This window comes from Pleurodeles waltl, chromosome 2_2 (assembly GCF_031143425.1).
Source record: "Pleurodeles waltl isolate 20211129_DDA chromosome 2_2, aPleWal1.hap1.20221129, whole genome shotgun sequence".
Classification (NCBI taxonomy): domain Eukaryota; kingdom Metazoa; phylum Chordata; class Amphibia; order Caudata; family Salamandridae; genus Pleurodeles; species Pleurodeles waltl.
This window is the reverse complement of record NC_090439.1, coordinates 902273815-903427247: the sequence shown is the minus strand read 5'-3', so window position 1 is coordinate 903427247 and position 1153433 is coordinate 902273815. Positions and strand designations below refer to the sequence as shown.

The 1153433-nt window shown below is 43.3% G+C and overlaps 1 protein-coding gene across 1 annotated transcript; it reads right to left on the bottom strand.

The window, feature by feature from the left end:
• Positions 1 to 468451: 468451 nt before the first annotated feature.
• ZFPM2 (zinc finger protein, FOG family member 2) lies at positions 468452 to 1047254 on the bottom strand. Its single transcript, XM_069220606.1, has 8 exons — positions 1046798 to 1047254; positions 899043 to 899201; positions 872269 to 872370; positions 754687 to 754811; positions 655033 to 655144; positions 495217 to 495423; positions 484600 to 484824; positions 468452 to 471924 (listed from the first exon to the last, which is right to left on the bottom strand). Exons 1-8 carry the CDS (start codon positions 1046835 to 1046837, stop codon positions 469457 to 469459), a joined length of 3438 nt encoding a protein of 1145 aa, XP_069076707.1. The 5' UTR covers positions 1046838 to 1047254; the 3' UTR covers positions 468452 to 469456.
• Between the last annotated feature and the right edge of the window lie 106179 nt (positions 1047255 to 1153433).

Here is a 1153433-nt window from a genome sequence, read left to right as displayed (position 1 = left end):
TTATGGGTAAGGTGCCGGCTAAACGTGAGGAAACTCCATTTTGGCTGGCGCAAAAAATTAATACGCTGGAAGCAGTATTTCCCCATACGGGACCTCAGGATAAACATAGAATTTTGACGATGTGTTTGCCGTATGGGATGGTTCCTACTGTGGATCATTGTAATACCTGGGGCAAGGTGTTTGCCGCGCTCTATACTACGGCACACGGTACACCGACATTAGCTAATTTACCAGAGGTACTTAAACAAATTCAAGATGAATATGGGGCTGCCCCTGCCTTAGATTTGGGCATGCAGTTGATGGGCAATTTTGCCGCTGTTTCTTCTATTATTTTGAGTAATCTCAAGGGAGAGGCAGTAGCACTAGCAGTGCGAATGCGTCTTCGGGACGTTCCGCAGATTAATCAAGAGCGGGAACTCCCGAGAATAATAGCAGAAACATATTCTAGTATTGGTCGCGATAGCCTAGGGGCTAGACCACAAAAACCCCAATTACAGGGTAAAAATAATAAAGAAAATGCTAAACAACAGCAACCTGAGGGGACTAAAAAGCGCTGGGAAAAGAAACAACAGCAAACACCTAAGAAAGATGGGGGACAGTCTCCACAACCGGAGAGCCCGCAGAATAGGTATAATCTCAGGAATAGGGATAATTTAAAAACGCCTGATAGATATCAATATACTGATACACGCCAATCTTGTTCCTTTCAGGACTCCTCGGACAAGAGAAGTGAGAGAGGTGGGCGGTCAGAGCGGAGAACAGAGTACGTGAAACCAAGACAGGATTCACAACGCTCAACGAAGTTTTCTATTAAACAAGAAGAGAAACCACTCTAACAAAAACAACAATTTAAAAAGAAAAAAGTGGCAGCTGTCTCAGTTAGACATGCCGCTCAAGAAGAGAGTTCTCTTGACGAACAAGACATGGGCGTTGGCACTGTTAGACAGCGCGGCAGAGGTCACAATAGTTCGCCGGAGTCTTCTAGAGCATCTGGAGGTGAAAGCAACTGATGACTTCATACAAGTCGAAACGGCGGATATGCGAGTCTCTGATCCTGATAGAGTATATCAAGTGACTCTGCAATTAGAAGGGGACATTGACCGCATTATACACGCCATCTATTGGGACCATGTGGTAAAATCATATGATGTTCTGCTGGCCGAGCAAGATTGGCCACCTGACTTTGTTTGCGACTGTCCGGTTGGGGAGGAGGTTATTACACCTTCATTCTCACCACTTGTTCCGAGAGAACTAGCGGTGTCCTATAGTAAATCATGGGCTATAGCACAAGCCCCCGCCCTATATAGAAATAACGTGGGGTGGGATAGACAATCACCTTATCATGTAATTCCAATAAAGGGCGAACCTCAGCCGCAGCCACAGTAACCTATCAAATTTGAAGCAAGGGAATATTTGAAGCAAGGTTAGGAATATTCTTACACAATTGGAGTACCAGGGTGTAATTGAGCCCTGTGTCTCGCCGATGAATAATCCCTTATTTCCGGTTGCTAAACCGGACCATTCATATAGGATAGTGGTGGATTACAGACATTTAAATGGTCATACACGCTGTGAGAAAACAGGGCTGATTGCAGAGGCCCCATAACTTTTTGCCCCCATTTTCCTCTTTTTGCTGGTGTTTTCCTGACTTTAATGGTGCCCTGGGTACTCCTAACCAGTCCCAGGGCCTGTGCTCTGTGTAAAATGGATATGCAAATTAGGCTAATTATAATTGGCTAAGTTAACCTACCTATAAGTCCCTAGTATATGGTAGGGCATGTAGGTTTAGGGACCACAGCATAGGTGGTGCACACCTAGGTGCATTGCTGAGGTGCCCAGTGTCATTTTAAAAGCAAGCCTGCCTTGCTGGCTGCTTTTAAATTAAAGTTATATGCAAATTCGACTTTGGAATTAAAGGTACTTCCAAAGTCTTAAACTACCTTATTTTTACATATAAGTCACCCCTAAGGTGTGCCCTATGTGCCCCTAGGGCTGGGTGCCATGTAACTATAAGCAGGGACTTTATAAAAATAGATTTATAAGCCCTGGTGAGGTAAAAACAGCCAAATTTGTTTTTCCCTCATTGAAGTAAATGGCCTTCATAGGCTAGAATGGGCAGACTTTATTTTAAATTTTAAAGTCTCCTTAAATGTTACATACCAAGAATTTGGTATCAAATTGATTGTTGTAATAAATCCCACAACTTCCAGTTGTTGGATTTAATATAACTTGTCCAGGTAAAAAGTTTAGACTTTACCTAAAAAGTTGCCAATTTCAGCTCTGCATTGTTTTTGCTGCTGTGCTCTGATTGGCCAGCCTGCAGCAGCTTCTGCCAGGCTGCCTTGATGAGGTGTGAAGTGGCCAGACTTCACACAAAGGAATGTGCTTGGGGGAGAGAATCTCCCCTCAGCAGATGGTGAGGCACGAAGGGGGAGGGCTGCCAAACTGGTCTTCAAAGGCAGAGAAGGACATTTGCAGCACCCAGCAACACCCCCACATCCTGCAACCCCAGACAGCTAGGTGCCCCCTTGATTAGATTAGGAGAGGGCAGGAGAGGGGTGTGTTTATGATTTTTAGCCACACCAGTGGGTGGGCTCAGCCAGATGTAACCTCCAAAAATCAGATTCAGCCATGTTGGATTTTTGGAGACTGTTGCCTTTTGGGATGGATTTTTGCCACACTTCCCAGGAAGTGGTCATCACAGGGGGACGACCCTGTACCTGATTGGAGAACCAGGGCCCCCCTGCTTTTCACCCAGGAGCAAGAATAAAACTGGCAGATCTGCCCCCACACCTCAGATCCCCTCCAGAATTCAACAAGAAAGGAACTAAAGAAGAAGAAGGACTGCCCTGCTGGACCCCTGGCCTGCACCTGGACCCTGCACTCAGAAGGACTGCACCAGCTGCACACTTGGGCTTCACCACAAGAAGGACTTTGCCTGGCTTCAACCGGTTCAAGGAGGGACTCCCTGTTTGCTACAGGTGAAAAATTGCTAAACCAGAGTCCCCTGCACCAACTCCTGAAGAAAGCGACCAGCTGACCAGTGTCCAGTGGCCAAAAAGGAGTTTGCGCCAGGTGCATTCTGGGAGTTGAAGTCCGCACCCCCCAAGGACCATCACAGAACTTCTGGACCCTTGGGGTGAGCTGTGGACCCCAAAAGAACCTTAAAAGAACATCTGGGTGAAGCCCCAGAAGTTTGGAGAAGATTTGACAAATTTTGTAAAAAAGCTCCAGAGAGGGACCGACCCGCCGCGGAAATTCTAGCTGGCTTGCCTCAACCGCGACCCGGCCTGACTTCGTGGTTCGTCCCAGTAAAGAAAAACATCCGAAAAAGAGACTAAGTCCGAACGTAAAAAGTTGACCGGGACCTCCCAGCCATCGTATCCGAGAAGGGCTCCACGGACGTCAGATCAAGATCCGGGTTTACCCCGGTCGAAGGATTTTCATCTCGAAAAAACGACTAAGTCCGAAGGTAGAAATCACCACCGAGGAAACCCACATCGCGTATCCGGACAAGGGCTCCAGGAGGTCGGATTCAACTGGCAGGTTCGTCCCGGTGAAGAAAAACTTCAAAATAAAGACTAAGTCAGAAGGTAACTTTTTAACCGAGGCCTCCCGCGACCTGTAGCCGAACAGGGCTCCATCGCAGTCGGCCTGAAAGTTTGACTTTGCCCCGGTCGAGGTGCAACCAGATGACCCGATTGGCCCTTTTTGTTTCTAAGCGCTAGAAAAGTAATAATTCTTTAAAAATTCATATCTCCGTTTCCCCTGAACCGATTTTAATCGTTTTTGTGTCATTTTAAAGATAAAAATATAAACTATTTTTATAAATTGGTTTTGGATTTTTAAACTGTTTCCTGTGTTTTATTTAATTACTGTTTTGTGATATTTAAATGCTTTACACTTTGTCTCCTAAGTTAAGCCTTGACGCTTGTTGCCAAGCTACCAAGGGTTGAGCTGGGATTAATTTACTGAGACCTAACTGTACCTAGGTGGAGGTTAGTGGCTTGTTGCTAGGTGTAGGTACCTACCTGCCCTACCAATAACCCATTTTCCAACACACGCACATTTGCAATACAGAATTCACATAGCGCAGCGCTTATGAATAATATAGTGCGTAAAAAATACAAAACAACGTTAGATATCTCGAATGGATTTTTCTGCCAAAATATAGCACCCGAAAGTCGGGACTATACCAGTTTCAGTGCGTTTGGCTCTCAGAAAAGATTTTGTCATTTGCCTCAGGGGTATAAGAATAGCCCAGGACTGTTTTCGGCTTGTGTGACTGAAATTCTGCACGAGTTGGACCCTGAAGCGTTATCATGTGTTGATTACATATATCTGACAGACGATGAGATTCTGCAACATCTAAGGCGTGTATCGCGCATTGTTGTGGGGTTTGCTGAAATTGGCTATATGTTTAATTTTAAGAAATCGAAGATTGCCTTCCTCAGCGTCATTTTCCTGGGATATGAGTTGTCGAGTGAGGGCAAGAGCTTGGCGCCACATTTTTTGGAGAAATGTGCTCAATTGCAGCCTCCTAATACGGTTCGGAAGCTCCAGTCATTGTTGGGGTTTCTGAATTTTGGCAGAACTTACATTGCTGATTATGCTACACGTATAAAACCCTTATACGAGTTGATTCGCCCGAATTTTTCGAGTAGATTTTGGACGATTGAGCATACACATATCCTACGAGATTTGCAGACTGATCTCTTAGCAGTTAAACACTTACACACACGGGACAATAATACACATTTGGTCATCAGGGTGATACCTGGGGCTGTTGGATTTACATATGTCACCTTTAATGAGGGTGAGACAGTCCTGATTGCATACAAGTCCCACTTGTATTCTGCTGCAGAACAACGATTTGCACAAACTGAGAAAATACTCACTGCCGTACAGATGGCTGTGATTAAAGAAAGACCTCTTGCCCAGGGCCAACGCATTATTGTCGTTTCCCCGATTCCAGCCTTAGAGGCTGTTACAAAAGCGAGTGTCCCTAATTCGAAAGCTTTACACCCGCGATGGATACAATGGGCTACGTCTTTGACAGCCACTGATGTAGATTACATTTTTGACCCTAAACTGCAGACTCAAGAATTTCTTCAATATGAAATGGAGTACCCAGTTCCTGCTGGCACATTGCCTATTGACCAATATCAGGTGGTCATGTATACCGATGGCTCTGCGCAACCAGCGGTTGGGTCTAAACAACAGCATTCTGCTGCATGTGCGGTGGTGAGAGGCACTATGGAGGGGGAAGTGTTCTGCCCCGACATACTTATACTCAAACCTTGGGAGATTGTACAGCACAGCTGGCTGAGCTCAAAGCTCTATTGTTAGCATTGGAGCACGCGGATCCGGCGACTTTAACGTTGCTGGTCTGTGACTCCTACTACTGTGTTCAGTCTTTCAATGAATATTTACACTATTGGAAGTTGAATGGGTTCAGAGATTCTAAAGGCAACACCATTAAACACAAATTGTTGTGGGGTAAGGTTGCGGATCTGAAAGAAACGCTTCCTAAAGTCCATGTTGTGCATACACTTGGACACCAGCGCGTTGGAATACACGTTGCTGGGAATACTTTGGCTGATGAAGCCGCGAAGTCGGCAGTGGCTGTCGCCACTGTGGCCGCAGTGACTCGTTCGAGTTCCAAACCAGACACAGAGATTTCGGCTGCCATAAGGGCTACGGGTCATGGCACGCCCTTTCCTAAGGGATTTCCTTCTAAATATAGTTACTGCTTGAGTAGTGCGCTAAATGCTGTTGTTAATATTCCAAGCATTGGTGTACGTGAAATGCCCAATAAAATTGAGAGACCTCGATTAATTTCTGCAGCGCATGAGGGGGCGGCATCTGCACATGCTGGTGTGGCTGCCACGATTTCACTTTTACAGGCTCGTTACTGGTGGCCTGGTCTCTATAAAGAGACAAAGCAGTATGTCCTTTGTTGTGACGTTTGTCAACAAATTAAAGCTTCGTCGGCTAGACGCCTGCAGCAGACGCCCCTTCTGATTTCAAATAAACCTTTCCAGTGTGTGTACTTGGATCATTGTGGTCCGCTGACACCAGATAATGCATACAAATATATTTTGGTTGCTGTAGATTCATGCTCCAGATTTGTGTGGGTCTGGCCACAACGCTCGGCTGACGCTCGTACTGTTATTAAAGATTTGCACATCTTTGTCGATATATTTGCAGTTGCGGCTTTTCATTCGGACCAGGGCCATGCTTTTGCCTCTAAGGCATTCAGGGACACCATGGCTTCGTTGGGGGTCCAACTCCAATTCTCGTCTCCATTTCATCCCGAGGGAAATTCTGTCGTGGAGCGTTTAAATCGTGATTTAAAGCAATCCTTAACGTCCAGAGTTATAGGTACGGGTCGTAGTTGGCTTGCCCACCTGTATGGAGTACAGAGAGCACTTAATAACTTGCCTAGAAGGTCACTGGGGGGTCGTACTTCATATGAGTGCCTGTTCGGAACACGAATGTATGTTCCTGGTCTAGATGGTCCTGGTGTGGAGGCGGCTGATACGCCTTTTGACATAAATGATCGTGTCACTGTTTTGCAGGATTTACAAAAATTCTGTGAAGATAACTCTTCTGCAAGTGCTGCCTCCTCAGGAATTAAGGATGAGCCAGTAACACCTACTGGTTGGATACCCAGGATTGGGGATCTAGTGCGTGAAAAGGTTGGAGTGAAGAAAGAATTTGGTCCTTCTTATCGAGCACCAGTCCCTGTATTAGGGGTTAGCGGCACGAGAACTGTAATTTTACCGTCGCTGCACGGGGCCAAAGGGAATTGCTTTGTTTTCATTGATAATGTCAAGTTACAACATGTGGCCGATTCTGCACAGCAGACCAAGAGGGACACCCAGTAGTTCCGGAATCCCCCTCACTACTGGGGAAGAAGTCCCGCTGCAGGTGATTTACACCGACGCTGTTTCCTCTCCGAGCTTGGGGCGGGTGGAAGATGATCTTGCGATTGTTCCACAGACGACTATTAATTTGGAATCTTTTGATCAAGTTGCTATACGTTCTACTGATGTTTCTTAACATGTGGTTTACAGTGTGCCACGGCGAGACCCTCCCTCTGCTTCTTTGTTCACAGTTGCACCTTTTGCAAGAACTGCCTCTGGCTGCTTCAACGACACTGATGATGCCGTCTCAGGCTCCTCGTCCTCACTATCTTCAATCCGAGGTCCACGTAAGCTGCTGTGTTGGCTTAAACGCACATACTTTGTTTTTCCTTGGAACTATTTGTGGCTTTTTATGGCTGTAATGACTATTTTTTTATGGTTGGGATTTGTGGTTACTTTTTTTCTAGTAATACATGGTCATTTTCTTCCGGAACGATCTGACATTGAGCACGTGGAGACAGTGTTAAAACCACATTTTTCGTCTCATATGGTTCGAAGAGACTTGTACAATGTAAACATTTCTGCAATACCGATTCCGGATGGGATTGTGTGGGATAAAGTAATGTTTGATATATATGGTCCCACTGAATTGATTCAAATACCGTATGTCCTCAAGTTATCAATGAATGATATTGTTATACCAGGCATTGTTTCTGATGATTGGGATGTGAAGACAGTAGATTCTGTGCTGACAGAATTGCAGTATTATACTGTCTATGACGATGAAGATGCTTACCTATTTAGAGATAATCATGGTGACATGTTTTGCTACAACTATTATGGACACCACTTTATTCATAAAGCAAGTAGCCCTAAGTCCATATTTGATTATGTGCAATGGGAACATTGCCCAACTCCTCCACAAGGGAGTTCAAAAACATATTATGATAAATTTGCATATTTTTCTGGGCATAATCACAAAATGCTAGGTCTTACTATTTTAAAGTTACTCCGTATGCTAATAAGCACGTTATTGACCGATACTAAATTACTGTATTTGAATTTGTTTGTATCTAAACTTTCGGTTGAGGGGTATGAATATTGGTTTAAGACTGTTGACTTAAAAAGTGTCTGGGGAACAAAAAATTGGCAGATGCAGGGCAGGGACACATTATTTAGAGCATGTATTATCCCTGTGCAAATGATTTTCCTCAATGACACAGTACAACAGACTAGCTGTTTGGGCTTGGCAACGATTAGAGAGTTAAATTTGCCTAGGATACCTGTCCCTTCCAAATTGAACAATTGGCAGCGATATGTTAATGCTACGTTTAATGAGTTTACACACTGGGTCCAGAATGTACACTTAACACTTCATTGGTACATCCGGGCGGGTGGTTATTATGGCCTGTAGACACTAATAAGTGTCATCAAAGTTTTGTCACCTCTTCAGGGGGGTTCAGGACTAGTAGGGCAGACCCTCGCTACATTTCACCAGAACATGCTGATATCATAACTACATACAGCGTGGGAAAGCTTTGTCAGCAATGGTTGAAATCATCCACGCTGGATGCAGTTAAATCACATCTCACGTTACTGTCTAATGATACTGACTTACAAGATTTTTTGTCAGGACCTAAGGTACCTCGGAAGAAACAATTTTTATACGAAGTATATAATGAGATTTGGAAGCTTTCACAACAGGAGGCAGCAGCCCGGCTGAGGCAAATTGATCAGGAAAACCTGATACAGGCTTTGTCTGTTGTGGATAATGGCATGCATACCCTTTCTGACCGTGTTTACACAATTGACAGCATCGTTTCCTCTGCTATAGACATTATTAAGTCGGATATGTCTTCTTTATATCATGGGCAGAGTCAGACGCGGTCCATCATGCAGCTGGGTTGGACTCTACAGACCTTGAAAGCAGGTCGCGTTCCGTGGCAGCACATTCGTGCCAAAGAGATCTTTGTCTCCTTTAATTTAACTCGTCAACAACAGCTGATGGCGAAAAAGGAAGCGAAGTATGTCATGTTAAATATTGAAAAATTGGAGAAACTGCCTTTCACGGTTGCTGAGATTCCGTCAGCTGAGTGGTTGATTCATGGGGTTATTGATTTGCCTATCACCACTCTGCAATTTACTTCGTGTTTGAAGCACATTCCGGTGGGTAGATATGAACTATTGGGAGACAGTTACATACACGAGGTGTGGGACCTTCCCTTTCAGTACAGATGTGTTAATGGTTTGAAGGAGGTTTTTCTTAGCGGCAGCGAATGCGAAGCTTCTGTCAGCCATTCAATGGTTTGTAAACAGCTGTCCTTGCACGGGGCGTGTAACGCTTCGATTGCTAACTTAGCTTGTTATCTGAAGGGAGTTCCAGTCCCGGTTATTAAAAACACTTTCCAGGTGCTTTCTAACGGCAGTTACATTGTTCTTAACAGCGACCGTTGCTGTGGCATGCGTGCTGGAATAGTTTACGTAGTCGTTGTCACCAAGGCCGTTACGTGCTGCGGGAATGTGTTGTTTCCCCCCACTCAAATTAGGGAGGTGGCAGACATCTGGCCTCATATTGCTACTTCCAAGGTGAATTTCGACAAGTTGAGTCGACTAAAGGCTTTATTGTTTCAAAAGCATGTGGCCCTTACATCTGCTAGCGAGACCTACGCACTTCAGGTGGCAAGGTCATCAGCGGAAATACAGTCCTTTTTGAATACTAACTTTCCGAGTCACTTTGGTGAGCTTGTGGGACGTATATTTAATGCGTCCAGCACTGCTGGAATTGAACATTTTTTCAAAGCCGTTGGTGTTGGTTTTGCTCACACCTTCTCTTCCATATTCGGTTTAATACCTTCGGCTATACACTCTATTTTCGGAAGCATTTTTGGGGGTTTCCCGGTTACTTTGGCTTTATTGGCTGGAGTCTTGTTATTGCTGCTATTCTTCCGCAATGGCTGTCCCGCCACGACGAGATCCTATATTGCTGCTCCTGTCAGCGCAACTGTGTCGTGAACGCATGATGCAGTCTTTTGGAGCAACTCTCCTGGGACATTTGGAGTGTGACTGGTTGCTGTCATTCCGACCTGTTTTGGATTGTGTGCAACCCGTGTTTCGGTGCCTTTGGTGCTCGTTTGAACATGCACTGGCTTTCTGTCTCTCACTGCAGCGCCCTCCAGTGGTCGATACTGATCTGTTGATGTTCCAGATTAGGGCTCATTCCCAGACTTGTGCACTACGGTTGCGTTTGCTTCGTGAGGCAGTTTATGAGATTCCCTTCCTGGAGGAAGATGGTATTGTCTCATTCATAGGCCCTGCACGGGGTGCCGCCCTGAATGGTTTTGGGGCTTTGGAACACACCTGCTCCATGGTACTTTTTGGCGTGGATCTTCCGATATTGACATATATCGAGGTGGAGGAGCTCCTGCTTTCTATTGCTTCTGTCTGACAATTGGATTTTTTTTTTTCTCTCCTAAAACATTGACATTATATTGAATTCGGCTTTATCGTCACATGCTTCCCAAATTTATGACTTTGTTGTCTTCTGACCTTGTCGAAATATATATTTTTATGTATTGTTTTTATCTGTTGCATATTTTTCTATTATTGGAACCACTTGCTACCGACAAGGGGAGGGTGTAGTGTGGTTAGTTTTACGTATCATTTGCGCATTAGCTTCAGGCTTTAGGCCTTTGTGCACTTTGCCCTGGTTATATTTTATTAGTTTGCTTGCAGCTTAGAGCCTCTGTGCACTTTGCTCTAAATGCTTTTTATTAGGCTTCGTACTGTTATTTTTCAAATAGCCAGTTCTACGGTCTTGTTTTATATTCATATCACACTGTTTAGCCTACTTCAGCACTGGAGTTTTCCATAACACATTCTTGTTCACTCTGTGCTTCAGTCAAGGATACAGTCTGGTACATTGCCGATAGACGTGATAGGAGTTTAGTCTTTGGCATTCCTGCGTAGGGACATTTTGTGATCACGCTGACATGTTAGTTATAAAAACACTTCCTTGTCCCAATACACGAGAGAGGGAGATTCCGACCAGGGAACCGCAACTAGACGCTGACTGCCTCGTTGCAGATGCTGAACCAAGATCACAGGCCTTTGCTCAGGTATGAGTGCTGATGTCTCCCCAGTGATTCAGAAAGGCAAGTTAGAAGCTTAACATGCTGTGCTCAAAATAGAACAAGCAGAGGGAGAGTAGAAACTATTAGACACCATGATAGCTTTGTTCTTATGTTTTACTCTCCTGGTGACTATTTCAATCCTACTGTGTTGTATGGTTCTGGTTATTGCGGCTCACGCCTTATTATCTAAAATGCAGTTGTTTTATTTAAACATTATATAAAACTTATACTGCCTTTGTCATTTGTAAATGAGATCATACTGTAAATGAGAGAGTTGGTTTGGATCTGAGTGACCACGACTTCCCTGAGAAGTTCCAAAGATGTCATGCGCTCGGCTGCCCAATCATCTCTTCCCTGTGGGAGAAATGAGGCACTGCTAGTTAGCCGGAGCAAAAACCGGATATAGGGTGACAGAGTTCCTTACACGTGGGTCAGACTCAGTCCCCCACACCGTTATCGATCCTGCTGCCTAGAAATCCAGTAGTCTCATTTAGGACAATGAGAGCCAACGCGACAGAACTCCCATTTTACTACATGTAAGTCACCCCAAAGGTAGGCCCGAGCTAGCCCTATGGGCAGGGTGCTTTGTATGCAGAAGGCAGGACATGCCCCTGGTTGTGTGGTTTATCCTGGTAGTGACAAACAGCCTTTTTGGTTTCTCACTGCTGTGAGTGCTGCCTTACTCATAGGATTGCATTGGAAATCTCCTGCCTTATGTCTAGGAGGTATTGACTGATCTGTGAGGGGTAGCGTAGGCATGTTTGGTATGGTTGTAATGGTAGTTAGAAATGCTGCTTTTTTTAATCACCATTATAGAAATACAACTTCTAGAAACTGAGCATCTCTCTGAGCTTATGGCTTTGTGCATACTTTTCAGATGGCCTGTACATAGGGAGGGTGAAGGTGTCACAGAGGTGCATCTGCATATTGAATGGTCTTCTTGGGCTGAGAAAAGGAGAGGCGAGGCACACCTGCATTTGTAAAGGCTGTGCCTTGGCCTCACACAAAGGGCTTGCTTATCCCCAACTTATGTCTGGAGCCTTTGCTGGGGGAGAGAAGGAACACTCCTAGAACCAGTTGTAACTAGTTGGAACCTCTTCTCTCTGTCTTTGGAAGTGTTGTGCAAAAGGAGTATAAGTACAGGGGGCTTTCCCCTACATTAGACAGACACTCTTGAACAACTGAATGCTGATGGAGGGACTCACCAGACACCGCCTTGGACTGCTGGCTGTGCTGACCTTTGACCTGCTGGGTCACTAGAAAAAACTTCCACTTACTGCAAACCCCTTCTGCTGGCCTGCTAGGTGGGCCTTACCGCCCTGTGCTTCCACGTGTGTCCCCAGGAGCTGGGTGCTGTGGCCCCTGCTCCCCTGCAATCACTTGTTTTCCAGCGCAAGGACAGCACTGTACCTGAGCTGGGGCATGAGTGCATAAAGAGTGCAGTTCTCCCTTCATTGGAGCACCTGAGGAGTGTTCTGCTTGATGTTTTCCTTGCGCTTTGAGAGTTTTCTGCCTCTTCCGTGGGGGAGGAAATTACCGCCACGACCCGGGTGGGCTGCGACATCGGAGCGCATCGGATATGCGCTCAGTGAGGCACCCCTGGGGCACGTGAGGGCGAAACCCGGAGCAAGCATGCTCCCGATCGTACCCCTGGGGCGAGGCATACAGGGTGGAGCATCCCCGGGGCACTGGTGTGCCCCTCTTCTTGCCCAGTCAGTGCTGCTCCCTGGGAGGGTCCATAGAGGAGTACTCCTGCACCAGATCAGGTGCCAGCGAGTGTACGAACTGCAGCATGGCCCCAGCAGGGAGGAAGACCACATCAGAGGTCCCTCCTGCCCCAGGCCCACCCCAGGGTTCGCAACGCCGGTTTAGCACTCTCGGGGGAGACAGGTGGTCCCCAGAGGAGCCTTTCTCCTCCTACCGGGTGGCAGTAAAACCTCATTGAAGGTTCTGCCTAGCAAGGAGGGTGTGCACGGTTCCTCCAGACTAGGAGGTGGGCACTGGAGAAGCAGGATGTGGGGAGTGAGGGTAAGTCTCTTTCTCCCATTCGCTGCACGAGGAGCGTGAATGCTCCACTGTTACTTTCGGCCATTGGGCTCTTCGGCCCCTGCGAGGGTCAAACAAGGCCCTTGTTGTTATTGAAAGAGGGGAGAGACCTCCCCAGGGGATTGAAGGGTGTGTGTGTCGCTCCCCTCCCTCAGTCTCACTTGAACGGATTGCTGGGCGGGAACAAAACCTCAATGGAGGTCCCGTCCCCCCAAAGCCGGTTTTGGACTCTTTTAGCGCAGAAGGAGCACTGAAGCTCCCTTTATATGGCCTCAGGGATTTGGGCCTGTAAACAGGCAGGAAGGGCTTCATGTTTTATGGGTATTTATGAGTATGTGCTTACTATGACCCATGCATGTATGTTAGTAGGTTTTCAAGGACATGCCCTTGTGATCTCTGATGTTCCTTGTATGGGTATTTAGGATGATATGATTACCAGGGCATGTGCATTGTTGGTAATATGATTATTGTGACCTCATGCATTCATGATGATATATGTTTATTATGACATGTACATTCTTATAGCAATGCTTTCCTGACTACTGCTCATGTTGCAGGATAACCAGTAGCCTATATGTTTTATGTGACTGCTGCTGGTTTTCGCAGAGTAATAGTGTTGTGTAAGGTTCTGACAACAGCTTGGGTAGCAGGGTATTGCTGACATATGTTTGGTCTAATGATGTTGTGTACAATACACTTTATTTTTATATAACTGGGTGTTGTGTTTCCTTTGTGGCGGGGATAGTGCATCGTGTGTGTTGTGTAATCACTTTACACATTGCATCTGGGATAGGCCTGATTGCTTGTGCCAAGCTACCAAGGAGATGAGCAGGGGTTATTATGGGTGTGTAACTCCCTCAACCTGACTAGAGTGGATGGGTTCTCCCTGGCTGAGGTGCATATGATAGCCAACCAGAAACCTGATTTCTAACATTTGTTGTCAGCAGTGAGGATAGGACTTGTGCTAGAGCAATACCATTGTGACTTATCGTTGCACCCAAAAAAAAATATTTAGACTGACACATGTTTGGTTTCTCCTGACTTCCTCTCATTGGTAATTTTTCCTGTTTTCAGTTCTTATGCTTTTGTATTTGTTTTAATTTCTTATGCTTTTGTATTTGGGTTTTCACACTTGTACCTTATCAAAATGGGGCAAACCTTTAAACTAGAGGACCTGCGGTTTTACACACAGGAGGAATTAAAGGGGTTCTGTAGACAGAGAGGACTGTCAGAGAGCGGGGACCTTAGGAGATCTCTGAATTTCTTTGAAAGGTTTGTGACATGCCCAGGGGAAGTGTGTTCTTAGAGGGTACTCAGAGGATCCAGATTGTAGTGAGGGGTTCCCAATGGGAGGGCTCCCAGACCTCATCCCTAGGGAGCGGTGAAGAGACTGACCAGGAGGGTGAAAATGACCATACGGGGATGCCAGTTGACAGGGTAGGCCCCAGTGATAGAGAGTCCCTTGCTGGGTCCAGAGTAAGGAGCAGTGTCACCTTTCATTTCCAGGGCCGGCTTTATGGCGGTGCAAGCAGTGCGACTGCACCGGGTTCCGACCTAGATTGGTGGGGCTGACATCAGGAGGGCGCTGTGTTTAGCGGTGACTTATGAAACTTGTGATTTAAAAGCACATGCTGAAAAGTTTCTTGTGCGCCCTGCCTTCAGGAAACAATTAAAATGTCAAGCTACCTCTTGTGATTAATGTTCCTGCTAGGGAGAGAGATGGGAGTTTTGTCTAGCGGCAGCTTTGACTCGCCATAAAGTAGCGTAGAGATTGAATATGCCTGCTGCAAAGAACAGAACTACATTTTATGTGGCTAGGTGAGTTAATTAGTAAAGCAGGCCTTTACAAGCACTTTAAGACAAATTAATGTATGTGAAAGGGGGGTTATGGAGAGATGAGGGGCACATTTGCAGGGTGGTAGTGAGTGAAACCAAGGAGGTGGTAATGGGGAGGGGCACCAAAAAAGACTGTGGCACAGGGCACCACCAGTGCTAAAGCCGGCCCTGCTCATTCCTTGTCACCTGATTAGCTTAGAGATAGGCGGGAAGAGAGGGACCTGAGGTTGCAGCTTGTGCGACTGGCTGTGGAGGAGAGAAGGGCTGAGGTAGAAAATACTTTAGTGCAGGAGAGGATGGCAGAGGCAGAGAGGGCCTTTGACAGAGAGAGACTCACTGTTGAGTGCAGTCTGAAGGATCTGGACTCACCAGCGCTGCAGGTAGGATGCAGTGGTGGCAACAATGTTAAGTGCAGTGGCAGAGATGCTCCTCACATACCGACAGATCTGGTACCTAGGTTCCAAGACAGGGGAGACATACATCAGTGGTTGAAGGAATATGAGGTGGCTCTGGTAGAGTGCAGGATCCCTGAGAAGGATTGGGAGACTGGCCTAGGGAGCTATATTCCTGAAGAGGGGAGGGATGCCCCACTGGCTGTGGAAGGGAGTCACAGAAAGGAGTATCCCCCTATGAAGGACGCACTGATTGTGAAGTATGGTTTTACCCCTGAGGAATACAGAAAGCGGTTAAGGGGTAGTAAGAAAGTGTCCTACCAGTCTTGGGGGGAGTTTGTGGAGGATTGCTGCATGGCACTGGATGGATGGGTGAAGGGTAGCACAGTACACAATTTTGAAGGACTTTTCAGTATGATTGCCAAAGAGCATCTGCTTTGTTGCTGTTTTTCAGGGCTACACCAATACTTGTCAGTGTGTGAGCTCTCTGACCCCAGGGAGCTTGCAAAGGAGGCAAACCTCTGGGTGAGTGCTACAGGGTCTGGTGAGGCAATTGTGGGTGTTCCTAAAGGGATTGGTCTAGGTGTTTCCCAACCAGGTGTTAAAACCTTTGGGTTCACCGAGGAGGATTTTTCAAGAATAGTGGGCACCAGTACCAATTCGAGTTCAGAGTCCTTATTTTCCAACAGCCTGAACAATGACTGGCTTAATTTACTCAATTTAAAAAAGAAAGCCCGCAGGACTGAAGCACACGCTGAATTTCTTTTAGAATATCTTAAGGCTGGTACTATCCCAAACGGCCTAAGAATAAGAAACATTCCAGGCCTCTTTGTTGAGATCAAACAATTCCTCGAAAAGTGGTCGCTTATTTCTAATAGATGCTCTCGTGATCACATGCTGTTGATTAAAGAAACAGCCAGAGAAGTAGCTTCTTCTCTGTTTTCTGAGATTCAGGAACTTGAAAGCAAGCTCAGGCAGGCAGTATCTGTGGAGGAAGCCAAAAGAAAGCTAGATGAGATAAATACGGATTTGGAATCATTTAATATATATTTGATAAAGAGGAAATCAGACAAATTGAAAAAAGATATCAGGTATTTCACCCGGGAGAGGACATATCCTTATCTTGCTGACCAGTACTACAAACAATCCTCCATACCACAGGAAAGACAGGAGTGGGTTCCTAAGAAAGTGGTGACGTTTTCCGATACTTCTGAATCTGAAGGGGAGGGTAGTTCATATCAATTCGATGAATATGGCAATAGACTGAATCATTCGGAACAGTACCAACAGAATCCCCGTTTTTTAGGTCACCGCAGATTCAATCACAGATCAAGATTCAGACAAAATCGGGGAAATCGTCCCCCAAACTCAGAACAATCTCACCACACATTACAAACAAGACGCAATCAGTATTGGAGGGACTGAAGGAGATTCCGATCTTTAATCTGAGTCAAATGACCTTGGATGACCCTTGCATCAGCTTGTTATCGAAAGGCTTGTCCTTTGTACCGAATTCAGACATAAATAAATTTGAATTGATGAGAAACCTTCAGGCATTCTTCAGACGAGTGAGACTAAAAAGATTTTTTCATTGTCTCCCCCTACTACCACTGTTAGCAGATCAGGACTCAAATTGCCATCTACGTTTACTCCCCCGTTAGAAGCTTTGGGTCCCGAAATAGCTATATTTGAGAGGACAGTGACTAGTAAAATTAAGAAAATGCTTCTACATGCCCCAAGATCCAGGTATAATCTTAGCAAAGATGAAAGCATAGCCCTAAAAAGTCTTAAAAATACCAGGACTATCACTGTTAAACCATGTGATAAAGGGGGTGGTATAGCTATTCTAGACACCAATTTGTATATGGACAATATGGAAAACATGTTGCAGTGTCCGGTCTTTTATAAATCTATACCAGGCCACCCTGAAATCAAATTGAAGAGATCAATCAAAACTACGAATCTAGAAGCATTAGTAGCGGGTGTTATTTGTAAGAAAGAATTTGATTTTTTGACTCCAGTCCATACTAGAATCCCGATTATCTATGGTCTACCTAAGATTCACAAGGACGCCAGTAATCCACCTATGCGTCCGATTGTATCCACCATAGGCTCGGCCATTGAGCCATTGTCAAAGTACGTTGATACCTTTCTGAAACCGATGGTAGCCCTTTTACCATCTTACATCAGAGACACAGGCCACTTCATTTCTAAGATCGAGGGCCTGCAATATAGACCTGATGGGGAATATCTGGTGACCATGGACCTTGAGTCTTTATATACGAATATACCCCAGCAAGAAGCCATTGATGTTGTAGCACTATATCTAAACAGACGGGGAGATGATCCAGCATTGAGTTTCATTCTGAAATGTTTGGAAACTGTACTATTTAATAACTACTTTGATTTTAATGGCAAAATGTATCATCAAATCAAAGGAGTCAGTATGGGTACTGCCTGTGCACCTAGTGTGGCGAACCTATATGTGGGAGCATTCGAGGACAAGTTCATTTACAACGAAATGGCCCCTTTCTATGAGAATGTGCAGGCCTGGAGTAGATTTATTGATGATGTTTTCTTCATTTGGAAAGGCAGTGAAGACCAACTACTAGAATTTTATAGTTGGCTCAATCTGTGTGACAGCAACCTCAGATTTACGATTAAATACGACCATCATTTGGTTGAATTCCTGGATGTGTATATCAAACACTATCAAGGGCACTTGCTTATGACCCTATACACTAAACCCACGGCTAGGAACACGCTGCTTCACTTTGATAGTTTCCATCCCCGTAACCAGAAGCAGTCTATTCCTTTTTCACAATTCCTGAGACTCAGGAGAAATTGCACCAGCATGGCAGACTTTTTGAAACATGCCGCAGATCTTACGTGCAAATTTGAGCAGAGAGGTTATCCGATTAGAACCATCAAAGATTCCTTAAAAAGAGCCAAGTTTTACAACCGTGAGGCCCTGTTTTCAAAACAACGATGCAAGACCATTGACCGGCTAGCCTGTGTGATTCACCATTCTACCCTGAATAATCAAATCAGGGGTATTATTAACAAAGAATGGCACATTTTGAATTCCAAGGCTTGTAAATTGGCATGTCTTGAACATGGGCATGAAGTGTTTGAAATTGGCAAATATCAAGCCCTGACCAGGATTGGCTACCATCAGGCCTGTAACACGAGAATTTGAATCAGGAAATTATAACCTAGAATTGGCTGTTATTATGTTGAATTTTATACAATCTAAACTACAAAAACCATAATTGTAGCATCAAAGCAGTAACTTTATTGTGCTGTTTAAATATCCTCTCATGTATGAGGCGGTTGTAAATTTGTATGTATACTATTTTGTGATTTTGTTGGTTCTGTGTTATTTGTTTATTTTTGCGTATTTACCGGTATGTTATTTATGTTTTCATATATGTATGTTTCATTTAGGGTAGGGGGTTGTATTATATTTTTTTGGTTGATTCTATGTTGATTATATTATGTGCGAACTGAATGTTTAATTAGCTATAATAAATATCTAAATTGAAATATATTGTATGTTGTATATTTGAATTTAAGATTTCCATTCCTATGTTTGCTATGTTAATGGAGAGTAAACTAAGTTATACTCATAGTATTGCTTCCCTGTGTGTTACTCTCTGTATCTAGCTCAGGGACCCTGTTTAGATACGAGGATTTGCTTACTTACAGCTCTGCTGTCAGGGTTTGTTCGTTTGATTACTTTATTTATCTTGGGTCTTTCTGTGCACCAGACCTTCTTTCTTTTTTTCATTTGGGATTATATGGTTTTTGGGCCAATTTTTTGTTTTATTTTATATTCTTTTCTCTCTTTTAATTAGTTCTTTAGAGTTAGTTTAATCTGTTTTCTTTGATGGAGAGTATTAAAACCTTTGGGTTCACCGAGGAGGATTTTTCAAGAATAGTGGGCACCAGTACCAATTCGAGTTCAGAGTCCTTATTTTCCAACAGCCTGAACAATGACTGGCTTAATTTACTCAATTTAAAAAAGAAAGCCCGCAGGACTGAAGCACACGCTGAATTTCTTTTAGAATATCTTAAGGCTGGTACTATCCCAAACGGCCTAAGAATAGGAAACATTCCAGGCCTCTTTGTTGAGATCAAACAATTCCTCGAAAAGTGGTCGCTTATTTCTAATAGATGCTCTCGTGATCACATGCTGTTGATTATAGAAACAGCCAGAGAAGTAGCTTCTTCTCTGTTTTCTGAGATTCAGGAACTTGAAAGCAAGCTCAGGCAGGCAGTATCTGTGGAGGAAGCCAAAAGAAAGCTAGAGGAGATAAATACGGATTTGGAATCATTTAATATATATTTGATAAATGGGAAATCAGACAAATTGAAAAAAGATAGCAGGTATTTCACCCGGGAGAGGACATATCCTTATCTTGCTGACCAGTACTACAAACAATCCTCCATACCACAGGAAAGACAGGAGTGGGTTCCTAAGAAAGTGGTGACGTTTTCCGATACTTCTGAATCTGAAGGGAAGGGTAGTTCATATCAATTCGATGAATATGGCAATAGACTGAATCATTCGGAACAGTACCAACAGAATCCCCGTTTTTTAGGTAACCGCAGATTCAATCACAGATCAAGATTCAGACAAAATCGGGGAAATCGTCCCCCGAACTCAGAACAATCTCACCACACATTACAAACAAGACGCAATCAGTATTGGAGGGACTGAAGGAGATTCCGATCTTTAATCTGAGTCAAATGACCTTGGATGACCATTGCATCAGCTTGTTATCGAAAGGCTTGTCCTTTGTACCGAATTCAGACATAAATAAATTTGAATTGATGAGAAACCTTCAGGCATTCTTCAGACGAGTGAGACCAAAAAGGGTTTTTTCATCGTCTCCCCCTACTACAACTGTTAGCAGATCAGGACTCAAATTGCCATCTACGTTTACTCCCCCGTTAGAAGCTTTGGGTCCCGAAATAGCTATATTTGAGAGGACAGTGACTAGTAAAATTAAGAAAATGCTTCTACATGCCCCAAGATCCAGGTATAATCTTAGCAAAGATGAAAGCATGGCCCTAAAAAGTCTTAAAAATACCAGGACTATCACTGTTAAACCATGTGATAAAGGGGGTGGTATAGCTATTCTAGACACCAATTTGTATATGGACAATATGGAAAACATGTTGCAGTGTCCGGTCTTTTATAAATCTATACCAGGCCACCCTGAAATCAAATTGAAGAGATCAATCAAAACTACGAATCTAGAAGCATTAGAAGCGGGCGTTATTTGTAAGAAAGAATTTGATTTTTTGACTCCAGTCCATACTAGAATCCCGATTATCTATGGTCTACCTAAGATTCACAAGGACGCCAGTAATCCACCTATGCGTCCGATTGTATCCACCATAGGCTCGCCCATTGAGCCATTGCCAAAGTACGTTGATACCTTTCTGAAACCGATGGTAGCCCTTTTACTATCTTACATCAGAGACACAGGCCACTTCATTTCTAAGATCGAGGGCCTGCAATATAGACCTGATGGGGAATATCTGGTGACCATGGACCTTGAGTCTTTATATACGAATATACCCCAGCAAGAAGCCATTGATGTTGTAGCACTATATCTAAACAGAAGGGGAGATGATCCAGCATTGAGTTTCATTCTGAAATGTTTGGAAACTGTACTATTTAATAACTACTTTGATTTTAATGGCAAAATGTATCATCAAATCAAAGGAGTCAGTATGGGTGCTTCACCTATGCACCTAGTGTGGCGAACCTATATGTGGGAGCATTCGAGGACAAGTTCATTTACAACGAAATGGCCCCTTTCTATGAGAATGTGCAGGCCTGGAGTAGATTTATTGATGATGTTTTCTTCATTTGGAAAGGCAGTGAAGACCAACTACTAGAATTTTATAGTTGGCTCAATCTGTGTGACAGCAACCTCAGATTTACGATTAAATACGACCATCATTTGGTTGAATTCCTGGATGTGTATATCAAACACTATCAAGGGCACTTGCTTATGATCCTATACACTAAACCCACGGCTAGGAACACGCTGCTTCACTTTGATAGTTTCCATCCCCGTAACCAGAAGCAGTCTATTCCTTTTTCACAATTCCTGAGACTCAGAAGAAATTGCACCAGCATGGCAGACTTTTTGAAACATGCCGCAGATCTTACGTGCAAATTTGAGCAGAGAGGTTATCCGATTAGAACCATCAAAGATTCCTTAAAAAGAGCCAAGTTTTACAACCGTGAGGCCCAGTTTTCAAAACAACGATGCAAGACCAGTGACCGGCTAGCCTGTGTGATTCACCATTCTACCCTGAATAATCAAATCAGGGGTATTATTAACAAAGAATGGCACATTTTGAATTCCAAGGCTTGTAAATTGGCATGTCTTGAACATTGGCATGAAGTGTTTGAAATTGGCAAATTTGAAGCCCTGACCAGGATTGGCTACCATCAGGCCTGTAACACGAGAATTTGAATCAGGAAATTATAACCTAGAATTGGCTGTTATTATGTTGAATTTTATACAATCCAAACTACAACGCATAATTGTAGCATCAAAGCAGTAACTTTATTGTGCTGTTTAAATATCCTCTCATGTATGAGTCGGTTGTAAATTTGTATGTATACTATTTTGTGATTTTGTTGGTTCTGTGTTATTTGTTTATTTTTGCGTATTTACTGGTATGTTATTTATGTTTTCATATATGTATGTTTCATTTAGGGTAGGGGGTTGTATTATATTTTTTTGGTTGATTCTATGTTGATTATATTATGTGCAAACTGAATGTTTAATTAGCTATAATAAATATCTAAATTGAAATATATTGTATGTTGTATATTTAAATTTAAGATTTCCATTCCTATGTTTGCTATGTTAATGGAGAGTAAACTACGTTATACTCATAGTGGTGGGAAAGGTTTGCAGTATCCCAGGTAGGGCCCAATGTAGTGGGATGGGTTCAGGATCCCATGTCTGGTCTCAGAGGAGAAGGAATGGGGCTGAGTCCCAGGATGTCCGAGAGCCAGTCTCAGAGCCTGGTTGGTTTCATGAGTGAAAACCCAGAGGAGAGCCTCGCCTGCACCGTAGGGCCATTAGCTGAGAGGAACACCATTTTGCCAGGAGGACTTGGGAGGGTGGCTGATGCCAGTGTTCCGCCGGTCCTGGTGCCTGATAGCCTCACTCCAGAGTGGAGGAGGCAGAAATCCAGGCATAGGGTTGAGACAGGGTTGAGGGTCCCAGTGGAGAACCAGGAGGGTCAGGGTTTAGCTCTGAAGTCAGAGCCCCCCATGAATGACCCTGCTGATACAATTTCTGGGCTGGGGGGAATCCAGGCTCTGCCAGGTGGGCAGAGGTCAGGAGACCAGCCAGACTCTAGGGCAACCCTTATCAAAGGTGTTTCCCTTATGAACGGTGGGTGTGCACCCCAGGAAGTCCCATTTCTAACAGCCACATGGTGCAATTTGACGTTGTAAATTGAAACAAAGTGGTTTCTTTCTTTCTTTGAAACCAGGCAGCAGTGGTATGATGACAGTTCTGATACCGTACATTCCCAGGACTGGAACTGGTGCTATATAGGATGGGCCAAATTCCTTTTTCATAGCAATCTTTTCTCGTAATCGATCCCCAAGTTTAGCAATCCAGCCGGTAGATGGTGTTGGCACATCCCTCATTCCCAAGGTGGCAGCATAGGCAGATGAAATTTCATGACAGAGGTGTATTTCCTATAAAACTGTGACACGTTCATTTTTGTCAAAGGGTGTATCTGCCACCACTGCTCCAGGGCCATCAAGATCTGGGACATACATAGGTATCCAAATAGGACCTCGTAAGGAGTATGCCCTTCCACCTAATACTCTTGTTGTTAAGGTCTGCTTTAAGTCTCGTTTTTTCCGCTCTATGACACAATTTCCCTCAGGATAATATGGAGTTGAGAAATGGAGCTGAACACCCACTGTTGCCATGGTGTCCCTGAATGCCCTGGAGGCAAAAGCAGGGATCTGGTCTGAGTGGAATGCTGCAGCTGTCCAGATAAAGACTTGCAAATCTTTAGTAACAGTTCAAGCATCAGACGATCGTTGTGGCCATTCCCACAGAAATCTAGAACATGAATCAATAGTGACTAAGTATTTGTATTCACCGTCAGGTTGTAAGGGACTGTAATGGTCCAGGTACACACATTGCAGTGGTTTGTTTGAAACCAACAGGGGCAGCTGCAGTGGGTGCTTGATTTGTTGGCAGATGTCACAGCAAAAGATCATGCTGTTTGGTCTGTTTGTGGAAGGAAGATGGGAGCAGCCACACCAGCACTGGCAGAACCAACACTCTCATGCACTGCTTTAATTAGATCTAATCTCTGGTTGTGGTTGGGGATCACATGATCATCCACCCCTGGGATGGTTGCTAATGTAATATTTTGGGTACTGGGGTAGTAGGAATATTTAGCAGGGTATGGTTTTGGTAAAGGCTTGCCTTTAGCCAAAACTTTCACAGCAGCCAGTGTCTATTTATTCAGTCTCTTAGGAAAACAAGTAATTGCAGCAACAGAAGCCATAGCTACTGCAGTACGGCAGCTTCATAAGCCAACATGTTTTCTAAAAATGTGTACTTCTAAATGTGAATGGCCCAATGTATGAATTACATCAGCTTTTGGTAGACTGTCCTTAAGATCTGTTACCCTCCCCCACAAGTTTTCGTGTTTGATGGTGTTCATTTGTGAGTCTCTGAAACCATTCAGGTACAAATAATGTAAATAATCATTGTAGGGCTGGACACAGTAGTATACATCATACACAATCAGTATAGATTGTTCAGGATCTGCATGTTTGAGTGTCAAAATTAGAGCCTTAAGCTCTGCAAGCTGTGTTGTGCAGTCCACTAGGGTCTGCATGTAGGTATGTTGAAGGTGAGAAGTGTACTCCCTCATCATCCCGCTGACAGTCACAAGCGGCAGAGTATTGATGTTTAATACCCTCAGCAGGTTGTGCTGAACCATAGGTGTAAATTATCGTTTTGTAATGATCGAGAGACAAGATGTTAGACGGTGAGGGGTACTAAAGTTCATATTGAAGGAAAACTTGGCTCTGCAGTTTGGGTTCAAAAACTTAATCAACATCAGTGGGAGTCAGAGAGGTTGCCTGTTGATTCCAACACAGATGCAATGATTTTGGAAGAATTGCTTTGGTGACCGCCTCTAGGGCTCGCACTGGGGTAACAATAATAATGCATTTCCCTTGGACAAGTAGCCTCTTCTTGATAACAGACATCTGTACAGCAGTCAATATCTTTTCTGTTGGTGCAAAACATGATTCTGCATTAGAATACCAATATGATTTGTGTGCTATGGGTACCATGTCACCCTCGTTGAAAGTGACATAGGTGAACTCAGTGGCACCAGGAGTTATCCTGATTACCAAATTTCTTTTGTTATCACATGTGTGTAAATGTTGTGCTTCAAGCATGTCCGGTTGTAATGCTCAGAGAACGTGCATGTGTACAAGTGTCCAATGTTTACTGAAGAAGTCTGGATTGATTACTTCAGGTATAGGTTTTATGTGTGGTGTATAATCAGGAATGTATGCTCTGCCAAATTTAAGGAAGCCAGCAATGACTGTAGTTTCTTGGTGGTGTTTGCAGGATAAAGTTGAGCAAATTTTTCTAGAAAATGCGAGGGTAGGCTTTTGCCTTCATCAGATAGTTCTTATCCTAGAAATAGGACACTAAGAAAGGCAATTTTTGTTTTTTCTAAATTTGAATTTCTAGGCTTGGGCAATGTGATCCGCCCTGGCCAGATGTGCATTGAGGTCCTTATTTGTGAGACAGATGTCATCCACATAGGATAACGGCTCGGGTCACTATCATGTAATATTGATTTTCTACCAACAGAGAAGAGCCCGGGGCTATTCTTATGCCCTTGTGGAAAACAACAAAAACTCCTCTCAAAGGCAAGAGCACTGAAGGTGCTTAAACCTGAATCCCGTGTTTCAGGTGCTAGAGTTTGGCAGAAAAAAAACATTGGAAATGCCCAAGGTTGTTTTGTATTTTTTACGCACTACATTGTTGATAAGTGCTATGCGGTTAGTGTTTTGTATTGCAAATGTGCATGTGTGATTGTTTAATTATCTGTAATCTAAGACTATTCTGTATGAATGGTCAGGCTTTGCTACAGGGATCAGCAGATGGTTCATTGTAGAGAGACAGGGTTCTATTTCTCCCTGGTTCTCCAGTTGTGTGACAAGCTGGTGATTTAACTTCATGTTTAATCGGATATTTATTGAGGCTGGATCTGTGGAGTTGATCTAATTGGTATTACATGGTAGGGGGAATCATTATCCCACTCTACATGATTGTGATACAGTGCAGGAGCCTGTGCCCAAGTCCATTCGGCAGCGTAAGTTTCCTTTACAACATCTGGAGCCAAGACAGAGAAAGAAAGCAAAATGACATCTTCCCCTTGTGGAAACATGTGGACAAGTTCAAGTGGGCAGTTTTTTTCTGCCAATTAAATGTGATCATTTGGTGTTAATCGTCTACAAAACATAACTTTGGTAGTGCGCTCCATGTCTTCCCTCAATCTGAATGTTTCACCTATAAACCTTGTCGGGTGGGGAGTTGTGCCTGTCTACTGCTCCAACTTCAAGGAAGCCATTAGTCGGGGTCACATCCAGAAGATCTACAAGACTCTGGCAACATATTGAGGCCTCTGCCACACTGTCTAGCAGAGTCACTGCCCACGTCCTATTCTTCAACAACGTTCTTAATAGGAGTTCAAAATTGCTGACACCTTTTTCTTTTTCAACTGGTGCTTTTGCTGTGGAGTTTTCTCCTCCCTTTCTATGCAGGTTTCTGAAGAACGTTGTGAGTCCTTTTTCCACTTCACGTAGTCACTTCAGTGTTCTGACTTCCCTCCAATGTCACTCCGTTTATCTGATGTGTCCTGGAAGGAATAAGAAGTGCAACTGTCAGTAGGTTGATATCTATCACATGTTTTTAAAATTTCCCTATTTCTAAGTTCGTAACATTTTTCAGAGGTCTCTGGTGACAGAGATTCACCTCTTTAGCTTCTTCCATCTTTATTTTGTTTTTCTTTATCCCAGCCTTTTTTTAGAGCTCTCTTGTGCTCGCTTAGTACCTTGCTTGCCAGAAATACTCTGTAATTGTGGTTGGTCCGGCCCCAAGAGTATCCCGACCTATATTACTATAAGTTTCAGAAATAGTTTTTGGCTACTCGCACTTCTGATCCAATTGAGGAACCTCCCGGAGCCATTGGCAAATCGCCAGTGCTGATGCTTCCCCTTTAATATTACTTACATTTATTGAGGATACTGTATCAATATCAAAATTGTGAATCAGTTTCATCCCCAAGTCCAGGGCTGGGGCTGTCTATGTTCGTTTTGAACTTGTTTTAAGTTTAAGCCTTCTGGTAAATTTGCAAGTGTCGGAGTACCATGTGTGGTGGTATATATTGCGGCAAAGACCATGTCCCAAAATCCTCTATTGAGGGAACCGTTCCAAATGGCAAGCACATTGTGAGAATTTTATGTTTATCTTGGGATCCCATAAGCGGAAGCACTGCTTCCAGCTGATTTGTTTTTGTGCCACCCAGAACTGAATTTCCTCACCTCAGTGGGGGCATTTCCCATTATTGAATGGACAGTTTTGGATTTATTCCTGTAGCTGCCAATTGGTTGACAGTCGAGCAGCCCTTGCTGGGGCGGTGTTCAAAGTCTGCATTGAAATTGAAATAGTTGTCTATAAATTGCTACAAGCTCATTGCACATTGGTTGCACAGTGGTGTATATGAGGCCGGTGTTGGTCAGATTGGTCCGTCATTACATAAAGGACCTAATCTAACAGGTTGCATTACATGTGGGAGGGTGCCTTTAAACCAATCTTCTTGCCCTTGATTATTTAGAGGCATTTCTAGGTATTGGTATGCTCTGTAGTGTTGTCGCACCTTCACTATTTTCTTTGCGTGAAATGTGTTTGAGTCTTCATTTATTGTTTGAAAGGTGACCCATGAGTAGAATGTTTCTGTTATGTATGCATTGTGAGCTTTCACAATGAATGTAATGTCCCTGCCTTCATTTGTTAGTCCATTAGCTGAAAGAAACTGTGTGACAGGTTGGCTACAGTTCTCTCAAATATTCACTTGTTGTGCCATGGTAAAGAGTTGGTATCTGAGTTGGGAACAGCAATGGGGGAATCCTTTTAAGGTTCAAGTTTGAGCAACCTACAGCCCAGATAGGTGCCCCCCTATTTGTCTGAGGAGGATTTTCCCTAAGAACACAGACATGTCAGTATAACGGCACTTACGGCACCTTCAGAGTGTGAGAGGCAGAGATACTCAGGGGACCTGTATAATTAGTGCCTTATCAACATTGGTGGCACCATGTTGTTTGAGTCCCATTATTAGAATGAGACTTCTGGACTCGGGCAGCAGTACCAGCTCTTGTGGGCAACAGAGTCACTCCCACACCGGTTGGCAACTGTCAGCCTAACCCCTTCAGCTAGCAAGCAGTACCTCACCCAAACGTAGAAAGCATAAGTGATTTGTGGCAGACTGACACGACACTCAGTGACCTCTCAAGGAAGTTGTGGTCGACAACTGTCACCCCTTTCTCTCATTAGCAAAAGGTCTCAGGCACACACGTAGGTAAAGAAAGAGATGCAGAAGGGGTTTGAATATATTTACTGAAAATACTGCAATCTATGATAAAATTTATGAGCTGCAATAATTAGGGCAATGAGACATAGCAAGATTAGGATTGTCATGATGAGTGAGAAGAAAAATAAAGAACCCCAGCATATAGGAATGCAAAGGTGTATATGATTCCTAACTAACACCTAGCTTCTAAAAAGAGCATAGCTGTAATAGACCAAATCCACCTGTACTCAGTCCATGAATGGAGCACACACCCATTACCTTCAGTACAGGGGTCTGCCCCCGCCTCCTTGGCTGATTGTAGAGACAAGGCTGAGGGCTGCAATGAAATGGCTCACAGCATGGAAGGGCATCCTGGCCAGAATTACCTCCCTGCCCTTGTCCGTCCTGCCTGTGAAACAGCCTTGACATGAGCATGTGCATGTTGGCTTTCTGCACACTCTTGTGTCAGCAATACTAGATATACATCATTTACTTGTTCTTGTCAGCCTTGGGCAGAGGCACACTGTGAAATGTTGTACACAGATAATAATAATAACAATAATGTTAATAATAACAATAACACATTTGCAGAATTACTGCTGATTAGAAAAATAAAACATCAGTGCTGGAAAGCAGACTAAACTAAAATTAATATAACGAATAAATGAAACCAGAGGACATACCTAGGTGAAAATGCACAGGCCGCAAGCCTAGGATGAGCTAACATATGTGTGCCAAAGCAAGGTACTAAAATGAACCCTCAACAGAACTTTAAACTTGGTTTGCCTGATTCGGACACCTTCCTCATGACACTTTTGACACTTTATTTAAAATAGGAAAGTTCCCTTGTGGAACTTGCTTGGCTAATATTTTATTTGCTATATGTGTTTCTATTTTGTATCTATTTTCTGGTTATATACAATTTCAGACAGCATGCTCATTTAAATATGTATGCCCTTATAATATGTTTCCTTTGGTTTTGCTGGGGGTTTGATCTGTAATTTGATTTAAATTGTTGATAAAACCCTTAAGGTTTGGCCAACATCCTCTCTGTCATATTTGTGGAGCCACAATGGTTTCACTGCACTTGAAATGTATTGCCGGTGTTGTCGCCTTTCTTATACTTCAAGTGGACATTCAGAGGTCCATACAACCAGTGGGGTATTTTCTTTGATGATTTTACTAAGTGATTGAGATTCAAAAAAAGCCCTGCTATTTAACAAGCCTTTGCTCCTTCCAATTTTGTATGTTAGGGTGCTACATCAAAGTCACAAAGTGTATGACCAGAGTTAAGTCCTTTGTTCAATGTGGCACTGGAACTGAGCTGCACTGGACTGAATAAGCCAAACTAGGTTTAAACTGGTCTTGGGTTGATAATATTCCAGTTCAGAGAGGACCAGGCTTGGCTGTTCAGACTGGACTTGTCTGAATGGAAGAGGATCACGGCTGGTTTGCCGTTGGCTTGGTCTAATCAGATGTGGCACGGTAGGCAAAACACTGGGCTGAAAGGCTACCCCAAGCCATTGCCAGTGATTACATTATTTTCAAGGATTACGCCATCACTTTTTGCGTATTTTATGGTAAAATTAAACCTGATCCAAAACCTGTATTTGCCTCACAACATTTTGCAGCCCTAATTTGGAACAAAAACTCACCATAGACCCCTTATCTCAGTTAAAAACTAAATTCAGTTTTCACAGTTGGTTGTTCAGCAAAACACACAGACTATTAAGACTTTTAATCAAAGTATTCCATTTGAAAACCTTGTGGGAAGAAATGTGGCATAATGGCCAGGTTTGAGTCCAAATATCAGCTCAAACGTCCTGTGATTTTGAGCTGACACTCAGACTCAAACTTTAATCTCCGTGTGCCTATCAAAAAAAGTATGAACTTGTGTGGTGTCATCTGTGCTCATGTAAAGCACTCCAGTGCCCTTGGGCTGATTTTGCACCATGTAAAACTGCAAAAAAAGGAACAGATCTATGTGCCCAGTAAAAGTTGTCAAATTTTTCCCTTGAATGGTGATGTGGGAGTTCCTTGGCAGGTCATTTGTGGATTATCAAAACAATAGGAATGGTCAAACATCAGTTTTGGTGGCCCACATATTGCACGGATGTACAAGGGTTCTTATTAGAATGTAGGATTTGTGCACAGAGAAAGGCTGAGCATAGAAATTCCCAGCGTCTTTTAAGGAATTTTCCCACCCAACTTTCCACTGACTTCAAGATGTTCTACCTTTTAGATGTCATGGATTACTTAACTAAACTGGCCCTTTTAATTCCACTACCTACTTCAGCACAACTGGGCAACTTTGTTTTTGAATAATATTATGCAGCTGCATGGGCTCCTGTTTAGTATAGTTTGAGAAATGTAGAGTTTCCAAAAGGCCTAAGACATAAAGGTAAGTGCTATTTTGCTAGAGAGAGAAAGAACTATTTTCACTGGTAGATTTCCAGGACATCTGAAGCCACAGAGTAGCTCATTTCTATAAGCGACCTGTGAGTTAACCAAGAAAGAGGCTATAGGAGAGATACTTTGGCACCGAATCTTTGAAGAGGTTGATTGGGTGAGAAAAAGTCAAGAAAGAGCTTCCACTTTTACAAAGCTAGTCTATGTTAGACCTGAAGTTTAGCTTTAGGTCTAAAGACCAAGCTAGAACTGAAGTCTGTCTAAGTTAGACCTGACGTCTAAATTTACACCTGAAGTCTAAGATAGACCTGAAGTCTAACTTTAGACCTGAAGTCTAGGTTAGACCTGAAGTCTGAGTTTACACTTAGACTTCAGATCTAAAGTTAGACTTCAGGTCTAAGGTTAGATTTCAGTTCTAACTTGAACGTCAGGTCCAAACTTACACTTCAGGTCTAAGTTTATCTTTGTGAATTAGACACCTATTGAACTGTAAGAATTATCTGCAACTAATGTGTTGAATACATGATAATAATCTGTAAGAAACTGAGATGAGGACCCATTTCAAATAATAATCACAACCTGTGTCAAGCTGAATCACAGAAATCATAAAATAAGCCGGTGCTTTACCCCGGTAGATACTGCACAGAATAGCCAGGCCTATCTTAGAGGCAATGTCTAAGGTATTTATACAGTATTCAAACAGTAATAAAGTGAAAACATATTACAAGAAAAAATCTAAACAAATGTCAAAAATAGAGATTATTTGAAAAAATACGACACCAAAACAACAAAAATCAAAGTAGTAGAACCAGAGTTATGATTTTTCAAAGCTTGCATTTAAATATAGTGCCAAAAAGCACAAAGTGCCAACTGTGGCCAACTTGTTGTGCTGGGCCAGGACAAGGGCAAGATTTAAGGGCAACCGATATGGAGCATGGGTCGAATACAATGATCAGGTTCATCCTGGTCACAAACTTATGGTCTCTCTTTAAAACGTTTTGGAGGTATAAAGTCTTCAACTGGACCAGGAAGCCGACTGGACCTGATAAAATGACTTAAGAATGAGGGGAGCAGCTGCCCGAGGTCTTAGAGCTGATTGGAGGCTGCTTGGTGAATCAGTCAATGAAAGTAGTCAGCATTGCTCAGATGCTGCTCAGCGTTAAGATTGTTGAAGCCCTCAGTTAGGTAAGAGGGTGTACTCTCTGACCACACCCAAGGGCCAGGACCTTGGGAACAGTAATTAGGGGTCAAGATATACTTCAACAGAGATCAGGAGAGGGGCCCAGGACAGATCCATTTGGGACTAGTTGAAAGCAGGAATAGGCCTTTGAAAGTATGTTGTAGCTCCAACTGGCAGTCATCCAAATGATCCTTGGAGTCACTTATTGGGTCCCGTGTTCAAGGCAAATCGGTCCAGCAGGGCAATCCTTCTTCTGGGGCTTATCAGGTTTGGGGGTGTTCTGAGAAGGGTACAGGAGATGCCATATTTATGACAAATAGTAGCCTGCGAATGGTCAGCCACTGATCACATCCTGGCAATGAGGTAAGAATTCACAGAGGTGACCCTTTTGCACTTTCACAGCACTTCATATGTTTTACTGTAAACTATCCCACAGTCCCCCTCTCTACCTAAGTACAAGATAGCAAGACTTTCTTCACTTAATCAAAGCTCCTTGGGCCCATACTGAGATGTGCCTGTGAAAAGTGGGCATGCTCTCCCCTGTGGTCACTCCAAATCAGTTCTAGGCCATGTCCTCCTCCCACTGAAGTTGGAGCTAAGCTGATTAGAGTGAAAAGGGAAAAAGCAACAATGGTGTTACCTTCATCTGCTTGTGACAGGGTAAGCCTCATTAAAGTGTAAGTTGTCCTTGGGCACAGCCCCAGGCTATCTTGTCAAGGGAAGGACAAGACTCCCCCCCACACCCAAGACCTTTGTCCTCTGTCTGGTATCCATCCACATCTCACCACAGGGGAGCCATCAGCAGTCAGGTGACAGTTGAGTACTGGAAGAAAGCCCACTAAAGTTGTAGGCATGGAGAGGTAACTTCTCTAAAAGTTCCTTTTCCAACATATTTAGCCAAAATTCACAATTAGATTGGATTCTGAACAACTATTAAAATGAGTGCTTGATTTATTTGTTTAGCTGCTTCCACCCTGAAATTATGGTTATAGCGTTATAGCGTAATTGTTGGAAAATGGGATATTGGTAGGGCAGGTAGGTACCTACACCTAGCAACAAGCCACTAACCTCCACATAGGTACAGTTAGGTCTCAGTAAATTAATCCCAGCTCAACCCTTGGTAGCTTGGCAACGAGCGTCAAGGCTTAACTTAGGAGACAAAGGTGGTCATTCTGACCCTGGCGGTCTTTGACCGCCAGGGCGGAGGACCGCGGGAGCACCGCCGACAGGCCGGCGGTGCTCCAATGGGGATTCCGACCGCGGCGGTAAAGCCGCGGTCGGACCGGCACCACTGGCGGGCTCCCGCCAGTGTACCGCCGCCCCATTGAATCCTCCACGGCGGCGCAGCTTGCTGCACCGCCGCGGGGATTCCGACCCCCCCTACCGCCATCCAGATCCCGGCGGTCGGACCGCCGGGATCCGGATGGCGGTAGGGGGGGTCGCGGGGCCCCTGGGGGCCCCTGCAGTGCCCATGCCACTGGCATGGGCATTGCAGGGGCCCCCGTAAGAGGGCCCCTACATGTATTTCACTGTCTGCTGCGCAGACAGTGAAATACGCGACGGGTGCAACTGCACCCGTCGCACAGCTTCCACTCCGCCGGCTCGATTCCGAGCCGGCTTCATCGTGGAAGCCTCTTTCCCGCTGGGCTGGCGGGCGGTCTGAAGGCGACCGTCCGCCAGCCCAGCGGGAAAGTCAGAATTACCGCCGCGGTCTTTCGACCGCGGAACGGTAATCTGACGGCGGGACTTTGGCGGGCGGCCTCCGCCGCCCGCCAAGGTCAGAATGAGGGCCAAAGTGTAAAGCATTCAAATATCACAAAACAGTAATTAAATAAAACACAGGAAACAGTTTAAAAATCCAAAACCAATTTATAAAAATAGTTTATATTTTTATCTTTAAAATGACACAAAAACGATTAAAATCGGTTCAGGGGAACCGGAGATATGAATTTTTAAAGAATTATTACTTTTCTAGCGCTTAGAAACAAAAAGCGCCAATCGGGTCATCTGGTTGCACCTCGACCGGGGCAAAGTCAAACTTTCAGGCCGACCGCGATGGAGCCCTGCTCGGCTACAGGTCGCGGGAGGCCTCGGTTAAAAAGTTACCTTCTGACTTAGTCTTTATTTTGAAGTTTTTCTTCACCGGGACGAACCTGCCAGTTGAATCCGACCTCCTGGAGCCCTTGTCCGGATACGCGATGTGGGTTTCCTCGGTGGAGACTTTTACCTTCGGACTTAGTCGTTTTTTCGAGATGAAAATCCTTCGACCGGGGTAAACCTGGATCTTGAGCCGACGTCCATGGAGCCCTTCTCGGATACGATGGCTGGGATGTCCCGGTCAACTTTTTACGTTCGGACTTAGTCTCTTTTTTGGATGTTTTTCTTTACCGGGACGAACCACGAAGTCAGGCCGGGTCGCGGTTGAGGCAAGCCGGCTAGAATTTCCGTGGCGGGTCGGTCCCTCTCTGGAGCTTTTTTCCAAAAATTCTCAAATCTTTTCCAAACTTCTGGGGCTTCACCCAGATGTTCTTTTAAGGTTCTTTTGGGGTCCACAGCTCACCCCAAGGGTCCAGAAGTTCTGTGATGGTCCTTGGGGGTTGCGGACTTCAACTCCCAGAATGCCCCTGGCGCAAACTCCTTTTTGGCCACTGGACACTGGTCAGCTGGTCGCTTTCTTCAGGAGTTGGTGCAGGGGACTCTGGTTTAGCAATTTTTCACCTGTAGCAAACAGGGAGTCCCTCCTTGAACCAGTTGAAGCCAGGCAAAGTCCTTCTTGTGGTGAAGCCCAAGTGTGCAGCTGGTGCAGTCCTTCTGAGTGCAGGGTCCAGCAGGGCAGTCCTTCTTCTTCTTTAGTTCCTTTCTTGTTGAATTCTGGAGGGGATCTGAGGCGTGGGTGCAGGTCTGCCAGTTTTATCCTTGCTCCTGGGTGAAAAGCAGGGGGGCCCTGGTTCTCCAATCAGGGACAGGGTCGTCCCCCTGTGATGACCACTTCCTGGGAAGTGTGGCAAAAATCCATCCCAGAAGGCAACAGTCTCTAAAAATCCAACATGGATTAATCTGATTTTTGGAGGTTACATCTGGCTGAGCCCACCCACTGGTGTGGCTAAAAATCATAAACACACCCCTCTCCTGCCCTCTCCTAATCTAATCAAGGGGGCACCTAATTGTCTGGGGTTGCAGGATGTGGGGGTGTTGCTGGGTGCTGCAAATGTCCTTCTCTGCCTTTGAAGACCAGTTTGGCAGCCCTCCCCCTTCCTGCCTCACCATCTGCTGAGGGGAGATTCTCTCCCCCAAGCACATTCCTTTGTGTGAAGCCTGGCCACTTCACACCTCATCAAGGCAGCCTGGCAGAAGCTGCTGCAGGCTGGCCAATCAGAGCACAGCAGCAAAAACAATGCAGAGCTGAAATTGGCAACTTTTTAGGTAAAGTCTAAACGTTTTACCTGAACTAGTTATATTAAATCCAACAACTGGAAGTTGTAGGATTTATTACAACAATTAATTTGATACCAAATTCTTGGTATGCAACATTTAAGGAGACTTTAAAATTTAAAATAAAGTCTGCCCATTCTAGCCTATGAAGGCCATTTACTTCAATGAGGGAAAAACAAATTTGGCTGTTTTTACCTCACCAGGGCTTATAAATCTATTTTTATAAAGTCCCTGCTTATAGTTACATGGCACCCAGCCCTAGGGGCACATAGGGCACACCTTAGGGGTGACTTATATGTAAAAATAAGGTAGTTTAAGACTTTGGAAGTACCTTTAATTCCAAAGTCGAATTTGCATATAACTTTAATTTAAAAGCAGCCAGCAAGGCAGGCTTGCTTTTAAAATGACACTGGGCACCTCAGCAGTGCACCTAGGTGTGCACCACCTATGCTGTGGTCCCCAAACCTACATGCCCTACCATATACTAGGGACTTATAGGTAGGTTAACTTAGCCAATTATAATTAGCCTAATTTGCATATCCATTTTACACAGAGCACAGGCCCTGGGACTGGTTAGCAGTACCCAGGGCACCATCAAAGTCAGGAAAACACCAGCAAAAAAGAGGAAAATGGGGGCAAAAAGTTATGGGGCCTCTGCAATCAGCCCTGTTTTCTCACAGTAATCCTGTGTTTTCCAGTAAGGCAGCTAAGCTTGCCATAGTGAAAAGGGCTTTTGGGTGCCTTTTCACTGTCAGGGCATGCGTAGCATTAATATTTGCATGTCCTACTTATAAATGACATACACCCTGCCTTATTGGGTAATAAGGCCTTCTTTAGAGGTGACAGAAATATTTAAAAGGAGGTTTTAGGCCTTTCAAAAGGCTGAAATTCACAGGTTGAATTGCCAGTTTAAAAACTGCACAGCTAGACTGCAATTGCAGGCTTGAAGATTTGCTTTACAGTGCTGATGTAGTAGATGATACAATGACTGCTACAGCCCACTAATAGCATTTATTTTACAGGCCTTGGGTACTTGTTGCACCATATTCTAGGGTCTTATAAATAAATTGAATGTGTCAGACGTATGCACATTTTAAGGGAGATCATAGCATTTTACGACTAGCTAGCAGGAGCAATGTCCTTATCCCAACAAAAACAGTTAAGTCAAAATTCTTGGAGAATACCACGGAAAAAGATGGCCATTTTAAACATAATCTTATTGTCTGTTTTAACCTCAGTGATCATCAACCCTTACCCATCCCAAAATGCTGGGTCTATTCCTAAATGCACTACTCAGCTGCAGGTCAATGCAACACATCTTACAGGACAGAAAGTTCTCATAGGTATTTTGAATAACAGTTAACAATTCAATTGGCAAAACACCTACACTGACAAGCTCAAATGTCCTCACAGGATTTATTCTCTGGCACTCCAACCCTAACCCCCTCTTCAAGCCTTGGTACTGTTTGCTGTGTTTGATCTCTTTAGGGATTTAAGGGTGAGTGTGGCATGTGTATCATTCTGTCCCAGTTTAAGTGTGAGATCTTTACATCTAGTTTCAATTGTGGTGAAATCTGTGTGCAAATTATATTGTAGTTAACCCTAATACATGATGTAATGTCTGATTATCTGGAATTTCTTGCGTTATTGATTGTAGTGGAAGCTTCAACAAATACACTTTACTGTGGATTTGTGAATTATTTTTATTCATTCAAAATAAGATGTTGAATAGCCTTGTCATATTTAAATGGTTTGTAGAATTAAAAACGAATGACAACTGAAACTGTAGAATACAGCTGGAATTGTGGCATCAAAATTACTGCACAAATTAAACATGTAGCTTCTGTGGTTTAAACATGGTAGGTAAGAAGTGCTCCATCAATCATTGAGCCCTACTGTTAGAAATGAGGTTTTTGGTTGGCAGTCAGGTTGCCCTCTGTCCAAGCAAGAACCCTCACTCTAGTCAGGGTAAGTCACACACAATCCAAAATCAGCCTGTGCTCACCCTCCGGTAGCTTGGCACGAGCAGTCAGGCTTAACTTAGAAGGCAATGTGTAAAGCATTTGTGCAATAAATCATACAACACCATAGCATAACACCACAAAAATACACCACACAGTGTTTAGAAAAATATATAATATTTATCTGGGTATCTTCAGGTCAAAACGATCAAAGTTGCAATACGAATTTGTAAAGATATCACTGAAAAGTGATAGAGAGTGTCTTAAGTCTTTAGAAAGTAAACAAAGTCTCTTTCAAACACAAAGTACCTGGTTTCTGGTGGAAAATCTCCTCAGAGGGCCACAGGAGAAGAGGTGCGTGGAAAACTGGTGTGTGCGTCGATTTCTCCTCAGCACACACGGACTTGCGTCGTTATTTTCCACGCGGGGAAGTCGGCGTCGTTTTCCGGCACGTGGACAGTCTCTTTCTGTGGATCGCGGGGATTACCAGATGTCCCGGGTCTGTGCGTGGATTTTCCTGCTTGTTCTCCGGCTGCGCGTCGGTCTGCGGGGCTGCGCGTCGAAATTACGATCTCACGGCAGGTGTTGCGTCGATTTCTCCTCTAGACTTCGATCTGCGGGGCTGCGCGTTGAAATTACGATCTCACGGCAGGCGTCGCGTCGATTTCTCCTCTAGAGGTCGGGCGGCGTTGTCCTTGCGAGGCCGTGCGTCGGATCTTCGATCGTCCCCAGAGCGTCGCGTTGATCAGCGTCGGAGTGCGGCGTTTTTCTCGCCGCGAAACAAGCTGTGCGTCGAAATTTTCGGCGCACGGAGCGTCCAAGTAAAAGAGAGAAGTCTTTTTGGCCCTGAGACTTCAAGGAACAGGAGGCAAGCTCTATCCAAGCCCTTGGAGAGCACTTTCACAGCCAGACAAGAGTTCAGCAAGGCAGCAGGGCAACAGCAAGGCAGCAGTCCTTTGTAGAAAGCAGACAGGTGAGTCCTTTGAGCAGCCAAGCAGTTCTTCTTGGCAGGATGTAGTTTCTGGTTCAGGTTTCTTCTCCAGCAAGTGTCTCATGAGGTAGGGCAGAGGCCCTGTTTTATACTAAGTTGTGCCTTTGAAGTGGGGGTGACTTCAAAGAGTCTCTAAGAAATGCACCAAGCTCCCATTCAGCTCAATCCTGTCTGCCAGGGTCCCAGTAGGGGGTGTGGCAGTCCTTTGTGTGAGGGCAGGCCCTCCCAGCCCAGGAAGACCCATTCAAAATGCAGATGTATGCAAGTGAGGCTGAGTACCCTGTGTTTGGGGTGTGTCTGAGTGAATGCACAAGGAGCTGTCAACTAAACCTAGCCAGACGTGGATTGAAGGGCACAAGATTTTAGTGCAAAGAAATGCTCACTTTCTAAAAGTGGCATTTCTAGGATAGTAATATTAAATCCGACTTCACCAGTCAGCAGGATTTTATATTACCATTCTGGCCATACTAAATATGACCTTCCTGCTCCTTTCAGATCAGCAGCTGCCACTTCAACAATGTATGAGAGCAGCCCCAATGTTAGCCTATGAAGGGAGCAGGCCTCACAGTAGTGTGAAAACAAATTTAGGAGTTTTTCACTACCAGGACATATAACCACACAAGTACATGTCCTGCCTTTTACCCACACAGCACCCTGCTCTTGGGGTTACCTAGGGCACATATTAGGGGTGACTTATGTATAGAAAAAGGGGAGTTCTAGGCTTGGCAAATACCTTTAAATGCCAAGTCGAAGTGGCAGTGAAACTGCAAACACAGGCCTTGCAATGGCAGGCCTGTGACAAGGTTAAGGGGCTACTGAGGTGGGTGGCACAACCAGTGCTGCAGGCCCACTAGTAGCATTTAATCTACCTGCCCTAGGCACATGTAGTGCACTCTACCAGGGACTTACAAGTAAATTAAATAGTCAATCATGGATAAACCAATCAGTAGTACAATTTACACAGAGAGCATATGCACTTTAGCACTGGTTAGCAGTGGTAAAGTGCCCAGAGGTCAAAAGCCAACAACAACAGGTCAGAAAAAATAGGAGGAAGGAGGCAAAATGTTTGGGGATGTCCCTGTCAAAAAGCCAGGTCCAACATCTACAAATTATACGCAATAGCTACCATCTTTCAAAGTCATTAATGTATTGTATTTCATTTCCAATTTATTGAAGGCTTGTGCAGCAGAGTTTTGTGGCACTGAGAAAAAAGGAGAAAAACATAAAATCTGAGAAGAAAAGTACAGAACCTGTGCAAATGGGCAGGGGTGATTACAGTAGCTGGCACAGGTAGGTTTGTAATGCCTTGTGGAAAGGAAACAATGCAACTATTTCCTGGATGCATCTTCTGTGGGAAAGGGTATTCATTCTCTTGGGGCTATAATTGCAAGAGCATCTAGGAGCCTCTTGAGTTCAAGGTTCTCAGTAGTCTTTATAAATTGAATTTGGCCTTTATAAGTTAAGGGGTTGTACCAAGCAATATGCAAAAAAACATTACCATGGCCTTGAGGAGAACTTGCTTTCTTACTGGTAACCAGTGTGTCTTGTGTAAAATTGGTGAGGTTTGTTGACATCGCGAGTGGTAGTTAGCATACAAGCCACCACAATTTGGATTGTCTGGTTGTGTTTTAAAGACTTATTAGCTATCACAAAATAAACAAGCACTCCCATAGTCAGGATTAGATAGAACCAACGCTTGGATTATGGCTACCTGGAAGGGATGGTCAATGAAGAAGAGAATGTGTTTTGAGTAACTTTTCAATGCCAGAAGCAGGTTTCGGTCACCCGAGACAACTTTTGTTCCAGACATAACTTGGAGTCTGTATAAATCCTCATATTAAGCACATGTTTGACTGGGGGAGGGGTTGACCCATAACCTCTGGCTAAGTCAGAGTCCAGTGTTATAATGTGTTATTTTTAGTAACTAGAAGTTCAGTTCTGACAGGGTTCAACTTTAAAATGCTGGTTGACATCCACTACAGTACCTCTATCAGGATGTTGGCTAAATTGAGATGTGAGACTAAGCCTCACAAGGCCAATGACCTTTGCTGGTGCAGTTTAGATATGAGCTGCATATTATCAGCATACTTAAATAACTGCACTTCTACTTTGTCATTCCACTCTGCCAGCTGTGTCAAGTGGATATCAAAAAGAAACAATGATAAAATAGGTCCCCTGTGAACCCCACAGTGAATAGCCATTGGTTCTACAGTGAAAAGTGGCATGAATGTAGCTTGGGTTTGTCCAGAAACAAAGGATTGGAACTATTGGACTGTTTGTCAGTTATGTCTCCAATTCTTAAGTATTTCTAGCAGATGTAATGATCAATGCTGTCAAATGCCAATAATCTTCCAGCAAGACCAGGGCAGCTGGTTCTACATTGCCAATCAGAAGCCAAAAATCAACCAGGTCAGAGAGGCCTACTAGTTCGGTGCTGTGTCCAGGTTCGAATCCAGCTTCAAAATGAGCAAAGGTTTGTAGCTGGATAAATAATAGATTATCAAAAACCTTTGTTAGGAATGACAAAAAAGAGATAGGGTGTTACTGAACTATTAAATGGGAAATGTGGATTTTTAAGCAATGTCTTAATTTTAGCCACTTTTCAGGCTTCAGCGGTTGTCCCATTGTGTATTGAAAGATTGAAAATTTCATACTCTACCATGCAAATCAAAATCTGTTTCATAATATTTGCACAACACTGCTCTGAGTGAGAGCCTATTGGTTTAGCTGAGGAGGTGGCCTTGAATACTGCCTCACATGTAAATTCAGAGAAGTAGAAACAGTTGCCATTGATGGCCACTGCCCTTACCAGACCTGCGGAGGATGTTGCCAGGCCCGGGACGATGGGAAGTCAATTGAGTTCCTTGAGATATGGGGTGGTGTGTGCATGGCTTGGTAGGTTAAGTGTGAATCTAGCTGCTGCATTCTGTATGGTTTAGAGTTGTCTGGTAGTGTTCATTTCAGTGTATATGGTGTTCCCGTAGTTCTGTTGGCTGGTGATGAGGTAATGGAGAAGGCATATACTTCAGTGGTCATGGAAAGTTAATTTTCAATGATTATCCAGAGATTCTTGCCATAGGTGGTGGATGTGGGTATGGGTTCAACTGGCCACCAGGTGGCGTTCCATGGTGAGGGCTGTCTGCTGAAGATCACAACTTTTGTCTTGTTGGTGTTTTATAGGCCTATGGGACACCATGGCTAAAGAACACTTCCACCAGGCATTCAGGTTATGAGTGCGAAGCCAGATGCTTTCAGTTTGTGTTCCTTAAGCTTTTTAGAGAACCAAGAATTGGATCACTGGGCAAAATTAGCTGTTTTTCTTTTTTCTTTTTTACGTAATGGTAGAATCTTAGCCAATGTTTTCATTAGTGTAGAGTTGAAGGCCCTCAAGATAGCACTGACCTTAACCCCTCCTCAGGGGCAGACAACTCCAGCTCCCATAAAACTGTATGCTGCATACATGAGCATGGAGTACTCGAAGCTGCCACGTTTTCAGATTGCTGGGGTGTGGCATTTCCATGCTTTCAGAGTATATATGATTGGCATTCAACTACAAATGTGTGATACTTTGGGCAATTTTTTCTAACAAATAAAACCCAAACCATGGAATGAAGCCCATCTAAAGAGAATAATAATATCTGAAGTTACCCTTTTGAGCAATAAAAAGATAAAAACAGGTCCTGAAACAGCTGCAAACCCCCTGAAAGGGAAGGTCCGTAACCTAAGTGGTAGACAAAAATCTGTGTGCAGACTAGTCACTGGTTATCTTCATTATAAAATAGCATATAGGGTTAGAGGGCCTGCCTGCTGCAAGGTACAATGTCTAAAATACAAATCACAAATTTGTCTTTCGTGTAGACAACTCATTGGATTACTTCTTTTCTACAGAGAATATTGTATTATTTGCAGATGACAAGTTATAATTGGTGTACAGTAGCTCATGTAGTTATGAACTGTTATCATGGAGCCACACGAAAACTGCAAGCCATATGGGTAGAAGGTTACTATTCTTTTATTGATGATTCATTATTTAAGGCTGCTAAAATGGGTTCTTTTGTGTAGCAATAAAGACTTATTACTAAGTGCTATATAAATGGTGTTAGAAATTGGGTTGGTGGTTGACTACAGTGTAAGCCCTGGTCAAGCAGAAACCACAGACCTCGTCAAACTAAAGCATAAGCAAACTCTAAATTAACCTATGCTCACTCTCTGGTGGCTTTGCACACAGCAGTCGGCTTAACTTAGAGGCAGTGTGTAAAGTATTTGTGCAACACTTCAAACAGTAAAATAGTGAAACCACCCCACATAAAGATTTCACACCAGGATACTAAAATACATCTGAATTTAATAAGTAAAACATACCAAACCAACAGGAATCCAATAAGTAGAAATTGAGTTATGAATTTTCAAAAGACTAAGGGCCTGATTCCGAGGCCGGCGGGCGGCGGTTGCCGCCCGCCTGGCGGGAACCGCCAAATGGCCGCTCCGCGGTCGAAAGACCGCGGAGGCCATTCAGGCTTTCCGGCCGGGCTGGCGGGCGACCGCCAGGAGGCCGCCCGCCAGCCCAGCGGGAAACCCCTCCCCACGAGGAAGCCGGCTCCGAATGGAGCCGGCGGAGTGGGTATGTGCGACGGGTGCAGTTTGCACCCGTCGCGTATTTCAGTGTCTGCATTGCAGACACTGAAATACACAGTGGGGCCCTCGTACGGGGGCCCCTGCAGTGCCCATGCCATAGGCATGGGCACTGCAGGGGCCCCCAGGGGCCCCGCGGCACCCCCTACCGCCATCCTGTTCCTGGCGGGAGACCCGCCAGGAACAGGATGGCGGTAGGGGGTGTCAGAATCCCCATGGCGGCGGAGCGTGCTCCGCCGCCATGGAGGATTCTCCCGAGCAGCGGAAAGTCGGCGGGAGACCGCCGACTTTCCGTTTCTGACCGCGGCTGAACCGCCGCGGTCAGAATGCTCGACAGAGCACCGCCAGCCTGTTGGCGGTACTCCCGTGGTCGGTGACCCTGGCGGTCACCGACCGCCAGGGTCAGAATGACCCCCTAAATGGTAAAATAGCACTTAGAAGAAAGAAGCACGAACCAGGGATATCTGGTAGCGCCAGACTGGTGCAAAGTCAAATGTTCAGGCTAGCTGTGATGGAGGGTGGGCAGGCCACAGGGGTTAGTACCTAGTGGCAGTCGCGTTTTCTATGCAAATAGCATTTTTTACTTGCCTATATCCTTGACACCACTTGATGAATCTTCACAAAACTTTCCAAATAATTTGCCAATTCCATCAACTGCTGCCTGAAAAGTTTCAGAGTGATCCATCTGGGAAGAGGGGGGGTGGGTGAGGTGGGGGGTGGCAAGAAAAAAGGGAGGTCCCAAAACACGTTTTTCCCATTCATTTTTCCATAGGTATTTTGAACAGTGATAGCACAAAAACTATTGTACGGAATTACACCAAATTTAGCAGGAAGGTAGGTCCTGGTCCAGAAAGAGTTTTATTTTTATTGTGGTGTAATTCCATTCAGTAGTTTTTGAAAAATTAAGGGGAAAACAAATTTGTATATCTAGGGACACAAAGGATATTGTGCTGAGATCTGACTGGCTGATAACACTTCAACAACAGAACCTGTTGAAGTGTTTTCAGTTATCTTGGGACTTGGCTTCAGCTGAGTTAAAAAATAAAAGTATAAAAAAACAAAAGGGGCCTGGGTACGAACACCTTGACCCAAAGGGACCTCGCCCCCTCCCCTAGCCTAAAAAGTTTTTTTTTTTTTTAAGAGCAGAGAACCGGTGAATCTGCAAATCCACTCGTAAAATTAAAAAAATACAGAAAATGAAGTGCAGGCTCCCGGTGGGCCAAGTCCCGGGGGCTTTTTAAAAGAGGGAGGCCTACTGGTCCCCTCCCGCTTCCCCGGGCATGACCACCTCTGCGGGGCTAATTTGTCTTGGATGCAAGAGGGCCTGTGTCCCCCCACTGCCCGAGACCACCACTTCCACAGTGCGATCTTGTAATTAATGCAGGTGACCACTACCCACTGGGTCAAGACTGTAGTTGGAGCGGGGAGGACCACATGGCACCCACGAGCCCGAGGGACCGCCACCAGCTGGTGCAAGCATTTTAAAAAATAAAGGGGGTCGCTATAAAGCACCCAGGGCTAAAATCTCACTGGAGGGGGGGTTGCACAGCTCCCCTCGAGGAGCCTCTGATGGCCCTTGGGACCACCACTCCCAGGGCCAGCTCATACTATGCCCCAGGGTGCCCACCCCCGGGACAAAGCTGTTTGCTGGGGCTTGGTTGCAGCGCTGCAGCCAAGCCACAGCAAACACTTCGGGTTTTGACAGCAGGACCTTTAAAGCAGGTCCTGCTGTCAAAATACGAAGTTTCATCTCTGTCTTCTGCACGTGTGCAGAGGACAGACATGAAAAGCTTCAGCAAGCACAGGGCTGCTGTCAAAGCAGCTCCATGCTTGCTGAAGCATTAGCAGTGCAAGGGAAGCCTTAAGGCTTCCCCCGCAGTGCCAGGTAGCACGTAAGGGCATTATTTTAAAAATACATATTTTTTTTTTTAAAAGAAGGGACCACGGGGGCTCCCTCACCGTCACACATAGCCTGTAAAAGGCTTTATTATATTTATTTATATATATATATTTTTTTTTTACATAAATAACATTTAAAAAGTAGGGACCGCAAGAGGACCCTTGAGGGCTTCCCACACGCTCCCTATTTCTTTTATTTATTTTTTAAAGTACAAAGCCCAGAAAGGGTGAAAAAAAGAAAACCCTCATAGCTCAGTGTGAAGGTCACTGACCTTTACACTGAGCTATGGGGGTGTGAGTTCAGCAGGACTCATTTCCGTTTTTTTTTCCAAATAAAAAACATTGTACTTTTTTAAATATAATAACTACATTTTGTTAAATGTAACAAAAATATCTTGTTCTAAGTATATGTGATATCAAAGCCTCAAAAACTCTTTCTCTCTCACTTTTTCTTTATTTCTTTATCTTTCAATCGATTGCTCCCACTCACACACTAACTTAGACACTCACGCACCCACTCACAGACTCACGCACAGACTGACGCACCTACTAAAACACTGATGTACGCACTCACCCCCAGATACACCCTCTCGCACCTATTCTCACATCGAGAGAAGCTGCAGCTAACTCCTTCCACGCATGGCAAAAGGTATGTGCACAGCTTGCGTTTGGGTGGTTGGGGAGTGTTAGCCGCAGGGTCTGGCTGCAGCCCAGGTCTTGTGGGCAACTTCCCCTGCGGCTGGGTGAAGGACGTGCACAGTTGGGTGCTTATAGCGGTTTGGCCTAGGGGCGTGGACATAGGCCAGGACCTGTGGCCAACCGCCGCTGGGCACACCCAAAGACCATGCACTGCGGTGGTTGGATTAAAGTATGGTAATAAAAAAAAACATAGAAATTCACAGAAAAAAACCAAAGGTTACAGGGACATTATAGTTAGGAAATAGAATTTTTTTTAAACTTGGAAATTCACTGAAAAAAACAAAGGTTACAGGGACATTATGGTTAGGTTCTAAATGTACTCGCCAGGCACCGGGAGGGGGGGGGGGGGGGGGTGAGGTCCCTAAGGCGAGCCTGGCCTGGGGAGGGGAGTGGCATGTCCCCCTGCCCCCCCCCCAAATTTTTTTTTTTTTTTTAGAAGGACAGGTCCCGGGGATGTGGTCCTGGGGCCAATATCGGCATGGGGAGGGGGGACATGTGGCCCTACTCTCCCCCCCAAAATATATTTGGAACATGCCCCAGGGGATGGGGTCTCTGAGGTGATATAGGCCATGAGAGGGTTGCCACGTGGACCCCCCTCCCCGAAAAAAATAAATTTCAGAAGACCTGGCTCCAGAAGATGTGATCCCTGGGGCCAAAATCAGCCAGTGGAGGTGGGCATGTGGGTGGTTAGTGTTTTGGACACAGGGACTGGCCGCAGGCTAGTCCCTTTAGCTTCCCACCACCGCACACAGACGAAGGGCGTGCAAAGTGCTGGGTTGGGTTGGGTAGAAATAGGGGTTGGCCGCAAGGCCTGGCCTGGATGTAGGGTTTGGCCACAGGGCCTGGTCACAGGCCAGGCCCTGCGGCCAACTGCCGCCGCACACAGTGTTGTTTGGATTAATGCATAGTAATGAAATAACTGGACATTAAAAAAACATAGAAATTCACTTAAAAAAACAAAGGTTACAGGGACTTTATAGTTAGGCTCACATTTTAAAAGTACCAAACCATAGAAATTCATCTGTTATAGTTAGAGTTATCTCAAATACCTATACATCGTGCCCTAAGGTAACTATAACTTTTGCCTTGATATAGCAAAAACTTTAGAACGCAATTACAACAAATGAGGCACAAATCTAGATTTTGACCCAGAAAGTGTGCTTTTTGTGATTTGGTGTAAATCTATTCAGTACTTTTTGAGAAATTAAGGTACAAAAATATTTGCATATCTGGATGGTTGGGTTTGTTCGAGTCTTGCAAGAGTCCCAGGGGTGCACAAATTAAAAAATAGAGCCATCTGATTGGTCAAGAGGCCTCCTTTTCCTGTTGGCCATTATGCTCCTGCAGCAGCGAGAGGCTCCTGTGAGTCCCGCAAGAGCGAGCACTCTAATTGGCTGGCTGTTCGTGGAACAGAAAAGAAATGCTCCCATTGTTGTAGATGGTTAAAAAAGAGTGACATTGGGAAAATTAACATAAAAAGATATAGGAGTGGACTGAATAAAGGTATTGTGTCCCCCTATTATTTGAGAAGGGGTCTGTAAGGCATAAGTACTGCGGTAAAGGAAGCAATAAATCATTCTTAAAAAAAAATTGCAAGCCCACAGGACTGTCGCAGGAGCGTAAAAACTAGAAAGGGGTAGACAATCTTTCACTAGACTCTACCATTCACACCTGTCACCCTAGTGAGGAGTCTCAATGTAGAGGAAACTCCATCATTACACCCTATTACGCTCATTTGTCACCCTATGGATTAGTCTCAGAGGCCAGTCCTTCTCCCCATCCTATTAAGTAGACTCATTATCTAAGAGAGAGCTCTCAGTGGAGAGGCCTGACCCTCACCACACTCTGCTACACTACACGTCATCTGAGACAGAGGGCTCAGCAAAGAGTCCAGTCACTCTCCACACTTTATTATGCAAACCTGCTATCCAACACAAAGGTCTGAGTAGAAAGGTCAGTCCTTCTGTACACTCTCCTATATGTATCTTGCCCCCCATGCATTGATTACAACCTCACATGTGACATCACTCCTTACATGTTCTATGACCTCATTTATGACATCACTGATGACTTCATTCAAACTTCACTGTCACACATATTTATCTATAAATTAGGATGACATTAGAGGCCTGTGTATAGTAGAGTATTGGAATCGACTTGCCTCTCCACTGACACCTTTCATGAAGGTAACCAGTGTGTGGAGTAGTGTGTAAAGAGTCACTGCCTCCCCACTCAAACCTTTCCCCAGGCTCAGCTGTTTGCATAGTAGGGTGGGGAAGATACTCACCTCTCATAGAAGACCTTACTATTCCATATAACAACTGTTCTGTAACAAACTAACTTTTTAAACTCTAAAAGCCACTGAAATTACTAGGTATAGTTATCTCAAGCAACTATAATTCGTGCCCTAAGGTAACTATACTTCACACCCCCACCAAGCACAGTGATATTTTCAATGATGTCAAAGAAGATGCCATGAGTGATATAATATGTAGGGTAATTAGCAGTGCATGGTGAGGGTGTGAACTATAGTTTCTTTAGGCCACGAGTTATAGCTACTTGAGATAACTCAACTATAACTGATGAATTTCAGTGGCTGTGCAGGGTGTTTGGTCAGCATGGTGGGGGTTAGCCACAGGGAACATTCTGCAGCCAGGCCCATCAACCAATTACCCACATGCAGCCAACCTCAGGCTGTGTGCAGCCTTTGGCCATGCGCAGTGAGGGGTGCTCAAAAGTCCTCACCTGTGGCCAGGCCCTATGGCCAACCTCCCACATGCAGACAACCACACGCTGTGCATGGTCGTTGGCTGTGTGCTGTGAGGTGTTGGTCAATGTTTTGATTTTTTTTTTAAACACAGAAGTTCATCAGTTATATTTAGCAGAGCCAGCTGTGATTCACCCCGTAATGTATTGCTTATGCCCTCACATATTACACCACACATGACATTTTCTATGACAGCATTTATGACATTACTATTGACATCTCAAATAACATCATTGTGCCATCACTGGTGACATCAATGATGGCATATGTGTCATAATGCTAAACTGTTATCAAAAGCCAATATGAAAATGTGTAGAAAGATGTCACTCTTCAAATGGGTAAAAGTCCAAAATTAAGCATGTAGATATCTTATTAACAAGTCTATGAGGGTGCATGACATTTAAAAAAACAGAAGGAGCTCTGGCCAAGAAAATCTTTTAAGTCTGCCGATAAGGCTATTATGTTCTTTCACGAATAAGGGGGCCCCATTTGTCAGTAAAAATGTGCTCCTGATCATTTGACGGATAGAGCAGATGTTCTTGTGCAGCTCTGATGGCCACAACCTCCAGTCAGTCTTCCTGAGTGAGGACATAGACCACCGATGGAGTATGCATAGTTTGGGCACCAACAAAATTACGCAATACAGTGGAATTTGTGTGAGGTAAGGTTTAACAATCCCCTGGTGTCATGCAGGTTCGCCACAGAGCCCAGAGGGAAGCTGTAGAGCCAAGAGTTTCTTGTGTAAGGTGATTTCCCCCATCCCAGAAATTCCTGAGTGCAGGGCAGGACAAGAGAATGTGTAGTATGTCGCATCCTGGGCCTTGTCATCGCCAGCAATCTGACGTGGAACTCAATCATTCCTTGTGTAATTTAGCCATTGACCAGTGCTATTCTTGTAAACCCTAACGTAGAACTTCATTTGAGCTTCTCTCATACCCCTGCTATGAGAGGCAAGGAACTGCAACCATTTTGCCGTTAGTAATCAGTTTGTAATCGAGTCTGCCAAAGAGTCTGGATAAGGCGTTCTAGGGACTCAGAAAACGTTTTGGACATCAGGAGACAATAAAGGCCAGAAATCATCTTTTTATAAGTGCCTCATTGCACCAAATATTTATGCAGCATAGATGGAGGAGAAGAGCAATAACTTGTGTGTCTCTGTGAGTAGAAACTATATCAGAGCTGGAGATAGCTCCAAAAGTGGAAGCGTGGAAGGTGAAATTCTGCAGCAAGACTTTCAAAGGGTCAAGATCGAACAACACCTTTATAATGACATGCCGTACCTCATGGTTCTTTTTGCATCACAAGATCCTCAACATACCATGCTACTAGAGTGCATGTGGTCTGGAAAATGACTCATCCCTCATGCAGGAAGACGGCTTTCTACATTCCAGCGTGCCCCTGTGACACAATGAAACCATTACTGTTGACTGCGCACTACTGTCTTGGGTAGACTGGAAACACAGGGGGATTCTGGAGATATGCCATCGGGTGTCTGAGGGTGCTCTTAAGTCCACACTTTTCTATGTTAATGTTTTTATAGGACATCAGTATTGTTAAAATAAAAAGTCATCATGTTGCCTTTCTCCATGCAAAATAACATATTTACTATGATGTCTGCATGAAACATTCAGTTTGTGTATATGCACCTATTTACCTCTTGCCATACATCCCAGCAGTGGATTAAAAGAGTTCATCATAGGAGGAAGAGCATGTGCATTTTAATATTGTTTAAGCCCCTTCAGTAAGTGACTTCCTGTGGACCTGGAAGATATGGAGCTGGATTTTGTGTCAGGGTTGAGTTGTTGTGTTGTTTATACTGCTGGTATCATGTGAACAGAGTTGTGTCTGTAGGTTTGTTATGTGCCTTGCTACAAACCTTTGCCACTATTTGAATTTATAAGTGGTAAATTATGAAGTTGACTATATCATATTCCATTTATTGAATTTCTCATTGTTGTAAGAGTTATTTAAATATATGATGTTTTGCGAAACACATCCAAAAACGTCATTAGAAGATGTTTAAGTTTTTTCTTTGCAAGTAAGTTTTGTTAAGACACTTGTTATTAAATAACAGAAGAGTTTTAGAATAACTGTGAGCTAAAACTAGCCAATGTTTTTGCTGTAATGTTCTGGGCACTAGGCCCATGTTAGGTAAACGACTGACACGAACACCAGAGTAACAGTACTAGAAATGGCAAGGAGCATGTGCAGTCGGCTCTTTTATTAGCAGGGTCACCTGATCCGTGATGCCTGTGTTGGATGGGCGTGGGGTGGGTGTGAAGACCAGCCCGCGAGGAGTGGCTGGGAGTAGCTGCATAAAAAACAAGCATTTGCAATGCGAAGGGTCTCGCATTAGTTTGAGTTAGAGCTATTAGCATTGTAAACTCCTAACCGGACTTTTCTTGCCACATAAATTGAAAGAAAAAAATTAGCACAATCGTGCTATGTAAAACCCTGGACAATTGCGGTGAAATTGAAAAACAAAAAAACGAGCGCGATCTCTCTATGTAAAACACTGCGCAGTAGCACGCGTGGAAAATAAAAAGATAAAGTAGCACAGAAACCAGGCTGAACACAAGGAGCCTCGTATGTTTTCAGTAGTTGGGTGATGCCCTCGAGGAGTGCTAAACACCAGAAAAGGCATGACATATGCATGCCTTTCTCTAATGAAATCGAGCGGATTTTAAAAGGCAAGCCCACGAATCAATAAAAGTGACAGGAGTGACAGGGGCGTGGCTAAAAGCCAAAAGAGAGATTACAACAGGGACGGAGCACTTGTGTACTCGACCCTCAAACACTAGTATGTGTCCAGCATGACACTACACTTGTGACCTAGCAGAGTGACAGTTTCAGAGCACTTGCAAGGAACGTCTAAACAAATTGTGCATTAACATACAAAGTGCTTTTTGTTTAGCGTTGCCAACTAACACTTGCCAGATAGGACTATGCAAGGGAGTTGGTGTAGGAAAACCAAGACAATGTAAAATACGGTTAAACTACGCATGCACAATCGTACACCAGCCCTACACTGACAGCTTTTTCCATGACAAATTCAAAACAGACGGCTGTTTACATAACCTGACCCAGGGTGATTACTTTTTGCTTTAACAAGGAACGAAAAATATTATTTACCCTAGATGTGTACAGATTCTTGTAACTGGGAAAGGAACACCAACAGTTTAATATAATCAAAATGGCTGTGCAGTGCCTTGATAGTGGCTGCGTGATGCATGTGTGGGCAATAAATATTCCTGATTTCCTCTGAAACAGGTAAGAGCTAGATTGAACTGAGAAATGTGCTCGCCATCAGACTGATGGTGTCCCTTGGCACTGGGCCCAGCGAGGCAGCCGATCCTAATTTGATAAAACAATCAATTTCCTTAATCCAATACATGACAAGATGTCATTTTGATTACTGTCCTCCCGGCTTCAGAGTAACATCTTAATTCTATTGGAGCAGGCCTGTGATTTATGTGTTATTCGGCGCCTTGATAAAGCTCCTGCTTGGCAGGCAGAAGTAGCAATAATTCTTACCCAACTAATTCCTGCCCTTCTTGTCCTTAAGGAGGAAGTAAGAAAAATTGGAAACAAAATGTAATATCTTTTGCTGGTGACTGTGGCATAAATCTGTGTCTCAGCTGGTGTCGTTTTATAAAGAGTATCACCACATGTCAATAATTAAGCATTTTAAAAATGTAAATAATATATGTGCAGCTTAGTGCTGTGGGAAGCATATGTCAAGCAAAACTACGTCGATGAAAATACTACCTGTTAATATAGAAATGCCACGGCTTAATGGAAGATACCTTAATAAAAAAAAGTTTTTTTCAAACTAGAACTATAAGTGTGATGAAAATAAACACACTCTAACGAACTGTAATATTTAATTGAGCAGTATGAGTTCTATCTTTAAACATCATTAGAACATTGGAATGCTGGAGGCTCCATTGAAAACAATGGAGTGCTCCCGGCTTTTACTGGCCGGTAAAAGCCCGCAGCGCCAACATTCCAATGTTCGCTTTGTTCACAGCAACAGCTGTGAACAAAGCCTCACGGAGCCCGAGGGCTCCGTGAACATTTTTTTTTTTTTTAATAGAACATTCTGCCCTGTGTGGCAGAATGTTCTAATAGCCTTAGAACCCGCCGTAGCGGGCTCTACCGGCTATTAAAGTCCCTCTCCCTTGTTAAATGCCCTCGCCTTCGGCTCGGGCATTTAACGCGGGGAGCGGGCCTTTAATAGCCGGTAGAGCCCGCTATGGCGGGTTCTAAGGCTATATTACCTCTGTCAAGGCATGCTGGGTGGACTGCCCCCCTTGAATGAAAACACCATCACAGTTTGATTAACCAATTGGTCGTTTTCTCTGCTACCACTTGCTCTTTGTCAGGACCCTCAGAATGGATCTTTATCTGAGAATGGCTGAGAAAAAAATTTGTAAACTACAAACAATAATTTCAAATTACAAACTTATTTAGTAAGTCAGTTTTTCTAGAGTCAATAAACAGAGTTGAAGTAGTTTTGAAGTATGTATTTAAATGGATTAATATAGTTTAATAATCAAGGCAAAGGTTACAGAAACAGGCATGAAGTGTGTCCTGAATCTGTCCCTATTCTATCTGTCTCTGGCTTACAGAATGTGATAAGTCAAATAATACTTTCTCATAGTCTGGGAAAGTTAGAAGAGATCATTCAGTCTGCTACATTAACTGTAATTCCCACATTTAGCTGTCTCATGTGCTTACATCTATCACACTGTTCTAAAACAATTTATCAACTTTCAGGCATAATACAATATCAGCAGCAGAATGAATGACTCCGTTGTATCTAATAGCTCTGAAGCCAGGTGGTTTTCATAACGTTTTCTACACTCAATCGTGCTCTCCTTAGCAAGTGCAGTCAACTCAGCGCCGTCACTCTAAAATACCGTCTCTGTAATTCTATACCTAAGTTGCTGAATAATGTTCTCTGGTCACCTGTGGTTCTCAGATCTGACAGCAGCAGTGGTAGAAGAAGTAGTTGCCCAAAGCAAAGGTCATACTGGTTGTCTCTTGCTCTCTATCTTCTCACACTAAAATCAATCAACCCTTCTCTACTGCTCTGTCCCTAGGACACCTCTTATAATTATTTTGATTGTTGCACTTATTAACAAAGATATACATTTCCTGAGATGTTGCAGAATTAATCAATGCTTCTCTTGATCAACAGCAGGGATTTGATACTCGTACTTCCTTTCACATGCATTCTTTGCTTCTGCAAGAACAAATTTTACAAAGATAAGAGTTACACCAACTCGATTCCCGTTATTCACGTAATGTTAATGTTTCTATCATACAAGCAGATTATTTTTTTTTAAATACACTTCAGCGCATGCCAAAACAGTTTAGTAGGTGGGTAAGGATACAGTCAATACTGGTTCTATTGTTTTAAGACCTGTTTGTAGCATTTCCAAGTCAAGAAGAGGTTATATAAGAAACATTTAATAGAAATATGAGTTGGAGTAGCGAGTTCTGCAATTCAGGCAGCATGGGTTACATAAAGTTCAGAGCATGCTTTTAAACAATTCAAGCAACAACGGTTTCTGGGCCTAGCAATCAGTTCTCATGTTAGTAATTAGTAATTGGATTTGTAATTTTCAACTTAGTAGAGGTCCCTTAAGAGGCATCCAGTATTTGTGGTGTGGTGTATAGGTGATGCAGGGTACCAGTATTAAAAGGTGGACTACTGGTGTAACCACTCTGGGCCAGGGAATGGGACAAAATATTGGTAAATCAGTGTGAAGGCGTCATTTTCTACATGTGAATTAATAATTCCAGGCCTGTCCCTGGTGCAAATACATCCAGGTTTTCTCTTCATGATTTGCCCCAGGAAGCCAATGCAGTGTGATTGCATTCAGTAATACTGCAGGACTCATCACAGAGATTAGGGTGTTAACACCTTTTTGCCAAAATTGATACCGAGGCCGAACTCTTAATCAGAGCTTAAATCTGTAGATGCGTTAATCATTATGGGCCTGATTACAACTTTGGGGGAGGGGGTTAATCCGTCCCAAATGTGACGGATATCCCGCCCACCGTATTACGAGTCCATTATATCCGATGGAACTCGTAATACTATAATAATATTTCTGTCAGAGGTGTATAGTTCTTAATTGATGTCCTATATTTCTATGAAAGTGTGAATCTGATGTCCTCTTCTCTAAAACCTGAGCTTGGTAGCGGCTGACATTTTATTTATTTGTATGTTTTCTCATCTTATGATATTATGATGTAGTTGGGGACATCCACATCAAAATAGGTTGGTGGGTTTAGTTGAAGGGCAAAAGGATGGGTGATGCAGGGCATACTCAAAGCAATTGACAAAATAAGAAAGAAAGCAAGTTAATTGGATAGAAAATTCTAATCTGTAAGGCTTTGCAGAGTCTGGAAAATATAGTAGAAACTTTCATCCACATGGTTTGCTTTCTTCCCTGATGGTGTGGCTTATTATGGGGATTCTGACTGACAATACTTCTCAGACAGTTTGTCTTCTACTAAACATTACCCTGTTGGGAGTATACAGGACATTAAAAGAGAAATGAGTGACATGGGCTTCTACCATTCTGCGTTTCAGCCACCAACAGCTGATCAGACTTCATAACACCTATGTCACATGGTGCTACAGCACCACGTATCTTTGTGGGGGTACAAGCAGCCTTATGTTACTCTGCCTTGGGAAGTCATTCCATGTGTGGAGCGTGGGTGTTTTCATGCATCCACTCATGGATCTTGAGGCATTCCCAGATTTCCTCTAAGGATTGTTTTTGTGCAGGAAGGAACTCCTTCCTGCACAAAATAATCCTGCTTGCAACTCAGAAACCCTTGCACCATGGTACAAGCGTGCCTGCATTGGCGGTAGGCAGCACATAGTGCTCCAGTGCAAGGAGAGAGCAAGAATGCACTATATTATGGAAAATATGGCACATTCCTGCTCTCTCCATTTGACCCAGAGCAGCGCAGCACAGTGCAGCAAGTTGTCTTGCTGCATTGCTCTGCATCAAAGTATGATCAATCAGGCCCTGAGTTCATTGTTCCTGTGCACCTGCAATAGGAATTTTGTCCCAAATTACTCAAGCTGGTGTAATTGTGTAATTGTAGTAACTTTGCAACACAAGAATAATGTGTAATTACTGAAATTACCCCAGTGTAATTAAAATTTCCTTTGGGCCTAGACTGAAAATGAAAATCCACTACTGTTTGAAAATGATTTTCAGAATACAGGATGTCCCTAAAACACACTTGTGCATCCTGACCCATGGTTAATCCTGTCTCCCCCAAACAAATTGTCCTGCTGCTCATAAGCTTTAATGGTGCAGCACAGAACCAAGAGCCTGCTTTATGCACCTACCGGGCAGCATTATTATTATTTAACGCCATACTTCTTGGAGTTGGTGTTTCATTTCAGACAGCACAGCTCAGAAATTGAAGGAGGCAAACATGTCTCACTGTTCCAGGGCTGTACTATATACTTGAACACTTAGGGCCTCATTACGTGTTTGGCCGTCTGACGGTAGGACCGCCAAAAGACCACCATGTTGGCTGTAATCTGACTGCTGTATTACGACTCACACTGTGAAGACCGCCAAAAAAACAGCCAAAAATCTGAAACCGCCAGGACACTGGAGGACGGAAAAGAGGCAGTCCCACCAAAAGCACCACCAGCTCGACAAAATACCACCCACCAGATTACGAGCCCCAAATAACCACTGCAGTTCTTACATGATGGAAAAACATTGGTGGTCCAACCCACCACGGTCAGAACCCACATCAGTCAGAACACCACACCACATTGGATAGTTTGAATACCCCACACCTGACACACACACCATACACATACTCAGAGAAGCCAATAAGATACATATACCACTTTTACACCATAGTCATACATACACATCTAACTCAGCACACACCCCACATCAGAACAACTAACAGAATACACACAACACTAGCACACACAATCCGCGACAACCCTCACCCCCTAAAAATGCAGCATCCACACCACACCAATTACCCAACACTGCACCCCTACACTCACAACATCCCCCCACACACCGTCTACATGACCACAACCATGTCCCCACAAAAACACACACGGTTCACTGATGACGAGTTGAGAGTCATGGTGGATGACATTGTCAGGGTAGAGCTACAACTGTTTGGAGCACAGGTCCAACAAACATCGATTGCCAAGAAAATGGAACTGGGGCAAAGGATAGTCGACAGGGTCAATTCTGTAGGCAGTCATCCACCCACAAGGGAGGACATCAGGAAGAGGTGGAACGACTGACGGGATGGTGCGTTCCTTGGCATCCAGGCACCGGATAGCCCTGCAGAAGACTGGCAGTATGCCCCTAACTCCTCCCCCACAGTTCACATCATGGGAGGAGAAGGTCTTGGATATACTGCATCCAGAGGGCCTGACTGGAATACCTGGGGGACTGGAGTCTGGTAAGTACCCACAACAGTCATGTCACACAATTGATTAGACCTGCATGCTGCCTACCCACCCAAGTCATCTCTATTTAACTATATGTGCCACTACACTTCTCACCAAATCACCGAATGCCCCCATTTTGCATGTCACCACCCCACTCAGCCCAACTGCCCTCACAACCCTTGGAAAAGGCACATTAACCACAGACTAAGCAGATCACTATGACTCCCAGAATGCACTAACCCATGACGGTGAAAACTTGGACTGTGCACATCACATCTCATGCATGTATGACTAATGTCCTAGCTACACCAACTAGATTGTTCCATTAAGGACCATTCCATGGCAAGGACAACAATGCAATGGCAAACACAAACCCAAGCAAACCAATGTTAAGCCCAGTGATCATTCCCAATGACCATGGATCAAAGATCCCAAACCAGAAAAAGACATACCAGGGTTGGAAAGTAAGATGGCAGACTCCATGAACATGCACAACATCTACTTACAGAACAATTTCCCCTCCATACTCACATACTGTGTACCCACTAGACACCATGGTGCTTTGTGCAGCTCTAATGTGAGACATCTAGCAAGCCTGACCATTCACTAAGTAACAGAGATGAACAGTCATGTCAATCATCGGATAATATCAGATCCCAACAGCACAAAAAATGGTATCCAATTAGTATGACAGCACACAACATGGAGTAAGGAAAACAAGTCACTGAGTCGTATGTACAACTAAGTAATGCTGTGCAGCATCTGTCACTGTCATTGCAGGGAAAAATGTAAAGCCACTGTCTGCATCTCACAAAGAGTTTACCAAATACACATTCTAACCTGAACTCTGTGTCTCACTCCCTCCACAGATAACCCTGCCATTGCCACCATAGAGAGGATACCTGAGACTTCCAACCCCCCTCAAGATGAAGAACCCAGTGAGGTCAACAAGCCTGGATGTGTGGAAACTGAGGAACAACCTGGCACACCTGGGACACCTGGTCAGTCACCGCCACCCAGCCTCACCCTGCCCACATTAACCCCTCCCACCCCTGGTGCATCCACATCACAGGCAACCATTTACCCCCAAACCTGTGTCCCAAGGGCTATTCAATCAATAGTGTGCCCCACAGTACAGGGATCTGAGTCAAACCTTGACACCCCTGACAATGATGGACCTTCACCCACTGGCAGTGGACACACCGTGCCAGGAGCACACGCAAGTGGGGGTAGGGTGCATGGAGGGATGCTGTGGGCCAGAGGATGGGGACTCAAAGGGACTCCTCTGAATAGAAAATAATCTCCCAATCTTGGGAGCATACCAAAGTTCACAGGACAGGATGGGCCAAATATTCTCCATGTTGGGGGAAAATCAAAGGCTGTAGAGGGAACACCACCAGGAAGTCATGCAGCAGTGGCAGGCAGAAAATACCCACATGGCTACCATTGCAGGGGTGTGAGGGACATCAATACCACCCTGATGACATTCTCCTCACCACATCAAGCCCCTTCCACTAGCAACTTTACATCTTCCCCATCTACATCTGCAGCAGCTACTGGAATGGATGCCCTGCCAGAGGAACCACATGCCTCAGATACCCCTTCCTCTGTAGCTGAAGAACCCCCCCCCCCCCCTACCCTCCGCAAACATGGTCAGTCTACCCAGACATCCAGCTGGAGTAGATGAAAAGACCAAACCCACTGCCAGGAAGTGACCCTCTTCTGATTTGTCACCTTTATGTGCCACTGAGACACCCTGTTGACTGTACTGAAACATAACTCCATTTTCCCATGGTTCAAGGACACAGGACCTGTGTAACCAACTGGTATAGAAGCTACTCTGATGAATCCATGTACCATGACTTCACTCATCACCTTAATATTCATTTATGCTACTGTATATGTGTCTTTCATAATTTATCAACAATAGTCATGCTTGCCAACTGTGGTTTGGTCATGTCCCCCTGAATCGAACATCCATTGTAATGGTCATCAGACAGAGACTCCCTCCGCAGGAGACACATTACAACAGAAATGTCAGGACAGATGTCATTGAGGTAGCAATCCAGGTCTACACAACAGTATAGTCAGTATTCCAATCTGCAAATAGAGCATGACAGAGTACCATGAGGATGGCAGTCATGGCGTCATAAAATGCACCTATATAGGTAATAGAAGTCAGGCTCATGGTATACTACCAACAAAGCAGGGGCACCCAGTTTGGACCTATATATCACCAGGTACAGGCTCTTCACATACCCATGCCGTAGCTACATATTCACATATCCCATGGAACACACAAAGAGCATCACAGAGGAACCCAGTGCTTCAAACATACACTAGAAATGCCCCATACCTATAGGATTGTCACTCACCTATGTCACTATACAGTTACCTCCACCTTGAACAGCAAAGTCAGAACACAAATACAGCTAGGTCCCATGGCCATCACAAAGTACTCCACCCATTTTGAAGCCAGAGGCAATGATCCAATCATCACACATGGGTCACAAACGTCATTGGGCACATAATACACCATTTTACAACTAACTAGGTAGCATCCCATTGAAACTAAATCCATATGACCAGGTATATGCCAGGTACAACTCTCATGTCTGACAGCAATTGCCATTGGCCACTGACAATGAATACCTCAAGCCTAGGGTGCAGAGCCAAACAGCAAAGAGCAAATTCAGTGAGTGGAAGGAAAAGAGGATATGAGATTGTAGAAAACATACTTCAATTCTGGGAAGTATCTGAAGTAACAATACATAAAATAGCAGAAGGTACTGTACTGTACACATTACAACTATCAGTCTGCAAATTCAACTCACACATAGGCGTTGGAGCTCATGACACCCCACTGATGAAGCAAGTAAGGAGGTGTAATGGCAGCCATCTACTTCAAGTTGTGCACATTCATCAAATCAAAAGGTCAACTTAACATATGTGTATGTCAGTTGAAGTACTGATGATACGATCTGCCCTAGAGTCACCTGCTCCTTCATCCTCTGGCTCTTCATCACTTGCCCTTTCAGCATTTCCAGCAACCTTTCCAGCTTCCTCCCCCTCATCTGCTATCAATGGTATATGACGTCTCAGGGCTAGATTGTGAGCATGTAGTAGGCAACAATTATTTGGCATACCTTTTGGGGCGAGTGGAGGAGGGCTCCTCCAGATAGGTCCAGGCACCTGAATCTTGCCTTCAGCAGCCCAAATGTTCGCTCTATAACACGCCTTGTCCTCCCATGTGCCTCGCTGTAACGGAGTTCCCCTGCAGTGGATACCTCACTGGTGTCAACAGCCAAGGACAATTAGGATAGCCTGAGTCCCCTGTCAACACATTGGTTGAACATCTCAAATTTTGTATCTGGGACTGGCTAGATTGTGATGACAGGAGACATAACACACAAACACATACTACAATGGAAACTTACCAACCAGCCAGACCTGCTCCCTTTGTAGTTGTGCCATTAGATGTAGGACATTGCTGTTCCGCATGATGTAGGAATCATGCACAGATCCTGGATTCTTGGTTGTGACTTGTGAGATGCACTCGTCTGCCAGATACACCACCTGTACGTTGATTCAGTGGTAGTTCTTCCTGTCCCTACACATCTGTTCATTGGCACTGGGAGGAACCAGGGCTACTTGGCTGCTATCAATGGCTCCTAACACATGAGGAATGTGTCCCATCTCATAAAAGTCAGCCTTCCCATAGACCAAATCCTCTTGTTGGGGAAACCTGATGTAGCTGTCCAGGTGTTTCAACAATGCACTCAGTACATCCTTCAAGACCAAACTGAAAATGGGCTGAGACATCCCTGTTGTTAAGGTGACTGTATTCGGAAAGGAGTCTGTGACCAGGAAGTGTAACACTGACAAGACTTGAATGTTGGGAGGTATGCCATAGGGATAGCGAATTGCAGGCATCAGATCTGGCTCCACCTGAGTACAAAGATAAATGATGATCTGACAATTCAGATGGTATGTGTGGATGACATGCCTATCTTCCACGGTGTCTGGGTCTACTAGTGGACAGTACACTGGAGGTAGTCTCACTCTCCTTATGGCAGGCTAACTATGTTGAGAGAAGTGAAAAATCCAATGAGGTTTGCAGTATGCACACTTCATGTACACTTTGTATATTACCTCACACCTAACATCTGTAGAGGATGCCTAGCTCTTCAGACATATACAGTGCAGCCCATAGGTATGCTCTGAATTCACCCTCATTGCTGCTTGTTGGAAACCATGTAAATGGGATTGTACATATGAAACTAATGTTAGTGTATATGTGTGCCCTGCACCATTCACAGCTGTTTTGGAATTGAACAATATCTACCCATGGGTTATGAACTTATGAGTAGCATTACATAGTTCTCACCATATATATTCCCTCAACACGTCTCTTGGTAATGTTTTGGACAATATGTTGAATAAACATGATGGCACTACATAGGGATATACAGCATTTTGGAGGGGTAAGTGAATGACGCAGATTAATAAACACATCTATCAATGAAATGTGCCAAAAATAGCAGACACCTGACCTACTGTAATGGACAGTTGGAAGTGACCTAAGTCCGCCGGCGAAATCATCATGGCGTTAGGCAGGCGCAACTACTGTGCAACTTTCCATTGGTTAACATTGATGCCTTTGATGGATGTGGACCAATGGCGATTACTGCCAGCTGTGACGGTCATGTACGTGGCGGCCGTGACTGCCGCTTTCTGCAGTATTGCTCACTTGACTCCTGACACTGTTGCCAGTAAGACCTCCATGACATGAGCTGCTGTGTACTGCCTCTGGGAGCCATCATGCCACTTCCTGCGGGGAATGGGGCCCTTGCCTTCATCCTGGAAGAACTTGAAAGGTTGGTGGAGGAGAACCTACTCTAGTATGGACAGCTATATCAGGTGAGTCCAATTGCCCAGCCATGTGTGAAAGGTGTGGTGTGTGACGTTGTCTCGGGCATGTGAACTTGTGAGGGTGTTGATGCATGCACATTGCTTGTTGTGAAGGCATGTGTGCAGAGAGGATGGGTATGTGTGCTGACTTGCTGTGACTGATGTGCACTGATCACTTCTATTGGTATGATGCATGTGTACATGACTTTCTCCTTTTGTCTGTGTCATCCATGCAGGTCAACCCCCATCAGAAGAAGAGGATTTGGTTGGCTATCGCCAAGCAACTATGGACCCTGGGGGTACACATCTGGCAGAGCACCCATTGCAGAAAGCAGTGGGAGGACCTGAGACGCTGGACCTGGAAGATCACGGAGTACCAGCTGGGGATGTCCTCCCAACAAGGGAGGGTTGCCCGTTGGACCCTGGCCCTCCTAATGGCTCTCAAGTTGGCAGTGGCCTACCGTGAGGTGGATGGGTGTTTGAGGGCAGCACAGCAGTCACAGGGGGTTAAGTATTGACTGTATCCTTGTACTTAGCTCTGGTAGTTTGGTATTTGCTGTCACACTTTAGCAGCCAAGACAATGTAGTAGGTGCTACATGTATGTTGACTACTGGAAATACATAGTACTCATTTAGCCTGACTAAGAGATGGAGATCTGGCCTTAGGCCTGCGCATGTGTAGGTTTAGATCACCTGTGGCAAAGTACATCTATGTCTGCATGTGGAAATGCAAAATTGACAGTGCCACATGTGTCTCCACCCAGCCATATATATGTAAGCTGCTGTAGCATCCTATCCATCTAGTATTTCCAGGTCAATTAATCAGAATATTTCAATGTGTAGCTCTAAGGAGTCAGACCACTCCCATCTGTGTAGATCAGCTGTATTTACTACAGAGTGCCTGACATATCTGGTACAGGGCATAGTTAGCTTTTGTCCTGATAGAGACATTGAATCCATGTGAGTCTGGTATCTCAATCAGTCAACAGATATGGGCAGTATTGGACTGTACATATGGGTTTGTGGAGATGTCCCTATTGTCCCTTCATATGCATACTATGGGGAATGTGAAGGTTGTAACAGAAGGACATCCAACTATGGGTATCTAACATTGTCTATTTGTCCTTATCAAGCATTTCCATGCAATTTGCATGTAGACGATTCACTATTACCCCAATGCCTTTATTTTAGAGGAGGTAAGTGACCACTCTGTCCTACCCTTTGACAATGCGCAATGTCCATGCAATATGTGCCAATCGCCTACAAATACTAGTGCAACATATGGTATTAGCCACCTACATCATGTCACAATGGTTACTTGGGGCAGATCTTGTTGAGTGTGCCAATCATTGCTTCCCTTAGCCTAGCTGATGTGGAAAGGTTGGGCAGCTATTGGTTTTGGGTCACTTCATACTTCAAGATGTCATGGTTTGGCTCTACTACTATTTGTCATACAGGTGTTAATGTTGTAGAATATGTTTTAAGTGCAATGGGAGTCTTGTAGGTCCATGTGTACATCATGTGTACATGTTTTTTTCAGTAGTGTTGGAAATGGCATTTCTGCAGGCTCACCCCCAAACTTTTTGCCTTCCTCCTTCTCTTTTTCTGACCTAATTTTTGCTGGCTTTAGGATTCTGCACACTTTACCACTGCTAATCAGTGCTAAATTGCATATGCCCTGTCCCTAAAACATGGCGACATTGGCTCAATATCTAATTGGCATATTTAATTTACTTGTAAGTCCCTAGCAAAGTGCCCAGGGTCTGTAAATTAAATACTACTAGTGGGCCTGCAGCACTGGTTGTGGCACCCACACAAGGAGTCCTTAACCATGTCTCAGGCCTGCCACTGCAGGGCCTGTGTGTGCAGTTTCACTGCAATGTCGATTTGACATTTAAAATTAATTGCCAAGCCTTAAACTCCTCTTTTTCTACATATAAGTCACCCCTAAGATAGGCCCTAGGTAGCCCATAGGGTAGGGTGCTATGTAGGTAAAAGGCAGGACATGAAAATGTGTGTCCTATAAGTCCTGGTAGTGTAAAACCCCTACATTCAGTTTACACTGCTGTGAGGCCTGCTCCTTTCATAGGATAACTTTAGAGCTACCCTCATATACAGTTTGAGTGGTGGATTCTGATCTGAAAGGAGTATTCCGGTCATATTTAGAATGGACAGAATGGTAATAGAAAATCCTGCTTAATGGTGAATTTGGATTTAATATTACTATTCTAGAAATGCCACTTTTAGAAAGTGAGCATTTCTCTACACTTAAATCCTTCTGTGCCATACAATCCATGTCTGGCTAGGTTAGTTGACAGCTCGCATGTGCACATCTGCATACTGAATGGGTATTCCTGGGCTGGGAGGTTGGAGGGCCTGACACTTACATTTGAAAGGACAGTGGCATGCCCTCACACACTAAACTGCCAAACCCCCTACTGGGACCCTGGCAGACAGGATGGAACTGAAAGGGGACCTTGTGCACTTCTAAGCCATTCTTTGAACTCTCCCCCACTTCAAAATCACATTTGGGTATTTAAACTGGGTCTGTGACCCTACCAACAGACACGCTTCTTGACAAGATACCTACTGGGAAAGAAACTCTGAACCAGAACCTGCAACCTGCCAAGAGAAGCTGCCTGGCTGCACAAAGGACTCACCTGACTGCTTTGCTGTAAAGGACTACTGCCTTGCTGCCCTCTGGCTCTGCTGAGAAGTGCTCTCCAAGGGCTTGGATTGAGCTTGCCTCCTGTTTTCTGATGTTTGAGAGCCAGAAAGACTTAATCTCTGCAAAGAACTCTTTGTGCGGTGAAAATCGATGCATAGCCTGCCGGAATCGACGCACAGCCTGCATCGCGGTGAGAAAATCACTGCACACCAAACCGTAATGACGCAGCATGGCTCCACGAGTGGAGATCGACGCAGCGCCAGCACTGGAACTTCGACGCATGGCCCACTGGATCGACGCATAGCCGAGCCAGAACGACTCAGTCTGATTTCCTGCGAGAGAAATCGATACAGCGCCTGCTGTGTGACAGAAGTTTCCCTGCATCGCCCACCGGATCGACGCAGCTCCTGTGACTTCATCCTGAACACCCAGGATTTCTCTGCATCATTCCCGGGGTGTCTAAATACCCAGCAACCCTAAGAGGATCCATGCCTGCACAAAGAAATCGACGCAAAGCCCTTGCTGCAAGGAAAAACATCGACGCCTCATCTGTGTGCGCACAGAGAAACTGACACACACCTCCCCGATTTCCATGCATCTCCTTCAAACCAACCAGGTACTTTGTGCTTGCAAGAGACACTTATTGATTTTTAAGAACTAAAGATTCTATTTATCATTACAAAAGAGATATTTCAACTTATATTTATCAAATCTTGATCGTTTTGACCTTAATCTACTCAGATAAATATGCTATATTTTTCTAAACCTGTGTGGTGTATTATTGTGGGGTTATACTGTGTTATTGCATGATTTATTGCACAAATACTTTACACATTACCTTCTACGTTAAGCCTGACTGCTCAGTGCCAAGCTACCAGAGGATGGGCACAGGATAATTTGGATTGTGTTAGACTTACCCTGACTAGAGTGAGGGTCCTTGCTTGGACAGGCGGTAACCTGACTGGCAACAAAAGACCCCATTTCTAACAAGTGGGATATGTGTGTTGTCTGGACTTAGGCACAGGTAATCACATGTCAGGATTTGTGTGAGTGATTTTGCTTTACTAATGTCATGTTGTGGCTATGTATTTGCATGTCAGGTGTAATGTCATGTGCCCTATTAAAAGTTAGTTGCCTGTCCTTTGTTTAATTGTTGTTACACTGCTCTCTGTGATTGTCAGTGGATGTCTCATGTGCGTTCGGAAGGCCACTGTTGCTGTACATGTATGGTGTGATGTTGAGTATCTGTGTTTTGTGAATGCAGCTATTCCTCTAGGATTTGGTACATGTGGTGACATAGCTGTTCTCCAGACATGGATTCTAAGAATCAGATGGCACCTGTATGGGACTGCCATATGTGTCTTCATCAGGGATTGTGTCCATTGTGTAATATATGTACAGAGGGTTAAGCTAGGTATGTGATTGAAACGGCAGGTGTTGTGTCATTTGTGAATAGAATTGTCTTTACTTGCATGCAACATTACTAATAGGCATGGACTGGTCAGATGTTGAATTGGAACATGCATGATATGGTGTTATCGTCAACTGCTGTTCCTAAAACTGATAGGAGTATGGAGAGATATTACCAGGATTAGGACAGAATATCAGCTTTCGCCAGGGCATGATGAGCATAGTGACATAGGTTTACAGGTGAATTGATGGAAAGCTCCATTAGTGCTACCTTACATGGATTAGGATGTCAGTGAGAGGTATGACATGAAGGGGTGGATAGAAGTAACATGTTGTGACATGATGTAGGATACGTGGTATTCTCTATGGGATTCCCCAGCCAGGAAATGTATACCTACAGTTGTGCATGTTGTAATGTGCGTATGTGAAGATTGTGATGACCCTCTCTCTCCCTCTCTCTCTCCCTCCTCTCTCTGTGTGTGTGCATCCGCATCAGCAGGTGAAGGACACGGGGCACAGGTGAGTGGGGATGCTGCCGGCCATGGGACTATGGAGTGCTGAGACCACTGACAGTGAGGGACCCAGTGGTCCAGAGGGTGAGGGGAGTAACACGGAGGAGACCAGGTCTTCCGCTTTACCATCTTTGGAACACTCCCTGGTGGTGGCGAACCGACCACCCCTGCACCATCCCCCTTATTACCACCGCCTTCCTGTAGCTCCCCGCCCAGTTGTCCGTGCCCGCTCACCGAAGAGGGTGGACATCTCCTTCACCGCAGGCACCTCTGCCCATGCCCTAGTCAGACCTGTTGCCCTCAGTGAAGAGGCTATTGACCTCCTGAGATCCATCTCTGTTGGTCAGTCAACCATTGTGAATGCCATCCAGGGACTGGCAACTCAAGTACAGCGGAGTCATGAGTTCCTGGAGGGCATTCACTGTGCACTGGCTGGCCTACAGGGATCCTTCAAGGCTCTGGCCTCCACACTGACGGCAGCCGGTCACCTTTTGTCTTCCATCCCACCTACACCTACACCTTCCTCTTCCCAATCCCAGCCCCTCTTCAGCAGCCCAGCAAAAGCACACAAACAGACAAGCATGCATCCACCTCAACATCCAAGAATAGTGCTGACAAACACAAGCATCACTGGACACACCATCGGTACGCACACAAACAACACCCACCTGCAGACACACCAACAGTTGCTATCTGCACTGAAACAACCACCACCATCCCCAGTATCACATACACAACACCTGACACACCTGCAGTCACCACATCAATATTCACTGATATAACCACAACACCTATCCTACCGACAATCAGCACAATATGAGACACTCAGACATCCACCCGTCAAAACTTCTGCAGCCACTACTACCACAGACATGCCTACATACAGCACATCCACCATGCCTGCAGTCACCACCCTAACAGACAGTCACCCATTCACCACGGCATCTCCCAACACCTCCACCCTCCTCCTCCCAAGACACATAAATGCCCTCACTCACCGACCCAACAGACACCCAGTACCCACAAGCATACCTTGCACACAAGTGCACCCAAGACATCCACCAAACCACCTCAGACAACCACGCCCTGTCCCTCCACACCCAAACCTTTTTGCCATGACATTCGTGTGTGTTTAAGAACTTTTTTCTCTCAGAGTTGAACCTTTCCATACTCTTCTCCCACACTGTGTGACCTGAAAAATGATCTGTGTCCCTTCTCAAGTCCAGCCCTTCTACTTCCATGACCTCCCCTGCCCCCCTGCAATTACCCATGCCCCTCTCCACATCAAGACGTCGACCCCTCCGAAGAGTTCCCAACGCTCCCCTAAGCCTCGAACTAAGCCCCTCCTTCCAAACCCAAGCCCAAAGGTCCCCCTTCCCAAACTTGAGCCCAAACCCCCTTCTACTCCCCCCAATCCCTGAGGTGCCTGCCCCCTTGATGCCCCTACCTGTGGAGGTTACATGACAGTCAGGAGTCAAGTTACAGGTGTCATATGTGCATGTTGCACATATCTGTTTGGACTGGCCTATGGCCTTTATTTTTGTACATATTTATGTATGTATTTTTATTCAATTATTTATATAAATCTGGACCAACCAGTTGTTGGTTTGGTCTTGGCTGCTATTGTTTGTGTGTGAGTAAATTCTGTGTGAGCGATGGTTGTGCTACCAGTTCTTCTGGGCAGCATGTGTGCTTGTGTGCTTTGCTTTTATCCCGCAGTGATAAGTGTGTATTGTGTGATGGGCATGCGTATGTTGGGGACATGTAATTTTGTTGGTATTGTGTGGTGTTAGTGTTGACATGTGTTGTGTGTCTTTGTGTGCTTGAGTGTGTGTGGGGATTGGTATGTCAGATCTGTTGTGATGTGTGTTTGCGGGGTATGAGGTATGGCTCATTGTTAGGGTGTGTGATTGTGTGTGTTTGTCTTCTGTTGTTGTTACGTTGTGTTGTATGTTTGATTTGCCAAGTGGAGGTGTGTGTATTGGGTGCTTAATGGTGCTTTTGTGGTTGTGATGTAGCTGTGTCATTTGGTGTTGTTGTGTCTTGTGTGTGACCGTGCCGGTGCTGTGTTACTGGGGGTTGGTGTGTGTGTGTGATGGCGTAGTGTGTGTTCTATGTATGTGCGTGTGTGTATGTGGCTGCGTGGGTCCGTGTGTCCGTTTGAGGTTACATGTGTGTTTCACCCTTGCCAAGACATTTTTAAAAAGTTGAAAAAGAAAGGAAATTGAGAAAAGAGCTCAAGAAGCTAGAACCGACATAGTCAAAGCATTCAGAATGCGATACCTTGGAAAAGTATTTTAAGAGGGAATTTGCATGAAAACTGGCCAATGTATCTTTGGGTTCTAATCATAACTTTGTGCTACAATATGATCATTGAAATAATTGAATACATCTATATTAGAATTTGCAGATGCTTTGAGTAGGCATGCGTCTTTTTTTATCAATGATCTCTTTATCTATTATCACCCGAGAAAAGTTGCAAAGCTGGATGCACATGAATAAGACTACACTGTATTTCTTTCTTTTTCAATTCAGCTAACCCTTAATACTCACCTCTTCATAACAGATAAAGGAACACATTCACAAATGGCCAGTTGCTCATCTGCAATCAGCCCATCAGACACATATGAATGTATTTTCCTTACTTGAAGGTTCCGTACTAACAATAAGGAACTGTGTGTTGGAGTGGAAGCAGAATGACCCTGCAGGCGCGATACAATCTAGACATTCATTTGAAAGTAGGTATTGGGCAACTGCTCCCACAAGTCACTTGGGCGGAGGGACAGGATCTTGCAATGTCAGCAGGGCACAGGAACTCTACCAATGTGGGTGGACATTGATTTTGCGCAACATAATGCTGTGCTCCGCCCAGGGAAATGCAACTGATTTTATTAGCTCCTCCTACTGATTTTGTTAAAGAAAGTAGAAATGAAGTCATCAACACCAATAATCAAGATCTGCATTGCAGTATGTTATTGTGCAATACATATTTGCCTTCTGGCTTGTATCTTTCTATGTAGTAGGGCCTGTCAGTCTCAGTATTTAGGTAGGCCAGGAGGATAAAAGAAGCACCCCAACTCTCTGGTACATGCCTCCTTCGAATAGCCACCACACCCCTGGCCTTTAAACCTTCTGCAGATTGTATGCATACCCATGTTTGTGAGTGAGCTCAGTGTAAGTTGTGAGCATGCAGTAGATGTGTGCAAGAATAAATGCCCTTTGTTTATCAGGCTTTGTGCTATATGGACTTTCTGTCTCAAGGGCTCTGTTTATTAAGGAGTTTTTTAATGTTCAGAAGGGGAGTGAGCTTTAGTAGAAGTTAATGAGTTTCAATGAGGATGACATTGCAGTGAGATTTCTTCTTGTATATTGGGACTATTTATTGATTTTGCTGATTTTGACTGCCATTCCGTCAATAGCTGTCCCTGTCAGGGAAATCTAGTCTCAGCCACCACCATTAAATAGAACAAACATCTTAGAGGCTCAGCAAAGCCTGTTGCATCAGACTATTTTGGGCTTCCCAGCATCTCTACTCCAGAAAAGTCCAGAGGTGCATGGAACCTCACAAACCCAAGGCCAAATATTCCGGCCATACCCAAAGTAAACTGAGATGAAATTGCCTGCCTTTATGTATAGTGTTGATGTTTTCAGAGCACTATGAATAGGAAGGCATACTAGGATTCATGCAAGTCATGCCACCCTGGACACACCAGACTGATTATTTTGCATAGTAATCATACTGGATTCCACAAACCCCCCATCACTCTGGATTCTTCTTCATCTCAAGGTTTCAGAAGTGCCCAGTATTTGTGTGGTTATGTGGGTGCCAGCTGACCCCCTGCTCTAAAGGAATAGCATTTATCTATGGAAGAGAGAGGAAATTGTGCACTGTTGGGAATAGGTTTGAGTTTGCACAGCATTTTAGGTAAGAAAAACATGCTGAGATCACACCTCCCGCATTTCCATTCAACTTTTGTTTTTCAGTAATGCCAAGGATTAGCGGGGCACCCAATCCTGCTAGTTCAGCCAGTGCCCATAAATTTCATCCATCTCCCTTGGAAAAAGAGTGGAAAAGAGGGGGCTGTGGGTACACTTTTGATGTGTGCATGGCATTCTCTGTATGAAAATGTACAACGATCCATGCAGGCCACATCAGTCCTGGATTACTGGGGATTCTGGTTTTCAGGTTGGTAGGTTTTTCTGTATTTCAGCTGCCACACAGACCCAAATACTGCAGTAATATCACAGGAAAAGTGAGCAAAACACTTTTTTAGGCATAGGTTTAACGAGAACATGCTGGTAAGAAAATATTCTGGGATCCACAGAGGCCACACAACCCTGCATTCTCCTGGGTTCCTAGTTTTCACAAATTCTCAGGACTAGTAGCATTCCCTGAGTTCCAGCTTAACCTAGACCATGTGTCAGGGGGCAAGACAGATTAACCATTATGGTGTTGTTATGGACCAACAGTAATGACATGGATTCACCAATCTTATTCTCACTTATAACCATCACCACAAATAGCACTGAGTGAGTGGCATGCATAAGCATGGGAAAGGGAATAGGAAGAACAAAGAGAGACCACGTCCTATGCTGCTTGGTGGACCACTGTTCTTGTTGATATGTGTCCATAGTCTAGTTATTAGGCTATAGAAATACCATATACATACATGCATACTATGATGGAAAATGCAACAGGTTGCACAGCAGGTTATAGAGCAATCATTACTTTACAAAAATCATTCTACACATACATCATAAACATCGAAATTGCCACTGTGGTGATATACTTGCCTGCTCGGCCCTCTCTGTATAGCATGGTGTACAATACTCAGTGTCCATGGATATTAGATTGTGCTGCAAATGTAGTACAAGCAAGAATGGCACAGATCTATTGAAGCAACTACTGAAATAATATTAACAAAAAGGTTTACAGAAACATTCACCTAAAATATTACACATTTGGATGAAAGGTTCTGGAGTTCCCTTTGCCTTCCTTGCATTGTATCATGCATTGAGGTGAAAATTGAATAGATGAGAAACTGAAACTCATAATGTTGGTAGCACAAGAACTCAACTAAAATGTTGCTATTCTAAACGCCAGTCCTCGAAACTGTGGGAAAGTGAATATATACGGGAGGAAGAGAGACAGATTCAGTATTTTATCTTTAGTTCCAGGAACATTAGGGAAATGCATATAGTTTGGATGTTATAATTAGCATGTTTTTTTTTCTGTTTTAGATATCCTTTTTTAGGTGACATATGTTAATCATTTGAGTATAAATGATACATCTAGGGCGCATGTTTTTAATGTTACTTTCATTGCAGCGCAATAACCAGTTCTGCACAAATATATTCACATCACTTCATCTAAGTTATGATCTCTGTTCTAAAACAATTGTTATCGAGTCGTGAACAGAACGTCATGGAAGGTGACAATTCTATTTTTCATTTATTGTTCTAATTTAAAGAGCACAGTCTCACAGAATGAAAATAAATAAAATGGCATTATACCTGTTTCTGCTAATTGTTTGTTTCTGAAGATTCAACAATGATCATGATGTTGTACAAGGAACAGAGTGTGAAGAGCAAGAGAGTCACTTTGTGCCAAAAGACAGATGTGAGAAGGCCATGCAGAATCCCTTCCCCTACTTTGTAGAATGCTAATGGGAGGTGTATTGAGGCTTCACTTGCTGAGGGATTATACGCCTTCCTTCCAGTGGAGATGAGAATAGCAGACTATTCTATGATACTGAAGGTAATTTCTTTGTTGGAAGGAGGTGTGTACACTACCTTTGAAACTCAATTTTGAAATTCTAATTAGGCTTTCCTTTGGTGCTGAGTTTAACTTTGCCAAAGATAAGAGGTTGACATTGATATAAAGTTAAGCAGTCATTTTGTTGCAATATTTTCTGCTATTACCTGAAATGTATCTCACTCCTGTACTTGTCAGTTGGTTATAGTCCAACTGGCTTCTATTTCTTATTAGCACATTGACAAGGTCCTTTGTGCCAGTGAGTCTAAAAATGCCTATTCCTGGGCTGTGTTCTAGAGGATTTAGAAAGTGATGGGGCAGTTTTAATATTTTAATTCCAATACTACTAACATTGGGTAAAGTGGGTGTAATTGGGGGTCAGGTCAGATCTGGTATCCAAACTCAAGTCCTAAAAATATTGGGGAAATCATATTTATTTGGGGGGAATCAGATTTGCCATTCTAACCACAGTCCAACAGACATCGGAGGCAATGCAAATATAGAAGATGGAAGAGATTATACAGGGAGTGCAGAATTATTAGGCAAATGAGTATTTTGACCACATCATCCTCTTTATGCATGTTGTCTTACTCCAAGCTGTATAGGCTTGAAAGCCTACTACCAATTAAGCATATTAGGTGATGTGCATCTCTGTAATGAGAAGGGGTGTGGTCTAATGACATCAACACCCTATATCAGGTGTGCATAATTATTAGGCAACTTCCTTTCCTTTGGCAAAATGGGTCAAAAGAAGGACTTGACAGGCTCAGAAAAGTCAAAAATAGTGAGATATCTTGCATAGGGATGCAGCACTCTTAAAATTGCAAAGCTTCTGAAGCGTGATCATTGAACAATCAAGCGTTTCATTCAAAATAGTCAACAGGGTCGCAAGAAGCGTGTGGAAAAACCAAGGCGCAAAATAACTGCCCATGAACTGAGAAAAGTCAAGCGTGCAGCTGCCACGATGCCACTTGCCACCAGTTTGGCCATATTTCAGAGCTGCAACATCACTGGAGTGCCCAAAAGCACAAGGTGTGCAATACTCAGAGACATGGCCAAGGTAAGAAAGGCTGAAAGACGACCACCACTGAACAAGACACACAAGCTGAAACGTCAAGACTGGGCCAAGAAATATCTCAAGACTGATTTTTCTAAGGTTTTATGGACTGATGAAATGAGAGTGAGTCTTGATGGGCCAGATGGATGGGCCCGTGGCTGGATTGGTAAAGGGCAGAGAGCTCCAGTCCGACTCAGACGCCAGCAAGGTGGAGGTGGAGTACTGGTTTGGGCTGGTATCATCAAAGATGAGCTTGTGGGGCCTTTTCGGGTTGAGGATGGAGTCAAGCTCAACTCCCAGTCCTACTGCCAGTTCCTGGAAGACACCTTCTTCAAGCAGTGGTACAGGAAGAAGTCTGCATCCTTCAAGAAAAACATGATTTTCATGCAGGACAATGCTCCATCACACGCGTCCAAGTACTCCACAGCGTGGCTGGCAAGAAAGGGTATAAAAGAAGGAAATCTAATGACATGGCCTCCTTGTTCACCTGATCTGAACCCCATTGAGAACCTGTGGTCCATCATCAAATGTGAGATTTACAAGGAGGGAAAACAGTACACCTCTCTGAACAGTGTCTGGGAGGCTGTGGTTGCTGCTGCACGCAATGTTGATGGTGAACAGATCAAAACACTGACAGAATCCATGGATGGCAGGCTTTTGAGTGTCCTTGCGAAGAAAGGTGGCTATATTGGTCACTGATTTTTTTTTGTTTTGTTTTTGAATGTCAGAAATGTATATTTGTGAATGTTGAGATGTTATATTGGTTTCACTGGTAATAATAAATAATTGAAATGGGTATATATTTTTTTTTGTTGAGTTGCCTAATAATTATGCACAGTAATAGTCACCTGCACACACAGATATCCCCCTAACATAGCTAAAACTAAAAACAAACTAAAAACTACTTCCAAAAATATTCAGCTTTGATATTAATGAGTTTTTTGGGTTCATTGAGAACATGGTTGTTGTTCAATAATAAAATTAATCCTCAAAAATACAACTTGCCTAATAATTCTGCACTCCCTGTAATTCTAACTCTAGTGCCAACAACATCGGTGAAAGGACATATAATAGGAACAAGGTAGGTTTACAAATCTAACTTCAGTCATTCAAACATTGGCAAATTGCAAAAGTACATATATTTGGGAGAGGTGGGAAATCAGATTCACTATTTTAACTTAAGCCCCACAAACATTGATGATAATGAATATAAGAGTAGGGGGAGAGTCACAAATACTAATGTAACTCCAGTGCAACTAACATTGGGGAAAGTGCAAATAATTGGGGTGCCACATTTAATACTCCAACCTTACTCCTAAAGACATTGAACAACAAACATATATTTAGGGGCAGAGGGGTGGTCAGATTTACAATTCTCACTTCAGTGAGAATAACATTGAGGAAAATGCATATAATTTGGAGGTAAAATTTAACTCCAGTCCCACAAACATTAAGTACAATACACATAATTGGAGGCTGCGTGGTTCAGATTTGCAACTCTAAATACAGGTATACTAACATTTGGAAACTCTGTAAATATGGGAGAGGGAGTAAGAAACTCTATTCCAACTCAAGTGTAACTAACAATGGGGATACGGTGTGTAATGTTGTGTGGGGTGTGGTTTAATATTCTATCGTCCCCTCTAATAAGGTTAGATTAGCTCAAAGAAGAAATGAAACACTACAGAATATGTTGTGCAGTAAAAACATAAACATGCAGTGCTGAATGCAGAACAATAATGTCTTTGTAGTGTGCCGTAAAAAGTAAATAAGAGATAATAGAAAGCCGGGTGTGAAAGTGGGAGTAAATGGAAACATATTAGACATGTTAGTCAACAGCACAACACATTTGGCAGTGCACATATTTGAGCTATGCAATTATAAATATTTATAATTTATTATATTGAGTGATAAAGCCCAAAACGTAGCTTTAGCTCTGGAGAGGGGAGGGATAGCAGGGTTCACAACCCATATTAATGATTCCCCCTAGCTTCAACTGGCAGCAGGCCAGAGAATGCATTCAAAACAATTGCTTAACTAATATTAACACTTCCATCACCTTCAAATACAATCAGTATGCAGTCCAAATTGTAAAACAAACTTCGATCCATTTCATTCATTTTCATATGATCAGTGAAACTGTTCCTGCTTTGTCGTCTACAAAAGATTAGCATGATGTAAGGGATATTCATAATGCTGCACGAGTCACTGTAATGTATGCATTAGTGAAATGCATGTTTTAGTTGTCAACTCTCCTTTTTTTGAAGTAGGTCTCTTGCTCCCTAACAAAAACCGAATTTCACAACTTCTTTTTTATCTCATCCTTCCCAAAACACTGCAATAGTTTATAAGTAAATAATGACACCACGTGGGACATAAAGGCTAGTTCATACACACAGAGGGACCCACGTTAACAGAAGGAACTAACACAGAGACACCAACAATGAGACAGGGACAAAGTCAAAGTGTAAAACACTGCCACTGTCACATTGCCAAAGAAGTACCATTCCTAATGAGGGGACATTGACGTGGGTGCAGTGAGACACTATAACACTAACAAGAGATCACTGACAAGGGGCACTGGCAAATGGGTACTGTTAGAGGATCCTGACTCAGCACAATCTACACTAACAATAAGAGACTGGCACTGAGGAGACTGAAATAAGAGCACCACATAGACATGGGAACTATGAGTACAACAGTGACAAGATGCACAAGCATTGGTGCTGGGACACTAGCAGTAGGCAGATTCATGACTACACTGACACAGGGACACTGGGATGCAAAGATACTTACTATAAGATAGTGACACTGGGATAAAACACCAGAACAGCGACATGGCACAGGGACACTGAAACATGGTAATGACTAGGGGTGCATTGCTCTAGAGTGTTGACGTGGTGTGTATATGACAGGGCACTGACACAAGGGTGATGACACAAGGAGACACTGACACTGGGACACCGCCACAGGGACACTAGAACATTGACACAGAGGCACCAACACTGTAATATAGATTTTACATGGGGATAGTGACATTGGAATGTTATCATGGGTCACAAAGATTCGAGCACCAACCCTGAAACCAGGGCACTGAAATAGCAGGACCAGCAATCACCCGTTCAAATTAACACTTTCGTAGTTGGATTCTTGCTCCTTAGCAAGATTCCTGGTTTAGGGGTGACAACACTTCTGTTTATAGGTGACAGAGTTACTCCTACAACAAATCACAACTGTCGGCCCAACCCTCCAGGCTCACAAGCAGTACACCAAAACTCAGACAATAAAGGTGATTCCTAGCAGCCTTGCCAATGGACTCTAAATGGAACCTCTCAGGGAAGTCGTGGTGGAACGGAAGTTTCCCTTTTCTCTTGTTAGCAATAAGTCTCATACACGCACAGGCAATAAAGGAGATGCAGGAAAGTTTTCAATATATTTATTGAAAAGACTACAATTCATGGTAAAATGGCATGAATTGTAATGATTAGGATAATGAGCAATAATAAAAGCAAAATCATGACGATGAGAGTTGTGAGTATGAAACCCCCCACCATACTGCAGTAAACATAGGTTATGAAATTCCTAACAAAGAATGCCTAATTTCAACCCTAATGAGAGCTAGGTGTGAAAACCCCAGTACCACGAAAAGCGCTTCCCATCCCTTGTTACCTTGGAATCAGGTCTCTAGATAAGACTCTGTGAGGACACAAAGGCCAAGTTCTGCAGCAAGATGGCGTGTAGCATAGATGGCATCTGGAAGGAACCCCTCTAATTACTTTATCCATGTGTGGTGCATTTATATAGCTCAAGTAGGATCCCTGGCGCAAGTATGTCCCTAAACAGCTGATAATGTGGCAAACTTGTGTCGGCAATTACAAAAACAATCCCTAATAAGTGTCCCATATGTTCCTGTTACACGTAAGTGAGAAAGGGACATGTTGACAATACCTACTGTTAGAAATGTGATCTCTAGTTGGCAGAGGTATACACCCTTGTCCAGGTAGGGACCACAATCATAGTTAGGGTAAATCACACACAATTCAAATTATTTTGTGCCCATCCTCTGGTAGCTTGGCACTGAGCAGTCAGGCTTAACTTAGAAGGCAATATGTAAAGTATTTGCGCAATAACACAGTGAAAACACCACAAAAATACACCACACAGGTTTAGAATATATAAGATATTTATCTGAGTAAATTAAGGTAAAAACGATCAAGATTTGATAAACACAATTTGAAATATCAATTTTGCAATGATAAGAAGAGTCTTAAGTCTATAAGAATCAACAAATGTCTCTTGTGTGCACAAAGTACCTGGTATGCGTCCAAAATTATGTGCACAAAGACTGCAGTGGATGAGATGCGTAGAAAAAGGAAGGTGTGCGTTGAATTTCCTGATGCGCACAGAAGATGAGTCAATTCTTTCCACGCGGCAAGGGCTTTATGTTGATTTCTGGCGCGCAATATTGGATCCTCACAGCGATACAGAGTCTTTTCACACCCAGCGTGGAAATCCTGGGCGTGCAGGACGAAGTCACAGGTGCTGCGTTGATCCAGTGTGGCGATGCGCCTGAGTTTCTGTGGCATGGCAGGCACTGCATTGATTCCTCACGCAGATAGTCAGGTTGCGTCGTTCCAGCTCAGCGATGCATCCATCCGGTCTGGCTGTGCGTTGAAGTTCAGGTTTCAATGCAGGCGCTGCGTTGATCTCCACTCGGGAAGCTGAGCTGCGTTGTTCCGGTTCAGTGATGCAGTGATTCTTTCACCGCTGGGCAGGCTGTGAATCGATTCCGGCAGGCTGTGCATCGATTTTTGCCGCACAAGGAGTTTCCTTGAGGAATAGAAGTATTTTTGGCCCTGAGACTTCAGGAACAGGAGGCAAGCTCAATCCAAGCCCTTGAAGAGCACTTCTCAGTAGAGCCAGAGAAGGTGGCAGGGCAACAGCAAGGCAGCAGTCCTTCACAGCAAAGCATTCCAGGTGAATCCTTTGGGCAGCCAGGCAGCTTCTTTTGGCAGGTTGCAGGATCTGGTTCAGAGTGCCTGTCCCAGGAAGTGTCTGAGTCAGGGACCCAGGTTATAGTGCCTTTGAAGGGGGGAGACTTCAAAGAGTGGTTTTGAAGTGCACAAGGTCCCCTTTCAGTACAGGTCTGTCTGCCAGGGTCCAATTAGTAGGTTTGACAATCCATTGTGTGAGGGCAGGTCACTAGTCTTTGAGTAAGTGTCAGGCCCCTCCACCTTTCCAGCCCAGGAAGACCCTTTCAGTATGCAGATGAGTGCATGTGTGACTGAGTATGCCGTATTTGTGGTTGTCTGGGTGAAATGCACAAGGGACCTGTCAACCAGTCCAGTCCAGACGTGGATTGCAGATAGGCTGTAAGGCACAAATGGATTTTAAGTGCAGAGAAATGCTCACTTTCTAAAAGTGACATTTCTAAAATAGTAATATAAAATCCAACCTCACCAATAAGCAGGATTTTGTATTACCATTCTGGCCATACTAAATATGACCTGTTTGCCCCTTTCTGATCAGAATATACCACTCAAATAGTATATGATATGAGGGTAGCCCTAATGTTAGCCTATGAAAAGAGCAGGCCTCACACCAGTGGAAAATGAATTTAGGAGTTTTCCACTACCAGGACATACAAAACACACAGGTATGGGTCCTGCCTATTAACTACACAGCACCCTGCCTTATGAGTTACCTAGGGCCTACTTTAGAGTTGGACTATGGACTATGTAGAAAAAGGGGAGCTTAAGGCTTGGCAAGTACTTTTAAGTGCCAAGTCAAAGTGGCAGTATAACTGCACACACAGGCCTTGTAATGGCAGGCCTGAGACATGGTTAAGGGGCTACTTATGTGGGTGGCACAACCAGTGCTGCAGGCCCCCTAGTAGCATTTAATCTAAAGGCCCTGGGCACATTTAGGGGGTCATTCCGACCCCGGCGGGCGGCGGGCGGCGGCGCCCACCGGGCGTAAACCGCCAAAAGACCGCACCGCGGTCAAATGACCGCGGTGGTCATTCTAACTTTCCCGCTGGGCCGGCGGGAAAGCCCCTGCAAAGAGGAAGCCGGCTTCGAATGGAGCCGGCGGATTTGCAGGGGTGCGACGGGTGCAGTGGCACCCGTCGCGATTTTCAGTGTCTGCAAAGCAGACACTGAAAATCTTTGTGGGGCCCCCAGGGGCCCCACGACACCCGTTCCCGCCATCCTGTTTCTGGCGGTGTAAACCGCCAGAAACAGGTTGGCGGGAAGGGGGTCGGAATCCCCATGGTGGCGCTGCAAGCAGCGCCGCCATGGAGGATTCCCTGGGCCAGGGGTAAACCGGTAGGAAACCGCTGGTTCCCCTTTTCTGACCGCGGCTTTACCGCCGCGGTCAGAATGGCCCGGGAAGCACCACCAGCCTGTTGGCGGTGCTTCCTCTGCCCTCCACCCTGGCGGTTTCAAACCGCCAGGGTCGGAATGAGGGCCTTAGTGTACTTTACTAGGGACTTACATGTAGATCAAATATGCCAATTGGGTATGAGCCAATGTTACCATGTTTTAGGGGAGAGAGCATAGGCACTTTAGCACTGATTAGAAGTGGTAACATGCGCATAGTCCTAAAACCAGCAAAAATGAGGTCAGAAAAAGAGAAGGAGGAAGTCAAAAAGTTTGGGGGTGACCCTGCAGAGAGGTCATTTCCAACACCTACGTACGCCATCTCAGAATAGCACTGATAAACGAAAGCAAAACATTTCTTCTAAAACGTAGGCAGCTGTGAAGTGTTAAAAGAAATAATAACATAAATGAAATAAAACAAAGCCTGCTAATTGGGTAAAAGGTCACTTGATGACAGGAGCAACAGGCCTGCAAGCTGAAGGCTAAGCTAACTCCTGTGCTGAGGGGGAACTAAACTGGATTCACCACAACACAATGGCACTGACAATTGGTCACTGGCACTTAAACACAGATATGTGGACACTGAAAATGGAGCACCAACTGACATGGAAAAGTTGATTTGTAGGCAGTGACAATTGAATGCTGACAGATGGCACATACATAGATGTTGGGATCATGGCATGGTGAAGTGACACTAAACTGAATGTAACTCTAGAACATTGACACAACACAGGAATTTTAACACAGTTACTGACGTGGGTCACTATCACTACAATACTAACACAAGGACATTAACATGGAAATACTGACTTAGGGACACAGTTTCTGACATGGTTCACTGTCACTATGAAACTAACACAAGGACATTAACATGGAAACACAGCCTTAGGAACACGGGTATTGATATTGACAGTAGGACACTGACCGGAAATTTGGTTTCTGCAATAGAAACACTACCTGGTTACCCTGACACTAGGACAAGAGGATGCTGACAATTATGTACTGAAATTAATGTGGAGACAAGGGGTGTGCAGTAAACTCTGCTCTGCCGGAGGAGTTTACTGAGTTTTGCCCTCTCCGCGCTCCACTTGGAGGCAGATTTCAGCAAAAATGCTGATGCGTTGCAGAGTTTTTCTTACGTGCATCTCACCAACCTTAAGACAACCAGCACAAGTGAGAAAAATGAGTGCTAGACCCCCACCAGCTGAGATTTCTCAACGCAGGCAGTTGTGGCAGGTCACTACCTCTCGCTTTGAGAAAGTTGCCGCTTGCCTTGTAAAAGCTGCCACTCGAGTAGAAAATCCACTTGAGTGGCAGAAAGAAGCAGCACCTTCAGGTGCTCGGTGTAGTGCCATTCATACTGGAGAAGCTCCTGGTGCTGAAAATCAGCATGAGCAGTACAATAGACCAGAGTTCCACTGCTCACAGAACTCCATGGAATCTGTTTGAATTTTTAGGTGATTCCGTGGAATTTTGAGAAGTAAAACTAGTTGAGTTTTGTCCATTCCTAATGAAGACATAGTCAATGTCTGTGTCTCCATATTAATGCTAACATTGGCACTTGAATAGTGACTCACTAAAGTACTGATATGGGGCATTAACACTGGAACACTGCCACTCGGTCACAGAGACTTAGGCATAGGTAGATGGGAAAAAAAAGGAGGTGGAATAGGGACACTGACGTTGATACTGGAACACTGACAAGGAGAAGCAAACAGAAGGGCATTGACAATATGCACTGAAGCTTACAAGGGGACACTGACTCAGGAACACTGACAAGTCCATGAACACGAATAATGAGACACTGATACAAGATACCAGCATTGGGACACTCTCACAGTGGCACTACAACACATGCATACTAACATTACTCCTAGGAAGTGACTTTGTGCAAGGGCAACAGTACAGCAGGACTGACAAAGAATTACTGCTTCTAGAGCACCAAGACTGACACTGGGAAACTGCCAGAGGAGACACAGTGGCACCAATATGTAAAAAAAGAATACTGAGAAGTGGGACACTAACACAAAGATACTGACATTATGACAGTAATGGAAGGGAACTGACATAGATTAGGTCATCTTAAATCATGTAATTGTCCTATCAGAAACTATATGAACTACCCCACAAAATTGGTAAAATGATGTGTTATTAGGTGAAATGTTGTTTTGGGCACTTTGTGACCAAAATGGATGTAAGCATGTAATTAATGGCTAAAAATAACACATGAATTGCAAAATATTGTGTGACTGGATAGACATGAGCAGCTATTTTAAGTGTGGTCACCAAGGGTGGCATTAGACAGTATTGGAGCCAGGTAGGCTTTGGCTTAGTTTGATGGGCAGCAAGCAAGGAGGTAAGAGGTAAGATCTCAAGAATGGCTGGACTTATCCATGACTTGCCTGTAGCTGAAGTGTTCATCCTTGTGAGTTGCATTTCAAGTATTGACGATAGCCAAAGTGCATGAGGGAGAAATATCATCAATAATTAACTATTACGGAATAAAACTCCTTCATTGCTTCAACAATCAATTGCAGCACTTGATGGTGCAATGCTCACACTGCAACAGTTGAAAAGTAGGTCCTCCTTGGAACCTTACACTTTGGATAGAGGATTTCTGCACATTCCAGTAATGCCCCTTCTTCCATCAAAAAACAAGCTTTGGCATAGCCAATATGTCTGGCTATTTTGTAAGTGGATGCTCTCCTTTACTGTGTGGTTGTGTGAATGAGTAGATGAAGTAGTAGATGAGTAGATGAATGGGTACAAGTATGGACGGATGCGAGTGCATGAATGGATTCATAGGGTTGCTGAATGCATGCACACTAAATGGTCGAGTCAGAGCTCAGATGGACTGCTAGATGAATATATGAGCAAGATGATACTCCATCATCAGAACAAGGATTTCTCTTCTGTGCAAGAAAACATACTGCATCAGCTAGAACAAGATTTTTCTGAGTCATGATATATTACACAATTCCAGCACTGAACAACATCACCATCAGGTGTTCAAGCTGTTCGTGCTATCTTCAAATATAAGCAGAGAACGGATGAAAGACAGGCGGAGCAAGAACTAAGTGGTTATTGAAATACTTACATACTTCTTTGTATATAACTGAAAGCCCATAGACAAAGGGCATAATTATTGCATGATTACTCCATAATTGTTGATAATGTACTGCACCTGGCACCCAATCCACCCATTACTGTATAATATGCCTATTTCAACTAAAACATTTTGTTTCAAGCTCAACGGATCAAAATGTATTACAAACCACACATATGGTGCCACGCAGTGGCAGACACTTTGCAAAGGGCAACTGTTCTACTTTCAGTTAGTGATTGTTCGATTCAGGTGTTCAATTGGCTCCAATGATGTGAAACATTCGCCCAGGCTTAATTAATATTATATTCTCAGAGAATTGTCACATCAAGCCACATAATTTGTCTTTTGCTGGTGCATAATTTAGTCATTCCTCCCAAGTAATTTGGTTCTCATTGATGAGAGACCTAGCAGAGGGAGATTTCTGTCCCAAAAGAGGAATGCTCATTTTGCTCATCAGACACCAAAAGAGAGAGTGTAGTTGTTAGAAATGGGGTTTCTGGTTGGCTGGGGGATGCACCTAGGCCAAGCGAACTCACCCACTCCAGTCAGGGCAAGGGAGTTACACGTCCAAGATAACCCATGCTTACCCTCTTGGTAGCTTGGCAAGAGCAGTCAGGCTTATCCCAGAGGCAATGTGTAAAGCGTTTGCACAACACACACAACACATGTGACGCCCTATCCCCACCACAAAGGAAACACATCACCAAGTTATATGTAAATATAATGTATTGTACCCAAGGCAATTATTAGTAAAACGTCACATATCACTAATATCCTGCTACCTTAGCAGTGGTCAGAACGTTACACATTAGTTACTCTGCAAAACTAGCAGTAGTCACATATAACACCTAGGTTACTTAGTATTTTGCAACATAAGCAGTAGTCAGGAAACACGTTATTACATCAAAGCACTTGTCATAAGAATATCATAAACGCCCATATTAGGAACATTATAAAACGTATGGCAAGTCAGAAAAAACATACTAGCATGTTATGCCCATAAAAGAAATGTGCAAAAACAACAGATGATGGACGGAATGCAGAACAAATCAAACATTCACCCCCAGTCACAGATCTGGGTTTAATCAATCAGTTTTTTTGCTTGCCATGCCATTCCAGTTTGGACCCAGCCATATGCAAATCAGTCTTGACCCTGTTCCCCATGGGAACAGTCCAGCCCGAACTGCCAGGCCAGGTCTTCTCTGGAACAGAAACAAGCATCCTGGGGCCGGATTCAGGGTATCACCCTTCAACAGCTAGGCTAGCTTGAATCTGGTGGCATAGCAAGCACGGGACCTACGTCTGGGCATACCCTTCCCACTTGGGGCAACAAATGCAAAAACAACAGATGATGGATGGAATGCAGAACAAATCAAACATTCACCCCCAGTCACAGATCTGGGTTTAATTCATCTGTTTTTTTGCTTGCCATGCCATTCCAGTTTGGACCCAGCCATATGCAAATCAGTCTTGAGCCTGTTCCCCATAAAAGGAACATGTGCATACACATATGAAACATCATAAAACAGGGAGGCAACATATAAATCAATAGAGTCTCTAAAAATAACTTATGTTATATATATTGTCTCTTAGTAGTACCTGTTTAAGATGTAGGCACCTCTGTGCCTGTAGAATGAAAAATGGGGACCCTGGTGCTCCTCTGCACCAAAAGGAGGCCTCCCACTAGTTCTGGTGATGAGGGGGGGGCGGCTGCCCCGGGCCTCAACTGACCCTTACGAGGGGGGGCAAAGTCAGCCAACTGATTTGGGAAGAAGGGGGTGCCGCACACCCCTTCTGCTTTAATAATGAGCCCCTCTTGGTGCCTGCGATCTCGGGGGCCCCCGGGCCTTCCCTGGCCCGCCAGGAGGGCAACACAAGGGCACAAGCCCACAAGGGGCCACAAAATGAGACAGAGAGGGCGTGGGCCTCCGGCGAGGCTTCCGCCCCACCCACAGTCCTTAGGCATACAAGACAGCTTTGTTGGGGCCAGGGGGAACCTCCGATGAGGCTTCCTTCACCCCGCCCGACTTCAGTCTGTACACTGCGACCTGCCTGGGCTGCAGCTGAAGGCAGGCACCAAAGTAGGTGCCTGCTTGTGCCCTGGGGGTGCTCCTCAGAGCACGCTTCACCCCGGAGGCACGATAGGAGTGCGCTCGCTCCTTTACTTTAGACGATGGTGCCCTGGGGGCACTCCAGACAGTACTACTCCCACACACTTCCAAACATGAAGCTGGGCCGTGGCAGTGACAATGAAAACACACACTTTACCAAGCACAATGCCCGGGTTGCAGCGGTGAATTCTGGTGGCAGAAAAGTGCTTTTAAGCGATGGGGGAGCAATTTCTTTACCACTAGACTGTGCTTGGAGAGAGCTTGGCACATTAATCAGTGCAGGCCACGGCACCCAGCCCCTGGGGGACAATGGCCAGGATAAAGGCCCACAGGTGAAGGGGCCCAGCAACAGGCCAGCACAAAGAGGATGCAAGCAAGTGGCAGTTCCTTACAGTGACCAAGCAGTTCACAGGTCAGCACAGTAGCAGCGGTCCATGGTGGTTCCTGGTGAGTCCTTCCAGCTTTCTGTGTCCAGTTCCAAAATGTTTCCAAATTGTGGGGAAAACTCCCCTGTACTTATACTCAGTTGTTACAGTGTTTTACAATGGAAGGGGAGAGGAGGTTCCAATCAGTTACAAATGGTTCTGGGAGAGCCCTCTCTCTCCACCAGCACAGGTATCCAAACACCTGTTGGGAGTAACGGACCCTATTGTGTGAGGCCAAGGCACAGCCCTTACAAATGTAGGTGTGCCCTGCCTCTCCCTTCTCTCAGTCCAGGAAGACTATTCGGCATGCAGATGCACCTCTGTGACACCTCCACCCTCCCTGTGTACTGGCTGTTTGAAAAGTATGCACAAAGCCCAAATGTCACTCTGCCCAGACTTGGATTGGAGACAAGCTGCAAAACACCAGAGTCATAAGCACAGAGAAATGCTCACTTTCTAGAAGTGGCATTTCTGCAAAAGTAATAAAAAATACACCTACGCCAGTAAGCAGTATTTCTTATCACCAAAACAACCATACCAAGCATGCCTACGCTACCCCTCATAAATCAGACAATACCCCTTACACATAAGGCAGGGCATTTCTAATGCAATCCCATGAGAAGCCAGCACTCACAGCAGCGAGACACCAAGTTAAGCTGTTTGTCATTACCAGGACAGGCCACACAACCTGGCACATGTCCTGCCCTCTACATATATAGCACCCTGCCCATAGGGCTAGCTAGGGCCTACCTTAGAGGTGTCTTACATGTAGTAAAAGGGGAGTTCTGGGTCTGGCAAGTACATTTAGATGCCAGGTCCCTGTGGCAGAAAACTACACACACACACGTCCTGCGCTAGCAGGCCTGAGACAGGTTTGAAAGGCTACTTCAGTGGGTGGCACAAGCAGCACTGCAGGCCCTGGGTATAGAGATACCACTGTACAAGGGACTTATAGGTAAATCAAATATACCAATTAGGTATGAGCCAGTCATACCAACTTTAGATGGGAGAGCACCTGCACTTTAGCACTGGTCAGCAGTGATAAAGTGCTCAGAGTCCTAGAGCCAACCAACAGCGAGAGGTCAGAAAAAATAGGAGGAATTAGGCAAAAAGTCATGGGATGAACCTACCACAAGGGCCAGGTCCAAAAGTAGTGTTGAGAAACAGGTAACTATGAAGGAGAATTGAGTCTAAATAACTGCTAGACTCCGGTCATTTTAACATCCTCAGAAGACAGAAACTACATCTGTTCTTAGCGCTTTTCTGCAAACAGTGTGGCCGAGACCATCTAACTGATGCAATGTGTGTTAAAGGCTGACCGACAAAGGTGACGCCCTGGCTAGTCACTCTTTTTATGGATGTTGTAATGTCACATTGTGCCATATAATATAAAGGTGAAGTAGTGGATGGACCCTATAGCAGCAACTTCATATAGAGAGTGTGCTGCTGAACACCGAGGTGAGGGTTTAGAGCTTCTGCTGGGGCACACTGGCCTGTTACTGAGGACCACTGGTTACTTAACAGCAGAAAGCTTCCGAGACATGCTATGCATTTTAATCCTCTCTTACGCTCTCAGCCTGGATTCTCAGGGTAGCATCCTTGTGGATGCCTTAAAGTCAGTGCAGAGACATTTGACATAAATACATTGCAAACTGCAACCACTTCCTATCTAGACATATTTCAAATCTCTGAGTGGAAGGGCTGGAGAATTATTGCAAGGCAAAGTCTCCATACCACCTCCATTCCAGAATATAAGCAATCCACGCATTAGAAATTTGTCAAAAGAAATGCTGCAGTGCAAACTCAAGCAATTTTATATATTCATAATTCCAAACCTCATTTTGTAATGAAGCAGTAGAGAGGGGGAAAGGCTGTGTAAAATGGCAGCAGAGCTTTCAACTTGCTTTGGCGTATCTTAATGACATTTTAAATTAAAACTGCAATACTCAGGCTCCATGGATTTAAAAACGGAAAATGAAAAATGATTACACTGCTAAAATATTGTAAGCGTTCACTGACTTAGCCTCGGCTCAAAACTGCAACATACTATTTCAGTTCAGTAGGTAAATGCAGGCCGCCCAGAGTGTACCGCCCTTCAGCCTCTCAGCCGTTGGTGGAGTGAGGGGCATCTAAACCCAAAGTGAGCAGCCGATTCAAACATCCCCTCTACCATCTGGGAAAGTTTAGAAAACAAAACTAACCCCAAATACAAGTATCTGCAGATCTCACAATCTTGCGAGACAACTTGCAACACTACAGTCACCATGTTCAACTTCGAGCTTTGACACAAAACACATGAGGGCCCAGAAGCATTCTCTGGTGAGCTGCCGGGGCCCGAGATATAAAAAACAATCCAAATAAATTAATCAGATCACAAGGGGAAATCCTTTTTTATATGCTGTCACGGAGAGGGGAGCCAATGGCTGAAATCTATTGACCCACTACCCTATTCTGTATGTATGAGGTATATTTTGGCGGCGGAAACAGAGTTGGTGCCTCTGGAAGAAAGGGTCAGAAATATGGCTTCAGATGCTTGCTTGGTCGTGAAATTTTGTCTCTTTTATTGAATGATATGGTGATAAACAAATATGTATATATATACTGAGCCTGCAAGTGCATGTGCTTGCGCAAGACGCTGTTGTGATCAGTAAAGGGCTTGGAACCCGCCTGTCGGTCACCATTTGTTGGTTTGCGTTGGCGCTCTTCTGTACAGCCTCTTAATTAATCAAGGCATGTGTAGCATCATTTCCGTTCCTTGGTGTGGAGCAGGGATCAAGCACTAATTGATATCAACTTAATTAGTGCCCGTCCCCTGCTCCCAATGTGATCGAGGTACTATTTTGTTCTAACTTCCAGTGCTCCGCAAATAGAAGGCTTGTGACTGGCAAAAACGTGCCCAGCAGGACAAACAAACTTGCAAAGTTCTATTTTTTAAAGCTAACTTTATTTTATTTCATTAAGACGTCTTTTCTCAGTTTCCACTCACGTTTTCTTTTTTTTTTTGCTTGTGGGAACTGTTGTAAAAAGATGACAACTTGTTCAAAATATGCGACACCCACTGCATTGGAAATGCTTGTTTCTTTTGTAGGGGACGAAATAAGGAGTGTGGCTGCCAGAGTCCTCAAAGGGGGAAAGAATCAACAGAAAAAAAAAAAACAATGCAAACTGTCTCGCATTTGCTTGAGCTCGAGCAATTAGCATTGTAAACTACTAACCGGACTTTTCTTGCCACATAAATTGAAAAAAAAAATGAAACAGTTTCACGTAAATAACTGGACTTTTCTTGCCATATATGCTGAAAAGTAAAAGTTTCACGTAAGTGAGCTGACGGCCGCCATTAGTGCAAAGCAGACACACAAACGGAAATAACAGTTCACTCGTAGTGAAACCTATTGGCGAAAGTGCAATTATCTACATAACCGGCAAAAGTGCAATTAACTATGTAACAGGGTCGATGTCATGCAAAGCGCTCTACTTCTGTCAAGCGAGATCGTGCTACTAAAAAAGAGAAAAAGAAGTACACAAACCGTATGGAAAACAGCGAGCCTTGTATGTTTTCAGTACTTGGTCACTGCGCTCAAGGAGGGCTAACCACCGGAAAAGGAACGACGTATGTATGCCTTCCACTAATGAAAGCAAGCAGATTTTAAAAGGCAAGCCCACGAACCAATGAAAGACACTGATGTGACATGGGTGTGGTTTGAGGCCCAAAGAGAGATAACAACACGGAACTGATAGCTTTGCGCTCGCCCGTAAAAACGGCAGTGATGTATGAACCCCTTCTATTAGTTTTTTTTTTCTCTTCAACAGAACACCAATGGTGTATAATATGATTTTTTTTTTTGTTTTCCCTCATTTATAGGCTCTCAGGGAGTACCCTGAAGTTTCAGGTGAGACTGGAGAGTAGGGAGGAAAAGAAGGAAAACAAGTGCAAAGTAAGAAAATCTGAAAATGCCACTGTACACCCAAAGAAGTGTTGTCTCTTATTGGTAGCTTGAGGTGAGGGCTGACCTTGAGGTATATCAACAGGCTTCCCGCTTTTACGTGGTAACATGCATTCTGGCATGCTGCTCTTTTCACCCCCCCACATGCAAATCCGTGTTGTAGTGCTTCTCCTCCCCGCTCCCAACTACCACCGTCATGGCCACTCACCACTGTGGCCTCCGCTCTCCTGAGCTGTGGCAGGTCTTGTCAGCATCTCTGGCATAGCCCCAACACTCTGCCTCAACCATTCCTCCTCTCAACAGGATCTCTTTCTTCATCTTCTTGCCCTCTGGAGTCTTTGTCCTTCCCCTTTCCGACATCTTTGTCCTCCTCCTGATCTCTAGTGTCCTGGCCCTGCCTCCTTTCCAGTGTCTCTCCTCCCGCCTCGGCAAACACTCCTGTTAACCTTCCTTTCCTTCTATGTCCCTCCTCTGGTCTTCCTTGGTTTTCTTCTTCTGCTTCTGGCTTACATCTTTTGTCCTTTTCTGTCGTACGTGTGATTAGTTCTCCAGTGTTGGAAAGTGGGTAATTGGTAGTGGTAAATATGAATCTATTGCTGGCAATAAGGCCACTAACCAAATATAGGTTCAGTAAAGGCCTCAGTAAATTAGCCCCCTGCTCAACCCTTGGTAGCTGTAACCGAGCAGGCAGGCCTAACTTAGGAGACAGGAGTGTAAAGCATTAAAAAAAAACAATACAGTAAATAGGTGAGACAAAACACACAATAAAAATCCCACACCAATTTATGAAAATAAGTTATATTTTGTGTGATTGACACCAAAACGACAAAAATCCTATGTAGGGAACTGGAGATATGAATTTTTTAAGAATAAACATTTTCTAGTGCTTAGAAACACAAAGCGCCAGCTATACCAAAATTCTCCAAACTTCTCCAAACTTCAGGAGGTGTTTCCTGAAGCCTTCCTTGCAGACTCGAAGGGTTGAAAACACAAATACAAGGGTCTGGAATCTCATAGATGGTCCTTGCAAAGCTGGACCACAATCCTCACAATGCACCTGGGCAAATCCTTAAAAGTCCACTGGATGCACTCCAGGCTGGGGATTCTTGCTGGAGATGATGCAGGTAAAGCTCTGTTAACCTGTAGCTGCAGTGAGTCCACTCCTAAGTCCTTCTTGAAGGAAGGCCCTGTCCCCAGGGCTGTAGAACCAGATTGTGCAGGCCAAGGGTGCAGATCCAGATTCCAGCAGGACAGTCCTTCTTTCTCTTATAGTTTCAGGCCACAGATCTGAGAGGCTATGCACCTCTCACTAATTATTCCCAGCTCCTGAGAATCAGGAAGCGGGGCCCTCCTGACCAATAGAATGCAGGGTGACACCCAGATGCATGATCACTTTTTCCAAAGTGTGGCATATTTCTGTCCCAAAAGGCACCATTCTTCCAAAATTCATGATGACTGAAATTGCAGCAGAGCAGTCAGAGCTGAGTAAACCAACCCCCAGTGTGGCTCATTTCCATAGCTCTTTTCCTCCTAACATCTGTAAATTCCTTCCTTCAGCCTTGTATCTGGCTGCTCTCCTTTGAGGCTGTATGTTTTATTAACCCTCCCCCTGCTCTGGCATTCCTGTGTTGCCCCAGGGCTGCCCTTCACCAGATAGCCTCTCCTCTGGACAGCCACTTATCACTTAATCAAGCAGCTCTGCTAATCCTGTTAGCATTGACCAATCAAAGGGGACATTCAGAATGCTGGATTTTGGCTTTAAGAAAGAAAAGCCTTATAACTTATTTTCTGGTCAAGTTATGATAAAGTCACCAATTTCAAATTGCTGGATTTATCAAAACAAATCTTTTAAGCCCTTGAATGACTTATCTACACTTTCCTTCCTATTATATATATTATTGCAGTGTTAGCCTATGAAGCCCAGTATCTACAAGAGGAGAAAAATGACATGAGCATTTTTCCCTATACAGGGTTTATTAAACATCTTTTATAGGGACCCTGCTTATAGTTACATGACCACCCACCCCTGGAACAACTAAGGGAGACCCTGGGGATACCTTATAATAACAATTTCCATTTAACTACAGTCTTTAGAGTCAGGATGCATTTAAAGATGACAGAAAACCCCCAGCAGTGTCCACATGCAAAGGGCAGCAATTTTGCTGAGCCCCTACTTCCATGCCCTATTATGTACTAGGGTCTTATAGTTAGTTGCCACCACCTTGCCCTCTTATCTACTAGGGACTTATACGGGCTGTCATGAAAATTGTAAGAATTTAAATTTTAAAGACAGGCTGCAAGGCAGGCCTGCATTTGAAAAGACCGGAAGCACACAACAGTACACACATGCAAGTGCAGAAATTCTCCATGGCCTATTATCTACTGGGTTCATATGGTCAGAGTGTACCCCATTGCCCTATTATATCATAGGGACTTACAGAGTCTGTCAGGCCAATTGGAATGGTATCATAATGCATAATGTACTCTGTTACATGTGTGTGTTTTAACATAGCACTGGCCTGTGTCTGGCTAACAGATACCATCAGCACCAGTCCGCAACAACAATTGGGGTGAACAGGGTAAAAAGATGACTTTCCAACATGGCCTCCTCCTAACAGAAAGGTGATCAGTCACTAGCCTGCACCCAGGTAGTCTTCATCAGCTAAGTGGGAAAACCTGGAAAGTCCATCTGCATTGGCATTTGCAACTGTAAAGTCCATTCCATGTAGGGCAATCAGCCACCTCAAAAGCTTGGGCTTCTCCCCCTTCACCTGCATGAACCACCTGAGAGGTCTGTGTTCAGTCTGAACATGAAAGTGAGTACCAAACAGATAAGGTATCAGCATTTCCAGGGACCAGATCACATTAAAGGGCTCCCTCTAAATGGCACTCCATTTTTGTTCTCGGGGGAGAATTCACCTGTCAATGAAGGCAACTGGCTGATCAAGGCCCTCCTCATTTACCTGTGCCAACCCGGCCCCGGTTCCTTGCTTTGAAGCATCAGTCTGCACCACAAATGCCTTTGTGTAGTCAGGGACCATCAAAACTGGAGCTGAACAATTAGCATTGTTCAGAGTGTCAAAAGCCTCCTGACACTCTGGAGTCCAAATCATTTTCTTTGGCCTCTTCTTAGAAGTAAGTTCTGTCAGGGGGCCACAATGATTCCATCTAAACAAATCGTCTATAGTACCCAGTCAGACCAAGGAAGGCCCTCACCTGTGTCTGGGTAGGAGGAGCCGTCCAATCCAAAAAGGTTTAGATCTTGGCCTGGAGAGGTTGTACATGGCCTCCACCTACAAGGTAGCCCAGTTACACCACAGAACTCAGCCCTATCTGACACTTGTTGCCGTAAATAGTCAGACTTGCTTGCTGCATGGCCTGAAGCACTTCCCTCAGATGGTTTAAGTGATCCTCCCAGGCGTAACTAAACACAGCTATATCATCCAGATATGCAGAACTGAACTGCTCCAACCCAGACAGGTCTCTGTTCAACAAACTTTGGAAGTGGCAGGGGAATTCTTTAAGCCAAAGGGCATTACTTGAAACTGGTAATGGCCCTCTTGTGTGGAGAATGCTGACCTCTCCTATGCTCTTTCACTGCGAGCAATCTGCCAATAACTGAGTTCAAATCAAATGTACTCAGATACTTAGCAGCCCCTAACCTATCAATGAGCTCATCAGCTCTAGGTATAGGGTGAGCATCATTCTTTGTGACTGTATTCAGTCCTCTGTAGTCCACACAAAACCTTAATTCTTTCTCTCTCCACTGGGGATTAGGTTTGGGCACTAGCACCACTTGTCTGGCTCATGGACTGCCAGAAGGCTCACTTACCCCAAACTCCATCATCTCAGCTACCTCAACTTTAATGCGGTCTCTGACATGGTCAGAAAACCTGTACAGTTTATTTTTGACAGGGGGCTGTCACCAGTGTCAATGTGGTGTACACACCAATATGTGACACCTGGGGTCAAAGAGAACAATTTAGGGGAGAGTACAACTCCCTCCACTGACCCATCTTGCACATCATGGGAGAGGCGGTGAGGTACTGGCTCAGTTTTTTCCTCCCTCTTCTCCCTCATATGTGACCAATAATATGGCCATGTCTGCCCTATCATGGTAGGGTTTCAATCTATTGGGGACCCCATGAGGGTTCCTGGGGGTGTTAAGGTCGACCAAATAGGTAACCGCACCCTTCTTTTCAATGATTGGATAGGGCCCAGTCTACTTGTCATGGAGTGCCCTAGGAGCTACAGGCTGCTACCCTCATACCAATTGTCCCGCAGCATACTTACACAGGGCAGCCTTCTGATCATATGAGTATTTCGTGAGCTCCTGGCTGGCCTCCAGTTTCCTGCTTGCCTTGTACATGTACTCTGCCATGTGTGAGCGCATGCCTAGCACATAGTCCAGCACACTGTTCTTTGCTTTCTTGAGAGGCTTCTCCAAAGACTCTCTTAGCAGGCACAATGGCCCCCTCACAGGGTGCAAAAACAACAACTTAAAGGGACTGAAACCAACCCCCTTTTGTGGGACCTCCCTGTAGGCAAACAGTAGGCTTGGGAGGAGTACATTCCATCTCCTTCTGAGTTTATCAGACAACCCATTAATCATGCTTTCAGGGTCTTATTAAATGATATGGGGTAGTGAACTTGTAGGTAACACCACATTCATCCCACATTTCCTTCAGATAGCTGGACAGGAAGTTTGTGCCCCTATCTGAAACAACCTCTTTTGGGAAACCTACTCCGGTAAATACACCAAGCAGGGCCCTAGCCACCACAGGGGCAGCTACTGTTCTGAGAAGTATTGCCTCAGGATATTTTGTGGTGTGATCCACCACCACCAAGATATACTTATTCCCTGAGGCTGTAGGTGGTTCTAGGGAACCAACAATTTCCACCCCCATCCTCTCAAAAGGAGTCCCAACCATTGGCAGTGGTATAAAGGGAGCCTTGGGCATGCTCACTGTTTTGCCCCTGGCCTGACAGGTGACACAGGAGCTACCTTCTGAGGCATATGAGGCCAATAGAAATGGTTCACCAACCGGTTCCAAGTCTTGCTCTGCCCCAAATGCCCTGCAAGGGGGACATCATGACTCAAAGTCAGGATGAACTCTCTTTACTTCTGGGACACCACCAACATCCTGGTGGCCCCTTCCCTGAGGTTTCTGACCTCAGTATAAAGCAACCCATCTTCCAAGTAGATCCTGTGAAATCCACTGTCATCCCCTTTCTCTTGCTTTAAAGCAATCTACCTCAAGCCCTCAAGGGTGGGTCTGTCTCTCTGGCCCTGGAAAACTCCTCTTTGGAGGGTCCACTGGCTCCTGTCAGTTCTGCCAAGTCTGACAGATCTGGTAGGGATGGAGGCCATCCTCAAAGGTCAAATCCTCCCCATCAGGGTCAAACTCCTGCTGTACCTCTTGAGTTCTCTATGCTGGGTCACCAGACCCAGCACCCTTGTCCATGGAGACTTGGCCCCTTGTTCCAGGGTCCAAGTTTCTAGCCTTTCCCCTCTGAGTAGTCTGTGGCCACAGCACATACCCACTCAGGAAGCTCCAAGCTCCAATATGTTTGTATGGAGACCTGTCTCCACTTCTGACCACTCAGATGCTTCAAGATTATTTCCTAGTAAACACTGTACTGGGAGGGCAGGTGACACAGCTACTTTCTTAGAGCCTGTCACACCTCCCCACTCCAAATCTACTTAGCCAATTGATGTAGTTTGGTCCTGCTGCCTGCATAGGCCACCTGTTGAAACTCACCAGGTAGCATCTGCTCTTTAGACACCAGTGTATCCATCATCATAATCACACTGGCTTCTGAGTCTCTCAGAGCCTCATCCTCCGTACCATTGACTTTAGGCCTCTGCCTGTAATTCACTGTGTTTGGAGGTAAGGCATCAAGGGTTGCAAGGATCACCCCATCCAATGATACCTGCCACTTCCCTACCCCACCTTTTGGGGTACTCTCCACTTACACCAGCAATCCCTGTGGACTGTCCAACAGTGGAGGGTTTCTTTGTGTAGACAGCATCTCCTCTCTTGTGCCTTGGCTGACTACAGTCAAAGCACTTTCCCACCCCGAGGGATCAAATAACCTACCATTCTTTCCCTGATACCCCCTCTTCTTGAAGTTGGATTGGCTCTGCACCCACCTCCTTTTGCAGGTATTTTTGGGTCTGTGGAGGACTCCTGTTGTTGATCTGCATTCTCCTGTGAAGGGACCTGTCCTTCTTTCTTCTGGTCACCCCTGTTGCTGATTGGAAACCCTGGTTCTGGTCCACTCATCAGCTGCCTTGACTAGATCCCTAGGACTAGACAGCTTAGACTCTACTAGATACTGGTATAACCCCTCCTGTATAAAATTAGTAAAAATGTGTTATTACAAAAACAAATTATACAATCCCTCATATGTGCTCACTTGGTTACCAACAATCCAGCCTTCTTGTGCCCTCTCTGAGTTGTCCAAAAGTCCATCCAAGACTGTGTACTCACCTTCTGGGTGTCTCTGAACTTCACCCTGTACTGCTCAGGGGTCAAACCAAATTTCTGAAATAAGCATCTCTTCATGTGGGTGTAGGACTTCGCCTCCTCCCCCTGCAGGGTCAAGAGCCTACCCCTCCCAGCTACAAGAATCAGTTCCCACAAGAGTGACCCCCACTGCTCAGGGTGCCCCCCTACATCTCAAGGGAACCTTTCAAATGCAGTCAATTTACTTATCTAACTCCAGTTTCTTCTGCTTCAAAGCTATTTGGCCTTCAAGCTGTCTTTCTGCAAGGGACAGTGGTGGTTCTGAATAGGGTACTCTGCCCTCCTCCCACCATCTGAAATGACAGAGTTAGTACTGGAAGCAATTGAAGCTCTATCCTCCTCATCCTCCTCTCTGCTGAAATTGGAGGGTGGCTCCACCCCCTCACTTTCCCTCTCTTGGGGTGACCTGGCCCAGGACTTCAGGGAACTAACCAACAATCCCTTCCTAATTCAGAATACCACCCCAAAGGAAAGTACTAAACAAGCACAAGAGGATTCTCTCTGCATCCGGAGAGCTCCAAAAGGAGATATAACCTTAGAAATAGAGAGACTTTAAAGGCTCCTGACAGATATACTGATTCACGTCCCTCTTGTTTCTTTCAGGACACACCGGATAGGCGGAGTGAGAGAGTGGGCTTGTTAGAGCAACGTACTGACTATGTGAAACAGAATAAAGACCTACAGCGGTCTTCAGACAAGAAAAAAGACAAATCCCCACAACAAAAGGCACAATTAAAAAAGGAAAAGGGGACAGAAATTTCAATTAAACATGCCAGCAAACTTAAGAACATTGCTGAGGAACAACACGTGGGCAGTGCGGCAGATGTCACTATATGTCACCAGAGTCTGAAAGATCATCTGGATGCAACAGCAACTAACGACTTTCGTGCAGTCTAGACTGCGGATGGGCGTATTCTCCCACCGACAGGGTTTATGATTTAAATATCCAAATTGAGGGAGACATAGAGCTCATTTTTAGTGTAATTTTTTGGGAAGAACTTAATTGTGATATCCTATTGGCAGAAAGAGACTAGCCACCCGAACATGTCTGTAAGCTTCCACATAGGGAAGATGTCATTTTGCCTTCTTTCTCAGATCTTGTTCCGGATGCGGTAAAAGAAGCCTACACTGTTAAATGGGTTCTGGCAGAGGCACCGGTGCTATACTGCAACCTCGTAGGGTGACATATGAAACCTATTAGGTCTATACCCCAGCCTCAGCCCCAATATCCTGTTAAACACAAGGCTAAAGCTCCAGTGAGAGAGATCCTCACTCAGCTTGAGTATCAGGGAATAATAGAGCCCTGTTTCTCTGCAATGAATAACCTGTTATTCCCAGTTGCAAAACCAGACCATTCATATAGAATAGTCTTAGATTACACACACTTACAACTACACAATCACATGCATGGCACAAAATGCACACAGCACCGCACTAATTAACAACATAGTGAGTAAAAAATACAAAACAACCTTGGATATTTCCAACGTTTCTTTCTGTCAAAACCTAACACATGAAAGCTGGGACCTCAGTGCATTTTCATTTGGCTCACAAAAATGCTTTTGTTGATTGCCCCAGGACTATAAGAACAGCCCAGGGTTGTTCTCCGTACATGTAACATCAATATTGCATGATATTGATCCTGAGGAGTTGTCGTATGTGAGTCACATCTGTCTCACAGATGACGACCTCAACCTTCATCTTGCCAGGGTCGATCAAATTGTTTTAGGATTCACAGCCCTTGGCTACAAATTCAATTTTAAGAAAAAAATAAAATAGCCTTTCTCAGTGTATTGTTCCTGGGATACAAGCTATCAAATGAAGGCAAGAGCCTGGCCTGCACTTTTTTGAAAAATGTGCTCAACTTCAACCACGATCAAGAAACTACAGTAATTACTTGGTTTCTTTAACTTTGGCAGAACATACATTCCAGATTATGCACAACGCATCAAACCACTCTATGATTTAATTCGCCCACTTGGACCAGGGGCCTGCTTTTGCCTCTAGGACATTTAGGGACACCATGAAGAGGATGGGTGTTGAACTTCATTACTCTTCCCCATATCATCCTGAGGGTAATTATGCTGTAGAGAGGAGGAATCATGACTTAAAGCAGTCCTTAACAGCTAGAGTATTAGGTTCAGGCGACAAGTTGGCTTCATCACCTATATGGGGTCAAGAGAATACTGAATAATCTACCAAGGCGTTCCTTGGGAGGACGCACTCCTTACGACGTCTTCTTTGGGATACCTATGTATGTCCCAGATTGAGATGGCCCTGGTATGGTGACAGCAGAAACACCTTTTTACATAAATGAACGTCTCACTGTCTTACAGAACCTTCAATAATTTCATAATGATAATTCATTTGCCAGTGCTGCCGCCTTAGGAATAAGGGTTTTGCCATCAACACCCACAGGCTGGATTCCTAAAGTTGGGGATCTGGTTCATGGCAAAATTGCTGTGAAGAAGGAATTCGGCCCATCTTACAGAGTACCAGTTCCAGTGCTGAGAATTCAATGTAGCAGAACTACTGCTGCCAGGTTCCAAAGCAAACAGATTTGTATCTATTGACATCATCAAATTGAACTATGTGGCTGATCCTGCACAGTACACCCAGAGGTCCGTTGGGTAGTCCCCGGACCCCTCTCACTACCCAATAGGATATATCTCTTCAAAGAAAAAAACAACAACACTTCTGAATATACTAGCATGTACAACAATGCTATAAATGCCTCCCTGAGCATGGGGAGGGGAGAGAATAATCTTCTTCTGATTCCTGCTACCACTTCACCGACAAGAACTGCCTAAGATATGGCTGTCCTTTACTCCAATGTTACACAAAACTGACAACATCGTCTACTATGAATCTCTATGTGAAGTGGATCCATCCACCAGTAATACACCAACTCCTGTGTCCACAGAGACTGGTTCTGGTTATTTCATCAACCTTGATGACTTTTCTTCAACTTCATCTGCACCTGCAACTGGAACTGTTTCAAAGACATGTGAGCTGTACATATGGCTTAAAAATAACTATTTGGTTTATCCATGGAATTAGCGATGGATACTACTGACATTGCTTGCCTTTCTGTTATGAATTGGTTTTGTGACTGTGGATGAAGTTCTAACACCATATCTTTCCTCATATAAGGTCCGAAGAGACTTGTACCTTGTGAACATTTCAGCAGTACCAATTCTGGTGGGATTGTTTGGGATAAAGTACCATTTGATATATATGGACCTACTGAGGTTATCCAAATTTCTCATGTATTCAAAATGTCAGTGACTGATGTAATTACAGCTAGTGTTGTTTCTAATGAGTGGGATGTTAAAAGAGTTAATTCTGTACTTGCTGAGATGCAGGATTATACTGTATTTGAAAGTGATGATGTGTATCTGAACATAGCGAATTATGGGGAAACATTCTAGTATCACCATTGAGGACATTACCCAGCAACTAGACATAGATTAGTATTTAATTACACACAGTGGGATAATTGTTCAATTCCACCAGTGGGGAGCCCTAAAACATACGTAGAGAAATTTGCATACTTTTCTGGGCATGACACTACAAATGCAGAGTATTTTTATTTAAAATTAACACAAGACTGGCAAATTCAGGGAAGAGAAGCTTTGTTTAGAGCATGCCTTATTCATGTCCAAATGCTATTTTTAAATAACACAGTTCAACAAACATCCTGCCTAAAGTTAGAAAAAATAAAGTAAATGAATGCACCCAGTATCACCACACTAGCCAGATTTACTGGTTGGAAAACATTCCTGAGTGTCACCTAGGAAGAACTGAATGCTTGGATTCAGGATGGGCACCTATAGTTCCACACTATCAAGTCCCGACGAGTGGTTTTTGTGGCCAGTAGACACAAATGGGTGTCAGGTACGTTTTGTTAATTCCTCAGGGGGTTTCAAGATTAGTCAGCCAGACCCTTGCTATGACTCTGGTCGACACTCTGGTACGTTACTACATACAGTGTAGGTAAACTGTGCCAACAATGATTAAAGATGCACCCCTTAGCAGCAGTTAAAGAACATCTTAGTCTCCTATCAGAGGAAGTAGACTTGCAGGATTTCTTGCTAGGTCCATGAAAACCATGCTCTAAACGATTCCTGTATGCCATATACAATGAAATATGGAAGCTTTCTCAATTGGAAACAGCTGTATGTTTGAGGCAGATAGTTAAGGAAACTATGGAAAAGGCTTTATCTGTTGTCAATAATTGCATGAATACTCTGTTCAACAGAATATATACACTTAATAACATAGGGGGTCATTCTGACCCTGGCGGTCATGGACCGCCAGGGCCAACGACCGCGGGAGCACCTCCAACAGGCTGGCGGTGCTCCCATGGCATTCTGACCGCGGCGGTACAGCCGCGGTCAGATACGGGAAACCGGCGGTGTACCGCCGGTTTCCCGCTGCCCAAGGGAATCCTCCATGGCGGCGCTGCAAGCAGCGCCGCCATGGGGATTCCGACCCCCTTACCGCCAGCCTTGTTTTGGCGGTTTTGACCGCCAGAACCTGGCTGGCGGTAATGGGTGTCGTGGGGCCCCTGGGGGCCCCTGCAGTGCCCATGCCAATAGCATGGGCACTGCAGGGGCCCCCTAACAGGGCCCCACCAAGATTTTCAGTGTCTGCCACGCAGACACTGAAAATCGCGACGGGTGCAACTGCACCCGTCGCACCCCTTCCACTCCGCCGGCTCCATTCGGAGCCGGCATCCTCATGGAAGGGGGTTTCCCGCTGGGCTGGCGGGCGGCCTTCTGGCGGTCGGCCGCCAGCCCAGCGGGAAACTCAGAATTACCGCAGCAGTCTTTTGACCGCGCAGCGGTATTCTGCCGGCGGGACTTTGGCGGGCGGCCTCCGCCACCCGCCAAAGTCAGAATGACCCCTATAGTGTCTTCTGCAATTGACATTATTTTGAATGACAAGTCCCTTTCACAACATGGGCAAAGTCATCTGCGCTCCATCATGCAGTTGGTTAGGATATTACAGATTCTAAAAAATTGCCACTTCCCAGAGGAATACATCAAAAGTAGTGACTTGTTTGCTGCTTTTAATTTGTCCAGGGAGCAACAGATAATGGCTAAAAAGAAAGCGAGTTACACCATGCTCAACATACTAATACCTAGTGTACTTTACTACATGTGTGTGTTTTAACATAGCACTGGCCTGTGACTGGCTAACAGAGCCCAGGGCACAGTCAGAGTCAGTTACCATAAGCACCAATCAGCAATAAAAAAATGGGGTGAATAGGGCAAAAAGATGACTTTCCAGCATCCAGGTAAGTCATCCTGTAGTGTCCCTCCCTGTTGGAAAAAGTCCTTGGTTAATACTGTGGTTTCCTAATGTCTCAGGATTGCGGAAAAGCTAATGAGTGGGGTTGGGCGGGGGCTTTTTCACAGCGCCATTGACATACTGAAGGTATGTCCAACTCTAAATGAAGCGGACAGACCATCAGTTTGGCAGAGAGGGTACTACTCGCTGTCCACCAGACTCTAAATTGGGCCCATGAACTTGATTGTGGGTTGTTGTGTTTGTTGTTTTCTTGTGATTATCCCACCTCAAGTGACACACTGGAGCAGGTAGGTGGGCAGACTGTCAGTTTGGCAGACAGGATACTCCATCGCTGTTGTTATGGAGTACCCTCTCCACCAAACCCTAAATCGGACCCATAAACTTGATTGTGGGTTGCTGTGTTTGTTGTTTTCTTAGTGATTATCTCACCTCAAGTGACCCCCCCACGGAGCAGGTAGGCTGCTTGGATGTTTTGAGGTGACTGCATCCTTCTTTTTTCTTGTGACGTTCCAAGGTTGCTCCAGGTGATGACTTCATACTAAGGGAGATAGGGCTTCTCCCCATGATGACAACATGATCTTTAGCACCACCACCTCCTTCAGTCCCACATGATTGCATGTTGGTTTTTCAGATGGACCCCTAGTCTATAATGTCCATCTGGCTTTCCATGGTGCACAGATTTGTGGAAAATTGTGCTCTTTGCAATGTGGTACTCATGAGTCCCAAACAAGGAAAGAGAATTTCAATAACGTTCCAATGTCAGAACACTTGTTGTGATAGAGCAAGTTGGTTGTGTTTGCCTTTCGTTTGAGCGGGCTGTGACTACAATAAGGATAGTGACTGGTGGAGGTTTGAGGTTCTTCAAAAGATGGAAAAAGGTGGTGTTGCTGTTCTTGCATGAATCAGTGCAGGTTGAATGGAAATGATTTGAACTTCCTATGTGCTACATTCACTAATTCATCTTCCTCATTTCCATTTAAGCCCTCACAAAACTTTCTTTTACCTTGTCTCCCATGGCTATGTTTAGGGATCTACTCCATGTCACCATCATATGAATAGAGACTTGGGGAAAATTTGAGAGTGCTCTTTCTTTTCCTCAGAGGAGATAGTGTAGATAATGTGTCATCTACACTCACAAGATCCTGATCTCAGCAAACCCAACATCCTCCACTGCTCCTTTCTCTGGAGAATCAGGTTTAGGAGACTTGTTGCTCTTGAGCTTCCTGGGAAGATTTGATTTGCTGCTGGGGAGATTTGATTTCTGATTCACTGCTCTCTCCTATGACTGTAGTCACTGCAGCACTCAGACACATCTGCTTTGGTTTTGGTGGTGGTATTGTTGATCCAGGGAATAATCAAAAAAGGAAGACAAATAAAGCTGCCTGGACTCTCACAAACAATACACATTTTGCAGTTTACTGTGCTGAACTTACCTGACTGTCCCAAAAAAAGTTAACATTCCAAGGCTGTCTGACGCAGCAGAGACTGCAGACCATGGATGAGTGATGCTTTCCCTCCAGAATCCAAATCCAAAATGACAAAGGACTGAACAAAGAATAGTGACAGTTCTTTAAGACAGGAAGAAGAAGTTGATGCTGTACGTATGGTCACCTTAGTCTCTATGGCAAGACCCTCAGTTGATTATTGGTGCCCCACAGTAACAAAAACAACTGCATGCATTTAGTAATACCTCCTAGCATTAGTCCCAGGATCCCACAATAGGGTTTTTGCCCAACTAGAAATCTCAATTATACAATGTGGCAAAATTGAGTAATTTTGGGCATTATTCCTCACTTCTGTAACACAAACTGCTTAGTTTATACAGGCATAATGCAACATACACGCTGGCTTAGTATCAACACATTAGCATAGTAACAAAGGGATAATAGTATGAACTTCGGAACACTAGCACAGACATTAGAAAGTCCATCCCTGGAACTGGGACACAGCCACAGATATACTAGTACTGGGGCAGGTAAACCTACATTGGGACATTGACATTTTGATGGAGATCAAAGAGACTGATGATTGACACAGACACTAAAAGGGAGGTATTTGTACTGGGACACAGAGAGAGATACAAAGACTGGCAAACAGACACATGTAAACACTGATGAGGGGACTCTGACAGTTGGACGTTGTGGCAGACTGGGTTATGAACACTGCATGACACTGGGGAATGACGTTTTAGAGAAATAGGGTAACTGACACATGCACTGAAGCACACACAAGGACAATTACAATGGAAAAAGGGCACAGGAAAAGTAATGTACATGCACAAAAACTACGCCAAGGGGAAAGAATGACAGGCCACAGATGCCCAAGCCAAGGGCATTAAAACAAGTAAGTCCATGGGACCTATTAAATGACAATCTTCTTTAACAGCGCTCAGCACCAGGGGTATAATGTTGATGAGCTATACTTTCTATCCTTTATTCTTAAGATAACAAGACTGCTTATATTTTTCATTATATATTTCACTGGTACATGCACTATTTTGCATGTATCAGTCTTCCAAGTGATTTCCACAAGGCCAGCACAAGAAACATGTTTTTTGGAGAACAGTATCGCAAGGTTTCCTTTGACAAGTAACAGATGTTCGTTAGAGCCTCCAAACTTTCACAACAGCTCGATAACAGCATATGAACATGTTAGACAAAGTCACCATGGTTGTTGAACTTGGTCCTTTCTGCACGGTCATTCCTAAACTTATTGTCTTCACCCTCTTTTGTTCTGAACCCATTTTTGTTGGCTTTAGGGACTCAGGGCCTGATTCCGACTATGGCGGGCGGCGGAGGCCGCCCGCCATAGTCCCGCCGACAAATGACCGCACCGCCATTCTTACATTTCCGCTGGGCCGGCGGGCGCTCTCCAAAAGAGCGCCCGCCGGCCCAGCGGAAATGCCCCTGCAACGAGGATGCCGGCTCCGAATGGAGCCGGCGGAGTTGCAGGGGTGCGACGGGTGCAGTTGCACCCGCCGCGTATTTCAGTGTCTGCTTTGCAGACACTGAAATACTTTGCGGGGCCCCCAGGGGCCCCGCGGCAACCCCTACCGCCATCCTGTTCCTGGCGGGAGACCCGCCAGGAACAGGATGGCGGTAGGGGGTGTCAGAATCCCCATGGCGGCGGAGCGCGCTCCGCCGCCATGGAGGATTCTCCCGAGCAGCGGAAAGTCGGCGGGAGACCGCCGACTTTCCGTTTCTGACCGCGGCTGAACCGCCGCGGTCACAATGCTCGAGGGAGCACCGCCAGCCTGTTGGCGGTGCTCCCGTGGTCGGTGACCCTGGCGGTCACCGGCCGCCAGGGTCAGAATGACCCCCTCTGTGTACTTTACGACTATTAATCAATGCTAAAGTGCTCGTACTCTCTGTCCCTTAAACATGATGAAATTGGCTTATACCCAATTGGCACATTTAATTTACTTGTAAGTCCCTAGTAAAGTGACACTACATTTACCCAGGGTCTATGGACCTTCAGCACAGATTGTGCCACCCACTTAAGTAGCCCTTTAAACATGTCTCAGGCCTGTCATCACAGCCTGTATGTGCAGTATTTACCTGCCATTTTTCCTGGCAAAATGCGCCTTTTGCTAGGCCTAAACCTTTCTCTTGAATACATATAAGTGACCCCTAAGTTAGGTCCCAAACAGTCCATAGGGCAGGTTGCAGTGTATTTAAAAAGTTGAACATGTACTTTTACCTTTTACATGTTCTGGTAGTGAAAAACTTTTAAATTCATTTTTCACTGCTGCAAGGCCTGCCTCTCTTGTAGGATAACTTTGGGTTATGTTACTACATTTAATAAGTGATAGCTTTCAACTGGGAGTAAGTGGTAAGGTCAAGTTTGGTGTGTAAATAATTGTAATTCAAAACCAACTTCAATGGTAACATTGGAATATGTCACAATTCTGAAAGTGCCACTTTCGGCAAGTTAGCAGTTACTTGTCCCAGGTCTTTCGTGCCTGCTGCCTGTATCTTGAGTTACATGACAAGGTGACAGTCAGTCTTTGTGTGTTTCTCCCAGACAGTGAGACAAAGGGGGGAATAGGTGTTGGCAAGATGGGCTATCTCTGACTTGATGGGGGGGCAAAACTGTAATCTACCACACTTACACATCACAAAGACTGCCTCAGGACAATCACAACAATTCTCAAAAGGGAAGGGGTCCCTTGGGGCCCCTTTCCCATTTATGAATGGGTTATCATCTACTTGAAGTAGGTGGTAAAAGGCCAAAGTTTTGGTCGCAAAACATTCATTTATACCACTGCGCTTCGGTATAAGGAAGAGACGTTGTGAACATGTCCATTCCCAATACCAAATCGCAAACCCACATTGCGATTCGGTTAGAGGTTACCGAATAGCAATTTGGGCTCAGTACATTAAAAAAATCATTTTTTTCCTTTACAATGGCCTGATTCTGTGAATCAGGCTTTTGTGAACATAAAAAATGCTTTGTTCATGTGGCCCTAAATGGCTAAGGCCGGAAAGTTCCAACTCTCTAAAAGAGGCATTTTCTAAATTGTAATTGAAAATCGGGCTTCACCATGAGAGAGAATTATTCATCACAATTGCAAAGACACATGAACTGGTTATCTGTTCCTGTTTGGAAATGATCACGTATTAAATGTAATAAGTTAACTCCAATGTTAGCCTATGGCAGAGGTAGGCCTTGCAGTACTGAAGAACAAATGTAAGAGTTTTTCACTACCATGACATGTATAACTAAAAAATGCATGTCCCACTTTTTAAATACACTGCTTCCTGTCTATCCAGGGCTTACTCCTGGGGTGACTTACATGTATTACAAAGGAAGGGTTGGCCCTGACAAAATGTTTATTTTGCCAGGTCGACATCGCAGTTTGAAAACTGCACATACAGGCTGCAGTGGCAGACCTTAGACATGTTTATAGTGCTACTTAAATGGGTGGCACAATCTGTGCTGCAGGATCTCCAGTAGCATTTAATTTATAGGCCTTGGGCAAAAGTAGTGCCATTTTACTAGGGACTTACAAGTACATTAAATATGCCAATTAGGCATAAGCCAATTGTACAATGTTTTAAGGAGCGATCCCAAGCAATTTAGCTCTGGTGAGCAGTGGTAAAGTGTTCACAGTCCTAAAGCAAGCAAAGAATAAAATCAGCAAAACAGGATGATTGATGGTTACATTCCATCTCATGCAATGTGTTGAGTTACTGTAACTAAGAATAGCTCTTGCCTTGATAAAGTCAGTTGAACGAAACATGTGTTGGCTACTGCACTGCTGAAAAATGTAGGGTTTCCTGACTTCCTATGGAATAAAACCTACGTTGGACACTTTAACGGAGTGAATTACTACTTGCACAGTGTGCATTGGTGGTTTGTTTTGCTACCTATAAGATCCTAGTAGATAATAGGACATGGAAGCTAGAAGCCCAGCAGATTTGCTGCACTTTGAATGTGGGCACTGCTGGATGTTTTCTCTCATTTTTAAATACAGCCTGAATGGAAATTGTGTCCCAATTCGACTTTGGTTCTATGGGCACTTTAAAAGTGATAATCTACATTATTGTTACATATTAGGTACTCCCAGGGTTTCCCCTCTGTGTCAAAGGGGTGGAGGTCATGCAACTATAAGCAGGGTCCTTATGAAAGAGGCTTTATAAACCCTGGTGAGGGAAAACTGTTCAGTTCATTTTCCACCAATGTAGAAAATGGGCTCCATAAGCTAACACTGCAGTATTGTATTTGATTTCCAGGACTTAAAAGATTTGTTTTCATAAATCCAGCAAGTTGCCACTGGTGAATTTATCATAATTTGTACAGAAAGGAAGTTATGAGTCTTCTTTCTGTAAGCCAAAATTCAGGTTTCTGCCCCTCTTCCCCTCCTCCCCCCCACCAAATGGTCAGTGCTAACAGTATTAGCAAGGCTGCTTTGATTAGGTGATAAGTGGCTGTCCAGGGGAGAGGCTATCTGCTGAAGGAAATGCCTGAGCAGGGGGAGGGATAATAAAACATCCAGCCTCAAAAGAGAGCAGGAGAGGCAGGGAATGCCAGGCCACCTACCCCCACATCTTGTACCCCTCAGCCAGGTAGCAGGCTTAAGGAAGGAATTTACAGATGTTAGGAGGAGGAGAGCCATGGAAATGAGCCACACTGGGAGTTAATTTAATTAGCTCTGACTGCTCTGCTGAAATTTCAGGAATCTTGGATTTTGGAAGAATGGTGCTTTCTGGGACAGGAGTATGCCACACTTTGGAGGAAGTGTCATGCATCTTGGTGTCCCCCTGCATTCTATTGTTCAGGGATTCCCCCCTTCCTGATGCACAGGAGCTGTGAATAAATATGTGAGAAGTGCAAAGCCTCTAGGTTCTGCTGCCTGAAGCTACAAGAGAAAGAAGGACTGTCCTGCTGGAATCTGGATCTGCACACTTGGCCGGCCCACACTTCTGAGTGAACTGTGCCTTTTGCACAATCTGGTACTACAGCCGTGGGTACTGTGCCTTACCTCAAAAAGGACTCAGGAGTGGACTCCCTCCAGTCACAGGTTAACAGAACTTCAACCCCACCATCTTCAACAAGAGTCCCCAGCCTGGAGGGCATCCAGTGGACTTTTAAGGATTTGGCGAGGTGCATTGTGAGAACTGTGGTCCCAACTTTCCAAGGACCATCCAGGAGATTCCAGACCCTTGGATTTGTGTTTTGAACCTGCAAGGAGGACCTCCAGAAACACCTCCTGAAGTTTGGAGACGTTTGGAGAATTTTGGTAAAAAAGCACTAGGAGGTGACCGATTCGACCTGGGAAGTAAATCCGCCACACCCTCACCAAGACCCAGTCTGAATTTCAAGTTCATCCCACTGAAAAGCTCCAGAGGTCTGACTTACAGAATTTGACCGGGAGCACCCTGATAATCAAGCCAGCAAACTCTCAATGAATGCGGCCTGGTGAAGAGCATCAAGGGCCCTCGGAAGAAAAAGCTCCAGAAAAGTTTCTAAGTGTGAAAGTAAAATTTTGACCGAAGTCTTCCGCTTAGTGTATTAGACCACGGCCCCATCGCATTTGGCCTCAAACTTTTTCTTTCGCCCGGTCTACTGCGAGCAGATGTTCTGATTTGGCGCTTTGTGTTTCTAAGCACTAGAAAGTGTTTATTCTTTGAAAATTCATATCTCCAGTTCCGTACATTAGATTTTTGTCATTGTGCTGTCTATTTACACGTAAAAATATATACTATTTTTATAAATTGATGCAGGCTTTTTATTGTGTTCTGTGTCTTACTTATTTACTGTATTGGTGTTTTTGAATGCTTTACACTCTTGACTCCTAAGTTAGGTCTCCCTGCTCCATTACAGATACCAAGGGATGAGCAAGGGGCTTATTTACTGACACCCTGTGTTGTGTTAATAGCCTTAATTGCCAGTGGTAGGTGTGAGAGAGCGCAGCTTATACAATCTATATTAACAAAAAATGTTTATGGAATAGTGTGTGATAATGCCAAATAGAAACTGTATTAGTAATTTTGCTTGAATATGCTCCTGAAATGTGACCACAGGGAATAGCCGCCAATGTATACGTAGACTAATAATAATGATTAAAATGTTATATAGCAATACATTGAATACGTTTATGCTAATTAGCAATAATTGTGTTATTGAATTTGTGCTGAAATCCTTATAGGCCTTAAGTTAGCATGAGTCGAAGCTTAGCTGTTTGGCTCTCATATTAAATGTATTTTTCCTATCTTGCAGTGTGCTGACTCACAAAAGGACATGACCCCATGTGTGTTTTTTCCTTCGAACTCTGCTAAATTGATCTATGTTCACGCTGTGTTATGTTCTGATGTTTGTGATTCTCGCCTTAATGAAATCTTACCAAAGTTGCCATATCGTGACTATGCTATTATGTTTCTTGGTTTTGAGATTGACGCATCTGCTCTTAGATCTGTAATCAATAGGGAATAAAACTTCATAAAATTCTACTAAACTGGTGTGGTTATTCATGACTGCAAGGTCATGATAATGTTTTGAATTTATTAATGACTTTGACTAAAATGAAATGTATTGTTGTGATAAATATTGATGACATCATAGACGTATTGATTGACATATTGATTAGCTATCTCGTCCTAAGGTGTCTCTCAACTGGGTCAAAAGATTCATTGGCCTAAAACGAGTCCTAATGTGTAATAAATTATCATAAAGGGATGCATTAACAGTTCTGGTAGCAGAGCGACGGTTTGGCCCTTTGGGGCCCTAGGACGGAGAATCATTGTTTGGACTGTTTTTCTGAGATGATGCAAAATGGAGGTATGATGTGTTTGTAAATTCACCATGACTTTCCCAGGATCTCGGAGCCTGCCTAAGTGAGTTGGGGATGTTCTCGGCGTCATAGCATGCGTGGTGTAGAATTTGCGCTTGCTCAGCTTTTGCATTTTGCAGGTGATTTTTAAAGTTTGCGTGTATTTAGGCCAGGTAAATGTTGTTTTAGTAGGAGTGGGAGTACTCCACAGTATGAGAGTAGGGAAGTCGGCGTACTTCACATGAGTGTGGCGCTTTGTGCTCAAAATTATCCACGTGGTTGGTTGTTCATGTACGGACCCGTTGTGGTCTAAGACTCCGGAGTATATTGACAAGTGTAGGAGACACTTGGGTTTATGTTGTAATTTGTGCGGTTTAATTAGGTCAATCGGGCGTGGTTGACAAGTCGAGTTTGAGTCAAATTGTATGTGTGAAACCTTCTATGGAGATTTGGCAAGTTCTAAAGTGCACTAGAGCAAACCATTGACAAGTCGAGAGTAGGATTTGCGGGTCGAATTCTGCTTGCGGGTGCGGAAACTGAGAAAGAGAGAGTAGCGAGCGAGGCTTCAAGTGAAATCTCTGTAAAGTTCTGAAGCGAATGTGTTACCCTTCCTGTAGTAAACCGGCAAATTTGTGTTGTTGTTGTTAAGGTGCTCGCAGTAATTTTTGCATTAGTTTGGTGTGAATTAAGTGAGGGGCGGATAAGCCGCAAGACTTTGTCAGCTGCAGTGTGTGAGTGTGACGTCAGTGGTGCCACGCTGAGATAGGTCAGTTGTCGAGAGGGGTCGCGCACGGATTGGCTGCCGTCCGTGACAGGCAATAGGTTGAGAAAGGTGGGTGAAGAGTGTCCTGGGAATTAAAGTCACTTTCTGATTAAATACAACAAGGGAAAAGACGCAAAGATTAATTTTGTCAAAGCTTTTAAGAGTGCTCTGAAAGGAGACGTATACATTATGGCGAGTGAAGGGGAGCCTACACCACTTGAGGGTACTCCAGATTATATAGTCATGGAGGAAAAAGGTGTTGCGCCTTGTTTATGGATGAAGCAGTGGTGCAAATTGACAGAAAAAGAAGGATGTTTGGCGTTCCCGGAGCATGGGACGTTCAATACGAGAGTTTTAGAGACTTTAAGGTGGATGTTAAGTGTACAGAAGCCACCTCCGAGGCCAGCTCAGTATGAGGCTTTAGCAATTTGGGATTTAATGGTTATTAAACAGCGACAAGAAAAATTCCAAAGAAGAATAAAAAGGGCAGAAAAGACTTTAGCTGAGGCTTGATGGGACAACAAGAGTAAAATGTGGAGACGGGGAATAGTTGACGGACTAAAATTGTTCCCAGCAATAACACAGGGAGATGAGACGCAGTGGAAGAAAGCTACCTGTAAGACAGACAAGGACTCTAGTAAGCCCAAAAAGACTAAGAGATCTTGGGAAGAAGAAGATGATTCAGATAACGAAGAATTTCTAAATCAGTTATTGCATGATCGCCCGCCAACTTATGCGGTAAGCGACAATGTCCCGAGCACTAGTGCGGGTCCTGGGAACCAGACGCAGGAGAAGGGAGTTATAGATACAGCACAGACTAGTGATACAAGTTCGATACAGAATGATGTCAGTGTACCCACTGCGCCAGACATGCAGATACAGTTGCAACCTCCACCGCAGATAGAGAATCTATCCAGACGTCCCAGTACTAGAGACTACTACAAATCTGATAGTGCCGCCAGACCTGATATATTCAAAATCGTGGTTAGTGCAGATTGAGCCAACTCCACAATTGCTGCCCCAGCCGCAGCCACAACTGATACCGGGATATAACCCAGCAGCAGGACCTCCATTAATACCTGCCCCGGCTTCAGTAGATCAGACTTTTGGGGTCGCTGCTCCACGGGGTTTGGGACCAGGTCAGACACCAGCTGCCATATCATTACCAATTACTGTTGGACCACCTGTACCACTATATGCGCAGGGTAAACCTGAGACAAGTGATCAAGGAATAGGGGCCCAGGGGATGATGAGAGAGGGATTCACAGGAACCCCACGATCAATATCGCCAAGATCACAAACAGCCGAACACTTCAGGTCTCTGCTAAGCCTTAGTCCGATTGCGGCTCCTATTGAGGAGATAAGACAAGTAGGGTCAAGTGTGTTAGCCCCACAGACAATGAGTGTGGAAACATCACAGACCCCAATAATGCAGGCAGGAAATATCACGTTGCAAGGTTTTTCTGTGCAGCAACTAAATGAGTGGCTGGCAAATAACAAACCTTCACAACCTGCTACAATAACCGCAGAGAGAGATGAATACCTGAACTTTGTGTGATTGGGTGTGGAAGCTACTGAATTAGTGGATGGAACAATGGGGGTAAACAGATTAGAGTCATACACAGAAGCAGAATTGAGATATCTGTGCCCTAAGATCACTAAAGAAGTAGGTAAGGTACATCAGAGGTTAGCGAACCTGGCAGACAAATACGATATTGACATTGAAAATACTAAACATTTGAAAAGAAGTTACCGGTTAGACTTCGACTCAAAAGACTTCGAGCATATGAGGTCTGCTGGAATGAAAGTGCATCTAAAGGAAATATTGCAAAGTGCTCAGATCTGGGGAGCTTTAGAAAAGTGGGAAGGCAGATGGGCCAAGAAAAGAGATAAGGAGAAAAGTGACAGTCCGGGATCAAATAAAGCTAAAGCTTCACCAGATACGGAATCAGTAAAGATGTTACCCATGAGAGAAACCGCTGGTGGGGTTCTAATCCATGTACCGTGGTCCAGGGGAGACATCCTATATTTCACAAATAATTATCCCAGGTTGAGGGAGAAACCGATAGAGTGGTATCAACAGACGGATAGGTTTGTGAAACTTGCGAAGTGTCTCTGGGAAGACTTGAATACCTTGTTTGAGATTATTGTTCCGCCCGACTTATGGCTTGAGTGCAAGAGAGGGGTAGACTGGCCGACGCAGGAGCCGGCAAGGGATAAGGTAACCGGAGCACCATCTGAGGAGGTGATGAAATATTATCACAAGGTAATTGAGTTTTTGAAGCAGAAAGTGTCGCCGAAAGTGACTGATTGGCAGAAAATCGACTGGACCTCACAGGACGTTAAAGAATCTATACATGCTTACTATGAGAGATTGTTGAAGGCATTCAAACATTACAGTGGTACTGAGACCATTGAGCCGAAAGACATGAACCATCTCGTGTTCAGATTTGTTGAAGGGCTGAGACCAGGGGTTAGCCAAATGATAAAAAATCATTTGATTTGTTGGCAAGCGAAGCCGATTGATGAGGTGTTGCAGTATGCGAAATACTGTAGTGACGAGATCGAGCTGAAGCAGAAAAAGTTGAAGGAGAAAGTGATGGTGATGCAGATAAGGTCTGCGCAGGCAGGAATGCAGGGAAATGGAATCCAGCAGATGATACAGCAGCAACCGCAAGGGAATGGTGTGTTTCAGGCACAACCGAGAGGCCAAGGTCAAGGTTTTGTAAATCACGGTCCAGATTTGAATACTGTTGTAGTTCAAAATGATGTACAGGGGATGAAAAAGATGTCACCATGTCACACGTGCGGGGCGTGGGGCATTGGAAGTGGGAATGCCCAAATGTGGTGCAGGATGGTGTCGTTCAACAAAGCACTAATGTCGGTACATTGCAAAATATGAGAGGTCCAAAATTGGGAAATCAAAACCCGAACTTCCAAAATAACATGGTTCAGATGCAAGGGCTACAGCCTATGCAGCAAATGCAAATGCCGAGTGTTTAACCAGCGCAAATGCTGAAAGTACAACAGCAGGTTCCCATGGTACCTAGACAGCAAATGCAATTACCATTAGCTCCAATGGGACAGCAACAGGTGATGCTTCCTCAGCAGGTCAAGTGATGAGCCAAAATAATACAGTACAGCAATTCCCATTGCGTGGTGAAGATGGAATGAATGAGGAATGGTCGGATGACAGTTCAGACAGTGAAGAGTGCAGATTTGCAGCATCCCTAGAGGTAGACCAGAGGGGACCCTATGTAGAGGGAAAGGTGATGGGTCATAAGGTTTCATTCTTGGTTGATACCGGAGCTACACGCTACACAGTCAGAAGTGCAGAGGTTCCAAAATGACCACTTTCAGGGCGTACTATAAGAATGGTCGGAGTAGCAAACCAGTACTTGACAAATCCGATTACAGATCCAGTGCAAGTTGAGATTGGCAACTTCCAGGGACTGCATAAGTTTGTAGTCTGCGATTCAAGTCCTGTGTCCCTACTGGGAAGAGACTTACTGTGCAAAACAAAATGTTCAATTACCTGTACCAATGATGGAATTGAGGTGCAGACAAACGGTGACAGAGAAAGTGTGGGATTTGACAGTAAACAAAGTGGGACTGATAAAAGGAGTAGAACAAGTTAAAGTTCAAGTGAAGCCAAATGCAGTGTTTCCTCAAGCGCCACAATATCACATGGCACAAGATGTCCTCATTCAGGTGTCGCAAATAATTGCAGATTTTGTAAAAAAAAAAGGAGTCCTGAAGGAAGTATTGAGCAGCCCATGTAATTCACCGATAATGGGTTTGAAATAGCCTTGCGGAAAGGTTCGAATTGTGCAGGATTTGTGAAAAATAAATGAGATTGTGGTGAAGTGTTGCCCCATAGTGCCAAACCCAGCAGTGATCATGTTTCAGGTTCCGTGTGATGCTGAATGGTTCACCATTGTAGACTTGTCACAAGCCTTCTTTTCGGAGCCTCTTCATGAGGACAGCCAGTTTTTATTCAGCTTCAAACTCCTGGACAAGGTGTACAATTGGTGCAGAATTCCTCAAGGGTTTTCTGAGTCACCGTCCATCTTCAATCAGATATTGAAAAAGGACTTAGAATCCTTAGTACTGCCTTTCAGTTCGACTTTAGTGCAGTACATTAATGACTTGCTGATTGCGTCTAGGACAAAAGATGACTGTAGGTATGACACAATTGCCTTACTGAATCACTTAGGAAAGAACGGACATAAAGTGTCACCAAAGAAGCTGCAATACTGTCAGAAAGAAGTAAAGTACTTAGGACACTTGATTGAGAGAGGATCGAGGAGAATATCAAAGGAAAGGGTGACAGCCATTTTGGAGATGAGCCCCCCAACAACAAAGAGAGATGTCAGGATGTTTTTGGGAATGATGGGCTACTGTCGCCAGTGGATACCCAACTTTTCGACTATCTCTAAACCATTGATAAAGCTGACAGGCAAAGAGATTAAGGATGAACCATATACCATAGCCTTATCCAAAGAAGAGCTTGAGTCATTCATGGAATTGAGAGAGTGCATGTGTAGGGCACCAGCTTTGGGTATGCCTGATTACACGAAGCCTTTTCTACTGCTTTGTCATGAACGTGATGCTTGTTGTTTGTCTGTCTTAACACAGGTCCATGTAGGTGCAAACCGCCCTGTAACATATATTTCAGCTACCTTGGACCCCGTCACAGCAGCCTTACCGGGTTGTTTGCGCGCAGTTGCAGCAGTTGGTCAAAGCCTCACGCAGTGTGAAGGCATATTGATGGGACATCTCCTAACAGTAATGGTTCCGCATTCAGTTGAAATTCTGTTGACTTGAACAAAAACCCAGCACATGACAAATGCCCGATTTACCAGATTATGAGACAATCATTTTGGGGTCGCCTAATGTCTCACTAAAGCGATGTACTGTATTGAACCCGGCAACTCTACTTCCTGTTGAAAGTACCGAGATTACTAATGAAGAGGAAGTGGAGCATGATTGTCTTGAGGTTACAGAACTATGTACCAAGCCCCGACCTGATATTCAAGATATGCAGTTAAAAGAAAATGACTGCATTATGTTTGTTGACGGATCCTGTTTGAGAGACTCAGTCGGAATGCTGAGGGCCGGACATTCATGTTAAATGGACAGGATCCAGCGATCCCTGGGATCTATTATATCTGTGGACTTAATGCTTATTACCGTCTCCCTAAGGGATGGTATGGGACATGTTATTTGGGAATAGTTTTACCTAAAACGTCTGAATTACAACATGCTAGACAAAAACGAGAGACAGCGGCTGCTGTCATTGGTGACATATTTGGAGCCATAATTCCTTCAGTAGGGGTTATCTTAAACTCCATAAAGATTCAAAAGTTGTTTACTATTGTGGATAACATGCTGACGAATTTTACAGGGGCTATACTCCTGATGGATACTGAACTTGCTGCGGAAAGAGCTATGACTCTTCAAAATCGGCTTGCTTTAGACATTCTTTTAGCAAAGAGCAGCAGAGTCTGCAAGATGCTCAACGAGCGTCATTGTTGCTTATATATACACCTGACAATAGTAAAAAGATTAGAGGTATGCTTACTAACCTAACTAAAGATACTGCAGATTTGAAGGATTTGAAGGAACCTGGAGTGTGGGAGAAATTAGGAAAAGGAATTGCCAGAGTAGGGAGCTGGTTTAGCAATATTTGGAATGGGGTTCTTGCAAAAATATTAGGGGGACTATTAATTGTTCTGGCCTGTCTTTTAGGATTATGGGGAGTATGCAAAATTAATGATAAAATTAAGAGAGATTGGACAAAGAGGAATAAGAAAAACGAAGAAAGTGAAAGGGAGAAAATGTTTAATGAAATTTGGGAAAGTTCACACAAGGGACAAGATGTTGAAATGCACATCATGCGCAAGGTGAAAAATTAAAAAGGAGAGATCAAAAGGAAAGGTTTGTGTGATGACGAACGTCATCAGAGGAGGGACTGAGAGAGCGTAGCTTATATAATCTATATTAACATAAAATGTTTATGGACTATTGTGTGATAATGCCGCATAGAAACTGTATTAGTAATTTTGCTTGAATATGCACCTGAAATGTGACCACGGGGAGTGGCCGCCAATATATACGTAGACTAATAATAATGATTAAAATGTTATATAGCAATACATTGAATACGTTTATGCTAATTAGCAATAATTGTGTTATTGAATTTGTGCTGAAATCCTTATAGGCCTTAAGTTAGCATGAGTCGAAGCTTAGCTGTTTGGCTCTCATATTAAATGTATTTTTCCTATTTTGCAGTGTGCTGACTCTCAAAAGGACATGACCCCGTGTGTGTTTTTTCCTTCGAACTAAAAGATGAATGTAACCATGCTAGATCCGTTCTCATGCATTCTTCATTGCTTGTAGGAAGATATTAAAACAAAATGAAACAGTGTAGATTAATGTAATGTACAAGGTCATTCAAACCGGTGAAGACAATGGAGTTACTGACCAAAAGATGTTACAGAAGGATGAAATCATACCAGACGTGCCACCTCTGAAGACGTCAATTATGGAGACCAATAAAATGTCTGTAAAATAATATAGGGTGAAAAGTTAGGTGACCTAATGTGTTTTCTGATAGGTTAAAGATAGTGGGGTATAACAAATGTCCAATAGAATTTTTGGGGAATGTACCACGAAAAAGGGATAAAAACCCATGACACAGGGAGCCATTTAGAATTAGGTAGGGAATGCTATTGATTTTATCCAGAAACTTTGTCACTCTGTCCGGTGACTTACTTGGTTTTACTCCTTATGAGGGAAGTGCCCTTTTGCCCTGGAGCTGAGTTCTGACAGATGGCGATTGACTGATGTCCTGAAGACGAAGACTGAACCCTTGTGCTGACCTAGTCCTTGGAGGGTAATTATGACAATGCATTTGTAATTTGTCTGTTTGCTTTTCCTTTCTAGGTACCAACTGCTTACTTTTGACAGAGACCATAGTTAGATGTTTTCCAAATTGATGTGCAAAATTGTTTTGCATGAAGCCCAACATGCGAATGCTAATCACTGGTTAGGACAGGTGTTCACTAAGCTGACGCAAATAGACAAACGACCAAATCTATGCTTTGTTGAACTGACGCGTTATTGACACTCTGCTAAATTGATCTATGTTCACGCCGTGTTATGTTCTGATGTTTGTGATTCTCGCCTTAATGAAATCTTACCAAAGCTGCCATATCGTGACTATGCTATTATGTTTCTTGGTTTTGAGATTGACACATCTGCTCTTAGATCTGTAATCAATAGGGAATAAAACTTCATAAAATTCTACTAAACTGGTGTGGTTATTCATGACTGCAAGGTCATGATAGTGTTTTGAATTTATTAATGACTTGTGATAAATATTGATGACATCATAGATGTATTGATTGACATATTGATTAGCTATCTCATCCTAAGGTGTCTCTCAATTGGGTCAAAAGATTCATTTGCCTAAAACGAGTCCTAATGTGTAATAAATTATCATAAAGGGACGCGTTAACAGTTCCATACTTACCACTACCAGTGACCCACTTTCCAGCATGCACAATTTATCACTCTGTTTCCTTGTTGTTTCTGAAGTTGTTTGATGTGTTAATCCTGACTCCTTTAGTTGACCTGTTGCAGCCCTGCCAAGCTTCGCAGCTTGTGCCTAATCTGTGCAGTTGTTTGCAGGTGGTGATCACTGATACTCATTTTTTTTTAGATCCAGACTTATTTTTAATCAGACTTTGACCCTGAACAAAAGAAAAGTAAAAAAAGAGGACAGGGGAAAAGGAAACAATGACAAGGGAGGAAAGAAAGGATCAACCTGCAAGAGTAAGAAAAGGGGACGTGGAGTATAGGGTGACGGACTAAAGAGGCATGAGGTGGATTCAAAACTAGGCATTCTTGGTATTCGACAGACTTCAAATGCAGCACGCCTAGCTTGACTGAAGCATGCTACCTTTTCTGGCGTGATCATTACCTGGAACCATCTGTTAACTAAAAGCAATATAGTCACGTGTACTATCGATTCTTCATCATGATCATCTTCACATTTGAATACGGATGACATCCTAGTGCAGCAGGGAAGTGTGACATAGATGTATCTAATTTGGAAAGGTCAAACTCTGTTTTTTTTCCGCACATACTGTCTCCTGCATGTCAATGTGATATATGCCTACCTGGGTGAAAAATATTTTCCAACATCTATTTGAATGACTCTCATAAAGATATGTCTCTGCAATTAAGCTCCAGCTGTACTTGTCAAGTAATGCTGCTATTATGAATTGTGAGACTGTGCTGGCCTTCTCATCCTTCCTAATTATGCTAAGCCATTTATTCACCCTGTATGTTGTTTTCAGTTGTTTTCCGTCAGTAAAAATGTAACTCTTTTTCCCCACCTAGTGGACGCCAGTGAAAACTGCAATGAACTAATCGAATATTTAGCCTATTTAGTAGATAGACTGTTTCTGTTATGGGACTGCCACCTTAAATTAAAAAGTAATCCCCATTTTTATCGTAGATACCTACTTCCACTTCTCTATCTGCATAAAAATACAACCACGCCAGAGGCAGGTATGCCATATGAAAAATTGAAAAGTTTCTGTTATGCTAGACGTTTTTTTAGAATGTTAATACATTTAACATATTCCAAATACTTTGTATTCTAAGTATTCCTATTACTTACTACTCTTCGTATGAAAACGTGCAATATAAGTCTATACATTTTAAAAGAAGGATAGGAGAGGAAGATGGAGGAAAGAAGAAAATTATATGGCAACTCGTGTTCTAGCAAAGGGCCGCCTTTAGTCACTCCACAGCCCGGACCAGTGGGGGACCTCATGTTGGTGCCCAAGTTCTCACGGGATGCGAGACTCAGCGCTTCTTCTACAGCCCTATTCGGGTACGAGACATCATGACGTCATCGGGGGGTGATGCAACAAGAGGCTTAAAAACGCCACAGGATCTGGAAGCCACCTGTTTGTTCTCCGGCCACGTGACTCGATTGATGGAGGATCCAGACACCGCAGAGGCCGCTGTTAGCCGCTTTGCGAAACACGCACCCACCCTTACCTGGAGCAAGTGGTGGATATTTTCGCAGAAGAGAATGGGGATACCCAACAAATTTGGCTGTTATGCTTGCTTGACCCTGATGTGGTAATGAGTATCTGGGCACGGGTATAGGCTGAAGGGGGGACCGACCTACTGGTGGTCTTGGAGCTTTCAGCTATACCCTGGATTGCCTGGGATTGATTATTGATGGGAACTTTACTTGGAGGCTGGTCAAGCCACAGGTGCCCTGCAGGGACGGTGCATTATGCGGTTACCTGGTGTTTTGTGTTACTATTAATTTTTATGTCATTTTTAATCTCTCACCTAGTCAAGGGGGAACTTCTATAAGTGAATGATGTTGGAGTTAGTTGACGCTTATTCTTGGTAACGAATGGAAATTGTTGGCACGAGGTGCCTGCCCCTGTGGGGGATGTAAATAGAAGATGCTTTGCCGTCTACATTGCGACCATTTGTAGGAGCACGAAACTGGCGGAGTGGAACCTCAATAATGAAATGTGCACCACTGCTGAGTCATGATGTAATATATTTTGATCTTACATACTTTTCAAGTGTCACTTCGTGTACATTGTTTGTGATGCATTTACTTGCTTTCCATATAACTGTTGTATGCAACTGCCTCCCATTCCTTGGTTGGATTATAATGGATTAAATAGGTACATCTTGGTAGAAGACGGATATGGGAGTCTATCTTCTCTTTTTTGTTATGGAATGGGATGGAGGGGTGAACTTCATGGTGTTCCTCGCAGCAGGATGGAGTGAGAGATTGGCACACTGTGAGCGCACTAAAGGAGGGAGAAAGAAAAAGGACATAGCCTAGTTCTTAATGACATGTCAAAATTTACCGTCCTCCACAAGCTAACATTTATCTATAGTGGTTGTGAAGGTAATGTAGAAATATGTAAATGCACCTCTGTTTGCACAGTTGCAGAGCTGTTTTGGTGATGTATGAGGCTAACCAGCAGTTTGCACAAACACCCTTGTCACCAGTTGTCATGAGTGTTGACTTTTTATCAGTTAGTAGGGTCGAACTGGGACAGAAAATAGACCCGAACGGTAGAAAAGAGGGTGGCCTCGTTGGCAAAATAGATAGCTACAAAAGTGGCCCACATTTCCAATTAAGACCAGTTTTGAACTTGTAATGACAAGATGTCTATGTTTTTTGCACGGTATAGGGAACTGCATGCATTCTTGATTCCTACAGGCAAGTTTGTTACAATAACAGAGAAAAAAACGTCCCACCAGCCATAAACCTGACCACCAGCAGCCAAGTATTCAGCACACAACCTGACCTATCAGCAGGATCAGCTTTAGCCCTGGTGATGCCAGATGCAACAATCTTTTTAGGCACCCATCCCTGTCCCATGAACTCCTCCTTGCATTCCTTCACTACCAACCTGCAAAAGTGCCCCTCATCTCTCCTCAGCCCCTCTCACATACATTTCATTTGTTTTAAAGTGTTGGTAAAGGCTGGCATTACTAAACCACTCAATTATCCACATAACATACCGATGTGTTCTTTGCAGCAGCATGCCACTAGACATAACTTTGATCTCTCTTTCTAGCAGGAGCATTATTCACAAGAGTTACCTTGACATTTTTATTGCTGCTTGAAAGCTGAACGCACAATGAACTTCGCACGAGGTGCTTTCAAATAGTGAATTATTTCTGAACACATCGCCCCCTGCTGTCAGTTCACCACCTCTAGGTCAGCGCCCAGTGCGACCGCACCGATCACACCCTCTAGACCCGCCCTTCGGGCACTGACCGATTGCCCTATAGGCCTGTCCGATCCTGGTAACGCGTCCCGCCCTAGGTAATTTATTTAGTCTGGGACTCGTTTTAGGCCAATGAACCTTTTGACCCTGATTGGAGACACCTTAAGGCGGGATCCCTGTCCCGCATGTAAATCAATAGATCTATGTCCTCATCAGTATTCTCAATAATAGATCAATCAACTTAGTTAATCACTTCAATATGAAATTGAGACGCAACATGGCCCTTCGGCCATGAATACCCACACGAATTTAGTAAAAGTTATGATATTTATTCCCTATTGGCTACACTCCACTTGCAAGTTTATTAGTCTCAACACCAGAAAACACATCAACAGCGTTATAATGTGGCAACTTGAATAAGATTTGAGCAAAGCAAAGAATATAAACATTAGAACAAAACATGGCGTCAATATGTATTTATTTAGCAGAGTATCATTAGCACATCTGTTTAACACAGCAAAGATTCAGTCATTTTGTCTGATTGCACCCAATATTAGTGATCGCCTCGACTAACCTCGAATTAGCATCAGCATGTTAGGCTTCATGCAAAACAATTTAGTAACACAAATTTGGAAAACATCGGACTATGGTCTCTGTCAAAAGCAGTTGGTACCTTGAAAGGAAAGGCAAGCAGACAATTACAATTTAATTATCATATAGTTACCCTCTGTAATGGGTCAGCTCACAGAGTCAGTCTTCGTCCTCAGGACAGTAGTCGATTCGCCATTCGCCAGGATAGAACAGCAAAGTCTCAGGTAACGAGGCAGAAAGTTCTTCCCTCTTAAGGAGGAGAAGAAATAGATATCGGGCAAATCAAGGTGAAAATGGTTTGAAAAATCAAAACAGCAAAGGTGAAGATGGAATGCCAGAGTAACAATGGTGGTGTCCCTCTAATGGCTTAATAATGGCTTATTTCTCCTTGTAATGCGACGTTAAATTGAATTTGCCAGACAAATCTCTAATTTCCCATTGGTCGGTAGTTGGTGCACCACTATCTCTATCCAATAGTTGTGTGGTCACCTTACTAGAATTTTCACCTAAGACAGTTCTCAGACAGTTCATTGGCTCCTGTGATTTACGTCTTCATCGGGTGAGATGGCAGGTAGAAAAAGTTACACGCACAACTCCAGTCAGCAGCTCCATTGTCTTTACCAGTTCAGGCGACCTTGTACCTGTTGCGAATTTACACTGTTGCATTAAACAAGAATGTCTCCTTGAGCAAGTCGGGTCTCACGAGAAAGAATTTACTACAGCTACACACATCTCTATATTCTGGAAAAGTACAGCTCTATGTCCTTCAGGAAGACAGCACAGTGCACGTTAGAAAAACACATTTAATATGTGACCAGGCAGCTAGGCCCAGACTCATGCTAACTAAGGCCTAATGATTTATTCAGCAAACCTTAACATTTAACTCTTAATGCTAAACAGAATCATACATTAGTACATTAATAATTCACTATTAATCAATTTCATTAGTCATCGTATACATTGGTGGCCACTCCCCGTGGGCACATTTCAAATGCGTATATTAAAAACATATTAATGCGTTCTCTATGCAGCTTCATTGTGCATTATTTTGCAAGCAATTCATGTTAATTTTGATTATAAAAGCTACACTCCAACAATCCCTCCTCTGATGACTCTTGTCATCACACAATTCCTTCTTGAACAACCTTTCACTTCTTTATCTCCTTCATCTCAATTTCTTCCCTTTGTTTCGCCTTTTCATATTTTGCTCTGGACATTTTCTCCCTTTTCTTTTCTTCCCTCCTTTCTTTGTGTTTTGCCAAATTTGCTTTAATCCGGTTGCCAATTTTGCTTTATAACCACAGCCCAAATAAACAACCCAGAATAATCCCTATCCCCTGTATCAATTTTCCCAGTAACCCATGCCAAAGACTACTAAACCAACTTCCCACACTAGCAAGTCCTTTTCCAACCTTTTCCCAAACTCCTGGTTCCTTCAATTCCTTCAAGTCTGCACTATCTCTTGTTAGGTTAGTAAGCATACTTCTAATCTCATTACTATTGTCAGGTATGTAGGCACAGCAGTGACGCTCATTAAGCATCTTACAGACTCTGCCACTTTTCGCTAAAAGAATTTCTAAAGCAAGCCTGTTTTGAAGAGTCGTAGCCCTCTTCGCAGCAAGTTCAGTATCCATCAGGAGTATAGCCCCTGTGAAGTTTGTCAACATGTTATCTACAATAGTAGACAAGTTTCAAATCTTTATGGAGTTCAAAACTCCTACTGAAGGAATTATCGCTCCAAATAGGTCTCCTACTACACCAGCAGCAGTTTCTCTCTTTTGTCTAGCACAAAGTAGTTCTGTCACTTTCGGAAATTTCTTTAAGTCATCTAGCTGGTAAATCTTTGGGAAAACTATCCCCAAGTAACATGTCCCATACCATCCCTTTGGAACGCGGTAATAAGCATTAAGTCCACAAATATAGTAAACCCCTGGGATCGCTTGATCCATTCCATTTAGCATGAACGTCCATTTATTCCGAAACAAAAACACATGCTTACACTCACTCGTTCCCACAAACACATTGTCATAATATGACTTGGGGCGTGTTATGCAAAGCCTACCTACATGTTTCGCATCTAAAGCTAGCTTCCCTTGCTCTCTAATCCCATTGTTGCTCTTGCTAAGAAATTATCGTTGCTGCAAGCCCTTTTCTAATTTCCCTTTTAAAACCCTCCTTCTATCTTCAGTGTGATCTACAAAGCTTTTCTCTACGGGTGTAAGCAAGCATGTCAAGTTATTGCGGTGTGCATATTATGTACTAATCGCTACTCTAGGTTCAAAGAACCCTTTAATTAGTTTTATGGCATAATACTTAGCTACACTATTCAGGTCTTCTATGATAGGCACATAAGAGAATACAAGGTCATAGAGTAAAAATATTGCACTTCTTCTTGGTTATAGAAACGTGTTAGTAGCAGACTACAACTAATTCCATAGGTTAATGGCAAACTATGATATGTAACTCCCTCTTGGACTGAAAGAGGAATTTGTGTACACACATAACAAACCTTCGCATCTATAGTGTCTCAGCAAGCGATAGAAAACTTTAGTAGACAGCTCCCCTTTTGTATTAGTTTCGTCATGTAGGTACCTTGTATCTTGCTCAAACTTCTTCCAGGGTGTTAGTGTAGCGGTCTCAGAAACTGTAGCATTGTTAGCTTCATTCTCATCCACCAATCGCATCTCCACAAACAAAGCTATAATGAATATCACACACACAAGCCTCAAAGCAACACCCAAATATTTACAACGCCTATTCCCCTCAATGTCATCTCCTGAGCTAGGCATGGTCTGTAAAGAATCAGAAGTGAAGTACTACAAATGCAAATGACAATCAACAGAGGATGGCTAAAGATTTTTTTTCTTCTTCTTTCTTTTCCTTTTTTCTCCTTTCTGTTACAGCAAGGCTTAAGTAAAGTCTCTCTTTAGCAAGTATTTACAGCGTTCTCATTCACTTCCAGGGTCCTTTGTCAGTCCAGTCAGCAGCTTGTCACAATCAGTTTTTTTTTTAAGTCAATTCAGGTTAACAGTGACACATCCGGTAATTTATCAGACTCTTTCAGAATGCTAAGAACTCTTGTTGCCAATCAGCTGACGTTGCATAAGCCCATTCAGGACCTGCATATCTTCTATTTGCTATTCTCTTTCTTTTCAACTTGCGGTCACCTTGCAATTCTCCTTCACTCAGGTCCTCTTTTCTTGTTGTATCTATCTCCTCCTGAATTGTCTCATCAATGACCACTTTTCCTTTTGCTACTCGTGACTCTGGCCACTTATCTCCTTTAAATGCCCCTTTATCATTCGGCCTTTCTGGTTGCTGTTTAATACCCTCCTCTTGTGCTATGGTATTTTCTCGTGCTGGACCTGAAAGTGGCTCAGGAGGAGTCTGAACACTCTGACCTCCTTCTGCCTCAACTCCCTCGCCTTCTGGGTCTGTCAGGGGCTCAACTTCAAACCCATATCGGTCTGCTTCTGGGAGAACCTCTCTCTGGGTCGGTTCTCCTGGTGCCTCAGTTGAGATAGGCCCACCGTCATCCCTCTGGATTTTGTTTACTGTTTGAGTGACCAGTCCGTCTTCAACAGGCTCTCCTCCGGTCTCAGTTCCCCTTTGATTACTCTCCGGCCCTGAGACTTCCTTTTCTGTAGCGGTTATTTTCGATAACTCAATTTCCTCATCAGTTGGACACGTCACCTTCTTTGTGTGACTGGCACGGATCCAATTTGGAATTCCCGCACACTTCACAGCAGTGGTAGTCGTTAGTAGCAATTGATATGGCCCCTTCCAAAGTGGCTCCAAACACAACTTCCTCACATGTTTCTTGACAACAACCCAGTCACCAGCTTTCAGGTTGTGACCTGGGTCCTTTATCAGTGGCAGTGTGGTTGCTTCCCCCTGGTGAGAGAAAGAGGGAACCACGTCAGCCAGATCCTTGCAGTAGTCCAACACCATATCATCTGTGATATTCACAAGAGCATTTGCAGGCACGGCGGGCAATCGCATAGCTCGGCCCATGAGAATTTCATGAGGAGACTGTCCTGTTTTCTTGTTGAGTGTATTTCTCATTGACATCAACACTAAGGGCAATGCATCTGGACATTTCAAATTTGTAGCTGCACACATGTTTGCCATCCTAGACTTCAGTGTACCATTCATTTGTTCCACTAGCCCTGATGCTTCAGGGCGGTAACTGCAATGCAACTTCTGTTCAATGTTCAGTGCGGCACACAAGAGTTTAACCACCTCATTGTTGAAGTGACTTCCTCTATCTGATTCTAAAATGATCAGAAACCCGAAACGTGGTATCAATTCCCTAAGCAGTAACTTCGCTACTGTGAGACTGTCATTCCTACGTGTAGGGTAAGCTTCCATCCAGTGACTAAAGATGCACACAATCACCAACACGTATCTCAGACCTCCACACACAGGCATCTCGATAAAATCTAATTGCATCCTGCTAAATGGACTTTCAGCTCTACCAATGTGGCTCAAATTCACCACTGTCCCTTTTCCTGCATTCATCTGTTGACAGATGATGCAACGGTGACAGATCACTTCTGCGGCTTGTCTGAATTTGGGGTTAAACCAATCAGTTTTGAACAACCTGATCATGGCATCTTTCCCAGTATGTGCTTGACCATGGTAAAACTTCACAAACTGTGACAAAAGACTGTTTGCCAAAACCATTTTCCCCTCGTCTGAAACCCATAAATCATCTGCTCTTTGTACACTCTGCATTTTAAGCCAAGAGCGTTTCTCTTCTCTTCTGGCACGTCCCTGCAGCAATTTTAGTTCTTCCATCGTGTCAACCACCCTCAATGCGTAACCTGTGCATGTCTCATTTTCTGTTTCAGGTAACAATTCCCACTGATCCTTGAACAATATACAGTTCAATGCGCAAAACCTTGCGACTTGATCTGCATATCCATTTCCCATTGACACAAAATCTTGCGATTTCACATGAGCATTGCATTTCACCACGGCAATTTCAAGAAGTAACTGGATCACGTGCAACAACTCCTTAATTCTTTCACCATTTTTCACTGGAGAGCCAGAAGAGGTCATAAAACCCCTCTGGGATCATAGCTGGCCAAAATCATGGACAATCCCAAATCCGTATCTGCTATCGGTATAGATAGTCACTTTCAATTTGTCAGCAGCGTGGCATGCGCTAGTAAGAGCAATCAATTCAGCCATTTGAGCAGAGTATACCCTTTCAAGCCAAGATGCTTCTAAAATACCAGTGATTGTACATACAGCGTATCCGGCTCTCAGTACTCCTACTGAGTCTCTCAGACATGAGCCATCAACAAAGATAATGTAATCATTTTCTTCTAATTGGGTGTCTTTGATATCGGGTCTCGGTTTGGTGCACTGTTCTGTTACCTCAAGACAATCATGTTCTACCTCTTCGGCATCATCAACATTTGTATTTTCATTGGGAAGCAGAGTTGCCGGGTTCAATACAGTACAACGTTTGAGTGACAAGTTTGGTGACCCCAATATAATTGTCTCATACTTGGTCAATCTAGCATTTGTCATATACTGGGTCTTTGTTCGGGTCAATATTATTTCAACTGAGTGTGGAATCATTACTGTTAAGGGATGTCCCATCACTATGCCTTCGCACGGAGTGAGGCTTTGACCAACTGCTGCAACTGCACGCAGACAACTCGGTAAGGCTAATGCGACTGGGTCCAAAGTAGCTGAAAAATATGCTACTGGTCAGTTTGCACCTCCATGGACCTGGGTCAGGACAGACAAAGAACATGCATCACGTTCATGACAAAACAGGACAAAAGACTTTGTGTAGTCAGGCATACCTAAAGCTGGAGCCCTGCACATACACTCCCTCAACTCAATGAACGCCCTTATCTCGTTCTCGGACATAGTTAGGGTATCTGGGCCATCCTTAACCTCCTTAGCTGTCAGTTTCACCAATGGCTTGGAGATAATGGAGAAATTCGGGATCCAGTGGCAACAGTAGCCCACCATTCCCAGAAACATCCTGACATCTCTCCTGGAGGTTGGTGGATTCATCTGTAATATGGCAGTCACTCTTTCCTTAAATATCTTCCTCGACCCTTTCTCAATCAAATGGCCTAGATACTGCACCTCTTTCTGACAGTACTGCAACTTCTTCGGGGACACCTTGTGTCCATTCTTTCCCAAGTGATTCAATAGGGCAATAGTGTCGTACTTGCAATCATCTCTTGTTTTGGAGGCAATCAACAAATCATCAATGTACTGCACTGGAGTCGATTGGAAAGGCAGCTCCAATGACTCCAAATCCTTCTTCAGAATTTGATTGAAGATAGATGGTGACTCCGAAAACCCCTGAGGGATTCGACACCAACTGTAAACCTTGTCCAGGAATTTGAAACTGAAGAGAAATTGGCTGTCCTCGTGAAGAGACACAGAAAAGAATGCTTGGGACAAGTCAACGACTGAGAACCATTCTGCCTAGCATGGAACTTGAAACATGATCACAGATGGATTTGGCACTATCGGGCAACACTTCACCACTATGTCATTGATCCTTCTCAAGTCTTGAACAATTCAGACTTTCCCACAAGGCTTCCTCAGACCCATTATAGGTGAGTTACATGGGCTGCTCATTACTTCCTTCAAAACTCCCTGCTTCACAAAATCTGCAATTATCTGTGTCACCTGTATAAGGACATCCTGTGCCATGTGGTACTGTGGTACCTGGGGAAACAACTCATTTGGCTTCACGTCTACTTTGACTGGTTCTACTCCTTTTATCAACCCTACTTCTTTTCCTGTCAAGTCCCACACCTTCTCTGTGACTATCCCCTGCAGGTCTGCGGGCAAATCAGTCATTGTGAACATCGGGAAAAAGCTTATCAAAGGATACTCTTCATCTGTGGTCTCCGTCTCAGGCTCTGAGATCTGACCATCATCCCCTTCATCATCACTGTTTGTCTGCACCTCAATTCCCTCATTAGAACAGGTGATTGAACACCTCGTCTTACACAGTAAGTCTCTTCCCAGTAGGGACACGGGACTGGAATCACAGACTACAAACCTGTGTAATCCCTGAAAGGTACCAATTTTGACTTGAACCGGATCTGTGAACGGATTGGTCAGGAGCTGGTTTGCCACTCCCACTACTTTTATTGTACGTCCTGAAAGGGGCAATTTCAGAACCTTTGCACTTCTGACTGTAGAGCGTGTAGCTCCTGTGTCAACCAAAAATGAGACCTTATGACCCATCACCTTCCCTTGCACATAGGGTCCCCTCTGATCTACTTCTAGGGACGCTGCAGCCTGCACTCTTCACTATCTGAACTGTCATCCGACCATTCAGCGTTTATTCCATTCTCACCACGCAATGGGAACTGTTGTACTGTATTATTTTGACCCATTCCTTCACTTGTGACCTGTTGAGGAAGCATCATCTGTTGCTGTCCCATTGGCGCTCAGGGCAACTGCATTTGCTGTCTAGGTACCACTGGAATCTGCTGTTGCACTTGCTGCATCTGCACTGGTTGCATACGTGGCATCTGCACCTGTTGCATGGGTTGAAGACCCTGCATATGAACCATGTTATTCTGGAAATTTAAATTAGGACCCCTCATTCTTGGTCCTTTAACATTTTGAAATGCACTGACATCATTGCTTTGTTGAACAACACCCTCCTGCACCATCATCTGGCACTCCTGCTTTCAATGTCCCACGCCACAGCACGCATGGCATGGTAACCCCTTCCTCATCCCTTGCACGTCATTTTGTACCACAACGGTATTCAAATCTGGGCCACGGTTCACAAATCCTCCTCGACCTCTGCCTCTTGTTTGCGTCTGAAACATTCCATTTCCCTGTGGCTGTTGTACCATCTGTTGTACTCCGTTTCCCTGCATCCCTGCTTGTGCTGCCTTAATTTGCATCACCATCACCTTCTTCTTCAACTTTCTCTGCTTCAACTCAATCTCATCACTACAGTATTTTGCATATTGTAGCACCTCATCAATCGGCTTTGCTTGCCAACAAATTAAATGATTCTTGATCATCTGGCTAATTTCTGGTCTCAGCCCTTCAATGAACCTGAACACAAGGTGATTCATGTCTTTCGGCTCTATTACTTCCGTGCCACTGTAATTCTTGAATGCTTTCAACAACCTCTCATAGAAAGCATGTATCGATTCTTTGCGCTCTTGTGCAGTTCGATCAATCGTTTGTCAATCAATATTCTGCGGCGACACTTTCTGCTTCAAGAACTCAATCACCTTATGGTAATACTTCATTACATCTGAAGAGGGTGCACCAGTAGCCCTATCCCTTGCTGGTTCTGCAGTTGGCCAGTCAACACTTTTCTTGCATTCAAGCCACAAATCAGCAGGAATGATGATCTCAAACAATATATTCAAGTCTTCCCAAATACACTTCGCAAGCTTCACAAACCTGTCTGTCTGCTGATACCACTCTATCGGCTTCTCCCTCAGTCTGTGGAAGTCATTGGTGAATGTCAGTATGTCACCCCTAGACCATGGTACATGAACAAGAACCCCTCCAGCTGTTTCTCTCATGGGTAACATCTTTATGGTACCGGTATCTGGCACTGGGTTTGCCTGCTGCTGCTGCTCCAAGCAGTCACTTTTCCTTTTGTCTCTCTTCTTTGCCCATCTGCCTTCCCACTTCTCTAAGGCTCCCCAAACCTGGCCGCTCTGTAAAATTTCTTTAAGGTGTGCTTTCATCCCAGTAGACCTCATGTGAGCAAAATCTTTAGGTTCAAAGTCTAATCTGTAACTCCTCTTTAGATGCTTAGTATTGTCTAAGTCTATGCCATATTTGTCTGCTAGATTCGCCAACCTCTGGTGCACCTTGCTCACTTCTTTAGTTATTTTTGGGCACAGATACCTCAATTCTTCTTCAGTGTACGACTCTAGCCTATTTACTCCCATGCTTCCTTCAACTAACTCGGCTGCTTTCACCCCCAACCTGACAAAATTCAGGCATTCCTCTCTCTCTGACCGCTCTGCTGTAGCAGGTGTGAACCCAGCTTGTCTAACCACTCGTTCAGCTGTTGCACTGTCAAACCTTGCAACAAGATATTCCCAGCTTGCACCATTGGTATTTGTGACGGATTTGCACTCAGTATCTGTGGAGTCAGTAGACCCAATCCTGCTTGTCTCATTGTCTCTAAAGTAACCCCAATCGGACTGAAGTCTAATAAGGATCTAGACCTCTCTCTGCTGTCTGTTCTCCCGGTGTCATCCCTTGAGAGCTTCCTGTGAACCCTCCTCTTAGCACCTCTTGAGTCATTACCCCTTGGTCACATACATTAGGCTTTGCCTGTGCAAATAAAGGTACGGGTGGACCAACTGTAATCGGCAAGGATATGGCAGGTGGTGTCTGCCTGTTCCCCAGACCCTGGGAAGCATTGGCTCCCATCGTCTGATTCATTATGAGTGCTGTGACTGACTGCGGTCCTGTGACCGGAGCGCAATTCAGAACCATCTGTTGCTGCAGCTGTGGCAGCAGAAGTGGAGTGGGCTCCATCTGTATCAACTTTGATCTTGCATTTGCTTGATCGGGCGGCACCATCAAATTCGTATTGGTCTAATACTGGGACATCGGGGTAGAACCTCTGAACTGGTGGTGGCTGACACTATTCTGCACTGGAGCTGGTGTCGCAACTGCATTTACCTGAGCTGTATGCGCTGTTCCCTGATTCTGCGATGAACTTACAGGACCTGCACTAGTACTTGGTCTGTTGTCATTCATGGCATATGGCGGTGGACGATCAGGTAACAATTGATTACGGAACTCATCGTCATCTGAGTCATCTGTATCTGCCCAAGACTTGTTATTCCCTTTCCCTCTACTAGAACCATTGTCTGTTTTACAAGTGGCCTTTCTTCCCTGTATGTCAGCGTTTTTTTAGTTATTGCGGGAAACATTCTGACTCCATCTATTATTTCTCTTCTCCACATCTTGGTCTCGCTATCCCACCTAGCCTCCGCTAGCGTCTCTTCTGCTTTTCTCATTCTCCTCTCAAACTTTTGCTGCCTTTGTCGTATGGCCATTAATTCCCAGATTGCTAGCGCCTCAAACTGTGCCGGCCTTAGAGGCGGCTTTTGCTCAGTTAGCGCCTTCCGTAAGTTTTCTAGAACCCCTATGTTGAACGTCCCATTCTCTGGAAATGCTAAACACCCATCTTTCTCTGTTAATTTGCACCATTGCTTTAGCCAAAGACATGGCGCGACTCCCTTCTCCTCCATTACGGCATAAGCCGGAGTATCCTCTGGCGGTGTAGGCTCCCCCACACTCACGGTAATGTACACATCTCCCCTCAAAGCGCACTTTAGAGCCTTGAAGAACTTCATTTTTGCGTCTCTTATTTCGTTTATAACTGAATCAGGAAGTGACTTTAATTCCCAGAACACCCTTTACCTACCTTTCCAACCAATTGCCTCTCACGGACGGCTGCCAATCCGTGCGCGACCCTTCTCACTAACTGACCTATCCCAGCGCGGCTCCAATGATGTCACACTCACACACAGCGGTTGACAGAGTCCTGTGGCTTGTCTTCCTCACTCTCTGTTTACGCAAAACTAATGCAATATATTGCAAGCACCTTAACAACAATACTCAAATTTGCCTGTTTACTACAGGAAGGGTAACACAATTGCTTCAGAACTTTACGGAGATTTCACTTTAAGCCTCGGCCACTATTCTCTCCTTCTCAGATCCCGCAGTCGCAAGCAGAATTCAAACCGCAAATTCTACTCTCGACTTGTCAATGGTTTGTCCTAGTGCACTTTAGAACTTACCAAATCTCCATCGAAGGTTTTCACTCACACATTGTGACTCAAACTCGACTTGTCAATCACGCCTGATTGACCTATTAAACCGCGCAAATTACAACACAAACCAAGTGTCTCATACACTTTTCAATATACTCCGGAGTCTTAGACCACACAACAACCAAGTGGACAATTTTTTTTTTAGCACAACACGCCACACTCACATGAAGTTCGCGGACTTCCCTACTCTCATACTGCGGAGTACGCCCTCTCCTACTAAAACATCACCTGGCCTAAAAGTCTCACAGACCTCACAATTCACCTGTGGAATGCATAAGCTGTGCAAGCGCAAATCCTACTTTACTCATACCGTCACTAGAACGCCGAGAACATACCCAACTCACTTCGGCAAGCTCCGGGGTCCCAGGAAAGTCATTTGGGGCTTAGGGGAACATCTTCTTTCCAATTTGCATCATCTCAAATAAATCCTAAAACAATGGACCCTCGTCTTAGGGCCCAAAGGGCCTTAACCGTCCTCTGCTACCAGAACTGGTAACGTGTCCTGCCCTAGGTAATTTATTTAGTCTGGGACTCGTTTCAGGCCAATGAAACTTTTGACCCTGATTGGAGACACCTTAAGAGGAGATCCCTGTCCCGCATGTCAATCAATAGATCTATGTCCTCATCAATATTCTCAATAATAGATCAATCAACTTAGTTAATCACTGAAATATGAATTTGAGACGCAACATGGCCCTTCAGCCATGAATAACCACGAGAATTTAGTAAAATTTATGATATTTATTCCCTATGGGTTACACTCTACTAGCAAGTTTATTAGTCTCAACACCAGAAAACACATCAACAGCGTTATAATGTAGCAACTCGAATAATATTTGAGCAAAGCAAAGATTATAAACATTAGAACAAAACACGGCGTCAACATGTATCTATTTAGCAGAGTATCATTAGCACATCTGTTCAACACAGCAAAGATTCTGTCATTTTTCTGATTGCACCCAATATTAGTGATCGCCTCGACTAACCTCGAATTAGCATCAGCATGTTGGGCTTCATGTAAAACAATTTAGTAACACAAATTTGGAAAACGTCTAACTATGGTCTCTGTCAAAAGCAGTTGGCACCTAGAAAGGAAAGGCAAGCAGACAATTACAATTTCATTATCATATAGTTACCCTCCATAATGGGTCAGCATACAGAGTTAGTCTTCATCCTCAGGACAGTAGTCGATACGCCATCCGCCAGGATAGAACAGCAAAGTCTCAGCAAAGGTGAAGACGGAATGCCAGAGTAACAACAGGGGTGTCCCTCTAATGGCTCAATAATGGCTGATTTCTCCCTGTAATGCGATGTTAAATTGAATTTGCCAGACAAATCTCTAATTTCCCATTGGTCGGTAGTTGGTGCACCACTATCTCTATCCAATAGTTGTGTGGTCACCTTACTCAAATTTTCACCTAAGACAGTTCTCATACAGTTCATTGGCTCCTGTGATTTACGTCTTCATCGGGTGAGATGGCAGGTAGAAAAAGTTACATGCACAACTCCAGTCAGTAGCTCCATTGTCTTTTCCAGTTCAGGTGACCTTGTACCTGTTGTGAATTTACACTGTTGCATTAAACAAGAACGTCTCCTTGAGCAAGTCGGGTCTCATGAGAAAGAATTTACTACGGCTACACACATCTCTAGATTCTGGAAAAGTACAGCTCTATGTCCTTCAGGAAGACAGCACAGTGCACGTTAGAAAAACACATTTAATATGTGACAAGGCAGCAAGGCCCAGACTCATGCTAACTAAGGCCTAATGATTTATTCAGCAAACCTTAACATTTAACTCTTAATGCTAAACGGAATCATACATTAGTACATTAATAATTCACTATTAATCAATTTCATTAGTCATCGTATACATTGGTGGCCACTCCCCGTGGGCACATTTCAAATGCGTATATTAAAAACATATTAATGCTTTCTCTATGCAGCTTCATTGTACATTATTTTGCAAGCAATTCATGTTAATTTTGATTATAAAAGCTACACGCCAACAATCCTGTCAGTTAGTGCATGTTGTATGAAGTTGTTCCTGATTTGAAATATGAAACATTGTCAGGTTCTTTCTCGACCTATTTTCAACTAAGACCAAGGCGGTCAGTAAAAGTCACACTAACGGATTTCAAATGCGAACTGTGCTTTTGTGTTATTCAGAAATCAGTGCAGGCGATTAGACACCTAAGTCACACAATTAGAGAAACCTGGCTGCGTCTAGGTAGAGTTGTGCTGCCAATTTTTGCACCTGCTCATATTCTTCCTAACACAGCCCTCAGAGCAGAGATCTAGAAGCAGGCTTTTCTGTGCTGCATTCTCAATTAACGACTAACACCCATCAGCCCTCACAAGCGCAGCACCCCCTCAGAGTGGGGAGAAAACTTAAAAAATATGTAATATGGAAACGCGTCACGCATTTTACACTTGCAGCAGTAATCCACGAAAAAGTGTTGGCACATCACACCCTCAATGACCTTTTCAGCACTCGCTATCCCCCACAAACTATTCTTCAATTCCAGAGTGTTGCGCAGGCAATTTAAAATATTACAGTGCATGTTGCACAAATCTTAAATCAGTGACTGGTTCGTCACACAATAATTGATCTGCCAAATCTACTCTTACTTTACAAACCATAACACCCATATTAGCTGGCAAATGTAATGCAGAACAGTCTTACTAATGTATCGTTTGTAGTGCAATTCCACAATAATAGGGTGCTCTTACCTTGTGAATGAGCCACATACCATTTGGAACACAAATTTATAGGCAGACAATTGTGTCTCACACTTTTAACAACCCTCCAACATCAGTACTCCTCCACAAAGTGCTCCACTTCCTAACGATGGTGGTGGAATAGGAGGGAATTTTACTAAAATCTAGTTCAGTGATGCTGTGCTGCTTTGTCCTTGAAGAAGAGAGCAAAACTTCACCATATCTACCTAAATATGATATTATTGTTCGCTTTCTGAGGGCTGGCGCTCTTCTAAGCTGCCTCGCGCAACGCACATATCTTTGCACTATAGTTCACAAGTGTGTCATTTCTACCTTAGGTTTTGTAATAATTTGTCATAATTCCGTGGTGTCTTCAGTGATGAGGAGGTTATATAATGGGCATTTTTGGTTGTGGCGGGTAGTTCCATGATAATGTCTTCTGGGGTGGGGATGGGATGTGAAGTGACTTTACATGTTAAGGTCTTGTTGTGAAGGCATTCAGAGAGGTTATTGCTGAGGTCCTGTGAAGGGGTAATGGTATTGGTGGTTGCAGTTTGGTTGGAGAAATTTCTGACAATGATGAAAAGCTCTTTGCCGGAGTTGGAGCTGGATTCCAGTCTCACTAGGAGGGCAGCTTTCCTGGCTTCTTTGATCTGGGCATGATACCTTCTCAGTGTGGATTGGTAGGCATCTCTAGAAGTGTTAGAACTAGATTATTGTAAAATTAAACACATTTAAAAGTAGTTAGATATTTGTTGCCAAAAAATAGAGTGTTTAATAGAATTCAGATTTAAAGAAAGCACTGTAGCTCATAATACGTAGAACCATGCAGGGAAGTGCTATCTAAAACACGGTAAAATAAATATGTTGCCATAAATATCTCCTTTCTGCTTAACCCTGTTCAGCTAGAAGAAGGAAAAAACATGTCTTAATTTTGTTTTCTTGAGTGCACATTCAAATATGTTCTAAAACCCACATTTCCCCTCTGCTGTTGGCTATAAGAACAGGTATTGTGATAATAGAACTCATCTGGAATGAGGTATTACAGTTGGGTGGTAACATCGTTTCTTTATTACAGGTGATTAGAGATGTCACAAGTCACCTGTAATAAGGAAATTAGAGACAGGAACTTCTACAGGGATTGCATGCTCCCATGTATTTTCATATATTACTACTGTGCATCTTAAACTATTATATTTAGGTATCTTGTTCAACACAGAAATTTGTGGCACCAGTATTAGAGCCTATGGCAACTCCTTGTATGTCTGTCAGGAAATGAAATTGGCGGTGGCAAGAATGTGAGTACTGTATAAGTGAAGATACAGGAATGTCTACAATATAATATGTTTGAGCTGTTAGTCTTCTTTTGAATGTTGGGCTTTGGAGCATGTGCAGGTTATCTGATTCATGTGTTATAACAATTGCAAGATATTTACCACTTTGTCACATTGCAATGTTTTAGTATACATCTGTTGTGTCTGGGAAACCTGATTTATTTTAAAAAAAATATTTGTTGCATTTAGTACATAATGTTACATTATAAAATGTGCTCCTTCTGTGTTTGGGATATCTTCTAGTGTTTGGGAGAGTAACCTTTCCAACAATATGGGTTTAAAGCTATGCTATGAACATTTTTTTGGTGTGGGCCTCTTTAGTGGATAGTCCTCTAGTTAGGTTGAAATTAATGTTATCATTGGTGCTATGGCACCACTCTGCAGTATTTAATGAATCTGTAATGTTCTGTTATTGGTGTTCTCTTACATTGTCCTTGGGGTCTTTTATGAGTGGTGAGGTTGCAAGTCACTACTGCAAGCTGTATTGAAACTCTGCTGTGTTGCAAATAGGAGTGGTCATCTCTCTAGTGTGCTCTGTTGAATGTTAGTGCTGGGATGTTAGTAATTCATTTATGTGGTTTTTGTTTTGCTTTGTTGGTACTTTTTGCAGTGGTGCTCTTGGAACTACGACTTAATCATGAGAAAATATTTAATGAACTAGTTTGCATGTTATGAGGTAAAGACCACCGAGATCAGCGCTGGCGGTCAACAGAAGACCGCCAGCGCGATGCCCCCCCCCTCCCCGCCGGCCGTATAATGTTTTCCCTGCTGGGCCGGCGGGTGGAAACAGTGTCTGCAAGGGAGAGTGCAGGAGTAAGGCTACACCAAAATGAAATACGAAGCCTGCTGAGTCACTTCATATGTGAAGATCAAATTGTAGTGATCTCAATAAGATCTTCTACCAGTTCTGAGCTCTCCCTTATTCCTTTGGGATTGTTATAAAATCTAATTATGGAATCAATCTGGGGATCAGTCTTAGCCCAGACATTCCAACTATTCTGGCTCATTAAGTCTGCCAAACTAGTATTACCATTTATCTTTCATCTTTGCACCATATGTCCTTCCAAACATTGCTTATCTAGTAGCCTGATATTTTCTAACTGGGTAGACATATTCATGGAAGAGTGTGTTTTGAACAACTTCCTTCCAGAGCCAGCCCACAACAGAGTTCTATATTTGACTTTCAGTGATTTAGCCAGACACATAAAATCAGAAATGTTATATTCTATCAACATCTGGCATATAAAATTGTTATCTACCATATTACGTGACGAATAAAGATCATAAAAGCATGCGCAAAATTAGCAAATTAATACAACTTTAAGTGTGGCAATGCTAAACCCCCTTCCTTTCTTGATTTATGAAATATATGCAATGTAGCCATTGTGATTTGGGCCTTGATTTGGTTATTTTTTCAAATAGCAATTGCTACAGACTATAGTTAGGTCAGCGAGTTAATGGAAAACTAGATTAGACATAGCAAAAGAGATTGATGCATTTTCTAAAAGGGCTCATGTTGGACTTGGCCCTTTCTGCAGAGTTATGATTTTTCCCATACTTTTTTGTGTTCACCCTCGTGTTTTCTGAACCAGTTTTTGTTGGCTTTTAGCACACTTTGCGACTGCTAACAAGTGCTAAGGTGCTTGTGCTCCTGCTCTCTCCCTAAAACATGGTAGCCTTGTCTTGTATCCAACGGACATATTACAGTCACTTGTACATCCCTAAAGTGGCAATACCTGTGCTCAGGTCCTGTAAATAAAATGCTACCAGTGGGCCTGCAGCACTGGTTGTGCCACCCACTTAACTAGCACTTTAAACATGTCTCAAGCCTGCCATTGCAGCCTGTGTGTGCAGTTTTAAACTGCCATTTTGACCTGGCAAAAAAAACTTTTTGCCATGCCCAGACCTTCCTTTTTAAAACATATAAGTCACCTTTAGGATAGGGTCTGGACAACCCAAAAGGCAGGGGGCAGTGTATTTAAAAAGTGGGACATGTGTTTTTTAGTTTAATATGTCCTTGTAATGCACACTCCTTAAATTGATTTTTCTATGCTGGTAGGCCTACGTCTCCCATAGGCTAACATTGGAGTTACCTTAATGCAGCTAATATGTGATAATTTACAAATTAGAGCAGGTACTCAGTTCATGCTTGGTGTCTTTGGAATTCTAATGAAAAATCCTCTCCCATGATGAAGTTGGGTTTTAAATATCAATTTTGAAAATGCTTCTTTCAGAAAGTTTGCATCAACACAACATGACCTCGTTGCATCCCAGAATCAATGCATCGCCTCAGTTGCACAACGCATCTTCCACACGGGTCCATGCAATGCTCCACAAACCAGGGTTGAAGGAAATTATGTTCAGGTAATTATCACGGTTTGCCTAAACTTCTGACTTCATTCCAGTCAGGTGCGACCAGATATCCACAGTTGGCGCATTATGCATTGTAGTGCTATTTTTAGGTACTATTTTAAAATTCAATATAACATACAAGTACACTCACATTAAGTCATTCACGCACTCATTCAACGCGACTCACACCTGCATGCACACATACAAAAACAGACACACACCCACAACACACACACAATACCCCCATCCCCCTCTCCTGTCAGAGAACCTGAATTACCTGCTTGCAGGGGGTCCTCCGGCAGGAGACAGGAGGGGGCGCTGCTGCCAGCAGCAGCATCCGCCAGAAAAACACCGCCAGGCCGTATCAGTGCTCATGATACGGTCGGCGGTGTTTTGCTGGCATGACACTGCTGCTGACAGCAGCACCACCTTACTGCCGTCCGCCTCCATGACCGTTGACGGTATTCCGACAGCCTTCTGGCGGAATTCTGTCTACATCACAATGCAGGTGGATGGCTGGTAGCCAAGGCAATGGTATGTTGCCTGCCATCACATGGCGGTAGGCGGTCAATGCCGCCAAAGTTGTAATGAGGGCCTTAGTTCTGAAAAATTGTGTCATGAACACCACCTTCATAGAATATTTAGGATACCAAATATTGGCTAAAGGAATAGAACCTATGACCAGTTTGGTGAAGGCAACTGAAGAGTTTTGTTCACCAAATAATAAAGACCAATTACAATCATTTATGGGATTAATTGAGTTCTACCCAAGATTTGTGCCCAATTGTGTAGAAAAGACATTCAACATGAATGGTTTTTTGAAAAAGAAGCCCAGATTTGTATGGAGTCAAGAATGAGAAAATGAATTTAATCTAATTAAAAAGGAAACTGTACATGGCATTCCATTGAAGCCTTTCAATACTAGGGATCAAACCATAATTATGGCAGATGCCAGTCAAAGGGGATTAGGAGCTGTATTGATGCAAAGAAAAGATGGGAAGTATTAGGTAGTTGCTTTTGATCCTAGAAGCCTGAGGGGAGGTGAAACAATCTATTCAGTGATTGAATGAGAAGCACTGGTCTGTTGGCGGGGCATAGTGCATTTAAACCCATACTTATGAGGTTCACAGTTCACAGTACGGGAAGGTAATAAACCGTTGGTGCAGTTATTTACTGCAAAAGAAGGAGGAAAGGCCACACCAAGAATTGCCAAATGGCAATAGAGACTTCAGGAGCACAATTTTAGAGTTGAGTATGTGCTACAAAAAGAAACATGTGCTACCAGACTTTTTGTTTGGAGGTGGAACAGATAAAGTTAATGATGATTTAATAGAGGATACCACGTAATTTGTGTGCATTATAGAGAAACATTTTTTTACTCAGCTGCTACTCTGTGAAAGTGTTGTTAATGCTTTCTTTGCACAATATTTCACTGTGTACCTCTGCTTAAGGCTGTACATGATAATCTATCTAGTATTGCCAGCACAAGAGCGCACAGACAGCCCAACACTTTGACACATGATCACGTCGGCCTGCTTCCAAGAACACTAATACATGTTATTATAAAACATCACACAGGCCAAAGAAGGTTATAGAGGTCATTCCAGCCAGATGATCCATCCTATCCTGTATCACATTTCACTGCCATGTTGCTGACTATCTCTACAGCCAATAGAGGAGACAGTGGGAAGTCCTCTGCTTTTCAGGTATGGAGGCAGGTGTTCCTTCCATGGGCTAAGTAGAGGCAGAGGATTGGGCTATCACTGCCAGGTTCTCGCATAGATGTTAGGAAGTGTGGGTAGGAATTATTAGGCACATGCTTACTCCAAAATGCTGGGGTTGTTTATTTTTTTCACTCATGGTAACAATACTGATTGTGCTATGTTTTTTATCTTCCTTATAATGGCCGAAAGGTTTAGGCCAACCGCTACCAAATGGCATTGGTTTGACTCAGTTCCTTACACGTGGTGGTGCTGCCGCCCAAAACTAGCAGTCTTGTCTCCATGACAAGAGTCCTACAACACAGCCATTAGCCTGATATTAAGATTGTGAAATTGCAGAATGCCATGAGTGTAATCAAGTATCTGGGATCTATTTGTGTAAAGGAAGGGATCCCTAATGACATTTTAACAGATAATTTGTGCCAGTTTATATCCGCACAGTTTGAAGAAATGTTGAAATTCATCAGCATAAAGCATGCAAACACGTCACTATATCATCCACAGAGTAACAGTCTTCTTGAGAGATTTAATAGAGTCATTGAGAAGAATATGCAATTGGATAAGGCAAGTGGGTTGGGTTTGTAAACTGGAGTTGAAAGAATTGTTGTGGGAAGTACGCATCATAGCTTATGCTGATACAGAGATCTCTCCATTCATATTATTGAGCAGACCTGTACCTGCTTCAACGTTATTGAGAGAATGGATGGACTACTTTGATATACCACAATGACAAATTGATGTAGTAGGTAGGAAAAGAATACAAGTGCAAGGTAAATATGTTCAGATGCAACATAAACATGGAGTCAGAAGATTAAACCTAAGGGTGGGTGATTATGTGAGAGTTAAATGTTCAAGAATCATAACCTAAGGTGAATCAAAATTTAGTGTACAAAAGAAAGTGACAGAAAGTAGGAAAAAGTGCCATAAACCTGGAAGATGACAAGTGGTGGAACAAGGAAAAGCTAGTAGTGTCTCATCTTCAGAAACATGAAAAATGAGAAGGAATGAAAGGCATATGTGATGTCATAAAAGAAAGTGTAAAGTGGAAACCATCAACAAGAGTAACTAGATTATCTGATAAATGTTGGGATTATATTTTGAAATAGTGATATAGAATTCTTGCTATAATTCATGTTATACGTAAGCAATTAAACTTGAATAATACATTATGTTATTTTTATTTCATAAAGTTTTATTACATGTCAACTCCACAAATGTATAGTGTATTTCACAATTCATACATTTTTCTCTGTAAAGTTATGAGTATCTACAATCAGTGAACTATTATAGTTTGGTGTTGTAATTTGTTTTCTTTTATATTGTTGTTATAAAGGGTAAAGATGTGTTGGGATGAAATATATATAATTATCCTATGAGCTTTCACTTTAATGATCATAAGATAATTGTGATAGCATTATGAATAGGCAACTGGAAAGGTTAAGGAGGGTGGATGGCAGTTGGTCGGTGACAGGACATGAGGAGTTTGTAGCAGGTAGCTGTTCTGCTGTTAAATTAATATATGTATTTAACCTACTTGAAGTCAGTCTTCTTATTATAGGTCTCATTAAATCAAAAGAATGGATTTAAGTTCAGGGAGATTCACCATAGGCCCAGGTTAGTTTATATTTTCAGAGCATGTTCCATTTGGAGCCTTTGCACCCATTAAAGAGCACTGGCCCTTCAACAGACTTGGAAGCTGGATTTTGTTGTCTAAACTGGTTTTGGGAGCCTTGTTATGTTGCATGGACAGCACTGCCTGGGATGAATGGTGCTGATTTGAAGTGAGCCCTCTAAAGACTCAGGACTTAGTAGTGGAAACACTTTACAGATTTATTTGTGGGGGAGTATCCCATCTATCAAACAGCATTAGTGACACTATTCCCTAATCATTTGCAATCCATTCTTCTATTAATCTGTTATCTAATATTTTATTCATTTATAGTTCAATATCCTTTTCATTTGTAATCCGTTCTCTTATTCATTTGTAATCCAATCTCTTATTCATTGTAATTCAATATGTTATTAATCTGTAATCCAATCACTTATTCATTTGTAATTCAATCTCATATTCATTTTCTTTGCAGTTGGATTTTTTTGCCTGACAAAGGCTGTGGAGCTAGTGCACATCCTTCAGTGCTACAATAATGACTGCCTGAGGATGATTGCTGGTACATGAGCCAGAGTCCTTTGCTTTCTGCAGAAATCTTCCAGACTAGTTTACAGATGGGAAGCTTAGCTGCAAGTAGTTACCTATAACACTCTGAGATAAACCGGCCGTAAGGTATGAGAGCCAGCCTCTAGAACTCTGGATCTCATGTCAGCTTCCAAAGAACATCAACATGACCTACCAGATTCTGCCAATGTTCCAGAGCCACAAGTCTTTTTTTTAAACACAAAGCACATGCAGAACAGAGAGGGAGAGAGGACTGAACAATCAAGTAAATACCTCAGATTTTTTGGAAGTCAGCAGGGCTTCAATTGGGGTGAAAGAAGTGGGGAATCCATAAAGGAGGCATGGCCTATATCGTTATGGGCGTGGTCTAAACTTATAAACCAAAATCCCCCACAGAGTGCTACCCTATCCACACATCTGCCCTAAAACATAACTCAATTGTGGCCTGTTTAAATACCTATATGTGGCTTAGTTCAAAGTGTACACTATACATGAGCAATACATTACATGAAAAAACATACAAAAACACAACATCCTGGAAAAAGCTGACACTCTTAAGGGATGCAAAATGAAGTCAGCTTAGAGTGAAAAATTCTAATCAAGCTCTGTATAAAATATAAACTTTCTGGGATGGGGCATAATTTAGCTGCTGCACCTTATCCTTTATGAAAAAGGGCTTTGTTCTACCTTACTTGAAGACAGTCTCATCCACCTTAGCAATATATTCATGGTAACCTTAAGGACCGTGGAGCAATCACCATGGTGATTGCACTGTTTTCATACAGACAAGGTATATGGGACTACTGCCTCCTCATCGACTGCCCACAAGGCTTAGTATATCATGCCCCTGGACTGGGGAGAGACTACCTCACCAGGTGTTTATCCACACTGGATTGTGAGGCGAACCACTTTACGAAAGATGGCATCACATTAGAAGATGGGGTTCGGTGGAGTTTGACAGTAGACCTGTCCTAGTGATCAGGGGCATACCTTCAGAGGGTGGGGTGGTTGGGATGTTACACCCACCTAATAAATGTGTTTTCTGATAAATAGTTGGGCAAGGTGATTTCAGTGAGGCATTTTGAGATGTCAGCCGGATTTCAGCAGGAATGTGTACATACACACAGATAAAAACACACACACACAATTTCTCACACTCTGCCATGAAAGTCCTCAGAAACAATCGTTATTTTACAAAATATTGTCTTCTTTCTCCTAGTACTCCTACCAATCTGCATTCCTCTCACTTTCCCCTGCCACTTAGGCCCCTCTAATGTACTCTTCTTGTCAAGCAGGATGGCGCTCAAATAAGTTTGTGGGAAAGGCTACTTTCATCAGGCAGGTACAATTTTAACTAATAGTAATAACCTTGTCAACTAGCCATACATTCTATACAAAACGAGGCCTCATTAATACAATATTGAACTTATCCATCCACCTCACCATCTCCTAATAAATCATTATAAACCCTCCCCTGTCACTCACACTTCACCGTTCTGTGTTCATGCCAGACTTCACCAATGAAACTATACCATGTCAATCAATGCTTGGTTTCATGTGCCTTTCAAAGTGCTCCTCCCTCCCCCACATTGCAACTCTGAAATGTAATAACCTGTCTAACTTCCACAAACTAAACATTCCAAAACTGTCCAAACTACCCGCCTCATAAAATGCACCTGCTCATCAGCGACAAACAAAATTCATAAGCACCATCGACAATAATCACAATGCACAAACTATGTAAAAAAAAACACTATACCCACCAGCAGCAAATCGCACCTGTGATAAAAAAAAGTTCTAACAACCATCATGAGAAAAAGGGTAGGAAATAAACTTTCACTTCTCCTGCCAGATGCTCAATCTTGTCCTCTCTACTGCTCTTCACTATCTAAGCCCTAAAGCTCCGCCCCTTACTAAAACCTACCATTCCTGCCTCACTCTATCCCCCGATACTCACCACCCACCCGAAAATCTCAGGGTGGATGGCTTACACCAAACACCTCCAAGACCTCATCAGGTGGCGGGTGCTCAAGTAAGAATCTAGAGACATGCTTGTTGTGGGAAAGGCCGTTTTAATGATGCAGGCACAATTTTAACTAATAAAAATAACCTTTGCAACAAGCCATGCTTTCTATACAAACCCAGGCCTCACTAATACAATATAGAACCTATCTGTCCACCTCCCCTAATAAATCATCATAAACCCTCCCCTCACTCACATTTTACCATTCTCTGTTCAAACCAGACTTCACCAATGAAACCGTTCCATGTCAATCAATGCTTGGCTTCCTATAACCTTCAAATTGCCTCTCCCTCTCCCCTCCCCCATTGAAACTCTGAAATATATAGACCAGACTAACTTATGTACAGTAAACATTAAAAAACTGTCCAAACTACCCGATAACAGAAAAACTCCCTAGAGTTTTTCTGTTTCCCCCCTCCCCTTTTCATTCTGGATCTTGTAACAAAGTCAACAATGTGGACCTCAACTGTAACAAATACAGGTCCATCCCTTAAATTGGCAAATCAATACCATCATCTCTAAAAGATTGCTTCTCTTCAAACTTAATACCAACCTGTTCCAAACCACTAATACCTTCTCCTTTGCAAAACTTCATAACGTCCCTGTTGCACTTCTTTCACACCCTGTCAATTGCATCTGGCTTCCTTGCACCTCTCCAGCATCTACTTGGCACAAAAGCTGTCCACATCACTGTCTTGCCTGACCACATCTTCTTAATCTCCAACAAATCCTATTTGATTCTCTGTGTAAGTGTCAATCCTTCAAGTCATTTCCCCCTAAATGCAAGACTAACACATCAGGACAATGAACATTCTTGCACAACTCCTCCAGTATAGACAGCAATTACTTCTATCTCATCCTTCCCCTCCCAAACCATTTCAAGTGCACTCTCGACTCATTGGGGTCCAATTGTTTGCTGAATTTTCCAGTCACAGTCTGGTGTGCTGCCCATTTGAAAAAGAAGTGCGCACAAATCCAGGCTTTGATGTACTCCTGTTAAGGCCCACAATGCAGCCTACAACAAACAAAAACGTAAGTTAAAGAGGACTCTCCCACGCCAAACCTGCCTTAAATATTGCTTATGAAAGTCTGACTTCCATCTTCCCACATTTTGATTCGCCTGCCTCCCCAACCTCCCATTTCCACTTCAGTTGCCATCCCTATTCTAAAAAAGTGCATGCCATATTCAAGCCCCGGCATACCCAAGCTGCGCAACCCTCTTCACATACTCCTAAAACCTGGGACTTTAAAACTCTGTATTCTGCCAAGCGAAAAAACAAAGGTTCCAAAGGAAACTCTCTTCTATAAATAACCACCAATGTACAGTATATACTGTTTTGTCAGAGTAGCGTCAGAGCGTCACACACTTGCCCTTTCCCTTTTGATCTGTCTTGGACTTGGGCATCCACACTTGTACATTATGCTGTGAAACCTTCACATTGTGCATTTGAATACCGCCCACCTTTTCAGTCCCAACCACTTCAACCACTCAAAACACACCAAAAAACAACCACACCATCATCACGAAAACATCCTCTCCCTTACACTTCTGCATACCTGAGGCAACATGCCAATCAAAAGCTTTAGCAGCTGAAGGGTTATGGGCCTCCTTATTCTCTCTGATGACCCCTCTCTCTCGCTCAACCTTCCAACAATCTCCTTCCCAGTTCACCTTTGGATGGCTCATAGCCCCAGTATGATTTTCCAAAAAGCGACAAACCTGCTAGTTTGCCTTTAATCGTTACAGACGACAAGGCTTTCTCAATCATAGTCATGATAAGTTTTACCACGTCCTCCCTGTGCACCTTCTCTCCATCTTCTAAGCTCCTTTTCTGAGCTCCCGACATCCTGAACTCATTTCATGTTTGTTTGTATGCACACCATGTGGACTCAGATAAGAACCCGTGATTAGTTGCTGCAACCTTGCTCCCAGATAGTCCACAGGTACCCTGGCATTTCCATCTTCACTGCATCTGCCCCAGGCGCTAGCCCCTGGAATCTCTGTCACTGGGAATGAGAAAGAGCATTGGCAATGCTATTGTCCACCCCAGCAATGTGCTTGGCCCGAAAGATCATATTCAAGAGCAAACACAGCAAAACAAAGACTCGTAATAGCTTCAAAACCTGTAAGTCCCTTGCTGACTGGTGGGCCACAAATTGTCTACATGACAAAACAATTTATTGTTGAATAATTCTCTTCCTCAGACACATACTGCCCGACACTGTAAGACACATAACAACATGATGTAACATGCCACAGAATGATTCAAAGAGTGAGCAAGAGATAGAACAACCCTAGGCAGAGCCTTGTCCACATATATAATCATAAAGTTGAATTCTTAAGAGTTCAAAATCCTCAGGGTGAACTGGCAACAGACGAAAAGTTCATTTTATGTCACACTGTCATCCTTGCCCCTCTGCCAGCTTTCTGTATTAATGCAATTGCTGCATCCACTGACGCCTAATGCACCTTGCTTTTTTCTTCAGGGATAAAATCATTTACGGAAACACCTTCCAGCCAGGTGAGATAGTGTATAATCCTGAAGTCACCTGGTTCTTTCTTTGGAACTACTCCTATGGGGTATGCAATCAAATTTGGCAACTGCCAATAAAAAAAAAGGGCCAGCCATCTGTCTTCACCCACTTATTTCATCAACACAAATTCTCAGCCCAGCGACACTCATGAGGATCTTCATAGCCCAACTTAAAACCAAACTCAAAACCTGTTAACAATTGCGCACCTACCTCCATCAGTGCACAATGTTCTAGTCAATACTTCAGCCTGTCAATCTTAACTGGCTTATGCACCCTTTCCAATGTGCTGTCCGCCCCTCCCTCCGCCTCTATCACCTCCAGCCTGTCACTGTCCCCCTCTATTATTCTGCCACTGACCTCTTAGTTGTGTCTCCTGTGTGCTACCTTTGTGAGGTCCACATTGCAACACTGAGCGCGTCCCCCTGCATTGACAACATTTGTGTTTAAAACCGCAATATTCTCTGGTGCTGATGCCTTTGTTAAATGTCCAACTTGTGTCCTCTCCCAGTTGACTCCCCACCCCCACTGGAGGGCACTATCGAAAGGGCTTGTAAAAGGCTGGCCAACCACTGGCTGTGTATATCATTGGGTCTAACCTTGCCGGAGTCATTGTAGAAAAAGCTAATTGTCTAACTGTCCCCACACACCATCTGCATCATCTGCCGCTCTCACCCTGAATTCTTCATCATATTGTACCCATGCGTAACCACCAAATGTGGTCTGCGCTTTGTGCACCACATCCAAATACTTCAACAGAGCCACACACCACTCAGGAAATATTTCGCAATAAACAGCTGCATACATCAAAAATATTGCTATCCAGTTTTCAGTATTCACCGGCACTCTTGGGCCCTTGGAGAGCTTGAGCTCCTCCTCTTCAGACCCTTCTTTGCCTTCACTTCTCTGTGAAAAAGTTTGAACATTTCTATAAATTTGCCTTTCTAAATTCACCCCTCCATGGCCATAGTAAGACGTGCCCCCAATGGCTTTGTAATGCCTATGTATGGAAGCTTCTTTTGTTTCACTTCATTACTCTCCTTATTCTGTCCTTCCTCTTTACCAGTGTCCTTATCACCGTCATGTGACCCTGCCTTTTTTACCCGTTCCTTCACTTAATTCACCTTACCATCTTGACTTGTACCCTGGTCTTGTACATACTTACATTTCACTAACCTAATCCCAGTCTCTCCCCCACTGTCCCATGTGTCTCCATTCACTGATTGACACTCAACATCAGTATACACTTTGTCCATCTTACCTGGTTTAAATGTTGGGGCCCACGCTGTGAACCTCGGTGCCACTACCCTTCCATGTCCGGTTAGAGTGCAAGCTTCCTAAAACGCTGAGTTGTAGTTTGAGGCCTGAAATACACTAGATGGTGCAACATCAACCAGATCCCGACAGCCAGGACATAAATCATTGGGCACTAACCAACAAGCTGCTTCCTTATGCTCTGCCTCATGGAACTAACCTTCTTCTAACTCAGCCTCCTCATAGTCCCAAACCTCATTCATACTTTCATCTGCATCTCTATATCGCACCTCATTCATGCCAAGTATCTGCCCTCCATCCACCACCTCCTTGTTTATAAGCTCTTATGATAATCTCTCCGCTCCTCTCACTGCGGGAGGCCGCTGACCACCTATCCCTCATGCCCTGATCATGGTCCCTCGACGTCCCAAAGCCGACCACATAGGCACATACTCTGACTTTGTTCTGGATTTTTGAGCTGTACTAAGCCCTCCCTGCTGTCCTCTTGCCACCGATACCAAAGCATCAATGCCTGTCCCTCTTCTCCCCAATACGGAGCTGCTGCTGACCCTAGTCTGTCCTGTACACTGTCCCCTGGCTTTGGACTCCACAGCCACCTGCCCCTAGCTGCTGTCCCCATTCCATGCTGGGGCACCCTCTCCAACACTGTGTCCATAAAAACATCTGTCTAAAACCCCATACAACATGGGCCTTCATCACTCCAGCTGTAGCTGGCACCTTCGACCCCGTGCTTCTGTCTGCCTGGTAAACTATTGGGTCCACCTTCAACCCTCCTGTCCCATGGGACCTCACCCACAAAACGTGCAGTTGTCAGACCTAGACTGCGGTCTCGTCTGGGTTCATGTGGATGCAGCAGGGGCTCCACAAAACCCAGGTAAACGTACTCAGACATCCTGTCCCCCAGCCATGGGGATTTCTGGACGGACTTGTCTGAATGTACATTCTCCCATAAATGGTCCGCCTCCACTAAAGTGGACCTAACAACTCTGTCCATAAAGGACTGTACAGCATTTTCCCCCGAGGCCCCACATGCCAAGCCATCAGCCAGTCTTCACATCTGAGAGGGCCTGCCTGCCTTTCCTCGATAAATCTAATGGCAGGCCCTCTTCACGGCTAGTCCTAGCCCAAACTGCACGTGCACCTCAATAGAGGCCTGTTCAGGCCCCATCTGTGCTGTTTGCTTTTTGGGCTTGATTTCTCCTACCCCCGCACTGACAGACTACCGCCCTTGAGGGCCCAACTATACAGGTAAGGCATCAGGCGCCACATCACTCGATTCCTGGGCCGCCTTTGGGCTGCTGTGTGCACTTCGCACTCATGTGACCATTGCCCCAGTTGCGTCAGCCAGATGAGAAGTGTCAACCCGTGATGGCTGCCTCAACAGGGGTTTCGCTCACTTCTGCTGCCCCACTTAACTCCTCTAAATTTGGCTGCCTTCTTAAACTTCTCTTTGGGCGACTAGCAGGCCAACACTGCCACCGGCACCCCTTTGGCCGCCCTCCTCTGCGGTTGCGGCCTGCGCGCCACCCAGGACTGGTCCAATAAGCCCGACTGCAGGAGGTGAGTTTGGCCCTCTTCTTCCAGAGCTAAAAGGTCCTCAATCACCCTTTTGCTCTGGGTGCTCATCGCGATGCCAAAATGGGGAGTCGTAGGGTGACAAAACCCTTACCTACCTAATGGAAAAAACTTTCCCTGCTCCTGCCGGGTACTCGACCTTGCTCTCTCTACTGCCTTTCACTGTCTAAACCCTAAAGCTCCGCCCCCTCCCTCTGCCTCCATCACCTCCAGCCTGCCAATGTCCCCCTCCATTTTTCTGCACTTGACCTCCTTCTTGTGTTCTCTGTGTGCTTGCTACCTTTTAGAGGGCCACATTGCAACACTGAGTGCCACCCCCTGCTTTTAGAACATTTGTGCTTAAAACAGCAATATTCTCTGGTGCAGATCACTAAAACCGACCAATCCTGCCTTACACTATCCCCCCCGGGAAGAACTACCTGCCCGAAAACTTTGGGGGTGCCAGCTTATGCCAAACACTCTTAAGAACCCACTGCATAATGTATTTAAACATTACATACCAGTCTGATTGTCTGAAAATCTGAAGCCTACACCCAGTCTTACTGATCAAGCTACGCCCCTGCCAGTGGTCAGCTCTTGTTCTTGATTTATCCCCGTGGCTCTTTGCTGATCGGCCTTCTCCGCATCGCCACCTTCTTTCTTTTCCATAATCGTCCAAATAGAGGCACACTGTCCAGAGAGCTAATCCAAAACGTGAATGGCACTCTAAAAATAAATTGCTGATGGCATACCTTGTTTACCTAAATTCCTGCGCTAATTTATGAAACTACTAACCAATCAGCTAGACTTTCAATGGCTGAATAGGACTGACACAAGCCTCTCTCTCTGTTTGATAATCACATAAGCAAGACACAAATAGCGGGAATTTACAACTCTACAGGTTATTTAGGATTTTGTGCCATCACTTACTTATATTTCGTGCGCGTCTTTAGCAATTTTTTTTTACATTTAGTTAGGGAAATACTTGCACTTATAGTATACTGAGAACAAGTTGTTTTTTTATATGATTTTGCTGTTACTTTATTCACAGCGCAAATATATTTTCGTGGAACGTCGATTTAGCTTTATGTGCAGTACCAAAATGGAATCTACATTCCTTATTGTATTAAGGTTTCCTCAGTCCAAAGTATATTAATTTTTCAGAACGAAGCAGCAGTAGACTAATACTAAGTTAAGCATGTCTGGAACGTGGCACGTTGTAACTGAAGCATGGACATAGGCCACATACATGAATAGCTTCTGATGAGAGCTGGAGCCACGATTTGTATTGATTGTTGCTGCCCTCTTCTGGATTTAAATGGGAATGAATGTACTTTATAAAATGGTAATCGGAAAATTAACAGGCAAAGCAATAAATGGTCATTACTACTGAAGGTTTGATTGTATTTCAGAACTATATATATATATTTTTATTTTTTTTAAATATTCGATGATACTTTCCCTAACAAGTGTAGTAGTAGGATTCGTAAGCCTATAGATTTGATAAACTATTTCATGTACATCATGTTCCTTTTAAGTAATTATAAAATGTGATTTGTATCTCAATATCATTAAGTACGAGCACAGTATGAATCACACTTTTTTTTAAACATAATTTTGATTTTATCGAAATGAATGACCTACAACTTTCGAGCCTTGGGATATCAAGAGATGAAACAGAGAGACGATATAAGAGCGGTATCCGTGAATGAAAAGAGGAGAAAAAACGGAAGAGGGACGAAGATAATGGGGCGAGAAAGATGAGTCATAAGGAATTAACAAGGGAAGAATGGAGTAAAATAGTAGGATGGAATTATGGTGTGAAAGGATAATCAAAAGAGGAGAGTGAGTATAATGCTATAGAAAGCTAGACATAAGCGTGAGAACTGATAGGGTAAGGGGCAGAAGAGACAATCAGAGAGAAAGGAAATAAATTGTGGCAGGTGTCATAAGGGTAGACTGTACGTATGTAGGGTAAAGAGTGAGGAATAGAGGAAATGTAGGACAGAGAAAGGATAAGAGGATAAAGTTTGTATGAATGGACAGAAAAGGAAATGTAAGAAAATAGACGATATAGCCAGGACAGAGGGGTCAGAAAAATAGACCGGATTTCTGGTGTCCATATCATGAATAGGTGTTTTAATGTAACTGCACTGTTTAAAGCACATACATTTAACTCAGGATTTATCCTAGTCCCTGCGTGGGCTACAAACATCACAGTTCAGAATCACAGAGAAATAGCTTATTCATTCTCATCAAACCTCACTCAACCCCACTCATTCAATGTTACTGAATATAACTTTTCGTAAATCTAAATTAAAGAAATGAGGATGGATAGCAGGCAACCGTGCACCTGAGAGAGCGTAGTTTATATAATCTATATTAACATGAATTGTTCATGAATCAATGTGTGATAATGCTGCATAGAAACTATAATGATAGTAACTTTGCTTAGATGTGCACTTGAATTGTGACCATGGGGAGTGGCCACCAATGTATACGTAGACTACTAATAATGACCAAAATGTTTATATTATGTTTAAATAAGTTTATACTAATGATTGCATTATTGAATCTGTGCTGAAATCCTCATAGGCCTTAAGTTAGCATGAGCTGAAGCTGAGCTGCCTTGGCTCTCATATTAAAATGCATTTTTCTATTTTTCAGTATGCTGACTCACAAGGGGACATGACCCTGAGTGTTCTTTTTCTTTAAATTAGAAAACAAATGTAACCATGTTAGATCCGTTCTCACAGTTTTCTCTTGTTTGTAGAATAAATGTTAAAAGTAAATTGAAACAGTGTAGATTAATGTTATGTACAGGGTCATTCAAACCGGTGAAGACAGTGGAACTGCTGACCAAAAGATGTGCAAAGAATTACAGAAGGATGAAATCATACCGGACGTGCCACCTCTGAAGACGTCAATTATGAAGACCAATCAAAGACTTGTAAAACAATATGGGGTGAAAAATTGGATTACCTAATGTATTTTCTGATAGGCTAAACATAGTGGGGTATAACAGATTACCAATAAAATTTTGGGGGAATGTACAATGGAAAAGGGATAAAAACCCATGTCACGGGGAGTCATTAGGAGGTGGGTTAGGGAATGCTATTGATTTTATCCAGAAACTCTGTCACTCTGTTTAGTGACTTGATGGTTTACTAAAACCATCCTTGCCCTTAGATTGTCCATTTTTACACTTTGCCTCCTTATGAGGGAAGTGCCCTTTTTGCCCCGGAGCCGAGTCCTGACTGATGGCGAATTGACTGGTGTCCTGAGGACGAAGACTGAACTTGTGCGCTGACCTAAACTTTGGAGGGTAATTATGACAATACAATTGTGATTTGTCTGTTTGCTTTTCCTTTCTAGGTACCAACTGCTTACTTTTGACAGAGACCTTAGATAGATGTTTTCCAAATTAGTGTTCTAAATTGTTTTGCATGAAGCTCAACATGTGAATGCTAATCAGAGGTTAGGACAGGTGTTCACCAAAACTGACGCAAATAGACAAACGACCGAGACTATGTTTTGTTGAACTGACACGTTATTGACACTCTGCTGAACTTGATCTATGTTCACGCCGTGTTATGTTCTGATGTTTGTGATTCTCGCTTTAATGAAATCTTACCAAAGTTGCCATATCGTGACTATGCTATTATGTTTCTTGGTTTTGAGATTGACATATCTGATATTAGAATTGTAAACAATAGGGAATAAAACTCACAAAATTCTACTAAACAAGGTGTGGTTATTCATGGCTGAAAGGTCATGGTAGTGTCCTTGAATTGATTAATGATTTTGACTAAGGTGAAATGTATTGTCGTGATAAATATTGATGACATTATTGATGTATTGATTGACATATTGATCAGCTATCTCGTCCTAAGGTGTCTCTCAACTGGGTCAAAAGATTCATTGGCCTAAAACGAGTCCTGATGTGTAATAAATTATCATAAAGGGACGCATTATCAGTTCTGGTAGCAGAGCGACGGTTTGGCCCTTTGGGGCCCTAGGACGGAGAATCATTGTTTAAATTGTTTTTCTGAGATAATGCAAATTGGAGGTATGATGTGTTTCTAAATTCACCATGACTTTCCCGGGATCTCGGAGCCTGCCTAAGTGAGTTGGGAATGTTTTCGGCATCATAGCATGTATGGTGTAGGGTTTGCGCTTGCTCAGCTTATGCCTTTTTTTTTGCAGGTGATTTGTGAAGTTTGTGTGTATTTAGGCCAGGTAAATGTTGTTTTAGTAGGAGTGGGCATACTCCGCAGTATGAGAGTAGGGAAGTCGGCGTTCTTCATGTGAGTGTGGCACTTTGGGCTCAAAATTATCCACGTGGCTGGTTGTTCATGTACGGACACGTCGTGGTCTAAGACTCTGGAGTATATTGACAAGTGTAGGAGACACTTGGGTTTATGTTGTAATTTGTGCGGTTTAATTAGGTCAATCGGGCGTGGTTGACAAGTCGAGTTTGAGTCAATTGTGTGAGTGAAACCTTCGATGGAGATTGGCTGCCATCTGTGAGAGGCAATAGGTTGAGAAAGGTGGGTGAAGAGTGTCCTGGGAATTAAAGTCACTTTTTGATTAAATACAAGCAAAAGGAAAGACGCAAAAGATGAATTTTGTCAAAGCTTTTAAGAGTGCTCTGAAAGGAGACGCACACATTATAGTGAGTGAAGAGGAGCTTACACCGCCTGAGGGAACTCCAGCTTACATAGTCATGGAGGAAAAAGGTGTTGCGCCTTGTTTGTGGATGAAACAGTGGCGCAAATTGACAGAAAAAGAGGGATGTTTGGCGTTCTCAGAACACGGGACAATTAATACGAGAGTTCTAGAGAATCTAAGGTGGATGTTAAGTGTACAGAAACTACCTCCGAGGCCAGCTCAGTATGAGGCTTTAGCAATTTGGGATTTAATGGCTCTTAAACAGAGACAAGAAAAATTCCAAAGAAGAATAAAAAGGGCAGAAAAGACTTATGCGGAAGCTAGGTGGGATAATGAGAGTAAAATGTGGAGACAGGGAATAGTTAACGGATAAAAACTGTTCCCACCAATAACACAGGGAGATGAGACGCAGGGAAAGAAAGCCACCTGTAAAACAGACAAAGACTCTAGTAAGCCTAAAAAAACTAAGAGATCTTGGGAAGAAGAAGATGATTCAGACGATGAAGAATTCCTAAATAAGATATTACATGTTCGCCCGGCACCTTCTGCGGTAAGCGACAATGTCCCGAGCAGTAGTGCAGGTCTTGGGAACCAGACGCAGGGAAGGGAGTTACTGATACAGCACAGACTAGTGATACGAGTTTGATACAGAATGGTGTCAGTGTACCCACTGCGCCAGACATGCAGATACAGTTGCAACCTACACCGCAGATACAGAGAATCTACCCAGACATCCCGGTACTAGAGACTACTACAAACCTGATAGTGCCGCCAGACCCGATATATACAAAATCGAGGTTAATGCATATTGAGTCAACTCCGCAATTGCTGCCCCAGCCGCAGCCACAACTGATACCAGGGTAGAATCCAGCTGCAGGTCCTCCATTAATACTTGCCCCGGCTTCAGAAAATCAGACCTTTGGCGTTGCTGCTCCACGAGGTTTGGGACCAGGTCAGACACCAGCTGCGATATCATTGCCAATTACTGTTGGTCCACCGGTGCCATTGTATGCACAAGGTAAGCCTGGTGTATGTGATCAGGGAGTAATGACCCAAGATGTAATAAGAGGAGGGTCCATAGGAACCCCTCAGTTAATGGCCCCAGGAGAACAAGCGGTTGAAAAACCAAGGTCTTTGATAGACATTAGCCCAGTTGAAGCCCCGTTGGAAGCAATGAGACAGGCAGGGCTAGGAGTATTAACCCCACAGACAATAAATACGAATGCTTCACAGACACCGATGATGCATGCAGGAAATATCTCCTTACAAGGTTTTACGGTACAACAGTTGAATGAGTGGTTAGAGAAGACCTTTACTATGCAAAAGACTACAGTAACCGCAGTGGAACCGGAAAGGTTGGGAAAAGATGAGTACCTGAACTTTGTGAGACTGGGCGTGGAAGCTGCTGAATTAGTGGACAGAACAATGGGGGTAAACAGATTAGAGTCATACACAGAAGCAGAATTGAGATACCTGTGCCCTAAGATTACTAAAGAAGTAGACAAGGTACATCAGAAATTAGCGAACCTGGCAGACAAATACAATATCGACATAGAGAATACTAAACATTTGAAAAGAAGTTACAGGTTAGACTTTGACTCAAAGGACTTCGAGCATAAGAGGTCTGCCGGAATGAAAGCGCATTTAAAGGAAATATTACAAAGTGCGCAAATCTGGGGAGCATTAGAAAAGTGGGAAGGCAGATGGGCTAAGAAAAGAGACAAGGAGAAAAGTCATAGTCCAGGATCAAGTAAAGCTAAAACTACACCAGATACGGAATCAGTGAAAATACTACCAATGAGAGAGACAGCTGGTGGGGTTTTAATTCATGTACCGTGGTCCAGGGGAGACATCTTATCTTTTACAAATGATTATCCCAGGTTGAGGGAAAAACCGATCGAGTGGTGCCAACAAACAGATAGGTTTGTGAAGCTTGCAAAATGTCTCTAGGAAGACCTGAATACCTTGTTTGAGATCATTGTTCGGCCCGACTTATGGCTTGAGTGCAAGCGAGGGGTAGACTGGCCGACGCAGGAGCCGGCAAGGGATAAGGTGACCGGAGCACCCTCTGAGGAGGTGATGAAGTACTATCACAAAGTAATTGAGTTTTTAAAGCAGAAAGTGTTGCCGAAAGTGACTGATTGGCAGAAAATCGACCGGACCTCGCAGGAGGTTAAGGAATCAATACATGATTACTATGAGAGGTTGTTGAAGGCATTCAAACATTACAGTGGTACTGAGACCATTGAACCGAAAGACATGAACCATCTTGTGTTCAGATTTGTTTTGAAGGGTTGAGACCAGAGGTTAGCCAGATGTTTAAGAATCATTTGATCTGTTGGCAAGCAAAGCCGATTGATGAGGTGTTGCAGTATACAAAATACTGTAGTGATGAGATTGAGCTGAAGCAGAAAAAGTTGAAGGAGAAAGTGATGGTGATGCAGATAAGGGCCGCACAGGCAGGAATGCAGGGAAACGGGATTCAGCAGATGATACAGAATCAACCGCAAGGGAATGGCGTGTTTCAGGCACAACCAAGAGTTCGAGGTCAAGGTTTTGTGAATCGCGGTCCAGACTTAAATACTGTTGTGGTTCAAAATGACGCACAAGGGATGAAAAAGATGTCACCATGTCACGCGTGCGGGGGGCATTGGAAGCGGGAATGCCCAAATGTGGTGCAGGATGGTGCCGTTCAACAAAGCACTAATGTCGGTACACTACAAAATATGAGAGGTCCAAAATTGAGAAATGAAAGAGGAATGGTCGGATGACAGTTCAGACATTGAAGAGTGCAGGCTTGCAGCGTCCCTAGAGGTAGATCAGAGGGGACCCTATGTAGAGGGAACGGTAATGGGTCACAAGGTTTCATTCTTTGTTGATACCAGAGCTACACGCTCTGTGGTCAGAAGTGCAGAGGTTCCGAAATTGCCACTTTCGGGGCGTAACATAAGAGTGGTCGAAGTAGCAATCCAGTACTTGACGAATCCAATTACGGATCCGGTGCAAGTTGAGATTGGCAACTTCCAGGGACTACATAAATTTGTAGTCTGCGATTAAAGTCCGGTATCCCTACTGGGAAGAGACTTGCTGTGCAAGACAAAGTGTTCGATTACATGTTCCAATTATGAGATTGAGGTGCAGACAAACAGTGATGATGAAGGGGATGATGGTCAGTTCTCAGAGTCGGAAGTAGAAACAGCAAATGAAGATTACCCTTTGATAACATTATTCCTGATGCTTACAGTGTCTGACTTACCAGCCGAGTTGCAGGGAACAGTGACAGAGAAAGTGTGGGATTTGACAGGAAAAGAAGTGGGACTGATAAAAGAAGTGGAACCAGTTAGAGTACAAGTGAAGCCAAATGCAGTGTTTCCCCAGGTGCCGCAGTACCATATGGCAAAAGATGTCCTTATTCAGGTGTTGCAAATAATTGCAGACTTCTTGAAACAGGGAGTCTTGAAAGAAGTATTGAGCAGCCTATGTAATTCACTGATAATGGGTTTGAAAAAGCCTTGTGGGAAGGTTCGAATTGTGCAGGACCTGAGAAAAATAAACAAGATTGTGGTGAAGTGTTGCCCCTTAGTGCCCAATCCAGCAGTGATTATGTTTCAGGTCCTGTGTGATGCTGAATGGTTCACCGTTGTAGACCTGTCACAAGCTTTCTTTTCGATACCTCTTCATGAGGACAACCAATTTTTATTCAGTTTCAAATTCCTGGACAAGGTGTATAGTTGGTTCAGAATTCCTCAAGGGTTTTCTGAATCACCGTCCATCTTCAATCAGATATTGAAAAAGGACTTAGAAACCCTAGTACTGCCTTTCAATTCGACTCTAGTACAGTACATTGATGACTTGCTGATTGCGTCCAGGACAAAAGATGACTAAGTATGACACAATTGCCTTACTGAATCATTTGGGAAAGAGCGGACATAAAGTGTCACCCAAGAAACTGCAGTACTGCCAGAAAGAAGTGAAGTACTTAGGACATTTGATTGAGAGGGGGTCCAGGAGAATATCGAAGGAAAGAGTGACTGCTATTTTGCAAATGAACCCCCCAACAACAGAGAGAGATGTCAGGATGTTTTTGGGAATGGTGGGCTACTGTCGCCAGTGGATACCCAACTTCTCGATTATCTCAAAACCATTGATAAAGCTGACAGGCAAAGAAATTAAGGATGAACCATACACAATAGCCCTATCAAAAGAAGAGCTTGAGTCATTCATGGAATTGAGAGAGTGCATGTGCAGGGCACCAGCTTTGGGTATGCCTGATTACACAAAACCTTTTCTACTGTTTTGTAATGAACGTGATGCTTGTTCTTTGTCTGTCTTAACACATGTCCATCGAGGTGCTAATCGCCCGGTAGCATATTTTTCAGCTACCTTGGACCCCGTCGCAGCAGCCTTACCGGATTGGTTGCGAGCAGTTGCAGCAGTTGGTCAAAGCCTCACACAGTGTGAAGGCATAGTGATGAGACATCCCTTGACAGTAATGGTTCCCCATTCAGTTGAAATTTTGTTGACTCGAACCAAAACTCAGCACATGACAAATGCCCGACTTACCAGATATGAGACAATCATTTTGGGGTCACCTAATGTTTCACTGAAGCGATGTACTGTATTAAACCCGGCAACTCCACTTCCTGTTGAGAGCACCAAAATTAATAATGAATAGGAAGTAGAGCATGATTGTCTTGAGGTAACAGAACTATGTACCAAGCCCTGACCTGACATTCAAGATCCGCAGTTAAATGAAAATGACTGCATTATGTTTGTTGACGGATCCTGTTTGAGACACTCAGTTGGAATGCTGAGAGCTGGTTACGCTGTATGTACCATAGCTGGTATCATTGAAGCTTCCTGGCTCAAGAGAGTGTATTCCACACAAGTGGCAGAATTAATTGCCCTTACTTAGGCATGCCACGGAGCTGAAAATCTGAAAGTCACTAGCTATACTGAGAGCAGATACGGATTTGGAATTGTACATGATTTTGGCCAATAGTGGTCACAGAGAGGTTTCATGACCTCTTCTGGTTCTCCTGTGAAAAATGGTGAAAAAAAAGGCCGGCGGTGCCCCGCAGGGCATTCTGACCGCGGCGGTAAAGCTGCGGTCAGACCGGCAACACTGGCGGTCTCCCGCCAGTGTACCGCCGCCCTATTGAATCCTCCAAGGCGGCGGATGGCGGTAGGGGGGGTCGCGGGGCCCCTGGGGGCCCCTGCAGTGCCCATGCCACTGGCATGGGCACTGCAGGGGCCCCCGTAAGAGGGCCCCTACAAGTATTTCACTGTCTGCTTGGCAGACAGTGAAATACGCGACGGGTGCAACAGCACCCGTCGCACCTTCCCACTCCGCCGGCTCGATTACGAGCCGGCATCCTCGTGGGAAGGGAGTTTTTCCCTGGGCTGGCGGGCGGTATTTTGGCGACCGCCCGCCAGCCCAGGGAAAAACTTAGAATACCCTCCGCGGTCTTTCGACCGCGGAGCGGTATTTCGGAGGGGGAAGTCTGGCGGGCGGCCTCCGCCGCCCGCCAGACTTAGAATGACCCCCTTTGTGTCCATGGGAAATGGCTATGCAGATCAAGTCGCAAGGTTTTGCGCATTGAATTGTATATCGTTCAAGGATCAGTGGGAATTGTTACCGCAAACCGAAAATGACACATGTTTGAACCTTGCGTTAAGGGTGGTTGATACACTAGATGAGCTAAAATCACTACAGGGTCATGCTAGCAAAGAGGAAAAACGCTCCTGGCAGAGAATGCAATGTGTACAAAGAGCTGACGACTTATGGGTCTCAGAGGAAGGGAAACTGGTCATGCCAAACAGTCTTCTGTCACAATTTGCGAAGCTCTACCATGGGCAGGCACATCTTGGGAGAGATGCAATGATCAGGTCATTCAAGATTAACTGGTTTAACCCAAAATTCAGACATGCCGCAGAGGTTACTTGTCACAGGTGCATCATCTGTCAACAGATGAATGCCGGGAAAGGGACTGTGGTAACGTTGAGCCACATAGGGAGAGCTGGTGGTCCATTTAGCAAGATGCAAATGGATTTCATTGAGATGCCTGTTTGTGGAGGATTGAAATACGTGTTGGTGATTGTGTGTGTTTTCAGCCACTGGATTGAAGCTTACCCCACACGTAGAAATGACAGTCTCACAGTCGCAAAGCTGATGCTTAGGGAATTAATACCCAGGTTCGGGTTTCCGGTCTCTATAGAATCAGATAGGGGCAGACACTTCGACAATGAGGTGATCAAACTCTTGTGTGCTGCATTAGACATTGAACAGAAACTGCATTGTAGCTACCGCCCTGAAGCATCAGGACTAGTAAAGCAAATGAATGGTACCTTGAAGTCGAGAATGGCGAAGATGTGCGCAGCTACCAATATGAAATGGCCAGATGCATTGCCCTTAGTGCTGATGTCAATGAGGAACACCCCTGATAAGAAGACAGGAGCATCACCCCATGAGATCCTTATGGGTAGAGCTATGAGGCTGCCCGCAGTACCTGCAAATGCTCTTGTGAATATCACAGATGATATGGTGTTGGACTACTGCAAAGGTTTGGCTGATGTGGTTCGCTCTTTTTCTCACCAGGTGGAAGCTAACACATTGCCACCAATCAGTGATCCAGGTCACACCCTGCAAGCCGGTGACTGGGTGGTTGTCAAGAAGCACGTGAGAAAGCCGTGTGTGGAGCCGCGCTGGAAGGGGCCATATCAAGTAATATTGACAACAACCACTGCTGTGAAATGTGCAGGCGTTCCAAACTGGATACATGCCAGTCACACAAAGAAGGTAACATGTCCAACTGATGAGGAACTTGAAGTTTCCGACTCAACAGTTCCAGAGAGGGAAGTCTCAGGGCCTGAAAATAGCCAAGAGAGAACTGAGACTGAAAGAGAACCCACTGAGAACAGCCTTGTCCCTCAAACAGTAAACGAGTTCAAGAGAGGTGACAGTGTGCCTATCTCAGTAGAGGCAGCAGGAGAACTAAATCAAGGAGAGGTTCTCCCAGAAGCAGACGGATACGGGTTAGAGCTTGAACCCGTTACAGATCCAGAAGAAGAAGGGGAAATAATAGAAAGAGATCAAAGTACACCGGCATCCCCTGAGCCAGTTGCAGGTCCATCAAGAGAAAACACCATAGTACAAGAGGAGGGTGCTGTTCAGCGTCCTGAAAGAACAAGCAGGAAAAAGACGCATAAGGGAGATAGCTGGCCAGAGAAACAGGCTGCAAAAGAAAAGGTCGTACCAGGTGAAACAATAACAGAGGAAACCGATACCACAAGAACAGAAGATCTGAGTGAAGGCGAATGCCGATTGAAAAGAAAAAGAATCGCAAATAGAAGGTACTGTCAAAGCCCAGCTCACCTGAGTCCTTGTTCAGTTCTGATGGAGGTTGAAGACAATCCGACCCCACCCTGAAACTGCTTGTTCCAGCACACTAGTTTTTAAAACAGTGCACTAAGAACAGAAGCTCAAGGGAAGGGGGGAAGTGGATAAAATAAAATAAAGAGACAACACCGTTCTTGCGTTTCCACTGTTGAAGTGCTGCACAAATCTGCGGCCCTCTCTGACTTCTGTAGAAACTAGTGCCTAATGAAACATAAACAAAGAACAGATAAGTACAACCTATTCCTAACTGGGTTCCTGACTATCCCTTTATTTATTAAAACATTTCTTCTAAAAGTACCTCTTGGATCCTGGTCTCTAGTTTCCAGGTTTGGAATGTGTTACTGCTCTGGGATGTGCTTTCTATTACTCTAAAGCTTCTAAAACATTAAACAAATACCGTTATCAGAATTACCAATATCAAACATTCATCTTAATATAACTAAAGCCTAAATTCCCAATAGCAGACTCACTTTTCCCATATTTCCAGAATCTTTTATAAAACAAATACTGTACTTTCACGTCAAAATACAGCATGTAATTTGTGCAAGTCCTTGATTTACTGTTTGCCTCACAAAGTTCCGCAAAGTATTCTTGTAACAAAGAGTTTGAATCACAATGTTCGTGGAAGGTATCTTGTTTCAAATTGTCTATACACGAATCCAGAAATTGTTGTCAAAGTTCTTTCAGGTAATAAAAGTTTTGCACTTACTTGTTGCTAGCAAGAGATACTGATCAGTCTAACCTTGTCTTCTTTCTCTTTTGCAGGTTGCTTGTAGGAGAGAGGCTGAGGCAAGGAGGAACCGGAAACCGGAAGAAGGAAGAGCCAGCAGCTGCGCCCATTGAAGCCAATGAAAGTCTGTAGAGAGCAGGAGTGCCAGCGCCGAGGGATCTGTCCTCAGGTAAGCGGGAGGTAGACGAGCACAAGCACTGGGTGAGGCTCGGGGGCTGCCTTTTATAGACAGGGCTGGGTGTGGTCCTCACATGCTGCACATGTTCTTGAAAGGTGTGCAGAGCTGGGTGTGGTTTGAAGAGCTGGGTGTGGTCCTCACATGCTGCACATGTTCTTGAAAGGTGTGCAGAGTTTCAGTTATTATGCAAATGAGTTAAATTAACACATGGCCTAGAGCGGAGTGTTTTAAAGAAGCCTTGGTAAAAGCAAGGCCCAATGTGTAAACAAATTAAGCACATTAAACAACATACACAGAAGCCTGGGGGGGGGGAAGGTGAGATAACAAGAAAGGCTTTCAATAGTAAGTTTAAAAGGGAGCTATTACAGAACCCACTAGTGCAGTGAGAGGGGACATGCTCTTTGCTGTGCACAAACCCTAACAGGTACGCAGGTCCTGAATAGGCATATGCAACAACATCTGAATGGCAACAAGAATTCTTAGCATTCTGTTTTGATCGAGAAGTGCCAGGCCAGTACTACGGTACCCGAAAGCAATCAGGGAAAGAGCCTGTGTTGGAACTAAAATATTGAAATTGGAAGGCTGAGAAGGAGACTTATAAACTACTGGATGTGACACTGATAACCTGAATTGACTTTGAAAGCCTGATTATGACAAGCTGCTAGCCTGATTTGACAAAAGGGTCCTGGAGTGAGTGAAACGCTGTAAATATACGCAGAGAGAAAAAGACTTTGGCATAAAAAAAAAAGTTCTATATCATACTCAAGTTGATTATTGTTCTGCTATCTGATTCTTTACAGACATGGCTTATAATAGAGGTAGTAACAAAAAGGGTAAGGTGTGTGGTTGGTTGAGTCTTATATTAGGTATTGTGTGTGCAGTAATAATTGTAGGAGTGATTGTGGGAATGTCGTGGTTAGATAAGAAGGCAACTAACAATGCTTTAAAACCTGAGACTACAACACTAACACCGTGGGAAAAGTTTGCGCAGGATGCAAGACATTTGCATGAGGGAGCTAACTCAAAGGGGGAACTTTCTACTAATGTCTTCTATCGCTTGCTGAATGAGTACGTTGAGACAATGGATGCGAAAAACTGTTATGTATCTACCAAGATTCCTTCATCAGTGCAAGAGGGGGTCACTTACCATAGTCTTCCTCTGACTTACAGGATAAGTTGTAGCTTGCTATTAACAAGATTCTATAATCAAGAGCATGTGCAATATTTTTATTCTAATTTGGATGTAGTGTTTTCTTTTGTGCCAGTGATTGAGTTCTTGAACAAATTAGCAAAGGAGCATAGTATAAAATTAGTTAGAGGTTTCTTTGAACCAGCGCTTACATTTGGGACAGCTTAAGCACACCACAATAATCTGACTTGCTTATTGACACCTGTAGAGAAAAGCTTTTTAGATCACACTGATGATAGATGCAAAGCATTGAAGGAAAGATTAGAAAAAGGGTTAGAGAAACACACATATGGGAATGATTATGCTTACACTGAAATAAAGACGCAAGGCAAACTAGCTGTAGATGCATTACATGTAGGAAGGCTTTGTATATACAGGCCGAAATCTGAACATGACACTTTATTTGTGGGAACGAGTGAATGCAGGCATGTGTTTTTGTTTCAGAGTAAATGGACATTCATGTTAAATGGACAGGATCCAGCGATCCCTGGGATCTATTATATCTGTAGACTTAATGCTTATTACCGTCTCCTTAAGGGGTGGTATGGGACATGTTATTTGGGGATCGTTTTCCCAAAGATTTACCAGATTGATGACTTAAAGCAAATACCTAAAACGTCTGAATTACAACATAGTAGACAAAAACTAGAGACAGCGGCTGCTGTCATTGGTGACGTATTTGGAGCCATAATTCCTTCGCTAGGGGTTATTCTAAACTCCATGAAGATTCAAAAGTTGTCTACTATTGTGGATAACATGCTGACAAATTTTACAGGGGCTATACTCCTGATGGATACTGAACTTGCTGCGGAAAGAGCTATGACTCTTCAAAATCAGCTTGCTTTAGACATTCTTTTAACAAAAAGTGGCAAAGTTTGCAAGATGCTCAACGAGCGTCATTGTTGCTCATATATACCAGATAATAGTAAAAAGATTAGAGGTATGCTTACTAACCTAACTAAAGATAGTACAGATTTGAAGGAACCTGGAGTGTGGGAGGAATTAGGAAAAGGAATTGCCAGAGTAGGGAGCTGGTTTAGCAATATTTGGAATGGGGTTTTCAAAAATATTAGGGGATCTATTAATTGTTCTGGCCTGTCTATTAGGATTATGGGGACCATGCAAAATTAAGGATAAAATTAAAATAAATTTGACAAAGAGAAACAAGAGAAATGAGGAAAGTGAAAGGGAGAAAATGTTTAATGAAATTTGGGAGAGTTCACACAAAGGACAAGATGTTGAAATGTGCATTATGCGCAAGGTGAAAAATTAAAGGGAAAGGTCAAAGGGAAAAGGCTTGTGTGATGACGAACGTCATCAGAGGAGGGACTGAGAGAGCGTAGCTTATATAATCTATATTAACATGAAATGTTCATGAATCAATGTGTGATAATGCTGCATAGAAACTATAATGATAGTAACTTTGCTTAGACGTGCACTTGAATTGTGACCATGGGCAGTGGCCACCAATGTATACGTAGACTAATAATAATGACCAAAATGGTTATATTATGTTTAAATAAGTTTGTACTAATGATTGCGTTATTGAATCTGTGCTGAAATCCTCATAGGCCTTAAGTTAGCATGAGCTGAAGCTTAGCTGCCTTGGCTCTCATATTAAAATGCATTTTTCTATTTTTCAGCATGCTGACTCACAAGGGGACATGACCCTGCGTGTTATTTTTCGTCAAATTAGAAGATGAATGTAACCATGTTAGATCCGTTCTCACAGACTTCTCTCGTTTGCAGAATAAATGTTCAAAGTAAATTGAAACAGTGTAGATTAATGTTATGTACAAGGTCATTCAAACCGGTGAAGACAATGGAACTGCTGACCAAAAGATATGCAAAGAATTACAGAAGGATGAAATCATACCGGACGTGCCACCTCTGAAGACGTCAATTATGAAGACCAATCAAAGACTTGTAAAACAATATGGGGTGAAAAATTGGATTACCTAATGTATTTTCTGATAGGCTAAAGATAGTGGGGTATAACAGATGACCAATAAAATTTTGGGGGAATGTACAATGGAAAAGGGATAGAAACCCATGTCACGGGGAGTCATTAGGAGGTGGGTTAGGGAATGCTATTGATTTTATCCAGAAACTCTGTCACTCTGTTTAGTGACTTGGTGGTTTACTAAAACCATCCTTGCCCTTAGATTGTCCATTTTTACACTTTGCCTCCTTATGAGGGAAGTGCCCTTTTTGCCCCAGAGCGGAGTCCTGACTGATGGCGAATTGACTGGTGTCCTGAGGACGAAGACTGAACTTGTGCGCTGACCTAAAGTATGGAGGGTAATTATGACAATACAATTGTGATTTGTCTGTTTGCTTTTCCTTTCTAGGTACCAACTGCTTACTTTTGACAGAGACCTTAGATAGATGTTTTCCAAATTAGTGTTCTAAATTGTTTTTCATGAAGCCCAACATGTGAATGCTAATCAGAGGTTAGGACAGGTGTTCACCAAAACTGACGCAAATAGACAAACGACCAAGACTATGTTTTGTTGAACTGGCACGTTATTGACACTCTGCTAAACTTGATCTATGTTCACGCCGTGTTATGTTCTGATGTTTGTGATTCTCGCTTTAATGAAATCTTACCAAAGTTGTCATATCGTGACTATGCTATTATGTTTCTTGGTTTTGAGATTGACATATCTGATATTAGAATTGTAAACAATAGGGAATAAAACTCACAAACAAAATTCTACTAAACAAGGTGTGGTTATTCATGGCTGAAAGGTCATGGTAGTGTCCTTGAATTGATTAATGATGTTGACTAAGGTGAAATGCATTGTCGTGATAAATATTGATGACATTATTGATGTATTGATTGACATATTGATCAGCTATCTCGTCCTAAGGTGTCTCTCAACTGGGTCAAAAGATTCATTGGCCTAAAACGAGTCCTGATGTGTAATAAATTATCATAAAGGGACGTGTTATCACACCCACAGGCCAGATTAAAATTCCAGCCAGCATCTTAAAGTGCATTACAACAATTTGGTGACAACTTGTGAATATACTACCAGGGCGTGGCTTCTTAATACTCCTCTGTTCATTGTTCACTTCCCTAAACATGATCTCCCTGCTACACGGAGAGGCCTATTTTCAGACTGCACTGGACTCTTAAGAAGCAGCGAATGCCTTCTGATCCCAGCTGGCTTCATCACAAGTGATCCAGTGTAGCAAGAACAGGCTTCCATATGCTAGGCTAGAGGAAGGAGAGACAAGAAAGACGTCAATAGTACCTGTGGGTAATAGTTTACGTACACTATAATTACAGATAACTTTCTATGGTATCACTCATCATCTGCAGTATAATAATGAAGTGTTCCTACCCTGTTCTCAAGTGGGACCTGCTCGTAAAGAATGGCCCTTGTTTTCAGTGATAGATAAAAGGGAAAGGAATTCATAAAGACTTACAGCAATTTGCCTTGTGCGACAACAACAACACAACTTGATCTCAAAAATATCTTACATGAAAACATTCTGCTGTTGGGGCCACGGACAAGAAATTACAATTTCTTGAAAATTGTACTTTTGTTGTATAGAAAATTGCGTACTTGAGACATTGCTTGTTTGATAATAATCAACAATCACGACCTGTGCAGCTTCAAGCTTTGAACTAATGGAATATGAGAGCTAACACAAATGGTCAACAGAAAGGTTTGAGAGGGGACGTTGGTAAGGCTGTATCTGATTTGAGGAATACTAAGTTGTATGTGAGGAAAAAGTTATGGCATACAAAATTGAACCGGTTGATGTGTTTCCTGTGGTCGCTGCAGACCAAATAAAGGATAAAAGAAAAGAGAGTACAAACATAAATGAGGAAGAGAATGATATAGATGGTTATGAAGAAGAGAATGCGGTGTTGGATGATATATTAACAATACTACCATCATATAATGAAGCCAAAGACTCAGAATTGAGTGAAATGAGTGAGAAAGAAAAGGATTTGGAAGTTGGTGAAACATCTAAGAGTGTGGTAGCAGTGGGTTAGAGAGATGGTACAGCAAGTCAAGTGAATTTAGAATAATTTGTTCAATTAGATCTTGATTATTACATGATTCCAAAACTGACTTTGGATGATCTAGAGTTTGAATCTGGCAGCAGAGAAGTAAGTGAGTAATGCATATGAAAAAAAAAGAACTTGGCTAAAGAATTGAGAGTGATTATGAATAAAAAGAGCATTGTTAAGGCTCACAAAATAAAATGACGGGATTTGCATTGTGGAAAGATTCCATTGTAAGACTAGGAGCAATTTTTAGAAAAAAATATACAATTGTTCTGAGTTTGGGAGAATGTGGAAAAATATAAAGATTGGATGGAAAATCAGCTGAAAGGTGAGGTGATAAAAGTTATGAGTGATTCTGAATGTGATTGCGTTGTGGGAGAATTCTTATTGAGAGAATTATCAGTAATCCTTGGTCCATTTTATGGTCACATAGTTTGGAATAGGAATGACCTGTGAACCTTTATGGAATATTTTCCAAAATGTTCTCTATTATTGTCCACAAATATCTGTGGACTGATTTCACTTTGGCAGTGAAATGGTCACATCAAGAACTGTGTATGAGTTTTCATCTGTGGTGATGGAGAGGTATACAGCAGTTATTAATCCTTAGAAAGAAATGGTTCAAGTGAAACAGGATAATTGGTCAAAGATCATGAGATCAACTAAAATGCTTCAGTGTTGGTACATGTGGATTATGAGAGACTGATGCAGATTTGAAGGCAACACAGTTGAATGGTAGAGGTAATGAAAGAAGGTGCTGCAGAATTTGTTTTGGCTGCTGTGTTGGGTTTGCAACTGTGGTTGAGTCCACTGCTTCAGCAGAGTGTAATGTGTTGGCAAGCAAAGTTGCTTTATAAGATCTTGGCATACACAGAGATTCTTGTGACTCTAAAATGAAATTGACAAAAAAATAAGTTGATTATGTCACAGACCAACTTCTTTCAGCGAGGAGGACAAGGATTAGTTCCTCAGGGAAATGGTGTGTAGTTTCAGGGTCCTTCAGAAGGTGAAGGAAATTGTTTCCGAGGTAGAAATAAAGGTTTTGATATGAAGGCTAATATTGGTAAGATGAGGTTTGGGCATTTTTGGTAAAGAAGGACATTGAAAGAGAAATTGAAGATTTAATGTAAAGCCATATGCTAATAGGGCCCAATGATACTTTAGTTGAACCGTATACCACAGAATATGATTCCAGCAGCACAAACTAGGGTGAGTAAGTTAATTGTTCAGCCCTACCAACATCTGTATAGAATATACCGAATACAATGCAGTTTAGTGTAACTATGGCTTCAGCTCTTCAAACTCAAATGCAGAGTAGCACTGTTACGACTCTGTCGTCCCATCTCTAGGGGGCGCTGTAAGGAGACTATCGGAAGCCTGGGAATCACCTTGAACAGTTATCTAAAGTCCCTTGCTGACTCCTGTTTGTTTCTCTTTTCTCCATGGTGCACTTGTGTAGTACTACATTTGCTTCCTGGGACTGCAAATCCCATAATGCACAGCCTGGTAGTCAGGAAAGCCCGGATTCTGTTTCCCATTGTTTTCAATGGGAGAAGTCCAGTTGCTCCTTTTCACTGGATCCTCTCCTCCAGGACTTGCAAGTGTCTGAAACTACACACACCTGAAACCTCTCCTGTGCAGCCCAGCTTGGAACTGCTTATAAGCAGCCATTTCCTCAAGATCCCTGTCGTGCATTGGAGTTCGATTCCTTTGTGTTACAGACCCTTTGTCGGATGGTGTTCCAGTTTTGTTCCTGTTCTGTTCCAGCTTGATCCTGTTTCCTGTTTCTCTGCCCTGCTCCTGATTGTTCCAGCCAGAGTCTGCTCCCTATCTCTTAGCCTTGTACCTGTTTGTTTCTTCCAGAGCCTGCTCCCTGTTTCTCTGCCCTGCTCCTGCCTTGTTTCTGCCTGAACCTTCTCTCTGTTTCCCAGTCCTGTTTACTGCTCATTTCCTACTCCCTGTATTCCAGCCCTGTCCTTGCCTGTTCCAGCCAGAGCCTGCTCTCAGTTTCCCAGTCCTGTCTCTGTTTGTCCCAGCCAGAAGTTTGTGCCCTTTTTTCAAGTCCTAGTCCCGCCTTTGCTTCAGCCTGAGCCTGTTCCTAGTTCTTGCTGCTGCCTCTTAGTTTGTTCCCTTCTGTTTCTGTTTCTTCTTGGTTATTTTTGTCTGGTAAGTGTACTATCAGTCTTCACCAGTGTATAAGTGTCCTCCTTTGTTCTGGGGTTGGCTCCTGGTTTCCCGGAGGCAATTCCATCCCCCATCCTTGTCCAGTGTTAAACGTTGTCTTTCGTGCCTAACAGTGACAGTGTGCTATTGCTGTTTTCTCAGGAATCGCCACTGTGTTTCCAGCTGGGCCAACAAGAGCGTGTCCTGTGTATGTAAGTACTATCCTTGTTTGTGCTCTAGGGTCCAGAGACAGAATCACTTCTGCTGCCTCCTTTCTATGGGGATGGCAGGGTGACTATCTGTAAGAGCAAACTGCAGAGAGGCATTGAGATTCCCTGTCACTGTGGGAGGTTCTGCGCCTTACTCTGTGTACAACCCCAGCGTGTTTGTCCACTAGTAATCCGTTTCCTATTTGTTCACACAAGGGTTGCTCTGCTTTTACTTTCCTGTTTCCTGTGTCTGTCCATAGCTGTCCTTTCCGTGCATGCCTTTAACTGCTCTTCTGCCCCAGGACACTACCTCTTTAGGATATTCAGTGACCTCAAGGGGTGTCCCAACCAGAGTCCTGATCAGACCCGCCCGAAACCGTGACAAGCACAGTAGGACTTCCAGAGAATTTAAATAATTTTCAATTTTAACATAAATTCAGTTCAGCGACAGACGAGACCACAACAGGATCCAGCCCATGCACCTGCACCCAAAATCAGCAGACAGACACCAGCAACCACTCCCTCTTCCTCCACTCCCATTCTTTCTCCATCTTCCCGCCCCAATGTCCCTAAAAAACTGTTCCTATCCACCATTGACCTCTTCCCTACCCCTCGACCCCATCCTACACGTAAGACACCCACATCGCCAAGACTCCCCAGGATCAAGAACACAGTGCATGATGCCCCCTCCAGAACCAGTGGGTATGACACCCACTTCAGAGACTGTGGCCTTGCACTCCCCAGGATCACGCACAGGGCATGTTGCCCCCTCCATAACCAGTGGGCATGTCACCCACCTGAGAGACTGTGGCCTTGCACTCCCCAGGACCAGGCACAGGGCATGGAGCCCCCTCCAGAACCAGTGGTGTTGTTCCATCTCCTGGATGAGGTGCTCCCCCGTCCCCCTGAGGTGCCTGCCTATTTACCAACTGATGCCCCTGCAGTGTTCTCTCCGTGTTGATGCAGGTGACACGTGGGGCCTTGGACTTTGGCCTATGGCCATTTGGCCTACGAACATTGTGGACTGGGCGGTGTTCCTTTTTGTGTACATATGTATATATCTATTATCTTGCCTAAGTTATTTATCTTGATGTGTTGCTCTCATTACATTCACTTTTTCAAAATCGATTTGTCTTTGCATTATTCATCCGAGTTACGGGGTAAAAATGTTTTTGTGATGCAGCTGATTGTGTGTATGGAGTTGGGAGGGGTGTGTGTGGTGCGTGTGTGTGTCAATGGGGAAAAAATGGGGAAAAAAAGAAAGGTTATGTTCGAGGACAAGGAACCTCTCCTCAGCGGGAAGAACAAGAACATGATTTGGTGCAGAGGAAGGAGAGGCCCAAGGCGGTGAGTTCGGTTGGATCCCCTACCTTTCTGGGACAACAAGATTCAATTCCCCAATGGGATGCGCAACAGTCTACTCTACCAGTCTTTCTGAGCATGTTATCTGATCCAAATTCTCATGCTATTTCCACTTGTAATCTGAACGCTAATGCAGTGGCATTGAACCCTACCTTAGTTCCTTATAAAGGTGGGGTAGTGCACAGCGAGGAGCAAATTACTCAAGGTCGTATAGAGAACCCCTGAATGCCTGGAGTTTTCTGCTTTATTTTATATGAATTTAATTTTAAATCGCTCTTTATTAATCTCTTGCTTCACCGGTATTGATGAGTTAAAATTCATCGACAGTAGTGATATTGTTCGGGTTTTTCTCGATCAGAGTATAGGAGTAAAAGAAGAAAGTCTTTTTTTCTCTAAAACGGTTATAAACCTGACTCTACTTAACTGTGAAAAATTACAATGTAGAGGGATAGATGTGGTCCCAATATGGGGTGATCAGCAGCGGTTCCCCGCCCCCCTCAGTTTACATTTAAATAGTACCAACTCCTACCAAATGCCCATTGAGATTGTATCCCCCTTGGAAAATTAAAAGGTTTCACTTCTTCATGGGGAAAGAGTGGTGAAGCTTATGGAGGAGGTCCCCTCACATCTCTCGGGTTACAATGAGAGAAATTGGAGTCGGTTAGCAGGGGTTTTAAGCACCCAGGAGAAGGGAATGTTTTCACAGCCACTCTGAAGAATTAGATATCCTTTGCTCTCTACAGGTGGACTTCATTTGCATCCAAGAGACCTGGAGCATGCATGATTTCACTTGTCCCAGGTAATCGGTCATAGTATAAAGGCACAACCTTCCAAAAAAGGGCATGCAAAAGGGGGTATTGCTATGCTGTTAAGTAACAATCATAAATGGGAATATTATAGTCTGCCTGTCTCCTCAATTTTTTTTCTGATAATGAGAGTGCACTCAATATTGGAGAATGGCAAGAACACCCCCATGTTAATAGTAAACGTGTATATTCCACCAGATAAGGTCTATGATAGAGCTCTTTTGTATATGCTTAGTCATATTTCTGAAATATGTTCTAATCTACATGAAAGCACGGATGAGTTGTTGATAATGGCGGATCTAAACTGTAAATTTTCTAATCTATCTCTTTCCACCTTCTGTGACCTAGAAAGGGAAACTGCTTTAAATATACCTTCCATCCTATTTCACCCTAGAATAAGGTCAGACAAAAAGGGCATCACCCTTTTGAAAGGTCTGAGGGACCTTTGTTGTATTATTTTAAATGGACACTTACGTTCAGACTCTCCGGCAGCTTTTACACACAAAACCCCACAGAGAAGTTCCATTATTGATTATATTTTGGGTTCCTATGTCATTGCTCAATCAGTAGAGGATATGATAGTTAAGGATACACCTTTAAGTGACCACAAGATTCTGATCCTCTCGTTAAAAATGCAGCTTCCCGCCATAGAACCCTGGAATTTTAGGGGCAAGGATATTAGTATTTGTGGGAAAACAGGTAGAATGTTTTGGACACCTGCCAAAAAGTTAGCCGTCAAAAAAGTACTCGATTGCTCATTGAGAGATATTGATGAATGTAATGTGGATCCGTTAAATTACTTTTCCAAACTCATTGAATCTATAACTCAAAGTGATCCATATCAACGCTGCAAGCCCCCCACAATTTTTTTTATAGCAATCCATTCTATTGTTGAATGGAGAAATTAATAAATTGTTAAGGAGACAGTATACATGGGAGTCCAAGGACAGGAGTAGGAGAATACCTTTACTAAAAAAAATAAAAAAAAATAGAAAAAAAAAGAGTGCCAGTGAAGCTAGGCATAAGGAAGGAAGAGGCAAAGCAGATGTGGATGGCACTTGGGGAAGCAGTGGTATAAAAAAACTCATGTAATTTCTGGGCTATTATCTATAAAGGTTGTGGAAAGTGCAAATTGTCTAGTGCTCCTCCAATAGCTGAGGTCGACTGGAGGAAGTACATACTCTCTCTTTACGTAGAAAACCTGGAGAGAAAGACTAGGAAATGGAATTGAACATAAGGGTTAGATATGAAGTGGACTGCTGGGGCCCCCAGTCTGTGATGGAGATCGAGGGGATTATTAGGTCGATGCGGGCATCAGGAGCAATGGGCCCTGACGAGGTCCAAATGTCATTGATTAAACCGGAACCTCTGCTCTGGACAAAAATTCTCCACCCAGTCCTCAACGCCTACTATTCTCACAGTAGAGTCCCTGAATCCTGGATTGGGAGTGTCATAGTCTCATTATATGACAAGCATTTACAATCCAATGGGTCTTACATTTGTTCAACATAGAGCTATTAGCATTGTAAAGTCCTAACTGGACTTTTCTTGCCACATAAATTGAAAATGAAAAATAATACAGTTTTACATAAGCGAGCTGATTTAAAGCACAACACCATGAGCTTGAAGGAGCACACAAAAGGAAACAGAAGTTTACTCGTAGTCAAAGGTATCAGCAGTTATGCAATTATTTATGTAACAGGGTTGATTTCATGCCAAGTGCTCGACTACTGCTGAGCGATAGTGCACTGCAAAGGAAATAAAAATAAAAAGTAGTCCAGAAGCAATGAGGACAAAATGGAGCCTTGTATGTTTTCAGTAGTGTACTGGTGCTCTCGAGGACTAAACACCCAAAAAGGCATGACGTATGCATGCTTTTCACTAATGAAACCAAGCAAATTTTAAAAGGCAAGCCCACGAACCAATAAAACTGATGGGTGTGACATGGGCGTGGTTAGAAACCCACAGAGAGATTACAACAGGGGCCAGAGCGCTTGCGTGCTCGACCCTAAAAATACAATAGCCTTCCAGGCCCATGAACGTGTGTGTTTGCCAGGCAGTAGTAAAGTGGAGCGACGGTGAGACATAACGAAAGGAGGAGCAGGGTGGAGAGCAGACCAAAGAACCCCCTTGATGAAAAGAAAAGCTGGTGGATGAGAAGGCTGACTTGAATCATGTGCTGAAAGGGGAGTATAGGAGAGACCGTGAGCACGTAATGAAAGAAGAAGAAGAGAAGATGCAATGTGTAATGAAAGAAGATACAGGGGAGGAGAAGAGGGACAGAAATGTAAGTGGAATAAAAGCATTGAGAGAAAAGGAGAAAAACAGGAGAGAACTAGATCTTGTGATGAAAGGAGGAGCAGGTGGAGAACAGACAAGACAGGGAACCAGTTAAGAAAAGACAAATAGGGAAAGCGTGACGTCATCCAAGTAGCCTGCAATGAAAGGAGGAGCAGGGGAGAGAACAGACCCATGGACACCCCCTTGATGAAAGTAAAAGCTGGTGGATGAGAAGGAAGGCTGGACTCAGGTGATAAAGGGGAGGATGAGAGAGACAGGAAGCATGTGATGAAATAAGGAGAAGAGTTATAGGGAGTCTGTAATGAAAGAAGATGCAGCGGAGGAGATGACAGGCAGTTGTGATGGAAATAAAAGCATGGAGAAAGAATTAGTGAAATGGATCTTATGATGAAAGTCGGAGCAGGTGGAGGGAGCCTGTTAAGAGAAGACAAGCAGGGTAAGTGGGGATCAGACAGAGTCTGTAATAAAGAGAGTGGCAAAAGGCAGTTGAAAAGGAGGGCCAGGGATAAAGTGGAGGAGCAATAGGGGGCCCGTAACAAAAGGAGGGAGGCCAAGGGAGAGAGGAAGTGATAACCAGGGAGAATATAATGAAAGTGGGGAAAGAAGGGAGAGGATGAGGCATTTGTTGAGTGTGCTGGTTTGTTTGGGGAGAATACATGAAATCAATTACATTTCAGGGACATCTGGAGTGAGTCAGTATCTGGGAAATTGCTCACCACTCTCATAATATGATGTCATGTTTTATTGGATGTACTATGTGATGTGGTGTTTTCCTATGTGGCTCCAGGATATGTTATATTTTACTGCATTACTTTAGTTTGTATAGCACAATCATTTGTGCTGTCTGTTTTATGGTATGTGGTGTGCTTTTGTGCTTTGTCTAGTCTTACAACACCAAGAAACGCAGCGTATCACATATATTTCTAGTGATTTCTTGACTGTGGTGAAGTGTTGTTCCTGTTGGGCTACTCTGTGTGGCATGCCGTCTTGCGTTGTCTTGTTTTGTGCCACATTGTTCAATATAATGGTGTATAGTGATGCTAGGAATTTGTTGCTTTACACAGTTATGCCTTGTTCGCGAATGCTGTGTTATTGGGGATTGCTGCATACGAAGAGAGCCCAAACTGAGGATGTTCCACAAACATAAAAGCAGGACTACACTCTTAAATCGACCGAGGGTCACAGAATGAATCGATTAATTGTACTGTCTCAAGAAAACACAACGTGTAACTAACAGGAATTAAATGCAAATATTTGTAACAATCTTCTGTGCTAAATAAAATATTTTTTGCTTGTGGCTGTTGACAAATACTGGGCTGGAACAAATAAAGTCTTGCCTCTACCCTAAAGAATTGAGAGAGGTGAGCGGTCAGAGCGGAGAACAGAGTACGTGAAACCGAGACAGGAATCACAACGCTCTTCAGAGGTTTCTGTCAAGAAAGAAGAGAAACCGGTCCACCAAAAACAGCAGTTTAAAAAGAAAAAAGTGGCAGCAGTCTCAGTTAGACATGCCGCACAAGAAGAGAGTTCTCTTGAAGAACAAGACATGGGCTCTGGCCTGTTAGACAGCGCGGCAGAGGTCACAATAGTTCGCCGGAATCTTCTAGAGCATCTGGAGGTGAAAGCAACTGATGACTTCATACAGGTCGAAACAGCAGATATGCGTGTCTCTGATCCCGATAGAGTTTATACAGTAACTCTACAGTTGGAAGTGGACATTGAGCGCACAATAAATGCCATCTTTTGGGATTGTGTAGTCAAACTGTATGACATTCTGCTAGCCGAACAAGATTGGCCCCCTGACTTTGTTCGCGACTGTCCAGTTGGGGAGGAGGTTATTACACCTTTGTTCTCACCACTTGTTCCGGGAGAACTTGCAGAGTGAATGGGCTCTGGTGCAGGCACCCGCATTATATAGAAATCATGTGGGGTGGGATAGGGATTCACCTTATCATGTAATTCCCATTAAAGGCGAACCTCAGCCTCAACCACAATATCCAATCAAATTTGAAGCCAGGGCATCGGTGAGGAACATTCTTACACAATTGGAGTACCAGGGGGTAATTGAACCCTGTGTCTCGCCGATGAATAATCCCTTAATCCTTGTAGCTAAACCGGGCCTTTCAGATATGATAGTGGTGGATTACAGACATTTATATGGACATACAAGCACATATGCAATACAAAATTCACACAGCGCTGCGCTTATGAATAATATAGTGCGTAAAAAGTACAAAACGACTTTAGACATCTCAAAAGGTTTCTTCTGCCAGAATATAGCTCCAGAAAGTAGGGATTTTACGAGCTTTAGGGAGAACAGTTCAATAGTGGGAGTAGCAAATAGGTATCTGACAAACCCAATCACAGATCCAGTGCAAGTCAGAATCAGTAATTATCAAGGGTCACATAAATTTGTGGCGTGTGACTTGAGCCCGATATCACTATTAGGGAGAGACTTATTGTGCAAATTGGATGTTCGATTATGTGCTCAAATGATGGAATTAAAATTCAGACGAACAGTGATTACGAATAAGAGGACAGTTTAGGAGAGGACAAAACGGAAACTGTTGATGAAGAGTATCCCCTGATTACTCTTTATCCTATGCTCAATGAAGCAGATGTTCCTGCTGAGTTACAGGAAACAGTTGAAAAAGAAGTGTGGGATATGACAGGGAAAGAAGTAGGCTTGGTCAAAGGAGTAGAACCAGTGAAAGTGACCATAAAACCCAATGTAAATTTTCCCCAGGCACCACAATACCACATGTCACAAGACACTCTCATGAAAGTTGCCCAACTCATAGACGAGTTTGTGAAACAGGGAGTACTGAGAGAAGTACTAAGTACTCCATGCAATTCGCCAATCATGGGACTAATAAAACTGAGTGGAAAGGTCCGAATTGTTCAAGATTTGAGAAAAATAAATGACATAATAGTCAAATGTTGTCCCGTGGTACCAAATCCAGCTGTGATAATGTTTCAAATTTCCTGTGATGCAGAGTGGTTCTCAGTCATCGACTTGTCACAAGCATTCTTTTCTGTGCCTCTTCATAAGGACAGCAAATTTCTCTTCTGATTTAAATTCCTGGACAGTGTCTACAGTTGGTGTCGAATTCCTCAAGGGTTTTTGGAGTCACCATCAATTTTCAATCAGATTCTAAAGAAAGATTTGGAGTCATTGGAATTACCATTTGAATCAACCTTGGTACGGTATATTGACGATTAACTGATCGCATCCAAGACAGAGAATGACTGTATGGTGGACACCATTGCCCTATTGAATCATGTGGGAAGGAACAGACACAAAGTGTCCCCTTCAAATTTACAGTTCTGCCAGAAGAAAGTGAAATATTTAGGTCACCAAATAGAGAAAGGGTCAAGAAGAATTATGAAAGAGAGAATAACAAGCGTACTTCAAATGAGTCCACCGAAGACGAGAAGAGAGGTGAGAAGGTTTTTGGGAATCGTGAGCTACTGTCGCCAATGGATTCCCAATTTCTCAACTCTAGCAAAACCTTTACTGAAACTGACCCAGAAAGATGCGTTGGATGAGATAGTGTTGAAAGGAGATGAAATGGATGCTTTTATTGAATTAAAGGAATGCATGTGCAGAGCTCCAGCCTTAGGTATGCCTGATTACACAAAGCCTTTTACATTGTTTTGTCATGAACATGATGCATGTTCCTTGTCTGTCTTGACTCAAGCCCATGGTGGCGTAAACAGACCAGTAGCATATTTTTCAGCTACTTTGGATCCAGTCGCAGCAGCCATGCCAGGGTGCTTGCGTGCCGTAGCAGCAGTTGGTATCAGCCTAAACCAAAGTGAAGGAATAGTGATGGGACATCCTTTAACAGTCATGGTCCCTCACTCAGTCGAGATACTTTTGACACGTTCCCGAACACAGCACATGACCGGTGCTAGGCTTACAAGGTACGAGACAATCATTTTGTGTTCACCTAATGTGCAGCTGAAAAGGTGCACTACGTTGAATCCAGCAACCTTGTTTCCCAGTAAAAATGTCGAAATTGAGAATGCTGAAGACGTCGAGCACGACTGTCTTCAGGTGACTGAATTTTGTACAAAACCAAGACCAGATATCAAAGACACCCGATTGAAGAGAACGATCAAGTTATTTTTGTTGATGGTTCATGTTTAAGAGATGCACTGGGAATATTGAAAGCAGGATATGCTGTATGTACAATAACAGGTGTTCTGGAAGCATCTTGGCTTCAAGGAGTTTACTCTGCACAGGTAGCGGAACTAGTAGCCCTTACTAGAGCCTGCCAACTTTCCGCATTGATAAAAGTCACCATTTACACTGACAGTCAGTGCGGATTTGGAATAGTGCATGATTTTGGACAATTGTGGTCACAGAGAGGCTTCATGACCTCTTCAGGATCACCAGTGAAAAATGGTGAAAGAATAAGAGAATTTTTACATGCCATCCAATTACCAGGAGAAGTAGCAGTGGTAAAATGCAGTGCACACTCGAAATCACAAGACTATATTTCTTTGGAAAACGGATATGCAGATCAAGTCACAAGATTGTGCGCATTGAACTGTATATTGCTCAGAGACAAATGGAACCTGATAAATGAGCCAGAACTTGAACCAAGTGAAGCCTTTGCTTTAAAAGTTGTAGATACAATTGAAGAATTGAAATTACTACAAAATAATGTCAGTAAGGATGAGAAACTCTCATGGGGCAAACTACAATGAATAAAGAAACCGGATGATTTGTGGGTTTCAAGTGAAGGGAGATTGGTACTACCAGACAGTCTTTTAACGCAATTGGCCAGGTTGTATCATGGACAAGCCCACCTTGGAAGGGATGCCATGATTAGATTATTCATAATTGATTGGTTTAATCCCAAATTCCGTCAAGTTGCTGAAGGAGTTTGCCATTGTTGCGTCATTTGCCAACAAATGAACGCAGGGAAGGGGACAGCAGTAAATTTGAGCCACATTGGAAGAGCAGGTGATCCATTCAGCAGGATGGAAATGGATTTCATTGAGATGCCTATGCATGCAGGCTTGAAATATGTGTTGGTGATTGTGTGTATTTTTAGTCATTGGATCGACGCATACCCTACATGCAGAAATGACAGTCTCACAGTTTCAAAACTACTATTGAGAGAATTAATACCACGTTTCGGATTCCCGATCTCTTTAGAATCAGATAGGGGAAGTCACTTCAATAACGAAGTAATAAAATTACTGTGTGCAGCACTGAACATTGAGCAAAAATTGCATTGTAGCTACTGCCCTGAAGCATCAGGACTAGTGGAGCAAATGAATAGCACATTGAAATCGAGGATGGCGAAAATATGTGCATCCACAAACTTGAAATGGCTGACGCATTGCCCTTGGTGTTAATGTCAATGAGAAACACACCTGATAGAAAAACTGGACTGTCGCCGCATGAGATCCTCATGGGCAGAGCCATGAGACTTCCAGCAGTTCCTGCGAATGCACTTGTAAATATTACCAATGATATGGTATTGGACTACTGCAAAGGTCTAGCTGATGTGGTCCGGTCTTTTTCTCACCAGGTGGAGACAACCACCTTGCCACCGATCCAAGGTCCAGGACACGCCCTGAAAGCAGGTGACCGGGTCGTGATAAAGAAGCACGTGAGGAAATCGTGCCTGGAACCCTGTTGAAAAGGACCTTTCCAAGTGATTCTGACAACTACTACCGCTGTGAAGTGTGCGGGAGTTCCCAACTGGATTCACGCCAGTCACACGAAAAGGGTGACGTGCCCCACAGAAGAGGAAGTTGAGGCACTGAAATCACCAGTGACTGACAAGAGAGTACCAGGCACTGAGACAGGACAAAGAGAACCTGGAGGCGAACAAGCAGAAATAGAGGAAGGGGAAATATTTTCTGAGGAAGAAACAGCTGATCCATTTGAGGAGAGAGGAGAAGCCTCAGGAAGCGACGAAGATCCTGAAGGTGACAAAGAGCCTGCGACAGGTGAAGGAGCAGGAGAGCCTGATCAGAGGAGGGCTTTCCCAGAAGCAGACAATACAGGAAAAGAAAACCTGATTGACCTTCTAGGGGGAGAAGACAAGACAGGACAGAGTGAAAGTGTTCAAACTCTTCCAGAACTGGTTGCAGGTCCATCAGGTGAAAACAGTGCGAAACGGAGACAAAGCATATTGCCAGTGAAATTAAGGACTAAAGAAATATTAAAGGAAAGGGAAGGGCCAAAGTTGAAAGAGAAAAGAAAAGAAGAGTCTGTCGCAATAACAACACCAAGTGAAGAGAAAGACCCAGCCAAGGAACAAGGCACCAGCGAGAGAGAATCAAAAGGAGATGTAAAATTGAAAAGGAAAAGAATACCGAGCAGAAGATATTGTGGTCCAGATTACATAGCCACTAACGATTGGTCAGACGAATTCCTATCTCTCAGTCTTGAGAACGAAGAAGCAGAACGACACTTTGGTACCTGAAAAGTGAAATTCTATGAACATTACCGAATAAGACATTGACAACCTGATTGATTTTTTAACCGGATAAGACATTGCTAACTTGATTGACTTTGAAACCGATCTTGAGACAAAGCTGCTAAACCGATAAGAGACTAAGCTGCTAAAGAAAACCGTGTGAACATTGGACTCGTTCAGCTTTATATATATCTGCAAATTTGATTTGATAAAGTGTCTTCAACTTTCTGATTCTATATAGATCATGCCAGGAAGTACTACAAAGGGACATAAAATGAAGTGTTGTAAATACATGTGTATAGGTCTAATAACTGCATGTGTACTAATAATTATAGCAATAGTTTTTGGAATGCATGGAAAGAATGAAAGAGACGCGAATGATGCTTCTACTTCTAAAACTCCTACTAAATTAACTCCTTTGCAGAAACTCGAACATGATGAGAAATATTTGCATGACAAGAAAGAGCTTTCTTCTAACGTCTTCTATCGCTTGCTGAATGATTATGTTGAGACAATGGATGCGAAAGATTGTTATGTGTGCACACAAATACCTACCTCAGTAATAGAAGGAGTGACATATCATAGCATGCCTTTTACGTATGGAATTTCATGTAGTTTATTAATGACCAGATTTTATGGCCAGGAGTATATTCACTACTTTTATTCCAATCATGATGTTGTATTTGCATATGTCCCCATAATTGAGTACCTGAGTAAAATAGCAAGAGATTATTATATAAAGTTAGTTAGGGGTTTCTTTGAGCCATTGTCACCTTTTCACACAGTTTACGCTCACAGAGAAAACCTTACATGCTTGCTTTCACCGCTAGAGAAACGTTTTTTAGATCACACTGACGATAGAAGGAAAGTGGTGAAGGAGAAATTAGAAAGAGAATTACACAAAAGGACATCTGTAGATAACTATGCTTTTGCCACGATAAAGACACAAGGGAAACTAGCTTTAGATGCAATACACGTAGGGAGGCTTTGTATATATAGACCTAAATCATACTATGACACAATCTTTGTGGGAACGAGTGAATGTAAACATACGTTTTTGTTTCAAGCTAAGTGGACGTTCATGCTGAATGGACAAGACCCAGTTATTCCAGGGGTATATTATATTTGTGGACTTAACGCCTAATATCATCTTCCAAAGGGATGGTATGGGAGATGTTATTTGGGAATAGTATTTCCAAAGATTTATCAATTGGACGACTTAAAGAATTTTCCAAAGCTGTCTGAATCACATCACGTTCAGAAAAGGGAGACAACTTCTGGTGTGGTCGGAGATATATTTGGAGCAATGATTCCTTCAGTAGGAGTCATATTGAATTCAATTAAAATACGAAAGTTGTCTACTATTGTGGATAACATGTTGACAAAATTCTCAGGAGCAAGTATCCTGATGGATGCTGAACTTGCTGCAGAAAGATCTATGACTCTTCAAAATCGGCTTGCTTTAGACATTCTTTTAGCAAAGGATGGCGGCGTTTGCAAAATGCTTAGTGCACGTCACTGTTGTTCTTATATTCCAGTGGCAAATTAGAAAAATGCTTACAAATTTAACTAACGAGAGTACAGATTTGAAAGAATTGAAAGAACCAGGAGTATGGGAGAAGGTTGGAAAAGGATTTGCTTCTGTGGGAAATTGGCTCAGCAACATTTGGAACGGACTATTACTGAAAATAGTAAAAGGAATATTAATAACATTAATTTGCTTATTAGGTATTTGGGGAATATGGAAAGCTATTAAAATATTGAAAACAAGGAACAAAAGGAGAAGAGAAGAGAGAACAAAATAAAATGGTAGAAATATACAGAGAAAAATCTAAGGGAACGAAAAGAAAGAGGGAATTGACTGAAGCGCCAAATTACTAAAACAGAATTTTAATGGAATAAAATTTGTGGTGGAAGATTGATGTGATGACATAATTAGTCATCAGGGAGGGATTGATGACACGGAAAAAGAAGGACTAACAAACATTCCTATATCATGTAATAAAAATCGTATAAGGCAGTGTGATTTTGGCAAAGAAAAATAATGTAAGTGGAAAATTGTGCCCACGGGGTAGTTCGCCATTATTATAAACGAGCTTAATTAATCATGAAGAATTGAAAATGTAGTAATCTGTCATAATTGCAAATGTATTCTATGATTTTCTTGTTGAAACTGTTTTATGCTTAGCTTAAATTTAGCAGAGGCTTTGGCCTAGTTGCCTGGTCTCAAATTTAACTGTGTGGTTTTCACTTGTATTAACAAAGACGTATATTTTACTTTAAGGTTGTATTTTTCCAGTAGAGATGACTAATACACTTATCTCAAGGTTTCGTGCTAGGCTAGTTTCATCCCTTTTAAAGCAAGGTCAGTTTCTGCAGGTGAGGACAATAAAAGCACTGATATCAAAATAATTGGCAAACTTTGTTGCAACTTGTGTTCCAAGGCTCCAAAGTCACCTTATGCATAAATGAGTACTAGGAGAAAGACACTATTCATTGGTCAAAAGGAAGACACCCTATGAACCCTCCAATGGAAGACCCTGAAGAATTTGGAATGTTTCTTACTTAAACCCACCAGACAAAGAGAAGTCAGCCATTTTCTTTGATGCCATTTTGAAGCCTGATTCAAGAAGCCATTTGGAACGACCCTCTCAATGCCTTTTCTCTGTCGCAGAGAAAGAGACTTAAAGAATTCTCACCCTAGAGACTTTAACTTTAATTCTGCCCCGTCTTGCCCATGTAGTGATTTTTGCCCCATTCTCTTTGCTGCTGCAAGGAAAAGTTGCCCTTAACTTTGCCCCCTTTGAAATCTGCCCCATGCTGATCAAACCGGTACCTGAAGGATGAAGACTTTCTTGAATGCTGATTGTATTTGGTAAATATGAAAGGATAATTGTATTATGCATTGTGTTTTCCTTCCTAGGTACCAACTGCTTATTTTGATAGGGCCCAAGCTAGGAGTTTTCCAAATTTGTGTTAACTAAAGTCGTTTTGCATGAATCCCCACATGCCAATGCTAATTAGAGGTTAGTTGAGGTATTCACTTGATGCACCATGCTAAATTGAAATCTTGTTATGCTGACCGATGTATGCAATTAGTCAAATTCAGTTGCTTATACTAGTGATTTGTATTGCTATAACCGAGTGCATTATAATCCAGATTTTGCGTATATTGCGTTTCTTCCGCCGCTATGGACAGATAGTAATGTTCATATATATATATACCATTTGATTTTGAGACTCACTTATATCATGCTAGCTTTGTTAATATAGGGAAATAAATTCATTATCTTCTAATAAACTGGTGTGGTTATTCATGACTGAAAGGTCATGGTGCGTCAAAATACCAATTGTTATTGATTCTTAATGTGTTGTTAGATCTGCTAATTGAGTATTGGGTATTGATTATAATGGTTATTGATTATTGACTTGAGTGATCCGACTATTCTTGGATGAGGAGAACCCAACTCGGTTAAAAGGTTCACCGACCTCCAGCGTGTCCAAGTACAAGTAATTTATAAAGACTGGACGCGCTATCAGGAGTCATCTTTCCTCACAAAAACGCATTGAGTGGGCATTGTACCTTTCATTAGTATGGAGTCAATAAATACAACCTAAGACTTATGTATTTCAATGTCTTGTAGAACACTCCTGGCGAGCACAGCAGCACATGACGTCAGAGGCGCAAAAGCACCCACCTCCCTTCCTCAACACCAACCACTGGTCCCAAACAGCACTGAACCGGTTTCATTATGGGTGGAAAAATCAGAAAAAAATAGCATTTGGAATGCAATGGTCTTGTGTTTGCTCAGGTTAGAGCTCTTAGCCTTATGAATTACTGACTGGACTTTTCTTGCCACACTGAAAATAAAAAGTGAACAAGGGTGAGCTGGCTTTGAAAACCACCCCTCTGCTGTTGGTTTATGTTTACGGAGGGGGCTGTTGGAGAGGAGGGATTGAACACACACCCACAGTGTATGACAAATAGGCAAATACTAAAAAAAGGTCCCTTACAGAAGACATAAACAGGACATAGCGTAATTATACAGTAGTTTGTGTTGCTCCCAAAAGAGAAAAAGGCAGGACAAAGAGGCAGAACTGACCAATAGCAAGCAAGGATTTTTAAAGGACACTGCAACTAACAAATCAAATAGTTTTGAATTACAGTATAAGTATACTAAAAGTATACAACACGTCGAACGCTAATGCTCAACCTAAAAAGGGAGGTAAATCTTTACCCATGAATTATCGCCAAATTGCATTGCTGGATGCAACTGGCAAGATATTCTCAAAAAGTATATTAATGCATTTAACCTCTTGGGTTGAGGAAAATGAGATACTCCTTCTGGAACAAGTAGGTTTTTAGAAAGAATCATAGTACATTGGATAATATATTATTGATGCAAATTACAAATAAAAAATATGTTCGGATAAGGGGTGGAATAGTATATGCTGCTTTTATAGACTTCTCCACAGCTTTTGAGAGGGTAGATAGAAACATTTTGTGAAAAAAGTTATATGAATTAGGTGTATCCCCAAATTTGTTACATTTGATTGTAGCTTTGCACTCTTCTATCTGGTGCAAAGTGTTGTTAGGAGGGGAACAGGGTTTGTCATCTAAATTCCCCACAAGAAATGGTTTGAAGCAAGGTTGCTTAATGGGACCACGATTATTCTCTTTATACATCTTTGATTTCCCCTGATCCTTGCAGAATGCAGATGGGTTTGCTCCCAAAATTGGAGGGCATTCACTCTCCTGCCTTTTATACGCGAATGATATAGTAGTGATTGACCTCACTACAAAAGGTTTAAATCGGCACCTCGCTGTGTTAAATCATTTTCCCCTACAACACCATTTGCAGATTAATATATTAAAGTCGCAAGTAGTATGTTTCCTAGGGAAAAAAACTGGGTAAAAAAATAAATTTTTCCTGCTCCCTGGGACAAAAAAAAAGTTAGAGCGGGAAAAATCTTATTGCTTTTTGGGGAAAATGTTATCCTCTTCTCTCAATGACCAAAACCACATGTGTAATAACGCTGCTAAAACTATCTCAAGCACAAGGTTTAGTGGCCTTTTTTTTTTTAATGCAGTTGGCCGGTGTCATTTTCTCCACTTACTAACTGCTTATCAAACAAAGATCCCAACCACCCTCTTGTATGCTTTGGAATATACTGAGATTTCTAAATGGAATTTTTTTGACAGGATAGAAGGGCAGATTCTAAGACGCCTAGCCTGCTGTAAGAACTCAGTCTCTGTGGCGGCTCTCAGGCTTGAATTTGCTATTAAGAAAATTTTTGTACTGGGTCCAGCAGCGGTGGTTCGGAGGGCTTATAGCCTTGCTCAAAGTAGGGAATTCACTCTAAGAAATTTAGCTTATATAGAATCCTTTGGCAGATTAAAAGAAAAATCTAAGTTTTTCAGAAACTACAATTTGGCTATGCAATTGTTGGAGCTTGATCCGGGCCGGATTCCATCAGTGTCGCCTCTTGTTTTGAATTTTGTTTTAAAGAATTTACTTGGTCCAAAAGCTTCTCTTTGGACTTAGGTGCCTGTTGTCCAAAGAGGAGACTGGGCACACTCACTAAAACAGCAAACCTTAAACAATCTCAGCCATACCTGTGTCCTGGAACCTTCCTCATGGGGTGAGGTGTCTGTTCATCTTGTTGAGATTGGATAAATTGCCTCTTAGAGAGCTAACCTCTAAATGTGATGGATCCGAACATAACTGATTTTTGTCAATTGGGTATACAGAATACATGTATTATTTGTCTGTCCAGCTCTAGCCACACTTAGGAAAAAATGGTTAAAACCTCTCTATCTGTATTTTAATATTTGTTCTGCTGGAGAGGCATTGGAAGCTGTATGTAATCCTCCAAATTAATTTTTCTTTTTTAGGATTATCAAATTCTTCCAGTCCTTTTAAAATATTTTTTGAGTCTTTGTGTATTGGAGGTAACTCAAGATGACTGTAAGCTATCCATTAAGGCAGCTCTGATAATCATTATCAGTTGTTATCCTGTGCACCAAGGGAGTGGAGTTTTATTATATTTCCATTCTGTTGTATAGTAGAGAATGATAAGGTGTTATAATGCAGCCCTGATGTGCGGCGGGTTGGCTCTTTGGGGACTTAAAAGACCACCTTACATTCTGGAATGTAAACGTACACTGCACAACTGTCTTTTCTAGAAAAATGTTATGTCTGCTAGGGCTTTCTACAAGTGTGGTCTCTTTCATGGTACTGACTTGCACTGTCTGATGCACTATATGGTTTTATTTGTAAAAAGCTAATGGGGTTGAGTCTTACTGCATATAGAAGCTAATTTCTCGTTTTAAACCTGTTGTACTTGTCATTGTGATAAATTCCGATATTTATTGTCTGAGAGGTATTATTGTGATTGTACAATTGCTATTGTTGCGCAGGCTCTCATTATTCTGATTAGACTACTGGATTTGAGCGGCAGAATCACCTGCGGTGTGGGGGACTGAGTCTAACCCACTACAGTTGACACCTGTCAGCCTAATCTGAGTTTTGCTCCGGCTAACTAGTAGTGCTGAATCTCTACCCAAGAGCAGGGATGACTGGGCAGCAGAGTGCATGACCAATTGATTCCTCAGGGAAATCGTGGTCAATCAGATCTCATCCAATAGTGAAACATTTTCATGAACCTTCTCATGTAGGATGTGATAGGATAGTGAGGCATTTAAAACTCATTTATTTAATCCTCATTTTATAGCAACTACATAAGATTTCCTCAGGAGATAGATTTATAGTTGTCAGAAAAACAATGTGGGAATGAAAGCAGCTGCAAAGTTCACCCATGTAAGGAAGTCACCTGATTCCTTCACAAGACTACAGATTGATTTTGTAGCAATGCCATCATGTAACACCTTTTAATATCTTTTGGCTATAGTTTACTTGTTTTCAAAGTGGATTGAAGCATACCTAACAAGGAAGTGTGATGCATTAATAGTTTTCAAGCTATTATTGGGGGAATTGATCCCTGGTTTTGGAATGCTGACTGGGGTGAATAATGAGCATACTTCAAGAATGATATAATGAAAGTCTTGTGTGCTGCATTGACAATAGACCAGATGTTTAATTGGAGATATCACAAATATGCATCAGGAGTCAAAAGGTACAATGGCATTATCAAAAATAAGATGGTGAAAGTATGTGCTTCAATGTTTCTGAAATGACAGATGCACTTCCATTGGTGGTCCTAAGCATGAGATATGTGCCTAAAATTTCTACTGTAATGAGTCCTTGTGAAATCTTCTTTGGAAGAGCTACGAACATTCAAGGAATTCAAACTTTACTGATTGATTGATTGATCTTAGATTACTCCTAGCATCTGATTGTGCAACTTGCAACACCTACTGCAGTTTCTGAAAATTGCAATGGTATGAAGCACAGAGCACGAGCCCTAATGAAGAAGCATGTAAGGTAGCTGTGTCATGAGTAAAGGTAACAAGGAACTCGTCATGGTTATCCTTCTAATGAATAGGGCTTGGAAGTGGGGAAGTTTGCCATACTGGATCCATGCTTCTAACTAGGGCTGTAGGCCCAGGGGCAAAGCGGGGCCAGGCCTGTCCATATGCCAGCTTGGCCCCCTAAATCTGAAGCACAGTTGAGCTGTCCGAAGTGAACACATTTAGCTTTATTTGTGTCAGCCTTTGTTCATGCGAGCTACATGCAGTCCCAATCTGAAGCTTGCATTTGTTCTGGGAATACAGGTGTATTGTAGCCGTGGCCTTCCAAATGAAATCCTCTGTTGCTTTGCCTCTACATGTGCCTCTAGTACTCAGCACACTTCTTGCGTACTTTATTTGAAGTGTTGTGGTTGGTGTTTGAGCTGTCATCACGCCTGATGTTGGGCCTGGGCTCAAAGTTGGATTTGTTCATCTGCTGTACACTGAACACAACTGCCTGCCCTGAATAGTGCACTGGAAGAGAGAAATTGGTTGAACCATTGCAAAGACGTACCTGTCCCAGTACATGCCAACACAAGGCAGGGCAGTCTAAATTTAAGGCTTGAAATGGAATGGAAACAGCAAGCACAAGGGGAACAAATACAGACAGGCATGATCAAGTGTCATGGAAAATGCAGTAGTTTGGAGACTTGTGATCCATTCCAGTGAAAGCATGTAAGGAAAATAAATCTCACACCATCTAACACTCCATCCCCTGTAGTAATCTCTCTTTGGGCTTCCAACAACGTCCAAGTCATGTCAGTCACTTTCATTGGCTCGAGGGCTTGCCTTTTAAAATGTTCTTGCTTTCATTTGTGAAAGGCATGTATACGTCATGCCTTTTCCAGTGTTTAGCCCACCTACACAGCACTGGTAAACTACTAAAAACAAATGAGGCTCGATGTTTTCAGCATGGTTTACGGACTACTTTATCTGGTTATTTTTTCCACGCAACGTGATAGCGCTGGGGTTTACATAGCACAATAGTTTTTCCCATTTTCAATTTCAGCATGATCGCGCTGCATTTTACATTTTAAAAAAACGCAGCGCGATTGCACTTTCTTTTAATTTGTGTGGCAAGAAAAGTCCGGTTAGGAGTTTACTATGCTAATAGCTCTAACTCGAGCAAATGTGACACCCATTGCAGTGAAAATGCTTGTTTGGTTGGCCGTTACAGTGAGATGTTTACCTCTCAATAAGTCTGTTTCAGGGTTAGGAGTCAGTGCCCAAGTTATGCCATGCATATGTCAGCTAGTCCAAGCTTTTTTGCCAATAGCCCCTTGTTATATAGGATTTGGAGCTCAGCTTTTGGCGATGATGCAGAGTTTGTGCCAACAGTTACTAAAAATGAACACTTTGATTTGGTGATTAAAAGCTGATTTGTGACTTTCTGCAGAATAAAAAAAACAATAACTTTTTTGAATTTAGTATAATGGTTCCCTTTCGGTCTCTATGTGGCATTTAGTTACAAAAATCATGTTGAGGAGAACAATATTCGGCGTCAGCCATTTAGCTGAGACGCCCATAGAGTATTGCTTTAAAAGTCCAGAACAAATACATTGAAGAGTTCAGATTTGAAACATTGTTTGAAAGCATTTAGTTTAACTGGATAGTGTTAAAAAGGGTCTGAAAAATGTGAGAAGAATGTTAAAATAGCATTAATAATGCAACATTATGTTTAGGTGATCTATTATAAAAATGAAGGTAAATATGTTTTGAAAAATTAAGGGGTAGAGGAGTGCTTCTTAGTGGATTTGCTTTTCTGTCATGTTTGTTTTTCATAAAATGAGTATTAGAACAGATGAGAAGTATTAGTAAGGAGGTGGCCACGTTTTCAGCATGATGAGCTATTATCAAGTAGGTTATGGGTGTGGCGAACCAGACCACACGCTTCAGGGTAGAGCCCCTTTCCTTTTGCAGAGGTAATTCAGTGACATGAATACAAGTTTAAAGAATTAGTGAGTACACATAGCAACGAAATTCCCCTGTTTTAAGAAGAAAAATATTTTATTCAATAGATTGCATTAATTTCAGACTAAACATTGCTCACGTTTAGTTTCTGTAAGAAATTGCATTATTATTTTGGGTAGGTGACTGCCCACCTCATGGAATAATCACAACTCTTGTCAGAGTGAACCCTTAAAGTCACTAAACTAACATAAGCACAAGCACTGCTAGTTATGGCACAGCCCAAATAGGGTTGACTTGGGGCAAAGTGTAAAGTATTTATTCAGCACTTAAACAATAATAAAGCCAATTTATATAGTCAATCAATCAAATTATTTTGGAGTGTACTACTCACCCATAGGGTCTCAAGGCGCTGTGGGTTATGTCCTCAGGGTTCAGTTGAAGAGCCAGGTCAAGGTCCTTACTGAATTGAGATAGCAATGGCACCTGAGGTGGAGAGGTAAGGTGTTCCAACATTTTGCCGCAAGGTAGGTGAACAATCCCCCTCCAGCCAAGGACTTCTTTATGCTGGGCATAGTGGTGAGCGAATGCTGGGAGGAGAGGAGAGGTTTGGCAGGGGAGTAAAAGGTGATGCAGTGGTTGAGGTAGCTGGGACCAAGGTTGTGGAGAACCCTGTAGGCGTGTACGAGGAGCTTGAAGTTGATCCTCTTACTGATGGGGAGCCAGTGGAGATCTCTCAGGTGTTCTGTGATGTGCTCTTGGCAGGGGATGTGCAGGACGAGTCTGGAGGAGGAGTGCTGTATTTGTTGTAGTTTGCTCCGCTTCTTGTTGGTGGTTCCAGCATAGAGGGAGTTGTCGTAGTCAGGTCTGCTTGTGAACAGGGTGTGTTTCACAGTTTTGTGGTAGTCACTTGGGATCCATCTGAACTTCTTCCATAGGAGTCGAAGGGTGTGGAAACAGGTGGAGTTGACCTGTCTTGTCATGTAGAGCTCTAAGTCAAGGACAATGCAGAGGTTGCATGCATGGTCTGAGGGGTGGGGCGCTGCCAAATGTTGAGGGCCATCAGGAGTTATCCCAGGCTGAGGAGATTGGTTTTCGGTCTTGTTGGAGTTTATCTTAAGGCAGCTCTCCTTCATTCAAGTGGCGACTGCTTCCATCCCGTCTTGGAAGTTCTTCTTGGCTGTTTTGGAGTTTTCAGTCAGGGAGATGATCAGCTGGGTGTCAGAGTAGGAGACGATACTCAGTCCGTAGGTTCTGACAATTGGGGCAAGTGGGGCTATCTAGGTGTTGAACAGCTTGGGGCTTAATGAGGATCCTTGGGGTACTCCACAGCTGATCTCTGTAGGTTCGGACAGGTGTGGCGGGAGTCTGTCTCTCTGCGTTCTGTCTGTCAGGAAGGAGTGTATCCACTGAAGGGCCTTGCCACGTATGCCTGCTGTGTGGAGTCTGCCTCAAAGGGTGCGGTAGGACACTGTATCGAAGGCAGCCGATAGGTTGAGTAGGAAGAAGGCTGCTGTTTGGCTGTGGTCGAGGAGAGAGTGGATATCATCTGTGTCGGCAAGCAGGGCAGTCTTGGTGCTAGTCAAAAATTCCAAGCAATGAAATCCCCAAACTGAATTAGAAAAATACAGGAATATTTGATAAACAAAATGACACCAAAATGTCAACAATCCAATAAGGACAACAAATGTTATGACTTTATTAAATTTTAAGTTGAAATAAGCAAGAAAAAGGAAAGCACCAAAGATAATCAATGGTCATGGTGGACCAGGACCAATGTGCAATTTCAAGCTGAGTGCGATGAAGCCTAGGAACAATACACTGGAGTGTATTGGTCCCTTTGAAAGTCTGGAAATCTAAAAGTTCGTATAACTTTCTAAGTCCCCCTTGTCTGGAGAAAATGTTTTCAAAATCTGCATACTTTCTTCTGCTGCTCAAACAACCACATGAGTACACTTCTAAAGATCCCCATGAGCTTAGGGGAGACACATAGGCCCCATATCTACAAAGTGATGCAATCCATGCATTGAGCCACTTTATGACCCTTTACGCCACATTATGCATGCCCAATGCATAATGTATGCATAGGGAGCATTCCAGCGTAAGGAGGCCCGTGAAAATGGCACAATGAAATCTACAAGATTTAATTGTGCCATTTTTGGCATCATGTTTTAACGCCTTCTAAAAGCAGGTGTTAAAAGGATTCACCCATTGGAATCAATGGGCCTCCTTGCACTTTGCTCCACTATCGTCAGAATTTTTAATGCTAGTGGAGAAAAGTGCCACAGTAGCTCCAAAACGTTTGGCACTATTGTTCCTAATACCGCAATGGTGAGCCATATCTTAAATATGGCACAAACATGGTGGCATTGGGGGGGGGGGCGCAAGAAAAAAAACACTTCTGGGCTATAGAGACTCAAAGGGTGTAAGGCAGAGGCCAACAGCAGGGTACATGCCTGGGCCAGTTGCCATTGGTCAGTTGAATACTACTTCCAGGAAGAGGCCTCTTGCATCTTGTTTCCTCCATGTAGCCACACAGTAGTCAACCAACAGACTCTCGGAGTCCACTTCCTTGTCCTGTATTTAAAAGGGAGCAAGTCCAGTCCTTCAGGGCTCATCTCAGGTCACAGAGAGCATGTCCAGTTCAATTTTATTTTCCTGCAGATCTACAAGGTGTTCTGTAAAGGTGCCTTGGGGTGCCCATTTATGTCTTGCATCAGCTAGTGGGTGGGAGGTGACTCCTAGGCGCTCCCTAACCAATGGGATAAATATTCCTAGGGGAAACCCTACCCACAATTGCAGTAGTTCCTGTTTACTTCATTGCAAACAGGACTGTAATGCCATGTTTTAAGGGATTTTCAAGGTGGTGAAAGCCTTTAGCCTCACTAAATTTAGGATCTGATGGTTGTGGGTTTGTAAAGAAGTGCATGATGCTAATCACTAGCGTTCTCCCAAATCGAACACTAAAGTACAGATTGAAACATCCCTTGTACCCGCAAAAACCTTAGAGACAGAAGTCAACCAAACTGGAGATACACAAGAATTGTCCTGGCATCCTGTTCTCTCCCTTTCAAGTTCACCAAAGCGTTACATGTGAGCCAACAGACCAGGCAGGGTTTGATGCTGTGCTGTTGAAAGTTTGCCCACAACGCCACCCCACATATTCTAATGAGCTCAGAAGTCATCTTTGCCCATTCAGGTCAACCTATTGTGTGCTCCCAGGAGGAATTTCACACCTTTCACAATATTTCCCAGGCTGGAGAGATAATGCATATTAGCACCCAGGAAGTTAATGCACAGTAACATTTTAAAAGTTACATTTCCTTTATATTTATTAACAATCTGACTTCACCATTGAATTGGACTTTAATAACCATTAAAACATTGTTGTCTACTTATTTTACTAGCTTGCCTCATTTCAAAATACAGCTAGGCCTGCCACAATGAAAATGTCATTGTCTCTATGAGGACACGGTAATATTAATTTTCTACCTATCCCATTTTTTAATTCCATACACTGCCTGTCAGCTATAGGGCCTACATAATGCTGACTTGCTAATATCTCTATAAGTGAACTTTTTACCTGTCAAAAAGGAGTTTTTTGACAGGTCACATTGCAGATTTTACACTGCAGCAGTCAGGCTGCATAAGGTAGACCCGAAGCCATGATCGCAGTGCAACTATAGTGGATGGCTTAGTAGGTACAAGTGGCATTATCTTCTAGGCCCTGTGTGCATTTTCTACACCCTATACTAGGGGCTTACAGGCAAGTTAAATGTGCCAATCAGGAATGAGCCAATTTAACTGTTTTGAAAATGAAAGTTCAGGCACTCTACTCCTGGTTAGCAGGGGCAGAGTGCACAGAGTTCTAAAGCCAGCAAAAATACAGTTCAGAAAAGGGAAGAAAATGAGGAGTGACTATACAGAAAAGTTAGATTGTGTACAGTTTCAACATAAATATTTTTTAAACTTACAATTTTGTCCTGGAAACATATTGAATTTTCTTCATGGAATTGGGATCAAGTGCTCAAGGATTGGATTTATCTGACTCTCATCTGCAGCTAATAAAGAAATTGCATCATAGATCTACAAAACAGTTGGTACCAATAGATTTGTGGGACCCAGAGGAAGATGCAGACCATTCCTGTAAATTTAACTGTTAAAATACTTCACTGTTTTATATGCGGATTTACTTGTGTTTAAGTATTAGCAACTGTGTGACCATAAGAGCAGGATGATAAAATGAAAACCCAAATAAGGAATACAACAAGGTTCTGAAGCCCAAGGATCGATTTCTAACGCATGGGATTTTGTAATTCCTCTTTAAAAGCCTATCCCATATTTCTATGTAATCATCAACTTTTGCATTACCAGTTACCGACTATAAAGAAAATACATCAGAACGTGACTATTATAAGTTATTACAGTTGAGTTCTGATGTCACAATGCCTTCTGTCAGAGCCAGTATCCAGTGTGAAAGGCAGGCCAGGTCACAAGCATAGTTGAAGTGGCTATTTAAAGCAGTTAAATCAGGACATTAATTTTCCTTCTTATGATATTTTTATTAGCTTAAAAAGACAAGAAAAGAGAGCATGTTTATTTTTTGCACTCATTAGAGGGGGAAAAGTTGGACTCTTTCTGCAGGTTTCTACACATTCTGAGCTCCTTCAGCTTTTTTTAAAAGTAAACTGACTTGATTTGAACTGTTTCTAATATCTTTTTGCAACAAATATCAAACAAGTTTTTTGATGTCTTTACTTTTGGAATCATTCTTGCTGTTTCATATGAAACCAAGGTTTTAAGTGTTTTTTGGGAAAGGTGATGGTGTGACCATGTATTATATGGGATAAAGTACCCCTTTCAGCCCCATTTCTCTATATGGTTATGGAACTCCTCTGTGACTTGCAATTTCCTTATAATGTACAGCATGGGGTACTGTATCCTGTATACTATGAAACAATGTACCAACAGCTGTATCACAATGCTGCTCTCTTATGTTAATACAAAGTATTCAAAGGCCCTGTCCAATTTTATCTCAGAGTGCACGAGTGCTTTCTTGTCTCAAAACTGAATATGCCAGGTCTCTGTCTTACATCATTACAGAGTACCTCAAGGCTTGTTTTCACCATAAAAGTCAATATCTTTGAATGGTAAAATGGGACGATGGACCATGTTTATTTATTTTTGTGATTTCATATATAGCCTGGAGGCATCAGAGTGCTTCCCAAGAAAGCCAGGACATATCAATAACAAATAGAAAATATACTTGTATATCAAAGTTGGAGTGATAGCTGGGGTAGCCTCTCCCAGGAAGTAGAGCGCAACACAGATACTCATATTAAAGCAATGAAAAGCAGCTGGTACAGTGTCACATGAGGTTCATCAATAATTTGAGTAGGTTGAGGATGGTATGCGATAGGAGGGAGTGTGAGGAGGTAGGAGGGGTTTACCTATCTCAACACTATACGGAGTACCACACAACAGCATTTCATCAACACACAGTGCACCCCACTGTAGTCCATCACTATTCCATCACCATTCAGAGTTCTCATTGTTCTATCGTATCACACTAAAAAGTACCCCAAAGAGATCATTCTTCTTTGTGTAGAATATCCAGCAACACTCTTCCCACCATGCAAAATACATCAGAGTACTATTCTGTTTCACGGGAACATGCTAAGGCTTTCTCTATTCAACATATCAAGTACTTCCGGGTTCTTCTCCATCAACCATTAGCAGCTAGCCAGTGACAGATGTTAAATCAACTGAAAAGGTTACCTACACATTTGGGCTTCATTTAGAATAGCATGAAAATAGGCTACATTTTTACAAAACTGGCTAATTGATTTTGGGCTGGTGGTAATATCCAGCAAATGGCTGCATCTTATTTAGGGATTTACGTGACCACCAAGCTATTGATTTTTGCATAAGTGGTGGATCTATTTTCAGCAGCCACTTGCTTTTACTGCATTTGCTGTTAGAATGCATGCTCAGTAAATGTGTTTTGATTAGTATACTGAGCATTTCAGAGAGCCCAACTGTGAGATGACAAATGACTATTCTGGTGGAACCAGCAGCAGACCAGCCTAATATTTGCAAATAATGTTAGGCACCATTTCGGACATTGATATTGTTTAGTTCTATAGTATTGTTTCATAGCACTGACCTATTTTGACCTGATAAAAGAATGAGTAATTTCTAACTTTGCTTTTGAACCTTACTGCAAATACACACTATCTCTCAATATTTTTAATAATACCTTGTTTTATGCAACATTTGATTATGCACTGATGTTGCTTTGAGTAACATCTATTATTGTTATCCAATTTAATGGTACTCACTTTATTGATGTTGAAAAGGCGGTAGCATAGTTCTCTCTTACTGGCATTTGAAGTTGAAACTACTACTATGATTGTTGAGCTTGGTTGGTAGAGCATGTGTAGTAGTGTAGGCTTTATAAGATGAGTTGTGGCATTGTGCATGAGGTCCTGAGGGATGTTATTTTCATACCACAGCAAACGTTTAGTTGAGCTTGAGCACTGACACTCAGTGAAGCAAAGAGCAGTGAGAGATACAGTCACGTAAGTTGATACTTACAAATGTTATGGATGGCAGAGCAGGGGTTATAGTATTGCTCATGTGGGAAGATTTTTGGTGGCTTCTATGAAATCTGTAGCAGTGCTGCTATCATATCATTAGAAAACTGTGTTGGCATATCATTGTGGAGTGAAGTGTTCCGGAATGAGAGAAAGGTGCATGTCCTGACATTTACCATCTTTGTGTGGGTAACTGATTCTTCCTTCATCTGGCATTAACTTAGCGGCATTTGCTGTAAGGGAGTAACTAGTTTGAGAACATCCAGGTCTTTACTGCATTCCAGAATCTGAGCTGTTTGAAGTTGTTTCTTATCTGTGCAATTAATAAGTTCCAGAGTCCAGTGGTCTGAATGAACAGAGATGTACTATCATTTAATGTGTTGTTGAATAGTATGGTTGTTCCAATCTAAAGTGCAGGCTCCTAATTTTCTTGAACAACTAAGGGTTCACTTAAATGAAGAATGGTCTTATGCCATCAGTGGCCCTATGGGCAAAGCAGAATGCCTTGAAGGTACTCATCAGGGATACCCACTGGAGCACTTGCATGGCTAAAGAGTGATATGTTTGCGTGGGATTAGTAATTCTACTCTGCTGCTTTTTGAATTCTAAAGTGTAATTGGTGAAATCTAGAAGAGGGAAAATGCTATACAAGTTTTGCATAGTGAGGAAAGTGCTTATGGTTTATGATTTATTTGTGGAGCTAGTAATAAGAATGCTGCAAAATGGTTGACAGAAAGTAATTTTCTCAGTCACTGTCGGAGGAGCATGGTTTTTAAAGAGTTGAGTTTGAGGTGTTTAATCAGCAGCTATTGGTCTGTGGCTTTTAAACATTGGTCCAGGCTACAGCAATCTATGCCATTAGCATTTTAACCTTGAGGATGATTGGCATGTTGTCTGTGTAATTTTTACAGGTTACATTGAAGGACTTGAGATCTGGTAGTGAGCTGAGGACTGTGTACTGATGATGACTTGAGAGATGATGGAATCTTGCAACATTCCAGAATCAGTGCTGAACAGAATTGAAGAGAATGGTAAAGGCTCAATGATACTTGATCTGTTGGAGATCCACTCTAGAAAGGGTCCTGGAGTACTGAGGTCTTCTACATTCAGTAGCAGAGTGGAGCGCTGCACTGCTCTTTTCCTTTTTGGACATTTGGGTAAATGTCATGCCTTCACGGGTTGTGCTGAATTGGGGTTTTGTTTCTTCATGTTTGGCTTGTTGTAGGAGATCTTGAGGTCATTTAGAAATGGGTATCACATTCATAAGAGTATTATAATCTGTCAATTTTCTGCAGTTCATTTGGCTGCAAACATCATGTAAACATACAAGATGAAAATTTAGCAAAGCCTAATACATTGAATGTTTTCCAGGCAGTGGTGGATGTTGTATGCATTCCAATATGTTGGTCAGCACACCCTTCTCCACTTCATAGCAAAGAATAACTGTTTGTTCTTTCTAAAATGTGTATTCTACAGTAGAAGATTTAATGTACATACATCATAGGCCTTACTCGGATATATCTACAGTATGCAGGCCCCAAGCATATACATAGTTTCCATGCTGCTAATAAATGCTTGGGGTGAATGCTTTAGATATATTCACAGTGTGGAAACTTCTAATTTATTCATAGTTTGCAGCCTCTGGTATATTCAAAATTTGCAGGCATCAAATATTTCCATGCTATGGAAGCCTCTGATACAGGCACACTATGTAGGCTTCTAATATATGGCTTGTAATTAAACATATATTTTTTATAATTAATTTTCTGAACTTTGGAACAGCTGTGAATAAAAGTGATTACTATTACCTAATTTATTGAAGCACTTAATTTGCCTACTTCAGCAGGATCAAAAGAGAAGCACTGAAGTCTGTGTTGGCCTTAGTGGTATTCGAACTTGCGACTGGCACACAACAGTTGTCAAGGACAAGCGTTAACTCTCATTACATTACATTCATATCTGACCAATGTGTTTTTGAAGGTAACACGCTTTCTAGCATTTTACCAAGGCAAAGTACCACCAGAACTAAAAATACACAAGGAGATGGTTTTTTTCGGTTTTGAACACAGTCAGGCTTAGAAGAATGTTTCAAAAATATTTCTGCACCCCAATAGATGTTGCCTATGATCCCTTTCATTTATGTTATTACTAGAGGGACATGCCCCCCCAAACATATGTTCCTGCCTACAGCCCTGCATCTAACATAAATAGAGTGTGTGTGACACAATGGTGATACAAGCCATTGAATCACAAAACCAAAATCAAGTTTCATACATGGATCTTGAGAGGGGAGAGAAACAGCAACAAAAAACTGAATCAAGAATGTCTGCCTTGAAACTTTCAAGATTTTCAAGCAAATGAGGATCAAGCACATCAGACTTGAGTCAACAAAGACGGAGTTGCCACTTAGCAGATTCAAGCACAAAAAGTAACTGAAGAGGACTGAAGCTTGAATCTAGAGCATCTACCTGAAACAATGAGAGAACGAAGCAAGGAATTACAAACAAGTTTTATTTACTCATTGAAGATCAGGATCACGTAGAAGAAACTAATGTAGATGTTGACACTTCAATAGATTGTTTACCTGAAATCAGAAAGCAAATGAAAGAACTATAGGTGTTTGAATTTTTCATAGTAAGAATATTGTAAGTTCTAATATAAAGGATGTATGCAAGTTGATTGAAGTTTAGCGTGGTTTTATTAGAGAACATAACATGAAGATAGCAAAAGAGAGATTGTTGAGAGATGTTCAAAAGAAGAAACATTTGATTTGAAAGATGAGAATGTGATTAGGAATTCACAAATGTGTTCTAGTCTTGGAAATAGTGAACACCTATAATATTATATCATAGATACTATATACTAGGTAGTGCTGATATTATCTTTAAAGGCCTTTATCAAATCTGTAACAAAACTGCTTATTTCACTCTTCCACAAGGTTGCATAGTTTCTTGTTATTTAGCTTAAGTGTTCAAAAAGTTCTATCATATTATTAAATTGTGTGATGCACGTCAATAGAGAGTAAAGGGAGAAACCCTAGGTCAACAATCGCTATATGTGTTTGATGTCTTAATTCCTTTAGTGTTTCTGAAGTTCTACTATAATAAGAGATTGCATGATGTGCGCCATTGAAGAGTAAAGAGAGTAACCTTAGGTCACCAAGTATGATATGTGTTTGATGTTGTAATTCCTCCTATTCGCCTAGCTTGGTATACACTTCTTGCTAAAGAAGGTGGTGGCCTTGAAGATCCATGGCACTTTAAAAGCATTATGGAAAAAAGAAGATGTTTGAAAATCAATTATGTTGATTACGTTGTAAATGTTTGATAGTGTGATAATTGTCATTATCAAAAAGGGATTGTGATAGTTGGTTTTTCAAATTACAAATGTAGTGCCTACTTTAGATTGATGTTGCTTGACAAGATTAGGCTGCATTAGGCTGCATAATTTAAAATAGGCTTTGTTTTTTCGTACGCACGAGTCCTGCGCGTTCATGTTTCAATCTGCTTGTGAAAATAAATTTAATTCAGTTGCAAAACCTGGTATCTAAATTCTTGTAACAAATAATTAATTAGCTTCACCAGGAGAGGATGGTCTGATATTGTACCATTGCAAGGTCACTTAGCTGAGCCTGTAAAAGCAGTTCATTGTCTCAAATGGTTAGCATTAATAACACATTATGTGCACTACATATAACATACAAGTATGTTATTTTAAAATAATAATGTGATTGATGCTGTGCTAATAACATGCAGCATTGCACATTTATGTAATATCAGGCTTTGACAAATTGTGTGCTTTATTTATTTAAAACATTATAAAAGATATGCATTTTGAGATACAGCCAGACTTTAGAGACATTTTGCTTGCTGCTTAAAGAGAGTTTGGTGCTTGTTGTTCTCTCTGTATTTAAGGCATACTAACTATTGACTGAGCATTTTCTTTATGTTACTTTTAGCTAAGAAGCAGTGATGGTTGGAGATTAGATACTCTGGGCTTTTGTTCAGACTTTGAATGAGAGACACCTTATGTCAGTGTGTTTGACTTGTAAATATGGCCTCTTGATGCTTTTGATTATGATTTGATCATGCTAATTCCCTTGAGTGATTAATTATATGTTTGACCTAACGGCCTTAGGGTGGTCCACCCCCTTCTTTCCTGCCTCTCTTCATTTTCTGATTTCATTTTATTGGCTTTAGTACTCTGTGCACTTTATCACTGCTAACCAGTACTAAAGCGCGTGTGCTCTCTCCCCAAGTCATGATAACACTGGCTTAACCCCAATTGGCATATTTAATTGACTTATAAGTCCCTTGTAAAGTGCACTGCATGTGCCCAGGGACTATAAATTAACAGCTATTAGTAGGCCTGCAGCACTGTTTGTGCTGTCCACCTAAGTAGCCCCTTAACCATGTCACAAGCCTGCCATTGCAGAGCCTGTGTGTGCAGATTTAAACTGCCATGTCAACCTGGTAAGCTAAACCTCTTGCCAGAACTAACCCTTATATTTCTATACATAGGTCACCCATATGGTAGGCCCCAAATGACCTACAGGGTAGGGTGCAATGTCTTTAAAAGCGTGGGCATTTATTTTTGAGTTTTAAATGTCCTGGTAGTGAAAAACTCTGAAATTCTTTTTTCACTACTGCAAGGCGTATCGCTCCCATAGGATAACATTGGGATTACCATATTACATCTTATAAGTGTAATTCCCAAGCTGGAAAAGATGTGTGTCTAGTTTGAAGTTTCTCAACTCACAATTTTAAATCACAATTTATGGTTGTCAGATTTTAAATTGAAGTTCTAAAAATGCTAATTTTTGAAAGTTGTGCATTTTCTTACTTTAGCCATTTGGTGCCTATCCAAGTCCATATCTCAACTACAACCTATTGGAATTTTGGTGTTATGGTCTTGTTTTACTCATATAATTAAGATGTTTTTAATTTTTTTAAACCAGGTGCGATGTCTTCTTGTGTGGTGTTTTTCTCTGTTTTAAGTGTTGCACAAATACTTTACACATTGCCTCTTAAGTCAAGCCTGCCTGCTCTATGCTAAACTACCAGTGGGTGAACATAGGTTAATTTATAATATGTATCTGACTTACCCTGAGTAGGACTTTGGTTCCTGCTTGGACAAGGTGCATACCTCTGCCAACTAGAAACTTAATTTCTAACACTATCCTTTTTCCTTCTTTAATGATTATTTGAACATTTAAATAAACAGAGCTAAAATTAGAGTATTAAGCCTTTTTTCATTAATGTTGTTGGCTATGTTTATGATACTAATGTTTCTGCTCACTTTTCCTTGAATTAACCCCCATAAAGTTAGAAGTGTTTTGGACATCAACACCTCCATGTACCGATATGCATCAATCTCCCTTTGTTAGGATCATGGTCCACTCTTTTTGTACTCTTACTCATGGTCTTTACAGTCCCAATTGTTTAATTATTTCACACATGCCCTAATAGGCATATGAATGTAATGCTTTTGCTGATTTTTGCAGATGCATAGTGAATACAAAATCCAGTTCTATAGATTTGTTTTGTTGATGGCCTCAAAACGACTCATGTGATGTGCATGTGTGTACAATTAATACCCCTATAGTAATCCTTACCAGGAGGAGACAGTTTGTGTTGGAACTTAGCACATATCTGTTTTCTCCTCAGAAAGTTGAACTATGTGCTGTATGTACTGGTGGAGAAGCAGTGAGTACAAATGGTAAAGTAACACCCCGGGGTTTGGATGAGGTCAGTACTCCCTTGTAGTGTTCTTTGTATTTCTCTAGTTTAAAAAACCTTCACTTAGAGAATAAGTGGCACTCTTGATATCCAACGTATATTAAAATGATTATTTAGCTGAAATATGTGAAAACATAGAAATAGTCTAAAACATCTCTCCTCAACAATATACAAATAACTAAGATGTAATACATATTATTCAAGTTTGGGTCGTAAATAAAATGGGAAGGAGCAGGGGGAGAAAAGTTTAAAGAAATAACCATTATTGTTGTAAAGCACATTGTTAATAACTAACAAAATAATTTTTGAAATACTGTAGAGGCAAATATATTTCGAAGTTTCGGAAAATAGCAAATATCATCAGAAAAGTATCAATTATCTGATATAAAGAAGAGAATAAAAAAGAATAGAAAATTCTCATTTAAGTATTGTCTCATGTTCAATGAGTTGAAACTAGCATTGCGATCAAATAAAGTAAGGATTAACCACAGCAATTCACTCTTAGTAAATAAAGAAGACTATAATGTAAAATTGGGATGATTCAATCTATGATTGAAACAGACTGTATACCACCAAACCTAGCATTAAATGTTAGAAGTATTTATCCAATCCGATTGTTGGAAAGAAATGGTTACTAAGAGGTCCACTAATCTGGTGTTGGAAGAAACTGGAGGCCACACATCAGCCAGACTTCAACTAAATACATGTGTACATTTAAGAGGAAGATGTGCTTGGAACATCTTCATAATTTGTTTCAATACTTGGTTCGAAGACTTTGTGAGTGATGGAACACAAGGACAGCATGGCACTCATTACGAGGCTGGCGGTCATGAGAATGCCAGCCTCTCCATGGCAGTCCTTCCGCCACGGAGCGGGCGGTAAGAACAGCCACATTAAGAGTTGTGGGGCTTGGCATACGCCATGCCTCCACAACACCACCTGGCCTGCCAGTTCGGTCGCATTGCTGCAGCCAGCGGTGAGCACCTCCAACCGGGTGACAGGCCTCAGCCACCCTGCCACGAAAACTCTGGTGGTCATGCACCTGGTGACCGGAATGTCCATTCCTGTCACCAGCATACATGTCCCCACACATGTATACATCCCCCACCCATCCACACACTCACAAACACCAACCACCTCTTCACACACACGTTCACATACACACCCATTCAGCATATGCATACATGGAATCAAACACCCCACTCACTTGCATTGATCTACACAGACACCCCCACTCACTCACATTCTTCCACACAGACACCCATACAACTGCACATACAAGCACACACATTCACTCACATACACGTATTCACCACCCCCTCTTCTCTCCACAGACACGCACACACGCACCCACACACATAGGCACCCTCCCTTCGGATGCTCAATTACCTTCTCTGTTGAGGAGGATGTCCGGGAAGGGATGGTCTTGGCGGTCTTGAAATACGGTAGGCAGAGTCCTGCTGCCATGGTGGTGCTGGCGATGCACCCACTTGTGCACCGCCGACTGCCAGCACACTGCTGGCGACTTTTCACCACAACTATGGCGGCCGGCTGCCAGCAGTTGTAGTATGGAGGTCTAGTGGCAGGTTTGGCTTTGGCGGCCAGGCAAATTGATCGCCAAAGTCAAAATGAGGGCCCATATGTTAAATCATAAATTTCACAATTACAAGCCATAATTGTATTTTTCTGGGTTTATAATTTGTTTTTTTAAGTAATTCAAGTGTTAATAAGGGTGCATCATAAATTCAAATATTAATTTTGGGTGGCATTACCACTCTTGAAGTTGTATGAATCTTTAACCATATTTTATTCCACACTTGAATGGACCAAGAAACATTAAAGTCTATTTTTCACAGAATTTCTATCTTCAACTTAGATTTAAGTACATCATTTGAAGGTAAAGACCTATATAAAATGGAAGTCTGAGAATTGGACTATAATAAATAAAGAAAAGCTCTCATTTTAAATAGCCATTTGATAGACAATGTTCCAAATGTTTGTCAGCGTATTTGAGAAAAGGAAATGAAAACCTTGGCGGTCTCATTGCATAAGTGATACATTTGTCAAAAGAAAAGAAGTGCATAATGGAATTCTCTATATCAACCCAAAGAGGATCAAAGAGATTGACAAAAGACGATAACCAAAGCAATGCCTTTTTTAAACAAAAGGCCTTATGATACAATGAAAGGTAGGTATATTTACTCATTCCTCCTGTTTACTTCATTTGAACCTAAAAAGTGACAACCCTTATTTCCTTTTAATTCTATAAGAGTTAAGTTATTAGAGAGTCAATCTTTTTAAAGTAAGTGTAAGGAATATTTTTTGGAATAATTGAAATAGTGTGAACCATAGTTAATAGCATCATTTTTGTGGAATTAAAATGATTCCACCAAGAGAGGCATAGAGAATTGAATTTACCAATTAAAGATTACATTTGTTTTTGGAATATTACTAAACTTAATATGAACTGTCTCTCTAAATAAGTTTGTGAACTAACTGTCCAAATATTTTATTTTATTGTGATTCTATCAAAAACTGGAAGACTTAAATATAATTTTTTAAAACTAATTTTTCAAGAGCAAATCCTCACTTTTGTCATAATAATTTTTTCACCTTAGACACCTTGGAAAGCTAAAATTGTCTTACATAAAGCTTGGAGAGAAATGTTATGTTTCGAAATAAGAAAAATGGTGCTATCACCCTATTTGAACACGTGCATTTCTTGTTTTGTTCTAATGTTAGATAGGAAGATGTTCTAGAGCTAAACTGAATAACATGAAGGGCAGCCTTTTTAAAATTCCTTAAGTGGAAAATTATTGGATGACAAACTATTACACAAATGACTGCTGTAGGATAGCTATCAGATACTGAATTTAAACAAATCACAATATGACCAAATGTATATCATTACAGAACTTTAAAAAGAGAATTCCATTCTAATCTATCGAAAGCTTTCTCATCACCAACAGTGATGGCATCCAAAGGCTGTTGGAGATTTCAAGATGTGCTTAACATATTAAAAATAATGACCTGTTGCCGGAGAACAATCTACACTTAATAAAACCAGATTGGTCTTGACAAAGAATTTTGGATAGTCATGGGTTTAAAAGCAATACCAATGTTTTAGCACAAATGTTAGAATCAATATTAACTAGTGAAATCAGTCTGTCATCCTTTACAATGCATAGGATCAAATCCTTCCTTGGTGATTATAAAGGTGGAAACCTATTTAGAAGGCATAAGTAACCAAACTGGAGTAGGAAAAAGGGAGAATAATTCAAGTAGCTCTAGAAATTAGATTTATATAAAAAAAAAATGAATAAAATGTAGCTGTGAACCAAACAGGGCCTTGGGCTTTACCTTTTTAAACCAAATTGACCATTTATGTGAGTTTATCAAAAGAGATTACATTTTTTAAAATAGAAAAATCCAAAACATATTGGTGGGTTCTTCAACTGAACATAAATAAGCTGGAATATCCCACTCAAGATATGTCATCAGGAGTATAACATTTTTCATAAAACTTGGCAAATTATTTTACAATGAGTTTATCTTTATACATCTGTGTATCATGGCCATTCAACAGAACCTCCAGCTTAATGTGTTCTTTCTTGGATTTAAGATAATTTGCTAACAACTTTCAAGACTTGTTACAACTTCTATTCTATTATATCTTACACAAACTGTTAAAAGGAACACAGAAGCATCCAAGGGCCCCTGTTGAAAAGAAGTTTACCTTGAAATATTTTATTCAACATTTCTGGAGAATTTGAAGAGTAAAATTAACATCCCTAGCTCTTCATATTCTCAAGGGTACCTTTAGATTCCTCCTCTAATTTCATTTTCTTTTGGGAACAAAATTAATCATACAACAAAGAGCAGCTGCATTAAAGATGACCCAAAAATGAAAATGTGAAGACAGTTTATGAATGTCAAAAAATGTCATAGCAAATGTATGTAAGAATGTAGGAAACACTGAATTACTTAACAAACAAATCTTTGGATCTCCAAGTATGTAAGTAGTTTAGATTAAGCATCAAGTCAATTTCTATAGTAACAGGAGTTTGATCTGAGATAAAAAAAATGTATCCAATTTCATAGCTTATAAGGCTCTGGGATAATTTTTTACTGATACATATATAATCCAATCTACATTGACATCAAGACTGATGGGTAGAAGAGAAAAAGAAAAATACTTTAAAAGCTTTGATGTTAAAGCTGCCGTGAGTCAACAAAGGCTTTTTGATTACTAGCAGAACACAATTGGCTATTCATTTTTTGATAAATCTAAATTTTGAGGTTCAATCCATGGTGTTCTAATTGTCATATTTTCCTTTTAGGTATTCCCCTTCTTTATTTATATAGGTTGTTTATTTACTGTATAATTGTCAAATTTAAAGGCACATTTGTTCAGATAATTATTCATTGCAACATGATAATTAAGTCTGCCCCAATATATTCATGTTTCTCTGTATGGATAAAATTCTGCTTTTCAATCAATTGTTTTAAATAAAGAACACTGTTTGATAGAATTTGATAACTTACCTTCTCATTTATTATTCTTTAATAAAAGATACATTTTTACAGGATGTAGGCAAGTGAAAGGTTACTAAGGCATTTCTGCTAATTGTTTAGTCTGAAATTGTTCAACAGTGTTGACATACATTAACGGAGTTTAAATAGATAAAGATAAAGGATAACTTTATACCATAGAAGGTACGTTTCTATTGGTAATTGAAGTTTTAATATACTTAACTCTACATATATGTACATTGACAATATGTATATCTTCAAGTTACATAGATATGGAGTTAAGAATAGTAAGTCTATACTGACCATTTTGCACTTTCCTTCTCGATATTTTGGTACTCGATATTTGTGACAATATTCTTTCAGAGAACCAACTCGAAACCAGGGCTATACAGAGCAGTAATCTTCCTTCACTAAAGGCTACCAAGAGGCACTAACTTGGTGGACTTATCTACCTGCCTACCAACGCAGACAAGAAAAGCAGATGTCATATTGTTCAGGGGAAGTATGTGGGTGTGAACTTCCTTCAAAACTTGAACTAGTTCTCCTTTTGGTGCTACAGCTCAGTTTACCAAGCCAAAGGAAATGTGGGTGGATTGGAGAGAATAATGTATATATGGCTTTAGGATATTTTCAAAACATTTTTTGTTATTGAGTCATTTGATAGCCATGTTGCCAACATTTTATTGATTTTTATAATAGTTACTATTCACAATCCATGTACTATGGTAGTATTTTTTTTCTAAAATACATTTCTAAAATGTATTACTGGTTTCATAGTATTTTTGAGTGTGTCTTTCCGTGGTTAAAGAAGGTTCCACAAAATAGCTCACATGGTTGAGGGTTACATAGAATGTATCTCACTTAAATGTTTCTCAGTGAGTTCAAGAAGGTTGCATGAAAACAGGCTTTCTTTCTTGGGTTGGCACATTGACAAAGTTCTTAGTGCCAGGTGGTCTAGAAAACCCAATACCAAGCTGAGTTCTGGAGAGAGCATCAAGAAAATGTATCAATAGCTTTATTGCAGTCACATCCCATAACAAAGTAACAATCGCCTTATTCTAAAGATTTCTTATAAATAGTGCACCAGAGGTTGTACTCTACTTGTGTAGGACCGTGAATGTTGAAAAAAGTGTGTGTGATTTCACTGAAATATCTACATATTTCTGGCATAACATAATTGTGCCAAGAACAGGAGCAACATGCACTTTATGAACCTAAAACCTTTGAAGTTTATGGGCTTTAATTTCAGATAATTGAACACAGTTAGGTTTAAAGTTGGCAAGGGGGTGGAATTATATGCCTTTTTAAATGGATTATGTAAACCTTTCATGTTCAAAGAAAGGATCCTGAATTGTGACCACTAAAAAATATGAATAATAGAAAAGATCTACACATTTTTAGATATGTACTTATTAAAGCAAGTAAAGTATAGCAATGGGAATTAGGAAGCAACAACAAGGTTTAAAAATGAGAGGAGGGGAAACATCATACGGGGATGGAAGTTAAGGAAAAACTAGAAGAACAAACAATGCAGGCCAAGACAATGGTTACTGATGAATATGCCTTGTATGGAACAAATGGATTGGGAGTAGCACACAATGAAGATAACACATCTTAGTGGTAGATGAGTCAGATGGCATACAATTACTTTGTACACTAAAAAGGCGGACAAGGCAAAATGTAGCCTGAAATAAACAAACAAAGAATTATAAACAAATTAATTTATGAAAAAAACAAAAAACAAAAAAACAATGTGACAAGGGAACATTCCAGTCATAATATAATTGAAACAGAGGCAAATTTAGACATTTCCATAACTTCTCCTGTTTTGAAGGATCATTATGTGTAACACCTTTGTCTTTATAATTTGTTGTTAGGAAACAAGGATGAATTATTACATATCTCACATTGATAAATCTAATGTGACTTTAGCAACATCTTGTGAGAAAACTAGCTTGTTGGCGAACAAAATAATTTGTTTCTTTGCTTTCACTGTCTTGATATCTTTCATTAAATCTGTAAATTCAAAAAACAGTTGGGAATAAACTAAACTGTTTCTTTGGCCTACCCTGTTAACTCTATGGATATTCAAAATTGTAGACACTGACAGATGTATCAGCCTAAGAATAAATGATGAGAAAATGAAATTAGAACATTTCTCTTAAGTTTCTCCATAGACCATAAATTCAAAAGTATTGCACCTGTTTCTGTTTACTTAATTCACTTACTCTCTATTCAGTTTCTGAGACATTTTTGATTAGGCTAGATCAGTTCCATTAAGGGCTTGGAGACTTTTATTAGTTTCCTTGAGGATAAAGTGTTCATATTTCCTCTAACAATACTTCCAGGGATATAGTCAAAGGTGATTTTTCGCTCTCTTATTGGAAGGAACCAGTTCCAAAGATGAATGAGTTTCCCAACCTGATTGACTGTGAGAAGGAGGGAAAGATTTACTGGTTAATTTTCATTTTCCCTTATACAGGAGGAGAAGATGATAGGCTAGATGAGTTAAGATGCAGAAGTCTAAGATTAAAACTGGAAAATAAATTACATCCAGAAAAACGAATCACTACCAGTGTGCATAGAAATAGCTGAGTTAGTACAGCACCCCAATGTAGAGGGCGACTTTAAAGATAAATAGCAAAATGATAGCAAGAAACAAAGTCATCAATGTGCAAGAATTGTAAAGTACTGATTTCTTTTTTTAAATATGACACTCACATATCACTAATAGTAATAATCAGTCTTCTCATGAAATTGAAAAATGAGCCATGAAGTACCACCTCTCATCCACTTACACAAATAAATTCATAAATGCACAGCATTTCAAAACCTGTACTTCAGAGGTGCAAAAGAAAAATCATCATGTAGAATGGCTGATGCGGCTGAGAGGTGCTTCAAGGCAGAACGTGTGCATCAGCAAAACCAGGAAAATATTAAAAGAAACAAACCAAAAGCACTCAGCTAAACCACCAGACCTTGGTGACTGAAATATTAGTCCACCATGAAAAAATGTGATCTTGCTCACATTTGGTGAAACAATCACTCCGTTCTGACTTGGATTCTGATGTTAGGTGCCCCCCTTCTGAGTCATCATAACATCAATGCCCCCGTTTGTTTGTGCTACAGAAACCACACAGATTCCCAACATCAGGCACCCATTTTAGAATAGGACAGCCCAACTCAGAGATAACCGTTGCTCCTCTTTATGGGATAGCATGCTTGGTGATAATCTTGTTTCCAGCCATGATTGGTTTTAGGCAACAATTACTTCAATTTGGGGAGCCTAAAGAAATTGAATAAAATAATCAGGGAAGGGCTGGAGCACGAGAAGGAAAGCATGGCATGGGCAGTGCAGAGGCCCCCCAACCCAGCACTATCGGAATGCGTACTTTCTGCTTTGTAGACAGTGTACATTCCAAGGGTGCTGGTCGGTTCCCTCTGTGCTTTGAGATAGCACTCGGTTCTTTTACTGGAGACGAGTGCTATCTCATAGCACTGTTCCTGCTGGCCTGACTGTTGGGAACGCTCTATTGCAATGTTCTCACCGGTCAGACCGGTGGGAACATTGTAATAGGGCAGAGAGGGACACCACCACCATGGCAGTAGTGTCCTTCCTGCGGCTTTGGCAGTCCTGTGGTGTACCCGCCAAAATTAAAATGAGGCCCAATCTCAAACTCTACGGGGAAATAATAGCAGATGAGCAGACTGAGATATTGGCAGTTTTTTTAAAATTATTGTTTGAAGTTCATGTTTATTACTTTTGGTATGTGGTCATTAAGATCTGCATTTCTAGTTTATTCAGCAACACACACCATTACCTATGATCTGTTCCTTTGATATGTGCTGGTGCTGTGGGTGTGAAACCGAAAAAAGGGGAATCTCACTCTCAGCTAGTCTAGAGATCAGTGGATCTGAACCCTTTCCATAGAGGAAGAAAAAACACGAGGGTTTCTTTGAAGCATAGTCCTTAGTGCGGAAAATACAGCCTAATTCTTACTCTATACAGCGTGTGTGCAACTCCATCTGTAGTTTCAGTAACATCTATTTCTTAAAAGATACTTTAAAAATACCCTGTATGCTATTTTAATAACGAAAATGGTAACAACTAAACGGTCAATCAATGTAATGCAACTGTTGCCATTTCGTATTCAAACTCTTGGTGCAGGCTTTCAATGGGAATTTTCTTGAAAAACAAGTTTGGTTACTTAGGTCCTTCAAGAACTAGCTGTGGCTGCAATAATAAAACATTTTCTCATGCATGAAAAAAGAACTACCTTGGTAAATCATCAGTTTCGTGACTTTTTTTAAATATTTTTTTCTTGTGTTTGTCCACTCATGTAAAAAAAAAAAAAAAAAAAAAAAAAAGGCTCCGAAGACACTTTCCGTATTTACTTAATTTAAAAGCCAGTGTCTTTGAATCACTCCCCAAATTCAGAATTAAATCGAATGTGCCAGTTTACATCACGTATTTTTAACAAGGCATTCAAAAATATAAACGTGTATTTTCCTTTCTCTGTTGCCCTTGCATTTTCAGTGTTCTTTAGCAGTTTTTTCTGGGTAGCTTGTTCTTGGTATAAATCTCTTAGTTTTAGACACTGGAAACCTGATCTAGTGGTGATGAACGGTTCATACAGCTTCAACCACTAATTCCTCTCAATGTGGAAATTGAAACCTTTGATAAGAATTAGAAGTAAGCAGTCTGCATTGAAGTGTTTGTGAATTGCTTCTATCTTTTATTGATTCTTCTCCACACTTCCTCCTCGTACTGAAGACATCAGGTCTTCTAGGGTCCACACCCATTCGCTAATGGTAAAGAACGCAAAGCTATGGCACACAGAACACCTTCATTTTCTCTGTGGTACAGATCTAATCAAAATTAAACACAATCATGTCTCGTATACTTCAAAAAGAACGCATATCTTACATTCCAAATGCACAATTCTCAGCAATGCATGAATTCTTGAAATAATACAAATATCCGGATATTCAGCATAAAGTACGATTTAGCACATTACAAACAAATAATGTTTACCTCATGTTTTTAAACAATAACAACTACTGTACAGACTTGTTTGCTTAAACAGTCAGTTGTAGATCATTCATGTATGTCATATTGTGTGTAGTGTCAAGGGTGCTACACTTACATTTCGGAAAAATCATGAAGAATCAAGAAAAAGGATAATAGTATTTAGGAAGAGCACACGTAGGATTACATGCTCAAATGAAAGTGTTTGGTTCAGTACCATTCACAGCTATTTATTTGGAGGGGAGCTGGCTTTTTGATAGGAGAATATTTTAATTTAAGAGACCTTGCACTGTAAGTGATTTATCCATGAAATTATTGTGAAATTTAGATGGCTGCTAAGGAAATCCTACAGAAACCCACAAGACCACAGTTACCTCAGACCAGGGGTCTCCAAGTTTTCTTTAACAAGAGCTAGTTATGTTCAATAACAATTATCCAGAGCTACCAATATTATTATTGGTATTTTAGTGGACACATCTGAGAAGATTATATCAGTGGGCACCCTATGCCAAGGTACCGTCAGTGATCACTGCAGTGCATCAGCAGGGCTGCCAGCAGTAACGTAAAAAAGGCTTTGCCAATTTGGAATGCCTTTCCATAGGTAATACATAACAGTCACAAGCTTATGGCACAAAAGTAATAATAGTAATAATTCTCCCCAACTCCACATGATTTATCACTCAAATGTCAGTTTTAGATGTTTTTACAAATTCAATTATTTTTCTTAAAACATCTTCTGAGTAATAAAAATAATATATTTACCTCTTGAATATCCACTTGTCAATTTTGGTGTAAATATATGAATTCAGCCAACCAAAAGCTGATAATAAGCTGAACTCACAGGACAGATACTCACATATAGTTGTAGAGCACACAAAAGCTCACAAGCTACTCGTTGGAGAAGCCAGCCTCAGACTCATGTAAATATAGGGCCTTATTACAAGTCCGGTGATGCAAGGACCACCAGACTCAGGGTGGTGGTGAGACCGCTGCACTCCAGGTGGTCTGACTGCCACATTATGACCATGGTGATTGTACCACCAGGGGACCGCAGTCACCACCAGGAACAAGGTTCTCGAGAGGTTGATGTGGTCGGACTTGTGGTCAGTCATTGCGGCGCTGAACTCAGCGCTGCCTTAGCATGACTCCTGTTTCCGCTAGCCTTAAGGGACCACAGGGGGGGGCACCTGCACTGCCCAGGCATAAGCAGTGCAGGCCCCCCTCACCCAGCACCCTTGGAATGCTCACTATCTGCTTTGCCTCTGGGCTGAGTGGCACGAACATTGTAATACAATGTTCCTGCCGGTCAGCCAGGTGGGAACATCATATTATGGTGGGAGTGAGGCTTCCTCATCTCCGCAGGTTTGGTGGTTGGCTTGTCCGACCACCAAACTCGTAAAGAGTCCCATAGTTGTGTGCAAAGTGTAATGGGGTTGGTGGGGAGCCTGCCAACACCATAGAAGTCTCCTCATTGGGAGTTTGGAGGTCAGGTTTTTCTGAACACCAAACTCATAACCAGCTCCATAGTCTAGTCTTAGTCTAGCCTAGTCTTAGGGGGTCATTCCTTGACCGCCGGGGCCAGCGGGAGCACCGCCAACAGGCTGGCGGTGCCCCGCAGGGCATTCTGACCGCGGCGGTTTGGCCGCGGTCAGAACAAGAAAACCGGCGGTGTCCTGCCGGTTTTCCGCTGCCCTGGGAATCCCCCATGGCGGCGCAGCTTGCTGCGCCGCCATGGGGGATTCTGACCCCCTCACCGCCATCCTGTTCCTGGCGGTTCCGACCGCCAGGAATAGGATGGCGGTGAGGGGTGTCGTGGGGCCCCTGGGGGCCCCTGCAGTGCCCATGCCAATGGCATGGGCACTGCAGGGGCCCCCGTAAGAGGGCCCCACTTTGAATTTCAGTGTCTGCTTTGCAGACACTGAAATTCGCGACGGGTGCCACTGCACCCGTCGCACACCTTCCACTCCGCCGGCTCCATTCGGAGCCGGCTTCCTCGTGGAAGGGTGTTTCCCACTGGGCTGGCGTCGGCCTTTTGGCGGTCGCCCGCCAGCCCAGTGGGAAACCCAGAATGACCGCCACGGTCTTCTGACCGCGGGACGGTCTTCTGGCGGTCCCAGCCAGGCCGGCGGCTACCGCCGCCGGCGGGGGTCAGAATGACCCCCTTAGTCTAGACAAATTGATATGTTTCAGGAGAACCAGGAGATGCTGGTGTGCAAATGACTAAAAGTAACACTCACATAGCTCATTGGGAATTCAATAATCACCCAAGCATAAAACACTAAGTTTATCTAAGCTAAGCTTGTCATATCCAGCACATGAATCATCGCTTGGAATTCATTGACATGTTACCTTTTCCAAATGCAGTATCTGTCTTTGCTTCTCTTTTTTCCATGAAAGCACAATGCAGTCCTTTGTATCTTCACTTACAGTTAAGCATGGGAATGCAAGGTTAACAGAGGAGGCAGGCATCCTGTTATTTCAGAAAATGGTCTGAAAGAGTGTCATTGATGGCTTTACTACTGATTGGTCATTGTAAAGCCACTGCTTCCTCTATGGTTGAATTCGTTTTCTTTCTTCTGTCACTACTCACACTCACCACTCAGTCACCAGGCCAAATGTCTGCACAATCTGTGATTGTAGATCTGTGTGGCACATGCTGGTCTTTAATATTACATACATTCCCAACCCACCAAATCTAAAATGATAACCTTTTCCTGCTTTTTCTATCACATTTCTATTTTGTTATTTGTTTTCTGAAAAGTAGAGTTCACCCTCAAGTTCAGGCCATCTAGAAGATGAAAACTTGCCACTCTTTTGATGTGCAAGAAACATTTGTCAAATATGGTTGTGTCTTCTGTAGCCTTATAATTTCAAGGAATGAAATGTTTATCAGGTTAATATTCATAAGCCTCTCCAGGTTTTGAGGAGAGAGACTGGCCCTTCTGGCAGTAACAGTTGCCCTAACTGAACTGGAAATGTGCTCCAAAAATTCACTGATTACAGGACATGCCAGACACTTTATTGTCAGAGTGCTGAGTTCTGGCCACTGTCCCTGCTTCGTATGCCAATAAGTCACTGAGTCTTCATATAGGTAGACCTCTTTTGGGTCATCCAACTATTCCGGTACCACTTTTTTTTAGTTTTCGTTATGATACTTAGCTTCTTTTCGGTGCTTATGCATATGATTTAAGTCCTGCTATATTTATAGCCCGACCCACTGTAAATATTGTAAGTAGTTATTGGTGCTGTGGGTTTTAACATGAAGTGATGGTGTTATCGCTGTTGGGTGTTGCTGTTGCAAAAAGCTTCTCTATTCTGAGCCCACATCGCACTCTCCAGAGGGTGAAGGCAACACTTCATTTCTGCTCTATCCTCAAATTTGTATTCATTTATCTTCTAGGTCAACCACTTTGGTAAATTAAGACATTCCATTGTTTGAAAAAGTAATGAAAGTGACAAGCATTTTTTTACTGTGGATCTGGTATTGGCACACATATGTACTATTTGGAAGCCTTTAATTTGTGTTGACACAAACAATTAAGCGGTTGACCAAAGCAGCTTCTTATTCATTGACAAATGATAAATGTTTGTTCTAATGATTGCTGATGTAACTGTGGCATGCTAAACAAAAAAATCTCTTGGCTCATGGTACTGTCCTCCTCTCTGACAGGAAGCTCCCTGCCCCCACTTGTTGTGGACATTAGAGGGCAGAGACTGTGGTGGGATAAGGGCACTAGCATTTAGATCTGGATCTCCACTAGTCCCCATTTGTCTAACTCCACGATCATGACTTTAGCAGTTGTATCCCCTCTCCATTGTAGTAAAAGCCTCAAAAAGCATCCTCCGTGAGACCAGTGACTACTCTTTGCCTAACCATATTGAAGAAGATCCAGTGTGAAGTGATGGACAGATAGTCTATGGTTTGATTACTGGTCAACATGTCTTTGGTGAAGTGGATGGACTGGGCAGTACCTTCCTTCATCCCTTCACAAGTCAGTTTGAGCACTTGTTGGTGCAGCACGGGCATAGCAACAGAGGAAAAATCTCAAACCTCAAAACCTCAAAAAGCATCCTCCGTGAGACCAGTGACTACTCTTTGCCTAACCATGTTGAAGAAGATCCAGTGTGAAGTGATGGACAGATAGTCTATGGTTTGATTACTGGTCAACATGTCTTTGGTGAAGTGGATGGACTGGGCAGTACCTTCCTTCATCCCTTCACAAATCAGTTTGAGCACTTGTTGGTGCAGCACGGGCATAGCAACAGAGGAAAAATCTTGAGTTTTAGACTGAGGTTCTCCAGAAACCCCTCTTCTTCCACCAAAGAAAAACGCAGATGTTAATCTCTCATATTTCCGCCAGATTCCAGTTGTATAAATTGACATTTTCATGGTTTTAGCAGCATGACTACTCCTTGCTGAATAGAAACTAGATAGTGGGTTGTTCGACTATTTCCTTTGTGATTGTACTTACGGGTAGACAGTAAGTTCTTAGATGCTTTAGGGTGACTGCATCCCTCTTTTCCTTGAGCCATGCAGAGGTTGCTCTGGGTGGTGAATGCATATTATGATCAAAAGTCATAGGGCTGCTTTGCACAACAAAATCTTCTTCACCACTGCCTCCTTCTGTCAGTTCAACTTCTAATTTCATATCAATATCTATCTTAAGAGGCTCAATTCTCACATGATTGTTGTAGGAAATTGGGTTACTGGCTGGTGCAAAGGGGGAACTGTACTCAAAAAGCAACCAAAATTCTTGTCAGGGTGAGACACAAGCAAACCCCAAATGAACCATGCTCAACTCTCTGCTAACTTGTCACAAAGCCGTCAGGCTTAACTTAAAGGAAATATGTAAATTATTTATGCAGCACTTCAAACAGTAATAACATGAAAACCTAGCACTAGAAAAATCCTACATCAATTTAGAATAATATAGTAAAATGTAATAAATTATTTGACACCAAAATGACAACAATCCAACTAGTAGGACAAGAGATATGTTATTTTAAAGACTAAAATGCCAACTGTGGTTATCTGGTTGTCCCGACCGGGACAAAGTCACAAGTTCAGACCAGTCATGATGGAGCACCGCCAGATACAGGGACCAAGTTAGGCCCGCTGAACAAAGTATCTTAAATCCTGATTGCAGAACATTTCGGGATCCTGTGTTGATGATGCTTCACACAGTTACAGTTGAGATGAGCTGTGGGCTGAAGTGTGAGGTCCTGCGTTTAGGATGCATCACGCAGCTGCAGTTCTGAAGATCTGCAGGGTCATGTGTTGAGAAATGCATCATGCAGCGGCAGTTCCGATGTGGCGGTGCATTGTGTTGCATCAGTTCTGCCCAAAAGACCACAGCTAGGTTGGCGGAGCACCTTCAGGCCCATTTCCAAGGGTCCAGGACTGGAGTGGTACCACTTGGGGACAAGACTTATAACAGGCAGAGTCCAGGTGCAGGGTTCAAAGTGGTTGGAGCCTTTTCTGTCCCAGAGCCTCTGATTAGAAGGCTAGTCAGCTAGTGACACTGGTGACCCTGGTTTCCAGATGCTGTTCCAGTTCTTCTCAGTCATGCAGCAGGGCAGCAGAGTAGCAGTCCGTCTTGCAGCAAAGCATCAAAGCAGTCCTTCTGACTCTTCCACGGATCAAGAGGTGTAGTGAAGAGTTGGGTGTGAGTATCCAATATGTATACCAATTGTCAATTTTGAGGTGGGAGAAGCTTTTAGGGTCGTCCTCATGCAGAGATGTCTAGAATTTCCTACCTACCTGCCATGGCACCAGCTTGGCTCGGGCACAAAAGATTAGTGTGAAATTCTTTATGAGTGTGCTGAGGCAGAGTCATTGTGATGTGCAATTGTGGAAGATGACAACCCCACCTCCATATCAAGTCAGAGATGACCCATTCTGCCAACACCTATTTTCTTTTTGACTTAGTACCTGGGAGCAATACACAAAGACTGACTGCCAACTACACAGTCATGAGATCCATGACACAGGCTTTTTCAAACTGCTAGAAAAAGAAAATGTCAACTCTCTAAAAGTGCAAATTTCAGAATTGTCAGTTAAAATCAAACTTTGCTTTTAAATTACAATTCATTAGACACCAAACTCAATATGCCTACTTATTCACAATTGAAAGTTATCACTTATTAAATGTAATCCAATGTCATCATATAGGAGAAGTAGGCCTAGTAAAAAATGAATTCAAGACTTTTTCACTACCTGGACATGTAACACTTAAAAGTACATGCCTTTTAAATACACTGCATCCTGCACTATGAGCTGTTTAGGGCCTACTGTAGGGGTGATATATATGAATTAAAAAGGAAGGTTTAGGCCTACTAAAATGTTTGTTGCAATGATAGGCCTGAGACATGCTTAGGTGGGTGGCACAATGAGGCAATAGATCAAGTAGTAGCATTTCATTTGCAGGTACTAGGTGCATGTAGTAACACTTTGCTAGTGTCTTACAAGTAAATTACATCTGCCACTTGTGTATAAGCCAAATCTACCAGGTTTAACAGAGAGAACATAAGCACTTTAGCAGTGTTGAAGTGCATAAAGTCCTGAAAGCATACAAAAATTAGGTCAGAAAATGGAGGGAAGGAAGATCGCGGGCTAATTCCACAGCTGTAGGCTCTCTCTCCTCTATGCTCCTGGACTGACCACTGACCTCCGCTGCACTGTTCTCATCTTAGCTGTGTGCTCTGCTCATTGTCAGCAGCTGCTGGTGTTGTTGGTTTCTTCGTAGTTCGATTCTGTTGGAGTTGTCTATGTGGCAACTTTATAGGTGGGGGCTCTAGGCACCCCTCTGATGAATTTGGCTGCCCACATACTCCTAGTTTTCCGGCAACCACCCAGATGTGATTTTTGAAAGTATGGTGCCACAACATCCAGCTGCTCCCTAAGGTGGGCGTGTAGCTTGAGTTCCAGTGAAAAGCTTGCGGGATGTTGATCCTGCCAACGGTATGGAGGGCTCTTTCTGGTCCTTCCCCCCCCCCCCCACTTCAGCAGACGAGTGCTTGTTGGTTGTCCAATCCTGAAATTGCTCACGTCAGCAAGGTGATCGGCTTGCTTCAGGCTTATAATAAAGAGCAACCTGTCTAGGGTGGGGAGGTTTCATTGACCAGTGCTCTGCTTGCAGCAGCTGAAACCGGACCGGCTAACCTCTCCACAGAAGCATTGTTACAAGGAGGCAACAATATTTCTGAGCCTTTGGAGCTTTAAGAGTTTCTTGAATCTGCATGCTCACAGCAACGTATCAAGCCTGAGTTAGCTGGTGGTGTTGTTAAGGCTGTTCCCTCGGCAGCAGTCAGTTCCATGCAGCAGACTTCAATCGATAACCCTAGTTCACAGATCATGGCCAGCACAGTGGGTGAGTAAGGGTAATTCCAGGGAGACACTATGGAGGGGTAGATCTCTCATCTCCCAGGCTATTGCTCTAACTTCACCTCAGCAGTTTTATTTTTGCCTAGTCATGTTGCCCAGGCCCCCCTTTGCTAGTCATACTACTTATACCCCATCTCTACTCCTGACTCTAACAATCACAATATGAATGTTGGCTCGAATGGCCATGCTGGCTAAGATTCTGATATTAATCAAGCAACTAAACTGATGAACCAGGTATACATATATCTGCTCAGAAAACTTTAGGAACAGCAACAAATATAAAGAGGCCATTAACATCAAGCATCCTGGTAAGCATCCAGGCAAGTCAGCACACCCTAGCTTGAAGCATAGGATGACGAGCTGTAAAATTAAGGGCTGTGTAAAAGGGAGTCAGTTACGGTCTGGTCACTTCAAAGGACAAAGTTAGGACTTTTATTTCCCAATTGTCCTCTGCTTGTGTGCCTGATCATTTGGTGACAAAGGCTGGTAACCAGCGCCGGGGTGCTCCATGCTCTATTGCCTCCCGTAGTTCTTAGGTTAGTAAGGCTGAGGCCGCTTCTCTTTCCGCGAACACTTTTTATTCTCCCGGTGCCGCATCTTCAATCTATTCTCTGCCAGCCACACCCATAGAAACCCCTAATACTGATCAGGTATAGGAGCCCTCTCTTCTGATGATATTTCAGCTCCTACAAGAACAGTGAGCAGAAGCACAGCAGGATTAGGCACAGGTTGGAGCAGATACTGCTTCAATTCAGCAATCGTTACTTGGAGTATCTAGTAAAGTTGCTGCTCTCACTATGGATATGACGGGGCTTCAGCAGTGAGCTGCAGAGGCTGGGGAAGCAGGAGCAGCTGCTATGAAATGTATTGGGAATCATGGCCAGCCGCTGATATTTGTTCAGTTTAAAATTGAAGACTTGAAACCGTCAGCGGAGAAATAACCTTTGAGAATTTGGTATACCAGAAGGAAAGAGGGTGATGACCTCCGGTACTTCATTGGGCAACTCTTTGGGAAACAAATTCCTGATCTCAGAGACTGGGACATGGATTCACAGATTCAGAGGGCTCACCATCTTCCTATCAACTGGAACAGTTCTTCCTCTTCTGGCAGTACTAAAATGCCACATCAGTGTCCAATAATAATCTACATCTGTAAATTTTTGCTGTGACAAACTAGTTTTTGAAGGTCCTTCCAGTCACACCATTGTCAGTTGTTTCAATGTGTACTTTAGTGCATTCGGATCTGTCCAAAGCTATGACGGAAATACTTTGAAAGCTTTGCCAAATAATCAATCCTCTAAAAGCTGTTGGATCACAAGTGTTTCTACAAGACCCAGCAAGGCTAAAGATGATCAAAGATCGACAGACACAGACATATCTGTTTTACTGAGCAAGAGGCTGTGCATGCTCTCTAAACTCTGCAGGGAAGTGGGAAACATTAGCTTATTGAGTTCAGCCTTTTTGTTTTGGTAGTGTGTAGGTGCAGAGTCTTTGAGTATGGCTCTTTTTTGGAGTTGGGCCTCCCCATGTTACTGCTTTCATGTGTACACATTGTTTTCTACATGTGCTACCATAATATTTTCTTTGCAATATCTTTTTCTCTTTTTTCCTTTTTATGATTGTATTCTTTGGGCAGCATTGGCTATTTACTCTTCTCTATATCTTTCTCTTATTTCTTTCTAATAGCAGCGGTGTGCGTGGTTGGCTGGGTGGTGGTAGAGGAGTTGGGGAGGGAGCCTCTCATGGCTGTGTTGGTCACTGGGCTGGGAGTGGGGGGCTCTGAAGGGTGGGTGCGGCATGTTGAAATACATAGAAAACCTTGGGAAGGGTGGTTGAGGAGTGGGGTCAAATACATTGGGATGGTCCGTGACCATGTTATGATTTCACATTATTTGTTATATTGCTTATTGTATTGGTTGGATTGGAGTATTGTTATAGGACGGCTCACGTTCAGATGATGGGAAGTAGTTTTTGTAATGACTGAGTTAAAATGAATGTGTTAGAATGTATCCAGTATCAATCGGCACTACCAATCTCATTTAGTTTGGGGTAGGTTTAAATGTATAAACCACATTTATTATCTCTTCCCAAGACCCATCTTGATTATAAGGTTGCTACTTTTTTAAAGCAATTAGGTTATGATATTATTATATGCACTTCTAAATCTGTTCCCATTTGCGGGTTAGCCATTTTTTCTGCTCAGAACCTGGTGCTTAAGATTTTGAAAACCGCCTTTGGTCCTAGGGGTAGGTAGGCGATACCTCAGGTTCTAATGTTTGGTTGTAAATTTATGGTCTGTACTGTCTATGAGCCAAATGCAGATGAGCCTGGGATCCTGGATACACTCTGTGTGGAGCTATTGGATTGGTGTGGGGATCTACTTATAATGGGTGACTTCACTTGTGTTATGGATTACAGTATTGATTCCAATAATCATTCTGCATCTTCCAGTACGGGGTAAAAAAGGGCATCAATCCTTGACCTAGCTTGCCTCCACAGACTGAGTGATATATGGAGGACATTATACCAAACCGAGCCTGTTATACTTTTATTGATCCCCTCCTAACCACTGTTCTAGGATAGATATGATCATTTGCTAACTGGGGTTTGATCCAAAGTGCAGAGATGGAAACGGTGGCGTAGCGTGGGGGGTGCAGGGGGGGCCGGCCGCAACATCTGGGGGGGGCGCGCTCGCACTCGCGAGTGCTAAAATCCACAGGTTAGGGGGCGCAAATTACTTGCCTTGCCCCGGGTGCTGACAACCCACGCTACGCCACTGGATGGAAATCTGTCCTAAGATTACCTTTAACCATAAGCCCATAATAGTGCTATGTAATCTCTCCGCAAAGAGGGTTAAGCGGGGACAGTTTTAGTTTCCTCACCACCTTTTATCTAATCGGGAGTACTGTAAGTTCATGTCTAGCTCAGTTTTGAAATTCCTCCAAATGTTACATAGGCCTCGCCATTTGTGGTTTGGGATGCAATGAAGGCATACATAAGGGGGACTCCGCTACAGTTCATATTTAGTAAAAACAGGGACGCCCAGGATAGTAACAGGCATCTTAGTCAGTCAATTATACAGTTGGAGATTAAATATGCTCCGGCTATAGCTACCAAGGGGCCTGATGTACAGGCCCCATACTTTGATCTGATTGTGAAGCGTTTCCTCCTTGGGTGGGCCCTAAAGGTGAAGGTGGCTGCCTGCTATTTTAAAAATTGGACCCTTCAGTATGAGTATGGGGAGAAGGTGAGACGAGTGTTGGCTTATCAAATTTCTGACAAGAAAGCTAGGGGTATAATTCAATCTATCAAAGACACTGATAGTGCCATAAATACCCATCCCTCAGGCCATAACAGAACCATTTTCCATCAGGATCTATATTGTCAGCCCCAGGGGTTTAATTCATCTGGGTTCCAGGATTATGTTTAGAGGTGTGGATTGCCATCTCTCAGGGATTCTTATTTCGACTCGGCTGCAGGCGAGGATTCTATCCCTCTTAAATTTTATAAAACATTTAAGGATATTATCACCCCTGTATACCTAAGGGTAATTCAATGTATTGATATGAGTTGAGAAGTGCCCGGCAGTTGGAACATGACCAATATTATACATTTTTCTTAAGAAGGTTAAACCAGCAGACAAACAGGGTTCTTATTGCCCCCGTCTCTTATTAATGCAGGTGCTAAGGTTTTTGCTAAGAACCTTGCTATATGACTCGCCTCACAGTTACTATATCTAGTTTCACAGCAACAGCATGGCTTTATATCCGGCAGGGACACTACATTTCTACTAACATGGTGATTGTGGCGTCTGATGTTGCTGAAAAACTTAGGAAGAGAATAGGTATGGTAATTTTAGATGCCAAAGAAGTCATTCGACCGTGTTGTATAGGATTGTCTTTGTGCATCAATGCGTGTTTTTGGTTTTGGGGTCCAGTTTTGCAAGTGGGTAATGTCGCTAGATAGTAATCCCCATGCTAAGTTAGTTGACACTAAGGAAGCCTCTGCACCTTTCTAGATTCACCAGGGCACCAGGCAGGGGTGTCTGCTTTCTCTCCTGTTATTCATTTTGTTTATAGAGATTTTTTGGAGATCTTTGTGGCAGAATGAAGACATACAGCCTGTGTGGTCCAAAGATCTTGAATTTAAAATTACTGCATATGTGGATGGTGTTGCTAAATTCTTATCTAACCCAGCAGTACCATTGGACCGTATAATAGACTAGGCTGAAAGATTTGGAATCTTCTCTGGTTATAAGCTTAATATAGCTAAGAACCAAGTGCTCTTAATTTTAAGCCGGATGTTCCAAAAGTAGGGTTCAGCTCAACAACAACATATCTCCATGTTCACCTTAGGACCCCGGTTGATAAAATTGTTAAATTGAACTATGAACCTTTATTATTTTCAGTCATCCATAAATTACAATTCTGGAATAGGCTTCCGATTAGCATCATCGGCCATTGTAATTTCATCACAAATTAATGTCTTCTCAAGTTATTTGGATCTCTTTTGGGCAGTTCCTCTCTGGGTTCCCAATGAATTTTTTAGGTGGTTGGAAAGTGCCATAGGTAGCTTCATTGGGGGCTACAGACTTGCTAGACGTGCTATCCACCTTTTAGAATTTCCTTATGGGCAGGATGGGTTACAATTACCTGATTTTAAGTTGTATTTTGGGGTGGCATTTGCTGACCACTTCCAGATTTTGCTAGTACAGGGTGATCCAGACCCTCAGTTTTGGTTATCAGCTTGCATTAGGTTCTGATTATAGGCTGTTTTTGTACATACCTTTGGATCCCAAATTACTTCAAACAAGTTAGGTTCAAATGTATTTGGGATATCAATATCTGGCGAGATAAACGTGAAACATTTTCCTTGTCGTCAATCCATGCGGACACACCACTGTGGTTTAATTCAGCATTCCCATCTGTATTTCATGACTCAATGAGCATGGCTTGGATGAGTCATGGGGTTGACACGGTTGGGCAACTTTATGATCTTAACTGGTTGTGCTTGTTTCCCAAGCTCAAAGCCTCTTTTAGCCTTCCTCAATATTTGTTTCTGTAAATGTCTGCAGATCAAGGATTTTTTCATGTTGGGATGCAGGTATTCAATTAATCAGGTAGGCTCTGACATTTGTTCATGCTTACACAGGGCACCTAGAAGCTTGCTTATCAGCTCAATTTATTAAGGGCTCTGTAAGCACAGGGTGGATGACAGCTCATAACTCAGTCAAATAGAGTAGGACACTTTTGTTGGAGATTTTGGCCTCTGAAATTCATTCTGCTCTAGAGGCCATAGATGGCTTAGTGCATTCTAACAATTTAAAATTACAGCAGTTTCAAACTATCTGTATGCTGTATTAAATGTATGAGAAAATCTCAAAATGGAATGAGAATCCAAGCTCAGATATGTCTAAGTGTGGCTATCATGCCGATGATAGCCTATAAATGTTTGTGATATGTCCCACTCTGCAAGAGTTCTGGCTAGGGTTGACCTGACTGTTAACATCCTGTCTGGGATTGAAGTGCAGTTTATCTCTAAGGAGATCTTACTGAGATATAGGTTGGAATCTGATCTTAACCTCAGGCCAATGTTGGCTATCTTGATCGTCACAGCCACGCTATGTATTACCATGGCATGGGTGTCTCCTTTACCCCCAAGTATTGCTGAGTGGTAGGCCACTATTCAAGGAATATATGAGTCAGCACTGGCCAAAACTAGTGGTGTATGCTCTCTTAAAAGACTGGACCAAACCTGGGCTAGATTTAATTGGGATCAACAACTCAATGCGCAAGTAAGCAGTCAGGATATTGTAATCATTCTGGTTGGGACTGGATAAGATGTTTCTTGTTTAACCCAGCCATGCTTATAAAATTATTATTATTTTTTTCTTTTTCTTCTCCTCTTTTGGTTTATAAGTTTCATACCGTTTTACCCCTTTGCTGTATTGTTATGTTGAACCTATTTAATGAGATTGTGTCTCAGTCAGCGGTTTCTATTCATGTTTTTTGTAAAATTGCTTTATTTGTAATTTTTTTACCATCTCTGACTTAAAAATAAAAAACAACTAAAAAAATAAATGACAACAATCCAATTAGTAGAACTGGCCATATGTAATTTTAATGTTTAAAGTGAAAAAGTGCTTAAAAACCAATGTGGTAACTGTGGTTATCTAATATGCTGGATAAAGTCACAAGTTCAGGTTAACCACAGTGGAGCATGGCCCGATACAGGGACCAGGTTAGTCTAGCTGAACAAAGTACCTTAAATCTTGGTTGTGGAGCTTTGCTAGATCCTGCTTTGAGGATGCTTAGCGCAGCAGCTGTTCGGTGAATTTGAGTGGCTGTGAAGCCATTTCCTGCATTGAAGAGGCATCCTGCAGCAGTGATTCTGAAGAGTAGAGGGGTCCTGCATCAGGAATGCATCACGCAGCAGCAGTTCCTATGTGGAGCTGTGAGGAGATGCATTGTGCTGTGTTGGTTCTGCTTAAAACACGATAGCTGGGCTGACAGAGCACCTTCAGGCCAACTTTCAAGGATCCAGGACTGGGTTGCCACCACTTGGGGGACAACACTCACAAAAGTCAGAGTCCAGGTGCAAAGTTTAAGGTGGTTGGAGCTTTTGCCGTCCCTGAAGCTCTGATCTTGAGTCCTGTCAACTAGCCATTGGAGTCTCCCTGGTGGTCGTGGGTTCAAGATGCAGGTCAGTTCTTCTCTCAAAGGCAGCAGGGCAGTAGAGTACCAGGGCTGCAGAGTAGCAGTCCCTCTTGCAGCTGAGCAACACCGCATTTGTTCTTAGTCTTCCATAGGCCCAGAGGTATACTGAAGAGATGGGTCTGAGGGTTCAATACTTATGCCTTTTGCCCACTTTACTATCGTAGAAGTGTTTTACAGTTTGTATCTTATTCACATTTTATAAATGTTTTTATTCATGATCAGAAAGACTGCTTTTTAGCTATGGCTTTTTACAATTTATCAGCTACATCATTCTAGAAAGACAAGGATCACACTGCACATTTCATCAGACTTTGTAATACATATAATCAGAACTCTTTGTCCAAGGCTGATAAATGCAGTACACAATACACTAACTTGTGCTTTCAGCCCAGGAGCCAGCCTCAATCTCCAAGACACAGCATTACATCAGAGTTGTGATCCCAGTATGGTATGGGTTATTATATAAGCCATACACTGACCCAAAGAGGGTAGAAAGCAGTCAGGTCATGACCATCCTGGTACGTGTACTGCACAATAAACAGTTTTGCTGGTGCTTAACTTTCAGCTTCTTGAGATGATTGCCATCTACATGGCAGGCTGCTTACTGATACCCTATCCAGGTATGAGGCTGGGGCCAATTCCATAGATCGGGCCAGGCAGAAGGTTGCAACCACTTTGCTCTCAGGGCTAGACAGAGTTAGGTAGGAATCTCTAGAACATCTGGAACCACACACAATTTAGTTGGGTTGTTCATCTTCTTCAACCTAATAAAAATTTTGGTTACTTTGCTTAGTTTCATCTGTCTAATTATTGCTGCACATGCTTTTTATACCAGATTGCGATTGCTTCAATAAATGTATTGCAAACATATCTTGCAACTTTGTGTTTCACCTTAGCATGCGTGAGTAACTGAGCGAAAGGGGTCCACAACTTCCCTGGGCAGTTGGAGTGTCATGTTCAAGTTACAATAATCACTGGTAGGTGAGGTTTTCAAGCCTTATTTGTCTTCCTACAAAGTGCAAATAGACTTATCTCTTGTGAACATTTCTGCTGTTCCTGTTCCTAATGGGATTGCTTGGGGTAAGGTTTCAGATAACATTTTTGGCCCTATGGTTCCAATTTCATGTGATTTCAAAATGTCCATGAGGTATGTCATTATACCTGATGTGTCTAATGATTGGAATGTGAAAACAGTTGATTCAATGGTCTCTGAGCTCGAGTATTATACTGTATCTCAAAGTTAATATATATACATGTACTTTACAATCTATGGCAAAATGTTCTGTTACTATCATTATGGCCACCATTACCTACACATAGCTAGTAACCCACATACAAGTTTTGATTATACACAATGGGAACATTGTCCAACTTCACCATTTGGGAGCAACAGCCATATGGAGATAAATTCACATATTTTTATAGTGATGATGCTACCAGTCCCAAATCATGTTATTCAAATTGCCAGTAGCAAAATCAAGGAAAACTTTGCTCACTGATACTAAACTGATATATTCAGATTCATTCATTTCCCAATTTGCCATAGAGGGCTACGAATATTGGAAGAAAACAAATGATTTAAAATCAGTTCGGGAACAAAAGATTGGCAGGTACAAGGCACAGACATCTTGTTTAAAGCATGTTTAATATCATTGCAATGGATCTTCCTGAACAAAACTGTTCGACAAACAACTTGTCTGGGTTTAGCAAAGGTTAAAGATATGAATGAGCCCAGTATTCCCTCAATAGCAAAAGTTTTAAATTGGCAAAATATTAGGAATTTTACAGGAGAACATCCCATGGTATGGTTAAGAATGGTACATTCAATTCTACACTTTCAGGTCTCAACAGGTGGATATTGTTGTCAGTGAACACAAATGGTTCTTTTATTAACTCTACACAGGGATTTAAAGCAAACAGACCAGACCCTCAGTATGTCACTACACAACATAAAGATATAGTCACCACATATAGCGTGGGCAAATTATGTCATCAATGGTTCCAACAATATACAACAAAATATGGAATCTTCAACACCTGGAAGCTGGAAGTCAACTTAGGTCCATTATTCATTTATGTTGAAGCAGGTTCTAAAATCAAACCACATGCCATGGAAGCACATAAATTCAAAATAGTTATTTGTACCATTTAACCTAACACAGAAACAACACATAATAGTGAAGAAAGATGCCACATACACCGTGTTCAATATAGAGAATTTAGAAAAGTTGACTTTTACAGTGGCTGAAATACCATCATCATTGTGGTTAATGCATGGAGTGGTATTCCTGTCGTTACAACCTTTCAATTCACTTTATGTTTAAAGCATTTTCCAATATGAAGGTCTGGGAGTTTAGGGGAGAGTTTTAGCCATGAGATGTGGAACTGCTTTTCAAATGCAAGTACATGAGCGGAGAAAAATAAGTTTTTCTTAGTGGTAATGACAGTGAAACTTCTGTGAGACATTCAATGATTTCTAAACAAGTGCCATTGCACAGCGTATGTAATGCATCAGTGGCTAACTTAGCCTGCTACCTGAAGGGTATTCCCCATCCCTTTGATTTGCCTCGTGTTTCAGTTACTTTCAAATGGAAATTACTTGATGCTAAGTGATCAAGGATGTTGTGGGAAGAGAGCAGGTGTCCTATATGTGTTTTTTGTTTCTCAAATAGTGACCTGCTGTGGAAATGTGTTATTTCCTTCCACACATGAGATTAAAGTAACACATTTGTGGCCTCACATTGCTGCTTCAAAAGTCAACTTCGACAAGCTGAATGCACTATTGTTTCAAAAACATGTGCCACTTACGCCAGCAGATACAATTCCTCTTAAATACCAACTTTCCAAGGCACTTCGATTAACTTGTGGGTTGCATTTTCAATGCTTCCACACTACAGGGTTGTACACTTTTTAAAATCAATAGTGTTTTTGTTTGCAAATACATTCCAGACTGTCTTTGGAGTAACACCATCAGTCATCCACTTGTTTTTGTTGAGTGCTTTTGGAGGCATTGCGCTTGATCTGTCATAAATTAGAGGCATTTTGCTGTTGCTCTTTTTGCTCTGCAATGGATGCCCCATCCTAAATCCAAAGAGTTATGGAGCTACCACTGACAACTGTGTTGTATGATGCAGTATTTTGGAGTATAACTGTTGGAGGAATTTAACAAAAGACTGGTTCCTATCCTTCACACCTGTGTTTTGCTGTGTGCTGCCTGTTTTCTATTGCTTATGGTGCCCTTTCGAGAATGCTCGAGAGGTGTCTCTTGTCCAGCGACATGTACTTTCAACTGACATTAATCTGCGGATGTTCCAGTTGAGGGTTCATTTCTGCAGTTATCCTCTGAGAGTACGTTTGCTTTGCGAGACCTTCCATGAGCCCCCTTACATGGACAAGGATGTTAAGGCTCCAGATACCCTTTCCTCAGGTGTGGCACGGAAAGCTGTCCCTCAGCTGAGGCCTCGGATCCTATTTGTTTCTTTGACCTTTTTGGATGAGGCTTTGGTGGTGATATCATCAGCCTAAGCGGGGTCCCTCTTGGATTCCACTTTGACTGATGTTTTCGATGTCTTTATGCAAGACTAAGACGACTTTTTAATTCAGACACGTTTTAAAATTGTAGACTTTATATGCCCCCCTTTTTTTTGGCATGCTCTACTTGTCTGCCTGGACATTTCTAGAGGCATTTTAGAATACTTTAGTTCGTACTATTTTCAGCAAGTTTTAGAATCTGCACGCCATTACTGGCAATGGGAGGGTGTCATGAGGAATAGGAATGTGGTCCCTATTAGGACAAAGGTGAATACCTCTGCTAACTAGAGACCCCATTTCTAACAGTTATGTTCTACCATCCGTCCCTGGTGACTGCTGAACACAAGCAGTAGTCAGGTTCTCATTATCACCAAAAATGTACATGTCCTAATAAACATATTGCCATCAATGCCCAGACATCATCATGAATGTACATTGAGTGAAAACAGTCCCCAAACGGTAAGACACAGTCCCCAACATAGATGCACATAGCATGAAGACATTCCCTCAGGGCATATGTTATAAGTCATTATAAGGAAAACCTTACTGAAATGTTCCTATAATGTGCAGGTCATAATACACACAGGAATGATCACAATACCATCATCTATAACTCATCCCCAAGGTGGGTGCCAGACCCCAGCAAGGTCGCTGTCCACACCACCCCAGAGGTACAGGGCCTCTATACTCCATTCTGAGGATCTGGGGGAGTGAGACTCCACACAGACCAACACGGAGCTCCTTTACTAAGTTAACCTTAGGGTTGAAGAGTGAGCCCCTGTGGGATGGGGCCTCCTTTTTAGGCTGCCATCCATCCCGAAAATCACAGCCCCAAGATAAACAAGGCCCCCGCAATCCCAAGGGATTTTACTGCAGGGTTGGGAGGGACAAAACCCACACACTTGCCTGGTAGGTAGCGAGACCTCTCCCGATCCCCCCATGTGTAGCGCTAAGCCCGGGGTGCGACCTGCGAGTCCCTAGTGTGGCCACAACCTGAACCAGCCAACTCCTTTAGAGGCTGCTTTCTCCGGCCGCGTGGCAGCCACCTCACCTTCCCGAGGCAGATCTCAGCCTCGATTCTCACCGGCGCTGGAGGGCGGCTGGCACAGGCTTCAATGGTGGCTTTCCCCTGCTCGGAGTGCAGCCTGTGCCTCGACAGAGATCCGGCTGGCTGAAGGAAGCGCCTGATGATCGGCACCTCAGCTGTAAAAACAGGTGCCCCCTTGTACCATGGGGGCACTGGAGAGAGCGCACCTCACTCATGCTCCATGGGAGGTTGATGGTGGCTTTCTGCAGTGTGCGGCTCAGCTCCCTCTCGTCACAAGTCCAGGACATCTGTGTTTGGAGCACGTCAGCCCTGATGAATAAGGAGCGCCGAACATGTGCTGTGGGGAGGTGAGACGGCACAGTAAAATCGCTATCCTCATGCGAAGAGTGGATTACGTGCTCCTTAAACGCTGGGGGTGCACATCTGCACTCCAAATAAGGCAAAACACAAGACGTCCAGGAACAACAAGGAAAGCTCTCTTCATTCGCTGTTAAAGCAAACCAGGGTGCCGGAATCGGGGCCCCATCCTGTGTGCTGGGCTCCTTAGGAGGCACTAGGAGGGGAGCACAACAGGGGAAGGCAGGCCAGGACACAACAACACTGAGTCAAAAGGGCAGTTCATCCTGCCACTCCTTGTAGTGCCAATGAAGTCACAGTCAGGGCACAGTCTGGCAGCAGGGCAATCACAGAAGAGCAGTCCAGATGAGTCCTTTGGGCAGTCCAGTGTTCATACTGACAGAGATTCAGTCCCAGTGCCAAAAGTGCTTTCCCAATGTGGGTGAAAGACCCCTGTAACTCATACTCATTTTGCACAGCCTCCTCAAAAGGGGAAGAAATGGCTCCAAACATTACTAACTGGTTCCAGGATTGTCCCCTTTCTCCTCCAGCACAGACTCCAGACATCAGTTGGGGGGGGGGGGGGGGACAGGGTAAATGAGCCCTTTGTGTGAGGCCAGGGCACAGGCTTTACAAATACAGGTATGCCCTACCTATCCTTCTCACAGCCTAGGAAGACCATTCAGTATGCAGATGCACTTGTGACACCTCCACCCTCCCTGTGTGCAGGCTGTCTAAAAGGTATGCACAAAGCCCAGCTATCACTCTGCCCCAGAAATGGATTGGAGTCAAACTGCAAAACATTGGACTCATAAGCACAGAGAAATGTCCACTTTCTAAAAGTGGCATTTCTATAATGGTAATAAAAAAAATCCACCTACACCAGTTAGCAGCATTTCTCACTGCCATTACAAACATACCAAACATGCCTACTCTACCTCTCATAGATCAGACAATACTACTCAGATATATGTTTGGACATTAGCAATGCAGTCCTATGAGAGAAGCAGCACCCACAGTAGTGAGGAATCAAATAGGCTGTTTGTCACTACCAGGACGTATAGTACATAAAGACATATGTCCTACCTTTTACATACAGAGCACCCTGCCCATATGGCTAGCTACGGCCTACCTTGGGGTAACGTATATGTAGCAAAAGGAGAGTTCCATGCCTGACAAGTAAATTTAGATGCCAGGTTTCTGTGGTAGTAAACTATGCATGCAGAGCTTGCAGAAGCAGGCCTGAGATAGGTTTGAGAAGCTACTTCTGTGGGTGGCGCAAGCTGCACTGCAGGCCCACTAGAAGCATTTAATTTACAGGCCCTGGGTATAGGTATACAACTGTACAAGGGACTTATAGGTAAAATAAATGTGCCAATAAGGTGTAAGCCAATACTACCAACTTTAGAAGGGGGAGCACATGCACTTTAGCACTGATCAGCAGTGGTAAAGTGCTCTGAGTCCTAACATCAACAAAAAGGGTCCTAAAAAAAGGAGGAAGGCAAAAAGTTTGGGGATGATCCTGTTAAAAGGGTCAGGTCCAACAACTTCTTTTTGCCTTATCTATGGAGCCCTTGATGGAGAGTATATGGGGTAATCCATTGATTAAAGGAATTCCCCTGCCACCCATGGAACAAAAATTGTCTATGTACGCAGACGATACCATGTTGTCCCTTACCAATGATTACGCATCCCTCCCATTCCTAAAAATGGAGCTGGAATCTTTCAGCAAGCTATCCAGATTCAAAGTAAACATCCAGAAAACACAAGTGCTGAGACTTGCAATCCCACATGCGGACCGCTAACAACCCGCCCAGCTTTTCCCCTTCTCCTGGGCCACAGAGGGGGTGCCATGCCTGAGACTACAAATTCACTCCACACTGGAGAAAATGGCAGAGCGAAACTATGGGACACTCCTCTCCATGGCTCGATCAGACCTTGGTTCTTGGCTGGGAAGCTCCCTTTAATGGATGGGAAAGTTTGGCAGCGGTCAAAATGACTCCCCTGCCCATATTGCTCCACGTAATGCAAACACTGCTGCTTCAATTCCCCCTGCCCCTACATTGTGGGGAAAATACAGCAATTAATTGATAACTACATATGGGGAGGGAAAAATAAAAAAAGACTGTACTGCAAAACATCAGGGATACTGGGCCATGATCATTCCAAATCTAACACGATATTACCAATCAGCGCAGCTACAACATAAGATGGAGTGGGTTAAATCCAAGTCTGGTAAAAACTGGTGCTTTAATGACCAGGCCGTCGTGGGAATCGACATCTGGAAAGTGTCATGTGTTATGTGCCACAATGGATATATGGGACAAGGTCCAACATAAGATGAACCTTACTTCCCTCATTTCACCACTGATGCCTATACAGGTACTGGATTTCCCTGTATGCTGTAAGAGTGAGCGACCCATTTGATCAGGAAGGCCTCTTGGATTTCATCCAACTCTTGGAGGACTATGTCCTGCCCTCCAAAGTCCATTGGCAATATTTAGCTATTAGGCACCGGGTCACACAACCTCATATTAGGCTTCATGCCAGCTGTCCCAGGACACCTTTTGTCTGATGCCTTTTGACTTGCACCACAGACAAGAAGACACTGTCAAACACATACACCTTTCTAAACAAATTTACACAAAAAAACACCCTCCTCCTCCCAAGGATGGTGGGAAACAGAGTGCAGCCACACCTTCACTCCTAAGGAATGGTGAGACATCTTACGCCGGACACAGTCCTCTGCCATTAGCACCAGCTCCACTGAAACCCTCATAAATATTGCACACTAGTGGGTTTTAATATACCTGCACATCTGGTGAAATGGAAGCAAGGAGGATCTGATGAATGTTGGAGACACTGTGACTTAAGGGGAATGACCTCAACTCCAAACCTTCTGGTCCAAAGTACTGGCAGATATCAACAAAATTTATGACAGGAATATTCTGCGTTTTCCCAGCTATAGCCTGCTGGGCCTCTCCAATGTCTTGACTTACCTGTAATCATCAGAGAGGGGTAAAGCAACTACACTCGCTCTCTGTGCAGCAAAGAAAACTATCCTGGCTAGGTGGGGGTCTGATTCTGTTCAAATAAAGCAAGACTGGCTCTACAAGCTTTAGGGTATTCTGGGAATGGAACTGCTCACAGCAGTACTCAAGCATAGATTGCCTCATTTCAACAGGACATGGGGGACCTGTGTGCTTTTTTTTATTCTAAGAATTTCAGGCTTTGACCTGTCCCGGGTACTTACAGGTGCTTTGTTTGACCAAGAAAAGACAGGAATGCTTACCTGACCTGACTTGTATACAGTGGAATGCTGGCATCACACTGCCTTCCTTTTACATAGGGTCTTCCCCTATTTCCCCCATTCCCCTCCTCTTTCTTTTCTCCCCCCTGAGCCCCTTATTGTTTTTGTTATTTATATTTTTCTCACCTGCCTGTGGATGTAGGTGAGATGGTTTGTATGGTTGTTTTTTTTTTCTTTCTAAAAACGATATTAAAAAAAAGATTTAAACCTAAAATTCTATATCTCCGGAACACTCTGATGGATTTTGATGATCAAGGTTTCTGAAGAGTTATTGTGGCTTTTTTATTCTGTTGTTTGGTGTTGTTAAATGCTTTACACAATTTTCCCTTGCTAAGCCTTACTGCTGGCAACCACAGCTTCCCAGGGCTGAGCTTATGGATAAGTAAATGCACCTGACAGACCTGGACTGGTAATTGTGAGTGTACTGCACAATAGGGCTACCAGCCATACCATATAGTACACCCGGAATCCTCACACCTATCTTCAGCAGAACATAGTTTGCAGGTTTGGGTGTGATTGAAATGTCACTTGTGGTATATGAAGTAAAGTTGATTCCAAAGCATGTAGGTGCATCCTATGACTTGTCAATCTTGTTCACTATGATCAAAATAGATTTAAACTGAGAATGAGTACATCCCCGGATTTAAGAAGTCTATTTGATGGGATAGAGGTCTCACTAGATGTTGATCCAGTTTCAGTACTGGATATTGAAAAGCATTTGAAACTTTAAGGCAGGATTACTTATGTCAGGTGCCAGAACCAACAGCACAAGTCAGAACAGGGGAGGTAATTTACTAAAGCGGATGGCACAACCAAAGACAAGAGAGCCTACTCTCACCACTCTTGTTTCTATTGGCAATTCAACATCTAGCCTAATGGATACAGCAATATGGTTGAGATAGAAGAATCAGTATAACAGGGCTACAATATATCATTGTGCATTGAAGAGGTCCTTTTATAAACTAGAGACCATCTGTACTTCAAGCTTGAAGGTCTTTTGGGGAAAATCCCTCACTTTTTCCCTGAAGTCATAAGATGAAGTGACACTTAACAATGAGGTGTAGTCCTTTAAAATGGGCACAAATGTGTTTAAATGTTTGGTGATGTAAATGTACCACATTAGAGATGATCAGAAGAAGGGGAATGTTGTTACAATCACTAATTCCCATGCCCAAGGATGTACTTTATGTTCTGCAACGTTTTGCTTTATAAATCATGTAGCCGCTCCTCACATACCTTAGCTTAAGTATTTGAATTAAGTTTGGTATCACTGTTGCCTATACCAAACCTTTAAATTCTGTTTGTGTTAGCAATGTTCCAGGTGATTGAAATTATCCCTAGGATGGAGTAAAAGACTTCATGTTTTTGTCCCACATTTGTACAAGTCTTGCTTCAATGAATACCTTATTTCTGTTATTGTAACTATTCACATGCTTGATGATTATCAATGTGTCTGCAGAAAGGGACTTTCCAGTTAGGGACTTTCCAGAGTGATACACGCACCCTTCTAGAAAGTTCGATCTACCTATAAATACTCTGTCAAATCCCAGTTGGGCGCTTGGCTGTATTTTATGAAAAAGAACCTTCATCCTACCTCCCAGTCTCCTGGTTCATCGCACCCTCTTCTCCCTGGTCCAAGATTCCTAATCGGACCCTGTGACATCTGAGCCCCCAGTGTCATCTCTGAGCAGCTCATCAGACTTCCCTGATCCTCGTATTCCAGAAAAGACCTATCGTGAGTAACAGTGGGGAATCCTCTTCACGTCTGCAGCTGTTCAGGAACCAGCCCGTTGGTCTTGCTGACATGTGAGGGCGTAACCTGAAATGCAAGTAAAGGCAAGCAAAAGAAGAGAAAACAAGGTTAGTGCGCCATTCTTTGTTTCTCGTCCACAACAATTCTACAAAAAAATAAAAACTTCAAGACTTGTGAATAATCCCAGTGCTAACGCGTCCGTCTACGTCAATTTATACACATCACGACTCGTTTTAGGACGATGAATCTTTGGGCCCAGAGGTGAGACGACGTAGGACGAGATAACTGATCAAAGTATCAATCAATACGTCAATAACATTGTCAATAGTTAACACCAAAATCTATCTTACTTTAGTCATTAATAAACCTTCGGCGCAATCATGACCCTTCAGTCACGAATAACCACACCTTAATGGAGTTTTATGAATTTTATTCCCTATTGCTTACAATCTAAGAGTAAAAGCATCAATCTCAAAGCCAGGAAACAAATAAGCGCAGTTACAAGATGATAATCATAATAAGCCTTCAATAATGCATAGATCAGTTGCATAGGTAATCAGATGGATATAAGTGAATCATAATACGTCGAATACATCAAATGTTCTAAGATACTAGTTCAGCAAAACATCACGTCAGTCACGTTGGTTTGTCAGTCAAAATGAATACCTCGTCTAACCTCTAATTAGCATGTTGGGCTTCATGCAAAACAATTTGAACACTAATTTGGAAAACAGCTAACTAAGGTCTCTAATCAAAAACATACAGCAGTTGGTACCTAGAAAGAAAAGGCAAATAAATGAATTTTCATTAGCAATTATATAATTACCCTCCTCTGATTAAGTCAGCATTCAGGATCAGTCTTCGTCTTCAGGACATCAGTTAGATCGCCAATAGTCTATCTAAGTTAAAGGCAGAGACACTCTCCTCTTACAGAGAAAAGTGTAAGGGGCAGTCGATGGGCAAAATAGTTTTCTCTAAGTCTCAAGTCACCAAATAGAGTGACAGAGTTTCGAGATGCAATCAATATCATTCCCTACCTAATGAGCCGTCTGTTCCCTGTGTCATGGGTTTTTATCCCTTTCTCGTGATTCGTTCCCCCAAAATTCTATTGGTTAGTCAATACACTCCACCATTGTTAACCTATCAAATTATACATTAAGTAATGCATTTGTCATATCTTGATATTAATTTGTCTTTTGATTGGTCTTCATAATCGACATTTCGTAGGTGGCATATCCGGGGTTACTTCACCATCTTGGCACACGTCTCAGGTTAAAAGTTCTCTTTCCCTCGTCTCGTTGTCCTTGGAAGTGTCCAATAATGTTTCGAAGCACATCATTTTATACTAAAAGATGCTAGCATGCGGATGAGAAAATTCCTTCATGTTACTAACAAAATACAGAATAGAACAATAGCTGGGTCATGGTCGTTTGCAAGTCCGCACACTGAAGAGACAGAAAAATACGCTTTTAATATGAGAGCTACACAGCTTTGCTTGGCTCATGCTAACTTAAGATATACGAGTTCTAATGAATGCAGTTTTATACGTTTTAATAGGCACAGTTTGAACGATTATCTCTTATAGTTGACATTAGTTTACACACATAAAATCATTTATGTTAATGTATATATTTCAATGAATATTTTATTTAATGTAGCATTGTTAATCATAAGCATTTCACGTCTATAATATGTAATAAAAATTACGCTCTCTCAGTCCCTCCTCTGATGACGCTCGTCATCACAAATCTTTTTGGTCTTAATTTTTCACCTTGCGCATAATACGCATTTCAACATCCTGCCCTTTATGTGAGCTTTCCCATATTTCATTGAACATTTTCTCTCTTTCACTTTCTTCGTTTCTTTTGGTTCTTTTAGTCCAATTTCTTTTCACTTTATCATTAATCTTGCATATTCCCCAAAATCCCAATAAACAAATCAGAACAATTAGTAGTCCCATCATGATTTTTGCAAGTACCCCATTCCAAATGTTGGTAAACCAGCTTCCCACTCGGGCAATTCCTTTTCCAAATTTCTCCCAAACACCAAGTTCTTTTAGACCCTTTAAATCTGTACTATCTCTAGTCAGGTTAGTAAGCATGCTTCTAATTTTCTTACTGTTATCAGGTATATATGAGCAGCAATGACGTTCATTAAGCATTTTGCACACACCTCCACTCTTTGCTAAAAGAATGTCTAAAGCAAGCCGGTTTTGAAGAGTCATAGCTCTTTCCGCAGCAAGTTCAGTATCCATCAGAAGTATAGCTCCTGTAAAGGTTGTCAGCATGTTATCCACAATAGTAGACAACTTTTGAATTTTCATAGAATTTAGGATAACCCCCACTGAAGGGATTATAGCTCCAAATATGTCACCAATGACAGCCGCCACTGATTCTCGTTTTTGTCTGGCATGTTGTAATTCAGACGTTTTAGGTAGTTGTTTTAAGTCATCAATCTGATAAATCTTTGGGAATATTATTCCCAAATAACATGTCCCATACCATCCCTTAGGGAGACGGTAATATGCATTTAACCCACAGATGTAATAGATTCCAGGAATCGCTGGGTCTTGTCCATTTAACATAAAGGTCCATTTGCTCTGAAACAAAAACACATGCCTACATTCACTCATTCCCACAAACAAATTATCTTGATCAGATTTTGGTCTATATATACAGAGTCTACCTACGTGTAATGCATCTATAGCTAACTTGCCTTATGTTTTAATTGCAGTATAAGCATAATCATTTGCATGACTGCGTTTTTCTAAACCTTTTTCTAATCTTTCTTTTAATGCTTTGCGTCTATCATCTGTATGATCTAAAAAGCTTTTCTCTACAGGAGAGAGTAAGCATGTTAAGTTATTGCGATGTGCATAAGCAGTTCCAAATGTTAGTGTTGGTTCAAAGAATCCTCTAACTAATTTTATATCATGTTCTTTAGCTAGCTTATTTAAGAATTCAATAACAGGCACAAAAGAAAACACAATGTCTAAATTTGAATAAAAATATTGCACATGCTCTTGATCATAAAATCTTGTTAGTAGCAAGCTACAGCTGATCCCATACGTAAGAGGGAGGCTATGATAAGTAACTCCCTCCTGCACAGATGAAGGAATTTTAGTGCATACATAACAGTCTTTCGCATCCATAGTTTCCACATATTCATTTAGTAAGCGATAGAAAACATTAGTAGAAAGCTCCCCTTTTGCATTAGTTCCCTCATGCAGATGTCTTGTGTCTTACTCAAATTTCTCCCATGGTGATAGTTTATTAGTTGTAGTAGTAGTCTCAGGTTTTGAAGTTGCATTAATAGTTTCACTCTCTCTCCATGGCATTCCCACAATCACTCCCACAATCATTATTGCACATACAACACCTATCATAAGTCCTAACCAGCCACACACTTTACTTCCTTTGTTACTATAAGCCATGTTTGTATAGAATCAGAATAGCAGAACCAACAATCAACTCTGAGCAGCAAACTTTTTCTGCGTAATTTACAGCGTCTTCACTCACTCCAGGACCCTTTTCGTCAATTCAGGTTAGCAGCTTGTCGTAATCAGGTTTCTATAAGTCAAATCCAGGTTTAATGTCACTTTCCGGTAGTTTTTTTTCTCTAAGATTCTTGATTATTATTTTTCAGCTTTCACAATTTCGATCTTTTATCTTCAGTTTTCTTGTTGTATATTCTTCAGGTACCGTAGTACTGGCCTGGTATTTCTCGATCAAAACAGAATGCTAAGAATTCTTGTTGTCATTCAGAGGTTGTAGCATATGCCCATTCAGGAACGGTATATCATCTGTTTGCTATTCTTTTTCTTTTTAATTTTCGTTCTCCTTGCTGTTCTCCTTCACTCAGATCGTCTGCTCGTGAGGTATCGCTTTCCTCTATCATTGTTTCGTTTGCGATTTCTCTTATTCTAAAGTGTGATTTGTCTGGCCAATGGTCACCTCTGTTCGTCTTACTTCGGCGTTTCCCTTCAGTACCTTGGACAGCACCCTCCTCTTGTAATATGGTGTTTTCTCCCGATAGGCTTGAAACTCGTTCAGGAGATTCTGATTCGTTCTGATTTAAATTTGCCACTTCTTCGTCTCTCTCTCCTTGTTCGACACTGTATTCAGATTCTGAATTGTATTCGTCTGCTTCTGGGAGAACCTCTCCTTGCCTTTGTTCTCCTGCAGCCTCCACTGAGATTGGCACTTCGTCACCTCTCTCGAACTCACTGATAGTTTGAGGGACACAGCTGTTCTCAGCGGGCTCTCCTGTAGTCTCAGATCTTTCTTGACTGATCTCTGACTCGGAGACTTCTCCTCTTGAAGTTGCTGTACCGGAATTTTCAAGTTCCTCTTCAACAGGACACGCTACCATTTTTGTATGGCTGGCATGTATCCAGTTGGGAACCCCGGCACACTTCACAGCAGTAGTGGTCGTCAATATCACTTGATATGGCCCTTTCCAACGCGGCTCAAGACACTACTTTCTTACGTGCTTCTTGACAACCACCCAATCTCCAGCTTGCAGAGAGTGTCCTGGTTCGCCGATTGGTGGTAACGTGTTAGCTTCCACCTGGTGAGAGAAAGAGCGAATCACGTCAGCCAAATTCTTGCAGTAATCCAACACCATATCATCTGTAATATTCACTAGTGCATTTGCAGGTACTGCCGGTAACCTCATTGCTCTGCCCATGAGGATTTCATGTGGGGACAATCCCGTTTTCTTATCTGGCGTGTTTCTCATTGACATCAGCACTAGAGGTAATGCATCTGGCCACTTCATGTTTGTTGCTGCACACATTTTTGCTATTCTTGATTTCAAAGTACCATTCATCTGCTCGACTAGTCCTGAGGCTTCAGGGCGTTAGCTACAATGCAACTTTTGTTCAATGTTGAGTGCGGCACACAGAAGTTTAATCACCTCATTGTCGAAGTGTCTTCCCCTATCTGATTCTATAGAAACCGGAAACCCGAACCTGGGTATTAATTCTCTGAGTAGTAGTTTTGCAACTGTAAGACTGTCATTCCTACGTGTGGGATATGCCTCAATATAATGGCTAAAAACACATACAATCACCAACACGTACCTCAAACCTCCGCAAACAGGCATTTCAATGAAATCCACTTGTATCTTATTAAATGGACCACCAGCTCTCCCAATGTGGCTCAAAGTTACCACAGTTCCTTTTCCAGCGTTCATCTGTTGATAAATGACGCACCTGTGACAAGTAATTTCTGCGGCATGTCTGAATTTTGAATTGAACCAATCAATCTTAAATGATCTGATCATGGCATCTCTTCCTAAATGTGCCTGCCCATGGTATAATCGGGCAAATTGTGACAGAAGACTGTTTGGCAAAACCAGTTTTCCCTCTCCTGATACCCAAATATTGTCTGCTCTTTGTACACACTGCATTTTCTGCCAGGAACGTTTTTCTTCCCTACCAACGTGGCTTTGTAATGTCTTTAATTTGTCTAAAGTATCAACCACTCGTAATGCTAGACTTAAGGTTGTGTCATTCTCAGGTTGTGGTAACAGTTCCCACTGCTCTTTAAAAGATATACAGTTCAATGCACAAAATCTGGCAACTTGGTCTGCATAACCATTCCCCATTGACACAAAGTCTTGTGATCTGGTGTGAGCACTGCACTTTACCACGGCAATCTCGAGAGGCAACTGAATCGCATGTAACAAATCTCTTATTTGTTCTCCATTTTTCACTGGTGAACCAGAGGATGTCATGAACCCTCTCTGTGACCAGAGTTGACCAAAATCATGTACAATTCCAAACCCGTATCTGCTGTCTGTATAGATTGTGACTTTCAGATTTACAGCAGCATGGCAGGCTTTTGTGAGAGCTATCAATTCTGCCACTTGTGCAGAAAACACTTTCTCGAGCCAGGAGGCCTCGACTATACCAGATATGGTACATACTGCATAACCAGCTCTCAAGGTTCCTGTTGAATCTCTTAGACAGGACCCATCAACGAACATAATGTAATCATTTTCCTCTAACTGGGTATCTTTTATATCTGAGCGAGGTTTGGTACTGAGCTCAGTCACCTCCAGACAATCATGCTCAAACTCTTCCCCATCCTTTATTTCTGTATTCTCAATGGGAAGTAGAGTTGCCGGGTTCAGCACAGTGCATCTTTTCAATGTGACATTGGGTGACCCCAGAATAATGGTCTCATATTTGGTAAGTCGTGCATTTGTCATGTGTTGTGTCTTAGTTCGTGTCAGCAGAATTTCAACAGAATGTGGAACCAATACTGTCAAAGGGTATCCCATGACTATGCCCTCACATTGTGAAAGGCTTTGACCAACTGCTGCGACTGCTCGCAAACAACCTGGTAAGGCTGCTGCGACAGGGTCCAAAGTAACTGAAAAATATGCTACAGGGCGATTTGCATCTCCATGGACCTGTGTTAAAACAGACAAAGAGCAAGCATCACGTTCATGACAGAACAACAAAAATGGTTTCTCATAATCAGGCATTCCTAATGCTGGAGCCCTGCACGTGCATTCTTTCAGCTCTAGAAATGACTCAAGCTCTTCTTTTGTCAATGTGATTGTGTATGGTTCATCCTTAACTTCCTTTCCTGTCAGTTTTGTTAATGGTTTTGAAATGATCAAGAAGTTGGGTATCCACTGGTGACAGTAGCCCACCATTCCCAAGAACATCCTAACATCTCTCTTTGTTGTTGGGGGATTCATTTGTAAAACAACTGTTATTCTCTCCTTTGATATTCTTCGGGACCCTTTTTCAATCAGATGCCCCAAATACTTCACTTCTTTTTGACAGTACTGCAGCTTTTTAGGTGACACCTTATGTCCGTTTTTCCCTAAATGATTCAATAGGGCAATAGTATCATATTTGCAGCTGTCTTTGGTTTTGGATGCAATCAACAAATCATCAATGTACTGTACAAGAGTCGAATTGTAAGGCAGCGCAAGAGGTTCCAAATCCTTCTTCAATATCCGATTGAAGATGGATGGTGACTCAGAAAACTCCTGAGGAATTCTGCACCAACTGTACACCTTATCCAGGAATTTGAAACTGAACAAAAACTGGCTGTCTTCGTGAAGTGGTATCGAGAAAAACGCTTGTGACAGGTCTACTACGGTAAACCATTCAGCATCACAAGGAACCTGGTACATTATTATCGCTGGGTTGGGAACCACAGGGCAGCATTTTATCACAATTTCATTTATTTTTCTCAAATCCTGCACAATTCGAACTTTCCCACAGGGCTTTCTCAAACCCATAATTGGGGAGTTACATGGACTGCTCAGGACCTCTTTCAAAACTCCCTGTCTGAGAAAATCTGCAATTATCTGTGTCACTTCAATAAGGACATCCTGAGTCATGTGATATTGTGACACTTGTGGGAACACTGCATTCGGCTTTATCTGCACCTTGACTGGACCTACTCCCTTGATTAATCCAACCTCCTTTCCAGTTAAATCCCACACCTTCTCTATTACCGATCCTTGCAGATCAGCAGGTAGATCGATCAAGGTAAACACTGGAAAAAGGGTAATTAGAGGGTAATCTTCATTCATCTCTCCTCCTTCTTCTATGACTTGACCCTCATCTCCCTCATCATCACTGTTTGTCTGTACTTCTATTCCACCATTGGAACAGGTAATCGAACATTTGGTTTTGCATAATAAGTCTCTTCCTAATAAGGATACTGGGCTTGAGTCGCATACAACAAATCTATGCAGGCCCTGAAAATTTCCGATTTCAACCTGCACTGGGTCAGTGATTGGATTAGTCAGGTACTGATTAGCCACACCAACCACTCGTATGGTGCGCCCTGAGAGAGGTAATCTTGGCACCTCTGCACTGCGAACCGTAGAGCGTGTAGCTCCTGTATCGACTAAAAATGAGACTTTATAGCCCATTACTTTTCCCTCCACATATGGGCCTCTCTGGTCTACCTCTAAGGATGCGGCGAGTCTGCACTCTTCACTGTCTGAGCTATCATCTGACCAATCCTCATTCATCTCATTTTCACCTCGTAATGGGAATTGTTGTACAGTGTTTTGATTTGTTACCTGACCTGTGACCTGTTGAGGAAACGTCACCTGTTGCTGTCCCATCGGAGCCAAGGGTAACTGCATTTGCTGTCTAGGCACCATAGGGATCTGCTGTTGTATTGGTTGTACTGACACTGTTTGGAAACGCGGCATTTGCATTTGCTGCATAGGTTGCACCCCTGACATTTGCACGAAATTATTTTGAGAGTTTTGATTCTGGTGTCTCATTCTTGGACCTCGTAAATTTTGCAGTGTACCGGCATTGATATTCTGCTGAACTGTACCATCCTGCATTATATTTGGACAATCCCGTTTCCAATGTCCCACGCCCCCGCACGCATGGCATGGTGACATATTTTTCATTCCTTGACCATCACCTTGAACAACAACATTATTCATGTCCGAACCACGGTTCACAAACCCTCGACCTCTACCTCTCGACTGTGCCTGAAACACACCATTCAAATGCGGTTGTTGCTGTATCATTTGATGAACACCATTTCCCTGCATTCCAGCCTGTGCAGCCCTTATCTGCATCACCATCACCTTCTCCTTCAACTTTTTATGCTTTAACTCAATTTCGTCACTACAGTATTTCGCGTACTGTAATACTTCATCAATCGGTTTAGCTTGCCAACAAATCAAATGATTTTTAATCATTTGGCTGACCTCCGGTCTCAGCCCTTCGACGAACCTGAACACAAGATGATTCATGTCCTTTGGCTCAATTGTTTCAGTACCACTGTAATGTTTGAATGCCTTTAACAACCTTTCATAATATGCATGTATTGACTCTTTAACCTCTTGAGAGGTCCGGTCGATTTTCTGCCAATCGGTCACCTTCGGCGACACCTTTTGTTTCAAAAACTCAATTACTTTATGATAATATTTCATCACCTCTTCAGAAGGTGCTCCAGTCACTTTATCCCTTGCTGGTTCCTTTGTGGGCCAATCTACCCCTCTCTTACACTCGAGCCACAAGTCTGGCGGAACAATAATCTCAAACAAGGTATTTAAGCCTTCCCAGAGACATTTCGCAAGCTTCACCAATCTATCTGTCTGTTGATACCACTCAATCGGTTTTTCTCTCAACCTAGGATAATCATTCGTAAAGGACAAAATGTCTCCCCTGGACCAAGGCACATGCACCAAAACACCACCAGCTGTTTCTCTCATAGGTAGGATTTTCACCGTCTCTAAATTTGGTGTGACTGTTGTTTCATTAGATCCTGGACTATCTCTTTTTCCCTTATCTCTTTTCTTTACCCATCGGCCTTCCCATTTCTCTAGTGCACCCCAGATTTGTGCGCTTTGCAGCAACTCTTTCAAATGTGTCTTCATGCCTGCAGATCTCATGTGTTCAAAATCCTTCGTGTCAAAATCTAATCTGTAACTCCGTTTCAAATGTTTCGTGTTCCCAATGTCGATATTGTATTTGTCTGCCAAATTCGTTAATTTCTGGTGTACTTTGCCTACCTCTTTGGTGATTTTAGGGCATAAGTACCTTAATTCTGCCTCAGTGTAAGACTCTAACCTATTTACTCCCATTGTTCCATCCACCAATTCAGCAGCTTCTGCTCCTAGTCGTACTATATTTAGGTATTCATTGTGTTTTTCTTTCTCAGGTTCGATTGTAGTCGCTGTAGTCTTTTGTGATGTGCATGTTTTCTCTAACCACTCATTTAACTGTTGTACTGTAAAACCCTGCAGTGAAATGTTCCCTGCATGTATCATTGGAGTGTATGAGGTATTTGTACTCATAGTTTGGTGAGTCAGGACCCCCAATCCTGCTTGTCGCATTGCCTCAAGAGGTGCCCCTATTGGACTAAGGTCCATTAAGGGTCTTGATTGTTCACAAACCTGTCCTCTCTGGGCCATTATTTGTGGAGTTATAATAGGCCCTCCTCTTATCGTTTCATGAGTTATGACTCCCTGTTCACACGTCCTTGTTTTCTCCTGTGCATATAACAGCACCGGGGGACCAACCGTAATGGGTAGTGATATAGCGGCAGGTGTCTGGCCTGCTCCCAAGCTTCTTGGAGCTTCAACACCATAAGTCTGCTCTAATAATCCTGGTGCAGGTTCTTTCAAAGGACCCGCTACTGGGTTATACCCAGGTATCAGTTGTGGCGGTTGTGACACTAACTGTGGAGTTGACTCAATCTGCATTAACCTTGGCTTTGTATATATCGGGTCTGGTGGTATCACCAAGTTCGTAGTAGTCTCGAGTACTGGAACATCGGGATAAATCCTTTTTATCTGTGGTGGAGGCTGTAACTGTATCGGAAAGTCTGGTGCAGTGGGTACACTGACACCATTCTGTATCAAAGCTGTATCGCTAGTCTGCACTGTATCAGTAACACCCTTCTCCTTCGTCTGGTTCCCAGGATCCAAGCTAGTACTTGGTGCACTGTCGTTCACCGCATATGGTGGCGGACGATCATGTAACAATCTATCCATAAACGCCTCATCATCCGAATCGTCCTCTTCTTCCCAAGATCTTTTATTCTCTTTGTTTTTGCCTGGTTCTTTGTCAGTTTTGCAAGAAGCTTTCTTTCCCTGTGTCTCCTCTCCCTGGGTTATTGCCGGAAACAGCTTTAACCCATCCACTATTCCTCGTCTCCACATTTTGTTCTCATTATCCCACCTAGCCTCTGCATAGGATTTTTCTGCCCTTGTCAATCTTCTGTGAAATCTTTATTGTCTATGTTTAAGAGCCATCAGGTCCCAAATTGCCAAAGCCTCATATTGTGCCGGTCGAGGAGGTGGTTTCTGCGTACTTAACATCCACCTCAAATTTTCTAACACCTTTTGATTAAATGTTCCATGTTCTGGAAACGCTAGACACCCTTCTTTCTCTGTTAGTTTGCGCCATTGTTTTATCCATAAACACGGTGCAACACCCTTTTCCTCCATAACCGTGTAAGCTGGTGTACCTTCAGGTGGTGTAGGTTCCCCATCAGTTGCAACGATATACAAATCTCCTTTCAAAGCGCTTTTGAATGCCTTAACAAAATTCATTTTATTTATATTTACTCAGAAAATGGCTTAGTTCCCAGGACACTCTTCACCTACCCTTTGCTCAACCTATTGTCTCTCACGGACAGTAACCAATCCGTGCGCGATCCCTCTCGACATCTGACCTATCCCAGCGCAGCACCACTGACGTCACACTCACACACACTGCAGCTGACAAAGTCTTGCGGCTTGTCCACACCTTGCTAACTCCTCACAACTCATACAAACTAATGCGAATTATTGCTAGCACTTCAATGACAACACAAATCTGCCGGTTTACTACAGGAAGGGTAACACATTCGCTTCAGAACTTTACAGAGATTTCACTTGAAGCCTCAGCCGCTACTCTCTCCTTCTCAGTTCCCTCATACGCAAGCAGAATTCGACCTGCAAATCCTATTCTCGACTTGTCAATGACTCCTTCTAGTGCACTTTAGAACTTGTCAAATTTCCATCGAAGGTTTCACACATGCATCATAACTCAAAACTTGACTTGTCAACCACGCCCGATTGACCTACTAAACCACACAGATTACAACATGAACCATTTTAACATCATACTCCAGAGTCTTAGACCTCAATAGGCCCGTATACAACAACCAACCACGTGGATAATTTTGAGCAACAAGCGCTGCATTCACATGAAGTACGCCGACTTCCCTACTCTCATGCTGTGGAGTACGCCCACTCCTTCTAAACAACACTTAATTTGGCCTAATCGCACTCAAATATTCACAATCGCCTGCAAAGTGCATAAGATTTAATAAGCGCAAGAGACCCTAACCACACATACTATGGCGCCGAGAACATTCCCAACTCATTTAGGCAGGCTCCGAGATCCCGGGAAAGCCCATGGCAAATCTAGCAACTCATCATCTTTCCAGATTGCATTATCACAAGAAAACAATTAAACAATGAAAACTCCGTCCTAGTGCCCCCAAGGGCCAAACCGTCCTCTGCTACCAGAACTGCTAACGCTTCCGTCTATGTCAATTTATACACATCAGGACTCGTTTTAGGACGATGAATCTTTGGGCCCAGTGGTGAGACACCGTAGGACGAGATAACTGATCAAAGTATCAATCAATACGTCAATAACATTGTCAATAGTTAACACCAAAATATATCTTACTTTAGTCATTAATAAACCTTCGGCGCAATCATGACCCTTCAGTCACGAATAACCACACCTTAATGGAGTTTTATTAATTTTATTCCCTATTGCTTACAATCTAAGAGTAAAAGCATCAATCTCAAAGCCAGGAAACATATAAGCGCAGTTACAAGATGATAATCATAATAAGCCTTCAATAATGCATAGATCAGTTGCATAGGTAATCAGATGGATATAAGTGAATCATAATACGTCGAATACATCAAATGTTCTAAGATACTAGTTCAGCAAAACATCACGTCAGTCACGTTGGTTTGTCAGTCAAAATGAATACCTCGTCTAACCTCTAATTAGCATTAGCATGTTGGGCTTCATGCAAAACAATTTGAACACTAATTTGGAAAACAGCTAACTAAGGTCTCTAATCAAAAACATACAGCAGTTGGTACCTAGAAAGAAAAGGCAAATAAATGAATTTTCATTAGCAATTATATAATTACCCTCCTCTGATTAAGTCAGCATTCAGGATCAGTCTTCGTCTTCAGGACATCAGTTAGATCGCCAATAGTCTATCTAAGTTAAAGGCAGAGACACTCTCCTCTTACAGAGAAAAGTGTAAGGGGCAGTCGATGGGCAAACTAGTTTTCTCTAAGTCTCAAGTCACCAAATAGAGTGACAGAGTTTCGAGATGCAATCAATATCATTCCCTACCTAATGAGCTGTCTGTTCCCTGTGTCATAGGTTTTTATCCCTTTCTCGTGATTCGTTCCCCCAAAATTCTATTGGTCAGTCAATACATCCCACCATTGTTAACCTATCAAATTATACATTAAGTAATGCATTTGTCATTTCTTGATATTAATTCGTCTTTTGATTGGTCTTCATAATCGACATTTCGTAGGTGGCATATCCGGGGTTACTTCACCATCTTGGCACACTTCTCAGGTTAAAAGTTCTCTTTCCCTCGTCTCGTTGTCCTTGGAAGTGTCCAATAATGTTTCGAAGCACATCATTTTATACTAAAAGATGCTAGCATGCGGATGAGAAAATTCCTTCATGTTACTAACAAAATACAGAATAGAACAATAGCTGGGTCATGGTCGTTTGCAAGTCCGCACACTGAAGAGACAGAAAAATACGCTTTTAATATGAGAGCTACACAGCTTTGCTTGGCTCATGCTAACTTAAGATATACGAGTTCTAATGAATGCAGTTTTATACGTTTTAATAGGCACAGTTTGAACGATTATCTCTTATAGTTGACATTAGTTTACACACATAAAATCATTTATGTTAATGTATATATTTCAATGAATATTTTATTTAATGTAGCATTGTTAATCATAAGCATTTCACGTCTATAATATGTAATAAAAATTACGCTCTCTCACCAGCATAAGACTCCCACACTATCTGCCGAAAGTTCAAGAGATTATTTGCAAACATTTAAAGAGAAAAAGATTTCAAAAATAAGAAATGGAAGAACAGTCACATAACAAGAGCAAATGAAGTAATAAGCTGCCAGGGAAAAAACTGTGAACTATTATCTAAGGCTCACAAAAGGAGTGGGAATTTTTTATGCACAAGAACTAAAGGAGTGCATATTTTCTGTGTTGTTATAAGCATCTCTGAGTGTATGTATTTCCATTGCACAAATGTTATTTGAACTAACTATGTTAATTCATGCCAATGCTAATATAGTGTTTGTGTACTTTCCCTTTAGTTGACTCTCCTGCATACCCCGAAGGAGGAAGACACTTGGGGCATTCCCGAGTAGGATAGAGAGCTGGACACCACTGAGAGGGCATGAGTCTTTGTTTATTTTATCCCAAACCCCTTACCTCCTAGGACAGCGCCTTATTTGAGGTTATCATCTGCTTACTATATTTTCTCAGTTTTAAGGAATTGCAAAAGTTTTTAATTGATTTTGGATGGGGCAAAGTTTGGTTTTGGGTAGTCTTGGGAAATGTACAACTACCTCTGAATGAAGAAACCTAATATATCCAACTTCAACCTGTATTAAATTGCAGCTCATCTGCAGTGAGTGATCAAATGGATGTGGCAAGAGTCCAACAGAGATGTCAAATCTATACAAAGAGTGATTTGACTATGGTCAATAGTAGATGCTATGTTGGGTGATGCGTGGAGTTGCCATTTGCCTACATTACTAGAAATGGCACGACATAGCTGGAATATTGTTTAAAGAGAACTGGGATGCAGACAACATTCCATTTGTGATTACTCTCCTGACAAGTGGGTAACCGGTATAAAGTTCATGTTTTACTCACTTTTTTGGACATTAGAGAAGGACTTTGAATGCAAACGGGTCAATTGTTGGCATACTGCAGCTCAAAAGGGCTGTTCAAGACATGTGGAATCACGAAACGCTGAATGGCACAAGGTCTAGGACATCTTATAGTGACAATGCTCTACCAAACACTGCTCAACTATAATCCTTAGTAATTTATGGACGTAAAATCTAAATTGAAAGTTAATTGACAAAGATTGCTTAGAGGTTTAAATTATACAGCAGTGGTATCCATCAATGCTCTGTTTAAACTGATTCAATTTAAGTTTCCTCACCAAACTTACTTAACCCCAATAAGTTTATTAAAGCCCATTCAGGGGCCAAATGTAGAAGGGGCAATGCTGTGTTTGTTCACATGGAGTGGAGTTACCGCAATGGTCTGCCCTATTGGGAAAATGTGACTGAGCTGACTGTTAAAGTAATTGGCAAGAAAATAGACTGCATCCAAAGGTGTGAACACTGGGCTTAACACCTAGACATGAGACAATTGAGTATGAACGTAGAGTTGCAGATTTAGCCCAGATAATAGAGAGACGTTAATATGTTATTTGGAATTCTGAAGCAAAAACAGTTACCGCTGTGCCACGCTAACAACCACACAGATTATCAAAATGAACTAAAAAAGAAAGTTTAGAATAATTTCTTAACCAATAGATGATGGGGATAAGATTGCAGATCATGGGTAAAGGCTTTCCAGATTTTGACTGCCAAGTAGCTAAAAGTACAGACCCCCACAACGGGATCTTTTTAAAAATGGAGCGGTATCAAGTTTTGCCCTTAAGCTGGATGAAGAGGCTGTGTAGGAAAATATTTATGAAATCTTTTCCTAAACAACATGTTTGTTCAGCTTAAAATACAGAGGGCCTTCACTGTGAACTTCATGAGGGACCATATAAAGAGATTTAGAAATAATTATCTTATCTAGCTGAAGACCGTGCCGAGCTCTCTAATACAATGACGATGGAGACTTCTGCTAAGATCAAAGATTAAATTCATGGGCACATTTTTTTTATTAGCTCCAGTTTAGCAATTAAAAACTTGGGAGCCCTTAAATAGAGGCTGTTAAATTATTCAGTCCTGAATTGTATTAAGGTCTGAAAAACAATCTTACGGCCTTCTTGGGGTAAGAATGGAGAGACTTTTCTTAATATACTAAGCCTACGAAAGCAAGTAGTAGTCTTATTAAGCTAATAAAACAAAGTTAGTTTGTCATTAGCTGGATCACATTATTCTTCACCACCTTTGTGGGTGACGGTCAGGGGCCCAGATTCATGTGGCACCAATATCAAAATAGACTGTTACTTTGGCCAAAAACAAAGACCTCTGTCTATCTGACTTTAACCTTAACACATTATTATGCACCCAGTTGGATGATGACAATGGTTGTCCAACTGAATGTTGCGCTTAGTATGATTTGCATGCATCATACAAAATATTCAAAATAAGCTAGGTCATAGTTAATGGAAAATACTGCAGACTAATCTGATATGAATTTCTGTTTCTTTAGAAGTAAATTTATGTTTTGTAATCAAAGCTAAGATCTTATTGTCCTACCTTACTTTAATATCATTTTAATCTTATTTTTCAGTGAATTTCCGTATTTGTTTTATCATATTTAAATGTATGCAGCTGGGGTTGGAAGCACGGCCTCGGCTTCTGACCAGGTCTTATGCTCAGCACCCTGTGGGGATCCAGTCCCCAGCCAGGCCCTGCACCAACCCATCATGGGCACCCAATCCATTGCTGGTGCCCAGCCTCTGGTAATTTCCTGTGCCCATCCCCTGCCGGCACTCAACCACCCAATCAGGCAAGAAAGTGTGATTTCAATTGTTAAGGATCATTGTCCAGCTGCTGCTTTAACTTATAAAGATGGAACAATACTTGATTAAGTACACACTGCTTCATACTACACATGCATTAATAAATATTTGCATGCAGGCAGAAATACCTATGGTGACACTCCCCTAACAGGTTATATCCCTAGGGAGCAATGATTCCTGGAACCATGATACCCCACATACACTTCACGTAATACGTAGGGGATATAGTTTTTATAGGGCAGGCCTAATAGCTTTGACAGGGTGTCACCACATTCATAAAAGCAAAAACACATCATATATATAATATAATAATACAGTAACAATGCAACACCATTACATTTTCTAGGGACACCTTACAATGACATTCATTAGAACTTCAAATGACTCACTGTTAACCCAGTGATAAGGAATAACACATTCCTATGACCTTTGTTATGACACAAAGCATTATTATCAATGTTTTAATTGTTAATATTTCATTACAATTGTAATAAAATAGGAGTACACATTTTTTTTCTTGTTTTCAGCAAGCTGAAAGAACAGGTTAGGACCTACCAAAAGAGTTTCACACACGTCAAGCCTCTGAACAAAAGCCGAAGTTCTATTTATACTTGAAAATATGTGAAACTCTCCAAGGGTCACTAGTTGAGGAGACTTTGGGCAACTTTAAAAAATAATCTTAAGAAGTGTTTTTTATATATATATATATATATATATATATATACATATATATACATACATACATATACACACACACACACATACATACACATACACATATATACACACACACACACACACACACACACACACACCACATATATAAACAAAATCTATACATAATGGATGTCTTGGTCCTACTTACTGCCCCACAACATTTTTTGGTAGTGGTTGCTGGCAAGCCTCAAAGCTCCCATGGCTACTGTTGGCTCCTCGCATGCACACTGCTCAAGAGCCGGTACCCTTCAATTGCTCCCACCTGTGCTGATTGTGAGAAGGAGGAGTATCAAAGCATCTTCCCACTTGTGGTTTCACTGGTAGATTACTAGCAGCCAGGTGCTCCTGCATTGTCTAGACAATGACACAAAGGTGGTAGGAGGACCACAGAGATGTCATTTTTGGGTCTTGGAATTATGGGGGTCCTCAGTGACCAGATATTTTTAAGACTGAAGTGCTGCTTATAGCTCCTGTGTAGATGGGGGCCACCAGGATGTAAAAGACTTTTGGGCAGGGGACACCATGCATGCTCCCTTCCAGAGTCTATACATTTGTTAAGCTTCTTGCACCAACTCCTGAGCACTTACCCTCTCTAGGGGTTAAAGAAGCTTCTAGGAGCAGGGTGCTACCTCCTCCAATTTTGACTGATCCCTCCAGGGAAATACATTTCTTTTCATGTTTTCTCAGTACCCAGTGGCCATTTTGAGTGCTTTTGGTGTCTGTTTGCTCCTGTTCCCCCCTCTAGCCATCAAGAGAGGTCTCTTCAGGCCTACTGCCCAGGGGATCAGTTTGTGCTCACCGTTAATGTGACCTTTATTTTTTTATATTTTCAAGAATCCTGTAATGGCCACCACGACATATTCCCCCATTTTGCAGCCAGCCAATCAGGTTCCACCCATCCAATTTGAATAGTCCAGTCAGAGCATACCTAGACACCAAACACTAATTTCAAAAATGGTTAAATGGATTTGGACAAAATCACAGAAAGAACACTGAGTTAAATTCTAACTTTTTGCCAAATTTGATGTACTTCTGTTCAGTGCTCTGATGCACTGCTTATTACCTCCCATATTTCATCACTGAAGATATTTCAAATCTATGGTGGTGCAAGTTTAACTTAAGTTATGAAAATCTTGTGAATTTCTGTGGTTTTTAGGTTTTAAAATGGTATTTTTTTATTGTTAGAAGGCTTACATATAACTCCACTTTAATCTTTGTTTTTCTTCAGTAAATACAGTTATATAGATATATATCTATTTTCACAAAACAGAGATACTAGATATTTTGGCTACTGTATTTTTGTAGCATGATATCTGTGTACAATATTCTACTAGGAACATATAAGACTGCCCCAATTGTATTTAAATTGCATTATTTATGGGGGTGGAATGGTTATGGCGATGCCTTGAGTGCAGGTTCTCTGGGTCCTTTAGATCTATTCTGCATGGAGTAAAAGCCCAAAGAGGGCATAGCACTGTCTATTTCAACTAACTGCATATGGTTTGACCTAAATGTTTCCATAGAATTCCCATTTACATGTTTTGGGGAGCATTGCAGAAGGACTGTAAAAGTATGTAAAAGAGCACTACTCTTACATGCCTTCGAGAATAGCCCCCAATTTAATAATTGTGTATCACACCAACCAGTATTGGATTTTCATACTCAGGCCCTCATTTCGACTTCGGCGATATTTTGTGAAGACAGTCGTTGAAACGGGCACCAGTGTTGGAGGTCCCAAGACTGCCGTACTACATGTCATCTACGGATTTCTGCCCATAATCAGGCAGAAATCGGACACCATCGTCCTGACAGACGGCGGGTGAGAGGCAGTTGCACCGACCAGCACCGCCACACCGGAAGGACTCTGCCCACCATATTATGAGCAGTAATATGGCATGGCGGTCCTTGCACGGCAGTGCGGCATTGGCAGTGGAACCGCTGACATCCACCCCCTCCCGGATGACCACTTCGATGTGGGCTGCTTTGTGGGCCAGACAGGTAGGTGGACTGACCAGAAAGGGGGGGGGCTGTGGTAGGTGCATATGTGTGGTGTGTGCATGTATGTGTGCAGGCGTGTGTGTGTCGGAATGGGTGTGTGTGCATCTGTGTGTGAGTGTATGCATGCATGGTGGTGGGTGTGTGAATTTAGGCGGAGGGTGGGGGTGTGTGTGCCTGAATGCAGAGGGTGGGGGTTTGTGTTTGCATGAATGCGGATGGCGGGTGTGTGTGTATGAATGCAGAGTTTAGGGGTGAGGGTGTGTATAAATGTGGGGGTTGGAGTGGGGGGTGTTTGAATGTTGAGGGGGTGCATATGAATGCGAGTGAGTGGGAGTGCATGTCTGTGTGCAGTTGGGTGGAGGTGTCTATGTATGCGTTCGGTTAGGTGGTGGTGTTTGGATGTATGTGCGTGGTCAGGTGGGGTGTGTGTCAGCAAGTATGTGGGCAAGTGGGGGGGTGTGTCTGCAGGTGTGTGGGAGATTAGGGGTGTGTATCTGCTAGTGTGTGGGAATGTGGGGATGCGCGTGCCAATGACAGGAATAGGGATTCCGGTCATCAGTTGTGTTACCGCCAGTTTTTTCACAGTGGGGCGACTGCTCCGAAAAGCCAGGTGGTTTGCCGCCTTGTAATACGACCAGCAGTCTTAGGCATGCCACAGGCCCGGAGGAGCTCACCTCCGACCGCACTGGTCCAACCGCACCAGCGTGACTGGTGGTGTTGTGGTGCTTTGACTTCCGTCAAACTTATAATGTGGTGGTCTTTACTGCCAGGACCGCGCCGATAAGACCGCCACACTCGTAATGAGGGCCTCAATGTACAAAGTGAGAAGATGCCTTAAAAATTAGCTTAGAACAGGCACAGTGATGTCACTTCATTGAAAGAGTCACTGCATTTGACTTGAATAAGAATGAGTCTATTATCCAGTCATATCCAAAGTATAAAGTTTGCCAAATGTGCATATAATTATTAGTGTGCTACACAAAATTAATTTTCAAATACAAGCTCCGTATTCAACTTTTTGTCTATCAGTACAAAGCAGTACTGGATGTTTGAGCCAAAGGGTGCTACATTTAAAATAAATGCATGATTGATCATGTCAACAATACAGACCTCAATGAATGAAAAAATTCATTGCACCATTATACTATTATTCTTTACATGTAGACCTCTTAAAAATAATTTGATTGGTAATACATCATGTTAAATGCATCTAGTTAAGATAATGCCACATGGGCCATGAGTATAGTTTTGTGTCAAGGGTTCTCAGAAGTTTACGACTGTGTTGTGTTTTTATTAGGGCCCTTAAATGCCCTCTTCATTATGAGCACTATGCAAAGACAAACATTAATTAAATATTGGATATTAGCTGGAGTAAATCCACCACCGCACATGACCGACCACTAGTTCTGCAACACCCACCCTTAAAATATTGGAGGTAGGGACTTTAAATGAAACCCAATAGGAAATGATGTTAAATTAAATTGCATTATTTAAAATAGTTAAAATATAACTAAATTCACAAAGTAAAAAAATATGCTGTTAAACACATCATACAACAGTAAACTAACATAGAATAAAATGCAACCAGGGCATGGTATCACAGTGTACTCAGGATCTCAATCTGAACATTCTCTTGCCACATTAATGATGCTAGAATGACAGAATCAAGGCATGTGAATCACCTACAATTCAAAATCACAACCATATATGTGAAAAGCTAAAGTCTTGTGTCCAGATCTGCAGTAGAATGTTACTTGTATCAACATCCGTTTGTCCTATGTAAAAATGGGCCACATTGCCACATATTTGCGTCAATCTAAGTTCAGCTTGACACCTTGTCTGACAAAAGTCATTAGCTGTGCGCTGACCACAAAATACAAAAATATCCATGTCACATGTTGGAAATATACTTCATGTACAGAGCAAATACCCATGCTAAATTAAGTGGGAAAATCTAAGGCTGTGCCAATTTCAAGTAGGCAAGTAACAACAGCATTTATTTCAAAAGGGCATATGTTTGAGTGAGTGTCAAACATGCTGGCACTGTCACAACCTACCTAGGGCTCAATAAATGTCAGAAAATCCGATCAGAAGTTTGTCACTTGGTACATATAGCGAGTGCATATAACATAGAAATGTTAAAAACATTTAAAAATACCTACCATGGTATACTTCTGCCTGAACATGAGGAGTATCCAAAGTATCAGGACATGGTCACCACTTGTTATGACAACAAGAACTGGAAGAGACGTATGAACTAATGGTCAACATTATCCAACACATATTGTTCTATACTGAAAGAGATGTGAGCGAGTTTACCTCTATACATAACACACATGGACAGTTCTGTATCAGTAACAATGCACATAATCATTAACAATTGTATTTGCATACTTTCAGCTGACCATGGTTTGTAGCTATCGGTCATGACCCCAAAAATCCACCCCCAGACGGAACCTTAAAAATGTTACAAGATGGCACTGAGCAAGACGAGAAATGTCGTGGAGAGAACTTTTAGAGTTCTGAAGTCCAGGCTCAGATGCCTGGACATGTCAGGAGGAAGACTGTTGTACTCCCTGCCACCCCCCCCATGGTTTGCAGAATTCTCCTATTTTCTGCAATATCTGTGTCAAAACTAATGGCCTGTGGGACTTCAAGACAGAACATACCGAGCAAATGGAGGAGGAGGAAGAGGATGAAAAATGAAGGAGAGATGCAGCACAAATTGGCTGGTTGGTGGCAACGCAACAAGATTGTGGCAATTTATTTTTCTTAACCCAGATAACATGATGGAGACAAATTCTGAAATTAAGTTAATTTTTCAACATATGAACACATGTTTGACATCATTCATTGTGTTGTCTGTATTGTCTTTATGTCAAAGTCAATGTCAAATCAATTCACTCATCTTCTCAACTAGATGTATGCCTCAACATTTAACAATCATGTTGTCTGAGCTATTGAGCAACATATGGCCGCGCCTCAAGTTAATATATTAACCAACCGAGCAAAGAAACGTGATGCAGTGTACTGCATAAAAGGGAAAGGCCGGGATTGCCACATATCTACATCTAAATTTTCAGTTCCTATCCTCAAGCACTTAAGCAGTATAGTGCAGCACAGCTAGCAGTCTTGCTGTGTTCTGCAGCAGCAAAATGTGTTTCATATGATGCCCAGTCCTTGATGGAACACTGATATGCTACAATTGCTCTAACAGAGGCAAACCTCTCATTGTAGGGTGTCTCACCATTGGACAAGAATGCAAATTATCATCTCTTTGTAGGAGCAAATATTGTTGCAGATACCATCAATTACCATGAGTGACAGTTGTCACGGACAAAGGCCTAGTTCCAGGTGTCAATGTTACAATGAAGGCATACATGCATGTGGGGGGATTCTTAAACAATACACATGTGAGTCATTTCTTAGGCAGATTGTGAGACATACCACATGTGGCCACATTTGAAAAAAATATATACATTTTCCATGTTTTGCACAGCAGTGCGATGAGGCTCAATTGCCTTATGAGCAGGTAACCTTGCAATGTGTGGAATTAGCCAGAGAAGTAAGACAATTGAGATGTTTTTCCAAAAATTACATCACCTCGTAAAAGTGTGAAGCGTCCATGTCAAAAGTTAAGCACAACTGTATGCGTACATACACAATCTCATTGAACATGGTGCGATGGAGGTGTTGGTTATTAATTTACCTCTACATGGTAAGAGTGGTGTACACTCGCCCTGAGTGTATAACTGTATAGTTGTGGGGCTCACTAAATCTTGTCTCATCCCAAAGAGGAACTTGGAATATGACTGTGTGACATTACATAGACCTGTGCCATGGATTGCAGGCTTCCTAAACCAGGAGAACCACACAAAGGCATAGTAGATGTACTGCTATTGTCATTACCTGGAGTAAGACTGAGCTAAAGTAGGGGTGGCAGCATGCTGTGTACTGAACAGTAGTAGTGAGCATGACCATGTGACCCTTGTTCACTGCAAAGACGCCTACTAGCTCACTCACCTCATCAAATTGTCTATTGCTGTGTTGTACACTCAACCCTGCCCAACATCATGTTCATCATAAAAACTGTGCATGATAAAACCATGTGAAGAAATCATTTGTCTGTGCAAGACATGCAGAACACATAGGGTCAGATGTACTTAGCTTTGTATTTGCAATTTCCTAATTTCAAATGTTTGCGGTTTGCAATTAGGCAATCACAAACAACAATGTACTAATGTGTGTCAGACACATTGAGCAATGACCACTGGGTCGTAAATGGACATAGCTCATCAATATCCATGAGGTAGGTCACAATTTATGAGCCATTGGGAATGGCCAAAATTACAGGGATGGTGGCCTGCTGGGGTCAGCAGACCACCATGTCTGTGATTGCTTTTTAAATAAAGCATTTTTTATGCAGCCCTTTTTCCTTAAATGAAAACTGGATGCATTTCAACAAGTAAATCAAAAAGTTTTCTTTTCATTTTTTAGGAAGGCCTACTGCCCGCTCTTAAGAAATGCTTGCAGCCACATTCACAAAGGGGAAGGGCAGGGGCTCCCTTGCGAATGGGATACCACCAACTTGCGATAAACTGTGAATGTTTTGTGACCGCATTTCAGTTGCAAACATTCTTACATTCCACTGCAAGTCACTAGTAGGAAGGGATGCCCTTAACATGCCCCTTCCTAACACCAAATCGTAGACCCATTTTGCAATTCGGTAATAGGTTACCGAATAACAAAATAGTGTCTGTACATAAGTAAAGGCTTTTTTGCGGTCACAAATGGCTGCAAATCAGGCTGTTTGCAAGCAAAGAAAACTTTGTACATTTAGGCCATAGATTCAAATGTGGAACAGTGTGCACATGGTTAGAGTGTGTGTGATCAGCTTGGCACACTTTAGTACAGTCCAAAGGGAGTCTAGAACCTAATAGTGTTGGGTGACTGAGTGTGTGTGCTGCATGTCATAATGCTGGTGGTACCCTGATACCTATGGATCACAGTATTGCTCCCGAATGTCCTCCGACTGTAAACAGAGTGGCATTTTATGAGTATTAACACACTGTTCAGTGCAGTAAGTCACCCTACTGCACTGCTATGTGTGAAAGCTGAATCTAATAGAATTCAATTCATTCCTGCCTTTTCCCCTGTGCCATTACGGCTGTCTAGAGCCAATGCAGACACCTTTGCAGCATGGTGTAAGGGTGCTTGGGTCGTATGAAGGAGTGTATTTGTGCAGAAGGTGTGCCTTCCTGCAAAGCCAAACTGTCCTCTGAGGCATAATCCACCATGGATGTGTGTTGCACAATTCAGAACACATTAAAAGATGAAGTAACGAGGAAAGTTAAAGCTATAAGCCCTTACTACACCACTCTTGGGAAGGTTGCACTTTCTGGTGCTTTCCCAGGTTCACCTGGTTTGGTAAGTCTGGGAATGCATGTATGTGAGAGAACATTCTCTGATTGCAGAGGCCGCCCCCTAACTTTTTTGCCCCCATTTTCCGCTTTTTGCTGGTGTTTTCCTGACTCTGATGGTGCCCTGGGTACTGCTAACCAGTCCCAGGGCCTGTGCTCTGTGTAAAATCAGTATGCAAATTAGGCTAATTATAATTGGCTAAGTCAAACTACCTACAAGTCCCTAGTATATGGTAGGGCATGTAGGTTTAGGGACCCTAGCATAGGTAGTGCACCTATAGGTGCACTGCTGAGCTGCCTAGTGTCATTCTAAAGGCAGGCCTGCCTTGCTGGCTGCTTTTAAATTGAAGATACATGCAAATTCGACTTTGGAATTAAAAGTAGTTCCAAAGTCTTAAACTAACTTATTTTTACATAAAGGCCACCCCCCCTAAGGTGTGCCCTATGTGCCCTTAAGTAACAGATGACAGAAGTTTGGTATCAAATTAATTGTTATAATAAATCCCACAACTTCCAGTTGTTGGATTTAATATAACGTGTTCAGGTAAAGAGTTTAAACTTTACCTGAAAAGTTGCCAACTACAGCCCTGCAGTGTTTTTTGCTTCTGTGCTCTGATTGGCCAGCCTCTGGCAGCCTGGCCAGGCTGCCTTGATGAGGTGTGAAGTGGCCTGGCTCCACACACACAGATGTGCCTTGGGGAGGAGATCTTCCCTCAGCAGATGGGGAAGCAGGAAGGGGAAGGGCTGCCAAACTGGTCTTCAAAGGCAGAGAAGGACATTTGTATCAACCCAGAAACACCCTCATATCCTGCAAACCCAGACAATTAGGTGCCCCCTTGATTAGATTAGGAGAGGGCAGGAGCAGGTGTGTTTAGGATTTTTAGCCACACCAGTGTGTGGGCTCAGCCTGATGTAACCTCCAAAAATCACTTTCAGCCATGATGGACTTTTGAGGAATGTTGCTCCCTGGGATTGATTTTTGCCACACTTCCCAGGAAGTGGTCATCACAGGGGGATTGGAGAACAAGGACCCCCCCTGTTTTTCACCCAGGAGCAAGGATAAAACTGGCAGACCTGCACCCACACCTTAGATCCCTAACAGAATTCAACAAGGAAGAACTACAGAAGATGACTGCCCTTCCTGGACCGCTGGCCTGCACATGAACCCTGCACTCTGGAGTACTGCACCAGCTGCACTCTTGGGCTTCACCACAAGAAGGACTTTGCCTGGCTTCAAATGGTTCAAGGAGGGACTCACCGTTTGCTACAGGTGAAAACTTGCTATCCAGAGTCCCCTGCACCAACTCCTGAAGAAACCAACCAGCTGACCACTGTCCAGTGGCCAAAAAGGAGTTTGCACCAGGTGCATTCTCAGAGTTGTAGTCCACACCCCCAAGGAGCATCTCAGAGCTTCTGGAACCTTGGGGTGAGCTGTGGACCTCAAACGAACCTTGAAAGAACATCTGGAAGAAGATCCAGAAGTTTCGAGAACTTTTTGAAAAAAGCTCCATAGAGGGGCCGACCCTCCACGGCAACTCTAGCCGGCTTGCCTCAACCGCAACCCGGCCTAACTTGCAGGTTCGTCCCAGTGAAGAAAATCTCCAAAAAAAGAGACTAAGGGGGTCATTCTGAGTCACGAATGACGGAAGCACCGCCAACAGGCTGGCGGTGCTTCACATGCCATTCTGACCGCGGCGGTAAAGCCGCGGTCGGCGGTTTTCTGCCGTTTTTGCTCCGGCTGGGAGAATCCGCCAGGGCAGCGCTGCAAGCAGTGCTGCCCTGGGGATTCTGACCCCCTTACCGCCAGCCTGTCTCTGGCGGTTTTCACCGCCAGGAAGAGGCTGGCGGTAAGTGGTGTCCTGGGGGCCCCTGCACTGCCCATGCCACTGGCATGGGCAGTGAAGGGGTCCCCTAACAGGGCCCCGGCCAGCTTTTCACTGTCTGCCTAGCAGACAGTGAAAAGCACAATGGGTGCAACTGCACCCGTCGCACGGCCGCAACACCGCCGGCTCCATTCGGAGCCGGCTCCTGTGTTGCAGCCCTCATTCCCGCTGGGCCGGCAGGTGCTAACTTGGTTAGCGCCCGCCGGCCCAGCGGGAATGTCAGAATGGGGGCTGCGTAATTTTGCCCGCATGGCGGCCAAATGGCGGTTTCCGCCTGGCGGGTGGAATGACCCCCTAAGTCTGAACGTAGGTAGTTGACCGGGACCTCCCAGCCAGCGTATCCGAGGAGGGATCCAAGGACGTCGGATCAAGGTCCAGGTTTGCACCGGTCAAAGGATTTTCACCTTGAAAAAACAACTAAGTCAGAGGGTAAAAATCTCCACGAGGGCTCCCGTGACACGTATCCGAGGAAGCGTTCCAGGAGGTCGGATTGGACTGGCAGGTTCGTCCCACTGAAGAAAATCTTCAGAAAAACAACTAAGTCCTAAGGTGAACTTTTGACCAAGGCCTCCTGCGGGCTGTAGCCGAGTCGGGCTCCATTGCGGTCAGTCTTAAACTTTGACTTTGCTCTGGTGGAGGTGCGACCAGATTGTCGCTTTTTGTTTCTATGCGCTAGAAAGCAATAATTCTTTAAAAATTCATATCTCCGGTTCCCCTTATCCGATTTTATTTCTTGTGGTGTCATTTTAAAACCTAAAAATATTTCCTATTATAATAAATTGATTTTGGATTTTTAAAATGTTTCCTGTGTTTTATTTAATTACTGGTTTTTGATATTTGAATGCTTTACGCTTTGTCTCCTAAATTAAGCCTTGTCGCTCGTTGCCAAGCTACCAAGGGTTGAGCTAGGTTTAATTTATTGAAACCTGACTGGACCTAAGTGGAGGTTAGTGGCCTATTGTTAAGTGTAGGTACTTACCTGCCCTTACCAGTGACCCATTTTCCAACAATATAAGACCATGGGAGTTGTGAGGGTACATCCATGCAACTCTTATGGAACCTCTCTCTTCTGCAGAGTAAGGAAATGCAGTGATTTGTGAAGCATTACATCACTCGAGATAAATGACCCCTCAATGGGCTCCGAAAGGTGGGCTTGGAAGGCTAAATAAATACCATAATAGATTTACATTGGGCATGTACCATAATATGTTGTGCAAGTTCCACACAACTCAGGGCATACAATACTGAGTGCAGAAGTGTCAGCCCCGTTACTGGAGGACCTTGCTTCGCTTTGTGTGAAAGACATGACTGTCTGACAAAAACATGTGGAATATTGGAATTACACCAGATGGACTTTGAAAGTCCAGTAAATCTGAAAGCTGGGTGGGATATACACTGGAGTATGGGGGAGCCAGCCTGCCTCTGTGCTTTCCAAAGTGTGTGTTGCATCTGTGACACAATACAAGGAAGTATTCCTGACACATTGCAGAAATAGAGATATTGGTAGAGAACTCAATAGAGTAGGTCATAGGCCTCAACAGCAATCTTTACATGCACATATGCATGAGGGACATCCAGGTTTGTTACCTGGTAATGGTTGTGACAACTGAACTGATGTGTGATCATACAGCTCATGATTCTTGCCTTGCCATGCTGCTTACTGTTCCACCGGCTGGGTGATAAGGACATGCGTTCCTTGAACCTAAATTGACTCCTCAGGAAAACAGCCAGGCCACCTGTCGTGAAGTTACAGGCAAATGAAAGACTTCCAACCACCCAGATTCACCACCTGGACACTGCCCTCTGTCACACAGACCTGCCAAGTGGTGCCACCACAGTCCAGGACCAATGGAAGTGGGCCCAAAGCACATGATCCAGAAGTACACAGTCCTCTACAATAAGTCCCACACATTAGTTCACTTGTGTGGATCAGAACCTCCACATCGCCCCTGTTGCGTGGTGCATTACACTAGTTGGATCGGTCAGAAACTATGCATTGACACAAATGCCTGGAACTGACTTCAGACATACCACTGCACATTACAGCCATCATGTGTTGATCAATTGAGTAACAATGCGTCAAAACAAACAAGGATAATGTCAGAAACAGGCAAGATACACCCAGGAAATGATGCAATGGGTGTGGCAGGCTGTATCCTAGGAATTGTGAAACTCAGTTTCACTTTCTCTCACAGTCTGTTAGTTTGTGCTGGGTGTTGGAGGCATTTTGGAAAGTGGGTGGTGTCTGCTGTTTTTGGTCTTGTCCGAATTTGCTCTGGCCCTGTGAATTGTGTGCCTTTTGTGTCTTTTAGTTGTAAATTTTATCTGTATTGTTTTTGTTTTGTCAGATGTTTGTCTATTAGGGGTTTCATAGATTAGGGGTATGGAGTAGGTTAAGGTGTGTTTGTTTGGTGCTTAGGGGGTATAGTGGTGTTTAGGGCATGTCCGGAAAGTGTAGGGCAAGGAATTTCACTGAGGGAGAGGTTGGAGACCTGCTATAGCTCCTGGAGCATTACCTCCCCAATAAGCTTGCATTGGGGGTAGAGTCAGCCAGCGGTATACCACCAAGGACAGGAAGGAGTGCTAGGAGAGGGTGCATTGGCACATATGCAAGGTATTTGGGATGAAGTGCACCATATTTCAGCTCAAAGGCCGCTTGCCTGATGTGGTGGCAGGAGAAGCAGATCTGGTAGACCACCCTGGATTGGAGATCGGAGGCCCTGTATGTATGTTTGTATATACTATCTACATGTAGTTATGTTACTATCACACTTAAACAAAAGTATAAATATGTAAGGGGCATGTCATTTAATGTGGTTACAAAAAAGAGTGTTATGCCACACATTTACCATAGCCTGCCCCAGGAGGCTGTTTAATGGGTTGTGGGTGGTTGTTTAGATTGACAGCAGGTATTTGGATAAATTACTTGATTTCACATGTGTGCTTGAGCAGAGCATGAACCACACATTTAGGTGATGGGTATGTAGGAATTTAATCTTCAAACTCCAACCTCCAATAATGCTAACCTTTTTACGTGTGTGCGTTGTTCCGCACACACAGACAGATAAGATTGCTTCAAGCAATTGTATTTGTTCAAGAATTAGGCTATTTCAGGGTAGAGAGATAGTAAAACGTCTTCCAAGGCATTCACTCTTGCACCATGTTGCAAAGCAGCATGCATGGCCACTATTCAGCACTCTGTGCACCAGGGCCGTGAATAGTCTGATATTGTGCACCAAATGTTATACAAGGTAACATTTTGATTGCAGCACTTCTTTGGTGTGCCTAAGGCCAATGGTTGCCCACTTGTGTCATGGTGCAAAGGGGCCTGAGATGATGCTGGCCAGCAGTACACAAAACATCACGTCTGAGGCATGTGATGTTAGATATCTGTGAGCGTCAACATCCAGCCAGCTCTTCGATGCAAGGTGACTAGCTGCAGCACATATTCATATAACTTATACAGGTGTGTCAAGCGTGTTGAATATTCAAAATCACTGGGGTGTCATAGTACTGTTAATGAAATTTATGTTCACATCATTATACTATACATGTAGGTGTACTTGTAGGTGGACCTATCCCATACATCAGGGGAGAAGTTGACACCTTCCAGGATCTCAGTGTTACCTTTAAGTCTTATACGTACATGTTTGTAGCTCTGTAAGATTTGTGTAAAATCCTGGACAGTTGTGACATTGTGATGTGTATGGGGACGTATCAATCACCTGCAGCCAAATTTCAGTCAATGTACAAACACAACTGAACTTGTACACAGAATAATGTTAAATTGACAAGGATGTCTGTCAATGTGCTTGTAAGAACAATGCATGAAGGCCCACAGGAATTATGCATCCTTAGCAACTGTGGTGATGTTTGCTCATCTACTGTTTTGATGCATTTAGCAGATGTAACATCACCTGGCGCTAATTATGCTGATGTTCACACATGCAAAATTTGATGTACAACACATGGCACAAACAGTACAGACCAGGTTTCAACAGATGAAGCAGCAAATTGGAATGAGCTTGGCTAAACGTGTCTGAACATGGTTTGGTTGCCTATGTACATATTTGAGTATTAAACTGTTGCTCATGAGGTGGAAAACATTACCCAGTGTTACCAAGTGTAAATATGACGGTATCATGAAACCTGATTTTGAGAAAGTGTATGTCAAAATGCTGCTTATATCACTTCATCCTGCATCATACTATGCTCATATGCTGCATATGCTTATCCTCTCCTGCTATACAAATTCTGTGTGAATGACTATTGGTGTGGTTAGAGATTCATGTTGATCAACATTTAAAGTGTTTGGTGAACCATACCTGTCCCTGTAGCTGTGTGCTTTCCAATCAAAAGCCAAGAGGTCTGATAATGACCTTGGCAGAAGTGATACTCCATCACAAACGTGACGGATATCCCACCCACCATATTACAAGTTCCATTATGTCCTATGGAACTTGTAACACGGCGGGTGGGATATCCGTCATGTTTGTGACGGAGTATCCCATTCGCCAAGGTCATTATCAGGCCCAAAACCTAAAATCATGTCTGACTTTGTCAGCAGGCTAGCCATCAGAAATAAACCAGTACTCCTGTGATAGATGTTGTAAATGTTATTGCGATGGTGTGCATTTTTAAATAATCTTGAATTTGAGTCATGAAAGAAAACAAATGACATCTCAACATGTGTTTCTGTAAGGGTGTTAGTGCATTTTCATGAGCATTTTTGTTTCATCATTTTACTTAACCTAAGCAGAGGCTTGGCTATTCTAATCCGACCTCAGGGGTACTTGACTCTCCCTCAGAGTAGTCTATGTCGTACTTATGTGAAATGGAGTGACAGAGGAACATTTACATAGATACCCTGGAGGCTGTAGGGATGTTGGCTTGATACTCAATGTAACCATGGTGTTGTACAAATCATTACCAGACTGTATGACTGATGTACATTGTGAGTGTGGATGTTCACATGGAAGGTTTATGGTTGTATGGTTTGGCAAGTCATAACTGGATGTCAGGATTCCTATCCAAGTGCAATGTGAATATTTTGTAGCACATTGTGCAAATGTCAATGCTGTAAAATGTATGGAGTAGGCCTCAATGCATAGATACAGACTCATTGGCTTGGTTGGGCCAGCTGCCCCGCGGCACTAGTCTGAACATGGATTTGCCTAGAAATGCCAAACTCATGACCCCTAAATCCCCTATTCCATTTATGGGAGGCATGCATACAATGCAAGGTATGAAGTCATGTTGCTGCACAGTGTAAACGTTCACATGCAGGGATGCACTGTATCTGCAGCACCCAGCCCATTACACTGCTCACCTACTAGTGGGGTAACCTATACTGGTTAACATCAGTGCAGTCACTCTTCCCTCGTGGTGCAAGGTGCCCTGCACCATACTCCACAAAGTTCTTACACAGATGAGTACTCCAGCATATATACACACACTCCTGAGATGGATTGCCTGATTTAAATTGTGTGATGAAAGCAGCCCTGGAAGAATGTGTGTACAGACATTTGATTACGTGTGGTCATCATGGTATTGCTACAACTATTTAACAGAAGCTACATGTCAGATTTCTTGGAATTTCCCGGAGGGTAAATTGGCGAAGTGTACTACAGTCATGTCATCCAGGAGGTAACCACCCTCCATCTATGTATTGGATATCTGGCACTGAATAGGTTAAGGCAGCAATGTGTATTGGTTTGTGTAACTCCAGATGAGTAATGTACTTCAGAAGCACACTACCTGGACTTGTTTACATTGTCTTCTTTCCCATATGGTAATGAGGAAATAATCCACTTGCATGAGGCAATACCAAAAGCATAATTGTCTATTTCTGGAACTTGTGTCGTATTTCCTATGGACACATCATCATGATTTTGACTCACTGCCATGAATGATATGGCTGTAATAATTTTGTGACTACATTTCCATATTGTATACCTACACTGCCAGAACCTGAGACAGTTTGCCTTATTTGATAAGGATATGTATTTGTACAGAAGGCATCTCTTTCTCAATATTTGATGTTGGTCTGGTCTGTCACATAAGATTGTATGACAATGGAAGCTTATTCTTGAAGGCATCATGTACATTTACAACTTATGCTTTTTCCTCCCTAAATAGCATGACAGATGAGAAAGTCAAACAGCAATTAGTGAGGTTAGAACACTAAAACCACATCCACATTAGAGCATGGCTCACATTAAGATGAGGGTGGTGTTTGAGAAGGCAAGTGCATGGGTACCAGAAATGCTGAAAGATTGGGCCACACAGCACAATCCAGTGGTCCCAAACAACTGGTGGGTGGCCAAAAGCAGCCAGCATCAAGACAGGACATAGCAGGTCTATCTACTGGCTCTCAAGTGCCAAAAACAGAGCCCATTGGTCCCACACCTGCCAGTGGATCTTTGCTTGAGGCCCAGGTCCTAAAGGATTCGAGGGTGATAAAGGTGAGGATGCATGGCATAGAAGAGGAACAGGCAAGCTTACGTGCCATTATGTTGACTTTGAAGGAGGCCATGGAGTGCATCAGTGGTCAAATATAGACTCTACCTCAGACAATTCCCTTTCCCTGTTTCTTACCTGTCGACTTTATAATTTTAGAAAATTAAGCATAATGTTAGCTAAGGTTTAGTACAGACATAGGGGGTCATTCCGACCCTGGCGGTCCATGACCGCCAGGGCCGGGGACCGCGGAAGCATCGCCAACAGGCTGGCGGTGCTTCCAGGGCTATTCTGACCGCGTGGTAAAGCCGCGGTCAGAAAAGGGGAACCAGCGGTTTCCCGCCGGTTTTCCCCTGGCCCAGGGAATCCTCCACGGCGGCGCTGCTTGCAGCGCCGCCATGGGGATTCCGACCCCCTTCCCGCCACCCTGTTTCTGGCGGTTCTTACTGCCAGGAACAGGATGGCGGGAACGGGTGTCTTGGGCCCCTGGGGGCCCCTGCACTGCCCATGTCACTGGCATGGGCAGTGCAGGGGCCCCCTAACAGGGCCCCATAAAGATTTTCACTGTCTGCTTTGCAGACAGTGAATATCGCGACGGGTGCCACTGCACCCGTCGCACCCCTGCAACACCGCCGGCTCCATTCGGAGCCGGCCTCTGTGTTGCAGGGCCTTTCCGGCTGGGCCGGCGGGCACTCCTTTGGCGGGCGCCCGCCGGCCCAGCGGGAAAGCCAGAATGGCCGCCGCGGTCTTTTGACCGCCATAGTGTAGTTTAGTGTTAGCTTTTTACATATTGTAATATGTATTGTAATAGGTAGTAGAATTTAAGTGGTAGAATTTAAGTCAGCTTTCATACTTTTGGTTTCTTTATGTGGGCAGGGGTTGAGGTTTAATAAGTATAATAATTAAAAAAATAAAAAACAAATATACATAGAAATATATATTTGTTTAGTATTACATGTATAGGGAGTGTATGTTTAGGATATCATTATTTTTAATGTATATTAATGGGGCGGGGAAGTTGATATTTAACTTGCCATTTGTGTATAGTAGGTAAGATAGTTTAATATGTTAAGATAATGTAGATTATAATTAAGGTTAGTTAGGATAGGCTACGTAAATTAGATAGTTTTATAGAATAAAGAGTTTGCTACTTGCACTACATTGTCATCATTTCATTCTTATGAGTTGGTAACATAGAGTAAGCGGATTTGAATACATGATGTAGCTATTCACCTAAGGTCTTTGTGAGTATATTTGGTTTGTCAGAGGCCTATGGACAAGTGTTAGTCTACCTCACGTTTGAGTCAAGTAAGGACCCTTAACCATTCTTTAGGCAATGTAAGTGGTCCTCTTTCGGTGACTTAACACCCAGCACAACACTGATTGGGGAATATTTAACCCCTCAGGTATGTTGGATGAGCTAGTCTAGCCCTCGGCCACGGTCACTGTGTGCAGAGGACGAGACCACTTCGTCCTGCAACCGGTTCATGGGGGTAGCGCTAGCTAAGCATTTCTCTTCCGACCGGGATGTGGGGGCAGGCAGGGGCATGAAAGGAAAGATCTTTGCTTTCCTTTCATGTCTATGCAAGCATTTCTGCGATTAGGCAGCAGAAATGCCCACTAGACACCAGGGATGTTTGTTTTAGATATACAATGAAGAGGAGTGACCCCTTAGGCAAGGGTCCCTCACCTGGGGGGCAATTTTTTTAAGGCCTTTTCTGCCCCCCTTGGAGGCAGATCGGCCTATTTTTATTAGGCCAATCTGCCCCTAAGGGGGGCAGAAACCACTAGACACCAGGGTTTTTTTATTTATTTTTATTTATATAGATATATGAATAAGGGGAGCAGCCCCTTGGGCAAGGGTCGCTCCCTAGGGGGGCAATTTTTTAGAGGCTTTTTCTGCCCCCCCCCCACTGTAACTAAGCCGATCTGCTCCGGGGGGGGGGGTGGTCACAAACCAATAGACACCAGGGATTTTTTTTTGTCAATTTCACACAAGGGGAGCGACCCCTTAGGCAAGGGTCACTCCCCTTAGGGGGGGCCTCTATTGGGGCCAGATCAGCCTATTGGAATTAGGCCGATCTGTCCTGGGGGGGCAGGGGGACGGGGGCAGAAACCTCTAGACACCAGGGAGTTTTTTTTAAAAAGCTTATTAAGACGTGGGGAGCGACTCCTTAGGCAAGGGTCGCTCTCCTGGGGATAAAAATCTTTTTGGGCCATTTCTGCCCCCCTTGGGGGCAGATCGGCCTATTTTTATTAGGCCAATCTACCCCCAAGAAGGGGTGAAAACAACTAGACACCAGGGATTTTTATTTTTTAGGTCAATTTCACGCAAGGGGGGCGATCCCTTAGGCAAGGGTTGTTCCCCATGTGGGGCAAATTTGTTTAAGCCCATTTCTGCTTCCCTTGGGGGCAGATCGGTCTATATCTATTAGGCTGATCTGCCCCCAAGGTGGTCAGAAACGACTAGCCACTAGGGATTGGTGTGTGTCTATGTGCATTTTGTTTGGGGGGGGAGACAGCCTCTTGGGCAAGGGTCGATTCCCATGGGATCTTTGGGGGCAGATCGGCCTATTTTTGGAAGGCCCATATGCACCGGCAGAAAGCCCACCAGGGAAGATTTTATTTTCATAAGAGGGTGGGTAAGGCCATACCCCCACCCCAAATAAATGGGGCCAAAACTATTCTGCCCACCGGTGGGCATATGGGGAAATTACCCTGACCCACTCCCCAGGAGGGCAGAAAGACTACTAGATGCCAGGGAATTTAAAACAAAGTAAAAAAGTAGGGTAGTGGGTAGCAACCAGTATGGGCATGGTCATGCCCCCACCCCAACTGAAGGGGGTAACAGTCTTTCAGCTCTCCCCCCACACACTAAAACATCTTATCCCATGGTAAGCAAGAGGACATTTGATTATTTTGTGTTTTGGTTTTACATTTGGGCCATGAGAGCTTGTCTAACGCTCAACATCGTCCCACTTGGAATGGTGAGGGCTGCACTTTTTTGACTTTGGGACGCTGCCGTGTACACAAATTCACAAGACACATATGAAAACTAAAACATCTGGGTGAGTCCAGGGTGGTGTGCTTCACATGCACCCCACACCATTTTCTTACCCACAATGCCCTGCAAACCTCCAACCTTTCTAAAATCACATTTTTCCCACATTTTTGTGATGGAACATTCTGGAATCTGCAGGAAACCACAAAATTCCTGCCACCCAGCACTGTCGCATCTATACCAATAAAACCTCTGCCCCACTTGTCAGCCTAAAAATGTTTTTTTCCAAACTGCCCTTTTAGTCCCGCTTTGGTTCTTCCTCAATTTCAACAAGTTTTTGGCTCTTCCCTGTCACAGGCACTTGGCCCACCTACACAAGTGAGGTATCATTTTTACCACTAGACTGAGGGGAACGTTGGGTGGTAGGACATTTGTCCCAGTGCAGTGATCCCACACAGAAATGTGTGGAGAATGTGATTTGTTTTAGCTAAATTTGAGGTTTGCTGCAGATTCTGGGTCAGAAAACATTGGGGGATCCACGCAAGTCACACCTCCCTGGACTTAGTCGTGTGTCTAGTTTTCAGAAATGTTTGGGTTTGGTAGGTTTTCCTATATGGCTGCTGAAACCAGGACCAAAAAAGCAGGTGCACCCCCACACAAAAAAACAGGTAGTTTTGTATTTGATAATTTTGATATGTCCACATAGTGTTTTGGGGTATTTCCTTTCGTGGGCACTAGGCCTACCCACACAAGTGAGGTACCATTTTTTATTGGGAGACTTAGGGGAATGCTGGGTGGATGGAAATGTGTGGCTCCTCTTAGATTCCAGAACTTTCTGTCACTAAAATGTGAGGAAAAAGTTTGTTTTTTTTGGCTAAATTTTGAGGTTTGCAAAGGATTCTGGGTAACAGAACCTGGTGAGAGCCCCACAAATCACCTCATATTAGATTTTCCTAGGTGTACAGTTTTCAAAAACGCACAGGTTTGGTATGTTTCCTTAGGTACCGGCTGAACAAGAGGCCAAAATCCACAGCTAGGCACTTTGCAAAAAACAGTTCTGTTTTCTTTGGGAAAATGTGATGTGTCCATGTTGTGTTTTGGGGCATTTCCTGTCACAGGCACTATGCCTACCTACACAAGTGACGTACCATTCTTATCAGGAGACTTGGGGGAACACAGAATAGCAAACAAAGTGTTATTGCCCCTTGTCTTTCTCCACATTTTTTCCTTCCAAATGTAAGACCGTGTGTAAAAAAAAATACATCTATTTCAGATAAGCCCTGTAATTCACAAGCTAGTATGGGCACCCCAGAATTCAGAGATGTGCAAATAACCACTGCTTCTCAACATCTTATCTTGTACCCATTTTGTAAATACAAAGGTTTTCTTGATACCTATTTTTCACTCTTTTTATTTCAGCAAATTAATTTCTGTATACCCGGTATAGAATGAAAACCCATTGCAAGGTGCAACTCATTTATTGGCTCTGGGCACCTACGGTTCTTGATGAACCTACAAGCCCTATATATCCCGCAACCAGAAGCGTCCAGCAGACGTAACAGTATATTGCTTTAAAAATCTGACATTGCAGGAAAAAGTTAGAGTAAAACCTAGAGATCCTACCTCAATTTCAATATTTTTTTTATTTCAGCTGTTATTTTCTGTAGGAAAACCTTGTAGGATCTACACAAATGACCCCTTGGTAAATTCAGAATTTTGTCTACATTTCATAAATGTTTAGCTTTCTGGGATCTAGCATTGGTTTCATACCCATTTCGGTCACTAACTGGAAGGAGGCTAAAAGCACAAAAATTTTTAAAAATGGGATATGTTCCAGTAAAATGCCAAAATTGTGTTGAAAAATGTGTTTTTCCGATTCACGTATGCCTGTTCCTGAAAGCTGGGAAAATGGTGATTTTAGCACCGTGAATGCTTTGTTGATGCAATTTTCTGGGGGAAAATCACAAGCCTCCTTCTGCAGCCCTTTTTTCCATTAAAAAATAAAAGTTGCTTAATTTTTGGCTAATTTCTTGGTCTCCTCCAGAACCCAGAACCTCTGGGTATCTCTAGAATTTCTAGGATGTTAGAAAAAAGATGCAAATTTGGCATGGGTAGCTTATGTGGACAAAACGTTATGAGGGCCTAAGCACAAACTGTCCCAAATAGCCAAAAAAGGCATGGCACTTGAGGGAGAAAAGGCCTCGCAGGGAAGGGGTTAAAAGCCCCTAGCGCCACCTAAGTGCTGCCATAGTGTCATTTTCTTTATGCTAATGCAGCGCTAAAGTGGCTTTTTTCCACACGCCATATTTACAAAGTGGTGCAATGCATGCACCCCTTTGTAATCCCTTGCACCACATTATGCCTGTGCCAGGCATAATGTATGCAAGGGGGATGTTACCCAGTTAGAGGGGTCGAAACAAATGGCACAAAGAAATCTGAAAGATTTCTTTGCTCAATTTTTTGGCATTTTTAACACCTGCACAAAACAAGCGTTAAAATAAGGCTCCCATGGTGTTCAATGGGCCTCTAGGTGCTTTGCAGGATTAGCATAAACATTTTTGACGCCAAACTAGCGTCAACATTTTTTATGCTAGTTTCCTAAATACCACCATGGTGCACCATATGTTAAAATGCGGCGCACACATGGTGGCGTTAGGGGGGCGCTAAGGTGTGCAGTAAAAGTGGTGCTGCATATGATGCAGTGCCAATTTTCTTAAATTTGGACCATAGTTTCTTACTCAACTGGTAAATATCTCTACCCATACACAGCCACAGACTAGACTAAATCTTTTTAGACAACACATCATTGTAATTTACGGAATCATTGTCATTAATATGGTCTGACCACTCAAAAGTCATGTTTAAAATAATAGCTTTGGGCAAACTGAAAGGCACCGTAACTCTCCCACGGTCCTCCCAAAATCATTCACTTAGCCCCAAATATAATAGCTGGCCATTTAGCAAACATTTTCAATGAAATGTTTAATCAAGGATTTTTTCATAAATCTTGGAAAATAGACTCCATGTTGCCGCTATTTAAAAAAACAAACCTTATCAGCCAATATCTCATCTTCCTTTTGATAATGAATTGGCCATGTTTCTTAAATCAGGTCATCTCTTGGACCCGTCTGACTTAAGATTCAGGAGTGAACATAGCACAGAATCTGCCCTGATTGTAGCATCGGAAGAATTGAGAGCCACCTTAGATAAAGGTGGTAATGCAGTGTTGATTACGTTAGACCTTTTGGCTGCTTTTGATATGGTCTATCACAAGGTCTGATTGACTGTCTCCACTTTACAGGTATCAGGAACCCACGGGTGGGCAAACCCTGGCCACTTAGGGCCACTTACAGTGCCTTTAGCAGCACAAAAGGATGATGGAGTGCTGAAACCTTTCAAACACACCCCCCAGTCACAGATCTGGTTTACATCCATAGTTCCAAGTTTCAGCATTCCGTTCATCATCCCTTTGTGTTGCTAAAGTTGCTCTAAGTGGCCAGTGTGTGTCCCGATGTGGGTCCCCTGCTCACTGTGCCACTGGATTCAAGCTAGCCTGGCTAATGAGGTGATACCCTGAAACCAGTCCCAGGATGCTTGTTTCTGGTCCAGGGAGGACCTGGCCTGGCAGTTCGAGCTGGTCTGTAACTGCCCCATGGGGAATAGGGTCAGGACTGATTTGCATATGGCTAGGTCCAAACTGAGAGGCATGGTGAGCAACAGCACAATAGATGTAACCCAGATCTGTGACTGAGGAGTGAGTGTTTGAAAAGATTCACCATTCCATCCATCATCCTTTTATGTTGTGAGTAAATGGCACTACACAGTGCAGGTTTTTTAGACGTAATGCTGATGCAACACTGTGTTGTGGCAGCTCTCATAAATATAGACCTAAATCCAATTACTTTTTACCAGCAGTGTCCATGAATGCAGGTAGATGGCACTGTGTGGCTCAGTGCTGAATTTGTGTCATACCAAATTGATGAATGGAGCTGCACATAAGCACCATTCATACATGCTAAAGTGCCTTTCCTTCTGCACCTTAGAACACCGAGCTGGAGCTCTGCTCCCCTATTCCCTTGTTGGTTTGATAAGATTTTCATCTCAAACATTTTCTAACCAGTTTGCAAGGAAACTGTCTCCTCCTATAGCACCAGAATTTAAACCTTGCCAAGACTGTCACAAACAAATGTCTGGACAGATGCACACAAAGTCTACCTTTGGTGTCTGGACTAAGGTAAGTCCAAGTCATGTGAGGAATGCATCCTCGTGAATCAAACTGGGAGTGAGAAGCGATGTAATCTTTGCAGAAGTCCAAATCGAAGTCCAAGAGGAAAAACAAGAAAGACAAGAGTTTTTCTTCCCCATCCCACCACTCTCTAGCTTCAGAGACGTCATGAGGGCATCAATATGTTACTCTGCCTGGTTCCCGATCTACAAACAGAGCCAATTTCACAATTGGTCCTGATGTATACCAAGTTCCGTAAGTCGTTGGCGAGACTGCAACAAATCCAGGTCTTCAGGGTAGCCAGATTCCTCATCTTTGGCACTCATCTGGTTCCCTCTGGTGTGACTTTTGGTTCCCTTTTGCGAGCGTTGGGGCCCCGAGAATCCAGTCCTAGAGTCAGGCTAGCACCAGAGGATCTGTTTTTGGTGCCATCTGTGCCTCTAGAACCCACTTCAAGTTCCAGATGGGCTTCGGTGTCGACTTCCACTCAGATGGCAAAATAGGTGCCATTCCCTTTGGTTTCAAGGAGGATTCTTTATCTCTATTGGCATCCAACTCCAAACTGAACTTCTCTTGGCCTCAACCGAGATTGCGTCCCCAATCCAGGTTGATCTACTGGTCCCCATTCAGCCAGATTTATAGAGAACACTGCCTTTACCAGGGATTCACCTTCAAATGCTCCATCAACGTTTTCGTTCCAACTCTGATCAAAGTCAGACAGCCTTTGAAGAAGACAATGGAGATGATGGGAATGACCTGCCACCTTCTTATGATGACATCAACCTCTACATGAAATTACAGGAGGCTGATACCACGTTGCTTTCACACCTGGTCCACAACAGACAAAGATGCTTCCTTTGCTGTGGCGATTAGATGTGCAGCTGTGGTTTTGGACCTACAGTCTCTTCTATGGAGGTAAGGAATAATGTCCTCACAGAGGAGTTACAGCCTTGAAGGCTTGTTCTGAGCCTTTGCTACCATTCCATGAATCCCATACAGGCTTTTTGATGGCCACTTAGGGAAAGCCTTGTTTTGCCATTCTGTGAACACTCACGTCCTGTGTTTTCTGACTCAACAGCCAACCCTAGAGAGTATGGTTGTTTATGCTCCCACCAGCAAGGTGAACCCCCAATTCATTCCCTATGACTTCCCTAGGAAGTCAGAGAGATGTGAGCCATTCAGGAAACAAATGTCCTCAGCAGTCAGTCCACACTTAAGGGCCTTTCATGCCATTGTCTATTTGGCTAGCGAACTCACGCCCTCTAAAAAATAGTAGGCAAGATCTTTCCAGCAATCTCTGAAAGCTTGCAGGCCTCATTTGCTCAAATCATTGTTGGTGGTTAGGATGCACCCAAATCCATCATTAGGTCTGGCGTGTATACCACTGATTGTTTAGATTTGAAAGTTGCAAGCAGTTTAGTGCTCCATCATCAGGCTTAGATGAGATCTGTGGGCTTCTCTTTGAATGTCCAGGCATCCTCCACGAATATACCTTTTGGCATATCTCACCTGTTTGATGAGAAGGCAGAGTCCACATTGGAATGCTTTAAGGAGACTCAAACTGTAGCTAATTCCTTGGGGCTTTCAACACTGTGTTCCCAGGAATGTTGTCACTTTTAAGGTTACTCCTGAGGGCTGTCATACAGGCACAAACAACCCAGCCTCTCTCCTGTAACAGTCAATACAGTACTTTCAGATTTAGGGACAGTATTCAGGCAGACAATGTGCAGATCAAGGACAATGTGTGACTAAACCAGGTCCCCAAACTTGTGTCATCAGTCTTCAAGACACTTTAGCTTGCCCTTAGTGTCACACAACCAGCCTGGAGGTTTGATCCAACACTTTCTCCAAGAGGGCAAAGGATCATTTCAGACAGATGGGTCCTTCAGGTCTTTCAATGGTGCTATGCCCTTCCATTCCTTTTCAGTCTCTGCATCTTCCACCCACATCAGAGCAACGTTCAGAGGAACACCTAGCAATTTTGTTTCAGGAGGTACAGACTTCCTTGTCCAAAGGGGCCATAGAGAGGGCTCTGGCCTTCAAAACAGGACTTATTGTTAACCCCACTATTTCCTTGGGCTGAAGAAGGATGAAGCCTTTGTCCTGTTTAGATCTCTGGCCTCTGAATTCTTTCCTGTGGCAGGACAGATTCAAAATGATTGCACTGGCCTAGGTTGTCTGTCTACTCTGGATCTGGGTGACTGGATAGTAGCAATGGACCTGCAGGGCATGCATTTTCATACACTCTTCCTGCAGTTATGCAGATGTTCCCTGTGGTTCAAAGTAGGCCAGAAGTATTTTCAATTTGCCGTGCTCCCCTTTGGGCTCATCACTGCCCTTTGAGTGTTCATGAAAGTGATGGCAAAAGCTGTGGCTCACATTCAGTGGTTGGTGATACCAATTTTCCCTACCATGACAACAGGGTGTTGAAGGCATTCATGCCATAGTCAGTTCTAGACCACCTCTAGACGACGTGAACCTCTTGACATCGCAGGGCTCATAAAAAATGTGCTGAAGTCACACTTGACTCCTTCTAAGAGTCTCCCTTTCATTGGAATCATGTTGGACGCAGTGTAATTTATGGCCTTCCAGCCACCACAACACATCCAGGACTTTCAGGCTGTGATCCACACATTGTGGCCTTGGACCTGGGTCTCTGTGAAAGGGGTTCTGAGGCTTATTGAACTCTTGAACTCCAATATCCTGCTCATTGACTATGTGCCAGATGGTACATTCAGACTTTGCAGTGAAACCTGAAGTCTCAGTGGACCCAGCAGCAAGGGAACCTGTTGGATTCCATCTCGGTTTCACAAGAGACTGCAAAAGATCTTCAGTGGTGACTGCTTAGCCACAATTGGACCTGTAAAAGACTCCTCTCCTTTTTCAATCCTGAGTTGACAGTAGTGATGTATGCATCACTGCTGGTTTGTGGAGGTCATTTAGGATAGATAGATATCAGAGGGCTCTGATCTCTGTCAGAAACCTGACTCCACATCAACCTACTGAAGTTGTGGGCGATTTGCCTGGCACTGAATGTCTTCCTAATAACTGTTAAAGGGAGTCATTACTGCAGCCATGTGGTACTACAGCATGCATAGTGGTATGAGGCCCTGGCATTTTTCGATAGTCATGACCACCAGGCAAGAACTTTGAAAGCCTGAGGAGATGAACTCAGCTGACCATGCCTGTCAGATTACAAATGGCATTTGCACTCAGAGGTGGTTCAGAGCATCTTCCGTCAGTGTAGAGAACACTGGATTGATCTTTTCACCACCCTTGAGATTGCACAGTGTCCAAACTTCTGTGCTTTGGAGTTCCCAAGAATACTCTTTATGTGACATGTAGGCTAGAGTGGAGTCTGTATGCCTTTCAGACTCTGCCTTTCCTGCCCAGAGTGCTAAAACAGATCAGAAATTACCATGCCCAAGCCATTCTAGTGATTCTGAATTGGTCAAGGAGAGTGTAGTACACAGAACTTACTGGGCATGAGCTTCTGTCCCACTGTCAGGCTTATGATTAAGAGGATTTTCTGTCACAGCAGCAGGGACTGCAGAATCTATACTTCCATGCGTCAAGATTAGGCACTGGAAGTTGACTACTTTTGATGTTCCCCCTGCAGTTGTAGATGTTATCCTTGCTTCATGGTTCCTATCTGGAAGTAGTGAGGATTTATTTCAGCAGAGCAAAGGCTGTTACCTCTGCATTAGCATGTGGAGTTCCTGTTCTTGACATTTGTCAGGACATGATGTGGGCGGACGCACACATGTTCATGAGGCACTACTGTCTTGACAGCCAGGTCTACTAGGAAGGACGTTTTGCTCATTTGGTCTTGCATTCTATCCACCCTCCATTTTGATATGCATTGCTTTGGTACCTAATATAAAAGTGAAGAATCACTGAATATACAAGTATCAATTGGAAGTACAAGTTATCTTTGACAATGCTCTTTCTAGTGTCTAACCAAGGATTACCCTGCCCTCCCACCTTCCTGTTCTGTGGAATGGTCTTTTTTTCCATTTTAAAAGGTCGCAGACTAGAGATCTGCACAGTGCTGCTTTGATTAGATTTTGACTTGGAGAAAAAAAAAATAATAATAATAATAATAAAAAAAAATAATAATAAATAAATAAAAAAAAATCGACATTGCAGAGGTGGGACTTACACACTCCTCCGTTTTCATTTCTGGATGGAGCAAGGTCAAGAGAAGGAGATGTGGGCCTGTCAGCCGGAGGTGCCACCTTTGGAACTGGGGAATCAGGTTTGAGTCCTGACATTGCAATCCAGTGACTCTGGGCAAATCACTTAGGTGGTCATTACAACATTGGCGGTAAAAGCCGCTTACCGCCGTGCATAAGGCCGCTAATACACCGCGGCGGGAGACCGCCACAGCTATTATGAGACATCACGGAATCATCAGGGTAGAGCCACAGCTATTTGGATCACAGGTACAGTACACATCCATAGCCAGGAAGATAGAGCTATGGCAAAGAATAGTCAACAGGGTCAATGCAGTGGGACAGCACCCAAGAAATAGGGAGGACATCAGGAAGAGGTGGAACGACCTACGGGGGAAGGTGCTTTCCACGGTATCCAGGCACCACATCGCAGTGCAGCGGACTGGCGGCGGACTCCCACCTCCTCCCCCACAACTAACAACATGGGAGGAGCAAGTCTTGTCCATCTTGCAGCCTGAGGGCCTCGCAGGAGTCGTTGGAGGAACGGACACTGGTAAGTCAAATTTCAACTATCATATCCCCCACCCTACCTGCATGCTATCACACCCCCCCCACCCTCACACCCTCCCCTGTCACTCCAAATCCTCACCTATCTACCCATGACACCAACCACCCATCCCAACACCAAAACCTGCATGACCTAACTAAGCATGGATACCCATCACTAAAGCATGCCCACTGCACAGACCCACAACACCCCCCAACCATCACCACACAAGCTCCCACACAGGAATGCTTGCACTGGGGTACACGCACACCCAAACCTTGCACACCATGAAACACACACATGCAATAATCATGTACTTATACCCCCGCAGGAACCCGAAGGAACGTCACCACACCAGAGGGTCCAGACAACACCACTCCACCCCCAGAAGAGGCCCACAGTGACGACAGCAGCTCTGCCCTACTAGATCCTGATGACCAGCCCGGACAATCGTGGGCCTCAGGACAGTCGGTTCCCCTTGCCCAGCCACAGCCCAACACCGAAATTCCATCCTCTGGGAACACCAGCACAGCACCCACCCAGCGGGCCCATACCTCCCTACCCAGGACAGGTCAATCAGCGGTGTGTCCACCACTACAGGGCACCCAGGCTAACCTAACACCCCAACAACAACAGGGACCTGGGGGCAGTGGTAGTGGGCACACGGTCCAGGGGACGGAGGCACAGGAACACAGGGGAACTGGGAGGGCTGCTGTGTGACAGAGGGAGGACAGGCCAAGGGAACCTACTCTCAACGAGGCCCTCTCCTCCATCATGGGAGCATACCACCACTCCCAGGAGACGATGGCCACGGTCCTGGGCAAGTTGCAGGAGACCCAGCGTCTGCAGGAGGAGCAGTATTTGGGGTTCAGAGACGGAGCTCAGGACCATCGGCTCCGCCCTGGGCACCATCGTAGGGGTGCTGACGGACATTCAAAAGACCTTGAGGGACACCGTGGCACTCCAAGGGGCCCCTGACACTAGCATGGACGACGAACTGCCCACCACCTCCGCCGGCACTAGCGAACAGGACGCCCCGCACCAGGACCAACACACCAGCACCCCACCCCCTGCAGATGGAGAACCACCATGAAAGCGGTCCCTGAGATCCAGGAACAGGACAGAGCAAGATGGCAAGACCCCCGCCAGGAAATAAGACTACCCTGATTGTCCCCCCACTGTCCCACTTTGTTACCCTGTCCACATTGGAACAGCCCCAGCTCCACTTCCAATGGCCAGATGTGCAATGTACCAGTGAGACTAATAGACTGGACTCTGCCATGGACATTCTTCCATCATGACCTATCCCCATTTCACAACCCCCCTACATTTGTATGCACTTCAATAAACACCCTTGAAACCTCAATAATATTGGAGTCAGTCAATGATTGTGAACTTTGTATTGGCAATTACAGTGTTAAAAAAGGTTACCCATTGGAAGGCCAACATACCAATGTCACACATCACATGCCTTTCAAGGGTGCAAGCTGTTGACACGTAGGTTACCACATTACTGAAACTGAAATGGAAGGGGACAACTCAGTTAACAAATAGGGAGTGAAATGTAGGTACAGGATAGAGGTAGATGTGTGAAATTTAATATTATGTGATACATGAAATTGTACTCACCTGTGTCTCACTGAAAATATTGCTGTATGACTGACTCCCTGTTGTCGTTTTCTTCTTCATCAGCTTCATCCTCATCACTGTCCACAGGCTCCACAGCTGCTACAACACCGTCATCTGGATCATCCTCCTGCAGAAAAGGCACCTGGCGTCGCAATGCCAAGTTATGGAGCATGGAGCAGGCGATGATGATGTCGCACACCTTCTTCGGTGAGTAGAATAGGGATCCACCAGTCATATGGAGGCACCTGAACCTGGCCTTAAGGAGGCCGAAGGTCCGCTCGATCACCCTCCTAGTCCACCCATGGGCCTCATTGTACCGTTCCTCTGCCCTGGTCCTGGGATTCCTCACTGAGGTCAGTAGCCAGGACAGGTTGGGATAACCAGAGTCCCCCAATAGCCATACACGGTGCCTCTGGAGTTCACCCATCATATCAGGGATGCTGCTATTCCGCAGGATGTAGGCGTCATGCACTGAGCCAGGGAACATAGCATTAACCTGGGAGATGTACTGGTCTGCCAAACAGACCATCTGGACATTCATCAAATGATAATTCTTCCTGTTCCTGTACACCTGTTCATTCCTGCGGGGGGGACCAGAGCTACATGGGTCCCATCAATGGCACCTATGACGTTGGGGATATGTCCAAGGGCATAGAAGTCACCTTTAACAGTAGGCAAATCCGCCACCTCAGGGAAAATAATGTATCTCCTTACGGGTTTCAGCAGGGCAGACAACACTCTGGACAAGACGTTGGAAAACATAGGCTGGGACATCTCTGATGCCATGGCCACTGTTGTCTGAAATGACCCACTTGCAAGGAAATGGAGTACTGACAGCACCTGCACTAGAGGGGGGATTCCAGTCGGATGGCGGATTGGTGACATCAGGTCTGGCTCCAACTGGGTACATAGTTCCTGGATAGTGGCACGGTCAAACCGGTAGGTCACGATGACATGTCGCTCTTCCATTGTCAACAGGTCCACCAGCTTTCGGTACACCTGAGGATTCTTCCATCTTCCAATATGTCCCAACTGACGGTGCCTAAGAAGGACAACAGCGAAGAAACTGTCAGCATTCCTCCAGGTATGTACCCACAGTTACACACAAGACTACAACAGACAATTAACCCATCCGGGAAAGGTTTTGAGTGTAGGCCTCAGTATGTGTGACGCAGTAGTAATTGAAGCCATGTGGGCCCCTGAAATGGCGGCTGCCTGACCTCTAAACTGGGAAAATGTAATTGTGGGGTAACTGCGCTGGCGTTGGACACCGTCGCGGTAGGCGGTCGTAGAGCGCGGCGCAATGCTGCATTGGTTAACATTGGACCCTCTGGGTCCCAGGAGCCAATGAACAGGTGCGCTGGCGGTGATGATGCGCACCGCCGCGGACGTCACCACCATTTTGTATCTCTTCAATCACTAGATACCCGACCTTCGACAGGAGAGGACCTACACTGCTAGTGCTGCTGTGACCTCGGTCTGGAAGCAACGATGGCTGCTGCGTCTGGGGAAAGGGCCCCTGCCTTCACTGCACAGGAGTTGGAGAAACTTGTGGATGGGGTCCTCCCCCAGTACACGCTACTCTACGGTCCTCCAGACCAACAGGTTAGTACACAGGGAGCAGGTTGGAGGGGCTAGGCCTGGGTGGAGAAGGCTGTGTGGATGAGGGAAGGGGGCAGAGTACATAGAACAGTCATGCATGGGGATGAATGGGCCACAGGGATAGATTTGGGAGGGGGCCAATTACAACGATGGTGCAGTAGGTAATGACTGTTCCTCTTTCCTTGTGCATGTCATGTAGGTCAGCGCCCACCCGAAGAGGGACATTTGGCGTGCCATCGCCAAGGAGGTCCGGACCCTGGGGGCCCACCAGAGACGGGACACCCACTGCCGGAAGAGATGGGAGGACATTCGCCGCTGCAGCAAGAAAACGGCGGAGGCTCAGCTGGGGATGGCCTCCCAACGTGGGAGGGGTGCCCCTCGCACCATGACCCCCCTGATGTTCAGGATCCTGGCGGTGGCCTACCCGGAGTTGGATGGGCGCTTAAGGACATCACAGCAGACACAAGTGGGTGAGTACAACCTCAGCCTATGGACTTTGCGTGCAGTGGAGCTGTCTGGGTGGGGGTGGTGGGCTGTGGGTGTCCCTAGGCCAGGGCGAGTTAGGTAGGCAAGGCACCTCCGTTATGTAGGCCATGTGGCACTCTACACCAGCTCTAAAATAAGCCAAATTGATGTATAGTTGCCCCTTTGCCATCCATGTGGGCAGATTTCTACCATTGCCATGTAGGCCATATCCCAGAAATTGCATGTGCAGAGGGCAGGAGCACGGCGTAATGCAGGGGGCTGCTGCGTTTGTCTTGTCCGCCAACGGTAGCGGTATGCCATGCACTAAAACTCTCTTTCTTCTGTCTCCCCCCTTTTCCTGCTCTCCCTGTCCTTCTGTACATCAGCATCAACAGGCGGATGTGCAGTGGCACCGGAGCACGAGGGAGCTGCATCCCACATGGCCATGGAGGGCCACACCACAGACTCGGAATTCACCAGTGGGACGGAGGGCGAGGGGAGCTTCACGTCGGCCACAGGATCACCAAACAGCGACACGGACTTGTCCGCCGATGGGAGCTCCCCTGTTGTGGCGGCACCATCTGTGCGCCCCACTTCTACAGGTACAGCCGCCACCTCCCCTATCAGCACCGCCCTCCCTGCAGCCCCTCAGCGTTCGCCCCGTGCCCGCTCACCCAGGAGGGTGGGCATCACCTTCGCCCCAGGCACCTCAGGCCCTGTCCCTGTCACCCCTGCTGCCCTCAGTGAGGAGGCCATTGACCTCCTCAGGTCACTCACTGTTGGGCAGTCTACCATTGTGAATGCCATCCAGGGTGTAGAACGAGAGTTGCAACATGGTAATGCATTCCTGGAGGGCATTCATTCTGGTCAGGCTGTCCTTCAGCGAACCCTGCAATCTCTGACCTCAGCACTGATGGCAGCCATTGTCCCTGTGTCTAGCCTCCCCCTCCAACTTCCTCCACCCAGACCCATTCCCCTGTACCCCAGCCCATCCCAAGCACACCTACAGACCAGCATGCACACAAGTCAACACACACAAGTAGCTCAAGCAAACATAGGCACCACACACACCACAGGCACTCACACAAGCATCACACCCATACAGACACAGCAACATCCACTGTCTCCACTGTGTCCCCCTCCTCCTCCTCTTCTCCCTCCCAGTCTACATGCAAATCTACAGGCACTAGGACTCGCACCAGGACACCCAGCACCACAAGCCGCTCACCTGCACTCGCCACCTCCACTGCCATATACACGTCCCCTGTGTCCTCTCCCAGTGTGTCTATGACGCCCCCTCCCAAAGTACCCAAACGCCGGCAATCACTCACCCAACATCCATCCACCTCACGACAGCCTCCAGTACCTGCACCTGCACCCAAAACACCTAAAGTGACACCTCCTACAACCACCTCCTCTTCCTCCACTCCCAGACCTCCTCCAGCTACCCATCCCAGTGTCCGTCAGAAACTGGCCCTCTGTGAAATTGACCTTTTTGCCCCCACCGCCCCCCCCCTCCAGTTCATCAGTCCCGTCGTAGCGCCTCAGCCAAAAAGCCACCAGTACCAGTGGTGCGTGTACCAGGTTTTTGGAGTGCCCCATCCACCAGGGCAGGCAGTAGGACCCGGAGCCAAGGCACTGTCAGCCCACCCCCTGTAAAGGCTCTGAAATTAGAGAGTGAACGACAGGACCGTGTAAAGACTCCTGGTGGGACAAAAAGTGAAATGGGATCGAAGGCGATTGGTGAGTCATCTGTAACTCCAAAGAAGGTGGGGAAGGTCCCGAGGAAGTCTCCCCAACCTGTTGTGAGTGTCACGGCTGAGAAGTGAGCCATCATTTCCGGCGGTCCAAACACAACCGCCAGCACCGTCGTTACTGGTCCAGAAACCACCGCCAGAGTCATAGCCCAGGAGGGCACAAGTATCGTTACTGGTCCAGAAACCACCGCCAGAGTCATAGCCCAGGAGGGCACAAGTATCGTTACTGGTCCAGAAACCACCGCCAGAGTCATAGCCCAGGAGAGCCAAAGTATTGTTACTGGTCAGGAGACCACCGCCGGAGTCACAGCCCAGGAGGGCCCAGGTATCGTTACTGGTCCAGAAACCACCGCCTGAGTCATAGCCCAGGAGGGCACAAGTATCGTTACTGGTCCAGAAACCACCGCCAGAGTCATAGCCCAGGAGGGCCAAAGTATCGTCACTGGTCAGGAGACCACCGCCGGAGTCAGTGTCCAGGAGGGTCCAGAATCCCACAGCCCCGCTGGGCAATGATGGAACGTCAAGCCACACACCAACGTCCAGTATGGAGTTCGTAATGCCACACACCAACGTCCAGTGTGGAGTTTGTCATGCCACACACCGACGTCCCGTGTGGAGTTCGTCATGCCACACACCGACGTCCAGTGTGGAGTTCGTCATGCCACACACCGACGTCCAGTGTGGAGTTCATCATGCCACACACCAACGTCCAGTATGGAGTTCGTCATGCCACACACCAATGTCCAGTGTGGAGATCGTCATGCCACACACCAATATCCGTACCAGAACCGCCATGTCAAAGCACCGCTGAACAGGCCAAAGACTGCCATGTCAAAGCACTGCTGAACAGGGCAAAGACCGCCATGGTGAAGACCGCTGAACAAGGCCAAGACCGCCATGGCAAAGCACCGCTGAACAGGGCAAAGACCGCCATGGTGAAGACCGCTGAACAAGGCAAAGACTGCCTTGGCAAAGCACCGCTGAACAGGCCAAAGACTGCCATATCAAAGCACCGCTGAACAGGGCAAAGACCGCCATGGTGAAGACCGCTGAACAAGGCCAAGACCGCCATGGCAAAGCACTGCTGAACAGGCCAAAGACTGCCATGGTGAAGACCGCTGAACAGGGCAAAGACTGCCATGGCAAAGCACCGCTGAACAGGGCAAAGACCGCCATGGTGAACACCGCTGAACAAGGCCAAGACCGCCATGGCAAAACACCGCTGAACAGGCCAAAGACTGCCATTACAAAGCACCGCTGAACAGGGCAAACACCGCCATGGTGAAGACCGCTGAACAAGGCCAAGACCGCCATGGCAAAGCACCGCTGAACAGGCCAAAGACTGCCATGGTGAAGACCGCTGAACAGGGCAAAGACTGCCATGGCAAAGCACCGCTGAACAGGGCAAAGACCGCCATGGTGAAGACCGCTGAACAAGGCCAAGACTGCCATGGTGAAGACCGCTGAACAAGGCCAAGACTGCCATGGCAAAGCACCGCTGAACAGGGCAAAGACTGCCATGTCAAAGCACCGCTGAACAGGGCAGAGACTGCCATGTCAAAGCACCGCTGAACAGGGCAGAGACCGCCATGGTGAAGACCGCTGAACAAGGCCAAGACCGCCATGGCAAAGCACCGCTGAACAGGCCAAAGACTGCCATGGTGAAGACCGCTGACCAGGCCAAAGACCGTGTGGGAATTAATAGTACGGCACATCAGGCATCGTTCTCCCATGTGCAGCTGGGACTGTGACAGGACATGTACTTTCATGGGGAGACTCATCCAGTCTGGGCACCAGTCCCACCCAGTACCAGTAGAGAACTGCATCTACTTGCGAAGATGTGGCTTTGCACTCCCCAGGATGGCACAGTGGGCAAACCACCCACTGTAGAGACTTGAGACTGTGGCTTTGCACTCCCCAGGATGGTACAGTGGGCAAACCACCCACTGTAAAGACGAGAGACTGTGGCTTTGCACTCCCCAGGATGGCACAGTGGGCAAGCCACCCACTGTAGAGACTTGAGAGACTGTGGCTTTGCACTCCCCAGGATACATCAATGGGCATGGAGCCCAGTCGTGGATCTGGCTTTGCATTCATGTGGCTGAGGTGCCCCTCCTTCCCTTCCCCCCGAGGTGCCTTTAGTGTTTCAATCTGATGCCCCTGCAGTGTCCTCTCCGATTTTGGTCAGGTATCTATTGTGGGCCTCGCCCATGCATTTTTGGACTGTTTGTGCACGGACATTGTTGTGTACATATCTGAACTACTTCTTGTATTGTACATTTATTTTTGACAGATTTCGTGATATATATCAGTATATTTTTTTATGAGTAGTATATTGGCACAATACAAAGTTTGACCGCAATTCGCTTTGTGTTTCCATTCTTCCGGGGGGATAGTGGGTTGTTACTGTGATTTTTGTGACTGCGTTGGTGTGTATGTTGTGATATGCGAGGGTGGGGGTGGGGGTGTTTGGTGGGTGTCCCCTTAACTTTTGCCTTCCCCCTCCCCCGTGTCGTAGGTGCAGTACTCACCGGTATGTTCTGCGCCTACGTCGCTGTTGGTCGTAGATGAGCAGGAATGCAAGGGCTGGGAGTATTTGTAGTTCCGGCTCCATGGTGTCCTCGTTCCTCGTGGGATGTGTTGAGGTGAGCGTTTTCCCATTGCAAAAGCTGTTTCCGCCGTGTTTTTATCCACGGTGAATCCGCCCCGGAAAAGGTGGCAGATTGGTGTGTTGTGATAGTGTGGGCGGTACATTGTCTTCCGCCTGTCTGTTGGCGGTGTCCGCCGCGCTGTTTGTCTGTACCGCCGTTGCGGGCGGTGTGTTAAAGTGGCTGGCTTAGTTGGCGGTTTCCGCCAGGGTCGTAATTCCCTTTTTTTGTCCGCCGGCCTGTTTGCGGTATTACCGCAGCTTTAACACCGTCCGCCAGGGTTGTAATGACCCCCTTAATCTTCTTCTAACAAAAAAAACCTGACCTTCTGTAATGTAATCTATTGCTTATTTTATCAAACAGAAAAAAATGAAGACAGAGCTACATGGTGCCACCTAGTATAGAGGAAACACTGTTACGTTAAAGTTTTCCTGATCCAGTATGGCAGCTGGGGATAGTCTAAAGATGAGGAATATGCAGTCAGGGGTCTAGCTTCATGGGGGGTGTTTGGGGTGATACATCACTCCTAATATATATATGTATTCTATAGTAAATATTTGGGTACAAGTTGTTTAAGTTAGGTATGGCGAGGTATTTGTCGGATTTTGCCTGGGACTTTTACATACACGTACAGACACACGGGCACCATTTTATGTTTTAAAGTTCTTAAAAATGGTTGTTCAACTATATATTATTATTATTTTTTTAAATTAAGTACCTCTCTCGTTCCGCTCTACTCTCCCTTCCTACTGCTCCTTTATGACCCCCTCCCGCCCCGCTTCTCATATAATGTATCTTAACCAGCGTAATTGTTGGGAAATCTGAAGCTCACACCCTCAGTCTTACTGACACGCTGCGGCTCTGTTTGCAGTATCCACCAGAACGGACATAAATTACTTTCAGTCTAAGGCAATTTAGAGCAAAGTAAACAAAACGAACGATCACACGGTAGTTCCCATAGCTTTTTTTATTTTCATGTAATCAATATAAAATGTTCCTGTTTTTATTTGCCATCATTTCATAGGTAAAATTGATTTTGTATTTAAATGAAGAAAATGTATTTGTCGAAAACCCACTTCCGCATCTATTCTAACAGTCTAACAGTCTCAGTTAGAATTATTGTTTCGCCAAAGTATAACGCAAGGTAGCCACGCGGTGGCAGTATGATACTGTATGTCACTCGAACCATCACACAACCTAGAGTTGAATAAATAGTATAATATTTTCACTCCCTCTCAAACATCTGTTAGATTTAACATAAACGTTTTAATAAGTATACATGAAGTATATACATTTCTTTAGCTCTGGCACCTACCGAAGTGAGACACAAATTACATTTCTACATATGGAGCTGAGAATATTAACTAAGTGAAAGGATATTGACTTTCCAGACCATGCCTTTTAACTTGGCTTCATGACAGCAATAACTTTTGAGTCAAACATGTCAGATTAGTGTGCTCTGCACCGTCCAACCTTTAGAACATGTATTCAAGTTCGCAATGCACGATACATAACTGTGCTCCACTATATACCTCACAGGCAGTTTTTCTTCATGGATGAATGAAAATCACTTTTGTTCAGAAAAGTCTTTGGGGTCGCCCGGGGTCGCAGCTGAAAATCCTGGCTTGCCCCTAGCGATCCCTAGCACTGCCTTGGCACCCCTGGCCTCACAGGTGGCAATATCAGTACCAGGAACACAGGGGTGGCTTCCATATTCAGCATCAGGCTCCAACATCCTTGTTTTCTGCTCATTTCTATAATATTAAGATTGAATAGTAGTCTATTATTTACTATTAATTTAATAAAAAGTGGAACAGTAGGCTCTCGAAAGGACATTTTCTAGCATCTCAGATAAGTAAAATGAAATGCTTTAAAATATATGTTGTGTGTATGTGGATGAAATAGGGTTTGTTGAGAAGGAGTATGTATGTGTGAGCATGTATGTTTGTATGTGGGATCGTGCATATGTGTGAAAGTGAGGGACCATCTTAAAGAGATGAACTGACATGAGTCTGGGCCGACATTTTGTTTGAGCATTTAATTGCATCAGATGTGCTTTAAAAAAATTATTTATATTTCTCTAGGAGGAGTTTAATGCGCGATATGTAACTTAATTGCATTCGTTGGGATGTACTTTCCTGTATCTTAATACATACTCATTTTTCCTTCCTCCTTTAGTGACGCACATCCATGCCCCCTGTATTCAAAATCAAGTGAGTGATGAACCAAAACGTGTGCTCATTCATTCATTCACAGAATGAATCCGTAATGTGGGCACTGGCCTGACCTTTAGCAATGAATTCTATATATAGAAAACAGTTTATTTTACGGTAGATAGCCCTGGACATCAAGAGCCATGTTAACCTTTCGGCTTTACCCTCTTCACAATGATGTGAGTCATTGGATAGATAACATCTACTACTTACTAAACCTCTACCACCACAACAGCTGCAGCTGTCAAGAAGGCCACAGCATCACATTTGCATGTGTCCACATTAGACAGACTTATTTCAGCACAATTATTCTATGAGTGTTTTTACAGTTGGACGTCAGGAAGTGGTTACCGGGGGTAATATCTGCTCCCTCTCCCACTGAGATAAGCGACCATGCCTGCAGGAGCAGGAACACAAAACAGGAATTAAGGAGCCCTCTTTATTCCCTGTATGTCCACCCCCTTGCACCGTTCTAATCGGTCAGAAGGCAATTAGACGGATGTTGGGGAGCTACTGATAGGGCACTGGGGAAACACTGCGTGAGGTCATCAGAGGGTCAACAAATCTGTGATATCATGCCTTTGCAATCTCAGCCACGTATCTGCTGAATGGGAGATAAACCTTAAAGAAAACCCACTGTTAAAAATGGGATTTCTGGTTGGCTAAGGTATGCACTCCAGCCAGGCAGAACCTACCACTCTAGTCAGGGTAAGTAAGATACACAGCAACATCACAAAACAAAATAAAATGGTGGACGGAGTGTTGAACCTTTTCAAACACTCATCCCCAGTCACAGATCTGGGTTTAATCCATTGTTATTTTGCTCGCCACGTCACCCCAGTATGGACCCAGCCATATGCAAATCAGTCTTGACCCTGTTCCTCATGGGAACAGTCCAGCCCGAACTGCTAGGCCAGGTCCTCCCTGGACAGGAAACAAGCATCCTGGGACCAGTTTCAGGGTATCACCCTTCATCAGCCAGACTAGCTTGAATCCAGTGGCGCAGCGAGCAAGGGACCCACGTCTGGGCATACCCCTGCCACTTACAGGACACAAAGCAACATCACAAAATAAAATGATGGACGGAGTGTTGAAACTTTTCCCTCAGTCACAGATCCATCGTTATTTTGCTCGCCACGTCACCCCAGTTTGGCATGATGAGCAAAAGAACAATGGATTAAACCCAGATCTGTGACTGGGGGGGGAGGGGGTGTTTGCATTGTTTAGCACTCCGTTTATTATCCTTTTGTGTTGCCTAAGTAAGATACACACCCTAAATTAACCTGTGCTCACCCTCTGGTAGTTTTGCACAGAGCAGTCAAACTCAACTTAAGAGGCAATGCGTAAATCATATGTACAACACACACACACATAAAAATAGATTTCTATAATATAGGCAAATCAAGACCAAAATTATACAAATTAAATAAGTACTTGCAAGTAATGGAGGACTTTAGAGACAGCACATATATTACAGTAATATCACTATGATATTCTTTGTTTGGCAGAACACCAGATCATAACAATAAGACTCTCATATGTACCCCTATTGTACTCATACACCATAGGCCAAGTGTTCTAATTTACCCTTGGTCGAGTTCCCACTGTAGGGCACACTCAAATAGGAGGAAGCATCCTTCCTCTCAGTCTCATGGGCAAAATCTGCTGGGGAAAGAAGTCTAGGATAAGTGTCTGCTGCCTACTTTATGCAGATTGGCTGGAGGGGATGGGGACACACAGGTCAATGGACCTAAATTCCTGGCCAGAAATGCTCCCCAATCGTGCGGTGTGTCCACAGCCCTCTGGGGTCTCCTGAACTGCCAATCCATCCTGTGGGCAGAACCGTCCACTAAGAAGCGCGAGATGGCTTCACAGCTCCCCGAGCCAAAGTCACTCACCATACCTATCGTGGAGAGGGGCCCAGCTCCGAGGAGATCTGTGGGCCACAGGAAAACCTCTGAACAGCACGGTGGAAGGTGCCTGCAGGAATGCCGGCAGACCTCAGGACTGGGGCTCACCTCTTCAAATTTCTGGTCACACAGTGTTGCTCTATGGGCAGGCCGGGATATCAGACCTGCTGTGCCTGGCCCACTCCTGGCTGCTGGGCAATGCGTCATGGAAGGGCCGTACGGAGAGTCATTGAGGAGGCTCTCTCACAGCTGAATTTCAAATCCACATATGCAGTGCGAGCCTGGAGGAAGCGTTGATTTGGAACACCACCTCAGCACTCTCTCTCATTTCTTAGTCCGCACAGCTCCTTGCTAAAACACAGTGTGTTAAATGCAGCAGGGTGAAGTGTCTGTTCTCCTTGCACTGGCACCAGTGATCAGGGCTGTTCTGATCCTTGTCACCTTAGCTGCTGAACTCACAAGCAACATAGTCCCACTCCAAACAAGAGGTTGGAGGTCATTGCTGATCTTGTGATGTCCTGAACCGGGGGCAAGCCAACAAGCCCTTGGAGAACACTTGGGGCATGAAAGCAGGTAGTGGGCAGCAGGCCAGCTCATCTAGATAAGCTGCAAAGTGGCAGTCCCTCCTGCAATCAGCAGTCCAACACAGAAAACCCTTTAACAGAAATGGTTATTTCTTCTGGCAGCACAACAGTCCTCCTGGCAATGTGCAGAGGTAGAAACCGCAGTGTCTGGTCAAAAGTCCCACGCAGTGTCTGATTAGATGGGGTCAGACCCCTAGTGCTTAAACCCAAAAGTTCCTTTGATGTAAGGGTGGACTTCAAAGGAGACCTTGGAGTACATAAAAATCTCTTTCAGCCCAGCCCTCGCTACAGACTATCAGTAGGGGTTAGATTAGCCCTTTGAGTGACAGAAGGACACAAATGTAAGTGTGAACCACCTCTCCCTCTTCCTGTCCAGATAGACTATCAGTATGTAGATGAATGCAGATGTATCCCGTCACAACCAGGCCAAACTGTGTTGTGGCTGTCTAGAGAGAATGCACAAAGTGTTGCTGTCACCCTAACCCAGACGTGTATTGGAGGCAGGCTGCAAAGCACATACAGTTTTAGGCACAGAGAAATGCCCACTTTCTAAAATGGCATTTCTAAAACAGTAATGTGAAATCCAACTTCACCAGTAAAGAGAACTTATCATTGCCATTCTAAACATATCAAACGTGAGAAGGCTACTCCGTTCTGATCAGGAATTACCACTTAAAAGTGTATAAGGGAATCTTTTGAGAGGAGCAGGCCTCACAGTAGGGAAACATGAAATAGACTGTTTGCCACTACTGTTTGTCACTATGAGGACATACATAACATAAAAAGTACATGTCCTACCTTTTACTTACACAGCACCCTGCCCATAGGGCTACCTAGGGTCTACCTTAGGGGTGACCTATGTGTAATGAAAGTGGAGTTTAAAGATTGACATGTGGTTTTAAATGCCAAGTTGAGGTGGCAGTAAACTGCACAGACACTACAATGGCAGGCCTGAGAACGGTGTGGGTGGCACAATTAGTGCTGCAGGCCCACTAGAAGCATTTAATTTACAGGCCCTTGGTATATGGTATATCACTTTACAAGACATTTACAAGCAAAACAAATATGCAAAACAGGTTTAAACCAATTATACCATGTTTAGTGGAAAGAATACATGCATGTTAGCACTGGATAGCAGTGATAAAGTACTCAGAGTCCTAAAGCCAACACAAAGAATGTCACAAAATAGGAGGAGGAAGGATACAAGTTTGGGATAAACCTGCTAAAAGGGCCAGTTCCAAAACCCACAATCACCATGCAGGTTATTCACGTGATTTACACAGTGCATGTGATGAAAAAGCAGCATGCTTATTATAAATAGGTACTAAATAGAAGGATGACTCTTGCTTTTAAAAGTAATGAAGTTAGGTACTGTTAGACAGAGACTTTACTTTGTTTTGCAGAAGTGACCATAAATGGATATACAGTCCCAAAAGTTGAAGCATTGTTTTCCACTAAATGTTATTTTTACATCGTAATTGTTATCTTTGAAATTCTAGTTATTCATGTGGAAATTAATAGATCTCAATGTTAGTGTGTTATTGCATTTTTGTTTTTGCAAAGAGTAGAGGAGTTTGGATCAATGTACCCCCAAGTTTACTGTTTTTCTTGCTCGTTTCATAGGTAGTTGCCATACACAAATTACCCTGGTTTAAACGCCAATACCTGATTTTTAATGTTTGTCATGTCCCCCACTCGTTGTGCAGATTGATGAAATATGGGGACCTGATGATGGCTGAGAGACTTGTTTTTTTTGTTGAGCGTAAGTCCATTACAAATTTGCCTATATCAGTCAATTAATACATGGTTACTTTTGTCCTCCCCCTTCCCCAAAGAAATAATGCCTTCTGCCTTCCTATGCATCCATTCTTTATAGAAATAGACTGCAACAGCAGTAAGCAATTTAATTGCCAAAATTCTGCAAGCGTATTTAAAAAAAATTCAATTAGCCAACTACAACTGATAAATCGACTAACTTTAAAGTTGTATCCTGAGGAAGATGCTGCAACCAAACAAGTCATAGATTGAAACACATCGACTCTTTGCAATCATATATGCTGATTTGACTGCAAATTTATTTCCAAACACTTATTGAAGTTTAATGTCTTTTATCGCTTCATATTAAACAAGTAAAGCTTTGATCTTCTTTTGAATAACCCTTTGGACAACTATTCCTTGCAATATGTCATCACTTTCCTGCCATTATAACATTCTATTAATGTTCAACGCACTTAGCATGGTAGATACTAAAACAAACTTTTAAGTAAATATTGGTACATCTGAACATTTTTATTTTCAAGTACAGAAAAGTAATTATTGCTACATTCAACCGTGCCGGTTTCTATACACAACAGAATTCAGGTTTTCACTCCCACCGCACCACAACTAATGTGCCCATGCAACAGCCCATCCAATGATAACCACTGCTACCACCTCTTCACCTATGCCATTACAAGCTGGTGGTGGCCCGCCACTGAATGAATGTTCCAAGCTGGGCACCATGGCTGGGATAGTGGGCTGGGCCTGTCTGTCACTAGAGACTGGACTCTGATCACCACCTCACTCACTGGGAAAAGGAGATGGCTTGTCGCCCGTACCCGATCTTCACGATTGTGGCCAGGACCTAAGAAAACCTTCTGCTCATGACTTGGTGCTGCTGTGCATATAAATACAGTATGCTGTGCAAATAAGTACTGTTTATTGCGCGCACAAGTTTTACTGCCCTATCAACAGCCAGGACTTCTTTCATTCTTCACTTTTCCACTTTCAGGTCACAGATCTGAACACGTCATACAGCAGATGTGGTCCATTTTGTATAGAGGGTCACCAATGAGCAGAAAACCAGAGAAGAAGATTGGAGGAAAAGTGCAAAGGTAGGGAGAGCATGACTGACTCGGGGAGCACACCATGTAACCTCAAGACTGTGGTAAGGAGGTGGTTGAAAAAGAAGCTTAGTGTTCAGGTGACCCCTCATGCAGAAATGCACTGAATTCAATGAGGGGTGAAGTTTTCAATTCACAGGACCTCGCACATTACTTTAGGCTAAATTTAATGGTGGCTAGTTTGAGAGGCCAGTTTTGTAAAGGGGGACTCTAGCTTTGTAATGCAGATCCAACTTGAAATGAGTGTCAAATACACCTTAAATAGATAAAAGAGTGATAGGAAGCATGGATGAAACGGTAAGTTGATGGATGGGCTATCCAGCCAAACCACTTGCACATTCATCTTGCAATCTACGTTGTCACCCTCTAATTCATACCTGCACACCCATTCTTCACCGGACACAGTCCATCCAAGCCTCCATTTATCCATCCTCACACGTGGAGTCATCTGGTTATTCATTAATCTACTCACACACATCCATACATTGATAAACGAATTGTACAAATGGGTGGAACTTTGCTGCAATGTTCAGAGGTGAGTTTGCAAAAGCATAATTTTGGTGCATGGTACTGTTCCTCCACAAGGAGTGCCTGACGTCATGTATCTGGTATTTTTTTGTTGTTTATTTGTGGCCCTACCCTCACACTAATGTAGTGTGTTTGCAGAGGCCGAAGCGTACCCCTTGACATGAGTGAGTCCCTGGACCTTTACTGTACCCTGGAGGTGTGTAACAATAAATCCCTAATTGTACAGTGAGTGGACTACTGTCCGTGCATGGGCTTAGCACATAGAGTAGTGGTGGCAGCATATCATGTTTTAAGAATCCATAGTTGTGAATCTGTGTCACTTGAGTGGAGGCCTACTGACCCCCTTGTGTGTAGTGCCACTTCTATGCACTTATCCAAGTCCTAGTGCTAACATCCCAAGTGTATGTTGTATGTTCTGTATATCTGGCCCATGTGGTACATGTCTGGTGTGTGTAAGTGAGCCATAGTAATGTAGACTTATGGGATCCATTTTGGATCTACCAAGCCTGACTTACTGCACAAGATAGGGGGTAGTGTTGTTTTCCCAGGCAGTGGATGTGTATTGGGACTGGGTAAAAGGTAGATGACATTGGCATCTTTCTTGTAATTTTGGAATTTTGTGTTACACTTGTGATGCAAAATTATGCCTTTACCACATTAGGATAAAATGAGACTGATGACATGGACTCTCCATCTGTCCTGACTCAACTGGTAAGCAGTTCTTTCTGCAGGGGGGCATTTTTACAGTTTTAATTAAAAAAAAAGAGGGCATTTTAATCCTATGTGAAGTGATTTACTGTTGTGCTTTATTTTGTTTTTAACTGATTTTATCAACTGCATGCTGCACTCTCATGGGCCGTGTTCAGCACCAGGCGAGGGTGAAGTAGATTAGATGCTAGAACTGTTAGCATTCCAGCTGTTTTTACCACATTAGGAAAAAAACTAGAGCGATGACGCAGATACGCCATCAGTTCTGACTCACCTAGTAAGCAGTTCTTTCTTCACAGGGGCATTTTTATAGTTTTAATTAAACAAATAGGGCATTTGAATCCTATGTGAAGTGACTTACTGTTGTGCTTTGTTTTGCTTTTAACTGATTTTACCAACTGCATTCTCACTAGCCGTGTTCAGCACCAGGCGGCTGTGAAGTAGACTAGACACTAGAGCTGCTAGCATTCTAGTTGTTTTCACCACAATAGGATAAAACGAGATCCATGATGTGAGTGTGCAGTGGACGCCCAGCTGGTGCGCTGAGAGCACGCCAAAGGCAAGCCCATTTGCATCTGTCCGTGGCTGGACAGGCTCAGGACCTGGAACCCCAGTTCATTTTTCCTGCACCCAGTTAATGTATTCAAAGGAGGAACTATATCAGCTACAACAGGCTCTGGGTAAAAGTTGCACACATGGCATAAATCCAAATGACATTGGCAACTTTACTTGTGAAATATGCAACAAATATTGGGGCAGCTCAGAGAGAAACACTGCAAAAGGTGAAGATGTATTAGTGGGTAAAACGTGGCCCAATTGGAGCTTTTAGTAAATAAATTGTACGTCCTTCCCTAAACATAAATTACACTCTTCTTGAGGAATCCCAGCCAGATCTATTTTTGATGGAAACCTGGTTGAACGAAGAATCAACACCAGATATCATGGTTATCCTGCCATGGAATCATACAATATTTCATTCTGACCGGCAGAACAAGGAAGGAGGCTGGGTCCCCATCATCTTTAAAAGAGATTTGAATGGTAAATTCTGCTCTACTCCTGTTCCTGGATGTGAAAGTCTTGCATTCGCTATAGAGCTGTCCCACACTTTCACCCTGTCTGGGTTTAATTAATTGCCCTCCGGGATTACCCACCCAATTCCTACAGGGACTGCACGGTATAGTGGCAGAGCAAATTATGTAAAAAAGCCAATTTCTTTTATTTTATTTTTATTTTTGGGTGATTTAAACCTACATTTTGAAAATTCAAAGTGCTCTGCTGTAAACATTTTCACCCAGGAACTCAAGGCCATACAGCTTATTTAAAGAGTACTGCTGCCCACAAATAAAAAGGGCACCTACTCAACACTATTTTTGTCAACATCAGGGCAGTGCGCGCTCTATGGGCGCCTAGAATGCAAAAACCCAGCACTCTCAAGATAACGTAATTCATGCATGGTGCTGATATCCTGTTGTTTAACCTTTTGTATTGCAGAGTTTAATCCTGAAGACTTATGTTCAAGGTGCATATAAATACTGTTCATTTGCAGCGTACTGCTGCAGGCTTTCAGAGTGTGTCAGGGTGTGGTCTCTTTCCAGGGCCTTCTAGAAGCTTTCCCTGCAGCATGCCTGGGTGTGGTTTGTGGGCTGGGCCAAGACTCTATATAAGGGAGCCAGCCCAGCTCCACGTTCTCACTATTCAGAGGTCCTAATTAGCATTATAAAACTATTTTGCTCTCGTGCATGTGAATGTGCGCTTTATTTTAAATGGTATTTTACATGCTGGCATTCGAATCGGCAAGACGCGCAATTCTTTTCTCGAGTACAAATCTTGATATTCATTGTGCGCTACCATTTTATTGCATTTACAAGGTAGCATTCGAATCAGCAAGACACGCGATTCATTTCTCGTGCTTAATTCAGGTTATTCATTGTACGCTACCATTTCTTGGCATTCCTATGGTGGTATTCGAATCGGCAAGACGCGCGATTTGTTACTTGTGCTTAATTCATGATATTCAGTGTGCTCTACCATTTCTTGGCATTCACATGGTGACCTTCGAATCGGCAAGACGCGCAATTCATTTCTTGTGCTTAGTTCATGATATTCAGTGTGCGCTACCATTTCTTGGCATTCACCTGGTGGCTTTCGAATCGGCAAGAAGCGCAATTCATTTCTTGTGTTTAATTCATGATATTCATTGTGTGTTACCATTTCATGGCATTTCCGTGGGGACATTCGAATCGACAGAACGCGCGATTCGATTCTTGTGTTAAAATCACAAAGTTCATTGTTCGCTACCACTTCATGGCATTTATTTGGTGGCCTTTGAATCGTCAAGACGCGCAATTCATTTCTCATGTTCAATTCACGTTACTCCTTGTGCACAATCATTTCATGGCAGTTACAAACCTTTGTGGAAATCTGTAACGTGTGCAATTCATGTTCCTGCATTTTAAGAAAACTAAAGTGTTTTAAAATTCTAGGTGTTATATTGTATATGCATAACAAGTCTCTCAAGTACAATTCATATGGTGTTATAGAAATCATTCAGATTATTTCCTTGTCCTCATGCCAAAGTCTATGCTTGAATTTGAAAGCGTAATTCTAGAAAATTCTGATGTTTCTAACACATGTGGAACATTTCATTGAGTGGTTCATTAGAATGTTATATTAATCTTTCTTGATTCCCTCACATGTATTCAAACATTTTTTGAGGCCTTGTTATTTAAGTCCATGCTTAAGTTATTCATGTTTCCAGTGTGACAATGCTTAGAGTCATAGCCTAGTAATGATTAGTATGATATCATCTTGATATTGTGTGTTCTAACCTTTTTGCTTCCTACAGGTCTCCTTCCCAGCTGTTCCCTACCTAATCCCCTTTTCCCCACTTGGACTCTCTTAGACTCTGTGACATTCTAATCAGAGTATTGGAGCTGTCTTGTGGTGGACGTGTTGGGAACGTGCACAGACCCAGAGGATCTGGTGACTCTGACAATTTTCTCTAATTTACCTGAATTAAGATTAGAACATCCCCTCCCTATGTACTGGTTGGGCCACTACCTGATATCTTTCTATGTTAAAAAAGAAGGAATTAAATCTTCACTCAGCCAGCAGTTTAGACCATGTACAAGCTGGGCTAGACGAAGTGTTAAAAAATGGGAATCTATCCTATCTAGCTCAGCTCCTCCTATCAAAGTAGAGTTAGTGTTTCTGCACACCACATTCAAAAACTGATTGAGAACTCTTGACCAGCTAATTGCTAAGAAAATATGGAAATGTCATCGTACCCAAGTACCTGCCCTGTGGTTCTCGAATGATCTAATCCTGAAAAAGGAATGTAAAACCAAAGAAAGAAGTTTGAGAAAACACTTTGACACCAATAGTAAAAAAAAGTGTTTAACAGCATAGTAAAAAAAATATCACTATGCCTTTAGGAAGGTCAGGGTCTCCTTTATAAGCACCAAGATTGAAAGTGAAACCAATTCTTCAAAATAACTTTTTAACACAGTCAAAACATTTATAAAATCTTCTACTCCCCAAGCTGGACAAATCGCCTCTGAAGACCAGGGGCAAATCGCCCTGCTGCTGAAGGCAGAAAAATAAAGTGATAATAAAAGTATTTTATCATCACTTTATTTTTCCGTGTAGTGAGGGCTGGCTTTACCCCAAGAGGAGGAATAGTGTGTGCACTTCTTAGTGCACGTCACTTTGTTTGGCTGGCCGTCCGAGGCCAGCCAAACTGACATGCACACATAGAACTCTCCACCTGACTATGTTAGACTTTTGGTCTAAACTTAGTCCAAAAGTCTAAGTTTACCTTTGTAAATCGGACCCATAATTTTCCTTCCTTAGCCATTTGGTGCCTGCAGCAATCAAAGGCAGAACTCGGTATAAATATTGTACCTCAGACACCAACTCTTCAATACACTTATGGGCCTGTGGATACTCTGCCAGGAAGAAGGAATGGTTTACTGTTTAAAGTACTCCCACTCTGCTAGACTGCTGCTTTGAAGGACTGCTGTCCTGCTGTGCTGCCTGCTGCCCTCTGGTCTGAGTGAGAAGGACTGGACCTGCATCTGTTGAACTCAGGACTACCAGAATGACTACAAGGACTAGTTGCTGGCCTCCTGACTTAAGCCTCAAGGACAGAAGGCTTCAAAAATATTAAACTCAGCACCAGAACTCTGCCACCTGTGAGTCTACCTGCCAGAAAGGGTCACCTCAGTCTTGGACGATTGGGAGTGGGCGTAAGCTGTTGTACCAGCCTCTATGGACCCATCGGAACTAACAAGTCTCATCTGCTGCACAGCGCAAGCCTGAACAGCGCATCCCTGAACAGGACCTACATGTCATCGCCGCAGCATGGATCTCCACTGTCGCAAAGACCTGCATTGCATCACAGCCAGTTGCCTCATCGGAACTACAGCTGCCCTTGTATCCCTCGGCAGCCTCAACAACAATGCCGGACTCTGCACTGCAGACTCACAGTTCCTAGAATCAGATGCATCACCTCGACCGTGCAATGCAAGTCTCCATCTTTGGGATCCTTGATGATGACGAAGTACCTTACATTGCAGTTTTGCCATCTCTCGGAACCAATGCATTGCTTCGACTGCTCAGTGCATATTTGATGAAGACCCTTACAACACTCTGCAAACCAGGATTTAAGGCACATTGTTCAGCAGGCCTAACTGGATCCCTGTAGCCAGCCTGTGCACCATTGCGGTCCTCCTGAGTTTGTGACTTTGTTCCGGTCAGGCGCAACCAGAAATCCACAGTTGGTGCTTTTGTGCTTCTCCGGTTCTACTGATTGCATTTTTGATGTTTTGGTTTTTATTTATTTAAGAAAGTTTTATTTTTCTAACTTGGTGTTGGATGCTTTTTGTGTGGTGTTTCCACGCAATTACAGTTTGAAGTGTTGCACAAATACTTTACACATTTGCCTCTAAGTTAAGCATTACTGCTTTCTGCCAAGCTACCAGAGGGCCGAAGAGAGGTTAATTTAGGGTTGGCTTGTGCCTCACCCTGACAAGGATTGTGGCTCACCCTGAGAAGGACTGTGGTGCTGCTTGACCAGGGCTCCTACCCAGTCAACCAACAACCCAATTTGTTACAAACCAACTCCTACTGGTTCTGAATGTGCAGACAGTGGAAACACATTTCCCATTTGTTTTTACTGTATAAAAGTAGAAGCCACTGATCCACATGTTGTTCCAGTTCCAAGTTCTCTAGGAACAAGGAAGAGAGTGCTCCACAGAAAAGTTAGAGGACTGTTGTGCGACCAGATCTGGTGTTTGCCTGACAGACATCTTATTGGAGGTAAGGCATTTCACTTCAGTCTACCTTTTGCTGGAGACCGGTTTATCTATCTTGAAGTGCCTGGAAGCCATCCTGTTTGTTGAGTGAGGGAAGAAGTCCACCAATCCTGAAGAGTGAGTGGCTATCCAGGAGGAGCTGAACAGATCGTGAAGCTGCAGTGTAGCCTGAGGCACTGTGTCTGGATCTTGATGGTGAGGTGTGATCTGTGTCACTCCTTAACTTGAGACCTCAGCAGTACCTGAGCTGTGGTCCCTACCCACCCAGTAAAGTCTATGAGACCTTGCCTCATACTTGAGTCCAACTTGTATGTGACTGCCATGATCCAATCCCAATCAGCTCAAGCTGGACTACAATAAGCACCCTCTGGACCAGCAATGAGTGATCCAGCACTTTCCTGAGCAGCTGACCTTGCCTTCCAGAGTTGTGGCATCAGCTTTGATGTGACTGAGAAGACCGAGAGGCACTACCTTCTCCTGCTCAACCCAGAAAAGGGGGAGCAGGGAAGCATTTGAGGAGCAGTATGGCTACTCAAGAGTACTGAGCAGTCATGGAGTGAGAGACTTGTGGGGTGAAAAACAGTGAACTGAAATAATCTGTGCATTAACAAGAGTGCAATCAATCAATCAATCAATCACAATATTTATAAAGCGCGCTATGTATCCGTCAGGGTTTCGAGGCGCTGGGGGGAGGGGGGGGCGTGGAGCACTGCTGTTTAGCGGTCGAAGAGCCAGGTCTTGAGGAGCCTTCTGAATGCGAGGAGGTCCTGGGTCTGGCGTAGAGGTGTGGGGAGAGAGTTCCAGGTCTTGGCGGCGAGGAAGGAGAAGGATCTGCCGCCGGAGGTCTTGCGCTGGATTCGGGGTACGATGGCGAGGGCGAGGTTGGCGGATCGGAGTTGACGTGTTGGAGTGTAGAAGTTAAGTCTGGTGTTGAGGTAGGAGGGTCCGGTGTTGTGAAGCGCCTTGTGAGCGTGGGTGAGGAGTTTGAAGGTGATCCTCTTGTCTACCGGGAGCCAGTGGAGTTCCTTCAGGTGAGGGGAGATGTGACATCGGCGGGGTATGTCGAGAATCAGTCGGGCGGAGGCATTTTGGATACGTTGGAGTCGTTTGATGTCTTTGGTTGGGATGCCTGTGTAGAGTGCGTTGCCGTAGTCAAGTCTGCTGCTGACGAGGGCCTGGGTCACCGTCTTTCTGGTTTCTGTTGGAATCCACTTGAAGATTCTGCGGAGCATTCGAAGGATGTTGAAACAGGAGGAGGAGACGGCGCTGACCTGTTTGGACATGGTGAGGGCGGAGTCCAGGATGAAGCTGAGGTTTCTTGCGTGGTTGGCAGGGGTGGGCGGGGGTCCGAGGTCGGAGGGCCACCATGAGTCGTTCCAGGCCGAGGGAGTGCGCCCGAGGATGAGGACTTCCGTCTTGTCGGAGTTGAGTTTCAGGCGACTGTTGTTCATCCAATCGGCGATGGCTTTTAGTCCCTCGTGGAGGTTTGTTTTGGCGGTGAGCGGGTCTTTGGTCAGGGAGAGGACGAGCTGGGTGTCGTCGGCGTAGGAGATGATGCTGAGATGATGTTGGCGGGCCAGTTTAGCGAGGGGGGCCATGTAGACGTTGAACAACGTAGGGCTGAGGGAGGATCCTTGGGGGACGCCGCAGATGAGGTTGGTCGCTTTGGAGCGGAAAGGGGAGAGACGGACTCTCTGAGTTCTGTCGGAGAGGAAGGATGAGATCCAGTGGAGGGCTTTATCTTGGATGCCGGCTTCCTGGAGGCGGGTCAGTAGGGTGCGGTGGCAGACTGTGTCAAAAGCGGCTGATAGCTCGAGGAGGATGAGGGCTGAGGTTTCGCCGTTGTCCATTTGATGTCTGATGTCATCTGTGGCGGCGAGGAGAGCAGTCTCAGTGCTGTGGTTTCGTCTGAATCCGGATTGTGAGGGGTCCAGGATGGAATTGTCTTCGAGGAAGTGGGTGAGTTGAGTGTTGACGATCTTCTCGATGACTTTAGCTGGAAAAGGGAGGAGAGAGATCGGACGGAAGTTTTTGAGATCGTTGGGGTCGGCTTTGGGTTTCTTGAGGAGGGGTTGGATTTCTGCGTGTTTCCAGCTGTCCGGGAAAGTGGCGGAAGTGAAGGAGAAGTTGATGATCTTGCGGAGTTCGGGGGCGATGGTGGCGTTGGCTGAGTTGAATACGTGATGAGGGCAAGGGTCCGTAGGGGAGCCTGAGTGGATGGTGTTCATGGTTGTTATGGTTTCTGCATCATCCACGTGGGTCCAGGCGGTGAGGCGGCAGTCGTGGGAGGAGACGTCGGGGGTGGGGTCTGGCGGTGGACCGGTGTTGAAGCTGTCGTGGATGGTGGCGATTTTCTGGTGGAAGAAGGTGGAGAGGTCGTCGCAGAGTTTCTGGGAGGGCGGGATGTCGTTGGAGTTGGCTTTTGGGTTGGAGAGTTCCTTCACGATGCCGAAGAGTTCTTTGCAGTCGTGGGCGTTGTTGTTGATGCGTTCAGTGAAGTGGGCGCGCTTGGCGAGGCGGATCCGTTGGTGGTGTTCACGGTTGGCGTTTTTGAGGGTGGCGAGGTTGTCGGGTGTGCGTTCTTGGATCCATTTCTTTTTGAGCTTCTGGCAGATGCTTTTGGAGGTGGTTAGATCGTCTGTGAACCAGGCTGGTTTTTTCTTTCCTTGGATTGCAGTGGGTTTCTTGAGTGGGGCAAGGGTGTTGGCGCAGTCGAGGATCCATTGATGGAGATTGATGGCGGCTGTGCTCGGGTCGGTTGCGTCGGGTGGAGGGTTGTTGATGAGGGTGCTGGTCAGTTGGTCTTGGGTGACTTTGCCCCAGCGGCGGTGAGGAGGTAGCTGGATGCGGTGTTGCTCTGTGATTTTCTTATAGGTGAAATGGACGCAGTGATGGTCGGTCCAGTGGAGTTCGGAGGTGTGGCTGAAAGAGATGTGGTTGCTTGAGGTGAAGAGGGGGTCAAGGGTGTGTCCGGCGATGTGGGTGGGAGTGTTGACTAGCTGGTGGAGTCCGAGGTTGAGGAGGTTGGAGGTCAGTGATGCGGTGTTGACGTCGTTGGTGTTTTCCAGATGGTAGTTTAGATCTCCCAGGAGGATGTAATCAGTGGAGGCGAGGGCGTGGGTGCTTGCGAGGTCGGCGATGGTGTCGCTGAAGGGGGCTCTTGGTCCTGGAGGGCGGTATATGAGGGTTCCTCTGAGGGTCGTGTTGGGGTCCGTGTGGATCTGGAAGTGGAGGTGTTTGGCTGTCTTGAGGGTGTCGTCCGAGTGGGTGTGGATTTTGAGGGTAGCTTTGTGAGCGATGGCTATTCCGCCTCCGATTCCGTTGGTTCAATCTCTTCTGATGATTTTGTAGCCGTCCGGTATGGTGATGGCGATGTCCGGAGCCGAGGAGTTGTTCCACCAGGTTTCGGTCAGGAAAGCCACGTCAGGAGCAGTGGTGTCGAGCAAATCCCAGAGCTCGATGGCGTGTTTTCGTGCGGAGCGGGTGTTGATGAGGATGCAGTTCAGGTGGTTGGGGTTGAATATTTTAGTAGTTGGATTAGTCGTTCTGATGCAGGAGAAGTTGCAGGTGCGGCAGGAAAAAGGTCCTTTAGTGTGCTTCGGGGACGCCCGGAAGCATTCAGTGGAGGGGCCGGGGTTGAGAGCGCGGAGTTCGTTGGATGAGTAGCGGATACGGGGGGCGCGGGGGCCAGGGGGGGTGGCGCTGGGCGCGGTCCAGGCGCGGACAGGCGCAGACGGGCGCAGACGGGCGCAGACGGGCGCAGACGGGCGCAGACGGGCTTGCCTCTGGCGCGCCTCTGGCGCGCCAGCGGCGCGTGCGCGGATGCGCAGCGCCAGCCATTAAGAAGGGAGGGGGGAGGGAGGAGCAGCTGGGAGGCGGGAGGGAGCGGCAAATGGGGGCGCGAGGGGGGCGGGGCCGCAGGGAGGCAGCAGCAGGGAACGGGGAGCGCACAAGGTGCAAAAACACTGAAAACGAGCAAAAATACAAGCAGTTACAGTAAGAAAAGCACACAATCAGAAATACAATAATGGCACAATACACGATCGGGGAGACAGCAATTCAGGGGGGCACAAAGGGGGCAGAAGCGCCGGCGGCGAGGTGCTGAAAAAGCGAAAAAGCCAAAAAACAACTTACAGGACGGCGGAAGCGGCACACGGGTCAAGTGAGCCCACTAGCCACCAGGGATGAGGCGCAGGAGGATGCCTGCGGGTGGAGGAGGGCCTCGAACACGCAAACGGCAGCGTGCTCGTGGGACAGAGGCAGAGGGCAGCAGGTTGGTGCTGCGGTCGTGGGGGGCGAGCTCAGGACCTGAAACAGGTCAGAGTTCGCTCACTCGCGACGCGCAGCGCCAGCCATTAAGAAGGGAGGGGGGAGGGAGGAGCAGCTGGGAGGCGGGAGGGAGCGGCAAATGGGGGCGCGAGGGGGGTGGGGCCGCAGGGAGGCAGCGGCAGGGAACGGGGAGCGCACAAGGGGCAAAAACACTGAAAACAAGCAAAAATACAAGCAGTTACAGTAAGAAAAGCACACAATCAGAAATACAATAATGGCACAATACACGATCGGGGAGACAGCAATTCAGGGGGGCACAAAGGGGGCAGAAGCGCCGGCGGCGAGGCGCTGAAAAAGCGAAAAAGCCAAAAAACAACTTACAGGACGGCGGAAGCGGCACACGGGTCAAGTGAGCCCACTAGCCACCAGGGATGAGGCGCAGGAGGATGCCTGCGGGTAGAGGAGGGCCTCGAACACGCAAACGGCAGCGTGCTCGTGGGACAGAGGCAGAGGGCAGCAGGTTGGTGCTGCGGTCGTGGGGGGCGAGCTCAGGACCTGAAACAGGTCAATGGTGTCTGCACCTGAGCCCAAAGATGCTAAGTATTACGCCAGGGACTGAACCACATGGACCCTAATGAGAAGACTGAGGCCAACAGTGGAAAGAGGTGCAGATGCATACCACAACTAGGACACTAAGGGCCTGATTTAGATATTGGCGAATTAGTTACTCTGTAACAACAGTGATGGATATCTTGTCCGCCAATATCTAAATCCCATAGGACATAATGGGATTTAGATACTGGCGGATGGGCTATCCGTCACCGTTGTGATGGAGTAACACGTCTGCCAATATCTAAACCAAGCCCTTAATTGTATGATGTGCATTTATATTTGTAGTGTTTAGCCCTAGTGTGCATTAGTTTTCTTCTTGAAAGTCAAACACAGAGTTGAACATTCATTTATTATACTAGTGTGTGTTTGCTTTGCGTTGAGCACCCACACAACTACCACCCTGAGAAGCTTGCGACTGCTAGCCATCTCTGCCACTGAGAATCACCTGCAGAAGGGACTGTAATTGATGAAGTCTGCAGAGCCATAAAGGGACGGACCCGGAACTTCATAGGCAAAAGATCACAGCCCCTGTGGTGGAGGACCAGTAGCCCCCCCCCCTTTCCCTGGGGACTGATAATTCGCAATATAATCACACACTGTGAAAACGTATTTCGATTAAACGATTTGTGGGATCTTTTTTTATAGTTCATCCATGTGTATTGAATTTATAGGGCCCAATATATTTGTCATAGTACTGTGATTGGCATGATAATACTCCCACAGAAACCACTACCGTGTGATGAGAAAAATCTGTAGAAAATATGGAAAATGCTATTATAGTTATACAGTATTATTATACTGTATTGCCCTGTATTGAAGACTACAGACCTTAATTCGCCTTCTGAATTAACATTCAAGAATGAATCCAGATTCCAGCACAAACAATTAATAAATTAGCTGATGAATTAGATTGGATCTAACACGATGGAATTCCCATAAAGATTCACCTGTCATTTCAAATGCATTACAACAGGGTATAGGGAAAGTATATAAAAGGAAGGCAAAAGCATCTAGAAGTGTCCATACAACATTCAGTAGTTGGGTGAAAATACAGTGAATTACACGTGTGCACCCTTTTAAATTTAAATTAATAAAAAAGAAGCGAAGTACTGCACATCTTAGGGCAATGCTTGTAAAAAAATTGTAAATTAGCACTTGTATAGCGCACTACTCACCCGTTAGGGTCTCAAGGCGCTGTACTCATACCGCTATGGAACCCCTCCTGGCTTTTCCCTGTGAGGCGCCCACTCCTGAGCACCCCCAGGGTGAAGCCAGGCATCCAAGCGCTGTTGGGGCCGTTGTGGAGATTAAGCAAGCTATTGCCCAGAGTTGCAGAGTGGGACCCATGAATTAGATTAGGCACCGAGGCGAGAATTATCTGGTCAAGGGGAATTGAGCCCAAGACCTGCCGAAGCGGGACTTGAACCCTGGTCTTGAGCCAGATCTCTGCTTCAGGGTCTGCCACTCTAACCATTGAGCCACACTTCTCCACTATGTCCAGAGTAGAGCAAATCAAAAACATTCCACTTCAAGAAAGAGCTCAAGAATAAGGGTGTGCAAATCGTGTTTTTTTTAGAAATTCAAAGAAAACATACAATTGCACAAAGTTAAACAAAATGATTTCACTGTATTAGCATCACTATTGAAGGTGAGGGCATACCCCCGTTTAAAAGTCACAAACTATACATACGAGGTCTTGGCTAGAGAAAAAAAATGTCTCCCACAATACACTTTGGCCCATATTTATACTCGGTTTGCGCTGAATTAGCGTCATTTTTTTTTTACACTAATTCAGTGCAAACCTAACTCCATATTTATACTTTGGCTCTAGACACGTCTAGCGCCAAAGTTATGGAGTTTGCGTCATTTTCTGGAGGGGAAAAAGTACCTTGCGTCAATGAGATGCAAGGTAGGCGTTCCCATCCAGAAAAGGACGATATGGCCTTTGCGCCATATTTATCCCCCCGTGCTAAAATCCAGCACGGGGGGATGGGGGCCTTAAATAATGGTGCTAAGTTTGCTTACCGCCATTATTTAACGCCTAGGTCTGGGCAGGCGTAAGGGGACCTGTAGGCATATTTCCATGGTCAGAGACCATGGAAATTGCCCACTGGTGCCCTTCCCTGGCCCCAGGGACACCCCAACCCACACCAGGAGGAAACCTTAGGATGGTGGGCCCATCATAGATAAATCCTGATTATTATTATTATTATTATTTTTTTTTACACAACACCGCTCAGGTGCCCTGACTTAGGGGCCCCTGCATGGCGCTGGCCCCAGCATGGCGCTGGCCCCAATGGCCATGCCCAGGGGACATTTGTCCCCTGATCATGGCTATTGGAGTGGTGGGCATGGCTCCTGTCTTTACGAAGACAGGAGCCATGTCCATGGGGGTTGTGCACCAGAAAATGGCGCTACACTGCTTAGAGGCAATTTTTTTGCCTCAAAACGGTGTAGTGCATATATCCAAAATAATAATGGTCTCAACAGGGCTTAGCAAGAAACACTTGGAATACCTAGCTCCTTGAGTAGTAACAAGGCAGGAGTAGTGTAGCGATGAGACAGTAAAGATTTTAAAAATGTATTTCAATGACATTTTACTTCAAACTGGCCCTAAAGTTCCAACCCGTAAAGAAAGCTACTGAGACACATAGCCTATCATTACAAATGGTTAAAAGACACGGTCACCAAACCTCCAGCTAAAAGCCTGCAGACAGGCCATGACAGAACAAATATTTCAAGATTTGTTTTATCCGTTTTGCTCATTTGCCAGATGCCGTAAACCGCAGTCCTTAACAATGGAATTCCCTAACGTAGGCCAGAGCACTTCTGTTGAGATAAAGACTCTTTCTCAATTCATGTTTAGGGCCAGCAGCAAATGTCTTAGAACTCTGCATATTAATGATAAGTTTGAACTCGAAGCAAAACTATTCAAACTGTGCAAGGAGCAAATCCAGAGTTTTCTCTACTGGTGCATAAAACTGCATCATCGGGTTATAATAATAGATGAACGTGATACATTCCCACTCGGAGTAGATGTAGCACTCAGTCCCTTTTAGGCAGCGTTTACACTATTTATCAAAACTTTAAAGAGAAAAGAGGCTAAACTGCAACCTTGCCGGATCTGTTTTACAATGCCAAGATCCTTTGTTAGATTCCCCTACCACCCATAGCGGTCAGGATTTTACCATCTGGCCATTAGGTGGCGCTCACGAAGGCCCTCGGGGATCTTGCATTTATGCCTGAATAGGATTATGTACACTTCTACAACTTTCATTCCCAGATTCAATACTTAAGTCCAGGCTTCTGCACTACCTTCCTGAAGCATCATGTGCACTGTAGTCCTTTCTTTCTCTAAACCCTGTCCCAATTACATCCTGGTGGCAGTACTCTTATCTCGCTTGATTCCTAAATTCCACAGCCTTTCTGATCTCTTTGTACCTGCCTTCTTAATTTGTCACTCTCTTGGCTCCGACCCATACTCAGTGTATGGATTTCCTGTGCACAGTCTTGTGTATGCTGGTTTTCCTGGCCTTCCCCTTTCCTAACCACCTTCATTAGTGGTTCCCTGACCCTTTGCACCTGGTTAATTCCTTGTACATGCCCCCCCCACACCTGTGCTCTTCCCTTGAGCCTCCAGCTATATTAGTCCTATGAGCCCAGAGTGTAGCAGTTTTCAACTGACTTTTGCGGAGTCTCGTTGTGCTTTATCATGTTCCTGCTGACATCATTCCGTGCATGTTCTTTGATTCCGTTTCCCTTATTTCCTTAACTCATTTTCCTGTTTTTGGCTATTTTGTAGTATCTGTTCTCGTCTCTTGTTTTCCTGCATCTCTGTTGCTGTGTTAAGCATTGTTCATAGTCTCCTATCTGCATTATTCTGGATCGGCTCTGTTCCACGCAGCTATGCAGCCTCCTTGCCTTTTTTTCTGTGTTCCTGTTTGTCTGCTTGTTTCTATCTTGCCTTGTTACAGTGCAGATCTTTCCTAGTCTTGTTTTCAGTATTTCAGTTCTGTGTATTCCAGTCCTGTTCCGGCCCCCGATTCTTGCTTTTTCCTGAATCCAGTTTCTATTTTGTTTTTCCTTGTTCCTCTTAATTATCATTGTTCCCAAGGATGCCAGAGTGTTTCTGAGGCCTTGTGCCTCTGCTACAGAGATCCAACCAGCGTTTCTTTTTTCTTAAGAGCTGGTAGATGTCTCCAAGAACTCTGTGAATCTAGTCTTCCCCTTGCCTTCTTGTAAGTTCTTTCCCACCTCACAGAGAGATCATTTCAGAGGAGCAGAATTATTTATGATAGCTTGTCTATCATTTCCCTGCTTTACCTTCCTGTTGCTTTTACATGTGTTAGTTTTACCTGCAGACTTCCAGTTCCCTGTATGTTCCAACCTACTTACCACTCAGCCTTCAGGTTCTTGTTTATGTTACAGTCCTTCTCAGGAAATTCCTTTCCCTTCAGAGAATGCACACAACCCCAGTCATCAAGCCTTGTCCCAGCTAGTTCACTGACAATAACAATCATAAACCAGCATATTTAGAGTATTAAATGAACAAACTCAATCAAACCTCATTGCTTTCATAGTGCTGATAATTTGGGGCCTCTCTACCACATAAAAAAAACACTTCTTAGATTGAGAAATGTTAGCTAAATGATCTCACTTTTAAGGTGGATATACTGTATAGTGATGGCTTGTAAGCAGGATGTTTGGTCTACTGCCCCGTGCCTTCAATTAACCCACTTGTACTTTAGTCAGAAACGTTTGGTCATCGGTCCTCTCTTACAGCCACTGCAAAAAGATTCTCCAAATGTTTTCCCAATGAAATTCCAGGGTGATATCGTGTGATAATTACTATGGTCTGCACTATCCCATCCTCCATATATATGGGTTATTTCCACATTGCTTTCATGGCCCTAAAAGATTGCCATATTTAAATATTGCCTTGCAGTTTTTTAATAAAAAGCCAGACCAAAAAAATCATAATTATTGAAATCCTTTACAACTTTATCCAAGTCTAGTTCAAGAAGGCAAGGCTCACTTATTTTCAGTAAATCTAAACTGTTCTACCCACTCCAGCTCAGGAATGATTAATAAGTTGACCATGGCATTGGGCTTCTACAATGCCAGAAGTTGTGACTGCCAAGTCTCCGCTAAGATTAAAGAGTTCATGTCGGGATGTATAGCCCTAGTGTCCTATACTACGAATTTTCAGATTCTTAGAGCATCCTTTCTCCAGAGTAGCCGATGTAAATTTTCCACAGTTGTATGTGGAAGTTGTCTTTTTTCTTGGTAAGGATATGGTAAGTATCTTATTCACAGGACATCATTTAGCTACTGACTACAAAGCACTTTTAGTAGATCAGCAAAACTATGCATGATTTAAAGTAGTTGCACCATGTCATACTACAAATGCTGCTTTCACATTTTCTTAATGGTCACTCTTCAACTTCATTGGGGATAATGTTTTAAAGTGATGTGTAATACACTATAAAGCCCTAAAAATAAGGAATGTTTGAAACAGGTTCAAGAGTAGATGCGCTGTGCTATTTGGAAATGTGTACTATTAACCATATTAAAACAAACTGTGGAGCAGTATTAGCTATGTTATGGTTTATCAAAGTGGAAAAAAAAGATTCCTGGAATTTACTAAAAGTTAGTAATAGTTTTGTCAGGACCATTCTTGGGTATTGTGCTTGTGTTTTTGATTCCTAAGCTCTTAAGTACAGAAGTTGACATGAGGCTGAGAGGGGGATACCTATGGTGTTTCTGTATGCTCTATGTTGGGGTGGGAGAGATTTGTTTTTTTTAGGGAGGTTCATACTAATGTACCTTTGGTGGTGGTGCTGATGGGTGGTAGAGGTGTTCTCCACAATGGGTTGCTGCAATATCCTCATCCATTTTAAAGAAATGTGGTTTTATTGTTCAGTAAATTGTATAATTAAACGTGCATTTTCGCACACAAGGCAATTATTAAACAGAAATATTTTATATGAGCAGCTTTGCACATTACACATGTATCCTGAGCACTTTTATTCCAGGAAGAGTTAAAGTTAAGAAGCTACTTTTGAAGAATTGGATATGTGCAAATCCTTAATTGTTTTCTAAACAAGTTTTACAATGTGCTAATATGTCCAACTCATGGAGCTCAACCTACACACAGAATTATCAAAATATAAAGCTCAATAATGGTGGTGTAAAACATACATGCAAGAGTCCTTTGCATTGTTGTCAATAAATTAGCATATGGACTGAACAGGAAACTCACAAGATGCACTGACGAATTGCAGATAGCATGTTTGATAGTGGCAGCACACAAGGGCACTGAAATGCAACTCACCATCTCTCTGTATGGATTTCTATGGTGTCTACATAGCCTAAACCTAGATGAAAGGAGCAGAGCAACGCATGGGATCGAAGACAGATAAATAAAATGAGAGAGATTCTTGCATGAGAAGGGAGCTGACGATCTACTGTGTTGTGATTTGGTGTTTTTTTAAAGGGGTTCGTATTCATCTCTTTTCTAAATTGGTGAAAGATTGCCTATGCTGATTGTACATTGGTGTTCTCTGTGAGGAAAGTGGTTTATTATGTGGTGTGGTTGCGAGACCTCACCAGGTAATAAACTCAGTAACTTTACTGAGTCCAGTCCAATTTGTTTAGAACACCTTAGCTCACCTCTGGGTAGTCAAAGCTCTGAGAATAACATGTGTAAAAGACGAAGATGTACTAAAAACAGTCAAAATAAGAAAGAAACATAACATGACAAAAGTCTAACACTAATTTATTAAAATAGGTTGCATTTTATCATCAAAATGACACCTTAATGTCAAAAATCTACCAGAGGGCTCCGGAGGTGTGAATTTTGAAAGGAACAATAAATCACTGCTTTTTCATTCACCACAATACATCAGTATGATGGATGACACTGACTGCGTTTTACAAACTTTGGAAGACTTTAAAAAAGTTGTAAACTACTACTCTGGCTTGCTTTGGGTGACTAACTCCGACAGGGAGCAAGTAACAGAGGACAAAGAAGCTTAGTAGAGCACTTACCTTGCAGTCAAAGCAGTCCCTAGTCCAGTTCCAGGCTCTATGGGCGAACCGCCATAGACTTTAAAAGAGTGGTTTTGATGCAAGGGATAGAGGATGCTGAAAATGCTGAAGGATGCTTGTTAGACTTGACATCCTTGGCATGGTCTCCCCTAACTTTTTGCCTCTACTTTTCAGGTTGCTTCTGTGTGCTGCACTCTGTTTTTGCTGTTTTGTTTGCTCTTGACACTTTACCATTGTTGGCCAGTGCTAAAGTGTAAGTACAAATTGTAGGTGTACATTGGCTTATCCATGTTTGGTATATTTGATTTACTAGTAAGTCCCTAGTAAAGCGCACTAGAGGAACCCAGGGCCTATAAATCAAATGCTACTAGTGGGCCTGCAGCACTGGTTGTGCCACCCAAATTAGTAGCCCTGTAAATATGGCTCAGACCTGCTACTGCAGGGTCTGTGGCGGCTGCAGTTTTAAACTGCCAGCTCGACTTGGCAAGTGTACCCACTTGCCAGGCCTAAACCCTCCTTTTTATACATGTAAGGCACCCCTAAGGTAGTCCCTAGGTAGCCTCATGGGCAGGGTGCAGTGTATGTTAAAGGTGAGACATGTACTTATGTGTTTTACATGTCCTGACAGTGAAATACTGCCAAATTTGTTTTTCAATGTTGCAAGGCTTATCTCTCTCAGAGGTTAACTTGAGGGCTGTCTTTAAATATATTAATGTGCAGATTCTCTATGGAAGCAGATAGACATGGAGTTTGGTGTCTCTGAACTCACAATTTAAAAATACATCTTTTAGTGAAGTTGTTTTTTAGATTGTGTGTTTGAAAATACCATTTTTAGAAAGTAGGCATTTTCTTGCTTAAAGCATTCTGTGACTCTGCTTCTTTCTGAATTCCCTGTCTGGGTCAGTTTGACAGTTGGGCTGTTTGCCCCAGCTTCCTTTGTGCCTCTGTCTAAAGGAGAGGTGCATAGCCTGCATATCCTGATGGGCCATCTTGGCTGAAGGGAGGAGTTGTCACTTCTGGAAGGGCTGTGCCTGCCCTCACACAATGCAGTCTCCAACCCCCTGATGTGTGTCTGGGGCCTGGCCTGGGCAAGACAGGATCTTGAAAACAACAGAGACTTCTCTTTGAAGTAGGCCTACTTTAAAGGCAGAAAGTGGTATAAGAAGAACACCCAAAACTCCTGGAAATCAGATTACTTCGGGAACCAAGAGGAACCTCTGCCAAGGAGAAGACCTGAAAGCTGGAGGAGGAGTACTGCCCCTTTGCCTGTGACTGTGATTGGCTGGGTTGGCCTGCGGTAGCTCCTTCTGCCTGAGAGAGGACAAAGACTGACTTTTGTGTGACTTCCCACTGGTGAAGAATCTCCAAAGGCTTGAATTGAGCTTGCCTCATGTTGTTGAAGTCCCAACAAAGACTTCTCTCTGCCAGCACCTGGACTTTCTGCTGAGAGTCCTGCCTGCCAAGTGGTGTCCTAACCGGTCTCTGGGCCCTTGAAAGGTGCAGCTGGAGGAAAAGGACAGAAATTCATGCAAAGACAGCTGTGAGGGGAAACATTTGACACACCACCGCCTCGCGGCTGATAAACGACTCGCCGCTGGTCTCGCGGCTAAAAATCAACACTCCACCTGCATCGTGGCTAGAAGATAGATGCAATGTGGCTGGAGAAACGACGCACAACACCCACAGCAGCTGCTGTTGACGACGCAAGTTCCCACACAGCACAGTGTCTTGACACCGTGTGAACGGATTTCAACACAACATCGCAGGGCGTGGAAAATCAATGCAAAGCCTGCCCGGACCCGAGGTGCCCGTCTGGATCGACGCATCTCTCTCTTGCAGGAGAGAAGAAACTAAGCACACCGACCCGACCAAAGGAGGAAAAATGCACTTTCTCACTTGCGGGTGAGAAATCGACTCATCTCTGGCCTTTTTCGATGCACTCGCCCATGTGGCTTTATTTTGACGCTATCCAGGTACTTTTGTGAAATAACAGCATTCCCACTGTTTTCTAAGAATCAAGTCTCTTATTCTTTTAAAAATTCATATCTGGACTTGTGTATGTTGAATTTTTGTCATTTTGGTCTTGTTTTGTTTAGATAAATGCTGCCTATTTTTCTAAACCTGTGTTGTGTCATTTTGTAGTGTTTTCACTGAGTTACTGTGTCTGTTGGTAAAAATACTTTACACATAGCATCTGAAGTTAAGCCTGCCTGCTCGTGCCAAGCTACCAAGGAGGTGAGCGGGGGTTAACTGAGGGTGAGTCTCTTTTACCCTGACTAGAGTGAGGTTCCTTGCTTGGGGAGGGGGTAACCTGACTGCCAACCGAAGACCCCATTTCTAACAATGCCAAGGATGCTGATCTGGTGACAGAGGTCCTCCTAGGGCTACTCTGCGGTCCATGAACACAGTGGGAAGATTTTTGCCATAGGGGTCGAGGTCCAACAAAGTCTAGTTCAAGTCCAGCCAAAAATTTGTTGCCAATGGTCAACTGGTCTCTGGTTACAGCAAAACTAGTGGTTCCTTTTAACTGATGATAATCTGTGCTGGATGACCAAACTTCACTCTGACTATTCTGCCAGGTCCAGCAGTCTCAGGTGCAGCTTTAGGGGGCCTTTCAGGCTGCATGTGGTAGTTAGAGAGGGGCAAACTTTCTTGGCTACCAACTCACCAAGTCAGGCTTCTTCAGGTTTTGTGGCTGTGTATCTGTAACAGGAAGCCATCCAACAGACTCTTGGAGACACTACTGCTGTTTGAGGCTCAGGGACGACTTTTCCTCATGCAGGTCACCACAGGCACAATCCTCTTTGCTAGTCCAAGGAACAGAAGATACAGTCCAGTCTTGGTGCAGCCTCTTTTTGCTGGGTCCAGGGAACAGCAGAGTAGCCCTTCTTCAGTCCACTGTTCAGTACAGATGTGATCTGAGGTCTAGTTGGCAGGGGTGCCACTTTTATGCACAGTTTGTGCAGTCAGGATGTGGTGACTACTAGCCATGGGCTACCAGGTCCCCTTCACCTATTCAGATTTTCCTGACTTCCTACTTGCCCAGAATGCATAATACTGCCAACTCCAAAGATGGCATAACTCCTCTGTTGGTGTGTGGAGTGCCATGACCTACACACTTACAAGAGAACTGCTTTGACAGCAGCTTCTACCCTTGTTGCCTTTGTCTACAAGAACAAAAGAGCAGCCTCTCTAGTGGATGTCCACTCTTTGCCCTTCAAAGGTGGTATTCCGTTGTAAAGCTTGCCTTTTGGGCTCACATCCTGTTTGTCCTTCCTGTGAGGGAGAAGTCACACCTCTTCCAATGACAGGCCTTTTGTGTTCCTTCCTGAGGGTTGTTTACACCTCCCATCCGTAGGGCATGAACTGTAAAACTGTGGCTACCTTAAACTTAAATTAAATTCGACTTGACCATCAAGCAAGGTTTAATTCAATGATTCCTTTGATACCTTAAAGTATCACATTTAGCTGTCCCATTAAGAAGTTAACAATGATGAGTTGTCAAAGTGTAAGTCTATATTCATCTGTGGGGCTACTAGCTTTTCCATAGTAAAAATGATAATGCAGGGTTTTTACTGTCAAGACATATTAAGTTAAGAGCCACATGTCCAACTTTTTAATGTAATGGACCCTGCCTTTGGGGCTCAGTAGGCCTGCCTTAGGGATAACATAAATATTAACAAGCATTTGCAATGCAATATGTCTCGCATTTACTCAAGTTAGAGCTATTGGCATTGTAAATTCATAACTGGACTTTTTTTCCCACATAAATTGGTCCAACCTGCCTCATAATGTGGTCTTTTCCTGCCACATAATTTCAGTGGCCCTGCATACAACTAAAGCACTTCCATTTACCTTCTTCTGCAATGTATCCTGTCCTTGGACGTGGTGAGATGACAGTAGCCTGCCATTCAAATGGCAACACAACAGTAGCTGTGCCACATATACCAACATCACAGTAACTGTGCCATACACAACAACATCACAGTAACTGTGCCACACACAGCAACATCACACTAGTTGTGCCACATACAGCAACATCACAGTAGCTGTGCCACATACAGCAGCATTGTAGCAGTGTGCCACATACAGCTACATCTCAGTAGCTGTGCACATACAGCAACATTGCAGCAGTGTGCCACATACGTCAACATCACAGTAGCTGTACCACATACTGCAACATCACAGAAGCTGTGCCGCAGATGGTAACATTGCAATAGCTGTGCTACATAAAACCGCATCATAGTAGCTGTTCCACATACGGCAACATCATTGTAGCTATGCTATATGGGTGATCTTGCAGTAAGCCATGTAACAGGGTCAGTCTGCAAGGCGTTAAACCAGCCTCAAGGTGGGACAAACGTAAGGCATTTACCAACAACATCAAGGGATTTTTTTAAAAGACAAGCCCAATAATGTATGAAGGTGATGGGTATGAGGTGGGCATGGTTAAAGCCCACAGATAGATAACAACATGTCGGAAAGTCTGGCCCTATGTGCCAAGAACAGCTGTAAGGTGCCAGTGTCTCCCAAGACTACAGGTCTGAATCAAGACTGTATAACACAAAAATATGACTTTCTTTTGGGAAGCCACCTTTTCTGTTACTTCACACAGGAACACCTATTGAGGTTAATTCCTATTCTCACACAGCCTCACTAGGGTAGTTTTCATTTATGGAAGTAGAAGCCTCATACCCCTAATAGTATCATGCTTCATCCTTCGCTTCTACTCCCCCCCCACCCTGGTAGGAGCAATTCCACTAGATCAGACTTAACCGCCTGTCTCCTCTGAGCAGAAGGGAGTTCTTGATAAATAATTACTGGATAAAAAGATTGGGATCCAGATTCATAAAAATACCTTGTGTATTACCCCTGGTATTTCCTTTATTATTGAACACAGGTATTGTTAAAAACAACGTATGGTGAAATCACAATAATAATGTTTCATGTCACCTGTTCAAGCCAACATGTTTCTGCCATTTCTACAAGCCACTAAGGGTATTGGGAATTTGTCAGGGCCAAGGATCCCTATTCACTTAACTCTATATCTCTAGATCCACCCTACAAAACATTGTGCAGGAAACCACAAGCATAAAATCCTACCTTCTGTAAGGTTAATGCTTCACAGGGCACCTGTGGGGATATAACACACAGAAGTTCACACCTGTCCTGCCCTTGGTTTCATAGAATAAACCACTTAGAAACTCAGTGACCACATGTGAGAATGTGCACTTCACTGACTGCAAACTGTGGCAATAAGTGGCCTGCTTCATGCACTAGTCCCTTATAATTTAGGAAGCCTATCATACACCACTGGGGAATATACAGAGGACAATAATTCTGTTTAGAGTTCACACATCCATTCTTACCCTGAAATTGAGAACCTCTCATTTCTTGGTCCATGAGAGGGGCAACGCCCTTTGTAGTCACACCCAGGAAAGACATACTACTCAGACAGAAGTTTCTACAAGTTGCAGCCCTCCACACATAGGTGATACCCTCAACTAAGTGGTCAAGCCCTTGATGAAGAGAAACCATATAAATGTGGGGGGAATGAGTCACTGGGGGGAACCTATAACTCTTTCTGCCTTTCAGTGAGGCTCATATCCCCACACAGAGTCATAATGAAGGAATTCAAAAGGCTACACTTTCATTCTTATTGTAACTGATTTTTCTATTTAGTACTCGTTACCACAAATCAGAACCTTAAGTGAATGAAGAAAAAAACCCTTGTTATCTTCACACGATACCAATGGAGTAAAGCTCCAACATATTCATTCAAGTGCCCCGTACTTACTTCGTCAAAAGGAGCGTTGGTCTGATTGCACCTATCTCATCCCCTCATCAGGCCGTACTGGTAACTTGCCCCCTAACCCGGTTGTCAATTTAACCCAAGTGGTGGTCATAACCATTCACTTAAGCTGTGAGTAGCATACGCCACTCCAGCTGTATCCGTCATCTGCCTAAGAGGAGCCTGGTGAATGTAGTTTGTCTTCCTTCCACGGATGCTAAAAATGCTTATGGTCTTGGGGAGTGCTGGGGATCCTATGAAACATAGTTTACCTTCCTTCCATGGATACTGAAAATACATAGTCTCAGGCAGAGCTGGGTAATGTAGTCTCCATCATCGCTACACCACCAATCTATGCCCAGCTGTACATCATGTCACAAAAGAGGTGTGTCCTCTCAAAGGAAACTGGGAACTGCAGTCCTCTTCACTTTTTTTTTTCTGATGAAGTCTAAAGCGGCGCGTGAGTCTCATTAATACTGTTATATACAAAACCGAGGAGGCCAGGACATGTAGCTCACCTCACTTTTTTCACACAGAATTTTACTCTAGGTATTGGGTAACACACAAGCCCCTATCTTCAGATATAAGTACAATGCCAAAGATGACTCTTTTGCCTTTGTTTGGCATTGGCCACTCGAAACCAGCTTTTCCCTTTCTAAAAACAGATCAAAGCATGAGGAATTTAAGGAAGTTGCCAGAATATAAAAGTCTGCCTTCATGCTTATACAGATTAAGGGATATATCAACACAATTCAATTATTAAATGTACATCCAGATTCATAACCAAAAAGGGAGATTCTGTTGGTTCACTGTGTCCCATAATAGCAAAACAGGTAAAAAAGTTAAAGAAAGTAACTTAAGGGGGAGAAAGTAAGAGGAAGACCAATAGTTTCTTAGATAATATACAAGGGCCCTATAAAGGCTACTTCCAATTAATATTTCAGCTGATCTTATCACGTTCTTACTGTCTCCCAGATCCCCTCATCGCTGAGACCAACCACATCCGTCCGGAGGCGATAGATCCATCTCTGCTCAAATATTAACAAAGGCTTTGTCATATCTGGATGCTTTTGCACAAGTTTCTCGAGGACATACCATTCCCAGTCATCCTCACTGGGGCCTTTTTCAGTATAATGTCTGTTAAGTTTTGTTGCATCCCGTTTGCACCTAATGGTACTGCGATGTTCCACTGTTCATGTCCTAACCTTCCTTGATGTCATCCTATAAAAGGTAACTTAAAAGGGCATCTAAACAAGTAGACCACATTTATAGAATTACAGTTCATAAGCAATTCAGGTGTCCAAGGGGCCCTCAGACCCACATTTACCTCTTTAAATCTCCTGGTAAAGGTGCACACACAGCAGTCACCACAGGGTGCATATCTTGCAGGAAGGGATCTATCCCAAAGATTGGCCTAATGCCCTAATGGTATGTTTTCTCTTGGGTGGGCATGTACTACATATCTTTGATGTTACTTGCTCTTTTAAAGGAAAATATTGGCCTTTCGAAAACAAGGCCCGATGATTGTAACATCCTCCAGTGTCTATTAATAGTAATTTGTAGTTTGTTAGATAGTGGGCTAAAAAGTAGTTTTACAGATAAACCTCTCTTTTTCCTTCCTTTCAAAAGTCATCAATAACTGATACCTGTTGTTATTCAGATCTCTCTTAGCTTCTCTAATCAATTTCCTGGCATAGTTGTTCACAAGGAGTTTTTTTGCATGCAACTTATACTTCACTGTATCTGAATATTTCTGGCGTGAATGTAAAACTGCCCTTCTCTAAGTTCTCTCTTGGGGCCCATGGGTAAAATCTGTCAAAATCTCAAGAGGCTATTGTGGACTGTTTGTTTATAAAAACCTCTGTTTCTAAGGTACCATCCTTCACCCTTATGATTAGATCGAAGAAAGTCACTTCATCTCTGCCCATAGTATCAGTAAACTTTAGAAAGGTATTTAGTACATTCAGCCACTTCACAAAGGTCCTTGCTTTTTCACACAATCATCTCTAAATTAATAAGACAAAGTATTGTTTCCAAAGGTGGATCATCTCTGTAAACAGGTTTGATTCATTCAGAACATTTTCTGATTTAAACTTGTGCACATAGAGACAGGCCAAGCTGGGAGCAAAAGTGCTTCCCATTGAGGTCCTGGGCACCTGGAGAATGAATTCACCTTCATATTAAAAAAAACATTCTAGTCAGTGCCAAATGCACTCCTGGGGTGTAACAGACACCCAATCAGTTTCTCTTAGGATTTTCTCTACCACTGTTAGGGTGGCCTCCTGTGGAATATTTGTATACAAGGACCCCACATCCAGGCTTATCAATAACTCTCTTGAGACATCAAAAGGCAGATCCCTAATGAGATTCAAGACATCTTTAGTGCCCTGTAAGCAAGTGGATGGAAGACAAAGTGACAAAATTGGGATAGAGGTTCCAACAAAGAGCCAATGCCTGAAACAAAAGGCCTTCCTAGAGGGGGGACTTTATTTTTGTACATCTTTGGCAGAATGTAAAAATTGGGTACCTTAGGTGTTTTTTCAGTCAAGAAATCAGCCTCATGCTTGGTGATCCAACCATTGCCCACCCCTATTGAGAACAAAAAGGAAATGTCTTCCTGGATGTCAAGAGCAGGATCTCTAGATAGGTGTTTGTAATTCCGTTCATCATTCAAAAGCCTTAAACATTCTGGCCCTCATTACATTTTGGCGGTCTTTTGGCAAGACTGCTGCAGTGGTAGCTGCCAAAAGACCCCCTGTGTTGGCGGTATCCCACCCACCATATTAAGAGTCCACAATACAAACAGACAAAAATCTGACATCGACAGGAGACTGGCGGGTGGGAACGAGACGGTCCCACCACCAGAACAGCCACGCCAACAACTTACCACCCACCGTATCATGATCCACAAATCAGCACAGCGGTCTTTCTGTGGCAGAGAACCAGTGGCAGCTAAACCACTGCGGCCAGACCATACACTCCTGTCAGAACACCACATCACATTGGACAGTCCGAAGACCCCACACCCGACACTCATACACACACCAGGCACACCCACGCACAGCACTACATAACACACCCCTACACAACCCACGATCCTTTGAGAAGAAGTCCACATACAGGGACAGTGAGGAGGCACAAAATCATAATTTAATCACACACACACACACCATAGGCACGTATACACTTCACACTCACCACACAACTACACCACCACCACCACCATAGATGCATCAAAACTCCACACAAACACCACAACCTACCACCACCCACAACCAAACATCCCACCCCACCAAGCACCTTCCACTGCACCCAACCCCGACTCCCACCCACAACACAACCACCATGTCCTGTCAAAAGCACCCACGCTTCATTAACGAGGAGTTGAGGGTCACGATTAATGAAATCATCAGGGTAGAGCCACAACTCTTAGGAGCACAGGTACAGCAACCATCCATAGCCAGGAAAATGGAATTATGGCAGAGAATAGTTGACAGGGTCAACTCAGTGGGCATCCCATCCATGCATGAGGGAGGACATCCGGAAGGGGTGGAAGGACCTATGGGAGAAGGTGCATTCCATGGCATTCAGGAACCAGATGGCGGTATTGAAGACTGGTGGTGGACCCCCACCTCCTCCCCCAGAGTTTACTTCGTGGGAGTAAAAGGTCTTGGACATCCTGCATCCTGATGGCCTGACTGGAATACCTGGACCTGGACTCTGGTGAGTAACTAACACTCACCTGAACCGAACGCAACCTATCCCTCACGCTTTCTCACCACCCAAACACTCCCCAATTTACTCCATCTCCCACCCAGTCACCTAATGCCCCTCTCCTGCATGCCACACCACCACCCTCCTCCAATGCCCACATACTCCTTGCTAAGTGCATGGATAGCACTGGCTGTTGTGATTCCCTCACCTTTAGCTGCGTCTTGTATTGTGTGTAATGGACTTCCACTTGGTTGTTGGCTTGATCATGTTCAGTTGGGGTAGCTATGTTGGGGTGTAATGTTTACAGTTGTTTGGCCAAGGCTTGTTGCCTTTGTGGATTAAAAAGTATGTACACCATGTTTTTACCAACACTTGTTTGCCCAGTGTTGCTTGATTTTATCAAGGCTTGTTTACTCAACCTCCACAAGGTTCTTTGGAACATCTACGGGGTTAATCAGAAACACCTGAGCCCCTGCACATTGTTGGACAGCTGCCTTCTCTGATTGTTAGGCAGCACTCGTGTTTTCAAGAGCCATGTGCTAATCATGACTCATTCCTGCACAAACAAAAAAATGCCTCAGTATTAGTCAGTGCTTGCCTTTGTTCTGGTTTTTCTTCAAGCTGACATCAAGAGTCTGCTCCTGGGACTTCCTGCAAAGCTTCTGTATCTTTGCTGGGCAACAAGAGAGGAAACAACTTCAGCCGCTGCGCACTGGCAGCTGCTTACATAAGCTAAGTGGAGGAATTGCGCTGAGTTGAGTGAATTTTTTGTTTATTTTTTATTTTATTTTTTTAGATGAAGAACCTCAGTGTGTAACTAAATGACTTTATTTTTAAGAAAGAACAAAAGTTTTGAGGTTTAATAAGAGAGTGTAAGGAAATGCTTAAAGCTTTGACAAATATTGTGCAACTGCACCCTGCCTTGTTGATTCATTTTAAAATCAGAAAAGACATTAGCACACAAAGTGTTGAGATGAACAACCTTCATATGTGTGTGACTTTGCTAATTACATGTGTGTTGCTTAGTATGATAATGATCCTCATTTTACAGGAACTCTTTTAGTATTGTCTAGAATTGATATTAGTGATTCCTCAAAAACAGAAAAGGCAGGTTTTCTCTTCACATTTATTCCTTTTTGGAAAGAGTTTTTGTTCTGTATTCGTGTTCTAGAAGTTGTCAGTGTGAATAACTATACCAAGAGTTATTACTCTAAGCAGTGTGAGACAGAGAGAATATACAGGCAATGATGGCGCATTCCTCTAAGCCCAAATGAATGGGGAGGAAGTGCGAGGAACATGTTAAGTGACAGCTCTGGACACTCAACATCTAATGCGGACAACGATTACCTGTATCCCAAAGCTTTGGGAGGCTGGCTGGACCAGGCGGCAGAGACAATATCTTTCTTCTCTCTCTCACTCTCTCTCATCCAATCCCCCCACCCAAGTTCAATCACTGCGGGTTCCACAATGCACTAGCCCATCCACCTCAAAACCTGCAATGTGCACATCACATCACACCTCTTGCATGCATTACTATTGCGTTAGCCACAACACCTGGATGCTACGACTGAGGATCATTACATGGCCATGACAGCAATGAAATGGCACAACACAATGCCAAACTTGCCCAAACACGGACACAGCACTGTCACCAATCCTAAGACGCCCTTGTCCAGGCCTACTACCCTGAAATAGATTAATCCTGCCCCCCTGAAAGTAAGACGGTATAATCCGTGCACAACATGCATAGACAGGTCAAACAACATTGCATACATATATACCCCCTCCCATTTGGACACCATGTTGCAATGTACAGCCATTCCCACACACATATACCAAAACAGAATGCCCACCAGCTAACAGGGCAAACCTGTCAAGTGGACCATCACACAGCAAAGAACCCCCCTGACCCAGCTAAAGTGACCAAGCCTGATTCACAACAACCCCAAGGAGCATGGTACACATGTCACCATCCACAAAGAGTGTGAGCTGTGCTGCACCTGTCAATGCCATTGCTGGAAATCAAGTCAAGCCACTATATGCATCACACTAACAAACATCCATACACACCTCCAACATTTAACTCTCACCCATCCAAAGGTACCCCTGCCACTGCCACCACAGAGAAGTTACCAGAGGCTCCCAGCCCTCCTCAGGATGACATCTGAGTAGCGACGACCTATCTGGCCCATCTGGGACCTCTAGTCAGTCTACCACTCTCTGCCTACATCAATACCTCCCCACCCCCAGTGGCAACACCATCACAGCCAACCCTTCATCCCCAAACCTGTGTCCAAAGGACTGTTCAATCGGTAGTATGCCCCACAGTACAGGCACCTGAGTAGACCCCCTCACAGCCCAGGCAATGAACGTGAAACTGGAAGTGGACACACCGTGCCAGGGACACAGGCACATGGGGGCAGGGGGCATGGGAGGGCACCTGTGGGCCAGAGGACGGGGAAGCCAAGGGAATCAACTGACCAGGGGGCCATCTCCCAGGTCCTGGGAGCATACCAACAATCCCAGGACAGGATGGGCCAGATCATTACCATCTTGGGGGAAAATCCAAGGCTGCAGAGGGAATACCACCAGGAGGCCATGCAGCAGTGGCAGACCCACAATGCCACAATGGCCTCCATTGCAAGGGTGCTCATTGAGCTTACAAAATCCTACCTCCACCCACCAGCAGGCCACTTCCACTACCAACCCCTCATCTGAGCCATCAACTTCTGCAGCAGGTAGTAGAATGGTGGCCCGCCAGGGGACCTACAGGCCCCCGACACCCCTCCTTCTGTAGCTGAAGGACCCCCCACAAATGTGGGCATACACGCAGACATCCAGCTGCAGCAGATGTCAAGGCCAAACCCACTGCCAGGAAGTCATCCTCTCCTGATTACTCTCCCTTGTGTGCCACTGATACACCCTGTTGACTGCTCAATGACATTACACCACTTTCCTGTGGCCCATGGACACTGAACCTGTGCTACCTACAGTTTTGCCACCTACTCTGAGGATTTAATCTACCATGACCCCACTCATCACCTGTTTGCCACTCTACTCATATTAAACATCTCAGATCACAGCTACTGCATAATAATCTTTATTGTACCCGTGCAATTGTATGTTTACCAAAATGTCACTGTGGAATGGGTCACAATCCAACAGGCAGTGAAATGGACTGCAGAGGGATGCATCCTCTGCAGCAGACACAGTACTACCAATATGTGCCAGGGCGGATGTTCGGGAATCACTAGTCTTGTCACCCATCAGGGTAAATCCACTTAGGCAACCTGCAAAAAAGACCTTGACAGATACCATCAGGAAATTAGGCATGGTGCCACACAAAGCACATATGTATTCCATTGTTGAGGTGCCCAGTGTAGTAGGCAACTAAGCAGGCCACAACAGATAACACTACTCTACTTTACCATTCGCTGGACATACATCACAAAACACTGTAGATAGCATCTCTCATGTGCAGAACACCACTCAGCGAACAGTAATCAAAGGATAGTGAACATGAATGGCTCAAACAATGGGTAAAAGTGACTAATATGCACAGTCACTCACTGGAATGACATGAGAATAGGAGAATGCAGGACATATAGTGCAATACAGGCCTGTCCATAGGAGATGCAAGTCTTGCAACCTGCATAGAATACACATTGAGGTAAGAAATTTAAACTCAGCATCTTACATGCTGTCACTCACCTCCCACAACACACACATAGGGATAGGTATACTTTACACCACCACTGATATTCCAAATCAGGCGGACCATTGATACCAAAGTTTGTTGATATAAAACACATGCAAATACACAGACAACATACCTGCATGTTATTGGAAGTACTGATTTATGAACTCAGCCCTGGAGTCTCATCATCACTTTCCACTTCTGCATCACCAGCCACTGATCCAGCTGCCTCCTCCTCATCAGCTAGTAAGGGTATCTGACGTCTCAGGGCTAGATTGTGGAGCATGCTGCAGGCAACTATGAGCTGGCATACCTTTTGGGAGCTGTAGAGAAGACAACCTCCAGAGACGTGCAGGTACCTGAATCTGGCCTTCAGGAGGCCAAATGTCTTTATTATTACACACCCCGTACTGCCATGGTCCTCATTGTAACGGTGTTCCCTTCAGTAGCAGGGTACCTCACTGGTGTCAATAGCCAGGGAAAGATAGGATAGCCAAAGTCACCTGTGTGCTCAGAGATAAGACCTGTATCAGGATAGGTACACCCACAAGGAACATTGTTGTGACAGGTGCGATAACCGGGAGTACATACCAATGAGTCAAACCCTCTCCCTCTGGAGATGTGCCATCATGAGTGGAACATTGCTGTGCCTCAGAATGGAAGAGTAATACACAGATCCAGGAAATGTGGCTGTCATTTGATGGAGTGGTATTTTTCCCAGTTCCTATACTCATATTAATTGGCACCGAGAGGGACCAAAGCTACATGGGTGCCATCTATAGCCCCTACCACATGAGGGATGTGTCCCAAATCAAAGGAGTCTGCCTTCACATGGACCAAATCCCCTCTTTGGGGGAACCTGATGTAGCTGTCCAGGTGTTTCAAAACAACAAAAAAAGCACACAGTACATCCTTCAACACAAGACTGAACACGGGCTGTGACATCCCTGCTGCCAATCCCACTGTAATTTGAAAGGATCCTGTGGCAAAAAAGTGTAGCACTGACAGAACTTGCACCGTGAGAGGGATGGTAAGGGATGGCATAGGGGTTATGTATGGCAGGCAATAGATTTGGCTCCAACCAGGTCTGACAATTCAGACAATAGGTCTGTATTATATGCCTCTCCTCCAGGGTTGCAAGGCCCACTAGTGGACGGTACACTGGTGCATGTCTCAATTTCCTCATGACAGGGTATCTAGGATGGAGAGAAGAAAGGGTACAATGTGAAATGAACCCCACACGTTATCAGAAAATATTAAAATAGCACAAACCTAACACTTTAGACATGCCACACATTGCGGACACTATATTGAGAATGCAGAAGCGGCAAGGACTACACCCTTAATGCACATTGCTGCCCCTCAACAATTGTTTATGACTCACATCACATGTGTCATGTACCATAAGTGGAACATGGACCTGTCCTGCACTGAGCATGTTTGTAGTCATGCCACATACCAATACAGTACTAGCGCCAATCAGGCGATGAGTTTCTGAACATGCTGGTCATTAGAAAACCAGCCACATAAGGTAACTGTGTCATGCACGTCACATGTATGTGCCAAAACATGATGACGCAACTGGGCACTCCTGTGCATTGCTGCTTCAATGCATGATATGTGCATAAAATGGCAGCTGCCTGTCCTGCAGCATTGGACAGGTGTAAGTGACGTAAGTCCACCAGCGTATCTAGTCATGGTGGTAGGCGGTCGCAACCGCTGTGTCATTGGGTATCTTTGCTGCCTATCGGGGACGAGACTACAGTTTTCTACCGCTTTGCTCACGTGACTCGTAACACTCAAGCAAGCAAGACCTACCTGAGCTGCTGTGTACTGTCTCTGGGATCCATCTCGCCACGTCCTGCAGGTGATAGAGCCCCTGCCTTCTCCCAAGAAGAGCTGGAGAAGTTGGTTAAAGGGGTCCTACCCCTGTAAGGACAGCTGTTTGGGGCACCACAGGAACAGGTGAGCCCAATGCCTTAGTTATGTGCGACTGGGGTGTGTGCGCGATGGTGAATGACATGTGTACTAGTCAGGGAGTACATGCAGGGGACATGAAGTTTAGGCATGTGAACCGTGAGGTGGGTATGTGTGGGCATTTGATGGGTATGCTGTTAATAGTCCACTGCTGTTGGTATGGTGCCAGTGTACATGACTTTTGCCTACTGTCTGTGTCACCCATGAAGGTCAACGTCCATCAGAAGAAGGGGATCTGGTGTTCCATCACCAAGCAAGTGCAGACCCTGGGGGGGTCCATAGCTGGTGGAACACCAATTGTCGCAAGTGGTGGGAGGACCTGAGTCGCTGGAGGTCCAGCTGGGGATGTCTTCCCAACGAGGGTGGGGTGCCTCTCAGACGCTGACCCAACTAATGGCCTGCATTTTGCCAATGGCCCACCCTGACCTAGATGGGCATTTGAGGGCAGGACAGCAGCCACAAGGGGGTTAGTATTGACTGTATACTAGGACTTGACTGCCTTTAATTGGGATATGGGCGCCTCAATGCTGGCAAAGCATTGTACTTAATGCCACATTTGCCTCATCTTTTGGAATTTGACAATGGGCTCCCTGGCAGAGTATTTTATGTAGATGTCCCCATGCTTTACTGTCAGTGGACCCACATCTTCCTGTTCCATATCGCTCCATATCTGTGATGTGGAGATGCACTAATGGCATAGGCACATGTGTGACTCCATCCTGGCCATTCAATGGATGTGAGTATCAGTAGCACTCTAAGCATTGTGAGTCAGCAGCTCCATACATCTGCATTGGTGGCTCTGAGGTGTCAGTCCATTGCCATCTGTGTAGGCTACCTGTATATGCAACTGGGTGACTCTTCTTTCATCACTGAGACTATGTAAATCATGTACAGTTTCTGGTATAGACAGAGGGTCATCTGGTATCATAGTTCCACCAGAGAACTGGCCTGAGAACTGTCTAGGCCTATATAGGTGATCTGCTGACTGTAGGGTATGTGTAGGTAGGCAAACTGGGATATTTATACATGTTGATTTGATGAGGCTTGATAGCACAGATGCTGCATTATTAGGAGCAATACTTGTGGGGATGTGGCCTTCCATACCATGGGTTTGTACTGGTGGCGGTAAGGACCCTGGGAGTTCCCTGATGTGTCACCATGGTGTGTATAGGGCACCTATTGCAAAGCTCCTGACTTGTCCTCTGCTGCATTGATGACTGACTGCCTACATCATGTCAACATGGATAGTTGGGGGCACATCATATGCCCTGTGACTCTTAAAGCTTTACTTGGCTATTGGGCTGTGCCAGCTTAGGAGGGCGTAGATTGGCATCATGGGGATGAGTCTAGTAGTGCTGTCCTACCTAGGTTTTGCTGTAGGTGTGGACGGTTGACAGATAGGTGTGGACGGTAGTGACATGATTTAGGTAATGTGTCTTTGCAAATGAAGTTGCCTAGCCATGGTATGTATTATGACAGATGTACGGGGTGTGTGTGTGTGTGTGTGTGTGTGTGTGTGTGTGTTTTGAAGGAGAAGGGGCACAGACGAGTGGGGAAGCAGCAGCCCACAGGACCCAGGAAGGTGGCATCACTGACACTGAGGGACCCAGTGGGACGGACGGCAAGGGGGAGTGCCACGGGGAGAGAGGATCCAACAAATCATCTTCAGAACCCATCCTAGACCACCCAGCACCATTATTGTCTGCCACCCCCCCCCTTACTACCACCACCCTCCCTGTAGCTCGTTGCCCATGCCCGGTCACCCAGGAGGGTGGGCATCTCCTTCACTGCAGGCACCCCTGCCCCTACTGCAGTCAGCCCTGAGTGCCCACAGTGAGGAGGCTACTGACCTCCTGAGGTCCATCTCTGTGGATCAGTAGACCATTGTGAATGCCATCCAGGGACTGACAGCTCAAGACCAACAGAGCAATGACTTCCTGGAAGGCATTCCATTCACTGTGCCCTAGCTGGCCTGCAGAGATCCTTTCAGGCTCTGGCCTTCTCACTGATGGTAGCCGGTGTCCCTTTGTCTACTGTCCCTCCTCCACCTACCTCTTCTCAATCCCCTCTTCCCACACCTATCCAGAGCACACATTCACACAGGCATGCATCCACCTCAGACACAGTTGCCACTGACAAGCACCACAAGACTCACCACCAGCATGCACACAGACAACACCCACCTGCAGACACAACAACATCCACTCTTCACAGACTCCCCCACTGCTACCTCCTTCACAGACACACACCTGACAGGCAGCACATCATCATTCACAGATCCTGCGACCAGTCCCATCTTAACCACAGTCATCACAATATCAGACCCTCAGACATCCACCCCAGTAACCACATACACCGACACCCCCACATGTAGCACATGTACCATACCTGCAGACACCACCCCAACAGACCGTCACCCATCCAACATTGCATCTCCCAGCACCTCCTCCCAAGACACCCACCCACCAGACACCCAGCACACACAAGCATTCCACTCACATACCTGCACCCAAGACACATCTTCCCACCACTCCCTCTCCCTCCACTCCCAAACCCTTTTGCCATGACCGCCCCTGTGTGCCTAAGAAACGTTTAATCTATGAGTTTTCCCTGTTCCTTACCCCTCTCCCGCCCCATGAGAAGCCAGCACGCTCTGTGTCCCTCCCCAACTCCAGCTTTCCAGCCCTTCCATCTCCAATCCCTCCCCTGACACCCCTTTAAGTGCCCATACCCCTCCCCCTACCAAAATGTCAACCACCCAAGGCCAAGGACACCCCTCCCAATCCCATACCCAAATCCAAGGACCCCCCCCTCCCAAACCCAACCCCACCTTAAACCCCCCTCTGCCCCTTACCTGTGAAGGTCATTTTGCAGTCAGGAGTCAAGTTGGGGCACAGTGTGGTGCCTAATGTGCCTTTGGCACCTCGGACATTGGACTAACCTATGGCCTATTTTTTACATAGTTTATATTTATTTATTAAGTACACAATTTAATACATCTGGGCCAACTAGATGTTGGCAACCATTGAACACTATTTGTCCTACCTTTCTTTCTCCATGTCGGATTTGTGTTTGTGGCCTCTAGTTTTTGTGTGTGTGATGTGTGTGATGGGTCTCCCTTTTTTGCCCCCGTCGTTCCCACCCATCCTCTGCCCTGCACCAGCCTCCCACACATACTTATCACCTGCTCTGAGCAGGTAGTAAGTGTGTGCTATGAACCCTAAACTACTGGGAAATCAGTGCAGACTTCCAGCCAATAAATGGGCTCTACACAGTTATTCACCAGTCTCTGGAGTCTAGTAATTGGGTACTGATCGGGTGCACAGGGGTAGAGTTTCCAACTTGTCAGTACTACACAACTCATAATAGGGGCATCGAGTTCTAGATTTATATATGAAACATCAAACTATTTGCCAGCTTCCTTGCTAATGTCTTCCTCATTTCTTTTGACCATCTAAACATGGAAAAAAATATCAGCATATACTCTATAATGTTACACAAACAATAACATATTATTTGGAACAATGAAGTACTCAGTTGTACTTTTTTCTGATAACACTTCACCAGTGGCAGAGATATACAGCACGGCAGGATCGCACAGACTGTTTTTGCATCAAGAATAACCCTAAATTATGATCAGCACTGGAAGGCCACAGGGCTTCTTTGACATCTGACTTCCATGACCATCTCTGTATGACAATGGTTGCACCACCAAAACATACCTGTTCAATATAATATTTAGAAGAAACAATAGCAATGAACTCCGTTGAGGTGCCCACTCACGTTTTTTGTATTTTTTTGTAAAAGAGATGTCATATTCCCTTTTCCCCAACATCTGTACCTTTTCCATCGGGACATCAGTAATAAGAAATAGGTTTGGGCAAAATTTAAACAAAACCGGCGTAATTCACGTAATTTCGCGAATTTTGCCTTATGCAATATAACCTGACATTACAAAATTATGTCATTTTGCCACTTCGAATTATTACTCACAATTCCCTGTACAAATTTACCATGAACATGCAATTTGCAGTGAAAATGTACTGCTGACGCACAGGAACAACAGAAGACAATAGGATGTTCCTGGTGCTTTTGTTTTTTAGTACTTTAAGTGCAAAATGCGTTCAGGCGGTAAATATTGACACAAGGACACATTTTTCTCTAAAATAAGGCATTGAGTGGTGGATTCACATTTCACATAATTGTGTAATTTTACGTAATTCTGCAGACATTTCACATAAGTATGCACCCATTACTCATATTTCACAAACTCATAAGCAGACCCCCTATTTCTTATTCTAAGAACATGGCTTCGATTTTCCTGGACATGGCTTACCAATGAAAACTAGAACCAATTAACTATCACCTTAAAAATGAAAGCTGAGGTTACTCCACACGAGTCAAGCCCTGCAGGACATTCAGGCAATTTAAAGCTCAAATATTTCCACACAAGGCAGCAAAAACGAGCAGCAACTCATTGTCATGCTGTGAGTAACTGCCTCTGCATACATAACCCACTCAATGCACATTTAATGCACTGCGCAGAAAACGTTGCCCCATCCTTTCTTCCCGCTTGTGCCACCCAAACCACATTCATATCCGGAAAATAAAACTGAAGAGAAAAAATGCCTATTTCAGCAAACTGTGATTACCCCCATTTCGTGGTAAGTGAAGAAGGTTTTGAGGAGTGTAAAAAAGAAGTGGGAAAAGTTGGTTAAGCGTGAATAGGCATGAAGATAAGGTCAACGAGGCCATTACGGGGACATTCAAAAGAAAGTATGAACTGCCTTGACATCATTTGAAGTAAATTAAGGGCCAGATTTAAGAAAAGTGGTGCTGCATTCAATACAGCGTCACTTTTCTTGTGCCCCTTAGCACCCCTCTAACGCCACCATTTGTACACTGTATTTAACATACGATGCACCATTGTGGTAGTTAGGGAACTAGCGTCAAAGTGTTTGATGCTAGTTTGGCGCTTTTGCAATCCGGACAGGCACCTCAGGTCCAGGGAGGCTTTGCGTTCTTGCAGTAAGATAGGTTGCCAGTAAACGTGGTAACGTTTTGTCTCTGGTATTCATAGAAACATACACATCCTTACGTAGGGACATTTTCTCAGAACATCAGCGTTTTTTTTATAAAAACACTTCCCTGTCCCATACACTTTAGAGGGAGATTCTGGCCAGATGACCACAACTGTATGACGATTGCTGAACGATTCGCTACAGCTGCTTATGCAGACTTAATAGCCTTCCTTAGTGTCCTGTGTCTGGGATATGAGCTACCAAGTGAAGGAAAGAGCCAAGCGCCACAATTCATGGAAAAATGAGCACAGTTACAACCTCCAAATACAATTAAAAAACTCCAATTCCTATTGGGTTTCCTGAATTTTGGCAGAACTTACATTCCTGATTATGCATCACGCATAAAACCTTCATATTAATACGTCCTGACTTTTCAAGTAAGTTTTGGACAGTCGAACGCACACATTCTCAGAGCGTGGCAAACAGACATGTTGCAGCACAACACCTACACACAAGGGACAATAGAACACATTTGGTCATCAGAGTAACTGCTGGTGCCATTGTTTTCACCTAACTTTCAACAAGTGTGAAACAGTCCCGACTGCATACAAATCACATTTGTATTCAGCAGAACAACGCTTTGCTCCCAATGAGAAAATTCTCACTGCTGTTCAAATGGCAGTCATTAAAGAAAGACCTCTAGCCCAAGGCAAACACATTATTTGTTGTCTCTCCAATCCCAGCCCATGAAGCGGTTACCAAAGCCAGTGTTCAAAACGCTAAAGCATTACCTCCACGTTGGATTCAATGGGCAACGTCTTTGACAGCCACTGATCTAGACTACATTTTTTACCCAAAATTACAAACTCAAGAATTTTTGCAATATGAACTAGAATACCCAGTTCCAGCAAATACACTGCATGTTGATCAATATCAAAGAGTCATGTACACTGATGGCTCAGCACAACCTGCAATTGGCACAAAACATCAATACTCCACTGCTTGCGCAGTCGTAAGCGGCTACATGGAGGATAATACATTTTGTCCCCAGCATACGTTCACACAAACCATAGGGGATTGCACAGCACAACTAGCAGAGCTAAAGACTCTTGTGATAGCACTGGAACATACGGATCCTGCACAGTTAACACTGATTGTTTGTGATTTGTATTACTGTGGCCAGTCCCTCAATGATTACCTGCATTATTGGCGCCAGAATGGGTTCAGAGATTCTAAAGGCAACACCATTAAACATAGACTTCTGTGGGGGAAAGTAGCGTATCTGAAGGAAACTCTACCAAACATCCATGTTGTACGTACACCTGGACATCAGCGCGTTGGAATACACATTGCTAAAATACATTTGCTGAGGAAGCCACGAAATCAGCAGTATCAACAGCTACTGTTGCTGCAGTAACCCATTCTGGAACGAAACCGGACAATGACATATGGGCTGCAGTGAAAGCCACAGCTGAAGGCATGCCTTATCCAAAAGCATTTCCTGCTAAATATTCCTACCGAATGTGAGGCTTCCTAGATGTCGAAGTAAAGGTACCAGGCATGGGGGTTCGAGTAATTCCTAACAAAGATATAAGATCAGAGTTTATTAAAGCAGCACATGAGGGGGTAGCATCTGCCCGTGCTGGTGTGGCGGCTACAATATAATTGTTGCAAGCACGTTATTGGTGACCAAGTCTATACAAACAGGCCAAACAGTATCTCCTTTGTTGTGACATCTGCCAACAAATTAAGGGTTTCACCATCAAACGCTCACCACAGACAGCCCTCCTAATTTCCAACAAACCATTGCAATGTGTGTACTTGGACCATTGTGGTTCCTCAACACCGGATAGTGTATACAAATATATTTTAGTCACTGTTGACTCCTGTGAGAAAGTAGCCTCTTTATAGCCTTGTTACCCCCACTTTTGGCCTGTGTGTGAGTGTATGTCAGGGTGTTTTCACTGTCTCACTGGGATCCTGCCAGCCAGGGCCCAGTGCTCATAGTAAAAACCCTATGTTTTCAGTATGTTTGTTATGTGTCACTGGGACCCTGCTAGCCAGGACCCCAGTGCTCATAAGTTTGTGACCTATATGTATGTGTTCCCTGTGCGGTACCTAACTGTCTCACTGAGGCTCTGCTAACCAGAACCTCAGTGGTTATGCTCTCTCTGTACAAATTGTCCCTAACAGGCTAGTGACCAATTTCACCAATTTATATTGTCATACTGGAACACCCTTATAATTCCCTAGTATATGGTACTGAGGTACCCAGGGTATTGGGGTTCCAGGAGATCCCGATGGGCTGCAGCATTTCTTATGCCACCCATAGGGAGATCTGACAATTCTTACACAGGCCTGCCAGTGCAGCCTGAGTGAAATAACGTCCACGTTATTTCACAGCCATTTACCACTGCACTTAAGTAACTTATAAGTCACCTATATGTCTAACCTTTACCTGGTAAAGGTTGGGTGCTAAGTTACTTAGTGTGTGGGCACCCTGGCACTAGCCAAGGTGCTCCCACATTGTTCAGGGCAAATTCCCCGGACTTTGCGAGTGCAGTGACACCATTACACGCGTGCACTACACATAGGTCACTACCTATGTGTAGCTTCACAATGGTAACTCCGAATATGGCCATGTAACATGTCTAAGATCATGGAATTGCCCAACCAATGCCATCCTGGTATTGGGGAGACAATCCCATGATTCCATGGGTCTCTAGCACAGACCCGGGTACTGCCAAACTGCCTTTTCAGGGGTTTCACTGCAGCTGCTGCCAACCCCTCAGACAGGTTTCTACCCTCCTGGGGTCCAGCCAGGCTTGGCCCAGGAAGGCAGAACAAAGGACTTCCTCAGAGAGAGGGTGTTACACCCTCTCCCTTTGGAAAAAGGTGTTAAGGCAGGGGAGGAGTAGCCTCCCCCAGCCTCTGGAAATGCTTTCCATGGGCACAGATGGTGCCCATTTCTGCATAAGCCAGTCTACACCGGTTCAGGGACCCCTCAGCCCTGCTTTGGCGCAAAACTGGACAAAGGAAAGGGGAGTGACCACTCCCCTGACCTGCACCTCCCCTGGGAGGTGCCCAGAGCTCCTCCAGTGTGCTCCAGACCTCTGCCATCTTGGAAACAGAGGTGCTGCTGGCACACTGGACTGCTCTGAGTGGCCAGTGCCAGCAGGTGACGTCAGAGACTCCTTCCGATAGGCTCCTTCAGGTGTTGCTAGCCTATCCTCTCTCCTAGGTAGCCAAACCCTCTTTTCTGGCTATTTAGGGTCTCTGCTTTGGGGAATTCCTTAGATAACGAATGCAAGAGCTCATCAGAGTTCCTCTGCTTCTCTCTCTTCACCTTCTGCCAAGGAATCGACCGCTGACCGCGCTGGAAGCCTGCAAAACTGCAACAAAGTAGCAAAGACGACTACTGCGACCTTGTAACGCTGATCCTGCCGCCTTCTCGACTGTTTTCCTGGTGGTGCATGCTGTGGGGGTAGTCTGCCTCCTCTCTGCACTAGAAGCTCCGAAGAAATCTCCCGTGGGTTGACGGAATCTTCCCCCTGCAACCGCAGGCACCAAAGAACTGCATCACCGGTCCTCTGTCCACAGTCCAGTGACTCTTCAGTCCAAGTTTGGTGGAGGTAAGTCCTTGCCTCCCCACGCCAGACTGCGTTACTAGGAACCGCATGTTTTGCAGCTACTCCGGCTCCTGTGCACTTTCCGAGGATTTCCTTTGTGCACAGCCAAGCCTGGGTCCCCGGCACTCTAACCTGCATTGCACGACCTCCTGAGTTGTCCTCCGGCGTCGTGGGACTCTCTTGTGCAACTTCGGGTGAGCACCGATTCACTCCACTTCGTAGTGCCTGTTCCAGCACTTCTCCGGGTGCTGCTTGCTTCTGAGTGGGCTCCTTGTCTTGCTGGACGCCCCCTCTGTCTCCTCACGCAATTGGCGATATCCTGGTCCCTCCTGGGCTACAGCAGCATCCAAAAACCCTAACCGCAACCCTTGCAGCTAGCAAGGCTTGTTTGTGGTCTTTCTGCGGGAAAATACTTCTGCTCGACTCTTCACGACGTGGGACATCCATCCTCCAAAGGGGAAGTTTCTAGCCCTTGTCGTTCTTGCAGAATCCTCAGCTTCTTTGCACCCACAGCTGGCATTTCCTGGGCATCTGCCCACTCCCGACTTGATCGTGACTTTTGGACTTGGTCCCCTTGTTCCACAGGTACTCTTGTCTGGAAATCCATCGTTGTTGCATTGCTGGTGTTGGTCTTCCTTGCAGAATTCCCCTATCACGACTTCTGTGCTCTTTGGGGAACTTAGGTGCACTTTGCACCCACTTTTCAGGGTCTTGGGGTGGGCTATTTTTCTAACCCTCACTGTTTTCTTACAGTCCCAGCGACCCTCTATGAGGTCATATAGGTTTGGGGTCCATTCGTGGTTCGCATTCCACTTCTAGAGTATATGGTTTGTGTTGCCCCTATCCCTATGTGCCCCCATTGCATTCTATAGTGACTATACATTGTTTGCACTGTTTTCTATTGCTATTACTGCATATTTTGGTATTGTGTACATATGTCTTGTGTATATTTGCCATCCTCATACTGAGGGTACTCACTGAGATACTTTGGCATATTGTCATAAAAATAAAGTACCTTTATTTTGAGTATATCTGTGTATTGTGTTTTCTTATGATATTGTGCATATGACACTTGTGGTACTGTAGGAGCTTCACTCGTCTCCTAGTTCAGCCTAAGCTGCTCTGCTAAGCTACCTTTTCTATCAGCCTAAACTGCTAGACACCCCTCTACACTAATAAGGGATACCTGGGCTTGGTGCAAGGTGTAAGTACCTCTTGGTAGCCACTACAAGCCAGTCCAGCCTCCTACAACTCCTGCTTCAGATTTCAATGGTTGTGGCCACAACGCTCGGACTGTTATTAAAGATTTGCAAGTCTTTATCGATATATATGCAGTTGCTGGGTTCACTCAGACCAGGGCAATGCCTTCGCCTCAAGGGCATTCAGGGACACCATGGCTTCGTTAGGGGACCAACTCCATTACTCGTCTCCATTTCATCCCGACGGAAATAGTGTCATGGAGCGATGAAACTGTGATTTAAAGCAGTCCTTAACAGCCAGAATCTTAGGTACAGGTCGTAGTTGGCTTAATCACCTGTATGAGTCCAGAGAGCACTTAATCTGCCTAGAAGGTCCCTGGGGGGTCGTACTTCATATGAGTGCCTTTTCGTAACTTAAATGTATGTTCCAGATCTTTGATCCTGGCATAGAGGCGGCAGAAACACCTTTTGACATAAATGAACGTGTCACTGTCTTGCAGGAATTACAACAGTTCCATGATGACAATGCTTTTGCCAATGCTGCCTCCACAGGAATTAAGGATGTGCCAATAACACCTACCAGCTCGATTCCTAAAGTTGGGAATCTTGTACGTGAAAAGGTTGCTGTGAAAAAGGAGTTTGGTCCTTCTTATCGTGCACCGGCCCCAGTCTTGGGAATACACGGCACCAGAACTGTCATTCTACCACCGTCGGCTGGTGTTGAAGAAAACCGCTTTGTATCTATCGACAATGAATCCCTCTCACTACTGGTCAAAAAGTCCCTCTACAAGTTGAGCAGTAACGCTGACACCTCTCTCAGCATGGGGGCGGTGGAAGATGATCTTCCATTAGATCCACTAACATCCTTTTCCACAAACAATACAGAAATAACTGATCGATTGGACACAACCTCAACACAGACGGATGGCGTCATTTATTCTGAACCACTGCGGGAGACCCCTATCGGTTCTTCTCCTACAAACACGGCTCCAGCTTTTGCATGAAACTCTTCTGGATACTTCACCGAAGTCAACAACACCTTCTAGGACTCATCCGCCTCTTCTACATTTGAACTGTCAAAAACACGTAAGCTGATAAACTGGCTTAAAACAAATTATTTTATTTTCCCATGGAACTATCTGTGGCTTTCCTTGACTATATTAGCTTTCCTCCTTTGGATTAGTTTTGTCACAGCATTCTTTCTATTAATACATGATCATTTTCTTCCTGAAAGATCAAAAGTTGAACTGGTGGATGAGACCCTAAAACCCCATTTCTCTTCTCACAAAGTCTGCAGAGACTTGTTTTTGTGAACATTCCCGCTATACAAATTCCTGATGGGACTGTTTGGAATAAAGTAACATTTGATATATATGGCCCCACAGAGGTCATCCAAGTACCATATGTGTTTAAACTTTTAATGAATGAGTTGTTTCTGATGACTGGGATGTGAAAACAGTTGATTCTATGATGACTGAATTGCAGTATTATACTGTATTTGAAAGTGAAGATGTTTATCAGTCTAAACATAATTATGGGGATATGTTTTGCTATAATTATTATGGGCATCATTTCATTCACATAGCAAGTACCCCAAAGACTGTTTTTAATTACACACAATGGGAACATTGTCCGACTCCACCACAGGGGAGTTCTAAAACGTATGCTGAAAAGGTTGCATATTTTTCTGGGCACAATGTTAAAGATGCTGAGTCATATTATTTTAAACTGCCATCAATGGAAAATGTACCTATATTATTGACAGATACGAAATTCATTTATTCGGATTACTTTGTTTCCTGTTTGGCTATAGAAGGCTATGAATATTGGTTGAAGTCGATTGACTTGAAAAGTGTGTGGGGAACACCAAATTGGCAAATAAAGGGGAATGAAGCTTTGTTTAGAGCATGCCTGATACCTGTTCAAATTATATATTTAAATGAAACTGTAAAACAAACAAGTTCTTTAGGCTTAGCGAGGATTAAGGAATTGAATGCACCCAGTATTCCTGCACCTGCAAAATTTCATAAATGGCTAAAATATATAAATGCAACTGAAGACCAGCTTGATGAATGGGTCCAGTATGGCACGCATAATGCTTCACTTTCACGTCCTGGCGGGTGATCATTGTGGCCAATAGATACCAATGGGTGTCAAACGTTTTATAAACTTAACGGGGTTTTAGAACTGATAGGCTGGACCCTCGCTATGTGTCATCTGAACATGCGGGTATAGTGACAACATACAGTGTAGGGAAACTATGCCAGTAATGATTGAAGAGTTCCTCACTAGATGCAGTTAGAGAACACCTCAGTCTCCTGTCTAATAACACTGGACTACAGGACTTCCTGTTAGGCCCCAGAAAACAAGGCAGAAAGCGATTCATATATGAAGTATATAATGAAATTTGGAAGCTTTCCCAACAAGAAGCTGCTGCCCGGTTAAGGCAAATAGACCTGGAAAACTTACAGAGGGCATTAGCTGTTGTAAATAATGGGATTAATTCCCTGTCCGACCGGAAATACACATTAAACAATATTATTTCCTCTGCAATAGACATAATACAAAGTGATATGTCTTCTTTACACCATGGACAGAGTCAACTAAGGCCCATTATGCAGTTGGGTTGAACACTTCAAACATTGAAGGCGGGTCGCGTTCCCTGGCAACACATTATCTCAAGGGACAAATCGTCATTTAATTTAACGCGACAACAACAACTGATGGCTAAGAAAGAAGCAACTTATGTTACGTTAAACATCGAAAAGTTAGAAAAGGTACCTTTTACTGTGGCTGAAATACCATCTGCTGAGTGGTTGATACACGGGGTCATTAATCTGCCTATTTCAACACTCCAATTCACATCCTGTTTAAAACACATTCCAGTAGGCAGATATGAAAGGCTGGGAGATAGTTACATCCATGAGGTGTGGGAGAGGCCCTTCTCGTACAAATGTCTCAGTGGCATGAAATAGGTCTTTCTTAGACGCAGTGAATGCGAGACTTCTGTCCGCCATTCGATGGTTTGTAAACAGCTGTCCTTGCATGGGGCATGTAACGCTTCGGCAGTGAACTTGGCTTGTTATTTGAAGGGCGTTCCAGTCCCTTTAATTTGACCTGCGTTCCAGGTGCTTTCTAATGGCAGCTATGTTCTCCTCAGTAGTGAAAACTGTTGTGGGATGCGAGCCGGAATAGTTTAAGTTTCGGTCTCTAAGATTGTTACATGCTGTGGGAACATACTTTTTCCTCACACAAGACAAAAGGGAAGGAGCTGAGATTTTGACCCATATTGCTACTGCCAATGTGAATTTTGACAATTTAGCAAACTCAAGGCTTTATTGTTCCAAAAACATGTGGTGCTCTCATCTGCACGCGAGACCTACACACTTCAGATGGCAAGGTCATCAGCAGAGATACAGTCCCTTTTAAGTACCAACTTTCCGAGACACTTTGGTGAACTCCGGGGACGAATATTTAATGCGTCCAGTACTACTGGAATCTCAAATTTCTTTAAGGCTGTTGGTTCTGGTTTTGCTCACACCTTCTCCTCTATATTCGGTTTAATACCATCAGCCATTCACTCAACATTCTCCAGTATTTTGGGGGGGATTTCCGATAACTTTGGCTATAATAGGTGGCATTTTGCTATTGCTACTTTTACTGCGCAATGGCTGTCCTGCCGCAACGAGGAGGAATGAAAGCGCTCCCACCAGCGCAGTGTCATGAATCTTTGGAGCATCACTCCTGGAGCAATTGGAGTATAACTGGTCTCCGTCATTCAAACTGGTTTTGCATTGTGTGCAGCCCGGGTTTTGGTGCTTCTGGTGCTCATTCGAACATGCACTGAAGGCCTGTCTTTCTACGCAGCGCTTGCTTTCATTGGACGATGATCCGTTGATGTTTTCGCTGAGGGCTCATTACCAGACATGTACATTGAGGGTGCGTTTGCTATGGGAAGCTGCTTATGAGTTGCCCTTCATGGATTATGCAACTCTGAACTCATTATTGGGCACACTACGGAATGCTGCTGCCTTGGCTGAAGCTCAGGCTATGGAACACAAATGCTCCTTTGTTCTTCTTGGTGATGAGTTTTCTACTTTACCACCTGCCGAAGTGGAAGATTTCCTGTCTTCAATTGTCCCCGACTCTATTGGCAACTTCCAAAATGACTGACTATTGAAATTCGGCCTTTTTACGCCACAAGTTAATATTTTTTAATTGTCCTTTTATATATGTACAAGTGTCATTTTTAACTTGTCATTATTGACTTTTTTTTATATACAACTTAGGTTGAATTTTAGTAGCTTTTATACATAATTAGGCTTTGAACCACCTTTAAACTGGCATGGGTAGGGTGTTGTGAAGCCATTTTAGTTATAGCTCTATGCACATTAGTTTAGCACACTAGGCCTGCCGCTGTGCACTTTAACATGGATATATTTTATTCAGCTTAGTTTATTATTTTAACAATAGCCACATTTGCAGTCTTGTTTTATTTCTCTCTATCTAGCTGTTCTTTGCCTAGGCCAGCACTGTGTTCTAAACCAGACATTTATTTCACTCTGTGCTTCTTTCAAGGGTGCAGTAAGATAGGTTGCCGGTAAAAGTGGTAATGGTTTGTCTCTAGATTTCATAGAAACATACACATCCTTACGTAGGGACAATTTCCCAGAACATCAGCTGTTTTATTATAAAAACACTTCCCTGTCCCATACATGTTAGAGGGAGATTCTAGCCAGATGACCACGACTGTATGCTGATTGCTGAACGCTTCGCTACAGCTGCTTATGCAGACTTCAGGCCTTTGTTCAGGTATGTGAGATGATGTCTTCCCAGGGGAACCTGAAAGGCAGAACTAGAGCTTAACATGCTGTGCTAGGTATAATATAGCCTAGGTAGGAATTAGTCTATTGACTCTAATGACAATATGATAGCGTTATGTCTATGCTTTACTCTCCTTGTCACAATGTTAATCCTGTCAAGCTTTATCGTCCTGGTTATTGCAGTGCATGCTTTATTATCTAAGATGCAGTTGCTTCATTAAAACCTTATTGAAACATATACTGCCTCTGCTTGTCCTTGAATATATGGGACTAATGTGACTGAGCGAAACGGATAAGATCTGAGTGACCACAATTTCCCTGAGGAATCAATTGTGTCATGCGCTCTGCTGCCGAATCATCCCTGCTCTTGGGTGGAGATGAGGCACTGCTAGTTAGCTGGAGCAAAACACAGATTAGGCCGAAAGGGGTCACCTGTAGTGGGTTAGACTCAGTCCCCCACACCGCAGGCGATTATGGCACTCAAATCCAGTAGTCTCATTAGAATAATGAGAGCCTATGTGACACCATAATGTAATGTGAGAACCGATTCTGATTTACTGCAAGTGTTCTCTCTCTCCTTATGAGAGAATATATACCTATCCTGTTCATTGAGGACAATACTGGAGCCACCACCCTTCTGACTTGGAGATCCCGGAGAGCTAAAGTATTTGCAACCCTCTTCTCTGGACATCATGGCCAGAGAGATTCAGTCTGACAGCGGAGTCAGGAGGAAGAACAGAAATCCAAATTGATAATCATTATTCAACAATTTGGAGTACCCAAGAATTAGAAGTAGAGTAATTCTATGCTGCTTGGAGCTGCCAGATCCGTCCCCTCTACTGGCAAACGTAGGTCAGTACCAGCATAGTGAGAACTGTGCTTGCTTCGGGGTAAAACTGATTTCTGTTTCTGAGATCAAGACCCAAAGGATCTTACTCACTTTGATTATGAGATTGAAAAGAATGTTGCTATTTTTTAGAGGCTTGATAAAAACATTGTGGGTGGGTAGAACTAGCTGAGTTTCACTGCATGGAATTCAGTGGATTTACATTTAAGCTCTATGCGGAAATAGGCACATTGCACTGCTCGTGCTGATGTTTAGCATTGGGAGCTTGTTCCGCACTGAAAAATCAGTGAGAACGGCACCATGTGGTATGCCAAAGGGTACTGCTTCTTGAGTTGATTTTGTTGCCGCTCAAGCAGATTTTTCTATGCGGGCAGGATCTTTCTGACCGCAATGGTTGCCAATACCCATGACCTGCTGTGTTGTATCATTCTCACCGGGTGCCCTCCTAGCAACCGGAAAACGTACTAGTGAATGCTAAAGCTGGCTCATGCTCACCAACTTACTGCTGGTGAGCAGCGTGTCAGAAAATAGTCTGCTATTTGGGGGAGGGGGGGGTCAGGGCTTTGGCAAAATTTAGCCAGAACTCAGTTGTAAGAAAGTGGGCTCATTGCAGATGCCCCAATCCCCAAACTTTTTGTCCCCATTTGTAAACTGATGCTGGTGTTTTTGACCTGAAAGTGCTGAGGCCTGCTACTCAGACCTCAATGCCAATGCTACTTCCATTAAAACTGTACTGTGATGTTGCAAACCCAATTGGCAAGGACTTTCCCACCCCTGTAAGGCCTTAGTAAATGGTGCTAGTGGTACCCAGGGTAGGAATTCGTAAAGGGGTCACCATGGCTGCAGCACTGATTGTGCCACCCTGCTTGGCCCGAGTAAAAGTAAAGCCTGCAGAGCTGCTATGTCAGCCTGCATGAGTAGCTTGTCTTCTCGAGTTCGACGCTGCTCAAACAAAGTGCAGGCAGAGACACTTCACTGCCCATAGCCCAGGTCAGTCACCCCTAAGACAGGCCTCCTATACCACAGGAGGCAGGATGCACTGTGTTGTGAGTGTGGATAAATATGCACAAGGATTTATGACCCTGTGATAACATTTAAAACGTAATGCTACCACAGGTGACCAGAGGTCTATAGGATAACATGGGCTGGCACCCAGGTAAACCCTAGAAGGCCAGCTCCATGATGGCCCGGCCGATTTCCTCTGTGTTTGATATCAAACCCCATGTTTTTTTAACCCTGAGTATGGATTATCGTACCCAGGATTAGCTAGCATGGAACATGGTGGCATCCTTAGATGATGCCCACCACGTTGCCAGCTTTCTCTTGTCTTGGCGGGCTCCCCCGAGCCATTTGCCATCAAGACAAGAGTCTTCCCCTCCTGCTGGTTGTGCTAGCACTTCCCCAGGATGGAGACAAAGAGCCTGGACAGGAAGGAGGTCACTCTTCCTCCCTCCCAGGATGGCTTGTGTTTACAGTAATCAAGGCAGTGAGCCTCAAACGTTTTTGCCACCCTTGATATGTAATCTCTTGTCCCCCACTTGAGGACAAAGCCCTTCCCACCCTGTCCAGGCTGACATGTGGTAAAATTACTTACGCAGGAGGCATACACCTCCAAGAAGCTAGTCACAACTTTAGGGTGTGGTAGGAGGTCTGTACAGCCAAGGGAAGGTTCTGCCATGTTGGCAAAGCTTGAAAATAGAGGATTTGACATAGAAAAGTGACATACTCCACAGGAAGCAGTCACCTAAGAGGCGAACTAGCCACAGGGACCAGTAGCCCATTGGCCACTGCCTCTTACTGCCTTAACGCCCCCTAAACTAGGATTTAAGGGGCTCCCCTGGCACCAGAACCTCAGATCTGACTTTGAATCTGAGAAGAGGCACAAAGAAGACTCCATTACTAACAACAGGACTTGGAACTTCTTCACCAATTCAAAGAGAGGATACTTAAGTCCCCTGAGGTGGCCATGTACTGGAACTGTGTGATTGTTGTGTGCCCTTGGTGAAAATTCACTGCCCCAGCAAGAGGGACTCCAGCGGAAGCCAGAAAGTAAAGCAGACTCCCCTGACCGGTGGTACCAGTCACATGCAACCTGCAGAAGAATTATCGTGCTATGTCACAAGAAGTGCAACCCTTAGGGCCCCAGAAAGCCCCAAAAAGATTGTAACCTGCATCCCAGGAGAGGTGGTGAGGCTCTCACCAAATTTTCGAGCCGCTACTCCATTCCAGATGACTTCCAGACAATCAAGTTAAAACGGACTACTTTTGCCACTGCCGGGAGGACGAAGAGGGTCAGACTCCCGCCCTACACTTCCAGACACACAGGGGTCAACTGCGGAGTCCTCCAAGGATCCTCTCTGAGTCTCACACTGTTCAACGTATACATGGCCCCTCTTGCTGCTATGATCAGAATCCACGGTATGAACATTTTGTCATATGTCAATGACACACAACTCACTGAAGACGCGAACATGGCCAAAAGGAACTTTCACACAGGAATGGAAGCTGTCGCCACCTGGATGAGGGAAAGCTGTCTCAAGCTCAACTCCGACAAGATGGAGCTCATCATCTTTGGAAACGCTACCTCAGCCTGGGACGACTCATGGTGGCCCACATCCCTCAGTGCCCCCCCTGCACCAACCCAGCAGAATCATCCTCAACTATGGCAATGCCCACTATGCCGGCACAGCAACTAGGAACATCAAAAAACTTCAACTCATCCAGAATGCCGCCGCCAGACTCATTCTGGACCTCCCTCACCGAGAACACATCTCCCAACACATGAGAATCCTCCACTGGCTACCAGTCAAGAAGCAAATCACCTTAAAACTTCTTACTTGCACGTACAAGGCCATACACAATGCAGGACCAGCCTACCTGAACCACTGCGTCTCCTTCTACAACCCCGCCAGATCCCTCCGCTCCGCCCAGATGGTCCTGGCCACCATCCCTCGCATATGGAAAACCACCTCCAGAGGACGATCTTTTACCTACACTGCAGCGAAGAGCTGGAAAAACCTCTCCGTGCACCTCAGACAAAGCCAGTCGCTCACCATCTTCAGGAAGAACCTCAAGATGTGGCTCTTCGGATGAGGCCTCTCCTCTCCCCGCATCTTGAAACCCCCCGGGTGAGTAGTTGTGCTTTACAAATACTGATTGATTGATTGATTGAAGGCTTATTGGTCGCCAGCCCAGTGACTGACCTGGTCTCGGGTATCACCAACTCCAGAGCAGTTCCCAGCATAGTGAGTGACATCAGCAATAACCCCACTCCTGAAATCCTTCATCCTGATGGAGGCCACTTTGAGAGACGTGATAAACACTGGAGGGGTGCTCCAAAGATGCTTTAACAGCCAAAAGGCTACCACTGCACCGGGAGCCCCTGGACGTGGTAGAGAAGATCCAGATGTGGAATCCAGGTCCTGGGCCTCTACTCTCTGAAGGTAGAGTGTAGAGTGTAGGTCCATCTCCAAGTGTGCTTTTGTCAAGTGCTGCAATTTTGACAGAAACAAATGACACTTTTCTCAAAAGGCGTGGAATACAGTAGATTGTGGTGAGCAGCCACTAAAGTACTTCCTGCCAGTGCGGAGGCTTGAACCACAATGAAAGAGACATTAGATAAGGACACATTTTCTCTCTCCATTAATGAAGTACATTGAGTGTCATCCATTGTCTTGAATAGTTTCTCGACCTCGGAGATAAAATATCGATCTGTGTAATCACCATAAATTCCCTCTCTCACTGCTGAGTGGGACCCAGAGTAAAGCTTTTTAAAGTATAGTCCACCTTTTTATCTTTAGTTTTTTTCTAGAGTAGCATCCTCTGACATAAACGTGCACCCCACAAGTGAATTTACAGGAACTGTGCTTAATACATTAGACTCCAAATTTTATTGATGATGAAGATGGCCATGGATGGAGGTAGATTAATCCTTTCTGGATCTCTATATCCTAATATTATCACATCCAGTACAAAGATGCATTGGTAGACTGTGTTAAGCGGAAGATTGAAACTGGGGTAATAATGTATCCAATGATTTACTATGGACATCAGGAAGGAAAAAAACATGTTTTAGGAGCTAGGCTACCAGGTAACAAGTTCCTTCCAATGTGGTTTCAACTTTAGTCATTGGTGTCTACCTCAAGATCCTCTTCTGAGCCAGATCATTCAAACCAGAAAGTCGTTCTATACTCTAGATACCCTGGTAATAGATAATTTTACTGTACTTTGCTTTTCAATGGTGCGAAGGGTTAAGTTATGTTGTTATGTTAATTCCAATTTATAGCACACACTATCACTAGGAGTCTCTAAGTGCTTGTGTAAGTGAAAAGGGAGACTCTTGGAGTTCTTGGTATGCCCGTTGCAACAAGAAAGATTAAACATGCAGATTAATTGAAAAGAAATTCTGCAGCTTGGAGGAGGAGACTGTGAAACAACATCCTCCAAATCCGGCTTTACGGGATTTCAGTACCTTTAAAAAGTGGCCTCCTACTAACCTCAGTGACTTTGTAGGAAGGTAATGAATGAACATGTGCTTTGATAAAACTATGAACACTACCACAAAGAGAATATGGACAAGGAAAGAGTTTTTTTTTTTCCCGATAGCTAATGTACCGGACACAGACTGAGACCTAAGTGGACTGATCTTGAAACCCCAGTCACAAAGCAAGCCAATGAATTCTGCACCAGTTTGCAACCCTTCAACCTATGCAAACAGTATATTCAGGCATGTTATATTTGCATAATTAAAATGAGATCAGATCAATTATTTGGACAACTGATGCTTAATTTTCATACATAAATATGGAGAGATTTTGTGCATAATACACAAATGATGACAACAGAATGAGGCTAGTTGAAACCTGATTTACCACTGGCAGGTGTGCATCAGTCTTTACCCCAGGCTGTTGTTCAGAGGGGGAAAGTGGGTGGAATACCTAGTACCTCAGAACAAAGGTTAGATTAGAAGTTTCCCAGATTGTGGCCAACAAAGGCTTCAATCAATCAATCAGCAATTTGTAAAGCACTGCTTACCACCCATGGGGTCTCAAGGCACTGTTGAGGGGGAGCCAGTCAGTGAAGGAGGCAGGTCTTGACGTCCTTCTTGAACTGATTCAGCGAATGGAACCATGCCGGAGTTGGATTGGTAGTAAGTTCCAGATCTGTGCTGCGAGATAAGAGAAGGATCTGCCTCCCATTGTTCTCTTCCAGGTTCTAGAGGTGGCAGCGAAGGAAAGTTGATAAGATCAGAGTTGTCTGGCGTGGGTGCAGCAAGATAGGCGTGGTTGAGGTAGGCCGGTCCTTGGAGGTGTATGTCAGGAGCTTGAAGGTGTTGCGTTTGTTGATGGGGAACTAGTGCAGGTCTCCAAGGTGGGCGGAGACGTGGCTGTGGTAGGGGATGTCTAGGATGAGTCTGGGTGATGGGTTCTGGATTCTCTGGAGTCTTTCTTGGAGTTTCTTCATGATTCCGGCACAGAGAGCATTGCCATAGTCAGGTTTGATGCTGACAAGTGCACGGGTGACCATCTTTCTTGCCTCTGTGGAGATCCACTTGAAGATCTTCCAGAGTAGGCAGAGAGTGTGTAAGCATGACAATGAGACAGAACTGACTTGTCGGATCATGGACAGTGTGGAATACAGGATGATGCCCAGGTTGCATGTGCAGTTGGTGGCTGGGGAGGGCATTTCCAAGGGCAGTTGGTCACCAGGAGTCATCACAGGCAGAGGGAGTGGGACCCAGGATGAGGATCTCAGCTCTCCTTCTGTTACAGAAGTTGTGTTTGGCTGTTGATGGTCATCGGTGAGGGAGAGAATTAGTGGTGTGTCATTGGTGTAGGAGACTATGTTGAGGCTGTGCTTTCTGACGATTTTAGCAAGTGGTGCCATGTAGATATTGAAGAGGGTTGGGCTCAGGAAGGAGCATTGGGGTACTCAACAGCTGGTTTCGAGATGAACGGCAGGAGTCTGGCTCTCTGGGTTCTTCTGGTTGTGGAAGGAGTGGATCCATTCCACGGCCTTGCCACGGATGGCGGCGTCGTGAAGTCTGGTGCATATGGTGGTGTGGGATACGGTGTCAAAGGCAGCAGAGAGATTGAGGAGGATGAGAGCAGCCATGTCTCTGTGGTTCAGTATGTTGCAGATGTAATCCATGGCTGCGAGGATGGCAGTTTCGGTGCTGTGGTTGCTCCTGAAACCGGATTGGGAGAGGTAAAGGATGTGCTTTGACTCAAGGAATTCCATGAGCTGCGTGTTTATGGCCTTTTTGTCTACCTTGGCTGGGAAGGGAAGAAGAGAAATGGGCCTATAGTTTTTTATATCTCTAGGATCAGCTGTGTGTTTCTTTAGTAGCAGGTTGATCTCTGCATGCTTCCAGTTATTTGGGAAGGGGGCAGCTTTGATGGTGTGGTTAATTATCCTCCACAACCCAGGGGCGATGGTAGTGCTGGATTGGTTAAAGATGTGGTGTGGGCACGGGTCCGAGGGTGCCCCCGAGTGGATAGAGTTCATGAGTTTTCATGTGTCTTCTGTGGAGATGGGGGTGCATTGGCTCAGAGTTGGCTGGTGGTGGGGTTCATGGTGGTGCTGGTCCACGGTGGAGGTAGGATTTGCCTCTTGAACCCTTCGTACATGTCCTGGATTTTACGGTGGAAAAATGTGGCAAGGTCATCGCAGAGGTCTTGATAAAGGGGGGGGATGTCTGTGGTGTCCGTGCCAGAATTTGTGATTTCCTTGACTATTCTAAAAACCTCTTTGCTATTGTGCATGGTACTGCTACTGCTCTTCTGGTTGGCAGCCTTTCTGGAGGCTCTGCTGATGTGGTTTTTGCTGTTCCTCCATTAATGTTTGAGTCATCTGCAGGTGCATTTAGAATCTTGGAGGTCGGTTGTGAACCAGCTGAGTTTCTTGCTTATTTCCAGCGGGTTTTCTCTTAGAGGGCTAAGGTGATTGCACAGTTGGCGATCCAGTGTGGAGGTTGCAAGTGGTAGAGGAGAGAGAATGAGTGCGTTGGTGAGCTGGGCTTTGGTGACCTTGCTGCAGTTTCTGCAGGGGGGCGTAGTGGCATATGATGGTCTTGCTAAATGTGAAGTGGACGCAGTGGTGATCAGTCCAGAAGTGTTTGTAGGTGTGAGAGAGAGAGATGTTGTTTTCTGCTGAGAAGAAGGGGTCAAGGGTGTGTCCTGTTGATTTAGTGGAGAGATTGACCAGTTGCTTCTGTCTGAGAGTGGCGAGGTTGTCCAGGAAGGATGTGGTGTTATGGTTGTTGCTGTTTTCAAGGTGAAATTTGACGTCACAGAGGAGTATGTTTTCGGTGGAGCAAGTGGGCGATCAGATCAGCAATGGCTTCACTGAATTAGGGGTGGGGTCCAGGAGGTCTGTAGATGAGGGTGCCGCAGAGAGAGGTGTTTGAGTCGGTCTGGATTTGAAAGCGCAGGTGTTCGGTAGTGGCTGTCTGGGTCTGGGCCTCGGTGATGGTCGTAAGGTGGACTATGTTCCTGTAGATTATGGTGATGCCTCCTCCTGGTCGGTTGACACGGTCTTTGTGGATGATTTTGTAACAGTCTGGGATGATGGTGGTGATGTCCGGGCCTGAAGTGGGTGTTATCCAGGTCTCTATGAGGAAGGCAACGTCAGGGGCAATAGAATCAAGGCGGTCCCATACTTCTACTGCATACTTGACAATTGAGTGGGTGTTGAGAAGTATGCATCTGAGGTGTACGGCTGAGCTCGGGTGGGATGCTTGGCATGCAAGGGCAGGTGAAGGTGCAGTTGTGGCAGAAGAAAGGGCCATGTCTGTCCTTCAGAGAGGTGTGGTAGTATGAGGTGGAGCCTCCGGTGTTGAGGGCACATAGGGTGTGGGCGTCATATGAATGGTGCAGGAACCAGGGTCTGTGGTGCAGCTGTGGACAGGTGCAGACAGTCTTGGCTTTGGAGCGCCTCCGGTCAGTCAGCTGGGCAGCAGGAGGGTGGGAAACATGTCACAAGGAGGGGGCGGGCCGCAGGGGCAGCAGCGGCGGGGAGCAAGCATGGGAAAAATGAAAAAAAGGAAAAAACAGACAAAAAGAGGAGAAGAATAAAAAAAGACAGAACAAAATGGTAGAGAGAAGCAGAAAGCCAGCAGAGAGACAGTAGGCCAACACTAGGCCACCAGGGATGAGGCACAGGTGGGTGCCTGTGGGTGGAGGAGGGCCTCAAACTGAGAGCCGAGTAGGCTCACACATGCAGGGCAGCAGCAGCAGAAGGCGGTGCTGTGCGAGGAGAGCCACAAACGCTGACCAAGGTCAGTATAAGGTCACCCCTCCACTGTGCAGCGGCCACCATTAAGAAGGGGAAGGATTGGGAGGTGTTGGTCAGCTGGGCGGTGGGAGGGCAGGAAACGCATTGCAAGGAAGGGGTGGAGGTGCATCAGCAGCGGGGAGCAAGTGCAGGAACATTTTTAAAAAAAGGAAAAAACAGACAAAAACAGAAGAATGAAAAAAGGCAGAAAAAAGCAGAGCGGCACAAAAAGGCAGCAAAGACAGGCAGTAGCCCACCTTTAAGCCACCAGAGTTGAGGTGCAGGTGGAAGCCTGCGGGTGGAGGCGGGCCTTGAACTAGGAGCTAAGCAGGCTCTCACACGCAGGGCAGGACCCGGAGGTGCTGCGTGGTTGGGCACAAATGCTGGCCATTGTCAGTGTGGGTTCTGTTCTGATTTCTGTGGATTAAGCTTCAGCATAATGCTCCCCATCCTTGCCCAGGTGAATCACACATTCTGTTGAAACACTAAGGCCCTCATTACAACCCTAGTGGTCAGTGTTAAAGCAGTGGTAATACCGCCAACAGCCCGGCGTAAAAAAAATTAAAAATGGAATCATGACCATGGCGGAAACTGCCAACATAGACAGACACTTTAACACTTCAACCACCACGGCGGAAAAAACAAACACCGCAGCGGTAACCACCAACAGACAGGCGGAGGACAAAGTACCGCCCACACTATTACAAGAGGCCTATCTGCCACCTTTTCCAGGGTGTACCAACGCTATCAAAAGCACAGCGGAAATACTACACAGAAGAGAAACCACTCACCTCTCGACACCCAACGAGGAACCAGGACGCCATGGAGCCCAAACTACAGGTCCTACCCATGCTGGTCTTTCTCCTCTTGTATCAGGAGCAGGAAAGACGCCGTCGACGACCACGGTGAGTACTGCACCTACAACACAGGGGAGGGTGGGAGGGAAAAGAGAGTGACACACACACACACACAATACCCCCACCCGCACCCACAACACCATACACACAAATACATGCAGCAACATTACATATACACCCTCTCACCCACTGGAAGAACGCAAGGACAAAAGGAAATGATTGTAATCAATAAAAATCAGATAGTGCAATTTCAAAAATCAGTATATACAAATATGTACACCAACGACACAAGTCCGGATATTGATCAAATATCATCTGTGGATCAGTGTCCCAAAATGCATGGGCAAAGCCCACACAAGATACCCGACTCGAAACGGAGAGAACACTGCAGGGGCATCCGATCGAATTGAAACAGGCACCTCAAGGGGAGGGGGAGGGAGGGCACCTTAGCCAGATCAATGCACTACGCCACTACTCCATGCGGGGGCTCCATGCCCACTGCTGTATCCTGGGGAGTGCAAAGCCACATTCTCACAAGTCCTTCCAGTGGGTGGTATGCCCACTGTTCTATCCTGGGGAGTGCAATGCCACAGTCTCACAAGTCTTTCCAGTGGGTGGTTTGCCCAGTGCTCTATCTGGGGAGTGCAAAGCCACAGTCTCACAAGTGGATGTATCTCTCCACTGGTTCTGGAGGGGGCTTGGTGCCCAGAGTGCTTCATCCTGCCGAGGACTGAGGAAGTAGATGTATCTCTCCACTGGTTCTGGAAGGGGCTTTGTGCCCAGAGTGCTTCATCCTGCCAAGGACTCAGGAAGTGGATGTATCTCGCTACTGGTTCTGGAGGGGGCTTTGAGCCCAGAGTGCTTCATCCTGCCAAGGACTGAGGTAGTGGATGTGAATCTCCACTGTTCTGGAGGGGGCTTGGTGCCCAGAGTGCTTCATCCTGCCAATGACTAAAGTAGTGGATGTGAATCTCCACTGGTTCTGGAGGGGGCTTGGTGACCAGAGTGCTTCACCCTGCCAAGGACTGAGGTAGTGGATGTGAATCTCCACTGGTTCTGGAGGGGGCTTTGTGCCCAGAGTGCTTCACAAGCAGTGTGGCAGGTCTTATTCTCTCACATGGGTGTGTGTGCCACAAGATTGCCTGGGAACAGGTAGCATGATACGCCATGGAGGCAGAGACACACCCCACCCTGCTGCGACTTCGCCTGTCACCTGCATGTACAAACATTGCTGAGAGTCATGCCTCAGGGTTTGCGGCGGTATCTGTGGCAGATGTGCTGGTGCATGTGTCTGCACCTGTTGAGGGACACAGCAGGACGTCTCCTGCAGCCTAGGACGGCTGTCCACTGGGGATGATGCTGGGGACGGTTGCTGAGGCAGCAGACGTGCAGGTGGTGGTGCTGGTGGTGGTGTACACCACCGTACAGGTTGGTGTAGTGGTTGACAGAAGGGGTGTCAGAGCCACCGTGACCTGTCCTGACCGGCTCTTCCCCACCTTTTATGTTGATGCTGGTGTCTTGCCACTGTCCCCTTTGGGTTTGGAGGAGCCCTTGCTTGCTGGTTGGTGCGGCTTCTCCCTCTGGCATGTGGGCACCTTCTTCACCTTGGCAGGTGGCGGAATGGCCTGCTCCTTGGCCTCGCTGGTGGCACACTGGCAGCCCTGATGGATGGTGCCCGTGATGAGAACGGAGTTGCTGGGACCACTGTGCTTGGGGATTTTGAGGCTGAGGTGCTGGGCTGGGACCTGGACAGCCTGGCCCTAGTGGAAGGACGGGGGGAAGGTGTAGGGAAGAGGTCAATGTTAGCCAGGAAAAGTTTCTTAGACACACTGGGACGGGAAGATGGAGGGGGTTTGGGAGTGCAGAAAGAGGTAGTGGCTGTAGGAGGTGTACGGTTGCTGAATTTGGGTGAAGGTGCATGGGCCGGAGGCTGTTGTGAGGTGGATAGCTGTTGGGTGGGTGGGTGCCTGCGTTTGTGTAGTTTGGGAGGAGGGCTCACAGACACACTGGGAGAGGACACAGGGAATGTGTGAATGGTAGTGGGGGTGGTGACTGCACGTGAGCGGTGTGTGGTGATGGGCATGCTGGTGATGGAGGTAGTGGCTGAGGATGTAGTGCATGCAGGTGGGAGTGGAGAAGAGACAGGGAGGGAGGAGGAGGATATGGAGGAGGGGGACACAGTGGAGGCAGTGGATGTTGTGTGTCTGCATGGGGATGGTGCTTGTGTCAGTGCCTGTGGGATGTGTGGTGCTTATGTTTGCCATGTCCACTCTTGTGTGTTGATGAGTGTGCATGCTGGTCTGATGTGTGCATGGGATAGGCTGAGGCACAGGGGATTGGGTCTGGGTGGAGGAAGTCGGAGGGGGGAGGCTGGACACAGAGACAATGGCTGCCATCAGTGCTGAAGCCAGAGCCTGAAATGTTCTCTGTTGGGCTGCCTGGCAAGATTGAATGCCCTCCAGGTAATCATTTGTTTGCTGCAAATGCCTCTCAACACCCTGGATGACATTCAAAATGGTAGATTGCCCAACAGTGAGGGATCTCAGGCGGTCAATAGCCTCCTCACGGAGGGTAGCAGGGCTGACTGGGGCAGGGGTTGAGGTGCCCTGGAGCGAAGGAGATGCCCACCCTCCTGGGTGAGCGGGCACGGGAAACATGCTGAGGGGTTGCTGGGAGGGCGGTGCTGGTGGGGGGGTGGTGGCTGTACATGTTAATGCGGTGGGCACAGAGGTGCCCGCCACCGCAAAGGAGCTCCCATCAGAGGAGGAGTCTTGGTCGCTGGTGTATGCTCCTGTCCCCGCCATGGAGCTCCCCTCACCCTCCGTCCCACTGGTCCCTTCAGACTCCGTTACTTCACCCTCCAGGGCCATGTGGGATGCAGCTCCCTCCTGCTCTGGTGCCACTGCTCCTCCGCCAGATGATGCTAATGCACCCAAGAACAGGGTGACAAAACAAAAAGGGGGGGGGGTGGGGGGAGACAGAAGATACACATGGTCAGTGCATGCAACACCACTACCGTTGGCGTACACAACACACAGGGAGCAGCCCTATGCACTAAGCCATGCACAAAGAGTGCAGGGGAAAAGCACAATCCCAAGGGGGACTCTGTCTAGACCCATTTCATGCACAGCTGGTATCCACAGGAGGCTGACTAGGTGTAGAGGACAAATACTACCTTTGGGGTTGTACTGGGAATGAGGCTGCAAAACAATGGATCTACCTTTGCGTGTATGCCCTTGCCTAGGGGAACCCACAGGCCGCCACCACCCCCACCCAAACACCTCGTCAAGCGCGCAGAGTCAGCTGAATGCACGTGTACTCACCCCCTTGTGGCTGCTGTGATGCCCTCAAGCTCCCATCCAACTCCGGATATGCCACCGCCAGGATCCGGTACATCAGGGGGGTCATGCTGCGACGGGCACCCCTTCCACGGTGGTAGGCCATCCCCAGCTGGGCCTCCGCCGTCTTCTTGCTCACCCGGCGCAGGTCCTCCCATCCTTTCCGGCAGTGGGTGCTCCGTCTATGGTAAACCACAAGGGTCCGCACTTCCTTGGCGATGGCACACCAAATCCCCTTCTTCTGGTGGGCAATGACCTAGAGGAAACGTTGAGTAAGAATGGATGTTACTATCACATACAGTTCTTCTCACGCATTGCCTAAAAACCTCCCACCCTGGCCCAGACAAACATACACACACACACTATCCTCACATGCTGGCCTGTCCCCCTCCCCTCCCTCTTCCATGCATTGACACTCCATACACTCAAGTGCCATCCACCATGCTCACAGTGTACTCACCTGTTTGTCTGGAGGACCATACAGTTGAGTGTACTGGGGGAGGACCCCATCCACTAGTTTCTCCAACTCCTCTGAAGTGAAGGCAGGGGCCCTTTCCCCAGACACTGTAGCCATCGTCGCTTCCAGACACAGGTCACAGCAGCACTTGCAGCGTAGGTCCTCTCCTGTTGAAGGTCAGGTATCAAGTGAGTGAACAGTTAGAAAATGGCGGCCACGTCCGCAGCGGTGCGTACCGTCACCACCGGTGTACATCGTCATTGGCTCCTGGAACCCATAGCGCCCAATGTTAACCAATGCTGAATTGCGCTGCGGTCTTTGACCGCCTACCGCAACGGTGTACAACGCCAGCGCAGTTACCTCATTTCCCCTTGTCCACCTTACAGGTCAGGCAGCCGCCATTTCAGGGGGCCACATGGCAGGCCAAATAACTGCGTCACACCTATTTAGGCCAGGAATACGGACAGACAAAGGCACATGGAGAAATTATAAAATTTTTGCAAAACAGCATTGTGATACCTCAGTGTTGTATGACCCTCTGCTCACTGTTCTCCTCCACAGGGCACGTCCGCTGGGGCAGGTGATGAGATGGCGGCATCATCCGGTGCACAGACCCCTGGTGGACCTGTCGACAATGGAACAGAGACACTTAATTATCACTTACAGACTTGATCGTGCAACAATCCAGGAACTGTGTGCCCAGTTGGAACCAGACCTGATGTCAGATATCCGCCATCCCACAGGAATACCCCTTCTAGTGCAGGTCCTGTCTGTACTCCATTTCCTGGCCAGTGGGTCTTTTCAAACAACAGTGGCCATGGCATCAGGGATGTCCCAGCCAATGTTCTCTGACGTGTTGTCCAGAGTGTTGTCTGCCATGCTGAAACACATGTGCAGCTACATCGTTTTCTCTCAGGTGTAGGATTTGCCCACAGTGAAAGGTGACTTTTATGCCCTGGAACTTATCCCCAACACCACTGGTGCCATTGATGGTACACATGTGGCATTTGTCCCCCCTCCCCCCGCAGGAATGAACAGGTGTACAGAAACCGGAAAAGCTACCATTCAATGAATGTGCAGATGGTGTGTTTTGCAGACCAGTACATCTCTCCTGTGAATGCCAAGAATCCTAGCTCGGTGCATGACGCTTACATTTTGAGGAATTGCAGCATCCCTTATGTGATGGGCCATCTCCAGAGGCACTGTGTGTGGTTAATGAGTGAGCCTAAAGTCCCCACACAGTTTCATTTGCTGTCTGGGTATGGGAGATTCCCTAATGTTTGGAGGATGTCTAACAGTTGTCCCTCGATATTTGCAGGTGACTCTGGTTACCCCAACCTGTCATGGCTACTGACCCCAGTGAGGAATCCCAGGACAAGGGCAGAGGAATGCTACAATGAGGGACATGGGCGAACTAGGAGGATAATAGAGGGCACCTTCGGCCTCCCGAAGGCCAGATTCCGGTACCTCCATCTGACAGGTGGATCCCTATACTACTCACCGAAGAAGGTGTGCCAGATCATCGTGGCATGCTGTATATTGCACAACCTAGCTTTGCGACGCCAGGTGCCTTTTCTGCAGGAGGATGGGCCTGATGCTGGTCTTGTGACTGCTGTGGAGCCTGTGGACAGTGAAGAAGAGGAGGCAGAAGAAGAAGATGTAGACAACTGAAACACCATCATTATGCAATACTTCCAGTGAGACACAGGTCATCTCATACTATTGTAGGACCTAGCATAAGTCTACCTTTTTCACTCCGTGTATGGAGCCTGACTTGTCACTTTTGCTTTCCATTTCACAGATCTGGGTCCCAATGTGTGCCCTCTGCTATGTTTACTCCTAGCCTACAGCTGTGTAACATTGGTATGTGAATAAGTACATTGACATTGCTATATTCCAGAGATTTTGCAATTACACATTTGTGAAAGCACAGACTGACTCCAGATTGATTTGTGATTCAAGGGTGTTTATTTCTGTACAAATAAGTGGAGGGGGGGTGAAATGGGCTGGGGTGATGGTGAAGGAATGTCCATGGCAGAGTCCAGTCTCTTGGTCTCCCAGGTGCATTGTACAATGGGGCATAGGAATGGGGCAATGGCAGTTTAAGGTGGACAGGGTGACAAAGTGGGACAAAGTGGGACAGAAGGGTAACATTCAGGAGGGTCTTATTTCCTGGCAGGGGTCTTGGCAATGTTCTCTGTCTTGTCCCTGGATCTCAGGGACCGTTTGTGGGGTGGTTCTCCTTCTGCAGGGGGTGGGATGCTAGTGGCCTGTTGTTCCTGTGGCGGTGCCTCCTGTCCACTAGCGCCGGCGGAGGTGGTGGGCTGTGCATCGTCCAGGCTACTGTCAGGGGCCCGTTTGTGTGCCACTGTGTCCCTCATGGTATTGACAAGGTCTGCCAGCACCCCTGCAATGGTGACGAGGGTGGTGTTAATGGACTTCAAGTCCTCCCTGATCCCCAGGTACTGTTCTTCCTGCAGCCGCTGGGTCTCCTGAAACTTGGCCAGTACTGTGCCCATGGTCTCCTGGGAATGGTGTTATGCTCCCATGATGTTGGAGAGTGCGCCTTGTGGAGTGTCGGTTCCCTGGGCCTGTCCTCCCCCTGTCGCACAGGAGTCCTCCCAGCTTCCCTGTTATCCTATGCATCTGTCCCCTGAACCATGTGCCTACTGCGACTGACCTCAGTTCCCTGATTTTCTTGGGTTGGTGGTTTTTCCTGGAGTCCCTGTAGTGGTGGACACACTGCTGATTGACGTGTCCTGGGGAAAGAGGGATGGGCCCGCTGGGTGGGTGCTGTGGCGGTGTTTCCTGAGGGGGGGAGGCTCAGTGGTGGTTTGAGATTGTCAGGGGAAACGACTGTTCCGAGGTCCCTCATGGCCGGACTGGTCATCTTGATCCAGGCGTGCAGAGCTGCTGTCATCACTGTGGGCCTCTTCTGTGGGGGGACTGGATAGGTCTGGCACCTCCTGTCCAGTGACGTTGGGTAGGGGTCCTGTTGGGGTGTAAATGCATAGTTTTAGTATCTGTGTGTGCCATCTTGTGCATTGGGTAAGGTACCCTCTACTCCTGTGCTTGCGTCATTGTGTTAGCCCTTTTGTGGTAGTTGGTTTGGGGTCTGTGTGGGTATCTGTACTGGACATGCTTTGGTGACAGTGCTCCATGCATAAGTGTTGCATGCAGGGTCTTGGTATTGAGATGTGTGGGGTGCGATAGTGGGACATATGGAGATGATGGTGTGATGGGGGTGAGGGTAAGAGTGGAAGTATGTGATGACATGCAGGTGGGGCGGGGGATGAAGTAGTTAAGATATGACTTACCAGAGTCCAGTCCTCCTGCAAGGCCCTCAGGATGCATTATTGCCAAGAGTTGCTCCTCCCATGTTGTTAGTTGTGGGGGAGGAGGTGAGGGTCCACCGCCAGTCCTCTGTACAGCAATCTGGTGTCTGGATACCACAGAACGTACCTTCCCCCGTAGGTCATTCCACCTCTTCCTGATGTCATCCTGTGTTCTTGGATGCTGTCCCACTGCGTTGACCCGGTCGACAATTCTCTGCCATAGCTCCATCTTCCTTGCAATGGATGTCTGCTGCACCTGTGATCCGAATAGCTGTGGCTCTACCCAGATGATTTCATCCACCATGACCCTGAGCTCCTCCTCTGAAAACCTGGGGTGTCTTTGAGGTGCCATGATGTGGTGTGGGTGATGTGTGAGGTGCTGTCTTTTGTGATGTGTGGGGGGATGTGTTGGTGTGTGTTTGAGGTGCGTGGATGTTGTATAAGTGATGGTGTTGTGTGTCTGTGGATGCTGGTGTTGTGATAGCTAATCTCTCTCTCTGGCCTTCTTCGTCATTTTTGGTTGTAATGGTTTGTGGGTAATATGGCTGTGTGTTTTATATTGGATTGGGTTTGTGGGTGTGGTGTGTGTATGCGTATGTGTATCAGGTGTGTGTATTTTGAATTGTTCAATGTAGTTGTGTTTTGTAAGTGCGTGTGTATTTTGAGTGCGGCGGTGTGTACCGCCAATGGATTACCACTGTTGAAAGACTGCCGCGTTGATTCATGGGTCGTGATAGTGTGGGCGTATTCTTGTTGGTGTGACGGTGTAGGTTTTGGTATTGGCAGTTTATCACTGACCTTTGGTGTGGCGGACTTGTGTGGGTGTCTGTATTGTGGCGGATTACGAGCTGTGGGTCGTAATACCTGTAGGGGATTTCCGCCGCTGCAACGCTATGTTGGCGGTCTTCAGCACGGCGGCAAGCGGGATTTACCACCAGGGTTGTAATGAGGGCCTAAGTGACAATCTATATTATTGCCCTTACTGAGTAGGATTTGGGTATCATCAGCTTACATTTGGGCTTTAATACCACATTCCACAAGAGCCTGCACTAGAATTAATCAGATACATGTTAAGACAAGAGGGTTCTAATGAACACTGGGACACTCCAGAAGAGACCATAGCTCATTTGGAAACGTAGGGTTGAAACAAGATGGGAGATTGCAGTCAAAAAGGAGAAGAATGATTGCAAAATCCAGTTCCCTATCCTGACAGTCCATGATGATGGCCAGGTCCACTGTGTCAATGGCAGCTGAGGGATAGAACCAGACCAGGGTGCAGGTATGCTCTAGCTTTAGGTCCATTCTAAGCTTGTTCAAAATAGAAAACATGACAGATTCAGTGCAATGGCCCTGTCGAAAGCCTGCCTGCATCTTGCCTAGCCAGTTGCGATTCTGTAGATGCTGACAAGTTCTTAGTCACATATTAAGACTTTCGCATCGTAAGGTGGTAATATAATAGGGAGAAAGTTCATAAGGCCTGACTGAGCTAGTCCAGGTCTCTCACAATGAGAAACAGCCTCTATTCAGGAATCAATGAATCTTGGCGAACCTGAGACTTTTGTGGATAGATTACTAGTGGGCCTCTTTGGCAGAACCAAATTGTCCAATTTGTTTATTGTGGAACATGCACAGAGGTCTTTGGGCCCAGCACCACCGACAAGTTCTCCCCCTAGACTAATCATTGTGAGATTACAGTGTTATAGAAACTGTGATTCCCATTTGCTCATGGCCAGGGAGAGAGACCCCTTACAATATCAAGTTTTGACCATCTTGTTGTACTTTGACTTCACACTAGCAGTGCAGGAGGCTAGGTGAGTATTGGCGGAGGTAAAGAATGTGCTCAGGGCAAAGAACGTGAAATATGCCATGTTCTTCCAGGTGCAGCTCTAAGGTTCAATATAAAGAGCACATCCACTTTTTCACTTCACTGAAAGGTGCAACGAAGTTTCTGAAAACTCTGTCCAAGCAATCCAAGGATAATCCACAGCTGTCATCTTCTAGTCCTGATACATCGGAAGTGGACTGCAGCTGCCTACACAGGTATATACATCCATTGTAACTCATAACTTTGTTTGGTAAGCATGTGTGTTGTGTCAAAAGCAGGCAAAGACTTGGTTATGCATGTGTGGGCGTGTGACCTCCTAATATTAGGCTAAGGTGACACATAATAGGGCAGTGACATCTACTACCCTCAGTGGGCAACTTGGATCTTTTGACTTAGACAGGAGTAATGAGATCATCAAATCAAACAAACAATGAGAACCAATACAAGCAAATATACAATAATGAGTCAGAAATGTATACACCATGACCTATGTGGCCATGAATCACCACACCTATTTAGTAAAGTTGAAACATTTATTGCCCTTAAATTGACAATGCTAAGGTCACGTAAATGATGCATGTTAGACTTTTCATCCTTGGCGTGATCATCCTTAACCTTTTGCCTCTGTTTCCCAGGTTGCTGATGTGTGCTGGACTCTGATTTTGCTGTTTTTGTTTTTCTGGGCACTTTACCACTGCTAACCAGAGCTAAAGTGAAAGTGCCCCTTGACAAAATGTGTATGTAATTGGCTTATCCATGATTAGCATAATTGAGTTATTATTAAGTCCCTAGAGGTGCCCAGGCCCTGTAAATCAAATGCTACTAGTGGGCCTGCAGCACTGGTTGTGCCACCAACATAAGTAGCTCTGTAATCATGTCTCAGACCTGCCATTGCAGTGTCTGTGTGTGCAGATTTAACTGTAAATTAGACTTGGCAAGTGTACCCACTTTCCAGGCCTAAACCGTCCCCTTTCTTACATATCAGACACCCCTAAGGTAGGCTCTAGGTAGCCCCAAGGGCAGGGTGCAGTGCATGGTTAAGGTAGGACATATAGTAAAGTGTTTTATTTGTCCTGCCAGTGAAATATTGCTAAATTCGTTTTTCACTGTTGCAAGGTCTGTCCTTCTCATAGGATAACATGGGGACTACCTTTAAATCTGATTAAAGTGTAGAGTTCATTTTGGAGCAGACAGATATGTGGAGTTTGGGGTCTCTGAGCTCACAATTTAAAAATGCATCTTTTAGTAAAGTTGATTTTAAGATTGTGTGTTTGAAAATGCCACTTTTAGAAAGTGAGCATTTTCTTGCTTATACCATTTCTTTGACTCTGCCTGTTTGTGTATTCCCTGTCTGGGTCAGTTTGACAGTTGGGTTGGTTGCACCTCTCACTAAACAGTGACACAAAAGGAGCTGGGGTGTAGTCTGCATTTCCTGATGAGCCATCTGTGCTAGGAAGGAGGGGAGGAGTGGTCACTCACACCTGAAAGGACTGTGCCTGCCCTCACACAATGCAGTCTTCAGCCCCCTGGTGAGTGTCTGGGGCCTGGCCTGGGCAAGGCAGGATTTCACATTCAAGAGAGACTTTGCTTTGAAGTAGGCCTACTTCAAAGGAGAAATTGGGTATAAGAAGGGCACCCAAAACCACAGACTTTAGAACACTTCTGGAAACCAAGAGGAATCTCTGCCTGGAGAAGAGCTGAGGAAGAAGAGCTGCCCTGCCTGTGAATGTTCTTTGTGGAGCTATCCTGCAGTTGCTGCTTCTGCCAGAGTAAGAGGGCAAAGACTGGACATTGTGTGCCTTCCATCTTGTGTAGATCTCCAAGGGCTTGATTTAGAGCTTGCCTCCTGTTTGAAGTCTCAGGGACAGCAAAGACTTCTCTCTGCCAGCACCTGGAGTCTCTGCAGAGACTCCTACTCTGCCCTGTGGTGCCCATCCAGTTCCTGGGACCCTGAAAGGAGAAGCTGGCAGCCTAAGAGGAAGAAATCCACGAACAGAACTCTGTGTGGGGAAAAGATTGACGTGACTCTTATCTGTGGCTGAAAAAAAAAAATAATAATAAATCATCGACGTGCCGCCGGCTTTGGGGCTGAAAATCGACACTCTCCTACAACGTGACCAAAGAATCAATGCACGGAGCTGGAGAAACGACGCGCAGCATCGCTGACGGAGGTTGGTGAGATCGCAACACGTGCTGTGTGGTTTTCGGATCATCGTGCGTCTGGATTTCTGATGCATGCACCACTGGGCATGTAAAAACAACGCAAGGCCAGCCCGGACCCAAGAGTGCTGACCGGATCAACGCATCGCTCTCCTGCGGAGAGAAGAAACGACGCGCCCGACCCAACGAAAGGAGAAACGACACAAGGTCTCGCTCGTGAGTGAAATCGATGCATCGCAAGCCCTTTTTGACACACACTCGCCCGTGCAGAGTTATTTTTGACTCACCCAAGGTACATTTTCATGCTAACAATGTTAGTGTGTGTTTAAAACTACATGAGGACTCTTTTTGCTTTTTAATTGATAACTTGACTTGTGTATTGTGGATTTTTGCCATTTTGGTCTTGTTTTGTTTACATAAACATTTCCTATTTTTCTAAACCTGTGTTCTGTCATTTTCTAGTGATTTCATTAAGTTACTGTGTGTGTTGGTTCAAATACTTTATACCTAGCACTCTGAAGTTATGGCTACTGCTCATGCCAAGCTACCAAGGGGTAAGCAGGGGCTAGCTGAGGGTAATTCTTTTTTACCCTGACTAGAGCGAGGGTCCTTGCTTGGACAGGGGGTAACCTGACTGCCAATCAAAGACCCCATTTCTAACAATACACAAAACCAAATGATAGCAATACAGAAACAACACAGGCTGACCAAAACATCTGAAGAATCGCAATCTTGAAAGAGAAATTAAACATTAAATACTCCAAGAGAATTATACAGAATAAACAAATTATTTGGAAAATAGTAACAGACTTCATTTAGTTGTGCAATTGAATCAATCAAATCACAATCAATTATTAAACATTTAAATTAATTGTTGGATCAGACATCCTAACTACCAAACTCTAATTTAAAAAGCATGTGTGGGATGGGCTTTGTCACATGCAAAAATTTTAAATAAGAGAAAAATTAACTTGGAAAAACATCTAACTATGGCGCTAATAAAAAAATATGTGGCTGGATTTCTAAAAAGAAAAACCTGCAAGGAAAAAATAAATGCACATTGGTTATACCTCTCCTAAATGAGGCAGCAGCTTGCAGAGTCTTCAGCAGCTGAGCACATGAACAGCCGGTCTCCAGAACATGAAAAGGGATAATAGTTCAGTAATGTTGGGCCTGATGTAACTGGACATGAACAATTGGGGTGTAATAATAGGGGAATATTGGCGCTAGGGAAACTATTTGGCCAAAGTGGCATCAAGGGTTGCCCACACAAGGGAAAACACCCATCCCTTAAAGGTTAAAAAACCCAACAAACATTAGCACAATGTGAGGCGCCTCCTTTCTCCTTTTCTTTTATCCTTATTATTGTGTTTTTTCAAAGTATACCTATTTGTAAATTAAACGTGTCAAATCTCAAGTGAGTAAAGTTCAAATAAACGCAATCTTCAATATCACGCCAATCTTTGTAAATGAAATCATAACATTGCATATCCAGAAAACTAACAATGAATAACATGATGTGAGATCTCTCCCATATTTCTTCAAAGTTTCATAAATGAGTCAAATCTCAAGTGAGTAGAGTTCAAATATACGCAGTCTTAAATATTACGCCAGTCTTAAAAGTCCCATCATATCCAAGATTTATTGGATCACATCTTCAGATTATCAGCATGCTTCATGAAGATACAGATTGAGCCAACACGTGTTTCGTCAGGGGAGAGTCCAATGGTCCCCAACGACTTCTTCAGGGCTCTAAATTGTGAATACATAATTCGTATTAGAAACCAAAATGCTCAAACTAAATGATATATAAGGCAAAGACTGAATATACCCTATGAAGCAAAAGACAGAAAGCACCCAGTGATATGAGAGGAATAGTGCATCTCCTAGTTAAGAATAAACCAATTTTATATCAAACAATCCAAAAACCAACTAAGGAACACCCTCATAAGGCATCAATCACGCTAACCTATATAGATGGTCTCAGTGTTATCAATCACCCAGTAGGACACCAAGAAATACAAATAGTTAGCCAAATGCAAGTGTCACCATTCTCTGGTTAACCACACCGAGAATTCCAAATGTATTATTATTTTCTATTCATATGTTAATAAATTTTTATTTTGTATTTTTAAGTGTATCCTACCTCCTATACTTACATTCTCATATAATTTTCGAGTTACTTCAAAATTACGCAGGGTCCTTATTATGACTGTGCCGTACAAAACCTGCCCAAATAAATAACACCAAATATGTTTCTATACGTGTCCACCAATCCCACATAAAAACCGCACAATAATAAAAAAGTGTGAATCTTACATCAAAATCCTTGGTTTTTAAAGTTCATGACTTGGTAGCCGTACATTTCAAGGCTAAAAGAAAAAATAGAATTGCCAAATTTGCGGTCTCTATTTAGCAGAATCAATAATTAACACGACTCCAAAGGTCCAAAATAGCAACTTAACAGTCCTTACCTCCTAGCATTTCAAGAGAAACCGATTAGTACGTTCCCGTGCTTAGGAAACGCTTGGTTGCGAGTGCGCTACAGCACGTCTCGCACCATCAAGGAATAAATATGTTCACAAAGCGCAAAGTCCGTAATGAGCCGCTTACGTTCTTCCCGTGTTTGAAAATGTTACGTTGCGGGTACGTAGCAACGCGTTTCTGTCCGAGACAGAATACAAAGAGTTTCCGGGACGCGAGTTCACAGCGTACAACAACATAGATGACGGACTGCAAAATAATGCCTCTACAGAGCGCGATTACGATGTTAAATGTGGAAAGTCCAAAATTATCCAATTCATGCGCAAATATTGAGGCTAATATGCAGGTTAAAGTTTAACCCAAATAAAACCAGACAAAATAAAGAACAAAAAATGTATTATTTAGGGTTTATCATGGCCATTAGAACACGTCCTCATCTAAGAATAGAACAATTTGCCGACCGCTATCACATAATGGGCAACTAAAATCTTATAGGCCAATTCCTCAGAATACTCAAGGCTACTAAAGAAATGACAAAAGTCGTTAACTACATCTTAATTCCCAATAATCATCTTAAAGCCAGGAGAATAAGAGAATCTAGAATTTTAAAATCGAGAAGGATAGAAGAAGGGCATAATTAGACAAAGGGGATGAAACCTTAGATTCCCAATACCCTATCTACTAAAGGGATAATTGTTTGAGAATTTTGGTTAATAATGTCAACATCCATGTGAATAGATTCAATCATGAGACAAAACACACATCTTCAACCAAACTCACATTTGACATATTCATGTTATCAACGATCACCCAGAAAAAACTCCAACTCTCTGTCAGAGTTAAGGCCTAATTCTACAGCCTTAAGTCTCATTATCCACATTGCCTCTTTTTTACGTAACATCAGTTCACGGTTACCCCCCCTTGGATCGCGAGGAATATGTTCCAGTCCAAAAAATTCAAAGTTCTTATACATTGATTGTGAATTACATGATAAAATGTGAGCAACTAATGGATATCTTACATCACCATTTTTAAGACTACGCATATGCTCTCCAATCCTTGCTTTTAGTGGACGTATTGTACTACCTACATAAATACGAGCACAATTGCATCGTATTATATAAACAACATGAGTAGTGTTACAATTCATCAAGGTACATATTTTGTAAACTTTCCCCTCCAGAGAGAATTCTTTGATCCTATGACAAGCCCATCGGCAAACTCCACAATTACCACATTTGAAGAAACCCAAGATCTGTGTAGATAGCCAGGTTTTACTCTGAGATACGGTGGTAAAGCTAGGACTCAAAATGTTCTTTAAAGTTTTACCTCTCCGATATGTGGTGGGCACTCTTACTGGTATTAAATTACTGATCGACTTATCCTGGGTCAATAAATGCCAATGTTTTGTCACAAACTTCACCATGATCAAAGATGCATCATTGAAATCTGTTGTAAGACGCACCCTGTTCGATTCGTCTACCATTGCCTTGGATTTATTGGTTTTCAAGGTGTCATTCCTATTAACATTTTTACTTCTTAATTGCGCCTTCTTGATCACCTTGTTAGAATAGCCACGCGCTCTAAACCTTTTACCCATGTCATTCAAATGAAACAGAAATTCATTGTCCAAACTGCAATTTCGTTGTGCCCTTACCATTTCACCAAAGGGAATAGACGCAATTTGATGCCTTGGGTGTGCACTCCCAGCATGCAAAATTGAGTTACAGGCTGTAGCCTTTCTAAAGAGTCTACTTTGGATCTTGTTGTCTGAAATGAAGACCTCAACGTCCAAAAAGACAATCTTCTCTGCACTGTATTGATATGTGAATTCTACATTCATAGTGTTTGAATTTAGGAAGGTGCAAAATTCCAATAACTTTTGTTCTCCTCCAGTCCAGATCAGGAAGCAATCATCTATAAATCTGCCCCAAAAGAGAATATCAGTTTGCCAATGAGTAGACTCTGGGCCCAAAACCCATTTGTGCTCGAACCACCCCATGAAAAGATTAGCATAGGAGGGCGAGAATTTGGAGCCCATTGCAACACCTCGTTTCTGTCTATACCAGCCATTGTTAAATAAGAAAAAATTATTATCAAGGATTATGTGAATCATTTCTAGTAACATTGCAGTGTGTTGCCAGAGGCTTGCTGATCTTTTGGTCCAAAAAGAAACGAGGTGTTGCAATGGGCTCCAAATTCTCGCCCTCCTATGCTAATCTTTTCATGGGGTGGTTCGAGCACAAATGGGTTTGGGGCCCAGAGTCTACTCATTGGCAAACTGATATTCTCTTTTGGGGCAGATTTATAGATGATTGCTTCCTGATCTGGACTGGAGGAGAACAAAAGTTATTGGAATTTTGCACCTTCCTAAATTCAAACACTATGAATGTAGAATTCACATATCAATACAGTGCAGAGAAGATTGTCTTTTTGGACGTTGAGGTCTTCATTTCAGACAACAAGATCCAAAGTAGACTCTTTAGAAAGGCTACAGCCTGTAACTCAATTTTGCATGCTGGGAGTGCACACCCAAGGCATCAAATTGCGTCTATTCCCTTTGGTGAAATGGTAAGGGCACGACGAAATTGCAGTTTGGACAATGAATTTCTGTTTCATTTGAATGACATGGGTAAAAGGTTTAGAGCGCGTGGCTATTCTAACAAGGTGATCAAGAAGGCGCAATTAAGAAGTAAAAATGTTAATAGGAATGACACCTTGAAAACCAATAAATCCAAGGCAATGGTAGACGAATCGAACAGGGTGCGTCTTATAACAGATTTCAATGATGCATCTTTGATCATGGTGAAGTTTGTGACAAAACATTGGCATTTATTGACACAGGATAAGTCGATCAGTAATTTAATACCAGTAAGAGTGCCCACCACATATCGGAGAGGTAAAACTTTAAAGAACATTTTGAGTCCTAGCTTTACCACCGTATCTCAGAGTAAAACCTGGCTATCTACACAGATCTTGGGTTTCTTCAAATGTGGTAATTGTGGAGTTTGCCGATGGGCTTGTCATAGGATCAAAGAATTCTCTCTGGAGGGGAAAGTTTACAAAATATGTACCTTGATGAATTGTAACACTACTCATGTTGTTTATATAATACGATGCAATTGTGCTCGTATTTATGTAGGTAGTACAATACGTCCACTAAAAGCAAGGATTGGAGAGCATATGCGTAGTCTTAAAAATGGTGATGTAAGATATCCATTAGTTGCTCACATTTTATCATGTAATTCACAATCAATGTATAAGAACTTTGAATTTTTTGGACTGTAACATATTCCTCGCGATCCAAGGGGGGGGTAACCGTGAACTGATGTTACGTAAAAAAGAGGCAATGTGGATAATGAGACTTAAGGCTGTAGAATTAGGCCTTAACTCTGACAGAGAGTTGGAGTTTTTTCTGGGTGATCGTTGATAACATGAATATATCAAATGTGAGTTTGGTTGAAGATGTGTGTTTTGTCTCATGATTGAATCTATTCACATGGATGTTGACATTATTAACCAAAATTCTCAAACAATTATCCCTTTAGTAGATAGGGTATTGGGAATCTAAGGTTTCATCCCCTTTGTCTAATTACGCCCTTCTTCTATCCTTCTCGATTTTAAAATTCTAGATTCTCTTATTCTCCTGGCTTTAAGATGATTATTGGGAATTAAGATGTAGTTAACGACTTTTGTCATTTCTTTAGTAGCCTTGAGTATTCTGAGGAATTGGCCTATAAGATTTTAGTTGCCCATTATGTGATAGCGGTCGGCAAATTGTTCTATTCTTAGATGAGGACGTGTTCTAATGGCCATGATAAACCCTAAATAATAAATTTTTTGTTCTTTATTTTGTCTGGTTTTATTTGGGTTAAACTTTAACCTGCATATTAGCCTCAATATTTGCGCATGAATTGGATAATTTTGGACTTTTCACATTTAACATCGTAATCGCGCTCTGTAGAGGCATTATTTTGCAGTCCGTCATCTATGTTGTTGTACGCTGTGAACTCGCGTCCCGGAAACTCTTTGTATTCTGTCTTGGACAGAAACGCGTTGCTACGTACCCGCAACGTAACATTTTCAAACACGGTGTGAGAAAACAGGGCTGATTGCAGAGGCCCCATAACTTTTTGCCCCCATTTTCCTCTTTTTGCTGGTGTTTTCCTGACTTTGATGGTGCCCTGGGTACTGCTAACCAGTCCCAGGGCCTGTGCTCTGTGTAAAATGGATATGCTAATTAGGCTAATTATAATTGGCTAAGTTAACCTACCTATAAGTCCCTAGTATATGGTAGGGCATGTAGGTTTAGGGACCACAGCATGGGTGGTGCACACCTAGGTGCACTGCTGAGGTGCCCAGTGTCATTTTAAAAGCAAGCCTGCCTTGCTGGCTGCTTTTAAATTAAAGTTATATGCAAATTCGACTTTGGAATTAAAGGTACTTCCAAAGTCTTAAACTACCTTATTTTTACATATAAGTCACCCCTAAGGTGTTGCCTATGTGCCCCTAGGGCTGGGTGCCATGTAACTATAAGCAGGGACTTTATAAAAATAGATTTATAAGCCCTGGTGAGGTAAAAACAGCCAAATTCGTTTTTCCCTCATTGAAGTAAATGGCCTTCATAGGCTAGAATGGGCAGACTTTATTTTAAATTTTAAAGTCTCCTTAAATGTTACATACCAAGAATTTGGTATCAAATTAATTGTTGTAATAAATCCCACAACTTCCAGTTGTTGGATTTAATATAACTTGTTCAGGTAAAAAGTTTAGACTTTACCTAAAAAGTTGCCAATTTCAGCTCTGCATTGTTTTTGCTGCTGTGCTCCGATTGGCCAGCCTGCAGCAGCTTCTGCCAGGCTGCCTTGATGAGGTGTGAAGTGGCCAGGCTTCACACAAAGGAATGTGCTTGGGGGAGAGAATCTCCCCTCAGCAGATGGTGAGGCAGGAAGGGGGAGGGCTGCCAAACTGGTCTTCAAAGGCAGAGAAGGACATTTGCAGCACCCAGCAACACCCCCACATCCTGCAACCCCAGACAATTAGGTGCCCCCTTGATTAGATTAGGAGAGGGCAGGAGAGGGGTGTGTTTATGATTTTTAGCCACACCAGTGGGTGGGCTCAGCCAGATGTAACCTCCAAAAATCAGATTCATCCATGTTGGATTTTTGGAGACTGTTGCCTTCTGGGATGGATTTTTGCCACACTTCCCAGGAAGTGGTCATCACAGGGGGACGACCCTGTCCCTGATTGGAGAACCAGGGGCCCCCTGCTTTTCACCCAGGAGCAAGGATAAAACTGGCAGACCTGCACCCACGCCTCAGATCCCCTCCAGAATTCAACAAGAAAGGAACTAAAGAAGAAGAAGGACTGCCCTGCTGGACCCCTGGCCTGCACCTGGACCCTGCACTCAGAAGGACTGCACCAGCTGCACACTTGGGCTTCACCACAAGAAGGACTTTGCCTGGCTTCAACTGGTTCAAGGAGGGACTCCCTGTTTGCTACAGGTGAAAAATTGCTAAACCAGAGTCCCCTGCACCAACTCCTGAAGAAAGCGACCAGCTGACCACTGTCCAGTGGCCAAAAAGGAGTTTGCGCCAGGTGCATTCTGGGAGTTGAAGTTCGCACCCCCCAAGGACCATCACAGAACTTCTGGACCCTTGGGGTGAGCTGTGGACCCCAAAAGAACCTTAAAAGAACATCTGGGTGAAGCCCCAGAAGTTTGGAAAAGATTTGAGAATTTTTGGAAAAAAGCTCCAGGGAGGGACCGACCCGCCGCGGAAATTCTAGCCGGCTTGCCTCAACCGCGACCCGGCCTGACTTCGTGGTTCGTCCCGGTAAAGAAAAACATCCAAAAAAGAGACTAAGTCCGAACGTAAAAAGTTGACCGGGACCTCCCAGCCATCGTTCCGAGAAGGGCTCCATGGACGTCGGATCAAGATCCAGGTTTACCCCGGTCGAAGGATTTTCATCTCGAAAAAACGACTAAGTCCGAAGGTAAAAGTCTCCACCGAGGAAACCCACATCGCGTATCCGGACAAGGGCTCCAGGAGGTCGGATTCAACTGGCAGGTTCGTCCCGGTGAAGAAAAACTTCAAAATAAAGACTAAGTCAGAAGGTAACTTTTTAACCGAGGCCTCCCGCGACCTGTAGCCGAGCAGGGCTCCATCGCGGTCGGCCTGAAAGTTTGACTTTGCCCCGGTCGAGGTGCAACCAGATGACCCGATTGGCGCTTTTTGTTTCTAAGCGCTAGAAAAGTAATAATTCTTTAAAAATTCATATTTCCGGTTCCCCTGAACCGATTTTAATCGTTTTTGTGTCATTTTAAAGATAAAAATATAAACTATTTTTATAAATTGGTTTTGGATTTTTAAACTGTTTCCTGTGTTTTATTTAATTACTGTTTTGTGATATTTGAATGCTTTACACTTTGTCTCCTAAATTAAGCCTTGACGCTCGTTGCCAAGCTACCAAGGGTTGAGCTGGGATTAATTTACTGAGACCTAACTGTACCTATGTGGAGGTTAGTGGCTTGTTGCTAGGTGTAGGTACCTACCTGCCCTACCAATATCCCATTTTCCAACATAATTGGAAGCAGCGACGGGATCCTGTACTTGTGTTCAATATCACGTTACAGTTTTGAGTAAAACAAATTAAAAATCCTTTAAATTGTCCTAGTGCAAAAATTTATTTTTGTAAAAATTTGGATTAATTTCAATTATTGAATTTTTGTAATTTTTCTAAATTCTTGTTTCCAATTTTTGCAAAAAGTTTTTGTTGACACAAAACTAGGGAACCTCGGAGCTTGATCTGGCTAGCCTACCCACACTGACAGTAGTCCAGCTTAGGGGGTTGTGTATTGAAAGAGGGTTGCCTGCAACCACTGATCTCAGGAAGCAAATCCTGATTACCTCTTGGGCCTCAGCCCATGCTGTCAGGGATGTGGAGTCAGAAGAAGCTCCAGAAGAGTGAGAAAGAAGGGAGGATGCAAGCTCTAACCACTCAGGGGAGGGAAGGCATCTGACCCTAAGTGAGGACGAGGAAGAACGGTCCTCAGTAAATACAGTCACTAGGGGCAGATCCAAAGCTAGTGGTGGGAAGGGGGTCCTTTCAGGAGGAGAGAACCCATCCATCAGAGAAAGAGAGCTGGAGGCCCAGCTAGCATACATAGCTTTGGAAGCAGAGAAGCTGGCCCTAGAAAAGAAAAAGTGGGCATACAAAGAGAAAAGAGATGGAAGCAGCGATAAAGAAGCTGAGGTGTCCATGGGTGGGGGAGTTTGCCCCAGATTACCCAAGGGGGTAGTTCCTGCTTATGTAGAGGGGGATGACATAGATAAGTGGCTGGGGGCCTTTGAGAGGGCACTCCAAATGAGAAGGGTTAGGCCTCAATACTGGGGTTCCCTTTTGTGGGAGTTGGTCCCCAACTCAGGGAGGGATAGGCTTCTGACCTTAAGGGGGGAGGAGGCAGATTCATACCCTAGTATGAAGAGGTGCTTAGCCAAGAAGTTTGGTCTGACCCCAGAGCAATATAGAATGAAGTTCAGGGACACCCAGAAGGTCAGTACCCAGTCTTGGGTTGACTTTGTGGACATTTCACTAAAGGCACTAGAGGGCTGGATTATTGGTAACAAAGTAGATACTTATGAGGGGTTATACAATCTGATCATGAGAGAGCACATCTTGACCAATTGTACCCAAGAAAGGTTACGCCAGCATCTAGTGGACTCTAAGCAGACCAACCCTAGAGAGCTAGGGGAGGCAGCTGATGAGTGGTTGAGAACCAGGGTGGTTGTCAAGTCCCAGGGGGGAGACTCCAAGAAGGAGGGGACAGGTCCCCAAAAACCTAAGGAGGGAGGTGGTAAGCCCACCACAGAGACTCCCTCTGTACCCCAGAACCTAAGAAGGAGGAGAGTAAATCCCACTCCCACTCTGACAAGCAGAGACAGGGAGACCCAGGGTTAAAAAAACTCTTGGACAGTAGGGCTTGCTTTGACTGTCAGCAGACAGGTCACTTCAGAGGTGATGCAGCCTGTCCAAAGAAGGTGGTTAGCACTGGGCTGTCCAGTGTAGCCATAGAGGAGGATTCCTCAGATGATGAAGTCCTCCTAGCATTGAGCTGGGAGACAGGACCAGATGGTAAGCTGGTGATCCCTGAGGGTGGGAGTAGGCACTTCCACCACATTCAAGTGAATGGGATCCCTACCACTGGCCTGAGAGACACCGGTGCCAGTCACACTATAGTGAGTGACCGGTTAGTGACCCCAGACATGTATGTCCCAGGAAAGACAAAGAAAGTCAGGATAGCCACAGGGGAGGTCACCTCCAAACCTGTAGCCATAGTGCCCCTAGAGAGGGAGGGTATCCTTGACTGGATTAAGGTGGTAGTCAGTGCTGACCTTCCCCTAGATTGTATCCTGGGCAATGACCTCCCAGAGGTGAGTCTGGTCACAGATGGGGTGGTCGCCCAGGGCGCCCCCCCAACCCAAAGTCCTGGGGAGTCAGTCCCTACAGTTAGGAGACAGGGGTCCCCAAGAAAAGGAAAGAAGAAAAGGAAGGGTAGGCCACTCTTAAAGAGAGTTCCAGGGAGCCAAGGGCCTTCTGCCCCAGTAGGGGGGGAGCCCAGAGTTGGCATTGGTGAGGCCTCACCTGACCCCAAGGAAGTCCTGAGTAGTCAGGCAGCTGTCCAGATGCAAGGTGTTGCCCCTGCACTGACAGAAGGGAGAGTGGAAGGAGGGTGTCTGCCACAGGAGGTGGTAGCCCCCCACTCTAGACAGCAAGAGGGGTGCCAGGACCCCAAAGATGCCCCTAAAGCAGCTCAGCCACCTGTCAGTGGAGAGCTTAGGGTGTGGTTCTGGGTACTGACAGCTGTCAGTAGCCTCTGCTGGGTGCTAGCCTTCCTGGCAGCACTGTACTTGGCCTGGGAGGCAGACCCCAGGGCCAATAGCAAAGTAGGCCCCCTGACCCTATTGGTCATGGTGGGGTTGCTCAAGTGTTGGGTGACCTCTTTGGGTAAGCTAGGTGTTGCCCTAGCAAAGTTTGGAGTAGGGGAGGTGGGCACCTCACTACCCAAGTTGGCAGAGAGAAAGGAGGAAGACCCCCCTAGAGGAAAGTTTCCGTTTGTGTTGGGTCCTTTTACTGTTGGGATGGCTTCACTACCCATAGGGAGTGACCCTGACAGGAGGATATAAGGCAGAGTAGGCCCTGCAAAGGGACAGCCAGTTTTCTTCACTGTCTTCCTCGCCTAACAAGCCAGGAAGACTCTCCCAGGGTTGGGCTGAGTCTCCTGGGCGTGTGGGCTGGGGGGGGGGGGGGGGGGTTGTGTGAGAAAACAGGGCTGATTGCAGAGGCCCCATAACTTTTTGCCCCCATTTTCCTCTTTTTGCTGGTGTTTTCCTGACTTTGATGGTGCCCTGGGTACTGCTAACCAGTCCCAGGGCCTGTGCTCTGTGTAAAATGGATATGCTAATTAGGCTAATTATAATTGGCTAAGTTAACCTACCTATAAGTCCCTAGTATATGGTAGGGCATGTAGGTTTAGGGACCACAGCATAGGTGGTGCACACCTAGGTGCACTGCTGAGGTGCCCAGTGTCATTTTAAAAGCAAGCCTGCCTTGCTGGCTGCTTTTAAATTAAAGTTATATGCAAATTCGACTTTGGAATTAAAGGTACTTCCAAAGTCTTAAACTACCTTATTTTTACATATAAGTCACCCCTAAGGTGTGCCCTATGTGCCCCTAGGGCTGGGTGCCATGTAACTATAAGCAGGGACTTTATAAAAATAGATTTATAAGCCCTGGTGAGGTAAAAACAGCCAAATTCGTTTTTCCCTCATTGAAGTAAATGGCCTTCATAGGCTAGAATGGGCAGACTTTATTTTAAATTTTAAAGTCTCCTTAAATGTTACATACCAAGAATTTGGTATCAAATTAATTGTTGTAATAAATCCCACAACTTCCAGTTGTTGGATTTAATATAACTTGTTCAGGTAAAAAGTTTAGACTTTACCTAAAAAGTTGCCAATTTCAGCTCTGCATTGTTTTTGCTGCTGTGCTCTGATTGGCCAGCCTGCAGCAGCTTCTGCCAGGCTGCCTTGATGAGGTGTGAAGTGGCCAGGCTTCACACAAAGGCATGTGCTTGGGGGAGAGAATCTCCCCTCAGCAGATGGTGAGGCAGGAAGGGGGAGGGCTGCCAAACTCTTCAAAGGCAGAGAAGGACATTTGCAGCACCCAGCAACACCCCCACATCCTGCAACCCCAGACAATTAGGTGCCCCCTTGATTAGATTAGGAGAGGGCAGGAGAGGGGTGTGTTTATGATTTTTAGCCACACCAGTGGGTGGGCTCAGCCAGATGTAACCTCCAAAAATCAGATTCATCCATGTTGGATTTTTGGAGACTGTTGCCTTCTGGGATGGATTTTTGCCACTCTTCCCAGGAAGTGGTCATCACAGGGGGATGACCCTGTCCCTGATTGGAGAACCAGGGCCCCCCTGCTTTTCACCCAGGAGCAAGGATAAAACTGGCAGACCTGCACCCACGCCTCAGATCCCCTCCAGAATTCAACAAGAAAGGAACTAAAGAAGAAGAAGGACTGCCCTGCTGGACCCCTGGCCTGCACCTGGACCCTGCACTCAGAAGGACTGCACCAGCTGCACACTTGGGCTTCACCACAAGAAGGACTTTGCCTGGCTTCAACTGGTTCAAGGAGGGACTCCCTGTTTGCTACAGGTGAAAAATTGCTAAACCAGAGTCCCCTGCACCAACTCCTGAAGAAAGCGACCAGCTGACCACTGTCCAGTGGCCAAAAAGGAGTTTGCGCCAGGTGCATTCTGGGAGTTGAAGTTCGCACCCCCCAAGGACCATCACAGAACTTCTGGACCCTTGGGGTGAGCTGTGGACCCCAAAAGAACCTTAAAAGAACATCTGGGTGAAGCCCCAGAAGTTTGGAAAAGATTTGAGAATTTTTGGAAAAAAGCTCCAGGGAGGGTCCGACCCGCCGCGGAAATTCTAGCCGGCTTGCCTCAACCGCGACCCGGCCTGACTTCGTGGTTCGTCCTGGTAAAGAAAAACATCCAAAAAAGAGACTAAGTCCGAACGTAAAAAGTTGACCGGGACCTCCCAGCCATCGTATCCGAGAAGGGCTCCATGGACGTCGGATCAAGATCCAGGTTTACCCCGGTCGAAGGATTTTCATCTCGAAAAAACGACTAAGTCCGAAGGTAAAAGTCTCCACCGAGGAAACCCACATCGCGTATCCGGACAAGGGCTCCAGGAGGTCGGATTCAACTGGCAGGTTCGTCCCAGTGAAGAAAAACTTCAAAATAAAGACTAAGTCAGAAGGTAACTTTTTAACCGAGGCCTCCCGCGACCTGTAGCCGAGCAGGGCTCCATCGCGGTCGGCCTGAAAGTTTGACTTTGCCCCGGTCGAGGTGCAACCAGATGACCCGATTGGCGCTTTTTGTTTCTAAGCGCTAGAAAAGTAATAATTCTTTAAAAATTCATATCTCCGGTTCCCCTGAACCGATTTTAATCGTTTTTGTGTCATTTTAAAGATAAAAATATAAACTATTTTTATAAATTGGTTTTGGATTTTTAAACTGTTTCCTGTGTTTTATTTAATTACTGTTTTGTGATATTTGAATGCTTTACACTTTGTCTCCTAAGTTAAGCCTTGACGCTCGTTGCCAAGCTACCAAGGGTTGAGCTGGGATTAATTTACTGAGACCTAACTGTACCTATGTGGAGGTTAGTGGCTTGTTGCTAGGTGTAGGTACCTACCTGCCCTACCAATAACCCATTTTCCAACACACGGGAAGAACGTAAGCGGCTCATTACGGACTTCGCGCTTTGTGAACATATTTATTCCTTGATGGTGCGAGACGCGCTGTAGCGCACTCGCAACCAAGCGTTTCCTAAGCACGGGAACGTACTAATCGGTTTCTCTTGAAATGCTAGGAGGTAAGGACTGTTAAGTTGCTATTTTGGACCTTTGGAGTCGTGTTAATTATTGATTCTGCTAAATAGAGACCGCAAATTTGGCAATTCTATTTTTTCTTTTAGCCTTGAAATGTACGGCTACCAAGTCATGAACTTTAAAAACCAAGGATTTTGATGTAAGATTCACACTTTTTTATTATTGTGCGGTTTTTAGTTGGGATTGGTGGACACGTATAGAAACATATTTGGTGTTATTCATTTGGGCAGGTTTTGTACGGCACAGTCATAATAAGGACCCTGCGTAATTTTGAAGTAACTCGAAAATTATATGAGAATGTAAGTATAGGAGGTAGGATACAATTAAAAATACAAAATAAAAATTTATTAACATATGAATAGAAAATAATAATACATTTGGAATTCTCGGTGTGGTTAACCAGAGAATGGTGACACTTGCATTTGGCTAACTATTTGTATTTCTTGGTGTCCTACTGGGTGATTGATAACACTGAGACCATCTATATAGGTTAACGTGATTGATGCCTTATGAGTGTGTTCCTTAGTTGGTTTTTGGATTGTTTGATATAAAATTGGTTTATTCTTAACTAGGAGATGCACTATTCCTCTCATATCACTGGGTGCTTTCTGTCTTTTGCTTCATAGGGTATATTCAGTCTTTGCCTTATATATCATTTAGTTTGAGCATTTTGGTTTCTAATACGAATTATGTATTCACAATTTAGAGCCCTGAAGAAGTCGTTGGGGACCATTGGACTCTCCCCTGACGAAACACGTGTTGGCTCAATCTGTATCTTCATGAAGCATGCTGATAATCTGAAGATGTGATCCAATAAATCTTGGATATGATGGGACTTTTAAGACTGGCGTAATATTTAAGACTGCGTATATTTGAACTCTACTCACTTGAGATTTGACTCATTTATGAAACTTTGAAGAAATATGGGAGAGATCTCACATCATGTTATTCATTGTTAGTTTTCTGGATATGCAATGTTATGATTTCATTTACAAAGATTGGCGTGATATTTAAGATTGCGTTTATTTGAACTTTACTCACTTGAGATTTGACACTTTTAATTTACAAATAGGTATACTTTGAAAAAACACAATAATAAGGATAAAAGAAAAGGAGAAAGGGGGGGCCTCACATTGTGCTAATAACTGATTTAACTGGACTGTTAAAATATTAAGGCCCATATTTATACTTTTTTAGCGCCACATTTGTGCCATTTTTTGATGCAAAAGTGGCGCATACTTACAAAATACAACTGTATTTTGTAAGTTTGCTCTGTTTTTGCGTCAAAAAGCAGTGCAAATGCGGCGCTAAATAAGTATAAATATGGGCCTAAGTGGCTAGCCAAGAGCTGAATAGCAGAGCTAAACAGAATCTAAACTGAACTGCAAACAGCTAAATGGAAAACTGAACTTTGAATGGAGCTGAACGTAAACGGACTTAAAATCACCTAAAGTGTGCTAAATTAAAGTCCCAATAGTTACTAGATAAGCTTCTATTGGACAAAACTATGAGGTGGGTTACAGTGCAGCCAATAAAATTTCAACTGGGCTTCAGTTGTATCTTTCTTCATTCTTCTTACGCTCCTCTCCATATGGCAGTTCCAGTGTAATAATTAATTTTTTTTTTTTTAAACAGCACAGAACAAACATTTAGCTAATGTTGCTTCCTTTCAAAAACTAAGGCCCTCATTCTGACCTTGGCGGTCTTTTCACGAGACCGCCGAGTTACCGCCGCGGTGAAGACCGCCGACCGCGGCGGTATGCCGCTGTGCGCATTCCGACCGCTGGGAGCGTCCCGCCGGGAAACCGCCAGCAGCCACACTGGCGGTCGGCGGAAAAGTGGAGACTGGTCAACCTCCACCGCCACGCCAGCAGAACACCGCCCACAGAATTACGACCCACATATCTGTGTGGCGGTCTTCTGTTGGCGGTGTTCTGTTGGCAGTCACCTCCCCATGGCTCCCGTCGCCTCCCGGAGGACCAACGCACAAGGTAAGTTGACCGTCCGTGAGGGGAGGGGGGGTGTTGTGTGATGTGGGCGTGCATGGGGGTGTGCGTGTGAGTGTGTAGAGGGGGTGTGTGAGTGCGTGTATGCGGGCGGGGGGTGCTGCTGTGTCTATGGGTAATGTGTGCTGTTCGGCAGGTGCGCATGTCTGCATGTATGTGTGCGGGTATGTGTCCCCGTTGTGTGTGTGTGTAGGGGGTGTGTATATGTGCATGTTGGGGGTGTGTGCATGTCGGGGTGCATGTATGTGCATGTCGGGGTGGGGAGGGGGTTCGTACCACCTCTGGGGGGTGGCAGGGGGGTGGAGGGTGTGGGGGGAGGACTCGGGTGGGTAGTGGGGGGTGGGGGAGACCCCTATCAGTGCCAGGGAAGGAATTCCCTGGCCCCGATAGTGCTTACCGCCATGGTTCGCATGGCGGTTCCCGACCGCCAGAAACCGCGGCGGTAGGCAGGGTCATGATACCGTTGGCGGTCTTGGGACGACCGCCGGGCCGGAGTGCGCAAACTCCAGCCCGGCGGTCATGACCGCCATGGCGGTCGGAGTGGGGAAGTGGCGGTCGATCGCGGCGGTGACCGCCGCGGTCAGAATGCCATTTTTCTGACCGCCGGTCTGTTCGCGGTCTGTTCGCGGTCCGACCGCCGCCTCTCCGCCGACCGCCAAGGTCAGAATGAGGGCCTAAGGCTCAATGTTAAAAGTTGCAATTATTATCACAAGGAAGTTAAGTACAAGGAGGACAGAGAAAGTAGTAGCTTTCGCCTGTGAGGTTTTAATAAACAATGTTTGCAAAGCGTTTCCGTAAAATGAGCATAACATTTAAACGTTGTGCTTCTGGAAAAATACTAAAACGTGGGTCTTTTTAATAACGCTAATACATGAAGAAAAAAACATTTGTAATAATTTCAAACTATTATTTTTGTAGTACAATAATATTATTCATGTTTTGTCAGTACTTGTAGTTATACTTAATCAAAATACATTTTCATAGACCTTTATTAATTCACATTGAACACGAGGTGGCTCACACCATGTCAGCCACATTTTTAAACATGCACCTTTTATTTCCCTAATATACGTTTTCCTATTTATGCCTTTTAATGCATGTTAATCATTTCATATTAGTCACGCATATTTATTAATAATGTTTGCTCTCTAACATATGCTTATTGATCAATTGTATTGTAATATAAAACTCATTGAAGGTCTAGAAGCGCATGTGTCAGTGACTGGGGTTTAGATCAGTGTCTTACAAGCTCAGTGCTAATTTGTAAAATAAAAACGTGCCGGTGCCCAAAGCTTTTTTTAGAAACATGCAACTGTTGCAATTAAATGTGCAAGCCATATTGGGAGACTTTAATCTATATACAGCGACTCCCTGTCCTTTCAGCTCACTGTAACAGCTTTCTGCTTTCTCCCTTTGTGTTGCTTTTTTTGTTTTTCTTCCTCCAACTTTCCCATCTATGTCTTTTGCTCACAGTATGTGCCTGATGCAGAAAACTAAGTGCCAGACCTCAAAGATAAGTGCTGGTACCCTGCACCAGAAACCACCGGCTCAAATTAAGCACTGAACTAGCTGTTTGTGAATTTGGCAGCTGGTTAATATGTGTGGTAACAATAATATGTAAAGGACCTGGGTAGGTGGGGTTGGCCACTCCACTGCAGGGGCTTAGCTTCATGGGGGGTTGTTTGGGGTATAACACCCGCCTAACAAATGTATTTTCTTGAAGATGGTCTTGTACAGGTGCTTCCGTTTAGGTGTAATGAAGTGTCTGTCGGATTTCACAAGGAATTTTTACATACACACAGACAAAATGCACACACTCTCCTTTGAATGTTTTAAAAAATTGTGATTATTTTACAAAATATTATGGTTAATCTCAATTAGTACCCCTACCAATCCGCATTTGCCACCCTTTCCATTGCCCCCTTATCCCCTCTTGTGTACCTTGCTTGTCATATAATGGACTTTTGTTGGAAAATCCGAAGCTCAGACCCTCCCAATCTTACTGATCAAGGTGCGCCCATGCTTCCCAGAGAGTAAAATGCATAGGCAATTCGTTCTGGTTAGTGTTTTTGACAACAGACTAGGCACTGAAAGTCGCGACATTCAGTGTGTTGTGAGGGGGGGATTGGTGTTTTAAGTAGAGCCAGTTTCTATAACTGGACTAGGTTTGGTGCAGTGGGATTTGATCATAGACATAAGGGGATGTTTCTGGGTGATATACAAAAGCACATAGAAGCAGGTGCACGAGCCAATGAATGATATACAAGCTATAACATGGACTATCAGAGGCCATGGTAATCCTAAGAAAAGGCATGTAATATTAGCATACATTGAAAGGTGAGAAATGGAATGAAAACATGACTCATTTCGGCCAGGGAAGCCTAAACCCTGTTGTTTCAAGATGTGGGCATAATAGGCATTTTGCTTCATATAACACAAACTTAAAAGACTTGGCTATAGTTGTAAAGAAATCCCTACGTTTAAAGTGAAATATTCATATGCAGAGCTACAACAGAGTCTCCTGTTCATTGTGCGGTTATTGATGTACACACCAGTTGCTCTAATAAACACCTATGTGCCTAATGTTGATTGCCCAGAGTTTTTGAGTGCGTTATCATCCTTTGTCGATAACATGACCCTCATAATATTATAGCAGTGTATGATTTTAATGTCATTATGCAGCTCTTACTTGATAGTACTAACCCTACAAGGGGCAATCATCCAGGATTAGCAAGAACAATGCGGCACATACTGGCCATGGTTGGTTTGCATAATGTTTAGAGGCAGGAAGGGTGAATATAGTGTATAGTCCTATTAGAGTTCTGGCCCCTTGGTATACCTCTGTAAAAAAACAATAATTGTTTAGAGATTTTCATTTTTGATTTGAGTTTTTGTATCATTAGAGAAGTAATTTAGCTTGAGTAGACATTCCTAATCCAGGCCGAATTTTTCTGGGCAACATTTTTTTTAAATGGAGGATGTGTTGTAGTATTGATGTAATATTTCAGGCATCATGAGACCTATATACTTCATTTTGGTGTCAAAATATAGGTTTTAGGGTTCAAGTAGTCATGTAGAGACAGAAAATAACTCCTCAGAGCAACGCTTTCAACATTTTCCAAAATGGTGGCTCTATACTGATGTGCTTTAGCTCATAACCACTAATAACTGCACTTGGGAGACATGTAAAGTATATCTCAAAGTTTTTACAACTGGCAGTTGGGCAAGAGTCATTGGATCGCTACAGGCACAACTAGACAAACTTTAGAAGGCAATAGGCAAGTTAGAGACAAGATATGAAAGAGTATGGGCTTGATATGCTCAAATATTTATAAATGATGCCCTTTTAATCTATAAAGAACTGGTGAAGATAGAAAGCAGGTACTGAGGGAGACAGTTTATTGTGCATAAATATGGAGAGTGAGAGAGGTCAAGTGGAATACTGTAATGGCTCCTTGGAAGAAGCCAGCAGCCAAATGTTACATATTCACTGAAATTAGCCACTGGAGAACTTGTACACCTCTTGAATGAATGTAAACCAATCACAGATTGGGTAATACATGGAGGAGATGGTGCTGACCTGGATTTGCTGCAGTGCATGTACATACCTACAGGAGCCAATCGTTCTTCAAGAAACTGTAGCAGCCATAAGAAAGACTGCCAGGAAGCAAAGCCTTTGACAGATCAGTTTACTGCAGAATTTCACTAGGAGCTTAGCGGAATATTAGCCCTATGCCTAAGTGATGCCAGAGGGACCTGAAAGTGGGTACGCTTTCAGTAACCACCAGGGAAGCTGCTATTGTAGCTCTACTTAAGGCAGGAAATGAGGAAAATTGTTGGTCATTATCCATCCTGAACCTTGGCAATAAACCCTGGCTAAAATTATAGCTAATAAGCTGCATCCACTGATGGAGAGAGGCTAGGACTTCCAGAGCACTCTGGCTTTGTATCGGGCAGAGAGACCTCCAATAGTCTCGGGACCTTGTTTGCCATATTGCATCAGAGTCACCCAGATATTTGTGCCATCTCAGTATTTTTTGCTGATGAGAAGGTAGTTGGCACCTTGGAATGATCTTTCATATTTACAATGCTATTTAAAACAGGGCTCAATTCCAATATTTTGTACTCTTTAAAGTGCTAATTTCTGAACCAATGCTGCATGTAAGTATAATTGAATAATGTTAGATCTGGCATCCTTGGCATGGTTACCCCTGACGTTTGTTTGCCTTCAGACCACCTGAATTACCTTATTTTTGCTGGCTGAAGACTCTGGGGATTTTACCACTGCTAACCAGTTCTAAAGTGCATGTGCTATCTGCATAAAACATCATAACATTGGCTTATCCACAATTGGACTATTTAATTTTATAATAAGTCCCTAGTAAAGTGCATTACGTGGGCGCAGGGGCTGTAAATTAAATGCTACTGGTAGGCCTGCTGCATTGATTGAGTCACCCACTTCAGCAGCCCTTCAAACATATCTCAGGCCTGACATTGCTGAGCCTGTGTGTACAGTTTTAAACTGTCATGTAGGTAAGTTAACCCTCTTGCCAGGCCCAAACTTTCCTTTTTAATAAATATATATATATATATATATATATATATATATATATATATATATATATATATAAACACTTAGGATCGGCGTTTCCTTATCAGCACCAAACCATCAAAGGTGCTTGTCTCGATACGCGCGCCATCGCGTATTATGTCAACACATTTCTCCGGCATTCAGGAAGAAAGACAGCACTCCACGAACACAGTTCATTGATTTAATCGTCTACAGGGACGCGTTTCGGCGTTGCCGCCTTCTTCAACCTGTCAAACGCCATGTTGGCTCGATTTAAATACTCACTTGGTGGTGTTATTAACCAACCAGCAAACATTTAAAATTAAACTCGCTTATTGTCAACATGAAATATACCACTGTTGTGGTCATACAAAATCAAGTAAGACATGATTAATTAATTAACCGATCTTGACAGAGAAAAACTAAATGAATATTAGATAAATAATTGTAAATTCTTTTGGACTACTACATTAATGTGTGTGCCATGCATTTCTGTATTCACAATACATCACCAAAATTCTAAAAAATATTTTTATGTATGTTATTTGATCCATCGAATATAACTGATTAGCTGATTATTTCTTTATCCATATTATGCATTCTTTGTCTAACCATCTTAACTCAATATATATATATATATATATATATATATATACACACACATACACACACACACATACACATACACACATACACACACACACACACGTCACCTCTAAAGGTAAGCCCTATAGAGTCCAAGGGCAGGGTAAAAGTACTTAGAAAGTAGGACATGTACTTTTAAGTTTTAAATGTCCTAGCAGCGAAAAATTCTTCAATTTGTTTTTCACTGAGTGCTGGGAACATGGCTGGGACCGCGGTTTCAGCCCTCCGCTCGCCGTATCACCGGCTCCCCCGCTGTGGGGACAAGCCTTGGGTCATTATTTTTTTCTTTGTTTTACACCTACCTAGCACCCGCAGCGGATGGGCGCTATGTGTTTAGGGGCCCCTTTTGAGCCGCAGCTCCCTCCACATTGGACCCAAGCAGCCTAGTTGCGTCACCGACACAGAGAGGCGGCGGCCAGACTCTACTTCTAGGGCAGTAGGGGCAGAGTCAGCACAGGCTTGTGCTTGGCTTTGCCTGGGCTGAAACAGGATCTCCTCGGGGAGCAGGATTTGGGGCTCCCTTGTAACAAATAGGTTTGCCAACATCATTTTACGCCCCAGGCTCTCTACCACTGGTCCGCCTGCATGACCCCCAGACGTCCATCTCTGCCGGGGGCCAGAACTCGGCTACGGGGACAGAAGCTGCCATCTTCAAAACCCAGGTTGAACCCACCAGCTTCATCAGTGCTGTCTCTACTGGGTTCTGGGGTAAGGAGCAGGTGTGCCAAGAAAAGGTAAAGCCTCTTTACTTTTGCCTCCTCATCCACGAACTGAGGGAAGGGTTTCTCCTTTAGAGCATCAAGCCCCACCAGCTAAAATCACTGCAAGTTTTACTACTGGGAGACACAAAGTTACTCCATCTCTTAGGTCTTTCTTTAAAGTATTAGACCAGTACAGCACTCTACAAACTGCACCTACTTCCTTGGTAGGTACGGCTGTAAATTTGGCTAACATGGCGGGAGTTCCCCCCACCTCGTCTGTTTTATTACATAGCCCACCTATGCAGGAGGCAGAACAGGACACAGTTGGAGGGGTGACTGTGTCCCAGCACGAGGTAGAGTCTGAACGAACTAGTGCATCCACCACAGATTCCCTTCTCCTAGTCACTACTACATGAGATGAGAGACAAATTTGATGTCTCTGAAGCCAATCAAGCTAAAATCCAGGGGCTCTGTGATGGTCTCAATGCGAAAATCACTAATCTAACGGAGAGTCTAGGGGTTATGTAGTCCTCGATCTGTGCACTACAGGCAGATGTGGAGTCGAATACTCATGAGGTCCAAACACTGAAGCAAAACGAGAAGGACCTGAGAGAGAAACTAGAATCTCTGGAAAATCACTGCAGGAGGAATAACGTCAGAGTCTTGAATATTCCAGAAGGGGCGGAAGGAGACAATATTAAAGACTTTATAATATCCTTGATTAAAGACCATATCCCTACTGTGACCTCCCTAGATTTGGCCTCGGAAATTCAGAGTCTCCACCGGGACCCTTTCAAGAGAAATCCTAACAAGGAGAAACCTAGAAAGGTTGTGGTTAATTTCGCCTCATATCGAGTTAAAGAACTGATTCTTGCAGAAGCTCTCAATGTCCAGGGCTTTCGGCATGAGTGTTGGTCATTCTTTATAAGATCAGATATGTCTAGGGCAACGCTAGATCGATGCTGGGAGCTGGGGAAGGCCATGCAAGATTTTAAGTTTCTGGGCGCCACTCCACAATTGATGTTCCTTGCCACCTTGCAGGTAATGTGGAAAAACAAAATGTACAATTTCCATGATCCCCCAAGAAGCTAGGGTTTTGATTGATCAGATAAAAGGGGAGAGCCAGTGAGCTGCGAAGGGCTGAGGCCCAATGGGTAGTATGAGCGACCTAATATGGTTTCAAGGAGGGTTCTCCAGGGAGGGTATTGGGAAGGGTAGTGCGTCACGTGTTTTAATGATTCAATTAAGGTCACAGTGGGTGGGGAGCAGATGGGGAAAAATGAAAAAAATTGAATTCTCGCACAGGTGTACAACTGTTGGGGTCAGACAAGAGTTCTTTATCCGGATAAAGACATGAGGATGGAACCCGGCGATACTTTCAAACTTAAAATTTTGACTTGGAATGTAAACAGCCTTAGAGTGAGCAGTAGAAGGAGGAGAATTCTTGAGTTCCTAAACTGATAACTGATAGCCAGATCATTCTTCTGCAGGAGACCCATCTAAGATATGAGGAGTGGATGTAAAGTTCGAAGTCAGCTGACAGATGTCAGTGCTGATCCTAGGGGGAGATGGGTTTTGGCAAATATTAAGTTAGGAGGAGTCCAACACACTCTGGTCTCCTATTATGGCCCCAGCGTGGATGACTTGGGCCCATTCAGGGATCTATATGATCAACTGATTGGAAGAGCTCAGAACTTGATAATAGTCGGCGGGGACTTTAATGTTTTGCTTAATCCCTCCTTAGATAGGTTTACCCCCCGACCGACCGTCACCACACTGAATATGAGAACTTGCTTGTATAATATAATGCAAAATCTTGGTCTGATTGACCCTTAGCGCAACAGAATGGGACACACTAAAGAGTTCACCTTTCGGAATAGGAAACTTGGGCATGCTTCCAGAATTGACTTTTTTCTGATAGATGCAAAACTTCACAATAATTTAATGGGAATTTCCCACCAGCCTAGTCATCTCTCAGACCATTCAGCTGGTTATAAACCTTGTTGACTCTCGTAAATGTACTAGATGGACACTGGATCGCTCTCTCTTGGGGGAAGAAGAGATCGTTTTAAAGTTGAAAAGGGACTTGAAGGAATTCTTTGAGATTAATTTAGGCTCTGCGTCAATAGCCACGGTCTGGGAAGCATGTAAGGCTTTTATTTGCGGAAAATTGATTACATATGACGCTTTCAGAGCTAAGAGAACCAGAACCAGAATAGTGTCTCTTGAGGATAAACTCTGCATTTTGCAAGCCCAAAGTCGATCCTCTCAGGATGCAACAACGCACACAGACTTACAGCACCAAATTCAGGAAATGCAAAATTCACTCGAGGTCTTTTTAGAATCAATTGTGAAAAGCAAATGGGAAGCTAGTAAACTGGTGCATTTTGAGTATGGCGAAGACTGTGGCGAGTTATTAGCATGGAAGATGAGGTCCAACAAGGTTAGGAATAAGATTAAAGGAATATTATTAGCTGAAATAGGCAGAACCTCCTCAGAAGACCACGATATTGCAGGAGAATTTGTCAAGTTTTTTCTACACTATACAGAGATGACTCGGAGACCTCAGCGGTGGCAATTGAAAATTGGCTAGAGGGGGACACACTCCCCAGATTAGAACCAGCTAAACATTTGAACCTTAATCAATGCTTGCTTCTTAGTGAGGTATATAGTGTTATTACTCGCTTGAAAAATGGGAAGGCGTCTGGCCCAGATGGGATACCGGCAGAAGTATATAAACTCTTGAGAGAAGTGCTTGCGCCAGTTCTGACGCAGTTGATGAATTCGATCTTTATAGATTCTCTTCCACTTCTGCCCTCTTGGAATGAAGCTACCATAACCTTAATATTAAAGCCTCAGAAAGATGCTAGAAGATGCAAGTCTTAAAAACCCATTTCATTGCTCAATAATGATTATGAAATATTTGCTCAAATATTTGCTAGGAGGCTGGAGAAGGTGATTGCCGACTTAGTGCATATCAATCAGAAAGGATTAATGAGAAATCGATATTTAGGAGACCTGACCTGTGACCTAGTTGTTGCAATCGACTTGGCAATTACTATGACTATGCCTCCAACTATATTAACAATTGATGCTGCCAAGGCGTTCAATAGAGTTAATAGGCACTTTCTGCAGGCGGTTATGGACCGCTACAATTTGGGAGATAACTTTCTTCATGCAATCAAAACTATAAGGTTCCTTCTGCTCGGGTTCTAGTTAACGACATCCTATCACCAGAGTTTAAGATTCAACAGGATACTCAACTGGGCTGTCCTCTCTCGCCTCTTCTCTTTAATCTTTATATTGCTATGGCTAGGAGAATCAGGGCAGACCAGAGAATTATACCTTTTCAGTATCATGATTGGGTCCTGAAGGAAGCCCTCTATGTGGATGACCTCCTGATATATACACCGAACCCCCAATGTGATTTCCCGGCACTCTGGGAAATTATTGCTGGCTTTGGAGGGATCTCTGGATATTTAGTTAATATAGATAAATATGTACTAATGTCTTGGAATGGCCCGCGAGATAACCCATTAGAGAGAGACAAAATCCGATATCTAGGGGTTAAAGTAGTCAAGAACCTGGCAGAGATGGCCCAAGTGAATTTTGTACAGTGCATTAGGGAAACTAAGAAGCTACTCATCCAATGGTCACATTTACGTCTTTCTATATTAGGCAGAACAAATCTAATAAAAATTGTGGTACTGCCAAAATTCTCATTTATCTTTAATGCTGTCCCACTATCTTTTAAAACAGAATGGCTAAGGAAACTGCAGGGTGAATTAGTTAGTGTTATCTGGTCTTATAAAAACCACAGAATAGCTTGGAAAAAAATTAGGAAGAAAAAGCTAGATGGGAGAATTGCACTTCTGGATTTTCAGCTTTACTATTGGGCATTTCAGCTGAAAAATATCAGATCACTCCTCTACAAGGAAAATCTAGCCCCTCGACTTCAGGCACTGACAGGGTGCTTCCGGGACCAAGGAACACAGTTTCTTTATAAATTTGGTCACCCCAGATACTACAAAAAAAGTTAGGCTAAACGTTCTCTATAATGCTTGCAGCATCTGGTATACAATAAGAATGAGAATTGGCATTCCATATAATTGTGAACTGGCCCCAATCTGGAACTCTCCTGGTCCCCCGATATGTCTCCAGGAAGTATTAGCAAAGCCACTGATAGAGGGAGGAATTATGCAGTGGGGAATAGCTAGTTAGTGGGGGCTCTGTTAGTTCTTGGGAATCTCTAGCTGAAGCAACAAATGCTAAATTGTCTCGATTTAAATATGTGCAGATTAAAGCCTGGGTGTATGGGGAACCGGAGGCCGGGTGTTCCATGACTTGGAAGAGGAAAATCACTGGCTCAAAGTGCCAAAAAAAAAAAAAAAAAAAAAAAAAAAAAAAAAGAAGAGGTTTGAAAGTGGTACTCAGTACTCATACAAGCTAAAGATGCATCTTTTCCCCCCTCTACAGAGGGATGGGATCTCGTTTTTCCTGCCCTAGACCTTCTTTATTACTGGTGGGCCTCTATGAAGATTCTTTGGTCTGTGGTTAAACCTGCCCCCTTGCGGCAGAACTACCTGTTCACTGTATACCGGGCATACAGGACCCCCAAAAGGTTTACTAAAATAGCTATCCAAGAAAAGTTCCTGCCCGAAGTCTGATTTAGAGGGAGCTGATGATATCCATCTTTGGTGGCAGTGTCCAGGGATACATACTTTTTGGGAACAAGTGGGCAAGTCGATCCTGTCTATTATAAATAGGTGTAATGAGATAACTCTACCAATGGTTGTATTTGGGCTATCTGAGGCTGCCGAGAGGGGTTTGCCCGATAGATTAGAGAGACCTCAGAGGCATCTCTTTTTTTATTTGGTTTGGATAGCCCGGCGGGAAAGACGCATTAAGTGGATCTCTAACTTCCCCCCCACCCACAGGGATTGGCTGTTGGCAGTGAAGAGAATCTCTGACTTAGATTGTAGTAATGGTTCAGATAGGTGCCTTAGAATATGGGAACCCTTTTTGGCGTTCTATAGAACCATCTCCTTCAGGCATCAGGATAGAGTGAATTAATTAGACTCCACCCGATTTAACTCCTGAGATCTAATTCTGGTAAGAGTCCAATGATTAAGTCTTGAGACCGAACAGCTAGGAAGATGGGGGCCGACTAGTGTTGCCCCTCCCCCAAGGCTGATGGGGGCCATTCCTATTACATTTTATAAATGTAATTTCCAAATGAGAAGAGATGGGACCCCCACATTTGGGGTCTCTGGAATCACAATTTAAAATTGCAATTTAGCAGTGAAGTCAGATTCTAAACTGTGAAAATGACACCTTTAGAAAGTTGCTGCAAACAAAAAACGGGTCTGGTCTATGTAATAGGTAGGCTAGGCCAATATAAATCCAAAAAGAAAAATAAGCCAATGCTGACAGTACTTCAAAAGTAATTACATTAACAAACTGGTGGAGGAGCAAGTGAATTGTCGCTCCCACACTTTAATTCTGAAATCACAGGCATTCAATCAAATGTATACATCAAAATGTCACACACAAAAAGACAAACAAGCAATGTACAAAATCTCAAGATAATCAATTGGCACTACATAAAGTATTTAAAATACACATAAATCACATATATGAACTAACAGACATTAATAAAATCTGGAATCCAGTTTCTGAAACATTTTTAAGGAAAGAAGGCGCTGAAGTCATTTTCAAATCATTGGCAGCTCATAACTAAAGATCCACACCTAGAGGCGCAAAACATGAGTCAACCATGTGGTCAATACAGGGGTAATGTGTATTGAAGAATATTAATTCCAATTCTCCCTATGTGCCCATTCAGCTTCACTTGTGATCTCTGAGGATGCTCTATTTTATCAACGCGTTTCGAACCCACACAACTAATGGGTTCTCCTCAGGACACTGAACACATGGCAATCACTACGAAAAGGACAAAGAAAAAACAGCATATTCTAATAATTTAACCTCATAAAGTGCCCAGTGACTACCATAGTCATGTGCCCCTTATACACGCAGAAACGTAAGCACGTCTAACGGAAACCTCTCTCAACCAAAGGGAGCCTTTCTTCTTTAACATCGGTTCCGGAGCACAGATCTTGCCAATAATTTGAAAAGAAAAACAAAAGTAATGTTGCTGACGAACTTCAGCGCATTCCAGCTGCACCAGTACACTCTCGGAATTACACCAGTTTAGTGCTCCAACTAAATAAACATTCCCAAATGGTGGTGATATAATCAGAACACCAGGCCGGCTAAGAGTACGAAGCTGTCCTAATTAAACAGGGTGAATTATTTCCAAGGATAATATCAAAACAAATGGCGGCCGCCACCAAGGAATGTATGGTTAACACACAAAAAATACACGCTAAAAATTGAATGAATTAAACTAGCCACACCGCCTGCGACCCCAACATTACACTCTCTGTTTGAGAATCAAGACATGAAACAATGTTGCAACAACATTTCAATCACACACGGCCACTAACATGGAAACAGAGAGGGTCACTGTCTCGCCAGCTGCACCATTAGCTTTCAAAAACATCTCCTCTGGAGTGGCAAAAATTGTCATAATACCTTCGAAATGTCCAGAGGAGGTGTAAACGACAAATAATTGTCCTGACGTCCAATTTCACACACACCGTTTGTTGGTAAGCGCCAAATGCTACTCCTTTCTACCGCTTTGGCGAACCGGTAAGGCAAAGGGTCTGCCCAGTCCAAGTGGAGTGTTAAATAGAACCCAACCTTTAAAGATGACGTACAGCTCGTGCACCATGAATTCTAATAATCAAATGTACCTAAGGAAAAAAAATATACCGACACAAACTTGGCAATAATGCACCAGACCTCCCACGATATTAGTAACAAAACTGAATAGTTGTAATTGGAGTCAAATGACTGCCTAACTCACGAAAAGAACGGACCCTGTTCAGAAGCCATCTACGTATGTGAGGGGAATTGTGGGACATGTATTCCAGGACCATCTCGATCACTTAAGCATTACGGGCAGAAGGCAATAGTCTTCAATTTCAAAATCGCTCGTCATCACAACCAAAGGACGTACTGAAGGTAGAACTGGTATCGAATTAATCTAAACATCCCCAAATTGACAAAACTGAAAAACTGTTGGCGTCAAATGGCTACCTAAAATTACTAAGAAAATGGACCCTGTTCAGAAGCCATGAAAATATGATAGGGGAATAGAGGGGAATTGTGGGACATGTAGTTCAGAACCAACTTGCTTGCTCAGACATTTCGATCAAAGGCCAATAGTCTAAAATTGTGAAATCACTTGTCAACCAAAGGAAGTAAACTCAAGGAAAAACTAGTACTGAGTAAATCTAAAAGTCCCCAAGTAGATCGAAGCAACATTAACTTAGGACTTAACCCCAAAAAGACAACAAATCTTGTGCTATCGCTGAACCATAGATCTGGGAAAGTATCTCAAATCACCTATTTGGGGAGGTTTAGATTTACTCAATGCTCCCCTGAATAGGCTGTGTCTTGTCCCCACACAAAGGGCTGCTTACCCCCTGTAGTGACTCTGGAGCCAGGACACAAAGGGCAGGGACTCTGTGCACTTCAAAGGCCTCTCTATGAAGTATTCCCCATCCAAAGACACAAATGGGTATAAATGCTGGAGCTCGGACACCACCACCTCAGGACACATCTGGACCTGTGGAAACTCTGCCAGGAAGAAGGACTGCTATTCTGCAAACAGAACTGACACTCTATGGTTTCTGCAGGACTCCTGCTTTGCTGTGCTGACCTGTTGCCTGCTGCCCTACTTGCCTGGTAGTGAGAAGGACTGGACCTGCAGCTCTCCAACCCTGAACCAAAGTGATTCCAAGGGGTTGCTGGCTTCCCTCCTGGTTTCTGAAGTCTCAGGGACACAAAAGACTTCCAGTTCACCTGCTACAGCACCTGGAGTCTGCCAACTCTGAGTTGTGTATTACCAAGTGGTGCCAATCTAGCACTGGGCCCTTGGAACTGGGTATAAAGTGTCGCTCCAGTCAGAACCAATGTTTAACGCTGCTGCACTGACCATACTTTTTTTCAGCGGGCACTCATGGGTCACTGTAACCAGCCTGCACTCCATTGAGGTTGGCCTGAACTTTTGATTTTGTCCCGGTCCAGAGCTTTTTGTGTTTATGCGCTACATTTCAGTTTAATCTTTAGAATTCAAAACTCCGGTTATTCTTATTGGATTTTTGCCATTTTTGGTCTTGGTCTAAGAAACATTCTTGTAATCAGATGTGGTATCTTTTGTATGGTGTTCTCACTGTTCACTGTTTTACTATTTGAAGTATTTCACAAATACTTAACCTATTGCCTCTTACGTTAAGCCTGACTGCTCTGTACCAAGCTACCAGAGGGTGAGCACAGGTTAATTTAGAGTGTGTATCTTACTCTCCCTGACCAGGAGTGTGGTTCCTGCTTGGTGTATACCTCTGCCAACCAAAAGCCCAATTTCTAACAAATATACTTACAGTACGTTTCAAATATATAGAGGCACCCAGCAGGACTGTCCCCTCTTGCCCTACTGTTTGTCTTGGTGATAGGGATGGTGGCAGTGTGCCTAATGTAGAGTTGCTTACACAGAGGCATCGCATTCCCTACAAAGCATATGATGTCACTTTATTTGGATGACATTATGCTCTTTGTGAAAGACTCAAGGCAATTTGGTTAAGATTATAAGAGAAATTGTGAGATATGGCTGAAGTGCAAGTATCCAAACTAACTGGGAGTAATCAGAGATGTTTCCTCTAGCAGATGTGATGGACAGACCCTTGGTTAAGTACCCGCTCTACTGGGGTGTGGAGATGATTAAATACTTGAGTGTTTACATTAATAGAGATACATGCAAATGTTTTTTCAAGACAATTTTGGACCGATAATAGATAAGCTTGCAGAACAAATTGAAAGATGGATACTGCTGCATTAATCAGTGGTGTGCAGGGTAGCATGTTACCGCTGTTCATTTCCATTTTCACCAACATACCCATTCCACCTTTCTTTGCCAAGGTGAGAGCATAACTAAGTAGACTGGTGAGAGGGGCACAACCCCAGGCTGAAATGGGAAACTCTCATGTTGCTATTTGAGAAGGGACGATGACTGTTCCAGACAGAACAGGGGTGGTGGGGCGGGGGGTGATATCACGTGTTCTGTCAGGATAGGGGTTCCGTCCCGCCTCCATCCTCTTTCTGGCTCGCGGCAGCACAGAGGCTCCCAGACTCCCCTAAGCCAATCAAGACTGCTGTCACCAGCATGACAGCAGTGGCATGACTGGTCTGAGGAGCCTGGTTCTGCGCTCAAACAGGGAGCAGGAGCTTGTGCACATTCTCCACCCGGCTGTGTAATACAGCCAGGTGGAGAAATGCTAAGTGTGCATGTCTGTTTGGCCAGCCCAACACAGCCAGTCAAACCCTCATGCGCACTTAGGGTGTACATACCCCTCCTCACTGTAGCACAGCCCAGCCCTGCCCTAACCTGGGTCTGGATGAAAAAACAAATTATAATAACATTGCATTTTTATCATTTTATTTTTCCTTTTTTACACTGCTCACTCAGAGCAGTTGGGTGACACTTGCAGCGGCTGTCCCAGATCATGAGAGACATTGCCATGCTACATAATCTTACTACGTTTTTTTTGTGGTTTGGCTCACACCACATTTACCCATTGGAAAGGATCAGATAGACAGGCGATCTTGGAATGGCTATTGGGATAAAAATTTCCATAATCTACTCAATACATGCAGTTTGTTGCACTAATTGGTGGATTCGGAGTATGAACAAGGCAGCCAGACTCATATGGATAAGCTCCCTGTCTATTAAACTTGTTAATAACCCAGTACTACAGTCAATATTAGACAAGGAATTAATACATAGCTTTGATAAAGAAGGCCTATGGCAGATGATGCAACTATTCATCAATGACAGATTTTTCGCTCCAGAGAAGGTTAGAGGGGTACAACCTAATACAGCATTGGACATGTTTAAATACTTTAGAGATAACCAAGCTGTCTCAGTCAAGTGGCCTTCCTTTCCATATAAACCTGTTAAGTTTTCCACGCTTATTAATATAATTAATGCTGCTAGTGGAAGGCGCTGGGTTTCTAGGCTGTACAGTTTCTACACTCACAAACTGATGCAGTAGACAATAAAGCCCTTAATAAATTGAGGCTAGATCTGGATAAACCAATAGAGAAGAAAACATGGTCATATAGTTGCAGGCACACAAAACTGATCTCCATAAATTACAGGCATAAACTGCTGCATTTTAAATTTGTATACATGTTTTTAGTTCCCCTAGAGTTCTGCACAAAATCGATAATTCTATGACATACTGTAAGAGATGGCTGCATCACCCTGTTGCTTTTCTTTCTCTCCCATGGGATCCCATGGGCTTCCCACTGATATAGGAATACTGGACAGATGTAATACGGGTAATAGAGGCGATAGTTGGTCCATGTACTAAATGTTCACCTTTGAATCTGCTGTAGGCTTTGTCAAACCACTCCCCAAGTCTATTAGCATTAACTGAGATACTGATGTTGTTGGCGAAGTGTTACATAATATGTTCATGGATGGAGGGTCTGGCCCTACACTAAAAGATTGATTAAGGACTCAGCCTACAGAAGGGAGACTGCAGTCTCATTTACCTAGCTGCAGGTACAGCAGACTAGACCAAGAGCTATTAGGGGTCGCCTCGAACACTATCTGAGAAGACAAGCTGGCGAAGCACATAAGGAGAGAGGTGACCAGGTGGTTACCTGCCAACACATAGATGCTCACAGATGGTTAGGCATCCAATCAAATGGTGGGGGTAAATAATATAAGTGCCCTTAGTGAATTATATTGATAATGTACATGAGACTAAGGGGCATATTTACAAGCCTCTAGCTCCTCCTTGTGCCACATTAGAGTCATTTATTTTACGCTAATCTGGAGTTAAGGAGGCACTTTTGCATTGCACCACTTTGGAAACCCTTGCGCCACAGTGTGCCTGCGCCAGGCAAAAAGTATGCAAGGGGGGCATTCTGGCGCTATGAGGCCCGCAAAAATGGTGCAGTAAAATTTACAAAGATTCACTACACCATTTTTGGCATCATTTTTAATGCTTGCTCAAAGCAGGCCTTAAAATTACGCACCCATAGTAACCTATGGGCCTCCTTGCACTTTGCTGGACTAGCGTCAAAATATTTGATGCTAGTGCAGCAAAGCTCCACAATAACATCAAATATTCTGGCACTATTGGCATAACGACCAACATGGTGCACTGTATCATAAATGTGGTGCTACCATGGTGTCATTAGGTGCTGGTAGGGGGGGCTCAAGAAAAGTGGTGCATCATCTTTGATGGACCACATTCTTGTAAATATGCTCCTATGAAATTATACCTAATAATCGATTATTAACTCTGTAATGTAGATATGAGGATTTGGGTGGTTAGCCTATAGGACTCTTTAACTGGTTGATTTTAAGATTATCGTAAAGCGTCATTTCCTGCATGCATTTGTTATTATCTTATGTGTTTAGTAATAACATTCAATAAAATTGTCAAAGGGTTGAACAATAAACTAGCAGACAGTAACAGGTCATTTTGCAGAAGGCAGGGATGTGTAGTCCTCTTTCATGGTCAAAGCACGTTTTAAAATCCCAGTGTGCCAACCGTCGAATGATAACCATGATGGGTTACTGGAAAACAATCTATAAACGTCCCAGCAGACTTCTTCTCCCAGTTTAACTCTGAAGTGATCGATTTCCTTTCCCTAGTTCAAATATAGGGAAAAATTGTCTCCTCCTCTGTTCTACTGCGATCTTTGCAGAACAATACACATGCATCTTTTTCGGTTCTAGGCTCTGTCCTATGTACACATAGTATCTTTCAGAGTTGTTTATTAGCATTTTACATCCCACATATTCTGCCATTTCACCAGTTTTTAGGTTGAGCGTAAGCCTACGGCCTCTTGTATACTTTTAAAGTATACTTACTGTGGGCTTAAAGTGATTTCATTTGCTCGCTTCAGTGTCGTTTAAACATCTTTCCTTGCTAATGGTCAGTGATGCCTGTTAGTCCCTCCTTTTTCTCTTTCGGAGCAGAGATCAACTACTCTATTAATATGTTTTTTCCTGTTTATCTGTTCTTTAGGGAACTTTTTTTGTTTGTTTCCTGCTTGTGTTTCGTGAAGCTTCCTTTTTCATTTGCATAGCATTCTTGCTCTCAGCTAACCTTCTCTATGAGTGTGCTTTTTCCAGGATGGTGTTGCAATTTTTTTTTTTTTCAGCCAACATATTACTCCTCTCACCTCTCTCATAACCTGAATGCACAGCGTAAAACTTTTTTTAAACTTGCAGAGCCTGGCATCAGGAGTCTCTCTCACCAGGTTCCCCTCCCTGCCAGCCTGACAACATTCACACACCGTGCTTCGGGGCAATAAATCTTCTCAGGCTGCTTGTTTGCTTTGCTCTTAAGTCCTAGGAAACACACACCTCACTGCTGAATTATATTCCACTCCATCATTAAAGTTAACTCATGATAACATAGCACATACATTTCCAGCTCCAGTTGGAATTTGTAACAAGATATTGGCAGTTTGGAGGGGAAAAAAATAATAAAATACTCTGGAACTAGGGACAAGCTAGTTATCGGGGTGTGCAGGAGACTGCTCCACTGGAGGTGTAGAAAGTGAGAGAAACTGTTTGTTCCTAATATTTTTTTTTCAGGGCTGAGAACTTGTTTATGTGTTCTGTTTCTATTTGTTTATGTGAATGGCGTACACAAGTGGGCTGAGGGAGCCCTGCACCAGAGCAACCCAGGGCTAACCGAAACCCACATAAAGGCAGGAGCACCCTGCAGAGATAAACAGCAGATCTCAATGCTGTTTACTTTTGCTTGTGACTTTCTCCCTGTGTCCTGTTGGCATTTGTAATACATGTATTATTCAAGGTCCCTGCTGCCGACAAAATATTTTAGTCATAAAGTTCAGAAGAGAGAATTGGTACACATGATTTCCAACAAAAAGGCTTTCTGGAAATGCTTAGAAGTGGGCGAGGCTTATGAGGGCACAGCTGTTAAAAATTGAGAGGGAAGGTTTGAGAACAGGAAGGGGAAGTTCAGGCAGCTGGGAGGGTTATGAGAGCTCCAGGGTTGAAATGAGAAACGTACCACAAGGTGAGAGGCGGTGGGGAAAGGAGCTGAGTGGTGTGTAGAGGGGCAGGAGAGAGAGAGAGGTCTGAAAAGGGGTTGAAGAGGAGTCCTGCTCTGCTCCTATAACTTCCACAGTCACTGTCAGCTGAAGTGTCACCTGCGTGCAGCGAGGGAAACGAGGCACAGGCTGCCTCATTTACAGCACTGTGCATTTTCTGATCTACAGACCAGCGCACAGGAGGGAGAGAAGGTGTCGATGACAGGAGGGGCTGGGAAAGACAGCGGCTCACTCCAGGTCCCAAAAGATTCTATAAAGAATTTCTATTGGCAGTAGAGCCCAAGTTCCATGACATTGATATACGCAAACAAAATCTTCACCCACCCCAACTAATTTAGCTGTAATCACGTTTCCAAAGGTTGGAATGAATTTCCATTTCCGACAACCTCCCTGCTGCCACCATTTCAGTAATGCCAGAGTTAGGCCCATCCTCGGTGTTTATAAGAGGCCTGCCTGGCCGAGCTAGAATCAGTCACCTAGACATCTGATAACTTCCTGATACACCATTGATTCTGAAAGGCCAGGAGGGCTGGAGCATAGGCAGACATATATACGCATGCAGAGATTTCCCAGCACCGTCAATTAAGTGTTAGACAGTATGACAATTTTTCTTTATATGCCTTTCATGTCTTTTGCACTTAGGAAACTCAGACTGTGTTAGTTTGGGAAACTAGAAAAAATTCCAGATGAAACTAATTAAACTTGTTATCAGTGACCACTGCACAAAATAAAATCCATGTGTGTGAACCTCCCTGAGTGAACTCTGGAGCACTTCATGCCTCCAGTAATTGTGCAGAGGCCATCTAACAGCAGGACATGCATACAGGCATGAACTGAGCCTGGACTCAGAAGTGCCCTCTGTGCAACCTGAGAGGTAAGTTAATGCCATTTCTCCTCATGAACATTATGGAGGGGCTGGTTGTTGTTGAAAGACAAATTTCTACAGAAAGATGCTGACCAGGAGTTCTAGATTTTTCTGACCAGATGATGTGCCCATAGGGCATTCACCCTACTGAAAAGGCCAAACGGATACCGCTGAACCAGACTATGGCTTTCTCATCCCATATCAGTGATTGGACAAGGATCCTGTCCAGCACTTTACCTTTCCTGGATGATCAAATGCATCAACCCCAGGACTGGGATTCATATTCCCTTTTTATAAAATGTACCTCCCACAGCGCTCAGTGCCTACTGCATGGTGAAATGTACCATTAAACAGAAACCCAAAATATAAAAACAAATGCAGATTGCTGTTGCACGCTCTTGCGCTTGTTTGATCTACATGACCTTTCGTATGGCTTGGCGGATTCATCAGATTGGTTGTTTAAGTTGGTTTGGTTGTGTGTGATAAGCAGAGATTTTGTAAGGGTCTAGTTTCGCAGTGGTTTGTTTTGTTGCATGTGAAAGTAAAAGCAGTTTTCTGTAGAAAAGATATTTGTAGTGTTTTGTGTATGAATCACTAGGTCGAAGATGTTGCCAATTTCTGAAAGATTGGTTTGAATGACTACACTGTCACATGCCTTTATGACAGTACTGCTGGACCAAGTTTTTGATGGGGAGTGCTGGTGGGGCCATTAGCTCTCTAAAAGTATAGAGGATTCCCATTAAATCCTGGTGTTACTTAACAAAGGAGTGCAGCAAATGTCCCAAAAACTTTCAGTGGAGAGCATGTGTTTTTGAGAGGGAAGAGCATTGGATGAGGTGGTCATCGGAGATTTGGGGAAAATGTGGTTCAATTGTGTATTATGATGCAGTATTCTTAAATAAAGGGATGCATTATGTCATTTTCTGAACCACAAAGTACTTATTTCAAAGACACCATGATTAAATCAGAGTGGTCTCAGCCATGGATGTACCCAAGGATAAACCACGTATTTGTTTTCTCACCCTACTTTGAAACTTATCTTGCTCTTCCTCCCAGCCTTTTTGTTAGGTTGAGAATAGCAGCACGTAAGCGCTGCTTTTCGACCTGTTGTAATCTATTCTGTGGGCTGTAACCATGCCCACCTCACACCTATCACTTTCATTCATTTCTGGGCTTGCCTTTCAAAACTTTCTTGATAATATTGATAAATGCCTTACGTTTGTCCCACCTTGAGACTGTTTTGTTACACCTTGCAGACTGACCCTGTTACATGAATTATTGGAGTTAGCACTTCCAGATTTAAATTAGGAGGTTAAATGGCAACATTTTCATGTTTTATTGCAGATAAAGGAAGTAGGTAAATGGAAGTACTTTAGTTATATGCAGGGCCACTAGAATTATGTGGTAGGAAAAGACCAAATTATAAGACAGGGTTGACCAATTTATGAGACAATAAAGGACAGTTATGAATTTACAACACTAATAACTCTAACTCAAGTGAATGCGAGACCTATTGCATTGTAAATGCTTGTTTCCACTTGTGATGGCTCGTCACTGGTTGTGATGTCTGGAGCGCAAAAACGACTCTACAAATGTGATTAAAGACAATGTACAATATGATTGAGATATTGACCTTTGATCTGTGCTCTTGCCTATGTAAATGTCATCCATGTATAAAATAATGCAATGAAATGCTACAAGCTATTGTGACGTTCAGTGCATGATAGAGTATATTGATGTGTACTGTACAGTACAGATCGCATAAACACAGCTGAGGAGGCACTTGTTTGGCCCTCACATTTTGCTTATCCTTCCAGATTCCTGTTCCGCATTATAAAAACCCAACGCCTTTTTCCCTTTTTAGGGGCGAGCGCAAAGCACTCCGTCCCGTGTTGTAATCTCTCTTTGGGCTTCAAGCCACGCCCATGGCACATCAGTCTTTTTCACTGGTTTGTGGGCTTGCCTTTTAAAATCTGCTTGCTTTCATTAGTGAAGACACGCACACGTCATGCCTTTTACGGTTTTTAGCCCTCCTCGAGCGCAGTGACCAAGTACTGAAAACATACGAGGCTACATGTTTTCCGCCTGGTTTCTGGACTACTTTTTCTCTTTTTTTCACAGCGCAATCTCGCTGGGCAGAAGTCGAGCGTTTTGCATGACATCGACCCTGTTACATAGGTAATTGCACTTTTGTGGTTACAAGGATAATTGCACTTTTGCCGATAGGTTTCATTATGAGTGAACATTTATTTCCCTTTGTGTGTCTGCTTTGCGCTGATGGCGGCCGTCTGCTCACTTATAAGAAACTTTTACTTTTCAGTTTATATGGCAAGAAAAGTCCAGTTAGTTATGTGAAACTTTTTTACTTTTCATTTTCAATGTATGTGGCAAGAAAAGTCTGGTTAGGAGTTTACAATGCTAATTGCTCCAGCTCGAGCAAATGCGAGACCCATTACATTGCAAATGCTTGTTCCTTTTCTGTCCCTTGTAGCACTCAGCATACCAAAGTGGTGTCTGTCCTTTCATCAAAGCTGACACGAGAAAGCTGGGAAGCCAAGGAACCAGTTTTTTATTAATCTCAGCCACTGCCAATCAATAAGGCACATCATACTACAAAGGGCTTTAAGTGCCATCTGCAAGCATAATTTCAGGAAACTTACTCAGCGGCAGAGCTGCTGTGCTATGGAGGCTCCTACACATGAGAAGAACTAAGGCCCATATTTACACTTTTGTGACACACCCAGCAGCACATTCTGCTGACCCATATCCACAAGGCCATGCAAAGTCACTTTGTATGGCTTTTCATGGCCTTGTAGATATGGAGTAAGGCAAAACAGCGCAAGTCACTGCGTTGCCTCACTTTCTGCCAGGGAGGCATTTCCATCAGTGTTCCCACGCAACCTCAATGGAAGTTTACACATTACCAGATTTACAAGTTTTTCTAAACCTGGGAATGCTTTAAAAGCCAACACCATACCAGGGGTGGTGTAAGAGTGACGCAACGGGGAGACATATTGCCCCCATTGATTGTTTTTGTGCAGGAAGGTGTTCCTTCCTGCACAAAAACCAATCATCCCACAACACAGACACCCCTGCACCATGGTGCAAAAGTGCCTGTGTTGGTGCATGGCAGCAATTTGTGCACCAGCACTGGGAGAGAGGACAGAAATAAATAAACTGTATCTTGCAGATACAGTTTATTTCTGCCCTTTCCCTGTGGCGCTGCCCTGCATCACAGACCTTGTAAATATGGCCCTAGGTCTGATGTTCAGTCTCAACTGCGTAAGCTCTACTCCTGGAACATTCCCTTTTTGTAAACCTGATGATGGCATAAGTTCCCTGTGAAGCTGGAGTTCCAGATGCCATCTAGGAAGACTCAGGATAGTTGTGCTAACACAAGAACATGCAAGACGAAAATGTCAGTGGTTAACCTCTCAGGGCATTTTTCCTACTTCTTTTGGGGACATGCACATTCTTGTATGTTTCTCTATATATATTGGCCAGGAATTTATACAAAATTGTATGGCAGGCCTCACACACCACTCTGGGTGTCATGTAAGGGTGAGCTGAACACGCAGAATTTGACTGCGGAATTCTGCAGAGATACATAAAAACTCAGCGATATTCTGAGGAATTCTGCCAATGGCCAGAAGTAGGCATGCCGTGCTGCTCGCATTGTGCTTTAGCACAGGTGGTGCATTCTGTGCTGAAAAATCAGCATAAACAGCCCCAAGCACAACCACAGAGGACGCAGCTACTCAAGATGATTGTGCTGCAGCTCAAGTAGATTTTCTACTCGAGCAGCAGCCTTCTGACCAAAAAATGCTTGTGACTGCCCGCAACTGGCCGTGTTAGAAGAATCTCTTCAGGAGTCCTTCTAGTTCCCAGAAATTGCACAACCGGATGCCAAATCTCACTCACACTCACTGACTTATCGTTCTGGAACCTCGCTTGAAAACAATTCCACCATGTAGAGATTAGTCGAATTTGTCCGGAACTCTGCATTAGAAGAGTAACACGGAGTCGCCAAATTCAGCCATTTCCATGGGCGAATGGAATATTCCACCCGCCCCTAGTGTCATGCTTCAACATTAGCCAGCCACACTCACCACACACAGAGAATGTACTAGTGGTGAGTTGCTCCCTTCAAGTACCAGGGGGTGTTTTGTTATAACAGTGGAATGTGGGATACAACATCTAGATGTATAAAAATCTCTGCCACCTTCCCAATTAATTCTATTTATTCTTGGGAGGGCCCAAGAGATGGTTGAAAGAAACTCAGTGATGTTTAGGGTACTAGTAACTTCTGCTTCTCCTAGGTCAACATGTTTAAGCCCTATCTGGGCCCTGAAATGGGGCCCCTGGCTTTCTTCAGGACCAAGACCATGACCCTTAATACATTAATTTTCAATTGCATACATCCAGCATGTAAACCTAAAATACCCGCTTGTTTTTGTCAGATTTGAAAAGACTTGCTGAACTCACAGAAAGATGGTGGTGGTCCAGGGACACCTAAACACAGTTAGTTTAAAATAAACACATTTAGTTTCACAAGCATAACAGGACTTTTAAACCATTCATATACTGCAGTTGTCCCACTACAATCATCACATGTGTATGGAAACACTGTAAATCACCGCAAGTCGCAAAGTGAGTGTGATTCAAAACGTGTACAACATACACATGTTGCACACTAGACTCTCCTCTTACCCTAAACTAAATTGAAGAATACCCCCATGGATGAGTACATGGGAGGGAGTCTTGTAGCCACATACTGGGGAATGAGGTACTATAGTTACTAAAAATCCGTCAGTGCCCTAAAAAGGAGGAGGAATATGTGCTTCAGGTGCATCAGGTCTGCTTATACACCAAAAATTCCAACACTAGCAAAACATCTGGTAATTAAATAAGCGTTTATTGTCACCTGCAGAAACCATCTCCAACAGAAGCGCATTACAAAAACAACCAATCACAGCCAGACTGACCACATAAAAAGGAACCCATACACCAAAACTATTTTCCTGCCTTCATGGTATTGTTGGATATGTTTGTTGGTTTGCCCCTTTTAAGGGAGGAATTATTTAAGGAGGAAATGAGAAAGAGTTTACAGACAAATGATAAAAACCTTTGCTATGTCTAGGGAAGTTGTTATTTCAAGATACTTCTTCCCATCTGATGTGATCCTGGACATGGTTGCTGACTGTGAGCAGAAGTTGGATTCACTTATAGGTCACTCCTCCCAGGCAAGACCGTCCTGATGGTTCACTTTGAAATAATAGTTTTTTTTCTTTCTGGTGATGCTTGTGTGCTCCCTTTCCCCATCTCTTTGCACCTTACAGATGTACAACCAGAGTTACTCAGAGGAGGTGCAATAGGTCACATGTACATACAAGAACCATTGTTGAAACCACTATAAGATTCATTAAGTTGTGACTTAGATGTCTTGACCATATGGGGGGGGTGCTGCTGTCCTCTCCAGATGTTGTGTCAAGATTGCTGTAATCTGTTGTATATTGCCATATGACAGGGATTACAAATAAACCCTGATCAATGCCCACATCCAGGTCACTGAGGTAAGGTACTAAACAGAAGTCAGGGTCTACAAGTACGGGATAAGCTGGTCTACTCTTTTTTTTGTTCTTGAGCTGCTAGTCTGGTTACTGCATTTATGTGTTGGGCATTCTGTTGTCAATAAAGAAATGTTGACAACTACTGTACTCTACATTAATACCATCCTGAGACAACAGTGTGTACTTTGCATAATATCTTCAACTAACATGATATGCTAAAGGTTATCAAATGTTGACTGTTTTTGTTCTCCAACATTGTTAAACTTATCCACAGCAACACAACCACTTTTTCACATATTACAATTTTTATTGCAAAATTACAAAAGGCATAACTGTACACAAATGTAATCATTAAGAGACCCTTCCCTGATGTAAATTTGCCACTGTCTAACATTTGAATGTACTTTATGTTATTAGTCTCCTTTCTGAACGCAGAGGTTCGCCTCCATACGTGGTATGGAGACTCCACGCTCGAGTCAGACATCTCTGTTTACCGTTAATAACCAGGAAATTATAAATAGGAAGATGAAGTCAGACATTTTGTTCTCATTCTGAGCTATCCTTACTTCAAGGAAGCGTCCTCGGCCATCATAATGTTCCTTGCTCTTATTGTGCTCCGAACATGGCTGAGATACTTGATGAGAATGCCCCCTTTTTTTAAACAGAATTATATGTCATCAATAAGGGTGGCTATAGTCAAGTGCCCACAGATTTATGAGGGATCTGATACCCAGCTGAACAATGCAGTGCAGGCCCAAATCTGGAGGACCTCACCACATGCTGCCGTGTAGTGGTAGTCCACAATGGGAAGGGAAAGCTGTGCCGTAAGCATTGGGAGGTTTTTTGTTGTTGGGCCTGTAGTAAGGCGCAGGACATTATGGGCTTGTCTTCCCACCTCTAGGCACAGCACCCCACATTACACTACTATATCAGAAGGTCCTGAAAGCTGCCTAGCTGACCTTCTGGCTCAGCTGGAAGAGTTTGAGGTCATAGAGCAGTGAGATGGTAAGTACATGACATTTATATTTTGCATATAGGTGTACCTGAGTTTTGAGAGTGTTCTCCTGTCATGATTCACTGTGAGCTTCTCAGAAACTTACTTATTCTCTTTAACATGTTTTGTGGTTGTCTGAAATTGTGGCTAGTTCACATTTAATGAGCATGTTTGTTATGTGTTTTCTTTGTCTTCATTATTAATCATTTTTTGTCATTATGGAAAGTCTGACATTGTATACCTTTACCCTACTTCCTAAACAACATGCCTTTGTGATGTTTTACTTTATGAGTTTAAACACTCACTGACTAATGTGATGAGCTTTGGTGGTCAATATTCCCACCATTTCAAAGTATTTTTGTGGCCAAAATGTTTCCGTCAAGACAAACAGTGTCTGGGACCTGTTGAGAACCATAGAATGTAAAAGGTGAAAAATATTTTTTTACATATCTAAACTCACACCTAACCTTGAACATACATTTAATGGCTGATAAGTCATATCATTTTTGAATTACCAATTGAATGGATTTCTAATTCAAATAATTTTAATATGATATCACAGGACAGTGAGAAGTCATTAAAGAATCCACATTGCCGGCTACAATTATGTAGCTATGCAATTTTTACCCAATGATTTCTCTCAATGTGATTTCCATTGCTATTCTTTGGACCGGGCTGGCCAACCGATAACAGAAAAGGAGCAGAGGCAATAAAAGAGATACTTAACTTGCAGGTTGCCATGTTTCCCTGATACAACAAGTGTGGATGAGGAGGAACCCAACACCAACAGGGATAGTGTATCCTCTCAGAGAATTATGTGATCTTCCACCAAGAGATTTGAATAGTTTCATGGAAGGGCAGTGAATGTTGGCACCATAGGCCGGGGGAGGACGATGTAGGTTCTCTTCCTGGCCTCCAGCGAACACATTTTAGAGCAGACCCCAACATGATTAGGCCCTGCCCACAACCCCTCCTTAACTCCTGGGATTCCTATTCATCAGGCTTCCAGCTGCACTCTCTGTTCCTCTTCTCCTCCTAGTTTCTTCCTGGAAGAACATTAGACAAGGGTTAACTCTACCCCTAATATACAGCACCCCTTTTATCCTATTGTGATGCACAAACCCTTCCACCTGAGCCAGTGGGCTGCAGTGTAGGAGGGTTTGGAGATATGTAAGTTACACTTTTGTAGTAAATTTACACTCCCAATTTGTGAATATCCAAAAAGTAGTGAATGTACTCAAAATTGTAATTTGCTGAAAAGAGTAAGGGCCTTGTTTAGATGTTGGCAGTAATGGTATCATTGTCAACATTTTGACTGAAAGCCCATCCGTCACCATAATGGTCCGCTCACCATATTTAGATGTTGGCGTCACAGATCCGAAACACCACCTGCGTCAACAGCTGGAGAGGGAATATTGGCTGCCTGCAAGACCCTAGCCACCCTTCCTGCCATGCAGATTTGGATGTGCCTTACTACCAAGCAAACAGTGGCGGTCCGACCTCCACTTCTGAGTTGGCAGATTGGGGGAAGATGGGTGAAAACTAACCTTTTTTCCCCTTTCCACCTCCGTCTTTGACTGGACAACACCAGTCGTCACTGCTACCACTGACCCACTGAAAAAGCATGTCCCCCCTATTGCTGGACTTGAAGGTTGGGATGCCCCATTGCCCGGGTATGCTGGGGGAGCACTGCACGGGAGGTTGGGACCACTGCAGGCATACACATGTGACAGTCATTTCTTAAAATCACTGTGACATGCATATGTTGGGGAGAAAATTGTGTCACACATGGCTGGGGACACACTGACACAACATACATATCACACATATGCATATCTGTCATTGTGGTGTCATTATTCATTGCAACATGAATGCTGTCACCACAATGACGGTACACTCACACTTGGCAATGGTGTCCATGTATGCACATTGTATGGGGACCTGTACTGGTAGGTTTCTGCTTTCTGTTGTGTATGTGTTTCAGATCGTGTATTTGTGTGTGTGTGTGTATGTGGATTGGCTGATTAAGGTGGAAGGAGCTGGAGTATGTGATGTGGTTGTAAATGTGTGTCACTTGCATGTGAGATCAATATTGTTTATGTTGTGTTGCCATGTGACGCATTCAGGTGAGTGTTGTTCTTATGTGGCGGATGTTATTGTGATGTGTGTAGTTGTGCCTTGTATGAGTTTGTTTGTGTAGCTGAGTGTGTAGTTATGTTGGATGTTGTGGTTGTGTGTTGTGTGAGTGCAGTGTCAATGGTGTATGCGTGTTGTGTCATGGATGTATGTCAATGTACGTTTTCAGGTTGTACTGGTTGTGTTGGACTTGTGATATATGATGGTGTGCATGTGGTGAGTTGTGAAGTGCAGGGGGACACATATGGCTAAGGCGGAGTGTGTTTGTGGCATTTACCTCAATTCCATAGCTCCTGCCACTGTACAAAGTCCATTGGGTCCCTCTGCAGTTTCCCTCCATCAGCAATCCATCACCAGTCCACCGCTTGCAGAGCGGTAATATCTAAATATGGTGCATAGAACACCGTCGACTTGACGGTATTCTCAGGTCCACCACCAAGGCGGCTTGGCTGTAACACCGCCAAGATCTAAATGAGGCCCTAAGTTACCTCTGTGAAACAGGCCCTAGGCATTTATTCAATAAAACATATGTGCTCTTATTATAACTCTAGTGTTCTTTTTATTTCCATTTGTTCTGGAAGAAGCTATTCTGCCTAATTTCTTTACTACCATTAGATACCAATTTGACAGCAATGAAAAACAAAATAGGATGCAATTATAATCCTTGGTTTTCAAATCTGATTATCATGGACTACAATATTACATATTATAATGTATTACAATATTACATAACAATTTTGCACCCTTAACTTTTTGTGGCTTCTGATTCTTCTTGAAGAAGTTGCTTGAAGTAGTTGAATAGAATCAGAGGCGATGCAGTCAATGGGGGCTCATCATCAAAAACATCTACTCTGCTGGAGATGCACACTGAAACACTGTAAAAAACCTATCTCCAGTCCTGCCTCTGCAGTCTGTATGTGTAACTATAAACTTTTATTTTGATCTTTCAAAATAGCTATTTTGACAGACGTAAACCTTCCCTTTTAATCCTTATAAGTCACCCCAAAGGTAGGCCTTAAATGCCCAAAGGATACAGGGCACATGGGATTTAAAAGTAGAACATGTATATTTAATGTTTTACATGTTATTGTCTGTGAAAAACCTCTGACAAGGCTGGATATCCTATATGCTAACATTGTTTTCCATTATTGCACTTAATAAGCTAAATTTAGTTTCCTGCTCAGCTAGAAAAATAATTCAGACTCATTTTAATAGTCCTTTAAAACTAAATTTAAAGGTAAAGTCTGATCTTACTACTGATGGTTCCCCTGTGGTGAGATGTGTATTGCTCCTAGACAGTAAACAGCGGTCCTGCATGTGGGGAAGGAGTTTCCCTCTTTAACAAGATGGTCAGGAGGACTGTCGGTAGTCCCTTCTTGAGCTTCTAATTATGCCTACCCTGTCACTGCAAACTGTCACTGCAAATGAAGCTCACACCTCTGCCTGCCTCCCCTTTCATTTTTCTAGTCAGCTGGCTCCAACCGCAGTGCAAGGGGGAGAACTGCCCAGAAATGGTTGGAGCATGGCAAACGGACTGTTCCACACCCCTTGAAGGAGGACTGGACCTACTTGCATTGACTCCAGGACCACAGAAGTGACTCAAAGGGTCATCGGGCAGACCTCTTATTTGAGCTACATGGCCACAACACGATTTCAGATGCCCTTTCCTGCTTTCCAGATGAACAGTGTCAACTTGACCTGACCTGGTCCCCTCTTCTGGGCTCTGTGGGAGTGAGTCCTGACCTCTAAGAACTGTCCTCAAGGTCCTTGATGCTTGGCTGTGGTCAGAGTTTACTCCTCCCTCCCAAACTGAAAACTCCGTTGGCTCAATCCCAAGAAATGATACCTAGCAGTATCAGATCGATGGCATCCTCAGACTCAATCGAGAGTGGTACCTGATCAATGCTGACAACCTTCTTTGACAGCTTCACAAGACCCGATACCGATAGGCCTCTGATTGACTCCAACCAACTCCAAGACCTCATGCAGTGGTTCTCCGTTGTTGTCAAGCACTTTCTTGGATCCAGTTGGCTACCTGATACCGCTAAAGACTTTCAACCTGCCCAAAAGTCTCTAAGTCAAAAATTTTATTTTCCACAGGAACGATCCATATCCATTTATCCACCCAGTGATCCATCACGGTTGGCCTTAATTTCTGACTTTGACCCATTCTAGTAGAACTGGATACCTGAAGCTGGTGCTTTGCACTTTTCAGCACCATTTTTAGTTCAAATTTTAAAACCTGATAGCCCCTGTTCTATTTATTGGGTTTTTGTTGTTTCATTTTATTTGTAAAATACTTCCTATTTTTTTAACTTGGTCTGCGTTTTTTCTTGTTTTTGTTTTTACTTTATTACTGTTTAGATGCTACATAAATACTTTACACGCTGTCTCTAAGTTAAGGCTGACTGCTCTGTGCTACACTACCAGAGAGTTGAACTCAGGTTGATTTAGTGACTTTAGTTGTTTAGGACTGTGATTATTATATGAGTTTTTACAGCACCCATCTATTTACCTGTCTATTCCAATCAATTTGGCTTTTAAGCTCTACCACACTAACTAAATTACCCTCTCGTCCTCTCAAACGTTTGTATTATTTATCACTTCAACCATTTTTGCATGAAAGATTTACAAAAACATTACCAAAAAGCACCAGCAAAGGCAAAAGGCTGGCAGGAAATGGCAAACAAACTGGCTTTTTTTTTTTAGGTCTGGCATTAACCAAGAACATTTGATTTTAATACAAATACGTGTATAACACAGTTACTTATAGCGATTTTCAGCCAGTCTTCATCCACTAGCCTGTTGTTGTGTCATTCATATTTTTCAGCCAGTGTCCTTCATGGGGCAAAGGGTCAGCCCACTTCAGCCATTGGCTGACTTCACTGTGAGTTATGGCATGTTACCCTTTCACAAGGGTCACCTCCACACACAAAACAGTTTCATTAAGAGCCAGGGACTACTATGTCTGGTATTTATGTATGGTAATGTGTGCTTTTTTTAAGCCCGATTTTTTTTTTCGCCTTTAGCCTATGTTTTGTTATAGATTGATGAGGGGCCTGCAGATTCCCCAACACAAGAATTGCCAAAGCCAAAACACTGGTAGCCAACGCAGGCATATTGGCTTTGTCAAGTTGTTAAAAGTTAGAATATATGTGTGGAGGATTTCAGCTACCTATAAAGTATTTCTTCTTTTTCTTCATAGGTGAACCCTTTGTTGTTCATTAATATCATGTTGACTTCATTAAATCAAATCAAATCAAATCAAATCAAATCATTAACATTTATAAAGCGCGCTACTCACCCTTGCGGGTCTCAAGGCGCTAGGGGAAAAGGGGGGGTTATCGCTGCTCGAACAGCCAGGTCTTTGGGAGTCTCCGGAAAGCGGAGTGGTCCTGGGTGGTCCTGAGGCTGGTGGGGAGGGAGTTCCAGGTCTTGGCCGCTAGGAAGGAGAAAGATCTCCCACCTGCCGTGGAGCGGCGGATGCGAGGGACATGAGTCAGGGCATGTCTCAGCCCCCCCCAAACACCTCTTTGGACAGGGAGGTGTCACTGGAAAGGGGAGAATCTTCCCTTACTAATAGTCCCATTCCCCAGTGGATCCCTGCATGGGGATAACCTCATGAGGGCACTCACCAAGCAGGGATCCACCCACTAGACCCCAAGGGCTATTTTTCGTTTTAGGGGGAAGTGGCCCCCTTGCAATGGACTCATTCTCCCCTATTCCCCCATGCCCAATGACTTTCTGTCCCTGGTGACAGATTGGAGGTTACTATCTCCAATCTTGCCCCAGGGATGGGCAGACAGCCCACTAGACAGCAGGGATTTTTTTTAGCAAAGTGTGTGCTGGCGGCCCTCACGGGCATTGGGACTACCCTCACCCACCCATACAATCCCCCCAGCTGTCTTTCTGCACCCATCAGGGGCAGATAGGAGTTTTTTTTTCCAATCTTCTACCAGCTGGGGGCAGAAAGCCCACACAACCACCAGGGATTATATTTGGAGGGGAAGCAGCCCCCTGGCAAAAGGCTAATGCTCCACCCATGGGCAAAAGTTTTTCTACCCCCCAGGGACAGATTGGAGGCTCTTACCTCCAAAACCCACTAGACACCAGGGGTTTTGTTTTGTGGAGAAATGGGTGGGTGACCGCTCAAATGATCTGCAACAGTCTTCCTGCCCCTACAGACATTTCTGAAAGCCAAATATCCAGGGGAGTCTAGGGTTGTATGCCTCATGTGGATCTCACAAAGGTTTCATACCCACAATGCCCTGCAAACCACAACCTTTGCCTAAAGTTGCACATTTTCTTTGCATTTCTGTGTCAGACCCAAAAGTACAGTGAAGCCGAACTGCACAAGTAAAGCAGTGGATAAGTCAGTGAACAACATTAGGGAACAGGAATGAATGTAACGTGTGCAGTAATGCTGCAGCAATTAGCTCATGTCAGATAGTTATAGTAAGGGTGAGATGTAAAAATGGAATGCTGAACAAGTCAGTATAGACATAAGGGAATGATTGTACCTGTTGCATGTCTTTCATCGATGCAATGATGGCGTCCCGGAACTAAGAGGCGGGTGGCGTATGAGGCTGCCCTTTTAAACAGTGCATCCTTGAAAAAGAAGAAGGACTAAAGTGCCTAAAAATGTCCAAAACAATGAGCTGTGTGTTTTGGCCTTCTTACAATATATTTGCAAGAATACTATGAGAATATTTAAGTGGATATACATGCCAACATGGTCAATTTGGAATAGGCGTTTCAAATTGTGTGGCTATCACGCACATAGGTGACCCATCATTGCAGGAATGAGAACTTTGGCGCCATTAAAACTACATGTGATATGTGGTGCCCATAAAAGAGTGTTGAAGGACTTAAATAAATATTAAGTGATAAATTTATAAAGAGAAGTGTAATTAAAGAAAACATTTGCATAATAAATGAGTCACAAACTCAGTATTCAAAAGAAAGAAAATGTCTTATGTTTATTAGAAGCCACCAGCTAGGTACTCCAGAGATTTAGCAGAGATAAGAGACCAGCTGCAGGCAGTCTTTTAGATATAAGATAAGGATATGCTGGTATAAAGGTCCAGTCATGAAATGCACACACACACACGTGTAGTAGTAGCACCTGATCGATGGAGACGAGATAGTCTCTATATTCAGGAATTATAAAATCCAAGCCTGAATTAAATAAGATAGTGATTACCTGTTATGAAGTATGTAATCCTACTGAGACGAATAAAAATTATACTTGCAAGACATGCAAATCAGACAGTTGTTAATTTTCCTCAAGAATTTGGTTGTGTCACAATGAAACATAAGGTTTCTCTTGTATTGACCAAAAAGATTCAAAACATATGTGCCCATACACAGCACAAACAGTATTCAATGATAGTGACAATAATAATAAACAGAAGGAGGTGAAGTACATTGAAAATTAGTGGCACCTATCACAAATCAACACTATTGTACATAATCATAGCCATTTTGCATAACATAGAGCACATAGAGTTTTTGTTCTGTCAGTCATAAAGGGGCATATTTACAAGCAGCTTGTGCCACCTTAGCATTATTTTTTTACACTAAGACAGGGCTAAGCTGGCTTTTCAACTGAGCCATATTTACAAAGTAGTGCAATGCTTGCACTGCGCCATTTTACAACCCCTTGCACCACATTATGCCTCTGTCTGGCATAATGTATGCAAGGAGGGCATTCCGGCGCAGGGAGGCCTGACAAAATGGTGCAGTGAAATGTACAAGATATTTACAAGATTTCACTGCACCATTTTTTCCATCATTTTTAATGCCTGTTCTCAGCAGGTGTTAAAATGACACACCTATTTTATTCAATAGGCCTCCCTGTGCTTTGCTGCATTAGCATCAACATTTTTGATGCTGATTTAGCAAAGCGCCACAATAGCATCAAACATTAGGTGCCAGTAGGGGGGACCAAGAAAAGTGGTGCATCATTCATGATGCATCACTATCTTGTAAATGTGGCCAAAGTTCTCTGATACAAGCAAGACATGTATAAAAGAGACAAGTTTGCAATGTTTCCTTAGCTGCCGGCTAAGCTAGGGCCAAAAATCTACAGCTATCCACTTTGCAAAAAAGCAGACAGTTTTGACTGGAAAAATGTGATGTATCCATGTTGCGTTTTGGGCCATTTCTCGTAGCAGGTATAGGTCTACCCGCACAAGAGAGGTACCGTTTTTACTAGAATACATATGGGAGTATAGAATAGTAGGATATTTATTATTACCAAGTGACTTTTGCTGCATTTGTGCCTTCCAAATGCAAGTTAGCGTGTAAGAATGATTTCAAAAAAATAATACCTTCTTAATTATGTACTTATATGGGTACCGACAAATTCAGAAATGTACAAATAACCACTGCTCCAAAAGTCCATTTCTTGTGCCCATTTCATAAATACATAGGTTACCTTGATACCTTTTTTCACTTTACATATTTCACCATACGAATTGGTCTATACTCATTACACAAAGAAAAATCATTGTACGGTGCAGCTCAGTTATTGGCTCAGGGTACCTCAGGTTCTTGAGGAGCTACAAACCTTATATATCTCCACAACCAAAAGGGTCTAGCGAATGTAATGGTACAATGATTTTGTAAAGTGGCCATTGTGACAAAAAGCTACAGATGGTGACGTTGTCACAAATGGCTGTTTTTTCCTACTGGTTTTAAATATTTATTTACTTCAACAGTTAATTTATTTGGGAAAACCTTGAGGGATCTACACATATGACCACTTGCTGAATTTGAACTTCTGTCAACTTTTCAGAAATACATAGCTTTCCTTGATCACCCCTGGGTTTCACACTAGTATGCACCAGACACTGAAAGTAGGTTGAAAGCACAAAAAATAGAAAAAAAAATGGGCTAACTCTTTGAAAAATGGTAAAACCATGGTAAAAAATTAGGTTTTCTTATTCAGCTCTGAAACACTTTAACACCTCCGACCATTCATTGATGCAATTTTTATGGGGGAAAAAACACTTTTATCCAGAGCATTTTTTCCTATTTTGTTTAAAAACCTAAAAATGTAGCAATGTTTGGCTATTTTCTCAGTTCTCTGAATCCCCAGGATGTTGAATAAAGGGCACAAATTTGACTTAGATAGCTTATGTGGACAAACAGTCTTGAAGCCCTAAACGTGAACTACCCCAAATAATAAAAAAATAGGCTTAGCACTGGGTAAAAGGCTTAGCAGTGAAAGGGTTAAATATCTCTCTCCTTACCTTCTAAGCCACAGTCCACCCATACACCCATACACCCCACTTAATTTCTTTATTCTGTATGCCCTCACTTTTATCAACTAATAGTTGTCATGCTGATGCACACGGCTAAGCTACTGCCTCCCTCACTCTACAAAAGATGGCGCACAGAATGTACAAGTGGTTTCGAGGCTCGACATAAAATGCTCCTTGAGGTATTAATGGTGCGTATAAATCCTTCACGATTTCACGGTTTCATCAGCGCGTATTTATCTTTATTACAAGGTCTAATGTAAATCTTTAAAGATACATTCGCTTTTTACTCAGAAATGAATGTTGACAGCTCAGTGTGAGATGACAAATGAATGTTGACATATTATTCTTACATTTTAATAAATCGGTTGAAAGGCCAAGACTGTAGGACACATTAGTGCTTGATATCTGAAGAATCTAGACACGTTAACTAAATATTTCATTTTGCACACCCTCTGTAATGGTGGAAACAAATATAATAAATAGGCATTTCGCAAATGATTTGCTGTTGGAAGAAATAAACGTTCAGTTTGCTTTGCTGAGTGGTATACATAAGATAATCATCTGCACGAGAAAGAGATTCACTTCTACTCATTTATTTTGCAATTGTTGATTAAATTCTACAGTATGGACCTCTTTTCCTTTTTGTCCTGAAGTAAAACACTTCTCGCATTGGATGCATTGGACTGTCTTTTATATTCACTATAAACTGAGACAATTCAAAATTATTTGTGAACAGATAAACAGTTCACTATATACGCAAATGAGGATCTCGCTGATCAAGGGAGCCAGAACCTAAGATTGATGGTTTGCTGAGACGTCATCAAGTCATCATACATTTATATTGATATCGCAAACATGATAGGAAGGTAATTCAGCCCGGCACAAGGGTGTACAACTGATGGCACCAGCTACCCACATACGTAATAATTTAACAAATTCTCCAACATTTCCAAAGGACTAATATTGACTATGTGTACAGTGATTATATATGGGATAAAGTACCCCCTCACATATATTACAAGGATAATGCAAGTCACCAAGGAGTTCCATGACCACGTTAAGAACAAGGCTGAAAGCTGTGGTCCCGTATAAAGGTATGCAACTTCAGGCTGACTTGCAATATCCTTTTCATGTACAGCCAGTGGAACTTTATACCTTACAATACATCATCACACCATTACCTTTCACATAGGCCACTTAAATCCCAGGTTTTGCAGTTTTCTCATATGAAAGAGAGAACATCATTGAATACAAGAATAAAAATAGAATCTTAGTGCAAAATTAAAGACATCAAAAAAGCAGCTAGATAACTGTTTCATATATTTTAAAAGCAGTTTCATAAAAGTCCGTTTTAAAACAAAAAAGCTGCAGTAGAAACATGCAGACAGATGTTAATGTTTCTATAATTACCCAGGGAGTGAAAATAATAAACATGTTGCCATAAAGATCTTCTTTCTGCTTATCACTGTACAGCTATGAAAACAGAGCACAAGAAAGCAAAGCTACTTTATTTTCATGCCTTAAACTGTTGCTTTAACTATGGTCTGTGCCCTGACCTGCCTTTCCCCTCATCCCTCCATCTGCTGGCTGTTCAGCAGGCATTGTGGCATCAGAATTCAACTGTAATAAGTTGAGATCTGATGTCATTTCTTTATAATCGGTGACTGGGTGTGTCACAAATCATCGATTTTGAAAACAAATTAGTCACTGGTTTAACATATCAATTTATTATATAGAACAATACATACAAAATAAAGTTTGCGTTACACTGTCAATATGTACATTCAAATTGTATGAAACTAGGTGAAAATGATAAACTATCCTTTCACACTAAGATTAGATTCTCTTGTGTTTGTCACTGAGCAGAAATACATACAATGTGTTTTTCAGGTAAATTGCTCCTTTATCAAGACTGTAAAAACATTTATATAAATTAAGTTAAAAACAAATGTATGCAGTGTTTAACATCTTCGTTTGCCCGGGAGGTTGGGGTCCCCGGGGGCATTTGGGCACAGAGAGTGGGATCACATGCCCCGTCCCCAAATATAACTTTTTGGCCTGGGAGATGGGGTCCGCAGGGCTACCTAAGGCTCAGGGAGTGGGGCCATGAGCCCCCTCCACTCCTTAAATTAATCTTTGGTCCTGGGGCATTGGTCCCCGGGACCTATTTGGGCTTGGGGATGGGGGGCCTTGTGCCCTTCCCCTAAAATAATGTGTTTGCATCTAAGAGATGAGGTCTCAGGCCTCTTCAGGCTCGGGATGGGGGCCATGTGCCCCCTCCCACTATTATTAATCTTTGCCTCATGAGGTGGGGTCTCTGGGGTCCAGCTGGGCTCAGGAAGGGGAGGCACACTTCCTTCTCCCCCAGTATTAATGTTTTTGGTTCCAGGGAATGACGTCCCTGGGGCCAATAGTGGTTTGAGAACAGGAGGCCAGGCGACACCCTCCCCTGACAGGGAGCTGGCTGTCTGCAAGGGGTTGGATGCAGGGCAATTATGTTAAAACCCTAGAAATTCACTGAAAAAAACAATGATTAAAGTGATGTCATAGTAAAGAATTGTATTTATATCTTAATTTACATTTAAAAAAAAACCATAGCAATTCAATGAAAAAACAAAGGTTAAAGTGGTGTTATAGTTAGGTGAAATTGTCAGTTCCGACGTGTTAGACTTGACAGCCTTAGGGTGGTCTTGTCCCAACTTTTTGCCTCCATCCCCCCACGTTACTGATCTCATTTTTGCTGGTTTCAAGACTCTGCACACTTTACCACTGTTGACCAGTGCTAAAGTCATTATGCTCTCTCCCCTAAACATGGTAACATTGACTTATACCCAATTGACATATTTAATTTACTTATACATTCCTAGTAAAGTGCACTACATGTGCCCAGGGCCTGTAAATGAAATGCTACTAGTGTGCGAGAATCACTGATTGTGTCACCCACATACGTAGCCCCTTAACCATGTATAAGGCCTGCCATTGCAAGGCCTTTGTGTGCAGTTTCACTGTCTTTTCAATTTTGCATTTAAAACTACTTGCCAAGCCTTAAACTCCCCTTTTATTACATATAGGTCACCCCTAAGGTAGGCCCTGTGTCGCCCACAGAGCAGGGTGCTATGTAAGTTAAAGAAAGAAGATGTTCATGCAAGTTTTACATGTCATGGTAGTGAAAAAAATCCCAAAGTCGTTTTCCCTACTGTGAATCCTGCTCCTCTCATAGGCCAGCATTAGAAATTCCCTTACATACTTTTAAGTGGTAATTTCTGATCTGAACGGAGTGGCATTGTCATGTTTGGTGTGGTTAAAATGGTGGTTTGAACTCCTGCCGACTGGTAAAGCTGAATTTAACATTGTTACTTTAGAAATGTCACTTATAGAAAGTAGGCATTTCTCAGCACATACTGCTCTTTGTGCCTTACAGCCTATCTCCAATCCACGTCTAGTCTGTGCTGTTTGACTCCCCTTGTGCATTTCACCCAGACAGCCATAAACACAGGACATTCAGCTACATCTACATTCATTTGCATACTGATGAGTCTTCCTGGGCAGGAAGGGTGGAGGGGCTCTCACTTCCACTTCAAAGGGTAGTAGCCTGACCTGACATAAAGGACAGGTAACCCCCCATAGATCTCCTGGCATTTAGGACTGGGTTTAAAGGGGAACTGGTGCACTTCAAAACCATTCTTTGAAGTATTCTCCACTTCAAAGGCTTATTTTGGTGGATATATACTGGGTTGTGACCCCCTAAAATCAGACACTTCTAGACCTGCAACTGTACTCTGTCAGAAGGAGTGTCATGCTTCTCAAAGGACTCATCTAAACTGCTTTTCTGAAAGGACTGCTTTCCTGCTTGTTGCCCTGCCGCCTGCTGATCCCTGGCTCTACTGGAAGGGCTTTGCCTTCCCCCACAAGTGATCTCAAAGTGCTTGGACTGAGCTTGCCTCCTGTAGATGAAAGGGCCTGTATATTAAATGCTACTAGTGGGCTGCAGCACTGCTTGTGCCACCCACTTAAGTAGCCCCTCATGTCTCAGGCCTGCCATTGCAAGGCCTGTGGGTGCAGTTTCACTGCCAATTCTACTTGCCATTTAAAAGTACTTGCCAAGCCTAAAACTCCCTCTTTTCTACATATAAGTCACCCCTAAGGTAGGCCCTGGGTAATCCATAGGGCAGGGTGCTGTGTAGACAAAAGGCAGAACATGTACCTGTGTAGTTTACATGTCCTGGTAGTGTAAAACTCCTAAATTCGTTTTGCACTGCTGTGAAGCCTGCTCCTTTCATAGGCTAACATTAGGGCTACCCGCATATACTGTTTGAGTGGTGTCTGCTGACCTAAAAGGATTAAGGAGGTCATATTTAGTATGGCCAGAATGGTAATAAAAATTGCTGCTGATTGGTGAAGTTGGATTTAATATTACTATTTTAGAAATGCCACTTTTAGAAAGTGAGCATTTATCTCTACTTAAATCCTTCTGTGCCTTACAATCTACGCCTGGCTAGGTTCAGTTGACAGCTTCTTTGTGCATTCACTCAGACAACCCCCAAACACAGGTTACTCAGCCTCACTTGCATACATCTGCACACTGAATGGGTCTTCCTGGGCTGGGAGGGTGGAGGGCTAGACACTTACATGTCAAAGGACAGTAGCCTACCCTCACACAAAGGACTGCCACACCCCCTACTGGGACCCTGGCAGACAGGATGGAACTGAAAAGGGACCTTGTGCACTTCTAAGCCACTCTTTGAAGTCTTCCAACTTCTAAGGCACGTTTGGGTATTTAAACAGGCCTCTGCCCCTACCAACTCATACACTTCCTGGAGAAGAACCTGAACCAGAATCTGCATTCTGCCAAGAAGAACTGCCTGGCTGCCCAAAGGACTCACCTGACTGCTTTCTGAGAAGGACTGCTGCTTTGCTGTTGCCCTGCTGCCTTGCTGCTCTCTGGCTGTGCTGAGAAGTGCCCGCCAAGGGTTTGGATAGAGCTTGCCTCCTGTTCCCTGAATTCTCAGGACCAAAAAGACTTCATTCCTGCAAGAAGAACTCCCGGTGCAGCGAAAATAAACGCACCACCTGCCAGAAATGATGCAGAGCCTGCATCCTGGTTACAAATTCACCACATACCGAACTGGAACAACGCAGTCCGACTTCGCAAGAAGAAGATCGACGCATCGCCAGTGTAGCGACCGAAAATTCGACGCACAGCCCACTGGATCCACGCACAGCCAAGCCGGAACAACGCAACCTGACTTCCTGAGAGGAATCAACGCAGCGCCTGCTGTGTGATAGAAATTTCCACGCAACACCCACCTGATCGCCACAGCCTCTGTGACTTTGTCCTGTCAGCGCCGGATTTCCGAAAACCCTGCAACCCGGATCCAAGATGGAGCGCCGGAAATTGACGCAAAGCCTTCCCTGCATGAAAAATAAACAATGCATCGCCTTGTGCGGCCCGAGAAATCAACGCACATCTCCCTGTTTTACATGCATCTCCTTCTCTGTGGTTCCTTGCGGAGATTTTGAAAGCAAACCAGATAGTTTGTGCTTGCAAGAGACATTTGTAGCTTTTAAGAAACTAAAAGACACTTTATATCACTTATAAAGTGCTATTTCAAAATATAGTTATTGCATCTTAATTGTTTTGACCTGCATTTTACCAGATAAATATTATATATGTTCCAAACACTGTGTGGTGTATTTTTGTGGTGTTCTACTGTGTTATTGCATGATTTATTGCACAAATACTTTACACATTGACTTCTATGTTAAGCCTGCCTGCTCTATGCCAAGTGGGGACTTACCATATATCATTTAGCTTATGTCAAGTACGGAGGATTAGGGTCCATTTCCTCCGGTTTGAGTTCCCACGTCTATCACATGAACAGGCAATTGGTACGGGAAGTATTTCAACTGGACCCCTTTATACCCCTTTAGCTGTTATAAAAACAAAATCAGATCTTATTATCACACATAACTATAACGTCAATTTAATCTTTGTTTTTTCACTGAATTTCTATATATATATAAAACCTACTGGCAGTTGCCCGTAGATAGTTATAGTTAGGACCATGTTTCCAAAGAAAACTTGTTTTTTGACTTGTCAATATCTTTGGCATCGTTTGACGAATATTCAAAAAAAATTCCAAAAGAAGTGGTTCAGTGATTCTTGTTGCACACAATAAGTGTTGTGGTGATCCGTCAAGTGGGGGCTGAGAAAAAGGGGGCTCAAAAAACGTTACTTTTCCCATGTTAATTCCCATAGGACCTGAGAGCTAGCTGCCAGTACGCAGATTGTGTTTTTTGTTATTTGGTGTAAATCTTTTCAGTAGTATGAGATGTTGAAGGACAAACACATTTTTATAACTCTGGCCACGATTATTCATGAAATTCATGAATTTTCATGAATAAGTGTGCTAAAAGAAGTGTTGCAATTTGCTGACCGCAACCTTACTAGAAAGTTGCGAGCACCATTTTATTTAATGGGAAAAGGTCTCCGGGGTGAAAATTGAAATTGAAAGTTGAATAAGGGGTCAGGGTGAAGGTACCCTGACCCCAATGGTGTGACATAGGTGTGTTTTAGGGGAAAAATCATAGGTATTAAATAATTTTGCACCATGACGTGGACATTCATGAAAATTTGTGAATTATCATGAATTTCGTGAATTATTTGCAAAATATTCGCGATAATGGTAAATTTGAAAGGAAAACCACAGACTCATTCATATACTAATTCATTCGCTCATGCATGCAGTCAGAGGCTCATGCACCCACTCAGACACTCATGCACCCACTCAGACCCACTCACAGACTCACGCACTCACTTTCAAACCCACTCAGAGAATCACGCTCCCACTCACACATCCACTGACAGAGACAGGCTCTGTGGCCAACCTGCGATGGCCAAAGGCCATGCGTGAGGTGGTGTTGGTTGGTTATAAGGGCTTAGCTGCAAGGCCAGGACTTGTGACCAACCCCCACCGCTCGTGTTGGATTAGCGTATAGTTATTAAAATTACTTTACGTTAAATAAAATAGAAATTCAAAGAAAAAAACAAAGGTTATAGGGATGTTATAGTTAGATTCTGAATTTACTCATACAAAAATGAACAGCTAATTACTTCACATATTCTCTCGATGAGATCTTGTATGGTATCTTTGATACCACTGCAAAGTTTGCAATAACATTATTGATAAGAAAACTGTGCATGGCAACGGCGCAAGTTATAGTTACCTTAGGGGGGGAGTTATAGTTACTTGAAAGAACTATAACTGCTGAATTTCTATGTTTTTATACTCATAAATTCTGAACATAAGTATAACGTCCCTGTAACCTTTGTTTTTTTCAGTAAATATATATATGTAGCAGTTACTCTCCTGGGGTGCTCCTTGTTTCAGGACAATGCTATACCTCTCTGATGAGCTATAATTAGAGTGAACCACGTGTATCAGGGGTTGCTTTTATTAATTCCAGGTTGGTTTGGGTGGTATTTTACCAATCCAAAGCTGTAATACTGTGCCTGGAGTGGTAAACGGCATTTGTCATTTTTCAAGTCAGCATTGATTGCACAAGCTAATCCTATGCTTCAAGACTTTGCTTCAAAAATGAAAAAAAGGCTTTGTCAGGTTCTAGCTCAGCATGGATGGCACTGTGCTTACCCTATGCTTAAAATCCCTGCTAGTAAAACCGACATTTGAAATGAACAGATTCAGAGTGTTGGCGGCAGCTCCATATAAAAGAGTTGCTCTCCACCTAAATATGGGAGCTACCCAGTGTTCCCTACTTCCTTTTTTGCATAATTAATGTGGCACTCTATACCTGAAAGGGTGTTGTCTTGACTTATACTGAGTACTCCCTTGTGTGTGAACAAAACTATACATCTCTGATTAGCTGTGATTAAAGCACAACTTATTTGTCAGGGGCTATTTTTATTCATTCCTTGTTAGTTTAGATGGCGTTTTACTAGTGCAAAGCTGTAATATTGTGCCTGAAGTGGTAAAAGGCTTTCGTCATTGTTCAGCTCAGTTCCAACTGGAATGGCGTGATGAGCAAATTTAACTCAGATCTTTGACTGGAGGTGAATATTTGATTTGTTCAGCATTCCGTTCATCATCTTTTCTTTTTGCACTTGTCACCTAAAGTGGGAATGGTGTGCCCAGAAGTGGGTCCTGTGCTCACTATGCCACTGGATTCAAGCTAGGCTGGCTGATGAGGGGTGATACCCTGTAACCGGTCCAAGGATCCTTGTTTCTGGTCCAGGGAGGACCTGGCTTGGCAGTTTGGGCTGGACTGTTTCCAAGGGGAGCAATGTCATTACTGAGTCCCATATGGATAAGTCCAAACTGGAATGGCATGGTGAGCAAAACAAATGATAGATTTAACCCAGATTTGTGACTGGAATTGAAAGTTTGATTTGTTCAACATTCCGTCCATCATTTGTTCTTTTTGCATTTCTCACCCTAAGTGGGAAGGGTATGCCCAGCCATGGGTCTCGTGCTCGCTATTCCACTGGATTCCCGCTAGCCTGGATGATGAGGGGTGATGCCCCAAAACCGATCCCAGGATGCCTGTTTCTGGTCCAAGGAGGACCTGGCCTGGCAGTTCAGGCTAGACTGTTCTCATAGGGAGCAGGGTCAAGACTGATTTGCATATGGCTAGGTCCAAACTGGAATGACATGGTGAGCAAAAACAATGAAGAATTTAACCCAGATCTGTGACTGGGGGTGAATGTGTGGTTTATTCCGCATTCCATCCATCATCTGTTCTTTATGCATTTGTCACCCAATGTATGAAGGATATACTCAGACATGTGTCCCGTAATCGCTGTGCCACTGGATTCAAGCTAGCTTGGCTGATGAGGGGGTAATACCCCAAAACCGGGCTTATGAGGCTTGTTTCCGGTCCAGGGAGGACCTGACCTGGCAGTTCGGGCGGGACTGTTCCCATGGGGAGCAGGGTCAAGACTGATTTGAATATGGCTAGGTTGAAAGGGGAATGGCATGGTGAGCAAAAAAAACAATGGCTTTAACCCAGATCTGTGAATGGGGGTCAATGTTTGATTTGTTCAGCATTGTGTCCATCATCTGTTCTTTTTGCATTAGTGTTGATGGCAGTATGTAATGCTTTACTTAAAGACTTTGTTGCAAAAATAACAAGACTGTTGTTTCTAACTCAGTGTGATACCCTGTGTACCCACTGAATAAAGGAAATCTCCTGGGTTTATGCAGAGGTTGTTTTAGGAATAGATCTGGACTCCCCGAGTGACCAGAAAATACTTACATGGTTTTCCCTTGTACAGAGGTTGAGACCACAATGTTGGTACTGTCCTACCACAGTGAGGTTGACTGGCTGATAATGAAACATGCCACAAAAATCTGGGTGAGGCCATTCCGTCCATAATCGCTGGATTTTGGTGTTTTCCATTTTTGAGTCAGTGGGGGGAGGTTACAAAATAATTTGAGTTGTCAGATAATTTGGTGGCTGTATGTTAATTGTGGAAGATATATGGCAGATTATGGATAATCCTCTGTCTCTTTCTTTAGTTTGATACTCGGAATGAAAACACCATATGCATTTTGGCCATACAGCCTCCTTGCTCACAGGTGATGATCTAAAGCATTCTCAACTTCAATTAACATGACTAAAATGTGGGCACTATCTTGAAATTGCAAAATATATCCATTTAAAAAAATCAACGTGTAATGGTTAAAAAACCCTAAATTCCAGTTTTTCTAAAAAATGTTTGATTGTGATCTTTGACAATCAAGGAGTGTACAAATCAACTGTAGGTAAATAATCCACAATAATGTTAAATCTAGAAAACCACACATAAAAACATAAATGATGGATGGTTATGATTTGAAACAGCTGTCTACCAAATACGGTGCACACAGTGATGTAATCAGTTATGTCATTCAACATGAAATGACAAGGGTGCAGATATAGGGCCTGATCTAGATCTTCGCAGTAATGGTCCTGCTGTCGACTTTTTGACTGGAAACCCATCCACTGCGTTGAAGTTACGCCCATCGCATTTTGATGTTGGAGGTCCATAAAACAAAAGGAGCAGTCGAACTGTTGTCTCTGCCAAGAAATACCGCCCATGTTGACGGCAGGAGAGGGGAAAGGGAGATGGCGGAGGGACCCCAGTCACTCTTCCGGCCATGCAGATTTGGATGTGCCTTGCCGCCAAGAAAAAAGTGGCGGTTAGACCTCCATGTCTGACTTGGAAGCCACGGGGGAAAGCAGGGAAAACGCACGTTTTTCCCCATTCTACCCCCGTCTTCGACTGAACACGACTGGACAACACCTGCCATCACTGCTGCCACTGACTCATGGAGAAAACGTGACCCTCGACTCGCTAGCCTCAAAGGTAGGGACACCGCATGGCCAGGGTACGTTGGGTAGGCACTGCATGGGTGGTTGGGACCACTGCAGACATATATATATCACAGTAATTCTTTTAAGTTACTGTGACATGCCAATGTCGGGGACACAAGTGGGTCAGACACAGATGGGGACACACTGGTACACAGTACATATCACACACATACACAACTGTTATTATTGTCTCAGTATTCATTGGCAAATGAATGCTGGCACCACATTGATCGTAGATTCACACCTGTCAATTGTGTCCATGTGCACACATTGCCAAGAGGACCTGTGCCTGTCATGTTCTGCTGCAAGTTGTGTGTATGAGTCAGTACAAGTGTTCATGCAATGCAATTTTCTGGGAGAGGAGGAGGGAGCTCCAGTGGGTGCTGTGGTTGTGTTAGTATTTGTGCCACCTGCAAATGGCTGTGATGTTGTTGTGTATGTAGTGTTGTGTGTTGTGTTGCTGCATGCAACATTCACATGAGTGGTGTTGTGTGATTTTATTTTTCATGACATGTGTAGCTGTGCTTGTGTATGAGTGTGTTTGTGTAGAGGAGTGTTTAGGTGTGTTGGTTTTTGTGGTTGTGTCATGTGTGGGTCCAGGGTCTAGAGTGAATGCATAATGTGTCCTGGATGTTTGTCAATGTGTGTTTTCAGTATGTATGTGTTGTGTTGTGGTGGAATGACAATGGATATGAGTGTGTATGTGGTGTGTTGTACCGTGTGTACCTCTATTCCACAGTCACTGCCATTGGCTGCTGTCCATTGGGTCCCACGATGTCCTCCCTCCGTCAGCGAACCACTGCAAGTCCACTGTTTGCAAAGCTGTAACATCTACATACGGCAGGCAGAACTCCATCAACTTGAGGGTCTTCTTGGGTCCCCCGCCAACACAGCTTGGTGGTGCAATCATCAAGGTCTAAATCAGGCTCAGTAAAGTATAACAAGTACATTTTAGTTTACATTTTTTTAAACATTAGTTTTTATATTATTATAAGGCCTAACTAAAATGTTACTTTTTTTCAGTGACTTTGTAGGGATTTTTTTATGTAAAGTTTGAGCTTATTGTCATACCTAAGCATAACATCATTTACATTTTTTTTCATTGAATATCTCAGGTTTTTTAATGTAAAGTAAGATCTTATTAACATACCTAACCCTTAGGTAGCCAACTTCTCACTATACACAGCACAGGGTTGGCTTCAGTGCCTGGCCTGTGGCCAGACACTGCATCCCCAACACCCCCTGGGTGGCCAACCCCTGCCACACATAGTGGTCGGCCATGCATGGCATGGGTTGGCTGTACCTTTGGCTTTGCTTAATGTGGATTTGGTGGAGGGGGTTAAGGTACAACTATTCTGGCCCTTTAGACCATGTATTCTTTTTCAATTTCATAACACCAGGACAAAATCTCCATGTCCAAAAACGGTGGCTACCACGTTTCCCTTCTTCTTGCAGACAGCCAATCATATTCTTCATTACCACAGGAATGTCTGGTCCCGCAGTACTGAAATGGCTGAAAGAAAAAAATATATATAATAATTTGCAGTATCACTGGACTCCCACAGGATCAGTTCCCTATATTTCACTAACTGCTAAACCTTAATTTCTCAAAAATGGCAAAACAGATCTACACCAAACCAGAAAAAGCACACTACCTGGGTAAAGTTCTGGCTTTCTGCCAAATTTGATGTACATTTGTTCAGCCATTATGTCTGAATTGCTGTCTAAAATACCTCTTGGAAATTGAATGGAGAAAATGCATTTTGGGACCTTTTTCCCAGACCCCTCTATACTACACCAGAGTTATTAATGAAACAAAAATGGTTCTTCCTTTGGAAATTATGACCTAACTATAACTGCACAGTGGTTAAAACAATCAGCACCACTTAAGGTCGCAAGTTATAGGTTCTTGAGTTAACTATACCTGGTGAATTGCAGTACTATTACCATACCTAATATAACGTCACTTCAACCTTTTTCAGTGAAAAATATCTATCTATCTATCTGTAAAATAGGTTTTATATATATATATATATATATATATATATATATATATATATATATATATATATATGCATCTATACATATATATATATATATATATATATATATATATATATATATATATATATATATACACACACACACACATATATACATATCAATCTATCTATATACATATATATATTCTCTAATAAGCCTAAGGTTACAAGGACATTATAGTTAGGTTCAGATTTGAAACGCACAAAACCATCAAACCTCAGTTGTTGGAGTTAGAGCTATTTCAATTAACTATAACTTGTGCCCTAAGGTAACTATAACTCGCCCCCTTGCCATATACATTTTCCTCAATAAATGTTACAGTGGTATTATCAATGATGTCAAAGACGATGTCATGAGTGCTGTAATACCTCAGGTAATTAGCAGTGCATGGCGATGGCATAACCTATAGTTACCTTAGGGCACTAGTTATAGTTATTTGAAATAACTCTGCATGCCTGCATTGCGCCTCTTGCGACCCCTTGCGCCACATTATGCCTGTGTCGGGCATAATGTATGCAAGGGGGGCATTCCGGCCTTAGGAGACCCACAAAAATGGTGCAGTTAATTCTACGAGATTTCACTGAGCCATTTTTTGTGTCATTTTTAATGCCAAAAATGCTCAGATCAGGCATTAAAATGATGCACCCATTGAAATCAATGGGCCTCCCTGTACTTTGCTACACTAGCATCAACATTTTTGATGCTAGTATTGCAAACTGCCACTATAGCAGCAAAAATGTTGACGCTATTGTTCTAACAACCGCCATGGTGTGCTGTATTATAAATACAGCACACACACATGATGTCGTTAGGTAGGGCAAGGGAGATGCAAGAAAAGTGTCCCATCAGTACTGATGCGCCACTTTCTTGTAAATCTGGCCCTAAGTAAGATGGCCATTGCAATGCATAGTGGGGGGGAGGGTTGGACACAGGGCCTGTTTCCTAATTTCCTTATTTATTGCCGTACCTTCAGTAGAAAAACCCTTCAGTTTTCCACTTCAATTCTATCAAGATAGCATTCAGAAGTGGCACACTTTTTGCTTAAATTCAGATTGTTAGCACTCTACAGTAGTTGCTCAATAGAACACTGTAAGCTGCTGATCACCAGGGAGTTAACTGGCATTATGCTGGTGGTGTTGAATATATATATATATATATATATATATATATATATATATATATATATATATATATATATATTATTCTGGTGGTTGCCAGTAGGTAGTTATAGTTAAGGACTAATTTCCATTGAAAAAGCCTTTATTAACTAGCTATATCTTTGTCACCGTTTGATGAATCTTTATGAAATGTTCCCCAAAAATTGTGCCTAAGAGTCTTGTTGTGCATGTAAAGTTTTGCAATGATCTGTCAACCGGGGGCTGAGAAAAAGGGAGGCTCAAAAGAAGTGTGTTTCCCTTGTTAATTCCCACAGACTCTTTAGAAAGGCCTGCAGCCTTTCTAAAGAGCTGTATGGAATTACACCAAATTCAGCAAAAAAGTAGCTTTTGTTCCGCAGATCGCCCTTATCGTATTTGGTGTAAATCTGCTCAGTAGTTTTTGAGAGATTAAGGGAAAATACATTTGTACATCAAGTGCTGCAGATCCAGGGATCTCTCCTGATGAGATCTGATTGGCTGCTAACACTTCAAACAAGAAGTTTTGGCAGCCATTTTGGGACTCAGCTGAAGCTGAGTCCCCCAAAAATGTTTTAAAATGGGTGGGGGGGGAGGTAATGTTTACCCTAACCCCCTATATTTGGTCCAAGATAAAATGCTTTTTGTTTTTAAATAACAGAGAACTCCATGGCTGGATCTGCAGATTTCTCCGTAATTTAAAAAAATAAACCCGTCTCCTGCGTTACTGAATGTTTCAGCCCCCAGATGGGCAAGGTCCCTGGGATATTGCAGGCTCATTAAAGGAGGGAGGGTGCAAGGGACCCATCTTCTGGGGCATGGGTACCCTCAAACATTTTCCCCAGGGCCGCAAAGTGTGGTTTGTGGTGTGCCTGAGGGCTGCACTGGTGCCAGCATGGTGGAGTGGGGTTTGTGAGAGGAGGGGTTAAGGTGGGTGCTATCGCTAGCTTGGGAGATTTAATTGTAAATAAGAAGTAACCTGTTTATGAATTAGAATGAAATAGAACTGCACAATGTGAAATAAGAAAACCTGGCTTCCCCACTTGACCAAATTGTATAATGCTAGACAATTGTATAATTTCGCTTTGCCCCCTTTTACTCATCATCACATATAAGAGCAACTTGCAATATATGTGTTTAGGATATGCACTGTACAAAACCTTCTCTTTAATAAACTGTAATGTTGTCCATATGTAATAACAGCCCAGACCACCCAGTGGGGTCTAAGTGACAATTGACTTGCCACTTACTTCACTATTGGTATTGTGTCAGGGTGGGCGGAGGCATGAATGTTTCTACCTTGATTTTTTAAAACTATCAGTTTTAAAATACGTCTGAATGCACTAATATAATCCCATGTATTAAGATTAAACATGTATGCTTGTTAGTGAAATGCACTTTTTTGAATTTTGAAGAAACAGGTTCGCTGTAAAATGTCTTTAAATATGAATGCATTCCTAAGGTTAGGTGGTGCAGGACACCTTATTTGCTTCTTTTCTTCTACTTCAGTTAACCATCTCGCTGGGGCAATGATAAAAAAAACTGTGGGGGCAGTGTGGCCCCGTACCCTGGGCCAAGATAATATGATTATAATAGGGGCTTTGTGATGATGACAACAGTATTGATGGGACTTTACCCTGGCCCTTCCCTTTTCCCCCAAGATGCACCTGTGTTTTTCCCAGACTACCTGGCACACCTGTCCCTTTAAGCCTCTACAGGGATAAAGGAGGTGGAGGGGTGCGGTATCGTTTGTGATGCTGTCAGCCCCCTGAATAGTGGTCTGAAATAGGAGGCGGGATTAACCCAGAATTAAGGAGTATCAGCGACCATGAGAGAGCGAAGCACCAGAGGAAGACACAGGGGAAATAGACCCAGAACAACACCAACCGGGGCAGAATGACTTGAGAAGTCAGCCTTCCGGCTGAGATCTCCATGGACCCAGACGAAAGTCAACGGAGAAAGCTGGTAGGCCACTGTTTCCTCGTATCGCTCCGCCATGCTCCCGGAGGAGCGTGGCTAGCCCAGATACATGGGCATCTACTGGGACTAAACTGGTGGGTGGGAAATGGGTAGCTGCACAGATGGGAATGTTTCAACCGGAGAGGGGTCACTCGTCCAAGCGGTGGATTCCCAGTCTTGTTCAGGAGACTGGAATGAGAGTTGCATGCCCCACTTGTAACCAATAGAAAGGAATGCACGACAACGCAGTGACGGGATAGGGTAAGTCAGTGATTATATTTAGGCCTGGGCAGAGTTTGCATCGCCGTTCTCTGCGGAACTCTGTGAAGTCGAAAAAACCTCTGTCGCGCTATGCAGAGTTTCTCTAGTGGGCTGAGTTTCTTGCCACACCTGTTCACATGATCTTTAACATCACTGACAACATGAAGTATGTCCTCGCATTGGAATTGTAATGCAAATGGTTCCATGCTGTACGCATGGGTGCGGCCATCTTGATTTTTTTGCTCGTCATGGTGCTGGGGCCTACTTTGTACCTCTCTATGTCTTTCCCATCCCTCTCTTTTAAAACCTATTTTAGCCTAATTTATTTTATATTACTTTTTCTCTTCCTCTATTTATATTTTAACTTTTCTTCTAATTATTTTGTGACTTTTTTACTTTTGCATTTTTTTCCTTTACTTTCTTTTTTTACCCTTCCTTCTTCCTAATCCTTCCTTATCTCTTCCCCCCACAAGTCCCCAGCGCCATGGCAAAGCAAGGGAGTGGCAGCACCGGGCCACCAAACACTAGTGTCAGCCGCCTTCCTTGCATGCGGCGCCAACATCAAGGGGTGTAGCCCGCACCATATTTTCTGAGGTGGAGGTGGCTCCCTTGGTGTTCTATGTGCAGCTCCACCTCCCCTACACCTTGGCAGAAGGTGGCAGGCCCAGGTCTGGATATGGCCTCCAGGAGCGTCAGCAATGCTGGGAGAGGTTAAGCCGCAGCTTTTGGGTCGGGCTCACACAGCAACAGCTGACACACTGGTGGGCTGCCATCCTAGATTGGGAGACCGACCTGCTTGACCTGCTAGGCATTGAGGTTGTGGGGCTCGGTGAGTAATAATTAATTATTAGTTGTGTTCTGTGCTAATAGTTTCTTCCCAAATAGCACGCATGCTGTGCACAAACATGTAAGTTAACTTTATGTTACAAATATAATATTATGTAATTGTCATCTAGACAGTTGCTTGGAGCTTCCTAATTGTACTTGTTTTTGGTGGTTGCTTGGGTTGATTAAAAAAGTAATGCAGAGGCTTCTCCTGTGCCCTGTCTAAGATAAGCATCATTAATATTAGTATTAGTGAGTTTGCCTGCTCTCTCACTTCTCTGTGCCTTTATTTTTTGTAGCTTGTACAGTGCCAACTGCCAAGCAATTTCCCAGTGATGTGTAGTAGTTTTGCATGCATCCAATCTATGCATTGAGAGATTGAGAATGAGATGAGAACTGTAGGAATTATTCATTGCAATTTTTTTTGTTTTTTCAAAATGTAGTTTAGGAAATTTGGAATAGGGTTAGAACATTTGGATTAGGAGGGTCCATAATACAAGGAGAGGGGCCTGAAATAAGTTGATTTGAGCAAAGAGGGGGACAGGGCAGTAATTCCCCTGCATTCACCCAATTATTATTGAGTTTTTAACCCTGCCAAGGGGGGCCTAAAATAAAATTACAGTGGGTACCCCCTTGGACAGTTTAGATTTTAGCTGTGCAATGGATCCCTTGAAGAGGGAGGAGGGTCACCTCATTTAACACATCTTTGCTCCGCTCTGGTTATTGATCTCAACCAGAGAATTGTAGCACGCCCAATGATGTAACATGCCACAATCTAGTGGGTGAGGGCAATTTTTTTAATTCACTCAGGATTCAAGTTGAGTTGATACAATTGACCCTTTTTTAAGATAACCTCTGTACCCTTTCTTACGTGTGTCTTTGTTCAGATATGCCTAGTTGTTATCTGCTTGTGCTGTGAGTACCTGGGCAGACACATTACCACCAGGTTGGAAAGATGTGGAAGACCCTGAGGTGTTTTGAAGGTCTGCGGCATGGGCTAACTCAACCCTAGCAAGGCATTCAGGGTGTGTAGCTCTCAAATATCACCACATCCCAGTGGTGCTCATGGAATATTGCTTATTCCAGCTGCCCCTGCTGAACTCTTTTTGACATATGTACAAATGATGTTACTTTTTTCCCACCAGGCCTCATCTGAAAACATTGCCTGACCATGGACTCCCTGGGTGGGTGAGGTAGCTGACTTGCAGGAACAGGTGTAGGGGTCTGATCTGAATCAGATGATGACATTCTGATCACAGAAAATCAGCAGTCAGAGAGGTAGCCAAAAAGGTATCATCAGAGAAAAACCCAATAAGCAAATGATGCAACAAGGAAGGAATCTTTTGTTTCTTTCTTTCCTAAAAAAAGACATCCATATGAACAAATCACAATCCTTCCTTGGGATGTCCTACCTCTCCTGGACGTCTTGCGGGTATCTCACATGAGGGCCTCAATATTGTAAAATGCAAAGGACTTTCTTGATAAACCATATGCTAAAATACCTTAGCTGCTTTTAAACTTTAAACAACACTTAACATGTCTTACTTTCTTCAAAATGCCACAAATACACTGCTGTAAATTCCAAATGTACGATCTCACGAACAGATTGCAAGAGCTGTACAGGAAGTACAGCCCACTCATAGTACACACAGGGGCTTGTGTGTTCTGTTTCTGCAATCGTCTTGTGAGAACCTTAGATTTGTAAACCAAATAATTAAAGCAATATACATACTGTACTGACTTTATTATTAAACATTAGCATTCACTAATAACTGACCAGTTGAAAAAGAAATCTGTAAAACAGGTTAGAACAAAATATATAGCTCTGTGATCTTGCAAGCTTCTGCCGAGAGCGCTCAGACACCTTAAAAATAGATGCACATAGTGAAAACACAGTTTACAGTTTAGGAAAAGATGATCAGTGTCTTTCTGAAATATAAATATGACTTTTTTTAAAGATACATAGAAATACTATAAAAACTGTGCTGGGAATATTTCTGTATATGTGAGTTAGAAAAACTAAGAAATTTTATATTTTCAGCGCAAACACTGTTAGAGTACTTAGGGACATATTTACAAGAAAGTAGTGCATCGTCTCGATGTGCCACGTTTCTTGCGTTGCCCTGCCCCACCAAACGAGACCATGGTTGTGCCATATTCACAATACAGTGCACCTTGGAGGTCGTTAGGACAATAGCGTAAACATTTTTACAATATTGTGGTGCTTTGCTGAACTAGCATCAAAAATGTTTATGCTAGTGCAGCAAAGTACAGGGAGGCCCACAGATTAAAATGTATGCAGCATTTTAACAGCTACTCTGAACAGACATTAAAAATGACGGAAAAAATGGTGCAGTGAAATCTTGTAAATTTCACTGTGCCATTTTTCAGGAACGCTCCCCCTCTTGCCTACTTTATGCCTAACGCAGTATTAATGTGGCACAAGCATGCAAGCATTGTGCCACTTTGTAAATACGATGCAGGAAAAAGGCCTACCTAACGCTACCTTAGCATTAAAAAAAATGATGCTAGGGCAGCACAAGGTGGTGCTAAGGGCTTGTAAATATAGCTTAGTGTGTATGTACTTTTAAATATATTTTTATTTTTCAAAAAACAGCTTAGCAATTCACTGAAAACCCCAATGGTTAAAGTAGTGTTATGGTTAGGTGTAGTGAAAATATGAGTTTTTGATTAAAAAAAAAAAAAAACTTAGAAATTCAGTGAAAGAAACAAAGCTCAAAGTATCATTATAGTTAGGGGAATTTTCCAGAGACAATGTTAACATTTTAAAATAAAAAAAACATAATCAATGGATCCATTGATATTACCCCTATACCCCTAATGGCATCTGAAATTACATCACTGATAACAGCACTGTGCATTGCGAGGGTTCTCTCTCTCTCTCTCTCTCTCTCTTATATATTCACTGAAAAAAACAAAGGTTATAGTAATATTATAGTTAACTATAACTTGCACCTCTGCCATGCGCTGCTCATGAGCTCACATATGATCTCAATGATGACATCTCAAATAACATCATTGATTACATCACTGATGACATTAACCAATGAGTGTGTTAGTTTGTTTTATAATTTACATAGTGGCGGGTAACTACCATAGTACTTCTCAACGTTATTTTTTACAGACTGTGTCCAGCTAATTGGTGTATTTACAAAATGCATGTGCTTTTAATCCACCATAACAGTGTAGCGGTATTGAATTTCTATTTTTTTTTGTTTTTTTAGTTTAAAATGTTAACACTGTCATCAAGAAATTCACCTAACTATAATGTTACTTTAACCTTTGTTTTTTCCAGTGAATATATATGTGTGTGTAGATATATATATATATACATATATATATATATATATATATATACAGATATATATGTGTATATATATATATATATATATATATATATATATATATATATATTATAGATTCCTGCACCACCCGGCCATATCCCCCGTAACGGGGTCAGTGCTTGTTGCGCCCGCCGATAGCCACTAAATGTATACTGTAAGGTGCCACGAATCGCAGACATCGAAGGACTCGCACTACAAGGCTCGTTGTTTGCAGATAGAAGTTTAATGGCAATGTGTTTCGATCTCAAACAGATCTTCTTCACGGTTGGGGAATTTCTATGGTTTTGTACGTTTAAAATGTGAGCCTAACTATAACTTCCCTATACCCTTTAGTTTTTTAAGTGAATTTCTGTTTTTTTTCAATTCTATTTTGTAACTATAACGTCCCTGTAACCTTTGGTTTTCCCAGTGAATTTCTTTTGTTTATTTAACGTATAGTAATTTTAATCAGTATACGTTAATCCAACCACTGCGGAGCACGGCCTTTGGCCGTGAGCGTTGGTGGTTGGCCACAGGGCCTGTGGCCAGCCCCCTATAAGCACCCAACGTGCACGTCCTTCACTCATGAGCAGGGGAGGTTGCCCGCAAGACCTGGCATGCAGCCAGACCCTGCGGCCAACACCTTCCAACCACCCAAACCCAAGCTGGGCACAGCCCTTTCGCTGTGCGTGGCGGGAGTTAGCCGCAGCTTCTCTGGTAGTGAGAAAAGGTGTGAGAGGGTGTATCTGGGGGTGAGAGTGGCTGTAAGATTGTCTATCTGGTTGTGAGAGTGTGTACATCAGTGTTTTAGTGGGTGTGTCAGTCTGTGCTGGGTCTACGAGTGGCTGCATGAGGGTGTCAGTGGGTCTGTGAGTGGGTGTGTGAGTGACTAAGTGGGTCTGTGAGTGGATGTGTTAGTGTCTAAGTGGGTGTGTGAGTGGAAGAAATTGATTGAAAGAGGTAAAGAAAGTGAGAGAGAAAGAGAGTATTTTTATGTTTTAATATCTCATATACTTAGAATTAGATATTTTTGTTGGATTTAGCAAGAAATGTATTTAATATATTTAAAAAAAGTATCATTGTGTTTATTTAAAAAGAGAAAAAAAAGGAAATGAGTCCAGCTGGACTCGAACCCAATAGCCCAGTATGAAGGTCTTCACACTGAGCTATGGGGATTATCTTTTTTGTTTTCATTTTTTTTAACCATTTGTTGGCTATGTGGGACCGCGAGGGAGCCCTCAAGGGATCCTTCATGGTCCCTATTTTATTCATTTTTTTGTTTTTTTGTTACAGAGCCCTTTACGGTCTATGTGGGACCGCAAGGGAGCCCTCAAGGGCTCCCCCCACGGGTTCTACTTTTTAAAAATGTTATTTTTAAAACAAAGCCCTTACGGGCTACTTGGTACTGCTGGGGAAGCGTTAAGGCTTCCCCTGCAGTGCCAGTGCTTCAGCAAGCACTGAGCTGCTTTGACAGCAGCTCCTTGCTTGCTGAATAATTTCCTCTGTCTTCTGCATGCATGCAGGGGACAGAGATGAAACTTCAGATTTTGACAGCGGGACCTGCTTTAAAGATCCCGCTGTCAAAACCCGAAGTGTTTACTGTGGCTTGGCTGGAGTGCTACAGCCAAGCCACTGCAAACAGCTATGTCTGGGGGCTGGCACCCCTGGGACGTAGCAGGAGCTAGCCCAACGGGGTGACAGTCCCTAGGGCCATCAGTGGCTCCATGATGGGAGCCGTGTAGCTCCCCTCCAATGGGAAATTAGCCCCAGGGGGTGGTGGTCCCAAGGGTGTAGGGGGCCCATTGGGTGGTGGTCCCTGAGGCAGCAGGGGGGACACGTGGCCCCCCAACCCAAAGATAGTGTTGCCCTGGGGGTGTGGTGGTACCTGGGGCAGCGGGAGGGGCACAAGCCCCCCCACCCCAAATAATGTGTTGCCCCATGGTAGGTGGAGGTCCCCGGGGCAGCGGGAGGAGGCCAGGAGGCCACCCCACTTTTGTTTTATTTTAAAACCCCGGGACTTGGCCCGCCCGTGGCAGTAGGCTAACGAAGCGTGGGAGACCACGCTTCATTTGTTTTTAAATGTAACTTTTGTTTTATTTCATTTTTTTGGGACTCGGCTTCAGCCGAGTCCCAAGATGGCTGACAACACTTCAGCAGCTTCTGTTGTTGAAGTGTTATCAGCCAATCAGATCTCAGCACAAGATTGTTAGGGGTCACAAATCTGAATACTGAACGGAATTACATCAAAACAAAAAAGTACTCTTTCTGGACCAGGACCTACCTTCCTGCCAGATTTGGTGTAGCTCAATCAAGTAGTTTTGCGCTATCGCTGTTCAAAATCCCTATGGAAAAATAAATGGGGAAATGTGATTTGGGACCCCCCCTTTTTTCTCTGCCCCCCCCCCCCCCGGATGGAAACTTTCCAAGCAGCAGCTGATGGAACTGGCAATTTGTGGGAGAAAGTTTCATGAAGATTTGTCAAGCGCCGCCAAAGATATAGGCAAGTAAAAAAATGCTTTTTATATAGAAAGTAGGTTGTAACTATAACTACCTAGTGGTGACTGCCACTAGGTAAAATATATATATATATATATATATATATATGTATATATATATATATATATTCACTGAAAAAAACAATGGTTACAGGGATGTTATAGTTCATAGACTCACATTTTAAACATTCAAAACCATGGAAATTCACCTGTTATAGTTATAGTTATCTCAAGTAACTATAACTCGTGCCCAAGGTAACTATAACTCGTACCTAAAAAAAAAGAAGGTTACAGGACGTTATAGTTAGGCTCACATTTCACATGTACAAAACAAGTGAAATTCAGCAGTTATAGTTGCCTCAGCTAACTAAAACTTGCGCCTCTGTAATGCACTGCTTATGACCTCACATGTTACATCACTCATGACATGGTCAGTGACCACTCATGACATTTTAAATGACATCACTTTTGACATCATCCAGTGAGTTTAAGTGGATATATAGATGTGTGAATAGCTGTATACATGTGACGGAGTGCATGTTTGCTTCTATGGGTGAATGACAGAGTGTGTTTGTGACTGTTTCAGTGAGTGTGTGGGTGAGTCAGTGCCTGTACAGGTGAGTGAGTGGATGTATCACCAGTTTTTTGCATAAGTGTGTGGATGTATCAGTGACTTTATGGGACAGTAAATGGATATGTAAGTAGCTATGTTTGTTACTCACTGGGTGTGTCAGTGTGTGCATTGGTGAGACAATGGGTGTATAAGTTGTTGTATGGGTGAGTGAGTGATTCGGTTTGTGATTGGTTGTATGGATGAGTTTAAGATGTGTTGGTGAATGTGTTGGTGAGTGATTGGGTGAGTCTGTGATTGTATGGTTGACCAAGTGGATGTATGAGTGACTGTATACATAAGTGACAGGCTACATTAGTAACTGTATGGGAGAGTAAGTGCATGTGTGAGCTGTTCTCAGTAAGTCAGTTGGTGTTTTAGTGTGTGCATGGGAGACTGGGTGTATCAGTTACTATACAAGTGAGTGACTGGGTGTAGTAGTTGTTGTACAGGTGAGTTACTTTGTGTGTAAATGCCTGTTTCGAAAAGTGAGTGCTTGTGCATGTGACTAGACAGCTGAGTGTGTAGCTCATTATGTGGGTGAGTGAGTTGGTATATTAGAGGCTATGCGGGCATGTTATTTGTTTTTGTGAGTTGGTCTACAGGTGTATTAGTTGGTGTCTGAGTGACTGTATGAGTGTGTGAGTGAACGTGTCAGTGTGGACCCAGGTGTGTCAGTGAATGCACCCGTGTGTGGCTAGCTGTGCCAGTGTATGTATCAGTGTGTGCCTGGGTGTGGTAGTGTATGCATGAGTATCTGGCTAGGTGTGTGACTGAATGCATCACTGTGTGCTTGGGTGTGTCCTATGCATCAGTGTGTGTTTGGATTTGTCACTGTGTCCCTGTGTGTGTCAGTGTATACATCAGTGTATGTCTGGGTGTGTCACTGTGTGTGTAAGAGTATGTCTGGGTGTCTCACTGAATACATTAATGTGTGCTTTGGCATGTCAGTGTATCTATCAGTGTGTGGCTGGCTGTGTCAGTGTATGTATCAGTGTGTGCCTAAGTGTGTTACTGTATGCATCAGTATGTGACTGGTTGTGTTACTGAATGCATCTGTGTGTGCCCCGGTGTGTCAGTGTATGCATTAATGTGTGTCTGGGTGTGTTAAAGTATTCATCAGTGTGTGCATGGGTCTATCAGCGTATGCATCAGTGTGTGTCTAGGTGTGTTAGTGTGGGCATCAGTGTGTGCCTGGGTGTGTCAGTGTGTGCACAAGTGTGTGTGAGAGTATCTTTGTTGATATGCAAGTGGATGGGAGAGTGTCACTCTAGATGTGGGAGTGGATGTGAAAGAGTCTTTCTTGGTGTGAGAGATTGTGCGAGAGTGTATGTGTGTGAGAGTGAGTGTGAAACTGTCTTTCTGTATGTGAGAGTGGGTATGAGAGTGTCTGCCTTGGTGTGAGAGTGGGTGTGACACTGTCTATCTTAGTGAGAGAGTGGATGTAATGGTGTCTGTCTGTGTGTCGGAGTGAGTGTGAGAGTGTCCTTTTAGATGTGAGAGTGCATGTGAGAGTGTCTGTCTTAGTTTGACAGTAGGTGTAAGAGTGTCTGGGTGTGAAAGTGAGTGTGAGAGTGTCTGTCTGGTTAGGAGAGTGGGGATGATAGTGTCTGTCTTGCTGTGACAGTGGGTGTGAAAGTATCTCTGTTGATGTGCAAGTGGGTGTGAGAGGATCTCTCTGGATGTGAGAGTGGGTCTAAGAGTGTCTGACTTAGTGTGGCAGAGGGTGTGAAAGTGTATGTGTGTGTGTGTGAGAGTGAGAGAGAAAGTGTTTATCTGGATCTGAGAGTGGGTGTGAGAGTACCTGTCTTGCTGTGACAGAGCATGTAAGAGTGTGTGTGTGTGAGTGAGTGTCAGAGTGTTTCTCCGGGTGTGAGAGTGGATGTGAAAGGTTATGTCTTACTGTGAGACTGTATGCAAGAGTGTGTCCCTGAACCGTTGAGCCTGGTTAGGTAACTAGTTTGCTTTACTTTCCTAGTGGTCTTAGTTCAGATTGATTGTGATCCCTTGCAATCCACACAGAGCGGATGGAGCTAACTATTTCACCATTTGGTCAAAGCATTTGATTGAAGGTACTTTTGCTCGTCTGGTCAGTGAATCTCAGCTAACCTTCTGTACCACCTATTTGACTATTCGCTATTTTATAATACATAACTACATAAGGTTAGTTTCTCCCTTTTCCTCTACAGCATAAAATTAAAAAAAAATTAACAAAATGTGATCCACACAACTGAAGGATCATCTCACAATTACTTGCCTTGGTAATACAACGTAGTTATATAGGCAGGTTTTGTATTTTTACATAATTTTTTCTTTATACTTGTGTTTCTTGAGAGGTTTAGATTAGATTAATGTTATACCAAGTACACTTCACAAGTCTGTTGTGTCTAATACGTTTGCACAATTCGGTGACAAACCTTTAATGAGATAGTTTATTTTTGCGAACACTTCTCGTTCTCTCACACCATTCAGTGTGTGAACACTCTTCTATGATATAATTCACTCACAGTTTGTCATAAGGGGTTTAGCACTACGGGTTTTTTAAAAGTATATGATTAATATGAACATCATCCCAGTCCTTATGATGTACTTGTACCTCATCCATATGTTTTCAGCCTTGAAAAAGTCACTTTTTGTGATGAAACACGTGTTGTCTGGCTGTCTACATGATGTAACACTTTCTGAAGTACACTAAGGCTTGATCTACTAACCAATAAACCTTGATGTGTGAACTATTGTACACTCAACTTCATGAGAACAATTTCTACAATTGTATTTGAACTGACTGATATGTGTGCTGTGGTACTAGTATTGAGAATTTAACTCAGTGGACCTGGAGTCACTGTTAGTGGTATCTTCGGTAGTAGGACATCAGCACCAACCTCTGTACTAAGGGACATATTTATAATCCCCTAGTTCTCCTTGCGCCACATTAACATCATTATTTTTTATGTTAATGTGGCCCAACGAGGCTGAAATCCCCGCGCCATATTTACAGAGTGGCGCAATGCATGCATTGTGCCACTCTGTAACCCTTTGCGCCTGGCATAATGTATGCAAAGGGGGCGTTCCCCCGGTAGCGGGGCCAAAAAAAGAGCAGGCATTAAAAGGGTGCTTCCATTCTTTAGAGTGGGCCCCTATCTACTCAAATATGGCACACACATGGTGGCAGTAGGGGGTGCTACGGGGTGCAGGGAAAGTGGCGCTGCACTCATTGCAGCACCACTTTCTGGAAATCTGCCCCAAAGTACGATTGTTTGTACTTTGGCTGTTAACAATATCCTATCTAGGAGGTGAGGTCTGAATAATACTACTACCCTTAATTCTCACATGACTAATCAAGTCAACCCCATCACTGCCTAATACTTCCATACACTCAAAATGCTAAAGAAGATTTTCAAATGGCTCTCAATCAGCACATAGAAAATTGTCATGCACACCCTTGTCACAAGCAAGCTGGACTATGGGATCACCCTCTATGCTAGGATCAACAAAAAACTTGCAGGAAGGCTGTCGACTATTCAGAACTCAGTACTCATAATCACTCTCAACTAGCCACACCACACTCATATCACACCACAGGTGAAAGAGCTCCACTGGAGCACAATTCAAACTCCTCACCCACACTGGGCACTACACAACACTGGCCCAGCCTACCTCAACAATCACTTCTGCTTTCACAAACCTTCCATACACCTCTGCTTGTCTGGACTACTACTTTGCATCTCATGCAAATGGAAACTCAGAAGTGACGTGTGAGCCTGTTCCTACATCTCTTCTAAAGTGTGGAGCAATCTGCTGCTACACATAGGAGCCACCTCCTCACTTCTTGAATTCCTTAACAAGTTGAAGACATGGCTTCTTAAGTAGCCCTACTAGGCCCAAGATTTATCTAGACTCACACCTGTTCAGTGCCAGGATACCTTCCCAGGTTATAGTGGGTTCTGCAAATCTGCATAACATAACACAATATGATATAAAAACATAACATAACGAGTCTGACAGAAATGGTAGTACTCCTTTGTGACTGCTTTCACTTTGTGCCTCACGAAGGCTTGTAATATGGGCTTTGCAATTTTCAATAACAATTATGATCCGTACTATACACTTGCCAGTTGTTAATTGTTGCTTTGAATTTGCAAACGGTACTCAATAGTGCGGCAATGGCTTTGCAAATGCAAGTACATAGATTGGATACCTGGTCCTTCTACAACAAAAGCCTGAACAATGCTGAACCACTAATCAAGGGAGCATCAATGCTAACATGGTTTACAAACCTTGATGCTTAAATCTTCTCTTTTGGGGAGTATGGAGTTGTCTTGAGACTGTGCTTTAAATTAGTGTATCTCAAAAATGAGAAATGTGGTAGTCATCAACAAGTTTATAATTAAGTTATCTTTCTAGTTACAGCATGTTGTTTTCTACTACACATTCACAAACCATGTCAGTATTCTTAGCAAGGTTTCATAGTTCATTCTCACTAGTAGGTGCTCCAACCTCTAAATTTCTTAATCCCTCCAACTGGAAATAGAATGATGGTGATCACTGCAGAAAGGTATGCACCTCCGCAGGCGTCATTTTTATGCTACTTTAAAATTCAGCATTTAATAATTTCTGTATTCTTTTGACGTTTTAGCATAGAAAGTAAACACCCTAGCGCAGTACGTTGACCAAGGACCAAGGTATCTGCAAAACACAGTGGTCAGAAGTAACAACGCTGGTATCTTATTTCACTAAATTCTGCTTAAGATTTTGGACTATAAATTTGCTACTATTTTAGCGTCAGACCCAGCAAAAGATCTGTTGTCGCTAAAGTGAACGCTGTTAAAAATATATAGCCAACCAGAGGAGAACGTGATATTTATAATATTCAGCCAACACTGTCAATTTCATTAAATGGCCACAATGGGCATAACATGAAAAGTATCCTGTACAGTAGAGTTGGAACTACAAAAAAAAAGATGATCAATAATTGATGTCTGAAATGCAATCTTGATGACGAACAATACTAAGCAATTTGAGCTTTGCATGTTTTAAAAACAGACATAGCATCATATATAATAACGACATTGCTTACTGCCCCCAAATATCAGCCTTAGTGCGAGTCACCCATCTTTCACTAAATCATGGCAACAGATTTTTTGATTTTACAGTAGAGTATGTCAGCAACACTTGCTCGAGTCTCTCGGGACGAGCTCAGTTCAAGCGTTCAGTTTGTTTTACCACACTGATTACCATGTCTTGTCCGTGTCCGTCTACTAGTGGTGTGGCCCATGTCCCCCACTGGTTCCACTAACTCCCAGAGCTGGCTCCACCACGTCCCACACTGGCTGTACCTAAAGTGCAGAGAGGATCAAACTCTCCTTCTAAAGCGGTTTGGCATTTTAGAGCCCTTTAGCTCATAATAAAGATAAAATGATCAAAACGTGGGCATGAGAACAACCCAGTGCAAGGGGATTTTAGGAATCTCTGTACAGGGGTGTGATCCCTGAAAGTTTGAGCCAGGCTCAAGCCAGTTGCCTTGCTCCGGCTCAGATCGAGGTCCTCATTTCAGAGCTGTAAAGCGTCAGTGCCATCCACATAAATAGATGCACCTTAGGCACTGACTTACCCGCATTCACCACCTTTGTTTCAAAGGAGTGGTGAAATAAATGAAAAGAGCATATGCATATATAATGTGAAAATCTAAAAGAAATGTACAATTTTATGTATAAAGAATATATTAATTTATGTTAGCACTCCGTTGTAGCGGCGACATTCGACGTAGGCGCTCAACATGTGAAGTGCAGGTATTTATATGGAGTGCACCAATGAGTCATCGGGCGGCGGTGCTGCAGTTGGGACATGCTTCTACACTTGCAGTTCCCCCCTCACTCTCCAGAGGCTGAAGGCAGCACATCATTTCTGAAATGCCCTTGAGGTTTCAATCAATCATCTTCTAGGTCGCTCCCTTTCCTGATGATCCAATTCTTGCAAATCCGCTGATGAAAAAGAGATGAAAGTGGGTAGCACTTTTTAGGGTCGAGCCTGCATCCCATGCGCTTGCGCAAGGGCTCGGAGAAAGGGCTCGGAGCCCTGTCCACGTCACGTCAGTGTCTTTCATTGGCTCGTGGGCTTGCCTGTTAGAATCTGCTTGATTTCATTAGTTGAAGGCATGCATACCTCATGCCTTTTCCGGTGGATAGCCCTCCTCGAGCGCATTCGACCAAGTACAGAAAACATGCGAGGCTTGCTGTTTTCCGTCCGGCTCGTGGACTACTTTTACTCTATTTTCCCAGCGCGATCTTGCTTGGCAGAAGTTGAGCGCTTTACATAATATCGACCCTGTTACACAGTTAAATGCACTTTTTCCGGTTACGTACATAAATGCACTTTTGCAGATAGGTTTCATTACGAGTGAAAAGTCAGGTTAGGCGTTTACAACGCTATCAGGTCTAACACGAGCAAACGCGAGACCCGTTGCATTGCAAATGCTTGTTGTACTGTGGATTCAGTATCATGGCACATATGTTTGCTTTCGAGGACACAACATCTTTGCAAGAGTTCTGTGTAAAATTGTTTAAATAGGCATAGGTTCTTGTTAACAACAGAAGAAGTAAAGGATTTAACAATGTGGGACAAGGTTTGCGGGATCTGTTCACTTTGAGCGCAAACTAGACAGCCGCTCCAAATACATTAGGGTTCCAAAGATTTAAGATCATTCTTAGATGGTTGTGCTAAAATACTATGGAGGCTTTCGTACTTTGATAAGGATGCCTAAAGAAACTATTGATGTGCCCTCTTTTTACTTATGGATGTTCTTCTTTAGCAAAAAAGCTATAATACCAAAATGGAATACTTACATTTGCACATTACATATCACAGGGATTAAAGTACAGCGTTTTAAATGTTCTAATGCTGTGATTATCGATAAAATATATTGATTATAAATGGGAAACACCACATATTTAACTTATATCAATACTTAAGTTTACATGTAATAAGTATTACAGAAAGTGTTTTTTGGGGTGAGTAAAGAAGGGGAAAGGTGCAGTTCTATTCGATGTTAATGTGGGATTATCACTGTTTATCAGAGGTTACTGTTGGTTTTGCATTATCTGATAAGTGTTTATGTGGACAATAGGGTAGTTTTTTCAGTCGCTATTATGTATGTGGAAAACAATATTGTCAAATATATGTGTTAATGTAAAAATGTCTGAAAATTGTGTGCAACAAATAGACCGTTATCACATTTGTTTAGGGTGAAAAGGGTAAATAGGTTAGACTGGCCCTTTTCTTTGTTAGTATTGTATATCTGCTTGGATCCATTAGCAGACACATTCAATAAATCATAACATAAAACAGAAAAACGTAAGTAACTGATCTAGTGATGTTCATTCAAGGCGTGTTAAAAGGTAGTAACAAATGCATGCCATTATGCAATAAAATAAATATTGATTAGGATTTGAATAACTGTTGTCTCCCAATGCTGTTTTTGCAGCACACTTAATATATTGCACTTCTTTCTAGAAATAAATATGTACAAATATGTCACAAAAGATGTCAGTGCAATAACATAAAAGCATCTTAGTCTGGTTCTTTAAGCAGACAAGAAAGATAACTAGAAGATGTGAGAATTTATATATACTATTTTGAGGGACGGTAAAAGGCAATATAATGATTCTATAACAAAACTGTGTGCACAGATGTATGAAATGGAACTATTTCTGTTTATGGTGTCCTAATTTTTTATGGGCGAACACAAAGTGCTCTGTCCATTCTGTAATCTCTCTTTGGGCTTGAAACCACGCCCATGCCACGTCAGTCACTTACATTGGTTTGTGGGCTTGCCTTTTAAAATCCGCTTGCTTTCATTTGTGAAAGGCATGCATACGTCATGCCTTTTCCGGTGTTTAGCCCACCTACACAGCACCGGTAAACTATTAGAAACATACGAGGCTCGATGTTTTCAGCCTGGAGTCTGGACTACTTTATCTGTTTATTTTTCACGCAGCGCGATCACGCTGCATTTTACATAGCACGATCGTGCAGCGTTTTTTTTTTTGCTTTACAACGCTAATAGCTCTAACTCGAACAAATGCGAGACCCGTTGCATTGAAAATGCTTGTTCCTTTCCTGGTTTGCTGGTTTAGGAACTCTCTACACCATAAACTGTAAAACAGTAGTACGAAGCCTAAGATCACTCCCTAAATCATGAACTCTGCATTGGATATATCTAACTAGCTCATTTAACTGTCCATTGTTATGATGACACAGAAAATGCAACAATGGTATCAAAATTAAATGTCGGAGGCTACATTGTAAAATGTCAGGCACAGCAGTGTGTGTTTACACCACTCACCAATTTTCCAAAAATATATGACTGACAGGAGCTACACGGTACGCTGGCTCTACTGCACTTTAAAATCACTGCAGTGACACGTACAAGGACACATCAGAACAAAAGCCTTTGTTTATATATTAATAGGTCAACCTTACCGTGGAAATAGTATGACACATTTACTAAACATCTAGAATGCCTGAACCTTAAGACAGCTTCAGGAAATAGGTAGGAGTTGGTGAAATTTTAATTACATTTCAGTAATTTCTCATCACTTTTTTGACACGAAATTACCAAACATTATGGGATTACACTCATTGACATAATTAAGAGTAATGTGGCACAAAACTCCTACCTTAGGAGCACAGTAGCAACAAATGCAGGGAGTGCAAAAGGCTACTGGGTGCTGCTGTTTGTGTTCTGGTGCATTTAGCACTATTTTTGTAGCGTAAAATGCATTCTTGTGTCACTTTTGGATGATAAATGCTGGGATGTGGGTACTTCCATGTAATGTTGCCATCATTTCATGTAATTATGCTAAAGCAAGCTATGCAAGTTACGCCCACCCCTTGAAATGGGTTAATCCCGGTGGTGGTAGACTATGCCACACAGTATCCTGGGGCAACTGTACCCAGGGTGGTCAAGGCCTTATTGGTTCTTGTTATCCTAAAGTGGTTACAGAAGAGGTTGCTTCTGAACATGAGACAGAATTCCTGCTAGCATTAATGAAATCCATGTGGGGTGAGTACTGAGTTACAGGGGTTCCTTACCTTATCAAGTCCAAACCAAAGGGCTTGTCACAAGATTCCAGAAGGCCCTCAAACGCATGATCAAAAACATAAAGGGGCATCTTATGTGTAAGTAGGATGCCATGCCAAGATGCCAGATGGTTGCCTATAGAGAGGTTCCACAGAATGGAATTGGCTTCAGCTCCTTCAAAATGTTGCTTGGGCACCCAATTGGGGGATTCTTGAGTGTTGGGAGAGACAGGTGAGAGAGACCTCCCAAGAAACTCAGACAAGATTTTGGTGGACTATGTACTGGCCTTGAGAGCCAAGTATGTGAAAAAGGCTACCAAAAATCTGGAAATGGGGTATGAGCTGATCAGGTAGTGGTATGATCAGAAGATGACTCTAGTCAAATAACAGCCTGGCCAGAAAGTTTAAGGGAAGGTACCAGCAGAGCCCAGAGCACTCCAAGATAGATGGAGCTGACCTTACATAGTAGAAGAAAAAAGTTAGCTGACTGAATTCATAGATCCTGAAAGCCTCAGCAAACCTTTGAGTGTCTTGCATGCAAACAAGATCAAATCCCACCACTGCAGATCAGAAATGATGATGCACATGGTGACATATAGTGGGGAAAAGAATGAGAGCTAGGCTATCCTTTTTTCTGATTATCCATATGCACAGGAAGGGACAACACTGGTTTTCTGCCAAAACCATCTTTAAAAGAAAAAGCCAAGCAAGAGGACTTCATTTTCCATTAAGCATCTACACAGGAAGGGATATCCCCGGAGTTACCATCATCTATCTGCACAGGAAGTGACATCACTTACTGCCTGGTCCCTACTTCAACCAACTGTTCAACCTGTCCCATCACCCTGGTGTCTCCAGCAGAGGGTGTGCAAAGAGAAGCAAATCACCTGTTTCAGCTTATTAGTTTTCAAAGTAAGTTAAAATCATGTATGTCACACAGCAATCCATACTGCCGATACCCACAATCACATTCATGTCTAGACAACCCAAATATTCAGCCTTTAAACAAAATATCAGAGTAAAAATATAAGATCGACAAAATATTGTGTCAAGAATATTGAGGACAAAAATATTGTGAAGGTAGGTTTCTATAGGTATGCATAGTTTTACTATTACTCCACTTATATGTACTTTGACAATATATATATCTTCATGGTACGTAGATGTGGGATTAAGAATAGTAAATCTATACTTACATATTTGGACTTACCGTCTCGATATTTTGTCCCTCGATATTTTGGTCCTGATTTTCTGTTCATACAATATTTTAGTTTCTGATCTTCTGTCAGTGATCCTAGATGCCCACATAGCAGTCACACAACACATAGACCCAACCTTCTACACATACCACTAACTACCAGACACCCTTTAACTAAAGAACTAAAGAACTCACAATCCGACTCATGCTCCTTAACACTTGCTCTGTGGTATTTCACACACCAGATATTTCAGACCTCATCACCTTTCCCAAACTTGGCACCCTTTTCCTCAAAGAAATATGGTTCACCACACAACTTTGCACATCCTAGATATTCTACTTCCCACAACCCAGTTATTCAACGTTTACACAAAATATCAGGATAAAAGTTAGGATGGACAAAATATTGTGTCAAGAATATTGAGGACAAAAATATTGTGAAGGTAGGTTTCTATAGGTAAGCATAGTTTTACTATATATTACTCCACTTATATGTATTTTGACTATATAGATATATCTCTTCAAGGTACGTAGATGTGGAATTAAGAATAGTAAATCTATACTTACTTATTTGCACTTACCTTCTTGATATTTTGCCCTTGATATTTTTGACATAATATTCTGTCCATACAATATTTCAGTTTCTGATATTCAGTCAGTGATCCCACATGCTCACATAGCAGTCGCACAACACATATACCCAACCTTCTACACATTCCACTAACTACCAGACACCCTTGAACTACAGAACTCACACTCCGACTCATGCTCCTTAACACTTGCTCTGCAGTACTTCACACACCAGATATAGCAGACCGCATCACCTTTCACAAACTTGGCACCCTTTTCATCACAGAAGTATGGTTCACCCCACAACTTTGCACATCCTAGATGTCCTGCTTCCCACAAACTACAGCATCTATAATGTGGACTATTAGTGAAGAGGCCTCACTATCATTCATAAATCCTCCCGGCTGTGTATCCTAGCCAAGGAATTAACACTCAACTGAATTGATATGTTGACATGACAGTTCCCAATTTCTGCAAATCAGACCACCATTTTCCATTTCATTTACAGGCCTCCAAGATAGAACAATGACTTAATTGATAACAGAAGCTCAAAAACACACAAGAAACACCCTCTTCAACCTTGTTAACACTCCACTTGGTACAGCAGGTCACAAAACCAACACACTCCAAAGCCTACAACCTTAAAATGTACACATTACAAGATGCTGGCTTCATGCCCCTTTTGATTTTAACATGTCACTATCACAAACCTATGTGCATGTGTGCAATTATTACTTATCATTTCAATTCTTTCCTTGGTTTTAACTCAGTCAACTTTCATTTCTCATATTTCTGCCTTCAAAAAGTCCATTCAGGACTAAGCACATGTTGGATGTTTTGTTATCATGAGGCTGTTTTTTCACTCCTACCCATTGCCTGTGGCACACATTGGCACTCCAAAGAAAAATAAAACAGTATTGTTCTAATATGTACTGTCATGGACATTTGTCTTATTACTAATACACTACTCCTTCCGCTTGTGTACTATATCATATATCTAGATATGTCCTCAACCTTGTCTTCTCAACAAAAACCAACAATCCACTGTAAACAACTGATACCCATAGAGTGGACAAACCACTTTGCCATCCCTACCTATCTATTCAACGTCCTGCCAACAAGCCAATGTCAACTGAAAAAAGAAGACAAAACCTTCTGATCCTTCACAGACTGCTCCATCAACAGCCAAATTCTTGCACTCATTTCTCACCCTATGAGTTCCATGTCCAACACCCTTCTAAAGAACTTCAACAATTTTTGGACACATATGTAAACATCCCCACCTCAATTAATACACACAGGTACAAGCCAAAACCTTCAGCACCCTGCTATTCTAATGCCTTGCTAACAATAAACTATTGCTCCTCAGATAGAAAAGAAAATGGAAGAAAAACAGAACTACGGATGACCTCATTATACTGAAGTCCCTTTGTACAACATTTGTAAAGGTCATCATGTAAGTCAAAGCAAAGTACTACACTACCACCATCAACAACCACTAACAGAAGCACAGCACAGACTTTTCAAGACAATTAAGCAATACATTAACCACTTCCCAAACTTGCACTAATTTCTCACCCTACGAGTTCCATGTCCAACACCCTTCTAAACAATTTCAAAAATTTTTGAACACATATATAAACATCCACACCTCAATTAAAACACACAAGTATAGGCCAAAACCTTAAGCACCCTGCTATTCTAATGCCTTGCTAACAATAAACTATTGATCCTCAAATGAAAAAAAAAGAAAAACAGAACTACTGATGACCCCATTATACTGAAGTCCCTTTGTACAGCATGCAGATAGGTCATCATGTGAGTCAAAGCAAAGTACGACACCACCACCATCAACATAGCCACCAACAGAAGCACAGCACACACCTTTCAAGAAATTGAAGCGATGCATTAACCACTTCCCAAACCAATATATTCATCACTCTATATGAAAAATGCAATGCCAGGGGCGTGGTGTGGTCATAAGTCGTGATGGCCGCTTGATTGAGGAGTGCCATGAGCCGGTGGGCTCAGGACAGAGGCAGCGCACCCTGGAAGCAATGGGGAATATGGGGAATGCCATCAGGGCACCAAGAGCCGTCAGTGACTGGGAGCTGCAACCTGACAGCCTGAGGAGTGGCCCCCGCCATCGGCAATCATGGACTGATGCTGAGAGCGAGGGGCCTTGATTCTTGAGCACAGCAGCAGCCTCGCATCCTGGAGGGGGGGTGGACTTGCCATGAGTCCTAGTGGTAGGCAACCACTAGGACTCATGGCAAGTCCACCCCCCCTCCAGGATGCGAGGATCCCCCAGAAGGCACGCCACGGAGACAGCAGCCTTCTGCCTACATGGAAACTGTGGACGCCACTGCAGGGGCTTCCTCTCGGTTGGGGGCAGCTTCCTACCCATTTCCTCCACCCTTCATGAGTCTCCAATGCCACCCCCGGCCTCTCAGTCCCCAAGGGTGGGTGGTCTAGTCGACCGAGTGAGGCGGCGGCCTCGAGTTGGACATACAGCCAGCCACCAGCAGCACTACCCAGGGAACCAGAACCGTCCCCCTCCCGGACCGGCAACATCACATCGAGTGGAGCCCACTGAGGCTCTCTGTCCTCCAGGACTACCTTCTACCCTCCACAGGTAGGCCCCCTCCCCCCTCAAAGTTGACTGTTTGTTGCCAGGGCCATGGGGGCCTAGCACCAGCACAAGTATGGAATCATCCACAGAGTTGTCATCCGCCTCAGCCCCCGCCTTATTGGGGGTGCCCTGAGATTGGGCCCCACTGGACCCAGTGGACCCCCTTAGGGCCCCAATTGGACCAGAAAAAGGAGAGTCTGGGGAAGTGGCTACTGGGTCGCCCGCCCCTCTAAGGCCTGCCTGCATACCATGCTGCGATGCCCGTGCATCATCAGTGAGTAGGACCTGGATCATAGCTGCAACTCCTGGCTGGGATCCCCTTGAAGCTGGGGGGGACCCAACAACAGTGGTCTCGCTCCCTTCCTCCATCCCCAGGAGTGGTGGCCACCTGAAATGACTTGGAGATAGCCCACAAGGCCCCAACTCTTTTTTCATCTGCTTGGGGGCATAGGAGTGACTACTCCCTCCCTTCCCGAAGTCAACCCTCGGCCTCCCCTCAACCTGACGAGTGGAGCGGGCTTGGGGGAAGTCCTGATCCATACTGAGGATCCCCTCGACCGATTCCCTCTATTGTTGCAAATTGGGGACCTGCCCCTCCATGCCTTTTGTAACCTGTATATCGACTTGGGGCACAGGCAATGGGCTTTTATTGCCATGATACACGGTTTTGATTCTGGGAGCCCAGTCTGGAGATGCCCACTGGCAAACTCACCGGCAAATCCACTAGCAAGCCTGAACAACAACTTCTCTTCTCGGAGGTCCTCCAACACCCCCACCCTTGGTACTCTACCAAGGGATCACAGACGGCGGGCATGCCCATCATCACCGCAGGATACTACCATGGAGTGCATACTCCAGGAAGTCAGGCAGCAGACCGTAGGCTGGAGGGAATAGACTCCACTGTCTCCTCACTGGCTGCAGAGACCAAATCTATTTGTTTGGACATCGCAGGTTTCCAGTCTCGTGTGATGGGTCTGGAACAACTCGTTATAGCGGTAGAGGACGACGTCAACACCATGCCGAAGCGGGATCAATACCTCCTATTTCTCTGCAGCAAGTTCAATGACCTGGAACACAGGAGTTGCAGGGAAAATAGCCACTTTTTCGGCTTCCCGGAAAATATGGAGGGATCGGATGTATAAGCCTTTCTCTAAAACACCCTCCACATGCTCACGGGCCTCGCCTTTGACCCCCCATTAGAGTTCCAGCAGGCGCACTGCTTGGGCCCGAAACAGCAAGATGGCTCTTCCCAGCCCCGTCCCATCATTGCCTGTTTCATACGCCATGTGCAGGTCTGCCCGCTCTCACGGCCCATAGAGGGTAGAGAGGTATGAGGTCCAAATCACTGCAGATTGGACCAATGACCGCCGTAAAGTGTTTCTTTCCCTACGCCCTGGCTCCACCAACTGGACGGAAAATTTAACCTATTTGAACCGGTGTGAATGGGGATCACCAAAAACGGCAAGTCGAAAGACTCTTATGACCCAGCTGACCTATGCATACCATGACCCAGCTGACCTGTGTCTCTTCCTCGATGATCGAGGCAATGGACACGACCTATTCGGACTCACCCTTTCAGCCGCCTAGCAATGCCTTGGATGCGCCACCTCATCATGCATCTGCAGATGGATGAAAACATGATGACGGTGGTCCTCACCATAGAGGCAGGATCCTGAGAGGATGTTGAGACCCCACGTTGACAGGGACCAGGCGTTCCAAGCAGTGGTGAATCACACCCAGCTACCAGACAGGGACAAGTCCCGTTCTCCTCTGAAATCTATATCTGCCTCCAGTTGAGACCTATGTGGACTTGCAGGCCCATCCAATCCGGAGGCCAAGGATAGGGCCATGAGAACTGCAATCCTCCTCCAGACGAATGCTTAGTACCTTGCTGCATGCTTATATATGATATGGTCATGCTATGTTGCTCTGTACCCAGGGTTGCGCCGCCTTAGATGGTCAAGCCAAACCCTACTGATTACTGAACTGCTTTGTCATTGACCTGTTCTATCCCTGTAGCTCCCCGCCACCCTTATCACTCAACTGGTGCATTATATTAGAGTTTCATTTGAGTTTTGAAAGCTGTAATACGCTGTTGTTTGTGCTTTATGCTGCTACCCAATTCATGTATGCCTGCTGTGTTTGACTGTGTACATTGTTTCTGGATCCTTTGCACCACTGGGCCCCAACATTGCTATCCGCCTTGACCCACCGGATACCAGCATAACCTCCCCTCCCCAGGATAGCTCCAGCGAGGCCCCCAGTGGATCCTTTTTCTCCCTGAACTGTTTGGACAACCACCTGGACTGCCCGGCCTTCATATTCCTTTTTGACTCAGTACCCAGCCCCCTTTGGGTGCTCCCCTCCCCTCCTACCACTACACTCCTCTGCCATAGGGCTCCGTGGGTGTTTCTTCCTCAGGAGCCAGGTGCCACACCCAGTCTAATGCTGGCCTGATTACCTATAGTGCACCTGTAATATCCATCCCCGTCCATGCTTTCCCACGCCCGGGCCTTTACCACCTTTACTCGCTTTGTGTGCCCTGTCTCCTATGGGGGCCCCTCCTGGCATGCTGACTCCACATGCCCGCGGCTTACAGACCCAAGCCCTTGGGGCTTTGCTCCAGTATAGAGCTGGTTTCCCATGTCATTCCTGGTCCCCTGCTCCCCCATCCCCTGCTCCCCCCAATCCTAATCCTCCCCACTCTCTTCCACCTCATCCCCTTCTCTCCCTCCTGCTCTTCTTTTGCTTCATCCTATTTAACCTCCTCTCAGTCTCTTCCTGTGAGTACTCCGTGCCTTCCCTCACCTTACCCCACACCCCCCCGGCCTGGGTCTGAGGGACTACCCTACTCTTCCTCCACCACTAGCCCCTCCCCTCCTTTTCACTTGGTGCCTCTCCCCCCGGGCCCTTTTATTCCTCTTTCCGTCCGTTATACACAGATGTCACTGCAATGACTGGTCAAGTCCCCTCTACCTCCCGTCCACTCCATGTTCTCTCATAGAATGTCAACGGCCTGACACACTACATGAAATGTAAAAAGGTACTCTCCTATCTCCAATCGAAATGGGCAGATCTGCCCTCTTGCAGGAGACACACCTTGATGGCCTTGAATCCAGTAAACTGCACTGGGACTAGATAGGGAGATCGGTCTACAGTAGCTGTCCGGAACCACAGACGATGTGGGGGTGGGAAGTGCAGAGTGGCAATCCTGTTCCATGAAACATTACCCATTATTCTCCCCAAGACGTGGTCTGATCCTGAAGGGAGATACATGTTCACCAAACTGAAAATGGGGGATAACTTGCTCTGCATAGGCTCCGTCTATGCAGAAGCAGATGTCTTAATTAGAAATTATTAATGAATGGTTACGTATTTTGAATAATGACTTATGTAGAAAAATGAATAACGTAGAATAATAATGTGCACGTTTGAAATTGTGACCTCGAAGAAATGGCCACCAATGTTCACGAAATGTACTAAATAATTATCCATATAAAATATTGAAATTTATTAGATTAATGTAGTAATATGTTATATCAAGGGTTATGAAATATGACCTTGCTTATTAATTATAGGCCTTAACTTAGTGAGTGTCTTGGCCTAGTTTTGCCAGGCCTTATGTAGAAGCTGTATTTCTTAGCGTTTAGTACAAAGATGCTGACAGAGTGAACTAACTGCGAAATGTTCATTGTTTTAATAAAATGCTTAGAAGAAGCTTTCTATGGGAACTGATGGACAGGAGATGAGTTCTCTCGTAAAGTAACTAAATGTGTGTAAAGTGTGCAAAGGGCTCTTTCCCAGGATGCGAACAATGAAGACACTGATTGGAGACAAAGATGCAACAAAATTGATACCTGACGAGCCGGATGATGAGAACATCATAAAGCAGACCAATCAACGACATGTGAACTAGGGAATATTCGAATTAATAGATTTGGTAAAGAGACATTATTGAGTAGAGTAATAATGTACGATTCATTGACCAATTGGAAATTGAGGGATGGTTTGGGGAACTTTGATATAACAACGTGACAGAGAGAGACTTATTCAGATTTACTGCGATATTGAGAACAAGAGATTTGAGATTCTGTCATTGGGCTCATACTCTCTGACTGAGAGCCTGATGTTTTGCTGATCGACTGATGACCTGAGGACGAAGACTGATTCTGCTTGCTGACCCATACCGTGGATAGGTAGATATGCCAATGACTGAATTGCATTTTTATGCCTTTTGTTTCTAGGTACCAACTGCCCTGACATAATACTTTCCTTTAGGTAGATGTTTTCCAAATTTGTGTTCTAAATTGTTTTGCATGAAGCCCCACATGCCGATGCTAATCAGTGTTAGCTGAGGTTACTCACATGACGACTTACAAATTATAGAGATGAATGGTTGATGTACTATTTTGCTGAACTTGATGGATGTCATAGTTTTGCTGAATTGGGTTTTACTAATATTATGTGTTGATGCCTTAGAATGTCTTTTGATTCAATCACGTCTTCTGCGACTTGATGATTAACAAGTGTTAATAAAGTTGTTTTGATTAGAGTTGATGATTAAGATTAATGACTTAGTATTGTTAATGAAAAGGAAATAAACTTACTAAATGTATAATTAAGGTGTGGTTATTCATGGCTGAAGAGTCATGGTGTGTGGAAATTACTGACTCCATTGATTGTAGATTTGACTAATGGTATTTGATTATTGTGTGTTGATTATTGATTCTGTACTAAAACTGTGGTAAGAACACCCTATATGAATCAAAAGGTTCATCGACCTATACACGTCCCCTTGTAAGTTTACTTATTAAGGACCGACACGCTAACATGATCTAAATGCTCGTTCGTCCTCCAACTCAATCGCTTCCTTGTTGAGATAGGGGCCTCCCGTTACCTCATAGGAGGGCAACTGGAATCTAGCCCGAGATGATGTGCTTGACAGGACTGGTCCCATTGATGCCAGCAACAATCCAGACAGGGCATTACTGAGAGACTTGACCTTAGACCATGGACTGGTGGACCACTGGAGGCTTACACACAGCCGGCAAATAGAGAATATACTTTTCTCTCATCTGTGCACTGCACCCAGTCACAGTTGGACTATTTTCTCGTATCACACAATACAGTAGCCCAAGTCCTGGACTCCTGGATCTTGGAATTTGCCCTTTCCTATTATGCTCCGATCCTACTTTACGTAGACATAGGCCTTACTACTCAGGGCTACAAACCCTGGCGCTTAGCCATCCACTGTTACTGTACCCCTAGGGCAAATCTCAACTTCCTGAGCATGTCTCAGCCTACATGCAGGACAACAAAGGCTCTGTTTCCTCCCAGAGCAGCAGCGAAGGCAACCATATTGGGGCAAAGGATGCGCGATGCTGAGCTGGCTAATAAACAAAGGAGAGCTTGCCAAACTGAATTGGAAGACAATATTGTGTCTCTCACCCAGTCGTACACAGCCCATCCTTTACTGCCAGTGCGCCAGAGCTTGGCACTAGCTCAAGTGGCTCTAAACGAACTGTATACTTCAAAGGCGGAATACGCGCTATGACGTTTACAGGGCCACCATTATGAACAGGGGGAAAAGGCAGGCTGACTAGTAGCAGCCCAACTCTGCCAACGGCAAGTGGCACAAGCCATCCCAGCCATTTACTCCTCAACCAGCGAGCTCCTCACTGACTGCAGGATATTGTAAATGAGTTTGCAGCATACTACCGATGATTGTACACTCCAGAAATGGTGCCTAGCTCTAACCAAATAGAGACCTTCCTGGAGGGTGCATGCCTCCCCCGCCTATTGAGTGAGGGTCAAGCCTTACTGGGCAGGGAGATCAGTAAGACTGAGATAGTGCAGACCAAATCTAAACTCCCATACCATAAATCCCCAGGGAGGATAGCTTCCCTGTGGAATTTTACAAATGGGATGGAGAGGAGGTTGTTGACTCCTTAAATGAGACCTTTCGGGAGGCTTATCAAGGGGGGATCCCTGGGCTTCATTACAAACAGGGCAATGATTGCGGTCCTTCCTAAACCTGTGAGAGACCTTCTCCTTTATGCCAGCTATTTCACCATCTCCCTCCTGAACGGGGATGTAAAAATCCTTGCCCATGTCCTGGCAAAATTACTCCCATCTTTAATACATCATACCCAAGTAAGATTTGTTCCAGAACGCACCTCCAGAAACCATCTCCACTCCCTTTCACATGCCCTTTGGGAGGATAGGGACTTGCCAGATGATGCCTTAGCACATGTACCTGGATGCAGAAAAAGGTGTTCGATTGTATTGAATGGGGCTATATGTTTGCAACATTACAGAAATTTGGCCTGGGCGACCAGTTCATTGCCAAAGTACGTCTGCTCTATGACTGTCCCACGGCACAGGTGAATTGTGGCGGCTTCCTATCTGACCCTTTTCTGATACGGAGAGGGACAAGGCAGGGCTGCCCACTTTCGCCACTTCTTTTTCTGCTGGCAATGGAACCGCTAATGGCCAACATCTGCCAATCTCCTCTCCTCACTGAGATACCCCTCCACTTTCTGATGGATGCCATCCCGTCTTAAATACCTGGGGATGCTCGTTATTAGGAGATTAGAATGAATGATCATGGACAACCTAAACCCACTCATAGCACGTACGAAACTGGACTTCGAGAAGTGGTCCCATTTGGGACTCTTCATGTGGGGCAGAGTACAAGCGATGCGGATAGTCGCTCTACCACGATTCACTTATGTGCTAGGCATGCTACCCCTCCAGGTGCCCCTATCGACACTTCAATTTATAGATGCAGCGATTCGAGCCTTTGTGTGTGGTTTCTCACGCCCTTGTTTGTTATCTGCTAAGCTCATGGCACGGGGCTCCTGCGGAGGCATGGGGCTCCCATCTGTAGAACATTACGCTCTAGCCCTCCATCTCTCTCAATTAGCATACATGTTCCCTGAGGTACTGGACCCACCACAATGGGTCACAAGTGAACGATTGTTACTATGCAGCTGGGGTGGTCTCAGCCCCTTGTACAGAGTCGGCTTCTCCCAGCCTCTCCCTGTTTATCCGATGTTGCGGGCCATGCATGCAGCTTGGTGCAGAGCACACCGTTTTCTCTAGGTCCACCCCCGTCTCCACTTATGGGCTCCCTCATGGGACACTGACGTCCCGTGTCAGAGGGGACACCCTAAAATGGACGCAATGGAGCACAGCCGGTATTGAAAGCCTGGACCAGGTACTCGCAGATGGTGAACTTAAGCCATTTGCGAACCTACAAGAGGAATATGGCCTTCAACCCCAACAGGCGTGGCGATATCTGAAACTAAAGCACTGTCTGCATTGTTGCATGGAAGCTGGCCCTTGGACCCTCTACAGTCTCTACGCTAAGTGGCAATCTCGCCTCCGGAGGGTGTTTGAAGAGGAGGGCTGGACTGACATCATGGAGGCTCTTGATAGGGGTACACAGGAAGCCTGTTTGAAGTTTTGTCTATTTAAAATGATCCACAATTGGTATTGGACCCCAGTGAAACTGCAAGGAACGGGACTACTACCTCATGCGTGGAGACTCACTGTGACCTGGCACATACCCTCTGCGAATGTCCTTTGTTCCAGCCCTTCTGGGAAGCGGTGCCTCCATGACCCTTCAGACGTCCCTCTCTTCCTCTTCAATCCTCCTTCACGATATTGGGGAATCGCCTCCCCTGTCCGCAACGCAGTCTGTTACATACAGCCCTTGCAACCTCCAAGATCTGCATTGTCTGCCATTGGAGATCCCCTGCTCCACCTACAGAGGAGAAGTGGACTGTGGCAATGGTTCAGACCGCCACCCATGAACGCATCATCTACCACATGCAGGAGCAGTCTGCCCTGTTAATGCAGACATGTGACCTTTCTTAACGGCAGCCCATAGTATGCTCACCACCCTCCCATTGCCAATGCCACAGTTTCTCAAGGAATGTGAGTTGTCAATGATGCCTCTGTGCCCCAGCTGCATCACTCTATCTTCCTCCCACCTTATCTTCACGGCCTCTATACCCTTCCCACCTCCTTCTTGTCCCTTCCTCCCTATCCCCCCCCCTTCCTCTTGGTACATATTTTGTGGCCTTTCCCCGTCCTTCCTTTTACCGCCCCTCATGCTCCCCACCCCCAGACCCATCTGAACACTAGGTGCCCTATTCTATTGTATTCTATTCTATTCTATCACTCATCCTTCTCCCCCATCTCTGATACCTCTGTTCCCAGCCCTTCAGTCAGGGTGTTAAGCAATTTCAGCCACTGATGCTAGGACCTTACCCGCGTCCAGGAGTTACCAGCATTTCTGCCGTCATTATTGGAATATTCCATAGCACTATACACCTTCTACCTTCCTTTTTTCTTTCCTCCCCCCACGCCTCCTTCCCTTACCCCTCCCCTCTTACCCCCAGCCTTTCTCTCTCTTTTCATATCCACTGTTTGTTTTTGTCTCTTGTGTATTGCCAAACTTTGTAACTGCACCTCCTTATTGTTATGCCTCTTCAATAAAAATTACAACACAAAAAGAAAAGTGCATTGCCATCGACCTCTTATTTAGTGAAAAAATACAGTATACCGAACAGCACATTGAGAACACCAAGCCTGTTTCATTTCCAATGCCCATCCCTTCCCAGTAAAATCCTGAAATGGTCACACTTCAAAGCCCTAAATCTTGCGGATCTCACCAACACACTGTACTCACTCAAAGCCACTGTTTAGACAATGTCCTACCCTCATCCTTCATCAAAGCTCCCTCCAAAAATGTTGTGTCAGCCCTATTCATCCTTATCAATTCTCCCCTCACTCAAGGCATCTTCCCAGAAGCACTAAAGACAGGCTAGTTTCCTAAGGAAACCTACACCAGACCCTTGTGACTTCCCCAACTAATGGCCCATCATTCTCCTACCATAAATTTGCAACAGCAGACTATGTTCAATTTCAATGTGACATCACTGCCAATGACTGCTCTTTGATGGCAATCCCCAAGCATGGACCTATCCATTAGACACAAGTCATTTGTTCAGTGGGGGAGTGGCAAGAGGCAAGTTCTCCCCACAAAAGAAAAAACAGTCTTTCTCCCCCACATGGAGTTGCACTGATATGGGGCTTTCCCACCATCACCCCTTCCAGGAGGGCATAAAACCGACTGGACAACAATAATATTATGGTAAAAAAAAGATGTATGGGCTCTGCCACCACACCATAGTGAACAGAACAGTCACTCTGCCCTCCTGGGGAAGGAGGGGCACAGAAAGCCCATCAGATACCATGGAAATTGTTTTAGAAACAAAAGTATGGATTGGGATGGGGGTGAGGAGGTTTGTCCAAGCACAGGACCTTACCCCCACCCTAAAGCTCCAACAATCCTCCTACCCTCCTGGGTGCAGATTGGGAGAGTTTTCCACCAATGTGTTCACCTAGGAGGGGGCAGAGAGCCGACTATAACTGTGGATGTTATTTTTAAAAAGGAGGTGGGGAAGGCCCACGCTAGTTATACCCCAACACTATAAAGGGCTCAACAGTCTTTCTGACCTTCTACCACCCTCCCGGGACGATAATTGGAGGATTCACCTAAAATCTGTCCTCAAGAAGCAGAAAGTCTAATGGGTGCCAGGGAAAGTTTTTAAAAAATGGAGTGGGGCTAGACTGTCCTGACATCAGGACGCCCCCCCACCTGTAAAGCCCCAGCAGTCTTCCTCCCTTCCCCCTCAGGATAAAGTATCCTCATTCTGATGGCAAGCAAGAGAAAAGTTAGATTCATTCTGGCATTGTTTTGCCACATGGGCTTGCAGAGAGGTGGTAAGTTTCAATTTCCTCTCATTTGCTGTAATGAATGACTGCAATATTTGGGTTCTTTGTCAACTGTCAACTAGAGAACCCTACAAACCTTGGGCATTTCTGAAACCTAGAGACACAGGGAAATCCAGAGTGGTGTTATGTATAAGGATCCAGCTAAGTTGTCTTTGCAAGATTGTCCTGAAACATAAAACTTTGGATAAAATCATGCATTTTTCTCATATTTCAGTGAGGAAAAGGTAGGGATTTTGTAGACATCACTAAACGCCTACCACCCAGAATTCTCACACTTCTCCCGATAAAAAGGGTACCCCATTTGTGTAGCTACGCTGATTACCTGAAACAAAAAGGACCAAACTAGGGACCATGTGAAGACCCTGTTGACTTCATATGGTCTCAGTTTTCATCCATTCCTGGCAATATGCCTACAAACACTAATGGGGGACCATTTACATTGGGGGGGGAGTGTGGGAATGGTAGGTATTTTTGGATTACTACATATTCTGGAACTTTCCCTCACAGGAATATAATGAAAGTGTGTAATTATAGATAATGTTTGTGCTTTGTAAGGCATTCTGGGTAAGAAATGTAGTGGATCAATAAAAGTTACACCACCCCAGACTTCCCTTGGTGTCTAGTTTTCAGAAATGTCTTAGTTTAGTAGATTTCCCAGGATGTGGCTAAGCACGGGTCCAAATACTAGAGCTATCAATATAGCCTAAATGGATCAATTTTCATAGAAAACCTCGCTGTCTCCATGTTGCATTTTTGGGCCTACAATGGCGCGAGCAGTAGGCCCCACCACACATTTGAGGCCCTGTTTTTATCAGAAGAACTGTAGGAATATTGTGTGATAGCAACTCTGAGAATCCCTAAAGATTCCAGAAGTTTCCCTCACAGAAATTTGAGGTACATGCATGCTTTTAGCCTACGTTTGTGATTTGCAGGGCATTTTCTGTGACAAAATGCAATGGGATCCAAACAAGTCCCTTTACCCTGGACTTCCCTGGGTGCCTAGTTTTCAGAAACATCTTGGTTTAATACGTTGGCCCTGGGGCAGCCGATGCCCAAGCCAGAACAGTGCAGCTACACGGAAGGCAAAAATTACTCAATATAGTGAAAATCTGATGTTTCCATGTTGAATGTTGGTGCCTTTTATGTTGTAGGCACTAGGCCTAGACTCACACATGGGGTGCCATTTCTATCCGGATATGTGTGGGGACATAGAATAGCAGAACTTTTGTTATTATCAACTGAATTATTCTCCATTTTCAAATTAAAAGTGTAATACAGTGCGCAAAAAAAGACATATTTTTCTTTAAAATTCCTGCTGAATTATACAGTAGTATGGGTTTCCCCAAATTCAGAACTCATTATTGAAGTTTCCTTCATACCCATTTTTTATCCATTACTTTTTACCTTGTGGATTGACGAATGGTTGGTACATAATGGTATATCAATATAACCTGTACCTCACTTGTTGGATCTGGGTATGACCTGTTTTGGACAACCTTCAAACACTATTTGTCAGTAGAACCAGAAAAGTCTAACCGCTGTCATGGTACATTAATTTTCTGAATCAGCGGGGAAATATTACAGATGAAAACCTTGTTGCCTATTGTTGCAATGAGTTTCTTTGGAAAAAACATGATTGATCTACATAAATGACCACCTGCTGAATTTGGAATTTTGTCTAATTTTCAGAAATGTATAGTTTTCTGGGTTTATCCATGGGTATCATAGGTCTTCCCGCTCCAAACTACCGGGAGCTACAAACCACAAAATAATTCTAAGAATTCACTTAGAAAAATGCAAAAACTGTGGTAAACGAAAGACTTTTTTACAGCTCTGATCATGAAAGCTGAGAAGCTAGTGATCTTAGCACAGAAAACTTTTTGTTGATGCCATTTTTATGAAGAAATATGCTTTCTTGCACAGCATTTTTTGCCATTTAAAAAAAAAATCACTACACTTCCACTATTTACTCAGTTTCATCAAGGGGAACCCACAAACCTTGGGTACGTTCAGAATCCCCACCATGTGGGAAAATGGGATGCAAATTTGGCCTGGATACGTATTGTGGAGAACAATGCTATGAAGGTTAAGCTCACTGGGGGTGAAAGGCTCAACAGCTAATGGGTTTGTAAAATAGATAATATGCATAAATCACAGGAGACATAGATCTGCTACAATAACTGTGGACCTATGCAAAAAAATGCAAGGCTGGGGCAAGACAGCTAGGAGACCATACAAATGGAAGTATGTAAGCTAAGGAAATGGTGAGAGCATGACATTATATAAATCAACACTTAAAAAACAGGATTCTACACAAGAAGCAACAAAAGTATATTTAAAATACTTCCGCACTATGTGGACTTTATGATGTAAGCTTGGAGTGTATGTGTCTCACTTACGTGTCTGGTTTGCAGAGGTGTAGCTTCAGGGGGCTGCTTGGGGGTGTTACCTCCCCCCCTAATAAATTTATTATTTAATAAATATTTGGGCCCAGGAGCTTTCAGTTAGGCTCGATAAGGTGTCTGTCAGATTTCACCTGGAAGCTTTAAATACTTAATCAATTAAAAAATACACAGAAACACTCTTGTCTCTGTTTTGAGGGTTTTAAAACTTGATTACTTTACAAAATACCGTCTTGTAAGTACCCATCACAATCTTCACTCCTTTCCCCAAGCCCTTAAGCCCCCCTCGTGCACTGCTTCTAATTAAATAATTAACATGATATGCCAGCGTGATTTTCGGAAAATCTGAAGCTTAACCCCTAGTCTTACTGACCAAGCTAAGCCCCTGCTGGTTCGTGCGGTGGGATACCTATTGATGGAAATGATGATTGTTTTGCCATGCAATTAGAAAAAATGCCATACCACTGTGATTAGCAAAAATAAGCATGGAGCACGAGATTACTACCTGCTTGGAGAGGGCCAGAGGTTATTTGTCATATAGAGTCCCAGTCAGCCTTCAATGGTACAGCCCAAGCTCAGCTTGTTGAACATGTTTACTGGGCCACGATGGATTTTAAAGTGGACTACCTGGAGCAACAGGGCAGCTAAAAATGCGTGCTTTCCCATTCTGCTCCATTAACTTTGTAGTTACACCTGAAAGATTAAAACTATTTTATGGTTGATATCCATTCAAAAAAGGCAACCCTGCAACCGTGATAGTCTTTATTGATTCAACATATTGTGTTAATCTGCCTTGTTTCTAAGATAGTGGCAGGGTAATTGCGCTTTCTTCAGGGCCTTCATTCTACTATTGATTGTAGGGTGCCAGAGAGAAACCGCAGTCAACCATCTTTGTTTCACTCACCTACACACAACCATGCTTCCCATGGTACCTTTTGGCATCTCTACGTCTGTTTTTCAGGATGGGTGTGCATAGGCTGCTTGCGCCAACGTTTGTGAACTGTCTCAGGCCTTGCCAATACAGGTCTTTTTTTTTCTGGACCTCTTAATGCCTTTTGTATGTGTTGTATGTTGGCAGAGACAAACGTCATTACCATAATCCTAGAATGCTTAATGTATATATTTTGGTTTGCTTAAATAACTAGCTTGAAAAAAGTACTTTCAAGTTTCTCCAACGATCAGGAATTTTATTCCATCCATATACATGCATAGTAACAACATCTGTTGAGAATGTCTTTCCTATCAGAAGTAGAACATTATTTCTGTGATAACCAGTGGCAGTATTGCTACACATATTTCTGTAAATATATTATACATTTGAATTTGATTCATATTTGCAGCATTGAGTTTAGGGTTTAGATTTAGGCTCTACTCTTCGAAGGATAAAAGTGATTGCCCTGGCCTCATTCCTGACAATACTGCTTCCAGTAGTTTTTTGTTCTTTATAAAGTATTGCATTTAACAGCAAATATTTAAAAAGTGACACAAGAGGCATTAGCAAAAGAAAATACGAGTACTATACAAGGGAAGATTTTTCATCTTGCTATGACATACATGTTTTAAGATTGAGGAAATGGACTGGGATCCAACTGCGACATACAAATGCAAAGCCTAAAGATCAAAGTATCTGCTAAAATATAAAGTGCAAATTTAGCCTGGGTTTTTATTTATAAAAATGCAATTTTAAGGCATATTTTACACATTTGAAATATTATTTGCAAGTTATATTTTAGCATCTACATACAGTATATTTGCAACAGCTTTTAAGAAAAATCAAGATACACAAGTGCTTTTGAAGCTATTTCTAAAACGCTTTTTGTTTTGTCTGTAACTGGGTTTTTTAAATCCTACTGTACAGTGCAAACCATATGTGCTACACGATAACTATACAATAACATTACAAATGACTTTAATATAAAGTTTTTTAAATAAAAAAATAACATAACCACAGCTATGAATACTGCTGGTAAAATAAGTTAATGTGTTTTTCATGGCACCAATGATACACTTTTACTAATGAACTGTATCATGAATTCACACTTCAAGTCTTAAAGTCAGTAAAACAAATGATCTCCTGATTGTGTCCAGATGTAATTCAAGCAGCTTTCCTCACGACTTCACGCGGCACAAAACCACACCCCACACAATGGTATTCACGGGGATTACATTGTTCATTTAACATGTTCTGCTGCATGTGAGGAACAGTAAAACTTCTTGTGAGTTATAAAGTTTGAAAGGTTGTTGAACTGGATGTCACAAAGGCGACAATATTTGCCGCTCGTTGGCGCCTGCGTGGAACCGTTTACACTTTTCGCGGTACTGGACAGTTGTTCCTCGGCTGAAGGCATAGCGGGGGAGACATTTTCATTGGTCGTTATCGGATTGTCTGAGGTCCAAGATGGAGACTTACCACCATCTTCCTGCTGAGGACTCTGGGAAATGTTTTCTTGGTGGGCATTGGATGTGGCTCTCTCCTCTTGCTTCAGTCCACCATTCACTATGACCATGCCCCGGTTTTTTGGTAGCAGAGGCAGAGACTCTTTCTTCGGGATAACACACCCGTTTGAAGGGGGGTGGACTTTGGGAGATTCCGCCCCTAAGCGTGTGCTTTGATCTAAATCCACACTGGGGATGACAAGAGAGCCAGACAAGTAATCACTTGGCTTGATTCCATAGTATGGCGATAGCTGGTCTACCCCTTTCGCTTTCTTTATTGCACCTGGATAAAAGCATTGGGGATGCAACAGAGCTTTGTTTTCTTCTTTCGCAGCTATAAGCTGAGCTGCGTCATTAAATACTTTTAGTCCTTGCAGAGTTGCTAAATGTGATGAAAATATGTTGCTATTAGGCGACGGCTGTTTTAAGATTCCATTTTTCTCACATTTTATGATGTTTCTTTCATAATTCGACTCAGGGCTGCTCCGTTCACTTTCTGGATTAGGGAATAACTTGCTGTCAAGATTTGCTGAATCCCCACGTTGATGTGCAGTGACTGGGCAAAAATTCTGTTTGTGGGCCAGGTAGTTTTCCACCTTGTTAAAACTGATCTTGCACACAGTGCACTCATGGTAGTCTAGAAGCCTTTTGGGGGAAGCGGAGGTCCTCTCTGACTGAGCCAAGCACTTTTTACTGAGGTCTATGGGCGCGTCTATTTCCAAGCAGGAAGGGGTGACATGGGAGGCATCACACTTTGAAGCTGGAGGACATTTATTGATGGTGAGGGGAGGTTCCTGGTGTTTCGGGGCCATTCCTGTGAAGATATCGCACCTAGCGTGATAGCAGTCTCCAAGACTGTCTGACGAATCCTGAGATGATGTGCATGGATTGCCAAGGTTAGTGACTTGAAGAAACCTGTGTTGATTCAATTGTGGTCTCTGATCTACCTCGGGGAGGCACATCTCGTACATTTTTCTCCTCTTGCGAGTGCGCATAGTTCTCTGCATGGCAGGCACTTTGTTGGATGTGGATCTCTTTAGTGGTGGATCATGGCGCGTGGCACAGTAATATTGTTTGTGGACCATAAAAGTTTCATGCCGACTGAAAGTTATATTGCAGGCTTCACATGTCGTCTTATTGGGGTCACAGTTGTCACCTTCTTGGATAGGCACACTCGGGCTCTTCACGTCAGATGGTTTCCCATTCATTTTCTCTTCGCTGTTGACAGCTGTCAGCTTCTTGACCTGTGCAGCAAAATCCTTTTCATTATTCTTATTACTTGAGCCAAGCATATCCAGGACTGTGCCCGAGTTAATGCAGGGTGCAGGCAGGAGCTGAGACTCAGAATCAGATGAGTGAGCAGGCGCAGTAAGAATGCTGATCGCATTTTGGGCATTACTGGGGCTTACAGCTTCAGACATTTTTTCCGACACATTAGAGAAATCTGGTGACTTTATCTGTTGCCATCGGCTGCTGCAGTAATGTTTTTTATGCACCAAATAGTTATCTAGATTGTTGAAAGTAATATTACACTCAAAACAAGTAGCTCCTTTTGGCATGAGTGGACTGTAAATGACAGGAGGGTAGTTGCTGCTTCCATGTCTTAGTCGCCGATGTACCAGTTCTGACATCTTTGCTAAGATTTCTGATGCTTGTGGGACTACTGTGATGTCCTGAGGAAAAGCAAATTGAGAAAGGAAAGGGCCCATAGTGAAAGATGGCCCCATGTTGGGCTGGACGGGAGATGAAGCCATCCTAGGGCTCGATGGCTCAGATTTTATTTTTGTGAATGAAAAACCTTGTTTGTTTGTGGCAGACTGCAGAAAAGGCTGTGGTTTCTTCTCACATTTTTCTAGCTCTGTGTCAGATGCGGCATCCTTGCTCTGAGCATTCTTTTGGCTCTGGTGGGCTTCACTTCTGTTCAGCATGTCTGTTGTCTGCTGCAAAGTCTCCTCATTACCACTTGGAGAGTGTTCAATATCACTTTCTCTCTGTAGTTTGCTGCCAGGGACATGGAGTTCTTGGTGCTGCAAGAGCTCCCTTTGAGTCTGGAAGCCAAAATGGCACTGACTGCATCTGAAAGCTGCTTGAGTAAGATGTGAGAACAGGTGCTGGTGAAAGTTGACCACTGAGTCTGCTGTGTAGTTACAGACTGTGCACTTCAGACTGGCACCAGGAGACAGGAATTCTTCTAATTTCACTCCTAAACAATAATAAACAGAAAAACATTATCAGTGCATGTTACAAGATAAATAAACCGTTAGATAACATATGACAAGTGTGAATTTACTAAACATGGTAAGCACTTTTCATGTCTTTCAGGAATGAAATATGCTCTCCATTCTGGTGGTTTACTCAGATAACATTACAGAGAAAATCAGTTCATAGAAAGAAACATTCAGCAAGATTTGACACTTCAGTTTGCTTTAATGTACTGTTATTATTTGTAAAATAAACAAAAGAGAAAAGATTTGTTACACTGAAGCATAGATATGTATGAAGCACCCTAAATGGGAGCAGGATGCATCAAAGAAAACCTTAAGGAAGGGATATGCAATTCTTTTGTCTGTCATCAGCACATTATGAATCAAACATATTTACTATTTTATACACAACCTGTATATATCACCTGAAAATGTATTTACCTTTGGGTGATTTATGAAAGGAGTGATTGACACATCTGATGAAGGCATGAGATCTATGTATAAAATGCATGATGAAACATGTTGACAACCTACTTAAGAGTAAGCAATCAACATACATATATATTTAATTTGAAAATAAAGAAAATTAATCAAATAAAGGATTGGATAGACCATTCCTACAAATAAACACTGATTGCTCATCAGATACTGCTATAATTTGATATAAGTGGCTAGCTGAGTTTGACAGGTGAACTTTAATAGTGGCTAGGTGGCAAACCACTCTATTGCTGGAAACAGAGGGGTAAGATAGGAGTTTTCTGGTTAAAATATGATCTTAAGTTTGGTCCAAACTACACAGCTGCTACCTTCATTCCATTAATTTATCTGAGATCACCATGATGAAACCAGTATTCATTGGCATTCCCAGGTGCTTCCAGCCACTTATAAGCTGAAGGTGTTACAGATAACATTGATTCGAATAAGAAAGCCTACTGTTTTTCATTATTAGGAATAGAGTTGTACTCATTAATATTTGGCTTACTCTCACTTGTCAGTCTGGTGCATGTATCACTTTATCATTTCACTGTCTTATCCAGGTGAGACCATCATTGGCTGCACTCCAGACCACAAGAGCTGCACTGTTAAAGACAAGACCACAGTTCGAAGAGAAGTTCAGTTATAATAGAGTCAACATCCCTGCTGGGAGACCTACATTTTTGCACAACAACTCCAGCAAACCTATTTTAGCTGTCCATGATGTCTTCTAGCACACAAAAGAGTTTGCCCTGCATTTTTTCTCCGACCTTCTGTGGTGGCAGAGGCCCGTTCTGAACTTGTCAAGCATGAAAGACAACATGTCAGTGCTTCAGTGAATCTTTAGTGGAGCTCAGGGTTTTGCACTTATGAGTTTCCAGAGTGATTGAGTGCCTCTGTACTAATGTTGCTGTATTCTCATAATATATGTTCTTTGTGGTTACCTGGCTTGTGTCATTTTTCTTCCTTCCAGAGGAGCGACTAACAGCATTACGCTGTTAGCAGGTTCAACGCCCTGGTCCTTGTGGCTTGCTCAGCTCCCACCTCCCCCTGTGGTGGAGGGTGTAGTCTACGTTAGTCTGCCCAGATGGAGCAGAGAAGGTGTTCCGGAATAGAAGGCTGTCTGTTCGACCAACCATATAACACCTTGGGAGAAGCATGGAAAATAGGATTTCCTGCAACTAAAGGCTAGCATTGTGAAGTGCCTACATGTACAATGTCAGCACTATTTATAACAAATAAATACATATTTTATTTTTTTTAATCCTTCTACTTCCTAGACATAAGCCTAGGTTCTTAATTTTACATTCATTAATTGGGTAATAGTAACACCTGCTAGCTATAGTTCTTAGAGACATCATAATTGCAGAAAGAGATCCTATATAAAGCAAACAGGTTGATGCACTATTTAGATTTTTTTTACAGATTCATTGTGTTCCCTAAGTCTATATAAACCACCTTGGTGTTTTCGAGATTTCACATACACATTTTGTATTAAAACAACACACCAAAAAATCAAACCCATGGACGTTTGGTGGTTTGTATTCAGTTATGATACAACAGTCTTGCAGTGTGTTTCTTTTTTAAACACTGATTTGCATGCCGATGACCATTAAACTTAAATGGCAGCCCTAACTCATTATTTCTAGAATCTTAAATCTATTGAACACCCAATGTTGTTTCAACCATTATGAATAGCCATTCAGATTCTACTTCAGTATAAAGAATTCTTATTTTAAAACAAATAAGTGTTTAGTCAAGTTAATAACTGAAATGTTATACCATATGTTATAGTTTTGCAGGTGTTGTTCTGTAAAATGTAGTTGTCCCGAGTACCAAAGAGCAGAGCTCACAGTGCTGATGACCTCCAATTGTCCTCCCTCTATATTTCTTTGGGGAAAAAGGCAGCCTTTGTGGTACTTGCTGCAATAGTGAAGCAGAAAAGAGGAACCCATCTGCAATCACTTTTAAACCCACAGTACAGAAACTGGTGATTCACCTTCATGCCATCCTTCAAGCTACCCAACTTCACACTTCTCTAGGTTAAGTACTCTTACCTAATATTACTTTTGGGGACTCGCTACAGACAGCGTTGTAATCAATGTTTCCATACTTTTTAGAGGGGGCTTCATAGTTGTCGTAACTGGATAGTTCATTTGTCTATTGCTTTTCTTGATTCGATGGGTGTGTTCCCTGTTGTTCTGCTTGTCCTCCCTCTGCAGCATTTAGGTCGCACTCTTGGTTTTGATTGTTTGAATGTATCCTTCCAATGCTGACTTCAGGGAACATTTATTTTCTTTTAGTTTAACTCTCATTTGTGGTTTTGCACTTCATGTTAGTGTATGCCCTGCTCCTTTCACTCTGTCCCTCTGTCCTGTTCGCTTTTTTTATAGATGGAGCATACGCTTCCGCTTTTTCTCTCATTACTGTCTCACTCTCCCCAAACTCTAGTGATGTTATTTTTTTATCTACGCTATGCATCTCAGAGCCCCCCTCTCTCTCTCTCTCTTTCTCTTTCTCTCCCCTGCCTTTCCTCCTCTCCCTGCTTTTGTAACCCTCACCCTGATCGCACCTCTCCTGCCATCGCCGCTCATCAGTACTGACTTTGCCAATACTGGATGCTTTTAAACTTGAGGTGGGATTGGCAAAGTCAATTGCTGTGGCTATCTTGAAAGTATAAATATAACAATAAAGTTATAAAATTCCCAAGTGTTATTTTCTATACTTTCAAGGTAGGTGCAATGTTGCATCTACAAGCAATGTGACAGCACTCTTTAAAACATAGAAAATATACTTGCTAGATGGTCACCAGATCCCATGATACAAAGTATCAGGCCCGTCCTAGCAGCCATCTTGGAAGTATACAAAAATAACATTTCAAAATGGCTAAATATTATGTTCTGCATTTTCAACCTGGTGAGAATGGTGCATCTATGCACAGTTTGATGGCCAACTTACAACTAAATAAAATACACATCACAGATGCTCAGCCACCATTATTAGCTTACAAATGCCTACCCAATTTTAAACAAAATTCCAAACCCCTAGTGGTGATCTGACTGTATTGGTAGAACAAGACTGATTGCCTTTGCCAGTGCTTGTTATAATATATCATAACACTATTTTCCAGATAAAGCTGTTTGTTTTATTGTTATTATTACAAGTGCATTCCAATATCAGAATGTGCCTGTAATTAGAAAGTAGTGCACCTTGTTGTTCGTAATAACTAAATGCAGGTGAATAGTAATGTCTTCATGCACCCTTCCTCCCAAACAGGCGCTTTCAAGTTTCAAGTTTAAGTTTATTGTGATATGGAAATCTATAGAGGTCCACATAAAAAAAATACATACATAAAATGAATAAATAAACCAATATTATATATACAAAAAACGCCCACCCCCCCAGAAGCATCTACTCACGTAAAGCAAACATTATTCCTAAACAAACTTTAAACAAAATTTGATAATTGAATTTAATACAAGGATAAAAAGGTTTCAAAGAAATTAAAGACTCTGTAGCAAAACATCTCATTGAGGGGGTCAGAAAAGGTCAACATTAGTTCAGAAGCTGTGCGTAAAGAAAGTTTGAGACAAATAGGACGTATCCACTTACTGCGGGGAAACAGCAAGGCTGGACATATGAAAACTACATGGTTGAGGTCTTGATCACCATTATGAAAGAGATTACAAGTAGCTGAGGATCCATACCATCTGGCCCGTAATGAGCTGAGGAGAAGCAGCCCCTGACGAAGTAGGAGCCAGAATCGCCTGATCCTGTGAGGCAGGTTCCAGCTGAGGTAGGGCTGCATTTTCCTCAGAAGAATAGTGTTGGTTACAAATTGAAAACCCTGCCTGGGTGCCCAGGCCTTTTTGTCCCGACGGAGGCTTGCGTGCGGGTTAAATGCCTAAGGTTGGCTTTTAACTGTGACTGTGGAAGTGTGGGAATGGAGGCAGGATCTAACTGTAGGAAATCTATGGCGTGTATAAAATTCCTGCCAATGGTGTATTTTGACCTGCTGCCGGCCAAGACTTATTTTTTTAATAATGATCTCAGAGAATCATCTCCACAGTTCATCATACTAACAACCCAACGTACAACCCCAGCGAGACCTTGAATAAAAGCACTTTGCAGGCCCATCTCAAGTCTTAAGGTTGCTGCAGAGAGGGCCGAGTTTGTGGAAGAGAGTGCCTAGTCGAGAAAGCTTTGCCCATAACATAGTCCGATCTACCTTATCAAATGCAGTGGAAAAGTCAATAAAGGCTGCGTAGATCACCTCTCTGATCAGAGTTACGTATTTCTCATTTATTACCTGAAGGGCGAGATGTTATCAATCGTACCATGTTTAACTCAAAAGCCTGATTGCTCCAGAGAAATGATTTTGTTTCTTTCTGCCCAGTCATTAATCTGGGAGAGCAAGTATTTGGCAAATATTTTACCCACCACATCCAACAGAGCAATCTAATTCCCGGGACAATTACGGTTCCCATTCTTGAAAAGGGGAACAATAATACTACCCTTCCAGGATGGTGGAATTTTTCTAGTTTCATAGCAACACTAATAGACCTGAAATAATATTTTGCTCCCGGTGAGAATATCGTGTTTTATAACTGAAATGGGGATTTGATCAGGACCCATTGCCGCAGAGCTACGCAAGCCTCTAATAATTACCTCAATTTCTTTCATAGTAGGGTAAGAGTATGAGGGATCGTCACCAATTGGAGGAAACTCCACAGTATTCCCGTTTAATGCATAGAGAACAGAAATGATAGTGCTCCAACTTGATTCATTAATGGCAATTGGGAGAGAACTAGTTCTCGAGCTGGACCCATCTGCTACCAATGACCAGAAGCATCTTAAATAGCAGTTAAAAGCTGCTTCTCTTATATCGGTCCAAAATCTATCAATAGCTTCTTGTTTTAGATGTGCTTTTATACGCCTCCTTCTTCTTTTAAAGAAACTCAATTGAATATACTTTTCCAAAGTGCATTCCCTGTATTGTTTGTGTGTAAGGGCATTCATTTCTCTATTTAGTAGAAGTAGGGGTTTTACTGTATGCTTGCCCTGGAACTTATGGCGGGCGATCACAGTTAGCTGCTGCATGAACTCAGAAAATTTCTCTAAAATATTCCTCCCTAGTTTTCAAGATTTCCTGAGACAGTCTCTAGAATACCATTGAGCCCCTTGACCCTGTCATGAGACCAATGCGTTCTACCAGTTTTAATACCCATCCAGGCACCAGGAATCAGCCGGGTGAACTGTCAGGTTAATAGGTGCAACCAGGATGTTATGATCGCTGAGTGTTGTCTCTATTACTTTTATGTCATGTTCCATGGAGAATGTCTGATAGTTGGTTATCATATAATCCAGAATGGCAGTGCCCCCGCGGATTTGTGCGTCTGGTGGGCTGGTGAATCGGAGGGGAATCTACCATTCGCTATAATAGGAGAAGCTTCCCACATTTATCTGATCTTATTTTCTGTGGAAAGACGCTAGTGGGAATACCAAATGTTTCCTCTTTTTTCTCATCCCAAAAATGTAAAAGGGGGAATTAGAAACTGTACAGTTTAAGTCCCCAACCATGAAAATTCCAGTAGCTGGCTCCCTGTCACAAAGTTCATTAATAAAAAGGAATACCTTGTCTAAGAGGATGTCGTGGGACACACCAGGGGGGACATAGGAGTTTACCAATGGTAGAGGAGCTCCATCAGACCCTTCTCCAGCACTATATAAAGTAATAACCAAAAATAAATTGCTAGGCTCTCTATAACACTCATAGTGCCAGATACGCCTATTAGTCAGCAAACCGGCTACCCCTCCCTTGGCATGGCCTCTCTTCAAGGGGGTGGGGTTACAGCAAAGCGGGTAGTATTTATCATATGAGAGCTCCTTAGTGGACCAAGGGGGCCATTACAACCCTGGCGGTCAAAGACCGCCAGGGCTGTTTCGACGGAAGCACCGCCAACAGGCTGGCGGTGCTTCCCTTGGTATTATGACCGCGGCACTTCGCACCGCCGGGACCGGAGGTTTACCACCACTTCAGTCCCGGCGGTTTTAATCCGCCAGGGCAGCGCTGCTTGCAGCGCTACCCAGGGGATTACGAGTCCCCCTACCGCCCGCCAGGAAAAGGCTGGCAAAACGGTGAGCCGCAGGGCCCCTGCACTGCCCATGCCACAGGCTTGGGCAGTGCAGGGGCCCCCTGACACGGCCCGTGCAGCTTTTCACTGTCTGCTATGCAGACAGTGAAAAGCGCAACGGGTGCAACTGCACCCGTCGCACAGCCGCAACACCGCCGGCTCCATTTGGAGCCTGCTCCTGTGTTGCGGCCGTGATCCCCGCTGGGCCGGCAGGCGGAATCCAGGTTTCCGCCCGCCGGCCCAGCGGGGATCTCAAAATGACCGCGGCAGGAGTGCGACTGCATTGGCGGCCGCCTAGCGGCCCAACCAAGGTTGTAATGAGGGCCCAAGTCTCTTGTAAACAGATTACATCTGCATTAAGAGAGTTCAAATGCTCGGGTTTTTCCCCCTTATTTCTTATACCGGCAACGTTCCAGGATATAATGATGAGCTCATTGGTAAAGTGACGGAACTATTGGTCAGGATATTGAGGAGGAACTACTTAAGGCAGCCGGTAACCAGTTCCAATTAACACTTAGGGCCTGATTACAACTTTGGAGGAGGTGTTAATCTTTCCCAAAAGTGACGGTAAAGTGACGGATATACCACCAGCCGTATTACGAGTCCATTATATCCTATGGAACTAGTAATACGGCTGGTGGTATATCCATCACATTTGGGACGGATTAACACCTCCTCCAAAGTTGTAATCAGGCCCTTAATTTTTGTGATGCGCTCTTCAAAGGGTTCCTAAGTGACACTTCCCTGTCATGTTTCCCTAGAGAGATTTGCAAACTCTGTTGTTTGAGAAAGTGGTTGTCTGAATGACATAAGTGTGGGGGTGTGGACGCATGGAGTGGGGGCATAGAGATATGGTTCCTGGCATCAATAGGGATATATTGTGGGATCTTACCAGTTGGAGTGCTCCCCGGAACCCTTGGAGTGGGGGCAACATCAATACCTTTGCATTGCAAACTATCTGAATTATTTTGAATTTTATGAACTAACAATTCAGAGTAAAATAACACTCTATTTATGGTGCCAAAACCAAAGTCCTCCAGAGATACTAAGTGTAAGTTGTTACTAGCTATTGAGCTCTACCTCTGTGAAACACTTTAGAAGTAGAGATCTATTTAAAATTGGTTCTGTGTCAAGCAGGAGCTTAAAGTGTAAGGCCAAAGTGTCCACATTATTTCGATTCTCCATCCTTCGGAGAGGTGGCGATATGACCGGCCGATGCTTGGACCACGTTGGAGCTCCAAACGGTTGTGCAGAAGGATTCAATGGTAGTGTACTTGTTTGTAATGGAGGCAGATTTTGTCTCAAAGTGGGCTGACTATACTGGGCCCACAGACGGTACAAAGAGGAGCAACCTGTACTTGAGAACCAAAGAATGCGTCATGGTGTTGTGGAACAACATCCTCCGGAGGACGGAGTTCTTCTGATGTAAGGAGACTCTCTGGGAAGTACATCTTTCTCTGACCTTTTTTGGAGAGCCTTTGATTTCGTTTTTTGGCCCTTTTGAGGTTTTTCTTTTTCCGCGTGGGCATTTGTAGACAAGTTTCTTCAGTCACTGAATTTGCCTTCAGACATGCTCTAAAAATCGGAAAGACCTTTTGTACTGTGCTTTGGGGTTCAGTGTTCACGTTCTTTTCTGGGGAAAAATCATTAAAAATAAATCTGATGGCGTCGATCGGACTTTTGATAGGAACTGGGTTAGCGGGGGTGCCTTAACAAGAGGCTTGCCTGCCTGGGAGCAGAAGTCAATAACAGGCTGAATCGCCTTGTTTTCTATGGCACTAGATGGTGCCAAAGCTTCTTCTCATTGCGATATAGAAGATTTGCGGTTATCTCTTTTGCTGGCGATTAGTTCTTTTAGTATGATTGTAACAGTGTCAAAAATACAGTTGGATCCCCCGATGAATTTTTCCAAGAGATTTAAAATAGATGAAAGTAGTCTCTCTAGACTAAGGAGAAGAAGAGACCTGTGTTTTCATCCGGGGGATTACTTGGAAGATTGGTGTTTATGTTCAAGTCAGGGGTTACTGAAAGATGTGAGCATAATGAGGGGTCGTTGGAGGGGGTGCTACTAAAGAGTTTCAGGCCCATGGACAGAGGCAGGGGGGAGGACTGAAGGGTGTTCACCTCCTGTTGAGGACCATATCTTTTGCATAGATCTAAGTCCAGATCAGGAAGCGTGAAGTCATTCGACCAGTGACCCAGGTCAGTACTTTGGGAGGGGATTTTTTCCATGGCTCTGATATACGAGCCCTCCCTTTTAGGGGCCAAGCCGTCAGAGTTACAAACTGAAGGAAGGATGGTATTATGAGAAGGTGCGACAACTATACTTGGAGCAAGAGTCTCGTTGTGGGAGGGGGATACTAGGGTACTGGGGAAATCCTGAAATACTTCTTCAGAGATGTTAAGGCATGCTAACCTCTTGCAGCTAGATTGCTGTTGGTCCCCCAGCAAAAGAGTGATCCTGTTGCCAGTGGGTAAAGACTCCAAGGGTACAGGGGGAGGTTTATCCCAGAGGGAGAAGATTTGGTTTCTACATTTCAGCCCCGGGATGGCTATACCCTTGTTTCGGAGAGGATTGGATTTGGTTTTGGAACAAGACCTCCCTGGGAGTAGACAGCTAGATCTCAGTTTTTTGGCAGTCATTGTACCTTTGCTTATGCCAGAATTAGAGAGCAACAAAAATTGACTCCTGCTTTCTTTTAGATGCCGGTAGAATGTTCCGGTACACGGGTAATTCGGATTGAAAGCTAGGGGAGTAGGAGGAAAACCGGCAAAGAAAAGGATATAACGCCTTGAAGACCAATCGGAGCAATTTCAGAAGTTAAGTCAGCAGTGCTTTATTTTCACGTTGGAGCAGATGATAAAGAGCAGGGTGAGACAAGCCGGAGGTATTAAGAGGGGGAGGAGAAAGGCAGCAACCCGCACCACGGAGGCCTGTGCCCGCTTCCGCTGACCGAGCTCTGTTTGACACTCCTGTATGATCTCTCCTGCATCGGACCACCCCTCTGGAGCTATGGGGAACCCTTAGGGCCACGCGGAATCCCAATAGTCTGTTAACTCTTATCCAGATGTGCTGCTCTCGGAGCTGACAGCCAGAGATGCTGCACACGTCTTAACCAGGGGCAGGTTGCGCAGAAAATCTAAGGCTTGCTGCTGCTGGAATATTTATATGGCTTAGGCCTTTTGGGCAGGGGCCACCTACACCAGGATCAAGTTTCTTTGTTCAGATAGTTACAGGCCCAGGTTAGATTAGGAGCTGCCTGCTGGTAGAATAGTTAGATTGACTGCTGATTGGATGCCTGAGCCTCCCAGCCTATGAGTCGGCGTCTTTATGTCCTTCAAAGGAACAGACTACCGGTGGACTGTGCAGACTTTGCGCGATCTTGGCGATCTTCTCAAACAGTGCAGACAGTCTGTGGAGTGCGCGGGCCCTTCAGTGGCCAGTGGCTTGGGCGTCGAAGGAGAGCTGGGTAGGGTGGCGTTCCACAGCCAGTAGGCACTGTGCGAGGGGCGCTGGAGAGGGAAGAGGGAAGGGCGGGGGATGCCGGGGAGCAAAGGAACTCCCAATCGACACTTCTGCCTCTTACCGCAGTCCCCCCAGTCCGGTTCGGCTGCTTGGCTCCCTGCTCGCAGTGCTCGCTGCTTCTAGCAACTCTTGCTGTGCCAGTGGTTCCGTGCCACGGCTTCCAGTGCTGGCTCCAGTCCACGTCTCGCAGCTCTCGAAGCGCTCCTGGTGCCTGCGGCACCCAGCCAGGGCACTCGCGGCTCCCACAGCCCTCGTGCACCCCACTTTCTTGTGGCGCGGTGCAGCTCACTCGTGCAGATACTGCTGCTGCTACTGTGCCACGGTGGCCCGGACCAGAAAGGACTGCCGTAACCCGGAAGCAGAATCCACTGCTTCCCTCTGCAAGCAGCGCTCCCCTTCACTCCAGCTCCGTCATGCGTCTGCACTGTTCCTCCTGGGATCTGTGTCGTTGTGAACATCGTCTTCATTCAGAAAGCATGAGGAAGCTGGATAACTGTTTCTTTGCTCCAGCATCAGCATGCTAAAAAATCTGTTAATTAAAGGACACAGAGAATGAGCCTTTCAGAAAAAGCGCAGAATTTTCTCAGAAGAGCAGAATGCAGAATATAGAATCTAGGGCCAGATGTACCAAAGGATTTTACCCATTCTGTGTCTATGGGAAAAAGCTTTCGTACATATGGCCCCAAGTGTATTCCAAGCAATGCTGCTGATTACATCTAACCAGTCCTGATTTCTCAAATTTAAAAAATACATGCCACGAGAGGAAGGTGAAAAAAGGAGGTCACAAAATGTTGGGAGATGGAACTTCTGCAGTGCAGTTCAAAAAGAGGCATCTAATTAAGGAGTAGAAGGTGTCAACCACTTGCACCACAAAAAGTATGCTAGAAACATATGCCAGTCACGTATTGCAGAATGTTTCGGTGAATTGAACGCTGGTTCATAAACATGCAATAATCAGTGGATCTCAAGTTCAAACCCCGATAGCACCTAGGCAGCCTTCCATCCATCCTCAAGAGGTTTTCAAATTGAATGCTTTTACATTGTGTATTTCTTACTCCTGTTGTTGATAATGTTTATAAAGCATTTCTAGTATGCTACATAAAAGAAAAATTACCAGGGAGTGCATTAGGACCATTTGTGTGCTCAAGTACCCACATATTTAATAATAAAACACACTCTAACTTTACATTGATATGACTATAGGGTTCCATTACTTTATGAAGCCTGTGACCGCATGCCTCTTCATGTCATTGAACTACTCAGTGACTTGAGACATCCATAAAATATCCAATAGGGGGTACTTTACCTCAACTATTATTATGTTTTGTTTTCCTATTGTCCCTAGGAGAGTTATAGGGCAATCTGAACTCAATAAGGGGCAAGTACCATACTAAAAAAGGGAAAGTAGTTGTTGGTGATACTCAAAGTCATTATAGTAAGGCCCATGGCAGAATGTTTGAGGATCGTAGCTCATTGAGGGCAGGTAAACGGAATGAACAACCGCAGGAACTGGTTCAGGGAAGAAGTGAACGCTGACGGGAAGAAAAGATTCTGTAAGTGGTCTTATTTCAGAGGTTGTTATATCTACAGAAATCAAAATATCCAAGAGTGGAATGCATCATCTGGAAATAAGGGATTATTTATGATGCTCAGTACCATAATCAGCTTGTATTAAAGTCCAGGGCTACTTACTTGGATTACTCCAGGGTGTCTGTAATAAAGCTTGTGCACTAACAAGCTTTCTACTCTACAGACATGTTGGGCCTCATTACGACTTCGGCAGTCCTTTTCAAGGACCGCCAATCCGCTAGTGCTGGAGGTCTTTAGCCTGCCATATTAAGAGTTTTCCGTTGGGCTAGCGGGCGAAAACAGCGTTTCTGCCCGCTGGCCCAGCAGAAGGCTCACCACAACATTGACGCCGGCTCGTAATCGAGCCGGTGGAAATGTTGTGGTGTGTCGGGTGTCGCGCATTTCATTGCCCGTAATTCGGGCAGTGAACTGCGCGATGGGGCTGTCCATGGGGGGGCCCTGCAATGCCCATGCCAAGTGCATGGGCAGTGCACTGGCCCCCAGGGGCCCCTGACACCCCTATTCTGCCAGCCTTTCCATGGCAGTGTTAACCGCCATAGAAAGGCTGGCGGATGGGGACTCGTAATCCCCAGGGCAGCACAGATTACAACCGCTGGGATCGCCAGGCTGCAGGCTGGTGGCAGCCTGACAGTGTCGGCGGTTGGAACGTGGCGGCTCCACCACGGTCATAATAGGCCCTGTCTTCGCCGGTCCGACCGCCATCGCGAGGCTAGCGGTCTTAAGACCGCCAGCCTCATAATGAGGCCCATTGTGTCATTTTTTTATTGGGAACTAAGCTATGCATGTCACTACTATGATCTTTGTGCACTGAAATGCAAACTTTTGAAGAATAGTGCAAGTTATATGTAAATGGAAATTAAGAAATAATGCAAATTTTGCTGACGTAATTAAAATGTAAAAGATGTTTGCTCTGTAATTATGAAATCGGTGCAAAGACATAATGTACTTACCACTATGAGTACTTAGATGCAATTCTAGTGCTCTTGCATTTGAAAAGCTTTTAGTGCACTGTGGAAAGGGACATGAACTGGAAATGTGTAGAGCAGGTTCTTCGTTGTCCTCTGTCAACTGGCCATTATCTCTTTGCCTCCCACTGCAGTAATACATGAGGTGAGCTTGCAGGTTCCTTTCACTTCGATACCAAATACCACAAGATTTACATGGAAATATGTCCTCTGTGGGAAAAAATGACATATCACATGTTAGATTAAATCTGTTCATCGTGCCTGTTAATATTCTGGGATTTCACATCATGAAACTGCCCTAAAACCAAGGTAATTTAAAGCATTACAAGTAAAGTCAGTATTAAAGAGATCGAGGTCACATGAACAATGAAATTCTTAAATCCTAAACTCTTAAAATGTCATACAAATGCTTGCCACAAATCTGCACAGTATCATTGGGGTGTGAGTAACTGTTATTTGTAATGTCAAGCAAAACTAGAATTTACCAATACATAATTTTTTTATATGTTTTAACAGGTTCATTAAAACATCTGAATTGCTGATTAAATGCATTTGCACCAAAAAAGAATAATTCAGGACTTGTGGTAGTGTTGTGTGGCCATGCTGTAAGATTATCAATGTCTTTTGGCTCTTCTGCTGCCACTGCAGCCAACCACCTGGAAGGCCATGGTAATTGTTGAGTAGAATGCACTTGTAACTCTAAGAAGGCTCCAAACTGATATGTTCTTTGCTGTCTTAAGGACAGATCTTAGCAGGATTGCCCTCCAGATGCAGGACTTCACTAGGAGGAAGGAAACCCAGGGAAATATTTTCACATCATACTAAGGCATTCCAATCTCAGTTCATTCATCCAGGAGCCACAGAGCCCAGTTTATTCCATTTCAAAGGCTGTATTTCGAATATTATGTCATGTGTTTGTCATCGAGTGTCAACATCATAAAGCCAAGTTTGTGTTCTGAGATGGTAGTGAAAGCGATTTCTGATTGGTGAAGTGCTCAGAACGGTGGGAAGCACCTCCTGCAATGGGCACTACATCTCAGCTGATAGTACCCCCTCCCCCCAATTGTTGGCAGATGGCACAACCTACATCCTTAATGAGGTCCTAGGGGTTTATATATTAAAGGGACACAAATGCCCCAATAACACCAGTTAATGTGCTGGAAGTCTCTGAAATTTAAACAAAAGTGTTGAAGAAGTTTGCCTGCAATTAGTAAATTGTAAGAATCATATTGACCAGCAAGGTGATAAGAAACATTTTTTGCATGTGAGCGAATAAATTAATAACTTGTACTTGATTACTATTGTTTGAACATATTTGTTTGAAAAATGACGAGTCCCTTAATACATTACTCTTTAGTTAAAACAATTATAAGAAAATGCTGTTGAAAGTAAGAGTGAGACGTGGTTAAAGTCATATTCTTGCCTTGACATCCTTAACTCTTAATTTCATTCTAGTTCTCATCTAGTCAGTGCCTGCACTCTCTCTTCAAGACCTTTTGTTTTCTATCAGTGGGCTCATTCCTTACTATTGGTTGGCTTCATTGTAACTCTCATTTCCTTTCTTCTTATGGGTTAACTGCCATCGTCTTCTCTCCTCTTCATGTGCTTGCTCCTCCACTGGAGCATGTATGCATTACTAGAGTCCTCCCTTTGCTCATATTTTAGGCTCTACTTTTTTCTTTGTCCTTATGCACTCTACCAGAGTACGTCCTTTTCTGCCCGCTCACTCCTGTGCTCCTTCACTCTCTGTGTTCCCTCCTGCCCATGTTGGCTTGGCACCACACTTCCTTCCACCTCTCTTTGTACACCATGTTGTCTTGCCCACTACCATCCCTCATGTTTTCTGCTTCATTGGCTTTTACATCACCCTCCCTTCTGTTGCCTGTCATGTTGCCTTTCCCCCTTGCTCCTTCTTGTTGCCTGATGCGTTACCTTTTGTCTCCACCCACCCTTCCGTTGTCAACTTTGTTGCCTTTAAAATATCCACTGTGTTGCCATGATCCCACCATCCTTCCTGTTCTCTGTCATGCTTTCCTGATTCTGTGAGAGTGTGAATTTTCTAACATGTTTATTAATGATTTTAGTATACTAAATGTATAATGAATTAACGTGTAAAACGGGTGACTTTTGAAAATGGTCGCCACAGTTCATTTCTGTTCCTAACTGAGCAAAATTCTAACTAAATGTTGTGGTTATTTTCCATAGTTTAATGCTTACATAAAAGTGTATTTAATGCTCTAATAGATGTGTCCACAGCTACCCCTAGTGGGTTGCTGCATTATGTCTTACAAGGTCATGTTTAACTGAATTCTTGAATAAGTTGGGTGTTCTATTGTTTGAGAATGTTCCTAATACGTGGTTTCCTCGAGGATGGTAGTAAAAGATACAAGTGAAAAAGTTTCTTCCTAAGAAGAGCAGTTTAGACGAGATGGAACAATGGAGCTACAGACGAGATGGAAGAGGAAAAGTTACTGTTGAGAAAATATTTTAGTTAATGTGATGTCGTAGTATCTTAGGTTCTCAATTAAAACATCTATTGGCTGAAACGTAACCACCCCATGAACTGACCAATCATAAGCTTTTTAAAGATTAGTATAAGAACTTGAGTAGGTTTCTTCTTTAGGCAGATTGCAGATTTTAGCTAGAGAGAGATCAAAGTCATTAGATTCCAGTGTTCCTGCTGATGGTTCGAGTCATATTAGCAGTGTGGGTTTAGCTGCTGTTAGGCCCAATTCTTCTGAAGACACACCTGATGGGGTCCCTTTGCTGAAGTAGACTGCTTGTTATTATTATCCATTATGGTAATGTATGATATTGTAATGTTATATGTGTCTCTTTTGCTTTGCAGGTACCAGCTGCAACTTATAATTTGATTGTTGCATATTAATAATATTTGTTATAATAACCCGAGTTAAAGAGATCTTTCTAAATTAGTGTTTTTAAATTATTTTTTGCATGAAGCCCAACATGTTAATGCTAATTTGTGGTTAGTGAGGGTATTAACGTAGAATGCTTATGATTTATATTGACATCTTTTGAGTGTTGTACTAATGTATACTTTGCCATTATTACCAATTCTGGTGTTATTAATAAGTGTAATTCTTTTGGAGATTATTTGTTTGATTGTTTTGATTAAACTTAGATATATAAGACGTTCTAATCAACCACTATTGATTCTATATGCTTACCATTTGTGTTTGAGAGTTATTTTCGTAACATTGTTAATCTAGGGAAATATATTTTATAATTCTTATTAATAAGCTGGTGTGATTATTGTTTGAGGTTCAATATTTCTGATTATGTTGATTATTGTTGATGATTACATTTCTCATTGATGACATCCCCTCAAACCTATGTCGCTTCGATCCATTGATCTCTAGCGCAGAATCCACTATTCAGTTTAAATAATAGCTAGGATTTCGTGGCGCGGCAGCAATTCCACCTTACCTCCCATGGTCTGCCCTGCTGCCCTAACCTCACCCTCCCTGCTATTATTCACTGTGTTGTCCTTCCCACTCACATAACAAAAAAAATGTGCTATGACTCGGACACCGCTGGCCACTTCATAGCACCTTTTCACCTCTCCTTATCTACTTCTACTGTCCATGTTGCCCCTCCCATCCATCTGCTCTCCCTCTGTTGCCTGTGTTGCCCCCCATGCCCAAACAAAATTGCTATGATGCAGACGCTGCTGGCCGAGTCATAGTGCATTTTTCCCCCACCTATCCTCGATGTTAATTGCCCCTCCCTCTGTGTTGCCTCCCACCCAACCTACCTTTCACTACCATTTTTTGTTTAGAAACCACTCTGCTGTACAACATGATTAAAAAAACATTGACATAGCCAATACCTCGAGTAGGTGATACCTATTGGCTTAGCTAATGCTTGTTTTCAAATGAAGCACAGCATTGTGGTTACATTCCTGTACCCTCAACACTATGTTTCGTGTTGAACTCAATATTTGTCAATTAACAAATCTTTAAAGTTCCAGCATGTGACTGCAAATGCAACCTCTAGAGAGGTGTATTTTTTTCTGCCACTTTGTTTTATTTTGAAGTGTTACCCTTTTTTTGAAACACCTTTACTTAGGTTGCATATTGCTTTGATGCTTTCTAAGGTTAAATGTATCTTTTTGAGACTATGGTCTGATGGTCATTGTGGAATGTAAAGCATACTAACAGCTATTTGGTTAGATTAAAGCTATTTAAAAACCTTAAATAAATTCCATTGCTTGGACTTGGCAGCTTGACCATAATCCGATAGTGCCTTACTTCAACCTGACAAATGTATTATTCCTAGCTATAATCACTGGAAATGTGGGTGGTCCATGCAAAATTTAGCCAGAAATGGGCATGTCAAAGTAACAGTGGGGAATGCAGCATAACTCACATGTGCTTCTGCCTCTCACTTATTTTCCTGCCTTTACATGGCTAGACACAGAGGCCTGCAATACAATGAGAGCACCACTATGGTAACTTGTGAAGCACACCAAAATACTTCCCTCATAAGCCACACTGCAATTCAATGTTCATTCAAACATTCAGTTGATTACGATGTATTAAGCTACCCATCTGCCAATCACTTCAGCACCTGTTCACGAGTATGAAGCATTATATAATGCAATTTTAACCATAGGTGTTGGAAGTGATGGCGGGGTGGATGGAGGACACCCAAAATACCTTTGCTGGAATTCAGACCTTAAATCAGCAATGAAGGTGCTTTTAAATTTTGTGTTTATCTTGTCATATTCGCCGTGCTTTCAAAGACAAAGGTCAGATACCAGGCAGTGGGCCTGATTTAGAACACTGTGTATTATGGGATTTAAATTTCGGCTGACAGGATATCGATCATCATTGTGATGGAGTAACCCATCCGCCCAGTATTAAATCAGGCCCTATGTCTTTTTCCAAACTGCTGCTTATTCTGTTAACATGGAGATTGTTTTTTACCTTTAACTCTCGGACTGCAGATTGAGAGGATTTTGTAGAGTAACCTATATAACAATCTTCGTGGGATACAGAGAGCGTGAAAGGAGAGGATATAATATGTTAATTGTTTTGTAACGCAAAATGTAAATATCTGTAAATTAACTGTACGTATATTTCAAATATATCAGTAATACGGAAAGGAGAATGGGGTAAATTTTTACACAATTCTGAAGTGTGATTGAATCAAATATTTTAATAAGACCAAAACAAATGAAGACACTTTACTTGGTGATGCTCAGATGATCGCTGGTACCCCATTTCCACACATTGTTATTTGTGCCCTATATATAGTTTTATCAGCAAATCTGTAGGTCTATGCAAATTTACTGGCTATTTCAGCAGAACATAAGCTGTGTGCTATCCCACCGGTGTTCCAAAATGCGCTAATGGCTATGTGCCGCACCCTTACCACTCTCATGCTGAATAGGCGCAGAACATTTTCTACACCTGTTCTTTTGTGTGGCTGCTGGGTTTTTCACAATCTCTATGATTTTAGTGATATAACATTGATGACAGCACCCCATTTCTAAAAATGTTCCTTCACCACTTATTATAGCTAATTTCCGAAAATCTTATATAGTTTTGAGTCAAAAAAATCCTATTTATTTTTTTCATAACAGTCTGTTACAATCTCTTTTATGACAATTTTTTCATTAATAGTGGATTATCATAAAAGGTTTCGACAAAACGACCTGATATGAGTTGTTTTAATTACGTTTTATGGATCAAAAAAGCGCTGCAGAATTTTAGACTTCTGTTGTGGATAGCCTGTACGCTGATTGGCTTGACTACATTCACTTAGTACTGATTGGTGCAATGAATTCACCTACCTTGGATATTGTCCCAGCTTGAACTATTCATTAAAGAACTATCTCTAACATTGATGTAGTGGAAAAGAAAAGCAAGTGGCAGGGAGTTGGTTGAATACTTTGGAGCCAACCATTTTCCCATTACGAGAACGGACTTTTAGTCTCACGTTCACGTTTGCATACTTCTGTCTATAAAGAATACCAGACATTTTATTGATTGGGATGAGAAAGGGAAAACTACCAATCATCAGTCACCCACCCATAACAGACACAGAACAGGGCTGCACAATCTGAAAACGCCTAGATGCTTCAAGGGCATTAGGCCGGCTGTCTATTAAGTGCAGACACTAACTGTGGTTTCAGATTCGGTTCCAGATTACTGTGATGGCTTATTGTACACACACTTAACAGTCCATGGCCTTCCGACTATCACTGATCATTTCCTGTAAATCTCAAAAAGCAATTCCCTAAGAGAGCCAAGGATAATGCAGTCCACCTTGAGATGGTGAGCCTTTAAAGACCGATTAATGTTTTTTGCGCATGGTATATATTTTTATTTTTGTTTCTTTCGAAAATCTTTTTTTTTTAATTGTCTGTTCCTTTCACTTTCATTTTCTAAGTATACCTTACTTTTAATGTTTAAGTTTTTGATGCTTCATGTATAGGTTGCAATGCTGTACCATCTGCTAATAATGACAAGCTTTGCCTCATTTGACAGTATCCAAAATAAGAAGTGAAGGTGTGTAATCTAGGTGCCATTCAGAATCTTAAACTCAGTCTGCTTGTAAGGCATATTTAAAAGGTTACAGACTGAATAGATATTTTTCTCAATATTTCTGTTCCGAGCATCCCAGTTCATTATAAGGGGCATGCCATCCCTATTATGAATACAGCTGTTAGGGCCAGTCAAAGATATCAGTTATTTAAAACTTAGCTCTACCCCTGCTAGCTGTAGCGCAGAGCAAACAGGCTTAACTTAAGGAAAATATGTAAAGCATTCAGAAGTACCAAAACAGTTAAAATTCATAAACTCAATAAAACCCCTCTCAACTTCAGACAAATAGACAAAAATGTAATAAACAAAATTACACCAAAACGACAAAAGTCCAATAAGGCAAATTGGATGTATGAATTTTAAAAGATTTAAGGAAAAATAGCACTAAAAAGCACTAAGCACTACTGATAGTCTATGGTCATGTCAGAGTGGCACCTTAGGGCGATGTCAGGCTGACTGCGATGGAGAGTGGATTTGTGTACACCAGACATGTTCATCCCAGTTGCAGATTTTTCCTTGTGACTTGGTGCCTGATTTAGGTACTCTGTCACAACGGTGATGGATATCCCTGCCATCGAAATAAAAATCACATTATTTCCTATGAGATTTATATTTCGCCATACGGGATGTCTGTCACCAATGTGAAGGAGTAACCCATCCACCGATATCTACATCGGGCCCTTAGTCTCTGAAATGGAAGATGAAATCCTCTAGCAGGGGCAAGGTTGCAGGCTATACAAGTCCTCTCGAAGTCGGGTAGCCATTAGATGAGGTCCCATTGAAGTCATTAGTTTTGACAGGAAAAGCTCAGAGTGTGAAAATTCCAATGCATTTCTCAGAAGTTCCAAGCAGGAGAACCCCGTTTCATCAGCCCAGCAAAGTCACACCTGGGACGGTTTGGCTTGGGTGGTTGGTACCAGTTCTTAGGAGGTCTGGAAGTCCTAAAAATGTTCTAAGTCTCAACTTTTCAGAGCTTTTAGAAGTCCAGTTAGACACAGCCAAAGGTCCCAGGAACTTAGGCACAGCACTTGGGGTCAAGACTCACTCCAGCAGAGGCCACAAGCAGGGTCCATTCCAGGTCCAGTTGCTACTGGTCAGCTGGGCACACAGGGCAAAAGACCAACTGCAGCCTGTTGTGTTCCAGTAGTCAAACAACAGATCAACCAACTGACACCTTGAGTCCTTTTCTTTTTCCTGGGGACAAGTGGGAGCAGGTCCAGCCCTTATGTCTCATCATAGGTCTGAAATAATAGGCGCAGTCCTTCTTCTGTTTTTCCACAGGTCTAGAGAGTATTCTGAGTAGGATGTCTTACATTGCAACATTTATTGTTGGCAACCGCTAGTGGGTGGGAGTTACTTCTCCATAATCAATGGGGTAAAGTTTACAAGGGACAACCCTAGACACCTTTGCAGCAGTGACTGCCTACTGAACTGTAAATAACCATTCACAAGTTAATGACCTTCTTGGACCACCCTAACTGGTCTTCTTGCAAGGAGAAGAAAAATGTCTCCCAGCACCCAAGCTAGTGTTCCTGCTCTGGGAGCAGCTTTCAGTCCTCATTAGGATTAAGCACTGGCTGGGTGGCTGCTGATCAGCTAATACGAGTTAGCCTTCATACGCTTCATGCAGGGAAAAGGTAACTTTCTCTAAATTTCCTTTTCCAAATATTTATTAAAGGTCCAACTTTGCATTGAACTGGGCTTTTAACATGTTTTGAAAATAGGCGTTAAACTATTTTGTTAACTGGTCCCAAATACAAAATAGCTTAATTAATACTTCAGCCTGTACAGATTTCTTATAGGACAGCAAGCACCCCCACAGTGAAAATAGCTTTTAGGGCCTTGTAACTATAGAGATATGGCAACATTACTTTTCCACATGTCCCACTTATATATACCATGCCTACTTAGGTGTGACCTCTTAATATTTAAAAGGCAGGATTTTCATTGTCAAAAATGATTATTTTCACAGGTCAGACTGCAGCTTTGAAGTGCAGCAGTCATTCTACTTAGAGCCATGTTTTGTGTGTCACACTAGTGGATGGTACAATAGGTTCTGCAGTTCACAGGCTATATTTAACTTTCCATGAAATTGTGTAGTTTCTACAACGTACACTATGACCTTGTAGATAGGGAAATGTGCCAATCAATGATTAGCCAATTTCTACATGTTTTAGGGGTCAGAGCACATACAGTGGCCATGGGACAGCAGTTCCCCAGTGTGCAGAGTCTAAAACTCAGCAACAGAATTCTGCAAAAAAACGGGAGTGACCATGCAAAAAGAGTCAATTTCTCTCAAAACCCATTGTAGTATTGTTATTACACCAATTTAATTGAACCACAAAAAAATCTAAATAATGTCATACTTGCTAAGCTGTGTACATGCATCACATGCAAATATACAATTAGGGCCCTCATTACGAGAGGCACATTAAATGAAATGGTATGTGTAATATTTAGTATTACATATGCCTCTGTTATGCTTGCAGTCTGTGTGTCTGGGAACTGAATCACTGTGCATTTAATATTTTCGGCCACATTTTTAAAAACACTTTGTTATTCGTTATGTGGGGGCAGGCATTAGAAATGAAGAAACTGCTGACAAAATCCGACACCAGAGTGTTCAGAATTTATCTGGTACAATTAGCATTTTCTTTCCAGAGATTTACCTGGCAACATATATAGATTGTGCGTTTTACTGCACCAAAAGCCACATGCCCTGGTATTTTCTTGAGCATTTCCCCCTGGTAAATTTCAGCCAGTTTGTCCTGCCGCAGTTTATTGAGAAAATCTGCAATGGTGCAATGTCTGTTGCAAAGCTAGGGATGCCAGTATGCATGGTAACAGGGGCTATTCCAGCATAATCATTGGATTCTTCATTTTTCCTTGTATAGCCATGTTTGCTTTCATTAAAATAGATTTATCAAAATGTGGCACGTGCCAGACACCTTATACATTTCTATTACGTGAATTGCATGTTGCCTCTGTTGTGCTTGGGACTATTTCTGTTTATCCTTGGTCTGACTTGCATGAGGTATGTGTTAACCTTTTGCTTGAAAGTATACTCGTTTTATGTAATCGTTTCAGAATGAAGTTGGGCAGCTGATATGGCTATGCAGATCATCCAAGGGCTATAAGACTACAACTAAAAAGTGATGCTTAAATGGCATAATTGCTTAATTCACCGATTCCCCTCAAAGTCCACAATTGCCACCGAAAAGAAGGTTACTGTTCATTTCGGGTCTTTGCTTTATTTCCAACTCCTTTACACACCCGATTTCAAGAAAAGTGGTATATCTTTAATTGGGCTATATCGCTAAAGCTTCTGATCTACCAGTGAATATTGTCTAGAGAGAAACACACTGCCAAAAAATGTATTTATATACAAAACTGTAAAACAAAATAACACAATCACAATTTTTTAAAAACAAAATAAGCGTAATAACCATAAATAAAAATGCGTGCTATGTTGTTTCTACCCTTACAAGGACTCAGAAACTCATGTAATCTCACGCTTACAGTAGATTTTTAGAACGACTGTGTAATTCATTTCATCAACTGTATTTAAAGCAAAATCTCTCCTTACTGTCTTCTCTAGCCTCGGGTGTCTCCGCCCGCTTCGACCCAACCTTTAAAATGATGTTATGTGATCATGTGCTTTTACAATGACCCTATGTGTTGCTCCTACACATTCCCCTCTTCCAGACACTTTTTTTCATCATTTTCGTGCTATTTGTTTAAATAAGCATGCTCTTCCAACAAACACCATTCTGTATCAGCTGCCCCCATGTACTAGTCATTTTCTTTTTTATGTATCTACTGTAGCGCTAACTTCTTTTTTTGTCAAAACTATAAACGAACAAGGTGATATCATTGGTTTGCAAAATGTTCTATGGACGTTTGCTAGAAAGGATGCATAGAAATAAGTCCACTTGTTTTTTAGATTATTCATCTTTTAGAAAAGCAAGGGTGTATTTTGTACTTTTATTTAAAATGCTATTATCAATAGGCAAATGTTGAAGGCACTTACTGTTGACAATTGCTGTAGGCAAAATAGATGCCATGGCAGCTTGTTGAGGAAGCAATTGTATGGAGTCCAGCAAGCGAGCCGGATACATCCCCTCTGTCAGAGTCATCTGAGTGGCAGCTTGTAGCCTCGAGTCAAAATCCACAACAAAAGCAATTAGCTCTTCACCCTCGCTGATGGTCTTGGTCGTGGTGCACCAGAGCTGCCCCCCTGAAACAAAACCACACGCTTTTCAATTCTCATAAAAATAACAAAGCTGTAGTGCATTTCTAACAATGCCTCCCGAGGTTTCTTTTAAATTGTATCTTTATTTTATTCTTAGAAGAGGCCTAAAAACAGTTTAAAAAGCCCACATGAACATAAAAATAATAGTAACATTTCACATATGTATATTTGAGACTGCACAGAACAGAGCTCCAACCATGTGGGCATGCAGCTGGAAAATAACAGATCCAAATTACAAATCGTAGAGAGATGTAATTATGTTTATGTGTAGACCTGACTGTCTTTAAAAATCGAAAAATGCCACTGCGAGTGGCTCGATTGTTCCGAAGAAGTTAGCAACACCATCCGAGTTCTAAGTTTATTCGGCACACTACATATGTGAGATATTTCAAGCAAAGATTTCATTTCTGGAAGCAGATTAAATGTTTGGCTGAAATACCTGTTAAAATAAATGAACATTGGCACAGAATGTACGATTGCAGCATGCTATTTGAAGAGTTACAATATAGAGTAACCCCCCATAGAAATACAGTGACTCCTGATTTAGCTAATTCTGGAATAGAGTTCAATAGCTGCATAAAGACGACACAGTCTGCATATACAGAAATACGTTTATTATGTAAAGTGTAACAATGGACAGGAGATCTGACTGCTTGTGATAACAATAGTCGTACTACATGTTTGTCTCTTTAGGGCTCCATTCGCCTATAATGTTTGGAGGGCCGTCTCCATCAATTTATGATGGAAAAATCGGTATACCCATAAAAAAATGAAATGTGCTATGTGAGCTTCTGGACTCCTAACTAGGGAAAGGCTCCAGCCAAAAAAGTAATATAGTACCTTGTTAGGTCAAAACACAATTACAACGAGAAAACCTGGTTTTGCTCCATAGTAACTACGCCACAGAGCAGAGGGGTGTACCCCCAACAACAGTGTGTTAAGCATTAAGAAGACTAAAGTAAAAAAAAACAACAACAAAAAAACATTTGCACATCAATAAAATGGTGAAACATTTAGTAAGAAAAATGACTCAAAATGGTCAGAAAAGCAACATGAAAAATTAAAGCATCTATAGCTGCAGTTGACAGGAATCCAGGCATGATTTCAGGCAGACCACAATGGACCAGAGATCAAGCAAGCCTTTGGGGTGCAGAAGGTACATAAAATGTTACCCTCTAAGTATCTGTTCCTAGCACGTGGTGTTGTAGATTCACATGCCCGGCATACTCCTACCATCTAGTTTTGGGGTTGGATATTTGCAACTTGTATTTCTTCTAAAGGGCCTTTCGAGTCACAAGGTATAGTGACTTCTCCCTTAGCTAGAAATGTGTGTGGGCATCAAGTACATTATTTGATTGTTTTCCATACAGCTGGTGAGAGTAGCAGGGAGTGAAAAGTGAGAGTTATATGATGCACATGTGCATGTAGTGAAAGCATATTATAAAGACCCCTCATGCTACATACAGGCACATCTGAGGATCAGGGTGGGTGCATATGAATCTACAGCACTACAAACTACAAACAGATGATTAGAGGGTAAGCAACATTTTCTGTTTGTAACATCTCTTCCTATAGATACACATTGTTAGAAATCAGGTCTCTAGTTGACAGAGGTATGCACCCTTGCCCACGTAGGGGCCACAATCCTAATCAGGGTAAGTCACACACAATCCAAATTATCCTGTGCCCACCCTCTGGTAGCTTGGCACTGAGCATTCAGGCTTAATGTGGAAGTTGGCTCTGTATGTACTATTTCAAAGTAAGAAATAGTGTGCACAGAGTCCAAGGGTTCCCCTTAGAGGTAAGATAGTGGCAAAACAGATAATTCTAATGATCCATTTTGTGGTAGTGTGGTTGAGCAGTAGGCTTATCAGAGGGAAGACCCAGGAAGACCCATTCAGTATGCACATGACTGCAGGTGTGACTGAGCATCCTGTGTTTGTGGTTGTCTGGATGAAATGCACAAGGAGGCTGTCAACCAGCCCAGCCCAGATGTTGATTGGAGGCAGGCTGTAAGGTACAGATGGATTCAAAGTGCAGAGAAATGCTCACTTTCTAAAAGTTGCATTTCTAAAATAGTAATATAAAATTCAACCTCACCAATAAGCAGGATTTTCGATTATCATTCTGGCCATGCTAAATATGACCTGGTTACCCTTCCTGATAAGAATCCACCACTCAAACAGTACACAAGGGTAGGCCTAATGCTATCCTATGAAAGGAGCAGATCTCGCAGTAGTGGAAAACAAATTTAGGAGTTTTACACTACTAGAACATATCAAACACACATGTACATGTCCTGCCTTTTACCTACATAGCACCAACCCTATGGGCTACCTAGCACCTACTTAGGGATGACTTATATGGAGAAAAAGGGGAGGTTAAAGCTTGGCAAGTACCTTCACATACCAAGTCGAAGTGGCAGTGAAACTGCACACTCAGGCCTGAGACATGGTTAGGAGCTACTTATGAGAGTGGCACAACCAGTGCTGCAGGCCCACTAGTAGGATTCAATTTACAGACCCTGGGCATGTGTAGTGCATTTTACTAGGGACTTATAAGTAAATCAAATATGCCAATTGGGAATGAACCAATGTTACCATATTTTAAGGGAGAGAGCACATGCACTTTAGCACTGGTTAACAGTGTTAAAGTGTCCAGAGTCCTAGAGCCAGCACAAATGAGGTCAGAAAAAGAAGAGGAGGAAGGCAAAAAGTTTGGGGGTGGCCCTGCAGAGAGGCCATTTCCAACACACATGCTTTGCATAGACTGTAAGGCAGTACCTCCTCATAAAAAGTTGTTAGCGTATGGATGCCATAGATGTCTGGAAAAATGTCCTAAGGACCATTTGGCCAACCATTTCTTGTTGTCTAGCAAGTACATCCACACAAGAATGCTTAGTAAATGTGTGGTGGGTTGACAAAGTAGGTGCTTTACAAATGTTGGCTAATAGGATGTTACCTTAGAAGGTCATAGATGTTGATTTCTTTCTGGTAGAATAGGCTCTAGCTGTTACAGGGACAGCTCTTTTTGCTTTGTGATAGCAAATTTGTTTTCATTTAACTATGCACCAAGCAATCCCTGCTTTTGATATAAATTGTCCTTTGTGGGGTTTTTCAAAAGCTACTAATGGATAAAAGTTTTGTGAAAACATTTTGTTTATAAATGTAGTACTCTAAAGCATGTTGTATATCCAGATTATTTAGGGCTCTCTCTGCTACAGAGCCTGGGTTTGGGTAAAAACTGCAAGCTCTATAGCTTGATTAAAGTATAACAGGAAAACTACTTAGGGAAGGAATTTGGGATTTCACTTCAGAACTACCCTGTTTGGTTTTATGAATCTGCATAAAAGGTGCTTGTAACAGGACAGCTTGTATCTTGGTAATGCAGCATAAAGGAGTTTTTGTCACCAAAAATTCTGCCTTCAACTTAAGGTAATGTAGGTCACAGGAATGTAGTAGATCAAATGAGGGACCCATGAATCTCGTGAGTACCACATTAAGATTCCACAGTGGGGCTGGTGGGATGCTTGGAAAGATAACTCTTTTTTTAAGGCCCTCCATGAAAGCTTTAACCACTGGAATGCGGAAAAGGGAGGAAGGTTTCCTGTTTTGCATGAATGCCGCTTTTGCCGTTAGATGTAGTTTTATTATAGAAGTACATGTTAAACCAGCCTTACTTAAATGAAGTAAGTAGGTAATGATCTCTTGTACAGCAGATCTATGGTTTTCATGGTCCAGTTGTGGACAAACCATTTCCACTCAGCAGCATAGCAGACATGTGCAGCAAGTCTATGAGACTCTTACAGGTATACTCTAATTCTGCCTTTTCTACAGTAATTAAGTAGGTAACATGCAATGTGTAACGGGGTGATGTCTTGTGGAGTAATGGGCAAACCATTTTCACTTGGCTGTGTAACAAACCTGTGAAGTGGGTCTACGAGACTCCTTCTGTATGCCCATACATTCTTGAGGAATGCCTAAGTAGCCAAATATTAAGTCCTCAGGTGCCAAATCACAAGATTCAAATGTTTTGGATCTTCATGTCTGATATATTAGGGAGCTTCTTGTGTGGGCTGATGGACAGTTCTCATAGGGCAGAGTACTGTGGCTCTCTTTTTCAAGTACAAGAGTTTGTGAAGTTTGAAGATTCCTATTTTCTTTATCTAAACAAGCGTCAAACTCATTTTGTAGGTCCTGAAGAATACGTTATCCTGAATCATCCTATTCAGATATAATGCGTTTTAAGTGCAAACTGAGCTCTTGGAATCAAGAGTTCTTTCAACATTCAGGGTGAATAGGCTTTCAGTGTGGACACTTGTTTCAACATCAAACTTGACATTGGTGTCAAAGTTGGTTTCGGGCCTCAGACAGTTTTGGTGTTGCTACACTCTTTAGTGTGAGAGCCAACACTGAAATGTCTTTTGGCCTTGAAGGCCTGTGCTGGAGTTTTGGGCTAGAGGACCAGTTTGGTTTCACACCCAAAGACAAGGTTGGTCTAGGTCCTTTAGTTTTTGCCCGGTACCGACCATGGCTCAAAGGCAGTGGTGGTCCGGCTAAGCGTCTCTGACATCCAGTACTGGAGGCCTAGCCTTTACATCAGGAATGGTCACTCTCAGATTGAGGCTGCTAAATTGGGTCAAGGTCACCCACAGAGGATATTGTAATCACAGTCAATATCTTTGATGTTGAGTACATGAGTCTGAACTCTTCCTGCTGTTCTTTGTCAGACTCTGGTCCTGACTTTACAGGCTATTAGAACAGACGTTTGTTTGTAAAAATCTTCACTAGTCATAAAAATAGTGGATTCAAATAGCGACCAGTTTGTTTTTGTGACCAGTTTTTAGGACACTGGGCCCTTAATTCCTCAATAAAACCCTTTCTAGAAAGAAAGATAGCCATTAAAAAATAGATAATGAGGTTGTATACATGTTTTAATAACACTGATAAGTCCAGAAATAGAAAAGGAAGTGACTTTCCATTGGTCCACATCTTGCTTTAATGTTTTTAATGATCTAATGTTTTTAAGTTTGTATATTTGCAACATAGCAGCTAGGACTCTTACACGTAAATATCTAATGGCTGTGGAGTTATTTCTATCTCTTTGATCTACCAGCAAGTTGCTAGTATAACATTATAAAAATTTGCCAATTTGGGTATTAAATCTCTCTGAAATGATTTGATAAAATCATTGGGAAGCAACTGGATAATGGTGAGTTAGAAAAGGGGAGTGCATTAAGAGCAATCTTAACTTTTTCTTCCATTATTGGCTTAGTCAGCCATATGAGTTGCCCTTGGCTATGTTTTTAAGCTGTGCATTATTCAATAGAATTTTGATGCTTTTTATGGCTGTGGTCTGGCAAAAGGTTATCTTTGCATAGTTTTTGTGGGATTTAACAAAAGACTCACCAATTTTATTGAGATCTTCTGTTGATTCATTAGCTTTTTTCTTTGGTTATCCTTCTAACAATATTCTGATTGTTTTTGTTTCCAATATTGTATGCTAGGAAGTTGACTATTTTGTTGTCATCATCAATCTTGGGCTCAAACACAGAATTCGAGTACATCAGCTTGCACTCTATTTTACATACAATTGACTTTTTTGCAGATTCTGTAGAAGCTTATCATTCTTTTCATGAGTAGCTGAATAACACTGACTCTTAAGCAGTATGATATTTTCCTTCACAAACTCTCAATTAATCCCCTTCTCTTTATTTTTTAATTGTCGCAATTGACATGAAGAACCCTTGAAGAAAGGCATTGAGAGTCCCAAACCATTCCAATATGAGCCATGCCTTCCCTATTTGAAAAATGTTCAATTACTTCCTTATGAAGAATTTGTCATAGTTCTGTTTACACTAAAGGATGCAAATCTGGTTTCCAGATAGGTGTGGTTTTCAGGTAAAAGAGACATGGGGGGAGGGGGGGGGGCAGTGGGATGATAAATTTGTACTGATATGCAGATTAGTAAATGATCTGATAGGATGGTTCCTTTTCAGTGGTAGTATTAAAAGGGACATAAAATGTGTTTGTGTGTTTTTTCACATTTGCACTCTGCTCCAAATGACATACCTACATATTCTAATCCTGACCATGGCAGGGGTCCACATTGCACACAACTGGTATGATGCTGATCTAAAATTCAAGTCAAGAAATATAGTTTTATACTGGTGTATAGTTTGAGAGAGGATGCTGTTTCTCTTTTCAATCTTGAGTGACTGTCTTATAAATGAACATCAATCATGTATCAGTTTTCTTCTTATTGCTTTTTCCTGTCACTTTACAACTCTGCAATAAAGGGGAACATTGTAACCAGTACAACTACACCACTGTTTCTCATTCAGTTACTTGACGCTGCCTTAAACATGAGAAGATGCTTCATTTAACATACTTCTCAACTCACCCGCATTTGCAGAGCGCTCAATTTACCCAGTTCCTTGTATGAGTAGCTTATCTAATTCAGGTTTTTCCAGTTAATGCTGACATTTTTAGTGCTGGGTGAGCTGCTGGTGCATTTAACTGTGAAATGTAAGGACTCTGCATTTGGAGACCTCCCTCGCTATTTACAGTTTCTCACCCCCTAATCTTCAAACTGGTGCCTTTCACCCACTGAAGACAGCAAGAGATGGCACTCTCTTGACTGGAGGGTTATTCCTAGGGGTGTGCATAACTGGAATAATTCTCTGTAGCGTAATTACTCATAATTACCTTAAAACTAATTGTAATTGTGTGTGATTAACTGAGAAGAGTAATTCAGCATTTAGCGCTATTTTCTTACTGCAAAAGGCACATTGACATCCAAAATGGGCCAGGAGATGCATTTTACATTAAGAAAAGAGCACTAGATGTTACAGGACATGAACAGCAGCAGTCAGCAGCCACTCACTCTCACTTGGTCCATTGCTTCTGTGCTCTTACAGTAGGATGTTTGCCCCAAATTACTCTTGATTACTCAAGCTGGTGTAATTGCACAATCTCAGTAACTTTGCATCACAAGAATAATGCATGAATACTGAAATTACTCTGATTACTCCAGCATAACTAATATTTCACCCAGGCCTGTGTATCCCCTATTTCCAGTTCTCCACGTTGTATTCACCCTGGACTGGTTACAGAAGGAAGGAGATATGTGTCTCGACACATTGGTTGTTCCTCGTGCCCACTGCATTTGTCCAGTCTGGTTATTTATATAATGTCAAGAAAGGGGTCTTTATTTCGGTCATGCTGATTGGATTATTCCCCATTTCCGTCACTCTCACCTACAACCCCGATCTGCACTTCCACGTTTCAGTACAGGAAACAGACGCCCATCTCATAGAGGCAGCTCAGGTTGTTAGTTTCTGAAGGAATTTGTTTACTCGAGGTTTCTACGAGCTTCTTCGTGGCGTTTTCATCACTGATTCAGACTTATCTTACTTACTAAAAAATAGATCACGTGCTGCCCCCAGAGAAAATTGCTTTAGATCCTAATATGTAATAAACACAAAGTAAAAAGATACACGCAAACTTTTATGGAAAACGGTAATCTATGCTACATGCAAAAATAGAAACGTGGAAGTAAACCTACTGCTAAATTTCGAGATAGCAGTGGGTCCTCGTTTATTTAATATGATCAGACAAGCATTAGGTTTGGTTATCTGCGCTCCTGAGAGCTCACTAGATAGCCACGCTGGGGTTAGCCTTGCCCCGCACAGACGCTGCATACCTACATGCTATCAAGCTTGTTCTCAGCCTGTCTTACAGTTAAGGAGACCTGTGCCATTAATTAAGCTACCACAAAATGCCATCAGCTTGATAATATTGTGCTGTTTATCTCTCAGCATGACTGCCTTTCCACTGCGCTTCATTTTTTCCTCTCCCATCTCCACCAAAAGAGATTATAGTTTTGGAACAACTTGTTGCTGAAATCTACTGGACGAGATAACCACTGTGTATGATATGCTATGTAACTAAGTGGCAGAAGTAGGTCAGTGCATAGCAGACTGCTTGGGCAATTAATTAAAACGCCCAGGAGAGCGCACAAAGCATGGTCGGTGAGAGTGTGCTTTGGTGGTAATGAGGAGAGGGGAAACCTGAGCGCTTGGCTGATACTGGCTTCTTTGTGGCAAAACAAAGGAGCACCTTAGGTCTACAGCAAATGTAAGTGGCTGTATCATGAACATTTTCAGAGCCAGCACAAAGGCACAAGAACAAAGCTATGTGCTCCTGTTTTTAGACCTAGGGTGAGACAAGGCCTTTTGATTTTCCTACAATTATACCTATGATATGCTTAAAGGAGCATTCAGCCAGCTATCTTCATCTGTTAGTCTGTTGTTGTGTTATTCAAAATTTTCTGCTACCTATTACAGCAAGGGACAGTGAGTCAGCCCACTACAGCCATTGGCAACTTCATTGTGAGTGACAGCATTCTGCCCTTTCACGAGGGGAAACATCCTTTTTTACGACTTTTTTATTACAAAAGTCGTGGTTAACGAAAGCGTAACAATGCTTTTTTTAACCACGACTTCGTATTTTTGTGCCTTAACTAAGTATGTTCTGAACAACGAACATGCGTGGTTAAGGTACAAAGAAGGGAGTTGGCGAAGGTAAGTGCTGGGTTTAGGTTTTGGGGTGGGGTTGGGGGGGGTGGGGCATTTTTGGTTTTGGGGAGGGGGTGGGGGGTCAGGGGGTTTTAGGTTTTTGGGGTGGGGTTGGGGGGGTGGGGCGTTTTTGGTTTTGGGGAGTGGGTGGGGGGTCAGGAGGTTTTAGGTTTTAGGGTGGGGTTGGGGGGTGTGGGGCGTTTTTGGTTTTGGGTAGGGGGTCAGGGGGTTTTAGGTTTTGGGGTGGGGTTGGAGGGGTGGGGCGTTTTTGGTTTTGGGGAGTGGGTGGGGGGTCAGGGGGTTTTAGGTTTTGGGGTGGGGTTGGAGGGGTGGGGTGAGGGATGTAGGGTGAATGGTGCCTATTGCTAATGATTTTATCAGGAATGCCTTTACAACGAAATATCGTTGTTAAGGCATTCATGGTAAAATCATTAGTAGTAAGGACGAGGTCGGTGTTCCGACCTCGTTGTTAAGGTTAGTAGTTATTTTTAATTCGGTGTTCCGTCATATAATCTTTCACAAGGATCTCACCCACAAACAAAGTAGTACCTTTCAGTGCTAGAGTCTGAGACGGCAAGAGGTCCATTTTGAGAGAAAAAAGTTATTTTGCTTATTCCATTTTTATACTAGTGAGGTCCAGGCAGCTCCCTAACAATGAGGTTTAGCAAAAACCATGGCATAACTAAACAAGCATTGAGAAAGCCAAATGACAGGCATCCAATGCCCGACTGACTGGCTTTGCAAATTCCTGTTTTTAGTTTCATTGTGCTTTTTGAAGCTCATGCACTGACTCTGGATTCTGTGAGTTACAACAGAAGTTGCAGAGAGTGCAGCTCTGGAAAAAGTAGGAATTGCTGTCTCCCATAATGTTATTAGAAAACTCCCACACACATAGCTGTTTTCTGAAACGTTGCAAATCGTGGTCAATTGATATCGCCTTGAAGTTTATTTATCAATATATTTAGATTTTTTTTTGTGTGAACCAGACCAGTTCAAGAGGGGGGCACTGTCCAGTAGATGTGAATGATACATCATGTTATATGAACATATGAAATCAAAAGAGGCAAAGAGAGCAAGCACAATTTGTAAGAGGGGAGTAAATGTACTAAATCAGGAATCCACAGTCTTGCACTACCTGTGCATGAAGGCGCAATTCAGTTCTTCTCAATAATGATGTGATGATGAGAAGAATACTACTGCGGATATAGTGACATCTGAAAAATGGTCTGCATTAGCTTGGATGAACAACAATACATGTCTAGATGTATGGGTCGAGTCTTGGGACTACTACAGTGCTTGTGTGAGTTGATTCTTTCAGCCAATATTCAATGCGTTACCTTAGAAAGTAAATGGCGGAATTAAGTTACAAGACTTGATTGCCCATGTATATTCCAGTTGTTTATGGATACTTCCCTAAAGTGTGTTTCCCAAAAATAGGCTGACCCATTAGTTGCAAGAAGAGTGGTTAGTTAGATGCTGCAATGTTTAATATCTAGGGAGAAGATATATCTCACAATGCTTAAATGCTAAATTGATATTGTCACAAAATACCCACCCCCACCAGTTGTCAGAAGGAAATGTCTATCATACTCTGTTTATCTTGTGTAATATCAATGGAAGTAATTTTGGAATCCTCATGACACATCCTGTAACTACCCCGGAAACCCAATCATTTTAACAGCATCCAACAGACTAATTTGTCAAATCACTCACCACTGTATGTGCCTCATTCATAGAAATCCAAAACTTCTTTAAAGGTGTCAGCCGAATTAGACATCTTTTAATGAGCATAGAAGTCTTTGCTCATTCTCTCCCTTAGTACCAACAGATAGCAGACCTAAGTGGGCACATTTTGACCCATTCTCCACTGAGGGTCTCTCAGTGCCCCTAAACCCACTGAAATCAACATTACATGAAAGCAACATCATCTGAGTTTCAATAATGAAAACTATCACAGGTGGCACTCTCAAACTACTTTTCAGTCATCAGTGGGTCACACGCCCAAAGACATCTTCCACAACTCCATTAAGCCTGGGAAAATACTGCTCTTTCTGACGAAACCTGACATCAACCCAATAAACTGTCCAAATACTGACTAATCCCACACCCACCATTCATGTGTAACATCATTGAGAAGGCAGTCACCATTCAACTTCATGGGGAAATCAACGAAAAACACCTCCGTCCAAAAAAAGAAACCGCCTGGATTCCACCCTCATCGCAACACCAAAAGACCCACCATACTGTATAAGTACTCTATGATGCTCTCCAAATCACTGCCATTGGTGACTTGTTACTCCTCATTCCCCTTTGTTTCTCTTCGGGGGTCAAAAGCATCACTCATCATACACTATTCAACAGCTTCTTCTCAAGAACGGGCTACAGGAACACATTCCCAACTTTTTCCCACAACGTTGATGACTCGAGCCAGGAGCAAGCAAACACTGATCCTTTCCTGGTACAGGAATGTAAGAATACCTCCTCTATAGCTATTAGTCTGATGCACAGAAGAAGTGCCTTAGCAATGACAAATGTTACTAAAAGGAATGAAGACACTACCCGGCGCATAAGCATGGCTGTAGAAGGAGCACATTGCTTCTGCTACTGTATTCACTTGTTTTCTGAAAGTATTTGTTCTGCGAAGGGATCCTTACAAGGAAAACTTTTTTATGTGTACCTCTGCAGATAACATGAAACGGTGTAGGACCACTCGCTAGAGTATCAAACTTTCTATGAATGAACCACTTGACTGTTTTTTACTCACCAGTGGTGTGGTTTAAAGGCCTTTGACCAGTATTCAACTCAGCGATTAACAGGCCAAGCACACATATCCACTCAACCTAATTGTAATGATGAACTACTTAAAATGTCATGTTACGTTATGGTGCGTTGTGTTTCGTTATGTTATATTGTGGAGTTTTACGCTATTGTGTGAGCATGTGTCCAGCACATTTCTACCTGTAAAAATAAAACGACAAATAAACATATAAGATGCAATTCTTGGTCTCTTTCTACATTTGGCCAAATGTGTCTGCTGATATGTAGCCTTGGAATAGCAGGGTGATAACTCCAAAGCTCCCACAAAGAGGGCAGTTTATTTTAGGGATCTCTTCTTCTGACTGCCTTTAATCCTTCAAGCACAGTAGATATTTGCAAACTTTAAAGAGATAATGAAGGCCTCGGTGTTACTCAAAAACCGTGGACTTGCTGTTCCCTGTAATGTTTATGATCAAGATTCCTTTGCAAACAGATTTGGTTCCTAGCAGGAAGCTAATAAATTGTACTCATAAATGCTGTCAAAACTCCACTGAAGTGTACTGCAGCTTCTGATAATAATGTAAAAAAGGCACAGTTCAGACCTGGTTACAGGCTAGAAATGTGTGCTGCTCTTAGAAGGATGGTTTGCCTTAGATATCTCAGATCCTTGCCAAGTGTTTCACTTGCATTTGAAGGAAAAAACAGGAAAACAGAATCAAGTCCTGGGCAATGTCATAAAAACGTCCACTGATAAACTCCAATTAAGATCAAGGAAACAGGCTTTTGTCTTCCTTGGTAAACGATATAAAAAACAAAAAAATCAAACCCTGGAACAATTATGTAACCTAATGGCATGGTTTCTTTCTAGGCTACAAAGCTGACAAGCTTCGATTATCTGATTATCTTGCGTGGCATACCTTAGGATGCATGCAGAATGTATTTAAAGTACTGAAAGCGTTTATTTACCATACTATCTGCATCACATGGGGCCCTCTATAGAAAAGTCAAGATTGCTAAAACTGCACCCCCTGCAGAAAACAAGCTTTCCAAATTAGTGTGGGCTATTCATTTCTTCATAACCCACCTTTGTAGCCAATAGAAACACATTACGTAGTGTATAAATAAAATAAGCAAGCATTTGCAATGCAATGTGTTTCGCATTTGCTCAAGTTAGCGGTATTAGCGTTGTAAATTCCCAACAGGACTTTTCTTGCCACATAAATTAAAATGAAAAGTAAAACTGTTGACATAAGTGAGCCGATTCAAAGCGCCATCTGCATGAGGCTGAAGGAGAGACACAAAAGGAAAAAGAAGGTCGGCCACAGTCAAACGTATCGGCAGTCGTATCCATTTAACAGGGGCAGTCTGCAAGGTGGTAACAAAACCGCCCCAGGAGGGACAAACGTAAAGCATTTACCAATGATAACAAAGGATATTCGAAAGGCAAGCCCACGAATGAGTGAAAGTGATGGGTGTGCGTTGGGCGTGGTTAAAAGCCCACAATACCTACAACAGGTCAAAGTGCTTGGGCACGTGACCTAAAAATAAATGAGGAAAGACATGGAAAAGCTTTTGACAGGGATGGTGAAATAAAAATACTAGAAAAAACATTTAACTTGGTACCTACCTACTGAAGTTTTGTACCTCTGTTGTATGCAGTTAGTTATGCCTATTGTTGTTTATTCTTAGCAGAGATTTATGTCACATACACATTGTGTTCACAGCTATTAGGAGCGAATGGAGATAACTGGTACCAAGATGGTAGGAGTATGTCTTCAGTTGAGTGCCAGGGCACCACTACACTTTTCCAGGGTGTCATGAACAGGATGGACTGGCTCCGAAATGATATCACAGGCCACCAATGGGTGACAGAAATCGCTAGGTCAGCCTAAGCATCACCCTTTTTATCTCACTAATTATGCTGAATGCTGTTTGAGAGAGAACTGTACGTTCAATATCTGTCTTTATGTTTTCAGCTCAGCCCTTCCCATAATACACGTTCAGCTCCTGAGCATGTCCTTTGACAGGATGTGGTGCTTCTCTGACAGGGATCTGTCCTGCAATGGGACCAGGCTGCAGCAGGGGTGGAGTGGTGCTGACTATGTTTGGTTAGTATTTGTATGTATTTTCTCCATGTGCCTGCACTGATGGTGAGGTAAGAGATTGATTTACTAAGGAATTCAAGAATGCTTCGTTCGGCCACAACACTAGGGAATCTGTTCCAGGACCCTCAGGCCTACCCTAAGGGGATCAGATGAAGGGAGGCATTGGGACTCCCACTCCTGATGAAAGTAGGAGCTGCAGTGCAGAGGGTACCAGTGGCCAGACTCAGGGGTGCCTCTGCCATAAGGCTGGCTCACTGGCAAGAAACACAGCTAAAAATAAAGTTTCCCAGGGGAACAAATTCCACTGAAACCTGAAAAGAGAAGATGTCACATTCTAGCAAAGGTATTCTTCAAACAAGCAATTAACATGAGAAAGTGGAAAACTGCTATTCCCCCATTTAAAATGAGTAGAAGAATGAAGGCATTGATTAATTACTGGTTCTAGAACTAGCCAGTACTTCTTGAATTAGGTGCAAAGGCACACAATCTTGCCTGTTTGGATAGCATTCTGGGCAGTGACGGCTCCTCCGCTATGGCGGAGGAGCGTCACCCCCTCCCCTGCCAGCAGCCAGTTTATTATCCTTTCATTGTACCGGGATCAGGGCATTGGGGGTGACGACACAGTGAGGGGAGTGCACTGTGCACTCCCCTCAGCGTGCATGTGTGTTTGGCCGTCCATCTCGGGCCAGCCAAACACACATGCGCAGTAGACTCTCTCCAGCCTGGCACTGTGTTGCTGGCTGGAAAGAGCAGGCACAGGCTCCCAATCTGCTTGGGAGCACCCTGGCTGGGTGCTCCCAGCCAATCCTAACTCTGCTCTGAGCAGCATCAGGAGTGGCCACAGGGTAGGCTGGGAGACTGTGCCTGCCTGCTGCTGACGGTGACGGAGGATCGGTGGTGCGGCATGCAGTTACGTTTTTTTTAATTGTTTAATATTATTAATATTCCCAAATTCTCCACCTCCCCTCCCACAAGTGCTGGGACGCCAGTAACCCACGTGAGCTGCGACTGATCCTGGGGCCAGCGTCTCTCTTCTCAATTCATCCTCTCTCACTCTCTCTTTAGAGTTCATGACTGTATTTCTGCATTCCTTCTTTAGAACTTTGTAAAGCTCTTGTATATGTTACATTAAATGTTCATGTTTGAGTAGCGTGTATCCATTACAAGAAACGACATGTTTTTAGGTGTTGCTAAACTTCTTCTGTTATTATGGGAATGCCCGTCTCAGGGTGCAAGCACTTATATGGCTGTATTCCCTCATTCACAGAACTACGGCTGCTGCAAATCCACAGGATCCCAGGTCTAGAGATGGTAGCAGTTTTCATTTCGAAAATGAACTATACATCTTAAAGCCTGCATATAAGTTCACTACATCTAAGTACCTATAGGTGCACACATCACCCACTGGCACTGTAAAAGCATGCCTTACCTTGATGCCCCAGCTGTCATAGGAGTCGGATCACCTGGGTAGACTTACTGCTCTAGGACATACCAGAAATCTCCACTACTTCCACCAGACAATCATCACTCAGACATCGCTTTTTATCACAGAACACACATAAACCTCACATTTTAGATCAGACGCCACCTATACACTGCTGCTATCATAGGATACCAATCACACAGGGGCCTACAGCTGCTGCAGGACACACATTATCAGGACACCCCCTCTACAGTACAGCTCACCCTGTGGAATACAAATGCTATAATTCTAGGCGTAACCATCACCTGCTTGCTACTCCATCCCTCTGTGACAGATGAAAGACTGAGTCCATCCTGTTTGGACTGGATCCTGATCCCAAACGGTAGAACCGTGTTTCCTTACATCAGTCAATGGTAGCTGCTGCAAATCTCGAATGGGGGTATGGGAGGGGGGTCAATGTGGGAAATTATAAAAAAAAATTACAACGTACCTGTTCTGCCACTGTCGGCCGCCTTGCTCCCCTTCCTGCTCCTGATGGTGTCCCAGCAGACCCTAGGACACCTGCACAGGCTCCCCACTCAATCCTGGTGTCGCTCCCATGCTATACGTAGCATGAGAGCAGTGCCAGGATTGGTCTGAGTGGCTTGGTCTGCCGCTCAGACAGTGTATTAGAGTCTGAGCTGTTTCTCCAACCCGGCTGTGCAACACAGCCGGGTTGGAGAAACCTAAGTGTGCATGTCAATTTGGCCAGCCTATGACGGCCGGCCAAACTGACATGTGCACTTAAGTGCACTCCACTCCTCCTCCGGCCCCCCCATGGCCCGGCCCTGCCCCTCCCTACACACGCTGGCTGACCCAACAGCTGAAAAATAAAACAATAATAAAATATTCAATTTTTCAGCTGCTGGCTCTTAGCCAGTGGGGTGATGCTCCTTTGCCATTGCTGAGGAGCCGCCGCTGACATCAGTGTTAGCAATTATTACATCAGCTCACGTAAACTGCATGTAAAGGAGATATAAGAATTTGGGTTACTGGTTGATGGGAGTAAAACCGTCCTCAAGCAGCAACCACAATTCTTCTCATGGTAAAGTCACAAGCAATCCCTAACTTAACATCTGCTCCACCCTCGGGTACCTTGGCACAGAAATGTCAGGCTAAACTCAGAGGCAATTTGCTAAGTATGTATGCAACACTTTAAACAGCAACACAATGAAGACACACCATAAAAGGAGCCCACAACACAGTTAGAAAAATAGAGTAATTTTTAATACATGAAGTAAGACCTGTGCAAAATCCAAACAGTAGAACCAGAGATATTCAGTTTAAAAGATTTTAGTAAAAATAGCGCCAAACGTCGTGAAGCACCAATTGTGGATATCTGGTCACACCGGTCCAGGACAATATCACATGTTCAGGCTGTTGGCGATGAAGCAGGGACCAAGTTAGACCCTCTAAAAATAAATCCTATTGGTCGAGCGTTGTGTGGATTTGTGCCGAAGATACATCACCCATCTGAAGTGATGCATCGGTTCTGAGATGCTTCGAGGCTGCAGTGCGAAGTCCTGTTGCATCGATGTGGGGGTGATGAGTCGGTTCTGAGGAGCTGCATGGCTGTGATGCTGGAGTCCAGCATCATTGTTGAAGCTGCTGTCAACGCGAGATGTGGGGGCCTGCGCTGAGGATGCATCATGGAGTTGCGAGTTGTGGTGATGCAAGTTTATGCAAAGGTTCCAATCCATGCAGCATCGAAGAGGCATTGGTTCTGCTTGAGGCTGCACTGCACAGCAGAGGAGTTGTATTGGTTCTGCTTGCAAAGGACCTTAAGCCCACCTCCGAGGGTTCAGGACTGGGGTGGCACCCCTTGGCAGGGTAGACTCCCAGATGGCAGGGGCCAGGTGCAGGTGCAAGGTTGTTGGAGCCTTCTGCCCCAGAGGCTCGTCAGGAGGCCAGCCAACTAACCCTTGGAATCTATCTATCTTTCTTTCATAAATAACTTTTTTGATTAAAAAAAATACATCATTAAAGCACAAATCATCAATAAATAATTTAAAACTTCAATATATCAGACCATTCACTAAAAAGCTAGCGCAAACTGTTTTCTTATCATAATTCTTGCAACTTTTTGTACAATATTTGCCACCCTAAAAAAATCCATACAATAAAAATTGTACAACTACCAAGTCCACTAAAAAGGTAAGAGTACAAATCCAGATTTTTTTAAGCAGGTAATAATCAGGGTATAAAGGGGACTTCAATGTATTCATTTATCCATACCGCTTTTGTATTATAAACAAATTTAAAACAGCATACAAATATCACTAGACTCAAGCGAGTACAAGTAGTTAAAACCTTCTCTATAAGAACGTGGACGATAAGTCCTCAGCATTGGGAGCAGAAACTTAGATCTCTAAATTTCATAAAGTGCAGATTTTTTGGCTAGATTATTGCAGGGACATGGCACAAAATTATCAGACCATCCACCTTGATTTGGGAAAGCTACCAAAAAGCAATTCCTAAACGAAACCTGGCCAGATAAAATCTATACTGTGGATTCATCAAAAAGGCTAGATAAAACTGCGACTGGTTATTAAGGGAACAAATGTTCCCAAAGCTCAGCGATATCTGCTGGCTTAATAGTTGCTGATGGAGTAAATGTTCCTTTGATGAATGTGCAGACCTAATTATGAGTTTTACTTCAGGAGGAATTTTAAGAGAATTATCAAAAAGATTTATTGAGCACAAATCCCCCAAAACATGTTTTAAATAACCGAACCAGGGGATCTTCTCAACATTAGACACAGTAGGACAGTCTGATGTTGAAAAATCTAAATCAGGTGAGAGTTAGATCTTAGCCTGTAGCAGCAGAGGCACCAGGCCAACACGGTCCTCAATATACTCCAGTTCCAATTTGGAATGACAAAACAGTGTTGAAGCACTCTTTGGAACCATCAAAAGCCTTCTAATAAAATTGTTTTCTACTCTTCAAAGCTTATTACGATTTCCATGGCCACACACTCCTGCTGCATAGGTAGCTATCGAGAGATTTTTGCTTTTTAGAGTATTAACATTTCCCCCGAAGGCTTTTGGCCAAATTTAGTGGCAAAAGGAAAAAGTGCATCTACTATTCTACTCACCTTTTGTGCTTTTAAAATCAATATAAGAGAAATGTTGCACATTAAATACATTATGTTGCACAACAAAGTATTTTAATTTTGTTAACTTGGGACCACACAGATGTTTTATAGTTCACTTTTAAATCAAGAGATGACATAAAATCTACAAAAGCACCAATGATTTTCTGCAGACTCATGGCTGTCCTTGCTATTAGGGCAGCGTAGTCTGCATAAAGAAGTATTTTTCCTGACCTTTGGATAATCCACTTTCTTTCCTAATAAAAATGCCCCTAAACCATTAGTGTAAATAAGAAACAGGAACGGGGCCAATATACAGCCCCCGTGGAGTCCTTCAATCGTAAGTATTAGTACCATAACATATTTTGACTGTGGTATTAGAATGTGATCTCCATAAAAGGTTGACTAAAGGCTTCTCCATCCCGGATCTCCTAACATGTTCCACAGTCCATGAAGGCCAGATGTAAAGAACTCTTCATGGACTTAGATTTCTTACCAGCGATCAGCATGTTTACCTTGTCCCTTTTCACCCTTGGCCTTTGTTAGGGTTATACTGCAAAGAAAGATCTGTACTTTTCTCAATCCTTGCTCTTAAAGATAAATTGATATGCGCTACTAATGGATTATGATAGGGTACTATAATTTCTAGAAATTAGCGTAAAATCAATTGTACTTGTTAAACTTCCCCCACAAATGTTGGACAATACCTAGTAAAATCATCAACAGAATCTTTCAAGTAGATCAAGTCATTTGAAGTCAAGATGACATTTAATTCATCCCCACATGCTGGATGACTAAAGTGGGACATTTGGTAACCATCCTTGTTTTTGACACCATATACATGTGAACCACTAAGATTACAGATTGTACATTTAAAATCCCCTGATCATAAAATACATAATGGCTGTTTGGATAGGGTTACTTTCCTAATTTCTTCCTGTAATTTATCGATCGTATTTAAGTTATGTTGATCAAATACATACCACACAAACAACCAATTGATACCAGGGCGAGAAACATACACATTTTACTTTCATCATATTAAGTTTAACAGATATGAGTACTGCCAAGCTCCCCCTCACCCAACCCGATGTAGGGACTTTTGAGGAACAATGAGAACAATGCCCATTTAGAAAAAAAATAATTCACAGTCCAAGTCTGCTGTACACATATTGGGGGTCATTACGACTTCAGCGGTCTGTTCTAAAGACCGCCGAAGGTGCGGGCGCCACAATACCGGCAGTGCTCGCGGTATGCGTGACGCCCTATTATGACTTTTCTGCTTGGCCAGATGATGGAAACAGCGTTTCCGCCTGCTGGCCCAGCGGAAAAGTCACATCAACATTGAAGCTGGCTTGTAATAGAGCCGGCAGCAATGTTGATGTGCAGCGGGTGCAGCAGCACCCGTCGTGCATTTCACTGCCCATAATTCGGGCAGTGAAATACACGATGGGGCTGTGCCTGGGGGCCCCTGCAGGGACCCCCAGGGGCACCCCGAGTTCCCCTTACCGCCAGTCTTTCCATGGCGGTGTTTACCACCATGGACAGGCTGGCGGATGGGGACTCATAATCCCTAGGGCAGCACTGCTTGCCCTGGGGATTACGACCGTCTGGCAGCCCCCTGGCGGTAGGCTGGCAGTACCGGTGCTGTGACCATGGCGAATGCGCCACGGTCATAATATGCCTGGTAGACACCGCCAGCCTGTTGGCGGTACTACCGCCACCGCCGGCGGGGCAGTCCGGGACTGCTGGGGTTGGAATGACCCCCATTATGCCAAAGCCAGAAACAAAGCACACCCAATCCTCATTGCTTAGCTTTGCACGGATTCCTGAAGTGTTCCAGGACAACAGTGAAAGGAGAGAATCAAAGTTTTGGGCCTTCATGATGTCATCATACACAGGTTCCAAAGTAATTTGATTAACAATGGGGGCCAAAGGAGACTCTTCCCCAGTACCCGAATCAACATTCTCTTCTAGTTGGCAATTATCTAAAACCTCATCTACCGTAATTACACCTAGTAAGTTTTCCTTGAGTGATGGCATCAGGTGTAAAACCATTCGCAGTAAACCCTGATAATGCCTCATAGCGATTAGGATGGAGAAAAGATACCGAAGGTGGAGATCTGTGCAAAAGGCCTGATTGCTACTCAACTGATCATTAAAATGATACCCTGGAGGGGGTGGATGAAAGAAACCTAAAGGTCATGCCATTATTTTACATGGAACTAAGCTCACCTTACCTAGGCGTGACAATAAAAAGCGAACATAATTAGCATCTTTGAAATTTAAAACTACACAATCCCCCTCTATGGATTTAACTGTAGGACCAATCCACTTAACTCTGCGGGCCATTGCTAGTTTATCAATCACTGCAGGATGACATTCCGCATCCTTCATCCACCAAAAGGCAGCTTTTTTTTTATAAGACTTCGACAATTCTCATTTGTGTACTCTGCCAAAGGAGGAACTCCGATAAGGACAATCATAAATGGAGCGCAGTCAGGGGGTGGATGTGAACTTTATGACAAGAGGTTACACCGGGCAGAAGGTGATTAGTTATATTCTTAGACCCCTGTGACTGCACTGGAATACCGGAGCTGAGGCTGCGAAATCCGGGCCCCTCCGCCCCCTTGCACCCTGATTATCAGTAGAGATGGAAATACTGATCTTATCTTGCTGTATACGTCCTTGTGGATGAACTACGAAATCAGCAATAAAGGGCCTGTAACCCGTTGCTCATTTACTTCTGGGTGATCAGGTCCCTGATTTACCCCACCTTCCTGATGAGAACTAAGTCGATGCACCTTTTTGCTAGAATTAATCAAAATCAAAAGTTGCTCTTCAACTTTCCCTAGCCGCATCGATATGGGTTTCAGGCCATCCGCAAGAAAGTTTATAATATGATAATGAAGATCACCAACTACAAGTAAAAACCTGTTCTGACACACAAGATAAATTAGAGAGTTCTCCTCTTGACCAGGACAGTTAAAACTTTTTTTTTATGCAACGTGTAGCTTTTTAGATTTTGAGCCAATCTCTGCTATTTTCTGTTTCCTTCCTTAAGAGTTTGAACTTCCGTTCTCGCTCCTTCTCTGATCCGTAAGATACAAACAGCGGCAGGATTATTGGCAGCATTAACAGGAACAACAGAAGGGGAGAGTGGGATGATGGACTGAATTGCCTGCTTCCCCCCACCTTCACAAGCTGCCCATTCCTGTCCCACAAATGTCTGGCAGGGCGGCGTGATGACAGGGACATTATCCTCTTTACCAGTTCAATTTCTTTACTAATGGCGCCAACAGTGCACTGTAAAAAAACGTCAAGGGTGGCACTAGTAGCAGGAGGCACAGCAGTAGTTTTACATTTCCCCATGTCTATTGCTTGAGTCCCCCAACACTTGCAATTACACAGTACCTTATTGGCTCCACTGAATATTAGAGCCAAGGGGGGTGGCCCAGGAAAGACTCGTTGGGCTGCAGACAGGCGCCGACGGGCCTGGTCTTGTCCGGTCTTTGCCCGGGTGCACGCCCGGATGTGTCCAGCTCTGCAGGAGTCCAAAGACACTTAAAAGCATCAGTTGCCACACAGGCCCCTCCTCTAGGCCAATTGAATGCTGGAAGACCAAGACCCACCCCAGCACAGGTCAGCACAAGAAATCCGTGCAGGCATCCAGAAGCACCTGAGTTTGCGTCCTGCGTTGCAGGAGTCCAAAGATGCTTAAAACTTTCAGATGCCACCCAGGCCCATCCTCTAGGCCAAGTGAATGCTGAGGGACCGAGTCCCACCCCAGCACAGGTCAGCACAAGAAATCAGTGTGGGCATCCAGGAGCGGCGGCGTTTGGGACCCCTTGGAGTCATTCTGGGGTTCTGGTTCAAGAGATGTAGGTCCAGTCTTTCTCACCGAGGCAGGAGGAAAGATGGTCAGCAAAGCAGCTGGTCCAGAAGAGTGCAGTCCAGCAGAGTGGTCCAGCAGAGTTATCGTCCTTCAGCAGCACAGCAGTACTTCTTCCTGGCAGGGTATCTGCAAGTCCACAAGTGTACTAAGGAGTTGGTGTCTAAGGCCCTGTATTTATACCCAGTTGTGCCTTTGAAGTGGAGGAGAAACTTCTAGAGACTTTCCGTTTGAAGTCCCCAGGCATCCTTCCTTCCCTGCCCTGACTCCAGACTAACTACAGGGGGTATGAAGCCCTTTTTGTGGAGCCAGGCTACAGCCTATTGTTCACTACACCTAAGCTTCCTACTGTGTCTGGTTGCTTAGGAGGACTAAACAAAGCTCAATTGTCAGCTACACCCAATCATGTCACCAGAGACAGACTACAGGCCCCAGAGACAGGCTGTAGGCACTAAAATGGCTAAGACAATGAAATGGCAACATTCTTAAAGTAGAATTGTCAACACTGCAATTTAAACCATGAGTTTCACTATAAATTAGGATTTTAAATTGTGATTCCAGAGACACCTAAACATGAATTGGCTATCTCTTCCCACTTGGAAATTACACTAGTAATGTAATAAGGCAAATCAAATGTTACCCTATGGGAGAGATAGGCCTTGCAATAGTGAAAAATGAATGCAAGAGTTTTTCACTACCATGACATGTAGCACTTAAAAGTATGACTTACTTTTTAAATACAGTACACCCTGCCCTCTGGGCTGTCCAGGGGCTGCCCTTTGGGTGACATCTGTATTAAAGAGGAAGGTTTGGGCCTGGAGAAAGGTTTATTTTGCCAGGTCGAATTGCAAGTTTAAAATGCACACACAGGCTCTGCAATGGCTATTGAAGTCAGTGTCACAATCAATGTTGCAGTCCCGCTAGCAGCATTTAATTTGTAGGTCCTACGCACATGCAGTGCCACTTTACTAGTGACTTCTAAGTAAATGTATTTTTCCAATTGGGCATAAGCCAATATTACAATGTTTAGATGAGAGAACACAAGCACTTTAGCACTGGTTAGCAGTGGTAAAGTGCACAGGGCCCTAAGGCCAGCTAAAACAAATCTGCACAAAAAAATGGAGGAGGAAGCAAAAGGTTTTTGGGGGAGGACCACCCTAAGGCTGACAGGTCTAACAGGAGAAATTCCAAAGGGATTTGGTGAATTATTTCTGTCCGCTTTATGATAACACAGCAGTTTACTGCTGCTTTACTGCCTCACACATAATGCGATTAGAGAGTGGGTGGGAAACACAAATGAACACACTCCCTTTGACTGGGAACAGGTAGAGCTATGAACTTTTCCCAATAAATTGTGAAACACTTGAGCCAGCATTATTGGCCTCTTTTGGCTAATACTTCACTCTCCTGTGGCTCTCTGTGTGCAAGAAAGGAATTCAGTGATTGCAATCATCATCTCTGCTGCCATCCTTGCGGCAACCATCATCACTGCAGCTGTCATCAGTCAGTGCCGCTGTCATCAGTCACTGCTACTGTCATCACTGCCAACATCAGGGGCATTTTTATCACCAAGTCAAAATAATATATTGTTTCATATCCTGTGTGCACAATAACCAGTGCTTTAAATGGGCAGATGCTGTCCAGTAGCAAGTACTGGGACTTCTTTAATTTGAAAGAGATAGTCCCTGCACTTGTCAGCACTTGCACAATACTTTTACCAACAATTCCCAGGAACAGGTAGGAACTCTGCACAGTGACTACCAGCACTTCTGTATTTACATTTAAAGCACTGACATTAACTGTACATTTTCAAAATCACAAATAGAAAATATAATAACCGCTATGTAAAAGTTGGATTGCAATCACTATTTATTACATAGTGATTGCTTTGCCACCCAACCTCTGTTTTATGCTCCACGCTCAAACTATGTGAACATGGAAAGGTTTTTCTTATAATGTGTTGGAAGGGGCAGGGTAGGACATCTGTGCAGAGTGCTGCCAGTTTTCTGATCATATCAACAAACTACTATGTGTTTGTTTCTTTGGTAAATAGTGAATTAAAATTAGTGTGTTATATAGTTTTCAATATAATGGCACGTTATAAGGTTTCACTTATAGGCCAAAATAAGCTATTTTATGTATAGTAGTTATATTCATTTTCACTATGCAAATTCTATATAACATGTTTTCCTTTATAACCTTTATTATTGCCCTTAGACTTATCAAAGTCTGAATGATTTAAATAACACATTAACTTAAATTTGGAATGTAAAAATAAAACAAAACACATTATCACCCTTAATGCTCCTTTCTTTTTGTGTTCATCTTTGAGATATTGTTCATACTGGGGCACTTCCCATGTTACAAGGCCATGTTTAGTTGAAAAAGTAAAATTAGGCTTTTTTCAGCAGGTACACAAAGGTCTTTGCTGCCTAGCATAAAGCACAACAATGCCTGGTCATGCATAGTAAGTGCTATATAATACAATCACAATAGAAAATATAACCCACACTAAAACTAATATCATACCAAGGCAGTCAGACAGTGAATTGTAGCTGATATGTGCGGTCTAATAATTCCCTTTAATGCTTGACACTCTAAAACTCATATAAGACAAAACTGCTAAGGGTCATACCCATAACCCAGAGGTGCATTAGTCCACACATAATTAACACACATTACCATATGAACTGGCAAGGAATAACTGAAGCAATCTGCCACATACTGCTGACCAATGGTAGACTCTAATTCCCCAGGTCCTTACTAGCTATATACCACAGCCACGTCTTGCCATTTCATTATGGCATTCAGATTTGGGATGATATTAACAAAGTCCATCCCAGCAGACCACACCACCACTTCTCCCTCTAACCCATGCCTGCACAGAACCATAATCTTTAAACAAAATATTGCAGAATGGACAATCCAGTGCAAGAACCAGCTAAATGGACTATGAACATAAGAAATACTAAAAAAGGACCTACAGAGCTGGTCAAGCTGATAGCTTACTGAAAACCATAAACTGAGCACCTGTCTCTCACACTTCTTCATTCCTCACAAGGCTAAATACTACATCCAATAACACGATAACTGCACCTCAGTGGTCCTCATGCATAACATGGAAATACTTCCCATATAGAATCAAAATAAAGTCATCTTTCCAACCACACACCCTACATGATGTAGCGTGCTACCCATGTAGGCAAGTGATTCAGTGCCCCACATCAGGATAGTAAGTGCTATATAAATGTTCCAATACAATAAAATCTTTCAGGAAAAGTTGAATCTCTTTAAAACAATCTTCCAATTTGTATTTGTTCAAGCCCTACAGTTGTTTCAAGCACTGGCCTGCACTAATTAATGTTCTAATTTGAGCCCTGTGCAGGACACCGCATATCACGCCAGGCGTTAACACAACACCTATATCTATATGTGGCCACGGTGAGATAAAAAACTGAAAAGAACTCAAACGCAACACTGTTGAGAATGTTTGACAGTGGAGAAGAGGAGGGAAGAGAAGTTTTGAATTGTGTATGCCCCTTCTTTGAGAAATGCTTTGGAGGGTTCTTTGTGCGCTGGCGTATACGGTGGGACTGGGAGGTATTGTGCGGATCCTCCTGCACAGCACCTGATAAAAGAATAAAGAGCTGTGACATATTCTTAAAACAATAGAGGAATTAAAGAGAAACAATGGGCCAGCTGCTTCATTAATACAATCAAAAGCGAGCCCGGCGCAGCGGAGTCCAGATAATTAAGCACTACTGTTTTAGGCCCTCGTTTAGTAGCAAAATTGCTTACAAATGCGTTAACCACTTCATAGTTCCCAGATATACTTCCTGTTTGCAATGCGTTTTTTACCTTGATTAATGCTATTGCTGTTTGGCACAACTTTACTGCTCATGTTATGGACACATGACCAAGACAGCTTTCAAAGAATTGATCGAGATCTGCAAGATTCGTCTAATAAATCAAAATGTTTCCTGAATAATGTTTACAGTCATGCAAATATTCCTCATTAGTCATGCAACTCAGAATCCATTGGCTGGCTGACACAGATCACACCAATGGCTGTAAAATGTTCCACCAATATTTGTCATATGACAAATTACACTAGTAGAATTTTTCACTAACATTTGCACTACTGAACAAATGACACTCTAACTTAGTAGGGGAGAAATAACATTTTGCATTCGCTGACCTTTCAAAATGGTGATGCAAACCCTGGTGAAAAGTGCAATGCAATATGGCAAGGGCCATATTTACAAGAAGGTGGGGCATCACAAGTGATGCCCCACTTTTCCTGCAGCCCCCTTGCGTCCCCTAACGTCACCATGGTAGTGCCGTATTTATAATACGGCACACCATGGTGCATGTTAGGGGCAATAGCATCTTTTTTTGATGCTATTGAAATGCTATAGTGGATTAGCATTTAAAAAATGACGCTAATCCAGTATATTGTTAAGAGGCTCAAAGAAATCAATGGGAGCATCATTTTAATGCCTGCTTTAAGCAGGTGTTAAAAATGACGCCAGCAATGGCGCAATGGAGTCTTGTAAATTCCATTGTGCCATTTTTAGTGACCCTCTAATGAGAAACGCCGTCTGTGCATACATCATGCATATATCATGCATGATTTGGCGCAAAGGGTTTACAAGGTGGTGCAAACCTAGTTTGCACCACCTTGTAAATATGGCACTATGGTACTGGCTCGTTAGCGTAACGTTTGCGGCAAAACTGTTGCCAAAACTATGGCGCTAAGGGGTGCAAGGGCCTTGTAAATCTGGCCCTAAGTATTTTAGGCAAAGTCATGATTTGCATTGATTTTAAAATAATTCGCGATGCTGCTTTGTAAAACGTGAGTCGTACGTTAAATTTAGACCCGGCGATCATTTCAACCTGCTTTCCAAATGCTCCAGAAATTACACTTTTCTCCAAATTGGTAGGTCCAACTTGTCCTTAAATGTAACAGCACCCATATCACTGCCATGTGATGGTGAAATTACCAAATTCAACCAACAGCCCTTCATTTGCTAATGTCAGTTGCTTATTTCCTTGGTAGAAATGGTATTACCCCTAAGTGTCAAAGTGAGAATATCGAAGTATACAAATATAGAGGACAAAATTACAGAAGCTAATTAAGTATAGATTTTCTATACCTAAGTCCACATTTATGTCTTGACAATATATATAACTTCAAGGTACACAGATTTGGAGCTAGAATTATTAAATGTGTACTTCCTCTATATGCATTTACTTTTATATAGAAGAAAAAGGCAGTGAAGTAAGACATAATGAACTAGAAGACGTTTCAGTTCTTAAAAAGCAGGTTGAGAAAAGGTGTCTTTTAAATTCTAACATTAATACATTCTGGCCCTGATTTATACTTTTTGGTGCAAAACTGCACTAACGTAGTTTTGCACCAAAAAGTTTAGCACCGGCTTGCACCATTTCTGAGCACCAGTTGGGCACCATATTTATGGAATGGTGCAAGCCGGTGCAAAGGGTAGGCTAGCATAAAAAAAATGACATTAGCCGGGTGGGGCTGGCGGTATGGAAGAAGGTGGTTTTGCACCAAAAAATGACATTAGGCAGGTTAGAGTTAAAAACTAGCCTGGCATCATTTTCTGACGTAAAACCATCCATACCACATGACTCCTGTCCTAAAAAAGACAGGAGTCATGCTCACCACCCCATTGGCCAGCACAGGGGACCAGGGTCCCCTGGGCATGGCCATTGCACCCAGTGCATTGTAAGGGGGCCCACTGCAGAGCGGCACTTAAAAAAAAAAATAATACAAAAAAATAATAATACTTACCTGTACTTACCTATACTTAACTGGGATGGGCTCTTCCATCCTCCGCTGTCCCTCTGGTATGGGTGGGGGTGTCCCTGGGGCCTGGGGAGGTCACCTGTGGGTGTATTCCATGGTGCTCCACATGAAATAGGCCCACAGGTCCCGTAACGCCTGCCCTGACCCAGGCGTTAAATATTGGTGCACAGCAAGCTTTGCACCATTATTTGACCCCTCCTTCCCGGTGCGTGATTTTAGCATGTGGATAAATATGGCGCTAAGGCTAGAGAGTCATTTTTTGCACAGGAATGCCTACTTTGCATCTCATTGACGCAAAGTAGGTTTTTTATGTCCAAAAAATGACTTTAACTCCATAAATTTGGCGCTAGGTGGGTCCTGCGCCAAAGTATAAATATGGAGTTAGTTTTGCACCAAATTGTGGTTACAAAAATGACGCAAATTCAGTGCAAAACACGTATAAATATGCCCCTCTGTCTGGTTGTGGTTACAGAATAATTGTGTAAATGGCGCTCTGTACAATATACATGGAAAACTATTGTAGTGTACCTTTACATGAATTTACCCTATTCCCTAACACTCGCTAAGAGGGCAGAACCTGAAACCAGAAACAGCCTTGGCAAAAATCTTTAAGCCACTCTAATACTGGTGGAGAACGTGATTAGAACGGTGCTATAGGGACACAGTAGAGTCATGCCAGCCCATTTTGCTGTGAAAGTAGCACCCTTGACTGCAGCCCACCAGGAAAATACCGGAGACTGAAAGGCCAGTCCAGCCCTGCTCACAGCCTACGGCGGATATACGGTATTATTTGGGTTTTTTTGCTGCGTTTTTTATAGCACAGACTTAGTCCAAGGGCATCAGTGTCTCACTAGGGAACATTTTTCCTAACAATGATCATTAAAACAACAGAAAAGCAACACTGAAAACGGGTCAAACAGTTCATGTCAGGATAAACGTGAAATGTCAGCAAAGGGAGATGATGCGAAGCTTGCATCTGAGTCATTATGCTACGTCGCCTACAAAGATGCACATTTGCATGGTATTAGTATTTCACAATATTTTCTTGATTGACTCTTTGGCTTATTCTTTATGTTACTAACTGTAATCTGGAAATTTTCAGCGGTTTATCAAATTTATTTTACAATGTAGCTGTGTTTTTCCAGTGACTTTCTAAGGTTTTTATTCACTTCACGTTTGTTTTAGGAGCATATGTAACCTTAACTTACCCCTAGCTACCTTTTTTGTGATTTTATTGTTTTGATTTTTATTATATACCTGATCCAGCTTCCATGTTCATATATTGTACTGTGCAAAGCCTCCAGGCATGCATAGGTGCTTTTGGAGGTAGGGCCTGCATTAGCTACTGTGTGCACATGACTGGAGCTGCAGCCATGCAGTGTGCCACCCCCTGGCTCCCAGACCATCTGTGCATGGCTTTCAGTTAGGTGCAGCATGTTGTAGGTGCAGGACATGCAACAGCCTGTGTACCACCGAAACATCTGTGCATTGCCTAAGGCCTTGTGCAACAGATTCTGTGTGCAGGGATTGGCACACGTGTGTCTATACATACACACAGCTATCAATAAAGTAGGAGCTACTGTCATAGCACCACAATTGTCCAATAATGCAAAGCATTCATTGCAATGCCATCATTAACACTGCCTCCAATTATAAACTGCATACTAATAAGCAGAATCCACATTGCATGCAGAATGTAATCAGCTATTGCCATGCAGCATTCTTACTACCCCAGTTATGTAAACCTTCATTGTCTTGCAGCATCTAGAATGTGACTGGCAGATAAAACACAATAGCTATGCGGTATGCAAACTACCAACATTTATGAAATGCACAATTGCCATGGAGTTTCCAAAATGGCCCTGCCCCCACAAGCTTTCAAACACCACTGCTAATAAATATAACTGCATCCTGTTATGTACAGAACTACTGGAAAGCACTAACTGCTTGATAATTAATCTGCTATCTGAAGCATCACTCCCATTCAGTGACATCACTGATCGACTACCACTACCCACCCCTTAAGCCTAAATTTACCCTTTCCACCCTTTACCACTACCCCCCACACTCCTAAAATTGTCCTTAGTCCTTAACTCTACCTATTCCTATGCCTTAAAATTACCCAATCACTATTTACCATGACACACCCCTAAACACTAAAATGGCTCTTGCCACCCTTTACCACTACCCACCTCATAACCCTAAATTTGACCTTGCTATTATTTGTAATATATATACCATGTGTGATAAAGGCATGCATGGAAAAGGTACACATACTCTCTGCGTGGTAAAGGCTGCATAGTAAAGGCATTGCATGGTAAAGGCATTGTTGCAAAATCTGTTTCCCAACCATCATGGTCATGCAAAAATATACACGGATATCCTAGCATGTGGACTGTGGTTCAGTTGATCAAAGGAACATTAAACTGCAGGTGGCATTCAATTTTCCCCTGGTTAAAGTATGATGCTTGATAATTCCTGTTGCTTGCTCATAAACAACAAGTGCTAAATGTATGCAGGGACCAAAAGTGTTGCTCAAGAGAACACTGCTTGACCGCCAAATATCAGGGTACCAAATACCAGTTTTGAGTGGTCTGGATTGTAAGTCATGTTTCCTTCCACTAGCCATGTGTCTTGTTATCTACCGCTGTAGGTTCCCTTTAACTCCTGCTTTCTCTCTTTGTGATTGTTTTCCCATGTTTGTCTTCATCCTTCCTTCTCCCTTTTCTTCCTCTCTTTCTCTTGCTATAGGTCAACGTCTACTTTTTCAAATTAAGGGACAGATTTACAAGAAAGTGTCACATCAGCTGTGATGCGCCTCTTTTCTTGCCCCCTCCCCGCTCCACCTCTGACGACCACCTCTGACGACACCATATGTGCACCGTATTTACAATACAGCACACCATGGCACGCGTTAGGGCAACAGCGTCAGAATTTATGATGCCCTTGTTGTACTTTGCAGAATTAGCGCCATTAATTGTGGCGCTAATCCTGCAAAGTAACGAGAGGCCCTTTGAAAGTAAAGGGTGCATCATTTTAACGCCTGCTCTGAGCAGGCATTAAAAATTACGCAAAAAATTGTGCAGTTAAATGTTGTCAATTTCACTGCGCCATTTTTACATTTTTACATTATGCCTGACGCAGGCATAATGTAGTGCAAGGGGGTTACAAAGTGGCGCAATGCAAGCATTGTGCCACTTTGTAAACATGGCAAAGGAGAATGGCTGCCTTAACACCACATTACTGTGAAAAACATTACGCTAGTGTGGCACTAAGAGGCGCTAGGGCCTCGTAAATGTGCCCCTAAATTCTAGTCCTCGGAAATGAGCGCTGTACAAATTAAGCATTGCCATCTGTGTTGAGTTTCTTTATGAACTGAAAGTTTGCTGCCTAATGCGGCGGCAACTGAGTGACTACTTGTCGTGGTTCATGCAGAGCTAATGTGCGAGCTTATTGGTTCCTACAGAGGCTCGTCCTAAAAGAAAGGAACAGAGTTCAGTGAGGCCACGGCCCGGAAATTACTCTGGTCAATTTGACTTTGAAAACTTTGAAACTATTTAGTTTGAGGCGCTTTTTTGTTTTGACTTGATGCCAGAAAGATAAAAGCAACGCAAAGTTAAATTAGATAAAGACGGAAACGAAATCAGTGTTGTGCACATATTTCCAGAAATTGAGGACAGTGTTTGTCCCCTTGATTGAGCTGTAACAGCTTATTCATCACATTGGGACCGCGCTAAACCGCATCCTTAGAAGTTCTGTCAATTTAAGAGGCTTATATGTTTCTTCTGGGACCCCGGTTCAAATCCGAGGCTGATCAGAGTGAATATGAATCCGCCTATTAGATGGCCGTAAAACGGCTGGGGTGAAATCCCTGCCCATTGGGCCACTCCTAATACTATTAAATATTTGGCACGAGGAACAATCCTGGTTTTAAGAGAGGCGAATAAAAGCGATGACCAGCGCACCCTCCCGGTGAACCCGCAGCGAGGCCCTCCTTTCAGGGGTTGAAAGCAAACTGCAGACGGGAACACTAAGCCACTTACCGCCCCTTCATGGGGCGTCTTCAGCGGCTCGCGCGGCCTCGTCCCACAGGTTCACGAGGATAGCAGGAGCACGCGCTTACACACTCAGGCGACGGAGACTCTTCATTCACATATCGCTGCTCATGCTTGAATAGAGCACCTCGTAATGGCCCGCATTCGGTGCATGCAGGGCTGGTGCATCCGTACTGGGCCCTGACCTGGAGGGGGCGCTATACTGAGCAATAACTTTCGATTTTATAACAGCTGCTGCAGAGTTCCTTGTGCGTCCAACTACCAGGCAGCAGTAAAAATGTCAAGATAACCCTTGTGATTAAAGTTCTTGCTAGAAAGAGAGATCAGAGTTTTGTCTAGTGGCCCTTTTGACTCGGTATAGTGCAGAGGGTTAATATTCCTGCAGCAAAGAGCAGAACTGTATTTTATGTGGATAGTGAGTGGATTAGTAAAGCCAGCCTTTGCCTGTGCTTTAAAACCAATTAATTGTACGTGAGAGAGGTGCAATAGCGGGATGAGGGGCACTTTTGATGGGTGGTATTAGGGGAATCTGAAGAGAAGGCCATGGGGAACAGGCAAAAAAGACTACTGCACCAGGCGCTACCGGCGCTAAGGCCGGCCCTGAGTGCATGTGCTATCCAGGCACACTGAGCCTCGATGCACAAACCTATAGTGAACATCAGTGAGAAAGACAAGCCAGTAACGTATGCAGGATGCCTCAGAGAGCACTCCTGCGTGAGCATCTGTGAAGAAAAGTGTAGCACCTGAATCTGGAAGCATTCACTTATTCACTGGATGGATGTTTCTTCATATTCTTTTCGCTTTTATGCATCTTCACTAGAAATGTAACAGGTCGTTTGGTTGTATTTCATTTCTGATGCTATGCTAGCATCTTTGTGTGGGTTTGGGAGGGGTTAAATGAGTATAAACCTACAGTATGTATTTGTTTTCTCAAAATGAAACTGGATGCGTGTGTCAGGAGACAGCTCCAACCCACATGTGTTTCCTCTGTATCCACCGTCCTTCCGGGCCCGTGCAGAAGGTCTAGGGCACCAGGACGACACCAAGAGACAAATGCCATTATTGCTCCATTTCCATTACGTAGTGACCCAATGTTTCTCGGTATTGTGTGTGATTATAACTTTATAGTTGTTGACTCTGATTTGGGTCCATTAAGATAATGCTGATCAGAATTGTGGCCTCAAGAACTTGTGTGAACGGGTGTCACTGACTGTTGCATCGTGGGATATCTGGTTACCCATTGTTCCATTTGAACTGACAAAGAACTCTTGTAAATCTGTAGCTGTGAAATATATGTACTAGCTGTCAGCAGCTAGATATGCTCTGTTGTCCTAGGATCGCTCTTCCTGTTTGATTCAGTTTACAATCTTGTATGCTGATGTTGAACCACAGTTGTAACCTCAGCAGTGACCACAGATACAGATCCGGGTTCAGACTTGTAAGCCTCCTTTCTGTCTCAGTTCCCAAACAGAGCTGCACCTATCCACTCAGTGGCGCCTTTCACCTCTTGCTGGAGCTGGTCCATGACAGTCCTACCACGACCACTTCCCTCAAATCCCACAATCTACCCGTGTGGCATCTCCCATTAGAATCAACTGAGGGGGTGGATGGCGAGTGGTTGCATGCTACTCCAACGTGTCCATTGAGGGCTCTGGCTGACAGTGTATGGCAGCATCTAAATACTGTACAGGCTTGGACCTTTCTAGCAATGAGTATTCCACATTTGGTTCCATATGTCATCCCATTCTAGCTACCAGTAGCCATCTTCTACGCCTCATAGGTATGGTGGCTTGTGTATGTAATCTCACACACCATGTTTTCCTTATGACATACATGTCCTGTGAATAACTACCCAGCGCGTCCCCAGGTCCTGACTTCTACTGAATGTTCTTGCATTGGGGTCACCAGCTGTTCCTTCGAGACCTCTTTCCCTGCCTTGACATCACGTGATTGTGGGACTTTTGATCCACTTCATCTGAATTTCTGAACTGTGAAATAGGAGTGCTTAGAAGCTGCCTCTGGGTGCTGTATGAAAGAAGCAGCGCGGCACTGATAAGGTTTGAATGTCACTTCTGCGCTGTCATCTTCCAAACTGCAACTGATAAACTCCAAACAAAGCTGCTTATGGCTGTGCGGGTAAACAAAAGCATTTATCAACTCATAATTTGCAATAAAGTGATGCAACTCCCAGCTGAGACCGAACTGTAATTGTCTTTACCATCTGCCCATTAAAGGGCTCTTCAGCATCACAAAGCAGGACAGAAGGCAGAGCCTCGTGGACAACAAGTCCCTAGAATGTGAAACTTAAAGGGGCAGAGAGAGAGAGAGTGAGAGGTGAGCTCAGACCGGAAGACATTTCGAACTGCAGTTGGGCATTCAGAATCAAGCACCTTAAAAGGGAAGATTACTTTTCAAATTTGAGAAAAGTTATTCATTCTTTGGAAGATTTTAAGACCGAACTGGAGTCAAACCTTTCCCTCATCATAAAACGTTGGCTTAACAGGCGAACCACTCATTTTACATTTCTACATGCAACCCAAAAGTTTGCTATCAACACTCCTTCTGCAGCGTTTGTCCATCCAGGCACCCTCTAGAGTGCTTGCAAATGCTTCGGTTTATGAACAAAGAAAAGATCTAAAAAATGTCAAGTGGGAAGTGAAACAAGATGATTTTGCAAACAAAATATGATGTAAAGAAAAGATAACATGGAGTATTCAAATACATCTCGGGGAATGCACAAACAAAAAGAATTTGGCACAACCAATTTGTACCCACAGGCACATGTGCTTGACTCATATGGGTTCAGCATAGACTGTGCTGATGCCCAGTGTGGCAAATAGGCATTAACTGTGTTCACACAGCAAAAGACAACACTGTACATGGCTGCACCATGTTCAGTGAAAGGTACTAAATACACGATTATCATGAACTCTCACCGGCTCATATACCAGTACTACCTTCAATTCATAGAGACAACATAGCTGTATTTGTGGAGCCTCCTGTGAGCTCTTGTGTTTGGTTAAAAGATGACGAGGAGGATATTGCATTTAAAAAACGGTGTTATTGGTTTGAACTTCAATTAGCCACTAGACATTTCAGCCAAAAGGCTATTTCTCTGAAGAATTGCTATTTAGTGAAACCGAGAACGTGGATGCAAATCTTCTCAGCGTTAATAGGGATGGGATTTATGTAGATTAAGATTATAGGGGCAAACTTTCACTGAGCACATTTAGAGAATTTAAAACGAATTGATTTATGTGCACATACGTTTATAGTGTTTAGGTGGTGACCCTATGACCTGATTGTATTACATACATGTTATCAATGTGGGACTGATGAGCTGAGTTGACGGCACCAGAATTCAAACTTTGGAGATATGTAGATGTGTAATCATTGTTTATTAATTATAAAAATAAAAAATAAAAAAACAGCAATGAAATTGAGATATGCTTAAAATAACAATATGAAATAATTCGGTCTCATGCAGATGAAATACCAGATAGCAAACACAAAATCCAAAATAAATTATATGAAACATCAAGAGAAGACAAACAGGACAATTGTCAGCTGGAGGGGACAAGGGGATGGATAACATGCCTAAAACAATAATTGAACTAGTCTTTGAAAAAATAGAATGCAGTGATGTGTGTAAGAGACTTTTTGGTAGACAGTGCCACAACTTGACTTTGGCAGGGTTGAAGTATTTCATACCCACTGTTTCACGCTTGAGTCTTATCACTATCAACATTGATGAGCAAAGGTATCTCTCATGAGACGGTCTGATTACCAAGTGTGCCCGATATGTGGGTGCATGCCACTCAACAATCTTCCACACCAGGCAAAGGGTTCAAAAGGGAATTTGATCAGGAATTGTAATCTATCTGTAAGCAGCTTTCTCGTGACATGATTATACGTTTTAAGACTGCTGATTACCATGATTGCTTTTCTTTAACATGCTTGTAAATCGGCCAGCAGTTTTCCGGTGATTGGCAGGTACGCCATCATGAACAACTTCAATCGTGAAACTGCACTTGGCTTGGAGGAACTTTTTTTGTGTTCAGATGTCAGCGAACAACAAAATCTGGAGATTGAATAGAGATAGAAATGAAACTACTTTACTAGTGTCTTGACCTATGTCTCAAAAGCGAGTTTGCTGTCAGACATCAACCCGAGTTTCCTAACCCATCCCACTGGAAGAGAAGCAGGACACAGGCCTTCAGGTCAGTCTGAAAGCAGCTTTCCCAATGATGATGCCAGTCATCCATTGTGATGCATGAGGGTTCTTGCTCCTGAAAAATTTGGATCGCACCTAGCATTCTTCTAAGAATTGCTTTTTGGAACAGTGTACTTTTTTGCTTTAACAGTCTGAAAGCAGTACTGGGAAACCTGAACAGCTAGGAAATAGATCTTCAGTCTAATTTACATTAAGGCGGAGTCAACTGTCATACATCCAGCCTTAAAACCGTTCCAGAAAGACTTACGACGTTGCCAATTCCTGAGAGCTCCCACGCGGATCAAGCAAGGATAAGATCTGAGTGTCCACAACCCTCAGTTAAGTGGGCCAGTAGGAGTAGGAAGCAAATCAGAAATGGTATAAATCTGACTGCTGAGGGACCACAAAGGCCACTAGGGATGCAGGGGAAAAGAAGGTCTCAAATGGACCTTTTGCATCCAGTCTGACAGAAATTATATGACCCAAAGTAAGGCAACACCCCCAACTCCCAACACTCTGTTCAGGCAATCCATAAGAATGGTGTAATCCACAGTTTCATAGGATTTGAATAGATTTAGAATGATCAACAGTTTCCTCGCATTTGTCTTGTGGTTGTACTCGGTTCTTTATCATATCTGTCAGAACAGTATCAGCCCGCTCCAATGAAAGATAGCAAGACTAATTTCTAGTAGGTGGAAAAGTGTGGCTCAATGGTTAGAGCGGCAGGCTCTGCTGCAGAAATCTGGCCCGGGACCAGAGTTCAATTCCCGCCTCAGCGGGTTTTGGGCTCAATTTCCTCAGACCTGATAATTGTTGCATTGGTGCCTAATCTAATTCATGGGTCCCACTCTGGGCAATAGCTTGCTTAATCTCCACAACAGCCCCAACAGCGCTGGGATGCCTGGCTTCACCTTGGAGGTTGCCCAGGAGTGGGTGCCTCATAGGGAAAAGCCAGGAGGGGTTCCACAGTGGTATGCGTACAGCGCCTTGAGACCCTAACAGGTGAGTAGTACGCTGTACAAAGTTTACAGTTAGTACTAATATATTTTTCTCTGTCACATTGAAATTGATCAGTGAATTCTGTTTTAATAATTTTAGCAATGAACAGCAGAGTTGCTATTGGTCTATATTTTAGGGGGTAGATAGACCGTGTATTACATTTTTTTCATAAAATTAAACCACTGTCTCCCTCAAAGTTGAAGGGAAAACACCCTTATGAAGAGAGATATTAACAAGCAAGCACAACTTTTAAGACAGGCCTTCAATATTATCCTTGAAGCTACCTTCAGGCAGAAGGTCTAAAGAGGAACCAAAAACGCTCACCTTCCCTACATGCTCTAGAATATTTTAGTAAGAGAACACAGCAAGGAAAATTGAGCAGTGAGTTCACAGGACCACAAAAGGTATGGTTGTGTTAGTTATTGTGCTGTGGAAAATGTTAGCAAAAAAGAAGCAACAAAGCATGCCACATAATTCTGGGGCGGAAGGGATAAAATCACTCTTACAAATAAGGTTAGAATTAAAGGGTTTCTGGCATCTATTAGGTGATTCTTTAAATCCCCATTGTTTTAATACCTCATCATGATCCTGATGGATTTTAGAATTATTATATTCATAGTCAAATAAATCAAGTGTCAAAGACTTAAAGTCTTAGGGCCTGATTTATACTTTTTAGTACCTCAGTTGCGGCATTTTTTGACACCAAAGCGGCGCAAACTTACAAAATATAAATGTATTTTGTAAGTTTGCGCCACATTTGCGTCAGAAAATGACGCAAATGCGGTGCTAAAAAAGTATAAATCGGGCCCTTAAAGTCTTGATTTTCAATATAGCATCCATGCAAAAATGAACTAGGAAGTGATCAGACCAAAGCACTGGTTAAAAAAAAACTATCTTGCTTACAAACGCTTTAACGTCTAGGGCTAAGGGTCTTCGGTAAAGCTCGGCCTACGGAATACTCTTTTAAAATGTGACAGATATCCCATCTGCCGTATTACAAGTACCAGAGGCTGCATTACACTTATATTACTGCAGCCAGGACATCCGGCACAATTGTGATGGAGTATCTCATTGTCAAACTCCAAATAACATGCTTAGTCTGGGGTATGTTTCCTCCGATATTAGCCCAGGTAGCCAATCAGAGCCATAGACCGAAGTGCGCAGGACTACATATTGGGAGCTGAAGGCAGACTCAAGGCGCGTGAAGCGGTGCCACCAACAGCACCTCCAGCCCAATGAGCAGCAAGGGGACGAAGATGGCCCCCCAAAACCAGCAAAGTGAGTAAGTTGTGGTCACAAAGCTATCAGGGTTTTGTAGTTTCAGTGCCCATCGCCCCTGCCCCCAGCGTTAAACGAGACAGTCACAGAGAGGTGAAAGTAGTGAAGTATTCAATTGCGTCACTGCCTGCATTTGTACTTGACTATTTTCCATCAGTCTGAACCATTGATTGAATCAATCCGCAGGTGCCAAAAGCAAATTACTGCACTGGCCAGTCAGTGCTAATCCTGCTTTGGACATATCATGAGTGCAGACGTCACAGAAAAAGTGCCCAGCGTTGGTGCTAACTTGTCCAGCAGGAGTGCAAAATTCCCCACGTTACATGGTAGAAAGCCTTGACGGGTTCTATTTTGTGATTTTGCCCTCAGGTATTTTACTGGCTTTAATAATTGCATTTTTTTTTTAAATAAAGTGCTAGGGTACATTAGTACCTGTCTGACTAAGTATTTTTTACCCATGATTCTAATTATGTATTGTATGTGCATATGTGTGTGTATTCATGTGTGTGTGTGTATAAATATATATATATATGTGTATGTATGTGTATATGTTGTTTCTGTGCCTGGCATGTTTGTGGATCATTGCATGGCTCCTGTTTTTTTTGGGTTGTTATACTAGATATCTATGAATTTCTGCTCTCTTTTTATCACACTTATCTACTCATCACTCTTATGTCATGTCTCTATCAAACTATCCTCCATTCTCACTCGGACTCATCCCAAATCCCTTCGACCACTTTCATCTCCTAAATAGCTCTGCCTAAGCTCTTCCCTCCACCTCCACATCTAACTCACCAAACCTCACTCTACCTCTGTGACCCCCCACACAACCCTACTAAATTTTCCTGCATTCATCTCACCCTGCTACTATGCTCTCCCTAACCCTTCCACATTCTCTTTCCCCTCCGCTCCCCTTTTATTCATCTCAAGCCTTTGGATTGAGTAAATGAAGGATAAACTCCCAATTAACACTTCTGGATTTCTTTCCTCCTCCACCCCTCCATTACTCCAGTCAATCTAACTAACAAACTCTCATATCCGCAACTCAAATTAACTCATAATAATACTAAAACTGTACTCCTTATTAAATTATACTAATCCATCACTAATTCTTGTTGGGTACCGGAGTAGCGTGCTACTCATCGAAAAGCGCTCGTCAGGGGTAGTAAGCGCTATATAAATACGATTACAATTTACAATTTACAATTTGTGGGATTCATATTGGACACGGGCCGCAAAGATGCACTCAAAAGAAACGGCAGTCTATGCGCCTACGGAGATTGGTTCAACGAATCAGATGGCTCACAATGCTGGCACGAGCCATGGAATACGCCCGCTGTGAATACTTTTTTACCGTGTATTAAGGACTTGATAGTGTACGGTCTAGAAGCCACTGTTAAATGGCTGCTACAAAAACTGACATATCGCATAATAACGGCGTTCAATAGTTTCATGTGTGCCTTGGTATTAAATATTTTTATTGTCATGTTTTCTCATTAAGCGCTTCATTGCTTGTTCCTCTACGAAGGTGTCTGCCGTGGCGTTGAAATTTTACTTATCTAATTAGCACAATAATGTATGCAATGTTTTTTGGTTATTTTACAAGGTGAGAAATAAAGTTTTGTTTTTATCAGGTTGCAGGATGAAGTTAAGCATGTTGTGCTCTCTATAAAATTGATTGTTCGGAAACCAAAGAATAAAATTACTGTTTTCGTTTAATACATTTATAATAAACGGTATAACGTGTCTCTGTGCCGTGGTGCTCAGAACGGGTGGTGGTAATCTTTTTTAAAAAGTTGTAGTTGCAAAACACATACCAGCAGATGGCGCGCTACGCCAATCATACTTTCAGTGTTTTTGTCTTAAGACCTAAAGCCGAGTTCTTTCATTCTACTCCTGAAGTACAATTATGTTCCGCACCTTTTCAACACTGCAGGAAATGCTGGAAATATTTGCAGCTTGACTGATACAGTGTGAAATTACTTCCCTACTCTGCCTCTTGGCTTGTAAAGGTTTAGGATTTTTATTTTGAATAATCAAAAAACCATTAGGATAAGCTTCATGTTCTATAGCATAATATACTAAATCCCTAGGCCCTTCAAAGCTAAGGCGCGATTGTGGAATATGGAAATAATCATTCATAAAATTGTTCATAATAACGTCCAACTGTTATATAAATGTTTATGGTATGTTTTAATCTTATAGGTTTTTACATAGTGCCACAGACACGGGATCCCCCACCACGGGGTTCCTAGCGCTAAAGATAGACTAGGCACAAACGTCTAAAGACCACAAACTAACAGCACAGATGTATATTTAAGACGTGTTTTAACATTTACATCAAGAATATATGAAAACTATTTTGAAACACCAACGTTATGTAGTTCGCAACAGCTATGTCGAGGAGGGCACGGAAGAATAGACTGTGAAAAAAAAATCGAGTCACTCATACCATGTACAGCGATTATCTCAGTATTTGTGAGTCTTAGGGGCTTATTTATACTCTGTTTGCACCGAGTAACTCCATATTTATACTTTGGTGCTAGACCTGCCTAGCGCCACATTTATGGAGTTAAAGTAATTTTTTGAAAGTGGAAACCAACCTTGCCTTAATGAGATACAAGGTAGGCATTCCCGTACAAAAACTGACTTTATGGCCTGAACTCCATATTTATACTCCTGTGCAAAAATGGTGCACGGGAGGGAAGAGGGGTCAAAAAATGGGGAAGAGCTTGCTTTGCCCTATTTTTTAAGGCCTGGGTCAGGGCAGGTATTAGGGGACCTGTGGGTCTATTTCCATGGTGGAACACCATGGAATAAACCCACAGCTGCCCTCCCGAGGCCCCAGGAAACCCCCCCCCAACACCAGAGCGACTGTGGAGGATGGGGGACCTCATACCACGTAAGTACAGGTAAATATTGCATTTTATTTTCTAAAGTTCCATAGGGGGCCCTGAAATGGGCCCCCCTACATGTCAAGGGGTGCAATGGCCATGCCCAGGGGACCCTGGTTCCCTGTGCTGGCCATTGGGGTGATTGGCATGACTCCTGGCTTTTCTAAGACAGGAGTCATGTGGGATGGATGGTTTTGCATCAGAAAATGACTCTTGGTAGGTTAGAGTAATTTTTTTTACTCTAACCTGACCAACATCATTTTTTGGTGCAAAACTCCCTTCTTCCATAGCCCAGCCCAATCCGACTAACATCATTTTTTTTCACGCTATCCCACCCTTTGCACCGGCTTGCACCATTCCATAAATATGGTGCTGGCTGGTGCACAGAAATGGTGCAAGCCGGTGTGAAACTTTTTGGTGCAACGTAGTTTTGCACCAAAAAGTATAAATCAGGGCCTTAGAGCGGCATTGCAAACCCGCCAACTTAGATCATGAAGTTGTGTGCCGCACTGAAGTGGTTTCTGCACAAGGCTTTACGTGGGTTGAAAAAAGTGGGGATCTCTAAAAGGGGTGTGGCCTGTGTAACTAAGGGAGTGGCTTAAACATATAAACTAAAATTTGGCGCTTCCCATAGAGTGCTATCCAAATGCTATTTTGATGCCTTTTTGAACTTTCTGTTATTGTACCCAAACATATAATACAACTGATATATACGTAAATCAGTGGTCTTCACACTTTTTAACTTTGAAATGCCGCACCCCCGCTTCATGTAAAAAAAATTCATAATGGACCCTCCCCAAGAAAGCAAAACATTTTTTGCAATTATTTGATAAAACTAGCAGCTCTAAACATATTTAACAATTCAAACATGGCAGTCGTATTCAGTTAGCCCTTTAAAAAAACAGAACCAAATACATGATTGCCAACAATCTATAGACATTTCCCCTAAAGTGTAAAAGTATCCACACTGTGATTGATTCTTCATCAGAAAGGAGGTGGGAGGGGGAGAGGGACATAGATTGTTATTTTCAGCTCCTTCCACTTTGACACCTACTCGCAGCCAGGACATCAATGACAAAATATGTTTCTTGTGGCCAATTATAGAGTGCTCACTTCCACTCATTTGCTTTCACTAAAACATAGCACCATTTTCAGCATGATGGTCATCTTGGTCAGTGCATGACACCCCCAACCCCTGCGAATAATTCAAGCCCCCCTACCAGGAGGGCATTCCCCCAGTGTAAAGACTTCTGACCTTAAACAAGCCATGACTATTGGCTTTGCCAATGATTGTTAGCTGTTAAAGATAAATGATTAACATTGATTTTGTTGTAAATAATTAATATTGAAAATGTTACTGTTCTGAAACTATGAGACTGTGAATAACACATTACTAAGGTCTGCAGAAGCAGCAGTGGTCCCGAGAGTGTCTCAGTCAATCCACACAACTTTCCTCTGCAGCTTCTATTAGACAAATACACCCTTTTTCTCTCCACATTTTTCTGAAATCCTCCATCTGCATCTCTTCCTCTTCAGCACATTCTTTTTTATCTCCTGTGCATGTACTTCCTTGCATCTCCTTCACTTTACTACCTCCAAATACGCAACCCGCACACTCACCTGCAGGAGCTGCATTTACTTTTAATTTCACCTGGTCAATACTTTGTCAACTGTGCATATACGTTTGTGCAGAATCACAGCTGTGTTTGACGTAAGTGGCCATTGCTCTGTGCGCTTTGGCGAGAGGCCAAGGATTGGATGACCATGTTCACTGAACAAGTCTTTGACCCACTGACAAGCACTGAGAGAACCTCGCACTGCCGCCAGCCACAGTTCCATGCTCTCAACCATTATAACCACCTGGAGGTGACTCAGTTCAAAGTATGCACTTCACATGCAAAACAGGAGTAATATTCAGCCTGAAAAAAGTACTCTAACACAACATGCTTAAAAAAGCAAACACTCTTACGGAATGCTAGATTAAGCAAAGCATGTGAAATGTAAACGGGAAAGACATGGATTAAAGTAACATTTTTTACATTCATTGTTCAGAAATCAATCAGTGTTTTTGCCTGTATAGTTAAGGGAATTCATGTAATGTCCCTGTTTATTTAGTATCAGGTCTTAACCTGGGGGACTCTGGCCACTAAAAGCCCTGCTTGTGCAATTACACACGTTTCTCTTTTGTGCTCATGGATAAATTGTTCCTATGAGAATAACTCCCTTTCCTTACATCTTGTAGATGTCCTTTTCTTATTCACAGGCATATTGCACAACTTAAGTCTACTTAAGTGTTGGAATTGGCGCTGCAAATATTAGCCAAAACCATGAAAGTCAGGCCCAGATCTGGTGATCTTTGCACAGCTGTGTGTGGAAACAAACAAAACTGCTCTCTGTGGTTGTGGGAATCTGCCCCATAATTGTACATCTATACATCTCTGCAGTCGTGGCTCGCAGCTCCTAAAAAAACTTACCTTAACTCGCTGAGCGCCGCTCCTCCGTCACTGCTGCCTTCTGCTACAGGCACAGGCTCCCAGCCTGCCCTGCGCTAATCCTGACGCTGCACAGAGCAGCGTCAGGATTGGCTGGGGGCACCAAGCCATGGCACTCCCAGGCAGACTGGGAGCCTGTGCAGGCTCTCTCCAGCCCGGCAACACGGTCCCCTCAGTGAACGCCACCACCAATGCCCCACCCCTTTCAGAACGAAAGGATGATAAACAGAGTTTATCATCCTTTCGTTCTGAAAGGTTTGGAGCTTCTGCTGCTGGCGGGGAGCGGCGCTCCTCTGCCCATATGGAGGAGCCGCCCCTGCTTCTCGGGTGCCATTGCAAGCACAGCATGCAATCCGAAAATAATGCGCGCCATTAGGAGATTTGTAACCAGTTCAACATAACAGTGTGAGACTGTAAAATGACGTTTTCAATAAAATAAAGCTTTTCAGTCTAATTAGTGATTAATTAAAAACGAATTCATGTATATTCCCAGCTTTTCAGTTAAATTTAAGACGTCAATGAAATCAACCAGATTGCCTCAAGTATCACCGTGTGGTAGTTGGTTTCTGACTTTAAATTTGGATTCATAATTCCTAAGCCTGTGGGGATCACCTCTTCCATCACTTCTGTTACAACCAGGTTCACAGTCGATTTACATAAATAAAGTGCGCAATACATTTTTTGCAGCTGTCATACCCATACCATGTTCTTTGAACACCCACATCACTCTGTAATGGAAACCTGACTTTGTTTGCTGCGTCACAGGCTGTGACTGGTGCTGTGTGACTGAGGTTTAGATGACTGCGGTGTACATTCACAAATTGTTTGCTGTAACTTACGCGTGCTGCAATCCAGGCTTACTGCTGAATTCTAGGAATAGGCGTCGGTGTTTTATTTGAATAAGGTTTATAATTACAGAAAACAACTGTCATCCTATCGAAAGTTCATGGTGGGTCAAAGTTAATCTGAAGTTGGCTAAAGAAAATTGGGTGGGAGCCAATGACTCATGTGGTGTGTTAGAGAGACCAGGCTCTGCTGGATTTAAATACACATAAGATATCTGCACGATTTTATTTCCTTCAGGGAGTGTGAACGTTTTAAGTATGCTTATTTCCCTGTCTCTTTCTCTCTCCCACACAGACACAGCATCTACTTTCATTAATGTGTCTGCTGCGGAATATGGATGGCGCAGGATAACTTCAACTGCAGCAGGTTGGGGAGAGAGAGAAAAGGAATGAGGGGAGGTACAACTTGGTGCTAGAGTGGGACAACGCCCACTAGCGTCACAGCTAATATTACAATCCCTTACAATCATGTTAACACCAGATTCTTAGAGCTACATCGCTAATTAAAAAAATACACTGGCTTTCAATAACTGCAAACTGATCACAGATTATTATAATAAACATTGCAGTTTAGTGCCCGCCTTGACCTCACTCTATTTAGCGCCTTTTAGCCTTTTACAAAAGGAAATTATAAAAACGTTAAAAGTGGCTGGAAACAGGTGACTCTAATACATGGGATTCTACAGTCGCGGTATAGACCTCAGTCTCTCGATAATCGGCGACTTGTGACACGCTCAGCCACTGATTATAAAGAAAAATACACACATGGGAAAGATGGAGGAAGGGAGAAACGAAAAGGTCACAAAGGAAGAAAGTAGAAAGCCGTAAGAGTGAGCAGAAGGGACAGGGAGTGGCTTTAAATGGACTGAAGAGGCCCGAGATGGAGTCAGGATTACGGCGCCTCAATATTCCCTGTTCACACATTTAATTGCAGCAGCCGCGTGTTTAAGAGGAGGGCTTTGGCACCGGCACCTTTTTATTTACAAATTACGCACTGGTTAAAACTATTTATTATTGAAGCCCTACATGTGCATTCAGTGCATAGAAGAATTTAAAAAGGGTGAATGAGTGTGCCCCTTAAAAACTGTTTCAGGTAGTGCTTCAATACAATGAGTAGATTCCAACTGTAGAACAATTTGCGGTGAAAATGAAATATTTGACATAGCTGCCGATTAGATTTTTATTTTAATATCCTGGGCACATGGTCACTCATGAATCAATCATGCCATGCTGTACCCTCACAAGACAGACATTTAAGAATGTTTTAAATGTTATTTTATTGTCTTGATGTGTGTGGCATGTAGCTTTCACACCAGCAGTGGCATAGACATTGTGTCATGGGCCATAGAGCAAGGAGAGAAATTACCTCCCTGTCCACTGTTTGTATACTGAAATATAATAATAATCAGAATTCAGTGGGCCCTTCAGGTCTTTGTGCCCCGATGCCACTGAACCTGCTGCACCAATGAAAGCTATGACCTTGCACATCAGTTCTCACGTTACTTCTATTTCAAAGGTGCCAATGCAGAGGGTGCACACGACCGCAGTGATGATAAGTGAGGTATTCTGCTTTGTTTATAGTTTGGTGAAATTCAAATGGTTTGTTCAAATGGTACGATTGGGAGACAGTCAAAAAGAAAAGAGATTTTGAATTTGATTTTTTTGGATGAGGTAAGCACTTTATCTACTAATGATGGCCTTCCAATGTTAGTGTGCGGCAGTGGTAGCAAGTGAAGGGCACCCTCACTTGTTTTTGGGGACCTGAAATCTTTTTTTCATTATCAAACTTTGTCCCTGAACAAGACAAAAGAATAAAAGGGATAAAAAGAGGGTTGAGAAACTAAACCAGTAACAAAGGGAGACAGCATGGATAAAAAACAACCTGAAGGGGGGAGATAAAGCAGAAGAACTTTTATGATGCTGGAAAAAAGAGGGATGAGGTAGAATCAATATTGAGCAGTCTTGTCATTCAATGGCAGATGGTCTGCTCGTGTTTGGTTACAAGTACTCTCTATACCATTCCAGCATCCCTAACAACCACCAACAAAAAGCATTCCAGAATGCTGCTGTTTATTCTGATATCTGCTGGGGCTTTGAGACATTGTCCTATCTTTACAGAATGGTATTTTTAAGAGCTATGCCTTTCCACCCCACCTTTTTAGTCACAAGGATCTCGCATCCTCCTCATTTGTATCCCCTAACATTGTCCATCACTTAGCAGGTTTGTAACTAGGTTACAAACCAGTATGAAACCAGTCTGTAAATAATCACTGGTTAAAAAAATGAGATGGTTTCTGCTTAGTTGTATAATGGTCACAAGCTGTTGTCCGAAGGTTGGCCAGTGTGGTTAACATCTTCAGCAGGTTGTTGCTTACTGTTTTCATGTTGAACTTACTTAAAGAAGGCTTAAACATGGAGGTGATTTTAAAGGGGGTTTCTAAATACAATTGCGCTGGTCGCTGCTTGGATGTGAAGATAGGCTGACCAGATTTTCAAAGTAAAAAAACTGGACATTTCCCAAACATAGAAGAAGGACTACAATTTTACTTCAACCGAGTGCACAGAATGATAGCGCTCATCAGCATACAGCTACAGAAGAGGCACTAAGAACATAAATAAAATGGCATTTTTGAAGACAGTATTATGTCTGTTAGTTAAATTGCTTTCTGATAATAGCTGCTAACTATCCCTGCTTTGGAAAACATAAAAATGCACCTCTCACTGTTTTTAGTCAGCAAATATTCGGACTATATTAAGAATAAAACAGGACAATTGATGTTTTGGTGTAGTGCTACAAGGATGGTAGATTTATTGGGAGTTGAAACTACCCATGTTTTAGATCTCGAGATCAAAGTGTAGGAAAGCAGTGATTGCCACAGGTTATTTATTCCTTACTACACCGTTGCATTAAGAAAGAACCTCTGGCTTTTGATATAAATAGTCAAGGTACCAGAAAGCTAGCCTGCTACAAACCATCTAAGGTTTATTTGAAATAAATGTAACATCAGGAACCTAGGAAGCCACTTTATAAAGTATAAGTACTCCATGAATAGCATAGTATTGGGTATTATGTGGTGCTACAGCACAAAAAGCTAGGTATGAAAACCCAGTGTGATTCATTTGCATACAATCCAAATGAAAAAGTAAGATATTTTGATAGAGGAATAATACGTTTAGTCAATCCTGAACGGATTATTGAGGGTTTACCATACTACGAGAGGCTGGGAGCGCAGTGAGATGCAACAAGGAGTCTACATATCACTAGTACATATTTTAATATTATTTGAATGATGATTGTTATCCATATTGTACTTTTTGCTCTCTCTTAAAGCGTTGTGTTGCCTTTCGGCCAAGTTCACACTAAATGTAACTGCAAAAATAAATAAATTAACTAATTAGGAAGTAGCACATGACCTGAAGAAGATTATTCATGCTAATAACAACTTTGTGTTCTTCGATTGAAAAAACAGAGTAAGTTACATATAAGAAAAACCTCTAACAACCAAGAATATTCATTATTGCATTAGCTTCTCCTAAATCAAGATGAAGAAATTATTAGTGTAAAATCATTCACATATTTAATTTATTTCACCACGTGCTGCCCAGGAGACCATGAGAATGTGGACCTTAATAATGATATTTGTTGTGGTTCTTTCACTGCATGGATGTTGAACATAGTATCCACTGGGAATTAGACCCCGGCCACCATTCTCATATTGAGTTGTTCTCATCACTACTGAGTAGGGTTATTTTTGCCAGAAACCACATACAAAGAATTAAACTGAGTCCAAAATACTGAAACTTGGTAGAACTGTTAGAAGATCAGAACAGAATTTCCAATGACAAACATCACCTGATATCTTTGCTTTCGTGTAATACCAGGTGATATGCTTTTCCACTTTTGGACCTTCAAAATAACAGTTAAATTATGAGAACTGCTGCATTTACACAAGTATACAGGTGTAATCTAACTAAAGTACTGTAGTTTGAAATATTTTGGTTCAGATGTATTTATTTGCTCTCAAATTCTTTTTTACATGAAGCTACACAATGCATGAACAAGAATGAAATCTGTTGTTAAACCTGACATTCTTGGTGTGGTATTCCCTTACACTTTTTTGCGTTCACCCCCTTTTTTTGCTGAATTTGTTTTTGTTGGCATTAGGACTGTGCATTTTACTCCTGATAACCAATGAAAAAGTGCTTGTTCTCTCTCCCTGAAACATGATATAATTGTCCCACACCTAACTGGCACAATTAATTTACTTACAAGTCCACACTACACATACCTAGGGCCTGTAAATGAAATGCTATAGTAAACTGCAGCCCTCATTGTGAAATCCACTAAAGCAGCCTTGTAAAACAGGTCTCAGGCCTGCCATTGCAGACTGTAGGGCAGTTTTAAACTATCATTTTGACCTGGCAGAATAAACCTTTTGCCAGGCCTAGACCTTCCCTTTAGTCTACCCTAAGGTAGGCCCTAACCACTCATATGGCAGGGTGCCTGGTATTTAAAATGTAGGACTGTTGGGTTTTTGTTTTACATGTTTTGGAAGTGAAAAAAACTCTAGTTTTCATTGCTCTAAGGCCATGTCTCCCATACAGTAACTCTGGTCTATCTTATTACACTTATGTGATACCTCCAGGTTAGAACCAGATAGAGATATGGTGTTTACGCTCAAAAGAATTGTAATTTAATACCATTTTCAATGGTGAAGACAGGTTATAAGTTACAAGTTTCATAAAGTAGCCATTTTTCAGCCTAACCCAAATGTGCCTTTCTGCCAGCGTCCAGGGTCACAAGACTGTAAATGGCTCTTATAGTGTTTTGTGTATTCATTCCAGATATGGGGACAAAAGGGTCATGGGTGTTGGACAGACTGTTGCTCTCCTTAGAAGATGGTCTGAGGGTTGTACTCAACCTTCCTAAACTTCAAAGGGGTATTCTCAGGGCTTGCTCACCCCCTTCCTGACTTTTAAGGACTGCCTGCTGGCCACTGTTGAATGCAGCTCACACTTACGCCTCCCTTCCCTTTGTTATCCTAGAAAGTTTGGTGCCAACCCAGGAAAGGAGGAAGGTTAGACAAATGGGGCATCCCGCATCCACAGACTGGCATTGGGAAAAAAGTGGCACATTATGAACCTGTCATCAGAACACTCCTGGACCTGAAGGAAGATTCCGAAGAAGGACTACCCTGAGGTCTGAAGAAGGAAGATTGGACCCGTTTCCCTTGAACCTTGGCTACTCAGAAGTGACTTCAAGGGTCAATTGGCTGACCTCTTGTTTGAGCAATGTGGACACAAAAATTACCTCCTTGCGGCCCCGAGCAATGCAAAACAGCAGCTCTTCGCACAGACCTGAGAAGGTAACTCCTCAGTGGGACAAACCTGGTATCTGTATCTGACTCGCAGTCTATCATGATTAGCCCGAACCTGGGACTTTCCCCTGGTCCAGTGTGACTAGATAACCGTGAGTGACACTTTGTACTTTTTGGGGCTATTTTCACCTAAGCCTTTAAAAACTCATATCTGTGGTTCTTGTGATTGGATTTTTGTCGTATTGGTGTCATTTTATTTATTAAGTTTTAATCTATTTTTCTAAATTGGTTTGGGATTTTTCTTGTTTGGTGTTTTCACTTTATTGTTATTTGAGTGCTGTATAAATAGTTTACACATTGCCTTTAAGCTACGCCTGACTGCGTTGTGCCAAGCTACCAGAGAGTTAAGCACAGGTTGGTTTTTTTGTGACTTTTGCCGTTCACTTTGACAAGGATTGTGTTTATTATTTATGTGGTATTTCTAACCCCTCAACAAATAACCCAATTGCTTACATATATGCTACAAATGAAGTCGTGACAACAGAGTTTACAATCAACATCATTATGGCAGCTGACAACATAGTTTACAATTGGCATAAATATGTCAGCTTTACAAAAGTGTACTGAAAATTATTAGTCTTTAATATTAGACTAGTGGCCCTAGCTTTTCATTATTAAAACATTGTATGACTTTGTTGCATGTCAAATCGTATAATAATTAATTGATTCTAATTCTGCCTTCACTTCCAGTCATTATTATACATTTCATTTTGATAGATTTTAATAGGTTTCGAGCTCTATTTTATTGAGGTTGACACCAGGGTAAGCCGGACCACTGTAATGGACACTGGGTGTAATTCATTTTGAATTTATTGAACTTCACTCTACGGATTTTTTTCCCATGGGAATTAGAATAGTTAAAAAAGGAAATAAAATGTGATTTTAACCTTTAGCATTAATGTTGTAACCCAGCGCTGCCAATTAGCCAGTTCTTCGTTATCAAGGCATAAAATATAACACAATCAATGGTGACAGGTGCATTAACTGTGGCTTTTAGTCTGGATGAGGGAAAAATGGGACATGATCTATTAAACAATTTTTAATTAATATAGCAATGAAGTAAATGATAGCCTAAAATGTTCCATTAACACAGGGTTTGGACTGCTCGTTAAAGTAAAAGAGGTTCTCAAAATTCGTATTCACGGGCGGTATGCCATCTCAATCAAAAGTTGCCCGTCACAAATCTCAGTCTGCCTGTCAGTGCTCGCGAGGCAAAGAGGCCCCTCCCCTCTGGTTTTAGTGAGGTGGTAACGAAATGAACACCCCTCTGCCATGTGTGAACTTTGTTGGCCTAACTCACCTCTCCTCAACTATTACTTCAGGCTCGTTTTTCTTGTACTGCGCAGGTTCCTCTGTCGTGACATGCTGAAGCTTTGGCCTGGTCACGATACATTTAATTTAGTAACATTAGTAAATATTGAACCGTGATAACACTACAGTATATAATCGCTGCCTTCTAAGCCTCCGATAGTTGTGTTTCTTTCTTTCTTCCTATTGTCTTTCTTTCATTTCCTTATGCCTCCATTCCTCTAACATCTGCTGAATCTGTTTCCCGCTCTTTTCGCTCTCGCCCTCTGCCTCATTCACACTACGTTGCCCTAGTTTACTCTACTTCACAACAACAGACGCAAACACTGGGAAACAGCTCGGGCTCTTCGCATGGTCCTTGTTTTAACTGCATTGTGCATCGATGGCGAATGCTGCTAGAAATAAATGTTTCCCAAAAAAGAAAAAACATCTCTTTCTATTCGCAATAAATTATCGAGCGCTTTGCCCTCGTTCCATTTGTCACATTCTGTTTCGGCGCTGTTCTTTCGTGTTCCCGTGCTGTCGTGCTGGCAGGCCCGCCTTGCCCCAGGTATCGCGGCATGGCCATCTGCACCCGACATCTGTCCCTCTATTGATCACATGGGTTCAGCGCTTGATCAACCCAACGCGACAGGCCACATCTCATTTCGCAATGCCGCGAATGCCAATTGCTAGAATGGAAATAAGAGACTCCGCGCGTATTTTCTGTGTTTGAGCTCCCAGTGCTTCTGTTTTTGCATTATTTAGGGGAAGACGGCCAGGAAAAACAACAGAGAAATAAAGTCCATGTGTTCGAGGACTGTAACATATAAGTCTGTTTAGGTTACCATTATTATTTTTAGGTAGTCATGAAAATAGCGTGTCACACCGCTAAATGATAAGATTAAATAGGTGCTTGTGATGTTTCTTTATCAACGTTTATATTATTCATCACAATTCCATTTTTTCGGTTGTCTGGCAGCCTCATGGAACTCTTAGACCTTCATTACCGGAACAGATTGCAAAAAGTAATCCATCTCAATTCCGATGGGTAGAAAACCAAACCCGTTGCCTAAACTGACAACTGATTTCTACCTGGTAGTACCAAGGAGAGTTGGGCAGAAAGGGTTTTGCTGGCTACGGGGCCAACATGTGATGACATCCACCAGGGATCGACCTCTGTTCATTCCTTCCTGAGGATGGACACGGTCCCCTCTACTATCTACCACCATCTCGTGGGCCTCAGGAAGGCCTGCTGCTGCAACTCCACAAAAACTGCCTAGAATCAGTTCTACAATGCAGCTGGCCCGTTTCCAGGCCATTTTCGTTCGGTGTCCGCTGATTGATTCATCATCTGACAAGTCACAAACACATACGGTGTGGAACCAAAATCAAGGAACATGTCCTCATGCAAACAGCCTTTGACACTAACGGCTTGTTAATGGCAATGGGAGATGATTTTCCACCTTTCGGAGAAACTACCCATTACCAATGGGCTTTGTGCAATGAGTGGTAAAGAGTGGCAAATTGCTGGCACACATGCACAGACAAACATACATGCAAGTCGACACAGCGCCTGACACAGCGCCCGAAGCACAGAAGTCCAGAGACCACCTAATGCTGGGACGACAGTAGCCAAAGACAATGAAAGATCCTGGTCTACAGCAAAGCTACATTTTCCCATATGAATCATGTTTTTACTCACCCAACACACTTTAGTCATTACAATAACGCTTTTATTTCCTTGTCTCAGTGATGTCGAATATTAATGCCAAGCTATATTAAGGCTTTTAAATGACCAGCTCTTTTGTAATACATTCTATATGATCAGAAACTAGGTCAAATCAGGGCTCTGTATGTGATGTGGCAGCAAGTGGGAGATAATTAAAACATGTTCACTACTGAACTTAAAAAGGAAGCAATAACCAACCAACCAGTGCTAGAGGGGAAAGGCACGTGTTAAGATGTTCCCTCTTGTACTTGTTGGAATGCGGGTTTTATGTAAGTTACTGTCGAGTTAACCAAATAATATCCAAGGCATGCAGTGTGCTCTGAGCTCATCATATATGAGATTCCTCGTGACTCACTTAATGTGAGAGTATGTCTGCAGTCACAATAACTGTGAGAAATGTATCCTTGCCAAATCATGGGAAAGAATGCAACTATATGATTGTCATCTCCAATTATCTAGGTTTTTTAAAGTCATACCAAGGTACATAACAATGTAATGTACCAACTGCCCCCCTGCACCACGACCTTAAAGGATGAGTGTGGGGGTGAGGGGCAGACAAAATGATTGGTACTTTCCACAGGTTTCCCCCTCGCCTCTCATCGTTCCATACAGCCTGTGGCATTCTGAGACAGTGACCACCACACAGTCACGGCTCGTTAGGGTTACAGGGAGCGGAGCGGCACGTTGGGGGAAGAAGAGGGGAGGAATATTAATAAAATTAAAAAAATAATAACATTTACTTGCACGACGCACCTCCACTCCTCTGTCTCCTCAGCCACAGGCAGGCACAGGCTCCCAGCCTGCCCTGCGGCCGATCCTGACGCTGCTCAGAGCAGCGTTAGGATTGGCTGGAAGCATCCAGCCAGGGCGCTTCCAGGGAGACTCGGAGCCTGTGCCTGCTCTCTCCATTCCGGCAACACATTGCTGGGCTGGAGAGAGCCCAGTGAGAGCACAGTGCGCATGTGTGTTTGGCCGTCCCTCAATGCTCATCATCCCCAATGCCCCGCCTCTTTAACAACGAAAGAATAATAAACTAAGTTTATTATCCTTTTGTTGGTAAAGGATTTCCAGCGGTTCCTGCTGCTGGGGGGGTGGGGAGACACGCTTCTCCGCCATAGCGGAGTAGCCACCACTGCCACCACACCACATTATTATATGGCGGCCAATAAGGTAAAACAAGTATCCTGCCAGATCTAAATGAATCAGATTAAAACTTGTGCTTTAACCACAATATTATTGTCTTGTATTTTCAAAATATCTTTAAGAAAAGCATTCCTGACAATAGATACGAGGTAATGGATAAACTGTCACGAATATGGTGAAGGCAGGTTTCACAGCGTATTTTATGTAGGGGAGTACGAAATTGGTGTAATATGAGTTCACATGATTACGCAAAATTTCAATCCATCTTTTAGTGATTTAATTTACTGTGAACTATATCCCTGTGTCAATGTCTGACACGAGGATGCATTTCATAGTAAAAAGAACTTGTGCAAAAAAACACAATTGCTGCAAATAACAGTAGCTTGCCACTTGGTTGTTTGCGTTCTTCCTGTGCCTTAATCAGTTTACACAACATGGGGTAATGGCGTAATTTTGCATAAAAGTGTAACATGAATTAAACAAATTAGGGTGGTCTAATTTAAATTTCACCCAGGCCTTTTTTATTTCATTCTTAAAACGTGTGTTCGGCCATCCTCAGCCCAGTACACTAGTTAGTAATAAATGTAGAATATAAAATATTATGCGGTCAGAAATAATTCCTCTTCCAAAATATTGTATGCACGCCGTCAACCCACAGCCAACTGTTCCTTGTTTATGGTAGGAGAGTAAATAACCCATTGGTTTGGCAGCGAAGCACCTGCTTTTCCAACCAACTCTGCAGCAGTAGTCCCTGAACCCTCATTATTTTTACTCAATTAAAGTTCATCGCCTCCTAAAGTCTGTGCTGAGCAGATGTACAACTGTTCCTTCTACTGAACACAGAATGGCAAATGTATGAGACCAGTGCGTCCATGAGCAGTGGCACTAAATCTCTGGTTGTTTGTACTTTGAAAGACACAAACAATTTGTCTCTTTTACAGTGCATGGTGAACCATATCATTCTTAATGCTGTGTACATTTAAGGAAATATTTGGTATGTATAAATGAAAAATATAATTGCACATGCATTACGTGAGTATAAGCTGCTGTTTGTGTTCTGACATACAATCATGTAGCTGGTGGATTCAATCAATAGATTTAACTGCAGATGAATACTATAAATACGATTAGACACATAAATATGCATGTTCAGCAGTTTAGCGCCAAACGATTGCGGGTCACAGAAGAATATGGTAAGGAGCCCACGAGAATCCTACCAGCCATGTGTGACTGCCCAAGCATTAGCAAGCCATACCCCACAGCATATGCCTCTCCTCTCGGCTTCCCCTTTCACCTTCCCTTCCCCTTCAGCCTCAACTTCAGCCTCAACCTCATCCTCGTCTCCTCTCCTCTCCTCTCTTCACCTCTCCTCTCCTCTCCTCTCCTTTCCTCTCCTCTCCTCCTTTCATCTCCTCATCTCCTCTACTCTCCTTAGTCATTAAAAGTGTTGCTCTTCCCTCATCGCTGTGTCTTTGGACACAACAGAACTGTGTGAGCTCTGTGTGTTCTAAGCCCTGGGCAGGGACTGTTGAGCCAGTTTCCACTGAGGACCCTTTGGTCTTCAACACAGCAGGAAAAGATGAAGTCCGTGTTCATGACTCTGGGACTTATTGGGAGTTTGGCGGATGGGATACTCTGTCAAAATGGATATCCCTTCCATTGCAATACAAATGACATAAGCTATAATGCTCTTGTAATATGGGTGATGGGACATCCGCCACATTTGTGATGAAGTATTGTCGCCAAACTCTAAATAAGGCTCTCTGTGTGGTGGAAGTTTAAAATCTTAGCAAAGGAATGTAACTAAGGCAAGTTGAAGTGTAAATACACAAGTGCGAGCGCACGTCAGTGGGAGCACAGTCTGTAAACAAGGTATGAAATTGTCTGTGAATGACAAGTGGTGAAATGTCTGTGTGTCTGGGGGGGGCAGTAAGTCAATTTAGATGGCAAATTAATTGAAATGGTAATCATTCATACCTGTGTATAGAAAAACAACCCCCACCCCCCTCTTCATCTTCCTTCTGATGTGATTTCCACATCCAAGGCAGGACATTTAGCAGGTCAGAGTGTGAGATGCCAGTGATGTCCATGCCATTTGGGTGCTTTGAAGTGGAGACTGACTATTGGTACCCACCTTGCCCATGAGCAGGTCCAAAGTCACAAGAGTAACCTTGGGACTCCAACCTCCTGCTGAATGAGGTGGTGGACATGCACAATGCATTGTGGGTGTCAATTTACTCCTTAGGAGTATGACCAGCAAGTCACCTTGGATGATGGTTTGTTAAGTTCTGCTTACATGCAAGGCAGAGGGGTCAAGAAGGCATGGTCTTGGAAGCAAATTCCCTTCACTGGAGTGCATGTGTTTGGGAAGTAAAACCCCAAGGTCTGTTCCTTGTTGCTTCCTTAAAAAAACAGTGATAAAAACAAACATTAAAGGCGTGTTTCGGTTGAGTACTGACTGTTGACGGCACATGTGGAAATGGAAGGAACCATATGGTGTATGAGCTATCCACCAACATAGCATACACAAGGATGGTGCTTGGTCTGTGATGATGTTTAATGGAAGGAAAAAGGCTGTCGGATAGGTGTGGTGATGTGAAGTAGGCCAGGGTAAAGCACAATGTGCAGTAGAAAGATGTTCCATAAGCCCAGGCTGTAGAGGAGGAAACCTTTAGTGTACTGTTTCTCCTGATCACTCAAGTACAACACAGAGCCAACATCTACCAGTTATGGTATCACTCTGTAGCAGTCTGAGAACAGCCGCCCTTGTGCTTACTCAGACAGTGGTGGGCAAGGATCTGAAATGTCCCTGTGGGGATGCAGCCTTCCCTGTTTGACAAGCCTCTGTTTCCTGAGGAGCAGCACTCCCTCCTTCATAAAATAAGGAGGGTAGTATTGATCTACCTAGAACATTCTGGTTTTGCTGTTTTTTACATTTGTTCACGGGTATGAACGACAAGTGCACAATTAGTGTCATACTGTTAGTGTCATTATTGCACTCCCTTTTACGCTTGATAATGAGACACTCAACCGGTGGGCCTCCTTTCTACAGCAGTGGTGCTCAAATCACACTATAGTGGTCAGTGAAAAAGTGCTGCTAAGTGAACACAGCCTCAGGTAGAGGGTCATGAAAAGATGCTCAAATCTCGGTGTAGGCCTGCTGGGAGTGGATCTGCCTCCCCCTGCCAGGATCCACTACTGGCAGGACCGAGGCCATTAAAACGAATACCTTTCATCTGGCATTAGGAAACATTTATAATATCATAGAATGTAGAAATATTCAGCAGAAATGAATATGCAAAAATGCACAGTATGTTAACTCTGTTCATGGCTACCAGCGTTCAGTATGCACTTTGAGAAGATTTTGTCCACATGTTTGTGTTCAGCTGAACACTCATTCCAAATTTAGACAACCATGTAACTTATTTATTGCTTTTGTTGATCATAAAGTTGATGGCACATGAAAATATGTTTGTAATTTGCCTTGGCTGAGAGCATGTTGCCTCCCATTAAGTTTAGCACATTTCTTCGTTTCGTGTAAAACAGTTCATAATCTAATTCTCAGTTTAAGATCTAAGCTTTCCCTTGCCCAGGCTATGCTCAAGAACTCGCCTTCCACCCCCCCACCCCACACACAAACAGACAACCCGCACAGATATTTGCTTTGCTGGAATTTTGAAGTGTATGATCTCACCTGAAAACAGGACCTGACTGAGTACTAATAAATATATTTTCCTCTCCTGATCGTAAATTCTATTTTAATATGAACTTTATTATTGACTTTAAGTACTGTGAAAAAATACAACCGTGTCCATGGCTCAATAAGGCCTATATTTTTCTATTTTAAGCAGGGGCATAGCAACTATTAGTGCAGCAGGCACAGTGGCACTAGGTTAAAAGGGTAAGAGGGATGTTCTGCATCCCAACTATAGTTTTTGTTTACAATCTGACAGCAGAAATAATAAATCCATTTTCCTAGGTTATTTTATTGGCAATGGCACCTTTGCTAGGGCTCTGTTTTTATGTGGGTAGCATCAATGCCAGAAGAGCGTCAGTCCCACAATGGGGCACTTGGATTGGTTCCAAGAGACATCTGAACGGCCTTCTGGGGGTATTGATCAATTTTGCCTAAAACAGGTCCATGGTGTCTAAAATGCCTGCATCACTTTTTACACGCCACTCCCCTAAAGCAACAGCTCATTTCAGACACAGGCGAACCAGAAACAGACCACTTTGGGTAAATACAATATCATCCTAGAATTGTCTAGTTTCTCTCTAAGACCCCCATCTTATTACAGATTGCTTAGCAAACAAAATTAAAGCATAATTTGTGTAATTGGATTTGTGATACTTGTTCTTAATTGTTTTATTTTCGGAAATATCCCATGTCACTGATCAAAAGCATTCTTATGTGAGCCAGAGCTTCCAGGTGAAGCAAATATATTGAAAACAAATACTCCAACAGTTCTGTTGAGGTAGGGAAACATATTTGAGCATATTCACAGAACATTTTGGTGATCCAAATTGAATTCTTGTGAAGAATGCAATTAGTTTCTGAACACTTAATCTCAATCCTGATTCACAGAAAAAGAATTGGTGGAATTTTGTTTTCGAGTTGTGTTTCTATAAATGTGGAAGTAATGTCTGAATGAGAAAATTGACAAATTGAGGGTTGTGATACAGGTCTCTGGGCATTTTTGTGTAGGGCATTGTAGGTTAACCCACACATAATATAATGTATACTCACATATCCCCTGCAGGTCAGTTCCTATCCTAGAAGCTAACGCAAATTTGCTTTTGTCAAAATCAGGGGTAATTAAACTTTACCCATGAGAGAACTTCAGGAAATCTACGATTCTCAAATGTTTTCTGGAATAATCGTGGATCCTTTGTGGATCACTGAAAGTTCAACACTTACTAAAAATATGGAGATTATGAAATGCAAGCCAGTTTATGACTTTGTAAATTGGGCAGAAAGGGACCAATTTAAAAAAAGATTTGAGGTGCATGCTACGTGAAGCAGAGCAAAGAAACATTTAGGACAATAAATGTATTTGAATCTGCAAACCTTTCAAACTGTGTACAAGTTGCAAATTTGAATTGTATCCTTGAGTTTAAGATTATATTATGATTGTATACTATACTTGAGGACACTTATTTCCACACTTAAAGTGGTATAACTATTCAGATATTTTTTGGTTGCGCAGAAAGTGAGATAAGCTGTTATATCACCTGTTAGAAAAAATCTAATGTTACATTGTGAAACTCACCTAAATAACAGGGTGTGGGCAAGCTATAGTACCTATACGAACCAAACCCCAATTTTGATGCATTTTTTTAAGTGGATAAATTGAGATAAAAACTTATATGGACACACACACACACAAAGAAGCGTGAACATTACTTCTGATACATTGTTAATAACCTTACATATTTTTTGCACAATTGTATTGACTCTAATAAAAGGACATGGCAGCAAAGAGATGTATAATTTTAGGCCCTCATTAAGAGTCAGACTGAGGGGAATTCATACTTGGAATTCTGTTCTGCTCAGTAACGAATGACCAAGTGTTTCCTGGGTGCGAGAACGCCAGACTAAATTTTACTGATAGAAAACAAGAGTAGGTGAAATCACTTTAGACTTCGGCAGCAACAGCAGCCAGGCCTTGTTTAACTTTGGCACTATAGCTTCTTTTAGGGGATGGGGAGCCAGGACATTTCTACTGTTTCCTCCACAACCCTCCTTGTACCCCCTCACCAGCCCGCCATGCAGAGAATTTCCTGCTCCCATTTTCCACCTCCTTAAAGCATTCAGCACACAGTTATTCACCATTCCATGGGTTTTAACAAATAATTGCAAAGTAATGTTGGGGTGTTACTGCACAATACCACAATTTTACAAGTGCAAAGCTTGCACCCCACCAGTACTGTACAATACATATTGAGGGCCCTAGCAGGTAAATTCTGCATAATAAATTGGCTAACAACACAACAGATGCTCTCTAAATGTAAATTTATTTCAATTCATATATTTTTCACAAAAACGTTTTTGCAACAAAAAAAAACTAATATATTTCCTGTACTTCCTAACCCACAGTTTATTTGTGCATATGCACAAATAGCAGTAGACCAGCCATGTTTCGAGTGATCCCTGCAATTCTCCAAACCATTTTAAAGTACCTTCTTTCCAGAGCTTAGGACTCCAAAATCCATACATCAATCTTAGAGCTGAGAGACATTCAATTTTGCAGGATTAACGTTTTTTGCCATAACAGCTCAAGTCCCTCAGTTTACTTTATCACTGTCTGTAAAAGTGTATATGTCAGATACAACACATCATGTACTTAGTGAGGGGAAGTAGAAAAGATTGTAAACAGGAATGTTAATGTTGTAGTCAGGAAGTGTTTGTAATGTCTTATGCATTGTGAATGATGGTTTTCAACGACAGTAAGTTATCACATTAGCAGAAGCGCCATAGTCCTGTTTATAAGTGAAAAACATAGCTACGCTGCATGTATATTCCTTTAGTACACAAAATACTATTAAGGTTTGCAGAAGGAATTTAAATCCTAAATGATGAAAATATGCAATTCTGGAACATAGTTTTCCAAATGTGGCACAGATTATGTTGCTAACTGGTATAGGGCTCAGTTATTTTCAGATAATTATATATGTTGTTGTCACATTGCACAGTATTCTTAACAAAAGGCATATTTCTAATGCTTCCTAGCTAATTCCTACCACTTGTTGATTGTTTTCTGCACTACATGCATTATTAGTCACAAATGGCCCAAATGTAAGGTTCTTACTCTGGAAGGTCATGATGCATGTAAAATACTTCAGTCACCTTTCACTATCTGCCATCGGTTTTCTATACAGCTTTTGGTTGAGTAGTCATGGTCTTGACAAAACGTTCCTACAAGGAATTGCTTTGATAGCAGTCTTGAAAATGCTGTAAAGCACCAACCTCATTTCTCAGCACCTTTCATTCTGCAGACCTGTGAAAAGGCTGTGACTAAAAAAAGAAATTAAAAACAGAACGGAGACTTTAGATGGTTAGAAATAGGCACTAAAACAAACACAGGGTGTCCTTGTTAAAAGAGGCAGCCCGGCTTCTTAGTGATTCACAATAAAATGAGATGCTTGGGAAAACTGTACTTTGTAATATTTTCTCAAAGGGGATTAAACATCAGTAAAGGTAAAACACTTTTATGGACTTTTAATAACTCACTTTATAGGCTGAGGGTGGAGGACGACCAACAACGTCTCTGACTAATGCCAGCTCAACTGGGTCGGGTGTGGCCAATAAAGGCAAATTAATGATTTAGCTAGTGTAACCTTAATCTGCTTTTGATAATTTATCTGAGGTTCGGGTTTTCTTCCCCTGACATTTGGAGCAGTGAAACTTGATACCCAAACTGAAAACTGAGGGTAAACTCTAACAATAAAGTGAAGAAAAATAAAGTTTGGATTTTAGAGTCTCCAACGAGCATGCAAGCAGTTTAGACAGCTGATCCCAATAGTAATTTGGTGAACCGTCTTGTCCAGTTCTGATAGTCATGAGTTAGTCCATCAGAACCTCTTGAAGCAACATATATGTATGTGCCTCCTTGTTTTTGTCAAAGAGACCCATGGCTCAAGTGCCCCAGAAAGGCACCTGTACCCAACTACATGACTTCTTCTGAAGACTTTTCTAGTCTTAAAAGGAACAATTCTAAGTTGTCATTAGAAAGAAAGCACTTGCAGATTTACTGCCCTATTACTCCATCAAATCGAGGGAGGATTGGTTTAGGTCATGGGCGAGGTACAGGACAAGAGTGAAATGTACCATGCAGAGTCCAGCCAACCAGGAGGTCGCCGTACAGTCACAGAAAGCAAAGGCTTAACACCGCCTCAGCAAAGGCAGTGGCTTTGTAGGTGGACGGAAATTAAATGATACATTAATTTGTATTTTTCTTATCATGGTTTTTATTTCTAACATATGGCAATGCAAAACTGTGGTTAGCATGAAAAGTAAATACTTTCTATTTTATGAATTAATTCTGTTAAAACATTTTTAGCGCTCAAGGGCATAAGCAGGCTAAAATAGGTTGTTACTTATTCCTTTTTTCAGACCACAGTGAGAGGATAATTCATACAAATGGCACTTCAGTTGTATCTTTATTGAAGATGAAAATTAATGATGAGATTTGTGTCTTCTTTAGTGAAGTGCTGGAAGTTCCTGTAGAAATTCTTCTATAGCATTAGCTCATTTCATCGGATTTTACTGCTCAGGATGCCAACATTGAAGAGGCTGTTCTCCACTATTCTAGTCCATCACAAGTCACTGGATATGTATACATGAACCACCACAAAGATACACCTGAGCAGAAAAGAGGTGTTAGCTTTGGTGTCATGATCAAACTGTAATCCCTGACATATTTCCTTATCTGCAGCATTAAATGAACCAAACTTGATCATAATTCTATGTCATTATTTTAGAACATTCTGCAGAGCTAGATCAATGAATTCACAGAAATTCCTTCAATATCAATACAACAGTGAACTCCTGGATTTCACTCAAGATTGTGAAGATGTCATAATTAGATTCACAATGTCTGGGGAATTTACTATGTAAACAAAAGACCTCAACATGGACCACTACTGGCAAGGGGGTGAAGACATTATGGCCCAGATTTAAGATGGTCTAGCACCTCCTTATGCCACATTAGCATCATTTTTTATGCTAATGTGGCCCAACAAGGCCAAAATTGCTGCGACAGATTTACAAAGTGCAGCAATCCATGCACTGCACCAATTTGTAGCCCCTTGCGCCACATTATGCATGCGCCAGGTATAATGTATATAGGGGGGAGCGTTTCCCCGTTAGCGGGGGATGAAAAAATGGCACAAAGAAATCTAAAAGATTTATTTGTGCCATTTTTTGCAGCATTTTTTACACCTGCTCGATCAGGTGTTACAAGGGGGCACACCATTATTTGTAATGGGCCTCTATTTACTGTTCAAAATGTTGGCGCTAACCCTGAGCAGTACATCAACAGCGTCAAAAATGTTGATGCTATTGCCCCCTACCCTGCGCCATGGTGTGCCATATTTCAAATACGGTGCACTCATGGTGGCAGTAGGGGGCAGTAAGGGGCGCAAGAAAAGTGACACTGAACTGGGTGCAGCACCACGTTTCTTAAATCTGCCCCGTAATGAGGTGGTGCAGAAGATGTAGCGTTTGGACAAGTCATTGTTCTTGGGTGAGGGGGTGTGGTATGCTCTTCTGAATCAGATTAATAATAATTAGGCTAAGTAATTTGGCTCTGCTAATTTATTTTGGATTGACAGTTTTATAGACTATCTAGTGCAGCTGTCAGGGGTCGTTTGCTGCAAGTTATGTTTCCGCTATTTTGTGGCATGATTAGTTTAGGGCACTGAGTCTATTCAACAGGAAGGGCTTTACAAGGACCTACGACTTATGTTTGTGGCTTCATACAAGAGAATCGCCTGTTAGAAATGTTCTGTTCAATAAACAGTAAAAAGGCACTAGGGGCCAGATGTAGGTAGGTTCCGATTTGCGACTTGCAAATTGCGAGTCAGAGCGACTCGCAATTTGTGAGTCGGAAATCAGAATGTAGGATGGTGTCCTTGACACCATCTGCGACTCGCAAGGGGGTCGCAAAGGCCCACCTCATGTATATTCATGAGGTGGGTTGCAATTTGCGACCCCCTTGAGACTCGCGGCACTCACAGGGATGGTGGCCTGCTGGAGACAGCAGACCACCATGTCTGTGACTGCTTTTAAATAAAGCAGTTTTTTTTTTGTAATGCAGCCTCTTTTCCTTAAAGGAATACGAGATGCATTACAAAACTAAAAAATGAAACGTTTTTGTTTCATTTTTTCAGAGCAGGCAGTGGTCCATAGGACCACTGCCTGCTCTGGAAAAATGTTTTTAATGCCATTCACAAAGGGGAAGGGGTCCCATGGGGACCCCTTCCCTTTTGAGAATGGGTTAGCACCCATTTGAAATGGGTGCTAACTGCGATTGTTTTGCGACCGCGTTCGAGGTCACAAAACAATACAACATCGCACTGTGACTCGCAATTAGGAAAGGAACACCCCTTCCTAATTTTGACTTGCAATTCCGTTTTGTGATTCGGCAACCAGGTTACTGAATCGCAAAACGGGGTTTGGGCATGGCGATGTGCTTTTTGCACATCGCAAACAGCAAAATTTGCTGTTTTCGACGTGCAAAACGTATAGTACATCTGGCCCTAGATTGTTTTTTTATCAACATGGCACAGTCATGCATTTTTCAATATGTATGTGCGACAGGACAATCACTTTAATATTGCAAGAGAGCATACTCAAAATCTATTTTGATTTACCTTTTGATTTGTTAGTTGCTTGGGACTAGGGCACTCTGCAATGGTGTGCTCTCTACAGAAAGACGCTAATAGCTACTGCTTCAGAGTGCCGAGAATTTGTGGTAATCTAATTAAAAAGTAAGTCAGTTATTACAATTTAAACTAAATATGTGTGTATTTAAAATGCTTAGGATGTGTGCAGGTGATTACGTGTTCTGGCTTTGCGTCTCTATCGGTGTGTGTTTTGCAGACATGCTGAGTACCTGTGCGCCTGACGCTGTGACAATAATTGTATCGCATGAAAGGAAACTGAGAAATGTTTAATTTATTAACGTAATGCAACCTCTTTAAGATAGGTGTCAATTATGACTCCATGTGATGATTTTTGTTAAACGCTCATACGTAACTCACGTAGAACGTGAGGAGGCGCCGAACATTCTTCGTAAAATTATACTTTATTCTGGTCCAATGAAAGTTGGAAATACGTGGCAAATATGTATGTGTATTCTATACCAAAGCAAATGAAAAAACACCAGCCTCCTTCAAGACATAGATACATTTAACTAATCCATTGGCAGCGTGCGTGCTGGAGTGACAGATAAGCAAGCAGACAAAACCACACACAAGGCAACATTCCTCAGTGCAGTACGTTCATCGGGAAATCGACCTGCCCGCTCTACGCCAAATCTGCCCCAAAATAACCGCAAAGCAAACAAGTTCATTCTTATTTTTGAAATATAAAGTCCCCGTTTTAGCGCATTTCTCCATTGTGGGGGTGCAGTGCGGAGGGGGCGCTGACAGTGAGGCTCCTCTCACCAGCAACGCCACACTAATGTATTCAACCTGGAGATTTACATGCTTTGCATGTTAAGTGCCCGGATGCGGGCGCGGGGCCGCCACATTCCAGCGGCGGCATCAGATGTAATGAGCGCTGCCTCTATCGGCTCGGCGATAAGCTATTGCCCAAAGAAGAACAAGTGGGAAGTATAAAAAATATGGCCAGAGGATGGGATAAAATTATCAGCCAGTGTGTTTTCCTGTTTGGTTTTAATCTACATTTAATTAAATTCTTATCTTCTGTGTACTTATGGTCGCATTTGAATGGCGAGACTGCATTCATTATGAATGGCAAAACTTAACTTTGAGAACATTGCATGAAGCGTGGTTCGGAAACCAGGAAGTGGCAATGTGTCCTGGTAGCTGGGCGGCTGCGTGGGGGGTGAGGTCGTATTACAGTTCATTGGCCTAGAGTCGGAAACTAATCTTAAATGGCCATAACTACAACTCAGTCTGAGATAAGGGCACGTTTAACTAAACTAAACGGGAAGTTTCATTCTCAAAAAAGGCAGCAATCAAAAGTGTCTTCATTCTGCCTTTAGACTACTACTCACAAGTAAACACGCATTACAGGTTTCTAGCGTGTTAGTTGCAGGCCTTCGGGCATTTCACACAATGAGAAGCATGCATTTTTTTTTTTTTTACCAAGAAAAGGCAATAAATGTTACACTGCCGCAGATATTGTCAAATACAGGATGTGATGACGAAAACCCGCTCCCTTTCCACATAACATGAACAAATGACAAAAAATAAGGATTTGCAAAGACAGGATCATTAACGAATAATAGAACCAGAATCGTGGTCTTGAGGGCTCATTTACAAGAACGAGAGATGCGGGTGGGCGGAAGCTTCTTTGCTTGTGGAGTGTGACTTCTCGAGCCTCGCATCCAAACTTGGAATAGGCCTGAATCTCTTTCCTGAATCATGAGTCAATAACAGGGCAAGGCCTTGAGGTTTATTAAAAAAAAGAGCCCCGAGTCATTGTTATTGGTCACTTAGAAGGGAAAACATTGTGTGGAGTGGACCACAGTAGCCTAAAAGATGTCATCTTCACCTTGGCCTCCCATATCAACAATATCTGATGCTGGGACCAAGAATACTAAAGTTTCTCAGTGGACTAGAAATAAAAGGCCTAGGAGGTGTGGGCCTTTGTCTTCTGAACTTCCTTGGGAATACATTGGCCATTTAATCTGACACTGTGCCAACACGCCCTTCACCACATCATGCAGCACTGCATAGAAAGTACTCCTACTCCAATGGCCCCCAGGCCTGCCCCATCACTGTCACAATGCCCAAGAGGCTGCGGCCAGGGGACATGAGTGCATAGTAGGCACAGAGACTGGCTTAGGGCCTTTTCCCTTCTAGCAGAAACAATACGTTTTTCTCGACTCTGGGGAAAGATTAAACCTTTTTACTGCAAAAAACTATGTCTAGTAGCTGTGCTTTTAGATAACAATGCTCGCTGGGGGTGGAGTGGGATTGCATTTTCATATTTTAAATATCTAGTTTGAAACATTAAACATTTGATAATTTATTATTAGTGTATTTTTTATAGCACGTGTCACTGTAGATTGCAGGTGTATCGTTACTCAATACAATGTTACTAAATTCATCAAACTCGGAAGGGTGAAACGGAGAGCAGCATCCCCCGCCCCCCTCCACCCCCCCACACACACACACACACACCGACGTGTGACACCATCTTCCGGAAGTTGCGCCCTGATCGCAGAAGTGAACTAATAACTCACTGAGCTAAATTAGTCCCCTCTTTTTCATAATCAGTGTTTTACAATTTAACGAAGCGATGTCGGATGGCACAGAAGGACGCGGTTAAGCCCTTTCATATTGCTGTATGCTGAATATGTTTTGAGTTTTGAAACACGCCATCCTTCACAAAGTACAGGTATGGAGTGCCTTTATAAATACAAAATAACAATTTTGAAGCTTATAACTTTTCGTGAAATATTTCAACATGTATTAGTTTATATGATTCATACTTATAATTTAGCGTACAGTCATCTTCCGTAAGCACCCTGGAATGAACGTGCATGCCGAGAAGCAGAAATATAAAAGCTCAAATCCATAACAAAATGTTTTAAAAATGCATGCAGTAAAACGATTTATCTGCCGCTTGCAGATGTCTGCCTGAGTAGCCCTTGAAATCTTGCCAAAAGGCACTCCTGTAATATTCTGATAATTTGATGGCTCGGTTCCTCGTCTCGTGACGTCACTGCACTGAGACACTGGAGAAGATGCAGCAAGAACAGGGAGGCTGTTGTTCACGGCCAGGACTCTCCAATCCTGTGACACCTTTAGCATGCCCGAAATTCAGTAACAGTGCTTGTGGTGACAGCAGAGGACAACCGAACAACCACTGCGCCTGCCATGTGGCTGTACAACAGCGAGCTCTCCCCGAGGCACAACATGTACACAATTATGAAAGACTGGAACACATCACTTTGTGAACACCTTCTGGGTTAAGTACAAGAGTGGGGACTCCTTACAATCGCATTGTTGTGTTGTGTCTTGGAAAATTGCTCAGTGAGATAATAGTTACCATACATTGTGAAGTACGTGCCCCAAGACTCGCTCCGAACTTAGACAACTCAGGCTCTTATCCTTCCAAGTTTTTTTTTTTTTGCTTACACCGTTTGGCAGTGGCATACACTGCAGCAGCACACATTGCATAATAACAATGTGTTATTAGCACACTTTACAGTTAGGGCTGTAAGAAACGGTGGTGAGGTATCCCAAATAGTAATCCTCACTGCCAAATAAAGGACCACTGCCAGGGGTGGTATTAGTGTCAGGGTGCCCTGATTAGGTGTCTGAAAGAAGGCCTAATTTGTACACAAATGAGTCAAAGTGCAAACACTTTCATTAGGTGCCTTTTGAGTGCCAAAGACATCATATTGTACATATCACTCTTGAGATAGAGCAATTCACTGATGCCAAATATTTTCTGCTGCATGTGATGCTCTGCTTCAACATTCCTGCATCCCGATGTCCAACCAGATACCAGACACCAGGGCACCAGACTGCAGGGAATTGTGTTTTCCTGCTGTCACCTGATTGGCAGAGGAGAAACACAGTAGGCGGCTATATGCTGTGCCCTGTCTCCTTTCCCAGCTGAAAGAAGTTTAAACATGGTCCTTGCAGGAGCAGGGAAAGAGCTAAACCACAGCGCTGGAAAAAGGTAAGTGGCTGGTGAATGGTGCGCTCCAGCACTGCCCAGCAAGAGGAATGATTCAACTGCAGTGCAGGACTTCTTTTTACTTTCAGTTTTTTTTAAAGTGCACCAGTTCCACAAAGTGTGATCAATATAATGCAGAAAAAAATGTGCGAGGACGTAAATTCCCAGATTTCACCTCATCCACCCATTCTTACGACACATATATTTTCCAGTAAATCATGAAGATAAGAGACCTAAAAAGGATTACAATGATTGCTTCTGACATAAGCTCTAACTTGTCTAAACATAATTTAAGATAATATCAGAGCTTCAAACTTGTACAAGTTAACCTTTGCAGTTAGCAATTGTGTACATGCCATATACTAATTGAATATCTGTAATCAGCTTTGATACTTATGTCCAAGATCCGGTCTGGAATACACTCTACCAGCATAGTCAGTTTCATAAAATCAGTTTTCCAGCACCATAATAGGGAGACACCAAAAGTCAGAAGTGGGGCAACCTTATGGACATGTTCTTAACCCAAAAGTTCCACCATTTGTTCTCAGTATTTCAAGTTTCCTTTTATGATTTCAATTAATGGCCGCTCTTATTCAAGTGAGTGCATGGAAAAATGTATTTTCTATGTGAGCCACCAAAGGTGATGATTTCTAGAGAGTTTATACTCGTTAGGAGTCTCAAAACCACTAAGACCCCTCCCCAAACCATGTGTTTGTGACCAAGTTACTCCAAAAGACCTTAGTTTCTGGCATTATTAGAATAGGCTTTAGTGGTATTCTGGGTGAAATGGAATAATGGAGCTGTAAGTGTTAGAGGAAGGCACTAGTGTGATCCCTAGGACACTGCAATTCACATACATTAGGCAGTGGATGGGCCTGCAGGATATTTAAGGTAAAAACCATGAGTACTAGATAGAGCTTTTGGAACAAGGATTTTTAACTGTTAAATGGGTTACTAACCACTACACATTCTTATTTTAATCCATTTCATTAAAAATTAATGTACTTAAATTACCACCCACCTATAAAATCTGTGTTCAAGTCTCATTGTGTAGCGCCACCACAACCGATGCAGTCCTCATCTACAATTTCAACAGCAGAAGTCCACTATTAACCATATTAAAAACTGCCAGAAATCTACATGGCACCGTTATCAAAATAAGCCCTGCTCCACTGTGAATCTATGGATAAAAGAAGTTGTGGATATGTATCAATCCATTGTGATAAATTCAAACGGAAAGCAAGCATTTGTAATATGTCAAAAATGGTGTTGCCCATTGGATCTAGCAGTGATTGCAAAGTATTAGAGTAATGGCCTGACTGATTCTTTTTGCCAACATTTCAACATTAGTGATTTTGAATCCAGGACACAACAGCCTAGAAGAATATACAGTACTCATATTCATGTAGGGATCAGAAATGTGTGGATGGGCCACCTGTATACAAGATACATAAGTGTTAACCACACATCCTGGGACTTTGATGATAACAAGCCACAATGTCAAAGGTAGACTTGTTAGTAAATGTTCCTTAGCTCTCAAAAAAATTAAACTATTTCACTGCCATTGTACCATATCATGTCGCCATTATTTATATATTTTCACAACCATGTTTACTAGCTTCCCATTTTCCAAAATCTATAATTGAAGAGAATATCTAAGTCCCAAGAATTATAGAATTTGAAAACATAATTTGTTGTACAATATCAATCACCAAATAAATCATATATATTTATTATAACCCCTCTTGTTAGATGAGATGCCATTCAAAACAGATATTTACTTGGATAGAATCTTATCAAGCAAGTTATGACAATTAGTCTTAATATAAGATACCCACATAACATTAGTGACCTGCAGCCCAGGGTTTTACTTTTCAGCCACCAACTTCCTTAAGTCTGAAGTTGATGTATAACTGTGTGCTCATCACATAATTTTAATCTGCTGAAGAAGCAAAACCAAATATGTGGGGTCCTTCCAACAGGCTCGCAGTGAAGTGCACTCTGAAGAACATGGGGTCAGCCAGAAAGTCAAGTAAAAGTGAAGATAGTGTGAGAACTCCTGGCATTATACCCTTGTCCATACTCATGATTAGTCTCCTGCAGACAGAGGGAAATTGCCTGTCCCTTCATCTTTTTTTACTGAAAAAAGGGAGCTACTGGTGCTGGATATGGAATAACACTCTGCCAAGTTCAGCAGAAGGACCACAATTTAGGTAAACATATCTCTTCTATGGCAACTTCCAGCTGAAATGTGAACACATATGGTGAGGGCAAGAATGAGACTTGAAGTATCCACTGAACCCTAATGTTGCTACTATCAACTGATAAACTGAGATTTGGGGTCCAAGTTCTATTGCATGTTTAAACTGCGATATATCTGAAAATGTAGTAGAGATGGATCAAATTGTTTTGGAATGTGTGTGGTCTGCCCTAAAAACTGTACATGACCCCGAGATCTAGGATGAAAGGGAAAGTCCCTCATGTGCCCCTTGGGTTAAAAGTGGTGTATATGGGAGACCATAAAGTAAGGAGGGACAAAGAGGACTACATGTTCTGTACATCTCCCTACCAATGTCCTGTAATAATACATGCCATATTATTAATACAACATTCCTTACATCAGTGGTTCCCAAACTTTTTCGATCCCCGGCTCCTTTGACCTATTGGCCGTGTTGGCCACGGCTCCCCATTATGTTACTTTTTTTTGGCGGGTTGGGGAACGTAATCCCAGCCTGTACCTGTACCTACACTATTTACAGTTTGACTACTTTATTCTCTCGTTCAGGTTCCTGAAAACCATTTATTTTAAACTATTTCTTTTCTTTTGTCATAGGGATATTATTAATGGTACTCTGGCGCCCTCCGCTGGTCACAATAATTAATGCAGGGGGTTTTGTTTCCAAAACCACAGTGAAAAGCTACCGATTAAAAGCACCTCCGAGTGGTTTCCAGACTGTGTGCGGCGCCCCTGGCTAATTTTGACGGCGCACCAAGGAGCCGCGGCGCACAGTTTGGGAACCACTGCCTTACATGAACTAGGAATGCCCCAATGTAAATAGGTACCTCTCCTATTTAAATGCACAGGTGAAGTACTGCACTGCACTGACCCTCGGGTAGGTCGCTCCCCTGCTCACGCAGCGCCTCCAGTCCCTGACTGCCTTCCTCTCCTGTGAGTGTGCTCCCCCCTTCTTGCCCGTGTACCCCGAGTGCTTGAGCTTGTGCTGGTGCTGACTGAAATCCCTTTTCTCTCCTTGTATCCCATGCGTGTGCCCCCGAGTGACTGAAATTCCCCTTTTCTCTCCTTGTATCCCATGCGTGTGCCCCCGAGTGCCGTGCGCCGTCCTCCCCTCTCAGCCCCTCCTTTTTAGTAGATTTTAGTAGGCTCTTGTTCCCTTTTCGCCGTCTTGCCGCTTTTCCCGCCGCTCCTACCGTGCTTTTCCCGCCGTTTTTTGCCGCTCTTTTTTGCCGCTCTTTTTTGCCGCTTCCAGCTCCCCTGCCCGCCCACCTCCCGCCTCCCAGCTGACCCCGCCTCCCCACCTACCCCTTAAATGGCGGCCGCTGCGAGGCAGAGGTAGCGACCACTGACCCTCGGGTAGGTCGCTCCCCTGCTCACGCAGCGCCTCCAGTCCCTGACTGCCTTCCTCTCCTGTGAGTGTGCTCCCCCCTTCTTGCCCGTGTACCCCGAGTGCTTGAGCTTGTGCTGGTGCTGACTGAAATCCCTTTTCTCTCCTTGTATCCCATGCGTGTGCCCCGAGTGACTGAAATTCCCCTTTTCTCTCCTTGTATCCCGTGCGTGTGCCCCCGAGTGCCGTGCGCCGTCCTCCCCTCTCAGCCCCTCCTTTTTAGTAGATTTTAGTAGGCTCTTGTTCCCTTTTCGCCGTCTTGCCGCTTTTCCCGCCGCTCCTACCGCGCTTTTCCCGCCGTTTTTTGCTGCTCTTTTTTGCTGCTCTTTTTTGCCGCTCTTTTTTGCCGCTTCCAGCTCCCCTGCCCGCCCACCTCCCGCCTCCCAGCTGACCCCGCCTCCCCACCTACCCCTTAAATGGCGGCCGCTGCGAGGCCGCGCAGCGGGCGCGCCGCTTGCGCGCCGAAGGCGCGCCTAAGGCAAGCCCGTCTGCGCCCGTCCGCGCCTGGACCGCGCCTAGTGCCCGAACCCCTGGCCCCCCCCCCCCCCGCTTGACCTATGACTCCGCCACCCTCGCCAACTTCAACCCCGGCCGCGCGCCGGGCTGCTACCGCGCCACCCCCAAACGTACCCACGGACCCTTCACCTGCAGCAACTGCCGCTTCACCTGCCTACGGACCCACACCGCCACCACCAAGAACGACGCCCCCGGAAGCAACCTCGAATGCATCCTGGTCAACACCCGCTCCGTCCACAGGCACGCCATCGAACTGTGGCACCTCATCAACTCAACGAACCCAGACATCGCCTTCCTCACCGAGACCTGGATGAACCCCTCCTCGGCACCCGACATCGCCATAGCCATCCCCGACGGCTACAAAATCATCCGGAGAGACCGCTTCAACCGCACCGGAGGAGGCATCGCCATCGCACACAAAAGCTCAATCAGCATCTCGACCCACACCGACAACTCACTTCCCGACGCCGAACACCTCCACTTCGCGATCCACATCGACCCCAAGACAACCCTAAGAGGCACCCTCATGTACAGACCACCAGGACCCCGCACCAAGTTCAGCGAAGACATCGCAGACTTCGTCAACCCCCACGCACTCTCATCCACCGACTACATCCTCCTAGGAGACCTCAACTTTCACCTGGAGAACCACACCGACAACAACACCACCGCCGTTCTAGACAACCTCGCCAACCTGGGACTGAAACAACTGGTCAACACCCCCACCCACTACGCCGGACACACGCTCGACCCCATCTTCTCCTAAAGCAAACACATCACCTTCAGCCACACCACCGAACTCACATGGTCGGACCACAGCTGCGTCCACTTCAGCTTCAAGAAAACCACCGTGCATCACCACACCCGGCAACCACCAAAAAGATACTGGAACCGAATCACCACAGAACAACTCGCAGCAACGCTCTCCCTGAACCAACCCACCAGCACCAGCAACCCCAACGAGGCCGCCAACAACCTCACCAACTGGATCTCCGACTGCGCCAACCTCCTGGCCCCTCTGAAGACCCAAACCAACACCAACAACCACAAGAAAAACTCCTGGTTCACCACCGAACTCAAAAACTCCAAGAAAGAATGCCGCCTCCGCGAGAAGACATGGCGCCTCAACCCAACAGAGGAAAACCTGACAGCTCTCAAGGACACCACCCGCCAACACCACCAACGCCTCCGCACCACACGAAAAACAGCCTACCAGAACAGACTTGACAACAACGCCCACAACAGCAAGGAACTATTTGGCATCGTCAAAGAGCTCTCCAACCCGGACGCAGAAACCAACCCCATCCCTCCCTCACAGGACCTCTGCGACTCCCTCGCGACCTTCTTCCACCGTAAGATTGCCGACATCTACAACAGCTTCACGACCACCAACATGAACCCGCCCCCGGAAGCCGCAAACGACATCTCCACCATCCTCGCCTGGAACCCTACCACCACCGAGGAAACCACCCGCGTCATGAACTCGATCCACTCGGGATCACCCTCCGACCCCTGTCCTCACCACATTTACAACAAGGCCGACAACATCATCGCACCCCACCTCCGAGACGTCATCAACGCCTCCCTCACCACTGCTACCTTCCCTGAAAGCTGGAAACACGCAGAACTCAACGCCCTCTTAAAGAAACCTACAGCAGACCCCACCGAACTCAAAAACTTCCGGCCTATCTCCCTCCTACCGTTCCCTGCCAAAGTGATTGAGAAAATCGTCAACGCTCAACTCATCGCCGCCCTGGAAACCTCCGACTCCCTCGACTCCACTCAGTTCGGATTCAGGGCCAACCACAGCACCGAAACCGCCCTCATCGCAGCCACGGACGACATCCGAGCCCTGACCGACAAGGGTGAAACCGTGGCCCTCATTCTCCTGGATCTCTCTGCAGCCTTCGACACGGTCTGCCACCGCACCCTGATAGACCGCCTCTGCAGCGCCGGCATCAGAGGCAAGGCCCTGGAATGGGTCATCTCCTTCCTCTCCGGAAGGACCCAGAGAGTCCGCCTCCCCCCCTTCAGATCCGCAGCCACGGAGATCATCTGCGGCGTACCCCAAGGATCCTCCCTCAGCCCCACCCTATTCAACGTCTACATGACCCCCCTGGCAAACATCGCACGCAAACACGGACTCAACATCATATCCTACGCCGACGACACCCAGCTCATCTTATCCCTCACCAACAACCCCACATCAGCAAGGACCAGACTGCACGACGGCATGAAGGAAGTAGCGACCTGGATGACAGACAGCCGACTGAAACTGAACACAGATAAAACGGAGGTCCTCATCCTCGGCCCTACCCCCTCCGCATGGGACGACTCCTGGTGGCCCCCCGCCCTAGGCAGCACTCCCCAACCGACCAACCACGCACGCAACCTCGGCTTCATCCTGGACTCCTCCCTCTCGATGACCAGACAGGTCAACTCGGTGACCTCAGCGTGCTTCAACACCCTCCGCATGCTCCGCAAGATCTTCCGCTGGATCCCCATCGACACCAGGAAGACCGTCACCCACGCCCTCGTCACCAGCCGCCTGGACTACGGGAACACTCTGTACGCCGGCATCGCCACCAAGCTGCAGAGGAAACTTCAACGGATCCAGAACGCCGCAGCACGACTCATCCTGGACATACCTCGCCACCACCACATCTCCGGACACCTGAGAAAACTCCACTGGCTCCCGGTCAACAAGAGGATCACCTTCAGACTCCTCACCCACGCACACAAAGCCCTCTACAACCTCGGACCCAAACTCATCAACTCCCGCGTCTCCTTCTACACCCCTCCGCGCACTCTGCGCTCCACCGGTCAGGCCTTGGCAGCCGTTCCCCGCATCCGCAAAACCACCGCCGGAGGAAAATCCTTCTCTTTTCTGGCAGCGAAGACCTGGAACTCCCTGCCCAGTCACCTTCGCGCCATACCCGAACACCTCCCCTTCAGAAGGCAGCTCAAGACCTGGCTCTTCGAGCACTGACCCCCTCCCCCCCAGCGCCTTGAGACCCTTATGGGTGAGTAGCGCGCTTTATAAATGTGATTGATTGATTGATTGAAGTAATTATTCTAGCACTTCAGCACTGAAAATGTTATGTATGTTATGCAGATTTGTACAGCAAACTATCTCACAGGAGGATATCCTGGTGCTGAGCAGGTACAACTCTAGATACACCTAAAGCCTAGTGGGACTACTCAAGAAGCCAGGTCTTCAGCTTCTTGCAGACTTTAAGAAGTGAGGAGATGGTGCTTCTGTGTGGTGCAGGCCATTTGATGCTTTAGGGGTGATGGAGAATGCGGCTCAACCACCAGAACTGGTTTCTATATGCGTAGGATGTGTGCAAGTAAGAGTCTGAATTATCACAAGTGTTTTGAGGAACTGTGAAAGAGGATGCAATTGTTGAGGTTTGCTGGGCCAGTATTATGTAGTGCCTTGAAAGGGTAGGTTAGGAGTTTGAATTGTGCTCATTTGTGAATGGAGAGCCTGAGGAGCTCCTTCAGGTGAGGTGTGAGTTGAATGCGGTGTGTGAGGTTGAGAGTCATTCTGGCTGCCAAGATCCAAACGGTCTGCAGCCTTCTGGTGAGTTTTCTGTTGATCCCAACTTGAAGGGTGTTCTCGTAGTCTTGCGTGTTTGTGATCAGTACATGTGTGATGTTTTTATGGGTCCTGATTGGAAGCCATTTGAAAATCTTCCTCAGCATCTTCAGGATATGGAAGCATGAGGTGGTGACGGCATTTATTTGGAGGGTCATGTCAAGTTTGCTGTTGATGATGATCCTGAGGTTATTGGCGTGGATGTTGGTGGTGGGTGTCGGTCTTAGATCTGTTGGCTACCAGGTGGAGTCCCAGAGTGATGTGCTGTTCCCAGAGGTCATGAGTTAGGTTTCGGACCGTAGGAACCCACAAAGACTTCAGGTAAACAGGCTCAATTCTCAGTTTATCTGTATTGTCATCTCCCACTAATTTCAATGTAGTTTAAGTTATGAGGTCCTTGATGTTCCTCTTTGAAGAAATACAAAACTCTTTTTTTCAGGTCACAGAATACAGCTGCTTAGATTTACTTTCATGAGACATCTTATAGCCTTTCCCCAGATCATCTGCTGTAACCATAAGTGACCATGCAGAAGTGACCTACGTCAGGATAGAAGGCTGTAGTGTAAAAACAGAGGCCCAATACACAAAGGTTTAAACTTGCACCTGAAATTGGCACTTCTGCATGTGACCGCAGATTTATGATTTTCCTGTTGATGGAACTCAGCAGGAGTACATCCGGAAAGCTGTGCCAGTGGCAGCTTCCCAGACGTTCACCTGAATAAGACGTGATTTTTAAAAATGTTGCTATTTCACCAGCGTGTAGGATACAATCATGCAATTGGACCAAGCTTCAGTACTGTGCAATTGCACGATTTAAAAAAAAAAAAAAAAATTGGGTGAAATTCGCCTCCCTTCCCGTATGTCCGCAAAAAGTATGTTGTTGTTCTGTTCTGCGTTCAGCCCTTTGCTGAAGCAAATTTCCAACCATTTCTAGGGTGGGAAAGAATTGGAGAAGAGTTTATGAGTACCCACAAATGCATCGGTTAGTGTGCATGCACAAACTCTCAAGGCACACCACAGAGTGATTTTTCCACCCATACCACTTCTGTGGGTTTACTAAAGTTTAATTGTACACAGCAGTAGTGAACACATTTACGCCGGGTATGAATGCCTTTGAGGATCGTAAATACATAGTTTAAGTCCTCTACTATGTTAGAATATAAATAACTAGTACAGAACCACATTCAATGAAAAAAAATTTGAAAAATGAATGTTTCCTAGTTTTATTTCCTAATGTATCCTCAATATATGGCAAGAATAAAATGCGTATGAAGTATACAGAAGCCTCATCCTTATTTAACTCTGGCATCAGAGATACATTAACAGACACACAGGGCGAAGGTTAATTCCCTTCATGAAGAATGAGGTTTCCATCGATCAATCATAAAAATAAAAAGTAATTAGAAGCGCAATGCTTCAGTACAATGTCTTCACCGCCCATTGCTCCTGTAGCTTCGTCAAATCCTCTCAGATTAGAGCAATTTACAACATGAATAATAAAAGTGCTACAGTTTTGTTCCGGTTCTCTTTGCGCCGTTAACATTCAGCTAGAAATTGGCTCCCAGAATGAAATCGCTAAATTCTGGAAGATTTCGCAGCCTCCCCTTTAACGAAAGCAACATCCCTCACTTGCGGAAGGATCCAGTCCCTTGTCTGATAGAGTCCTGGGCTGTTTATTCATAATGAATTAGAATGTTCGCATGTGGAATGTTATCAGCTCACACACAATCCAACCAATGGTTAGCCCTGATGGGGGTAGCCCGGATCCTCATTAGCAGAACATATTTAATCCAGAAGTTTCTTATCAAATGTCACACCTGCATCTCTAAATGGCATTTTCGCATTCATGCGCATGTATTTCGAAGATGAGGCTCCAAGGTGCTTTACGGAGATTAAGACGGAGAGAGTACAAGCTTATTTTATCATTTAGTGAGTCTGGAAAGAGTCCAAGAAGTTTTTGTCTTGTTGTTGTAATTAGAAAGCCTTTTAAGTGATAACGTATGCAGAGGCATATGAATATGTAGAGATGGTGCGAAGCTATTTAAAATAAGAGGAGACAGCTGCTATTTTTGTTGTATTCTGAAAATATTAAATTATGCTGCTGTGTAGGAAGGATTACCTTGAAGGCCGAAGTAAAACACCTATCTAGAGCCCACAGCATGGTTCAAACATTCTGTTTCTTGGGCTAGTTTAGTTTCGTGTATTTATAAAAGTGTGAAGGGGAGCGTCGTTGTGCTAGGATGGGAAGGTCCGGTGCGGGGAGGCGAGGGGGCGGGGAGGGGGCGGGCAGCAAGAGGGGGTGTTTGTTACCTGAAGCTATTTAGGTTTAGCTACCTTTTCACCATTTCCCTCTTGCCTAGAATTACATTTTAGCCTATAATAATTCACAACACCCACACAAGTGACTTTGAAAGCATGATGTCATGTTTGAAATTATAGATCTCAATTGGGTTGCAAGACTGTGGCAAGAGATCTAAGAAAATTATTTTTGGCTAAAATCCTGCTTTTGAAATTAACTAGGTCACCTGTAAGTACTGCTTGGGATACCACAAGATTTTTGTGGCAAAATGTGCAAAAGCTGGACATGACTGATATTCAAATTGGCCTGTCCCCGCATTCTGGCAGGATACACAAGCACTCTTTCACTGCATAGCCTACAATTGTTCTTTTCTCCATGATGCCTTTGGAACTGCTCTACTACAAACCAGGATATCTGCGATCACACCAAAAGGGATGTGGCATCAAAACCAGACCTCAGAACCAGGAATCAGATCATGCCATCCTCAAAACCCTCGGTGATGGTTTTTTTGGGGGGTAGTCTGGCATAAAACAGAAACAAATCACTACAAACGAAGGCAGGTGCACTGTTCGAATTTTCATAGCTATGAGTTAGAAAGTATTTCCAGTTACTGGCTAGTGACCACTGTTCTTAAGAAAATAAGTGGACTTTGCGAAGATTAGACGAGAATGATTCTCAAGGATTACAGCGGTTGGCCAGCTGTAGTCCCAGGGATATAAAGTATAAAGAAGAGCTTCTCTGTGGAAGTGCCAACTGACCAGCTGGAAGTGAACTGGAACTGAACTGGAACGGACTTAGTTGGGCCCTAGCAGGAGTAAGTGGTGACGCTTTCTTCCCTCTGCCATCTGAAAAAAAGGCTTAGGAGGGACCTTCCAGAGAAGGTATTGAGCCTTGAGGAACCTTGCCTGCCCAGAGCATTCCGCCTGGCCCCACTGCGTGGAGGAATTGAAGATCCAAAATAGTAACTAATTCCGAAGGTCAAAGAGTGTAGGAAACAGTGGCAAACATCTCCTGTTCAAAAGAGGATTTCAGCAGCTATGTTTTTCACATTTATGCCGCTAAGAGCGTTTGGAGCGAAATCTCAAGGCTTCTTAAGCCTAGTCCTAACCAGCAACAGCTTCCGGTCTTGCACTGCCAGAGGATTTAGATGTCCACAAAAAGACAGACAGCTTTTGTGTAACTTGGTACCTGGAAAATGGTTTGTGTTCAATAGATGAGAGGACTTCAGCAGCTACATTTCTTGTGTTGGTGCCACACAGAACTTTTCTGTGTCAAACCTCAATGCTTCTTTTGGACATCAAAAATCAAATATCAGATTTTTGTGAAAACCTCACCAGTATGCTTTCTTGCCTGATTGGAAGATTTGAACCTCTATAAAAGACATAGGCCCTCATTATGACTTTGGAAGTCTTTCACAAAGAACATCGAAGCTGCAGGCGCCAGAAGACCGCCAGTGCTGGCGGTCTTCCGACCACCATATCACGACTACTGAAGGATTTCTGCCACAATTTGGTTGGAAATCCATCAGCAGTCGTGTTTGTGGTCGGTGGCGCAGAGGTGATTCCACAGCTGTCACCGCCATGCCAAAAGGACTTTGCCTGCTGTATTACGAGCAGCAAAAACGTGTGGCGGTGTCCTGATGGTGGGACGTTGCCGGTGGTGGAAGCGGCGGGTCCCGTTCCCTGGTGGACGACCTCCTCATTGGACAAGGAAAGTTGATCGTCCGACAGGGGAGGGGGTGTTTTGTACGCATGTATGAGTGGGTGTATGTCTGCGTGTGGAATGTAAGTGTGTATGTGTGTGTGTATGCATGTGTAAATGCATGTGTGATTGTTGAAGTGAGTGCGTGTTGGTATTTTTGTGTGAATGCCTGTCTGTTGGTGCGAGTGAATGAGTGTATGTATGCGTGTTGGTGAATGCGTGTAGGTAAGTGTTCCTGAATGAGTGTATGTATGCGTGTTGCTGGATGCGTGTATGTAAATGTTGGTCAATGCATGTATGCGGGGAGGGTGGTGCTGTCATGGAATTGGGTGGATGGGGTTGATGTAACTGAAGGAGGGGATGGGGGAGTCATCTGCCCGCGGCAGAAAAGGAATTTCCTGTCGCAAGCAGCCTTTCCGCCAGGGTTTTCGTGGCATGCTGTCACCGCAGAAAACCTGGCAGAAAGGCGGCTTGTCTTACCACCAGTCCTCCGGCCCGGCAGTCCTACTGCCCTGGCGGTACCAGCGCTGATGTGGTGGTTTGGCAGAGGCCAAACCACCAACATCGTAATGTAACGGTCTTCTCTGCCCGCCCGTCGGCGGTGAGACCGCCACCGCGGCACTGGCGGTCTTCGGACCACCACGGTCGTAATGAGGGCCATAGACAGTAAAACTGTTGATTGGTTTGACACTTGAAGCATACAAGGCCCCTACTCCATTGTGGGAAGTCTGAACTTGCACCTTGATCCAAGTCAACCACAAATGCAATGCTTCACAGTTTATGACACTTTTGACATACCAATTTCTTTTTCTTTCTTTCTTTCTTTCTTTCTTTCTTTCTTTCTTTCTTTCTTTCTTTCTTTCTTTCCTTCTTTCTTTCTTTCTTTCTTTCTTTCTTTCTAAAAGTTAGGTTAGCTGAGCTAAATAATGAATTATGGGTGTAGTGAACAGGACTGAACACCCCTTTGACAAAGATTCATGCTTTCCAGATTATTATTTGTCTGGATTATGGATACAGATGTAGCAAAGCTACCTTCAATCAATTAAATGAGATTCTCTGAAATAAAAATATCTTGAGATTTCAAAGTAATTTGAAGGACACGGTCTCAAGACTGCACTCAAACTACCATCATCGCCGAAGAGGTCTTTACAATATTAGAAGAGTATTGCACAAGTGCATTTAAAGAAACAAGAATTTCACCAAAACAATGTGACCAGGTTTGCTATTTTGATTTGGAAAATACTATATCAAATTGTGTCTTTAGAGATGTAGGCAATAACAAATCTTCCCTTAGAGTCACATCCGGTCCAGGAAAAAATGTAATAGCAAGAGGGGATTGCTTGCAAAAGTTAACATGGATGAGGAAGGGAACTGACTCTGTAATCACTAAAACAGAAAGATTGGCATTCATGATTAAGGGCCTGGCCTAGAGTTTAGTGGATGGGTACTCCATCACAAATGAGACAGATATCCTGTCTGCCTTGCTGCAAGTGCATTAGATTAGATGAATCCTTCTCAGTAATTGGTATTATGGCAAGGAATATATTTGCTGATGAACACTCCAGAGCAATGATGGTGGTGGATGCTATGAGAGAGAAAAGTGGTCAAATCTAACATCTGCATGGCTGCCAGGACATTTAAAGGGATGCAACCCACACTCACGATGAATGCAAATGAAGATTTTAATAATGAGGGGATATATAAAGCCACACCAAGTGCAATGCGCCTAGATGATGCATGGACTGGAGGAAGCATAGCTGCTATTAGTTTGTTTATAACTCACCCACATAGTGCCTGCTGGACGTATTCTTGGTGAGGATGCACTCCGCTCTTCAATTTACAGAGTGGTTGAGAAATAGTTCCAGGGTGCTGGTTTTAGTGGGAAAGCCTGCTATGTTTGTAAGGTCCGTGCATGAAAAGCTGCTCCTGTCCAGGTTTTAATTTGCATTCTGGGACTGGTATAAAACTAGGAGTACATGTCACTGTTATGATTGGTTGCTGCTTTTGACAATATGTTGGGAGAGGGAAAGAAACAGAAAGAAATCAAGAATGCAAGGACAGCATCTGAAAGAGGTCATGCCCCTCATGATCACAAGTGAAAAGAAAAAGACAAAAAACTTGGGCAGCTCAAAAACTACAAACAAAAACAAAAAAAAAAACCAAGCATTTTCAATGCAACGGGTCTCGCATTTGTTCGAGTTAGAGCTATTAGCGTTGTGAAGCGAAAAAAACGCAGCACGATCGCGCTATGTAAAATGCAGCGCGATCGCGCTGCGTGGAAAATAAACAGATAAAGTATTCTGGACCCCAGGCTGAAAACATCGAGCCTCGTATGTTTTTAGTAGTTTACCGGTGCTATGTAGGTGGGCTAAACACCAGAAAAGGCATGACATATGCATGCCTTTCACAAATGGAAGCAAGCGGATTTTAAAAGGCAAGCCCACGAACCAATGTAAGTGACTGATGTGGCATGGGCGTGGTTTGAAGCCCAAAGAGAGATTACAGAATGGACGGAGCGCTTTGCGCTCGCCCATAAAAAACGTGGAAGAACAAGTAAGATAAAACCCCGATGCTTTCTGGTTGTGCTACTGTTAGAAATGTGTTGCAGCACAAATTAAAATGCACATGGAAGCCTCAAGCCCAGCAGAAATGGACAGAGGCAAACTAATCCTGCAGGCTTTGTTCATGATTGCCACACCATGGACCTCGATTTAGGCAGAGGAACACAGGTCCAAGGGCACCAGCATCAAGAATTGTTTCTCTTGAGCACCAATGATATAGAAGGACAAGATTAAGAAGTAACTATTTACAAAAAGTAATCTGCCAGATGCCCAGCAGCTCCTCCGCTGAAGTGACACTGGGCAAAGAGACAGAAGAAAAAACAACCAAACAAACCCCTCAAAATCAGTGAGTGGAACATGGACGTCAATTCACCAAAATGCCAGGGGTAGCAGGAAGTGACGTCACAAGCGCTTTGACCTTCCCTTTCACTAACGCACACACATGCTTACACATACACAAACACATTCACACAGTGTCTCTCATGTAAACACACTCTCACCGGCAAACGCACACAACAAACATTTAAAAACAATTTTTATTTACCTCAGATACTTGGGAAGGCTATATCCCAGCTAATTGTACTCCATTTTTTTCATTAAACTAATAGTGAATAATGTAATATTATTCACTATTTGTGTAATAACATAAAGTGCCGAAAAGGAGGAAAGTGGAGCACAAGCCGAGATGCCACTTTGTTCCTGCCACTGATTTTGCCACCTCTGAGGCAGGGGTCGCACAGACAGTCCCAGGGGTCGCAAAGGGCAGGCTGGGGTCGCAGCTGCGACCCCTGGCGACCCCTAAATGACGTCCATGTAGTGGAACAGAACCAGAAAATCAGCTGAGGCGAACAACATACAGGCAGAGAGTCGTGCAAGATATAACTATTACAGTTAGAAGTACAACAGTGAGTGCAATAACATTCCGGATCTTTATAGAGCGATTTTGGAATATCAGTGCACTGCCGCCAGGTCTGCAGGCCCCACTAGAACAAAATCACGAGGATGAGGCATAAGCATGCATTGCACATTAAGGAAAATCAAAAGGGCCTTTTTTCGAAATGTTTCTGAAAAGCTCTGAACTTGTTGCCTTGCTCCAGGTCTCTGCAGACTGCGGCATGAACTAGAGAAAGGTAAGAGAAATGACTTGAACCACGCACGTGCGTGTGAGTAGCAACACTCATTTTTGTAGTTTTATTTTGCTCTTTCTGTGTTCATATCTCCCTAAGCCTCTAACCAGTAGTCAAGATAAGTGTTGCACTGAGACGTATTGATCCAGTAATAGCAGTGCGCGGTTTGCCTGTGACACCTTAACCCTGCAGACATAATGTCATAGCCTCTTATCCCTGCCTCTTAACATTACCTGCCTATCTGCTCAGAGCTGTCACCTCTAGTAATACACTTCCAAAAGCCATCTAATCATTACTTGTTCAGGCAGAAGTTCTGAGTTCTGAGTTTTTTCCACAGCCACTGAAAAAGTTAACACATTGCTTTCAAGATTTTGGAAACCAAGTATACAAATAAAAACCTAAGCATACTAATTCCAGTCCATGTCTATTGGTATCTACACTTTGAAGAGGACAGCTTTGTGATATGCTATGTAATGTGGTCCTATATTGTCATTTTGGGGTTCTGGTAACATTCACAAATCAATCAGCTTTATATAAATTTTTAGTTATATGCAAGTCAGAATTACATAGGAAGTTTGTTTTTTTGTTTTGCTAATTATTATGATACTGTTTGATGAATCGTTATGAAACTGTCCAAAAGAAACATTCATTCACCTCAGCTCTTTCCTGGTAGAGTGTGGGGTGATCTGTCAAGCAGGGGCCCACAAAAAGGGGGTTGCAAAATACTTCTTGTCTACATGCAATTTCGATAGGAAAAATTAGACAATAATACCAGAAACCATACTTGCTTAATTTTGTTCCATATTGTTTGGTTCAAAATGTATCAATATATTGACACTTGCTACCGAAGGACACACACTGGATTCCAGCAGGACTGCAAATTCAAAACAAACACTGACAAAACCAATAGCTTTTGCCTATACAAGAGCTATTCGTTTTTGCAATTTTTTTTGCCATGTTGTACACCAGTGTGGCTCCTATTCAGCATTGCTAAAAATCAGTGGCGTAGAGTGGAGTGAGAGAGTAGAGTGTAATTGTGTGGATTTGTTTGAATGTCGTAGAGTGGAGTAGGAAGAGCAGAGTGTTGTAGAGATGAGTTGAGGGGAGTAGAGTTCAGTGGTTAAAGTGTCGTAGAGTGGATTGGGGTGGAATAGGGTGGAGTGTGTTGTAGTGGGGTAGATTAGATTAGAGTAGAATGGGGTGAATTGGATTGGGGTAGAGTGGGTGGATTGGGTGGAGTGGGGAGGATTGGTGTGGGGTAGATTGGCCTGGAATGGACTGGAGTGGGGTGGGGTGGATTGGAGTGGGGTGGGGTGGATTGGAGAGGGGTAGATTGGATTGGAATGGGGTGAATTGAAATGTGGTGGGGTGGATTTGATTGGGGTGTGGTGGGCTGCAGTGGGATGGATTGGATTTGAGTGAACTGGGATAGAGTGGATGGATTGGAGTAGAGTGAAGTGGACTGGAGTGAGTGAGGTGGATTGAGTTGGGTTGGATTGGATTTGAGTGGGGTGGATTGAACTGCGGTGGGGTGGATTGGGGTGTGGTGGGCTGCAGTGTGATGGATTTGATTAGACTGTGGTGGGGTGGTTTGGGTTGGGGTGGATGGTATAGAGATGCGATGTGTTGGATTGGGGTGGATTGGAGTGGGGTGGATGGCATGGAGGTGGGGTGGATTAGAGTGCGGTGGGGTGGATGGATTGGAATGGTGTGGGGGTGGACTGAACTGGGATGGGGTGGGGTGGGGTGGATTGGATTGGGCTGGAGTGGGGTGGATTGTAGTGAGGTGGATAGCAGTGGATTGGATTGCAGTGGGGTGGATTGGTGTGGGGTAGGCTGATGGATTGGAGTGCAGTTCACTGAACTGGGATTGGTGGGGTGGATTGGGGTAGAGTGGGGTGGATTGGAGTGGTGAGGCATGGAATGGAGTGGATTTGAGTGGGGTGGATTGGAGTGGGGTGGGGTGCAGTGGAGTGGATTGAAATAGAGTGAGATGAACTGGAGGGGTGGATTGAATTGGGGTGGGTTGGATTGGGGTAGGGTGGATTACAGCAGGGTGGAGTGGACTGGGTTGGATTGCATCGAGGTGAGGTGGAGTGGACTAGCGTAGGGTGAAATGGACCGCAGTGAGGTAGACTGGAGTGGATTGGATCGGAATGTAGTGTATCAAATTGGGGTGGGTGGAGTAAGGAGGATTGCATTGAGTGGGGTGGATTGTATTGAGTGGGGTGGATTAGGGTGTGGTGGACTTGATTAAGTGTGATGCATTGGATTGGGGTGAATAGGATAGAGGTGGGGTAGATGGTTTTGGATGGGGTGGATTTGATTTGATGGGGTTGAGTGGTATGGAGTGGATTGTGGTGGACTGAAGTCGGATGGATTGGATTGGAGTGGATTGGACTGGAGTAGGGTGGATTGGATTGGAGTGAGTGGGGTTTGGATTAGTCTGGGGTGTATTGATTGGAGAAGGTTGTACTGGATTTAAGTGGGGGGATTAAGATGGTTTGAAGTGGGGTGAATTGGACTGGAGTAGGGTGGATTGATGTGGACTGGATTGGACTGGAGTGGGATGGATTAAAGTGGATTGTATTGGAGTGGGGTGGATTGGAGTGAGGTGGAATAGGTAGAGTTGGACTTGATTGGAGAGGTGTGGACTGGATTGGAGTGGGGTGGGTTGGATTGGAGTGGGTGGGATGGACTGGAGTGGCGTGGGTTGGGCTGGAGTGGTATGGGTTGGATTGGAGTGGGGTGAATCGGATTAGAGTGGGGTGGATCTAACTGGATTGGGGTGGATTGGACTGGAGTGGATTGGGGTAGGGTCGGGTGGAATGGATTGGAGTGAGGTGGCTTAGTTTGGATTGTGGTGAGGTTTATTGGATTGGAGTGGGGAAGACTGGATTGTAGTGGAGTGGATGGTGGGGGATTGCAGTGGGGTTAATAGGGATGGAGTAGGGGTTGGATTGGGGTGAGGTGGATGGGAATGGTGTAGGGCTGATTGTTTTTGATTGGGGCTGACTGTTTCGAATTCGAGTGTTTTTTTTAGATTGTAGAGGGGCAGGTTGTTTTGGATTAATCTGGGGCATAATGGAGTGGGGCAGATTGTTTTGGATTGGCGCGTGGGGCAGAATGTAGTGGGGCAGATTGTTTTGGATTAGAGTGGGGAAGATTGGAGTGGGGCAGATTGTTTTGGATTGGAGTGGCACAGATTGGAGTAGGGTGGATTGGAGTGGTACAGAGTGGTCTAGATTTAAGGGGGGGCCGATTGGAGTAGGGCAGAATGCTTTAGATTGGAGTGGGGTAGATTGTATTAGGGTGGAATGCAGTGGTGTGGAATGGGGTGGGGTGGATTGGGGTAGAGGTGTATTGGATTGGAGTGGGGCATATTGTTTTGGATTGGAGTGGGGCAGATTGGTGTGGGGTGGACTGGAGTGGGGCAGACTGTTTTAGAATGGAGTGGGGCAGACTGGAGTGTGGCAGATTGGAGTGGGGCAGATTGTTTTGGACTAGAGTGGGGAAGTTTGGATTGGGGGATTCTAGTGGGACAGATTGTTTTGGATTGAAGTGGGACAGATGGGACTGGGACAGATTGGAGTAGGGCAGATTTTTTTGGATTGGAGTGGGGCAGATTATTTTGGATTGCAGTGGGGCAGATTGTTTTGGACTGCAGTTCAATGGATTTCAGTGGGGCATATTGTTTTGGATTGGACAGATTGGAGTGGGGCATATTGTTTTGGATTGGAGTTGCGCAGATTGTTTTGCATTGGAGTTGCGCAGATTGTTTTGCATTGGAGTGGGGCAGATTGTTATGGATTGGAGTGGGCAGATTGGAGTGGGGTAGATTGTTTTGGATTGGAGTGGATCAGATTGTTTTTTACTACAGTGGAGTGAATTGGAGTGGGGAAAATTACATTGTGGTGGTTTGGGAGGATTGGAATGAGTGAGTTGGAGTAGATTAGATTGGGGTGAGTGGTTTGGATTGGAATGGGGTGGATTGATGTGGGATAAAGTGGGGTGGATTGGGGCAGATTGTAGTGGGGCAGACTAAAGTTGGGTAGATTGGGGTATACTGCACCATTATGTGATAAAGCATCATTTCAGAAATTACAAATAATAAAGAAACAATGTTGTTTTGCAATATTTTGAACAAGTTAATCGCCATCTTTCGAGAAGTGTGCCAATGAGCAAAATCAAAAGAAAATATAAGTGGAAAATGAGAAAAGACGACGTCACAAAATAATAGAGAGACAGCTTTAAAAAATAAAACTGTGCAATTCTGTTTGTCCTGCTGAGCATTGCCAGTCATAAGCATGTTTGCAGGGACCTTAACAAAATAGTACCTCAATCACGTTGGGAGCAGCAGATGGGTCCCTACTCCAGAGCAATGCAAACAATGCCAGGCCTGCCTTTATGAATAACGAAGCTGTAAAGAAGAGTGCCACGTAAACCAACAAATGGTGAGTGACAGGCGGGCTCCAAGCACTTAACTGTACACCACAGAGTCTTTCATACGAGACGCATGTGCTAGTACATGCACTTGCAGGCTTGACCCTAAACAGCACATTCAGATTGCCCAAAGGTTTTTTTTCCCATCTGCAATCTTGCTCTCACAAGAGCAAAATGGTCAAGCAAGAGCTTTCACTATGACTGGCTGGCCCAACCTGAACAAAAATGCTGTGGCCTCCATTACCGGACTCAGGGACTTGATCCTCATGTCTTAAAAGTAAAAAAATAAAAGACATAAGTGGGCAAGGTAGGGGTATGCTGACTGCCTGGACCTTGGAGAGGGACCCCTGGGGTCAAATTAAAAAAAAAAAATTTGGGGAGGGACCCACAATCTTGTGGGAGTCACTAAGAAGTCAGTACATCCACCCTGCCTTTGGTGGACTCCTGTGGGACTGGGAAAGCATAAAAAATAAGAAGAATGTGGGGTGAAGGTTAGAGGGTAGTTGCCCACTAATGAGGCCTTGACCATGTCTTGGGGTTTGGTTGCAGGTGAGCCCCCAAGGGAAGATGGGCCTCTGCAGCCAATCTCCACCACAATCAGCCTTGGGCTGCAAAACTATTGTAATAAGATATCATTTTATGTTACAAACATAGAAATTCACTGGTTAAAGTGGAGTTATACGTGAGGAAGGTAATACGATTTTAACTTCTGTCAAAAAACTTTACATAAGTATTTAGAAGCTTTTAACTGAAAGTGCTCTCTCAGTGTCTATCCTTAGAGAAAGTATAGATTTCGTCAAAAATCTGAAGGCATGTCTTCCATTACCTTTCAGTTTCTATCCTTGAAGAATGTGTAGCTAGCGTCCAATTATCTGAATGTGAATCTTCTACTGAATGGAGTTTTTTTTTACATCAAGCAATCTTCTCTTGTGGGCCCGTAATTTCGGCCTCTTTCTCCAGGCTAAAATTCCACCCTGGTAGAAGAAGTAACCTGGGGGTCTCGCTGGATGAAAATCTCTTTAGGGAAATATGCAGCCTCGTGCCTCTGGAATAATTTCACTCCCCATTTGTGATTAATACATTTTCGTCTGTCATTCAGAGAGCAGTTGAAAGCATAACTATTATTTTACATTAAAACGTAAACTTGCTACAGCTCTGATTGTGTTCACTTTCCTTTGGTTACTTGATCAGTAGTGCCAAAAATCATGTTTACGTATGCTTGTTCTTCAAGGGGTGGATATGCCAGATTCTCCCGAGCTCAACAACCTATCAGAAGCCTTTTCGGACCTCAAACGACCCTGTGTGCTAACGATGTTTGGGATGGTGGGGAATTTGAAATGTAAACAATACTATTAGTGGCCAATGGCGGGCAAGTGTTGCATGGCAACAAGTGTTAGTGGCCCTAAACAAAGGAATTAGCCAACGGGTTGTAAATTATGTTCAGTACGGATCCAGTGAGGTTTGGAGTGCTTTGGAGAATTTTGGACAATTCATACTGCAGCAGCCATTTTGAATATTTGTGCTATAAATAAGAGCCACACCCTTCATCTGTTGCTCAACAGTAATACAATTTCCAGAGCAGCAATTATTTTTGATGCACAGCGATTGGCCTTCAAGAGTGGCAGCAATTTCCAGGATGAAAGATCAGCAGATGTAAGATCATTTTCGCAGAGCTCCTGAAAATAACTTCCAAAGTTGTTGCTAATGTACTTTTGAAATAAAATCTACTAATTATAGAGTCAGGTGTACAGCAGGCGAGTCTATGACACAGCAACTTTAAAATATTTATTTTTATTTTTCTCTTTCCAAAAACATTGATCTATGACTAATTGAATGAGTGATAAATTACAAATACTATGGTCCTGTTTGAAAGGCGTACCTAGATAAACAGAAAAGAGTTGATGCACATGTCATGTGAGAGAATTAACACCTTAATGAAGGCCCTGAACACAGTCTTCGATTGAGAAAACAAACCGAAAATTGAATGGCTGAGCGAGTCCTTTTTATAGACAGATTGCTAAACGACCAACCGTACTTCGAATTGCGCAAGGTTTGATACTATGACTACTTTGGTTTTCAGAATAACAATAATTAGAAACAGCGAGAGTGTAAAACTGCACAATAACAGTGGTGTGATTTCTTTACTTCATATTTCCTCAACTGCCCTTTTTGAGACCAGGAGGAACAGGAGTATGAAAGTCATAGGTATTTCCAACGGAACATGACAAAAGATGGCTTTTGATTATTCCTAATCATCATGTGGTTGTCGTTTCAGAACTCCTTCATACCTGTTCCCTTTTCACAAAACCCCTCCCCTCTTGCCAGGCCACTCTGATATGATTATCCTCATGATACGCAGCATAGGTGTCTGAAACACTATGCTGATTTCTCTTTTACTTATGTTACGGAAGGCGACGTGGACACCATTGGGAGCCAATATTTACATTTGGTTAAGCTTTCTAATTAGGTAATGTTTACCAGCTACAGACCCTTCAATTTGCCAATAGCATATGGTTACTCTTTGCGACATTCCACAAACATATATGTAAGACTTCATTTTTGTATTGCTCTAGAGACACAGAATGACTAAATTGACAATGCTCATCAAAATAGCAAAAACAAAAAGACAGGGAGACAATGAAGGAAATCAAAGGTGACTTTTACACATAACATGGTATATTATGTTGTTTTGTTTTCTGATAAGAGCTGCTAACTAAAGCTGCACTGGAGCAAATGAAAACCTGAATCCTTCTAATTTCAGTCAACCCTCTTTGAAAACCATGCTGTGCTAAATGTACTGAAATTTGCTAGGGCAGATGGTGAAAAACAGGACTAACTGTGAAAATATGGGATGTGTGATGCCCCTGCAAAAACAGAAAGTTAAATCTTGATGGAGATGAGACCATATTACCCACTGACAGGAAGATGTATGAGTGGCATTCTTTTGTGGATAGTCTGTAGTTACCTTGATATTGTTCACAGCATACACCTCCAACACATACTCAAACAATGCCTTCAGGTATCAGTGAGAGGGAACTCAAGTCACAAGAAAGCATTCAGTGGGGAAGGGGTAGTGTTGGACAGGCCTGTCAGCCATTCTGTTACTCTGGGCCTGATTACGACCTTGGCAGATGGAATACTCTGTCACAAACATGAGGGACGTCCCGTCTGCTGTATTTGTAACGCCGCGCTCTGACGCGGTGTCTCTTTCTGTCCTCGCGGGTGGAACGCGCTAACGATATTCGGAGCGCCGTTCCCCGCGTTTTTTAACTATGCTTTCTGGGAAGCATATATTTCGCTCCCGGTCACTTACTTGTAGCCTTATTTCTTCTTTTATTGTTGGTGGTGGGTTTTCTGTTGGTCCTTTTGCCTGTCTCTATCCATGTTGTGTCCATCTTATCTTCTTCGTGTTTTTGTCCCAGCATGCTCTGTTTTTCTTTTATACTACTTCCATTTTCCTATACTGGTCTATGGGCTTTTCCCAATCCAAGATGGTGTTACTTCCCTTTCCTGTGATGTCACTTCCCTTTTCTCAGTATATAAGTCAGTCAGTCTTGTTCCTCCTTGCGTTGCAAACACTTCCTTCTGGTTGTGCTGTTCGCTCCTGTTCTTTGTTCCTGCTTTTGCCTTGGGAGATTTTTGCCTGTTCTTTGTTCCTGCTTTTGCCTTGGGAGATTTGCGCCTGTTCTTTGTTCCTGCTTTTGCCTTGGGATATTTTTTCCTGTTCCTTTTTTCCTGCCTTTTACCCTGGATATTGCCTATTTTTGTTTCCTGTTGTCAAGTCCTGTTTTTTCTTGTTTTCCTTCAGGAGTTCCTGTTAGAGGTTTTTTCCCCATTGTTGTTTTTTTTTTCCCTCTGGGACTCCTTCTGGAGGGTACGGTCTGCTTTGGCGTAGCCTGTCAAGCGGCACCATGGCTACTAGAAGGGGTCGCCCTTATCTGGGAGTATCCAGGACCTGTAGAAGACTTGGTGTATTCGCCAATCCGAAATCCAGAGGTGAGAAGTCCATCGCAGTACGTGACAGTATTAAAAGTTCCATTATATCCTATGGAACTTGTAAAACAGCGGGAGGGATATCAATCACATTTGTGACAGAGTATCCCATCCGCCAAGGTCGTAATCAGGCCCTCTGTCACTAACAGATCAGCCTGCTTGAAAGGTCCAGTGTATATGTCATTTGTTTGGCCTTGGGTCTGAGACAGAATTTGAACTTGCTTCGTCTGGCAGTGATAATGACAGATAAGTCAACAGGCCTTTCCAATATTAGGAAGGGGTGCTCACTAATAAGCAAGACAAAGAAACAGGGCTACAATGCCAAAACAGAATGGTCATCGTTGATAACAAATTTTACAAAACCACAAAGCCCTTGCACATAAATGCTATGAATATCACTTTGGTATTATTGTTACTGTAAAATGTTATTTTTCATGTTCCATGATGTTGATCCTGACAAAATAAAAAAATAACAAAAGATGGGTTATGTTCAACCTCTAGACCAGAGAGAAAAGAGCAGTGGAGGGTATCATCTGCCATTCAAATTCCTAGATTTGTTGTAGATTGTGACAGCCCACACAGATTCAAGCATGCCATCCAACAGCAACAAATGACACTGGGAGTGATGGAAAAACGAACCACAAAAATCACTGGGTTTGTGGCCAAAGTATCCCTTTCTGTAATGTACAAATCCCATTTCGCAAGTTAGAACCTTCTTCCAAGTCTGTGACTCATACCAAGTACCAGGTTGGAAGGGGCACCAAAGGGGTGTTCATTTCAAATTAGTATTTGGTATCCATTGACCAGTTACCAACTCCTCAAAAGAAGTGGTAAATTGATTTGCAAAAAGGAAAGTGTCCACGGTGGGCCTCTTCCTCCTTGGGAACCGTGGTGGCAGCCTCAGATGGGGCAGGTAGGGGTCCTCTGCCTGCTCCCACTGAAGCTTTCCAAAACTAATTTTCTTTTTAAAGCAGCATTGATTCCTTTAATAAACACAGCTGCTTTTTGCATTCTGGTTTGGAATTCACTCACAGGGATGGTTGTCTGATGTCTCTTGCATACCCCTATCCCTGCAATTACAGTCAGCCATAGTGAGCTGCAAATTGTGACTGCCCTAATAAATATGAGTTCATCACCGCAACGCCTGTGATTTGTTATTTTTGGAACCAGCCAATTAGCACATAGGCTAGTTTATGAAATCAGATTTGCTTCTCAAGATGTCAGTCCACAGTTTGCAAGCACTTATTGTCACTGGAATCTTCATACATCAGGCCCCTAATTATTTTGCGAAATTGCCAAAAAATGAAATAAATGTAAAGTTGTTCCTCCTGGAACGTGGATAAAGTAACTTCTGAATGCAGAGCCCCCGGTTGCCACGCAACCCGCACTGGCATTGTGGTCGGAATAAGCTGCGCTTGAATCTTCGGCGCCCTCTTGCATAGCCTCGGCGATGTTTTGATACTCTAATGCCTTCTGCAGAACTTCCATTAACTCGTTTTTGTGGGGTAGATTCCAAGGTTAAAATGATTAAATAACTTTTTATGGTTGATCAAATATAAGCCCTTATTATACACAGTAGGCAAAACCATACATTTTAATTACTTTGTTATCTCGGATCTAAGTATTTACATTTCATTTTACAGTTATAATTCTGAACTTATATGACCTTCGCAAAAATCTAAGCACCCAATAGTGTCAGCTGCCTTAAATTGCATTTCTATAAATACGACTGCATTTCAAAAATGATAATGTTTGAAATAGTTTTAAAAACAAATGTGCATTTATGCCTGTAAAGACCACACTTTTCAATCTGCAGTTCATTATCCTGTAACACTTTCCATATTTTTTGCCACAAATAACAGATGTTTCATGCTTATTTTGAATAGGAATACATTATTTCAACATGGCAAGTATAGGTACAATCCACATAAAAAAAACAGAATATGCATTTATAAATGTAGATAAGGACCTTGTTCAAGCCTTCATTTTCCTTTATAATATTGTTTTTTAGTTTCAAGTCCACTACATAAGAAACTTTACAATTACCCATCTTGCAATACTCAATTTAACAACCTCGGAAGGATGAAAAGCTAAGTCTACACAGCTAGGATACAAATTTGTCACTTTCAGATTAACCGATTTATCAGCCATGGGTGTTTGACTCAGTGAGATATTTTATAATCTATTGTTTTAATTTTGACTGTAGAGCACTTGAAACATTCTAGTTAGGCCTAGATGAAATTTCAATTATGCGCACATAATTTGCTTAATTTTGTGAACCTCGAGTTATGCTTGTTATGCAAAATTCCAGAAATAATGCCAAGGCATAATTATGCCAAGGCACGTTAGTATTTCGCATTCACACTAAAATTATAGTGCAGGAGTGTGGGAACATTGCAAATTACCAGAACGTGGGCTGCTGCTGTTCTTGGTACGAGTGTTTTCAGCACAATTTCTATCAAGAGTGCATTTTACATTGAAATATAGTGCTAAATGCCATTTTTGCATTTCACATAATTACATGTAATTCCTCATAGTTTTCTTGAAATTTCTCGTAATTACACAAAAGCAAATTGAACGAATTTCACACATGAGAAATTCAACATGCTTTGGAATTCATTCCAAATATTAAAGAATAAATACTGAAAATCAAAACATCAAAAACAAACATATTGAGAGTTTAACTTTTCAGTATATTATTTGTGTCAAAAGCATGCTACCCAAAAATTGATTCACCGGCAAAAACTATGGTAAAAGACGAAATGATGAGATGGAGTGGGCTAGGAGCATATAAGTAAAAAAACAAAATAGGGGATAGGAGAGGTGCTTCATATATCAAAAACACCCAGCAAAAAGAAGAAAATATCTATGGAAGCAGAGCAGTTTAGATGTGGCAGATCTCTCCCATGCAGAGAATGCAATCGCACAGAGCAGGGTAAGGAAAAACAAAAGACGGACTACGCCTTCCCTAAATAAAATATTTAAACAATCAGTGTAGAAAAGAATGTGTAACGTCATCAATATTTTGCTATAAGGTATTTGATAGAATATATGTTGAATTCCACTTAATGTCTGAATTTATTAGATTCGTGCTAGTGAGGTATGTTTAAATACGTTATTATCTGAAATAAGAATAACACCGCTCTGCTTCTAATCTGTTGTTATGAGCAGGTCAAGTACGCAATTTGTCTGCCCGATTGATGTTTATCCTTAATGCAAATCATGAGGGTATCACCTGAGTGTCTTGCTGATGGTGCGCGTTTTTGAATTATGATCTCAACTTTGACAGGTACCTATTGTTACTTAAAGAGTTGTATATAGGCGTAAGTGCCATCTGTATGGGTTCATGGAGCAAAAGATTCGGGGTAGAGAAAGAACACCCCACTTTGTAAGGTCTTTAAGTCTAAATTGAATGTGATGTGGTTTTAGTGTATCACTGTATCATCAGCATAAGTTAGAAGTTGGGAACACATGACAAGTGAAGGGGCAAAACTATGCAAAGGCTATTTTAAAGAAAGAATATGAGAACTCTTTGTTGAGAAGGATTACGAACAGCTGTGCATTGTGGCCTCCAAGTCTTCTAAGTCGTTCAAGCGCTATCATAGATGGAGCAGGACTAAATCCAAAGGGATCAGGACAATGACCCAGGGTCAATCTACAACCCAACACAGACTTTCCAAAATGGAGATGAACAAAGATTCAACTTCTACACCTGAAAGATCAATACCCATTTAATTAGCTTAAGTAACAAAGGCACATAAAAAGCAGACAGGTTCTCTGGATATTCACTCAGCTTCGGCTGGGACATATTTTATTTACTTCTGCATTCTATTTTTCACTGCAGAAGCTAGGGAGGAAAATCGTTGCCTTTCCCCTGCTTTTGCGCATTAGTAAGACGTCTTGATCTACAGAGTGATTAATAAACTCTTTGCATATTATTATTTTGGGGTTAAACCTCATCAATATTTCATCCCCAGTACACATAAAGAATAGTGCCCATTTTATGTAACTGAGGCACTGTATGCCCTCTTTAATGAACAAGGTTCCACAGCTGAGGTTGGTGGCAGCCCAACACAGATCAATGGCTACAGCTGGATTTCCATGAGGCTGGCCTAGTGGTAATTGTGTTGCTCTTCCAATTGCTGTCTTCTTGCAATGCTGATTAAGAATTATGATCCTTACGTAAATGAGGCAAACACTAGCCAAAGTTAGACTAGATTTTTGTTTCTTTGACTGTGGGTGGAATTTGTGGGCATTATCAGCAAGACTGACAAAGACCCACCCGATATGATGGGATGCCAGAGAATTAATTCATCTCCAGGTAATTGGTCACAAAAGCCCCTTCACTAGTAGTTAGAAACACATGACCCCAATTTGACTGTGTTAACAATCTGGGTAGGAGGGCTCCAGGAAAATCGGAAAATATGGACCCTCAATTATAACAAATGGGGTCTTTCGCCTCTGGTGTCTTGAAGCCCCGGTACTATGGACTACAACGTTGGGCACCAAGTACCCCTTTTAGCACTCGACTCTCAGATTTGAGAGGCAGACCAGCCAAAGGCATCCTTTGGAGCTGTGGGCTAGAGACTCAGAACTCAGCAACAAACAACACTCAATAATATGCTGTCAAGTCAGTGATTTTCCTTAAAAAAAAGGAAAAGTACTTTATTACACAAACATAATACTAAGAAGAGACCAACAAATATGTACAGACTGGCCAGTGGAAATACATAAGGGACACATTCTAAATACCTTGCAGTCACAGGCACTACACCACAAATAGTGGCCAATTTGGTCAAGTAAGCCATCATGTATAAACTGCACCCTCGATCCCCGAGACACCCTTAGGGCTTTGCCCATCAGCAGACCCTAACTCCTAGAAACACATTGCCAGCAATTGTTCCTAACACACACATGAGGAAGGTACATTCAAAACACAGGTCTACTGGCTTTGTCATGAAGCCACCATACAGTTTACATTAGATCATAAAACCTTAAATCATCAAACGCTTCAGCAGTAACATTTCCATGTGCTCTGGTTTTAACCTCAATTGTCAACAAATCTTTCTCGGAAAATCAACAGTAAAAGAATGAACATATCAGCCCAGAACCTTTTATCTTATTTTAACAGGTTTGTCTAACAACAACAAAAATCCTAACATTAAAGGTCCAAACCCCAGAGCCTATGAACAAACACCACATCCCCAACACATCTTGATTACTGTTTGAGCATCTCCCTGGGGCACTCTTCATGGGTCCAGGGAGACTTAAGGTGAGACATTTGAAACTGATTATGTTTCTCAAAAGGGGGGATCTACCACTCTCCTGGAATTCCTGTAACCTCTACAAAAAATTCAACTGATGGTTCCTCTTTCCTCCTTTCGGCATGACCAGTGATGATATTCAAATTTGCATGATCCTGAAGGGCCTTATGGGACACTCCTGGCAAGTGACACTCCTTTTATTGCGGTCACAGGCCACGCCTTTTTATATATTTGTCGTAGTGAATGCTATAAAGCATTTGCTAGTAGATCCTGTAGGAGGCTGGCCTGGTTTGTAGAGGTACCAAGGGGTACTTACACTCTGCACCAGGTCCAGTTATCCCTTATTAGTGTAGAAGAGGTGTCTAGCAGCTTAGGCTGATAGAAAAGGTAGCTTAGCAGAGCAGCTTAGGCTGAACTAGGAGACGTGTGAAGCTCCTACTGTACCACTGGTGTCATATGCACAATATCATAAGAAAACACAATACACAGATATACTAAAAATAAAGGTACTTTGGCCCGTATTTATACTTTTTGATGCTAAACTGCGCTAACGCAGTTTAGCGTCAAAAAATTTTGCGCCGGCTAACGCCATTCTGAAGCGCAATGCGGGCGCCGTATTTATTGAATGGCGTTAGCCGGCGCAAGCAGACCGGCGCTGCCTGGTGTGCGTGGAAAAAACCACGTACACCAGGCAGCGCCGGCATAGGGAAAAATGGCGTTAGGGCGTCTTAAAAATGGTGCAAGTCAGGTTGACGCAAAAAAATCGTCTTAACCCGATTTGCGCCATTTTAAACGACGCCCAGACGCCATTTACATGACTCCTGTCTTAGTAAAGACAGGAGTCATGCCCCCTTGCCCAATGGCCATGCCCAGGGGACTTCTGTCCCCTGGGCATGGTCATTGGGCATTGTGGCATGTAGGGGGGCAAAAATCAGGCCCCCCTATGCCAAAAAAAAAAAAATAAATAAAAAAAATGTATACTTACCTGAACTTACCTGAATGTCCCTGGGATGGGTCCCTCCATCCTTGGTTGTCCTCCTGGGGTGGGCAAGGGTGGCAGGGGGGGTCCCTGGGGGCATGGGAGGGCAGCTGTGGGCTCATTTTGAGCCCACAGGTCCCTTAACGCCTGCCCTGACCCAGGCGTTAAAAAGTGGCGCAAATGCGGGGTTTTCTGCCCCGCCAACTCCCGGGCGTGATTTTTGCCCGGGAGTATAAATACGACGCATTTGCGTCGCAGTCATTTTTTTGGACGGGAACGCCTACCTTGCATCTCATTAACGCAAGGAAGGCGTTCACGCTAAAAAATGACGCTCTTTACTCATACTTTGGCGCTAGACGCGTCTAGCGCCAAAGTATAAATATGGCGTTAGTTTTGCGCCGAATTTGCGTCGAAAAAAACGACGCTAATTCGGCGCAAACGGAGTATAAATATGCCCCTTTATTTTTATGACAATATGCCAAAGTATCTCAGTGAGTACCCTCAGTATGAGGATAGCAAATATACACAAGATATATGTACACAATACCAAAATATGCAGTAATAGCAATAGAAAACAGTGCAAGCAATGTATAGACACAATAGAATGCAATGGGAGCACATAGGTATAGGGGCAACACAAATCATATACTCTAGAAGTGGAATGTGAACCACGAATGGACCCCAAACCTATGTGAGCTCGTAGAGGGTCGCTGGGACTCTAAGAAAACAGTGAGGGTTAGAAAAATAGCCCACCGCAAGACCCTGAAAAATGGGTGCAAAGTGCACCTAAGTTCCCCAGAGAGCACAGAAGTCGTGATAGGGGAATTCTGCAAGGAAGACCAACACCAGCAATGCAACAACAATGGATTTCCAGACGAGAGTACCTGAGGAACAAGGGGACCAAGTCCAAGAGTCACGATCAAGTCGGGAGTGGGCAGATGCCCAGGAAATGCCAGCTGTGGGTGCAAAGAAGCTGCCACCGGATGGTAGAAGCTGCGGATTCTAGAAGAACTACAAGGGCTAGAAACTTCCCCTTTAGAGGATGGATGTCCCACGTCGTGAAGAGACTTGCAGAGGTGTTTCCATGCAGAAAGACCGCAAACAAGCCTTGCTAGCTGCAAGGGTCGCGGTTAGGGTTTTTGGATGCTGCTGTGGCCCAGGAGGGACCAGGATGTCGCCAATTGAGTGAGGAGACAGAGGGGGTGTCCAGCAAGACAAAGAGCCCACTCAGAAGCAAGCAGCACCCGCAGAAGTGCCGGAACAGGCACTACGAAGTGGAGTGAACCGGAGCTCACCCGAAGTCACAAAAGAAGGTCCCACGACGCCGGAGGACAACTCAGGAGGTCGTGCACTGCAGGTTAGAGTGCCGGGGACCCAGGCTTGGCTGTGCACAAAGGAAATCCTGGAAGAGTGCACAGGAGTCGGAGCAGTTGCAAATCATGCGGAACCCAGCAATGCAGTCTAGCGTGGGGAGGCAAGGACTTACCTCCACCAAACTTGGACTGAAGAGTCACTGGACTGTGGGAGTCACTTGGACAGAGTTGCTGAGTTCAGGGACCTCGCTCGTCATGCTGAGAGGAGACCCAGAGGACCGGTGATGCAGTTCTTTGGTGCCTGCGGTTGCAGGGGGAAGATTCCGTCGACCCACGGGAGAGTTCTTCGGAGCTTCTAGTGCAGAGAGGAGGCAGACTACCCCCACAGCATGCACCACCAGGAAAGCAGTCGAGAAGGCGGCAGGATCAGCGTTACAAGGTCGCAGTAGTCGTCTTTGCTACTTTGTTGCGGTTTTGCAGGCTTCCAGCGCGGTCAGCAGTCGATTCCTTGGCAGAAGGTGAAGAGAGAGATGCAGAGGAACTCTGATGAGCTCTTGCATTCGTTATCTCAAGAATTCCCCAAAGCAGAGACCCTAAATAGCCAGAAAAGGAGGCTTGGCTACCTAGGAGAAAGGATAGGCTAGCAGCACCTGGAGGAGCCTATCAGAAGGAGTCTCTGACGTCACCTGCTGGCCCTGGCCACTCAGAGCAGTCCAGTGTGCCAGCAGCACCTCTGTTTCCAAGATGGCAGAGGTCTGGAGCACACTGGAGGAGCTCTGGGCACCTCCCAGGGGAGGTGCAGATTAGGGGAGTGGTCACTCCCCTTTCCTTTGTCCAGTTTCGGGCCAGAGCAGGGCTGGGGGATCCCTGAACCGGTGTAGACTGGCTTATGCAGAAATGGGCACCATCTGTGCCCATGAAAGCATTTCCAGAGGCTGGGGGAGGCGACTCCTCCCCAGCCCTAACACCTTTTTCCAAAGGGAGAGGGTGTAACACCCTCTCTCTGAGGAAGTCCTTTGTTCTGCCTTCCTGGGCCAAGCCTGGCTGGACCCCAGGAGGGCAGAAACCTGTCTGAGGGGTTGGCAGCAGCAGCAGCTGCAGTGAAACCCCGGGAAAGGTAGTTTGGCAGTACCCGGGTCTGTGCTAGAGACCCTTGGGATCATGGGATTGTCTCACCAATGCCAGGATGGCATTGGGGGGGGGCAATTCCGTGATCTTAGACATGTTACATGGCCATATTCGGAGTTACCATTGTGAAGCTATACATAGGTAGTGACCTATGTATAGTGCACGCGTGTAATGGTGTCCCCGCACTCATAAAGTCCGGGGAATTTGCCCTGAACAATGTGGGGGCACCTTGGCTAGTGCCAGGGTGCCCACACACTAAGTAACTTAGCACCCAACTTTTACCAGGTAAAGGTTAGACATATAGGTGACTTATAAGTTACTTAAGTGCAGTGGTAAATGGCTGTGAAATAACGTGGACGTTATTTCACTCAGGCTGCAATGGCAGGCCTGTGTAAGAATTGTCACAGCTCCCTATGGGTGGCAAAAGAAATGCTGCAGCCCATAGGGATCTCCTGGAACTCCAATACCCTGGGTACCTCAGTATCATATACTAGGGAATTATAAGGGTGTTCCAGTATGCCAATATGAATTGGTGAAATTGGTCACTAGCCTGTTAGTGACAATTTGTACAGAGAGAGCATAACCACTGAGGTTCTGGTTAGCAGAGCCTCAGTGAGACAGTTAGGCATCACACAGGGAACACATACATATAGGTCACAAACTTATGAGCACTGGGGTCCTGACTAGCAGGGTCCCAGTGACACATAACAAACATACTGTGAACATAGGGTTTTCACTATGAGCACTGGGCCCTGGCTAGCAGGATCCCAGTGAGACAGTGAAAACACCCTGACATACACTCACAAACAGGCCAAAAGTGGGGGTAACAAGGCTAGAAAGAGGCTACTTTCTCACACAACCCCCCCCAAACGAAGGACAATAAGGCTAACCTTGGCCAGTTGAGACTTTATTGTCTAAGTGGTGATAAGTAGAGAGTAGCTCTGCAATAGACTGGTTACTCCCTTTATCATCCACTAAATGGTTACTTCCCTGTGGGGATGTAAACCACCCTGTTTGAAGTTTTGTAGCTAAGCAACAATGTGAAGATATATTTTCAGAGTTTCTATCAGTAAGTTTTAGTTTAGAGCAGTGGGAATTATCCACTGAACCTATTTCTAGTAATGAGAATGCCAGATAGGGATGCTGTCTCAGTAAAGCCATAGCTGGGCAAAAACTTTGTCCATATGGCTGGAAGAGAGAACAGGGATGCTGTTTCTCTTGAGTTCGAGTAGGGCAGGGATGCTGTCCTATGAGCTCCACACTAGTGCAGGGATGCTGTCCTAAGTGTTGTGGGGCAGTGCAGGGTTTCTGCACTAAAGTTTCTCTGGGAGGGTTGGAGGGATGCTCCATGTTAACTAAAATGGTGCTCTTTTTCTCACCAATGTTAGTTATCCCACAGAGAGGTACTTCCACCTCAGGGAGTACAGCTATGCCAGCTGATGATTCCCTTGGAACAGGTGCCACTCCAGGAGAGGTTTCTCCTACCACAGGAATGGTATCCTGAATGGCAGGGTGGGTAGGGGATACTGTGATACCCTTTTTACCTGTTGTTGGAGAGGGATCCTGAGTTTTCAGGCCTTCTCTCCTTTGCATTTTCATTTCAGTAGAAATGTGAGGGAACAATTCCTCAGGGATACCCAGCATGGCTGCATGGGTATAAAACTCTACATCAGCCCAACCTGAGGCCTCTAGGTCATTACCTAAGAGACAATCTACAGGTAAGCTAGGTGATACTACCACCTGCTTAGGCCCAGTAACTCCACCCCAACTAAGCTGAACTATAGCTAAGGGAAGAAACTTAGTGGAGTTATGGACATCAATAATCTTATACTGTTGTCCAATGATGTGTTGTTCAGGGGCCACTAGGTTTTCAGTCACCAAAGTGATACTGGCACCTGTGTCCCTGTAGGCCTGAGTCTCAACACCATTTATTGAAACTGTCTGCCTGTACTTATCCATTGTAAGGGGACAAGCAGCCAGTGTGGCAAGGCCAGTGCCACTAGGTGTGACAGAAACTGTCTTGGGACTGACTACCCCAGTTTCTATGATGGACCCATAAGTGAACCCAACTACACCCTTAACTTGACTGTTGCCAGCAGTCCCACCACTAGTACCACTACTGCTAGGGGCATTAGAGCTTGATGTATTAGTGGTGGTAGGCTCAGGGGGTTTACCTGGACAGGACTTATCCCCTGGCCTATGGCCTCTGTTTTTACACACAAAGCACCAAGACTTTTTAATGTGTGCAGGTTGTGAAGAAGAGGAAGAATTTGTTTTATCCCCACCCCCAGAAGAGTGTTTAAGATTTGAAGAAGGATCTTTGGTTTTACCCTTATCCCCATGCTTATCTTGAGATTTCTCACCATCTTTCTTCTTGCCATCCTTGTCACCACCTGTATGAACTTTTCTGTTCACTCTTGTTCTGACCCATTTGTCTGCCTTCTTTCCCAATTCTTGGGGAGAGGTCAGATCTGAGTCCACTAGATACTGGTGCAACAAATCAGACACACAATTATTAAGAATATGCTCTCTGAGGATTTAGTTATACAGGCTTCCATAGTCAGAAACTTTACTGCCATGTAACCACCCCTCCAAGGCCTTCACTGAATGGTCAACAAAGTCTACCCAGTCTTGTGAAGACTCCTTTTTGGTTTCTCTGAACTTGATCCTGTACTGTTCAGTGGTTAAGCCATAACCATCTAGGAGTGCATTCTTAAGAACTGTAAAATTACTGGCATCACTTTCCTTAACAGTAAGGAGCCTATCCCTACCCTTTCCACTGAAAGATAGCCATAGGATAGCAGCCCACTGCCTTTGAGGGACCTCCTGTACAACACAGGCCCTCTCAAGTGCAGAAAACCACTTGTTAATGTCATCCCCCTCCTTGTAAGGGGGAACTATCTTGTGCAGATTCCTAGAATCATGCTCTTTTGCAGGATGACTATTTGGAATACTGCTGCTGCGACCATGGGGTCCAAACCCCAACCTCTGTCTTTCTTTTTCTAAGTCAAATGCTTCCCTGTCTAGATCCAGCTGTTGCTTCTTAAGCTTCAGCCTGGACTCTTCCACTCTCAATCTATTGAGTTCCCTTTCTAACATTCTGTCTTCAGGGAGGGTGGGTTGGGCATGCCTTGACACAGAAGAATGGTGTGAATGAACAGAGGGAGACCTGTCCCTAACAGATGGCACTCTAACATTCTGGCCTACAGAAGTAACACTCCTACTGTGATGGGAACTCACATTAGTACCAGCCATGCTAGGTGTCTTGCTAGGGGGCAGGCTGGGAAGGTTCCCTTCTAACTCTCTTATTGGGGGTGCCCCAGAGTCAGAGTGTGAACCATCAGCTAATTTCTCAACAGATGTGCCAACTAAGGTCTTATCCTGTTCAATGAGCATATTAACTAACAGTTCTCTTGAGGGATTCTTCCCTACCCCTAAACCTCTTTCAATGCAGACACTCCTTGTTCCTTTCCAGCTAAGGTGATCATAAGCAAGTTTAGTCAGATCAACAGTTTGGCCTGTACCAGACATTATAGAAAAGGTTTAAGAGACAGAAAAAGAAAGAAAAAGTTTCAGAACTTTTTAAAGAACAGAAAAAACTTTTAAAACTTTTTAGGAACTTTTTGAAAGTTTTAGATGTACTTTTCAGCACTTAGCAAAGGAGTAAGAGAAGAAAAGCAAAACTTTTTGGTTAGGTGTACATACACTGAACTTGTTTTGTATATTTTTCTCTTATGAAAAGTACAAAATGACAAAAGTGGTAAGCAGTTGCAAGTACTTATCCCACCGCTGCACAACCAATGTAGGAGGCTGGCCTGGTTTGTAGTGGTACCAAGGGGTACTTACACTCTGCACCAGGTCCAGTTATCCCTTATTAGTGTAGAAGAGGTGTCTAGCAGCTTAGGCTGATAGAAAATGTAGCTTAGCAGAGCAGCTTAGGCTGAACTAGGAGACGTGTAAAGCTCCTACTGTACCACTGGTGTCATATGCACAATATCATAAGAAAACACAATACACAGATTTACTCAAAATAAAGGTACTTTATTTTTATGACAATATGCCAAAGTATCTCAGTGAGTACCCTCAGTATGAGGATAGCAAATATACACAAGATATATGTACACAATACCAAAATATGCAGTAATAGCAATAGAAAACAGTGCAAGCAATGTATAGTCACAATAGAATGCAATGGGAGTACATAGGTATAGGGGCAACACAAACCATATACTCTAGAAGTGGAATGCGAACCACGAATGGACCCCAAACCTATGTGAGCTCGTAGAGGGTCGCTGGGACTGTAAGAAAACAGTGAGGGTTAGAGAAATAGCCCACCCCAAGACCCTGAAAAGTGGGTGCAAAGTGCACCTAAGTTCCCCAGAGAGCACAGAAGTCGTGATAGGGGAATTCTGCAAGGAAGACCAACACCAGCAATGCAAAAACGATGGATTTCCTGACGAGAGTACCTGTGGAACAAGGGGACCAAGTCCAAGAGTCACGATCAAGTCGGGAGTGGGCAGATGCCCAGGAAATGCCAGCTGTGGGTGCAAAGAAGCTGCCACTGGATGGTAGAAGCTGCGGATTCTGCAAGAACGAAGAGGGCTAGAAACTTCCCCTTGGGAGGATGTATGTCCCACGTCGTGAAGAGACTTGCATAGGTGTTTCCGTGCAGAAAACCGCAAACAAGCCTTGCTAGCTGCAAGGGTCGCGGTTAGGGTTTTTGTATGCTGCTGTGGCCCAGGAGGGACCAGGATGTTGCCAATTGCGTGAGGAGACAGAGGGGGCGTCCAGCAAGACAAAGAGCCCACTCAGAAGCAAGCAGCACCCACAGAAGTGCCAGAACAGGCACTACGAAGTGGAGTGAACCGGAGTTCACCCGAAGTCACAAAAGAAGGTCCCACGACACCGGAGGACAACTCAGGAGGTCGTGCACTGCAGGTTTTAGTGCCGGGGACCCAGGCTTGGCTGTGCACAAAGGAAATCCTGGAAGAGTGCACAGGAGCCGGAGCAGCTGCAAATCACGCGGTACCCAGCAATGCAGTCTAGCGTGGGGAGGCAAGGACTTACCTCCACCAAACTTGGACTGAAGAGTCACTGGACTGTGGGAGTCACTTGGACAGAGTTGCTGAGTTCAAGGCACCTCGCTCGTCGTGCTGAGAGGAGACCCAGAGGACCAGTGATGCAGTTCTTTGGTGCCTGCGGTTGCAGGGGGAAGATTCCGTCGACCCACGGGAGATTTCTTCGAAGCTTCTAGTGCAGAGAGGAGGCAGACTACCCCCACAGCATGCACCACCAGGAAAACAGTCGAGAAGGCGGCAGGATCAGCGTTACAAGGTTGCAGTAGTCGTCTTTGCTACTTTGTTGCAGTTTTGCAGGCTTCCAGCGCGGTCAGCAGTCGATTCCTTGGCAGAAGGTGAAGAGAGAGATGCAGAGGAACTTTGATGAGCTCTTCCATTCGTTATCTCAAGAATTCCCCAAAGCAGAGACCCTAAATAGCCAGAAAAGGAGGTTTGGCTACCTAGGAGAGAGGATAGGCTAGCAACACCTGGAGGAGCCTATCAGAAGGAGTCTCTGACGTCACCTGCTGGCCCTGGCCACTCAGAGCAGTCCAGTGTGCCAGCAGCACCTCTGTTTCCAAGATGGCAGAGGTCTGGAGCATACTGGAGGAGCTCTGGGCACCTCCCAGGGGAGGTGCAGGTCAGGGGAGTGGTCACTCCCCTTTCCTTTGTCCAGTTTTGCGCCAGAGCAGGGCTGGGGGATCCCTGAACCGGTGTAGACTGGCTTATGCTGAAATGGGCACCATCTGTGCCCATGAAAGCATTTCCAGAGGCTGGGGGAGGCTACTCCTCCCCAGCCCTAACACCTTTTTCCAAAGGGAGAGGGTGTAACACCCTCTCTCTGAGGAAGTCCTTTGTTCTGCCTTCCTGGGCCAAGCCTGGCTGGACCCCAGGAGGGCAGAAACCTGTCTGAGGGGTTGGCAGCAGTAGCAGCTGCAGTGAAACCCCGGGAAAGGTAGTTTGGCAGTACCCGGGTCTGTGCTAGAGACCCGTGGGATCATGGGATTGTCTCACCAATGCCAGGATGGCATTGGGGGAGCAATTCCATGATCTTAGACATGTTACATGGCCATATTCGGAGTTACCATTGTGAAGCTATACATAGGTAGTGACCTATGTATAGTGCACGCGTGTAATGGTGTCCCCGCACTCACAAAGTCGGGGGAATTTGCCCTGAACAATGTGGGGGCACCTTGGCTAGTGCCAGGGTGCCCACACACTAAGTAACTTAGCACCCAACTTTTACCAGGTAAAGGTTAGACATATAGGTGACTTATAAGTTACTTAAGTGCAGTGGTAAATGGCTGTGAAATAACGTGGACGTTATTTCACTCAGGCTGCAATGGCAGGCCTGTGTAAGAATTGTCACAGCTCCCTATGGGTGGCAAAAGAAATGCTGCAGCCCATAGGGATCTCCTGGAACTCCAATACCCTGGGTACCTCAGTATCATATACTAGGGAATTATAAGGGTGTTCCAGTATGCCAATATGAATTGGTGAAATTGGTCACTAGCCTGTTAGTGACAATTTGTACAGAGAGAGCATAACCACTGAGGTTCTGGTTAGCAGAGCCTCAGTGAGACAGTTAGGCATCACACAGGGAACACATACATATAGGTCACAAACTTATGAGCACTGGGGTCCTGATTAGCAGGGTCCCAGTGACACATAACACACATACTGTGAACATAGGGTTTTCACTATGAGCACTGGGCCCTGGCTAGCAGGATCCAAGTGAGACAGTGAAAACACCCTGACATACACTCACAAACAGGCCAAAAGTGGGGGTAACAAGGCTAGAAAGAGGCTACTTTCTCACAGATCCACCTCTGTGTGTGCCTTTGAGGTGGCTTCTGTGCAGCACAGTTAGAAAGGACTCCCTGCATGCCTGATCTGTGGTTCTTGTACTGCTGGGAGGCACCACCCGATGTCTTCACTGGCTCTGCCTGCCTAGTATAGGGTATAACAGTCCAGCAATGACTGCAGCATTTCTCAGCTGTACAACATTTGCCAGGTCAGACCTGAGTGCTCCCTGGGCATGCAAGGCCATATTGTGGTCACACATCCACCTGTAAGGTTGAGGGTAAGGGAATAGCCACAATAGCATTCTGCTTAGGGGTTAAGAGGTCCCCATGGGGGTGCCCATAGCTCTCTAGCTTGCTACAGACAAGGTCAAGGTGGCACTTTGGATTTTTTGACACTTCAAGGTGCCTGTAGAGAGTTCAGTAAATGTTTTGGGATTTCTGCAAGTCTGAAGGGCCTTTTCACCTGCCTCTAACTTTTCTGATAGGTTTCTTATACAGAGCTCATACAGAGCTTTGGAGACCTGTCCACCTTCTACCAGCACCTGGTAGTCGCCTGGCCAAGGGTTCCTTGACAGCACCTCCCCTTTGGCATTCTAGGCAGACTACACTCTATGCCTGTATGCCCCAGGCCCTAAGGCTCCTGGTCACTTGCAGGGTGCCAGTTTTTTCAGTGGGTGTCTCTGTGACATATTCCACTGGTACTCATCACAGGACCCATCCACATAAATTCAAGTCAACCCTCTCCTTCACAGTCTCCCGTGATTCCACCCTCTACTGACCCCCAGAGGGAGTGGAGAAGCCAATGCCACTGGCTCTGGAATAGAAATGCAACAGAATACTAGAAGTACACATTCTGGGACCGATTTACTTAGAAAGATCACAATGCAGGGCAGCAACCAAAGATGCTATGCTGCACTGAGAGAAGGGTAGACAGTTGGACAGTGGCTTATCTACAAAGATATGGTGCTGTTGCATCCATCCCCTGCACTGGCGCGCATTTGGCTGTCGTGCACTAAGCATACGCCCTTGCATAATAGTAGAGAGTTTGTGTCTGATATCTAGAATAGGTTTTGTACTGGAAGGGTACTCTTCAGGGCAAAATAATATGTTTAGAAATACTTCAAACTTTTCAAACTTTGTATGTGTGCTGTACACTGTAGTACAAATGCTAAATTAGGAAAGCACCAAGAAAAGAAAACTTCCTTCATATGTTACGCCTGCCTCAAGGAGGTATAAAATTCTGTGTCAAAGACCTGACTACCTTTCTTGGTAGATAGGGCTTTGTGTCAAAGTCCATGGGTGGTTGTCTGGGAACGCACATCTACCTTCCATGGAATGCTCCCTTCATGCAAAGTAGCTCAAAGCGCTACTTTGCATGCATTTAAGTGGTTAAGAATACAGAGTATGTGCTAAATGTTCAGTTAAAATCCTCCTGTTACCAAGACTTGCTTACTCAAAATATTGCAGCTAAGAACATGACATACTGCTGGCACTGGATGTCTGCCCAAACTTGTGGACTTCTGACTGGCCACAGTTTCAGAAGCGTTTCCAGGTATTCTTGAACTTGTTGGTACAAACATGTGAACACCCCAACAGAAACATAAGATTCTCTCAACACAGCCATCGGATCATCACGCCCCTCTCTGCAGTAAACAACCAACCCTCTGCCACAGCCCACCTACACGTCAGTCATTTTAATACCGGTGGGTGGGTGGGTGGAAATTGAATTCCAACATAAACAAGGCACACAACAAGCCATGAAGCATTGTTTTTCCGCTTCCAAAGGAACAACACAAAGCCCAACAACACCGGTATAGAAGTAAACAAGGCACTGAATCAAATGTTACAAAACACTTCTTCAAAATGAAACCGTGCAAGAATCACGACAAAACAGAAAACACTGTTAATACAAGTAGGCATGGTAAAACAAGTATGTTACAAGGCACCTCTCCTTCCCAACGATACAGTCCTACAAGCATGGCAGCACCTTGAAGTGTGTGGATGCGAATAGACGAAGTGCAGGTGCAGCCAGGTTACAGTGCTACTTTCCGCCCTTGAGAGCAGCCCCTGTGCAACGACAGCAATGTGCAGAATACATCACTACATTTCAACACACACGAGGGGGCTGTGCCATACAGCCTCCATTCTAATGTGCATCTAAAATAGCAATTGTGCTACATACCACGCCGACACAGGGCAAATGAAAAGTGCATCTATTTTACAGCCACACAGTTTAAATTGCATAATGGGGTTCTTGAAAAGCCTGGAAAAAACATGGAAACTTGTTTCTCCACAGAGATGTACTCACTTCCCCTAAAAAGATCTAACTTTGTACTTAAAAAGTAACATAGTAAAAGTGTCGATTGTTATTTTCCACCCTTTACAGTGATTGGTAGTTAATTCCTCACAAAAGCCTCTCGATTCCTAAACAAAACCGCAAAACCACCAAATCGCTTTGTAAATCGACCTTGTGTGCCCATCTTTAAACTTTGCCTTTACCATCATAATCAACATGTTACAGTAACACTGCAACCTTTTATTACATCTGCATATTAATGTTGATCCATCAAATAAGACTTCCTCGCTTAGTTGTTTTTTTGCTGTTAATATTGTAGATAGATAGATAGATAGATAGATAGATAGATAGATAGATAGATAGATAGATAGATAGATAGATAGATAGAGTAAAGCCCAGACACGTAGACTGTGTACCAGGTAGTGAAATAGTCAGTTAGAAAGACAAATATATAAGTTTAAATTTTGTTTAGGGGACTATCAACTGCTACTATTTTTTCAATGAAAGTTAAGGTTACAGCACAACCTTTTTATTCTTTAACCAAGATAGAATTCACAATGACTAAAATAGTCTTTATAAGGTCTTGTCACAGTCATCCATTATTATCAAAAGCGTAATGCAATCTAAAATCTATCCATTAACCTCTAACACAGGTGTAAAAACAGATTTATTAGGATAGAATAGTAATACCATTTTCGTAATTTTCATCATAAATATTTCAGGCTAAAAACGCTTCGCTACATTAATAAGGAAAGAAGAAAAAAGCCAACTTTCCGTGTCTGTGAGGCACCTTGAAAGAAACTACCATTTTGCAACTGAAAGATTTATTCAATGGGAAATTTTCCTGTAGGAACAAAATGAGAAAAAATACACTGCTGAATAGGGCCCTTAAACTCCTATAGATTTGGTGTTGTACTGTACATGCTAGATAGTGGGAAAATTAAGCTGCGGGAAAGAATGCACTATTGTTAACAAAATTACTGAGGTGATGTGCAATCAAGTGAGCAATTTACCTCTGACATATTTTTGTCCTTTTAGGATCTATTCACCGCATACTCACATTTTTATAAATAATAGAGGCTAGAAAAAGATGAATAGAAGTGCGTGCTTCATTGGGTATTCGTCTCATCGAAAACAACGTCACTATCGTCCAGTAAATGACTATTTCTACTCTGGTCTTTCCAGCTGGGTGACGTGTGGCAGCAAATGAGAGGGACTTCGCTGATTTGGAATGGGTAACATTCTAAGGCATTGATTACTTCTCCCCAAAAAAACATTGCGAAGTCGTAAATCCAAAAGGGAAATATGTGTGGAGCAGTGTTCAGTGTGCAACGTTTAGCAAAACACTAATACAAAATAATAAAAGATGCATACAAATGTTTACCAGGCAGAGGAGTTTGGGGAGGCTGGAAAATGATCTGCCACGACTAATGTGGCTTTCATCAATAGCATCCTAAAAATGTATATTTTTGGTCTTTTTTGAGCACTTGAGCTGGTTAAGTGGGTGAGTGAGTCAATCATCCTGTATCGTTAGAGTTAACATCTCCTTTTCAAAATGTTCATTCTATATTTGGACTTCCTGTTCCATTAGTAGATCAAAGGTTACATTTCTCTTCTAGACCTGAAAGGTCTCCCACTTCAAGAAAAGTAATCTAGCTACCAACAAAGTAGCATTAAACTGATGGACAATTCACACACTGTCTGTGCAAGACTTTTGTTTACATACAATGGGCGCAAAGCCCACTCATAGCTCACCAATAGTTAGCTTAATTTCCTTCATCCCTGTTTGGCATGGCATGTGGGCGTCATGTCCTCTACTTGTGTTTGGCCCTCCCATGGAGCATTGACCAAGTACTTATGTCCATACACTGCCTCCATTTTTGGAGCTACTTTGTTGCACTCTATGCCACTCTACTCTGCCTCACTCTCTCACTGCAGTCTATGTCACTCTGTTCTTCTCTGTACTACTGTACTCTTCACCACTGCACTCTACGCCACTGAACTCTATTCTGCGCCATTCTACTGTAGGCCACTGCACTCTATGTCACTACATTTACATTACTGTACCCTACTCTGCACCACTTTACTCACTGAACTGCACTCTATATAAGTCTGCTCTTCTCTGCACCGCTGTACTCTATACCACTGCACTCTATGCCACTCTACTCTGCACTATGCCATTTCACTCTACACCACAGAACTCTATGACATTCAACTCTGGCCCTCTCCATGCCACTGCACTTCATGCCAGTCTAATCTGCACTACTCTATTATATGCCACTGCACTGTGCACCACTACACCTTATGCCTCATCACTCTATTCTATGCCACTGCACTCTATGCCATTCTGCTTTATTCTACACCACTCCAATCTATGCCACTGTGTTCTACGCCACTGCACTCTACTCTTCACCACTGCACTCTATGCTACTGCACTTGATGTCAATGCACTCTACACCACTGTACTCTATGCCAATGGACTCTACACCATTCTGCTCTGTGTCACTCTACTCTACGAAACTTCACTCTACGTCACTCTGCACGTCTCTATGCCACTGCACTCTATACCACTCTATTCTGCTCTGCACCATTCTGCTCTATGCCACTGATCTCTATGCAACTGCTCGCTACACCACTGTACTCCACGTTACTACACTCAATGCCACTCAACTCTACTCTGCAATACTGCATTCTGCACCACTGTACTCTACATCACTGCGCCCTATGCCACTGCACTCTACACTACTCTATTCTACTTTGCACCACTCCACTCTATGCCACTACTCTCTTTACCACTACACTGTACAACACTCTATTACATGCCACTGTACTGAACACCACTCAATTCTACTCTGCACCATTCTACTCTACCCCAGTGCACTATACTCTACTCTATTCTATATTACTATACACCCTTGCACCCTACACCACTGCATTCTAATCTACACCACTCTACTGTAGCCACTGCACTCTGCCACTTCACTTCACTCTACTCCAGTCCACTCTACTCTATGCCACTCTACTCTACTCCAGTCAACACAGTGCCACTCTATGCCACTCTACCCTACTCCACTCCACCTAATGGCACTATTCTTTATCCTGCTCTACTCCACTCTACTCTACACCACTCTACTCTACACCACTTTACTCTATGCCACTCTACTCTACACCACCCTACTCTACACCACTTCATTGTACCCCACTTCACTCTCTGTTACCATATTCTACTGCACTCTATGCTACTCTACTCCACTTTATGCCACTGCACACCCCTCTAGCCCATGCCACTCCACTCTACGCAACTCTAGTCTATACCAATCAACACAGTGCCACTCTTTGCCACTCTACTGCATTCCACTCCAGACAATGGCACTCTACTCTATGCCACTCTACACCACTTCACTCTCTGCTTCTCTACTCGACACCACTGTACTCTACGCCACTCTACTTCATGCCACTTCACTCTACACCACTCTACTCCATGCCACTCTACTCTGCATCCCTTCCCTCTACCCTACTTCACTCTATGCCACTCTACCCTACTCCACTCATCTCTACTCTACTCAGCACCTCTCCACACCACTCTACGCCATGCCACTCTACTCTGCGCCACTTCACTCTACACCACTCTAGTCTACCCCACTCCACTCCATATCAATCTCCTCTACTCAGTTCTACTCTATTCCATTCCACTCTAAGCCACTGCACTCTACACCACTGTACTCTATGGCAGTCCACTCCACTCTACTCTATGTCACTCCACTCTATGCCACTCCACTCAATTATATGCCACTTGACTCTACACCACTCTACTCTATGCCACTCTATTCTATGCCACTTCACTCTACTCTATGCCACTCTATGCTACTCCAAGCCTCTATACACCGCTCCAAGCCACTCTACTCCAGCCACTCTACATCACTCTACACCATGCCACTCAACTCTACTTCATTCCACGCTGCTGTACAACATGGGTAAAAGACATTGACAGAGTCAATAGCTCTTGTATAGGTGAAACCTATTAGCTGAGCTCCAGGGAACCCCATCAACACGGTACACTGTGCACGGGCGGCGGGCCACTGGCCTGACTGGGTGGGGAGGGGGCCACCTCCATGTAATTTGCATGGGGGCCCCCTCAAATTTCATTATGCAACTGCAAAAGACTACATTTGTGATGTACCTAATTTTAAAAGATAGAAAACCTGTTGCCTCTCTAGGTTACTACATATTTATTGCATAGGGAAAACACACACAACTAAAGAAATATAGCTGCAACTAACTCAGACCTAAATCTAAGAGAATAATGTATAGATCCAGCACATGAAGCCTAGATCTGTAGCACAAGATATATTTAATAAAACATAATTTCTACTTGAGATAATTCTAATTTCAGAAGTGGAATATGGCTTTGGAATCCACACATTGCGGTTAGTCATGTTTCTGGTGGCCACAGTACATATGCAAAGGCAGGCTGTATCCTAATCCAGGTGCAGAAGCAGAATGCCTGTCACCCATAACAGCTTGCTCATTAAATAATGTGTGGTCTTTTAGGGCACAGGTGAATCTTTGGAAGTGAATTTTCAACTCCAGTGTGTCCAATTTATATTCAAAGAGCAGTGGTCTCGTCCACTAGTCTCTAAAAATGTTCACTCACCCTCTATCATGCTGAAGAGGCCCTTAAATCAACATGGGTGGGTGCACCAATACCAATCTATGGAGCATGGACCTAGTCATGTGGTCTATAGCGACACTGAATCTCCTTTCGTGCCTTCCACAAGAGGACACAATACTTTGAAAGGTGCTTGGAAATACACTTGTTTCCAGAGAGATACACCTAGCTACCTACCTATGGACTATGTACCTCGAGAAATGAATTTTCCTTACTCCTCATGGTGACAGCACCAGTCAAGTGAGAACGCTTCCTATTTTAAACCACTGGCGCTGTGTACTGAGGTATAGGTACCGAGACTTATACAAGGAGCCATGCGATGCCTTCTAAAATACCACATTGTATGGCCACCGGACAATGTGGCACAATTTGTCCAAACTACTAATATTTAACCACATATGTCACCACATAATGTTCACAATAGGGCCACATATGCTTATAACAATGATGTACTTGTAATTTGAATTTCACAATATGTTCCCTTTTTGCAGCAGGGCAAACAGCATTGATCGTCATGTTAGGCCCGATTAACTAAGCTACTTGCATGTACGCCCAGTTTAAATGCTAAAATAGCCTTCATTTAAAAAATGCAAAACCACTTTTGGAACTCGCATATCCTGGTTTTGCACTAACCGTTCTCACACAAAGAGTTTTGCAAGTGTACATTTACTCCTAAATTTTTGCAAGTGTAAATTTGCTCCTATTGGTCGGGAGTGAGCGTTTCACGGCTGGGATGTCTTTTCAGTTTATGTACACCCAGAAGCGCAGAGGTTGGTGGGAATTAGCCAGTCCCTCTCTGACCCTTGCTCCCCATTCTCACCTCTAAACGGTCTGACATGTGTTCCTAAAAACTTTCAGAAGTAAATGTCCTTCCAGTGTGGGAAATGAAAAGGAACACCCCCAAAACACTGTACCCTTGAAGAAAAATGAAAAAATGGTTAGCAAGCGAATTTGCAATACCTCTCCAGATTTTTCCATGAGCAAGCAAATAGATGTGTAATTAGTCATGCAACTATCTTAGATTATCTGGCATTCCAAAATGTGAATTCCAAAAAAATAAAAATTACATCCTAGTGATGTCATGAAACTTCCACGAAAATTCCTAATTTTTGGGACAATCAGGTCATTGGCAATTATTAATGCGGTACAAGGAATCTGCCCTACTGGGAGTAGACCTCTTTCTATGAAAATTACAGAAACAATTACTGTTACTATTTGCAGACATAACAAAAGGTCAATGTCGGTTTGGAAAGGTATAAAAGTAAATAAAAGGGTTCCACAATTTTAAGGCTTCCCGGCATGCCTTGCAACTGACTATGGAGGCTAGCACAAAAGGTATTTTGTAAATCAATGTATCAGATTTGTGAATTCATTTCGGTTCCCTTCTATACATATTTTAAAGTCTAGCTTAGCATGCCGTATACAATATAAATACGAAACCACTGATGCCATGAACTGGATATAATGTATTTATACATTTCCCTGGAAAATTCTGAGGATCGGGGACTGAAAGTTTAAATAGGCCTTTCTCTAGTCCTGGCTAAATAACTGTACTATATGATACTGTTTGCTCCTTTTGGCAATGGAAGGCATATGTAATTTAACAGCAGGCCTCAATCCTTTAATAAGCTGTCTTTAAAATACCTTACATGGATTACCTATCTGCAAATCTTGCTTCCTATGCAGAATGTGACAGCATTATGGAAATTGTAAGTTCAGTGAAGATGGCACGTACCAAAGAAAACCACATCTGCACACTGAAAGATTATACCAAACACTGGAAGTAATCTTTAGTCATTTATAATACTGCGGAATTCATAATTAAGATTAAGTGTAAAACCTTTGAAAAAAGTGAGATAGATTAAGATTGAAGTTTTATCTTGGGCAGAGCGTGGGGGAAGGGAATCTCGAGTGTGAATAGCCCATGGCTTGGTTACCAAGCATTAGCATAAAACAGCACATTCTCAGCCTAATCCCGAAGTTTGTGCAGCGACATCTAATGCTCTTTGTGAAACGAGATGCTCTGGTTTACATTCTGCTCTGCGCATTCACGAGGCTCTGAATGTTTGAAGGTAATGTGCTGTCTGGGAAGAGTACCTTGCGGGTCTGCATCTGTTTGTGCTAGCGTGGGAAGGGGACTTCATTGTTAATACTAGCCGTGTAATTGCACAGTGTAGTCAGCGTGATGGAGACATCATTATGGAACTTTATTTAAATACTTTCCTTTTGTCCAGTCATATAATTTATCCGAGTCCTCGTTTCAAACAATGTGTACAGCATTATTAGAAGAGCATTGCACTGTCAATTAGATCACCCCAAAGGCTTTTGTTTTCTGCATGTGAAACAAATATAACTTTACTCTATCTAGGTGGGGCTGTGGGTCCAAAATGGCACAGAGTGTCGGCGGTAGGTCCTTCGTAAATGTGGGTGCACATAGTCTAAGGTCTTAAAATGACTTCATTATGAAGTGTGACTTAGGAAGCACTTTGTGGGCATCTAGTATGGATTCTTGAAGGTGCAAGTCCTAAACACAATATATGTCAGTGTGAGAAGTCAATAAAAGAAGTGGCGTATAAAATCTACACTGTGCACTTAATGTAGTGTAGTATGCATTTTACTTCTTCCGACAAGCTTCTCTATGTAACAGCAGCCGCAATGTGCACCCTCATGACTAAATAATCTGCCTTATATGTGTTGGTGTGGATGCTGAATACCGACTAAAAGATATTGTGGGGCACTAATATCATAGGCAGCAGAATATCGAGGGATAAAATAGCGAATGGTAAGTATGTATAGACTGTCTATACCTAACTCCACATCTATGTACCTTGACATCCACATATATATATATATATATACATATATATGTATATATATATGTGTGTGCGTGTGTGTGTGTGTGTATCTGCTACTCACATAGCTATGGAGTTAAAAATAATAAATCTATAGTTCCCTCGTGCACTTGTCTTTCTTTATGTTGTCCCTCTATAATTTCTCCATGATATTAGTGTGCCATGATATTCTTGTACTTGATATTCCAGAGCATAATCTGTGTGTCTTAATCTCATTTCATGCAAGTATGATAAACCAATAACGAAAATGGTGTGTACACGTCTACACAGTTTGACAATTATGCTCCTTCTGCCTGTTATTTTTGATGTGCCTATATGAGAGATCAGTTGTAATGCACCCTCTGTTGCAAAGATGTATGGTCTCCTGTTGATTTGGGGCAAGTATTATGGGACACCTTTATACCCTCATCCTTCATTAGATGGTAGTGGGTGGTCGACACAAGAAGGAGAAGACCCTCCCACTTATTGGGTCATTAAACCAATGATGGATTCCTTCTATCTGTCCCCTGCTAGCCCTTCGTTCCACTGTTCCGGTCATCCATGCACTTCAGGTTCAGACAATGCAACCTGCTCAACTCTGTGCTGGAATGTATGTTTATGTATGTTGGACAGTTAATGTTTTTGTTAAGGTGTATTTGCTTTATGTCCCACACAGTGCTGTTAACGACTACTGCGCTGTGTTATATGTGATTTTGGCAAGGAGAAGACGAAATACAACCTTTCAAGTTGGAATGATGGGGCTCACAATTAGGTTTTATCTTATTTTCCTGGTGTTTTGCCGTTTTTCAGTGAACAATTGTGTATCCACTGATATTAAATATTTTCTGAGCCATGGTATAATTCCTGCTCTGGCAACTGTGAGGCACCCAGACTTCCGAAAGTCTTCTAAAAATAAATAAATCCAAGACTGGCATTTTTTCAAAGTATATGACATAGGTCCCTTTTGATCCTGACCTTCCAAAAGAAAATAAAAAAGGGCTCCAAAAACAATACATTGCACTCTTCATAAAACCAGCAGGCATGCCTTCTACTGGAAACTCTTTGTGAGATAACACCCTAAGTGAAAATAATCTTGACAAAGGTCATTTACAGGTTAATGGCAGGGGTGAGTTATTCCATCAGAGCTCCATCCTTTCTTTCTTCTCTTTGTCAAGATGTCTTTTGAATGCTGGAGCCTGCAGAGAAGAGCAGGGTCATTTTCTAAACCTATATAGGGTTACTATCCTTCATTGAAGTGCAATTCATCCTGCAAGTCATCCCTTGTTCACTTTAGCAAATGTGAGAGTATAGTACTACAGGCTTTCCACTTCCCTTAGAGCACTCTAAGTCACGGAGGCACATTTCTAGATAGTGAATATTAAAATTATAAACCAGTAGACACAGGTGAGTGCATATGGCCTTCTGTGTAGCTCCTATTGTTAGCCAAGTTGTCTCAACAAATACAGGTAAGAGGATGTGGTGTTATGGAAAGAGCTGTTGACTTTGGAACTGGGGACCCATATTAAAGTCTAGGCATCAGCTCAACATGCTGTGATTCTGGGCAAATCACAAAGGTCCTGCTTGAGATATTGGTGTACGGGTTACTCTGTCACAATGGTGATGGATAGCACATCGGCGGAAACGTAAACACCATAGGAAATAATGGGATTTGGATTTCAGAGGCTGTGTTATCCATCACCGCTGTAAGGGAGTAACCAATCCACCAGTGTGTAAATCAGGCACATAATGTCCCAGTGCCTTGAAAGAAATGTGTAATATAGCTGATGCTCATGTAAAGAGCTGTACTACCTTCGAGTTGAGTTCATGCTACATTAAAAAAACTGCAAAAAAAATCAAAACCTGCCACTACAAGCCTACAGTGGTAGGGACTTTCTTAGACGGGAAGGGAGGTGCAGCTGAACACACAGTAATGATGCATGCCTACCACCCCCAAATCATTACAAAGGCCAAAAGTAAAGGTAAAGAAAGCACAATGAACTGTTACTGTTTCAATGGTAGGTAATTATAATTCAGCCGGAAATGAATAGTCAACTTCGTGATACAATTATACAGGGAACTGTATTAGTAAAAAGTGGAATATTTTTTTTTATAGAGAAAAATTAACTTTGTGTCATAATCCATCTTCTAATATGTTTTTAAATTAATAATAATTAAATATTTAATTGTTATTGTTCATCTAAATGTCTTTCATTACGTAACAGTAAACGATAGATTGTTGGTCATTGACGATATACTTTTTCCTGAATTTGGCAACTGATGTTGTAACCAAATTCTATTTATTTGGTATTGCTCAGATGATTTGTTATTGAAAAATATCTGTCAAGGCTAATGGCCCCTTAAACTTTGAACATTTTAACGCACAAGCTATCCTAAGTCTTTTGAACTTTAGTGCAATGCCCGTACTTACTAGTTGTTAAATTAACCCAGATTCAAGACACACGGTTCCACTGCAAAGTGTCATCAATATTTTAATGCATCTGTATTTGCCTTAAGTGTACAGTGAATAGTTGCTGAAAGTTACAGTAGCATTTACTCTGCTGTCTGCAGGAGTTGTCAGCTTCCAAAACTGAAGTAATGCAACTCATCACTCTAGCCTAATGCGTGCTGCAAGTCATAGATATGCATCACGGATCTGCCTGCAGTTGTGCTTTATAGGCGATAATTTACCCGCGGTTTTTAGAAACCCTTTTGTGTATTGGGAAGTGGGTATGGGGGTTTATTTGGATTAAAAAGGAACACAGAGACGGGGGAGAATAAATAACTTTGATACTATCCAAAAATAAATAGAACGGAGATCTCTAGTACAGAACCAACTGTAAGCGAGTAAAGCGTTTCAAACATGGGAAAAATATATGTGGTGGTGAATTGATATTGAACAATAAAATTAAGAAAAGTCCACAATGTTTCTATTTCTGCATAAAAGCAGGCGTGGATCCATCCAGCGCCACTGCGGTACCAGGGCATTGGCTTTCTAAACAGCCATTTTCCCTCACTAGCAAGTCTTTAATTCACAACCTGCTGTTTCCATTACAAGTCACCTTTGTCATAATTTAAGAAGACCATACAATCTCCAGCTACACTGTGCTAACAACGCATTTTGATTACTACTAGGAAATGGAATCTACATTCCTTTGTACAATTCACATATTTTACAGTCTAATGCACATTGCTGACAGCATAACCAATAGCTTATTAATGACAATTATTAAAGTAAAACTGACAGCTATGTATAGCCAAAATGCTACGCTTTGATTGGCTGGTTATCGGTTGATATTTACCCAGGATATTCCCAGCCAGATACAGAGACAAGCCTCATTAGAGCGACAACCCACATAGCACCATGGCTTGTTCTCCTAGAGCTGCCTGTGAAGATCTCATAGTTGTGATCAAGAACCCGAGTGTCCACCCGGCTCACAGGAAGTGTCAGCACTGGGAGACTTGATGCTGCAAAACAAATTTAAATTCAGTATTACTTCACTATCATGTCCAGCAGGATGAATAGGTGTTTGAAGATGGTTTTCGCTAAAGGAACCACAAAAGCATTTTTTATCTTTCTGTGGACTTGTTTTTATAAATGTAGTGTTCCAGGTCTTTAACAATTGTTTAAACTGTATAATCTATGAGCGTTTTTACCGGGTTATAAAACGTTGCCCCATTTTTCAGAGAAGCATATATGTGAGTTCATCTAGCCATAGTTCTTAAAGCATACATTATTGGCTTCCGAAATGAGGGTATATTATATGCTATTGTACACAACAGTACTAACAGCGGAGAATTAAGAAAACAATGACTGCATCCTATCCCAACACAGCAGACAAAAAAATAAATAAAAACATCAACACATATAATAATTATTTTGATTTTCATAAAACAATGCACCATGAACATTAGATTTTAATGCAGTAAAGTGTCATCTAACACTCAGCATTACCCTTCTGTCAATAAATAGTTCTGCTATTTGTACTGAAGCTTATTAGAGCTATGCACCTGGATTAGCTTTGAAGGTTTGAGTTGATCAGTAGACCTTATTTCAGCAGAAAATGTATATAGAGCATAAATTAAGCAGAACATCTCTATTTTATATGTAGGTTTTACTTTCAGAAGAATGTCTGTAAATAGACCTTCACTCCACTCCATTATGTGAACTGGTAGTCCCATGTCCACTGTCATGAACCAAACTCAGACTAAAGAATGGATTGTCGTTCTCTTTTCTCGCCAAGAGATGGCAGGGCCATGGAGCAATAGAAAATGGGTCAGTAAGGATCATGATTGCTAAGCTCATTCATCATCTCACTACCAGAGTGTCACATGTGAGAATATCGACGTCTCAGGCAGATCAGAGCGAGAGCTCCTGCTTCTCAGTCCATTCGTCTGGCTTAATATGGCCTTAATTAAATCTGAATTTAGTTTTTAGACAGTGTTTGAAAACCGAAGTGCAACCTTTATGCTAATTTCCTATGTATCGCATTTCTAGGGGCATGGGAGCATTCTTGAAGATTGAGGTTCTCCCAATTGAAGGAACAGTAGTCTCATAGCTAAGAAGAAATGCTGGGCCCCTACACTTCTTTTTGAAACATTTGAACAGGGGTCTCCAATCTTTTCTGTAACAAGACCTAATTATGCTCAATGAAAATCATCAAGAGCTACTACTATTATTAGGTCTGTAATAGTGACCACATCAGACAAGATTACATTACTGGCCAACATATGCAAGAATACCACCACTGATCACCTCCGTACATCAGACAGGATTGCCATCAGTAATATAAAAAAGCCTTTATCAGTTTTGAATGCTCCAACATAGGTATTACATAGCACCAATAGCTGCAAAGCCTGTGCACCAAGGTTATGATATTAGTAATATGTCTGCCCAATGCCACATGATTTATCACTCAAATATCAGATTTAAATATGTTTTGACAATCAAGCCATTTTTCTAGAAACATCAGCTAGCGAGATCTGAAATTACACATATTTTCATCTGAAATAACCACTCTCAATTTCTGGTAAAATTCAATCAAATAAAAGTGTAGAATTTAGTAGACCGGGCTGCAGATGGGAGAGCTACTCAAAGATAGTGGAGAGCTACTAGGTAATTCTTGTACTAAGCTCTGAAACAGCTATCAAAGGTGGATATTGCTCACTTTTTTGTCTGCTACCCCTGCTCTCGAAGGCTACAAGTGTGGTGGTACCCCTGCCCTCGAAGGCTACAAGGCTGGTGGGTACCCCTGCTCTCGAGGGAAACAAGTTTGGTACCCCTGCTCTCCATGGATATAAGTCTGGCACCTCTGCTCTCGATTGATACAAGTCTGGTACCCCTGCTTTCGATTGATACAAGTCTGGTACCCCTGCTCTCGATGGATATAAGTCTGGCACCTCTGCTCCCGATTGATACAAGTCTGGTACACCAGCTCTCGATGGATATAAGTCTGGTACCCCTGCTCTCGATTGATACAAGTCTGGTACCCCTGCTCTCGATGGATATAAGTCTGGTACCCCTGCTCTCGATTGATACAAGTCTGGTACCCCTGCTCTCGATGAATACAAGTCTGGTACCCCTGCTCTCGATGAATACAAGTCTGGTACCCCTCCTCTCCATGGATATAAGTCTGGCACCTCTGCTCTCGATTGATACAAGTCTGGTACACCAGCTCTCGATGGATATAAGTCTGGTACCCCTGCTCTCGATGAATACAAGTCTGGTACCCCTGCTTTCGATTGATACAAGTCTGGTACACCAGCTCTCGATGGATAAAAGTCTGGTACCCCTGCTCTCGATGAATACAAGTCTGGTACCCCTGCTTTCGATTGATACAAGTCTAGTACACCCGCTCTCTATGGATATAAGTCTGGTACCCCTGCTCTCGATGAATACAAGTCTGGTACCCCTGCTCTCGATTGATACAAGTCTGGTACACCTGCTCTCGATGGATATAAGTCTGGTACCCCTGCTCTCGATTGATACAAGTCTGGTACACCTGCTCTCGATGGATATAAGTCTGGTACCCCTGCTCTCGATTGATACAAGTCTGGTACACCCGCTCTCGATGGATATAAATCTGGTACCCCTGCTCTCGATTGATACAAGTCTGGTACACTCGCTGTTGATGGCTACAAGTCTGGTACCTCTGCTCTCGCCTTGCTGCCGCACAATCACACAGAAGACGTAGTCACCGCTGAAAGATTTATGAGGCTCACCTCCATAACGGAGACTGGATTACAGCAATGCTTACTTTATAAAATGAAAATCTGCCATTATAGGCAAGGGTTCATGGCTGTAATTATTTCAATGCACTTCCCAATCAATGAGTCTTGCACAGCTGAGCCAATCCCTCTCTCTTACATATGCAGGTCATTTCAGAAGAAGTCTAAGAGCTTCAACAACTTTGTCTGACCTTGCCTTGAATAACGCTGGAAAATTGATTTGGCTCCTGTAATAAAAGGCCGTCCGCATTATCTGCATTCTAATTATAATTAATATTACCAGGATAACGGCTGTATTATTTATGATGAGAGCTATAGCGAACACACTGTAATAATAATCGGCGACATAATTTTTTATTGATCTGATGGCTTTATTGCAGAAAAAAACAAAATGCTGCAAATATTGCTCTGCCTGGGCAGACTCCCCTTAGCAGGAATGTGCAGCTATGGAATTGTCACTCAGCATTATTCTTATCTCATTGCACTCCTGCGGGATTCAGAATGAAAGTGAGAATGATGCTGCACAAAACTGAATGTCTGTGATTTTTCTCACACAGAAGGTCTGGTTTGTGCTCTAAGATTTTTCTATAGTCAAATGGTGCACTATATGGTTTGCTAATTACTGTATAAGAAATGACAATGCACAGAAGAGTTATTAGCTATATACTGTGAATGTGGTGTATGGTTGGAAATTCGGCCGAAACCTTTTGACCAATGTGAAGATTTTGAAACATGTGATCTAAAGATCGTAATGGTCATTAATACGTTTTTGTTTTAATAATAACATTGCTTGCCTTTTTATTATCACGTAGCACGTTTATGTTACGTTTTAAGAACGGCAAATTAATGATAGCGTTCAAAAGTAAATACCTGTAGTCCTGTTTTACATTTCTCCCAGCTGAGGTCTCAGTGATTATTCCCTATATATCTATCACAAACTAGGATGTCATTGCCAGTGTCATCGATATGTTTGTATCGTAGGCTTCTGAGAAATGTCATGGACTACAGGCTGTAGAATTGTTATTTAATTATATGCTACCATACAGTTGTGTGAATGTATTAATTTATACAAAAAATGAATATTTGCATCTTCCCCAACTTAATCCATCACCAATCAGAATACCACCACTAAGGCAAAAGTGAGTCCGAGGGATGCATTCCTGCACACCCCGGCAGTCCCACTCCACACACTGCCATCAGCCATTTTTTCAGTTCCAAACTTTCTTTTTTGAAAGAAACAGGAACTACACAGAGTATGAGCAGGGATAACCTCCATGCCAAAGGACAAAAGCACAACCACAATACAACAAAGTATAATAAAGCAAACTGTAAGCCGGATGGCCGAGTGAGGGACAAAAGACCAGCTGAAGGGACCAGGTCTGGTATCAGGGCGAAGCATCAAGGGGCAAGAGGAAGACAGGAAGGAACCGCCAAGCCCCACGGCACCCAGTGCGGCAGGAGTGGTTGGCGGGGCAGGGAAGGGAGGAGGGGTAAGGGAAAAGAAGGTGGTGGAGGAGAGAAGGAGGAAGAAGGTGGGGTTCTAGGACACAGTCCTCAAAGTGTCTGTGAGGGAAAGATTGGGGAGAGAGGTGGTAGGAGAGAGTGGACACAGTCGATCCACAGCAGGATATGAGAAGGGGTTGGTGGGCAAATGAAGGGAGCAGGAAACCCCAGTCCTGCAACAAACAAAAACGAGGACAGCCCCCTGAGCACCCCAGCCTTTGAGAAGTATATCAGGTGGCTACTGAAGCCTCCTGAGGAAGTAATACGATCAAAAGTAGATGCTTAACTCTGGACTTGGGAGTGTATCTTTGCTTACTCCTGTCTCTCTTGCTCTCTCTTGTTTAGTTATTTCACTTAATTTTTCACCTATTACGCCTTGATGCCCCGAACTGAAATATAACCAAAACCCTCTGTGTTTTCCCATACCCCTGTCCCTTAGCACACTTTTCCCTAAGACTCTGTGAAGAGGAGAGCAACACTGCTTTCATTAACATTTTGGAAAATATATATGGAATTAATGCACAAAGATGTAACACCTGAATACTCATGCCTTATTCCTAGAATTCAGGAGTACTACAAAAGTAAATCACAGCAAAATCATTGTGACTGAGCCCTTATGTTTTCAAATTTTTCTGTCCCTTAGATCATTATCCCCGGTCCATGAGTATGTGACCGACAAGACACCTGTGTGCTCTGAAAAAAGGCTGTGCATGTAGCAAGTCCCCACCTTCAGATGCCTGAGTAGGTGTATTCACATCCCAAAGACAACCAGTGTCATAATGCGGATGATTGTTGGCAAGCAACATCTTTTGCGGGCATGTACTCTCCACCCACATGTTCTGGGCACCTAGCAAGTGATGTTTCACTTCCATAATCAAAATGAACCAGGAACAGAGACACAACTAGTTGTTCCTTTAAATTAACTAAAGCATTGTTCAAACATGAAACCCATCGGCCAAATGATCTCTCTGAAAGTATAATATCAAAGGACGTGTCCTGCAGTCTTTGTTTTTGATACTCAATTTATTATTGCAGAAATATCTCAAAATAACAGGCTCTCCTAAACAGATGTGATGCACTCCTGTGCTTAGATTCAAGAGTTGCACAACGGGCCTCTGACAAATAGCCACAAATAATAGTATTTTTGCTCCTTTAATTGCCATACATAACTTGATACAAAAAAGAATAAAATTTCATAGCTTTTTATAATTTGACTGAACTAATTTTTTTCATGCATGTTGAAAAAACGAAAGCCTACCTTTGTAACAGAAGAGAGGTGTTAGAAATTGTGTCTCTAGATGGCAGAGGTTTGCACTCTATCCAAGAAGGGACCACATTCCTAGTCATAGTAAGTAAGATACACATTAAAAGTTTAACTGTGCTCACCCTCTAGTAGATGGCACAGAGCAGTCAGGCTAAACTAAAGCGGCAATGAGTGAAGTATTTGTGCACACACACAGTAACACAGTGAAAATACCACAAAAGTACTCCACAACAATTAAGAAAAATAGCCAATATGTATCTGAGTAAAACAAGACCAAAATGACAAAAATCCAGCATTCACAAGCCAAGTTATTAATTTTTAAAGATTAAATCAAAATGCAGTACTTAGATTCAATAGCTCAAATCGGGGCTATCTGGTCAGGCTGGAGCGGGGCAAATCCAAACGTTCAGTCTGACTGCGATGAAGTGCAGGCGGGTACAGGAGTCACACAAACCAACTGACAGTACCATGGTTGTATAGATGCTTGGCGATGATGCGTTTAGCCAAAGGAGGGAATGCTTCTCTATTGCAGGCAATGCGTAGTTTCCTGATCGGGCAACGTCGTGGATGCATAGAGTCCAGAAGCAATGTGTACCAGTTCCGATGCGTTGGTGCTGTGTCGGCCACGTCGGGCTGCATTGTAAGTCGGGGTCATTGTGTCACCTAGTCAGCGAGCAGTGTCCACAACCTCGGTGCAGACAGCAGTGGTCATTTCTGCAGCAGGATGTTCAGATCGATGCACCGGGTTCAATGCATCAGTTTTAATTGATGTGCTAGTGTCAATGCGTTTGCTTCTTGAGTTGCAGCACCATCACACTCACTTCCAAAGGCCAAGGATTGGATTTGGCACCACTTGGCAGAGCAGGACTCATAGCAGAGGAGCCCAGGTGCTGGTAGTAAGATGCAGGTGAAGTCTTTGATGTTCCTGAGACTTCAGAAATAGAAGGCAAGCTAAGTCAGACCTTTGGAGAAACTTAGTTTGCAGGTTCTAGAGAGTTACGTCCAGTCCTCTCACTCCCAGGTAATAAGCAGCAGGCAGCAGGCAGCAGGCCAACACAGCAGGAAACAGCAAAGTGTCAGTCCCTCCTGACGGCACAGCAGTCCTTCTTCCTGACAGAACGTCTTCAGTCCGAAGTCAGTCAGAAGTGTTCTGAGTGAAAATCAATGAGTCTTCCACAGCTGGGAGAACTAGTTAATCTCATGGCAGGTCGCACATCTGACCACACTGTCGCTTCTCGGGCATGGTCAAATTCACACCCCATTCAGTGCCACTTCCCTTCTGGTCTCACTCAGGTCGTCAAGGGTCCAACATCACCCATTCAACCATTCACTGCCCTCCGCTGTTGGGCCAGTGCATGTCAGACCCCCATTTAAGCACACTACGTGGAGTCTTCTGGTGCGCTACGATTAGCTGAGAAGCTAGTATTGCCATTGACTTCATTCCAGTCTGCTCCGTCCACCATCTTAGTAGGACGTATTCCATCAAAACTGTCCACTACACCTTATCAAAATACACTCTCTTTGCTAGTGCCACAACCTCATCATAGAGATGAGGTGTCGTTGCTAATCTAAATTTCACAATAACACAAAATATGAAATAAAAAAAAAATATGTGCGCAACCTGGGGCAACAAAGAAATATGGGTCGATAATATCCACCATAGTCTAACATGCGTGTGTTGTACTCTGGCCTCATCGCTTTACCTGGTGTCATGTGGTGCATATCTGTTAACCCATGTGAGCTGGGATCAATGTCAGCTCAACTTCGGGTTACAGTTAACCCACATCATAATGGGACATTCTTTAAACGAGAGTACTCCTGCTTAGTGTGACACTCTCTCCCTTCATGAGCCTCAGCCTATAACTACAGCTCCTCTTAATTTATTTTGATGTGATGTTTGGATATGTTTAAATATGACTTGTGGTCCTTTCCTTGTTGTTACAACTCACTATGTACTTCAAAGTTAGTGGACTACTCGTGTGCCTCTGATGAGAGTTGGTGTTCCCATTATAACCTACTGACTGACTCCCCCAGTTTCTCCTCCTGTCTCAGTAATATTCCTGGGGTGATGTCTGTACATATTGCGGATTGGACTACGGGGTTCACTGTCCGCCCTTGGTCCTATAGTTCTATTAAGCCCAGTACACACATCTTCATACCTTTCTTCGTTCAGATGTTCTACCACACTCTACATACTGTTAAGGTAATGCACGGGCATCATCATTCAGACCTATTTGGTTGCTATGTTACCCTTGTATCCCTCTTTGTTCCCGTAGTGATAAAGAGTTCTTAACATCTCTCACAGTGGTAGGGATGAAAGGTTTGTCGATGGCCGCCTATTTAAGGTGCTTAATTGAGGGGTTAGCCTCTGATTATAGACAGATGACAAGGCTGGCGAACGAATGCATATCACTGCAGTAAGATGTTTTGGAGAGCTTAAGAACGCGGCAAGGCATCTTATAAGATGGTCGCTTCTGAACACCATGTGGTAAGTTTTAATATCCAAGAGTTCATGAAAGCCACGAAAACAAAGAGATCAGAGCAACTTGCCGAACAAGGTTGGGATATAAAATAGTCAACCTAGGAAACAAAGGAGCAACAGCTGAAAGAGTGCGAGTGAGAAAATGCAAACCCGGGCCTTGGTAAGGCATGACACATAACACAAAGGGAAACTCGTCTGACATGTTGCAAGATACTAATTCAAAGAATTGTTTTCCACTGAAAGAGCGACAAGGAAGCTTGTATTAATGCACACTTTATCCCTGCAACAGCCGAAACTCTTCAGCGCTGAAGTCACTTAGGGCCTGATTCTAACTTTGGAGGACGGTGTTAAACCGTCCCAAAAGTGGCGGATATACCACCTACCGTATTACGAGTCCATTATATCCTATGGAACTCGTAATACGGTAGGTGGTATATCCGCCACTTTTGGGACGGTTTAACACCGTCCTCCAAAGTTAGAATCAGGCCCTTAGTCTTAAATATCCCTTGTGCTCGCATAACTTCCATTGACTTTACTGAATAAATCATTGCAAGCAGGAAAACATTTTAAGCATGAACTGTTATTGCACTACCAGTGCATATTTGTCATGGAGGATGGTAAAAGGTAGACATGTGCCTATCCTCACTGTGGTCTTAGAAACCGGAAGTGGCTCATGCAGCAACTGCTAGAGCCACTGGCACGCTTTCCAGGTGAAGGCCTGGAACAACCATTGTGCTGGGCGGCAGCTTTACATTGCAGACCCTTCATAGACACGGCTGCAAGCATTAAAGGCGCCCTGTAGAATGTACTGCGCGCGTGCCCCCACTACAGGCACGGGGTTATACGTCACCCTCTAGCCAATGAGCACCATTCTCGGGACTTATTATACAGAGACATATCAGTGCCACTTGTTAAGCTTCTTAACCCCCCCCCATAAGATGCCACTTATCTTTAATCAAAATATTTCAATTTTTTTCTGTAAATATTTCCTCCACAAGGTCTTTTAGAATAGTTTCTCGCGTAAAGCCCCCACCGCCACCCCTCGCCTAACCCAATGCCCTTGTGGATCACCCCGCCTCCCCCTCGCTGCCCGGCCTCCCCGTTCCTCCTTCACATGTGTTGTTTCTCATTTAAATGAACAGTTGGATTCTTTTATTTCCTACAAGTGGCGGATTCGCCTTATCGCCCGTGTTCCTTTGGGGGTTGCCAATTGGTTTTATCCACGGATGTATCATTCCTCAGGCTTCCCTTTTTTTCGCACAAAGAGAAAGAACCACTTCGTCAACAAGCCTCTCCGGAGTGGAAGATTAAAAACCTAGACATCACCTACCTTGCAGCGCAACTCCCAACTGGGTTGTGTAAAACTCAATTAAACTTGTCCCCATTGAATACTGCATTACAGTACATTAAACAGAAAATTCTTCAAGCGTGATGACAAAGCCCGAAGCCTCGCCTCAAAGCTGCTCCTTGCAGCTTTCTTCCGCATTTCAGGCTTTACGGGGCAGCTCTCCCGTTGACTCGTCTTTGGTCCAGCGAGGAAAAATCACAGCGCCCCACAGGGTCTGGGAAGAGATGTGAGAGCTGTTCCCGGCACTGCGGTGAGCGCGGCCCTCGAGGCTGCTGCTAGCAGACCGGGCCCTGGAGTGCCTTATACTGCAGTAGACGGGGCTGTAGGAACACAGGCCTGACTGCAAAGGATACAGTACAGCACTGAAGCTTGTACCTGGAACAAGGACTCGAAGGGGAGCACGTGCATTCGGCTGAGGAGCTGTGTGCCCATCTCTGCAAGTGCTGTGAGGGAGCCACTGCTGTGAAAGGACCAGGGGCTGAACACTTTTATACTGCACACAAATAGTGCTGTAGAAATCCACGCCTAGTCCCAACGGATACAGTACAGCACTGAAGCTTGCACCTGTAACAAGGACTCGAAAGGGGGCCCGTGCCTTCAGCTGAGGAGCTGTGTGCCCACCCCTGCAAGTGCTGTGAGGGAGCCACTGCTGTGAACGTACCAGAGGGTGAACACTTTTATACTGCACACAAATAGTGCTGTAGAAATCCACGCCTAGTCCCAACGGATAGAGTACAGCACTGAAGCTTGTACATGGAACAAGGACTCGAAGGGGAGCACGTGCATTCAGCTGAGGAGCTGTGTGCCCATCTCTGCAAGTGCTGTGAGGGAGCCACTGCTGTGAAAGGACCAGGGGCTGAACACTTTTATACTGCACACAAATAGTGCTGTAGAAATCCACGCCTAGTCCCAACGGATACAGTACAGCACTGAAGCTTGCACCTGTAACAAGGACTCGAAAGGGGGGCCGTGCCTTCAGCTGAGGAGCTGTGTGCCCACCCCTGCAAGTGCTGTGAGGGAGCCACTGCTGTGAACGGACCAGAGGGTGAACACTTTTATACTGCACACAAATAGTGCTGTAGAAATCCACGCCTAGTCCCAACGGATAGAGTACAGCACTGAAGCTTGTACCTGGAACAAGGACTCGAAGGGGAGCACGTGCATTCAGCTGAGGAGCTGTGTGCCCATCTCTGCAAGTGCTGTGAGGGAGCCACTGCTGTGAAAGGACCAGGGGCTGAACACTTTTATACTGCACACAAATAGTGCTGTAGAAATCCACGCCTAGTCCCAACGGATACAGTACAGCACTGAAGCTTGTACCTGGAACAAAGACTCGAAGGGGGGCCGTGCCTTCAGCTGAAGAGCTGTGTGCCCACCCCTGCAAGTGCTGTGAGGGAGCTACTGCTGTCAACGGACCAGAGGGTGAACACTTTTATACTGCACAGAAATAGTGCGGTAGAAATCCACGCCTAGTCCCAAAGGATACAGTACAGCACTGAAGCTTGTACCTGGAACAAAGACTCGAAGGGGGGCCGTGCCTTCAGCTGAGGAGCTGTGTGCCCACCTCTGCAAGTGCTGTGAGGGAGCCACTGCTGTGAACGAACCAGAGGGTGAACACTTTTATACTGCACACAAATAGTGCTGTAGAAATCCACGCCTAGTCCCAACGGATAGAGTACAGCACTGAAGCTTGCACCTGTAACAAGGACTCGAAGGGGGGCCCATGCCACATGTCTGCAAGTGCTGTGACGATTCACTCTTGTGAGGAGACCAGACCCTGAAAAGTCTTATACCGCACTAAACTGGCACCATACAAATCTGTGCCTATGTTCAAATGCTGCAGTGCCACAGTTCATGTTTTCCCTGTGACAAGGATTCGCAAGACCCCCGTGCCTGGAGTTCAGAAGGAGCTCTGGTATAGCTTTTGGAAGTTCTCTGAAGGATGACCTGTTGAGAGCTGACAAGGGCCTAAACTGAATTATACTACTCTTAGGGGCACCTGAGAAGTCAGAGTTTACTCCGTTACGCAGCTGCATTGTATTGTCTAACTGATTTGAACTGTTGCTATGCTTATTCGGCAAGATAACAATATTATGCAATGCTGTCTTTTTTCGTAAAAAAAAAAACAGATATAAACAGTTTTAAAAAACATGAAGGCAAGGAAGGGCCAGCCCTGCATCCTTCCGAGATTGTGCATCATATATGGGTTCATCGCAACATCTGTTACTCACAGAGCTTAGAAGCAACAGAAGTGTGGAATTGTATGTGATACAAAACAAGTGATTATTACACAAATAAAAACACACCAGTTTGAATTGTTTGTGCAATCAGATCCGTAAGGTTTTAAACTGTATAAAATTAAAATGGAATTGCATGTTCTATATGCTTTAATATAAAATGCCTGAAAAATATATACACATGTTTTATAATAAGGGTCCAGTAAGAAACGTTACTCCTGCTCAGCTTGTGTATTGTTTTGTTGTATAAACAAGGGAAATCCTCCTCTGTGTATGATTCCTACGCATATATTCACTTCTGTTTTGCCTTGTCATTGCATTTAAGTCAACAGATTGGCTGCTGTTCCGTCTTACTGTGCCTTAGGCTTCTTTTCTCGCTCTTGTTTCTGTCATCTTCTATTTCTGTAAAGCTTTTAGTTCATTTAAATAAAGTAATATACATTCTTACTCAAAAATCCTCTATGATATACATTGCTGCTTGTATTTGTTGTATTCACAAAGAAAGAGTGTACGTCACTCCCTTCTCATTTTTCTTGTCGTAACTTATTTCTGTAACGTTTTTCGGTGGCAGATAACCTAAGTTAAGAATCCTCTCTATATATTCACTCTCTCTTTGTTTCATCCTGATTGTACACAAATAGATTACCTGTCCTTACCGTTGTGTTCAAGGCCCCCTATCCTGCCCATCCTATATTTATTTAAAATCTAGCTGTGTAATACAATGTGAAAGGGCCCTTATTTAAGAGCCCTCTCTGTGAACTCACTGACACTTTTGTTCAGTGGAATCACATGCATAGCTTGCCCATTACTCCTTCCATGTAACTAAATGGCTTCTCGTCTCTCTTCTTCTGTTTCCTACCCAAAGTGTTGAGGTGTAATACAAGGTGACAGATCCTCTTTATTTAGGAATCCTCCATATTGTGTCACTGCCACTTAGTTTTGTCATTTGATTGACATTGACATACTGCCTGCCACTTCTACCCACAATGGTGAAGGCTTTCTATGTCTCTTCTCATGTTTTTGCCTATAACATTTTGCTGCATAAAAAAAAGATAGCAGGCATCCTTATTTAACATAGTTGTACACACTTTAATTGCCACTTTGTTTAGTTTGTTGGATTCATTATGTTTGATCGACACTCCTCACACTATGTAAAAGGTTTCCCTTCCCTCCTCTTCTGTTACTTACCCAATTGATTTATATAAAGTTTTGTTGTGAATACAAAGATAGCAGACATTCTTATTTAAGAATGTTCTACATATTTTCACAGCTGATGAGTTTTGCCATTGGATTCATGGAGATTGTCTATCACTCCTTACATTCTGCATGGCCTCTCTTCCATCATCCCCTGTTGCTTAATATCCTCTAACTCTGTAAGGTTTTGCTGTGCATTAAACGTCAACTAATAGTCTTATATATGAATCCTCTATGTGTATTCATTGCTGATTTGCTATTTCATTGGATTCACGTCAACAGATTAACAGTCGTTCCTCACACTATGTGAGGTTTTCCTTCTCTGTTCTGGATTTACACCTTTACTCAAGTTGTTACAGTTTGCAGATTGGAGGAGTACACAGACACCATCTAAGGGTCCAGGACCTGTGGAGGCACCTCATCAGGACTCACTCCAGCACAAACTAGCAGCAGGATCCAGGCATTTCCAGTTGGTACTGGTCAGCTGGGAAGTTGCAGGGAAGGTTTCTAGAAGCCTACACTGTCCTTATGGCTCAAACAGGTCAGCCAACTGATCCTTACAGTCACTTCTGGGATCTCGGGTGCAAGGCAAGCAGGTCCAGTCTTTCTTATTCAGACAGCTGGACAGTCCTTCTGATTCTTCACAGGTCCAGGAGTGTTCTGATGAGAGGTTCTGGGGGCATCACCTTTATATTCTGTGTCAGCATGTATGTGGTGCTCACACCTTTGTCTAACACTAGAATGGTTCTGGTCATTTCTTCCCCTTACCTTGCATTCGGCTCCTATCTGTCTAGGGGCAGGCCCAGTTATGAACTTACTTTGCCAGTGACAGGGTAGGCAACGTCAGAAGTCAGAAAGGTGTGGGCAAAGCCCTCAGGCTACCCTTTGAAGTCCAAGAAGGGCTCAGTACAACCCACAGGCTATTCTGCTCAAACGTGAAACACCCTTACCATACCCAAGACCCTTGTGTCCCCATCAAAAGACACGGTTGATTTAGGCAGAACACTGGCATCTTTATAAACATGCCATTTTCAGAATAGAAATTCAAAATCTGACTTTACCATTAAAGAAGATATTAAATTACAATCAAAGTGAGTGAAAACATATTTTTCTATCTGCTCCCAAGCTGAAGTTATCACTTATTAAGTGTAATAAGGCAACCAAATGTTAGTCAGTGGGAGAGTTAGCCTTGCTACAGTCAAAAAGATGATTTTCACTGTCAGGACATGTAAAACACATGTCCGACTTTTTAAATAACATACACCCTGCCCTGGGCAACTTTAAAGACTAGCTTAGGGGTGACTTATAAGTATTATAAAGGAAGGATTTGGCCTGGCGAAAGGTTCAAAACTGTACTACAGACTGCAGTGGCAAGCCTGAGACAAACTTTATAGGGCTACTTTATTGGGTGGCAAAATGAGAAGCATTTCATTAGGCCCTGGGTACATGTAATAACATATTCTAAGGATGTGTAAGTAAACTAAATAATCCAGATAGGTGTGTACCAATATTACCATGTTTAAAATGGAGAGCGCAAGCACATTCCCACTGATTAGCAAGAGTAAAGCACGGATAGACCTAAAGCCAGCAAAAACAATTTCAGTGAAGGAAGTAATTAGTGTGGGGTGTCCCTGTAGAAAGGGCAAGGTCCAACATCTTCCATGTATATTCCCTGCTGATTGTTTTGTCATTGGGTTCATGCAGAGAGATACCTTGTCACTGTTCACGCTACATAAAGGCTCCCCCCTCTCTACCTCTCTACTTCCTTACCCTTGTAAACTTTCGTTATGAAAAAATCTGCCTGGCAGCCTTATTTATGAAGCCTCTATGCATATTCATGGCTTCTTTTGAGGATGGCTTCCCATAGAAGAATTGTCTGTCATTCTTCACACTCTGTCAAAGGCTTCCCTTGTAAATTCCTCCTGTTTCTTTCTCATCCTTTATTTCTGTAAAGTTGTGCCTGTGCAATAAAAGCTGACTGACAGCCTTATTTATGAATCCTCTACATATATTCACTGCTGTTCTGACACTGGATCCCCATAGACAGATTGCTCGTTGCTCCTGACGCAACCACAGGCTTTGTTTCTTGCCCGTCCTCTCTCTGTAGGATGCACTGTGTGGTAAAGCCTTGTATATGAACCCTCTACGTACACCTGCTGCTGATCTGCTTTGCCATTGGGTTCCTATAGACAGATTGCCTGATACTCCTCACACTATGCATGATTGCCCTTCTCTCTTCTCCTGTTTCTCGCCCATCCTCTATTTCTGTAAAGTGTTGCCAGGTAATAACAAAAGCTAACTGGCAGTCTTATTTACGATTCCTCTGTGAATATTTACTGCTGTTTTTTGTTTTTACTTTGGATTCGCATAGGCAGATTGACAGCTGCTCTTTACACTCTGTTAAAAGGCTTGCCGTCTAATGTTCCCCTGTTTCTTGCCCATCCTCTGTGTAAGTTTTGCTGTGTAACAAAAGCGGACTGACAGCCTTGTTTATGAATCCTCTATGTATATTTGTTGCTGATTGGTTTTGTCGTTGACTTCACATGAATGTCAGTCCTCTCGACTATGTCGAAGACTTCCCCACTCTTTTCAGTATAGCTGTGGAATAGAAGCGGACAGGCAGCCGTGTTTATGAACCTTCTATATATATTTGTTACTCATTGGTTTTGCCGTTGGATTCATTCAGATAGATGTCAGCCGTTCCCTCTGTGTAGAAGGATCCTTCTCTCTTCTACTTATTGCCCATCCTTTATTTCTGTAAAGTTGTGCTGTGTAATAAAAACTCTGACAGCCTTGTTTATGAATCCTCTATGTATATTCGTTTTGTCTTTGGATCCAGTTGGATGTCAGTCCTTCTCACAATGTCGAGGACTTGCCCTCTTTTCTCCTGTTTCTTGCCCATCCTTTATCTCTGTAAAGTTCTGCTGTGTAATAAAAGCTGACAGGCAGCCGTGTTTATGAATCCGCTATGTATATCTGCTGCTGATTGGTTCTGTTGTGGGAAACCCATGGATGTCAGTCCTCCCCACCGTGTCAAAGGCCGCCCCTCTCCTCCTGTTTCTTGCCCATCTTCTAATCTCGTTGAACTGTTAGGTTGGCTGAGGCCCCAGTTCACTCCTTCGCGTCTCACACGCTTCCGTTCCAGCAGTTCTGAATATTTCCTTCAACAAACAGATCCGCTCCATTCGTTCATCACAGTTACAGAGTTGAAGGTTAGGGCACCGCAGGCTCTCCCAGTCCACTGACGGATGCCTGCGTACCCCCAGTGCTTCCGCTTCCGTGGCAGAACAGTTTGTTGTCTGTGCCGGCTGCTCTCCATGAAGTCATCTCCAAGACGTGCACCGGCCAAAGGCGCAGCTCGTTTCTATGGCCTTGATTACCAATTCATATGAGTAATAAACTCGGTGTCTCCGTCATAATACCGCCCAGGCTTCTAGTCTGAGTGAAAGTATCTGATATTAAGAAGTGGGATATGGTTATTCTCCTTGGTCTTAGGTGCGATCGGGGTCTGTGACTTAAGGAGCTCACCTGAAGTGTGGTATGCATCTTCAATCCACAGTCAGTCCTGTAAAAAAGGACGCCACATAAGTCACCGTCCTTTAATAATGATCAGAGTAATTTGTTTTTAAATCGCTCGACAAAGGGCACCTCTGGCGTTTCTAAGTAATTCACAGGTCTTGCTATAGCCATGTATCCCGCTGCAGGGGCTATATATCAGCTGTTAAAGGCCCAGGTCTCGAAAAAGCTGTATAACCCAAAAAAGAGGGGCTATAAGGTTGGTAAAGCATTCCACTGAGTTAGGCTAAATGTTCTAAAATAAACTGGAATGTTTGAACAGAGGGCCTACACTCTTCATTGTTAGCCTTGAGCCACATCATTGTCTCCACTGGAGCTCCCAACATTCCGGTGTTCTAATACTGCATAAATTAAAGAGCTCAATTTACCAACCTGCGAAGGATGTCAGGCTGAGTCAGCCTTGCTGGTGTTCATCCTTGCGACCTGCATGTCACTGCTTGTTTTAGCGGAGAATGGTCAACTCAACATTTTATTTAATAACTATAAATATAACAACAACCAAGATGCCGATGCACAGAAGTGCTGTACAAATGATGGAAGAAGATGTACATTGTGACCATGGGACAATTGTTCACACAATGTTCAGTATGATATGAAGAACACAGCTACAGTGAACTACAAGGACTAAGTGTGATTACATGAGGCTTGTATACAATAGTAATCAGGCTAAGGCGGAAAAGCAACAGTGTTGGACAAAAGGTGGAATGAGGAACTAACAGTTCAGCTTCCCAAACCATCAGTGGGTCATCCATGTAAAGAAACAGACGTGCTCACTTTTCTATCTTAATGTGTACCAACATGCTTCAATGCAGCCATGCATCTGTCTGTGACTCTGGTTGAAGGACAGCCTGACCAAATCACTTGGGAAAGTTTCACTTTTCTATAATGTACTTGTTTACATTTTGCCAGTTTATTGTTATTACAATACAGTGCCAGCTATACATTATTTCCATGCAAATTTTGGGCAAGGCATTGCAAATGCTGTGAATATGTTTATTTTTTTCACTGCTCCCAAACCTTTTCACTTGTGTTGTTTTTAATTAGTGGGAGTCATTCCACCATCTTGTTTTTCCTCAAAGCACCTTTCCTGCAAGGCATCTGCAATGCAACCATCTTGAAAGAAGGATTCGATATGTATAAAATAATCACAGAATAGGTTCTAGGACCATTTCTCACCGGCTGCATCCTGCAGTACTGCATTCTTCTCTTTTAATATTGTCAGGGTAGCATTTCCTCTGTTATTCTGTTTGCTACATTTATTTATTATTAAGACACCAAATCAGGTATACTTACATCAGCAGAGAAGATCAACCACACAAGACACTTCTTGGATATTTGTTATGAGATCACGTCTGGATTTGAATGGATGGTACATTGAAAACCGTGAGCTAAGTGAGGGCAGGCATTCAGCTCTTAATGCAGTCTGGGGATTGTCATGCAATTTTCTTACAGGTACATATATAAGTTGCTGCTGCAGATGGAAAGTGGCCCAGGGTACAGTGCAAACTACAAAGATAGAAATAATGAATGGCCATATTATTGACAAACTGTGCTGTAAAATGAACTGTTTAATTCGTTTTTTTACAAAAGGTCTGAAGAATACCCTGGAACTATCCGTAAGGGTTCGTATTGTTCGCTAAGCGTAGTTGTGGCTCGCTTCAAATTATTATACAGGCCACCATATTGTCAAGTGCACAGTTTACACTGGGAACTAAAGCTCGGGTCCATCTGGTTTACGTTCCATTTATAATGCAAACTCAATGCAAAGTGTGAAGTTAGGATTTATCATCCAATCCAAATCTTGATTTCTATTGGATATGATTTCAAACTAACACCAAGTTACGCAATGTATTGCCTTGCATTACTTTGCCTCAAAGGGGAGTTCCATGAGCAGTGCATGGGAGTTCCCATTCAACCACTCAAAAGGTTTGATGCAAATCTCTGTCTACAAGGAATTGTAGACAGGGATTTGCTTCAAAATCCTATGGCTCCTCCAGGCAGGCACAATGAGGAGAAATATTTTCATTTCCCCTCATTTTCCCACTTTGCATGTGTGCTGCATTGTACAGAACACATACAAAGTGGGAAAGCCTTAGAGTATAGTTTTTGTTCTGGAAAGGACCCCTTCCAGCACAAAACCTATGCTTTAGAAAAAGCAGACACCCTGTACTGTGACACAAGGATGCCTGCACTGGTGCATGGATCCCAGGTGTGCACCAGCTCAGGAAAAGAAGGGAAGAGCATCACATCTCAGTGGATATTGCACTGTTCTGCTCTCTCCCTTTCACACACCGAACTGTGTAGCGCAACTTCTTATTAAATCCAGCCCTCAGTTCTTTGGAAACAAATTAATTAAATAACTCTGAAGTGTATCTGGATGTTGATCTGGCACGTGGTTATTTTTCTAGGATTTTGAATGCTCAAATGTCCAAATGGATAAAAGAAAAGGGAGTAAAGTTAGTGAATGAACATAACATCGCAAGATAGTTGTCACGCATCTGTGGTAAAACAGGCAGTGAGTCCCTCTGGGTTCTTCCAGGATGGACTAACACCCACACCACGCAGTGAAAGAAATCCCAAATGCTTGATCCATGAAAGATGAATTACAAGTTGAACTAGCCCTGCTCACTTCTTGGAAGACATTCTATACTCCCAGACAACCCTCCTCACAGCTGATGCCGCAGATGGCGTCGTGGGTCTAAGGGTTGGTATGTCTTTGCTCTTCCAGCTTGCAGTTTCACCTTGAAGGACATCTATCAGTTTCCTGGAAGCCCTGAGGTGCATGCCTCTTAATCAACACAGGAATGAAAGTAGGAAGAAGATAACTATTAATTCACAAGCTGCAAGACTATCAGAAGAAAACACTTCTAATCCACTCAGAGAACTGGATGTGCATTTGGAGTCTATAGATTTAAACCTGGCCCATCTTGATCAAAGTGGATTTATGACACGTCATCACTCCGGAGACACCATCCAGCAGCTTATTAATTTAATAGAGTCCTGTCCATTTCATGATGTCTCTGACCTGACAAGCTCTCAAGATAAGTCATAGGGCTTTCTGACGGGACGCAAGCAATATTTTCCTTCGGCTTTCTCAGGCGTAAGGCTGGCAAGAACTCAAGACAGTTATGATGTTTTCTTCCATTTGGTGCCGATTATGAGACCCAATGCAGCTAGTATAATAACGTGCCTTTTATTTAGCATTTAGTACCGCACTTCGTCCGTTTTTAAGTACTGTAAAAATACATTTTGTTATTAAAAGCATCTAATGGTACTCAACCTACCAACCTTGTAAGGATGTCAGCAGCACGTGCGTAGCTCACTGAGCCATCCTCCCAGCTTGTCTTCAAGCTTTAGGGAATCTGAATAAGAAATCTGGGTTAAGAGTATATTTATGAAGCCAAATAGACAAACTGAAATTCCGACTTTTTTATGCTGTCCCCCAAAGTGCATTCCCCATTCTTCCTACGGAAGAAAGATTTTGGAGAAACCATATATACTTATAAACACTGAAAGCAGGTATTGGTGTGGCAAGAAGGAGCCACACTAAAGGCCAAGTAGGTTACAGTATTACAGAGTCAGTGGTAATGCTCTTTCGTAAAAGTGAGTGAGACCCACCAGTTTGCACTTTATAAGTATTATTGAAGGTAGAAGAGGGTGAGAGTCCTTTTAAGGGTCGGTAGTCCCAGGCTCGCGCCTCTCGCTCATCTCAATGAAATGACTATCTTGTGGCCGACATATTTGCATTAGTCACAAAGAGACACGATGTATTCCAGAGAAGGGACAAGAGAGTGAGATTGCTGATGTTTTCTTGTTAAATATGGATAAAACAATGATTTATCCCACTAAGATGCAAGGTTCCCACTTCCTCTCCTCAATTTAATATATCCCCACACTAATTTATTTTCAGGGTCTTTAATATGCTCCCATAGTCTTTCAAAAGAAATAACCCATGGGTCCTTGTGTTAACTAGTTGGCTTTCTGAGGCCAGTTGTACATTTGTTTTTGTTTTGCCGAAAATAAGTCACGAGAAGGGTGTCAGATGGCAAACGTTACGAAATAGTTGTCATGGTATTAATCGTACAATTCTACAGCTGTTTGTTGACTTTGAAATTATGGGTTTGTTTGTTGGTACCAGACTTTCAGGCATTTTATTTTCCACGTTTTGCTTTATCACTTCTTCATGGGTTTGGTCTCAGCCCTCTACCTGAAGGGCATTAACGTTTGAAACTGTATTTATGCCCTGATTAAATACTTGGCGCTGTCACTGGGAAATGATTATTGTTACTTTTAGTGTATCATTTATGACAGGTCGCCTAATATTAGATGTTCTTAGGGAAGCAGCTGGTTTGATTTGGTGGATACATATTTATGAATATGGTTTCGGATAGTGGGGCAACAGTTGTGAGCAGTGTGTACACTTAACACTTGAAATGATTAGTAAAGTTTAAGTTTTAGTTAGGTATCATTGTCCATTGCTGTGGGTGTTAACAACAGCTAATAAAGGCATTGATTACTGTTGTTTGTCCAAACCACAAAGAGGTGGTTATCCCTTTAATGTACTTTAAAATTGTTGGTACTGTCCTGTAGGAAAGACTTGGAAACAGGTGAAAAATGCATTGGTCCGAAACGTATTGTTTTAACTAGGCGCTCTATGAGTGATCGGCGCTTGAGGGTACTGGTATTTAGAGTGAGTTTGAAGAAAAGCTGGTAACAAGGTTTAGGGGACTGCTCACTCGTGCATTCTATGAGTACAATGGCAAGAAGACAATAACTACATTTGTCAAAAGTTGCACATTTGGATGTGTGATTTAGAAGACCTGGATTTAGGCTTAGCTTTATTTTAATAAGGCCAAGAGCTAGATCACTCATTTAAGGAACACAAACAGGAGAAGATGCACGAGAAGTGAGAAACATTTTAGATATATCAGATGACCTAAACCTTGTGAGAAGGCCGATGTTTGGATACATAAGGAGCACTACAAATAGAATAATAGGAGCTTGTGTTACCACTCCATGCATCTCTCCCATACCCGCCTCATACACTCTGCCTGGCAAAAAACAATCTCAAGTTCCTGCTCATTTTAGGGCAGAAATCTCTGTTTACTGGTCTCACCTATCATTCTCTACACTACCAGCCATTGAAAATCACTTGGCTAATCTTAACCTCATGTATCAAAGGAATACTATATTTACAGCATTTCTTGAAGACATTTCCTTCCCTCCAATGAACTGCTCAGAACAGATTAATACAAATTATTTTGCGTGAATCCCCTTAGACACAGCACAATTCCAAACTGGCATCACCATCTAATATAGCCTTAGAACCCGCCGTAGCGGGCTCTACCGGCTATTAAAGGCCCGCTTCCCGCGTTAAATGCCCGAGCCGAAGGCGAGGGCATTTAACAAGGGAGAGGGACTTTAATAGCCGGTAGAGCCCGCTACGGCGGGTTCTAAGGCTATTAGAACATTCTGCCACACAGGGCAGAATGTTCTATTAAAACACAGATGATACCAAAAACCTATATAATGGCAAGAAGCCAGAAGAGGAGTATCTTTGCTCTCCTGACCTTGGAAAAGTAAGATCTTTTCAGATGGTGCCTGGTCACCCATTCTTTTCTGTTGCCTGATTTGGTTAATTCCTATTTTGATTCCCAATGCATAGATCTCAACCTTCAACCTCTGTGAGCCTCATCCACAGCAAGGACTGGTCAATTTGTCATTGAAATTCTTTTGAGATGGCTAGGTTGTTTGTTGCCTTTTCGAAATTCTAGTTTTTTTTCCTTTTGGGTCCACCTGGGGCTAGCATCCCTTTCTCTGTTAGAATCTGTTCTCCACTGACTGCTGGCACCTTGTTGTTATAGAGAGAATTGAACAGGAATTCTCCTTTGAACTTGCTTAGATTGGCTTACTCACAACTGGCACATTTAATTTACCTATAGGTCCTTAGTAAAGTGGTACCACAGGTACCCAGGGCTTATAAAATGAGTGCTAATAGTTGGCCTGCAGCACTTATTGTGCCACCCACTTAGTAGCCCTTTTAAACATGTTTCTGGTTTACCATTGAACATGTGTGCAGTTTAAACTGCCAATTCAACTTGGCAAAATAAAACCTTTTACCAGGCCTAAACCTTCCTTTTTAAGACATATAAGTTACCTTAAGGTAAGCCTTAAGCAGCTCATAGGGAAGAGTGTGTTGTATTTAAAAACTTGGACATGCACTTTTAAGTTTTACATGTCCTGGTAATGAAAAACTCTAAAATTATTTTCTCACTATTGAAAGTCCTACCTCCCACATAGGATAACATTGGGTTACCTTATTATACATCATAAGTGCTAATTTTTGTTTGGGATCGGGTAGAAATGTCATATTTGGAGGCTGAGGAATTATAATTTTAATCCATCTGCAGTGGTAAAGTTTGATTTTATGTAACAATTCTGAAAATACCACTTTTAGAAAGTTGGCATTTTCTTGTCCTTACCACCCGATGCCTGCAGCCTGTACTCTGGATCTTATAACTAGGTGTAGCTGGCCACTGGTCTTTGTGTATTCCTCTCTGACAGTTTCACAATGGAGGGTCTGAATGATGGGTTGGCAGAATGGACCATCCTGATGTTATGGGGAGGAGTGGGCACCTACCACACTTGCGCTTCAAAGGCACAGACAAAGCTCACACAGAAAGGACTTCACACAGCTGATTCTGCCCCCAGAAAGGGTTGGACCAGGGCAGAGAGGAAGGGAAATCTAGATACCTCTTTGGGGGGGGGGGGGATTCCAGAAGCGTCTCTCAGTTGAAATGGACACCAAAAATAAAAGGCACCCCTCAGGCTCACTCCTCAAAACACTCCTGGACCTATGTATACTGCAGAAAAATGATATCCTACTGCCCTGCTGCTTGAGGGCTACCCTGCTGTCTGAGAAGAAAGACTGGACATGCACACTTCATCCCACATTGAAGTGACTACAAAGCTCAACTGATTGACCTCCTGTTCTGAGCTACAGGGATATAACAACCTCCAGAGGTCTCTCTGCAACTGTCTGCTAACCAGCTGTAACTGGACCTGTCTGGATCTGCAATTGGACCTGCCTGAGCCCTGCTGGCCACTGCTGGAGTAAGTTTCTGATCCCCAAGAGGTGCCCCCCAGGTCTTGGACCCCTGGTGTGGTATCAGTTTAACTTCTCCTGGAAGTAAAGAAGAAATCCTAAAGTTTTGGACTCTTTGGGACTGCGACTGGGCCAGTTCACACCAAGATCTGGCTGACCAGGCCGACCACCAGCACAAGTTCCAGTCAACCTGAATCTTTGCGCTACAGCATCCGGCAGCGATGACCGGCAATGTAAGATCTGCATTTTGTGCTACAGCATCAACAGCATGCAGTGATTATGAACCCCCACTCCGGCCTTCACTGTTCGCAGCACCCAATAGGATCTTCGCCATACAACAGCGACAGCCATGATGCCTCCCTGCTCTTCGCGCTACAGCGACAACCATCCCCTTTGCTCTCCAGGGTCCTTGCAGCCTCTTCCACCACACATATAACTCTTCTTGCTGGGCTTTAGAAGGCAACATTTTCAGAAGGATTAACCTAGTTCCTGTATCCGGCCCTTGCTCAATTGTGGTCATCCTGAACTTGTGACTTTCACCTGGTTTCGCATGACCAGATAACCAAGAGTGATGCTTTTTGCTTTTAGACACTGTACTTAATTTAAATCTTTGAACCTGCAAATCATTGGTTCTACTCATTGGACTTTTGCTGTTTTGGTCTATTTTTCTACATTGGTGTGGGATTTTACTTGTGTTGTGTTTTCACTTTATTACTATGTTAGACCTTGCATCATTGGTGTGCCAGATTTCATTTTTTCTGGTTTTGGTACCCTGGGCACTTGACCCCTGTTGATCAGTGCTAAAGTGCAAGTGTTCCCTGTGTAAATTGTGATTATGATTGGTTGTCCCCGATTGGCATATTTGATTTACTAGTAAGTCCCTCGTATAGTGCACCATGGGTGCCCAGGGCCTGTACATCAAATGCTACTACTGGGCTTGCAGCACTGATTGTGCCACCCACATGAGTTGCCCTGTAAACATGTCTCAGACCTGCCATTGCATTGTCTGTGTGTGCAGTTTTAAACTGTGCACTTTCCAGGCCCAAACCTTTCCTTTTAATACATGTAAGGCACCCATAAGGTGGGCCCAAGGTAGCCCTATGGGCAGGGTGCACTGTAATTGAAAGGTAGGACATGTGCTGCTGTGTTTTACATGTCCTTATGGTAAAATATTGCCCAATTTGGTTTTCACTATTGCAAGGCATATCTCTCTCATAGGTTAACATGGTGATTGCCTTGAAATATTTCTTAAGCGTTATTTCCTATTGGGAGCAGATAGAGATATGGAGTTGGGGTCTCTGAACTCACAATTTAAAAATACATCTTTTTATGAAGGTGTTTTTTACCTTGTGTGTTTGGAAATACCACTTTTAGAAAGTGGGCATTTTCCTGCTTAACCATTCTGTGTCTCTGCCTGGCTGTGGAATAAATGTCTGGGTCAGGATGACAGTTGGGCTGGTTGTGAATTCACTCTAGACAGCCACACAAAGGGAGCTGAGGTGTGCCCTGCTTATCCTGATGGATCATCCTGGGCTAGAGTGGTGGGGGAGCTGAAACGTGCACCTGAATAGGGTTGCGCCTGTCCTTACACAATACAGTCTCTAACCCCCTAGAGTGTGTCTGGGATCAGAGAAGTAAAGGCAGGGTCTTGTGCACTACAATGACTTTCCTTTGAAGTTTGCCTATTCTAAAAGAGTGAAATGAGTAGAAGTACTGGACTGCTGAACCCACAATTTTAGAACACTTCTTAATCAAGAGTAGAGCTGAAGAGCTGTGAGGAAGAGTACTGCCCCTTTGCTGTGTGTGCTTTGCTGGGTGGGCCTCCAGTTGCTACTTCTGCTTTGGAGAGGACAAAGACAGGACTTTGCTGTGCATCCTGAAGTTCCTCCAAGGGCTTGGACTGAGCTTGCCTCCTGTTAAGAACCCTCAGGGACACCAAAGACTTCACCTGCCAGCCCCTGGGTTCTCTTGCTGTGGACCCTGACTTGCCAAAAGGTGCCCACTCCAGTTTGTGGGCCCTTGGGAGTAAAGTCTGGCATAAAACAAGAAGATCCAGGCACACCGACTCCGGACAACTCCAGAACCAGCACCGCTGCCAACACCCGAAGCCGTGGTCCACGCTGAAGTGCGATGACCAACTTCGCAGGCCCAACACCGCCGCAGTGCATCTGAAGTCCCATATCATCATGAGTCCAGAGCATCGTGTCACCAACATCTGTGACAAGTGACCCCGCCTGTGGCCCTTTGGAGTGACCGCGACCTCATGAGTGTGCCCCATCGCATCTTGACCTGCTAGACTCATCGACCCCATGGGATGGCAAGGAACCGATGCCTTGCCACTGACACCGCCTCACCTCCACTGCCTCCTTAAGAAACCCACACCTCACATCCCCTGCATAGCAGTAGGAAACCAGCACGTCATCCCCTGCAAAGCAGTACGGAACTGAAGCCACACTGGCTCCACTAACTCCTCACTTCTGCAACTCCATGCCACGCCTTAGACTCTTCCTCGTTTCTAAGGTACTGTACCTGGGATCCGTGCAACTCAGTGACCGGCGCCTCACTCCTTTGCAAGTGGAGTTGGACATTGAGGAGTGACCAGTTGGAGCTATTGTGTTTCTAAGCGCTTTATTGGGCTTTATTCTTTTAAAATTAATATATTTGCTGGCGTACACTGGATTTTTGTCATTTTGGTCTTGTTTTACTTAGATAAAATATTGGCTATTGTACTAAACTGGTGTGGTGTCCATTTGTAGTGTCTTCACTATGTTACTGTGTGTGTGTGTGTGTGTGTGTGTGTGTGTGTGTGTGTGTGTGTACAAATGCTTAACACATTTCCTCTGAGATAAGCGTGACTGCTCGTGCCAGGCTACCAACGGGGTGAGCAGTGGTTAATTTAGGAGTGTGACTCCCTTACGCTGACTAGAGTAAGGGTCTCTATTTGGACAGGGTGTAAACTGACTGCCAACTAGAGACCCCATTTCTAACATACTATTTGTGCGCTGCATAAATAATTTAGACATTGCCTCTAAGTTAAGCCTGACCGCTTTTGCACCAAGTTATCAGAGGGTAAAGCACAGACTAATTTAGTGACTTTTGTGGTCCTCCTTGATAAGGACTGTGGCTGTTGCTTGAAAAGGGTTACCCACCCCCAATCAACGACCCAATTTCTCACAGTAAGAACAGACTATAAAGACATTAGAGTTTGACTCATAGCACAGTTAGGCCCAAATTTAAGAAGGGTCTAGCACCACTTAGCGACACCTTCTAGTCATTTTTTTATGCTAATGTGGCATTAGGTAGGCAAAAAAGCCATGCCAGTTTTACAGAGTGGTACAATGCACACATTGCCCACTTTGTAAACCCTTGTGCACATTATGCCTGGCAGGTATAATGCATGCAAGGGTTTGTTCCTCTATTAGGAGGCCCAGACAAATGGTGCAGTAGAATCTATAAGATTCCACTGCCCCATTTTTCTCATAATTTTTAATGCCAGTGCAGGGGTTAAATTGAGGCACACCATTGTTTATAATGGGTCTCTATGTACTTTGCAGGATGAGCTCCAAAAGGTTTGACGCCAATCCTGCAAAGTACTACAATATGACGCTATTGATCCTAGCATGCGCGATTGTGCCCCGTATCATTAATACAGAGCACATATGGTGGCATTAGTGGGTGCAATGGGATGCAAGAAAAGTGGCGCTTCATGCAATGAAGCGCCACTTTCTTAAATCTGGGCCTTAATATCTTACGCAACACACCCTACAATGAAAGGACTAGGATACACAAAAAAAGTAAAATGTAGAAGAAAAAAAATGTAGAGAGCAACTGAAGCAAGTGAACAAGTACATTTCATGTTCAAAGAGGTGTTTCAAATAAAAAAACAAGATTTAACCATGTAAAAATGCAGCAGCCTTGACTTTGTGTTGAATGTCAGCATTAAACACCCTCAGTTACGACGTGATTTTTAAAGCGAGTTTCCTGCGTTTGCAGCAGATACATGCATCCATGCAAAAGTTAACAATGAACAGCAGGAACTGGATATTTTTGGTTCTCCATTAAGGTTACCTAAATAAACTGTATGGATTTTAAAGAAAAGGAATTTCCTCTTTAGAAGGAACCCTTCTGCAGAGATCGTGCTATTGTGTGTACACTTTACTATGAGAGGACGGGGAATGTGCACGTTTCCCACATTGTTCTCACAGTGAGAACCTTTTAGAAGAGCAGGATATTCTGGCTTGTAATTTCGCTTGTTCGCTTCTTCTATTCACTGAGGTTCGTAAACAAAGCACTGGTAAACTGTGCGTCTACTGTTCATGCAATTGTCATTTTGACAGATTCCCCCCTTCAAGTCCTCCTTAGTAGGCGGGTGTTCACCTTTGACTGGAGAATAGTCTCCATATTGTAGTTATGTTTGTTTGGACAACAGACAACATCCTTTTGCACATGACACATTAATGCACATTAATGCACAATTCATGCCTGGAAGAAGAGCTTTCTCGATTGCATTTGATCATCTCATTGGCGGTAAAGAAACCTTTCCCAGGTTCCATACAATGGGCTGTAGTTGCGCCGCCAGTGACAAACACGCAGACGATTAGAAGAGTGTAACCCCGCCCCATTAACCCCGCCCCATTATGTTATATCATCCTGTGCATGTTTTTACATCAAGCTCACTGTGCCATAGGACCGCCTGCTGTGAAACCAATTCGGATCGGCCACCTCCCCAAACGTATGTATCTCTACTCCATGGTGCTGGGCCTGGGCCTTCAACAACACTACCATTAAAAAATGCATAACATAAAACCAGTGGCGTAGCGTGGGCGGTGCAGGGGGGGCCGGCCGCACCAGGCGCAACATCTTGGAAGAGACTAAATCCACGGGTTAGGGGGCGCAAATTACTTGCCTTGCCCCGGGTTAGGGGGCGCAAATTACTTGCCTTGCCCCGGGTGCTGACAACCCACGCTACGCCACTGCATAAAACATTTTAGACATTCTACTAGTCTGTGTGGTTATAGCAAGAAGTATAGAATTAGGAATGTTGCCATCATTTTGGTAATCAAAAACAAATATTTGGGGGATTTATTATCAAACGAATTTGAATTTCAGATCAAAAAACGCTTACACGTAACAGACACCATGCAGTAATTTTTTAGCATAGGACGCATTTCAATATACAGTGCAAAAAGGCAGAACATTTTTTATGAATCCGGATGTCTAGGATGGTAAAGTTTACTGTGTTCCTGATCAGAAAACGATATAAATATTTTTCTAAAAATATAAACCCTTTAAAAACTGGGACCACCAAGTCGTCAAATTGTAAAATGGAGTCTGGTTTTCTCGAAAACCACAGTAAATGCATGTCACGGTACATAAAATAAATTTGAACCAAAATTAATTTTATGGTTGGCATTTGCTCTGGCAATCAGATTACATTTTACTATTCTATGGATCTAGCAGCCCTACCCTAGTATTGAGGACATCTCTTTTTTATTTTCTGCAAGTCAGATTTCAAGCTTTCCTTATAATAGGCGTCTATCTGCTGATCTCGCCCTGCAATTGCTCTGCAGGTTCTCCCCGTACAGTTATCCGGTGGTGTCCTGCAATCAATTACTGTTACACTACTATCATTAATGCATTTCTTAATGAAAATGATTCTGTTGATCTCGGTTGCATTTTAATTATCAGAGCTAAGCATAATTACACTGCAGCTCTGAGCTGGCGCGCAGGCCCCTTTAGGGCACCATTTTGTTTTAACACCCTGATAACGTAATTTTACATTGTGTCACTTGTTTGGTTATTATCCAGTAGTACAATTCCGCCGTATCCCTGATAATGGATAATAACATTAGCACCTCCTGTATCCTCAAGTCATTTAAAAAGCAATATTGGAATTTTCCAACTGGCTAACTTAATGATTAATAATTAACCGAAGTCTTATGTTTTTATAATTCCCACTGCTGAGTATCTCCAGCATCGCTCTGGGTTTGTAATGCTACGGAATATGTAATCGCTGCACGTGAATATTAAAAGCGGCGGGAGTGGGAATGTTACATGGGCAGATTGCTCTGGCGTTTTCCTTTTCTGTTGTAGCTTAAATATTATTTTTTCCTATTTTGCCTCTCCATCCTTGATTTTCCAAAACGGCTGTTTACATTATTATCTCCTGTCTGGTGTATAGATTTAAAAGATGCTGTGCTCTGTCGCTCATTTAACAGTGATGCATAATGCTTTCCTTAACTTTGCTGCCTAGTGAGTACATTAGGTTTCTTCTATAATCTGCGAGTAAATAGTGCTCTGTTCTTTCTCACTGTCAGCTGTGTATGGGGTCAGTCAAACCTGGTATCTCTGTCGTCTGACAGAGTGTGCTTTATCAGGCAGAAGCATGACCACTTAAGACTTCTATCTCTCTTCGGTCTCCGTGTTTGTCTGGTACAGATCGCCATGCAGCCGCGAAATCCCTTTGTCTTTCAACACGTGGCTCAAGTATAACTATTATCTAAATTTGCAAAACACACGTGGTTCAAGAATTGATCACATTAAGGCATAATCCATAAAAAGGTGGTGCTATAGCGAAGCAGAGAAGTAAGAAGGCAAAGGTCAAGAGAAGTTAGAAAAACATTGGAAAAGAAATGAATATGTGATGGAAAAAGTATGCAGAAAAAAGAGAGAATGGAGAAAGATGGGCAAGGAGTGGAGGAAAAAATGAAGAAAGGAGAGGAGATGAGAGTGGAGCAGAGAGGGAGGGAAGGAGAGAGCAAGGGAGGAGGATTTAACAAAGCCGCAACTAAACTACTTGATTTGAGAGTGACATGTCAGGAACACACTTTGAACTGTACCCAACAGACATAACCAGAGGATCTGATGACACACATTTGACATCATTTTTGAGAAATATTTGAATCACACATTTGTGACAGTATTACTGCAATTAGGAATACTGAGCACAGTCTGAAAACTAGCATTGGTTTTAACACACAATTTTCACTAACTTTGTTCAATTCTGATAAAATATATAGAGAAATACGTTACATTGAGGTCCTCAAGAGAAATAATGTCATAGAAAAATAGTTGACCTTCTTGAAATGTCATATAAAAGTTTAAATGATTGATATTTTTGTCATAAATTGAATAAGGAATCTTTATTGAAACCCATGACATTGAATCATTACTTAGTCCAATAGGTGAAATACCAATTAAACATTCTGAAATCCAAATCCTCTTTGTTCCTGTGCAGAGTTTTGAATAATAAGTATATGCAAAAACAAGCTACATTGTTACAGGTGACCGACTCCCCTTCCCTCCAGCCATGGAGGAGGGATGCTGACTATGGATCAATAATGTACACTCTTTTCTAGTATTTCCTTAATAACACCCTCACACATTTGAACCATTCCCATTTTATGAAAATATTCTCTTGGCTATTGACAAAGCACTATCAATGTGATACAACAGTGACCTAGATGAAAACATTTGAGCTCAAATGGATTTCGTTAAATGATAAAACATAGTAAAGAGTAGGAACAGTAATCAAGAAAATACACCTCCTTAAAGGGCAATTAACTGAAAACTGATTTAATTGATGCCAAAATACAAAAAAAAACATTGGCAAGCAACTCCTTGCTTTGTTTTGATTCAAGCACTAGTGGTTATTCCAAACAAATGTGAATGCTAAAATCTTCAGGTAGGACCTTTAGTTCAGCTGGGGTATATTAAGATATTATGACATTCTAAGTATGTTTCCAGGAAAATTGTGACTTCTTCCTAAGTGTGGAAAACTTTAACTAACAGTTTCAGTGAGTTTAAAAGATCGAAAGTAGCTTTCAGTGTTTTAAACAGACGATTCAACTTTCATAAAAGTCATTCATATTTATGAAATGGTCAGATATATGCTACAAATTACTTAAATCCTGAAATATTTGAGGATTAAGTTAGAAATTCAAGTTGTTAAATCATTCTGAAAAAGCTTTACTAAACTAATATTGTGCTCTAAAAAGTGCTATTGTAGTCAAATTTAGTATTATGAAACCTCTAAATAAACATTGGAAATGTTATCCATGTATTCCACTTTTCAACAATGCTGTCTGTTTTCTACTAACTTCAGTTTAAAAATCACAGAATAATTTATTAACTATTACCACAGTTTTGATCATCCTTGTATCCTTTGCAACTTCTCAGATTACAAATGTATTTCAAATGAAATCCCACCAAATAATTAAAAAACTATTTATAATATTTTTAAAGAGTTTTGGAGCTATTGACATTGGCAATAAAAGTGTTATTCTGTAAACATTTCACCAGACAGACTAACATATTCTAAGGATGGGATGTTTTAAACATATTGAAACAAATCAAAACGTTTTGAATCATTTAAAGTTGTTTACCAAAATACACACATTTCTAGAACATTTATTATTTTTCAACAGTTTACAACTTAAAAAAGGAAACAAAAATGAATGCTTAATTGGTCCTCCTACGTCAAAGAATCCTGAATAATGTTTTAGAATATTTGGTTTTACATTTCCAAAATGCAACAAGTTACAACTCACAATAATTGTTGTCTATTTCATGGGGTATTGTAGTACTGGTAAAAACCTTTTCTTGAATTCCATCATCAAATATTAACAGAAGAAGAAGTCTAAATCTAATCTTTGAACTTGAACCTCTCAAACAAATCAGCTGCACAGCTAATGCTACATCTCTTTCCTAGAGCATTTGCCGCATAACCAAGAATTAAAGGAATTTTGGCTATTTCCCAAGACTACTGGTAGGGTGCTAGCATTAGAGATGTAAATTGTATTGTTAAGTAGTCACTCCAAATCATGTGAATTAATTTGTAATTCTCCCACATTGTCATGTTAAGATAATTTACAAACCCCATGTCTTTCTACATGGTATTGTTGCACTGACAAGCGTCAAGAACAGGTATCCACAGGAAACCCATAATAATTTAGTTTCCTAATGAGAGAGACTTATTTTTTGTAAGTCAGGGGCCTGAGATAAGATGGATCTACAACCCATCCATACTATTTTTAGTTCATGGGATGTTCAAAAGCAGAGCATCTGAAAACATACGCAACTGAGAAGGAATATAAGAAGTTGTTGTACCCATAGCAAACTGACGATCTCTGGTTTTAAAGGCTTTGTGAGTGACGTATGGCACTGCCTACTCAATGGGCTGTGCAACTGTAATCCAGCACAGGAGTCACAGGTGTGGTCATTTTGCTTCAGTCCAGAAAGTAACAAAGTACTCATATTATGCAATATTTGCAGCATCACAGCTTGTTCCTGAGTCAGACCGAGGTAACCCTCATTTGTGCAGGTGAACAGAGAAACTACTTATGCAAATGGAGCACTAGCTCTTTTGGGATAAGTCAAATCGGAAACATCTTGTAAAAGTACTAAAAATGGCAATAGCCATTTTGAAATTCAAGTGTCACCAACTGATTAGATCCAGAATCTATCTTAATTTAGCTATTGGCAACAGCTTTACGCTGAAACATTCCTGGATTGGATGGAAACTCTGCTGTACTATCAACAGGGGTGGCTCCTCCGCTATGTTTATTATGTTTTTACTGCAAAAGGGGCGGGCCCACGAGCCCTGACGGGGAGTGCTGTGCATGTATGTTTGGCTGGCTGTCTCGGGCCGGCCAAACACACATGCGCAGTAGGCTATGTCCAACCCAGCAACGCAGTGCAAGATTGGAGAGAGCAGGCAGAGGCTCCCATTCTGCCCAGTCAGGGCTCTCCGTCCAATCGTACCGCTGCTTTCATGCTACCAGCAGCATGAAAGCAGCTGTAGGACTGGACGCAGGGCAGGCTGGGAGCCTGAGCCTGTCCCTGCATATGAGGAGCGGTTCGAAGGTGGCGCAGCGAGGCGAAACAGGTATTTTTTTTATGTATGCATTTATTTTTGGTCGCGCTCCCCCCTGCACCCAGCCACACCACCCCTTCTCCCTCCCGCGAGCAGCAACTGACTATCAAAACAGTTGGAAGGGGTAAGTTTGAATTTAATGTAGCCCACCCAGGGTAATCGCCTGACCTAGCCTAAAACTCAGGCAACCTGAAAATTTTGTTCAAAGGGCAATTACCTGAATGTCATCCTCACTATTATATACAGAAAATAAAAAAACAAAGAATACATTCACATAAAAAGCAGGGATATATGCACATTAAAACAAAAGGAAAAACGTAACCTGGTCAATCCCTTAAGACTTTAAAGTAAATCTGGTCTAATAAGTGGGTTACTTAGTAGCTAACTGCTAACCACGTAGAAAGGATCTGTACCTCTCTATTGCTTCTTTCTTGAATTTCCAGGGTAAACAGGTCATTCACCAAGATAGTATTATTGAATGAAGCACCAGCAAGGATTCCTAAATGTGTCTTATTTCTGGGGACCAGAATATACCCATGGGGCAGTCCATGGCAGTAAAATAGAGGAAATCTATTAATGTTTATTCTGGCTGATGCCCTTCCAGTCACTGTGCTATTCTGGTTATACCAAACACCAATAGATGTCTGCCTTCACTGGTTGCCTCCTAAATCCAGTATATCTATCCTAGAGGCCTAAAGCAGAATACAGTACTGAGACTTTGGTAAAAGCCATGTCTCCATTTCTATCTAAATAGAATTTATACTGTCAATATGTGAAATATATTGATAGACAATGAAAGATAGTTTGAGAAATACAAGGACAGGTAAATAATTAATGAAAAAGGATGTTGATCTTACATTACAACGCTACAAAATCAGGCAAAATGATCTGTAAGATAGCTGTACAACTAATATTTCCCACCAACAAGTGTACCACCCATTACAAAGAACAAAGAAGGATCACGGGGTACTAAAGCATTAAGAATATTGTGGCAACTGAGGAATAGACGTTCCTTCACTGACTAGTGGGATGTAGGCACTACATTAGCAGGGAATAATTCCTATGGGTGTTTTTTTGATCAAAGCTTAATTATAATAGCAGATATATCAGTTGTGGAGAATCAAGGTCTTCACAGCTTTACATGATATCCGAGTTGTGAGTTTACTTGTCAGTTCAGGACTTTGAGGAGTTTGGTTCCTTACATTTCTTTTACCATCATTATACTACAAACATTACACCCACGGAGCATTCAGATTTAATGTTACAGAGGCTCCATGCAATGTACAGCATAGACATACCAGTACTGAGCTATATCTCTCACTTAAAACTGAGCAACCCCATGCCCTTCATCAGCACTCACACCAAGTCAGATTTGGGGTCTACTTTAAGTCACATTGAGTCAGATTATGGGTCCACCTTAAGTCACCCTCTAAGAACTCCAATGACAGGCCTTGCGGCCCGCACCATCTTCAAAACCAGCTGTATCATTTACAAAGCCATCACAAGTAGTACCCCTGCTTATCTTGCAGATATGCCAACGATCTCTCGTGGTTCTCTGCACACTCAGAGCCAGGGACTCCATTAGATTGCACACTAATGACTATAAAAAAGAAAAACCATAGCAACAGGCGCTTTCCATCTATGCACCCAAGATCTGGAAGATTTGGCCTGTATCCACCAGGACTGACCCAATACTGCTCCAATTCAGAAAAGAGATGATGGTTCACCTCTTTAAAGAACGCAACATGACAACTACCTCTTCTCTCACTGGGTCTAGGCATTAGGTGGCCCCTCAGAGGCTGGAACTGCGATACTTTAAAAATTAAACTCTTATTGAAAAGTGGACTTCCCTCTGTATATGGGCAAATGAAAAAATGCTGTCAAAGCCCTTTTTGGGAGCACAACGTGACCCTCTGAGTCACTATTTAACATTTATGTTATAACATTGTGGTTTGGGTATGAGGTAAGGGCAATGGAGAGAGGAGAGATGTAACTAACAAGAAAGCCATTTCAGCTCCCTGGCTTGCAATTCATTCATAAATGCAAATGCCGAGCTTTGTTTTCCACTTTCAAAGGCTGAAGGCAGTAAAAAAAAATCTTCTAAGTGCATGAAATGTAATGATTATAAGAACAAGTTGTAATTGTTTCTAGCAAGTTTCCCTGGGTCTTTGATGTTGCGATTAGTGCTTTGTATGTTAATATATTGATAGGGGCCCTTGTTTGCCGGGTGCTCGGATGCTGAACAGGCACTAGGTTGTTGCTGCAGCAAACACCTCTTTGATCTCAGTGGGCGCCTGCGACAGAAGCAAGCGCGAAAAGGAATGAAACAAAGAACAGAGCGCAGTAAAGAGTTACAGGGAACCGAGATTAGGAATTTCAATCCAAGGGCAGTAACCTAGAACCTCAGCCTGCTCCGGGCAGGCAGTGTCAACACCAACACAAGGCAGGCCACGTTCATGCGCTTTCCCTGCTTTTCCCATGAAGGGACATCAAGAGGCTGTGCCGGGCGTGCTGGGGACGTGGCAACCAAACGTGCTGCTCTTTGACGTCACTCCGTAGGGCACCAGAGCAGAGCGGTTTGTAATATCGAACGTGCCGTGCTCCTTCCTCGTTCACCTCGCTTGCAATTGACGCCGAGTTAAACTGTGATCCCTGTCACAGCGCCTCCGCGCACGGGCCTTGTTAACAATAGCTCTTCTCGATGCAGTGTATAAAACACTTGACTTCAGGGATATGAACAATCGGGGCTATATTTCGGGTTATCTTGGAATTTATCAAGACGTTTACCTCTGGTGCCTGGGTTGCTGAAGCTCGGAAGTGATAGCATTGTTTTGTTTTGAAACCCTGGAAGACTGCTCCCCAATCCCTTTGAATTAAGCCATATGACTTCTGAAATGTTTAAATGTAAGCGTGGGTTTAGCCCCCGCTGTTAACACTTATTTTGTGCCTGTTTATAATGTAAATGATCTCACAGTTTCAATAAAGCTATACATTTCCACTGCATTATGACTGATTTTCATGTTGTATTGCAGCTATTTTACCTTCTGTCTGACTGCTTCGTTGTAATTTTCCTCTTACTTTTTAATTATGTTGCTTTGACTATGATATTTTGTTATGTTCTGTTGTTTGCTTTAGTTATGTCAGCACACTGCAATGTTTCCAAACAAAAGCAGAAGATGCCTTGAAAAACCCCCTGACAAGTAAACATTTAAAACTGTCTAAGGTGGTAAAACAGCAATTCGCCAACCTTCAAATACACGTGACACCAACCAGCCCAAAACTGTAGCAGAGACTGCGTCTTAGAACTGCCAGTGCTCATTTTAGGTCATGGGTATCCACATTTTTTTTTCAAAGGCCCAAACACGTTTATCTCTGATGTGAGTGAAGACCCCATTGATGCTAGCAAGGTGGAGGGGGAGAGTTTGGCGATAAGGTGGCTGTAGGGGAATAAAAGAATATATATCAAGTGGCTCAATTGCACAATGTGACACCAGACAAATCCCGGCTTTCCCACTTTATCAAATTTTGTGATTCTAGTCAATTGTTTTACTTCACTTTCCCTCCTTCTTCTTTATTATTATCACATATAAAAGATCCTTGAAATATATGACTTCGGGATGTGTGCTGTATAAAACCTTCACCTGTCTTTTATTTAATAAGCTGTAAGTGTTCATGTATAATAGGAACCCTGGCTTCCAAAAGAGTGCACATAACAACTAACATGCCTCTTTGATTACTAATGGCATTGTTGTAAGGGTGAGGAGAATGTATAAAGTTTCTAAATTCTTGTTTAACTATCACTATAAAAAAAAAATTCTCTATGCACTGATAGAACATATGTACAAACGTGAAACCGTTCTGAATGTTAATGAAATACACTTTTTAGGTAGAGCGCGCAAGCACATTGATCTGTTATAAGTGTTGTAGGCTTTTAGCCATGCCCTCCTCATGCCCATCACTTTCACTTGTTCCTGGGCTTGCCTTTCAAAAATCCTTTATCATCGGTAAATGCTTTACGTTTGTCCCTCCTTGGGGCGGTTTTGTTAACGCCTTGCAGATTGCCCCTGTTACATGGATAATTGCACGATTGCCAATACATTTGACTGTGAGCAAACTTCTTTTTCCTTTTGTGTCTCTCCTTTGTGCTCACGTTCATGGCAGCCATGGCACTTTGAATCGGCTCACTTATGTCAACTGTTTTACTTTTCATTTTCAATTTATGTGGCAGCAAAAGTCCAGTTAAGAATTTACAACACTAATAGCTCTAACTTAAGCAAATGCAAGACCCATTCCTTTGCAAATGATTGTTTGAATTTTGAAGGGACTGCACCATATTTTGATGCAAAATGATTTAAAAAATAAAGGTGTTACTAAAGTTAAGCGGTACAGGGCGTCCTATTTACTTACTTTCCTTAATTCTGATCAGCCTTTAAACAAATGCTTGCCTACTTATTGAACATCTTTTTGATGGTAGTTCTGAGTGGAGTACACATTAGCCCAGTGGTGCTGTTCACCATAGGGCTGCATGTAAAGGTCAGGGGGGATGCATGCAGCCCCTGGGCTGTACTTTGAGTATCACTGCTTTAAAGGATACATCCCAGGGGCTGTGTTGTGATCCCTTTCCCTGCCCTGTGTTCGTGCAGAAGGGATCAGTGAATTTTTCTTCACACCTTCAGCCCATACATTAACTCAGAAAATCTCTGAGTTAGTGCATGTTTTACTGACAGAAGAGTTCAGACACATTAAGATGCAATTACTGGGCTGCGTTGCTGAGCTCTGCTCTCCGCACCCATACAGTGCCTTGGATATTTTTATAACTAATGTATGTGCTGAAGACATAAACAAGAAACAAGTCTACCCCCTCTGCACTGGCTCAACGCAGAAAACTGGGTCATGCTAAGGCCCATGATGTTTTAAGCAAACATCAAGAGAAAATAGTATTCAAAACACACAAACTCCTCTGCGCTTCAACGGAACAAGAATGCGTTATCGGTGCTCCAGGATGCCAATAGGTGAGTCAGCTCTGTCGATGTGCGCTAGAAGCTATGTCTTACTTGTGTCCTTCGCTGCTAGGCCGCTCGCCACTTTCCCTACGTCAGATAAGTCAATGCTGCAATTATGTTCCTTGTGAAGGCAGCAGAAGCCACACCCCCGCGTTTGCTTACCTTTGCTGTACACAATGCAGTTGTTTTTGCTGTCTTCCACTCCTTGCCACGTCACGTCCAGCAGCCACTTGGGACCCGCCGTCAAGACCATGGGGACCGACGCCTTTGTCTTCTGCAGAAGGGAGAAAAAGAAATGAGCTCTTGTTAGTTAATATCTCGAATAATTAGAGCACTAAATGCTTTACTTGAAAAGTCATATATCCGCCCCTTAAGCCACCGGCCCGCATGCCTCTCCGCACCTCTTTGTAATGACAGCTCTCTCGGTCTTTAAAGATTTTGCTGCCTTCACTCAGTGGAAAGTGGAGTCATTATCAAGGATTGTTGAGCACATCCTGGATCAGATCTCACAGATTATCCTGATCTCTAGGGCTCGGGATTGTAAAGAGAAAGCAGACGACTTTCAGAGCACAGAGCAGGGTGCTTGGAAGTGAACTTTAGACACATTGTACTTCAGTATCAAAGGGATCTCGCCACTTCCTGAAACAGACAGGAAAGAATGTACAGGGTAGGGATCCATTTCAAAGCCTCAACATTTATATTTTGGTAGCAAAGCTATTGAGAGAGGGCATTGCGATCCCCGTTATGCTGTGTGCTGATGTACAGATGCACCGCTGCCAGAGCGCTGCTACTGTTAATGGCCGATGCGGAAGCCCCGGGAAGACTGAGAAACCCACAGCAGAGGCATTTAAAGAAAGGGGCAGCAAAGCATGACACCTCTCACTCTTCCAACATGGCCACATGCCTTCTTTTCCCTACTGTTAGTTTTATGCTTTTTACACTTAGGATATTGTGCATGTCCTACATTCTGCTCAAATAAAGAAAAATAAGGTTGATTTGCTTGCACGCTTAGTAATATAAACCTACGAGCTTTGGAAAGATGGCATTTACATGCTTTCATGCACTTGTATCTATTGTTAATCGTTATGAAGTATGCTCTGTGCAAGTCGGTTCAGGGATCGGAGGGATGTGTGAGACTGTGCTCATTCATATTGTGTGTATGAGGCCTTTCTGCGGAGAGATGTCATCTGTGCATCCGTGGAAAAGTTGGTATTCGTGCAGGGCATTTTAGTCAGTATTGTCATCAATGCTTCCCTCCTCTCTGGTATTGGATTTTTCATACAAATGTAAAAGTTCAGACCTCATCCACCTTTCAAACAAGGTCTTCCTTGTCAATCTGTAATTCCACTTACATATGATGTGTGGAACCCCACTGACTCTAGTCTTGATCACCTCCTCCCAGATCCCATCAATAAACACTGTAAAGTCCCACCCCACCCCCCCCCCGCCAAGCTTCCCCTCTCTCCATTATCATTTTCAATATCTTGTTCGATATTCTTATGCTGGCCCTCGTAGGGTGATTCAGGAACCACGGCCTCTTCTTTCACACTAATGCAGATAAAGAAACTGAGCTAACTTGTCATGGGACTCTCAGGAAAAATCCTTTTCAGGTAGTGTACCCTAGATCTGCATCTCTATTCGTCCTGCCATATCCCTTCCCTGTCATCTCCAAAAAAGAACTTACGCAGTTTTTCTCTGCACAGAATTTCCAGTTTTGATCCGCCTACTACCAGCTACACATAATTGATCACTCTCTTTAGACGAAGGAGCAGGAACTGCAGTAAACTCAAACAACTCCTCTAAAGTTCTCCTTCCCCTCATACTTCATCTCACTGCTCTTCAATGGATGATGCTTTTGCTCCCACCCATAACCTTTTCCTCCTTCCGCTTTATATTTTTATCACGTCATATTAATGTTTTTTTATACATAACCACCTGATCTCCTTTTATATAGTCAGCAGCCTTTTTGACCTCACCCCTCCTATTCCCATATGGATGCCTACCGCGTTATACTCTGCTCAAATGCTGCTACCTTTCTGGGTCTAGTTTGTGCTACACAAAACCACAAAGAAATAAACTCCAAAATAATCTACAGCCTGGAACTGTTGTGCGAGGTTATGCAAGCTTCGACCCTGGCCACTGTCTAAATTGTGGTTACAGGTGGCGGGCTTTTTTCATTATCAGACCTTGATTCACACTAAGAGAGAATAAGGCAGAAAAGGCCGAAAGTGGTGGCGAGAGAAACGTAAAACAGTGACAGCAGAAATTAGGCATGACAAAGAATCCACAAGATTGACAGCAAGCCAGGTGGTCTAGGATGATGGAAAAATAGAGGCATGAGGAGGAATCAAGACAAGGTATCCTCAGTATTCAGCAACCCACAGCATTGCATAGAATCTATGGCAGATACCTGGAGGTCTTTGGGCACATACACTTATTTGTTTTATAAACTAAGCAGTACCTGTGACCATGTTTCCTCAGCTATGACTAGGTTCCAAGTGCTGCTAGTTCCAGTGTGAGTTCAGTTTACTACTCATATAATGATCACAAGGTTGTATGAGGTAATGGCTAGTAACATATACACACACAGCCACGCCATGGGCAGCTGGACAACACTAACTACTTGAGAATGAAATGCAACCTGGAGGTGAGGGGTCAAGAGCCAATGAGTAGAATTTCTTTCAAGAAACAGACCATTACAGGTTTTTAGGCCAGCTCTTGAGATTATTCATATTAAGTGCTGTCATGAATTACACCCTATTGTAAACAAACAGCCAATCTCTTATATTCAGTGTGCAATAAAACTCATTGGGTCTTAGTAACAAATTTGTTCTCATGAAAGCCTTGCTGTATTTCAGTGTGAGACATAACATAGCATAGCATAGCATAACATAGCATAGTATAACATAACAGAACATGGCATAACATAACATCACATATTGTAAGAACTTGGTTTAATACATTTGAACAATGTGGGTCATTAATAGGCAATAACTCAGCAATTGTCTTTTTGCTGGGAACCATGTTCCCCCTTGTAGCACTAAATTCTTTCAATGTACGTGAACAGATGAGTCAAATGACCGTACAGGGGAAGTGGTGTGATTTAGTAACCCTAGCGAGCGGGTATGCGAAAACAACCACACTTAATACATTAAAATTATTGTCCAGTCCGACAGAAACTCACTACTAAATATCATGCATTAAATTACAAATATACACATTCAGGAAGATGGAAGTACCTTTGGTGACTCTCTCATATCAAGTTACATCTACTGTATCCTGAACTCTTTAACCATAATACCTCCCTCCCCCACCTATACTAGATGCAACATCACAGTACAAGGAGGCTAGAAATAAGGCAGAGTACTGGCTTTCTCAGGAAGTCACCACATTAGTAAACTTAGCCACACATTTAATTCAACATTTCACCACTATTAAAATCAACAGTAGCAATATTCAAAAGCATTTCTTATATTGGAAAACACTGCAATGTCAACATCAATATTTTCAATAAAGCATTGAAATATAAAACTCGTGTCTCTGTGTCTTTCTTTCACTTTTATCAGACTACTATAGTCATAAGTGCCGATTAGACGGAGACCCTGCACTTTGGAGCTCAAGAGCAAAAACTACACGTCCAGAGTGCTTGAAATCAAGGCAAACCTTTCCCTCTGTCAGGGATTCAATCCCTGATCATGGAAGAGGTTGGGATAGTATGTAACCTAGGAGAGGTAGGTTTCGTATTAAAAACACTCTCTGGGGTGGAGGGTGGTGAGCTACTGCACTCTTTGCAGCCCCCATATAATCATTGGTGGTGCCATTGCTGGACAAGGGGCACACAAAGCACAACATGTTAAGGTCCTGCCACATGAGGTTAGGGGACATTTTTCTTTGGAGTGGTGATTATTTGATAAGTGGCTTCTTTGCCATGGGTATCTTTGTCCTGCAGCTTGGCACTACGGCCTATTTGATGCCGGGTGCCCGTGACCCAATGGGCACCTAGATTGTGGGATTTGCTGGGGTCTGCTGGGAAAGCCCAAGGCCCCCAGACCCAATGTAATATTCTGCTTCCGACTAGATACAAATATTTTTAGGGACATTTTATCAATTGCTATGGACTCATTTTTAATGAATATTTGTGGAATACTACTAGTCAAAAGCTACCAACATTTAATCCAAAAAATATAGTGCAATGGTAAATAATATTGACTCACCTGTTCTTCTTTTAGAATGCACACCTCATTCAGGTATTTGAAAACCACAACTTTTTTTTTTTTTTTATAGTTTATATTTGCCTGTACTTAATTTACTATCTCCACTAGACTCCACGGGGATGTATAAATGCAATTTACTGTTTTCCATTAATTATGTAAATTTTCACTCTACAGTCTACTTTATCCCCTCTTCATTAAAGCTGGATTGTTTAAAATCTTCTCAGCATGCAATTGAAATCTATGACAATATCCGATAACCAATTTGACAAATTTGTTCCTAGAAACATGCCTTAAGAAATGGCCTGACTCTGCACTTCTGGAAGTTACTCCTCCTGGTTTTGACATACAGCAGATAGACACCTCCTGGAACAAATGTGGTGAAGGAGTAACTATTTTCTTCACGGATTACTTCCTGTATCTAACTACTTTCAATTTGGTAGTTTACTTATGATATTATAATTTTGCTGATTTCTCCTACCGCTAATTGCTAGGTCAGTTCTTCAGTCCTTCAGGTACTGAACCATAATTTCTTTCTTTCGTAGGGGTGGTTACCAGTTTTTGCATGGAGTAGTCAGACTGATCTAATTAGATCGTTGCTGAATTCTACACACTTCCACTGTAGGTCAACTGATTGAATTCAGAACCAAACCTTCCCTTTATGTTCATGAGGATGTTTTTGCACTTAACTGTGCAGCCAAAAAGCTGAAAGAGCTTAATAACTTAATTTTGTCACTAGTAAGAGCATTGAATATAAAGACAGACCTGCTGTTTACAACACAAGCTTATGATTTAGTTGCAAATACTTTTACTTGTCTAAAGTTTTTTATCCTAATGCAAAAATCTTTAAAGTTTTTAACAAACTTACATATCGTCCCCTGTCAACCTTCTCAATTAGTTTGTGAAATGTTAGCATCTTACTTCACTGTAAAAATTGTAAATATCCAAGAGGGAATTGAAAATGAAATCCCTTTTCTCTATTTAACCTCCTCTATATTTCAGGCATCATCCCCCCCATGGGATGAATTTGTGCGACTGAGTTTGCCCTCTTTGAATGAGTGGATTTGTCAGTGTAAACTGGCATACCGTTAAATCCAATTTCTTTTTGGATTCTTCATGAGTTCAGTGAGTTGAAAGCATAGCTATTTAGACGATCACTACATAATACCCAACTCATGGATAGAACCTGGAAAGATAGTCACACCTTCAATTACAATCTACAGTTTACAGAAAACAGATATGGAACAACCTAACTAGCACACTACTTTCTCTATCCAGGTAGTCCAAGATCCGCTGAACTATGGTTAACCTGAGTATTAAATAGTGATATCAATGGTTTATAACCCATTTAACCCACACTAATACTACTACCATAACACTCCGTGGTCAGCAGCCAACTGTAGCTTAATCCTTTTACAACCATACAGGACATGTCTGCTATGGGTCTTAGTTATCCCTTAATAGCATACCAGCCCATAAACCAGCCATCACAGCTAAACAAGCATGGAGTAACTAAAGAGATCTCTCACATATTGCTGACCATTTGGAGAACTCTAGTCTAGACCGCCACTGCAGGTTCCAACTGGCTAGACACCGTGACCACCTCTTTACATCTCACAATGACATTAAGCTGCTGCTAAAATTCTGTCAAAGAGACTGGTGCCATATACATCAGACCACAGTCTGGATTTTTTCAGTCAGCTTTACAGCTTTATTAAAAATTCCTTTCATCCCATTACGGTAGGTCTTGAGGTCATGCCTTCTCCCACTTTTGCCCCAATCCCTATAGAATTCTCTTTCACTGGATTTGAGGAAAATACCTTCAATTTTCAGTTCAGAAATAAGCTTAAACATATCTATTTCTTCAAAAGGCCTCAACTCATTTTTGAGTTGTTAATACTTTTTTAGCACAATGTTTACAGTGCCTATGATTGTTAGCTCACTTTACAATTTTCCTTTAACATAACATGACATAACACAACGTAAAGTAAAGTAATGGAACATACCATAACATAACATTACATGACATGACATGATATATCTTAACACCAGTAACTACCAGTCATGGTATAACATGCAGAATAGCAGATGCATCATTCGGTGCAACATTTCTTTGGTTTAGACTATATACAAGAAATACTGCAACTTTCTAGGACAACAGCATTTACATGCAAAAATAACAAAAAACATTTATTTATTTAATTAATGAGTTACATATCATTAAATTATTGAAACACGTCATCAGATTGCACAGGTGATAAAAACACATTTCCTCATACCTCATAATTGCACCTGCGTCACCTATAACAAATTAGTCTATCTTAATGCGATATACATATATACATTGAGAGTCACACACTTCACATCTTGCTACAGAAATATGACAGCCAAGTGTCCAGAGGAGTTTTTGAGGATTAGTCGATGAGAAGTAATTGCCTTTCTTCCCACCTGAATAGTCTTGGCACCTCACATCCCACTCCCTTTTTAATCAACAAACCGTATCTAGACATCAGGACAGATATCTAATATGTGGATCCACTCTGTACCTCTACACATTGTCTACCAATGGAAGGACCCAGCCTGAGCCTCTCTGATTGTTACCGTGGTAACTATCTAAAATGGAAATCTGATTAACCCCTTCACTAGTTCTTATCACTCAACTGCACAGCTTTGTGCATCGTCTGGCTGTATGCACATAGTTCTACCATAATAGGCTGTTACTTTTGGTGATTACATAAAATGCACAGCTTTCTGATTACGAAAAACCTATTTCTCACAAGAAGGAAGAACACATTTACTAAAATCGCATTTCCTGATGTTTTTTAATCTCCTGAAAGAGTTTAAAAAAATTGGGAGGAATTTTTTTTTTTTAGTACACTTTCCAACCCCGAATTTGTTTGGCAGTATGTTTGGTATTTTAAGAGGTAGAGTGGCCGAACCTAGGAACAAAAACAGAGCAGCAATGTAATACTTTTTGATTTACTACAATGATCATGTACATTCACTGTTTGTTTAAGGTCAATAAAACAACATTTTTAGTTTACAGTTCTGCTGTATCGTCTGCTATCATTTTTAACAAACGTTCTGAAATAGTGTGCACCAAAGACCTCAGCCATAAAATCCCGTGACAAGATTCACTGGGCTGTAAGCTCTCGGTAGTTGAATTCCTAATATATAGTCCCTTTACAATCTCCCATCGCTGTATAATTCTTGGCTGCTATGAACAACCATATGGAGCAAGGTTACTGTTTATTGCTACTGCTGTAATCATGAAGAACTATGAACATAACAGTTTTATGATAATTCAGCAAGACTTACGCTGTCGCATTGCACAGGCAAACAAATAAGGATTTTGAAGCATTTCTTGCATTTCCAGCGCTTGGTTCACATATCTGAATATTGCTGAAAGTGTTTGCTCTTGTCAAGGGATTGTACCTTTGGCTTTGGCTAATAAACGGGCTTAATGGAGAAGACAGAAGCAGTGGTTGCATTTGAGCCTTTGTTAAGCTTGACTTTTCCTCACCAATTAATTTGCATGATGACGTGGCACTAAAGTGCAAAGAATGACATATTCATATCCAGTGCACATCAAGGATGCCATGGACCCTGGTGCATGCAGGGACAATGGACCGTTTGACTGTTGTAGGGATATTTAAGTACAGAAATGTTCAGGCATCGATGGACCCGTCAGGTCTCTGGGCTTCAGTGCCACTGCACTTGCTGCACCAATGGAAGCTACACCCCTGTTTACATCTGTACCAAGCTCATGTCCACGAATCAAAAAGAAGAGTAGTCAATGCCTGTTCCACCTGCATATTTTCACTTGCCATTCTGCATCTAAGATATGAAATGTTCATATCTTCTCAGTTGGAAGTGTATTGGATTGTTTGCTAGAGGAAGGTGGTCCTGGCGCCAAGGACAGAAATGTGATTTTAAGGTATATGTGGTCTAACATAGAGTTTTTGATGAGCGACACAATGTCTGTGTGTCTGACACACACAAATATTTAAATATACAGATATATAGCATATCACAGGGAACCATCTAATATGGTCCAACCATCCCATCATGGGCATAGTCACATCATGAACCATGAAAATGAAGGTTTTTAAATATCATCAGAAACCTGAGATGGCAATATCAGACCATATAACATTCGTTACCCTCTAAGTATTTTTTATATTACATGCTTGTTTTGTGGTAGCTTGTGGGAAACGTTTTTCTCTTCAACATACATCTAACAATGGCACTGACCCGAATACAAGATTTAAGTTTTTTTTACCTCTCTTTAATAAATTGTTGATTAAACAACAGAAATGGTGGAGGCCAGTGGATTTATAAGATTCCATGGCTGAAGCGCTTACTACATAATTATTGATTTACCACATTTGCCATATAATTTGAAAAAATTGCAGAGTTCACCAAAATGTTGCTTCTGCAATACTTGGTTGGACTATATACTACCAGAGGATGTGCTACTTAATTTGCATTTTTGGCTGAGTACTTTTAGATCATCTTGCCTTCCCTTCCAGAGAGGATCTGGCCTGGCAGTTCAGGCTGGACTGCGGGACTGTTGACATGGAGAGCAGGACAAAAAGACTGATTTTCATGTGGCTGGGTCCAAACTGGAATAGTGTGGCAGCAAAAAAAAGAGGACGGATTTAGGCTCCGATCTGTGACCTGGGATGAATGTTTGACATTGTTCAACATTCTGTCCATCATCTGTTCTTCTTGCATTTGTCACCCTAATGCCCAGATGTGGGACCTGTGCTTGCTATGCCACTGAGTTCAAGCTAGCCTGGTTGATGAGGGCGATCCCTGGAAGCCGGTCTCAGGATGCTTGTTTTCTGGTCCAGGGAGGACCTGGCCTGGCAATTTGGGTTGGACTGTGCTCATGGGGAGCAGGGTAAGATTGATTTGCATATGGCTAGATTCAAACCGGAATGGAATGGTGACCAAGAAAACAATGGATTTAGGCCCAGAGATCTGTGAGTGGGACGAATGTTTGACATAGTTTAGCATTTCCGTCCATCACCTGTTCTTTTTGCTAAAGCTACTTAACGGCACAAGTTTTAGTTTTTTCAAATAAGTATGTCTATAAGTATAACTATAACTGCTGAATTTCTATGGTTTTGTGTGGGTAAAACATGAACCTAACTATAACGTCCCTGTAACCTTTGTTTTTTTTAGTGAATTTCAAAGCTTATTTTAATGTAAAGTAATACATAATTACCATACATTAATAGAACCCCAGCCGCGAACGGGCTTTGGCTGTGCGCAGCGGGGCTGCAGTCCAGGTCCTGTACCAAAATCTCGCCCGGCATGCACCCACCCCCATGCTGCGCACAGCCTTTGACCATGTATAGCGGGAGTTTGGTGTAAAAGTGGCTTATTTTCTTCCCCACTGTTAGATGGAGCCGCAGATCCATCATGGAGTTGCACTATGGGTCACACTGGGCACCATGGTGGATTCACAGATCATCTAAAAAAATAATTTCGGCCAATTTCGGCCCATGAGGGATCCCTCAGGGACCTCTCCGTTTGTCCTATGAGGCCAGGACACCTGTATCCTTACCCCTTATGTGTTTTTACAGGTTATATTGTCCCTCCCTGACCCAAGCGACAAAGAAAATGGAAGCCACAACTTTCCTGTCAGGTTGTGGCATGCCAATCAGGGACTTCCTTTTAACTTGGATCTGTGAATCCCCCGTGGGTGGAACTGTGAAGGATCTGGGTCCCTGGAGGTCTATATTTTGTTTCATTTAATTACTCCAAAACTAATAAACATATTTACACCAAATTACAAAAAGTAGACTTTGTGGACCAAGATCTAGCTTTCTGCCAAACTTGGAGTAAATCCGTTCAGCAGTTCAGGCTGTAGTCGTGTTCAATAAAATGCAAAATCCCCATAGACTTTTCATGGGGAAAAAGCATTTCGGGACATCCACCCTTTTTCTCAGCCCCTGCTTGATGAATCACCCCTCAAACGTTCCACACAGCAGCTAATGTAAGTAGCAAACTAATTTTGAAAATGTCGTGAACATTCGTCGAACGGCACCAAAGTTATTAACAAAAAAAAAAAAAAAACTCTCCTTCTATGGGAAAAGTTGGTCCTAACTATGGCATTACAGCTGTTACACCTTAATTATCCACTAGCAACTCCAAAAACAAAAGGAGATGACGGCATTCAGGTCGATGTGAATGCAGTATTTTAATCACCAGCAGCTTTACAACATTGATGCATTTTGACTGGAAATGCATTAACGTACTTATGTTGCTTGTTTATACATGTACTCATATATATATATATATATATATATATATATATATATATATGTATGTGTGTGTGTGCATATGTGTGTGTGTATATATATATATATATATATATTTATATATATATATGTTTGCATATATATATATATTTATATACTTATACACAAATGTGTGTATATATATATATATATATATATATATATGTGTATACATATATATATATATATATATATATATATATATATATATATATATACATTTTTTTCTTCATTTGGTATGAAGGCATGGTACGAAGCCCTATATTGGCTCTTTTAAAAAAATTATAATAATGATGCAGGGGCAATGTCCCTGATTTCTTCAATGGTGCCTGCAACATTTGTCTTCAAGTCACAGCTAGTCAGTCAGAGGGCCTCATGTCAGCAGAGACATCATTTGATTGGTGGATCCCAAATGGATGGAGAAAAAAGCTCTGCTGTCCAATCAGATATGATTATTTTTACACCTTGGGTCCATAGAAGGTCTACAATCTGGGTTAACTAATCGTGAATGAGAGGTCCAAATAGTTACAATTTCTTAACCTTTTTACCTACCCCAAAATGTGTTAAAATGCTAGTTCCTCAAAGACTATTGAACAGATTTAAACCACACCATGCACAGACTTTCATAGGTACAGTTTTACTTTCATGCTAAACTTGGTGTAATTCTGTTCAGCTTTTTTCTATAGAGGACATAAAGGGCCTGATTACAACTTTGGAGGAGGTGTTAATCCGTCCCAAAAGTGACGGTAAAGTGACGGATATACCACCAGCCGTATTACGAGTTCCATAGGATATAATGGACTCGTAATACGCCTGGTGGTATATCTGTCATTTTACCGTCACTTTTGGGAAGGATTAACACTCCCTCCTTTACAAATATGCACAAAACGTGTGCACCCAAATCAGATCAGATTTAAAAAATAAAAAAATAAAACACAAAAAGCCACGCACGTTCATTAAACGGCAACAGAATAATTAGGGAAAAATGCATTTTCAATAGGAATTTTGACCTAAACAGTCATTATTGCCAGCTTTGTAGGGTATAGAAATATTGAGAATTCTACTGAAAAGTCTTGCGCTGCTTTATTAGGAATCAAGCATAAACTATACTAAGGCACTCACAGAAATCTTTTTGATTCATTTTCTAAAAGAAACTGTATCATGCTACATGCTACATGCTACATGAATCCACCACAGTTTTGTCTTTGTACAATGCATCCACTTAATAAAACGTATTGTAATGTTGTCAGTGGTGCACTTATCTCATGTGCACGTATGTTGTGAAATCTTCTTTTTCACTTGCATAATACGTGCATCGGTGGGACGGGAGTACAAAGTTAGCACAGCGGATACCTAACCATACACGAAGGACAACAAGGAAAAAACCTGGCGTTTAACACACAGACTAAAATCAGCAAGCATTCGCCATCTTAAATACTTAAGCATAACAGAACAGGAGATACTGTAGGAAAATATTGTAGTCAGCTCCGCAGTGATTACCAACTCATGCTCCAAATTCACTATAAAATGAAAATCAATATTTCCACAAGTTCCTGCAACATAAAAGATAACCTTCATTGATTTTTCCAGTCTTAGTCCTGCTGATAAAATCTAATATAAATTTTCAACCACACGGATTTGGATCAGAGCAGGGGTGATAAGTCCTGCACATCTCTTAAGAGGTGGAGAATATTTTTTTAAGTGCACGGTCATACTATTTATATTTTGCCTCCTTCTAGCTAAAGCCTTTTCCCACCAGGTTATCAGGCATCTCTTCTAATTTTTTATGACTGCAAGGCTAAAGCCTGTTCCAGATAATTTGGAAATTTCAGGGGAATAATGATAGGGCTGATGGCGAAGCCCTGGCTGACTTGAGAAAAGAACGAGCCCGTAATAGCCTCCATAGCCGCGCTGATGACATGTGGCCATAGATGAAAGGCCTGCCATCGCTGCAATAAATTAACCAATCACACAAATCCCAAGTCAGGGCTAATCCTTGCTTGATACTCTGATCCTCTGATCAGCTCAAAGAGGTAAAGAAACTGCCTTCTTACACATGGCGCTTTAACCTCGGGATTTCATGTACACACCAGGCTAATGATATGTTGCTGAACATTTCAATAAGATCAACATTTCTTGTAGCTCTGAAGGATCGATGAAGTCTACAAACAATATTGCTTATAGGTTTGTTCTTGCACTTGGGTGTACATACAAAAATCCATGTGTGCATATGTCCATGTTTGTACTTGTGTGCGTAGCACGCTTATGTGGGTGCTTGTGTGTGTGTGTGATGACCCGGCACCGGAGCACAGTGTAATATCGTATTATTCAGTATTCCAAATCAAGAGTACTATACCAGTAAACAACTAAAGTAGAAACTTCATTACAGAAGTCACACCGGAGAATACTATTGTTATGCTGTAGCTAATATTAGTTTATAAACGTTATCATGTGCATTAATCAAGGTGCACCCAGATCTCTGGTCAACAAATGCAGCATTTCATAAACTTTAAGATGAATAAACATTAACACCATGGATGTCAATTCACCAATATTCCAGGGTTGCAGAGACAGCATCACACGCCATTTGACCTTTACTTTCACTCACACTTACACATACACAGTAATTCACACCGACGCATACTGTCTCTTGCCCAAAAGCATGCACGCAACATACATTTAAAGCATTTTTTACTTACCTCAGCTGCCAGGGAGGGTCATATGACAGCTCACTGTACCCCAGTTTTTATTATACTAACAGTGAATATGTATAATTCTTAACAATTAGTGTGATAAAAAATGAACAGAAAACAAGGAAAGTGGAGCCTCAGTCAACGCCCCAAAGGATGAGTTGCCCTTCTGTTCCTGGTACTGTTTTTGTCACCTCAGAGGCGAGGGGCCACAAATGCAGTACCAGAAGTCACAAAGGGCAAGCCAGGGGAGGTAGCTACGACCCCTGGTGGCCGCTATATGATATGATGTCCATGCATAATACCCCATATGTGCTGAGACAGATACACATGAAATAAGTTTTGGCACTAGTAATTAGAAATTGAACAGAGAGAATGTTTAAATGGAAAGGAAGACCTTGTTCCTCTGTTTAAAAAATGTCTTTGTTGCCTATAAGGACAACATACCCTCCCAGTTGTTTGATGAAAACACACACACCACACACTTTGACTATTTACTAATATTACAGAAACAGCTTTATAAGTAGAACGTATATAGTAATCATGCTCTAGTTCTGCCGATCCCGAGAGAAGCAAAATAGTGTTGTACTTATGGTTCTGCACTTGAACTTTGAATTGCATTTCACCCCACTGACGAGGCACAGAAATGGATCTGCCAACAATGTACATATTACTCTAAATAAGTTCTTGAAAGGAAGAATGAGTGCCTGCCATGTGTCGTCTATGAGCAGCACTTTGGCATTGTGCATGAGATTAGAATTCTGCTCCTTACATGATTGTGTCACTGTACCTTGTGATAAGATGCTTAGCTCTAAAGCTAATTTAGGGAAGTGAGGAAATGCAGTGTGGTATATATGAGACATGTATGGTTCGGGTGGCTACATCATAGGACATATAATGTCACTGTGAACATATAGCAGTACTTATGGATGAAATGAACACAAGGGAGAGCTGTGCTTGAAGGCGTACCTACCATTCTTAAGGTCATTTGTTTCAGTTTTGGATGGATGAGGTTTTGAACTCACTGTTATTACAGGCTCCTGTTAAATGCAATTTGTAATTCCCATTCATTTTGGGAACATCATGGGATGAACATTCCTGAATTCCAGGTAGTTTTAGATACATCATAATATTGCTAGGAGAGGATCGCTTGCTCCTGGATGGATATAAAAGTTCCACAATTCTTGTTTAGAGGGATAGTCAGCCGGGTTGCTGGTCTAGAACAGAGGGTCTTCCTCTGGCATTTTCACTGCAGCTTTAAATGGATGAGCAATTAGCCCTTGCCTTAGCTGCTCCAATGGGTAATGGAGCTCATCTTGAAATCTGTGCATTAGGCAATAGGAAGTTAGTGGACTGAGTTGAGGGGAGAGACTGCGTCATGTAGAAGGACATGTAGATATGTCTTGCTACTATATTGTGGATTTTTTACAGTTCTCACAGCAGAAATAGCAGGACCCTTAGGTAGAGACATTTAAGTAGGAAAGACAGAATAGGGGAGATAACAGTTTGAATCCTCTCCCCAAACGTAGGTGTGGGGAGACTGGCCACCAGGTTTGGATTGCATGATGTATATGGTGCTCAGCTCATGTAGAAGAGCAGAAGAAGGCTGGAATCCTTGATCATTCCCACCCAGGTTTAAACTTGAGTAAACATTGTTTAGGAAGAAAGAGTTAAAGGGATCACGTCATCTCAGACAGGAAACTCTTTTTTTCTTTATACTTTAGTATGCTTATATTGCTTAGGTAAACGTATCCCAGTGCAAGTTGTGTAGTTGTAGGATGTTAGGTCAAAGGACTTGAGAAGATGCAGAAGTGGGGGGTAGAACATTAAGAGCAGTGGTTAGATGATCGAGCCCTGAGGTACATCACTTTTGATGCTGAAAGAGCTTATGTGAATTGGGGAGCAAGATGATGCTCAAATGGTCAGCAAAGTAGGAGGAGATGTCATCAAGGATGTGTGTGGAAGGGAAGTGTGCTGTGTGGAATGCTGTGAACAGGTCCAGTAGAAGAAGTTAACTATTCCTGTCCACCGCGGTCTTCAGGTTATTGAGAATGGAAATCAAAATGTATTTAGTGCCTGTCATATAATAAAACTCATTGTATCAGCCTGGTAGTAGGTTTTCATCCAAGAAATTACAGATCTGAGCAAAAGCAGCTGTTTGGATCAGTTTCTTGCAAATGGGTCTGTGTTCGGCCATGGTTAATAGAGCTAAATTATCCTTCTTTATAGAAGATTGTACATAGATATGATGAAGGCTCAGTGACATGGTGCCTGGTAAAAGGGAATTGGTAAAATTGACTATAGCTGGTGCGGTGGAAATCATGGACAGTAGCTTATTTCTTAAAAGCTTGATGCACGCAGCATCTGCTGGTGGAGTTGCTTGAAGGAGGCCAGGGGCTCGTGTCTGTCATTTGGTGTAGTTTTTTACATCTCTGTGTCAATGGTATGGGTGGCATCCAATTTGTTCCTAAGGTGTCATTTCAGAACTTTTTGTAGTAGCATATTAATCCTCATTGTGACGTGTGCAAGTTAGGTGCAAATTGCACATCAGATTACTACTAAGCCATGCTCAAGCCGTATTTAAAAGGTGCACTGTTTGTAGTGTGCAGTCTGTACCTAGGGTACGGCACTCATTGTACTTTGTTTATAACTAGAGACTTACTATCACCAATAGATTGCTCTTTTATGTTGCTACCTGTAGGTTACCTTAAAACAGAAATTCTTTTGCCTCCGATGAATTTGCTACAAATATTTGCATACGTCTGTTATGCCTCTTTGTAGACTCCTTTACTATAGCCGTAGCCGGCCATTAAAGGCGCGCTCCAAGGGCCTTTAAAAAGGGAGTGGGCCTTTAATTGCTGGTAGAGCCCACTATGCCAGGCTCTAAGGCTATTAGAACATTCTGCCTCTAGAGGGCATAATGGTCTAATAAATAAAACAAAGTCCTCACGGAGCCCGAGGGAATTAAAATCTCCTCGGGCTTCGTGAGCCTTTTGTTCACAGCTGTTGCTGTGAATAAAAACAACATTGGAATTTTGACGCTCGGGCTTTTACCAGCCAGTAAAAGCCCGGAGCACTCCATTGTCTGCAATGGAGCTCCCAACATTCCAATGTTGTAATATAGCCTTAGAACCCGCCGTAGCAGGCTCTACCGGCCATTAAAGGCCCACTCCCGTGTTGCAAGGGCCTTTAACAATGGAGAGGGCCTTTAATGGCCGGTAGAGTCCGCTACGGCGGGTTCTAAGGCTTTTAGAACATTCTGCCACTCGGGGGAAGAATGTTCTATTTAATTAAACAAATTCCTCACGGAGCCCGAGGGGTTTAAAATCCTCTCGGGCTCCGTGAGGCTTTGTTCACAGCTCCGGCTGTGAACAAGGAGAACTTTGGAATTTTGGCTCCGGGCTTTTACCTGCCAATTAAAGCCAGGAGCACACCATTGTCTGCAATGGAGATCCGAACATTCCAATGTTCTAATAATGGCTAAGGATTAAATACCTAGATGTTTTTCTTTGTGGTAAGCTCTCTGTCAACTTTTATTTTTTTCCTATTAATGAATGCGTTGTTCACAAATCAAAAAAGATCACACTATACTAAATATGGTTTTAACATCACTCTAAAGTGGAAATATACTTCTTGAACCCTTATCATGGCATCACTTTTAATTTCAGCATCAAGGTGCAGTTTGCCATTCTGATGGATGCCGTCCAGAATGTTGTCCACTTCTACACTGGGACCCTTCTCAGTGCCACCTTAGGTCACTGGGTGACTCACACGTTTTCATGAGTCATTACCATTTTTGTTTGTATATGGAACCAAAGTCATGGATTTGTGCATCTATGAAGCAAACAATACTCAATTTCTCAGTAAAATTACGACATCTAGACAGAGACATATCGAGCTGAAGACCAGACACTTCAACAGAATGTTGAGGGAAATCAGGCCATCACTCGCTATTAGACACAACAATCATGAGCATATTTTATTTAATTATAACCACTATCTGTACTGGAGAGTAGAACATTTCCATTTTCATCTCAAATGTACGGAAACAAAGTGCCTGAAGATTTTGATGCTGGAATATGTCAATAAAAGACTGTCCCCTCATCTCTGTGACTGCTGGTTCTTCAAGGTCAGGCATGTGCATGGGCTACTTGAACCCTGGAGAAATGAGTGGCTGATGCTGAAAACTCACGTTCATCTATTAGCTTCTACGTTTAGAAATGATGGGCTGTGTAGCAAAGTCTTTTTGGAAAGTGAAAGTAACTTATTAGCTACGATTTAGTTTCTCAATGTTTCTTAAATGGTCTCTTCGCAATCTACATCTTTAGTACTTCTAATTAAACGATGTTCATCTTTGAAGAGCCTCCTTTCAAATGACCCTACCTGAGGGACTTTTTCCTTCTGTGAGACAGCCCAGGAGTAAGGAGGCAAAAGTCTCACGGGAATTAATTAATAAGAGCACTACAGGAAACACAATGCTCTGCCAAGAAAAACTTTCTATTAAAAGGAAGAGCTACAAAGGGCAAGAGGTGCTGGAGAGTACAGACAAGGGCGTGTAGTACTGCAGATTATTTAATTAGCTACTTGGACGTTGGGAAATGCACCTCTTCCTACCCTTTTTATAACATGTGATCTTTAAAAGTGAAAATGCGCTTTCCACCTTCATCTACATAAACACTTATAACATTTATAGCCTGATCCGATTTTTTGGTTTAAGTGTTGCCAAATCGTCAGAAATTGTATTAAAATCAGTGTCAATCAGTGTAAGTCATTACTTTCAAAGAATGTCAGCAAAAAAGTGATTTAAGAACGTTGTATGACATTGTATAATAATAATTGGATGTAAATATTAGAAAATGAATGGCAGAATAAAATTTGCTCTTCTTAGAACTGGAGCTGAATGGCAACTCTGGGAAACATTTCTAATATTTTAAAATCACATATCACGACTTGACTGAGTCCGATTTTAAAACGATTTAGAGACATCAAACTTACTGGTTTTATAAGCATTTTGGCGTGGAGTAATTCCTGCTGACAATGGTAAGTGTAATAATTTGGGAGGAATAGGAATTGATAACATAATTCCCAACGTTACAGTAAAGACTCGGGTATTGGTCGCTGCAAGAAAACTGCTAGATTCAAAACTTCCTTCCAGAGACTGCAGACAAAGTCACACTGTAAAGGGACCAAGACAGTAAAGGCAACCTAAAGATGAGAGTCCTGGACACGTGCCTACAGTCCTTTCTATGTCTTATGGAACTGATCCTCTCTCAACTAGATTACGGTTACACTCTTTTTCTGGGCGCTCCCAAAACAGTCATTAGTAAGTTACAAGTTGCACCTATCCTGTTACAAAGACCAAAACGCACCTCAGTGAGGCAAGGGTTAGTGACCTTTACTGGTTACCAGTTTCCCAGAGAATCACATTTAAAGTTCTGTGTGTTGCCTGTAGAGCACTCTGAGGACAGGGACATCTCATTGCCCGTCAGTTCATATCTTTATTCACCCCAAAGAGGGCTCCCCGCTCTCCCAATCATTACAGGGCTGTTGTCCCTTGTATCCGAAGATCCAGAAGGGGGGGGGCACAACATTTAGATTAATTTCCCCTACACTCTGAGCCGCCTTGCCTTTGGCCTTGCAGTCAACAGGCAATGAGTTTACTTTCCGGAAACTACTCAAAACATGGGTATTCGATAATTAACCCCCATACAGCAGAATTGAGTTATTGCGCCTTTTCCAGGGCTTGGATGCCTACGGGTCATCATGCATGCTACACATCCGATTAGTATAGAATAGTATAGCAAGAATAGCATAGTTAAAAAAAAACACCTTGACTTTTCTTGGAGATGGTTGAATGTTAAAATATCACAACCAGAAATATCAAATGAAATATATAATTTGTCCCTTGATATCAGTTACAAAAACAACATCCAAATCCTTGTTGATTCTTTATTTTTAACTCCAGTGTAGTGATCGTTTTTGTAGATGATAATTAGGACACAATATGTTAGCTATTTTCTGGTACCATACGTTTTCAGACTCACTGTTGTGTCCCTGGTATATTATGTGGCTTAACTAGAAATCATTTTTGAGAAGGCTCCCTTGGGTTTTTGTTATGAATATCGAAGACAAAATATCAAAAGGGTCCCAATATCATGAATAGAATATGGAGGGAAATGATGTAAATAAATATATATATATATATATATACATATATATATATATATACACATATATATATATATATGTATCCACAAACACACATATATATATATATAAATATGTATTTACACGTATGTATACATATATCTAAATATATATATATATATATATATATATATATATATATATATATATATATATCCATGTATTCATTTCTTTCACTGGGAAAAAAAACAAAGGTTACAGGGATGTTATAGTTAGGTTCTGAATTTACTCACAGAAAACCGTGAAAATTCAGAAGTTATAGTTAGATTTATGTCAGGCAACTATACCTTGTGGCCTAAGGTAACTATAACTCATACCCCCCATGCAAAGTATTCTTAGCAATAATTTTAGTGCAAATGTCGCAGTTATAATATAAATGATATTATGGAAGCTGTTATTACTAATGTAATATGGGGTTTAAGTAGCAGTGCGTGGCGAGGGTGCAAGTTATTTTTACCTAATTCCTAACGATAACGCCCCTGTAAACTTTGTTTTTTCGGTGAATTCCTATGTTTTTATAATGCAGCAGGGGCCAGGCCCTGCACTCAACCCCCCACATACTGCCAACACACCACATACTGCCAACACCATGCTGCGCACGGCCCCCGGTCTTGCTTTGCAGGGGGATAGGCCCTGCGCCCAAACCCGTACGCGCTGCCAACTCTATATGGGGTTGGTTATGTGAGTGTGTGTTATTTTGTTTCTTCCATTGGGCTCTGGATTTGTGGATATGCTCTGGATTCACGGATCCACTCTGGATTCATGGTTCAGATTTGCATGGGATGTCGTGCTGAGCCCCACAGCGGATCCGCAAAACAGCAGGAAAAAAAATGGGGGCAATTTTCTGACCATCTGTCTTATGGGTTCAGGATAACTCCAGCCTGATCCCTTATCTAATTTTTCGGTGTTACTTTACCCCTATCGCACCAAGCCAATAAACAAAAGGGTGGCCGCAACTTTTCTCTCAGATTGCGACCAGCGGTAGTTGTGTCTAAAGATCCTATGGGAAAATGTACCCCACTTTTTCTCAGCCCCAGCTTGACAGATCACCCTACCCCAAAACCAACTGTTGTATTAGTTTTGAAAATTTCATGAAGATTTGTCAAACAGCAACAAAGTTATTGGCTAAACAAAAAAACTTTTCCTATGGAAACTGTATATGTATGTATGTATATGTATTATATATATATATATATATATATATATATATATATATATATATATATATATAAGGCCTTATTATGAGTTGGGTGGTTGGACCATCACAACCCCAATACGGTGGTGGTGAAACGGCTGGTGGAGCCGGCGGCCTCTCCATCACCGTATTACGATGTTTCCACCAGGTTCACTGGTGTAAACTGTAGTATTACAACATTTTCTCGAGTCAACATGGTGGGGAGCCAAGCCCAATGCTGCTGCACATAGCACCACTGGAATGAGCACTGCCTGCTGGTGGTGCAGGGGCCCTCCTGTGCCTTTCCACCAGGCTTTTTCATGGTGGGGACCCTGCCATGAAAAGGCTGGTGGAAGGGGAAGTCATGATCAGCACGGCAGTGCCAAACTCGATACCGCCATGGCTGACCATGACTTTGACCACTGCCATCCTGTCGGAGTCCCTGATCCCAGTGGAGGTGGTGGTTTCCTGGCAGTCCAGCCTCCAGGATCATAATCTGGCAGTCGGACTGCCAGGAGTGCAGTGGTCCGACCACCACTGTGAGTTTGGCGGTTGCAAGACAACCAAACTCATAATTAGGCCATAAGTTGTTTCCTCTGGTCTGGCTTAGACACTCAGTAGCAGCCTTCCACCAAGAGCTGGGGCTGGGACTGCAGTGAAAAAAAGCAGGTTCTGCCATCTGAAAAGTTTGGTGATACACGACCATGCAGCCCACTATGACCTGAATGTGAGGAAAGTACTGACAGGCCTTAATCATTCAGTGATGCTGTGGACTACCCTACCACTGTCTATGATGGGTCACATGGCACTGTCAAAAATGCTGTTCCTCCTGTGTTGTTTGTATGTTCTACAAAATATGATGTGCAAAATCTCAAGGGCCACAATTGTGTTGATTGCTGGGGGCTGCTGGTGTGGGCCAGAAAATTAAATTACCAAATGTCTACTCCTACCCCGTGGGAGATTTTTAAAAGTCCCACTCGGTAGGAGCAGACAGGTTTTCACCACCCGTATTCTCATGCAGGCAGATGTCCAATGTCTGTCCAATATAATCCCGGAGTTCTCTACATGAGGCTTTTTCATATGCATGAGGAAATCCCTGTTAACGTGTGTATGAGGAGAATATCTACCTAGGTTTTGTATTGGGGCTAAGAAGGCCACAAGCACCCACCAAAGAACCCCTTGCTCCAGTAATCTTACATTTCATACAGCAGAGTTTGTACCAGGGACAGGTTAGTTTCCTCCAGAGTTTCTGCAGTCCTCTGCTGCCACAAAACTTTGGCCCTCATTTACAAGAGCATGGCACCACCGGAACGTCACTTTTTCTGATGTCCTGGTAGCGCAATGCCCTGCCCCATATTTACAATGTGGCGTTAAACCACTTTTTGTGGGTTAACACCACTTTGTAAATATAGCCCCTTTACATGCATCACTTTGTGTGAAAGGGGCATGCAAGGGGTGTTGCTCTGGGTGTTCCACTGCAACATCCATTGCATTTTGACACTACCCCTGATTTACGAGGATTTGTAAACCTGAGGCAGCAACAAAAAACTAACGCCAGCCCAGGGGTGGCTTTAGCATGGCACAACAAGGAGAAATACTTTTATTTTTACTCGTTTTTGCTTTTCCTATATGTGAATTCTGCAGCACACATAGGAAGAGCAAAACGCCAGTAATAATTGTTTATGTCCCGAAAGGTGCCCCTTCCTGCACATAAACAATCATTAAATAATGATGATTTGCTATCGCCTATGTGCGTTGCATTGTTCAGCACACATAGGACGAGCAAATCGCCATTGTTGGCTGTTTATGTGCAGGAAGAGACACCTTCGTGCACATAAACAATCATTCCATGCAACCCAGGCACCCTTGCACCATGGTGCAAGGGTACCTGCGTTGGCGCTAGGCTGCTAATTGTAGCACCAGCACTAGGGAAACCACAGGATTGTGCGGATTGTATTAAATACTGTGCACCCCTCCATTTCTGAAGTGACGAAGTGCGGCACTGCCAAACTTGGCGCCACGCAGCGCTACTTCTTAGTAAATGTGGCCCTTTCTCTTAAAGCCCTGATGTTCAAATTTACTTTCATACTGAGTATTTGCTTAGGTGTGGAAAGACATGCAGCACTGCTTTACAAGTCTTGTTTAGTCATAATATAGTATCCTAAATGTAACTTCAAGCTTTCAGTCTTAACACAAAACATTTGCACACCGCAGATCAAGAAGAGTTCAGTAACACAACAGAATAAAAATGATTATGTTAAAGATTGTCAACCTGTAGGTCAGCTAGCTGTCCCTGCATTGCGGGTGAGTCCACATTATTATAAATTTTTTATCACAATACCTACCCCTCCTCTTTGAAAAAGCAGAGCTTAAAACTAATGGCCAAACTGTGATATTCCCAAAGACACAATACTCATTGTAATAACAATATTGCTAAATTGAGGCTACAGGCCGAACATTGGTGATTTGGAAGTGGTCTGTTTGTTTCACGGATAAGTGAACTATTTATGCCTAAATAACAGATACATTAATTTGTCATCAGGCTGGCAAAAGGGCTAAGTGGTTCAAATGTTTGCTCCTGCGATTTCCAGATCACAAGTTCAGATCCCCTTAAGGGCAACTCCTCTTTACATCCAGCAGTGGTTGTATAGTTGCACAATAGCAATACATATAATTTCAGAAGTACTTTGAAATGGTATACATGGGAGCATGATGATGATCCTCATCATCATCTCTTATTATTATTATCTAGGTTGTTTATTATTGTTATTATTAGTAGTATTACTTTCTTTCTTACCACAGGACTTAGCCCACCTTTTCGACAAGGGGGTCATCCGTTCAAAGAATTATAGCTCTTTTGTGGGGTAGGATTGTTCCTTTTGGTGTGTCTTAGAAAATGCAGAATGTTGAAACTGTATCTTTTCTGAACGTCAGCTCCCAGCTCTCAATTGGATTGGCTTTGTGTGGTAACAGAGCTAATTAAAAAAGTAAAACCTGATATTTCAATTTAAAATGTTCCCATGAAAACTAAGCTTTAATTTTAAGTATCACACTTGTATCAAAATAGGTGTGTTCTTACAGACTGATAAGCTGATGTTTGGGTAAATAATTATTGCATTTTTCAAAATATATTTAAAGCTGCTACTTGAGTGATAATCATTATTGCTTTATGAAAATGTAGCATGTATGACTTATGTAACTTGAATGTTGTCCAAAACCCTAAGGTCATGATAACTTGCACAGTAGCCCTCTAGTATAAGCCCATAAAATCAGTCTAGGTCTGCAGCCCATGGTCTGAGATTGAGAATTTTGTGTATTCTTTTCTACCATATTTAGGAAGAAGAATTTCCTCGGAAGGGACAGAATTTAGGATAAGTGAATAGAGAAGTAAGGAACAGTTCTTTAACAAATGATAGGTCATTTTGTGAAACTCTGTTTTGAAATGCTTTCATTAGATACATACATTTCTAGGGAACATTGGCTAAAAATTTCACATTTCTACTAGCATTTTATCAGACTTTTCTTGGCCAAGTGAACCCCCAACATCTGGGGTGCAAGACATATGAGGCTTTCTTGACACATTGTATCGAAATTGGTTATTAGGTGCAACAGATGTGAGTCCTTCACAAGTAAAATGTCTACAACTTCTGTTTTACTGGGAACCAGCTACCCCATCCAAGCACTTGAGTCCTTCAGGATAGCAAAGCAAAGAATTGCAAGAACTTCTCAGGGGAGGAGGTGTGGACTAGTACCCTTGGCTTACTGGTATACAAAATCAACACTTAGTAAGTCATTGTCGGGTCAGTACTTTTTCTTGTACAATGAAAAAGTACCTTTTAACACACACTCTTAAATAACATGCATTAGTTACAAATATAAACATTCAGGTAAATGAAAATATATTTGGTTACACCCTCAGAACAGTTCACACCAGCAGCAAGCCCTGTACCCATTATCACCCCCTCACCTATACTGGATATCATGTCACAATAAAAGAGGGTGTCATAATCAATATGACAGACCTACTGCCTTTGACAGTGTGTGATCACATTTGTAAAGGCAGAAGCATGCTATAATCCACCATTGCAACACCACTGAAAACAAGGGGATAACACCACTACACAGTAGTACTCTTAGTAATATTGGATTGTCAATCGTTACCATAGTCAATAAATAATTACAGTGGATACTGTGCCCCAGAGTCTTACTTCTACATTCACACTACTGCTACTGCATCTTTAGGGGTATGGGACTTAAACCCCTGGGAGGCTTAGGGCCACAATTGGGGGAGGTTATAAGTGGGTTTCTGCACTTCAGGAAGCCTAAAAAACACTTGCTAGCATCATTAGTGGAGCCTCTTCCCTTCCTGGGGCTCCACAAAACACCATATGTACGTTTTTGGACCTGCCCCAGAGCCTTATAGGGCAGCTCATGATCAGTTGTGCGGCTCAATAATTTATGAACAGCCTAGCTGCATTCCCGAGGCTCTTTTTTTGGAATATGAAAACTCACACTACATTTCTCCATTTTTGTTCAAGACCCTATACCACCAAGGGTACCCACATGCCTTTTTATTGAGGTCTGTGGAGGGAGACTCAGTGTCCCCAAAGTCCGTGCAAATCACCTTCCTCCTAGCCCCCCAATGCAGGTTGCACTCCTCATTCATTGCGAATTAGCCAGTTCCATTCTGCTTTCTCCTGGGCTAGACACAACTGCTGAACTTGCTCTCCTCCTCTGATGCAGGAAAGCACAAGATGGTGCTGCCTCCTTCCCCCTGCAGGAACATTCATGGTGGGCTCCCCATAGCAATTATTCTGTGAGTCGGGACCCAGGAGTGAGGTTCTTGAAGCCTTAGAAGAGCTTCAGGAGATCAGGAGGATGCGCCAATCAAACTTGCTCTTCACTGGAGCATTTTTAGAAATGCAGCAAAGCACTATGTTTTAGTTTTCCCGTCTGATTTCCCGGGTGGAAAAACACGCTGGTCTCATTTGGCTCCTGAACACCAGCCCCTAGAAACAGTTTTTCAGGCCTTCTAGACTTTAAATCTGCCTTTGATGGGAGAGCTCGAGTTTTCTGCTCCTTTGCCAGGCTTGTCTTCTGCCTGAGCTCCTGATGTTCTCTTCTGCTTGGGGGTGTCTTCCACTGCCCCTCCACTGCTAACAAGCAGAACACCCCCCCGCCACACTCCTCGGGTCCTACAGCCTCGTGGCTACTTGCAGGACACCTGTGAATCAGCAAAGTCAAGGGTCAGTTGACAAAAGTTCCAGGAAACATTTGAGGGTGCCTCAGCATGTCCATGTGCCCAACTGGTCCTCAGTGAGTATAAGAGGGTCAGCACCACTGACCCAGGAGAGAAACAACCTATTACTGGATGTCAGGCAGAAGCAAAGTCCTTCAATCCATCTTCTCAATGGGATTTGGTGCCTTTTCCTTTCAAATGAGCATTCTTTTGCCATCATTGCTCCCAGGTCCAGTATCTTTATCAACTGTCTCTTTCTTGTGCAGAGGTTTTTAAGTGGGGCTAGCAAGTTCTGAAAGGTGGGCACCTCTTCCCAATCATAGGCTGCCACATTATCACTCAACCTCTGCCACAGCCCTCCTACACAACATTCTGAGACATTTCAACATGGTCATTTTAAGTGGTCTACGGAAAGACCTTCTGTGGGAGCTTCAGGTCTGACCCCAGTTGACCCAACTTCCTTTTCCCTTCCCTTCAAAGGGGAGTCCCTGCTGGGTTTGCTTCCGGCAGTCTGCTTTTCTGTGTGCTATGGCGTGCCCTGGCTTGGTTCAGCGTAAAGAGTTAATTAGCACATGTATATTTGCTTTGCACCCCTTCCTTTGCAAATATTTGGGGCAAGCATTGTTAATGGCTTTATTGTGTGTGAGAGCCTTTAATTCTCTTCCAGGCCAGCAGAATAATTAACTTAGCCTATTAGGCCTGGAACCTGGTTATGGCTGAGCCTGGGAAATATGATAACTCTTAAAGTTTCATAAGAAGTATAGTTATCACAAAATAGAGAGTGTATCTGCACTCAGTGTACGCGTTTACTCTGAAACTGATGCCCGATCAGTATCTCTAGGCCTAAGTAGGGTAAACCCGGGTGGTAGTGTAGATTTCACCCATTAGCTATAGTGCAATGTGCACGCAGCACACAGACTTACCTTATGAATGCCCACTCACATCATAAGAACTACACTAGGTGAGAACCACTCTCTGAAGGGCCTCTTCTGCCAAAGGCTAATTGTGCGTAGATACCGAGCTGAGATACATGATAGTCTCACATGCTTAACCAGCACTTGTGTACACATCCGTGTGCTCACGTGTTTGCATCTAACCAGACCAGAGTCTCTTAAAGTAGCTGCACATCAGCAGGCTTCTCTTAAAAGGCAGACACTTGGTGTTAGCACTCTCAGTTCATTTCCGCAAAATTTACTGTCAGTGAGACAGCTACTAAGACTTACTCAGATTAAAACTCCAAAAACCGGTGAATCAAAAATTGAAAAATACAGGTGGGCTAATTGAGCGGACTGAACTCCTGCACATCAAGACAGTATTTGAGTAATTCTAAAAACACACACAGATTCCAGTTTTATATGGAAATGGTGCTGTAAAATCTATTTTTTGTCCTCATTTATGGTTGCTCTTTACACTGAGGGCAGGTATTTATGACCAACAAGTGCCAAAGACCAGCAGCCACCACTGGTTTTCAGCGAAGATGGTATGGAGAGCAGACCACTTTCTTTGGTGATATGACATTTATGTTTAAGATGACAACCACAGAGCGAGGACCAAAAGAATATGTCATGGTAATTGCAAATTTCAAGCTACTCATCATTTTACCATATATACACACATACATAAACTGTGACTTTTATATGTACGTATTTGTGTTAGAAAAATCATTTACGGCACCTTGAACAATGTTAAGGTTCACCTCAAAACTTAATTTGCCAGTTAACATTGAAAACAAAGACGGTCAATAGAAAACCGTAGATGTACATGGTTTTCAATCAAAAGACTGTGTTTGGAGTTCATTAAACTTTTGTCTGCTGCAGTGCTTAATTTGCAAATGAAAACGTGCCGCTGCCCAAAAGCCCTCCTCTTAAACACGCGGCTGCTGCAATTAAATGTGTGAACACAGAAGACTGAGGCAGCGTAATCCTGAAGCCATCCCGGGTCTCTTCAATCCATTTACAGCCACTCCTGCCACTTCAGCTCACTTGCAGTTTTTTGCTTTCTCCCATTGTGATGCTTTTTTGTTTTTTTCTTCCTCTGTCTTTCCCATACACGTCTTTTGCTCGCAGTAAAGGCTTGGGGCAGAAAAAGAAGTGCCAGCCCTCAGAAATAGGTGCCGGTGCCCCACACTGGAAACAACAAGCACACATTAAGCACTGGTCTGCCAGGGTACACACTAATGACGTTTTAGTTACAGCCCTAACACTGGTTACTGTCTCTATAGGTGTTTAAGAACGTACCACTGGCAGGCCAAAAAGTACCTTTAGACTTGACTAGAGGAAAGAACATACCCTCCAATTTGTAGCATTCATGTAGGGCTTTTTTTTGTATAACTTATCACATCCACTAATTTATGCAGTTCTGACGGAAACTAATAAATAAATTACAATTAAACACAAGTTCTAGTTTGACTTGGTTACCTTCCCTAAACAGTATGCACTTAAAAGGTAACAAATGAATAAACACATTAGAATAAGTACCCAATTTATACGGTTGCTTGCCTTTCTCGATTTTAAAAGATGACTGCTGAGATTTATGCCATCTTGATACAAAATGTTAGTAGAAGATCCCTCTCCAGCTGCTCTGCGCTTCAGCCAGATGATATAAATAAAGGAAAGTGACTTTGGATTACTGAGAGACATTTAAACCCCCTGGGTCCTCATCAAGCATATAGAATTCGCTGCATCAATCTCTGCTTAAATCCTTTTCATATCTTCATGAAGTATGACAGATGTAAAATCCCAGTTCAAATATTCACATTTGCAGTCTAATTGACAATTGTATGCTTCAGTGACATTCTTTCCTGTGTGTGCCCATGAAAAAAGGCATCTTCGCACTTCACACACAAACAGCTATCCAGAATTGAGTTGTGAAAGATATTGCATTTTACATGTGGGCTGGTAACAAATTACGTTTATCTGTACAATCACAGTATGAACCATTATGTCACTCATTAGTAAAAAATGACTGCAGCTTTCCTTGGATCGCATCAATCACCCTTTCACTGTCTCCATTTTTGCCAGGACTACATCTCAAAGTTTGCTTAATGCTCCTGATAAAATATTGCCATTAAAAAAAATCAAAAAACGTACTCATGTTAATTTATAAGAACCTAGTTACGTTTAAAGTGCAGTAGTTGACCAGATTATCTATTTTGTACAACCTGAGTGAGCATTATTTTTCCCATTACTATGTAATTAGTTATTTTAGCCAAAGGTACAATATGAATTTGCATCAGATCCTTTGCCACAGAGCAACGGAAACACTATAACATCCTCCGAGGTCTCATTATTTTCATTAACCATTATAATGCTAGAACTCAGGATTCAAGTGGGCAGAAATATAACAACGGCCCTGTTCAAGTGAGTATTGTTCTCTTTAATGGACACAAACAGCTTTAAGAACAAAATGTTTCATTTTTGGAAGATCAAATGCAAGAATGGTGGTCTGCTGCCCCTTGCAAACCACCATTGCAGCATTCCCAGCCATTCACACTTTGACTCAAAATGTGACTTGTCTAATTCATAATCACTAGGCAGATTGTTTTGAGACCCCCTAGAAATCAGAAATTTGAGATGAGACATATTAGCAGATGAATCACTTTGCAAATTACCTAGTTACAACCCTGTTCACAAACTATTCAGTGTGCGATTTTGCACACCCTTGGTTAGAGAATGGGGATTAAACATTTGCTCTGTGTTTGGTTTTTCTTTTCAATCAATGTAGATGGTTACAAACTTCTTGCACATGGCTCTTCCTGATTTCCTCAGGTGCGCCTGTGTATTAATCAGGACGAAAGACAACTAGCAGTGGATATTGGCTATATTAAACAAATGTGTTAAATGTTGGTATGTCCAAATTTTAACTTTCTGGAGATCTACAAATGAAATATCATTCAGCCAGGCTGATCGTAAAGTTCCTATCAATAATGCATCCAATGAAAACCTTGGTTAGTAAAGACAACCCACTGTTGCAGTCTAGCACCCCAACTATATGCCCCTCCATTCAACATAATGCACAACGGTAAAACTTAGTTTCCTGCTTGGGTATCATACACTTTTTGTTAAAGGCAAGAATCAACCAAGAACATTTGGAATTCAGGAAAGTAGTAAAGTCAAGGGTGTTCTCCAGGATCTGACCTTATTCAATTCACAGAGTAGAATCAGCCACCAACCCAAGATGGCAGGTATGAAAACACATACTATCTTTCATGCCTCTTTTCTTCACTCCATACTTAGGAACAACTACATGTAAGCAGCATCATGATTGGAACATTCCCCCAGTCCACAAACACATCAATACTCTTTATACAAAGGCCACAAAATAAACCTAAACTCTTTCAGCCATGAAAAACCAATGGTGTAGAGTGATAACCATCAACTAAAATGCATGTTGTGGCCTTCTTGTAGTTATGGGGTGCTATACAAAAGAAACTGCAGTGGTTTGCAATGTCATAATAATTCCAAGTAAGTACGATGGCAAATGAAAACCACAGGCATGACCTACTATGTGATCCCAGTGAAGCAAAATGTCCAATTTAAAGTTCAAAGCTCATGTAAACTTTCTAGAAACATAGGGAAATTTGGTCCTCATCTCTCAATGGATTTGCCTGCAGTACCTTGGGACTGAGAAAATGTAGTGTGCTGCCCAATATAAATATGACCACCTTAAGCATAGAGGATATCCACCAGTGTTGGGCCCACTATTCAGAAATATCATAATCACACACCTGTTGTACATTATTCAAAACTATAATTATCCCACAACTAAAAAAAATATACACACCCAGCAATCCTTCAAGGACACTTAAAATACACTTACAAATGTACCTATTTCAGTGGTATTTTGACACCCTGACAGCTCCAGCTACCAATAATTGTGTTATGATATGTTATGTTGACTTGTACTGCAAACTAATCACCCAAGAGGGTATCCAGGCACTTGGGCAAGGTGTGTAGGTGTGTGGTCCCAAGGTGCTTACATGAAGAGCCAGGCCTTCAGCTGCTTGCAGAACTCAAGTAATGAGGAGGAGGCTGTGATGTGATGAGGTAGGTTGTTCCATGTTTTGGGTGCAATGTAGGAGAACATTCTCTAAAACATGTGTCAGAAGTGATAATACACAGTATCCAACAAAGCAAAAAGTTACACTACCTCCTCTCTAATCAGAGGTCATCTAACTGATTTTTCTATACAGATTCTTCAAGTTGTGAAAAATAGCTAGAAGGTAACATGTTGGTAAGTGACATTGAGCTTATTTAGAGTTTGATGGATGTGTTACGCCATCACAAGTGGCTGACATTCGATGTGCCTTATTACAAATGCATTATACCCTATAGCACGGGATATCCCTGATATTTGTGACATAGTAAGTCATCTGCAAAACTCTAAATCAGGCATGAAAGGAATCAATGAACTAAGATTGGATTTAAAAAAGCAGGCACTAGTTGTATAGACTTTTTGTGAATATAACCTTATTTTGCAAATCGACCAATGTCTTAATAAGTTGGGTCATAAAATGCCAAACCTGAATAGGTTGCACAATGACCAGCCTAATGAATAATAATTAGGAAGGTCACAAATTGTGATTCACTCTGATTGAGTACAAGGACAGGGATGTTGGTCTGCATCTGACAGCAGATCACAAGGCCTTTCAGAACTGAAAATGTCTTTCTAAAGCAGCCTCATTTCATTAAAGGAAACAGGCTGCTTTTAAAATAAAAATTAAATGATGAAAAACTTCTGTGAAATATGCCATTGCTCCCTTGGACCACTTCCTACTCCTTCTGAAGTTACCACTCCTTACCCTTTTCAAAACAGTTACCAATTCATCCTGTGGCTCGGTAACTGTTCAATGATTTGGGACCTGAATTAGGGTAACAAACCTCTGATAAATCAGGGTCAGATCACTATTTCTAAGAGAGAGACAAAACACTTCCCATCCAAATAGTGATTAAGAAACCATTTCTAAATCCATTTAGCGATTCAGAAAACATTTCAAAATCGCTTAATGGGATTATTAAATAAGAAAAAGTGTTCTAACAGTGACAAAACTTTAAAATTGGTGATCTGGAGGATATTTTGCTGCTATAACTCTATGGCTCTCATTATAAGTGGGTGGGTGTTTTCCACCATCTGTGCAAACCCATGTTTGCGCAGATGTCAGAATTCCAAGTTGGGTAGTATTCAGGGCTTTTAGTGGGATGAAACAATTGGAGGTTTCTGAAAGGGATATGGCCTATCTAAGAGTGTGGCTTAAACACATAAACTACATTTCTGTGATTCCCATAGTGTCACCCAACCAGTATTTTGGTTCCTTTCTGTGCTTTCTGAGGCTGCATCCAGATATATAGAGTAACAACAGACATTCACCTAAACCCATCTGAATTATTAACTTTGTTAATGATTGTTATCTGTTTAAGATAAATGAGTTACAACAATGATTTTGTTTTAAATAATTAATATTGAAAATGTTTCAATTCTGAAATTGTGGTATTGTGCTTTAAACATTACTGAAGCCTGTGGGAGGGGTAGTAGTCTACATAGAGTCTCAATCACTCCTGTTACCATCACTCTATATTAGAAAAGTGTACCTCCATATTTCCTCCATTGGGATTCTCATCTTTCCTCTTGTGCACCCTCTTTTCACTGTTTCCTGAATGCACTTTCTCACATCTCTTTCATCTCACCACCCTCTAAACTCATGCTGCCTTCAGCCTCCAAAGTGTTGAGTCGGGCCCGTTATAAATATATGGAGATGACTCCATTGAAAGTATGCACTATAGAAGTGTACTATGCTAAATGAAAAAAAAATCCTGGAAATAGGTAACACAAAAAGGGAATTGAATATTAAGTAAAATGTGAAATATAAACAGACACCAAGTGACTCACATGCATTGCCTAAACGTTTATTATATTTAATTTTAGGCAATCAATCAGTGTTTTTTTGCATAAGGTTAAGGCCATGAACACAGTGGGACTCCTGACAGGGACCCGTTTCAATGTCTGTTCTTAATTATTACCGGGTCTGAGACACAGAGGGACCCAGCCCACTTAAAGGCTTGGTGGTATTTAATGTCCTCATGCCATGTGCTTTAAATACCTCACCCTTCAGTAAATTACGGTAGGTCAATCCTACTGGAATATAACAGGGGAGAAATCATCAGTATTTACCGTGTTATGCGGATTTTGGTCCCAAAGCAGAAGTATCTGCATGTAGTTCCCCAAAAACTCTGAACAGGCACCATTTATCACACAAGATAAATAAGGTACCCAGGGTATAATAATTTAGCTGGTGCGTAAAAATCTACCTAGATTCCAACAAACTCTGAATCAGGACCTTAGTACTGATGACAAAAGCTAGTTTTTGTTTCCTTTGAGATGGGCAAAGGAAAGAGTGGGTGTTTGTAATAGATAAAAGTAAGTATTATTGGGAAGTTCCCCGGGTCAATAGATAAAAATATTAATCAAAAGGGAGGAACGTTTTTAAGGGTGAGTCGCACGTTTCCAATGAGAGTATAACGGTTAAGGTTACAACATAGAACCAGGAAGACAAATGTAGTCCAATACAGCACTTTCAAGCATATAGGTTAGGCTATCATTATGTTCTCAGATCTCATTTAAGCACAACCATAAATTACATATCACTGGTTTTGTCTGTGTAGAGTCAAATAAACATTGCTTGTGAGGCCTACTACCAAACCCTCCCCATTCTTCCTGGTGAGCAACCTTGGACTCTTGGGCTAAAACTCGCAAAGCAGTGAGAACCCATGGCATTACATTAGATACAATTAAGTTCTTTCACCTACAGATTGATGGAGGTGCAATATAGTACATTAGGAACTGCCTAGATCCTTTGAGATCTGTCTGCACATGTTAATCATAATGGATCCCAGCCTGATCATCCCTGTTGCCAGTACATGTTAGGTTAGCTGTAATGGAAAGCAGACAGGGTTTCGTGAGAGTTTTGTGTTACCACCAGCTTAATATTGATGTGGGACCACCTGGTAGATAGACCTGGCAAGTGTCTCTCATTCCCTCCCTGTTGAGTTATGGTCTATTAGCTGGGAGTGCTAGGATTCAGATAAACCTGTGAGAGTAGCTCTCATCTTCCGGTGGTATATACAGAACTCCTCCTCATCAATACTGGAAACTCAGTAAGCACACATAGTAATTGGCATTTCACACCGCATATTTATTTATTGCAAACCGTTATCCACAAGCCATTCATATTAAAATGACTATAAGTATTATAATGATTATAACATTCTAGTTCAGCAATAATTCTACAAATTAGGACAACTGGTAATAAGTTCCCACCATATTTGATCACACATCATTGTCCCTCGAGTTTAAAAGATATTGAAATTACAACCAGCTCAGCCGCCTCCCAGCATGGTTGCATGGGTTCTACATCATATGTCATGTTCTGCCTCCCTGCATACCTCTTTGGACTGTGGATGGAACACTGTATGCAGGATCCCCTCTAGCCATGTGTCCCGTTATCCCATCCCACCCCTACACCAGCATCTTCCATACTTTTCTTAAGCATGATGTTCTGTGGAGTAAGGAAGAGTTAGCTAATGCTTGACAACTGTATCATTACAAAGGATATTTGAATAATATCTCTTGTTCAAATATGTATGCAGAAGTTTGAGTTTTTTACGTCTCCCGAGGGGATGGAACACACAAGCTGATTGTCCATTGCAGTCTTATTTTAGTTTATGAACAGTGTGTGAACCAGAAAATGGAAATGCTCCTTCTCCGTTTTTGTTAGTATGAATTAAGAAAAACATGGCAAACCAAGCACACATTTATTAGCTTGCACCAGAAAGCCTGTTTTCTAAGATCCCAATTCGCCCTAAACCCTGATATTAATTTTAAATGCACAAATATTCATGCAACTAGGCCTGAAATGTATGTATTATTGAAAATACATATATTAGCCTTTCTACACAGGTCAAGTGGCTCAGCAACACACCGCCGGGTAGAAAGGAACTCTCGGATCTCCTTGACCTTGAGTGCATGTTGCACAGCTCCGAACTAAAATCTCAGATCTTTCTCCTTGACACCAGCAGAATTAGCTTCCCGGCCCATTTCTTTCTATGTACCTTCATTCATATATTTACTAAAGAAGCTCAATTTACAGATGCAATACAATCCGGTGTTATTAGTTAGCCAACACGAAAAAGAAGGGCAATTAGCCTTCGCATGTTATGGTCTTTGCAACTAAACAAAGCATTCTTTTAATCTGTGCATATTCTTTTGGCAAAATCACTACAGATTTTTTTAAAGGATTACAATGCTTTATTCTCTATGGACTTTCATAGTCCTTCATTTTGCTTCATTAACCTGGCCACATTATATTTTTCTATCATCTGATGCAGTGACACAGGCATATGACTCTATACCGATAACACAAATAGGCAAATATCTCAAGAGTTCTGCAGGGACATTCCCAAATAGCGAAAGAAATAGAAATAGGGCTTTAGAGCCTTTTTTGCTCTCCAAACCAAAGTGCAAACCAAGGTAGTGATTGCTTGCCCTTGCCACACCAAACTGATGAGCACGTCTTAAACCCCTTTCTACTTTACAGAATATCTGACTTCTATGGAAACACTATTCTTTTAAAAACCATGACAAATTCCATGGAGTATCCATGGATGGAGGGGGGTGTTACAGAACTCAATTAGATTATTTGGGAGGGCCCGCCGTTTGCCTTAATCAGAAATCCCTCTGGGCCTACTAGATATTTTTGTGTTTTCAGAAGAAGTATCACCATCAGAAATATGATGGTTCATCTGCCTCTAAATAGAGGGGGCCGACGGTCTGATTGGCAGACAGGGTGCTCTGGCTATCTAAAAACGTAAATAATTCCAGTTATCTTTTAGAATCAGATCTCAAGACGTGCTCAGTTGCAGAAACCCTTTAAAGTGCATATTGGAAATTCTGTACTCAAAACAGGAAGGCCTACAAAGTTCCACAATTTTGCAAAATGTGTATGATCAGAGAAGTAAAATGAGATTTACAGTATGATGGCGTCCTGAATGACACACTCTGTGCATTTTCGCTGAAATGTAGTCAGTCAAATAGGAAAGTTGCCATCTGAAGCCTGGAGAGTCTCTGGAGACATATCAGTAAAACATGAGAGGGATTTTAATACTTGGAAGTATGGCTGCATTATGGTAAGGTTAATGCAAGAGCACTTTTCAGTCTCTAGGCCATAACGGCTCCATATGGAGCTAGGTAGTAGCGAAGGCAATAAAATTGCACAGTTTGATATCTTAACTCATTACTCTTGCAGTAGCAGATTTCACTAATTCAGCAGAAACTAATTTTCTCTTCCGGGGGAAATTTTTATGACTCCGATGCAAGCCATTACTATTGTCTTTTGTTACATTTGCAGCTGCTTCAGAACAAAAATAAACAAGTCAAAGTTTGAATGACCTCAGCCTTCGTCGAAAGGCACCCCTAGAGGGAAATTACTTTCACCCGCCATTTTGTGTGGTCCATAATTTTGGTAATTGTTAGGCCTGGGTGGAAGCCAGTGTCATTGTCGCTGTCGAGATCAAACGGAAATGCTGTCGTGTAATGTGACTGCATTTGTAAGTTGACTGCTTTTGTAAATTGATTGCAATTGAGAGAAATTGAAAGGGCATACTGATTGCTCGTGAGCAGTGACAAGAAATATACCGGTTTATTGCTATCTGAGGTCATGGCACGAATTATCACTGTGATATAAGACTTGGACCTCTAGGTACAGAGGTCGGATGACAACCTCGGCCAGTGATTTTTCTTTGTAAATCTGTGAATCGACTTTGGTTACGCCTGTCTTTGTGTAAGCACACTCTGCATCACTTGAACAGCCTCGCCACAAGGGCTGGCAGGATGGGTTCGTGACTTAACACTCGCAGCTGACATCTGCTGTGATTTTTGAGTCACAAGTTCAAGATATGCTAGAAGGACTCAGACTTTCATTCTTCAGAGTTCCGAAAAAAGAGTGTTAAACTGGTGATAGTAATATCTATTATTTTCAGGGATTAGAAGTGTGCTGATAAGATTTAAATGAAGAATACATTATTGCAATAATGGGATATATGGAAACATATACAAACATATCTCAAAGACAAAGCTAAGGAATTCTCTCTTGTTTGTATAGGAGTCTCTCCACTGCTCCATCTTCAATTCAAAGAAGATAGTGCAAGAGTGGAGCTTCATGTGCCACTGACATCTGGAATTGTTAGAAATGGGGTCTCTAGTTGGCAGTGGGTTGCACCATGACCAACCATGGACCCTAGTCAGGGTAAGGGAGTAACATAGCCCAGATAACCCCTGCTCACCAACTTAGTAGGTTGGCCCTTCAGTTAGGCTTTTCTGAGAGGAAGAGGCAGGGTGTAAAGTATTTGTACATACACACACAGTAACACAGTGAAAACACCATAAAAGTACTCCAAACCAGTTTAGACCCTGGAGCAGGCGTAGCGTCAGTTCCTTACTGCCAGAGGAGAGGTGAGGCATTGGTTTCTTACTGCTAGGCAGGGCAGATGAGGCTTCGGTTCATTACGATTGCAGAAAAGGTAACGTGGGGTTAGCTTTGAGATAGCGGTTTGGTACAGCAAGGTGGGGTGGATGATTCCAGTAGGTCAAGATGAGAGGCAGTGACGCACTCACACCACAGGGCCACAAGAGCTGCGAGAGAGTCAGAGTCAGATGCCGTGGATGTCGGTGACACAACACTCTGGACTCATGCTGTGGCAGGACTTCGGAGGTGCTGCGACAGTGAAAGGCCTCCAATGTTGGTTGTGGTCATTGTACTTAGCGGGGACCATGGCTCCGGTGCAGGCACAGTGCGGGGTCAGCAAGCTGCGCTGGTTTTGAAGTCATTCTGGAAGTCGATGCACTAGTTTCTGCCTTGTTGCACCATAACTCACTCCCAGGGGCCCAGGAACTGGATTTGGCAACACTTGGCAAGTCATGACTTTCAGCAAGAGAGCCCGGGTGCTGGCAGATGAAGTCTTTGATGTCCCTGTAACTTCTTAACAGGAGGCAAGCTTAGTCCAAGCTCTTGGAGAACCTTTGGAAGAACTATGTAGAAAGCTAAGACATGTCCTTTCACTCCCAGGACAAAGCAGCAAGCAGCATGTCAGCACGACAAAGCAACAGGCAGAGTGGCCGTTCCTCCTAGAGCATCCAGCTCTTCTTTCTGGCAGAACTTCCTCAGCCCAAAAGGATTATAACTATGTGGTGTCAGAGTTCCAGTACTTATACCCATTTCTGTATTTGAAGTAAGCAAACTTCAAACAGAAGTCTTTGTACTGCACAACATCTGGCCTATCCCTGCTCTGGCCCCAGACATACTCTAGGGTGTTCGGACTACTTGACTGCTTTGTGTGAGGACAGGCACAGCCCTTTTCAGGTGCAAGGGTCAGTTCCTCCCACCACTCTAGCTCAGGACGACCCATCAGCCTGGTGATGGGCCATGAGGATATGCAGGACACACCTCAGCTCTCTTTGTGTGACTGTCTAGAGTAAATGCACAAACAGCCTAACTGTCATCCTGACCCAGACATGTATTAAGCAAACAGGCAGAGGCACAGAATGGTTAAGCAAGAAAATGCCCACTTTCTAAAAGTGACATTTTCAAACTTACAATTCAAACACCAACTTCACCAAAAGAAGTAGTTTTAAATTGTGAGATCAGAGACCCCAAACTCCATATCTCTTTCTGCTCACAATGGGAAATTACACTTAAAATATATTTCAAGGTAATCCCCATGTTACCCTAATGGAGAGATAGGCCTTGCAATAGTGAAAAACGAGTTTCACAGTATTTCACTAACAAGAGATGTAAAGCACACCAGTACATCTCCGACCTTTTAAATACACTGCACCTTGCCCATAGGGGTGCCTTGGGCCTACTAGTAAATCAGATATGCCACTCATGGATAAACCAAACACCAATACAATTTAGGCAAGGAGCACTCACAATTTAGCATTGGTCAGCAGTGGTAAAGTGCCCAGAGTCATAAAGCTAGCAAAAATTAATTCAACACAGAATCAAAAATGGGAGGTCAGATAGAAAATAGCAGGGGAAGCCATGCCAAGAGCTGACAGGTCTAACAGGCATATTGAAGACAACTGCATCATGCCATAAAGTAAAAAGTATGCCCTCATTGCAAGATCCTGAAACCTCTGAGTTAGGCAGAAGTGGATTTTCCTGCCCAAATTGGGAATTCTGAGTAATACAGCAATTTCACAAGCAATATTACCATAAGCAAATTTACTTCACACATCTCTGGGGGACACAATCATTAAATCAAACCCAGTTAATATATGACCCTGGAAAAAGGCCCAGAATTTCAGAAATACCAGAGGAAATCATTGCCGTAGCAATAATTTCTCTGGTAGTTGACGGTTCTGTTAGAAACAACCTGTAAACCTGTGGCAGCTCCACATGCTAAATTTATTAATACCTGTAATATTGTTAATTTCAGATGCAATAGTAGTGTCATGTGCTATGGCTTAAGAAAGCAAACTCAGTGCTACTGCACTTGCTGCACTAATGACACCTAATCCCCTCTTCAGGTGGTATACTGCTTCATCCAAACCCCAATAGAGCTGTGGGCCTAAATATTTCCTAGTTTTCATTACATATGTCAGCTAAGATTTACTAACATTTTAAGCTGGGTTTGTGTTACTTTTCTTTTTTTTTGCAGTTTGATATACAGCAAACTCGACCCAAAGTTATTGGAGAGCTTTAAATGACCACCACTTACATTACACAAGGACACCTTCATTTTTTTTTTTTATTTAGGCCCGGGAAGATTATGGGGGTCATTCTGACCCCCGCGGGTGGCGGAAGCCGCCCGCCTGGCGGGAACCGCCAGAAGACCGTACCGCGGTCGAAAGACCGCGGCGGTCATTCTGAGTTTCCCGCTGGGCTGGCGGGCGACCGCCAGAAGGCCGCCCGCCAGCCCAGCGGGAAACCCCCTTCCACGAGGATGCCGGCTCCGAATGGAGCCGGCGGAGTGGATGGGGTGCGACAGGTGCAGTTGCACCCATCGCGATTTTCAGTGTCTGCCACGCAGACACTGAAAATCTGAATGGGGCCCTGTTAGGGGGCCCCACGACACCCGTTCCCGCCAGCCAGGTTCTGGCGGTGGAAACCGCCAGAGCCAGGCTGGCGGGAAGGGGGTCGGAATCCCCATGGCGGCGCTGCTTGCAGCGCCGCCGTGGAGGATTCCCTTGGGTAGCGGGAAACCGGTGGGACACCGCCGGTTTCCCGTTTCTGACCGCGGCTGTACCGCCGCGGTCAGAATGCCCATGGGAGCACCACCAGCCTGTTGGCGGTGCTCCTGCGGTCGTTGGCCCTGGCGGTCCATGACCGCCAGGGTCAGAATGACCCCCTATGTGATTTGCCCAGAATCACAGTTAAAGGTGGGAAAGAAGTTGTGGAAGTTCACTTCAGGGATTTCCACAGAGTTACATAAAAACTCGGCGAGATTCAACTGAATTACGCCAATGGGTGAAAATATGCACATCGCACTGCTAGCCCTATGATTTAGCACCAATAGGGACAGATCGCACACCAGTGCAAGGGCTTGCTCTGGTGTATGGGAACCTAAGGTCCACCACTGATGAGAGAGAGAAAGACAGTGCCATACCTTATAGATGTAGGGCCTGATTTATACTTTTTTAGCACCGCATTTGCATCGTTTTTTGACGCAAAAGAGGCGCAAACTTACAAAATTCAATTATATTTTGTAAGTTTGTGTCGCTTTTACGTCAAAAAATGACACCAGTGCAGCGCAAAAAAAGTATAAATCAGGCCCATAGCGCTGTATTTCATACTCGCTTTTGCGCCACTCAGTGCAGCAACTTTGGTTGCTATGGTGTGTTGCTCCAAAGTTAGTGCATTTCCTCCATCTCTCAAGTGCACCCACTAATTTCACACATAAAAACACAACGAAAACTGCATTAGTTACAGGCAATGTTCTCACCTTTGAGACCTTTTTCAAGGGGATTTTGCATCCCATAGAAAAAGAAGCACTACCTACTTATGTGAATAACATAGAAAAACTCCAAAAGACGCGTGAGTCCAGGAGGGTATTACACATTGGGGACGGCAGATTTGGAACACGGGTATCAGGAATGTAACACATCTTTATTAATAAGTACATTCAATCCCGTATTTTTCATTTGTAACTGCTGCATAATTTCCTGTTAACACTTCATGTAAATTCCAGATAAGGTAATATTTTCCCACAATTCTATTGCTGCTTCATTATATGTTTCTATGCTGTGCCCCACAGGTCAGTTGCATGATTGAAGTTTTATACCTCATTAAAATTCCACCGGTTAAAATATGGACGTGGAATTTAGGTAATTCCTTTTCCTACACAAGTGCAATTAACCATTCCTGGGGTTGCACATTTTGCTAGGATAGCTGTGTAGCATTTCCTTTTGTATAGTGAGATGGTCAAGGGGCGTAATGTCCACCCGGCACGGCTCTTATCTTCTTCTGCTCCAGTGTCATAAAAATAAACCTGGTTCTGCCATCTTTCCGTTTTACATTTCTAGCTAGCAGCTGCTATCAGAAACCTAAATAACAAAAATATGCAAACTTGCACACTAATTCCCTTTGGAGATAGATCTTGGCTGCAGCCCTGTCATAAATCAGAGAATTTCGATATGAAATGAGGCAAGCAGCTCTAATCATTTCTGCATTTCAAATTGGATCACTGGCTCAATCACTGGGCTTTTTTAAACTGCTTGCCTAAGAGCAAATGTGAGGCGGGAGATAATTCTGAAGAAATCTCTCCTTTTGTGGCCACAGAACTCTTTTAACTGTTTCAAGACTGAAGGCCACATTCTGATGATAATACCACATATCTGCTGAGGAAGAGATATGGATCCTTAAAGACATCTTTCTTCTCTTTCAACTCACAGAATTCCATCAACATTTGCACATTTTATGTTAAATTAAACACCGCGTAAACTGCACATAGCATAGGTATCCATGAACACAAAATGCATTTATCTGCATGAGCATCCACAAACATGGGTGTATGTGTGTATATATACACACACATGAACGCGTTTTTGGATGCATACACACACCCATACACGTAAGTACATAGGTAGGTACCTACAATGTGGGTGTGAGTTTGTGTGTATTTATGTAAAAAAAATAATATATATATATATATATATATATATATATAAAATATATATATTTTTATATATATATGTAGTGTATAATAGTACATACACAGATATATATATAGTGTATAATAGAATAATAGTGTAGTATATATAGTGTATAATAGTGCATATATATATGTATATATACATATAGGTAAACATGTGTATGTATGTATAAATATTTATGTATGTATATATATATATATACATATATATGTATACACACACATATAACTTAGCATCAAGTTTCCACCTAGTTTAGCAGTGTCTGTTTTACAAAGCCTGCGACCTTGTTACATTTTTGTATGTGTGACAACATAGCATGCATCTTGCTCGACCCCTCTTTCTCGAAGGGATGTGATGAGGCGTGCGGCTGGCGCACATCCGATTCCCCTGTGGCCATTCTGCTGTGGTGCATGGCTGCTGCTGAGGAATGCACAAAGCTGACACGGAGCTGAAATGTCCCCGTCGACATTGCGGGACCCTATGCTCCACGGTGTTTGCAAGGCATATGTAGTGGAGTACACATCTGCACTCCTACCTTTAATTTAGTGTTAGGAATGTAACTGGGCTCCTTCGCATGAGCAGGCTGTTAAACACCTGTGCTTAGGAGCCTCCCAGCAGGCATCTGCCTCGAAGTAGGAGGAGTAGGCAGGAGCAGCTCCATTCTCAGGGAGGCTTCTGAGTGTGGGCCGTGGGGAAGGGGAAGAGCTGAACCTGTGGCGTTTGGATAAAGATGCTAGTGAGGGATAACATGCCCCTCTCAGGCCCTTGAACAAGGGCGGGTGGTGAAAGATGAGCATTCATGAATATCCATCTCTTAAGCATGGCTAGGACATTTTTCCAAAATGCTTCTCGATGTCCTTTAGAGAAGGTTGAAGTTTTGGGGTGATATGTTCTCACATGGCCATGAGCAACGCCGGGTGGGTGGTTTGGGGGAAGCACAATCCTCCCTCCCTTTGGCAAAGATTGGGAAAGGTTGAGATGAATTTCAAAATGCTTCTTCTTTGACCATGTATATTGCAAGGGTGTTACATCTCTCCCTCTCACCGTCCTTTTGGCCAAGCCGGGATAGCAGTGGAAGGAGCGGGTATGCACTCCTCATACTCCTAGTTATTATTGGACGGGGAGATATGACTGTGTCCTAAATATATCCGCTGGAGCCCTGATTAAGATTAACAGATAAACATTCATTTGTCTACATCAATGCTCCCCTGATAAATGTAGCTGACAGCTTTGTTTCCCAATGGATACATTTGGGATATAAATATCCTACCTTCTACGAAATAGATTGTAATGATAACTCGCAGTAAAGATGGTTTTATTAATCGACTATATCATGCAATTTGTTTTTAAATATTTTGTTTGAGGAGCGGTGAAAATGTTGTATATCTGACTATCCTTGATTACCTAATGCAGGGGCTTTTAATCTTTGGTTGGGGACCCCCTGGACTCCCCGAAGCCTACTGAGAGGGTCCACAACTGTTTAGAAAATTTAAATAATTATTAACTGGTTAATAAAGTGTATATCATGAGCAAAATGTACAACAGAATATTTTGAAATATTCTATAAATGTGTAGGGAGTTCACATTGGAAGCTAAAATTAAGATTATACCCTCAAATTAATTCATGGGAGCACTGCAAGTGCGTCAAACAGAAAATAGAATGAGCGATGAGTGGCCTCAATTGAATTTCGAAAAACTGCAAACTTCAAATTCAAAATTAGTTTAAAAAAAATAATTGTTAGTGAATTAAATAAAATGTGTCATCATGTGTATATTGGTTGGCTGACTGTTTTTGTATTTTTAATATATTGTTTTGCGGTTCAAATTATTGAAAATGCTCAGGCTAGGGTGCCCTGTTTTCAGTAATAACTCATTGGGGCCCCCAGATTCCTATAATGATTCAGTGGGGGTCTCCAGGTTACAGAAATGATTAATTAGGAACCACCAACAATGTATTCTAATTTAATGTCATCAATCATATTGCAACCCTGAAGAAGCAGAGACACGTGTGAAACACATGTTGGCTGCAAACATTGAACTTCAAAGGCTGTGCTTTTGTGATACTAAAGTTATAAACCATAAATTGGAGCTAAATTTATAGTCCTGCAAAAATGGCCTCTTTTGAGAATTCACATCTCAAACTGCAAAGACATGAATGTTGCTTTTATAGCACATATGCATATAGTCTTGATAAATAATTGAGGGTTTATTGACGTTTCTCACTGATGTCAGTGATCGTGTGGTTTAGATATCACAAGTGATGTCACGTGAAGTTGTACCATAGCGAGGGTATGAATTTTCATTATTGCAGCATTCCATAACTGATAAATTTCAGGTGTTGGCAGCTGTGAGGTTTGGTGCCATCAGGCCGAGACCTCCCAGTGGAAAAGATATATGTCTAGTTGGAATTCTAATATATGTGAAACAGACTATGTAAAAAAATGTGCACATATGACAACATGGCTCTGAAATACAGGGACTGTAGTCAACGTTTGCTGTACAATCAAACGAGGAGGCAAATGAGTAATATTTGCATACTTCAATGCATATCTACATTAGTGAATGATAACGGCAGGTCGCATACACATTAAAGCAAGAAAACAGAAATGGAGACACAACAGGCATGGCTGAATTACTTTCAGCATTCTCCCACATTTTCAACCATGCCGACATTCAAAAGGTATTACTTTGTAGAAAAGGTGGCTAAGGGCCTACACAAAATAAATATCTGAAATTGTTGAAAAGGATTTGGAGTCTAAGACCTTTTTTTATGCTTCCATGTGATACAATTGTTTCCAAAAACATTTTTGCTCAAATAACTTACAAAACATATTTTACATTAACATTGTTTTTCTAGGTAGTTTCGTTTTCTTTTTATATTTCCCCTTTCTTAACACCTTTTTAATCAGTCTTTCTCTACACACATATACATAAAACACATACATGCAAAATACAAAGTGCTATTTACTGACACGTTTTGCATGTGTGAATATCAACTACTGAAATCTGTGATTTTTGTGAACGTTTGTTACCTCCTCTGTGATCACAGGCTATGGTTCTTTAGACATATGAAATGTAAAGCATGTAGCCACTATGCTAATGGAAGTTTTAATACATTTCTCTTTGGGAAGGGGGCTAAGGAGCTAAGAAAAAAAAGCACTTGTTATTCTGAATATTTGTTTATGTTTTAGTTTGTTCCTGTGATAAATACGACATTAGAAGTACATTAATGTCAATACAAAAATAATAATCAAACATCTCAGGGCCATACATACAATGATTCAACATATGCAGTTGCACTTAAGTTTGCTAAATATCATGAAATGAAAAGTAAACTATTTACATTTTGAGATAGATCGTACAGTCCATGATCCAAAAAGAGGTGACAGAACTTGATTATACAAAATAGTACTGAGACATATTATTGATCTAGAAAGCAGAGGATCCAGGGGGAACTCACAGGGATGAATACAGAAGAGGAACTGTAGATACATACTTGAGAGTGAATGGGGATGTCTATAAGAGCCAATGTTATGCTGTGCGTGACTAATGATTACAACTAATTATTCTAGAAAATGTTGTAGATGTGGAAATAATTATGGTTACTTTAATGGACTGTTGTATAAGATGCTTAATGTCCCCTCTTTATTTTATTAAGGCACTAATAGGAAAAAATTATTGGTGTAAATTGTTTTGGTTTTAGATTTAAACATGTTTGATGGAAGATTGGTTGGTTGAGGAGATCGTGCTTTTTTTAGACTCAAGGGGTACTCTACCTAACCTGTCTTGTAATATGTTATAAGAAGCAAAACAAAGAAGGATAGGCTTGAATTAACATTTTATGTCTGAAGAGAGTAATTGAATATATGCCCCTTAATCTTAATCTAATAGAATATACAAGTACTGAGAGCTCTATTATAGGATAATAGTGATTGGATAGGTAAACCAATTATGGGGGAGAGACACTATGTAGTGATATCACACCTCTTAGAGCCTGCATTACTAGACTTCGGAATGTGTAAACCCACTAGGTTGTTTTGAGTTAAACTGAGCTCATCTACTGTCATATTTTCTAAGAGACCACTTGGTGGATAGTGTTGATTTGACAGTGGAAACAGTCTATTAAGGCTCTAGGGTGTGTAAATCCAATAGAGTTCAATAAGACAAATATTTACAAGGAACTGGGCAATCTAAGAAGTATAGGGGTTTAAAGCACACAATAATATAAGGGAATATGCAAAATATGTGAGATAAATAAACCCCCTTTTAGATTAATGAAATATTACAGGAATTGCTATTTTTACCTTCTTAGATGTGCTAACAATTACATTTATTGTATAGCTGAGATACATTTTTAGATACATAAAATACACAATGCATCTATAATTGTGATGTATTTGAGTTTTTTTCTATATTTGTGTGTGTCATGTGAGCTAGGAGAACATTAGTGGACATGACTATGGCTGCTTCACTGTCAGAAAGGTCATTATGATCAAAAGGTAAGAGGGCTGTATGTCAACACTAAAATCTGATAAATGATCTGGATGAATGTGTATTTTCTTTCTTTAACTGGAAGTGATAAACAGATACACACATATATAAACATATACATAAATATACATATTATACACACACAAATACACACATCTGCACACACAGACCCACACACACACAAACACACACACACAACATGATATACCTATAATTAGGAAGACCGGCCATTGACCGCAATGAAGTGTGTATTTGCTATTCTAACTCCACGTGCATTTGATAGTAGTGAAGTTTATAAAGCGGATTAATGCAAATATAACTGCACTGTTAGTTTTCTGATGCACTCGCTCAAAACTACCTAAACACTACGGGGACCGGTCCTCCCAAGGATAGTGTTTTTCTGGATTTGACAGTGTTTACTCACGCTATGAGGACCGAACCGGTCCTCACAGTGTGGGCTATACATGCCCATATATACACACACCCACACACAGACAATCTCATGTGTCGGGGCTGAAATTACTCATTCCAGGTTTACCTGCATGACATTTTACCAATTCAATGCTGAAATACCATGGCCAAAATGTTGGTCATGTTTTTTTTAGCTCTGCAGGTATAGCAGTTGCTGATTCTAAGCTTAAAGTCTTTCTGAAAAAAAAAAATTGCATCAGACTTTGGGCCTGTTTTAGATAGTGGCGGATAGGATATCCATCACCGTTGTGATGGAGTAACCCATCTGCCAATATCTAAATCAGGCCCTCTGTCATATTTCTAGCTCAGCATGACTGAAGATGGGCTTATCCTATGCTTAAAAGTTCTGCTAGAAAAATAGATATGACATAGCAGATTTGAAGTGTGTGTTGTTACTGATGCTGTCCATATAAAGGAGCTGCTCTGTGCCTAAATACCATTAGCTATGGTTCCCTATTAGTCTTTTGCAAATTTATTTTTTTTCACTTAAACTATACCTCACGCCCCGCCATTAACAGTTTTTACTTCAATAATTTGACTGCTAATATTTCATTTATATTTCTAATGACAATATAGAAGTTGTCATGACTGTTGTAATATTTGGGGTAATTAGCAGTGCATGGCAAGGATGTGAGTTATAGTTGCCTTAAGGCGTGAGTTACTCTAACCATAACTGCTAAATTTCTAGGTTTTGTATGAGTAAATTACCTAACTATAACCTCACTGTAACCTTAGATTTGTAAGTGAATTTCTGTTTTTATAAATTCTATTTCCTAACTATAACGTCCCTGTAACGTTTGTTATTTTCAGTGAATTTCTATGTTTTTTAAACATAAGGAAATTTTAATTACTATATGTTAATCCAAACCCATGACGCGCACGCCCGAAGGGTCTGTCTCTGGATGTGAGCATAGGTGTGAGATTGTCTGTTTGGGTGTGAGAATGGGTGTGTGATGGTCTAAGTGGGTCTGTGAGTGGGTGCCTGAAGATCTGAGTGGGTCTGTGAGTGGGTGTATGAATGTCTGAGATGGGTCTATGAGTGGGTGTGTGATTGTCTGAGTGGGACTGTGAATGGGTGTGTCAGTGTCTAAGTGGGTCTGTGAGAGGCTGCGTGATGTCTGAGTGGGTCTGTGAGTGGGTGCGTGAGGGTCTGACTGGGTCTGTGAGTGGATGCAGGGGGGTCTGAGTGGAACTGTGACTGGGTGCGTGAGTGTCTGAGTGCGTCGGTGAGTGGGCGCATGAGTGTCTGGGTCTGAAAGTGGGTGTATAACTATGAGTGGGCCTGTGAGTAAGTGCATGAGTGTTTCTATGAGATGATTTAGTGTATGAATGAGTCTGTGAATTTAAAAAAAAATGTTTTCAATGATATTTGCGAATTAATTACAACATTACATGGGGGGCTGCGCTGAGCATTGCAACGTATTCACTAACATCATGTGTTGTGAAAAAGAAATCATTTTATGGTCATAATTTGACCCTCAAAGACCCCTATCTCACACCCCTGGGGTCAGAGTACCTCCACCTTGACCCCTTATGCCAATTTTCATTTTATTTTTCAGTGCCGGGACTATGTCCCCTAACCTAAAATGACAGCTGCAACTTTCTGGTCAGACTGCGGCCAGCAAATCACAGCATTCTTGTTGACACGTGCATTCACAAATTTGCCACAATTGCCTTGAAAATGTTGCAATGGACCCACGGCCCTAGATATATAGATTTATTTTCCCTGTAATATCTCAAGTCAAAAATACTTTTTCTATGTAAACATGGTCCTATCTATAACTAACTACTGGCAACCGCAGGTAGGATTTATATATATATATATATATATATATATATATATATAGAGAGAGAGAGAGAGAGAGAGAGAGAGAGACAATAGCGGGTAAATGTGCAATATGAACAAAGACTGCTGCTAAGGGGTTGCCATTAAATCAATCATGTAATGAGAACCTTGAAATGCCGATATATTACCATATTACACATGCATTTTTCTTTTGTATGGGTTCAGATTGCAATATTTATGAAGTAGTGGACAACAGTGGGGCAGTGGATTTATGATATTATATGGCTTCAGAGTTTACCACATAACTAGAAATTTACTACATTTGATACATACTTTTCAGAATGTTCATGTTTCACAAAAATATTGTTTTTCCTGAAATGGGTGAAAATAATGCTGCTTGAGAATGTGCCTTAGAATTTGCTCTTCCTGCCATATAATTTAGATAACATTGCTGTATAAATTAAACAACTTTGCCACATAATCCCGAGAAAGTGACAATGATAATGTTCTGCAGAGTGGTTTAGGGACTGTCATTATGGTGAACAAATTTCTACTTCATAGTGAACAATTAAATATTTCCCGTGTTGCTTTCCCATGTATTTTTTATTCCTTTTTTAAAGTTGGCCCCAAATCCCCTATTTAAACTTATGTAGACTCTATTATGGCATACACACACATAAACCTGTATATGTGTGTGTGATTTCTTTTACATGTAAATGCATTTAGGCTAGATACCTTTGTTGTGGTTAACTATAATGTTAAACCTGTCTAAAAAAATTAGATTATTGCAAAACTGTTTTTGAGAAGTGATTTTTGCAAAATATGTTTTAAATGATATTATCACATGGATTGCGTTTAACATGCAGGCATATCTAGCATCTAGGTGTAGAATGCACTACAAACAAAAGAAGGAGAAAGAAATTGTTCATTACCAGAAGAGGGGTTTGAGAGATGTTCGCCTTTGGCCGCCAGGGCAGGCATTTGGAATTCCTCATTACAGCATCACTTTCCTTCTTTATAGCCTATTTAAAGTTGTGAAAATGATACATCAAAAGCAAATGATTGAAAAAGTCAATTACTACGTAAACAGCACCCCCTCGACCTCCATTTTGTTCCCTGGAACAGCACTTATTTCTTCAAATGACGCTCACAGGATAGCTACAGATTCATGGACTGGACTATGCCATTGACGAAAAAGAGGATGTTTGAGCTGCTGGGGGAGGGGGGAGGAGGAGGGGGTGGTTCTGTGCCTTGCGAATATCTCATTCCTTCTTTAATCATGAATTGCTGATTTCGCATGGCCATGCAATCTTACAAACAGATGCAATAGCCAGACATTCGTTTTAAACTGCTGTACAAATTTACCTCACGCCTCTGTTTCAATTTCGAGTTTTTTTTTACAATTAATATCCATAATACCAGTGCACACCTGAAAGGCAGATGACGTGGGAATAGAGCAAACGAGTGCTGTGACCAAAATATGCAAACGTATTCTTGTACCTGTTCACGTTTGGAATGCTTCATCGGACTAGCAGGCAGGCGCCCCATGCACTGAAGAGTTTTGGATTACCCATAACATTACAGCACATGAAGGACGGTCTGGTATGATGCATCTAGACACATTCTAAGGCCATCTGTTCGAGAAAATGGACATATAGATTAATATGTTTGTATTTCTTTAGCACATTCATAGCTGGGGAGTGACAGAGCCCAGTGCATAGTAAAGAAAAGGACAAAGAAGGTCCTGGGAGAGGAACAATTCAAGATCTTGTAAAACAGAGGAGAGTGGGGTGGTAACATCTTGTTGGTTAAAAGGGAAGAAACACTACAATAGCTTCTTTACCACAGAAGGAGCTCCTTGAAGCAGAGAGTTTTACATTTGTTTTCAAACTGGGCATGAGTGGGGATGGTTATCTGGTTCCTCAGTTCATAGAAGGAGAAAACTTCAGGTTTCATTCTTTTTTTCTCTTTTATTATTTTGAGCCTCTTGATGCCTTGATTCCTAGGGTTACATCGGCGAACTGAGTTGGAGGAATTTCATGCGTTTAAAAGTGAAAGGCTGAAATGAAAGTGAAGCCTACACGGATAATTGGCACAGATATTTCAAAAATGAAAATAAATCACTAATTAAATGTATCTTATGTTTTACTAACTGAGAGTAATGGAAAAATAATAATTACATGTTCAGAAAATAAATAGTTTGAGTTTATGAAATGTTGTACATTGCACATTTTACTGCGTTTTTAAACAGGCCTATGTTAAGCTAATTCAGAAGGAAATAATGTGATGTTTACAAAATGCAGATGTGGATGGAAAATCACTGCCACTGCTCTGTCCTTCCTGAAGCATCCTGTTGACTTGGAGTGAAATGTACTAATATTGAAACAATTATTTAGTGCCCGTTAACCCCTTAGCTGCTGGGCCTTTCCCCCCCCCCAGTGCTGAGCCCTTTTTTGGCTATTTGGAGTAGTTCGCGCTTAGGGCTTCATAACTTTTTGTCCACATAAGCTAACCACGCCAAATTTGCGTCCTTTTTTTCCAACATCCTAGGGATTCTAATGGTACCCAGAGTTGGTGGTTTCCCCTGGAGGAGACCAAGAAAATAGCCAAAATACAGTGAAAATTTAGTTTTTTCCAAAAAAATTGGAAAAAAGGGCTGCCGAAGAGGGCTTGTGTTTTTTTCCCTGAAAATGCCATCAACAAAGGGTTTCTGGTGCTGAAATCACTATCTTCCCACCTTTCAGGAACGGGCAGACTTGAATCAGAAAACCAAATTTTTCAACACAAATTTGGCATTTTACTGGGACATACCCCATTTCTACTATATTTGGTGCTTTCAGCCTCCTTCCAGTTAGTGACAGGAATGGGTGTGAAACCAATGCTGGATCCCGGAATGCTAAACATTTCTGAAAACTAGACAACATTCTGAATTCAGCAAGGGGTCATTTGTGTAGATCCTACAAGGTTTTCCTACAGAAAATAACAGCTGAAATAAAAAAATATTGAAATTGAGCTGAAAACAACAGCCATTTTTCTTTATGTTTTACTTTTCCTGCGATGTCAGATTTCTGAAAGCAATATACCGTTTTGTCTGCTGGACTCTTCTGGTTGCGGGGATATAAAGGGCTTGTAGGTTCATCAAGAACCCTAGGTACCCAGAGCCAATAAATGAGCTGCACCCTGCAGTTGGTTTTCATTCTATACTGGGTATACAGCAATTCATTTGCTGAAATATGAAGAGTGAAAAAGAGGTATCAAGAAAACCTTTGCATTTCCAAAATGGGATCAAGATAAGGTTTTGAGGAGCAGTGGTTATTTGCACATCGCTGAATTCCGAGGTGCCCATACTAGCATGTGAATTGCAGGGCATTTCTCAAATAGACGTCTTTTTTACACACTCTCTTATATTTGGAAGGAAAAAATGTAGAGAAAGATAAGGGGCAATAACACTTGTTTTGCTATTCTGTGTTCCCCCAAGTCTCCCGATAAAAATGATACCTCACTTGTGTGGGTAGGCCTAGTGCCCGCGACAGGAAATGCCCCAAAACACAACATGGACACATCCTATTTTTTTTATAGAAAACACAGCTGTTTTTTTCCAAAGTGCCTACCTGTAGATTTTGGCCTCTAGCTCAGCCGGCACATAGGGAAACCTACCGAACCTGTGCATTTCTGAAAACTAGAGACCTAGGGGAATCCAAGGAGGGGTGACTTGCGGGGCTCGGACCAGGTTCTGTTACCCAGAATCCTTTGCAAACCTCAAAAAGTGGCTAAAAAAACAAGTTTTCCTCACATTTCGGTGACAGAAAGTTCTGGAATCTGAGAGGAGCCACAAATTTTCTTCCACCCGGCGTTCCCCCAAGTCTCCCGATAAAAATGATACCTCACTTGTGTGGGTAGGCCTAGCGCCCGCGACAGGAAACGCCCCAAAGCGCAACGTGGACACATCCAAATTTTTGGAAGAAAACAGAGGTGTTTTTTGAGAAGTGCCTACCTGTAGATTTTGGCCTCTAGCTCAGCCGGCACATAGGGAAACCTACCAAACCTGTGCATTTCTGAAAACTAGAGACCTAGGGGAATCCAAGGAGGGGTGACTTGCGGGGCTCGGACCAGGTTCTGTTACCCAGAATCCTTTGCAAACCTCAAAAAGTGGCTAAAAAAACAAGTTTTCCTCACATTTCGGTGACAGAAAGTTCTGGAATCTGAGAGGAGCCACAAATTTCCTTCCACCCGGCGTTCCCCCAAGTCTCCCGATAAAAATGATACCTCACTTGTGTGGGTAGGCCTAGCGCCCGCGACAGGAAACACCCCAAAGCGCAACGTGGACACATCCAAATTTTTGGAAGAAAACAGAGGTGTTTTTTGAGAAGTGCCTACCTGTAGATTTTGGCCTCTAGCTCAGCCGGCACATAGGGAAACCTACCAAACCTGTGCATTTCTGAAAACTAGAGACCTAGGGGAATCCAAGGAGGGGTGACTTGCGGGGCTCGGACTAGGTTCTGTTACCCAGAATCCTTTGCAAACTTCAAAAAGTGGCTAAAAAAACAAGTTTTCCTCACATTTCGGTGACAGAAAGTTCTGGAATCTGAGAGGAGCCACAAATTTCCTTCCACCCGGCGTTCCCCTAAGTCTCCCGATAAAAATGATACCTCACTTGTGTGGGTAGGCCTAGCGCCCGCGACAGGAAATGCCCCAAAACAGAAAGTGGACACATCACATTTTTTCATAGAAAACAGTGCCTACCTGTGGATTTTGGCCTCTAGCTCAGCCGGCACCTGGGGAAACCTAGCAAACCAGCACATTTTTGAAAACTAGAAACCCAGGGGAATCCAAGATGAGGTGACTTGTGGGGCTCGGACCGGGTTCTGTTACCCAGAATCCTTTGCAAACCTCAAAATGTGGCTAAAATACCACGTTTTCCTCACATTTCGGTGACAGAAAGTTCTGGAACCTGAGAGGAGCCACAACTTTCCTTCCACCCAGCGTTCCCCCAAGTCTCCCGATAAATATGATACCTCACTTGTGTGGTTAGGCCTAGTGCCTGCGACAGGAATAGATCACACAACAGTCAATGTTGGTCCTTACGTGAGGCAGCTGTTGACCCTGGGGTGATCCATTTCTGACACAGGCACTAGGTGTAGGCACTCAAGTGGGGTAGTGTTTTTATCAGGACAGGTGAGGAGTCACTGGGTGGTAGGAATGTTGTGGATCCCAGCATATTCCTGTAGTTTGTGTGACAGAAATGCGAGAAAAATAGAGTTTTTTTTCAACATTTCAGCTTTGCAGGGTATTCTGGGTAAGAAAACTTTGGGGAATCCACACAAGTCACACCTCTGTGGACTCCCCCGAATGTCTAGTTTCCAGAAATGTTTGGGTTTAGTGTGTTTCTCTATATGGCCGCCGAATCCAGGACCAAAAACACAGGTGCCTGCCTTACAGAACCAGTTTGTTTTGCCATAGACAATTTTGATGTCTCCACAATATGATTTGGGTGGTGGAATTTGGGGCTGAACTAAATTGGTGAGCTCCCAAGAGAGCACTCTCTCTCTGCTTGCCGCCGCATTCACCTGCTCTCTGGGTTGGCCTAACCCACTATTACCCAGTTGCACGAACAGCTTGCGAAGGGACAGCAGGACTGTCCTCATCACCTCCCTCATAATGTACTGGAAGAGGAGTTTTCGAATGGGACTCCTCTGACTGAAAAATCACTCCCAGAGTCTGCGCCATTGTCCTATCCCTCAGATGCTGTCTCAGTATCTGATGTCTCAGTCTCTGATCCTATGTCAGAGCGGTCCTCTATAACCCGAGTGCAGGCAGCAGTCATCCATCAAGATGCCATCTCTGCTAATGGCTAAACTGTTGCTCTAAAACACTAGCCTACGTAGACAGTCACAAAATCGATGGTGTGTGTGAGATACGTGCAACAGTAGAGGCCACCTTACCTGCGCTTCTTCCCTCAATCAGCACGTACTTTCAAGACACTCAAAAAACACCTTGTCACATACCATTCGTCACAGTCTTTAGCACCTCCTGCGCCCAGTCCAACAATCATTATTGGTGCTCCCACTCTCTCCTCCTCGGATTCCCTCATTACCACCCAGCAAAAGTGCCCTTCATCTCTCCATAGACTTTACTAATGTACTCAGCTATTTACATAAAATACAGATGTGCTCTTTGCAGTAGGCATATAAACCTTCTGCGCTTCTTTATGGCACTAAAACTGCCACTAGACAAGTCGGACCCTTTTCCCCCCAGGGAAACCACACACATATTGACAAAAGTGATGTATATATGACAGCCAACCACCTGAAACTCAACTCAAGCAAAACCGAAATAATCCTCTTTGGCCCTCACCAAAAAAACCTGGGACCCCCCATGGTGGCCCACCACGCTAGGCCCTGCACCCACCCCCGCCAACTACGCACGCAACCTCAGCATCATCCTAGACTCCTCCCTCTCTATGACCCAACAAATCAACGCTCTTACCTCCTCATGCTTCAACAAACTCCGTATACTGAAAAACATTCAAATGGATCCCCACAGAGACCAGAAAAACTGTCACTCACGCGAAAAACTGTCACTCACGCACTCATCAGCAGCAGGCTTGATTACAGAAACGCCCTCTACGCCGGCACCACTCTAAAACTCAAGTGCAAACTACACGCATCCAGAACTCAGCAGCACGACTCATCCTTGACCTCCGCCGACACGAACACATCTCTCCACACCTCAAATCCCTCCACTGGCTCCCCATTGACAAAAGGATCACCTTCAAGATCCTCATCCTCGCACACAAATCACTCCACAACACAGGCCCTGCCTACCTCAACGAGAGTCACCTTGCACACCCCCACACGAAACGTCCGCTCAGCTGACCTCTCACTCGCCTCTGTCCCCCGCATCAAACACACCACCACCGGGGGCAGATCCTTCTCCTACATTGCACCCAAAACATGGAACGCACTCACAACCCACATTCGCAAGACCCAAAACCTACTTCTTTTCAGGAAGGGCCTCAAAACCTGGCTTTTTGAACAGTGAACCTCCTAGCCCCTTTCCCTCCCCCCAGCGCCTTGAGACCCTCACAGGTGAGTAGCGCGCTTTATAAATCTCTTTGATACAGATCTACCTATATATATATATATATATATATATATATAAATATATATATATATATATATATATATCTCTACATAGATATATCTATAGATATATCCATGTACCTAGATATATCTATCTACATAGATATATATATATATAGATATATACATATATTTTTTTTTAGTTGTTGTATGGTTTCCTTGGGGGCCAAAATGGCGATCGCGCCCCCCCCCCCCCCCAGGGGGCACCTACCTTTTTTTTTATAAAAAAAAATTATGCCGGGGGGGGCGGACCGTTTTCCGGGGGGGGCCGCCCCCCAAAAGTGAAATCCCTGGTGTCTAGTGGGGTTTCCTGGCCCCCGATCGCAGCTGTGCTGCGATCGGGGGCCAGGAAACCTTTTCAGAAGGCCTCGTAAGAAAGGGGAGACTCTCCCCTTTCTTACGAGGCCTTCTGAAACTGTTTCTGGCCCCTGATCGCAGCACAGCTGCGATCGGGGGCCAGAAACAGTTTCAGAAGGCCTCGTAAGAAAGGGGAGAGTCTCCCCTTTCTTACGAGGCCTTTTCAAAATGTTTCCTGACCCCCCCGATCGCAGCTGTGCTGCGATCGGGGGAGCCAGGAAACCTGAAAGTGTTTCCTGGCCCCCGATCGTAGCACAGCTGCGACCGGGGGCCAGGAAACACTTTCAGGAAGGCCTCGTAAGAAAGGGGAGACTCTCCCCTTTCTTACGAGGCCTTCCCGAACGTGTAAAAGGCCGTTTTCCCCATGAAAGCAGGAAGCGGCCGCAAGGCTGCTTCCTGCTTTCATGGGGAAAACACCTTTGCAACGTCAGCGCGCCTCGCGGCGCGCTGACTTCACAAAGGGGCGGGTGGGGGGCGGGGGGAGACACGGTAGCTTCCGTGTCTCCCGGGGGGAGTAAAAAAAAAAAAAAAAAATCCTCGGGTGCGACGCACCCGAGGATTTATTAATGCCCTTCCTGGTGTCGGCCACTGGTCGTGACCCGCACCAGGGAGGGTGTGTGGGCGTCGGCCATTGGCCGACGCCCGCACTTAAGAGGTTAAATAGTGTTCCACAGAAAACAATGGCTTTCAGTAGTTTGAAACATTTTATTTCTGCTATGGAAACTGGAGATGGTGGTGAAAGGAGCTGAACCAATGCAGGAGAAAAACAAGAATTGCAATATGAAGAAACATGCTTTAGTTTTAATTGGTTCTGTCCAAAATCAACCTAGAGTCTAAACCAATGGCAGAGTATCTAGTTACTTTTTGGGACTCTAATATTGTGATGTTAGCTCAGACTTGAGAGATTTTGCTTTACCCTTTGCTGTGTTCAGATGTGCTTTTATTTCTACTTGTGAAAAAATGTGATATGTGCCACTTACAGTTCAGATGCATTAAGGCCTAACTTTACTGAACTGATTCCCTATATGTTACTACCCACTGAAGCTGACAATGAATATGCTCAACTAATGAAGACTTTGCTGCCTGCTGTACCCATTAAGGAGAGGTATAACGTAGCTTGAGCGTTTGTCTTTCTTGCAGGTTTTCATGTTTTTCTCTTCTAGAGATTCCAACCTCTATTTTTGCAAGTGCCATAGATAGATGTTTTCCAAATTAGCTATTGTCTTCTTTTTCTTTTTGCATGAAATCCAACATGCTTAATGTAATTAGGGTAATAGTTAGAATGCCACATTCTGAATTTGACTGTGCAAAATAACTAATTGTGAATAATACATCTGTGATAACTCAATGTATTCAATCTCACTGTGCATCTGATATTGCTGTTATTCTGTATGGTGATTCTTTAGTGCCTAATGATTCATATTCTGTCACAGCTGAGTTTCTTTAGAAGGTTTGGTCAACCTGTGTTATTCATGTATCTTTATAACCTGGTTTTGAGCTTGGTTTACGTGATCTTAGCACTGTTAATCTAAAGGGCAATAAATGTTTGAACTTTATTAAACTGGTGTGGTGATTCATGACCAAATAGGTAATGTGTGTATAAATTACTGACCCTAATGTTGATTAATGATGGTATTGTTTGGTTTTGTTTATTGTTGACTTCATTTCATTCAGAGCCAAACACTCACACCTATCTAAGTCCAAAGGTTAATTCGCCCTCATGAGGGTAGATGGTTGATTACCCTTACGTGTCCCCTTACAAAATAAATTATCAAAACAAATATAAGGTAAGACGCGCCCACAGTAGTGAATATTTTAGTTCCAGATACAGTATGAAGATGATGGGTGCAAGGAAGGATCACTGTGGCACAATGCAGAAACTTATAGGTTATGGCTTCTGGGATCCTTAAGTACCCATGAGGGCAAATGTAGATAAATACAAGGTGAACACTTTAATTTTACATGTGTACCTCTCTTGTAGTTATGTAGATATTAAGACAGGAGTATATATGGGTCATTTACAAAGCTTATTGAAACTCATAACGTTCTTCACCATTCTCAATCTGGGTTCTGTGCATGTCATAGGACGGAAACGGCTCTGCTTGAAATAATATGGATTCTATTAAGTGGACATCGTACAAGGGTCAAAGTGCTATCTTAATCTTATTTGATTCATCAGCAGCGTTCAACACAGTTCCTCATGATATACGGATTCAACATTTGGCAGAAATTGGACTGGGTAAATCAGCCCTGAAATGGCTCAGTTCCTTTTTGAGTAGCAGAGAACAGTCTGTTCAGATGAAACCCTATCTCTCCTGTGCAAAACATCTCAAATGAGGAATACCTCAAGGAGTCTCATTAAGCCCCACATTGTTGAATGTCCATAAGTCCCCACTTGCTTCTGTAGTGGAGGCTTTTGGTATCAAGATCCGTTCCTATGCTAATGATACCAACCTTCTCTTTTACTATGAGAGACCTTCAGACTCAGCTGGAAAATATTTCTCCGTTTGTATGAGAACCATTTTTATCTGTCTGAAAGCAATCAATTTGCAATGCAATCCAGAAAAGACAGAAATCCTTCTTTTTAGCTGTAATTCTTCACTGGATTGGTAGGTTGGATGCTGGTCCACAGGTGGCCCTACTCTCCCTCAGCCCACGGGTGCTGCAAGGAATTTGGGTATTGCATTCAATGACTGTTTAACCTTCAAGGCCCAAATCTCCTCTGTAGTTACATTGTGTTTCTGGTTAATGAAGGCTCTGAAGAAATTCTTAGTTTTCTTATCCTGGGAAGCCTAGAAATTTGTTGTACAGGCATCCATACTATCCAGATTGTACTATGCTAATGTTTTATTTCTTGGCCTCCCGGGTTTCTTGATCCAAAACCTGCAAGTAGTGCAGAATACAGCAGCGCGTCTTTTATTCAATCTCTTTAGATGCACACCTACATCTTAATTTTTGAAAAAGCTTCACTGGCTACCTGTTAATAAAAGAATTACTTTCAGAGATTTGATGCTTGCCCACCAGACCCTGCATGGAGTTGGTTCCCGTTATCTGAAGAGAAGAATTAAACTTTATTTTCCAGGCAGGACCCTTTGATCGGGGAATGCACAAGAGATCACTACCCCACATTTTAACAGAACTAGATGAGGTGGTTCACCCTTCTGTGTGTGTGTGAACTTTCTACCTATCCACCTGAGAAACATGTCAAATGAGAAGGTCTTCCACAAAACCTGAAAACACACCTCTTCAGCTTTTATTTGTTTCCTCCCCATTCTGTACGTACTCTTGCACTGGGACACTCTCTGAGTAGCCGTGCATGATACACGTTCAGCCATTCATTCATTCATGAATTCATTCATTTGGCTATAGTAACTACAAACCTATATTCCCTCTTTCAATTTATCAGGTTGCCCATAATTTTAACCTTCGAGATTCATGTTATGTCCTAGTTATATGTATATTAATTCACTTTCTATTATTTTATCTAGGTAAAGGGATTTGTGATGTACTTCATGGATGCTACCAAGAAAAGTTGAAAGGGAATTTCATGACACTTCACTTACTTCTTTGACTTTGCTGAAAGGCCTCTTGTGTACTTTTCTATCTTTCTATAGCTTTCCAAATCCTTAAGCACCTACACTTTGCTTTAGGCTTGATTACGAGTGGGTGAGTTAATTCCAACCCATGAATAAATCCCTGTTTACACATGGGTCGAAATTACGAGTTTGATGGTATTTAATGATTTAGATATTTAATGGATGTGTTAAATACCTAAACGTTTGTTGAATTTCAACAGATCAAACCTGCTAAAATTGAATGGGACAAAAGAATATGTCATTTTCTGTCGCATGTGGATTTTGGTACGTTAAACACCATAATCCGCATGTTATTCCCCATTGACTCGTAATAGATGTAATATATTGCACACCATAAATAACTTACCCAATTGTATGATTACTTAACATGTGTGGTAAATAACACCCAAACTCGTAATCAGGCTTTTTTTTTCTTTTTTTTACTTTTAAAATGATTTTCTGCCAATATCATTTAAATGGATACATAGTTGCTTTTGTTCTAAGCTTTCTCTACCAAATCAGGGCACAGCAAATTATTTTCAGTAGTGATACCTCTTACTTCCATAGTTGAGATCATTAACGATGTCTCATTTTTGTTATTCGTTATCTCTGGCAAAACTCTTGAATGATAATTGTCCTTCATTAAATTATTAATCATGGAAACATTGTCTATCAACTCTTATATCTCAGGTTTATAAGGATATCCGGGATTCATGCTTTTCTTAGTTAATGCTATTTTAATGCAGATAACACACCAACATGCTGTGGCAGAAAAATAGGCCACAGTTTCATGTGACCATTGCCCAGAACAAGGACTCGGCAAAAAGCTAACTGGTTTCAGCAAGGAAAGCCTTATTCATCTTTAGCATTGTCGCATCACAGAAAACATGTGAAGTTTTCTGTGTAAGAAACCAACCAAACTACTATAACATAGAGGACATACAGGTGTACACCAAGCTTACATAATCATAAAAATATATGATACAAAATCAAACTATGTAGGAAAATAGATACATTGTTAAAAAGATATATGAAAAATAAAGCAGTTGTTGTTTCAGAACCAAAAACCTTAAACAGTTTCAACCAAAGATATCCACTCGAGATAATTTAATAGTGTGTATTCGCTAGAAATACTCATGACAGTTAGGCAAGAGTGATGCCAAATGTCTGGTTGCTGCAATGTGCCATTCTAGGGAAATGCTATTCAATTTCATAGGTACTGCAAGTGAATTTAATTAGTTTCCTTACATTAGTTCAGGCATATGTTATGCATTTTCTTTTAAACTAGTTCCACCAGACCGCAAATTTGATGTTTGCAGGAAATATAGCATATAGAACGTGCCATTACACAAAATCCAAGTTGAGAATGTCTTTATATTTATCCTATGAGTCATGAGTCCTTCAGTACAGCTGTTACAAGTCATTGCAGCTTTGTAAGCCACATGGCATTTAATTTAAATATTCAATTTCAATATCCTACTCCTCACTTTTATGAGTAACAAGTTGGAAATCACCACATTTAGTGATATGTAACCATAGATTTTTGTCTTGACTGCTTTTGCTGGCTGTAGAACTCTGTGTACTTTATCACTGCTAACCAGTGTTAACATGCCTGTGCTATCCCTTCCAACATGATGAAATTGGCATACCCCTGTTTGGACTTTAAACTGCCTATAGCTCCCTACCGTATGGAACAAGGGCATGTAAGTTAAATGTCACCAGTGGGATACAGCACCCAATGTTCCACCCATTGACAGTTCAAGCATGACTGCAGGCCATTGGTAGCCTGGCTCTTCAGTTTTAACAGCTTGGCTGCTAAGCCTTTTCCCTTTTTGGTATTTGGGGTACTTTACACTTATTCCTTTATATCTTTTTTCCACATAAGATATCCACAACAAATTTTAAAGGTTTTCTCAACATCCTGGAGATTTTATGGTACCCAGAGTGTGTGCATTCTCCTGGTTTTTCAATTTAATATCTATATTTTTTGCGAACAATGGGAAAAAACTACCAACCAGCTACTTCATAATAAAAATGGTAGCTTGCCAAGCGCCTGCTACAAGAAAGTGTCCAAAACGCAACATGTACAGCAAATTCTCCCACTCAAAACCAACCCTTTCTGCGTTTTGTGTAGCTGTAGATTTCGGCCCTAGATCACTCGCACCATAGAAAGCTACCAAACCCACACTTTTCTAACAAATAGACACTTAGGCGAGTCCAGGGTTGAATAACTTTTGTGGATCTCACCATATGTTCTTACCCAGAAGGCCTTGCAAACCCCTAACTTAGGATAAAACACACATTTTCCCCACATTTCTGTGTACAAAAGTTCTAGAATATATGGACAGCCACAAATTTCCTACCACCCAGCATTTCCCCACATCCCCCACTAAAAATGGTACATAAAAATGGCACATCACTTGTATCTGTGGGCCGAGCACACCCAACAGTAAAGGGCCCAAACTGCAAAATGAACATATCAAATCTTTGCACTCCAAAGCAACCCTTTTTTTGTATTTTGGGATTTGGGGTAGATGTGGATTTTGCACCCCCACATCATCCGGCACCCTGGTAAATCTACTAAATCCTTCTGAAAACTAGGTACTCAGGAGAGGTTTGGGTGGCATGACTTGTGTGACTTTCATCAGTTTTTCTCACCCAGAAGCCCCTGCGAAGCTCAATCCTTGCCTTTAAAAACGCACATTGTCCTAATATTTCTATGCTGAAAAGATCTGGAAACTGTGGGAAACCACACATTGCTACAACTCACACTTTTCTCATTAATTATGTAATTTCAGATGGCATCAATTTTCTCATGAGTGCTATGATTAAGCATGCTAAAACTGAGGTAATATGATAGGTAATAAGGAGTCCATGGGGCTCCAAGCTTGAGTTATAGTTAATGTAGTGCAGCTATGGAGTTGACAAAACTCTGTACAGAAGTGGGCAAGTTTTAGGGCGAGGTGTTAATTATAGCTTTAAGATATAACTATAAAGTTATGACTACACGTTTAGAAATTCTAAGGGTTGTATAGCTTAAGTTGATTTGTTCTGAATAGAAATAATAAATTAGGTTTCCCTAACTATAACTAAACTTTACTCTTTGTTTTTGTTAAGGAATTTAAACGATTTTTTAATTAAAAATGTGTTTCAAATTGTAGAGTGGCGTGTCGTCAAGTGGAGTGTTGTCAAGTGATGTGTCATAAAGGGCATAGAGTAGAGTAGAGTACAGTGTTGTAGAGCGGAGTAGCATAGAATGGAGTTGAGTTTCTTAGAGTGGATTGTCATTGAGTGGAGTGTGCTGGAGTGTTGTAGAGTAGAATGGGGGAGAGTGTAATAGAATATAGTGTCATAGAGTGGAGTGTGGCACAGTGTGATAGAGTGGAGTGGCATACAGTGTCATAGAGTGGAGTGGCATAGAGAGGTATATGGTGGAGTAGTGGAGTAGAATGGAGTACAGTGGAATAGTGTGTCATAGAGCAGAGTGGAGTAAAGTGACATGCAGTGACACAGAGGGAGTTGCATAGAGTATTGTACAGTGGAGCAGAGAGTCAGAGAGTGCCAAGGAGTGGAGTACAGTACTGCAGAGTGGCATGGAGTGCAGTAGAGTGTTGTAGAGTGCAGACAAATAGAGTGGAGTAGAGTGTTGTGGCATACAGTGCCATTGTGTAGAGTGTTGTGGCATAGAGTGTCATGGCATATAGTATTGTGGGATAGAGTGTTGTGGTGTAGTGTGCAGTGGCACATAGTGGAGCAGAGCAGAGTGGAGAGGATAAAGTGGAGTAGGGTAGAGTGGTGCAGCACATCAAAGAGTAGACTGTAGTAGCGTAAAGTGGAGTGGTGTGTCGTAGAGTAGAGTGGAATGCCGTGTCATACAGCGATGTGTCATAGACTGCGTATAGTGGAGGGGCGTAGAGTAGAGTAGCATAGAGTAGAGTGGTGAGTCGTAGAGTTAAGTGGCGTGTTGTAGAGTGGAGTGGTGTGCCATAGAGTTGAGTGGCATGGAGTGTCGTAGAGTGGAGTGTCATTGAAAGGCATGTCGTAGAGTGGAATGGTGTGTCAAGGAGTGGAGTGGCATGTTGCAGACTGTTGAAGAGTGGAGTAGTGGCATAGAGTAGAGGGGCAAACCGTGGAGTAGAGTGTTGTAGAGTGGAGTGGCGTAAAATTGAGTGGCATGTCGTAGAGTGGAATGCTATAGAGTGGAGTGCCATACAGTGGAGTGTTGAGTGGAGTGGCATCTAGTGAAGTACTGTAGAATGGAGTATCGTACAATGGCAGAGAGTGAAGTACAATCGTGTAGGGTGGAGTGGCATAGAGTGGAGTCGAGTGGAATCAAGAGTCATAGAGTGGAATGTCACTGAGTGGTTTGTCATAGAGTAGAGTGGAGGAGAGTGCCATAGAGTAGAGTGTCGTAGAGGGGACTGTCGTAGAAAGGAGTGCCATAGAGTGGTGTGTTGTACAGTGTTGAGGAGTTAAGTGGAGTGGGGTGCTTTTTGCAGTGTGGGGTGTTTATCAGAGGTGGCAAAACTGGAGTATTCACATGGACTTCATTTAGGGGTCCATTGCACCATTTTGTAAATATGGCGCAGCGTTTCTGATACACTGTCACCACATCAGCATAAAAAAAATATGCTAATCTGGTGATAGCTGGCGCTAGGCCCTTCTTAAATTTGGACCGAAATATTAAAGATGTGACTCTCTAAGATCTTTCTGGTGAAGTGCCTCTTCAGGAGAACCCAGATACTGAGCTGAGAAACAGTACAGCACAATGATATTTCCTAGAATGAAATAATCAAATAAAAAGGATGAAAAGATAAAAAAGCTTTCTCAGCATCAGCCTAAGTAAGCATAACTACATAATACGTGCCTGCATACAGGTGGTTAGAAATCCTGTTATTTTCCGAAAATGTGGCATATATTTTTACTTACACATGATCAATAAATATTGAATCGGGGTCAAAGGACCGCAAAGAAGTCAATGAAGTGTTTACATTAATTAGACAATCATTTTAGGAGAGGGTGAAATAAGGTTCATAAAAAATTGTACAAATATATTAACTTAATAGTAGTAAAAAGCTAAGGGAAATGTATGCACTGTGCTAGTATTATCAGGGTGTATTACGGTTCCTTGCTCTCTTTCTTCTACCGAGGAATGTTTCTTGAAGCACTTCACTCTCAGCGTTCAGTCTTCCACCACAGCAACTAACAGAACTCAAAGTACCCCTTTGAGGTTCGAGATAAATGAGGCGATGGAGGCTTAAGCCAGGGGGGGCACAGTTAGAAGTGTGAACATTTCTTTAGTTCTCGGCCAGAACAGTTTATTTTCCTTCGAAGCTGATATACTATTTGTGAAACTATCTTGGAATTCCTAAGGAAAAAAAACGGGTCAAAGATATACTGTAGTCTATCTTAAAGATTAACTATACAATAAACTTTAGCACTATGCTGTTTGCCAAATATTTGCCAAAGAGAACAGTTAAGCATCTTTTCATCGAGGCTGTTTTAGAAAATGGATAGCGACAGCTGATCATGAGATCATGACCTTCTAGTAATGATATAATCCACCCCAGGTACTACCACATCGGACAAAGCTAACTCATACTCTTTCTATTATTGTGACTGGGAAACAGATTAAGGGGAAAGGGCGATGCGAGCACAAATCTTCAGTGAAGGTCAGAAACATGGGTACGAACACTCCAAGGCAAGGAATACCTGCCTCCCACTTCCGGACTGCCAGCTAGAAGCCTGGCCATAAGCAAATTTGGCATCACTCAGGGAAAGTGCTCCCAACCAACTAGTGGCCCACCAAAGACCCATCATATTGGAAATATAACCAGGTGGCTGTACTCACTGACCAATGCTAACACAACATGCAGGGGGGATTTGGAAGGAGTGGCACTGGTGCCTTCCAGACTCAGAGGGACCACAGAATGCCCACCACCCTGCTGTGGTTCCCTGACTCATATTGAGGTGGGGGTGACTTCTGGCACTCTACAACTCCAGAGATCAGAGTGAACCTTGGCATCACCTTCACTAGCACGTGAAAACACCTTGTGCCAAAAGGGGACCTACAGAATGCCCCATGGCCTCAGGGTGCTTGTAGAATTAATATGGTGTCTACTGTCTACCAGCCAGATATGGGTCACCCACATAGAACAGGGGGATTAGGACTGTGCACCATAGGGTGAGTGAGAATCCCAGACACTGTCCAGGGCCCAGAGGTCTCATCAATGTTTGGATTCTATGTGGGGGTACTCCAGGGCTGCTCTGGCAAGAAAGAAACATGAGCATGTCGGTATTTGCGTCATCTAATAATGTCCACTGCTTCCCCACCATTTTCTAATCAAAGCCTAGTCAATTCTGAAATAAACCCCTGGAAACCATGGAGTTAGTCTGCCAAAATGGTGATGCAGAGTAGACTTTTATAAAAGTGGTACCTCTGCCAGGGCTTAACAGACCTCCTAAGACGTGGCAGTTCTCAATAGGAATCCTAAACAAGGTATGCATCTAATACTATAGTACGATTTTATTTGGTAAATTACATTTAGCAATTAGTGTGCTGACATTATACATCCCTTAGCACAATGTATACTTTTTTCAATGTGAGCATAGTGAATATTAAAACACCTGTGTAAAGTAGCATAAAATAGTGTAATTTAACAATGAGCTCCCTGGAATTTAGCTTGAATATCATTTAATACTGGTACATAATGTTGTTAAAATACAATGAATTCGTGTGTGTTACACTTTCTGTGAAACCTATCTGATAGCGGTGTGTGTCCAATCACAAGCATACCCTAGAATAACCCATCTACATGACAAGATGGAGTTCTGCAATCTCGCCCAACAAATGATCTTACTTTGACCCTCCTGCTAACTTTTCTGTTAAGCCCAAACAGGCACATTCCCAGCTATCGATTGCAACTAATGTCTGATCCTAACAGGCATGATGTTATCAAGGCCTGCTCTGAGAGATGGACGGTCGAGGCTACAGAGAAGGGCTCGCCATGTGATCACAATCTCCCACCTGTGATATGATCAGAGAGTGAGCATAGCATTAGAAGCAATTATCATTAACAGGTATCGGGAATGAGCAGAGGGGGTTCTGAGAAGCCCAGCCTGATAAAGCTTCGTCTATTTGAATCATAGCGTCGCTGAATTACAAAGATGTCAGTGCCTGATTATTGTGCTAAGTGCTTAACTGATTATGGAAAAACAAGCTGTTCGGGAGCATGTATTGAGAGAAACCACAGAATCATTTAATATCTAGGGGTTAGGAGTAAACATTAATTAATTTTTTTCAACTTCGTTCCGTTATAAGAAAGCATGCAAGAAAAAAACAGCTATCATTTAGCAGAGGGGTTTCTGTTAAAATAAAATAAAAACATTTTCTGATAATATTAAGGCACAATAATTGTTCAATTAATCTAAAAATGAATGTCATAGTTAATGTCAACCCAATAAAGACCTCATACACCTCACTCAAAACCTCCCCAATGGCTGAATGCACCTGTCAATCTTGCTCACTGGAAGAGCACCAAGGAGCCCAATGTAAATAGGAGTGCTTCAAGGCCTCCTCAGCGCTTTATAAATTCTACAATAATTACAATATTTTTATGGTCTCTTATTAAGTAAATATATCTCTATGCAGCAAGCGACGCACTTACACTTTAAGGGCTATGTATTACATTTAATACAATTTTGTTGCAGTGCATTATGAAGACACTGTATTTCTATTTTTTGTTTGTTTATTATGTTTACAAAACACATAAACATTTAGGGGCGGATGGTTTATTTACATTGTCCGCCGAATTTCCGACTGGGAGGTTGCCGCTATGCAGGCTCCCTCCCCGCTGGCCCCATAAAGAGTTTCCCGCTAGGTCAGCGGCCGGAAACCTGAGTTTCCGCCCACTGGCCTAGCAGTACACAGCCTACAGCATTGGTTCCAGCTCATAATTGAGCCAGCGGGAATGCTGTAGAGCACAGGGTGCACCAGAACCCTCGCAATGTTCACTGTCTGCAAAGCAGATCTAGGATCCTGGAGGAGCTGGCAGTTCCCTGGTGGCCTGATTGCCAGGGTTCTAATGTGCCTCTCAGACTGCCTCGTTGGCAGCAGTCTGACTTCAATCCACAAGTCTGGCGGTCTAGTGACCGCCAGACTCGTAATGAGGCCCTTAGTGTTGCCCGTCTGTTCATATTTATAATAAACAAGACACTGTTTCTTGACAGATACCATGTATTACATTTCTGATATTATGGTCAGAAAATACAATCACTTGTACCATCATGTGATTATCTAGATTGCTAAACAAATTGATAAGATTCATTATTTTCATTTTTTACAACTTCCATTTTAACAGCAGATCTCTTACTCTCTCCACCAATGAGCAACATATCATACAAAACCTTTCTCCGTATCATCACCTTGACCAATTCCCCTCTTAAAAATGGATCCGTGGTTGCCATTGGAAGAGATTCACAACTCTCTTATCCACGGTACCATGGGAATAGGTATTTCACCAAGGTTTTCAATCTCTAGGTAGGCTCCAGTCTCAAATTTACATATTCTGTTTTTTTCTTTCTGCAGAAATCCATACAGGATATTTTCAGCACATTTTCTTAACACTGGCAGAGGGATAGTGCTGTCCCTCAGAAGGTTGCAAGTGGGTTTATCTTCCAACATCTTTTTTTCTTAAATATGCCTGACAAGTCAGCCAATAATATCAAGACTTACTTCCAATTGAAGATATGTGTCGTGATGATTTCACACAGCAAATGCATTTAAACAGTTTTATAAATGTGTTATATTCATGGAAGTCCTAATCTGTTTTATGCCAAAGTAGTTCTGCTTCAGAAAAGAAGGTTGGCCAGATCTTTGCTCGGAAGGCTGGTGTCACAAGGAGTCATACATTCCCATTTAACCCTCATGGAAAGCAATTTAACAGTGTATCAATCTAGGAGCCGCAAGTACTTTACAGTTAGTCGTAATTCATAAGGGTGGCTGAATACATTAATTGAATTGACACTTATGAATTCCAAAATGTAGCAATATTAGATTCATTGTTTTTTTTCCAAATATCACATCTCCTCCTCTGTACTTTGATATATATGTTGTTGAACTTACAATAGGTTAACAATGCATCAAGACCCCGGATTACATGTATAGGTGCTATCTATCACTCTTGATGGATAGCAATATCCCAGGGTATGTTATTTAACAGTTGCAACGAATATCACCTATGACAAGTCTGTGGGGAGTAACATGAGTTTTGGCGTTTAATGCACCAAAATTTGCATGCTGTGGTAAACCCTGTATGATTTTCCTATGTTAAATTTCTGCACATTTGACCTGCCAAACTTTTATATAGGTTGAGATATTTAACGCATCAATAATTATCGGATACGTTAAATACCTTCCAATTTGTAATTCCGATCCATCCGTAAACAGGTGTTTATGCATAATTGAGAACACATCAGTCAGCTTGTAACCTGACCTTAAGTCTCTTAAACCCTACTGTTGCGCAATGAAATCAGATTTATCAAATTAAGGAGGAAAAGGTCTGATTTAAGAGAAACATTCCAGTGCGTCAGGAATTGAAAAGTGAAACACCAATACACCCTGGGAACTTCATAAAATACATTGCGTAATGTGTTCACTTACCAATCGCGTCACTATTGAAAATGGTACAAAAGTAAAGAAATATGGTGTTGACATACTAGTGTAATCAACTATTGACCATGACATTCTTCAATGACACAAAGAATGTGCAGAAATAGCTTTATTATTGCTTCTGTTTACCAGCCCCTGTCACCCTCCCACTACTGCTGACATGATACCAAATGGCAGACCGAATACTCCATCATATGTGTGCCAGGTAGCCTGACTGCCATATTACAATTGCATTATAAACCAGGGCACTTGTAACGGACAGAGTAGCTCAGCCGGCAATTTCTAAGTAAGGCACCAAAATTTTACTAAAATATCAAATGAACATACATTGAAAGAGAACGCATAAAGTGCCTCACTCAGCAGTGGATTTGGGTAGACTTGATGTAAATCATTGACTAAAGGGGAGTCAAAATGGATTCAGATCAGATAACAAGATAGTACATACTCTGCAAAAAGAGTGTGCTCTCAACATCAAAAAGACAAAGCTGGCCAAGCATGCTAAGCAAACTACAGTACAATCATCCTGAATACTTTATATTCATTAGAAAACTGTGACATTTATTGCATTAAACAGTGTATGAATTAATGAATCAATGAACAGAACCATTTATGAAGAATATCATAGCTCAGTAATGCATGTTCCCAATCATCGAATAGCCCCATGGACACATGATAAAATAGGCAGGACAGCAATGGGAGACGCATGAGGGTTTATAGAGTTGAACATTCAAACAGTGCAGTACAATAATGATCTGGTCAGAGGAAAAATGCATACCATGATGCTGGCCCTGCACCAGGAGTAGTCTGGTTCTAACAGAACTTCGGCCAGTGCTCAATGCTTTATAGTCTTTTTGTTCGAATATCACAACACCTAAGGAAATGTAAGTCTTCCTGCATGCATAAAAGCTACTCGAGCAGCTGTGCTACCAATATCAGGTTTGGTGCAAAAGCTCCTTCTAGGAAAGTGAGGGGTATAAGGTGTCTCTACAGGGTTTGCCAGACAGAAAATATACATTGAACCCTGAGGAGTCAGGTGAACGTCCATGTATGGGAAATTCATGTGTGGGCTGGCGAAGCTACCCAACTGCTACGTAAGCAGATGCTATGGAGCAGAACAATGAAAGAGATTATGACTTTTGGCCCTGAAAAACACGTCATTTTCCATATGGAAAAACAAAAACAAGTGAAGGATATGCAACAATGCACTAGTTATAACATGAGTTGGGCCAGTTGCTAGACAAATAACCTTTCTAACCGAATCAAGGGCCAAGTGACTGCTTTGCTGGGCAGGAAAGTGGTGGCTTTAGAGAACTTCTTCCTGAAGAAGCAACATGGAGATCAAGATTCCAGCACCAACACAGGGCTACTTTTCCTCTTTAGAGTAAGAATATATAGTCCTCATATGAAATATGGACATTCCTCATGGAAACAGGTCTGTGTAGAACAGTCTCAATGTTCCACTGTAATTTAATAGAAACTTGTAAGTGGTCTAAACCTATTTTGCTGCTAATATTCATTTAGTGGTTAAACATGGCACTGACCCATTTTATGACATGGAAAAGCACTTTAATTTTCCTGAACCACACAGTAATGTTGCACAATTCTCCAGTCTTATCTTGAAGGCTTATCTAATCCTGTGTGCAATCATGTTGCATGTCTTATTTTTTGATTCGTGCCAATAGGGTCTCAGTTTGTAATGCTTTAGTAGAAGTACAAACATGGTTCAAGATATGAGCTTGACTACTGTGCTATAAATGTCTTGGCAGTAGGTAGTTATAATGGCTGCATTTTTTGTGTGAGTAGAAAATAAAATGAAATCTCAACTATTTGATATCAATATTTCAATCTGTTTTTGTAAATGTATTATGGAGTTTCTTTGTTCAAGCTTGAAGAGTAAACAGACAATTGTGGGGCATTATTATCAATCATTGTATTCTTGCCTTTTATTCTTATTTCTCTTTAAATGTTTCCCAAATGAAGACTAGTTGTGGTGCATATTTACTTGCAGAACGAGTCTAACACAATGCCTCATTTTATAGTACACAATGTATTTGATTAGAAAATGGCTTCATATGGTTATTTTACTGATGACCAATTGAATACTCATGCTGTGCCAACTCTCAGTCCTCAGATACAGTGGTATCACTGAATTTTCTGCTCAGTGTTATTCATGTCTGTTGTAATGTAACGTATTTACATTAATGTAAGTTCTTTGTAAAGTGCGCTATAACTCTCAGTGGTGGAAATGTGGTATATAAAACTGATTAATAATTAAAATGAATAAATAACTAGTTAAATGAATTTGTGAAGGTTCACAGTGAGCTATGTTAATAGTTCACACAAAGTGTCAAGTCATTTATCTTCTTAACAGGATATGTTTCCCTGTAACTGCCAATGCCCCACATATGCCATTATTAAATACACTCTCAACTGAGTATTTCCCTCAAATTGTTACACAGAAGCGCCTTTGCTCCAATATTCCGCATAATTATTTTTTCAACCATCTTTTTATTTACCTTAGATTAAATTGCTCTAAGCATCAAGGTCAAAGAGACAACACTAATGAAAAAATAACGTAGCATGCACCTTCAGAGCAAAACAATTTACATACACATTACAGGGATTTATTTTCTTGTTATATAGCATAAATAGTGAACACTACAATAAGACTACAAATGGCATTGAGGTTCCTAGGATATGATAGTTCCTAAGACTAATTGTCTAATTTACACATTAATATGAAACAGTTCAATATATTACAAATTGATTCCATTATTGATACAGTAGACATGTTTTCAACTCGTATATCCCATCATTTTAATAACATTGAAGAACAAACGATCTGTATGGTCCCATGTGTACTGTGACACTTTGCTCTTCTGGTGTTAAAGGACAACCAAGGTGTGGGACTGTGTCTTATTTCCTCGAGTATGGCTAGCGTTATGTGTTGTGTGATGGTATTGAGAAGATTCAAAGAAAGATGCGCTTTAGTTCAATAGAAATGAGAGATAATGCTCTATGCCATGGAAATGTTTCTGCCTTTCTTTCCACTCTCTTTCTCTCTTTTTCCTTTTGTCTGTATCTTTGTCTCGGTACTTCCTGGGGACATTACAAACCATGAAACAGAAAGCTAAGTGCCATGTAAATGTTACCAGAAACCCAAGATGGCCATACAGGTTCATATTATACATCTTAACTATTATGTATTTTTCATATTGCTTACTTTGGGGTACTTAACTTGAAAAACCTTTGTTCTTCAACTGCAGCTAACACTGGGTACTGATTGAAATTAGAATGTTTAGGTTTTGTTTCCCTTTCATTAACACATTTTTGATAAAACAATAGACAATTGTGAGGGTCAGTAGAGTAATGTGATTTTGTTGCTTCAGTGCTTATCACATAAGTATGGATTTGCACATTTACCACATAATTTGCAGATTTCACAAACACGTTGGTTTCCAGCTCAACGGGTGAAAATAACACTGCCAGAGAATGTACCACATCTTTTGTATTTTTGGTGCACAATTTAGATAACCTTGCCAAACAAATCTGTACTCCATGACACGGCATCGGAGTACCCTTCACATATGTAGAGCTCAATTTAATAATTTGGAGACTTTTATTTTGATTATGACATCCACATTCTCCATAGTTAATGGTTATTTGTGAAATATGTGTCTGTATTCCACTGCACTTTGTGCAACAAAAACACCCAAAATGGTTGATTAGCCGGAATGTGTCAACTTGTAGACTTGTATTTCAGATGGTGCTGTCCCCACCACACAGCATTAAAACAATACTTCAAGTTTAAGTGTTTTACCTCATAAAACAGCACACCTAAAAATGTATTTGACTTGAAACGTAGCATAAACAAGTAAAAAAACCTAGAGTGTGTTATTGTGCTATCTGCATTTTGTAATCCAGGAATTACATTATCCAGAATCTTGAGAGTGAATTTAGTAACTACTGTAGCTATATGCCCACAAATGCTACATAAGACATTGTTAATTAGTTTGGTGATTTCTACCACGTTTAAAATGTGTAAATGTATTGCTAACAAATTGACACCTGTTTACACTCTCCCACTAACTTACAGTGAACAGTCTTTATAACTGTATGCAATTCGGCTTCTGCAGCAATCTCTCCAATGAGAACACTTTCCATGTCTCAGCGGTGGTCTTATCCACTTACTGCCTCTCCTCCACTGTGAGCATCTATCTTATTTCTGTTACATTTAGTGCTATAGACTATAACAATCTACACTGTGGCATCACTTGACATATTCTTCACCATCTCTCCATCCACTTACCTAGTATTGAGAATCCAAACATCCTTTATCCTCTGCAGCAGGCCAAATCTACTGCTTCAGTTATGACTACGACCTTTTTGCAGATACGACCTACATGTTTGCCTCTTTTTTTCTCTTCTCACATTTGCTTTCAGTTCTAACTTTTCTCTGCCTCTTCACCATCATCTGGGTAGCAATTCACTACAGACTGATCAATCCAGCCAGGGCTGAAATCAGCCATGCTCCAACATCAACTGTCCGCCGATCCATTTTATTCATTTGCCCGTCTACACCAACCTAATTTCCTGAAACCTAAAAGTCCACTTAGGGAGCAAATTGAGATGCTCATTCTTCATTAAATCAGTAAATACCAATGACTGATAAAAAGTGATAAACTTTTAAAGATCTACCTTTCCTCCCTGTCCACAAAACCAAACCCTAATCAATTGGTACATTTTCAACCAAATCCACCGCTGAACAAATACAATTCTTGTTTTCTCCATCTACTCATTCCAGCTCTCTGACAATATTTTTGAGGTTGCAGGACTAACCTGTATGATCTCAGCCAAACCAAGATCACTGAATGGCCACCTCCACCATCTGACAGCAACCTTTCTGGCCTGAAACCTCTAAGGTTTCTCTGGTTGCTTTAGGAAGGGATAAGTAAAAGTGAGTCTTTACAGAGGCATAGGAGTGACGAGTCACTTCAGATGTTTATTAACTAATTGATAAGTAACTGTTCTATTGTACAATTTGGAAAGTAGAATGTTGAGGTATATTATTAAATATGTTGATATGCTGGTACATGTTTTTGTCTAAAGGCTGTTTTGATAGTAGCAGAGATTTATGAATGCGGGTTGAAATTGCGTGTGTGATCTATTGAAGGCATGTGGAAAACGACGTTTAGTGTTAGTTTTATTTGAATGCAATAGTGGTTCTATCTAGCATGGTGGTGAGATTGTCTAGTGTCTGTCAGTGTTTATAACCACACATGTATAATCAAGCAAATAAAGGACCTTGCTTAGTACACACATGCGTATTGAAAAGAATATTATTGTGAGTACATACAGTGAAATATTCTTCCCAAGCAAAACTAAACAAATAGTACAGATGTGATGTAGCCAGCGGGCAGCCCTCTCAAGGGGCAAACAAAACAAGAACAGCTGTACTGTTTAGCCCGCACCAGTGCATGCTTCGATTCGCACACACAATAGACACAAGATGGGGTGCAATAAGGATGGGTTTCTGTTACTGAAAGAGCAGATGTTATATAGCGAGAAGTTCTACGAGCTATATGAAGTTAGTTGAGCCCAGTTAACAGTAAATATTTTGTTCGCTAAGGCACACAGATGAGGCAAGGCATAAGTAAGAGCAGCGCAAGCTTCTCACACATGATTCAATGTTCACGCCAAGCAGCTGCGGAAAATGTTTCTTCATTCAACTCAAGCTTGTCTTGAGCAATAGCAATGTGTGTTTCTCTGAGAGGATGGCTATAACACAGCAGTAGTGTTACAGATTCAGCCTCAGTGAGAACAGTCCATGCTTCCTTCAGAGGCAGGTCATGTGCAGGATGGCAGGTGTGATTGTGAGCTTCACACAGAGACACACAGTGAGGCATACATCCGACATGGGAGCAATCTGCGATCCTCTTCACACACGTGCACACACACACACACGACCATGCAAACATACACACACACACGCACGACCACACATGCTAATCAAGTACAGGAAGGCTAGCAGCATTGCAATCATCCATCACATGCATGATATTTACTGCGGCAATAGGAGACGCAGAAGCCTTCTTCACATTTTAAGACATCAGAGGTGCAGCGCGGCAGGAGACGCTGGAGCTTCCCTCGCACACACAGAAGAGGAAGGGGCGTGGACAGCAGGGGAGGAAGGGGCATGTAAGGGAATAAGAGAAGGAGAGGGCTTACTAAGGTGGAAGGATACATGAGGACTGAGGCGGGCAGATTCTAAAGCTGTCACTTTTGTTAACACCTATTTGCCCAAGTTAAAACAATATTTCACAAAACACAATGGGTGATGGAGCCTGGCCTTTGTGTCAACCCGTTCACATGCAGGTTTCTGATTTGTTTTTGCTGCTTTATGATTTGAAATGTTGGGTCTTTGAATGTGGGCAAACTCCGGTCACATGCTTTTGGGAGAAGACCACCAGTCAGCTCTACTGTGATATGGCAGGTCATGCTCAGAAGCAAAGCCTGCTAGGGCTCTTTGCCAGCTTCACCCATCATCTGTCACAGTCTCAGTTACTTCCTGGCCTGTATCGGCCACACCTTCCTGCTAGAGCTCGGCTATACACTCCTGGCTTGTGCCACCCCTCAGATCGTGGGCATGAGTACAAAACCCCACATATGAGCCTTGCAATGACAGGCAATGCAACCAGGGCCAAAGGAATCGGAAGCCAGTTAACAGTTGGAGGTCGCATTCTACAATGTTGAAGCAAAAAGGCGTACTTCTGCGTTGTGGTGGATTGATTCGCATAACTAAAAAACTGTACCTTGTTAGTAGCAATTGGCACAGTGATATCATATACCACAGTACAATAAGAGCAATCCGAAGGAAGAAATAAAGGGCCAGATGTACAAAAGGATTTTACCCATTCTGTGTCTATGGGAAAAAGCTTTCGTACATATGGCCCAAAGTGGAGAATGCAGTGCTTTGACTCTTTGCTGAGGGCTCCTCTTAACATCAGGGCAACTGTACTACGTGAACTCCAAAGGGTAGACTGCAAATTGTAAAAATCACCAACAATGACCACAGATTTGATGCTGATATATGCAAATGATATACCCAAGAATCACTAGCACACACAACAGGTAGAGCTGAGCAAGCCTGAATACAAGCAGGCTAGAAGAAAACAGTTAAAATATAGCCAGCAGCTGTCCCTGTTTCCATTAAACAAGAAGAGGGGCAACATTGGCAGCAGCAATACAACTTTTCTCAGTAGACAGAGCACAGAGGTACAACCAACAACAGTGCAAGCTCCACTCAGATAGGCAGAATAGGTACTGTATAGGGTAGCCAGTGCATGTGATACATTCCCTCACCAACAGAAGAGACACAGCATAGTTAATGGTAATGCAAGGACCTCACAACGGTTGCAAAGTATGCATTCACGCACTCATACACACAGACACACATACACACACACATACAAACACCAGAGGCAGTAGTAGTGCAACCCTCTCTCACTTATAGAACAAGCAAGAGTATAACTCGAAGCAGTGCAGTCATCACTCACTCACATCACTCAGACAGTGCAAGAAACCTTCACACGGCTGACCAGGTGCCGCCTGTCAGCAGCACTTAAAGCTTCCGTCACACATGAAAAGGTGACACAGGAAGGAGTAGAATGCAAAGGAATTAATGCACATGCAGAAGGAGCTAGTGGAAAGAGATAAAGGGCAGTAGGGAATAACGAGAGGAAGTGCAAACTGAGAATTGCCCTTTTAATATACAACTATTATTTTCCCATAATAAAAGGACATTCCATACATGACACTCCTATCAGCTCATTTGCAGGATAGATTCAAATTAACTTGTGCCACTACCAAAGATAATAAGATATTATCTTGGGCTCTGAGCATCCAGGTAAGAACTGGGCTATAGTAACAGGCTGTCGGGTCACCTTCACTAGGATGCTCTAAGAAGCAAGGTCTGCCAGAGTCTGTCAGACCTCTTTATGGATGTCCTCACACCTTCACAGAAGCCATCATAGTCCTCCCCCTCCCCCACTGCTCAGCTTGCATTGGCTCCTCTCTCTGCCAGGGCCTACATCACCCCTCCCAACCTCGAATGCCCCCACAAACACTGGGGCAAGTGGAGAAACATGAGTCGTCTGGTTAAGGTGGTAGAACAATAAGTGTTGGAAGGAGCAAGGGCGTCTGGGTCATAGCATGATCCCTTGTTTTTAGATGCAAAAGAATGGATAAGTGCTGCTGACGATTGCATGCCTTGGTATGAATAGAATCACTGCACCTTCATAAAATAACATAACAGAACATAACATGATATGGCCAGAATACCCTTGAGTGATAGTGCGCTTCACAAATACACATAACATAGCATAGCATAGTAATCCATAACACAACATAACACAACATGAGTCTGTTGACGCTACTATGGCAGCAGTCTTTTACAGAAGAGGCTAAGCGAGTTAGGCCATAACGGACTTTGACTCACTTTTGTGAACCTAGCATTGCACTAGTGAGTGCTGATGCTACCTTCTAACAAAATGTGAAAACAGGCCCAAACACGAACATGCAAGCACAGCACTCAAAATTTGGTTGTTTTTGAAACTTTCTTTGACCTCTTCTGTAAGTCCTGAGTCTGAAAAATATCTGTGGTTCTGTAAGGGACTCAAATATTTTTATTATAAATGGATGTTAATTGTGCCCTTTGGTGCATGGTTTTAAAAATATTCGAAGGATATTTTGAATATATTTAATTTGTAAAGTGCCTTGATCCCCTAGAAAAAGTTAGCATATGCTTTACAAAGAAGTTACATAAATAACTGTAACTGCCTCTCTCTCTCTCTCAAAAGAATTACAAAGCTCTGTTTATCTAACGTATTGCGTAACCCATGTATTTTCCTGTGGAGGAATCACGCAGAATTATCTACAAACTCAGCAAGATTGCGCAGAAAAATGCAAGAAGAGTAATTTTGCAATTAATGTTACTCTGTAAGTGACACAAGGATACGTTTTGCACTAAAAATAGTGCTGAAAGCAACAGAACATGGATAGTAGTGTGAGCAGCCGCTCATGTTTACTAAATGTGCTCTTGAGAGCAGATTGTCCTCAAATTTACTTCTGACATTAAGCACTAGTTTCTGCAAAGTGCAAAATGCACCTTTGCATCCAAAATGGACACTGGGGTGTTTTTTGTGCTAAGAAAATGGTACTAAATGCAAAACTACATGAACAGCAGCACAAGCATACACTCATGCTCACTAAGGGCGTCATTTACGAGGTCCTAACGACACACTGTGCCACCGGAGCATCAATTTTTGTGATGCTCTTGTGGTGCATAGTGCAGGCCCATATTTACAAGGTCATGTAAAGCCACCTTGCGTGGCTTTTCATGGCCTTGTAGTTATGGACCCATTTCACACATAACACTGCGTGAAAGAGGCGTCCAAGGGTGCTGCTTGGGGTGTTCCCACCAACACCCATGGAACCGGAAGGAATCTGAAGCACTCCCAGATTTACAAGTCTGGGAGTGAGGCAGATTCCTACACCACCTCAGGGCTGGCGTGAGAATGATGCAACGGGGAGGAATATCTTTATTTCTCCCTATTTTTCCTCTTTCTATGTGTGCTGCAGTCTGCAGCACACATAGAAAGAGGAAAACACCTCTTGTGATTGTTTTTGTGCAGGAAGGTATCCCTTCCTGCACAATAACAATCATCCCCGCAATGGAGGCATCCTTGTGCCGGGGTGCAGGGGTGCTTGTGTTGGCACTAGGCAGCAATTTGTGCGCCGGTGCAGGGGGAGATGACAGAAATGCACCATATCTTGTAGATACTGTGCATTCCTGCCCTTTCCTGGAGGCACAGGGCGGCGCAGCAAAACTCTTGCTGTGCCACCCTGCGCCACGGGCCTTCTAAATGAGGCCCTCAATTTGTTGTGTCCGTGCTAATTCCCCCGCCTCCCACAAATTACTCTTAAGTATGCAAGCGGGCGTAATCGCGTAATCATCGGTAATTTTGTGTCAAAGAGTAATTACTCCAATTACTCTGGCGTAATTAAACTTACTTCCAGAGAATTGTTGATATGCAGGATAACTCTACGTTTCTCCTAGATTTGCTCAGATGCAGCTATTATAAACCAAAAGAAGGCTGTAAATTAAAAAACGTTGTAATGGTAACTCTGATGATTCATATAAACCCAGCTTCATAGATGAAAATCTTTGAAATTCATAGACTTCCATACCTAAGCATAAAACCACAGGATCGATTCTCTGATGTGAAAATCAGTCTACTTATGATAATTCCCAAGTGGGAAACATTTAAAAAAAAACACTGGTGAGTGGGTTTCCCAAATGGAAAACGTCTTTTCTTAGTGTAGCCCCAGTCGTTTAGGAAACGGGGGCGACTGTAACAAAAGATTCTCCGTTTGGGAATGCTAATGCAAAGATGGCGATCTGATGTTCCTCACAGGCCCCCATCCCTGTCTCTGTAGCCAATTACAGGGGGTTGGCAAATATAGGTAATAGTGAGTTGTGTAAATAATATTTCTTAGGAAAGTAAATCTGTGTCCCCTGCGGCTGTTCACAATTGTTCACAATATACAACTTCCATTTGTAAATTGTCTTTGTACATCGGAGCCCTAGTGAAATTAATCAACATCCTCTACTCAGAATAGATTGTCAGAAAGCTTCCCATTACCCTATTTCACTCAATATGTTTTTTTTCTTTAATCCTTTGTTTCGTTTCCCATATTCTTCTCTCGGTGCTATTGTTTTTCATATTGTACTGCACTCCTCACTTCCTCCTTACTTGTCGTTTCTCCCACTTATCTTCATTCCTTTCTCCGTGTCTACATTTAATTATCTGATCTTTCTCTCTGTCCCTCTTTTGCTTTGTTCTGTTCTTTTGTTCCACAATTATTTTCTACCTTAACTGCAGCCTTCTATTATGTATTCTGTCCTTATTTCTTTCCTTTCATTCATTCATTCTTTCCATCCTTTTCTTTTTTCCAATCGTCCTTCCATCCTGCACTTGCTTCTTTCCACCCTTACCCCTCTCGTTCTTTCTTCTTCTTCTCAGTGGTAAATGCACATAAGGTACACAGATACTGGAAAAAGGAATAAAATGTTATAATCAAACACGAGTGGGCAGAAGTCCCCCCCTTCTATTCTACATTTGCGATTTGAAAGACCTGCATCTCTCGTGCAATCCCAAGTAACTCCCTGTGAGGGAGTTTTAACAGCATCTGGAACATTCAAATTCAGCACAGGTTGTAAAGTTTGTAGAGTGGAAGCCTGAACCGAACTCTACTTAATCTGATGTTGGGAGCGGGCGGGGTGGGCCTGGTTCAAGTCCTTCTGCACGTGCCAGCCCCCGAGACCGTGCAGAGAATGGCAGGAATGTTAAGTAGGCCGCGGTATCAAGATGGTTGCTCGCATTCCTGGGAGCGGTGCGGATCAAACCGAGGCTTCTTTTCGCTTTACCCCACGTCTGCAATTGCACGTTAAACAAAAAGATCAAGCGTATGTGCTGGCGGAATCACCGCCGGTCCGTATGGAGACACTGCCCACAAACGTGTACTGCCACTATGAGGATAATGGGATTAAAACAACAGAAGCCATTCCCACCATACGAGCGTGCCCGTGGTCTGTGATATCAGCGGGTTCTCTGGGAACAACGAGGATTTGGGACGCACTCACAGTGCGTTTCATTTATTCATAATGTCCTAAGGACATTCTTACCTGATACTGGACGATAAAGTGGTAAAGTCAATGCATTAGGTGCAGCATGCAGAAAGGGCGTGTGCATGGGGCACCTGCAAAAGCCCATTACCTTAAAGTCCCTCCTGTCCTCGCTCCATTCACTACAAGTGAGACAGAAAAGAAGAACAAGGAATGCTGGGAACTCTACCCTCCCAGCCCTTCCCACTGGGAGTGTATAAGGTGCACTTACCCATCATTCCACCTGTTCTTTTTTCTGTCTGCAGACAGGATGATAAGCGTGAGGCATGGGAGGTTGCTCCTGCGTGAGTGGGGCACTCCGTTGTTGTGGTCTTACCTGACTGACATTTCAGCAGGGCTGAGGTGGTGGTCTGGGAGATTTCGTTTCCCTGCCTGCGGGGTTTGTGAGGTGGCTCGTGGAAGCCGGTGGCGAGGCCCTGTTTCTTTGGCAATGTCTTCCGCATCAAGTGGACGAGCTGGGGTGCTTTCTGTGCTGGAGTTTGACCCACTCATTGGTTCCGAGCTCCAGGCCCTCGCGGTGAGGGGGTGGGGGTGTTGCCTCTTTACTGTAGGCCGTTTCGGGTATGCTGCTGGTTCTAGTGAGTACCGCATAGCAGAGATTTGCTGTGTTGTGGAAATGTTGAAGCCCGTTTGATTTCTGATTTCACTGGAGCATGCGCATTTTAGGGAGTGTGCATGTGTTCTCCAGATTTTCAGCCCCGCTGGCTCTGCCTGGTCAGGCTGGGGAGTTCTAGGAGATCTAGGGCAGGTAGTCAGTATCCCTCCCAATAACTCTGGTACTCGTCAACCTGGTGAAGTCCAATGATACCACTATGTTCCGATGCTCATTGGGGCAGCCGCTTCCTTCGGTAAGTTTGCGTGATGTTGGTTTACGCTGCTGTGGGCCCTGCCTTTCCTTTTCCCTGGCCACTTTTCTGGGCAAGGTTTTTGTTCTGTGTGGATCGACTCTGCCTGCCTGTTGAGGCAGTGGGGAGATGCACAGGGTATGTTTGGTCCTGAATTTGGGGGGGGTGGCACCACTTGGTTTCTCCTTTCAGGGCAAATGGCTCTGGTTCAGTGGCAACCTTTTCCATTTGCATCCCGCCTCCCACCATTTCACACTAGCTCTTGGCCAACCATTACATGCAGACCCCCAGGCCGCCCCACAGCCTGGGGATGCAAGGTATGCCTACACCCCCAGAAGCAGCTCCACAGATCCGGGCAGTTCCGGCTTGTCAGACCCTCACCGACACTCGAGGTGCCCTGCTCTCCCGGGTATGACTTGGTACGGATGGGTTGGGCAGGGGAGTTTTGTCTTTTTTGTGTATTCAGGGTCCATGCAGTGCTGGCGGTGGGTTTGATGCTTGTCTTTGCTGTCTGTGACTGGGTTTCTCTGACCGGGTGTGTTCCTCCTTTCTCCTTTAAGGTCACAGCCTGCCTGTTGGCTTTAAGGGGGTGGCATGGGGGTCTCTGTGTTTGTCCAGGTCTGTTTTTGGCTCTGTATTCAGCTGCCTATCCGGTTGGCGGGCTGCCATGGATGGTGTCCCTTCTCCAGGTCAGTGGGTAAGGTTAGGGTCTTCCCCAATGTCTGCCCCTCCTCACTTGCACAGAATTCGTGTCCCACCAATGCCCGCTAGATATCCAGGTAGGTGCATTGCGGATGCCAGGTTCCTCCCATCCTGACGGGGTCCCCATGGCGCTTCCTATACTAGGTGTGTGACCGGCCTTGTTGACTTTTGCAGGTTCGGGGACTCCTGAGGAGGGTGCTGCCTTCTACCTGCCTGGAATGGGGGCCTAGAGGTGCGCACAGGGGTTCTTGGTGTCGGGTAGCCTCCTGTCTGCCACTTCTTTTCCCTCTTTTCACATCTGTGTGCCTGTCATTACGTTGCCTCCTTTTAATGTCTGGGGTGCAGGCGGCTTGGCAGTTTCTAGGTTTCTTCTCTGTCAGGGATTGTTTGGTGCCTTTATCTTGTCCTGTGCTTTTGGGCAGCTGTGTTTTTTGTGTGAGTTATGTGGCCCATTTGCATCCTGGGGAGAGGAGAGCCTTACAGTTCTGGGGCAGTGTAGGACCTGTCTCGCCTGCGTTGGACTGCCAGTTTGGTTTTTGGGTGGCAGTGGTTTTCCTGTTGGTCCCCACTGGCTGCTTGTGCTGGGGGTATTGGTTTATCTATTGGAGATCGCTGTATGAGCCTTTCCCTTCTTTTTCTTCTGGTGGGTTGGCCAATGCTCTTCCCTGGCTACTCAATTGGAGGGTTGTGTGGAGGGAGGGCAGGGGCTGTACTGTTGTCTCCCAAACCTTGGTTCAATTGGTGGCCTGGAGGTTTGCTGGCTGGAGTGTTCTCCCTGCTTCGCCTTCTTGAGTCCTCATTTTCTGGTATGCTCCCTCTCATGTTACTCCTGGGTTGCAGCTGCTTTTGGGTGCTGGGGTCCGTTAAGGGTTTGGATGGCTCCAGGGGTGTTGCTTCTCCCTGCCTGGTTGGTGTCAGCCTTTGACTACGGCTACCTATTTTTTCGGGGTTAGGCCTTCCGGGTGGTGGCCTCTGCCTCTATGTTCCTCAGATTTGATTCTCCCTCCTGTGGTTGAGGGGTTGTGTCTGTGGTCTCCCTCTTGTGAGGGGTTTTCCTATGTCTGTGGGGGCTATTTTTGTTGCTCCCCTGAGTTCGTTCTGTTGGTAGTCTTAGCACTGTCCTGATTTTTGGTTGGGCCTCCATGGCCCTTGTCTCCTGGAGTCTAAGCATTTCTGTATGGGCTTCCGTGTGACTCTTAGTTCGTGCATGGTGTGGTGGGTCACCTTGACTGTCAAGTTTGTTTCCTGCCACCCTGTTGTGGTCTGGGCATTGTCCCATTTGGTTGTCCTGTTCTGGGGTGGGTCATGCCTTCTCTTTTAGGCAGTCTTCCTGGCATGGTTGTGTTCTGTGCTTAAGGTGTGACCTTCTGTTTGCTTTCAGTAGTCTTCTGGGTCGGGAACATTTGCTAGTTTCGAGGGGGGACATTGTTGTTGTACCCCTCTGGGTGACCTAGTTTCCCCTCTCCCTGATTCCCTGCCTGTGGTTGGTTGGTTGTGGGCAGGTAGTGGGTGGCCTACTTTGGATGTTCGTTGGCTGGTGTCCTTCCATCCGGCTTGCTGGGTATCATTCTTTTTTCAGCTCCTGGTTTCCTATTTTTGGGGTTGCTCTGGGTGCCCTTTGGGTCTCTGTGGGGACATCATGGGGCTACATCATTTTTTTTGCCTCTTTGCCTCCTCGTGCTTTCCTGGCTTGTTCTTAGGGTTTTTACCTACTGCAGGCTGATTCCAGCCTGTTTGGATCCTTGGGGTATGCCGGTCTGGGGATTTGAGGGGCCTCGCACCCTCTCTCCTGTCAGGGGGTTGCCACTGTCTCCTCTATTGAGGGTTGGTCCCATTTGCTTCTATTCACTGCCCTTTGTTTCTGCTTGGGGTTTTGTGCTTTCTGGTTCTTGTGTTCCACCTGCCCCTCTTTAGGTAAGGGCGGTTGTAATGATATTGGTTCAACAGGTGCCCAGGTGAGACGCCGTTCTTGGTGTCATTGTCTGCAAGACTTTATCTGCTGGTGCATGTTCTGGAATGTTGAGAGAACGGCACAGGAGACTGACTCGAGAGGACATTGAGGGAGACTTTCCTGGCAACTCCTCTCATGTGTGTTGGAGATTTAATGAATACGTGAATTTCCATTCCAGGTCGTGAAGTCATCCTTACAGCGTTGGTGATGTTTGGCAGTTTTGGCCCTGCTGTATCCCTCTTTGGTTACCAGAGTGGTGTCTGTGGGGTGGCTCGCTGCTTGCTCCACCTCCCTGCTGTCCCCCCTTGTCTCAGGTCGGGGGGTCTCCTGAAGGAGAGGTGGTTTGGTTTGGGTCCTGGTTTCTTTGGCATCCTTGATTTCCTATTGCAGTTTTGAATTGGGTGTGGCTCTTTGGGGGCTGGCTTGTCACTGTTGTATTTTCTTGTTTCATTTTTCTGTTGGCCTCTGGTCTTTCGAGAACTCTGCCCCTCCTGTGGGCCTGTGAGCTTCTTGGGATGGGTTCGGAGCTGTCTTGTTGGGGTTCTCTTCCATGGCAGGTTTTTTGGTTTCTTTGCTCCTCTTTCCGGACACGCCCTGGTGGAGCTTTCTCGGGGTGTCCCTGTTGTGGGGTCCTCTGGGATGTTTATTTTCCCAGTGTGGGCTCTCTTCTGGATCAACTTGGGTTGCTCCATGGTCCAGATGGGCTGTGACACTTGTTTGTTTGCTTGGTGTGGCCGTGGTCTTTTGGGCCAATGGTCCCTGCTGTGGGGGATTTGCTGATCTTACTTCTCCTGGTCATGGGTTCTGGAGATGGAGGATGGGCTGCTGTGTTTTTTGTCTGTTTTTCCTTTTCTGTTTTGGTAGTCTTGGGGTTGGTTACCTTTGGACCGTTTATTCACTGCTTTGACTTCTCTTTGTCCCTGGTCTTCCCCTGTTCTGTTGTGGATTCTGCCTGATTGCTGGGCTGAGTGGTTGTCTGATCTGTATCCTCCTCAGTTGTTCTGAGCTGTTTGGAGGCTGCACTTTAGAGTGCTGGTTTTATTTGGGGTGGCCTCCCTCTTGGGGCTGTTTTTAACTCTGAAGGGTGGGTTCTCAACTTGGGTATCCACAATGGTAATGAAGGGGATGAGGACAGGAGGGACCCTGAGGTGATGCCCTATTACTTCACGGTAATCTTAATTCCTGTTCCTATTGTCCTCATCCCATTCATTACATCCCTCCCGGATGTCTGGCTTTCATTGTCGGACTTGATAGATCAAGCGGAATGCTGGGTAAGTACACCTTATGTACTCCCGGTGGGAAGGGGTGGGAGAGTAGGATTACAACCATTCCTTGTTCTCTTTTCTGTCAGCTAGATAGGTTTATCTAACGTGTAATGAATGGGACAAGGACAACAGGACCAGGAGTAATGAAGATTACCAGTAAGTAATCGGGATTCCCTCTCTACATCAACACCAGCACTAAAACATGGGTCAAAACGAGGTAACAAATATCCATGCACAAGAGAAATTGCATCAATAAACCAGGGTGCTCTAACTTCACTGGTCTGAGTCCCTGATTTTATGGCATGCCAAAAGAGGCCGCACATTTTAAAATTATATTACAAAAGACTGTTTGAGTCATAATACGAATGTTTAAGTATATTTAGTAAAATATAAGTAAAAAGCACTATATGGGTCAGATCAAGAGGAGCAAACACTACTTGAATATTTATGTGTAAGAGAGAAGTCTGTGTTTGTCCTTGCTAATATAAGCAGTGTTTAAGCTTCAAGCTGTTCACTGGAGCTCAATGGTTTAGGAAATGCAGTAAATATTTAGTTAAGCAGTTTTAAAATTTGGAAAATTAGCAAATACTTCCTTTGATTTCTGTTTCTATATAATGTGACTTATTATGGACTTTTATACGTAACCAAACAAAGTTAAGTAAATAATTCTAAACTGGATCCACTGCCCATGATCAAAGTACGACATACTAGGGCTCTCATTATAACATTGGCAGTATATACCGCCTACCGCCGCAGCGACGGTTGCCAAAAGACCGTCCCCGCGGCTACCGCCGTCAGCCGTATTATGACTGCAGCCAGATTTCCACCAGAAGGATGCCGGCACATGGCGGTAAGGTGGCACTGCTGCCAGCAGCAGCGCCTACGCCAGTAGACAGCCGCAGACCATATCATAACCCATGATATGGCCTGGCAGTGTTCTGCTGGCGAATGCTGCTGCTGGCAGCAGCGCCCTGTCCTGTCTCCTGCCGGAGGACCCCCTGGATCCAGGTAAGTCGGGTGCTCCGACAGGGGAGGGGGTGTTCTGTGTGTGTGTGTGGGGGTGTGTGTGTATGGCAGTGTGTGTGTGTGTGAATGCAGGTGTTTGATGCGCGTTGTCTGTGTGTGAGTGTATGGATGTATGACTGGTTGTATGTTGTGCTGTGTTCATGCGTGTGTGCATGTATGTATGTCAGTGTGTGTGGATTTGTGTGTGAATGGATGAATGCATGCGTGGATGAATGTGGGTATGAGTGTGTGTATGCGTGTGTTAGTTGGTGAGTGAAGGTGCATGTATGTTGTGGGGGGGTCTGGAGAGGGAGGGGGTAAAACCTGAGGAGGGGGGCGGTCGCCATGGTTTTCGTGGCGGTAAGGAAGCCATGAAAACTATGGGGGTAGGTGGGGTAATAATCCTGCAGGCGGGCTAGTGACGCTGCCTGGCTGGAGACTGAAGTCTCCAGCCTGGCGGTCGTTACCGCCATGGCGGACGGTGTGGTACATTGGCGGTTTGGCTTCAGCCAAACCGCCAATGTCATAATATGGAGAAACGTACTGCCAGCCGGTTGGCAGTACTTTTCTCCATTTTACCGCCGTCCGCCAGGGTTGTGATGAGGGCCTAAGTGGCTTTAGTACTGGATAATATCTTTTTGGGACTTTCACTAACACAACACCTTGACCTCAGAATATGAGTGCAGTGGAATAGAATGGTTGTCATAGTGCCCAAAGCTCTGCTCACTGCAGGAGAATGAAAACACATATGGAGTACTTCACTTACTCACAGAGGCATTTAGGAGTACATGAAAGAGGACTAGAGGAGTACTATTCAAAAAGTTCAGAAAGGGCTTTGCGAATTCACCCCAAAATGTCTAACATGCTACTGTTAAATTCAACTAACAGGCAGAACTGTGCCCTCTTTTATTAATAGAGAGTTGAATGTCTCAGGGCTCATTTACAGAGGCATGGACAAGTAAGTAAAGAGTACTCCTGTAGTACTACTTCCTGTACTCATAAATGGTTTTGTGAATCAGTCCAAAGGGCTTTTTAGAGTACATTAAGTCGTACATCTAAAATGGGAATAAGTTGGTAACAAAATGGGAATATCCATTTGCCGTTAGTGAAAGGACTGTGCCCTCTTGCACTTTTATTAATAGGAAGTTAGACATCATTAGGCCACTTCACAAAGGCATGTGAGAGGATGTAAAATAGTACTAATAAATGTTTCACTGTATTGGTCCAAAAGGCATTTTAAAATGTAGAAAGTAGTACATCTAAAATGAGGATAAAATTAGAATATTAAGAGGATATTCACATACCTATCGTACTAATAGAAATGACTGACTTTGTTGCACTTTTACTGATAGAGCGTTGAACAGCACATAAAGGCATGTAAGAGTATGTAAGAGTACTCCATTAATATTACTTCCCATACTCACAAATGTTTTTGTGAACAGGCCCCCAGTGAAAGTAAGCTTTTCATGATTGAAAAGATTCAGGGGCTCATTACGACTTCAACACCAGGCTACTTTTAGAACTCCACATAACACCATCAAAACACATGCCATCATCTACCACACTTTGCTCCAACTCACCCTACTATACAATGACAAGCATTGCCAAATGATGCATTCTTTACCATAACACACTAAACCACCACATACTACATTTCAGTCTACAATACTACAACATCCACAATAGTATACAGTATCGAACCCCTCAGCACATCACTGTGTACCACACTAAACTATATTACAGTGCACAGTACATCAGTTCACCTTATATTACATACCATCGAACACCACATCACCAAAATACCAATGCTCAACATACAACACTTTACTACCCAGCATCGCACATCATCCCTACTACCATTAAACCTGTTTCACATTACATAATACCATTTTGAATGAAAAAAAAACAGTTTGGCAGGAGTAACCAGTAAATGTGCAATGCCACAGTACCAATATGATCTAAAAGAGAAGCTCATTACCAATTAACAAAAAATTATGTGAATGTAAAGCCATAGGGTCCGATTTACAAAGGTAAAGTTGCACTTTTGTGTAAGTTTACAATTGTTTGCTATTCATAAATGGATTTATGAGTAGTATCTTTACGAGTTTGGAGAATCCACTTATAAAAAGATAGGCCTTTTTATGTGCAGAGACCCCGGCCCCACTCATAAATATGCTACTGATAAATCCCTTCGTGAATTGCAAACAATTGTAAACTTACAAAAACGTTTACGTTTACCTTGTGTATCAGTAAGTTTCAGATCAGTGCCTTCATCAAAAGACACTAGAATTCCTCAGTTTATCTCTCTGTTAAGGAGAACACTTTTATAAATTCACTGATGCAGTTGGCCCAAACCCTAAATGGAGAAAGCACCGACAAAGCCAATAGGTCTGGCGTTGGATACCAACGTTTTGGCTTTGACATTGCTTCTTTACTTTTTGTCAATTTTTTAAAAAACGTTGTTGTTGGATAAGCTGTGTGGCCCTCTTCTATCTTAAAAAAACAAACTGGCTAAAAGCAAATATATAGTAGTCCTTGCCACTGAAAGGGAACAGTTTTGGTAGTGTGGATGTGTTTTTTGTGCTTTTTGAGAAAAGGAATGCTTTCATTCACAATGAAGTTAGCCAGTGGCTGAAGTGGGTTGTCTACAGCCCATGCATACTATATGCTGTAGTGGGTTGAAGGAAATTGTGAATGACACAACAGCAGACCAATTAGTGGAGAGGGCTAGCTGAAAGTAAATATACATATACTTTTAGTAAAATAAACAGGTCCTGGTTGACATCACACCTAATTAATTATAACCCTACATCAATGTACCTTGAAGATGTATATATTGTCAAGATACATTCATGTGGAGTTAAGCTTAATAAACATATACTTGCCTATGTATACTTAGCTTCGCAATATTTCGGTAGTCACTATTCTGGCTACGACGATAGGTTTTGTAGCAATACATTTGAGACTAGACATTCTGATTTACACCAATGTTGCTTCATACAATAATACACTGTTTGAAAAAATAAAAAAGTGGTATTCTATGGTATGCTGTTGGATATGTAGGCAGCAGGAAAAATCTCACACTTTAGGTTTGGCTCACCGGCTCACACTCATTCATCAATGCTCATTTATCCCAAGGATGCTTCAACAAAGGAGCACACAGTTCATTTGAGACCGGGCTTTTTGCCAATGCAAATTAGATGTGATGCTGTTTATAAATGCATTATCACTCCGTTGAAATATCTATACACTTCTAAAGGTCACTTTGTGAAAAACAGAAGCCTGCTTTGAACGAGTGGGCTCGGTCCATCCCTTTCAAGAGGCATTTGCACTGATTTTCAAATGCCTTCCCCACTTCCACAGAAACCACTTTTGGTGATGAAATATAGGCTTCATACTTACATTAAGAGGGATGGTGGAAGCGGAAGTCATTCCTGAAGCACGACGTGTCGCTGTCCTTTCCCCCTACCGTCCTCATGATGCTGCATTTAAGCAGTGACCCAGAATTTGCTGCGGTCCCACGCCCAGTCCGGGAGCATCAGCAGCAGATATGTGCAATCCGTCATTGGCCTTGAGGGTTGTAATTCAAGTGCCCGGGCAGGTGTATGCCAGGTAATAAATGCACTGCGTTCATGTATTTTATAGTTCTTATGGCTCGTTTTACTTCAGCAGTATCTAGTGATTCTATGATGTAAGTGTTGTCATTTTAGAAATACAGGTTTACTTTCACAAGAGATGCTAGTTGTAAACCCTTGGGTGTTAGACTTTGTGGCTTGCGGAGCCATATGGATTTACTTTACCTGTGTATACCTTATAGGGAGGGTGGAGTAATGCATCTGTATAGAAGCATACACCTGTGCTTGTTAAGAAGCTTATTGCATTGTGAATAATTCAAATATTCACATTTGTTGAAACTTGCTTTCATTTCACTCTGAGGTACACCTGCCATAATGAACGTGAAAGCATACTTTCGAGCTAATGTAACATTACTTTGTTCCCACATATTATATACTACCACTAATCACTTGTACAAGTACTGGAGAAAGTATGCGGATGCCTGAACATCTCTGAAATCCACATTTGTAAACAGAAATTAACAGGAATTTTAAATGTAATCCAGGTATCCTCGGATTTGCTCCAGGATAAGTTTCAGTAGTTGAGGTACAAGACAGACACACACTGGTGTGGACTGCTGCTGTTTTGTGACACATCTGAGACACCTTACCCTGAAGCCCTTTCAGCAATGCTGAGTGCGGTTATCCACTGCCGGATCAGTGTTGAGGGGGAAGACCCTTATCTGGATACAGGCATAACACAAATAAATGGAAGTATCCTTCTTCCCCCAGGCATCTGTCCTTATGGGATACGTGCTGGGAGTTTCAGGACTTGCTAAAGAGATTCGAGGGTTATGCAAGACAGGGTCTCCCTGGAATTAAATATGTCTTTGTTGACGGGCCAAAGTGAGTTTAACAGAACACCTTTGCACCCCATGGAGGATATGAGTCTAGCCTGTATTGAAAGGCAACCTTGTATGTTCCATGGTAAAAAGATATAGGCAGTATGGCTGGGGTTGTGCTCCTGGACCTGCTTTACCTCCTCCACCTGTATGAGGGAGGGTGCGGATCCTCAGGCCCTCACGCCACAGTAGGTTAGTGACACTTACCATGTGCAGCCACACAGGTACATCGAGTGCTCATTTTATAGTGTTGTAAAGCTCGGACTCAGCATTTGCCTAAGGGAATTATGCCCCATGACTGGCATACAGGGCAATGAGGATGATTTGATGTGACCTGCTCCCTCGAATATTTGCGAGATTTTCATGGTGCATTCTACAACCTAATCTTTGTGAACTGAACTATTTACCAAAGCATGCTGTCATATGCACACATCCAAGCATAATTCTATAATATAGACATTGTACCAATAGAGACGTGCCCTGTCTCTTAGCACAGTAAACTTTAAGATATGTTCAATCCAAGTGGTGAGAGTTGGCCTGTATGTGTGGAGCAGCCATAATTCGCCTGCTCCAGTGGTTTGTGTGTACACTTTATAAGATCGGTTTGCAAACGCCAGTTTGCGATGATATGTGTGACAAAGTAATTTTGATTTCTAGAAAAAACAGAAGGTGGTCAGTCCTGCTAATGATGGAAACCCCTTTTGGACCTCTCCTTTTAACGGTTTTGGATTGTGATGTAATGGTGCTTCGAACACTGATTGCAATTACAGATTTTATGACTGAAGTACAGGCTGGGTAAGTATTACATGAACATGAGTGACTGCCGTGTTGTGATCTAGGTGATAATATCCAAATGCTTCTGACACTTAACAGGAAAGCATTTTGTGTTTTAAATTTGTTTTAAATTCCTTAATCCAGTGGCTACGGTAAATCTGTTTGACGAGCCTAGAGATTGATCCGCCTTTTTTATTTTAATCCAATCCATTTAAACAAGGAGGTCATGACCTGGTGTAGGCATGACTCGGGCAACCCACTTTTCCATTAAACAAATAGTGTGAGATTAACTGTCTGAAATTGCCGTGTTGGATCTGGGTGGTGATACTACACAGATAGGGTGCAGGTTTCACACGCTCTTCCTATCTCTGGAGGATACAATGGTCAGTACAGAAAATGTGGTAAAACGATTATTAGGAGCTTTTGTGAAATAAAATGCCTGATAGTCAATGCCTGCAAATCAAACGGCACGAATTCAGGCGGTGTTGATCTGTAAGCAAGTCCTTCCATAGATCGAGAAACAAACTGAGCAATCACTGCCTTTTATGATGCTAGCTAGCGTTTGCCATAGTGAACATCTTTCACAGTGACACAACATTAACTGTTGGAAAATAAGGGTTGTGCAAGGATTACCGGTGAAAGGACAGGTAAATATTCCCCGTGGAGGTATTAAGTAGAGTATACTGTAAACTTCAAAATAATACTCCAGTAATGACAGTGGGAAACCTCTAAGGTTGGTCTTTGTGGTTAGCGAAGGAGGGAAGTGAAGACGTTCTCCGTCTGCTAGAGCACGTATGACTTTGAGTTATACTCGTCCATTCGGGTTGTTCTGCTTATGTTAGGTACATATCATATTTAAGAACAGCTTCAGAGGTCTGTGGATCTACAGAGGTGTTGATATCTTCCAAATACCAGATCATTAAGAATACATTTTGACCTGTGAATGAAGGTAGGTATCAGAAAGGTCAATCAGTCCTATTCAACACACAACTAATTTCTCACACCTGCCCCAGTGAGGGTAAAACAAAGGAGCTCCTCACTATCCTGGGTATATCCTAGGTGCCATTTGGTTACAGATATCCTCGCACACATATATGTATATACGTAATCAGCAAACATACATTGAGATCACTCTTGTCACCAAACCACAGTACTTTGGAATCAAACATGGGTTGCAATTAACAATTCATTAAAACTGCCTAGATATAGCCTAGTATTTTTTTAGTGTGGAAATAACAGAAGAAAACAACTTTTCTAAAATTATTGTCAAAATAGTAAAACATGTATTTTTGCTGTAACTATTTATTTCCTATGTCGATGGCTACAGTTCACAACCTATTAAAAGGACAGCATTGCACTGATACCATCAATATCCCATTAAGAAACTTGTGCTTATTTTGTAAACCCTTTTCCAGGTATAAACTCATTTTATAAGGCTTTGGCTCTACACCATTGGCCACTCAAGCCGTCGAAGTGTGTGCGCCTCTCCTGAGCGGATACTGTTCGCTCTTCTCGTCATTACTTACATGTCAGTCACTCTAAAGTGGTATTTTCTGGTATAACTCTTCAAACAGTTGCTCTGCAATTAAATCAACTGCCACGAAATCGGTGTTAATCCTATCTTCTTAGATAGGACAGAGAGAGCAGTGAAACTGGTAAGATATTGGTGTCATGAGAAAAATATGATAAAGTAAGGATAGCAATATAACTGAAGTGGTAAAAAGACATGCTCCCCTGTAGCAGATCAAACCTTCACTGCGGGAAGTGTCCTAAACAACGCATTGTGAACAATGTGGATGTTTCCCACGCAAGCGTAAACATGCTTGCCGGAACAACGACTGCCTTTTTCTTTGCCTTAACCACGCATGTGCTGAACTACACATATGCATGCTTAAGGCAGAGTGGATCAGGAGAGGACGCTGTGAGGTAAGTGGGGTTCGGGCAGGGTTGGGGGTAGTTTTTAGGGGTAAGAGGTGGATTAAGGGGTTGGGGTGGGTGGGTGGGCTTTTTGGGCTTTTTTTAGGGGTAGGGGTGGGAAGATTTTATTTTTTAGGGCTTAGGGTAGGGGGCAGGTAGTTTATTTTTTGTTTAGGGAAGGGCAGGAGGTGGGAGGAGAGAAGAGGAGGAAGGATTGGGAGAGGATGCAGTGAGGTAAGTGGAGTTGGGGCAGAGTTGGTGGGTAGTTTTTAGTGGAAGGGGAGCATTTAGGGCTTAGGGTGGGTGGGGGGATCGGAGTAGTTTACTTGTTGGGGTGAGGTTTTAGGGCTCAGGGGGGGTTGGGGTTGTTAGGGTAGGGTAGTTTTTAGGGGAAGGGGTGTGGGGGTTGGGGAAGTTTTTTTTAGGGCTCAGGATGGGTGTGGGGGTGGGGGTAATTTGGTTTTAAGGGCAGGGTAGGGGGGTCTAGATAGTGTTTTTGTTAGGTCTTATTGTGGCGGGGTCAGGGTTAGTTATTAGGGGTAAAGGGAGGTTTTTAGGAGATCGGGGTAGTTGTGAGGGCAGGGTTTTAGGGCTCAAGGCTACAGCTGAAACACGTTGGTGTGGGAGCCTGTAATCCGGTAATTTTGCATTAAATAGCATTTTTGCAGTACCGCAGAGTCCGGATTCTTCTTTATGCTAAGAAGTTAATGTTCATACATAAATATATATATATATATATATATATATATGAATAGGAAATAGGAGTCAGAACAACACATGCTGGAACCATGCATGCCTAAACAACACAGTCGGAACAACAACCGTGTTGTTACCACAAATGCCTTAACAACGATTTTATGTTGTAAAGGCATTCCTGGTAAAGGCATGATTGAACTGCATGCGTCGTTCTAGCATGCGACTACCCCCACCCCTAACACAATCGTACCCCAACCCCCACCCCTAAAAACAATTCTACCACTACCCCAACCCCTAAAACTTACACTACCCTGACCCCCCAGCCCAGTCCTGACTCCCCCACCCCACGCCTAAAAACTAAAAATACCCTGACCCACGCCCCTAAAAATACCCCAAAACCCCCACCCGCCCCTAAACCTACTGCCATCCCCCACCCCCCTAAAACCTAAAGTACCCCGACCCCCCCACCCCACCCCTAAAACTACCACAACCCCCAACCCCCTAAAACCTGAACTACCCCGACCACCCCACCCCTGCCCCTAAATCTACCACAACCCCCAACCCCCTAAAATCTAAACTACCTCAACCCCCACCCCTAAATACTAAAAATACCCCGACCCTCCACCCCTAAACTTAAGCTACCACGACCCTCCACCCCCAAAAACTAACAAGCATTTTCAATGCAACGGGTCTCGCATTTGTTCGAGTTAGAGCTATTAGCGTTTTAAAAACAAAACAAAAAACGCAGCGCGATCGCGCTACGTAAAATGCAGCGCGAATGCGCTGCATGGAAAATAAACAGATAAAGTAGTCTGGACTCCAGGCTGAAAACATCGAGCCTCGTATGTTTTTGGTACTTTACCGGTGCTGTGTAGGTGGGCTAAACACCAGAACAGGCATGACGTATGCATGCCTTTCACAAATGAAAGCAAGCGTATTTTAAAAGGCAAGCCCATGAACCAATGTAAGTGACTGGTGTGGCATGGGCGTGATTTGAAGCCCAAAGAGAGATTACAGAATGGACAGAGCCCATAACAATACCCTGACCCTCCCACCCGCACCCTAAAACTACTGCGGCCCCCCAACCCTGCCCCTAAAACTACCATGACCCTCCACCCCCTAAAACCTAAACTCCCCGACCCCCATAACAGCCTCTAAGACTACCCCGAGCCCCCACCCACCCTAAAAACTAAAAATACCCCATCCCCCCACCCCGCCGCTAAAACTAAAAATGCTCCTACCTCCCCACCCCACCCCTAAATCACCCCGACCCCCACCCCAAAAACTAAAAATACCCTGAACTCCCCACCCCCGCCCCTAAAGCTAAAAATGCCCTGACCTCCCTCCCCACCCCTAAACCTAAACCACCCCAACCCCCACCCCCAAAAACTAAAAATACCCCGACCCCCCACCTTCGCCCCTAGAACTAAAAATACCCCCACCCCTGCCCCTAAACCACCCCGACCCCCACCCCCAAAAACCAAAAAATACAACGACCCCCCCACCCCTGTCCCTAAAACTAAAAATGCCCCACCCCACTCCTAAAACGGCCCCAGCCCCACTTACCTGATCACGTCCTCCGACGAAGCCGACTCCCTTCTTCTGTGCCTTAACCACGCATGTGTGTTGTTCAGCACATGCGTGGTTAAGGCACTGAACAAGTAAGTTGTGGTTAACGAAAGTGTTGTTCCGTTTTCGTTGTCCACGACTTTGTTGTTCACGAGTTGTGGTTGGGGAATGTTTCCATATATATATATATATATATATATATATATATATATATATATATATATATATATATGTGTATATATATATATATATATATATATATATTTATATATATATGTATAAACTCAGTGGTAGTTTCCACTGTGTAGTTATAATTAGGCTTGTGTTTCCATAGGAAATGTCCTCATTGTGTTTCTAATAACTTTAGCACCCTTTGACCACTTCCCATAAAACTAAAAAAGTGCAGCTTTTTGACTAGTTTGTGCATAGAAAGCTTGGGGTGCTCCATCAAGCGAGAAAAAAGGGTGTTCCAAAACATGTTTTTCCCATTCATTTTTGCATCAGAACTTTAGGCACAGCTGCAGCCCAAACCACAAAAAGGAATGACACCAAATTTGGCAGAAAGTTGGGGGTCTGGTTCAGAAAGAGTGCTTTTTGTGTTTTGGTGTAAAGCCATTCAATCGTTTTGAAGAAATTAAGGTTCGAACACTTGTATATATCACACCATGGAAGATCTCTTACTGAGATCTGATTGGGTGCCACCATATCAATGAGGAAGCAGTGGCAGAAATCTTAGGACTCATGGTGCGCAGATCATGCTTTTTTAATTTGGTTTAAATCTGTTCAGTAATTTTAAAGTTATTAAAGGTTAAAAAATATAGACATATAGGGACTTTGAGGCACTGGAGATCCCAGAGATCTCATGCTGAGATCTGACTGACTGCCAACCTTCAACTAGGGAGTGTTGGCATCCATTTTGGGACTCGGCCTCAAGGAAAGGGGGCAGGGTAGGAATACTGTGACCCTCTAGACTTGGTGCTGAGGTCCGCCTGGGACCGTGGCAGGGCAAAATAAGCATTTTGCTGAAAATTGCAGAGGATCCGCAAATCCAGTGAAAAAAAAAAAAAAAAAAAACAAGCGCAGTCTCCCACGCTTGTTTACAAAATAGCCCGGAGTGGGCCTGGAGTGGGCCAGGTCTCAGGGATATTGGGCACAAAAAGGGGGGGCCCCATCCTTAGGCTCTTTTGAGCCCCGGGTACCACCAACTCTCCGGGGCTCCTGATACATGGTATTACCCATTATATTGGCAATAACAACAGAGAGATGCAAATACAGGCACAATGCTTGCAAGGTGTATAGGTGCTGGGGCCTCTCTGGTCTTGAGGTGCAGCACTGCCTACATTCTCAGAGACTCACAGATACCTGCCATCTCCGACTGTTGTGCCCCCTTCCCTTACGCATTCAGATACACATTGGCTGCCAGTTTAGATGCCGAACAGGGCTTACTGCAAGGGTACAGCTGAACAAAACAGAAGTAAGGTTACATCTAGATTTTTGCTAAGGGTGTATGTCCTGCTTCCAGTCACTTCACCTTTCCCCGCACACAGCAGCTCTTAAAGACAGTGCAAATGCCCCAGTAGGAGATGCCCAGGTATGAAAACACTGTGCTGTGAAATGGGAACTAAGTGCATGTGCACAGCCCGCAGTCACACTCCATCTCAGGGCCTTGCTCCAGCTTCCCCCTAAAGTATGGCCGGCCCGTAGTGCGTGCACAGACTCATGCACAACCTGATACACACAATCTTTTTCTGTCTCTCGCACAGACATAAATAATCTGGCGCTTTTTAAGTCACACAAAATCTGACAACACAATCTCACGCACACACATACACAATCTGACACACACAGACAGACACACAGTGAGGCAAGCATTGGCACACACTATCTTTCTGCGTGCACTTCTTGTACACTTGCCCCATCTATCCAGTGATGTGTGTACGATCACAGCAGCCTCTGCTGAACAGAGGGCATAGAAAGAGGCCTCCTCTGACTTGCTTGAGCAGCAGTAAGGGCCCTACAAGACTGTCCAAGTAATGAGGAGCGAGTAATGAACACTCTCACCCCTGCCATGCAGTTATCTCATCAATAATTTTATTGCAAATGTTACATTGATAATATCAACAATATCATGAGTGATGTTATATCTGGGGTAATTAGCAGTGCGTTGTGAGTGTGAGAGAGACATAGTCACCTAAGGGCACGAGTTATAGTTACTTGATTGAGATAACCATAACTGTTGAATTTCTATGGTTTTGTGCGAGTAAAATGTGAACCTAACTATAACCTTTGTTTTTTTAAGTGAAAATATATGTATTATAAATATATAAAGAGAGAGAGAGAGATATGGGCGGCGCACCACCTGGGAAATATTTTTACCCAAGTGAAATTGGCTGTACACAAACTAAGCGGTTAACAATAAGGGTGTTAAAAGCTGATTTACCCGGTTCTTTTCTGCTTCCAAAAGCTGAATTTCAATCTATGCTTCTTTCACTAACATGACCCCTTGGACACGCCAGAAGCAAAATTCTGATTGTCATATTCTGGTGACTGCGAAGTGTGTTCCCTTCACTAGGAACCTAGACGTCAGTCACGCAGGATATATGAAAAGCAAACTTCACCTTTCACAGGTACATCCTAATTCTCAGTTGTACACTTACAGTTTGGGCACCTAGGGCTGTCTTGTGCACTATAGAAATAGGCCCTCTTCCACTGAACCTTCATATACATTAGATCTGAAAAGAGCCCCAAACAAACCATCTTCAACGAGAACACAAGCACTGGGACTGAGTACTCAGTTAATTTAGTATTCATTTTCTGCGTTCACGAAAGTTGCCGTTTGCCCTTTCATTATGCGATATTGCATTTCCATGTCAGATTTGTTTTGCTTTAATTACTATTACCTTATTAAGTTCCTAATTTTCTGATCATTAGATTGGATCAGCGTGGCCGCTAGCAGACGGCAGGCATGTGGTTTCAGCGACGAAGTGGCTAACAGGGACTTTGTTCTCCGTCACAGCTTGCGGAATAACTTAAGAGAGCGATGTATTAACATGGAGTTAATTGGAGGCAAATGTGAACACATCCGCAAGGCCCGGGAATGTAAGAGGGAACCGTGGAAACCGACTCCGCTTGACCACATGAAATATTATTAAATCCACCACCCTCCCCCCCACACACACACTATTTGACGAAGCTCCCCATTGTCGTGAGCCTTTCAAACTGAGTCCATCGTTCATTACAATGGCGCTGTCCCTGTGAGCCAACAGCGTCTTGTTTTGAAGTGTCGGACGTCTAATAAAGGCTAATCCCAGCAGGCAACAAAGCAAGCATTAAGCAATCCCCCGGCCGCAAGCAGCCACATACCAGGGCGTTGCTCTCGGTATTCAGATCCATCTTGCCGGCAAACGGGCCCCATGTTGTTCCGACCGGAAGCTGCCGCTGACTCTGAATCTTGCGCTCGCCGTCTTTTTGGCACACTTCCAGCTCCCCTGCGGACACGGAAAATGAGACATGTTTAGAACGCTTGCTAGTGGGCTTTGACAACAGCCGCCTCCCTCTTTGCGTCTGTTTTACAATTCGAACCTTCCAAGCGGCCCAGGAGTCAGAATTATTTATGCTTGTTTAAGCAACAACTGATCTTGTCAACCACAAAAATGGCGGCACTCGGGAGTGAACCCTTCTCTCTCACAACCGTACATTACAAAGTACCCTGCTCAGTTCCAGTCTAGGTTATGCTTTTACAACACTCCAGTGGCAAGCATCTAGGGCGCATGAAGGTTTCTGAAAACCATAGGAAAAAGAGCGAAGGTCGACACGGGAAGGGAGGAAAAGGGACAGACAAACTTAAAATTGAGGACGACACTGGGCGCAGGTTGTTAATTTTCCGATCCTTACATTATTTCAGTGATATATTATGGGAAATGAACGTAATATGAGGGAATCGAATTGAAGCTAGGTAGAGAGTCAACCCCCTGCAGGAAAAAGGTCACTGCATCCTTTCAACTCTGAAGGCACTCACCTACAGAAAACCAGTTATATTTTCTCTAAAACTGTAGAAAATATTCAGTTCTATACACAACTGTCATGCCAGTTTGATGACGGTGTTATCCCTTTTCATTTAACATGTCCTACATTTTTAAAGTGGGGCAAGTTAGGGTGATAACAGCATGGGGAAATTACAGCTACGATGTGGCATTTGTCAGGTTTGAATTATTTGATAACCCCATTCTAGCACTATCAGAGAATCACACTGCGCTTTGTGAAGTGGCCAGCATGTGGACCCATCACCCAGAAAGGGATCTCCAATGCACCCTAAGCCAATATTGAATGAAGCAATGTTCCTGCAACCACAGAGCACCACCCTCTGAGCCACAGGTACATCAGATACACAAGCCGCTATGTGAGTGGGGAGAGAAGGTCATGGGTTCTGAGCCCACTACTGAAGTCTTGCCCAAAGCAGGGCCTTAGCTTGGTCAGTAAGCTTGGGGATGTGCGCTACAGATTTCCCCACAATCATGCTGGCATATAATGTTAAAATACATTATATGACAAGCAGGATGCATGAGAGAGGCTTAAGAGGCGGTGGAAAAGGAGAGGTATGGAAATTGGTAGGAGCACTAAGTTAGAGAAACACAATATTTTGTAAAATAATGAACAATTTAGGGCTTTCAAAACCGAGATGAGTGTGTGGGCTTTTGTCAGTGTGTGTGTGCATAAATGCTAGTTGAAATCCGACAGACATCTCACCATACCCGACTATAAGCAATTATACCCAACTATTCTTCAGAAAATACATTTATTAGGGGAGGTGTAAAATCCCAAACAACCCCCTGAAGCTACACCTCTGATCCCAAGGCTCTGTTGCATGCTTTGTAAGTAGTGGAAGGTGGTATATCAGTGCCACTGTAATCATTTTTAAAATGCTCAGTGTTTCTAGATAATAAACATAAATGTTTGACCCCCCCTCAAGAATGTGCCAGTATGGAAATTTGTGATTGTTTTTGCATCCCTTGAGTGTTGTAAAATGGATTTCAGTGAGTCAAAACCTGTAAATATTACCTTTGTGGCATGAATACAGGAGGATAGTGATGACTGTTGGTGATACGCCTGTGTTTTTTTGCAGGCATTCTTCAACTATTCCACTGCTGTTTGTCTTCTCTTTTCTTTACACTTCTCTTTTTTTCGATGCACTGGTCTGTCTTTTTGTATTTGATTGAATACTGTGTGATTGGCATTACGGCTCAGGCCCACATATTGTCTTGCATAACCCAAAGTGTCCCTCAAACTGTTTGTGGTTCCACCCACCTGGCATAAATGTGGTGATAGGTCTCAGGAGTGCCTCCCTTCTCTCATCCATAGAAACCCCACCCTTTGCACATTCTACCTTTCAAACGGTTTACAATTCTATCCCATGCAATTAACATAAGACCAGATTTTCCTTGGCAGCTCTTGATGCAAGATTTTACACGAACATTGGGAAACGTGTCACCACATCGTCAGCCATTACAATGACTGACCATTCCTGATTCTCACTGCTACTAGAATGTTCTAAATCCAGTCTGATATGGGTCCTGGATCATGATAAGGACATGTCAGAACATAGTGATGGCCTTCGTTAACATAAAAGTTCATTACTTTAATGACTTAACTTGGGTAATTTTTTCACACTTTATTTCACACTTTAAGTACCACGGCTGTATACTCAGATGAGCATTGATGTGTTTCACAGAGACCAACAATCGAGCTCACTTGCATTGAACCATATAAAGAAAACAAGAAGTAACACAAAGATCAAGACAGGCGTCGCTCCATCTGACATATCAAGATTATAATTAGGTGGGCTGGGGCTAAAAGTGGAAGAATGAAAGAAATGAGGTGCGGAAGGAGCAGCAAAACTTTAGAAAAAAAGAAACAAAGAGATGATGGTACATGAAGCTAGAGGAGAGACGACGCCACGACAAGAGGAAGAAGAGGTAAAGATGAGCAAGAGGGAAAAGGAGGGGAAAAAAACATTGAATGAGATGAACGGTGTCAGAAGAAGCTGTTTAAATCGATTACAGGTGGTTATTAGTTACAGGACTAGGTAAAGTCTCAAGTGATTATTTTTATTTTTTTCTAAAATTAAATTCGGCGTTGAGGGTGATGTACCCTGTCCCCTTTCTCAGTGCATCCTCATGCAGTGGTAGACAGTGTGGGAAAACTCGCTCTGATGGAGGACTTCAGTTTCCGTAAGCAGTGCCTGAATAGCTACCATGCTCCTGGCTCAAGGCACTGTAAATAGAGCTGCATAAGGAAGGTCCTATTTTACTTCCATTACTCCTTTTTATAACCAATCCCTTTAAGCAATCCTAGCTGCCCCTCTCTCCTTTCCAAAATACTCACTCTTTTCCGAAGCTCTGACTGGATCTACAGAAGGTACACTGCGGATTGGATCAGCTTTTTTGTGCCAACCACGCGTTAGTTAGGATGCTTCTCAAAATAGCAGTAACGCATTAGAAAAGCTTCACAGCACCGGGAAAGTTTCCGCGCCCGAAAACAAGATCTTTTTGTCATTCGGCGTGAACCGCGGCCTTCACCTGGACCAGATGTGGCAGCCATTTTCCTCCTCACAAGTGAAAGTTCTAAATCCCGAAGAAGCGTGATTGGGATCTGAGCCGCCTCGGCATGCTGATGCGAGGCACACAGGCCCACTGTGCTGAGCGCTCAGATCTTCATCTCACAAGGTCAGCATGCCGTTTCACTTCAGCTGCACGGAAGCCCTTGTTGAATTGCTAACAGTAAATGTTGAGTGGTTCATAAAATGTAATCTTACTGTATGAGTGACAGATTAAGTATGTCAGGTTGCTTGCAATTTCACGAGAAAATGTTAGGAAATGTGCAGAGTTCCGTGTAATAAAATAGCCCGAGGAAACTGCTCCCGTATATTATGTAAGCTGCCAGGTGATTATGGGTCCTGTTTGTGATGGTTTCACATACATCAGGAACTTGGTTTGCAAACAGTGTCATTCTAACCATGATCATTCTATACACTCCACGCGTATCACATATAACATGGCACAGTGCTCTTAACTGCAGTTATATGACAATGTGGGGATATCACAACACTCCTTACTTTCTAATGCAAGACAAAACATTGTTAACATGCTGGAGAACACGTGCTCTGGGTTTACATTTCAGGTATAATGTCGGCCATTTTGTGTGCACACGAGTTTGTGTGCACAAGATCCACTTGATTGTATGCATCTATGTATCAACTGAATTTGATACCATGCGAGCACGAGTACTGTAGAAGACAGGGCAACAATTCAGAATAGTGAACAGAGGGCACAAGGACAAATAACTTTTCTGTGCTGGGTTCGGCAGTAGGTAGAATTGGAGGCTCCTAAAGGTACTTTTCAATTCGACCATGAGGCTGGTATCTCTTCCGTCACCTCAGCTGCTAGGTTCCAACTACTGAACATTAGAACGATTTAACAAGAACTCTCCTTCTGCACCACTTCCTCTCCCGTGCTCTATTTAATTCCCAAGTTATGACCTCGACCATTGTAACTGGCAAACACACTCCCCCTATACATTCTTGTTCCCCCTAGACAATTCCTACTATTTTACAACCAGAATAGATTTCAACGTCCACATACACCCACCTTTTTCCTCTGCAAACATTAAACTAGTTGTATTTCAGCAAGGCACAGTGCTCAATACAGCTCCTCAAACTGGTCTTCAAAACACTATACTTCAAAACACCCTTGCTTACCTCTTCTTGCTCATCCACGTGCTGCGCACCACTTGCACCCCATGTTCCTCTAGCCTCAGTTCCCTCTGTGACTATTCAGTACCCCCTCATGACTGAGGGAGTGTGAGATACTACTACCGCATGTAATAAATGGTCTTTCTGCCCACAAAGTAATGTCACATCTTTCTGGACAATTTTGAATGTGCTCTCAAAATGAACCTCCTAAAGATGATTAGTCTCATAGACGCCCCCTCCACCCTCACCACAGGAATACCACACCACACAAATCTAAAACTCCCACAGTGTTATTGCAAAACATGTTCACATTGTATATATTCGATCACAATGTTATGGTTTGTCTTCCGTCTCATATACGCCTTACTATGTAAAATAATCATTGACCCATTACTCTTTACCTGAATTTATATACCATGCTAAAGATGATCTAATGTGCATCTAAAACAAGGGATAACTAAGATTTAAGAAATAGAATGACAATATTGTGTCCCAACAGCATTTGGAATGCCATTCCATTTGATATGAGGTCCGGCCCCTGCTGTTCCAAATTCAGGAAACTCTTGAAGAGCTGGCTCTTCAGATTAGCTTATGACTAAACAGTATGGTGTTTGCAATGTTGTAATGTTTCTGTTACCTCAGCCCCGTCAAACCATCCGGTGTATGTGTGGTCTACAAATTTGAGTAACATAACAACAGCTCACAAGCTAAAACATAATATGCACTGGTAAAGGCACATTCACCTCCTGGGGGAGTTTCAGCAATGATGTTTCTTGTTACGTAACAGAATTGTTATTATTTTATCGACACCAGAAGAATAAACTGCTGGATGGACCCACCAGGATTTGAATCAATGATCATGAGGTGAACCACAGAGCCTTGTAGTGGGCTCATTCATCCACTGAGTCCCCAGACTCAGCACATACAAATGTACGAAGGGCATTATCTTTTGATGATCACGTTCTTTACCATCTGACCATTTGCATTGTTTTAAATGATTATGAACCCTTTATATTTCAAGCTTTTTGGATTTGTTGACTGATTCATTCAGTGTCTCACACATGTGTACACAGTAAAAGATGGAGCATATGAAATCCGAACTTTCATCTATGAAAAGTTCCCTATAAGCATCCTCTGTTCTCTAAATAAAGCGAAAAAACAGCTAAAAGTGAAGAAAAAGTCTTGTGTGTAGAAAAGCAACTATCCCTCCTGTATGTTGGGCAAGTGTTCACCCATTTTTCCTGCATCAGATACGTGCTGCTTGAGAAAAAAGTGTGCAGTATAGAATTATACATGTGCTGCTTTTGAATAATTGTGAAACAGTGAGCAGTAGAACATTATGGGGGTCCGCCCGCCAAGCGGGAACCGCCAATTGGCCGCTCCGCGGTCAGAAGACCGCGGGGGCCATTCTGACTTTCCCGCTGGGCCGGCGGGCGCCCGCCAAGGGAGCGCCCGCCGGCCCAGCGGGAAAGGGCCTGCAACACTGAAGCCGGCTCCGAATGGAGCCGGCGGTGTTGCAGGTGTGCGACGGGTGCAGTTGCACCCGTCGCGCTTTTCACTGTCTGCTAGGCAGACAGTGAAAAGCATACTGGGGCCCTTTTAGGGGGCCCCTGCACTGCCCATGCCTGAGGCATGGGCAGTGCAGGGGCCCCCAGGGGCCCCAGGACACCCGTTCCCGCCATCCTGTTTCTGGCGGTGAAAACCGCCAGAAACAGGCTGGCGGGAAGGGGGTCGGAATTCCCATAGCGCCGCCATGGAGGATTCGCCCAGCTGGGGCTAATCCGGCGGGAAACCGCCGGACCCGGTTTTCCGACCGCGGCTTTACAGCCGCGGTCGGAATGGGCAATGAAGCACCGCCAGCCTGTTGGCGGTGCTTCAGTCGTTCGTGGCGGGTCAGAATGACCCCCTATGTGTGCTACTTGTGAAACAGCAGTATAGCATTGTGCTTGTGCTACTTGTGAAACAGTAAATAGTAAAGAACTACACATGTGCTACTTGTGAATCAGTGAAAGGTAAATAATTGGGTGTGTGCTACTAGTGAAACAGTGACCAGTAGAGTATTATGCATGTGTAACTTTTGAATACTTCTGAAATGGCGAGCAGTAGAGCATTATGTGTGCTGCTTGTGGAAAAAGTGAGTAGTACAGCGTTATGAGTGTTGTACTTGTCAAATAGTGAATATCAGAGAATTGTGTAAGTACCACTTGTGAAGAAGTGAGCGGTAGAAAACGATGTGTGCTACTTGTGAAACAGTGAACAGTACAGCATTATACGCATGGTACTTGTGAAACAGTGAACAGTACTGCATTATGCATTCTATGCTTGTGAAACAGTGAACAGTACTGCATTACACATGTGGTACTAGCGAAACAGTGAACAGGACAGAATCATGTGTGTGTTAGTTTCGAAAGAGAAGTATAACTACGCTTGTGGTGCTTGTATAACAGTGAACGATACAGCATTAGGTGTGCGCTGCTTATGAAAGAGTGAACTGTACAGCATTATGTGTGTAATACTTGAATAGCATTTTACACAGACACACAAGAGGCGTCAAATCTGATGTGATCCACACAGAAAGAAAAGTGCGCCTTCATTATTTGAACTTCTCAGACACCTCAGGCTCTCATTTGCGGAGTTGAGCATAAACCTGAAATATGACAGCCTCGGTGCGAGCACTTTGGCCAAAGCATGATAAATCAGGATGGCCAGGAACTGATCTTATCCCTTCTGACTCCTAAATAAATCGAAGCTCGCGCGCTCATGGTGTGGGAAGTTGTCACGAAATGAAATTGTGACCTTATCCGATGCGTGAACTTACCCTGCTGACAACTGCATTTATTCTGCAGGCAAGGAAGAACGAAAAAAACTGAAAATATCGGAGGACAAGTCGTGAGATTTTTTGAGAGCCGTGAACCGAAATATATGTGTAAACACTGGTGGGAGAAAGGGCGTGGACAGGCTGCATTAAAAAGCAGGTAGGGACACTTCTGACACCAGTGAATCAGGTGATGAAACCCAAACCTAGGCGCACGGGAAGTGCTAATACAGGATCCCCCAGGCTAAGTAAAGACTTAAACCCATCTGCCCTGACTCAAAACAGTCTTAGAGCAGTGATGAGCCAGGAATCGTTCTTGCAGTCCAGGATCATGAAGCTCTACTTCGTCAAATCACTTGGGCCCCCCTGTAACATACAGTGGTGAAGCCTTGAAGTGCAAACAACGCAGGATTTGTGACCTCTATAGAGTGTTTTGATGTGTACAACATACCATTTTTTCAAGTCAGACTTTTTCGACACATTATGAATTGAAAATAAGAGGGGACATTAAATGGGTGTCCCCCTCCTATTGGAAGTCACAATGGGATGTATCAAAGCTTTGCATCTGCAGATTGCTGCAAATACTGACACCTGACTTGGGGTGATGTCTCAATCACAAAGGGAATGTTTCTCCTATAGGCCGGCCACTGGAATTATGCGGCAGGAGAGGGCCAAATTACGTGGCAGGAATGGGTAAATTATGCAGCAAGAAAAGACAAATTATGCAGCTTAATGCCTCACATGTTTCTACAGTATTACTTCATTATTTAATCATTTTTAAACTTGGGAACACTTTCTGGGCATTGGTTGCACATCGTAGCACAAGGTTAAAACCCAAACACAGCTATGGGAACAGAAAGATGACCTGTCCAGCCCTGAAAAGGGGCTTTCACTGTGCGGCACCCCCTGTCATTCCATTTTTGGTAACTTTTGAACCGTTTGAGCTAGAAATACTTTTTGGGGGTTAAAATCTGCAGATTACGCGGCAGATGATGGATTATATAGCAAAAGTGGCAAATCTATAATTTTGCAAAAATCTCCATAGCTGCACAATCGCATAATTCCAGTGGCCCTGCCTATAGGACGCCTTCTTCTTTCAGAATCATCACTACTAGTCTGAGGATGAGCAGAGAACACTGCATGTTCACCCGAAGCATAACAACCAATTGTCATGAGCGACTACCTGCTCTAGTATGTTGTCCTCATTTTATAATGGACTAAACAAGCCTACAAGACCCAGAAGGCAAACTAAAACCTGTCCTGGAGCAGCTAGTCGCAGATAGACCTGGGAAAAAAAGAAACACTGCCAACGTCAGTCCTGATAGGAAACCTTTCTTTTTTTTAATAAAGTTGAGTCTGCTCCTTCATGGAACACTGCTGATTTTAAAAACTTTCCTCATTAATGGATGTAAAGGTGAAAATGGAGGTCTGCTCTCCCTTGCATTCCTGTATTTGCATGCTTTCCTGAGTGTGTGTGCAGGGGTGGGGGGGTCATAAAATACCTCCAATCTAATTAATATTCATTAGGTAGGACATTTTGTGACCCCCTTGTTAATTTGCAATAAGCAATGTGACTGGAAAGTACATCAGTGGCATCGCGAAATGCTGGGCAGGTTGCAAAAAGTTTGTGCATATTTTGCACCTATTATTTCAGTCCCGCCTTTGATGCATCAGGCACTCGGTCCTTTGTAGATTACTAGGCATAGTCTAGCACTAATCATCTAGCTAGAACATTGCCATTGGTCAATGATGCTTTCAGCCAAGAAAGACCAAAGTACATATGTGAAATATGTTTAGCAGATTTCATGTATAGCACTTTGCCATGTGTTTACGTAAATTATCAAGTCGCAGTGTGTGCAACAACCGATCAAATAGCAAACCAAGAAGACACTGAGGTGAGTGTGGAGTGGTGGAAGAAGGACTCACAGCAGTGGCATAACATTAGCCCCGGCAGCCCGCGCAGTACAGGGGGCCTCCTCAGCACAGTACACTGTGCGTGGTTGGCAGGCCCCTGGCCTGGAAGCTCCTGACTTGCTCCAGGGGCCCCTTCATGTACTTTGCACAGAAGGCCCCTCAAGTTTTATTACACCACTGGCTCACAGATGGATGTGGGCAATGGTGACTCAAACCAGCAGTGTATTTTGCATTGGGTTAATAAGTGAACATTTTATTAACAGCTGCTACCGGACACTTCACCCCTCTGAAGGGGTGAAGAAGGTGTGGGGTGTATCCACTTGCACTAATCTGTAGAAACTTAGGGGCATATTTATACTCTGTTTGCGCCATTTGTGCATCAATTTGTTTTGACACAAAAACAGTGCAAACTTAACTCCATTTTTTATTTTGACGCTAGACCTGTCTAGGGTCAAAATATAGGAGTTAATGTCATTTTTTGGATGTGTAAACCAACCTTGCACCAATGACATGAAAGTAGGCGTTCCAGTCCAAAAAATGACTCTATGCCCATATCGCCATATTTATACTCCTGGGCAAAAATGGTGCATGGGTGGGAGGCAGGGTTAAAAATGAGGCTAAGCCTGCTTAACACCATTTTTTGATGCCTGGGTCAGACCAGGCATTAGGGGACCTGTGTACCCAATTCCATGGTCAAACACCATGGAATGGGCCCACAGGTGCCTACCCCAAGCCCCAGGAACACCCCACCCACACCAGAGGGGCACCAGAGGATGGGGGATCCCATCCCAGTTAAATAGGGTGAGTATTGGTAAGTATTTTTGTTATTTTTATTAAAGTGCAATTGGGGGACCAACAAGGGGCCCCCTGCATGGCACTCAGTGCAATGGCCATGCCCAGGGGACACTGGTCCCCTGTGCTGGCCACTGGGGTGGTGGGCACTGAGTGCAATGGCCATGCTCAGGGGACACTGGTCTCCTGTTCTGGCCATTGGGGTGGTGGACATGACTCCTGTCTTTTCTAAGACAGGAGTTATGTGTTAGGATGGTTGTGCATCAGGAAATAACACTAGGCTGGTTAACAGCATTTGTTTTTGCCACTAACCAGCCTAGCGTCATTTTTTGAGGCAAAACCCCCTCCGCCCCTACCGCCACCCCCACCTGGCTAACGTCAGTTTTTCGATGGTAACCCAAGCTTGGCATCGGCTTGCGGCATTCCATAAATTTGGCACCCAGCTGGTGCTTTGGAATGAAGCAAGCTGGTGGTAAACGTTTTGATGCAAAACTGTGTTAGTGCAGTTTTGCACCAAAAAGTATAAATATAGACCTTACATTTTCATACTTGTTTCCGATGTTGCACTATCTAGCTGTTTTAAAATGTAAATGAAAATCCCCAACTTTATTTATACCAGAGTCAAAATGTGTAAACAAATGAAAGGCTTATTTAACGATACCTTTAATGTCCCCATTTGGGTAGATTCTACGAGCATATGGTAGGAAAATGATGTCATCGAATGAAGTCATATTATTTTTTTTTTAATCATGATAAAAAATGGTTGCTATAAAAATACCTTCTATTCCAACAACACTACACTCTTCCTGTAAAAATGGGTTGTAACTTTAGCACACTTTCTGCATCCTCACATCTAGTTCACTCAGGTGTAGGAATCTCTTGAGTAGTCTATGCATCGGCCAGCCCACTGTGTTAACGGAGAGTGTTGTTCTACAATCGCTCCCTCTACAGCAACTACACCTGCGCAGTTCAGCATGGAGAAAGAATTGCACGTTTGTTCATCGTTGTCCTGACCACCCAAGGTCCTTCTCTGGGAATGCCCATCACTACTTTTCTTGGTGACATTAAACAAACGCATTTCAGAAGTTCTACAGGAAAAAATGACACTTTACCACGCAAAATGTGTGTTTTAAACCATTGAATACCAAGTTTCAGATTTTTGTTTTGCATACATTACTACAAACTGCAAACTTTGTAGGTTTCATCCATAGCACGAATGTGCTGTCAGTGAAAGCTATTGTATATTTTAAAAAGAGCTTTATAAGGGGCTGAGAACCTGTCACACATTATGCTTACGTAACATTGTTTGACTCCCATGTCGTTCTAATTTCTTTGCTTCTCTCCCCTGCCTCAGAACAAGCGCTATGAAGGCCAGTGCTGGCTGTGCCGTAGCGCGTTGTTTTCATTCCCTTCAAGCCATCTTTAAAAAACATTAACAAAGCCACATAGCTTGTGCAGAGCTATTTGGCTTTGTTAATGGTTTTTCAATGATGTTGCACTGCAGCGTGGGCTGTTTGAAAACAATAATTCATCTAGGATAGTGTATTATTTGATTAATGATGTGATCAGGCAAAGATTTGGCATTACAAGAACAATAAACTAATTTTTTGAACTGAATGAATTAGCGGAGAAAGCAACTATAAAACATAATTCGTTCCTAATTGAAAACTTCTGCACTTTGGTGTTGTGTTTTAATTATGACTGTATTTAATCCTTCCTATCCGAGAAATATACTTTGTAAAGGTAAATGTGGCAAATGCTGGGCCCCAAATCACCAAAACAAGCATTGGCAAAGCTAATAGGTTTCGCCTATGCAAGAACTATTGGCGTTGTCAATTTCTTTTTTTAAGATGTCGCTCAGCAGTGCACTGGCAACATGGCTTAAGGTAAATAGAGCAACGTTCTATGGCAAAGTCAACTGCCTTTTGAGGAGTCAGAAAACCTGAGAGTGGCAATAGTAAATCTGACCCCTTCCAAGTTGTGGGAATAGTAAGTCTGACCCCAGCAAAGCCCCAGCCTTTCACTATTATTGCTTAAATAGGAGTGGTAATATTTATTTATGTTTTCCTATTTTTTTCTATTCTTATAAAATTAAAATTGTCATTTTTTTATTTCACAATTTAATTGTAGTTTATTCTGTTTTATTAAGTTTTTTCATAATTTGTAGTATATTTTTGTCATGTATTTGTTTATTAATATATTTATTAAAATCGAATTGCGTGCATATGTATATTTAAATTATTTAAAATGTTATATATATTTTTTTTTACATTGTATTATTATTTTATATTTTAATTTGAAGAAACTTCAAGGTGTCAAACACTTTGGGAGCGTCTAAAAAAAACACAGTGGCTTTAATCAATGGGTCAACCGAATGTGTCACAGTGAAGTAAGTTTGTAGATAATGTGCTGTGGACCTACCCGGTATAAATCTGGACTGGTATGGGTGAGTAATGAGCAGCACCAGGGAGGGCAACCTAGAGGCAATCAGTTTGGCTAGGATTTTGTTCTGAATGTTGATCATTGAAAGTGGGCGATATGACTTGCATTTGTGCGGGTCTTTGCCAGGTTTAGGAGAAGTTACAGTCAGTGCTTTGCGCAAAGATGGAGGGAGAACCCCAGTCGCCATGGATTCAGCATACAAATCTAGCTGGTGAGGTACTAAAAACTCATAATCTCTATAGAAGGCAGCAGTGAGGCCATCGAGACCAGGCGCCTTGTCAGCAGTCAAGCCCCAGAACATTTGAACAATATCTTCCACTGTGAACAGGGCATCTCGATAACATCTGTGACCTTCATCCAGCCACAACAGCTGAAGTGTTTCAAAATAGTCTGTGTAGGTCACTTGAGTGACCGTGTGTGCAGAGGAATAAAGTGAACTAAAGAAAGCAACCAATGTCTGCTGGACCGCCTCTGTTCCCACCTGTAAGTTCACCTGGTGGTCTTCTAATTCCACCACATAGTCGCTAGCCCAGGGTTTGCGCAGGAGATTTGCCAGTCTTTTCCCTGATCTGTCTCCCTCACCATAGCATCGGGCCCACGCTTCATGCCCCAGATAACACACCTCTCGCTGCACCGCCTCCTCAAATTATCGAGCTTCATTCTAATCTGCGCAAGGATGGACTGGCCTCCTACCGCATAATAATAGTGGTATTCAAAGTAGCAAAATTTCATCTCTAATGTGGCATGCTTACATCACAGTGTTTTTAGAATCCCAGATTGTTTTGCGATACAGACCCCTCTGATGACCGCCTTAAATGCCTCCCACACAATAGAGCGAGATTGAACAGAATCCTTATTACGATCAAAGTAGCCAACTACAGCATTTCTTACTTCTACTCTAAAGACTTGGTCCCTGAGGGCGCCACTGGGAAGACACCAAGTAAACGAGCGCTGAACTCCCCCAGGGATGCACAGTTCTAGAAGTATGAGAGCATGATTTGAAAGCGTGTGTGGGCAGTGGTCGACTCGATTAAACCAGGACTCAACACCCCTATTCACAAGCCACAAGTCAATGCAAGACCTGGTGTTATGCATGGTTGTGATGCACGTGCTCTCCCTGTCCAATTTGTGTCTCGATCGCCAAAGGTCTACTAGGTGCTTATTGATCATGAATGAGTGCATCAGTGCAGATACGTTGCGATGCAGCAGCCTGTTTGTGCTGTTGCGATCTGCTATGGGATCTAATACTAGGTTAAAATCCCCATCCCATAGAAGTGCTCCCGGGCCGAATGTTCCAGCCAAGCACCAGACCTCAGTGATAAGTCAGGACAGTCTGAGTTGGGGCCATACCCTGAGAGCAGGCGAAAGGGGTGCATATATAGTACACTTGCTAGAAGCAGATAGCACCCCAAGGGGTCACACAGCACCATCCTAATGCACCAGGGGAGACCCTTATGGATGATGATCGCCACTCCCCTGCTGTGATTAGAGTAGGGTGCAACATGGCAGTCCCCAAAGCAGCTGGCCCTCAGCTGCATTTTTGTAGCCTCAGTGAGATGCAACTCTTGGAGCAGACATATATCCAACTTATGACTTTGCATGTCTGCAGCCACCAGGTGTACCTAACGCACATCATTGAGGCCTCTAACATTGCAAGACAAGTTGTTGAGCGTATTCATAGGCAGTGGTAGCAAAGTGATTGGGTGTGCAAGCATTTCAGTGGCCAAGGGACAGTGCAGAATGGCAATGATGAGCCTGAGTTCAGCAGGGGGGAGGGGAAGGGTGTGCAGCAAGGAAAACAAGGACAGCAAACAGTAAACAACTCCCCAACACTCCCCCCTCGACTCTCACCACCCCCGCAATTGGGCCAGCCATGGAAAGACCACCCCAAGAACATCCCACAGAATCTCCCATCTAAGGGGGAGTAGAAAAACAAACAGCAGATTTATCTCAGGATGGTGGTCAAAGGCCCGAACCAACTCAACCCATAACAAGGTTGAGGGGACAAGGAGCAGAAAAATGGTATGGGTTCACAGACTGACCAGGGACATCTCCAAAATACAAAGCGGCCATGCAGAGAAGCTCAGGAGTCCATGGTGCTGGGCATGGCATGTGTTCCTCTTAATCATTATCGCTCAGCTGGGCATCCACAACGGCACACCCCGTGGGAAAGCTACCATCTCCAGATCCTAGGAGTGTTTTCAGAAATTTGGCCACAATCTTAGGGTCAGTAAAGTAGTGAATCTTGCCCTGATGTTGAATCCGCAGTTTAGCTGGGTATATCAGTGAGTAGGAAGCATCTGTTTGAAGCAAGGAGCATTTTATTGGCATGAAGTCACGTCTTGCAGGGTGTAGTTTGAGTAGATTGTGAGAGTGTTGTTTTGATATGTAAGAGGCTTTTTTCCCCGAGCTTGGCAGAGCACAGTGTTGCAGTCTCGGTAATTTAATAGCTTTGCAATGATGGGGTGAGCTGGCATGCCCGGTGGAGGTCACGGGCCCAACGAGTGATGCACCCTCTCCACCAGCAGCAGCACCAACATTGCATCTCTGAACAAAGTCTTCAGCATGTCCTCCACATAGTCCTTGATGCGCCCCATGGAGGAGGACTCGGGGACTCCAAGGATGAGTAGGTTGTTTCTTTTCAATCGGACATCCAAGTCTGCATTTTTATTGTGGATAAGTTCCAGGACCTTCCTAATCTGTAACAACTTTTCGCTCACAGCGTAGCGCTCGTCCTCCAGGTCCGAGGTGCACCATTCCAGCTGTTCAATCAAGCTGCTGTGGCCATCCATCTCCTCTTTGAGGCAATGCATGCATTCTGTCAGCTGATCAATTTTAGATTCAAAGGAGCTAAGGCTCCGTTTGAGGTCCAGGAACATTGCACGAATGGAAGAGGATTGTACTCGGTCATCATCTACAGACCGATCAGTGCTCAAACCCTCAAGGGATCTTCCTGTCCTTTTATGATTGTCAACAGTGAGCTCTGGGGCCTGCCACAGCCCGGGGAAATACCACAGGGGGCACAAGCAAGCCAGTCATTGCTGGTGCCTGCCAGGTAGCCATGGGCACAAATCATCCAGGGAGCATAACAGGCAGCAACAGATCCATGATCCATGATCATCCCCGAGGCCAGAGAAGGACCTGCGACACCATGAAGGTCTCAGAGCGCAATGGGACCTGCTGCTACAGTGTAGGCCCCACAGGAGCTCACCCGCGGCCAACACCAGGGTAGACAGCTTTGAGTGGCCCCCAGTACAAGCTAGCATCCAACGCAGAGGGGGCAGCGCACTCCACATTCACTTCACTCCTCTTCTGTGGCAATTTCTTTCCTCAGCCATCAAGCCCACATCTGCGTGTAGCCCTACCGCCGCACCCGTCCTCTGATCCCAGGCCTCCGCTTCATCCTGGCTCTCAGCCGACCAGTGGCACGGCTACCTCACCGTGAAGAGCCCGCTCGGTCCGCGCCTGCTGAGACCGATGAACGATGCCACACTTCTGCCTCCTCCAGGGTCACCCAGCCCTGAGCCACGTGGCACAGGCTCCACCGCTGACCAGTCCGCACCGCCTCATTCCCCGTGGCCCACAGCACGACCCAGGAAACGGGCCTGCCACTGCTAAACTCCTCAAAAAAAGGAAAAAGACCACAGTCTCTGGCAAAGGGGCACTTGAAAAGTTGTATACTGTCCCAGCTGGCCTCCGCTGCCTACTGTTACAAAGGATAAATAACAGATAAACCTTCTTGCACAGCAGAGCCTAACAAGGTGGATTAAAAGTGTTTTGATCCCTTATGCCAAATTGCTCATGACTCTGGACTGAATTCCCATTTACATGCTGATGGACCATAGCTTAGGAGCTCTCTTTGAATCTTATCCAAATGTGGATCTGATTGGTGGAGATCTTAAGTGAGCATTAAAAATAAATACATTTTTGAAGGGAAAATGAGGGTTCAAAACCTTTTTGGGAAACATAGTATAAAACTGGGAAATGTATTAAGCATGTAATCATTTTTTTATAGAAACCCCAGGGGGCAGCCGTGAATAGATTGCATGGTGAAAAGTGCTTTCCTTTCTAAAGGAGAAGTGAGCAGCTGCATGCAGACGTTAGCCATGAAGAATAGGTGATTGCAATGCTGTTTATGGTGGACTTTAGAACTGAAATGGATAAGTCTATAAAGGCTTTGATTCTCAAAAAGAGATCAAACTCAATGATCTAAATGGTTTACATTCTGTGCCTTGAAGCAGATTACTCAAGCGCCTCCTTCCCTTGTCACTGTAGCTTCCTTTGCTACAGGTGTACGGCATCAATTATTTACCTCTGGGTCTCGTGAGTCACCTTCCAACATTTAGCCATATGCCTAAATGTGCTTTATGTCATACATATGTTTCCCAAGTCTACTAACAAACTCACCCCATTCTAGAATCATTCTGATGTTCATGCTTTTAAGTGAACCCAGTACCCTCTAGATGTCAATGCAGTATGATCACTACCAATGTTAGGAATTGCACTTTATGTGTTGAATACTCACATTTCAAGGTGATAAATAAAGGACTGTAGTTTAGCGATTGTTTGACAGTGTGTTTATAGAAAGCCATTACTTACAAAGAAAATCCAGGAATATTAAGGTTATGAACTGTACTCCGACTATGTGCGTTTCTTAGACTTGCTCCTTTCCCCTCTAAATATGTATTTCCAGCACAAACAATGTTGGGTACTGAGAGCCGGTTTAACTTGCTGCCACATATTTTTGTCCACAGATCTGTCTCTTTCTCTTTCTTTCTTTTTCTTTGTTTCTTTCTTTCTTTCTTATCTCTCTCCAGAGCATACAAAGATATAATCTTGAAATGCCGGAAACTTGGCAGGAGACAACTGATGATTTGAGGACTGAAGGGTTTTGTTGATAAGATCGTGATCTGCCGCATGATGCTGGGCTTTGCTCCTTGTCTCAGCAGAGAAGTGCCACTCCATATAAATATCCCTTTGTCTGTGGAACTTCTCTTAAACACAAAGGCATTGTGTACTTTTACCTGTTAGTTTTAGTAATTACTTTTCATAAGTGTCATACAATACTATTTATATTATGCCTCATACTTAAACTTATCTCTAACTATATGGACACCTTAACTGATGTTCAGTGAAAACCAACAACATTTTTTATCTGCATTTCTATTACCCCGTGACTCCATTAGATGCCAGTTTCCGTTCACATATAGTGTATAGTAATTCTCTTAAATATAAAAGATTTTAAGTGCACATAAGATGACTTGGCATTGAAAGTTTCTGATACAATCACTTCCACTTACACACATTGAAATTCACACGCGTAAGCATATTTTGCATTTAGAAAATTGGATCCATGTATGTTTTGTAAAAAGTGTTTTCTCAGTTTCTGAGAAAGAAATACACAACTGTTCCCATGCTTATCATTTTGCTCTGTAGACAGAGTGTGTATAAAATTGCGTAACAGTATGGAACATCTATGTCTGGGGGAGCAACATTACCTTGTTAAGTCTTGAGTAGAATGATAGTCCATGGACTCTGCACATATAAGATTATAAATGGGTAGTTAGCAATAAAAGGGACATTTTCCATCAATACCTTGGAAGTGGCATCATAGACATTGAGATTGAATTAAGATTTGCTTGCAGTTACCACTTGAAACCACAACATGGCAAGCCTTCTCCATTGATAGTTATCCTTCTGCAATTTTGTATTTCTGTAACCCGCAGGGTAGCACCCTTCCTCTAAGCCGATCAGCTGTGCAGGTGGGAAGGATTATTTATAGATGAGCAACACACATGATGTGCTACTCTTCTCTGCCAAATCCCACACCTTCTGGCTACCCATGCCTTTTCATAAAATAAAATTGCAAAAGAATTTAGCATTCCGCATCTTCTCCTACCTCTCTAGATAATAACCACCCCTGTACAAATTAAAAACTAAAATTCTGGTACACACTGATATGCTGTTTCACTCCCTCCAAGCCTTTCTTCCCAACCACACATCTGTGCTCTGCCCTTCTGTGAAGGGCAGAGACTATATTTCTATTAGATATCGTGGCAACACAAAGAGAATACCCTACATAGCAAGGTAGTAATACTAGGGCTTCACTCACATCTTCACCATCTCACTCAAGTCTGCAGAGACTGGAGGAAGTCAAGGGTCTATGAAGGAGATGGAGTAATGAGGATGATGATGATGTTTGTAGGTTTACAAAGCTACAATTATCTCCAAGAAAGGGGCTGAGAGAAGAGGCATACTGATGGTTAAAGACTAAGAACTAAATTATGGAAGTCCAAAAGCCAAGTTTTAAGTGTCTTATAAAAGATGACCCATTTGACACAAAGAGGCCAGGAGATCCTTTGCCTCCAGGATAATGAAAGAAATGGCCTCCTAACTTCTTTTTCATAATCTTGGAGGGTCTTCAGAGGAACTGAGAAGCAGACCTCAGTGGGTGACCTCAAGTGTTGTGATGGAAACAAGAAAAGACAGGGCAGCCAGTGCAATGGTAATCCTGAAGACCTAAGCAGAGGCACTTGAAGATTATGTATTTATATATTTTGTGACTGATTGCCAGTGATGGGTCATCAACAGAGAAGTATGTGTGTCTTAATGAAGGGAAAAAATAGCTGGTCTGCCACATTTTTAATCCTTTGTAGTATGGAAAATGCAGCTGCAGGAAAAGCCAAATAAAGGCATTAACAGTACTCCTCATAAAATAAGATTACTGCCTGGACTAACACTTGTCAAGCAGTGAAAAGGGAACATTGAAAGATTTTACTCAGAACCCTGAGATAGAAGATGCAATTCCAAGAGACATTTTTATAATTTGAGTGACAAGTGATAAAGAGTGATCAAAAGAAAAGCCAGGGCTCCGAGTTTAGTGAACTGGAAGCGGGGGGTTGCCAAGTTTAGTGCACCACCAGCAATTGGACCAGCTTCAAGGACGCCTCGAATTATGAAAGCCTCAGTTTTTTTATATTTATCTTAATAGAATTCATCTCCATCCAGGAGTTGATTTCTGTCATACACAGACAGCAGCGTCCCCGTCTAGGTGAACATTTCTTTAAATATCATCTGTATATGTGGTCATTGAAACCCAAATGATTGAATGATTTTTGCAAGCAACTAATATTTTGAAAAAAAGTAGGGCTAAAAGTGGCTCCAAGTTTCAGAGAGATTAGAGGGAATCCAGTATAGGGCCGTAGCACAGATACCAGTTTCCTTGAGCTGTGAAAGGAGGCTGTTAGGAGACACCATATTAAAGGATATCTAGTAGGATGAGGGGTCCTGAAACACCCTATCAATTACTATCCTCAATCCATTCAAAATGAAAATCAGGTCCATCATCTACCACTCTACTATGTCATGGACATCCAAATGAGATGGCAGGGCAGTATCAGCACTTTCATTGCTTCCCTGGGGTACCTGCAAACCATGGTGGGGAAAAATATGGAAGTAGCCACTTCTCCATGTGAAGCCAGAGCAGTGAGAACTAAAGTTTGTTTTTCACTGCTGTAAAGTCACAGCAATGAATAGACCGATGTAAAATCTGGTATTTCTGCTTATAACTTCCAATGGATATGATAGAAAACATGTAGACTTCTAGATTAATATCTGCCAATAACAGGACTGTTTTTAACAAGGGGTTCCAGGTGACACCAGATAGACTCCAAGAGAAATCTCCAGTTACCCATGTTCTCACTTTGAACCTTGAGGTGGTAAACTAATACCCTGTACACTTTTGTCTTTGAAAAGAAAACCTCCTCCACCACATCTCAATAATTTAAACAAAAACAGTGTCAGGAATCCTGTCACCTTCCGAGACCACCATTTGCCACTTCCTTTTCTTCAACCTCCGCCATTATTAAAATAATAATAAAACCTCCTGCCACCCTGTCACAGCAACCTCTGCGTCTTCCTCCCTCCTCCCCACATGAAGCTGTGGTCTCTGTTTTCCAGCTTGGGCATGTGATCCCCTGTCAGGTCGGGCTAGTGCAGACCTGTGAGGGCAGGTGAAAGTGACAGTAGATATTCTCCCTCCTCTCTTGGCTCAGTTATGCATGTTAAAGTGCCAAAGAGGTGCAGGTTAAAGTGGATCAGATAGAAGACTATTACCTGCCATTCCGTCAGTGCGTATGGCTCCCTGGCCGAGGTGATAGAAACCGGTGACATAAGCACTTCCCCTGGTGATGTACCAACAGAGGAAGAGGGGGGCATTTAGTGGGGGAGGGTCCAAAATTAGAAATGAATGTGAATGGCTCTATATAAGAGTCATGCAGAGCAATAAATGGGTGAACTCATCAAGGGTGAATCTGACTGTTCATAGCCATGGATACATCACCACCTGAAAAATCAGCCCCTAATTCACAAAGGCCCTCTGCAGTTGCAGTGGAGGCCCCGAAGTCAGAGTGGGGGGTTCCACACTCGTGTCATGACCTTAGCACAGCAGTTTCCCATTGTAGAAGTCCTGCCACAAGTGCGGGACACCAGGCTGCGACTGTAGGGACTCCGCTGGGACTGCAGAGGCCCTTTGTGAATTTGGCTCATAAAGAACAATTTACTGTAACTGGTGGACAATCTAGTATCACAGGTTATAATTTACTAATTCAGGTTTATTTTTTATAATCTATGATATATATATATATATTAGTATCAAGAAAATTATTACTGCTGAACAGTTATCTTTAGCATCCTCATTGATCAACTGACACCAAAGTCTGCCGTCTTCACTATGCATCATACATAGTTAATATGAAAAATGCACATGTGTTCTGCGTGGTAGGCAAAATATGGAGTAGCAAAGGTAGGATATTCACAATAATGAAACAACCAAATAAAGGAATTGCTCTTGATAAAAAAAAGAAAGCATGTTAAAACGTTCACTAAAAGTCACCTGGTGAGTCAAGGTACATCCCCAGTGCTACTTGAACACCTTATATGAGACATGAGGTCAAGTCGTTTATGTCTTGGGGCAAGTCCTTTAGGTAAAACATAATATACACTTTTGTATGAGTTTGACTATTGATTCATCCATCAAACCCCACATGATCACTTCCTGTTGCTATAGACTTGAATGATAACTTTCCGCTTCCTTAAATGGAAAATAGTAAAATAGGGTATCTAGAGTGAATAAAGCAAGACTCCAAAACGCAAATTACTTACATTTGTATACACTTTTCAGAAAGATTGTGAGCTAACTCAGTCCAAAATATACAGTGTAAAATTAGCCCGACATCCTTCAGAATCTTTACCTCATCATAGAAGGATATTTACACACATGCTAAAATGCAAACAAAATTACAGCACATGGTGATATACTTAGCTGAGTCCCAGCAAGGATCTTCTGGGCTCTTGTACAAAGCATGTACAATACCACATAGCTACCTGGATTGTGATTAATTTCTACAAATCACTCCTCAATGGCCAAGCAAAGGAGAACCAAACACTCAACTCATAAGAAGATACAAATCACTTCTCCAGCACACTCATCCACACATTGAAGACACACAAATATCCTTACCTAGATTAAGCTCAGTTTTCCCTTACAAATGCTTACAAAAATGGCATCTAAAGTAACGCAACCAAACACCACCAAAATTCATACAAAACTGAATCATGCCTCACTCAGGCCTATTTAAAGGGGCACAGGAATTATTAGAGCACTGCTGTGCCATACTGATTGTAGAAAGGTGTAACCAAAAGCCAAAAACAAGAAGTCACAATTTTTTTTTTGTGAGAACACAATAGGGCGGATTCTGCTTTGAGCAAGGTGGAAACATAGCACAGAGCCATATCTACTAAGTTTGGTTTGATGCTGTTACAATCCCCGGCATTGGTGATCTAAAATGCTACCTTTCATGAAGCAACAGTTTAACAGAGGTTTGTGGGAACTGTCTAGCATAAGATTTCTACTGGACGCATCCCCTTACAGTACAAAGTCTTATGTGTAGCCCACACACTGGATGTTTGGTGTGAACACCAGCACACATGCAATGCATGGGCGTTTTGAGAAGGGAAAATATTTTGCTTTAATGGCCTGTGCTTCAATTAGTCCAAGCCCAATCTGACCGTATTAGCAGATGGGACTTTGAATCAAAAGCTATGAGTGTTTGTACTGAAACACCAAAGTAAGGTGCAGCAGATCCAGTGGCACCGGGATCCATGCCCCTGAAGAGCACATTGAACCCTGATAGTTGCTGTATTTTACTACCCCAGCACCAGTCAGAGGGGTCATTTTTCTTGCTTGTAACAGAGCCAATGGCATAGTTCTTACGCTACTAGCTGTAATCACCCCTTTTTTGCAAAGTGCCACAAAACAGTACAAAACACTTTTTGCACTGAAAAATGGGCACATACCGAGCACGAACAATGGTCATAAGATACTAATCTGGGCCAATAACTTTGCCAAAATTGATTGCCTTCTCCGAATATCTCAGGTAGAACACCACTGAAATGCTGGGCTTAGAAACTTCAAAAGCATAAGTTACATTTGTGTCATGCACTCTCAGTGTTGAAGATTTTTTTGTGCCCAGTTTACTACTCAACACACAAAGTGGGAAATAGAGGCATGCAAACCAAATTTGCAATATAAATCAATCTCAATTATAGTGTATTACCGCCATTTTGTACACACTTTTAGCACCAGCCCTAAGTTGGTGGCATCGTTTTTATGGGCTGGCATGAAAGAACAGTTGTCACTAGACAATTGTCTGCGAATCACCAGGAAAGGGACTTTGGTTTTTCTTACATTTTGGGACCCAGGAATTTATGTTTTAACATGGCAGATGTTGTGTGCTTCTACAAAAAAAGTTGTTCCCCTCCACACAGCTGTGATCATTTTATTTATCCAGCTGCCTGAAATTAAACGTTCGGGAGCACACACATGACATTGCAATGCTAGTGTTATTCTCTCGCAGAAGTACAGATGAGAGAAGGTCCCTCACCTACGTGGATATTCAGGTCAGGCTTGTCAACGCAACTGCCACGCGGCCTTTTAACCTAAACCCACAGTAATACTTATCCATTCCCATGCTATCTATGTGTAATGCCACACATTACACATGTTATCTATGTGTAATGCCACACTTTCTTTTAAAAGATGATTGTCTCATACTTCTCCTGCCTAACAAAGCTGCCAGTGAAAAAAAAAAAGAAATACCCAATCAAGGACTTTTCTCTTAAGGAGGAAGGTTGTGTTCTAGCTGTACTGAAATAAGCCACTATAATGAGAGTGATCAGATGAAGTAACATGAACTCAGTAATGTGTGTTTCTTCCCACAAATGGAGTGCATTGGTATGATGGAATATCGGTACAATATATTGCACCTTATTGCTGTGATGCGACTTCTAGTTGTGTGATGCGCTTCATGAAAATAAATGAATGAAAACTACCATATGTCTAAACAGGCGATCGTACTCAGGTACGCCACTTAAAAGGATTTCACAAGAGCCACCATCAACATGCAGGGAAGAATTATTTTGATTAAGAATAAAGAGCTTGTCTGGCAAATATTGCCTTGCTGGACCAACATATGTTATTTGAATGCGACCTATCTGAAGAAGATCTCAATCAGGGCCATAGCTTGGGGGAGGGGGCAGGGTGCTACATCCCCCTAATAAATGAATTTTCTGATAAATAGTTGGGTACAGTTGTTTCCAGTAAGGTATGGTGAGATGTCTGCCAGATTTCACCAGGAATTTTACATACATTCAGCCGAAAACCCACACGCTGTCTCCCTCTCAGTTTTTAAAGTGGTCAAAATATTGGTAACCTTTCAAAATATTGTGTTTTCTCTCACTTCGTACCCCTACCAATCCACATTCCTCTCTCTTTTCACTGCCCCTTAGGCCCCCGCCATGCACCCTCCTTGGCATATGATGTATTTAAACATCCTATGCCAGCTTGATGGTCTGAAAATCTGAAGCTCACCCCCCCACACCCATTTTACTGACCAAGCTACGCCCCTGATCTCACTAATAGTAAACATTCCTTAAAGACTCAATCCTTTGCACTTGGCCAATGATTCTAAGGGTGAGTCATTTGCCCTTCACTGTAAAGTAGCATGCTTATGGCTCTCCCTCACACTTAAGGATATGAGGTTTTCAAATAATCTACAGCTTTTCATATAAATTCCAGCGCGACACGTGTGTAAGAAAGGTGTTTAAAACACGCTTATGTTTCGATCCTCTGCAGTGGTCCCGCTTTGAGTAATGCCTGCACTTTTCTTGAACCTTATTCCACGATCTCCATCACAAACTGCTCCAGATGTTATCCGACGTATTAACATTGTTGAGAAAGAAGATAGTTGTTTAAAACATTCATTTCCTTTTCATTTGTAAAAGATTTCCTATTGCGGAAGAGGCCAGCTGTGCTGCCAGCATCCTTCAAAGGTCACGAAGCAGTATTTTGTTTTAGCTGCCACTCACCCAGCAGTGCAAAGAATGAATGAACACTTTCTTTCCCAGTAAAAAATACCTCTATTAAAGGTGTAAATTCCATGTAATAAATAGTATGGCCTACTGGGTGCGCAATGCTGGAGAGTAGATAATAGCAGGTACTTCAAAACACGGTGTACATTAAAGTAGAAGACCTCAGAACACAATTAAAGGAATTTATTAAGCCATAAATTTAAACAGTATAATGTAATTATGTAATTGAGAATTCTGATTGACTAATACTTATTCAAGTTTTTTTTTTTTTTTAAACTGCACAAAATATAATTATACATTCGCCTTTTAAATAAAAATCTATTTGTAAACGACACCTGACCTTTGAACCATATCTGAGGTGAATGTTTGACTTATCTAGATGACCAGCTAGGGGCGGCTCTTCCAGTGCGGCGGAGAAGCATCGCCCCACCCCGCCAACAGCAGGAGCTGCAAACCTTTAAAAATAAAATGATAATAAACTGTGTTTATTATCATTTTATTTTTAAAGAAAGCAGGGCCATGGGGGTGACGAGGAGTGAGGGGAGTGCGCAGAGCACTCCCCTCAGTGCGCATGTATGTTTGGCCGGCCGTCTCTGTGACCAGCTTGTAAAAAAGAGTCATTCTGGCAAGATTGATTCACAAAATAGTTGAAAATCTACCCTTGTACACAAACTCCTGTGCACTGAGATATGTTAAGTATTATGGGAATTCACAAAACACCCTTGTGGTATGTATAAATTGCCACTTTTAAGGTAGGCTACTAGGGATGCCATTTGAATGTTTACAGGTTTATAGTCCCTCTTGTGGGGAATATTATACATAGTATAATTTATATTGTGGGAAGGCAACGTCTAGTACCAACTTCAGACATTTTTGTCTTAAAGGAAAAATAATTGTAATCTACACGCCCAAGAAGTTTGAAGGTATCTAATTGTACACTGTTACACGGCAGTGAATGTAATTGTGCCTGCTATGTATTCTTTACAGAATATCAACAAGGTTTACATCTAGCCAAGTTTGACTGTGAAAATAAGGTTACGACCTCTGAAGACTTTTTCAATTTACTATTGGAACTGCACACGACAGGAAAACATAAAATTGAACTTTTCCGATTTGAAACCAGGTAATTCTACAATTCCATGAGCTGAAATTACATATATTGCTAACAGTTGTTTTTATACACTGACAGAGTGAAAACCACTGGTGGAAGAAATAGAGTTTTTTTTAAAGTGTTGCATTTACATTGCCTCAGTGAAAGAAGGAGTTAAAGGTCTATGCTTTGAAAAATGAAAAAATATAATTAAATGCTAGCCCTGTATGTATTGTTTTGTGTCTCAAGGAAAATATCCCTAATGAGTCAACAAGAGTGTAGCGTTTTGTGAAATTCTGAAATCTTATAACTAGCATCTTTGCCAATAAGGACCCGAAATTACTAAAATAAACCATGCATCGCAGCACGAAAGTAAACTTGCTGCACTGTGTGTACAGGAGAAAGAAGAACATTGCCACATCTATCAGGATGTGGCACTCTTCTCCTTTCTCCCTGCCCTGGTGCACTTTTGGATTCCATGCGCCAACACAATTGCACTTACACCATACTGCAAGGGTGTCTACGTTGTGGTCAGCAGAGTTTTTGTACATGAAGGGGTCCCTTCCTGAAATAAACGATGCTTTCAGGCTTTTACCTCTTTGCAGGGTGCTGCATAATGCTATGTAATGTATAGTGCAGAAACATGCAGAGAGAGAAAACAAGGAGAAATGAAAACATTTCTTCTCTTTATGCTTGCCCCAAATAGGAACAGGATTTTGTGCAAATCCCTGTCTTCAGCTCTTTCTAGATAGGGATTTACATTAAAACTCATGGATGGTTACATGGGAATGCCAGTGCACCACCCATGGCATGGACCCTCAATGCAAAGTAACTCAAAACTATGCATTGTGTAGCTTTGAATTACTTTTGGTTAAAAAGCATGGTTTGCGTTGGATTGTAAATACTGCCCTTACAAGTTGCATCGAGTTTTCATTAAAAAAGTAACATAAGCCTGACACAAACTTTGTAAATCTGGGTTTGTGAATTTTAGAACTCTGAGTTTCATGAATTGAGACGTTTGCAAATTACAGAAAAAATGACATCTTCAGCCATTCCCTGCAGTGGGATACCATCACCATCAAGATCCAAGGGCAAGTAAGAGCACTGAATAGTGGAAGTCACCTGATCCCTGTTCACTTCATCTACTACTGTGAAAAATTCAAAGTGCCACTCCTTGCCCAAACAAAGTTCTTCTTTGACACATTAGAGACTAGCCAGCCCTGCACCAAGCTGTTTCCTGCTGTGGAGATCCCCCCCTGTAAAAGTGGTTTCCAGACATCCTGTGGCAACGACTACACTTTCTGCTTCATGGCCAAGCATCCCTCCCCAAACACACACACTGTTGGCTCTCCAAACCTTGTACATGCATGAAAAGGGTTTGCTGCAGATCTTCTCAGATTTCCTGGTGCTTGGTGTCTCACTCAAGGTATATCTTGCACCAAAAAGTTGAGCCCTAAGTGGAGACAGATTCATTTCACTTGGCTGAAGTTCAGCAGTTTTACCTGCGTTCTCCAATGCCAAGTGTCCCTGTTTCACACAACTATTGAGGTGAAGTATACATTTCAAGCACACCTAGCTTGTATAAAATCACCTATTCCATAACCATGATCAAATTGTGTTCTGCAAGTCAAGGAACACATATTTTTCAACACCCTCATTATTTCTAGCAATATAGTATACAATTCTCTGTTTAATATAAGATTAATTAGCTGTCCAAGAATGAAATGTTTTTACGTGGCCCTTGAATACATATAGGTTTTCCCGGAAAAAATCAGACACCCTCATTACGAGTTTGGCAGTCCCACCACAAGACCGATTAACTTACGGGGAGGATGCCATGGCGGTGGCATCCTCTTGAGCGTGTTACAATGGTCCAGCTGGGCTGATTGGCAGGAACACTGCACTACTTGTTCCCACTGGTCAGTCTGGCGGGAACAGTGCTACCAGATAGGACTCAGCTCCCTTAAAGGAGCCAATTGCTATCTTGCAGCACAGAGAGGGCCGATCAGCACTCCCAGAATGCGCACTGTCTACAAAACAAACAGTGCCCATTCCAATGGTGTTGGGCGGGGGGGGTCTGCACTTTTTCTCCGCCAGTCTTTTCATGGTGGGGAAACCACCATGAAAAGACTGGCAGAGAACAAGGTTGTAATCAGCCAAGAAGCACTGAGGTCAGCACCACCTTGGCTGACTACAAACAAGGCTGTCGGAAACAATTTCCCTGGCGGGGACAGCCATCCCCTGTTGAGTCTACCTGCCAGGGTCATAATTGGGTGGTCGGAATGCACGTAGTGTGGCAGTCTGACCATCAACGTGAGTGTGGCAGTCAGTTGACCTCCACACTCACAACGAGGCCTTAAGTCTTTCTTAAGTCTTTATACGAGCTCTATGAAGCAAGCAGCCCATGTCCCAGGCCTACGCTTTCTTAGACATAGGTGTTAATAAACACATTAGTATGTATATGATGGAGGCCATTCCAGCAGGTATTACAAAGAACATTTTCTAAAAAAGCAAATCCTGCTATATAGCATATTCTCACATTTTAAACATTATATAGCTAAATATTCTCACAGCAGGGCAAAGATAAGGGCTTCTCACAGTGTTTAACAGAGGACACATGTTAACAACACATCTGTACCTTTGAGGTCTTGGCTAGTGCAGGCACTGTCTAGAAGAGATGTGTTGAGTTCAATCTGTGGGCTTCAGCCCACCCATAGGCTTACCATTTGCCTGCACCATTGTCGGTCTCATAACCATTTGTGGGTGACATGCATGGGTCATGCCTCTTTTTTTGTTTAGGTGTAGCCCAGAGCATGGACCAAGTACTTGTGTCCATCCACTGCTCCCATTTTCAGAGCTACTTTTTTCTTTTTGTTTGAGCACTCCACTAGTGGTCATGTTTTTACAAGCTCTGTCTCCTCCCACCAGACCTCCCATTTTTTTTTTACTTGTGTTCTTTCTTAAAAAGCAAGCAAATGCAATATGTGCAATAGTGTCTCAAAACAGAATATCTCACAAAATATCCCATCACATTCTTTTTGCGTTATACAGTGCAACTGGGTCACAGTGCTTTTTTACATTACTTTCAGCCATGCTGAGCAGCAGCCAGACTACTGTGCAGCGTGGCTACAGACAACTGATTATGTCAATAGCTCTCAGATTATCGAGACCTATTGGCTTTGCCAATGCTTGTTTGGGTCTGGAGCTAATCAAGACAATTTAATTGTACTTAGTACTTGAGACTTTCAGCAGCCCTCTGCATCCATGGGTTTGTTGTTGTTTTGTTCTAATTTTTCTTCCGTCCAATGGAGAATAAAGCATGGGCTATAGGTCTGCTCATTTCATTCACTGGCTAATTTCACTGTGAGTGATGGCATTCTGTTATTTCATACAGAACACATTTGCACACAAAGGGTCCTGAATATTGAATAGGGACTATTGTTATAACTTAATATCGTAGCCATAACATTGAAGTCAAAAAAGTGACAGGTGAGAAGGAATAGATTTCCTATATCTAACTCCACATGTATGTACCTTGGTAACATATATATCTTCAAAGTATGTGGAGTTAAGAATAGTCAAGCTATACTTTTCTATAAGCACTTACCTTTCAATATATTTATTCACAATTATTTGTCTACAATATTAGTCTATTAAATATATCTCAACCGACACCAGGTAGTTCTGTTCCGTGCCAGAGGCCACTATGGCAATGTGTGCTTTTTGAGACCAAAATATTTTTGCTTTTAGCCAAAAAATGTTTTGCCTTGGTGAGCCAACACCACAACAGTTAAGATTTACAAAAACCATGACAAAAAAAACAAGCTTTGACAAAGCCAACCAGCTGGAAGCTAAGACCAGACCTACTGGCTTTGCCAATGCTTGTTTAACACATGCCAGCAATCCATAATTGTGCACAAAAGCGATGTCCTTGCAGCATATGTCACACGTTTTGTTCAATGTAAAGTGTTTTACGAAAAGCACTATATCAATAGCACATTAATAATACTTTATAACTTATTAATAGGGACGAGGCAATACATCACTCTGGAAATGTATAACTATGGAAATGTATTTATTTACCAGAAACCACATTTAAAAAAAAAAAAAATTAAACAAACTCAGTGATCTATTGGAAAATACCTGGGTTTTTATTGGAAATTAGCTATGACTTTAACATGGAGGCCTAGCCCTATATTTCCGTGCATTATAAATAACATCCATCATTTTATGTTGTGATGCATACTAAAACAATTGAGAATTTGTTGCTGGATTTAGGAAGGACACGAGCAGGCAGTGATTCATCATGCAGGGAATGATCAAACATGAGCACTGTTTCGTTTTGAGAACGAAGGGCAGATATTTCCCCTGAACACTGCCGTGCATACCAAGTCTGCATTTAAGTGCTGGAGAACATTGCAAACAGCACAGAGATGCAAATGTGAAGAACACTTACAGTAGGTGAGCCTAATGTTAAAGACTGTCTTTGATGCTTAAAGTAAATCCTGGGTGACTCTTAAAAGCCAAGGCCCCTTGAAGTATCTTTGCGAGAGATAAAGCTCTTTGATTGGCCAGAACATACTACCCTATCAATGCTCTCTAATCATTCTGTCGGGAAATGATAATCACACAGCCACTTAAAAGATAGGACGCATAAGGTATCAGTCTCAAGAAACCTCCATTCACATGAGACATTTAGAGTAGACTCTTTATTTCAGTGTGTGTCAGATAATTTTCCTGAAACTTTAAGAAGAAGATTATCCCATGACAAAAGGGCAGGAGCTGATTTAAAATGGACTCTCTCAGATAAGTGAGCAAAAGAAAACACGAAAAAAGAAAATCACACATCTGACTTCAATGAACAGAAGAAGGGGATTCTGGGGGACAGGAAATAAATACATCTAAAATAATTTTACTTCTTCGGGGCAAGAGGAAGAGATTTAGGTTGGGGGGGTTCTAAAAGTTTGCAAATTGATATCAGAAATAATAGAAAATATGGCACATCTAGATCAGATATTACGTGGGCTTTACAGTCCAGCAGATTTAACTGCCGTGGTGGTATGAGGAATGTGACAGGGAATTTTATAGTTGAAGGAGAAATGTCACCGTATTTTGATAAGGAAGAGATGAACTTTTTTCTCTTGTTCCCTTGTGCCATTATCAAGGCGAACTGAACAGAATGCATCATTTATAACCCGGAGCTCCGCCATTATCTCCTGGCGAGACACTTGTTTTAATACACACAAGGACCTTTCTCTCCTCGAGACTGAAGCCCTCTGTGAGGCTCAGCCTTCTCTTTCAGCCATGAAAGGGAGTTGACACTCACGCGGGCCAAAGTTTCCTGGCAACCGCGCAATGGGTGGCAAAAAGGCCACTCTTGCACCCGCCAGGTCAGCCTCTGTTCTGAAGTACAGAGAGCCCATGAACAGTGTGTCTACCTTTGATCAAAGATACAGCCCTGCCTGGGAGTGAAAGAACACCAAGGTAGACTGCAGATCTTGCAATGAAAAGGCCATCTGTCAGATTATAGGGCTTTTGCTGCTAATAGATACTCTTCGATAAATAGAGGCTTCAAATAGCAACACTTAGGTCCCAAAACATTGCGTGGTTTCGCGGATGGGCTGGTCAGAATGCACTCCTATAGTAAAGGGCTTTGCATTTTTTAATAGTTTAATCCCTTTGAAAGGAAAATCAAAATCCATATGCTACATCTTAAGAAGGTTGAAAAAATGTGTTCATTTTCAATTATTTAAGGTAAATGCTCATAGTGGTAAAATGATGTAAAAGGTAAGCAGCGGCCCAGAGAATACTCTGCATTACTATGAAGAACGTTCAATTTAGAGAGGTGTGTCAGCGCAGACATACCTGACAGCAATTGAAGAGAGTGTCCATGCCGCTGTATGGGTAAGCACTACACTCAATAAGAGCACAGTTGTCAGGCGATGAGGTGGGCCTGATGCTGAAGCTCCATGGTCATCTGTGGGGAATTAACATTGGAGTGGTTTGGGACATCAAAGACATCTCATGAGTCTGCACATGGAATTTAATCATCCTTCACCAGCCATTCAGGAATGGAAAGTTGCAGCAACGGGCCAGTGGGGGGAATGTCAATTCTTTGGGGGGAATCGCAGCCCTGAACCCCCCTAGGATCAGGTTTCTTTCTCCAGGGGCTAAGCACATGTTAATTCGGGGTTTGTGTGTGTTTCACCCTGACAAGAAGTGTGGTTCCTAAATTCGAATTCACTTACAGGATTAAAATATTTTAATTTTCGATTACCCTTCCTGTCGCTCACTTTGGAGCATGGCAAATGTCTCGATTTTTGGATTTTTGAAAAACTAATTCTTCCTGCTGATAGCATCTATCCTACAGCCCAGGACAACTCTGACAAGCCCCAGCATTTTCTGTTGTGTCTCCATGTCTATGTACCCCTTCCTTGAATATGGACATGTGACTCTGGTTGTTTCATGGAGAAACAAGCATGTAAAGTGTTGAATCCAGGAAGTAATCTCAGCCACTGGTAATTACTTGGCTCTGGGTTCGGTCCATTTTTTTTTTTTGGTCACTGAGCAGCCCCATGCTGTGTACAACCATATATAAATAAGAGTTGGTCTTGGTCCACCAGAAGCAGTCTGTTTCAAACACTTTCTACTTTTTTTCCTGACAGGAACACAAGCAATCCCAGACCACTTTGAGCTTGTAGGGCAATATTATTGAGGTGCAGCATGAGTCAAATGGCACAGTGAGCTATGACACTCCTGTCTGGGCATACACATTACACTTTGAGATTTTTCTGCCTAGGAAATCCCAATCCAGAACCCTTTAAAAACGTCTGCTGCCACTTAAATAAAAGGTGGTCCTGGAAAATTATGTTATTTATGCTAACTTTACAGAAAGTTAAAACAGCAAAAAAGACAGGTTGTTATATTTCCTGGGTGTAATAAATTGAAGTATTAGTTGACGAAGGTAAAAACCGTCACATAATAATCACAATCCATGTCAGGGTGAGCTACTTACGTCACTAAGTAAATGTGTGCTTAACCCTCTGGTAACTATTAAAAAGGAAGGTTTAGGCCTGGCACACCGTGTATTTATCCAGGTTGAAAATGCAGTTTAAAACTGCCCACCGAGGCTGCAATGGCAGGCATGGAAACATGTTTTACAGTGCTACTTTAGAGGATGGCACAATGACTGCGACAGCCCATTAGTAGCTTTTAATGTACCTGCACTGTGTACATGTTGTACCACATGCTAGGGACTTACAAGTAAATTAAATGTGCCGGTTAGAGGTATCACAATTCTAATATATTTAGAGAGGAGAGCACAATTACTTTACCACTGGTTAGCAGGAGGACAGTCAGACGAGACTTAAAGCCAGCAAAAATGGGTTCATCAAAACAAGGCAATAATCTGAGGTTGTCTTGTAGAAATGGGGCACATTTCTAACACCAGTTACATCACTACTTTCTGCTTGTTCAGGTGGTTTATCACAAAGCAGTCAGGTTTAACTTCGACACTATGGCCCTCATTTTGGCTTTAGCGGTCAATTTCCCTGACCGCCAAAGTCAAACCCTCCACCAGACCACCAGTGCTGGCGGTCTGCAGTCCGCCATACTATGAGTGCTTGCAGCCATCCACCATCTTTCTCATTCTGGCGGTCTGCAATGCAGAGGCGGGTGCATCGCCAGCACCGCCACTGCAGCAGGAATCCACCTGCCATATTACAAGCTGTAATGCGGCTTGGCAGAGTCCTGCTGGCGTGGTGGTAGTGGCAATGCAAGACCACCAGGACCCATCCCCTCCTGGATGTCCTCCTCAATGGAGAAGGTAAGTGGGGGTCTAAAAATGGGGGGAGGAGAGTGCCTGTGTGTGTGGGTGCGTGTGTGCATGTCTGCGGAGAGGGGATGGGATGGTGAATGCATGCGTGTATGCCAGTGAATGTGAATGTGTGTGCATGTATGGGGTGTCCGTGGTGATGAATGTGAGTTAGTGGGAGTGTCTGAGTGCATGTATGTGTATGCTACATGGGTATGTATGAGATTGCATGCATGCGTGAAGGAGTGGGGCGGTGTGTGTGAGTGTGTGGACGTGTGGGGGGGATTTGTGAATGTGTGGGGACGTGTGTGCATGTGTGTGCCGGTGAGAGGAATGGATATCTCTGTCGCCGGGTGCGTGACTGCCAGGGTTTTTGTGGCAGGGTGACCGCCATGGAAAACCTGACGGTTTGCAGCCTTGTAATATGGCCGGCGGAGGGTTGGAGGTGCTCACCGCCTGCACAGCAGTACTACTGCACTGCTGAGCCAGGCGGGGTTGTGAAGGCTTGGCATCAGCCAAGCCACACATCTCTTAATGTGGAGGTAGGACCACCATGGCGAGGCTGGTGGTCTCATGACCGCTAGCCTCATAAGGAGGCCCATTGTGTAAAGTATTTGTGCAGTACTCAAACCATAATACAGTTTAAAACTGCACACTGAGGCTGCAGTGGCAGGCATGGAAACATGTTTTGCAGTGCTATTTTAGGGGGTGGCACACTGCGGTAGCCCACTAGTAGCTTTTAATTTACAGGCCCTGGATACATGTTGTACCATATACTAGGAACTTAAAAGTAAATTGAATGTGCCAGTTAGACGTATCCCAATACTAATATGTTTAGACCTATGTGTCCTTGCATAGATGTAGGGGCCTTTAGGAATAATTTTTTTAGCTGTCGGCTACACCCTTTGGCCATTGTTATATGCAACAAATGCATTCCATGCGCAAAATTCAGGATCACTGACCAGGGATCCCGGACAAGTGCACTCTAATAATTTAGAATTCAACTATTTGTGTAATAAACATTTAAATTAATCAGGTTGTACCAAGTAAGGGACAGCATTGTTGAACTATAATTAGATGTCCTGCAACATGCTGCCACTAGCCTACGGGTACTAATATTGTTTAAAATTTTACTCTAAGCTCTCTTTTCAACTTTTTCTCACTTACACTTTTTTCATCACTGTCCTTCTTGTGAGGCTTCACTTCATTTAAACAGACCTCAAGTGTCAAAGCCTGTTCTTTAAAACACAATTCATGTGTTACCATGTAAAGCGAGTTTGAAATATCTGTTTCAGTCAAATAATTGCGCCTTCTTTGCTGTTGCTAGAAGCTGTCTAGAAAAACCGTGTCAACTGGTAGTGGGCCGCTGTACACATAAAATGTATTACTTCATTAGGGAACTGCAAGGGAATGTAACAACGCCATCCTATATCACGTGTCCGCTTGGCTAGGTTGCTTTCCCTAATAACATCTCAGCGCATAATTGAGATATATATAAATGTGAATTTCAGTCATCAAATGTGGCTTCATTACAAGACTTTATGAATCACTTGGGAGCCGCTTATTGGCTTCCCAACTATTAAAGGTATAACATTATTATCTCTTTAATGGTATTTCCATTCTCATCTAGGAAATAAGTAATTAGTGGATCAATGTGCAAAATAATAAAAAAACAGGCTTTCCACAAGTGTTAAGCAAGCTTGCTTAAGTCTGTGCAAAGAAAATGTACTAGATAATTTGGGATGCAGGGCAAATAGCTGATGCCGGAAATCTATATGAGCTGGTGCCAAAAAATATCCATTAAGTGCAGAAACGGTCACTCTTTAAAAATGTAGGTTCCAGCCCCAAAGCCTCCTTACAGAAAACTGTAAAGCCTGCAGATAGCAAATTGGTACCTCTGAGTGCACCGACGAGACTTTCCTGCCAAGGTACCCACTTCAATGAAAAGACGTTTCTCTTTCAGACATGAAATTAAACTACAACCTCACATGTTTTCATCTACTCAGTGTACAAGATGTGTCTTGGAGTGAGAACAGAGTAGGCAAAGTTGCCCAGTGTTTTTTATTACTGCTCACAAGAACTATGGGGTATAGTTACAAGAAAGTGGCGCACCATAGATGATGCGCCACTTTTCTTCCGCCCCCTACCGGCACCTAACAACAACATGGTTGCACCGTATTTACAATACAGTGCACCATGGCCATCGTTAGCACAATAGCGTCAACATTTTTTATGCTATAGTGGTGGTTTGCTACATTAGTGTGAAAAATTGTGATGGTAGTGCAGCAAAGCACAGGGAGGCCCACTGAATGTAAAGTGTGCGTCAGTTTAACGCCTGCAATTAGCAGGCATTAAAATTGACAGAAAAAGGCACAGTGAAATCTTGTAAATTTCACTGCAACTTTTTTTTTGGGGCCTCCCTGACGCAGGCACAATGTGGCGCAAGGAGTTACAAAACGGTGCAATGCAAGCATTGCACCACTTTGTAAATATGGCACGGCATGAAAGCCATCTTAGCGCCGCCTAGTGTAAAAAATGATGCCATGGGAGTGCTATGGTGGCGCTAAGCTGGCGCAAGGGGCTTGAAAATATGCCCCTATGGGTTTAATGCGTGCTATGCTAGAGGTGCAATTGTGTTAACTTTCATTGCAAGATCTTTTTCTAATCTGTTTGTAAGACTAAAGTGTCTATCACAACTTTGCCTAATGACTGCCATTGTACCAACAAATTTTTATTCAAAATAATTCTCCATGAGGAAGTCTACACAGTCAGTGTAATAGTAAGGAAATGTAATATTTTAGGTGTTACTGGTAAATCCAATAATCGAGAATCTATGCAAGAATATACTTAAATACTGTGCACAGGCCTGAATTGGGTGATGCCAATTCTCCTTCTATGAGCTATAGAAAATAAAGAAAAACACAACTTCCTGATGTCTGAACTCAATGTGACTGCCCACAGGTCCACATGTGCATTTTTGAGAGACTCATGCAATGATAAATATGATGCCACACTACCACGGTCAAGTTATTAACAAAAGATGATTGTTGCTCGTATCTCTGTTTTTGAGGTGAGGCATCACTCTTATTATATGGATGCTTACCTCAGAAGTGTGCGGAGTACCTCCACCCTGACCTGCTGTCACCATTTAAGACATGTCTATTTCTTCAACTCAATCGAAATGCAAACTAGTGTTTTCCCCGCAACTCCCTCAGAAGCACAAATTTTGAGGTACAGTTATGTTGCCAAATAACACAATCAGATAACCAACATTAGCATATTCATAATGTCTCTTCCGAAACCTGGTTTTGAGTGTTACCGCACTGGTAGGCCCTTTCATGGCATCTTGTGGGCGCAAGCGCTCCACTGCCCCGTTCTTTTCCAGGGGCCTGATATATCATTGAATGTGATTGCAATGTAAATTCTGCCCATCACACAATCACACCACTTCAGAGACTCCTTTCTGCTGGGCTAGCTTAAATCTCAACACACTCAAGCAGCTTGCTGCACCGGAGCAAGATTTCTTCCGCAACAGAAAAAAAAGTAAAAAAAAAAAAAAAACATCGCAACAATGGCAGGGAAAAAAAATCTGAACATTTTCTGCAAAAAGATGGGCTGTCTCCAAATCCTTGTGCCCTATCAGACAAATTAAAGTAAATCAAGCATGAAATGAAGCAGAAGAGCCCAGAGATAAGGCTCCTTTAAGTCGTTTACAGATTAGGAAAGAGAGAGAGGTGCATCTGGTCTCTGGCAGTGAAGGAGGCCAGTTTCTCATCTCACAATAGCAGCCTGTGTATAGGATTACCTAGCCTTGTCACTGACAAGGGAAAAGGCGCCTGCAGAATGTCTCTAACTAACTTCCTAATGTTCCCAGCTAAGGACTCTTATTAAAGTATTAACTGTTTCGACGAATAGAAATAATTTTTGATAAAATAAAGGGAAGAGCAGGCACCCGCCTGATTTATGAACTAGTCAATGGTTGATAAACCGGTGGGGGCCCTGCTCGCGGCAGATGAGCCTCTGCGCTTATCAGGGGGGACTCTGCGCTGCTCCAATCTGGAGATAAGTGTCCAACTGGAATTAGTGACGCAGACCCCTTCATTGTCTGTTACTGGTTGGACTGGGGCTCCCGGAGGAGCGGAGGGATCCTGTCACGGTATCAGATGGGCTCCTGCTGGTGTCAACTCGGAACTAGTTTCTAATTGCGGCTAGTCTCCCAGCGCGCTCTATGGGTGAAAGTGCGGGGAGTGTAGGGGGCAGCCTTCACTCCTTATCAGCTGCTTCTGCTAACTGAAGGCCATCAGTAAACTAACTTGGAAGCGAAACATGGGTTTTACTTTAGAACACATGAGTGAAGGAACCCTTAAATAAATGCTGTTTATAGGGAAGACATAAATCCAGTGCTTGAAATGGAAAAATAGAAGTGCAGGTACTCTGCACCAGAGTACCTGCTTGTTTCTGAGAAGTGCTGGTACTCTGCAATTAAAAGTACTGCGTTATTCTTGAGAAGTGCCGGTACTCTTCCTCTCAAAATAAAAAAGTGCCGGGAACTCAGTACCGGGCAGTACCGGCCCATTTAAAGCACTGCATAAATCTAACTCTTAGCCACTTGTTGTGAATTGCACCCCCAAAAAATGGGAGTTGTTTGAAAGTTTTTTTGAGTGGAATGTGAGTTTTCGTTCTTCATATGGTAAATATTCAATGCAATGCAATCCTGCTACAGTAAAAAACGAAGACAAAAAAGATTCGTTTCTGTATACAATCCATTTATGAAATAATTAATTTAAGGTGTGGTGATTCAGAGTTCATTTGAGATGTAAAATAGACCCTCAAGTATCATATTGAAAGCACTCCATAGGAATCAGAAATGTACCTTAAATATTCACTAGCGTGAGGTGGCAGAGATACACCCACATGTGCGGAGTGAAAATCTACTTTATGGATATTGCGAAGTATTGCTAACAACCTGCATTGTAAAGCCAGACCTAAAAATATCCTGGCACAAATAAAGTTTTGCATTTGATGAATGCATGTGGACAAATGACCCGGGACCAATGTGCATTGCGACTTTATCATTATTGTGAACACGTTTTCCTCTGTGAATGGGGTGCACAACACTTTACATGCAACATTGTATTACAGTCATTACGTGCAAACACGAAATTAAAAATATCAGGTGATCAAATGATGCGTAAATTGCACATTGAAAGCAAAATACAGATAATATAAGCAATGGGGGCTCATTGAACATCAACAGTGATATAATATATACAGAGCTGTATTTCAAAAATAGACAAACTAAAGTTGAGATGGAAAAATAACTAGTGAAATATAAAAATTGTACAAGAAAGTAAAGAGGATAACGGCAGGATATATCAAAAGTTTGCAACAAAGTACAAATAAATGTAGCAATTTTTCACCTCGGGAAAGTATGAAGGAAAAATGAGGATCAAGGTAAAATACAGATGTTGTGGTAGATGGTGGTGACTAACCGTGTAAAAGCAGGAAGAGTGCAATTTGCACTCTGCCCTAATCTGTGCAAGTGCTAAAACTGGTCTAAATGTTAACATATATCCTTTTGCCAGATTAAATACACTTTTCTGGGATTTGATTACGAGCGTGCACATTTTTTTATTTTACTATGTGTAGTGGGATGGAATCAGCCAATTTTAGTCTTTTGTAAGAAGGCCTAGTGTCCAAATTCATCCAAGGAAGTGATTGCTTTTACCTTGTTTGTCCTTTACAGCTGGAAGTTCCTCGGGCTAACCAGCTGTAGGACGTTGCCACTGTCACTCAGAGATTCAAACTCTGATTGGCAGTAGAGGAGCACAAACATGCCTTCCCTCTTTATCCATTGACAGAAATCCATAGCTGAGACTTCCAGTATTAGGGAAAGGAAACTATGCAGCCAGTCAGTACATGGTAAGCCCACAACAGTCCCATGCAGCTATATCACAATGCCATATTTAAAACTGTTTAATTTTTAAGTGTCAACTTTGCACATTTTTATTTTTTAGACAAATGCGTGGAACTGTGAGTTGTCAAACTTTGCAACTCTGCACAGCCCTAGATTTGATCATGCTAAAACGTGTGTACTTAATACACAAGCATTCTTTACCGTATGTAACCACTGGTACACATTTCTGATTTTTGAATACCAAATACAAAGGAGAAATGGAGCCTTTGCCGAAAATATTTCTACTGTAAGGTGCGTATCTCAAACATCACTTGCTATAAATCAAACAGTATGGCGTGTGTGGTATGGATGACATAGGATTAAATAAACCAGGGCGTGAAGGGGGGGCATTAGTGAGATGTAAGTGGAACAGTTCTAGAGAGCACATTGTGTTTTTTAACTTTGAAATTCTACATATTTGCTATGTGAAGCAGATGTAGAAAAATATATTTGACTAGACAATGCACACTTTTTGATCCTTACACCACTGCAGGGAGTTTGCACATCTCTTTCCAGAGCTTATGGTAAAAACACAGCAGTAGGTTATGGAAACACACGCACCTCTTTGGTCTCTTCGGCCTCAATACAAACCATATCTTTTATTCCTGGCTCATTTTTTGTCTCTTTATTAGTGCAAACCCCACAACAATATCTCATTCACCCTTAAGAGAAAATAAAAAGTACGTCTTTTATATTTTTTTGCAAATGTGCTCAATGTATGGTTGTTTTTCCCAATTGTGTATGCAAGTAGTCTTCCATTGGGATTCATTCAAAAGTACTCTAAGCAATTTAAGGTGTGGCTCTATAAATATCACTAATAAAAAATAAAAAAAATCCTCACAGAAACTAAACCTCTTGAGGTGGATGGACTTCTAAGTCAAGATGAAGCTCCACCACCAGAAACTTCACATCTATACATGACATCGGCAAAGATGGAGTTCTGACAATTTATGGCAGGGCTTCCTCTTCGCCAAACTGTTTATGACCCCCAAATTGTATGGTATGAAACATAACACAACAAATTCCTCTACAGAAAGAATATCAAACAGAACCCACATAAATACACTGTAGGAAAGATCCTGATCAATGGAGAAAGATAAACACCAAAAACTCTTTTTTTAGTCCTAATATATGTTTTACTGTTCATACGCTGTAGTGCTTGTTAACGATAAGGGCCTAGTTATGTCAAGTGATGAACTCATAGGTGAAGGTAACAGGGGACCTGCACTGCATCTGGATGAGCATCTTTGGTTTCAAAATGAAATTTTTAGGAATTTCTCTAGCATTCTGAACCCTCATGTTTCACTGACAGACATGATCTACAGTATTTTCAAACGTGTAACATGGAAATAGATGGAAACATTATAAAATATGTTATGTTATGTTAAGTTATTGGTTTAATGCAGAATTGCAAAGCTTCCTAACATTTAAAAGAATGGGATTACCAATAGAAGAATAAAAAGAAACAAGAAAGCATAAATCAATGTGAAGACTATGGCCCTCATTATGACATTGGCGGTAATGACCACCTACCGTTGCTACAACGGCCGCCAAAACACCATCACCGCGGCTACCTACCATCTGCCATATTATGACCGTAGGCGGAATTCCACCAGAAGGGTAGCGGAATTCCAGCTACGGTCATGGCAGCGGACGGCAGTAAGGTGGCGATGCTGTCAGCAGCAGCGTCATGCCAGTAGACCGGTGCAGACCATATCATGACCCATGATACGGCCTCACTGTGTTCTGAGCCAAACCGCCAATGTCATATTTTGGGGAAAGGTACCGCCAGCTTGTTGGCAGTACCTTTCTCCAAAATACCACTGTCCGCCAGGGTCATAATGAGGGCCAATCTATTAAAATGCAAGGTTTTTAAAATATTTCTGAATTTCAGTAAGTTTTGCTCACTTCAGAAAGAGGGACAAGGAAGTTCCATCACTTTGTCACTACTACTGTCACTACTTCTGAGAATGCTTTATCACCATATGTGTGCTCGCTACTCACAGTAGAGATTGGATAGCTGTCTGTGGACACCTGTTTATGATAAGCCATCTAAATTTGGTCACACAGAACTGAGGTTTATGAAAGTATGCTGCTTCAATATTGTCATTGCCTTGAATACTATTCAATATATTGACTGGCAGCCAGTGCAGATGACTCAAGGTCAAAGTAATATATTATCTCCTGTGTTGGCCAATAATGAGCCTACCTGTGTTTTTTCATTTATAGAAGAATATGTACAATTTTGGCTGGCATTTCCATTGTCTGGCTTTTTTTTTTTATTGCAAGCATTTTACCAAATGGCTAGATCATTTAGAATGAACTTTTGTAAAGCTATATTTTGAAAGAGACATAAACCAGCAACTTTGAGAACAGATGGCCAAACAGGGCTTCGCACAAATCTAGCAGATGTTAACATAGGGTTTGTAATTTGAGGTCAGGAAACCACACCCCAGATATCTAGGCCATTGGAGGTTATGACATTTTTAATTTTTACTGGAACTAACCTTAAATAATGTAGAATACCCACCACTGAATCAGGTTCAGACAATCCGACAGATTTTTGGCAGCTAGATATCCATTTTCTTCTGCTTGATGTTTAGATGGGCCAAACACTAATTGGGTATCATCAGCACAAATATAAAATGTAGCTCTGTGCATGGAAGATTTGGGGCAGTGACTACGTACATATGTTAAAAGAGAAAGGCAATAGAATTGAACTCTGTAGGACACCACAGCTGATTTTCTTGGGTTGGGAGGTAAACTGTGGCAGGATGGCAGACTGTGATCTCTCTTCAAGAAATAAGTTTATCCATGCCGAGAATGTTCCTGTAAAATTAGATTCTGTCAGTCTATGTATTGCCATGATTGTACTTTACGCTAGCACTTTTTCAGTAATCTACTGAAATAAGACAGAAAGAATATCATATCAAAGTTGCTTAAGTTGTTAATTCTGGCTGATGGCTATGTTTTTTACCAATGGTTTTACCATAGATTTCATCACAGCTTTGGGACTAGAGCAAAAATCTATAGAGCAGATGGAAAGTATCACAAATGTGATAAGAACAAGCATTGGCATAGCAAATAGGTCTTGCCTTTGGGACCTCATATGTAGTTAGCCATGCAGCATCTTAAACCTTTATCAGAAATAAACGGTGTCTGTGCATTCCTTCATACACTTAGTATTAGACTGTAATGGTCAGAACATCCTCTAGAAGGCACCACAATAAAAATATTGTTCGGAAGAAACATGGTCATGCAACTATATAGTCAGGCCCTAGAGGACATAACCACATGAAAAGAGAAGGGCCGAGAACATTGCATTTTAACCATATATTCAGCCCCTAAAGGGCAGAGTGCATTACACATTTTCAAACGTAACATGACTGCTAGACTATTATTACAACTCCCGGTCGCAAAGCAAAAGGCCATGAGACAGGAAAAAAACAGCGAGATGCCAGAGGAAAAAACAACATATCTCCTCAAGCGCGAAGCAGAGACGCAAAACAAAAAAGTAGTGCATCGACACTATGGTAGATGGCTGATCATGCTATAATCCATGTAACAGGGTCAGTCTCCAAGGCAGTAATAAAGCAGCCTCAAGGCGGTACAAACCTAAAGCATTTGCCTAACCAACCAAAGTAAGTTTGAAAGGCAGGCCAAGGAATGAATGAAAGTGATGGGTGTGGTGAAAGCCCACAGAAGTGGATTACAACATGTCGAGAGACAGCGTATGCGCGTTGCTTAAGCTCTGCCTAAAAAACGTTATTTTACCTATTTACTGATGCCAAAATAAACTAAGGGGTTCTTTGCCACCAAAATCTTTTTTAATTATTTGTCCGTAGCAGTCATTTTGCAAATTTTGCTGAAAAAATGCAGTTACTTTTTTATAGAATTTGTTTAATGCGAATAATATGCACAATCACACAACTGCAACTATAATTTCAGATAACCACAAAATAAGCTGTGTGACACACATGTATGGAAGAAACGTCCTCTGGAATATGAGTCTAGAATAACCAGAGGCCAGCATTTGCTTATGGCATTTTAACTCCACATTTTACTACCTGCAATGTTGTGTGAAACTAAAGAAGAAAGCGTTTAAAACCTACATTTTTATTTGGTACAATATTCCAAACATGCTGTGAATGTGGTGGTGATTTGTCACCACAAATACATACTTTCTACAATGTGCAGATTTCACCTTTTTAACCTACAAGGACACTATTTGAAACAAGGATTTGCAATGCAATGGGTCCTGCATTTGCTCGAGTTAGAGCTATTAAAGTTGTGAATTCCTAACTGGACTTTTCTTGCCACATTAATTGAAAGGGAAAAGAAAAACAGTTTCACATAGGTGGGCCGATTCAAAACACCATGGCCTCCATGAGTGTGAGTGTGAAGGAGAGACACAAAAGGAAAAAGAAGTTCACTCACAGTCAGTCATATTGGTAATCATGCAATTATCCATGTAGCAGGGTCAATGGCCAAGACGGTAACAAAACTGCCCCAAGGAGGGGCAAATGTAAAGCTTTTACCAATGATAACAAAGGATTTTTGAAAGGCAAGCCCATGAAAGAATGATAGTGATGGGCGCACGATGAGTGTGGTTAAAAGCCCACATAGATACGAACATGTCGGAAAAGCATCTCCCCTAAACGGTACAATTCCAGTGCCGAAGGTGGTGTTGAAGAGTCCACCACTCAGCATAAGTATTGACCATTCTACTGACAGAAATTTGTGCTCAACTGAGGTCGCTCTTATAGTGAAGATTGAGAATGTGATGGTGAAACATCTGCTGCCATGGCAAAGCACTGTAAATGAAAGGCATTTTTCACAGACATCATGGCAAAAAAACATAAAGTTTGGGAAAACGTTGGATGAAAAATCCAAGTGTCTTGAGGTATGCATGACTACTTAGTTGTACCAGCCAAGTAGAACAAAATATGCTCACAGTCAGAGACTACTGTGGGCTCTTGTGGCACCTACATCTAGTCGTTGCCGGTTGTGTTAGAAAAAGGTGAGGAACCCTGCATGTAAATTTCAGTTTGCCTTTCAAGAATTTAAGCCTACAGAACATCAAATGGGGATAAATCTGATAACATTAGGCAGTGTAATGTAATCACTAATGCAAACTTCTATGTACATTTAGGAACAATGAATCTGTATCACTTCAATGAAGTCACAAAAAAGACAACCTTGCCGACTTCCTCCACTACTAGCCCCTGTCTTATTGATTTCAACTCATGAAAAACACCACTAGCTCTGGTGTGCTGTGTCCAGGTTTGTGGATCCCTACTCTGCATCAGCCTCCAGACCCTGCCCCTTGACACACCCTTAAAGAGCGAACCATCCAAGGGAAACACGTTCAATGCATTGAATAATTTTGGCTCCTGGATGTACTTGGAGCAATTTCATGTTTGTTTTTGCTGTACATGACAATGACCCAAACAGTGCAGCCGTTGCCGCTACAGAATGAAGACTTGGGATGCATACCACTTCTGAAGCTTCTACTCCAGGAAAAGAGACAAATGGTAAGATTTAGAGTTTTGACAGTGGATTTTCCAAAGAAAACAAACAGAACAAAGCAACAAGCAGCGCACCCCATAGGTCTCATATCTAACATGGGCATCCAACTGATCCAGTTCTGGTAGCCATCTTCAATATAGCTAGCCTGGGAGAAGAAAGGTCTGCATCGTTCTCTTTAAAATCAATAAATATATTCAGGATCCAGGACTGGTAGCAAGTTCATTAGCCTTCTTAAAACATGATAGTCCTCATTATGAGTGCCCACTTAATTCAATCATGCAGGCAACGGGAGCTACCACCTGCTTTGGAATTATAAGATCCCCAGAAGCACCAAGGATCTGTTCACGTTCATCTGGAGATTTCAGATTCAGAAGTCAAAATCTCTGGGTGAAATAGGAATCACCACGGGAACTTGATTTGGGCGTATCAACTGACCCACTAATTACTCGTTCCTCAATGAAACCCTTTACATCCGTCCCCTCTGACATACCTGTTCCAATGGCATCAGCGTCTCGTGGTTGGAGGCGTGCCTAACATGCCCAAATCCCATGCTCTCCAAATGAGGCCCTTTGTATGGAATGATCCAAATCTCTGTTGTTCTGATCTAATGAAAAGCAATGACAAGCTGTTCCTAAAAATGAATGCCCACTTTTATAATAGAGTAACCTCACTTAAATTTTGTAATAATTGATTTCTAACCAATACAGTATCATGTGCAATTTTCTACATTTGAACATGGTAGAGAACTCACCTTATTGGCAACAACTCTCTGGCACTTTTATTCTCAGTCACCCTGTACTTCAGTCTGGTCTCGGGTGCTTAAGGGACTGGTCTGCTACATATCAGAATATAGAATTCCACATAAGCTTCCTATGAGGCAACTTCAGTTTAATACCATAAAATTACAACTATATACAAAGTTACAATCTACAACATTACTAAAACTGCAACCCAAGGATTCTCAGAGTGCAGCTTCCACCTCGAGAGCATGTCACAGGATGGAACCAACACCAAACTCTTGCAGGCCATTGTGACCTTGCCAACCATGGGATGCTGTGAGATTCCCTATAGCAAAATAACTGTCTACAGACATTAACACTGTGTAACGAAACCCACCCTTAAGGGCATACTGATTGTAAAATTAAGGGCGTGCAAAATGTGCCAATTTGTTTTTGTGTAATTAGTTGAAATTTTATGATAGTTACGCATAATTGCGTGAAATGCAAACCTGGCACTTAGACTACATTTTAGCATACATACATTACTCACTCAAAATGGAGCTAAAACGTGTTGTGAATTCAGTCACTCACATTCTGTTCATTTTCATTGTTATTGCGTTCCTGAACTCCTGCGTTATATTTTGCCACAAATGTAGTCTAATTACACATGGAATCTTTTAAAATGTTGCCCAGGATTGTTTAACATGTGATTTTACTATAAATAAGTCAGGTCTAATACCTTTCTCCTGACCTTTCAAAATAAACAGATCAGACCTATATCTTTGAACAACGGCTTGTCACACTAACCAACTCAGCAAGTGCAATACAAGCACTTTTTTTTAATAAAGCACTCAACCTCTGCCCAATCAAAATATGTACTCAAGGCAATCAGCACTTGGACAGAGGCAAAGAGTCTCTCAATAGTACTTCTTACAGTTTTTTTTTTTCAGTTGATTACTTAAGGCCTATCGTGAAAGGAGATATCAAGCCTGACCTAAAATTGCATGAAACAGCAAACAAATGTAGATCTTACCGGTGGACAAAGCTGTGCACAGAGGGTCACCTCAAAAAGAATAATCACAAGCCCTCAAACAAACAATCATCATCCTTCTTGTGGGTCTCAGGCGGGCAGGACAAACATATCTGAGATTCTGGCATGAGAAGGCGGGTTGGTCAACAGTGAACGGGATGAAGGTTAGCTTCCGAGTGGACTGAGTAAATGGCAGACGAAAGACACCACATGGGAGTACCAGTGTGTTAACTCCTTTAATATTAATGGTGGAAAGTTCATGACCTTGGAGAAATAGAATTGAATGTGGCTGATTTGCCTGTTCACTAGCTCAGCCTGTTGTCAGAGCGTAATAGTGTGCTGATGTAAGTGTTTTAGTGTTATTTACTAATCTGTGAAAATAATTCTGTAAATTGGCATAGGTTAGTGACAGGAGATGGTGAAGGTCAACACTTCATGACAAGCTGTGACCTCTTTAAGAAAAGGGCTTCTCACTTCTCTCATTAATTTGGGTTCATTTGAGGAAATCATGGCGATAGCACATGGAGAAATCGGAAGTGGGTCATATATCATGAAAACAATTACGTCACTAAGCAAAAAAGACTAGAACGGGTATTTAATGTAACAGCCGCAGAAATAACTCACACTTGCAAAGTTAATTAGGGTGTGAACGAAAGGTTTTCAAACTCTTTAGTTTGACCATATAAATAAAATAAGGAACGTTGTTTACCAAAAAAGGTGCATAACAGTCCTTTGATATACATTTGTACATGTTTGGTGTTAGTATTTGCTTTTCGCTGTTTTGTTAAATTGTCTTGTTTCATTGTTGTAGCAATTGCAAAATATAAATAAAAACACCGTATAGGAAGCAGTTGAAGATAAACATCCTTGCGATCTGCTGTGCACACATGCGTAGAAGCGACATCTTCCACAAACAACATTGGCAAAGCCAGTAGGTCTCATCTTTGACACCTACTGGCTTTACCTATGCTGTTTTCCGATGGTGTGCATTATCAGAAAAAAATGATGAAGTTACACAGCTGCTGCTGGCAGCCTCCTCGTTTCCTAGGCGCCCACACTCATGAACACACAGAGCCAATTTGCTATTTACCAATTCAAGCTGGATTGGTAAATAAAATAATGAAATTTGGCTATCTGGAATACTTTTTAGGAAGGTGGAGCAGTCCAGTAGCAATTTGCTGCCGGGTCCTTTAAACAATTTAAATTACAAAAGGTCAGCAAATTGCCTGGTGTGGGACAAGAGAGGAGTGGATAGGGGAGTGGGTTGAGGGAGGCAATGGGGAGTTGTCGGGGCAAAAGAGGAATGGACGCACTTGAGAGTGAGCAAGGAGAGGACCAAAAGATAAAAATAAAATTCTGCAAGGGGTATGGAAAGTAATGGATGAACTTAGGAGTATGAATGAGGGAGCAACACGACACCTCGGGAGGCAGGAATGAGCATACAAGCGAAAGAACTATAGATCACATGCAGGATCATGGAGCTCTGAAATAAAAAGAAAACAAACAAATCCTTAAATGTGAGCAGTGGAAGGGTACAAACCATCTAACCAAAAGAATGTTAAAGATGCTAGCTCCATGGGAGGGACAAACACAAGAAGAGGAAGAACAGCACAAGATGGACAGAGAAAGCCACTGAATAAAAAGCAAGAAAGAAGAGTGACGACAGAGGCAACCAGTGGTAAGCAGTAGGTTAGGCTAAAGCCCACTGGACTAAAATCTGTCTGGAAGGTGAGACCTAAAAATAGCTTAAAAAATGAAACCTATGTTTTTTTACTGCATATCCGAGGTACAACAAAGGACTAAGCTGATTAATGCCACAGTCTTTGTGTTTTATCCGTTTCTAACATATTTGCATGAGTTGTGATTTAAAAGATTATCTAACCCATGAATTTTTGCATCTCTAGTGGGTTCTGAATAATAAGTCCATGGTGATGTAGTTAGCGCCCAATGATGGGGTGCTGAAGCACTCTTGGAGGACCGCAGGAGGACCCCGACTTGCCCCCAGGGATCATAGTGGTCTTGGACCATTGTGTGGACATTTTCAAGGGGGACATTTTCAAGGCTCTATGTGGCCCTCTTGACTGGCTGTCCATGGCCTCATCAGTGCTCCTACATGAGCTTAAAAGACTGCTCCTTGAAAGAGCAGCCTTGGTTTGTATTCAACAACACTGCAATACATAGCAAAATGGCTACTCCAATAAAGTTCAGAACCCAGATTGAGTCAATGCAACATGGAAGGAACCCTCAACATCCGGACATATTTACTCTCATTCTCTTGCTGCAACAGTTTGTTTTATTTATGTTAGTAAGGTTACTTAGAGAATAGCTAAGTCTGGTTGTATCTGTGTTCCTTTATACATCTTATTCTACACTGGTGCCTGCACTGTGGTAGTTGCAATAATGCCATTTTTAAGGGTGGGGGAGGCACCTCTTGTAATAACATAATAACAATTTATGAGCACAAGCACTTTCAGTACCTCGGACAGGACCTTAAGGCACCTTCTCTAATATTATAGGCTGTTTGCGCACAATAAAGTTTACACAATGGGCTTTACATTTTGTATAGATCTACAAAAATACATTTGACTTCTTAGAATTCTTCCTATTCTACATAGCAAATAAGCCAAGGCAGAAACAACCCTAATCTTGTTCCTGCTCATTTTCTCCTTAATTGCCAGCCGAGTAGAAGGGAATAAATGGCCTTATTTAGAATCTGACACAACAAATACTTGGTCAAAACGTGGCACATATCTAGCTCACGTCTGACAAGTGCCTTAGGCTATGATACACTTGTAGTATGGCAGACGGGGCATACTCCATGTCTTTGATGGAGTCCTCAGACTATAAGGGCCATATTTATACTTTTTGACGCAAAACTGCGCTAATGCAGTTTTGCGTCAAAAAAATTAGCGCCGGCTAACGCCATTCTGAAGCGCCATGCGGGCGCCGTATTTAATCAATGACGTTAGCCGGCGTTAGCCGCCGGCGCTGCCTGGTGTGCGTGGAAAAAAACGACGTACACCAGGCACCGCCGGCGTAGGGGGATATGGGGCTTGGGCGTCAAAAAATGGAGCAAGTCAGGTTGAGGCAAATTTTTCGCCTCAACCCGATTTGCACCATTTTTTTCGACTCCCAACCCCCATAGAAATGACTCCTGTCTTAGCAAAGACAGGAGTCATGCCCCCTTGCCCAATGACCATGCCCAGGGGACATCTGTCCCCTGGGCATGGTCATTGGGCATAGTGGCATGTAGGGGGGCACAAATCAGGCCCCCCTATGCCACAAAAAAAAAAAAAAACACTTACCTGAACTTACCTTAATGTCCCTGGGATGGGTCCCTCCAGCCTTGGGTGTCCTCCTGGGGTGGGCAAGGGTGACAGGGGGTGTCCCTGGGGGCATGGGAGGGCACCTCTGGGCTTCTTCCGAGCCCACAGGTCCCTTAACGCCTGCCTTTTCCAGGCGCTAAAAAACGGCGCAAAAGCGGCCGTATGTCATTTTTTTGGACCCGCCCACTCCCGGGCGTGAATTTTGCCCGGGAGTGTAAATACGGCGCACATGCCTCGGAGTCAATTTTTTTGACGTGAACGCCTACCTTGCATATCATTAACGCAAAGTAGGTGTCCACGCTAAACAATGACGCAAACTCCATGGACTTTGGCACTAGACGCGTCTAACGCCAAAGTATAAATATGGAGTTAGTTTTGCGTCGGAATTGCGTCAAAAAAACCGATGCAATTCCGGCGCAAACGGAGTATAAATATGCCCCTAAGTCTTTATTCCATTTTGATACTGATGCAACAAACAATAAATGAATATGTTAACGGTGAAATAAAAACAAGTTGCTAAAATAATCTTTGATTATTGTTATGGTTAAATCATTATGTGGCTTACTGCTAAAGTATTATGTGTTTCATCTTGTAAAATGTATTTAAAACTGAGGTGAACTTTGCACCAATGAAGCGTCTTCTTGTGAAGCTCTAGGATGTGGAAGCAAGAATCGTCTGTCCTGATAGTTACAAAATAGAAAATACTACATTTTGTATTGGTACCATGCGAAATGGGCGTGGGGCCGGCTATCATAACAAATGCTGGATGGGTAAAATCAAATCAAATCAAATCATTAACATTTATAAAGCGCGCTACTCACCCGTGCGGGTCTCAAGGCGCTAGGGGGGAAAGGGGCGGTTATCGCTGCTCGAACAGCCAAGTCTTTAGGAGTCTCCGGAAAGCGGAGTGGTCCTGGGTGGTCCTGAGGCTGGTGGGGAGGGAGTTCCAGGTCTTGGCCGCCAGGAAGGAGAAAGATCTCCCACCCGCCGTGGAGCGGCGGGTGCGAGGGACGGCAGCAAGTGCGAGGCCAGCGGAGCGGAGGGGGCGGGTGGGGACGTAGAAGCTGAGGCGTCTGTTGAGGTATTCCGGTCCCTTGTTGTGGAGGGCTTTGTGTGCGTGGGTGAGAAGACGGAAGGTGATCCTTTTGCTGACTGGGAGCCAATGCAGGTGTCTCAGGTGTGCGGAGATGTGGCTGTTGCGGGGTACGTCGAGGATGAGGCGGGCCGAGGCGTTTTGGATGCGTTGCAGGCGGTTTTGGAGTTTGGCGGTGGTCCCGGCGTAGAGGGTATTGCCGTAGTCCAGGCGACTCGTGACAAGGGCGTGGGTCACGGTTTTTCTGGTGTCGGCGGGGATCCAGCGGAAGATCTTGCGGAGCATGCGGAGAGTGAGGAAGCAGGCGGAGGACACGGCGTTGACTTGCTTGGTCATGGTGAGAAGAGGGTCCAAGATGAAGCCGAGGTTGCGGGCGTGGTCTGCGGGGGTCGGTGCGGTGCCGAGGGCCGTGGGCCACCAGGAGTCGTCCCAGGCGGACGGGGTGTTGCCGAGGATGAGGACTTCCGTTTTTTCAGAGTTCAGCTTTAGGCGGCTGAGCCTCATCCAATCTGCGACGTCCTTCCTTGTAGGTTGGTCTTGGCGCTGGCGGGGTCCTTGGTGAGGGAGAGTACAAGTTGGGTGTCGTCGGCGTAGGAGGTGATGATGATGTCGTGCTTGCGTACGATGTTGGCGAGGGGGCTCATGTAGACATTGAAGAGTGTCGGGCTGAGCGATGAGCCTTGAGGTACGCCGCAGATGATCTTGGTGGGTTCTGAGCGAAACGGAGGGAGGTAAACTCTTTGGGAGCGGTTAGCGAGGAAGGAGGCGATCCAGTCCAGGGCCTGGCCTTGGATCCCGGTGGAGCGTAGGCGGGTGATTAGGGTGCGGTGACAGACGGTGTCAAAGGCAGCCGAGAGGTCGAGGAGAATGAGGGCGACTGTTTCACCGTTGTCCATCAGGGTTCTGATGTCGTCTGTGGCCACGTCACCTAACCTTGGGTTCGTCTTTGTAACTGACAGAGGTGCATAGAAATGAGATCAACGTAAAATGACATGTATTAACTTCCAGCAAGCGGGAGGCACTCATATCACGATTTTACCAAGTATAAATTGTGGTCACCTTAGCCCTTTTTCATTCGCAAAAATGTTAAGAAAACAAAATAGCAGCAGTGATGGGTCATATTTAACCTCTGCATCTTCCGGTCCCGCAGGATACCCCGACTGTGTAGGTATCGCTTCATACAATAATTGGTGTAACTGTTGACATTTTTCTGCCCTATTCCTCTCATTACGATCCAGCTGTACACAGTCTGCCTCATCCCGAGGGGGCGTGATCCGGGGACGACAGCCTCGCTGCGCTCTGCATGATTGGTCAGAAGCCCTTCAATGAGATCGCCTCCATAATCACCAGGCCCCGTTCATTAGAATTTCATCTCGTGCGCTGAAAGGCGCGCGCGCCCCTTCCTACTGCCCCTTGACAGCTTCTCTCTACTGTGGGTACAAATCATGACACAACATCTGGGATAGAGTGCACGATACTCTTATACAACTTGACAACTGCATGCATTCATACTGTATCTGATTAATTACCATGACTGATTAATTACTATTCATTATCATAAAAGTGAAACAATGGGGCCTGGGGGTCTGTATGTTTGTACTGTAAGTTCATCTGCAGCTTGGGTGATTTTTCCAGCGGAGCTTCAGTAAATTGGACAGCAGACGTCAAATACGGCAGATAAAATATACTTTAAAAATGTTAGCGGGCTCGAAGGCTGAATCGTCAGACATTTGAAGTATATTCTGTCATTTTATCGTTCCTCTTCCACAAGCAAAAGATGGCCTCTAAGGGTTATCACTAATTTCCTTATTGTCTTAGTGTCTACTGAGTTGGAAACGTTCCATTGTATGAAAAATTATGTGTGTTTAATGCTATTCATGCAAAGAATTTGTGACCTACTTAGCATCCAAAATATCTAGTGCAGTTATTTAAAAGTACAATGTCTGAATATATATTTAAATGTATTATATCCCTCCATGTGTTAATCCTTGGATATGTGCTCAAAAATTGCATGGTCTAGTGTTTATTAAAAGGGGTTGCCACGGAGAAGCTCGATCTGTGCCTGGTAAGGATGCACTGAACCCTAAAATATTCTGTTTGTATGATGGCTCAGTCTTCTGTTGGACATTTAACGTTTCTATCCACCGCAGTTGTGTGTGAAAAATAGAACTTTGAAAGAAACACCAATGAAAAGTGGGGTATGTAGAGTTTTTCTCCTTTATCAAACTTCATGCGGGTCTGATTTTCGAAGTCAACATTTTACTTACAGTTGATGTGAAAAACATGCTATGCCATTTTCATTGATGGATTGCTAAAATGTATGCATTTATATGAGGGTCGCCAACGCACTCAGGTATATGACGCATTTTTACATAAACGCTTGATTTATTGTCAATTTCGTTATTGGCTTCATAATGTTAGTTTTATTTTGAGAATTATTGTTTCACTTATTCACATTTAAATGTGAATGCTGTATGACCTATTCACAAAGACACTTTGTAGTACGTGAAGTGCTCCTCCCATATTGTTATTTTACACACGCGTACACGCCTTTCTGAAGTGGCCCCAAAACGTCAGAAATAGGAATATTCATTCACAGTTTGTACTAATAAAAATGACTGTGCCCTCTTTGTTCTTTTACTAATAGGGACTTGGATGATTCAGTGCTGATTCAGAAAGTCATGTAGGTGTATGTTAAGGGGTACGTCTGTAGTACTACTTTCATTACCCACAAGTGCGTTTGTGAATTGACCTCAAAGTAATTTGCAATGTCACATGTCAAATTAAGTGCCTATTTGGTATCTGGTGGTGGAGAAAGGACGCAAGTGTCAGTACAAGATGTCATTGACGAGCCATTTCAATTAACAGCTAAGCTACAAGAAGATGGTTCGGGGAGAAGGGAAAGTAAGGCCTGATAAGAACTTTGAAGGTGAGATAGAAGCAAGACCCAGAGCAGTGAAAGAGAAAAACAGAAATATATGTTCAGGGAAGAGAGAAAAGATCAGGAGACAAAAGTCTCCACTTGCAGGTCTTTGTTTGAAGAGGAGCACCTGGTGCATTCGGTTAGTGCACCTGGAGGGAGCTAGATTGAGGAATAAGCTACCAGAAGATGTAAGCAAACAATAAGATGCTGGACCTTTGGAAGAACTTAAAAGAAGTCTTGCCTTGTGGCGATGTCTCTGCCAGCAGCAGGATACCCCTGCCTTTGATGTTATGCAAGTATTCAAGAAATGGACCATAGACTAAGTTATACATGTAGATAGTAGGAGTAAAATGTAATATTGCCTAACCACCAGTAGCCACCACTTCTGTACCACCAGATCAACAACAAAAGAGCGATGCCATGTTCACAATAGTAGTGACTGTACCAAGGTCATATTAGCAGCCCCACTGAGGCCTTGTGCGGTGTCTGGAATGCTAATTGAAATATACACCAATAGACTATACCACCCACTCACTTAGAGTCATGCAGAAGACCTTTGAAAGACAACTTGCAGTCAGTGCCTGATACCTGTGTAAACCAAACCTTCCTTCTTTGAACCAGATATGGAGCATAGTCCATGGCAATAATTTGTGGTTGCAAGAATGGATAGAATTAAGTATTAGAATCACAAAGTTTTTCATAATGCATATCTGATATTGTTGGCTCAACAATATGACAGAAAGGATGGTTTATAGATGACTATAGAGAGGCATTCAACCTTGAAAACAGCAAGCCAAGGAACCAATAAATTGATTGAGCTTGGACTATCTTCAAGTGCCTTTTTCATATTTGATATTTCAGATAAGTAAGGCAGTGAGTTATAGTTACTTGAAATAACTGTAACCATAACTGCTAGATTTAAATGGTTTTGTACATGTGAAATCTGAGCCTAACGATAACGCCCCTGTAACCTTTGGTTTCTCCAGTGAATTTCTAAGGTTTTAAAAAATATATATTTCTTAACTATATGCCCCTGTAACCTTTGTTTTTTTTCCCAGTGAATTGCTATTTCATAACTATAACATCCCTGCCACGTGGGTGTGTGGGTCTTTGAATGGGTGTGGAAGTGGCTGAGTGAGTAGGGTGAGTGGCTGTGTGGGTGTGTGAGTGGTTTTGTAGGTCTGTGAGTGGGTGTATGAGTGGCTGGGTGTGCGAGTGGCTGAGTGAGTGATTGTGTGGGTATGTAGGTGTGTGTGTGGCTGTGTGAAAGCTGTGTGGCTCTGTGAGTGGGTGTGTGAGTTGTTTTGTGGATCTGTGAGAGGGTGTGTGAGTGGCTATTTGGGTGTTTGAGTGGCTGAGTGAGTGGTTGTATGGGTATGTAGGTGGGTGTGTGAGTGGGTGAAAGCTGTGTGGCTCTGTGAGTGGGTGTGTGAGTGGTTTTGATGAGCTGTGACTGGGTGTGTGAGTGGCTGTATGGGAGTGTGAGTGGGTGTGTGAGTGGTTGTGTAGGTGTGTGAGTGGGTGTGTGAAAGCTGTGTGGGTCTGTGAGTGGGTGTGTGAGTAGTTTTGTGGGTCTGTAAGTGGCTGCATGCATGTATGAGGGGTGTGTGTTTGGCTGCACAAGTGTGTGAGTGGGTGCATGGGTGTGTAAGTGGTTGTGTTGAGTGGCTGAGTGGGTGTGTGAGTGGCTGTGTGAGTTTGTGATTGGGTGTGTGAGTGTTTTGTGAGTCTGTGAGTGGATGTGTGAGTGGCTGTATTGGTGTTTAAGTGACTGTGTGAGTGGTTGTGTGAGTGACTGAGTGTGTGAATGAGTGTGTGAGTAGGTGTGTGAATCTCTGAGTGAGTGTATGTTTTATTTTAAATTGGTGTTTATTTCCTCAAATCCTTCCCAAATCTACCCAAATCTATTAGAATCTGTGAGGATCTGCAGTGCCTCATGTGGTAAAAAAAAGGTTTTTGTACAATTTCTCGCCCATTAGGAGTCCCTCAAAGACCTCTCCATTACAAGCTGATCCTAAGAAGGTGCATTGCCGATGAGACCTCTCCATTAGTCCCATGGGGTCAGGGTACCTCTACCCTGACCCCTTCTATCACTTTTTATCTTTATTGTTTTTATAGCCAATCATGGCATTGTTGTTGGCACATAGATTTGTGAATCCGAGGAGGATCGACATCCCTGTATGTACAATTTTTTATTTTCTTTAATATCTCAAAAACTACTGAATGGATTTACAACAAATTACAAAAAAGTTGCTTTCTGGACCAAGAGCTAGCTTTCTGCCAAATGCAGTGTAAATCAGTCCAGTGGTTCATCCGCTATTCCAGCTCAAAATCCCTATGGAAATTAACATAGAGAACACTTTTTGGGACCCTCCATTTTCTTGGCCCCCACTTGATGGATCTCCCTGAAACAGTCCAGCAGCAGCTAACCTGAGCATCGTATTTTTGGGGAAAATTTTGTGAAGATTCGTCAAGCGGCACTAAAGATATAGGCAAGTAAAAAAACACTTTTTCAATAGAAACTCGATCCTAACTATAACTACCCAGTGGCAATTGCCACTAGGTAATATATATATATATATATATATATATATATATATATATATATATATATACACATACATATCTATCTATCTATCTATCTATCTATCTATCTATCTATCTATCTATCTATCTATCTATCTATATCTATATATATGTTGTGTGCACTTCACCTATTCCTTAATTCACTTAATGGCATAAAAAAAAAGAAAAAACAATATGTAATTTACCACGAAGTTGTCTAATTTCTTTTTGCAGAATGCACCTATTTTATCTTTCTGTTTCTTGTTTCTGCTTTCATTAATTACAAATAAATTTATCCTCTTCCTCTGAAGCTTGAAGTTTGTTGTTGTTGTTCTTAGATGAGTTGCATTCAAACTCCTGCAAAAACTGAGAAGCCAACATTGAAATTCATCTCACAGTCCAGAATTTACTTAACGGCCAGCCTGTGTGCTGTGATAAACGGAATGATGATCCTGCAACACGTCTTTATCCACGGTTTGCTTTAATTAACGCTGGCTTGTTTGTTGAAAAGATGATTAATATGCCAATGAAAATTGCATAATTGAATACCACAACACTGGCACAATCAGAAAGACACATGCAGGTTTTTGATTAACATTTTTTTTTTTTATTATTATTATTGTGTGTTTTAATGTACTCCTATCCACATGAAATGATGCAGTTCCTTTGACCAGGAGGTGAAGCCAAGCAGAAGGACTTAGCACTGGTTTCCTCACTGACAAGATCACAAAATTAACACGGTTTATTCATCTCAAACTACTGCATTAACAAATCATTATTTTCTGTGGAAGGTCTACATTAAAGCAGTTCTGTATGCATGACTATATTTATGTGATACCACCAACGATGAACAATAGTAATGAACTCCTTGAGTGGCTCCCCATCACACTACATTCTAGGGGACACTCACCACAGCAATGATGTCCTCCAAACCCCAGGGTGGCCAGATCCACAATGGGTTTCTACATTAACCACTGACTTAGAAAAGGAGTTCTGTTTTGACTAATTTCCTTTCAATTTGTGGATATCCTGAAACTATGTCATGGATCTTGCCCTACCGGACAGGTGTTGGACATACCTGCACCACAGAATGCTGCTTCCAGGATCAAGCTCTCTTGGGAAGGAGGAATCACAATGTACCCGTGTGATGACCTATAGCTCTTCATTATTACAATCTAGTATTTCCATGCTTAGCTTGTCCAGAAACCATTGTCTGAAAGATGATAATCTATCTTTAGAAATTAATTCTATGTACAAACTGCATCCCTTCTGCTGCTGGTCCCTACTGGACCCCAGAATGGTGCCTCTCAGGTCCTGGACCCCAACTGTGATGATAAGGTGTTCTCCTCCTACCAAAACTCAAAATGTGGTACTTAAAAAAAAATTCCAGCAAACACTGCTCTGACAACCGACAGGAAAGCGTACAAGCAAGCTGATCCTAAGAAGGTGCATTGCCGATGAGATTTACTTCACCGCTTTTACAGATACATTCTTCTCTGCATCAACAAATTTTCTTCAGAGGGGCCTCTCAACGATGGTACCCTGCTTTGTTGGGCCTACTTTGGCTACATCCTACAGCCATGTCCCAGTGGAGGAATCCGATCTCCAGAAAAATTGGTAAATCCGAAGGTAGAAATCTTCACCAGTTTCGAAGAAGAGCAGAACAACATTGATGACAACGGCCTCCTCGTCATGGATTCCTGCCTTCTCTTGCTCCAATATTTTCCCTTCCTCATAGGTGGCTTCACTGAGACCTCACTCAGTGACTCCCCATCACTGGCTACTCACCCTCTGATACAGCCTAAAGCCTTGTCCCACTGAGGTTCTACTTTCTCAATTTTGAAAATTCTGAAATTTTTACTAAGTCTGAAGATAAGCCAAGACCCGACACAGCCCATCACTTGTATCCAACCTGTGCTCCATCGTAGTTGACCTTAACTTTTGACTTTGACCCGGTCTCATGCAACCAGATACCTTGGTTGGATCTTTGTTCTCTTTGGCACTAAATTTGACTAAAAAATTAAAAAAATACAAATAAAATCATCACTGGATTTTGTTTGTTTTGATGTAATTTTTATTAAAATGTACTTTATTTATCCAAATTTGAATTTTTCTTGTGTTGTTCTTTAACCTTATTGTTGTGTGCTGCATAAATACTTTAAATATTGCAGGTCAATTTAGCAACGTTTTATGGTTTGCCCTGACTAAGATTTGGTTTTATGTTTCAAATAATAACCCAAATTCTAACAATGCACCATAATGTTTTGCAATTTATTTGTGTATTTACCCTTTTAATATAGCTCTCATTATGTTGCTTGCATTGTGCACCTCACTCTTCATGCTTTTCTTGTACCCTTCATCATCACCTTCAGGAATTAAGTGGCCTTGTTCACCAAATAGCCCAATGATTCTTAGTTTTTTTGGAAGCACTGACTGGGGCATACACCGAAGCTTCCACCTGAATTCTTATTCCTAGTAAACATGATTAAGGTCCAGATGTATCAAAGGGTTTTACCCATTCTGTGTCAATGGGAAAATGTCTTCATACAAATGGCCTCAAATTACATACAGAGTTATTACACTTGGTTTTCTGAGGACATAGTTTTGCATATTAAGCCTGGCAGCATTTGTCCTCTAAAACATATAAATAAAATATCCTTCAAGTAAGGGTTTTTATAGCTAAAACAATTTTAGAAAATTGCAAGCTCAAAAGTTTTAAATGCTCAACTTTTCAATTCAGTAAGAATTGGTCACGAGGTCATCTTAAAAATTATAGAGATCATTGATATAAACAGAAAATAACTAGCTGCAGCCCGAAACTCGCTGCAGAAAATATAGTGGGGTAGGGGGAGTTCATAGCTACCCTCCCAACCCCCAAGAATGGCAGATGTCAGCAGGCAAGATCAGCATCTTAAATCAAGTTTGTTTAAAATCTTCCTCCTTAAATAGTGATTTATCATGGCCCAATGAGTTTTTGCTGCTTTATTAGACATTTGCCACTGGAAGGCAAAATTGGCACTTGTGGGTATTATTGGCTACATAAACATGATTCATAAATACATCAATCTCTAAATCTTGTGTTTTCTGACAAAATTCTAGAATTATAGTTAATTTAGTTGTTATCAATAAATTGTGCAAATTTGCTTTAAAGATTAAAAAAAGGAGAGTTCCTTTGCGGCTTGTAAAAATGCTACTGTTTTTATAGATATATACTCACTAGGCACAAGGAAGTTTTGAGGCAGATACAGCTTGTAAACAGAAGTGTCACATTGAAAAAAATGAGATTAGGAAACAAATGGAGGGCAGTTGGTTTATGTCCCCCATGAGTCGTACACCACAATAGTGAGAATGTGATAGTAAAATATTATGCATAGGTTTAGTATTCTTAATTCCATATATTTGTATGTGATGTTCTGTATAGTTTCAAATTGCATAGATGTTTATTTAAGATTAGGAAATTTACAATGTCTGGTACATTCTTACTTTCATTAAGTTGTGGTAGGCAATATTCTGGACCAGTGCTTAATGTGTGCCGGTGGTGTCTGGTGTGGGGCACCAGCACTTATTTTTGAGGGCAGGTGCTTATTCTTCTGCCCACAAGCATTTCCTGCCACCAAAAGATACATATGGTAAAGACGGAGAAAGAGAAAAACGAAAAAGGGTCATAAAGGGAGAAAACAGAAAGCTGCAAGAGTGAGCTGAAGGGGCAGAGAGTGGCAGTAAATGAATTAAGGAGGCTCGAGATGGCTTCAGGATTATGCTGCCTCAGAATTCCGTGCTCGCACATTTAATTGCAGCAGCTGATAGTTTCAGAGAAGGGCTTTGGGCACCAGCACGTTGTTATTTACAAATTAAGCACTGTTCTGGACACAGTATTATTGCTGGACTACATTTAAAATATGCCACTGTGGTGAAATATTTCCTACCCCAGTGTGTTTTTGCAGCACAGTTTCTTTCATACTCCTCAAGTATGCTACCAGCGTTCCTTTCCTTTGAAAATGTAGTTCTAGTTGAAATAGAAGTGAAATCCTCCGGAAAAAAAGTAAATGTGTGTGGACATTTTTTCCTATCAGTTCCCTTTTAAGTTTATGATAGAACATGAAGGCTGAGGGAGCTCAGCGTGAGTGCTTCCGTGAATTTTCATGGGTATTGAGAAATCACCAATACATTATTACAGATGATTAGTGGCACAATTACAATCTAGGTTTGATTACTGACAGACCTTTGTAAGGAGATTACCTCTCACAAAGCATATAGGGGGTTATTCTAACTTTGGAGGAGTGTTAATCCGTCCCAAAAGTGACGGTAAAGTGACGAATATACCACCAGACGTATTACGAGTTCCATAGGATATAATGGACTCGTAATACGGCTGGTGGTAAATCCGTCACTTTTCCATCACTTTTGGGACGGATTAACACCTCCTCCAAAGTTAGAACAACCCCCATAATGTTCAGCAGGTAAACAGAAATATTATAAATTGACACAAATCATTGGGATTAAAGGTTAACTAGATTTGTGGCCATAAGCTCATCTTTTTCACCTTTGTTTTCTATGACTTGGGCTCTGCCACAGTAGCAGAGATGTCCGCACACATAGGTATATGTGTTAGTGGTAAATGTGGGAGGGACAAGGGGAAGTGTCTGGAAACTGTGAAATACTTACCGCTTAGTCTAAGAGAATTAGGGAACTCTAAGGCGGGGCTTATGCAGGGACATGCTAATACAATCACACACCCACAAAAGACGAATGACCTGATTTATAGTTTGGTGAATTGGTTACACCATCACAGATGTGATGGATATTCTGTCCACCTTAGTGCCATAGGATATAATGAACTTGTAAAAAGGTGGACAATATATACTGGTCAAATTTGTGATGGAGTAACATGCCCCATAAACTTTAAATAAGGCCCTAAGACTATTGCTATTCACAAAGTACACTTCTAAAGTTGCCAGAGCCCGAAAGGTATCAAAGCAGGTGTACACGTATTCCAGCTGAGACCTAAAGTAAGTAAAGCACAACATATGGCCACTCACAGGTGGTGCAACACACTCCCATGGAAAATAATAGAGGGATTGAAATAAAATATGATCCCAGAGGAGCTAACACTAAGTAAATTCATTGTTTTTGACCTTTAAACTATATTTACATCCTGTAAATATGAAGGAATTTGAAGTTGCAGGTTAAAAAATAAGGTTCCTCAGATTGGTTTGTGGGAGCAGTGCAAGAGCACCAAACAGAATATATTATGGACAATGAGTGACCACAATTGAATGTAGAAAAGCTCTAAAATTCCCATTAAAATTAAAATGTCAATGTTTCTATATTTGTGAATGAAATAAAAGATTTCATCATTTGTGTATATGTTTGATAAATGGTTGTTTCTATATTTCTTTTGTATCATTTTGTGGTCAAAAAATGATTAGACTTGGATCCCCAGCTTCCAATAATGAATCAGTAGTGGTCCCCGGGTTCCAATAATGATTCATGGGGGCCACCAGGATCAAGCAATGATTACATCGTGAAGTCAAAACGTTAAGAACCACTGCTCTATACGCTTCAGTAACATGTGGGTTTATTATATTCTTTGTTTTCAAACATTTAGTTAATGGGGCAGGGAAGCAAATTGGATTACAACAATGTATCAAGTTGACTATGACAAAATCGTTTACTGCCCTTGCTTGGCTGCCAGGCCAAGGACCTCTTGGGTTTTAACTCTAGTGGCTAATGTTCCAGTGAAACAATACAAAACCCAAGAAACTCCGGAACCTACTCACAAAAGCAGAACATGTTTAAGATAAAGTTTCATATTTACAAGGTACAACTGCAACATGTTTCACACTGTGCATATTACTTACATATTTTGATTAAAGTAAGGGCCCCACTTATAGAAGACTACGTGCATTTTACTCTGGGTGGGCAGTTAGCTGTCTTGCTTCCAAGCAACAAAAATGTTTGGTGTTAAAATACCAATCAACTTCTTTCAACGATGAGGCATTTGTTTAGGGAGAAATTAGCCACCCTTTACAATTGTTATCAGTACACTTTGGTGCTCTGATCACAGAGGCATGTGTTCTGCTGCCCCCACACACCTTTACATTTATAAGACACCACTTACCATGGTTTTGAGATACTATCCTATGTAGATGACACTCAGCTGGTGGTATCCATCACCGTAAATTATGAATCTGTTAGCAATGATTCTGTGAATGCTTGATAATGGTGGCTCTCTGGATGAAACATAAATATCTCACACTTAATGGAGACAAAATGGAGATCATCCTGTCTAGAAAGGCTAATGAGATTTTAGTTCTGATGGCACCATGAACTTGGAGTACCTCCAATTCCCAAAAAGGTGGCAATAAATCTGAGGATCCTCCTCGACAATACACTCAGTATGAAAATCCAGGTTGCCACAGTACGTAGATCATGGTTCAGAATCCTACACATGTTCAGGAAGATATTCAGATGGATCCCTCCTCAGTATAGGAAGATTATCATGCAGGCCCTTCTCAAAAGCCATTTAGATCACACCAATGCCCTATATGCAGATATTAACAGCTCACTGGTGTTGTGTCTGCAAATCATAACAAACATGGCAGCTGTACTGGTCCGTTGCTGCCTTGAGAACAGCTTCTGCACCTTTTTTAACTCTCTCCACTGGTTGTCCAGTCAAAATTGGATTTTCAAGATACTCTGCAATGTTCACAGAGCACTGTACACTGGTGTACCTAACTTTCTTCATTCTCCGGTCAGTTTTTATCAACTTCATATGCCCTCTGGCCCTCTGATTTGGTCCTAGCCACCCCCCACATCAAGTGGTAGCCACTCTATTTCATACTTTGCAGCAGGGCATTGGAACACACTCTTGATTACCAGAAGCTCTTGTAAGAAACTCAGGCCCATATTTATGAAAAATTGGCGCATCAAAGCTGGTGCACTACTTTTTCTGCACCCCACTACCGGCACCTAACAACACCATGGTTGTGCCGTATTTATGATATGGTGCACCATGGAGGTCATTAGCACAATAGCATCAATATTTTTTATCCTATTGTGGTGCTTTGCTACACTAGTGTAAAAAATGTTGACGCTAGTGTAGCAAAAGGCCCATAGGTTTCTATGAGAGCATCATTTTAATGCCTGCTCTGAGCAGGTGTTAAAAATGATGCAAAAAATGAAGCAGTGAAATCTGTTAAATTTCACTGCATCATTTTTGCTGGCCTCCTAGTGCCAGAACACCCCCTTGCATACATTATGCCCGGCACATGCATAATGTGGCGCAAGGGTTTACAAAGTGGCACAATGCATGCATTGTACCACTTTGTAAATATGGCGCTTTGAAAAAGCCACTTTGGTGCCGCCCTAGTATAAAAAAACGACGTTATGGCGCCGCTAAGGTGGCGCTAGGTGCCCCTCAATGCCTTCAAGAAACTCCTCAACGCTTGGCATTTTTTGGAGGAGTCTTTGGTTGACCCCCTTTTATTACAGATTGGATTTGTTGGACTGTCGCAGGGTTGGAATACTCTTTCAGGAGTAATATAATGCACCGTACAAGAAACCTTAACGTAATACACCAACATCAGAAGATCGTAGAGTACCAAAAGTGGATTTTCAAATGGTGAATTCCACTGGTGGAAAATTACAAAGAGTTTAATTAACAAAATAATACTGCATGAAAAAAATGCTTACAGACATATTTGGCTATTTTTTCGAGTGCAAAACCATTTTCGGAATTGACTTAAGTTGACTTGCTCTCATAAAAGAAGTTACTCTCACAAAGATTTTCATTTGAGTACGTCTGCTCCAGGATGGGCAGTAGTACACCAGTGGGCTTTCCTGTGCTGAAATGCCCTATGTGCTTGTCCATACACAAAGACGTACACATTTGTGAGTATTCACAAAGTCTTCTCTGACCCATTCCGAACTGGGAAAAGGGTGGATATTAACTCTTCACAAGGGAAGGATAAATATATTTCCAGGGTACGAAGGGGAAGAAAACACCTCACATGGCAGTGTAGGAAAAAAGGGAGTGTTGATGGGGAAAAAGGTATCACCTTTTAAGAAGCCAAAGAAAGTTAACAGGTTAGCTCACACTAGCTTTGCTGATTTGTTCATACGAAAAAGGAATTCAGAAAAAAAACCAGGAGTATGGAATTCCAGACCAAGGAAAGCTTCTTTCAATCATGCGAGATATGTAGCGCCAGGTGCTGATTTACTATTTTGTTTTAGAGAATGGGCCCAAGAGAAGGATAATGAAAATTGGAACATAGGTAAAGTGGCACTTTTTTGCATGACTTCACGAAACATCTTGAGTCACCAGCCAAGCAACACAGACATCTAAGGTCTGGCTCCCATAGAAAAGGCTTTTTAGTTAGTTTTTTCCCACAAAAGTAATTTTATCTTAAGGTTGAAAGTTTATTTAAAAATATATAATACTCATACACACTGCATGTAATGCATTTCTCGGATAATGATACATATTTTAAAGCAGCTGTGTTTTGTATGGATGTATATCAGGTGCGTTTCAAAGTTTTTGTTTTGGCAACAGCTGACCCTTGGTGCCACGGCACTCAGTACCACTGAATATGCCCAAAAAGAGAATAATACGCTTGCTTCTAACCGCTGGCACCTGACGTATGTTGCTCAAACAAGTAGCGGCGAGCCGTTTCCCCGTGCACTTCATAGAGAGCAGCTCTGCACGCGAGCTTATCACTCTTGAATCATAAATCTATTAGAATGTGAGCCCCACAGTAAAGCTGTCACAAGGCGCGGCGGAGAGAGACAGTAAAGAGAGCCACATTAGTAACTTGGATGGGATCCAATCTAAAGTTAGATATTAGGAATTCACAGTTAATCCGATGCCACCTGAACTCATAAAATTGCTTTCCAAAAAAGAATAGCCGCACGAATGCCAAGTCTTCGAAGACAGTCTGTGTCATATTTATGGGCAGGTTTCTTCCCTCCTCTTCATCAGAACACCACCTCGCACATCAATCCACTCTGCGATGTGTCTGACTGTCCCGGATTTTACTGATTCTGCTACTTTACTGCTTAATTGAAACTAGCTATATAATGTCATCTCATTATGCTGAATAGTACTAGTGAGCAAGTTCTATTACTAAAGGGATCTAGAGATAGTGCAAACAGTGGAAGAAGATACGATGGATAACTTTGACAATCTATTATACTAAGTAAACATTAAAGTATTTTGTGCTCAGCATATCTGCTGCCAAAACCGTCCTTTGAATATAGAGACACAAGGGCATATTTGCACATTAGCCAGGGCTTGTATTACAAATGCAGGAGCTGAGCATGCCTGAGACATAGAGACTGATGTATCAAAGGGTTTTTCCCATTCTGTGTCAATGGGAAAATGTGTTCGTACATATGGCCCATAGACACCATTGCTAAGAGGCTCGTGGGAGCCCTCCATCCATGGTTTAGGGTATAAGCTCCTGAGGAGGGCCTCCCAGAAGGTCCATCTTCACGATTCAAGGGATGGAGAGATGTTATTTTTTATTCCACTTTCATACTGTACATGATCTTAGCTGCACTTGTGTGTTCAGTTGCTTACTTCAGTCCGACAGGCCCCCAGAACGTGCTGAGATATTCACCTGATAAAAAGAGACACACGCTTTGCAAGTATGAAGCATTTACTACTGCACAGAAGTGCTCAGTGACTCATGAGTGTTCACACACTGAAATGGATAAAGAAATGCAGTATGTTAAAAAAAACAGTCCAGCAATGTAACACAATGAATAGATAAGTGATGATATTACATGCACACCAAATTATAAGTCAGTTAATGAATGAATTAATGTTAGTTTCATTTGCTGTATGTGTGGATGCCATTTTGACCCAAACAAGTAGTGGGTTATCATCAGGACTGTGGAGGCGTAAGCCAAGCAGCCTACCATATGCTATCAAAAAATGAAAAGTAAATGCGGTTAGAGATAGCATGCACAAAGTGTGTCTCAATGGGCTACTTATTGAATCCAGTAGATCGATGTGCAACTAAAAGGTAACCGCAAAGAGTGCAATGAATAAACTACTAAGTCTAAAAATGAAAGTATATCCATCACCAAAAACACAAGTAGGAACTCACATGTACTTTCATAGGAATCATGAGATAGAAAAGTTATTGGAGAGAATCTACTGGATTTAGTAAGTAGCCCATCAGCACACTTACTTTTACGTCACAGAGACATATGTTAAATGCAACTCACATGGATTCATTCACTGACTGACTTTTGATGGGATGTATATGCAGTATTATTGAATGTCTATTCATCTGGCGCCATTGCCAGACTGATTTTTGTACATTCTACATTTCTTTATTTTTGATCACTGTGTGAACACTCATGAGCACTGAGCACTTTTAAACAATAGCAAATTATTGATACTCACAAAACTTGTGTCTCTTTTCATTAATTGAATATGTACATTAATTTTGTCTTAAATTTGTTTCCTCACATAGAACCTTTGTTGATATAGGTCAATTGCCCCAGGCAGCTTTATACTGTGGGAAGCCTCTGTTTGCATAAACTCAGCTAACTAACAATTTCCATCTACCAACCATTTAAAAATCACAGCAAAGACTGTAAGCCGCCATCTACAAATACCTCCTATTACCACTATCTCCTTGACCCAAGACGATGTACCTTCCTCCTCAGAAAATGAATAGAAACCATCATTCTCAAAATTGTAAAATGATTACTTCAGATCTGCTAATGGAGGGAATGCATATTTAATGGCGAAAATGCGCACCTCCTAATTCTACTTCCGTTGAGAACAGTCTTCAACACAGCAGATCACAAGATCCTGACATGATGTCTCTGAAGTGACTCAGCTCTTGGATAACTTGAGTGCACAGATCACCTCCTTTCAGGTCGCTGCTCACAGCAACCAAAATGCGTCTGTTATCTAACAAAACCTTGCCAGGTTTCATGCAGAATACCCCAAATCTTCAAATTATAAGCAACATTTACTTGATTCCATTCCACTAGCTTATTGGCAACCCCATCCTTCTGTTCCACTCCCGTGACGATGATATAAGCAAAGGTTACTCCTTCCAGCCCCTCCCTGCAACTCTATTTGATCAAAACATGCTGTATGTCCAATGGCAACACTTCATTGCCATTCTTGGAACCAGAATATGAAATGTGCTTTCCTTGAGATCTGCTCTGAGGCGAATTCCAAGGTCTTTAGAATATGAAAACGGACCTCTACTAACCTACTAACCTAGCCTCTTTTTCTGTGATGAAACCCAGTCAGACTCCATTACATGGCGGTCTGCTTTACAAGTTGAAAGGTTCTCACCTCGCTCACTGTGTGCATTTAGGCTAAATCAAGGCTGAACATAAACTTATGTCGGTCATGGAACAGAATGTTCTTCTAAAGCAAGTTTCTCTGACTCTCTCTCTCTCCTTTGATTAAAGCCCCAACATTTTGACAGTGTTTTCTATCAGGAAATGCGCATTTTTTTGGCAACCCATCGTAAATCTTTTAAACTTTAAAACACCACAACCAGGTTTATTATTCGGCTTGTTTTATGGTTCATAAAAGCAATAATGATCCCAAGATCTAGGATTTCCTGACTGTGGTGCGTTACATCCTGAGGCCAACACTCACCACTGCAGTAAATACCAGGACATCCGCCCCCCCATCGTTGTTAAACACCACTCTTTACTGCAATAGCCACATGAATCTCTTAATTAGTAGGAAAGTAATCATTATGTTGAAATCGCTCATATGATGCGTATTATGAAATTGTCAGATGTGTTGATGATACATTATTTTTAATTTCGCTTTTAATGCATGAAGTCGTTTTGTAAATTGAATGCAGTCAATCCAACACCACAACTTTTAGAAAGCATGATTAAAAGAAGATCTCTAGCCTGCAATGAAGAACTTGAGCAATACTAACTACCTCTTTGCCCAATACATATTTTGAATTTGGCAGATTGAGTATTTAGTACAGCAATCAAAATATCCATTTTGTTTATAAATCATATTCAATGAAAACACTCAACTCACTCAAAAAAGGTACATTTTTTGAGCTGCATTTGCACAATTTTTTGACGCAAAAGCAGCGCAAACTTACAAAATACAATTATATTTTGTAAGTTTGCGCTGCTTTTGCGTAAAAAATGGCGCAAATGTAGTGCAAAAAAAGTATACATCTGGGCCTGAGTTCTTTCTCTCCATTGAGGGTAATTCCACAGACCGTGATTCACAAATGTAATTCTAGAGCTCAAGATGATTAAAGGGGATGCCTTGAGAGGATGCCACACAAAATACACCCGGCATCCACCACCTCATTGACCCAGTTCAATCTAGTTTCCTACTCACCACGGACCAGAAATCATTCTTCTGAAAAGTCTCAAATGATGCCCTCGAAATATCTGATGAAAGAGATGCACGTTTCCTGGTTCCAACTGAGCTGACAAAATCTTCAGTGTTGATCCAAACAAATCTATGAGTTTTATATATTTCCTAGATTTCCAAGAGTAAACCTCCTTTGTTACATCTACAAGCAGAAGCCCTGCGGGCAGATAATTTGCCCTTGCAAGGTAAGGGTGTAAAATATGCTTCACTTTTCTTTAATCTCATTGCGCTCTCCTAAGGATTATATTTTCTATGTGGAGAAATCGCTTTCTCTATACCACCACTGAAAGGTGAAGATGCTCCTTTTCTCCCTCCCGATCTAAAAAAAACGTACTCCTACTGTTTCTTTAGCAGGTGCCACAAAGTTCCAAATTGATGGGGAGTTAGCATTATTTGAATTATCAACATCCACACCTGCAACATCTTTATCCCACCCATGTCCTACCTAAACTCTGCAAAGCAGGCAGATCTTTCTCTATGAGTAAATGGATGTTGGCGCAGAAGTACTGACTCCATGAACCAGGATTTCTTTTGTGCATGCAGAAATCGGGTTTCTACACGTGGAGGGCACTTATAGGTGTTGGAAACCTTATGAATCAGGTATAGAATTAGAAGGACAAGTAATGTAACAATCATCTGTGAAAGAGACTTGACTACACCTTTCTGTAGAGTTAGTAAGGATAGTGATGTAACCAGCTGGTCTTGCATACACATTAAAAGAAGAATATAGCTTTTTTCTGTAACCCTTAAGCCATTTTAGGTTCAGGCTAGCTGCAGCCGCATCCATTGTTCTCTTCAAATGCCTGTGACATTTGGCTTCTGCCAACCATAGCATACAACATGGACAGTGAGACAGCCCACTTCAGCCATTGGCTCCTTTCACTGGATGTGATGGCATTTTGTTTTTGCTCATATGGATATCCTCCTAAAACATAGCCTACTGCAGTCTTGAACAAGAGATGGGTGAGACAACCTATGCTTTCATGTAATTCTTTGGATTTTTTTAGATGGATGTTTTTTTAACTTCTTTTCACAAATAAATACAATCAACCTTTCGACTGTAACGTTTTCTCTTTTATTACTTTTTAAATGTTAATTTTCTATAGCATATGTGTGCCAACAAAGAAATTACATTGCAGTCTTATTGATTTGCAATGAGATGGTATCCCCCCACTGTCATGAAAAGTGGCTGAAGCGGAGTTGTGCGAGCCTACAACTCTCAAAAACGAAATGTAATGTTTTTATTGCATGGCCCAACATAAAGAGTTAAATCATTTTCACATCTTCCCTAGAAACAACACTAGCCATTTCAGTAGACCCATATTTTCCTTCCAAAACGCATAATAACAATAAAATGTATCACATATATGCAGTGGCTTTTGGTCATCCCATTTTATCCATTGGTCTGTACACGTTTCATTTATCCCTCATTCCATACACCACAGCATACAGAATGGGGCAAAGGTTGGTCTACTTTATCCATTTCCTGTATTGCACTGTGACAGTATTGTTCCTAATAACACATGCACAACCACCAAAAAAGTAGTGTCTGGTGAACCAGGGTGATGTGCCACTCCTTTATTTTTTTATATATTTGCCAATATTTTGCGTATTTCATTTATCTGTAAACAATAATAACATAGAATATGCTTGGCAAGGTCAGGCGTATTGCTTTTGCCTGTGCTTGTTATCAATAAATGGATGCCTCCGCTTTTGCACGTGTTTGAAAATAAACTTAAATTGCAAATGAAATATAAAATTTGTGTTGGGTGTCATTCCCAAGCCATTCTGAACTTTTATTTCATGCTTGATTACAGTAACATCCACTCTCAAAAGCATCATGAGACTCTAATGCCACTCTCATTGAAGAGCTCTACCTCTCTGATAGACCTGGCATCTTTTGGTGTGGCTTCTCTTGACTTTTTGCTTTCTGACCTCCTGTTTTGACTGTGTGCTGAACTTAAGTTTTGCTGTCTTTTTGACTCTGTGCCCTTTACCACTGCTATCCAATGCAAAGGTGCTTGAGCTCTGAGTATACAATGTGGTAACATTGACTCCTCCATCATTTGCATATTTGGTTTACTAGCAAATCTCTAGTAAAGTGCACTATGTGTGCCTAGGGCCAGTAAATCTAATGCTACTAGTGGGCCTGAAGCACTGGTTGTGCCACTCACTAAGGTAGCCTTTCAAACATGTCTCAGGCCTGCCATTTCAGAGCCTCTGTGTGTATTTTAAACTGCCAGTTCGACCTGGCAAGTGTACCCACTTGCTAGGCCCACACCTAGCTTTTTCTTACATGTAAGACACACCTAACATAGGCCCTGGTTAGCCCCAAGGGTAGGGTGCAATGTATTTAAAAAGTTGGAAATATACATTGAAGTTTAACATGTCCAGGTAGTGATAAACTCTTAAATTTGTTTTTCACTATTGCAAGAACTATCTATCCCATAGGCTAAGTACGAGGATTGCATTAAATCCTTTTTACAGTGTAACTTCTAATTTGGGAAAGGAACAAAAATGGAGGTTGACATCTCTGAACTCATAATTTAAAAACACATACCTGGGCAAAGGTGGTCTTTAAAATGATGGTCTGAAAATTAAACTTTTAGGAAGTTGGCATTTTCTTAATTTAACAATTCAGTGCCTTAGTTTACCTGCAATCTATGCCTGGTCAGTGTGAGGTTTAGGTGACTGCTACATCTTTGCATTCACTCCAGACAGCCATAAAACACAGGACACTCCATTACCTCTGCAGTCCACCTGCATATGGGTGGGTCTTCCTTGGCGGGAAGTGTGGGGGGCTCTCACTCACTATTCAAGGGGTAGTGACTTGACCCCACACAAAGGACTGATAACCCCCACAGACCTCCTGACAGACAGGTCTTGGCTGAAAGGGAACTGGGGCACTTCAAACAACTCTTTGAAGTCTCCCCCACTTCAAAGGCAGATTTGGGTATAAGTAATGGGCCTCCGAAACCATATAATCAGTACACTTCTGGACTGAGGACATTGTACCAGGAAGAAGGGTCATGATATTGTCAGGAGGAACTGCCACTTTGCTGTTTGCTCTGCTGTGTTGGCCTGCTGCCTTCTATGTCTTGCCTGTTAATGAGAGGACTGGATTTAACTCTCTAAATCCTGCAATTTAAAGTTTCTCCAAGGGCCTAACTGAGCTTGACTTCTGCTTCTGAAGTCTCAGAGATATCAAATACGTCACCTGTTTTGCTACCAGCACCTGAGCTCCTCTGCCCTGAGTCCTGCTCTGCCCAGTGGTGCCAAGTCCAGCCCTAGGCCCTTGGAGGTGAGTGTGGTGCTGCAACACAAAAACTGATGCAGTGACATTGGCGCATCACTTTGAACAGATGCATCTTGCTGCATAAACACGGCTTTGCTGCTGCCTGAACTGAAGCCGTAGACACCGTTCAGCGACCGCGTGGCACAGCAACTCCAAGTTACAACACAGCCCCGGCTTGATCAACATAGCATGGCACATTAGAACCAGTACTCACTTCTGGACATCGACGCATCAATAATGTTGCCTAATCAGGAAACAACGCATAGCTTGCTAGTGCATCTTTTCCGCGGTATCAGCACATTGTCCCTGAGCATCGACGTAACAAATGTACTGTCAGCAGGTCTGCGCGACTCCTGTACCCGGCCCGAGCTGCAGTGCAGTCGGACTACACTTTTGAATTTACCCCAGTCCAGCATGACCAGAGAGTTCCAGTTGGAGCTACTGTCTTCTAAGCAATGCATTTTGATTTAATGTTTGAAAATGACTAACTTGACTTGTGTATGTTGGATTTTTGTCGTTTTGGTCTTGTTTGATTCAGATAAATATTGCCTATTTTTCTAAACTGGTGTGGAGTCCTTTTGTGGTGTTTTCACTGTTTTACTGTGTGTGTGTGTGTGTGCACATATACTTTACACATTGCCTCTTGAGTTTAGCCTGACTGCTCTGTGCCAAGCTTCCAGAGGGTGAGCACAGGTAAATATTTAGTGTGTATCTTACTTGTCCTGACTAGGATTCTAGTCCCTACTTGGACAGAGTGCAAACCTCTGCCAACGAGAGACCTGATTTCTAACACTCTCTACCTATTGAAAGTGTAGAATCATACTTATTCCAGTCTATTGGCTTATTAGTGCAATATTGCATTGGAATAACTGGAATAACCAAAACAAGTTTCAAGGTTAATCACGTTTTTCACAAATGCAGATTAAACAATGAAGTTTCACTCTGCTGAACTCCGCAAAGTTACATAAAATCTCCATGAGACTTTGAGTAGTTCAGCGAACAGGCAGAAACAGGCACGCCACGCTGCTTGCACTGATTTTTAGCAGCAGGAGCTTGTTCCGCATTGAAAAATCAGTGCAAATGGCACCATGCGGTGTTCCAGAGGGGCACTCCATCTTGAGTTGATTTTGCTTCAGCTCGTATAGATTTCTACTCGAACGGCAGCTTCTGACCGTGAACGGTTGGAACCGCCGGCGATTGGGGAAATCTTACTGGGTGCCCTTCTAGCGACTGGAAATCACAATAGGGGATGCCAAATCTCAGAAGTCAACTTACCGTTTGTGAGCCATGTGTGAGAGACAACTCCACCACATGGTGGTAGCTAAAATTTAGCTGGAAGTCCGCATCACAAGCGTAACACAAAGTGCCCAAATTCCACCAACCGGCGGAGCAGAGTTTATCACCCACCACTCTTTAAAACTCAACTGCCTCACTTAATTTAGTGAACATATTTTTTACTCATTTTACTGCATGCTATAGGCTGCAAATTAGTGTGCTACTGTTTTCATCTTGTTTGAAAAAACATTCTCAGCCTGGAAAAAAATCTTTGCTGGCTTACTCAGAAGAAATTATCATAAATATCAAAAATACATAATGGATGCATGTGCTTTCAGTTTTAATTTGCCCCATTTAGTGGTTCAGGTGATCCTTGCAAGCCCTTGGCTGGCAAAAATATTCTTTACAACGTATTCGTATGCACTAAGTCAGGAAAATATTGTAATGTTTGCAATTAATTTTTTTATCAATACCTCTTAATTAGCATATGCAGCATATGTATTCATTATTATACCCTGAGTGGTATTTATTTGTGACGGTCTCTTACATGTCTCTTTTGTCTAATCACCTACAATAAGAACAAAGGGCCTGATTTATGAAAAGTTAGCGCCGCCTTTGCGTCATAGTTTACGTCTTTTTTGCGTCACAAAATGACGCAAAGGTGGTGCCAACTTTTCATAAATTAGGCCCTATGTGAAGGAAAGACTGAGGTGGCACAAAATGTGCAGCTTCGGATGCAGTGGCGAAGTGTGTCAGGGTATTTATTTCATTTAACCCAATCGAAATAATGAATATGCCTTAGCTGAATAGGATACTTATGTTCATGTTTTCAGTTGTATTTTTAAAAATAGTAACTGTTGTCCTCCACTTTTATGTGTGTTCCAGTTTTGTGGTTCAGGCTTTTCATTTTTAGATTTGACCCAGAGACACCTTTGGTTGTGTCGCTAGAATTGTGTGTAAAAATACGCAATGAAAGTACATACGCATGTAGATACATACAGTGGAGATCACTCAACCCTCGTGAACCATAGGTCTGTTCAAGTGACAGTCACATGTTGCTTCCAGGCACCATAGCATGCAGCATTGGACAATATTCAGTGCACTTCACCCACTGGCTGTCATAACAGCATTTTGCCTTATTACATGTGCACAGCCATCTGAAAAGCAATGCACTACAGTACTAGGTCTGGTGTGCCTTGGCCACTTCTTTGCCTTTGTTTGTTTATTTTGACAATTCTTTTGCATATTACCTAAAATAAATAAATATCATCACCCTCTTGCCAAGGAGAGACTTGTTGGCTTTGCCAATCTTTATTTATCTAGAGTACAACGCTCCTATTGCAGCATCATGCTGAGTAGTCTGAATTGGCCTGGTCCGTGCTCAACAAAAAACACTGATAAACAAATACATTAAAAATGGCAGATATCTCACTATCACCTTCACAAATCCTTCGCACGTGCAGGCTAGTATTCTTTGCTCTGCGCCTGCCTCCTCGCGTACCTTCAATACTGCTGGAAAATGTACAGATCAGAGGACACTGTTAGCAAAGTCTGACCAATCTCATTGAGTTTCTTTCCCTTCAAGAGACTCCATGTTAAGAGCTTGAGGGGGTTCAATCAGCGCCGCTTTGATCTCGGCAGGAACTATAATTATTTAACATTGTTACAAGGATTTCTATAATCCATCCTACCATTAAATCCCTTTTACACCCTCATCTTCTGAAGCTTAATCTGCATCTGTACACTCAGTCTGTCTCTTCAGCTGGTTTCATCGGGCCCTGGCGTTCTCCAACTTCCCGACTGATGGTCCTTTTTTTCTAATAAAATCATTTTCTTTCAAATTGAAAACCATAAAAGGGGTCTTGCGCATACGCTACCTTTTGATGACATAGCTGTGTAACATTAATGTCATCCACTGTTCTAAAAACTTTCTCCCAATCCTACTGACTTTGTGCATTTTCTTAACTTTTATTTTGTGGTTTTGGGATGCTGATTTGATTGGTTCAATCATAGTTAGCATATATAAATATGAGATATGACATGGCATATGATGTGTTTTTATTGTAGTTCTGTGAAGAGTTATTTACTTCAATGAACTTCATAAGAAATACACCTCATTAAGAGCTGGAAATACGAACTAATCTTAAAATCCTTATGCAGCAGGAGAAAGTCCCAGTTTAACTCTATCACTACATAGAAAGTGGAAATAGCTACAGGGAGGGATAAAAGGCATGGCAGTAATAAAGTAAAGACAACAAAGACTAAGGGGCATATTTAAGAGACCCTATCGCCATTCCAATGTCACATTAGCGTCATTTTTTATGCTAATGTGGCGTTAGAAGGCCAAAGATGCCACGCCATATTTACAAAGTGGCACAATGCATGCATTGCACCACTTTGTAACCTTTTGTGCTACAGTATGCCTGCACCTAGCAAAACGTATGTAAAGGAACATTCCACCGTTAGGGAGGCCAAAAAATAGCTTGCGCCATTTTTTTGGGGGCACTCAGAGCAGGCATTGGAAGGAGGCTTCCATTGTTTACAATGGGCCTCTGGGTGTTTTGCAGGATTAGCATCAGAATTTTTGACGCTAATCCTGCAAAGCACTGGACTAGCATAAAAAATACAGATACTAGTCCCCTAACTATCACCATGGTGCGGAGCATGTTAAATACTGCGCACACATGGTGGCGGTAGCGGGAGCTAAGCGGCGCAAGAAAAGTGGTGCTGCACTGCGTGCAAACGGTTGCATTGAAAATGCTTGTCTTAAATATTCCCCAAAGATTGTTTTTTTCTGCTGAGCTGTGCAATCGAATAGAATATTATATCACACGGTGTGCCTCTGTAACTTCACTCTGCCAGATTCGTAGATGTTAAAGGGGACAGCCAGTGAATAATGTCACAATATGTCTCAAAAAACAGGCATAGTCATGAAACAAAGCAACACTCTTTTAATGCATATTGTTGGTACTTGATAGCATACAGGACTGGGTAAAGAGAATTGTCTTTATTATCGCGTTTTTCTAAGTTGCTTTTTTAAATTGAAAAGTTGACCAAGCCAGTCAATATATTAGTGAACATATGGATGGCCGACAACCGGATTTAAAACACCAGAGGTTCATGCTACAATACTGAATAATACAACATGGAAACACAATATAAACACACAGATTAGTGTTCATAATACCAGTCAAAAGAAAATAAATTCTTGAACCAGTGATTTGCATTTCATTAATTGTTAGAGGGAGGTATTTTATTTGGCATGAAACATACATCACATATTATCCTACTCATCTTTACAGGGTAACCATAATTCGTGGTTGCTTATCTGTTCTACTGCACCAGGCTAGGTTATTGATGATTTCTCAATAATTGGGGGGATTATTGATAGCAGATTTGTCAAGTGGTGCAGATGGCATAATTGGGCACACAAGTACCACTGTGGTTGCTGTGGCTGCGCACCCCTCGACAGTTTCTGATCTAATGCTTGAGTGGGCAGCAGATTCCAAGAAAGACTGATTATGCTGAGTATAGATCTATAGTGCCATGCTGCTTTTCCAATTGAGCTGGTGGCGCATGCACGTGTGCACATCTGTGCTGTCAGTCTGTACAACCACCTGATGCTGGTGACCGAGCTACAAGACCGCCAGCCACGCATACTCATCGTATGTCAGGCTCCTGCCGATGTCTGTAATAGCACGTGACTATTGAAAAGTTACTTTGTATTGTTTGTCTTATGCAAGAAAGAATGTTTCCAATATTCTATGAGTAAATACTTAGGTCATAAATTCAGCAGGTGCCAGTCCTTCTCTTTCGCATGTTGCTGACCAATAAGAAGGTTAGCAGCACAACACACCCCATTGTCTGTGGCCTAGGTGGGGTGGTGATGTTCATTGCTACAGGCTGGATTCAGCATTGACAGGCAGGAGTGGTGCCTTGCATCATGTTCTCTTCATAGGATATGGCTTTGTTGATTTTGTTCTACAGAGTGGAGTGATACTGCAGCATGCAACATTGTGTATCACTTGTGGCAGCCACACGCACGCACTCACGCACACACACACACATATACACACACATGTTTCCATAAAGCATGTGTAACCACTCCACCTTCGTATTATTAAAGCCAATTGCTAGAGTATTTCGATTATGGTTGCTCTTTTGCTAGCATCTTCACAGGTGGCAGTCCTGTGATCCTCTCCAGGCAGATTCTATCTCTTCTCCCATCAACTAGATTCACTTTTAAGGCCGAAGTGCAATTCAATATGGTGATAACACTTCCCAACGCTATTTGCCTTTCTCATACTTTTATTTTCCAGTGGTATAATTCAGTGGCATAAGGAAATCCTAGGGGTTCACCTGCAAGGAGTGATGGGGAAGTCCCTTGGAATAGGGGGTGCGAGGGTGTCCATTACCCCCCTCTTAAAATTCATAAACAAATTTGAATTCCTCCTAGATGCTGTCGCCTTTCCACTCCTCCTTATTGCTGCATGTACGGGCATACTACTGACTTCCACAACTACGAAACTACAGATGATAACTCCACATGTTTGCCATCTGAGCAAACCTCACACTTAGCCTCAGGTATGCTCATTTTGTTACTGATTTTGCCACTTGAACAAAACTTTGGCAAAATCTTTGTGGATTGTGCTACTCAGTATGCCATACTGTGGTTCTGTACTTCGATGCCGCAGCATGTCAAACCATATTTTCTCAAATCTGGCAAAGTAGAATTATATGCCATGGTTAAACCCAACAAAAAAGGAATTCAAACTTGTTAATGGTTCACAGCTGCAACCACAGATTCAGTAGTGACTGAAGTCAAAACTACTGACTGACTACTCTCCGTCCGACTATCCCAGTGCCAAATCCATTGTCATTGAACCCCTGTTCTTCCTTTAAGTACAATGTCACCAAAAAGTCCACTTAGCCTGGTACCAGATCAGCCTGCAGTATAAGAAAAAAGTATCCAGCCCATAATGTCTGTATAATCATATAATCTGCATCTTTCCTCACAATCACAGAGCAATGCCATGCTTACAGATCTCCCAGACACTACACTCATCGAACTTTAAGCTGTCTTCTAGGCATCTAATTGCCTGATCAATGGAGACAGAAAATATCACCACATCCCTCCTACAATTACAAACTGCAATTGCTGCTCTCAACAGATATTAAAAATCCCTATGATGTATTTTAAAGTAGTTTAAATGCAAAAACCTGATTATCTATCAGGAACCTCTACTTCACCAGCCCTAACCTTACTATCCATAGCACCCACAAACATATTCTGAAAGTACCCAAAACAAAGACAGAGAAAAGAAAAAATTTTGTGTGGGAAAGTCCCCTTCCTGGTGATGGGCATGTGCCCCTGGTATGAGTGCCCCAGCTGCAATGATATCTGGATCCTTGGTACTGATTTTTGGTCATGGGTGACATGGATCAGACATAGGTGCCATGGCCCGTTTATGGTCTTGTTAGATTATGAGGGGCTCACAAAGCAGTACTCTCATGGTGGTAAAAGGTTATTGCTCTTACCATCAAGTTACGTAGTATGAGTGTGTTGGTGGCAGCATAGAGTGTTTTAGTAAAAATGATCAGCAGTGTGAACAGGCTATTTTACCTGTATCCCTGGAGTGGTGCCAACTTGCCCACTTACATTAGGTTCCACTGCTGTGTATTTATCTTTCCTTTGGCCTACATCATGTTAGTATGTAGCATTCTGAAGCACACACTTGTGTGTGTTTGTGCTGTAATATACGTGTGCCTGTGTGTCATACAGTACATGGAGGCCTGTGGGTCCTGTGTTGGAAATCCAGGGCATCTGAAAGGCATTTAGGGGAAGAGAATTCACCCCAGACAAACTTTGGGATTGCCTGCGTTCCTTAGAGCTATGTGGGCTATGCACTGGAGGAAGGGAGAGACAGGCACACCTGTGCACTTCAGAAAGACTCTGTGATTCTGGAAAGGTCATTAGTAACTGGGGGTTAGGTACATTGTCAAAGATGATGATGGGACCGATAGGAAAACACTACAGAGACAGGGAACCATAAAACGAAAGGCTGCGGACTTTATAATATTTTGTCAAGCAAATCTCAGTGAGGCTGACGTTCAGGTGTGATTCTCTAGTAACTCCCTTGGCCTGTGCTGTGGGGCTATCAAGGTTGGAGTTACTCCTGCTGTGACAGCTTGCTTCCTGGACAAAGACAGGACAAAGGAGTGGGCACTTCAAAGGAGGCAACACTGACAACTGAAAATTCAAAGACTAAGACAGAAAATAGCCTCTGTGTCAGGAAACGGATTATAAAAAAAGGGGAGTTTGAGTCTTCAAAATTGTGAAATGGTCAAGCTAGTGGAATTACAGCTGATTATCAGCGTGGATAAGCTCCTCATAGCTTCTGCCTGTTGTGACCAGAACTGGTGATGAAGATCTGGTAGTCTCCCTGGTAGGTGAGGAGATATCACCCAGGAGAATCAAGGGCACTTGCCCTGGATCCTCAGCACTAGCCTCTGCCTGCCTGCTAAAACCAAAGGGCCCAGTGAGGGGGAAGAGAGTGTCCAATGGGGATTCTGTTGAGTGGACCCCTTAAGTGGAGTGTGAGATTCATGGTCTAGTTGGGACCGCAAGACTCACTTGGCCATCTTCCCGTATGCCACTCAAGTCAGTGACCCTGTATGCCAGCTGGGGTCATTATGAAGATTAAGGGCCATCTACCCTGATGCATCATTGTAACCAAGGAGGACCGTCGCCCTGTGCAGTGCTGTGACCTGAGAGGGCCATCACCTTGGTGCATCACTGTGACTGAGGGGTGCTATTGCCCAGTGCAGTGCTGTGACCTGAAAGACGTTGCCATGTGTGCCATTACTGATGACCCCCTAATACCAGGTGGGGCCGGTGGAGAAGAGAGAGGCCCATCACCCTTGTGCAGTGTGTGAAAGTGAAGCACAGCAGGTTGTGACCGTGTAACCAGAACATCGGCTTTGCCTTTGGAAACAAGAAGCCGCCCAGGACCTGCTGCTGTGATGAGGAGGGCATACCGCACAATCAGAGGAGTACCATGAATTTCCCACGGCCTTGCCTGCACCGCTAAAACAACACTCATCACCCAACACATGCTCATACCAACTGTTAGTCAAATTGCCAGATGACTCCTGGGTCTTTTGTTTTGCAATACTAGTGGGAGCGGTAAGACTGATCACCAGGCTGCGGAGCCAGGGGGGAACTTGCTCTGACTATAGCGCTATGGTACCAAAGCACTATGACTTTGAAAGCCACTGGGGAGCTTTTAAGACTCACACTTAAAAGTGCAACCTAGCCTGAATGTTGCCTTACATGACTGGGAATAACTGCAGTTAGCAACCAGGGTAGTGGGACTCGGGATCTTGCCTGTTCACTGCTAAATTGTCAGCCTTATGAAGACTGTGTTATATCATTTGTTGTATGTCATATTTATTTGATGCTTGTACATTAATACTACCTTTTTTCATAAAGCACTACTGCATATCTGCAAATTGTGACAATTTATGACGTAATCCACTGAAAACTGATTCCATCTTCTTTATTCCATTTGAAAACATTCAGCTCTGCTTATGTAAACTTTATGTGTTGGCACATGATGTTACAATGGGCTTGAAAGATTACACCACTGGCACCACCAACTTCATGGAACCAGCAGCAGGATCCGAAAGTAAATAGGGTGGTGGAAATCCTGTGTATTCTCTGTAGTTTTCACTCCTCATCATTAACTGAGCTTCTCAGAGGCAAATAGGTGGGCTTTGGAGGGCGTGAGGGTCGGCAAAGGGTCAACCATGTAATGTCATTGGTGGTCAAAAGGTGCCCCATGATGCATCTCCTTCCCATGACATTTTGCAGAACTGATGTCCAGGGCCGACATAGGGAACCAAAAGCAAGCCTGTCGAAAATGCTCAGACCAGCCCCACTCCCTTTGTTTCCTCATGCAATGTCTCTCTTTTCTTTTTATCCATTCTTTCTCTCCCATTCTCTCCTTTCTCCCACTCAAATGACTTTTACGCTTCCTTCGTCCTCCCTCCCTCTCTTTCACTCTCTCTCGAAGCCTCCCAGCGCCTCCTGCAATTAACCTCCAGGAGCTGGGAAAAGTGACAGAGGCCCGAGGAGTGAGGAAGATTCGAAACATGTCCCCAAGGGCTCAGCCAACCGGGAAATGCCTGGTGGAATAAAAGTAATGTCCAGTACTGCTGATGTCTCCTATCTGCCCCAGTCTCACAGAAGACTGATGAAGCAGAATAGTACTAGAGGGAGGCTTTCATAAAAATAACCATGTTTGGTATCTGATTTAGAAAATGGGGTAGTGTTGAGGCTCACGTTGATCAATGAGACGTTTAGGTTCGGATAAGAAAAGATGGGTTCTGAAGCATGTGCAGCCTGACACGTTTGTACTAGATACCAGGTACATGTCTGGAGCAGTGCTTAATGTGTGCTCGTTGTTTCCGGTGCTGAGCACCGGCACTTATTTTTGAGGGCCGGCGCTTAGTCTTCTGCCTCAAGCATTTGCTGTGAGCAAAAGACACGTTTGGGAAAAACGGAGGAAGAGAAAAACAAAAAAGCATCACAATGAGAGAAAGCAGAAAGCTGCAGGTGTGAGCTGAAGGGGCAGGGAGTGGCTGTAAATGGATTGAAGAGGCCTGAGATGATTTTGGGATTACGCTGCCTCACTAATCCGTGTTCGCACATATAATTGCAGCAGTCTCGTGTTTAAAATGAGGGCTCTGGGCACCGGCACCGGCACCTTTTTATTCACAAATTAAGCACTGGTCTGGAGGTTTCATGCAGGTGGAGAAAGAGACAGCTATCTCTGGCTCTTATGCTCTGTTGCTATTTACTGTGCCCTAGAGGAGACAAAAGGTAGGCTGCAATTTTGGGGCGTTGCCACATTGTAGTAAAATACTTGCTCCCCATTCTTCTCATGTTCCTTTCAATTACCGAAGTAAAGATTCTGCGAATCAGATAATTGTATATCTGCCTTAAGCAACATGATTTGCAAAAAAGTAAAGTGGTTCTTTTCTTGCAAACAGGAAAAGCGATAGCATTGTTGTTCTGATAAATTGATTTTACCGTGTAATTACAACTATGGCTTCTAATTAATGAATGATTGCGAAACCAATTTACTAACTAGTCTAGCATTTCACTTTCAAATAATAATATGCTTCCCATCTGATAACAGATCTCTTACAGCCTACTGGAATAGAGGCGCTGCGGTATTAGGAGCGAGTCCAAAAGTTTTCAATATAATTGCGAAATCCATGTTTAGCACGTTTTCTCTTCCTGCTACAGGAGGCAGATATTAGAAAGTAGAAGAGTAAAATGCAATTAATAATTTTACAAGAGTGCTTTATTTTTCAGCTCTTCTATCCTAGATGCTAATAGAGTGAGTAGGTGTAATGGAATTATAATGCGTAGGATTTTCTGATCCTTCTGTGAAACCATTTTTTTATAATAGATGACTTGTGACACACCCAGTCGCTTATTATTAAACCAGTAGTCAGAACATCACTGTAATAATGTATTACAGTTGAGTTCAGACATTACAATCTCTGGTGCCAGCAGTGGAGGGAAAAGGCAGAGTAGAAGTGGAGGATAATTAAAGCACCTGTCTAAGGAACAAATAAAAACATTACATTTCTTTCTTCTGATGTGTTTCTAGCTGTATAGTGACAAGCAGAAAGGTGATATTTATGGCAACATGTTTATTTTTTGGGCTCTTTAGGTAATTATAGGATTTTTTTTTTTATAAACAAATTTTTATTGTTTTTGAGAAAGGAAGACAGTAAACAAAGTAGTAAAGCATCTGAGCACATCGAGCAGTTTGAATAAAGCATTCTTGTCACATTATGACATTGAGTAACAATACCAATAACAATGACAGTAGTATCTGTAATTGGGTTGTTGCTCCCCAAATGACATTGATGTTAGGGACAAAGTTCGTGCCAAAGGGTGAACTACAATATATGTTTTGGTATTCCAGTACTACAGTGTGAGGCTTGTCCCCATTTCCACCCACTATATCATGTCCATCCATTTCCCCCATATCTTTTCAAATTTCTGAGGGCAACCTCTCGATTCATACACCACTTTTTCTTGGCTGGCACACCAGTCAACTCCCCTCCTCCATTTTCGAAGTGATGGACCTTCGGGAGGGATCCAGGCTGCAGCTATATCCCTTTTGGCAACCAGCAGGGCCGTGGCTATTAAGGCCCGTTGGGCCCGTGATCCACCCATCTCTTCCATCACTCTGAGCAGGACTAGTTTTGCAGAGCATTGCATTTCCTTCCCCAAGACTCCACCTATTTCCCGGAGAACCCCATCCCAGAAGGGTCATATCGTTCGGCAGGACCAGACCATGTGGAAGAAGTCCGCTGAACCGTCTGGGCATCGCGGGCACTGGGCGGAGGGGCGTAGGCCTGCTCGGTGTAGCCTGTTCTGCGCCAGGTAAGCACTATATAGGTAGTAGAACTGCACTGTGTGGAGTTTGGCCGATATTGCCAGCGACCTGGGTGCCATCAGGGCTTTCCTCCATTCCGTATCTTCCAGTGTGCCAATCCAAGACTCCCATTTAGTTCTAGCATGACCCAGGTCACCGGGTGTGTTATTTATCAGTGTTCTATAGATTTGGGAGATACCTTTCCCCCCCCAGGTCTCCCATGGTTAGTTTGGCCTCTAGAGGGTTGAATTCCGGGAGGGGGCCCGTTGTTGGAAGGTGAACCCTCAGGGCGTGTCTAAGTTGAAGGTATCTGAAAAATTGCGTTGGGGTGAGTTGGAATTCCCTCTGCAAGTCTTGGAATGATTTCATGGATTCTCCGGCCCAAACATCACCTACTTGGGAGATACCCACTAGGTCCTTTCTATGAATCCTTTCAGTGTTGCTGTAGCACTTAGACATTTCCCTTGCCACAAGGGAGTTTGTCGGGTGATAACGGCGTTCCAACGGGTGGCTCTCAAGGCAGCACGCCACGCTAGGAAGACCGCTTTTGTTACTTCTCCAGTCTCCTGTGGGAGGGGTGCCCCATACATTACGTTTAGGGGGTGTGGGAATCCTAGGAGCTCCAGTTCCACCCAGTAGGCTGGGTCCCCCCATCCCCCATTAAACCAGTCATGGATTACTATTAATTGGGTAGCCAGGTAGTATAGGTAGGTGTCTGAGGCACCCAAGCCTCCGTTGTATATCCCTTTTCTACAGTGGTGGGTTGCTACTCGGTGTCTGGCTCCTTTCGAGAGGAATAGCCCTGTAGCCCTGTCTAGTGCCCTAAACCAGGAGCGGGGGATGGGTTGTGGAAAGTTTTGAAAGGTGTATAGGAGCCTTGGCAGGATCATCATTTTGTATAGGGCTACACAGCCCATTACGTTCAGCTGTAGGGAGTGCCATCTCTGAAGGTCTGTCTTAATATGTGTCAGCAACGGCGATAGATTTTTGGCCCATGTCATTTCAGGCAGTAGGGACACCCATATACCCAGGTATTTAAAGCTGAGTCTGCGTAGAGGTATCTTATCTTGCAAGTCAAACCAGTCTCTGGAGCTTGTAATTGTGGGATCAGTATTGACTTGGTTGGGTTCATTTTTAGTCCTGAGGCCTGCTCATAACACCGCAGCAATTCAAGGCCGCGTGGGCCCGTTATGCTGGGTTCCTCCATGTATAGTAGGACGTCATCAGCGTAGAGCGCTATTCTATCCTCCCATGTGTGGTTCCAGTCCAACCCTCGGTATATTGGGTCAGACCTGATCATCTGGGCCAGGGGTTCGATAGCTAGGGTAAATAAAAGGGGAGATAGGGGACACCCCTGACGCATGCCCCGGTGAATCTCTAGGGTTGAGGACAGGGTTCGGTTAACTTGCACCCGGGCAGTGGGACTGGCGTATAAGGCTTGTTCCAAACGGCAGAACTTCTGGCCCAGGCCCGCGCGGTGGAGCACCAGCAGGAGATATCCCCAGTCTACCGAGTCAAATGCTTATTTAAAGTCGATAAGTAAAAGGGCAAGGTCTCGGGGTAGTCGATGACGTTCGGCCAATGCCACGTGTAGCCGAGGGATACAGTGTCTGGTGCTACAAGTGGCCATGAATCCACATTGGTCTGGGAGTATTAGGTGGGGCAGAACCCTCTTGAGACGGGCAGCGAGGATGGTGGCAGATTTTGACTTCGGTATTAATCAGTGAGATTGGTCTGTAGTCAGCACAGTGCAATGAGGGGGGTTGGGTTTTGGGGCGCACCACTATGGTGGCGGCATCCATTTCCGGTGGGAAGGAACCATCATTTTCTATTTCTGTAAAAAGTTTTAGTAAATGTGGTGCTAGTTCTTCCTTAAAGGTTTTGTAGTATTCTGAGGGGAATCCGTCTGGGCCTGGAGTTTTCCCAGCGCCCAGAGTTGAGATAGCTGTTTGTATTTCGTCCGCATTGATGGGGTCTTCCAGGACCTGCACCTCTACCACAGGTAGACGACGGAGGGGGACTCTATATAGTAGTTGGCGGGCCAGATCTAGGTCCACCTTGTCTGATGCCTGATACAGTGTTCGGTAATATGTGGCGAAGGCGTTTGCTATGTCAGTGTGTCCTGTTACTAGAGCGCCCTCCCCGTCTTGGATTTCGGGGACGATCCTGGAGGCCTGATGATGGGACACCAGCTCGTGTAGCATTTTCCTGGTTTTGTCTCCCCATCCATAAAGATTTGCTGTGTTCGCCCTCCACATGTGTTTTGCCGCCTCCAGGGATTGGTCCCTAATTTCCTCTCGGATTAGGAATAGTTGCCGTGTCACCCTTTCACTTGGGTGGGTTTCTTCCTCGCTTTCAAGTTCCCTGGCCCGAATCTCTAACCTTTCGATATGTTGGACCTGTGAGTGTTTTCGGTTACGTATCAGGTTTTTTGCCGAGCATCTCAGCACTGCCTTACTTGCTGCCCATAAGGTGCCTGTGGAAGCCACTGTCCCTTCGTTTAGGTCAAAGTAATCCTGTATTGTCTTACGCAGCTGATCGGTGTAGTTTATGTCTTGGAGATACCAAGCGTTCAGCCTCCACATAGGACGAGTCTAGGAATGTGTAGGACCTATTATTATAAATCTAATTGGAGCATGGTCTAAGATTCCCCGTGTCAAGATTTCGATGTAGGAGAGGGTTGTACAGTCCGGGCTTGGGAGCAGTACCAGGTCTATCCTGGATTGAGAGCCATGGGCTGCTGAAGTGTGGGTAAACTGCCGCCGTCTTGGGTGCCACACCCGCCATGCATCACAGAGCCCCATCGCAAAAAAACACCCCGTGAGCTTTGCCGCTGCTGTACGTCTATGTGCGGATAGTGGGCTGGCCACATCCATAGCCAGGTTTGGAGTAGCATTAAAATCGCCACCCACCATCGTGAGCCCTGGTGGTAAGGCAAGAAGTAGCTGGGAGAGATATTTGAGGGTTCTAAGGGCTATTGGTGGGGGGGCATAGACACTGACCACATTGATCGTGTTACCTTCAATCTTACCCGTGATAGCTATATAGCGTCCCTGTTGGTCTCTTCGTACTTGAATGTGTGTCATGGGGAACGACCGACGTAATAGTATAGCCACCCCCCTCGAGCCACGTGTAAACCCAGCGTGGTATACCCTATCAAAGCCTCTACGTGTCAGGAAGGGGCAGTTGTCTCCCAAGAGATGAGTCTCTTGCAGGAGGAGTATCTCCGGTTTGTATCGGTGTATATAGGTGAACATAGCTGTGCGTTTAATTTTGTCCAAGAGACCATTAACGTTCCAGGAGATTACTTGTGTCTGGTTCATGGGGATATGTGTACGGAAAGGTTTTACCGTGACTTTTAGGGCCACTTTCAAATGGACCATGAGTTGCAGAGGGTCTTCTTTTATATGTCTGATCTTGAGGGGCACATGATTCTCTAATGTCATTGGAGTCTCTATTTCCTTTACTCTGAGTGCTAGATATAAAACAAAAATGATATCCTATTTTAAACATAGTAACTTCGGCCATTGGAACTCGGCCAGAACACCCCTTCCCCCCAACTCCCTTCCCTCCCCATACTTCCCCCCAGAAGCATCTGTCGCCCTTATATACCATCCCACTCTGCTACTAGTGAGATGAAACTTGAACTGATGGGGTGGTGGCAGTGGAGGTGATGGTGGACCCCTCCATATTTTCGGATCTGGTTTAAATAACATATAGTAAGTATTAGTAAGTTAAACTTGGTGTATCCCAGGGCCTCCCTGTCTTGCAGTGTCTGTCTGCCTGGAATGTGCTGTGTCGGTGAAGTCACAACACTGGACTGCGAGATAGGTCTGTGTCCTCCGGAGGCCCCGACCGGGCCCCCTACCCCCCCCGGTATGTTTGAGTCTCTCTCTGTGTGTCCGGCCTCTCGGTCGGAGACCGGGCTTTGTGAGTCCATCTGGCATGCCCTCGGCAGCGGCCCCAAGGGGGAGGGGTCCCACGGTGTCCTGCGCCTTCTTGAGCGCGTGCAATGGCGTCGGTCAGACCGCTGGTTCCCCTTTTGTTCTGGCCGCGACCCCTGCTGGGACCCGGCTCCATTTCTGTAGCGACCCAGTGGGATTTCCTCTGTCAGCCAGGTCCAGGCTGAAGTTGGGTGGTCAAAAAAGTGAGTCTTGTTTTTGTAGATTACACGGAGTCTCGCTGGAAACAAAAGATGATATTGAACCTCCATAGCTCTTAGTTTTTGTTTCACTTCGGTGAAAGAGCATCTTTGTTGTTGTTGTCGGTGTGGGCCACAGCTCAGTGCTGGGAAGGTGGTCCAGTTCTCTGTGCCCTTCTCTGTGTGGAGCCCTCCGGGGCCCCGCCGAGCCGCCGCCAGGACCCAGCGTCCTCCGAGGGGATGTCTCGCCGTTCCTCGGCGCTCTGGTCTCTCCCCCTTGCCCGGCGCACCAGTGGCGCAAAGGTATCTCCGGCTTGTTTCGGGTCAGGTGCCGTCGCGGAGTCATTTCCCCATTCCACCCACGAAGGGAGAGGGGAGTGGGGGGCTGGGAGAGGAAGGTATCACGGGCCGCAGCCCGCCACCGGCCTCGTCAGGTTAGTCGGCTCTCTGCCATATGGCACTCCCCTCACCTTTTCTGAGACTGCACGCCGCTCCGGCCGCAGTTGGGCTCCCACCACACGATGTTCCGCTCCCTCTCCTCGGGCCGCGTGTCACCCCAGGTTATTCAGGGCGCCACGAACGGCCAGCGCACGATCGCGGGCCGCCGCCGCACCATGTGGCCCGAGATCTCCGGGCGTCTTCACCCGCGGTCCGCCATGTTGGATGTGGCCTCCACCTCTCAGTGTGTGTCTTCTTCCCGGCAGGTTGGGGACAATATTTGGTTGTTTTATCTTGCTCCAGGAGGCAGTGGAGGTTTGGAGTCACTTCCAAAGCCGTGATGGGATTGGATGAGGTATTTGTTGGAGGCGGATGACGGAGGGGTCCGGAGCACTACGAAAGTGCAACCGCCATCATGACGCCTCGGCCACGCCCGCCAGGTAATTATAGGAAATTTAGAGTCTGGATATTTCTACCCATTCTGAAGTACTTTGCTTTTTTTTTTAAAAAGGAAACTGACTTGTATTAAGTTGATTCTAATACTTTTTTGTAACAAATATCTAACAGGTTCTTTGATGTGCATACTTTTGCTTTAGAGATTCTTTTTTTATTCTTCATGTTTGCAAACATGCACTCTCTTTCAAATGAAAGAGCTACACACCAGAGATTCAAGTTGCTTGTGGGAACGGTGATGGTGTGACCATATATTATAAGGAATGAAGTAGCCCCTGTTGTGCATATTAAGGGTGCTGAGTGTGACCTCGGAGTTCCATAATCTTATCAAGGAGCTTAGCCTTTGGCTTCATTACTCTATATGTTCATGGAACACCACAGTGACTTTTAATATCCTTATAATGTACAGGAGGGGATATGTAATTATTACCAAGTCAATCTTTTCATCATTATGTAATGCCATACACTTTCCAAACATTAGTCCGTGAAATGCACAAGGAACATATGCCTGCATTCAAGGGAAACTTAAAATGTAATTGAAAGTATGTTATGTGCTCAAATAATCCCAAAGTGGCTGCAGAACAATTGCAGTGTATTAATTGAAGCCTATATATATGTGCAGGCTCAAACTACCTACATCTTAATCTTGAACTAGACAGGAGTGTGTCTTGCATTTGCCTTAACCATTGTTGGGGTAAGTGGAATGTCCTTTCGGTGGTATCAGGCATGCTTATTAAATAGCAGCCACCAACTTGTAATTTTTTCTGCCTCCTTGACAGCAAAGTATGTGTCACAAGGGACTCCACAGTGATTTCCACTCCACTGTCTCCGCTTCTTTTTGATAGTCATGCAAAAATATTGGCCTAGTTTTTTCCTTAGTACTGCCTACAGTTCCAAGCATATGCAGATGATATCCCACTGGCTGGAAAGTTGCAAAAACATCACTAAAACATCACTAGCTGTCTGTGGTTACTTGCAAATTTGACTATTCCTTGACTTTTGTCCCTATTATAAAGTTCAAGGATGACTCGTGTAATTCTTTATGAATTCAAAAATATATGGAATCTAGTCCAAACTAGCTGTCCCAGATACATATACCTTTGCATCAAGGAAATTCACCATGTCCGAACGAAACAAAGAACAACATTTTAATAGACACTGAAAATTCAGATGAAAGCCTACCTCTCAACTGGTCTAAGAAATGTGTTGCCACCATAATATCAGATTAGCCAATTAAAAATATTGATGCATGGTTTGACACAATACAACACTTTGACCCTCGATTCACAGCAGTAGTTTAAAATTGCACCTTATACCTTATAATTTTGAGAGGCATCCTTGCCCTACTTTAGTGACCAGCATCTTGATGATGCTGTAATTTGAGTACTACAGTATTGTCCATGCTTCAGACTCATTGAAAGAGATGGTGAAATTGCAGACATTGCAAAACTTGTTGGCATAAAAATGTCTTACCCTGGTGCTCACAGCCCTTCACTGTCACCTGGTGGTACAGAGATGAAACTTCAAACTTCGATGCACAGTTTTGAAAGCACAGACAGGCTAAAGCCCAAAATACCTACAGGCATTTTTCCCAAACTATACACCCGGTCAAAACCTGAGGTTCTGAAATATAAACCTGATTGTTCAGGTCAGATTTAATCACTAGTCAAATAAATGCAGGAAGATCCTGATGTTGGAAGTTCAGCTAATTTCATAGTAGCTGACCACATCTGGCTACCTATAAGAAGGAATTAAGAATGAATTGAGAATGAGCCTATCAACAACGCCTCTCCTCCAGACCATGATATCACTGGAGCTGACCATCCCCCACCCCACCACCACCACAAAGGGACAGGGACAGGGACCATCAGGCCAGTGCGAACCCCATCACATCCTGGATCTGACTTACCACATGACGTTCCTGCAGGCATATTTTCCCTTTGGTAGGGAAGGGATTTAGTGAACTTAAGGAATTCCCTCTAACTATATCACTAAAGCTACAAAGTGTTTTTTTGCCACAGGACGGTGCTTTACAAAACAATAAAATACATGTAAATGAACATGTAACATGTCATTGCCTCCTCCAATTCTATCAAGTGACATACTGTTCCTCAAATCGCTATAAAAATATTTTTTTTAATGGGGAACACTTTATCCTACACCTCAGCGAGGTGTGTCATCTTTCCTCTCCTGTCCTCAAAACACGTTTACAAGAACAAATGTATGTGTGTGTCCAGACTAGGAAACTACATTTCAGATGTATCTGAATACTCAGAATCCTGTGAACAATTTCGGTCCTGAAGCTAAACTTGCCAATGTGTCAATTCTGACACATTTTGGGCCATATTTATACTCTGGTTGCGCCAAATTTGCGTCGTTTTTTTCGACGCAAATTCGACGCTAAACTAACGCCAACTAACGCCATATTTATACTATGGCGTTAGACGCTTCGGGCGCCAAAGTGCCCGGAGTGTGCGTCATTTTTTAGCGTGAACCCCTTCCTTGCGTTAATGATATGCAAGGGAGGCGTTCCCGTCTTAAAAAATGACTCCCAGGCCTTTACGTGGTATTTATACTCCCGGGCAAAAATGACGCCCGGGAGTGGGCGTGGCCAAAAACGGCGCATTTGCGCCGCTTTTTAACGCCTGGGTCAGGCATGGCGTTAAGGGACAAGTGGGCTCAAAATGAGCCCAGAGTGCCCTCCCCTGCCCCCAGGGACCCCCCCTGCCACCCTTGCCCACCCCAGGAGGACACCCAAGGACGGAGGGACCCATCCCATGGACATTAAGGTAAGTTCAGGTAAGTATTTTATTTTTTATTTTTGGTGGCATAGGGGGGCCTGATTTGTGCCCCCCTACATGCCACTATGCCCAATGACCATGCCCAGGGGACATAAGTCCCCTGGGCATGGCCATTGGGCAAGGGGGCATGACTCCTATCTTTACAATGATAGGAGTCATGTTGATGGGGGATGGGCGTCGAAAAAAAATGGCGCAAGTCGGGTTACGACGATTTTTTCGACGTAACCTGACTTGCCCCATTTTAAGACGCCCATACGCCATTTTCCCCCTACGCCGGCGCTGTCTGGTGTACGTGGTTTTTTTCCACGCAAACCAGGCAGCGCCGGTCTGCTTGCGCCGGCTAACGCCATTCCATAAATACGGCGCCCGCATGGCGCTTCAGAATGGCGTTAGACGGCGCTAAATTTTTTGACGCTAAACTGCGTTAGCGCAGTTTAGCGTCAAAAAGTATAAATATGGGCCTTTCTATCTAAATAACGTTGACATATAATTGTACCATTCTGTCTCTGTGTTCTGTGAATCGAGATGTGGAAATAACATACATAAATTGCTTCCTTGCAAGTCCAAGCATTATGTTTGTGTTCAAATAACTTCATATTCAGGCCTTATAATCTATAGATGCCATTCCATCAGAGAAATCTAAATAATGCTATTAGGTAGCACAAAATCAAGTCTCTGTCAGCATGTATACGCTAACTCTCCCCGAAAGAGGGACATTGTTTTTTTTCATTATTCCATTTGGAGTAAAGCAGTTCTTAATTTGAGCCGGTGATTTCCGGTGAAGGGCACCAGCACTTATTTTTGAGGGCCGGCACTTATTTTTCTGCCTCAAGCATTTACTGCTAGCAAAAGACACATATGGGAAAGACGGAGGAAGAGAAAAACAAATAAGTGTCACAAAGGGAGAGAACCGCAAGACTGAACTGAAGGAGCAGGGAGTGGCTCTAAATGGATTAAAGAGGCCCGATAGCTTCAGGATTCCGCTGCCTCAATATTCCGTGCTCGCACATGTAATTGCAGCAGTCACGTGTTTCAGAGGCGAGCTTTGGGCACCGGCACCTTTTTATTTACAAATTAAGCACTGCAATAAAGTGTTGTAGTAAAATCTTACATAGAACCCGCTAGTGCAATTTTCACTTTTCCATTGACTTTTGCCACACCTTAAAGTGGTGGGAAAGATTAGCACACATTATAAGTGTTATCACTTTACCAGAGGAAGGCTACTGCTTGCCTCCATCAATGTGCAAGGAGGGACGTAAACAACAGTCTTGTCAAATCTCATATCTTCAACTCTTAATGTTTTCAGGTTCATAAGTTAAGATTTCCAGTCAAATCAAATATTAAATGCATTATGCTGCATAATGTCTTTAACCATCCAGGTGGAATTGAAAACAATCACTCAAACACAAATGTTGCACATTTTTTTCAAAGAAGCATTCTCGGATATCCCCTCTACATTAGAACCTCTGCATGTCTTCAAGGAGTCTAAGGCCGCCTGAGATGCTCTATGCCAGTGCATAATACACACAATAACAAATACTCAGAGCTAAGTATTTTTGTGCCAGTTTTTTGTATGCATGATTCCAAAAATGAGGAAAGGATGGCTTTTGCTTTCGAAAATGAGATTTGCTAAATTAAATATTTGACAATATAGTGTAATTCCTGCATTTGTAAAAGCGTCCCACGGGGTGGGTTTTTTGGGCATTTCACGGTGGGTATACAAATAGGTGAATACTTGTGGTGTCTCCTGAACAATTTGCAGTTTCTCTACAGGAGATCATGTATTCTGCTCGGAGAAACAAGGAAAAAAGTCAAGACGGGAAATGCCCATTTGTGTTGTTTCTGCATGGAGGATAGTACTCCTGATGAAAGTTTCCAACATGGAAATGCTTACACATTCAACTTTTTTGACACACGTCTGTGAATCCGGTTTTTTATGTTGACATTTCCCAATGTTCGGTTCAAAACATGAGTGAAAAGATTCTTCAGTGGGTACCTGGTTGCATTATTTTGAACATGTTTTCGTCTTTGTCCAAGATTCGCAGAAAGAGGCTTTCTCATTCCCTGTCCAACAGAGCATTGGTTTTGTATTTCTCTCTCTCTTCAATAAGTGCTAGTGGCACAGAAAATTCCAACTGAAAAAACAGTAGAGATTAACGGCACAGTGACCAATTGACATCCGAAGTACTTAATCGCCTCTTTTTGATGTAGACTCTGGACAAATGCTGGACAGGTCATGGCCGCAACAGTGCTTAAGTTACCTGGTTGTCATACATTGGCCGAATATAAATAACTCAGAAGGGGTAAGGCTGGCCTTTTAAATAACTTATGCCTCTAAATTGCTCCGAACTGTAGAATTATGAGTTATGTTACACATTCCAAAACTGTACTTCATCAGTACATTGAAGTGTTAGCATCTGGCGATGATAAACGTACACCCGTTTTTTTTCAAGTATTTGCACATCTATAACTCCGATTGGCTAGTGCATGGGAGAACAGGGTGTGAGTGTTTTTTTTAATTCAAATTTCTAAATAATCTTTCCACCATTCTATTTTGATCAAACCCTTCGGCATCTGGCGGGATAAAAGATCTCGCATTGGAATGTGTGTAGGGCTACGTTTATTTAGGTACGTTGTTCATCTGTCAAAAGGGACGATTTCTAACATACAAAAGAGTGGTTCTGTTTAGCAGGAAAAAATATTTGATACCCCCTTGAGAATAAGTTCCCTCATTTCCATTAAACAAAGTTGTGTAAGGCCTGTGCAATATTAGCAAGTAGCAGAAAAGGTATCTGATAATGCCACAGGTGACAATGCACAAAGAAAGTGGCAACTTCAGGAGTTCCATATCCTAATACCATAATTTGTATAAAATTACTACTTTAATCCAGGTCATATATATTAGTGGTGCAGTTGGTGCAGCTGCACCGGAGCCGAGTGAGTGGTGTTGGTTGGGGAGGAGGGACAATCTCTTGTTCTACACCAGCAGCAGTTTATGTTTATCTTGCGGATGCCTGCCTGCTTGGGGCCTTGCTCTTTGATTATCCTTCAGGGGGTGGAGGAAGGGACCTTGGGCCTGAACAGGGTCTAGGCAGGCACTGACTGGCATGCTTAGTTGTCATGAGCTGAGCTTCTTTATAATTGCATGAATGCAGTGGCAATCACTCAATTATACAGCAGTTTCAACCCAAATAAATGTATGGAGCATGGACTGCTTATACGCTCTGCAACTTGCGTTTAAATGTACCTATTTACTTGTGCTGCAGTTTGGAGTCAGGATAGAATGGAATGAGAACTTGAAAATATTCTAAACAAAAGCTCTGCGGTGCAGTTTCAACAGTATGGTTGTCCCCCACAAGCAACATCACAGCACAAGCCGCAACTTATAATTGTGTCATGTGTTTACATTTAGCATGAACCATCATTGGTAATTTTATGTTATGTCATGTTGATTTGTGCACAAATCACCCATGAGGATATCCATGTGCTCGAGCAGGTGTGTGGGCGTGTGGGCCTTGCAGAGTTATTGGAAGAGCCAGGTTTTCAGCTTTTTGTGGAACTCAGGGAGTGAGTGGAGGCTCAAAGAGGAGGCTCAAACGACCTCCTGATCTGCTTCTGTGGAAGCAAGGGGAGTGCAATTGACAGTGAGGCTGAGTGTAGGTGTCTGGTAGGCTGGTGAAAGTGTATGCACTTGTGCAAACATTTTTGTGAATAGGGCTCTTAATGATCATAGGTGCTTAGGTTTGGAATCAAACATAAAAGCTGCATTAAGGTCATCACACAAATAAAGAAGGAATGTGAGAGAGCATTGTAAACTAAAATGAATGCATTTATTTAACTGATGACATGAACAAGCCTTCATGTCAAATTCAAGGCATTGCACATTTTAATGTAAGTACTGGAGACACCATATACAGAATGATCAGATGTTTGTTGGTTGGACAAAGGGAGTTTGGTCTGTAAATTGCCTGACTATTGTCTCTAGTTAATGGTGGAAACGTGGCGGTATAATATTACCTTGAAAGCTAAGGGGAATAAGATTTCAGGAAGGTATGCCTTGTGTTTTGTCTTCCATCAAGACTCTGTTTGGCCAACTGAAGTAGCAAGAGGTTGTGAAAGGCCAATCGTCAGATGCAGTTGTTTGTGAACAATGATGCCACATTTTATACTTGTGCAGCAGCTGTCATACACATTATAAATGTGAGCTTCCCTTCATGTTATGTAGGATCTCCCTAGCCTGGTCTATAAACATCAGTCACTACCTAATGTCAATATTGTTTATTTGATAGGGTGATGGAACTTCTGTTAATCCTAGTGGATTTGGAGAGCTTGGAATGTGCATGTGAAAGTTGAAGAAGTGTACCTTAATCTGTCTATTACAGCCAATCCACAAATCTGAAAATAGCTCTGAGATTGGTCCTTTCTCCTCTTCGGTCTGCCCTTCACAGCACATAGGCATGCTCTGAAAGGGATTTTGAGTGTACTGTGAACAATAGCTTGCCTTATATTTGCACTGTGCATACTTGTGCTTTCTGAGCACTGCACTTTTTTATCACCTGCAAGTGCTTTCTCTGTTTGCATATGATGCTCTAAGGCTTTGTTGGGTCCATCCACCTTTTTCCTGCTAAGATGTAGTGTGACTTTTCAAAATGAGTGAAGGGAATGAGCTACAGATATGTTTTTTTTTGCTTCTTCAATTTTTCTCCTCCTATGGGGAACTAGGCTTTCTTCACTTAATCTGATATCCACTTGACTACAGAAGATTTATTTATACGAGCTCTTGTTTCATAAAGGGCTTCGAAGTCTGTAGTAATTTTTGACACTTTGTTATAATGTTTCTGTGGACCCCCCTCTCCAGCCTCATTTTCATACGGATACAAAGCACCAGGATGAAATGATGGTTCATTATAGTGGTACAGAGCTCTTATCTTCATCCGGCAAGAGTCATTTCCTTGCAAAGATTGAAATGCAAATGTGAAAATTAATGATAACTGCATTATCTGATAGCAGAGATAATACCAATTCACTGTCAGCGTAACACACAGTCGCTCTATGATTTCCTGGGCTTCCTCACAATATTCGTCCTTCTGTCTGACTATCTCTGTGGTTAACAATGTTTCATGGACTTTTTAAATTTACATCAAATGGCATTTCCGCAGATCTGCTATCTAATACATTTTCCCAATCAGTGAAGAAAAGGGAAGCATGCCTGCAATCGCTGTGTCCTTCTCGGTTACCGTAGTATAGACTGTGCACTACTGAAGCGTCCTTTCTGCTGTGACTCAATTGAACACTGCCATACACGTGAATTCTTCAAACGAAAAGGACATAGTAAAATATTAAAATGAGGTTCATCAAGTCTACCAATATCCAGATGCCAGAGCATGGCAGGAACCGTTATAAAAACAATGAAAGGTTGCAAACTGCTGTGAACAGGATGTGGTGGGGGGGAATTAAATGGAGGGGTTGGTGGTGAATGACCAAAATATAATGGAAAAAATATTGTGCTACAAGCAAATAATATCAAAGGTATTGTCAAGTCAAAATATCGTGAGGCGGAACATAGATGATAAGAATTTAATTGTTTTAGCTTTAAAATATCATCGTTGTTAATATAGTTGTAGATAATAGTGTTAACTTCAGTTGTATTAAGTACATTTTTTAAAATAATGCAATGTGTACTAGGCATTACTTTTTTAGGTGTTAGTACTATTATAATAATTGTTTTTAGTATTGTTTCTAATATCTGATGCGTAACTAACAATTATATATTTTAATGAGTACTTTTAAATGTAGTAGCACATTCTAAGGCTTTTAGGGGATTAGGGTGGGCAGTTATTTCAAACATAAACTATTGCTTTTTATTTTTGATTATTTTTTATTTTACTTAAATAACTGATTGGCAATCAATTATCTACATTATTTAATTATTTGTTATTTTAATTCTTTTAGTATGGTTTATCATTTTAAAGTGTATTTTTTATATAAATTAGAAATATTTGATTTAGTAGCAGGTTTTTGGGTTAAGAATTAAGTTGGGTCAATATATTTAATATAAATGATTGTTTTGTATTTTTATGGTAATTAAATGATAATTTCCTAATTAATAATGTAAATACTTTCATACTTAGTCATTTAAATTATTTGTGCATAGTTTATAATTTTTAAAATGTCATTTTACAAAGTTTAATTGGTAATGTTTAACTTAGAAACAAGTTTTGGGGTTTGCACAGGATATGGGCGTGAAGGAATTGAAATTATAAGTATTGTTTTTTGTTTATAATGCATATTTCAGTTAATTTAAATATTAGTTTATGTGACTAATTTAATTGAAGAATTATTTAAATTATTTGCTATTTTATGTATTTAAATGTAAATTCACGGATCAGTGTATTTAATATTCAAATTTTGAAAATTAGCTTTCTATTTATTATTTGTTTTATTTAACATAGAATTTATTATTAATATTTTTATGTATAATTTTTATTTATGTTTTTGGTTATTTCACTGCTTTTTGTCTAGATAGTAGCTGGTGAGCGTAGTTATTTGAATTTTTTAAAATGTGTTTTATATTTTTATATTACTTTTCTTTCATATTTTAATTACATTAAATTGTATCTTTGAATGTGCAAATTAAATATGTTTAGATCTTTTTATTTTGTTTAAATTAAAAAAAAAGTTTAGGAATTGAAATGGCATGTCTAACCCTTCCATAGTAAAACACTGACCCTACTGCTTCTTTGATTCGATTGGGCATAGTAAATCTAACCACTTTCAAGGCAAACACTTTTCCTGCTTTATACTTAATTTTTTATTAAGTGTGACATAAAGGTTTATTGCATATATTTTTTAATTTTAATATTTAGCGTATTGTTTGTATTTCTAATGCAATAATTTAAAATTGCTTGACTATAGATGATATATTTTTAAAGTATATATTTTAAGTATATATATGTGCACATATTTAGTTTACATTAAAAAATGAAACTTTTCATATTAATTTGACTCTTTTAATTAGGTTATATATGTATTAGTTCATTTTAATTTCTAAGTTATTAATAATATTATAATGTAATGTTTTTAATGGTATGAATATTGTTTTAATGTTTTTTAAAGTAGAAATGTGTGTGTGTATATCAAAGGAAAGATAGATAGATCGATAGATAGATCGATGGATAGATACATTGCCTTTGGTGCGGTCCAAAATGGTATGGGTGCTCTTTTGAATTTTACAGCTCTGATTGTGGTACCACAACAATGTATATTTAACTTCAAAGATTGTTACTTTATCTAACATATGAGCTGCACTCCTGAATCAAGTTAATTCTGTTTTATTAGGTGCAAGTCCTAATGCGTTTCGCCTCTACCAGACTTTCATTATAGGTTGTCAAATAGTCTCTCTGTAATGTTTACATGCTTTACTCGATATTGACACCATTTCTGCCCACTATATGGGAATTGTAGTTTTTCTACTAATTAAAGTGTCAGAGAGGACAAAAAGTGCAACATGTTATGGGCTTCATTTAAGAGGCCCTAGCAGCACACTGAGCCACTGGAGTATCTGTTTTTTTAAGCTCCAGTGGCGCAGTGTGGCAGCCCATATTTACAAGGCAATGCAAAGCCACCTTGCGTGGCTTTTTATGGCCTTGTAAATATGGACCCCTTTCATGCATAACACTGTGTGAAAGAGGCTTCCCATTGGTGTTGCTTGGGGTGTTCCCATGCAACAACTATGGAACCCGGAGGAATCTGAGACATGCCCAGATTTACAAGTCTGGGAATGAGTCAGATTCCTATGCCACCTCAGGAGTAGTGTAAGAGTAATGCAACAGGGAGAAATATCTTCATTTCTCCCCATTTTTCCTCTTTCTCTCTGTACTGCATACTGCAGCACACATAGAAAGAGGAAAACACCTCTTGTGATTGTTTTTGTGCAGGAAGGTATCTCGACCTGCACAAAAACAATCATCCCCACAACGCATGCACCCTTGCACTATGGTACAAGGGTGCCTGTGTTGGCGCATGGCTGCAATTTGTTCACCAGTGCAGGGTGAGAGGACAGAAATGTGCCATGTCTTGTAGATATGGTGCATTTCTTCCCTTTCCCCATGGAATAGAGCGGACTCCTTGCTGCGCTGCCCTGCACCACGGGCCTTGTAAATGAGGCCCTATGTGTGCAAAATAGTGAGTAAAGTACAGTGGAATTAAAAAACACCTTGAAGGTACAATACATTTCTCCCAAAGAGATTTGTTCTATGTTTACAATTCATTATTTTGATTGGGTTTGACAGAGTCCAGAAGGATTACATTTCTAGAGTGCGGTGCTTTGGTCAAAATTTAAGACATATACAGGCAGGACTCTCTCCCAGCAAATGCCAATTCATTGTCTGGGCATCATTATATCGCACATTTTAAATGTTTTCATTCATATTCCAGTTCTTTTCAGCAATCCCTATGAATTTCATTTTTCATCATAGTGCTTCTGTTGTCATTAAAACAATTTCTACCCTCAAACTTCTTTCGGGGGTGGCTATAAGCACATTCTATCTAATTTTCCCTCTCAAATTATTTTGATGCTTCTAGTTAAAAAAAAATTTAATGTCTCCCACTTTGACTTTACTAAAGTGTGGTGCTGGAATAAATATACTGAAAGCATTCAGGACTCAATTTGCAATGAATTAACAAATCATTGATTACGCAATGCATTCTTGTCCCATCCAGTTTGTTGGAGACTAACACAATGCATCATGGTACTGGTAGTTCACTTTACAATATGTCGTACGATCTTAATGTGTTTTGTCTCTATTTGAAAGGCTGATGTGACTGCTTCCAATTTCTTAAAGAGACAGGATTCATGCTCATTTATTTCCAGAGGAGAGTTCCTTGTTTTATATATCTTTATACATTTTTTTACATTATTAATTTAAACTATTTATTTTCAATTGTACCATTATTTTGTACTTTAATATTTTAAATAAATTACACATACTCAGTGAATATTTTGATACACTTACCTTTACAAAAATGTGCTAGTTTAGATACCAAGAATGTAAACTTGATTTTTCATTTGGAAATATTTTTAACACAATATTCAGGAGTCATAATATTTTTGTTAATATTTTGTCATGCAGGGGAATTTTTATTTAAACTCCTTTATTGATGTTTTGTAAATAAAGAAGAAGTTCTTTAGTGATATCTGAAACCTCCAATTTGTTGTTGTCATCCAGTGATATTAAACCTGTGAAAGGAAATTCAGATCTTTGTACAAAAGATACTGTTGCGTGGGCTCTCATTATTCTAAATGAGATTACTGAATTTCTAGGTAGCAGGATCTATAACGGTGTGGGGGACTGAGTCTGACCCACGTGTGAAGAACTCTGTCACCCTAAATCCAGTTTTTGCTCCGGCTAACTAGCAGTGCCTCATTTCTCCCATGTGGAAGGAATGATTTGTCAGCCGAGCGCATGACATCTTTGGAACTTCTCAGGGAAGTCGTGGTTACTCAGATCCGAACCAACTCTCTTATTTCCAAATATGATCTCATATACAAATGACAAAGACAGTATACGTTTTATATAATGTTTTAATTAAACGACTGTATTTTAGATAGTAAGGCGTGAGCCGCAATAACCAGAACGATACAACACAGTAGGATTGTAATAGTTACCAGGAGAGTAAAACATAAAAACAAAGCTATCATATTGTCAAACAGTTTCTACTCTCCCTCTGCTTGTTCTATCTAGAGCACAGCATGTTAAGCTTCTAGCTTGCCTATTAGAATCACTGTGGAGACATCAGCCCTCATACCTGAGCAAAGACCTGTGATCTTGGTTCAGCATCTGCAACAAGGCAGTCAGCGTCAAGTTGTGGTTCCCTGGTCGGAATCTCCCTCTTGCGTGTATTGGGACAAGGAAGTGATTTTATAACTAACATGTCATCGTGATCACAAAATGTCCCTGCGCAGGAATGCCAAGTCTAAACTCTTACCACGTCTATCGGCAATGTACCAGACTGTATCCTTGACTGAAGCACAGAGTAAGTATGTTATGGAGAACTCCAGTGCTGAAGTAGGCAAAACAGTGTGATATGAATAAAAAACAACACCGTAGAACTGGCTATTTGAAAAATAACAGTACGAAGCCTAATAAAAAGCATGTAGAGCAAAGTACACAGAGGCTCTAAGCTGTCAGCAAATGAATAAAATATATTCAGGGCAAAGTGCACAAAGGCCTAAAGCCTGAAGCTAAAGCGCAATGAATACGTAAAACTAACCACACTACACCCTCCCCTTGTCGGTAGCAAGTGGTTCCAATAATATAAAAGGATGCCCTAAATATAAACAATACCTAAAAAAAATTATTTCGACAAGGTGAGAAGACAACAAAGTCATAAATTTAGGTAACATGTGATCATAAAGCCAAATTCAATATAGTGTCAATTTCGTAAAAATCCAATCGTCAGATAGAAGCAATAGAACGCAGGAGTTCCTCCACTTCGATATATGTCAATATCGGAAGATCCACGCCACAAAGTACCATGGAGCAGGTGTGATCCAAAGCCCCAAAACCATTCAGGGCGGCACCCCGTGCAGGGCCTATGAAAGAGACAATACCATCTTCCTCCAGGAAGGGAATCTCATAAACTGCCTCACGAAGCAAACGCATCCGTAGTGCACAAGTCTGGGAATGAGCCCTAATCGGGAACATCAACAGATCAGTATCGACCATTGGAGGGCGCTGCAATGAGAGACAGAGAGCCAGTGCATGTTCAAACGAGCACCAAAGGCATCGAAACACGGGTTGCACACAATCCAAAACCGGTCTGAATGACAGAGACCAGTCGCACTCCAAATGTCCCAGGAGTGTCGCTCCAAAATGCTGCATCATGCATTCACGACACAGCTGCGCTGATGGGAGCAGCAATACAGGATCTCGTCGTGACGGGACAGCCATTGCGAAAAAATAGCAACAACAGCAAGACTCCAGCCAATAAAGCCAAAGTAATCGGGAAACCCCCAAAAATGCTTCCGAAAATAGAATGTATAGCCGAAGGTATCAAACCGAATATGGAAGAGAAGGTATGAGCAAAAGCAACACCAACGACTTTGAAAAAATGTGCAATACCAGCAGTGCTGGATGCATTAAATATACGTCCCACAAGTTCACAGAAGTGATTTGGAAAGTTAGTATTCAAAAGGGACTGTATCTCCGCCGATGACCTTGCCACCTGAAGTGCGTAGGTCTCGCTAGCAGATGTAAGGGCCACATGCTTTTGAAACAATAAAGCTTTTAGCCGACTCAACTTGTCGAAATCAACCTTGGAAGTAGCAATATGAGGCCAGATGTCCGCTACCTCCCTAAATTGAGTGGGGGGAAACAACACATTCCCGCAGCACGTAACGGCCTTGTTGACAACGACGATGTAAACTATTCCGGCACGCATGCCACAGCAGCGTTCGCTGTTAAGAACAATGTAACTGCCGTTAGAAAGCACCTGGAAAGTGTTTTTAATAACCGGGACTGGAACTCCCTTCAGATAACAAGCTAAGTTAGAAATCGAAGCGTTATACGCCCCGTGCAAGGACAGCTGTTTACAAACCATTGAATGGCTGACAGAAGCTTCGCATTCTCTGCCTCTAAGAAAAACCTCCTTCAAACCATTAACACATCTGTACTGAAAGGGAAGGTCCCACACCTCGTGTATGTAACTGTCTCCCAATAGTTCATATCTACCCACCGGAATGTGCTTCAAACACGAAGTAAATTGCAAAGTAGAGATAGGCAAATTAATAACCCCATGGATCAACCATTCAGCTGACGGAATCTCAGCTACCGTGAAAGGCAGTTTCTCTAATTTCTCAATATTTAACATAACATATGTCGCTTCCTTTTTAGCCATCAGTTGTTGTTGACGAGTCAAATTAAAAGAGATAAAGATCACTCTGGCACGAACGTGCTGCCATGGAACGCGACCCGCCTTCAAGGTCTGAAGTGTCCAACCCAGATGCATGATGGACCGCGTCTGACTCTGCCCATGATATAAAGAAGACATGTCCAATTTAATAATGTCAATGGCAGAGGAAACAATGCTGTCAATCGTGTAAACACGTTCAGAAAGGGTATGCATGCCGTTATCAACAACAGACAAAGTCTGCATCAGATTTTCTTGATCAATCTGCCTCAACCGGGCTGCAGCCTCTTGTTGTGAAAGCTTCCAAATCTCATTATAAACCTCGTATAAGAACCTTTTCTTCCGTGGTACTTTGGGACCTGACAAAAAATCTTGTAAATCAGTATTATTAGACAGTAACATGAGATGTGACTTAACTGCATCCAGCGTGGATGACTTCAACCATTGCTGACAAAGCTTCCCCACACTGTATGTAGTTATAATATCAGCATGTTCTGGTGAAACGTAACGAGGGTCTGCCCTACTAGTCCTGAACCCCCCTGAAGAGGTGACAAAACGTTGATGACACATATTAGTGTCTACAGGCCATAATAACCACCCGCCTGGATGTAACGATGAAGTGTTAAGCGTACCATTCTGGACCCAATGTGTAAAGTCACTGAAAGTAGCATTCACATAGTGCTGCCAATTTTTTAATTTAGAAGGGACAGGTATACTAGGCAAAGTCAACTCCCTAATTGTCGCTAAACCCAAACAGCTAGTCTGTTGTACTGTGTCATTGAGGAAAATCATCTGCACAGGGATAATACATGCTCTAAATAACGTGTCCCTGCCTTGCATTTGCCAATTTTTCGTACCCCAAACACTTTTCAAGTCAACAGTTTTGAACCAGTATTCATATCCCTCGACCGACAGTTTAGATACAAACAAATTGGAATACAGTAATTTAGTATCGGTCAATAACATTTGCTTATTAGAATACAGTGTAACTTTAAAATAGTAGGACCTAGCATTACGTGGATCATGCCCAGCAAAATATGCACATTTTTCATAATACGTTTTTGAACTCCCTTGTGGAGGAGTCGAGCAATGTTCCCATTGCACATAATTAAACATGGGCTTAGGGCTACTAGCTTTATGAATAAAGTGGTGTCCATAATAGTTGTAACAAAACATGTCACCATGATTATCTCTAAACTGGTAAGCATCTTCATCGTCATAGACAGTATAATATTGCAAATCAGTTAGCATAGAATCTACTGTCTTCACATCCCAATCATCAGAAACAATGCCAGGTATAACAATATCATTCATTGATAATTTGAGGACATACGGTATTTGAATCAATTCAGTGGGACCATATATATCAAACATTACTTTATCCCACACAATTCCACCCGGAACTGGTATAGCAGAAATGTTCACTGTGGACAAGTCTCTTCGAACCATATGAGACGAAAAATGCAGTTTTAACACAGTCTCCACGTGCTCAATGTCAGATCGATCAGGAAGAAAATGACCATGTATTATCAGAATAAAAGTAACCACAAATCCCAACCATAATAAAATAGTCATCACGGCCAAAAACAGCCAAAAATAGTTCCAAGGAAAAACAAAATATGTTCGTTTAAGCCATCCCAGCAGCCGTCGGGGACCGTGGACAGAAGAAATCGAGGACGAGGAGCCGGACCCATCATTATCAGCGTCGTTGAAGCAGCCAGAAGCAGTTCTAGCAAAAGGTGCAACTGTGAACGAAGAAGCAGATGGAGGCTCTCGCCGTGGCACGCTATAAACCACATGTTCAGAAACGTCAGTAGAACGTACAGCAATTTGATCACAAGATTCCATATTAATCGCCGTCGGTGGAACAATCGCAAGATCATCATCCACCCTCCCCAAGCTCGGAGAGGAAACAGTGTCGGTGAAAATCACCTGCAGCGGGACCTCTTCCCCAGTAGTGAGAGGGATTCCGGAACTACTGGGTGTCCCTCTTGGTCTGCTGTGCAGAATCGGCCACATGTTGTAACTTGACATTATCAATGGAAACAAAGCGATTTCCTTTGGCCCCTCGCAGCGGCGGTAAAATCACAGTTCTCGTGCCGCTTACTCCTAACACAGGGACAGGTTCTCGATAAGAAGGACCAAATTCTTTTTTAACTGCGACCTTTTCACGCACTAGATCCCCAATCCTGGGTACCCAACCAGTAGGTGTTACTGGCTCATCCTTAATTCCTGAGGAGGCAGCACTGGCAGAAGAGTTATCTTCACAGAATTGTTGTAAATCCTGCAAAACAGTGACACGATCATTTATGTCAAAGGGCGTATCTGCCGCCTCCACACCAGGACCATCTAGATCAGGAACATACATTTGTGTTCCAAACAGGCACTCATATGAAGTACGACCCCCCAGTGACCTTCTAGGCAAGTTATTAAGTGCTCTCTGTACTCCATATAGGTGGGCTAGCCAACCACGACCCGTACCTATAACTCTGGCCGTTAAGGACTGCTTTAAATCACGATTTAAACGCTCCACAACAGAATTTCCCTCGGGATGAAATGGAGACGAGAATTGGAGTTGGACCCCCAACGAAGCCATGGTGTCCCTGAATGCCTTAGAGGCAAAAGCAGGGCCCTGGTCCGAATGAAAAGCCGCAACTGCAAATATATCGACAAAGATGCGCAAATCTTTAATAACAGTGCGAGCGTCAGCCGAGCGTTGTGGCCATACCCATACAAATCTGGAGCACGAATCTACAGCAACCAATATATATTTGTATGCACTATCTGGCGTCAGCGGACCACAATGATCCAAGTACACACACTGTAATGGTTTATTTGAAATCAGAAGGGGCGTCTGCTGCGGGCGTCTAGCCGCCGACGCTTTAATTTGTTGACAAACGTCACAACAAAGGACATATTGCTTTGTCTCTTTATAGAGACCAGGCCACCAGTAACGAGCCTGTAAAAGTGAAATCGTGGCAGCCACCCCAGCATGTGCAGAAGCCACCCCCTCATGTGCTGCAGAAATCAATCGAGGTCTCTCAATCTTATTTGGAATTTCACGTACACCAATGCCTGGAATTGTAACAGTAGCATTCAGCGCACCATTCAAGCAGTAACTATATTTTGAAGGAAATCCTTTAGGAAAGGGCGTGCCATCAGCCGTAGCCTTTATGGCAGCCGAAATGTCTGTGTCTGGTTTGGAACTCGAACGAGTCACTGCGGCCACAGTGGCGACAGCCACTGCCGATTTCGCGGCTTCATCAGCCAAAGTATTCCCAGCAACGTGTATTCCAACGCGCTGGTGTCCAAGTGTATGCACAACATGGACTTTAGGAAGCGTTTCCTTCAGATCCGCAACCTTACCCCACAACATTTTATGCTAATGGTGTTGCCTTTAGTATCTCTGAACCCATTAATCTTCCAATAGTGTAAATATTCGTTGAAAGACTGCACACAGTAGTAGGAGTCACAGACCAGCAAGGTTAGAAGTGCCGGATCCGCATGCTCCAACGCTAACAATAGAGCTTTGAGCTCAGCCAGCTGTGCCGTGCAATCTCCCAAGGCTTTAGTATAAGTATGTTGGGGGCAGAACACTTCCCCCTCCATAGTGCCGCTCACCACCGCACATGCATCAGAATACTGTTGTTTAGTCCCAACCGCTGGTTGCGCAGAGCCATCGGTATACATGACCACTTCATATTGGTCAATAGGCAATGTACCAGCAGGAACAGGGTATTCTATTTCGTATTGAAGAAATTCTTGAGTCTGCAGTTTAGGGTCAAATACATAATCTACATCAGTGGCTGTCAAAGACATAGCCCATTGTATCCATCGCGGGTGTAAAGCTTTCGAATTAGGAACACTCGCTTTTGTAACAGCCTCTAAGGCCGGAACCGGGGAAACGACAACTATGCGTTGACCCTGGGCCAGCGGTCTTTCTTTAATAACAGCCATCTGTACTGCAGTGAGAATTTTCTCAGTTTGTGCAAAACGTTGCTCTGCAGCAGAATACAAGTGAGACTTGTATGCAATCGGGACAGTCTCCCCCTCATTAAAGGTGACATAAGTAAACCCAACAGCCCCAGGTATCACCCTGATCACTAAATGTGTCTTATTGTCCCGTGTGTGTAAGTGTTTAACTGCTAAAAGATCACTCTGTAATTCTCGCAGTATGTGTGTATGTTCAATCGTCCAAAATTTACTCGAAAAATTCAGGCGAATCAACTCGTATAAGGGTTTTATAAGGGTTGCATAATCAGGAATGTAAGTTCTGCCAAAATTCAGAAACCCCAACAATGACTGGAGCTTCCGAACCGTATTAGGAGGCTGCAATAAAGCACATTTCTCCAAAAAATGTGGCGCTAGGCTCTTGCCCTCACTCGACAACTCATATCCCAGGAAAATGACGCTGAGGAAGGCAATCTTTGATTTCTTAAAATTAAACTTATAGCCAATATCAGCAAACCCCACAACAATGCACGATACACGCCTTAGATGTTTCAGAATCTCATCATCTGTCAGATATATGTCATCAACATATGATAATGCTTCAGGGTCGAACTCATGCAGCATTTCAGTTACACGAGCCGAAAACAGTCCTGGGCTATTCTTATACCCCTGAGGCAAACGACAAAAAAATTTCTGAGAGCCAAACGCACTGAAACAGGTATAGTCCCGACTCTAGGGCACTATATTCTGGCAGAAAAGTCCATTCGAAATATCTAATGTTGTCTTGTATTTTTTACGCACTATATTATTCATAAGCGCTGCGCTGTGTGAATTCTGTATTGCATATGTGCGTGTATGACTATTTAAATGTCGGTAATCCACCACTATCCTATATGAATGGTCCGGTTTAGCAACCGGAAACAAGGGATTATTCATCGGCGAGACACAGGGCTCAATTACACCCTGATACTCCAATTGTGTAAAAATTTTCTAACCGATGCCCTAGCTTCAAATTTGATAGGATATTGCGGTTGTGGCTGAGGTTCGCCCTTTATCGGAATTACATGATAAGGTGATTGTCTGTCCCACCCCACGTTATTTCTATACAAGGCGGGAGCCTGTGCGAGAGCCCATGATTTACTATAGGACTCCGCGAGTTCTCTCGGAACAAGTGGTGAGAAGGAAGGTGTAATAACCTCCTCCCCAACTGGACAGTCGCGAACAAAGTCAGGTGGCCAATCTTGTTTGGCCAACAGAACATCATATGATTTTACCACATGGTCCCAAAAAATGGCGTTTATAACACAGTCAATGTCCCCTTCCAATCGCAGAGTCACTTCATATTCTCTATCAGGATCAGAGACACGCATATCCGCCGTCTCAAATTGTATGAAGTCATCAGTTGCTTTCACCTCCAGATGCTCTAGAAGACTCCGGCAAACTATTGTGACCTCTGCCGCGCTGTCTAACAGTGCTAACGCCCATGTCTTGTTCGTCAAGAGAACTCTCTTCTTGAGTGGCATGTCTAACTGAGACAGCTGCCACTTTCTTCTTTTTAAATTGCTGTTTCTGTTGCAGCGGTTTCTCTTCTGGTTTAATAGAAACCTCCGCTGAGCGTTGTGAATCCTGTCTCGGTTTCACGTACTCCGTCCTCCGCTCTGACCGCCCACCTCTCTCACTTCTCTTTTCCGAGGAGTCCTGAAAGGAACGAGATTGGCGTGTATCAGTATATTGATATCTATCAGGCGTCTTCAAAGTATCCCTATTCCTGAGATTATACTTATTTTGTGGGGTCTCCGGTTGCGGAGACTGCCCACCATCTTTCTTCGGTGTTTGCTGTTTCTTTTCCCAGCGCTTTTTCGAACCCTCAGGTTGTTGCTGTTTAGCATTTTCTTTATTATTTTTACCCTGTAACTGGGGTTTTTGTGGTCTAGCCCCTAGGCTATCACGACCAATACTAGAATATGTTTCCGCTATTATTCTCGGAAGCTCCCGCTCCTGATTAAGCAGCGATACATCCCGAAGACGCATACGCACTGCTAGTGCTACTGCCTCTCCTTTGAGATTACTCAAAATAATAGAAGAAACTGTGGCAAAATTGCCCAGCAACTGCATGCCCAAATCCAAGGCAGGGGCAGCCCCATATTCATCCTGAATCTGTTTAAGTACGTCCGGTAAATTAGCTAATGTCGGTGTACCGTGTGCCGTAGTGTAGAGCGCGGCAAACACCGTGCCCCAGGTATTACAAAGGTCCACCGGAGGAACCCTCCCGTACGGCAAACACATCGTCAAAATTCTATGTTTATCCTGAGGTCCCGTATGGGGAAATACTGCTTCCAGCGTATTAATTTTTTGCGCCAGCCAAAACGGAGTCTCCTCTCGTTTAGCCGGTACCTTACCCATAACTAAGTGTACAGTGGCCGGATTAAGACCCGGAACCACAGCCTGTGGGTGCGCTGGAGCAGCACGCGCTGCATTCGTATTTAATGTCTGCATCACAAACTGAACTAATCGTCTATATGTAGCCGTTAATTCCGTATATAAACGACGAACATCAACCATTGCCAATTGAGCAACCGCAGGATGTGGTGTATATGTAGCCAATAAAGGCCAGGTAGGATCATCATTACTCAGTGGACCTAACCTAACTTGTGCTATTGTGTGTGGGAGGGCGCCATCAAGCCTATTATCATGTTCTTGATAAGATAGAGGTATTTCTAAATAAGCGTAAGCCCTGTATTGTCCAGGGACATTCGCAACTGTGTATTCGTGAAAAGTATTTGTTCCCCCATCCACTGCTGGAAATCCGACCCAAGAATAAAAAAGTTCCGTTCTATAGGCTGCATGGGCGTCCACCACAAAAGTGACTGGACCCCCCTGGACTGTCAGTCCATGTGTCAACAGATGTCCCGTGAGTGGATGTCGCATATTAATTGCTATGTTCACTACATTAGAATTCGCCATTTTATAAAAAACGGCTTCAGGTCAGAGAAGGCACACCAATATCGGGGTTTTCCCTCTCAAAGTTCAAGCTTGAACAACCAACCACTAAGCAATAGGAAGCACCTATGCCGTGGCGGCGGAAACCCTCAGCCCCACGGACGTCTCCGTATACGGAACCGAGGAGTCAAAATATATATGAGACCAAGAGAGTCAGTCGGACCTAATCATTAGAGCCAGACCAAACGTTGGCGGCGCCATGTCGCGTGGGCTCTCATTATTCTAAATGAGACTACTGGATTTCTAGGTAGCAGGATCTATAACGGTGTGGGGGACTGAGTCTGACCCACGTGTGAAGAACTCTGTCACCCTAAATCCGGTTTTTGCTCCGGCTAACTAGCAGTGCCTCATTTCTCCCATGTGGAAGGAATGATTTGGCAGCCGAGCGCATGACATCTTTGGAACTTCTCAGGGAAGTCGTGGTTACTCAGATCCGAACCAACTCTCTTATTTCCAAATATGATCTCATATACAAATGACAAAGACAGTATACGTTTTATATAATGTTTTAATAAAACAACTGTATTTTAGATAGTAAGGCGTGAGCCGCAATAACCAGAACGATACAACACAGTAGGATTGTAATAGTTACCAGGAGAGTAAAACATAAAAACAAAGCTATCATATTGTCAAACAGTTTCTACTCTCCCTCTGCTTGTTCTATCTAGAGCACAGCATGTTAAGCTTCTAGCTTGCCTATTAGAATCACTGTGGAGACATCAGCCCTCATAGCTGAGCAAAGACCTGTGATCTTGGTTCAGCATCTGCAACGAGGCAGTCAGCGTCAAGTTGTGGTTCCCTGGTCGGAATCTCCCTCTTGCGTGTATTGGGACAAGGAAGTGATTTTATAACTAACATGTCATCGTGATCACAAAATGTCCCTGCGCAGGAATGCCAAGTCTAAACTCTTACCACGTCTATCGGCAATGTACCAGACTGTATCCTTGACTGAAGCACATAGTAAGTATGTTATGGAGAACTCCAGTGCTGAAGTAGGCAAAACAGTGTGATATGAATAAAAAACAACACTGTAGAACTGGCTATTTGAAAAATAACAGTACGAAGCCTAATAAAAAGCATGTTGAGCAAAGTACACAGAGGCTCTAAGCTGTCAGCAAATGAATAAAATATATTCAGGGCAAAGTGCACAAAGGCCTAAAGCCTGAAGCTAAAGCGCAATGAATACGTAACACTAACCACACTACAATACAAAACAATATCTCCATAAACACATTGCTGATTTATTTATCTGCCCTCCATAGTTCATCCATTTACTCCACATTCTATTGTCCTTTTGCAGACATCCTTGGGATGCATACATTGGTTGTTTTCAAGGCCCTCCTTCCACTGGGTAAGGTTGGCCATGTCTACTGATCTCCAATGTTGTCTCTCTCTGCCAATACCATGCCTAATCTCTGAACGATCTGCTCATAACTATTGTACCCCCAAATCTTATAAAATATATACAAAAGTGGTTTCTGGGGGTGAGTAGTAACTGGTTCCCTTTCATCATTTACAACACCTGTACTGTGTGGTAGAAGTCTCCTTTGGAGGTATAGAATCTAAGACACAACGTGGAAGAGTCTCTCTATATGCACTATAGTCATAATCTGGTTCATTAATGCAATGTAGATAGTTGAACTTGAATTCCCTATACCAAGTCAAGATATCTACCTCACTTGGGGTCATTAATGCTTGTCTCTATTAGCAGTCCCACAAATCTCTCTCATAGGTTTGTTTAACTGTAAGGAATGCCTCAGGGTGTTGGTTTCCTGTGAGTTATACATTCTGGATATCTTTGGGTCTGTTAGCTTGGAAATGGTGAGCTTTGGTTCTATCCCATTGAAATCAGATAGCAAATCTATATTTGCCCCATATGAAGTTAATGTTTTTCTCAATTTCAGTTAGAGGAAGAATTTGTTTTGAAGGATCGCAAACTCTTTTTTAAGGCCACCAAAAGATATATTGTGATTTTTAGTGACTATAGAACCAATTTTAGAGATCCCCAGTTTCTCCCACCATTCAGACCCTTAGAGCACCTCGACCTGTGGGGGTTGCATAGCCACCAATAAGAGGGTTTCTCCTGCAAATGGCTACTCTGGTTGATAGGGAAATGTTAATGCTGGGTCTCTATTATTACTGACTGTTTAGTCATTAATGGCTATTAAGTGTGTAGTTCCGCAGTATGCCACAGACTCCATCGTTCCCAGGTTCCCTTCAAAGTTAGACTTACAGTACTTGATTAACAATACCATAGACACCCCATTGTACTAAAGAAAGGTATACATCATTGTCACCAGTCGTTTGAAGAATATCAGAAAGATTGCATTTGGGATTTTCTGCAGAGTGTATTGGGATCTGGGCAGAGATGACTACTACATTTGATGAGTGCTACTCTTCCCATCAAAGGCAATGGTAACCGGCACCCGTGGAGAAAGTCTCTATTAAACATAATTATCTTAAGTGCAAAGTTGTCCTGAAAACCTTGTATTTTTTAGATTTATTTTAGTTTTCAAATAGCTTATCAAATCTATCTCTGCAATTTAGGACAGCAACCACTGTTGCTGTGCTGTGTTGAGCCAGAAGGAGAAGCATTGTGAAAACGATTTGTTTTTGTACTGTTTTTATTTCGTCCACCCATCAATGTGATATCGTCATTTTTACAGTTTTGAAGCAGCCATCAAATTACATAGATGTACTCCTATCTATCAAAGGTAATAACTTGTTCACCTGATGATGTAGTCAAGTACATCTTTTAGAAATGTTATTTCTTTCTCACTTATATGCACACTATCTACTGCAGTGCAATGATTTTCGAAGCTCAAAATAAATTAAAAAAATATGAAAACAAAAATATTTCTACCACAGTTTAATATCCTTTATATTGATTATGCTCAACACAAGGGATCTCAAACCTATTGCTACTAGTAAAAATTCCATCCTTCTTAGCAAGGCTAAAGCTTCACTCCAATAATACATTCTATACTTTAAAAAAAGGGCCGAAGATAATACCTACGAAGAGTAAGGAATGAAAAGGGACAATCAAGCACAGATGCTTCATTTTGTCTCCAAATCACAAGGTCACAGGTCAACTTTATTCTATAGTGTGCACTTTGACAAATAGTTCTTTGCAAGCTCTGACTGAGTTATGACCAATCATCAATTGCAAAATAGCCAATCGCATAACAGGGCATAGGAATTTTTAATAATATTCAAATCACTCAAATATTCCAAAATACTGCAATACTGTCAATACTTTATCATTACTCTGGGTGTGAACAAAGAAGACCTTTATCAATATCTTTCTTAACATTGAACTGATGTCATGAGATATCAGGGCTATATTAAAAAGTGCAGTGATTCTAGATCATTAGAATTGCAAACATTATCCAGCAGCTTTTTGTACACCCTTCCAGTACTTAATGGTCAATTCCTCCCTTGCTGAATTATGTCAACTGCTATTAAATTCAAGTCTTTCTTTTTGCTAAAGGTTCACAAGTGCACAATATAATATAAATTGAAGATGCATGGTTTAAGCCGCAAAGCCTTTTTCCTTCTACCTCCACAAAGCTCAAAACAATTTTCAGTATTATTAACTCAATAGCATGAAGTGCCAGGGGTTTGTTTGATTTTACCTTTAAGGAATCTAGCTATCGGGTTGGCAGCAAAACCAACATATTGTTTATTAAATCTTATTACGGTGGCCACAATAGTAGAGTGGCTTGATGTTTTTTACACAATTTAGGTACCACTAACTATCTTATGAAGGTCATTCCCTACCACCCAACAATGTGAACACTTTTTTTTTCCACCCAAAAGAAGAGCTTGGATTTTAACTATATTCATGTTTACTTTCTTTTTCCCCACAATATTTTTTTCAGGTATGAAATCCTCTGCTTCAAACTCAGGGAGGTCACAGACAAGTGAGCCAAATCATCTGGAGACTAGAAGCTACCTAAAAAGTATTCACCTATTTTTGAGGAAAAGTATAAGAGAAAATAAATGGCTAATAGCAGACCTACCATAAAATACTAAACAAAGTAATAGACAACCCTGCCTACAACAATTCATCAATAGTATTTTCAATGTCAAACCTTCTATTTAAAGATGTGTCTACTAGGAACCAACCTCTGGAATATAGACATTGGATATTACTTAGGAGCTTTGGGGCATATCCACCTACCTAACTTACCCAGCAACAAAGTTCTATCCACACTATTGTAGGTCACTCAGGAGTCATAATATAATAATATAAAGCACTCTTTTGCTCTGTGTATCTTTTGGCAATCTCCCATAGAACCAAACATCTGTCACTTGTAGAACAACGCGTCTTAAATCCTGCTTGCTTTTGTTGATAATACTAGATGTAACTGCCAAACCACTTAGCCAAAATACACTAAATTTAAATCTCAATATTAATTATTTCATTCAAACACTTTCATAAAGGCATCTACCTGTCAAACCAACCTGTAACATTTAGAGTCTAGTTTAAAACCTTTTTCAACAACAGTTGCACAATAGCTACTATCCATGATTTAGAGATGTCTCTATTCTATGCTCAATTTGAAAAACGACAAAACTGAAAGGCCCACGATTATACATTCCCTCACAAGATGCACCCAGGATATTGTCATAGATGTCACCCTACTAGAGTTCATTAACCTGATGGTCTTTTGCACATTTATATTATTTAATCACTGTAAGACCAAATCACAAAGTCTCCCTTTAATGATTATCAATTTTACTGCTAATTATATCTTTCACATTCATACCTCATTCTTACAATAATGATACACAATAATCTGTCATTTAAACAGGCACATCTATTCTGACATTTCACTAGCTATCCATGAATCACAATTGATAACATTAAAATACACCAAGGGCCTGATTACGAGTGAGGCGGTCCTCAGACCGCTAGACTCGCGGTGGCTGTCGGACCGCCGTGGTTGTGGCGGTGCGACCTCCACATTATGAGGTTGACTGCCAGCCCCACCAACCTACCACCATTTCTGCCAGGATCTTCGATCCTGATGGGCTGACAGCGGGTGCAGATTGCAATCAACCAGGGCAGCCCGGAACTCGGCTCTGCTCTCCTGATTACAACCTGGTTCTCCGCCAGCCTTTTCATGGGGGTTTCACTGCCATGGAATGGCTGGCGGACGTCAGGTGTAGGGGGCCACACAGGGGCCCTTGCACTGCCCATTCCTAGGGCCTATGACATGGGCAGTGCAGGGGCCCGCTGCCCAGACCCTCATAATGCGCAATGTGTGCTGTGCAGACAGTGTGCATTACAAGGTTGCAGGGGGCCCCCGTGTACGGCAGCATTGGGGTCTGCTCAATTATTAGCTGGCAACAAGGCCGCTGCCACTTTTCAACTGGGCTGATGGGCGGAAACCTTAGTTTCAGTCCATCAGCCAAGCAGGAAAGTTGCAATGGGGCTGGCAGGGAGGTAGTCAGTAAGGCAGAAACCTCCCCGTCAGAAGTTCCGTGAACGGGTCTTCCGGTCCACTGAAGTCAATTCGGCCCCCAAGTGCCTGTAGATTGTGTATACAATTTTTTTTTGTCAACATGTAGGAGGACCCCTGTATATATCCCCCTCTTGTATATATACCACCTTCCTCAGGACTACCACATATACAGATTTTCCATATTTGAAAAGGAGTGCAATCTCAAACGCATCTACTTTTTTACATACATATCTCCACACTGGGCTATAATTTTATTAATAATTATATTCTCCCAATATGTTTGTTCAATCTTGTGTTCTGGAATTATTCCTTAGGACCAGGTAATATGGAAACTCTCAAATTTGGTGAGCGATACTCCTTTTTATCTACAATCACAGTGGACTATTCTTTGGAAAATTGACCATTTATCTTCTTAACTTTCACCACTGGAAATCTTTAATGCCATTACCATGGATCACCTTAATCTAAATGTATATGTTATGCACAGTCACCACTCCGATAATGTGTAGTACTGACCGCGATACATCAGCGTCTGTCTACAAACTGATGTGCAGTACCAACTGCGGTACATCAGCATCTGTCTAAAAACGAAACCAATCAAACAGCATGATGTTTGATCGGTTCAACCTGTAGACAGTCGTTGATGTACCGCAGTCAGCACTGCACGTGCTCGGAGTGGTGAGTGTGAAATCTTTCATTTAGAATTATACTTTATTCTTCCAGTATACCTAGTGGTTAAAAGAAAAATAATAACTATCCGTGATGCAGAAAGTTCTACCACCTCAGTTACATTATGACTTGATACTTTTTAATAGAAGCTACAGATTCTTTACATCCTCTGAGGATACTGTGTTGTGGTGACACAAATGATACATTAACGCCAGATTCAATAAATAGCCAGGGATAATATGAAGGTTTGTAATCCCCATGAACCAGATGAACCACTGATATAACATTTCCTTTCATTATTTTCACAATTTAATAATTCTCACCAACACCCAGAATAGCAATTTAAGTATTAAATAAACTACATCAACATTCAAAGGAGGAAGCCTTGTACACAGTGTGTTGAGTAATGGAATGTAGTGGATAGATAATCCTTAGACCTCCTTCGAATCAAAACCTCTCATTTATTTAATTCAGTAAAGAATATTGTCAATATTTCCTTCATACCTGGTCCGTCCCAGTCATCGATCTCCACCTTGGGTTGCAATGCTTTTTCTGACTGTGCGTCACCATCTGACTCTGCTGTCTCTTGGCTACCCTCTTCATCACCTGGCAAGAACACGAGACAGGACACATGGATTAAATACTGTCTGCAGTGACTTCTACCAGGGAGCTCCCAGTCTGAGCAGGGACACACAATTGGTACAGGTGAAGGGCCTTTGAAAATCATGAATAGAAGAAAGCCTCAAAGCAGCAGTATTAACAGAGAAGACAGCATTTGCTGTAAACACGACCAGTATTCCATAGTGGGTTTAGAATACAAAGTAAATGATACAAAGGGGCATATTTACAAGCCCCTTGCACCACCATAGTGTCATTTGTTTGATGCTAAGGTGGCGCTAAGGTGGCTTTTCTGCCGCACCATATTTTCAAAGTGGCGCAATGCTTACATTGCGCCACTTTGCGACCCCTAGAGCCACATTATGCCTGCGTCAGGCATAACGTATGCAAGATGGGGTGTTCCGGCTCATTGAGGCCTGAAAAAACGGCACAATGAAATTTACAACATTGCACTGCACCATGTTTTCCGTCATTTTTAACGTCTACTCAGAGCAGCCACTAAAATGATGCGCCCATTATTTTCAATGGGCCTCCCTGTGCTTTGCTGCACTAGCGTCAAACGTTTTAATGCTAGTGTAGCAAAGCGCCACAATAGCGTAAAAAATGTTGACACTGTTGTGCTAACGACCACCATGGTGCACCATATTGTAAATATGGCACAACTATGGTGTCGTTAAGTGCTGGTAGGGGGGAGCAAGAAGAGGGGTGCATCATCTATAATGCGCCACTTTCCTGTAAATATGCCCCATAGTTTGTAGATTGGCAACAGTTGAAGAATTGGTGTATGACATTAGTGTAATTTTGTTCTGTGTAATTCCTTGAAATTTTAGGAAAATGATGAAAAATTATGTGTAATTATGTGAAATACAAAACCACATTTAGTGCTATCCTTTAGCATGAAGTGCACAAACGAGTCTAATCATACATCATGGCATATTGACGTAGTTTTGGGAATTTCATATGACAGGGGTATTACAATTTTAGAAAAGTTCTGCAAGATTATGCCAGTCATAAAAAGCCCGTTTATTATAAACATGAGAATCAGGTTTTATTTGCAAGGCCAATGAGCAGTGACTGGTGCGTTTTTGACCATCATGTGCATACCCTTTATTAATACCTGCCTATTATGGAATGTGCTGAGTCTGGAAGCTCTTGCTATACAACAGGGTGGCTTATACAGTACAAATTCCAAATATAGTTGCCAAACTACAAGTAGGAGAGGGGTTTCTGAACTTCACAAAGTTGACCTAACTACTTTACATATACGGACTAAGGATATTTGTACATTTAGAGTATAGGAATACATGGGATACATAGTAGCAGCATTTTCTTCAAAGCTGTACAGTGTTGTGTCAGATCCGCTATCTATTGAACGTGCTAGGAAATTGAACAGCATTTCAATTCAGAATGTTTTCTTGATTCTTATCCTTCTAGAAATATAACAATCAATAAATAATAGCCAGAAAAAACATTCAAATTATGATCAATTATAACTCTCATTGTCAGTTTACAGTTAACGGCAGAAAGGGGCTTGTGAGATGAACTGGAGACGGCACACTTTCACAGTTTAAATATAAGACGCGACAGAACTGAAAAATTAAAAGGTGTGCCATAGCTGAAGTCTGACCTTAGAAGTGCCGCTAAGGACAATCATTAGATGTTATATCTGAACTGAACGCAGAATCAGGCACTTCTTCAGCATAAAATGTTTGTAACAAATAAGCTTTAAACCAATTAGAAACAGTGGCCCTCATTATGAGGCTGATGGTCATGAGACTGCCAGCCTCGCCGTAGTGGTCCATCCGCCGCTGACCCGGCGGTAAGGACAGCACATCACGAGTTGTGGGACTTGGCAGACGCCAAGCCTCCACAATGCCACCTGTCCCACCGGTGCGGTCGCACCGCTGCTGATGGTTGTAAGCACCTCCAACTCTGTGGCAGGCCTCAGCCTGCCCACTGGATTACAAGTCTGCAAACCGCCAGGCTTTCCGTGGTGGTCACCCTGCCATGAAAACCCTGCTGATCACGCACCCAGTGACCGGAATCTCCATTCCTGTCACCGGCACACACTTGCACACATCCCCAATACCTGTCCACACATCACAAACACCCCACCACCCCTTCACCCATGCATGCATTCACATACACACCCCTCAGCATATGCATACATCCACACAGACACCCCCACTCACTCACAAACATGCACTCAGACACCCCCACTTACTCACATTCATCCACACAGGCACCTCCATACATGTGCACATACACACACATTCACATTCACTCTTATACACACATGCATTCTCCATCCCACTCCCCCTCCGCAGACACGCACCCACACACACAGACACCCTCAACCCCTTTCAGATGCCCACTTACCTTCTACTTCAAGGAGGACGACCGAGAGGGGATGGGTCCTGGCAGTCTTGCATCACCAGCACCACCATGCCAGCAGGACTCCGACACGCCGTATTATGGCTTGTAATATGGCGGGTGGAGTCCTGCTGGTGAGGCAGTGCTGGCGATGCACCCGCCACTTCGGAGCCAGACTTCCGCCCACAAATGGGCGGAAGTCCTCCAAGAACGCCTAATATGGCGGGCAACAGACCGCCAGCACTGGTGGTCTTTTGCCTCCAGCAGCTTCGGCAGTCCTAGAAAAGGACTGTCGAAGTCGTAATGAGGCCCATTGTTTTTAATTATGTTTATCGGGGATGCATTGCCAAATACTCTTGAATTTCTCATTCAAAACTATTGAGACGCATGGGAGCCTAGCCAAAAACTTCATTTTGTAGTACATGAAGTTGTATTATTCATGAACTACAAAATGCTATTCACTAACCTAAGTGTGGAGACCCCAGCCACTCCTGTCTTTTCTATGTGAAGGTTTGAGCCACATGTATGGGGATCTCTACACTCATAGATCTACTTTTCAGTAATAATTGTGGGAGGGCAGAGGTGTGGCTGAAGAATGAGGAGTTAAAGGAGGACTGCCGAGGGATTTAGGGAGCAAAAAGGAAATACAAACACCAACCCATTGCTATTCACAACTTCACTCTAAGCTTTCTGTAGCGAAAATGGTTCCAAAACAAATAACTCCACCCAAATGGACTCCACCACAGCCTTGGACTATGTCCAGCATCACAAAAGGCCACTCACAGATACTGCCGCTCACATATATGTAAAACAATGCAGCTAAGGATTTAAATAATATCTCAAAGGCAAGGCCACTGAAATTATGTAGCAGGGAATAACAAAAGTATGCAAGAGGGCTGACTAAACTATGCAGAAAAAAGGTAAATTTTATGACATAATGCAGCACGATTTTTAATGGCACCACTTCGTTATTTTGCAATTTTTACACAAGCTACCACTGTCTGGGGGAAGATTTCACCTCATCAGAACTAGTTTAACAACCAAATAGAGCACGAAGCAACTAAAAGTTGAACCATCGATCTTTGTGAAGGGCCTTCAACTGTGCTAGAACTCATATTGCAACGTTGTTACTAAGTTTTCATCTAACAGAGCTAGAAACAAAGTTATGTTAAAATGTTAAGATTATGCAGCCGCTGATTGAGTATTTGACAAATGAGTCCAATCCATAATTATAAGGTAAATACCACAGCCAAGTAATTGCATAATTCCAGGGAACCTGCCCATAAGAACTAATGTTAATAAATTATATTATTTCAACTTTTAAGATAAATACATCTATTTTGTTTAATTTAAAAAAAGATAATTATAATTTTACACTTTTGTTAAAAAGATAGAAATGCTTTAAATTGATTCTAGAAAGTGAAAAACATAATGATTTATTACACATTTAAGTAAATGTGCTATAACATTTTATATTATTAGAATTAGGTTTAAGATACATTTGTTAAATTATTTTACATTAATATTATATTTTATATATTTTAGATTAAAATATTTTAAATGTTTTATTTAATGATTAATGCACTTCAGTGTTTTTCCTTATGTTTTACCATAGGGCGATCTTGGCACTGCTTCCGAGCTCTCTAACTACGTGCAAAAATCCTGGTGTAGGGCACTCAACCAAGAGGTGGAGCTGTGCAAGGAGGCACCTAAGAGTTTCTTGGTGATGGTGAATAGCAAAAGTGTAAAGTTACAACTAGCTACAAAAGTGAATGAACACATGAATTTACATGGGTAAATGTACCTTTGTGGCTATGCCCCCTGGAACCATCTTCACAATGTCCCTCGTGAGAAGCACAGTTATCAACTCAGCTGTGTAACATTAATACAAAAGTGTCCATTTCAAAAGTCAGGTCTGAGTCTTGTGAGCAGACTGGCAATTGAATGTGACTTTTGTGCTATTGCCACTCTTCTTCCCTCTCTGTTTGTCACTTAACAACTTCTTGATTTCAGAGACACATGTGGGTGGGAGAAATGTAGTCTGCTGATATTAGCAGGCTCATTAACCCACACTCATGAATGGGAAGGTACATCATATCAGAGGGGAGGCCTTCTAGGCCATTCAGAGGTTGAATGAGCATCGAGCAAAGTTCACCCCCCTACTCTATCCAGGCTTGTTTCTGCTCACAGCACTCACCATATCTGAACGGCATCTGCTTCTGCAAAGCATAAATGAAGGAAGTACAGGCATCCCTTGTGATTTCGGTTATTGTATTTTGCACTCAGAATACACACTAGTAAACAAAATATTTTGTGAATTTGAACCAGGGTTTTAAATTATTGCTTTACATATTGACCAAACATTCTTTTTTAAGGCTTACTATTGACTCGTGCTGTTATTAATGACTGCCCAAATTGAGCCTCGATGAATGGTTTACCATTTTCTTTTTTCTGCAGTGCCTTTTAATTTTCACGATTTATCTGTTGTACTGCAGTGGAGGAGTGCTTACTACTTGTGGATAAGCTGATTATGCAACAGGCACCTATGAATGTTATTATTAGTAATTAACCCTGTTATTGGAAAACGATATGGTATATCAGGCAAGTTATTTCTGGAGAATGTATGTCCCTCGAGGGATTATGACTGGAAGGTGGGTGACCAACGCCACTGACTAGCAGAAACTACAGACAATGACACTGAGTAGACTTTATCTCCATGGGGCCATGCTGCTTAGGAAAGATTGAAGTAGGATCAAAAGGTCAGAAGACTGAGGTCAAAACTCACTTGACTCAAAGACTTGACAGTGAGGGCAATTTTTTTCTCCCTGCTAAAGGGGAAGGTTTTGATGTAGGGATTAAATTAAGAATGGTCATTGCTTTCTGATCGGCATACACTATGTAGACATGGCTCTTGTATTATAATTATAATGGTTAAAATACTGTAATAGTGGCTTTCAGGTTGAAGCCAGTGATGGGCACATAAGTGATGTGAATTGTGGTAATGGAAAAATGTTGAATTGAACAATTCTAGTTGAGATCATATTATCAGAGAGGTAAACGTGGATTATTTGTTGGATTTTAAATTGCAATATTGTAATTTGCTTCTCCTTTCGAAGATTGGGTGGAAAATTGCTGGATTAATGGCCAATAGCAGATCCCAAACTGTTCTCCACATCTCCTAGCACATGAGATTGTCTTGATGGATTAGAATATTCTTATCCTTTTTGTCAGATTAAACTCAACCTACAAATCTCATTGCTAATGATACAGACCATGGTTCATCCAGAAAAGAGTGCATATATATATATATATATATATATATATATATATATATATATATATATATATATATATATATATATATATATATGGGTGAACGGTGGGTGTCTGTATTTCCGTGTCGCTCCCTAAATCCCTCCATTCTTTTCCCTAAAGTCCTCCTATTCAAGTATAAATATTCCCCAATTTCCAGCCACAGCTGTGTCACTAAACAAAGTTAACACAGACACTACACAAATCATATTTTATTACTCTATCTCTGGCAATTTATCAATGCGTTTTGGCTTCACAAGCTATCTTCGCCATATATCTAGAACATCTTCTTGAATTCTAATTCCTCTCTTGACTCTGTCACAAAATATCTACTATACCGACCAGTACTTTAAAGATAATAAAGGGTGACAGGCTGTGCTTCATAAAATCCCTCAATACATAAATAAAACAAGCAGGAAAAACTGTTGAATGTCCATGTGTCTATGAAAATGTGAGTTTAAAATGGTTTTATGCATCACTAAGAAAAATAAGCAGAATTTAAGTGAAGCAAAATATCTATGATACAAACTGCATGGTGCATCGGCATGCTACACTTAAATTGTTAAAGGAATTGTCAAGGAATGCAAAGCAATATGCATTAAGGGCCACATTCACCAACGCTTGTATTATCGATTTAATTGCGATTTCCTGTGAATTGCAATTAGGAAATTGCTATTTTAAATATATGAAACCCTTTAGAGTTGCATTTGCAATTCATAGTGGGTCGCAAAAGGGCCCACCACATGAATAATAATGAGGTAGGGTGTGATTTGTGACCCATTAGTAATCGCAGTCATCACAGGAATGGTGGCCTTCTGGGCTCAGCGAACCATCATTTCTATGTTTGCTTTTAAATAAAACAATCTTTTTTTTAAAAAACACAGCCCATTTTTCTTAAAGCAAAACAAGATGCATTTAAAAAGAAAAAAATGAAATGTTTAAGTTTAATTTAAATTTTTTAAGAGCAGACAGTGGTCCATAGGACCACTGGCTGCTCTTAAAAAATTATTTTCCCACCATTCTCAAAAGAGAAGAGGTCCTTTTAGGGACCCCTTCCGATTTGAGAGTGGGTTACCACTAACTTTGTTTTGGTAGTAAACTTCGGATGTTTTGCAACCACATTCCAGTCGCAAAACATTTGTACATATCTTTCCCATTTGTTAGTAGGAAGGGACGCCCTCAACATGACCGAATGGCAAAACCCAAATTGCGATTAGGTAGCAAGCTATTGAACTGAAATTTGGACTTTGAGCATCCCAAAAAGCATTTTTCTGACTAGAAAAACGCTTTGTACATGTGGCCCTAAATAATTACAATAAATGTTTTCTACAGATTGTAGAGTGAGGCACACCATAAAATGATGAATTTTATTGGAGACATTTAATAGGCAGTTAAAATCCATAAGACATGTGAGGGTTGTCTGCTCGCCAGGATATTCCCTCTATGCTTCTCATTCAAATAAACTCTGTTTTTCCTCAAAAAGATCTAACCCCTGACATGCATTACAAAACATGCATGTTTGATAAAATAGCAAATAAAGATCAAATAAGTACAAAAAACAATAAAGTATAAATGAGGACATAAATGAAGGTAAAACGAATAAAAAAATGCACTTACATGAATAAAGAGCAAGTAGATAATAACATCGGAAAATAACCAATACATAAATGCATAACCCCTTATACATAAATCAAATGAAATAAACATAAGAAACACACCTTGAGAAATAAATCAAGAGGTGAGCTGCCTAGGTCACATTAAAAAGAATGAAAAGCACTTTGCTTAATCTACTTTTTGTGTGCAGTTTGGCTCTTAAATTAGGAACACACTCAAACTAGTGCAGCACCAGATTTGCCACCATTTCTGTACAGCTCGGTGTCCAAAAAAAAAATGTTGGCACAGATTTAAGAAAAGTGGTGCTTCATAATATGAAGAAACACTTTTCTTGCACCCCATTGCGCCCCCTCTAACGCCACCATGTGTTTGCCTAATTAATGATATGCTGCACCATGGTGCACACTAGGATCAATAGCATCATAATTTCTGATGTTACTGTGGTACTTTGCAGGATTAGCGCTAAAATGTTTGGTACTAATCCTGCAAAGTTCATAGGGGCATATTTATACTCTGTTTGTGCTGGATTTGTGTAATTTTTTTTAACGCAAGTCCAGCGCAAACTTTACTCCATGTTTATATTTTGATGCTAAACATGTCTAGCACCAAAATATTGGAGTTAAGGTCATTTTTTGCCTGCATAAAACTACCTTGCATCAATGAGATGCAACGCAGACATTCCCAGGCAAAAATGACTCAAGGGCCCTAGCGCCTTATTTATCCTCCCATGCAAAAATCACGCACAGGAGGAGGAGGGCCTTAAATAATGGCGCTAAGCCTGCTTAGCACCATTATTTAACGCCTGGGTAAGGGCAGGCGTTAGGGGACCTGTGGGCCTTTTTCCATGGTCAGAGACCACGGAAAAAGCCCACAGGTGCCCTTCCCTGCCACCAGGGACACCCCCACTGACCCGCACCCACACCTGGAGGACACCTAAGGATGAGGGGACCCAACCCAGGTAAGTCCAGGTAAGTATTTTTATTTGTTTTGCAAAGTGCCATGGGGAGGCTAACTTGGGCTTAAGGGGACTTAAGTCCCCTGGGCATGGCCATTGGGCTGGGGGGCATGACTTCTGTCTTTACTTAGACAGGAGTCATGTCCATGTGGGTTATGCGTGGAAATAATTACGCTAATCAGGTTAGAGTCATTTTTTTAACTCTAACCTGACTAGCGCCATTCTTTTACGCACAACCTCCAGTTTTTCCTATGCCTCCCCCTCCCGGTTAGAGTAACTGGGCCTTACCGCCGGCTAGCATCATAGCTTAAAATATGACACCCGGCTGGCATCCAGTAATGGCGAAATTTACTGGCGGGGGAACAGGTAGTTCTATATATGGAACTACCTGTTCCTGGGGCAATAAATCGATAGTACCTTTTACTAGGGCCTTATAAGTAATTTAAATGTGCCAATTGGGGTGTACCAATGTTAGAATTCTTTTAAAGGAGGGCACAGCCACTTTACCATTGGTTAACAGGAGTGAAATGCACAGATTCCTATGGCCAACAAAAAACTGCTTCAGCAATACAAGGCAAAAACCGAGGGTTACTCTGTAAAAGGGCACATTTCCATTTAAGGGGCTCTAGTGGAATGGGGCTTTCAATAAGAAAAATAATGCCTCTGAGGAGAATTAAAGGAAAAAGAAACAGTCAATTTTAGCCTAGCACAAAATGTAAAAAATAAGTACTTATTATGCCAACAAAAAAAAACACCAGTTCACAGTTAGGCATACTTTCAGAAACATAAGCTTTTGGTAGATTTGTGTATGTTTTCTTTATGATCCCTGAGTATGTCAAATTGTGTGAGGTAACTTAAGAAAGTGAATTCACAACTGTTAAAATCCTGTTTGTGAATGTTCTAATACCTTCATATTTCACTAACATAAGCAAGTAAAACATTGATCCAAATGGCATGATCTTCCTAGCACATTAGATAAAAACATAAGTGACATGAACAGATCTTATTCAATAAGTAAACATCCCGATATCTCTGCATCTGGCGTAGTATACAGAAACAATATGTCTATATTTCTTTAGAGCAGCAAATCATCTACATTCTTCGAACAAAAATAGGGTGTCAGATACAAAACAGCGGGTGCACAGGCTACAAATATTTGAGCAACTGGATGTGGAATTATTGTGCTGCATTCCCAACAGGAGCGCTGCCACTGAAAGCATGTCATATACTGAATTTAATTATCCTAGGTGACCAATCCAAGCTCTATGTCATAAAGTGGGCAATTCTTGCCAACACCATAGCCACTATGAGACTGGGCATCTTGACTGTACAGCCTCGACATGGGCATTTAGTAACAAAATCACAAGCACCGAATATGTCTTCAAATCGACCGTCAGCCCATGACAATTTTGTAAAACGAACAGATTATGGATGCCCTGACAAATGCAAATTAAGGTGAAAGAGTATATAAATCTAGGTCATCAGACTATCGCATTTGTTACTCTAAACCAAAAGTCAATACAAACAGTGCATATTTGTAAGTCATATAATAACGAAGGTAATATAAAATACTTAAATGAATTTTATTGTTGCTCAACTTAGCGGTACTGTCTCATCACATCTAAACTTTGCATGAAGAAAAAGCCTGCTGCACAGGTACACTGACCTCGCACTGCTATACCCTAATGATGGTGTGAGGTCAGGCAGGTTTCCACTCACACTAGCATAGCAGAGGCACCAAGGAACCCATGCAAGCAGGAAAATGCTTCCCATAGGTTCCTAAAATATGGACTTAATTGGGATGCAGGTGACCCCGTAGACATAAGTGTCCAGCGCAACTCCATGTCACCAAGGACGTACGCCCAGGAGACGGCATCAAACAGAGGTCATGGGCCGTGGATGGCCTGCAGTGTACAATAGCCAGTTCACTTCCATCGGACTCCTCCATATCCTTCTTTTGTTGGGCTGTGCGGTACCAGCTACTGACAGAGATGCGGCAGTGGCCCTTATTACTCATGTGCAACACGGATTCACTCTACATCAAAAGGGCAACTGTCCCACTAAAGAATGGTGGTGAATTGTGTACTGGTGCAGACATACTTCTGAACAATATCATTTCTGCCTGAGAACGGCTTTTGTAGAGCAAACTTAAAGCAGTGGCACCTGCCATTGAACGAGGTGGCGGGTGGAAACAAAAAAAAAATAAAGGAAAAAAAAACACTTACCTCTACTACGGAGACAGGTTCGTCTTCTCTGTCCTTTTCGTCCAAAAGCACACAGGCTTCCAGATTCCCCTCCAATCGCGACACTGTTGTCATAAGCATGACAGCAGTGCCGTGATTGGTGTGAGTGCCCTGCTTCACACAGGGAGTAGCACTCTGTACACTTTTTCCTTCGGCTGCTCAATACAGCCAGGTGGAGAAATGCAAAGTGCGCATGTCTGTTTGGCTGGCCAAACACGGCCAGACAAACACAAGTGCGCACTTATGTGCCCCAACCACTGCTCCTTCCAGTCTCCTCCAGTCCTGCCCTAACCTAGCTCACCAAAAAAGAATGCTTTGCTATTATCATTTTATTTTTCCTCCCCCTTCTGCTAAAAGCAGGGGGGCGACTCTCCTCCGCAATAGCGGAGGACCCCCCACTTACATAAAGCCTGCATTTTATAGCTAACTAGAATAGAGAAATGCAGTAAAATTTGATAAGGCATCAACTTATCAAAGTAAACATCTGAAAAGAGTGATGTTGATAAAATGATAGTTGTACAGTAGGAGAGATGGGTTTCTCAGGCCCAGTAACTAATGGTCTGTCATGTGTGACATCCAAAATATTATGTAGCCTTAAGGTCAGTAAAACAAATAATATTACATCGCCCTCCATACTGCACTTCTGCTATTTCTAAGGAGCGGTAAATAATATGTGATACTATTACTCAGTTTAATAAAAATCAATTTATCAACTCTAGAAGGATGGTAGGCTGAGTCAGTCATTCGATGTTTGAAATAGAACTGTGCAAAAATGTTGATGAACCAGCATAACCTTGTGCGATTCTTGATTTTTTGTATTAAGTGAAATTTGTGTTATTTTCTCTGTTTAGAATAACTTGAAATGTCATGTTATTTTTTGGGGGCATGCATGAGACTTGTTGGAGTCGAAAATGTCTTGCTGAAAGACATGTTTTCCTCAAACAAAACATTTTCTCCCCAAACCAGTGTCCTGCCAGTATCCCATATCGGTACGGGGTATACTGTCACTCAGGGTCAGACTGGGATCATAATTAGGCCCGGGCAGTCCCCAAAAAGTGCCCCACATTCCTGGACAGCTCCCTTTCATGAACTACTGTTTGCTTAGTCTCACTAGAAAATGTTTGAGAGAAATGTGACAGGGCAGGCGTCAGGTGAAGCACACAGCTGCCATTGTTCCAGTAACAGAGAGGTGGAGGCCAAAGGCCACAAAATCACCATGCAGGAGTGGTCACCTCCCAGCCCACCATAATCTCAGGGTGATCGCCTGGCAGGGGAGGGGTTAAGAAAAACACATTACTGCTTCTCTACGGGACTGAGGTGAAAATAACCCAATGGTCACAAAATCACCTGCCCGCCCCCTCTCCTCCAGGGAGGCCCTGCATACAGCCAGGCCCTGAATGTAATGGCCCAGAGGGGATGGGGGCCAGAGAAAAAAGACCTTTCTGGGCATGGCGTCCCTCAGGGGGCCAAGGTGAGAATGGCCTGAGGACAATAGCAATACCTGGCCCCTAGCCACCTCAGCCTAACCCCTCCTGCGCTCATCATATCCTGAAGAAAGATGATTGCCTGGCAGGGGAGTAATAAAATAAATGGCATGTCGTGAGTTGACAGCGGCCCTAATAAAAAAACGCCCCATAGGTCACCCGTAGGCATTGGCCCATAGGCCAGTGCCCGACTGCCGCCTTACCAATCCGACCCGGCTGTCGCTAAGAAAAGTTACTCAACTTGCAAGTGGATAGTTTGATAATTTTGCACACCGATGATTTCGAACACATGACCTGCAGCTCTCCACGTCAATAGCAAACCTAAAAACATTTATGTATTAAATAATTAATTGTAGATCTCTTCGAAATATTAGTCTCCTGTCAGAAGAATCGAGGGTACACCAGGTAGTTTAGATAGTCTACTGAGCCGAGTGTGTTGATGCTCTAACGTCATCAGAGAACACATTGTTTACTACAATATTACACTTAACCAGCTGATTGGATGCAGCTAGGTTTCATCATCTCCTGTCGCCAATCCAAGTCCAACTGAACGCACCTCGCACAATGGCGGGAGCGCTGATACAATCTCCCGTTTTTATCCCAACCCTGGATGGTTTGAAGGGTCCTGTTGCAAGCGATAGCGTCCGCTCAGGAAGGACACGCGCTGCACGGGTAACAACAGTGTCTTTGTGGCCTTCGGTTCGGCAGTAATCCCTCCAAAGAGCCCATACTGTGTACCCCATGAAGGAAGTCGAGGCCGTGAAACTGATCCTCTGTATCTCCTTCCGTAAAGCTTTCTCCGCGACCCCCTCATGACCCTCCTCGGTGTCAGAAACTGGGGAGATAACCTGGATTTGGATGTTTAATGTTTCTGCCACACAGGCCACCAAAGGAAGGAAAGTATTGTATTTGAGTACTTAAGGCTACTTCTTTTAAGCAGGCAGCTTGCAGAGTTTGTTTTCTGTTTTTCACGAGCCCTAGTTTTTTCAGATGATCGTGCTTACTTTGCCAAACAGTGATGGCTATGATCGGTGAAAGAGAACGTCTTCTATCTGCCATTACGCAGTACATTTATACTCAGTGTGTCATTGGTTCACGGATTGGTACACGAACGCTATAACTTTGACATCACTGTGCCTGGTGCCAGCTCAATTAATTTTCAAGTTCATTTTAAAACAACGCAAAGGAAATTCTTTCTAAAAGTATTCAGAAAAATCAGACATATCCAAAGTGTATTTACTCCTACAATTTGTAAAGCTATTCAAAAGTCTGAATATTCACTAAGGAATACTGGTAGGAATTGTATGCAATTTGTACATACTAAAGGTACACGCTCATTAACACTGCACCAGTGAACGTGCTGCATATTGCTCATCAGGGTCACAAATGGCTGAAGACATTTTGAAAAATTGTGCATTTCCTTTTTTTCTTTTCTTCTTTTGTAGAAATATATTTTCCTATTTGATGCAACCCTTTCACACACCATATTGGGGTATGGGCATGTTTATTGAGCTTTTCCACCCCACGTACACACTGAATAGATTTTGGAGTCAATATCTGTATGCAAGTACGATAAAAACTGTACTGGAAAGTGAAGTGGATACCTACAAAGTTATTGCTTGTATAGGCTTTTTTCATATGGTTCTAAAGTACATCTTCACATGCCAACCCTGCCAGTGCCCATGTCCTGCCACTAAGCATAACATGAGTTCTCTGTAAAATGCACCATACTGGCAGACTTAGGGGGTCATTCTGACCCCCGCCGGCGGCGGATGCCGCCGGCCTGGCGGGAACCGCCAGAAGACCGTACCGCGGTCGAAAGACCGCGGCGGTCATTCTGAGTTTCCCGCTGGGCTGGCGGGCGACCGCCAGAAGTCCGCCTGCCCGCCCAGCGGGAAACCCCCTTCCACGAGGATGCCGGCTCCGAATGGAGCCGGAGGAGTGGAAGGGGTGCGACGGGTGCAGTTGAAAATCTGAATGGGGCCCTGTTAGGGGGCCCCTGCAGTGCTCATGCCAATGGCATGGGCACTGCAGGGGCCACCAGGGGCCCCACGACACCCGTTCCCGCCAGCCAGGTTCTGGCGGTGGAAACCGCCAGAAACAGGCTGGCGGGAAGGGGGTCGGAATCCCCATGGCGCAGCGCCGCCGTGGAGGATTCCCAGGGGCAGCGGGAAACCGGCGGGACACCGCCAGTTTCCCGTTTCTGACCGCGGCTGTACCGCCGCGGTCAGAATGCCCATTGAAGCACCGCCAGCCTGTTGGCGGTGCTTGCGCGGTCGTTGGCCCTGGCGGTCCATGACCGCCAGGGTCAGAATGACCCCCTTAATCTGGTACTAACCTGAAATATCTGTATTGGTTCTTAAACTGCAGTTCTGCATCTATTCACTGATTGCCTGTTTTGCACATCACGGTTATTCTTCAGTGCATATAAAAGTAACTAATATTACCCAAAGTAGGTGTATTGCTCGATAAACTGCACCCTTTTTATTTTACATCTAGCAATTTAATGTTTGGTATGTGATGAGTTTCACTTGTCTGTACGTTGCCAACCGTGGTCGAGAGGCCAACATTCTGACTCTGCTCAGTGGCCTTATTACCTGCATCACACCAGGGACTGAGCAATGTTACGACACCGTTTGCAGTCATGGCCTATTGCAAAATATTAATTGCTGATCAATAGCAGAAGGTAAAGACTACTGAGATCGCCACTAGGCGCTGCCACTCATTGCCAATCCTGATGGAAAATGTCCAGTTCACGGGTACAAAAATATGCTCAGTCTGTACATGAAATCCATGCATTGTGTGTCATCCTGTTTTTAACAAAGAAATCAAGAGATTCAGGAAAACCTGGTTTTTGTTTCTGCGACTGAAATTGCTGCTATGTGCAATGTAACATGAAGAATACAAGTGTAAATTGCACACTGAAATCCAGCTGTTCAGTGGCTTACAAGTTATGTCTCACTTTCATTTTGTTTTCTGCTACACGATCTTAACCACACCTCACACTATTGTGGTTCCTGCTTGAGATGATTCTGCTGTAACACAGATATATAATCTACAAAAGTGATCTCCCTGTAAACAAAGTACATCAGAATTAGCTAACATAGTCTAGTCTAGTAAAAATGGTATTAGAGAAAGAGCTTCTTAAAGATAGGGCTCAAGTGAAAGTTGAAAATTCATTTGTAAATTGCTATGTAATTCGTTTGTAAATTGTAACACTTTCAATGGTAATAATCTGAAAGAGTATCCTTCTTAAATATTTGGAAGTTGCACCGTGACCTTTTCAGGAAGGATTGCTGCAGTGTGACTTGCACTGTCTTGGAAATGATTGGTAATACTGGCTCCAGATTATTGACTTGGTCGAAACAGCTGCTTACAACTATATTAAGTTCGAGCTTCGTGGTTCCATCTGTATCAACTAGAACTCTAAGTGCTTTGTCTTGTTGATGGGACTGAACTGCAAGTTGAAGTAATTATGCATGCCCCTTGAGACAACTCCAGTTTTGACTCATTCTTCAAGAAAATCAGCTACATTTTGGTTTGATTGAGCTATAAGAAACTAGCTGCCATCCAGTCCTGTCAGGCTTTCCAAAAGCATTGCAGGTCATGATTGATCTGAGAGTCTAATGAAAATCTATTGTAAAATGGGTGTCATCAGCATAGGATTGCAGGGAGACTTTTGGACACAGGTCCAAATCAAAGAGGACAGATGTAATGTTAAACACTGCTGGTGGAAGGGCAGAACCTTGAAGGACACCATACCAAATCGCACTAGGATGGAATAAAAGGGAGTTAATTTGGTCTGTTGGGATAGAAAAAATAAGTGGACCAATTAGATAGATAAGCTCTCCTCAGAAGCTCACATCAACAAAAAAGCTGCTACATATTTTGTATGATGAACGCTAGTAGAAAAATCACTCCCCTGTTGCCCACCTCTTTCAAGAAAACACTAGTTCAATTTGTTTTCATCAGCAGGTTAGACTACTGCAATTATGTTTTTGTAGAACTCCCTGCTTTCCTTTCTCCTAAATTGTAATTCATACAGAATGAAGAGCTTGCTTCATCTTTGGTCCCAGCGGGAACACCAATATTTCTATTCATCTCCCCTTGCCCCACTGGCTACCTATGCATAGCCTCCACTGTTTTCAGTGTTTATTTTTTGTGGGTTTCAGTGGTGTTTTATCAGCATTTCGAAACACTTTAAAATCAGTCTTTATTCAGCTGCCTCACCTCACAATAGACAAAAACAGTGTTTTCCCAGTGTTTACAAAACATGTTGTTTTTTTGCTTAGCACATAATTAATTTAAAAGAGAAGTAATGCATGTTATGTGCTGTCTTCCCATTTGCAGTATGTCCAATGGACTTATGTTAGACTGTTTTAAGCATAGAAAGTCAGTGCATTGTGCTCTCACTCACACATTTTATTATCTCAAACGCACACACTGTCAGGGTTCTGTCTGGTTAACAGAACTATTAATGGATAAAAAAAGTTGTGTGCTATATTCAAATCTTTTAGGAAACATATTTCTGGACACATTTGGGGGCCATTCACCTACTACCTAGCATAGTACCTTGTATAGTACCTTGTGAAACCTTTAACAATTTTGAGTTGTACCAGATTAATTGCTAACTCTGTATTCTGAGGCACACAAAACCTAATGTCTTAAGCATGCTCACCAATGCTTTTCTGTACTCTTTGCCCTACTACCTTACAGTAGTGTTGCTGTGTTGACATTCATAGCGGTCAAGTGTCCCCAAGGCAAATGTTTCACTTTAAAACAGTTAATACATTTTATCTGACATTAGGTTGTATTCTGGGGCTTGAAACTTTGCTGGTAACATTATATCTATAGGCTCAACAGCCCCAGCAGTAAAGTGCCATAGAACTAAAAAGCCAGGACTAGCTGAAGGTATCACACTTAACAATGGGCCACCTTTCAGCCATGAATTATGTTGGTATGTGGAAAGTCTTGGGTTAAGGTTTCAGCACTGTCCCATATGCATAGTCACTGTGCTCTTTTCAAAGGTAGAAGTCACTACATCTTGCTTTGGCAGCTGACCTGCTTAAATACTGAAATACATTGATGTATCAATGAGTTTTACCCATTCAACGTATACGGGTGAATGCAGCAATACATATTGGCCAAAATTCCTATGAGCCAGTCATTTTACCTGCCAAATGATCAAATATGTTTTAATATTCCTATATTATCTGCAGTGTATAAAATACTTATATCAGACCTAAATATGCTTCTAAAACATGCAACCTTAATCCAAGAACACAAACTGGAGGAAACAAAAGGAACAGTAAACAATATTTTAGTGACCTCCATAAACAACAAAACTCAAGCAGAATAATCTTAGATCAGTCTTTCTTGCCCCTTTGTATAACAAAGTTACATTGTGTTGGATATTTCTGAAATGAATTGAAAAAAAACTCATTCTCTCTCACGTTACCTAATCTGGATGGAATTATGGTATGTGGTTGTGCAGGTGTTTATCAGTGTTTATATGTTTACACTGATCGAGGCTGTTTCTCTTTTAGTGGTGGTTTCTCAGTTCTTAGAACATTGCAATGTTGTGAACTTCATTGAAGACAATGAAGTAGCTCTGGGCTTATTATGGCTGGTATATGCTTTCTGCTCCAACATTCCAAAGTTTGTATTTCTGATTTTCCCTTTTTCATTTAGAACATTCCACCCTCAAAGGGTGGAATGTTCTAAAAGCTTTATTGCCATTCTGCCTTAGGCTATACTAGTTATGAAAGGCCCTCTCACTTGTTATAAGCCTTCGCCTGCGGCACAGGCCTATAACTCAGGTTCAGTGCCTTTAACAACCAGTATAGCTCTTGGCAATGGGCTAAAAGCCTATGATAAATGTTTACATCTAAAACATGATAGGCTACCTATAGGTAAGAGCTGTGTCCCTAAAGCTCTATGATACTGTCATAAAGCCATACATGGCACTTTGCTGAACAGCTAAATTACCTTCTTTTTTCTCCTTATCTGCCATCCAGACCACTACGCTCTAGCATGCTACACTGGTGACCAACCCTAAAGACAGTACATACAATTAGGTGTCCTGGTGCATGCTTTAAGGCAGCAGATAAACACACAAGTAGAATAGTATTATCAGCTTGTTGAACATCCCAGCGCCGAGGCTGGATAAGTGGCTGAATGACGTGATGTATTGCAAGGAGCAGCTGGCCACGTACTGGGAACTGCTGCCCAAGGGCTCCCACCCAGGAGACCTTTGATAACCCTTCACTAATCTCGCTCTCTTCCCTCAGCAAATGCAGTCACACACAAGACCCTCCGATACACCCCAGCAAGTGGAGCCTTTCCACCCTGCACATTGCCCCGTACACCTTTTGCTGATTGTTTGCCTTCCTTGGAGTTTCATGGGGGCATTATGTGCTTTGCACAGGAAGGGCATCAGAACTAATTTGCTTAGTGACTTGGTGTGCTGGTATGTTCACTGCAAAGCAGAAAATATGTTTTACTTGACTTTCACATGTGGAGGGGTTTCTGAAGTGCTGTTTGTTTCCTGCTTCACATACGGTAATCTCTGAATACTGCTTGTTCCCCTCTCTTTTCTTTCATCTTTGCGGGTTATGGTCTCCTTGTATGCCTATATGCACCACTGGTTGATGCTCTGATTGTTTTCCTATGTGTGTATTGATGCAAAAGTCATCAAATAAAAATAAAAATAAAATACTTTGTTGAATATCACTGACTCGAACAGCCTGACCAGCAGACAGATTATGCTCTTGACTGCCATTAACTCTGTTTTTTTTATTTAAAGAGCAAAGATGGCAGACGTCACTTGGATTAGTAAATATAAATTTGAATATTTTTAAAGCAAGAGCACCTTCTGCTTTGCAGAGTGCTTCATCACAAAAAACAGCTGCATGACTATCCCTTCCCTAAAAAATAAAATAAAAAATGTTTGGGCTCAGCAGAGAAGAGTATGGGTTGCAGCAATGGCAAGTGGGCAGAAGCATATAGGCAACTAAAATTAGGCGTGGGAAATTAAAAGTAAAGACAGGTGGGCAAGAGGAAAAGCAGCATACGTGAGTGTGAGAACTAGCAGTTCAAGAGGCAGAGGAAGATATCGAGAGCAGCACATGATGGAGAGAGTAACATGTAGCATGGGGAAAAAGCATACGAATGAGAGAGCACAAAAAGGAGTGCACTCTCATGAAATGCTTAACCAAAACAAAAATAAGTAGCTCAATAAAAAGCGAGCAGAGGAAAGATACAATTTAGTCAATCAAAAGGATAGTGAAGCAGCCATGGACAAACACAAGTAGAGGAAGGTAAATCATTGAATAAGAAGCATGCAGATGAGAGTGACAATAAAGCCAGCCTGTAAATGGTAAGTAATGGGCTGGCTTTAAGTCCACTGGAAGTCCTTTGTAGGCACACAATAGGGCTTTTGGAACTGTCCTCATAGAGAAGACCTAAAAATTGCTTCAGAAACAAAATCATTGTGTCTAAAATCTGCAGATCCGAGAAGGATGGAAGAAGCTAAGCGTGGCTCTGACAGCACCAGACAACTATGGGATTAGATGATAGATGGAAACCATGATCTTCCTCCTCACCATGATGAGTGAACAAACAGGTACCGGGACTACAAGGGTCATGCATTCAATTGAGCTAAAGACTACCACCCTAGAGAGGTACAAGATCACCCACCGCAGAGGCAACGGCCTGTGATGTAGAAACTGAGCAGTGATTTAGGAAACTGTGAAAGTACCCAAATATTTTCTTCCTCTCCCTTACTCTTTCTTCCACCTTGTGCTCCGAAGCAGTATGTGTGTTTTTGAAACACAGATATTTTTATGACGTTTGCATCCCCTGGATGGATGGCCAGGTTAACATTAATTTTGTCTAATAAATGAGACCTTTCGGATACATTGTCTTCATTTTATTCTATTGCAGTCCAATGTAAAAACCCTCTTTCGTATCCTAAAAGGTGCCATTCTGCATGTTTATGCAGACATATGATACTTTTCTGACCAGGATTTCATAAGGGGAATATATAATTGAGGCAGTAATGCAGAACCCTGCACACTTGTTTTTACATGTTTATATTGCACATTTTTATATAACTTCAGATAGAGAGCTGAAATAAATTGCCTTGTTTCACACAATGCTTTGTAAAGATGTGAAGCCGGGATTAGAACTCTCTACTCTTGATGTAAAAGACAGAAGGTTAGCCATCAAAACTACGTCAATTATCACTAGATATTACACATACACTGGCCCACCTCCATTGCACCGGCTGGGGCCGGTTCTGCAAGATGAAGTAAGGGATGCGATCTGCCGCTCGAATTCCTGGTTCTAGCTTTGCTAAAGAGCGACAGTTTCAGTCACGGTTGGTGACTGGGCAACGAGGCGGGCAGGTGGAACAAAACAAAAATAAAAAATATATATATAAAAAAAGTTACCTTGGCGTACCGCCGCGCTGCAGGCACAGGCTCCCAGCCTGCGCTGCGGCCAATCATGAACCTGCTGACAGCAGCGTTATGATTGGCTGGAGCACCCTGGCTGGGCAGTCAAAGGCAGACTGGGAGCCTGTGCCTGCTCTCTCCAACCTGGCAGCACAGTGTCGGGATGGAGAGAGCCCAGTGCACATGTATGTTTCGTCAGCCCGAGACGGCCGGCCAAAGATACATGCCCACTAAGCGGGGTGCTATGTACACTCCCCTCCATGGCTGTCAACCCCCATGGCCCCGCCCCTTTAAAAATAAAAATATTAATAAACAGAGTTTATTATCGTTTTTATTTTTAAAGGTTTGCTGCGGTTGGGGTGATGCTTCTCCGACATAGCAGAGGAGCCGTCCCTGTACAGTTTGCTGCTTCTGCACCTCCGTCACCCTGCAACAAAACCCTGAAACAAACGTCTCAACTGTATGAAATACAGACTTTGTTTCTCATAAGAGGGGCACAAATATAGAACATTGGGAGCAGGCACGACTTTTTTCTTTGTGACAAATGCTGTTCCATTCCTTCCTGTGCACTTGATAAAATAACAGAGAGTGCACATCAGAGTAACACATACAAAGAGGAGGGGTACAGAGACTACGGGAAATGCAAGGCATTGCCAGGGACAGATAATGCGCAGCCTAGGGTCGCAGGGGGCTGGTGTTAAGCAAAGCCCGAGGCGCTTCAATCAGCGCTATCAGAACTCTATCAGTGTCTGCACTCCGGCCAAATCCAGAGAAAACAAGGAGTTAAAGAAGCGGGTCAATGAGCTTATAGGCGATTTGTACAAACAGCTCCTCCAGCAAGGTAAGCAACAAAGTCATATTGGCTTTTCTGTCCCCTTGTTTCCCTGTGAACTCCACAACCAGAGCACATCCTTGAAATGTCAGTGGGATATGGGAGGGTGTCATGTGTTCACCGAAGATATCTAGGGAAGGAAAAAAATGAGACAAGGATACCCCGCAAAGGTTTGTTTTATCCTATACTAAGTCACTCACTCTTCGATTCTGCTTGTGCTGTCTGAAGCCCTCTGAAGATGCACACATCTGTCACTGCAGAAATCAGAACCAGCCATGGGTCTGCGAGGAAGCACAGAACAGCAAACCTTCGGCAACCAACTCTGCTTTTGGCCTCTTACAACTGGGAATCAGCTCGAAACAATCACTCAAAATTTCCCTTACCAAAAAAAGTTCTAATCCACCTTCTTAAAAACCCTCTAAGATCAACTTAGATAATTCTTAACACTCTCTTCGCATAAACACACACAAATACGTAAATATGGTCCTGTACCCACAAAAATACACGCATACACATACAAGCACACACAAACAGACATTAACTTGCACACACACATATACACATGCAGACACATACACACACAAATATGCACACATGCATACATCTATGCACCCACTCTAGGGTATGAACAAAAAACATACACAAACACACACAAGAACATGCATCTGTACACACACAGACACATACAAGCACGCAGGCATTATGCATCTATGCGCCCACTCTGGTATATACACAAAAACATACATACAAATATAATCAGATCACTTATGAATGAACGCTTATAGGTACGCACGTACGTTTACACATACAAGCACTTGCTCACACATTCAGACATGCATACATGGCATACCCTTACACATATGTATACCAAAGTCTTAATCAAGAGGGCATGGATGCCTCCAAGCTATTCCCTATTGTTGGTAGAGCCAATTGAAACCCACCACCTCACACATATGTCAAACCCTTTCTGAACAATTTAAAATAAAAAATAGATGAGAATGTTACATGGATCACGTAGTGGCAGCAAAAATGGAAGCCGATATCCTCATCATGTCAAAAGTAAACATTACTGCGTCTTTCTCTGTGTCTGCACTCAACCTGCTACTTGACCTGTTATTCGTGGAAATGGCTGCCCCAGTGTAATACATGTTTATTTCTCAAAATCGTCAACCACCTTGGAGTGTTTCTGCTTTAAATGATCTATATGATAATTTAATATATCTCCAACACGTGACTGAAAGGACAATCAAGAAGGAAATTGCAGCAGCAATGCCACAGAAGGCACACACAGAAAGACCCCTTATTTAGGACCTGAAAGGGGTGGCAGAGGCCGAACGCCAGGAAAGACATGGCTCGTGGCGATGGCTGCAGGATAGCGGCGAAAAGAGTTCTGATTTAGAGGTTGGCTCCTATTTATTACATTTACAAATTACAGTAGAATATAAGGGTGAGCTCTATGGACGTGGGAAATAGATATTCTGGGGGCTGCTAAACTGAAGGGATGATTTTCACTTGAGCGTAACCTCAGGGAGACACGTTACTTGTTTCAGCTGCATGTGTCTCATGGCACCATCAGAAGAACGCAGCAAACCCTCAGGACAGCACTTCCACAGTGAACCAGGGGCAGCATGTCTGAGGCCCTCTCCTGCGTGGGGAAGAGTAGGTCTGTGCTGGGATGCTTAGAGCAGATCATGTGTCTGTGCTGGGATGCTTAGAGCAGATCATGTGTCTGTGCTGGGATGCTTAGAGGAGATCAAGTGTCTGAGGGGAAAGGCAATGACTGCGGAGAGAAGATGCACAGCGCAGGCAGATGGATGCATGTTTTATTTAGATACTGGCCCCTAAAGTGAAGCAATCTCCTAATGTCAGGGGGCATTTTGTACAGCCCATGTGCATGCATGAATGAGGGGGCTGGGTGGGGTGGAGGAAGGTAACTATGATTGCATGCATTGATATTAAAACGTACAAGGCATTAATAGCTAAATAATCCAGGTAAAGTTATCCTATGGACAAGCTGGGAATTTTTCCAAATTGCATTTTTTAATTGAGTATGCAAACATGCAAATAAAACCGAGGGAATGAGTTCAAAGGTCGTGGGCTGCATAATACAATCCATTTCGTGTCACGGTAATCTATTTAGTAAATAGTAATAGTTGCATCACGCAGTTTTGTTTCTGTGGTATTTGATTAGACATAAACACATTTTTATGGGCAAAGTTTCAAAAACTAATGTCACACATTTGTTTCCGTGAACTGGCCCCAGGAAGGGGCCCTCACTTATCGGGAGGGCCCCAAATATGTTCGGCTCACCGAGCCGAGAGTTCAGGCGTTGTTTCCTTTATTTCCAAATATGCCACAAACGTTTTTCACTTAATGCATTGAACATTTGTAATAGTTTATTTTAACGACCTCTTCACATTCTTATCACAGCACACTATGGAAGCGGTCCTGCCGGAGATCTGATAAAATGGCTATGATATGACCCCTGGTCCTTCCAAGCTCATATTAAACTAAGCCCTGTTGGTAATGCCATGAGGACTCATAAAATCGGAGATTTTTGCTGATAACCTTTTTGGCTAATAATGCCAAGAAAGAAATCCCAAATTCTGATTGGCTGGACATATACTATCCAGCAGCTATTACATGCCAAGACATATATATTGTTTGTACGTTTTTTTGTACCTAACGTGCTAATTTGGGAACCTCTGTAGGTGGCCGTTTGATTGTATACAAAGATAAATTACGGGTCCTCCCGAAAGACTGGTTCATTTAAATGTAGATTGTTAATCGTATGCTTGTTAATGAATAGCACTGATACAAATCCTACCTATAAGATGTGTTTATATAATGCATCAATTCACATACCAGCCATTTAAAAGGTAAGATGACATATTTAAATAATGGTCCTCAATTTATAAACCACAATTAGATGAAAGGCTGAGCAGGCTTTGCCAGATTGCAAATTCATGGTCTTCAAATCATGGCAGTTGCCAGCGGAGAGCGTTTAACTCGCTGTGCCACCATGCTGGCTGATTATAAAATAATAAAGAGGCAAGTAAAGGGAGTTACTGTCAGCCAGTGTATTTCTACTCAATGGAAAAGTTGTCCCCAGGCTTTATTTGAATGTTTGCTCTCTATAGATTGTTACAGGTTAGTTAGTGACCTTGAACAGCCATTGCTCCTAAATTTTGTTGCTTCTCTTTGTTTCTACTACAGCACAGCCACAAAGCACCTGCTTTCTCAGTTCCTCGGTGACATCTGCGCATAATCTTCCACTTGAAGAAGTGCCTGCATTACTTTCAGCATCCACATAGACTACGGTGTTTTATCCTCATCTGGGGCTGCCCTACGCTCTCTCGTTCTATGACATCTCATTCCATAATGAACGGATTAGCATCTCCAACCTTGTCCCAAAAGTGTCCTCTAATCCCTCAGAGCACCTGAATGATTTTCAGTGACACCACGTAGCCCAGTTTGTCCTTAGATATTTTCTCTTAAGCGCAGGAGGGACGCTCCACACATTTGTATCCAACATTCCCCCTTACATCCATCTCTGGCTCACTGTTTCTGGCACACTGCATGCAAAAGGTGAATGGACTGCTGAGACATTTTTCACAGTAGTTTGATTTCATATTTCCCTAAAGGGCACACTGTTAGCCATTTATCTGCTCATAGACTTTTCCACATTGGAGAGATGCATCGAAGCGGCTACTAATATACCTACGAAAGTAGCTTTGTGACAGTAAAAGTTATGCAAAATGACACAACCATTTTATTAACTGTAATATAAAATTGAAAGTATTTTTTCTTTTACTTAAAGCATGGGAATATACACACATGAAAAAGCAATGCCAGCCGGCAAACTCTACAGAATATCCCCTTATCTTTGATGTGTAAGAAAACAAAAAAAAGAAATATTCCTTTATGGGAAAGGTAGCCATGTACTGCCTCCTCTCCATAAACCCCCAGGACTCCTCTAGATACCAAGAAAGAGTTTGCAGTTTTGGATCTAGGCACTGATGCTGGGTCTGCCAGCCTGGCTCTGCAGCAGGGTCCTCTAAAATGTATATTTCAAATGGGTCTTTTGGGGAATGAATACACCAATTCTTAGGTAGTGAAATGTGCCTCAGTAGGTGGGTTACCATGTACATCCTCATGGAGCAGGGTGTGTCTGGCTACTGAATGTGTAATATACCACTCTGGAGAGTTCTTTGAGGGATTCAATCAATATCATCTACGCAGTCTCAGAGCAGTAGTTTTTGCAGTGATGCTCGAAGGTCATACAAACAGCATCCTATAAGCATGCTTGATTAGTTGGCTACAATTGATATACAAGAAGTATGAGAAAAGGAATCCAGGGTTAATGTCTCGCCATCCCAATGGAAGCACCTGAGCATCACTGGTGTAAGTTATTCAGTCGGAAAAATATGGCACACGTACAGTATGTCTGTGTGTGTCAATTACTTTACACTCCATAATTATTGCAAACCATTTAATGGCTTAACTGAAGTTGCAATATTGAATTGGGCCTTCCAGGCAGGTCTTAGAGCCACACCATACGGTTATGCCCAAAACCTCAGGCTTACTGGGAATATGTGTTTGCCACAATGACTAAAATAATCGACAATAGAGAAGACTCTGCAGAACCTATCACAGTGTTAGGCCGGTCTACATAGCTAGAAGATTTACCACAAGGATCAGGGAAAAATAAATGCTACAGCTGGGAAAGGAAGGGGAAAGCTGTCCTCACTTGGGATGGAATTAAGAAGTACCTTATTGAGGAAAAGAGCAGCCCGATACAAACGTAAATTTCTAAAGCAACGTTAATGCCCCTCTAGTTGTAGCATCGGAGGTCGTATGGTGTAGAAGAATTCACTACACGTTCAAGAGGAAAAAAATTGTCTTCGCTTCATAACATGTCTGTTGGTCAAACAAAATTAATTTTAAAATATATAACTTCAAATTAGCCTAGGGAGAATTTCTACACAAAGTACATCAATATGCCAGACATGCCGCACATAAACATGCGAATAATAATAAGTTGATCAAATTCTTACACCATTTGATTGTTATAGGCCATCAGTAAATCTCACTAAGCATTAGCAAAACCAATTGTTCTCACCTTAGCAAGCCTGCCATTGTTTTCTTTATTTATTTTGCAAGCATGCTTCATGCTGAATGCTGTGGGTTGTAAACTCAAATAAAACTATTTCTATGCCAGACCTAAAAATGAAATTAGGAAATCCAGTCAACAACTTTATGAGCCATTGTATTATAACGATTCCAATGTCAATTTAACTTCAGAAAACCTTTCAAAATGCTCGTGGGCATATGAACTGGGGTTACAAACAACAGCCCTGTAGGCACCAACTGAATTACTGAATTCATTACCTTTACTGCACAAGTAGTCCACGTCCTCACAGCTAACGTTCTCAGGGTCAAAGTCTGTCGAAAAATTGTCCTCTGAAGGAAATTCATCTTTAGGGGCCATATCAATGTCCTCGGATAGGCAGTCTTCCTCTTCATCCTCTATGCTGTCCTCAAGGGGCCCTTAAGAGATAAGAACCAGGATTACATAAAGGTGCGGGGTGAAAATGAAACAAAATATTTACTTCTTAACATTTTCTGTATGTGCATATACATGTAAAGTGTAATTGACAATGTACCAAGTGAGGCCAGAGGAGGAAACAGGGAAAGAGATTTAAGATGGCAAGAGTCATGATATAGCTTGGAAGTGGATTTGGATGAACCTCGGGGTTCAATGTTTATGAGGAAATGTATGTTCCTTCAAGAACAGCTACTGTTCTAGTTAATTTTAATTTTAATGCTGCTGAATGTTTTCCACAAAATGCTTTTAAAACATGTTTTTTCATAAACACTACCTGGACAGCAAAGATTTTGAAATATGATTAAATGATTTTCATTTGATTAACTTGTTCATCAAAGTCTTGAGGATATTAATTGGTAGCTGAGCCCATTGGGGTGGAATTGTGTGAACTGTGTGGACAGAATGATGATTTATGCTAGCAGCAGCCCTAGTAATATTTATCTTTTATGACTCACTAGTAATGCAAATATTTGTTTGTTTTAAGAATCAGAAGTTGGGCCCACTGGGGTGGTACTATTGAATATGAGCAATACCTACTGTTAGCATTAGCCCTTAGGGTAGTATGAACTGGTAAATTCTTCACTAGCCACAAATTAAGAACATCACAGCCACCATCAAATTATGGATACATGACAAATTAATGAATTGAGAAAATGTTTAATGTTTAATGTCGTTAAGTATTCTGTAGCTCTATTACAGTTTGGATGTATAGTAATGCTATGAAGAGTTTAAAGTGATACTATAAGATGAAGCTCATGTTTATATCCTGAGGCAATGTGTTTTCTATTTTCACAGTAATTCAGTTCATATATAAGCAAACACAATATGGCGGCCAGTGTCATGATTAAGGCTGCAAAGAGAAAATGCATTGGAGCTATTGTACACCTCTTCAAGATTGCAAAATAAACTACACAGACATGTGTGTGTATATATATATATATATATATATACATATATATATATATGCATATAGTTATATATATGATAGATATAGGTGATATATATATATATATACATATATATATATATGTAGATGAAAGATATAAGTGATATACATGTATATATGATATAAATACATAGATATATACATATATAGATGTATGCATATATATATATATATATATATATATATATATATATATATATATCACACATAGCTATGAAGCCACAGTACTTTAACACAAGCACACAAGCACAATTTTAGCTTTACCTCCCCTTCATGCTTGGTCTATGTGACGTCAACTAATCTTCACACGCCGTCCATTTACTGATTTGTATAGCACAAAACTAGCTGCACAGAACTCTGATGGGGTGGGAAGGTGATTTGACATCACATACACCAAGCATGGAGGTGAGGGTAAGCTAAAGTTTCACTTGTGCTGCAGCTCAGTGCTTTACAAAGTAAATATATTGTATTTCTGAGTACTGCCATACTACACAGCAAAGCTGTGGCTAAAGTACTACTGGATGTATTCTTATAACATTTTGTGTTTTATTGAAAATAATTCCATACATAAGGCCAATATTTACAATGCATTTAAATAAACTAGCAATTTAATAAAAATCTGTCAATATGAAGGAATTGTCCATCCTAAGAAACAGTCCAAAAATTATTTACACATTGAAAAGAAAGTGTTAAACCCCAGAAAGGTGTCGGGAAACTCAATAGTAGGAGGTAAGTAAAATGGTTTCCTTAGGCTACACAATAGTCACTAACAAAAACCATTTGGTGTATGTAAGGAGGAAATCCACACAAGGATACAAACAATAAATTCATTCATTGAAAGACATATGGGAACAAGTAAAGACTCACAGCAAAATCGGCCATATGACAATCAAACAGTGCTCACCATCAAGAAATTAATTATGAACAGTAAAATGTCTAAGCAATTGAAAAATAAATATTTAATTTCAGCCAAGGCCTCAACAAAAATATTGCTGAAATAAATATGTTTTCATTTCCCTGGGAAATATATTCAGCAATGGGGCTTGCTACTGAAAAGGAGAAAAATAATTACACAATCTGAGTGTTGCAACCAAAATAATTGATTGATGGCTTTGGCCTTCTTAACTTTAGGTATACAAAGATAAGCCAATGTTTTAGACTTGTCTGCCTGAAAAATATAACTTTTTAGAAATGTGTGTGGTATTTTTCTGTATTTGAGGAGTCCCTGATTTTCTCTATAACAAGGGAGTAAAAAGCAATAAAACAAATGATAGGGCACGGGTGATTAACCGTTAATGCTGGTAAATAAGAACAGTAACCAGCACACAAATAATAATCTAAATGCAACATATTAAACTATAGGTGCACATGCAATGAGACTCCTCAATGCACCAAACTAAAGTGAGGCAAAGCAACTATTTGCACACAGAAGTGGAAATGACATGTGACAAATTGGCTCTATAGGTGGGCAAGATGATGCTGGTTCATAACTCAAGATTAGTGAACATTTCTGGCTGCAGATTGGTGTTATCACATAGTTGTTTGTTGGTGTAAATATTTTATCACCCTCTGAACAGCAGTTATTCCAGGAATGATGCTCAGAAAAAAAGTTAGTGAGTGCCTACAATCATATATTGTATGTATTGTACAGAACCATGTATACAGCTTTTCATAATCTATTGTAGAGTGCAGTTTCCATTTGGACTATTAGCGTGCTACATCGTATGGTTGGCGTGGTACAGTATTTGTTGTGATCCTGTTTGAGAAGCATGTTGGTGTCATTTGTGAGTGCCTTGTAATATGATGGAGGAAGAGGTGTGAGCGATAGGTGTGCAAAATATAATTATGGTTGGCTGGCAGTCATAATTCACATTGCCAGCCCTGTGTTATGTTTCATGGTTTCTATTGCTACAGTCAGGGAAAAGAGGCAGGTATTTACCTGGATGGTCACTATCATTGGTAGTCCAGTCAGTAGGTTGTACATTTGTGAGTAATCACAGACATTTTGTGGTGCCTTTCCCACTCTAGAAAACCATTTCATGATAGGCTAATTTCCAAAAAGAGTAAGGAATTAGTAAATCCAAATATTTCACAGTGAAGTGTTTCTCCACTGAAATGATATATTGCTAGCCATGAAAATAATTATAGGATTAAAATGTGGTTTTGCACATTTCCACCATCTATACTCAGTTTGTTTGAGAACTGCGGAAAAGTCAATGGAGTGCATAGGGTGGACCAAAGGTATGCCATGATATCAGTTATTTAATAGATTATCATACACAGTATAGGGTTTTATAAATCACCAAAGTATGATAAAAACGTACTTATCCTTGGCATATATTTATGGTGTTTTTATGAATGGACTCTTTACCAATCTTAACACAAGGAGAAGAAACCAAAAGCAAAGTCCAGCTGGGCACACTGAGGTTACACCATGCTACCCCACCCAGCGGCACAGTTAGTGCAATAGCCTGTACTTAAAACACAATTAAAAACATGAAACTGCTACATCTGTCAATGCCACCATATCCATCTTTGGCCTCATATAAGATGTTCTGTGTCACAAGTAATTGTCTTCAATCCAGACTGAACCAAGTGCATAAATTTTTTTACAGCCAAAGCCCCCAACTTACTACCTCCACACATACATTTTCTTTCCCAGAAAGAGTAAGTCCTACATGGTCATCGTGGCAAGATCCCTCAATTCTGAGCTTGGCCCTGAAAAATGTGACACCTAAAAACTGCCAAGACTCACGGTGCACTTGTATAAAAGCCCTAACTGCAACTGCTAATTAGATAGTTCATGTAATAAAGGTGGTGGTATTTTATTTCCTTTACCCCCTTTATCATTTTTGATGTTCCATATGACCAAATTCTAACATTTTGGAATTCTATTTAGAGAGATTATTTACCTCATATCTGTTAAGAATTGTGTATACCAATACTTGCATGGGCCAAGCCCACATCTTTCTGAGCCTTGAATCCAAGAGGGCATTTGGCCTACTTCTATTTATGAGTAGCTGAATGTAGGTTTCTTGTATGCTAGATTCTAGCACAGAGAAGCTGTCATTTATTGCCTCTCATAGTGCCATTCACTTCACATACTACATAAATAGATCTCTTACTGGAGACAATAAGTTTTTAAATGCCTGTAGGTACTATGCACTACAAAGTATAATGAACAAAATGGCTTATTCACAAACTAGTATGTACAGTAATACTACTCATACTACAAAATGTTATTCACTAACCTATGGGTGGAGACCCCCGCCTCCTCTATCCTTTCCATGCAAAGGGAGCTTAGAGCTGCACACACATACGCCTAAGTTCTAATAGTAAATTTAAGAATGACAAGAGAAAGTGGCTACAAAATGAGAAAATACCACAAAATGGGAGTGTTTTTTTGGAAATTAAGAGTGTTCTAGGTGGATCAATCTACTAAGAACACCTATCCACAAAAGAGTAAATCCATTGCTATTCACAAGCTACACTTATAAAGTTACTACAGTCCTAACAGTGTCAAAACAGTAGTAAATAAACTATACACCTTGGAGAAAGTCAAGCAGTACACATGGCCACTCACAGATACTGCAACAGAATCCATAGAAAATATTGCAGGTTAATATAACACCTCATAAGAGCTCGTGTTAAGTAAATACATGTATTTGTGTATTTAAAGTATTCATGTATATTTTGTCTAATGTTAAAATGTATTTATTTAATATTTTTTTAAATGTATTAATAAACATAATTTATAATGAACACTAGATTACACTTTTGAACATTTATTAAAAAGTAAAAGTCATTCATACTAATTAAACACATAACATTTTAGACAATTTACAACATATTAATACAAAAAATAAAAAATGTTACTATGGATGGCTACGTTTTTGAAGTCTTTTTTATGGAATAGTAATTATGCATCAAATAAATATATTTAGTAATATCAATTAATATTAATTAATACACATTTAGTTTAATGAATCCATGTGCTGTAACATTTTATTGTTTTAGTTGCAGGTTAATAATATTTTTAACTTATCTTGCATTTCCATTAAACACATATGTATTTTAAAAATTACTAAACTCTTTTGTATTTTTCACTTGATAGGGAGTGCTCCACCACAGTTAGTAGGAAATCCTGTTTCAAGAGGTTCCACCAAGGGGTGGGAATATTTAAGTCTCACTTAGTTGACAATCTACACTCTGAATTCGTAACTAGCAAAAAGTGTAGACATATATGTAGACTTGAATATGTTTATGAGAAAATGTACATGTGTATATTTGCATTTGTGAATCGCCCTATTGTTTCACTAACTTCCTGGTGAATCATTAATCGGACATCATAGTAGACATACGCAGAGTTTCATTTAAATTGTTAATAAAAAATGTGCTCTGAAGCATCCCAGGGAATGCAACAAATGTTTTTCGGTGCACAACATCTGCAACCGACGCACAGGATGTTATATCTTTCATGTCTTGTGCGCAAAATTCATCAGGGTTGGGTAATAAGGTCCATAGCATAAATCGAAAACGTTTCATTCAGCCATACACTTACACAGAACAAGCACATAGAAACATTCGAGAAAATATTATACTCTGAAGAATTCTTGAAAGAAAATAATTATTTCTTTCCTTTTGGCATAGTGAAATTTCTGATTAATGCCAAAATGGAACAACCGCAGATTGCTATTTGGGCAAAAAGTAACAATACATGTACTCCTTATTTGTTGCTAAGCAAAATCCTCCCTGGGACAGTCATCTTTGTGTCAGTAACCCCCATTTGCATGGCATGTCCCTAGTCACAGATCGATCAGTACTAATGTCCTTTGATAAATTAGGTGAATCTGTATAGCCAACTCATTCGTTATTCATCTTTCATTAACCAGTTGCAGCTTGGATCTTGTGTATATGGTTCTACATATAGAGTATCTTCAGCAAACAAATTAATATATCCGAACAGTACCTTTCTTTTTTTCTTTTTTGAAATCAGACACATTGTGCGTGTGGTATCGTGAACACAGTTTCATTTGCAATTACAAATAAAGCTTTGTAAATCAGGTCCTATGTTTCAGTCAATTCACAGAATCAATTATTTCCCACCGTGTAGGGCTTAGAGTTCCTAGTATAATGTCTCGAGAGGTTTTTCGTATTACAGCCTCTGCCAACCTGATCAAGTGCTTTTTACAATCACACCATTTTACCTGTGATGAATTGACATTTTAATAAATTCCATGCATGGCTCTAGAGATGAATGCAGATTCCTGTCTTAAAAGACAAAATCCATCTTCAAAGTGGATATCAAGCAGGCGCTCATTACACAAGTTTGAAGCTTGAGGAAAAATTATAAAACTCTATCTTTAATGAAACGCTGGCTATCCATAATTAATTTAAGTAGCACTTGATTAAAAAATACATTTGAAACTTATTTAAAGCCTTCCTTTTATGCTGTTGAGTTTTTTTCGGTTCTCTCCTTCTTGCACTCTACGATGAGAAATATGGCTGATGCAATGGCAGGTGAAATAAATACATTTTAAATTGAGAATGCTGTAGAAACTCGTTTACATTAAGAATCTGAATGTTTGCTCATGGTTTTGTGTGTTTGAGGTAGAGTGCACCTTTATCTTGTTCATAATATAATTTATTGCCTGAGAACATATATTAGTGCATATAACGTTTATCTCGCAATGGCTTTCGATTCCCTTTGATGAATACTCGGTTTTATTTACTGCTCCCATTGTAAGTAAAGAAGTGAGGGCCGTATTATACGCTCCTGTGGCGCTAGGCACAGCGCCGTATTTACAAGGTGGTGTTAAGCCATTTTCTGTGGCTTAACACCACCTTGTAAATATGGCGCTTCCCACACAGCACTGTGCATGGATGGGGCATGCGATGGGTGTTGCTGTGGGCGTGCCACAGCAACACCCATTGCATTTTGATGCTGCTTCAAATTTATGAAATCTCATAAACCTGAGGCAGCACCACAATCTAACGCCACCCCAGGGGTGGGATTAGCATGGTGCAATGAGGAAGAATAATTTTATTCCTCCTCGTTTTTTGCTTTTTTTATGCATTCTGCATTATGCGTGTCCCTTCCTGCACATAAACAATAATTTGAAAATGACTCTTTGGCACTTCTGTGTGTGCTGCATTTTGCAGCACACGCAGAAGTGCCAAAGCGCCAGTAGTGATTGTTTATGTGCAGGAAGGGACACCTTCCCGCACATAAACAATCACACCCCTTAACACAGACATCCTGGCACGATGGTGCAAGGATGCCTGGTTGGCAGCAAAATTTAGCGCCAGCGCAGGGGGAATGCAGGGGTTTGCGTATTCCATTAAATACGGTGCATCCCTACGTTTCTAAAGTTATGCAGCAGGGCGCTGCCAATTTTGGCACAGCACCACCCTGTGCCACCTTTCTGTAAATCTGGCCCTCAGTGCAACAACGTTTTATAGTCTTGTTAATGTAAGCAGCTGATGTAAACATTATTGGTCTTATTCAGAAAGGACTCACAGTGAAACTCACAATTTGTTCTTGTAGGAACATGACATTTCTGACTTTCATTTAATTCATAAATGCTGGCAGTAGTGCACAAGGAAATCAAAGCCGACATATACAATGTCCACATGCAAATTTTTCAAAAAGTGGCAAATTATGTATGAAAGATTATGATGATGCAAAAGTTAAACTGCATACTGAAATCTGTATGTGTTTCTCCAGGGTAGAAATAATTTCCTTTTCTCCTGCTCCTTCATTAACTATGGGAGTGTCCCCTTCCTAGTAACATTAGTGAAATGCTGCTAGGTGCACTCATAAACACCAACAAACCAGCACATAAGTTTCACATTTGCAAATGCATTTTGTATATGTACACTTATAATGAACCAGATTCTCATTTAGGATTGTCTGAATCTAACTATGCTTCCTTCCACAGTCTTGTTCTCATCTTCTCTCAAATCGTAAGCTTCTTACTACAAAATAGTGTCCACTCAATCTTGACTAATCACAACTAATTGGTTTCTCTATTCAAAAAGATCTCATCTACAAGAAGGTCTTGACAACCAACAAACTGCATACCTTGTGGTCCAAAACATATTATCAAGATGCCCTGCTCCAAATTCTCTTACACATGTCTCCCATGACACCTTCTCCTTCGATGTGGCTCTGATGGACTACGTCAGCAATACACCTACAATAAATCTATAATCTCATGTTTTCCCTGCACTGAAAATTGCCTCCCTTCAGAGATGGTGAGGACTCTGCAATATGATAGATTTGGCTTAAAGGGAAAGAAAGGTGGTTAAGCCTATTTTCTCAACCACCTGGCCAAACATCTCCAGTACTGTTTTCACTGGAGTTGCCAAGGAGGCAGTTCACTGACTGTGTGCCTTCCCCAACCAAGTTAAGTCTCACAGACAATGCCCATGACTGCACTAAGTGCAGAGCTAATTCTTCTCACTCTCCCTTACTATCTACTCTCTACTCCAGGAGAATATGCCTGCACGCTACTCTATGAAACTGTGGAAGGCTCCGGAAGGTCAACATCCCCCACCCTGTCCCTTGGGGGGTACGAGAACCCTGTAGGGAACTCACACCCTCACCCGACCCATACAGACTCCATCATCTGCTTTTGAATAGCTTATATATCTGAAACAGGAATAGTGACTTCAAGTGTGGAAAGATATATACAGTGCTTGGCAGAATGTTCATTTTAAGCACATTTATGCATCCTAACTAAGTTATGTAGGGTGGCTGTCAACATCCCGGGTGTTTCAAGATCGCACTTCAGATAGCCGGCAACTCAGGATCTCTCTAGCTTTCCACCCTATTAGTTATATTGAAGCCCCAGGTACCAGAGTGATTGCAACTTTCATTGGAATGGTGCAAGCAATTATAGGTCAACCACTGACTCTGACGGAAGTATCAGTTTTAGATTCACAGACTTTTATTTATCAACTTTGAAGGCATAGACATTCTCAAATTGGTCCAGTTCCTGAGCACAGCTGGCAGGGAGACAACTGAGTGCATCAGAGGCAGCAAAACATCATCCATGAATAGGCATAATTTATGTTCTTCCTTAGCTAATGGGATCTTCAGAATCTCTTCACTAGTTCTAATCCTAATAGCCTGTGGTTCTACTACCAAGGCAAAAGAAGAGTAGGAAGTGGAAGCACTGTCTAGTGCCCATCTACAGGGTAAAACTGAGGGTCCTCTGTACATTCACCATAACAGTTGCTGTTGAGCACTTTCATTTCAACAGAATTCAACCTGCCATTCGTTTACCCATCCCTAGTTGGGCAAGAACAACTTCCAAAAACTCAAAGCTTACTCAGTCCCCTGCTGGCTCACTGTGTGCGTGTCGACTGGTCTGATTGGCAGGTGTACCAGGAGGCTGCAAATAGATTGGAGCAGGTCTCTGACTAATTCTTGGACATTCTCTTTTTCTACCCCTTTTGGAACACTTCTAATCCTGATGTTATTCCTTCTTCACTGATTTTAAGGTCTTCCTGTTTGCTTTGTTGCATGATCTTTGCCTCCTGTGCTTGAAGACTGAACCACAGTTGAGCTTGTTCTTCTCACTTGTAACCAACCATGTGCTCCAGATAGTTAATTCTTCCTCACCACCAATTTTGTAACTTCACTGTGGAGCTCCAGCAGAGAGAACTTGAGGTCTGTTTAGATGGATCTGACCTCCTACTGTATCTGTCTCAGAAACCTCTCCAGATTTTCTGTGTGATGTTAGGGTGTTTAGGACACCACTACACTCCCTCTTGGGTGTTAGTCATGAACTCTAGGCCAGATGCCTCTGTTCTGGACGGCCCCACATGTCCTTCACTGTAGGGTCTGTTCTACTATTGTGTCCCAACAGGCTGGCTCACTTCAGATTCCCCTGTCACTTTGTATGTCAGGGCCTTGGGTTGATATTCTCCATGTAGTGGATTGTGTTCCTGCCTGGCAGTCCTCTGTGCAGGTTATGTTGTCAAATGTGATCTTCATCTGCTGTCCTAGATCTTTTTGTCCTAATGCTATAATTCACCATTTGCCACTTATCTGCAGTCAGCAATTTTGTCAGAAGTTCAAGTCTAAAAAACCAGGTGGCAAAAAACCACCATGAATCAGCCTTTTTGTTGTGCGTTGCAACACTATTTACCTACTTACATCAGCTAGCCTCTTCTGCAACCTTTCCTTGACAGAATTTGTTTCTGAAAATCCCCTTTGCGCCCATTTTTCAGTGTTGACTCACCTCCATGAGTGATAGTGTCTGGCAATCCCTATTAATCCTCCCATTCTCCAGTGCACTACTATTATTGGGAGTAAACTCCCACTCAGTTTGCCCAGAGGGTCCTCTACAGTCCGCTGGGGTTTGGGAGACCACAAAATGGCCCTGGTTACCATGCTTGACAGGAGTAGTGCTTCAGGGATCCACATCCTACACCATACCTGGGGCTACTAAGAGATATCTGAGGCTATACTGATCCCTCAGGTGACAACCACCACACATGTTTTCTAGCACCTGTGTTCCTTGTGTGGAATCTTGCAGCTGCTACTCATGCCTCAAGGGATCACCAATTATATAATATATATATATAATAATTAGATGTCTCCGAAATTGATGACTGCAGAGGAATTTATTGATTTGATTCACGAGCTTCAACAAGAGCCCGTCAGTGCCATTCTTCTGGTTCTGAAGTGTGCAGCTTACATCTCACGTGCTTCAATGTCTCTTCATTGACTTGGAAACAATGGATTACATTAAAATAGGTTAGTTATTTGCTCAAGGCTCGATGCAGATATTCATCCTCCGATGTTCCAAAACCTGTTGGCTCCCTACCAGTTGAACTGACACCCAAGATTTTTCACCCAAAACAAAATATCGCCCCCACCTGTGAGACACAGATATTTCTGACTCTTTGCCAACTAAGGGAATGATCTCCATGTACTTTTCCAGGTTTCTGGGTGTCCCCAGGTGTCCACCCACTGCTACTGCACCCTCATAACACATCTCAGAATATGTCTAGCACAAGGCCTGCATTACGCTGGGTGGTTTTAGCTCTTCCACTCCTTACTTTGTAGTATCAAAAGGTAACACATTGCTACCGGGCCAAGAAGACAGACAGCCCGCTCCTAATTGCAGAATAGGTTGCATTTACCATCTGGCGGTATGCTCGGTCTCTTTACCTAAAATTGGCTGTAATGCTTTAATTTCCGGCTGCTCCTTAGCCCAAATTGTGATGTAGTCAAATGTCATACAATACATTTCGTCGGACTTGGTTTAGACTACTGTTTTTCATTGCATAGGAGAGTCAGCAAGCCCATGTTGCATTTTTATTGAAATATGTTTGAATCACTTCAATAAAATAAAGTGCACCTGTCAAAAAATGGCAAATAAGCCCTTAACATGACTTTAACATTAACTGTATTAAAGTCAGTCTTCCTTAAAGAATCACACATTTAACATATCTGTACCCTGATTCAGCGGTATAAATGTACTCCAGCTTTCAGGAATAAAATCTGAAGTAGGTCTTTCCGACCGTTTCTCTGAGTTGCTCACAGATGTAGGATGGACCCTCAATTTCGAACTATACATCACCAACTTTTTTTTCTGAATTAAAATATATTTTACCTTAACTCAAGTGGAGACGTTAATAGACACAAGACACACAGGTAAAAAAAAAAGTTTCCTTTTTTATTGTACTTGCATTTTAACAATTTATACGATCTTCGAAAACAAATTTCTTTCCAGGCAGTATGTTCCCCACCAGTTGAACGCTGGCCGCTGAAATATGCAGTGATCTGCAGGTCGAAGAGAAATAATCACTCCCACACTTCCAAGTTCAGTAAATTAAGTTCCATCGGGTTGTGTAATGGAAACATGTATAATTAGACCGCTTGGAAACGGAATAAGTACATTAGGCAGTGTCCTATGTAGACATGTTTTATATAGTTCGTTAAGGGTACAAGAATATGATTGACTAAATGACGTCTGACAAAAATATCTTATTCTAAATATCGTTTACAAAATATCATGAATAGTAATTGGTCAAACTCTGATGATGAAAACTAAGTTGAAGTCCTAAAAAGTGAGCTCTGGTGTCCATCATCTGCAAATACAGCATAAAGTAAACACTGGTTTGTCAACCATCACACTCTGTAGATTTAAAAATTACGATTACGATTGGACCCCATTTACTGACAAGCATAAGCAACAGAAGTATCCTTACACCATACTCGGGGGAAGATTTAAGGAAAGTGGCGCTGCACCTTAGCGCCCCTCTACCGCCACCATGTGTGCGCTGTATTTAACATATGGCGCACCATGGCGCAGTGTAGGGAGCAATAGTGTCATTTTTTACGCTATTGATATACTCTGCAAGAGTAGTGCCAACGTTTTACAGAGTTCATAGGGGCCCTTTATAAATAATGGTATGCCCTGTTTTAACGCCTCCTCTGAGCAGGCATTAAAAGTGCCGAAAAAAATGAGGTAATGAAATCTCTTGGATTTCCTTGTGCCATTCTTTCAGCCCCCCTAACTGGGGAATACTCCCCTTTGAATACGTTATGTCTGGTGCAGGCATAATGAGGCGTAAGGGTTTACAAAGTGGCACAATGCATGTATTGCGCCACTTTGTAAATATGGAGCGGGGATAAATCCTCTTTAGCGCCGGCTTAGCGTAAAACGAATGATGCTATGGTGGTGCAAAAAGTGGCGCTAGGGGCTCTTAAATATGCCCCTAAGTTTTAAGCAGTTGAGTTCATGCAGAGAGTACACGAGGGAGCTGGCTGTAGCATGGCTGTAGCATCCGGGTCCCCACCAATCTCATGTAATTGACCTTAACAGCACGCATAAAGTCACATTTATGTCGCCTCAAAAAAGCCGTTTTATATGGACAAGTTATTTCTGAAGCCTCTTACATTTTAACACCATTGCATCGGGGAATCTTGAAGGAAGGAAACATTTTTATTAATTTTTCCTTATCTTCAAGAAGAATGTTTTTTTTTTTCATTTGCCTCTCTTGCCTGCAGGTAGTAGACTTGAGAATTATAGAGCAGAATTTTTTCCTTTTGATTAATTTCTTTCCATGTGTTATGTTATTTCTTATATATAATTGATTTCAGGTTTCGCTCGTAGCAGTACATCTTTTTTATATATGCGCCCACTGTCTTCTTTCAATCAAGAAAGTTGAAGGAAATTACCTGATTTTTTTCAAGTTTATTAAAACGAACCCTCTGAATTTTTTAACTGAGTTTTGAAATGCTAATGCAGAAAAGATATTATAGAATTTTAATCGTGAGTTCAATTTGACCTAAAGATTCAGTTAGCAGCGGTCACAATATATTCAAATTTCTTTTACACTTTGAAGGGAGGACTTTGATTTGATGAATGCTTCCAGGATGATGGTTAAGTGGATTTGTTGCAGACGTGCAAATGCACACAACAAATTCCACAAACCTACACTAGGAAACACGCATATACGTGTTTACACACATACACATAAGTAAATACGCGGTGACATGTTCAGACGTACAGGCACATATAAAACCACACATATACAAATAAATACGCGAACAAACCAAAAAGTATTCGATAAGTACTTTCTATTCATTGTTTCCTCGTGAATTGATTTAACTGCATTGATGAATAGGATACGTCTAAGCAAGTCAATATACAGAATAGGAAAGATGCAATGTGGATTGATATTTCGACTCACAGACTTTTGATTCAGACTGTATGAGGAAGTGACATGCACAACTAATGCATTGAACCAGCCCATATGTAGTAATCTGTACATTGCATTTAGGAGACATTAACCACTGTGGGCATGGGGTATACTGCATCTGATATCAAATTAAGGACACAGGCCCATATTTATACTTTTTGACGCTAAACTGCGCTAACGCAGTTTAGCGTCAAAAAGTTTTGCGCCGTCTAACGCCATTCTGAAGCGCCATGCGGGCGCCGTATTTATGGAATGGCGTTAGACGGCGCAATCAGACCGGCGCTGCCTGGTTTGCGTGGGAAAAAACCACGTAGACCAGACAGCGCCGGCGTAGGGGGAAAATGGCGCATGGGCGTCTTAAAATGGGGCAAGTCAGGTTACGTCGAAAAAATCGTCTTAACCCGACTTGCGCCATTTATTTTCGACGCCCATCCCCCATCAACATGACTCCTATCATTGTAAAGATAGGAGTCATGCCCCCTTGCCCAATGGCCATGCCCAGGGGACTTCTGTCCCCTGGGCATGGTCATTGGGCATAGTGGCATGTAGGGGGGCACAAATCAGGCCCCCCTATGCCACCAAAAAAATATATAAAAAAAAAAAAATTATACTTACCTGAACTTACCTGAATGTCCCTGGGGTGGGTCCCTCCATCCTTGGGGGTCCTCCTGGGGTGGGCAAGGGTGGCAGGGGGGGTCCCTGGGGGCATGGGAGGGCACCTGTGGGCTCATTTTGAGCCCACAGGCCCCTTAACGCCTGCCCTGAGCAGGCGTTAAAAAGTGGCGCAAATGCGCCGTTTTTAGCCACGCCAACTCCCGGGCGTCTCTTTTGCCCGGGAGTATAAATACCACGTAAAGGCCTGGGAGTCATTTTTTAGACGGGAACGCCTCCCTTGCATATCATTAACGCAAGGAAGGGATTCACGCTAAAAAATGACGCACATTCCGGGAACTTTGGCGCTATTCGCCTCTAACGCCATAGTATAAATATGGCGTTAGTTGGCGTTAGTTTTGCGTCGAAATTGCGTCAAAAAAAACGACGCAATTTCGGCGCAAACGGAGTATAAATATGGCCCACACTCCGCAGACATCTGCCTTCAAAATGAAAAGGCGAAGTATTGCTTAGCATCAGCTGAAATGAAAACACCCGTGCCGTCCTTTAGGCCTATGACTTCTACACGTTTAGGAAACCCTGAGTCTTTGGCGGGAATCTCTGAGTCTCAAAAGCAACTACCACTGATAGTGTGTCCAACGTAGGCCACTAATTTGATATAAAACATATGCTCTGAAAACATTTGTCAAACATATCTGCCTTCGTCATTTTAAAGCACGATAATTCAGCACCGGGTGAAATTAGAAAACCTCGGGTCTGATTTAAGAGTTTGCCAGGTGTCTGTTCTATGCTGCTATTCCTTCACCACAGTAAACAGCTTCTAAGAAACCAACACACATTTAATCAAACACACCAAATGATTGGCAAAACTCTTGTCAAATGAAGCATACAATTAACTGAAAGAGCACAATGTGTGTAATATGCTAGGCGTTCTTTCTTATGTACGTTCTTGGCATTCCAAATTCACAAGTAGCAATAGTTAAGTAAAATGGTGTTGTTTTACTCTGTATCTTACAAACTCATCAGTTACACCGTGCTGTGGGCGCGTCATGCGTTCTCCCATGATTCACCGCGCGCATGCATTAGGTATCTGCACTAAGAGTCATCGTGGCCTTTCGACAATTATGAAAAGGCAATCCTGAAAATGTTTGTTTTCCGCTGTGGTTCCCAGTAGGGGCTGCCTTCTTCTGCCCGATGCGGCGAGGCAAGGAATGGAGAGCTCGAGGGGCGGGGACAGTTATAGAGGCACAACTAATGCTGCCATCTGCTGCCTGCTGCTTGTGAGGAGGACTCTCCAGGGCTAGAGTGGCAGGCTGCGCCTTCTCTCCGAGGGGTGAAGGAAGCTGCGAGTGCTTGGTTGTGGCAAACCGGTCTCCCGCCCCACTAAATGTGGAGGCAGACTGGCCAGACCAGCACAGATGCTGAGACTGAGGTCAGCACTGGCAAAGGTGACACTGGCTTGGAGATGAACCTACCAGAGAAATGACATTTCTGCCTACAGGACGTTCCATTTGGGGTCCTTTGTATTCTTTCTGTAACTTTGTGAGACCCTTGGTATTGCACATTTTCAGCATGTATTGATCTAAATAGTTAACTCATGTTCCAGCTGGGTTAGAGCCACCATATGATATTGAAAATATGAGTTTCATTTGCCATGCATACCTAGAATCCTACAGCAGGATGGCAACACTAGGCCGTCATACAAGAAGCATCTAAATGTCGTACTTTTCTCACTCGTTTCTAATATTTTTAACCACACAATCATTTGTTTATGCGAATGTCAGCTACACGCATTCCCTAAGGACAGTAAAATTTACAATTGGCTGGATCGTCGAAAGCAGAAATATACAAACATGATTCACAACAATTGGAAACGTCTGTGAATTCCTTAAGAAATATAGCTGTCACATGGCTTGTATTTAAAATCAAAGTTTCTTAGTATGACATTGATGTTCATCGATTCAACTAACATATGCGCACTTTAAATTCAAGTGAGTTTTTACTTGCTAACTATGGAATGACCCCATTGGACATTCAAGAGATAGACCTAAACCTGAGTCTGATGAGTTTCATTGTCCCCAGACAACTGTCAACACAGGACAAAAGCAGGAAGGCACAAATGGCCCCAGGGTTGTTGTAGGAGGCTGGACTGGCTTGTAGTGAGTACCAAGGGGTACTTGCACCTTGCACCAGGCCCAGTTATCCCTTATTAGTGTATAGGGTGTCTAGCAGCTTAGGCTGATAGATAATGGTAGCTTAGCAGAGCAGCTTAGGCTGAACTAGGAGACGTGTGAAGCTACTACAGTACCACCTAGTGTCATATGCACAATATCATAAGAAAACACAATACACAGTTATACTAAAAATAAAGGTACTTTATTTTTATGACAATATGCCAAAGTATCTTAGAGTGTACCCTCAGTAAGAGGATAGGAAATATACACAAGATATATATACACAATAGCAAAAATATGCAGTATAGTCTTAGAAAACAGTGCAAACAATGTATAGTTACAATAGGATGCAATGGGGAAACATAGGGATAGGGGCAACACAAACCATATACTCCAGAAGTGGAATGCGAACCACGAATGGACCCCAAACCTATGTGACCTTGTAGAGGGTCGCTGGGACTATTAGAAAATAGTGAGAGTTAGCAAAATAACCCTCCCCAAGACCCTGAAAAGTGAGTGCAAAGTGCACTAAAGTTCCCCTAAGGACAAAAGAGTCGTGTTAGAGGAATAATGCAGGAAAGACACAAACCAGCAATGCAACAACTGTGGATTTCCAATCTAGGGTACCTGTGGAACAAGGGGACCAAGTCCAAAAGTCACAAGCAAGTCGGAGATGGGCAGATGCCCAGGAAATGCCAGCTGCGGGTGCAAAGAAGCTCCGAATGGACAGAAGAAGCTGAGGTTTCTGCAGGAACGAAAAGGGCTAGAGACTTCCCCTTTGGTGGACGGATCCCTCTCGCCATGGAGAGTCGTGCAGAAGTGTTTTCCCGCCGGAAGGACGCCAACAAGCCTTGCTACACGCAAATCGTGTGTTTGGCGTTTTTGGACGCTGCTGGGGCTGAGGAGTGACCAGGAGGTCGCAAATTGGACCTGCAGAGAGAGGGGATGTCGCGCAAGACAAAGAGCCCTCACTGAAGCAGGTAGCACCCGGAGAAGTGCCAGAAACAGGCACTACGAGGATGCGTGAAACGGTGCTCGCTGAAGTTGCACAAAGGAGTCCCACGTCGCCGGAGACCAACTTAGAAAGTCGTGCAATGCAGGTTAGAGTGCCGTGGACCCAGGCTTGGCTGTGCACAAAGGATTTCCGCCGGAAGTGCACAGGGGCCGGAGTAGCTGCAAAGTCGCGGTTCCCAGCGATGCAGCCCAGCGAGGTGAGGCAAGGACTTACCTCCACCAAACTTGGACTGAAGAGTCACTGGACTGTGGGGGTCACTTGGACAGAGTCGCTGGATTCGAGGGACCTCGCTCGTCGTGCTGAGAGGAGACCCAAGGGACCGGTGATGCAGCTTTTTGGTGCCTGCGGTTGCAGGGGGAAGATTCCGTCGACCCACGGGAGATTTCTTCAGAGCTTCTGGTGCAGAGAGGAGGCAGGCTACCCCCAAAGCATGCACAAGCAGGAAAACAGTCGAGAAGGCGGCAGGATCAGCGTTACAGAGTTGCAGTAGTCGTCTTTGCTACTATGTTGCAGGTTTGCAGGCTTCCAGCGCGGTCAGCAGTCGATTCCTTATCAGAAGGTGAAGAGAGAGATGCAGAGGAACTCGGCTGAGCTCATGCATTCGTTATCTAAAGTTTCCCCAGAGACAGAGACCCTAAATAGCCAGAAAAGAGGGTTTGGCTACCTAGGAGAGAGGAAAGGCTACTAACACCTGAAGGAGCCTATCAGTAGGAGTCTCTGACGTCACCTGGTGGCACTGGCCACTCAGAGCAGTCCAGTGTGCCAGCAGCACCTCTGTTTCCAAGATGGCAGAGGTCTGGAGCACACTGGAGGAGCTCTGGACACCTCCCAGGGGAGGTGCAGGTCAGGGGAGTGGTCACTCCCCTTTCCTTTGTCCAGTTTCGCGCCAGAGCAGGGGCTAAGGGGTCCCTGAACCGGTGTAGAGTGGCTTATGCAGAATTGGGCACATCTGTGCCCAACAAAGCATTTCCAGAGGCTGGGGGAGGCTACTCCTCCCCTGCCTTCACACCATTTTCCAAAGGGAGAGGGTGTCACACCCTCTCTCAGAGGAAGTTCTTTGTTCTGCCATCCTGGGCCAGGCCTGGCTGGACCCCAGGAGGGCAGCTGCCTGTCTGAGGGGTTGGCAGCAGCAGCAGCTGCAGTGAAACCCCAGGAAGGGCAGTCTGGCAGTACCAGGGTCTGTGCTACAGACCACTGGGATCATGGAATTGTACCAACAATGCCAGGATGGCATAGAGGGGGCAATTCCATGATCATAGACATGTTACATGGCCATATTCGGAGTTACCATGGTGAAGCTACATATAGGTAGTGACCTATATGTAGTGCACGCGTGTAATGGTGTCCCCGCACTCACAAAGTTCAGTGAATTGGCTCTGAACAATGTGGGGGCACCTTGGCTAGTGCCAGGGTGCCCTCACACTAAGTAACTTTGCACCTAACCTTTACCAGGTAAAGGTTAGACATATAGGTGACTTATAAGTTACTTAAGTGCAGTGTAAAATGGCTGTGAAATAACGTGGACGTTATTTCACTCAGGCTGCAGTGGCAGGCCTGTGTAAGAATTGTCAGAGCTCCCTATGGGTGGCAAAAGAAATGCTGCAGCCCATAGGGATCTCCTGGAACCCCAATACCCTGGGTACCTCAGTACCATATACTAGGGAATTATAAGGGTGTTCCAGTAAGCCAATGTAAATTGGTAAAAATTGGTCACTAGCCTGTTAGTGACAATTTGAAAGTAATGAGAGAGCATAACCACTGAGGTTCTGGTTAGCAGAGCCTCAGTGAGACAGTTAGGCACCACACAGGGAACATATACATGCACACCTATGAGCGCTGGGGCCCTGTGTGACAGGGTCCCAGTGACACATACATATAGGCCACAAACCTATGAGCACTGGGGTCCTGACCAGCAGGATCCCAGTGACACATAACAAACATACTGAAAACATAGTGTTTTCACTATGATCACTGAGGCCTGGCTATCAGGATCCCAGTGAGACAGTGAAAACAGTGACAAACACCCTGACATACACTCACAAACAGGCCAACAGTGGGGGTAACAAGGCTAGAAAGAGGCTACCTTCTCACACAACCCCCCCCCCAAACGAAGGACAATAAGGCTAACCTTGGCCAGTTGAGACTTTATTGTCTAAGTGGTGATAAGTAGAGAGTAGCTCTGCAATAGACTGGTTACTCCCTTTATCATCCACTATATGGTTACTTCCCTGTGGGGATGTAAACCACCCTGTTTGAAGTTTTTTAGCTAAGCAACAATGTGAAGATGTATTTTCAGAGTTTCTATCAGTAAGTTTTAGTTTAGAGCAGTGGGAATTGTCCACTGAACCTATTTGTAGTGATGGAAATGCCAGACAGGGATGCTGTCTCAATAAAGCCATAGCTGGGCAAAAACTTTGTCCATTTGGCTGGAAGAGAGAACAGGGATGCTGTTTCTCTTGAGTTGGAGCAGGGCAGGGATGCTGTCCTATGAGCTCCACACTAGGGCAGGGATGCTGTCCTAAGTGTTGTGAGGCAGTGCAGGGTTTCTGCACTAAAGTTTCTCTGGGAGGGTTGGAGGGATGCTCCATGTTAACTAAAATGGTGCTATTTTTGTCACCAATGTTAGTTATCCCACAGAGAGGTACTTCTACCTCAGGGAGTCCAGCTTTGCCAGCTGATGATTCCCTTGGAACAGGTGCCACCCCAGGAGAGGTTTCTCCCACCACAGGAATGGTATCCTGAATGGTAGGGTGGTTAGGGGATACTGTGATACCCTTTTTACCTGTTGATGGAGAGGGATCCTGAGTTTTCAGGCCTTCTCTCCTTTGCTTTTTCATTTCAGTAGAAATGAGAGGGAACAATTCCTCAGGGATGCCCAGCATGGCTGCATGGGCATAAAACTCTACATCAGCCCAACCTGAGGCCTCTAGGTCATTACCTAAGAGACAGTCTACAGGTAAGCTAGGTGATACCACCACCTGCTTAGGGCCAGTAACTCCACCCCAACTAAACTGAATTATAGCTAAGGGAAGAAACTTAGTGGAGTTATGGACATCAATAATCTTATACTGTTGTCCAATGATGTGTTGTTCAGGAGGCACTAGGTTTTCAGTCACCAAAGTGAAACTGGCACCTGTGTCCCTGTAGGCCAAGGCCTCAACACCATTTATTGAAACTGTCTGCCTGTACTTATCCATTGTAAGGGGACAAGCAGCCAGTGTGGCAAGGCCAATGCCACTAGGTGTGACAGAAACTGTCTTGGGACTGATTACATCAGTTTCCACTATGGACCCATAAGTGAACCCAACTACACCCTTTGCTTGACTGTTGCCAGCAGTCCCACCACTAGTACCACTACTGCTAGGGGCACTAGAGCTTGATGTATTAGTGGTGGTAGGCTCGGGGGGTTTACCTGGACAGGACTTATCCCCTGGCCTATGGCCTCTATTTTTACACACAAAGCACCAAGGCTTTTTAATGTGTGCAGGTTGGGAAGAAGAGGAAGAATTTGTTTTATCCCCACCCTCTGAAGAGTGTTTAAGATTTGAAGTGGGATCTTTGGATTTACCCTTATCCCCATGCTTATCTTGAGATTTTTCATCATCTTTCTTCTTATTGCCATCTTTGTCACCCCCTGTATGAACTTTTCTGTTCACCCTTGTTCTGACCCATTTGTCTGCCTTCTTTCCCAATTCTTGGGGAGAGGTCAGATCAGAGTCTACCAGGTACTGGTGCAACAAATCAGACACACAATTATTAAGTATATGCTCTCTCAGGATTGTGTTATACAGGCTTTCATAATCAGTAACTTTACTGCCATGTAACCACCCCTCCAAGGCCTTCACTGCCTGGTCAATGAAATCAACCCAGTCTTGTGAAGACTCCTTTTTGGTCTCTCTGAACTTTATCCTGTACTGTTCAGTGGTTAAGCCATAACCATCCAGGAGTGCATTCTTAAGAACTGTAAAATTATTGGCATCATTTTCTTTCACAGTAAGGAGCCTATCCCTACCTTTTCCACTAAATGATAGCCATAGGATAGCAGCCCACTGCTTTTGAGGGACATCCTGTACAGCACAGGCCCTCTCAAGTGCAGCAAACCACTTGTTAATGTCATCCCCCTCCTTATAAGGGGGAACTATCTTGTGCAGATTCCTGGAATCATGCTCTTTTGCAGGATGACTATGGGGAATACTGCTGCTGCCACCATGTGTATCTAAACCCAACTTCTGTCTTTCCTTCTCTAATTCTAAAGACTGTCTATCCAAATCCAGCTGTTGCTTCTTGAGCTTCAGTCTGGTTTGTTCCACTCTCAATCTATTGAGCTCCCTTTCTAACAATCTGTCATCAGGGTGGGTGGGAGGGACATTTCTAGATACAGAGGTATGATGGGAATGAACAGAAGGAGACCTGTCCCTTACAGAGGGCACCCTAACAGCTTGGCTACCAGTATAATGTGAGAGCACACCATCAGTATGGTGTGATTCAACCTCTGTACCAACTATGCTAGACTGTCTAGTAATGGGCAGGCTGAGAAGTTTCTTTCCTGAATCTTTTCCTGGGGGAGTCCCTGGATCAGATTGAGAACCATTAGCTACTTTTTCACCAGATTGGGCACTTATGGCCTTATCCTGTACTCTAAGCATGTTAATTAACAGTTCTAAGGATGGATTCTTCCCTACACTCAAACCTCTCTCTATGCAGAGACTCCTTGCTCCTTTCCAGCTAAGTTGATCATATGCAAGTTTGGACAGTTCAACACTTTGGCCTGTGCCAGACATTTTTAGAGAGAGTTAAAGTGATAGAAAAAGAGAAAAAAGTTTTCAGAACTTTTTGGAAAGACAGAAAAATCTTTTTAAACTTTTAAGAACTTTTTGAAAGTTTTGAAGTACTTTTCAGCACTTAGAAAAGAGTGAAAAGAGGAAATGCAAAACTTTTTGGCTATGTGTATATACACTGACCTTGTTTTGTATATTTTTCTCTTATGAAAAGTACAATGACAAGAGTGGTAAGTAGTCTGAAGCACTTATCCCACCACTGCACAACCAATGTAGGAGGCTGGACTGGCTTGTAGTGAGTACCAAGGGGTACTTGCACCTTGCACCAGGCCCAGTTATCCCTTATTAGTGTATAGGGTGTCTAGCAGCTTAGGCTGATAGATAATGGTAGCTTAGCAGAGCAGCTTAGGCTGAACTAGGAGACGTGTGAAGCTACTACAGTACCACCTAGTGTCATATGCACAATATCATAAGAAAACACAATACACAGTTATACTAAAAATAAAGGTACTTTATTTTTATGACAATATGCCAAAGTATCTTAGAGTGTACCCTCAGTAAGAGGATAGGAAATATACACAAGATATATATACACAATAGCAAAAATATGCAGTATAGTCTTAGAAAACAGTGCAAACAATGTATAGTTACAATAGGATGCAATGGGGAAACATAGGGATAGGGGCAACACAAACCATATACTCCAGAAGTGGAATGCGAACCACGAATGGACCCCAAACCTATGTGACCTTGTAGAGGGTCGCTGGGACTATTAGAAAATAGTGAGAGTTAGCAAAATAACCCTCCCCAAGACCCTGAAAAGTGAGTGCAAAGTGCACTAAAGTTCCCCTAAGGACAAAAGAGTCGTGTTAGAGGAATAATGCAGGAAAGACACAAACCAGCAATGCAACAACTGTGGATTTCCAATCTAGGGTACCTGTGGAATAAGGGGACCAAGTCCAAAAGTCACAAGCAAGTCGGAGATGGGCAGATGCCCAGGAAATGCCAGCTGCGGGTGCAAAGAAGCTTCGACTGGACAGAAGAAGCTGAGGTTTCTGCAGGAACGAAAAGGGCTAGAGACTTCCCCTTTGGTGGACGGATCCCTCTCGCCATGGAGAGTCGTGCAGAAGTGTTTTCCCGCCGGAAGGACGCCAACAAGCCTTGCTACACGCAAATCGTGTGTTTGGCGTTTTTGGACGCTGCTGGGGTCCAGGAGGGACCAGGAGGTCGCAAATTGGACCTGCAGAGAGAGGGGACGTCGAGCAAGACAAAGAGCCCTCACTGAAGCAGGTAGCACCCGGAGAAGTGCCAGAAACAGGCACTACAAGGATGCGTGAAACAGTGCTCGCCGAAGTTGCACAAAGGAGTCCCACGTCGCCGGAGACCAACTTAGAAAGTCGTGCAATGCAGGTTAGAGTGCCGTGGACCCAGGCTTGGCTGTGCACAAAGGATTTCCGCCGGAAGTGCACAGGGGCCGGAGTAGCTGCAAAGTCGCGGTTCCCAGCGATGCAGCCCAGCGAGGTGAGGCAAGGACTTACCTCCACCAAACTTGGACTGAAGAGTCACTGGACTGTGGGGGTCACTTGGACAGAGTCGCTGGATTCGAGGGACCTCGCTCGTTGTGCTGAGAGGAGACCCAAGGGACCGGTGATGCAGCTTTTTGGTGCCTGCGGTTGCAGGGGGAAGATTCCGTCGACCCACGGGAAATTTCTTCGGAGCTTCTGGTGCAGAGAGGAGGCAGGCTACCCCCACAGCATGCACAAGCAGGAAAACAGTCGAGAAGGCGGCAGGATCAGCGTTACAGAGTTGCAGTAGTCGTCTTTGCTACTATGTTGCAGGTTTGCAGGCTTCCAGCGCGGTCAGCAGTCGATTCCTTATCAGAAGGTGAAGAGAGAGATGCAGAGGAACTCGACTGAGCTCATGCATTCGTTATCTAAAGTTTCCCCAGAGACAGAGACCCTAAATAGCCAGAAAAGAGGGTTTGGCTACCTAGGAGAGAGGAAAGGCTACTAACACCTGAAGGAGCCTATCAGCAGGAGTCTCTGACGTCACCTGGTGGCACTGGCCACTCAGAGCAGTCCAGTGTGCCAGCAGCACCTCTGTTTCCAAGATGGCAGAGGTCTGGAGCACACTGGAGGAGCTCTGGACACCTCCCAGGGGAGGTGCAGGTCAGGGGAGTGGTCACTCCCCTTTCCTTTGTCCAGTTTCGCGCCAGAGCAGGGGCTAAGGGGTCCCTGAACCGGTGTAGACTGGCTTATGCAGAATTGGGCACATCTGTGCCCAACAAAGCATTTCCAGAGGCTGGGGGAGGCTACTCCTCCCCTGCCTTCACACCATTTTCCAAAGGGAGAGGGTGTCACACCCTCTCTCAGAGGAAGTTCTTTGTTCTGCCATCCTGGGCCAGGCCTGGCTGGACCCCAGGAGGGCAGCTGCCTGTCTGAGGGGTTGGCAGCAGCAGCAGCTGCAGTGAAACCCCAGGAAGGGCAGTCTGGCAGTACCAGGGTCTGTGCTACAGACCACTGGGATCATGGAATTGTACCAACAATGCCAGGATGGCATAGAGGGGGCAATTCCATGATCATAGACATGTTACATGGCCATATTCGGAGTTACCATGGTGAAGCTACATATAGGTAGTGACCTATATGTAGTGCACGCGTGTAATGGTGTCCCCGCACTCACAAAGTTCAGTGAATTGGCTCTGAACAATGTGGGGGCACCTTGGCTAGTGCCAGGGTGCCCTCACACTAAGTAACTTTGCACCTAACCTTTACCAGGTAAAGGTTAGACATATAGGTGACTTATAAGTTACTTAAGTGCAGTGTAAAATGGCTGTGAAATAACGTGGACGTTATTTCACTCAGGCTGCAGTGGCAGGCCTGTGTAAGAATTGTCAGAGCTCCCTATGGGTGGCAAAAGAAATGCTGCAGCCCATAGGGATCTCCTGGAACCCCAATACCCTGGGTACCTCAGTACCATATACTAGGGAATTATAAGGGTGTTCCAGTAAGCCAATGTAAATTGGTAAAAATTGGTCACTAGCCTGTTAGTGACAATTTGAAAGTAATGAGAGAGCATAACCACTGAGGTTCTGGTTAGCAGAGCCTCAGTGAGACAGTTAGGCACCACACAGGGAACATATACATGCACACCTATGAGCGCTGGGGCCCTGTGTGACAGGGTCCCAGTGACACATACATATAGGCCACAAACCTATGAGCACTGGGGTCCTGACCAGCAGGATCCCAGTGACACATAACAAACATACTGAAAACATAGTGTTTTCACTATGATCACTGAGGCCTGGCTATCAGGATCCCAGTGAGACAGTGAAAACAGTGACAAACACCCTGACATACACTCACAAACAGGCCAAAAGTGGGGGTAACAAGGCTAGAAAGAGGCTACCTTCTCACAGTTGTGAACTGTAAGGATGACCAGACATACATCCCAAACATGAGTACGCTATTCACAGGCTGATGTAGGCAGGGCTGTCAAAGTGAAAAAGATCTTCTAATTAGTCAATTGTCTAAAGAGCAGAACTTGTGTAAGCAGAAATCAAAGATAGATTCCCTATGCCATCTCAGATGTGATGTAGGACTAAAGGGGGAAGGATATTACCTGGACAATGTCTCATCTACCAGCAAAAAGAACATGAGAAGAACTTATATTTTAGGCATCAGCTGCTTAATCATTGCAAGGAACATCATTTGCACATCATTTAAGGCATCACACGCAACCACATGTGGACATGAAGGATGGCACATGCAGGAGCCTGCTGGGATTTTATTGGGGCTGCAGTAGTTCTCTCCTTTAGAAGTGCAGGTGGAAATCCTATGGTTCTAGCTATTGATTCATTTTCCACCAAGCCTCAGTCTCTCAATAGCCTGGCTTTAGGGAGCAGTAGCCCGATGCTAGCTGAAACCTGTGAATCATAAACTATACAAAGCACCTCCAATGAACTGACAGATTATTGAACAAATTGTGGGAAAACAGAAGGCAGGTCACCAAGAGTGAACAAGTGGAGTATGGAACAGATTCCCTTGATATGCAAGTACTTTAGTTTAAACACTGTTGTTCTATTTTTGATTGTTTATGAAAATGAAGAATGTAACATGTGCAAATACAATTTGACAAAATTATGAGGAGGATATGAAAGTTAAAACAATGGATTGAGAATACCATTGAGGACATTGATGGGAGAAACTATGTTTAGTAAGAAATTGTTTTAGACAGTACTGAGCCTTAATTTAATTGAAATGTGACACAGATATAAACGAATGGCAACAAATCAATATATTCAACTTTTAAATATGAGTTATATTAATGGGTTAGCTTCTTAAAAAATAATTTATATTTTACATTTAACAATATACAATTATTATAAATATCAGTTCATGAAATATTGAAAATATTAATAATAAAAAAAACGTTATGGCCATTTTCATGAGGATATGGGTGAAGATAGTAACTCAATTAAAACTCTTGACATTAGAACCCAAGAACATACTGCATAGGTATTTCCTTTGAAACCACATGAGCAAAGTATTAAATTCCAACACAACAGATTTTACAAAACATCTTCAAATAAGTAACATACTTTCAACCCAGGTACACCTCTAATGGTAAACCCCACAATAGATTGAAATACAATTGCAAGAGTTGAGTCTTCCACACTGTTGCAGATAAGAAAAAAGAAGATGACAGGCATTACAATTGGAAATAATGAAACAAGTCCTTGGCCTATTATTAGCTTGTGCATCTTTGCTTTATTTTCAGCAGACAAAAATCATATTAAATAAAGCATTAATTTCACAGTTTCTATATGTTACAACTCATTGAATTATATTTGAATCATGTTTAAGACCAATGGCTCAGTTATAACTTTCATTCATCAGAAGGGATAAGTTAAAATATCTTCAAATACAGGGACATGAATATAATAGTTTTGTAGCAAGAATGGCAATAGAAACCAGGTGCTCCAATCTATAGTACAATGCAAGAGTGAATCATATCATAGAGAAATTGAAAGAGGTGGCAGCAATGGAAAGAAAAAATTTAAAAATTAAAACATAATGTGGTGCCAATGATGTGCTTCTGAAGGCTGGGTTCAGTGAGAGCTGAATTTATATTAAAAATACTTTTTAAAGTAGTGAGCCAGATTAATTGATGGCCCGATCAACAATACTTTCTACAGTAACCTTTTGTCTCCCTAAATCAGGACCAGAGAGGGAAGATAAATAAGATCTTAAGAAATTATGTTATTGTGGTACACATTTCAATCCACCATTGTCAGAAAATGTATAAGCCATAGTTCCGGTAATGGAGTAGATTATTGGAATGTTATGAAATGATGGACCTCTTAGTTGTAAAAAAAGTTATACAACTATATCACAAAAAGTGAGGTACCCTTTTCACAAAAACAATTTCAATGTATGGCCAAGATTTACCCTTTTGCCTGAGTTTACTTTTCAGTACAAAAATAACACCAAGCATGCATTTTTAGGCTTAATTCTGGCTAAGTCACATGTCTTTGTCTGAAGGCTGCTACTGGCTCTGTGCAGAGTTCACCATAGCTGAGAACTGTGAATAGGGGTAATGAAGCTTTCTGTGTAAATGCACTTTTTGTATCCACCAAGAAGGCTTTTACCCTACACCCCCACCAAATCTGGGCTGATTCTTTACCCTTCCCATCCTGGAACGGGAGTTACTCCAGTGCTTGGGTGTAATAAATCTCCAACCATTTCCGAGATGGGAAGAGGTCAAACAGGAGTTTGGGATTGCCCACACACATACATGTCAGTGGGCATTACCAAACATAGAATACAAACCATGCCTCTACAGTGGAATTATTTAAATGTGGATTTGTGCACAGTGATGACGGAGATGTCCACAGTCATAAATGAAAACATGCTTAGGAAACAATTCCTTAGTAAATTCCTGGCCAGTGCAATTTTTTAATTTTTTTTAATCAAATTAAATCAAGGTTATTTTTTCAATTAATTAAAATAATTACAATCATGAACAAAAACAACAATATATGTGTACAAAAATGAATATAAAACCCACATTAAAAGGTGAGACTGCTCTTTCAATAAAATAATCTTAAAAGTAATTATCTTTATTGTAAACACACTATTATGTCTGAATTTACCTTTATGAATGGGCAAGGTTAGATGTTTTAATTGTAATTCTGTGCCTATCATTGATTTCAGTCTGTACTATGAATGATGGGTGGCCTTTGAGGCACATTGAATGTACAATGCATTTCCCTAATATATTTTATTTGCAGTGTGTGCCATTGTCATTCACAACTAACAGTCATCTAATCTCAGAGATTGTTGTCAGACTATTGGGACTTTATTATCAATGTCATATTACATAAAACTCATACACTCGTATTATCTAGTATACAGAATATGTGCCTAAAATTTGTTTTTCTGATTTTCTTGTATGTGACTAATGGTGTGCTGAAACAAAATTATCTTCATTGGACCCCTGTGGTAGAGAATCAGAAGGAGTTATATGACATTATGAACATGCTACTATGAAGCTATGATGTAGCATGCTTGATACTATCTAAAATATATTAAACATTTAAATAAATAATATCATTAAGTGACATTAGAAGCTCATTGTGACTTTTGGATTGGAGTATGACATCAGCTGTAAAAACCATTTGCTGGAGATGTACTTCTATCAGCATGCATTGCAATGACCAAGACAAAATTCTTTGTCATGAGTGTCTGGCATGTTTGCAGGTAATACAGATGCCAGTCACTATTGATACCAACAGATGCAGTATTTAGATGGTGCAATAATATCTCTCTATTCTGAATTCTGTTCCTCAAGAGTACAGATAATCCGGTAAACTGAATGTTGAGCTGTAAAACTGAAACTGTGTGATATTGTCCTCACACAAATTCTGGCAGTTTTTACCTTTCAAAATTTGAGTGAGGGAAAACGTGCAGTGTTGGATTAATGATTCATATTTTGCACTCCTATGCATAATGAAACCTTTTTCACATATTAATAAAGTCACAGAATGACACTCTAGCCAGCATCATCAGCGCACAAGTCATTAAAATCCTCTGCTACGCTGACAACATGGAACTTATACTGTCCCTCTCGGACAGCCCCTCAAGACTAAAACAAGTTCACTGCCTTCATGATCTAAGTCACTAACTTGATGAAAGTCAATTGGCTCAAGCTTAGCACCGACAAGACAGAAGTAGTCATCTTCTGCAAGAACACCTCACCATGGGATTCCAACTGGTTGCCAGCCGAAGTCAGACCCACACCCAGCACACATGCCAGAAACATAGGAATCATCATCAAGAGCAAAATGGACAGGACTGCATATGTCAAGGCTATTACTGTACCCTGCTTCACCACCTTGAAGATGCTGAGGAAGATCTTTAAATAGAACCCAAGAAAAACCAGAACAGCCACCACTTACGCCCTAGTCACCAGCAAGTTTGTCTAAGTGAACACCCACTATGCTGAAATCATCAAGCAACACTCCAGACGACTACAGACCATCCAGAACTCAGCAGTCAGGCTCATTCTGAACCTCTGGCATAGAACTCACATCAGACCACACCTCAAGGAGTTCGTGTTACACAAACACACTCATGTAGAACTACAAACACACATTCAAAGCACTAGACAACTTAGGCCCACCTACCTGAACAGTCACATCTCCTAATCATCCAGACACCTCCATTCCACAGGACTCCTATCCCACGCATACACAGAACCAGGTCAGGAGGATGGGCATTCTCTTATATCGCTCCTAAACATTAAACAACTTTCCACTCCATATAAAAGCCTTCTGCACTCTTCTGGAATTCCACAGAAGATCTGACTTTTTAATTAACTAATTTGGCCTAGATATGGCTAGGCACACACTCCTGCTCAGTGCCAGAATACCTGTGCGGGTGATAGTGCGTTATATAAATACACATAACATAACATGACATAACATAACAAAGCATGTAGGAGCACCCTCTTTTCAGAAGTACAAATAATCATAATAGAAACAGGCTGCTTAGCAGTTGACAGGCAGTTTCACAAACTCACTGTGTAAGTTGCAGAATCTTGCTGATAACCCACTGAATAGTAATCATGAAGTATTCACAACTCTCCACCAAAAACATCCTTCTATGATCCATTCTTAAGAAAACTGTATACACTGGGGTAGGTTTCATAGAGTCATGTTTGCCTTTGTAGCTGTTTTCCAACATATCGCGTAGTCATGACAATGTACCATAACTCAGTTCATTGATACTTAACCCTTATGCGTTTTAGACTAATATCCTTCACCAGGGATATTAGTGCCCAAGGCTAATTCCAAAATTGTAACTTTTAAAATGAATACCTAACTGGAATGAACCACAATTAGTTTAAAGCAAAAAAGCACAGTACACACAACATGTCTATATGTCTTGATAATTGACATTCGCCAACAGTGCATTCCAATGATGAATGGAATATTCAAAAAGGATACGTTGCTTCAACCATTATTCACAAACACTCAGTGCCCTTTCAGAAGAATGCAAGAAAGAACCATTCTGATCATCTCCTTTTACATATATGTAGTAGATCTTGTGATAAATCCTACTTGAATGGATTCATGCAGTGCGGCAATTAATGTGATATCGCAATGCGTGCTAATTCAAAAAGACCTTAAAATAAAAAATGTTAGGAAATTACATGGCTATGGGCCTTCCATAAAGTGGGTATTACAGCTTTACTGTAATGTTGTTTTAGAATCTCTATTATTACATGCGTGGATTAAATTAGGCAATGCTGTGCACACGGTGACATCCATACCTTTGTACTGTAATGCATGTACTATCCTTTCTGTCCTGAAACAAATCTGAACATCATTTAATATTGTACTATAAAACCAAACTTTCAGCTGCTGCAAACTACAGCATGGGTGAAATAATAGTACATTTCTGGGTCTACAAAATCGATTTCCGGGCAAACCAGATCTCCATATTGTTATGAATTATGCTGACCTGTCAACTCACACAGTGCCACCATGGTCACATGGTTTCCCACTCCCTTCACATGCTCACATGTTGAGGAGCCAGAACTACAGGGTGGCAGGCAAGGCAAGTTGAAACCACAGCATATAGTGGATTTCCAACTTGTCTTTCGTATCCGTAAGCAGTAGATGTCCATTAAGAGTTGTGAAAACACCCCAGGACATCAGCGACAGCCTCAGCGACCCTTTCCTTTTTATAGGGCGTGGAGGGGGTGGTGGGGTTGGTGGACAGTTGAGTACCTCTTAGGTAGATCTTGGGCAGGATGCCCCACCCCCTCCTCACATGGTGAAATTTATTTGCAGGTTGGCAGACCTGATTATGTGTGATATTTGCACACAAATAATGCTGGCATATCATGATAAAGGGAAAATTAACAATTGTGGCCACTGTGGTGTAAGCAAATAACATACAATGCTTACTTTAAAGTTCTAAATCAAATTACAGTTAAGTGTCAGCTGCTTCAAAAAATGAAACTATCCTTATTGTTCTTGTGCCTAATATGATTGCTAAACAACAACCAAGATTCATACATAGCTTGAAATACACAGCTAACAGCACATAATGACTACAAAAAACAGATTAGAGCGTTATAAAGTTGAGAACTCCATTGGAGACAATGAAGTAGCTCTGGAGCTTATAATGGCTATTAGAACATTGGACTGTTGGGAGCTCCATTGAACAATGGGGTGCTCCAGGCATTTAATGGCTGGTAGAGGACCAGAGCTCCAACATTCTAATGTTTCTGTTCAAAGCTATAGCTGTGAACAAAAGCCTTAGGTAGACTGAGGGGATTTTAATCCCCTAGAGCTCAGTGAGGCCTTTGTTTTATCGATTAGAACGCTCTGCCATCTAGTGGCAGAATGTTCTAATAGCCTTATAGCCCTTCCTATCTGGGCCATACCGAAATTAAAGTCCTCCTTCCAGTTAAAGGCCCTTCCCTTAAGCTCGGGCCTTTTACGCTGCAGCGGGCCTTTAATGGCCGGTATATCCCACTACGGTAGGCTATAGTATAAGCCTTCTACTCCAACATTCCAATGTTTGTGTTCCTGTTTCTCCTTTTTTTGGTCGAGTGTGCAAGTGCTCTGACCTGTGGTAAGTCTTGTGGGCTTTTAGCCATGCCCACCACATTCCCATTACTGGCACTCGTTTGTGGTCTTGCCTTTCAAAAATCCTTTGCTATCATTAGCAAAAGCTTTATGTTTGTCCCTCCTAGGGGCAGTTTGTTTACTGCCTTGGACACCAACCCTGCTACATGGATAATTGCACTTTTGCCCATACGTTTGACTGCAAGCAAACTTCTTATTCTTTTTGTGTCTCTCCTTCCTGCTCACAGAGGCCGTGTCGCTTTCAATCAGCTCCCTTATGTCAACTGTTTTACTTTTCATTTTCAATTTAAGTGGTAAGAAAAGTCCAGTTAGGAATTTACAACATTAACAGCTCTAACTCGAGCGAACACGAGAATCATTACATTGTAAATGCTTCTTAATTTAAAACATTCAATCCTCAGTGGGTGAAATGTTCTAATAGCCTTATGGCCCTTCTGCCCCAGGCTATACCAGTTGTTAAAGGCCCTCTCCCTTGTTATAGGTCCTCACCTGTGCTCAGGCACATAATTTGGGTTCTAGGCCTTTACTAATCCTCAGCAGCGGGCTATAAGGCTTATAATCAAGACAGGGAGTATGTTCTTTGCTTATACCACGGTGGCCATACTTGTTCATTGTTCCTTTATCATTATGTAAGGGTATTATTTGTGCCCATACATGACTCATAATTCATAATAACATGGCTGTTAAGATTTTGGGTGAGCATACAATGAGGCCTAAAGTGACATGAGGTACAGCATTGTGTTGCATGATGTGTGTAGAAAAGTGTCAAAATCAAAATCAGCCAAGTACACAGGACACATATTGACAGAATAATTATAACTGATGGGTAGATTTACTAGCAACTGTCCAGGCGCTTGCAAGGAGAAGCACAATTCTACACTACGGTCGTAGGCTTTTATAATATATTTTTATTGTGACACGAGCACATCCATAAAACATTTGAATAAATATACCTTTGCAACTTCCGTGGGTTTTCCACCCAACTGCAAGTTTGAGTGCATTGTGAGCAGGGCAGACATTGCTGAGAGGGATTAAGGTTTGATTTGAATTGATGTCTGTAAAAGATGGACTGTGGGATATACTTTTCCCTTCCCACATCACTGTTCTCGCTTCGCCATGCAAAGATGATGCATGATGCAGATCTGGGCCAGGCAGAGGGATCTCTTGGCTCAGCTCTGATAGTCACATCAAAAATTATCTACAGACGGCACAGATTATTATCCTGACCCTTTCCTGGGATTTGTGTTAGAGCCGAAGTAATTGATCCTGGCAGAACAAAGAGGAGATCGTTGAAAGAATGAAAATCAGTTCATTCCCACCTACAGAACCTGGAGCCACACTTCTGAGGGAACACAATGGAAGGACGTGCTAGCTTAAATGATACACAGCAACTTAACGCTCAGAAGCACGGGGCCACATTCTGACATCAAACCAGAAGACATGAATTCGTCTATGCTCCGGGAAATACCATGCAAGGATGAGCAGCCAAGGTTCTGCTGTCGTCTGCTGCAGGGATGTGAAAACATAAGCAATTAGGCACCTTTAGCCAAGCATTATTTCAACATGCGGACTGTAGCAGTTTCTTCTGAAGCTCTTGTCAACTTAATATTATCCTTGTGACCCACATCGCTATTTATTTATTGTTCTGGAACGCACCATCTTGCAGCCGTTCACTAGCTCTGATGGTGTGATTCATGCCAATGCAGAGACCTCTGCTGGTGCCTTCTATGTTATGGTTAATGATCTCACCACTGTAATGCACTGAATGAAGTCTTCGGAACTCCGCCCTCCCTTCTCACCTTCAAGAAAAGTTTGGGATCAGGCTCTTTGCAAAAGCTTTACCTGGTGAACACTGTCACCCCTAGCTGAGCCCAGAGAATTCCTGTGAGGATTGCTCCATATCCCTAGGCTTCATCTTAAACATGACTCTAGTACCAATGATTTTATAAGTGTGCACTCTTCATTCTACAGGTTTAATTACCAGGCACTGTTTAACATCGTACACGTAATAAATAAAGCTACATATAAAAACATCTTTGTATGTATCGATTTGGTTATAGCATCCCACGCATTTAGGCCCATATTTATACTTTTTGACGCAAAACTGCGCCAACGCAGTTTTGCGTCAAAAAAGTTAGCGCCGGCTAACGCCATTCTGAAGCGCCATGCGGGCGCCGTATTTATTCAATGACGTTAGCCGGCGTTAGCCGCCGGCGCTGTCTGGTGTGCGTTAAAAAAAACGACGTACACCAGGCAGCGCCGGCGTAGGGGGAAAATGGCGTATGGGCGTCCAGAAATGGTGCAAGTCAGGCTGAGGCAAAAAAATCACCACAACCCGATTTGCGCCATTTTTTTACGACGCCCATCCCCCATTGAAATGACTCCTGTCTTAGCAAAGACAGGAGTCATGCCCCCTTGCCCAATGGCCATGCCCAGGGGACTTCTGTCAACTGGGCATGGTCATTGGGCATAGTGGCATGTAGGGGGGCACAAATCAGGCCCCCTATGCCCCCCAAAAAAACGAAAAAAAATACTTACCTGGACTTACCTTAATGTCCCTGGGGTGGGTCCCTCCATCCTTGGGTGTCCTCCTGGGGTGGGCAAGGGTGGCAGGGGGTGTCCCTGGGGGCAGGGGAGGGCACCTCTGGGCTCATTCTGAGCCCACAGGTCCCTTAACGCCTGCCCTGACCCAGGCGCTAAAATCCGGCGCAAATGCGGGTTTTTTAGACCCGCCCACTCCCGGGCGTCATTTTTGCCCGGGAGTATAAATACGACGCATATGCATCGCAGTCATTTTTTAAGACGGGAACGCCTACCTTGCATATCATTAACGCAAGGAAGGTGTTCACGCAAAAAAATGACGCTAATTCCATGAACTTTGGCGCTAGACGCATCTAACGCCAAAGTATAAATATGGAGTTAGTTTTGCGTCGAATTTGCATCGAAAAAAACGATGCAAATTCGGCGCAAACGGAGTATAAATATGCCCCTTAATTTCAGAGCAGTCTGCTCAGGTGCAGGCCTTTCACAGCGTGAGGTGTCATAAGGTAAGGTCTTTTAGCTTTGCTTCGAAGGAATCAAAGAAGATATTGTTCTGAGGGCCAGAAGGATAGAGTGGAGCGCTTTGGTGTCTTTGGGCCTGATTCACTGGTGTAATAGAGGCCCCCGCAGGCCCTGTGGTGCGGGGGGGCTTCCTGACTGGGTGCAAGGGGGAGGAGGTCTGCCACCCGTGCACTCTGTGCAGGTACTTTGCAGGGAGGCCCACTCGAGTTTCAGTTGTGAATGGGTTGCTCCATCACTAACCGGGCAGATAATTTGTTTACTTTATTAAAGTGCTTTATACCCTGTGTAATAAGGTGCCTGGGATATGCATTAGATTTGAAACAGAGTAACCTACTTGCTAAACTTTAAATTAGACCCTATCTCTTCTTGAATAAACACATTTTAATGAAGAGCAAGTATGTGCTCTGCAGTTGGCCCTGACCACATGGCCACCACAGGAAGAGAGACCAAGAGCAGAACTTAATTTGTGATACAGGGGAGCTCAAAGATACTTCTTGCCTCAGTTGCAAGTCTATTCCCTATTGTTAGACCTGACATCCCTTACCTGGTATCCCCAAACATTTTGCCTCCCCCCCTCCCATTTTGCTGGATTTGTTTGTGTTGGCTTTAGTACTCTGTGCACTTAGCAACTGCTAAACTGTACTAAAGTGCTTGTGCCCACTCCCTAACACATGGTGGAAGTGGCCTACACCTGATTGGCACATTACATTTACTTGTAAGCCACTAGTATACAGTACAATAGGTATCCAGGACATGTAAATGAAATGCTACCAGTGGGTCTGCAGCACTCATTGTGTCACACACTGAAGTAGCCCTTTAAAATATGTCTCAGGCCTGAGATTGCAGCCCGTAGTGCAATTTTGAACTGCCATTTTGACTTGGCAGAATACACCTTTTTCCAGGCCTAACTCTTCCTTTTTAATACTTATAAGTGGGCTTCCCGTTTTCCATTTTTACTGATTTTACAGATAAATACAGACAGAAAACAATTTTTTTCCAGTTTATACTTATTTTTAAAAATACTGAAAATTGAGCTTCTTGTGAGCCACTCTCCATGCTGTCTTTCACGAATTACAGGCCAAACACAAGCAGATAAAGAGCATGGGGAAATAAAAAAGCAGAATAAGATTTCCTTAAATGCAGGCATTTGTATATATATATATATATATATATATATATATATATATATATATATATATATATATATATATATATATATATATGTATATATGTGTGTGTATATATATATATATATATATATATATATATATATATATATATATATATATATATATATTATGATGGTAAAAGCTACCTGTGGCTGTAGTGACTTGTGAGCCACTCTCCATGCTGTCTTTCACGAATTACAGGCCAAACACAAGCAGATAAAGAGCATGGGGAAATAAAAAAGCAGAATAAGATTTCCTTAAATGCAGGCATTTGTATATATATATATATATATATATATTATGATGGTAAAAGCTACCTGTGGCTGTAGTGATTTGTGGTATTTGGCTGCTTAATTCAATAAAATGTGACAGGCATCAAAGTATGAACACATGCTCATCAGTTAAATAAATGTGGAAATATACCATTTTGCAACACCATTTATTTCAAAGCACAAAATATATATGGATAAATACCAATAAGAGCATCAACACATAAATATGGATAAATACAGGTAGAAATGTTAAAAGAATAAATACCATAAAACCAAGACCCCTACTTATATGTCACCGTTAAGGTAGGCCCCATAGGCTCATAGGGGAGCGTTCACTGTAGGTAAAAAGTAGGACAAGTGTACTTAAGTTTTACATGTACTGGCAGTGAAAAATTCTTAGAGTAGTTTTTCACTGTTGTAAGGCCTATATCTCTCAATGACTTAGACTGAATAACCTTATTACATTTAATAAGTGAAAACTTTGGATTAGGAACAGATAGAGAGATGCTATTTACATTCAGATTACTTTTAATTGTAAACCCTCTTTAATGATAAAGTAAGATTTTAAGTAACACATTTGAAAATACCACTTTTAGAAAGATGTCCTTTTCTTGTCCTAACCAGTTCTGCCTTCTGTCAGTGTCCTGGGTCTCATAACTGTGAATGGCTGTGCTGTTGGTGCTCGTGTATTCCTCACAGACAGTGACACAAAGGGTGTGGTGTTGGCAGGATGGATCATCATGCCAGTATACCTGAAGTGGAGCTGTGCCCTGTGAACTTCAAAAGGCTTGTCTCCAGTACACAGAATGGAACTTGACACCAGCCTTTTGACACCCCAGGCTTCTTGGAGCCTTGACAGGGGAAGGGAGGAAATGTCCAGAACCAGATGGGGGGGAGGGGTAGGACAGGGTGTCCCTCCACACACAAAGGCTGCCCCCAGGTATAATTATAGGACACTCTTACCAGCTCTTCAGAATACTCCTGGACCTGTGGATATTACAGAAGAAGGACTGTCCTACTGCCGGAGGACTTCTCTGCTGCTTGGGGACTGCCTTGCTGTCTGAGAAAGAAGACTGGATCTGCTTCCCAGGCTAACCTGATTGACTCCAAGGGTTAGCTTGCTGACCTTCTGTTTGAGTTACAGGCATATAACGAACACCAAAGGTCTCTCTGCAACTGCCCAGTTAACATGCTGCAACTGGGCCTGCCAGGACCTGCAACTGGACCTGCTTGAGCCCTGCTGGCCTCTGCTGGTGTGAGATCCTGATCCCCATAGGTGCACCCAGGTCATGGACCCTTGGCTGGCATCTGTTTGAGCTCCTTCCAAGAGGAAAAGGTGAAGTCCTGAAGTCTGGGCCTTTTGCGAACTTGAACGGGCCCATTCACACTGAGTTTCTGCCACTTGTGATGATCACCCACGCAAAGCTCCATTAAGACTTGCCCTTTGTGCTACTGAGACCTACAGCGATGACTGGCATTTCAAAATCTGCCCTCCGGGCTACAGAAACAACAGCCTGCAGTTACTTCCAATGTGAAACTCCAGCCAAACTATCAGTCTCTTCGCACTACACTGACAACATCGATCAGAACTCGTCCAACTCATGCTCTCCCTGGCAGACAAGGCAACCTCCACCAGAAGCAACTTCACCAATGGCCTGACCATGGTAGCACTCTGGATGTGAACCAACTACCTGAAGCTCAGCTCTGACAAGACAGAAGGGCTGGTCTTCTGCAACAAGACCTCCCCATGGGTCTCCACCTCGTGGTCTTCGAATCTAGGACTAACACCCACAGACCATGCAAGAAATCTAGTGATCTTCCTAGACAACAAGTTCAACATGAAGATTTAAGTCAACGCAGTGTGCACCTCCTGCTTCCACATGCTATGCATGCTGCAAAAGATTTCCAAATGATTTCCTTAGAACACCAGACAGACCCTGATGTAATCTCATCAGCAGCAGGCTGGACTACGGCAATATTCTCTATGCCAGAATCTCCAAACAACTCCTACACAGACTCAAGAACATCCACAAAACTGTTGCAAGACTCATACTTGATCTTCCATGCTGCACCCACATCATATTGCACCTTAGGAAGCTTCACTGGCACCCCATGCACAACTGCAGCCTATTCAATCTTCTCACATGCATATACAAAGTCCTACACAACACAGAATCAGAATACCTGAACAGCTGCATACACTTTCACCAACCCACCAGACACCTACGCTTTGCATCACTCTCACTTGCACACATTCCCCGCAACCCCAAAAGCAAAGCTGGAGGACACTCCATCTCCTACATCACACTCAAGATATGGTGACATGGAACGACCTCCCTCAACACATCATAGCCCGATCCTCACTTCTTGAATTCCACAAGAAGCTGAAGGCCTGGATCTTTGTATAAGCATATTGGGGGCCATACACCTACACACTGGCCCAAGGGGCTGGATACCCTCTCAGGTGATTAGTGCAGTATACAAATCAGCAAAACAGCATAAAATTGACAATAGCCCGTGCTGCCTGGCCTGCTCTTTGTGCTACAGTGATGACCATCCATGATGCTCTCCCTGCTCCTCATGGCCTCCTCCACTGAGAATGGAACTCTTTGCAGCGGACTTTGAGAAGCTAACTCTTTTAACTGGACTAATCGGTCCCTATATCTGATGGCATGCTCCATCGCAGTCGGCCTGAACTTGTGACTTGCCCCCTTTCTAGCACAATCAGATAACCACAAGTGGTGTTTTGTGCTTTTATGTGCTATAGTTACTCAATACTTCAAAATTGAACATCTCTGGATCTACTGATTGGATGTCATTCTGGTATTGTTTTATTTATTAAAATATACACTGTTTTTTTAATTTGTTTGAGATTTTTCTTATGTCATGAGTTTACATTATTACTGTTTTTGTACTGCATAGATACTTTGCCTTCAAATTAAGATTGACTGCTTTGTGCCAAGCTACCAGAGGGTTAGTACAGGTTAATTTCGTATTTTTTGTGGTTCACCCTCAGAAGGATTGGGGTTGTTGCATGAGTGGGGCTTTCAGCCTCCTCAGCTAATAATCACATTTGTTACATGTCTGATCAGAATTGACAAGATATGTAGAAACATTCTTGGAGCCATGATAAATGGAGTCCCTGCATTTAGTGCTACGTTAAAAGGTGATTGGTGAAGGATACTCGGTGTGGGCCCCTACAAGCAGTGAGTTTTCATAATCCAGCCTCGAGAGTACAAGAGCTTGAGTCACTTGTTCAACATAATTTTCTGAAATTAAGGGTTTAATGTCTTGGAGTAACCTGAGTTGATCCTGTGTACCGTTAGCTAGTGAGTTAATCTATGCTTGTAAATTCAGGTTATTGTATTTATCCCAGTTCACTTATTACATGGAGTTTCTCGACTGTTATGTGTAACTTGGCTACATGTGAAGAGCACTGCCACCGTCTACAATGTAGTGTGTGCTAAAGAAATCTCATAATTAAATTAAAAAATAAGTAAGCAAATCTGGATATAAAGGATTATTTACTGATATATTTATCTATTTCGGATAGCACGACCACTCTTTCCATCGGAGTGACGAGGTACTTTACAGAATAGATCTGGAGAACATACCATGCAGAAATCACAGACATAAAACAAAAGACAAAAAGAGGAATATACAATATTATGGATAACGTAAAGAGTAAATTCATAAAAATGCCACATGAACAGTATTTTCCAAATGTATACATGATCAACATAGTGCAGAGATATGTAAATCATAGATATGAAACAACAGATTACTGAAAACAATGTGCAATATTATATATAAATAACAAATCAAAGGAATACGATTATACATTAACAGTAATGTACAAAATATTACATGACCAGTAAGTTACAACAATATTGTCAGTTTAGTCAGGCAGCTCATATGCCTTCCTTTCCTTACAGATGGCTGAGAGTAAGTGAACAGGCTGCACATCAAGATTTTGGAGCAATCGCTGAGCTGAGCAACATTATGATTTTACTCTTGAATGTTTGTGAAGGTGAAACAGTGAAACTTCATAAACTTTCAAATGTTGTCCCCTTGCCGAAACTTCATATTGAGGTGAAAATTCCTGTAAACAAATTGTTTCTGCAGGACATTTTGTACATTAAAAAGGTTTATGGGACAGTTCTCCCCAAACGGGGTTATGTAGGTTTTTCATGCTAAAACTTCTTAGTGTAAGACTTCTCATTTGTTTTCTGAGAACTTTACAAAGTCAACTTTGCAATATTCAGAACTCTTTAATGAGGCTTCATTTTTCCAAGACTTGTCAAGGTTGCTACCACCCACGTGTATAAAATGCAATGTTGCTTTGTCAAATGGTTGACTCCAAAACAAACGTGCAAGCCCTAAATCTGATCTTCTCATATCCCCATATTTAGGCTACTTGAAGTGGCTGAAGGACAGTCTTGACACCTTGCAGATGAGGTAATAATGAACCTCTGCTCCAAAGCTCCTAAGGAACACTTGCCTGTGAGCAAGTGGAGTTAGCTGATCTTCTCACAACCAGCTGTAAATCACGCCCACATGTTTACTACCTCATCAGTGCTGGTCTGCAACTGTTTAGATTTTACAACATTTTTCCAGTTTTTGTCAGGTGTAATCCTGAAAACGTTGTGTGATTTTTTTGTCATGCAAATTTACACACATGCATATTTTTCATGGAAAAAAGAGCAAGATCAAGCTTTTCTCCTGGAGTAGGATTTTTATTTCCTTTTGGAAACACCTCTTGTCCTATTTCCTCATCAGTTTGGGGGTTTTTCCATTCTGCTTCTCATGCTGGAAAGATATGCAATCCTTCCTCTGAAGAAAATCTAAATTTCCGAACACTTCGATGGTAAAAATGGGTCAGAAAGGGATTTTCGAATAACCACAAAGTTTGTCATTCACAAAGTTCGAAAGCATTTACCAACTGGAATCTCTGCTTTGAGAATAAATCTTTTATCAGTGCAAAACCAACTTCTGTGAATTTCAAAAGTGGTTTTACGCTCTTCAACCCAATATTTCATGCGAATTACTACCTCTGAAGAAGCAACTTTTCAACCACTCACCTGAGCCCTAACTCCATTACAATGAAGAAGGCTGACTATTTACACTTTCGTACTGACCGACTCTATTCACTTACATACCACAGTAAAAAACAGTGTCATCGGGTGCTGTCAAACGTCTTTATTGCCAATAACACATATATTTCCACATAAAAACAGTATAGTAAGGTAACATATTACACCTCCAAGTTTTGTCTGGGGGATACATAAATTTCAAACCTTAGCTCTCTTTCAATCTTTCATCAGGTGCTCGCGCTGGATCGTGTGCATATGTACCTGAGATGTGTACGCACCCTGGTCACCCATCCACCCCTGTCACCTGTGCAGCACCTCCCAACGGCAATCTAAATTAAACGTTAAGGCAGAAACTGAATTAGATTTTCGATACAACGTATTCCCATGTGGACATGCTATATATTCACGTCCCAAATCCAGCACACAATTAGACTGAATTTGGCCTAATTAATCTCTGCTTATCTCTCTTCAGGAAAGGAAGCGGAGGGTAATATGTAATACTGGGCTAAGAAGATGCCACGCGGACGGCCAGACATAGTCATCAGTTTATCAATGCTCCCTTAGCATTGATGTATAAGGAAGCTTTAGACAAAGTGCACCTACCACAAGGGACCACACATTTATAACAGCAGCAAAAGGAGAAAAGAAACAACCAGAAAGTCCAGAAAGGAACTGCAAGGACAAGAAGGGGTAAGGGGCACTGTGTACTTAAATGAAAGAGATACGCGCTTGGTGGGTGGCTGGGATCCACCCAATCAGCAGAAGGATGTGTCTTGAGGCATGTCACAACAAACCGTTGACTATAACAGGTCAAAGGTCGGATGCTTAGTAAAGTGAATATGGAAGGTGGACTGGAAGGCACGTGTTAAGAACCGTGGTTGAACAATATAATGCAAGGAGGTCTGATTGATATATAATAGCACAGGACGCTCTAATCCTATATAAAAGTGTGAGAAGGTTCAGTAAATCAAACAGGACAGAGAAAGCAGTGGCTTGTTGAGATAAAGATGAGCAATAGAAACAGAAAGGCTGCAATGACTACGATACTACTTACTTTAGGACTTCGCCTGCCTCTTCTCTTACTTTATGCTCTTCTTTTCAGTTTTTTTAGGGGCGAGCGCACAAGCGCTCCATCCCTGTTGTAATCGCTCTTTGGGCTTTTATCCACGCCCATGTCACACCTGTCACTTTCATTGGTTCATGGGCTTGCCTTTTAGAATCCGCTTGCTTTCATTAGTGAAAGGCATGCATGCGTCATGCCTTTTCCGGTGTGTTACCCCTCCTTGAGCACACTGGCCCACTACTGGAAACATACAAGGCTCCATGTTTTCAGCATGGTTTCCGGACTACTTTATCTTTTTATTTTCCAGGCAGCACAATCGCGCTCGTTTTTTTTTTTCTTCCAATTTGTGTGGCAAGAAAAGTCCAGTTAGGAGTTTACTATGCTAATAGCTCTAATTTGAGCCAATGCGAGACCAGTTGCATTGCAAATGCTTGTTCCTCTTTGTGTGGATGTGTTGTATTGTGCATGCTAAACCCGGGCAACTAATTCAAATGGAAAACAAAACTGAAACCCCTAGTATGATGTAGTATAAATGGAAAAGTGGAAATGGAAAGGGTGGTGCACAAGTTTTAAATGGTGCTTATTTACTATTTGAGTCAGGCAGGTCTATTTCTTGAATCACTGCTTTCATTGCTGATTGACACACCATGTGATCTCGCCGGAAACATGTTCTAATGCATCAATTACAGTCCTACATATTTCCTGAATTCTGTGTGTGCTTCTAAAAACATAAGCCCCATTCACATTAAAAGACATCTGCTTTTATAAAATATGTTCAGACATATGCATTACAGCCGGCGTTCACAACACAGTAAAGGTGCGAAATAACATTACACAAGAGCACAAGCCCATTGCACCTTTCTTGAAATTGTGGCCTTTCACTTAGGAGGCTATTCTCAAAGGATTCAAGGCAAGGCTGGTACGTGGAGCAATAGAGTCCCCTGAACAGTACACCTTTTCTCCATGGTCTTGACTGGCTATCCATCTCACCCAGAATCCAGCTCTAACTGCATCATCTTCCGCACAGCATTACACACAGTAACAGACCATAGGTCACCGAAGCGGTCACCATCCTTGTATGAGTCAGGGGCTTGAGAAGTGAGGACTCACTACTGCTGGGAGGTACCAAAATTCAAGACAACCACAACCAGCAAGCATTCTTTCACAGGAGCAGCCATATCTACATGGAAACGCATCTCAGGCTTCAGAGAAAACTAAGGCCCATATTTATACTTTTTTAGAGCCTCATTTGCGCCGCTTTTTACGCAAAAACGGAACAAACTTACAAAATACAATTGTATTTTGCAAGTTTGCGCCGCTTCTGCATCAAAAAATGATGCAAATGCGGCGCAAAAAACCTATAAACATGGGCCTAACTGCGCTCCTGGCATTCAGGAAACGTGGCAAGACCCACTCGTTCAAGTAGCTCCTCGGTCTCTCGCCACATTCCATGTTAGCGACACGTCTGACTCAGTGAGTTCAAGATATTCATCCTCTGTCACTCTAATGATACAAATTCTGCTTTGAATGTTAACCCGTTCCAGTCTTACAATGCGTTCTTTTACCTTTGTAATTCTATTTCACAGTTTTGGTTTAAAGTGTATTTTGCACATATCGGCCAAAGTCGTACCATATAAGTGCTTAAAAATGTAATAAACTCCATAGTTCTTAAAAATCCTTCAAATGTTGAAGATTTCAAGGAATGAATGCGAAATGTTCTCTGCGATTTCGCTCTTACTCACACATATTACCATTTATGCATGTGACAATGTATGTGGTGTACATTTGCACGCCTTTGAGTATAATACTGAAGCGCATTTATACTTTTAAGCTTTTCTGATTTTCTTTTCCAGTAGAGAAACAACATCTCTTAACGTTACCAATTTGGAGGTTTTTTTTCCACTTCCTCACCCAGAGCTACGCACTGACTCCACCCCAATACATGAGCATATTTACGCCGTCATTACCAGTGGCCCAGATGAAGTAGAAGTTATCATCGCACCAGGAGAATTCCCATCCCCTGTGTTCCTAATATTCAGACTTCAAATGGGGAATAACATGCAGAATTTGTGCTTTACGCACCAGATTCAACATCCTGCGTCACGACAGGCTTGTTTCCACCTGTAAATATCACCAGGTTTGACCTGAAAATATTTACCTGGTGAAAAAGGTGGGGGTGTGGCAATTTTCTCAAAACGTGTAATTCTGATCACGGGGCAAACGTGCTTGAGCAAAGACAAGAACTGACTGGCCCACTTGTATCAAACACCGTAGGCGAGATTTTGTGATGGAAAAAAGCTGCCACGGTTTGTGAAAACCAACATATTTCTGAAGTGGGGGATTTCCAAATACACTTGAAGTTTCCTCTGCCTCCCTCCCTCTTTGACAAAACGATCCATCCCCTGCCCTGGGAGATGAATCTTTTGACCCAGTTGAGAGACACCGTAGGACGAGATAGCTAATCAATATATCAATCAATACATCAATAACGTCATCAATATTTATCACAACAATACATTTCACCTTAGTCAAAGTAATTAATCAATACAAGACGCTAACATGACCTTTCAGCCATGAATAACCACACCAGTTTAGTAGAATTTTATGAATTTTATTCCCTGTTAGTTACAATCTAAGATTAGGTGCGTTAACCTCAAAACCAAGAAACATAACAGCATAGTCACAATATGGCAACTTTGATAAGATTTCATTAAGGCAAGAATCACAAACATTAGAATATAACACGGCGTGAACATAGATCAAATTTAGCAGAGTGTCAATATTGCCTCAATTCAACATAGTATAATGTCAGTCGTTTGTCTATTTGCGTCAGTTTGGTGAACAACTGTCCTAACCACTGATTAGCATTCGCATGTTGGGCTTCATGCAAAATAATTTAGAACACCAATTTGGAAAACATCTAGCTATGGTCTCTGTCAAAAGCAAGCAGTTGGTACCTAGAAAGTAAAAACAAACAGACAAATTACAAATGCATTGTCATAATTACCCTCCAAGGATTAGGTCAGCGCACAGGTTCAGTCTTCGTCTTCAGGACATCAGTCAGATCGCCATTAGTCAGAACTCAGCTAAAGGGCAAAAAGGGCACTTCCCTCATAAGGAGGAAAAGTGTAAATGGACAAACTAAGGGCAAGGATGGTTTTTCAATAATCTCAAATCACCAAACAGAGTGACAGAGTTTCTGGATAAAATCAATAGCATTCCCTAACCCACCTAAAAGACCTCTCTGTGACATGGGTTTTTATCCCTTTTTCGTAGCACATTCCCCCAAAAGTCTATTGGACATCTTCTATACCCCACTATCTTTAACCTATCAAATTAGACATTAGGCAATCCTAATCTTCACCCCATATTGGTTTACAAGTCTTTGATTGGTCCTCGTAATTGACTTCTTCAGAGGTGACACGTCCGGTGTGATTTCATTCCTTGATAATTCTTTGCACATCTTTTGGTCAGCAGTTCCATTGTATTCACCGGTTTGAATGACCTTGTACATTACATTAATCTACACTGTTTCAATTCATTTATAACATTTATTCCATGGGCGTAGAAAATACGCCTGAGAATGGATTTAATATGGTTACATTAATCTTCCAAGTTTGAAGAAAAGGAACATTGCAGGGTCATGGCCCCTTGTGAGTCAGCACACTGAAAAATAGAAAAATGCATTTAATACGAGAGCCAGGCAGCTAAACTCCGGCTCATGCTAACTAAAGGCCTATGAGGATTTTCAATACAGATTCAATAACGCAAATGTTAGTATAAGCTCATTTGAACGTAACATAAACATTTTGATCATCATTATTAGTTCGCGTATACATTGGTGGCCACTCATCATGGTCACAATTCAAGTGCACGTTTAAGCAAAGTCGTTATTATTATAGTTTCTATGCGGCATCATCACACATTAGTTCATAAACATTTCATGTTAATATAGATTATATAAGCTACGCTCTCTCACTCTCACAAAACATTACACCAAATGGGGGTGATGTAAAATAGGAATAAATCACACTACATGTGCAAATTCACATTTCTGAAAACATAGGATGAATTACAACACTAAAATGAAGCTGCTTGTGAGATTAAGTTAGATTTAGGTGTGCAAATAACTTTTTGAATCTGAACCTCATGTTAGGAAAGCCACTATAATACATTTGTGACTTTTGGGAAGATTTGTGAATTGGACCCTGTACGTTGGTTCACTTTCTAAACAAAATATAAAGGTATTTCATATCACATGTGTTAGACCTGACATGCCTTAGGGTGGTCACCCCTAACTTTTTGCCTGCCTCCCTCCACTTTTTGGACCCTGTTTTGCTGGCTTTTAGACTCTGCGCACTTTACCACTGCTAACCAGTGCTAAAGTGCATATGCTCTCTCCCTTTTTAAACATGGTAACTTTGGATCATACCTGATTGGATTATTTAATTTACTTATAAGTCCCTAGTAATGTGCACTATATGTGCCTAGGGCCTGTAGATTAAATGCTACTAGTGGGCCTGCAGCACTGGTTGTGCCACCCACTTAAGTAGCCCCCTTAACCTTGTCTCAGGCATGCCATTGCAAGGCCTGTGTGTGCAGTTTCACTGCCACTTCGACTTGGCATTTAAAAGTACTTGCCAAGCCTAGAACTCCCCTTTTTCTACATATAAGTCACCCCTAATGTGTGCCCTAGGTAACCCCTAGAGCAGGGTGCTGTGTGGGTAAAAGGCAGGACATGTACCTGTGTAGTTATATGTCCTGGTAGTGTAAAACTCCTAAATTCGTTTTACACTACTGTGAGGCCTGCTCCCTTAATTGGCTAACATTGGGGCTGCCCTCATACATTGTTGAAGTGGCAGCTGCTGATCTGAAAGGAGCAGGAAGGTCATATTTAGTATGGCCAGAATGGTAATACAAAATCCTGCTGACTGGTGAAGTCGGATTTAATATTACTGTTCTAGAAATGCCACTTTTAGAAAGTGAGCATTTCTTTGCACTTAAATCTTTCTGTGCCTTACAATCCACGTCTGGCTGGGCTTAGTTGACAGCTCCTTGTGCATTCACTCAGACACACCCCAAACACAGGGTACTCAGCCTCACTTGCATACATCTGCATTTTGAATGGGTCTTCCAGGGCTGGGAGGGTGGAGGGCCTGCTCTCACACAAAGGACTGCCACACCCCCTACTGGGACCCTGGCAGACAGGATTGAACTGAAAGGGGACCTGGTGCACTTCTTAGCCACTCTTTGAAGTCTCCCCCACTTCAAAGGCACATTTGGGTATAAAACAGGGCGTCTGCCCTACCTCATCAGACACATGCTGGAGAAGAAACATGAACCAGAAACTACATCCTGCCAAGAAGAACTGCCTGGCTGCTCAAATGACTCACCTGTCTGCTTTCTACAAAGGACTGCTGCCTTGCTGTTGGCCTGCTGCCTTGCTGAACTCTTGTCTGGCTGTGAAAGTGCTCTCCAAGGGCTTGGATAGAGCTTGCCTCCTGTTCCCTGAAGTCTCAGGACCAAAAAGACTTCTCTTTTTCACTTGGACGCTCCGTGCGCTGAAATTTTCGACGCACAGCTTGTTCCGCGGCGAGAAAAACGCCGCACATCGACGCTGATTGACGTGACACCTTCGGGACGACCGGAACTTCGACGCACGGCCTCGCAAGGACAACGCCGCCCGACCTCCCAAGGAGAAATCGACGCAACGCCTGCTGTGAGAGCGAAACTTTGACGCACAGCCTCGCAGAACGACGCGCAGCCGGAAAACAAGCAGGAGAATCCACGCACAGACCCGGGACATCTGGTAATCCCCGCGATCCACAGAAAGAGACTGTCCGCGCGCCGGAAAACGACGCACGACTTCCCCGAGTGAAAAATAACTACGCAAGTCCGTGTGTGCTGTGGAGAAATCGACGCACACACCATTTTTCCATGTATCTCTTCTTCTGCAGCCCTATGAGGAGATTTTCCACTCCAAACCAGGTACTTTGTGCTTGAAAGAGACTTTGTTTGCTTTTTAAAGACTTAAGACACTTTATATCACTTTTCAGTGATATCTCTACAAATTCACATTGCAACTTTATTCGCTTTGACCTACAATTATCCTGATAAATATTATATATTTTTCTAAACACTGTGTGGTGTATTTTTGTGGTGCTATATGGTGGTATTGTGTGATTTGTTGCCCAAATACTTTACACATTGCCTTCTAAGTTAAGCCTGACTGCTCGTGCCAAGCTACCAGAGGGTGGGCACAGGCTAATTTTGGATTGTGTGTGACTTACCCTAACTAGAGTGAGGGTTCTTGCTTGGACAGAGGATAACCTGACTGCCAACCAAAACCCCCATTTCTAACAACATGCATAAACATTGAAATATGTACAAGCACATTCAAATAAATAGAATGGAGTTTTATAAAAATCAGTTTTGGAATTCATTAGTGCTCATCCAGTGGCAACAGCAAAAACCATAAACTGTCTTTAGAGCCAGGGATGATTTGACAATTAACTCAATCTGGAGTTTGCCAGGCAGGCTGACTTCATGAGGTCCTTCCCCTGAAGGTCAGTGCCACCTCACTGCATGTGATCATATTCCACCTTAATAGCATATTTAAAGGTACAGCTGTGGAGGACACTTTTTGTGTTCCAGCTTGTCCCCAGCTGTCTACATGTGAATAAGGCCTGTCCCTTCAAATAAGGCTGTGCATAGGTCATGTTTACAGTGTGCTGAGCCATTATAGAAACACCCAACCTAGGCTCCTCTAGGTTCTTCAGCTCATCCATGTCAGTATAGAGAGAGAGGGGGAGCGAGAGAGAGAGAGAGAGAGATCGAAGCCTACGCACTTATATAAGAAGAGAGAGGAGAGGGACTGAGAGAGACATGCATGGACGGAGGGGTGGAGGTGAATTTGGTGTTATCCCCTACCACGATAAGGCCCAAGCTCCATTCGTGTACTCCTTTGAGGAGCAGATGGCCATTTAAAATTTAAAACAAAGCTCAATATTTTAAGATTATAAAACAAAACAACTAACCACATTTTAACAAAAGAGGGAAAACTAACACTGAATATAGATTTAAATGAAAGGAGGTTGCTGTTCTTTTCACAGTCTTATCTAGGACAAGCGACTCTACATGAAGTCTCAGCCACAATTTTCATTAGACTTTGAGGCTTAATGACAGAAGACAATAAAACCCTCAAAGCGGTAACTTCTCTTTAACTAACTTTACTTGGTAGCAATCTCCCTGTCTAGACACTGAAAGACCACTTCACCAAAAGTGAAAGTCAGAAATCTGTTGCTCAGATTTGATCCCATATTTCGAGTGCATTTCTGACATTCATAAAAAAATTCCATGGAAACCAATGAAAATTGTAGTTCTCATTCAAAATGTGTTCCTCAGACATTACACTTTGTCTAGAGTACATGCAATCTATACATGAAATAATTTTTCTTATATCCATATATCCGTAGGAAACAAAAATGAGCATCTACACAGTTCTGACTTCATGCATTTGCGTGAGTCTTTCCATGGATACTTCCAAAAGCACTCTTTTTTGTGCCCTTTCCTGACACCTGACACAGCCTTCTCTAGTGGGAATGTCTGTCAAGGAGGCAGAGTCTCCTGTGTGAGCAAGTGGATTTCTGTTAGAGAAAATCTGTGAATCTGAAATTTGCGATCCAGCATTTGGACTGCAGACATAGGAAAAGTTGATTTGGTGCACGAAATTAATCTTGGACAACCGTTGTGCTTTTATTCTGCTTCAGGAAATGTTGCCCTAGAAATGTGTGTGTAAGAGACGTCACTGGCAAAAATAGATTATATAGATTTTGCTGCCACTGATCCTTCCTTTGCTCCGACACCACTTTTTCCTAACCAAGGACGTCAGTACTTCTTCACTACAGATCCTGTATTGCTGGTATAAGGATGCAACTCCCTTTTGGGCATTGCCTGTCTCCTGACACCAGGCCAGTGTACGGAACCTCACATTGATGTTTGTAAAACAATATCAAAGTCTTTGTTTATTAATGGATTATATGGTGCTATGTTTTTCGTTCCTGCACTCTACCAGCAATCTATCAAATGTTCAGTCCAGGTATATCCTAAAGAACCGTTAGCTAACGACTGTTTGGAATTTTTATTGGGATTAGATAAGCCTCATCAGAAATGACTGACTTACTCTTTACTGTCAAGCTTTACACATCCAAAGAGAATCTAACTGTACATACACATTCCGCTCTCCTGAAGTGTCAGTAACGTCCTGTCTGTTTCCAGCACCTTGCTTCAGGAATGATCGCTGCTGTCTCTTGCTGGCCCGCGGGACATTACGGGGTCTAGGTCTTGTCAGTGATTTTTTTCTTCCTCCCCCAAAACTCCCTCCTGACAGTGGGCACAGTGCTGAGATTGGGGAAGCTGTTAACTACCTGGAAAAATATGAGTGGGCCGACGGGAAATGGCAATTTTCTCGTTTGTTCTTGTGTCTATTACTCCATGAGGTTGGAGTTATAAAGGATCCTGGGATAGGCGAAGCTGGTGGCTGGATGGAAAATACAAATTCCTGTGGATGAGCTAGATCCCAACATTTCTTGCCCAGTTCTAACTGGGAATGTTTCTACAAGTAGACAAAGTGGCTAGTAGCCTGAGGAGCCAGGCCTGAAAACTTGATGAATTTTCTTCAAGGTAGCAGAGCTATCAGAAGAGGTAAAACAGTCAAGACTCAAAACACATTTTCAGTTCAAGAGAACCTGTCAAGCCCACCCAAAATAGATGTGTGCTTGTCAGCTTCAGTTCAACTGCTCTGCTTGTCTTTTTTGGCAGAAGTTCGACACTACAGGGGGATTACATTACAAGTGTATAATTCCTTGTGAGCCATTCTCGGCTACAGGTTTCCATACTAAAGATGCTCACAAGAAAAGTTTATAATTCCAAATGTAAAGTATTTCAGTGACAACAAAGACCAGTTTCTATTGAACCACATTTGTTGTCCGTCAGGCACAGAGGATGCTTAAGTCCTGTTCATGGGTTTGGAGAAAACTTTGTCACACACTGTTTCTATTTCCTAAATGTTAATATTGAACATCTTTTCAAAGTGGTTTGCTTTAGAACTTTTTAAAAAAAAATATATTTTTTAATTTCCTTATCTTATTTTCCCAATTTTCCAAGCTGTTATCTTAGTAAGGTACTTCAAGAAGACTTTTGAGGGTCTTTATTTCATGAGTGGATTGCCTGGCTGACTTGTGATTGCAGTTCCCCCATAAACTTTTTGTCTGAAGAATGCCTTGCTGCTTGCGCTAAGCTACCACTAGTAGGCTAGGGATTCTTCAGATAAACCAGTTTGTCTTTGTGTGTCAGATTGTGTCGTCTTTGTGAGAACTCAGGCACAGCTCGTATCAGGGCGGTGGCCTTTTTCTCCCTCGCACTGCAAGAAAGAAATTCCAAAGGAATTGTCAATTTGGTTCTCTGAAATATCTAATCATTCCAAAAAAGAGCTCTTATTGACCAGCTGAACAATGATTTCAAATATAATGGAAAAGGCTTACTTTTATTTAGAAATGCTCTTTACAAAAACCCAAAGTGAATTATGACTTCGATTGTAAATTTTATTTGCTTGCAAGTGTGCATAAATATTCTCAGCTGTTGCCGTAGATTCCTAGAAAGGAATGTTACTTTGGGTTGTGACAAAGAAGTATTATCAAATGTTCATGTACTGTTGATAACATTGCACAGTGGCAGAATGTAACTTGAAAGTCTTGAAAACCTGCACCCTTTGTGGTAGCCTTCTAGGGTGTGTGCCTATAATGTCATCATTTTAAAAAGTGCCTGCCCCAATGTTCTTCGACTATGCAATCATACACTGAGGTTTCACACATTCACCAGCACAAGGTCATGATTAATGAGATAATTTACATACTTTCCCACATTAGCAAGTCTAATGTATTCATGTCACAAAATGCATGTGTTTCTCTTGCACTGTACGTAGTCTGCGTGCCTAGGGACACAATATTGGGAATGTCAGCTTTATTTTGTTCAGTTTACATTTCTCTGTGTATGAGGTGTACTTTTCTTCACATACTACGATTATGGCTAAGTCTGCCAGGTGGGAGTTAAATCTGAGGCTAGTGTGAAAACTCACCACTAAATAATGATAAATTCAGATTGTCTTAATCAGGTGTATACCTTTATCCAGGAGTCCGTCGGACCCATTCCTGAAATAAGCGTTATTAGTCAAGGTCATATTTTTCTGGCGAAGGAGCAGTAAATCCCATAATCCCATTCTTTCGGGTAGATACAGAGAAAAAAAAAATCTGACAGATGGATTCGCAGCCTTCTGTACAAATACTAAAACTCTATTTAAACACATATGTCTCTTGTCCAATAAGCAATCCTTATACTAAAAACAGACAGCAGGTTTGATAGCATCTGCTGCAACAAATAGCACAAAAAGAGTGTGAAGTCTGATGAATGTTTAAACATGATTTTTTTTACAGATCAGCTCAATCTTTTCTGCTTTTTAATTAAAAGTAAAGAAAATGAAACTTAATTATTCCGTAAAGATTAGCTTGTGGGCATCTTCCTGTAAATTACTTCTAATTGAAAGCAAATTGTGAAATGACATTCAAAGTGCTGTCCTTTAAGACACAGCTGTTCTCTCGCTGATGTCGGTGCACGGTGGGCTGGCTCGTGCAGTTCAACATATCAGAAGATTTTAACAAACGGTGAAGTTTCATTGCATCTTCTCTCCTCAAAAACAAAAAAAGGAATTTAACTATTCGTATTTGAATGACCTGTCACCCTTTGAAGCATATTGTTTGAACTGCTCTCTTTGAATGTTTATGTTCCAGATATGGTTGGACAAAAGTGGATAGCTATCCCTAAACCAACGCTTTACGTAGTTACCGCTAAGAGTGAGCATTTGTTTATGCAACGCAACAGCTTTCCTTTATAAATCCTCAGCCTTTGGACATTATATTTCGTTTTTTTTTTTTAAACAAGTTTTTTTGTGCTCTGAATCTGTCCTTTCTGTTGCCTTGCTTACATGGCACAGGGGTCCCAGGGTCTCTTTTCTTCGCCTATACGTTGGAGTAGTGCTTGAAAAGAAGCAAGTTGATTTGCTTTTGTGCTGTTATTAAAGAAATTGCACAGCATTTCCCGAATGATGCTGAAAACATCACAGAAGAACTTCTTCTGTTAAAGCACGTGCATGACACTTCCATCACTTTAAAAACCATTTGAGCTTGAACGTGCCTCCTTTCTATGTTGTAACCTCAGACCTTACCAGGCCTGCTACGCTGAGTCCACGAGGAACAGGTAAATGGCACAATCTGCTCAGAGTTGCTTGGTCATTCACTTACACAATTTAGTAATGGCAGATATTTTATGAGTAGAATCAGTTATATTGTGGGTGTACTTTATTGCCCTGCTTTGTGCTACATAATAGAGTAACACTGTGCAGTCCAGGTATTGTCTAAATGTTCCTTATAGTCATTATGACTTTATGAGTTGAGACAAACCTTAATGCTGGACTGTGAGGACCTCCTGTCTATTGTTGACACTCATGCCCTTCTGTCTCATTGTATCCATTTTGTGTCCTCTGCTGGAGATTAGGGGTCATTAGGTCGAGCATAGAAGCGCGCAAGCGTTGCTTTTCCAATGTGTTAGTATGTATCTGGGCTTTTAACTATGCCCACTGCACGCCCATCACTATCACTCGTTCATGGGCTTGCCATTCAAAAATCCTTTATTTTCGTTGGTAAATGCTTTACATTTGTCCCTCCTTGGGCGGTTTAGTTACCGCTTTGGAGATCACCCCTGTTACATTGCTAATTGCACTTTTGCAGAGATGTTTGACTGTGAGCAAACATCTTTTTTGTTTTGTGTGCTGCTTCACGTTGATGCTGTGGCGCTTTGAATCATCTCGCTTATGTGAAACTATATTACTTTCATTTTCAATTTATGTGGCAAGAAAAGTCCGCTTAGGAGTTTACAGCGCTAATAGCTCTAACTCGAGCAAATGCGAGACCCATTGCATTGCAAATGCTTGTTTTTCTACTGCAATTGATCCTGCTGGTGAAAGGGACTAGCCTGAGTACATGGGCAGTCTGTGCTTTTCCATTTTATTAAAAGTTCACTGAAAGTGCGCATTGAAATGATAACATTCTTGCGTAGGGACTGGGGAGCTAATACAGACAGTCACTACGTGGCCTTTAAAATGAAGGTTTGAAAAGAGTCTAACATTTAGTACCAGGTGCCTCTTACAAGTCTCTATTGGTGTGATACCTAGAACACCTTTGGTCATTGCACCATGCAAAACCCAAAACACAAACCAACGGAAGCCATGACAGCTTTGGAAGAAAGATAGTTTTGACTCTCACCGAAGAGTTCAACAAGTTTCCTTCTCAATGAACAATCAATGGGAATGTCAATTTTTTTTTAATCCCTTGAGGAGATTGTAGAAAAACGAGGCAAATGGAAAAATGAGAGATAAGTTATTTCTACCCATACAGTGGCTTGCTCTTTCTCATGAGATACTTAATTTAAGATCCTTCCCTTCAAAGAAACACGTAAGAACAGTCTTTCAGTCAGTGATGACTTCGAATTGCACACACAGATAAATATTGTTGAAATGAAGAGGATGAAACAAACAATTGAGCCTACAGTGAAGGTTCTGGGAGGCTTTTCACCAGCTGATTTTTTTCTGCGTGGTCAATACTTATTACAATGAACAAGGAAGGTGGCCAGAAATAATTCATCTTAACAGGAACCAGGAGTATCAGGAGTAAAACATGGAAACCCTGATGCTCAAAGTAACAGAAAAAAATGAATACGCTTTGCTTGCAGGTTGATCTGTCACAACAAAAATCACTAATAGTTATTTACATGGTAGCCCAGGCAGAGTGAATTGAAGCATAAAAAATATATTGTTGAGCAAATTGTGGAAAGTATAGTAAGGCATGTAAGGAGTACGATGGGAAGCCACATATCAACTGTGTTGTTAGCATAAAGCTGCAACGGTGTAAGTAATGAGAGATGGACAAACATCTGAATTGTTTAGGTGAAATGGAGATTCTGTTTTTGCACGATCACTAAGAGCAATGGGAGAGCAAACTGCATCACAACGTGTGTGGGAACTGTAAACAAGGCAAAGTGCTCTGAACAGCCAATGTTGGGGTAAGTGTTAGGTGGAAGATTGATCGAGCACTCACTAAATAGTTCATTTTCCCTGATGAAGGCATCAAAGGCAGGGGTGGAGTGGGCCACCTGTATGTGAACATTCAATTCATTCAGTAGACTTTGCTTGTACTTACACAAACTAAACAACAACAAAGAATTGAAGAGTTTGTCAGCATAATTACTATCCTTTCAGATTACTTTATTGACCTTAATCTGACCAACACAACAAAAATATGAGGTACAAACATTGGCAAAAATAACGTATGGTGGCTGCGAAGAGAATGAAGGAAAAAGGATGACAATAGATAAACAAAGAGAGATGAGGAAGGAGGTGAAAGGGGACGACTGGGGATGAGATGTGAAAAGAGATGCAGAGGGAAGGGAGGAAGAAAGCCAGAGAGAAGAGGAAGGAAGAGTGCAAGAGAGATGAAATAAAAATGTTAGGGAGGAAATGACGGAAAATGTGTTTGATAGTTTATTTCTGTCCTATATTACAACACATGAGTTACAAAGACAGCTGCAAGGTTCAACAACAAGAGAACACACATCAGTAATGGGTAGAATTGTCTGGATGTTTACGGTATTCTTTTTAGCATAGAAGGAGGATTTCACCGCTATTATTGAAAGCACGGAATTATCCAATATGATGCAAATACCAGACAAAGATGCATGCCTGGGTTATGAAATTAATTGATTAGCATATTACTTATGTTTAAAAGGGGAATTTTTCAGATACTTTATCAACCACATTTTACTGAATTACAGGTCTCATGTGCCCAACTGAAGGGGTTGCAAAAGAACGTCTTTAATTAATATTCATTAGGAAAGTCACAGTTTGCAATTCGATTGGCTGAAATCATAGGTATGGTGACCTGAAAGGGGCAACAGAGCACCATCCCTATGAATGGATTCCAAAACTGAAAATTGTATTTTAAAGCAGCACATGATCCTTCAAGAAACCACTGCAGCTTTATGAAAAAAATAGTTTTCTGTGTTGGACCACTACCTCCTCCTTTCCGTTCTGTCAACACGATTCCCAAAGTCAAAGTCCTAAGCGAACTCCCTCCATTTTTTAAAACGGTTCTGACTCCAATTTGGGGGTTGGTAACTCATCAATGGTTTGCAACCACAATTGAGGTCCTATCCCCCTATTTTTGATTCTGCAAAGGATTACTAATACTAGAGCCCACTAACAAGAATGACCAGGTCATGAATGGCCTCTGCATTAGGCCAACTTACCAGATCCACATACCACAGCATAGAAAGCAATTAAAATGTAACTTCTGCAAGGAACATGGCCTACTTAGACAGCATAACTATTCCATATATTTATGCCTCTGCCAAGGGAAACTTGGCCCACTGTGTTGCTTTGTTAGTGTAGTTACTATTTTGTATCACAATTGTGTTCATATTAGCTGTTCAGCTCTTTGTATTCACCATATATTCATGCTTTTTTTCAGACTGTTATTGCAGTTATCCAGGGCCATTACACTTTACTTTTTGCAAAGAACATTTGTGTGGTTTATCTCTTCTTTGTTTGCTTGCAAAAATAATTTCTTGCGTCATTAGATGTAGATCCCGACAAAACATTAGTATTTTTTTCAATATTGATTCAACCACGGATTGGTTAATAATAACTGCCAAGATGGAGCTAGCATTATTCAAATGGGGAAAATGTTCAAAAGATCTTACAAGATTCCCAACTTGCTAGAATGTATTGAATACTTCAAATACTTTACAATATCAACAGTGGCTAGGTCTCTGAGAAAGCTCTAGGTACATAGCCACAAATATGTATATGAGACAGATAGTCATGATTCCTTCTTCTTTACACCGTAAGGGACTCCAGAAGGAAAAGTCAGGGAGCAATAACATGACTACTTCTACAGTGCCACAGTAGTGGAGAACACTAGGAGGAGAGGAACTTTCATCCACCGACTGCTACTGCCAGGTGCCAAATAATGACCTAACACTTATGTGTGGTCAGCATTCATAGTAAAGGGTTTCCACTGACAGATAGAATCCTCAGTGTTATAACTAGGGCTGCCATGTCTACAAAGATGACGCCCTAGTGGGGTTGTTTGCTTAAAAGAGATGTTGGCTCAGCTGGTGCAAAGAAAATGAATGTTCGAGGCTGATAAAGGCAGGGTGTAAAGAGGAATAGGGATTCATTTTTATAGTGTTGTAAAAACTCGGCTGCAGGGCATGTAACCAGCAACTTCACTGTCATCCCACATATCAAGAGACTTCCTCTCAGCATCACACACCTCTTTAAGAATATTTGACAGAGTTGAGGTGCAAAACTTCTATGTTTAATATGCTGCAATCAGTAATTGAGTAAAAATATCATAGTTGCAAGTGTTGTAATAGTTATTATCACTAGAATAATTGCACGATTACTGACCAACTAATTCATATAGTCAAGTGTCTCCATGTAGACCAAGACGATCAACAATGTTTAGCGGCCACTCCTTACGAGAGGATCTCTTAACATGGTATACAGCAAATCATGTTTTTCCTTGAGCGGTCTGTGCAGTTTCATTTAGAAGGAGTGAAATGGAAGTGAGGTTGGCAAAAGTAATAGGTCCAAAATTTCACCTTACTGGGAACCAAGCACCTCATCAGCAGAGCAGTCAAAGACGTACTCAGGTTAGGTGGTGGTGTGGGACATTAATCACTATTCACTGGTACTCAATAATAACGCTCAATAAATGATTATGCAGTCAGTCCTTTCACTCACACACTACTAAATACTATGCATTAATTTACAAATATATAGATAAGGCAGATGAAAATACCTTATATGACATTCTGTAATCACCTTTGATTTCTAAAGGGGCATGACACTCAAAATCTCAGTACCCCCCACCTATACAAGACAGACATCACTGCATGAGGGTATCACTTTAAATAACACATGGCTATTGGCTTTCTCAAGGGCCATCACAACAACATACACTGGCAAGGCTACTTACTGGCTTTGTCACAGGTTCAACACATTAAAATCAAATAATCCACATGTTCAAATCACCATTATTTTATTGTAATCAACAATCAATCATTTTAATAACTTATTCTAAATGTTCTGCTTATATAATTATAATGTTATATTATATTTTATATGATAGTTTATTATATATACTAATTTATAATATGTATAATTATTAATAATGTATATTACAGTAATAAGCAATAATATAATATGTAATAATAATCAATAATAATAATAATAATGTAATATAAATATGCAGCAATAATAGTACTCAATCATCTAATATAGTAATAATAATAATAATAATAATACAATCACCATTATTTCACTGTAATCAATAACCAATCATTAATGGCAATAAAACATTTCAACATTGATAAAAAATCAATGTGATCATAAATGATTAATAAAGCATGGAAAACAAACATAATATGTGTCTGTGTCTTTTCATACACTTTCTTTCTTTATAAAATGCAGCCACAGAACCTGCCTCTAGAAGGTTCTACACTCCCAGCTGTCGAGCTAAAGCTCCAGCCTCAGGAGTGCTTGAAACAAGTGGTGAAAATATTGGGGGTCATGCTTTCCAGTTAACCTTGGGTCACTTTTAAATATTACTTCTGGGGGACTGCTGCAACTCCAACTGCCTTGGAGCACTCTTTTGATGTGTTGGTGATGCCCCTGCCATCCTATGGCCACCACAAGCCAAGAAAAGTATATGCAAATTAGCCCTTGCAGGACATTATGTGACACTCACTCCAAGAAGCTCTTCTTTTTCTTTTCTTTATTTTTATGCAGGGGCTGTCCCACCAGGGACACCCACGAGGTAGGTTCATGCAGTGGAGAATGTGGGGGTGCCCCAAGGCCCCTGAACCTCTGGACGGTTCTCTGTGCAAAGCTCCATGCTGGGTTGAAACCACCCAGGGAACAGCCATGCTTCCTTTTTATAATAAGGATGTAGTCCCAGGACCCAATACTTCTCTTTGGGGCCCAGGAATGAGGTCCTGGGCCCCACTGATAAATACCTCACACCCAGAAGAACTCAATGGGGAGGGCTAATCATGCCCCTCTCCTCAGTGAACAATTAGGGTTGCGCGGATCTCCAAGTCCTGGTCAAAGGCCAAATCTTTAAAAGGCCATAACGCACACACATTGGACTGATTTCAGGGATCTTGGACTCATTTTACTTCTGGTGGTGAGCTCTAGCATTGCAGGCAGGCCCACAGGCCTGAAAAGCAGTGTACTCTGCAGGGAGCTGGTTACACTGTTTCCCTGTGCTACGTTTCCTCCTGGCCTTTCTCTCTGATGCTCCTCCTTCTGGAATGCAGAAGTCCAGACCTCCCCCAAATGGCCCTCAGGGTTAGGGGGACCAGTCTCACTGGCCTGTGAAGAGACCAACTGATCCTGGGGTCAAATGTGGGAAGAATCCTTAGTTTTCAGGGCATCAGCGGGCTTGTCCATCCATTTGTCCATGGCTGTTGCCACTATCCAGTTCTAATAAAAAGCACTCTCTCTCCCTTGTGCATTTTTAAATGGGGGTGGAAGTTTATAGAAACAAGGCACCTCCGGCTAATCTTAGAGTGTCACATCGCCTCTCCACCAACCCTCCTGTACAACACGCTGGGACAGGTCAGGAGGGTGCCATCCAGAAATCACTGTTCACATCTCCTCTGAGAGCTTCAGCCATGCTTCTAGCTAACATCACTACAGGGACTTTCCCACCAAAACTTCAAAAAGGAGCCTGCTCCTGTGTTGGCTTCAGTTGTCTGGGTTTCCTCCTTTTTCAGTGGGCCTAGGCTGTCCTTGATACAGTGTGACAACTAATTAACATATTCTGATTCTCTTCCCCACCTCTTCCTCCTCAGAACCTGAGGGAAGCAGTGTTAAATACTACTAACTTAACCTGGCCCAGCGCAGTGACAAAGGATGTGGGTTCTGATCATGAGCTGAGCCAGAGAAATATGAAAATTCTGGACGATCCATAAGATTTACATATATCTGCCTGGGGCTTGCATATTTGAACTGGGTGCATACTTTTCACCCCTGTTTGATATCTTGCTGGACTTCATAGGCCAAAGGGAAGCAATCTTCATTCTAAGGTAGGTTTTCTCTATGTTTCTAAGAAAGTGTCACTGCATACAAAACAATAAACCATATTGACTTTACCCATGAGTTCCCACTAATATTATGAGGCCTACCCTAGGTCAGTATCAAACCCTACAGAGTCCCCTCTGCAGTTACTGGGCTTCGCAAGATGGTAGTTTCACAAGTAGACCTAACATGTGTGCACACATGTTTATGTGTAACCATCCAAATGCTCCTTACCCCAGCTGCGTTGCAGCAGCCTTATCTTAACACTGGCGGTATGTACCATTTGATTACCATGGTTGAGATGAAATGGTGAGACGCACCCACATTAAAAAGGCCAAAACCTGGTGACCAAAAAAGCAAAAAAACTGGGTGTGCTAAATGGGTGGAACATAACTGCAATAGAGGTTATGAATTAAAAAATGTGAAAAGTGCTCACGTATATTTTGGGGAACGAAAGGAACATTCATGCTGGTTAATTCTCTCCCATTTTAATGGAGCAGACTTTTTATGAAAATACTGAGCCTGCCTTTTCAAACAGTGCATGGTTTTCGTAGCATTCAGGGGTGTTTTTAAAGAAGCCTGCATCAAGAAACATAGGTATTAGTTCCAGTCTCGTGTACGGAATGAACTGCTGGTAGGACTGAAACAAGGGGTAGGGATATAGGAGATAAAGGACAGTCTGCTGTGCGTTATAAGGAGAGAGTAAGGCATAGGGGATTTACATGACCATATAGAGGAATGAGGCCAAGGGTGGAACGCTGAGCTGCAATTCCTTTTACTTTACGGCAGACGATATTTGATTCCTTATAACACATTGTCACAACATTACCCTTCCGCAAACTGCTTAAATCCATGGTGCCTTTCTTTTTCTTATGAAACAAATATTATGTTTGCAAACATGGGGAGTAAAAGTAGAATAAGAATAAACGTAGAGCAACTAAAATCCAGTTAATAAGTTGTTGCAAAGCAATATTAGAATTAGTTTAATGTAAATCATATTTAACAAGTTGTAGCTCAAAATTTGTAGAAACATTCTGAAATGTTATCTTTTGAATAATGATTTATGTGGAAAAAATAAATAAACATGTTGCCATAAATATCTGACCACTGTTCTTTTTTTAAAAACACAAGAAGAAGGAAAGGCTGGTTCTAATTTTGGGTTAGCTAAACTGTAGCTATATTTATGCTCTGTGACTGGCCTTTAACTCAGGCTACTTGTGCTGGCATCAGGCACTGTAAAGTCCAAACTCAACTGTAATAATTTTAACAGTTGAGCAGCTATGTCATATTCTTGCTACAGGTGACTATTTTATACAGGGGTTGCGCACTCCCATGCAATAAATATTGAACAAAGTACCCCCTGCCAGTCATTTTAAGGATATTACAAGTCATTGAGGAGTTCTATGACCATATAGAGGAACAAGCCCGAAGAGCCAAGTTCCTTTATGAGGTCATGGAACTCAGAGGTGGCTTGAAAAATCCTTATAATGAAACACAGGGAATCTGTTATTTCTTATCATAAATGGTCACATCATGACCCTTCCCACAAACATTTTAAACATGTGGTGTGTTGCTCTTTCAAATGAAAGTGATAGGATGTTGGCAGACATGAAAACAGAATCTGTAGTGCAAAACTGAACACATCAGAAAGCAGTTGGATATTTGTTGTAAAAAGAAATTACAATTGCTAAAAAAAGACATAAGTGCAGGGATTCATCGGTTTTATTAGGACCCCATTGCCCGTGCCGCAGAATTCTGAGGTTGCCAAACACTGAGGATACTTAGACTTGATTCCACCTCATTCCTCATTTTTTCACAATCTTACACGTCTCGTTATCTCACTCTTGCAGGATCTTTATCATCCACGGTTTCTCACTTTGTCAACTTTCTTTATCATTCATTTTATCTACCTTTCTTCCTCTTCTGTCTTTTCTCTATTGCTCTCAAAGTCAGATGATGCAAGTCATGGTCGGCAAAAAGGAGTGGTAGTGCTCACCACCTGCGCCACCAGTACAAATTAAGTACTGGTTCAGTCAAAAGATGTCTCATTCAATGAGCTGGTTGACTCTCTGAAAGGATTTGTGCTTGTACAAGTTTACAGTAATTTATCCTCTAAATCCACCTTCATGTTTTCGTGGAATGAAAAGTTTCAATTTTTGTTACCTTGGGTATTGCTAAGTTAGATTTAACAGTCGAAATACTATGATTCAACTCAAATTGGATTACATATAATGTTACACTTTAAATACAAGGGTCCCAATTCACAAAGGTAAAATTAGACGTTTGGTCTAAGCCTAGACCAACCGTCTAAGTTTACGACTTTGGAAATTCACAAAAGGCATTTCCGAGTAGTATCTTTAGGGTCCCACTCTGGCGGAGTTCTGCCATAAAAGCCCTTTGTGAACTCCCAAAGTCGTAAACTTAGACTTTGGTCTAAGTTTAGACCAACCATCTAAGTTTACCTTTGTGAATTGGGCCCAAAGACATTAAAGGTAAGTTAAACTAAATAGGGTTGTTTTGTGGGGCTTGTGATACCCTCCAGAAGTTTAATTGGTGCCACATTCCTTACAAATAAAAGCTTCGACCCACAACTAGTTAGAAATAACATAAAAAAGAAATTAAATAAATATCCACATTTATTCCACAAAAATAAACCTGTTCAGAGATACGTTTAATTTGTCTTTCCGGGGTCCCTGCGTGAATGTCGCGGGCTATGCAGCATTATATCGGAACGCAAGCAAAGGGTAATTTAACCATCATCGGCTTGTGAACGGGCGAGAAGCCGCTGAAGAGCAAGTGACGGCGTCCTTCTAGCATCTTTCTGCCCCATAGTCTTAGATGTGATTTGTTCTCAGTAATCTCTTCAAGGTTATGCTTCTCCAGTATGATGAGTGTTACTTCTGCTCTCTTACAATGGCTGATTATTGCTCCACTGTAATTTCTACAGAACATTTGCTGCTGCAATCATCTCACTCTGGTATAATAGCATCCCCATCTGCACTGTGGTCCTGCTCTCCGATGCCCCCCTCCCTCCCGAGCTCCTTAGCGAGAGGGTTTTTTTCCTTCTGTTCAGTTGAGTTTCTCTAACCTCTGCACAAATGTCTGTTTAAATGACTCCATCAGTAGATTATCCTTACAGTCACAGAAAAAATGGCATATGAAGTTTCTCTGTAGATAATCGGCTGCTGTTAATGCTTCCCCGTCTTAGCTCCCGTCCCAAAGTGCAATGCCGGCAAATCAAAGCGCAGAGACACATCTTTAAATTGCTGGCGTAATTAAAAGTTGGATCTTGTAGAAAAGAAGTCTCCTAGGAAATATCCTTGTAGCATGAAATATAGGGAACCCTTTTACATGGAAAACTTGCACGATATGTTTACTGATCATTTTCTGATTGTTTTTAACTGCTTCACTGCCAAAGAAAAGAAAAGCAATTATGGTAACAAATCAAAACCGCATTTGAAATGTCACTAGGCATTGAAGGGACTTTCTAAAGGATGCATGTGGGATACAGAATCTCACCAAGACTCAGTTAGTGAGTCTTTGTGAGGCAGACCTATTGTTTCCAATACATCCATGGGTCAGACTCTTAATCAGAGTTAGATTGCTTTGAAGTCTGTCTCAGTAGTTGGCACATGATTCATTGGCTTTCCTCTCTATTTTTGTATTTGTCCCAACCCAGGAGCATTTCCATCTCACACTGTTCTGCACATCCCTGAGCTGCTGACTTGAGGTGACTCTCTTTTTACTTTGGCAGCGGGCATTCATTGGGGCAGGTATTGCTGCTCTCCTCTGCTCGCTCCTCCACCACCCACCTGCAAGACCTCTGTCTCCTGTTCGCCCCACATTTCTCAATATTCCATCTTCCATTTCACATATTAAATATTATTTAATTATTATTCTTTTTAATAAAAGGTGGGAAGATGTAGAGTGCTACTGCTTGCGTCCGTTTTTTGTGTTGCCGAGAACTTGTTTTTCACCATTTGCTGTTTTGATTTACCATTCTAACATAGCCATCCACCTTGAAACAAGGGAAAGTTTAAAAAAATGCTTTGTTTCACAACGCACGTATTTGCACACATGCATCACAACGTATGTGCGCTAATGCACCACAACGGATGCATGCACATTGGAAGACAAGAGTATGAAAAATTGTCAGCCATGCATTTGCATGAAGGTGCATGCATCACCATACATCATGATGAATGACTCTTCATGTCAAAGCCAATGACAAAAACATAGACAGAATTTTGGCTTCTTCCTAGACCAATGAGTTCTGCCAATGCTTATTCGTAAAACTACTTTAAAATAGGGTTCACATACAATTCCATGTCAAAGTGACAAATTCATTATGGAGTTGGGACTTCATTTAATGATTGTAGTTTTGGTTCAGGTCATTTGAGGCAAATTTGCAAAAACACCTAAAATATCACTCTAAAAATTGTGCAGGACTCGAAAAGGTAGGTTTCATCTAGTAATGCTATGTTAAAATTAATGTAAGAAATTTGTAGGTAGGTAGCATGCAAGCTCATTCCGAATAGAGTGTCATCCATCAAAAAGGCCTGCTAATGATCACTGTCAAGAGGAAAAGGGTACATGTGCTTTTTTGCAATGATTCACTTCAAATTACAGAAATATGTCTGTTGCACGACACTTATGAAAATGTGTGTGCTTGAACAGGGAATATTGCCCAGAGCAGCAAAGCAGCTAAGGCAGAACATGTTACTGGGCTACAAAATGCAGCACAATACAGTAACAGAAACCATAATCGATCTAAGAAAGTCACCAGTGTAGCTTTTTCCAAGCACTACAATGTTAAAAATAAACTCGTAGCTGATTTGATTCTGGCTGTGATTACTTGGTTCCACACAACCCCCTACTTAGAGGCAGCATATTGTAGGAATTTTCCACCTCTCCCACATCACGCTAAAATGTTTCCAAGCATGTCAGTGACCAATCACAATAGCTGCACGAAGATCAAGGCAAGACACATTTGAAAAGGAGGCTATTTTCATCTCAGCATTACCGAGTTGACATTCTGTTGAGTACTTGTCATTCGCAGCTATTTCAAGACTTTGCAGACAGAATTTGATGCTCTCATGAGATGAATTTGTGCAAATGAGACACAAATCAACCTGAATGATCTTTTTTAAAATGACGACCCTCAAACCATTCACATTGGCCACTACAGCAACTGTGGGCAGAGAAGGGTTTAGATCTCACCATCCGAGGACTCACTGACTAAGCCCTCCTGAACTAAATAGTCTAATTGTGAAGGGAAGCAGGAGCCTAACCCCCTTGGGCTACTTGAGAGTCCCACCATAAGATAGCTTTATCCATGAACATTACAGCACTTAAGCTTCACCCTATTTCCCTTGCATGCAGCTACAGACTATTTTACTTGGACGTACATCTACCAATGATGATATTGTATATAATTGCTCTGTTGTGTTTTTTGCTGTTACAGACTTGTCGTCCGCTTCATAATTGTATTTGAGATAGTCCATGTCTTGATCTTCTCATCCATCTACCTGCAAGGTACCACAGAATCACTAGATTACATTTATAGTAGCTAGCATCATCAACCACAGCTATCTCCTAATGTAATTGTATTCATTTTGGGGGCCTGGACGAGACATATTTTGGAGGCCGCCATATAAAGCAACCGTGAATTTCATTACCTGTGTTCAGCTTAAACAGGGACAGAAAAAAGCAGTTGAAACATTTCTTGCACAGGACCCTAATAATCCATAGGATAACAAACGGTAAAAGGACACAGTCAGTGGTAACGGTAAGCAGAGAGGGAAAACAGTTTAAATAGAGAAGAATAGAAAAATCAAATAGAGAAAATGTTCACTTTCGCAGGGGGGTCTTGGAAAGTGGGGGCCCTGGGCAATTGCCCATTTTGCCCATGCCATACGATATCTCTGCCTTCGCCCTTCTATCAACAGATGCGCTATAAGATCAGATGTCACAGTCTCTCACCTCCTCTTCTGATACCTGGTTTGGGAAATGGACCATAAGAAGTCTAACTAAACGTATCTTCAAAGTAGGTACCGAGCCTGACTTTGTCATGAGGGCTGATGCACCTCACTGACGTGTTTCATTCATTTAGATTTCACTTGTGAACCCTTTTCCTGCATGCATTTATTGAATGTCAGTCATCTTAAACACTTTCATTAAAGCACACTGAGGTACAAAAAACTTAAAAGGAGCATTTATTGAATCGTTCAGACTCTACAGCACAAAAATAAAGCCATTAACAATGTTGTAAAATCAGTGAGATTTCAGTTTACAATTCCCAAATCAGGAATCGCAGCAGACATCTTGATTTTTACTTTTCTAATAAATAATAAAAAAAGATCGCCTGCAGCATTCCACACCTGTCCAATCTACGCAAACATCAACTTAGGAGATAATATGGATTGTCCTTCCACAGGTTTACCACAGGATGAGAAATAAGAAAACATTAAGGGGGTCATTCTGACCCTGGCGGTCATCGACCGCCTGGGCCAACGACCGCGGAAGCACCGCCAACAGGCTGGCGGTGCTTCCAGGCCAATTCTGACCGCGGCGGTAAAGCCGCGGTCAGAAAAGGGAAACCGGCGTTTTCCCGCCGGTTTTCCCCTGGCCATAGGAATCCTCCATGGCGGCGCTGCAAGCAGCGCCGCCATGGGGATTCCGACCCTCTTCCCGCCATCCTGTTCCTGGCAGTTCTTACCGCCAGGAACAGGATGGCGGGAACGGGTGTCGTGGGGCCCCTGGGGGCCCCTGCACTGCCCATGCCACTGGCATGGGCAGTGCAGGGGCCGCCCACCAGGGCCCCATAAAGATTTTCAGTGTCTGCTTTGCAGACACTGAAAATCGCGATGGGTGCCACTGCACCCGTCGCACCCCTTCAACTCCGCCGGCTCCATTTGGAGCCGGCTTCATTGTTGAAGGGGCTTTCCCGCTGGGCCGGCGGGCGGCCTTCTGGCGGTCGCCCGCCGGCCCAGCGGGAAAGTCAGAATGACCGCCGCGGTCATTTGACCGCGGTACGGTATTCTGGCGGTTCCCGCCAGGCGGGCGGCTTCCGCCGCCCGCCGGGGTTGGAATGACCCCCTAAGTCATTTGCAGGAGCACATGCTGGAGGCAGTCCAAGCAAACCTACTGCAAGGCTTCCATCGTGCACCTCAAAGGGCTATAGACACTCTCCGAGTATACTAGTAGCACTGCTAGTATTAATAGTAGGAAGAACATGTATTATATACACCACTTGCGACCACAGTTTGCTGTTTCGAAGAGCTTATCCAATTTAATGGTACATTATTTGGCCACCAAGGATGGATGAAATGTCATGATGATACTACTAGAAGTCACGTTCATCACCTGCAGGCCACTTCAGAAGTCTGTAGTGACTATTTAAATCACTGAATCGTCTAACTGGCATTTAAACGTGTTTTATTTCGATTTTGTTATTTTCTTCCGCTCCCCACTAAGCATAAATCGGGGTACAGCATTTGAAGTATTTTAATCCAGACCTGATCTACTGGCCAACCACTATACACTATATATTTTATTTGCATATTCTATTTTAGATTTGGTAAGTGAACTCGTTTGCACCACTTGGGACAAACAATATTGCTTTAGGAAACAGAAGGAAACAAAACAAGGATCCCAAGTGGCAAACCACTGATCTGACAGCACAAGATACATGGACAGTGAAGTACATCAGTAGAAACTAATAGGACTGCCTTTGTTTTATTACAATTCAACATTATATAACCTCTCTGGCACTGTGGCACCGTTCTCCTGAAAAAGTGGACATACGTACACCCATTATTAGCGTGCGAGGATAATACAGCTAATGGGATGAGGAAGGTATAAAAGAGGTCCCTAACTGCCTTGAGGAAGCAGTTAAAGAGGAAAGGACATTTTGAAAACCTGTAAGACATCCAAATCAACATTGGTAGGTGATGTAACAATCATCCTCATCTTCATTATATTGACCCAAAATGCATACAATGTCAGAAGGAAGCTGGGTAATAGGAGATATAGACCTTGTATAGGACACCACACCTGGGGAGTGTAGATGACCTCAGTAATTGCACCCATAATACACCCCCTAAAGGGCACTGTAGGATTGTCCAAGGAGGTCCCTTGCAAGGCTTTAGGGCGCCAGCACAAAGCTGGGCAATGCGGCCTGTGAATCTCTATCTTTATTACTATTCACAAACCACAACCAAAGTGTTTGAAGGGAAGCTGGGTGGTGGGCACAGTGGCCCTTTGATACACCCTATGAAAGGGCCGAGTCTGAGCATCACAATCTGAATATGTATTAGGCAATTGTGAGGTCTCAGGCCTTCAGTTCTCAAAATTACACCACTATGCCACTTTGAATAATTATGCACATACACAATAAAAATTTACAGTGAACATGCCATTTGAGGTAAACATGTACAGTAAAATACGTTGAAATATAGCACATACTAACAAATTTGCATTTTGTGTAATTACACATAATTTTGTGTCATTTTGTTTTAATTTAGTTTAATTACTGGAAAGCAAATTGTGCTAATTTCACACACCCCACTCAAAAACAGGCTTTTACTACAATGCATTTCAGTTGGGGCCGTGACCCTGAGTCTTGGGATGGCTGCCACAAAATGTGAATGTAGTAGTCAGTCAATCTTGGAGGGGGTCCTCTTGGAAACACCCGACAGGCAGTTGTGAGTCAGGGATGGTCTCACTGTCCCCTTGTATCTTTTCTTACATTCATTTCAGTACACTGGAACCATGTACTTCAGTCCTGTAATGACTGCCATAACATATTGTTCATGTTATGCCCAGCCAAATTAGGGTTGTATAGTCCCTTTAAATTTCCCAGTCAGAACATGTCTAGACACCAATGGTCCAGATATAACTAACTTTTGGAACCCCTTCATACTGAGCCCCAGTTACCTTTTAAATGCTGAACTGTTTTACACCAAATTTCACAAAAATCACGTTTTCTGAGTAAAGTTTGACATTTTGCTAAATTTGGTGTAACTTAATTAAGCCATTTTTTCATTCTCTCACTTTTGGAACCACCCCCTTTTTCTTTGCCCCCACTTAATGGATCAGCGTGATCCATGATGTCATTTGAGATGTTATCAGTGATGTAATCAATGATGTCATTGGAGATACCATGAGTGATCTAATATGCGATGTCATAGGCAGTGCATGGCCAGGGGCACAAGTTATTGTTAAGTCAGTAAATTATAACTGATAAATGTCAGTGTTTTTTGTTTTCAAACAATAGTTTTCATATTATCACAAAGCATATATTATATATGTATGTATCACCTACTGGTGGTCACCAGTAGGTTGTTATAGTTAGAACCATGTTTCTGTTGAAAAATAGTTTTTTACTTGCCCACATCTTTGGCAGCGTTTGACGAATCATCACAACATTTTCCGTAACAAAGTGTGGAAATGATTCATGTTGTGCCTGGGAAGTATTGGGTTGATCCGTCAAGCGGGCTTGAGAAAAAAGGTACAGGTCAAAAAAGTGCATTTTCCATGTTAATTCTCATAGGAGCTTTGAACATGACTACATCCTGAACCAGCATATTACGCTTTTTTTGTTATTTGGTGTAAATCTGTTCAGTAGTTTAAGAGAAATTAAAGGAAAACCAAATTTGAATATCTAGAGGCATGAAGGCTTCGCAAATCTTCCCAATCTCATGCAGAGGTCTGATTGGATGCCAACACTTCAACAAGGAAGTGTTGGCAGTCATCTTGGGACTCGGCTCCAGCCGAGTTCCAGAAAAAAAAAAAGAAAGGGGCCAGGGTAGGGACACCCTGACCCCTTAGCTGTGGTGCTGAATCCTCAGGGCAAAAACGCACTTTTAAAAAAACAAATTTGCAGAGAATTCACAAAGAGTATGCAAGTTCATGGCAAAAATTATTTTTTTAAAACAAGTGCAGTCTCCCCTTGTTTTAATAAAGCCCTGGGTGGGCCACGCCCCACGGGCATATTAATAATAAAGGGAGGGGGCTTATATGGCCCTCCTCCAAGGGCTTATTTATGCCATGGGAACTGCCACCTCCCCAGGGCTTATATTCAATACATAACCCCGTGCCTTGAGGACCACCCCTTCCCTGGGGCAAAGTTGCTTGATTATAGTAGGGGGGTTCTGTGGACACCCCTGCCCCCTGCAGCCCCAGGGACTGTCACCTCCTCGGGGCAATTGTTTCAAAATAAGGGGGGCCACGCACCCCCTCCCCACCGCAGACCTGGAGACACCATCTCCCCATGGAAATTATTTCAAACTAAGTGGGGGGCATGCATCCCACCGCAGCCCGCTGGACCGCCACCACCCCAGGGCGGAAATTAAAGAATATTGCAGACCCCCGGGACTACCCGCTCCCAGGGGCAAACCTAAATGTTGGAGGGGGGCAACGTAGCCCCCCTCATGGAGACAATAATGGCTCTTGGGGCAGCCACCCCCCAGGGTCGGCTCCTGCTATGTCCCAGGTTGCCGAACCCTGGGAAATAGCTGTTTGTTCTGACTAGGCAGGAACTTTGACAGCTCCTGCCAAGTCAAAGTAAACACAACTCCACTCCCAGCAAGCGAGAGCTGTCAAACAGCTCTCACTTGCTAGGAGGGAAGTTTTCATCTGTTTCCCTGCACACAGACATGTGGGTAGGGAAACAGAGAAAACAATTGCTCTCAGAAATAGGGAGCAGCATGTTTAGCAGCTTCCTGTCTGTGACAGCAATACTGGCTCCCGCAGGAGGCAGAGAGCCAGCTGAGACCGTGGGGGCCAGGAGGCTCCCCCCGCAGTCCTATTCTATACTGGGTGCCTTGGAGGGCTCCCAGGACAAGTTGCCTGGCCCCAGGGGATGGTGTTCCCAGGCGCGACCTCCCTCCCCTATAAAAATTAAGATATTTTAAGGCCGGACCCCGGGGGATGGGATCCCTAGGGCCAAAATTGGTCAGGAAGGGGCTGGGGTGTGTGCCCCCATCTCCAGTTAAAAATAAGATAATTTTGTGGCTGTGCCCTGGGGGTGGGGTCCCCGGGGCTGAGATTGGCTCGAGAGGGGGGCCATGTGGCCTCCCTCCCCTGTCAAAATATAAAATCATTCCTAGAGGTGAATGCATCACTGATCTAATGGAGTTCAATCTGTATGTGACTGTGACAAATGGGTTCTTTCTCGTCCACTCCTGGTGACAGCAGAGTCGATGTTTCTCCCTTTAAAATGCTACGAGTATGCAAATGTGCAAATAACCTGGAAGCTGTGTCCGCTTGGCCCCGCACTGTCCACCTTAGTAGTATGCAAATGTCTTTTGCCAGGATAATGCACAGCTTACAAAAGGGACCCCCAGTGCATTTCCAGTCAATTTTGGTGGCGCATTCTTGATGCCAAGGAATATGTGGACATCTCCACAACAAGCATTGGCATAGATAATAGGTCTCATTTTGGGGATTGTATAAGTGTTCAACCGGAGCTATGGGCTTTACCAATGTCTTTAAGCTATGTTCTAGAGCATCGTGGGTGCTGTGCAGCATATTGAACAGTTATAATAACAGGCATTGGCACAGCTAATTGGTTTCGCCTATGCAAGGGCTGTTGCCTTTGCCAATGTCTTTTGGCCATATTTTACAGCACGTGGCTGTACAGCATGGCTGAAAGAAATGATATGATGTGGCCAACACTGAATGTAATGGGCAAGCAAGAACGGGTGTAGGGGGTGGAGTTGACACAAAGTTCTTGGAGGCATTTAGTTTTTTCTGGTCGGTGAACAGAAGTAAAAAAAATGCTTGTACGCTGATAGATAAATTGGATTATGCTGGTGATGGCAGTTGTCAATTCTGCAGAGATTCTTTTACTTGTTTAGACCTATATATTTAGTATTGTTCTTGTCCAATACATTACTACAACTGGCTACAGTAAAGTGTGTGTAGTATAACTAGGTTACATAAACACAAAGCTGCTTTGCTCCTTTCCGCTGGGATACCTGGTGTATATACTTAGTTAGAAATGTCTTCAAGTGACATGGCAGTCACTCATGTTGGGTGGCAAGTTTATCTGTGCAGGGCACACTAGTATTGATATAAATAGTCTGCGGTTTGATAAGCACACTCAGCTACAAGGCCTCAGTGCGCTGTACGTTTGAACACGTGGCATGATAGGGTTAAAAGCGTATACAGACAAAATATGTACTATAATGATTCTTCATGCACCTGTACTTAGCAGGACAGCAGTTCTCCTCTTTGGTCCCATGTTAAATACTGTTCTGTTAATGTCCGGGGATTAGTGGCTCCGTGTCACGTGTGTCACCTACAGATTAGCAATGTTACAGAGAGACTACATTCCGTGACTTGTAGTTTCGCTTTTAATTCTTTACGTATGGGCTTAAAATCCATAGCACACAAAATGTCAAGAAAAGGGCTGTTAGATTTGCTTTAGTCGCCTGATTTCGCTTCTGCTGTAGCAACTTCAACATTTACGTTTCAATTTGTATCACAATGGCCCTAATTGCCCTAAATACTTGTTATTTACTGTAGATGCGTTGTGTTTGGTTATCTATGGTGTAGCACAGCTCTGCCAAATGCAGCATCATAGAGAACGAATTTGATTTAAGATGCTTAGTTTAACATCGCAACTTTAAGTAATCAGGAAAAATAAACCTTTGCTTCTCTGTCCCTGTAGGCAACTGGCCTCTTCCCCTGTCCTCAGTGACCACTGGCATCGCCTCCCCCGCGTGACATTAATGTAGCGCCATGACTTACGGTCACCTGAGGGCATGAACTGCAAAGAATACAGGAGATAGGGTGACAAGGGAAGCTTTGTGGCTCCAAAAATCAGAAAAAGGTCAAAACCAGTACAATTAAATTAAGGGTAAAAAACTGGACAAAACAAAAAAAATAAAAAAAAAACTTTCTATTCTGCATTCAGTGATTTACACAGACCTACATCCACTTCAAAGTCATCACGTTTTCTGAGTCCTTGCCCTAAAAATGAGCTTTGCTGAACAATGAAGGGAATGGGAACACACTTAACTGCACTTTCTGTTCGGAAACCCAATGCGGTCTCAGGGACAGGGAAGGTGGGACGGTCAAGCAAGGACAGGTGAAGACAGTTCCAAGTAGAATGAAATGAAGGTACAGTGTAGAAAGCCGGGCAAAACAAAACACAATTGGCAACTCTCCATTGTACTTTGGGAGCATTGAACAGGCATGCAGCCATGTCAATGTCATTCGGTTTTCACCGTCTCTGCCCCAAACACGAGCACAGCGAATGGAATGGGAACTCTCTTTGCTGCGAGTGAGCTTAGGAAACCTGATGCGGTCTCAGTGATGGGCAAGCAAGTACAGAGGTAGGGGTGAGAGGAAGTGGACAGCACGTGAATAAATAGTGGACGGGAGGGCAAAGCAGTAACACAGGTTTACTCTATAAAAAAAGTATTTAATGCTGTTTTCATGCAAACACAGCTTGTCACGTTTAGGTGTAACAGTATGGACACAAGGGTATTAAGTAGCATGTGTGCCATGCGAGGAAAGCGAAACTGGGATTGTGGCTAAAAGAACACACAGCTTGGCCCAAAACTGCAAAAACAGCAGTAAGCACTCCCTCCCTGCACGCTGCTCACCTCCTCCTCCTTCGCCGCGTGTCATTGACCTCGCTGGCAGCAATAGAGTCACAGTGGCTGTGCAGGCCCGGACCCCAGTCTTGAGTATCTATGGCATCCGGCAATCTAGGAGCGGCCTGCGGAGACTCCGACGCTGCTCTCAAGGTATGCTCACCAGTAGCGCCCTTGAGAGGGGGCATGGAGGGCAGATGATGCCTGGGTTCATGAAGGAAGAGATAGCAGCACAGCCTTAGCACCGCAGCAGTGACTGCGCATGGCACAGGAGCAGCCTCAGCACTTGGCCTACACCGTGTCCCCAAGATATGCACAAAGTCAGCTTGGCGCTGCATATTCCCACCCAATCACACACCCACTCAGACATTCATTCACCCACTCACAGACACACTCAGAGACTCACGCACTGACCCACTGACCCACTTAGACACTCACGCAACCACTCACGGAGACACTTTCACACCCACTCTCACACCCAGAGACTCCCTCTCACACCTAGATAGACACTCTCATACCCACTCAGACCCTTGCAAACATAGGCACTGTCACACCCACTCTCACACCCTGAGCCTCCGTCTCACGCCTATTCTCACACCCAAAGAGACAGGCCAAAGGCCATTCTCAGCGTGGGGTTGGGTGGTTATAAGGGGTTGGCCGCACGACATGCCCTTGGCCATACGCAGCGGTTTCTGGATTAACGTATAGTTATTAAAATTACTTTACGTTAAAAAGACAGAAATTCACTGAAAAAAACAAAGGTTACAGGGGCGTTATAGTTAGGAAGTAGAAGTTTTTAAAAAACCTAGAAATTCACTGAAAAAAACAAAGGTTACAGGGATTGCCATGCAATGCTAATTGCCCCAAATATTACAGTACTCAGGATAACTTTAATAACTTCAATAAAAATATCAATGAAACATTAGAAGACAAAACTGAAGAAAAAACTGTGAAAAGCGGGGGTGTGAGTTATAGTTACCTTAAGGCACGAGTTATAGTTGCTTAAAATAACTGATGAATTTCTATGGTTTTGTGCGACTAAATTCAGAACCTAACTATAACGTCCGAGTAAAAAAATATATATATATATTTATATATATATATATATACATTCACATCAACTTCGTTGAACAGCTGTGTTATTTTAAGCTAAACTTTCCCAGCTAATGAAGCCTAAGCTCACACCAACCTATTTCGACCGGGTGGGTCTTTTAACTTATTTACATCTATAGAATAATTCAAAGTTGTTTCCCTTTGTATAGTAATTGTAACATGCACGGATGGCACAAACTTGCAGCACATATGTGCATGCCAGACCGAAAATGTACCCTTTTCACAAACGCTCTACCACTGCCAGACGGACTCAACCAATCGCACACCCGTGTGCACACACGTACTAAACGAGAGATGCACAGAAATAATGTAAACATGTCAAAATATTTCATGAAGGCTTACTCGAACTGTCAAAACAAAAAAGGAATGTATAATTAAAATGCTTCTCACGTCGCCTCAAGGATATCTGGTTACTGTACATTAAGGGCTCGTGGATGTCAAGTGTTTTGAGGCACTGATGACATGCGCAAGCACCAATGCAGTTTTTTGTGTTTAAATCACTCCTGCACCGGGGACGCGTTACCTGTAGTAAGACTTATATTCATACAGTTATAGCATTACTGTCAGAAAATGGCAAAGCTCTTGCAAGTGAACACCGTACCTTTAAAAACAAAGTTAGCCTATCTTTAGTGAGGAGTCACCGTCGCGAAAAAAAGACGGCTCGCGTTGAGCTCCCGGACAGGATTTGTTGGGAGCTTGAGATAGAGAAAAAAAACCTCACAGTTCGGTACTGATCTGACGAGGCGCTTGATTTTTGCGTGCCAGTTTGCAGATGCTGTAGAGTTATCAATCCGAGCAGACACACAATTCGGGTCCAATGTCACTTCTCCTCATTATGTTAATAGTTAATACATGCAAATGAAAACACTCTAGCAATTTGATTTCTTTGAAGATAGTTTGCATATTGTCTTAGCCATAATGACTGTACACTTCCCTCAGCCTAGATTTATGCAAGGGGAGTCCAGTTCATTTTTATCAGTTCAAGTTCATTCCGGCTGCCACTGCAAGAGTGTGTGTTTCTTTTTTATTTTCTACTTAATTGTTATTCAGGTGCTATGGACACGTTTTCATGTTGTTGGCGCGCTTCTTAATTAAGGAGCACATGCATTAACATAGGTAAACAGGAACAACACCTGAAGAGGACCACTTTGTATCTGAGGCTCACTGATGTCAGCCTCTCTGCCTTCTCTTCCAAACACCGGATTTGATACTTGACTTTAAACTTGACTTGAAACCAAATTGCTGCTCTCATTTCCAACCTGATGTTAACATCTTTTCCATTGTTCCAATGCGTACTTCAGTGAACTTGTTTTTATTAATTTTCTATTGTTCTTCGCACCACCTCTATTTTATGTTGTTTTTTATTAAGGAAATGAGTCTGATTGGAATTAAAATTTAGATTTACATTCAGCTTCATAGGAATTCTTACAATGTCATACAAAGAAAGTTTATTGCTTAATTTTCTCACAACTTCTATATGGAAGCATGTCCACTCATGTAGAACCACTTTCTGATGGATTTTTATTCTAATGTTACTTCTGTGAATGGGGGGTTTAAAAACAGAAATTATGGAATATGCAGTACTTGGGGTAAAATCCTGTTTCCAGGGATGGATTACCCAAAGTCGTCTAGAGTGTGTAATTTTTGGGTGTAACCCCCACTTCCCACGAAACTCCTATTGGGCTGGGATTTGCCATAAACAATTAGACCAATAATAAGAGCATATATTTTTGTCTGCTACCACAGAACAAAGGGATGGTATGACATGAAATTATGCAGAAGGGAATCCGTGTCGAGAATATATTTTAAATGTGTCTGATCTGGCCTAGAGGAAGGTTCTGTTCCAACGTCAATATCTTGTGAAATGTCCACATTTCACATTTCACTAAATTGTTTTCATTTATGATGTTGTTCTATTTTAGAATGTTTTTGCCTGTGAGCTTTTAGTTTGAGCAGAAGCTGTTTTTCAAAAAACTGTAAAACAAATTTTTGACACATGAGAGAGATATTATGTGCCCCAATCTCATGCTAGTATCTCACGTGACTTTGTACATAAGGTAGGTTTCCCTGTTAATTTGCTCATGAAATACTGACTCCGTGCATTTTGTGTAATAATAATAACTTTGCATATTTTTTAGAAAGTTATTTTGTAAAAAAATACAATTTCCCCCACTCTGTCACTGAAGATGCCCAGAACTTGGCCATGTTCTGCATTGAGAGCATGTCGGAAGAGAGTGCAGAATTACATTTTGGTAGTGGTCAGAAGCACTTCCAAGGAAGCCTCAAAGAGCGGTGGTGCTGCCAGCCTCATCCTGTGACATTTGTCAACCTTTCTTACAGAGGGTTGGTGCGAAGGCACAAGTAAAGACAGTGCAGGACTGGCGGTGCTTTCTCTATGTCACAGGGAAGGAACCACTCAGTACTCTTTGGCAGTTCCAGATGTTTTCCTTATGGCGCTATAGAGAACGGCTCCAGTTGAGAGTAAACGGCAGATCCACTGTAACCTACCAAATATCTCATTGTGGGTGCAAATTGGTGACCCTTTAGGGGTAGTGGTATTCTCATGTTCCTCTGGAATAAGCCATTGACTTAGGTACCCATAGTGTGACATGATCAATGTCAACTGCATTTTCTTCATGTAAATGGAGAGCTTCCACATATACATATGGAAACTTCCAACAGGTACTGGGTAACTGAGAAAGGCACCACATGGCCACCTTATCCATGCCAGCCTGGATAGGAGATGCAAAATGTTATGAGATTCGGAGATTCTATCTGGCACCACTTTCTTTACTTTACATTGTTTATTTATCAGAGACCAAAGTGTCTGTTTCAGAGACTACAAAAATACTTTGAATTTTTGCCAATGACCTAGTCTCAGGCTGCTGCAGTAGGTTTTAGAATTTAGGTCTTCGTTGCTAAAGAAGAAATCCTGTCTGATAGCTCAGTTTAGTGAGTGATTATTCCACATATCTATTTGCAGATCTTTGTGCAGCCACGATTTGAATCCTGGTTAGGAAACATCTTTCAGCATTTCAATAAAAAAAAACTATCACCCAACTTATTAGTATTAATTCATAACTTGTTGGTTACTCAAAGATCCCCAAAGATGGATATTGGGCATCTTGTTTATTAAACACTGCATTTATTCACAAAAGGCAGTAAAAACATTTCACTGGTGAGACAGGTTCAAAATGTATATACCAGCATCTACATTGTCACCAGGAGCTTTAAACAGTATGTCTTACTACACGAAAACTCAAACATATTCCTTTTCAGTTACTCATTTTAGTCCTTTCCTGAGCGCAAAAAGCTAAATCATACATTCCTGTCTTTATGCCAGCAAACTTCAAGTTGAACACAGCTGATATTTTAACCTATGATTAGATATGTTGCTAGACACCTCTAAATATCATTTACAACATTCCACTATTAATTGCCAGCGTGTTTGTAAATTAATAAATAAATATGTTGGTTTTGTTGGTGAATGTATTATTAACAAATACACTACTATAATAACTTTCAGAACTTTCACCAATCATTTATGAAAATTCCCTCAGATATTTTAAAACATCGATAAACTACCCACAGAGAGCTCATAGGATCTCTCTATCAAAGGCATCTCTTATTCCTGGTCTATTACTCTCTAATCTGCTGTGTATATCCCTGGCAGCGATGCTTGGGAAGAACGACACTTGAATGTGGCACAGGCCTAGGTGAATGAGCTGCACTAGGGATGAAGCTACTGCTGCAGTACACCACACAGCTGTAGGGAAGAGCCACACTTCAGCCTTGGTGACCACCAAGAGCAAAATGGTCCAAACCTGCCAGCGGCAGCTCCTCTGCTATGGCGGAAGAGAGTTGCCCCCCCACCCCACCAGCAGCAACAGCTGAAAAACTTTAAAAATAAAACGATAATAAACATTGTTTATTGTCGTTTTATTTTTAAAAGCGTGGGTGCCATGGGGGATGACAGGGACGGAGGGGGAGTGGTGTGCATTCCCATCAGTGCACATGTGTGTTTGGCCGGCCATCTCAGGACAGCCAAACACACATGCGCACTGAGCTCTCTCCAACCCGGCACTGTGTTGCTGGTTTGGAGACAGCAAGCACAGGCTCCCAGTCTGCCTGGGAGGGCAAAGCAGGGCGCTCAGGCCAGTACTGACGCTGCTCTCATGATACCAGCAGCATGAGAGCAACGCTAGGAATGGCCACAGGGCAGGCTGGGAACTTGTGCCTTCAGTGCAGCCTGAAGACCAGCAATGCGGCAGGGAGTCAGATAATTTTTTTTTTTAATTAAATGTTTTTTGTTTGTTTTGTCTTCATCCCCCGTCATGCACTGCCTGCCACTTTACAGTGCCGCGAGCCACGACTGAAATCTGCTTGTATAGTTCTTTAAGTCATGTGTAGTTCTAGTGCTTAATGTCATCCAAAAATCATCTACAAGGAAAGATTCAAAATAAAGACGGTCTCAAGTACTCAAAGACCCCCCTCTTCCCTTGTCAATAATCAGAAAGTTTGAGAAACTGCTTTGCTGTGATTTCAACATTCTTGCTTGAAGAGCATCATGTGATACCTGATTACTGTTGCTTCATACGAGCCCTGTGACGTGAGCTAACAGAGTACAGTCATGGATGATGAAGCATGGGGGGCGCAATTACTACTTCGCAAGTTGTTTGTGGCTCATCAAAACTACAGTTCCTTTGTATTAGTGTTGCTAAACGTTGCCTGGTGTTTCTTTTGTTTACATGCAGGCTAGTGTCCTGTAACACTCAAGCAGTCACAAGGCGTTTACATTCCAATCATAAGCTTTGAGATGACTTCATGTTAACCTTGGAAGTTTTCAAAGACAGAAGATATCTCGTATTGCTGCTGCTTGCCCAGGTACTCGACTACTCCTCCGTTTTGCTGCTAAATGAAACAAGGGGACATTGCAGTGGTAGTCCGCAGTGGCTCTCCCAGCTGCAGCCTGGATGTCACGTGTTGTTCCGCCTCAGTCTCTGACCTCCTCCCTGGCTTTTCTTCCAGATTCCTGGCACTGGCAGTCAGGGAGGAGAGGCCACGCAACAAACTTGCTGATAATGAGGAGATAGGAAGAACTAACCAGCTGGATTATCCTAGCAAAGCATGCCTGGGATCAACAGACACAACAACTCCTTGTAGGGGTCGTTGCTTAGCTTTGTGACCCCATAAACATTCGAGGCAGAAAGTGCAGCCTTCATCCATGTGCGTTCTGCAGAACCTAAACATGTCCCAATCAACACGGAGCAGTCTCAGGCATATACTAGGCTGCTGATCCGAATAAAACGTCATCACACACCGTGCCTCACAACAGGTAAACCGCTAGGCTGGATTAGGAAAATAAACTTTTAGCAGTGCCCCGCAAGAGGGTGTTCAAAATAACGCCGTAGTCTAAGGCCGGTGAAACAGTAACCAGATGTTATCAGACTACGACGGACATCTCTCAAAGTTACTCCGCAATCCCAGTCATACTCCCCTTAGCTCGGGGCTCACTCATCATTGTGATGAGCTGGACAAGCTTATGGGTTACTTGTTGATTTGTGGCTTTTGTTCCGCGTGATCAAGGCCATATAAGTTGTTGGAGCGCTGTACAATAATTCAGGGTACGATAAGGCGAGAGGCAACAATGCACTGCAATACAATAAACATAAATCATAATGTTTATATATAGATCACTCTTCAGGTGAACAGTTTCTGTATATAATTTAGGCATGTCACACTGGCGATAGTTGATTAACAATAAAGAACCCTAAATTTTACTTTATAGAGTGCACTGCTAATTGCCTTTTGTACAGTCCATTAGGAATCATTTCATTGTGGAACTAAGCAGTGGAAAAGCAAATAGGTGTGGCCTAGGAAAGTGTATAATAGTGTTTTGTATTTATTGTATACAAACATGCAATATATAAAAGGAGGCAAACATTAAATAATATATACAATTAAGGGCTGACCCATTCTCACATGCTGTGTCCTCTGGTGGGCTTAAGGAAAAGCAGAAGGACACTTGAACTGACTAATAACGAACAGGCTGACTGCAAATGCATATATGTTTGTGTTTTGAATTTTTTGGTAAATAGGCTGTAGACGAATATTTGTCATGATCGTCTAACTTCTGTAATCCATTTTAGTAGGTCACTATCCTAAAAAGAAACCTCGTGGCTGGTCAATGTTGCTAGTCAATGTTATGCTAATTATAAAGGTAGAAAGTAGATGTTGCCAAGTGGAACTTTGATTCTCGACACCTTCTAAATGTAGATTTTGATAATGCTGTATTTATGTAGATTCCTAAGTACAGTAAACAGTTTTGCTGTTCACTAGAACAGTTTGTTGTCTAGTTACAACATTTCACATCCTGCATTTTCCTCAGGGCCTAGCCCTCCATCTCTGAGGTCTTCGCTGGCTATGGGGTCAACCCAGGATAATTTGTAGTGAACCAGAGGGAGTGGGGACTGTTCGGTCATCTGTCCTCTTTAATTGCATTCAAATGTATGCATCCATCAGTTTACATTTACTTGTGACCCATGCCAAAGGCCCATGACACACACTAAGTCCTCTTTGAGCTGGGTAACTACATGTAACTTGGTGGCAGAAGCTGCTTGCTCAAATCGGAGCAATCTTCTATCTCCCCAGAAAGAAGGGATACAATATTCTTTAAAAAGCTTCCAATACTCTATGATGTTGTCTCGCTTTTTGCTTCTTATATAAGATTCAAACCAGTATCTTTCTTCCACACTGACCAAGCGGAGAGCATTAGGTAGAATATCCTTGGCCGTCTTCTCAATGACATGGCTATCACTTCACAGGCAGATTGGTCAACCACCGACGGCAAGCACACCCACCAACAAAGAGATAGGTCTGGCCTTAATGAGCATTCCCTTGGAATAATGCCTCGGAATAATATGGTAGCCCACAACATTATATATTAGCACCTCTGGGTAGATAGTTGAGCCTACCAGGCATATTCTGCCACTGCAAAAGCACAATTGAGAAAGGCACTACCATAATACAATGTTCATAAATCCAGTAACCTCCCAGAGTAATGGGTTGATTAATGTCAAAATTTGCTAGACCCGGGTTGTAGGTATTGGCTTTTACATAGTGCCAACTGAACTGGAAAGGAATGGGTCACTTCACATTAATGAGAAGTAGGACAACATCAGGTGGAGATGAATACATGTTTACTTACAAAATTGCATTAATTGTCACATATTTATACATTTTAAGCAGAGGAATATTAAATGTTTTACCGAGAATCAATTAAGTGTCCAAACTGGGATTATAATCCGGTTTGTCATGAACAAAAATCAGCAATTTAGCCACTGGACCTACGGGGATTTGCAAAATAATATTCTGCCACATCTAACAAAATTAGTCATCCAGAAGGCCACTAGGAATAATGCTCATGCCTGGTATATTTGGAATATCACAATTGAGCTGAGAATAGCATAATTTGTTAATTCTGGCATAGAATGTTTAATTCTCTGGCATAGTATGAAAGCCACTAGTCTCCTTATGAAGCATCACATCAGATGTCTGCACGCTACAATACTACTTTAGCATGCCCTATACATAAATGAGAAAAACAATTGCCACAATTGGACATTGCCTGCCAAACTGGAGCAGTTCCAGGAATATTCCATTCCAACACCCCACTTGCACGTTTGTGCAGATCACTTGCATATCTGTGAAGCCCACGTGCATATTTGGATTCTCTCCTGGCGGACTGTGAATCACCATTAATGTAAAGAAGCAGCTCTGCTGGCTAAATTGTGGCATTTCCATGGCATAAATGAATGCTTGCATTTCCATAACAAGGTATCGTATTGGCCCTTGGAGTTAACAGCCACACCTGGTCTGCTGAAAGCATAGAACATGGCCCTGACATAAACTGAGCAGGGCCACTGTCATGATTGGGTATACAATGGCACAGTTTGGCACACTCTGGGCAAACCTGAGCAGCTGCACCACACCCGACATAAAAGAGTACAAATCAATTGTAAATTGGCATCAAAATTGGCATAACTGAGCAACAGCATCATATTATGTGGGTTCAAAAGGGAGTGTTTCTGCAGCATCCAGTTATAAGCAGGAATCACGCTGGCATTTAATAGTAGCAACAATACCATATGATGCTAGTGATCCAGATGGTGTTTATGGTCTGAATCCAAGGTTCTGGAAGTACATTCACTGGCACAGAAACAGAGATGGGCGTCAAATCTTCTACCAAAGGTTTTAAAACTAATTGCAATGTTTCTAACATGGGTGGAGCCCAGTGTAACAGACATATATGCTCTACTTCTCAAGAGTCACAAACTAGGCAAATGATTTCTTTTTGGTACAGAGTACATATATATAATGCACTAGTGTATAGAACAAATGCTCCTCTGTGACACTGTGGCAGATTTTGAATTGTTGGATTATTTTGCGACATTTCCGCTGTAATTAACTCTAAATTGCTTAATACAATATATTTGATGCAGAATGTACAATTTGATTCCATTTTATTTAATACATTGAAGGAAGAACACCACCAGACTTTGCTTGCAATCTCAGGTTTGCTTGCCCTTTTATATAGAGCTGCTATAACGACAATTTGTTATGCCGTATTGATCTGCAGTCCAGCCCTAGTGCTTCCTCGTTAACAAACAGCTCACATGCATACATTATGAAAGAAAATACTGAGTTAAACACCTAGATTGTGCTTCGAAATCACAGCTCCATCGATGGCTTTGAGCTGTGCCATGTTTTATGCACATTATACTTCTGGCCTTTGACATCTGTATGTCATCTGTACTAAACTCCAACACACTAATCAATGCTGGTAATGTTCACAGAGGCCTCAAAGGCTGGGACATGAGGTTCTACTAAGAAGCATAGGTTTTACTCACTGAAGGTGCCTCATGGATCAGGTCTGTGAGCGCTTCTCCTAGAGAATCTTGGTCAATGGCAGATGTTTGTGAAACTAGGTAAGCTGTGAAATGGACATTTTCCTGCAACTGACTTCCTTTCTCACACAAGTACACAGAGTCCTGCACCTTGTATCCCTTTCCATGTCATTAAATTGATGATATTCCAATATGGCCATTTAGAGTAGCAATCCCTGCAGCCAAAGGTGGCTCAACATTTCGGATGACTGAGAAGTATTACATTTCCCTACATCCTTCCTTGCTGTGCTGGAGGCTTTTAGGGACACTCAATTAGTAGTCACCTGGCTATCTATCGCTCCATCTCTCCCACTCCAACTCATGGCCGTAAATCCATCGATCTGACACAAGGAGCTGGTAGGGACTGTCCATAAAGCCTTCTCAAGGGGAGCCTGGAAACACACCAACAAGACAGCGAGGTAAAGGCAGCAACTACACATGACTCACACAGGGACACGTAACATGTACACTGTACATAAAGATATGAATCACTTATCACACCCTCAAGAGTTTGTGGGAAAGTTGCAAAACCAGATACATGAAGCCCTGACATTTCAAAACCCCATGTCTATCAGATAACAGTTTATGTACTAAGATACTCAACAGCGCCAAGGAGCCACAAAAATCTTAAACACTGAGCGGTATAAAATACGTATAACCTGGTGCTACATCATCATTTGGATGGCAGGCGACTGCCATGGCAGCTGACATGGAAACAAACAGTAAAATAAGGAGCAGCTCTCGACCTTGGTGAACCCAGGGGATGCAGCTGTGCGGATCCCTCCCACCATCTATGGACACAGAACCTAGATGCATAATGTGCCCTCACCACACAAGTCTCCTAAAAGAGTCCCATGCCCATTGGGTCACACATTTCCGCGCCTGCTTCTGGGTATTCCTGGAATAAATGATGCACCTTAACTTCTCTGTCCTCTTTTAAGGACCAAGCTACGTAAGCAGACCCCCACAAATAGCAACTGTTTTTGTGAAGACAGCCCTTTTACTTGTTCTTACTGTGTGCAGACTGTACATACTTGTTTTGCGAGAGAAGGTGTTTGTCACAGTGAAGAACAAAACTAAATTATACTGTAAAACACTAGCAATCACTGTGCTAGAGCTGAGTATGTCAAAGACTATGGAACGAAAATAATGAAATTATCTTTCAAACTTCCCGTCTGACCTAGTGTAAGGAGATGCTTCAACTTTTCCTAAACTCCAGCCAGTCTTATTTCGCAGATAATAACCCGATTCTTCAACGTTGAATAATTGTGTATCCGCACTTTTCTTACACGTTCCATCTTCTCTTACAAGCTTTTTTTTAAATATATCCTGAGTGCATTGAAATGTTTCTCACCAGGTCTTCCAAACCCTTTCTGATTACTAACACACAAAATGATTACATAAAGCACGAGCGACCCTTTTATTTGTGACCACGGGGGCATTTATTTTACTAATAAGTGCATGCTAAACTTGAAATCCTATTATTTTTCTGTCTTGATAAAAAGGTGCCCGATATGGTTCAGCGTACAAGAACAGTGTAGAAGAAAACTGGACATCTTGGCAGTGTTTCAAGAAGAGCATATCCTTAATAAGGTGCAAGCATGAGTAAAAGTTTTGGCTCTGAAACAAATATTTTCTAAACATTTGCCTGAATAGAACAGTCTGGATACAACTATGACAGGCATCCTAAAATCACTCAGAACATAAAACATCTGATAGCAATGAAAGATGAACTGTTTCTGGCATAGCAAATCTACATTTCTAAACTCAGGGACACGACATGCAGAGATAATGGTGAATCGAGGGGAGGGAGTGCAATACCGCAGACCTTATAGAGCCATGCACTCTGGAATTCATTCCATCTAGGCCCTTGGAAGGAAATGCCAGCAACAGTGCCCTCCACGAACTACAATTGTTGGCATTTTGGAAATGGAAGAGCAAACATTTATTTCCCACCACAGCAGTCCGACAGATATTAACTCATATGGTTCATAAATATACTCTTATTCTACAGTTAGCAAATGTAGTAATCTGTAATAATGACGCAGAGTAGACTGAATAAAGGGAGTGATAAAGAGGTGATACATTCTGCTTTTTTCAGCCACACTTTGTTGAGAAATAAAAGAGGTATGCGAAAATGTATGGTTTTCAAAACATTTAAAAAAATATATTTCTAATGTTTATTATTGATGTATTTAATTATACATTTACTGAGAAGGTTTGTGGTGTGGTCCAAATCGTCTTACAATCACATCGAGGACTGATGCCTCTACCCCTGCCTGTAATGAGGAAATAAACAATGGAATGGAATGCAGCTCAGAGTGATTTCCAGTGGCTGAGATTAATTCAACCATTTCACCTATCGCTTTTTTGAAGTACTGCTGCGAGATGACATCAGTGTGACAAGTAAGTCAAGTCATGATTACTGTAGCTCACTGTCTTGCATGGTTCAAGATGTACCTTGGTGATGAGGTCCAAAAAACTGAAAGCGGTCTGTGGCTCTTTGTGTTCTTATTCAAAGGGGAAATGGCCTCACAGGTTAAGCTCAACTTTTCCTGTTGCAGCAGGGGCGAGGCTAATTTGCATATGCTTTGACCCTCTCTTTAATGACAAAGTGAGCAACAAGTATGAAATGGAATACGACTCAGAGCAATTGCCATTGTCTGAGATCAATTCAAGTGTTCCACCCATCAAGTTTCAGTCGGTCCAATTTTTAAATCATGCCAGTTTTCTTCTGGTTAAAAGTCAAAACATGGCATTGAAACAGCTCTTGTTGCCACCTGTCATTATATCCTTGCCCTGGCTCGTAACAGTGCCCTGTTACTTTTGATCCATCTTGGCCTCTCAGCAACTTTAAGAATGTCACCTTTGAAAGTTTCACTGACAGGAGTCAGGTAGTTGATTATGTCTCTGATGACACCGCCAACCTATTTTCTCCTTTCTTGAGTGGTCATTCTTAACAGGTCGAATTTAGCACATTCACCTCCCTCTCCTTCCAGCACAGGTTTTGTACAAAGCTGTTCAATGAACTCTTTCTGTCATCTCTTTAACATTTTCATGTGCCTTCTCTCATCCCTGTTTATTTACTTATTTATTCATTTTTGTAGCGTGTGCTCTACCCGAAGGTCCATACAGCAGGGTGTTGTGATGTGGCTTGGAATGCCTGTGTGTCATGTGGAATGCCCATGACGGAACTTGCTGATGTCTTGGCATTCCACATGACACTAACGGACTGAGGCACACGTCCGATTTTCCTCTGTGCCCTTTTATCCTGTATACTTATATTCTGTGCTATAAACCATTAAAGACTCACTCAACTCGTTCACCGTCGTATGGCCTGTCACTTCAAGTTTGGCGACGAGGGTGAAGCTTCGTGGGACGTCGTTGCTGGTTCCAGCCTTGTTTTCCTGTTTTTCATGCTTTGGCCGTGCAGCAACTGATTTTTATTTTCATTTCGACATCATCGGCAGCCGTGTCTTCAATTATATACGACAGGTATTTGGGGCACAGAGTGTCTAAGGAACACACCGTTAGGCTCAACGGTGTGTTCAGCGCGAGAGGATTATCGCGCGCGTGTATTTCTTCATACACGGCGCGAGGTGTGTTCAGCGCGAGAGGATTAGCGCGCGTGTATTTCTTCATACACGGTGCGAGGAACCATTGTCGTAGCTCGTGCTCTTCTGAAGAGTGCCAGCTCGTGTGCGCTCGTCTGCACAAACGCATCTATTATTCAACAACGCTTGCCCTCAACACGTGTTCGTGCCTGTCGATCTCCAGTTTCTTCCTGTTACAAGTGAAAACAAAAAGGGGAATCAGAAATGAAATAGAAGAAAGACACTTAATTCGATTTCCTTGTCATCAACTTAGACGACGGACTTCTGGCAAAGAGATCACTTGTCTTCAACATAGAAAATGGGTTTCTAGTTGGCCATCTTTCTTTGGACCTACACAAATATATATATTTATATACATATATTTCATTTATTTATTTTTGAGGAAATTAAACTGTGAAAATGCAGAATGTGTTACCACCTTCACCTTTTTTACAAGATCCAGGTGATCCTCCTTTGGAATGGAGATTATGGCTACGTTCATTCAAGGCTTATTTGGGAGCCATAGACGGTCATAAATTTAAGCCGGAAAGAAAGAAAAGTCTAATGTACTATTATCTGGGGGTTGAAGGACAGAATATTTTTGACCACCTACCAATTTACGAATTACGTGAGGAAGAGGAGTTAGATGAGTTCGAAATGGCTGTTGGGCAGCTGGACAAGCATTTCACGAAGACTAAGAATGTTGTTGTACATAGGTACAAATTTTTTACTAGGGCGCAAAATCCTAATGAAAGTGTGAATTCATTCATCACAGCATTAAAAGTGTTAGCTGCCAAGTGTGAATTTGAAAACTTTACTTCGCAACTTATACGAGATCAACTTGTAGCGAGATGCTACTCGAAAAGAATACAAGAAAAGTTGTTAACGTGTAAGGATCCGTCCTTAGACAAAGCTATAGACATAGCAAATAGCATTGAGTGTTCGTTGGAGGATGCCAAACAGCTGGAGGTGTCTCTGTCTAATATTTCTATTTCAGGTGCAGTGATGAATACACAGAACAATGATTACAAGAAACAGATTCGTGCTGAGAGAAAACAGGACTACACTCCAACTTCAAGGATCACTTTGTCTTCCAAGATCAACCAAAAGACTATGTGTTACAGGTGTGGTTCTTTGAACCACGTTTCATCTTTCAGAAATTGTCCTGCGCTTAATCAACAGTGCAGGAACTGTAATAAATTAGGTCATTTTTCACGTGTGTGTAGAGGAGGGAAAAGAAGTAGTGTCCGTTGTGTTCTTGATGGAGACAAGGAAAGTGTACAACAGGATGATAATGAGTTGGTGTTAGTTGTCAAGGACAATATGTCCTCTGGTAGCAAAATGGTAATTGATCCTGACATAGAGGTGTTGGTGGGTGGTGTTGCTGTCAAATTATTAGTGGATACTGGTGCTAGGATTACTATTGTTTCATTAGAAAAGTTCAATGAATTTTGGAGTGAAAAAACACTTTTACCTCCTGATGTTACCACATTAGCTTTTGAGGGGAGCAAAATTGATTTGGTTGGGTATTTTTGGACTTCATTGTCCATCTTTGGTGAGACCCTCCGTGGCAAAGTGTATGTGGCAAGAAAAGGGATTAATGTTTTAGGCTTAATTCATCAAGCAGATTTTAAATTAATTATTAAGCCAGGAAGAGATAAACCAGTGTCTATTGACAGGGACAACACCAATTCTATCAAAACGTTATCTGATATGACGGGTCCTTGGCAACAGAAATTTAAAGGGTTGTTTCAGGACAAGTTGGGAAAAATAACAAACTTCACGCACACCATCAAGTTGAAACAAGGAGTAGTTCCTGTTAAACATAAACTGAGAAATGTCCCTTTTAGTGTGAGGGCAGAGTTGTCCAATTTATTGAGGGACATGTGTGAACAGGGCATAATAGAGAAGGTGGAAGCTACCCTGTGGTTATCTCCTATTGTTTTAGCGAAGAAAAGCTCTGGAGATCTGAGGATGTGTGTGGATTTAAGAAGCTTGAATGAGGCAATTTGGGTCGATAGTTTTCCGTTGCCCAGGATAGATGATCTTATTGCAAAAGTGGGTTCTGCTAGTTGGTTTACGAAGTTAGATCTTAGATCAGCATACCATCAGGTAGAACTAGATGTTGACTCTCGTTATCTTACAGCATTTGTGACACCTGATGGGACTTTCCAATTTTGTAGGTTACCTTTTGGTTTGGCGTCAGCTGCTGCTGTTTTTCAAAGGTTAATGACTGACATGTTTCCTAACAATTCCAATGTAGTCATATTTCAGGATGATATCCTGATTTTTGCTAACACAGAAACGGCACACGACAGAGTTTTGGAGAAGGTCTTGGAAACTTTAGACGAAAGAGGGGTCACTCTGAGAAAGGACAAATGTCTCTTTAAGACTCGGGAGATTGAGTACTTGGGGCATGTTTTATCCGAGCAGGGTGTCAAACCTAGACCTAAGTTAGTGAAAAGCATCCTTGAAGCTCCTGCACCCAAAACAAAAGAGCAGTTACTTTCTTTCTTGGGATTATGTGAATTTTATGCGAAGTTCATAAAGGACTTTGCTAAGACTACTGAGTGTCTTAGGGTAATCCTTAAAAAGAAACATACTTTTATTTGGTCTAAAGAGTGCAATGAGGCTTTTGAGCAGATAAAACAACACATTATCAATCCTCCTGCGTTACAACCTTTTTCCGATAGTAAAAAAACTATAGTAACTGTGGATGCATGCGAATATGGATTGGGTGCAGTATTGACACAGATTTCTGATGAAGGCAAAGAAAGCACTGTTGGGTTTGCCTCAAGGACTTTGCGAGAGGTTGAGCGGAAGTACTCTGTAATTGAAAAAGAACTTCTAGCTTGTGTATGGAGTGCAGAAAAATTCAAACAATATCTCTGGGGTAGACATTTTGTTTTAAAAACTGATCATCGTCCTCTGGTGGATATTTTATCAGGGAAAAAAATTAAGCGCTCTACTGCTCGTATAGCTCGGTTATCTGCCAAATTATTAGAATTCAACTTTTCGGTTGAGTATATTCCGGGGGGTAAGAACAGTAGAGCGGATTGTTTATCCCGTCTTCCTATCTCAGATGAGGAAGAACTACTAGAATGGGAAACAGAGATAGAAGAGTGTCTTATCGCATGTATCGCTGAAACCTTGGATGAGAATGTTTGGATTGAGTCTTTGCAAAATGACAGGTTGTTGTGTGATGTAATATATTATGTTAAGACGGGGTGGCCGGGAGAGAAAACTCTTTCGCCCGAACTACAACCTTTTTGGAAAGTATCGGAGGAATTATCTGTTGAAGGTGACAAGCTCATTAGATGTGACAAACTTGTTCCTCCGGAATGTCTCAGAAGGGATTTGATACTTAAAGCACACATTGGACATCTTGGTTCTACTATTACCAAAAGGAAGCTTAGGTCAAACTTCTGGTGGCCTAGGATGGATAAGGAAATTGAAGAATTAGTGAGGAATTGTCCCAGGTGTTGCATAAGTGACAAGGTCCTTGTTACTCAGGGAGTCAGTGATTCTTTTGTTCCATCACCAGCCAGAGCGTGGCAGAAAATTAGTCTGGATTTTCTTGGTCCTTATCATGTTCTGTCACCAGACATGAGATATTTCATTGTGATGGTGGATCATCTCTCCAGATGGGTTGAGGTCTTACCCATAAGACTTCCCACCACACAAAGTGTTATCAAGTGTTTGAAAGATGTTTTTAGCCGGGAAGGTCTGCCTGAGCAAATAATGACTGACAATGGGGTACAATTTGTATCCACAGAAATGTGTCAATTCCTGCATAGGTGTGGTATTAAACATATAAGAACCCCCCTTTATCATCCCCAGAGTAATGGTGTAGTAGAACGTTTCAATCGCGTGCTTGTTGAGTGTATCCAAGCAGCTCTTAAGAGCAACTTGTCTGTGAGACAAGCTATTAAAGAACTAATTTGGTCTTATCGCACTACACCTCATGTAGCCACTGGCAAAACCCCTTTTGAATTAATGAGAGGGAGGGTTGCGACGACAGAATTGTGTCCTTTTTGGATGATTGAATTATTTCATGAAGGGTGTGATCTTAAGGAGGCTTGGCAGATAGCGAAGGACAGTTCCGATGTTATGGGAAGAAAAAAGTTGAAGGTGATACCGGGAAAAAAAAATGTTCTTCAGGTTGGTGATTGGGTGCGAGTTAAAGAACCTTTGTTAGTCAGAAAAGGCTTGTCAAAGTTTAAAGAATCCCAACAAATTAGAGAAGTACGTAGAAATGCTGCTAGGTTGACTGATGGGAGTTGGAGGGGTATTACACGCTTAGCATTAGATCCTAGTGTTCAAACGAATAGTGAGTGCAGTGATAGTTACAAGTTGTTCAATCAAACCAATGGAAATGAAGTTGAAGCTCGTAATTCTTCTGAATGTGTAAGGAAGGATAGAACTGTTGGGCAAAGATGTAAGCGGGAATGCCGCAGACCTGCTAAGTTTTGTGATTATGTTTTGTCGTGAAAACAATATATATATATATATTGATCACTCATTAGTTCAGTTGTTAATATGTTGATCACTCATTAAGTTAGTTGTTTGTTTATGTGCTTAGAATGTGCATGGTATACTGTGCATGTATTTTAGCTTTATTCATTTTGGTCCTAGAAGTGTATTTCTCATTTAGGTTGGTATGTGTGTTCAATTGTATTTATTTATTGGAAAATGTTAATGTTTAATTTAAGAAAAGGGGGAGATGTTGTGATGTGGCTTGGAATGCCTGTGTGTCATGTGGAATGCCCATGACGGAACTTGCTGATGTCTTGGCATTCCACATGACACTAACGGACTGAGGCACACGTCCGATTTTCCTCTGTGCCCTTTTATCCTGTATACTTATATTCTGTGCTATAAACCATTAAAGACTCACTCAACTCGTTCACCGTCGTATGGCCTGTCACTTCACAGGGTGAAACGTATATACTTACACATGACACTGAATGGGTTAGAACAGTAATGTAATGTAATGTAATTCGAGATTTATAAAGCGCTTTCCTACTCAAAGAGCATTGAAGCGCTGGGAAGAATGCACGTAGTAAAAAATAGACAGAGGATAAGAAAAATAACAGAAATAATGAAGATAAAAAGACATCCAATAGAAGAAACTGAAACAAACTGAATCAAAGGCCCTGATCTTGATGTACCAAGAAATTAACGAGGAAAGAGCCAAGTTTTCACCATTTTCCTAAATTTCATATAACCTGATTCTTGCCTAATATTCTGTGGGAGAGAGTTCCATCCTCTGGCTGCAGCTACTGTAAAAGCTTTGTCTCCCCATTTGGCTTTATGTGTGCGAGGGACCTGAATCAAGTGAGATTGGGAAGACCTCAAACTTCTTTTAGGTACATGCAGGAGGAGTCTGGAAGTCAGGTACCGTGGTCCTATTCCATGAACTGCCTTAAAAGTAAGACAGAGCGACTTAAACTGGATACCCTGCGCCACTGGTAACCAATGTAATTTCCTGAGACTCTCTCTAACTGATATACATCGTGGGAGATTAAGAACCGCTCTGACAGCGGAATTCTGAACTAATTGGAGTCTTTTTATCAGCCCCTTATCCAGATTAAGGAACAGTGCATTACAGTAGTCTATCTTGGATATTACCAATGCCAGGATAGCAGATACTCTCCATTCATGTAACAGATAGGGGAAGATGTTTCTGAGCATTTTAATTGACCATAAACTGATGTTTACCACATGATTAATCTGTTTTTTAAAAGACAGATGTTCGTCGAACAAGATGCCTAGGTTTCTAGTAACAGTAGTGGGCACAGGGCAGTTACCACATTCAGAGGGCCACCACCGTGAGTTCCATAAATTCTTTCCAGGTCCAAAACATAAAACTTCAGTTTTGGTGGCATTCATTTTTAGCCAATTGGTCTTCATCCATTTACTCACTTCCACCATACAATTACTAAACCGATCTGCAACCTCCTCCCATGGCTGATTAATAGGAATAATAAGCTGGGAGTCATCAGCATAGGAAGATGGAATGAAACCAAAAGTATGAATTAGACTAGCCAAAGGCGCTACATACACATTAAACAATGTGGGGCTGAGGGAAGATCCCTGCGGAATCCCACATGGCAGAAGATAAGGTCTAGCTGTGGTCCATCTATTTGTAAGAAAAGACTTAAAAAGTTTAAGCGCCTTGTCCCTCAAACCCACATGATGCAAACGGGACATTAATAGTGTGGGAGAGATAGTGTAGAAGGCAGCAGATAAATCTAAAAGAACCAAAACGGCCCCCTTGCCTTCATCAACCATCCTTCGAATAGTATCAGAGGATGAGATTAGGGCAGTTTCAGTACTATGTCCTTTTCTGAACCCGTATTGGGAGATATCAAGAGCATCCGCTTTTGTTAAAAACTCGATCAATTCAGAGTTCAATTTTTTTTCTAGAATCTTTGCCAAAAACAGGAGACGTGCTATTGGCCGCAAATTACTAATGTCCTGATTATCCCCCTCTGGTTTTTTCTTGACGGGTACTACTATAGTTTCTTTCCAGATAGATGGGTACTCCCCAGACATAGCTACCTCTTGGTAAATGGGGACCAACATCCGTGCCATTAAATCTGGAACCAAGTGAAAAATGGAAGGAGGACACGGATCCAGAGGGGAGCCCGATTTAATTTCAAGAATCTTCTTTTTAATAGTATCCATGGAAGGGGGTTGAAAATATGACATTAGTGACTGGCCATCTGCTGTAGCACTCTCTGTTACCATGCGGGGTAATACTTCGGGAATGATCTGGGTATCAAAGTTGCTATGTATTTGTAATATCTTATTTTCAAAATGAAAAGCAACTTTGTCACAGAAACCCTGAGAGTTTTTTAGACCAGCTGGCTTCATGGGCACAGTTAGGGCCTTAATAGTCTTAAAAAGTTCCCAGGGGGCATTAATAGCATCCTTTACTTTGGTAGTATAAAATTTAGATTTGGCCATAAATTGTGCTGCTTTATAAGCCTTTAGAGTGGACTTAAGGGCCACCCTTTCCTCAGGTACTGGATTAAGTTTCCACTGTCTTTCCTGCTGTCGATACTTTCTTTGAAGGAGTTTGAGGTCTTTTGTAAACCAAGGGTGACCTGGTTTCTTCTGACTATTGGGCCTTCTAATTACAGGGGGTACCATTTCTTCCATGGTCATTTCCACTCCTTTCAGAAAGCTGTCAATCAGGGGCAAGGCCATAGCTTTAGCCTTATCCCAACCAGCTTCTAAAGCTGGGCCTAATTCATCTACTATTTAACCTGTTTCCATAACCTGGCTACCTTGTTCGTTTCCACGTTAGCAGCCCCAACATTCTTTGAGGCGAGTTTAAATTTCAGCAGATGATGATCCGTCCAACTCACCTGTATCATGGTTACCTCCACCTGTTGAGTAGCTCGTGCAAACACCCCATCCAGAATATGCCCTGCAATATGGGTGGCCGACGAGACTCTGGAGGTCCAATCCAGGGCCTCCATAAAGTCAATGAATTCACGGATCTTAGAAGTTGACGTCTCATCAAAGTGCATGTTAAAATCACCCAATATCACAGCTTTTCAGACAGAACCATAGGTTCTATCAACTTAGGCCAAGACTGTAAAAAATGTTTAGTCGGTCCCGGTGGACGATATATCAACAGCCCCTCTAGTAGTACCCCACTGTTTTGAGAAATTGTAAATGTCATTGCCTCACATGAATCTGTTGAAGAACTAACGCATGTGCATACCAACGTAGACCTATAGATAATGGACAGTCAATTGCAATTATGGTGATGTTAATGTGCGTTAAAAATAAGTAAAGAATGGACCGTCATGAACTTTCAACTTAACTTCCTCAGCTTCCATACTTTTGCTAATGAACTTCCAGATGTCTTCCCCCTTGAGGAATGGATGGCCTGGAGTGCCTAAACAGAACATATCAAAGACTTAAATCAAAGAGTCCTCCTTTCCTCCCGCTATATTCACAGACACAAGTTTGCTCTCTGTCCTTGTACAACAGTGCTGTCACTATCACCACCTCTATTAAAAACCCATGAGATCATATAAGTGAGGTCCATCCTTCTAGACATCATGGCCCAAAGCGTAATGCATCATCTCCGGCATTTTAAAACATTCCTCACTTTACTAAACCATGTAACCCGATCAAACGAACTCTTCATCTCCAAGTTGGATTATGCCAATGTTGTTTATTGTGGACTCCAAGACTACAAGGTAAACGCATTCAGGAAGTGAAAAATTGCTTTGCAAGATGGGCCACAGAACTAAACCAAAATTACCACATTCCTCCACAGCAAAGCACGCCCTTTGCTAGTTTACACTACCAATTCTTCAAAATAAGTCACATATACAATCTTCTGCATGACAAAGAAGAATCTGATGGGACCTGCACCCAGTTACCACACGACACAATCTCCACATGCACCTCAGCAAATAACTTATTTTCAAGTATTCAAAAATGACTGAGAACGATATTTCTGCAGCTGGGTAGCAGATGCTTCTATGTGTAAGTCACTAAGTTCTTGAAGAGATGCCTACAGCTGAGTAGTGTTCTTCTCAAATTCGGCTAGATATCAAAGCAGTTCTCTCCATCTTACCCAATGTAACATACTGCAGCTAAATGTTTTACTACTTGTTTGCATGGGCCAACGCACCTTAGAACAATGTAATACAATTTTAGCAAGGGGAGCTAAAGAAATGCCTTAAAATATAGACTTTTATATACAAATTTCAAATGATTGTTATTTTACATGGACAGACAATCCGTATGCAATAATTCCAACATTAATGAGGGCTACATCCAGTGTTTAATTTGTGCTTGTTGTTTCCAGTGCTCAGCACTGGCCCTTATTTTTTAGGCTGGCGCTTATTCTTCTGCCTCAAGCATTTGCTACGAGCAAAAGACTCATTTGGGGAAGACGGAGGAAGAGAAAAATGAAAAAGTGTCACAAAGGTAGAAAGGAGAAAGCTGCAGGAGTGAGCTGAAGGGGCAGGGAGTGGCTTTAAGTGTATTGAAGAGACCCAAGATGGCTTTAGGATTACGCTGCCTCAGTATCCTGTGTTCCCACATTTAATTGTAGCAGCTGTGTGGTTAAGAGGAGGTCTTTGGGCACCGGCACATTTTTATTTACAAATTAAGCACTGGCTACATTATATTTTCAGATATCTCTATGTATCATCACATTAGCAATCTTCATTGATTATATGACAAATTTTAAAAAACATATGTTTTGGGCCATATCCCGTTCTGGGCATCACAAGAAATTGTCTATATTGCACAAAAGTAGCCTCCATTTCCATGCAGACATTTCTAAATTGCCGTTCTGTAATGACGTTTGGAAGACCCTCTGGCCTGTAATGTTAGGTCTAATGTCCCCCATGAGAACCTGCACCCACATCTAGGACTGTACCCACACATGTCAGAAATCCTACGCCAAATCATGACATGAAATGTAAATTCCCTTTTCTTGTGTTAGAAAACTCTTCTTCTGGTTTTGAAATACGTGGGTCCCTTGCTCACTATGCCACTGGATTCAAGCTAGCCTGGCTGATGAAGGGTGATGACCTGATACTGATCCCAGGATTCTTGTTTCCGGTCCAGGGAGAACCTGGCCTGGCAGTTTGGGCTGGACTGTTCTCATGGAGAACAGGGTCAAGACTGATTTGCATATGGCTGGGTCCAAACTGGGGTGGCATGGTGAGCAAAAGAACGATGGATTAAACCCAGATCTGTGAGTGGGGGTGGGTGGTTGAAAAGGTTCACTACTCCGTCCATTATCCTTTTGTGTTGCTGAAGACATAGGAGTTCCCTTTATGTTGCTTCTGGAGCACCAGAGAGAGCAAACAATGTTCAAAATGTATTTTTTCCCCAGAAATAGGATTGCAAACCTCAAGAGTCAAGGGAGGAAACCCAGTATTGTGGTTTGGACACATGTTTTGAATCCAAAATCCCAAGTCTTTTATTGCTGTCACTATCCTCTCAAGGGTAGGTATAAACCATGATGCTTTGTGTCAAAGAATTATTCTTTTTACTTACATGTAAAATAATTGAAAATATGATTTCCCTTGTGAAATGAGTATGACATTATGGGGGTTCTTACAACTTCGGAGGAGGTGTTAATCCGTCCCAAAAGTGACGGTAAAGTGACGGATATACCACCAGTCGTATTACGAGTCCATTATATCCTATGGAACTCGTAATACGGCTGGTGGTATATCCGTCACATTTGGGACAGATTAACACCTTCTCCAAAGTTGTAATAACCCCCCATATCTTTCCTTGCTCAGTAGGCAGATCATCTGTTCTGTAGGAACACACAACTTCTAATGTATACTTCCTGGTGGAGTCTTGCATATTGAGTAGGGAATATCATTAGAGCATAATAACATAGGGAAAATATTGAGGACAAAAATATCGACAGGTAAGTATGAACAGATGTTCCATACCTATGTCCAAATATGTGTCTTTACTATACATACTGATGTGGAGTTAAGAACAGTAGGTCTGTACTTACCTATGTGCACTCATCTTTCAATGTGTCAATCCTCGATATCTTTGCTACGATATTAAGCTCTCATGATGTTTCCCACTCTATTACAGACTACAACCCTGATCAGGTAAATTGCAGCGAAGCCAAGCAACTTTCCACGGGTCCAGGGAATTTTGGCCCTGATTTATACTTTTTGGTGCAAAACTGCACTAACGCAGTTTTGCACCAAAAAGTTTAGCACCTGCTTGCACCATTTCTGTGCACCAGCCTGCCACCATATTTATAAATGGTGCAAGCCGCTGCAAAGGGTAGGCTAGCATTTTAAAAAATGACGTTAGTCAGGTGGGGCTGGCGGTATGGAAGAAGGGGGTTTTGCACCAAAAAATGACGTTAGGTACCCTGGGCATGGCTATTGCACCCAGGGTCATGTAGCGGTGCCCATTTCAGTGCCCCCAATGGCACTTTAAAAAAATATATATAATACTTACCTGTACTTACCTATACTTACCTGGGATTGAGTCCCCCATCCTCTGCGGTCCCTCTGGTGTGGGTGGGGGTGTCCCTGGGGCCTGGGGAGGGCACCTGCGGGCTTATTCCATGGTGTTCCGCCATGGAAATAGGCCCACAGGTCCCCTAACACCTGCTCTGAACCAGGCATTAAAAAATGGTGCAAAGCCATTTTTTATGCCTCCTCCCCTCCGTACGTGATTTTTGCATGAGAGGATAAATAAGGAGCTAGGGCCATAGAGTCATTTTTTGACCGGGAACACCTACCTTGCATCTCATTGATGCAAGGTAGTTTCCCACAGGCAAAAAAGGACTTTAACTCCAATATTTTGGCACTAGACATGTCTAGCGCCAAAATATAAATATGGAGTTAAGTTTGCGCTGGATTGGCATAAAAAAAATGACGCAAATCCAGCGCAAACAGAGTATAAATATCCCCCTTTGTTCCTGCCAATTTTAATGACATTTGCAGTTCTGACCTGTGCAAAAATCACCCGCGCTCTGTCAGACCACGGCTGGTTAGCCCTGCTCAGACACATCCTATGATCATCAGTAGGTGCAATTGCCGATATACGGCTAATTTGATATTGCTTGCCCCTGATGCTGAATTGTCCAGCATCAGGTCAAAATTGCCCTGGATTGGTCCTAATTATGTGATCTTGCTCCAAATGTCGAATATGCTACTGCTAAATGTGCTTAGCGAGAAATGTGCCTCTATTGCATCCTCACCAAGGGTACCGCTCTCTACGCATCTCTTTTTAACTACAAAATCCACCTGTCTATAATATTCCTTCTGTAAGGAGCAAGAGCATAAAATCTTGCAAATAGGTATGGAGCGTACAGCAGAAGAGAAAATGTGCCACAGGACTGTGAATCCAATCTTGACAAATATCATTGTTGCAGGATTTAATGTCCTCAAATTACAGCTAATCGCTGTTCCAATACCTGCCATACAGCAGTAGTTCGGCACTCGAGATGCTTTCCGGAACACCTGCCAGCACAAAGAGCCAGCTAAAAACTCTTTCACGGGTTTCCATTTTAGAATATCAGTAACATACAATCAGCATGAATTCCAGCTACCGACATTAAAACCAACGGTACTTTGGCCACTCAGGGACACCGTCATTTGCAAACGACGTCCACCACAGGCAGACAAAATACATACGTAGCACGTGAACAAATTGGTTTGCAAAACCAAGCTTTATAATTTAGTCACAGATGGGGAGTTTAATTTTGGAAAATTAGATTTGTATGGACAGGTGCATTGCCAGATTCCACTAGCCATCACGTTTTTTGTAGCTTTGTTAGATTCTGTCGCGAATATTAGCATCTCTGTGAAAGCCTCTATGACAAGAACGCCCTGTGTTTTATTACAGCTCCGTGGCTACAGAACGGCTCCCACTATTTCACAAGGTCCTACTTTATACATAATAAACATTTTATAACCAAAATTAAAAGTGCACTAAAATATTCGTCGGCATTGGCAACATGATACACTGCTCAATAATCCTCTCAGCACAGCGGAATACCCTTTAACTGAGCTATAACTCACTTTATAGCTCCATCAACAAGTATCCCACTGAATGCGAGACGTTTCTCTTTAGTTCTCCAAGGCCAGGGCTGCTGTTAGAGAATACCAACACGCAGAGATAGTGTGGTTAGTGCCTGCACCTCACCTCAGGGGTCTGGTGGCTCCCCCGCCCAGCTGCAGACTTCTGCTCTGGAATCTTGTCTCTAAGGACATTTGAAATAAGAAATATGGACTATTGTGTCCCGCCTCCCCTCTTTTCCAGAGTTTGCACAGACCAAAGGCAATTGGATTCAAAATGGCTGCCATAGCATTCTCTCCTTTCCCTCTTTAGGCCTGCATAGGTCAGTGCTAGTGAGAGAAGAGGCTCTACTCAGCAGCAAGGGGTACAATGACTCAGCAGGTGCAGTGAACCGAGACCCAGAGATATAAGTGGCCCTCTGCGCATATTATACCACTGACTACCCAACTAGTGGTGGGGTGCAATTGCCTTGCTTTCATTTGGGTCATGGCACCCTTGCCACGCTACTGCCCAGCAGCACTCTAATCAAGCTGCACTATCGCAAGTGTGACTGCTTCCCAATCTCCCCAAGAGTTGGGGCTCTGCATGTTCTGGAAAGAGTAGAAATGGGAGGGAGTGGTCACATGAGAGCTCATGATTTATAGGAAGTGATGAAAGAGCCGAATTTGGATGAGAATAAAAAATCATTATTGTTTTAGAGAAGGCTGAAGTGCTGAGGTATTTTGGGGGAAAGGGAAGAGATCGAGGTCCTCATAACGAGGCTGGTGGTCATGAGACAGCCAGCTGCTCCGTGGTGGCCCTATAGCCATGGAGCCGGCGATAAGGACCGCCACATTAAGAGTTGTGAGGCTTTGCAGACGCCAAGCCTCCACAACCCCACCAGGCCCACCGGTACAGTCTCACCGCTGTGGCTGGTAGGGAGCACCTCCAAGCCGGTGGCAGGCCTCAGTCTGCGGTCTGGATTACGAGGCTGCAAACCACCAGGCCTTCCATGGCGGTGACTCTGTCACGAAAATCCTGGCGGTCACGCACCAGGTGACAGGAATCTTCATTCCTGTCACCGGCACACACATACACACATGTCCGCACACATGCACACATCCCCCCACCCATCCACACTCACACACTCCCACCCCCCCACCTCTTCACACACATATGCATACACACCCATTCAGCATAAGCATACATGCACACAGACACACCCACTCACTTCCATTCATCAACACAGACACTCCCATTCACACGCACATACATGTACGCATTCAGCACCCCCTTTGCAAACATGCACACACGCAACCAAAAACACAGACTCCCCCACCCCCTCGGATGCCCACTTACCTCCTCAGTCGAGGGGGACGTCTGAAAGGGGATTGGTCCTGGCGGTCTTCCTTTGCCGCCACCACCACACCAGCTGGACTCCTCCAGGCTGTATTATGGCTTGTAATACAGCGGGTGGAGTCCTGCTGGCATGGCGGTGCTGTCGAGGGACCCGCCTCTGCAGCGCCGACCGCCAGCACAACTGATGGCTGCTTTCTGCCTCAATAATGGTGGAAAGCAGCCTGCACTCGTAATATGGCGGTCTCCTGACCACCAACACTGGCGGTCGTCTGGCGGGTTGGGCTTTGGCGATCACTGAAATTAACCACCAAAGTCCAAATGAGGGCCCAAGTATGAGTGAGAGAACAGAGGATGAGAAGGGTGGAATGTGTTTCTGACTTCTCAATGACTACACTTCCTGTCCACTAAAGAAGAGGAAATGAAGCAAATGAGTAACACATTATATAAAATTATAAATGTCATCACCGTCCACAATATTTTTAAATAGAGACAAACAAAGCTTCTTTCCCTCTGTCTATAACACATTCTCAACCCATCAGTGAACAAAATTCTTGTTGCAGATGACAGACGAGGTACAATACTATATGATGTATCTAACTTTCCTAGAAATCTGTTTTACAAAACAAAAAATCTAGCATTTGTTGCCAACTAATGTAAGACAACAGACCCAAAGGCCATTCAGGAGAAGTGGGTGATACATGGACCACCACTCCCCACTTCACAAAAATACATATGCGGAGGTGTCATCTAGCCCACATCGTCACACATACTTGAAAAGGGGCAACAGGTGTACCTTCAGCTCCCACCATTTTTCACATCCTCACCTGATTTAGACCTGAGGGAAGTAAAGGAGAAAGAGAGTCCGAGGGACATGAGAGAGCGCAACAGCATGTCAGGTAGGATTCCTAAACATCTGTTGTGATGGTAAGAATGCAGAGTAAGGTACGCAATCTTGTTTTCTACACACACATATACTTGTTTTCTGCACACACCCACACATGCATGCACACACACAAACACACACCTGCACACACAGAAAAGCAAACAAAGGTGCAAGTGAAATTATAGTTGGGTACAACAATAATATGTTACTTTGAATTAGCTGAAAATGTCAGTTTCAAAATAAAATTTCAAACTGAAAAAACACTGAAATTCACTTTATAATGATGTCACATACCTATAATTCCCACCTCCACCTTATGCAGCACTGTCATCAATGATGTGATTTGACATCATCAGTGATGTTATCAATGATGTCGTGATTGATGTAAATTGTGAGCTCATAAGCAATGCATTGCAAGAACTCAGTTTATAGCAAGCCGTAACGCGTTTTGTCAAACACCCTTTCTCACATAACCTGTGAGAAAGGCTGTTTGCTGAAACACATTGGGCTTGCTGTCCCTCTGGCGAATAAATTCACCTTCATAGAGTCCAGTGCATATGGTCTCTTTTGGCTGGGTATTTTTATTCGTCTGGCTACCAAGGCCCCGAGACCTGCCACACATCGCCATCACTGTGACGAGGAGACTGTTCAGGACTTCTCCTGTTTATTTTTAAATATATTATATGTGTGTGTGTGTGTGTGTGTGTGTGTGTAATTGTTTCACTAACATCTCAGGCTCAATTTGACAAATCTGCATGAAATATTTAAAATAAATTCACTAACATCTCAGGCTCAATTTGACAAATCTTCATGAAACATTTAAAATAAATTCATCCATCTCGTCTCCTAAGTAAAACGTTTTGCGCTGATCCATCAAGCAGGGACGCAGGGGAGTCCCAAAAGAACAATTTCTCATGTAAATTCCCATTGGGAAACAAGGCTGAGTGAAATTTCACCACATTTGGCTGAAAGTTATGAGTTTATCCAGAAAGTGTACGTTTTGTGATTTGGTGTAAATCTATTCAGCCATTTTCGAGAAAGTGGTATTTAAAGAGGGGCTTGGGTTAGGCATGAAGGGGTTAAAATGTTTGGTCTATGTGAAGCACTGGTGTCCAGATATAATCTGATTGGTCAATTTAAAGGGGACTAGTCAATCCTGGCTGGCTAGCGACAACATGAAGTATATGTTGTGCCAACAATCCTAAGACTCAGGGAACATGGGCCTTGCATTCTGGAAATGCATGCAAAAATATAAGGGGCAGGGTGAGCAAAATTTAGTGCCTAACAGCATGTGGGGGATCAGCTTGATTGGCTAGCCACAAGACAAACATGTTGTGGCAGCCATTTCAGTACATGGTCCTCACTGAAGTGCATTGTAGAGAATTGCTAGATTGTGAGGGTCACAAAATGGAGCAAAAAGTGTGAAAATAATTTGGTCTAAACTCTGCATTACAAGAGTAACATGACTTTGCCACAGAATTCTAATCAACAACTTGAGTGCTAGTATTCCGCACTTATGACAAATGTGTGGCTTGCCTGAAGGCCACCTTGATGGAATCAATGCTGTAAAAAACTGAGATACATTTTCTACATAGGACACTGCAGTAAACAATCAAAATAAGAAACATTTCCTCTTAGTTCTCAAATATGTTCCTCCTTCACTTGAATGAAACATTCTGGCATGCAGAGTCCAACATGTACTCCCAACACCAGCAATAGTCTTTTAGTTAACCCCTTAGTAATCTACTGCAGCATGACCACAGAGTTCCAATGAACAACTAGAGGGCTAACATTGTGTATTCAAGACAAAAGTGAGGCACTCCTGAAGTCCATTTTGTTAGATAGCAGCTGTTAAATTTAAAGCCTTTCCTGAGGAGTAGGATGAAGTAAATTAGTAGTGAAATTTGAATCCAGGTATGAAAGCAGTGGGTTAGAAACATGAGGGGAGGTTGGGTTTTCGGTAATTTTTTGCACCATGAAAATTTAAAGAGGCTAAAAATAAAGGCGTCAGATTAAGTACAGCATTCTCTTTCCACATCTGCTTATAAAACATACCCAATTTCTCAGTCGCTTAACAGCTTTTAAGACACCACTATGCTGGTAGACCAAAATATTATGTATTCACTGAAAAAAAGGCTAAAGTGATAACACAGGTACTTTAGGTGCTGTGATAATAACAAATGTAAACTCCCCCTCCCCCGAAAGTTATGGACAAAATATTACTGTTATGTTATAGTTAGGTATTGGAATGAAACACATGACAATGTTAAAAACATCAAAACCACAAATAATTCCAGGTTTAGTGTAATGAACTAACTATGACTTGCACACCTATCATGTACTGCTTATGATTTCACATATCACAACCACTCATGATATGCTAAATTGTGTCATTGATGCCATAGCTCATGATATATCTGTCATAGCCTTGGGCCAGACCTCACATCCAACCTGCATCAGGACTTGAACTCAGTGCTGAGGTTTCAGCAAGGCCACGCACCCAGTCCCCCGCAAGCATCACACTTCCATTGCACACAATCTTTAGTTAGACATTGGACAAGTTTGACACAGGATTTAGCCTCTGGCCTGGATCTGCACCCACCCCTCCGCATGCGGCCAACCCACACTTTGCACAGACTTTGGACACAAACAGTGAAGGTTGCTGCAATCCTGGTGCCACTACAGACCTTTCTTCCAACATACAATAAGGTTTGGGCGGTGGTATTACTCTATGACGATACCCTGTGCCCAACCATCCACTATGCAGTGCCTCCAGCCTTAGAAAACATTATTTGTTTCTTGTGGCAAAATGTTCACCCTTTTTCCTTTTGTATGAACTTGATCCTTGCGTCCTTTCAGTCCAATATCTTATAAACCAGCACACAAATGTCAAAGAATAATTTTCATATTTGTTCTGATAAAAAAGGTTCACTAAAATAATATTAAATACTCCTTGTGTTTTTTAAACAGCTTTACCAGTAAAGCGTATTACTGTAGCATAGATTCTGCTGCAAGAACACATTATTTGCAGCAGTGGCAGGGCATCTTGTACTATGCCAAGCAACTCATTGGTCCCAAATAAGTTTGCATCGCGCTTGAACTGGCATTTAAATGCATAGACTGGTACAACACGCTATTTTCGCCCTTGTGAGTAGAGACAAAATATAATTGTTGCACTTGTCATCTCTGTAAATAACAAAACTCCCTGGCAATGGTAAAAAATTGCTAGAACCCACTGCAAAACTGGTACCAGTGTAATGACAGCAAATCTTTAAAGAGTGATACTAGTATGTAGTAGATGGTTTGCCTTTTCAATAAAGTCACGGGGGGAGAAATAAGCCTCTCCCGTGTCAATGACAAAACATTATGTAGTAATTCGAGGAAATCAATGAAAAGCCCACACCAGAAATTATTTTCTCTAAGCAGTACTTACTTTTTCCCTGAGTTGAACAGAAAGAGGCCTCTTCTGTCACTAAGCACACCGTTTGTTCCTCATGTCAAACTTCCTGGAGTCCAGCAGCAAGTGATGCTGCGCAGAATCTGACCTTTTTGTCCTTCAGGGCTGAGCACCAGGCCCCCTCGTCTATCGCGGGAGCCAAATCATCTGATCCCAAACTAACTGTCAAGTGCTCGCGATGGTGGCAAAGCAAGGCATCAATCAATCAGTTTTTATCAGAGGAGTGCTTCTTTTTTTCTCCTCTGCTCATCTTATCATCTGACCCAGTTGTAGCCCTGACGTTAGAAGCTGAGGGACTTGACGGCAAAATATGTGCTGCTTCCCCGTGATGGCCATTGCGAAGGAAACAAAGTGCATTTGACTTGAGAATGGCGTTGCAATTGACGCCATGAATATATATATTTGTATTCTCAAACCATCTGAGCCATGCTTTTCCTTTGTGTCTTTTTATTTGGGTATTATCATGGAAGGCCGGTCACTATGTCTCAAGTCTTTTTAGGTGCCAGTATAGTTATAGCGAAATATGAGATGACATTGATGAGTTCTGCAGAAAAATGCCTTTCATGAAACGTCATTTTCTATAGAGTCTAGTTTTCAAGGTATTCCACTACAGCAAGAGCTTGATGAGGACAGTGTAAGGCAGGAATGGGGTGTCCAACATTAATCCAGGAGAGTCGGGTCTAGGGGTGTGCGAAACTGAGCATTTTTGCAAGAGCATTAGGACATTTAAAAAAATGTTGGTAAAATTATGCGAAATTATACACCTCGCACAAAATATGTTTTGAGTGTATAACCCAAATAGAGAAAGACATGTCTAATACTGCCAGAAGATGGTTCAAGAAGAAAATGTCTTTCATCAAAACAGTATTCGCACAAACCACTCGCTCACAAGACAAGAAATACACAAAACCGAGCAATGCAACATTTGATCTAATATGCTTTTGTCCACAAAATAACAATTTCATCAATCCATGAGAGCTTTTCAGGATGTCCCCATTAGATGCTTTAATTTAACAAATTAAATAAAACACGTTTACAAGGTCGGCGGTCATTGCACAAATCTGGCATGGATCAGGATATCCAGGTTCTATTCTGAAATCATTCTGTTACCCTCACATGCCTTATAAAGCTTTCCAAAGGTGTGAACTGCTTATACCTACTGACAGGGATGGATGGGACAAAAAGGTAATCTGCGTAAATTATGCTATCTGGTGAGTAAAATTGCCCTACCTTTTGACATCACTGAGAAGTCTCACAATGAATAACAATTATATCATAGAGATGTTAACGTAGAACCACACAGGAAAGCTATCTTTTCAAAACATTTCAAAACTAAAAATCTTTGGATTTCAACTCTCTTCTTGAAGCTCCATCAGGGGTGGTAGCTTCATATAGGTAGAATAAATAGAATTGAATCCATATGATAGTTGTTGGAGATTATCATCTTTTGCTTGGTATTCTGCCAGATTTTGCTTTCTTACGCTCAAACCGTTTTACACCAGCTCAACAGAGGAAAAGTGCTTGTGCTCCCCCATTTAAAGTCAGTTAAATTGGACAAAACCTAATTCGCACATTTAATTTGCTTATAAGCCCCTGGTATGTGGTACTACATGAGCCCAGGGTCTGTCACTTAAATGCCACTCCTATTAAAACACTGAGTTATATTTTAACACCTTAGAATGCACAGCTTCAGTTTGGGGCTGTCCTGAAAAATGATTCAAGGACTCATTGAAATGAGGATTAAAAATCTCACCTGATGTTTAAGTCAGATTGTAAATTACTATTTTAAAAATGCCACTTTTATAAAACTGGCATTTTCCTGTCTAGATCACATGTGCCTTTCTGCCAGTGTCTAGGGTCACCTAACTGTTATTGGCTGTTCTGTAGTGTGATGTGTATTCCTCCCAGACAGTGGACAAAGGGCCTTATTGTGGAGAGGAGAGGGCCTTTTTGACAGGATATCTGAAGAGAAGCTGTTCCCCTGCGCTGAATGCACTTCAAGGGGGAAGCCTGGGGGCTGTGCCCAGCCCTTCTTGACTTCAGAAGACATATTCTCTATCACTAGCAGATGCAGCACACAACTGGGTTTGCTGCACTTTGTTTCACTAGCCAGGCTAGAGCCAAACCTAGGGGAAAGTGACTAGAACCAGTTTTAGGATTGGACAAAGGGGTGCCCCCACCCACAGGCTATCACTAGGTATACAAGTAGAATCTACAGATCCTTTAATCAGAACACTCCTGGACTTGAAAAGATTCAAAAGAAAGACTGCCCTGGGGTTGAAGAAAGAAAACTGGACCTCCTTACCTTGAACCCAGGATCCCTGAAACAACTCTGAGTGTCAGTTGGCTGATTTCCTGTTTGTGCTACAAGGATGAAACTAGCTTCCTGAGGCTATTCCGGCATTCCAGCTGATCAGACCTAACTGGGCCGGACCTAGACCCCTCTGCTGGACTCTGTGGGAGTGAATCCTGACACTCAAGTGCTGTCCACAAGGCTCTGGACCCTTGGTTGAAGTCAGAGTGTACTTCTCCATGCTTAACAGAAGTTTTCACTGGATCTGACGCAGAGTGGACATATCACCTCAATGACTTACATCACAGCACCGTCCAGCTCCTAATCAGTGGCTTCACCCGATCAGACATGGAGTGGCTCACAGCCACATATTGCAGTACTGCAAACCTCCCACACCAAGGCCCTAACAAGGACTGTGATTATTATTTGACGTGGGTTCTCACCCACCTCAACAATTGCCCAAATCACTTACAATATTTATGTAAGGTTAAATACTTCAAAGCTGTTAGTATATTTCTTAGTTTTGCCTTCATATGAAGACTTCAAATTAATTTGCTATCACTAACCAAAACACACACAGTAAAGTAGTATTTTTCTTTTTCCTTAGGCTACCTCTAGAATGCATCCATTTATCATGTTATAATATTGATATATAGCCCAATGACAGAACGTACAACGCCCCGTGTGCCGAACCTATCCTGTACCCTACCCACGCTCCATCGCACTCTGACAGAACTTTTGACTTTGTCCTGGTCCACCGAGATCAAACACGTGCAGTTGGTGCTTTTAATCTTTGCCGCTATTTTGACCTTAAACTTTAAAAACTCAGGTTCTACTGATTTGATTTTTGTTGATTTGTTCTCAGTTTATTTATGAAAATATTCACTAATTTTTCTAAATAGGTTTTGAATTGCTCTTTTGTTGCCTTTTCACTGTATTACTGTTTGAGAATTGCATAAATATGTTACACAGATTTATTTAGTGACTTTTGTGGGTCGCCTTGGCAAGGGTTGTGATTATTATTTGAGGTGGGCTCTCATCCCCCACAACTATTACCCAATCTCTTACAATATATAAGTAAGAATAAAACCTTCACAGCTGCTAGTATATTACTTAGTTTTGCCTTCCTTGATATGACAACTTCAAATTAATTTGTTATCACTTGCTCAAAATACACACACAAAGTAAATTCCTTTTTTTGATTTTTCCATAGGCTACCTATAGAATGTATACATTTGTCTTGTAATAATATTGATATATATAAGTTACTGTAACTAACATATTCTACTATGGCTTTTCTCAGCAGATAGTGTGTGGCTCAACATGCATTCCATGTGGGCTGATCAGACTACAGGTCAATGCCAAATAAATTATATTCTGATAACAAGCTACAGGATGGAGGCTGGATCATCGAAGACCATGGAAAAAAGATTTGACTTATTGAAATGTAAGCTGTCCTCATAAGGTACAGTAGAGCCTATTCAAGCAGCATTAGGAAACATTATTTCTGAACTAAAAATCTCTGCTTGCTGAACAGCAATGATAATAGCTTGGAGCTTGCACATACTGCAAAAAGACGTGCCCAGTATAAGGCACAGAATCGCAGTGTAAATTATCTCCTCCCTATAATGACTCATAGAAAATGCCAAAGATGGAACATTTGTGATGGAATCAGGCTTTGGTCATATGCTAACAAAGAACACCAGTATTGATGTGCTAAGGCCCACAAAGGTATCAGTATTATGTGCACGAACATGGAGTAAGTACACTCCCACTCACTTGCATCGCACTCAAATCAAGCCATTTTCATGATTTTTTTGTATATTTGTTTTATTTAGGTTTTTTATGTTACACACACCCACCTCTAAATGACAACTGAGCACTACATAGAGCAAAAGGGAAGAGAGTTATCTCAGTGAGACACCAAGGGAGTTTGGAGGATGATAGGCAGAAGATGAGAATAACAGCACCCAACTATGGATGCAACTATTTCATATGTTATTGCTTCTAAGACTGGCATATCCAAACATGTAGTGGGAGATGACTTCCATATATATCTCCTACAGCACCTGGAGTTTACCAGCTGTGGGCCTTGCCCTGCCAAGTGGTGGCAATCCAATCCAGCTCCTCCCTCCAATCCAGCCCAGGATGGCCTATCAGGATGTGAATGGCCCAACGGTTACACGTAAGCTCCTTTTGTTTGTGACTGTCTATAGGAAATGCCCAAAGCCCAGCTGTCACCCACCCCAGATGTATATTAGGGACAAGCTACATGCACAGAGGGGTGCAGAAAAATGCCACTTTTCTAAATGTTCAAACAACAAAAGGTTCCTGGAGGATTTGTTCATAAATTAATTTAGTATTGGTCAAAGGATCCACCTTTAATGCCTATGAAGGCAAACAGAAACAAACAAGCGTACTTTTTTTTTTTTTTACCAACATCTGTTGGTGAAATTGCATAGAAACAAATGCATTAAGCAATAAGGGAATGAAACAATCAATCAGTTCAAATAATTTTGGTCAATCAACACTGTTGCCCCCCTATGCATTAAGGAATAAAGGAATGAAACAATCAATTCAAATCATATTAGTCGATCAACAATGTTGCCCCCCTTAAAACAAGATCATCCATCAATATAATTCATCAGGCTTGAATCCAGAGGTCTTAGAGAAGCATGAACTCCTCTTAACTTTAATATGAACTCACCCCACAGTCCAAAAAACAAGTCTTTCTCTTCACAGTATTAAGGACTGATCAATAAGTATATTGTGCCACGTGGTGTTAAGAAGGAGGAACAGTCAATGTTTCAATCTCAAGAGGCCACCAGGTCTGCAAGACCATCATCAGGACTCAGTTTGATATAAGTAATCAACCTATATAATACAAACAAAAATATATCCATACCAGTACTTCGTATAAATTAAATCGAAATGCTTAAATGAGACCATGATGTGCACCGCCTGTCAACAAACACTGTGCGAAGTGTCATAGCAAAAGAACTCAGGCGCTGGCAGGTGAAGTCTTTGATGGCCCTGAGACTTCTTAACAGGAGGCAAGCTCAGTTCAAGCCCTTTGAGAACCTTGAAAAGCAGGATGTGGAAAGCCAAGTACAGTCCTTACACTCCCCTGACAGACGCAGCAAGCTGCAGGCCAGCACAACAAAGCGACGGGCAGAGTGGTAGTCTCTTTTACGGAATCCAGCTCTTCTTCCTAGCAAAATGGCCTCAGTCCAGAAGTGTTCTAACTATATAGGGTTATGGGTCCAGAACTTATATCCATTTGTGTCTCTGAAGAAGGTAAAGTTCAAAGAGAAGTCTTTGTAGTGCACAAGACCCATCCTTTCACTGCCCTAGCTCCAGGCACACTCTAGGGGTTTGGAGACTGCTCTGTGTGAGGACAGGCACAACCCTATTCAGGTGCAGGCATCAGCTCACCCCCCCACCACTCTAGCTCAGGAAGACCCATCAGCCTGGTGATGGGCCATCAGGATATGCAGGGCACACCTCATCTCCCTTTGTGTGACTGTCTTGAGCAGTGGTTTCCAACCTTTTGACTTCTGTGAACCCCCACTTTATCTTTACTGGAACTTGGGGACCCCTACTGAATCATTATTGGAATCCAGGGACCCCCCCCCCCGACTGAATCATTACTGGAAGCCGGGGACCTCAGCCTAAACATTGTCGATGATTTAAAATGCAAAACAGTACACAAAAATACAGAAACAAGCATTCAAACACATACTCAAATGATAACACATTTGATTTAATTTGCAAAGAAATATAAATAAAAAATATAACATTTAATTTGAATAGGAAGGTTGAAGCTTTTCTACATTAAATTGAAGCCACACATCATACATAATGTATGTTGATGCACCTGCACTGCTCCCACAAATCAATCTGAGGATACTAATTTAATTTTTAGCCTCCAATGCAAAATTCTTGACATTTACAATACGTTTTAAAATTTTCATTTGTACATTTAGTTACTTTATTTATTTACATTTTATCAATCTGTTAATCATATTTTATTTTCTAAAATGTCATGGACCCCCTGAGGAGGCTTTGGGACCCCCAGGGGTTCCCAGACCACAGGTTGGGAACCACAGGTCTAGAGTGAATGCACAAACAGCCCAACTGTCATCCTGATCCTGATGTGTATTCCACAGACAGGCAGAGATACAGAATGGTTCTAAAAGTGGCAGTTTCAAGCCTACAATTCAAAAATCAACTTCACCAAAAGATATATTTTTAAATTGTGAGTTCAGAGACCCCAAAATCCATAGCTCTATCTGCTCCCAATGGAAAATTACACTAAAAGGATATTTCAGGGCTATCCCCATGTTACCCTTTGGGAGGAGAGATAGGCCTTGCTATAGTGAAAAACGAATTTAGCAGTATTTCACTGTTAGAACATGTAAAATACACCAGTACATGTCCCCCCTTTTAAATGCACTGCACCCTGCCCCTGGGGATGCCTTGGGCCTAACTTAGGGGTGATGTACATGCAGTAAAGGGAAAGTCTGGGCCTGGCAATTGAGTGCACTTGCCAGGTCAACATGGCAGTTAAAAACTGCATGCACAGGCACTACAATGGGAGGCCTTAGACATGTTTACAGGGTTACTTATGTGGGTGGCACAATCAGTGCTGCAGGCCCAAGTAGTAGCATTTGATTTATAGACCCTGGTGCACTATACTAGGGACTTATTAGCAAATGAAATATGCCAAGCAATGATAAACCAATCACCAATACAGTTAGAGACAGATAGCACTTGCAGTTTAGCACTGATCAGCAGTGGTAAAGTGCCCAGAGTCCTAAAGTAATCAAAAACGAAATTCAGCACCAAATCAAAAACAGGAGGTCAGAAGCAAACTGAAAGGGGAAAACATGCCGAGAGCTGACAGGTCTAACAATCAACATAACAGATTATTTTTCCTACCAGGCCCTCTGCCAAGAATGCAAGAGGAGTGAGGTAAAACTTAAATAAAGTGGGGCTCAAAGCTGAACCCTGACGGTCTTCTACATGGAGATCACATGACCAGGATGAAAGAGGTGGGCACCAAACCTCTTCCCTCCAGGAACGAGGCCAGCCAGTCCAAGACAAGCCTCCTCAATGGCTTGGAGACAGGCCAGGAGAATGGAATGGGGCACCGTGTCAAAGGATGCTGACAAATCAAGCAAGATCAATACAGCACTGCCCTCAACATCTAAGTTACTCTTGATGTAATCTACCACCTGCTCTGCTTCATACTATAGTTGGGGCAAAAATCCAGATTGATTTGGATGCAATAGGATGTTATTTTCAAGTAGTAGGACAGCTGATGTCTGACATGCTTTTCCAGTACCTTTGAGAGGGCAGGAAGCAAAGAGATAGGTCTGTAATTGGAAGGTTAACCAGAATCAGCCTGGGGTTTCTTCAGCAGCGGCAGGATTTTAGACTGCTTCCAGACACGGGGTACTATAGCTGATTACAGAGAGGCATTCAGGAGGTTATTGGCCAGATGATTAATAACATCAGCGTCTAATGCCAAAAGGCCCGGAGGGCACATATTGGAGGGGGAACCTGACTTGAGACTGTGGATTGCTGATAGCGATCCTTCCAGAGATACTGGACCAAACCTGTCAAGCAAAAGGGTTGAGTCGAGAATTAGGCTAGGCTGCTGATTGTACACCATAATCTCATCCACCTGCAAAGAAATGAGGTGACTGGCTTGAATATTTACAGGCTTGTTCTGGAAATAGTGAGCCAGTTGTTGACACCATTCACAGTGGGCTCCTGACACCCAGCACAGGCCTCCGGGGACATGAAGGCAACCCTAGTGAGTTTATCTCCTATCAGAGAATGTGTTGGAAATGAAGCCTTTGTAGATTATCTGGTGTCTCCTGCACCTATAACCACGAACCTTATGCACAATGTCTGAACATAGTCCAGTATTCTCTAGCTTCTGAAAAGAAAGCCCCACTTAACTCAACAGAATGCTTTCTCAGTTTTAAGAGAAAGGGCCACCATTCATCACAGTTGTCTTGGAATCGTCTTGAAGATGTAAGAGCTCCAACAAACTGTTTTAGGAAGATCTACTGGGCACAAAGGCAACATCTGCACGGTATCAGGATTAAAGATAGAATCAATAGGATGTCTATTAGCAAGAACCTTCTCAAATATCTTCATGTCAGCATTAAATAGTGTGTCTCCCTAAGTAAGATGTGTATACTCAGACATTTGTCCAGAGCTTCTGGTGCTATATGACTCAAGCGACGTCCCACTGAGGATGAAATCAGTCTAGGTTTACACATGTTCATGTTCAGAGAGGACACTGCCTGGTAGAATGGTCTGTCCATTGCTTGTGGTTAGTGCCAAAACCGTTGCACATGATTAGTTGGACTACCAATGATTGGGATTAATTCAAGCATTCAACCCAACACATTTTGTGCTGAGACTTCCTAAGGAGATGGAATAGTGGGTAAGTAGTTGGGGTAATATCAGACATCTCCCTGAGATCATTGTTCTCAGAAGCATCTCACCGATGAGGCACAACAAGGCGAAAACTGGTTTGCAATTAATTCTGTTGCTATTCAGAGGTGACCTTTTTGGGCATATGCTCTGGACAGTGACTTGTGGGATGTGAAAATACCGCTTTGCATATAGTTAGTTCAGTCTATAATGGCACAAAGAGTTACAAAATGATGAACTGGAATGTGACCAGAAGTGACTGTCATCAGCTGAGATGAATTTATGTATTTCATTCATTACTTTTTGTTTTTGGTATAAATCATAATACTTTGATTCTAAACATAATATAAGCCACACATTATTAGTAATTGAAAGAGAATAAGAGAATAAGCGTGTAGATAGTAAATTTGTGAATTGAATACATATGGCAGGGCAGGAATAGCATGAGCCATACCAGAGTGCCTAGCTTCAGAGCATGAGTGACCAATCAGCTGTGATGGATAGTGATTGTGACAGAAACGTCAGGGGTCGTTTAACTGGCTAATGTCAGCCTTTCCTGAACTTTGACTTATAGCCATGGCACTAGTAATCTACGGAGCACATTTTAGGTCAATACCAGATCAAATTAAAAACGCACACTAAGTAGAACATAAAATGTTAAATTCACACCGTAACTATTTTTTTGTTCATGAAAGCTTTGAATAATAAGGCCGAGATGAGCATTTGAAAACAGTCTTTCAAATAAGTTACATTTTTATGTGTACACAAAGGGACACATTTCAAAACAGCCTGTTTCCGAACAACAAAAGAAAGGAGATTATCAGAAGTGTAATCAAATTACTAAAATATCAAATTGTTTCATAATATAAAATAATTAAAACTATGGTTCTCATATTTGAGTATGTCACACACTTACTGAAATCTATGCATTCATATGTATCAATAATATTTTATGCACCATGTCTAAACTGGACAACAGACCAAGTGTGAAATCACTGCCTGCATTCCACTCACACAAGGCCAAAAAGTTCATTCCGCCTTGCATGCCCAAGAAGGAACTCTGCAGCCGAAGACAGTGATAATTGTCTTTCACAGCCAAAATGTCTGGAAAATCCTTTGCATTGTATGACGGGGCAAATAACAAGCAACTCACCTTGTTCCAATCTGTACATGTACAGCATCTGCACATCACTGGAATAATGGACAGAGGATTAAATAATGAAGTATAAAGACCTTTAAAACGCAAACTGAAAGAACTGAAATAAAAGCGATACTGTCAAACACTGCTGCAACTCAACAACAATTAACTAAAATAGTTTACAAGCAGCCATCAAACCTTTGCACAGAACATAATTAGAGATAAATTCTCATTTCCACAAGGAAGCACCAAACTGCAGTACACCTTTTCAATAGAATCACTTGCAAAAACTGCCGGTATCTAAGCACGAGATTCACCATTCAAGCAACTCAGAACCTAGCTTCCATCTGGAAGTTGCAGTACCTGAGTTCCACAAGCGAATTGCATTACGAAAGACACCTCAGACTTTAAAGGCTTAAACTATAAAAAAAAGACATTTCTGGTCACACATTGCAGCAAGTGGTAAACTTACCTTCTGTCAAGCCAAGAAAGCCCTATTGCTCTGTTGAAAGCTAAGGTATTTGATCATCATGAACAATTTCCAAGCAGAGACCACTGATGCACAATATGCTTCAAATGCCTAATTGTTACGTACATTTTGCATATTGCATGTGGAACTGTTCACAATTTCACCTTTCTTTATACAAGACTCAGTCATAATCATCTTACCATAGAGTGTATCTCCCAGTTTCGATAAATTGTAGAGCTGAACAAAATCCATTCCCCTCATCATCACAAAGGGATACCTGCTGCAGCTCAACTCCACCCTAAAGCACAGTTAAGAACTATGAGGTCCAGTGCATATTCATGGTGATAAAAACTCATCCACTCCAGAAGCCTGTACTATGAATCAACCCTAGTTCCCAGTCTGATCCTGATCACTGAAAAGTGATGACACTAAGATTGAATGAAAGCCATAATTGAAGGTCAGCTGAAAGACCTACCATGGGTTGGACTGATCCCTGTGAAGATGATTTTTGAGACAAGATGATCTGATCAACATAACAGATGTGTGCTGCATTTGCCCAGGTTTCCTCCTCTAAGAACTAAGCATAGACTACTTCCAGAGACCAGTCAATATGAGTAACAATAAAAGGCCACATAACATTTTTCAGGGTCATTCTGTGTATCAAATAACAATGTTGACAGTCTTTAGGAACAAGCTAATTTAATCCAATTTACTATGCCTTTTTTCTAGTTGTATGCTACTAGGAAACAGATGTGGAGGAAACTCACTTTGTAGGATAACTTTATGCATGTCTCCCAATAGAACTGGTGTAATGACAATTCCATTACACCATCAAATGAAGCAATTCAGTATCTCAAAATGGTCCTGATACCCATGAAACCAAGGTATGTGGTCTTGAGATAATGTCTGACTAACTTAAAGTGTATTAGTATTTTTTAAATGTATTTTGTTGAGAAGTAGGCAAACACTATTTTATTGACATTTAGGGTCTGATTACGAGTTTAGCAGTTGTGACATTGCCATCACAGCATTGTCGAAAACCCTGACTGCCAACTAGGCGGTCAGCCAGCCGAATTACAATGTTGGTGGTTTGCTGAACTAGAGACCGCTATAGTCCCGCTTATACTCCCAGTCATTTGCTGCTGCCTTAATGGCGGCTGGGCAATAGCATCTGTAAGATGGCGGTGCAGAAAAGGTTACCACCATCCTGACCACAATGTGCTCTCCCGTTGAGCCAACTGTGGTGGGGAGACCGCCTGCTTTGAGGCGGTGGAATCAAAGTAAATGGGGTGCTAGCTCCCCCAATTCCCTTCTTTTCTCTTCAGTCTCTGACATAGACTCCTTCGTCCATGGCCCCCGGTTCACATCAGGAACTCCACCCCCAAACAAAGGGGGTCATTCTGACCCTGGCAGTCCGAGACCGCCAGGGCAAAAAAGACTAAGCACCGCCAACAGGCTGGTGGTGCTTTTTTTTGTATTCTGACCGCGGCGGTATAGCCGCGGTCGCACCGCCGGGGCTGGCGGTTTACCGCCGTTTATGCCCCGGCGGTGATAATCCGCCAGGGTAGCGCTGCAAGCAGCGCTGCCCTGGGGATTATGACCCCCTTACCGCCAGCCTGTTTCTGGCGGTTTTCACCACTGGCATGGGCAGTGCAGGGGCCCCCTAACAGGGCCCCGGCCAGCTTTTCACTGTCTGCATAGCAGACAGTGAAAAGCGCGACGGGTGCAACTGCACCCGTCGCACGGCCGCAACACCGCCGGCTCCATTAGGAGCCGGCTCCTGTGTTGCGGTCTCATTCCGGCTGGGCCGGCGGGCGCAAACTTGGTTTGCGCCCGCCGGCCCAGCGGGATTGTCGGAATGGGGGCTGCGGGAGTGCGGCCGCATTGGCGGCCGCATGGCGATTTCCGCCTGGCGGGCGGCGGTAGCCGCCCGCAAAGGTCGGAATGACCCCCAAAGTCTAAAAAAATTCAGGTAGGTACCTTTCACATTTATTTCCATTGACTGGAATGGGCACACATGACCCAGACTCCAGCAATGGAATGGTACATGTACAAAGTACTTTTACACAAGTGTCATGCATGTGTATACATTTTGCAATTATTTGGTTAAAATGTTCACACCTGCATTAACACACATGGAAAAATATACCTTGTATTGCTGGTGGCCTCCACCGCCGTCAGGAACCCCCGCTGCTGGGCCAGTAGTTACATTGTAACTGCAGGCAGGAGACCACCGGCTCAGCGGTCTTCTTGGGACACCCACTGCGGTGGTACAGCAGTGCGCCCACTAAACTCGTAATCAGGCCTTTAGGTACTTAGGACCTGATTCACAAAGGCACCTTTTGTACAAGTTTATTTTTTTTTGGTAGTGACACAAGTTAATAGTCAGTTTATGGCTGCAGTCAGGGCAGAGAACGCCACATATAAAGAGGCCCAGGCTATCTTTTTATGTGCTGTGTTCTCCACCCCCACTGCGGAGCCTTCACATTCTTAAACTTCCTATTAAGTGAATTACTATAAATAGAAGTGTACATTTACCTTTTTAAATCAGGACCTTAGGTAAGAGTGCTTTGGCCATAAATATATCTAATGTCATGCAAAATTAGAAAATAACAACAAGCATTGTCAAAGCCAATAGGTTTTGCCTATGTGAAATCTACGTAGTGCCTGTGTGGTTGCTGTGGCTGGACTGGGTCTCGCCATACTAAATAAATGAGTAAAAAAATAAAGGTGTCCACCACCAGTAGAGACCGGCACAAGGTGCCACGTGCACCACATATGACTCTCCACATGGTCCGTGTTCCATTGAGGAGGCAACAATTAACTAGTCCATTTAAACCAAAGCACAAATAATAACTTTGTAGTCTCCATCATGGAACAGGTGTGTAAGTGGCCACCTCCTTAAAAGGGGGAACCATTGCAGCATGGCTTGCACAAATCACTTTATCTAAACTTTCCCTTAAAAAGTTAATAAAGTGCAGTTTCCTTACCATCTGGAACCCAGGCAGCAGGATACTGTCATTGACATCCGAGCAGGGATTGGATTTAGCACTGCATCATCTGTTAGTCAGTTATCAGCATATTAGTTCTGACATGGGGGTGAGCAGGCGAATGTTAGGTGCAGGGAGGGCTAGGGCGATTGTGTGCACTTTCTTTACTTTGCAATGGAACTGGCAAGGCAGTCTCCTCTGTTCACTCATTTGTAATGAATATTTGCAGAGTGGGTGAAAACAGCAAGGGGGGAGCAATGGAGGAAGGGGTGGGTGAACAAACCAAGTTAGTGAAAGTAAACAGTGTGGCCTAGTCAATTGAGCCTTCTGACAAACCTGGATCCTGTCACTGAACCAATGACATATACCGCCCAAATGTGTATGAAACATTCCCTTTTCCGCTGGTGTAAACTAAAGATGGGGCCTGAGCTCAAAGACTTTGCAGCAGCTTTCACAGATGGCATCCAGCAGCGATGTAGATGGCGAGCAGCTGTACAGAATTAATGGTCCTTCATGCAGTCGTTGTCTTGCCCAACACTCACAGATGGACGGGTTTGCTAGGAAAGGCTTAGCACAAGACTGAGGACAAAATAATAACTTCTGTGTGTGCAAGCTTGGCATGTGTGCCAAGAGCCAGAGTTACTTAAGTTAGTCTTTTGCAGCATGCTCTTGGAAAGGTATACAGATGTAAGCTGGGGAAAGGAGAGGTCTTATATCAGGTGGTTACAAGCACTGTTTACCAAATTCCATCTTACTGTGTGTGCAGCAGAGTGGCCTCACTAGTGGGAGAATGCTGACAAGATGTATTCCAAGGTGGAGTGGGTGCATATGGAAACAACAGTGCATCGAACCCCTGGGTGGTGTCCAAGGTTCATTGAGTGGGATGTTTGCTCTTGCTACAGCAGAGCTGTTATACGCAATGGTTGGTCATTGTTGCAATGACTATAGGAGAGCTGCTTCTATAGCACTTTAATAATGTGGCTGGTCAGTGAAGCAGCGAACGTGGAAGAGCTGGTGCAACAGCACTTCTACACAACAGATCGCCACTTCAGCAGGAAGTGATGACATGAGGATAGTACTGCCTTGGACATATGCAATGTCACTGATTTGGTTATTCCACCTTGGTACTCCCCTTTACATTTTTTACCCCCTACAGTCCATACCCACCCTTAACCTTTTCGATCAAACAATGAAAATGCAAACAGCGATGAGTGTGAGGTGGTGGTGGAGGGGACAGCACAGGGAGAATAAGTGACTTATGGAAGATGCAATAAAATATAATTAAAAGTCAGTACCTCTGCAGGCATGTGGGGGACGAGCAAGCTGGGAGGAAAGAGATGGCCTGAAAATGCACGAATACGGAGTGCTTGTCATAAATGGATAAAAAAGTACCTGCAGAGTGAATAGTCAGTGGAAGGACACTGGCCAGTAGCCAGTGTACAGACGCTGTACTTGGCCCAGGCTCCCCCAGAAGGCATGGATGGCAAAGTAGAGCAGGAAGTCAAAGCAGACAACATGCTGGCTAATCAGAAGCAAGTAAATTAGAATTGTGTTGGAACAAATTAATGGTACCTTCAGTTAAGTAAGGGACGGGTTCTAAGCCCCTTTTAAGATTTGTTTTTTTTCTGGATACTAGAGGCTTCACAAGCACAGCACAAGCACTGTACAGGTTCAATCAATCAATCAATCATAACATTTGTAAAGCGCACTATGTACCCGTCAGGGTTTCGAGGCGCTGGTGGGTGGGGGGGTGGGTGAGCTGTTAGCGGTCGAAGAGCCAGGTCTTGAGGAGTCTCCTGAAGGCGAGGAGGTCCTGGGTCTGGCGCAGTGAGGTGGGGAGAGAGTTCCAGGTCTTGGCGGAGAGGAAGGAGAAGGATCTGCCGCCAGCGGTCTTGCGCTGGATCCTGGGGACGATGGCGAGGGCGAGATTGGCAGAGCGGAGTTGACGAGTGGGGGCGTAAAAGTTGAGTCTGGAGTTGAGGTAGGTAGGTCCGGTGTTGTGTAGAGCCTTGTGAGCGTGGGTGAGGAGTTTAAAGGTGATCCTCTTGTCCACGGGGAGCCAGTGGAGGTCCTTCAGGTGAGGGGAGATGTGACATCGGCAGGGTATGTCAAGGATCAGGCGGGCGGATTCATTTTGGATACGCTGGAGTTGTTTGATGTCTTTTGTTGGGATGCCTGTGTAGAGTGCGTTGCCGTAGTCAAGTCTGCTACTGACGAGGGCTTGGGTCACCGTCTTTCTGGTTCCTGTTGGGATCCACTTGAAAATTCTGCGGAGCATTCGAAGGGTGTTGAAGCAGGAAGAGGAGACGGCGCTGACCTGTTTGTACATGGTGAGGGCTGAGTCCAGGATGAAGCCGAGGTTTCTTGCGTGGCTGGCTGGGGTGGGTGGGGGTCCGAAATCGGTGGGCCACCAGGAGTCGTTCCAGGCCGAAGGGGTGCGCCCGAGGATGAGGACTTCCGTCTTGTCGGAGTTGAGCTTCAGGCGGCTGTCGTTCATCCACTCGGCGATGGCTTTTAGTCCCTCGTGGAGGTTGGTTTTGGCGGTGAGTGGGTCTTTGGTCAGGGAGAGGACGAGCTGGGTGTCGTCGGCGTAGGAGATGATGCTGAGGTGATGTTGGCGGGCCAGTTTGGCGAGGGGGGCCATGTAGACGTTGAACAACGTAGGGCTGAGGGAGGATCCTTGGGGGACGCCGCAGATGAGGTTGGTGGCTTTGGAGCGGAAAGGGGAGAGTCGGACTCTCTGGGTTCTGTCGGAGAGGAAGGATGAGATCCAGTTGAGGGCTTTATCCTGGATGCCGGCTCCATGGAGGCGGGTCAGTAGGGTGCGGTGGCAGACTGTGTCAAAAGCGGCTGATAGGTCGAGGAGGATGAGGGCCGAGGTTTCGCCGTTGTCCATTTGGGTTCTGATGTCATCTGTGGCGGCGAGGAGAGCAGTCTCGGTGCTGTGGTTTCATCTGAAACCGGATTGAGAGGGGTCTAGGATGGAGTTGTCTTCGATGAAGTGGGCGAGCTGTGTGTTGACGATCTTCTCGATGACTTTTGCTGGAAAAGGGAGGAGAGAGATCGGTCGGAAGTTTTTGAGGTCGTTGGGGTCAGCCTTGGGTTTCTTGAGGAGGGGTTGGATTTCTGCGTGTTTCCAGCTGTCTGGGGAGAGGTTGATGATTTCGCGGAGTTTGGGGGCGATGATGGCGTTGGCTTTGTTGAACACGTGATGAGGGCATGGGTCCGTGGGGGAGCCTGAGTGGATGGTGTTCATGGTTGTTATTGTTTCGGTGTCATCCACGTGGGTCCAGGCGGTGAGGTGGCAGGCGTCTGTGGAGATGTCAGGGGTGGGGTCTGGCGGCGCAGTGGCGTTGAAGCTGTCGTGGATGGTTGTGATTTTCTGGTGGAAGAAGGTGGAGAGGTCGTCGCAGAGTTTCTGGGAGGGCGGGATGTCGTTGGAGTTGGCGTTGGGATTTGAGAGTTCCTTCACGATGCCGAAGAGTTCTTTGCAGTCGTGGGCGTTGTTGTTGATGCGTTCAGTGAAGTGGGCGCGCTTGGCGACTCGGATCCGTTGGTGGTGTTCACGGTTGGCGTTTTTGAGGGAGGCGAGGTTGTCGGGTGTGCGCTCTAGGATCCACTTCTTCTTGAGCTTCTGGCAGAGGCTTTTGGAGGCGGTCAGTTCGTCTGTGAACCAGGCTGGTTTTTTCTTTCCTTGGTTGGCGGTGGGTTTCTTGAGTGGGGCTAAGGTGTTGGCGCAGTCGAGGATCCATTGATGGAGGTTGATGGCGGCAGTGCTTGGGTCGGTTGAGCCGGGTGGAGGGTCTTTGACGAGGGTGCTGGTTAGTTGGTCTTGGGTGATTTTTCCCCAGCGGCGGTGAGGAGGTCGAGGGATGCGGTGGTGTTCGGTGATTTTCGTATAAGAGAAGTGGACGCAGTGATGGTCGGTCCAGTGGAGTTCGGAGGTGTGGCTGAAAGAGATGTGGTTGCTTGAGGTGAAGAGGGGGTCAAGAGTGTGTCCGGCGATGTGGGTGGGAGTGTTGACCAGTTGACGGAGTCCGAGGTTGAGGAGGTTGGAGGTCAGAGATGCGGTGTTGACGTCGTTGTTATTTTCCAGGTGGTAGTTTAGATCTCCCAGGAGGATGTAGTCTGGGGACGCGAGGGCGTGGGTGCTCGCGAGGTCGGCGACGGTGTCGCTGAAGGGGGCTCTTGGTCCTGGAGGGGGGTATATGAGGGTTCCTCTGAGGGTTGTGTTGGGGTCCGTGTGGATCTGGAAGTGGAGGTGTTCGGCTGTCTTGAGGGTGTCGTCCGTGTGGGTGTGGATTTTGAGGGTGGATTTGTGGGCGATGGCTATTCCGCCGCCGATTCCGTTGGTTCGATCTCTTCTGGTGATTTTGTATCCCTCCGGTATGGTGATTGCGATGTCCGGGGCCGAGGAGTCGTTCCACCAGGTTTCGGTCAGGAAGGCCACGTCAGGGGCGGTGGTGTCGAGTAAGTCCCAGAGTTCGATGGCGTGTTTTCCTAAAAACCTATAAACTAAATTACTACAATTAATGAATCCTTTGTGCTACAGGTCCCTATCTTTTTTCACCTCTCTTGTGTGCTGCTTGCACTTACACTGATGTAGGACATGTGAAATATGGAATGAGGCTAGGTATTGATCTCTCCATTAATAAAATGCAGGCAACTTGGGATCTAGCCCTCTTGTTGCAATATATATCTGAGTGACTGCAAAGCCACAAATATCAGTTTTATAATATGTTGATATTTTTATTAACCACACGAATTAGGCTACTAGATTCCATGTTTCTGCCTTGTGCTTACAATATCTAAGGCTCTTTCCCACTATTAAGTAATACTGAGAATAGATGTATAACTGAACCAATCTAAGAATAAAGCTTCCGATGTCTTGACTCCAGAACATTGTTGGAGCTAGTGGCATCCAGCGGTCGGTTTACAAGAGACTTCTTATCCTGGCTTCCATTGCATGAATTGGAACCTTTTGTAAAACAGGATTATGGTATTTTTTTGTAAAGCATATCACCCTCGGGCTAAAGCATAACCCTCAGAGGGGATTTGTACAGTCTAGTTTCTTTCCTATTTCATGTCTTATCTTTTGCTTTTCAATAATACGTTTCTGTATTTTGTTTAGACATGATAATATTCTAATCTCCATAAGTCAACTCATGAGTGTCACCAAGATTGTTTTCAAAGTTTTCCTGTGAGAAAATGGGATGGGACTGTCAAAGCAAGTCACTGAATGACAGGTTTCTCTTTATGCATCACTTATATAAAGCCACCACTATCATGAAGAAACAGTGATGCTTGTGTTTTCCATATAGAGAACTGTAATAGAACTGTAATTGACAAACATTTTGCTGAAGCTGAGGTTATCTGATGTGAGCAAAACTTCAGGATTAAGCCAGTGAAATAGCTCAGTGGACTGATGCAGTGCTTGCAGATGTGTACGTTTTGTGCTTAGGTCACAGATACACATTGTGGCAAATGTGTTTAGCTTGTCATCCTTCAATAGCAATTACGTTTCCACAATTGAGTTTGACAACAGAGCAAGGCAACATTCTGTAGGAAGAAACACAATATTTAATTACAAAAGGCACACAACACCTCACAATACACTTTTTTGCTTGACAACCTACTTGTATGATAATAAAAGTGAATAGAACCCTTAAAACACATTAGGTCAATTCATAATGTGCACAAGACCTAAAAGTGTAGGTCAACAGACACAAAACCCTTGTGCAGCAGTGAAGAGATTTCCCAGAGTTAGCAACTCCCTTTCCCCTCTAATATTACACTTTAAGTGAGATGAAAAAGCAGGGCATTTTTATTAGGCTTGGGTATGAAGTGCAATTAACAGCCCTGTTTAAAAAGTGTGGCGTATGTTATGTTAATTTAATTTTTGATAGCACACAAATCACTACCTAAGGGGTATCTTGGTGCTGTGGACAGACAAAGTCAACAATAGAACACTAAATAAATAAAAGACTGCCTCAAGCAATTTCTGGTATTTCATATAGTTAATACAAGTGTAGACGGTGTAAGGTGAGTTATTCCAATAGGAAGATGCCATGTAAAGAAAGACCTGCCTCTGCATCTTGTCAGTTAGATATGGGGGATGGTGAGCAAAGCTTTGTCCAAAGATATCAAACTCCTAACTGGGTAGTAGTATTTGAGCTTCTGTTGTAAGTAGCTGGGGCCTTTCCCATTAAGTATTTGAGAGTAAGGTAACAGGTTTTGAAGATTATTCTTTTCCTGGCTGGCAGCCAAGGTAAGGCTCTCAGAAGAGGTGCAGAAGCAGAGCCAAAAGGGAGGTTACAAACAAGACATGCTGCTGTGTTTTATACTACTTGCAATTTGGACATTAATGTCTCATTTGCTGAATCATATAGTGCATTTCCATAATCTACTCTTCTAATGATTAGTGCCTGGACTAGAGTTTTCCCAGCAGTGAAAGGAAGACACGGAAAAGCTTTCCTCAACAGGCGCATTGTGTTAAAGCAGATACCAGTAGTGGAAATAACCTGATATTTCATAGAGAAGGATCAGTCCATTTTAACACCAAGGTTTTTGACTACCTGCCTGGGAACAGGCGCTCTGCCTAATTCAGTAGGCTGACATTCAGAGGACCAGAATTGTTGGGCTTTGCCCAAAAATATGATATCTGTTTTGTCGGTATTTAACTATAAACAGTTTGTTGTCATCCACTCTGTGTTCTCTCTCATACCTTTGGAGAAATTGGCTTTAACTTTGTCCAGGTCTTTATCTAAGAGGATGACAAGCTGGATGTCGCCTGCATTTAACAGTATTTCGAATCCAAGGAAGTTAACAATCTTGGCAAGGGGGGCCACACATATGTTGAACAGAGTGAGGCTTAAACATGAGCCCCGGAGGACCCCCTTGTCTATCAGCATGGTGGGAGAGTTAAATGAGTGAGATGGTTTGCGTTCTATTTTCAAGGAAGTTTCAGAACCACTGTAGAGTTGTCCCACCGATGCCTATCTCATGCAGCCTATGAAGCAGCCTGGAGTGGGAGACAGTGTCAAAAGCTGTAGACAAGTCCAGCAGCACTAGCATAGATGGAGTGCCAGCATCAAGAGAGTCTTGTAGAGTCGGTGACTGCGACCATGGTAGAGATCTAAACCCTGACTGTATAGAATCCAGGATCTTCTTCTCATCAGGATTAGCTATATAATGTATGTATCTGTTGCTGGCCTCTGCCTAACTACTCTTTCCAGATTGTACTAACAGCGATGAAATGCTATTATGTCTGGTTCTAGCCGCTTTAAATAAATAACTATTGTGCTATAATGTCTGTTTGTAATCCGGGTAGTTCACCACTTCAGCCCACGGCCTGAGATTTTCGTTTTTCCTGTCTTTCCAGGAACTCACTGTCTACACCCTGGTGTTGACAGAGGAACCCTTTAGCTCTTTTGTTTTTGAATACTTTGTATTATCAGTAATAGCACATGGCACTTTATGCTTCATTTTTGGTCCCCGGCCTATTCTCTTTTATCCAAGTGCATTAGCAGTGATGAAATGCCATTGTGCTTAGTTCTAGAACCTTCAAACTAATAGCAGCTGCACTAGAACCACCATTAGTAGATTAGTCTATGTTGTGATTCCCTGCCCTTTTGACAAAGTATTTGGTATCTGTAATGTGCATATCAAGTATGACCTAGTTTGTTTCAGCACTTGACGCAATTTCACTGCTAAATGTGTCGATACTTGGCAGTTGCTCATTTACACTGTGCACCACAGATGTCTTAACCTTTTATGAACTGATCGTGTTGTTTACGACAATATTGCTTTTTAAGTATTGTCCTTATTTTCTAATATTATTATTTTATGCTGCTACCACTTTAATTGACTTGACTGTCTAAATACATTATTTTAAATCAATCAAATCAATAAAACCAGTGCATTACCGGTATGTACCAATGTATGTATGTATCTAAAGGCGTGGCTAATGGAAATAGACTAGAATCCGATGCTGCACAAATTAATAAACAAATTCATTTTTTCAGACAGTTATTTAAAACAGAAAGAACTGAGCTATTTACAATTTTATATACAACATTTTTTCAGGGCTGTTACTGATAATAATAAGTCTGACAGGGTATTTTTGGAGACAGTGCTGCCATTTTTAAACCACTGATGCGTTTTCTGTACTATTAACCAATGACTGCCTATTTACCGTGGATTGTATTTGTGAAGGTTAATTCTTTTATGTATTTTTATTTTTTGTTTAACTTGGATTAAGGAATATAGCAGTGTTAGGCTCTAGTTTTGAGAATATTATTCAAACAAATTGATGTCTAACACCTATACTCTCTAGCCAATGCTTCTACTGAGAATGTGTTGTTTGATTTCTGAAAGTATTTAATGCAGCAGCCAGGTGAAAAGACAAAGATTACGATTTTTGGGTGAGGGACCTTATGTAGAAATTTAAAAAAAACACTCAATGGGGGGTAAGAATGCATGTAAGCCAGAGAGTGAAAGGTCAGTAACAGCTGGGGGGGGTGCCTGATGGGGGGCTAAGAACATTTGGTGCACATCTGACACCCACTTGCTGGAAGAAGCTGACAGTTTTCTAAATTCCCTCCCCCCCCAAGCTGCTCGTGCTTTGTAAGACACTTTAAACCAAACTCTTTTTTGGAAGAAGTACTCCCACCTCAGACCACCTGGAATCACAAGTTGTTTTACACCTTCCACACAAGTACCGCAGTTTCAATAGCTTTTAGCATCCTTTCTTAGTTTGTGACTTCTGAACGTCGGGAATCCCCTGCCTTTCTAATTTAACTGAGGGCTGGAAAATGATCCCTAGCTAAAGCACTGGGCAGCCAGTTTAGACCCAACAGGCAGCCCATTCAACTACTCTTTCAGCATCAGGCTAATTCACCTCAATCACTGGGTATATGTTATCCCAGTTCTACTTTACACGTGGGAGCCCTGCCCTGCTCCCCCTAGCCAGGTAGATCCTAGTGTGTGCGCCTTCAAACGTGCTATCACTGTCGTGGTTTAAGCCATAACAAAGCAATCTTCTCTAGGGTTGGCGACTAATTGTCACTTCTTAGCCTTGTCATTCCTCTTGTTTTGTTTTTTTTGTGTTTTTTAAGAGGAAGGCAAACATTGGAGGCCGTCTCATTTTGGGAACAGCCGCTGCTGAGCACTGGCAGGACCCATCTCACTTACAGCAATACTCTGAGACATTTAATCGCTGTGGTAAAATACATTCCAAATCCCCTGGCACAAAAGGCAATCCAGCATTACATTCTGATGCATTATTCCCACATGAACAATACTTTCCCTCACTTCAACATATACTACCTCAATTTCCTGTAATCACCCTTAGTTCCATCTTACCCATCAAGACTGCCATGAATGTGCAGACTATGTGCTTGCTTTCAAAATACAAATAATGATCTACAGCCACTCAATGGACTGGTTAACAATCCTAATTTGTAGAACATTTCTATAATTTTATAAGGTCAGACTAAATGGTTTCATTTTTCTTTTTAAATTTAGTTATAGTCAGACCACCCATTGTGCAGGATATTGTATTCAGTCCGTCAATAATACTAGTTTTATCCAGGCCAAGTGTTTCTCTCATAATTTAGAAAGAGACTGCAGGAAGTAAGAATATTTTGCAAGCTGCCAAGCTTTCCAGAAGTGTCTAATACAGCAAAGAATTCTGGTATAAAAGGCAGGTTATTACCCTCAGACTTACTACAGCAAACACAGCTCTACTACTCAAACTCTACAACTAAGCAAACGGTGTATTACCACACAAAGGCACAGATTTACAAAAATTTGGCACATCAGTGCCAGATTTCTTGCACCACCCCCACCGCCACCTAACAACACCATGGGTGTGCCGTATTTAAGCCTCAACCTATAGAGCTGTAGACTTTACAACCAGCACGCGGCATCCCTTATGGTTAAAAGGGCACCCAGGTAGTTAACATCGTTCCCCTCCGTATGCTTGTGCCTATTAAGATGAAAAACTAAGAGTAAGAGAGTTTAATGATAGTTTTCTTTGTAACGATGCTTTGACCGATAAACTAGTCATAGATAACTGTGGAATCAATGACTTGAGTCCTGGGCATCTGTTAGAGAAGGTTGGTTGATTTTAAAAAGTGTACCCAAAATTCAGTTAATTTACAAAGATACCTCAATAAATGATGATGGTTGGATGGTCCAGCAGGTAACTCGTGTGCCAGTGGGAAGTGACAGGAGCATTACCACTGCAGTCAATTGATACAGTTGGTTTCACAGTCTCTGTGTGATATAATGGTTAGGACCAATCTTTAAGTTGTGTACAGAATGATGGAGCCATGTGCATGAGAAAAATGTTCAAAAAAAGACTTTAGTGCGTAGCCTTCTTAGGAGAACATGAAACAGGAGTAAAAATCACAGAAACTACAAATCTTTGTAAAATAGTAACTAAAATGGAGGCAACCTCTGACTCCATGTTTTTCTAGTGCGGTCCTAGACCGGCATCCTTTGCTGGCTGCTGGCTTTCTTTAATGTGACACTTAATGTTGTCTAACACTGCTTCTTCTATAAAGGTCTGAGCTGTGAACCGGCATGGACATTATGCGACCCTTAGATGGTCGCGATTGAGTCTAAGCCGTGCTTTTTTCAAATAAAGCGATATTGACTTTAAATAATCCTGGCGCACGGCTCCCTGCTCTACCTTTGTGTCATCTCAAGAAGGAAATCTGACAATCAGAGAGTGACACCCTCTCAGACGAGCCTCCGGGCATTAATATTTAAATCTTACCTATCCCCTGTGATTGGAATTCCGCTGCTCTTCGCAAACAAAAACCAAATCAATCTGCTTAGAGTTCAAACTAGATCCCTAAACAGTTTGCACTCTCCATGCACAGATAAGATAAACTTTCTTTGACCCAAGAGATGAAGTTGCCATGACAATCAGAGAGTCCACTTTCCATATTGATATTTTGCTGATGTAACAACAAATAGAACCAGATCTCCTGGCTGATAATTGTGATTAATTAATACTAATATTGATCCTTACAAGCAAGAGACAAGGCTATTAACTTGAAGCCTGAAAAGTCAATTGTTACCTGTGGCAGAGATACTAGCAGCTGATTTTAAAACATAATAAACAAATGTGCTATCTTTATGCTAATTCCTTGTTCAAATGATCTGCCACTTTCCTGAGCACACCAGTTCCCTTTCAGACAGGAATAAGCATGGATTAAGCCATCATTTATCCTCACTTATCGAGCATATTTTATTTATAAGCGTAGCTGCAAGAAGTAAACACAAATCGAATTGCGTTTAATTAAAGTTAATAGAAATGCAGAAATACCCCATCCCCCACATAAGTTGTGCCTTTTTATACTCTACGTTTTAGATCCGTGGCACCAATATGCTCTAGGAGTGTATGAGCGTTATACAGGTAACACAATCTATAACTGAAAATTAAGGCCAGACTAAAGGTAACATGGGAACATGCGGAGTACAGCAACACGTCAGGGTGTAACCATACATCAATATACCATCATTAAAGTTCAACCCAACGAAGGTTTGACACATTTGATGCATCTTTGTTCAACATGTTCTGATGGCCTGGGAAGACCCGGAAAAAGCTCACTTATGAATGGGATTTTTGTGTCAGGGCCCATGATGCCACATTTTCAAGCTGGCACAATGAAAGAATGAGCAGTGGCTACATTGCATCTGTGCTTTGCACTATATACCTTAGCCTGTGTTGCTCATGTCACTCTTGCACTATTGAAACTGCAGAACCTTCTGGGATATCTGTTTTTAAATGCAGGTGCGCGCTTGTAACTCGGTGAATGTGCTACATTCATTCATTAGCACAGTCATTCATTGATATCATAAGAACACATTTGGAGATCCGGTTTGAGCATTTTAATCACAGCAGACACAGGACAGACTGCTCATGGAGGGAGAGGGCTTCATGTTTATAAGACGATTTTGTGGCATTCGGCGTGGACCCCTGACATTCTAGGGTACCAACAGCTTCCTCGTTTTTATTTTGAATTTGTTGTGTGTGATAATAGAGGAAATCGTGCATGAGTCTCGATATGTTCCTGCCATTAGAGGTAGTGCAATATCTGGGATGTCCTAGATGTTGATATGTAACTTGATTTTGCACAATCATTCGTTTTATTGCAATTCTTATCATAGTACATTTTACAGCTTTTTGCACACACGCATCAAGCTGCCATGGTAGGTGCCCTGGTAAGCACACGCGGGACCATCACAGCTCACTTTACTACAGGCTGCCAGGCTTATAACTCAACAAACTCAAAAACGCACCCGACCCCAGAGCCATTCCATTAGGGTTGGGCAGTAATCAGAGTATTTTTGGTAATTCATTGTTACTCTTTGACATGCAATTACCAATAATTATGCAGTTACTCCTGATCACCTACTTAAGAGTAATTATGGAAAAAAATCCTAGAGCACATTTAGTAACTGCAAGTGCCCATTTGCGCTCGCTATTTGTGTGCTGCTGCATTTTTTAGTGAAAAATGCATCCTCGTGTCTATTGTGGACACAAGGATGCATTTTGCAGTAAGAAAATAGCACAAAATGCTGTTTTAAGTTGGGGGAAAAATCTTACTTAAAAATAGCACATTTAGCAAACGTGAGTAGCTGCTCACACTTGCTATTTGTGTTCTGTTGCAGTTAGCACTATTTCTTTGCACAACATCCATCCTCTTCTCATGTAATTCAGGCATAATCTTGGGGAATTTATAGGTAATTCTGCACCATTATGCTACAGGGAATTATACGAGTTAGGCCCACCTCTACATTACATCTATGGCCTGAAGGAAATCCAACATCGCACACACAACCACAGAATTCTTTCCAAGTTTCTCTTCAACGACAACCCCCTTTAAGACTCTCTATCTGAGATTCAAATGCCTGACCAGCTATGCACCCACTTACCAACAAAACAAAATACAACAATATTTGCTGCTTCTCAGTGGCCGTGCCTTGCTTGAGGAACAGTGTGCCCACCCAGGCTCCTGTGAAACTCTAACAACCTCCCCACATTCAGGAAACAATTGAAAATCTACCTTGTTGCAAACCTAGATGCAATTTAGTTACACAGTGTACATTATACAACTGTGTAAATCATTTATAATTGTATACAGAAAAGAGATTGTAGAGTTCCAAAGGCGTACAAAACGTTCAACCTTCCCCACTAACTGGTGTCAATGGGGATATCAGTTGCCTTAGATGATAACACTTTAGCCTTAGACAAGAGGGACTGGTGGGGACTGGTGGGGCCACACAAGGGACATGGACTCACTAGTGAAAGGAGAAGTATTAGAAATCATAAACCAGTCCACCTGTTCAGATTCAATAATACATATCTATTTTGACACAAGTGTCACTGTACAAATACAGGAACAAGTGAAAGATCACATCTATATCTGCTACAGTCCTACAATGATACAAAGTGTTTTAAAACAAACACTGGTAAAGACAATAGGTTGCTCGTTTGAGATGTACTGGCTTTGCAAATTGCTCGTAGTCACCCTGCGCAGCATCCCAGGTGCTGTGGGGCATGGCTAAAGATTTTTTTAAAGCCTTTGATGTGGGAGCCCACATCATTTTGCAAGTGCGTACAGCACGCATAAAATGCTTATCCAAAACGACACAGGTGTTTATCTTTTTCTTTTCAGTTACTGAACTGAGTTGAATCAGAACCTAAACAGAAAATGAAATGGGCAACATTTTGTTTTTTTAAAGTGCTTGGGGGTGGGGAGAATTGAAGCAATAGGAGAGGAGCACTACACTGGTTGCGGAAGCAACACAGGGATGGAGGGGACCCGGAAGCAAAACGAGAAGGGTGGTTGGGGCCGGAAGCACCAAGGGACCTGGGGAAGCAACACAGAGAGCATGGTTGGGGGAAGCAGCAAAGGCAAGAGAGAAGGAGGGCACAGGTGGGTGGAAGCAACTCAGTGTTTGGAGGTGGGGGAGGTAATGGGGACAAGCACAGGGTAAATGCAATATGGAAGGGGCAGGAAGGTGCAGACATGAAACAGAGCAACAAGGAGTGCAGGGGAAGATAAGTACACAAAGGAGACAGTTCGAAAAAACACACTCCCAAGGAGTGCTTAACACAAAAATAAAGACGTTCTTGAAAACAAGTAGTGGAAATTGCAAAGGAAACCAATCAAAAGAGCAATAAAAACAGTGCTCAGTGGCAGGGACAAGCACAAAATTGACATGCTGGGACGTGAAAAGCAAGCAGGCAAAAGAAAATAGAAAGGAAAGCCAACCAATGGTAAGTCAGGGGCAGGCTCCAAGCCTCTGTATGTCCTTGATGAACCACAGTATGTCTTGCAACAGGCAGCGCATGCTCAGTCTAGTAGGCTTGGGCCTAAAAAAGAAGTCCCTCATTTTTCCACTTAGAATTTTGTTGTTGCCTTTTATACAATGCTCAGAACAACTCATACAATTGATATGTGACATCCGGGCCCATCCAACAGAATCAGTTCCACAAACTTTCTACTAAGAAATGTCCAGCATCACATTTCATGAAATTCACCACAGCACAAGCATCACCCACGGGCACTTCAGTTTTAGTCAGGAGCTCCTTGAGGACCTCATTTAATCATGTACCTATCATAATATATTAGAACAACAGAGATGCTGAAAGTCCTTATTCTCATCCGAGTTATTTTTTATGATTTTTAATAACAATCTTTACGAAGATCTTGTTCAAAAAAAGTTTAACATTATATCATATAGCAATCGCATAACAAAAAGGTAATTAAATGACATAGAATAAGAACTTTTTTCAAAATTACCAACAGTAAAAGGATAGCTGCAGCAGAGGATTGTAACAAATTCTTTCTAGAAACCGTGTTGACCAGCATTCACACTAGCAATGCAAACATTACAAGGCATGTCAGAACAATCAATGATATCATAAACAAATTCCTTAGCACTCATGACATTTTTTTAAGGAGACAAAATGTACATCATCAACCCACCCACATACCAGGACCGTATGCAGTAATTCCTCTGCCCACTAAACTCTATAACGTGAAAGGTCCTCTGCATGGAAAGGTTTATTTCCCTTTGTGCACACTGAGTGACTTGAATCCACCCCACCATTACCCATCACAGCCATCCTCGCCTATTCCAGAAAAGTACCCCAGACCAGTGAGAACTTCCTCTCCAGATCATATGACCTCTAGCTGAACCTCAACAGAGGCCATTCCCTCTACCAGTGAGTCAGTTCTTGCATGTCCACCATTTTCGGTTGCGTCAACATTAGCTGGCTGTGCCATTAGAGAGCCTATAATCAACCACTTCATTCTACATCACTACAGTTACCTCGTGTTATTTTATTTATCGCTTTGTTGTACATTGTCTAAAGAACTTATGAGAAGAGAAATAAAAACAACCAGGGGCTAATTCAATACGCTAAGTTTTAGCAATCAACACTGATCCTTGGCTTCCAGATTCCTTCATTGCAAAATTGTTATTTCTTTATGGGTAATTTATTTCAGTAGCACCAAGCACATCTAAAACACATTGTATTCTCATTTAATCACATTTAGGTCACCTAATCAACAAGGGTCCTGATTTCACACTCCTCGGTTATTGACCTATCACATTAATGCTTGAATGCGCAAAGAAGCATCTGCAATTTTGATGATTATACTCATGCCTCAGCGAGCAGTATGTTTTTTATGTGGCAGGGCAATGAAGACTGCATGGGGTAGGTGAGAAATATGATGTAGCATAGAAACAAACGTGAAACACTTCCTATTACAAAATAGCTTGGTAACACATAGACTACACATTTGCATTCAATGGAAAGTACATACTACATCGCAGCGCGTTCTTTAGGTGCCAGCATGTAGAGCACATTGGAATTCCCTTCATCACTATGGTTTCAAGATTCCATATAACATTGGACAAACGTTGAATCAATGATGTTAGATTGATTGTATTTTTTTTTTTAATTCTAGATTCTCATTTTACTGTGCAATCTATTTGTCTTTGAGGCTACCAGTTCCAAAACTACATCAGTCCAAATGCAACTAATTTATTTTGCTTTGTTGGTTTGCTAATGGTGTAAGTGTAACAGTTTTTGGCCCACATTCGTTCCATCGTAGAGTACATAAGTTGGACATAAAACAGACACATGTACCTAGAATACTGCACTACCATTGTGCATTTTGCTTACTGTGGGGTTGGGAAAGTGCTACACCTATAAATAAGCATTGGCAATGCCAATAGGTTTGGCTTTTAAGGAAAGTTGTATGGTAATATGAAACATTACAAGTAAATAACATACATACTTGTGTGAAATCAAAAAGCTGTAGAATAGTATTGGTGTAGGTTAAAATGTCATGTGACAAATACATGAAGCCAGACCTAAAAAGTCATGTAGGTTAATGACTGCCCTCCTCCCTTATGTGCTGCTGCCAGAGAAAGACAATCATCATAAATGACTTAGTTAGCTAAAACACTTTTACAGTATTACAGTGTCATCTGTGTGCCCCTGAAAGTTCAAGCTCGCAAACTGGATAAATAAACATAATGATCAAGGCTGGTGGAGGGTGCACACTTTTTTGGTGGAAGCACACACCTTCTGCCAAATGAGAACATGTACTCCTGGCTCCCAACACATGGGCGGAGCCAAAGTCCCTCTAATGATACTCACATAATTGACTGGCAACAGTTGTTCCGCCAAACCAAACCTTACAAAAATATGTGGATCCAAAGGTTTCCTAGGAGCCCATCCCTCGTACCACTGATTGCCAGAGATACCAGATACCAAGCGTCCGTAGTTTTGATTTCACCTCAGGCCTCTTTCTCCTACCACCCTACACTTTTCCTCGATTTATCTCATTTTTTGCAGGTTGCTTCCAATCCTTCATTCACCATATGCACTCTTTAACTACTTTCACTTGCTCATTTATTCGTCACCTAGCACCTTTCTCTCTTTAGCTGTGGCTCAATTGCTGATGAGGAAAAATAAGTCCCAGTTCCCAAACTGAGTCGGCGATTCCTCCTACCACCTGCCACTACCGCTACAAGTTTAGAAATTAGTTGAGGGTAGCTTCCGCCCAATACAAATGAAACATTTCTAAAGACTAGTGAGGTCTGAGTATTCACTCAGAGAACAATGAGTACCTAAACAGCTGCCAACAAGTGACTGCACTTAAAAGGATGACAACATGGCAGAATGTGCAGAGTTAGCTTTTGACTGAACAGCCGAGTTCTCCATTCATACTTCCAGATATTTGCACTGTGGCACAGCCGCTTAATCCGGCAGGACCTTAAACCACTTGGACTAGGTTAGATAATGTATTTGTCTGTCTGCATTATATTGTGCTCTGTTGATGAACATCCGCCTTTTGAATGGTATTTGGTGGGTGCTTATTTTTCCAGTCGCAATTTGCACCTGTATATTTTCTACAAATAATACGTTTCAATTTGCTTGTACGCGCCTTTGATTTTTGCACGACTGTGCTTTGTAAAAAGAGTTTACCAAACAATTATTTACATGATCAAGCATAACCCTTTTTATTACTAAAAATTATGACGGTGCAATTGTCAACAACAGCTTTTTCACAATTCAATGTCTAAAATATGTCATACTCAACTTATAAATAAAAGTGAGCAGAGGATTTGTTAGATTGGCAGTTACTCTCACTTGTGGAAAGTGGTATGTGCATAAAACGTATTGCTCCAAACTGGCACCAATACATTATGCGCCACTCATTATAAAATATGAAACTAGGCAAAACTCCACTCTTGGACAATTGGCAGAAATAAATAAGCTCCTCTTTAAGCTATTTATGGCACCTGGCACCTTATCCGATAAAAGTGTATGGATTTAGAAACAGGCTAACTGCAGTATTAATTGCTGCAGGAATCGGAATACTTACATTAACTAAATGAATTGCCAAACATTAATTAAGAGCAAACCAGCTCAGACGTACCCTTCTCTGGATGTAATTTAATTCCACTGCAGGTCTGCACCACTGTTGGTATTTGGTGAGCCATCTGAACAGTGCCTAAAAACTCTAACTGGCCATAAGTGTGCATTTCCCATCTGAAACTGATACAACTTGTAAAATATTTTCTTGATTCTAGCAACGTTGATGCTTCTTTAAAATGTACATCTTCGAGGAGTTTTAATGGAAGGTGGTTGATACTGTGAGCATAATTGTATTTATTTGTATGTATACATTTAGCACTTGTCAGTTCATTTTGGGCTTTTAGAACTCTGATACAGAGAGATTTTGCGTTGAATCACAAGACCCAGTCACCTTGCAAGACTTTTTACAATTTCAACTCGCAAGTCTGATGGTCGAATTGCATCTATGAATTTCTACAGCCTACATAGCATCTTCCTCTACCTTCATGTTACAGTGGTGAAACATACAGATATTCATTAGTAAGAAAAGCTGGTGATTGGTGTGCTTCTATTTGATGTGTTACAGCATCTTTGTGGGTCTAGACTCTAGGGCGCTCTGTCCTCCTTCAGTATTCACCAGGATGCTAACCGCAATGCAGATTTCAGGAACCGACATCCACACTGACTGCTTGGCATTATCTCAGTAAGTGTTGAGCATGAACATGTGTATGGTCATAAACTTAAATGTTGAGATTTACAAAGGAATGTTGTGGGTTGAGAAAACATAGCACATTGATATGCAAGGTGATGGGCTTGGCCTCTAATTTACGTGTTCGTCATTTTTTCAGCATTTTTCTGACCTCAGCAACTGCCCTCATCTGGGGTGATATACCGCCTGATAATCATTGTCATGTGGGTTTACCAAAATGTTTTTAGAGGTCTGGTCTTTGAGACAGCTCTGCCTGTCTCACCAACTATTGTTTTTTTTTTCCCCAAAAACAATCTTACATAGTATGCATACGTACAGGGGCTGTTGGTCAGTGGCCATCATACATTATTTTTTAAATAGTCATTCACAACATTCTTCTGTCCACCAAACTATATAGCCGTGGGCAGTGGGTCAGCCCACTTTATCCATTGGCTCTGTTCACTTTGTGCAAAGCCTGTGCTCAACGTTTTCTAATTCCTTTAATTTCAATTGCAAAGCTGATTCAAAGTGTGCTTTATTTTATTTTGGTTTTATTGTTTTTTACTTTAAGTTTAAATGCAGGCTATTTGCTTTTGCGTGCACTCTTTTTTGAAGATTGTGTTATGAAGTGTTTAAGTGGGGCTGTATGGTTGCAGCTGCCTGTGATTTTAGTGCTTGATTTGATAATGGTTTCTTCTTTTCGCTTTCACAAATAATCAAAATAAAATGCATGGTAGAACAGAATGGAGTGTTACTTTACTAGTAAATAGACTAATTGGTGACGTTTTTTTAAATTTAAAATGTTATTACAAGCAATAATCAGCCATGTTTCGGTGGTGGCATATTATATTGTTATTCTTTTCATTTGTATTTGTGTGCCATATGCTTTCAATAAAAAAAAATTAAAAAAATCACACCAGCTTGTGAAAGCCAGACCTATTGGCTTTGTCAAGGCTCGTTTTTTTTGTGCCAATTTTATGTTTGGTTATATCTGTTCCCTCAAAAGAGTATAACCATATATCAAGCAGGTTTCTTACATTGGACTGTTGCAAAGTAATACAATATTTTTAAAAAATGTCTCCATATCAAAGTTGACATTAAAAGGTCGACTAAGTCTCTAACCAATTTCATTGAGCCGATTAAGTTCACTGTATTGTATTCTGCATCTCACCGTAGCTTTTAACTCTAATGCAGTTAAGCGTCATCCAATTATTCCTTACATCATCTAAGCTTTTGCTTGCTCCTTGGGTATGGAGTGAAAGGCTGCAAGTCCCCCTTTGGTGGGTAGATTATCCATGGATTTTATTTTGCTACTTTGGCATTATGGTAGATGTGTTTTCCTATTTTTTCACTCTTGCATTATCAAGTATGTTTCACCTAAATCCAAGTAAGAATGAGTAAAGCCTTCAGGACTAAAGAGAAAAGCATTATAGTTCAGTCTGTGAGCTTATTCTTCCGTTCTACTGTAGAATAACCTGTTGATCTCTAAGCATTGAGCCAACTATGTCATACAAAATCAGACATGATCAAGAAAGTTAAGGATTTAGGGCTAACCTTGAAAACAGAACTGAGTTTTTTCATCAAGAAAACATGATTCATCTCCCTTGTCCAATTTACCAAAAATATAAAATAACTGTGGTCCTTGTGAAATATTTTGTCTGCAAATCAAATCTTCTGGAAAGAGAGGAGACTGTTTTCTTCTATTTGTGTAAAATGACATTGAATCCAGATAGGCCCGTTGTTGGAATGATGTCTTCTAGGACTGCACCCATGCAAAGTAAATGAGGGGCTGAATTCCCTACATCAGTTAATGTTGAAAGGTCTGATACGTTGTGCTACTTGAGTGGTCGTGAAGAATCGGACCAATTGTCAATGCATAACTATGACTTTTTAAATCTCAGCATCTTTTTGGGCTGTGGTCATTTTCATTCATAAAAAGTCAGTCAAAAACGAACATAGTGTCAGTACCAAAATGTGCTTTCAGACTTGTGGGCCACACATAAATCCCAAGATGGAGTCACTGCACACCCATTAGTGGTTCCATAAACAAGTCCACACGCGAATCTAAAAAGGATAACAATGCCCTTGTCTTCAAGAAGCATGTGCATTGTATGTTACATGGTGGGATCTCGGTCATTTTCTCTTGCGCCCCTAACACGGTAACAGCTGAAACAACACAATAAGTACATGTTCCTCACCCTCTAACTCACCCAAAAAGGGGCTGGCATTTTTAAAGTCGTAGTCAGTACCATCAAAAGCATATACATTTGACAAATATTTTAAATATTGAAAGAGAATCCAGTTGAAAATAGTTTGACTATGGCTTCTCCCCATCTGCACCCAAGCGAAGGGATTTGACATTTGCCATGACTTACCCTTGGCATCATTACCATTATGGTACATTCAAAACACAATGTAGATTGATGTGTGACTATTGTAGCAAGTGTATTTATTTTAACTGATTTGACGCCAGGAGAAGCATGTGGCTGAAATATAATTCAGCATGCTGACATTCTGTTTCTTTTGTCAGGTGTAGTAAGGCTTGGAAGAGCTAAAAGATGTTTTAACTCATTTGCCAGACATATTCCATTTCAGCACCCGCTTGGGAAAAAAGAATGCAGATCAATATTTCTTCTGCCTGGATAGTCACCCATAAACTTGCGAGGCAGGGACATCCATACGTAGAAACCAGCCCCATGGCTGATGCTCCACTTCTCTACTACTCACAGCGCTTTGAAGCAACCTAACAGTGGTACAACAACTATACAAACCACTAACATGACACAACATGACATATTTCATCCATAACCTGCATAGCTGTCATCGTCTCATATAAAACACAACCTATCTGGAGAAGTCCTCCCACAAAACACATGAAATATTGATAGTAAATGCCACATAAAGCACTATGCATGTGCATCTCTAACTTTAGGGTCCTAGATAGCAATGAATGATGATACCTACCAGTACCAATTCTATGCTGTCCCTAAAAAGAGGGCCTGATGCCAATAAGGGGAAAATGTCCTTCTTTAAAATAGGCGAGGCGTGCTTTGTATACACATGTAAATATTCCCTATAATCCCTCACAGAAGCCTCTACAAGGGACTGCCTGTAAAACACTCAGGAATGAGATCAACAAAAATCTGCTAACAGTGTTTTAAACTTTCACTCAAACAAAATTGAAGAGTCCTTTGGAGTTTTTCCTCCAGTTAATGGGTCCTTCTGCCTTCGGTCTAATAGTCTGGACTTGTATCCACACGTCACTTGTTTACACTACAAGTGTAGTCGTGTTACAGTAAACTGATAGTAAGAGCTGAGGTCTAGAAGCAGGTACACAATATAACATAACAACAAAAAGGGCTGGAAAGCTACACTCATTCTTTCCATATCCACAGTGAATGAACTTGTCGTGTGTGTGTGGGTGGTGGCAATGATGTAGGTTAAAGCAGCCAGCACACAACTCATCGGCCACTTTTCCTAAGACATGCCCACCCCAAGCTCTCTGCTCGGGAAGCTCACACACATGAGCCACACAGGTCAGCCAACTCATTACCAGACTGCAGACAGCCACCGAGACAGAGAGAGGGGGGAGCAAAACCACAATAAAACTGCACATACAACACATTTGCTAATCGTACAGAAAGGCATCAGTAAAAAAAAAAGCATCATCACTTGTGTCATAAATTTTACAGCAGAGCCACAGAATGGAGAGCAACCTGGGCAATTTATTGGCATATTGGCAGGAGGTGATAAGGGTAAAAACAACAGCAGGCAGCAGCTGGCGCGGGGAGATGGCCTGATAGCATTGATAGGGGCCGCCATACAAAACACCTCTCTCCTATCAGCGCCTTTTATCTAAGTGATTGCGGTAATGAGACTTGAGGAAGAGACTCTTATTTCAGGCGGAGGGAAGGGAGAAAGTGACATGAAACGAGGAAAAAAATCCGAGTTTTCGCGACAAAACATAGGGGCTAAAATACATAATTTATCACGGTATTATCGGGAAATCCAGGCAGTCTGCTCTAATCAAGGAGCACTGAGTGACTATTTTTGCCTTATCATCCAAAGTGGTGGAAACGGAGAAGGAATTATCTGGCTCCGGCAGATTGCTGGGCTGGAATTTTAATGGTAATAATCGGGTTTCTGATGCCCTATCTTCCCCGCTTATCTTTCCCATTATCTCCCCTTATCTGGCCAGTCATCAGAGCAAATTAATGGCGCTCTTTCAGCGTCGCCTTTTTTTATCGCTGCCCGGAGAGCACCCAAGGGGAGCGAATAAGCAAAATATTAAAATGCTGCATAAATCACAATTTCAGATAGCGGGGAACTGTATGCTGTAGGAGGAGAGAGAGAAAAGCTATGCCCAACAACCTTTTTGTCCTTTAAATTGACTGTCTCCGGAGTCCTGGCTATGCAGTGACTTTTTGCCTTCCAGACAGCTCTATTGTGTCACCTCCGGCTCTAATACCTGGGCACTGAGTGGCTCAGCGCACGCGCCAAACGTGCAGCGGCGCGAGGACCATCTGTCATTACCACTAAAACATGTTGACCATTAGTATCATTTTCCAATATCTCTCCCTGTCTGTGCCGCCGTTTTCTTTTGTCAAACATGGTTTAAGAAGCTGATCATTTTTTTAACATTTTGCTTATTTTGTGCTCACTTGTGGGACTAGAATCTAGCTTTGCAACACATGCAAGGACCCTACAGAAAATGCAAAATATGTTCCTTCTATCTCTGAGATAACTGGAAAGTCGATGTCGCAAACAGTAAGTAGGCGTAGCAGTGCTTAAGAACCGAAACCAATAACTACATAAAAATTAAAAAATAAAATAAAAATGAAATGCGCAGATTCTGCTAAACAAAGACACGTCCAAATTTGAGCTTGGAATCTCAGGAGGAATCTGCATAGAGTTTTGGCGCGTGCATGCAGAGGGTGCCCTCGTGACATCACTAGGTCTTGTGGGTGGGGTAAGACGAAAACCGCTGCCTATCTTGTCTCAGCTTTCCCCAGAGGGCCAGCATCAGCAATGTTGCAGGCTGCTAGGGATACAAGAAGTGGTGGTTGTGCGAATCCGCAAAAGAATAAAGTATCTGAAGCGAATTCCAGGTCTTCTGATCATAAATAAACTTTGCAAAAACTTTTTGTGAGTGCCTCCAAATCAAATGGAGCAGTGATGGAATGGTGACTATGCAGCTTTTATGAGCATGTTATTCTTGTTGCTGATAATGCCTGCAATGTATAGGTCCCCCTGTACAACCGAGGGGCTACCATGGAAGGTCTGTCTTGAAGAAAGTGCCCACAGCGTCTTTTCAAGAAGGGCCTAGATCATTGATATCTAAAAGAATGCTTTTACAGGCCTCGCCTCACCTGGCATTTCTCACACACAAAAGACTCTCTGTAACAGTCTCTTCTTGTTAGATTTTTTTTTTTATCAGATGAGGCTAAAAGGAGGATTGTCTCTGCCCTATTAAAGGTAAAAGTATAAAAGTAAGTATATACATATTTAATGGTTATAGAATTTCATTTCATGTTGGACAATGGTTTCAAAAGTCATAATTCAAGGGAATTATGTTATACCAGTAAATTACGTATTTTTAAACATTGAGAAATGTAGAAAAAAACTGAAATAAGTAATTGTGTAGTATAAAAAATATCTCCGCGGTAATTTTGGTTAATAATTCTATAATGCAATCAAGGTATTCCAGGAACATGGTAAGTGATGCACTTGGCATTTGTTATATACTAAAACACACAGCTGTAAGTGTCGGCTAAATAGCCCAGCATTACTTTTATGAAAGTGCTTATTTTGATTTTTGGGTACTGGTGGTCGTAAGTATGGCCCAAAAACTGTTTTTTTGTTGATGGCTAATCATGCTTTGCCTATTGGAAGAGATTGCCATAAGTCCCAGTGATGGCATTGAAATATATCCCACTTCTTGTCACTGTTTAGTGCAGGAGGTGACCTGATGGACAAGCTCACTGCTTAATAGTCCTTTAGGGGGCCCTGTTTCTTCTGTCAATGACAAATGAAATCAACGTGAAAGCACACTGTCTAGCGCATGTTTACAGAAACATATCTGTGTACATGCATTTGTATAACAAGTGAGCTACGGAATGGTGTTGTCTTGTCTTCGGCATTATATATAATTATTATATATATGTGTGTGTGTGTATATCTATTTATTCATATGTATGTGTGTGTGTGTGTGCTTTCATTTAATAGAGTTTTCCTGTGTATGTTTGAATTTGCATCTGTGAGAGACTGCCTGTTTACATGTGCATAACAATGTCAATCAATGTATGCACACACACACACACACGAAAAGCTTTTGGTTGGTCAAATAAATAAACAAATACACATGGACGTGGATGTACGTATGTAGACAGATAAATAAGCATGTGCACATATTTGTGTCCATGAATGCACTTATGTGCATAACATATATATGTCTACGTGTGGAGGAGACATTCATAGTCACATTAGAACCTGCTCTCTCTCCTTCTCTCACACACACATAAATACTTAAATAAGAAGCCCACTCATATATTTAAAGTGCACAAAGAGCAATTCGTAAGATATGTATGTTTCTTCAGAAGGCTAAAGTGTGTTACACTGCAATGTAATAAACATGTATATAAGAATATATGCATGTATGTGTAAAGACGAATAAAAACGCAATATATGTGTGTGTATGTCTATGTGTATACCACAATTTACATTTTCGACCTGTCTATGACTATGACTAATTCCTACATGTGATTGTGTATTTATTTCTGCACAACAAATACTTACACAGATCGAAACTGATTATTCAAAAAAGGCCTCAACTCCCGAGAGCACTATTTATCGTGAAGAAGTGTGCGGGAATTAGTAGGGACACAAACATGCACAGCTTGTTACTTGCAGTCCTTCTCAATTAATGACCGGACTTTTATCTTCCAATGCATTATGTGGATGCAGAAAAAACATTTAATGAAGTTAATTGGGTAGATAACATAGTAGGCAAAAACACAATCAGATGGTCTTTGAAACATACAATCAATTAATGTGAATTGTTTATTAGTGATAAAAGCACCAACGATCCACTATAAAAAGAAGTCATTATTCGCTCCCTGTCAGATATCCTAAGTGTAGCAATGCAATAAATCTCACATTGACTTGTGCTTAATGAGACGAGTGTAGGATGTCTGACAACCCTAGAAGTCATGTCTGTATGGGGTGTTTGCACATGAGAAAAGTTCATTTGGTCAAACATTTCTTCGGGAAGTTTTTTTACTTTATGCCTCGTTTCAATGGAGCCATGCAGAGCTGTGAGTGACACGCTGTTAGTATGGCCGCTTCATCGGTTTCCAAAGGCTGACGGGTTGAGAAGAGGCCCAGTTGCCCTCATGGCGAAGGTGGTGCATCCCCAACTACTGTCAAAGGACCCAAGGCACACTTTTTAAGGAAGCCTACTCACGTGTGGTTACGCTGATGGTAGCTGCGAGCATGCCGTGTCAGACTCAATACTTACAATACTAAAAAGAGGAGTAATATTGCAACGTAGAGAAAGTCTGAAAAAAGCGTTCTTCCCTGGGAGGATTTGCCGTTACGCAGCACGGTCCCTGAGAGAATATTTACACTCGCGGGCAAGTCTTCAGTACAACCTAAATTATTATATTTGCCGGTAAAATTGTTTTAAAGTGCAAGTGATGTTTTATAAAGAAGGCTGTGTAAACTTGAAGGCCAGAAGTCTTGCCTAAGTTCCAGGGTTTGCTTGTGGCACCAAGTATGCAGCTCTGTGGGAGCACAGCCCTTTCTGAGGGGGCACCTGTCACGCGCCACAGCCACACTCCGTCACAGAATGGTGACACTGGAATTCTAAGGGAACAAGCAAGTGCGTCGGGAGACGCCGACAGAGCCCTAAATTCAGGGAGATGTCTCTGCTACACAGCGGTGGTGTGCAGTACCAAGGGGCCGTCATCTCTCTCGGTAGCAGCCTTCAGGTGTCAGGGGACGGGGGCTCTGACATTGGGACAGTTCTAACAAGGAGTTCTGCCCTCAGCGACTAGTAACTTTGTTAGTTTAATACGAGAGTAGCCGAATTTACTGCTTCTTCTTAAAAACCATGGGAGGTGAGTCCGTCAGCACAGTCCTAAACCAGCACCAGCCCTTCAACTGTGAACCTGCGTTTGTGTCTCTGTGCGTACAATGTATACTACACATACCGCCCAAACACGGCAACAGAAAGTTACCCACAGTGAGTGGTTACTTGTCCGACATGCTTTGCTTAGAAGGATCCGAAGTATAAATAATACTCAAGGCTCTTTGATGAAGCCCCATATTCAGATCAGTGCGCGCGATATGCTCATTTTTTGAAATTATAGATAATGATGAGCCATAAGCGGGGCTCGCCGTCCAAAGCGGTTGATCGGCGCTTCTGGCAGACGCCTCTCCCGCGACACTTTGAATAAAACAAATCACAGCTTGGATGCTGGCGCGCACCAGACTTACAATGGTTCCGTAAGTTGCTTAACAAAGTTAACGCTATGTGTCATTTGTGCTCTGCAGCAGTAGTGGTAGTTTAGAAGTCAAGCACACAGTCCATGCCATAAACTGCTGAAAAAAAGTAAATATACATACACAAAGCACATAAGCTAACCGATCAAGGGATGGGAGAGGCGCTTCTTGCGTTCGTATTTAAACCTGTGCTGGTTCGCCCATGCGTACCTTGTGTGTGCCTTCTGTGTATACTCAAGCCCCAGCCTCTGCCCCCGCCCCCAACCCCCGGACACCCGGTAGAACTCACGTTTGATCTGCCGGGGTTTGCTCTGCTTCCTCCGGGACATGCTTCTCTCCTTGTTCCAGGTGCGCGAGGGACAGATCAACGCGTTTATTTCATGGAGTGCTCGATCGATGGCTTGAGATGCAAAGTCATATGATATGGAATGACAGAGACCGGTGCGGGGCGAGGGAAGGAGGGAGAGCGAGTGTGAGTGGGAGAAAGAGAGCCAGAGAGGAGGGGGGCTCGGCGGAGGAGGGAGGCGCGTGCGGAGTCACATAGCGCGCACGCCGATGCTGCTGTCACCCCCTAGGTTGGGATCTACCCAGAGCGGCTGATTTCTGGAGTGCCGTGGGTTGGGGAGGAGGCACGGGACGTGCCAGCCAGTTTCAAATGGGGGAGGTGGGATTCGTGAGCCAGAGGAGGAAGAGGATGCGTGCATCACCGTCAGACAAACAGTGATTAGCTGGTTCAAAAAAGAGCCGGCATGCAAATATTGCCCTGTGTTTTATGCCGCACGTGAGGCATACGTGGCAGGGCTGCCAGGCTTTCACACGAGCACTCTCCTGTTTTCATAGGAGCAACTTATCAGATACACATGTGGAACTATCATTATCTAATTCGTCTCCCCTGACATGATAACGGGAATTGTTTTACCCCTGAGCCTTTACTTGCACACGAGAGCTCACTGTTTTCGTTATAACTGCCCACCCCCTAGTTCACAGCTGTAAAATAAAACGAACAACTTTTAACCAATAACACGGTGGCTTCCAATAGGCAAGGCGGCCTCCCGCTTGTTTGTTGACATCGGTGTTTCATGTGCGATGGAACGAGGGGAATCCAGCTGGAAGTAAGGTTAATGAATACGTATGAACATTATAGCTGTCTGAAGCCACATTGTGAGTCATGTGGAGTTTGTATTCCTGGCTGAGACACCGCTTCACAGGATCACAACTGGCCCTGCGATCGTGCTCCCAGTTTCCCTGGCTGAGGAGACAAGAGAGCTTTCATTACAGCAGAAACATTGCACTAGGCCATACCTGCATCAGCAGCTAATCCACTGTCCTCATGCCTAGAGGAACATTCTGCAAGGGGTGATACGTGTGCTTCGGCCTGACAGGGCAACCCTTTTCCTTTTCCTATCTTAACCTCCCTTCTTCCACTCTAGCACTGCCTGAGCTCGCATTTACCACCACTCATGTCCTGAGTGATGTAATATGGGAGGTCATAAGCAGTGGATGTTGGGGACACAAGTCATATTGGCTCACTCAACTATAACTGGTGAATTGGCTTTTAAATGTTAGTTTTCACGTTATTTCAACACCTAACTTTAATGTCACTTTCACCTATATTTTTCAGTGGATTTCTAGTTTTTTTTAAACATAACTTAAAATCTTATTAACACATGTAACTATAACGTCACTTTAACATTTGCTTTTTCAGTGAATTTCTGATTTTTTAACCACATTCACCCACACCTGCTGATCACGGGCTCACACCAGGCCCTGTGGCTGACCCTGTCGCAGGCACCCAAGCCCCAGTTGTGCAAAACGTTCAGCCATGCACATTGGGAGGTTGGAAGCAGGGCCTGGCAGTGCCCAACCCAGCTTGGGTGGCCAACCTCCCATTGTGCACGGCCAAAGGCCATGCACAGGAGGATTTGATGCAGGACATGACCTCTGGCCAGGCTCTGCATCCATCTTCCCTAGGACAACCAATCCCCCGCTGTGCATGGGCTAAGGCCTGCCCCTGCATCTAACAAGCCTTGGCCAACCTCCACTGCACATGGCCTTTGCCTACATGCAGCGGAAATTGGCTGCACAACCTAGCCTCCAGGAATGGCCCTGTGGCCAACTTCGCTGTGTGTGGTCAAACCCACACTGTGGACGGTCTTCAGCCATGCGGAGCTGTAGGTTTCTCACAGTGCCTGGCTGCAGGTCCTGGCCTTCCAGGAAACACAGCACAGGTTATCAACCCCACGACTTTCAAACCCACATTTAATTTATAATTGTTTTGTTATATCACTAGTGCTGCAGTACTCCCATGGTACTGGCACTCAAGCTTCAACCCCCATATTATTATTGCGCTAGCTTCCCTTGGAAAAACTTGTGTGGTACCAGTGTACCATGGGGATAAACCTTGAGTGGTGGCTCCTGCTGGAGAACTATAGTATCTCATGTGAGGGCTGCGCTGGGTCACTCAGGAGTACTGAGGTACCTGCAGTGTGAGAAAATGGATATTGGTGGAGGGGATGGTAGTCCAAAGTAAAAAGGTCACTATTCTTGTTAAGTCCAATAAAGGTTTCAGTAATTTACACTTGAGATCAGCCTCTGGTAGCCATGGCACAGAGCAGACAGGCTTAATTTAACAAAGTTTGTAAAGCATTTGCAATTACCGAAACAGTTAAAAAGTTGAAAATACGGCAGAATGGAAACTCCACTCCAATTTAAAAAAGAGAGAATGACTTAATGAACAAAATTACACCAAAATAACAAAAAATCAATAACGGGAACCATAGATATGATTTTTTAAAGTGTTAAATAAAAACATTTCCCAAAAATGTTAACTGCCAATCATGGGTCCCAGTCCGGAGTTTTGCCTTATGCCTTAGTCTGTGAAATGGAAGTCAAAGAACCTCAATTCGGGAAGGTAGCAGGCTGTGGCTGAAAAAGGCTCAAGGAGCCATCTGATGAGGTCCCAGTCGAAGCATTGACTTTTGGCAGGAAAGTTCAGCATTGGATTAATTGAAAATTTGAACCCAAGGAAAGTCCCTTGCTCGCTAGATACTTTTGGCAACTTTGTCCAGTGATGATTTCTGCTTTCAGACTTAGTCACTTCTTTCCAGCAAGGCTGCGAGCTGTAGCTGAACAGGGGCCCATGGGATCAGATACCCACATTCTACATACAGCTGAAATGGATTTGCTGCTACTGAACAGCTCCAAGTAGGAGCAACCTGAATCTTTGGCCCAGCGGCAAAACACCTTTGTTGGGTTGACTTGGCATGTTTGTCCCAATACTCCAGAGGAATTTGGAGACAAAAAGTTTTGCAGTTCCAGGTTTTTCAGGATGTTAGGAGGAGTACACTTTAAAACAGTACACTTTAAAACAGCCAAGGGTCTCAGGACCTCAAGAACAGCATTTAAGGGTGTGGGTGCCACATAAGAAAAAGCATGCTTTCTGAATGAAGGTCTAACTTTCTGCCATATTTGTAGTGATTTTGTTCAGCCATTTTTTCTGTCTCGCTTCCCGAAATTTCCTGAGATATAACATGGAAAAATTACTTTCTGGGACCCCTGTTTTCTCTCATCCCCTACTTGAAGAATCACACCAAAACTTTCCAGAAAGTTATTTACATATATGTATATATCTCCTCAAAGCAAATCGGCTAGTTTCCCCGGCGCCGCGCTCACGTAACCGGTGCATCTACCGAGGGCAAGTCAAACCCTCGATTCAATTTTAACCAAAAAGCTTGACAATTCACTCCATCAAGGTTCAAATAATTTGGTATTTATTTAAAGACTACAAACAACGCGTTTCGACCAAACGGTCTTTTTCAAGTTATGAAGTCCTTTTACAATTTTCACTTATATAGTGATTTAGTCTTGTTACACCACAGGTGCATACTGGGATCTGTAGTCCAAAAAAAAAAACAACTCAAACAAACAACAGGACTTCATAGAAGAAGACAAAATTAATATTTCAATCAATTGCTCTCCTACCTCTCGCAACACAGATAATTCTTAATGTCTCAGGACACCACAATTGCAATTTTAAACAGATTACTAAAACAATACATTCACTTTCACATAAAGGTTAATTAATTAACTCATAACTGATTAAACCTTATATTGTCAATACACATGCTGTAATATTAATGTACCCTAAATGATATCCCAATATTAAAATCTATCATTTAACCTCAGGGAACAGTACAATCCAATCAGTTTGTATATAATCTCATAAACCTATATTTCGTTCACATCTCTACAAGTGTACATGGAGTTCCTCATCATTGTTCATCCCACAAGGGGCCTTAGTTTTCATTTTAATTATGTATCTGGATTCCAGTTGTCTTAACTTTTTAACTCTATTCCCTCCCCTTTCATGGTCTGGAATATGATTTACCCCAAAGTATCTTAGGGTCTTCCAATCATTAGTGGTATGTGTCAGTAAGTGTCTGGCAGTTGCATATGTGTTGTCTTTATGAATAATCGTTCTTATGTGCTCAAGTATTCTCTTCCTTAGAGTACAAATTGTACTGCCAATATATTTTAAACCACAATGACATTCTATAATGTAGATTACAAATTTAGTATTGCATGTGATTTTATGTTTGATTATTATTTCATGACCATTTTGGATTTTGACTTTTTTCATTGATTTTCCAATTTTACAAGCTTTACAGCTGTTGCATTTAAAGAATCCTTTCTGCTCCACTTCCAACCAATTACATTCTTTTCATTAAACAAGCTTGTGAATATTTCTTGAAACAACTGAATATTTCTGAGTTTGGAAAATTCTAAAATGTTATTAGCAATGATTGACATGTGCTTAAAAAATAACATATTTATGTTTAATCATGAGATCTATCATCAACTATGTGGTATAGCAATGGGCATTTCATTTTCTCCAAATTACGCCAACCTAGTAATGGGCTGGTGGGAAAGAGAAATAGCATGGGGAAAAGAGAATGAAGAATTTACTGATAAAGTGTTGCTTTGGGTTCGGTATATGTAGGAAAGTACCATCGTGCCTGGCATGTTACCCCCATATTTCACTGTATATATGTTGTTTTAGTCTATGTGTCACTGGGACCCTGCCAGGCAGGGCCCCAGTGCTCATAAGTATGTGACCTGTATGTGTTCCCTGCGTGATGCCTAACTGTCTCACTGAGGCTCTGCTAACCAGAACCTCAGAGGTTATGCTCTCTCTGCTTTCCAAATTTGTCACTAACAGGCTAGTGACTAAATTTACCAATTCACATTGGAATACTGGTACACCCATATAATTCCCTAGTATATGGTACTGAGGTACCCAGGGAATTGGGGTTCCAGGAGATCCCTATGGGCTGCAGCATTTCTTTTGCCACCCATAGGGAGCTCTGACAATTCTTACACAGGCCTGCCACTGCAGCCTGCGTGAAATAACGTCCATGTTATTTCACAGCCATTTACCACTGCACTTAAGTAACTTATAAGTCACCTATATGTCTAACCTTCACCTGGTGAAGGTTGGGTGCAAAGTTACTTAGTGTGTGGGCACCCTGGCACTAGCCAAGGTGCCCCCACATTGTTCAGGGCAAATTCCCCGGACTTTGTGAGTGCGGGGACACCATTACACGCTTGCACTGTACATTGGTCACTACCTATGTACAGCGTCACAATGGTAACTCCGAACATGCCATGTAACATGTCTAAGATCATGGAATTGTCCCCCCAATGCCATTCTGGCATTGGGGGGACAATTCCATGATCCCCCGGGTCTCTAGCACAGAACCCGGGTACTGCCAAACTGCCTTTCCGGGGTCTCCACTACAGCTGCTGCTGCTGCCAACCCCTCAGACAGGTTTCTGCCCTCCTGGGGTCCAGGCAGCCCCATATTTGTAGTGATTTTGTTCAGCCATTTTTTCTGTCTCGCTTCCCGAAATTTCCTGAGATATAACATGGAAAAATTACTTTCTGGGACCCCTGTTTTCTCTCATCCCCTACTTGAAGGATCACACCAAAACTTTCCAGAAAGTTATTTACATATATGTATATATCTCCTCAAAGCAAATCGGCTAGTTTCCCCGGCGCCGCGCTCACGTAACCGGTGCATCTACCGAGGGCAAGTCAAACCCTCAATTCAATTTTAACCAAAAAGCTTGACAATGCACTCCATCAAGGTTCAAATAATTTGGTATTTATTTAAAGACTACAAACAACGCGTTTCGACCAAACGGTCTTTTTCAAGTTATGAAGTACTTTTACAATTTTCACTTATATAGTGATTTAGTCTTGTTACACCATAGGTGCATACTGGGATCTGTAGTCCAAAAAAAAAAAAACTCAAACAAACAACAGGACTTCATAGAATAAGACAAAATTAATATTTCAATCAATTGCTCTCCTACCTCTCGCAACACAGATAATTCTTAATGTCTCAGGACACCACAATTGCAATATTGTAGAAAAATCTATAATAGTATATTCAAAACAAAAACACCATCACGCTGTCCTGACCAAATGTCCACGCGTTTCAGCAAACGCCTTCAACAGGACTTTGGCAGACGTCATTACACACATCCATTTATCCAATACAGTCCTTCTTTAATTTCAATGCTACACTGCACATTTACAACGGCGGCGGCCATCTTAGAACATAATTGATTTTTGCCATAATGGGCCAAAAGATATTATACATACCAATGATGCATCCTCGTATTGAAACATAATTTGCCGTGGTTCAAGAAGAATATCAAGTATATGGATATCTGAGATAGAATAAATCTCTTACATACAATTACAATAATCTAAATATTTATAAATATCCATACAAAGCAAATTAGATACGTGGATGAAGGAATCTTATCTAATAATAATAGAAATATTTCTCAACATAGGTTTCCACACCAATTCTAATTAATTTTATACCAAAAAACGACATAATAATCTGTTTTACATATGATATAAATATAATAAATATCTATAAATATCCATATAAAATATATTAGATAAATACATGAGTAAAAAGTCTGATGATCAAAAAATGGGAACATTTCCAAGGTAAATATTCACAGGAAATCCAATCAAATTTATACCAAAATGAGACACATTGGTTATATACAATACACAAGAGCATATAATCCAAATATATTCTAAATCACCGCCATAATAAGCATCTAAAAAATAATAAATAATTGATACAAGATCACCTTGGTCATCTTGATAAATTAATTCTCGACTGTTGCTAAAAAATAATTCATTAGAAAACCAAAGATACCTCATGTAAAAATATGTAAAAATATGTAGAGCATTACATCAATCCATATACTGATTTATCTACAAGGAAGCAATTCTGTTTAAAAAAAATTAATATATTTATATATGCATTTATATATGTGTATATACATATATCTATCACCAATAGGGTGTTTTTTCAGTGAATTTCTGCATTTTTAAAAATGTAAAGTAATTGTTATTACTATAAATTAATCCAACTACCACCATGCATGGCCTTCAGGGCCTGGCCTGCCCTTGCAGTCAATCCCTATAACCACGCAACCCAGTGCTGTGCACAGCTTTTGGCTGTGCACAGCGAGGGTTGGCCACAGGCAGCAAGGCCCTGCAGCCAATCCCTATAACCACCCAAACCTGCGCTGTACATGGCCTTAAGGTGTGCACTGCAGAGGTTCGCCACAGGGCCTCTCCTGTGACTAAGCCCTGCGGCCAACCCTATAACCACCCAACCCCACTCTGAGCATGTTGGCCCACTGCTGCAGAGGTTGGCCGTGGGGCATGGCCTGCATCCAGGGCCTCTGGCCAACACCTCTAACCACCCAACCCCCGCTGCACACAGCCTTTGGCCATGCACAGCAGTAAATGGCTGCAGGTCTGTATGCCTCCCTACCCTGGCTGATTTTGGCCCCATGCACAGTTCCCCTCGCATCCCGCCATACATGTTTTTTTTTTGCCAAGAATGTTAATGCAAATATTACAGTGATATTATCAGTGACGTTATCAAAGATGTCATGAGTACCGTAATTTGTGGGTTAATTAGCAGTGCATGGTGAAGGCACGAGTTATAGTTACCTTAGGGCACAAGTTATAGTTTCTCGAGATAACTCTAACTATAACTGGTGAATTTCAATGGTTTTGCACATTTAAAATGTAAGCCTAACTATAACGTCCCTGTAACCTTTGTTTTTTAAGTGAATTTCTATGTTTTTTGAAAATTCTATTTATTAACTATAACGTCCCTGTAACCTTTGGATTTTCAGTGAATTAATATGTTTTTTTCAACATATAGTAATTTTCAATATAATACGTTAATCCAGCCATCTGTGACTTTCATATTGAGCTATTCTGGGTTTTTAAGGCTTTTTTTTAGCCCTTTATGGGCTATCTGGGACAGCGAGAGAGCCCTCAAGGGCACCCCGCGGTCGCTACATGTTTTTAATTTTTTATAAATTGCTTTATAACAAGCCCTTTACGGCTATCTGGGACAACAGGGGAAGCCTCAAGGCCTCACCTGTGGTCCCATTGCTTCGGCAACCAATGAGCTGCTTTAAGTAGCAGCTCCATGGTTGCTGAAGCAAATCTTTCATCTCTGTTCCCTGCACGTATACCTGCATTAGAGGTAATAGACAAAAGAAAACCTATGGTTGCCGCACATTCCTATAATAACAAGTATTGTTTAGGTGCTCATACATTCAAAACATGCCTGTTGTCAAGCATGTGTGTCGGGACAGGGACACCTGTACCCGCAAGTAACCTCTGTGAAAAAATAAGAATGGAGCACACTCAAAAACGTATCCCTCTAATGTAGGAAATTCCAATAGTCATAAATATTCAAACATGAGATAAGTTTTCACTGAAGTGGTATCAATACCGAGTGTACTATTTAAAAAGTTAAGAACTCAAGAAGAACTTTTAATACATAAATCATAAATTTTGATGTGTCACAAATTTGTTTTCATAAGAAATTGTTAATAGAGAAATAACGATCGTCAAAGCATTACACAGATGTAAAATCTACTGATACGTGGTTTATCCCCTACTATGATCATTCAAAGTCCAAAACAAGAGTGGTTGTAGGGGTGAAAACTATCCACTTTGAAGATAAGGAAGCGGAAAAGAATTGTCTTCATCCAGATGGAAAGAAGGATTGTCCAGCCCATCCAAACTCAGCCAACACATGTTTCATCCCATAAGGGACTTTATCAAGGCTGATAAAAACAAATATTGAGTAGACTTATTAGTGTACCTATTTGTACCGCTAATGACAATAAAGATCACCTAAAAAATAGCAATATCATGCGGTATATTGAATAATAGTAGCAATATAGATATTGTAAAATGATAGAAAGCCCGGTGATAAGAAATATCTTGATACCACAAGTGGATGTTGATGATATTTAGGTATGTAGAGAGCATAAAGAAGCCATATTTCTCGACATCATCTCTCAGTGAAAAAAGGAGGAAGAGGAGAAAATATTTTATGTCTAAACCCAGGGCCCTGTATCACTCCTCGAGGTCGTTCGCGCGGCCACCCTTCATTGTTGAAGAAGCCCCAGGGAGGTGGTGGTCCGAAAAGGACCTCCTTTACATAATTTAGTATTAACCCTGGGAAGGTGGTGATCCCTGGGGCTGCAAGGGGGTACCCAAGCAGCTCCTCCACTCCCAATTTCTTAAATGCCCGAGGGGGTGGTCCCTGTGGTGTGGAAGGGCCATGCAGCCGCCGCTCATATTTCATTATAGCCTTGGGGAGGTAGTGATCCCTGGGACTCTGGTGGAGGCCATTGGGCCCCCCCATTCTAAAAGTATTTTTGCCCTGGGGGCTGGTGGTCCCCAGGGCGTGGAGGGACCCTGCACCCCACTCATATTTCATTATTTGGCCTAGGGAGGTGGTGGTCCATGAGGCTATTAAAAAGAAAAGAGTGTCCCCGGGACGTGGCTCAACACAGAGCTTATTTAAAAATAAGCGTGGGAGCCTGCACTTGTTTTTTTATTTTTTTAAATAGTGAATTTGCAGTAAAAACAACAAAAAATGCTTTTTAGCCGTTGGGGTGTCCATTTCGGACCCCAGCACCAGAGCTAAGTGGTCAGTGTGTTTATACCCTGAACCCCTTTACTATTTCTTATTCTTTTTTTCCGGGACTCGACTTCAGCTGAGTCCCAAGATGGCTGCCAACACTTTCTTGGTGAAGTGTTGGCAGCCAATTAGATCTCAGCACAAGATCAAGAGGGGTTCTGAATCCCTTGTGTCCCTAGATACATAAATTCAGATTTCCTTAATTTTCTCAAAAACTACTGAACAGATTTACATCAAATAACAAAAAAGGGCTCTTTCTAGACCAAGAGCTACTTTCCTGCCAAATTTGGTGTAATTCTGTCCAGTGGTTTTCACGCTATCGCTGTTCAATTTTTCCTATGGGAATTAACATTGCAAACGCTCTAAATTTCACCCCCCTTTATTTTGGCCCCCGCTTGAAGGATCATCTGAAAACTTTCCAGACAGTAGCTCATGTGACTGTCAAATGTTTGGGGGGAACATTTTGTGAAGATTCATCAAGCGTCGGCGTATATATAGACAAGCAAAAAACAGCATTTTTCTATAGAAACTAGATCCTAACTAAACAATACATATATATGCATAAATATATTTATATATATACATATAATATGTTTCTATATATATATTACCTACTGGTGGTCACCACTAGGTAGTTAGTTAGGACCATGTTTCCATATAAAAAGTATTTTTTGACTTGCCTATATCTTTGGTGCCGTTTGATGAATTTTCACAAAATTTTCCAAAAAACGTCTGCCAGTGAATCTTGTTGGACACAGAAAGTACCTAGGGCCTGTAAATCAAGTGCTACTAGTGGACCTGCAGCACTGATTGTGCCATCCACCTAAGTAGCCCTGTAAACATGGCTCAGATCTGCCACTGCAGTGTATGTGTGTGCAGCTTTAAACTGTAAATTCAACCTGGCAAGTGTACCCAATTGCCAGGCCGAAACTTTCCCTTTTTATACATGTAAGGCACCCCTAAGGTAGGCCCTAGGTAGCCCGATGGGCAGGGTGTCATGTATGTGGCACATGTACTGGCGTGTTTTACATGTCCTAGCAGTGAAATACTGCCAAATTCGTTTTTTACAGTTGCAAGGCCCATCTCTCTCATAGGTTAACATAGGGCTGCCTTTAAATACTTTTCAAGTGCAGTTTCCCTTTGGGAGCAGATAGAAATATTGAGTTTGGTGTCTCTGAATTCACAATTTAAAAATACATCTTTTGGTAAAGTTGTTTTTTAAATTGTCAGTTTGAAAATGCCACGTTTAGAGTGTAGGCCTTTTCTTGCTTAAACCATTCGCTGACTCTACCCACTTGTGTATTCCCTGTCTGGGTCAGACTGACAGTTGGGCTGTTTGTGAATCCCCTCTAGATAGTGACACAAAGGGAGCTGGGGTGTAGCCTGCATATCCTGATGGGCCATCTGAGCTACAGTGGAGGGGGGGAGTAATCACTTACATCTGAATGGGCTGTGCCTGACCTCACACAATACAGTCTCCAATCCCCTGGTATGTGTCTGGGGCCAGGCCTGGGCAGGATCTTGTGAACAACATAGACTTTCCTTTGAAGCGTGTCTACTTCAAAGGCAGAAAGGGGTATAAGTAATGGACCCAAAACCCCAGACTTTAGATTACTTCTGGATTCAAGAGGAACCTCTGCCAAGGAGAAGAGTTGAAGAGCTGAGAAGAAGTGCTGCCCCTGCCTGTCACTGTGCTTTGTTGGGCTGCTATCCTGAAGTTGCTACTTCTGAGTGTGAAAGGGGACAACGACTGAACTTTGTTGTGCATTCCTGCTTGAGAAGAATCTCCAAGGGCTTTGACTGAGCTTGCCCCCTGTTTTGAAGTCTCAAGGCCATCAAAGACTTCCCCTGCCAGCACCTGGACTCTCTGCTGAGACTCTTGCCCTGCCAAGGGGTACACCATCCAGTCCCTGGGCCCTTGAAAGGTGAAGTTGGCAGAAAAAGGACTGAAATCCATGCACAGAACACCGTGCGGGGAAATTTTCGGTGCACCACCTGCACCGCAGCTGAAAATGATGCACCACCCGCTTCATGGCTAGAATCGACTTTCCACCTGCATCGCGGCTGGGAGACCGACGCCTCGCGGCTGTAGAAAAGATGCAATACCTGCTTGCGGCTGCTGATAATGATGCAAAAGCCACCCTGAGCAGTTTTCTAACACCGTGCAACCAGATTTCTCATGCATTGTCGCTGGGTGTCAAAGTCATTGTGAACCTGGATGGATCCGAGGTGCCCTGTCTGGAAATCAATGCATCTCTGTCTTGTGAGGGAGAAAGACAATGCTTCGCCTACCTGACAGGAAAGGAAAGGACGCAAGTAAGGAATAGACGCATCACTGACTTTTCCGATGGACACTCGCCCGTGCAGCTTTATTTTCTATGCAAATCAGATACTTTGTGTAAAATCAACGTTTCCATTGTTTTCTATGGAGTAAGACTCTTTTTATTTTGAAAATTCATATCTTGGTTTGTGTATGTTGGAGTTTTGTCATTTTGGTCTTGTTTGATTTAGATATAAATCATCTATTTTTCTAAACTGGTGTGGTGTCCATTCCGAGGTGTTTTCACTGTATTACTGTGTGTGTTGGTACAAATACTTTAGACATTACCTATGAGATAAGTGTGACTGCTTGTGCCAAGCTACCAAGGGGGTAGCAGGGCTTATCTTGAGTGTGTATCTCCATTGCCCTGACTAGAGTGAGGGTCCCTGCTTGGACAGAGTGCAAAGTGACTGCCAACCAGAGACCCCATTTCTAACAATGACCCTGGAGACCACCACCCCAAGGCCGTCTCCTGCTGTCCTGGGGTGCTCATACCTGGCATTGGTATGTCTAGAAGCATCATAGTAAGGAGACACCTATGCCCTAAAGGTTAAGGTCACAGACCCTCACACTGAAAGTTGAGGGTTCTACTCCAAGGGCCTGATTCACAAAGGCAAACTAACAATTTTGTTCTAAGATTAGACGACAAGTGTAAATTTAAGACCTTTTGGTATTCACAAAGGTAAGTTACGAGTAATAGCTTTACGTCTGCACTCTGGGCAGATCATCCGCGCTTGGGCAGGACCATCCTCACTCGGGGAGGATCATCCGCACATGGGCTGGATGATCTGCACTCGGGACGGATCAGGCAGAGATGCATGATGACACACCTGTGGAAGTGCCTATCACCCCCCGCTCAGCTCCAGCTGAAACTCCTAAGCCCACACCTAATTCTAGCCTTGCGGCATACATAAACGCAAAGCTGACGCAAACAAACCCTTTCAGACCCTGCAACATGTCGCTGAATGTGTTTGTCGTTTTGCCCCTTGCTATGTGATAGGATGATTTGAGGAGAAGCAGGAGGAGGAGAGTAGAGAGGATCTTTAGAAAAAGGATAAACCTCTATGGTATGTCCAGCCAAAATGTCCTGGCCAGATTCTGTTTTTCCCCCATATTATCTTGAAGATGGTTTGTGAGTGGGAGCAGGATCTTGCCTCAGTGACCTGCCGCACCCACCCCATCCAAGCCTATGTCAAGATCCCAGCAGCTCTCCGTTTCTTTGCTACGGGATCATTCCAGAGGGTCACAAATGACCTTGTGGGCATCTCCCAGGCATCCCAGTCATGATGCCTGCATCAGGTACTGAGCTGCATCAATAAGAATGCCCATTGCCACATATGAATGCCCCATACACAGGCCAGAAGACAAAGGGTAGCTAGGGATTTCATCATCATTTCCCACTTCCCATATGTGCTGGGTGCAATTGATTGCACTCATGTGACTCTCCAGCGACTTCGCCACAATGCACACATCTTCTGCAACAGACACCGCTGGCACTCCAACAACATAGCATTAAATCATGGCTTACACATAACTCTGGACCTTCAGATAGGTCTGAATCCAGGCAACCTAGCCATTGTACAAAACAGAGGGCAGGGTATGCAGGTGGGTGACCAGCTAGTTGTCACTTTTTTCACCTGAGCAACATGTTGTGTCATGGCCTTCATGTGGTTTGCAGTCAATTGTCGATGATTGGTGGACATTTATCACTCTGTCCGCATATGCCACCCTGAGACTACTTTGCTACTCATACATGATGTCTGCATACAACAGCTGTCCCCAGGAGTCAAAAGATTGTCTGTGCATGTTATCATGTGCATGTCATGGACTAGCGTGTCATACATCACTTAAGGCCTCATTGACTCTGAGGATCAAAGCTCAGCATGTGTGAGACCTCCTTAGATCATGTCACAAGAGACCTCTGCTTCACAAAGGGCGTTGCCCATTGGGGTGAAGGTGCCACATCAGAGGGTGTGTCACTGTAACCAAGGTAGATTTTCCTGCCATAAAATTTTGCAGTGTAGTGATTGTAACCCACTTGCAATGATTGAGGGGCCACTGCCACTACTGCATAGGTCGTGGGCATGTACTGACTGGCCAGGGGGTTATTAGGCCTTTGTGAAGAGGATAGATCTCATTATGGTGTTTTGGTTCAGAACTGGCATGCCAATATGTACAACGAGTTACAAATTGGCAAACCTGCATGATCCACACACTCAAACTTACAGTTTCTGTATTGGGGCTGGTGTGACAAACTTGTCAGTGCTGCAATGGCTTCCCAGTCTTAGATTGTGCCTCTGGCCATTGGTGTACTTGGCACTATGTGCCCAGGGATTGACATCACTAACTGAGCCTGGATGGGTGAGACAGCACAGTTTCTCAAGATCTGAGTAAGATATGTTGACCACATGTATCACAAAGCAATACAAAGTGCAAAACTGTGCTGGGAAGTCCTGTACTATAAAGTGTAAGCACAAAACATTCCATTCCTCCCTCAGTATACCTTCCCTTCCCACACGCTTGCATATGTCACATTTGCTTTTCACTTTTCATTTTTTTTTTAGGATTTCCGTTCTGATTACAGTGCCACGCACTGCAAACTGATCCTACGCTTTGTATGGAGAGCGTACACTCCGGGTGCAGATGATCCACTCGGGGTGATAATCAACAGGAAGTGACACAGAGGAAATGCAATGGAAGAAGTCCTTGACAGGAAGTTGCAGGCAGCCATTTTCTTGTCATTCTGCATCATCTTCTGCCATCCTGTGGCTCAGTCCTCCTTTACTACCCCCACCATGGCTGAGGGAGTTGAGGAGAGGGCACCCCCCATCAGTGAGAGTGAATTGGAATTCCTAACTGGGGTGGTGCTGCACAACTACCCTCAGCTTTGTGGGGGCCCCCAAGGACCAGCTGAGCAATGTAGTACACGCCAGGATCTGGGAGCAGATTGCGCAGCGCTACAATGCAGTGGGCGCATACCACCAGCGGGCCAGGATGTGTCACAAGCACTGGGAGGACATGAAACATTGGGCCTGTGTGAGGGCCCAAGAACTGTTGGAGCAGTCCTCCTAGCCCCACATGCACTGGCCCTTCTTCACGCCACTGTACAGTAGGATCCTGGGTACAGCCTAGCCATGCTCAGCTGGAGGAGTTGGAGCTACAGAGATCTGGTGAGTGCATTGCCTGTATGCTGTGTCTGGAAGCATGGTGTGAATGGTAACAGAGCTGTAGAAACATGTATCGCTTGTCACCATGTACAGAATCTGGTCATTTGCGGCAGAAATCGTAAGGCCAATGCCCCATGGGATCACACTTGAAGCACTGACCAAAGTGCATTCTGGTACTTGTAGTGTGCTGCACACTACAGGGAATAAAGTCATCACTCATGCATTTATGTGAAAACATGCAATGCCTCCACCATGACTGTTGAAGCAAGGGCCTTATCACTGCTGGGTGCAATGCCAAAAGGATCATACAGACACTGTCCTGTGTGAGGTCAAGTGGTCACATTTCTTGTGTTGGATGCTGTGACATGCATGCTTTGGTGGTGTGTATCATCAGTGCAAAATATCATTTCTGGTATCTTGGAGTAATAGCTAACTTATGAATACCTGTCTCACACAAAATGGTTCCAGAATTTCCAAGGTTGAACAAATGCACACGTCCTTAAAACAGTGGCTTGTCTTTCTCATGTAACAGCTAGCTAGCTTAGCCAACGTTGCCCACATGCCAACTTGTGTGCAGCACCATCAGGCATGCTTGAACTGCCAAATGTGGTACATGCCATGTAGATTGGTATATAGTTTTAGGCATCCACCAATGCATTGACCCACAGCTTAGCAAATGTCAGGGCCAAGGGCTAGTTTTAACTTGCACACCCACTCAAGCATTTATGTGGAATCAGACCACGGTACTCAGCAGATGATATGCAATATTTGGAGGATACCAAGTCTGCACTTGACAGGGTGACCATTGACACATGGGGCCCTATTCACAAAGGTGCACTTTGAGCAAAAGTCTATTTTTAGACCACAAGTCTAGGTTTAGACCTAAAGTCTCACTTTACTAGCAGTGAACTTAGACTTTTGGTCTAAGTTTAGACTTTTGGTCTGAGGTTAACTCTGTGAATCAGACCGATGGCTTTGGGGCTGACAGCTCCATTCAGACCGTGTTCCATCTCCACTTGTAGACTGACTTGTGAAGAAGACTTGGTAGGACAGGAAATCCTTGTCCCAATATCTTTTGGTAGTCTGAACTTCTGTCCAATAACTCACTCATGCAGCTTTTATGGCCGTTGAGAATCTGGACAAGATTTTTAGAGTTTGCTTAAGGTTAGGCTTTAACACTACAGTAGGGTATTCCACCCACAATTGTGACAGTTGTCAATTTGTGAGTTATTTCTGGACATATCAGTGATAGTTCATTCTATTGGGAATCAAAGTCACCTGGAATTGGTTAGTGAGAACAAAGGTGGACAAAATCAGCATTTGCTTCAGATACTCATGTACCTTGCCGTGATTTGGAAACCAACTACATAATGTTCTCACTTCCATTTCAGTGGACCCAGCTGGCCAAGAAGACCAAGGAGAGGACTGGGGACTGAGGAGAGCTACCTGGGGGATGACTGCAGACACGACCTCTCTCGTCTACTGATGAAGATGAGAAGGGCAGGGGAGGTGAGCCCACCCGGACAGACTCTGAGGACAATGCCTGGGCAGAGACTGTGGAGACTGTAGGGGCGCTTTGATCTGGACACCTCTTTCTCAGGGGGAAGGATTTCACCTCTCCCCCAGACATTGAAGACCTTGACCAGCAAGAGGTGTCCCCAGAGCCTCATTCTACATCATCTGTTGCTGGCTCTGTCCCCTCCCTAGAACATGAGGCCCTCAGTTCAACGGGTCCTCCAGCTGCCACCCCGCCACCAGTCCCTCTCCATGTGCCTGTCTTATTCCCACTTGGAGCTCCATTGTCCCCGACACCCCACATCCCTACTATGCTGCCCAGACCCCTCCCTGTGTTGTGACCCCTGTGGCTGCATCCCAGGAAAGGATGGTGGCATCTGAGGGGGAACAGGTCAACCTCTCTTGGCTCCTACAGCAGTTAATAGATGAACAGCATAGGACCCAAGAGGAGTTGACCCGTCCCCTGGATTCCATCAATGCCACCCTCACTTCCTTGGGTGCAGCCATGATTTCTGCCTTGTCTCAACGTCCCTCCCACACCACCGTCCATGTGTCGCCCTGTGGTTCCTCCCACTCTGTTTCCCCCCTACCTCTTGTACCTCCCGTGTGTCTCAGTCCCGTAGGGTGTCAGGTCCTCCTATGACCAGCCAGGAAAAGACCTCAATGGCAGAGGATCTCACTGTCATAGAGAAAGAGGATAACTAGAATGACAGTTGACTGGACATTTGATTTGGACTGGACTTTTCTTTTCCCTCCTTGTAAATAGACTGTTTTCTATGACGGTTCCTGACATGTTTTATTTATTTTGCCAAGACCCCTCAACTCCCCCTCCTTCTACTCTGTGAAGAGCAATATTTTATTTTGTTTCTCTCTTTCCAATGGATAGTGGTGTTTTTTGCGTTACATTGATCTATAAAAAAAAAGGAGAAAGTTAGCCATGTAGTTCAATGTCTGTGCTGGAACCATAGTATGGAATTCTACATCTGGTATTGGTTAGCTATGCCTTCCACATGACACAACTGTACACAGATGGTCCTAGAGATGAACATGGCTTACACACATTGCCAACACATACATGGTCTACCGCTACATTAGGCCTTTGAACATCATCAGCTAATGTCCAAACAAATTAAAATGTGTAAAATGTCATTTATTTACATGGTGCTGTGCACACATATGTCACAGTGCTCATGGGGCATCTCTGCTGCATCTTCCTAGTTTTGGTGGTGAGTACCTTTGCAATGTTGTGCATTTCCTAGTGTAGTTGCCTGTCCAGTGTGGGAGTCTGCCTGGACAGGGGATGTCTGAGCCTGTCCAGTATGGGGTCTGCCTGAACAGAGGGTGTCTGAGCATGTCCAGTGAGGGGATCTGCCTGCACAATGGGTGTCTGAGCCAGTACAGTGTAGGGTCTGCCTGGACAGTGGGTGTCTGAGCCAGTACAGTATGGGGGTCTGCCTGGGCAGTGGGTGTCTGAGCCTGTACAGAGTGGGGGTCTGCCTGGACAGGGGGTGTTGGACCCTGTACAGGGAGAGGATGTGACAGTGCATTGGAAGGCATGTGCAAGGTGAGTGTTCCCATTGTAGATTTGGTGGGGCACAGTGCAGGTTGCCGAACCAGGGGCTGGAGGTGGGATGGTGCAGGTAGATTTGCTGGCTCTCTCCCATGCACTGACTGTGAAGGATTTGGTATCATTTTGAGTATCCCCTCCATCATCTAAATAGCCAATGCATGGTGTCTTGTACTCTCTTCCCACTGTATGGCCATGATGTCAATCAGCCTCTTCCTCGTGTCTTGCCAGGGCTATCCATTGTCTCCAACACCAAGGTCATTCTGTGCACCAAATGTTGGAGTTGGTGTCTGTCTTGCAGTGAGGCAGACATGTCAGGCAGTGTAGCCTCTATGTCACAAATATCCTGCCTCACATCTAAATGCTGCTCGAAAAAAATCTTCCTCCCACTCTTTGACATGCATATCTGCCAGCCCTCTCTTCCTGGGACACCCTCAGTTATAAACAGCAGGTCCACGAGCAGGGGGTGGTGCCAAGTGGGAGTTTGTGAGGAGTAGATTTGTGCCTATGGGCTATCTGCTCCTAACGAGGACTTTGAAGGGGAACCAACATGTCTGACCTGGATGTGAGGGCTGTGAAGATGTGAGTTTAGGTTGTGGTTTGTGGGGAATGGGCAATCCTCTGGGTTGTGGAATGAGGCACCATGCCAAACACAGCAGATGTGGGCTTTGTTTGTCAGCTGCATGGGCCAGAGGGAGTGGTCAGGGGATTGGCCTTCACATTACTTAGATTCAGCCCCTGATCTCCATCCTCATCTACTTCCTTCTCCTCCCCTCCTGTGCTGTTCTGGAAGATGACAAGGCAACTTGGAAGAGGAGTGGGTTTGTCAGTCGAATTGCTTGGCACTTGTCACGGTTGTTTCTCTGTCATCAGCACTCAGATCTTTATCGTCACCACCTGTGAGACAGAGTTTGCAACAGGCTAAGTATGTGGCTTACAACATGATGCAGTGCAACACAGGTATTAGTAAAAATATATCTTCAAATCAACAGATGATCCACATGTGACCTGGTTTGTGTGCCCCTTACACGTGATAGCTTACTCTGTGGCATTGAGGTGTTCAATGCAGATGCGAAATGCCTAATCAAACTCACCAGTTCCAACCACAGGTTTGTGTGGTACTGAGATCCCCTTAAATGTCAGCTGCTGGACCGGGCTCCTTGAGTGTGTAGCAGAACTAGCCTGCGATCCAGCAGCTTTGGAGAGAGGTGACACCATGCTTACTATACTCCATGTATTAAATGTGATTATGCATACTTGACATAGGCATCACTAATCTTTTAGGGTACATTTTGCACACCAACTACAGGAGAGATCCAAAATGGCAATATCTGCTCATCCACTTCCAGAAGGAAGTGGTTGTTGTTCAAGGGTGGGGTATCAGTAGGTTGCCGTGCCATATGGCACACTTACCTTGTTGTGTAGCCATTTTAGCTATAGGTTTAGGCATGTTAATTTAGCAAACTAGGCCCGCCGCTATGCACTTTAACCTAGATATGTTTTATACTAGCTTCGTTATATTATAACAATAGCCACATTTGTGGTCTTGTTTTATTTACTCTATCTAGTTGTTCTACGCCTAGGTCAGCACTGTGTTCTTAAACAAGACATTTCTCTCACTCTGTGCTTTCTCAAGGGTGCAGTGAGATAGGTTGCCAGCAAAAGTTGTACGCTTTGTCTCCAATATTCACATAAACATATATATTCTGACGTGGGGATCCTTTCTTGGAACATCAGCTGTTTTATTATAAAACCACTACTTTGACACATGTACGTTAGAGGGAGATTCCAGCCAGGTGACCACGACTGTATGCTGATTGGTGAGTGCTACGCTGTAGCTGCTTATGTAGACTATAGACCTCTTACTCAGGTATGAGGGATGATCTCTTCCCAGGGGTAATCTGAAGGGCAGAATTAGATCTTAAAATGCTGTGCTCTAACATAGCCTGTGTAGGAATTATTTGTAAAAGCCGTAGTGACAATATAGTTGCATTATTTTTGTGTTTTACTCTCCTTGTCACAATTTTAATCGTGTTGTGGTTCATCGTCCTAGTTATTGCAGCACATGTTTTATTTTCTAAGGTGCAGTTACTTCAATAAAACTTTATTGAACTATACTCTGCCTCTGATTGTCCTTGGTTATGTGAGACTAATGTAACTGAGACAAACGGATGAGATCTGAGTGAGCACGATTTCCCTGAGGAATCCTTAATGTCATGTGCCCAGTTGCCCAATCATCCGTACTCTTGGGTGGAGAGGAGGCACTGCTATTTAGCCAGAACAAACCCGGATTAGGCAGAGAGGCATCACATGGTGCGGGATAAGACTCAGTTCCCCGCAGTACAAGTGATTCTGCCGCCCAAATCCAGTAGTCTCATTAAGATAATGAGAACCTACGCGACATAGTGCCGCCAACGTTTGGTCAGGCACTAATGTTCGGGTCCTCCTAAATATCTTTGTCTCACCGCATGAAAACAAACCTCAGTACTATTTACGGAGATGTCCGTGGAATTGAGGATTTTTCTCCTAACTAACGCTGTAGGTTGTTCAAGCTTGAACTCTAAAAGGATAACTCCCATTTGGAGCCCTTATCTCTGAACGAAATCTACCATTCATCATGGCGAACCCGCAATGGGTAGCAATTGCAGTCAATATGCGACCACCCCTTACTGCACTTTTACTGGCACATGGTTTAATGGCCCGGGGGGAGGGAGGGGTCCTGTTACATTTGTTGTTGAGGCTCATCCAGCCCATAGAACAGAAATTTTCTATTCTTGGGTCACATTTCCAGCAGCTGATGGGAACACAAATACATTTCATCACCATGCACCTGCAAATATACCTGCACAATATAGAGCATATGCATATTTAGAAATACCTTTATCTTAATAAGAAAAAATAATTGGCTTGATGGCGCCCTACCACATACAATCCTACATGTTAGGTTAGGTCCTCTAAGTAATGATGATCCTACCTGGCCTTTATTTGCCATATATGCACCACACCCTGATGCAGCAACCTTGACAGTAGCTGAAGTCTGCCCCTTGTAAGCTGAGCTTACGGAAATAAATAGACGGTTGTAGGAGGCTGGCCTGGCTTGTAGTGGGTACCAGAGGTACTTACACCTTCTGCCAGGTCCAGTTATCCCTTATTAGTGTTGAAGAGGTGTTTCTAGCAGCTTAGGCTGATAGAAGGTAGCTATGGCAAAGTAGCTTAGGCTGAACTAGGAGACATGTAAAGCTCCTACTATACCACTGGTGTCATATGCACAATATCATAAGAAAACACAATACACAGAAGTACTAAAAATAAAGGTACTTTATTTATATGACAATATGCCAAAAGTATCTCAGTGAGTACCCTCAGTATGAGGATAAGTTATATACACAAGATATATGTACACAAACCAAACTTAGGTAAGTAATAGCAAGAAAAGTAATGCAAACAGTGTAGAATTACAATAGATTGCAATAGGAGCACATAGGTATAGGGGCAACACAAACCATATACTCCAAAAGTGGAATGCGAACCACAATTGGACCCCAAACCTATGTGAGCTTGTAGAGGGTCGCTGGGACTGTAAGAAAACAGTGAGGGTTAGAAAAATAGCCCACCCCAAGACCCTATAAGGTAGGTGTAAAGTGCACCTACAACCCCCAGAGAGCACAGAAGTCGAGATAGGGGGATTCTGCAGGAAGAACAAACACCAGCAATGCAACAACAGTGGATTTCTGGACCTGAGTACCTGTAAGACAAGGGGACCAAGTCCAATAGTTGCGACAGTGTCGAGAGTGGGCAGGAGCCCAGGAAATGCCAGCTGAGGGTGCAAGGAAGCTGCCACTGGATGGAAAAAGCTTGGAGTTCTGCAAGAAAGAAGAAAGCTAGGGACTTCTCCTTTGGAAGACGGATGTCCCACGTCACGATGAAGCTTGCAGAGGTGTTCCCACACAGAAAGACTGCAAACAAGCCTTGCTAGCTGCAAGGGTTGTGGTAGAGGTTTTTGGGTTTTGCTGTGGCCCAGGAGGGACCAGAATGTCGCCACTTGGAGGAGGAGACAGAGGGGGCGCCCAGCAATTTAGGAAGCCCTCACAGAAGCAGGCAGCACCCGCAAAGGTACCTGAACAGGCACTTGGAAGAAAAGTGAACTGGAGTCCACCCAAAGTCACAAAAGGGAGTCCCACGACGCTGGAGGACAACTCAGAAGGTTGTGCATTGCAGGAAGGAGTGTTGGGGATCAAGGCTTGGCTGTGCACAAAGGAAATCCTGGAAGAGTGCACAGGAGCCGGAGCAGGCGCAAATCACGTGGGACCCAGCAATGCAGTCTAGCGTGGGGAGGCAAGGACTTACCTCCACCAAACTTGGACTGAAGAGTCACTGGACTGTGGGAGTCACTTGGACAGAGTTGCTGAGTTTCAGGGACCACGCTCGTTGGGCTGAGAGGGGACCCAGAGGACCAGTGATACAGTCTTTTGGTGCCTGCGGTTGCAGAGGGAAGATTCCGTCGACCCACAGGAAATTTCTTCAGAGCTCCTGGTGCAGGGAGGAGGCACGCTACCCCCAGAGCATGCACCACCTGGAAACAGTCGAGAAAGCCGGCAGGATGAGGCGATACAAGGTTGCTAGTAGTTGTCTTGCTACTTTGTTGCGGTTTTGCAGGCGTCCTGAGCAGTCAGCGGTCGATCCTTTGGTAGAAGGTGAAGAGGGAGATGCAGAGGAACTCTGGTGAGCTCTTGCATTCGTTATCTGGTGAAATCCCCAAAGCAGAGACCCTAAATAACCAGAAAAAGAGCTTTGGCTACCTAGGAAGGAGGATTGGCTACCAAGAGAGGTAAGAGCCTATCAGAAGGAGCCTGTGACGTCACCTGCTGGCAGTGGCCACTCAGAGCAGTCCAGTGTGCCACAAACACCACTGTTTCCAAGATGGCAGAGGTCTGGGACACACTGGAGGACCTCTGGGCACCTCCCCTGGGAGGTGCAGGTCAGGGGAGTGGTCACTCCCCTTTCCTTTGTCCAGTTTCGCGCCAGAGCAGGGCTGGGGGATCCCTAAACCGGTGTAGACTGGCTTATGCAGAGATGGGCACCATCTGTGCCCATCAAAGCATTTCCAGAGGCTGGGGGAGGCTACTCCTCCCCAGCCCTGACACCTATTTCCAAAGGGAATCCTTTGTTCTGCCTTCCTGGGCCAGGGCTGCATGGACCCCAGGAGGGCAGAAACCTGTCTGAGGGGTTGGCAGCAGCAGCAGCTGCAGTGGAGACCCCGGAAAGGCAGTTTGGCAGTACCCAGGTTCTGTGCTAGAGACCCGGGGGATTATGGAATTGTCACCTCAATGCCAGAATGGCATTGGGGTGACAATTCCATGATCTTAGACATGTTACATGGCCATGTTCGGAGTTACCATTGTGACGCTATACATAGGCATACCTATGAATAGTGTAGGTGTGTAATGGTGTCCCCGCACTCACAAAGTCTGGGGAATTTGACCTGAACGATGTGGGGGCACCTTGGCTAGTGCCAGGGTGCCCACACACTAAGTAACTTTGCACCCAACCTTCACCAGGTGAAGGTTAGACATATAGGTGACTTATAAGTTACTTAAGTGCAGTGGTAAATGGCTGTGAAATAATGTGAACGTTATTTCACGCTGGCTGCAATGGCAGGCCTGTTTATGAATTGTCAGAGCTCCCTATGGGTGGCAAAAGAAATGCTGCAGCCCATAGGGATCTCCTGGAACCCCAATACCCTGGGTACCTCAGTACCATATACTAGGGAATTATATGGGTGTACCAGTATACTAATGTGAATTGGTAAATTTTGTCACTAGCCTGTTAGTGACAAATTTAGAAAGCAGAGAGCATAACCACTAAGGTTCTGGTTAGCAGAGTCTCAGTGAGACAGTTAGGCATCACACATGGAACACATACAGGGCACATACTTATGAGCACTGGGGCCCTGCCTGGCAGGGTCCCAGTGACACATAGACTAAAACAACATATATACAGTGAAATATGGGGGTAACATGCCAGGCAAGATGGTACTTTCCTACAACGGTTAGTACAGTTTGTAATGCAAACATTAAATACAAACCCAGCACGTGCTGCCCGGTGCAACCACATGCAGTAACGCCAGGTATTAATCCTGCGACTGTACATTTGATCATGGGTAAGGTACTCGCCAAACGAGAAGAGATTCCGTTTTGATTAGCTCTAAAAATAAATGCACTGGAAGCAGTATTTCCCCATATGGGACCTCAGGATAAGCATAGAATATTAACTATGTACTTGACGTTTGGGGTGGTTCCCACAGTAGATAACTGCAATCCTTGGGGCATGGTATTTGCCACGTTCCATACTACCGCACACAGTACACCAACACTTGCCAATCTACCGGAAGTGTTAAAACAAATTCAAGATGAATGCAGGGCTGCCCCGGCCCTGGACTTGGGTATGCAACTCATGGGTAATTTTGCCACTGTATCTTCAATTATATTAAATAACTTTAAAGGGGAAGCAGTTGCACTAGCATTGCGCATACAGCTCCAGGACATTCCTCCACATGATCAACAACGTGAGCTGCCAGAGGTTATCGTGGAGACCTACTCTAATACTGGTCGAGATAGTTTGTGGACCAGACCCACAAAACCACAGTTTCAGGGTAAATATAATTAAAGATACTACCAAGCAAGCTCCTGAGGGTATGCTTGGATAAAAAACAACAAACACCTAAAAAAGAAAGGGGAGAATCTCTGCATACGTAGACCCCACAGAATAGATATAATCTCAGAAATAGAGATAATATTAAAATGTCTGACAGATCTCAATATACTGATACACGCCAATCTCGTTCCTTTCAGGACTCACTGGAAAAACGCAGTGCGAGAGGTGGATGGTCAGAGCGAAGAACTGAGTACGAGAAACCGAGACAGGAATCACAACGCTCTACAGAAGTTTCTGTTAAAAAAGAAGATAAACTTCCCCAACTCAACTCCAAAACTCAATTTAAAAAGAAAAAAGTGGCAGCGGTAGCGATTCGTCATGCCACTCAAGAAGAGGGCTCTATTGAAGAACAAGAAGTGGGCCCTAGCTCTGCTAGACAGCGCAGCAGAGGTCACAATACTGGAGGTGAAAGGAACCGATGACTTCTTACAAGTTGAAACTGCAGACATGCGTGTCTCCAAGCCTGTTAGGGTGTACAAAGTAACATTACAGTTAGAAGGAGACATTGAACGAATAATCGACGCAATCTTTTGGGACAGCGTTGTAAACCTATATGATATTCTACTGGCCGAAAGGGATTTGCCACCTCAATTTGTCTGTTCCATGCCCATATGGAGAAGAGGTTAGCAAACCTTCTTTCTTGCCTCTTGTTCCTGATGAGCTTGCAGAGTCCTACGCCAGTAATTGGGCATTGGAGCAGGTACTCGCATTATATCGCAACCACGTAGGGTGGGATAAAGATTCCCCGTATCATGTAATTCCAATTAAGAATTACCCCCAACCGCAACCCCAGTATCCAATAAAACATGATACTAAAGCACCTGTGAGGGAAATCCTCACACAACTAGAGTACCAGGGCGTAATTGAACTTTGTGTCTCACCAATGAATAATCCTTTATTCCCTGTAGACAAACCGGACTATTCATACAGAATAGTCTAAGTCTATAGACATTTAAACAGTCATACACGCACATATGCTATACAAAACTCACATAGCACAGCACTTATGAACAACATAGTTCGCAAAAAAAAAATACAAAACAATAATGGATATTTCCAAAGGTTTCTTCTGCCAAAATATAGCGCCTGAGAGTAGAGACCTAACAAGTTTCAGTACACTAGGCTCCCAGAAAATATTCTGTTGCTTACCACAGGGGTACAAGAACAGTCCAGGACTGTTTGCGGCCCATGTAACTTCAGTATTGCACGGCATTGATCCTGAAGCATTGTCCTATGTAGATGATATCTACCTTTACGGACGATGAATTACTGCAACATCTAAAATGAGTAGCCCAAATTGTTGTGGGATTTGCCGAATTCTTCTATAAATATAATTAATTAAAAAAAATAGTCTTCCTTAGTGTCCTGTTTCTGGGATACGAATTATCAAGTGAAGGAAAGAGCATAGCACCACAATTCTTATAAAAATGCGCGGTCACAACCTCCCAATACCATTAAAAAACTCCAATCCCTATTGGGTTTTCTTAATTTTGGCAGAACATACATTCCAGATTACGCATCAATCATAAAACCTTTATATGACTTAATACGTCCTGATTTTTCCAGTAAATTATGGACAGTCGAACGCACACACATTCTCAGAGCATTACAACAAGGCATGCTTGCAGCACAACACCAACATGCTAGGAACAATAAAAAAAATCTGGTTATCAAAGAAATTGCTAGTGCCATTGGTTTCATCAAGGGTGAGACAGTCCGTTTGCATACAAATCACATTTGTACTCTACTACAGAACAACGTTTTGCTTCCACTGAGAAAATTCTCCCTGCTGTTCAGATGGCTGTCATTAAAGAAAGACCACTAGCCCAGGGGAAACGCATTATTGTCGTATCTCTAATTCCAGCCATTGAGGCTGTTACCAAAGCCAGCGTTCCAAATGCTAAAGCACTGCATCCATGTTAGATTCAGTGGGCAATGTCTGTGACAGCCACTGATGTTGACCACATTTTTGACCGAAAGTTACAAACTCAAGAATTTTTGCAGTATGAACTAGAATACCCAGTTCCGGCAAATACATTGCCTATTGATCAGTATCAAAGACTCATGTACACAGATGGCTCAGCACAACCTGCTATAGGCACAAAGCATCAATACTCCGCTGCTTGCGCAGTCGTAAGCGGCTGTATGGAGGGTAGTAAATTCTATCCTCAACATACTTTCACGCAAACCCTAGGGTATTGCACTGCACAACTAGCAGAGCTAAAGGCTCTGGTGATGGCACTGGAACATGCGGATCCTGCACAGCTAACACGGATTGTCTGTGATTCGTACTATTGTGTCCAGTCCTTGAATCAATATCTGCATTACTGCGCCAGAATGGGTTCAGAGATTCTAAAGGTAACACCATCAAACATAGACTTCTGTGGGGGAAAATAGCGGATCTGAAGGAAATGCTACCAAATGTCCATGTCGTACATACACTTGGACACCAGCTCATTGGAATACATGTTTTTGGAAATACACTGGCTGATGAAGCAGCCGAATCAGCAGTAGCTACAGCTTCTGTTGCTGCAGTAACTTGTTCTAGAACGAAAACAGACAATGACATATGGGCTGCCATAAAAGCTATGGCTGAAGGCACGCCCTTACCAAAAACATTTCCTGCTAAATATTCCTACCAGATGGGAGGCTTCCTTGATGCAGAAGTAAAAATACCAGACGTGGGAGTTTGAATAATTCCCAATAAAGACCTAAGACCAGAGTTGATTAAAGCAGCGCACAAGGGGGTTGCCTCTGCTCATGCTGGTGTGGCAGCTCATTATTGCAAGCTCGTTATTGGTGGCCAGGTCTATACAAACAGACCAAGCAGTATGTCCTTTGTTGTGATATCTACCAACAAATTAAGGGGTCCACTGTCAAATGCCCACCATAGACACCCCTCCTAATTACTAACAAACCACTACAATGTGTGTACTTGGACCACTGTGGTCCCCTGGCTCCTGATAGTGCATACAAATACATCTTAGTCGCTGTTGACTCCTGGTCCAGATTTCTATGGATGTGGCCACAAAGCTTGCCTGACACTCGGACTGTTATTAAAGATTTGCAAGTCTTTATCGGCTCATATGTAGCTGTGGCTTTCCACTCAGGCCAGGGCCCTGCTTTTGCCTCAAGGGCATTCAGGGACGTCATGGCTTCATTAGGTGTCCAACTCCATTACTCGTCTCCATTTCATCCTGAGGGAAATAGTGTCAGACAAAACCGAGATTTAAAGCAATCCTTAACAGCCAGAGTATTAGGTATGGGTTGTAGTTGGCTTAATCACCTGTATGGAGTCCAGAGAGCACTTAATCTGCCTAGAAGGTCCCGGGGGAGGGGGGGGTTGTACTTCATACGAGTGCCTGTTTGGAACTCAAGTGTATGTTCCAGACGTTGATGGTCCTGGCATGGAGGCAGTGGAAACAAATCAAATCAAATCAAATCATTAGCATTTATAAAGCGCGCTACTCACCCGTGCGGGTCTCAAGGCGCTAGGGACAAAGGGGGTGGTTATCGCTGCTCGAGCAGCCAGGTCTTTAGGAGTCTCCGGAAAGCGGAGTGGTCCTGGGTGGTCCTGAGGCTGGTGGGGAGGGAGTTCCAGGTCTTGGCCGCCAGGAAGGAGAAAGATCTCCCACCCGCCGTGGAGCGTCGGATGCGAGGAACGGCGGCGAGTGCGAGGACAGAGGAGCGGAGGGGGCGGGTGGGGACGTAGAAGTTGAGGCGTCTGTTGAGGTATTCCGGTCCCTTGTCGTGGAGGGCTTTGTGTGCGTGGGTGAGAAGTCGGAAGGTGATCCTTTTGCTGACTGGGAGCCAATGCAGGTGTCTCAGGTGTGCGGAGATGCGGCTGTTGCGGGGTACGTCGAGGATGAGGCGGGCTGAGGCGTTTTGAATGCGTTGCAGGCGATTTTGGAGTTTGGCGGTGGTCCCAGCGTAGAGGGTGTTGCCGTAGTCCAGGCGGCTCGTGACGAGGGCGTGGGTCACGGTTTTTCTGGTGTCGGCGGGGATCCAGCGGAAGATCTTGCGGAGCATGCGGAGGGTGAGGAAGCAGGCGGAGGACACAGCGTTGACTTGCTTGGTCATGGTGAGAAGGGGGTCCAAGATGAAGCCGAGGTTGCGGGCGTGGTCTGCGGGGGTCGGTGCGGTGCCGAGGGCCGTGGGCCACCAGGAGTCGTCCCAGGCGGACGGGGTGTTGCCGAGGATGAGGACTTCAGTTTTTTCAGAGTTCAGCTTTAGGCGGCTGAGCCTCATCCAATCTGCGACGTCCTTCATACCCTCTTGTAGGTTGGTCTTGGCGCTGGCGGGGTCCTTGGTGAGGGAGAGTATAAGTTGGGTGTCGTCGGCGTAGGAGGTGATGATGATGTCGTGCTTGCGTACGATGTTAGCGAGGGGGCTCATGTAGACATTGAAGAGTGTCGGGCTGAGTGATGGTTGTTGTCTTCCAGGAAGGTGGTCAGCTGTTTGTTGACGGTCTTCTCTATTACTTTGGCTGGGAAAGGCAGAAGGGAGATGGGGCGGAAGTTTTCAGGTCGCTCGGGTCAGCCGTAGGTTTCTTTAGTAGGGCGTTGACTTCGGCGTGTTTCCAGCATTCGGGGAAGGTAGCAGAAGAAAAAGAAGAGTTGATGACGGTCTGGAGGTGCGGGGCGATGATGTTGTCGGCTTTGTTAAAGATGAAGTGCGGGCAGGGGTCCGAAGGGGCGCCGGAGTGGATAGAGCTCATGATGGATTTGGTTTCTTCCGTGCTGATGTGGGTCCAGTTGTTGAGGGTGATGGTCGGGGATGTGGGTTCGGTGGTGTTAGGTTGGGTCTGGTGTCCGAAGCTGTCGTGGAGGTCGCTGATCTTGCGATGGAAGAAAGTGGCGAGGGATTCGCATAGATCCTGTGAGGGCGTGACGGCGTTGGCGTTGGCGCTGGGGTTGGAGAACTCCTTGACGATGCTGAAGAGTTCTCTTCAAACACCTTTTGACATAAATGAATGTGTCACTGTCTTGCAGGAATTACAACAGTTCCGTGATGACAACTCTTTTGCTAGCATTGCCTCCATAGGAATTAAGGATGTACCAATAACATCTACCGGCTGGATTCCAAAGGTTGGGGATTTAGTACGTGAAAAGGTTGCTGTGAAAAAAGAGTTTGGTCCTTCCTATCATGCACCGGTTCCAGTCCTGGGAATACACTGTATCAGAACTGTCATTCTACCACTGCTTTGTCTCCATCGACAATGTCAAGTTACACCATGTGGCCAATCCTGCACAGCACACCTAGATTAACAACCAGTAGTACCTGAATCCCTCTCACTACTGGTCAAGATGTCCCTCTACAAGTTTTGAGCAGCAATGCTGACACGTCTCCGAGCTTGGGGAGAATGGAAAATGATCTTGCATTACTTCCACTAACATTTATTACAACAAGCATCACGGAAATTGCTGATCGATTTGACTCGACTTCTACACAAACGGATGATGCCATTTACAAGTGAACCACCGAGGGAGACCCCTACCAGTTTGCCTCCTTCAAATACGGCTCCAGTTTTTCCACCGACTGCTTCTGGATACTTTGCCGACAACAATTACACTTTTTGGGACTCATTTGCCTCTTCTACACCTGAACTGCCACAAACTTGTAAATTGATAAATTGGTTTAAAACAAATTACTTTATTTTCCCACAGAACTATTTGTGGCTTTCCTTGACTATATTAGCTTTCCTCCTTTGGATTGGCTTTGTTATTACTTTCTCTCTATTAATACATGGTCACTACCTTCCTGAAAGATCAACAGTTGAACTGGTGGATGAGGTCCTAAAACCCCAATTTTCTTCTCACAAGGTCCGCATAGACTTGTCTTTCATTAACATATTTCTGCGATACCAATTCCTGATGGAATCATTTGGGATACAGTCACATTTGTTATATATATAGCCTGACGGAGGTCATTCAAATTCCATATGTGTTTAAACTTTCTATGAACCATGTAATAATACCCAGCGTAGTTTCTGATAACTGGGATGTGAAAACAGTTGATTCTAAGATGACCGAATTGCAGTATTTTACTGTATTTGAAAGTGAGGATGTTTATCAATCCAAAGAAAATTATGGTTACATGTTTGGCTATAATTATTATGGACACCATTTCATTCACAGAGCAAGTACCCCAAAGACTATTTTTAATTATACACAATGGGAACATTGTCCAACTCCACCACAAGGGAGTTCTAAAACGTATTCTGAAAAAAATTACATATTTTTCTGGGCACAATGTTAAAAATGCTGAGTCATAATATTTCAAATTGCCATTTATGGAAAGTGTACATATATTATTGACAGATACAAAATTCATTTATTCAGATTCCTTTGTTTCCCGGTTGGCTACAGAAGGCTGTGAATATTGGCTGAATTCGATTGACTTAAAAAGCATGTGGGGAACAAAAAATTGGCAAATAAGGGGAAAGGAAGCTTTGTTCAGAGCATGCCTGATACCTGTTCAAATGATATTTTTAAATGAAACTGTAAAAGGCAAGTTGTTTAGGCTTAGCAAAAATTAAAGGATTTGAATGCACCCAGTATTCCTGCCCCAGCAAAATTTTACAAATGGCAAAAGTATATAAATGCAACTGAAAATCAGCTCGATGAATAGGTGAAAAATGGCATGTTTAATGCCTCACTTTCACGTGGTGGTGGGTGATTATTGTGGCCAATAGATGCCAATGGGTGTCATAAACGTTTTGTAAACTCAACAGGGGGTTTAGAACAAATAGGCCCGACCCTCGCTATGTGTCATCTGAACACGCGGGTATAGTAACAACATACAGTGTAGGGAAACTATGTCAGCAATGGTTGAAAGGTTCCTCACTATATGCTGTTAAAGAGCATCTCAGTCTCCTGTCTAATAACTCTGACTTACAGGATTTCCTATTAGGCCCCAGAAAACAACACAGAAAGCGCTTCCTATATGCAGTCTATAATGAAATTTAGAAGCTTTCTCAACAAGAACCTGCCACCAGGTTAAGAGAAATAGATCAGGAAAACTTACAAAAGGCATTAGCTGTTGTAAATAATAGGATTAATACCCTGTCTGACCTGATATACACCTTAAACAACATTGTTTCTTCTGCAATAGACATAGTACAGAGCGACATGTCCTCTTTACACCATGGACAGAGTCAACTAAGATCCATTATGCAGTTGGGTTGGACATTACAAACACTGAAAGCAGGTCGCGTTCCCTGGCAACACGTCAGCGCAAGGGACATATTTTCCACATTTAATTTAATGCAACAAAAACAACGAATGGCTAAAAAGAAGTGACTTATGTCATGATAAACATTGAAAAATTAGAAAAGTTGCCTTTTAATGTGGCTGAAATACCATTGGCTGACTGTTTAATACACGGGGTCATTAATCTGCCTATTTCAACACTTCAATTCACATCCTGCTTAAAACACATTCCAGTGGGCAGACATGAAAGGCTAGGAGATAGTTACATTCATGAGGTGTGGGAGCTACCCTTCTCGTACAAATGTCGCAGTGGCATGAAAGAGGTCCTTCTTAGAGGTAGTGAATGCAAGACTTCTGTCAGCCAATCAACGGTTTGTAAACAGCTGTCCTTGCACGGGGCATGCAATGCTTTGGCAGTGAACTCGGCTTGTTATCTGAAGGGAGTCCCAGTCCCGTTGATTAGACCTGCGTTCCAGGTGCTCTCGAATGGCAGCTATGTTCTCCTCAAAAGTGAGAGCTGCTGTGGGATGCAAGCTGGAATAGTTTATGTCATTTCGGTCTCTAAAATTGTTACATGCTGTGGGAACATACGTTTTCCTCCTACACAATAGAGGGAAGTAGCTGAGATTTGGCCCCATATCGCAACTTTGAATGTGAATTTTGACAAGTTGAGCAGACTCAAGGCTTTATTGTTTCAAAAACATGTGGTGCTTACATCTGCACCAGAGACCTATGCGCTTCAGGTTGCGAGGTCACCCGCAGAGATACAGTCCCGTTTAAGTACTAACTTTCTGAGACACTTTGATGAAGTCGTGGGACGGATATTTAATAGCCCAGAACTACTGGAATCACTAATTTCTTTAAGGCTGTTGGTTCTGGTTTCATTCACACCTTCTCCTCTATATTCGGCTTAATACCTTCAGCCATCCACTCAATATTCTCCAGTATTTTTGGGGGATTTCCGATAACGTTGGCTATAAGAGGTGGCATTTTGTTATTGCTACTTTTTCTGAGCAATGGCTGACCCTCTGCAACAAGGAGGACTGAAAGCGTTTCCACCAGTGGATCTGTGTCATGAACGCATGATGCAGTACTTTGGAGCATCACTCCTGGAGCAATTGGAGTGTCACTGGTCTCTGTCATTCAGACCGGTTTTGCATTGTGTGCAGCCCATGTTCCGGTGCCTCTGGTGCTCTTTTAAATGTGCACTGAAAGTTTGTCTTTCTACGCAGCGCTTGCTTTCATTGGATGCTGATCTGTTGATGTTCTCACTGAGGGCTCATTACCAGACATGCACGTTCAGGGTGCGTTTGCTACGGGAAGCTGTTTATGAGTTGCCCTTTGTTCATCAAGCAGCTCTAAACTCACTGTTGGGCACAACATGGAATGCTGCTGCCTTGGCTGGAGCTCAGGCTTTGGAACACAAATGCTCCTTGGCTTTCCTTGGCGATGAACTCCCTACTTTACCACCTGCCGAAGTGTAATATTTCCTATCTTCAATTGTCCCGGATTCAATTGGCGACTGTAAAACTGACTCTGACTTTTGCAAAAAAGTGCCGGAGGACCCCCTGCAAGCAGGTGAGTTGGGTTCTCTGACAGGAGAGGGTGGTGTGTGCGTGTGTGGGGGTGTTGTGTATGTGTGTGGGTGTGTGTCTGTTTTTGTATGCATGCATCCGGGTGTGAGTCGTGTTGAATGAGTGCGTGAATGACTGAAAGTGAGTGTACGTGTATGTTGTGTATTGTGAATGCGTGTGTGCGACAATGTATGTTGGTGTGTGTTGCGGTGTGTGGGTATGTATGTGTGCATGCGTGGGTGGATGTGAGTATGCGTGTGTGTATGAGTGTGTATGTGTGCAAGTGTGGGTGTGTAAATGTGCGGGGTGCAGGGAGAGGAAGAATGAAGGAGGTGGAGGGCTCTGGGGGTAGGGGGGCAGGGAGACCCCTATCAGTGCCAGGGAAGGAATTCCCTGGCACTGATAGTGCCTACCGTCATGGTTTTCATGGCAGTACGCTTGCCACGAAAACCATGGTGGTAGGCGGGGTCATAATCCCGAGGGTGGGATTGGGACGGGCGCCTGGCTGGAGACCGAAGTCTCCAGCCCAGCGGCCGTTACCACCCTGGTGGACGGAGTGGTACATTGGCGGCTTGGCTCATAATTTGGGAAAAGGTACCGCCAGCCTGTTGGCAGTACCTTTCCCTAAATTACCGCCGACAACCACGGTCGTAATGCGGGCCATAGTTCACTTCACAAGTTTGACACAGTTCATGCATTCCATATACATTACCTATGAATTGACTGGTAACAATGTATGGAAGAATGCCATTCCCTAACCATATTTACGTACCAGTTTGTGTTGATGATATGTTCTGTTGTTCTCCATGATGTTGCCTCCCTGATGGTGCTACGTCCTCTGGTTGTATGTGGCGACAGAACAGAAAGGTAAAAAAACATGTCCAAGATATTTGATTATATGGAACCTGTGACATGACTATACATTTGCATCCTGTAACCGGGCGCCTCCGGACGCCGGTTCCTGGGCGGAGCGAACGACCGCCGGAGGATACCCCGGGGGCACCCAAGGAATTCCTGACGCGATGACGTCCAACGTCATCCGTCAGATAGAGGCCGGAAGGACGACCGAAGGAGGAGGAGCGCCGCGGGACCCAGAGGAAGCCGCCGACGTCAAGGAAAGCCGGAGAGAAGAACGCCGCGGACCACACAGAGAGAAGGCAAACCCCGCTGCGGAGAAGGAGCAACGCGTGGAGAGCAGAAACCCTTGGGCGCCTCCCGCCCCTGCCGAGACAAAGTCGGGAGATCGCTTACAAGCCGGCCACGTCCCCGGAGGGGCATGGCCAAGCCAGGTACGAGCGTACCGGGGCTGGGACTGGGGTTCTGGGTGGTTGGCTGGTTTTAAGGGGGTTAAGAAGGGAGGACTGAGGTCGTGTAAGGAAGGGGAGCCTATTTAAGCAGGACCACGGTTAAACTGAAGGATAACCCCACAAGGGCCATACCCAGACCAGTGAATGAAACTGTAAGGGGGTCACAAACAGGGCACGACGAAAGAAAGACACAAGAAGAGTGCAACCCCACATTCCTTCACCTCCACACAACCCCCCCCCTCTCACACCTTACTAACCCCAATTAACCGTATATAAATAAATCTCCCCACTTACCTGTTCCTTTCTCCTTCTTTGTTTTGGGGAAATCCTGGGGCCATGAGAGCCGGCTGAACAAGACCTCTCCCTCCGGACCAGACCAGCCCATCCCGGGAGCATCAAGGAACCCTGAAAGAAAAGGGACTTTATATATTAGTTTTGTACTGGAATATCACCCTTTGGCGGAAAAGCTAGGGCTACAATTCCAACGAACATATAAATAAACGTACTACACCCTTCAGCGTCGCGTCTGTCGCCTTCTTCCAGCATCCCCTCGGCTCGGGATAAAAAGAACCCGCCACAGTGGTGTCAGAAGTGGGATGCTGGAATAGGAGACAGAGACTTCCCAACCATGGAGGAGAAGTGTACCCTATCCGATATGATGCAACAGTTGGCCTCCGGACAAAGACACCTACAATTAGTGTGGGAAGAGCAACAAAAAGAGGCCAAATTGGAAAGGGAGGCACTACAAAATGCCCTTAAGAGTCAGGCCACCATAATGGCCAACAACCAGTTGGTTCATGAAACCGCCATTAAGAATCTCACAGATACCATTGCTGCTACCCGTGTACACCCGAATGTGCCCAGTTCGGTCTTACAACGATATCAAGAAGGTGAAGACCCCAATGCCTTTTTCACCAATTTTGAACGGGTTGCTACTTCCGCTACTTGGCCTCCGGAGCGATGGGGCCAATATATCGCCCCCTTATTGACCGGGACTCTCCAAGCAGCCTATCAAGCGGTAAACCCCGGTGGAATAACCCCCTATAACGATATCAAAAAGAGCATCTTAGAACGAGTAGGGTTTGATTCTGAACATTATCGAGTCCGGTTTAGAAAAGCGAAGTGGGGACCCAACGAAAATCCCCGGGCCCTATATTTTAGGATCAAAGATCTGGGCCTCAAATGGTTGGGACCCATAGGGACAAATCGGGAAGACATTATCGAGATCGTGCTCTTAGAGCAATACCTGGACGCTCTGCCCCCGTCTACACGCAACTGGATCAAACAACATCCAAACCCGGATACCAGTACTACCATCGAGTTGGCCTGTGCCTTTCATCGCCCCCTTGAATTCAAAGTAACCACCCCCCGATCAACACCTGGTCCCCTGCGTCTGGGTTCGGGAACGTCTTCGACGGTGGGACGAAGAATCAATGATGACATAGGAAAATCCCGGGGACTAGATAGGCCATATATACAACAACCTCAGTGTTTCAGCTGCGGGGAATGGGGCCACATAGCTCGAGGTTGCCCCCTGAAAACAGAAAAATCGGAACCCATGGAAATAGGGGTCACTAGGGGAAGAGTCTTTTATACAGGAAGAAGAGACACCCCTTATAAAAAGAGACTGATTATCAATGGGAAAAGCACAGTAGCCCTCATCGATTCAGGGTGTAGCCAATCTGTGGTCAGGGCCGGGTTGTTCGACGCACCTTACTACACTTCGGAATTTACGGTATCAATCTGTTGTATTCATGGAGAAACCAGAGAATATCCCCTAATCTGGACCACCCTCACCTGGGGAGGACAAGAAATACCCATAAGAGTGGGTTTAGTAGAGCAACTGGTTGAAGAAGCTATTATAGGAACTGACTTTTCGGAGTTCCCGCAACTCTTAGACAGCCTTAGACAGCTCGAAGAAACCAACAACTGGTGGAAGGACGCTCCTTTCTCCAATATGCCTCTATCACCTCCGAGGGTACGACCTAAACTCACCCGGAAGGAGAAAATAATTATTAAGAAAGCCTATAACCAAGACCGCTCCAACAGGGTAATTACAAAGGTCCTCGCCCTCACTGCCCTTCCCAGCTTCCGGACTTCGCAAAGAGAAGACCCTAGTTTAATCCATGCATGGAAAAGTGCACGGCCACGGAACCCCCAGGATAAGGGTCCCTCGTTCACCATAGTTAAAGACCTATTATACCGAGTTACTTACAAAGACCAAGACGAAAAGAAACAGTTGATAGTTCCAGAACCTTATAGACAACAAGTTCTACACTTAGCACACAGCCAGCCCGGGGGTGGACACTATGGGAGGGAGAAAACAGAGGAATATTTGTTGAGGAAGTTTTACTGGCCGGGGGTATTTTCCCAGATTAGGAAATTCTGTCAACAATGCCCAAAATGCCAATTGGTTGACCCAGGCTCACGGAGAAAGGCCCCTTTACAACCCCTCCCCATCATTGATGTCCCCTTCTCTAGAATAGGGATGGACCTCGTTGGCCCTCTTCTGCCCTCGTCGAGAGGCTATCGTTATATATTGGTACTAGTAGATTACACCACGAGATACCCTGAGGCTATTCCCCTCTCTAGTATTAACACCAAAAGTGTTGCTCACGCCATGATAGGGTTCTTTTCCCGAATTGGGTTTCCTCGAGAAATCCTAACGGACCAAGGTACCCAATTTATGTCCAACCTGATGACGCAAATATGTCAGCTATTAGGGATTAAACAGTTACTGACGTCAGTCTACCATCCACAAACCGATGGTTTGGTGGAGAGATACAACCGTACTCTCAAAACACTGCTAAAGAAAACTATCTCAGAGACTGGTAAGGACTGGGATAAGAAACTCCCTTTAGTATTATACGCAATCAGGACACACGAACAAGCCTCCACGGGCCATAGTCCGTTTGAGCTGTTGTTTGGGCGACAACCACGGACCCTACTAGATATGGCCGCTGAGATGTGGGAAGAAGAAGACGGGGAAAAAACCATTCTAAAGTATGTCCGTGAGTTAAAAACCCACCTGCATACAGTATGGGAAAGCGTAAGGGAACACATGGAGAGGGCCCAAACCAAACAGAAAAGGAATTATGATCGGAATACCCAATTGAGGTCCTTTTTCCTAGGAGATAAAGTGTTAGTTCTTCTTCCCAGTTCAGACAACAAATTGTTGGCCAAGTGGCAGGGACCCTACACCATAACAGGACTAGTAACCCCCGTAACGTATAGAATTCAGCTTAACGACATTCCCCCTAGGTCACAGATCTTCCATGTTAATTTATTAAAAAGATGGGAAGAACCTCCGAACGACCCAAGGCACGGCTGCCTAGTCAATACCGTTAAGGAATTAGAGATAGGGTGGTGCCCCACTGATCCCCCTGGCGAGAGAGAGGTTCCTATCATTAATACAAAGATCTCGATTCAACAAAATAGACAATTGAAGAATCTCTTCGATAAAAACGGGCGGGTGTTCTCCTCGGTACCCGGTAGGACACAGTTGGTACATCATCAAATCCTCACACCACCTGGGAAAACCGTGCGATTAAAACCCTATCGTATCCCTGAAGCTAGGAAAACCCTCGTAGAAAACGAAATTGAGAAGATGTTAGATCTAGACATCATAGAACCTTCCCAAAGCCCCTGGTGTTCGCCCGTGGTCTTGGTACCCAAACCTGATGGGTCTATACGTTTTTGTATCGACTTTAGACAGGTCAATTCCCTATCACAATTTGACACATATCCTCTTCCTAGGATAGACGAGCTCTTAGAAAGACTGGGGAAAGCGAAGTACATGTCTACCCTTGACTTGACCAAGGGATATTGGCAGATCCCGTTGGATCCCGAAGATAAGGAAAAGACGGCTTTCGCTACTCCCTCAGGATTGTATCACTTTAAGGTTCTCCCTTTTGGGTTACATGGCGCCCCCGCCACCTTCCAACGTCTCATTGACACCATATTACGACCTCATACCAGATATGCGGCGGCCTATCTGGATGACATCGTTATTTTCAGTGAGACCTGGGAAGACCATGTGGTCCACATAGACCACATCCTCTCGGCTTTAAGGAAGGCTGGATTGACAGCCAACCCCGCCAAGAGCCAAATGGCTTTTAGTGAGATCTCCTACCTGGGTTATCACATTGGCAACGGTATACTGCGACCCCAAAAAAATAAAATCGAAGCCATTCTACACACCAGTGCTCCCACCACGAAGAAGGGAATTCGTTCCTTTTTAGGTCTAGTGGGGTACTATCGAAGGTTCATTCCCCAGTATTCCAGTTTGGCTGCCCCCCTAACCAATCTCTTAAGAAAAGGACAGCCCAACAATATCCCAGGACTAGACCCGACTCAACTTCATAGTTTTCATACCTTGCAAAGGTGTCTCACCACTCAACCGATATTGAAATGTCCTGAGTTTGACAAACCCTTTCATCTCCAAACGGATGCCTCCGACGTGGGGGTAGGGGCCGTTCTTTTTCAAAAGGATGAAGACGGAGTGAGCCATCCCGTCGTCTTTATTAGCCGTAAGCTGTTTCCCAGGGAGCAAAGATACCCCATTATAGAGCGGGAATGTCTTGCCATTAAGTGGGCTATCGAAAGTCTCCAATACTATCTTTTGGGCAGACCTTTCCTACTATATACGGACCATGCACCCCTTACGTGGCTCTCAAGATATAAGAATACCAACAATCGTATATTGAGATGGTTCATGGAGCTCCAACCTTTCTCCTTCCAGGTTTGCCACCTCCCTGGTGACCTTATGGGTCAGGCTGACTATTTGTCCCGGGTTCCGATTCTGATGGGGCTCGATCAGCCCCATTCATGTGAGGGGATGTGTAACCGGGCGCCTCCGGACGCCGGTTCCTGGGCGGAGCGAATGACCGCCGGAGGATACCCCGGGGGCACCCAAGGAATTCCTGACGCGATGACGTCCAACGTCATCCGTCAGATAGAGGCCGGAAGGACGACCGAAGGAGGAGGAGCGCCGCGCGACCCAGAGGAAGCCGCCGACGTCAAGGAAAGCCGGAGAGAAGAACGCCGCGGACCACACAGAGAGAAGGCAAACCCCGCTGCGGAGAAGGAGCAACGCGTGGAGAGCAGAAACCCTTGGGCGCCTCCCGCCCCTGCCGAGACAAAGTCGGGAGATCGCTTACAAGCCGGCCACGTCCCCGGAGGGGCGTGGCCAAGCCAGGTACGAGCGTACCGGGGCTGGGACTGGGGTTCTGGGTGGTTGGCTGGTTTTAAGGGGGTTAAGAAGGGAGGACTGAGGTCGTGTAAGGAAGGGGAGCCTATTTAAGCAGGACCACGGTTAAACTGAAGGATAACCCCACAAGGGCCATACCCAGACCAGTGAATGAAACTGTAAGGGGGTCACAAACAGGGCACGACGAAAGAAAGACACAAGAGGAGTGCAACCCCACATTCCTTCACCTCCACACAACCCCCCCCCCTCTCACACCTTACTAACCCCAATTAACCGTATATAAATAAATCTCCCCACTTACCTGTTCCTTTCTCCTTCTTTGTTTTGGGGAAATCCTGGGGCCATGAGAGCCGGCTGAACAAGACCTCTCCCTCCGGACCAGACCAGCCCATCCCGGGAGCATCAAGGAACCCTGAAAGAAAAGGGACTTTATATATTAGTTTTGTACTGGAATATCACCCTTTGGCGGAAAAGCTAGGGCTACAATTCCAACGAACATATAAATAAACGTACTACACCCTTCAGCGTCGCGTCTGTCGCCTTCTTCCAGCATCCCCTCAGCTCGGGATAAAAAGAACCCGCCACACATCCATATGCCTACAGCGGTGGTAAATGTATAAGGGACCTTTTCTATTGCCATACACCAGTGTGAAGTGTATAAGGCAGCAGTGACTGTTTGGGACTGAGGTATTGTAAATTTATTTTGCCATCACAAAGGATTCTACTTGTAGTTTAATGGACTAGCTGAGATACATGAGGGTCAGAGTCACCATGCAGATAGCACTTATTTGGGACACCATTCATCATCACATTACTTAATGAGTTTCTTAATGAGTTAATGAGATACTTTACTTAATGAGATACTTAATGAGTATCACAAACATTAGCCATTTGGTGTCATTGCTAGTTACTTTGCAAAATACCAGGCACCACATTGCACTCATCAGTGACAGGCAGCGCATGGAGCAGCTGGGGATTCATGATGGAGAGGACATCCCTCTCGTGGGGTGAGTCGGAAGCAGGCTCCAATTCGTATGCCTGGGAGAGCCCTGACCACCTCTATCCTGGTGTAATTTTCTTTCACCCTCCTCTTCTCGTCCTTCCACTTCTTGATGCTGTCATTTATGGTCCTGATATCCTCCCCAAATGCAGTGGCTGCCATGGCCAACTGCTGCCATGAAGTTGCCTTCTGTGAGGAACTGCTGATGTAGGGTTGGAGACCATGAAGTTTCCTGTAGTTCCTCACAATAAATTTCAAGATAATGGTTGTCTCCTCTTCTGTGTAGTTTTTCTTCCTCCTAGTGGTCATCATGACCTCAGAATATGCAGCACAGACAGGCACAGTATGGTTCTTAGGAAACCAGAGCCTTGCTTGTGTGCTGTTTTTCACTGGTTTTTAGATCTGGGTGGCAGGTGGATTTGATAATGTGCAGGTGCATGTAATTACACTGGTTATGGCTGTGGTCCGGATGATCTGGCCTGAGTGCTGGTGATCCGGCCCGAATGTGGATGTTCCACCCTGAGTGTGGACATAAAGTTACTACTCATAACTTACCTTTGTGAATACCAAAAAGTCATAAACTTATACTTTTGGTCTAAACTTAGAGCAAAAGTGTAAGTTTACCTTTGTGAATCGGGCCCCAGGGTGTTTGCGGGGAGGGGGCAGGTGTGACAGCGGGAGGTCTTGGATGTGGAAGGTATGGGTTGGGCTGTGGGTCGGGCCTCTTGGGTTTGGGGTGGGGTGGAGGGAACGGGGAAATGGCATGGTCAAAAAGGAAACTTTCCTTCGGAACATGGGTACAGTCATCAGAAGGAGTTGGGGATTTGGAAGTTGAAGGAGTGGTTGTCTGGTGTGTGGGTGTCGATGTCTTGGGTATGCATGTGTGTGAGGTATGCATATGTTTGGGTGGTGTCTGCTGTGTGTGTGAGTGTGGGCGTTTGTGTGTCTTGGGGGACTGGGAGGTGGAGGTGCTGGGTGATATAGTGGTGGATGTTTGTGTGTCTGTTGGGGTGGTTTCTGAAGGTATGATGGATGTGGTGAATGCCTGGTGTCTGTTGGGGTGGTGTCTGTAAGTATGATGGATGAGGTTGATGTTTGTGTGTCTGTTGGCGTGGTGCCTGCTGGTATGGTGGGTGTGGTGGATATGTCACTGGCTGTTGTGGTGTTGCCTCTGGGTATGCTTGATGTGGTGTTTATGTTGTGGGGGTGATGGGTGTGTCAGCTGAAGTGATGGCTGATGTTGTGTTTGTGGGTGTATGTTGAGTGCCTGCGTGTGGGTGTGTCTTGTGGTGTTTGTGTTTATGTGTGCTTCTTGTGTGTATTGAGGATGGTGTGTGCTTGGGATAGGTAGGGGAATGGGGATTTGGTTTGGAAAGAGGGAGGTGGAGGGGGCAGGATGTGGGGTGTGACTGGTGCTGTCAGTGAGGTGGCCAGAGCCTGAAAAGAGCTCTGTAGGTGAGATATGGCACTATGAATGCCTTCCAGGAAAGCATTGGTCTGCTGAAGGTGCCTAGTCAACCCCTGGATGGCATTCACAATGACAGTCTGACCCACAGAGATGTTCCTCAGGAAGTCAATAGCCTCTTCGCTCAGGGCAGCAGGGGTAACAGGGGCTGGGGCAGAGGTGCCTGCGGCAAAGGAGGTGCCTACCATCTTGGGCGAGTTATCATAGCCAACTGTTGGGGAGCAACAGAAATGGGGGAGATAGAACTAGGATGGCAGACAAAGATGGTAAGGGAGTATTTCCCGATCGGTCAACACCACCATGGAGTGGCCACTAGAGGTTAAATCCGTTGATGAGGATGTAGATCTGGTCTTCTCCTTGGCAATCCCCTCACTCTCCAGGCCGCTGGGTCCCTTCGTGTCGTTGGCGTCTTGACCAGAGGTACGGTAACCAGATGCTTCCCCACTTGGTTGTGCCTTGTCTCCTTCACTTGCCTGGGCTGATGATGAAAATACAAAGAGAAAAAGGGTCACCACATGTTCCTGATCACACTTGAAAAACATCAACCATTACCATGATGTCATCTAGGCCGAAGCAACAAACTCGACCAAGGTGGCCTCTACATGTACCATACCATATGCATGCATGCCATCTGAACTGTAAGCAGGTTCCCACAGGAAAATCAGGATCTCAGACAACTACAATTGCATGGCTGAAGTTGTGCAATCACAGTAACCATTGAACAAGTATGAGACCATATCACCTTTAATTCTTTGCCTATTGGAGCATTCCTCAGTTAGCTGTTGCCATATAACAGTAGTTCAATGCCAAGTTCATTCCAACAGATCCCACACAAGGTCATGCAGACATTTATTTGTTACCTACACAATAATACAACAATGTGAAATGATGCTCCCAGAACATGCCATGTTGCTGGGAACAGTACAGTAGCTTGGAGAACATCACTTGGAATTACTCATGTCACACTAGAAACATATCAACAGTGCAAAATTCAAGTGAAATTTGTGCAAACAGAGTCTTGGAGGTAGTACCAAATTTGCTCTGATATGCCACACATTTGCCATTGAAATGTACACTGTGGAGATCTTGTGCTAATTGAAAGGGAGATATGTCCCTAAATTCCACAACATAATGAATCAACAACCCCCAGGGAAATCACAACGATTGTCTGGCACCCATTACAATTACATACTCTGATTGCATCAGTAGACGCCATTAGTCATTTGTATGTTGAGGAGGCCCAGAGATTTGCAAGTACCCATAGAACTCCCTCAGCATGTTGCCAAATGGAAAGTTACACCACTGTCTCAATTTTGGTCCTGCAAACCCAGATGTCTGTGGATGAATGGTTGTACCCAACCACATGTGATTCCAACATAACTGAAAGTCACTACATGAAGCATGCCAACAGTCAGGTTACAAACCTTCCCCATTACACATGTGCAGTGCACTTGCTACATGATGCCACATCAATCGCCTGGAAATGTACATTGTAGCTAAAAAATCTAGGCATACACGACTTGTCCCTCATTGCTATTGCAGTTGAATATGCCAAATGACATGCAATGATGATTGAGGGAATCTGTCAGCCAACAATCAATGGTGACTCACTCCTGTTTGTGGCACCACATGAAATGTACCCCCATTGCAAATGTCCTATTCAACACACAGATTGACATGCACATATATGTGAGAGAATACAGAAATCATCCAAAAAAACACAGGTAGACCATGTATGAAAAAGCAGCATACACATTTTGTCAAAAGATAAAGGGACACATGCTAACATGTAGGGTAGAAGGCTGACTCTCTATGTAGTGTGCAAAGCAAGGTACACTGTGCAGGGGGTCCAGGCAACAACGTGTTGGTTTACAGGGGTAAAAACTAGATCATCTAACACTTTTATTTTTAAGGTAGCTTGGTCGAGTAGTTAGGTCAATCTTGGAGAAGTGCACAGCATTTGTTGTACTCACAATATCAATCATGCAACTCACACACTCAAAGGAATAACTCAAAACCAATTTATAAAGATACTTCAGATGTTTATGTGATTTTTAAGACCAAGATCATCAAAATGGATTAAGTACTTTTTGAGATAATAATTTTTGAAGTTTAATAAAAATAGTTTTTTTGTGGGTAATTACTCACCATAGAAATTAATGGAAGATCATCTTTAAAAATACATATAAAATCGTACAGTTGGTTTACCAAGTTCTTGGTTTGAAGTTTGATCTAGGTTCTTGGTGGGCACACTGTGCCAGCAGAAGCCGTTCGAGCAGCTCCCAGTTCTGGCTGGAGCAGTGGGAGAAAGTCTCTGGAGTTGGTGTAGAGCCCCTGCGGGGAACCACTTCGAAAAGCACTGCAAAGGTAAGTTTAAAGATGATTCCTTGGGGTCCCCTTGGAGTGTCGAGGTTGCAAGGGGTGGGGGACCCTTAGAGCACAGCAGGTTCTTTGGTGAAGGGCACAGGGCAGCCAGGTAAAGAGCGAATTGGTGAGACAGGAGCTGTGTGCAATGATGCCCTCTGGAGCTGGAGGTAAGTCAATTCAAGGGTTGTTTGCAGAATAACGGGGGCACTCTAGTGGGAGGTTGAGGGTGTTCCTGAAATCCCTCAACTGGAGCTTCCTCTTGGTCCTTTTTCAGCCCTAAGTGGTCTGGTTTTCTTGGTATCCAATGTTAGCTGACAAATACCCAGGGTATTAGTGCAGTTTGACCACTGGAGGGTGCAGTGCTACCAATCTTGGCACACGTTCAGGGTTTGTCCTTGCAATTGTAGGTGTGTCATTTGGTCCAGGTACATTGGGAGTTAGTGGTTGGTCAGTAAAGTGACCCTCACCGGCTTGCTCGTTTCTTGCTGTTCTAGAGTGGTACCTCCACTCTGGAGAGAATTCTATGGCAGTTTTCAAAACCTGGATGTCCTCTGGGGTTCTTCAGAGTTTTTCCAGTTGTCCAGCAGCTCTTCAGCAACAATTGTTGTGTCCTGTGTGCAGCAGGGAGGGTTTGGCGCCTTTTCTTTGCTGCAGCAGGTCTACAGTTCACGGGCCTTGGATCTTCTTAGTAATGGTCTTCTTTTGTCCGTCGAATCTGATTTCCTGGTCTAGGGTGTCTGGAATCCCCAAGCTGCCTCCTGCTTTATTTGTCAGCATCCCCAGGGATTAGGGTTATATCATATCTCTGTTCTTGCTTAAACCTTCATATTGCTAAGTAAACATAATGTGCTGTGTTACACAATTGGTTTTGTTAATGCTTGTTTTACCAATGCTTGTTTGCTAATGTGAGCAAGTGTAGACATGTGCTTCTAATTTGGTGTGGTGCAGACATGTGCTTCTAATTGGGTGTGGTGACTCAGCCACATGTGGAAACTCAACTGCTTTCCTGATTGGCTATTAATAGCAGAGTGAAGTATGCCTCCCGGCTTGGCTTTGTTTTGCTGCCTGATCTCAGCATCTGATTTGGCAGTCCAGCCCCTACTGTCATCCTCATATTCAGGACTTTTGAGGCAATTCTTTTCTTCGTTCCTGTGCCAGCTGACACCAGACATTCCTCCAGCACTCTGGAAAAGACTGCAGCTAAGTGACTAGTATTCTCCACGGAGTTTGTTCTTTGAGCGCCGCACTTTCCTAGAACAGCTGGTGTATTTCAGACCTCGTATTTTGGCAGAGTGATTATCTTGAAGAGACAAATGCATTTCTGAACATTCTACATTATTATTGTAGTTACTTGCCTAAATGTGCTTCAAGAAATCTACTTGAACTCAAGTACTACAAAAAGTGTCAGTGCAATTTTAAAAGAGCATTTATGTGACTTTTCTTTCTCTAATAGCATAACTCTTGGATTTAAATTGTGTCATTCATGTCTGTGTTTCAGGTTTGAGGAATTTGCTTTTGAAGGGGTTTTCACACACACAGTGAAACCAAATCAAACTGTGCCACCCTAACTGTTTAAAACCAGAGTGGGCATTTGTATTTCTTGGATTGTTTTTGTTCTTTTTAGTTTGACCCTATGCATGCAGGAAAGTTATACATGATATAATTAATGCCCTTGTTGATCTTTCTTGTGTATGATAAGTGCAACCACAGTTATAATTGTAGTGTACAACAATGAATCTCTGTGAAGCCAGCCCTAGAGTCGCAGTACTTATTGTTATGGTACTCCTTTGGGTTTTTGGTAATGCAGTGTTAGTAATTGTGCCAACAGTTATTATTATCCAAGAAAAGTGCTGGAGCATCCCGGTGTTCTTCTACCGCTCCCGTGCCCATACCAGAAAGAGAGATTCAGTTTCAAGGAAGTTTAGTGCACAACTCTACTATCACTCTGTCAACAATGACCTGCCCCCTGAAGATACAGGGTGACTGGCTGGACCGGCAAGATGTGGCAGTGTTTTGTCTCTTTCTCTTCTTCTCCCCCTTTCCTTTTGGGACACCTGCCGGGGTTTCTGTGTCCACCAGAAAGAGTTGCGCCGCTGCGCGCGGCACAAGCCGAACATTCGGCTCGGGCTGTGGCACGCTGTTCTCAGACGCGCCACGCCCGAGTCTGCTGTGTGCTTTAAGAGGCCCCAAATGGGGCAGGGGGCCTCGTTCTTTTGCTGTGCACCGTGTTTTTAGGCATTTCTGACCCCCCACTCACCTGTTCTTTTCTTCTATTTTCTTTCTTCTTTTCTTTGGACATCTGGTTGTGCCTTCCTTTATGTTTTTTCCTCCTTCCCATGTTACCTTTCTCTTCCCAGCATTCCTTGTTACCTATTCTCTATGGTTCCTAGTCCATTCTGTTCTATGTGCTTTTCCCTATCTAAGATGGTGTCCTTTTACTTCCTGTTGGTCGTTTCCTGTTTGTTGGTATTTAAGGGCTGTGATTCTTTCTCTCCTTGCGCTGCAACACTTTCTGTTTGGATGGTGTCTTCGTTCCTGCTTCCTTGTATTCCTGTGCTGGCTCTCGTCAGTTCAGAATACTTTTTCCTGTATTTGCTCTTGCTGATATCTCTTCTTTTTTGTTCCTGTTGTAGGAACATATCTTTTTGGAGTTTTATCCCCTTTTCAGTTTGTTTTCCCTCTAGCGCTACTTCTGAGGGACACAGCCTGGTCTTGGCTTACCCATTGTCTGCAGCACTGTGGCTACCAGAAAGAGTCGCCCCCACTTGGGCCAAGGCCGAACATTCAAGAACACGATCCACGCCACTCGCTCTGTGGCCTCCAGGGTAAAGCAGCATGTAAGTCGTGACAGATTGCAGCGCCCAATAGTCCCGACATCGTCTAACATCATGGATGATACAGTGGCGGCTGCTTCAGATCCTGATCAAACTCTTCTGGCAGCCATTAAGCAACAGGCTCAGGAACTGCAACAATTACGCAATGAGAATGCTGCTTTACGACAAGCTTTGGCCTTTCGCAGTGAGGATGTTCCGGCCGTCTCCACCTCTACTCCTCGTTTCTCCGGTGAACCAACTAAGCTGCGAGAGTTCCTCGATACACTAACTGTGTATTTTGCCTTCCGACCTACCCAATTCTCCCACGACAAGACAAAGGTGGGATATCTTATCAGTGCATTATCCGGTCCGGGGTAACCCAGATGGTATCCTCCAATGACCCAGTATTATCGGACTATCCTGCCTTTGTGAATCGGTTTAAACAGATGTTCAGTCGTCCAGGATTGGAGGCCTCTGCAGAAGAAGCCTTATGTGACATCCAACAAGGCTCACAAGATGTCCTCCAATATATTACCCGCTTTCGACATCTAGCAGCTGAGACCACTTGGGTGGAACGAACTCTGGTGACTTTATTCCGTAGAGGACTTAAAGAAGAAATCAAAGACGAGTTAGTACACTCCACCCGAGTTGAAGATCTTCGTGGTCTGATGGATCAGGCTCTTTCCATTGAATACCGTCTCCAAGAGCGACGTATGGAGAAGAGAAAGAGTAGAGGATCCTCTCAGCCAAGCACTTCACGTGTCTTTATGCATCATTCCGAGGAACCTCATCCTCCCGCCAGAGAAGCCGAAGGCGAACCTATGCAGGTGGATACCACTCGAGGACCACTTTCCGTTAGCGAGCGGGAAGACAGACGTAGGAGGGGATTATGCCTGTATTGTGGTGCTGCCGACCACATGCTCCGGACCTGCTCCGTTCATCCTCAAAGGTCATCGGGAAACGCCACTTCCTGTCCTCTGTAAGAAGGGAGGGGACAGGATCATCAGCTATACCTTCCATCAGTTCATTCAAGGACAATGCCACTACTTTGTTTATGTTACCTGTGACGTTACATTTACCGGGCGGCCGTCAAGACAGAACACTGGCTTTGCTTGATTGTATGTGCCAGTGGCATATATATGGATAAGACTTGGGCCACGACTCAACAAATACCAACACGACCCAAAGAAACCCCAGAACAAGTTCACACAGTGGATGGGTCCTTAATATCCTCTGGTCCAGTTGATACCACCACCATGACACTGAGTTTACAATTTGGAAACCATCAAGAACACATCTCTTTTGATCTAATATCATCCCCCAATCATACTATCATTTTGGGAATTCCGTGGTCATAAGACATAACCCTTATGTAAATTGGGAAACCCGGACTATTTCCTTGTCCTCACAGTTTTGTCATGAGACCTGCTTTGCTTCAGACACTTATTGGTCACCCAAGAGGTTGATGCCTACTGAAAGTATTACTGGATGTTCCATCAATACAGTTCAAGGAGTTCCCGATCACTAGCTAGAATTTCAAGATGTGTTCCAAAAACCAACCAGACCTGTGTTACCTTCACATCGAGATTACGATTGTGCTATTCCCTTGGAACCCGGAGCTATCGTTCCCTTTGGGAGGATGTATTCACTCACTGAACCTGAAAGAGAAGTACTAAAAGAATATCTGCAAGAAAACTTTCATAGCGGTCTTATTGTACCATCGTCCTCTCCGGCTGGGGCTCCTCTCTTTTTTGTACCCAAGAAGACAAAGTATCTTCGTCCCTGCCTGGATTTTCGCGGGCTAAATAAAATAACTATAAAAGACCGTTATCCTTTGCCTCTCATTAAAGATATACTAGAGGCAGTCAGAGGGGCTCAACGATTTACCAAACTGGATCTTCGTGGAGCCTACCACCTTTTGCGTATTAATGAAGGAGACGAGTGGAAAACTGCTTTCCGGACCCCATTTGGCCATTTTGAGTACAGAGTTATGCCTTTTGGTCTTACTAATGCCCCCTCCATTTTCCAGAGATTTATGGATTCAGTATTCTCTGATCTCTTGAACCATACGGTCGACATCTATTTAGACGATATCCTTATTTATTCTAAACGTCCTGAACTTCATTCCTCTGACATTAAACAGGTCCTCCAAAGACTCCGGGAACATCAACTATCCTGTGAACCAGAAAAGTGTGAGTTTGACAAGACAGAAGTTAAATATTTGGGATATCACCTTATTCCCACTGGCATAGCTATGGACCAAGAAAAGGTACAAGCCGTTCTAGATTGGCCTTCTCCTTCCTCTATTAAGGAAACAAAATGTTTTCTAGGATTGGCTAATTTTTATCGGCAGTTTATCTTGGACTTTGCAGAACAAACCAGCCACATAACGCTAACATTAATAAAGGAAAATCTAAAGAAGGGCTTCGTCTGAACCAGGGCGGCTGAACAAGCTTTTCAGAGTCTATAAAAGGCCTTCACTCAGGCACCGATATTGAGGCACCCAGATACCAACAAACAATTTATTGTTGTTACAGATGCTTCCGAAAGAGCCATTTGAGCTGCCTTACTCCAACAACAAGAAGATGACAGTTTTGAACATCCTGTGTTCTATTTGTCCCATGTACTTTCGGCGTCAGAACAACATTACTCAGTACTTGAAAGGGAGTTGTTAGCCCTGAAAACAGCCTGCCTTGAGTGGAGACAGTTTCTTATGGGTTCCAAGGAGCCCTTTGAGGTGAGAACAGACCATCGCAATCGACAATGTTTACGCAACGTTTTATGCCAGAACAGTCGTCAGGCTCGTTGGGCCTTTTTCTTCTGCAGTATGACTTTTATGTCACTTATATTCCTGGATCCCAAAACATTCTGGCTGATGCTCTGTCTCGCCGTTATCCAGATTGTACTTCTACCCCATCACAGTATCTTCTTGAGCCCAGTAAAATCATCGGAGTAGCTCAGTCTTTCCTGGATGAGGTACAACTGGAATATTCCAACCTGACTGATCAAGAAGTAAAGAAACTGAACATATGTAAGCTTCAAGGGTATTATTATTATAAGAACTTGTTGTTTCTCCCTACTAATGGAGTAAGAGAAAAGGCACTACAAATGTGCCATGATTCGCCGGTTGCTGGTCATAGAGGCATTAAGGCCACACAAGAACTACTCTTGTGATCTTTCTGGTGGCCTACCTGGAAATCAGATGTCGAAAGATACGTTCAGGCTTGTCCCATATGTGCTCAAGTAAAGATTTCCCGTACCAGACCTGCAGGATTACTACAACCATTACCTGTTCCACCAGCTCCCTGGCACACCATTTCTACTGATTTTATGTCTTCATTACCTCCATCAGCAGGAAACCGGGTTATCATGGTCACCATAGATTCCTTTACTAAGATGGCTAACTTCACTGCTCTGAAAAAACTACCTAATTCCCAAGAGCTAAGTCAGATATTTATCCATCATATTTTCCGTCTCCATGGACTTCCACACAAAATTGTATCTGACAGGGGACCTCAGTACATCTCCCGGTTTTGGAAACATTTTTGTAGGACACTGAATATCAACATAGCACTCTCATCGGGTTTCCATCCTCAAACCAATGGACAGACTGAGTGTCTCAACCAAGGATTGGAGCAGTACCTTCGCTGTTTTTGTAATTCCACTCAGAGCAACTGGAACACTTACCTCCCTATCACTGAATTCTCCTACAATAACTCTGTCCATAGTGCCTCCAAGGTCACTCCTTTTTTCTGTTCTTATGGCTATCATCCTACCTCTTTTCCTACTACTCTTCAGTCTACCTCTTCTCTTCCTGCTGTTACTTCATTCTCCAGACGACTTTTACAGATTCATAGATTGATTCGCTCTAACTTGTTGAACACCAAGATATACATGAAGAGAATAGCAGACAAGAAACTGAGGGATGCTCCAGAATATTACCTTCAGGATAACGTCTGGCTTTCGTCAACATTTCTACCTTTACGCCTTTCTCAGAATAACTTCACACTTCGTTACTATGGTCCTTTCCGAATCCTTCAGCTGGTCAATCCCGTCACTGTCCATCTTCACTTGCCTCGTACCTGGAGGATTCACCCGGTCTTTCATGTTTCTCAGCTCAAACCCTATGTACCTGATCCTTACTCTCGTTAGTTTCCCTGTCCTCCTCCTGTGTTAGTGGATGATGAACCTGAATATGAGGTACAGGAGATTGGTGATTCTCGTATCTTTCACAAACGTCTTCAGTACTTGATTCATTGGAAGGGTTACCCTCTCAGTGAATGCTCTTGGGAAGATGCATCTTCTGTTCACGCACCTCTTCTGATTTGTCATTTTCACCGCTTGCTTCCGCACAAACCTGGGCCTTCGGGGAGGGGACCTACTGTCGCGCTGCTGCGCGCGGTACGAGCCGAACATTCGGCTCGGGCCGCTGCACGCGGTTCTCAGACGCGCCACGCCTCCAGTCTGCTGTGTGCTTTAAGAGGCCCCAAATTGGGCCTGGGGCCTCGTTCTTTTGCTGTGCAACGTGTTTTTAGGCATGACTGACTCCCCACTCACCTGTTCTTTTCTTCTCTTTTCTTTTCTTCTTTTCTTTGGACATCTGGTTGTGCCTTCCTTTATGTTTTTTCCTCCTTCCCATGTTACCTTTCTCTTCCCAGCATTCCTTGTTCTCTATTCTCTATGGTTCCTAGTCCATTCTGTTCTATGTGCTTTTCCCTATCTAAGATGATGTCCTTTTACTTCCTGTTGGTCGTTTCCTGTTTGTTGGTATTTAAGGGCTGTGATTCTTTCTCTCCTTGCGCTGCAACACTTTCTGTTTGGATGGTGTCTTCGCTCCTGCTTCCTTGTATTCCTGTGCTGGTTCTCGTCAGTTCAGAATACTTTTTCCTGTATTTTCCCTTGCTGATATCTCTTCTTTTTTGTTCCTGTTGTAGGAACATAGCATTTTGGAAGTTTTTTCCCCCTTTTCAGGGTTTTTTTTCCCTCTGGCGCTACTTCTGAGGGACACGGCCTGCTCCTGGCGTACCCATTGCGTGCAGCACCGTGGCTACCAGAAAGAGTCGCCACTACTTGGGCCAAGGCCGAACATTCAAGAACAGGATCCACGCCACTTGCTCTGCAGCCTCCAGGGTAAAGCAGCACGTAAGTCGTGACAGGAAGTGCTGAAAGGTGGTCCAGGAGGTCGGGGCATACCATCGCCCCTGCAGACATCCTGCTTTTCAGGTGAGTGGCCCCGTCTCGACATAGGGATGCCCACTAAATACTGTATTTAGTGGGCATTTTAGGGGGAACCTAGTAGTGAGCAAGGGTCACCTACCTTTGGGTGGCTACACCCACTAAAGTGACCCCTTCCTGTGGGAAGGGTCACTTCTGTATCCCTGATTGGCTGTTTTACTTCCATTCAAGAGGGAGAAAAATGAAATGGAGTGCCACCCTCGCAGGCAACACCTTAGGTGTTGTGCATGCCAGGTGGGGCCACTCCTCCTACTCTTTGTTTGAATTTCCATTGCTCCCACTAAAAGTGGGGGTTTGCACAGGGCTTACCATCTGCTGCTAGCAGCAGGCCCGGGGGTCGGGTTCCAAAGGGGATTAACCCTTTAAAGCTTCTCACCAGGGCAGTGCACATTCCTAAGGGAAGGGGTGTTGGCACTTCCAACAAGGAAGGCTTTGTTCTACCAGCCAGAGAGACAGATCTCTGCCCCAAGGTTTGTAGATTGGGCATCTGGAGGTGGCAGGCTGAGTAGGACTAGTCAGCAACCATGCCAGGATAGTTAGCTTTGGCAGGGGGCACTTCTAATGTGACTCCTGGGTACTTTTTGTAATAAATACAACACTGGCACCAGTGTGGATTTATCATTCAGAGTTGTTTGATACCAAACAACCCAGAGTTCAGAGTGGCCATCATGTTGTTGTGAAACCTGTACTGACCACTGTCCAGCACATGTATTTTAAAATGGCTGCTGTGCTCACTCACAGTGTCCTAGGACATAGTGGAGGCATATTGCTCATGCAGATATACCTTCACATACAATCTAGTGCACCCTGTCGTAGAGCTGAAGGCCTGCCGGAGGGGTGACTTACCTATATGCAGTGTGGAGTGGACAGGGCACACAGGTAGTGTGCCATGTCAAGTTTGTGGTTTAGGTTTGTACCAGGACACCCAGCCTGCAATTGCACCATTGAGCTATAACTGATACTGTAATATGATGCCAACACCCACCATATTGTCCATGCAATAACAAAAACAGGTGTTAATGTCTAGAAATGGCCAATTGCCCAAGTACAAAAGGCCCACATAGCCACAGGGCACAGTCCAAGCCCCAACCTGATTTATGACAGTATCCGGACTCCACTGTGCAGGAGCATCATGTTGGAAACTGGCAGGCACCTTGGGGGGGCAGAGGGTGGGGATGGGGAGCACCATAGCTGAAGTGGGTAACATGCCCACTGGTTCTGGAGGTAGCTCCTTGCCCAATGGGCCCCTGTGGGGAGTGTAAGGCCACAGTCTCTGAAGTGGGGAACATGCCCATCGGTTCAAGAGGGGGCTCCTTGCCCAATTGTCTGTGGTGGGTGGCCTACATGCCCTCTGCTGGAGGTGAGGGCTCCTTGCCCACTGCTGGTTGAAGTGTGACCCTAGCTGCCTCTGTTGGAGGTGAGGGCTCCTTGCCCACTGATGGTCGAGGTGTGACCCTGGCTGCCTCTGCTGGAGGGGAGGGCACCTTGCCCACTGCTGGAGGAGGTGGCCTCTTGCCTCTCTTTGCTGGTGGAGTGGGATCCTTCCCTTTCTTGGGTGGTGGAGTGGGATCCTTCCCTTTCCTGCCTCCAGGTCTAGGAGATGCCTCCACTGTCACTGTCTCATGTCCCTTGGTTTTCACCACCTTAGTCCTCCCTTTCTGAGGTGGAGCTGTACTCACAGTAGGAGTGGCAGCGGCCACACTCTGGGGCCCCTTTGTGCCAGTAGCTGAAGATTTGATGGGAGCAGTGGCAGACTGTTTGGCTGAGGTGCTGTGGTAGGTCGTTGGGACCCCGCTCTTACGGGCAGGACGGGGAGTGGAGAGGGAGGAAAGAGGCCAAGATGGGCAAGGGAAAGCTTCTTAGGGACATTGGGGTGGGAGGAGGGATGGGAGTGGAGGTTGGAGGAGTGCTTGTCGGAGGTGTACGTCGTGGGACTTGAGTGCAGGTGCATGGGCAGTGTGCGTGTGTGAGGTGGATGGCTGTTGGGCATCTCAGTGCATGCATTTTTGTGTCTCTTAGGATGGGCAGACAGGGTGGGAGTGGACAGATTGCACGTGTGCATGGATGTTGTGGAGGTGTCTGAAAGTGAGATGTGTGTGCTGCTTGAGGTGGTGATGGTGGTGGTGGCTGTTGATGCAGTGCATGCAGGTATGAGTGTGGATGTGGCTGTGAGGGAGGAAGAGGAGGAAGGGAGACAATGGCTGTTGTTGTGTGTGCAACTGTCTGTTTGTGTCAGCGCTTGTGGCCTGAAGTGTGCTGCCTGTGTTTGACTGTGCTACTCTTGTCTGATGTTTTGTATGCATGCTTGTCTGTATGTGTGCATGGGATGGGTTGGGGTCGAGGAGACTGGGACTGGGAAGGGGTAGTTGGAGGGGGGACGTAGGAACAGGGACACTGGGTGTCAGCAGAGAGGAGGCCAGAGCCTAAAACAATCTCTGGAGGGCTGCCAACCCACAGTGGATGCCCTCCATGTATGCATTGCATTGCTGCATCTGGGATGCCAGTCCCTGGATGGCATTCACTATGGTTGAGTACCCTACAAAGATACATCTCAGTAGGTCAATAGCCTCCTCGCTGAGGGCAGCAGGGCTCACTGAGGCAGGGCCTGAGGTGACTGTGGTGAAGTAGATGCCCACCCTCTTGGTTGAGTGGGCATGGCCAACTCGTTGGGGTGTTACTGGGAGGGCGGTGCTGGTACGGGGATGCCGGCTGTACCTGTAGCTGGAGTGGTCCGAGAGGGGTCCGCCACCACCACGGTGCTACCATCAGAGGAGGAATCAGAGTCAGTGTTGTCACCTCCTGTCTCCAACATGGTGCACCCCTTGCCCTCCGTCCCACTGGTCCCCTATGCAGCTCCTTCAGTCGCCGGTGCCCATGCTCATCATCTAGATGATGCTAATGCACACATGGACAGGATGACAGACCAAAATAGGGGGAGCACTGGCTCAATTACAGCACTAACACCACAGATAGCATACACATCACCATCACACACAGGGATAAGGATTGAGCACTATGCATCGCACTGGCATTCCATTGGATAGGTACCACAGCAAGATGAGAGCCAATCACTGACAAATGCACCCCTCCTGGGACCCACCAAGCCCTGTCTGACCTGGAATGCCACCTAGCTAGATTACAAGTTTTTGTTGTACACCCATTTACCTTGAGCGGGACCATGCAGCAATGTCTGAGTTGACATTAAGGGGTACCTGCTAACTGAAACCCATCACCAGGACCCCATGGCAGCCAACAAACATGGTTGTCACGCTCACTGTACTCACTCCCTTTTGGCTGCTGTGCTGCCCTCAAGCGCCCATCCAGCTCTGGGTAGGCCCCATCAGGGGGGTCAGGTTCTGATGGGCACCCCGCCCTCGTTGGGAGGCCATCATCAGCTGGGCCTCCACGGTCTTTCAGGCCCAGCGTCTCAGGTCCTTCCACCTTTTCCTACAGTGGGTGCTCCGCCTGTTGTAGACACCCAAGGTCCGCACGTCCTGGGAGATGGCATGCCACAATCCCTTCTTCTGATGGGCCCTGACCTGCAGAGGTAATATAGCCAGGAGGACACCATTAAACATACAATCCAGCCTGTCTCACATATGACCCACAAATACCATTTCCATCCCCATTGGCACACACATCACCCAGCGCCCACCATGTACACTACCACCAGACACACCCCCAATTGACACGCTGCTAGCACACACATCTCCATGCAACCTTGTCACATGCATCGTGCCCATGGTGTACTCACCTGTTGGTCTGGAGGTCCTTAAAGCTCCAACTCCTCTGAAGTGAAGGCAGAGGCCCTTTCCCCAGTCACATGGACCATGGCAGAATCCAGACACAGGTCACAGCAGCACACGCAGTGTAGGTGTAGTCCTGTGGAAAGTCAGGAATAAAGTGAGGTTATAGACAGAAAATGACAGTCACGTCCGCGGCGGTGTACACCGTCACCACCGCCGGTGATCCCTATTGGCCACGTTACTCCATAGAGCCCCATATTAGCCAATGAGGAATAGCACAGCGGTGCAAGATCGCCTTCCGCCATGACGCCCAGCCCCAATGGAGTTACCTCACTTCCACCTGTCCCTACAAACAGGACAGACACTTGCCATTTTATGGTGGTAGACAACATTTTGAAAATTGAGAACTGCGTCATTGCTGTAAATTGCACATACATTGCCATTCACATTGTCCCATCACATAAATGCTGTATGTTCACTGAGGTGATGGTTCCATTGTTCAATTTGTGACACCCTACTCACTCTTGTGTCCCTTAGATACCTACCACTGCAGAGGGATAGGAGGAGGAGACAAGACCCTGTGTACAGACCCCTTGTGGACTTGGCTACACTGGAGGACAGGTACATAATACTGACTTATAGACTGGAAGGGCCACAATCACAGAGCTGTGTGGACAATTGGAGCCTGATCTGATATCAGATATCCGTCATCCCACTGGGATCCCCCCTCCTGTGCAAGTTCTATCAATGCTCCATTTCCTGGCAACTGATTATTTCCAAGTGACAGTAGGCTTGGCAGCAGGAATGTCACAGCCAATGTTCTCAATCGTCCTGGCAAAGGTTTTGTCTGGCTTGGTCAAACACATGTGCAGCTACATCGCTTTTCCCCAGGTGGAAGATTTGGCCACTGTAAATGCCGGATTCTATGCAATGGGAAATATACCAAATATTATTGGGGCGATTGACGGAACACATATTGCATTTGCCCCCCTCCCCCGGGCCAATAAACAGGTGTTCAGGAATCGGAAGAGTTTTGCAGGAAAATGCCACTGTTGGCATAGCTACCCCTAACCTTTTGCCTTTTGTTGATGCTAGTTATGATTGAAAGTGTGCTGGGACAGTGCTAACCAGGCCCCAGCACCAGTTTTCTTTTCCTAAAACTGTACCTTTGTCTCCACAATTGGCACAGCCCTGGCACACAGATAAGTCCCTTGTAAATGGTACCCCTGGTACCAAGCGCCCTGTGGCCTGGGAAGGTCTCTAAGGGCTGCAGCATGTATTATGCCACCATGGGGACCCCTCACTCAGCACATGCACACTGCCTCACAGCTAGTGTGTGCTGGTGTGGAGAAAAAGACTAAGTCAACATGGCAGTCTCCTCAGGGTGCCATGCCTACAACCCACTGCCTAGCAGGCCTTACAGCCCTAAGAGAGGGTGCACTATACCACAGGTGAGGGCATAGCTGCATGAGCGCTCTGCCTCTACAGTGTCTAAGCCAATACTTAGACATTGTAAGTGCAGGGTAGCCATAAAGAGTATATGGTCTGGGAATTTGTCAAACACAAACTCCACAGTTCCATTATGGCTGTACTGAATACTGGAAAGTTTGGTATCAAACTTCTCAGCACAATAAATCCACACTGATGCCAGTGTGGGATTTATTGAGAAATGCATACAGAGGGCATCTTAGAGATGCCTCCTGTATACAAGCCCAACTACTATTGCTAGGCTGACCAGTTTCTGTCAGCCTGCCACATCCAAGCGGGTTTCTGGCCACATGGGGTGAGTACCTTTGTGCACTCTGTGACCAGGAACAAAGCCTGTACTAGGTGGAGGTGCTTCACACCTCCCCCTGCAGGAACTGTAACACCTGGCGGTGAGCCTCAAAGGCTCAAGCCTGGTGTTACAGTGCCTCAGGGCACTCCAGCTAGTGGAGATGCCTGCCCCCCGGACACAGCCCCCACTTTTGGCGGCAAGTCCGAATAAGATATTGAGAAAAAGAAGGAGGAGTCACCCTCCAGCCAGGACAGCCCCTAAGGTGCTCTGAGCTGAGGTGACCTCTGCCTTAGAAAATCCTCCATCTTGCTTTGGAGGATTTCCCCCAAAAGGATTAGGGATGTTCTGCCTCACCACAGGGAGGAGGCACAAGGAGGGTGTAGCCACTCTCAGGGACAGTAGCCATTGGCTACTGCCCTCCAGCCCTAAGCACACCCCTGAATTGAGTATTTAGAGGCAACCCTACACCCAGGAAAACAGACCGGCCTGTCTCCAGACTCAAAGAACTTGCAACAGAGACGCATCCAGCGGGACCAGTGACCTCTGCCGACACAGAGGACTGCCCTGCAACCCAAAGGGCCAAGAAACTCCCAGGGACAGTGACTCTGTCTGAACATCCAAGAAGAAACCATCTTTAAAGGGACTCCAGCCTCACTCCAGAAGCATGAGTCCCCAATAATCTGCACCCAACGCCCCTGGCTCGTGTCCAGAGAAACCAACACTACAGCAAGGACCCCAGGTGACTCCTATGACGTGGACACCCTGAGACGACCTCCCTGCACCCCCATGGCAACGCCTGCAGAGGGAATCCAGAGGCCCCCCCTGAAAGCAACTACCCAGTAACAAAGAACCAGACGCCTGGAAGAAGCACTGTACCCGCAGCCCCCAGGCCTGAGAGAAACCAACTACCTATGCAGGAGTGACCAGCAGGTAGCCCTCATCATTGCCCAGTCGGTGGCTGGCCTGAGAAGCCCCCGTGCCCTGCCTCCATTGCCAGAGTGATCCCCGGGTCCCTCCAGTGATTTCTATCTGAAACCCGACACCTACTTTGCACACTGCACCCAGCTGCCCCTGTGCCTCTCAGGGTGTATTTTGAGTGCCTGTTTGTTATCCTCCCGTGCTCTACAAAACCCCCTCGTCTGCTCCCTGAGGACACAGGTACTTACCTGCTAGCAGACTGGGACTGGAGCACCCCTAGTCTCCATAGGCGCCTATGTTATTTGGGCACTACTTTGACCTCTGCACCTGACCGGCCCTGTGTTGCTGGTGCTGGGTGTTTGGGGTTAACTTGAACCACCAACAGTGGGCTGCCTATTCCCCGGAGACTGAACTTGTAAGTGATTTACTTACCTGCTAAAATACCTTGTACTTACGTCCCCCAGGAACTGCTGATTTTTGCAGTGTCCACTTTTAAAATTGCTTATTGCCCTATTTGCCAAAACTGTGTACCTTACTGTTTTACTTCAAAGTTCCATACTTACTTATGCCAAATACCTTACAATGTATGTATTTACTTGAATTCTGAATCTTGTTGGTCTAAAATAAATGAAGAAAATAATATTTTTCTGTAGAAAAACCTATTGGCCCGGAGTTAAGTCTTTGAGTGTGTGTTCTCATTTATTGCCTGTTTGTGTACAACAAATGCTTAACATTACCCACTGATAAGCCTACTGCTCAACCACACTACCATAAAATAGAGCATTAGTATTATCTGATTTTGCCACTATCAACCTCTAAGGTTGATATTTCTCACTTTGAGGTATATACAGAGCCAACTTCCTACATTGGTGGATCAGCGGTGGGGTCTAAGACTTTGCATTTGCTGGACTACTCAGCCAATACCTGATCACACAACAAAATTCCCAAAATTGTCATTAGTAACTGACTTTTTAATTTTTTACTATTTTTCTAATTTTTTAAAAGTCCTTCTAGGGCCTTGTGTAAGTCCCTGTTAGCATTTTGTTTTAAGTTTAAAAGTGTGTAAAAGTTAGGATTTAAGTACTAGAACTAGTTTTTAGTTTCTTAAAAATTAATCCCAACTTTTAGAGTCATAATGAGTCACACAGATGAGATGGTGATGGAACTCACCCCCATCCCTTACCTGCATCTAGGGATGTCAGAGTTAAGGTCTCTCTGTAAGATAAAAAAGATAAAAACTGGGTCCAACCCAACCAAGGCAACCGAGTTTACTAGGGACCACCCCTCTGAGATGGAGGATCCTCCCTTAGATGGGGAAATTAGTGAACAGGAAGATGAACTGACCCCTCCTGTCCTAATTAGGAAGGACAGGGCTCATAGAACTCTGTCCCCACAAATCTTATGCATGGAGCCTGGTTCTTCCACAGGGGAGTCCAGTACCTCTGTAAGCATTGATGGCAGCCTCGAGGAAGAGGACATCCTTCTAGCAAGGATGGCCAAGAGATTAGCTTTGGAGAAGCAGCTCCTAGCTCTAGAAAGGGAAAGAAAAGAAATGGGTTTAACACCCATAAATGGTGGCAGCAACTTAAATAGGGTCAGAGAGAATACTGACATCCTAAAACTCCCCAAAGGGATTGTAACTAAATATGAAGAAGGTGATGACATCACCAAATGGTTCACACCTTTTGAGAGGGCTTGTGCAACCAGAAAAGTCAGCAGATCTCACTGGGGAGCTCTCTTTTGGGAAATGTTCACTTGAAAGTGTAGGGATAGACTCCTCACACCCTCTGGTAAGGATGCAGAATCCAATGACCTCATGAAGGCTACCCTGATTGAGGGCTTCGGATTCTCAACTGAGGAGTATAGGATTAGATTCAGGGGGGCTCAAAAAACCTTGAGCCAGACCTGGGTTGATTTTGTTGACTTCTCAGTCAAAACACTAGGTGGTTGGATAACTGGCAGTGGTGTAAGTGAAATGTGATGGGCTGTATAATTTATTTATGAAAGAACATCTGTTAAGTAATTGCTTCAATGACAAACTGCATAAGCATCTGGTAGACCTAGGTCCAATTTCTCCCCAAGAATTGGGAAAGAAGGCAGACCACTGGGTCAAGACAAGGGTGACCAAGAATTTCACAGGGGGTGACCAAAAGAAAGCGGTCACACAGCCTCCCATGGGAAGGGTGGTGAGACGTCCACGGAAAAAAAGAAAGAGTCTTCACAAGGGCCTCAAAAACCTGCTCAGGAGGGTGGGCCCCTAGCCTCTTCACAGTCCTCAAATGGGTATAAGGGTAAAAACTTTGATCCCAAGAAGGCCTGGCATCACAACTGTAGACAGCATAGACACCAAACTGGAGACAATGCCTGTCCCAAGAAAAGTCTCACAACCACTACTCCAGTTAGCACTGGAATAGCCATTCTCCAGTTGGGATCAACAGTGTGCCCAGAGCAAATCAGGGTTCTCATTGAAGCTACTTTAGATTCATAGGGTGGGGTTTTAGCCACTGTCAGAATATGGAGGAAGCCCTGTTCCGTTAGGCCTTGGTGCTGTCTCAATCCACTTTCTGCCCACCCTCTTTGCGGTAAGATTCATCTGCCTGAAGGCAGCGCCCGATGGTAGCTTCATTGCCCTCATCCAACACCCACTGTATCATTGGAACTTCATGTCCCAGCAACCTTCAGTGGCAGCCATCTTTAGGGTGTGGCCTCTCCATAAAAGCCAGCCAAACCCAAGTTCCAGTGCTCACTATTTTGAATCCAGCCTTCGAGCGGTTTCTCCCTGGGGCCTCCCAGCCTTTGAGATTTGAAGAACAAGCGAGTGGTCGAACTCGCTCTTGGTAAGCTCGTTCCGACGGGGCTTTCCCCCGCCGGTGTTTATTTCGGCTAAAACTTTGCTACAGTGTTTCTTATTTGAAATCAGCGAGAGTCAAGCGTTCTCTTGTTTCTGAGTTCCGATGGGGTTTTCCCTGCCGATGCTTATCTGACTGAAACTGCTACTTTGTTTCTTTGTGCAGACCAGCTGGAGTCGAGCGGCTGTTTATGTATTTAACAAACGGTAGCGCGTCCTGAAGAATCCTTTTGATACTTTGTAATGTTTTGAAAATCTTGCTGAGAAAGTTATAAACAGAGTATTGATGCCTTGACGATAGAAACACAATACATGACATTATGGGGGTCATTACAACCCTGGCAGACGGTGTTAAAGGTGCGGTAATACCGCAAACAGGCCGGCGGACAAAAAAAGGTAATCATGACCCTGGCGGAAACCGCCAACAAAGACAGCCACTTTAACACACCGCCCGCCACGGCAGTACAGACAAGCAGCGCAGCGGTTACCGCCAATAGACAGGCGGGAGACAATGTACCGCCCACACTATTACAACCCGCCAATCCGAAACAGCTATTGCTATGGGAAAATGCTCACCTCGACACATCCCACGAGGAAGGAGGACACCATGGAGCCCGAATTACAAATCCTACCTGCCCTTGTTTTTCTGCTCCTTTACGACCAACAGCTACGTAGGCGCAGAAAATACCAGTGAGTACTGCACCTACGACACGGGGGAGGCAAAAGTTAGGGGGACACCCACCAAACACCCCCACCCCCACCCTCGCATATCACAACATACACACCAATGCAGTCACAAAAATCACAGTAACAACCCACAATCCCCCCGGAAGAATGCAAAGACAATGCGAAAATCGGGCAAACATTGTAATGTGCCAATATACATGTCATACAAAAATATACAGATATACATATCTCAAAATCACTCTTATTTACACATACAATCCGAGAAGTAGTGCAGATATGTACACAACAATGTCCGTGCACCAACAGTCCAAAAAAGCATGGGCGAGGCCCACAATAGATACCTGACCAAAATCGGAGAGAACACTGCCGGGGCATCAGATAGAAACACTACAGGCACCTCAGGGGGAAGGGTAGGGGGGGCACCTCAGCCAGATGAATGCGAAGCCAGATCCACGACGGGGCTCCATGCCCATTGATTTATCCTGGGGAGTACAAAGCCACAGTCTCTCTAGTCACTACAGTGGGTGGTTTGCCCACTGTGCCATCCTGGGGAGTGCAAAGCCACAGTCTCTCAAGTCACTACAGTGGGTGGTTTGCCCACTGTGCCATCCTGGGGAGTGCAAAGCCACAGTCTCTCAAGTCACTACAGTGGGTGGTTTGCCCACTGTGCCATCCTGGGGAGTGCAAAGCCACAGTCTCTCAAGTCACTACAGTGGGTGGTTTGCCCACTGTGCCATCCTGGGGAGTGCAAAGCCACAGTCTCTCAAGTAGATGCAGGTCTCCACTGGTTCTGGAGGGGGACTGGTGCCCAGACTGGATGAGTCTCCACGTGAAAGTACCGGTCCTGTCACTGTCCCAGCTGCACATGGGATAAGGATGCCTGATGTGGCGGTCCATTCATTCCTAGACGGTGCATGCCCTGTTCAGCGGTGCTTTGACATGGCGGTCTTTGCCCTGTTCAGCGGTGCTTTGACATGGCGTTTCAGGACTGTTCAGCGGTGCTTTGCCATGGCGGTCTTTGCCCTGTTCAGCGGTGCTTTGCCATGGCGGTCTTTGCCCTGTTCAGCGGTGCTTCGACATGGCGTTTCAGGACTGTTCAGCGGTGCTTTGCCATGGCGGTCTTTGCCCTGTTCAGCGGTGCTTTGCCATGGCGGTCTTTGCCCTGTTCAGCGGTGCTTCAACATGGCGTTTCAGGACTGTTCAGCGGTGCTTTGCCATGGCGGTCTTTGCCCTGTTCAGCGGTGCTTTGCCATGGCGGTCTTTGCCCTGTTCAGCAGTGCTTTGACATGGCGGTCTTTGCCCTGTTCAGCGGTGCTTTGACATGGCGTTTCAGGACTGTTCAGCGGTGCTTTGCCATGGCGGTCTTTGCTCTGTTCAGCGGTGCTTTGCCATGGCGGTCTTTGCCCTGTTCAGCGGTGCCTTGACATGGCGTTTCAGGACTGTTCAGCGCTGCTTTGCCATGGCGGTCTTTGCCCTGTTCAGCGCTGCTTTGCCATGGCGGTCTTTGCCCTGTTCAGCGGTGCTTTGACATGGCGTTTCAGGACTGTTCAGCGGTGCTTTGCCATGGCGGTCTTTGCTCTGTTCAGCGGTGCTTTGCCATGGCGGTCTTTGCCCTGTTCAGCGGTGCCTTGACATGGCGTTTCAGGACTGTTCAGCGGTGCTTTGCCATGGCGGTCTTTGCCCTGTTCAGCGCTGCTTTGCCATGGCGGTCTTTGCCCTGTTCAGCGGTGCTTCGACATGGCGTTTCAGAACTGTTCAGCGGTGCTTTGCCATGGCGGTGCATGCCCTGTTCAGCGGTGCTTTGCCATGGCGGTCTTTGCCCTGTTCAGCGGTGATTTGACATGGCGTTTCAGGACTGTTCAGCGGTGCTTTGCCATGGCGGTCTTTGCCCTGTTCAGCGGTGCTTTGCCATGGCGGTCTTTGCCCTGTTCAGCGGTGCTTCGACATGGCGTTTCAGGACTGTTCAGCGGTGCTTTGCCATGACGGTCTTTGCCCTGTTCAGCGGTGCTATGCCATGGCGGTCTTTGCCCTGTTCAGCGGTGCTTTGACATGGCGGTCTTTGCCCTGTTCAGCGGTGCTTTGACATGGCGTTTCAAGACTGTTCAGCGGTGCTTTGCCATGGCGGTCTTTATCCTGTTCAGCGGTGCTTTGCCATGGCGGTCTTTGCCCTGTTCAGCGGTGCTTTTACATGGCGGTCTTTGCCCTGTTCAGCGGTGCTTTGACATGGCGTTTCAGGACTGTTCAGCGGTGCTTTGCCATGGCGGTCTTTGCCCTGTTCAGCGGTGCTTTGACATGGCGGTCTTTGCCCTGTTCAGCGGTGCTTTGGCATGGCGGTCTTTGCCCTGTTCAGCGCTGCTTCGACATGGCGTTTCAGGACTGTTCAGCGGTGCTTTGCCATGGCGGTCTTTGCCCTGTTCAGCGGTGCTTTGCCATGGCGGTCTTTGCCCCTTTCAGCGGTGCTTTGACATGGCGGTCTTTGCCCTGTTCAGCGGTGTTTTGACATGGCGTTTCAGGACTGTTCAGCGGTGCTTTGCCATGGCGGTCTTTGCCCTGTTCAGCGGTGCTTTGACATGGCGTTTCAGGACTGGTCAGCGGTGCTATGCAATGGCGGTTCTGATACGGACATTGGTGTGTGGCATGACGATCTCTACACTGGGCATTGGTGTGTGGCATGACGATCTCTACAATGGGCATTGGTGTGTGGCATGACGTTCCATCATGGCTGCGGCATCCTGGGCCCTCCAGGGCAATGACTTCGGCGGTGGTCTCCTGACCTGTGACGATACTTGTGCCCTCCTGGGCTGTGACTCTGGCGGTGGTCTCCTGACCTGTGACGATACTTGTGCCCTCCTGGGCTGTGACTCTGGCGGTGGTCTCTGGACCAGTGACGATACTTGGGCCCTCCTGGGCTGTGACTCTGGCGGTGGTCTCTGGACCAGTGACGATACTTGTGCCCTCCTGGGCTGTGACTCTGGCGGTGGTCTCTGGACCATTGACAATACTTGGGCCCTCCTGGGCTGTGACTCTAGCGGTGGTATCTGGACCAGTAACGACGGTGCTGGCGGTTGTGTCTGGACCGCCGGATATGATGGCGCACTTCTCCGCCGTGACACTAACAACAGCCTGGGCAGACTTCCTCTGGACCTTCCCCACCTTTGTTGGAGTTACAGCTGACTCACCAATCGCCTTCGATCCCATGTAACTTGATGTCCCACAATGGAGTCTTAAGACGGTCCCGTCGTCCACTCTCCATTTTCAGAGCCTTTACAGGGGGTGGGCTGCCACTGCCTTGGCTCCGGGTCCTACTGCCTGCCCTGGTGGCCGGTGCACTCCAAAAACCTGGAACACGCACCACTGGTACTGTAGGCTTTTTGGCTGAGGCGCTACGACGGGACTGATGAATTGGAGGGTGGGTGGGGGCAAAAAGGTCAATTTGACAGAGGGACAGTTTCTGACGAACACTGGGATGGGTAGCTGGAGGGGGTCTGGGAGTGGAGGAAGAGGAGGTGCTTGTAGGAGGTGTCACTTTAGGTGTTTTGGGTGCAGGTGTAGGTACTGGAGGCTGTCGTGAGGTGGATGGATGTTGGGTGAGTGATTGCCGGCGTTTGGGTACTTTGGGAGGGGGCGTCACAGACACATTGGGAGAGGACACAGGGGACGTGTAAATGGCAGTGGAGGTGGTGAGTGTAGGTGAGCGGCTTGTGGTGCTGGGTGTCCTGGTGCGAGTCCTTGTGCCTGTAGATGTGGTGCATGCAGGTGTGTGTGTAGACGAGACTGGGAGGGAGGAGGGAGAAGAGGAGGAGGGGGACACAGTGGAGACAGTGGATGTTGCTGTGTCTGTATGTGGCTGAGGCTTGCGTGAGTGCCTGTGGTGTGTGTGGTGCCTATGTTTGCTTGAGCTACTTGTGTGTGTTGACTTGTGTGCATGCTGGTCTGTAGGTGTGCTTGGGATGGGCTAGGGTACAGGAGATTGGGTCTGGGTGGAGGAAGTTGGAGGGGGGAGGCTAGACACAGGGACAATGGCTGACATCAGTGCTGAGGCCAGAGATTGCAGGGTTCGCTGAAGGACAGCCTGACCAGAATGAATGCCCTCCAGGAATGCATTACCGTGTTGCAACTCCCTTTCTACACCCTGGATGGCATTCACAATGGTAGACTGCCCAACAGTGAGTGACCTGAGGAGGTCAATGGCCTCCTCACTGAGGGCAGCAGGGGTGACTGGGGCAGGGCCTGAGGTGCCTGGGGCGAAGGTGATGCCCACCCTCCTGGGTGAGCGGGCACGGGACGAACGCTGAGGGGCTGCTGGGAGGGCGGTGCTGGTGAGGGGGTGGCGGCTGTACCTGTAGAAGTGGTGCGCACATGTGGTGCCGCCACCACAGGGGAGCTCCCATCGGCGGACGAGTCCGTGTCGCAGGTTGGTGATCCGGTGGCCGACGTGAAGCTCCCCTCACCCTCCATCCCACTGGTGCATTCAGAGTCTGTGGTCTGGCCCTCCATGGCCATGTGGGATGCATCTCCCTCGGGCTCCGGTGCCACTGTACCTCCGCCTGATGATGCTGATGTAGAAAAGGACAGGGAGAGCAGGAAAAGGGGGGGAGACAGAACAAAGAGAGTTTTAGTGCATGGCATGCCGCTACAGTTGGCGGACAAGACAGACGCAGCAGCCCCCTGCATTACGCCGTTCTCCTGACCTCTGCACATGCAATTTCTGGGACATGGCCTACATGGCAATGGTGGGAATCTGCGCATATGGATGCCACAGGGGCAACTATACCTCAACTTGGCACTCTGCTGAGGTGGGGTTGAGTGCCACATGGCCTACATAACGGAGGGGCCTTGCCTACCTAACTCGCCCTGGCCTAGGGACACCCACAGCCCACCTCCCCCACCCAGACCCCTCCACTGCACGCAAAGTCCGTTGAATGAGGTTGTACTCACCCCCTTGTGTCTGCTGTGATGTCCTCAAGCGCCCATCCAACTCCGGGTAGGCCACCGCCAGGATCCGGAACATCAGGGGGGTCATGGTGCGATGGGCACCCCTCCCACGTTGGGAGGCTATCCCCAGCTGAGCCTCCGCCGTCTTCTTGCTGCAGCAGCGAATGTCCTCCCATCTCTTACGGCAGTGGGTGCCCCGTTTCTGGTGGGCCCCCAGGGTCCGGACCTCCTTGACGATGGCAAGCCAAATGTCCCTCTTCTGGTGGGCGCTGACCTACATGACATGCACAAGGAAAGAGGAACAGTCATTACCAACTGCACCGTCAATGTGAGTGGCCCCCTCCGTACTCTGGCCATGTGGCCCATTCATTCCCATGCATAACTGTTCTATGTACTCTGCCCCCTTCCCTCTTCCACCCAGCCCTCTCCACCCAGGCCTAGCCCATACAACGTGCTCCCTGTGTACTAACCTGTTGGTCTGGAGGACCGTAGAGTAGCGTGTACTGGGGGAGGACCCCATCCACAAGTTTCTCCAACTCCTGTGCAGTGAAGGCTGGGGCCCTTTCCCCAGATGCAGCAGCCATCGTCACTTCCAGACCGAGGTCACAGCAGCACTAGCAGTGTAGGTCCTCTCCTGTCGAAGGTCAGGTATCTAGTGAGTGAACAGATAGAAAATGGCGGTGACGTCCGCGGCGGTGTGCATCATCACAGCCGGCGCACCTGTTCATTGGCTCCTGGGACCCATAGGGTCCAATGTTAACCAATGCAGCATTGCGCCGCTGGTCTACGACCGCCTACCGCGACGGTGTGCAACGCCAGCGCAGTTACCCCACAATCCCATTGTCCCAGTTTAGAGGTCAGACAGCCGTCATTTCAGGGGCCCACATGGCTTCATTTACTACTGCATCACGCATAGCTAGGCCTATACTCAACACACATACAGGAAGGCTTTTTTGTCTGGTGTAGTCTTGTGTGTAACTGTGGGTACATACCTGGAGGAATAGTGACTGGTTCTTCGCTGTTGTCCTTCTTAGGCACCGTCAGCTGGGACATATGAGAAGATGGCGGAATCTTCCGGTGTACCGACCGCTGGTGGACCTGTTGACAATGGAAGAAAGACATATCATCGTCACCTACCGGTTTGACCGTGCCACAATCCAGGAACTATGTACCCAGTTGGAGCCAGACCTGATGTCACCAATCCGCCATCCGACTGGAATCCTCCCTGACGTGCAGGTGCTGTCAGTGCTCCATTTCCTTGCAAGTGGGTCACTTCAGACAACAGTGGCCATGGCATCAGGGATGTCCCAGCCTATGTTTTCCAACGTGCTGTCCAGAGTGTTGTCTGCCCTGCTGAAACACGTAAGGAGATACATCATTTTCCCTGAGGTTCAGGATTTGGCTACAGTGAAAGGTGACTTCTATGCCCTTGGACATATCCCCAACGTCATAGGTGCCATTGATGGGACCCATGTAGCTCTGGTCCCCCCGCAGGAGTGAACAGGTGTACAGAAACCGGAAGCGTTATCATTCGATGAATGTCCAGATGGTCTGTTTGGCAGACCAGTACATCTCGCAGGTAAATGCAATGTTCCCTGGCTCAGTGCATGACGCCTACATCCTGCGGAATAGCAGCATCCCTGATATGATGGGTCAACTCCAGAGGCACCGTGTATGGCTATTGGGGGACTCTGGTTACCCCAACCTTTCGTGGCTATTGACCCCAGTGAGGAATCCCAGGACCAGGGCAGAGGAACGGTACAATGAGGCCCATGGGCGGACTAGGAGGGTAATCGAACGCACCTTCGGCCTTCTTAAGGCCAGGTTCAGGTGCTTCCATATGACAGGTGGATCCCTATTCTACTCACCGAAGAAGGTGTGCGACATCATCATCGCCTGCTCCATGCTCCATAATTTGGCATTGCGACGCCAGGTGCCTTTTCTGCAGGAGGATGATCCAGATGACGGTTTTATGGCAGCTGTGGAGCCTGTGGAGCCAGTGGACAGTGATCAGGATAAAGAAAACGACAACAGGGAGTCAGTCATACAGCAATATTTCCAGTGACACACAGGTGAGAACACTTTCTGGTTTAACATTACATTAACTTTCACATGTCTACCTCTATCCTGTACCTACATTTCACTCACTATTTGTTAATTGAGTTGTACCCTTCCATTTCAGTTTCACAAGTGTGGTAACCTACGTGTCAACTGCTTGCATCCTTCAAGGGCTTGTGATGTGTGACATTGGTATGTTAGCCTTACAATGGGTAACCCATTATGACACTGTAATTGATAATACATAGTTCCAAATCATAGACTGACTAAAGAATTTTTTGGCTTTCAAGGGTGTTTATTTAAGTGCTAAAAAACTTAAGGAAGGTTGTAAAATGGTGATGGGTGATGGTGGAGGAATGTCCATGGCAGAGTCCAGTCTATTCGTCTCACAGGTGCACTGCCCATCTGGGCATTGGAAGTGGAGCTGGGGCAGTTCCTATCTGGACAGGGTGACAAATTGGGACAGTGGGGGGACAATCAGGGTGGTCTTATTTCCTGACAGGGGTCTTGCCATCTTGCTCTGTCCTGTTCCTGGATCTCAGGGACCGCTTGCGTGGTGGTTGTCCGTCTGCAGGGGATGGGGTGCTGGTGTGGTGGTCCTGTGGCGGGCGTCCTGTCCAATAGTGCCGGCGGAGGTGGTGGGCAGTTCGTCGTCCTGGCTATTGTCAGGGGCCCCTTGGAGTGCCACGGTGTCCCTCAAGGTCTTTTGAATGTCCGTCAGCACCCCTACGATGGTGCCCAGGGCGGAGCTGATGGTCCTGAGCTCCTCCCTGAACCCCAAATACAGTTCGTCCTGCAGACGCAGGGTCTCCTGCAACTTGTCCAGGACCGTGGCCATCGTCTCCTGGGAGTGGTGGTATGCTCCCATGATGGAGGATAGGGCCTCGTGGAGAGTTGGTTCCCTTGGCCTGTCCTCTCTCTGTCGCACAGCAGCCCTCCCAGTTCCCCGGTGTTCCTGTGCCTCCGTCCCCTGGACCGTGTGCCCACTACCACTGCCCCCAGGTCCCTGTTGTTGTTGGGGTGGTGGGTTAGCCTGGGTGCCCTGTAGTGGTGGACACACAGCTGATTGACCTGTCCTGGGTAGGGAGGTTTGGGCCTGCTGGGTGGGTGCTGTGCTGGTGTTACCAGAGGGTGGCAGCTCGGTGTTGGGCTGTGGCTGGGCAAGGGGAACCGACTGTCCTGAGGCCCACGATGTTCCGGACTGGTCATCAGGATCCAGTGGGGCAGAGCTGCTGCCGTCACTGTGGGCCTCTTCTGGGGGTGGAGTGGTGTTGTCTGGACCCTCTGATGTGGTGACGTTCCTTCGGGTTCCTGCAGGGGTATAAGCACATGATTATTGCATGTGTGTGTTTCATGGTGTGCAATGGATGGGTGTGCATGATCCCCAGTGCAGGCATTCCTGTGTGGGGGCTTGTGTGGTGATGGTTGGGGGGGTGTTCTGGGTATGTGCAGTGGGCATGCTTTAGTGAGGGGTGTCCATGCTTAGTTGTGTCATGCAGGGCTTGGTGTTGGGATGGGTGCTTGGTGTCATGGGTAGATTGGTGAGGATTTGGGGTGATAGGGGAGGGTGTGAGGGTGGGGGTGTGTGATAGCATGCAGGTAGGGTGGGGGATGTGATAGTTAAGATTTGACTTACCAGTGTCCCATCCTCCACCGACTCCTGCGAGGCCCCCAGGATGCAAGATGGTCAGGACTTGCTCCTCCCATGTTGTTAGTTGTGGGGGAGGAGGTGGGGCTCCGCCGCCAGTCCGCTGCACCGCGATGTTGTGCCTGGAGACCGTTGAACGCACCTTCCCCCGTAAGTCGTTCCACCTCTTCCTGATGTCCTCCCTATTTGTTGGGTGCTGTCCCACGGCGTTGACCCTGTCCACTATTCTGCACCATAGCTCCATCTTCCTGGCTATTGATGTGTGCTGTACCTGTGAGCCAAATAGCTGTGGCTCTACCCGTACGATTTCCTCCACCATGACCCTGAGCTCCTCCTCGGAGAAGCGGGGGTGTCTTTGGCGTGACATGGGGTGTTATGTGTGATGTGTGGGGTGGTGTATGTGTTGATGAGTGTGGTGAGTGTAGTGGTATGTGGTGTTTTGTGCGTGGATGTTGTGTGGGTGATGGTGTTGTGTGCCTCTGTGTGATGGGGTTGTCATTAGCTGTGCTGTCTCTCTGGCCTTCTCTCAGAATTTCTGGTTGTAGGGGTTTGTGTGTGATGTGGGTGTGTATTTTATATTGTGTTGGGTGTGTGGGAGTGGTGTGTGTATGTGTATCAGGTGTGTGTATTTTGAATTGTCCAATGTGGCGGTGTTTTGTATATGTGTGTGTATTTTGAGCGCGGCGGTTTGTACCGCCAATGGAATACCGCGGTTGAAAGACCACCGTGTGGATTCGTGGGTCGAAATAGCATGGGCATGTTTCTGTTGGCAGGAGGTGGAGGTTTTGTTTCCGCCAGTTTATCGCTGACCTTTGGTGTGGCGGAGTTGTGTGGGTGTCTGAATTTCGGCGGATTCCGTGTTGTGTGTCATAATAGCTGTGGCGGTCTACCGCGGCCGTGTATTGGCGGTCTTCTGCACGGCGGTAAGCGTCTTATACCGCCAATGTTGTAATGACCCCCTATGTGTTTTTTGTGAATACGATTCATTCCAAGTACGAGAAAACTTAATTAACTTTATTTTCTTTTGATGCCTGCAAGATTGATTGGTCTTAAAGACAAAACGAGTCTAGTCCCCACGGAGTTGAGTTACTCGTTTTTGGTGAACATTTGAATTACGAAAGTTAGTTCTCATTGAGTCATATCTTGAGCTCCTGGCATATGCTCGCTTTTGGTGAACATTTGAATTATGAAAGTTAGTTCTCATTGAGTCATATCTTGAGCTCCTGGCATATGCTCTCTGGTAGCATTTTGGTTTTGGTCTGGAGTGCCATTCTTGTGGATTCTTCGCCACGTTTGAGAAATTCAATTTTGTTCATTTGGAGGAAAGAATGCAATAAACAGTAGCATGACATGCTTGATTAATGATTAATGCTCCTGGTGTTTTTTCCTGTCTCTAACCGTTTTCCTTTTCAGATCTCCCTCCAAGCTGTTCCTACTCTGCACACCCTTCCCCCTGCCTGGCCTCTCCAATTATCAGTGTTATTTAAATCACTGAGTTCGTGCTGCCTGGAGGTTGGCCTCTAATCAGCAACTCACAGGTCCCAAGGAACTGGGCCTCTGACAGCCACACTTGCTGTCTGGCCGCCTAACATGCACAAATACAGACAGCAACTCTTGATAAATGGGAATAAGGTAGAAGCCCTGAGGGATACAGGTGCCAGTGTCACCATGGTGACAGACAAACTGGTTTCCCCAGGACAGTATCTGGCTGGACAGACTTATCCAGTCACTAATGTTGACAATGAAACTAAAGTTCAACTCATGGCAATGGTAACTTTAGAATGGGGAGTGGTCACTGGCCTGAAACAGGTGGTAGTCTCCTCTGCAATCCCAGTAGAGTGTTTGCTATGGAATGATGTGGAGTCCTCAGCATGGACTGAGGTAGAGCTCAAGACCAATGCAGCCATGCTGGGTATCCCTGAACTGGTGTGTGACAAGACAAGAGCACAAAGCAGAGCACAGGGTGAAAAAGAAGTATTGGAGTCTGGAATAATGGCCCAACCTTCCAAGAGAAACGGAAAGAAGACTGGGGGACCAGCTTCTTCACAGCACAAGAAACAGGACCTCTCTTCTCAGGAAGATGTCCTATCCTCTGAAGTAACTGAGTCGATGGAGCTGGAGCCTTATCAGGTAGGCTCTTGGGCCCAGGAAGACTCTCAAGGGAACAGCTGTGTCAGGGACAAAAGACTTGTCCCACTCTTGAATGCCTATGACAGCAAGCAGCTGAGCAAGAAATTGGGAATGCCAGTGGAACCCACAGGGTCTATTGGGAAGATGGACTCCTTTACACTGAGGCAAGAGATCCCAAACCTGGTGCCACTAGGAGAGTGGTAGTGCTTCAGGATTTTAGGGAGTTCATCCTTACCTTAGCCCATGACATTCCCCTCGCTGGGCATTTGGGACAAACCAAGACTTGGCAGAGATTAGGCAACCATTTCTATATGCCCAATATGTCCCAGAAGGTAAAGGAGTTTTGCAGCTCATGTGTCACCTGTCAAGCAAGTGGCAAGACAAGTGGCCATCCAAAGGCCCCCCTTATTCCACTTCCAGTGGTGGGGGCCCCCTTTGAGAGAGTGGAACTGGACATAGTGGGCCCTCTTGAACTTCCCACAGCATCAGGGCACCAATATATACTGTAGTAGTGGATCATGCTACCAGGGGCCCTGAGGCAATTCCCTTTAGGTCCACTACTGCCCCTGCAGTAGCCAAAGCACTCATAGGTATCTTTACCAGAGTGGGATTTCCTAAGGAGGTGGTTTCTGACAGAGGCACTAACTTCATGTCAGCTTGCCTAAAACATATGTGGAATGCGTGTGGGGCGACTTATAAATTCACCACACCATACCATTCACAAACCAATGGTCTTGTGGAGAAACTTAACAAGACATTAAAGAGCATAATCATGGGGCTCCCCGAAAAACTAAAAAGGAGATAGGATGGCCTCTTGCCATGCCTGCTTTTCACCTACAGAGAGGTGCCTCAGAATGGAGTAGGGTTTTCCCCCTTTGAGCTGCTGTTTGGCCATCCTGTAAGGGGACCACTGGCACTTGTAAAAGAAGGCTGGGAGAGACCTCTCAATGAGCCTAAACAAGATGTAGTGGACTATGTACTAGGCCTCCGCTCCAGGATGACAGAGTACATAGAAAAGGCAAGCAAAAACCTGGAGGCCAGCCAACAACTCTAGATTTTGTGGTATGACCAAATGGCTGCAATGGTTGAGTTTCAGCCAGGGCAGAAAGTCTGGGTTCTGGAGCCTGTGTCTACCAGGGCACTCCAGGAGAGATGGAGTGGCCCTTACCCAGTGCGAGAAAAGAAGAGTCTGATCACTTACTTAGAGGACCTGGGCACTAGCAGGACACCACAGAGGGTGATCCATGTTAAGCGCCTTAAGTTCGACAATGACAGGGCAGACCTAACCATGCTGATAGTTACTGATGAGGATCAGGAAGCAGAGAGTGAACCTCTCCTTGACCTCCTCTCAACTGACCCTAAAGATTGCTCAGTGGATGGACTTGTCTACTCAGACACCCTCTCTAGCCAACAGCAAGCTGACTGCAGGCAAGTGCTCAGGCAGTTTGCTGAGCTCTTTTCTTTGACCCCTAGTCAAACACACCTGTGTACCCATGATGTGGACACAGGAGACAATTTACGTGTCAAGAATAAAATATTCAGACATTCTGACCAAGTCAAGGAAAGTATCAAAGTGGAAGTCCTCAAGATGCTGGAATTGGGAGTGATAGAGCAGTTTGACAGTCCCTGGGCTAGCCCAGTGGTCTTGGTCCTCAAACCTCACACCAAGGATGGAAAGAGAGAGATGAGGTTTTGTGTGGATTACAGAGGGCTCAACTCTGTTACCAAGATAGATGCTCACCCCATACCAAGGGCAGATGAATTGATTGACAAATTAAGCGCAGCCAAAATATTAAGTACCTTTGACTTGACATCAGGGTACTGGCAAATCAAAATGGCACCTGGAGCAAAAGAAAAGATACCATTCTCAACACCTGATTGGCATTATCAGTTTAGTGTTATGCCATTTGGCTTAAAGAATACCCCTGCCACCTTCCAAAGGTTGGTGAATCAAGTCCTTTCTAGCTTGGAGTCCTTTGGTACAGCATATCTAGATGATATTGCTGTTTTTAGCTCCAACTGGCAGGATCACATGGTCCACCTTAAGAAGGTTTTGCAGGCCCTGCAAGCAGCAGGCCTCTCCATCAAGGCATCTAAATGTCAGATAGGGCAGGGTACAGTGGTGTACTTGGGACACCTTGTAGGTGAAGGCCAAGTGCAGCCATTACAACCCAAGATCCAGACTATTCTGGACTGGGGAGCTCTAAAATCCCAGACTCAAGTCAGGGCATTCCTGGCTTGACTGGCTACAATAGGAGGATTGTGAAGGTATATGGATCCATAGTGACTCCCCTCACAGAACTTACCGCCAAGAAAATGCCCAGAAAGGTTAACTGGACCTTGGACTGTCAAAAGGCCTTTGACACCCTGAAAGAAGCTATGTGCTTAGCACCAGTTCTGAAAGCTCCAGATTATTCTAAGCAATTCATTGTGCAGACTGATGCCTCTGAACATGGCATAGGAGCAGTTCTATCCCAAACCAGTGATGATGGCCTTGACCAGCCTGTTGCTTTTATTAGCAGGAGGTTACTCCCCAGGGAGAAGCATTGGGAGGCTTTTGCTGTGGTTTTGTCCCTGAAGAAGTTGAGACCTTACCTGTTTGGTACTCACTTCACAGTTCAAACTGACCACAGACCTCTCAGATGGCTTATGCAAATGAAAGGAGAGAACCCTAAACTGTTGAGGTGGTCCATATCCCTACAGGGAATGGACTTTGTAGTGGAACACAGACCTGGGACTGCCCATGTCAATGCAGATGGCCTTTCCAGGTTCTTCCACTTAGAAAATAAAGACTCTCTTGGGAAAGGTTAGTCTCATCCTCTTTCGTTTGGGGGACCGGGGGTTGTGTAGGAAAATGCCACTGTTGGCATGGTTACCCCCTAACATTTTGCCTTTTGTTGATGCTAGTTATGATTGAAAGTGTACTGGGACCCTGCTAACCAGGCCCCACCACCAGTGTTTTTTTCCCTAAAACTGTACCTTTGTCTCTACAATTGGTACAGCCCTGGCACACAGATAAGTCCCTTGTAAATGGTACGCCTGGTACCTAGAGCCCTGTGGCCAGGGAAGGTCTCTAAGGGCTGCTGCATGTATTATGCCACCTTGGGGACTCACTCAGCACATGCACACTGCCTCACAGCTAGTGTATGCTGGTGGGGAGAAAAAGACTAAGTCGACATGGCACTCCCCTCAGGGTGCCATGCCTACAACCCACTGCCTGTGGCATAGGTAAGTCACCCCTCTAGCAAGCCTTACAGCCCTAAGGCAGGGTGCACTATAACACAGGTGAGGGCATAGCTGCATGAGCACTATGCCTCTACAGTGTCTAAGCCAATTCTTAGACATTGTAAGTGCAGGGTAGCCATAAAGAGTATATGGTGTGAGAGTTTGTCAAACAGGAACGCCACAGTTCCATAATGGCTACATTGAATACTGGGAAGTGTGGTATCAATCTTCTCAGCGCAATCAATCCACACTGGTGCCAGTGTGGGATTTATTGAGAAATGCACACAGAGGGCATCTTAGAGATGTCCCCTGTATACCAGCCCAACTACTAGTGCTAGGCTGACCAGTTCCTGCCAGCCTGCCACATCCAGGCGGGTTCCTGGCCACATGGGGTGAGTGTCTTTGTGTACTCTGTGACCAGGAACAAAGCCTGTACTGGGTGGAGGTGCTTCACACCTCTTCCTGCAGGAACTGTAACACCTGATGGTGAGCCTCAAAGGCTCAAGCTTGGTGTTACCGCGCCCCAGGGCACTCCAGCTAGTGGAGATGCCCGCCCCGCCGGACACAGCCCCCAGTTTTTGCAGCAGGTCCTGAGGAGTTAATGTGAAAAACAAGGAGGAGTCATCCTCGAGCCAGGACAGCCCCTAAGGTGCCCTGAGCTGAGGTGACCACTGCCTTAGAAAATCCTCCATCTTGCTTTGGAGGATTTCCCCCAATAGGATTAGGGATGTGCCACCCTCCCCACTGGGAGGAGGCACAAGGAGGGTGTAGCCTCCCTCAGGGACAGTAGCCATTGGCTACTGCCCCCAGCCCTAAACACACCCCTGAATTGAGTATTTAGGGGCGACCCTGAACCCAGGAAAACAGATTCCTGATGACGTGAAACAAGAAGAAGGACTGCTGACCTGAAAGCCCCGCCGAGACAACGGAGACGACAACTGACTTGGCCCCAGCCCTACCGGCCTGTCTCCAGAGTCAAAGAATCTGCAACAGCGATGCATCCAGAGGGACCAGCAACCTCTGCCGACTCAGAGGACTGACCTGCAAACCAAAGAGCCAAGGAACACCCATGGACAGCGGCTCTCTCTGAACATACAAGAAGAAGCCATCTTTAAAGGGAATCCAGCCTCACTCCAGAAGCGTGAGTCCCCAACACTCTGGACCCGACCCCCCGGCTCGTGTCCAGAGAAACCAACACTGCAGAGATGACCCCCAGTTGACTCCCACAACGTGGACACCCTGAGACGCCTGCAGAGAGAATCCAGAGGCTCCCCCTAACAGCAACTGCCTAGTAACAAAGAACCCGATACCTGGAAGAAGCACTGCACGCGCAGCCCCCAGGCCCAAGAGAAACCAACTACCTGTGCAGGGGTGACCAGCAGGCATCCCTCATCATTTTCCAGTTGGTGGCTGGCCTGAGAAGCCCCCCTGTGCCCTGTCTGCATCGCCAGAGTGACCCAAGGGTCCCTCCATTGATTTCTATCTAAAACCCGACACCTACTTTGCACACTGCACCCGGCCGCCCCTGTGCCGCCGAGGTTGTATTTTGTGTGCCTGTTTGTGAACCGACCCAGTGCTCTACAAACCCCCCCTTGTCTGCTCCCCGAGGACGCAGGTACTTACCTGCTAGCAGACTGGAATCGGAGCACCCCTAATTTCCATAGGCGCCTATGTTATTTGGGCACTACTTTGACCTCTGCACCTGACCGGCCCTGTGTTGCTGGTGCTGGGTGTTTGGGGTTGGCTTGTACCCCCAACGGTGGGCTGCGTTGGCCCGGAGACTGAACTTGTAAGTGCTTTACTTACCTGCTAAACTAACTTGTACTTACCTCCCCCAGGAACTATTGATTTTTGCAGTGTGTCCACTTTTGAAATTGCTTAGTGCCCTTTTTGCAAAACTGTACCTTACAATGTATTTACTTGAATTCTGGATAATGTGGTTCTAAAATAAATTAATAAAATAATATTTTCTATATAAAAACTTATTGGCCTGGAGTTAAGTCTTTGATTGTGTGTTCTAATTTATTGCCTGTGTGTGTACAACAAATGCTTAACACTACCCTCTGATAAGCCTACTGCTCGACCACACTACCACAAAATAGAGCATTAGTATTACCTAATTTTGCCTCTATCAACCTCTAAGGGGAACCCTTGGACTTTGTGCACACTACTTTGCGATAGTATATACAGAGCCAACTTCCTACAAGTCTCCACTTACTCAATGTGCAAATGGTGTGCCTGGCTGACCAGTACATCTTCCACGTCACTGCCAAGTATCCTGGGTTGGTGCATGATGCCTTTGTCCTGAGGAATAACAGCACCCCAAATGTGATGGCACAACTACAGAGGCACAGGGTGTGGCTGATAGGTGAGCCAGAGTCCCCATCCACTGTATGTCAGTGTATGCCCTCAGGAGTCATCCTCCATACCATTGTGTAAGGCTGATATTTGTACCTCAATACTTGCAGGTGACTCTGGCTACCCAAACCTATCGCGGCTCCTGACCCCTGTGAGGAATGCCAGGACGGGGACTGAGATTCGGTATAATGATGCACATGGGCGAACCAGGAGAATCATAGAACGTACCTTCGGCCTCCTCAAGGCCAGGTTCAGCTGCCTCCATCTGACAGGTGGATCCCTGTGCTGCTCCCCTGTGAAGGTATGCTAGATAGTAGTAGCATGCTGCATGTTGCATAACCTGGCCATCAGATGTCATGTGCCTTATCTGTAGGAGGAATAGATTGGAAATGCCCCTGTGGCACCCTGAGGTGGACCCTGAGGACAGTGAGGATGAGGAGGCAGAGGATTAGGATGTGGACAACAGAACATCAGTTACATGTCAATACTTCCAATGACACACAGGTGAGAAGTGGAACTGCCATTCTTCTGATTATTTATGTTTTCAGTGTGGCTGTAGCAGAATGGCATTCACTTCCTTTACATCTCAACTGACTGTCGCCTATGGCTTCTTATTTTGCAGATGTTGGTGTTGTAACAACTGTGTACTGATGTGATGACTACAGACAGCTACAGGTCATTATGTGTATGCTATCACAATATTCAGGTCATTTGCACAAGATATGACTATTTCCATATTTGCACATTTTCATCACATAAAACACTATCACTCAAGTTGTGTTCAAGGGTGTTTATTGTAGTGAAATTTATAGATGGAAAAGTGCAATGGAATGATGTGATGGTTGAGATAAGTCCAGGGTATTGGTCCAGTCTGTTTGTAACACAGTGTCCAAGGGACCGTAAGAAGGGGAGCGAAGGCAGTTCAAAGTGGACAAGGTGACAGGGTGGGACACAACGGGGACATTCAGGAGGGTCGCATTTGCTGGTGGTGGTCTTGGTCTTAGCTAGCGTCTCTATCTTCTGTCTGTGTCGCAGGGAACGTTTGTGGGGTGGTTCACCTTCTGCAGGGGGAAGGGTGCTGGTGGCCTGTGGGTCCTGTGGCAGGGCCTCCTGTCCACTAGTTGAAGCAGATATGGTGGGCAGTTCAGTTGACTGGTTAGTAGAAGGGGCCCACTGATGCGCTGTCCAATCCCTCATGATGTTGGCCTTATCAGCCAGCATCCATGCTATGGAGACCATAGTGGTGTTGAGGGCCTGCAAATCTTCCCTGATCTCCTGATGGTGTATCTCCTGCAGCCACCTGTTCTCATGCATGTTGTTAAGGATCTGGCCCATCTTGTCCTGGGATTGTTGGGAAGCTACCTGGAAATTAGTGAGTGCCTCCTGGAGAGTCGGTTCCCTGGGTCTCTTCTCCCCCGACGCAGAGCTGTCCTCCGTGTGTCCCTGTCCCCCTGTGTCTGTGCCCCCTGAATGGTGTGCCCACTGACCCCAGGACCCTGATTGTATTGGCTGTGAGGTGTGGACTGGGGTCTCTAGACAGGTGGGCACACTGATAATTGACATGTCCTGGGGACAGAAGTGTGGAGACGTTGGGTGGGTGCTGTGGTGTTGGATACTGAGGGGGGAGGCTCTGTGGTGGACTGTGAGTGGGCTGGGGTGGCCGACTGACAAGTGGTCCCTGGTGGGCCAGGTAGTTCATCCAGATCCAGAGGTCCAGAGTTACTGTCATCACTGGGGGCATCTTCTGGTGAGGGAACTGGAAAGTTCTGGCACCTCCTCGCTGCAGGGATTGGCTGGGGCACCTGTAGGGATGTAAGTGATGTATTATGCTTCATGTCTATAACATTTTATACATCCCTAGCTTCACCATTATCGTTGCTGTTGCCCTGCTACCTTTGTTTGTGTATGGTGATGTATTGTGGGATTGTTAGTTCTCCATGCTGTGCATGCTTTGGTGTTGGGTGTACATGCAGGGCTGGGAGGGATGTACATGAATTGGTATGGCATGTAGAGCTTGACATTAGGATTAGTCACATGTGTAGGTGCACTGTGTGGGATGGAGTGCAGTGATGGGACTCAGGGTGAAGGGGTGAGATGTCATGCAGGTATGGGGGAGGATGAGTAGCAAATATTAACTCATCAGTGTCCAGTCCTCCGGCTACTCCAGTCCCTAAGGATGCAGGATAGCCAAGACTTGCTCCTCTCATGCAGTTAGCTGTGGGGGAGGAGGTGGGGGTCCACTGCCAGTTCTCTGGATGGTGAGCTGCTGCCTTGCTGCCACAGAACGTACCTTCCCCCGTAGGTCGTTCCACCTCTTTCTGATGTCGTCCCTTGTTCTTGAATGCTGTCCCGTGGCGTTCTCCCTGTACATGATTCTCCGCCACAGCTCCATCTTCCTGGCAATGGATATTTGCTGTACCTGTGCTCCAAACAGCTGTGGCTCTACCCTGAGTATTTCCTCCACCATGACCCGCCACTCCTCATCTGTGTAACGGAGGTGCCTTAGTGGGGACATGGGTGTTGCGTGGTGTGTGTTGTCCAGAGGGTTTTGAGTAATGTGCTGGGGTGTGGGATGTGGGCTGCGTGACGGATGGCTGGGTGTTAGTGGTATGTGTAGTTGTGTCTGTGATTTGTGTGTCTGTCTCTTGGCTACTTTTCGTGCTTGTAAAGGGTTGTGGGTAATGTGGGTGTGTGTTTTATAGTGCTGTTGGTGGGTGGGTGTGGTGTGTGTATTAGTGTTTTTGGTATTGGCCAATGTTGTGTTGTTTTGTATTTGGGTGGCCATTATGACCGTGCCGGTCAAAAGACAGATCAAGAGATTACAATCGCAAGTTTTGGCACAAATGGTTGAGTCACATACATGTCAGAAACACCAAGCTAGAAGTTTTCAATTTGTTAGCACACCACAAGTGTAAAGCACGCAAGCCAATAAGTACCGGGACATGACTACAAACATATATATCCATCTCCGGACTACCCCACTACCCTGCTCTTGGCCTACAATGACTAAGCAAGCCTATTGACATCCGGTAGCCCATTCTCCAGCATCATGTACTATGATGTGAGCCACAATGAAACACTACACACATATGTGGCTTCTGAAGGGTAAACTCATTAGGCCTGAATGGACCAACACATTCACAGTTTGCGAGATTGACTCACAGTCAACTGCCATAGTATAGACTTCACGCTTACACTTGAGTGACAATGAAGGAACTGGCATGTTGGGTACAGAAAGTGCCTTTCCTTGTGCATGTGTGGACATGTGGCCTACCAAATGCAGACTCATGTCACTTCAGGGGATGGGTTATGTGGTATATACCTGTACCACAGAACACTCCTTTGGACATATGTGTCTATCCTACAGAGGTGGCATCCAACATACAAAGGTAAGCCTTGTACAATTTCTGCTATGTGACCAAGGTACTGCCTCACATTTCATGGCCTCCCAGGAATCAACACACTGTCTCCACTGTGGGACTGTCATTTGTGTAATAATCGTGTACAGGACAAATATGACTTAAGTGAAGGTGACAACAGAACTGTGGGAGTAAGGGACCTGTCTTGATTCAAAGACACACATTGACAATGATGCATATTTCACATTTGGACTACTTCTGGGATGTACCTCAGCACATATTCCTAATTCAGTCAATGGACTGAGGCATTCAGGGCAAATTCTGCCACTAGAGCATCATATTGTCCATATGCCAGGATATGCTTGTGTACAGGGGGTGGATACAGTACCACAGTTGCATAGCAGCAGTGACTCTACCCCAGCCTAGACTATGTCTCGTATTAGGAGATACATTTGACAGGTCCTGGTCTCTGCAGACTGAGAATACAGAACCTACATGTGACTCCATTTCCATCACTTCCATGCATGACAGTACATCATGTGGCCATCAGCAATTTGGCATGTGGTGTGTGTGGCAACCTGAAGGGCAAAGTGAGTCAGGATATGGATTCCAGATTACAGTCTGGCAAGGCCAGATGTTGGTTGCAGGTTCGTGGTACCATACACATTGCTTACAAGACACTGAAATGACTCAATCAAGATGCATACACAGCTCATGCTGTCATGCATATACATGTTGTCCAACATTGACAACAATCATGAAGAAAGAGATGTCACTGGATGGCAGTAAAGTATCCTTACCTAGTTATGTGCTTCCAACACAAGTAGGATCTAGGACCCCAAAAACCTCATACAACACAATGTGACTGAATTTAACATATAGTACTTGCCACCAATACCTGCAGAATGTACATCCTATTGATATCACAAAGACTGCAAAAACAGGCACACACAAAATCTAATTGGCACACATGGGCACATTGCAGCGTGTGAGGAGGGAAAGAACTACATGAAAAAGAAAAACGACTCACAATGCTCCTCAGAAACTTATATTAAAAAGGAGGATACATGTTCCCAGCAGAAGCCCCAATTTAAAAAGAAAAAGATGGCAGCAATTTCCATTAAACATGCCAGCAATTTGAGAACATTGCTGAAGAACAGGACATGGACAGCGACTCTGCTGGACAGCGTGGCAGAAGTCATGATTTGTCGCACGAGTCTTATAGACCATCTGAATGTGAAAGCAACTAAAGACTTTCTAGTCATAGAGACATCGGACAGGCACGTTTCCCCACCCATCAGGGTTTATGAGTTAAAAATGTAAATTGAAGGGGACATAGAATGCTCTATTGAAGAAATCTTTTGGGAAGCACTTAACTGTGATATTTTGTTTCCAGAAAAAGAGGGTCACCTGAATTTGCGCGCAAGCTCCCACATGGGGAAGATGTCATTTTGCCTTCATTCTCAGTCCTAGTTCCGGACGTGATAAAGGAAGCCTATGCGGCTGACTGGGCTTTAGTACAGGCTCCCATGCTGTACCACAACCACTTGGGATTGGATAAGGAATCTCCTAACTATGTAATACAACTTAGGTCGACACCACAGCCTCAACCACAATATCCCATTAAGCATGAGGCTAAAGCTCCAGTGAGAAAAATTATCGCACAACTTGAGTACCAGGGTGAAATCGAACCCTGCGTCTCTACAACGCATAACCCATTATTCCCCTTGAAAAACCAGATCATTGGTGTAGATTAGTCTTAGATTACAGACATCTAAACAGTCATATATGCAATATAAAATGCACACAGCACAACACTGATTAACAACATAGTGCGTAAAAAATATAAAACTACCTTGGACATTTCCAATGGGTTTTTCTGCCAAAATCTAGCTCCTGAAAGTAGCAATCTTAGCGCCTTCAGGGCATTAGACTCACAGCAGCACCTTTGTTAATTCCCTCAGGGGTATAAGAACAGCCCAGGGTTGTTTTCAGCCCGTGTAACATCAATATTACATGATATTGACCCTAAGGCATTGTCCTCTGTGGATGGTATTTATCTCACAGACGACGACCTGAACATTCATCTTGCCAGGGTCAATTGGATCATTCTCAGATTCACCGCCCAGGGCTATCAATTCAATTTTAAGAAAACAAAAGTTGTCTTTCTCAGTGTCCTATTCCTAGGATAAGAGTTATCAGATGAAGTCAAGAGCCTGGACCCCACTTCTAGAAAAATGCACAGAACTTCAATCACCAAATACCATCAAGAAACTACATTTCTGGGCTCCTTTAACTTTTGCAGAACATACATACCAGATGTTAGAAATGGGGTCTCTAGTTGGCAGAGGCATACACCCTTGTCCAAGTAGGGACCACAATCCTAGTCATGGTAAGTCACAACACAATCCAAATTATCCTGTGCCCAACCTCCGGTAGCTTGGCACTGAGCAGTCAGACTTCACTTTGAAGGCAATGTGTGAAGTATTTTTGCAGACCGTATACAATAACACAGTTAAAACACCACAGAAAGACACCACACAGGTTTAGAAACATAGAGAATATTTATCTGAATAAAATACATTGTTGAAACAATGAAAATCTACGGTACACAAGCCAAGTTACGAATTTTTAAAGATTAAATCCAACTAAAGCATCTAAAAAACACAATAGCTCCAACTTGAACTATCACAGGTCATTGACGAAGTCATTCCCAACAATCTGACACCACCAGTGCCGGTCACGGAGTCACATGGACTCCCAGGTACAGTACCTTTTGAAAAAAAAGAACAAGTACATTGCACGGAGTCGGAAATATGGCATCGCTGGAGACGGTATGGCGTTAGTCCCCTGTGGCTTCAGTGGAAAGAGCCATTGATTTTGCACTGCTAAGCAGGTGGAGGTGAGGCATTGGTTCTGTCCAGATGCAAGGGGAAATGATTCAGCATCATCCAAAATACATCGATTCCATGGGACCAGGCGGGGTCACTGATTCCGGTCCGTCAGGGCGACTTCGTAGTGTCCTGATGATCCTGAGTGACCTCAGCAGAGTCACAGCAATGTCGGACTTGTGTTGCAGGCCACGGTCATTACATGCAAAGAGGTCCACAGAGAAGAGCAGGCTGTGATGATGCTGAAGTCATTCCAGAGTTGCTGGAGTCAGAAACCAGAAAAAAGCTAGCAGTTGAAGTCTTTGCTGTCCCTGAGACTTCAGAACAGGATGCACACTCAATCCAAGCCGTTGGAGAGCACTTATGGAGGAAGGCAGAGTCCTTCCAGCATAGTCAGAGGCCAACAGGGCAACAGTAGGGCAGCAGTCCTCATCAGCAAAGCAGTCCAGAGAGTCTTTTGGGAAGCCAGGCAGTTCCTCTTGACAGGTTGGAGGTTCAGGTCCAGAAGTGTCTGAGTTGGTGGGTTTAAAAACCCAGTTTGTATACCCAAAAATGCCTTTGAAGTGGGGGTGACTTGAATAGCACAAGTTCCACTTTCAGTTCAGTCCTGTCTGCCAGGGTCCAAGTGGGGGATTGATCAGTCTATTGTGTGAGGGCAGGCCACTGGCATTTGAAATTTAAGTGTCAGGCCCTCCACCCTTCCAGCCCAGGAAGACCCATTTAATATGCAGATGAATGAAGATGTGACTGAGTGTCCTGTGTTTGTGGTTGTCTTGGTGAAATGCACAAGGGTGCTGTCAACCAGCACAGACCAGACGTTGATTGGAGACAGGCTGTAAGGAGCAGATGGTTTTGAGTGCAGAGAAATGCTCACTTTCTAAAAGTGCCATTTCTAGAAAAGTAACATTAAATCTAACCTTACCAATAAGCAGGATTTTCTATTACCATTCTGGCCATAGTAAATATGAGCTGGTTACCCCTTTCAGATCAGAATCTATCACTTAACAAGTATATGAGGGCAGCCCTAATGCCAGGATATGAAAGGATCAGGCCTCACAGTAGTTAAAAACGAATTTAGGAGTTCTCCACTGCCAGGACATATAAAACACATATGTACATGTCCTGCCTTTTATCTACATAGCACCAGGCCCTATGGGTTACCTAGGGCCTACCTTAGGGGTAACTTATATTTAGTAAAGAGGGAGTTTAAGGCTTGGCAAGTACTTTTAGATGCCAAGTCAAAGTGGCACTAAAACTGTACACACAGGCTTTGCAATGACAGGCCTGAGACATGGTTAAGGGACTACTTATGTGGGTGGCACAGTCAGTGCTGCAGGCCCACTAGTAGCATTTAATTTACAGGCCCTTGGCACACGTAGTGCCCTTTACTAGGAAGTTAAAAGTAAATTAAATATGCCAATTGGGTATGAGACAATGTTATCATGTTTTAGGGAGATAGCACATGCACTTTACCACTGGTTAGCAGTGGTAAAGTGTCCAGAGTCCTAAAGCCAGAAATAATGACGTCAGAAAAAGTTTTGGGGTGACCCTTCAGAGAGGCCATTTCCAACAGTGAGCACTATATCGCCCTCAATCTGGATATTTAAATCATAGATCCTGTTGGGTGGGAGAACGCGCCCGTCTGCAGTCTCTACTGCAAGAAAGTCATTAGTTGATGTCACATCCAGATGATCTTTCAGACTCTGGCGACATATTGTGACTTCTGGCATGCTGTCCAGCAGGGTCACTGCCCACATCTTGTTCTTCAGCAATGTTCTCAATTTTGCTGGCATTTTTAACTGAAATTGCTGCCATCTTTTTCTTTTTAAATTGTGGCTTTTGTTGTGGGGATTCGTCTTCTTTCTTGTCTGAAGACCGCTGTGAGTCTTTCTTCTGTTTCACATAGTCAGGACATTTCTCTGACTGGCCCATTCTCTCACTACATCTATCCAGTGTGTCCTGAAAGGAAGGTGAATCAGTATATCTGTCAGGAGTCATTACATTTTCTCTAGTTCTGAGATTATGGTGGTCATTATGAACACGGCGGGTTGGCCTGCCATGCCGGCGTTGGCAGCTGAAACCGCCAGCCAGCATGGCGGGCCAACCCCCCACATGATGCTCATGGTGAGGGCCACCATCAGTAGCCCTCACTCATCGCCAGGCTTCCGCCGTCAGGCAGCCTGGCGGTGAGTGAAAACACCATCCAACAGGGTAGCTGCGCTACCTATCGGATAATGTTTCCTGATCCACCAGCCTTTCTGTGGCGGATTACCCAGCCAGGGAAAGGCCGGTGGATGGGGTGCCCCGGGGCACCACTGGGGACCCATGCACTGCCTATGCACTTTGCATGGGCAGTGCAGGGGCCCTGGTGCAGTGCCCCGTCATGCAGGTCCGCGACAGGTGCAGCTGCACCCGCCGCACAGAGGCATTGGCGGCGGCTCCATGTGGAGCCGCCGTCAATGTCCCGGCTAGGCCTTTCTGTCGGTCGGCGGGTGGAAACTGTCAAGGAGACCAGATCCTCAGGGCTTGCGCATGTTCCCAACACGTCCACCTCTTGGCAGCTCCAAACTCTAACTAGTTATAGAGCACAGAGTTAAAAAATGGCCAAGTGGGGGAATGGGTTTTGGGTTGGGAACAGCGGGGAAGGAGACCTGTGGAAACAAGAGTTAAACAACACAATTGCAAGATTAATCACATTGACTTTCAATAAGTTTTGTTTCAAATAAAACACCTATGCTGAAAACATGAATGGCCTAAGGATTCACTATAACTAGGCCTCAAGAATCTAGGTACCTGGAAATTAAGAAAGGTTATGCAAGGTTTTCACATGAACATTCTAGAATTAGAGTATTATATTTTGAACAATAAACTCTCTCCAAAATACTGCTTAGAACAATCTCTGCATTGTAGAAAGAATCAAAGAGCACATAGTTTTTTCTCTACATGAATGAACTGTACAAATACCATGAATAACACTTCTACGTCACTCTCTGATTAAGAGTTTCAAGACTTAAATGTTCAGGGAATATTATGCACTTTAATCAAAACTGCTCATCTAAGTTTCAATGTCTAGAAATGATCGCACAGTCCGCCAGTCTGTATTTCAAAAGTTAAACACCAGGAAAGAATTGCGCACGCTGATGCCGATTCGAACATCTAGATTTTTATGCAAGGAAATGATCGTGCACAACGCCGATCTATGATTCAAGATTTAAATGCAGGGAAAGAATTGCGCTCACTGGTGCCGATTCAGAATTCATGATACAAATGTCATGAAATGATCGTGCACACTGCTGATCTGAATGCCACGAAGTAAATGCCTGGAAAGAATCGCACAAACTGTTGCTGATTCGGAATTCACATTGTAAATGCCATGCAATGATCGTGCGCACTGCCGATCTGAATGCCAAGAAGTAAATGCCTGGAAGGAATCACGCACACTGTTGCAGATTCGGAATTCACAATACCAATGCCATGAAAGGATCGCCCACACTGCCGATCTGAATGCCAAGAAATAAATGCCTGGAACGAATCCTGCACACTGTTGCCGATTCAGAATTCACAATGCCAATGCCATGAAATGATCGCGCACACTGCCGATCTGAATGGCAACAAATAAATGCCTGGAAAGAATCACGCACACTGTTGCCGATTCACAATTCACAATGCAAATGCCATGAAATTATCGTGCACAAAGCCGATCTGAATGCCAAGAAATAAATGCCTGGAAAGAATTGCGCACACTGTTTCCGATTCGGAATTCACAATGCAAATGCCATGAAATGATCGCGCACACTGCCGATCTCAAGTTTAGGCCCAAAACTCGAATGTCACTGGAAAACTGAGTCGGGGGCCTAACCCGACCTCCACCTTACTGCCCTGCTTGAAGATCACCAAATAAGCAGGAGCTCTGGAAAATGCTGCTGCTCTGCACCGGGACCTCTGAATAGTGAGCATGTGGAGCTGGGATGGCTCATTTAGATAGAGCCAAGCCCCGCCCATGAGCCACACCTAACCATGCTGAAAGAAAGGCTTCTAGAAAAGCTTAGAATAAAGGGCCACACCCTGTAGTCCTACAAACAAGCCTTGCAAATGAACAATGAATTACAAACATTATTAATGACTTTTCAAGGTGAAAGCTCTGCAATGCAAAAGGTTAACATACTGCATAGAAACACAATGCATGAAATATGCCTCTGCATAAGGACTGGGTTTTTGCATTTATGTCATCCGTAGAGCGCACACGGTCCTGATGTTGACAGAAACAATGTTTCCGCCCACCGGCCCACAGAAAGGTTCATTATTTGGCCGGTGGGGATCCGGGGATGCTGGTGGTCAGTGTTTTGACCGCCAGCATGAACACGGCGGTTGTTACCGCCGTGTTCATAATGAGGATCTATATCTCCTTTTAGAGCTCTTCGGCTGTGGAGAGGCTGCACTCTGACTTCATATGTCTTTATTTTGTTTTTGTTCATCCCATCCTCTTGTGCTTGTTTAGTACCGTCCTTATGGGTAGTACGCTAAATGTCCGTTTTTTTCGAATTGACTCCCAAACTATCCTGTCCTATACAAGTATAGGTGTCAGAAATAATTTTCGGTATTTGACACACCTGTTCCAATTGCGGAATCTCCCGGAGCTGCTGGCGTATAGCCAACGCTACTGCTTCTCCTTTAATGTTACTGAGTATTATTGAGAAGTTTGTGTCGAAGTTACTCAATAGTTTCATCCCCAAATCCAGGGCTGGTGCAGCCCCCTGCTCATTTTTAATTTATTGTAACACTGTCAGAAAATTGGCAAATGTGGGGGTACGATGTGTGGTAGTGTATATACCTCATGTGGTGCAGTCATCGACTGAGGGAACCATTCCGAATGGCAAGAACATTGTCAAAATTCTATGTTTTTCTTGTGGTCCCGTATGGGTAAACAGCTTTTAGCTGAATAGTTTTTTGTGCTATCCAGAATGGGATTTTCTCTTGTTCCGTGGGCACCTTGCCCATGATGAATGTATTATTTGTGGGTTAATCCCAGCAACGGCCAATTGGTATCCAGCTGGTGTTGGTAGTGCTAGGCGCGTTGGTGTCATGTTCAAAATCCGCTATACAAACTGAACAAGTCTTCTATATAATGTTACTAGTTCATTGTGATTACAGCACAGATCAACTGCCTGCATGTTTTGTACACCTGCATGTGGTGTATACATGGCAAACATTGGCCACGTTGGTCCATCATTACTTGAGGAACCTAATCTCACAGGTTGTATCACATGTGATAGGATGCCATTAAACCAGTTCTGATGTTCTTGATAGACATTCTGTATTACAAGATACTGGTAAGCTTGGTACCGTCGTTGTATGTTCGCTATTTCATATGTGTGAAAGGTGAATGTTACAGGGTCTTCCTCAGGAAAGGTGACCCAGGAATAGAATGGTTCTGTTTGGTAACCTTCATTGGCCTCCACTATGAATGTAACATCCCCACTCTCATCTTTCAAGCCGTGCGCTATTAGATGTAATGTTAGTGCATGTCTAGTATTTTCTAGAATACCTATGGCATTAGACATGATGGATAATGGGTAAGGAGAAGGAACACCAAATGGGGAGAAAGTCCTTTTAAGAGTTCAAGCTTTAACAACCTATAGCCTAGGTAGGTGCTCTCTTTTCAGCTGAGGAGGATTATCCCCAAGACCATGGACATCTCTGAATAATGGTACTTAGGGAACCTGTTGTGTGTGAGACAATGATACCCAGGATATCCGTAAATTAGTGCCAAAACACCAGTGTTGGTGGTGCCATGTCATAATTGGACTCTCGCTCCTAAGCAAGACTGCTGGTTTAGGGATGACAGCACTTTTATTTGTGGGTGACTAGCCCAATCCAACAAGTCGCAACTGCTGCCCAACCATCACACCTCACCCAAAACCCAAAAATTAAAAGGTGATTTCTGGCACCCTCACGCATGGACTCTAGATTGCAACATCTCAGGGGTGTTGTGGTGGTGGGTATACACAGGCAATGAAGAAGATGCAGGAGAGTTTTCAATATATTTATTGAAAAGCTGCAATCTATGATAGACTGCATGAGCTGCAATGATTAGGATAATGCATAATAAAAGAAGCATGACTGTAAATATGAGAATCATGAATACAAAGACCCCCCACCACCTTCCAATAAACATGAAATGTAAAATCCCTTGCATAGAAAACCTAATCCCTAACCTAACGAGAGCTAGGTGTGATGAACCCAATCTGCCAGCACTATGTCCATGAGAAGTGACCCCCAACCTTCCTTACCTTGGAATGGGGTATAGGTCAGACTCAGTGGTGACACGAAGGCTGAGTCTACATCAAGATGACGTGCAATTTAGATGGCATCAATAGCATCTGGTAGGAATCCCTCTGATAACGTTGTGTGGGTGAGATGTATTTATACAGATCTTGTAGGACCCCTGATACAGGTATGTTCCCAAACAATAGATATGGGTCAGGCTTGTGGCGGCAGTTATATAAACATTTCCCACCAAAAGTACATTATGTTCATGTCATATGCAAGTGGAAAGGGGACATGATGTGGATACCTACGTACATCACTCAATTTTAACGTTGATAGTGACGTATTCACAGAGTGGCACTGATAACGTAAATCAAAACATTGCTCTAACTCTAAACAAAGGCAGCCATCCTAAAAGAAATAATAACATAAATAGCCTCAGACAGAGCAGCCTGAGGCCCTGATTTATACTTTTTGGTTAAAAACTGCACCAACGCAGTTTTGCACCAAAAAGTTGAGCACCGGCTTGCACCATGTCTGAGCACCAGTCGGGCACCACATTTATGGAATGGTTCAAGCCAGTGCAAAGGGTAGGCTAGTGTAAAAAAAAATTTACCTTAGCTGGGTGGGGCTGGCGGTATGGAAGAAGGTGGTTTTGCACCAAAAAATGATGTTAGGCAGGTTAGAGTAAAAAAATGACTCTAACCAGCCTACCATCATTTTCTGATGCGAAACCATCCATACCACATGATTCCTGTCTTAGAAAAGACAGCGGTCATGCCCACCACCCCAATGGTCAAGCAAGCTTTGCACCATAATTTGACCCCTCCTCCCCGTGCGTGATTTTAGCACGGGGGATAAATATGGCGTTAAGGCCATAGAGTCATTTTTTGCACTGGAACACCTACTTTGCATCTCATTGGCACAAAGTAGTTTTCCACGTCCCAAAAATGACTTTAACTCCATAAACTGGAGCTAGAAGGGTCTAGCGACAAAGTATAAATATGGAGTTAGTTTTGCACCGAATTTGCATTAAAAAATAACATAAATTTGGTGCAAAGCAAGTATAAATATGCTCCTAAGTAGGTTAAAAGTCACTAGGTGATAGGGGCACAGGCTTGCAAACCAAAAGGCTAAGCTAAACTTCTGAGACCCATTAAAACTAAACAGGGTCTACTACAGTTCCCGTTGTTGCTGTTACCAAACAATAAAAAATATATTCGAAAAAAAAATGTGCGAAGACTCCATTTGGAATATGAAATTAATGCAGTCCTGAAATCACTTGGGATATCCAGTAATTGCCCGATATTATCAATGATGTTCAGTCCATCTGGATGCAATGATTTTAAATGGTAATCCAAATGTTTTCACTGAGCAAAGAGTTGTGTACCACTTGAGGAAAACTGAAGCAGAAACCATGTAGTGGAAATAGATTTCATCCCAACACATGGAAGCAGGCACTGATTCTCCCCTTAACCGTTATATAAACATTTCCCACCAAAAGTACATTACGTTCATGTCATATGTGTGTGGCACTGATAAAGTAAATCAAAACATTGCTCTAACTCTAAAGAAAGGCAGCCATCCTAAAATAAATAATAACATAAATAGCCTACGACAGAGCAGCCTGAGGCCCTGATTTATACTTTTTGGTTAAAAACTGCACCAACGCAGTTTTGCACTAAAAAGTTGAGCACCGGCTTGCACCATTTCTGAGCACCAGTCGGGCACCACATTTATGGAATGGTTCAAGCCAGTGCAAAGGGTAGGCTAGTGTAATTTTTTTTTACCTTAGTTGGGTTGGGCTGGCGGTATGGAAGAAGGGGGTTTTGCACCAAAAAATTATGTTAGGCAGGTTAGAGTAAAAAATTACTCTAACCAGCCTACCATCATTTTCTGACGCAAAACAACCATACCACATGATTCCTGTCTTAGAAAAGACAGCGGTCATGCCCACCACCCCAATGGTCAAGCAAGCTTTGCACCATAATTTGACCCCTCCTCCCCTCGTGCGTGATTTTAGCACGGGGATAAATATGGCGTTAAGGCCATAGAGTCATTTTTTGCACTGGAACACCTACTTTGCATCTCATTGGCACAAAGTAGGTTTCCACGTCCAAAAAATGACCTTAACTCCATAAATCTGGAGCTAGACGGTTCTAGCGCCAAAGTATAAATATGGAGTTAGTTTTGCACCGAATTTGCATTAAAAAATAACATCAATTTGGTGCAAAACAAGTATAAATATGCTCCTAAGTAGGTTAAAAGTCACTAGGTGATAGGGGCACAGGCTTGCAAGCCAAAAGGCTAAGCTAAACTTCTGAGACCCATTAAAACTAAACAGGATCTACTACAGTTCCAGTTGTTGCTGTTACCAAACAATAAAAAATATATCAAAAAAAAAAATGAGCGAAGACTCCATTTGGAATATGAAATTAATGCAGTCCTGAAATCACTTGAGATATGCAGTAATTGGCTGATATTGTCAATGATGTTCAGTCCATCTGGATGCAATGATTTTAAATGGTAATCCAAATGTTTTCACTGAGCAAAGAGTTGTGTACCACTTGAGGAAAACGGAAGCAGAAACTATGTAGTGGAAATAGATTTCATCCCAACACATGGAAGCAGGCAATGTTTCTCCCCTTAACCGTGAAAGCAGGACTAGACGTTGTCAGTACTATCAAATTACTGCCCTATTCCTCTACTCACTTACATGTCTAAGGTTTTACATAGACTGGTTAACAGTCAGCTGACAAAACGTTTAGAAGAGAATGATTTACTCGATCCTTCTCAAACAGGCTTTAGGCCCAAGAATAGCACTAAAACCACGCATTTGGCTGTCCTAGACAATGTAAGCTTGGAAGTAGATCAGGGCAAAGCTGTTGCCCTGATTCTACTAAATCTATTGGGAGCATTTGATATTGTCTTACACAGCCTTCTGATAAGCAAAGTTTATGAGGCTGGGCTACACTCTACTGCCTTACTGTGGTTGTGCTCTTTCTTGATTAACAGGACTCAGTCAGTTCAGTTGGACACCATAAGATCTTCCCTCCACAGTTTGAACTGTGGTGTGCCGCATGGCTCGTTGTTTAGCCAAACTCCTTTGAATGTGTATGTTGCAGCCTTTGCTAAGCTGGTGCGCAAGTGGGGTTTTGAAATTTGCTCATATGCTGATAACACACAATTGGTCATCTCATTAGATGAAAAATACAAGAAAATTAGACACAATCTTTCTGGATGCCTCGAAGAGGTAACCAGTTAGATGGGGATTCATTGTTGGAAGCTGAATGCTGAGAAAACAGAGATTCTGATTTTTGGAGATGCCAGTGATATATGGGACCAACCTTGGTGGCTGGCTTCCTTGGGACCCACTCCCAAACTAAAGAAAGTGTGAGAAATCTGGGGTCCCTGATTGATGAGCTCTTAATAATGTATGGGCAAGTTATTAAAACCTGTGGCAAATGTTATGGTCTGTTGAAACTCCTTGAGAAATTGTTCCTCTGAATTCCAGTTAATTGGCGTAGAACCATAGTCCAAGCCCTTGTGGTAGGCAGATTGGACTGTAGTGTGCCCTATATTTCAGGACGTCAGACCATCTTTTTTCTTGCCTGCAGGTGATTCAAAATATGGTTGCTAAACTTATATGCAACCATGATAGGTTTAGGTCGGCTTCTGCCTGCCTCAAAACCCTGCATTGGCTTCCCATTCATCTGAGGGCTAAATTTAAACTTTTGTGCCCTTCTCATAGGGTCTTCATAACACAGGCACTGTGATTCGCCAATCTAAATTGGAGTTTTATACCCCCACAAGAAGTCTGAGATCCACTAATCTTGCCATTGCTAAAATTAACCGAAAGAAAAAAGCAAGAGTTGGCGGCCATTCTTTTACTTTTCTTGCTGCCGCACACTGGGATTTACTACCATTAGAATTTCATTGCACTAACGACTATCTTGGATTCAGAAAGAAGCTTAAAACTTGGCTTTTTCCTAAATAATGATAATTCTATTTCTGCCTTACACAGTAACTATGCCTGTGTAATATGACTTGCCTAAGTGCTGTGATATTCCTTTCTGGATGAGTGCCGCCCTTTACAAAAAATGAAAACAGAAAAAAATAAAATATTTCTGCACTATGGTAAGTCCATCTGTTTCAGCCACTTCTTCCTTGGATATAACATTTCTTTGTGACTGTGACTGTGACTGTTTTGTTTGTGATCCTTCATCTTCATCTCTCTCTCTCTCTATAGATATATATATATGTATAAATATTTTTTTGTCACTGAAAAACCTAAAGGTTACAGGGATGTTATAGTTAGGAAATAGAATTTAAAAAAAACATAGCAATTCACTAAAAAAACTAAGGGGCAGATTTAAATGCCCTTAGCTCCATTTTTTAAAATGCGAACGTGGCCCAACTAGGTCGAAATCGCCACACTAAACTTACAAAGTGGCGCAATGGATGCCTTAGAGGCACTTTGTAACCCTTTGTGCTACATTATGCCAGTGCCAGGCATAATGAATGCAAAGAGGGCATTCCCCCGTTAGTGGGGGCAGAAACAATGGCACAAAGAAATCAAAGAGATTTCTGTGCATAATTTTTTTCTGCACTTTTAACGCCTGCTCAGGGCAGGCGTTAAAAGGAGGCACATCATTGTTCACATTGGGCCTCAATGGGCTTTGCAGGATTAGCGTCAACAATTTTGATACTAATCCTACAAAGCTCCAAACTAGCATCAAAAATTCGGTTAGTTCCTTAACTACCGCCATGGTGCACTGTATCTTAGATGTAAGCAAAAACAACAGATAATGGATGGAATGCAGAGCAAATCAAACATTCACCCCCAGTCACAGATCTGGGTTTAATCCATCAGTTTTTTGCTTGTCATGCCGTTCCAGTTTGGACCCAGCCATATGCAAATTAGTCTTGACCCTGTTCCCCATGGGAACAGTCCAGTCTGAGCTACCAGGCCAGGTCCCCCTTGGGCCAGAAAAAAAGCATCCTGGGACTGGTTTCAGAGTATCCCCCTTCTTCAGCCAGGCTAGCTTGAATCTGGTGGTATAGCAAGTACAGGACCCACGCCTGGGCATACCCTTCCCACTTCAGGCAACAAAAGCAAAAACAACAGATGATGGACGGAATGCAGAGCAAATAAAACAGTCACCCCCAGTCACAGATCTGGGTTTAAGCCATCAGCTTTTTTGCTTGCTATGTCATTCCAGTTTGGACCCAGCCATAAGCAAATCAGTCTTGACCCTGTTCCCCATGGGATCAGTCCAGCCGAAACTGCCAGGCCAAATCTTCCCTGGATCAGAAAAAAACATCCTGGGACCGGTTTCAGGGAATCACCCTTCATCAGCCAGGCTAGCTTGAATCTGGTGGCACAGCAAGCACGGGACCCACATTTGGACATACCCTTCCCACTTGGGGCGACAAAAGCAAAAACAACAGCTGATGGATGGAATACAGAGAAAATCAAACATTCAACCCCAGTCACAGATCTGGGTTTAATCAATCACTTGTTTTGCTTGCCATGTCATTCCAGTTTGGACCTAGCCATATGCAAATCAGTTTTGACTCTTTTGCCTATAGGAACAGTCCAGCCCGTACTGCCAGGCCAGGTCCTCCCTGGACCAGAATAAAGCATCCTGGGACCAGTTTCAGAGTATCAGCCAGGCTAGTTTGAATATGGTGCCATAGCAAGCACGGGACCCACATCTAGGCATACCCTTCCCACTTGGGGTGGCAAAAACAACAGATGATGGATGGAATGCAGAGAAAATCAAACATTCCCCCCCAAGTCGCAGATCTGGGTTTAATCCATCAGGTTTTTTGCTTGCCATGCCATACCAGTTTGGATCCAGTCAAATACAAATCAGTCTTGACCCTATTCCTCATGGGAACAGTCCAGCCTGAACTGACAAACCAGGTCCTCGCTGGACCAGATAAAACATCCTGGGACCGGTTTCAGAGAATCACCCTTCATCAGCCAGACTAGCTCAAATCGGGTGGCATAGCAAGCACGGGACCCACATCTGGGCATACCCTTCCCACTTGAGGCAACAAAAGCAAAAACTACGGATGATGGATGGAATCCAGAGCAACATTCACCCCCAGTCACAGATCTGGGTTTAGTCCATCACTTTATTTTGCTTGCTATCCCATTCCAGTTTGGACGCAGCCATATACAAATGAGTCTTGATGCTGTTCCCCATGGGAACAGTCCAGCCCGAACTGTTAGGCCGGATTCTCCCTGGACCAGAAAAAAGCATCCTGGGACCAGTTTCAAGGTAAAAAGTATATCTATCTATCTATCTATCTATCTATCTATCTATCTATCTATCTATCTATCTATCTATCTATCTATCTATCGATCTAGATATAATCACTGAAAAAACAAAGATTACAGGGACACGTAAATTAAGTTCACGCTTTACCCACACCAGACAATGGACATTCAGCAGTTACAGTTATAGTCATACTTATGTTAAGAAACTATAACTTGAGGCCTAAAGTTACTTAATGGCACGAGTTATAGATTCTTCAGATAAGTATAACTACAAGTATAACTATAAATGCTGTGTAGTTTCTATGAATTTGTAGGGGTAAAACGTGAACCTAACTATAACATCCCTGTAACGTTTGTTTTTTTCAGTGAATTTCACTCGTTTTTTTTACGTAAAGTAATACATAATCATAATACATAATAATATAACCACCTCCGCGCATGCAGTCGGGTATGGTGTGTGAGTGGGTAAGGTTTTATTTCCCACGGGGTTTCGGATCGATGGATCCATCATGGATCTACACTGGGGGTCACGCTGTGCACTGCGGTGAATCCGTGGATCGGCCAAAAACAAAAAAAATGCCCATGAGGGGTTACTCAGAGACTCCTCCACATGTCCTATGGGGTCAGGAGTTCTCTATCCTGGAACCTTATGTGTGGATTTATGTTTTCTGCCCGGCGGCCCAGCCGAGAAACAAAATGGTGGCCAAAATTTTTCTTTCTGGTTGCGGCCAGTCAAGCAGGACCTTGCTATTCAACCAGATCAGTGGATCTCCGAGGGTAGATCCACGAAGGATCCGCATTTCTAAATATCCATATTTTTTTCCCTTTAATAACTGCAGAACTACTGAACAAATTTACATCAAATTAGAAAAAGGGCTCTTTCTGGACCAAGATCTAGCTTTCTGCCAAATTTGGTGTAATTATTTTCAGTGGTTCAGGCTGTTGTTGTGTCTAAAAACGGAAAACTTCCCATACGCATTGCATGAGAAAAAAGCGTTTTGAAACCCCCCTTTTGCTCAGCCCCCGCTTGATGAATCAGCCCAAACCTTTCCAGACAGCAGCTGAGATAACTGGCATACCTGCTTTGAACATTTTGTGAAGATTTGTCAAACGGTTCCAAAGTGATTAGCAAAATAAAAAACGCTTTGTCTATGGAAAAAGTTGATCCTAATCATAACTACCTACTGGTGACCGCCAGTAAGTAATAGATATGAATAAACTCACTGAAAAAAACAAAGGTTAAAGTGCGTTATAGTTAGGTGTGATAAAAAGATCTGGTTTTGTTTAAGGAAAAACCTTAGAAATGTACTGAAAAAATGGTTAAAATAATGTTGTAGTTAGGGTGAATTTGTCAGTGACAACATTCATAATTTTAACTAAAAAAACACAGAAATTCATAAAGTTATAGTCAGCAGAGCTAACTATAACTTGCACCCCGTCATGCACTGCTTATGACCTCACATATTACATTACTCATGACATGTTCTATGACATCATTTATGACTTCACTGATCACATCTCAAATGACATCATTGATGACATCACAGTGACATCACTGATGACATCATCCATTGAGTGTTATAGTTTTACAGTTTACACAGTGACGGGTAACTAAATGGCAGGTAACTTCCATATTACTTTTCTACCTAATTTTGTACAGCCTGTGTTCAGCTAATAAGTGTAAGTGTTTACAAAATGCACGTGGTCCGAATTAATCATAGGTGTGTAGAGGTATTGAACACAATATGAGTGTTTGCATTGAAGAGTATCCTTATGTGCAGATGACAGTAGACAACTTGTGTCCAGCATGTTCTACACAAGTGTTTAGGTTCTGCAGAAAAAGTTTGCAACAGGGCAAAGATTCTACATATACCTTTCTAAGTATTGTTAGCAGCCTTGATTTGATTTGAGATGACTCAGCATGACAATTTCTGCATAACAGAGATGGCTGTGTGCACCACGTATTAGGCTATGTACATGTTCCTGGTTTGCATCAGAAGATAGGCTATCTGTAACGTTTTCACCACAGGATGAAGCCTGCAAGTAGTATAATCTTTAGCACCTTCAGACATTGCTTATTTTAAGCGAATGTTGTCTTTTCCCAAGTGTTGCATAGAGTGTACATTGTTCTTAGAAGATACTTTTTAATACTCTGTAGTGCATTTCTCATGAGAGCTTCACTGTCTGCAAGCAGTGTAGTATAGGATAAACTCACTCCATAGAGTAAGTATTGTTTACAGTACCGACATTTCAACTCATATCAACTTCATTTCCCGATGTAGGTTCGGTGACTGTCAGGGGTTTGAAACAGATAAAAGCTGTACATATTAGGGCATTTGTTTTGTAACATAAATTCAGTATTTTTAGGAACTTCATTTTTACTGAAAAGTTCCAAAGAGGGTATCCCATACATCTGTGGATGATTGTTAATGTGCCCTATGCTACCTATGAAGTGTATGTATAGGGTCAATTTAGCACATAACTGATGCTTTCCACGCCTCAAATTCTTCTGCGCTACTTCGTACTTACTTTCAGATCTCTAATGCTATGCCCGTTTGCAGAGTAATATGTTCAAAAGAAGCTTGGATGATGTCATCAGTGATTTAATCAATGATGCCATTGGAAATGTCATCAGTGCTGTCATCAATGATGTCATAGAATGTCATGAGTGATGTAATACATGAGGTCATAAGCAGGGCAAGGCAGGGGCGCAAGTTTTAATGAGCTCAGGTAACTATAACCGGTGAATTTCTATGTTTTTATTTAGTTCAGAGCATTAATGTTGTCAATGACAAATTCACCTAACAATAACATTAAATAAACCTTTGTTTTTTTCAGTGAATTTGAATATTTTTTTACATAAAGTAATTTTTTATTACCATGTAAAGCCAACCCCACACCCCCACCGTACACGGCCTTTGGCCACAGGGCCATATATTTTTTACAAGGACGGTGGGCCACGTGGCCCCACTCCCTGAGCCTAATAAATTCCTTTAGGTCCTGGGGAACCCAGTGCCTTATGTTTTTTAAAGGGGAGAGGGACAAATATCCCCCCTGCCTGAGCCTCATAAGGCATGGGGTCTCATCACCCAGGGCGCTATTTTAAAATTAATTGGAGGGGGCTATGTGCCCCCCTCTTAGCTTTGTTAGGCCCTGGGGACCCCATCACTCAGGACTGTTTATTTTAATGAAAGGGGAGGGTGGCCATGTGGACCCCACTCCCTGGGCCTTGTTAGGGCCTGAGGATCCCATTCCTGAGGGCCATTTTTTTACTTTAAAGGGGATGGGGCCACATGCCCACCCGAGCCTTATTAGGCCCTGGGGACCCCTCCTCTCCAGGGCTTTTTATTTTAATTAAAGGGCAGGGGATCATATAGCCCCATTCCCAAGCCTTCTGAGGCCCTGTGGATACCACCCACCAGGGTCTTTTTCAATAAAATGGTGGGGGGGTGGCATATTTTGATCTGCTTCTCTGCCCACATCACTGCCGGCAATAAAACAGATAAAAAATCTGCATACACCAATGCAATAAAGAGAAGCGCTCAAATATATACATAATTCCTCTCAAATGATTAATGATAATCCAACCAAGAGGATCATAACATAGAAACAAAAGTTATCTAGTTCGTTATTCAATGATCCAACGAGGAGCCATGCGTCACATCTAGAATTTATTGGATTTCCTTATAACATCATTCAGCCCAGCCAACACATTTCATCCAGCAACAGACTTCATTAGGGCTGTAAATTAAAAACAACCATAAAAATGCAACATCACTTTGCAATACAAAAAACACAAAATGACAATGTTAAAATCTTTAAATACATACTTGCACATCTGTGAAAAAAAAACTTTTATGTAGATGCCCCCCTTCACCCCAACACCACAAAATCCACATCCAAGCAATCTTGGTGCCACAAAATAAAAAATGTCATCATTTTACTTTTCATTTTCCATCACTGTTGGTTAAATACGCTGGTCAATACCCTACTAATGAACACTGGTTATGACAAATTGAATTATTTCAGTGCCTAAAACATTTGAAGTATAATGATTTCAAGTCTATAACATAAAAAAAACATTACACTTAGCAAACTGAATACTAAAATCTTGGCATAAAAATACTGTAAAAGATATCATCATTAAATATGCGGTTCAATACCCTTATAATGAACACTGATTCTAAAAAATCTAATTATTTCAGTGCCTTAAACATTTGAAATATAATGATTTAATGTTACATCAATAAACAACATCTTTAACAAACTGAATACTCAAATATTGGTATAAGAATATTGTATAAAATATAATCTAAGACAACCACTAAATCCTAAATTTAGAAAAAGAAAACAATAAAAGAGCCTATTCCAGAAATCATACTGTACTCGTTCATTGTGTTCACTTTTTCATATTGATTGCAGTTATCATACAAATCCATTTCCTCATAACCCAGTGTGCAGGAGTATTGTTACTTTCCCTAGTGGAATCTAAACAGACAAAGGCCCTCATTACATCCCTGGTGGTCGGTGAAAAAGTGGCGGTAATACCACCAACAGGCTGGTGGTAACTACCCCCAAATTATGACCATGGCAGTGAGAACTTAGATAGACAGCCACTTTTCCACACTGACGACCAGGGCGGAAACAACAGCCACAATGGCATTGGCTGCCTACAGCCAGGCGGAAGTCAATGTTCCGCCCACCGTATTATGAGACAGGAAACCGACACCTTTTTCCGGGCAGTACCAACGACATCAAAAGCCTGGCAGAAACAGAGCACAGAAGTCAAAGTACTCACCTTTGGAGACACAGGAAAGAACCACACCACCATAGAGCCCGGGCTGCAAATATTTCCAATGATTTTCTGCGTCCTGCTCCACCACGAACACCAACGACGGCAAAGACGAGCACAGTGAGTACAGCCGCCTAGCACACAGGGGGGGAAGGAAAAAGAGAGTGACACACACACGCAACACTCCCCCCTCACCCCTAACACCATGCACACAATCAGCTGCAGTACTAAAACATATTTGCCCCGTACCCCTGAGGAATGATGCAAGGACAACAGGAATGTGCTAAAGTGAGTGTAATAATATGAATACAGTAGAAATACGAAAATGCAATGTAACTGGTATATACATATGTACAGTTCAAGGGGCACAGCCCAGTCCTCATTGTGCGTGGGCCACAGGCCAAAGTCCAAGACCCCACTTGTCACCTGCACCAACACAGAGAGAACACTGAAGGGGCATCAGTTGGAAAATAGGCAGGCACCTCAGGGGGATAGGGGATGGAGAACGGGGGGGCACCTCAGCTGGCAGATGGAACAAGACCACTGGTTCTTGAAGGGGCAACATGCCCTGTGCTTGGTCCTGGGGAGTGCAAGGCCACAGTCACTCAAGTGGGTGACTTTCCCACATGCTCTGGAGGGGGCAACATGCCCTGTGCTTAGTCCTGGGGAGTGCAAGGCCACAGTCTCTGAAGTAGGTGACTTGCCCACATGCTCTGGAGGGGGCAACATGCCCTGTGCTCTGTCCTGGGGAATGCAAGGCCACAGTCTCTCAAGTGGGTGACTTTCCCACATGCTCTGGAGGGGGCAGCATGCCCTGTGCTCTGTCCTGGGGACACTAGAGTAGGTGGGTGTTTTACCCACTGATTCTGGATGGGGCATTGTGTCATGTGCACTTGATCCTGGGGAGGCTGGGATAGTTGGCTGTCTTACCCACTGGTTCTGGAGGGGGCATCGTGCCCTGTGCTCTTGATCCTGAGAAGTGCAAGGTCACAGTCTCACAGGTGGATGTCATACCCACTGGAATTGCAGGGGCCAGGCCACACAGCAGCCCATGGAGGCAGGACTACACACTGTCCGCCGGCGGTGATGGCTGCTCAGTGGTGGTAGTGGTGCTGCTGCTGGTGGTGGTGGTGGTGGGGGAAAGCTCCAGACCATCCCCTGCAGCCTTGGATGGCTGCCCACTGGTGGTGGTAGTGGTGCTGGTGGTGGTGGTGGTGGAGGGGGGAAGCTCCAGCCCATCCCCTGCAGCCTCGGATGGCTGCCCACTGGTGGTAGTGGTGCTGGTGATGGTGGTGGTGGGGGGAAGCTCCAACCCATCCCCTGTAGTCTCAGACGGCTGAACAACCATGGTTGGTGGTGGGTGTCAGGATACTTCAATTCGATTTCCTCAGAAGCAGAAGATAACTCCTCAGTCCCGACCCGAGCAACTCACAACTAATTTTAATCCTTCGTGCTGAGTACCCCGGAGGGGGAAAGGGGAATGGGATTGTAGAGAGACTGCCACAGAGATGATGAACGTCAGTACTCAGTCTGCCTCTTCACGTCTAAGATTGGATGCAGCACCTGCAAGAGTCACAGTCGCAATTACCTGAGTTCTCTGTAGCCTTGCTTCTCTCTATGAATGATAAGCTCTTCTTAAAAATGCTTATTACTGATTCTGGAAGAACTTCTCAACCTTTGTTAGAGATTGGTTTTATGTTGATATATATATATATAGTTGGTGATAATGCGTTCTCCAAATCAGTTGATGTTAGTTGGTTTCTACTTTACATTAGAGAGTTCAATTGTGTTTATTGCATTGGTAATTCTTGCTTGTGAAAGTTTGTTTCTCCTGTCTTATTTTGACTTCTGTCAATACTTGTATTTGTAAATGCTTGTTTATTAAAGTTTGTTTCTTCTTTCTTACTTCGTCATCTGTTGATAACTTGTATTTGTAAATGCTTGTTTGTTAAAGTTAGTTTCTCCTTTCTTACTTCAACATCTGTCGATAACTTGTATTTGTAAATGCTTGTTTATTAAAGTTTGTTTCTCTTTTAAACTCTACTTGGGTTTATTACCGTTGCATTTGTAAATACTTACTTGTTAACATTCATTTCTCCGTTAAACTCGGCATTCGTTTATAACCTTGGTATTTGTAAATATTTGCTTGTTAAAGTTCGTTTTTCTTTTGACTTTGGTATCTTAAACAGGAACCTTGTAAACATAAGGTTTATTCATACATTAAACTCTGTAGCCTTACCAAACCTCCACTGGAATGGTCTACTATCAAACTCCTCGAATAAACCTTGACAATATTTATCACGTTTTCTGTAAAATAGTCTTCAAGTGTAATTTTACCTCACAGGAGTTTCTGCTCTGAAGCGCGCTCTCTCTCCACACAGCTGATTCCTGACAGACCTCAGTTAAAGTGCGAAGCTTCCAGCTGGTGAGCTCGTAACCTAGCAACCAACCGATTGCAAGACTAGAACTGTAACTAACCTTCAGGACTCACGACGGCCATCTTGAATCTTCTCTTCTTGATTCTTCCTTTGAAATAAGCGCAAGATTACTCTGCAAACCTTCTTCCAGTTTGGGCTTTGCTGTCTCCACTGAGGATATCTCTTTGCTTTTCTCAAGCATTTCTTTGATTTGATTTGGCAAGTTTGTGTGGTCATGACAGTGGGGGCTCCATGTGAGTCCCTGCACCAGGCCCCTTGCCCTTTCTGCCTGCTGGTGCTGACTCCTTGCCCTTCCTGGCTGCAGTTGGTGCTGGATCCTTGCCCTTCCTAGCAGCAGCTGGGGCAGGCTCCTTGCCCTTCCTGGCAGCAGCTGGGGCTGGCACTTTGAACTTTCTGGCAGCAGCGGGGGCAGGCGTCTTGCCCTTCCTGGCAGCAGCTGGGGCAGGCTCCTTGGTCTTCTGGCCCGTAGCTGGGGCAGGCTCCTTGAGGCTGCCTGGTGCAGGCTCCTTCAACCTCTGGACATGTGCCCTGGATCCTTTCCCACCACAAGTGGGTGTGGAGACTACTGTGCCGGTGGACTGGGTGGCTGAGGTGCTCGCCTGGGTTTTTGCCACCCTGGCCAGACGTGAAGGACGGAGTGGGAGGGGTAGGGAAGAGGTCAATGGTGGAGAGGAAAAACTTCTTAGGGACATTGGGGCGGGGAGAGTGAGAAGGTTTGGGAGTGGAGAAAGAGGGAGTGGTTGTAGGAGGTGTCTGTCTGCTGTGTTTGGGTGCATGTGCTGGATGTTGTAGTGAGGTGGTTAGTTGTTGGGTGTCTGAGTGCTTTCGTTTGTGTACCTTGGGGGGGGGGGGGGACAGACACAGTGGGAGAGGACACAGGTGACATGTGCCTGGCTGTTGTGGAGGTGTCTGCCAGTGAGGTTTGTGTTGTGATAGGTGTGGTGGTGATGCTGGTAGTGGATAAGGATGTAGTGCATGCAGGTGTGAGTGTAGACGCAACTGGGAGGGAGGTGGAGGAGGAGGAGGGGAGACAGTGAAAAC

Coding starts and splice junctions, on each gene's coding strand:
- ZFPM2 (XM_069220606.1), bottom strand. CDS start 1,046,837: ATGTCCCGGAGGAAGCAGAGCAAACCCCGGCAGATCAAAC. Junction 872,371..899,042: donor GGACTACTTGTGCAGTAAAG/GTAATGAATTCA, acceptor TGTTCTTGCCAG/GTGATGAAGAGGGTAGCCAA. Junction 495,424..655,032: donor CTGCATTGTGTACAGCAAAG/GTAAGCAAACGC, acceptor GTTTTGTTTCAG/GGGGGCAGCTCTGGTGCACC.